At 43.5% G+C, this 1,088,563-nt stretch overlaps 5 protein-coding genes across 11 annotated transcripts; 4 read left to right on the forward strand and 1 right to left on the reverse strand.

Moving 5' to 3' along the window:
- Positions 1–11,184: 11,184 nt before the first annotated feature.
- Positions 11,185–79,453, forward strand: HBP1 (HMG-box transcription factor 1). Its single transcript, XM_082254391.1, has 11 exons — positions 11,185–11,329; positions 25,413–25,593; positions 31,527–31,755; positions 33,105–33,234; positions 35,582–35,693; positions 36,959–37,071; positions 43,762–43,918; positions 44,260–44,404; positions 47,166–47,480; positions 71,413–71,554; positions 78,525–79,453. The coding sequence occupies exons 1-11, from the start codon at positions 11,315–11,317 to the stop codon at positions 78,540–78,542; spliced, it is 1,557 nt and encodes a 518-aa protein (XP_082110517.1). The 5' UTR covers positions 11,185–11,314; the 3' UTR covers positions 78,543–79,453.
- Positions 79,454–82,075: 2,622 nt separating this feature from the next.
- Positions 82,076–726,230, reverse strand: COG5 (component of oligomeric golgi complex 5). The gene is made up of 22 exons (XM_082254383.1): positions 726,101–726,230; positions 716,190–716,329; positions 706,634–706,691; positions 700,348–700,402; positions 700,196–700,265; positions 698,911–699,031; positions 498,104–498,234; positions 408,701–408,866; positions 376,902–377,014; positions 376,007–376,084; positions 323,526–323,607; positions 308,848–309,052; positions 307,821–307,982; positions 272,138–272,237; positions 231,019–231,129; positions 184,608–184,670; positions 171,824–171,927; positions 162,672–162,909; positions 137,580–137,656; positions 92,981–93,107; positions 91,982–92,061; positions 82,076–82,226 (listed from the first exon to the last, which is right to left on the reverse strand). Exons 1-22 carry the CDS (start codon positions 726,201–726,203, stop codon positions 82,112–82,114), a joined length of 2,499 nt encoding a protein of 832 aa, XP_082110509.1. The 5' UTR covers positions 726,204–726,230; the 3' UTR covers positions 82,076–82,111.
- On the forward strand, positions 620,479–633,403 carry GPR22 (G protein-coupled receptor 22). The gene is made up of 2 exons (XM_082254392.1): positions 620,479–620,922; positions 631,817–633,403. Exon 2 carries the CDS (start codon positions 631,842–631,844, stop codon positions 633,141–633,143), a length of 1,302 nt encoding a protein of 433 aa, XP_082110518.1. The 5' UTR covers positions 620,479–620,922; positions 631,817–631,841; the 3' UTR covers positions 633,144–633,403.
- Positions 726,231–726,235: 5 nt separating the features above from the next.
- DUS4L (dihydrouridine synthase 4 like) lies at positions 726,236–761,457 on the forward strand. Of its 2 annotated transcripts, none has more exons than XM_082254395.1 (7): positions 726,236–726,322; positions 727,867–727,998; positions 733,184–733,305; positions 736,400–736,517; positions 744,929–745,051; positions 754,210–754,436; positions 761,181–761,457. In XM_082254395.1, exons 2-7 carry the CDS (start codon positions 727,868–727,870, stop codon positions 761,426–761,428), a joined length of 969 nt encoding a protein of 322 aa, XP_082110521.1. In that variant the 5' UTR covers positions 726,236–726,322; position 727,867; the 3' UTR covers positions 761,429–761,457. The 2 variants fall into 2 exon arrangements, with proteins under 2 accessions (XP_082110521.1, XP_082110522.1); XM_082254396.1 differs by lacking the exon at positions 726,236–726,322 and adding an exon at positions 726,429–726,453.
- A 130,846-nt stretch (positions 761,458–892,303) lies between these two features.
- LOC309553329 (pendrin-like) lies at positions 892,304–1,039,178 on the forward strand. 6 transcript variants are annotated; one of them, XM_082254384.1, is made up of 21 exons: positions 892,304–892,372; positions 955,870–956,021; positions 958,490–958,629; positions 962,929–963,039; positions 965,084–965,262; positions 972,052–972,216; positions 981,134–981,286; positions 987,783–987,865; positions 991,347–991,494; positions 991,649–991,762; positions 994,914–994,991; positions 995,607–995,702; positions 997,108–997,214; positions 1,000,820–1,000,889; positions 1,011,171–1,011,263; positions 1,011,350–1,011,445; positions 1,011,568–1,011,786; positions 1,018,956–1,019,010; positions 1,027,835–1,027,977; positions 1,032,268–1,032,360; positions 1,039,055–1,039,178. In XM_082254384.1, exons 1-21 carry the CDS (start codon positions 892,337–892,339, stop codon positions 1,039,112–1,039,114), a joined length of 2,391 nt encoding a protein of 796 aa, XP_082110510.1. In that variant the 5' UTR covers positions 892,304–892,336; the 3' UTR covers positions 1,039,115–1,039,178. The 6 variants fall into 6 exon arrangements, with proteins under 6 accessions (XP_082110510.1, XP_082110511.1, XP_082110515.1 ...); XM_082254385.1 differs by lacking the exon at positions 892,304–892,372 and adding an exon at positions 918,560–918,706; XM_082254389.1 differs by lacking the exon at positions 892,304–892,372 and adding an exon at positions 919,328–919,351.
- Positions 1,039,179–1,088,563: the final 49,385 nt, after the last annotated feature.

The following is a 1,088,563-nucleotide window of genomic DNA, read 5'->3' on the forward strand; positions in this document are numbered from 1 at the left end:
CCGGTCACACGCACTGGGAAGGCAGGGAACGAGCGGGGGTGGGAGCCTACAGGGTCCTGGGCGAGTGACGTACCCATACGTCACTTTGCCCAGGAGAGGCTGACTGCCGCAGTACATAGTCGTGTGGCAGTCGGCAAGTGGTTAAAGAACTATATTAGAAAGCAAACCTGCCTGTCACAGGGTACGTGGCAGAGCCTGACGTAGAGGAGTGTTTCCCGGGTATCTGGCGTGACACAGGTTCACCAGAGGCGCGGAGTCTAAGTATTAGCCGTAGGTTCACCGGGGCCCCAGATGGTGGGGATGGACTTGGCTGCTTGCTAATACCAGGTCGCGGGCCCCCAGATTCCCTTGTTGTGCCAGAAGCAGGTCCAGGACCGATAGCCGGTAGCAGGTAAACAGATAAGGAAGAGGCAGGAGAATCGTCAGGACAACCCGGGGTCAGGGCGGGCAGCAGGTAGTCAGAATCCAAGGACAAGCTGGGTCAGGTAAACAGGAACAGCAGATAACAAACAGGTCACAGAGTACAGGAAAGCTGAAGACAACACAGCAATCACCTGGAGTGACAGCTGTGTTTAAATAGGCCGTTTTGGCGCCAATTTGGTAGCCTCGAACTACACTGAGGTAGCCCCGAACTCTACCAAGGTAGCCTCGAACTCTACCAGGGTAGCCTCGATCTAAGATTTATCAGAAGAGTTGTTCAAGAGCCAAAGACCACTTGTGGAGAGCTTCAGAAAGACCTGAAATTATCAGGTACAATTGTTTTAAAGAAAACAATACATGATGTGCTCAATCACCATGACCTGTATGCACGCTCACCACGCAAGACTCCATTGCTGAAGAAAAAGCATGTTGAAGGTCGTTTAAAGTTTGCTGCACAACATTTAGGCCAGGTTCACACATCCAATTTGCATGAAAGGAGAATGTGACCTGCTCTCAATGGAGCCGGTTCACACAGCTCCAGTGTGGCCGCTGTCCGCATTGAAGAAGGGTCTTGTGTGTCTTCTGGGCTGATTCAGGTGCAAATTCAGGCACAAGTTTGGACCCCGTGCTGTGAGCTGTGAACGGAGCCTCATACAGACCTGTGAAATATACTCTGGTCCGATGAGACCAAAATTGAATTCTTTGGATGCCATATAAAAAAAACCATGAAAGGTCAAATGGCACTGCACATCACCCCAAAAACACCCTTCCAACAGTGAAGTTTTGTGGGAACATCATGGTGTAGGGCTGTTTTTCAGAATACAGTACTGGCAAACTTTATATCTTTGAAGAAAGGATGAATGTAAAAATGTACCAAGACATTCTTGATAAAAGTAATGCTGCCATCTACCAGGATAATGAAGATGAAATGATGTTGGACATATCAGCAAGACAATGATTCCAAACACAAAGCCAAGAAAACTCTCAACTGGTTTCAAAGAAATAAAATAAAGCTGCTAGAATGGCCCAGCCAATCACTTGACTTGAATCCAATAGAAAATCTATGTAAAGAACTAAAGATCAGAGTTCATAGAAGAGGCTCACATAACCTTAAAGATTTAAAGACTGTTTGTGTGGAAGAATGGACCAAAATCACAGCGGAGCAATGCATGCGACTAGTTTCCCCATACAGGAAGCATCTGGAAGCTGTTATTACCAACAAACGATTTTGTACGAAGTAATAAATACATTTCAGTTAATGTGTTCAATACTTTTTCCCTGTGTCATTCCATTTTATTACACAAAAAAAATTCTGAACTTATTTTTTTTGGTTTCTTTGTATGTATGGATTGCATGGGTTGTTGAAAATGTCATGTCAAAAGCACCTTTAACCACTTAAGCCCTGGAAGATTTTACCCCCTTCCTGACCAGGGCCTATTTTGCGATTCGGCACTGCGTGACTTTAACGGACAATTGCGCGGTCGTGCGACGCTGTACCTAAACGAATTTGACGTCCTTTTTTTTTCCCCACAAACAGAGCTTTCTTTTGGTGGTATTTGATCACCTGTGCGATTTTTTGATCATGCGCTATAAACAAAAAAAGAGCGTCAATTTTGAAAAAATAACAATATTTTTCACATTTTTTATATGAAATTCCCCCCCAAAAAAATGTAAAAATCAAATTTTTTTAACATTTTCGGTCAATTTGTTTTATGCTACTTATGTTTGCTAAAAAAAATTGCAAAAAGTGTATTTTGATTGGTTTGCGCAAAAGTTATCGCGTTTACTAACAAAGAGAAAGATTTTTGTCCTTTTTGTTGTTGTTTTTTTTTTTAATGCGTAATGGCGGCGATCTGCGATTTTTTTTGCGGTACTGCGACATTGCGGCGGACAGATCGGACCCTTGACTGACATTTTTGACACTTTTGGGGGTACCAGTGACATTACTACAGTAATCAGTGCTATAAATATGCACTGTTACTGTAAAATGACACTGGCAGTGAAGGGGCTAACTTTTTTGAGAGGGAGGGGTTATGTGTGTCCCTAGGGGCGTGATTCTAACTGTGATTGGATGTGGCTTGAGGTGTAGGAACAGTGATCAACGGTCCTACATAGTAGAACCGTATGATCACTATTCCTACACAGGGGAGAATGACAGGCGGCTTGTTTACATCAGCCGCCTGCCTTTCTCCCTCTCCACCGACGATCGCGAGTGACCGGCGGACGATCGGGTCTGCCGGTCACACGCGCGGGGGGGGGGTCCGTGACCGCGCGGGAGCGCGCCTCCGGCGGTGCGTGCTCGCTCCTGAGACCCTCACAGGCTAGCGACGTAGTACTACGTCGCTTTGCCTGTGAGGGGCTGACTGCTGCAGTAAATAGTCGTGCGGCGGTAGGCAAGCGGTTAAAAATATATTTATGTAGAAAAATGGTTACTGTTCAATACCTATTTTACCTGCTGTATCATAGGTGTGCACAGCCTATTGCATTAGGGTGTGCACCCCAAAGCTCAAACACACATGCCTTTCTCTGCAGCCTCAGCTGCACTGGACAGTGAATGAATGGGAAGTGCTCTGTGCTGAGCGGCTTCCTGTTCATTCACAAACTGAAGCATAGTAAACCTAGTTGTGTTAACAATGTTCATTTGGAAAAGGAAGGTACCAGTAAATGACATATTTACTAACCCCTTTCCCCACTCTCCACCCTGCAGCGTAGTGATAAGGGTGTGCCCAGGCACACCCCCTGCGCACGCCTATGTGCTGTATATATAGCTGCGCTAGGTAAAACAGTGATTATATACCAAATATTAAACACTCAATAGTGCATCTATTTAACACAACTGTGCTCTCAATACTCAATGCATACATTTTCACATTTCTTTTTTATTTTTTCACTTTTTATTCTCACTCTCAAACAAAAAATTCACACAATTTTTGAAAAAGCAATGGACAAGGTCAGTTCAGTAACTGGATTTGCTTGCAGGGTTGAATAATTTCAGAGTATTTAGTGAGCTAATAAAATATGTCCCATGTCCGGCAAGCAGCTGGATCCTGGAGTGCAAAGGCATGTGGACCTCGTTGGGAACTTTTTTCCAGCACCTACACAGGAGACCAAAGGCGATTACCCTCACAGTGCAGGAAGTTCATCAGCAGGAAGAGGATGGGGCATCTCTGCACTGAAGATTTATCCAGGATCCAGCAGGCTGCATGACATGGGACATCCTTCATTACTGGAAAGTTAGCTCACTAAAGTTATAGAGGATATTTTTTTTCTCATGGCTAAACTTTAGCTTTAATCTTGGCTGCCATTGGCAGTCTGAAGAGGTTCGCATTTGGGAAACATTAAAAGAGCAACTCTATCATCAATGCCTGAGGTCATCATCAGTGAACCTGCTAGTATTTGTCTGTTATGCTGATCAGTTCTGACTGTTCTCTGACTTTCTGGATTTGCATGCTTCTTCTAGCCAGCAAATTAAAAAAGTGGTGAAACAAAACCTGTACCTATAGAAATACAGTATGTAGGCTATTATTGTTTTTCTAATGCCAGTTGCATGGCTGGAATTCTAATACAAAATCTAGAGTAATCTCTGAGATACTTATCTAAAACAAATATGAAGACCAGGAGGTTGGACATCACTGGCCCATCCTGTAATAACAGAACTCACTGTAGAATTAAGTGCCTGTTCACATTAGTGCGATGCGGGAACCCTGCAAATCCACTGTGGTTTCCTGCATCGCACCCGACTCACAGGCAGTTCACGCTGACATATGCGAACTGCTGGGGTTGTCAGTACAAAGTTGACACCCCCAGATTAGTTGGCATATCGCAGTGTGAACTGTCAGTTTGGACAGGAATCGGATCGCATAGGTGTGAACAACCATGCGATCCAATTCTGGTGTGGACCAAAAAAAGGGTCCTGTGCGACTTTGGTCCGAACGTGATGCAACTTCAGCCATGACAGACATCGCATGTGATTTGCACAGCAGTGCGGTGTGAATCTCATGCGATGTCAGACATTGCGAATGTGAACCGGCACTAAAGGTAAATGCTGTGTATATTGCTGATATAAGAAAACCTATTGTTTTGTATTGGATAGGCAAAGCACAGATTTGTTTAAAGTTTGCTTTATGCCTGATGAAGCCTAAGTGATTGTTTTCTTTCTACTACCACACCATTCCATTTAGAACTGGGAGCCAAAGGAAATACCCAGCAATTCCAGCTATGGAGAAACTTGTGACTCTGAGAGCACAAACAAAGGTTTGTGTATGTGAATCTGTGGAGATCTGTGTAACATGAACCTGTTGCTTTTCTCTACCTAAGAAAAGCAAATTCAATGTAATTACTTTTGATCTACTGTACCCTTTTGCATGGTGTAGTAGACAGGTATTTCTGCAGCATCATTTATAATTGTCAATGCAAAAATAGCTGGCGGGTGGCTCACATCACAGACAGAGTGTACAGAGGTGACCAAAGCTGCTCTGTACCTAGTGATTGCTGTGATGACCAATCACAGCGATCATAAATGTAAATGTACTACTCTTTAGATTGAAAAATGAATAAAGCAATAGCTGTTGATCCATATTTTCATTCTCACTGAGTGTTTGATATTTTTTCCTTAACTCTTTCACTCCCCCCCCCTTTCCCTATTCACATGATCTCCAGCCTGTCTCTCTATGTCACATGTATATTAACCCTCATCCTCCCTTATTCTGCAAATCTGTATATGAATTCCTTTATCGCAATCCTCTGCTGTATGTGACCTGTACAATAAACCAGTGGCGGCTGTTGCTCAAAATTATTGGGGGGCACAAACAGAAAAATGTAATAGGCATTGCTTTGTGGCAAAAAACGCTGTAAAAAATTGCGTGACTTTGAGGTCACAAAAGTGTGAAAGGGGCCTTCAGTAATTAAGGCATAGCGTGCCCCCTTTCAATGCACAGGGACCAGCGTGCCCCCTATTAATGCACAGAGACCAGCGTGCCCCCTTTCAATGCACAGGGATCAGCGTGCCCCCTTTCAATGCACAGGGACCAGCGTGCCCCCTTTCAATGCACAGGGACCAGCGTGCCCTCTTTCAATGCACAGGGACCAGCGTGCCCCCTTTCAATGCACAAAGACCATCGTGCCCCCTTTCAATGCACAGAGATCAGCGTGCCCCCTTTCAATACACAGAGATCAGTGTGCCCCCTTTCAATGCACAGGGACCAGCGTGCCCCCTTTCAATGCACAGAGACCATCGTGCCCCCTTTCAATGCACAGAGATCAGCGTGCCCCCTTTCAATACACAGAGATCAGTGTGCCCCCTTTCAATGCACAGAGATCAGCATGCCCCCTTTCAATGCAGAGATGCCAGCATGCCCCCTTTCGATGCATAGTTGCCAGCATGCCCCCTTTCGATGCACAGATGCCAGCGTGCCCCCTTTCGATGCACAGATGCCAGCATGCCCCCTTTCAATGCAGAGATGCCAGCATGCCCCCTTTCAATGCAGAGATGCCAGCTTGCCCCCTTTCAATGCAGAGTGAACAGCGTGCCAAGCCCCCCCGAGACCAGTGCACTTACCTGTAGCGGCGGCTTCTCTTCAGTCCCCCGGCGACTCCTCGAGTCCTCAGTCCTCCCGCCTCCTCCTCGGCTAATGGCATGGGGTTTGCCTTTCGGCCAATCAGGAAGCACGTATCGGACCCGCTTCCTGATTGGCCAGGAGGAGGATCCATGTGACAACAGCGAATTTCCATTCGCTATTGTCACACAATGGGTAGGCTCGGGGTGCACTGCTCTGTGCCCCGGGTCCCCCCTTTGCTGAAGCCTATTAGAGCCTCTGGCTCTAATCAGGTGACTAAAAAAAAAAAAAAAAAGCCCCATTGAACTCCATGCGTCTGGCGCCCCGCATGCAGATTAGGGGGCCGGACGCATGGATGGGGGGGAGCGGCGCCCCTGCCCCCCCAATGCACCGGCCGCCACTGCAATAAACCCTTCACCTCCTCACCCCTCTCTGTATGATGTATACATCAATGTATATAATGCACCATTACCAAGCTCCATACTTTAACACCTCCAATGCCAGCTTATGATATTACAGGAAGGGTCAAGAGTACAGTCGCAAAGACCAAAGGAGTAAAATTTTTTTGAGGAGGAGGGCTAGTCAACTGTATCAAGGGCAGCAGAGAGGGCAGAGAGTAAGCTTACGGAATAGTGACCATTGTTATTAGCCGTAAGTGATTTGTGAGTTTTAGAAAAGCAGTTTTTGCGCAGGTGAAATCCAGATTGAAGGGGATCAAGATGGGTATTTTTAGTGTGGTGATGTTTCAGGCATTCAAGGAGTTTGGAGGTAAAAGGGAGCATGGAGATGGGTCTTCGGTTGATAAGATTAGTGGTTTCCAGGGAAGGCTTTTTAGAAATGGGGGTGACCGGTGAAAGTTTAAGAGGGTTGAGGGTTGGGGGAGACGCCAGTGAGGTAGGGATTTAAGAGAGTGGAATGGAGCAGGAGGATGATCATAGTATTTGTGAGAGAATGAGGTCCAGGGGGCAGGTTTAGTGACTTCCTCTATAGTACTAGGGTTAAACGAGGAAAGTATTACGTGTGCAGGTGGACATGAAATGTTAGGTGGAGGGGATACTGTATCTGTACAGTTGAGAACCCATTACAAATTGCATCAGTCTTATTTTTAAGTGATTTTCGATTTCCTGGGCAGTAAATGAGGTATTAGGTGGAGGCAGTAAAGTACAGAGAATTAAAGGCAGGAAAAAAAATGATGGGTGTAAGAGGGTGTAAAATAGAGTGATAAAATAGGTCTGTTTGGCAGTGTGAAGGCAAGAACTGTAGTTTTGGAGGGGCAGGTTTATACTGAGTTAAGTCTTGTTAGGACTTAAGGCCCGTACGCACGATAAGAAAATCTGTAGGGAAAATTCGTCTGACGACCGATCTGCCGATTTTCGGATTGTTAGTATGGTGCTTTCGACAGCCGACTCCGACTTTTCAGCTGACAAAATCCTGATGTGCAGGCTATAAAATTTTTGTCTTCCGTAATACAACGTCCGATTTTCGTCTCATTAGTACAGATTTAGATGGAAAAAAATCTTAAGAGCAAGACTAGGCATGCTCAGAGACGAAAGAACACATACAAAGCAATCCAACACATGACATCACTTCTGAAGTAGAATTCTGTCGTACGGGAAAATTCATATGAAAATAACCTCTTCACTTTCCACATCAGACTAGCATGCCACAAAAAACGGATGACAGATCGTTCGATAATCTGATCTTGTGTACGGGTCTTTAGTCTTAAGCCCCGTACACACGCACCGATCGTCGGCCGACCGATCGGCCGTCTTTTGTCCAGTGTAGTTGTGTTAGTTGAAATGTGCTCTAGACTGCACACGAATTTTGTCGGCCAACAACAACCAACTTCAGAAGTGATGTCATGTGCTGGTTTACTTTCCGTGTGTTTTTTCTTCTCTGAGCGTGCCCAATCTTGCTCATCACATTTTTGTCGGCCGAAATCTGTACTGACTGACGAACAATCTGCCGTTCTGTTGTTGGCCAACAAAAATTTTATAGCCTGCACACCAGATTTTGTTCGGCCGAAAAGTCGCAGTTGGTTGTCGAAAGCATCATACTAACAAGCCGATAATCGGCTGATCGGGCGGCGGCCGAAAATTCACGGCCAACAATCGGTACGTGTGTATAGGCCTTTACTCCAAAGTTACTCATGAGTGTGGATATGTTTTTTGTGACCTCCATTTTCCAAGGTTGTAGTTGTCAGGGCCTAATTCTGTGTTTAGTGAGGGGGGAAAGTGTGCCTAGGGAGGATAACAGTGAACTGTTGTAGACTGAAGTAGCTAGGTGTGGGACAGGACAGGGGTGAGATTTTGTCATACAGGTAGTCTTTTGTAGAATGGAGAAAAGAAGATTAATGTGACAAAGGTTTCTACAGGCAACAGTTAGGCAGTTGGAGGGAAAGGATGTGCAAAACAGGGAGAGTGAAGCAAAAAAGATGGTAGTTGGAGAGGAGGGAAAAAGAACTGGTGGAGAGGTTGCAAGTATTGCATAGGTAGGAGAATACAAGGTCAAGAGGGTTGCCATCAGAGTGAGTAGAAGCATGTGTCTATAGTTTTAGGTCAAAAGAGGAGGTTAGGCTGAGAAGGTTAGAAGTAGCTGGAGTGTTTTTCAATATTCAGAAGGATGTTGAAATCACTGAGAATGGCAGTAGGAATTTCAGAGCAGACCGGGCATTCGAAGGGCACATGAGAAGAGGAGCCTGGTTCTGGGAAGAGGAGCCCGATTCTGGGAAGAGGAGCCCGATTCTGGCAAGAGGAGCCCGGTTCTGGGAAGAGGAGCCCGGTTCTGGGAAGAGGAGCCCGGTTCTGGGAAGAGGAGCCTGATTATGGGAAGAGGAGTCTGATTATGGGAAGAGGAGCCTGGTTCTGGGAAGAGGAGCCTGGTTCTGGGAAGAGGAGCCCGATTCTGGGAAGAGGAGCCCGATTCTGGCAAGAGGAGCCGGTTCTGGGAAGAGGAGCCCGGTTCTGGGAAGAGGAGCCCGGTTCTGGGAAGAGGAGCCCGGTTCTGGGAAGAGGAGCCTGATTATGGGAAGAGGAGTCTGATTATGGGAAGAGGAGACTGGTTCTGGGAAGAGGAGCCTGGTTCTGGGAAGAGGAGCCCGATTCTGGGAAGAGGAGCCCGATTCTGGCAAGAGGAGCCCGGTTCTGGGAAGAGGAGTCTGATTATGGGAAGAGGAGTCTGATTATGGGAAGAGGAGACTGGTTCTGAGAAGAGGAGCCTGGTTCTGGGAAGAGGAGCCAGGTTCTAGGAAGAGGAGCCTGGTTCTGGGAAGAGCTGGTTTTTATTACTCGTTTGTGAGTATACAGTATAGTGTGCTGTTTTTTCCAATAAAATTCGAGTCATATTACACTTAGAGTGGCGCCTGCCTTTCTTTTACTGTCCACTGCAAGTTCTTCTTCTTACTTGGGACAGAGCAGCCTTCAAGTGTTTTAAAGACTTGGTTTTTTATGGACTTTTTTGGACTCCATATGTGCCACGCTAATATCGTTTTTCCACAATTTTGTCCTATATGATAGAAATTGATGGTATCCCTCCAATTTCTTTTTGCGCCAGTACACCCCCAGTGTTGTGGTTCTGGGAAGAGGAGCCTGATTCTGGGAAGAGGAGCCTGGGTCTGGGAAGAGGAGTCTGGGTCTGGGAAGAGGAGCCTGATTCTGGGAAGAGGAGACTGGTTCTGGGAAGAGGAGCCTGATTCTGGGAAGAGGGGACTGGTTCTGGGAAGAGGAGCCTGATTCTGGGAAGAGGAGCCTGATTCTGGGAAGAGGAGCCTGGTTCTGGGAAGGGGAGCCTGGTTCTGGGAAGAGGAGCCTGGTTCTGGGAAGAGGAGACTGATTCTGGGAAGAGGAGCCTGGTTCTGGGAAGAGGAGCCTGATTCTGGGAAGAGGAGCCTGGTTCTGGGAAGAGGAGCTTGGTTCTGGGAAGAGGAGCCTGGTTCTGGGAAGAGGAGCTTGGTTCTGGGAAGAGGAGTCTGATTCTGGGAAGAGGAGTCTGATTCTGGGAAGAGGAGACTGGTTCTGGGAAGAGGAGCAGCAAAAGCAATAGAAACTAGATTTTGCATTTTGGCTACTGCCAGAGGATGGGGTACTGGGTGTGGTGGTCAAAGTTAGTGGATTTCTAGGATTAGGGAATATATCTCCAGAAGATAGAAGTAGAAGGTAGGGGGGGGCAATATGGGAGAGTGATTAATATAAAGGGGCATTCCCCAGTGTCCTGGAGGTTTTGTTAGCATGTAGGTTTAGAATTAGCAGGAGTTGAGTGAAGTAATACGGAGAGGATAGAAGCGAGGGTGATATATGATCTGTGAGGTGGAGAACGGGGGTAAGGGAAAGAGTCTAAGGAGAGAGGACACAACTAAATATAAACTGCTAAATACATTTTCACATCAGCAGTATATAGCAGTCTTGTGACTTCTGTTAGTGTCTGGTTACCTCAAAACATCATAGTCCTGATATGTGCCTGCCATACCATGTACTTGTATGAGAAGTGGAAGAATGGGAGGATCGGAGAAGACAGGATCAAAAAGCAATTTTGCACAGTGCAGAGGATTAACCCTTAGGTTCCACAGTGAGTATAACACGCATGCTTTACTGAATATACAGAGGGATTTTAATGTTGTGGGTTTAGTAACACTTTAACGTTACAATTCAGTGCAGGAGGTAAAGTTTCGCTTTAAGCCATACTTTATTTACAATGTGTATACATAAAGTACTTGATTTCATATAATTAGATCTGTTTTATCCAGCTGGTGTCAGTCAGTCCTAAATCTGGTAGCACCAGAAACATCCATTGTGGACACACCATGCCAGTGCTGTGAACAATGTAGCCTGGCCCAGCCTAGCAGCTGTTATTATTGCAGCGCTCCACAATGGAAAATGTGAAGAGTGTACACGCAGCGCCCTCTCTCATTTCATTCTCGGTATCATAACTAGCACAATATGATACACGTGTCCCAGTGACTCTTGTTTACAATCAGTAGCCTGCCGCCTAGGGAATTCTGGGAAGTGTAGTCTCCTGCCCCCAGCCCATAGTTGACAGGAACTGCGAGTTAAAGATCTGAGAACTACATTTCCCCTCAGCACACGGGTCTAGAATCTCCGATCAACATTGACTAAACATTCCAGAGTCAGCCAATCACAGGGCGAATAAACACTAGATTGTCAGCCAGCACCACCAATAGACGGACGGGTCTGTTTTCAGGGGACTAGCCAATAACGACCAGCTACAACTTTTTCCCAATAGGAAGAAGGATTAAGTTGACGGACGGAGAGTTTGGCCAATGGGGGCTCGAGCTGTCTCGTTACGCCTGCCCCCAAGGCATTTTATGGGGTAGAGATTAGGTAATGGCGACAGGCTTGGTAAGTGGATAAAGAAAGTTTGTTTTGGGAAGTGTTGCGGGAGGGATGGCAGCGCCCGGCGGGGGCCGGGATGTCCTTTGCGGGTGGTGGGGGAACCCCAGGGCTGTACAGGCGGGGCTTTATTGGCTCGGCTCGGTGCTCAGCGCTGGGGGACGGCTTGTGACGTTCATTGTTTTTGTCGGTGGTGTTGTTGAGTCAGCCGGGCGGCTCGTTCATTCATTTCCGGGCGATGCCAGGCCGGGTGTACGGAGAGGTCGCCTGCAGGGGGCTGTGTGTTCCCAGCTCCGCCATGTCGGCACAGCTGTCACCCCCGGCTCATTCATACACAGCACGGCATATCTGACAGCTTAGACCCGCAGCCTGTCATCCCGGCCTGGTCAGTGGGAGAGCCGATCGGACGGTACAAGCAGCGATCACACCGCCTACGTATTATGTCATGGCAGGGATCCGCACACAGCTGCTCTGATATGTCCCCCTTCCCTCTCCTAACATACAATGACCGCTCCGAGCACATCGCTAGGCTGGAGGGACATTGACTCTGAGCAGACAATCACTCCTGGATCATCTCTATACTGCACACCGCATTACACATCATCGCCAGTCATGAAATGCCCTGTAAGGACTGTGCCTGGCTTCTACCTGCCGGCCCGGTGCTCCGATCACACACACCGCTCATTATAGCCCTGAGCTGGGCGGCGATCCCTACAAACATAGCTGTACAAGTTGTCAGTGAATGAATGGGGGAGAACAGTGCGCATGCGTGCACAGTTTATAAACAGGACGGTCACGTGACGCTCGCTGCTGGCCTCGGCTGCTCGCTTTGGTTGGTTTCAGTTTCCTGAATAATAATAAGAGGGGCCCCTCAGGAACCCCCCACCCTGTGTGTGTCTGGGGCCCCATGGTGAACCCTCAGGGCCTGTCCTGGGGCACAAAACACGTATCCTGGACAGACCAGACATTGCTGAGGGTTATTGGCTCCAGAGTGTCATAAGAAGCCTAGAAACTTTATCTATGTGGCTCAGCTGGTGGGAGTCACCCGTCTAGTTGCCCTGTGCACTGTTGTCACCTGTCTAGTTGCCAGCCCAGGTCACAGGTGTCACCTGTCTAGTTGCCCTGTGCACTGTTGTCACCCGTCTAGTTGCCGGCCCAGGTCACCAGTGTAACCCGTCTATTTGCCCTGTGCACTGTTGTCACCTGTCTAGTTGCCGGCCCAGGTCACCAGTGTAACCCGTCTATTTGCCCTGTGCACTGTTGTCACCTGTCTAGTTGCTGGCCCAGGTCACCAGTGTAACCTGTCTATTTGCCCTGTGCACTGTTGTCACCAGTCTAGTTGCCTGCCCAGGTCACCGGTCTAGTTGCCCTGTGCCCTGTTGTCACCGGTCTAGTTGCCCAGGTCACGGGTGTCACCGGTCTAGTTGCCCAGGTCACGGGTGTCACCCGTCTAGTTGCCCTGTGCACTGTTGTCACCCGTCTAGTTGCCGGCCCAGGTCACCAGTGTAACCCGTCTATTTGCCCTGTGCACTGTTGTCACCAGTCTAGTTGCCTGCCCAGGTCACCGGTCTAGTTGCCCTGTGCCCTGTTGTCACCGGTCTAGTTGCCCAGGTCACGGGTGTCACCCGTCTAGTTGCCCAGGTCACGGGTGTCACCCGTCTAGTTGCCCAGGTCACGGGTGTCACCCGTCTAGTTGCAGGCCCTGGTCACCGGTGTCACCCGTCTACTTGCTTTGGTCACCATTGTCACCTTTGTACTTGTGGACATCAGGCTACCTCAGATTCATCACATTTAGGTCTGGAAAGATTTGTCCTTTTCCCTTTATTTTTTTTTGTCCTGGACGCACTCAAAGGTAGGTGGGTATACACAGACACAAGTCCATTTCCATCTGTCTGTCCATACAGCTGCATGAAGCTTCCGATCAGCTCCACCTGAAAAACTGACAGCACAGAAAGAAAGGGACACCTCTCATTCATTGTAAATAAGTACTGTCCCTTGTGCTCATTCATCAAATTTAATTAATTTATTTTTTTAAACAAAGCATAAGCTTTAATGGTGAGCCACTGCACATGTGTGTTCATGGCAGCAGGAGGCTGTGTACTGACCAAGCTGTCAGACAGGATTCCTATAATGTGACTGCTGTGAGAGCCAATCGCAGGGGTCACATGATATAGAAGCCATGTCACCTCCCTGGGACTAAAGCCTGTGTAAAGGGGCACTGGGAGGCAGAGTTAAGCGGTTAAAGGTACATGCATCCATAAGCATGTATGTGTAATGGTGAAGCACAGCATAGTCTGTTATATATGTCAGTGGGAAAAATTGGTCCCAAGCACCACAACAGGTGTAAATTATTTTATACAGCAGTATATGCTAATAATGTACAGTCCTTTAGGCTGATACACATGTTTATGCATGCGTTGATGTGTTATAATGCACATAAGCACACTATGATGCCTGTGGTCATATAAAATTATGCATTGCAACGCACAGTATTAAAAGATGACATGCATTTTGGTGAACTTCTATTGATTTCAATGGAAAACTAAACAAGGGAAAACTTCCAAAATTTGACAGGATTAGAGGACAAAGGTCTAATGGTGGGCACACACATTGTAAACAAAATGTATAATAATGAAAACTGTCTGGTTTCGTTTTAGTGGTTCTAAAGGTTTCCTTTTTTTTTTTTCTTTAAAATAAATATATTATACATACCTGCTCTGTGTAATGGTTTTGCACAGAGCAACCCTGATCCTTATCTTCCCCTGCTGGTGCTTTGGTCCCTACCCCTTGCTGAGTGTCCCCAGAGCAAGCTGCTTACTCTGGGGGGCACTGGTGTGCTCGCTCTCGAGTTGCCTCTGTTTCTCTGGGACACAGATTGTGGATCAGTCCCACTCCCTCCTCACTGGCTGTGATTGGCAGCAGTGTGAGCCAATGGCTCCTCCTGCTGTATTTCAGCCAATGGGGAGAGCGAGACCTGGGAGAGCTGCTGCTCCTGTGCACATCGCTGGATTGAGATTAGGCTTCAGTAAGTATTAGGAGGGCTAGTGGGAGGAGCTGCACACTGAAGGTTTTTTTTACTTTCATGCATAGAATGGATTAAGTTTACAACCACTCTAATAAGTGTGGGCCACTTGAAGAAACTCATCCCTAAAGCCCCGTACACACACACAGATCGTCGTCCTACAAATGTTCGTCTTTTCTCCCCGGGATGTCGGTGTCTGTTGAAAAGTGCAAAGACAGCACAAGGACAGCACAAGAATTTTGTCCGCAGACTTCAGCTGACTGCAGAAGTGATGTCATGTAATGGTTAACTTTCCCTGTGTTTTTTATTTTCTGAGCATGCCCAGTCTTGCAAATCTGCGGTCTGTCGGCTGATTTCTGTACTGACAGGCGAACAATCGTCCGTTCTGGTGTCCGCAGACAAAAATTTTCATGTTTGCAAGAAAGACTCTTGTCCGCGGATTGTGTGCAGACAGCTGTCGGAGGCACCATACTAACACGCGTACAATCGGCAGATCTTTCGTCCGCCGACGTTTGTATGACGACGATCTGTGTGTGTGTACGGGGCTTAACTCTTGTGGATAATGCTACCTCTCCGCACATGTGAAAGATTTCAGTATTTGAGTGACAACAGATGAGACACTAATTGTGTTATTATTCTGACTTTTATTCTATTACTGCACAGACAATGTGTATGTATTGTATATGTCTGGATCTCTTCTGTTCATATGTATTTTATTCTGTGCTGTTAACTTTGTCTTCAGCAAATAGAGGATTCCTTACAATGAAAACAGGTACCAAAAACGTGTCTAAAAGCCCCCCACCCCTACATACATGCACATTTGAAGGCGAAGTCATGCATCCACTGTGCACGCCCACAGAAATAACAATTGCACCACGCATATTGGGTATCCCAATGTATGCTGGAGTGAGCAATATTTCAAAGGCCATCATTTGCTAACTCTAAATTAAGGTGCCCTAAAGGCTTTTAAAGTGTTCCCTATGGGCAATTTGAGGTATGATATTTTTTTTGGCATTGCAGAGGTGCATAAAATCTTAAAGCTTGATATATTTGCTATTTATTTACTTGATGCAACCTCGTCTTTTACAACCCCAATCTAAAAAAAATATGGGGTATTGAGTAAATCTTCATAAAAACAGAATGTAATGATTTGCATATCCCATGAACCCATATTTTATTTAAAAACAGGTAATTTTATAATTGATGGTAGCACCAGGTCTCAAAGCTGGGACAGGGCCATGTTTACCACGGTGTATTATCCCCTCTTATTTTAACAACACTCTAAACATCTGGGAACTGAGGAGACCAGTTGCTGGAGTTTTGGGAGAGGAATGTTGTGCCATTCTTGCTTGATATATGATTCTAGTCCTGGGTCATCTTTGTTGTATTTTTAATTTCAAGAGCTGCCAAATATTTTCAGTTGGTGAAAGGTCTGGGCTGCAGGCAGGCCAGTTGAGCACCTGGAATTTTCTGTGAAGCCATGATGTTGTCATAGATGCAGTATGCAGTTTAGCATTATTCTGCTGAAATATGCAAGGCCTTCCCTGAAAGACCTCTGGATGGGAGCATATGCTGCTTTAAAATCTGGATATTTCTTTCGACATTGATGGTGCCTTTCCAGATATGCACGCTGCCCATTCCAAATACACCAATGCTTCCCCTTACTATCAGAGATGCAGTCTCCCGAACTTGGTGCTTTGGCCCAGAGAAGATGGCGCTGTTTATGGATCATATTCATACATGGTTTATTCTCTGCATTATAGAGCTTTAACTTGCATTTTTTTGATGGCACGGAGAGTTGTGTTCAGACAGTGGATTTTGGGAAGGATTTCTGAGCCCATGCAATGATCATCACAGAATTATGCCTATTTTTTAATCCAGTACGGTCTGAGGGCCTAAAGATCAAGGGCACCAAATATTGAGTTTTGGCCTTGTCTCTCACACAGATTTCAGAGTCTCAGAATTATTTCATATGTACTGTAGAAGATGATCTATTTAAAGTCTTTGCAATTTGACATTGTCCTGAAATTGTTTGACACATTTTAGACTCAGCTTTTCACAGATTGGTGAACCTCTGCCCATCTTTACTTCTGAGACACAGATTGGTGAACCTCTGCCCATCTTTACTTCCGAGACACAGATTGGTAAACCTCTGCCCATCTTTACTTCTGAGACACAGATTGGTGAACCTCTGCCCATCTTTACTTCTGAGACACAGATTGGTGAACCTCTGCCCACCTTTACTTCTGAGACACAGATTGGTAAACCTCTGCCCACCTTTACTTCTGAGACACAGATTGGTAAACCTCTGCCCATCTTTACTTCTGAGACACAGATTGGTAAACCTCTGCCCATCTTTACTTCTGAGACACAGATTGGTAAACCTCTGCCCATCTTTACTTCTGAGACACAGATTGGTAAACCTCTGCCCATCTTTACTTCTGTGACACAGATTGGTGAACCTCTGCCCATCTTTACTTCTGAGACACAGATTTGTGAACCTCTGCCCAAGCTTTGACAATAAAACTTGGAAGCTGATTGGTTTCTATAAAGAACTATAAACCAGATTTTGTACTCCAGTTTTCGTAAATCGACCCCTGTGTTTCTATAGAAACGTAAGCACTAAGGTATCCTCTTCAGCTTGGAAAGATGCAATTAATTCCCAACAGCAGGAGCAGAAATAATTTGTAACCAGACAATGTGAGAACAATACAGGTATTTTACAGTTGCCACCAGAATAAGAGATGAGGATAAATTTTCCTCTGGGGACACCTGTTCTAGTGACGTATGTCTAAATTGGGGATTTCCCCTCACAACTTTTGCATCTCCAGGACAAGTTAGTGTTACTAAACCCACAAAATCGGTGTGTGTATACAGCAAAGCATGCTTGTTATACTTGCTGTGGAACCTAAGTGCCGGTTCACACTTGTGCGATGCGGGAACGCTGCGAATATGCAGCGTGTTCCCGCATCACATCCGCACATCTGGCAGTTCACACTGCCATATGCGATACGCAGGGGGTGTCAATTAAATGTTAACGACACCCCCAGTTGCAATCGCATATCGCAGTGCGATCTGCAAGTTCGCACAGAATCGGATCGCACTAGTGTGAAAGGGGCCTAAGGGAAATTTTCTTCAATGAGACACAGAGAACAGAAAAATAAACTGACAGGTTTTAAAAATGAACTACTCTACAGGTGCGTAGCTACAGATCATGGGCCCTAAAGCAAAGTTTGCACTTCCAAAGTTTTCTCATAATGGGTAGTGCTCCTTTACATTTTTAAAGTGGATGTATGAAAGGATTTCAGAATGATTGCATAAATGTTCACTTCAGTTATCAAATCATGTGCAGATGAAGTTGGTAAACAGAGATCTGCTTTTCACATGATTGTATATTTGAAGTGAATATTCAATGTACTGTGCGAACATTCTAAATCTCTTTAGTAAATCAGCCTTGACTACTCCAGATATCTAATACAAGGCATTTCGAACTTTTCTGATTTTTTTTTTTTTTTTTTTTTTTGCAAAACTACAAACCTCTTACCTGTTTAATGCAGTCAGTGATCCCACTGTGTCTCCTCGCTTATAGACATTCAGGGTTTGGTGGGATGGAGTAGAAGTTCTCTGGGTAATCCACACTAATGCTGGCCATACACGCACAGAATTTCGGCCATTTGCAGACTGAAAGAATATTCGTCGGTCAAAAGCGAATTGGCCACTAACTTACAGAATAAACTCTTTTACATAATCGTTTTCATGATCATAATGATCTTCCATAACATGCACAATACGAGTCAGAATATTATTTTCGTTACAATTTACCATACATGTAACAACTTTTGTAGAAACGATAAAAGTTTTCACTATGGATCCATCGACATTAGCCGGGCACATGATTGAAATCGTCGGTAAACTTGTGTTCACGAACGGCCTGATTTTCGAACGATCTTTCCTAAAACGACCATTTTCTGCCAAAATTCTGTGCGTGTATGGCCAGCATAAGCCAGGTGAACTAATGCTCCTTAGTGTACAGCGAGGATCTATAACTTGGAATGAACCCGATAATTCTTCCAGTTTGCCTCAACGGTCTCTCTAATGGGACCCCCTTCCTACCCCAGGCCCCATAGTAGCTGTAGGAGCTGCTATGGCTGTAGTTACTCTGCTGTTACTCTAAAGTGGGGTACACACTATGAGAAAATTGGAAGACAAAATTCTGTACGAGGAACGATCGTTTGATTTTTGTATAGTAGTGTTCACAACACTTTCGACATCCAGTTCGGACTTTTCAAATGAGTTTTCCCAACAAAAAGTTACACCAAAACTTTTTCTCATACTTGAACAGAACTAATGATTTTCGGTAAATGTCTATTGTTTGCGTATGGTTTTCAAGAAAAACTGTATACGAAAGACTGTGCGTGATCACAAAAAAAGCCTTTGTTTTGAGAGTTTTCGTACAGTTAGTACTATTCTTGGTTTTGACTTTGTGAAACATTGAGGAAAACCAGACCATCGTTAGTCGGATTTCCTTGTGTTCTGGGTGCACTCACACTAGCATATTAAACTGGTCCCAGGCATGGTTCAGCTCCTTGGGCCAGTTTGTGTAGTGCAATGGTCTCCAAACTGCAGCCTGGGGGCCAGATTCGCATCTTTGCTTGTCTTTTTCCAGCCCATTGGGCACTATTCCTCCCACTGATGCCAGGACACTTTCTACACCCACTGACCACAGTCTGGCCCCCATTAAGGACAGTAAACTGGCCCTTTGTTTAGAAAGTTTGGAGACCCCTGGTGTAGTGTGTGTGTTCTGAACCACTCCCAGGATCACTTGCAGTGCCCTGGACTTTTGAAGATGTGGTCCCAGGTGGGGTTCACCTAAGGTCCGGTACTATTTGCTTTTAAGTATGAGTGTAAACTCTGCCAGAGTCCAGAACTCTCCATAGAGGACAGTGTATTGAAGCACGGATCACTGTCTGGTTAGCAGAGCTCTCTGCCTGCTCTCAGTCTTCGGTAGAATGTATACTGAGTTGCACATGCGCAGTTTAGTTTACATGATGGCACAGTGCCTGTGGGCTAGGATGACTGAACTAGTCTAATGCCTAGTACACATGATGAGAAAATTGGAGCATAAATACAGCTTTAACAATGTCATCGTTGGTACGCAACTTTCAACAGTTCATGCGAAATTATCCGAAGGGAGAAGTAAAGATTTTTCTTGGACCATACCAGAACAAGCGATTTTTCATTTAATCAATACAGTATTTGTCCGTAAAAAATCGAGTGACCAAGACCACGCATGCTGGATACATTACAATGCAAGACAACACATTAGATCATGAGAAGTTGTATTCTGTCTTACGAGTTTTCATAACTCTAGTAACCTATTTGTTTTCAACATGAGACTAGCATGCAAAAATACAGATGATCATGCATCCGATATTCTCATCGTGCAAATGAGGCTTGGTGTTAAGTCAGATTTTTTTTTTTTTAATTAAAATAACAAACATACTTAGATGGTATAGCACAGAGTGGGCCCTGATTCTCTTCTGGGGTCCCCGGTGGCGATCTTGGCTCCTCCTCTTATGTCCACCATAGGCAGCTGCTTGCTATGAGGAGAATGTAGTCTGCACGCTCCCGACCTGTGTCTATGAAGCCGCGCTCCATAGACTTACACAGCGGGACGTAAATCCCGCCCCCCCCCCCACTTCCTCTTCACTGCATTTTATTGACAGCCAATGGCTCCTGCTGCTTCCCGAATGCTGTGTGAAGTGGAAGTAAGGGGAGAATAGATGCAGCCATGCACAGCGTCGATCTCTTCTCCCCTCTTACTCGTCGCACAGGGTGGGGGTGGGGGGGGGGGGGGGTCACAGGAAAATTTAAACCATTTTTACCTTCATGCAAACAATGCATTAAGGTAAAAAATATTTTCAGGTTTAGTAACCCTACCTGACAATACTGCTGTCCAATGGTGTCTGCTTTACTACTTCATCCAGAATGCAGGCACCCTAATGTTTCAAGCACTTTTGAACCCGAAAGCATCATTTGCTGTATTGCAGCTTACCAACTCTTAAATGTGATGACTACATTGTTTGTTTGTTTTTTTTTTTCTTAGGCTTTCTTTCCTTTATTTTAATTTGGTGATCTGGCCAGGAAGTCTGCTGTTTTTTAAAGAACAAGCTGTCTTGCAGAGTGCATCAGTTACAGTGATGAGACAAACCATTTAAAGTAGAACTATACTTAACCGGCTTGCTGGGCGTGTGGATGGGACGGAGCAGACCCCCCCCCCCCCCTTTCCACTTCTCTATCTTTCTCTTCCTCCCCCCTCTCTTTTTCCTTTCCTTCCTCCTTCTCCTCCCTCTCTCTTACCTCATTTTTTCCCCTCTCTTTCATCTTTCCCTCCTTTAGGACATTATAATTGCCCTATCCCTCATATTAAGTTATAAAATACCACTAGGTGTGCTCCAAACAAAGGGTGGGGGCTGGTCTGGAGGTCATCCCCATTCTGGAGTGAGGGATCTGGTGGGCCCCCTTACCGGCCAAATGTTAGATGCCAGCGGGGATTCCTACCTCCCTCCGCCTGGATGGGTGGCACTGGACTACCTCCCACACAAAATCCTGTATACAACAATACTGCACGTGAATGACAAAGCACTGAAAACAAATGACAAACGGGACAAACGGGCCCAGGTTGCACTATGTGTTTATGCTTTGTGATCTTCTGTCTTACACTAGGTTGTTATCCGAACTGTGTAACCGGACTTTCTGTCGCTATCTTACAACTAATTTGTTTTATTGTTGTCACTTATTTTTTCATGGCATACCTTTTTTAAATAAAGAATTAAAAAAAAAAAAAAAAAAAAAAAAGTAGAACTATAGGCAATTTTTTCCTATTTTGGACAGAGTAAGGGAGGGTTATAACCCCTGTCAGATTTTATTTTCACATTTGTGTCCCATTGTGGAGATTTTCCTTCACTTCCTGTCCCAAAGCCAAACGGGAAGTGAGAGGAAATCCCAGCAAATTAACGGAATTCTTTGGACCCCCCAGGTCACCAGAACTAGTGTCCCCATTGGAAGATTTCTCCTCTATTCCTTTTCTGGGGACAACCCAAAATTTGGGATTTTCTTTTACTTTCAATGATGGTAAAAAAGACAAATGGAGAGAATTATTCTTCCTAATGGGGGCACAGACCGCAATAAAAACTGCCAGGTGGTCTAATCCCTCTGCACTCTATCCAAAACTAAAGAAAAGTTTTGCCTTTAGTTATACTTTTTAAACTAACAGATTTTGAAAGATGACATTGATTAGCTTTTAGTTATGTAAAACTTTCATCTTAATAGGAAAAATAAAAACACGAACTGATTATAAAGTGTGAACTGGAGTTTGGCTTTATTTTGTTAGTTTATTTAAATCTGCTAGTCCATCGAACGCTCCCACCCTCACAGACTGACAGTGCAGCTGCCCATAGGTTCCCCTGTGCTTATTTATCCAGAGTTGGGGCACTCGAATACAGGAAGCTGGATCACTAAGTGAAAACGGAGAGGAAAAAAGCCTAAAAGAAAATGAATGCAGCCACCACACCTAATGATTGGTAAGCTGCAATTACATAGGGGAAAGGTAGGCAGCTGGTTTAAGCAAGTAAAATCACTTAGCAATATATTTAAAACATTGCTGATTTTTATTTTTATATGAATGGAAGATGCAACAAAGTGTTATCCCAATGTGGCAGCAAAAGTGGAAATACATTTTAAGAGTAAACGTAGCTATTATTTTTTAACACAAGAGGGCAGTATTGTCTAAGAAATGCTTAATTTATTATTCAATTGCTGTAGTTTACATTTTTTTGAGGACCAATTCAAAATGAAGCAAAGTACCTGAAATTAAATACTCTCTTCCAGCCTAGTTTGTGTCTGAAATAAAATATTAGCTGTTATGTTTGCACCCAGAGGCCTATATGGATGTTTAGTCAGAAATGACTATTGTATTCTATATTCTTAATAAGATTTGTGGGTGAATATCAATTTTCTGTTAGTACCTGAGTTCACTTTTTTTGTGGATAGTCATGGCAGGTACTGTATAGCTCTTTGTCTTTTAAAGTGTAACTAAATGCAAAACATTTAGTTTTGCGTAGAGTGCAGAGGGATTAGAACACCTGTCGGCTTTTGCCTGCCCCCATTAGGGAGATTCACCCTCTCTATTTGCCCTGTTTACTGTTATCTTTCAAAGTGAAATTTAGAGAATCCCAAATGTTGGGTTGACATCAGAACAGTAATACATGGGAAATCGTCCAATGAGGACGCTAGTTCTGGTGGCACACTGGGATTCCCTTACTTTGAAAGGATTTCCTATCACTTCCTGCTTTGGCTATGGGACAGGAAGTGAAGGGAAATCTCCCCAATGGGACACAGATGGGGAACAAAAACAGGCAGGTTAGGGGGGCCGTTTGCATTTAGTTACCCTCTAATTCCCTAGTTGTATATTGGGCATGTGGTATGTATGCATCTGTATTTTCAGAAAATGGTTTTACAAATGGATATATACTATCTATATTTCTCTTTATAGGGATGGGTAATAATACTAATGTTGTAGTTTTTTTTTTTTTAACTGATCTGTGCTAATTTGTCAACGTTGCCATCTTTATAGTGATGGCAAAGTATAACTGGCAGCTACTGTACGGTCTATAGTTCCCTGTATAGATTGTTTCCTTTAAAACAACCTCTGAAGAATGTAGAAGCACATCCAGTCTGCCGTGTTAATATGGGGAACTCTGATAGGACCTTCTGACATGCAACATTTCTTCAATCTGACTCTAAATGATCTCTGATGTCTTTAGCCTTTTTTAGGAACATTAGTCTGTAAGTTGATTTGGAGGGAGGAACTGATTGGCTGGTTCTGGGTTTTTTTTTTTTTTTCAAAAATGGAGTAGTACAAGCATACAGTGCCTTGCGAAAGTATTCGGCCCCCTTGAACTTTTCGACCTTTTGCCACATTTCAGGCTTCAAACATAAAGATCTAAAACTGTAATTTTTTGTGAAGAATCAACAAGTGCGACACAAAGTTCAAGGGGGCTGAATACTTTCGCAAGGCACTGTATGTAAAAGTCATTTGACAGTTGAGTACTTCATATCCAAAGTAGGTACAGCATTTAGGTAACAAAGTACAGGCATACTAATACAAAATGCATATTCAGCAGTACAAATCTGTACAGTGGAGATAGTGTTAAGGGTCATACAGAGCTTTGAGGTAACAGGCTTCGGTACCCAACCAAAAAGTGTAAATGGGAAAACCACCTAATTAAACTTTGATGAACCTGGAGTAGAGTCAGACTGGCCATAGATTGTGATTTTTTTTCTTTCCTGCAACCCAAAGAAAGTCACTCAATTCCACCATCAAAACAGTCAGTGTTGATCAGGGAATTCCTCCCACAGAGCTATTGTAATCTCCTGGCGGGAGGGAGTGGGGAGCCTTCTCTGTCGGGAGAAAACAATAAAAATATTGCTGGCAATAATCACATGCTAGAAATCTGACATGCTGGTTGTACCCAAGCCGCTTGATTGATCGACTTGGTTACAATTAGCCTGTCCAAAGATGGTTCGAATCTCAGCCTTTCTCTGCTGAACCAGTGAACCGGCCAAGATTTGAACCATCTATGGCCGGGTTAAGGGAAATGAGGGAGAAGCATTGGGGGGGGGGGGGGGGGGGAGATAGCAAATGCGGGGTGAGGTTAGGTCTTATCCTATCCGAATAATCGGGGACAATCAAAAATGAGAGGTCACCTTAAGTTGTGTATGGGTGCAGTCTTTGCAGAGAGGAGAACCAGTAACAGTATATAGCAGTTGATAGTCTCTGACCTTCAGACAATTCAACCCCCCCCCCCCCCACAGGGTCTGTGTTTACTTTGGAGGACCTCAGGGATAGACTAAGGCAGGCCATAGACAATTCGAATTTCGTTCGAAAATCGTAAATGGCAGTGTTATCGAACGATTTTCGTATCGTTAGTGTGGTATGTAAAACGTTCGATTTTCGTACGACAGCAAAAATTCACATATCCAACATGTTGGTTTTTTTTGCGAAAATCAGCCAAATTTCGTATCATTAGTGGGGGAGTTGTATGATTTCGCCTAACAAAACACAGAACAGTAGGGAGTGTGTCTGGTAGAGATGTGGTTAAAAGGCACAAAAAATAGTGTTTTGTCGTACGATTTTCGGCTCACATTGATGGTACACTCGATGATGTGCACGAGTGCCGCTTTCGTTTATCGAACGATAAATCGTACGAAATTCGAATAGTCTATGGCCTGCTTAAGTTGATGACGAAACGCGTTACAGCGTGACCACGTGGTTACTAGGACAGTCAACGGCATGCATCTCAACCTGGGAATCATCGCATCCAGCATCTTCTTTTTTTTTTTTTTTTTCTCCATTAAATTTTTATTGAAAAAACTTTACAATACAGCAAAATAATACAAACAGGTATAAAATGACAGGTACCAAATACAATTGCAGTCAGGGCATGACTCGTACAGTCAAGTAACATCGGTGCTGTAGGTACAAAAGTACCAATAATAGCAATGTTAGACAAGTGCATCCAGCATCTTCTGAGGGACGGTGAGCGCTATAAACGCTGGTTGATTGGAGACCTGTTGTTTACATTCTTTTTTGTGCTTAAGGCGTATTTTATTCTGTGATCTGGTGAGTTTCTATATCCATGGGGAGCGGTATTCCACGAGGTGTGGTGATGAGATTCATGAACTACTGTGAACAAGTATGCGGAGTCTGTGTGAAAGTACCTTGTACTTGGACGTGTATCAGTAAAGGAGAAATTGCTTCATTCAAGCCTCCTGTGGTGTGCGGTGACTTTCTCTTCTAGTCTGCAACCCGTGGTTGCAGGAAAGAAATTCAGTCTATGGACTGCCTTATACCAGACATAAAAAATGCCTATTCTAGCCAGTGTGTGCCTGATCCCTAATAAAACCTAGTTGTATACTAGCTGCACTTGCTAAAATCTATCAAAGCTATTGATGTATTGTTTTTTTCTCTTTTCATGGAATGTTTTTTTTTTTTTTTTTTTTTTCTAGTATAAATGCTATAATATGGTGTGGGAAGTGAAGACAAAGGATATGTCCAACACCGTGCAGAAAGTCCAGTTAGTTATGGACAAAAGACCTACAATAACTGAATCTGTGGAGATGCTGAAGTGTGATGAACGTCTCCCATCTTCTCCAGGATACGAGTCGTCTGATGATCACATGGAACTTGGTATGGATTGTGCTTTTATAAGTCATGTATACTAAGACATACAAAGAATAATGGAAAATAATTAAGGCCTCCTGCACATAAATATTAATACCAATGTCCCCATTGGTGATAGTAAAATACAGTAGCAATGAGAGCTTGTTAAGATGAAGAAATTTAGGAAATGTGTGCTCTAACTTTATTAAAAATATGAAACCTGTAAAAAAAAAAAATAAATAAAATTGGGTTTTTCGGTGCTGCTCTCTGTGCGATATACAACAAATGTAATATGTCATATCAAAGAAATTAATTAAAATATGTGGAAAGTGCAGCATATGTGCAAAACATGCATGTGCTGGATGAGGTAAACAGTTTTGTGCAACATATGGAAAACTTGGGTGCAAATATTACTAAAGTGCATGTGCTAATTACAAGTGCCCAAACGATGTGCACCAAAAAATTATAGGTGAAACGTAAACGAATCCAATCTGATCCGTATTAAAAAAAAGAACAGTCCATAAATCTCAGTTGGTCCACAATCTCCAGCTCTTCTTGCTGGTCCTTATGGTGATATCGATAAGCAATATTGTGGCCAAAAGATTGTGCAACCACATGCAGTAAGCCCGGTGTCTCCACTCGTGCTCTGTCTGCTTTTGCACTCACCAGAAGTCTCTCTCCCTTCATCAGGGGGGTATCCAGCCTTTACCGCTACACCCGGCTGTATGCCTCTGGCAACCTCTCCTTCCAGTTCCCATCGGTGTCAGTAGTACATGGAAATAGCAAGATTAAACCCCATAGTGTGAATTTGTATAAAAGGTTTTATTTAGAAATCACAGTATTTTACTTTAAGTCAAAACAGTCTGCTCGTGTAAAATCGGGAAGTCTGGCACAGAATGTGCTCCACAGACCCGAACCAGAAGTGGCGCAATGATGGGCTCCGCCCTATGTGTTTCATCACTCTGACGTCATCAGGGGCGGTGCCATCTTGCTCCACTCACCAGTTTTTCTATAGGTAAGGTATCCTTGCAACCCCAGGTCACATGTTCTGGGCCATTTTAAATAGTTAAGGGATACATACCCGAGCCATTATCTCCTGGCAGTATTCAAAATTGATTCTAGTGGTCCATTAACATGAAATTTACATGCCTTATACACACAATGCTCCAGCTCTTCATCACACTGCTGCCTTAAGCTCCGTACACACGTACTGATCGTCGGCCGAACGATCGGCTGTCTTTTGTCCAGGGCTGTCGTGTCTGTTGAAAACTGCAAAAGACTGCACACAAATTTTGTCGGCCAACAACAGCCGACTGCAGAAGTGATGTCATGTGATGGTTAACTTTCCTTGTCTTTTTTCTTTTCTGAGCATGCCCAGTCTTGCAAATCTGCTGTCTGTCGGCCGAATTCTGTACTGACTGGCGAACAATCGGCCGTTCTGGTGTTGGCCAACAAAAATTTTAATGCCTGCACGACAGATTCTGTTCGGCCGAAAATGCGCTGTCGGCTGTTGGAAATATCATACTAACAAGCCGACAATCGGCCGATCGTTCGGCGGCCGAATATTTACAGCCGACAATCGCTACGTGTGTACGGGGCTTTACACAGACTCATCATTGGATCTCCCCTCTTTTCCAGCAATGTGCTCAATCTCTGTGCTCCCTCCCACACTCTGTGATTAGCGCTACCATTGGAAGTCTCCTCCTCCTTCACCTCCCGCTCTCCGCTCTACTCCCAGCGCCTCCTGAGTTTATAGGAGCTGGAACTACAGAGGAGGCATCAAGTATTAATGCGCTGACAGTATTGACCAAATGCTAATGCAATTTCAGAAGAAGAATAAAGGCAGTTCCTGTATTTCTCTTGGGAAAGGTTTTCTTTTTTTTTTTCGTGACCAGTATGATTTTAATGAGATTTTCTGAGGGGATTTGGCCTAGCTGGAGATAAAATTGGCACCCAACCCGCACTAAACTCGCACAGAAACATTTTTTTTAATCTGATCAGAATCACGCCACATAGATGTAAATGGCTTTCATAGCAAACAATGTTTTTTCAGATGACATGCGACTCGGATCAGATCGAATCCACATAGTTTGCATCAGTGTGAAACAGAACTTAAGTGTATGTCTCTGCATCGTAACTACATGTTCAATACAACTCTGCGTGATATTTTCCCCATGTTTTTGCCTTTTTTAAAGAGGTTCTAAACCTCCCAAAAAAAAAAAAATGTAAAAAAATAAAAACCTGAAAGGCAAAGGCATGATGAGCTATTGTGCATCTCATACTAGCTCATTATGAATTACTTGCCTTAAAATGAAGCCCCTGCAGCGCCGCCCACCCAACACTTACAGGGCCGACATGTTAACCAGTCTTCCTTCCGGGTTCGCATCCTCTTGCCATCTGATTGGCCGAAGCCGCAATGTCACTCCCGCACATGCGCACAGGAGCCGCCGCACAGGGCTCTGAAAGAACGTCACGGGCGGCCGTTCATTCAGAGCGCATGCGCAGTGATGTCACTGGCTGCATGCAAAGTAAATACAGTAAAACCTTGGTTTGAGAGTAACTTGGTTTGAGAGCGCTTTGAAAGACAAGCAAATTTTTAAAATAAATTTTGACTTTATATACAAGCGATGTCTTGATATACAAGTAGCGTCATGTATAAAAAAGGAGAGGCACCTCTAAGTGTAGCAATATGGTTACATTTAATGAAGGTTCAACATTTAGCAACTCACATGGTTGATGATTAAAACAGGCACATCTAAGTATGCAGGCATCTGGGGTAAAGCTGTCCACATAGACCATCCTCTGCACAGCCATCTTCATCATCCCTTCCCCGCTGCACTCCACGAGTGATTCAAAGCCTTACTTTCAGATCACTCTACTGCAGGCTATTCTTCCCGGTCACAATTGCAGACTGACAGTGGTGTGAGCCGGTGGTTCAGAAGATGGTCAGCTTTACCCCGGATGCCTGCATACTTAGATGTGCCTATTTTAATCATCAACCATGTGAGTTTCTAAATGTTGAACCTTCATTAAATGTAACCATATTGCTACACTTAGAGGCGCCTCTCATCTCTTATATTCTGTATCTCTGCTAGATTTTGCTTCTAATCCCCTTGGGAAGGCTGCATATTGTGGACGGACATTTTATGGTTACACAACCTATCACATTGCTATAATCTTTGTATATAGACTATAAACTGAAGGACTTGTGGAACAAATCATCTGAGTTTCCATTATTTCTTATGGGGAAATTCGCTTTGATATGAGTGCTTTGGATTACAAGCATGTTTCCAGAACGAATTATGCTCGCAATCCAAGGTTTTACTGTATCTCCTAAACGGTACATGTTTAGGAGAGATTTACAGTACCTATAGCTAAGCCTTATCATATGCTTACCTATAGGTACAAGTTACAGAGGAAACTTTACTTTCTCTTTAAAAAATGTGGCAAATACAGAAAAATACCAGATGGTCTGTTAGAAATCCTGGGTGCTCCCATCTTCCTGTAGTGAGCTGACAACACTGCCTCTGCTGCATTTATAAGGAGATGAGAGGTGCCCTGTTGTGCAGCAGGAAAGTAGTGGGCAGGGCTGACAGTGATGATAGGAATTTCATTGCAGCAGAGAGAAGGTGTTGTCAGTTCAAACAAGAAGTTAGATGCACTCCAGGTTTTCTGGCAGATCAATGGGTATTTTTCAGTAATTTGTAGGAAACATGGGGAAATGTACATGTACTACTTTTTTTTTTTTTACACATCAGTGGGTAGGTAGCATTGGAGTTTTTTAATGTCTCTCAAACCAACCAAGTTTTTTTTTTTTTTTTTTTTTTTTTAAAAACCAAATCCTGTTCCTATTTCGTTCATTGATGGACACAGCTCCTGATGTTCATGACCATTGTGTTATACTGCCCCCTACAGGGGTAGGACACTAGGCAGAAAAATAATCTGGCTTTCTGGCTATGTCCATGGGCATTCCCAGGGGGGGGTTATCCTCTCTCCTCTCCCCTGGTTCCTGGTATGGTGAGTAGCTGTCCCCCCTGGAGAGTTTTCGCTATTGTCCCCCGGCAAGGTTCTTTCCTTCCAACTTGTCCCCAGACAGCTTGCAGGGTCTGTTTTGGGCGATACAAGACCTGCTACTTCAAGGGGTGATTGTCCCGGTTCTGACTTCGGAACGTTTTCACGGTTTTTACTCAAACCTGTTTACAGTTCCTAGGAAGGAAGGCAAGGTGCATCCAATACTGGACCTCAAGGCGCTGAACTGCTTTGTGTAGGTGCAGAAGTTTAGGAAAGAGTTCAGCCGTAGGAGAGGAGCATTATCAGTTTGTGGCATCAGCCTCTGGTCTCACCTCTGCTCCTCGGGTCTTCACAAAAATGTTAGCCCCAGTGTTAGCAATGTTATGCCAAAGGGGGATCGCGGTACTGGGCTACTTGGACAACCTCCTTCTGTGATCGGAGTCTCCTACTGCTCTGATGGAAAACCTGGAAATCGCCATACAAACTCTGAGGGAGTTCTGCTGGATTCTGAATTTTCATAAGTCTGCTCTGGTTCCGTTCATAAAGCTGGACAATCTGGGTCTGACTCTGGACCAGAGTGCTCCTTCCTCTGGACAAACTCCAGACATTGCAGACCGCAATTTGTCTCCGGCTGTCCACGGGTGCTGGGCCTGATGGTGTCTACCTTCGAGGCAGTTCTGTTTGCACAGTTTCATATGAGGTCCCTGCAAAGGGAGATTCTGGCCAAATGGGACAAGACTCTGTGGTCTCTGGACAATCAGATCCGGACGAGCCGGGGAACGAATAAGTCGCTGATATGGTGGCTTCGCTCTCCAGTGCTTTGAGTGGGCAAATCCTTCCTCCCTTTGTATTGGACAGTGGTCAGCACAGATGCCAGCCTGTCCAGCTGGGGAGGCGTCCTCTGCAAAAATTCTGCTCGGGATCTGGACACTGGAAAAGTCTTGGAACTCCGAGTAATCAGACTGTGCCTGGACCATTGGACGGATTGTCTTCAGGGATGTCCAGTGTTCATTCTATCAGACAATGCCACAGCCATGGCTTATGTCAAGTCACCAAGGGGGCACAAAAAGTGTCCTGGCAGCTCTGGAGGTAGCCGGCGTTCTAAGGTGGACAGAACGGTTTGTTCAAGCCCTCTCCGCCATACATATTCCCGGGGTGGAAAACTGGCAGGCGGATTACCTCAGTCAGCAGGCGTTGGACCAAGGGGAGTGGTCCTTTCATCCAGAGGTGTTTCATCAGTTGTGTTTCCACATACGATGGTAGATCTTCCTAGAGGACGTACATTGTGTGGTGTGAGTCTTTTTCGGTGGCTCAGATTTTGACCTTCCTTCAACGGGGGGTTGAACAGAAATTGGCCTTTGGTACCATTAGGGCCAGATGTTGGCTTTGGCGGTCTTCTTTCAACGACCCTTTTGCCACACACTCCCTGGTGCGTACCGGTGGTCATGAAGATTAGGAGCTGTCCGTCAATGAACATCAGAGAAAAAGATTTTACGGTAGGTCAAAAATCCAATTTTTTTCAGTTTGACCTATAGTTTTGAATGTGTTGTGCATTGTTTAGTAATGTTTTATCATAGTACCTGCTATAGTCAAAACATACTGAAAGTTATAAAATGTTCCATTATATACTGTATCTTCTGATAGTTTAGAGTTGATTTACTAAAACTGGAGAGTGCTAAATTTAGTGCAGCTCTGCATATACAGTAAACCAATTTGCTTCCAGTTTTTTGTCAAAGCCTAATTGAACAAGCTGAAGTTAGAAGCTGATTGGCTACCATGCAGAGCTACACCAGATTTTGCACTCTAGGTTTTAGTAAATGAACCCTTTTCATGTTCCTCCATGCACAGATTTGTAAAGTTGTCTTAGAATTTATTGCACAGCATAATCTGTGTAGGTTTGGGGGATGCTGAGTGTGTGTTTTTAATTTGTTTGGGGTCCTCTCTTTCAGATGATCTTCCCGAGTTGCAAGCTGTTCAGACTGACTCCACATCTGAGGTGTTTCACCTTGATGCTAGTGTGTCACATCAGGAATATTCAGTGCCTTCTTGGAACCAGAATACCTCAGATATGTCGGAAAGTGCCTACTCATGTGACCGTGGGACAAACTGGCTGACTGAGCTGGCAAACATTGCCACAAGTCCACAGAGTCCTTTAATGCAATGTTCATTTTACAACAGGTATGGCTTGTCTGTCTGCCCTTCTTAAGCTCCTTGGGGCTTGACAGTGGGATTTTGGAGATTATCTTTGTGACCTTACTGCTCTTTGAACTGTGAGGGAGCATCATTATTACACTGCTGAAGTCCACCTTGTGTTTTGCATGAAACTAAATCTCCCATCACAAGCAATAAATTTGGGTTAGAGTCTGAATACACTATACAGCCTGTAGAATATTCTTTAGCTCTGCCAACAAGTATGTAGTGCAAGGGTCTGTCTGATTGGATACAAATTTGGTTGGGTAGGTTCTCCAAATTACATAGATTTGGTAGGTTTGATTGTATGGGCAAACTTTAACGGGATTCTAAAGGCTCAAGGTTTTTTTGTTGTTTTTTTTAACCAAATGCAATCTTCTGGGTGCGGTTCCTCCCACCCCCAGCCACTCATACTTACCTGAGCCCCATCTCAATCTAGTGATGTGCATGAGGGCAGTGGCTCCACTCTCACAGATGCCATTGGCTCCTGTCAACAACAACCAGTGAACCAATGAGGAGAGCGCAGGGGCTGGGTGAAGCCATGCTCTGTGTGTATGACTTGCTACTGGGGGGGCGGAGTGCAGGACTGCCAGCGGGGATCCAAAAAAGAGGCTCTGTGGTGCTCTTTGCAAAACCATTGCACAGAGCATGAGAGTATAACATTTAAAAAAAAAATGATTTCCTTTTAGAATCACTTTGTGTGTGTAGACTGTCTACCATATCACTTTGTGATATGAATAACTGGTAACAGTAGGTCTACTCATGTTATACTTTGTAATGGGCTCTTTCCATTAGTTTGCTTTCTTACTTTGAGCCTGGCACAGGGCATTTTGGCAAAAACACAAGTAGTTGGCTTGGTCAGCACCCATGTCCCTGACTTTCAACCAGTTCCTAACTTTTAATGATATGGTTAGGAAATCTAACCCTTTAAAAGGTAACTCCCCAACATTTAACGGTTATCTTAATTCTAAAAATTGATCCCTATCCCTCCTTCACCCTTGAAACTCCTGACTCGCCTAAATTGCTAACCCCCTGAAAGCTTGTACTTAAATGGTGCTGAATCCATGCAGTGACAAGTCAAGGGAGTAAAGCAACATGGAATTGATGGTGTTCTTCATGCCGAAAAGGATTTATTGTTCTCACTGCTCTCTAGCTGAATTAGAGCTATATTTTGGGTTCTGCCTTCTTTCTAGTACAAGCCTTAACCATCAATTTATATGCATTTCATGTATGTTCCATTACCTGAAGTGATAGAGCAATATACAGTAGGGTCCTGATGAAATCTACATAACTTGTGACATGGCTGGTTCATTTCTTTTTTTTTTTTTTCTATATAGATCATCACCTGTTCACATAATAGCTACCAGCAAAAGTTTACATTCCTATGCCCGCCCTCCACCAGAGTCCCCAAATGAGTCCGATCTATCGAAATGTGATTGGAAAGAGACCTCAGTCAGACATGAGCGAGTGAGTTTCTATTTCTTAAGCTTTATGAAAAATGACGATGTACTAAGATCAAACTGGCTTTTTTGTGTTAGAGATCTTATATTGTACCTCATAAAAGGGGAGATTCTTGAGATTTCACATTTTTTTGCTCTACAGAAGCCCTTTAATTACTTTGAACTGCATTGAACCTTTCTACTTGTGAGCGATTGAAATCCCAATTCATCCATAGAGCAGATCAGGATTGTAAAAAACTTGTATGTGTGTAATGCTAGCCCAATGCCTGGGTCAGACCAGTGTGCTCTACCTTGGAAGGAGGCCTTTTGTTTCACAGAGAAACTGAACGTCACAACAGAGGTGATGAAGAAGAGCTGGTCATCGATCTGGTCCTAGGAATGAATAGTTTGCACACCACTTGCTGTATTGCCATTAATTACCAGTGCAGAAATATTAAACTAGTAAAATGGATCTCTGCAGGGTCTCTGGGTTTTGGACTTTTATTTTGTTTCTGCCTATTACAATTCATAATGTAAATAAACATTTGCTTTCGGGAAATCTATGGCTTCATGTACACTAGCAGCTCCTAAACTTGAACTTAGGAGCTTTTGGCTTTTTTGCCAAAGCTCCTAAACTCAACTCCATAAAAGCCTATGTGTCAATGTACACATAGACTTTAGCAGCGTTTAAGATCTCCTGCGGTTATGGGAGCTTCAACCTCCCTCAACCTGTCTCCTGAACGCAAAAGAATCTCCTTTACGATTGGAAAGTTTTGATCACGGCAAAATCGCGGTGCGATTTTTGCCACGTTTTGTGTTTTCCAATGACTGCGGCAGTTGTAAATGTAGTGTACATGAAGCCTACGGCCCCTTTCACACAATCCGGTCCATCAGCGGACTCCATTTATCTCAGCGGGGGATCGATCCACCGATCCCCTGCTGAGCAGGCGGATGCCAGCTGTGTCTCCGCTCTGTGTGCAGAGACACAGCTGTCAGGTCCCGCTGTTCTCCATGGGGGAATCGGATAGGAACGGATCGTCTCTCTGTTCTCATCCGATCTGCTGGACAGATGGAATATAGGGTTTCCGTCTGTCCAGATTTGACGGATCGGATGTCAGCGGACATGTCTCCCCTGACATCCGATGCCACATAGAGATACATGGGGCATCCAGTCAGATCCGCCAAAAAAAATGACAGGCGAATCTGAACGGTCTGCCTGTGTGAAAGGGGCCTTAAAATAATTTAATTTGAGTCATGTGTAGTGCAAAAAAAATAAACCCTTTCCAAAGCATTAGTTGTGTTTTGGGTGAAAGATGACAGGTGCAGCATGTGGGTAAAACATACTACAGTTTTGTAGGAAAATAGTATTGAGAGGATAAATAGCGGGTTCATTTTTGAACTGTGACTATGGTCACTGATTGCAGGACTGCTGCAGAGAGAACACCAGTGTAGATGATGAACTGGGAACCTGCACTGCTTTCCAAAAATGTAGAGCCATCCCACAGAAAGCACCAGTTTAACTGGGAAAACATATACTTGTTGACTGAATGGAGAGATTTCCAATTTGTAATCCATCATGAATCTATCTATCAGTACTCTATGGCTGACTGTAGAGTCTTCCAGGATTTCAAATATTCACCATGAATCTTCCATCAGCTGTTGATAGTAGTAAACCTTCCAAATGAACAAAGGCCAGCAGAACTGAAAAATAAAATCCATTCTCCTGGGGACACTAGCAAAATAGGAGGTATGTAGGTAGTGGGTGGGGTTTTGGCTAACCAAGCTTTGTTGCGAGTGTCCCATACTCCTGTAGGCAGCAGTATAATCAAACAGTCCAATAAATCCTTTGTCCCACACCAGGATGTTTATTTAGACACTAGAAAAGCCTGGGGCTTGTTTTAGATTGGCTTCAGCTTGTATTAGAGTAGTGTGAACAGCAAGCCTTGACAAATACTTTACAGATCTTTTAGCAAGCTTTATTAAAATACCATTCAACTCCAGTTTGGCAATCAAAGCTCCGATTTAGGATCTGTATTTCCACTTTCTGCAAGCTGCTAACAGGCTTCCTGCAAGCTTCAAGAAGTGCTGAAGCCTGCTAGCAGCTTGTTCTGAAGTGGCAATCAGCACTCACAATCTATGTTTAACATTTACAAACTGTAGATGAATGGTACTCTAAAAGCTTCAACAAAGCTTGCTGGAAGCTCTGGAAATGCTTTATCAAACCTTGCTGTTCACTCTGCTCTTATACAAAATGAAGCCGGTGTGAAACAAGCCTGAGTCATACGATTCAGCTGTTGTAACCCAGACTAATTGTGCAGAATTGGCACTTTACTCAAATTTTGTTCATATTCTGTTTTGTGTTGTGTTCATTTCAGGCAAATAGTGAATCGGAGTCTGGCATTTTCTGCATGTCGTCATTTTCTGATGATGATGATTTAGGATGGTGCCATTCTTGGCCACATACCATTTGGCACTGTTTTTTGAAGGGTAATCAACACGCTATTTATTTATTTTATACATTACAGGTACTTGTATAGCTTCTTTAATTTATGCAGCGATTTACATATACTATATATTGTACATTCACATCAGTCCCTGCCCTCAGGGAGCTTACAATCTAAGGTCCCTAACTCGCATTCATTCACATACTAGGGCTAAGTTAGACTGGAGCCAATTAACCTACCAAAAGTGTGGGAGGAAAGCAGAGAAAGTACCCGGAGGAAACCCACGCAGGCACAGAGAAGCACTATCCTTTGGTTTAAAAAAAAAATAAATTAAAGCCTCAAGATTACATGTTTTGTTTAATGTAGGACAGCACCTGGTAACCTCATGAAATGCCATGAGCAGCACCTGGTAACCTCATGAGATGCAATGAGCAAAGTAGTTACTGATATTTCTAAAATGCATGACGTATGTTTGATTCCATTGAGGAACATTATATAACTTTAGTGTACATATGTAAATGTTACATTTCCGATGGAAAGCTTCCTTTAAACACTAGATGGTGCTCCAGCCTTATAAACTATAAAACATGTGAGATGCTTATGGAACTTGATGTCGTGGATAATCATTGTTGCTTGTGCATGAGTGATTTCTGACCCTCATGTATGAAAGTTCTGTAAACATCTTACACTGGCCCCCTGATTTCACTGACAGCCCACACATCTGTTGATCAAGTAGTGCCATGTCTCCCTTTCTATTTGTGTATTTCGGGGTACAGGGTTAGGTGCCGTTGTCACATACATGTGGCATTTGTCAAAAAAAAGTTAGAAATCCCACTCTATATGTATGGCAAGTGAGCAATTCATGGAGTGGCTACCATCCGGGTTTATTGATCCAGTTATGGAATCCGAACCATAGTGTTCATTCTGACTATCCATTGCAGTCACTTTTTGATTTTTCTCCGGTGACTTGTCACCAATACACCATAGAACTGATGCTTTACTATACTGAGAAATCACATCGCAGCCCTTAGCAGCAAATTAAAATAATCAAGCCATTTTGCGTTCATTAAGTGTAATTATTTGGAGAGTTTTCACCAGACAATCAAGTAATCACTATCAAGCTGAACTATTACTTGATTGAACCTTCCCTGTTCCATTGTACTGTACTTAGTTACCAGCATGGGGTCATACTGAATATAACAAAGCATTGCCAGAAAATCTCCATGTGCCTCACAATCTATATTTAGATTTTTATTTTACTCTGCAGCACTCACTTTTATTTTTCTACTCCTCTTTAATTCTCTTCAGGCACACGTCTATGCTTTCATAAAGGACGCAAGAAAGTGTGGCAGGATGTGGAAGATTATGCCAAAATTGTACGTTATAGAAACGAACGTGAGACAACGATTGGCTCTCAGAAGGTAGTGCATTTTTTAACTTCCTACCTGCAGGCCTCACAAAAACATGGCAGGTAGTTTATTATACTAAAAAGCAGGCATCGCTAAATGGCGGACTGCGGTCACCCCATTTAGCTGCCTGCGTGTGTACTTTTCCTTCTAACGCTGCCGTCCTCTTCACAATGGGGCAGAGAGCTGGGATTCTGGATGGAGGATGGGCGCTGCCCCACCTTTCAAGTTAACAAGTGGCCGATTTGTTTCTATGACACGGGGTGTTCCTAGCAACCAATTACCCACTTGTTAACAGGAGAAATTCCACAGTGATCGCCGCTTGGCGGGGTGGTTTAGGCACCTAGCGTTGATCGAGAAGAAAGTAATTGTCATGTTGGTTCCTAAGGGTACCATTGCATGGGGGAGCGGGGTACACCCTTTCCCCCCTATTCCTTGCACGTAAAAGAGGGCTACGGATCTAGTTGAAGGTGGAGCAGCAAAGGTTTTGGATAGTGGGATCCGGTGGGCTGCAGCAGCCTGTAAAACAATGAACAAGCGCATCCAGTATCTAGACACAGGTGAGCGGACCGTTGGGTAGCAGTCCAAGGATCGTAGAAAGAAGTGAGTCGCTGAAGTGGGCCGGTGCTGTCTGGGTAGTAGTTGGATGACCCATAGCCATAATTGTGAGTGCTGATTCTTGGGTTGAGCACTTCGCCAAAAGGAGAAAGTGAGCGAGCAGTGAGCATGTACCAAGTTCAAGGCTGATCCAAAAAAGGAAACAAAACAACAAAAAAAACTGAACAAGGTAAAGGCGGACCTAGCACGGTCTGTGCAGCTTGTGCTGCCTGGTCTGGATGGGGTCAGGTACTGTGACCTGTACCTGAGATGGTGCCCAGGGAGACTATTGGGAGTGGTGGAATGTAGAGGCATCTTATGTTCATCGTCAGTGTTTGTCAGAACGCCTGGAGCATACGACTTGCCAGTCAGGGGAGATGTGTCCGAAGTTGCCAGTGGAGGATGGACGTTCCGGGGTTGGGAGTTGCAGAGTGTCCGTTGGAACTATTCCCCATTCTCTCAGAAGACTAATTCCGTCGTCTAGTGAAGTAATCAGATGAGAAGAACCATTATGGATTATACTGAGTTTGGCTGGATACTTCCACTTATACAGTGGGTACGGAAAGTATTCAGACCCCCTTAAATTTTTCACTCTTTGTTATATTGCAGCCATTTGCTAAAATCATGAATGTACACACAGCTCCCCATACTGACAAACACAGAATTGTTGACATTGTTGCAGATTTATTAAAAAAGAAAAACTGAAATATCACATGGTCCTAAGTATTCAGACCCTTTGCTCGGTATTTAGTAGAAGCCCCCTTTTGATCTAATACAGCCAGGAGTCTTTTTGGGAAAGATGCAACAAGTCTTTCACACCTGGATTTGGGGATCCTCTGCCATTCCTCCTTGCAGATCCTCTCCAGTTCTGTCAGGTTGGATGGTAAACGTTGGTGGACAGCCATTTTTAGGTCTCTCCAGAGATGCTCAATTGGGTTTAAGTCAGGGCTCTGGCTGGGCCATTCAAGAACAGTCACGGAGTTGTTGTGAAGCTGTTATTTTAGCTGTGTGCTTAGGGTTATTGTCTTGTTGGAAGGTAAACCTTCGGCCCAGTCTGAGGTCCAGAGCACTCTGGAGAAGGTTTTTGTCCAGGATATCCCTGTACTTGGCCGCATTCATCTTTCCCTCGATTGCAACCAGTCGTCCTGTCCCTGCAGCTGAAAAACACCCCCACAGCATGATGCTGTCACCACCATGCTTCACTGTTGGGACTGTATTGGACAGGTGATGAGCAGTGCCTGGTTTTCTCCACACATACTGCTTAGAATTAAGGCCAAAAAGTTCTATTTTGGTCACATCAGACCAGAGAATCTTATTTCTCACCATCTTGGAGTCCTTCAGGTGTTTTTTAGCAAACTCCATGCGGGCTTTCATGTGTCTTACACTGAGGAGAGGCCTCCGTCGGGCCACTCTGCCATAAAGCCCCGACTGGTGGAGGGCTGCAGTGATGGTTGACTTTCTACAACTTTCTCCCATCTCCTGACTGCATCTCTGGAGCTCAGCCACAGTGATCTTTGGGTTCTTCTTTACCTCTCTCACCAAGGCTCTTCTCCCCCGATAGCTCAGTTTGGCCGGACGGCCAGCTCTAGGAAGGGTTCTGGTCGTCCCAAACGTCTTCCATTTGAGGATTATGGAGGCCACTGTGCTCTTAGGAACCTTAAGTGCAGCAGAAATATTTTTGTAACCTTGGCCAGATCTATGCCTTGCCACAATTCTGTCTCTGAGCTCTTCAGGCAGTTCCTTTTGACCTCATGATTCTCATTTGCTCTGACATGCATTGTGATCTGGAAGGTCTTATATAGACAGGTGTGTGGCTTTCCTAATCAAGGCCAATCAGTATAATCAAACACAGCTGGACTCAAATGAAGGTGTAGAACCATCTCAAGGATGATCAGAAGAAATGGAAAGCACCTGAGTTAAATATGAGTGTCACAGCAAAGGGTCTGAATACTTAGGACCATGTGATATTTGTTTTTCTTTTTTAATAAATCTGCAACAATGTCAACATTTCTGTGTTTTTCTGTCAGTATGGGGTGCTATGTGTACATTCATGAGGAAGAAGAATGAACTTAAATGATTTTAGCAAATGGCTGCAATATAACAAAGAGTGAAAAATTTAAGGGGGTCTGAATACTTTCCGTACCCACTGTACATCACTTTGTGGTTACAGAGAGCTTTGGTGATTGAGGAAAGCTCCCTGCGCTACTGGAGTGTATGTTTGGAATAATCCGGCAATTGCTGGAGTGACCGCGCGTGTGGCGGAGTTGTGTCGTCTTTCCGGAAGGCATCTAATATACGTTCCTTTGCCTGGTAAAAGTGGACACGAAGCAGGACGTCCCTGGGAACTTCCTGGGGCAGGAAGGACGGTTTTGGGATCCGATGAACTCTGTCCAAAGTGAGGGCGGCCGACGTGAATGATGGGACCAGGTCTTTGAATAGGGAGTTCATAGTGTGGCAGTTGTTGCGGAGAGACCGATTCGGGAACTTCTCTAATCTTGATATTGTTCCTTCACGATCTGTCTTCCAGGTCCGCAAGTTTGTTTTTGATCATGAGTAAATCATCCTTATGAGAGTTGTGGGAGTCCACTAGCGCGTTGTAGGAAACTTACTTCTGTGATTTTTGTTTCCGTGGCATGAACCATTTGTCCCAAGTCATGCACTGAACAGGTCTGCATGTAGGGTAGCTCTTAAAGTATGCATCATTTCTTTCATCATGGTATCTAATCAAGGTTGGCCTGTGATTGGGAAGTGGGCAAAGGGGTCTGCTTGAGGGTTGTTGGGAGCAGTTTGTACCTGCATAGAAGTGTCCAGCATCTCCTCTGCCATGGTGCCCTGCCTGTCGGCTTCCTCTGTGCGGGGTTTTCATTTAAGGGGACTTCTGGTGGAGGGGATGCTGGATCCGGAGTCAGATGGAGAGGGAGAGGAGCAATACTCTGCAGCAGCGGCGCCTGTGTCCTCTCCAGGCGCTGTAGCCGTCAGCGACACGCCGGCCGCTAGAGGGAGAGGAGGTGGATGCGCGGGCGGTCTCCCGCCGCCATCTTGGTGATGTTCGAGCGGCGGCAGCGTGGGGAAATAAGTTTGTAGTTTCCGCACTTGATGCGGATCCGGGCGGTTCCTCCGCATAGTTGGCGGTGGAGTGGGGATTCCCCGAGCGGAAGTGGGCGTCAGTGACTGTCGGAGGTGGCTGGATGCAGTGGTAACGGCGTTTCTCCCCGGGCACGCAGCGGAGCGGTTTCAAAGCGCGGCCATCTTAACGAGCGGTCGCCATGCCCCCTTAACAGGAGAAATTGAAAAGCTCCCGTCCTCCATCCAGACCTATCACAGCACCCACTCTCCATCCAGACCTATCACAGCTCCCACTCTCTGCTATGAAAGGTAGGACTGGAGCTGTAGGGGAGGGGAGATGAGCATACTGATGCAAAGGAAGGTGGGCTGCTACGCAAAGAGTGAGACTGGGATGTAACAGGGTGCCATAATGTAAAGTGGGGTGTTATAATGTAAGGGGGGCTATACTATAAAGGGGGGACTTTGATGTCAAGAGAACCGTAATGTAAGGGGGTGGCACACAATGTAAAACGGAAGGTTCTATGTAAAGGGGGGACTGATGTGAAGGAGGTTTTGAGATGTTAAGATTGGGGACTACAATGTAAAGAGAGGGACAATGATGCAAATAAGGGAAGTGTGATGTAAACGGGGAGGGGGGGGGGGGCTGTGATGCGAAGTAGGAGGGGAGGGCTGAATAATGGCAAAAAACGTGATTCAGACCTCTACTGTAAGAAAATTTTACGGACAAGACCTCCGTGAATTTTAATTCAATACCCCCCTGGTATATAGTATAAACTCCGAACTGCTGTCTAGTTCATGGAGTCAGGAGTTGGTGAGATTTTTATAAGGGATTAACACTGGCCATTTTAGTTTTATGTGTTCCTTTTGTAGGCTTTTACAGTTTTGTTTTATTACTCAAATGTTTGTACAGTACATATACACAGAGCTGTGTGTGCAGCATTGTGGAATGTAGTACTTTAATGCTTAAATAAATCATTTCTTCGGCATAACACAATTTTTATAGTCTACCTTATTTACTATTGTCTCACTGGCCACACATAGATATGTAACATTGTGTTATGGTGTGGAGAATGTGTTGTTCTTCTATCCCATTTATAAACTCATGGGGCCTAGCATTCTACTACAGTTACCTATTATGTGTGCTCTTCTAAATGCCATACTGTGTTGTCACTCAGAGGGTGATATATCCGATATATCGGAGTAAACCTGGTACTGGTTCTCAGGGCAGTAAGCAGGGTTTTTGATGTGCTGGGCAGTAGCACCAATTTTGCTCCAGTTTGCCTAAAATGCTTCTTGTAATTAAGGAGATTAGTTTGGGATGTGCTTTTCTAACCAGAGAAATTCATTCCAGTGTTTGGTTTTTTTAAATCAAACGGGTTCTTTATTGAATTGCAGTTAAACCGATACAATCCAGCATCATAAAATTGCTGTCAACAGCAGCAAAGCATATACCATCAGCCATCCCAGTGTTGGGTATACTACATTTTGCTTTCCAAATTCCTGAACACATTGTTTATGTATTTTTTTTTTTTTTTTTTTTTAAATAAGTCTTTTATATTACAGTTGCAATAGCAAAGTTAGTAGTGAGTTTTAAAGAATGCAAGAACTGTGCTAGATTTTAAATTCAAAATTAGGCCTGTTTCACACGGCTTCAGCTTGTATAAGAGCAGTGTGAACCGCAAGCTTTGACAAACCATTTGCAGAACTTTCAGCAAACTTTGTTAAAGCTTTTAAAGTACCATTCATCCCCAGTTTGTTGTTGAACACAGATTCTAATAGGAGTGCTTATTGCCACTTTAAGCAAGCTGCTAGCAGGCTTCAGCACTTATTTAAGCTTGTAGAAAGCCCGCTAGCAGCTTGCTTAAGGCTTCTTTCACACGGCCGCTCCGTGTGAAAGGTCCGCTGCGGGACTTTTTTTTTTTTTCCACGGAGCGGATGACATTTGTGTCATCCGCTCCGTGTGCCCGCATATCATCCCATCCGTTTGCGGATGATATGCGGACATAATGTAAGTATATGGCACTGCGGATGTCAGCGGATGACACCGCTGACATCCGATTTTCCTTCCTTTCCGTTTTTTACACGGAAGAAAAAATAGGGTTCTGTTCCATTTGAAAAAACGGAACAGAACTGACAGGAGGAAGATCGGGTGTCAGCGGATGGTATTCCGCTGACATCCGCAGTGCCATTCACTTACATTATGTCTGCAAATCATCCGCAAAAAAATAGGATGATTTGCGGACACGGAGCGGCCGTGTGAAAGGACCCTAAAGTGCCACTCACCACTCCCATTAGGATCTTTGTTGAACATTTACAAACAAATGAATGGTACTCTAAAAGCTTCAACAAAACTTGCTAAAAGCTCTGGAAATGATTTGTCAGAGCTTGCTGTTCACAGTAATCTTGTACAAGCGGAAGCCCATGTAAAACCGGCCTAACATTATCTTACCCATGTTTCCAACTATTTCTTCTGTGGCATGAGAACTTGTTTGTCAAGTGTAATGTCTCTGCTGGAATATTTTGTTTTAAAAGTACCAGCAGAGGACAGTTGGATGTGCAAGCATAGTCCTACCTCACTCCGGTGCCTGAAGCAGACCATGGACGAGTCAAAGTTCTGTTGATCGAAAAACAAAAATGGCTCCTATGACACTGCTGTCAATTGTTGGTGCAGCTGGCACAGTAATGATGCGAAAAAAGAACGGTTTGATGATCAACAAGTTTTGTTTATTTTTTTGACTCCTCTATGACCTGCTTACGTTTGATTGTAGCTGACCATTTGCATTTAGCCTATGCAAAAGGGTGGGGGAGCATTATGCAGACCTCTCCCTGCAACTAGACCAGATTTTCTCATGTGGGGCCTGCAGGTACGTCAGATTTGACTGCCTGTCCTTTCATGAGTTCTTTAAGCCCGGTGTATTTTAGCTGTTTTGGTAGCAGAGAGGCCATGTACAAGGAACATTTATAGATTTTAGTGTTAGATTTTAATCCATGTCTTGAAGTTTTTCCTAAAAGTACACCCATTTGTCCACCGTTCCATTTTAGGGCTATGGCTCAGAAGGTCTGAAGCTGATTTCACATGAAGAAAGCGTGTCTTATGGAGAATCTGTTCTTCAGCTTACTTTTGATCCAGGTACAGCAGAAGATGGCCTGCTTACAGCAGAGTGCAGATTGGATCACCCCTTCTATGTAAAAAATAAAGGTAAATTTCATCTTTTTTAAAGTCACATGAATTTTTCCTTTGTAATTCTGTTATCCTCTGATTTACCACTGCTTGCTTGTCTAGAAGTAACTGGAATTTTTCGTTAATAGGTCAACTTAGCTACCCTCCCAAGGGCCATCTGTGCTACACCTTTACTTCTCCTATAAATGTGGTGGTTATACTACCGTATCTGCGTATATCTTGTGTTGCTGCTTTATGCAAGTTTATTAAACCTTGAGATAATTAATGTTCTTTCTGAGGTTGGCACAAGCTAAATAGCTGCACAAAAGGTCCTTGTGTACACATTTACTAGGTGTAATTCATGTTGTTGTTGTCTCTAGGTTGGTCATCATTTTACCCAAGTCTAACTGTGGTTCAGCATGGCATTCCCTGCTATGAAATTCATATTGGTGATATTTGTCTACCTCCTGGTCATCCGGATGCCATAAATTTTGATGATTCTGGTGTTTTTGATACATTTAAAAGGTAATTTAGTTGTATTAATGTTGTCTTAACCTAATTTATTTATTTTATTATTATAGGTACTTGTATAGCACGCATTCACATCAGTCCCTGTTCTCAAGAAGCTTACAATCTAAGGTCCCTAACTCACAATTATTGACATACTAGGGCCAATTTAGATAGGAGCCAATTCACCTACCAGAAGTGTGGGAGGAAAGCCAAGTACCCGGAAGAAACCCACGCAGGAACAGGGAGAACATACAGACTCCAGGCAGGTAGTGCTGTGGTTGGGATTTGAACCAATGACCCTATTGCTTTTAGGCAGAACTGCTAATCACTTGGCCACTGTGCGGCCCAAATTTCTGTATTGTCAGGAAGTATATTCTCTCCATAGAAATACTCTATGTGCTATAGAATGTAGAGTATATAAATGATAGATTTTTGGAAAGTCCATCGAACGTATGCACTAATGCTACAGCAGATTGTTGGCGACTATCTGGGTTTTGGCACTATGGTGGGTATAGCAAGTCATCTGCTTGGTGCCAGTGTTTGAGCGTGTTGTATGCAGAGCTTATGGCACCCAGTTAAGGTGTAAGATTTTGATTATATAGTAGCCAAACTGGGAGGAAGCATGTACAAAAAGGACCGGAGAATGCCATGTCTTCAAATTTTATCATATATAAATATATTTTTTATGTAGATAGCGTGTGTGTGTGTGTGTGTGTGTGTGTGTATATATATATATATATATATATATATATATATATATATATATATATATATATATATATATATATATATATATATATGTGTGTGTAATATATATATTACACTTTTTTATTTTTGCCCCCATTTTTCTAAGACTTTTTTTTTTTTCTATGTACACAAAAGGCCTGTTTTGAGGGAGCGTGCAATTGGCATGCTTACTGGAGATAAGTCCTCCAGAGCTGTTGCCCGTGAATTGAATGTTCATTTCTCTACCATAAGCCGTCTCCAGAGGCATTTCAGAGAATTTGGCAGTACATCCAGCCGGCCTCACAACTGCAGACCACATGTAACCACATCAGCCCAGGACCTCCACATCCAGCATCCTCACCTCCAAGATCGTCTGAGACCAGCCACTGCAACAATTGGTTTGCATAACCAAAGAATTTCTGCACAAACTGTCAGAAAACCATCTCGGGGAAGCTCATCTGCATGCTCGTTATTTCGACCTGACTGCAGTTTGTCGTCGTAACCGCCTTGAGTGGGCAAATGCTCACATTCAATGGCGTCTGGCACTTTGGAGAGGTGTTCTCTTCACGGATGAATCCCGGTTTTCACTGTACAGGGCAGATGGCAGACAGCCTGTATGGTGTCATGTGGGTGAGTGGTTTGCTGATGTCAGTGTTGTGGATAGAGTGGCCCATGGTGGTGGTGGGGTATGATATGGGCAGGCGTATGTTATGGACAACGAACACAGGTGCATTTTAATCATGACATTTTGAATGTACAGCGATACCGTGATCGGATCTTGAGGCCCATTGTTGTGCCATTCATCCACGACCATCACCTCACGTTGCAGCATAATGCACTGCCCCATGTTGCAAGGATCTGTACACAATTCCTGGAAGCAGAAAACATCCCAGTTCTTGCATGGCCAGCATACTCACCGGACATGTCAGCTATTGAGCATGTTTGGGATGCGTATATTGACAGCGTGTTCCTGGATCTGCCAATATCCAGCAACTTTGCACAGCCATTGAAGAGGAGTGGACCAACATTCCACAGGCCACAATCAACAACCGGATCAACTCTATGCGAAGGAGATGTGTTGCACTGCATGAGGCAAATGGTGATCACACCAGATACTGACTGCCCCCCCCCCCCCCCAATACAGTAAAACTGCACATTTTAGAGTGACCTTTATTGTGGCCAGCCTAAGGCACACCTGTGCAATAATCATGCTGTCTAATCAGCATCTTGATATGCCAGGTGGATGGATTATCTCTGCAAAGGAGAAGTGCTCACTAACACAGATTTAGACAGATTTGTGAATAATATTTGAGAGAAATCGGCCTTTTGCGTTCATAGAAAGTTTTAGATCTTAACGTTCAGCTCATGAAAAATGGGGGCAAAAACAAAAGTGGTGTGTGTGTGTGTGTGTGTATCTCTAGGAAAAAGAGGGGGAGGGGTATGTCTCTATGTCAAGAACAATGTAAGGGTGATAGAGAGGAGTGATATTACGGAAGGGATGAGTATGGAGCTAGAATCCATATGGGTAGAACTCCACAGGGAAGAAGAGAAAATTAATTGTGGGGGTGTGCTCTGATTTCTACTGAGATTAAATTACAAAATGACTATTTACTAATTGGGTGACTTCTGAAGGCAATTATTTCCACTAGATTTTAGTTGGGGGTATCAGTAAAGGAGGCTGAATACAAATGCACGCCACATTTTTTAGATATTTATTTATACAAAAATGGGGAAACCATTTATCTTTTTCCTTCCACTTCACAATTCTGTGCCACTTTGTGTTGGTCTATCACATAAAATCCCCAAAAAATGTTTTACGTTGTTGGTTGTAACATGACAAAATGTGGAAAATGTCAAGGGGTATGAATACTTTTTCATGGCACTGTATTTGATTTAAAGCAGTGCAAATACTGTCAGCAATATTTCTATATATGTAGGTAAACTATTGAGATTCTGTAATATAGATTGTCATGTATTTCTGGTTGGCAGTGAGTTTTATAGTAAATATATAACAAATAATCCAATCTCCTTGTTTTCCTTTTCTACTCAGCTATGATTTCACCCCCTTGGACTCTTCTGCTGTGTATGTTTTGAGCAGTATGGCACGTCAGCGTCGGGCATCCCTATCCAATGGTGGCACTAGCAGTCCAGATCCTGAAAGCTCTAATGGCAAAGACTGTGCATCTCCACAAACCTCCTACTCTTCATTGTATAATAAAAATGGCAGGAGTCACAACTCAGGGACTTCAAATTCTGTGATGGCCACATCTCCCAACAAGTGCAAAAGACCAATGAATGCCTTCATGCTTTTTGCCAAAAAGTATAGAGTTGAATACACACAGATGTACCCAGGAAAAGATAACCGGTAATGAATAGAGTTTTATCATCCTTATAAATGCTGGTTGAGTGTGAAAAATGAATGGCTGCACAATCTTTCACTATGAAAATATTTGTTGGGTCCGTCTTCTACACATTCGAAGGTTTCCCTTGGTGGGGCTACTAACAAATCATTGTAGAGTTAGAACTAATTAAGGTAAATGTGCAATACATAAAAAAAGAATGGTCTGCTTTAACAAATAGTCTTTGTGTACTAAGTGTAGGTTTTCCATTTACTGTATCTAGAGTCTTAAAGTATGAGTAAAGGCAATACCTAAAATGTGTTTTTGTTCTCGTGTTTTTTAAATTTTTTTTAGATAGCATGGAGGGGGATTAGAACACCTGTTTTTATTGTTGTCTGTGTCCCTGTTACAGCTATTCATCCTTTTCTATTTGTCATGTTTACCATTGGGTGAAAAAAACTTCCAATGGGTACACTAGTTCTCATGATACTCTGGGGTTCGCTCACTTTGTAAGGATTTCTTCTCACTTCCTGTTTTGGCTGAGGAACAGGAAGTGAATACAAATCTCCTCTATGGGACACAGATGGCAAAAAATCTGACAGGGGCTATAACCCTCCCTTACTCTAGCCAAAAGGAAAAGAATGTTTTGCCTTTAGTTACACTTTAAAGCCTAAAATGTAGTTCTAACAAAAATTGGTATGAGGGACCGTACTATCAGTGTGATGTCTCCTCTCTCTGTATAGAAGCCATGCTATAGCTTCTATGAATGAAAAGTCATCTGTAAATGGAGGAGGCAGAATGTGTGCCGTGTTGAGGCCATCTGTTCAAATAAATGAGCTCCCATCGCACCAACATGTCAGAAAGATTAGACGTGCACAGTAATGTTATGGTGGGCTACAACACATGCGCATTCCCTTAGCGTGTTGGGGTTCCATTAAAGATAAATAGTACAGCATCATGCTGATACATTTACCATTTCTTTAAGTGAAATTCTAGACCGATATAAAATACAAATTAATGCAGCTCTGTATTCCATTATTATATCATTAACTCTTTAACCTTTTAGCAGCAGAAAAACATTACCGCAAGGTAAATCTCTAGGTTGAAGTTTAATATTGCAGCAAAAACTGGTTTTGGTATTTTATAATTTAACGGGCACTTCATTTTACCTTGTTATATTTTGGCTGGAGTTCTGCTTTAACATGCATTGTGGTAACGAGTGTGACTGACCCTTTGAGAGAACCTGGAGTCCAGCGTTAATTGAATATTCAACATACAGGCATCACAAAGTGTTTTCTTGGCATTACAAGTGAAAGTTGGAGGAGCCTCTGTGTAACAGTGCTAGGATGTAGCTGAAGAAAGACAAAGACAAAGATCTCCCTCTCTGCTGCTTTATGGATATCCTTGTTGGTGACATGCAATCTCCTGTGACATAGGAGTCCCAGGAAGCTGTTCAAATAAGTAGGTTGTAGGGCTGCAACTAACGATTATTTCTCTTACGTCCTCCGACAGTCGCCGCCCATTCAGACAGTCTTCACTAATGGGGTATTGCTTCCTCTCCACAGGAGTTTCTAGGCGTAAGACTTGTAAAAGAACAATTCATCTACATAGTCACACCCATGGGGGCTGTCCTTCTAGTCCAATAACCCCCTGCAATAGCCATCCCAATTCAGTTTGTCTTCTACCTAGCTTAGGAGTGGATAGGCTTCCCTGTGCTGAGGCTACAGTCTCAGCCTTCCTCTTTTTCTTTTATGATTTATTTTCTGAAAATGTCATTTTTCTTTACATTGCTAGCTGTTTAACGACCCATCCCTGTCCATCAGGGATGCAGCCATGTGAGGTGGCTACCTCAGTGGACACAGCATAGGTTCGTCCGTGCACTACTAGTGTCCTGCGTTTCTGGCTGGCGGCACTCCCCTGCTATCTGAGGGTGGGCGGTTCCCCGCTTGATATGAGGCACCCCACGCCATCGGGTACAGGTAAGTACACTCTGTGTGGGGCCTCTGTTTGGGGTCGGCAGTCCTGTGTGTCTGTGGTGTCCCCTATGTCTGTGCGTTTTGGGCTCCCTGTTCCCGGTCCCTGCAGGGGTTTTATTCTCTCACAGCAGCGCTGTGTGGGGGATTGGGGGGTCCCTCTCCTAAGTTCACTTTAGGGTGCTTGGAGGTGCAGACACATGCGGCGACCGCTGCGGGGTTAAAAACCGCCGGTCCGCCATTTTAAGTGTGGGCAACATGTCTGGCTTCATTATGGGCTTTTATACAGCATGCTATGTAGTGATTGACGCCTTGCGGTGCCATCTTGCGTGTGGCATTCGATCGTTCAGAGCACATGTCGGCGGCCATCTTGCCGAAGCCTCCCATTAGTTTCAATAGGCATCCATTTTCCCTTGGCCTGCAGCCTAAGTTCAGCCTCCAGCTGTGACATCACTTCCTTCTTTCTCGCAGAGCCGACCGAAGGAGCTGGTAACACACTGTGGGGTTCTGTCCTGCTGTTCTTTTCCTGTCCTACTTTGTGCAATCTTCCTGGTCAGTTTTGTCCCTGTGGGGGTCTGTGTCTCAGTCTCTATAGCGGTGTGCTGTAGGGGTCCGCGGCGCTCTTAAAGGGCCAGTTCATTTAAAAAAAAAAACAAAAAAAAAAAAAAAAACTTTTTATTTCTGTTATGGAATCACAGGACCGCAAATTCCCTCCAGCTTTGGTGGGAGATTCAGGATCCTCTGAATCCTCTAACCTGACTAATTTGACTGCTGTTGTGGCAACTTTGGTGTCAAAAATGGATGTGCTGATGACTGAACGTGCTGCTAGTAAAAGGCCTAGGATTTCCTTTTCTTCTGATTCCGAGTGTGACATGGTTGCTGTAGGTAGCGTGGCCCTTTCGGGGTCTCGCTCTTCTCAGGACCCGCAAGAGTCTGAGGGGGAGGCGGAGGTTGCAGTGGTGGATGACTCCCATCCCCCCCCCCCCCCCCTCTGGGTCGCCCGAGGAACGTGCAGCTATAGATAAGTTGATCCTAGCAGTAAAGGAAACACACAGGACCCGCAAGACAGCGCAGGTTTTTCCTTGCCCTGCAGAGTTTCACCATAAGGTGAATGAGCTATGGCGTAATTTAAAACACACCTTCGTGGTGCCTAAGAAGTTTCAACTTCTCTACCCTTTTGCGGCTAATACGGTTGCACGCTGGTGTGTGCCTCCTCAAGTGGCTCACATGGTGGCCAGATTGAACAAACCTACCCTGGTCCCCACCGAGGACTCTCCGGTGTTTAGGGACCCTACTGATAGGAGGCTGGAATCTCTGGCCTGATATTCCTACATGGTGGCGGGTTCCATGCTCAAGCCTATTTTTACCTCTGTAATGGTGGCTCAGGCTGTGGCGGATTGGACCAAGGTGCTCAGACGCAATCTCGTGACTGATTCTGCCCCCCCCCCCCCCCACTACAGTGGAGATGGTGGATCAGATTTATCGAGCGGTCATGTATTTGTGCGATGCGGCTCTAAATGATGCCCCTTTGGCGATACGCCTGTCCAGTGTCTCAGTGATTAACTATCGCTTAATCTGGTTAAAAAGCTGGTCGGCTGACCAGAAATCCAGGAAGACGGTGGCTGATTTCCCCTATGTGGGGTCTCGCCTTTTTTGGGGAATCCTTGGATGAATTGGTTAAAGGAGTCACTGGGGGTAAGAGCACTTTGCTGCCCCAGAACCCTAAGGGTAAATTTTTCCGCGGGAAGCGGGCCCCCTCCTTTAAACCTACTCAAGGGTCCTTTCGTGCCTTCAAGGCGCAGAACAAGGGAAAACCTTTCAAGGGCCAAGGTGGCCAGAAGAAGCCCTGGTTCGGCAAACAAAAATCCAGCCAGGCTGGGACGGCGGCTCAGTCCGCCTCTGCCTGAAGGGGCGCCCTCACCCGTTTCAGGGGTGGGGGGTCATTTGCGCGGTTTCCTCCAACCTTGGCTGCTCCAAATCGCGGACAGGTGGGTTCAGGAAATCATTCGGTCAGGGTACAAGATCAAATTTCTTTCACGGCCAGCGAACAGATTCTTTCCCTCAAATCTTCATTTGACCCCAGGGTGGTTACAGGACCTACATCAGGCGGTGCAGGATCTTCTCGCCCAGGGGGTTGTCGTCCCGGTGCCTCATCGGGACAGGTTTCGGGGATTTTATTCAAATCTGTTCACTGTGCCCAGAAAGGAGGGCAAAGTGCGTCCGATTCTGGACTTAAAAGCGCTGAACCGCTTCGTGCGTGTTAGAAAATTCCACATGGAATCACTCCGCTCGCTGGTGGCCTCCCTGAATCGGGGGGGAGTTCCTGACCTCTTTAGACCTGAAGGATACGTATCTACACATCCCCATTTTCGAGGGTCATCAGAGGTACCTCCGATTCACTATCGCGGAGGAACATTACCAGTTTGTGGCGTTGCCTATCGGTCTCGCTTCGGCTCCAAGGGTCTTTACCAAAGTTTTGGCGCCTGTTGCGGGCACAGGGCATTGCGGTCTTTGGATATCTGGACGATCTCCTGTTAAGATCGAGTGCCAGTCAGAGCCTGCTGCGCGATCTGTCCACTACGGTCCAGACGCTTCAGGAGTTCGGTTGGACAATCAACATTCAGAAGTCGACCTTGTCGCCTTCGGTTCGTCTCCCGTATCTGGGAATGGTTCTGGACTCTGCTCAAGCAAAGGTGTTCTTACCGGAGGACAAGCTCCGGACCCTACAGAACGAGGTCAGGTCCCTCAGGGACAACAAATCCTCATCACTCAGGACCTGCATGCGGTCCCTGGGGTTGATGGTGTCAGCCTTCGAGGCGATACCATTTTCACAGTTTCACACGCGATCTCTCCAAGCGGAGATCCTGGCCAGGTGGGAAAGATTACCTCAGTCCTTGGACCTGAGAGTGTCTCTGAGTCGCCAAACCAGAATGGTTCTCTTGTGGTGGCTTCAGTCCCCGGCGGTGTCGGACGGAAAATCCTTCTCGCCAATTCTGTGGACGGTAATAACCACGGATGCCAGCCTGTCGGGCTGGGGTGGCGTTCTGGGTAACCTGTCTGCCCCAGGGCACTTGGTCGGAGGAGGAATCCTCCCTCCCGATTAAACATTTTGGAATTGAGGGCGATCAGGCTGTGCCTGCTCCACTGGTCGGATCGTCTTCAGGGCTGTCCTGTACGGGTGCAGACGGACAATGCCACTGCGGTGGCGTACATCAACCACCAAGGAGGCACCAGGAGTGCCCGGGCGGCCCGGAAAGTGACCAGTATTCTGTCTTGGGCCGAGACTCATGTCCCGGCGATATCGGCAGTGCACATTCCGGGTGTGGAGAATTGGCAGGCGGATAATCTGAGCCGCCAGACCCTGGACCAGGGGGAATGGTCTGTGCACCCGGAGGTATTTCAAATGCTGTACGCAAAGTGGGGATCCCGGATGTGGATCTGTTCGCGTCTCGGCTAAACCACAAGGTGGAGAGGTTCGTGGCAAGAACGCGCGATCCTCTGGCAGACTCCTCGGACGCGTTGGTGGTGCCTTGGCATCAGTATCGTCTGATTTATGCCTTTCCTCCGATTCAGTTGTTGTCCAGGTTCCTTTGCAGGTTGGCCTCGGAACAATCACTGGTGATTCTGGTAGCGCCGGACTGGCCTCGCCGGTCCTGGTAAGTGGACATCGTTCAACCAGCTGTAGAGCCTCCGTGGCGGCTGCCAATGCGAGAAGATCTGCTGTCTCAGGGACTGATCTTCCATCCTGCTTTAGTCGCTGGCTTTATGGCATGGCTGTTGAAAGCCAGGTCCTGAGAGACAGGGGTCTCTCCTCAGAGGTTATTCCTACTTTGATCAAGGCTAGAAAAGCCTCTTCTGGTAAGATTTATTACCGTACATGGAAAGCCTATTTTGCCTGGTGTGAGTCCAGGGGTTTCTCTCCTCGTTCCTATTCGGTGGCGAGGGTGTTAGATTTCCTTCAGACTGGTGTGGACCAGTGCCTTGCGTTGGCTAAGATTAAGGGCCAGGTATCTGCACTGGCTATTCTTTTCCAGCACCCTGTGGCGTCTAATTCCTTGATTCGCACCTTTATCCAAGGTGTGCGTCACTTGGCCCCTCCCAGAAGGGAGCCCTCACCTCCATGGGACTTGAACTTGGTTCTGTCCGTGTTGCAGTGTTCCCCGTTTGAAAACATCAGGGAAATTTCGTTACCTATGCCATCTAAGAAGGTTGCATTCCTGGTAGCGATCACCTCTGCTCGCAGAGTGTCGGAGTTGGCGCCGTTATCTTGCCATTCCCCTTACCTGGTGGTTCATAGGGATAAGGTGGTCTTGCGACCTAATCTGTCCTTTCTGCCAAAGGTGGTTTCGGATTTTCACCTCAATGAGGACATTGTTTTACCTTCGCTTTGTGCAAACCCTAAGCATCCAAAAGAGGTTGCCTTGCATTCTTTGGATGTTGTCAGGGCGATCAGGGTTTACCTTTCGTCGACTGAATCCTTTCGGAAATCGGATTCTCTCTTTGTACTTCCTGAGGGTCCTCGGAAGGGTATGGCTGCGTCTGCGGCAACCATTGCCAAATGGATCAGACATACCATTGTACAGGCCTATTCGTTAAGTGCGTCCTGGGCCTTCCGGCATCAGGCTTCGGTGGCCCAGGTGTGCAAGGCTGCGACTTGGTCGTCGGTGCACACCTTTTCCAAATCCTATAAAATTGATGTTCAGGCATCAGCTGATGCCTCCTTTTGGCCGCAAAGTTCTCTGTGCGGCAGTGCCATAGGGAACCCTGGTTTGTACGGGTCCCTGGCTGTTGGGGTTGTTTTTCCCCTTGGTTATTTGTTTTCCTGGGTTGTTGCTCATGTTGAGCCTTTTTTTGTTACCCAGAAGGTTACCTTTCTGTGCATGTAAAATTCCTTTCTCTGAGTCTTCCGACAGTCGCCGCCCCCGCCCCTCTTTTTTGGGGGGTTTTTTATACACCATCACTGCTTTCCATCAAACTGAATTGGGATGGCTATTGCAGGGGGGTATTGGACTAGAAGGACAGCCCCCATGGGTGTGACTATGTAGATGAATTGTTCTTTTACAAGTCTTTTGCCTAGAAACTCCTGTGGAGAGGAAGCAATACCCCATTAGTGAAGACTGTGTGAATGGGCGGCGACTGTCGGAGGACTCAGAGAAAGTGATTTTACAAAAATTAAAATTTTTCATAATCAGGGCGGCACAGTGGTGTAGTGGTTAGCACTTTCACCTAGCAGCAAGAGGGTCGCTGGTTCGAACCATGACACTACCTGCCTGGAGTTTGCATGTTCTCCCTGTGCCTGCGTGGGTTTCCTCCGGGTCCTCCAGTTTCCTCCCACACTCCGAAGACATGCTGGTAGGTTAATTGGATCCTGTATAAAATCCTGTATAAAATTGGCCCTACTATGTATGTATGAATGTGAGTTAGGGACCTTAGATTGTACGCTCCTTGAGGGCAGGGACTGATGTGAATGTACAATGTATATGTAAAGCGTTGCGTAAATTGACAGCCTTATATAAGTACCTTTTTAAATAAATAAATAAAAAAAATGAATTAATTAGGGCTGAAACAATCGATTCTGAAAATAGTTAACTATTTTTTCATAATCGATTAGTTGGTCAGCTGATTAGTTGTCCTGCATACAGAATGCATTATTTGTTTACATATCAGAAAATACAGTGCAATGCACATACAGGTCAGTTAGGGCTGCAGCTAAAGATTATTTTCATAATTGATTAGTTTGCTGATTTTATTGTTTCGATTAATCAGATAAAAACCTCAAACTTTAAAAAAAACTGTGTATAACCACTTACCCACCAGGCCTATTTTGGACACTTTTTGTTTACAATCTAAAATCAGTATTTTTTCCTAGAAAACTACTTAGAACCCCCAAACATTATATATATTTTTTTAGCAAAGACTCTGGAGAATAAAATGGCGGTCATTGCAATATTTTTTGTCACGCGGTATTTGCGCAGCGGTCTTTAAAACGCCATTTTTTTTGAAAAATCACATTTCACTGCATTTAAAAAATACTAAACAGTAAAGTTAGCCCATTTTTTTTTTTGTATATTGTGAAAGATGATGTCACGCCGACAAACTTCGGTCAATAGAGATCTCAATAGGCGACACTTTAAATTTATTTAACGGTTACCAGTTTTAGAGTTAGAGTGTAGCTCTTTTTTTTTAAATTATTGCTCACGATCTGGCGATAACTCACATGTGTGGTTTTAACAGCGATTTAATTTGCGGCTTGACTTCCGTATACGTTTTTTTGTGCGCGAGCTAACGGGGATGGGGGCGGCTAAATTTTATATTTTTTTCCCCCTTTATTTTATTTATTTTTTTAACTTTATTACAGTTTTTAAAAAAAAAAAAAAAAAATCTGATCACTTTTATTGCTGTCACAAGCAATGTAAACATGCCTTGTGAAAGCAATATGCAGTGACAGGTACACTTTATGGAGGGATCGAGGGTCTAAAAGACCCTAGACCCCTCCACTACACTCCCCTGTATGCAAAACGGCGTTTTTGCATACAGCCGTTTTTCAAATTTGCCGCCTTTTTGCAGTACACTAACCCGGAAGTGACGTCATGGACGCCGCCTCCGGGTTACGTCATCGGAGACCCGATCAAAGCCGTTTCCGGCATTGATCGGGACTCCATCCAGCCGGTGGGACGGGAGCCCCGAGCAAAGCCGTGGGGGGGCGTCCAAAGCCGCATCGGTCGTTACCGACGGAAAGCCAACCGTCGGCTCTAAACCACGGTACCGGGATGATGCCTCTAGCTAGAGGCATCATCCCGGTATACCCCCGCAAAGTTTACGGACGTCATATGACGTCCACCCAAGGGGAAGTGGTTAATTTAGTCAATCTTGAATATATGCAGAGAATATGCAGTGGTAATTATAAATATCTAGCTATATAGTTGGATATTTAATCCACTCTGAGACAGATATATGTATTATTAGAGGTTTAAATGTGGTACATATCAGACTCCGAGATCAAAGTTTTTTTTTTTTTTTATTTTGAAAAGGCCCAAAACATTGTTTTGCAAATTTTCAGACTGGATTGTTGTATAATATTCATGACTCCCTTGTAATAGGCAGGTAACTTGATACAAGTTTCCTGCGCCTGCTGTCACTTTTACTGGCCATACACAAACTACATTTTTTTCTCTTAGAAAATTTTTAGGAACATTCATCCAATTTTCTAACCATTAGTGGGGTCCATTCGGTGTTCGTTGTCGACCACAGTGAAAGGAACATTCAAAGGCGCAGAATAGAAAACGTCTCCATCAAACGAATCTTCAAATAGTCTGTGATTTTTGCTCAGAAGTTATATTCATACTTTGAAAATTCCACTTGCTTTTTAACATTCAATTAAACACCGCTTGTCCATTAAATGAACATACAAATAATTTTTGTACAAATATTCATGCAAATATTTTGTTCAAAAATCAATACATGTATGGGCAGCATAAGACATTTAGTAGCAGCAACATGCCTTTTTTTTTTTTTTTTTTATATCATCTGTCATGATGGGGTTAAAAAAAAAAATCAAAAATAGCCCTTTATAGTGCAAAAACAGCAGATAATCACTACTATAATATATTTTAATAATTTCTACTGTGAAACAATTATATCTTGTATCAGGTGTATGAAACAATTATATCTTGTATCAGGTGTATGTATATAATATGCCTTGAAGTTAGATATGCAGGGTATATTAACTGTGAGTCAGACATGGAGGGGGGGGGGGGGGTAATGCATTTTTTATATTAAAGTAGTACTAGAAGTGGAGACTTTTTTTTTTCTTTTCCCCATGGATATTGTTTTAAATATAATGCACAACCCTGATAAACTTTTACTTTATAATTGTAGTGCATTATATTACCTTCCATCTATCAGCCTCCACCTTCTCTGGGTTCAGATGCTGATCTTCCCTGCATAGAGCCCTTAAAGTGATTGGATTATTTTTTTTCTTTTTAACAATCCAAAGTTTACAAACGTGTCATACTTACCTGCTCTGTGTAATGGTTTTGCACAGAGCAGCACTGATGCACGGCACTTCTGGCTCCTCCTGCCTTCAAAGTGCCCCTATAGAAAGCAGCAAAGTATAGTACTGTATAGAGTGTCTCTATAGCAAGGTAAAAAAAACCTCTGCCTGTAGAATCATTTGGTTCCTTCTCCTTCCCAGGACTAAATTTCCCATCAGGCATTGCTCCTCACACATTCACAAGTTCTCTGGCACCTACTGACATGTATAGAGGGTTAGGGCTGAAACAACTAATCAATCACCAACTAATCTATTATGAAAATAGTTGTCAACTATTTTCATAATCGATTAGTTGTTCTGCCTACAGAAAGGATTATTTGTTTACATAATAGGAAATAGTGCAACACACATACAACTCAGTACACCGTCCACACAGGTCGGTATACACAGTGCAGCACACACACCTCAGGACACCCTCCATACATGCTATACACAGTGCAGCACATATAGCTGGGTATACCACTGCATAGAGATATTCAAGAATATTTTTTTTTTTTTTTTTAACTTTACATACCTAAATTATTATACGTCACACTTTGAGCTTTTTTTTTTTTTTTTTTAATCCGATTAGTTGAAACAATCGGCCAACTAATCAATTATGAAAATAATTGTTAGTTGCAGCCCTACACACCTGTATCGATTTGCATGAATTGGGGTGCTATTTTCAGGCGGTACATAATCTGCACAGAACTCTCTTCCAATTCGCAGTGCAGAAATGTGAACTGGGGATGATTCGAATCGTACCCATAGATAAAGGTAAAATACAGTTCATGAACCAATAACACAAAATTGACAGGTTCTATTCATTTTTTATGATCTATATTTGTCCTTTAGAAAAAGTATATGCAACCCTACCCCTACTTCCAATACATTAAATTTAAATCTGATGTTCAAGATTTGGTGCCAATGATTAGAACCTGATTCTAATGGACTCCCCTTCTATCGGTGGCTGTCAAGAATGCTTTTAGCATCATAGCCCTTAGGTTAGCAACCAGTAACACAGTGGGTAAGGCCTGAGGGGTAATTGAGGTTACCCATCAGGTCTGCTATATCCTTGTGATTGAAAGCAGACAGCTGGTGCTTTCTGCTGCCAATAGCAGGCTGTCTATTGACTATGGAATCAACTACAGCCATGGTCAAAAGTTTTCAGAATGACACACATTCATTTTCACAAAGTTTGGTGCCTCAGTTTTTATGATGGCAGAATGTTATGAAGAGCGATCAGATAAATTACAATGAATTGCAAAGTCCTTCTTTGCCATGAAAAATAACTTAATCCCATAAACATTTTCACTGCATTTGTGAAGAAGGCTTCAGGGCTCACAAAAGTCCAGCAAGTACCAGGACCGTCTCCTACAGTTGATTCAGCTGTGGGATCAGGGCACCACCAGTGAGGAGGTTGCTTGGGAATGGCAGCAGGCAGGTGTGAGGTGAAGACTTTTGGAGGATGGCCTGGTAGCAAAGGCAGCAACGAAGCCACTTCTCTCCAGGAAAACATCAGAGACAGACTGATATTCTGCAAAAGGTACAGGAATTGGACTGGTGAGGATGGGGGAAAGTCGTATTTTTCTCTGAATTCCCTTTCTGATTGTGTGGGGCATTTGGGAAAAAACCTTTTGGCTGCAGAAAAGGTGAGCGCTACCATCAGTCCTGTGTCATGCCAACAGTAAAGCATCCTGAAGGCCATTCATCTGTGGGGTTACTTCTCAGCCAGGGGAGTGGGCTCACTCACAATTTTGCCTAAGAACTCGGCCATGAGTAAAGAATGGTAGAAAAACATCCTCCGAGAGAAACTTCTCCCAACCATCCAAGAACAGTTTTGGTGACGAACCATGCCTTTTCCAGACCTTAATCCCACTGAGAACTTGTGGTCAATCCTCAAGTGGCAGGTGCACAAAAACCCCCACAAATTCTGACAAACTTGTGCAAGAATGGGCTGCCATCAGTTAGGATGTGGCCCAGAAGTATGTTGACAGCATGCCAGGGCACATTGCAGAGGTCTTGATAAACTTAATGTAATTGTCAATAAAAGCCTTTGACACTTAAAGCGGAGTTCCACCCAAAAGTGGAACTTCCGCTTTAGGGAGTCCTGACCCCCCGACATGCCACATTTGGCATGTCATTTTTTGGGGGGGGGAGCGGGTACCTAGTTTTGACAGGTACCCGCTCCCACTTCCGCTCGGAGCGCCGCGGCGCCCTGAGCGGAAGTTCTCCTCTCCCCCTCCCTCCCTGCAATCTTCTGGGACACGTCAGAGGTCCCAGAAGATTGCCGGCCAATCACGGCGCGCAGCGCGACTCGCGCATGCGCAGTGGGTACCCGGCTGTGAAGCAGCAAACTGTAACAGCCGGGTGCCCACAGCAGTGATGCCGGCGCCGAGGGAGAGGATCGAGGCTTCCGGCGGCCGCATCGCTGGACCGTTGGACAGGTGAGTAAATGGCTGGAACTCCGCTTTAAGAAATGCTTGTAATTTATACTTCAGTATACCATAGTACTGTAACAGCTGACAAAAATGTAAAATCAATTTTCAAAATGTCTGCTGCTTCAGTGTTGTCATTCTAAAAAGTTTTGGCTATGGCTGCGCTGTCTATCAAAAGGGCAGCATACCTGATAGAGATCTAGTGTTTCTGAATCCCGCATCAGTGCGCTTCTATTCAACAGATGTCAGTGCTTGCCCCAAATCTGTCATCTGTGCCAACATTTGTTAAGCAGAGGTACAACAGCATTCTAAAGAGTGTTGTAGACAGTAGACAAGAATTTTTCAGAAAGTGTCAACAGAACAGAAAATGAGAAATTTCCTTGGTGAGGAAACATACAGAAAAAAAAAGCCTACCAGAGATGACCTTTTTCTCACTTTACTGCTGGTCATTGATAGTGATTTTAAGCTGGCCATAGATGTTTGAATTTCGGCCGATTCAGCAGGGACTGCCTGAGATTTGAACCATGTGTGGTGTGGGCAGACGGACTGGTACCGATCAACTTTAGTGCAACCAGTCTGCTGGATTTTACTTACAATTAATGCCAGCAGCTATCATAGCTGCTAACAATATTCACTGTTTTCCTGGGGAGGAGAACACAATGGCTCACCGGGAGGCAAAATCTCTATAAAAGCCATCAGGAAGATCTGTGTTTTTAGATTAGATTGCACCAAGGATGGCGTACATAGGCTGGGGATTTTATCTACAGAAGGGATTTTGGGTGATGTAGCATTCTACCAAGGAACGGGAGAAAAGCACACATGCTGTATGTAGTAGATCTCACTACACAATGTAAACTTTGTTACGCTGTTCTTATCTTTTTGTGGCCACTTCTGTTCTTTTCGAGTATATGATCCAACTCGCATCACACTCATTCTATTACAATGTTGAAAAAGACAGGCGCTTGTCTAATAATATTGGGTCAGATAGAAGAGCCTAATGACTCGTACACACGCAACGATTATCGGCCGACCGATCGTCCGACTTTTGTCCAGAGTGGTGTTTTGTTGGTTGGAATGTTCCTAGACTGCACACGAATTTTCTCGGCCAACAAAAATCTACTTCAGAAGTGATGTCATGTGCTGGTTTACTTTCCGTGTGTTTTTTCTTCTCTGAGCATGCCCAGTCTTGCTCATCAGATTTTTGTCTGCCGAAATCTGTACTGACTGACGGAAAATCGTCCGTTGTGTTGACGGCCAACAAAAATTTTATAGCCTGCACACCAGATTTTTTTCAGCCGAAAAGTCAGAGTCGGTTGTCGGAAGCATCATACTAACAAGCCGAAAATCGGCCGATCGGACGTTGGCCGAAAATTCACGGACAATTATCGACGCGTGTGTACGGGGCTTTAAGCTCCTTAAAGCAGCCCTTTCCTTTGACAATATTCACAGAAATTGTTGCTAAACGTGAACTGCTTAACTTATCTTTAAAATAGAACAAAAGCTCTGCTGCAGTCTGTTCCCAGAGATGATCCATTGGGTGCTGCTATCTTGCCGATCACAGAGTAGAGAAGGGGGGGGACAGGCTTTGTCACAGCCTGCATATGAAAGATGGAGCTACTTTGTCAATGACCATTATGTCCTGACTTTCTCCAAACATCAGTGGCCTGGGGGCAAAGTTTGGGGATGAAGACGAGGGCTTAACCCATCCCTTTGACGAAATTCAGAAATGCGCTCTGCTCCTAGGTTCTGTTGTGGGCTTACAACATGCAGCATTTTTAGGGACTGAGTGGTGTCAGCCCTGCCAAATTGTATTGTGCTAAACTACTCAAACCCATCCTATTCTCTACAACAGACGTTGATTCTCTATTCCAGTATGAGAAGTAGGGGGGCTAATTGGGCTGTTTTAGAGAAAACAGGAAGTGTGCACAGGACAACTCTGAATTTATGAGATGATCACAGGTGTGTTTTTTTTTTTTTTTATACCACTTTTCACTCCCTACTGCACTGCAAAAATGGTTTGAGGAACACAATGAGTTTGAGTTGTTGACTTGGCCTCCAAATTCTCTGGATTTCAATCCAGATAAGCATCTGTGGAACGTGCTGGAAAAACAAGTTCAATCAATAGAGGCCTTACCTCATAACTTAAAGCATCTGCTACTGATAGCTTGGTGCCAGATAACACACCATACCTTCACAGGTCCAATGGCGTCTATGCCTCAACGGGTCAGGGCAGTTTTGGGGACAAAAACAGGACCTACTCAGTATTAGGTGGGTGGGCATAAAGTTATGACTAATCAGTGTATATGCTTGAGGAATGAAAACCTTTACTTTACCAAGAGTGTACTAAGACTAAATGAAATAACAAGATTAATTGGTCATCTTGTCTTAAACAATTTATCAAAAATAACAAGCCTTCAAAGATTTATACCCTAAAAATAAAATGTGGGAAGAACATAAAAACTTCATGCAGATTGTGCCCTAATGCATGAGTGATAGACAGGCTCTTAGCACAGCAAAGCAAGCCACTGTGCAATTTGGTGATATGTTAATTTATAGCATTTTTTTTAAATATTTTTTTACCAATGTTCACCAAAAAAAATAAATTATAATTTTTTATTGATGGGAATACAGCATATGCATATTGATTGTATACCATTTGCAGGCATGCCGTGCAACACAAAGCCAAAAATAGACTAGCAGACACACCCCCTCTTCCCCCCCCCCCCCCCTAACAGGACACATCATCTGAATTAGTCACTATAGAGAGGCTGCCAAAACAGCTTGCTGGCAGTGCTTTGCAAACTGAATGTCATGGATGCACCCTGCAAGGTTTATTTGAAAAATTGTAAAATGAAGATTATATAGAAATTTTATTACAATAGCTTTTTTTTTTTTTTTTACCAGGTAAATATATAAGCGGTAATATTTTTTGTAAACTTCAAAAGAAAATCGAACCTCAAACCATTATAGCGTCCTGAGAAGAATGGGATAAATAAATGGGGAACCCCCCCCCCCCAGAAAATCCTATTAAATTGTATAACTAAAAAAAACAAAAAAAAAGGAAGGCGTAAGTCCCTTATGCGTTACCCGAGTAAAAAGGTATTTAGAAACGTAAAAGGAAACCAATATAATGCATACTCACAAAAGTACAAAGGTGTAAAGCATATAAATGGAAGGATACCATGAGGTTGCAAGTGCTTCTACAACCTCACACGCTAACGTGCCTAATGTGAGGTTGTAGAAGCACTTGTAACCTCATGGTATCCTTCTATTTATATGCTTTACACCTTTGTACTTTTGCGAGTATGCATTATATTGGTTTCCTTTTTATGTTCATAAATACCTTTTTACTCCGGTAATGCACCAGGGGCTTGCGCCTTCCCGTTATTTGTTTTTGTAGGTCTGCATTAAATACCCCTTATCCGAGGAGGGCTGCATCCACCGGGCATTGGACCATGTATGTGATGTGTCACTGGTTTAGCCATCCCTCTGATGATGACCACTCAGCGCTGGGAGTGTTTGGCTGTCTTTCTATTAAATTGTATGCATGTTTCTTCTTCTGTTTATGGTGAAATGAGTTGAGAATTTGTTTAGAGCAGCTATAAAATATGAATAACTATGGCACTATAAGCATTCATAATATTTTTTTTTATAGGAAATTTAGATTTGCTGCCATTATTAACCTCTTACTGAAAATAGAGGTCGACAAGTGTGGCCCCTTTTTTTCTCAGTACTCCTTTGAGGCCCTTTCATACTATTCTAAAAAAAAATAAATAAAAAAAAAAGTGATAATATACATTACAGTCAAAAAACACATTTCGCAGTAGTGCACTAAAGTACACTAACACGTGAGAGTACTCAAAAAATATAGTGTTCATAAATATAACTTGGTGTCCATAAAAAAATGTGGGGCGTTGCTACACGGCAACTCTATCCTGAATCCAGAATGTTGACTCTAGGCGTGTGAGCAAAGGGATGGTGAGATGATGGCTTGTTTGTTTTTTTTATTTGATGTACGTGCATTCATTTTTAATACATTTTTTACCTTAAGGTGTTTTTCTGATATTGGAGGCACTGTCTTTACTTTTATTCCTACATGTGGAGAGAAGGTAGTATCTAGATGGAGTTTGGCATGCATAGCGGCTTTGTAATATAACACATGAGTGAGTTTTGCCAGACACAAGAGTGAATGGCAACAGCGTCTGGTGAGCTTTTCTTAAGGGAGCAGAAGTGGCATGTTGGTGTTGTAATACTAGTTTGTTACACTTTCTTCATCACAATTGAGTGCATTTTTACTTTGTTTTTTTGCATGAGGATGCAAGATCTTGACATATTTTTGTATGTACAAACAGAGAATTGTATGATCTGAAGCACACAGAGACAAGCCTCCATCCTTATTTATATATACAAAAAAATCTCATTGTCAATTGTGTGTACTTCAACAAGTGACCTGCTTCATTTAAAGTCCAATTTATTAAAAATTAAACATTGTTGGACATTCCATGATTACAAAAACAAAAAGTATATAAAGTAAATCATTTTGTCAATTGTAACATATATACTTATATTAAAAGGGGCTGACATATAAGGAGTTTATACATAGATGAAACAAAATTCATAAAATGATGGTACATAATTGTATAAACATAAGGGGGGGGGATACATGATTACTATATAGTATGGCAAAGCAAACACACTATCTTGGCATCCATAGGACTCATGCATTTTGTGGATCCCTGTCCACTTCATCAGGAGTTTGATGCAAAGAAGGTATCTAAAAATGTAGGTAGATGTTATATTTGAAAAATCCCATATGTTACAGGGGGTATAGATGACTCCCAAAAAAGGGGAAGAAAAAAGTATTACTTACAGGTCAGCTTAGGGATAGCACCCAGCCTCTGGGAGGAAAAAGAAGGCATCAAACATATGTCTATCCTGGGGCTGAGGTGGGATAGGCCCATCCCAGTCGAAGGGGGAACAAGTAGGCCAGATTGGCAAGATGCAACTTCCAAAAAATGTGAATTGGGTAAAAATTGATGAAGACAATTCTACTCTACACTGATCTAAAAGAAAAATATATGGGTGTATTAGGGAATGATACGTTTATATTATAAAAATATATAATATACGTATATATATTCAATGTGAGTATTAGTGGGGGGAGTAATATATCCAAGAGATCAGCAAAAAAGAACTTCAAAGTAAACAAAGTGTAAGAAAAACACCAGGGACCCAATATACCAGAAAAATGAAAATGGGGAGGAATTAAGTGAGTAGCAAAACAAAGTAAAGAATAAGAAACCAAGTATAACAAAAAAAAAAATCAAATAGAGTGATGAAATTGTGTCTGAAGCGTTAAAGGAGATGACCCCGCTCATTCAAGTCTTACATGTACTGTTCCATGTTCCAAAAAGGTTCCAAAAAGGTCCCGAGCATTCTAACTAGTGAGGAGAGCAAACTCGACAATCTCCTGGCCAATCTCAGTCTTACCCCAAAGGCTCTGGGGGAGTCCCTCCCACCAGCGTCATGCAAACGCCTAATAGGGGGAGAGGGATGGTGAGAGCCCCATACTGCATCCGGCGAGTACATGCCAAACCTCCCTGGGCGTTAGATGGAAAAACAACGCCCTGATATCACGACGTCCGATGATGCCACAAGCTGGGCCTGTGGGCATGGCGCCGATGCACAGCGAGACACCCCCACCTCGCACATACCAGAAGTGCCATATTTTTTTATGGGCAAGAAATTCTATTTTTGGACACTTCATTTTTTGATTACTCTCACGTGTTGATGTACTTTAGTGCACTACTGTAAAACATATGTTTTTGATTACACAGTCCAGAGCGCAGTGCGTACTTATAGATTATACATTCCCACTATTGTTACATAGTCTGGTTGAAAAAAAGTCCATCCAGTTCAACCAATAGAAGGGATAAGAAGAAGAAAAAAACAAACATCTTAATGGCAACACACTTTACATGTCAATAATTTTGAATGGCACCCCAATGTATCCTGCCAGTGGATGTGCATTGTATTACACTACCAGAATTGGTAAATACACCCTTATTAAAGCGGTAGTATACTCGTTTTTTCTACTTTGAGCCATATACATTATCTGTGTCCATATTGCATCACTAACCTTTTCTGCTGGCTGTCAGTTCAGCTGTTCTCTTTCTTTTTACTTCGTTTTGGTCAATGACGTCACTCGCGCATGCTCTGTTTACCCTGATTTTCCGGCAAGCTAATTATGCTGCCGGAATATTGCAGGGTCTATGGCGGGGCTCCGTCATTTCCTCTGCTTGACGTCAGCCCCGTGCTCCCGCGAGACTCCGACCTTCCCCATGAAAAAATTCTCCACTACCCCATGTGACTTGCTACGTCACAGGGGGGTGCTAGTGGCGTAGTAAGGGCGATAGTGGATAGCCTCCTATTGGCTGTCCAAATGGTTATGAAACCAAAACGAGGCTTGGTTTCATCGTCTACTGCGCATGCGCGGGATTTCCGAACAGTAGACATACTGTGGGCGGAAATACCGCACTGATAAGAAGACAAAATCCACAACAAGGATGGCGGCGCTGAACTTCACAAAATACCGACTGGAACGAATGAAAATAAAAATGTAAGGAAAACTTATAATTGATTGCTTACATGCTATTTAATTCAACATTACATGTTACTGGCGTTGTTTGGATTCTGGAGATATGCAAGTACTGAGTATACTACCGCTTTAAGGCTTAAGGCAGCCCATTTAAATAAGTGGCTAAGCTTCACTAAATCTGTACAATTAAATCTGTAAATTGGGAAGCCTCCTCAGTAAGCCAAAGAGCGCAAATTTTCCTAGTTCATTAGGTATATTGGTTGTTTCCACAGCAATGGTCCTACAGTCAGCAGTGAAAACACATCTGTGTTCCAGTTTACTCAAGCCTCCACGCTTCAGGTTACACCAGTTTATTTGGGGATTCCTTGGCAAGTTATTGGGACCAGAGCTTTGGCAGTTTATCCCATTCTTGTCTCTGAAGAAGCGCTTTTTTTTTTTTTTTTTTTTTTTTTTGAGTAGCTTGCTGTGCTTTATTGAGCATGCTTTCCCTTCATTTCCCTGAAGATGTGCGAGACTTTATAGATGAGGCTATATTTCACTGTGTTGTGAAAAAGATTCAGTTCTCTCCCTTTCTCCTGGCCTTTTTTTTTTTTTTTTTTTCTAGGGAAGTGGATTTATTTTTTCAATGGGAACCCTCTTCTTTTAGGCTAGGGCCAATAAGGGATTGTGTGCATGCTGTTTTACTCTGGTGGGTGGGCATTATTTTGTGCTTTAACAGCCATTTTGAATCTCCTGTCCCTTTCATCTTTATGGGAGTTTGGTGTTGCAACAGTTGGGAGCATACTGCTTTTCTGAAAGTTTACAGCAATTTATCCAAGCTAGAGATTTGGAAGATATATTCTTCTTTTATTTTTATTTAACACAGAGCTTATTCCTACAGCTACAAGCCATTGCTGATGATTTACCCCTTAGTACACCACTAGGCTCAGCTGGCTGGGGATTTGTGTAGCTCCTTTTCTTAAAGGCAAAAACCTTTTGCTTGTAAACAACTGGCAACAAATGGAAGGGTGGTTGCGTTGTGGCTGCAGACTAATCTTTTATCAGGCCCCCTTCTGCAGTAAGTGCTGTGTTGAGCAACTTTGTCAGAACTCTGTGTCTGTGACTATTTCTGAAAGCTGCCGCCTTCTTCCTCACATGCTCATTTCTCTTCCTTCTGCCTTTCAGTTGAGGTGTTTTCTTCTGTTATGCAAGGATTTATGACTGCTCTTCTTGATCACAAAGATGTGAAACACCCACCACCATCTTTCCTGGCGGCAGCAGACGCAGAGGTGCCCAATATTTCTGGTTCAGTCAGGCCTTGCTGTCAGCAGCAAGTGTCTCTCTCTTCCTTTGAAAAGAAGACCCCACCAGCTGAACTCAGTCAGCAGTTGCTTCACCAAAACAAAAGGAAACTTTCTTTTCTAATCAAGGCTGTGTTATAGAGTCCACCCTTCCTTCCCCAACATGTCTGGGCTTGGTTCTCACAGAGCTAGTTTTCTCCTCAATCCCCATTCAATGGTTTTATTTATAAATATTGGAAACACTTTAGCCCTTTGTGGAGGAGTTAGTCTTTAAATAGTCCAATCCTCCCATGACCCACTTGTCTTTTAAAGGGATGATCAGAGCTTGGTTAAGAACCCTATTGACATGAGAGTGAAAGCAATTTTTAAAATCTATTCCATAGTGGGATCTGTCCTTTGGTCGACTGGTTTTAAATTGTTCTGTCCTTTGGTCGACTGGTTTTAAATTTTTAAGGAGGGATTGGGTGATTGCTAGTGTTGACACACAGTGAGTGGACAGATGGTCATCATACTGAACTTCATGTTTGATGAGGTGATGGATGCGAGCCCAGGTAACCCTTTGTCTATTTAGATCAGTCAGGCACTTTGGCTTGTTGGTGGAGTAGCCGTACAAGAGGGCCTTGTTATCAATCAGCGTAAAGGATGTGTTTTTTTTTTTTACACATTCCCATCTTTCTAGGTCATTAACGGTTCTTTATTTTGCCATGGTTAAATACCACTATCAGTTTGTTGATCTTCCCTTCCGCCTTGCCTCAGCCTCAAGAGTATCACAAAGGTCCTTGCACCAGTTCTGGGTCTCCTTCGACTCAGATATTCCAGTCATTGGGCACCTGGATGATCTGCTGCTGTGAGAACAAACCTCTCACTTTGGACACCAGTGTTTCAATTGCGACGCTAACCTCGAAGGACTTCAGATCCTGAACTTTGAGACTTAATTTCTGATTTTGTCATTGCTTGGAATACTTACATCCTGAATACCTCTCAAGACAAGTTCTTCCTGCACCAAAGTTTTCACTTCAGGGCTGCATGCAAGTGCTGGGCTTGATGGTATCCACCTTCATAGTGGTTCCATTAGTTTAATTCTATACCAGAACTATGCGATGGAAGATCCTCATCGCGTGAAACAAATCCAGTGTTTCTCTAGGCAAGATGATCTGCGTAAATGCTTGAATCAATAGCTCTGTCCTGGTTACCTATATCCACTGTTTGTAAGTGGATTAGACAGACTATTGTACAGGCCTATAAGCTGGGTATTATAGTGCACCCTTTTTTGCTGTCATATCTCCAATTAGTTTGATGATCCGTGGGAAGAATGCTTCCTACACCTGTAGTCATTGGGAAGAATTTACCTCTTGCAGATACAGTTGTGCTCATAGGTTTACATACCCTGGCAGAAGTTATGGTTTCTTGGCCATTTTTCTGAGAATATGAATGATGACACAAAAACTTCTTTCACTCATGGTTAGTGTTTGGCTGAAGCCATTTATTATCAATTAACTGTGTTTACTCTTTTTAAATCCGGATGACCACAGAAACTACCCAAATGACCCTGATCCAAAGTTTACCTACGTGTGTGTGTGTGTGTGTGTGTTTTCAATGAGTTTATGGATTCCTGACAGACCCTTGCATCTTTCATCCAGTGCTGCACTGACGTTTCTGGATGCTGAGTCATGGGGAAAGCAAAAGACTTGTCAAAGGATCTGTAGGAAAAGGTAGTTGAACTGTATAAAACATGAAAGGGATATAAAAAGATATCTAAAGAATTAAGAATGCCAATCAGCAGTGTTCAAACTCTAATCAAGAAGTGGAAAATGAGGGGTTCTTTGAAACCAAACCACAGTCAGGTAGACCAACTGGAAATTCAGTCACAACTGCCAGGAAAATTGTTTGAGATGCAAAGAAAAACCCACAAATAACTTCAGGTGAAAAACAGGACTCTCTGAAAACATGTGATGTGGCTGTTTTAAGATGCACAATAAGGAGGCACTTGAAGAAAGATGGGCTGCATGGTCGAGTCGCCAGAAGAAAGCCATTACTACGCAAATGCCACAATGTTTCCCGCTTGCAATACGCCAAACAGCACAGAGCCAAGCCTCAAACCTAGCACAAAGTCATTTGGAGTGATGAGACCAAAATTGAGCTTTTTGGCCACAACCATAAACGCTACATTTAGAGAGGAGTCAACAAGGCCTATGATGAAAGCTACACCATTCCTACTGTGAAACAGAGGTGGATTGCTGATGTTTTGGGGATGTGTGAGCTATAAAGGCACAGGAAATTTGTCAGAATTGATGGCAAGATGAATGCAGTAGGTTATCAAAAAATACTGGAGGAAAATTTGCATTCATCAGCCCGGAAGCTGCGCATGGGACGTACTTGGACAGCCCAACATGATAATGATCCTAAACACAAGGCCAAGTCGACCTGTCATTGGCTACAGCAGAATAAAGTGAAGGTCTTGGAGTGGCCATCTCCTGACCTCAATATCATTGAGCCACTCTGGGGAGATCTCAAACATACAAATCATGCGAGACAGCCCAAGAACTTACAGGAACTGGAGGCTTTTTGCCAGGAAGAATGGGCAGCTTTACCATCTGAGAAGATAAAGAGCCTCATCCTCAAATACCACAAAATACTTCTTGGTGTCATTGGTGTTAGAGGGCAATACACAGTATTAAGAATTGGGGTATGTAAACTTTTGATCAGGGTCATTTGGGTAGTTTCTTTTGGCATGATTAAAAAAGAGTAAACACAGTTGATTGATAATGTATGGCTGAAGCCTTTTACTAACCATGAGTGAAAGAAAAGTTTGTGTCATCATTCATATTCTCTGAAAAATGGCCAAGAAATCATAAATTCTGCCAGGGTATGTAAATTTATGAGCACAACTATAGCTAAAAAGATTGGGAACTTATCGGAGAGGCAGAAATTGCTGATTGCCTAAAGTATAACTAAAAGGCAAAACTTTTTTTCTTTCAGTTTTGGATATATTGGAGAGATATTAGAACACCTGTCAGGTTTTTTTTTTTTTTTTTTTGCTGTCTGTGCCCCAGTTAAGGAGATACACCTTCTCTATTTGTCCTGTTTACCACTATCCTTGAAAGTAAATAAAAACCACCATTATTATTGAAAGTAAAAGAAAACCCCACTTTTTGGGTTGTCCCCAGAAAAGTAATGGTGGGGAAATCTTCCAATAGGGACACTAGTTCTGGTGACCTAGGGGTCCCCAATAAATTATCATAATTTGCACAGATTTCCTCTCACTTCCTGTTTGGTTATGGGACAGGAAGTGAAGGGAAATCTCCACAATGGGACATAGATGGAAAAATAAATCTAACATTGGTTATAACCCACCCTTGCCCTATACAAAATGAAAAAAAAAAAGTTTGCCTAAAGTTCTACTTTAGGGAACCCCTGGAGGAACCTTGGTTGAGAAACCTTGATTTAGAATTTCAGCTGAAAGCAGTTTGTACCTGAGCCACACGGTCCGCATTCTTCCTAATAGCTTCCAGTCCCAGTTGGAGAAGCTGTGATTGTAAACCAAACTTTATTAATGCATCAGTTTGTAAAAGGTGCTGTGTTTGTATGTAAAACAAAGGTCTGGTCTAAGTCAATTTTGACATACTTTCTCTTCCAGAGCCATAAGTGTGATACTTGGAGACAGGTGGAAAAAGATGAAGAACGAGGAAAGGAGAATATACACAATAGAAGCTAAAGCTCTGGCTGAAGAACAAAAACGTTTAAATCCTGACTGTTGGAAGAGAAAAAGAACAAATTCAGTAAGTAACAAGTCATTTTGCCAATGCCAGCTTTTTGACTCGTGGCACAGCATTTTAGAAAAAACTCCATCCATCAGTGCAGGAATTTTTTTCTTATGGTTAAATTGCATTGTACATTTTTTTTTTGCATTAGAGGTTTTGCTTGTAGAGAAATAATAAAAAAAATGCCACCGCAACCAGCAACCAGCAACATTACCAAACATTAGTGTCTGCTAATGAAAATTTAAAGGCTTTAAAATAATAGTGTGAGGGGAGAGAGAATGTACAGCTGGGTCCTGCTCCCTGGGTGGCTTTTCTATTATAGTGGTATTTTCTGGTTCCTGCTACCTGGAGATTGCTCACACAGTAGAGTACAGAGTTCAGATTGCTGCTGAAAATACACTTGTCTTTATTTCCAATATTATGCAAAAAAAAAAAAAAAAAATTAATGTACAGTATACAAATGAGCCTTTGCAGGATGCATATATGGTAGCAGGTTTCAAAAGCTAGAGTGCAATGGTTTGCATAAAGGAAAAACACAATAAAATTAAGTTTGCTTTGATAAAATTTAGGTATCTAAAACTATTCCAGCAGGGCTGTCGGGGGGAGGGGGCAGAAGCTGGAACATATGACATATTCCACCCTAATTACATGTGGAATATGTGGAATATTTTCTAAAAGGTCAACTTAACCTTAAGCCCCGTACACACGTACCGATCGTCGGCCGACCGATCGGCCGTGTTTTGTCCCCGTGCTGTCGTGTCCGCCGAAAAGTGCAAAAGACTGCACACGAATTTTGTCCGCCGACTGCAGAAGTGATGTCATGCGATGGTTAACTTTCCCTGTGTTTTTTCTTTTCTGAGCATGCCCAGTCTTACAAATCTGCTGTCTGTCGGCCGAATTCTGTATTGACTGGCGAACAATTGGCCGTTCTGGTGTCAGGATACAAAAATTTTAATGCTTGCACGACAGATTCTGTTCGGCCGAAAGTGCGCTGTCGGCTGCATCCTACTAACAAGCCGAAAATCGAATCTTTTCGGCCGACAATCTGCACGTGTGTACGGGCCTTTAGCTGACACAGCCGATCACAGATCATGGATAAGAGCCAATCACAGCGGCCCCTAACCACGTGATTAGCTGTGTCCAATCATTGTAAACAGAATTGCTGGTTAGCAGCAGCACTTTCCTCACATGCTGTCACAGCATGAGGAGAGCCGATGCCAGCAATCCTGACGGGGGAGCAGTCACACAGATAATCAGGGCACATCAGTATAGCCCCATTAGTGCCATAAAGGCGGTCTATCAGTGCTGCCTCATCCATGAAGAAGAATTAGTTGTTTGCTAAATTTTATCTCAGAAACTAAGAAAAAGCTTTTTTTTTTTTTTTCCCTTTTTCAAAATGTTCCGTTTTTTTTTTTTTTTTTCATTTGTTTAGCAAAAAATAAACCCAGTGGTGATTAAATACCACTAAAAGAAAGTGCCATCTGTCTCAAAAAATTAAATTTTATGTATTTACCGTAAAATCCATTTCTCTGAGTTCCATGGCCACGGCGCTCCATAGATCATAACTACTGGGTTATATTGCCTCCTCCAGGAGTAGGACTAGGCGGAACAAAAAACACCTGGCTACGCCCATGGGTCATCCTTAGCTTGGTTTATCACCGCCCTCTCTGCTCTAGGTAATCAGTTTAGTAGAAAGCAGTATTAGAAATATCAGAACTCCATAGAGGGGTGGGTGCAGCCTGCAAAACTATGCGGCCAAAAGAAGCATCCGCAGATGCCAAAGTATCTACCCTATAGAATTTTGTGAAGGTATGCACTGATGACCAAGTGGCTGCCTTGCAAACTTGTGATATTGATGCATGATGACGGAAGAAAGAAGGCCCAAGAAGCACTCAGCGTCCGAGTAGAATGCGCCATGACAGGGAAAGGTGGAATCTGACCTTTAATGGGATAGGCCTGAGTTGCCGTCTGTCTGATCCTTCTGGAGATGGTAGCCGAAGAAGCAGCCAGCCCTTTCCTTGGTCCGTCCGTAACCACAAAAAGCGAGTCTGACCTCCGAAAAGACTCAGTACCTGCCAGATACACCCAAATTGCACGAACCACATCCATGGTATGTAAAGCAAATTCCTTGGGATGACCCAGTTTGGGACACAAGGAAGACAACACAATGTCTTCATTCAAATAGAAGTCAGAGACAACTTTGGGCAGGAATGATAGACCGGGACGAAGAACCACTTTATCCCTATGGACCACCAAATAGGTACTGTGACAGGATAATGCTAGCAACTCAGATACCCTGCGGGCCGAGGTAATAGCCACCAAGAATGTCACCTTCTGGGGATAATGTAGACAAGGGAATCTCCCAAATATTCTCAAATGGAGGTTTCTGGAGAACCGAAAGCACTAAATTTAAATCCCATGGCGGGAAAAGAGACCATACCGGTGGAGCCACATGTCGAACCCCCTGAATGAAGGTACAAACTAAAAAGTGTATGGCTAGGGGTCACTAAAAAAAGATTGACAAGGCAGACACCTGGCCCTTGATGGTACTCAAGGCCAACTTCTGATCAACGCCCCCTTGGAGAAAGGTTAAGATCCGAGCCACAGAAAAGGCTTGAGGATGAGCGCCAAACGACTCACACCAAGAAATGTACGCTTTCCACGTACAATGGTATATCTTGTTGGAAGACTACTTCCTCACCTTCACCATAGTAGGGATCACTGATCCAGACAAACCTCTATCCCTTAGTACCTGGCTTTCAATAGCTAAGCCATTAAAACCAGCGACTGTAAATCAGGATGGTAGATTAGCCCTTGGGACAACTGGTCTCTGAGAGGAAGCCCCCAAGGGACGTTTACAGCCACTAGGATCATTGGAAGATCCTTGCTATTTATTCCTCCCAGGAACCGCGGAAGAAGCCTGAGCCGAGGATGATACTGGCCTTACCGTGGCCCTTGGATGCCTGTGACGTCTGCCAGAAAAACCCGTGATCTCGCCACAAACTTCGGTATCCTCCTGTGGAGCTGAACCTGCTAAGAGATGCATGTAGGACTGTGCAAACAGAACTAAAAAAAGGTGGATACCACCAGACTCAGTCTCTCTCCCGATTTGCATACAGACTCCATCTAAAATTTGTCGAGAGGAAGGACCACCCTGGTTGTGGGGGGGGGGGGGGGGGGGGCGGAAACCAGCGAGGGGTCTTGTCTTCTGGTCCGGAGAAGCTAGCTAGGCTTACCAGACCAAGGTTGCTTGGAACCTCCCGGGGAAGATTTAAAAGATCCAATTCCCCTATTCTCCGTCCCAGAAGCACAAAATATTTTTCTATGGGCTGAAGAGGGCTCCCGTCTGCGATGAGGCTCCTTCCCTTTCCTTGACCATGGGAGGAAGGTACCCTTCAACACCCCCCCCGCGCCTAATCGCCACTTCTAAAGGGAAACAGAGTTTGGACAGTACAGGAGCTGTATGCAAAGCTGCATCACAAATAAACACCAGGCCATGTACCAACTGATCACCTAAATCAACATCAGCAGGGGGGTCCTGCTCACTCCCTAAGCCCTGGCGCAAAAGCTTGACCCATTCAGTTAGGGTCTGAGACACCAGGGCTGAGGGAAAGACTAGTCGCAATGGCAAACTAGCCATAGTAAACATGCTGCATGCCAAAGCCTCTGCTTTCCTGTCAACCGAGTCCTTAAAGGACACTGATTCCTCTACTGGGATCATGGTTGCTTTGTTCAACCTAAAAACAGGAGGGTCCACCACTGGTGAACTAGTCTGATTTTTTAAAAATGACTTCTCAAAAGGGTAATGTACAGCAAAACGTTTGGGGTCCACAAAGGTTTATTTTGGTTGTTCCCATTGCTTACAGGAAAACCGCTCAAAATAAGGCACCTAAACCTTTGGTACGCACACTTAACCTTGCACTACAAACGACACAGCCACGTCCATGGCTACATCAGCCACATCCTCCATTTTTAAAGTCTCACGCACTGCAGTGATAAGTGCTCCTACCAGCGCTTTTTTAATTCACTGCTGTGACTATGGAGGAATCATCCTCACTATCGGATGGTTCTGGGTGTGATATTAGGACCCCTGGACAGGCCGGGTCCACGGCAGCATTAGGTTTAGAATCCGATGAGACAGACTGAGTAGGGAAAGGAAGGGGACGCTTCCTCCTGGGCATTTGCCTACATGCCTCTTCCACCCGGGACACTGAGGACTGCAGGATCACCTTCAGTGCAACCATGGGAAGCTGGGGTTCAGAGGGACCTGCCACCTCCATGAGGGGGGTCAGTGGGAGAGATGTGACTCTAAGGCTCCATAAGGAAAGGAAGACCTTGCAGTACAAAAACAATCTTTTGGCACCACAAAAGGATCCCCCCAGGGCTCAGGGTACCTATTCGCAGAGAGAGAGAGAGAGATAACACGGATTCACCCTACCGACTGGAGGAGCGCCGAGAATTCCAACCCACCATCATGGACGCCATCCCTGGTCATATGTCCCGGGCACAGGAAGAAGGAAGAGGAGGAGCTTTGGCATCCCCACGAGGCTTTGGTCGTCTCCAGTGTCTCCCAGACTAAGGGAGAATGGCCCAGTGACATCATCGGGCTACACAAACATGGCCACCAACCGGAGACCAGCCAGACTAAGGGAAAATGGCCCCCCTTGACATCGGGCTACATAAAAATGGCCGCCAACCGGAGAACAGCCAGACTAACGGAAAATGGCCAGGATCGTCCCTGTGCCCTCTGCAACGCTGCACCCTCTGCAAGGGGACCCCCCTCCTGAAGGTAGGACAGATGTTAGGGAAGACTCTGTTGTGCACTCTGCAGTGTGGGTATAGTGCTGGGGGGTTCCAGTGCAAACAGTGGGGCGTAGCCAGGTTTTTTTATGTTCTGCTTAACCATAGGGAGGAGGCAATATAACCCAGTAGTTATGATTTATGGGGCGCTGTGTCCGTCAAACGAAAGAGAAAAATGATAAACATTTCATATGGGTACACGTATGTGCACGACCGCGTACTTGCACAATTTTAACTTGCAATTTGTTTTCCTTTTTTAATTCTCTATATGCTAGAGCTGCACGATTAATCTTAAAAAAATAAATAAAAAAATTACAATCTCGATTCACCCCCCCTTCACAATCTTATTCATGATCCGTACAGTACAGAGCCATTTTCTGCTTACTTACATCTGTCAAAAAAAAAAAAAAAAAAACCTTCGGCAAATGTTTATCAACCTTGTTCAGCACTGAGCGATAACTATAAACAATGTATCATTTGGTCCTTTTAGATCAAAGGGATGAAGTTGGTCTGTAATGGAGGTCAGTTTAACCCATTTAATGCCAGTTCACACTATAGCGATCAAAGACCTCACATGTGATTCGCACCGCACTGCTCTGCAAATTACGTACAAAGTCTGTGCGATGCAAATTCAGCTATACAGATTGTATGGCTGAATTTGCATCGCATTCGGACCAAAGTCGCACAGGACCCTTTTTTTGGTCTGCACCAGAATCTAATCGCATGTGTGTTTACACCTATGTGATCTGATTCCTGTCCGAATTGACAGTTCGCATTGTGATATGCGAACTAAACTGGGGGTGTCTTTAACTTTGTATTGACACTCCCAGCAGTTCGCATATGGCAGTGTGAGCCACCTGCGAGTCGGGTGCGATGCAGCAACCCGCAGTGGATTCGCAGGGTTCCCACATCACACCGGTGTAAACTGGCACTTAAAGACTAAGCATTTTTCTGACACTTGTTGCTTACAAGTCAGCATTTTGTGCTAGAAAATTACTTAGAACCCCCAAAATTATAATATATATAAATTTTTTTTTTCACATAAACCCTAGAGAATAAAATGGCAGTTGCAGTGTGTTTTTATGTCACACTGTATTTGTACAGCGGTCTTTTAAACTCAATTTTTTGGGGTTAATTAAAAAAATATATAAAAATCTGCAAACTTAGCAAAATTTTTTTTGTATAATGTAAAACATGATGTTTATGCCGAGAATCGTGAGCTTTATTCTAAACAAAAAAAAGTTGTGATTCTCATTTTATCCAGAATCATTCAGCTCTACCATATAACTTACTTGGAGAAGTGATGCAATTATTCTTAGCAAAAAAAGCTCTCTAGGAATTTGTTTTCTCGGAATTAGATACAGGGTTCTACCCCCTCCCTAATCCTCCCTCTCTCCTGCTTTTTGATTAGCCATTTTGTTACTTGTTTTAACCACTTGCCTACTGGGCACTTTCGCACCCTTACTGGCCAAGTCAATTTTCAGCTTTCGGAGCTGTCACATTTTGAATGACCATTGCGCGGTCACGCAACACCATACCCAAACTAAATTTATTTTTTAAGACCTAGCTTTCTTTTGGTGGTATTTAATCACCAGTGTTTTTTTTTTATTTTTGCTCAACAAATGAGAAAAAAAAACACGAAAATTTTTAGAAAAATTTTTTTCTTAGTTTTGTTATAAAATTTTGTAAATTAAAATAATTTTTCTCCTTTTACTGATAATTCGTGCCCTGTCAGTGCAGATGTCCCCTGTGTGGATTTGCCAGTTTTTCGGCTCTTCTCATGCCCTGTCAGCGTGAGGAGAAGATTGGCAATAACCGGCAAAAAAAAAAAAAGACATCTCTGCTGACACCCGCTGCTATCCGATCTGATCCCGTCTGTGAGATCCAGACAGATGGAAACCCTATTTTCCATCCATCTGGAGGATCGGATAAGAGCAGATGAAAACGGACAGGTGGTTTGTTTTTGTCCGATCTCCCATAGAGGAGAGCGGGAGATCTGACAGCTCCGTCTCTGCACAGTGAGCGGAGACGGAGCTGTCATCCGTCTGCTCAGCAGGGATCATCGGATCGAGTCTGTCGGCTGCACCACCCGTGTGAAAAGAGCCATAGTCTGTGACAGTGTTGGTCTAATTGTGAATCACTAATCACATAAGGGTTAATTGTTTACAACATTCTGCATCTTTTCCAGGGCTCACAACAGCATTAAATATGAATGTAGCTGAGGTTCATGTTGGAAAGTTGCCGTTCGTCTGCACAGAGGAAGAAAATCTGACATCATATTTTTGTGGAAAAGTGACAAAACCACACTAACTGCAGCGTCTTAGAATTGATATGATTGAAGGTTTTCTTTTTTAAAGTATAGCATTACATATGCAAAAATATCAATATTTTAAACCAAATTGCCTTATTTTGAAAGAAAATTTATATATCAGGTAACCTAGGCTTGAAAAAAAAAATTGATATCCTGTGGTGCTACAATGAGGTGTGTATCAGTGTATTGTTATAAACCAACCAGGTAAAAAAAAAATGGGAACTTATAGATCATATAACTGCTGTTTATCGACCCTACTGCTTATTAATATGTATTTCACAGAGTTAATTATCTATGGCGTTAGAATTTATATGTTTCTGACGTGTTATTTTTAATGCAAGGTGCATGGAGCACTAACTGACTATTCATTGCCACTCGGCTACTTATACTATGGCAAGTGGATCATTAGCTTCCTTATGGAAAAAGGGGCCATTTATTTCTTACAGACCCCTAGGAACACCAAGGTGTTGAAGCATAAAATTTAGTAATTTTAGTTGGCTACAGAATCTACAGATAGAATTTATTTTGCTATGAGAAAAAAACGAAAATGTCATATATGATGGGGGGTGACTTTGCACTTAATTCTGGTGCAACACTTGCACTTTACTTCTTGCAGCTGTTGAAACAAACAGATGCATATATTGTTATTGTGGGTCCTGGCTATATGGCTGCGAGATGTGCTGCAATCATAGCTTGAGAATCACGGCTGTAAAACAATTTATTGTCTATGATGTCTCAATATAATGCCCCAGTAATTTTTGCACAGTATATACTTGTATATTTCAAATAAATGTTGTTGAAATGGTGTTCAGCATGTTTGTTGGTGTTCATTGGTAAAACACATTAAAAAGAAAAGATTACAATTTTATTACATCCATTTTACTGAATACATTTATAATCAAACAGTTCATTGATTTTATATATGTTTATTAATTGAAATTATCTGAAGGTAAAATAGCCATTATACAGCCTTGTCTGGTCAGCTTATGAGGCTGTAATGTTGTGTGGAGCATTATTTACATCATGAAAATATCCAGTGTTTGTATTCATAAAAGGCAGCACTGACATACGTATACAACCAGGAATTCTAGGAAGGGAATTTTGCCTTTAGAGGCCCCAAAGAAAACCAAGCCAATGGGATCATTTATATTTACCCAAAAAAACTGCTTTGGGTAAATCCTTTCTTCAAAGGAAAACACATGTGTGTTTAGGCTCTGACTGAAGCCCATTCTAGTAGCTCCTAAACAGCAGACCCAAAATTTGTATGCAGCACATACACCCGAACCTCATCACACAGGTATCCTTCTTCATGCTTGTGAAGAAATTTGGAACTTGCCTAATAGTTCTATCACCTGTCACCCAATGTAATACATTTTATACGCTTACTAGATTTCCTAAAGTAACTAAAGGCAAAACTTTTTTTTTTTTTCTTTTGGATAGGGTGGAGAGGGATTAGAACACCTTTCAGTTTTTATTGCGGTCTGTCCCCCCGTTATGTAGGTTCTCTATTTGTCCTGTTTATCATTAAAAGTAAAAGAAAATCCCAAATTTTGGGTTGTTCCCAGAAAAGTAATATTGGGGAAATGTTCCAATAGGGACACTCGTTCTGGTGACCTGAGGAGTAAGGTATTCCCTTGATTTGCAGAGATTTTATCTCACTTCCTGTTGGGCTTTGGGATACAATGGGTCACAAATGGCAAAAAAAAAAATCTGACAGGGGTTATAACCCTATCTATCCTCAATGAAGAAAAAAAGTTTACTTTTTCTACTTTAGTCACTTGCCAACCGAGCCTTGGCCGAATGACTGCTACAGCGCGGTCGGCGGGTGTACAATGATGTGCTCCCAGAATTGCGCCCCCCGGGGTCGTGCACACGGAAGTGTCTGTGCTCACTGGATTCAATGACAACAGCCTTTACAACGTGACTGCTCTGTCCAATGACGGTGCGATCAGTTGTCAACAAACTGACACATGTTCAGTTCTTTCCTCTCCCCGCACACTGTACACAGTGATTGGTACAGTATGCAGGGGGATGAGGGAGACCAAGCACTGCGTACCTGTGCCTCATCCATGCCACTAACTATTACACTTTTGTGAGGCATTGTAGTCAGGAAGTTAGATGATAATAGAAAATAAAATGCATTTATTTATTTTTACACAAAATTGTACATTTATAAGATATTTCTAACACACAGCATGTACATAGAAAAAAAATGACACCCCAAAATACATTCTGCTTCTCCCCCTATGTAGATGCTGTGTATTAGAAATATCTTATAATGTACAATTTTGTGTAAAAAAAAAATAAATGCATTTTTATTTTCTTTCCACATCTTTCAAAAACTTGTGGAACTAAATTACATGTTTAAAAGACTCAGATTATATGTTGGGGTGTTTGCTTTCCAAAATTGGGTCACTTTGTGGGTGTTTCCATTGTCCTGGTGCTCCAGGGCCTTTAAAAAAATTTTATAGGTTGTCAGGAAATGATATGTGTAATTTATGCTCCTAGAACGCCTGAAGGTGCTACTTGGATGTTGGGCCCCTGTATGTGGTATTGCCATACTCAGGAGTAGTAGAATGTGTTTTGAGGTGTAGTTGCAAGAATGCCTATACTGTGTGTGAGAAATCACTTGGTAATATCACAATTTTGTGAAAAGAAAATTCATATTGCAAGGAATTGTGGGGAAAAATTACAACTTCCAAAAACCCACCATGCCTCTTACTGAATACATTGGAATGTCTACTTTCCAAAAAGGGATCATTTGGGTGGTATTTGTCCTTTCCTTGCTTGTTAGTGTCTCATGAAATGAGATAGGCTGGCAGTACAACGGGTGTGATCAATTTTCAATGATTGGCACCATAGCTTGTAGAATCTAATCTTCACAAAGACCAAATAATATATACTTATTTGGGCTATTTTTTACCAAAATTTCTGAAGAAAAATTACTAAATTTGCAAAAGTTTATAACAGAGGAAAAATGAATTTTTTTTTAAAAAATGTGGTCTTTTTTTTCATTTATAGTGCAAAAAAAAAAAAAATCCATTGACTAAATACCACCACAAGAAAGCTATATTTGTGTGAAAAAAGGAAACAAATTTCATATGGTATGGTGTTGCATGACTGAGTGCTGAAAATTGGTCTGGTTAGGAAGGGGGAGTATAAAGGGTAAAGTTGTAATTATAGAAACTGCCCATGAACCACTAATAGAATATCTCAGTTTAATACATTTATCTTATTTTCCTACCTAGCTGAATCTAAAATATACTATTTCAAAACGATGCTTCCAGTTTCATTGACAAGCCTGAATGAAATACAAAAATTTCTAGCAATATTAGTAGGCATCCTGTTTACTGCTGAAATATGTCAATCCCTAAAAGCAAACACAATCTGAATACTCTCCCCCATTTATCTGTCTCATAACCTCTCAATCAAATTACATGTAAGGATGTTGTCCTTGATGACAGCTATGGTACTGTGGACGTGGCTTTCTGAAGAAGCTGAACCATGATTGGATAAACTGGAGCAAATTCCTTGCCTTCTCTGGCTTTCACACTCTGCACATAGGCCTCCAGCGCTCCTCTGGAAAATGAAACGCATAAAATTAGGACTTTGTTAGAAGACAAGAACATACGTTAATGTTGTCACACTATTAAAGCACAATTAGTATATACTATGGCAGCATATGAGACGACAAGGATAACCGCTAACTCCGTAGCACTGCAACTTTGATTTGATGCCTTAGAAAATTTTGGCCAACCCTTTTATGCCTCGTTTCCACTGAGCGGTTTGGTACGGTACGCTATTTTGAGTGTTTCCATTATGAAAGTGGCCCATACAACCGAACCAAACTGCACCATTCCTGGTCCTCCTCCAGATGTAGGGCCATAGGAAATGGTACGATACGGTTAGGGCAGAGCTACTGGCGTCACACGATACATTCCACTGATTGGCGGACAGGAAAACCTCAATGCTCACGTCAAAAGGCATTTGGTGTAAACCCCACATAGCCCCTTGCGGTCTGACTTGCAGTGGAAACGCTCACCTGAGTAGGCCGGACCATTCTAACCCTTCCAAACTGTACCGACCCGAACCGTTCCGCTCAGTGAAAACGAGGCATTATTGTTCCCTATAAAGAAAAAGCTGGTGATGTGTGTTTTAGCTTGGAGAAATCATACAGTGTATGTGCATGCTAGGTGATGATCTCCTAAAGGCCTGACCATTTTAAAGGATCTAAGACTTCACTTTTTATACTACCCACATTGTTAAACATCCAAATATGATTTTTTTTTTTTTTTTTTTTTATCTCTTCATAGATACATTTCCAGTTCCTATGAAATTTCCAAGAATGCTACATAGAATTCATTCCAAATCACATTTATGACAATTGCATGGGTCTGTATCCACAATTAGATTTCAATTGCTGGTGAAATCTGGAACTGTACCGATAACTATGATGCTCTACAGACACTAAAAAGGGCTCCAGGCTACATATTACCGGAGAATTGTAACTAGAGAAAGGGCTGCCACCCCTTATCTCCATTTACGAGTACTGATTGCCTAACTGGCTTTGGTTTTAATGCTCTAAATCACTTATCCAGAACAAGCATACAGCTAGTGTAGCCAAAATTCCTCATACTTTTAGGGACCCTAAAAACTCTTAAGACATGGGTCAGCTTGACAGTCAGGCACCTAGCATTTTTTGAAACTGATACCAGTATGGGTCCCTTTAAGAAAATCACACTACAGTGGCAGGTCTAATTTTAAACAACAGCAAACCAATACTGTTTTCATACCAATCAGATAACCCTGAACAACAGTATGTGCAATAATTTTATCCCAAATATTTCCTGGACAAATTACTACTCAACCAGCTGGCCCTCAAGGTTTGTGCTTCAGACCTCAAAACCATTTTTCTAGTGTTCTAAATCGATCCTGCATCAAATACAAGATTGCAGTTCCATTTCATTTGGAAATCCCCTATAACTAAAAGGAAATGCAGCACTGGTCCTTGCAGCGTTAAGATATAAAATTACATTTCAGTTTAAATGGCCAAGGGCGTGCTGCCTCGTGCTGTGCTGTATGTGCACACATCGCAAGAAGCATGTGCCGTGGTCATGCTCCTGACTTTTGCCAACAGCTGTGTCACCATCAAGTGGATGGGAGCCAAACATCTTCAGAGTGGAGATGTAAATTAGACTCCAGGCTTGCCCTTAGAAGCACCTTACTATTTAGCTCACATTTCTCATGAAAAGCAGGTTGTTGTGTACTGAACTGGAAAGACAAGGAAAAGAGAGCACATACCGCAGAAAATGTAGTAACAAGGTTTATCCTGGTTTATACTGCATATGAAGAGGAAGATGGAGAATTCTACACAGGAAATAATTCCACAGAGCCTCAAAGATATTGCAGGAATGAGAGGATAAATCTGCAATAAGGACTTAGTCTGATCTCATTACATATAAAATCTGCTCATGTCATAAGCTGTTGTAAAAATGCATTATTTTCCATTACCAATCCCACTAACTGCTGTAATAATACAGAGAGCAGAATTACACAATGAAGTCTGCAGACTATTAACATCTAGCATCATGGCTTTGACATAGAACATGTATCAAGAATGAAAATTTGCTGAGGTAGGCCCATGAGCTGTGCAAATATTACATATACATCTATTATCTCAATTAGTAACCGTAAAAAATGTGAGCTGTCAAAAACATGGAACCTGGTCAGTCTGCTGTGTCATCACTAAACCTGACTGCACACAGAAAATTTTATCTGATATGACAAATGGGAGAAATGTCTATTTATTAAACAGCTTCTAATAATGTGAAACAGCTGCACGTTCTCCCCAAAATATGAATAGGGTTTTGGGGGGGCAGTATTTTCAACATGAAGCATCAAGAACACGGGGGACATGATCTAAAAATTAGCAGGAGCAACGTTTAAAATGAACCTTAGAAAGTATTATTCTAATAAAAAAAGAGCAGACTTACAGTAGAGGCAGTGAGTCAATCAACAGTAAGTGAATTTATGCTAGGGATAAACATAGATCTAAACCCAAACAAAATAATAAAAAAAAAGAAGGGGGGCAGACACGATGGCCAAGGTATTTGGAATTTATCTCACTGTTGGGTAACGTGGCAAAGCTGGGACCAGTCATCATTTTAGGGGACTTCAACTATCCTGACATTAACTGGGAAGAGGGGACTGCACACTCACCAAAGGCCCGTCTATTCATGGAAACCTTACAGGACAACTACATGTCTCAAGATGGTGGATTCTCCTACTAGAATGAATGCAGTGTTGGATCTAATAATTACTAATGACCCAGACCTAATCGCAGATGTAGGAGTCCGGGACAATCTGGGTTCTAGCGATCGCATTTAGCGTAAATCACAACATAGCAAGGCATGAGGGCAACATAAGAACTGTAAACTTCAGAAGGGCAAATTTTCCCAAACTGTGCTCAATGATAGAGGAAATAAACTGGGACCAAACCCTAGAACACTGACCACGGAGGAAAAATTGGAATGCTTTAGGAACATATTAAACAAATGCATCTCGCAGTGCATTCCAATGGGAAATAAATTTAAAAGAGCAAAAGCCAAACCTGGCTTGCTTAGTGGTAATGTAAAAAAAACTTGTTAGGGGAAAGAAAATGGCCTTCAAGAAATATAAATCGGAGGGCTTTCAAGCAATACAAGGAATTAAATAAGCAATGTAAATATGAAATAAAAATGGCTAAAATCAACTTCGAGAGACAAATAGCGTAGGATAGTAAAAATAACCCTAAGAAATTCTTTAAATATATCAACGAGTATGAGATGTAGACTTAGCCTCCAAATTTGCCAGATCCCAATCCAATCCAGCATCTGTGGGATGTGCTGGAAAGGCATATCTGATCCATGGAGGCCTCACAACTTACAGAAATAAAAGGATCTGCTACTGAGGGTTGGTGCCAGATACCACAACATACCTTTAGAGGTCTTTTGGAGTCCATGTTCCAATGGGTTATCGTAGATGTTCCTAATGTAATGTCTGATTGGTGTATTCTTTTATGCGGAGAACAAATGAATACTTTTTTTTTTTTTAGAAGTTGCAGCATAACTGGAGAAGCCAGTATAAAGCACATCAGGACGTGACATACAGCTAGTTAATAAAGACTGTTTTTACAGGAGTAAATCTTTAGTTTGAGCAGAAAAACATTTTCTAAAGTGAACACAGTTTATTCCATATTTTGGGGCTTCATAACAATGGCATTATGCTGCCCTTAATAGATTCAGCTTCACGGCAGAAAAGCCTGACAATTTTTGTGTTCGGGACCTTAATCAGCGCCTTGCCACTGAAGCTTCAGTCCTCACATACACAGAATTCTCTGCAATGTAATCTGTGGGGAAATGGTATATCCATCCTCTCGACAGATCTATGTGCAGATCTTGCTGATCTGTGTATGGAGCCTGCATATTATTGTGACTTTGCACAACCAAATCACACACAATTTTATAGTGACAAGAGAACTGGCTGATAGAAAACCTTCTAGAAGAAAGAACGCATTTTTCAATATAACTGCATGGCACAGAAATGCCATTACATGACTATAATCTATTAATATTTAATCACAGCCTGGTGACATTTAATATGTAGCAGAGATGGAATGAATGTTTCTCTTCTAGGCACAAATGAGACTACAACAACTACAAGAAATGCAAAACGAAGGAAAATCTCACTTTTTCACAGACATTTTTCCTTGTAACAGACTAAATCACAAATGATCTTCCGACTTTAAGAAATGTTATTACAATTCAGGAGTTTCATCTAATTTAGAATAATTAATGAGACAGTATCATTAGGACACACAATAATGTTCCTCTGAGGATGAAACTGAGTAAGCCTTGCAGATATATTGGTGCAATTATGCAAGCAATATTATGCATGAGAGACATGGCCATCAAAATAAAACCTGGGTACTTGCTAGCTGATGTCCTTAGCCTTTGCTCAGATGGTTGTTTAAATGAGGCAGGACCGTAAAGGAACCGTGTAAGGGCCATGCATTAACTGTCCTCAGAAAAATATCAGTCACATGAATGTATGAGACGTTAAGTTGTGGTCAGGATCGCCCATGTGAAATCATCAGCATTACATACAGAACATGCTAATTATTGCATACAGTAAAGTTATATAAAAAAAAAAGACCTAGAGGGAATTTATGTAATCTAACCCATTTATATAGAGCATTAAAGGAGAAGTATAGCCAAAGCTTTTTTTAAGCCTACTTCTTCTCCTGTGGATCACAGAAGTGCAGTTTGTTTTGCACACCTGTGACCCGTTTTCAGCCAGAAGTGAGCTGAGACGTCTCTCAGCCGGTCAAGGTTCCACCCAGATGCCTGGATCGGCAGCTGGCTCAACCTCTCAGTAAGCCTCTGGGAGACAGACAGCCGCTCCTTTCCCTCCACAGCTCAGCGCTCCAGTGAGTGCTGGAGGGGCAGAGCAGAGAGCTGGTGACTGACACTGCTCACTGAAGACAGAACTGAGCAATTAGTGGTCCTTGATCTCTCAGTTTTCTTGTAGGCAGTGGGCGACCGATGCTACATCCACTTAGGTCAGTTTTTGGGGTTTTTTTTAAGATTTTTTTTTTTGTTTGTTTTTAGGAACTTCTCTTTTAAGGATTACTCAGCATCAAACACATTAGTCGCATTCATTCCCTACAATAGAACACCCTAGGCCAAATTTTAGGTAGGAATCTTAAAACCTACTACTATACTTTTGTATTATGGGAAAAAAACACAAGCTGAAATGTGAAGACCACATAACCTGCGTGCAGACTGTGAAAAAAAATGTATCCATAAGGACAATTTGGAAAACAAAGTGCTTGCTTTAGGATGCCTGTTTGGAGAATTTAGGAAATAATGTGTTGGTTCTGACCATTTGCAGTGGAGTGCTGAAAAATAAATTCTGAGATTCTCCGGTGTGGTCCGACTTTGGATTCATCACCCTCAAATATTTTCGTACACTAACACTTCTAGCAGGTGCCCACCACGCTACCAGTCAGAGTATTATTTACATAATACTATCTAATCATCTAAACAAGTTATCTTCATCATGATTTAAAAATCCTACAAAACTCACTCCTATTGCTGTGCTGTAATGTGTCCAGTATTAATAGCAGATGCTATACGTAATTTAGTTTCCATTCCTCTTCTTCCCAAAACCAGCCTCTTCTCCTGCGCCCTTTGGAATGCCCGCTCTGTCTGCAACAAACTTATCGCTGTTCACAACCTCTTTGTCACTAATTCTTTTATTCTACTTGCAGTCACTGAAACCTGGCTTCATGAATCTGACACTCCTCCTGTCTCCCTCTCCCACGGTGGCCTTCTCTCGGCTCACTCACCTAGACCTAGTGGATCCAAGGGAGGTGGAGTGGGAATCCTCCTATCCCCACAGAGCACTTTCCATATTCTCCACTCTCCTCCCTCACATCATTTGAAGCTCACTGTATACGTCTATTCTCTCCAATTTCCTTAAGAATTTCTGTGATCTACCGACCCCCTGGACCATTATCAACTTTCCTTAACAACTTTTCTGCCTAGCTACCCTACCTTCTCTCTTCTGAAATTCCCACAATCCTCCTCGGCAACTTCAACATCCCTGTTAATATGAACACTTCTGCTACTTCTAAACTTCTTAGTAGTACCTCCTCCTTTGACCTGAAGCAATAGGTACATGCTTCTACTCACTCTGATAGCAACACTCTTGACCTTGTATTCTCCTACCTTTGCGCTCCATGCAACCTCTCCAACAATCCTTTTCCTCTCTCTGATCACCATCTTATTAGTTTCTCTCTCTCCCTGTCTTCCACCACCTTTCCCTCCAATCGCCTAACAATCACCTGTGGAAACCTTTGCCACTTCAATCCTCTTCTCTATTCTGCTACTGACCACCTCTATTACAAATCCTTACCCCTGTCCTGCCCCAAACTAGCCACATCTGTCTACAATAGATCCCTGTCCTCCACCCTTGACAAGCTTGCCCCCCTCACTACACACAGAATCAGGCCCCGACCCCTACAACCCTGGCAAACAAATGACACTAGAAGTCTTCAAAAACGTAGCCGCACTCTTGAGCGTCTGCGGCTTAAGACTAAGTCTCTCAAAGACTCCAACCAATACAAATCTGCCCTCCAAAACTCCAATTTCTGCCTGCTCACTGCCAAGCAGACATATTTTGTCATTCTCATTAACACCTTCTCATCCAGTCCCCGTCAACTCTTCTGTACCTTTAATACTCTACTTCATCCTCCACCCACTAACTCACTCACTGCCCAGGAGATCGCCAATCACTTCAAACATAAGATTAATTCAATTTGTGATGAAATCTCCACTCTACAGGTATCTCCCCCACACACCCCATGTCAACAGGTACAATCAAGACTCCTCTTATTCAACCCTGCTACTCTAGATGAGGTTGCTAAACTAATTTCTAACACCCACCTAACCACCTGCCCCCTGTTCTCTCTCAAATACCAAGGTCACCCTCTGATTCTATCCTACACTCTCTAACCCACATCTTCAATCTCTCCCTCTTCTGGCATCTTCCCCAATAAATATAATAGATGTCACACCACTTCCTCAAACTCAACTTGTCTAAAACCAAGCTCATAATATTTCCTTCCCCACGTGCCCCTTCCCCTGACTTCTCTGTCAAGAGCAATAGCACAACCATCCAACCATCCCCGCATGCCAGGGTGCTAAGTGTTATCCTGGACTTTGAACTCTCCTTTCGGCCCCACATTCAATCACTTTCCAAGGGTTGCCTCCTCAATCTCTGCAACATCTCCAAAATATGTCCCTTCCTAACTAATGAAACCACAAAGCTCTTGATTTACTTCCTGCTTTTCTCTCCCCCTTGACTACTGCAACTCCCTCCTCATTGGCTTACCTTTAAATAGGCTACCCCCCCCCGCTTCAGTCCATCATGAATACTGCTACTAGACTCATCCACCTTACAAAAGCCCAGTGTCTGCTACTCCTCCCTGCTAATCACTCCATTGGCTTCCACTCCCCCATCAAATTAAATTCATAATACTAACAATAACTTACAAAGCCATCCACAACTCCGCCCCAAGCTACATCAATAACCTAGTCTCAAAATACCAACCACGTTGTTCTCTTCATTCCTCCCAAGACCTCCTGCTCTCTAGCTCCCTCGTCGCCTCTCCATGCCCACCTCCAGGACTTCTCCCAAGCCTCTCCCATCCTTTGGAATTCCCTACCCCAATCTGTCTGACTATTTCCAACTATATCCACTTTTAGGCAACCCCTGAAAACTTTTCCCCTCAGAGAGGCCTATCCTATCTCCACCTAACAACTGCACTTATATTTTCTTCATCAGCTCATACTCCTCCTATCTTTTGTATCACTTGACCCTCCCCCTTACATTGTAAGCTCTAACGAGCAGGGCCTTTTAATTCCTTCTGTATTGAATTGTATTGTAACTGTACTGTCCGCCCTTACCCTGTAAAGCACTGCACAAACTGTTGGCGCTAAACAAGTCATGTATAGTAATATTAATAAAAGAAAGGAAAAGGAGGCGCAAACACCTAGTGCATTACCCGTGGTACTGTTTAAAATGATTAAAATGCTGAATGCATACTCACAAACATTAAGAATAAAAATCGTACTGCAAATTCCCGTCACCCATGTGTTGGACCATGTCCTGGAAATTGCGACCGCTAACGCGTTTTGGGAGTCAAGCTCCCTTCCTCAGAGCTGGTAATGCCATAGCAGATTGAAGTTTATATAGAGAGTAGCTCAGTGTTCCTCCACCTCTTCCCCTCCCATGCCCCTCCCTCCCCCCCGGAAGGAGGGGGCGGGACCATCCAGTGTCAACAAAACTACTCTTAATGGGCCTGTGTCTCATTCCTCATATCTCTATGGCCTCTAATATTATGTTTCATGTTACACTTCAAGTGGAGACTGTCTTCAAAACATATAGCCACAACCAGCACATGTCAAAACAAATGTAAAAACAAAGGGGACCCCAAGGCTGGGAATGTGGTCCAGGAACAACATCTGGACAATATACAGACAAATGTTCCATGTTGTTATACAAGTCTGTGCACACTCCAGACATGCCCCCTCCGATGGGACCTGAAGTGTATGTATGACTTACCAGAACTCCTTTGTGATTACTCGTAGCCGATTGTATTGAAAATGATGGCAGTGTCCGACTGTTGGCCGCTCGTGTCCTCACTTGCAGGGCCCTCACAAGCCGGAATGTGGCTGATGTGGCTGATTGAGTGCGCCATGGCTCCTCAGAAGCCATGACTTCCTCGAGGGATCGTGGCTTCCTGGTCCCGGAACGCACGCCATCGGCTCTGCGTTCCAGGACCTGTATTGCATCATCACCTGTAGAGCGGGGCGGAAGCTCTGTGTAAAGCCCGCCCCCGTCTGTATCCGTGGAAACGTGTATGCAGGTTCGACTGGAGCCCTGGTTAAATGCACTGCCATCTAGCGGTCAAACTGAAAACTGCACTGCTCATATTACTTGTTGAAACTTGGACAGCCCTGTCCATAAGAACAGTTGTGTCCCCCAAGACATCACTGTCTCAGGTGCCAAATTAAGGGCCACATCTGTTTAGGATTGGGTCCTATGTTGGTCAGTGGCCCTATTTACCCTCTGTATGTAAATAATGATACTTAAAAACGGCCATGCAATATAATTGTATACTTGAAATTCTATTTAATTTGAGAGAATGTGTATATAAGAGTATGGACATGAGACTGCTCATCTAAAATAGTTCTGTCATGCACTGGACAATCCCTCCTTTTTTGCCTCCTTGTTGGATCAACTGGAGTGCAGGATATCCAGCATCTCCAAGGGTGTGGGAACCTGATGCTACTCGCTACTGTGATCATCTCTTAAAACATACAATGTGATATACAATAGTAAAAATATATATGTATATATATATATCTAAAATGGCCTGTATTTGGCCAAACTCCTAATAAAATGCATCCTTTAGACACATTAGATGATGAGTCTACTATACGCTTATTTCACACAACTGCTGACAATGTCATGTTCAACAGTTCATATACTAAAATGGTACAATGAAAAAATGGAAAAGATGGAAAAAATGAAAATGGAAGAAAATGTGCACCATATACGTTCATAGTAATATTAATGCTCCACTTAAAATTACAGGTAAGGTATGGGGCTAGTCATTGCAGTATCTAGCCTCATTAACCAAGCCCTGTCTACTCTTATAATTTGAAAGTGACAAAATAATACCAGACAAAACTTTGTATTCCATTTTATGTCTCTACCCCATTTACCTGATGAGAACGAGTCTGTCTTTTTCAGATGGGTGGTCATCCAACCATTGTGAGTAACGAGCTATGGACCATTCAGCTCTCTGCAGAAAAATGCACAGAATGCTATAGGATTACCAAACATACAGAAAATATCTGATAAATATGAGCAACATGAATTATTCTGAGCAAATTCTCCCTTAGTGGAAGTTTATGACTCTATATAGATCATTGCATTAAAGATCCATTTAGAAGAGATTTGCCAGGCATGATTACAGGTTTATCTTTAAGATGAGCTTTAGAGATAGTTGGAATGTTAAAAATGAAAGATCAGTGCTGTAAAATTAGACATACAGGCCAGACACCAAGAAGTCAGTCTAAGCCTCATCCCAACTAATCTAATGTTTTCTATATTTAGAATATGGCCTTGTTGTGGCAAACAAGAGCCAGAGGAGACAAATGCAATCCTAGAGTTTCATTGTTTTACCTTCCTAAATAATTCTGAAACAATGTATATAACATATCAGTAAAATATTCATAATCAAATCTTTCCTGTGTTACTGTATATGGCACATATGACAAGTTGCTCCAGACCCATTTCCCAAATGTGATGTTGATAGGCCGCAATGCTGTTTATTCAGCAAATCAGTAGTGAAGATCAATCTTACCATCCAAAATGTATTACACAACACCACTTTATAGGGGGGGCATGGTATGGTGCAGGTTTCCTCTGCCATATGTTAAAAATATATGTGTATTTACAAATGAGTTAAAACAGTTACTGATATATTGTGATATCTTGCCACAGACATCTAACTAGAGAGTGGGATATATATATATATATATATATATATATATATATATATATATACACACATGCATACTGCATACAATTTAATATTAATACACCATGAAAGAATATATAATCAAGTGATGTAAAAAAAAAAATGGAGGGAAAAGGTGGGGCCCAAAGTACAGTTTTTAATTTGTGGTTGTCATAGCTGTGTGATGAAGTGACATTACCTGGTATGGTGATTTTAGTTCTGGCGGAGCCCTTGTAAAGAGGAACTGAAGGATGACACTGAATGGGATTAGATCTCCTACAGATGTGCTGTTGGCAATATGCTCACTAGTTTGAAACAGCAATGGTCTGAAAAAAAAATATAAGTGACACACCACATTACTGGAATGTATATTTTATTATCTATATGTACTACCAAAAAATACTCAAAGCTGAACTCTCAGCAGATATAAAAGCCATACTGTAGATTAATACATCATTAAATGAATATGTAACGCAGACCTCCTGACTGGTCCCCTGGTTACCCCAGGTTCTGATCCCAATTTGGTGCAAACAGCCAGTTACAGGGTATTTCAGCCAGGTGCACAAAGTCCCAATGAGTCCTTCACACAGTGATTAGGCAGATAGTGTCTTTTTTAGGGATTAGGAAAAGTTTTGGGATACCCAGAACTAAAACTTGACTTAACTGTAGTAGCAAAAGGTCTTCTATACAGAAAGTAGCAACAGCTCAGCACAGGGGGCTACCACCATGGAAATAACCCTGACAACAGGTCTGGAACAGTCCCTCCAAAAAAAAGGGGCACAATAGCAACGGTATCGCCCAGGGTTTCTCTCAGACGTACTCACTGTGCCACAAGCTATCTCTGAATGCCTCCTTCCAGTTTCAGCTGACACTGCATCATGAATCTCCTGGTAAATCCTCTGTGGACATTGCTTGGCTGTTCCTGCAACTTAGGGGTGGTCCTACAGCTCCTTGGTGAACCAGACAGAATCATCCAGAATTTCTTAGAGCCTTGGAAGATTCTCAAAGCCTTGAAAGGTTTAACAGCACTTCCAGGCTGGGTCACTCTCCATCAGGGCTATATTATGACAGGGAGTGGCAGAACAAGCAGCAAATCAGTTCTTGTGCAGACATGAAGCATGCTTATATGAAGGGATAGCAGTGACAGAGATGAGCTCATCACTGTGCTACTTCTCTTTTCACCATCCAATCACAGACTGGGGTGAGTCCAGGATAGCCTTAGCTCAGGGGAAACAGTTAAATGATGCTAGCGACATTTTGTGGCAAAAAACAAAAACACACTGCTGTGAGGGAAAATCCTTGGACTTAAGATATATATTGCAGCAAAAGCCGTTTTTTGAAAATCTTTTAAATGGGCTTTCCAATTTTATTTTTGTCGAACGTTCTGCTTTGGAGAATACCGGAACATGTGCAATGATTTCTGCAAATGTACGTTGGCAACAAACTGTAAAACAATTAATGTACCAATTATGTAACATTATCATCATCCTTAAAGCAGATCTCTATTTTCCCAACCCTTTTTTCCCCCACCCCTCTGCATACCTTGTTGCGGGTTCTGAACATTTCAGATACTCATCTGCACAGCAGATCCAGCATTGTTCCGCAGAATCCTCTCAGAATTCTGTCCTCGATTGGTTCTGCGCCGCCATATTCTTGCATGACCTCATATTGAGGCCCGCAGGCTCTTTCAGGGTCAGCCGCCGGGCCTCATGCTGATGTGCCACTAGGCCCAACCCCCTCCTGCTTTCTCAATAAAGGGCTATGCACAGCAGGCATGATGCACATAATTTGCCTAGGCAAGTGATGTGCATGGGGGACAGTACAGAAGTTTTACTTTAAAAAAAAAAAAATAGGATTTTTGACCTACCGTTAAATCCATTTCTCTCATGTTCATTGACAGACACAGTTCCTGATCTTCTTAACCATTAGATTACACTGCCCCCTCCAGGAGTAGGACACTAGGTGGGAAAAAAAGTCTGGCTATGCCTATGGACAGTCCTAGGGGGTATACTCCCTCTCTTCTATAGGTACTTTTTTGTACAAGTTTTGTTACAAGCAGTGTCAGAAGAAAGGGTGGGTGCTGTGTCTGTCAATGAACATCAGAGAAATGGATTTTGCGGTAAGTCAAAAATCCCATTTTCTCTTTCGTTTAATGACGGACACAGCTCCTGATTTTCTGAACCATTGGGGCATCCCAAAGCAGTGTTAACCATGAGGGGTGGGAACAGCAAAAAAAGAAACTCCCAAGGCTAACTATAGTAAACCAAGTAAACAGGAGCTCATATATGAAGAAATTGGTGGCACATCACCAGCAAATTCAGTGAAGAAGATGATCTTTATTGTACATGCAAAGGTACACGGTACAGCAGGATGGATATGGTAGTGAACAAGCACGTGGAATTCAGGTAAAACACGTCTACCATATCCATCCTGCTGTACCGTGTACCTTTGCATGTACAATAAAGATCTTCTTCTTCACTGAATCTCCTGGTGGTATGCCACCAATTTCTTCATATATGCTGTTTGCAGTGGCGAACCGAGGTCCAGCACCCTCCTTAGATTGTAGACACAAACTCACCTGAGCGGTGTTACTCCTCTCTACAAACAGGAGCTCAACCAAAACAACTGGAGCTCGTCTGAAAGAAAACAATACACCCTCAAAGAGGACCAGGTCCTCTAAACAGCAGCCTGCAAAACCTTGTGGCCAAAGAAGGCATCCGCAGATGCCAACACATCCACTTTATAGAACTTTGCGAAAGTGTGCACAGATGACCAGGTGGCTGCCTTGCAAACCTGCGTCACTGACACCTGATGATGGAAGGCCCAGGAGGCACTGAGCGCCCGAGTAGAGTGTGCCTTGACAGGGAAAGGAGGAACCTGACCCCTGATAGAATAGGCCTGAATCACCGTCTGTCTGATCAATCTGAAAATGGTCTCAGAGGAAGCAGACAACCCTTTCTAAAGCCCATCCGTGAGCACAAATAGCGAGTCTGACTTCCTAAAAGACTCCGTAGCTTCCAGGAAAACCCTATTTTCCCGGACCACATCCAAGGCATGCAAAGCAATTTCCTTCGGATGTTTTGGCCTGGGACACAGGGAAGGCAACCAAATGTCTTCATTCAAATGAAAATCAGAGACAACCTTTGGAAGGAATGACGGACAGGGGCGAAGAACCACCTTATCTCCGCGACCACCAAGTAAGGTGAACAACAGGATAATGCCGTCAATTCAGGCACCCTGCACACAGAGGTGATAGCCACCAAAAAGGCCACCTTCTGGGACAGCGTAAGCAGGGGAATCGCCCGAAGATTCTAAAAAGGAGGCTTCTGGAAGCCTGAGAGCATCAAATTGAGGTCCAAAGGTGGCAACAGAGACCGCACTGGAGTAATGGAGTGCCTAATTCCCCGTTATAAAAAGTACGTAACGGAGTATGTGGCCAAAGGTCGTTGAAAGAAGACCACTATGGCAAACACCTGACCCTTGATAGTACCCAAGGCCAGTTTCTGCTCAACCCCCCATTGAAGAAAGGTCAAGATCCGAGCCAACCGAAAAAAGAGCGAGTATGAACCCCAAGAGATTCACATCTTCCACGTACAATGGTAGATCTTCCTAGAAGTAGATTTCCTAGCTTTTAATATCGTTTAAATTACAGACTCAGACAAAACCTCTATCCATCAGCACCTGGCGTTCAACCGCCAAGCCATCAAAGCCAGCCACTGTAAAGAGGATGGAAGACTGGTGCTTGGGACAGCAGATCCTTACGGGGAGGAAGCTTCCAAGGAATGTCGGAGACCAGCCGCACCAGATCGGCATAACAAGCCTGGCGAGGCCAGTCCAGGGCCACTAAGATTACCAGAATCCCTTCCACCTCAATCCTGTGTAGAAGTCTTGGCAGAAGCTTGAGGAGGGAAGGCGTAAAACAGACGATACTGACCCCATGGGGCCACCAACACATCTGTGGCATCCGCCAGAGGATCCCGTGACTGAGCCACAAACTTCTGTACCTTTCTGTTGAGCCGAAAGGCACACAGATCCAACTGGGGGATGCCCCACTGGAGACACAACTGATGAAACACCACCGGTGGAAGGGACCGCTCCCCTTGGTCCAACGCCTGCCGACTGAGGTAATCAGTCTGCCAGTATTCCACCCCTGGAATCTGTACGGTGGAGAGGACTGGAACGTACCATTCTGCCCACTTTAGAACGCCGGCTACCTCCAGAGCCGCCAGGACACTTCTCGATCCCCCCTGGTGATTGACATAAGCCACGGCCGTGGCACTGTCCAATTGAATGCGCACTGGACATCCCTGAAGATGATCCGTTCAATGTTCCAGGCACAGTCTGATGGCTCGGAGTTCCAAGACATTGATTGGTAGTCTGGACTCTTCCAGTGTCAAGATCCCCTGAGCAGAATTTTTGCAGAGGATTCCTCCCCAGTCGGACAGGCTGGCATCCATGGTGACTACTGTCCAATACAAGGGGGGAAGCACCAGAGAACGAAGCCACCATATCAGGGACTCCTTTGTTCCCTGGCTCAGTTGGATCTCATTGTCCAGAGACTGTGAATTCTTGTCCCATTTGGCTAGAATCTCACTGCAAGGACCTCGTATGGAACTGTGTAAACAGAACTGCCTCAAAGGTAGACACAATCAGGTCCACCACCCACTGGACAGCAGGAGACGAATTGTAGCCTGCAGTTTCTGGAGTTTGTCTTTAGGAAGGAGCACTTTGGCGAAACCCAGAGTCGGACCCAGATAGTCCAGCTTTGTGGACAACACCAGAGCAGACTTCTGAAAATTCAGAATCCAGCCAAACTCCCTCGAAGGTCGTATGGTGATTTCCAGTATTTCCACCAGAGCAGTAGGACACTGTGCTCGCTGAAGTAGGTCTTCCAAGTAGCCCAGTACCACGATCCCTCATTGGCGTAACAAAGCGAGCACCGGGACCAACACTTTCATGAAGATCCGAGGAGCGGAGGCAAGACTAAAGGGTAACGCCACAAACTGATAATGCTCCTCTCGACGGCAAAGTGGAGGAAGCGCTGGTAACCGACACATATTGGAATGTGAAGGTGAGCGTTCTTGATGTTGATGGAGGCAAGAAAATCCCCCTGATGTAGGGAAGCCGCCACCGTGCGAATTGACTCAATTCTGAACTTATGCACCCACACAAAGCAGTTCAGCGCCTTGAGGTCCAGAATTGGACGCACATTGCCTTCCTTCCTGGGGACTGTAAAAAGGTTTGAGTAAAAACCCTTGAAAACGTTCTGATGTCGGAACTGGGACAATCGCCCTTTGAAGTAAAAGGTCCTGCACAGTCCCAAAAAGAGTCTGTAAGCGGACCGGGGACAGTCTCACATTGGAAGGAAGAACCTTACCGGAGGGTAAGAATGAAACTTGATCTTGTAGCCGGACCGTATGACCTCATGGACCCTCTTGTCTTGTACCAGGAAAGTCTACAGATCCGGGAACCAGCGAAGACGTCCCCCCAACCCAGATACGGGCGCACCTTCCTGCTGAAGGGGCCTTGTCCATGGGTCCAGAGAAGCCCGCTCTTGACTTGCCAGACCAAGTTTGCTTGGATCTTCCAGAGGAGGCCCCGAAGGGCTTTGATTCCTTGTCAGTCGAACGTGAGGGACGAAAAAAACTTCTTATGAGCCAAGACGGAGGGCTCACATCTACGAGTGTCCTTGCCCTTAGTAGCCTGCGGAAGAAAAGTACTCTTCCCCCCTGTGAGACCTCTAATGATGTCATCCAGGGTAGCACCAAACAGGCGATCTCCTTTTAAAGGGAAGCTCAATCAAGGTCTTATTAAGAAGTCTGGTCCGCAGACCAACATTTGAGCCAAAAGACAAGCCAAAGGATCGCCAAAACAGAGAGTCGAGCCACTAGAGTAGCCGCATCCCATAGGCATCATAGATAAACTGCAGCCCCTGGACTAGCTGGTCCACCAGTTCAGCAAAGGCAGGGGGGTGCTACTCCCCCTCCAGGTCACGGCGCAAAAGGTTTGTCCATTTTGTTTAGAGTCTGCAACACCAGGGCAATGGTGAATATCGTGCCGAACCAGCCAGGGTGTACAAATTGTGTGCCACAGCCTCCACCCTCCTGTCAGCCGGGTCCTTAAAGGCCTGGAGCTCTTCAATCGAAATCATGGTTGCCTTGTTTAATCTGGAAAACGGAGGGTCCACCACCAGTTGAACAGTCCACTTCTTAAGAAGGGACACCTCAAAGGGGTAACACCTAGCAACTCGCTAAGGGATCCCTAGGGGACGCTCTGATCATCCCCACTCTTTAGTGACAATTCTGTCAAAGTAGGAGGGGAAAAGGGAACACCTTTGCTGCTCTAGATGGCTTAGGAGTGCCAAAGGGAACCTGTGCCTCCGTCACAGCTGTGTCCTCTAACTATAAGTCTCAAGTATAGATACAATCAGTGCGTCCACCAACGCCTTTTCATGCGCGGTTGCAGAAGTGGAGGGATCCTCTTCACTATCTGAGGATTTAGGGCGCGTGGTTGCAGACCCAGCAGGGTGACCCACGTCTGCGGCAGCCGAATCAGATTCAGGATCTAATGAGACAGATGAGGCAGGAGAAGGCAGCTGGCGCTTTATGCCAGCCCAAAACCCACCTCCACCCAGGACACAAAGGACTCCAAGACTGCCGTCAGTGCATCAATGGATGGATGGGAGGGCGCTGCAGCTTCAGAGAGGGGATCAGGTGGGGAGATGTGCTCCAAAGACTCCATGAATCACCAGGGGGACCCCCATAAAAAAAAGTGTAAAACACTGCTAAGGGACAACCCCCACTGCTCTGGCAGCACCACCCAGTTGCCAGTCACAGAGCACCAATTGATCCTTAGCAGAGAGGGAGAGGACCCCACCAGACTCACTACCCCGCAGAAACCAGGCACCGCAGCCACCAGGAGAATCTACACTGCACAAGCGGCGATAAGGAAATAAAAGGATCCAGGAATAAGCACCAGGGGATGAGGAGGGGCTCCCAATGCCAAAATTGCTGCCCAGAGGGCTCCACTGTCATGGCCACCGCAATTTTTAATGGTAAACCACCGCAAAATGTCCCCTGGTCTACACAAACAAGGCCCTGGCAGGAGCTCCCACCAGGTACAGCCCCCGCTCACACAGCCAATCGTTCATTCGCCTGTGGCACACCCATTCCCCCCCCCATCACCAGCATAGCGCCCTGCCCTCACCCTAGGTGGTGGACCAGACCACCCACAAAGCCCTAGTATAAGTGGAGGGGGGGGGGTAGGATGGGAGGACGGATGGAGGGGGGTGCCTGACGGGAAGAAGGGGGTCCAACTGTGCCATGGAGGGGCGACCGTATGCGACCTCGCAAGGTGTTTAATTTATAAATCAGCCCCCGTCCGGTGGGGCTATGTCGTGGCCGACCTAGTGAGGAGCTGAGGTCTGCGTGTGCTCGTTGGCCAGACTGGGGTGTTGATGGTAGATCTCACAGGAAAAAAACCAGGAGAAAAAAATCTATCTAAAAATAAAACAATTGCAAGGACCAGAGATCCAGCAAGGAACAAGGTCCTTACTCCTGACTAGGCAGAAAAAAACTGAGTTCCCTATAGCAGAGAGAGGGAGTATACCCCCTTGGCACTGCCCATAAGCATAGCCAGACTATTTTTCTGCCTAGTGTCCTACTCCTGTAGGGGACAGTATAACCCAATGGTTAAGAAGATCAGGAGCTGTGTCTGTCAATGAACGAAAGAGAAATTTGATTTTTTCTACAGCTTACCTGTAAAATCCTTTTCTTGAAGTACATCACAGGAGACAGAGCAGCTATAATAATTACTATCTGGGTTATATGCCACCTATAGGTGAATGGACACTGGCAACTAAAAAGACAGGAAGTTCCCCTCTATATAACCCCTCCCATACAGGAAGTACCTCAGCTTTGTAACAAGCAATAAACTTCCCAGACAAGAGGGGAGGGGCCTCTGTGTCCCGTTATGTACTCCAAGAAAAGGATTTTACAGGTAAGCTGTAGGATAAATCCAATTTTCTTTATCGTATATCACGGGACACAAAAGCAATGCACGTGAGGGGAGGGGAACACTGAATATGAAACCGCCATCAGACTGAAAAGATCTACATAGCTGCCTGCAGCACACTGCAGGCAAATGCAGATTCCTCTCGGGCCCTAACATACACCTGATAAAATCTAGTGACTGTATGTGCTGAAGACCAAGTAGAAGCCCTGCAAATCTGAGCCAGAGAAGCTTGGTGGCGAACTGCCCATGAAGCACCTAATCTTCTGGTAGAGTGTGCCTTTACCCAAAAAGGTGGAACCTTCCCCTTTAAACCATATGCCTGAGAAATCGAGAAATATGACTGAGAAATCATAGACCTATATGTTGCCTGCCTTTTCCAGGGTCTTTCTGGCAGCAAGAACAAAAAATCAGTCTTCCGAATCTGAGCTGACATCTTCAAATAGACCCTAAATGCACGCACTACATCGAGAGAATGTAACAACTTTTCCTCTGCTGTTTGAGGATGAAAAGCGGACACCACCTTGGGCAAAAAGCCTGGGTGTAGACATAGAATCACCCTATCTTGGTGCAAAATCAAAAATGGCTCCTTACAAGAAAGCCGCTAATTCTGACACCATTCTAGCTGAAGTTACTGCAACCAAAAAGACTAACTTTCTTGTCAGAAGAACCAGAGGAATATGCCGAAATGGGCTCAAAGGGTTGTTTCTGTAGAACTACTAGGACTAGATTTAAATCCCAAGGACACAATGGTGGTCTAACTGGCAGAAGCATCCGCAGCACCCCTTGTATAAAGGCTTGAACCAGGGAATGCAAAGCCATTGGTCTTTGAAAGAAGACTGGTAAGACTGAAATCTGACCTTTAATTGTGCCTAAGGCTAGCTTCATATCTACCCCTAATTGCAAGAAAGCTAGAATTTTCCTGATGATATATTTACAGGGATGTCACTTCCTGGCCTCACACCAGGAAATGTAAGACTTCCAGACTCTATCATAAATTAACTGGTTTCTTAGCATTTACCATGGTAGAGACTGCAGGCCCGGATATACGCCGCTCCCTTAAAATTCTGGCTTCAATAGCCAAACCGTCAAATTTAGCGATTGTAAAGCAGGGTGGAATATCGGACTCTGAGAGAGCAGGTCCAGAGGTAGAGGGAGGACCCATGGCCTTCCCACCGACAACCTTAGAATTTGCACGTACCAAATCCTCCTGGGCCAAGCTGCAGCCACCAGGATTACTGGTTTTCTTTCTTCCTGAATCCTGCACAGAAGTCCTGGCAGCAGCTGGACAGGGGGAAAGGCATAGATCAGGGAACACTGCGAGTGGATCCCTGGTCCTGGACACAAATTTGTCCAACGTGTTGTTGAACCTGGACGCCAACAGATCTACGTCTGGAACCCCCCAGCATTGACAAATCAATGCAAAGATCTTGGGACGTAAGGACCATTCCCTTGGAAACATCTGCTGGCGACTCAAAGTCTGCCTGCCAGTTCTCTTTTCCCGGAATAAAAACTGCCGGCAGGCAAGGAAACAAAATGTATCCACCCAGGATAGGATGTGACCCACCTTCTGGCCTGACTGACTCTTGGTGCCCCCTTGATGGTTGATATAGGCCACAGCCTTGGCATTGTCGGATTGGACCCTGATGAGGCAACCCCGTAGTCTGGTAGTCCAGAACCTTAAAGCCAGACAAACTGCTCAAATTTCCAGGATATTGATGGGGAAGCTCCTTTCTAACCAGGACCATTTCCCTTGGACAGTGGCTTCCTCCAGAACTGCTCCCCACCCGGAGAGACTGGCATCTGTAGTCCCCACCTTCTAGACTACTGGAAAAAAGGATTTCCCCGCTCTCCAAATTCCTGGCTACCAACCTAGACTCTGACGTACCCTTGGTGATAGAGACATGCGACAATCTAGGGCCTGGATCTTTTTGCTCCAGGCTGGCAGAATTTTGTTCTGTAATGGTCTAGCATGGAATTGGGCATAAGGAACTGCTTCGAATGAGGACACCATCTTCCCTAGCAATCTCATGGAAAGACGTACAGAAGGATCCTACTTCCCCAGACCAGATCCTTCAGAGCTGCGACCTTTCTTGGTGGCAAAAACACCTTTGCCTGTACTGCGTTCACAAGGAGACCCAGATTCTCTAGAATCTGAACCGGCTGCAATGCTGACTTTGCTAAATTCAGAATCCAACCCAGACGTTCTAAGAACTGAACTGCCTGGAACACATTCTGGCTTAATGTAGAAGCCGACTGATCTGTATTAGATCGTCCAGGTATCCTACAACTGCTATCCCTTGAGATCTTAGAATAGCCAATACTGGAGCTAGGGTTTTTGTGAACACTCGTGGATCCGTGGCTAGCCCAAAAGGCAAAGCCATGAACTGAAAATAATGGTCTTTCACTGCAAATAGGTTCAGGGCTTTGAGATCCAGAATAGGTCTCACATCTCCATTTGGTTTGGGGACTGCAAAAAGATTTGAGTAGAAGCCCCTGAATTTCTCGTCTTCCGAAACCTCTGTAATCACTGCTTGTGACCTCAGATGGTCCAGAGCCAGGAAAAAGGATTTTCTTTTTAGAGGATCTGCAGGTATGTTTGACCTTACAAATCGAGGACAAGGAAACACCCGGAATTCTAGTTTGTACTCATGTGAGACTGTAGAAACAATCCAGCTGTCCGGAATCACTTCTACCCAGGCATCCGAGAACTGTAGTAGCCTTCCCCCCACCTGACTGAGTGAGGGCGTCCCTTCATAAGGTAGATTTAGAGCTAGGCTTGGTAGGCCTCTGGATCCAGGTTTTCTTCTCCCCTTGCCCTGGAGGTTTGGCTCTAGATCCAGATGGCTGAAGCCGTCAAAACTGCCTGGGATTAGAAGTACTGGGAACTTGAGCATTAGACACCCTAAAAGAAGGATGTTTACTTCTCCTCTTAACTGGTAGAAGCGCACTCTTCCCCCCCGAAAACTTTTGGATATATTTATCCAGATCGTCACCAAATTGGCATTCCCCATGAAAGGGAAAGCCAGCTAGTAACTTTTTACATGGCAATTCTGCAAACCAATTCTTTAGCCACAGGATTCTGCGCATATGGACTGACAGAAGAGCAAACTGACATCTGCTGAATGGAGTCCTTAAGAGCATCTACTGCTAAACACAATGCACGAGGTAAATCTGCAAAATCTTCAGCAGACTCCCCCTGAGTAAGAACACTCCTGGTCACCCACTTATTACGGTCTTTCAAAGACTGATAAACTCCTATAGCTGTCACTGCCAGTTGTATTGCAGACCCAGCAATAGCAAAAGAAGCTTTTAGTAAGGTTCCAAATTCTTATCCGCTGGATCTTTAAAAACCTGGGTATTATATACAGGACAGGTTCAATTTCCGTTTACAAAAGAACTAGCAGCATCAACTGTAGGCATACTCCATTTCTTTGTGAATTTTTCCTCCATAGGATAGAACAGAGAGAACATTTTGGGATGAATAAAAACATATCAGGGTGATCCCAATCAGCATACGCTACCTGCTCTAAAAGCAGATGTAAGAGAAAAGCCTGAGAGTTTCGTGGAGGGCGTAAATGAGCCTAATGAGGAAAAAGAGACTTCAGAAATCTCTAGGGGAGGTAACTTAAATCCAGACTGGACCATTTCAACGAGAGACTGAATTCATCTCTGAGATTAAGAGGCCGTTCTCTGAGACCCTCAATCCCCAGAAGTGGAATCCTCAGCTTGAACTTTCTTAAAAGTGGAATCCTCAGCTTGAACTTTTTTAAAAGGTCATTTACAGCTTTCACATCCTCTGCCCAATCCTGAACTAAAACGGGGGGGGGCTCAGGTGAGGGGGGTCTATCACATTTCCTCCCTCCTTGTGATACTGAAGCAATCATGCCAGCAATTTTTCCCTCAAACCCAGCTAAACCGTCCTTTGTGACGTAGGCGTAGGACAGAAGCACTATGTGTAGCTACTATGCCCTCAAGCCCGGCTAAAGCTGACACCAAATCATCCCTTGTGACGTAGGCTGAGGACAGAAGCACTATATGTAGCTAATATGCCTGACAACCGGCTCAGATTGGCCAGTCGTCTCTGGCCTCTCATGGGAGGTTAACACAGAGGATGCATGGCTAGGATCTTCCAATCCTGACGGCGGCACACTTGTGCCCCTTCCCACTGTGCCCACCCCACTCCTTTTTCAGGAGGACGTTGCACCGGACAAGAATTTGAGGTACTACTTTAGCGTACTAAAAGCTTGTGTCAAGCTGTAACAGCTTATCATATACACAGCACAGTTCCTCCACAGTAACAGAACCTGTCAGTGCCTTCATTCATCCACCCACAGTGACTCACGCACCCAACCAGCTTCTGTCAGAAGCTCACACCGCTGGGAACTCTCCTCAAATGCCACGCCATCTCCACCCCTTATTGCACCTGTGTGGCGTGCACGCTCAATGCATCATGGACACACCCCCCTGCTCAACGTGCATGAAAAATAGGGCCGTACTTGCGTACACCCCTGCAGTCCTATAGCACAGCAGGGAATGGCCACGGAAGGAGCTCCCTGCAATCTGAGCCACAGAGGGTAAGCAGTTGCGTGGGTGGGATATATTAGATACACTGCGTGCCAGGCTTCATAGTGGTTGGCTTGTGCAGAAAATTGTGAGGCATCCAAGGTATGCATACCACAGCTGAATATACATCACTGCCCTCTAGTGGAGACATAAAAACATGGCACATGGTATCTGTTAAATTTCATAGGCAACAGTGCATCATATTTAAAGTAAAACTTACCAATCCTGCCGCAGGACTCTGCATATAGCTAGCTCCAATCTTCACCCATCATGGCAGGTCCTGCCACTAGTGGACCTTCAAGGACCGGGTTTCCCTACAATTTTGGGGACACTCCCGTGGACCTGTAGGGCACCCTGCTGGATCGCCTTTGGAGTCAGTCTTACCAAGGTTCCGGACCCCAGGGGTTGCAATACAGGCAATACCTTGCAGTCTTCCTCTACCGAGGCTCCGGCACCATCCTTTTAGTCTTCTACTTTTAGATGGATCCGATTGCCAATCCCCTTGGATCCTGCAAGATCTTATCCGGGACTGTAGCATAACCCTAAAATATGGAGAGCTTCTCCAACCATGACCATCACCTCTAAGACACTGGTGGAAAAACTGAGGTACTTCCTGTATGGGAGGGGTTATATAGAGGGCGACTTCCTGTCTTTTTAGTTGCCAGTGTCCATTCACCTATAGGTGGGCGTACAACCCAGATAGTAATTATTATGGCTGCTCTGTGTCCCGTGATGTATGATAAAAAAGTGCTCTCTCTGCGTGTAGAGAAGGGAACTTACATTTGAGGGTGAAGATCCACTTTTTTTTTTTCAAACTATTTTTTATTCAAAAACTGGTGTTTTTAAGACAAAGCACACACAAACAAAAACAAAAATGAACAAAAAATAACAAAGAAAACAAAATGTGAGTATAATCACATGCAGTTACAAACTAAAAGGAAGCTTCAACTCGTGTAGCAGTTATTGCTTGTAAAACACAGCAGATAAATAAATCAAGGAGCAGCATTTCAGTAGATTCCGCAGTAGTCTAAGGCATGGGAGAACCCCTGCTATTACCACAGAAATCCATATGTAATATAATAATATGTGAAAGCTTTAGTACAACTGGAGTAAATTAGAAAATAACTAACATTAAATAGACATACCAGAGCAAGCCATCTTGCCACAAGAAAAGATTGTAAACACAGCAATACCAACTGGACTAATTGCTGCCCAAGGCAATTCCAAGCCTAGAATATTCTCTCACATGTATACAGAAATCACATTTTGCTCTATACATGATTATCAACACTGTAGCAACCTGTCGGAGACCAGTAAAAAGGAGACTTAGCCAGGTACTGATATCCAGATCTCCCATAATTTATAAATGTATTGGGTGCGCCCCTATTTCGATACACCTGTTCTTTAAGGAAAGCATCATTAACTTGGAGCCGCCACTCCTCATGTGTAGGAGGCCTAGAAGACAGGCACCCCATAGCAATTGATTTGTGAGCTAGAAATAATAGTCTATTAACAGGTACCATATTGTCAGTTGGAACTAGGTCTTCATCTCGATAACCCAAAAGGCATATCTTAGGATCTAAATTTATGCGTGTTTGGGAAGCACAGTAAATTGTATCTACCAGACTTTGCCAGTACCTAAACAATTTAGGGCATTTACAAAACATGTGGAGCAAGCCGGCAAGAGATCTTAGGCATCTCAGGCATTCAAGGGTGTCACGTCAGCCCCAAGTGGAATAACTTAAGTGGGGTCCTATACACTCTATGGATCATGAACAATTGGTATAAGCATTGCTTGGGTGATAAGGAAACAGACGGTACCTGTTCCAATATATTCTGCCAAACATCATTGGGAATATCTCTCAAATCTTTCTCCGAACCCTTCCCACCCGGATAAGCAACCTCACTTTGATATTGTCCCATTAGGAATGTGACAAAGCCCACTTTGTCATGGAATGTTGTGAGGAAATCTATAAGTGGCATGGGCTGTATAACCAGCTTGATATTTTTTGACTGAACCTGTAAGGCGTGCCACAATTGCAAATATTGGAAGAATCTGCGGGGAGACAGTGGATAGGACGTCTGTAGGTCCTCAGAACATTTCGGGAATATAACTGGGCAATTTATTAAATCCCAGATTCATGCCAGTACTCAAACCCTAATAATTTTACACAGTTCCTCATAAAGGCGAGTACATTAATATTTCCCTCAGTGAGTACATGCCAAGGCTGGTCATAGATTATGCACAGGCTGAAGGAAAGAAAATAGATGGATTCCCCAATCAACACAGTGTTGATAAGGAAATCCCTCCCGTTGCACTTTTGTATTCTGTCAGCCGGAGGTTTCCTCGCTGTCAGAATACAATGCCTACTGCTGGCGGCTATAGACGCCATCAGTGATCATAAAAAATAAAACCTTGACAGGCTGGTTTTACTGAAGTCGACTGATAGATCAACTTCAGCGCAACCAGTCTGCTCCTAAGTGGATAGCTTAAGTCACAGCTTGCCAGTTTGGAGATTCTGCCTCCAGTAGTGATTTCTACTCTATTTCCTTCCTCTTCCAGTTCCCAACTCTTCCACGATAATTGACTAATTGGACTAACAAAAATAATGTGCAAACCAATGATTATTCATCCTCTCTGATCCACTACTGTCCCACATGCCTGCACTCCTTCCTCTATCCCCAAATAACACAACATACCAGACTCCTTTCACTCACTCACTCTACTCAAGGGTCTGCTCTCCTCCCGTCACCACCTCATCCACATTGCTCCTCTCCTGGCCAATGCAACCCCTCTTAGAGATCGCTCTGTTCCCAGCCCCCTCTTCAGACCATTCTCCTCCCTAACAATGTACCCTCTCCCACAGTGCCCATCTCGTTAAAATTGTCCATAGAACTAGGTCTGGCATCTGAAAGGATAGAGAAGATGATGAATGGCTAATAACCTTGGCGAGACAGGTGACGCCCCCAGTCCCCATCTTTTTTCCCTTACTTTTAGAAGTGCCCTGATTTTACAGTAGGCCAGCCTGCTGTCCAGAGATAGTTCGGTGTCCCTACATGCTACATTGTACCACCACACCTGCACCCCCACTTCCTTCACCACCCACCTCGTCTGCATCCCCACTGTGTCCCCTTTCCTTCATCACCCACGACATTTGAGCCCCCCCCATTTTGCCACCCCTCTTTCCTCACCACCCACTCTGCCTAAACCTAAACCCCCCTGCACTACCCTCATCCCTCGCCACCCATCGTGCCTGGCACTCCCCCTTCTTTCACCATCCACCATGCCTGCCCCACCCCTTTTCCCTTGACAACAATTGTGGCTGCCTTTCCCTTTCTCTCCCCATTCAACACACCTACTGTCTTCCCTTCTCTCATAACCCTCCATGCCTGTGCCCTCTCCTTTAAACACCTACCAAACCTGTCCCCCTTTTTTCACCACACACTATGCTTGTCGTTCCACTTCTTCCACTACTCACTGCACCTGCTGTCCCCTCTTCTCTCATCAACCAGCATATCTGCAGACCTCCTTTCCTCACCATCCAGTGTGCCTGCCCCCTTTCATTCACCACAAAAGGTGCCTGACCACAGAAGGGCATTGATCAGTCCAACCAAAAGGGATATAGGAGGAGCCTGGTAAGTGTACTGAATCCCCATTTTCGTATATGTCCTGAATACTTAATCTAGATATCTCTTCTATAATCACCCAATCTGTTTGTTCCATAATCCTGCAATCCCTTTGGTACAACATGAGTTTTGTGTGTTCCACGACTTCCTTGTGTATTCTCCATAATATAAAAAATACTAACTACTGCATCACCAGCTTGTTACAGCTTTTTTTTTTTTTTTTTTTACAAGCCATTTTTCAGTTTTCAGTGCTGTGATAGTTTGACTGACAATTACAAAATCCAACAGGAAGTGTGGGAGCCCCTCATACCAACCACCACAGGTTTACACGATCGTCTAAAGTATAGTTGTTTTTTTTCTTGTAATTCTTTTATTTAGTCAAAAATTGCATTATACATACAAAGACAGTAGTGATGCAAAATACAATTATGTAGGAATCCTGGTAACAGGAACAACATTGGAGCCACACAAGCAGATCAATAGAGCAGATCATATACAAAACAACAAATTCTAAATTGGACAGCTATAGGCATAACTGATAGAGTTCAGTGGAAAACATCTCTAAGAATCCCAGCATTTTTTAGAGGAGCCCCAATTTAGTAATGCAACCTTATGGGATACAGATAGTAAAAATACTGGGGTCAAGGGAGATCCCAGGTGACCAGTATAACCCAAAATGGGGATAGAGTCTAAAAGACCTGATCAAGTACATTAAATCAGTAAAAAGAAAACTGCAGGATTAAATTCCCAAACTGAATAGAGTGACATAAAAAAAGGGGAACAGGAGAAGGGGAGGGAATGGGAAGGAGGAACAAGAAAGGGAGAGGGAAGACATATAGACAAAAATAAAATAGTGGTGCAAGCCCAAAGTATAAGAAGAATGAAAGTAACAGGAAAGGCCGTGAAGCAAAACTAAGGACCAGAGGAGCGAGTTCTCTCACCCAGAGCCTCATGACAAGTCCCCTAGGGAATCAGCCGGGCTGCAAGACCTCCTGTAAGGAAGCATCTGTGAAGATAAAATATTGTCATGGCCTCAAAGTGTCACGAAAAGACTCCTCCCGGTTATATAGGATAGCTATAAGGTCTTCCATGTCCCTGAGTCCATTGATCCTAGAAAACCATAGAGACATTGAGGGCGGGCGCTAAGACCTCCAGCATAAGGGAATGCACGCCTTGACTGCATTTAGTAGCTGAATGGTAAGGGAGGTCTTGTATTTTTTAATAGGCTGCCAGATGAGGTGCAGCAAGCATGCCGCTACATCCACATTAGTCAGGTGTTTGATAGTACTATCTACCTTTTGCCAGGAAGGTTCAAGTTTTTGGGCACTCCCAAAAGATGTGTAACATTGTGCCTTGGCCAACATTGCATCACCAGCACGTGTCAGGTATCTGTGGAAAGATACGGTGTAGGGTCATGGGCATCCTAAACCATGGAAGATTTCTGGGCAAAGTGGAGAATTTTCTCCTTTTGAGAGTCAGTAAACTGCATAGCAAGATTGAATTCCCACCGCATAATGAAAGAGGGGGTAAAATCTGGTCAAATCAGGGCAGCGTAAATGGTACAGAGGCTGGGGCGAATAGGTTCCCTCCTATAGCATATACTCTCGAGCTCCGTGAGCAGACGAGAGATACCCAGAGTACATAAGCACTGGCAAAGAAAGTGCCAGAGCTGCAGACCACTCAAGAAGTCTAAGTCTATGGTCTATGGCAGATGCAAGTGCAGAGGCTGTTAGTTTGCCATCCGGCCCCAAGAAGTCTCAAAGAAGAAGGCGGCTGGCAGACACCAGATGGAGAAACTGGGAGTTCTGAAGGCCGGGTTCAAAATCCGGATTACCCAAAAGGGGGACCATGGGGGAAGAAAATGGGGAGATCGAGGAGCAGCGGAAGGCATCTCTAGATACTAGTAAGGTACTTCCCATGGTAGGATGATCGCTGAGAGCCTTCGGCAGCGGGCAGGCAATCCACGGCCAGCTCCTCACTGTGTTACCTGAGTTCTCCATCTTCATGGCCACAGTGCTTTTCTTTAGCATGACAATATAGTCAACCAGCCTGGTGAGGTGAGGTGAGCTGCTCTATAATAAGCCCACACATCTGGAAGGCCTACCCCTCCCCGAATTTTAGGGAAATTAAGAAGCTGGAGTTGAAAGCGTGGTTTCTGAAGGGACCATATAAATTCTTTAAACAGGGCATTTATGTGTTTGAAGAAAAAGGTGGGCAAGTGGATAAGGAGAGACTTCATCAAATAGAGGATCCTGGGCAGTAACGTCATATTGAGAGCACTACAACGGCCACATCAGGTCAAGGCGAGCATGTGCCAATGAAGTAGATCTGTCCGCAACCCAAGAACAAGGGATCGAAATAGGAAAGAGCGAAATAGAGAGGGCAGAGGACTTAGGTTAATTTAAAAAAAAAAAAGGAAAAGGAGCAATATGTACGCAATGATCGGAGCAACTTAGGCAAAGACACCAGCGGGTCCGTTAAGAAGAAGATCAGATCATCCGCAAATGAGGCCACTTTATAGTCCCCGGAAGCCTTTCGGTAGTCCATTTCAGGGATTCTGCCCATATTGTGCATAAAAAAGGCTCTAGGGAGTGTATAAAGATTAAGGGTGACAAAGGACAGCCCTGGCACATGCCATTTATCGTAAAAAAATCAGAAGATGTTTCATTGACCTTGAAAGCAGCAGTGGGGCAAGAGACAAAGAGAAAAGATCCAGCTCCAGGACAACCCCAACCCTATGTGTTCCAAGGTAGCATGCATAAGCTGCCAGTTGACCCCATCAAAGGCCTTCTCTGCATCTGTAGATAGCAAGTGAAGGGTCCACCGAGCAGTTCTGGCAGCACGGATCAAGTTCACATCCCTGATTGTGTTATCTCTGGGCTCATGGAGGGGTACAAATCCCGCCGGATCTCAGAGAATTAGGTGGGAGATAGGAGGGAGTAGCCTATTCGCCAACATTTTGGCAAGCAGCTTCCATATTGAGAAAGATCCCTCCCGTCCTTGGGATCCAGAGAAATATATGCCCTCAGGGCATCCAGAGGCATAGGCTTGCCCCCTGTGAGAGAGTTAAATGCGGATATGAAAAGTGGAGACAGTACCTCATAAAATGCCTTGTAGCATGTGGGAGTAAGCCCATAAGGGCCAGGGACATTTTTAGGTTTAGACTTGTCCAGAGCCACCTCCAGCTCCTCCACTGTAATAGGTTCCTCCAGCCCCTATTTGACCTCAAGGGGAAGAGATGGCATACCCGATGAGGCTATATAGAACTGGATTGCCAACACTGCAGTCAGAGGTGGGTCTGCTGCAGGGGATTGGCAAATATTTAAGAGGCCACGGTAAAATATGTGAAACTCTGACGCCATTGTGGAGGCGGAGGTCAGTTTCTGCCCAGTGGGGGTCTGAATGTAAGAGATGTAGGTTCTGACTCAAAGCCCCCATAGAGCCCAGGCCAGCAACATGCCCAGTTTGTTTGAGAATTCATACATGGCTCACCGTGTCAATGCCAACTTCTGTTTCGTTTTATGGAAAAGGAGAGACAGAACCTTAAGTAGGTCCTGATAAGCAGACTGTGTGAGGCTCGCTTTGTGAGAACATTCTAAGCTACGAATTTTCAAAAAAAGCTTGCCAGTTCGTCTGATTCGTTCCCTCTTAAGGTGTGATGCAATTCTAATCAGGACACCCCTAAAACCGGCTTATGAGCTTCCCAAACTATTAAAGGATTGTCCACTGAGTCATGATTGATGGAGAGCAGAGCAGCCCGTAGTTCAGTATTGGAGTCTGCTGATTGCAGCAGTGCTTCATTCAGCCTCCAAGATGGGGGGTTCTGGGTAACTGGACCCAGTTTAAGAATCACATGGATCTGGGCATGATCTGAGAACTAAATTACATCTATACTCGCAGATATGACTCTGGGTAGGTCTTTATGTGTAACCAAGAGGTAGTCTAGACATGTGTAAGTATGGTGAACCATAGAGAAGTAAGAATAGTCTCACTCTTAGGGATCAGTAATCTCCAGGGATCTACCAAGTGTAGAAGTAGCAGATCCGCCTTAAGTCACTTCAAGCGTGAATAAGAGAGGTGGGAGGCACCACGTGACATCTGAAAACTCTAGCAGCACCGGCAGAAGGTCTGGTAGAAACTGGGATTGTTCCACATTGTGAAAATAAACATTGGCAAAGGTCACCTTTACATCCTGAATTTTCCCCTTAAGCAAAAAAAAAAAAATCAACCCTGTGTATCTGGGGCACCTCATCAAGGGACCAAGGCACTGACTTAGCGAACAGAATGCTAACCCCTTTGGATTTAATAATAGGTGAGGGACTATGGTACGCTAACAGGAAGTCTCTGTTGGTCAATCTAGGAATATTATCACTCTTAAAGTGCGTTTCTTGGAGAAAGGCAACTTTGAGTTTTGCTTTTCCCGTAAATCGGTTGGCAGCCGAGAATATTTCTCTGGAACATTCAGACCTCGCACATTAAGGGAGGTGACCTTTAGAGAACCCATGGAGGACTACAACTATATTGGACAGGTAGGAGGCAAAAATAGAAGGACTTCACAAGCCTGCCCCGGGGAGAGAAACAAAAAACAAGAAATACACTGAAAAAGAGAGAGGGGGAAGAGAGGAAGGAAGCAAGGGGCAGGGAAGGAAGAAAGAGGAAAAGTCTACAAAAGCATGCATCACTTGGGTCCCTAACAGTGTGCGCAAGGTACTCAGACAGGGAATCGCACTAACAGGGGGGGGGGGTGTCTAAGGTACAGAGAAAACTAGAGAGGAGATGCACGGATCGCGGATCTTGAAAGAACGTGATAATAATCTAAGGTTATTTGAGCCTTACAAAACATAATAACCGTATCAGTAAGTGAAAACAAGGTTAGTGCCCGGGGCTGAAGTCTGGGGCCCGCCAAAATAAACAATCTAAAAAGGGGGAAAGAGATAAACAGCAGCCTCCTTTGTTCAGCCAGACAGCACCAAAACAGGAGAAACCAGTGGCCCAGCCGAAGTCAAAGTCAGTACAACCCTGGTAAAAACCCCCAACACTTATACCAACAATAGATACAAGGTCACCAGGCTGGCCCCATAAATGGAGGGACCAACGCTCGGAACCAAAAAAGAGAAAACAGAATAACTATAAGATAAAAATTCAATGTCTCCCTTGGAATCTGAGGTGGAAGGGCACTGGGCCGGTAATAGGATCACGCTCGACAGGCCCAAAAATATGGGGGAGGGGGTCCGTCCGCCACCAACACTGCGAGAATTTTTTTTTACATCATCGGTTGCCCACAATCACCCCATAAAAAGGCAAAAGAGGGCAAGCAAACATAGCCTGGCTCATGTCAACCGCTGCAACCCCGGGCCCCAAGGACCAAAAACCATTCATAAAAAAACAAACCAATCCACAAATCCCTCGAAACCAGAGCTGGACCAGGGAGGTCTAGAGACCAGGCCCTGGAACCCCCCACAGTGGCTACAGTTCCAGATCATAGACGTAGTTGAGGGAGAGCAGGGAACAACTGGATTCCGAATAGGAATACCTGGGTAAGACCAATTAGGAGCCCAGGGGTGTAGCAGGCAACAGTAAATAATAATGGCAAAACAGCGGCATACAAAGAAAATATAGCAGTGTGACTAACAAAAAGAGAACCATCAGACCGGGGGTATCTTCATGGAAAATAGTCATTAGGCCAGGCCAAACATATGAAGTGTACATAGAGGAAAAAACGTGCTGAGTCAGTCTTCAGGCGGAGCCAGTGTTGATCTGCGGGTCTCCCGACTGGATGTCCGGGAGCGGGGGTGGTGGATCCATTGCGGTCTTGGCAAAGAAAAATTAAAGGCCTCAGGGTACAGTAGGAAGTCGAACCAGTCTGGAATTTCTACTGATGGTTTATCCAAGAAACTGAATATGGCAGGCAACTGGTCCAGGGAGCGCAGAAAACTCAGCCCCCTGCTTGCACACGATGAGGTGGAAAGGATGGCCCCAGCGATAAGTCGCTTCCGCTGCACAAATGACCATCAGCAGAGGATGGAGCATTCCATGCATGGCCCTGGTTTGCCTGGCGATATCTGGGTAAACTCTGACAGGGGCTCCATCAAAATCAATGGCTCCTCTAGCCCAGGCTTGGCGTAGGATCTTCTCCTTAACGGTGAAAAAATGGACCCTGCAAAGAACGTCATGAGGTGGAGTAGTGGGACTGGAAGCAGCCTGAGACGATGATGGTGTGCGAGGGCCCTGCACCCAGTGAACTCAGTCTAACTCCAGCTCAGCTGTAGGAGGCTTCCCCAGAATTTAATAAAGAATCGTAACCACAGTGATACGCAGGTCTGCACCCATGGTGGCCTCAGGAATCCTTCTGAGGCGCAAATTATTTAGTCAGTTGCGGTTTTCGCCATCATCTAACTGCAGCTTGACATCAATGAGATGACAGCGGAGGGCTTGTTGGTCAGCCTCTAAGGCCAAGAGCCTGTGGAGGTGAAAACTGTATCCAGGTCTGTCACCCTCTCCTCCACAGTGTCCAATTGCTTGCGAATGTCATGCAGCTCCTTGGAGAGCGCATTCACAATAGAAGTGGCCATGGCTTGTAGGTCCTGCTTGGTAGGGAAATCCGCCATGATCTCCCTAATGGCACCCTCAGAGCGGCTATCGAGGCCCTGTGTCAGGTCAGAATCGGTCGGGGACACTACATGCGGAAGCTCTGGGGACAGAATTGGTGAGTCTGAGCTGCTGTAGTATCTCCTGGCAGCTGCGTGGGATTCTTAACAGAAGCTGTGCCGGCGGAGCTGGTGCGTGGCGCTGCCATCTTGGAAGAGGCCGTGGGAAAAGGCACTGGGTGCTGGCAGAGGAAATAGTGGGTAATTTCCATGCCCTGAGGCTCCCCAGCGGTCTGCAGCTGTCTCTGATCCCCCAACATGTGAGTGAGACAAAGCGGCAAGGCTGTTCTCTGTCACGGTCCGCGCGGAGCTCCGGAGTATGCGTCTTTACTCCGCCATCGCAAAGCTACGCCCCCTAGTTATTGTGTTTTGACACACAACTGCCATACATATTTTTTTACTGAATATTAACTTAAAAATTTGTAATGTTGTGCAGACTTCGGTTTACTAAATAACCGTATCACGCAGAGCCCTGTAGTTGTGAACTTTTAACTAGTGTTTTGTCATGTGTTAGTGCCTTGGTCCCTTAATTATTCTAAAAGGTGGGAAATGCAAATTTATCAATGGTCAGACTGCAAATTTATGATAATTTGTGTCTGAATATTCAGATCATAACTGGTTCTCTTTAATACGTCTAGATATATGAACACTGATGATGGTGCTGCCTGGCAGGCTCCAATCTGCTCCTGCATTGAACATGTAATCTCAGCTACAGTCATCTCTTTTAAGCTAAATACTGTTCCCTGAAATAACTGCCTGCACAGGCAGCACAAGCATAAAGCCTGCAATGAACAAAACAGACTGATTGTGTGCTAGAATTGTAAATTGGTTCATTTTTAGCCTCAATTCAAAACAAATATGCATTTTAATCTGCAAGATTTCTGTGGATCCAACTGAATATAATGAATGGAAATGAATGAAAAACTGCTCATTAGTGTGCCAACTACAAAAGAATGGCAAAGTGTGTAGCCGTACAGTTTTATAATAAGTACAGCGCATTACTTTCCATTTCCTGAAATCATTGGAAAGTTTGTAAAGCCTTATTCCCTAAATAGTAGGACAAAAGTAGCTTGATCTGTAAATGAATATGCACAAACATTCTGCCAATTTGTTGAAAGAATTTTACCCCGGATCTAGGGAGTGGGCAATGGCTATGAAAATTAAAAATACAGGATATATTGTGATCTCTGTATGCAACATATAAGATCTTTCAGCTTTGCATAATGAGGTTTCAGTGTTTTCCCGTGAAGTGATCTTGAGATCTAAACTGCCACCCATGCTGTAGCGATACGCTCTGAGCAATATAGAATAGCTACATCCATACCTCAAACAAGTGATATAGAGATTTTGGGGCTCAATGCCGGCCAAGGGGGAAGACAACCCTCCCCTTCTAATCGCCCCTTATTTTTACCACCCCTCCTTTTTTTTTTTAACTCTTCTAAACATAGGCCCTCCTGCAATAATTAAGCTCAGGGGACTCTGGCACAAGTGAATTTCCATTATAGTGGAGTCTATGTAAGACACAGTCTTGTAAATTAATGTGTCCTAGACATTCTCGCACGTAACCTTTTGATTCTAGCCTTACGTGGAGGACCCCACACATTGTTATCCTGTCTAATCAAAAGCCTGACCAGAAGTGTGATTACCTTTTTCTTTCATGTAGTTTTTCTTTTGTTTCTTTTACTGCACATGCAGACATTTTGTATTTGGTATATTTGCTTTCTCTGTAAACATTTTGTAAAACAGTAATAAAGACAGATTCCATAAGATCTTTTGGCTTGCAGAAACAAATCCCCATTTTTTTTAATGGATCAGAAACATACAAGATATTTCAGAGACATACCTATTGGTTAATTAAATGTGAAAAAATAAAAAAGGTTGCACTTTCTGGTGCCTTTAGAAATTTCAAAGGCAATTGTGTTACTAATCAAACAGTGAAAAATGAAACGTGATAAAAATGTATCAACAGACAGCAACAAAAATCAAAATGTGAAAAAGCAAAATAGTAAAAAACAAGTGTCCGTATTATATTAGAAAAAAAAACCTGATACAAAGTACACTGCTCCTAGAAATAAGTGATACACAATCAAGTGCTTCCATGCTCCACCAGTGCTCTAAGAAATAGCCACTTAGACAACTCCTGTCTCCACCCGAAGGGTTTCCCTGTAACAGGCCTCATCAATGCGTTGGGTGGAGACAGGAGTTGTGACGTCACTAAGTTCCTGACCTGCTGATGTACCCCTTGGTCGGATTTTACCTTTACCGCCTGACTACACTCTTATCCTGTAAGTGCAATATTTTTAATGTTTAATAAACAGTGTGGAATTACTACATGATGAGCCCTCTTCTCTTTTGTACAAGAATTATATATTACGGTCCGAGTAAAAGAAAAAACTGATTCATGGTATGCAGCAAGCATTGAGATGTATGTGTGGAGGCTGGGATGCTGACCATTGAGAGTAGGATCCATTCTGATTAATGCAGCTGTGAAGACGAGATTGGTTGTCTAAAGCAGTGGTCCACAACCCTGGTCCTCGGGGCCCACTAACAGGCCAGGTTGTAACTAAATTACATCACAGGTGATCTCATTTACTGCTCAGTGATTGCAGTATTCTAGTTTGCATCTCCCCAAGGTAATACTTAAAATGTGGCCTGTTAATGGGCCCCGAGGACCGGAGTGGAGGACCACTAGTCTAAAGGATACCTCTTTCTCTACGCTTTGCATGATCTCCTATAATTTATAGATCATGATCATCTGCTAAGAAGCTAATATTTCTTAGAGCACTGTTGGAGCACGGAAGTACTTGATTGTGTATTACTCATTTCAACACAATTGCTTTTGGAATTTCTAAAGGTACCAGACAGCAACCTTTTTTATTTTTTCACTTTAGTTTTGTAGTTTTGTATCCTGTAGTCGGCATTGTAAAGAGTGCATCAGTCTGTCTCTTTCTAGAGCTTTATTATTTATATATATATATATATATATATATATATATATATATATATATATATCTTTTTTTTTTGGTTAATTAAAAGGTATTTGGAAGTCACTAAGTTACAGTTTACTTGCGTATTTGATAGTAGAGTGGAGCAAGTCAGTTCATGTCACAGCTGGTGGATTCTCCTACTAGAGAAAACGCAATCCGGGATCTATTGATCACTAATGACCCAGACATAATCTCGGAGGTTGGAGTCCAGGACAACCTGGGCTCTAGCGATCATAGGATGATCACATTTAGTGTAAATAACAATAGAACAAGGCAAGTGGGGAACATAAGAACCCTTAACTTCAGAAGGGCAGACTTTCCAAAATTGTACTCATTGATGGAAAGGGTAAACTGGGACCGAACCCTAGGATCCCTGACCACAGAGGAAAAATGGGAATGCTTTAGGAACATATTAAGCAAAGGCATCTTGCAGTGCATTCCTATGGGAAATAAATTTAGAAGAGACAAGGCCAAACCAGGCTGGCTAAACCGTAGCGTTAAAAATCTTATTAGGGGAAAAATATTGGCCTTCAGGAAATATAAATCAGAAGGCACAGCATTGGCTTTCGACCAATACAAGGAGGCAAATAAGAAGTGTAAACACGAAATCAAGATGGCTAAAATAGACTCTGAGAGACAAATAGCGGAGGATAGTAAAAAAAACCCAAAGAAATTCTTTAAGTATATCAACAGCAAAAAAACTAGGGCAGAGCATATTGCACACATAATTAGCGATGATGGGAGGTTGGTTACAGAGGACACTGAAAAAGCAACCGTGCTGAATGCTTTTTTCTCGTCAGTATTTACACAGGAAACGGAGGGGTACACTGACCATGACTGTTTGGTTAGTAGTAATACACAGGACTTACCACTATGGCTAACAGAGGGTAAAATCAGGGAAAGGCTGGATAAACTTAACACAAACAAATCACCAGGCCCGGATGGCGTACATCCGAGAGTACTCAAGGAACTCAGTAAGGTTATATCCAGACCACTGTTCCTGATCTTTGCGGACAGTATTAGGACAGGAGATGTACCAGGAGATTGGAGGAAAGCTAACGTGATTCCGATATTCAAAAAGGGTCAGAGGCATGTCCCGGGAAATTATAGGCCTGTCAGTTTGACATCGATAGTATGTAAACTTCTGGAGGGGATGATAAGGGACTATATCGTAGAGTTTGCTAAAGACAACAGCATCATCAGTAATAACCAGCACGGGTTTACAAATGGGCGTTCTTGTCAAACCAATCTATTAGCATTCTACGAGGAGGTGAGCTGTGAGCTAGATAGGGGCAGACCAGTGGATGTGGTGTACCTAGATTTCGCTAAGGCGTTTGATACAGTTCCCCATAAGCGCTTAATTTATAAAATAAGGTCTGCAGGTATCGACAGCAGGGTTTGCTTTTGGATACGGAACTGGCTAAAAGGGCGTGTCCAAAGGGTGGTAATAAACAGCGCATACTCAGACTGGTCTGAGGTAGTAAGCGGGGTCCCCCAAGGCTCAGTCCTGGGACCAACCTTGTTCAATTTATTCATAAACGGCATTGAGGTCGGGGTCAGTAGTTCAATATCAGTTTTTGCAGATGACACAAAATTGGGGAGGGCAATAACTGCACAGCATGAAGCAGATAACCTACAGGATGACCTAGACAAAATAAATGAGTGGGCAACGACTTGGCAAATGAGGTTTAACATAGAGAAGTGTAAGGTTTTGCACTAGAAACATAAAAGCACAATACACGTTAGGAGGGGAACCCTTGGGGGAATCAAAAATGGAGAAGGATCTGGGAGTCTTGGTTGATGATAGAATAGGCAACAACATGCAATGTCAAGTGGCAGCTGCCAAAGCTAGCAGAATATTAGCGTGCATAAAGAAAGGGATGTATTCCAGAGATAAGACTATAATCCTTCCACTTTATAAAACTCTGGTCCGACCGCATCTGGAGTATTCTGTCCAGTTCTGGTCGCCAGTCCTCAGAAGGGATGTGTTGGAGCTGGAGAAAGTCCAGAGAAGGGCAACTAAACTAATTAGGGGATTGGAGGACCTTGATTATGAAGAGCGTCTGCAATCGCTGGATTTATTCTCCCTGGAGAAGAGACGCCTGAGGGGGGACATGATAGCAATTTTTAAATATCTTAATGGGGATCTCAGCTTAGAAACAAAGCTGTTCAGTCGAAGGGATTGCATGAGGACTCGGGGGCATACAATGCGATTAGAGGAGAAGCGTTTTAACCTCAGGCAACGTGGGGGGTTCTTTACTGTTAGGGCTACAAGATTGTGGAATTCTCTACCACAAGAGGTGGTTTCTGCGGGTAGTATGGTGGCTTTCAAAAGACTATTGGACGTGCATCTCAAGGATCAGAACATTCAGGGGTATGTGAGATGATTACAGCCACACACACCTACACAGGTTGAACTGGATGGACTATTGTCTTTATTCAACCTCACCTACTATGTAACTATGTAACTATATGTAACATAAATAGAGGGAATTAGGACTCCCTCAAGAACTAGTTCTGGTCAGCTCAGAAGATTGTTTTAAAAAAGAGCTGGATGCATTCCTAAATGCACAAAATGTATAACTGAATACTAATTTTTAGAGGTAATACCACCAGGGGTAGTTGATTAAGGAAATATCCGACTGCCTCCTTTTTCCCTTACACAAGCGACGTAGACCATACTTTATTGGGGTTTTTGCCTTCCTCTGCATCAACTTTGGGTATATGATAATGTGTGAATGTGTGTATGTGTTTTCATTTTATTGATGTAGATGGACTAATGTCTTTATTCAAACTATGTAAATATGAATCTTTGTGAATATTTGCAGTTCCCCAAAAAGATGGATAATGGTGTAATCATCTCTCGAACCAGTTATCTCCTTCCTGCTCTGTCTAGGTAATTAGCATTTCCTATCAATTTCAGCTGGGTAAACTCCTGACACATGCGCTGTATAGAGTGCCAGGAGGCAGACGGGTGAATTTAGCTTGCCATTCACAGCTCGAATTTCGGCCAATTCTTGCTGTCAGTGTCACCAAACTTAAGCTTCAGCTGAAAAATCAAATACGCCAGGTGGAAAAATGTCAGCTGAACAGTGACTTCATCCAATTAGATGCAGTCACTGTTCAGATATTCAGACAGCCACAGGTGCTGCAGCTTTCTGAATACAACTGGTAGTGCAAATGCCTCAATCTATGCTGTTTAGCCCGAGCAGCTGAATAGGAGAAATCTACAAGTGCATCGCTAACATTTCAGTGTAGGGAGAAAACAGGCGCCACACTGAGTGCAGTATGTCAGGATCATATGTTTAATATATCAAATGAACAGGTACTCACAAACGGTATGATAAAAACAGCATAGCAGTATGTGACAGGGAAATCCCAGTGTCCAGATTCAGGATGGCACTAGCGGTCTCGAAGCCCTGGGTAGTAGCGAGTGGAGAATCGACACTTCCCATATGCTGGGGACACAGCGCTGGCCGTCCTGACGTCACTTCCGGGATACGTACTGGCGCCGGCGACGCGTTGTCGGAGCATGCGCTCCTTCTTCAGGCCGATAATGCGCCATTTTGGACGAGGGCTTAAATAGACAGAAGGGCAGAGCCAGCTGGGTCCTAAAGAGTGCCATAATTCTGACTCAAAAGGAAGAAGCCTGCTATAACACTGAACTGAAACGAAGTGTATTATAGACAAACAACCAAAGCAGTGGTCAACTGGAATGCAGTTATCAAGAAACACTTACATCACATTACATATGTATATATATCCCCATATTGTTACACACAGGAATATATTATCATAATATAGTGATATAATTTAAATAATTTATTATAAAACCAAATATATAAAAAATCAAATATATAAAAATATATAAAAAAATATATATAAAAAAGGGATATATATATAGAAATACCATTTTTCATTTTATAAAAGCCACCATATTTTTATAAAAAATACACCATATTTTTAAAAAATGCACCATATTTTTCAAAAAATGCACCATATTTTTTAAAAAAGCCACCATATTTTTAGAAAACATATCTTGTCTAAAAATTATAAATCATATAGGTTATCTGAAAATTATCATCAGCCAACATATCCATCCAATAGTGTATCCCATTGGATTATCCTAATCTAAGTACATGGCCATTATAAAGGATATTTTAAAAAAGGGTATTTTAAATAAGACAATAGGGCATATCTCTCAGATGTCCAAACAAAAAATTATTGAATAGGATCAAATGAGAGAATTGGTCTCAATTTCCTCATTCAAACCACCCGGCACCAAAGTATCTAGGGTATAAATCCAATAGGCCTCTCTTTGACATAATCTCTTATAACGATCTGCTGGCGCAAAGGTAGCGGGTATGGACTCAATAATCCACACCCTGAGGCCGACGGAAAGGTGTCCATGATGCAGCAGGAAGTGGCGTGGAACACTGTGCTTGTCATCACCAGCCTCCACAAACCTGCGATGTTCACCAAATCTCTTCCTCAGGGTGCGGATTGTCCTTCCTACATAAAAGAGCCCACATGGGCATGTGAGGCAATAAACAACAAACTCAGTGGAGCAGTTGTAAAAATGTGTAAATGAATATGTTTTTCCCTTCACTTGAAACATTTTCTGTCCATGTGTGACGTGTTTGCAAGTCAAACACAATTTTTTGCGGCATTGGAACATCCCAATAAGTGGGATCAAGCAAGGTCTCTCTAAACGTGACATAGGTAGATGTTTCAACTTGCTGGGTGCCACCATACTTTTGATGTTCCTTGCTCTTCTATAAGTAACCTTTGGTTTGGGGGGTAAATTCTCCCTCAGATTGGGGTCTTCCAGTAAGATTGGCCAATGCTTGACCAGAATTCGCTCCATTTTTTTAAACTTAGTGTGAAATTGAGTCACGAATCTGGGGATGGCAACTTCTGTATCAGATTTTTCTTTTTTAGTACTTTCATGGCCGGCCAAATAGATGTTATGGGCATGATTCAGAAGGGTGTCCGGAAAGGCTTTATCAGTAAATTTTTTCTTCAATTGGGCACTCTGTTCTAGATAGTCATCGTCATTGGTGCAATTTCTTCTCAATCTGCAGAACTGGCTCTTTGGGATATTATTTATCCACCTAGGATGGTGGCAACTCTTAAAGTGTAAGAAGGAATTCCCTGCTGTGGGCTTCGTATAGTTTTTTGCTTCTATTCTTCCCTCACGATGGTATAGGAGTAAATCCAGAAAAGCCAGCTCTGCAGAATGATATACTGAAGTGAAGGACAAATTATATTCATTATTATTACAGTGACTGACAAATTCAAGGAGTAGGGACTCTGAGCCGTCCCAGACAACAATAATGTCGTCTATATATCTACCGTAAAAGACAATGTGAGAGGCATACGGATTATTGTTCCAGATGCGTTTGTCCTCCCACATCCCCATCGTTAAATTGGCGTAGCTGGGGGCAAAATTGGCCCCCATAGCAGTGCCATTTACCTGTACATAAAAGTCTTCATCGAATAAAAAATAATTGTGGGTGAGACAAAATCTGGTTGCCTCCACGATGAACCGGGCTTGGGACGAGTTGATGGTAGGGTCATCCATAAGAGACTGGGTAACTGCTTGTAAGCCTACAGAGTGAGGGATGGACGTATAGAGAGAATCCACATCAAGGGAAACCCACATGTACGTGGACTCCCAACTATAAGGTGCCAATAGTTCAAGCAAATGGACCCCATCCCGAATATATGATGGTAGGTTCTGAGCCAAAGGCTGCAGAAACTGATCTACATATTGGGAAAAGGGGTTGGTGACACTATCCATTGCCGCAACTATCGGCCTACCAGGCGGATTCTGTAGATTCTTATGTACTTTTGGAATATGATAAAAGTACGGTGTTGAGTAGAAGTCCCTGTGAAAAAAGGAATATTTTTATGGTATCAGCAGTCTTACCCTTTTCTTTGTTCCTATGTCGTCCTCCTCCCCCCCGCTTACCCCTACATCGAGCTTTCTCTTTGTGTGGGCAGGCGGAGGGGGAGGACCTAAAAAATTCTGGACATTGGGTATACCAGTACTGGAAGTGGCCTCATCCCTAGGGGAAGTCGCTACACCATCACCTACCGATCTCATTGGAGAAAGGTTGGGGGCCCTAGAGGACATAGGGGACACTGCCACCTGAGGGGGCAAGAGGCACCCACTGTCCGCATCAGATGGTCTACTACATATAGAGCTAATAATAGGTACTAACGAACTAATCTCAACTGAAGGAACTTCCTGCACCTGCATATGGCTGGGGCTTAAAACCCTCGTAGAAACAGGGTTAGTCATATCAGAGCTTTTTGCCTTTTTAGTATTACATTTACGTTTTGACTTGGGCTTACGCTGGGGTTTGGGTGTGGAAGGGGGAGGGGAAAGACCAGGAGCTAACTCCCAGGAGTCATCTCCAGACCCTATAGGTACTGATGATGCCACCCTCTTTCCTTTTCTCTTTTTCTTGCTATTATCCCTATCCTTATGGCAATTGCCATTAGACCTGGTGTTGGGGGCACAATTAGTATATTTGTGGATGGTCCGAGATTGGTGGTAAGGATTAGTACTAGAGTGTGATATTCCATTTGAGGGCTGCAATGTGCGCTCCATCAATGGAATAATACTATGTTGTGGCTCCTCCTCTCTATTGCCATGAGGGTGGGGGACATTTCTTCTTTTCCAACTAAACACTCGATCTAAATTATAATCGTCCAGATCTCTACGGATTTTTCCTAATTTTGTCCGCAACACTTCATCCTCATTTTTCTTAGTATGAATTTTTAATGTACGTAACCATGTCAAGGGCAGATGGGGGGTAAGTATTACTAAGGAGGAAATGAGCTCCTTTAATTTGGCAAGGTCCTCATTATATTTCAAATCCCTTTGTTGGATGATTATTTGCATCCACCCTACCATCAACTCGTCCCAAGCCCGGTTCATCGTGGAGGCAACCAGATTTTGTCTCACCCACAATTATTTTTTATTCGATGAAGACTTTTATGTACAGGTAAATGGCACTGCTATGGGGGCCAATTTTGCCCCCAGCTACGCCAATTTAACGATGGGGATGTGGGAGGACAAACGCATCTGGAACAATAATCCGTATGCCTCTCACATTGTCTTTTACGGTAGATATATAGACGACATTATTGTTGTCTGGGACGGCTCAGAGTCCCTACTCCTTGAATTTGTCAGTCACTGTAATAATAATGAATATAATTTGTCCTTCACTTCAGTATATCATTCTGCAGAGCTGGCTTTTCTGGATTTACTCCTATACCATCGTGAGGGAAGAATAGAAGCAAAAAACTATACGAAGCCCACAGCAGGGAATTCCTTCTTACACTTTAAGAGTTGCCACCATCCTAGGTGGATAAATAATATCCCAAAGAGCCAGTTCTGCAGATTGAGAAGAAATTGCACCAATGACGATGACTATCTAGAACAGAGTGCCCAATTGAAGAAAAAATTTACTGATAAAGCCTTTCCGGACACCCTTCTGAATCATGCCCATAACATCTATTTGGCCGGCCATGAAAGTACTAAAAAAGAAAAATCTGATACAGAAGTTGCCATCCCCAGATTCGTGACTCAATTTCACACTAAGTTTAAAAAAATGGAGCGAATTCTGGTCAAGCATTGGCCAATCTTACTGGAAGACCCCAATCTGAAGGAGAATTTACCCCCCAAACCAAAGGTTACTTATAGAAGAGCAAGGAACATCAAAAGTATGGTGGCACCCAGCAAGTTGAAACATCTACCTATGTCACGTTTAGAGAGACCTTGCTTGATCCCACTTATTGGGATGTTCCAATGCCGCAAAAAATTGTGTTTGACTTGCAAACACGTCACACATGGACAGAAAATGTTTCAAGTGAAGGGAAAAACATATTCATTTACACATTTTTACAACTGCTCCACTGAGTTTGTTGTTTATTGCCTCACATGCCCATGTGGGCTCTTTTATGTAGGAAGGACAATCCGCACCCTGAGGAAGAGATTTGGTGAACATCGCAGGTTTGTGGAGGCTGGTGATGACAAGCACAGTGTTCCACGCCACTTCCTGCTGCATCATGGACACCTTTCCGTCGGCCTCAGGGTGTGGATTATTGAGTCCATACCCGCTACCTTTGCGCCAGCAGATCGTTATAAGAGATTATGTCAAAGAGAGGCCTATTGGATTTATACCCTAGATACTTTGGTGCCGGGTGGTTTGAATGAGGAAATTGAGACCAATTCTCTCATTTGATCCTATTCAATAATTTTTTGTTTGGACATCTGAGAGATATGCCCTATTGTCTTATTTAAAATACCCTTTTTTAAAATATCCTTTATAATGGCCATGTACTTAGATTAGGATAATCCAATGGGATACACTATTGGATGGATATGTTGGCTGATGATAATTTTCAGATAACCTATATGATTTATAATTTTTAGACAAGATATGTTTTCTAAAAATATGGTGGCTTTTTTAAAAAATATGGTGCATTTTTTGAAAAATATGGTGCATTTTTTAAAAATATGGTGTATTTTTTATAAAAATATGGTGGCTTTTATAAAATGAAAAATGGTATTTCTATATATATATCCCTTTTTTATATATATTTTTTTATATATTTTTATATATTTGATTTTTTATATATTTGGTTTTATAATAAATTATTTAAATTATATCACTATATTATGATAATATATTCCTGTGTGTAACAATATGGGGATATATATACATATGTAATGTGATGTAAGTGTTTCTTGATAACTGCATTCCAGTTGACCACTGCTTTGGTTGTTTGTCTATAATACACTTCGTTTCAGTTCAGTGTTATAGCAGGCTTCTTCCTTTTGAGTCAGAATTATGGCACTCTTTAGGACCCAGCTGGCTCTGCCCTTCTGTCTATTTAAGCCCTCGTCCAAAATGGCGCATTATCGGCCTGAAGAAGGAGCGCATGCTCCGACAACGCGTCGCCGGCGCCAGTACGTATCCCGGAAGTGACGTCAGGACGGCCAGCGCTGTGTTCCCAGCATATGGGAAGTGTCGATTCTCCACTCGCTACTACCCAGGGCTTGGAGACCGCTAGTGCCATCCTGAATCTGGACACTGGGATTTCCCTGTCACATACTGCTATGCTGTTTTTATCATACCGTTTGTGAGTACCTGTTCATTTGATATATTAAACATATGATCCTGACATACTGCACTCAGTGTGGCGCCTGTTTTCTCCCTGCAGCTCATCACAAGCCCCTTCTACTTGTTTGCAGAGCAGCCTGCGGAGTGTGGTGCATGGATACGTATGTAGATGGACTCTTTATATAAGGACTCTTCTTATTTAATTTATACCATCTAGTCAGTGTGCTCGTTTATTAGTACAAGTTGGCTATTGGAGTGTGCGGAAGCATTTGTTGTTATATATTTTTTTGTTTTTTGGACACTTATCTTTTCCCAGTTGTGCGCCAGGTTTAACCCCCTTCCTTTCAACATTTCAGTGTAGCAGACTTTTGTTAACAGAGCAATGTAGACAATGCCCTGGCTCTTTCTTAAAGTGGAAGTAAACCCTTAGTGGTATTTGGTTCCTCGGACCAGTGGGTGGGACTTTGAGGCAATAGGTTGAAAGACAAAAGTAGTATGCGTTTTCGTTTATTATAAAACAATGTTTATCATAAAACAATATTTAACATGTACAAGACATGAAATATTAAGTGCTTGGATGGGTAAGAGGCCCATCCGTGATGGTGCACGAAAGAAAAGAAATGTGACACTTGTGAAAGATGGTGACTTTTTAGAGACGCAGATTCCTGCCATCCATGGGTGTTTGGATGTTGCAGGATGCGTTTCCATCCGACGCGTTTCGGCTGTGCCTTTTTCAAGGATTTTCACCGTATCTATATGACGATATTTTAGTCTTTATTAGTGTCAAAAAGCGATTTTTAGGCAATTTCATTAGTATAGTCTGAAGTCTTAGCTTACATTGATTTTTTGTGTGCAGTTACTGGATCGGTTATGGAGGTGCCCCCTCTCAGTTTCCCAGGCAACCACAAGATCCCAAAGAATTATTAAAAAATCGATGAGGAAACTAAATTAATATACCTCAAACTAGCACCTCTAAAAACCGTCCAGATGTACAACGATGAGGAGAAAAAACTAAAAGACCACCTTGAAAATTACAGCAAACAGATCCTCCGAAAAAAGGAGAAAAAATACTGGCGAGACAAAAACGCCTTTGCCCAGGGGAGGGCCTACAGGTGGAACAATACTCGTCGAACCTATAAAAACAAACAACAATTCAGTATGAAAAATACTGGCCAGGACAACCAGTACTACTCATCAGACTCCTCATCGTATGCCTCTGGATCAGACAACCGGAAAAGAGGACCACCACCCAGAGGACCGCGGCCTAGACCAACACAAACACCGAATGAAAGAGACGAAACTGAGGAAAGAACAGAAACCGAAAATGAAGAAACAGAAGATCAATCACAGGGAGGTACAAAAACTCAAGGCATCTTCTCGAGACTCAGAGAAGGCCCCAGAAAACAAAAGGCTTTTTTAGGGAAATCCAACCTAAAACAGACCAAATTGCCTGTAGTCACCGATTCCCAAGGGCTGAGACAAATGGAGAAGAGAAACGATCAATAATAAATCTCTCATCACAGATCCTAACCCGTCATGAAGAAGAGGTTCTACGGCTAGGCCTCTCCTTCTGTCCAAAGAACAACGCCGACAAATTTGAAATTGTCAAGGACGTGAACTTATTCGCACGAAAAATAATATTCCAAGCAATGTACAACAAACCCCCACCTGAGGCTAAAGACCCTGGCCTTACTGCAGCGGAATTCCGCGCAATAAGGGATCTTAACATCTTACTAGAGGAAGGAGGACTTGATGATGACTGGGAAGATCCTACTTCAATATCAGAAGAAGGGGATGGTGATGAAGAAGAGGAGAACCTCGAAACACCCCGCTTTCAGAAAAAATCCCAAAAATTTCCCCCACTGAGCCAAAATCCAGCAGTCGCCCTGTTTGTAAAAGAAACAACCAGAGAGATTGAAGGGCTCAACATCAAAAAAACAAAGGATAACCTAACCAAGGAACAAAGGAAGGCACTTGAAGATCTAAAAAGCTATGATACGATTACTATAAAACCGGCCGATAAGGGCGGCAACATTGTCCTGATGGACAATGTAAAATACAAGGAGATGTGTATGAACATCCTGGAAAATCGTACATGCTATAAGAAAATATCACCACTCATGATCAAGTCCTACAACGAAACCTTCTACAAAAAAGTTGACAGGGCCCTCAACGAAGGGGCTATTTCCAAAACGCTATGGGAATACATCAGAATAAAGTACCCCAGAACACCAACGTTCTATTCCTTGCCAAAAATACACAAAAGCGTCAATAACCCTCCAGGCAGACCCATCATATCCGGGAACGGCAATATCTCGGAGAACATAAGCAGAGTAATTGATGCCCACCTCCGCCCACATGTGACTAACCTTCCATCATACACCAAGGACACCATTCATTTCCTCCAAATATTGGAAGGCATGAAGGCATCCGAAACAACCTACCTCGTCACGATTGACGTCGAATCACTGTATAGTAACATACCGCATGAAAAAGGCATACTGACAGTCAAACAGGTACTCAGTCAACATAGCCGCCATGATCAAAAATTCAATGACTTCATTCTTTCCATGTTACAGTTTATTCTACACCATAACTACTTCTGCTTTGATGGCCTACATTTCTTGCAGATCTGTGGCGTGGCCATGGGCACGAGCTGCGCCCCATCCTATGCCAACATATATCTGGGCGTGTGGGAGCAGGACTTCCTCAATGACGAAAAAAACTCCATATACTCTCGCCATATAACACTATGGCAGAGATATATAGACGACATTTTTATCCTGTGGGATGGACCCGAAGACCTCCTACGAGAGTGCCTGGATCACATGAACATTAACTCTTTTAACATGCATTTTACCATGCAATACAGCCTTATTAAAATTAGTTTTTTGGACACCTGGATTTTCAAAGACTCCAAGGGGAACATAAACACTACACTCTATAGAAAAGAGACCGCTGGCAACACCGTATTGCATGCGGACAGCTTCCATCCTACGGTGCTAAAACAGTCCATTCCTTATAGTCAGTTCCTACGGCTAAAGAGAATCTGCACTACCCAAAAAGACTTTAAAAGCGAGTCTGATAAATTAACAGCACGACTAATCATTCGAGGCTACTCAAAAACCAGTCTAAGAAAAGCCTTCAACAGAGCTAACAGTATGGAGCGACACCAAATCCTGTTCAAAAAACCCACGGACCAACCACAAGAAAATACCAATCGATTGATCATGCGATATACTAATCAGCATGACTCAATCAGGAAAATCATTCAGCAAAAGTGGCACATCCTTACCGCTGACCCAAGCCTTAGACATCTCCTCCCAGCTAAACCAAAAATCACATTCAGGAAAGCCGGTTCTTTCCAGCAATCACTGGTTCACAGTGAATTCAAAGAGGGACCAAAAAAGGACCCGTGCAAAGATAAGGGGACATATCCATGCGGGGGATGCGCCCAATGCAAAGTCATCGTCAAAAGTACAACCAAATTGCTACCCAATGGGGAATCATTTACACCGGCCCACTTCGTCAACTGCAAAACACAAGCAGTAGTTTACCTGATGGAGTGCGACTGCGGTGCATATTATGTTGGAAAAACTAAGCAAGAGTTCCGCAAAAGAGTTGGCCAACATCTGGCATCCATGGAAATGTGCAACTTTTATCTCCCACTTGGTAGACACGTGAGAGATAAGCACCAATCAAAAATGCCCCCTGTAAAATTCATGGCCCTGGACAGACTTCACATTCCAGGGAGGGGGGGCGACTGGAACAAAACTCTATTGCAAAGAGAAATGAGGTGGATTAGACGCCTTAGAGCGACTACACCTCCTGGCCTCAATGAAGCAGAGAGCTTCCAACCATTCCTTGATGGCTTTGTGTCCGGTAAAACAGACTAATTCAAAATTCATCAGTCACCGGTCATCACCTGGACAGGATTTGCTACTTGCCCCTCTATTTTCCATCCCGACCAAATTGTCCTCCCCACATACAAATGCTCTGTGTACATCGATATAATCCCCATCACTCTCTCTCCCCTTCCACCAGTGGAGAGACCCTAGATACTGACACCAGAGACCCATATAAATCCCCAGTCTTTCATACATCCCCCTTGTTTATTTCCCTTCTCAAGGCATCTTATTTCATTCTCCTTAAAAATGAATGTACCAGACCTGTTATTGTTAGAATGAAAAGTTAAAACAGTATATACATATATAATCAATGCCAAGTGATTGTTCTTTGATATAACAATATAAATTGTAAATGCAGACCCGATCGGTGGACTTGCTCCCCCCCAACACCCTATTGCAACCCCCGGCACGGAAAGCCCCGCCACATGGCGGGGCAACGTTCGGGGCCAAACACCAGCTGTTGTCATCTAAACCGTAAACTTGTTGGTTTCACCAACAGCTTACGGCATCCTGGTCGCCCCTCCTCCTCCGTGTCGGCGGCGTCCTTAATTGCCAGGCAACGGATAAGATCCCTCGTCACTGACCGCGCAGCAGCCCAGGCGCATGCGCAGCAGACACGGGTGAAGCACTTCCGCCCTGACAGATAGGACCGTGCGGCGCTGTACTGCGCATGCGCGGCCTATATTTAAGGCGTCGGGGATCCCTGCAGTGTGCCATTCATCTCCAGACCTTGGAGTGAAAGCACCTCCTGGAGGACGGCGGACCACCCCTACTCTTTGACAGGACTCCCTCTGCTGGACACAGGTAACACATACAGCCTCTCGAGAATTTTATATAGCCTTGCACTTCACAGGATCCATTCCTCCTTGCTGCTACACGATGTGTCTTTTCCACAGAAGAGATCATCTTGCAAGAGAAAGGTTATCCACTACAGGCAAATGCTCTGCAGTCTGAATAATTATCCTTTGCAGTACCGTAAGGTAAATTAAAATTTTACATTACCTTACACCAAAATTCAGGCATATGGGATTTTTATAGCCCTGTCATAATGGTATATGTCCCTCCTAGATAGAGAGAACAGCTGGCAACCAAGAAGCGCTGCAGGTGTTTTTTCTCACAGAGAGACCATCTGATAACCAAGACGCTCCTCAGGTATTTTATTACCCAAGCATTGGCGGCCCAACAAATTCCTAATATTTGGATACACATGGTTAATTAAATACCTATATAATTCCAGGAACAGCCAATACAACTAAGGGCACTCACGACTGGAAAACCAGCATTATCTGGACCTTGTGAGTATAACCTTGTAAAGTCAAAGGGCTATACACCTATACACACTATATGCCATTCACCAATTTTTGGTCTTTCAGAACAAAAACGTTACCGCCATTCCTCCCTTTCTTTGGGATCTTGTGGTTGCCTGGGAAACTGAGAGGGGGCACCTCCATAACCGATCCAGTAACTGCACACAAAAAATCAATGTAAGCTAAGACTTCAGACTATACTAATGAAATTGCCTAAAAATCGCTTTTTGACACTAATAAAGACTAAAATATCGTCATATAGATACGGTGAAAATCCTTGAAAAAGGCACAGCCGAAACGCGTCGGATGGAAACGCATCCTGCAACATCCAAACACCCATGGATGGCAGGAATCTGCGTCTCTAAAAAGTCACCATCTTTCACAAGTGTCACATTTCTTTTCTTTCGTGCACCATCACGGATGGGCCTCTTACCCATCCAAGCACTTAATATTTCATGTCTTGTACATGTTAAATATTGTTTTATGATAAACATTGTTTTATAATAAACGAAAACGCATACTACTTTTGTCTTTCAACCTATTGCCTCAAAGTCCCACCCACTGGTCCGAGGAACCAAATACCACTACTTGTTCTAATTAAGGGATGTTGGCACCTATACACTATACAATCCTACTCTAAACTCGGGTTTTCTTGAGCTCAACCCAAATCGTGGAAGTAAACCCTTTTTTTTTTTTACTTGTACCTATAGGTAAGCCTATAATAAGGGAATATCTCCTAAACTTGCACTGTTTAGGAGATATCCACATTGCATTCAGCCAGCGATGTCACCTGCGCATGCACTCTGAAGGGGCGGCATATCCGTGCCGTCCCTTCAGAGCTCCGTGCCGCTGTCTGTGACTCCTGCCATCGCATCACGGCCAATCAGACGGGCGGTGGACGTGAACCTGGAAGGAAGACCGATGGTCAGCGGTGTGACAGTGTACCGCTGGAGGGCTTCGTTCTAAGGTACGTTTTTCATAATGTGCTAATATGCGATGCATACCAGCACATTATGCTATTATCTTGAACAGTTTAAAAAAAAAAAAAGATTACAAATGTACACCCTTAACTATCGATGAAGAAAAATACTGTATAGAAGAAAAGAAACGTTACCAATAGCAATACATCCATTTACAGTGGGTACGGAAAGTATTCAGACCCCCTTACATTTTTCACTCTTTGTTATATTGCAGCCATTTGCTAAAATCATTTAAGTTCATTCTTCTTCCTCATGAATGTACACATAGCACCCCATACTGACAGAAAAACACAGAATTGTTGACATTGTTGCAGATTTATTAAAAAAGAAAAACTGAAATATCACATGGTCCTAAGTATTCAGACCCTTTGCTGTGACACTCATATATTTAACTCAGGTGCTTTCCATTTCTTCTGATCATCCTTGAGATGGTTCTACACCTTCATTTGAGTCCAGCTGTGTTTGATTATACTGATTGGACTTGATTAGGAAAGCCACACACCTGTCTACATAAGACCTTCCAGATCACAATGCATGTCAGAGCAAATGAGAATCATGAGGTCAAAGGAACTGCCTGAAGAGCTCAGAGACAGAATTGTGGCAAGGCACAGATCTGGCCAAGGTTACAAAAAGATTTCTGCTGCACTTAAGGTTCCTAAGAGCACAGTGGCCTCCATAATCCTCAAATGGAAGACGTTTGGGACGACCAGAACCCTTCCTAGAGCTGGCCGTCCGGCCAAACTGAGCTATCGGGGGAGAAGAGCCTTAGTGAGAGAGGTAAAGAAGAACCCAAAGATCACTGTGGCTGAGCTCCAGAGATGCAGTCAGGAGATGGGAGAAAGTTGTAGAAAGTCAACCATCACTGCAGCCCTCCACCAGTCGGGGCTTTATGGCAGAGTGGCCCGACGGAAGCCTCTCCTCAGTGTAAGACACATTAAAGCTCGCATGGAGTTTGCTAAAAAAAAACACCTGAAGGACTCCAAGATGGTGAGAAATAAGATTCTCTGGTCTGATGAGACCAAAATAGAACTTTTTGGCCTTAATTCTAAGCGGTATGTGTGGAGAAAACCAGGCACTGCTCATCACCTGTCCAATACAGTCCCAACAGTGAAGGTGGTGGCAGCATCATGCTGTGGGGGTGTTTTTCAGCTGCAGGGACAGGACGACTGGTTGCAATCGAGGGAAAGATGAATGCGGCCAAGTACAGGGATATCCTGGACAAAAACCTTCTCCAGAGTGCTCTGGACCTCAGACTGGGCCAAAGGTTTACCTTCCAACAAGACAATGACCCTAAGCACACAGCTAAAATAACGAAGGAGTGGCTTCACAACAACCGCGTGACTGTTCTTGAATGGCCCAGCCAGAGCCCTGACTTAAACCCAATTGAACATCCCTGGAGAGACCTAAAAATGGCTGTCCACCAACGTTTACCATCCAACCTGACAGAACTGGAGAGGATCTGCAAGAAAGAATGGCAGAGGATCCCCAAATCCAGGTGTGAAAGACTTGTTGCATCTTTCCCAAAAAGACTCCTGGCTGTATTAGATCAAAAGGGGGCTTCTACTAAATACTGAGCAAAGGGTCTGAATACTTAGGACCAGTGTTCCCTTTAAGGTGCGCGCGTGCGCGGACGCGCAGTGGAAATTACGTCCCGCGCAAGCACCTAGTTAGACGGCGCAGCCGCAGACGGAGCGGCCAGGGAGCAGAGCGTGCACCCCGAGAGCACGCCCATCGTGTGACAATAGCGAATGAAAATTCGCTATTGTCATACGGGTCCTCCTCCTGGCCAATCAGGGAGCGGGTCCTCCCGCTTCCTGATTGGCCGAAAGGCCAACTTCATGCCATTGGCCGAGGAGGAGGCGCCGGGACTCGGGAGGATGGAGACGCGGGAAGCTGGAAGCCGGGGACTGAAGACAGAGTGCCGTGACCGTCCGTGAGGTAAGTGCACGGGGTCGCGGGGGGGCATTGCTGTGGCACTCTGCAATTTATTGGGGGCATTGCTGTGGCACTCTGCAATGTATTGGGGGCAATGCTGTGGCACTCTGCATTTTATTGGGGGCATTGCTGTGGCACTCTGCAATGTATTGGGGGCATTGCTGTGGCACTCTGCAGTTTATTGGGGGCATTGCTGTGGCACTCTGCAGTTTATTGGGGGCATTGCTGTGGCACTCTGCAATTTATTGGGGGCATTGCTGTGGCACTCTGCAGTTTATTGGGGGCATTGCTGTGGCACTCTGCAATGTATTGGGGGCAATGCTGTGGCACTCTGCAATTTATTGGGGGCATTGCTGTGGCACTCTGCAGTTTATTGGGGGCAATGCTGTGGCACTCTGCAGTTTATTGGGGGCATTGCTGTGGCACTCTGCAATTTATTGGGGGCATTGCTGTGGCACTCTGCAGTTTATTGGGGGCAATGCTGTGGCACTCTGCATTTTATTGGGGGCAATGCTGTGGCACTCTGCATTTTATTGGGGGCATTGCTGTGGCACTCTGCAATTTATTGGGGGCAATGCTGTGGCACTCTGCAATTTATTGGGGGCATTGCTGTGGCACTCTGCAATTTATTGGGGGCATTGCTGTGGCACTCTGCATTTTATTGGGGGCATTGCTGTGGCACTCTGCAATTTATTGGGGGCATTGCTGTGGCACTCTGCAGTTTATTGGGGGCATTGCTGTGGCACTCTGCATTTTATTGGGGGCATTGCTGTGACACTCTGCAATTTATTGGGGGCATTGCTGTGGCACTCTGCAGTTTATTGGGGGCATTGCTGTGGCACTCTGCAGTTTATTGGGGGCATTGCTGTGACACTCTGCAATTTATTGGGGGCATTGCTGTGGCACTCTGCAGTTTATTGGGGGCATTGCTGTGGCACTCTGCAATGTATTGGGGGCATTGCTGTGGCACTCTGCAATGTATTGGGGGCATTGCTGTGGCACTCTGCAGTTTATTGGGGGCATTGCTGTGACACTCTGCAATTTATTGGGGGCATTGCTGTGACACTCTGCAATTTATTGGGGGCATTGCTGTGACACTCTGCAATTTATTGGGGGCATTGCTGTGACACTCTGCAATTTATTGGGGGCATTGCTGTGGCACTCTGCAGTTTATTGGGGGCATTGCTGTGGCACTCTGCAGTTGATTGGGGCAAGCTGGTCACTCTGCATTGACGTCCCCCCCCCCCCCCCCATTGCTCAATCTAAAGGTTTGCGCTCAGAAATTTTTTTATTTGCTCAGCACAGTAAAAAATTAGAGGGAACATTGCTTAGGACCATGTGATATTTCAGTTTTTATTTTTTAATAAATCTGCAACAATGTCAACAATTCTGTGTTTTTCTGTCAGTATGGGGTGCTATGTGTACATTCATGAGGAAGAAGAATGAACTTAAATGATTTTAGCAAATGGCTGCAATATAACAAAGAGTGAAAAACTGAAGGGGGTCTGAATACTTTCCGTACCCACTATATGTTCTGCATTAAATATGCTCCATGGCATAAGATTTCAGGTAGTCACACAATAATAACAGTGCTACCTTTTCAGATGATCCTAGTTGTCCAGAGGCAATGCTGACCTTTAATAATTTGGCAATTATAAGTTTTACATTTTTAGAAAATATTATATGCGCACCTGAACGATCTCAACAGCCTGTATGACTTTCCAAGATCAGCCACTCTTCTGCACAAGGGAGCCACCGCTAATTCCATCTACAAAACAAACAGACGTGTAAGGGAAGGGGGTTACGAAGATCCCTGCGGTGCCATGTTACATTGGTCGCAGGACTGTGTACAGATACCATTTACCTATAATTTTTATATCTCTGCTAACCTGCTAAAATGTAAGTTTGCATATCATAATATATATATTTTCACTATTTACCAGAAGATTCTGTAATTCTGTTCAATCAATCTTGTGATTTACACACCTCTGCATAGCCAGATCGGTGATGCACTTATTGCTATGTTCAACTTTGTGGTTTCCTATGTCATCTCTGAGCTTCCAGCCAATGGGTAATCACCATCATCTCTGCAATGAGCAGAATAGTGACCAAGAAAAAAGTAATAGAGTGATCTTTCCTGGCTGAGACCAGAGGTTTGTAAATTGCAAGACTCTCTAAACAGAATGGAAATTCTTTGTAAAGTAGAATAGTAAACATATGTACAGCATTTCCAGTGTGTTCAGCTATTGTTCATATTTCCATATTAAACTATTTGAGCTTCTTAAACACACTTATAAAGGCCCAAACACCATCAAGCCATGTTTGGACTTTCATGTTGTAATACAGAGCCAAAGATGAAATTCACAGCAATTATGAGATTATATAACATGTATGCTTATTTGCGTACCAATTTATTGTGTGTACCTACTGTAGTCCTCCACTCCCCGAGCTTACTTTGTCAGGCTAAGCTATATTCGATATTGTGGAATTCCACAAGAACACTTACTATTGCATATTAAGCCCTCACCAATTATAATCCCGTGAATGTTAACTTAAGAAATTTAGGGTTTTACATTGCTCCGGCTATCATTTTAAGACTCTATCAGTAAAATTTTACTATGGTACTTACAAAATTTTGGTCCATGTTGACTCAATAGTATTACATAATTGCTATGGATGTCTTATGCTGTGGACCTCTGTTCCCTAAAAATTTTATGCTGCATATGTTCCCAAGTCAGACCCTTCTACCAAATTGTAGCAGAAATCATTAATCACAAGATTGGACGATGTCATATTTCATCTTTTGCCATTTAGATTTGGTGATTTTCGTACCACTGCAGACCATTTTTCTGTTCTTAGCTGACAGGAGTAGAGTATAGTTTTCTGCTGCTCTAACTTATCCTTTTCAAGGTTTATCGTGCTGTGCGTTGAGATGCCCTCTAGAAGAGTTCTGCTGTAAAGTCTGCTACTTGTGCACTTCCTGCCAGCTTAAGAGGTATTCTCCTACGACCTCTTTCATTAACAAGGTATTTGCAGCAAAAAATGTCACATTCCCTGGATGTTTTTCTCATTTTCTGTATGTTCTAGAAGCTGTGGTATATGAAAATCCAATGCTGAAACCACACAATCATTCCACACTCAAGTTGCTTAAATCACACATTCTTCATTTTATTTGACAGAGTGGCAGCTGAACCTCTTGACCAAGTCTGCTTGCTCTGTGTATTGAGCTGCAAATGCATAATTAGTAGTTTGGATATTTGCAATAACAAGCAGATGTACCTAATAAGGAGTATGCTATTCACAAAATGCTTTCTTTGCTACCGTCTTAATGGGATGAATCAGATATCATATACTGCAGAGAAAACTTTATAAAATAGCACATCCATCTAACATCTGATCAGTGTGTCTGTAATTAATTTGATATCATAATAAGGTTATCGCTGCTTAAGGCTGAATTTAAACAGCAGGAAACTAATACACAGAAAGCCTTGATGATTTAAGCCCTGCCCCAGACTTGCCACTTCTGCACATTTTATAACTGCTTAGCTTGTCACAAAAGCATATTGTAAAAAGAAATTATAGAATAATATTGAAGTTGACTTTAAAATCATATCTGTTGCTAGTGAAGAAAATTTAATGTATATATAATATTCACCGTGCTGGTTATAAATGTAGTAATCTGGTAAGATGAATTTACCACATACTGATGTGCCAAAGTGCGTCCCTGCAATTTTTATATACAATTATCTACACACACACACACACACAGCTAAGTCCAAAAATATTCAAACAGCGACAGAATTTTTGTAATATTGCTTTAGCGGTTTAAGTTATACGGCCATTTTCTTACAAAGTGCACCTATTTTAAGGGCCCCAAAAGTATGACTATGATACGTTATTGAAAATGATTAGCAATCAATGCCCCCCTGACGTCTGGAACCACCAAATGCTGACTTTCATACCTAGTGATGCTTTGCCAGACCTTAACTGCTGCTGTCTTCCGTTGCTGCTAGTTCTTGGTCTCCCTACAGTCTTGCTTTTAACACATGAAAGGTATGTTCCACCAGGTTGAGATTGGGTGACTGACCTAGCTATTGAAAAACATCCCACTTCTGTGTCTTCAAAGGCTGGCTAGCTTTAACAATGTGTTTTGAGTCCCAGCAGTTTTTTTTTTTTTTGAGACTTACCAGAGGTTTGCACTGTGTGGCAAACCATCTGTACTATACATATTTTTATGAAGATTAGACATGACAGTGAAGCACCAACCTCCCTGGAATGTCTAGTTCTAGGGTTGGATGGATAATGTGAATGAGTTTTTCTTCACCAAGAAAATAATCCAGCAACCATCCAGCACAGTTGTATTCCATGGTGATAAATGCCTCTGGAATTTTTTTAGGCCGATTTTCCTAAAGGATAAGTTCAGCTTCGGGAACATGTTCCCGATCCTGCTGCCACTCTCTGATTTCCACACTCCCTGTGACCACAGGCCGGCGATCTTGCCGTACCTGCTGTTACTACTCAAAAAGAGCGTGGTAATGTGGGGCTCCGCCCACACAGCCACGTCATTGATTCACAGATCCCTGTGAATCAGTGAACTATAAGTACCGACAGCCTTTGCAGCTGTCACCTTTTAATTCTACCAGAGCACTGTTGAGCACTCGAGTAGTTCATTGAGTCTTCCTGTCATTGTGAAACGGTTTACCTGTATGATGTACGGGCAGGCAGCTTACACTGGAAGTCTGTAGAAGTCCTGCATTGCACCCGCAATCTGCTGATCGCAGGTGCAATGCATTCCATGCTCCTACAAAAAAAAAAAAAAAAAATAGAATACACGTTTTTTTTTTTGCCTGCAAAAAAATTTGCATTTATTTATTTAATTTAGTTTAAAGTGAACTTTTCCTTTGAGGAGCTGAGAACGAAAATGTTTATTTAAAAGATAAGTGAAGATTCGCTTTAATTATTTAACCACATGAAAAGCAAATCTTTGCCTATTTATTTAATCTGCTCATGATTGGATAATTGAAGTGAACCTTTACATTCTCAGCACCTTACGTAAACAAGCCTTTTTTGAGTAAAAGAATGTATTAAATTGCTGATTTGGCCACTGCTAAAGTTTATGCCATCTTTCCGATGAGTTTGTTTTGTTTTTTTTTCCAGCCTGATAATGGTCTGCTTTACATGTACTGACAGACCTTTGGCCCTTTTTTTTCAGAGTTCACAGCAACAGCTTCCAAATGCAAATTCCACACTTGGAATGAACTGTAGACCTTTTACACATTTAATTTTCAATTAAATAATAAGGAAAATTCCCCTCCCCTGGTCACGGAACATCTTGCCAGCTAATTTTCCAATTACCTTCGGTGTAATGATTCCTAAACCAGCCACCCTGTTGGGATGCTTATATATCATATTGTTAAAGCAGACAGTCTGCACATTCAGCTCACATTATTATCATTTAACTCCATTTTTTGGTAAAACGTTACCAATGGCCAAATATTTATGGTCCAAGCTGTATATATACACAGTTACTCAAGCACATTATTGAGTGCTATCAAATTCAGTCCACATAACCAAAACCTTGTCAATTTCAATTGTAATTACTAGTTCAATAAAATGCAAAAGTTCAGTAGGATGAAAATCCTTATGTTTTGCTTTACACTTCAAGATATTTCCAATTCTGCTGTGCTGCTCTTGCCATTCACACCCTGCAACATGTAATACAACCCCAGGGTGACATCACTATTAAAAATTGTTTAGCTATTTAGCATTTTGATAATTCTCCACCCCAGGCTGCTTAGAGGATGCATGAGCATAAACATGCTTGATGAGGATCTCCCTATGCTCCTCCTCTACTGTATGCAATAAGTGAGAGATACAGAAGGTGGAAAAAATACAATCTATAAGGGCAAATGTGTCAAACACAAGGCCCATGGGCTGAATTCGGCAAACCAAGCCATTTCATGTGGCCCTCACACCTCTCGTCTCCGCCTCCACCTAGTCCCACCAGTCGGCAGCAGGGTGGAGAAAGAGAGGCTCCTCCTATAGGACCCGTGCCGCTCTGTGCAGCAGCAGTACCCCCTCATGTCCGCTTCCCCTCGTCTGAGCATTCAGCAGACTGTGAGCTGACTCTAGACCACCTCTGGTCCTTCTTCAGAACCTGCACTTTCAGCTTCCAGCTTCGCTTTAGCTTCTTCTCAGCAGAAGCACAAGGTAAAGGGGGTGCACTGTGGAGTAAAGGAGGGTGGGGGACTCTTGAGTTTGGATGGTTGGAGAGGGGGCTCTCTGATGTAAGGACGGTTGGGGTGCTCTGGACATCTACTCATAATTATTATGAGAATAATACAATTCTACGCCAGTTGAAAATTAGGGCTGTACACCACTGGTATCATCCACAAGAAACTTTATTGGAGACTGCTCAGAAAGAACACCATGACAGAACCATGTTCTGCCGGAACAGTCTGCAATAAAGCTTGATATAGATGATATCAGCGTGCGACCCTCCTTTAAGACTTGCATCTGCTACAGGAGTGTGAGTGGGCTTCGTGCTGTTCTGCACCTGCCCTTTACAGCTGAAGTCATAAGTTATTACTAAAACCAGTAATAATGAAATGCAGAGGCACTTATTTAACTGCTTCCCCCCCATTGTAAAATGACAGACGGACAGACAGGAACCCTATTGTTCTGGGAGGACATCCTATAATGTCTTCCTGAGAATGGGCAGCGCTGCGGCATGATCTGTCACACGCTTTGTCCACTGGACACAGGGGATAGATAATAAGTGCACCAGCCCACTGCCAGTGACATGTGATCGCTGTGACCGAACACTGCAGACCACATGACAGTTGTAAACAATGAATGGCTTCCTTTCATGCCATTCATTGTATATAATTGTGTTGCTAGCTGTGATTGGTCACAGTGATCAGATGGTACAAACAGGGCCAATCACAGCCCATTTGTACCATGTGATTAGCTGTGGCCAATCACAGTTAATCACAGCAATACACAGTGTCTACACACTGTCATTCAGTAAACATATGTGCTTATAGCAGTGAAATTCACTGCTATAAGCTATCATAGGAAAAAAAATGTGGGTATAAATCCTCACGTTATCGCGCCTAGGATTTTTTTATAAAAATATATAACTGTGAAAAAGAAAATAAATTATTTGAGCTGCTCGTCAGAAACAACAGTGGGTTGTGTGAAATGTAATAAAGGGGAGACATCGCTCAAAACTTAAGGTGCTCAACTTTAAAGTGTCTGTGCTGGATATTTTCAATTTACACTCCTATACTTTAAAAGTGCTAGTGCAAAAAGTGCAACAAAATCAATAAATTCTAAGTGATGATTCCAAGGTGCTTGGTGCTCAGTGCAGGTAAATGTCCACATGCAACATCAGGAAGGGGAATCCGTCACCGAGTAATTCAGTCCACTTACCAGATGACCCCTTGGGGTCTAGCATGGGTAAATGGTCTCTTTGGAATGGTTCCCTTTGTTCCCGGAGCCGTTTCACCTATATGTTACTACTGGGATGTGACTGGGAATCTGTTCCACTATCCCGGAAGGAGCCGAGTAGGGCTTCTACTAAGTATCCCGTTTGAAGATGTGGTGATCTCAATGGAGCATAAAGGAAGTAGGGAGACTCATGGTGTAGTATGTATAGACAAATATTTAATAAATGCAGTAGTCACTTACATTTCAGTTCAAGTAGTACAGCTAGATCGCGGAACGATGTGGATGCCTGTTTGCGTTCCAAAAGCCGGAAGTGACGTGGGGCGTAGTACGGGACCCGACGCGTTTCGTCTTCAAGCTTATGACATCATCAGGGAACACGTACAACGCTCAAACTAAGTCTATTTATATACCATGCAATAGGCCAATCAAAGTGCGCAAGAGAATGAAGGAAAATTGGAAGTGGACGCCCAGTGGACAATAGGTGTCAACACATTGCATGGATTGTCATCTTGCGCCACCTAGTGTAAATTTAAACGTATGGATAATTTCATGCCTTGTAATTTCTGGCTGCTCTTTAAACTTAAATTAACCCATCAGGACTGTATAAAAATTGAAAATATCCAGAACAGACACTTTAAGTTGAGCACCTTAAGGGCAACCCCCTGGTCCACTTGATACTGGTTTTAGAGCATGTTTACAAGTGATCGGTTATATACAGTTTTCACAAGTGAATTGTCACTATATTTATAATCTCACTGAGAGTGTTTACCGATTTATGTATTTAATATAAGTTTTGAGCGCTGTCTCCCCTTTATTACATATAAGCTATCTTAGTATGTAAAAAAAAAAAAAAAAATATCCTCATCAACTACCCAGAGTGGTATTGCTCTGGTCACAGTATGTAAAAAAATATGATGATGCTGTACTGTACTGGTGACAGTATTTAAACATTTTTTAAATAAATGTGAAAAAAAATACACATTTCTTATCCTAATTTTCCAAAAAAATACAACTTCATAAACGTGCCATGCCTCTTACTAAATACCACAGACTGTTTACTTTCCTAAAAGTTCATTGGGGGGGGGGGGGTATTTGTACTGTCCTGGGTTTTCGGTTCAAAAGAAATGAGATAGGCCATCAGTATCAGGATCGATTTTCAGATAAATACCATAGTTTGTGGACTCTAACTTTCCTACAGACTAAATAATTTACACTGATTTGGGTGATTTCACCAAAGAAATGTAGCAGAATACATTTTGGCCTGAAAAGAGATTAATTATTTGCAAAATTTTATAACTGAACCTAAGAAAAACAAATTTAAAAAAAAATGTCCTTATTTGTTTGTTTATTTAGCAAAAAAAAAAAAAACCCAGTGGTGATTAAATACCACAAAAGAAAGTGCTATTTGTGTGAAAAAAATGCAAAAAATGTCATACGGTTACAGTGTTGCATGACCGCGTAATTGTCATTCAAAGTGCAACAGCGCTGAAAGCTAAAAATTGACCTGGGCAGGAAGGGGGGGTAAAAGTGCCCGGTATTGAAGAGGTTAATATGATAAAGAGTAGACATATTTAAATAGTCTTACAGATACAACCGGCCCTTTAAGAGCAACCATAATGCTGATGTGGCTTCTAATGCAATTGAGCTTGACACCCCTGTATTAGGGTATAAGAGAGTGATACAAAAGGAGGACAAGGTTACAGTCTTGGTATCTACTGTCTACGAGTTTACCTTACAGAGACACCCCCATTTTTGGACATAATGGTGCAAAAAAACAGATGGGGCACAGAACATCATCACACCCAGTGTTTTTCCACAAAAAAAAGTTAGGTGTATATGCTATGTCTGTTTTCAGGGCTACTTAACTGTCTTTTACCCAATAGTAGGATTTTATCGTCTTGCTATTTGACAGATGGTTTTATAATGAACAGGCTAAACTCTTGTGGTTTCATTTAGTGTAAATTAAAATGTCAGATAAATGTCAAAGAATTTTTGATTAACCCACAGAATGCAGGTCAGACTGATTAAACGCTGTAAAAAGGTTACAAGTGAAACAAATACAGTAAAGACAGACCTGGGTTCAATTTATGGACAGACACACAGAATATCCAACTGAGAAGTGACTTTTATGCTTTCTGATGGAAAACAAAATGCTTCTATTTTATGTACAGATATAGATGAAAAAACTGTCAAAATCTTTTCTTTTTTAATATACAGGGAGGGCAGAATTATTAGGCAAATGAGTATTTTTGAGGATTTTATTATTGAACAACAACCATGTTCTCAATGAACCCAAAAAACTCATTAATATCAAAGCTGACTATTTTTGGAAGTAGTTTTTAGTTTGTTATTAGTTTTAGCTATTTTAGGGGGATATCTGTGTGTGCAGGTGACTATTACTGTGCATAATTATTAGGCAACTTAACAAAAATCAAATATACATTATACCCATTTCAATTATTTATTTTTACCAGTGAAACCAATATAACATCTCAACATTCACAAATATACATTTCTGACATTCAAAAACAAAACAAAAACAAATCAGTGACCAATATAGCCACCTTTCTTTGCAAGGACACTCAAAAGCCTGCCATCCATGGATTCTGTCAGTGTTTTGATCTGTTCACCATCAACATTGCGTGCAGCAGCAACCACAGCCTCCCAGACACTGTTCAGAGAGGTGTACTGTTTTCCCTCCTTGTAAATCTCACATTTGATGATGGACCACAGGTTCTCAATGGGGTTCAGATCAGGCGAACAAGGAGGCCATGTCATTAGCTTTTCTTCTTTTATACCCTTTCTTGCCAGCTACGCTGTGGAGTACTTGGACGCGTGTGATGGAGCATTGTCCTGCATGAAAATCATGTTTTTCTTAAAGGATGCAGACTTCTTCCTGTACCACTGCTTGAAGAAGGTGTCTTCCAGAAACTGGCAGTAGGACTGGGAGTTGAGCTTGACTTCATCCTCAACCCGAAAAGGCCCCACAAGCTCATCTTTGATGATACCAGCCCAAACCAGTACTCCACCTCCACCTTGCTGGCGTCTGAGTCGGACTGGAGCTCTCTGCCCTTTACCAATCCAGCCACGGGCCCATCCATCTGGCCCATCAAGACTCACTCTCATTTCATCAGTCCATAAAACCTTTGAAAAATCAGTCTTGAGATATTTCTTGGCCCAGTCTTGACGTTTCAGCTTGTGTGTCTTTTTCAGTGGTGGTCGTCTTTCAGCCTTTCTTACCTTGGCCATGTCTCTGAGTATTGCACACCTTGTGCTTTTGTGCACTCCAGTAATGATGCAGCTCTGAAATATGGCCAAACTGGTGGCAAGTGGCATCTTGGCAGCTGCACGCTTGACTTTTCTCAGTTCATGGGCTGTTATTTTGCGCCTTGGTTTTTCCAAACGCTTCTTGCGACCATGTTGACTATTTTGAATGAAATGCTTGATTGTTCGATGATCACGCTTCAGAAGCTTTGCAATTTTAAGAGTGCTGCATCCATCTGCAAGATATCTCACTATTTTTGACTTTTCTGAGCCTGTCAAGTCCTTTTGACCCATTTTGCCCAAGGAAAGGAAGTTGCCTAATAATTATGCACACCTGATATAGGGTGTTGATGTCATTAGACCACACCCCTTCTCATTACAGAGATGCACATCACCTAATATGCTTAATTGGTAGTAGGCTTTCGAGCCTATACAGCTTGGAGTAAGACAACATGCATAAAGAGGATGATGTGGTCAAAATACTCATTTGCCTAATAATTCTGCACTCCCTGTAATGGTGGTAACAGCACCATGATACTTGTTCTCAAGATGGGACCAGAAAGTACTTCTGTATGTGGCTAGGAATGTACTTTTACATTTAAGAGGTAGATTTTGCCACTTTAGTCCTGATCTGTCAATAGTATTCCCTATTTTCCAGCTGACTGATATCCATTTGAAAAGGGTGAAAAATGCTACTGAAAAAAATAAAGATGGCCCTCATTATAACAATTGTTGATCTATACAGTGACAATATTTTCTGTAACATTTTACAAAGTCATTTGTTCAGGGCCTTCATAACAGCACTGAATATACAAAAGTTGAGTAAAAATAATAACCTCATCCAAAATACCTTATAGTCTAAAAGGAAAGGCACAAGAGGTAATGGTAATACTTGACAACAGTAATTGGAATGGAATAAGTCTGTGGATATTGTGGGAGAAGATATCTGTCAAGAATAAATTCCTTCATGAAATGGTGTCTTTTATAGTCCAGGTCATCATGATGTGAAGGACTGGTAGATTCCTAAAGTGTTACAAAACCCAGAACCTGCATTCACTATATCTGGTCTCCCACAGTACATGGAGATGCAATTATTTTAGTAAATATAAATGCATAAACTGTGTATGTGTCACCAGCGCAAAAACATTTAAGAATGAGAAAACAAAATTATATCTGGTTTGCTGCAGTGAAAGTGACTCCATCCAGCAACAAAAATCTGTAGGTAGCTGTGCTAACCTCTATGTGAAATTTATCTATTATCCTACATGTTCACTAACACCACTAGTGATATATAACCATTACGTGATAACAGAAAACTGTACTTTAAATAGTATGGCAAATAAAATTACAAAATGTGATATTATAATCAACTAAAAACATATATATGTGAACTATGCAAATCTAAAACAAAAAGTGTCAAAATAAAGGGACTAAAGTGTCCGTAGGATTTTTTCGTGCCAGTAGTGATATCTTGCTCATATGGTGATTCACCCAGCTAAACGTGTCTAAATCCACCACCTTCCAAAATGTTCACTCACCAGAAGGTAGTGTATTATGGGCCTGATCAGTATATGCATCTCCTATGGTCCTGGATACAGATGACAATGTTCCACTGGTTCCCAGTTTACTCCACCTAAGTTCTCTCTCATACATTCATGGAATTAAATGATAGCCATGCATGCGCAACATTCATATTAAAAGATTTATTTAGATATCATAAAAAAAAATTTACATTCACATGCGATGGTTTTTTTTGGACCGGCACTACGTCTATCCAGCAATCACTAATCCCATAAATTTGCTGCTTTGTTCAATGGAGCCGGCGTGCGCTTCAAGCCTCGATTCCGTTGGCGGTGCAGGAACCAGAAGTTACGTTAACCTCGCTCCACTAGCCTAACCATTTTTATGGTATCGAAATAAATCTTTTAATACGAATGTTGCGCAATTATGGCTATCATTTAATTCCATGAAAGTATGAGAGGGAACTTAAGTGGAGTGAACTGGGAACCAGTGGAACATTGTCATCTGTATCTGGGATCATAGGAGACGCATACACTGATCAGGCCCATAAGAAAGGTGGTAGGCATGTTTAGCTGGGGGAATCACCATATGAGCAAGATATCACTACTGGCACGGACTAAACCTATGAAATTGCATAGTCACATTATTTGGACTCTATTTGTTTTGGATTTGCATAGTTCACATATATATGTTTTTTACGTGATTATCACATTTTAAATTTTATGTGCCATTCTATTTACAGTACAGTTTTCTTTTATCACGTATTGGGTATATATCACTAGTGGTGTGGTTAACATGTAGTATAATAGAACTTATTCACATAGAGGTTAGCGCAGCTATCCACAGATTTTTATAAATGGATAAATACCTTTTCTCATCAGCAGTATATAGCAGCCTTGTGATTTGTATCAGTTCTTAGTAAAGCTTGTAGGAGGAGTTTTCATTCTCCCCTGATCCTCTCTCTGGACACGTATGGACAGTGCTGATAGGCCCTGTACTGATCACATGCACTCTACCAAGAAAAAAGAAAAACTCTCTAGCAATACACACCAAACTGAGTATGTGCAGGCCGTCCCCTTGCTTCCCTAAATATAAGGTTATTTTTTTTGGAGGCAGTGAAATAAAAGGAGGATCAGAGAAGACAGGATCAAACAGCCTTTATACACAATGCAAAGGATTAATCTCTTAGGTTCCACAGTGAGTATAACCAGCATGCTTTACTGTACATACAGACTGATTTTACTGTTGTGAGTTTAGTAACGCTTTAATGGCCTGCAGAGCGCCAGTCTAAAGAAAGGTATTGGCACAACAGATGCCCTGGAGACATGGTTGGAAACTTGTTAACAAAGAAGAAAAAGTCACAAGGTCTGAGGTAAATATTACTTAAAATGTAAACAGCAGCAATCTAAAACACACTTTTACAAGTTGCCCCTAGCATACCTTTTTTGGACACACTTCATAAAAGTAGAGTGAAGGAAAAGAACATTTGTAAGGTTTAACTTAGGGTAAGAAAAATCTAAAAAAGACACAGCAGTAATAAAAAAGCATTTTGTTTTTTACGTTAAGTGGGGAAGACTAGAACCTCCATATCGCGGTTTGTGTCCCCCTTGCAGAGATTTTCCATCACTTCCTCTGCCAGTGACAGCATTGTCATCCAGAGAGAATGGCAATATTTGCAACAGTGACACAATGATAAAACCTAGCAAAGAATTTTGTCAAAAAAAAACAAAAAACGAAGTTTTGATTACCGTTCGACTTTAGAAAATGGAATATTAAATTGTATGCTGCACATAAATATTTCCATAATAAAACACTGATTCAGGTTAATCAATGTCCTCAAATTAACCTAATTTGTTATCCAATATAATTATAGTAATTAAATTACAAGATAACTTTTGCTTGAAACGACATTTTGTAACTCATGGGTATTTTCTGTGCTTTGGAAACAATCGGTCTGTAAAGTAGCTTTTCAAGGTGACATTCTCTGGTAATTGTGCCTGGATTAAGGGAATAAAAATTACATCAGGCTAAACAATACCTCAGAGAGGAAGTATAGGGGGAAAGGAAATGAAAAACTCAGTTGTTGGATACACTGGAGAATATATTTACAGTATTTTATGGTAGGTTTCCAATAGCACATATAAATGACAGCAGCATGTAAAAAGTAAAGGCAAAAAATATTTTGAAATTCATCTTTGTAAAGGATTTAGCTATATGGGACAACTTAGATTGCTCAAATGACAGATTTCACCCTCATACAGTAATTACCATTAGGCCACACTGTAGAGGATAGCAGCAAAGTTGATCTTGTAGACTTATGAGACAAATGGGAGAAAATTTGCCAGCAATCTTATATAATCTGGGTGAGTCAGACATTGAGTTCAATGGAAGAGATTCATTGTAGATACACTCTGAGTTAACAAAATGTTGCAACATCAATAAAGGTATACTAATATTATATAGGACCTTAATTCAGGTAACAAGGGATTCTTTTTTTGAGTTCACTGTGAACCAAATTCCCGCCTATTTAGAAAAAAAAATGGATTTTTGTAAAATCTTACCGTAAAATCCTTTTCTCTTAGCTCATTGACAGACTTAGTCCTCGGTGATTCAACACCCTCGGGTTATGCTGCCCTCTACAGGAGTAGGACTAGACAGGAAAGAAAATGTTCTGGCCACACCCTAGGGGCAGTCCCAGAGGGTATATCCTCTCACTTCCTGCTCTAGCAAATCAGTTATGTCACAAAGCAGTGTTTAGAGAATTTAACCCAACCCAACTCAAAAACAGAGGGGTGGGTACTACGTCTGTCAATGAGCTAAGAGAAAAGGATTTTACGGTAAGATTTTACAAAAATCCATTTTTCTCTATCGCTCATTGACAGACGTAGTCCTCGGTGATTCAACACCCTCGGGACGTCCCAAAGCAGTACCACAAATGAGGGGTGGGAAAATGGAAATCAAATCCAATCTAGAAGGCCCAACCGGTGCCAACTAGAAGTTTACAATGCTCATCCTCAATGATGAGACTCAACAGAAATTTTTCAACAGAAAAAAACCCCCGAGGTAGACCACCGGTCTCCTCAAATTGCGGCCTGCAAAACCTTGCGGCCAAATGAGGCATCCGCCGATGCCATCACATCAATCTTATAAAATTTTGTAAAAGTATGTATCGACGACCAGGTGGCCACCTTACATACCTGGACCACTGACGCCTGATGGCGATAGGCCCAGGAAGTACTGAGCGCTCGAGTGAAGTGCGCCCTAACAGGGAACGGAAGATTCCGACCCTTAATAGAATAAGCCTGTACCACCGTCTGACTGATCCATGTAGATATGGTCGCGGCAGACACAGGCAACCCCCTTCAAGGGCTATCCGTGATCACAAAAAGTGAGTCCGTCTTACGAAAACCACTTTAGGAAGGAAGGATGGATTCGGAAGAAGAACCACCTTATCCCTATGAACCACCAGATATGGGGAACGACAAGATAATGCGGCCAGTTCTGACACCCTGCGTGCAGAAGTAATGGCCACCAAGAAGGCCACCTTCTGGGATAATGTAAGCAAGGGAATCTCCCTAATATCTTCAAAGAGAAGTTTCTGAAGAACCGACCACACTAAATTAAGATCCGAGGCGGTAAGGGTGCGCGCACTGGCGGAGCCAGATGTCGCACCCCCTGGATGAAATTCCGCACCAAGGAATGATTAGCCAAAGGTTTCTTGAAAGAAGATTGCTAACGCCGAAAACCTGACCCTTGATCGTGCTCAAGGATAGTTTCTGCTCAACCCCTTGTTGCAGACAGACCAAAATTCGGGTCACCGAATAGGTATGTGGGGGAAATCCAATAGATTCACACCATGCAATATAAGACTTCCATGTGCTGGAAGTCGCTTTCCTTGCTTTAACTGGAGGTAGGAATAACTGAAGCTGACACTCCCTTGTCCTTCAGTACCTGGGTCTCAATGGCCAGGCCATTAAGCCAGCGACTGTAAAGCAAGATGGAAGATCGGTCCCTGAGACCGCAAATCCTCCCTGAGAGGAAGTCTCCAAGGAGCGTCCGCGACTAGCCTCACCAAGTCGGTGTACCAGGCTCGACGAGGTCAGTCCGGAATTTCCAGAATAACTGGAATTCCCTCCACCTCTATCCTGCGAAGAAGTTCCCGCAGCAACTTGAGAGGATGGAAGGCATGCCGTAGCTGATACTGCCCCCACGGGGCAATCAGCGTTTCTGCTGAGTCCACTAGAGGATCGCGGCGCGAGCTACAAACCTCCGTACCTTCCTGTTAAGCCAAGGTGCCAACAGATCCACATCCGGGATGTCCCAATGAAGGGACAGCTAGTGAAAAACCTCTGGATGAAGAGGCCATATGCGATTGGATCCGAATTGGGCTGCTCTAGAGCTGCTCGATCCAGTAAATCAGACAAAATCTGATCGCTCTCAGTTCCGATACCCTTATTGGTAATCTGGATACTATCGGAAGGAACGACTTCCCCTGGTTGAGCATCGGAGACTTCCTGGTCCGCTCGCTCAACCGGATCCGATTGTCCCGGGAATCGGAATTCTGATTCCATTAAAAAAGAATCTCCTTCAGGAGAATTCGGGTATGAGACTGGGTATACGGTACTGCCTCTAAGAAGGCCACCATCAGTCCCAGCCAATTGACGGACAGCAACATCCGAATAGTTGACTGAACCTTCTGGAGTTTCTCCGCAAGGAGAAACTCTCTTGCCCAGGATGTATCCAACCTTAGGCCCAGATAGTTCAGTCTCCTGGTGGGAACCAGGGATGATCTTTGGGAAAGCGAAAAAACGTTGATGTCCTGCGATGATGGGGATATAAAGATAGGCCTCCTAAATGTCTATGGACGCCAGGAAATCCCCCTGATGCAGGGAGGCCACCACTGTACGGATGGACTCTATTTCTTCCCAAGTCCAGATTTGGACGCACCTTGCCCTCTTTCCTGGGCATTGTGAATAGGTTTGAATAGAACCCCTGAAACCGTTCAATGTTAGAAGGGAAGAATCGCACCGGTGGAAGTGATCGAAACTCGATCCTGTGTCCTCCAGAAACCGGTGAAGACATCCCCCCCACCCCAGAGATGGGTAGGGGCGCATCAGGCTGTATCTTCAGGCTTGGCTGAGCCGGACTTTTTGTTTAGCCGACCAGCGCCCTTTGAAACCCCACTAAAGGGGCTTTGGAGGGTTTCGCCTTATCGCTCGCCCTCGCGGAACGAACAACTCTTTATGAGCAGAAAAGGAAGGTCCTCGTTAGTTACGAGGTCCTTTTATCCTAACAGTCTGTGGCAAGACAGCAGGTGGTACCGTCTATCCTATAAAGAGGAATTCCTCAAATGGATAGCACCTAGCCATGCGTTTGGAAATAACAGGGGTTCGTTTCAAAACGACCCTATTTGGGTAAAGGAAAATCCTTTGCCCTTTTGGTAGTACCAAAAAGGAATCTCAGTCTCAGCTACCTCTGCCGGTGTAACCTCAAGACTAAAGGTTTCCCGGACGGACACAACTAGTGCATCCACCACTCTTGTGCTTTGGCGGAGGCAGAAACGTGCTCCTCACTGCTGAGGAGATATTACCTGAGACAACAGCCCCTGAAGTATCTGATAAACAATAGGGGTAGGCGGGGGTCGCTTCTTGACCCCCGTCCCTGACAGGCCACCTCCACCCGGGATACCAAAGACTCCAAAACTGCCGATAATGCATTAAAAACAAGTGGGGTACTGGAGGGTCCTGCGGCCACCTTGAGGGGATCAGGTGGGGATACCTATGCGGCAGGGTCAATGATTATACAAGACACTTGCCAGCGACAAAAAATGACAAAGTAAAAAATTTTTTTTTTTTTTTTTTGTGTCCCCCAGTCGCAACAGCGCCCCTCAGTGTTACCTGCCTTTTTGGACCCCACAGAGAGAGAGAGACCCCAAGGCTCAGCCCTGATGCACAGAAGTTTTCATCAGCTTGCTCAGTGCTTGTCTTGTTACAGACAGGAAGTCTTTGGCCCTATTTCCTGGGTAAAGGAGGCGGCTCCGCCCCTTAACACGCCTGCCGGCACCTCCCCCTGGCTCCATGAGGTGTTTGAGTCACCTCAAACATGGCCGCCCCCATGCTGGAGACACGAGGCTACACCAAAATTGCGGCCTCGTGCGATCTACCAGACAATATCGGCGGCCTGCACAGAATAGCGGCATGTCTGCAGAAGGATCTCGGCCTCACAACCCTTCACCCTCATGGTGGTCAGCGTGGTCGGCGGTACCGGACCCTGGCGGGCCGTATGCGGTCCGTGGCCGTCGGGAGGCATCTGCTTAGCTGGAGGAATGATCTGGAATGCAGTATACATGTATAGACATCGCCCTGTGGCTACTGACAGGTAGGATACCTTATACTATCACAGTAAAGTTCTAGTACTGCCACTGACTACAATCATTTTCACATTTTTACAATTAGATTGTCAGCTCCCAAACCAAGCCTCCTGGCTTCTTGTACACAAAAATCACACTCAATTAGGGGGATCTGTGCCATGTTATAGGATAGAGGGGAACCCATCCTTACCATTACAGAGAGGGGCCCGCGTTCACCACAAGACCCGTCAGGGGGAAAGGGGGAACATACTACTCACCATACCGGAACCAGGCGGGCGCCAACTCCTGACAGTACCCCTCTCCACCGAGGTAGGAGGGCTGTCGACCAATACGGACGCCGTGACTCATGGTCTTTGGCGTTTCAGCGAGACGTTTAACTCGCAGGGTCAGTCCCCGTCCAGTGGGACTATGTCGCTGCCGACCCAGCGCGGAGCTATGGCCTGCACGCGCTCGTAGGCTGAACTGGGGTGACCACTGGATCTCAACATCCAACCCGTCGCCCAGTTCAGCTTTCTTGCTTGAAGATCTCACAGGAACACTGGAGAAAAAAAGCCGTCTAAAAAATCTTTTCTTAAGGCCCGTACACACGTACCGATCGTCGGCATACAAACGTCGGCGGACGAAAGATCTGCCGATTGTACGCGTGTTAGTATGGTGCCTCCGACAGATGTCTGCGCACAATCCGCGGACAAAAGTCTTTCTTGCAAACATGAAAATTTTTGTCTGCGGACACCAGAACGGACGATTGTTCGCCTGTCAGTACAGAATTCGGCCGACAGACCGCAGATTTGCAAGACTGGGCATGCTCAGAAAATTAAAAACACAGGGAAAGTTAACCATTACATGACATCACTTCTGCAGTCAGCTGAAGTCTGCGGACAAAATTCTTGTGCTGTCCTTGTGCTGTCTTTGCACTTTTCAACAGACACCGACATCCCGGGGAGAAAAGACGAACATTTGTATGCCGACGATCGGTACGTGTGTACGGGGCTTAAGAAAAAAATCCTGCCAGGACCGAAGATCCCAGCAAGGTATCTAGGTCCTTACTCCTAACTAGACAGAAAAAAACTGATTTGCTAGAGCAGGAAGTGAGAGGATATACCCTCTGGGACTGCCCCTAGGGTGTGGCCAGAACATTTTCTTTCCTGTCTAGTCCTACTCCTGTAGAGGGCAGCATAACCAGAGGGTGTTGAATCACCGAGGACTACGTCTGTCAATGAGCGATAGAGAAATGTTTTTTATATGCTTGCAAAAAAAAAAAGGAAATGTGTGAATTAATTTGCCACTAAAGTATACCTTCTTTTTTTTCGTGAAATTGTGCAGGCGGATTTTTTCACTCTAGGAGGAATCATGAACTTCAAAACTCTTTCAAACTGATAAATGCAAGATTCTCTATAGATCAGACAAATCAGTATATGCATGCTCAGGTGGACCTGAGAATCAATATGCTCATCTCTAACTGAATAAACATATATCATATCTCAAATTTTGAACAGTTATAAGACCTAAAATATCAAATATTCATTAAAACACAAAAGGGTATCTATGGTCAATGGAAACCTTTTCCATCTATGTTAAGGAGTATTACAATTTGGTTAATACCTGAATGTGATAACTCTAGGAGTTGCTTAACCCTCCTCTTATGTTAGAATTCCGTTACTATCCATGATGTTTAGGGTCAGTTTTGACCCGTGTTTTAAATCAGCCATAAAATACCCTCTGAATAATTATTTATCATCAAATTTGTTTCTTACCTCTTGGTTACCTTGTTAGGCTTCTTTATCCTTGAAAAGATTGGTTTTAATATTTTTGGTGTGACCCCTAGACCTTTCTTTTGATAGCATACCTCTCATTTTCAAATTTAAAAAATGGTAAAATAAAGTCAGCAACTCTGAAATGAATTTGTCCTATGTTTCTTCACTTTATTTAGAGAAGCAGACAAGCAGGAAAAGAGATAGGCCCCTCCCTAACTACAGCTCACAGGGTTGAGAGGGGATTGGCTGTCACTGTTACTAAGCAGAGAGAGTGTTTATGATTTCAGTTTTGGCACTTATTAGTGTCCTAAAATCCTATATTATAACTGGGTCAGAATTGACCCTAACACCATGAACGTCTTAATTTTCACCACAGTATTTTATAATTTAGTGAAAAGGATTATTTTTCTATTACATTGTTTAAATAGAGGTTCCTGACAAAGTAAAAAAATCTTGATGCAACAAAACAAATTTATGTGATACTTATAGACATTCAAAACCTGAAAACGGGTCAGTTCTGACCCTAACGCAAGAGGAGGGTTAACATAATAAAACATGAATTGAGGAGAAAGAAGATCTGGTCTTGGCCAGTTTTTGGAAGATGTTATTAGTTATGATGGTGTTATGTAGTTTGTGATAAGATGAGCGAAAAAAAGGAAAAGCTGTAGACCGATAGAGTTGGAAAATGTAGAGTCGGAAGATATGGGGAAGGGTGGGGGGGGGGTGACAGAGAGGAGGAAGGTGGGGGTGCCTGCATCCCCTCTCTCTCCGCATGAGACATGCCAGGTAATGTGTTTTGCTAAGGTCAAGTTTACGTTTTTGAATGGAATGTATGGTTCCTGTATTGGATATTTTGACAATAGGAACCAAGAGTAGGATGGTTGGGTAAAGTGGTTATTCAGTAAATTTTATATCAGGCTGTTATACTGGAAAGAAGACATCAGTCATGCTCTATATAAGCAGGGGTTGACTTAAAGTGTTGCCAGTTGTACCATGTTAATGTATATTTGGAGATCTTTTCCTAAGAAATACTAATAAGTTCTTCAATTTTTTTTCTATATTGTTAAGCCTGTTGAACCATTCCTTTTTAGTAGGGATGGTTGCAGAGCGTTAGTGACTAGGTATGCAGTGCCTGGCTGCGTTTAACATGAACATTGTTAAAGATTTGAGGTAGCGATTTTTTGGGATAGATGTATGATGAAGCAGGTATTGGGCAGGGGAGAATTCAATATTCTCTGAGGTGACCAATCGGGTAGTGTCATGGACTAGTTTCCAAAACGGTTAAGACCACCATATATGAAGCATTGATCCTTCAACCACCTCACATCACCAACATTTATTGTAAATTAAATTGGAAATTTTGTGGAGGAGAGTAGGGGTTCTATACCATCTCATTAGGATTTTGAAACAGCATACTTGTGTTGTGACATTTAAGGAGCCTTTGTGAATGTGGGTGCAGATGGATTCCCATTCCAAGTCAGAACATTTTTTCTTTAGATCTCTTTTCCAAGCCAAGCATTCAGTATTGGAGAAAGCTAGGTAATCACTAAATAGAGAGGAGTATAGTCCCAAGGTAAGATGTCTGAGGTGAATTTTTAGTACATAAAGCTTCTAGGGTTGATGAAGTTCTCGTCCACAAGTGGGCATTTTCCTGTTCGGTTAGAAAGTGTTTTGTTTGGAAATATGTCCAGAAAGGAATAGAGTGAGGTTTTAGTTTAGTGTTGAGATCTTCCAATGATATGAGAGACCCTCTCTGAAAAAATTGTGAAGCCCAAACATCTCTGTGGGGCCAAATCTTGGAGAGGAAGACCTCATTCATGCCCAGAGCGAAGTCTGGGTTGGCCCTTAACGGGGTTAGGGGCCCAACCATGCAGTTGGATTAGAAGCTTAGGGCAAAATTCGAAAAACTTCTAAAATGGGGCCAATCCAAGGCTGGAGTTTAGTTTGGGCAGATATGTGTTGTGGGTGTATCCATGGTAATGATCTCAGACATTGTGGTGTGACTACTGTATATGTTCTAGTGTCACCCAATCCTTAACTGTTTGGTGTATGTTCCAATCTGTAATTTGTGTCAAGTGGGTTGCCCAGTAGTAGCGTCTCAGGTCGGGGAGGGCAATTCCACCTTTATTTTTCAGGAGGGTAGGGCGATCAAATTTGATTCTGGGAGGTTTAACTCTCCAGATGAATGATGAGCAAATCTGCCGGAAGGAAGGGAAGAATAATACAGGTAGCCGTATGGGGACGGTTTGTAAGACATAGAAGAAGCGGGGGAGGATAGTCATTTTGAGTAGAGAGGCTCTGCCAAACCACGATAGATTGAGTTCCAACGTTTTGGATCTTACTTTGTTTCCTTTAATATTGGGGGAAAATTTAGTTTAAATAGATCTAATAATGAGGTAGATATTTTAATTCCTAAACAGGTTATCAACTCCTTGTTCCAGCTGAAAAGGAAGTTTTTTTGGCATAGAGAGACCGTGTCTGGGAGGAGCATTATATTTAATGCATTTGATTTTGAGTGGTTCATTTTTAGGTTGGAGAGCATCTGAAAGTGTTTTAGATCTTTTAATAAGTTTGGTATAGAAATGTGAGGGACGGTTAAAAAGAGTAAGAGGTCGTCGGCAAATGCTGCATGTTTGTATGTTTGGTTCTTTATATTAATGCCCCTTATGTCAGGATTTGTACGTATTTTGTTTAATAATGACTCGAGGGTTGGAACAAATAGTATTGGGGAGAGAGGGCATCCCTGTCTCGTGCCGTTTTGAGGGTAAAGGTGTTAGACAGGTGGCCATTCACACAAACTCTCGCCTTAGGTGATGAGTATAATGCTTTTATGTAGGCTCGCATTAGGGATTGAAGGCCAATAGAAGAGAGAACTGCCTCTACATAATCCTAGGCCACCCTGTCAAAACACCTTTTCTTTATCCAGGGAGAGAAAAAAAGTCCTGTTTTGCGTTAGAGGTGAGCCAGTGGTGAAGGTTTAGAGCTTTGATTGTGCTATCTCGGCCTTCTCTGCCAGATATGAAACCTACTTTGTCTAAGGAGATTAAAGAGGGGAGTAGTGGTAATAAGCGATCGGCTAGAATCTTGGCATACATTTTTATGTCTATGTTGATAAGCTATATTGGGCAATGATTTGTAACTAATAAGGAGTCTTTTCCGTCTTTTAGGATGACCGTTATGTGAGTTTCTAGTAGTTGTTGTGGGGGTTGATATTCCGATTGAAATAAACAAAAGGCAGAAAGGAATTGTTTCTTTAAAACGTCTGAGAACATTTTATAGTATAGCAATGGAAGACCGTCTGGTCCAGGTGCATTGCCTACTTTCATATCTTTGAAAGTCTTTTCAAATTACTCTCCCGAGAGGGGCACATCAAGTTTACGAGAGTCTTCTGTAGAGATTGGGGAGGAGCTGAATTTTTTAAGAAAATCTTGGATCACTTGTGCTCTAGTTTCTTAACCGGAAAGGCATTTAGGGTTGATTGGGATGTTTTATAATGAGTGGTAATAATGCTTAAGTTGTTTTGCAATGTCTTCATTGGAGTAGTGTATATTTCCTTGTTTATCCTTTATGTCAGGGGTGGGGAACCTTTTTTCTGCCAAGGGCCATTTGGATATTTATAACAACATTCGGGGGCAGTACAAAATTATCAACTTAAAAATTAGCCTGTTATATTTGGTCAAACATTTAATTAATTCACCCCTAATGTGATGGCTGCAACTGCTTCTCTTTTGTGAAGTGTGTGATGTTAGCTGGTATTAATGATGCTGCTACTTCCAACTGGTTTTCCAGGTTTGCGTCGGTCAGTCTGGTGCGCTGTCGACTCTTTGTGGTGGTAAGTTTTGAAAAGAACTGCTGGTGGGTACTGCTGGCTGAAACTGCTGGTGGGTACAGCTGGCTGCGACTGCTGGTGGGTACAGCTGGCTGGTACTGCTGGTGGGAAATGCTGGCTGGTACTGCTGGTGGGAAATGCTGGCTGGTACTGCTGGTAGGAAATGCTGGCTGGTACTGCTGGTGGGAAATGCTGTCTGGTACTGCTGGCTCAGGCTGGCATTGCTGGTTGGTACTGCTGTGGGCACTGCTGGCTCAGGCTGGTACTGCTGGGGGGAAATGCTGGCGTGAGACTCAGGAGCGGCGCCGCGCTGGAGGAAGATGGATGCAATGCTTCCAGTATTGGTCACAGGTGGAGTGCATTTGAAATCACTCTGCCTGCGACTCAGACTGCCAGGATGGAGCCCGAACTATACAGGAAATATCGTCTCCATTTTAACAGCTCAGCTGAGAGACACAGACTCGTGGGCAGCCTGGGGGGCCAGACCAAATGATTTCGCGGGCCGCATACAGCCCTTGAGCCATAGGTTCCCCACCCCTGCTTTATGTGGTGAACCGTAGCACTGCTTTTTATGGTTTGTATTACTTTTGTGAGAAGTTTACCATTTTGATTACCTTGTACATAGTAAATTTTGTGTCGTAGTATGTATTGTCTTTTGGTTTTCATATTTAGTTCCTCAAGAAGAAGGAGTCTCGAAGTAGAGGAGCTGTCGGTCAAGGAAACGCTGCAATTCGGACCAGCGCCCGGTCGTATGCGACCCTGCGAGACAATTAACTTGCGGGCCAGCCTCTATCTGTGAAGCTATCTCACGGCGGATCTAGTGCATAGCTGCAGTCTGCATGCGCTTGCTGGCTGGACTGTGGGGACCACTGGATCTAGATTATCCAGCCCATCGCTCAGCCTGGCAGTTGACTGTAGATCTCCCAAAGTAAAAAAAAAAAAAAAAAAGATGCAAGGAAGGAGAAAAAATGCTAGGACCAGAGCCTAGGTCCTTACTCCTGAATAGACAGAATAAAATGGAATATATAGAGCAGAGAGGGGGGGTTATATACCAGCTGAGGATGGCCCCCATGGGCGTAGCCAGGTGTTTTTTGTTCTGCCTAGTCCTACTCCTGGAGGAGGCAATGTAACCAAGTAGTTATGATTTATGGAGCACGGTGTCCATCGATGAATGAAAGAGAAAATCATTTTATTTTAATTTCTGATCCCTGAGCCAATAAGTAATCTGGTGGAGGTCACAAAACCACATTTCTTCTTTTCTACGTTTGTAATTTTTTATGTACCAAATTAAGAGAAGTATGGGATTTAGAAAAAAAAAATATTTATACATACCTAGGTGGATGCAGCATCGATTCAATGCTGCATCTGTCCCCCACCTCTCCTGCACTGAGAATTGAGTGAACACCATTGATCACTCGGTTCTCAGCATTCTATGAGCAAAGGACTGTCAGTCTCCAATTCTCTGCTCTGTTGCCTGCCTCCCCCCCCCCATGCTAACTAGAGCACTGGGATGTGTAGGGGGCCGAAGGGGCTGGCTCAGGCTCTCAATGGACCACTTTGACCTTTGGCTATACTTTTCCTATAATATATAAAAAGGAGTACTGGGTTTGATTTACTAACACTAGAGAGTAACCCAAACCTGAAAACTCTGGTGCAACTCTGCATAGAAACCAATCAGCTTCTAACTTTAGCTTGTTCAATTAAGCTTTGACAAAAAAAATAAAAAATCTGGAAGATGATTGGTTTCTATGCAGAGCTGCACCAGATTTTTTACTCACTACTTTTAGTAAAACAACCCCACTGTGTCTATGGAGGAGCAGCTTTGTCACCCTAGGAAATTACTAAAGAACACCCTCCTCTCCATACTAACCGTGGGTTAGTGTTTTGTGTTTCACAGAGAGAGCCAAGAACAATAGTAACTGATAACTGTCAGCAGAGATAGAGCACCGGAAGCTATTTCACAGGATTTCAAGGATGACCAACCAGTATTGCTTTACACTTGAACAAATAAACTTTCAATGGTGTACATATAAAGGGAGTAAATAAAATAATTTTGTTAGAGTTTACATATACTTTAAATCCATTTTCTTCTAAATAATATATTCAAACCTTTATATTTAGTAAAACATACTTTTGAATTTTCAAATATATCTAATCTTGTTTATAGTGTTAAGCAGGCGCATTTCAAATTCAAAGAATATTAGAAGTAATTTGCTCCACAAATCAGGGTAACTTGTTTTCTTTCCCCACTGCAAATTGTTCTTTTGCAAAAAAAGGATTTTTTTTATTTTTTTTTTTTATTTTTTTTTATTTTACATAGAAGAGATGAAAGGAGATGCCCTTATTTTGTAGTGTCACACATGTCCACATAAGTTTAGAATTACTATGTTTTACTTTTTGGAAGAAAACAGATTTTAGAAAGTCACAATCTAGTCTATCATTTTTTTCCCCAAATGCGGTCAATAGAATTATACATTGTGTTTATAATTAGCAAACTGGATTAATTTAGGAATTTTACTAGAAATGCTAGCTAATAACAATCTATTAAAAAATTCAGTAATTAGAAGCGTATCTTTAAAGCACATACTCTTACCTGGGCAAAGTCAGCAGCCAGCCTCATTTTCCCTCCTTCACCCAGTGGCCGTAGCAGACTTGCATTGCGTATGAAAAGCTCTATTGCTCTTTGAGCAATTGCTTCAGTATTGTCATATACGAATTCAGAGCATTCAAAATGTCGAAAATAGTCACTCATTACTCTTGTAATAAAACCCTGCAATTCCTTCATGTACAAGGAGCAAGGAATATCTGGTTTTCCTGTATTTTGCACGTTCCTAATAGAAAAAGAAAAAGTACACCTTTATACTAAGAAGAGAAACTGCAACTAGAATGTCATTTAACCTTCTCATCTCATTTCAAACAGCATAAAACACAATTTAACAAGTGTAAATGTGAAAAATATTACATGCCAAAGGAATTATATCTCTGCTAGTCAGCTTGTCTAGACAACCCTGCCAGACAGCACAGCCTGGTCTCAGACTTCCCTGTCAACTATACTCTTGTTGAGCAATGCAGCCATTTCTAGGACCCGTCAGTTTTTGATTGAAAAAAGAAAACCATTGGCAAGTTAATATCAAGACAAATTAAACATTTTGTATCAGCACTGATCTAGAGCTTTTACTAACAGAGATACCTGTATAGCCATATACCCACAATACATATAAAGGATCTTTGAAAGTGAAGGCAGCAGATAGGATTAACAAAGTGATAATTCCACTATGAAGGAAAGAAGCTGCACACAAACAATCCACTTTATTCAGCATAAATGTTAAAAACAATTGACAGGCAGTGTAGCTGTAGTGAGGGATAAGCAGGTAGACACATTTCACGCTAAAGTCAGTGCTTAGTCATTATCCAGTGGACCCATGCTCCAAATGCTATTTTCCAATAGTTTTTATTGAGATTTTTAACAAGGTGTAAGAATCTGCAGGTACATCAACATCTAATATTGTTCATAAATTGCATGTCAGGTTACATAAGTGAAGAACATGGTAACTCAATATATTTTCCTTTGGAACCATTTACTTAACATGAGGAATATGAAACAAAAACTTTACCCTCTCCTGCCCTATCATTTCTCACCCCTCTATTTAAAATTGCATGGGAAGAGAGAAGAACAGGGATGCTGCTGCAGTGTTAATGAGGTTACACAACCCCTCCATTACAGCTTGATAAGTGGGGGGATGGATAAAGCAAACTGTGCCCTTGGTTGTGTTCCACCTGCAGTAGATCCTCAGTGTACAGGTTAAAGAAGGGCTTTTAAAGTACGTGGCAGTACTACAGTAGGCATTAAAAAAAAAAAAAAAAAAACAAGGGGAGGGTAAAGTAGAGCAAGAGAGAGAGAAAGAGAAAACAGGGCACAAAAGGAAGAAGTGCATTCTATCCTGTCCAAGAAAGCTTTAGGGTAGGCTTTGCACCTATGAGGCAACTGAGGGATATGTAATCCAGGAGTCCCATATTTTATCGAAAAAGGCAATTTTATCTTTTAGGATCGCCGAAAGGTGTTCATTTACCATGATCCAGGATCATTTGGATTTTACCAAACTGAACTGCATCGTGGGAGACCTCCATGACCTGGCTATGGCAATTCTAGCTGCCAAAAAAAATAAATGTTATGAGCCTTCTTGTATGTCCTGAGGTCCCCTTCACTTGATGTTCCAACAGCGCCTTTAACGGTGATTTGATAAGGTTCACCTGGGTAAGCGAGTAAATAAAGTTATATGTACGGATCCAAAATCTCTTTACTTTTGGGCAGGTCCACCAAATGTGGAACATCATGCCCTCTAGGCCACAGCTTCTAAAGCATAGTGGGGAGGCCCCAGGGACACAAGATGCCACTCTCACTGGCACCATGTACCACCTCAGAGAGTTCTAGACATACATTGTGCCATCTTACACCAATCCTCCACTTCCACCATCTCATGGATATCTTGTTCCCATTTATTCATATAAAACAGCTTGGTGGAGGCTGAAGTCAACATATTGTAGATCTTGGAGATGTGACCAGTGTGTTTGACGAGATTCTTGCATAGATATTCGATTGTAGTAGAGGAGGTTAAATCTGAAGTTCTATGCAATGTAGCTAGGAAATGCGCGTGTTAGCCAAAGAGTGAAGTAATTGGAGTAGCTATAGCACCAGGTTAGCTTGGAGTAGTGTAGATAAAATATAGCAGGTCCTTTCTCCTTACCTTATTACCCCCGTTAGAATAGAGAATAATAATGTCCAACAGGATTGGTGATGCCACTCAGTGACATCTACCTGACCATCTACATCTACCTGACAGTGCCCCTTCGATTTACAAACATTACATGTTTTTTTTTTTTTTTTTACAATATTAAAAATACATTTTTACATTTTTTTAAATGCTTGGATGAAATATCAGGGGCCTGACATCTCACCATTGAGACAGGAAAAGGAATTGAGGACAGATTCTTCAGTTCCATTCTCTGTAGCCTCACCTGCACCGAAGATGAATGAATAGGAGGTTTAGAGGCAAGAGGAAATCCGGCAGCGCTGCGGGGGGAGGTGGGTGAGGGGGTCCTGGGCACACAGGGGCAATCAGATCTGGGCAGCACAGTGAGGGGGATCGGTGCAGCGAGCTGGGAGGACAATTACAGAAACATGCACTGTGTTTGTGTGTCTCCCTTCAGCAGCTGAAAGCCGGTGGGAGGGAGAGGGGGAGAAACCGGGTTTCAGCTGCTGGAGGGAGAGACACAGGCACAGTGTATTGTACTGTAATTGTCTTCCCGTCCCATCACACCGATCCCCCTGCTGTCTGCCCCCCCTGTGTTCATGAGCCTCCTACAGAAGGCACAGTGGTACTCCCCTATCAGTGGCCCTGTGGCCCTAAGCAATGGGATGAAAGCTTCAAAATCTATTGCCGGTGTAAATGGAAGCCTATTAAAGGGTAACTCCACTTTTGTTGGAGAAAAAAAATAGCAAATAAAGAAAAAACAATATAGCATATACAATTGCGACACAAATCATATCGTAACTGAATGTTATTAAAAGTTACCTTTCCTTTTCAATCTGCAGCCGCTGTAATTTTCTGAAAATGCAATTCAGTATGGCTACCTGGAGGTGTTCTGTACAGAACGTGTACTGAACACACCCCAGAAACAATTTCCTGCTTGCGTGATTAGCTTACTGATTTTCCCAGAAGTCTGCACTAAGATACAAGTCAGATTTCTGGCATCCCCTGGAACAAAAATGCAATTTTTGGTGAGATACTCCCAATAGGAACACGTCTAAAGGGATGCAGGCCCCGCAGATTTCTTCATTAGTGCCCTGCAGCTGCCACAGCTGAATGATAATTATGAAACCACTCCCATGTGACACACTCAGCACAGAGGAACAAACAGGAATTTCTTCAGAATAACAAAAGGTAGGAATCTGCAACAAAGTTTGTTAAAAATCCTTGCAATGTACATAGATCACCCAGAGGAGAATGTTTTTTTCCTCAACAAAAACGGAAAATTCCTATCATACTTACCGTAATTTTCCTTTCCTGATAGTCTCCATGGCAGCCTACGTGTGGGTTAACCCCGCCTCCACTCCAAGGGTATAGGACCCCCCTCCCATAAATTTCAGCTCTCAGGTACAGCAGGTGTTCCATATCTTAGCCGAATCCAAGACGAGAGGGTGGGTACTCCGGCTGCCATGGAGACTATCAGGAAAGGAAAATTACGGTAAGTATGATAGGAATTTTCCGTTTTCCTGTCTGTCTCCATGGCAGCCTACGTGTGGGAAATAACTAGCTCACTCCACACGGGTGGGAATGCTTTAGCAAAGAAAATTTTAATTCATGCTATTTGCAGACAAAACAGTCAAACCAAAATTAACTGAGGACAGAGAAGCAGGCTCTACACAATAGTGGGTCATAAAAGTATTGACTGATGACCACGAAGCCGCTCTGCAAATCACATCTGGAGCCACGTGCCGCGAAGCCGCCCAGGAAGTAGAGATACTCCTTGTAGAGTGCGCCGTCACCGCCTCCGGAGGAGCCAGCCCCTCAGCTCTATAGGCCTGTTGGATAGCTGCCACTATCCATGAAGCGATAGTCCTAGATGAAGCAGGTTTACCTCTGTTCTTTCCCCAGAACAGGACAAAGAGGTTGTCAGACTGCCTGAATGGTGCAGTTGCTTGAAGATAGGCTTTTAAGGATTCTCCTACATCCAACGGATGAGGATTGGACTCATTAGATGAACGGAAAGTAGGCAGGACAATCTCCTGATTCTGGTGAAACACTGAGGTGACTTTCGGATTTGAATTCAGCCTGGGTATCAGTACTACCCGATCCGGAAAAAAAGTCAAGAATGGTTCTTTACATCCGAGAGAACTTAATTCAGAGACCCTTTTAGCCGAGGTAATGGCTACCAGGAAGACAGTTCGGATGGTCAGGTCCTTGATAGAAGAAGAGGAATCTATGCCCGATTTGGAGAGGGCATTTAGGACAAGAGGTAGATCCCATTTCGGGAACCTAGGTCTTCTCTGAGGATTGAGCCTGATTGCTCCTTTGAAAAATTGTTGGATTAGTGGGTGTTGGGCCCACATGACCCCGGAGAAGGCCGATAAGGCCGAAGCTTGAACTCTAAGAGTTGCCACTGAAAGGGGCATATCCAGACCAGCCTGAAGAAAACTTAGTATTTCTTGAATCCCAGGGACTGAGGAAGACATACCTTCAGGATATGCAGACTCCATGAATCTTGCCCAGATTCTACAGTATACTCTATTAGTACTTGGTCGTCTAGCATTCATCAAGGTGGAAATGGCTGTAGATGGGCAGCCGAGCGATTCCAACCTTTCCCTCTCAAGAACCAGACCGTCAACCGGAGAATTGCAGGACAGGGGTGCACTGATGTTCCCTGAAGAAGCAAGTCTGGTCTGAGGGGAAGAGGGACCGGGTCCCGGTAACTCAGTTGTAGGAGTAGCGGAAACCATGGCCTGTTCGGCCAGAAAGGCGCCACCATCACTATCTCCACATCTTCCGCTTGAAGCCTTTGCAGGAATTTGAGAATGATGGGTACTGGAGGAAAGGCATAAGCCCTGCTGAACTCCCACCTGTCGGTTAGTGCATCTGTCCCGTAAGCTTGAGGACACTTGCCCCTCGTGACATACTTCCCCAACTTGTGGTTGCAAGGGGAGGCGAACAGATCGACTTCGGGAGATACTCCCAACGACAGAATCCATTTGAACGACTCCACATGGAGCGACCATTCGTTGTGGTTCAACTGGACCCTGGACAGAAAATCCGCTTGAACATTCTGTGAACCTGGGATGTAAACTGCCGAGATGTTTACTAGGTGAGTCTGGGCCCAGGACATGATCGGGTCTAATTCTCGTAGCAGAGAGAGACTCCGTGTCCCACCTTGTCTCTTCACATAAGACACTGCCGTGGTGTTGTCCATCCGAATCATTACAGATTTCCCCTCTAGCAGGTGTTGGAAAGATCGAAGACCCTGGTAGGCTGCTCGGAGTTCCAGTATATTGGAGACTGGAGTGTGTCTCTGAAAAGACCATCTCCCCTGTGTCATCTCTGTCAGACAATGAGCCCCCCAACCTGAGTTGCTGGCGTCTGTTGTGATTATAGTCCATGAGACTGGAACCAGAGAATGACAGTTGAGCAGATTCCTGCGTTGCAGCCACCAAAGAAGACTGTATCTCATGCTGGAGGAGATATGAATGTACTGATCTTTCTCTTCTGTGTTCCATTGTTGTAGGAACCCTTTTTGGAAGGGCCTCATATGCCAGAGAGCCCATTTGACCATTGGAGCCGTGGACACCATGGTGCCAATGATTTTGAGGCACTGAGAGGCTTTCAGCCGAGAAGAGGAAAGAGCCGGAAGGATTCTTTCCCTCACTACCGGTATCTTCTCTAATGGGAGAGAGATTGAATTCTCGACGGTGTCGAATTGCGCCCCAAGATAGACTAGGCGCTGAGTAGGCTCCAGCTGACTCTTTTGTAGGTTTAGCAGCCAGCCAAACTCTTTGAGGGTCGATATGACCTGATCTCTGTGTGCCAATAACTGATCCTTTTCTTGAGACAGAAGCAGAAGATCGTCTAAGTAATGATGTAGACGTATACCTTTCAATCTTATGAAGGCTACCACTGCTAGAAGAACTTTGGTGAATACTCTGGGTGAGGTAGACAGGCCGAAGGGTAGGCAAATGAATTGCAGATGCTGATTCCGAACACAGAAGCGAAGATATTTGTGGAAGTCGGTTGCCACAGGTACATGAAAATACGCATCCTTTAAATCTATTGAGGCGAGCCAATCTCCCGGCAGTACTGCCCTTTGAATAGTTGAGAGTGTTTCCATCTTGAATTTTTCGTTCTTTATGAACTTGTTCAGGTATGTGAGATCTATAACAGGTCTCCAGGCCCCGTTCTTCTTCTGGACTAAGAAGAGGGGTGAGTAAACCCCTTGAAATTTTTCTTGTTCCGGAACCGGAGCTACCGCTCCTTGAGCCACCAAAGCGTCTACATAGGCGAGCAAGACTTCTCTTCTCTCTTCTAGACAGGGTAAATGAGTTGAGATGAATCTTGGAACTGGATCTGCCAGAAATGACCATCTGTGGCCTGTAGAGACCGTCCTGACGGTCCAAAAGTCCGTGATTGAGGCCGCCCAGACATGCTGAAAATGGAGAAGACGTGCCCCCACCTGACATGCCTGGACGGGCCCAATCTCAAAAAGATTTAGTGGAATCTTGTCCAGCAGGCGCTGGATTTTTTGATGACCTCCGAGTAGAGGATTGACCACCTCTCCAGTTTCTTTGGAAATCTCTATTAGGCTTGTAAGAGCGTGCATCCCTTGATCTCTCCGTGTATTGCCTCCTAGGTTGAGGCTTCTTCTGACCAAATAGTCGTCTGTCTTGCGGGAGGAAACCTGACTTTCCGCCAGTAGCCTTGGCAATGGCGCTGTCTAGTTTGTTTCCAAAAAGGGAAGTACCCTCAAAAGGGATCTTACACCATGCCTGTTTAGAAGCTGGATCTGCAATCCACGGGCGAAGCCACAAGGCCCTCTTTGCTGTTACTGAGGATAGCATCGATCTGGACAGAAGACGCAGAACATCAATAGATGCTTCTCCTAAAAACACTGAAGCCAGCTTGAGTTCGTGAATAGGGGAACTTTCTACGGCTTCTTCCGAGAGACTTCCAAGTTTGGATTCTATATCGGAAACCCAGACTTCCATGGCTTTAGACATTGTTGCTAATGCCATCACAGGTTTGCAGGCCGCACCGGCCGTCACAAAGATCCTCTTTAGGTCCAGATCTATCTTCCTATCCAAAGGGTCTTTGAAAGAGACCGCGTCATCTAGTGGCAAAGTGACATGCTTTGCTAATCTTGTAACTGCCGCATCCACAAGAGGAGCAGATTCCAGACGGGCGACATCTTCAGGTTTAAAGGGATATAATTTCCCAAGTTTGGAGGATAAGGAAGACTTACTATCCCCTTTACTCCATTCTTCAGTAATCACCTCTTGTAATTCAGAGAGGGAAGGGAAGTTGATACGCTCCTTACCAAGGTGCTTGAAGAACTTCCGCTGCTTTTTCTGAGGAGACACAGGATCCTCCCATCTGAGAGCTTCTTAAATGGCTCTGATCAGGGGTGAAACTAGGGCGAACTCAAAGCCGCCTACAGCCCCTTCTTCTTCCGAATCACTGTCAGATGACTTTGCAGAAGTAATACTCGGTTGAGAGGGGCCTTGATCTTCCTGCACTTCCCCTGGAGAACTGGATGTGGTGGGACCAAGTGGTGGGACTGTACCCCATTCTTTCAGGGACTGTTGTACTATTCTCTTCACTAGAGATTCCAATCTTTGATCCTTTTGCCCCCTCTCACCGGCTGCATGAGCAAAACATGGCTCACATAGGGACTTGTCCTCCGGGACATGCGCCCCACAACCCCAACAGGCTCTCTGGTGTGTGCGGTGACTCTGGTATCGTGTATGGTGTCTGGGGGAGGAATTGGAGCGTCTCCCTTGTTGCCTACTCCCTGATGGAGATTCACGGCGTTTAGATCTGGAGGATGAACTCCCACGAGGTCTGACAGGGTCTCTTTCTTGTGGTAAAACAGGCCTGGGAGAGCTGATGGAAAAAAGAGAAAATCGGGGAGACACTGGATTTAGCCATGACCTAGGGACCAGCAAGCCCTCCCCGCCCCCCCCTCTGAAAAATGCCAGCACCCACCTGTTGTGAGAGGGCTGGCCACAGGAGGGCGGTGACGCAGGATCCATACTTCAGGCCAAACAACCAGACTGATAAAGAAAGGTAATACATATCAGACACCATGTCAGTGATACATTGTGAGGTGACAACCCTCCGCCCCCCCCCCCCCCTCTGCAGTCAAGTCTCCATTGCACATACCTGTAGCAAGGAATCCAGAGACACTGGGAAGCTGCCGCAACGCCCACAGTACATTCCCAAAGTACAGGGGAATCGTCAGCTGTTTAAATCTCCCGCCGGAATGACGTCAGCGGTGATGCGGCCGCGATCGCTAATGCGCATGTGCGAACCAAGCCTCGACTTCGCTCGCGGCGCACTGCGCATGCGCGGGACCACGAAGCGTCTACCGATTGGACGCTAGAAGCAGAGGAGGAAGAGGAAGGGTTTGTTGGAACGCAGGAAGGGTTTGCTGGAACGCAGGAAGCGTTCCAGCGCCATTGGGCCAAACAAACAAATTGTACAGTGATAGAAAAAGAGACAAACAAAGTGTACATAAATAACAAATACCGCTGCCATGAAGGGAAGCAATGCGAATCTTCAGACCCATGTCAGAGAATGCCAATCAAGCTTCAGTCAACCGCAGAGAGCAGGGGATTTTAAATGTCACTCACCCGCCCGTGGCTGGGCTCTGGACATGCAGACACCATCCAAAGTATCCTAAGGTAAGCTGGACGTAGTAAGACATCAGAAGTGTAGGTCCTTGGAGGAGGACAAAAAATGAACACCTGCTGTACCTGAGAGCTGAAATTTATGGGAGGGGGGTCCTATACCCTTGGAGTGGAGGCGGGGTTAACCCACACGTAGGCTGCCATGGAGACAGACAGGAAAGTGTATTTACGCCTTATAAAAAAAAAAAAAAAGTAGAAGTGATCATTTCAAAAAAAATGTGTGTGTACATATAAATGATTATCATGAATACAAAATTAACATTTTCGGATAATTTAAAAGCAAATATACTCACCCTGAGAAGTCTTCTTGATGCATTGTGATGATAATGGCCTCAACTGAGTCACTTACAGAGTTTAGAAGAGGTTGCACAGCATTTCCCATAAGATTATGGACTACCTGATAAATAAAATAGACCAATGACTTCATGCAATGTTGGGTAGGTTATTTAATTATGTAATATTACTACATTGTCACAAAAAAAAAAAAAAAAAAACCTGAGAAAAATTCAAGAAGTTTAAATCCGCATGAGAAAAAAACACCTTTTTTACTTTTACTTTAGAAGAGGGTTAATAAATGTAAGGATTTGTTGTTAAATATTATATGTAGTTTTAGTCCTGGCCTTTTCTCCCAACCTCTTTCGCTACTGTTTATGTTTAACCATGTCAAGGTGCTAATATTTTTGTCTTTCCTACAGAAATGTACTTTATTTAACCACTTTAAGACCGGAAAGGATTTGCCCCCTTAATGACCAGGCCATTTTTTTCAACTTGGCACTGCATGACAATAACTTTAACAACTTGCCGACCGCCGCAAGGAGATATACTGCGGTGGTCAGCCCCTCACAGGCAAAGTGACGTACCGGTACGTCACTAGCCTGTGAGGCTCTGGGGAGCGAGCGCGCGCCGCCGGATTCGCGCTCCCGCGCGGTCACGGACCCCCCCGCGCGTGTGCCCAGCGGACCCGATGTCCGCCGGGTACTCACGATCGTCCGTGACAGCGGGAGAAAGGCAGGCGGCTGATGTAAACAAGCCGCCTGTCATTCTCCCCTGTGTAGGAACAGTGATCATACGGTTCTACTATGTAGGACCGTTGATCACTGTTCCTACACCTCAAGCCACAGCCAATCACAGTTAGAATCACGCCCCTAGGGACACACACACCACCCCTCCCTCTCAAAAAAAAAAAAAGTTACCCCTTCACTACCAGTGTCATTTTACAGTAACAGTGCATATGTATAGCACTGATTACTGTAGTAATGTCACTGGTAACCCCAAAAGTGTCAAAAATGTCAGTCAAGGGTCCGATCTGTCCGCCCCAATGTCGCAGTCCCGCAAAAAAAAAAAAAGTCGCAGATCGCCACCATTATGCATTTAAAAAAAAAAAAACAACAAAAATTACAAAAATCTTTCCCTTTGTTAGTAAACGCAATAACTTTTGCGCAAACCAATCAAAATACGCTTTTGCGATTTTTTTTACCAAACATACGTAGCATAAAACAAATTGGCCAAAAATGTTAAAAAATGTTGATATTTACATTTTTTTGGGGGAATTTCATATAAAAAATTTGAAAAATATTGTTATTTTTGCAAAATTGACGCTCTTTTTTTGTTTATAGCGCATGATCAAAAAATCGCACAGGTGATCAAATACCACCAAAAAAAGCTCTGTTTGTGGGAAAAAAAGGACGTCAAATTCGTTTAGGTACAGCGTCGCACAACCGCGCAATTGTCAGTTAAAGTCACGCAGTGCCGAATCGCAAAATACCCCCTGGTCAGGAAGGGGGTAAAATCTTCCGGGGCTTAAGTGGTTAACTGACAATTGCGCAGTCATGTAATGCTGTACCCAACCAGAATTTATGTCCTTTTTTTCCCCAGAAATAGAGCTTTCTTTTGCTGGTATTTGATCACCTGTGCGGTTTTTATTTTTTGCACTTTAAACAAAAAAAGAGCGACAATTCTGAAAAAAATTCACATTCTGCTTTATGACATTCCCCAAAAAAATTTAAAAATCAAAATTTATCAACATTTTAGGCCAATTTGTTTTCTGCTACATATTTTTGGTATAAAAAAAAAAAAAACCGCAATAAGCATTTTTGATTGGTTTGCGCAAAGGTTATTGCGACTACTAGCTACAGAAAAGATTTATGTCATTTTTATTTTTTTTTTTATTTTTTTACTAGTAATGGCGACGATCTGCAAATTTTTCAGGACTGCGACATTGTGGCAGACAGATCGGACCCCTGACTGACATTTTTGACACTTTTGGGGGGACCAGTGACATTACTACAGTAATCAGTGCTAAAAATATGCACTGTTACTGTACTAATGACAATGGCAGGGAAGGGGTTAACATTGTGGGTGATCAAGAAATGCGAGCCTAGGGGAGTGATTCTAACTGTGGGGGGGGGGGGGTGCGTGGCATGTGAAATTACCATAGAGACCTGTGTTCCTATATAGAAGGATCACAGGGGCTCTATGATCATTCCAGGGAGAAGACCGGTCAGCTGTGTTTACAACAACTGACCGTTCTTCTCTCTCAGCGGGGAACGATCGCGGGTGTCAGCCGGCGCGCGACCGATGTATAGTTATGGTTGTTCGCGCAGGAGCGGCCTGCCTGCCGCAGTATAACTTGCGTGGGTGGTCGTAAAGCGGTTAAGAATCAAACAAAACCTATTAAAAAATGAAAGACTGAAATAACCTTACAATCCTATATAAAACCAGAGCAAATGAGTATTGCCCCACTAATGTAACCTGCATAAGCTTTCAAGGTATAAAGATATAAGCTGAATACCAGGCTAGTTATATTAGTTGTTTAATTGTTAGAAATAAATGGCAATATAGAAGAAAGAAAAATAAGATGTTTCCATTTTTACCTTCTACCGGAAACATAAATACAGGGGTATGCCATCTATAATCTATTATTACTGGAAATGTTGAAATAAGCCAACCAAACTGTATTTTAAAGTTGACATTTTGCAAATCAAAGGTTGTAAGGTAATAATAAATATATAATGTGTACGCTGAGAGCTTACAATAGTTGTACGCAGCTGTGAGATTTAGCTGTGAAGCCTTCTCTTCCCTTTAGGCAAATTTCAACTTTTAATAGAAGGTGGATCCTATGGAATCTTTTTATGTCTAACCTGTTGCTGTGATGGTGTGCTTATGTGTCATTGACTTCTTAACAAGCAAAGTTTATTCTGGCAGCATTTACAGTATTACAGTCTTGTTGGTATTATTAGTTACATGGTAATTGAGACTTTAAATAGCCACTTCCAAAAGAATAGTTTTACAAATAGATTTGGGACATTGGTTATCAACAACTGACAGCCAACCCTTGCCCCTGCTCTGCTGATTTCAGGAAAATTGATTATTTTATAAATAGGCCAGGATATATTTTTACATTCTGGCAACACAGAAGATACAGTAAGTGATAGATGTTTAGAAATGAGTATCGAGCAAAAACACTTGCAGGTTTACTGTAAAAATCAATTATGTTCTTTGTTTACACATCCATTAGTGTATACCACAACAAAGGATAGGGCACTTTTGAGATCATATATACAGTGCTCAGCATAAATGAATACACCCAAACAGATTTGCCAGAAAACCTTTCCTTTCAGAATCAACATTTTCTATGACACACTATACTGCAAAATACTCCCACAGATGCAGGCCATTGATTGCAACCAAACTTTGTTAATTTGTACACACAAAAAAAGTATTTTTTATAGCAAATTTATTCAAGACCATGTTGCAAAATACACCTCAATGAAAGTCTTAAGCCCCTTACACACGATCAGATTATCGAACGATCTGTCGTCCGTTTTTTGTGGCATGCTAGTCTGATGTGGAAAGTGAAGAGGTTATTTTCATACGAATTTTCACATACGACAGAATTCTACTACAGAAGTGATGTCATGTGTTGGATTGCTTTGTATGTGTTCTTTCGTCTCTGAGCATGCCTAGTCTTGCTCTTAAGATTTTTTCCATTGAAATCTGTACTAATGAGACGAAAATCGGACGTTGTTTTGATGGACGAAAAAAATTATATAGCCTGCACATCAGGATTTTGTCGGCCGAAAAGTCAGAGTCGGCTGTCGAAAGCTCCATACTAACAATCCGAAAATCGGCAGATCGGTCATCGGACTTTCTTATCGTGTGCACGGGCCTTTAGGAGCAAGGCTAAATTTTAGACAACGGAATCCTAATTAACAAGAATTCAACTACAGGTGAGTGTAATTATTCATTAAACAGGTGTCCGGCAGGCAGTTGATTATAAAAGCGCCTTACTTAAAGAAAACCCCTTCCCATTTCATGCAGTCAGCAATGGCACCACATGAAAGATATATGTCACAAGGCCTGAGAAAACTGGATTTTTGTCTTACCGTAAAATCCTTTTCTCTGACGTTCATTGACAGACACAGCTCCATATCTTATTTGACCCTTGGGTTATGCTGTTCTTCCTAGGAGTATACTCCCACTTCCTGCTCTAGCTCTTCAGTTTTGTAACAAGCGGTGTCAGAAGAACATAACCCCCAACTCATTAGAGGGGTGGGTGCTGTGTCTGTCAATGAACATCAGAGAAAGGGATTTTATGGTAAGATAAAAATCCAGTTTTTTCTTTCGTTCAATGACAGACACAGCTCCATATCTTCTTTGACCCTTCGGATGTCCCAAAGCAGTGTCAATATGAGGGGTGGGAAGAACACAGCAAAAAATATACTTCACAAAGGCTAAACATAGTGAACCAGGTAAAACAGGAGCTTAACCAGGAACAAGTGGAGCTCACCTGACAAAAAGTACACCCTCAAAGAGGACTAATCGTCTCCAACAGCGGCTTGCAAACCCTTGGGGCCAAAGGAAGCATCCGCAGATGCCAACACAAATTTTGTGAAAATGTGCGTGGACCACCAGGTGGCCACCTTGCAAACCTGCACCACTGACGCCTGATGACAGAAGGCCCAAGAGGCATTAAGCGCACTTGTAGAATGCGCCGAATGCACCTTAACAGGGAAAGGAGGATCCTGACCCTTAATGGAATACGCCTGCACCACCGTCTGCCTAATACATATGGATATGGTCGAAGCAGACACGGCCAGCCCCTTACAGGGTCCATCCGTAAGGACAAATAGGGAATCCGATTTTTGGAACAACTCAGTCACCGCCAGGTACACCCTGACTGCCCAAGCCACATCCAAAGAATATAAGGCAATCTCTTTAGATTTCTTAGGGCCCAAGGAAGGTAACACAATGTCTTTATTTAAATGGAAACCAGAGATGACTTAAGGAAGAAATGACTAGCAGGGCCAAAGCACCACTTTATCTCCATGAACCACCAAGTAAGGTGAATGACAAGACAAGCTGCCAGCTCTGATACCCTATGTGCAGAAGAAAAAGCCACCAAGAAGGCTACCTTCTGGGACAATGTAAGCAGAGGAATCTCGCAAAAGTTTTTCAACAGCGATCACTGAAGAACCGACAGCACCAAGTTGAGAACGCACGAGGGCAATGGAGACCGCAGTGGGGGAGTCAAGTGGCGAACCCCCTGAACAAAGCAGCGAACCACAGAAAGCATAGCCAAAGGACAATGAAAGAAAACCGCCAAGGCCAAACCTGCCCCTCAGTAGTACTCGAGGCCAGTCACTGCTCCACAACTCGTTGGAGGAAAGCCAAACTCCGAGTCACCGAAAAGGACCAGGGGTGAACCACAAGACATTCACATCCGCAAAGTATGCTCTTCAAACGCGATGGTAAATCTACCTAGAAGTAGATTTACTAGCTTACAGCAACATGGGAATCACCGATTCAGACAACCCTCTAGCTTTCAGCACCTGACTTCCGACAGCCAAGCCGTTAAAGCCAGCACCTGTAAAGCAAGATGGAAGATTGGCCCTTGAGCCAACAGATCTCCTCTAAGAGGAAGTCTCCAAGGAGCATCAGCGACTGGGCATATCAGATCTACGAACCAAGACTGGTGAGGCCAGACTGGAGCCACTAGGATGGCCGTAATCCCTTTCTTGCTTCGAGCCTACGCAGGAGTCTTGGCAGAATTTATAGAAGAGGAAAGACGTATATCAGACGATAATGGACCCAAAGGAGCCACCAGTGTGTCTGTGGCATCAGCCAAAGGATCCCGAGAATGAGTCACAAACCCAAGCACCTTCCTGTTGAGACGAGAGGCCAACTGGACCACCTCGGGAGTTCCTCACCAGAGACACAACTGATGAAACACCTTCGGAGGAAATGTCCAGTATATGGATCGCTAGTATGGATTCTTCCAGAGTCCAGACCCCCTGAGCACACTCCGTGACAAAAAACGCCACCCCGCTCGGACAGGCTGGCATCCATGGTGACCACTGTCCAGTACAGGGGAAGGAAAATTTACCCTATCGAAGCTCCGGAGAGCGAAGCCACCAAATCTGGGGCCCTCTCGTACCCCAGCTCAACAGGATCAGATTGTCCAGAGACTGTGGATTCTTGCCCCACAGGACAAGACTCTCTCTTTGCAGAGGCCTCGTGTGGACAGAATTTTGAAACTAGTCCCATGGGAGGTACACCCTGGCTGAGGCAAAGTCCAAACAGGGTAGACCGCTCCAGGTGAGACTGGGATCAGGTGCTGGTCGGATACGCAATCCAGGATAACTTCAAACAAAAAGGAATGACCGCACTTCCGATAAATTTTCGAATAAAGGAGTATCTTTATTCCACATCAATCAAATGGCAGGTACAGTACACGCTGTGAATGCAGGACAATCGGTGGACGCGTTTCACGACTGGATATGTCGCTGAGGCCGAGTCCAGAACAGACGCAGATAGTCCAACTAGGTGGACAGAACCAGAGCCAATACCTGTAAATTTAATTTCCAACCAAACTCCTGCAGAGTCCCCACAGCAATCTCCTAGTTGTCCTTCATGGCAGTCAGAGACTCTGCTCACAGAAGATCATCCAGGTATTGCAATCCCACCATGCTTCACTGTAGGCAAGGCACTTGTCTTTGTACTACTAACCTGGTTGCCACCACACACGCTTGACACCATCTGAACCAAATAAGTTTATCTTGGTCTCATCAGACCACAGGACATGGTTCCAGTAATCCATGTCCTTAGTCTGCTTGTCTTCAATAAACTGTTTGTGGGCTTTCTTCTGCATCATCTTTAGAAGAGGCTTCCTTCTGGGACGACAGCCATGGAGACCAATTTGATGCAGTGTGTGGTGTATGGTGTGCACTGGCGGATCCAGGGGGGGGGCATCGAGTCAATTGCCCCCCCCCGAGAAAAATAGTACCAGGTTTAAGTTTACAGAGGCATTATCTAAATGCATCTGCAGGGACTTTATTTCTGCTTCCCCGGCTCCCAGGAGACCTAAAATATAATCCCTAAGCCCCATCAGTTCAGAGGGGCCCAGGATGCTGTTTCATAGAGAGAGTTTTTTTTTTTCCCTGCTCAGGTGGATTAATACCACCAGGAGCCGCATTTTGCGACAATAAAATGAAAGTTCCGGCCAGGCGGAGTGATATCAGGCAGCAGCCTCATCACTGCCTGACTCCTGCAGCCAATGGGTGCAGAGAGGAGAGGGAGGGCTCAGGCTGAGGGGGAAGCCTGAGACACAGCAGTGTGCGTCTGTGTGTGTGAACACACTGAGAGGGACAGATCTTCACAGCAGACAGGGGCAGTAAGGAAAACGTCTAGACTGCAATTAATCCATTTGTCTCCAAAAAGGTACAGTGACACACCCATCCCCCTTCACCTATGCCATGTCCTTGCTGCTGGCCAGCCACCATGAGGAATTATACAGCAGCTAAATGCTATCATCATCATTATCATCATGATAATCACACAGTACAGATGCATTGAGCCACAGCACCTGTATTGTGTGATTGTCATGATGATAATGATGATATAGACTGACAGTGAAAATAATTTTTCTGCCTCCTTTACACAGTGTGTGCTGCAGACATGCGTCTAACATGCAGGGCTGTCATTTAATGGCTTTAGGATGCATAAAGTGTTGCATTTATCCCAGTGCTGGCATCCCATTTTATTTCCACTGAGACACACAGCCACTGTGTCCCAATATGTCATGCTTCCAGGTGTGCATGCAGGGTGCCTTCATGGACCTGCACCAGCATGTCATATCAGGACACTGCAGCCATGTGTCAGAATACAAATAAATGGCATGCGGATGCATGGAACACTTTAAAACAATGTCACTGTTTTAACCACCTGCCGACCAGCCGCCACAGTTATATGGCAGCAGGTTCTCGCAAATCGTCGTACCTGTACGGTGGTGTGCAGGAGTGATCCTGGGGGCGCGCGCGCCCACTTGCCAGCGGGGAAGCTGAGGCACAGGGCCAGCAGCCGCCATTGGCGCCGGGCACCTGCAATCACTTCCTGTGAAGAGAGAACGACGGTCTGCAGTTGGAAACGCAGCAGACCGTTGTTGTCTCAGGAATCACTGCAGAGCTCCTGTGTTCCTCCTATTTAGGAACACAGGTCTCTGTGTTGGTATTACAAGCCCCCCCCCCAGTTAGAAAGCACCCCCCAGGCTCACACTTAACCCTTTGATCGCCCCTGGGTTAACGCCTTCCCTGCCAGTGTCATTATTACAGTGACAGTGCATATTTTTAGCACTGATTACTGTTGTAATGTCACTGGTCCCCCCAAAAATGTCAGGGGTCCGATCTGTCTGCTGCAATGTCGCAGTCCCGCTAAAAATCGCTGATCGCCGCCATTACTAGTAAAAAAAATAAAAATGACAGTGCCCCTCTCGAGATTAGACTCTGGATCCGCCCCTGATGGTGTGAGCACTGACAGGCTGACCCCCCACCCCTTCAACCTCTGCAGCAATTCTGGCAGCACTCATACGTCTATTTCCAAAAGGCAACCTCTGGATATGACGCTGAGCACGTGCACTCAACTTCTTTGGTTGACCATGGCGAGGCCTGTTCTGAGTGGAACGTGTCTTTTTTAAACTGCTGTATGGTCTTGGCCACAGTGCTGCAGCTCAGTTTCAGGGTCTTGGCAATCTTCTTATATCCTAGGCCATCTTTATATAGAGCAACAATTCTTTTTTTCATATCCTCAGAGAGTTCTTTGCCATGAGGTGCCATGTTGAACTTCCAGTGACTAGTAAGAGAGAGTGAGAGCGATAACACCAAATTTAACACATCTGCTCCCCATTCACACCTGAGACCTTGTAACACTATTGAGTCACATGACACCGGGGAGGGAAAATGGCTGATTGGGCCCAATGTGGACATGTTCATTTAGGGGTGTACTCACTTTTGTTGCCAGCGGTTTAGACATTAATGGCTGTGTGTTGAGTTATTTTGAGGGGACAGCACATTTACACTGTTATACAAGCTGTACATTCACTACTTTACATTGTAGCAAAGTGTCATTTCTTCAGAGTTGTCACATAAAATATTTACAAAAATGTGAGGGGTGTACTAACTTTTGTGAGATACTGTATGTCGAATTCCCAAAGACAACCTCTGGATACGATGCTGAGCATATGCACTCAACTTCTTTGGTCAAGTATGGCGAGCCCTGTTCTAAGTGGAACCTGTCCTGGTAAACCACTGTATAGTCTTGGCCCCCATGCTGCAGCTCAGTTTCAGGGTCTTGGCAATCTTCTTATAGCTTAGGCCACATTTATGTAGAGCAACTTCTCTTTTTTGTTAGATCCTCAGAGTTCTTTGCTATGAGGTGTTGAACTTGCAGTGACCATTGAGAGTGAGAGCAATAACACCAAATTTAACACACCCCAACGCTCCCCATTCACACATTGGACCTTGTAACACTAACGAGTCACATAACACCGGGAAGGAAAAATGGTTGATTGGGCCCAATTTGGACATTTGCACTTAGGGGTGTACTCACTTTTGTTGCCAGCAGTTTAGACATTAATGGCTGTGCGTTATTTTAAAGGGGACAGCAATTTTTTTTTTTAACAGAAAAAGTTTTATTAAACAAAGCAGTAGAACACAAGCATCTTATACAGACATAAAGAAAATGCAAGACAACGTACAATAAGCACAAATGATATAATCTTACAATAGCGGAAAATAAATGTTGGGGAATCCCCCCTAGCCATCTCATACTCCAGAGAAGCACAATTCATTAATACTGAGTACATTGCATCCGGTGCTACCGATAAGTATCACCTGACCCTACCACCCCAACCCTTCCCTATACCAATCAATGAAGATAAAGATCTCAGAGACTCAATCAAACAGTAGGGAGAGGAAGAGACCACAGCTAACCCTCCACCTCTATCCACCTGGACCAGATTTTGCCAAATTTCCTCGGACACTGTCGGCTCTTGTATGTAATTCTGTACAGAAGGTAAAGCCGTGTTGGCTGCAGTCCACCAGGAGCTATGGGTAGGAGGATCCCCGGACTTCAACTTCAGTAGGATTTTTCTTCTAGCATAGAACAAGGTGAAGGTCAGGCAGAGTTTGAGATATCTATCCTCCTCTATATCTTCAAAATGACTCAGCAGAAGAATCAGAGGGTTTAGGTGGATCACCATATCCCACAGCCCACGAAGAGTGGACCGCCCATTACTAGATTAGGAAAATCGGTAGTGCGAATCCACCCCCTGATAGGGGAAGATACAGTATGCATTTCACCACCATCGGGGGTCTCCTAGCCCAGACAAAGTTACCACCACTCCCTCTAGCTACGCAAAGAAAAAATTTAGGCAAATAGACCATTTTCAACAAATTTACTCTGCCCACTGGGGTCAACGGAAGCGAACGCCACACCGCACATCTTTTGTTAAGTTGTTACAGCAAGGGTTCAACATTCTTCACTATATTTTCCCTTAGTCCACCCCCCACTCTATTCCCAAGATTTACAAAGCTATCCACCCACTTAAGCGAGGTACCTGTGTTAATCCGAGGGACAGAGGAATGTAGACTGAACATAACAGATTTGTCCCAATTAACACCGATGCTGTCATCTGCATATAAAGATATCTTCTCCACAACAGTACCCACCATGATACCCCTCACCCCAGAGTCCTCCCACAATAAAATAGCCAGGTGTTCCAGGGCCAGGGCAAGCAAACCCTTGGAGAGAGGGCAGCCCTGACGCATCCCACGACCTAGAGGAAAAGACGCCGACAAGGTGTTGTTAGTGCAGATTCGTGCCGTAGCACTAGCATAAAGCATCTGTACCCAGGATAGAAATCTAGGCCCAAATCCAAAGTTAGAGAGAACCGCCCACAGGTAGCCCCACTCAACCGAGTCAAAAGCCTTTTAGGCGTCAAATGAGGCCACCACTCCCTCTCCACCAGACTCCGCCAGTGCAATGCGAGTATGCAAGTGCCTAATGTCCGTTGCCCGTCCTGGCATGAATCCGACCTGGTCAGGATGAATCAGAGTCGTAATGACCCCATTCAGCCAAACAGCCAGGATCTTGGTGAGTATCTTTGCGTCAACATTTAGGAGAGAGATAGGACGATATGAAGAGCATAAGACGGATCCTTTCCTGGCTTAGGGATCACAACAATGACCGCCTCCCCCATAGTCTGGAAGCGATCCCCCCCTCAATCTACCCCTTTAGGATTTGATGCAATTTCAGACCCAAAACCTCAGCATAGGCCTTGTAGAATTAGACCGGAATACCATCGAGCCCTGGAGTCTTCCCCGGTTGAAGCGACTTCAAAAAGGGACAGCAAATGTACACTGTTATACAAGCTGTACTTTACATTGTAGCCAAGTGTCATTTCTTCAGTGTTTTCACATGAAAAGATATAAAATATTTACAAAAATGTGAGGGTGGTACTCACTTTTGTGACATACTGTACATATATACACACACACACACACAGTATATAGATATTGCAAATGCTTCATGTGTATAGAATAAGTACATTACAGCACCAAGAGGTAGGTGGCACAGGATTCAGTTATGTCAATTATGAATATGACAACATATTAAGGATGTAAAACAAAGTACATGTACTCCTTTTAGATTCAATTGTATAGTATGGTAATAGTGTTTTGTATACATGCTTCTTATTTTCTATTCCACTGGCACTAGGCTCTTTTAAAACTTGCAGAAACTGTTGGCTTTTCATTAATTTCTCAAACAACTTCAACATTGTTTTTTTTTTTGCCATTAGCGAACAGTCAAAGTAGTTTCTGTAAATAAAAAAACATTTTTCTAACACTCAGCACTTTAGTATCAGACCTCAGAAGCTGCTGTGTGACTACTCAGACACCTGAGCTGCTAATATGCACCTTCACCATTTTGCACCTTATAAACTATAGTCACTGTCACATAATATATAATTTAGGGCATTATGCAACTTTTTTTTTTTTTGCAACCAGTCTGCACATTTTCCTGCCTCAATTCTCACTCTGCACCACTGTTAGTTTATCGGGCCCACTGGCACATGGGTTTAGCTCAACTGGTTTGTGCCCTGGAGCAAAATGTGAATCAGGACCAAAATGCTCCAAAAAAATAAATTTGTAGGCATGCATGTGTCTTTTTAGCCCCAAAGCACCATAAACTCGCTTCCATTAATATAAGGGGAAACAAAGCAAGCGCCAAATTAATCAGAAGCAGCACTGAGTCTGCAGGTCGAGGAACCAGAAAATACTATTGTTACAACTGTTTTCATACTTCCAGTTTTGTTTAGAAAAATATTGTCGACTAAGGGTTTTACCTTCTGTTTTATACAAATTAGGATTTTTGTTTCTTGTATAGCTTTGTGTGTGTGTTTTTTTTAACTACTATATCACTATTTTATGAAGTGGGGATACTGTATTGACAATATTCTTTTCTGTTTATACTTTCGTTTACTTTTATAGCTATGTATTGCTTCTTTGGATGCTCTCAACTTCACATGTTGCTTTTTATGTTCAATAATAGTACATTGCCTTCTATTTGCCGATCCTCTCCAGAATGTAATTACATAACAATACCTTTACTCAACTATCACATATAATTCCAATATTTGCTGTGTACAGCTCGCTTACAAGTCTTCGAGCTAGCTTCTAAAGCAAACATTCATCTGCTTGCAATTTTATTGCATTCATTCATAAGATCAAAAGGACTTATTACCTTCATGGCAGTAGTTATATTCTGTTCTGCAGCAAGTGGGAGTAAATTCTGACCTAATATAACCTTAAAGGGGAATGAAAAAAAAAAGGTGTTAATGAAAAAATATATTGATCTTTCACCACTCAGTCAGTTAAAATTTGTGATATACAGGTTACAGAAATAGCTGTGTAATAACATAACAGCACACTGGAAAATAATTTTTTAATATATATATATATATACACACACACACACACACACACACACACACACACACACAAACACACCATAAGACTGCTGATGTTCAGTGAAAATAAAAACTATTGAAAAATGTAAGTATTAATGTTTACATTAATGTAATCTGAAGCTAGGATGCATTGCAGCTAGTATTTTTGATATGTAGAGGGGAAGCAGAAAAAAGACCAAGTGGTCCATCAAGTCTGTCCAAAGTTTTTATTTTCTTTGGGATTTGTATTTTTTTTTTTATAACTGTTGTCTGGCTATAAATCTACGTATGTCCAAAGCATGTTTGAATCCACTTACTGTTAGACTCCATTCACACTAATACGACTTGTCAGCCTGACAAGTCGCGGACCATCGCGGTCCATTGTGTGGTACAGGAACGGTTCTAATAGGAGTGACACAAGTCGCTCCGACTTAGAGAAAGGTTCCTGTACTACTTTGGGGCGACTTGGAGCGACTTGCATAGACATTCATTTTATGAAGCCCGTGCAAGTCGCGCCGAAGTCGTGCTGCACACTACTTCACTGGTCGCCCCCGAAGTCGTGCCGCTGCAGTGTGAATGCGGTGTAAAAGCGGAACTAAACCCATCGATTTAGCAGTTTAAAAAAAGTTACATTTATGACACGTGCCATGAATGTAACGGTCACATCTGCTTGTGCTCTCAATAAAACTGTCAAACCATCAAATGGCTGGTGCCATAACTGATCACATGTGTAGCACCATGGAAGTTGCAGATAAACAGAGGCTTAGCTAAACAGGGTTTAGTTCCATTTAAACTGACTCTCTACTCCCCAGAAAGTTTGTACCAAGCATCAACTCTTCCAGTAAAACTTCCTAATGTTAGTATTGAACTTTCCCATTGGCAGTGTGAGGTCATAGAAACATAGAATGTGTCGGCAGATAAGAACCATTTGGCCCATCTAGTCTGCCCAATATATCTGGATCCTATGAATAGTCCCTGGCCCTATCTTGTATGAAGGATAGCCTTATGCCTATCCCATGCATGCTTAAACTCCTTCACTGTATTTGCAGCTACCACTTCTGCAGGAAGGTTATTCCATGCATCCACTACTCTCTCAGTAAAGTAATACTTCCTCATATTACTTTTAAACCTTTGCCCCTCTAATTTAAAACTGTGTCCTCTTGTGGTAGTTTTTCTTCTTTTAAATATGCTCTCCTCCTTTACCGAGTGTTCTTGATCTTGGCTTCACATTGAAAATACTGCCTTCCTGAACCATATTCACACCCTAAGGCCCGGTTTACACCTGAGCATTTTTAAGCTCGTAAATCGCTCATCTCTGAAGTCTCAAAACGCCCAACAAGCAAATTCCCATTCATTTCAATGGCCCCTGTTCACATCTGAGCGTTCTGTCTCCTAAAACAAAATGTCTGAAGCTCAAAAAAGTAAATGAGCTTCTTTTTTGGCAGATTACAAGCGTTTTTGTTAGATGTCTATCCCTGCCTCTAAACACCTGCAAAAATGCCTGAAAAAAATGCCCAAAAAACCGCCTGAACACGATACGCTCAGGTGTGAATGGAGCCTTAATGTATTTAAAGGTTCAATCATGTCTCCCCTTGCCTTTCTTTTCCCAAGACTGTACACATCTAAATTCTATTAAGAGATTTGTTTTCTTAAAATAGAAAAAGACATTATGGTTACCTGCTGCGTGCATTAATATTGCACAGAGCGGCCGTTCCCTCCTTTTTGGCAGTTCCCCTGCTGGTGCTCCCCAATCCTCCCTGCTCTAGGTGCCATCTCAGCAAGCCAGGTGCTTAGGGGGCACTCATGGGCTCCCAAACAGGGCTGTATGTGTATATAGGCACATACAGCACTGGTAAGCCATGTCCCCGCTCCCTCCTCACAGGGGTTTGAGTTACAGCAGCAGGAGCCTATGGCTCCTACTGCTCTCACCGTCTCTGCTGATACCAGGAAGTGAGAGGAGTGGTGCTGCAGCAGGGACAGTGCTGAAAAGGTGAGAGGAGTCAGGTAAGTGTTGGGGATGAACAACGGGAATAGGAGGAGAATTTTTTACCTTAATGCGGGGAATGCAATAAGGTAAAAACAGTTTTAATTTAGAACTACTTTAGGTTCCTGATGTTTTAGCCCCCAGACCTTTTAAAAAAAATTTTTGCCTGTTTCTGATACTGTTTGAATCTATTTTTTTTTTTTTTTTTTTTTAAATGAGGTCTCCAGAACTGGACATGGCATTTCAAAATAAGTTTAACTAAAGATCTATTTAGAGGAATCAGAACCTCATTCCTCTTACTACTGATCCTTCTAGCGATACACCCTACAATTCTATTCACTTTTCCCACAGTCTGGCCATACTCTTTGCTTATTTTGCAATCATCTGAAGTACCACAATTTTTCCCCCTGTATTTATGGCCAATACTGTGCCCCCCAATATTGTGTTCTGTCAATAGAATATTTTTTTCAAATGTTTTTTTTTTTTTTTTTACATTTAAAACCTTGAACTGCAGTGTCCATTGCTTTGACCAATCTTTCTGCAATACCAAATCATTCCATGTTAGATACACCTCAAGGAATATCAACATCATTTTTCACACCTTTGTTTCATCAGCAAAAACCTTACCCACGCACTTTTAGTTATATTACTTTCAAACTGATAAGTAGAACAAGACCCAGTACAGAGCTTTGTAATAGACACTAGTAAGGTAGACATTTGTTAGGTATGGTTAACAGAACACAGAAGTTAAAGTGTACGGTATAGACAACATTTTTTTTAGTTTTGGATAGAGTAGGGAAGGGTAAAACCAGTCAGTTTATTTTGCGCAGTCAGTGTCTTATTAGGGCGCTTACCCTTCAGTTCATGTTCCAGAGATGAAAAAGAGAGAAGATAACCACAAAGTAAGGGGAATTATAATTTTGGGTTAACCTTCATCTCTAGTTCTCGTTACAACGCTCTAATTTTTTATTTCCAATCACTCTATGTTATGGGGACAGAGTTAACTGTCTGGTTGTTAAGATTTAGCACAATATATCCCTCCAGATGAGATTCCTTCCCTTGCATTACATATTGCTGCAACATGTCTTAGCAAGGAGGATCAATCATTGAATATTTTAAAGGTAACAAATACTGAAAGGCAGTAACACAAGGGTAGGGTATAAAAAGACAATGGAGGAACTCTAGTTATAGTATGTGAACACAGATATTTTTAACTCAGAAATTAACACTAATCGAAACTGAGCTTTGTTGATTTGTATAAAAAAAACTAGATGAATGCACAATCAGGCAAACAGTACTATGCAGTATCCCAGAAAAAGTAACAAGCAATAATTTTCCACTAATATGCTGACAACAGTGAGTGGATATAGAATTGGTTGCCATAGGTTGTTGCACTTTGCACATCACCCTTTCGTTATGCACTGCTTTATTAAGCCTGTTAAAGTTCAATTTGAAAGAGAACATGTACAGAAGATTAAATACATTTGCAATAACTATAGTAACAAAACTTGCAAATGCCAAAGACGTTTTTTTCTGATACAAGACAAGTGTAGGACACTTTTGTGAAAAACCATAGGCCAAACTCAATAAGAATAACAAATGTCAGAAGCGAGCTTCTCCAGAAAGAATATCCATAAATTCATCTATGTTCGCAATGTGAAGTAGACAAGATGGTAAGGGGAGAAGAGTAAAGTGAGATTAAAGCTCTGAAACAGAACCAAGAATAAAAGGCCAGATGTCATGTACAGCATAAGCGAAAGTGAAAAAAGGCTAGGATGCAAGAGAAAGAGATAAGTTGATGTGTGAGGAGAGAACTACATTTACCTTAAGGTTGCACATTACTTTTCAGGTATAAGAGCAAAAGCACAATTTCCAATTACAGAGACATTAAACACAGATGCTATGGATATTCCCAATGGTGTTCTGGGTCTGACCTTCACCTCCACAGCCATTACAGTTTTGCATAAATGTACAGTGACTGAAGTAAAGCTTTCCTTGGCAAAAGCTGTATAATAGGAATACAAAAAGGAAATCAGTACAGGGAGCCCACTTAATTTAGCTCCAAACCTAATAGTACAATACTAACTACTGTGGGGAGAAACATTGCACCTGTTAAAATGCCATATCTGTGACTCTCATGACTCTGTTTGGGGTAGACTGGATGCTAATGGGAAACTGGCTTTAAATACCTCTCCTTGGGCTCTGTTGGGGGGGGGGGGGGCTTTCCCTTGCTCGCACCAGGGGAAGATATTATTTTTTCTAATGTGAGGGACAGAGGTGAATACTCCCTGTGCCAAGTTGGCTCCTACCAGTAAATGTAAATCAAAGTAAATGATCAGCGCTAAACAAAGGGACAGCTGTGGCAATAGAGGAAATACACAACCCTCAAATAAACATAAAAAAAAAAAAAAATTATAATTGTAGCGCTAATAGTGAATTAGGACAAAAAGTCCATGTTAAAGACTATATAAAGCGCAATGCTTGCTTTATGAAGCAAAAATAATTACCATATGGTAAATCAACATAGTCCATAAAAGTGCAAGTCCATAAAACTTGCACTTTTATGGACTATTGTTATGGACTATGTTGATTTACCCTGTGGTCATTGTTTTTGCCTGATAAAGGAGCATAGCGTAAATAAAGAAGCATAGCACTGCATTTTTGACTTTATATGTTTTTAATCCTACCAGTAAATAACTTTACTTGGAAACTTTGAGAAGCTCCTTTGGAACTTTCCCAATGGATCACTGGAGATACCGACAGCTTTCTGACTTTGTTAGTAAGGTAACCCCAAAACTACGTGCAAACTCTTATCGTTCTGCATTTGAGTCTTTCTGAAGCACAGCTCAAGATACTAGACATCTCCTCTCCCAGCTACATAAAATAATTTTAGGATCTTCTGTTTCACAACCCTCATACTTTATCAAAGAATGGGAGAAAGAACTTAGAATTAACCCCAACTGCAAAAGATCATAAGGCACCACATCTAAAAGCTCCAAGGTGCAAGAGTCATCCTATAAATTTCTAGACAGACAAAACTGGGGGATGTACACAGAAGGGTACTCTTTAACATGTATGCTGGCTGTGCCCTAAGATTAAACGTTTCTGGGATTCTATCTCCCTCTGATACAGGAGACCTTCCTCAAGCCTGCTGTATGAAGAATACACTCCTCCATTACCTCTTCCACAAAACGCCCTCCGCCTTTAAGTCATATAAGAACAGTGTGGCCTCATACATACTTAACACAGCCAAAAGTCTAATTCCATGATTTTGTAAACAGACAACATGTGGCACCTCCCTGGACTAGAAGGTGATGTATCATAGTATGGCAGCTTCTAAAGACACAATGGAAATTGATTGGAGATATATGGGTGGGATGGATATACTAAAGTGAACTATCAGATACTTAAGTTCCAGGCTTAGTGGAGGTGTAAGCATCCCAGAACCCCTATTGTGCTTCCATACTGGCAAAGGACATAGGAACTGACATAGAGCATACTTGTATAACATATTTTCATAAATATTTGATAGACCTTAAGGTCTCCCCAGTTGCCTGCACATGGAACCTCTTGTTTATAGTTTGTTTTTTTTAATGTATCTTTTTTTCTAGTACTTTTCAATGTTTTAATCATCTTTTTTAAACCTTGTTCTGAAGTCATCAGCTTTAATGTACTGTCACAGATCCATAAGTCGTGCGAGAGTTCATAAACAAATTTGTATTGTTAACCTACAGTACCTGGCTTCCTTTTACTCTTCCAGAACTTGTCTGACAGTTTGCTTGGAACAGATATTGTATGATAATGTATTGTTTGGTGACATCTGCCAATTGCCTCAATTGTAGGAAATTTAAATAAATATTTGATTATAAAAAAAAGAAATAAAATAACAAGAAATGATGTGTAAATAAATGATTCCCTTCCAATATGAAATTTTTAACCACTTGCCGACCAGTCACGTTGACTGTACTGCGGCAAAGTGGTTCGATCCCGTCCAGCGACGTAGACCTACGTCACTGGACTCCTCCCCTTGTGGGCGGAGCGCGTGCACCGCCGGAGGCTCGCTCCCGCTGTATTCAGTCACAGCAGGAGTCGGGCCAGGGGAGGAGTGGCGGTGATCACCGCCGCTCTTCCCCGATCATCGGGGAATCGAGTGTGGAGATCCGCCTGCTTGTGTAAACAAAGCGGGCGGATCTCCTAAGTGACAGACGGGGTCAGATTGCAGGGTTCAGCATAGCTGAACCTGCGATCTGTCCCTGTGTCACTCAGTCACCTCCCCCCACACACGTTAGTAAGCACCAGGCACACTTAACCCCTTGATCACCAATAAAAATTAACCCCTTCCCTGCCAGTGTCATTTTTACAGTAACAGTGCATATAAATAGCACTGATTACTGTAGTAATGTCACTGGTACCCCCAAAAGTGTCAAAAATGTCAGTCAAGGGTCCGATCTGTCCGCCGCAATGTCGCAGTCCGGTAAAAAAAAAAAAATCACAGATCACCGCCATTACTCGTTAAAAAAAAAAAAAACACCAAAAATGACAGAAATCTTTCCCTTAGTTAGTAAACGCAATAACTTTTGCGCAAACCAATCAAAATACGCTTATTGCAATTTTTTTTACCAAAAATATGTAACAGAAAACAAATTGGCCTAAAATGTTAAAAAATTTAGATTTTTACATTTTTTTGGGGGGAATTTCATATAAAAAAATTTGAAAAATAATTATTTTTTCAAAATTGTCGCTCTTTTTTTGTTTATAGCCCAAAAAGTAAAAATCGCACAGGTGATCAAATACCACCAAAAGAAAGCTCTGTTTGTGGAAAAAAAGGACGTAAATTTCCTTTGGGTACGGCATTGCATGACCACGCAATTGTCAGTTAAAGTCGCACAGTGCCGAATCGCAAAAAGTGGCCTGGACGTAAGACAGCAAAATCCTCCGGTGGTAAAGTGGTTAAGATCCACCTATCTGAGACATACCAAACATGTTATACATACATCTGAAGGTCTTCCATGGCAATCAGATTTCAAATTGCATTACATGTTTTATGTCTGCTTATTATTCTTCAGTCAATAATTTAGGATTGGCAGCTTTGAAACACTAATTGGATCTCTAGAGCAACTGTTTGGTGGATCCTGCTTCCCTTCCCTTAGCTTTCCATCAGTTCCTCCTTATAAGTAGGAGATTGAATTTTGTATAATAAAAAAAGGTCTTGGTCATATCATTATTGATGTTAAATAGTTTCACACAGACAGGTGGTCAAATAAAATAGGTCAAAAGACCACATTTGTAGACACAAGCCTAGTACAGGGACACAAATAAAACTTTATTTTTTTTTACAATTTCCACTTCAAACATATCAGGTGACTGCTATACTTATTGTAATAAAATCAGGAAGAGAAATACATATAAAAATGGAGAGAACACCCTTCCACGCACCTGTGTATTGATGCTGTATCACCCTCTCACATCAGTCTGTATCGAAAAGATACATTGGCACATACATGGTCATGCAATGGTTTCTGTGAAGTGGCGTTCCGCTCAGAGAAGAGACAGCAATAAACACCCCTTCAGTGGTGTCGGTGGTAACAGCAAAAAAACCCTCATATAGGTGACAGTGATAATAAATTCACCCTTTATTAGTGGACAGTGGCAACAATAATAAAAGACCCCACATCATTGGTGTCAGTGGGAACAATAATACCCTTCTTCATTGGTCTACATAACAGAATACACAATTATATTCTGGAACCAGGTACCTTAAGGTGATTGGAAACTGGCAAAGCAAAGCTGTAAGTACAGCCCTGCATAACTCCTCCCACTGCCAGTATGACTTCAGTTTTGTATAACAACAAAAAGAGTATCATAAAAACACAGAAATGTCTGTGTACTTCAAGGAAAGGATTGTACAGGTTATATTATATCGATTTTATATTGAATAAATTCGGGAAACAATTTGACATTTAAAAGCAGTCCAACTGACAGACTGACAACAAACAGCAAATGACTGGCAAACATGCCCAAGAGAAAAACAACTAGAAACAAAAGCTATAAAGGAACAAATGAAGCCCAAAGATACAGGGCTGCCTGAGGCCTGGATGTCCACCTGGGGGCAGCATTACAGAGAAACTGAAGCCTGATGCCAAAAGGCACTAATGCTCTTGTAGAACATGCTTTGACTTGAATAGAGGGGACAACACCCCAAAGGGTTTAGACCTGAAGGATGAGCTGCTGAATCCACCTTGCGTGAAAAGCCATAAGGAATCACATACACACAGTCGCACTGATGGAAAGAAGCTGTAGCAGAGATGTAAACTTGACCAACAATCACAGCATTCAAGCAATGAAGAGGAACCTCCAAAGGATTTTTAGGAGCTGGACACATGGGTGGGTAAAACAATGTCTCGGTTAAGGTGAGAAGAAGAAATCATCATGGGAAGAAAAGTGGTATTGTATGTCTGCAAAACAAGAATGGGGTCCATACAGGACAAAGCCGCCCTGCAGAAGTAATAGCAACAAAGAAGGCAACCTTATGACAAAGGGAAGAAAAATAATAGGCTCCAGGGGATGCCAGGACTAAGCTGAGACACAGAGGAGTCTCAGAAAAATGTACAGGAGGCAGAGAATGAGCAACACCCTGTACAAAGGTCTTCACCACGGAGTGAGAGAGCAGAGGCCTCTGTTAGAGACTCTTGATGGTCCAGTGCTGAAGGGACAACGGATTAGCTCTAAGGTCCAGAATATATTTCTTTGATCACAAAGTCACTTGGACCAGGAATGCCCCCAGAACCCCCTTTCCCAGCCAGAAAGGTTGGCATTCGTCAAAAGCACCTTGCAGACCATCAGGAGAAAGGACTTCCCTGATTTCATGGTGCAAACCCACCATGTCAGGGCAAACATGTTGCTGCTGGACAGGTAAATGTGTCTGTCTGTTCCACAATGCTAGAATGTTGGAGTTTTAAAAGGTTCTGGAGTAAAACTTTGCATATATGGACTGCCTCAAAGGAGGACAGCATAATGCCCAGGACCTTAATGCAAAAGGGAATAATATGGTGGCTTTTAGGCTGTACAGTCTGAACCTGAGAGTAGAGACACTGAAGTTTATTCTGCAGAAGAAAAACCCTGAACAGTCTATAAAAAAGAATAAAAAAATCAAGTCCAGATAGTCTAAACACTAAATCAGATCCAGCGCTGACTTCTTGAGATTCAGGATCTATCTGAAGGACTAAAGAGTCTTCGCTGTCTCATGGACATTGGCTGGCAGAGCCTCCAGCAACTGCTTTTTCAACAGGAGGTCGTCTAGGTATCCTACTATGGGAACACACAGAGCAGAACAGGGGCCAGCACCTTGGTGAAAATCCAGGATGCAGGAGACAGTCTGAAGGGAAGGCCCACTGCAAAGTGCCTACAGATAGCATTGATGAGCTAGAAAGATAGGAATGCACAGGTAAGCATCCTTGATGCTCACAGAGACCAGAACATCTTTAGAAAGAAGGAAAGAAATCCCTGACTGGACAGATTCCATTTGGAACATTTGCACCTGAAAGATACTGTTCAGAAGTCTTAGAAACTTTCTGGGACCAGACAGCTGCGAAGGTTAGCAGACATCCCCATCTGGCCAAGTGGGGGGTGCCTTTTCATTGTAAAAAGGGCTTACTCCCAGGTTTAGCAGGTTTTAAGGGCCAGGTTTGACCAGAGGCTTAAACAGGAAGCAATGAACTATTTCTTTTTCTAGAAGAAGAGGGTTATCCTGCTGGAGGATTTGTCTTTTTCTCTGACAAAAAAAACTCTTTAGCCCCATGTGGCTTCCCTGATTTAGGTGTTCAAGGATTAGCCTAACAGGTTGGGGTGATTCAGGGAACCCAGACTAGTAACCTTTGAGTAAGGTCAACACAGAATATTATAAATTTAGGAGGAAAGTCACCAAATAGGTTTTTATTCTGTGCCGAGTACTCTGGTTATAGACATATCCTCCTTTTCCTCATTAGCAAGAATAAAGAAAAGTACTGGAAGATCAGGGGGAGATTCTGGGGAGCATAGAGGGCTGGATTGTGACCCCGGGGGCCTGAGGCCTCCAGAAAGGCAGAATTTTCTCCCATTAATTCAGACATGGTCGTAAATTTCTTCTTGGATAAAAAAAAAGATGGCGTTGCTCTCGAAAGGGTGGAGTACCGAGAAGCAGATAAAGACTCAGTATGGGGGTAAGGTCTGGGCTGGCAAAGTCTGAGTCCCTGAAGGGGAGTTACAAATCCCCTCAGAAATGTTAGCTGGGCTGGCGCTGGCATAGCCCACAGGCCCAGCTCCTCTGCACCTAGATCTGCTATGTGTGCAGGAGAAAAAAAAAACTCTCTCAAACTAAACTTCAGAGGAGAAGAGGTGTGCCCTTTCCACTTGTTGTCTTCCAACAGAAGTCGGTGGCAAGTCAAGAGGGCAAGCCCCATCTAAATCTTCACCCTGGACCTGCACTACATGCCAAGGTGAGTGCCCAATGCAGGATTCAGTGCCTGAAGAAACCTTACAGGCTGGCCCCACATCTTCATCTAGGCAGGGTTTTGGTATAATCCCCAAGGCTCAGTCGAAGAGTGTAGGTCCTGAGATGCAGTAGTGCAAATGTTGCAGCTAGGAAACTATAATTTACTAGAAGTCTTGCAGAAAATCCCAGAAAGAAAGAAGAAAAAATGGAAATGCTTCTCTCAGAGAGATAGAAGTATTTTACCGAAGAGCAATGGTAAGTGTGAGAGTGGTTGGAGATTATGCCTGCTGCCCTTTTGGCTTTGCTTGGCTAGTGTCTACTCACCTAAAGATAGCTGCAAAACCCATTGGTTCGAGAATATGGTCCTGTGCCCTGTAATGAACAATTAAGAAATAAAGATCCCTCTTCAGTAGAGGACAATGGTTACATACCAGAACAAGCTCCTACACTGCATCTTTCCCTTTTCCATCAGGTTAGGACTGTATTCCTGTTGGGCAAGAGAAAACTCCACCTGACAGACAGTGCCAGTGTTATTCAAGTACCAGGTGCTGTAATGCAGTGTCCTAGCACTTGGCACCTTGCTTCCACTTTGCACTATGTCAACTGGGACCTCACAGATTGCAACAGAAGGCCCTTTAAGAATGCAATTATCCTATTCCCGGGAAGTCTCTATTTTAATTCATAATGATGCATCATTCTCCTGCACTAGGACTCTGGTGGATGAGAATGTCAAATTTATTTTTCTTCAATGTCAGTTATATGATTTAGAATTCATTTTTGCTGCCATTTTTATCTCTCCTCCTCAAAATCCCGAGGCACTTCTTCAGCTTATGTTATTTACAAAGCCTTCTCCCCTGCTTCCAATTTTGGTGACTGGGGACTTTAAAAATGTGGTAATCCCAAAACAGGAGATATTCCCACCCCCTTGCTCTCTACCTGCAGATTGCTTCTCCTCTTTAGGCAGAGGTTCCATCCCACTGAAAGTTCACATAGTTGCCATTCTAAAACGTTTGGCTCATTGTCCAGAATCGATTTGGTTTTGTGCTCTCCAGATCTTGCCTTGGCCTTTAAGGATGTGGTAATAGAGTCAAGGGGCACTTCTAATCATTCTCCTTTAATATTTACCATTTCCCTTGGGCGTCTGAAGGTTATTATCCCTTAGCATCTGAACCCATTCGGGTTGGATCTATTTCCTCAGGAGGATACTTTGTAGACCCACTATTGAATTTATATAGATCAGGATGAAGAATAGGCTCCACCTAGTATAGCATGGGATTCCCTTAAGGCTTATTTTTTAGGTCTTTTATTTAAACAAGTGAGAATAATCAAAATATTGTCACGCAGAGAGCTAGAACATGCCAATGCGGAGGCTCTGGCAGCCAAAGCCAGATTTATTGTGTCTCCTGCAACAGCGCTGGATAGAGATGGGCTCAGGTAATAAGAATGCATTAAGATAAAAAACCTTGTGACTTTACAACCACTTTAAATTGTTCAATACAGCTTTACTGGAGGGGTGTCTTCCGGATTCAACGTGTGAGGCCGCGATTATAGTCACCCTGAAAAAAGATAAGGATTCTCTATACCCAGAGCCATATCGTCCTATTTCTTTATTGTCAACTGATGTTAGGATATTGGCAAAGGTTTTGGCCAACAGACTAAAGAAGGCGAGAACACACATTTTTATTATCCCAATCAAGTTGGCTTTATGCCAAAAATGTCTACTGTAGTTAATTTTAGGCAGGCTTATATGAATATGTAGATTCCAGCTGTCAAATCCTATGGATCTTGCCTTTTTGGCATTGTATGCCATTAAGGCCTTTAATAGTGTAGAATGGCCCTTCCTTTGGGCTGTTCTAGAGAAATTTGGCTTTGGCTCCACGTTCTGTCAATGGGTTAAATTACTGTATTCAGTCCCTAGGTCCACAGAGTCAATGGTGCGCAGTCTCCTACTTTTAAGTTTTTTGTGGCACTAGGCAGGGGTGTCTTTTGACCCCCCCCCCCCCCTTTTTGCCATTGAACCCTTGGCATGCCTTCTACAGGCTGTTTCAGATGTAGCTGGCCTAGTTAGAGGTAATATGGAAGAAAAGGTAGCACTGTATGCTGATGATGTTCTTTTATTTTTATCTAATCTTATGTTTTCTCTGCCAGCAGTTATGAACTACACCCTGTTCCAAATTATTAAATATTTTGTTTTTCCAGTTTAACTCATGGATGGCATTGTGTCTCAAGGCTCTTTTGATCACTGAAAACAATCTCGGACACCTGTGATAATTAGATTACCAGGTGAGCCCAATTTAACCACTTTACCAACGGAGGATTTTGCTGTCTTACGTCCAGGCCACTTTTTGCGATTCGGCACTGTGCGACTTTAACTGACAATTGCGCGGTCATGCAACGCCGTGCCCAAACAAAATTTACGTCCTTTTTTTCCCACAAACAGAGCTTTCTTTTGGTGGTATTTGATCACCTCTGCGCTTTTCATTTTTTGCGATATTAATTAAAAAAAGCGACAATTTTGAAAAAATAACAATATTTTTCGACTTTGACAGTTAAAAAATATCCAATATATTCAATTTTTGTCATATATTTAGGCCAAAATGTATTTAGCTACATGTCTTTGACAAAAAAATTCTCAATGAGCGTATTTTTAACCGCTTTATGACCAGGCTAAGGTTTTACCCCATTCCTGACCAGGCCATATTTTGCGATTCGGCACTGCGTTACTTTTAACGGACAATTGCGCTGTCGTGCAAAGCTGTACCCAAATTTTTTTCCCCACAAATAGAGCTTTCTTTTGGTGGTATTTGATCAACTTTGCGATTTTTACTTTTTGCGCTATAAACAAAAAAAGAGCGACAATTTTGAAAAAATAATATTTTTCACATTTTTTTTATATGAAATTCCCCCCCCAAAAATGTAAAAATCAATTTTACATTTCGGCCAATCATTTTAGGCCAATTTGTTTTCTGCTACATATTTTTGGTAAAAAAAATTGCGCAAAAGTTATTGCGTTTACTAACTAAGGGAAAGATTTCTGTCATTTTTGGTGTTTTTTTTTTTAACGAGTAATGGCAGCGATCTGCGATTTTTTTTGCGGGACTGCGACATTGCGGCGGACAGATCGGACCCTTGACTGACATTTTTTAAACTTTTGGGGGTACCAGTGACATTACGACAGTAATCAGTGCTATACATATGCACTGTTACTGTAAAAATGACACTGGCAGGGAAGGGGTTAATTTTTATTGGAGAGAGAGGGGTTAATGTATGCCTGGTGCTTACTAACGTGTGTGGGGGGAGGTGACTGAGTGACACAGGGACAGATCGCAGGTTCAGCTATGCTGAACCTTGCAATCTGACCCTGCCTGTCGCCTCCCTGCCGAGAGAGGGGAATGTCTGGTGACGTAGGTCTACGTCGCCAGACGATAACGAGCCACTTTGCCGCAGTACAGTCAACGTGACTGGTCGGCAAGTGGTTAAGGAAAAAATACTAAAGGAAGGTGTTCCGCATTATTAAACAGAGTACCATTTTCATGCAATACGGGGAAGAAAAAGGATCTCTCTGCTGCCGAAAAGAGTGAAATAGTTCAATGCCTTGGAGGAGGTATGAAAACATTTGACATTTCAAGAAAACTTAAGCGTGATCATCGGCACTATTAAGAGATTTGGGGCTGATTCAGAGCACAGACGGGTTCGTGCAGATAAAGGCACATTGAGGAAGATTTCTGCCAGATCCATGCATCGGATCAAGAGAGCAGCTGCTAAAATACCATTACATAGCAGTAAACAGATATTTGAAGATGCTGGTGCCTCTGGAGTCCCACGGACATCAAGGTGTAGAGTCCTCCAGAGTCTTGCAACTGTTCATAAACCTTCTATTCGGCCACCACTAACCAATGCTCACAAGCAAAAATGGCTGCATTGGGCAGAAAAATACATGAAGACTAATTTTCAAACAGTCCTGTTCACTGATGAGTGCCGTGCAACCCTGGATGGTCCAGATGAATGGAAAAGTGGATGGTTGGTGGACAGCCACCCTGTTCCAACAAGGCGGCAACGTCAGCAAGGCAGTGGTGTTTTGGGCTGGAATCATGGGATGAGAGCTGGTCGGCCCCTTTAGGGTCCCCAAAGGTGTAAAGATGACCTCTGCAAAGTATGTGGAGTTTCTGACTGACCACTTTCTTCCCTGGTACAGAAGGAATAACTATGCTTTTTGTAATAAAATCATCTTCATGCATGACAACGCACCATCTCATGCTGCAAAGAATACCTCTGCATCGATGGCTGCTATGGGGATAAAAAGAGAGAAAGACATGGTGTGGCCTCCATCCTCCCCTGACCTCAATCATATTGAGAACCTTTGGAGCATCCTCAAGCAAAAGATCTATGAGGGTGGGAGGCAATTTACATCCAAACAGCAGCTCTGGGATTCTGACATCTTGCAAACAAATTCAAGCAGAAACTGTCCAAAAACTCACAAGTTCAATGGATGCAAGACTTGCGAAGCTGCTTTTAAATAAGGGGTCCTATGTTAAAATGTAACGTGACCTGTTAAAATGTTTAAAAAGTTAAAATGTTGTTATAAGCTTGATTGAAATTGCTTTTGATTTCAGTAAATATGCTGCAAACACAACAAATGACAATTTTCAGTTCTTTACAACCTATAAAGTGTCTTGAAACTTACTGTGTGTCATAATTTGGAAAAGTGCATTGTAAGTTTTTTATGTTTAAAAAAAATACTGTTATTAGGAGGTTTGTTCAATAAAATTTGAATTGTACTCTTAATAGTTGATAACATGTGAATTATGCTGACTTATTTTCTTCAATTATTTAGGTAAATGAGAAAAATAAAATTTGCATAATAATTTGGAACAGGGTGTATGTAGATGAGTTTTCTGGATTCTCAGGGCTAGCTATTAATTGGGAGAAGTCTAAACTTTTGCCACTAGATCCCTTATCTAAGTATTTACCATTCAAATTGGTACATTTTAAAATTGTCTCCCCTCTTTAATATTTGGGTGTAACCATGACAGTGTCTCCCGTCAAACATTGTAGATAATGTCGCCCCTTTGTTGACAAGGTTTCAAATTCAAAGTAGGATCTGGTCTAGACTTCCCCTTTCAGTAATAGAATGAATACATTTAATTAAAATGATTTGGATGCCACAACGTTTATATTTTTTTTTTTACACAATTCCCCAGTCTGGATCCCTCTCAAGAACTTTATCAAGGTCAATGGCATATTTAGAAATTTGATTTGGAGGAACAAGGTCCCTCGTGTGTTACCTTCTTAACCTCTGCCACATTTCCAGAAAATGCCCCTTCCTAACAACACCACAAAACAACTTATTCACTCCTTGGTTATTTCCCACCTTGACTACTGCAACTCCCTCCTCATTGCTCTATCTTTACACAGGCTATCCCCTCTTCAGTCTATTATGAATGCTGCTGACAGGCTAATACACCTTACTAACGGATCCGTGACTGCCGCCCCTCTCTGCCAAATTCTTCACTTGCTTACCCTACCCCATCGTATAAAAAACTAAATACTAACCACAACATACAAGGCCATCCACAACATCAGCCCCAGCTACATCACCAACCTCATCTGCAGATATCACAATTGTCCACTCCGATCCTCCCAGGACCTCCTGCTCTCTAGCTCCCTTGTTAGCTTCTCCCATGCACACCTCCAAGACTTCTCCAGAGGCTCTCCCATCCTCTGGAACTCCATGCCCCAGCATGTCTGGTCAGCTCCTACCCTGTCTGCCTTTAGGTGATCCTTGAAAACTCACTTATTCAGGGAAGCCTACCCCACCTCCACCTAATAAATGTACTTGAGTCACCTCCATCAGATCGTCCCCTGCAGCTATTACCTTTTGTACTACCTCTCCCTCCCTTTAGATTGTAAGCTCCATAATTCCAGTCTAATAATAATAATAATAATAATAATAGTGTGCTCCTGGGTGCCCTAGGTCTTTCACAATGCTATCAACATCCATGCACCAAAGGCAGAAATATCATTTAAAGTGACACTAAACAGGCAGAGTCTACGATATGGCAGAGGAGCCAAACTAGTACTGAACTGCAGTGCTTCCTGTGTGTTAAAGCAGGTTGCACTGTGCTAACACGTTGTGTCATAGTGTGCTAAAAAAAAAGTAGGGCTTACTTTTTTTACAATGAAAACCAGCACATATCAGCACAAGTGTGAACTGCTCCTATTCACACATTTCACATTCACCCTTTTTTAAGCTTTATTTATAAATTTTCCAAAACAAAATACAGGGAATACAAAAAAGGATATCACAAAGAAACAGATGCAAAGTAAAAAGATAATTGAAACCAGATATTGCATCATGAAAACACTAATTAAACTCTCCACCAACATAGGCAGTTATGCTAATGCAAAGGTCATATGATACTTACATACAGTAGTTACATAGTTGGTGAGGTTGGGGAAAAAAAAAAAAAAAAAAAACACCAGTCCATCCAATATTGAAAAAATACACAAAACGATCACATGCAAAGAGCCCAAAGACAGTGTTATGAAGAACCCAAGGCTTATGGTAATGACCAAGCAGAGCTAGTTCAGTGAGATATCCTATGGCAATCAACAAACCTCATTTTTTACATGTCCTTGCTTTGGCATCTGGTGTTAATGGACCCTTGCTTGTGTAGACAGGCAATAGATTATGTGAATGCTATCACATCATCCTTAGTTCAACTCAAGATCAGTCACTAGAAAAAAAGTTTTAAATCTTAGCAGCTAATTAAATGTCAGCCCTTATGTGCAATATACAGTGCGGAAAATCATTATTTGATCCCCTGCAGATTTTGCAAGTTTGCCCACTTACAAAGAAATGAAGGGTCTATAATTTTTATTATAGGTGGATTTTAAATGATGGAGACAGAATTTCAACCAAAAATCCAGAAAAAAAACATGATACAAATGTTATAATTTTAGTTGCAGTTCAGTGAGTAAAATAAGTATTTGATACCTAAGCAAAACATGACTTAGTGCTTGGTGGAAAGACCCTTGTTGGCAAGCACAGAGGTAAGACATTTTTTGTAGTTGGTTACCAGGTTTGCATACATCTCAGGAGGGATTTTGGTCCACTCTTCTTTACAGATCTTCTCTAAACCCTTTGGATTTATTGGTTGTCGCTTGGCAACTCGAAGCTTCAGCTCCCCCCATACATTTTCTATAGGATAGGATTATGCTTCTTCTTGAGCCACTCCTTTGTTGCCTTGGCGGTATGTTTTGGATCATTGTCATGCTGGAAGACACATCCATGACCCATCTTCAGTGTTCTAGCTGATGGTAGACCGTTCTCATCCAAGATTTTACTACACATAACCCTGTCCATCGGCCCCTCAATGGTGCAAAGTCAGCCTGTACCTTTAGCAGAGAAACAGCCCCAAAGTATAATGTTTCCACCTTCGTGCTTGACTGTAGGGATGGTGTTCTTAGGGTCATAGCCAACATTTTTCTTCCTCCAAACACAGCGAGTCGAGTTAATGCCAAAGAGCTAAATTTTGGTCTCCTCTGATAACAGCTCATTAGGATGTTCAGTGGCAAACTTCAGACAGGCCAGGACATGTTCCTTCTTGAGGGCGCTGCAGGATTTCATTTCATGGTGGTGTATTGCGTTACCAATAGTTTTATTTGGTGACTGTGGTCCCAACTGCCTTGAGATAATTCACAATCTCCTCCTGTGTAGTTCTGGGCTGATCCCTCACTTTTCTCATGATCATCCTTACCCCCTGAGGAGAAATCCTGCATAGAGCTCCAGACCGATGGTTATTTTGTATTTCTTCCTTTTGTGAATAATTGCTCCAACAGTTGTCTCCTTCTCACCGAGCTTCTTGCTGATGGTCCTGTAGCCCATTCCAGCCTTGTGCAGGTCTACAATCCTGTCCCTGACGTCCTTTGACTGCTCTTTGGTCTTGCTTATGATGCTAAGGTTTGAATGGAAGAAAGATTCCGGGGACAGGTGTATTTAATACACAAAACGAGTTGTCGTTAAGAACACCTTCTTAAATGAATAGGACTAATCTTTGTACCACATGAGCACATACCATAGCCTGTCTATGAGAGCCAGAATTATTGATGGTTGGTAGGGGATTGAATACCTTTTTTACTCACTGAATTGCAACTTAATTTATAACATTTGTATCATGTGTTTTATTTCTGGATTTTTGGTTTATATTCTGTCCCTATCATTAAAAATACACCTATGATAATAATACACTGCTCAAAAAAATGAAAGGAACACTTTGAAAACACACGAGATTTCAATGGGGAAAAAGATCATGCTGGATATCTTTACCGATATGGACTGGGTAATGTGTTAGAAATTAAAGGATGCCACATCATTTGATGGAAATGAAAATGATCAACCTACAGAGGGCTGAATTCAAAAGACACCCAGAAAATCAAAGTGAAAAAATTATGCAGCAGGCTAGTCCATTTTGCTAAAATTTCATTGCAGCAACTCAAAATGGTACTCAGTGGTTTGTATGGCCCCCACGTGCTTGAATGCATGCCTGACAATGTCAAAACATGCTCCTAATGAGACGACGGATAGTGTCCCTGTGTATTTTCTCCCAGATCTGGACCAGGGCAGCATTACGGAGCTCCTGAACAGACTGAGGTGCAACCTGGTGGTGTAGGATGGACCAAAACAATGTCCCAGAGGTGTTCTATTGGATTTAGGTCAGGCGAGCGTGGGGGCCATTCTATGGAATTAATTCCTTCATCCTCCAGGAACTGGCTGAATACCCTCACCACATGAGGCCGGGCATTGGCGTGCGCGAAGAAGAACCCAGGACCCACTGTGCCAGCATAGAGTCTGACTATGGGTCCAAAGATGTTAACCCGATACCTAATGGGAGTCAGGGTGCCATTGTCTAGCCTGTAGTGGTCTCTGTGTCCCTCCATGGATATGCCTCCCCAGACCATCACTGACCCACCACCAAACCGGTCATGCTGAACAATGTTATATGCAGCATAACGTTCTCCACGGCTTCTCCAGACCCTTTCACGTCTGTTACATGTGCTAAGGGTGAACCTGCTCTCATCTGTGAAAAGCACAGGTGACCCACCAATTCTGGTGTTCAATGTCAAATGCCAATCGATCTCAACGGTGCCAGGCAATGAGCAAAGGGTCCACTAGAGGACATTGGGTGCTCAGGCCACCCTCATGAAGTCTGTTTCTGATTGTTTGGTCAGAAACATTCACACCAGTGGCCTGCTGGAGATAATTTTTTAGGGCTCTGACAGTGTTCATCCTTTTCCTCCTTGTACAAAGGAGCAGAAACCAGTACTGCTGATGTATTAAAGACCTTCTACGACCCTGTCTAGCTCTACTAGTATAACTGTCTATCTCCTGGAATCTCCTCCATGCTCTTGAGACTGTGCTGGGAGACACAGCAAACCTGGCAATGGCACGTATTGATGTGCCATCCAGGAGGAGTTGGACTGACTGTGCAACCTCTATAGGGTACAGTTATCGCCTCATGCTACCTGTAGTGACACTGACCCTAGCCAAATGCAAAACTAGTGAAAAACAGTCAGAAAACATGAGTAGGGAAAAAAATGTCAGTGGCCTCAACCTGAAAAACTATTCTGGTTTTGGAGGTTGTCTTATTGTCTTATTTGTTATTAACACCAAAGCACTTTAAACGGATTAACAACCCCCTCTGCTACTTAACTGACCAGATCAATATCCCAGGAGTTTAATGGACTACTTGATGCTATACTCCGATTAAAAAGTGTTCCTTTAATTTTTTTGAGCAGTGTAGATCCTTCATTTCTTTGTAGGTGGGCAAAAGACAAAATCTGCAGGGGATCAAAAAATATTTTTCACCACTAGTTTATTACCATAAAATTATTTTCATCATAGTTTAAAATACAATTGAAATGAATACCCCCCATGCTCTTTTGTAACTATTGGATTAATATATTACAAATGAAAAAAAGATTACAGATGTGGATTTTAAACGTGGTGTCTGTGGTGTGAAATCATATAGAGAGCAATCACTAGTTATTCAAACAATTCACATACCTATGGCAACCAATTGGAATCTACCTTGTATAGGCCAGTGGAATACACAATGCTAGTTGCCAGAGGCTACACTACAGGCTTACACTTTGTGTCTCTGCTTGTGCTTTTTATTCAATGGGCCTGCTAATACAGCTTGAAAAGATGATGTTCTGCCATTTTTACTGCAAACCCCAGATCAACACATTGGTTCATGAAGAATGCCTAGTCAGTTATTGTATGTAATGAACATCTTTGTTAGCAGCAGTGAATAGTAAAGTCTATTCATTTTCACATTCTATGGCTGATCACGTCATAAATAATAAAAGATGTTTCAATCAATGTTTTTGCTCTCAACACACAACTGTATCAAGCATTTTGATACTGATCATAATTGGCAGCTTGCACATTATAAAAAAAAGAGACAACAAAACACAAATTTAACAACAAGCTGCTGATAAAAAAAATAACAGAAAATTAAATATTCACAGTCATCAACCTTAAAGCTGCAAGTCAACAAAAAAAAGAAATAATTACAAAGCCTGCATCAATGTCTATGCACAAAGGACTATAGAGATCTGTAACATAAGGTTATCACATCAATGTTATCTATGTCAATAGCTCAACTACAGCACATGTGACTATTTCAACCTATCTACCAAAGCGACCTAAGAATACAAGGCTATCAAAACAATTATTATTGGTAGATATACAAGTGAATGCAGCTTCAGAGCTTGATATACAGTATCTCACAAAAGTGAGTACACCCCTCACATTTTTGTAAATATGTTATTATATCTTTTCATGTGACAACACTGAAGAAATTACACTTTGCTACAATGTAAAGTAGTGAGTGTACAGCTTGTATAACAGTGTAAATTTGTTGTCTGCTCAAAATTACTAAACACACACCCATTAATGTCTAAACCACTGGCAACAAGTGTGAGTACACCCCTAAGTGAACTTGTTCAAATTGGGCCCATTAGCCATTTTCCCTCCCTGGTGTCATGTGATTTGTTCGTGTTACAAGGTCTCAGGTGTGAATGGGGAGCAGGTGTGTTAAATTTGGTGTTATCGTTCTCAGTCTCTCATTCTGGTCACTGGAAGTTCAACATGGCACCTCATGGCAAAAAAAGAATTGTTGCTCTACAAAAAGATGGCCCAGGCTGTAAGAAGAGTGCCAAGACTCTGAAACTGAGCTGCAGCACAGTGGCCAAGACCATACAGTGGTTTAACAGGACAGGTTGCATTCAGAACAGGCCTTGCTATGGTCGACCAAAGAAGTTGAGTGCATGTGCTCAGCGTCATATCCAGAGGTTGTCTTTGGAAAATAGATGTATGAGCGCTGCCAGCATTGCTGCAGAGGTTGAAGGGGATGGGGGGGGGGGGGGGGGTTAGCCTGTCAGTGCTCAGACCATACACAGCACATTGCATCAAATTGGTCTGTATGGCTGTCATCCCAGAAGGAAGCCTCTTCTAAAGATGATTCACAAAAAAGCCCATAAACAGTTTGCTGAAGACAAGCAGACTAAGGATATGAATTACTGGAACAATGTCCTGTGGTCTGATGAGACTAAGATAAACTTATTTGGTTCAGATGGTGTCAAGTGAGTGTGATGGCAACCAGGAATGGAAATGTGTCTTGCCTAAAGTCAAGTATGGTGGTGGGAGTGACATGGTCTGAGGCTGCATGAGCGCTGCTGGCACTGGGAAGCTACAGCTCATTGAGGGAACCATGAATGCCAACATGTACTGTGACATACTGAAGCAGAGCATGATCCCTGCACTTCAGAGACTGGGCCGCAGGGCAGTATTCAAACAAGATAACGACCCCCAAACACACCTCCAAGATGACCACTGCCTTGCTAAAGAAGCTGAGGGTAAAGATGATGGAATGGCCAAGCATGTCTCCAGACTTAAACCCTATGGAGTATCTGTGGGGCATTCTCAAATGGAAGGTGGAGGAGTGCAAGGTCTCTAACATCCACCTGCTCCATTGGTGTCATCATGGAGGAGTGGAAGAGAACTCCAGTGGCAACCTGTGAAGCTCTGATGAACTCCATGCCCAAGAGGGTTAAGGCAGTGCTGGAAAATAATGGTGGCCACACCAATTTTTGACACTTTGGGCCCAATTTGGACATTTCCACTTAGGGGTGTACTCACTTTTGTTGCCAGCGGTTTGGACATTAATGGCTGTGTGTTAAGTTATTTTGAGAGGACAGCAAATTTACAATGTTTTACAAGCTGTACACTCAATACTTTACATTGTAGCAATGTCATTTCTTCAGTATTGTCACATGAAAAGATTTAATAAAATATTAACAAAAATGTGAGGGGTGTACTCACTTTTGTAAGAAACTGTACTTCAGATGACCTTAGCCCTACAGAAATACACACTACAGACTCCTTGTAATCTGAAAATGGGTAGTTTAGGCAGCTTCTAAGAAATTAACCCTGAATGTACAAGTCATCAATAGCTTGGAATTTTTTAGCAGGCAGTCGAGCTATGTATATGGCATTAAGCGCCAAGGAAATAACCTTGGCTGGGGAAAGTTGCTGAAGCCGTTTAAATATTTGTAGGGTGTTTTTTTTAACCACTTTACCGCTGCTCACTAGAGCTCTACTGCGGCAAAGTGGCTCTTGTAGGTCTGACGACGTAGACCTACGTTGGCAGACACTCCGCCTTCTTGGCTGTATTCAGTCACAGCGGGAGTCGGGCCAGGGGAGGAGCGGCGGTGATCACCGCCGCTCTTCCCCGATCATCGGGGAATCGAGTCTGGAGATCCGCCCGCTTGTGTAAACAAAGCGGGCGGATCTCCTAAGTGACAGGCAGGGTCAGATTGCAGGGTTCAGCATAGCTGTCCTTGAGTCACCTCCCCCCACACACGTCAGTAAGCACCAGGCATACATTAACCCCTCCCTCTCCAATAAAATTAACCCCTTCCCTGCCAGTGTAATTTTTACAGTAACAGTGCATATTTATAGCACTGATTACTGCAGTAATGTCACTGGTACCCCCAAAAGTGTCAAAAATGTAAGTCAAGGGTGCGATCTGTCCGCCGCAATGTCGCAGTCCCGCAAAAAAAAATTGCAGATCGCCGCCATTACGTGTTAAAAAAAAAAAACACCAAAAACGACAGAAATCTTTCCCTTAGTTAGTAAACGCAATAACTTTTGCGCAAACTAATCAAAATACGCTTATTGCGATTTTTTCACCAAAAATTTGTAGCAGAAAACAAATTGGCCTACAATGATAAAAAATTTTGATTTTTACATTTTTTTGGGGGGGAATTTCATATAAAAAAAATGTGAAAAATATTGTTATTTTTTCAAAATTGTCGCTCTTTTTTTGTTTATAGCGCAAAAAGTAAAAATCGCACAGGTGATCAAATACCACCAAAAGAAAGCTCTGTTTGTGGAAAAAAAAAGGACGTAAATTTTGTTTGGGTACGGCGTTGCATGACCGCGCAATTGTCAGTTAAAGTCGCACAGTGCCGAATCGCAAAAAGTGGCCCAGACGTAAGACAGCAAAATCCTCCGGTGGTAAAGTGGTTAAGGATAACACATAATAGGTCAATATGAGAAGGTGAGGTAGTGAATGTTCAGATTTCAGGGAGCAGAGGAGGAGATAACAGAGAAGACTGTAGTAGGAGAGCAGAAATGTACACAAGCAAAGGGTTAAAAAATTGGAGAAACACAGTGGCTAAGTTGTTAGCATTTCTGCCTAGAACCACTAGAGTCATTGGTTCAAATCCCAAGCACAGCCCTACCTGCCTGGAGTTTGCATGTTCTCTCTGTGCCTGTGTGGGTTTCCTCTGGGTATGCCGGTTTCCTTCCACTCTCTGAAGACATGCATGCTGTTAGGCTCATTGGCTACTGTCTAAAAGGATCCTAGTATGTGTATGTATGATTGTGAGTTAGGAACCTTGGATTGTAAGCAACTTGAGGGCAGAGAATGATGCAAATGTACAATATATATATATATATGTAAAGCGCTGCGTAAATTGACAGCGCTAAGCAAGTACCTGTAATAAATAAATCCATCAGAGCAGAAAAAGAAGGGATAGGGCAAAGTCAGAACAGAAGGGATGGGTAAGATAGGAAGGTAGTGAAAAGCAGAGAAAAGGTTAATAAAGGGTTATCATCTTATGTACCCCTGTTGGTCCTTTTCCTTTATGTGTCTTGCCTGAATGCGTTAGGCCCATTTCACACAGTTATTCTAATTAGGTCCGCCTGTCTTTTTCAGGTGGGCTTGATGGAAAGGTCCATGCAGCCCTATGGACATGCAGGTGTAAATGCACTTCTATTCATTTACAACTGTCTACCTTCAGGTCCCTTCCAGTCTGGGGAAAAAAAAAAATATGGAAGTGGATTGCATCCTTTTTTGTTTTTGCGGAGCATATCAGAGGAAACCTGATGTAAACGGACAGAAGAGTCAGTTTACACTTGGCCCGCCCATAGAGCTCGGCAGGGTCAGCCCGTGCCCACTATGCATAAACTGAGCAGGGAGGGATGCAACATCCTTCCTGCTCAGATCCAATCAGCAGGGGATCTGCTCACAGATCTCCTTCCTAACGGCGTGGACGCCGCTCCGTGTGACAGAGGCCTTAAGGTGAGACTTGGGAAAATATTGTTGTAACGTACATAGAAATAGAATTTATAAAAAACAATAAACATTTGCGATGGTCATTGCTAGTTCTTTTACACAGTCATTTACATTTTTGGGTTTATTAGTCATTCATTGAAGAATAATGCAGAATCAGAGCCTCCAAAAACAACTTGGCTGAAGATGTGTTATGATACAAGTCTGGACCTGCTAACCATAACTTATGACTTCACTAATACTAGTTTATCCAGATATTATTGAAAGCAATTTAGAGGCATTTTTGCCATCACTTGTATATTTTGAAGAATGCCATTTTATTGTTTTAAGTTACACAAAAGGTATTGAAAGTCATTGAGAAAATGTGGGCACTGCATTGGTTAAGCATGATTCCTGGAACAAAATTATGTTTGTTAATAGATATAATAAACCATGCACAAAGTGTTACAAATGCTCATCTTTTTGATTGCATTTATTTATATTGATAATAAAGCATGGAGAAGAACCTCATTTATCATAAGGCTCATATGGCTTGAATTTACCAACTTCATTTCAGTGAGATCAGCAGTATAATTACATTTTCTCCAGCAGCAACTACTAAAAGCTGCATAATTAGGTTTAGTTTTGGAGCAGCCGAAGGTCAAGCCCTTTCTCTATCACATATGCTAGATAGTATACAGTAAGCTTCTATTTTTGCTTAAAGGCCACAGATACCCACAGTGCATTTACAATCAATGGATTTCCTCAACTGCTGGAGAAAATAAATCATGCATCTCTTTTAAAACTTGTGCTTTAGGAATTTTACACATGGAACATGCAGTCATAGAACACTCAGTCACAGCATGTAGTGGAGCAGAGGCAGGCAACCTTTGAGAGACGATGATCTACCTGAACAATATGAAAGAGACCAAAGATCACCAGGGTTCAGCGCCCCTATATATATATTTTTTTTTTAATTAACTAGCAAGCCATAATTAAATAATAAGGGAGTAGGTAAGTGCAACGCATAACATCCAAGTGAAAGATATAAACACCAACATGTCAGAAAAAAATTTAAAACAGAATCACTGAGTTGGAAAAAGGATCACCCCCTTTGTCAGTATTTTGTTGAACCACCTTTTGCTTTAATTACAGCCTGTAGTCTGTTGGAATATGTCTCTCCTAACTTTGCACATCTAGACTTTGCAATATTTACCCACTCTTCTATGCACAACTGCTCAAGTTCAGTTATATTTGATGGTGACCGTTGCTGGACTGCAGTCTTCAAGTCATTTTTGAGGAAGGATACCGCAATGGACGCCTACTGGCGATGTTGGCTCAACACGAACAGCCCTTAACCCTGATTCCAGAAATCAAAACCTCGTCGGGTGGATCAGCCTCTTCCCTACCGGCCATCCTAGATGCTTTTCATCAATTTTATAGTGCACTTTACTCCTCCGTTCTTAGTCCCACAGACCTAGCTGTCTGGCTGGATCCTCTGGTCCTCGACTGGCTGTCAGATGAGGAACGGGAGGCTCTGTTGAGGCCGATTACAACAGACAAGATTCTTAGAGTGATTGGATCTTTTCCAGCAGGGAAGTCCCGGGCCCAGATGGTCTCCTCATCGAATTTTATAAAACCCATGGGGACCTTTTTGCTCCTATCCTGGCCTCACTGTGCTCCCGGTGTTGGTCGAGTGGATCCCTCCCGCCCTCTATGAGCCACGTACTGTGCCTCCTACCAGCCAATCCCCCTCCTTAACACCGACTTTAAAATACTCACCAAACTGCTTACTTTGCGTTTACAATCAATTTTGGCCACTATCATTGAGACTGACCAGACGGGGTTTATGGCACATAGGGCGACAGATATCAACCTGCAGAGACTGCATACCAATATTCATGCCCAGAACTTTAACGTGTGTTCCAGGGTGGTGGCCCCCTTGGACATTGAGAAGGCTTGCGACACAGTCGAGTGGCCTTTCCTATGGGAGGTCCTCCGCAGAATGGGTTTCCCTCTAGTCTTTATTACCTGGCTACAGATACTATACAAACATCCCACACCAGCTATCAGACTTTGGGGCAATCTGTCGGAGCACTTTTCTCTGACCAGGAGCACCCAGCAGGGCTGCACTCTCTCTCCGGCCTTATTTGCTATTGCCATGGAACCAGTGGTGGAGGCACTCCGCACTTTCCAACACATCAAAGGCTTGCGTATTGGATGGCTGGAGGAGAGGGTGGCACTGTATGCAGATGACCTGCTGTTGTTTCTAAACAATGCTCGTTCTCTGGGGTCACTGGCCTCAGAGTTAACTGGTCCAAATCTTTTCTATTCCCCATAGATCCTGGAGCCAAATTGGAGGCCCCACCAAATCTCTCTCTGCAATGGGTTGACATCTTTAGATATTTAGGGGTCGAGATATCCAGGCAGGCTTCAGATTATATGTCCTTAAATTTAACCCCAGTGGTACACGAGGTCAGGCTGAAACTAAAGGCATGGGAGTCTCTTCCTTTATCCCTTCTGGGTCGCATCAACCTACTAAAAATGAAAATATTGCCTAAATTGACATACCTATTCTGTCACTCTCTCCTCAGTGGATACCCAAGTCCTTCTTTATAAAATTGAACCAGATATTCTCCTCCTGCCTGTGGGGCCCCCCCAGACCCCAAGATATAAATGGTCCACGCTTGTGCGCCCGACCTCCCAGGGTGGTTTGGCGCTTCCAGACCTGCATAAGTATTTCTTGGCAGCTCAGCTTGTCACGGCATCCTGGTGGCTGAGACCAGATACCACGAACTCATGAGTGATGGCGGAGGTGGCAGTGGCGCATTTCGTGGAAGCACTGAAATTTCTCCAATTCCATGGCCCCCAGGCTCCCTATCCACTGATGCCTTTCATGATTACCATCATCCAGGCCTGGGAGGCTGGTCTCCGACTTGAACGTTATCCTAAACATGTGGTCTCCTCTGACACCCCTCTATGGCGTAACCCCAACTTACAGGAATTCCACAAAATATTAGATCCACATGCCTGGACCAAATTCACTATAAAACCGGTGTCCCACATAACAGTTAACCACTTCCTGGCCCCCTTGTCTTTATTATCTGCTAATTTCAATGTTCCAGCAACCTATTCTTTCTGTTACTTCCAACTCTCCCATGCTCTCCCATGCCTATTCCTCACACAGGCCCTCAGGTAGCTATACTCTCATCTGATACAGGTGTCCCTGCCCCCTATGGAAAGACTCAGAGCTCAATGGCAACACGACATTCCAGAGCTTGTTGACGGTGACTGGAATAATGCTTGGGACTTCCCATTCCGCTCGCTGGTCTTCTTAAGAGACCATCTGATCCAATTTAAAATAGTCCACCGGGCCTACTTCACCCCATACAAGTTAAATAAAATGAATCCCAGTCTCCCCCCCTGGGTGCTGGAGGTGTGGAGGTGTCCCGGGGAAATTTGCCCATGTTTTTTGGGCTTGTCCGGTCGTCTCTGGCTTCTGGAGTGAAATACTTGCTTTCATCCGCACGGTCAGTGGTATATCTCTGCAGTCTTCCATGTCAATCTGTATACTTGGCCTTGTTGAAAAATCAGTCCCCATGGTTGCAGGGCGCACCATGTTAAGTTTGCTTCTATTTTACACTAGGAAAGCAATAGCACTTCACTGAAAGAAATCCTCTCCCCCGTCTGTCACCTTTTGGAAACAACTGGTCAACAAAAACGTACCTCTTTATAAAGATACCTATACACATAGAGGGTGCCCCAAAAAATACGACAAGGCGTGGTCCAGATGGTTGGCAGAGCCCTCTACAGCCTCTGAGATATCCTAAGAACAGATGTGTCTATTAGCATTGTCTCAATTCGGCTCATAGATTGCCTGTGATCTGCATTGACTGAGTGTTAATTGAATTGTATGAGTTATGTGGAAGGGTTGCTTGTACCTCCACCCGTCTTGTGGGAGCCTTGCCCTGTTCTTCAGCATTTTGACCCTCCTCAGGTTCTGCTATGAGTAACTTCATATTGTAAAATATGTTATTTTTCCCCTGCGAGGGTCATGTTCATGTTTTTTTCTTTTTATGTTGTAAATTGGATGTTTGTTGGTATTGTTTTAAAAAAAAACAATAAAAAGATGAAAAAAAAAACACACACTTCATTAAAAGTGTCAATCAGTAGAGCAGTGGACAGTGTTAGGAGGACAGAGAGCGGTGTGTGAACAGTGTTGGTAGGGCAGAGATTGATGTCACAGTAAGGCAGTGGACAGTGTCAGTATTTTTTTTATTTTTTACAATTTAATTTTTTTAAATAAATTTTATTTATATATTTTTTCAAATTTTGTAGGAGCTCTATTGGGGGGGGGGGGCTTTAGTGAAATAGATGTCTTAACAGACCCATGATGTCTAACTTTTGAGACACAGAAAGGGACTGAGGACAGAGATTCCCCTGTCCCTTTCTCTGCAGCCATAGCTGCACTGGAAAGTGAACGAATGGGAAGTGCTCCGTACTGAGCAGCGTCCTTGTTATTCAAAAACATAAGCAAAGTAAACACAATTTACTATGTTTTGTTTATGAATGAACACATGATCGATCAGTAGTGATCACTCACTGTGTTCATTAAGAAAAGGAATGGACTGGTTTAACCACTTAACGCCCGCCCGCCGTCATATGACGGCGGGACGGTGCGGCTATTATCCTGGGCGGACGTCATATGACGTGACCCAGGAAATGCACGGCAGGCGCGCGATCGCGGGCACGCCGCCGTGCACTGCCGGTGTCGGGGTGTCCCCGGGACACCCCCCGTCACCGGCAGGGGGGAAACAGCCACTGGGCGTGGCTGTTTCCCACGTGATCGGCTGTGTTCCAATGACACAGCCGATCACAATGGAGGCGGCCGGGAGATGACCGCGCATGCGCGATCGGGAGCGCGCAGCGCGGTCATGTCGGTGGCACTGTGTTCCGTAGGAACACAGCTGTCACCGGCAGTAGTAAACAGTCACTGATAGTGACTGTTTACTATGTGATCGGCTGTGAATCCATTCACAGCCGATCAGAAAATGTAAACAAAGAGCAGTAACTCAGTGTTACTAGCTCTTCTCCCCTCATACAGTTTCCAGTATGAGGGGAGAAGAACTAGAAACAGTGAGTTACTGCTCTGTGTACCTGCAAAAGTAAAATCACACTAATAAAGGTCCCCCCACATAGTCCTCAGCCCCCCCCCAATGTCACCTGTCACCCAACAGTCACCTCATCAGTGCCCAGAAATTGACACCCATAACGTTCACATGTGAGCGCAGCGATCGTGGGCAGAATCACTGCGATTCTGCCCGCAATCCGGAAATCATTGCAAATTGCGGGACGCCTGTGCGTTGCCCGTTTTTTGCAATAGCACCCTAAACGCTGTGCGATGTTGCCACCATCTCCGCCTGCCGAATCACGGTAACATCGCGCAAACAACGCATGACGCCCAAAAAAGGTACAAGAGCTTCTTTGGGGCGTCATGCGTTGTTTGCGTGATGTTACCGCGATTCGGCAGGCGGAAATGGTGGCAACATCGCACAGCGTTTGGGGTGCTATTGCAAATCACGGGCAACGCACAGGCGTCCTGCAATTTGCAATGATTTCTGGATCACGGGCAGAATCGCAGTGATTCTGCCCACGATCGCTACGCTCACATGTGAACGTAGCCTAAAATTCACCGGTCACCAGAGACTGCCATCAGTACCGCCGTGCACCATCGCCCGTCACCTGTCACCCATCAGTGACCATCGCCCGTCACCTGTCACCCCATCAATCACCGTCACCTGTCACCCCATCAGTCATCGTCACCTGTCACCCCATCAGTCATCGTCATCTGTCACCCTATCAATCATCGTCACTTGACACCCCATCAGTGATCGTCACTTGTCACCCCATCAATCATCGTCACATGTCACCCCGTCAGTGATTGTCATCTGTCACCCCATCAATCATCGTCACTTGTCACCTCATCAATCATCGTCACCTGTCACCTCATCAGTCATCGTCACCTGTCACCCCATCAGTCATCGTCACCTGTCACCCCATCAGTCATTGTCACCTGTCACCCCATCAGTCATCGTCACCTGTCACCCCATCAGTCATCGTCACCTGTTTTCCATATGCATGCAATCACTTACTGACCGCCTAACGACTATATGCGTCGGCCATTAAAAGCTAAATACTGGGGTTATGGCAGCAGATAGCCCCCATAACCCCGGTATTTTTTGAAACGGCGGGCGGTCGGCTTTCAGATAAGGGTGGTCCCAGTGGCGGATTCGCCGCGGAATTACCCTTACGGTGCAGGGGAAGAGGTGCCCCCCCCCTCCTGCCGCGTCCCAGATGTTTTCCCAGCTTACCGGACCCGCCGGCAGCGGGGAAAACTATCCGGTCCCGGATCCTCAGAGACAGGAAGTCGAGTGAGGGCAAGATGGCCCTCACTCAACTCTATGGTCTTGGAGGACCGGAGCTACGTCAAAAGACGTTGCCTAGCAACCGGTTTAAAGGGCCGCTTTTTTTTTTTCTTTTTTTTTTTTCCTCTTTCAACAATTTTTTTTTTCTTTTCTTTTTTAGTGTAGTTGTGAGGTGTGAGGTCTTTTTGACCCCAGATCTCACAATAAAGAGGACCTGTCATGCCTATTTCTATTACAAGGGATGTTTACATTCCTTGTAATAGGAATAAAAATGATCAAAACATTTTTTTTTTTAAACTGTGTAAAAATAAAAAAATAATAAATAAAATAAATAGGAAAAAAAAAAATTAAAGCGCCCTGTCCCCGTTAGCTCGCGCGCAGAAGCAAACGCATACGCAAGTCCCGCCCACATATGTAAACGGTGTTCAAACCATACATGTGAGGTATCGCCGCGATCGTTGGAGCGAGAGCAATAATTTGAGCCCTAGACCTCCTCTGTAACTCTAAGCTAGTAACCTGCAGAAATTTTTAAAATGTTGCCTATGGGGATTTTTAAGTACCAATGTTTGGCGCCATTCTGTGAGCATGCGCAATTTTGAAGCATGACATGTTGGGTATCTAATTACTCGGCGTAACATTATCTTTCACATTATGGAAAAAAATTGTGCTAAATTTACTGTTTTCTTATTTTTTAGTTCAAAAAAGTGAATTTTTTTTCAAAAAAAATCGCATCTGGAAGACTGCTGCGCAAATATGGTGTGATAAAAAATATTGCAACGATCTCCATTTTATTCTCTAGGGTCTCTGCTAAAAAAAAATATATAATGTTTGGGGGTTCCAAGTAATTTTCTAGCAAAAAAAATGATTTTAGCTTGTAAACACCAAGTGTCAAAAATAGGCCCAGTCTTAAAGTGGATAAATGGACAACTTTGTGTAAAGCGCTACTTGGATGTTAGGCCTATGTGTGTGGCCAGGCTGTGAAAAAGTGTTACACATGTGGTATCGCCATACTCAGGAGGAATAGCAGAATGTATTTTGGGGTGCAATTTTTGCTATGTACATGCTATGTGTTAGAAATATTGCATAAATGGACAGCTTTGTGTAAAAAAAAATGTGTTTTCATTTTCTTTCCACATTTTCCAAAAACTTGTGGAAAAAAATGACATATTCAAAAGACTCATTATGCCTCAAAAATTATACGTTGGGCTGTTTGCTTTCCAAAATGGGGTCATTTTATGGGGGTTTCCATTGTCTTGGTGCTCCAGGGCCTTCAAAAGTGCGATAGGTTGTCAGGAAATTATATGTGTAATTTGTGCTCCTAGAATGCCGGACGGGGCTACTTGAATGTTAGGCCTCTGTATGTGGCCAGGCTGTGAAAAAATCTAACACATGTGGTATCGCCATACTCAGGAGGAGTAGTAGAATGTGTTTTGGGGTGTAGTTGCAAGTATACATGTGCTGTGTGAGAGAAATAACCTGTTAATATGGCAATTTGTAAAAAAAAAAAAAAAAAAAATCTCCATTTTGCAAAGAGTTGTGGGAAAAAATTACAACTTCAAAAAACTCACCATGCCCCTTATTAAATACCTTGGAATGTCTACTTTCCAAAAAGGGGTCATTTGGGGGGTATTTGTACTTTCCTGACTTTTTAGTGTCTCAAGAAATGAGATAGGCCTTCAGTACATCAGGTGTGAGCAAGTGTGATCAATTTTCAATGATTCGCACCATAGCTTGTGGACTCTATAACTTTCACAAAGACCAAATAATATACACTTACTTAGGTTATTTTTACCAAAGATAAGTAGCAGTATAAATTTTGGCCAAAATTTGTGAAGAAAAATGACTAATTTGCAAAATTTTATGACAGAAACAAAGAAAAATGCGTTTTTTCACGATATTTTCAGTCTTTTTTTATTTATAGCACAAAAAATAAAAAACCCAGTATTGATCAAATACCATCAAAAGAAAGCTCTATTTGTGTGAAAAAAGGACACAATTTTTGTATGGGTACAGTGTTGCATGACTGAGTAATTCTCAGTCAAAGTGTGAGAGCGCTGAAAGCTGAAAATCGGTCTGGGCAGGAAGGGGGTGAAAGTGCACTGTAGGCAAGTGGTTAATGACATATTTACTATCCCCTTATCTCACTCATTATGCTGAAGATCTTCTGCAGCAGCTAACAGGAGAGGGAAGGACCAGGGAACACCAGGGAACACACAGCAGAACCAGGCAGCCAATAGAAGAGTAACAGGGATAGGAGGAGCTGCATTTACTGGCACCAATACCCTTTCCTCTAGCAGCCGCTGAATGCCAGCAGGAAGGGAAGGGGGCTTTCAGTGGCTGCAGGAGGAAAGGGTATCGGTACCAGTTAATGCTGCTCCCTTCCCCCACCCCCTCCTGTCAAAGTTCCAGGGGGTCAGCAAGGAATGATTGCGGTCTACCCATCACCCACCTGTAATCGACAGGTAGATCACGAGCGACAGATTGCTGACCCCCATAGAAGAACATGCACTAAGTCAGAATGCGAATTCTGTTCCAGCATGCACCATGTTCTCACTTTCAGTGTGATTATTCTCTAAACAAGGTTAGGTGAAAACCAGGTATCCGATAGACACAGCAGAGGCATCAGGATTCTAATACACCTCGGATGTCTTCCAAAAAAAGATCTGTCATCACAGTGTAAAAAAAAAAAAAAAAAAAAGACCTCCATTATTGAAAATATGCATTAGTACCTAGCCTATCTTCTCTCACTACTTTCTTCTTTTAACTTACCCTTCATAGCCTTCATTCTCCACCACCGCCAAATACTGGGTCCATTGTCATACCCTGCGCACGTCACTTCTACACCATACTGCCCACTGTTATACCCTTCTCACCATTCTTCTGCTAATACTGCACACTGTCATTACCTCTGCTAGACATTTCAAGCATTTGTACCTTCTGTATTTCTCTTCTGCACTTAATAACTGGAGTCAAACCACCTGCCCTCCCCTCTTCTGCACATACTGCCTCTCATCATACCCTCCTCAATACTCTGTTGCATATACTGCACCATGTTCATACACTCTGTTTTCCTCTCTTGAACATACTAACTGGGGCACTTCTTTTGGATTTGTTTGAAATATTTCCAACCTTACCTAATCTGGCATGGGCAAACTATTGGTAGTACATAATTCCATTGCTAGTACATAATTAGACCTCTTTTCAGTCCAACAAAGGGACAGAATATTTGTAGTCACAAGCTAGTGGGTTTCTTGTAGTAATCATTTACCTTTTGATAATTGCAGGGTTCGTAAACATTTTTACCAATAAAATTCCATGACTTTTCCATGACTTCAAGTAAATATTCATGACCTAATGTTTCATGAATTGTCTATGTAACTATTCCAATATTATCAACTATATTTGAATATACTGGAGAAAGAAAAAGATTTGATGGGTGCTCCTGCTTGGGGATAAAGCTTCAGTTCAGGCAGTCATGATGGATAAGGTGCAGCCAGATTGGTATGGATGGCACAAATGCGGAGCTTACATCGAGGGCAGCTCTTTGTTAGGCCGAAGCAACAGTCCCACAAACAGGCAGAAAAGAGAGAAAGGCGCCACTCAGTGTAGCAGATGTAAATAATTTCATTTACACATATTAAAAACACACATGGAGGTAAGCATATATCTTCATAGCTCAGCGTCCTTCTGGGTCCACGGCGTTTCCGTCCCTGAGGCTGGCCAGCAGCCGGGAGATGACACTAGGGGAGAACCAATCAGGGGACTCAGTAAGATCGAGGCAGCGGTGAAGCGCATACCTCACTGGAGGGCCACAGGGGTCTGAAACCGGTTACCGCCCCCCCCCTGCGTCATCACGTTCGTGCAGCCCTCCAGTGAGGTATGCGCTTCACCGCTTCCTCGATCTGACTTAGTCCCCTGATTGGTTCTCCCCTAATGTCATCTCCCGGCTGCTGGCAAACCTCAGTGATGTAAGCCTCGCGGACCTGGAAGGACGCCAAGCTATGAAGATAGACGCTTTCCTCCATGTAAGTTTTTAATATGTGTCAATAAAATTATTTACATCTGCTACAATGAGTGGCGCCTTTCTCTCTTTTCTGCATATTTGAATATATAGTGATTGTGAAATAAATTTCCATGACTTTTCCAAAACTTTGTAGGCTCAATTATTTTCCAAAACTTTTCAGGGCCTGGAAATTGCCATTTTAAAATTCCATGACTTTTCCAGGTTTTTCATGACCGTACCAACCCTGTTATTGACCCTTTTCGCTATACAATAAGGAAAAAAAATGCTGAAAAATAGCCAGTTCAAATGAATGCAACAGAAAGACTTCAAGATTGAAGACTCCAAAAATTGTGACCTATTAAAGTAAAAGTTTAATTCTCTGCCTGAAAGTAAGACTACATAAAATGGACCTCTCACATACTTTGCAAATACATTTTGTTTAATTTAGTGTACAAAGACTTACCAAGACAGACAAGAGTAAATAAAGTGTGGGCTAATATGCATTTGAATTTATTTTAAATTGTTGTAAACTTCTTCAGTGTTACACAATGTACAGTATTTGCTAATGGCTGAACATTTATGTTTAATATGGATTTTAAGCAAAACATTTTTCCAGTTTTACAACTATAAAGGTTTCATAGTTAACTCACATCAGAGGTTCAGTTCAGTTGTAACTGTTTAGGTTAACAAATCACTGTAAAGTATATTTTTGCAGATCCCACTCAGTCTTTGTGAATCCTTAGTGTGTGTGTGTGTGTGTATAACAGAAAATCAAACGGTTTCAAAATAATACTTTTTTTTTTTTTTTTTTCAAATTGCATAACCTAGTTCAGTGCTTTGAAAAAGTATTCATCCTCCTTGAAATTTTCCACATTACAACCAAAAACGTAATTGTATTTTATTGGGATTTTATGTTAACCTTCCTGGCGGTCTGATTATGTCAAGATTTCTGTGCTAAAAGCGGTACATTGTTTTGCATAGAAATCTGTTGTTTTACATTTTAAAACTCACCTTCCCCTGCGATCCCCCGCCGTCCTCCCCTGCTGTCCTCCCGCTGTGTGCTCAGCAGATGCCGGCACTTGCCTTCTGGTTCCCTTCCCTGCGAGCATTGCGACGCAGGGGGGTGGAACCGGCGGCAAATTCAAAAGTGTAAATACACTAAATGACATGATACAAAGCTGTGATCCTAACGGATTACACTGTGTCATGCCATTTCACCACAGGATTTCACCTGGTGACTTTCCCAGCGCCCTGCCTGTGCTTTTCCAGTGCTTTGTGTCTGGAAAAAAGAGAACGACCATGGCGTCCAAAAAGCGTTCTTTTTGCGCAAAAGCGCTTTTGGACGAACTGGAAAACAGCGACAGCAAAACTGAGTTACTTGAAGAACTGAGCGATAGCGATTCTTGGGAAAATTCGTCTTCAGGTACGGAAAGTGATGAAAGCGACGATGCTGATGTCTCTTTCTGGCACAAAGCTCCGTTAGAAATTCTGAAGAATCATTTGATATACTTCCCAAATTCCATAAGCTATGTGCCAGAAAGACATCAGAATCGTTGCGGTCGTCACTTTCCGTACCTGTTGACGAATTTTCCCACGAATCGCAATCGCTCAGTTTAAGTAACTCCGTTTCGCTGTCGCCATTTTCCAGTTAGTTTAAAAGCGCTTTTGCGTAAAAAACGCTTTTTGGACGCCATGGTCGTTAAAAATTTTCCAGGCACAAAGCACTGGAAAATAACAGGCAGGGCACTGGAAAAGTCACCAGGTGCAATCCTGTGCTGAAATGGCATGATACAGTGTAATCCGTTAGGATCACAGCTTTGTATCATGACATTTGTGTATTTACACTTTTGAATTACGCGCCGGTTTCACCCCCCTGCGTCGCAACGCTCATAGGGAAGGGAACCGGAAGGCAAGTGCCGGGAATGGGCCGTGCACAGAGTGGGGAGAGACTGTGAGTAGGATGGGGAGGATAGCGGGGATGACAGCGGGGGATCACAGGGAAGGTGAGTAACATTCTGGGGTAATCCCGAGTGTGGCTCATGGTTACCACTTTTGGTACTGAAAGTTAACCCCAAGCCACACTCGGGAATACCGCCAGGGAGGTTAGGACCAACACAAAGTGGCAAAAAATTGTGACGTGGAAGGAAAACGATAAATGGTTTACAAATAAATATGTGAAAAGTGTGGCGTGCATTTGTATTTAGCCCCCTTAACTCTGATATCCCTAACTAACATCTAGTGCAGGGGTGTCAAACTGGCAGCCCTCCAGCTGTTGCAGAACCACAAGTCCCATCATGCCTCTGCCTGTGGGAGTCATGCTTATAACTGTCAGCCTTGCAATGCCTCACGGGACTTGTAGTTCCGCAACAGCTGGAGGGCCGCCAGTTTGACATCTGTGATCTAGTGGAACTAATTGCCTTCAAAAGTAACATAATTAGTATATAGAGTCCACCTGTGTGTAATTTAACCTCAGGAAAAATACAGCGGTTCTGTGAAGCCCTCAGAAATTTGTTAGAGAACCTTAGTGAACAAAAAGCATCATGAAGGCTAAGGAACACACCAGACAGGTCAGGGAGAAAGTTGTGGAGAAGTATAAAGCAGAATGAGGTTATAAAAAATATCCCAAGCTTTGAACATCTCACTGACACTGGTTATTATATCATCTGAATAAAATAGAGATTATTGCGCTAACTTAAAAAATGTAAGCAGCTGACATCAATCACTGAACTAAGGAGGGTGATAAATCAATAAATACAAAAATATGTGCAGCGCTAGAAGAAAAAAATTCCCAACAAAATAAATTGTCCAATCGCAGGAAACATTCCACAAGTAACGTAAACAATTGATGGTGAGAAAAAGTCCAATATATAATGGTGCAAATCATATATAAGTGCAGCAAATCCCGTCACCAGTGAAGGTAGAAATATATTGCGCTCACCAGATGGATGGGACCCCAAAACACCTTATAGTGTAGGAGTCAAACAGGCTTAAAAATGATGGAGTGTCCCCACAGATTTTTCACCGATTCCAACGGCAACCATGCAAATCTCCGGTAGATGGAATAGTTCAGAGATTCCCCTTCCACATGGTGGGTGGTAAAACCGAAAAAAATGGAGGGACATATAGCGTAATATTGCTAAAATCAATTTAATATCAATAAAGCTGATACACTTACAGACATCCGTGAAAGACAGGCATATAAGATGTAAAACAGCTGGGCTGACCAAGTCCTCTTTACATGTTTCGGCATAAATGCCTTTTTCAAAAGATAAAGTCAGCAGGTAGCCAGTGTTCATATATATATAGAGGTAGAATTAATTGGGTACACCTGTAGGAAGTAGGCGGTGGACTGCATGGAAACCGGAAGTAAAACCGGCGTGCGTTCCAAGCCTCACTATGGTATAGCGCCAAAAATGAAGTCTATTAAATCATAAGGGGAAACAGGAAGTGATGAAATGCCTGGAGGGGATGGCATTAGCCATCGTACACCCCAAGCCTCTTTCTGAATTGTAAGACAGGAAGTGCTGACATCACATCCGGGAATAGGCGGAAGTGATGTCAGCGTCAAAACATCGAGGGGGGACGACATTTAACCATCATCAACCCCAAGCCTCCATCTGAAGTGTAAGACCGGATATGCCGGCATCACATCCGGGATTGGGCGGAAGTGATGTCAGCACGGCAAGGCGGACCGCTTTACCGGAAGTTGGAGCATATCAATGCACCAGGTCAACAAAACAGAAATGGAGACAGCTCAGATTGGCCGATTCAGCGAGTAGTGAATATCGCCAATAAGAGAACAAAAAAAGGGGGAGAATAAAAGGATGACGTTATAGTTAAACAGCGCCAACAGAAAAGGGGAGAGGAAAAAATCGGTTTAGTTATCTAAACCATAATATATCAACATAGTGGGCTCATTTACTGAGAAACCAGTATATTGAAAAAAACAAAAATGTCAATTGTCCACAGTTAGAGGGACATAATAACAAATTTTGTCTATATACAGTCCATAGTCTATCTCCATATTAGGTGACCCTTAATACAGGATATCTATAACAAAAAATATTTTTATTACATAACTACATGATGTATACAGCCAAAAGACAAATATAATAAAAATATTTTAAAAAATATCGTAAATAAAAATAATAAAATCACATAAAAGAACGAATGAGGATAAAGGGAACATATAAGGCTAAAGATAGCCAGAAAGGCAGATGGGAGTGGGATATTTAGTACGCTAAGCTGTGTTTATAAAGGCGTTTATATCCCACTCTATATTCAACCCAAAAGGATGGTAGGACTTCAAAGTATAGATCCAGTATGTCTCTCTCCTAGAGACACCACGAATTTTTGAGCCACCCCTCCAGGGAGGTACATACTGGTCTATGACCTGAAATAAAGTGCCAGTGGGATCTTTATGGTGATAAAGAAGGTAATGTTTACCTACAGTATGCTTATCCTTGCCTGTGAGAATGCTCGTAATATGTTCATTAACACGCACATTAAAGGACCTTATAGTGCGTCCCACGTACTGCTTTTTACAGGGGCACGTTAACAAATAAACAATATGAGTAGTTATGCAAGTGGCGAAAAATTTGATATGGTGAAGACTCCCTGTGACAGAAGATTGAAAGGATGTAAATTTCCTTCTTTTATCACAATTATATTCGCACACTCTGCACTTCCGGCAGGGATAAAAACCAATAAGATCAGCAAAAAATTTTTTTGGTTTAATTGGTTCATCCGGTACATTGGGAGCTAATTGTCCTCTTAATGCAGGTGCACCTCTGAAAGTGACCGAGGGTCGTACAGGTAAAACGGTACCCAAAATGGGGTCATTTCTAAGTACATCCCAATGTTTGGATATAATTCTCTTGATGGAATTATGCTGAATATAAAAATTGGTAAAAAAGGACCATTTAGGAAAATCAGACTGGTTTTTTGTTTTATTTCTATTTTTAGACCCAGAAAGTAATTGTGCTCTATCAATCTGGGTTACTTCCCTTATAGTGGACTCAAGAGCATCAGAATTATAACCCTTAACTAAGAACCTATCCTTTAGCAGCTGGGCTTGTTGGAGGAATTCATGTTCATGAGTACAATTCCTCCTAAGTCTGATGAATTGACTCTTAGGTATTCCACCCAACCAAGCCTTGTGATGACAGCTGTCAACAGGCAGGTACGAGTTACGGTCTGTGTCCTTGAAAAAAGTACTGGTGACAAACTGATTGTCCACTATGGAAATATTGAGGTCTAGGAAATGGATATTAGTGGAACTATATTCAAAAGACAAATGAATACCTCTCGTGTTATCATTCAAGAATGACATGAATGTCTCGAGAGATGAGGTGTCCCCTTTCCACAGGAGGAGGATGTCGTCTATATAACGCACCCAGAGAACCAGCTCAGGTGCGTCATAAGGAAAGACGACATCCTCCTCCCATTTGGCCATAAAGAGGTTGGCCAAACTAGGGGCGAACTTCGCCCCCATGGCCACACCCCTTTGTTGTAAAAAGTATTGGTGATTGAACCAAAAGTAATTCCTCCCGGTGGCAAATATCAACAGATCTAGAATGAAATCTCGATGTGAAGGAGAGATAGATTTATCTGTCTTTAAGAAATGGTCAACAGCATTTAAACCCTGATCATGTAAACAGCATTTACTTGTATCCCTCATGATCAGGGTTTAAATGCTGTTGACCATTTCTTAAAGACAGATAAATCTATCTCTCCTTCACATCGAGATTTCATTCTAGATCTGTTGATATTTGCCACCGGGAGGAATTACTTTTGGTTCAATCACCAATACTTTTTACAACAAAGGGGTGTGGCCATGGGGGCGAAGTTCGCCCCTAGTTTGGCCAACCTCTTTATGGCCAAATGGGAGGAGGATGTCGTCTTTCCTTATGACGCACCCGAGCTGGTTCTCTGGGTGCGTTATATAGACGACATCCTCCTCCTGTGGAAAGGGGACACCTCATCTCTCGAGACATTCATGTCATTCTTGAATGATAACACGAGAGGTATTCATTTGTCTTTTGAATATAGTTCCACTAATATCCATTTCCTAGACCTCAATATTTCCATAGTGGACAATCAGTTTGTCACCAGTACTTTTTTCAAGGACACAGACCGTAACTCGTACCTGCCTGTTGACAGCTGTCATCACAAGGCTTGGTTGGGTGGAATACCTAAGAGTCAATTCATCAGACTTAGGAGGAATTGTACTCATTAACATGAATTCCTCCAACAAGCCCAGCTGCTAAAGGATAGGTTCTTAGTTAAGGGTTATAATTCTGATGCTCTTGAGTCCACTATAAGGGAAGTAACCCAGATTGATAGAGCACAATTACTTTCTGGGTCTAAAAATAGAAATAAAACAAAAAACCAGTCTGATTTTGCTAAATGGTCCTTTTTTACCAATTTTTCTATTCAGCATAATTCCATCAAGAGAATTATATCCAAACATTGGGATGTACTTAGAAATGACCCCATTTTGGGTACCGTTTTACCTGTACGACCCTCGGTCACTTTCAGAGGTGCACCTGCATTAAGAGGACAATTAGCTCCCAATGTACCGGATGAACCAATTAAACCAAAAAAATTTTTTGCTGATCTTATTGGTTTTTATCCCTGCCGGAAGTGCAGAGTGTGCGAATATAATTGTGATAAAAGAAGGAAATTTACATCCTTTCAATCTTCTGTCACAGGGAGTCTTCACCATATCAAATTTTTCGCCACTTGCATAACTACTCATATTGTTTATTTGTTAACGTGCCCCTGTAAAAAGCAGTACGTGGGACGCACTATAAGGTCCTTTAATGTGCGTGTTAATGAACATATTACGAGCATTCTCACAGGCAAGGATAAGCATACTGTAGGTAAACATTACCTTCTTTATCACCATAAAGATCCCACTGGCACTTTATTTCAGGTCATAGACCAGTATGTACCTCCCTGGAGGGGTGGCTCAAAAATTCGTGGTGTCTCTAGGAGAGAGACATACTGGATCTATACTTTGAAGTCCTACCATCCTTTTGGGTTGAATATAGAGTGGGATATAAACGCCTTTATAAACACAGCTTAGCGTACTAAATATCCCACTCCCATCTGCCTTTCTGGCTATCTTTAGCCTTATATGTTCCCTTTATCCTCATTCGTTCTTTTATGTGATTTTATTATTTTTATTTACGATATTTTTTAAAATATTTTTATTATATTTGTCTTTTGGCTGTATACATCATGTAGTTATGTAATAAAAATATTTTTTGTTATAGATATCCTGTATTAAGGGTCACCTAATATGGAGATAGACTATGGACTGTATATAGACAAAATTTGTTATTATGTCCCTCTAACTGTGGACAATTGACATTTTTGTTTTTTTCAATATACTGGTTTCTCAGTAAATGAGCCCACTATGTTGATATATTATGGTTTAGATAACTAAACCGATTTTTTCCTCTCCCCTTTTCTGTTGGCGCTGTTTAACTATAACGTCATCCTTTTATTCTCCCCCTTTTTTTGTTCTCTTATTGGCGATATTCACTACTCGCTGAATCGGCCAATCTGAGCTGTCTCCATTTCTGTTTTGTTGACCTGGTGCATTGATATGCTCCAACTTCCGGTAAAGCGGTCCGCCTTGCCGTGCTGACATCACTTCCGCCCAATCCCGGATGTGATGTCGGCATATCCGGTCTTACACTTCAGATGGAGGCTTGGGGTTGATGATGGTTAAATGCCGTCCCCCCTCGATGTTTTGACGCTGACATCACTTCCGCCTATTCCCGGATGTGATGTCAGCACTTCCTGTCTTACAATTCAGAAAGAGGCTTGGGGTGTACGATGGCTAATGCCATCCCCTCCAGGCATTTCATCACTTCCTGTTTCCCCTTATGATTTAATAGACTTCATTTTTGGCGCTATACCATAGTGAGGCTTGGAACGCACGCCGGTTTTACTTCCGGTTTCCATGCAGTCCACCGCCTACTTCCTACAGGTGTACCCAATTAATTCTACCTCTATATATATATGAACACTGGCTACCTGCTGACTTTATCTTTTGAAAAAGGCATTTATGCCGAAACATGTAAAGAGGACTTGGTCAGCCCAGCTGTTTTACATCTTATATGCCTGTCTTTCACGGATGTCTGTAAGTGTATCAGCTTTATTGATATTAAATTGATTTTAGCAATATTACGCTATATGTCCCTCCATTTTTTTCGGTTTTACCACCCACCATGTGGAAGGGGAATCTCTGAACTATTCCATCTACCGGAGATTTGCATGGTTGCCGTTGGAATCGGTGAAAAATCTGTGGGGACACTCCATCATTTTTAAGCCTGTTTGACTCCTACACTATAAGGTGTTTTGGGGTCCCATCCATCTGGTGAGCGCAATATATTTCTACCTTCACTGGTGACGGGATTTGCTGCACTTATATATGATTTGCACCATTATATATTGGACTTTTTCTCACCATCAATTGTTTACGTTACTTGTGGAATGTTTCCTGCGATTGGACAATTTATTTTGTTGGGAATTTTTTTCTTCTAGCGCTGCACATATTTTTGTATTTATTATATCATCTGAAAATGGAAAGAGTATGGCACAACTGCAAACCTACCAGGACATGGCTGTCCACCTAAACTAATAGGCCGGACAAGGAGCGCATTAATCAGAGAAGCGCGCTAAGAGGCCCATGGTAACTCTACAGGAGCTGCAGAAATCCGCAGTTTAGGTGGGAGAATCTGTCCACAGGACAACTATTAAAAGTGCACTCCACAAATCTGGCCTTTATGGAAGAGTGGCAAGAAGAGAGCCATTGCTGAAAGAAAGCCATTAGAGGTCCTGTTTGCAGTTTGCGAGAAGCCATGTGGGAGAGACAGCAAACAGGTGGAAGAAAGTGCTCTGATCAGAGGAGACCAAAATTGAACTTTTTGGCCTAAACGCAAAACGCTATGTGTGGCGGAGCTGGATACACACTATACAACTTTTGTTGTTCAATTCCATTTAGATTTATCTTCAACTATGTAGTGCAAGGGCCTTGCCTGATTCTATACAAATTGAAAGTGTTTAGGTTTGACCTCATAATATATGGTTTTGGTAAATCTAAAGGAAAAAAATCTAAACAAAATTGTATAGTGTGTATCTAGCTAAACACTGCACATCACCCTGAAAACACCATCCCCACTGTGAAACATGGTGGTGGAAGCATCGTGTTGTGTACCATTTATAATTTTCCTTCAACTTCACAATTATGTGCTACTTTGTGTTGGTCTATCACATAAAATCCCAATAAAATACATTTACGTTTTTGGTTCTAACATGAAAAAATGTTGAAAATTTCAAGGGGTATAAATACTTTTCCAAAGGCACAGTATGGTCAGTTTCGATAGAAATTGCATTCAACAGACTGGTTATTAGGATAAGAACAGGGAACGTATGTGTTTAAGTGAACAGATCCCTTCCATATTAGCCAGCTGCACAGCCTCAGAAACGGACAAAAATGCTAATAGGTTATATTTAGAGATCTAGAACACTGAAAAAAGAAACAATGGAACATCGTTTGCATATACCAGAGACTTTCTTTATTGCTGTGCCAACTATCTGTAAGAATTTTGCATGTCTGCAATATATGTAACACTTCTTGAAAATACTGTATATACTTTAAAAAAAAAGTACACAGTGCTACAGATCCACGTGTAGATTTTTTTTTTATAGTGACATAATGGTATCAAATAAAAAAGAATAGTCCAGGCTAACATTATGAAACACAGGGCCATTTAGCCATATGATGTGGTGCTCCTTAAGGCCCCTTTCACATGGGGCAGACTCCGGCTGCAATTTGCTTACTCAAAAGGGGATCTCTCCGCTAATCCCTGCATGAGTGTGTCCTCTGCATGAGCTTGTCCATTCTGGTCCGCTCATGCAGAGCAGACAGGGACACAGACCAATCTCCTCTATGGGCCACCGGAGGAAAACAGACCGCTTGTCCAATTATACTCGACTGCCATCCGATCTGCCAGATGGATGGCGAACGTATCCCCATCTGTCTGTTTTTGGCAGATCATGTAGAATGTAGGCAGGTATAAACAATCAAATGGCTATTTACACCTGCCGCTTCATAGAGAAGTATGGAGGTTCCGATCGGGTCCACCTGAAAAACTGACAGATGGAACCGACCGGAACAGCCGCTGAGAGCCTGAGCCGGTCGCCCCCCCCCCCCCCACAGCCCAGAGTTCCAGCTCCCAGCTGTGGGAACCAAGCAATTGGTGGTGGTCAATGACTCCATTCTCAATGTTAGAGAAGTGTTACTTCTCTTTTAACTGTCTTAATTTGATCCCAGCTGTCAATGACAGCCATGGTTCCCAGTGACAATTGAGAACAAATGAGAGCAGTTCTCAATCATCTAAACACTATGCTGACTATGACAAAGTAACCACATGAAGGCTTTAAAAAAATGAAGGTACATACAAATAGTTAAAATACACACACACACACAAACACACAGCATTACACTATACATACACACAATCTGTAGACTGTACATAACATATATTTCCAATGTGTGCAATTTAAAAACAATAGTTTGCCAGTCCAGGAGCTGGTTTTGTGTTTGGGGTCTTCTAATGGACAACAACTGGATGCAATATAGGGGAGATGGAAAATTAAACAGGGCTTTAGTGGTAACTTACCTTGTGCACTGACTGGTGTAGTCTGTACAGTGAATTCACTACTGCCACATTTCTTCTTTGTCCTTCTGTAAGTGGACCTATCACCTGACTTGCTTCTCCTTGTGTGGACAACTGAAAAAACAAAACCACCAATGATTTAGCACTCAATGTTTGGAAAAAAAAAATCACAAACAGAACAGCTAGATATAATTTATATATTTTTTTAAATGTTGTGGAATAACGTCCATTTCCCTTTTAAAGTAAAACAAAAAAGGCCAACAATGTAAAACAATAAAAAGAAAATGTGTAAGTATTTGTATACTTTTGAAAGCAGATTCACTTTGAGTTAAAACCACAACTAATAAAGGCAATTTAAATAATAGTGGCATAAATTAGCAAGAAAGAAGTAGGCTTAGTCCGTGAGGAATATTTATTTCAAAGAAATTAATGCTTAAGAAAATCATCAAAATGCAGCAGTATGCAAAATTACTTTGCTCTTAGTTTGTGAACAATTTTTTATAATTTATCCATTATATATTCATCAAAATCATTTAGCCATCAACCAGTGAAAACCTAATTTCCTTTTGCTCTTCTCAATAAATGAGTTGAAAGGTTATCCAACAATCCATTATTCTCATCCATTCATCAAAAACCTTGTTTCTAAGCAAACATAAGAAAAAGCAGAGGGACTCGGACAAGGGACCACTGCAAAAATCAACTATCAGAGAAAGCCCCAAAAAATTCCAATTGAAACCACTTTTCCCTCTCCCCCATCATTCCTCCATTCATATAAATCTGCTGTTAATACTGCGAGTATTGAAACTTTATTTATTGACTTCTTTATTATTACATTATTTCTTGATTTATGCATTTTTATGCATTAAAATGTGAAAACCTTGTGTGAGAATGCTGCCCTATTAGAACACCCGGCACGGTAAGCCCCTGTATGGGTTAAATCGCATCAGGGGCAATTTTGACACAAGACTGCAACGAACATGCGCAATCCCTACTTCGTTTGAAGTACGGATCCTGTGTCCCACTAGTGTCGGCGGCCGAAACTGCAATCTCAATGGTGTAACCTGGATGCGCACGCATCCAGCGGACGCAGGCGCACCAGGAATCCACACCAGCTGAGAGAGATCAGGACTGAGAATGCGCGACTCAGTCAAAAGGCCGGGGAATCGCCGTCCTACTCACTCCCATCTCAGACAGGGAGCAGAGAGGACGTACAGCGGCAACCCCAGGAAGAAACAAAAGTGAGTCAACTCCTTTACCTATGGAACAATGCCTCGGATCACCATGCAGTGACCAAATGTCTTAACTCTTTGTAAAGGTGTAATCACGCCAGAACCACAAAGGGGAACTACAGGTTAGAACCAAGGAATCCCTTATATACCCGAGCAAAAGGTAACTTGCAAGACATAACTTATACCGTACAATAACGATTCAATTGACTCAACTACTCACTGAGCAAATTGCAACTTTAAAAGAAATACATCTTATTGGCTGGGCATAAATCACTGAGTACTCTCTCATACAGATCTCTCAGCTGACACATTTTGCAAACAACTTAAGAAGGCATAATTTTTCCTCAATGAGGATTGGATCAAGGGGCACTATATGACCCATACAGCCATCCCAGGAAACTATATACCTACCTTCCGTGAACCACATGTAAGTGCAATCAAATATCCACTTAAAGCATCACCACAATAAATATCTTGAATTTACGCCTATCACATATATCTTGCAGGATGCAGCATAGGTTCTTGCTGTTCTAGAAGGGAGCTACTCAATCACACAAGGATTAAAACAAACTTATGTATGTATATTCTCTAATTTGTTTACCACATTGAATAAAATCAGGTGGTATGAATATGTATTACTAACAAATACATCTGTATAAAATATTTCAGAACTGGTGACCAACACCCTTGAGAAAGGCTCCATAGGAGCCGAAACGTGTTGGGAACACAGGAGACCCTCTCTGATCAGAAATCCCAAGCATACTGCATGGAATGACAGAGAGACACATCCCCAATGTCACCATAACCACGTGTCACCATCTTTCTACCTATCATACCACTTCACTAGGGTCTATAACCCTGCACTATAATATGTACTTACCTTGTACATTGTTTTAAATTCCATTAAATCTTATTTTTCTTAAAAACTTTGTTACCTGCCTTTAAAGTCCCACCCCAATTGGCCTGAGGTACCGACACACATATACAATCCAACAATATTTAACATGCAATAATATCTGTATACATTTTTTGCCAGTGCAGCAAGGATATTCACTTTCCGTCATGGTTATTGGTACCAGACCAGGTAGCAAGAGTGCACCACCATAAAAGTGAAGTGAAGGGGAATCTCTCCAATTACCCCAACTATTCCCCACTCTGCAAAAATAAAGAACAAAACAACACAAAAAAAACAACTGCCAATTATTGTTGAGATTTATGCTCATCCCTTGTTTCAGTGGAACCAGTTAGAGAAAACAATCTAGCCAGCGGGTTCTCTACCGATGAAATATACCTGATCAAACAAGGAATGAAAAACAAAGTCTCTTAGAGAAGCCACATGTTGAACTCTTCCAAGTATGGTTGAAACGGTTCAGACCAACTGTTATTTCATAGAGTGGAGACAAGTGTGACTATATGTCAAGTGTTTATTGCTGTCTGTGTTTCTTATGAGGGAATTCACCCCTTAATTTGTTTTGGTGACCATTTTCACTAAGACAAAGTGAGGGGAAATCAAATTTTAGAGTTCTCACCAAGCAAGACATCAGTATAAATCATTGAATGATGACAAATGTTCCAGTAAGAACTGTGTTAGGAGTTTCCCCTCAATTCCTGTTTCTACGGGACAGAAAGTAGAGGAAAATATATCTAGCAAGACAGAAGCAGAACAAAATAGTCTGAACAGAGTTTTAATCTTTACTTCTTCTATCAAGAACTTAAAAAAATACATTAAATCTATATGTTTTCTAATAATTCAGACAACCGGTGTTCTCTAATGTAAGACTATTTGAGGGGACTCTGAGCAGTGGGAGCCAAAGTCTCCTGCTGCTGTCAGTCAAACTCCATATAGGAAGGAGCAAAGGCATGGCTTGCCAGCGCTGTGTGTGTCTTATAAATGCATACAGCCCAAGTCAGAAGCGGCCCATATGGGTGCCCCCATAGCACACAGCTTGCTAAGAACAGTCAAGTAAAAACACTTTTTTTATTTTAATTTAAAAACAGGCCTTTAATTTCAAAGATATTCCTCATGAATTCCTACAGGGATCAGTAAACATAAATCACTCTGTCAGGTTACAATGCTAGTGAGCCCTTTGTGGTTCGCTAACTCTGGGTTCTAAGCCACAGCCTGCTTCTTCACCAGGGCCCCTTGATGGTGGGGATGGCCTTTTAGCAGACTGGAACAGGTTGCGGCCCCCAGGTATGCCCAGCTGAGAATGTGGAGACCACAGCAGGAGACTGATGGAAAAACCATGAAACAAGTTGAGGTCCGAGCGGGCAGCAGGCAAGCATGGACAATAGATGAAGCTGGGAACGGTACACGGGTAGTCAGGCAGGATAAACAAGTAGCACGCAGACTGGAGCTCAGAGAACTGTGAAGTTGCTCAGGCAAGGATCGTTGCACTGAGCACATGTATATATAAGGGAAGAAAACTGCAAGGTGATTCCAGGAAGTAGAAGAAGAGAAATTGCTAAAAAACCCATAGTAGAGCAGGATATGTCCATAGGTGAATAAAGAAGCCAAACACATGTGAAATGGAGTTGCAGAACACTGCAGCAAGGAGGAAAGAATTTCACACTCTGAAGGCTGGACAGTGACACACTCATAATGTTGATTATCCACAGCTATCAGCAATCATCTTGTCCATAGTTTTCCAAGCAGGTCTCATACTGAGTACAGGCAATGAGAGATCTACTAATCATGTTATGTCTGCCAAACCCACCACAGCTTCCATACCTGAATCCACTCACTTTTAAGCACAGCAAACCAAAAAGCTTACAATTACTTGGAAAAACTAATTATTTTAGACTAGCATCGCTAATCAGAAATAAGAAAATAAGTACAAATATATTCAAAAAGTGTATACTACGACCGATACAGATGTATATAATGGCAATTGTTGAAACTGAAAAAACAAAAACACTAGAAAATGTATGCAAATATCTTGATTATATTTTTACAGAGTCTCAGGACACTAATGCTTTCCTATGTAGCCAATTAGACAGCTTAACTCGAGAATTTGCTACTTGTTTAATCCTCTTTAGCAATGTCAAAGATGTGTAATCCTCAAGAAAGCTAAGCCAGTAAAGTTTAAAAAAAATGTAGTTTCAGTCATGGCAGGCTTTATTGCATACCAAAATAGGATTTTTGTCTTACCTGTAAAATTAATTTCCTAGCGTATATTACAGGACACAGAAAGTATTCAGGAATGTAAGGTTAGGCTGCCACCTTCAGGTGACGGCACAGTGACTAAGTAAATGTGTTTGGACATCCCTGCATAACCACACCCACTTTCAGCAAGCCTTTAGTTTTGTCAGCAAGCAATATTTGGCATGAATCATAAGAACAGTGGGGTGGGACCTATGCCCTGTCATGTACTTCAAGAAAAGGAATTTTAAGGTAAGACAAAAATGCTACCTATATAGGTGCGCTATATACTGAGTGCAGGGTTGAGGGGTGCGCTATGTACTGAGTGCAGGGTTGAGGGGTGCGCTACGTACTGAGTGCTGGATTGAGGGGTGCGCTACGTACTGAGTGCAGGGTTGAGTTGTGCGCTACGTACTGAGTGAAGGGTTGAAGGGTGTGCTACGTACTGAGTGCAGGGCTGAGGAGTGCGCCATTTACTGAGCGCAGGGTTGAGGGGTGCGCTACGTACTGAATGCAGGGTTGAGGGGTGCGCTATGTACTGAGTGCAGGGTTGAGGGGTACGCTACGTACTGAGTGTAGGGTTGAGTGCTCTACGTATTGAGTAACCCCCCAAGTACAAAGGCCCCCCCCATTCCATTACACAGCTCTCTTCCTGCCACGAATCCTCTCCCAAAAAAGCATCAGAGTGGGGCTGCTGCAAAAGAGCAGCTACAAGTTATGTGGAGGATTGTCGGAAGTGGTTGAATGAAAGGATTGCTGGGAACAGTTATAGCCCCTCAGATACAGCCAACCTCCCGGGGGTCCTCACACACTGCTGTCTCTAGAGATTGCAGAGAATAAAGCCAAAACTATATAGCAGGAGGCTGCTCTGTGAGGAAAACACCAGTGGGGCTGCTGCAAAGAGCAGCTAGAATTTACATAATCTGTTCTGCTTCTGCTGTGCGGCTAAGAGTGGCCCCCCTCCTTGGAACCGCTCCTCCTTCCTCTTCTCCAAAGCGCCCTCTTCCTCCTTTGCTCCAATCCGCCCCCTCCCTCCTCTGCTCTCCTAGATGGGAGGGGGGGTTCTGTGTTGCTGATGGCAGAGTAACGCTGTCAGTTAAGAAGGGAGAAGTAAGCAGCGCCAGAGGGGGCGGAATTTTCTGCCTGAATGGTGCCCACGCCAGTGCGCCTCTGCCAGCAAAGACAATGGAGCACTGGGCTCCTCTCCAGAACATACAGTATTTCACAAAAGTGAGTACACCCCTCACATCTTTGTAAATATTTTATTATATCTTATAATGTGACAACACTGAATAAATGACACTTTACTACAATGTAAAGTAGTGAGTGTACAGCTTGTATAAGAGTGTAAATTTGCTGTCCCATCAAAATAACTCAACACACAGCCATTAATGTCTAAACTGCTGGCAACAAAAGTGAGTACACCTCTAAGTTAAAATGTCTGAATTGGGCCCAAAATGTCAATATTTTGTGTGGCCACCATTATTTTCCAGCACTGCCTTAACCCTCTTGAGCATGGTGTTCACCATAGCTTCACAGGTTGCCACTGGAGTCCTCTTCCACACCTTCATGAGGACATCACAGAGCTGGTGGATGTCAGAGACCTTGCGCTCCTCCATCTTCCATTTGCGGATGTCCCACAGATGCTCAAAAGGGTTTAGGTCTGGAGACATGCTTGGCCAGTCCATAACCTTTAGCCTCAGCTTCTTTAGTAAGGCAATGGTCATCTTGGAGGTGTGTTTGGGGTCGGTATCATGTTGGAATACTGCCCTGCGGCCCAGTCTTCGAAGGGAGGGGATCATGCTCTGCTTCACTATGTCACAGTACATGTTGGCATTCATGGTTCCCTCAATGAACTGTAGCTTAGTCATGCAGCTCCAGACCATGACACTCCCACCACCATGCTTGACTGTAGGCAAGACACACTTGTCTTTGTACTCCTCACCTGGTTGCCACCACACATGCTTGACACCATCTGAACCAAATAAGTTTATCTTGGTCTCATCAGACCACAGGACATGGTTCCAGTAATCCAGGTCCTTAGTTTGCTTGTCTTCAGCAAACTGTTTGCGGGCTTTCTTGTGCATCATCTTTAAAAGAAGCTTCCTTCTGGGATGACAGCCATGCAGACCAATTTGATGCAGTGTGTGGCATCTGGTCTGAGCACTGACAGGCTGACCCCCCACCCCTTCAATCTCTGCAGCAATGCTGGCAGCACTCATACATCTATTTCCTAAAGACAACCTCTGGATATGACGCTGAGCACGTGCACTCAAACTTTTTTGGTCGACCATGGCGAGGCCTGTTCTGAGTGGAACCTGTCCTGTTAAACCATTGTATGGTCTTGGCCACTGTGCTGCAGCTCAGTTTCAGGGTCTTGCCAATCTTCTTATAGCCTGGGCCATCTTTATGTAGAGCAACAATTCTTTTTTTCAGATCATCAGAGTTCTTTGCCATGAGGTGCCATGTTGAATTTCCAGTGACCAGTATGAGAGAGTGAGAGCGATAACACCAAATTTAACACACCTGCGACCTTGTAACAGTAACGAGTCACATGACACGGAGAAGGAAAATGGCTAATTGGGCCCAATTTGGGCATTTTTACTTAGGGGTGTACTCACTTTTGTTGCCAGCGGTTTAGACATTAATGGCTGTGTGTTGAGTTATTTTGAGGGGACAGCAGATTTGCACTGTTATACAAGCTGTGCACTCACTACTTTACATTGTAGCAAGTAGCAAAGTGTCATTACTTCAGTGTTGTCAAATGAAAAGATATAATAAAATAATTACAAAAACGTGAGGGGTGTACTCACTTTTGTGAGATACTGTAGCTTTGATTTGCCTGGACACCGAGATTTACAACCATTTCTGGGACGGTCCCGGTGAATCAGGGACGGTTGGGAGGTAAGCCGTACTTTCATCTGATAAACTTTGCAAATGTGCGAATAGAAGACCAGATGGCAGCCTTGCAGTCTGTAAGTCAGATGTCTGATATCTAATAATCCCATGAAGCACTAATTGAGGAAGTGGAGTATGCCCTGAGAGGAGAAGGAGGAAGCCTGTTCCTTAGGTGCAATGGCTTGAATGATGAGTTGTCAAATCCATCTATATTTGAACAAGAAGCAAGTTGTCCCTTATAGGGATTCTCAAGAAAGACGTGAACGAAAATGTAATATAAGGGAAGCGGTAGTTGAGAGAAATTTGAATAGCATGCACCACATAGAACACTGAGGAGGAAAATCATCTTGGGGCATTTTGTAGCGGGACAGAGAGAACAATTTTCAGGGAAGACGGGTCCATAGTTTAGACGGAGTTCCATTGTGCGTGGACCTGCAGCCATCACTAATACTGGCGCCAAGCGGGCTATTTCATAGGCCTTCTGTATACTCTCATTGCTGTTTGGTCTGCAGCTTCTGTGTGTTGTTCCTGATTCTGTGTGACCTCTGATCTTGATCCAGCTTACCCCTAACCTGTGATTGTCTGCTTCATTCCCTGATCCCAGCTTGTCTACTGGATTCCGCTTCAGCCTCCTGATTCTGCTTGACTGTTCTCCTGGTACCGACTTGGCTTGTGATCCGACCATCTTGCTGTCTGCCGTCCATGTCTAATCTGCCTGACCATTACCAACCCGGCTTCTCTGACCCTGCATCCTGCTCATCCAGTCTGCTACAATTGTCAGTCCAGCAAATCCTCATCTGGTTCCTGCTTCCAGCTGCCTTCTACAGTCTGCCAGGGTTCGTGCCACCTCTTCTACTACCAGTCTGCTTCCTGCCACACCCACCTGCTGACCGCTGCCACACAGACTACTGGACTGATTACAGGCTCTCCTATGTCACTGTGCTCTTGTGGCTGCTGTCTCACCATCAGTGGCCCCTGAGCCGGAGCTGTATGAGAGTCCCTCCTCTACAAGTCAGGCTCACCGACCATGTACGTGACAACAAAGACCCAAATAAAGTGGAAGGGAAAAACCACCTTAGGAGGAAAAGAGGTCCTAGACCTTAACCAAACTTTTTCTTTGTGTAGCACAGGGAAGGGCTCCTAAAAGAATAGGGTCACCAGCTCAGAAATTCATTCTGCAAAAGTGATGGCAGAAGAGCAGACAAGGGATCTCCAATAGGTTCCAAGGGTGGCATATGATAAAATGTCAAAACCGGGAAGGTACAGTAAGAAGAGAGTGAGCAATACCCTGAATAAAGGTCTTCACTAGAAAGCATGAGGGAAGCGGCCTCTGAGAAAGAATTACAGACAATCCAGTAGTTGGCCCTCGATAATACTCACTAGGCGCTTACCCAGTTCAAAGATGGAGCAAAGCAGAATTCATCTCACGGAACGCACCCTGCCACGCAGCTTGAGAAATTTGCATTCTGGGTGCGATAACAGATCTTGTAAGAAAGAGAATCCTTAGCAATGAAAAGGGTAAGAACAACTAAAACCAGTAGACATTCACCTTAATGGTCACAAGAAAGTGCAGTGCTCGCCTTCAATAGAGTGCATTCTAATTATAGTGCATAAATAAATATCTGAAAATAGTGTAAAAATCATCTAAATATAATTCATTTACAGGAGTCCATCTTTGGACTAAAAAAAAAATGCAGTCCCATACACCAAAATCTATTCAGTACTTGCCTCTGATCACCACAGTGCCTTCACCCCACCTATGGGTGTCTTCTCATCTGCTTGAAGGGACTGCACTAATTAAAGAAGGTCTATATGCGCTTTGGAGTGTCATGAGTGGCACTGCTCCCACTGGCTGTACACTATAAATCCGTGGCTCTCAGCAGCTCTAATCATGGTGTCAACCATATAGAAGGCAAGAGGAAAGAACCACAGTGCAAATTGCTAATAAAAATTATTTATTTCCATATAAAAATCCACCCACATTTCAGAAGTAAAAAACAGGCCTCGGCATACAGTCCCAGAGTGATTACGTCACCGCCCACCTCATGCAAAGCGCCCAATGGGCCTTCTCAAAGGTTCAGGCTATATGGGAATAAATACTTTTTATTAGCGATTTGAACGATGGTTCTTTCCTCTTGCTCCCTATATAATTGACACTACGGTTACAGCTGTTGAGAACCATGGATTTGGAGCGTACAGCCAGTGGGAGCAGTGCCACTCATAACACTGCAAAGCGCATATAGACCTCCTTTAATTAGTGAGATCCATTCAAGCAGGTGAGAAGACACCCATAGGGGGGCGTGAAAGGAACTGTGGCGATCAAAGGCAATTACTTTAGAGTTTTAGGTGTTTGAGACTGCACTTTTTTTCACAGACATTGAATCATTTATTGATGGACTGTATATATATATATATATATATATTAAATAGAAAAGATGGACTCACGTTCATTTATTATATATCGATGATTTTTACATGGTTTTCAGATATTTATGCACTATAATTTGAATGCACTTTATTGAAGGAAAGTGCAACACTTTTCTGTGGCTATATATATATTTATTGTATTATGTACAGGTAGTTGGAAGCATAGTGATGCTAGATGCTTCCTATAGTACAGTTGTGCTCATAAGTTTACATACCCTGGCAGAATTTATTACATAGTTACATAGTAGGCGAGGTTGAATAAAGACAATAGTCCATCCAGTTCAACCTGTGTAGGTGTGTGTGACTGTAATCATCTAACATAGCCCTCAATCTCCTGATCCTTGAGATGTAAGTCTAAGAGTCTTTTGAAAGTCACCATACTACCCGCAGAAACCACCTCTTGTGGTAGACAATTCCACAATCTTGTAGCCCTAACAGTAAAGAACCCCCCACGTTGCCTGAGGTTAAAACGCTTCTCCTCTAATCGCATTGTATGTCCTCGAGTCCTCATGCAATTCCTTCGAATGAACAGCTTTTCTTCTAAGCTGAGATCCCCATTAAGATATTTATAAATTGCTATCATGTCCCCTCTCAGACGTCTTTTCTCCAGGGAAAATAAATCGAGCGATTGCAGCCGCTCTTCATAGGTAAGGTCCTCCAACCCCCTAATCAGTTTAGTTGCCCTTCTCTGGACTTTCTCCAGCTCCAACACATCCCTCCTGAGGACTGGCGACCAGAACTGGACAGAATACTCCAGATGCGGTCGGACCAGAGTTTTATAAAGTGGAAGGATTATAGTCTTATCTCTGGAATACATCCCTTTCTTTATGCATGCTAATATTCTGTTGGCTTTGGAAGCTGCCGCTTGGCATTGCATGCTGTTGCCTAATCTATCATCAACTAAGACTCCCAAATCTTTCTCCATTTTTGATTCCCCCAAGGGTTCCCCTCCTAACGTGTATTGTGCTTTTATGTTTTTGGTCCCCAAGTGCAAAACCTTACACTTCTCCACATTAAACCTCATTTGCCATGTCGTTGCCCACTCCGTAATTTTGTCCAGGTCATTCTGTAGGATATCTGCTTCATGCTGTGCAGTTATCGCCCTGGCCAATTTTGTGTCATCTGCAAAAACTGATAACGAACTACTGATCCCTTCCTCAATGCTGTTTATGAATAAATTGAACAAGGTTGGTCCCAGGACTGAGCCCTGGGGCACCCCGCTTACTACCTCAGACCAGTCTGAGTATGCGCTGTTTATTACTACCCTTTGGACACGGCCTTTTAGCCAATTCCGTATCCAAGAGCAAACCCTGCTGTCGATACCTGCAGACCTTATTTTATAAATTAAGCGCTTGTGGGGAACTGTATCAAACGCCTTAGCGAAATCCAAGTACACCACATCCACTGGTCTCCCCCTATCTAGCTCACAGCTCACTTCCTCGTAGAATGCTAAGAGATTGGTTTGACAAGAACGCCCATTTGTAAACCCGTGCTGGTTACTACTGATGATGTTGTTGTCTTTAGCATACTCTACGATATAGTCCCTTATCATCCCCTCCAAAAGTTTACATATTATTGATGTCAGACTGACAGGCCTATAATTTCCCGGGATATGTCTCTGGCCCTTTTTGAATATCGGAATCACGTTAGCCTTCCTCCAATCCCCTGGTACATCTCCTGTCCTAATACTGTCAGCAAAGATCAGGAACAGTGGTCTAGATATAACCATACTGAGTTCCTTGAGCACTCTCGGATGTACGCCATCCGGGCCTGGTGATTTGTTTGTGTTAAGTTTATCCAGTCTTTCCCTGATTTCCCCCTCTGTTAGCCATAGTGGCAAGTCCTGTGTATTACTACTAACCATACAGTCATGGTCAGTGTACCCTTCCTTTTCCTGCGTAAAAACTGACGAGAAAAAAGAATTCAGCACGGTTGCTTTTTCAGTGTCCTCTGTAACCATCCTCCCATCATCGTTAATTATGTGTGCAATATGCACTGCCCTAGTTTTTTTGCTGTTGATATATTTAAAGAATTTCTTTGGGTTTTTTTTACTATCCTCCGCTATTTGTCTCTCAAAGTTGATTTTAGCCATCTTGATTTCGTGTTTACACTTCTTATTTTCCTCCTTGTATTGCTGGAAGGCCGATACTGTGCCCTCTGATTTATATTTCTTGAAGGCCAATTTTTTTCCCCTAATAAGTTTTTTAACGCTACGGTTTAGCCAGCCAGGTTTGGCTTTGTCTCTTCTAAATTTATTCCCCATAGGAATGCACTGCAAGATGCCTTTGCTTAATATTGTTCTAAAGCATTCCCATTTTTCCTCTGTGGTCAGTGATCCCAGGGTTTGGTCCCAGTTTACCCTTTCCATCAATGAGTACAATTTTGGAAAGTCTGCCCTTCTGAAGTTTAGGGTTCTTATGTTCCCCACTTGCCTTTTTATATTGTTATTTATACTAAATGTGATCATCCTGTGATCGCTAGAGCCCAGGTTGTCCTGGACTCCTACCTCCGAGATTATGTCTGGGTCATTAGTGATCAATAGATCCAGGATAGCATTCTCTCTAGTAGGGGAATCCACCAACTGCGACATGTAGTTATCCTGTAAGGTTTCCGTGAATAGCCGGGCCTTATGCGAGTGTGCAGTCCCCTCTTCCCAGTCAATGTCGGGATAATTGAAGTCCCCCAATATGATGACTGATCCTAGTTTTGCCGCTTTACCTATTAGTGCTAAAAATTCCAGCTCTACCTCCTCCCCTTGGTTAGGTGGCCTATAGCAAACCCCCACAACTACTTTTCCCTTATCTTCTTCCCTATCGAGTTCAACCCACACAGATTCTAAATCCATGCTCATCCCATCCGTAATGTCACTCCTTTCTAGCACCTTTATATTGTTCTTGACATAGAGACATACCCCTCCCCCTCTTTTACCAACCCTGTCCTTCCGGTACACCGAATACCCTTGGATATTGGCCAGCCAGTCATGTGAGGGGTCGAACCAAGTCTCCGCTATTCCCACAAGGTCTATGTCTTCCTCATGTACTAACATTTCCAACTCATCCATCTTATTAGCTAGGCTCCTGGCATTAGCATATACCCCTCTTAGTTTTACGGAAGTTAAACGTGATTGAACCGGAACCGGAAGTGAGGGTTCGTGCGGTTCGTGCGGCAAGGGAGAGAGGAGGAAGGAAGAGGAGCTGCGGGGACACGTGCGGGGGAAGCCGCACAAGGGGTGCGGGTGCACCGTGCAGGGACCAGCAACTGAGCGGAGGTGGAGGACGGGAGCCGAGGCAGAGAGCGGCGGCGGCGGAGGTGGAGGTCAGAACCCGCCTTCCTTAGTGCCTGGAAGAAGAGGAGGAGGAGGACCGTCCGTGCCCAGTGAGGAGGAGGAGACATCCGTCCCAGTGTGTGTGTGTGTGTGTGTGTGTGTGTCAGCAGCTGTGAGTAGAGCAGCAGCTGCAAACAGGGGGAAAGCTGTGTGACTGTACTCTGTAAGAAATCAATAGCTGTTTGTCTGTACTGCGACTGACTGCTGTGTGACTGTCTCTGCAACTGAGTACCTGGTAAGTATCCTTGCGACTGGTAAGTATCCTTGCGACTGGTAAGTATCCTTGCGACTGGTAAGTATCCTTGCGACTGGTAAGTATCCTTGCGACTGGTGAGTATCTTGCGACTGGTGAGTATCTTTGTGACTGGTGAGTGTCCTTGCAACTGGTGAGTATCTTTGCGACTGGTGAGTGTCCTTGCGACTGGTGAGTATCCTTGCGACTGGTGAGTATCCTTGCGACTGGTGAGTATCCTTGCGACTGGTGAGTATCCTTGCAACTGGTGAGTATCTTTGCGACTGGTGAGTATCTGATTTATTATGAGTATTATGATTTATTGGCCATTTTACAGAGAATATGAATAACACCACAAAAACTTTTCTTTTACCCATGGTTAGTGTTTATTATCAATCAGCTGTGTTTACTCTTTTTAAATCAAAATGACAACAGAAACTACCCCAAATGACCCTGATCAAAAGTTGACACAAAGGGGTTTGAATGGCTATTAAAGGTAACCATCCTCACCGGAGATCGGTTTGCTTGTAATTAATGTGTGTGTATAAAAGGTCAATGAGTTTCTGGACTCCTGACAGACCCTTGCATCTCTCATCCAGTGCTGCACTGATGTTTCTAGATTCTGAGTGATGGGGAAAGCAAAAGAATTGTCAAAGGATCTGCGAGAAAAGGTAGTTGAACTGTATAAAACATGAAAGGGATATAAAAAGATATCCAAGGAATTGAGAATGCCAATCAGCAGTGTTCAAACTCTAATCAAGAAGTGGAAAATGAGGGGTTCTGTTGAAACAAAACCAAGGTCAGGTAGACCAACTAAAATTTCAGCCACAACTGCCAGGAAATATGTTCAGGATGCAAAGAAAAACACACAAATAACTTCAGGTGAAATACAGGTGCCTCTGAAAACATGTGGTGTGGCTGTTTCAAGATGCACTTGAAGAAAGATGGGCTGCATGGTCGAGTCGCCAGAAGAAAGCCATTACTACGCAAATGCCACAAAATAGGCCACTTGCAATACGCCAAACAGCACAGAGACAAGCCTTAAACCTTCTGGCACAAAGTCATTTGGAGTGATGAGACCAAAATTGAGCTTTTTGGCCACAAACATAAACGCTACATTTGGAGAGAAGTCAACAAGGCCTATGATAAAAGGTACACCATTCCTACTGTAAAAACACAGAGGTGGATCGCTGATGTTTTGGGGATGTGTGAGCTACAAAAGGCACAGGAAATTTGGTCAGAATTGATGGAAAGATGGATGCAGTATGTTATCAAAAAATAATGGAGGAAAATTTGCATTCATCAGCCCGGAAGCTGCGCATGGGACGTACTTGGATATTCCAACATGACAATGATCCTAAACACAAGGCCAAGTCGACCTGTCATTGGCTACAGCAGAAAAAAAGTGAAGGTTCTAGAGTGGCCATCTCAGTCTCCTTACCTCAATATCATTGAGACACTCTGGGGAGATCTCAAATGTGCAGTTCATGCAAAACAGACCAAGATTTCACAGGAACTAGAGGCTTTTTGCCAGGAAGAATGAGCGGCTTTACCATCTGAGAAGATAAAGAGCCTCATCCACAAATACCACAAAAGACTTCAAGCTTTCATTGATGTTAAAGGGGGAAATACACGGTATTAAGAACTGGGGTATGTAAACTTTTGATCAGAGTCATTTGGGTAGTTAGTTGTCATTATGATTTAAAAAGAGTAAAGACAGTTGATTGATAATACATGGCTTCAGCCAAACACTAACCATGAGTGAAAGAAAAGTTTTTGTGTTACCATTCATATTCTCTGAAAAATGGCCAAGAAATCAAATTCTGCCAGGGTATGTAAACTTATGAGCACAAATGTATATAGAGTTGACTAATAGGTGGTTCATACACAGAGATAGCACAGAAAGTTTTTTCACATTTATTAACCTTAATGACCAGAGCTTTAACAGCTAGGCAGTTAAAACAGCAACCATGAAGCAGGAAGGATGACCCACAGAGAGACTGCCAGGAGTCTGATGACATTCAAGTACCACATCCCCCTTAGCTCAGTTCAGTGTGATGAAAGGCAACTAAATGCCTTTCATCAGGCTCCTGTGGAATATGCGAGGGAATCCCTGGACCTAGAGACAAATTTTGCAGTATGTGGTTGTATCTGGAGGCCAACAGGTCTGTGACCAATGACCACCTACCAGTGTTAATATCGTCAACGAAAACGTTTTTGTCACCGATTTCGTCAAAGGAATTTTTCAAGTGACAAAAACGAAAGTATAGCACATTTTCGTCAAATGACGACAACTATGACGCAAATCAAATCCGTTTTTGTTAACGAATGAAAACTAAACGAGAATGTGAGGCAGGGGCGTTTACTCAACTTCCGGTTTTAACGGAGCTCCGCCTGCTTCCGCTCCCAGTAAGCGACTGTGTGGCGTCTGGCGTGGCGTGCCCTGTGATGTCCGACGTGATGAGTACAAGAGAGTCGAGACCAGTCACCTCACCAGAGCACTGCAGCACTACAGCCAGAGCCAGGCCTCCGGACTCCAGACCCAACTCCGTCACATCATTACACGGCAGATGACCACCTAGGCAGTGACACCCACCACCACATCCAGAGCTAAGCACCCACTGAGTGAGTTACAACAGCCAGGCCAGCCGTTACTGCCTCCCCTGAGTCCCCTCAGACCACTGGCATCCACCATCCAGCACTGTGCTCTGTGCAGTGCACTGCAGGCAGCAGCATTACAGGCCTCCTCTCTGACCTGACCAGTGACCACCGCAGGCATCCGGCACTGTGCAATGCATACAGGCCATCCCTTAGACCACCATCCATCCAGCACTGTCCATGTCCAGCAGCATTACAGTCCTCCTCCGACCACCGCAGGCATCCAGGGCACTGTTTATTACAGGCCATCCCTTAGACCTGAGAACATCATCCAGCACTGTGTGCATTACAGGCCATCCCTTAGACCTGAGACCACCATCCAGCACTGTGCAGCAGCATTACAGGCCTCCTGTGTCTGACCTGACCACCACAGGCATCCAGGGCATTACAGGCCATCCCTTAGACCTGAGACCACCATTCAGCACTGTGCATTAGAATACAGGCCATCCCTTAGACCTGAGACCACCATCCAGGCTCCAGCACTGTCCAGCAGCATTACAGGCCTCCTCTGTCTGCCCTGATCACCACAGGCATCCAAGGGCATTACAGGCCATCCCTTAGAACTGAGACCACCATCCAGGCTCCAGCACTGTCCTGCAGCATTACAGGCCTCCTCTGTCTGCCCTGACTACCACAGGCATCTAGGGCAATACAGCCCATCCCTTAGACCTGAGACCACCATCCAGGCTCCAGCACTGTCCAGCAACATTACAGGCCTCCTCTGTCTGACCTGACCACCACAGGCATCCAGGGCATTACAGGCCATCCCTTAGATCTGAGACCACCATCCAGCACTGTGCATTAGATTACAGGCCATCCCTTAGACCACCATCCAGGCTCCAGCACTGTCCAGCAGCATTACAGGCCTCCTCTGTCTGACCTTACCACCACAGGCATCCAGGGCATTACAGGCCATCCCTTAGACCTGAGACCACCATCCAGGCTCCAGCACTGTCCAGCAACATTACAGGCCTCCTCTGTCTGACCTGACCACCACAGGCATCCAGGGCATTACAGGCCATCCCTTAGATCTGAGACCACCATCCAGCACTGTGCATTAGATTACAGGCCATCCCTTAGACCACCATCCAGGCTCCAGCACTGTCCAGCAGCATTACAGGCCTCCTCTGTCTGACCTGACCACCACAGGCATCCAGGGCATTACAAGTCATCCCTTAGACCTGAGACCACCATCCTGGCTTCAGCACTATCCAGCAGCATTACAGGCCTCCTCTGTCTGACCTGATCACCACAGGCATCCATGGCATTACAGGCCATCCCTTAGACCTGAGACCACCATCCAGCACTGTGCATTAGATTACAGGCCATCCCTTAGACCCGAGACCACCATCCAGCACTGTCCAGCAGCATTACAGTCCTCCTCTGACCACTGTCATCCACACAGCACTATCATCCAGAGAAATGTCCACGACCGCGTCTGTCTCTATGACTGGTAGAAAGAGAAGAGAAGATCTATGGGTGTATTTTACATTTGATGCTAAGGACAACAAGACCCTTTGCAAACCATATGGAGTCACACTAACTGGTAAAAATACAACAAACTTGAAGCGTCATTTGCGGACAACTCATCCCGAAATTCATACAAAGGTAAGCAGTGCATGATAGCACTTAACTCCACTTTTGTATAAAGAGACAACTTGGAGCTGAATGAGAGAGAATGTAAAAATCAGAATAACTAGAATTTCCCCCCCTAATTTAACCCCACAGATACAGAAAACCTCAAATGATGGACCAAGTCAAGCCAGTGCACCACAGCAAACTATTTACTCTTAGGTGCTTCAAAATACAAAATTGACTCTAAGGAACAACAGGCCAGGGAGGAGGCCATAGCAAGATGGACTGGGCGCTCTGGATTACCAGTCAGAACGATTTAAGATTAGGACTTTGTTAGCATGATGGAGACAGTAGATAGAAAGCTGACTGTTCCAAAGAAAACTAAAATAAGCAATCTGATTGACAAACAATATGAAGATGAAAAACAAAACTGACTGCTGCTCGGAGAGTATCTATGTGCACTGATTTGTGGACCAAAAAAGGACTCTCAGCTTCATTCCTTGCTATAAGTGCATGCTACTTTTGTGTTGAACAACATAAACCTGAACACATATTGTTGGCCCTTGAACAAGTAGCCCACCCACACACTGCAGTGTCAATTAAAACATGTGTGGACAAATGCCTGCAAGAGTGGGACATACCAAAGAGGAAGATCCTCAAAGTGATAACAGACAACGGGAGCAATATGGTGGCAGCATTTAAACAAATCGCAGCAGCAGCAGAAGAACCACCCAGCTCTAGTGAGGAAGGCTCCCCCATGACGGAAAGTGACTCTGAGGCAGAGTCTGAAATTGATGATCTGCGGTGAGCCAATTTTAATATTATTTTACATGACGCGGTTCGGTTGACAGTTAATTATCACATGCATATAAGATGATTGATATGGGGGCACTAGTATCTGCTCTAGTCTACTCTTTGGGTGCATCTTTGTTATTTTTCCAGTAGTCTTGTGTAAAAGTATTCCCATAAGATGTTAAATATTAAAATAATAGAATGGAATAGAATGGAACAGAAAGCTTTTCTATACTTTATGCTACCAACAGATTGACATGGACCGGACACCATGTGCAGTGCATACCTTACAACTAGTGGTCCACATGTTGCAGAAGGAGGCAAGTGTGAAGAGAATACTGGATAAAGCAAGATCAATAGTGAACCTCTTCCGCAAGTCTTTCATCGCAACACAGAAGATATTGGAGCATTGTGACCTGACCCTTTTCAATGACTGCCCCACACGCTGGTCAAGCACATTCAACATGATCGCAAGACTCCTCAAACTGCAATAGTCAGTCTGCCAAATCGCGAACAACATGGGATGGGACAGCTTGCTCCCTAGTGAATGGCAAAAGCTCACATCATTGCATGACCTACTGTTGCCTTTTGCAGAACATACTAAAACCCTCCAGAGTGACACCATGTCCAAGTCCCTGCTCTCTTTGATCTACTCAGCCACCTTGAGGACTTTAAACAGAACACTCTGCTACCAAGACCTTGCCACAATTGCACAGAAATGAAAGGGAGTGTGAACCAGCGTTTTGCTTCATTTTTAAATCCAACAGATGAAATGTTCTCGCCACTTGCAGCAGCTGCTTGTTTTGTAAACCCTACTGTCTGTTAAACCCTTGTTGATGTGGCAGATCATGATAATATTCAGGAATGGTTTATAAAAGCAGAGGAGTATGCGATAAGAAAATCCACTTCGCCCCACACGCAACATCATGAATTGTCTGAAGATAATGTGGAACTAGTGGAACAGGAGAATATTAAAAAAATCAGAGGAAGTTGAAGAAGCACCGGCACCCACATCTAAGCAGCCAATCTTTCAGTTTCTTTCTAAATCAGAAGACCCAGGCAAAGGATCTCCCTAAACAGCATAAAACAGCAGATCAGAAAATATAGGGAAGAGCTTTGCATCAAGTTGAGGACAACACAGATTTTTGGCTGTCAAAGAGTGACACTATTTATCACCAGCTAAAACCTTTTGCTTTAGACCTGCTGGCTATGCCAGCTTCTCAAGCATTTGCAGAGAGGGTATTCAGTGTCACAGGTGACCTCTCTAGAGGCCGGCAGAATAGAGTAAGGGTCATTTTGGCACAAAGTGCTTTCCTTAAAATGAATCGAAACAAATAGAAGTGTTTTAATATTGTTATTTCTATAAGAAGCATAACTAATACAGTTGTAATTGTCAATTCAATTCATTGGAAAAATGCACACAGGCTACAAATGCCATTTGTATGTGGAACAAGAACAACCACCACCACGTATTAACTCCTCTCTCTCTTAGCATTGACAAATGTTACAATAGAGACAAATATCACACTAATGAAAAAGAAAAATAGATCAGTAACGGTCAAAAAGGGAAGCCTTACATCGGGGTCCTGCTGCAGTTCTTTTTAGTGTAATATTTACCTCTATTGTCATTATAATTCAGACCCTAATAGCATTATTGTAGACTGTGCACATTTTTATTGAATACATCTGAGAATTAGAACTGTTAAAAAAATAAGCTGACACTGTAAATGGGTTCTTATTGTAGAAATAAGCATTACCCTCCTCAAGTTACAGTATTGGTTTATTATGCAGTGCCAGTGCCAGACTGGCAGTGACAGTGCTTGTGCAAGTGTGCACTGCAGCTGTCCTTGGATGGTTGAAGCGGGAAGTTGTTCTCTCTGAGGATGTTTTTGTACCATTCATTATTCATGGCTGTGTTCTTAGGCAAAATTGTGAGTGAGCCCACTCCCTTGTTGGCTGAGAACTTAGCAACCCCCCCCCACAGTGGTCTCAGGATGCTTTACTGTTGCCATGAGCATGACACAGGACTGATGAAGTGAGCTGATGCTTATTTTTTCTTCCCTGGAGTCTCTGCAGCTATTCTTGGATGGTTGAGGTGGGAAGGAAGTTGTTCTCTTCTCTGAGGATGTTTTTGTACCATTCTTTATTCATGGCTGTGTTCTTTTTTTTTTTTTAAAACAGTGAGGTTTATTGAAACTTTTGGTACAATACAAAAATAAACCGTGCATTGAAACTGCGATCAGATTCATAACTCACAGGGGTACAAAAATACAAATATACACAGTGATTAACACTTAGAAACAGAACAGACATAGTAAAAATAAGGCAGTAGTCAGTTACTTTCTGTCGGCCCAACACTCAAGCAGACAATATTGGTTGAACAGGGGCGGTCAGCATAAAGTAGTTACCCACCGCACTACTGAGCCGTATCAGGGCACTGCACCCAATTGTCCCAAATCTTGTTGAACTTCTGAGGGCACCCCCTATGTTTATATAAAAGTTTATGAAATGGGATGACACCATTAATTTCCTTAATCCACAATCCTAGAGTAGGAGGAGTAGGTCTCATCCACCGCCTGGCTATCAATTTACGTGCTATAAACAAAGTTTCCTGAAGAAATATGACAGTGGATTTGGGCATCTCTCCATCCGGATAGACCCCCAGGAGACACTCCTTAGGGGAGAGCTGTAGAGGAGACCCCATCTTGTCATGCAGAAATGTGACTACTTGTTGCCATAGAGTCTGTAATTGGGGACATAGGACAAGCGGGGACCAAGTCAGGGTGATATTTGGACAGTCTAAGTGGGGTGAGATAAGCCTGGTGTATTATAAAGGTCTGGGTTAGGCGATCCGACAGTTTTGGCGACACTCTGCGGCACGTCTCCAGGGCATCCTCCCATTCCTCATCCTCCATGGCCCCCACACTGCGCTCCCAGCGGGTCTTAAGTGCAAAAGCTAAAGTGGTCGAGGAAGGTGTGTGAAGTTCAGAGTAGAACATGGAAATGAGGTGACTGGGTTCTGTACTTTTAACAATCTCAAGGGTGGTAACCGATTCTATCTCAGGAGGGCCGTCAGGGAATTGAGATCTATAGGCATGGGAGAGCTGTAAGTATCTGTAGTGCATGGGGCCCTGGAGCGCAAACTGGTCTCGCAAGGTCTCGTAAGACCGTAGACCAGTGGTCGTGGAGATATGGCTAAGGAGAAGAATACCCCTCCCACTCCATACCGACAGGTCAGGGATGGAGAGGAACTCACGCAATGTACTATTATGCCACAGAGGGGTGAATGTGTGGAATGGAGGGCACCGAAGCTTGGACGCTACCACCTCCCAGATCCGACAATAGTGGTATAGAAGAGATCTGGGGCACAGGGGCTCCGGCGAGCCCCTGACGCCCCTAAGGATAACTAGGAGGGGGTCCCCGAGGGGATGAGCCCACCCAGGGCAGAGCAGGGTCAAGAAGCGTTCTCTATCCATTTTATCTATGTGAAAGAACTGGGACAACTGAGCTGCCAGATAGTACAGATTAAAATCCGGCAGGGCCAACCCCCCTAGATTTGTAGGATTCTTGAGTTTGCGCCAGGAGATCTTGTGCCGGTTAGCACCCCAAACAAAGGTCTTGAGGAGTGATTCCATCTGCTTAAACAGCCTGAGTGGCAGGTAAATAGGAGAGTGCCATACAACATAGAGAATTTTGGGAAGGAGAATCATTTTAATTAAATTGACTCTACCCATCACTCCCAGAGGTAATTTGGACCATACTTGAATTTTAGCCTTAAGCAGAGGGAACAAGGGTTGAACGTTATCCGGGACATAATCTGCTGAGTTAGCTGTCACTTGAATCCCTAAGTATTTAATGCGGGATACACATTGTAGGGCCGGGTTTGCGGGGGCGATCGCCCGCGGGCTCTCGTCAAGCGGGAGAATTTGTGACTTATCCCAGTTTATCTGAAAACCGGAGAATCGTCCGTACCGTTCAATTAAAGAAAGGGCTGTGAGCAGGGATTCTCGAGAGTCTTCCAAATATAACAAAGTGTCATCCGCATACATGCTGATCTTCTCCTCCAGCGGTCCCTTACGTAGGCCACGAATCCCGGGATGTGCTCTAATGGCCATTGCCAGGGGTTCCGCGGCCAGGGCATACAGCAGGGGGGAGAGGGGGCACCCCTGTCGAGTGCCACGGGATAAAGGGAAGGCGGTCGACTGCCAGCCGTTTGCCAGGACCCTAGCTACCGGGGCGCTATATAGAAGTTTGACCCACTTAATAAAATTAGGTCCAAAGCCGTATCGGTCCAGGCAGGTCCATAGAAATGGCCACTCTACCGAGTCGAATGCTTTAGCCGTGTCCAATGAGACCACCACCCTGCCACCCATTCCGTCGTGTTGTGCCTGGAGATTCATGAATAACCGGCGAAGGTTAAATGAGGTGTTCCTCCCGGGCATGAACCCGGCCTGGTCCGAGTGTATGAGTGAAAGGATCACCTTGTTAAGACGGAGGGATAAAATTTTCGCAAGGATTTTAGTGTCTACTGGGAGCAAAGAGATGGGACGGTAAGACTCTGGGGCGTGTAAGTCCTTGCCCGGCTTGGGGATGAGCACAATTAGCGCCTCCCGCATAGAAGGGGGTAGGGTTGCATCTTTGAATAGAGATTGAAACAAAGCCAATAATTTAGGAGAAAGGAGTTCCGAATATTGGGAGAAGAATTCAATCGGGAGGCCGTCTAGGCCGGGGGCCTTAGATCTAGGGAACTTGGACACGGCCGCTGCAATCTCCTCCACAGAGATGGGTGCCTCGAGGGTCGCCAACTGGTCGGGTGTCAAAGTGGGAAAGTCAATAGAGTCCAGAAAGTCATGCATGTCAGTGCAGTCAGCGGGGGCCTTAGAGGTGTAAAGTGTACTAAAAAATGATCGGAAACACTGTGTCACCGCAGCAGGATCAGTGATCTCATTACCCAGGTCATCCTTTAAAGTAATAACTACCGGGGGCCTATCCTCACAATGGACTAAATATGCGAGGAGTTTCCCCGCCCGCTCTCCATGTGCAAACAGATTCTGCTTCTGAAAAAACATCTTAGATTTCGCCTTCTCATATTCAAGTTGGGAAAGGACTTTAGAGGTCAATTTATACTGGGATTCATGTGTCGGAGTCGGATCCGCCATAAAGGCCTGTTCAGCTTCAATTAGATTTGTCGTTGCCCTGGAGATCTCCTCAGCAGCCCGCGCCCTAACAGCTTTGATTTTGGAAATCATAGTGGATCTGGCGAACAGTTTAAATGCCTCCCACACTGCAGCCGGGGAGGCAGTGCCCTCATTATCAGAAAAGAATTGTGTCCAGGTCCCCTCAATGTCGTTCCCATCAGACACCAAGGGGAGCCAGGCGGGATTCAGGCGCCAGGCCGGGGGAGGTCTATTGCAGGGCAAGGACAACAGTATCCAATAAGGGCAGTGATCAGACAGAGTCCGTGGGGCGAAGCCTGCCGCCAGTAACCTGGGGAGCAGGGTTCGAGACAACAATATCAGATCAATGCGTGACATAGAATGGTGTGCAGCCGAGAAACAGGAGTACGCACGCTGAGCGGGGTATTTGCTGCGCCAAGAGTCGGCCAAACCAAAGCTCTCCAACAATAGGGAGAACCTGGTCGGGGACGACCCCGGCGGCGCCTGGGAGGCGCCACCGGATCTATCCAGACCCGAGTCCATCACATTGTTAAAGTCGCCCAGCCAGATCACCGGGGCCCCCGGGCATTGTGCCATAAACGCCAGTCCCTCCATAATAATCACAGCAGAGTAAGGGGGGGGCACATAGAAAGCCATCAGCAGCATCAATTCCCCATAGACTGACGTTTTGAGAAAAACATATCTACCCATTGGGTCAACCTGAGATCCTAGGAGCTGGAAATGTACCGATTTGGCCACCAGAAGCGCCACACCCCTGGAGTGCGAGCTATATGCAGAGTGCTGCACCCAGCCAACCCAGGGCCGTTTGAGAGACTGTTGTACGCGGCCCTCCAAATGTGTCTCCACCAGAACTATAATATCAGCCCGTACACGGCGTAAAACATTAAAGACAGCCGTCCGTTTAATCTTATCGCGCATACCCCTGACATTCCACGTCAACAATTTCAATGCGGCCATGGCAGGGGTAATACGGAGCGTGGAGCGGAGGCTCCCAGGATCTCAGGCAATAAGGCCACAGAACTAACAAGTCCACGGTCATACACTAGCAGTAATAAACGGCAGCAAAAGAGCAGACAGTTATTACTTGAGGTCAATGTGCATAGAACAGAAACAGTATAGAGATTGTACCAAATATAAAATGTAAACAATGGTAATACCCCAATCCCCCCTCCCTGCCCTGCACCAACCCCAACTTGTGCGGGCATGTTCCCAAACACGCGCCTCAACCAGAACAGGCCCACATGCGACTGGTAAAGAGCAAGATCAGGAGGCCAGGGACCCCCAGGATAGTCAGCAAAAATACAGCAAAATACAACTAGGACAAGCAAGGGGGCCCGGGGGCCCAGGTCCAACAGAAGTCGCAGGGGGCAACAGGGGAGTTGGGCACAAACACACGCCTTAGCGGGTGTAGGGGGCGAAAACCAACAGGTGTATCGCTGGGTAGCAAAGCCTATGGGCAGGTGGAAATCCATAGGAAGAGAACAGAAAAATCAGTTCCATCTGTGGAGCTAGGGCGCTCCGCCGGTCAAACACAGGAGCAGTAGTGCAGGGAAATGAGGGGGGAGGGGGGGGAAGGGGGATGCAAAGTCTTGAGTTCCGCAGGATCTACAAAACCCCCTCCACCTCTGCAGCAGCGTAAGGCATAGGCAATCAGGGAGAAAGTATCATGAAGTCGCCAGGGCAAGGTGGTCAGGCTCTAGCTTCCAGTCCTTCTAACCAGGAGATGGCGGCTTCCGGATCCTCAAAGAAGTGGGCTCGGTCCTCACCCTCCACTCTAAGACGGGCCGGATACAACATAGAGTATTTGATATTCTTGATACGCAGCCTGCGTTTGACCTCCAAAAAGCTCTTGCGGCGCCTCTGGACCTCAGCAGAGAAGTCGGGGAAAATCGCTATTTTGTGATTTCCAAATGGAATGTTCCCCTTAACTCTGGCCAGGCGTAATATGGCATCTCTGTCCCGATAGTTCAGGAATTTAGCGATGAATGTGCGGGGGGGTGCACCCTGAGGGGGGGGACGCCCCGAGAGGCGATGTGCACGTTCCACAACAAAAGTGGGTGAAAAGGATTCTCTGCCATATGTCTGAGTGAGCAATTGTTCCAAATAGGATGAGGGGTCTGCACCTTCAGAGCCCTCCGGGAGGCCAATGAACCGCAGGTTACAGCGGCGCAGCCTATTCTCCATGTCATCTTGTTTTTGGAGGATAAGGTGCACTTGTTGCTGCAGCCTGTCTGAGGAGCTTTGCAATGGGGGGAGGGAGTCTTCCACCTCGCTAATTCTGTGTTCAGCCTCACCAACTCTGTCCCTTAGCTTCTGCATATCCTGACGCATCAAAGATATATCTACCTTCACCTCCTCAATTTTAGTTGTCAGCATGGTCTGGCAAGTGGCAATCGCTTCCAAAACCTTGGATGTAGCAGGGCTCTCAGGCTCCTCCACCACAAGCGACGGGCCGGCGCCATCTTGGATCGGGGCCTCCTTCTCCAGCCTCCGGAATGCAGCTAGTTTTGCCGCAGCTTCAGAGCCTTTCTTCGGCGGAGACATGCGGAGGTCAGTGCCGCGGGTGTGCGGGAGGTGAAGGGAGGATTATCGTGCCCGGAGGGCTGCAGGATTAGCGGTAAAGGATATCGGTCCGGCGGAGCTCCTCTCGCACACGTCCTCTCACATGCTGCGCCAGGCCACGCCCCCCATGGCTGTGTTCTTAGGCAAAATTGTGAGTGAGCAGTGAGCACACTCCCTTGTTGGCTGAGAACTTAGCAACCCCACCACAGTGGTCTCAGGATGCTTTACTGTTGCCATGAGCATGACACAGGACTGATGAAGTGAGCTGATTGTAGCAGGGTGCTGGTAAAACAGCTCCAAATGGCAGGGGAAGTGGTTGATGGGATCTATGTTCCTCCACGGATTCTTAGATTTTTCAATCGACGCTAAAATCAGCAAAAACGTTATGGTAAAGAGTGCTAGTTCTTTACCCTTTATTAGTAAAGTCTGATCCGGGGCTGGTTTTACTGGGAATCTGATAGTGCTCTGGGTGGGACAGATTCCCAATTCCGTGGACCACAGTTTGTTGGTCTCTGGCTAGGCCTGGATTAAGGCAGCTGGACCTGGATCTCAGATGGATGTCTCCATTAGAGGAAGCAAATGTTTGTCTCTGAAAACTGGGATATTATCGTTTGTTCCAGAAAGGACACTTACCTTTGAACAAGGACTTTAAAAGGACTACAAACACAGTAAGGCTCAGCTGAGCGGAAGTTTACTTTTGTTTGTTTGGCCAGGGGCCAGTTTCTTATGTTATGAACTTTGAGTGTGGATTAAACCTGACATATTCTAAAGAAACTGTGAGCGTGTCCCTGCCTTGAGTCTGATCCCCTACATGATGCTTATTTTTTATTCCCTGGAGTGAGTCTCTGAACAAGGTTTTTTTGGACAGACAAGGAGTCACTGCTCAAGGTGGTGTAATTGCCTGATGACTCACACAGGTGCATGCCCCGGCTCGCCTCCGTGAAAACTTGATAAAAAAAAAGGAATTGGCAGCACTCCAGGTTGAGTCAAAATCCAGGTTTATTGACTGGACATCCAAATATGACAATCGTGACAAGGTAGACGCGTTTCACACACTGTGTGCTTAATCATTAGCATACAGTCAGTGTGTGAAACGCGTCTACCTTGTCACGATTGTCATATTTGGATGTCCAGTCAATAAACCTGGATTTTGACTCAACCTGGAGTGCTGCCAATTCCTTTTCTTTTATCAAGGTTTTTTTGGGATGCCCCAAACAATCAGAAAGGGAAATGAATCATCAGAGAAAATTACTTTACTCCAGTCCCTTTGACACCAGGTAAAGCTGCTGAAAGGTTTTATTGTGTTCTGTTCAGTTTCTTGACCTGTTAAAGTTCATGTAAATGTGCACTGCATGACTGGCATCATCACGAGTCGACAAGTCTGCAAAGTTTATATTTTTTTGTATTTTTATTACATTTTTATGTTACCCCTTTGGTCAAAAAAGCAATATTCTTGACAAAACAGTTTTGCCTAAATAAAGACTTAATGACTAAATCTAGGTCTGTGTAGTGCTGTGCTAGTGCATGCTCAAAGCTTAATACCATAAATAATAACATATTCGATTTTTCACTCCAGCAGTAGTATATAATGAGTTTGGAAATTGTAGAGAAATGCTTAAATAATGCATTACAAATTACAATTGAACTACACCCATTCGATTATAGATGACTAAAACGAGTTCTAGTCGACTAAAATGTAGGACGTTTTAGTCGACTAAAATGTACTGGAGTTTTAGTCGACTAAATACGACAAAAACACTTGCAGAAGACTAAAATGTGACTAAAACTAAAATGCCATTTTAGTCCTAAGACTAAAACGAAATTGAAATTTGCTACCAAAATTAACACTGGTGAGCAATAGTATCATGAAACGCGTCAACCAATATACTTGTTCCTGTAATGTACTGTCAAGCTTGTTACCTGTGGTGAGGAATAAACACTTCCATGTTTTCATCTAAATCCTGAGTGCGGTCACCTCTTTTTGCTTTGGATGTTACGTGAGCATGGGGGAGCTCATGACCATAATGAGGATGGTATTGACACAGCCCCAAATGATCCACAATGGCTCAAAAGTGATATGGTCCAGAAATATTTAGACAGAATAAGGGTGGATAAAGCGCCTAAAAGTGTAAAGATCTATCAGCGCAATAAAAGTACAAAAAATAAATCTGTAATAAAAAAATAGCAAACAAATCCAAGGTAAATGTGTTGCGCTAAATCATAAATAAATACATGTGATAATATGGTTCAACAATATAAAGAAATGTGAAAAAAGTCCATAAATTCCAAATAAGTGATGATAGTGCTAGATAAGCCCCTTAGGCTAAATATTATAAAGTCCACATGTAAAAACAAATAATAGTGCTGTGATCAATTCATTCCAAAAGACACCTCCGTGATTATAAGGATCCGCCACTAGATATACAAGCCTCTCACCTCAGTATCTGACCCAGGAGCCACCCAGGGTCAGAAACAGCAGTCCCCTGCAGGGGTAATATAAAGCCAGCAAAACGATATCTCAGGCGAGTCCAGGATCATGAAGCCCATAAATCCATAAAACCGGATGAATATGAGGACAGAAAAAAAACACAATCTAGTGCTCTCTGTCTATAAATCAATCAGCAAACGTTTGTTTGAAGAAAGGGATACTCACAATACACTCAATGGAGTCAGGAAAGGCAAACAAATAAGTCTCCAAGCGAGAGAGGAAAGGGAGTGATTTCCGCAGCACGGCTCCGCCCCCCTGCAGGGGACTGCTGTTTCTGACCCTGGGTGGCTCCTGGGTCAGATACTGAGGTGAGAGGCTTATATATCTGGTGGCGGATCCTTATAATCACGGAGGTGTCTTTTGGAATGAATTGATCACAGCACTATTATTTGATTTTACACATGGACTTTATAATATTTACCATAAGGGGCTTATCTAGCACCATCATCACCTTTTTGGAATTTATGGACTTTTTTCACATTTTTTTTATATTGTTGAAGCATATTATCACATGTATTTATTTATGATTTAGCGCAACACATTTACCTTGGATAAAGTGCCTGGACCAGATGGCATCCACCCACGCACCCTAAAAGAATTGAGCGCTGTAATTTCAAAGTCTTTGTTTCTAATTTTTAGGGACTCTTTAAGGACTGGAAAGTACCACTGGATTGGCCTAGGGCCATTGTGGGCCCTATATTTAAAAAGGGATAAAACTCTTTGCCAAGTAGCTATAGACCTGTTAGTTTAACTTCTATAGTTGGGAAGATACTGGAGAGTTTAATAAAGACCACATAGATGAGTTCTTGCTGGAAAAAAATATTTTAAGCAACAGACAGCATGGATTCATGAAAGACAGAAGTTGTCAAACAAACCTGATTACTTTTTATGAGGAGGTAAGTAAAACCTTGGACGGAGGGGTGGCTGTGGACGTAGTATACTTGGGTTTTTCAAAAGTGTTTGACACAGTTCCCCATACATGGTTAAAATGTAAGGTAAAGTCTACAGGCTTAGAAAGATCAGTTTGTAAATTGATAGAAAATTGGCTAAAAGATAAAATTCAGAGAGTAGTGGTTAATGATTCTTACTCTGAATGGTATAAGGTTATCAGTGGTGTACCCCAAGGTTCAGTGTTGAGACCCTTACTTTTTAATATCTTTATAAATGATATAGGGTCTGAGATTAAAAGTACCATTTCAGTCTTTGCAGATGACACCAAGCTTTGCAGTGAAATAACTTCCTTACAGGATGTCTCCAACTAACAAGCTGACCTCAATGCACTATTTCATTGGTCAACTATGTGGAAAATGAGGTTTAATGTTAATAAATGTAAAGTTATGCACTTGGGGGCTAAGAATATGCATGCATCATACATACTAGAGGGAGTAGAACTGAGGGAATCCATAGCGGAGAAGGATCTGGGTGTTCTGGTAGATCCTAAGCTTAATAATAACATGCAATGCCAAGCTGCAATGTCCAAAGCAAGCAAAGTCCTTTCTTGTATTAACAGAGGCATGGGCTCCAGAGAGAGAGAGATATAATTTTGCCCCTGTACAAATCATTAGTAAGAACTCATCTGGAATATGCAGTTCAGTTTTGGGAACCAGTTCTTAAAGATATCAGGGAACTGGAGAAAGTGCAGAGAAGGGCAACCAACCAGATAAAAGGCATAGAGGAGCTCAGCTATAAGAAAAGAATAGAGGAACTGAATGTATTCTCTCTTGAGAAGAGGAGATTAAGGGGGGATATGAATACTTTATGGGTCCATATAGTGAACTTGGTGCCAAGTTATTCACTTTAATGTCAACACAGAGGACAAGGGGGCACTCTTTACGACTAGAGGAAAACAGATTTTGTCTCCAAATAAGGAAAGGTTTCTTCACTGTAAGAGCTGTAAAAATGTGGAATGGAATAGACTCCCTCCAGAGGTGGTTCTGCCTAGCTCACTAGATTGCTTTAAAAAAGGTCTGGATTCTTTCCTGGGTGTACAGAATATAAATGGGTACTAATATTTATAGGTAAAGTTGATCCAGGGAATATCCGATTGCGTCTCAGAGATCAGGAAAGATTTTTTCCCCTTGCTGTATGTAGTGTGACAGGAAGTCAGGTAAATCTGGGGATGTAGTCACAGAGAGGAGACACATTCCCACCTGGTTTGGAAAGTTCACTAATTATTATAGGGTGTCGGCTGCCAAAGGCAGCAGGAAGGTGTAAAGAAGTTGAAAGGCCTTCAGCTGTTCGGAATGAGGAAATGAAGGCCTCTATAATTTGTCCAAAGGAAGTCCTATTGATTGCTCCGGAAGCTGTCTCCTGAAGCCATGTGGGCTGGGAGAAGGAGGACAGTCAGATGAGTGCCTCCCGACAAGCTGTGTGGGCATGGGAGAAGACCCCCTGAAGTGATGTGTGCTAAGGAGGGTAACCAAGTGTGAAGACGTCTCAAAGGTAAAAGACATCAGATATCCAGAGGGCTGGGTGCATGTATCGCAATTGCTTCTGTGGTCGGGCTGGCATGCTTATTGAAGTATTATAGAAGTTGCAGAAGATACACTTCCATGGCTGGGATGACTATGGAAAGACTATGCTTGTGTGAAGAGATTATAAATGGACTATTGAGTGTCCGCTGTAGGACAAGAAAGTCTGCCCAACAGTAGGTTGGAGACAGACTCTTAGGTAGGTTCCAGTGTGTGAAGGTAGCCGCCCACCGTGGCAAGGATTTATTTTGTTTTATTTTTATTTTGCTGTTTTGATGCTTGCACTGGTGTGAAGAAAAATTGCAAGAATAAAACTCATACACTGTTTTTGCAACCACTTCTCGGCTATCTTAATGTGTAAACACACCTCCAAAGGGGTCATCTACGCCTACCACCGAGCTAATCCCTCACAGTAGCAAATTGGATCATGCTTTGCTGGGGGTTTTTTTGCCTTCCTCTGGATCAACTGCGGGTATAGGATTTTGTATATGGGATTCTGTGGTTGGGTTTTCTTTACTGTTTTTTTTATTGGTTGAGCCAAATGGACTTGTGTCTTTTTTCAACCTGACTAACTATTTAACTATGTATAGATGTGTATTTTTAGAGTGGTGACACACCTTCCCCTTTTGAATATGGTGACACATGTATTTATTCAACTCGTCCTATAGGCTGTAAGCAGCCTATCTGAAGCGCAGCGCCAATACCCACTTCCCTTTTGCATATCCTTGATTGAATAGGCCTGCACTACCGTCTGTCTGAGCCATCTGGAAATGGTTGCAGCAGACACAGCCATCCCCTTGCGAGGTCCATCCATAAGGACAAATAGTGAGTCTGATTTCCCAAATGACTTGGCTGCCGCCAAGTACACCCTGATCGCCCGAACGGAGAAACAATGTAGATAGGAGGAAGAGAGCTGCTAAAGTGAGGAAAAGTGCTCTGGTGCAGGTCGGATCCATCATCCAAAGGTCCAGTAATTCAAAGAAAATGTGACCGCACTCAGGAGAAATTGAAGAATGAAGTGTTTAATCTCCCGTAGAATATAATACATAAAGTGCTTCACATAGACACAGGACAGGTAAACGCGTTTCACGATTCTAAGATTGCTTAATCATTACCAAGGTAATGATAATGATTAGGCGATCTTAGAATCGTGAAACACGTTTACCTGTCCTGTGTCTATGTGAAGCACTGTATCTATTATATTCTACGGGGCATTAAACACTTCATTCTTCAATTTCTCCTGAGTGCGGTCACATTTTCTTTGAATTACTGATCGCCCGAACCACATCCAGAAAATGCAAGGCAATCTCCTTAGAATGCTTAGGCTTAGGACACAGGGAGGGCATCACAATGTCTTCATTCAGATGGAAACCAGAGAATCTTAGGAAGGAATGACTGACAAGGGCGAAGCACCACTTTATCCCTGGGAACCACCAAATAAAATAAAAAAAATAAAATGAACAAGTCAAAGCAGCCAGTTCCGACACTCTGCATGCAGAAGTAATTGCCACCAAGAAGGCTACCTTCTGGGACAAAGTAAGCAGAGGAATCTTGCAAAGATTTTCAAAAGGCGGTGTCTGAAGAACCGACAATACCAAACTGAGATCCAACGAAAGGGAACTGGGACCGCACAGGTGGAGCCAAGTGGAAAACCCCCTGAACAAAGGTGCGAACCAAGGAATACGTAGCCAAAAGGACGTTGAAAGAAAATCGCCAAGGCTGAAACCTGGCCCTTGATGGTACCCAAGGCCAGGCGCTGTTCCACACCTCTTTGGAGGAACGCCACAATTCAAGCCACCGAAATGAAACGGGGAGAAACCCCCAGAGACTCACATCATGCAATTTACAACTTCCAGACACAATGGTAAATTTTCCTAGAGGTAGATTTTCTAGCTTTTAACAGCGTGGGAATAACTTAGTCAGACAACCCCATATCCTTCAGCACCTAGCTTTCAACAGCAAAGCCGTTAAAGCCAGTGGCTGTAAAGTAGGATGGAAGATCGGCCCTTGGGCCAATAGGTCTTCTTGGAGAGGGAGTAGCCAAGGCACATCGGCAACCAGCTGAATTAGATCTGCGTACCAAGATCGGCGAGGCCAGTCTGGTGCCACTAAGATGACCAGAATTCCTTCTGCATTGATCCTTCGCAGAAGTCTTGGCAGAAGTTGCAGAGGGAGAAAAGCGTTTATCAGACAGTACTGGCACCAAGGAGCAACCAGTGCGTCTGTGGCATCAGCTAGAGGATCCAGAGACCTTGCCACTAATCTCTGCACCTTCCTGTTGAGGCGAGAGACCAATAGGTCCACCTCCGGAGTTCCCCACCGGAGACACAGCTGATGAAAGACTCCTGATGAAGTGACCATTCTCCCTGGGCCAAGGCCTGTCGACTGAGGTAATCTGCCTGCAAATTTTCCACCCCTGGAATATGTATAGTAGAGAGAGCTGTAACGAAAAGTTCCGCCCACCTTGGAATGCCTGCTACTTCCCGAGCCACTAGGACACTTTTTTGTGCCCCCTTGGTGATTGACATATGCCACAGCCATTGCATTGTCCGATTGAATCAATACCGGACACCTATGAAGACGAACCGTCCAATGGGTCAGACAAAGTCTGATTGCCCGAAGTTCCAGTACATTGATCGGTAGTCTGGACTCCTCCAGAGTCTAAACCCCCTGAGCACATTCCGTGCCCAAGACACCTCCCCACCCGGAAAGGGTGGCATCGGTTGTGACCACCGTCCAGTTCAGGGGAAGAAAGGATTTTCCCTGTTGAAGAGCTGGAGAGCGAAGCCAACAAATCAGGGACCCTCTCGTACCCCAGCTCAGCAGAATCAGATTGTCTAGAAACTGTGAATTCTTGTCCCACTTGGCAAGAATCTCTCTCTGCAGAGGTCTTTTTTGGAACTGTGCAAACGGAACCGCCTGGAAGGTAGACACCATCAGACCCAGCACCTGCATGCAAGTCCTAAGAGACGACCGACTGCTGGACAACAGACGTCGAATGGCATCCTGCAGCTTCTGGAGCTTGTCCAGTGGAAGAAACACCCTGGCTGAGGCCGAGTCCAGAGTCAGATCCAGATCGTCCAACTTGGTGGACGAAACCAGAGCAGACTTCTGGAAATTCAATGTCCAAATGAACTCCTACAGATTCCACACAGTGATATTCAGGTTGTCCTTTAGAGCAGTCAGACTCTGCTCGCAGAAGAAGATTGTCCAGGTAGCCCAGTACCGCAATCCCACGCTGTCACAACAATGCCAACACCGGAGCCAACACTTTGGTGAAAACCTGAGGAGCTGAGGCGAGACCAAAGGGTAACAGCACAAATTGATAATGTTCCTCGCCCCCAGCAAAGTGGAGGAAGCGCTGATGCCCGACATATATCGGGATATGGAGGTAAGCGTCCTTGACATTGATAGAGGCCAGTAGATCCCCTTAATGAAGGGATGCCACTACCATACGAATGGACTCCATCCTGAAATTCTGTAGTCGCACAAAGCAGTTCAGGGCTTTGAGGTCTAGAGTTGGACGAACTTTGCCTTCCCTCCAGGGAACTGTAAACCAGTATGAATAAAAACCCCAAAAATGTTATGAGTTTAGAACCCGTACAATCACCCCTTGTAGTAGCAGATCTTGTACCGCTTGAAGAGACTACACAGGCGGTCTGGGGAAAAACGCAGGTTGGAAGGGAAAAACCTCTCTGGAGGATAAGACCAAAATTCGATCTTGTAGATGGACCAAATCAACTTGTGAATCCATGTGTCTTGAATCAGGGAGGTCCACGGGTCCAAAAAAAAAACAAAGACATCCCTTAACCACAGATACGGGTGAAGGTCTAGAATATCCAGTCTGTTGCCCAGTCCAGCAGTTGATTGTAGTTCTCACAGGAACAGAAAATAATAAAAGAGGAAAAAAAACCCTGAAAAAATGCTAGGACCAGAGATCCCAGCAAGGAACTAGGTCCTTACTCCTGACTAGGCAGAAAAAAACAGAATCCCTATATAGCAGGAAGTGGGATTGTACCCCCTGGGACTGCCCCATAGGTGTGGTAAAGCTTTTTCCTGCCTAGCGTCCTACTTCTGTAGGGGGTGGCATAAACCAATAGTCACAAAGATTCTGGAGCGGTGTCCGTCAATGAACGAAAGAGAAATAAAAGTTTAAAGAAAAACACCCCTCAAGAGGGAACAGCCCCCCTTAAATAGCAGCCTGCAAAATTTTGCGATCAAAAGAAGCATCCGCAGATGCCAAAGTATCTACTTTTTAGAATTTTGTGAAGGTATGCACCAACGACCAAGTGGCCGCCTTGCAAACTTGAGATATTGATGCCTGATGACGGAAGGCCCAAGAAGCACCCGAGTAGAATTCCCCGTGACAGGGAAAGGTGGAACCTGACCTTTAATGGAACAGGCCTGAGTCACCGTCTGTCTGATCCATCTGGAGATGGTAGCCGAAGAAGTGGCCAGCATTTTTCTTGGTCCGTCCATAACCACAAAAAGCGAGTCTGACCTCCGAAAGGACTCAGTAGCTGCCAGATACACCCGAATCCCATGAATCACATTCAAGGTATGCAAAGCAAATTTCTTGGGATGAGCCGGCTTGGGACACAAGGAAGGCAATACAATGTTCTCATTCAAATAGAAGTCAGAGACAACTTTGGGCAGGAATGATGGACGGGGACAAAGAACCACTTTATCCCTATGGACTACCAAATAGGGACTGTGACAGGATAATGTCTCCAATTCTGATACCCTGCGGGCCGAGGTAATAGCCACCAAGAATGTCACCTTCTGGGATAACGTAGACATGGAAATCTCCCGAAAATTCTCAAATGGAGGTTTCTGGAGAACCGAAAGCATTAAATTGAAATCTCATGACGGCAAAAGAGACCATACAGGTGGAGCCACGTGTCGAACCTTCTGAATAAAGGTACTAAAGAGTGCGTTGTTAGGGGTCACAGAGAAGATTGCCAAGGCAGACACCTGGCCCTTGATGGTACTCAAAGCCAACTTCTGATCCACGCCTCATTGAAGAAAGGTTAAGATCCAAGGAACAAAAAAGGATCGAGGATGAGCGCAAATTGACCCACACCAAGAAATGTACACTTTCCATGTACAATGATATATCTTGCTGGAAGACAACTTCTTCCCATTCACCATAGTAGGGATCACTGATCCAGACAAACCTCTATTCCTCAGTACCTGGCTTTTAATAGCTAAGCCATTAAAATCAGCGACTGTAAAGCCGGATGGTAGATTAGCCCTTGGGACAACTGGTCTTTTCTGACAGGAAGCCCCCAAGAGATGTTTACGGCCACCAGAATGAATGGAAGATAGTCGCTTTTAATTTCTCAAAGAAACTGCGGAAGAAGCTTGAGCCAAGGATGATACTAGCCTTACCGTGGCCCTTGGGCGCCTGCAGCGTTTGCCAGAGGAACCAGTGATCTCTCCACAAACTTCGGTATCCTCCTATGGAGCTGAACCTACTAAAGGAGCTGCATGTAGGATTATGCAAACAGAATTGTCTTGAAGATGGATACTACCAGACTCAGAACCTATATGCAAATCGGGAGAGAGCACTATCTGTGTGACAGTAGTCGGTGAATCACACCCTATGGTTCCTGAAGTTTTTTTTTTACAGGAAGGACCACACTGGTCAGAATTCAAATCAAACCCAAGTAATTAAATTCCCTGGACAAGGGATAGGGGAGACCTTAGGTAGTTCAGACATTACCTGAACCTTTGCAGAAATCAAATCCACACAAGGAGATTCAGGACCTAAAAAAACCTGAAAAGAACAACATTTTCCCCCTTTTCTGGGCACTCCCAAAATAAACATTCCGCAGAGCTCCTTGAAAATCAGAGAAGATGTCCCTCTATCCCAATAATGGGTGAGGGCAGACCTTCATGCTGACGGGGTCTTGTCTGCTAGTCCGGAGAAGCTAGCTCTAGGTTTACCAGACCAAGGTTGCTTGGAACCTCCCGGGGAAGATGTAAAAGATCTATTTCCCTTATTCTCCATCCCAGAAGCACAAAATCATTTTCTATGGGCTGAGAAGAAGAGCCCCTGTCTGCGACGAGGCTCCTTCTCTTTCCTTGACTGTGGCAGAAAGGTACTCCTTCACCCCCGTGATACTCTTAATGAGGTCATCAAAGGGAGCTCCAAACAGGCGATTGCCTTGAAAGGGCTTATCAATTAGAGCTTTCTTAGAGGCTTGTTCTGTGGACCAATTCTTAAGCTACAGCACACGCCTAATCACCACCGCTGAAACAGAAAGTTTGGACAGCACAGGAGCTGTATCCAAAGCTGCATCACAAATAAACTGCAGCTCATGGACCAACTGGTCCGCTAAATCAACATAAGAAGCGGGGAACTTGCACACCCCACAGGCCCTGGCACAAAAGCTTGGCCCATTCAGTTAGGGTCTGAGACACCAGGGCTAAGGCAAAGACTGGCCGCAATGCCAAACCAGCCATAGTAAACATGCTGTGTGCCAGAGCCTCCGGTTTCCTGACAGCCGGGTCCTTAAAGGACGGGGATTCTTCTACTGGGATCATGACTGCTTTAGTCAACCTGAAAACAGTAGGGTCCACCACTGGCAAACTAGTCCACTTTTTTAAAAGTGACTCCTCAAAATGGTAAGGTACAGCAAAATGTTTGGGGACCACAAACGGTAATTTTGATTGATCCCATTCCTTACAGAAAAACCTGTCAAAATAAGGCACATAAGGAAACACCATTGGAGTGCGAGGTGACTTATGCGTACCAAAGGACACAGCCACGTCTGTGGCTACATCAGCGGCATCTTCCATATTTAAAGTCTTGCGCACTGCAGTGATATGTGCGTCTACCAGCGCTTTTTCATTCGCTGCTGTGACCATGAAGGAATCATCCTCACTATTGGATGGATCTGGGGGTGTGATATTAAGCCCCGCTGGTGCATGGCGGCATCAGGCTCAGAACCAGATGAGACAGACTGAGCTGGGGAAGGTGGGGGATGCTTTCTCCTGGGCCTTTACCCACATGCCACTTCCACCCGGGACACTAAGGAAGGATGTGCTGGAACTGGAGAGAGTCCAGAGAAGGGCAACAAAAATAATTAGGGGAATGGAGGACATCAGCTATGAGGAAAGACTACAAGCACTGAACTTATTCTCTCTGGAGAAGAGACGATTGAGGGGGGATATGATATCAATGTACAAATACTGTACTGGCAGCCCTAGCATAAGGAACAAACTATTCAGAGAAAGGGAATACAATAAGACACGTGGCCTCTCACTAAAACTAGAGGAAAGGCGGTTTAACCTTAACCACTTTACCACCGGAGGATTTTGCTGTCTTCCGTCCAGGCCACTTTTTGCGATTCGGCGCTGTGCGACTTCAACTGACAATTGCGCGGTCGTGCGACGCCGTACCCAAACGAAATTTACGTCCTTTTTTTCCCACAAACAGAGCTTTCTTTTGGTGGTATTTGATCACCTGTGCGATTTTTACTTTTTGCGCTATAAACAAAAAAAGAGCGTTTATTTTGAAAAAATAACAATATTTTTAACATTTTTTTATATGAAATTCCCCCCAAAAAAGATGTAAAAACCAATTTTTTAAAAACATTTTGGCCAATTTGTTTTCTGCTACCTATGTTTGGTAAAAAAAAAATCGCAATAAGCGTATTTTGATTGGTTTGCGCAAAAGTTATTGCGTTTACTAACAAAGGGAAAGATTTCTGTCATTTTTGGTGTTTTTTTTTTTTAACGCGTAATGGCGGCGATCTGCGATTTTTTTTGTGGGACTGCGACATTGCGGCGGACAGATCGGACCCTTGACTGACATTTTTGACACTTTTGGGGTTACCAGTGACATTACTGCAGTAATCAGTGCTATATATATGCACTGTTACTGTAAAAATGACACTGGCAGGGAAGGGGTTAATTTTATTGGAGAGGGAGGGGTTAATGTATGCCTGGTGCTTACTGACGTGTAGGGGGGGAGGTGACTGAGTGAGTCATGGACAGATCGGATGTCCAGCTATGCTGAACAGTCCGATCTGTCACTCCCTGTCACTATGGAGATCCGCCCGCTTGTGTTTACACAGGCGGGCGGATCCAGACACTAGATCCCCGGCGATCGGGGCAGAGCAGCGGCGATCGCCGCTGCTCCTCCCCTGGCCCGACTCCCGCTGTGAATGAAAACAGCGGGAGCGAGCCTCCGGCGGCGCGCAAGCGCCGCCCAGAAGGGGGAGTGTCTGAAGACGTTAATACTACGTCGTCAGACGATAACGAACCACTTTGCCGCAGTACTATTACCGTACTCAGTCGGCAAGTGGTTAAAATACGTAGGGGGTTCTTCACTGTAAGAGCAGTAAGGATGTGGAATTCTCTTCTGCAAACAGTCGTATCAGCAGGGAGCATCAATAGTTTAAAAAAACTTTTAGATGGGCGCCCTAAAGACCACAACATACAGGGGTATACAATGTACGGTTAACAGCAAACACACACACACATCATAGGTTGAACTGGGTGGACTGATGTATTTTTTCAACCTCACAAACTATGTAACTAAGGACTTCAGGACCGCCATCAGTGCAACCATGGGAAGCTGGGGTTCCGAGGGACCTGCCATCTTCATGAGGGGGTGAGTGGGGGAGATGTGACTCTGAGGCTCAATAAGGAAAGGAAGACCTTGCAGTACAAAAACAATCTTTTGGCACCACTAAAGGCTCAGGGTTCATATCAGCAGAGAGAAAGAGATAACCGGGACCCCCAAGGACTCACCCTACCGACCGATGGAGCGCCGAGAATTCCAACCTAGCATCATCATGGACGCCATCCCTGTTCATATGTCCCAGGCACAGGAAGATGAAACTGAGGAGGAACTTTGGCATCCCCACTTCGTCTCCAGCGTCACCCGGACTAGGGGAAAATTGCTCCCGTGACATCATCGGGCAACACAAACATGGCCGCCAGCTGGAGACCAGCCAGACTAAGGGAAAATGGCTCCCACGTGACATCATCAGGCTACACAAACATAGCCGACAGTCAGACTATGAAAAAATGGGCACATCAGCTACAAACGCTGAAGCATGCTGCCAGGATCTTCCCTGCGCCCTTTGCAATGCTGCACCCCCTGAAGGTAGGAGACACGTTTAGGGGAGACTCCGCACTGGGACCCCCCTGCAAAATAACCACACTGCAAACAGTGGGGCCTGCACCTAGGGGTCTCCTGCGCTGGGACCCCGCCAGACTATTAGGGCAGGACACACTATCCCAGGACCATTACAGAGTGGGGATAGACCCCAGGGGTCTCCACTGCATCCTCTGCTCTAGGACCCCCACCAGACTCCAGGCCCAGACAGGGGGGAAAGGGAGTGGGGGAAACCCAGTTCACTGAGGGATTTTAGGGATGGGAGGAGGGAACCCGCAGGCAGGTCAGACAATCCCTGGAGGCTACCCATGTCCACCCCAAAAAAAACGCCAAAAGGGGAGAGGGGGGACTGTACTTACCCTTCCATTGTGCAGGCAGCGCTCCAGACAGAATCCTCCCCACCTTAGTAGGGGAGCTGTCGGCCAAGAGACCGCTGTGACTCAGACCCAAGCCTGGCTGTATGCGACCCTGCGAGACGTTTAACTCGTGGGCCAGCCTCTGTCCATGAGGCTAAGTCACGTCTGACCCAGTGCGTAGCTGCGGTCTGCACACGCTCGCTGGCTGGGCTGGGGGAACCACTTGATCTAGATTATACAGCCTGTCGCCCAGCCTGGCAGTTGATTGTGGATCTCCCGAGAGAAAAAACAAAAAAGATGTAAGGAAGGAGAGAAAATTGAAAGGACCAGAGATCCCAGCTGGGAGCCTAGGTCCTTACTTCTGACTAGAGAGATTAAAACTGATCACCTAGAGCAGAGAGAGAGGTTATATACCAAGCTGTGGATTGCCCATGGGCGTAGCCAGGTGTTTTTTGCTCTGCCTAGCCCTACTTATGGAGGAAGCAATATAACCCAGTATTTATGATTTATGGAGCGCTGTGTCAGTCGAAAGAGAAATTGATGTTTAACACTTGTGTCCAATGCAAGGTTGCTCATGCAATGATTAAACATTGTGCCTTTTTTTTTCTGTGAATACACATAAGGTTAGTATATTATTAAGATAAACAGATCACTTACAAGTTGTTCTGACTTGACCCCATAAAGCTGTATGGTCTTGGCCACATTTCTGGAGACAGCAATGCAAAGGTTTGGATCCACACCAGCCACGTTCATTTCACTGTAAACAACAAGTTGCAATAACTAAACTAAATGGAATTTAATTTAAATACAGTCCAAGTTGAAAAATGTTTATATAAATTTCTTAAAAAAAAAAAAAAAAAAAAAGTCCTTAACACATACCTTTATAAAAAAAATTCAAAGCAAAGAAATCCATTCATGGTACCACAACTTTGTGTAATAAGACAACACAAAACTATGGTGATAAGCAAATGTAGCAATCAATTGCAACCAAACATTTATCATAATTAAAATGTAATATAAGTAAATCTGATTGCTAATCGGTTACCCTAATTTGATCATACGGTTCTTCACATTGCCCCAATTTAGTTTTGTTTTTTTACTTTGGATAACTAAGATTAAAAAATACATGCTAAAAGCTGTATAGCTGAGGCTTTTTAAATATATGTTAGTGTTCAATGTTAAATAAAAGCAGAAACAAAAAAAAAAAGGAATTACTCTAGTTTTCTGAGATGTTTTGGCCAGATAAATTGTGACACTGATAATTTTCTCCATCCTGTTACCCGGTACCTAATACCAACCCTCCTCCCACATCTATGAGTACTGGGGGTAGCCTGCAGGTTAACCTAAACTCCTGTGGGAGGGTCTCTGGTGGAACATCAGCTAACCCTTAGACCCCAATGACATGGAAATGTATTTCACAGAGTAGCAGGGTCTACACCTCAATTTGTCACAAATATTTAATCCCCTGAATCATTATTGTATAAATACAGATTGTGAAATAAGAAAGTCATATCAACATACAATAACAAATGAGACACAAAGGAGTCTAAAAGTATACGGAGAAGAATAGTGAGTAAAACATTCATGAATGAGAAAAGACAAGATTTAAAAGAAACCTGATTAAAAAAAAAAAAAACATGCATAGCCTAGCTGACTGATGTAACACATTAACTTTCCAACACTTTATTTGCCATATTTATATAGTAATTACATAGTCCATATTCTATAGTATTTATGGAAAACAGTTAACTAATGCCATGTAGGAATATCTCCACCACACTCATAAACTAAGGCAGATGTGGGAATTAAAGGCAACTGAATTACCAGGTTGAAGGAAGAAGTCAGAGTGTTCAGAAGAAACCAAAGCAAATGGAGAGCATACAAACTCCTGCAGGAGGAACCAATTCCCCCATAGCTTTAATGCAAGAGAACTAACCCTTAGCTTACACTTTGGATGTACATGTCTAATAACATGTACAACTCACACCCTGATGTCCGTTCTGAACCCTAAAGAAGAAGTTTTTTTTTTCTTTTTATTCAGTTGTTAAGGAGCCAATTTATATGTAGTTATTTATCCAATCATCCAGAGTGCCCTGCAGCACCAGCACAAGGGACGCGGTGGGTTGCGGACACACCTCTGCATTCCTTTTGTCAGTGCTTAACTCGGACAATTGCTGGGAGCTGGAGACAGGCACCCACTAACAAAGCAGCCGTCCACTTGAAAGCTGTGATGTCAGGAGGCCATGACTCAAGAGGGTGCACGATCACCCTAAGAATTGAACCTGGGAAGATGGGCTCTTGGAAGATGGGGGCATTTACTTTGTCCCACTGTAAAACTAAAATTTATAAAAAAAATAAGCAATATTTATTTTCTTTTATGTTCTGTATTGAATGTTCTGGTGTATTGTGATCACTTACTGTATAAAGTTCAGTAAATCCTGCACCAAGTGAATTTAGCTCATTATTATTAATGGTTCTGAACACAAATGTATTGCACAAACATGGTTCCTCCCCTCTGTACAAAGGAAAGCAACCAATTAGAAACATTTCTGAAGAGTATTGTCAACAGGACCAAGCAGGGCAGCTGTTGTCAACAGTAAAGGTTTTAAAATAATACAGCTCCTTTTTCATTAATCAAGTACAATTTTTTTTTACCGCTATTCGATATATATCTTAGGATCAGAAGGTAATGTTTTATTAAGATATTGTTACAGGGCCAATTCATTTGAGCAATAATTAGACTAGAAAGCAGTAGTTACAATCTTTCTTTGTATCAACAATAAGGTCATCATGTATGCCATTAAAAATAAGGCTTTCTTCTAACAAAGGTGGTGACAATCAGTACATCAACACGTGCAGTACGGTTGTACAGTGATTAGCTCTGCTGCTTGCTTTAAGGTCCTACCAAAGCCCTAAATAGTTTACATGTTCTTAACGTTCCCCATGACTAATCTCAGTGGGCAGAGTAAAACTTGTTGGGGGCATGACCTGGTTGAAGCCCAGGCTGAGGCTGTCATAGACCTTCTTACTGGGTTTTACAGAGATGTGCGACTTCCAGGACTTTTCCCTTTTCCATTAGAGGTCTTGAGCTGGGATGAGCTCTGTCCTGGTCTGCACTGTAAGCTGTTGCTACATAAGAGGACCTGGTGGAGCCTTCAGCGGCACCTGTAAATTTAGTTTGGGTCACATGTTCTCAATGTGGTTTTCCTTTTATTGTTTTTGTGGTCTTGCGCAGTCCAAAAACTGGAAGGTAAACTGACTTCTGTTTTTACTAATAGAGCAGGGTTTCCGCAGCTAGGGTTTTGCAGAACCCTAGGGATTTGTGAGACGCCCCCAGGGGTTTTGCTGCTGAAGCTGGGAGAGCTGGGTAATGACAGTGAGGAATGTGCTCAGATATGGTGAGAACTGTGCCTCTCCTCTGGGAGGTCGGCCTTGCAGAGAGAGAGGCCAGGGGGTGGGTGAAGTCTGTGTCAATGCACAAAAATAATGTGGCTGCCTTCAATACACAATATGCTTTACCCAAAGTGTGGAGCTGTGGGCTTTCAGCTGCTGGATGGCTGTGTTTCAGGATAGTGTTACTACAAAGTGGGTAATGAGTTTTTTTTTTTGTTTTAATTTCTGTAAAATGAAAAAAAAAAAAAAAGGGTCTGCATCCAAGATACATCCAAGATCTGCATCCAAGATAGGACCTCTAACCACAATACAGAGCCTAAGAGGCTAGATATGGGAACAGGATGATGATAATGAGTGTGAGGATTTCTCTATGGGGGGAATCCTGGACACCAAGTAAAAAAAATTATTTATGAGAATAACTACAACACTATTGACTTAAATAGAACACAAACAATAACGGGAGTAATTCCTGTTGTGCTGAATTCCACCAACCTCCTTTCGCAATAGAAAAAGTAATCAAACTAGCATTGTCATTCTGACCCCCTATCTACTCTCTTAGGCTTTGTGCTGGGAGTGACAGGTAGGGGTGTGAAGAGGACACATAATAAATGCAGGGCTCTTCTTTTCCTTATACAGTAATACAGTAATTACTACCCCCCCCCCCCCCACACACACACACACACACACTACCACCCTCCAAGTGTCATTGTCCCATAAAAAAAAAAAATATGTGGTTCTTGAGATGTCTATTTTTTACCCCCCGTATTTCTTTAGTGTTTACATATTCAGGGCAGTACAGAGTACACTCAAAGTATTTTTGGCCTTTGAAATTCAGTGCAAATGTGTTTTTTGCCCCTAAACACTGACACATTTTTACAACTGAATGAAATATTTGTGCAGCAAAAAAAGTTCTGTAAACTTAAGATTTAATATTTTATTTATTATTATATCTATGTTGTACAACACATGAATTGTGCTAAGGTACTGTGAGCTGCAGGATCTGAAAATAATTGCAGAGACTTCCCAAGACATGAAAATGTAAAGCTATGCAAGAAATTTGTTTTAATTTGGCAGATTATGAACTATATGGTTTTGTAATCTGTGCTAGTTAAATGAGAACACCCCCACCCCCATACTTGCAAATTATCCCACAAAAAACTTTTTGAAGAGAGTCACTCTATACATCTATAACCAGCTATGGCTAAAAATGATAAATAATTATTAAAAAGAGAAAGTAAAAATTCTATGCAAGGTTGTTGGAATTTATTCTCTGTGATAGTGTGTGAAATTCAGTGAAGTGCCTTAGTATTGAGACATTGTGCATTCTTCATTGCATTCTGTTTTTTTCTTTCTTTTAATGTCCCTGTCATATCCCTGGGTTCATTTAGGTGGGTTAAACAGTAAAAATGACAGATGTAAGCAATTTTTAGCATTTTACACTTTTTAGCTCATATCTCTGCAGAATATTTCCATAATTCATCCTTCCTTCTATTTTAAGTAAGTAGTATTTTTCAGCCTGGATTAGTAGTACAGTTTCAAGAGAAAAACCATGAATAATTCTACCATTACTAATGCAGACAGTTGTGCCATAGTCTATTTTTAGGTGGTGATAGTAAGCAAAGACTCTGTATTGTAATACATTTATTATACATGCACACATTTCCATGCATTTACAAATACTGACTGTGGCCTTATTTAGAGTCAGCCTGGAGAAACATTCATGCAATGACAGGTGACAGTTTGGTTATGTACAGGCTGAACTGTCTAGGGACAAGTTAGCAAATGCTCATTTCTATGAAACTTTACAAAGCCTCAGACAAAGGTCACATTAACATGCCCCATTACCATTTGTAAATCATGAATGGCAACTTGCCACTACATCTTCAACCCCCAGTTTATCGGCTTTTTCAGCAGAGCAGTATAAACACAAAATAACAGCTACACCAGTTTATATATAATCTGCAAAGCTTTTAGAATTAAAGAAATGATACAGTGCCCTAAAAAAGTATTCATACCCTTAGAAATTTTCCACACTTTGTCATGTTACAACCAAAGACAAATTATGGGGATTGTATGTGATAGATCAAAACAAAGCGGCACATAACTGTGAAGTGGAAGGAAAATGATAAATGGTTTTCAAAATGTTTTACAAATAAATATCTGAAAAGTGTGGCGTGCATTTGTATACAGCCCCCTTTACTCGGCTCCCCGTAACTAAAATCTAGTGGAACCAATTGTCTTCAAAAGTCACCTAATTACTAAATAGAGTCCACTTGTGTGTAATTTAATCTCAGGATAAATACAACTGTTCTGTGATGCCCTCAGAGGTTTGTTGGGGGAACCTTGGTGAGCAAACAGCATCATGAAGACCAAGCAACACACCAGACAGGTCAGGGATAAAGTTGTGGAGAAGTTTGAAGCAGGGTTAGGTTTTAAAAAAAATATCCCAAGCTTTGAACATCTCACGGAGCACTGTTTAATCCATCATCCGAAAAAGGAAAGAGTATGGCAAAACTGCAAACCTACCAAGACATGGTCATCCACATAAACTGACAGGCCAGGTAAGGAGAGCATTAATTGGAGAAGCAGCCAAGAGGCCCATATTAACTCCGGAGGAGCTGCAGAGATCCACAGCTCAGGTGGGAGAATCTGTCCACAGGACAACCATTAGCCTTGCACTTCACAAATCTGGCCTTTATGGAAGCGTGGCGAGAAGAAAGATTGTTGAAAGAAAGCCATAAGAGGTCCCGTTTGCAGTTTGCGAGAAGCCATATGGGGGACACAGAAAACATGTGGAAGAAGGTGTTCTGGTCAGATGAGACCAAAATTGAACTTTTTGGCCTAAAAGCAAAACGCTATGTGTGGCAGAAAACGAACACTGCACATCACCCTGAACACACCATCCCCCCACCATGAAACATGGTGGTGGCAGTATCATGCTGTAGGGATGCCTTTCTTCAGCAGGGACAGGGAAGCTGGTCAGAGTTGAGGGGAAGATGGATGGAGTCAAATACAGGGCAATCTTAGAAGAAAACCTGTTAAGGTCTGCAAAAGACTTCAGACTGGGGTGGAGGTTCACCTTCCAGCAGGGCAACAACCCTAAACATACAACCAGAGCTACAATGAAATAGTTTAGATCAAAGCAAATTCATGTGTTAGAAAACCCCAGTCAAATCCCAGACCTAAAACCAATTGAGAATCTGTGGCAAGGCTTGAAAAATTAGATTTTTGTACTTACTGTAAAATCGACGGACACAGCACTCCATAAATCATAACTACTGGGTTATATTGCCTCCTCCAGGAGTAGGACTAGGCAGAACTGGCTACTCCCATGGGCCGTCTTCAGCTTGGTATATAACCCCCTTCTCTGCTCTAGGTAATCAGTTTAGTAGCAAGCAGTATTAAAAGTATCAGAACTCCATAAAGGGGTGGGTGCTGTGTCTGTCGATGAACTCAAGAGAAATGGATTGTACGGTAGGGACAAAAATCCCATTTTCTCTTTCGTTCATCGAGCGACACAGGGCTAAAAAAAAATTATAACTACTGGGATGTCCAGTGCCAAAAGGAAAGAGAGGGGTGGTGAAAATAACCCAAGGCTAAACATAAGTGCCCTAACCAGGACACAAGAGTCCCAACCGGGTCACAGGAGCCCCATCTGAAAAAATAAAACTTTAAAGAAAAACATCCCTCAAGAGGAAACGGACCCTCTTAAACAGTAGCCTGCAAAACTTTGTGGCCAAAAGAAGCATCCGCAGATGTCAAAGTATCTACCTTATGAAATTGTGTGAAGGTATGCACTGACGACCAAGTGGCCCCTTTGCAAACTTGCAATATTGATGCCTGATGAAGGAAGACCCAAGAAGCACTCAGCGCCCGAGTAGAATGCCCTGTGACAGGGATAGGTAGAACCCGACCTTTAATGGAACAGGCCTGAGTCACCGCTTGTCTGATCCATTTGGAGATGGTAGCCGAAGAAGCAGCCAGCCCTTTTCTTGGTCTGTCCGTAACCACAAAAAGGGAGTCTGACCTCCGAAAGGACTCAGTAGCTGCCAGATACACCCGAATTGCACAAACCACATCCAAGGTATGCAAAGCAAATTCCTTGGGATGAGCCGGCTTGGGACACAAGGAAGGCAACACAATGTCCTCATTCAAATGGAAGTCAGAGACAACTTTGGGCAAGAATGATGGATGGGGTCAAAGAACCACTTTATCCCTATGTACCAACAAATAGGGACTGCGACAGGATAATGCCACCAATTCCGATACACTGTGGGCCGAGGTAATAGCCACCAAGAATTTCACCTTATGGGATAACAGACAAGGAAGTCTCCCCAAATATTCTCAAACGGAGGTTTCTGTAGAACCGAAAGTACGAAGTTTAAATCCTATGGCAGCAAAAGAGACCGTACAGGTGGAGCCACATGTCAAACCCCCTGAATGAAGGTACGAACTAAAGAGTGCGTGGCTAAGGGTTGCTGAAAGAAGATTGCCAAGGCAGACGCCTGGCCCTTGGTACACAAGGCCAATTTCTGATCAATGCCACATTGAAGAAAGGTTAAGATCCGAGCCACAGAAAAGAATCGAGAATGAGCGGCAGTCGACTTAAACCAAGGAATGTACGCTTTCCACGTACGATGGTATATCTTGCTAGAAGACAACTTCCTTGTCTTGACCATAGTAGGTGTCACTGATCCAGACAAACCTCCATCCCTCAGTACCTGGCTTTCAATAGCTAGGCCATTAAAACCAGTGGCTGTAAAGCAGGGTTGTAGATTAGCCCTTGGTAAAACTGGTCTTCTCTGAGAGGAAGCCCCCAAGTGACGGTTATGGCCACCAGGATGATTGCAAGATCCTTGCTCTTTATTCCTCGCAGGAAATGCGGAAGAAGCCTGAGCTAAAAATGATACTGGCCTTACCGTGGTGTCTGTCAGAGGAACCCATGATCTCGCCACAAACTTCAGTATCCCTCTGTGGAGCCAAACCTGCTAAAGGAGCTGCATGTAGGACTGTGCAACCGTCTTGAAGGTGGATACCGCCAGACTCAGAACTTGTATGCAGATCGGGAGAGAGAACTATCTGTTTGACAGCTACCGGTTAATCACACCTGTGGTTCCTGAAATTTGTCCAGAGGAAGGACCACCCTAGTCAGAATAAAAATCAGACCTAGGTATTTCAATTCCCTATACAGGGATAGGGGGGACTTTAGGTGAGGGTAGACCTTCATGCTGAAGGGGTCTTGTCTGCGGGTCCAGAGAAGTTAGCTCTAGGCTTACCAGACCAAGGATGCTTGGAACCTCCCGGGGAAGATTTGAAAGATCTATTTCCTTTATTCTCTGTCCCTGGAGCACAAAATAACTTTCTATGGGCTGATAAGGAGGGCCCCCGTCTGCGACGAGGCTCCTTCCCTTTCCTTGACTGTGGCAGGAAGATACTCTTCCCCCCGTTAGACCCTTAATGATGTCATCCAGGGTAGCCCCAAATAGGCGATTGCCTTGAAAGGGCAGATCAATGAGAGCTTTCCTAGAGGCTTGGTCTGCAGACCAATTCTTAAGCCACAGCATGCGACTAATCACACAGGAGCTGGATCTAAAGCTGCATCACAAATAAACTGCAGCCCATGGACCAACTGGTCCGCTAAATTAACATAAGCAGTGGGGACCTGCTCATCCCCCAGGCCCTGGTGCAAAAGCTTGGCCCATTCAGTTAGGGTCTGAGACAATAGGGCTGAGGCAAAGACTGGCCCCAATGCCAAATCAGCCATAGTAAAAAAATGGATTTTTGTAAGATCTTACCGTAAAATCCTTTTCTCTTAAGCTCATTGACAGACGTAGTCTTCTTGATTCTCAAGAGCTGGGTTATGTTGTCTCCGCAGGAGTAGGACTAGGCAGAAAGACAAAACGTTCTGGCTCCACCTTAGGGGCAGTCCCTGAGGGTATATCCTCCCTCTCTCTTCTACAGGGAATCAGTTCTGTTCTAAAGCAGTAACAGAGAATTTAACCCAACCCAACTCAATGATAGAGGGGCGGGTACTACGTCTGTCAATGAGCTTAAGAGAAAAGGATTTTACGGTAAGATCTTACAAAAATCCATTTTTCTCTATCGCTCATTGACAGACGTAGTCTTCTTGATTCTCAAGAGCTGGGACATCCAGAAGCAGTGCCACAAAATGAGGGGTGGGAATGACAGAATCAAAATCCAATCTAGAAGGCCCAACCGGAGCCAACCAGAAGTATCAAAGGACTCATCTAGAAAATAGATGAGACCTACCCCACAAATCCTCGAGGTAGACCAACAGTCTCCTCAAACAGTGGCCTGCAGGAACCTTGCGGCCAGAAGAGGCATCTGACGATGCCATCACATAAACCTTATACAATATTGTAAAGGTATGAACCGACTACTAAACAGTCGCCTTGAAAACCTGAACCACTGACGCCTGATGGCGGAAGGTCCAGGAAACTCTAAGCGCCCGAGTAGAATGCGCCTTAACAGGGAACGGGGGATCCCGACCCTTAGATAAAATAAGCCTATACCACCGTCTGTCTGATCCATCTAAAGATGGTCGCAGCAGAACAGGCAACCCCTTCTTAGGGCCATCCGTGATCACAAACAGTGAATCCGTCTTACAAATTGAATCCGTAGTATTCAAGTATATCCTGATCGCCCAAACTACATCCACGGAATGCCATGCAAATTCTCGAGGATGATTGGGCTAAGGACATAGGAAGGACAATACACTGTCCTTATTCAATGAAACTTTGAAACCACCTTAGAAGGAAGGATGGATTCGGATGAAGAACAACCTTATCCCTATGAACCACCAGATCTGGGGAACAACAGGATAATGCAGCCAGTTCTGACACCCTGCGTGCAGAAGTGATAGCCACCAAGAAGACCACCTTCTGGGATAAAGTAAGCAAGGGAATCTCCCTGATATTTTCAAAGGGAGGTGTCTGAAGAACCGACAGCACCAAATTAAGATCCCAGGATGGTAACGGCGCGTGCACTGGCAGAGCCAGGTGTCGCACCCCCTGGATGAAATTCCGCACCAAGGAATGAGTAGACAAAAGCTTCTGAAAGAAGATAGCAAATGCTGAAACCAGACCCTTGATAACACTCAAGGCCAGCTTCTGCTCAACTCCCTGTTGCAGAAAGCCAATATTCGGACTACCGAATAAAGATGTAGATGGAACCCAAGGGATTCACACCACACAATATAAGACTTCCATGTACGATGATAATCTTTCTGGAAGTCGCTTTCCTTGTTTTAACTAGAGTAGGAATAACTGAAGCTGACAATCCCTTGTCCTTCAGCACCTGGGTTTTAATAACCAGGCCGTTTAAAACCAGCGATCGTAAAGCAGGATGGAAGATCGGTCCCTGAGACAGTAGATCCTCCCTGAGAGGAAGTCTCCACGGGACGTCCGCCATCAGTCTGACCAAGTCGGCGTAACAAGCTCGACGAGGCCAGTCCGGAGCTGCCAGGATTACTGGAATTCCTTCCTCCTCTATCCTGCGAAGAAGTCTTGGCAGTAACCCAAGAGGAGGGAAGGCATACATTAGCTGGTATTGCCCCCACGGGGCGATCAGTGCGTCTGCGGTTTCTGCTAGAGGATCGCGGGAGCGAGCCACGAATCTCTGAACTTTCCTGTTGAATCGAGATGCCAACAGATCCATATCCGGGGTGCCCCATCGTAGGCACAACTGGTGGAAAACGTCTGGATGGAGGGACCATTCCCCCTGATCCAGAGTCTGACGGCTGAGATAATCTGCCTGCCAATTCTCCACCCCCGGAATGAACACCGCAGAGATTGCTGGAACAAATCGTTCTGCCCAGCGAAGAATGCAAGCCACTTCTTTGGCCGCTCGGACACTCTTGGTGCCCCCCTGGTGATTGACATAAGCCACGGCCGTGGCGTTGTCCGACTGGATCCGAACCGGGCTGCCCTGGAGCTGCTCGGTCCAGTGAATCAGACAAAGTCTGATCGCTCTCAGTTCCAATACATTTATCGGTAACCTGGATTCTTCCGGGGACCAAAGTCCCTGGACAGATAACTGACCGAGAATTCCTCCCCATCCGGATAGACTGGCATCTGTGGTCACTGTCGTCCAATATATTGGCAGAAATGACTTTCCCTGGCTGAGCATCGGAGACCGAAGCCACCAGACCAGAGACTCTCTGGTCTGTTTGCTCAATCGGATCTGATTGTCCAGGGATTCCGGATTCCGATTCCATCTGAGAGGAATCTCTTGCTGAAGAATTCGGGTATGGGACTGGGCAAATGGGACTGCTTCGAAGGAAGCCACCATCAACCCCAGAACCCTCATGCAAGTCCAAAGGGAAGACCAGCTGTTGGATAGTAACAACTGGACTGCTGATTGAATCTTTCGGAGTTTCCCTACCGGAAGAAAAAAAAACTCTTGTTCTGACTGTGTCTAGAATTAGACCCAGATATTCGAGCCTCTGGGTGGGAACCAGAAATGACTTTTGCTGGTTCACCAGCCACCCGAATTCCTGTAAAGAAATCATAGTAATTTCTATGTTTTGTAGCAAGGTCTGAGGAGACTCTGCATGAAGCAGAAGATCGTCTAGGTAACCTAGAATCGATATGCCTCTTTGGCGCAGAAGTGCCAACATTGGGGCCAACACCTTCGTGAAGACCCGCGGAGCCGTGGCGAGACCGAAAGGTAACGCCACAAACTGATAGTGGTTCTCTTCTACGGAAAAGCGTAGAAACCGCTGATGTCCTGCGAAAAATGGGAATGTGAAGATATGCGTCCTAGATGTCTATGGACGCTAGGACATCCCCTGGATGCAGAAAGGCTGCTACTGTGCGAATGGACTCCATTCTGAATCTTCTAATGTAGACAAAAGAATTGAGTGCCCTTAAGTCCAGAATTGGACGCACTTTGCCCTCTTTCCTGGGTATTGTAAATAGGTTTGAATAAAACCCCTGAAAGCGTTCAGTCCAAGGAACGTGGACTACCACTCCTTGTTGTAGTAAATCTGTGACTGCTCTCCGCAGATCGTCTAAACGATCCGGGGATAGTCGGCTATTGGAAGGGAAGAATCGCGCCGGTGGGAGAGATCGAAACTCGATCTTGTACCCTGACCTTATGACTTCGCAAACCCACTTTTCCGGGATTCTGGAAAGCCATGGATCCGGGAACCGGCGAAGACGTCCCCCCACCCCAGTTATGGGTGGGGGGCGCACCTTCAGGCTTTGGACGGTTTATCTTCAGGTCTAGAGGGGGCGGGCTTTTGCTTGCCCGACCAACGACCCCTGACGCCTCCTGCAGGAGCTTTGGAGGACTTAATTTTTTCACCCGCGGGACGAAAAAAACCTCTTGTGAGCAGAAAAAGAAGGCCCTCGTCTTTGACGAGTTCCTTTACCTTTAAAATTTTGCGGTAAAAAGGTGCTCTTTCCACCCGTGAGATCCTTAATGATCTCATCTAAGTTGGCTCCAAATAGACGCTCTCCTAAAAAGGGGAAATTAGCCAATGCTTTTTTGGAACCTTGGTCGGCTACCAACCTTTTAGCCACAGTGTACGCCTGAGAACCACCGCTGAGACAGATGCTCGCGCCAATAATGAAGTGGCGTCTAACGCCGCATCACACACAAACTGTAACCCCTGTATCATCTGTTCCAACAAATCTGATACCGCCTGAGGGACCTCTTCTAGGTCCCGGCGTAACCACTTGGTCCATACAGTTACAGCCTGCGAAACCAGACCAATAGCAATTATTGGTCTGAAAGCTGATCCAATCAAGGTAAACATGGTGCGAGACATAGCTTCTATCTTGCGATCCACTGGATCTTTAAAAGACGGAGCGTCTTCTAGAGGAATAACCGTGGCTTTATTCAATCTAGCAATTGGTGAATCCACCACAGGTGGTTCTGTCCATTTCTTAATGAGGGTTTCCTCAAACGGATAACGCCTGTTAATGCGTTTAGAAATAGTAGAAATGCGTTTTGGCAGACTCCATTCTTCTTTGATTGGATTGCCAAAACATTTGGGCAATGGAAAAACCTTCGCCACTTTGATGCGTTTTTTAGTCCCAAAAGGGATTACAGTTTCAGCTATTTCTGACGGAATACCCTGTAATCTTAAGGTCTCTTGAACAGATACAATGAGTGCGTTTACCAACGCTTCCTCTCTGGCTATGGCTGATGCCGAAACATCCTCCTCACTGTCTGAAAAGACAGTACACGAGACACCAATACCAGATGAAGTACCTGCAACTGCAGAAATAGGCTCAGAGTCTGAATCCGAGGTTTCAGATAATAAGGGGTTAGGCGGGGGTCGCTTACTTGCGCCCTGTCCCTGACAAGCCACTTCCACCCGGGACACAAAAGTTTCCACAATAGCGGACAATGATTCAATCGTCAGTGGGGTGCTGGAGGATCCCGCAGACCCCTCGAGGGGATCCGGAGGAGATACATGAGTGGCAGGGTCCATGTTAATTCAGGACACCTTTGCCAGAAAACACAAAAAAACTTCTTTTTTTTTTTTTTTTAAATAAAAAATACCTCTTTTTTTTTTTTTTTAATTTTTTTTTTTTTTTTTTATGTGTCTCCCCCTAGCGCAATAGCGCCCCTCAGAGTACCTGCTTCTCGATCCCACAGAGAGAGAGAGGGACCCCCAAGGCTCACCAACCGATGCAGTGAAGTTTCCAACCAACTGCAGTCAGCGTCTGTCTTTACAGACTGGAAGGAGCTGTTGCTTTTTCCCGGGTAGAAGGACGTGGCTCCGCCCCCTGTGTACGCCTTCCGGCGTTCCCAGCTCTCCACGAGGTAGCTGGGCTCATGAAACATGGCCGCCCCCATACAGGAGACATTAGACTCCAAAAACATGGCGGCCGGCGTGACCTGAGGACATGCATGCACCTGGTCTACGGCAAAATGGCGGCGGACCGCCGAAATCGTTTTTCCCAGCACATCCACCTGCATCTCTGCTGAGTGGCGATTGATTGATCTACAGGAGATACACTACAAATAAGGTAGGATTATACCTCCTATGTCTACTGTAATGCTACAGTCTGCTGGGTAGAGTGTTAGCTCTCAAACCAAGTCCACTTCCCACAAACACATACTGTATTTACAAGGGGGACTTTTAGTGTCAGATATATACTGACCATGTATGGAGGGGCCCATAATTCATACTGCCTCATAACGAGGAAAGAAAAAAGGGAACGTTTACTCACCATACCAAACCGACAGGCACCCTCTCTTCACAATACCCTCTCCACCGGGGTGGGGGGTTGTGGACCACTCCGGACGCCTCGACTCTCTGGTTCCTGGCGTCCAAGCGAGACTTTTAACTCGCAAGGTCAGTCCCTCCACTGGGACTCCGTCGCGGCCGACCCAGCGCGGAGCTCTGGTCTGCACGCGCTCGTAGGCAGAAACCGGGGTGACCACTGGATCTCAACATCCAGCCCGTCGCCCGGCCCCGCATACTTACTTGAATGTGTCGCGGCCGACCAAGCGCAATGCAATGGTCTGCGCGCGCTCGTAGGCCGGCTGGGGTGACCACACGTGTCGCCCAGTCCGGCGTTTTTGCTTGAAGATCTCACAGGAAAAACACTGGAGAAAAACTACCTAAAAAATGTCTTTTTCTAAAGAAAAAAGTCTTGCCAGGACCAAAAGATCCCAGCAAGGAGCTTAGGTCCTTACTCCTGACTAGACAGAAAAAAACTGATTCCCTGTAGCAGAGAGAGGGAGGATATACCCTCAGGGACTGCCCCTAAGGTGGAGCCAGAACGTTTTGTCTTTCTGCCTAGTCCTACTCCTGCGGAGACAACATAACCCAGCTCTTGAGAATCAAGAAGACTACGTCTGTCAATGAGCGATAGAGAAATGCTGTATGCCACAGCCTCCGCTTTCCATTCAGCCGGGTCCTTAAAGGAAGGGGATTCCTCTACAGGGATCATGATTGCTTTATTCAACCTGGGAACAGGAGGCTACACCACTGGTGGACTAGTCCACTTTTATAAAAGTGACTCCTCAAAAGGGTAACATACAGCAAAAGGTTTGGGGACCACAAACGGTGATTTTGGTTGTTCCCATTCCTTACAGGAAAACCTGTCAAAATAAGGCACATAAGGAAACACCTTTGAAGTGCGAGGTGACTTACGCGTACCAAAGGATGCAGCCACGTTCGTGGCTACATCAGCCGCATCCTCCATTTTTAAAGTCTCGCGCATGGCAGTGATAAGTGCGTCTACCAGCGCTTTTTCATTCACTGCTGCGATCATGGAGGAATCATTATCACTATCGGATGAATCTGGGGGTGTGATATTAAGCCCCCTGGACGGGCCACGTGAGCAGGGGAAGGCAGGGACGCTTCCTCCTGGGCCTATGCTAACATGCCACTTCCACACAGGACACTAAGGACTGCAGGAACGCCATCAGTGCAACCATAGTAAGCTGAGTTCTGAAGGACTTGCCACCTACTTGAGGGGGGTCAGTGGGGGAGATGTGTACCACCTGATCTAGATTATCCAGCCCGTCACCCAGCCCGACAGTTGATCGTAGATCTCCCGAGAGAAAAAACAAAAAATATATAAATAATGGAGTAATAAAACAAATTGCTAGGACCAGAAATCCCAGCCAGGAGCCTAGGTCCTTACTCCTGACTAAGCAGATTAAAACGGATTACCTGTAACAGAGAGGGGGGATATATACCAAGCTGAGGACGTCCCATGGGCGTAGCCAGGTGTTTTTTGTTCTGTCTAGTCCTACTCCTGGAGGAGGCCATAAAACCCGGTAGTTATGATTTATGGAGCGCTGTGTCCGTCGTTGAACGAAAGAGAAATTGCTGTTCACAGAGGCTCTCCATCTAATCTGACAGAGCTTGAGCTAATTTGCAAAGGAAAATGGGCAAAAATGTCAATCTCTAGATGTGCAAAGCTGTTCGAGACAAATCTAAAAAAAACTTGCAGCTTTAATTGCAGCGAAAGAGGGTTCTACAAAGTATTAACTCAAGGGGGCGGAATACAAATGCACGCCAAACTTTTCAGATATTTGTAAAAAAACATTTATCCTTTGCCTTCAACTTCACAATTATGTGCCACTTTATGTTGGTCTATCAAATAAAATCCCAATAAAATACATTTATGTTTTTGGTTGTAACATGACAAAATGTGGAAATTTCAAGGGGTACTTTTTCAAGGCAATTTATTTGTCCTTTAATTACTGACCTTAAAACAATTACATTATTAGAAGTATATGGCATTTCTAATAAATATGTCTAGACGTCAGATATGGTAAAAATGAACCGCGCTGAAAAATGGGATTTTTGACTTACCGTAAAATCCATTTCTCTGATGTTCATTGACGGACACAACTCCTGATCTTCTGAAGCATTATGTTATACTGCCTCCTACAGGAGTAGGACACTAGGCAGAAAAAAAAAGTCTGGCTACACCTATGGGGCAGTCCCAGGGGGTATACTCCCTCTCTCTGCAATTGGTACTCAGTTTTGTTACAAGCAGTGTCAGAAGAATTACAACTCCACAGAGGGGTGGGTGCTGTGTCCGTCAAACATCAGAGAAATGGATTTTACGGTAAGTCAAAAATCCCATTTTCCATTTTGTTCATTGACGGACACAGCTCCTGATCTTCTTAACCATTGGGACGTCCAAAGCAGTGTTAAACATGAGGGGTGGGAACAGCAAAAAATAAATTCCCAAGCCTAATTATAGTCAACCAGGTAACTAGGAGCTCAACCAAAACAATTGACGCTCACCTGAAAAAAACAATACACCCTCAAAGAGAAACAGGTCCTCTAAACACCAACCTGCAAAATATTGTAGCCAAAGGAAACATCCGCCGATGTCAACACATCCACTTTATAGAACTTTCTTAAAGTGTGCACCGACGGCCAGGTGGCTGCCTTGCAAACCTGTGTCACTGTCGCCTAATGTCGGAAGGCCCAAGAGGCACTGAGCGCCTGAGTAGAGTGCGCCTTGACATGGAAAGGAGAAACCTGACCCTTGATTGAATAGACCTGAATCACCATCTATCTGATCCATCTGGAAATGGTCGCAGAGGAAGCAGACAAGCCAGTCCGAGGCCCATCTGTAAGCACAAATAGTGAGTCTGATAAAAGACTCCGTGGTTGCCAGGTACATCCTAATCGCCCGGACCACATCCAAGACATGCAAAGAAATTTCTTTTGGATGTTTTTGCCTTTGACACAGGGAAGGCAACACAATGTCTTCATTCAAACGAAAATCAGAGAAAACCTGAAGAAGGAATGACGGACAGGGGCGAAGAACCATCTTATCACTGTGAACCGTCAAGTAAGGTGAGCGACAGGGTAATGCCACCAATTCCGACACCCTGCGTGCAGAGGTGAAAGCCACTAAAAAGGCCACCTTCTGGGACAGCGTAAGCAGGGGAATCCACCAAAGATTCTCAAAAGGAGGCTTCTGGAGGAGAGAGCACCAAATTGAGGTCCAAGGCGGCAACAGCGACCGCACTGGAGGGGTCAAGTGCCTAGCACCCTGAAGAAAAGTATGTACCAAGGAATTTGTGGCCAAAGGCCTTTGAAAGAAGATTGCTAAGGCCGACACCTGACCCTTAATAGTACTCAAGGTCAGTTTCTGCTCAACCCCCCCGAAAGGAAGGTCTAGATCCAAGCCACCAGAAAAAAGAGCAAGGATGAACCCCAAGAGACTCGCACCACGCAATGTACATCTTCCACGTACAATGGTAGCTCTTTGTAAAAATAGATTTCCTAGCTTTTAATAGTGTTGGAATCACAGATTCAGACAAACCTCTATCCATCAGCATCTGGCATTCAACAGCCAAGCTGTCAAAGCCAGCAACTGTAAAGCAGGATGGAAGATTGGTCCTTGGGACAGTAGATTCTCCCTGAATGGAATCTTTCAAGGAACGTCGGCGACAAGCCGCACCAGGTCGTAGTACCAAGCCCGGCGAGGGCAGTCTGGGGCCACTAAGATGACCAGAATCCATTCTGCCTCGATCCTGCCTAGAAGTCTTGGTAGAAGCTTGAGAGGAGGGAAGGCGTAAATCAGATGATACTGACTCCACAGGGCCACCAGCGCATCCGCCAGAGGATCCCGTGCCCAAGCCACAATCCTCTGCACCTTTCTGTTGAGCCGGGACGCCAAAAGATCCACCTCGGGGATGCCCCATTGGGGACACAACTGATAAAACACCTCCGGATGAAGGGACTACTCCCCTTGGTCCAATGCCTGCTGACTGAGGTAATCCACTCGCCAACTTTCCACCTCGGGAATGTGTACGGCGGAGAGGGCTGGAACGAACCATTCTGCCCACCTTAGAATGCTGGCTACCTCCAGAGCTGCCAGGACACTTCTTGTGCTCCCCTGGTGATTGGCATAAGCCACAGCCGTGGCATTGTCTGATTGATTGCACACTGGACATCCCTGAAGATGATCCATCCAATGTTCCAGGCACAGTCTGATCGCTCGGAGTACCAAGACATTGATTGGTAGTCTGGACTCTTCCAGTGTCCAGACCCCCTAAGCAGAAATTTTGCCGGGGACGCCTCCCTAGCCGGACAAGCTGGCATCCGTGGCAACCACTGTCCAATACAAGGTGAGGAAGGATTTGCCCAGCCGAAGCACGAAGCCACCGTATCAAGGACTCTTTCGTTCTCCAGCTCAGCCTGATCTGATTGTCCAGAGACTGAAGATTCTTGTCCCATTTGGCCAGAATCTCCCTTGCAGGGACCTCGTACGGAACTGTGCAAACGGAACTGCCACGAAGGTAGACACCATCAGGCCCAGCAGCATGCAAGTCCGGAGGGATTACCATCTGCTCGACATCAGGAGATGAATTACAGCCTGCAGTTTCTGTTGTTTGTCGAGAGGAAGGAGCACTTTGGCTAAGGCCGAGTCCAGAGTCTGACCCAGATAATCCAGCATTGTGGATGGAACAAGAGCAAAATCCAGAATCCAGCTAAACACCCTCAAGCTCATATGGTGATTTCCAGGTTTTCCACCAGAGCAGTAGGAGACTCAGCTCGCAAAAGGAGGTCGTCCAAGTAGCCCAGTACCGCGGTCCCCCATTGGCGTAACAATGCTACCAGGGCCAACACTTTTGTGAAGACCCGAGGAGCAGAAGCGAGACCAAAGGGTAAGGCCACAAAATGATAATGCTCCTCTCCCACAGGCAAGTGGAGGAAGTGCTGGAGACCGACACATATTGGAATGTGAAGGTAAGCGTATTTGAGGTCGATGGAGGCAAGAAAAATCCCCCTGATGCAGGGAAGCCACCACCATGCGAACTGACTCCTTTCTGAAATTCTGCACCCGCAGAAAGCAGTTCAGCGCCTTGAGGTCCACAATTGGACGCACCTTGCCTTCGCTCCTGGGGACTGTGATCAGGTTTAAGAAAAAAACCCTAAAATTGTTTGGAACTAGGACCATCACCCTTAAAAGTAAAAGGTCTTGCACCTCCCCAAAAAGAGCCTGTTAGTGGACCGGGGACAATCGAAGGTTGGAAGGAAGAACCTTACCGGAGAGTAAGAACAAAACAAACAAGGAAGCACAGGGAGGCCTTATACGAGAAACATTTTGAATAAAGGTTTTACCAAAGAAAATCAAGCCATGGGCCTGTTTCTTTAAACGTATTTAGGGCCAACATCTGGTCAAGACCTGACTGTAGGAAAACTAAATTGTTAGGTACACCAGGCAAAGAATGATTTCCAGGTACAATAGTATTTTTTTCTGGAAGTGACTTTTCTGTCTTTGAACAATGTGGGAATGACAGAATCGGACAGCCAAGTCGTGGGTTACAACAGCCATGCTGTTAAATAGCCAGTGACTGGGAATCAGGATGGCACAGTTGGTGATAATAGGTCTGAAGTATCCGGAAACTTCCTACAAAATAGCCACAGGTTGGTAAAGAACACCGTCTGTTTTGGCTAAAATATTCCCCACTCAATCAAATCATTGCTGGCATTGTGAGCTACATCTGGGTACGATTCTACATATTTTTTGGAAATGCCTCAGACTTCTTGCCACCAGTCCTTCGACTCATTCACAAATTTTATAGAAATCTACCTATGTGAAGACCCAGTTGCAGTCCTACTTAACCTTACCGCCTAATCGAAGAAGCAATACCACAAATCCCTTCTCAAACACCTTCTTAACGCTGCACAGGCATGCATACTAAGCCAATCGAAACAATCTGCCCCTACAGTTGAATAATATTAAACCGATGGAGGACCTGGCTGCTGCTCTTCAGAGGAACATAAGACCTGATGGTTCTATTGGGACCTCTTTCGCTTCTCAGATGAATTCCTCCAATGCGCATAACTCTTTCTCTATGCCCGAGACTCAGGTTGGCTGACCTGCTCTGATGTTCTCCACTACAGTTGCTGGCTGGAAACAAAAATAAAAGGATGATGCCTATAGAACCATTAAAGTCCAGGATGTCATATGACGTCCGACGGATGGAAAGTGGTGAAGGCTACCTCACTCCTGGCACCCCCTTGCTGATTCACATAGGCCACAGCCACGACGTTGTCTGATTGGACATGATTGGTTCACCCTTAAGAAGGGGAGTCAAGTGATTCAGCACTAGGTTTATAGGTTTTACATTTAGCTATGGTCAGTGTCACTACTGGTAGCATGAGGCAATACCTGCACCCTATAGAGGTTACACAAGCAGTCCAGCTCCTCCAGGATGGCACATTAATACGTGCTATTTCCAGAAGGTTTACTGTGTCTCCTAACAGTCTCAAGAGCATGCAGGAGATTCCAGGAGACAGGCAGTTACTCTAGAAGAGCTGGACAGGACAGAATGTGGTCCTTAACCCATCAGCAGGATCGGTATCTGCTCCTTTGTGCAAGGAGGAACAGGATGAGCACTGCCAGAGCCCTACAAAGTGACCTCCAGCAAGCCACTGGTGTAAATATGTCTGACCAAACAATCAGAAAAAGACTTCATGAAGGTGGCCTCAGGGACCGATGTCCTCTAGTAGGCCCTGTGCTCCCTGCCAGGCACGGTGGCGCTCGATTGGCATTTGCCATTGAACACCAGAATTGGCAGGTCCGTCACTGGTGCCCTGTGCTACATGTGACAGACGTGAAAGGGTCTGGAGAAGCCGTGGAGAATGTTCTGCTGCCTGTAACATCGTTCAGCATGACCGGTTTGGTGGTGGGTCAGTGATGGTCTGGGGAGGCATATCCATGGAGGGATGCACAGACCTCTACAGGTCCATGGCACCTTGACTGCAATTAGGCATCAGGATGAAATCCTTGGACCTATTGTCAAACCCTACGCTGGTCAGTGGGTCCTGAGCACCTCCTGGTGCAAGGCAATGCCCGGCCTGATGTGGTGAGAGTATGCAGCCAGTTCCTGGAGAATGAAGGAATTGATACCATTAAATGTCCCCTACACTCGCCTGACCTAAATCCAATAGAACACATCTGGAACATTATGTTTTGGCCTCCAGGTTGCACCCAATTCTGTTCAAGAGCTCAGTGATGCCCTGGTGCAGATCTGGGAGGAAATATCCCAGGACACCATCCGTTTTTTCATTAGGAGTAATGTTGTCCGGCGTGCATACAAGCACGCGGGAGTCATACAAATTACTGAGTACCATTTGAGTTGCTGCAATGAAATTTCAGCAAAATGGACTAGCCTGCTGCATGTTTTTTTCACTTTTCGGGGTGTCTGAATTCAACCCTCTGTAGGTTGATCATTTTAATTTCCAGCAAACGATGCGGCATCCTTTCGTTCTTAACATATTACCCAGTCCATATCAGTATAGATATCCAGCATGATATTTTTCCCCATTAAGATCTGATGTGTTTTCAAAGTGTTCCTTTCATTTTTTTTTAAACAGTGTATATATTTTTTTAAATCAAAGCAATTTTTTATGTCAGACAATATCTGCGCAGTGGTTTTTCAAACGCATATTTTTTGGGGGAAAAAAGTGCACCTTTTGAAAAAAAAGGTCACCTTTGGGAACATGTTTCACTCATTTTTTTGGGTGAAACATGTAACGTGTTCCCACTGCTCCAGGGCTCCACCAACCCGGCCGCATCATTCATTTACAGAGTTCTGTGAATGAATGAACTACAAGTACTGTCAGCCTTTGCGGCTGTTGGCTTGTAGTTCTCAATGGACTACCAGGGTGCTTTTGAGTGCTCTAGGTAGTTGTTTTCTTCTGTCACTGTATAACTGTCTGCCCAAATGAAATACAAGCAGATAGCTTACACAGACAGTCTGCAGAAGTCCTGCATTGCACCCGCGATATGCTGATCGTAAGTGCAATATTTTGCAGGCTCCTAGTAAAAAAAATAATAAATGCACATTTTTTTTGCCTACAAAGAGATGTGCATTTACTATTTTTTTTAACATTTATTTCATTTTTTAACTGTTTATTTATGTTTTTTTTTTTGCACTTAACTTTATTGCTATCATAAGAGATGAACAACATCCCTTGTGATAGCTAAAGCAGGGACAGGTAACTTCTTTTGCAAGTGGAAAAGGGCCTGTATACAACAAACCGAAACCAGAAGGGACAAAATGCTTGTCACTTCCGGTTTCAAAGACTATAAAAATGGATTTTTGTAAAATCTTACCGTAAAATCCTTTTCTCTTAAGCTCATTGACAGACGTAGTCCTCGTTGATTCAACACAACTCGGGTTATGCTGCCCTCTACAGGAGTAGGACTAGACAGGAAAGAAAACATTCTGGCCACACCTTAGGGGCAGTCCCAGAGGGTATATCCTCTCTCTCTCTGCTACAGCAAATCAGTTATGTCACAAAGCAGTGTTTAGAGAATTTAACCCAACCCAACTCAAAAACAGAGGGGCGGGTACTACGTCTGTCAATGAGCTTAAGAGAAAAGGATTTTACGGTAAGATTTTACAAAAATCCATTTTTCTCTGTCGCTCATTGACAGACGTAGTCCTCATTGATTCAACACAACTCGGGACGTCCCAAAGCAGTACCACAAATGAGGGGTGGGAAAATGGAAATCAAATCCAATCTAGAAGGCCCAACCGGTGCCAACTAGAAGTTTTCAATGCTCATCAATCAAAGATGAGACTCAACAGAAAATTCCAACAGAAAAAACCCTCGAGGTAGACCACTGGTCTCCTCAAATTGCGGCCTGCAAAACCTTGCGGCCAAATGAGGCATCCGCCGATGTCATCACATCAATCTTATAAAATTTTGTAAAGGTATGTACCGACGACCAGGTGGCCGCCTTACATACCTGGACCACTGACGCCTGATGGCGGAAGGCCCAGGAAGTACTGAGCGCTCGAGTGGAGTGCGCCTTAACAGGGAACGGAGGATTCCGACCCTTAATAGAATAAGCCTGTACCACCGTCTGTCTAATCCATTTGGAGATAGTCGTGGCAGATGCAGGCAACCCCTTTCTGGGGCCATCCGTGATCACAAAAAGTGAATCCGTCTTACGGAACGATTCCGTAGCCTTCAGGTATACCCTGATTGCCCAAACCACATCCAAGGAATGCAACGCATGTTCCTGATGATGATTGGGCTGAGGACACAAGGAAGGTAATACAATATCTTCATTCAGATGAAAGTCTGAAACCACCTTTGGAAGAAAGGATGGCTTAGGATGAAGTACTACCTTATCCCTATGAATCACTAAATATGGGGACTGGTATGACAATGCAGCCAGTTCTGACACCCTGCGTGCAGAAGTGATAGCCACCAAGAAGGCCACCTTCTGGGATAAAGTAAGCAAGGGAATCTCCCTGATGTTTTCAAAGGGAGGTTTCTGCAGAACCGACAAAACCAAATTAAGATCCCAGGGCGGTAAGGGAGCGCGGACTGGTGGAGCCAGGTGCCGCACCCCCTGGATGAAATTCCGCACCAAGGACTTAGTAGCCAAAGGCTTCTGAAAGAAGATTGCTAATGCTGAAACCTGACCCTTGATGGTGCTCAAGGCTAGTTTCTGCTCAACCCCCTTTTGCAGAAAGGCCAATATTCGGGTCACCGAATAGGTACGTGGAGGAAATCCTAAAGATTCGCACCACGCGATATACGTCTTCCATGTGCGATAATAGACCTTGCTGGAAGTCGCTTTCCTTGCCTTAATTAGCGTAGGAATAACTGAAGCTGACAACCCTCTGTCCTTCAGTACCTGGGTCTCAATGGCCAGGCCATTAAACCCAGCGACTGTAAAGCACAATGGAAGATCGGTCCTTGAGACCGCAGACACTCCCTGAAAAGAAGTTCCCAAGGAGCGTTCGCGACCAGCATGTCCAAGTCGGCCAGACCGGCTTGACGAGGCCAGCCTAGAATTTCCAGGACAACTGGAGCTGACTGGATCCGAACCAGGCTGCCCTAGAGCTATCTGGCCCCGGCAATCCGACAAAGTCTGATCGTTCTCTGTTCCCACACATTTATCAGACACCTGATTCCTATCAGGAGTGGTGATTTCTCCTGGTTGAACATTAGGGACCGAAGTCACCCGGCTAGAGGTTCCTTGGTCTGTCTGTTCAACCGGATCCGATTCTTGTGGGGAACTGAGGCTAATCTTTGGAAAAGGTAAAGAAAATGATCTGTTCAGGGAACGGTAACTACCGCTCCCTGTAGTACTTAAATGTTGGAAGGGAAGAATCGCACCGGTAGCAGTGGTCGATGCTCGATCTAATGCTCTGAATACCGGTCAAGCCGGGTGGGGGCGCACCTTCAGGCTGTGTAAGCCTTAGCTTTAGGTTTGGCTGAGTCGGTCTTTTGTTTGTCCGACCAGCCCTTCTTGAACCCTCCTAGAGGAGTTTTGCCCTTCCCGCTTGCTCCAGCAGAGCGAACGAACCCTTTATGGGCGGTAAAGAAAGGTCCCCGCTTGTTACGAGGTCCTTTAGCTTTAGCAGCCTGTGGCAAAAAAGTGCTTTTGCCCCCAGTGGCATCCTTAATGATCTCATCTAGGGTGGCCCCAAATAGGCGATTCCCCTGAAAGGGGAGATTCGCCAAGGTCTTTTTGGAACCTAGGTCCGCTGACCAGCATTTTAACCACAGCACACGTCTGAGGATTACCGCTGACATAGATGCATGCCCTAATAGGGGGGTAGCATCCAAGGCTGCGTCACAGACAAACTGTAGTCCTTGTATAATCTGTTCCATCAAATCAGATGTTGCCTGGGGGATATCTTTCCCCTTCAGGTCCTGGCGCACCAATTTCGCCCATTCCGTTAATGTCTGAGAAACTAGACCAATGACAATTACTGGTCTAAAGGCTGACCCTATCAGGGAAAAGATACCTTCCGATCCACCGAATCCTTAAAGGACGAAGCGTCCTCCACTGGAATAACCGTGGCTTTATTCAGTCTGGAAATAGGTGGATCCACCACTGGTGGTACCGTCCATTTCTTAATGAGGGATTCCTCAAACGGATAGCGTCTAGCAATGCGCTTGGAAATAGTAAAGGTACGCTTAGAATGCTCCCATTCCTCTTTAATCTTATTACCAAAACACTTGGGTAAAGGAAAAACCTTCACCGTCTTGGTGGGTTTGCTAGTACCAAAGGGAATCTCTATTTCAGTTGCCTCTGCCGGTAAAACCTCAAGTCTTAAGGTTTCCCGAACCGCCACAACTAGTGCGTCCACCAATGCTTCTTCCTGAATTATGGCGGAAGCATGAACGTCCTCCTCACTGTCTGAGGGGACTTTACCGGAGACAACAGCCCCTGCAGAGGGACCTGCAGCTGCAATGACTATCTCAGAATCTGAATCTGAAGTATCAGATGATATAGGGGTAGGCGGGGGTCGCTTTCTTGACCCCCGTTCCTGACAGGCCGTCTCCACCCGAGCCACCAAAGACTCCAAAACTGCTGTAAATGCATCCATACTCTGTGCACTGGCGGGTCCTGCGGCCCCCTCGAGGGAAACAGGTGGGGGTACCTGTGTGGCAGGGTCCATGATAATTCCAGATACTACCCGGAAAAAATCAATTTGCCAAAAAATAAAACTTTTTTTTTTTTTCAGACCCCCAGCGCCACAAAGCCCCTCAGTGTTACCTGCTTAGGGACCCCTACAGAGCGAGAGAGAGAGAGAGACCCCAAGGCTCACCACTTGATGCTCAGAGTTTCAAATGAAACTTGTCTCAGCGCTGTCTAGAACAGACAGGAAGTCTTTTGGCTGGCTTCCCGGGAAAAAAGGAGGCGGCTCCGCCCCTCTGTACGCCTTCCGGCGCCTCCCCTAGCTCCACGAGGTGTTTGGGTCACCTCAAACATGGCTGCCTCCATGCTGGAGACACGAGGCTACGCCAAAATGGCGGCCTCGTGCGATCTACCAGACAATGGCCTGTACCGAATAACGGCATGTTTGCGGGAGTATCTCGGCCTCACAAACCTTCACCCTCATGGTGATCAGCGTGGCCGGCGGTACCGGACCCTGGCGGGCCGTATGCGGTCCGTGGCCGTCGGGAGGCATCTGCTTAGCTGGAGGAATATGATCTGAAATGCAGTATACATGTATAGACATCGCCCTGTGGCTTCTGACAGGTAGGATACCTTATACTATCACAGTAATGTTCTAATACTGCCACTGACTACAATCATTTAAACATTTTTGCAATTAGATTGTCAGCTCCCAAACCAAGCCTCCTGGTTTCTTGTTCACAAAAATCACACTCCAATAGGGGGATCTGTGACATGTATAGGATAGAGGGGAGACCCATCCTTACCATTACAGAGAGGGGCCCGCGTTCACCACAAGACCCGTCAGGGGGAAAAGGGGGAACATACTACTCACCCTACCGGAACCAGGCGGGCGCCAACTCCTGACAGTACCCCTCTTCACCGGGGTGGGAGGGCTGTCGACCAATACGGACGCCGTGACTCATGGTCATTGGCGTTTAAGCGAGACATTCAACTCGCAGGGTCAGTCCCCGTCCAGTGGGACTATGTCGCGGCCGACCCAGCGCGGAGCTATGGCCTGCACGCGCTCGTAGGCTGAACTGGGGTGACCACTGGATCTCAACATCCAGCCCATCGCCCAGTTCCAGCATTCTTGCTTGAAGATCTCACAGGAACACTGGAGAAAAAAGCTGTCTAAAAAATCTTTCTAAGAAAAAATCCTGCCAGGACCGAAGATCCTAGCAAGGCATCTAGGTCCTTACTCCTAACTAGACAGAAAAAAACTGATTTGCTGTAGCAGAGAGAGAAAGGATATACCCTCTGGGACTGCCCCTAAGGTGTGGCCAGAATGTTTTCTTTCCTGTCTAGTCCTACTCCTGTAGAGGGCAGCATAACCCGAGTTGTGTTGAATCAACGAGGACTACGTCTGTCAATGAGCGACAGAGAAATATTATCAGAGAACCTCCATTCTGCTCTTATCTCTATGGTCAGCCAGCAGAACTGCTGGCTTCAGTCCCTGGGTCCCCGGTGCAACAGAGAGCCAAGGAAAGTGGGAGAAGGCAGTGGAAGGCAGCGAGAGGGGGAACCACCTTCCCCCATATGTAAAAGCGAACCAGCAGCTAGTTATCTGCTCGGATCGCTTTTACATTATTTGAAAATGCCTGCTGAAAAAAAGATACTGGGGTCATGACTGCAGCGGCACCCATGACCCTGGTGGAACCACCTAAACCATAGGAAGTTTGGGTATGTCCATATAAGGCAAGTGGTAAAATAGGAACTGTATTTCACATAGAAATTTGTATACGCTCCCTCCACTAATCGACTATACAGTACAGTGGGTACGGAAAGTATTCAGACCCCCTTAAATTTTTCACTCTTTGTTATATTGCAGCCATTTGCTAAAATCATTTAAGTTCATTCTTCTTCCTCATGAATGTACACATAGCACCCCATACTGACAGAAAAACACAGAATTGTTGACATTGTTGCAGATTTATTAAAAAAGAAAAACTGAAATATCACATGGTCCTAAGTATTCAGACCCTTTGCTCAGTATTTAGTAGAAGCCCCCTTTTGATCTAATACAGCCAGGAGTCTTTTTGGGAAAGATGCAACAAGTCTTTCACACCTGGATTTGGGGATCCTCTGCCATTCCTCCTTGCAGATCCTCTCCAGTTCTGTCAGGTTGGATGGTAAACGTTGGTGGACAGCCATTTTTAGGTCTCTCCAGAGATGCTCAATTGGGTTTAAGTCAGGGCTCTGGCTGGGCCATTCAAGAACAGTCACGGAGTTGTTGTGAAGCCACTCCTTCGTTATTTTAGCTGTGTGCTTAGGGTCATTGTCTTGTTGGAAGGTAAACCTTCGGCCCAGTCTGAGGTCCAGAGCACTCTGGAGAAGGTTTTTGTCCAGGATATCCCTGTACTTGGCCGCATTCATCTTTCCCTCGATTGCAACCAGTCGTCCTGTCCCTGCAGCTGAAAAACACCCCCACAGCATGATGCTGCCACCACCATTCTTCACTGTTGGGACTGTATTGGACAGGTGATGAGCAGTGCCTGGTTTTCTCCACACATACCGCTTAGAATTAAGGCCAAAAAGTTCTATTTTGGTCTCATCAGACCAGAGAATCTTATTTCTCACCATCTTGGAGTCCTTCAGGTGTTTTTTAGCAAACTCCATGCGGGCTTTCATGTGTCTTACACTGAGGAGAGGCTTCCGTCGGGCCACTCTGCCATAAAGCCCCAACTGGTGGAGGGCTGCAGTGATGGTTGACTTTCTACAACTTTCTCCCATCTCCTGACTGCATCTCTGGAGCTCAGCCACAGTGATCTTTGGGTTCTTCTTTACCTCTCTCACCAAGGCTCTTCTCCCCCGATAGCTCAGTTTGGCCGGACGGCCAGCTCTAGGAAGGGTTCTGGTCGTCCCAAACGTCTTCCATTTGAGGATTATGGAGGCCACTGTGCTCTTAGGAACCTTAAGTGCAGCAGAAATCTTTTTGTAACCTTGGCCAGATCTGTGCCTTGCCACAATTCTGTCTCTGAGCTCTTCAGGCAATTCCTTTGACCTCATGATTCTCATTTGCTCTGACATGCATTGTGATCTGGAAGGTCTTATATAGACAGGTGTGTGGCTTTCCTAATCAAGTCCAATCAGTATAATCAAACACAGCTGGACTCAAATGAAGGTGTAGAACCATCTCAAGGATGATCAGAAGAAATGGAAAGCACCTGAGTTAAATATATGAGTGTCACAGCAAAGGGTCTGAATACTTAGGACCATGTGATATTTCAGTTTTTCTTTTTTAATAAATCTGCAACAATGTCAACAATTCTGTGTTTTTCTGTCAGTATGGGGTGCTATGTGTACATTCATGAGGAAGAAGAATGAACTTAAATTATTTTAGCAAATGGCTGCAATATAACAAAGAGTGAAAAATTTAAGGGGGTCTGAATACTTTCCGTACCCACTGTATATACATGTAATGGCATTTGCAACAGTCTAAAAAAAATGGGATTTTTTACTTACCGTAAAATCCAGTTCTTTGATGTACAATGATGGACACAGCTCCTTATCTTCTTGACCATTGCGTTTATACTGTTCCCTACAGGAGTAGGACACTAGGCAGGAAAAAGCTTGACTACACCTATGGGGCAGTCCCAGGGGGTATACTCCCACTCTCAGCTATAGACACTCAGTTTTGTTGCAAGCAGTGTCAGAAGAATTACAACTCCATAGAGGGGTGGATGCTGTGTCCATCAATGAACATCGGAGAAAATGGATTTTTGTAAAATCTTACCGTAAAATCCTTTTCTCTTAGCTCATTGACAGACGTAGTCCTCGGTGATACAGCACCTTCGGGTTATGTTGCCTCCACAGGAGTAGGACTAGACAGGAAATAAAATGCTCTGGCCACACCCTAGGGGCAGTCCCAGAGGGTATATCCTCTCTCTCTCTGCCTCAGCAAATCAGTTATGTCATAAAAGCAGTCTTTAGAGAATTTAACCCAACCCAACTCAAAAAAACAGAGGGGCGGGTACTACATCTGTCAATGAGCTAAGAGAAAAGGATTTTACGGTAAGATTTTACAAAAATCCATTTTTCTCTATCGCTCATTGACAGACGTAGTCCTCGGTGATACAGCACCTTCGGGAAGTCCCAGAGCAGTATCACAAATGAGGGGTGGGAAAATGGAAATCAAATCCAAATCTAGAAGGCCCAACCGGTGCCAACTAGAAGTTTACAATGCTCATCCTTAATGATGAGACTCAACAAAAAAATTTTCAAACAGAAAAAAACCCTCGAGGTAGACCACCGGTCTCCTCAAATTGCGGCCTGCAAAACCTTGCGGCCAAATGAGGCATCCGCCGATGCCATCACATCAATTTTATAAAATTTTGTAAAGGTATGTACCGACGACCAGGTGGCCGCTTTACATACCTGGACCACTGATGCCTGATGGCGAAAGGCCCAGGAAGTACTGAGCGCTCGAGTGAAGTGCGCCCTAACAGGGAACGGAGGATTCCGACCCTTAATAGAATAAGCCTGTACCACCGTCTGACTGATCCATGTAGATATGGTCGCGGCAGACACAGGCAACCCCCCCAGGCGGTAAGGGTGCGCGCACTGGCGGAGCCAGATGTCGCACCCCCTGGATGAAATTCCGCACCAAGGAATGATTAGCCAAAGGTTTCTTGAAAGAAGATTGCTAACGCCGAAAACCTGACCCTTGATCGTGCTCAAGGATAGTTTCTGCTCAACCCCTTGTTGCAGACAGACCAAAATTCGGGTCACCGAATAGGTCTGTGGGGGAAATCCAATAGATTCACACCATGCAATATAAGACTTCCATGTGCTGGAAGTCGCTTTCCTTGCTTTAACTGGAGGTAGGAATAACTGAAGCTGACACTCCCTTGTCCTTCAGTACCTGGGTCTCAATGGCCAGGCCATTAAGCCAGCGACTGTAAAGCAAGATGGAAGATCGGTCCCTGAGACCGCAAATCCTCCCTGAGAGGAAGTCTCCAAGGAGCGTCCGCGACTAGCCTCGCCAAGTCGGCGTACCAGGCTTGACGAGGTCAATCCAGAATTTCCAGAATAACTGGAATTCCCTCCACCTCTATCCTGCGAAGAAGTTCCCGCAGCAACTTGAGAGGATGGAAGGCATGCCGTAGCTGATACTGCCCCCACGGGGCGATCAGCGTTTCTGCTGCGTCCGCTAGAGGATCGTGGCGTGAGCTACAAACCTCCGCACCTTCCTGTTAGGCCAAGGTGCCAACAGATCCACATCCGGGATGTCCCAATGAAGGGACAGCTAGGGAAAAAACCTCTGGATGAAGAGGCCATATGCGATTGGATCCGAATCGGGCTGCTCTAGAGCTGCTCGATCCAGTAAATCAGACAAAATCTGATCGCTCTCAGTTCCGATACCCTAATTGGTAATCTGGATACTATCGGAAGAAATGACTTCCCCTGGTTGAGCATTGGAGACTTCCTGGTCCGTTCGCTCAACCGGATCCGATTGTCCAGGGAATCGGAATTCTGATTTCATTAAAAAAGAATCTCCTTCAGGAGAATTCGGGTATGAGACTGGGTATACGGTACTGCCTCTAAGAAGGCCACCATCAGTCCCAGCCAATTGACGGACAGCAACATCCGAATCGTTGACTGAACCTTCTGGAGTTTCCCAGCAAGGAGAAACTCTCTTGCCCAGGATGTATCTAACCTTAGGCCCAGATAGTTCAGTCTCCTGGTGGGAACCAGGGATGATCTTTGGGAAAGCGAAAAAACGCTGATGTCCTGCGATGATGGGGATATAAAGATAGGCATCCTATATGTCTATGGACGCCAGGAAATCTCTTTGATGCAGGGAGGCCACCACTGTACGGATGGACTCTATTTCTTCCCAAGTCCAGATTTGGACGCACCTTGCCCTCTTTCTTGGGCATTGTGAATAGGTTTGAATAGAACCCCTGAAACCGTTCAATGTTAGAAGGGAAGAATCGCACCGGTGGAAGTGATCGAAACTCGATCCTGTGTCCTCCAGAAACCGGTGAAGACACCCCCCCCCCCCACCCCAGAGATGGGTAGAGGCGTATCAGGCTATATTCTTCAGGCTTGGCTGAGCCGGACTCTTTGTTTACCCGACCAGCGCCCTTTGAAACCCCTCTAAAGGGGCTTTGGAGGGTTTCGCCTTATCCCCCGCCCTCGCGGAACGAACAACTCTATATGAGCAGAAAAGGAAGGTCCTCGTTAGTTACGAGGTCTTTTTATCCTAACAGTCTGTGGCAAGACAGCAGGTGGTACCGTCTATCCTATAAAGAGGAATTCCTCAAACGGATAGCACCTAGCCATGCGTTTGGAAATAACAGGGGTTCGTTTCAAAACGACCCCATTTGGGTAAAGGAAAATCCTTCGCCCTTTTGGTAGGCTAACAAGTACCAAAAAGGAATCTCAGTCTCAGCTACCTCTGCCGGTGTAACCTCAAGACTAAAGGTTTCCCGGACGGACACAACTAGTGCATCCACCACTCTTGTGCTATGGCGGAGGCAGAAACGTGCTCCTCACTGCTGAGGAGATATTACCTGAGACAACAGCCCCCTAAGAGGGACCTGCAACTGCATTGACCAGTTCCGAATCCGTATCTGAAGTATCTGATAAACAATAGGGGTAGGCGGGGGTCGCTACTTGACCCCCGTCCCTGACAGGCCACCTCCACCCGGGATACCAAAGACTCCAAAACTGCAGATAATGCATTAAAAACAAGTGGGGTACTGGAGGGTCCTGCGGCCACCTTGAGGGGATCAGGTGGGGATACCTATGCGGCAGGGTCAATGATTATACAAGACACTTGCCAGCGACAAAAAATGACAAAGTAAAAAAAAACTTTTTTTTTTTTTTTTTTGTGTCCCCCAGTCGCAACAGCGCCCCTCAGTGTTACCTGCCTTTTTGGACCCCACAGAGAGAGAGACAGACCCCAAGGCTCATCCCTGATGCACAGAAGTTTTCATCAGCTTGCTCAGTGCTTGTCTTGTTACAGACAGGAAGTCTTTGGCCCTATTTCCTGGGTAAAAGAGGCGGCTCCGCCCCTTAACATGCCTGCCGGCTCCTCTCCCTGGCTCCATGAGGTGTTTGAGTCACCTCAAACATGGCCGCCCCCATGCTGGAGACACGAGGCTACACCAAAATGGCGGCCTCGTGCGATCTACCAGACAATGGCGGCGGCCTGCACAGAATAGCGGCATGTCTGCAGAAGGATCTCGGCCTCACAACCCTTCACCCTCATGGTGGTCAGCGTGGTCGGAGGTACCGGACCCTAGCGGGCCGTATGCGGTCCGCTGCTTAGCTGGAGGAATGATCTGGAATGCAGTATACATGTATAGACATCGCCCTGTGGCTACTGACAGGTAGGATACCTTATACTATCACAGTAAAGTTCTAGTACTGCCACTGACTACAATCATTTACACATCTTTACAATTAGATTGTCAGCTCCCAAACCAAGCCTCCTGGCTTCTTGTACACAAAAATCACACTCAATTAGGGGGATCTGTGACATGTTGTAGGATAGAGGGGAACCCATCCTTACCATTACAGAGAGGGGCCCGCGTTCACCACAAGACCCGTCAGGGGGAAAGGGGGAACATACTACTCACCATACCGGAACCAGGCGGGCGCCAACTCCTGACAGTACCCCTCTCCACCGAGGTAGGAGGGCTGTCGACCAATACGGGCGCCGTGACTCATGGTCTTTGGCGTTTCAGCGAGACGTTTAACTCGCAGGGTCAGTCCCCGTCCAGTGGGACTATGTCGCGGCCGACCCAGCGCGGAGCTATGGCCTGCACGCGCTCGTAGGCTGAACTGGGGTGACCACTGGATCTCAACATCCAGCCCGTCGCCCAGTTCAGCTTTCTTGCTTGAAGATCTCACAGGAACACTGGAGAAAAAAAAGCTGTCTTAAAAAATTCTTTTCTAAGAAAAAAATCCTGCCAGGACCGAAGATCCCAGCAAGGTATCTAGGTCCTTACTCATGACTAGACAGAAAAAAACTGATTTGCTGAGGCAGAGAGAGAGAGGATATACCCTCTGGGACTGCCCCTAGGGTGTGGCCAGAGCATTTTATTTCCTGTCTAGTCCTACTCCTGTGGAGGCAACATAACCCGAAGGTGCTGTATCACCGAGGACTACGTCTGTCAATGAGCGATAGAGAAAATGGATTTTACGGTAAGTCAAAAATCCCATTTTCTCTTTCGTTCATTGACGGACACAGCTTCTTTTCTTCTTGACCACTGGGCTGTCCCAAAGCAGTGTCAAATATGAGGGGTGGGAACAACAAGAAAAAATTCCCAAGGCTAAATAGTAGCCAACCAGGTAACATGGAGCTCAACTATAAACAACTGGAGCTCACCTGAAAAAAACAATACACCCTCAAAGAGGACCAAGTCCTCTAAACAGCGGCCTGCAAAACCTTGGGGCCAAAAGAAGCATCCGCTGATGCCAACACATCCACCTTATCAAACCTTATGAAAGTGTGCATAGACAACCAGGTGGCCGCCTTGCAAACCTGAAGCACTCATGCCTGATGATGGAAGGCCCAGGAGGCACTAAGGGCCCCAGTAGAATGCGCCTTAACAGGGAAAGGAGGATCCTGACCTTTAACTGAATAGGCCTGAATCCCTGTCTGTCTTCTCCATCTGCAAATGGTCGCAGCAGAAGCAGCCAACCCTTTTCGAGATCCATCCGTGAGTACAAATAGTGAGTCTGACTTCCGAAAAGACTCAGTAGCTGCCAGGTACACCCTGATTGCCTGAACCACATCCAGGGAATGCAAGGCAATTTCTTTAGAATGTTAAGGTCCAGACAGGGGGGAAAGGGAGTGGGGGGAAGCCCAGCTCACTGAGGGATTTTAGGATGGGAGGAGGAAATCTGCAGGCAGGTTTGACCATCCCTGGAGGTTACCTGCGTCCACCCCAAAAAAACGCCAAAGAGAGAGAGGGGGGACTGTACTTAACCTTCCATGGTGCGGGTAACGCTCCAGACAGAATTCTCGCCACCGAAGTAGGGGAGCGGTCAGTCAAGGGGCCGCTGTGTCTCAGACTCACGCCCGATCATATGCGACCCTACAAGACGTTCAACTCACGGGCCAGCCTCTGTCAGTGAGGCTATGTCGCGGCCGACCTAGCGCGTAGCTGCAATCTGCTGGCTAGGCTGGGGGGACCGCTGGATCTAGATTATCCAGCCTGTCCCCCAGTCTGGCAGTTGATTGTATATCTCCCAAGGGAAAAACAAAAAATATTTAAGAAGGAGAAAAAAAATTGCAAGGACCAGAGATCCCAGCCGGGATCCTAATTCCTTACTCCTGACTAAACAGATTAAAACGGATTACCTAGAGCAGAGAGGGGGGGTTATATACAAGCTAAGGATGTCCTATTGGTGTAGCCAGGTGTTTTGTTGTTCTGCCTAGTCCTACTCCTGGAGGAGACAATATAACCCAGTAGTTATGATCTATGGAGCGCTGTGTCTGTCAATGAACTAAAGGAAAATTACAGCATTCTGAGAAAATGAAAAGCGCAACATCCTTATGGCCCCCTCCAGTATCTAAGCCTCAAGTCCCCAGGTCTGACTGCTTTTGCATATCTCTGCCCATAATCTTTGCAGAGGCTGCAGAATGGACCTCCCTGACATTGCAAAAGGAAGGTTTGAGGCTGTACTGGAGGAAGCCTGTTCCACTGGAGTTGGGTCCTGGTGTTGGTTACTCCTTCCAAATCTGCCAGACCTAGAGAGGTGTTTAAGTTGAACAGCGGGTATCTGTATGCAGCTTTAATGTTTTTTTTGTTTTGTTTTCATTGCTGTCATTGACATCTATGCTAGGGTTTTTTTTTGCAGACACTGACACCAACATTGAGGGCTATTGTAGCAGAATCTAGTTTATTTCACCACAATTTACCTACTAGATATTTTTTTCCCCGAATGAAAATTTGAATGAGATATTTTGTTTATACATCTGGCACTCTCAAGTTCTTATGACCAATTTTCAGCACTCTACACTGTAAAAGGTTGCCTAATGTTAATACAGACAGCAATAAGTATCGGTTTAACCCTCTTACCTTGCAATTGTTTTAATGATACTATCAAGCTCATCTGCAGAAGGGGGATTGCAACCGCCAGGTGGAAAGACAAGGTTGATGGGATCAAATAGCCGAGACAAAGATTTGGATAGGTATGCTGCTTCATAGGCCTGCAGGGAATCTTTCAGTGTTTTCTCTGGACTGAATGGAAAGAAAGATTTGTATTAATGGTCAAATTATGGAGTCACAAATTAGTGACATACGTCTACTATCATTCATTCAGTTAAAGCATTTGAAAAAATAACTACATTCAGAACCATAAACCTCCAACTATTTTATGGTTAATTATCATCACAACTAAGTCCACACTATGAAACAAAGTAGTTGATTAATGTTATTCATAAATATGCTTATTACCCATCTCCTTCCCTCTTGCTAACACTTAAAACTACCCACTGTATACAATATAAAATGTTCAACTTTTTATTGTTGCAATGGGGGAACCATGCAGGGCTGAGTTTAAAGTAAATATAAATTAAAAATATTGCTAGCACTCAGGCTATGTACACCTATACTTGAGTCAATGCAGCATAAGGAAAGCCAACCAAAGATACCACAAAAAAGCATTCACATATCTGGGGGGCAAAAACTCCCTGTTTTAAGCTTTCTTTTTCAGCAAACAAAGCAAATCTCGGTTAAAAAGACTATGCATTTTCTCATTTGCAGACAAAACAGTGCCTATTATTTAGAAAACAGAGGAAAAACAAAATTCTGCAATATAAAAAGGCTCCTGGGTAGAACTAATGTCAATAAGTTGCATGTCTCCCTTTCAAAGATGAAAACAAAGTTGAAAAATGTAACCCTCCCTAAATACACAGTTCAGAATTTGGTGTTCATTATCGCCAATTAAAACATATCCACTAATTAGCAGCCATCTACATATTCCAATTAACATAATTTGTTTTGTCATTTAAATAAACTAGTCTGACTAGCACAAAATTTTATGTGAATGGTTTAAAAAAAATTAAAATGGACTTAAACACATTCCAAATGTATTCACACTCACTCGTGATCTTGTTTCTTCATCATGAAACCATCTTGTGTGTCATCTTCAATTTGCTGCAACTCGGCCACAAGATCAGAGTTTCCACTGCTCGTAAATGAGCCCTGTAGATTTTGGCTGTACTGCTGAAGACGCTTCCACAGATCATTGTATAGCCTTAGCAGTTTAGGGTACTCCCCTTCAAAAGCTTGTTTCAGGAATGTGGAAGCTGGAAAACAAACAAGATAACGTAAGTGCAAATGACTGGACAAGGGAAAAAGATGCATAAGCACTATTGAGTAGGCTGAATGTCGGGGGGCATTGGCTGGTTCAATAAAAACTGGCTGACATTCGGCCCATGAGTGCTGGAGTCGACCTTCTTGTAAAAGCAATACTAGTGGCTAACTAGCCACTGGATTGCTTTTACAAGCAGTGGGATGGGAAGTCCCTCCTGCCGCCTGCATTAGGCTGTCCCATCCTACTAGGACACGTAGCCAGCCAGAGCTTCTGCCGGCTGATCATAGAAACAAACAAAAACCAGAGCCGCTTTGTTAATCTCTATGATATAGGGAAAAAAAAAAAAGTTAAAAGTGCCCCTGCCCCCACCCCCCGTGCTTGTGGAAGGGGGGGGGGGCAAGGTATCACCACGAACATCAGATCATGGGCAGTAATTCTAGCACCAGACCTCCTGTCTAAATCTAAAGTGGTAGCCTGTAAAGACTTAAGTGTCGCCTATGGATAGTAAAGTGTACGTCCTTTGTCACTGTTGCAAGGGCATGTGTAATTTTAAAGCGTAAGATGTATGGTATCTTTTTACTCACCGTAACATCATCTTTTATATTTTACAAAAAATTGGGTTATGTATTGTAACTTTTACATTAAGATTCAAAACATTTTATTTTTTCCCCCAAAAAATTGTGTTTGAAAAACCTCTGCGCAAATACTGTGACACAAAAAAAATTGCAACACCATTTTATTCTCTAGAGCCTCTGCTTTAAAAACTTTTTAGTAAAAAATACTGATTGTTACATGCAAACAAAAAGTGCTAGAAAAGGCCTTGGGGTCAAGTGGTTAAAGCAGTATTAAACCTAAAGGTAAACATTTATTATATTGCAGCTTAACAATTCTTAGATGTGATGGATTTACTTGTTTTCTTTTTTTAGGCTTCCTTTCTATTAAGTTTTAGATTTTTAGCAAATACAGGGATATGAGACTATCCATTTCACACTGACAGGGGTGCTTATAATGATTAGCATTTATTTATTTATGTCAGATCTTTATCCCAAAAGGAAAAAAAACTGTTTTCTTCAACTGTGAGCTAGAGTTCAGCTTTAATTTGTTAATGTATTTAAAGCTGCAAGTACTTCTGATACTCTTCTCTGCCCCCCCCCCCCCCCCAGACTGACAATGCTGCTGTCTAAATCTTTCACCTGTGCCCTATTCATCCAGAATGGTGTCTGTTTAATACAGGAGGTGTGTTACCAGATCACCAGGGGAAAGCAGGGGGGAAAGCCTAAGGCACCTTTCACACACAGAGTCCGTCAGGCGGACTCAGTTTTTCTCAGCGGGGGATCGATCCACCGATCCCCCGCTGAGCAGGCGGATGACAGCAGTGTCTCCGTGTTGTGTGCGGAGACACAGCTGTCAGGTCCCCATTCATCTCTATGGGGGAATCGGATGGGAACGGACCGTCTGTCCATTCTCATTCGATCCGATCCGCCAGACGGATGGAAAATAGGGTTTCCATCTGTCCGGTTTTGATGGATCGGATCAGACGTCAGCGGACATGTCTCCACTGATATCCAATGCCCCATAGAGATGCATGGGGCGTCTGTTCAGATCCACCCAAAAAAACGAACAAAAAAAAAACCGGACTCCCTTTTAAGTAAAAACGAATAAACCATTCATTATTGGGGGGCGTGGCCTGACGAGGCATGTGAGCAGACGTGCTGCACAAAGCTCCTGCTGATGATCCTGTGAACTATCCTGTCCTCACATAAGATTTTGCCCGGATTCAGCCACATTAGGTGCCCGTCAGTGCTCTGACCCGTCAGGGCCCTGCACTCTCCCCTGAACATGCGGGCGGGGAAGATGCAGGCCTGCAAGATGACACAGTGTCATTAGACTTCCAGAATGACCCTATGCCTGATATCTTTGATGTACCATCAGAGGACACTGCTCAGCCCTCACTAAGTGAGATCTTACATGCCATACACAAATGAACGGCCTCTGTGGATGACCTTAAAGAATAGTTTGGGGGGCTGCGGGAAATGGTGTCCCTCCTGCACCAAGACCTCTAGAAGATCAGAGAACGGACCACTACAGTGGAGGGCAGGGTGAGTGATGTGGCAGACCAGCTGCCCTCTCTGCTTCGGGATGTCAGGGTGGCTACTCAACAGGCATCCCAGGCCTATAACAAACAAAACAGTTGACATTGAGAATCGCCTGAAGCGCAAAAATGTGACGCATAGTGGGGCTCCCGCAGAAGATGGAGGATAGGGACCCCACGTCGTTCGTTGAAGGATGGCTGCAGGAAGTATTTGGCAAGGAGGCCTTTTCTCCTCTCTACGCTGTGGAAAGGGCTCACAGGGTACCCCCGAGACCCCTCCTGTCTGGCAACCCTCCTCGCTCAATGCTGGCAAGACTCCTGAATTATAAAGACCGCGAGGTGGTACTCCGCCTGGCCAGGGAAAAGGGGGCCATTCATTATAATGGCATAAAAATCTTATTCTACCCGGATTTTTCCGCGGAGGTGCAACACAGGAGATCAAAATTTGCGGAAGTCAAGAGGAGGCTTCAAAGGCTGCACTTATCCTATGCTATGCTATTCCCGGCTAAGCTGCGGGTGACTGCCAGGGGTCAGAATCACTTCTTTGAAAGTGCACAGGATGCGACTGCCTGGCTAGACTTCAATGAGCTCATTCATCTACTCTGGCACTGTTGGAAGCTCCATAAGTATTGGAGCGAAATACTTGGGACACTTAACCAGGTGTTCCGGACGACCATCCCTTAGACCCAATTCACTGTATCCTGGGGGCTCTAGAGGAGTTTGTTCCGGAGGAGTTGGTTCGCATAGCCTTTTCTAGAGCTCTATTTCTACCTCTTGGATATCACACATGGGGAACACCTTGATTATGGAAAGGTACATTTACCAACATAGGGGAAGCCCGGGTAGAAAAAATATGGTCGCCATGGCTGGACACGCCTGCGCTGAGTCCTGGGGAACTGGTGATGTCCAGAGTTTTGCAATAACCTCGGGGAGCATCTAACAGGTTGTGTTTGGGTATTGTTGGCTGTAAATTGTCAGTCCCTTTATGTTGTTTGAGGGTTGATTTATGGTAGGGATTGACCGATTATCGCTTTGGCCGATATTCACTTTTTTGAAAGTAACGGTATCGGCCACAAACTTGGCCGATATGACCGATATTTTCTTAGGGTAGGGCTGCCTCCGGAGAGGAAGGGGGAATGGGGATTAGAGCATCGCCTGATTACACAAAGAGGAGGGTTCTTCTACTTACCTGGCGCGGGCGCTCTCATATGAAGTCCCGACTCCTACCTATGATAGACAGCACACTAGTGACGTCTATCATAGGAGCCAGTCCAGGAGGCGGGACTTCGTATGAGAGCGCCCCCCGCGGGGTAAGCAGAAGAACCCTACTCTTTGTGTAATCTGGCGGTGCTTTAATCCCCATGCACTGGTCACTCTGCATTGGATGGGGCACTGGTCACTCTGCAATGGATGGAGCACTGGTCACACTGCAATGGATGGGGGCACTGGTCACTCTGCAATGGATGGGGGCACTGGTCACTCTGCACTGGATGGGGGCACTGGTCACTCTGCACTGGATGGGGGCACTGGTCACTCTGCACTGGATGGGGGCACTGGTCACTCTGCACTGGATGGGGGCACTGGTCACTCTGCATTGGATGGGGGCACTGGTCACTCTGCACTGGATGGGGGCACTGGTCACTCTGCACTGGATGGGGGCACTGGTCACTCTGCACTGGATGGGGGCACTGGTCACTCTGCACTGGATGGGGGCACTGGTCACTCTGCACTGGATGGGGGCACTGGTCACTCTGCACTGGATGGGGGCACTGGTCACTCTGCATTGGATGGGGGCACTGGTCACTCTGCATTGGATGGGGGCACTGGTCACTCTGCATTGGATGGGGGCACTGGTCACTCTGCATTGGATGGGGGCACTGGTCACTCTGCATTGGATGGGGGCACTGGTCACTCTGCATTGGATGGGGGCACTGGTCACTCTGCATTGGATGGGGGCACTGGTCACTCTGCATTGTTGGGGGCACTGGTCACTCTGCATTGTTGGGGGCACTGGCCACTCTGCATTGTTGGGGGCACTGGTCACTCTGCATTAATGGGGGCACTGGTCACTCTGCATTAATGAAGGCACTGGTCACTCTGCATTGATGAGGGCACTGGTCACTCTGTATTGATGGGGGCACTGGTCACTCTGCACTGATGGGGGCACTGGTCACTCTGCACTGATGGGGGCACTGGTCACTCTGCACTGATGGGGGCACTGGTCACTCTGCACTGATGGGGGCACTGGTCACTCTGCATTGGATGGGGGCACTGGTCACTCTGCATTGATGGGGGCACTGGTCACTCTGCTTTGGATGTATGATTTAATGTGCAGAATATCGGCCGATACTGATACGTTGTGACCAAAATATTGGTATCGGCCCTGGAAAAACCATATTGGTCTATCCCTAATTTATGGTTCATAATATAATGACTATTGCCAGGGGCATGTAGGTGACCTTGACATGTATTGTTTAATGTTAGCTATTGCGCTATTTGTACATTGGAAAGTGTGTTTCTTTCTTTCTGTTCAATAAAAAGTTTTGATTAAAAAAACAAAAAAACAAAAAACAAACATTAATTATTGCAATTAATTTCTGGAGGATAGGAATCTTATAAAATAACTACTGTATCAAACAGTGGTATAATTTTGTCTGTGGATTTTTAATAAGTATTCATCACCCGTGGGATCCCTCTAGAAACTGGAAATCACTGTAGTAGGCACCCCTACTGCAGTGACCTCCACTAATTTCTGGGGCCTGGTGCCAAGTGGCTGGCCTGCTGGACTGTGAGCCCAGGAGGTTAAAAGCTGGACACGGGTGCTATTCAGATAATGCTTTGCATTCCCCCATAAATGCAAAGCATTCTCTGATGGATGATCTGGAGAGCGTGGCGTCACTGCCCCACCTCTCCACTTTGTTCAATAAGAAAGCGCTTCGTATTCATTGAGAAAATGCAAAACAATCCCCAAGTCTTGGTTCACACTTGTGCGATGCGGGAACGCTGCGAATATGCAGCGTGTTCCCGCATCGCATCCGCACATCTGGCAGTTCACACTGCCATATGCGATACGCAGGGGGTGTCAATTAAAAGTTAACGACACCCCCAGTGCGATCTGCAAATTCGCACAGAATAGGATCGCACTGTGTGATCTGATTCTGATGCGGCTCAAAAAAAGCCTCATGTGCGAGTTTGCTTCAGATGCACTGCAAATTCAGCCATACAAAGTGTATGGCTGAACTCACATCCGCACATGAGATCGCATGTAATGAAGGAGCAGTGCGCTCCGAATTACATGCGATCTCGCAAACCGCACAAGTGTGAACCGGCACTTAATGGTGCCTGTGTCCAGCAGCCACCCTCTTATGTCAAGGCAGCCACCCCTTAAGATCACTGTGGTAGTGGTGTCTAATACAGTGATCTCCAGCTACTAGGGGGATCCAACAGGTATGGTATATACACTGTTACATTGGTCCAAGCTGGACCAATGTAACTATGTAAAATATCCAAACCTGAAATTCTACTTTAAAAAATATGCTATAAGTATAGCATAAACTCATCCTGCAAAATTGTTACAGCAAACCACAAAGCACTGTACACTCCAGCTTTTGTCAACCAGGGTGCCAAGGCACCCTGGAGTACCTCAGCAAAATGCCTCATAATTGCCCAAAATTGTATAAAGGCCAGTGGGTGGATCAAGCCTGCCTTTTAGTTACACAAAGCCATGGGTTTTCATTGTGCAACAGTATCCTAACAACCAATGGCATTCTTTGACAGGGGAATGTTGGGTGCCTGCACAACATCTTTGTTTGTCCCTTCCCTGCCCTACTCCATCAGCACTGTGGTCACATTAGCTGAGGGAGAAGAGAAAAATTGGTATACTAGTCAGTACCAGTTTGCAAAGGTGTATTTGCTTTGGATAAATAATTCACCTCTAAACATTGGGTGTCTTACGTGTGTCGATGTTGCTGTGGTGTATAAAACGATTAGTTTAGTTTTTACATTTTAAAATGGGATGCCACAAGATTGTGCATAATTTTAAAGGGTGCCTTGAAAAAGGTTTGGGAAACACTGGTATATTAAATTAAGGCATAATTAATACATTAAAATAGAAATGCAGCTTTTTTATTTTGGGAGTCACTTCTTAAAGTGATTGTAAAGTCTAATTTCTCTCCTATAAAAATAACAAACCTGCTATACTTACCTGCTCTGTGCAGTTGGTTTTTCAGAGTGGCCCGGATCTTCCTCTTCTCTGGTCCCTCTTCTGTGCTCCTGGCCCCTCCCTCCTGTTCAGTGCCCCCACAGCAAGCAGCTTGCAATGGGGGCACTGGAGCCGAATCACAGCTCCCTGTGTCCATTCAGACACAGAGCCCCGACCAGGCCTCGCCCCCTCTCTCTCCTAATTGGCCAGCTAACTTTGAATGACAGCAGCGACAGCCAATGGCACCGCTGCTGTGTCTCAGCCAATCAGGAGGAAGAATCTTGGATGGCTGAGACATTTGTGGACATCCCTGGACAGAGAGGGACCTCAGGTAAGTGTTAGCGGGGCTGAGGGGGGCTGCTGCACACAGAAGGTTTTCTTATCTTAAAGCATAGAATGCATTAAGATAAAAAAACCTTATGACTTTACAACCCCTTTAACCACTCAAGTTATACCAGGCTATTTTCAGCTCTCAGTACTGTGATAGTTTAAAAGACAACCCCCACTGTACCCCCCAAAAAATGATATCATTTTTTTGAGTCAGGGCTCTCTTTTGGTAGCATTTAATAACCACAGTTTTAAATTATTAACTATATAAAGCTAGAAAACATGTGAATAAAAATGCCAGGGCAGAATTAAAACCACCACAATGACCCCGCTGAGGAAAGTAAACTCCTCAAGGTGATGATATTTTTTGCAAAAAATTTGTGCAAATGAAGAATCATGCTGGTATTGACATGGTTATAACATGGAGTTCGGCAATGGTGCACTAGATACATATATACATATAACTTAAAAAGAGAGGAAGAAGGTGGTTACTGTTCAGGTCACATACTGGGGTTAAAAAATCCCAAATCAATGAAAATCCCTCAATTTGAATCTGCTGATGACTATTCACTCAAAAAACCTGCCCCTCTACTTTTGAGTTGGGTTGGGTTAAATTCTCTAACACTGCTTTGTAACATAACTGACTTCCTGTATCAGAGAGAGAGAGGATATACTCTCTGGGACTGCCCCTAAGGTGTGGCCAGAACGTTTTCCTTCTGCCTAGTGTCCTACTCCTGTAGAGGGCAGTATAACCCAATTTGATATTAATCAAGAGGACTGCGTCTGTCAATGAGCTTAAGAGAGAAGGATTTTACGGTAAGATTTTACAAAAATCCATTTTTCTCTGTCGCTCATTGACAGACGCAGTTCTCTTGATTAATATCAAATTGGGACGTCCCAAAGCAGTGCCACAAATGAGGGGTGGGTTAACAGAAATCAAAATTTAAATCCAGAAGGCCCAACCGGTGCCGACTAGAAGTCTTAAAGGCTCATCAAACCAAAGGATGAGACTCAACTGAAAACCCAACAGAAAAAAACCCTCGAGGTAGACCAACGGTCTCCTCAAATTGCGGCCTGCAAAACCTTGCGGCCAAGCGAGGCATCCGCCGATGCCAACACATCAACTTTATAAAATTTTGTAAAGGTATGAACCGACGACCAGGTAGCCGCCTTGCAAACCTGGACCACTGACGCCTGATGGCGGAAGGCCCAGGAAGCACTAAGCGCCCGAGTGGAGTGCGCCTTAACAGGGAACGGAGGATTCCGACCCTTAATAGAATAAGCCTGTACCACCGTCTGTCTGATCCATCTGGAGATAGTCGCGGCAGATGCAGGCAACCCCTTTTTGGGGCCATCCGTGATCACAAAAAGTGAATCCGTTTTACGAAACAAGTCCATAGTTTTCAAGTATACCCTGATTGCCCGAACCACATCCAAGGAATGTAACGCAAACTCCAGAGGATGACTGGGCTTAGGACACAGGGAAGGTAACAAAATATCCTCATTCAGATGAAATTCTTAAACCACTTTAGGAAGGAAGGATGGATTCGGACGAAGAACCACCTTATCCCTATGAACCACCAGATATGGGGAACGAAAGGATAATGCGGCCAGTTCTGACACCCTGCGTGCAGAAGTGATGGCCACCAAGAAGGCCACCTTCTGGGATAACGTAAGCAAGGGAATCTCCCTAATACTTTCAAAGGGAGGCTTCTGAAGAACCGACAACACCAAATTAAGATCCCAGGGCAGTAAGGGCGCGCGCACTGGCGGAGCCAGGTGCCGCACCCCCTGGATGAAATTCCGCACCAAGGAATGAGTAGCCAAAGGCTTCTGAAAGAAGATTGCTAACGCTGAAACCTGACCCTTGATAGTGCTCAAGGACAGTTTCTGCTCAACCCCCTGTTGCAGAAAAGCCAAGATTCGGGTCACCGAATAGGCACGTGGAGGAAATCCAAGGGATTCACACCACGCAATATAAGACTTCCATGTGCGATGATAGACTTTTCTGGAAGTCGCTTTCCTTGCTTTAATTAAAGTAGGAATAACTGAAGTTGACAATCCCTTGTCCTTCAGCACCTGAGTCTCAATAGCCAGGCCGTTAAAGCCAGCGATTGTAAAGCAGGATGGAAGATCGGTCCCTAAGACCGCAGATCCTCCCTGAAAGGAAGTCTCCAAGGAGCGTCCGCGACCAGCCTCACCAAGTCGGCGTACCAGGCTCGACGAGGTCAGTCCGGAGCTACCAGGTTAACTGGAATTCCCTCCACCTCTATCCTGCGAAGAAGTTTTGGCAGTAACTTGAGAGGATGGAAGGCATACAAGTAGCTGATACTGCCCCCACGGGGCGACCAGCGCGCCTGCTGCGTCCGCTAGAGGATTGCGGGCGCGAGCTACAAACCTCCACACCTTCCTGTTGAGCCGAGATGCCAACAGATCCACATCCGGGGTGCCCCAATGAAGGCACAGCTGGTGAACTACCTCTGGATTTAGAGACCATTCCCCTTGATCCAGAATCTGACGGCTGAGATAATCTGCCTGCCAATTTTTCACCCCCGGAATGACTACCGCGGAGAGAGCCGGAACAAACCGTTCCACCCAACGAAGAATGCTGGCCACCTCGATGGCCGCCAGGACACTCTTGGTGCCCCCTTAGTGATTGACATAAGCCACGGCCGTGGCATTGTCCGACTGGATCCGAACCGGGCTGCCCTGGAGCTGCTCGGTCCAGTAAATCAGACAGAGTCTGATCGCTCTCAGTTCCAATACATTTATCGGTAACCTGGATTCTTTCGGAAGAAATGACTTCCCCTGGCTGAGCATCGGAGACCGAAGCCACCAGACCCGAGACTCCCTGGTCCGCTCGCTCAACCGGATCCGATTGCCAAGAGAATCGGGATTCCGATTCCATTTGAAAAGAATCTCCTTTTGGAGAATTTTGGTATGAGACTGGGCAAACGGTACTGCCTCTAAGAAGGAAATCCATCAATCCCAGGATCCTCATGCAAGTCCGAAGGGAAGGCCAGTTGACAGACAGCAACATCCGAATCGTTCACTGAATCTTCCGGAGCTTCTCCGTAAGGAGACACACCCTTGCCAAGGATGTCTCTAAAGTTAGGCCCTGTCCTGCGAAGATGGGGATATGAAATTAGGCATCCTTGCTGTCTATGGACGCCAGGAAATCCCCCTGATGCAGGGAGGCCACCCCTGTTCAGATGGACTCCATTTTGAATTCTTGTACCCGGACAAAATGATTGAGTGCTCTTAAGTCCAGAATTGGACGCACCTTGCCCTCCTTTCTGGGTATTGTGAATAGGTTCGAATAGAACCCCTGAAAACGTTCTGCTCAAGGAACGGGAACTACCACTCCTTGTTGCATCAAGTCCATTACTGCCCCCCGCAAAGCTTTTAAGCGATCCGGGGATAGTCGAATGTTGGAAGGGAAGAATCGCACCGGTAGAAGTGATTGAAACTCGATCTTGTATCCTGACCGTATGACCTCGCGAACCCCTTTGTCCGGGATTCTGGAAAGCCATGGATCCGGAAACCGGTGAAGACGTCCCCCCACCCCAGAGATGGGTGGGGGCGCACCTTCAGGCTGTATTGGTCTTATCTTCAGGTTTGGCTGAGCCGGACTTTTGTTTACCTGACCAGCGCCCTTTGAAAAACCCTGAAGGGGCTTTGAAGGGCTTCGCCTTATCGCCCGCCCCAGCGGAACGAACAAACTTTTTATGAGCGGAAAAGGAAGGTCCTCGCCTATTACGAGGTCCTTTACCCTTAGCAGTCTGTGGCAAAAAAGTGCTCTTGCCCCCAGTGAGATCCTTTATAATCTCATCCAAGGTGGCGCCTAACAGGCGATCCCCTTGAAAAGGGAGATTAGCCAAAGCTTTTTTGGAACCTTGGTCCGCCGACCAGCACTTTAACCACAACATGCGTCCGAGGACCACTGCTGAAACCGATGCACGCCCTAACAAGGGAGTGGCGTCCAGGGCGGCGTCACAGATGAACTGTAGTCCTTGTATAATCTGCTCCATCAAATCGGATGCTGCCGGGGGGATACTTCTCCCCTTTAAGTCACGGCGTAACAATTTGGTCCATTCTGTCAATGTTTGTGAAACTAAACCAATGGCAACCACTGGCCTAAAGGCTGACCCTATCAGGGAAAAAATGGAGCGGGATTCCGCTTCCACCTTACGATCCACCGGATCCCTAAAGGACGGAGCGTCCTCCAACGGGATAACAGTGGCTTTATTTAGTCTGGAAAACGGTGAGTCCACCAATGGTGGTACCGTCCATTTTTTAAGGAGGGATTCCTCAAACGGATAGCGCCTAGCAATGCGTTTGGAAATAGCAGGGGTTCGTTTCGGACGACCCCATTCTTCTTTAATTAGATTACCAAGACATTTGGGCAAGGGAAAAACCTTCGCCATTTTGGTAGGCTTGCTAGTACCAAAAGGAATTTCAGTGTCAGCTACCTCTGCCGGTGTAACCTCAAGACCTAAGGTTTCCCGGACAGACATAACTAGTGCGTCCACCAACGCTTCTTCTTGTGCTATGGCGGAGGCAGAAACGTCCTCCTCACTGTCTGAGGAGACCGTACCCGAGACAGCAGCCCCAGAAGAGGGACCTGCAGCTGCAGTGACAAGCTCAGAATCCGTATCTGAAGTGTCAGATGAAATAGGGGTAGGCGGGGGTCGCTTTCTTGCCCCCCGTCCCTGACAGGCCACCTCCACCCGGGATACCAAAGACTCCAAAACTGCTGATAATGCATCAATCATAAGTGGGGCACTGGAGGGTCCTGCGGCCACCTCGAGGGGATCAGGTGGGGATACATGTGTGGCAGGGTCCATGATTAATCTAAGACACTTGCCAGCAAACAAAAAAAAAAAATTGCAAAGAAAAAAACTTTTTTTTTTTTTTCTTCTTTGTAATCCCCAAGCGCAACAGCGCCCCTCAGTGTTACCTGCTTCGGACCCACAGAGAGAGAGAGAGAGACCCCAAGGGCTCACCACCTGATGCACAGAAGCTTCTACCAAACTGCTCTCAGCGCTGTCTCTTACAGACAGGAAGTCCTTTGGATCGTTTTCCCGAATAAAGGAGGCGGCTCCGCCCCTTTACACGCCTTCTGGCGCTTCCCCTGCTACTCCTCGAGGTAGCTGGTCATCTCCAAAATGGCCGCCCCCATGCCGGAGACACGAGGCTACGCAAAAATGGCGGCCCCGCGCGACCTGCAGGAGGATGGCGGCGGCCCCTGTGGAAAGATGGTAGCGGCCTGCTACACCGTGTGGCCTGCGGAAGGCAGGCATTGGCCTGTGCGGCCTGCGGGAGGATGGCGGCCTGCGGCAGGATAGCGGCGGCAGATGGCGGTAGTCCAGGCAACTGCAACCTTATGTATAAGGTAGGATCATATCACCCTCTTACATGGCCATCCTAAACAGTAATGCCAGCCACTGACTTCAGTCATGGTCCCTTTACAGTGCCCATTCACACAGTGACTTCCGATAGTCAGCTCCCAAACCAAGCCTCCTGGTTCTTATTCACCAAATCACATTCAAGAGGGAGATCTGTGACACATGCTATAGGATAGAGGAGGGACCCAGGATCAAAAGGGTCCGACCATCCACAGGGGGCCCCCGTGTCTATTCCCAAAACCCGACAGGGGAGAGGGGGAACATACTACTTACCATACCGGAACCGGCGGGCACCCCCTCCTAACAGAACCCCTCTCCACCGAAGTGGGGGGGCTGTTGATCAATACGGACGCCGCGACTCAGTTTCCAACTGGTCGTCGGCGTCCCGGCGAGACGTTTAACTCGCAGGGTCAGTCCCCGTCCAGTGGGACTATGTCGCAGCCGACCCAGCGCGGAGCTAGGGCCTGCACGTGCTCGTAGGCTGACTGGGGTGACCACTGGATCTTAACATCCAGCCCGTCGCCCAGCTCCAGCATAATTGCTTGAAGATCTCACAGGAACAACTGGAGAAAAAAAGCTGCCTAAAAAAAATTTTTCCTAAAAAATCTTGCCAGGACCAAAGTTCCCAGCAAGGAACTTATGTCCTTACTTCTGACTAGACAGAAAAAAACTGACTTTCTGTAGCAGAGAGAGAGAGGATATACCCTCTGGGACTGCCCCCAAGGTGTGGCCAGAACGTTTTCCTTCTGCCTAGTGTCCTACTCCTGTAGAGGGCAGTATAACCCAGTTTGATATTAATCAAGAGGACTGCGTCTGTCAATGAGCAACAGAGAAACTTCATTAACCACTTGCCGACTGCCACACGACTATCTACGTCGGCGGTCAGCCCCTCACAGGCAAAGTGACGTAGGGCTACGTCACTAGCTTGTGAGGGTCTAGGGAGCGAGCGCGCGCCGCCGGAGGCGCGTTCCCGCTCCCGCATGGTCACGGACCCCCCCGCGCGTGTGACCGGCGGACCCGATGTCCGCCGGTCACTCTGCGATCGGCGGGGGAGAGGGAGAAAGTCAGGCGGCTTGTGTAAACAAGCTGCCTATCATTCTCCCGTGTATGAAGGATGATCATACGGTTCTACTATGTAGAAACGTTGATCACTCTTCATACATCTGAAGCCACAGCCAATCACAGTAGAAAGCACGCCCCTAGGGACACACATAGCCCCTCCCTTTCAAAAAAAAGTTAACACCTTCACTGCCAGTGTATTTTTACAGTAACAGTGCATATGTATAGCACTGATTACTGTAGAAATGTCACTGGTAACCCCAAAAGTGGCAAAAATGTCAGTCAAGGGTCCGATCTGTCCGCCGCAATGTCGCAGTACCGCAAAAAAAAAATCGCAGATCGCCGCCATTACGCGTTTAAAAAAAAACAACAAAAATGACAAAAATCTTTCCCTTTGTTAGTAAACGCGATAACTTTTGCACAAACCAATCAAAATATGCTTTTTGCGATTTTTTTACCAAACATAGGTAGCATAAAACAAATTGGCCGAAAATGTTAAAAAATTTTGATTTTTACATTTTTATTGGGGGGAATTTCATATAAAAAAATTTGAAACATATAGCTATTTTTGCAAAATTGACGCTCTTTTTTTGTTTATAGCGCGTGATCAAAAAATCGCACAGGTGATCAAATACCACCAAAAGAAAGCTCTTTTGGTCAAATTCGTTTAGATACAGCGTCGCACGGCCGCGCAATTGTCCGTTAAAGTCACGCAGTGCCGAATCGCAAAATACTCCCTGGTCAGGAAGGGGGTAAAATCTTCCGGGGCTTAAGTGGTTAATAGTTACTGCTTGTTCTCCTTGTTGGAGGATGGTTGGGATACCCAATGTAAACAATAGTGTGTTTACAACTGTAATGGCTGTGATTGGTCATCACAGCAATGGTACCACCACTTCGATTGGCTTGGCACAATGTGGGATTGATTTATTAAGAGCAAAGAAAAATTTTCCTTGCACCTGACTGGGTATTCTTTACAAAGTGAAACTTTACCACATTGACATTTACTAAGCAAAGCAAAATTAGCAAAATTGCATTTGCAAAGTGCACAGTCTATTTTTGCCCTTAGTACAATAACCCGTGTCTGTAACCTGAGCCGCCTAATGACGTCTCGTTTCACAGCCATTAACAGCCACAACATTTAAGTTCTCCTATGAAATTTATTAACTACACTGGGAAAATAAGGGTCCAAAACTTTGCCATTCAAAAACATAAAGCAGTTAAAAAAAAAACCCCCAAAAAAACAAAAAACAGTGAATGTACTTTCACACAACAAGCATATCCCGTGCACTCTTCATTAGAAACGTCAAGTCAGTCTTACCCTATGAGGTCTAGTCAAAATTCTACATGAAACAAGTCCTAATTATTCTTGAACACTTACAATTTGTAGCCTTTTCAAACTGTGAGGAAAGTGTTCGGGTAACAGAATTCCAAAAGGTGTACAGAATATCAGATTGTCCGTCCTAAAAAAAAAAACCAAAAAAAAAAACCAAACCATAATGAATATACATATTTACTTCTCGGATTACCTTCCGATACAAGATAACTTTTTCAAACACTGTATTGCCAAATATGGCTGCCTGAAAAATTTAATTTTTTGACTTACCGTAAAATCCATTTCTCTGATGTTCATTGACACAGCTCCTTCTTGACAGTTGGGTTATACTACTCCCTAGAGCAGGGATCCTCAAACTACGGCCCTCCAGCTGTTACAGAACTACACGTCCCATGAGGCATTGTAAAACTCCGACATTAACAGACACGACTAGGCATGATGGGCATTGTAGTTCCTAAACAACTGGAGGGCCATAGTTTGAAGACCCCTGCCCTAGAGGAAGAGGACACTTGACAGGAAAAAAACTTGACTACGCTTATGGGCAGTCCCAGGAGGGTATACTCTCACTCTCAGCTATAGGCATTCAGTTTTGTTACGAGCAGTGTTAGAAGAATTACAAATCCACAGAGGAGTGGGTGCTGTGTCCGTCAATAAACATCAGAGAAACAAATTTTATGATAAGTCAAAAATCCCATTTTCTCTTTCGTTCATTGACAGACATAGCTCCCTTATCTTCTTGACAGTTGGGACGTCCCAAAGCAGTGTCAAACTTGAGGGGGGGGGGGGGGGGCAGCAAGAAAAAAATTTCCAAGGCTAAACCGTAGCCCACCAGGTAACATGGTGCTCAATCATAAACAACTGGAGCTCACCTGAAAAAAACAATACACCCTCAAAGAGGACCAGGTCCTCTAAACAGCAGCCTGCAAAACCGTGCAGCCAAAGGAAGCATCGGCAGATGCCAACACATCCGCCGTAACTTTGAGAAAGTGTGCACAGACGACTAAGTGGCCGGCTTGCAAACCTGCAGCACTGACGCCTGATGACGGAAGACGCAGGAGGCGATAATCGCTCAAGTAGAGTGCACCTTAACAGGGAAAGGAGGAACCTGACCCTGAAGTGAATATGCCTGAATCACCGACTGTCTGATCCATCTGGAAATGGTCGCAGCAGAAGCAGCCAACCCTTTTCGAGGTCCATTCGTGAGTACAAATAACGTGTCTGACTTCTGAAAAAACTCGGTAGCTGCCAGGTACACCCTGATTGCCCAAACCACATCCAGGGAATGCAAGGAAATTTCCTTAGGATGTTTAGGCACGGGACATAGGGAAGGCAACACAATGTCTTCATTCAAATGGAAATCAGAGACGACCTTTGGAAGGAACGACAGACAGGGACGAAGAACCACCTTATCTCTGTGAACCACCAGATAAGATGGACAAGACAACGCCGCCAGCTCCGACATCTTGTGTACAGAAGAAATAGTCACCAAAAAGGCCACCTTCTGGGACAATGTAAGCAGGGGAACCTCCCAAAAACTTTCAAAGGGAGGCTTCTGAAAAACAGAGCACCAAATTGAGGTCCCACAGCGGCAATGGAGACCACACTGGAGGAGCCAAGTGTCGAACTCCCTGGATAAAGGTGTGCATCAAAGAATGTGTGGCCAATGGACATTGAAGGAAAAACAACAAGGCCGAAACCTCAACTCCCCCGCTGGAGGGAAGCCAAGATCCAAGCCACTGAAAAGGAGTGAGGGTGAACCCTAAGAGACTCACACCATGCAATGTACATCTTCCAAGTACGATGGTAGATCTTCATAGCCATAGAAGCTTCCAGCCTTTAACAGCACAGGAATCAGCAATGCAGACAAACCTCTATTCTTCAGCACCGGGCTTTCAACAGCCAAGCTGTTAAAGCCAGCGTCTATAGAGCAAGATGGAAGATTGGCCCTTAGGACAGCCGATCTTCCCTGAGAAGAAGTCTCAAAAGAGCATCGGCGACCAGCCATGCCAGATCAGCGTACCAAGACCGGGCAGGCCAATCTGGAGACACTACGATGACTGGAATCCCGTCAGCCTCAATCCTGCACAGGAGTCTTGGCCGCAGTTTGAGAGGGGGGAAGGCAAAAAAACAGACTATACTGACTCAAAGGAGCCACTAATGCGTCTGTGGCGTCGGCCAGAGGATCCTGAGACCGTGCCACAACCCTCTGTAACTTTCATTTAAAGTGTACAGCAGAGAGGACTGGAGCGATCGTTCTGCCCACCTTAGCATGCCGGCTACTTCCCGAGCTGCCAGGACACTTCTTGTGTCCCATTGGCCACAAACTGAAAATTCTCCTCGCCCACGGCAAAGCGCTGGTGACTGGCACATATTGGAATGTGAAGGTAGGTGCCCTTGATATCGATAGAAGCGAGAAAAATCCCCGATGCAAGGACGCCACTACCATGCGAATAGACACTATTCGGAACTTCTGTACCCGCACAAAGCAGTTTAGCGCCTTAAGGTCCAGAATAGGACATACCTCATCTTCCTTCCTGGGAACTGTAAACCAATTTGAGTAAAACCCCTGAAAACATTCTGAAGTCGGGACCAGGACAATCACCCACTGAAGTAACAAGTCTTGCACTGCCCCAAAAACACCCCGTAAATGATCTGGGGACAAGTGTAGGTTGGAGGGGGAAGAACCTTTCCGGAAGATAAGACCGGAACTCAATCTTGTAGCCGGACACAATAACTTTGTGGACTCACTTGTCCTGTACCAGGGAGATTCACAAGTCCGGAAACCAGCAACAACGTCCCGCCACCCCAGATACGGGTAAGGGCGCCCCTTCATGCAGAGGAAGCCTTGTTCCCAAGTCTGGAAGAGCCCGCTTGTGGATTACCCGACCAGGTCCTCTTGGAACCCTTCGGTGAAGACCCTGAAGGGCTTAGATCCCCTGTCATAGGACCCCTGAGAGACGAAAAGGCCTCTTATGAGCCGAGGAGAATGGCCCACGTCTTTGATGGGGCTCCTTGCCCTTGGAAGTCCAAGGAAGCTCCGAACAGGTGATCCCCTACAAGAGGAGATCAGAAGAGGCCTTCTTATAAGTCTGGTCTGCAGACCAGCAGTTCAGCCAGATAATACGCTGAAGGACCACTGCTGATACCGACAGCCTAGAAATCAAAGGAGCTGCAGCCAAAAAGGCATCACAGATAAACTGTAGCCCCTTAACCAACTGATCCACCAGCTCCGCAAAGACAGGGGGAAGTTGTTTCCCCTCCAGGTCCCGGCATAATAGTAAGTATAAGTGCCGAACAAGCCACAGTGAACATATGGCGGGCCAGAGCCTCCGCTCTCCTATAAACCGGATCTTTAAAGGCTGGGGAGTTAAGGTAGCTTATTTACCATGGAAACCGGCGAGTCCACTACAGGTGGAACCGTCCACTTTTTAAGCAGGGAATCCTTATAAGGATACCACATAGCAAAACGCATAGGGACCACAAGAGTGCGCTTTGGACAACACGACTGTTTTGTGACCATGCAATCAAAGGAAGCGGGAAAGGGGAACACCTCCGCCACTGTGGAGGGCCTGTGGTGCCAAAAGGGACTGGCGCCTCTGACGCAGCATCCCTGCCATGTTTAAAATATCACCCACTGACACAATCAGTGCATCCACCAGCGCCTTTTCATGCGCAGCTAGAGGAGCAGAGGAAACATTCTCCCTTCCTGAGCACTCAGGTTACATGGGCACAGACACCGTAGGGTGACTCGCGGCCGCCGAAACAGATTCAGGATCTGATGGGGAGTCCGGGGGACGCTATTAACTAAGGTCACCCGGAAAACACAACAATTGAAATCCCGCAAGGGGGACGCTGACCAAGGACCCACAAATGGACCGCCTACTGGACCCCGCAAAAAAAACAAGGGGGTCGCCTTCCGAGCCCCTCCATAGAGGTCCACACAATAGGAAATAGCCCCCTTAAAAAAGGGGCCATCCACCGTGATGAAGACACGCAGGCAGGGTACCTTGATGGTCCTGCAGCGCTAAAAAGGGACACATGCCCTCCATAATAATGGCGGTACAGCTGCCTTTAAAAAATAAACTGCCCCCACAGCGCCACCCCTTCCAAGGGAGGCGCCAAGCAGGCTGCATGGCCTAGTAGGCCACAAGCCATGGCCTCAATTTGGGTACACTGATCCCAGCCACCCTCACTGGGGTCGCCCCCCACCGGAAGCACTTGACTCGGCCGCATGGCCTAGTAGGCTGCAGACTAAATTTTTGTGGACACCCAGCTGCCAAGGCGCCAGTCCCAGCCCCAGCAGAGCCGACCACCCAGGGACAACGGAGGGGAGGGTGGATGCCCAAGTGGAGGGTAGTGACTTCAGCCACCATCACTGGGGCCATCCCACATAGCACCTGACCAGAAGGCCGCAAAGCCGCGGCCTAAATTTGGGGCTGAATCCGGTTGGGCGAGCCAAACTATCCTCTCCCTCAGCCCAACAACTGCAGCAGGGAGTCCAGAGGACATCCCTGCCCTAGTCACCAACCCTCAGGGTAACGGGGAACCCTGCTCAACCCCCCATTGCGCACCAGGAAGCACCAGGTCAGCAGCAACTCCAACAAGCCCCCTTTAAGAGCATGGAAAAAGGCAGCTCATCCAGGGAGGGGGGGGGGGGCTGAAGACCTACAGTGACCACTGAGATTTTAGAGGGGCTGGGGGAGGGAGGGGAACTCGGGGGTCCCACCGTCCCAGGGAATTGCCAACGTCCACCCCAAAACCCTCCAGGTATAGAGGTTACCTACTATACCAGGAACAGGGTGGGCACCGCTCCTGACAGACCACCACTCCATCGGAACGTGGGTGGCTGTCAGCCAGGAAGAACGCTGCGACTCAGGCCTGAGGTCAGGTCATATGCGCCCTCGCAAGACGTTTAACTCGCAGGCCAGCCCCTGTCCAGTGGGGCTATGTCGTGGCCAACCTAGCGCATAGCTGAGGCCTAAGTGCACTCGCTGACCAGACTGGGGGAACCCTCTGGATCTAGATTATCCAGTCTGTCGCCCAGTCCAGCAGTTGGTAGTAGATTCTCACAGGAACAAAATACAAAGATAGGAAAAAAATCTAATTAAAGGAAAACACTGCCAGGACCAGAGATCCCAGCAAGAAACTAGGTCCTTACTCCTGACTAGGCAGAAAAAAACAATGCCTATAGCTGAGAGTGGGAGTATACCCCCTGGGACTGCCCATAGGCATAGTCAAGTTTTTTTCCTGCCTAGTGACCTACTCCTGTAGGGGGCAGCATAACCCAATTGTCAAGATAAGGAGCTGTGCCCATCAATGAACGAAGAGAAAATACGATTTTTGTACTTATATCTTTCCATTGAACAACAAAGTTATTATGAAACAGTTAGGTAATACTGTTGCCTATAGGGAGGTTTGGACACTGACAAACAGAAAAATGGCATTGAAGACCAGGAATATGGTTGCCATTTGTCCCAGTTTGCCCGGGACAGTCCAGTTTCAAAATGTATGTCAACGACAAACAAATTTCCCAGCAGTTGTGCCCAGGTTGGCAGTGACACTCATTTACCAGCTATCTGTGCGTTGTAGCATGGGACATAAATGTCTGGGCCAGGTAAGTGTTAGACTTTTCCACTAACAGCAATGCTTACCCCCACACCTTTTGGACACTTGGACAATTATTGTACCTTCCCACCCTGACTGTGCATTTTTATCCACCCCAGTTCTAGTTCTTTCCTACCCCTGGCTGGGCGCCCCTGTTTTCCCCACCCCTGTAAATAAAAAAATCATATTTATTTTTATTATCTATTGATGGACACAGAAATTCTGGAATCCTGAAATATTAAGTATCCAAAAGCAGTCTAACTGAGTGGAAGGCAACGGCGACTAAAACATCTAAGATAGAATCAAGAGCTCTCTGCAACAACCAGGAGGACCAACATCCAAAGCTGAACAAGAAAATTTGAAGTTTTCCACAGGACCTGCTAACTACTAAGAAAGTGGAGTGGGCAATGAAACTAGGTCATACCAGAAGCTGTGCTATGGCTCTTGACCCTAAAAGCATTCTGTGGCTAACATAGTACACAGAGTTCTGAAAAGCTCTACAATGTACAGCATAGTGCTTAAAAGGTCACAGTTCAGGCTAGCCACTCCAAGTCCAGAGGCCTAGACATACTCACAGAAGGGGTCTTCAGAGACATGGTCACACCAGAGGCTGCACAAAGGTCTGGAAAGTGCCAAAACAGTGCTGAAACTTGCCTGTCCCATTATGCCTACTAAACATTACTATTGGGCAATGAAGCTGTCCACTTCAGCTGTCAACTGAAAAGTCAATGGGAATTTCGTGATGGTGGAATGGGGGCTAGGGACGACTTATATCCATCTACTGAATATATGTAGGTACAGTACTGTGCAAAAGTCTAAGGCAGGTGAAAAAATAATGTTAATTAAAAAAGCTTTCAGAAATAGAAGTTTTAAAAGTTTTTTTTTTTTTTTTATCAATTCATAAAATTGAAAGTAAACGAACAGAAGAGAAATCAATATTTGGTGTAAACACCCTCTGCCTTCAAAACAGCATAAATTCCTCAATTCTTCTAGGTACACTTGCACACAGTTTTTGAAGAAACGCAGTAGGTGGATTGTTCCAAACATTTCGGAGAAATAACTAGAGATCTTCTGTGGATATAGGCTGCCTCAGGTCCTTCTGTCTCTTCATGCTATCTCAAACAGACGCCATGATTTTGAGATCAGGGCTATGTGGGAGCCAAACCATCACTTCCAGGACTCCTTGTTCTTCCGTACAGTTGAGGCTATCACCTATTACACCGTGGGCTTGTATGGTGTGCGGTGGCTGATATTTTGTTATACTTGTTCTACAGATTAGGGGCAGAGTCAAGTTAGAGTCAAGGCAGACTCCTAGACTGACCTGCATCATCAGTGGAACACACTTAATGTGGGAAATGGATGCCGGAGGTGAGACCCTAAAGTCGGTTTAGGTACACAGGGATGGGTGCACAGACTTTGATGCAGAGCCTGCGCACCTATCCATGTGTACTTGTCAAACTTGGCTGTGCATGTGAGACCATAAAGCTAATGCTTGCCCATTCACGGATATGGGTTCTTGGCACACAGCTCTGCACTAGGACAGAAAAGTAAACAAAGTGCTGTTCACACTGCATGGAACTGAGCGCATGTATGGATGAGCCCTAATTATCACCACAATATGCCACCACATTAGGTGTATGCCTCTCAATTTTCATGTCTGATAAAGCCCCATTTCTTCAAACTCAATTTCTTTGTAATTTTATTAAAAATAAATGTAGAATGTTGCAGCTTGCATGGGCAGACATGGTTCCACAGCTTGTACAAGCATGCTCTCATGCTTATTGACACAATCACTTGAATATGAAACACACATGCTATACAGCTTGATGAAACAGTGAATCTCTTAATTATTTAGCAGCTGTTACAAAACAAAACAAAATACATAGCATAGCTTAGATCATGAGGATATATAAAAAACTCAAATATATTGCATGTATTCCTGAATCTGTCACGTTCTAAATCTTCACAATAAGGAAATTAATAGTTTGCAATTGTTGCCTCCATTGACAAGTGTTCTCAGCACAAATGACAGCCAGACAAAAAAAAAAAAAAAGACAGACAATAAAATCCTGTGCATAAATATACTAAAAGGCATAATAGAAAATGTGTGTGTTATAAAACACTAAAATTTTATTAGCAAATCTAGCAGCTAACCTGGGCACCTGCTTTGCTGGTTTTAGGTCCCTTTGACACATGCGGACCGTTTGTGTGTTTTTCATCCATTCGTTGACAGATGAAAAACAGATATCAATGGCTCTCTATCTAAAAACTAATTTAAATGGATGATTTACATAATTTTACACACGCTTCTGTCAACATCTGTTTTTTGGAACGGCTAAAAGCCCAATTTTTCTTCCATTATAAAAACAGATCTGATTAAAAGCTAATGTAAATGGACAAACGGTCTGTTTTCGCATTAAAAAATGGCCCTGGGACTCAACTGGTTAAGGACTCTAGCTGGCAGATGTAAAACAAAAAAAACGGATGTAAAAACGGATGACAAACTAATGAAAAACTCATGTAAAAACTCATGTAAACTTCATTCATTTTTCTTTGAAAAAATGTAACTGAACTGATGAAACAAACATGCATGTGTGAAATGGGCCTTAAAGATAAAAGGTGGTTTCTGGACCCCAAATATGACAAAATACTTTCCCAACTACCTCTACATATGCCAATGCAAACCAGAAATTCAACTTGCCCGTGGGACTTTAAAAGGAGTACACCAACAAAAGTATATAATAAAATAGCCTTTTATTAGTATACAAAAAATGAAAAATGTTATAAACAAATGGAGAAGATTCGTTTAAAAAAAAAAAAAAAGCTGATTTATTTATTATACTTAACCGTAAAATCCACAGCACCCACCCCTCTAAGAAGTTTTTGATACTTGCTACTAAACTGAAAACCTATAGCAGAGAGGGGGTTATATACCAGCTGAGGACGGCCCATGGGTGTAGCCAAGTTTTTTTTGTTCTGTCTAGTACTACTCCTGCAGAAGGTTTTTTAATCTTGTAGTTATGATTTATGGAGCGCTGTGTCCGTCGATGAACTCCTCAGCTGGTATAGAACCCCCTCTCTACTATAGGTATTCAGTTTTGTAGAAAGCAGTATTAGAAGTATCAAAAACTCCTTAGAGGGGTGGGTACTGTGTCTGTCGAACTCAGAGAAATGGATTTTATGATGACAAAAAAAATTAGATTTTTGTCTTACCGTAAAATCCATTTGTCTGATGTTCATTGACAGACACAGTCTCTGATCTTCACATCAGTAGGGTTATACTGCCCCCTACAGGAGTAGGACACTAGGCAGAAAAAAGTTCTGGCTACGCCTACGGGCAGACCCAGGGGGTATACCCTCTCTCCCTGCTATAAGATGTCAGTTCTGTATCAAAGCAGTGTCAGAGAAAATAATACCAACCCAACTCAATAGAGGGGCGGGTACTGCGTCTGTCAATGAACATCAGGGAAAAGGATTTTGCAGTAAGACAAAAATCCAATTTTCTCTATCGTTCATTGACAGACGCAGTCTCTGATCTTCATATCAGTAGGGACGTCCCAAAGCAGTGCCATAAAAATGAGGGTGGGAACAGCAGAAAAATAACTCCCCAAGGCTCAACCATAGCCAACCAGGCAACATAGGACTCATCAGAACAACAAGATGAGACCCACCTGAAAAAACATCAAACACCCTCAAGGGAGTCTAAAACACCCTTAAATGGCAGCCTGCAAAACTTTGCAACGAAAAGAGGCATCTGCAGATGCCAGCACACCCACCTTGTAAAACTTCCTAAAAGTGTGAACACACGACCAGTTAGCCGCCTATCAAACCTGAAGCACAGATGCCTGATGGCGAAAAGCCCAAGAAGCACTAAGCGCCCAAGTAGAATGCGCCTTAACAGGGAAAGGTGGAACCTGACCCTTAATCAAGGCCTGCATAACTGTCTGTCTGATCCACCTGGAAATAGTAGCAGCAGATGCAGGCAGCCCTTTCCTTGGGCCAATAGTGAGTACAAAGAGCGAATCTGACTTTCGAAGAGACTCAGTAGTTGCCAAGTACACCCTGAGTGCCCGAACCACATGCAAAGTATGTAATGCAATTTCCTTAGGATGTTTAGGCTTAGGACATAAAGAGGGTAATATAATATCCTCATTTAAGTGAAAACTGCAAACCACCTTCAGAAGGAAGGACGGATCCGGACGAAGAACCACTTTATCCCTGTGAACCACCAGATAGGGAGAACGACAGGATAATGCCGCCAGTTCCCATACCCTGCATGCAGAAGTAATAGCCACCAAGAAGGCCACCTTCTGGGATAAGATAAGCAGAGGAATCTCCCGAATACGTTCAAAAAGGAGGTTTCTGGGGAACCGACAGCACCAAATTAAGGTCTGAAGGTGGCAACGGAAGTTGCAACGGAGGTCGCACCGGAGGTGCCATGTGTCGCACCCCCTGGATAAAGCTACTCACCAGGGAATGGGCGGCTAGTGGCCTTTGGAAGAAAAATGCCAAAGCCAAAACCTGACCCTTGATAGTACTCAAGGCTAACTTTTGATCAACTCCCCGTTGAAGGAAAGCCAAGATCCAAGCAAGCGAGTAAGAGCGAGGGGGAACACCAAGAGACTCACACCACACAATATACGACTTCCATGTACGATGATAGATCTTCCTGGAAGTCACTTTCCTCGCTTTAAACAGAGTAGGAATCACTGAAGCAAACAATCCCCTAATGTGAAAATATGTAACTGAAAATTACAATAGTGCGCTAATTACTAAATAATCAAACAAACAAAATTGTCCGTGAATAACTAAATTGATTGAAGAGGAGTCTATTCCATCTGGAAAAAAGGTGTTCCCAAACAAATACGTGCTGAACGAACTCTTGTGAAGTGATAGGTGAATTAACCTCTTACCAAACAAAAGTCCAATGGAGCATGATATAGTGCAATAACTGTGTATGAAAATGACACCCAGTGATATGAATGGACCCTTACCACATAAGAGAGAAAACGAAGCATATGCTGTGGAACCAGGAAATCAAAACAAACGGCCACACTAGATGAAAAATCCAGAGGGATGGATGGATGGACGGATGCAGCTTCCCAAGATCTTTATGGGCTTCCACGGGTAGAGGTGCCAGCAGGAGGACCACAATGGAAAAAAAGGAAGGGACTGATGGTGCATTACCCACGATATTTATTAATAAAATGACAAGAAAACACTTACAAGCATCCTGTATGTTTACAGCGATATGCCCAAAAAGAGTCGCGGTCGCCTGCAGTGCGAAACGGGACCAATAGCAGCGCGGCTTGCTCCCTCCAACGCGTTTCCACTGAATAGTCAGTTCCCCTGTCCCTCAGCACCTGGCTTTCAACAGCCAAGCCGTCAAAGCCAGCAACTGTAAAGCAGGATGGAAGAAACTGCTGGAACACCTCCTGATGGAGAGACCATTCCCCTTGATCCAAGATCTGTCGAATGAGGAAATCCCGACTACCAATTTTCCACTCCTGGAATGTGAACAGAGAGCTGGAACAAAGCGTTCCGCCCATCGGAGGATGCCGACCACTTCCAAGGCCGCAAGGATACTTCTGGTGCCCCCTTGGTGATTGACATAAGCCACGGCCGTGGCATTGTCCGATTGAATACGCACTGGAATCCAATGGACTAGGCGCTAAGCCTGATCGATCTCAGCTCCAGTACATTTAACGGTAACCTGGATTCTTCCAGGGACTAGACTCCTTGAGCAAAAAACCTGCCGAGAACCCCTCCCCACCCAGACAGACTGGCATCTGTGGTGACAATTGTCCAATATATAGGAAGGAAGGATTTCCCTTGTTCGAGCATCTGGGACCGAAGCCACCAGATCAGGGACTTCCTGGTCACCTGTCTCAGCTGGATCTCATTGTCCAGGGAATTTGGATTCTTGTTCCATATGAGAAGGACTTCCTTCTGGATGATTCTCGTGTGGAATTGAGCGAAGGGGACTGGCTCAAAGGACGACACCATCAGTCCCAGAACTCTCATGCAAGTCCGAAGGGATGACCATTTGCTGGACAGCAATAGCTGAATCGCAGTCTGGAGTTTTTTGACAGAGGAAGAAACACCCTGTCCAAAGACAGGCTCAGGTAGTCCAGTCTCATGAAAGGAACCAGGGACGACTTCTGAAGGTTCAGAATCCACCTGAACTCCTCCAGAGTTTTCATGGTGATCTCCAAATTTGTCACCAGCACTGTGGGAGACACCACACGGAGAAGCAGATCGTCCAGTTAACCCAGGACCGATATCCCCCGCTGTCTTAACAGCACCAGGACCTGAGCCAACACCTTTGTAAAGACCCGAGGAGCAGAGGCGGGACTAAAGGGTAACGCCACAAACTGATAATGATCGTCTCCCACGGCAAAGCGCAGAAACCGCTGATGTCCTGCACATATTGGGATGTGAAGGTAGGCATCTTTGATGTCTATGGAGGCAAGGAAATCCCCCTGATGTAGGAAAGCCACCACCATGCAAATTTTTTAACACGCACTAAGCAATTCAGTGCCTTCAGGTCCAGGATTAGACGTACACTGCCTTCCTTCCTTCCTGGGGGGCCGTAAACAGGTTTAAATAAAAGCCCTGAAAACGTTCTGCACACTTCCGGACCGGAACTTCTACTCCCTGTTGTAACAGGTCCTGTACCACCCCAAAGAGAGCCTGTAGGCGATCCGGGGACAGTCTCACATTGGAAGGGAAGAACCTTACCGGTGGGCAGATCGAAACTTGATCTTGTCCCCGGACCGTATGGCCTTTTGAACCCATTTGTCTGCTATCAGGCATAACCACAGGTCCGGGAACCAGCAAAGACGCCCCCCACCCCAGATATGGGCGAGGGCACACCTTCAGGCCAAAGGGCCCTTGTCCTCACGTCTGGAGAAACTTGATTTTTGTTTGCCAGATCAGGGTCGCTTGGAACCACCCGAGGGGGCCTTGAAGTACTTTGCCTTATCGACTGACCCTAAAGGGGAACGGAAAAACGTCTTATGTGCTGAAAAGGAGGGGCACCGACTGCAACGCAGGTCCTTACCCTTGTTAGCCTGTGGGAGAAAGGTACTCTTACCCTCTGTGAGACCTTTGATAATGTCATCCAGGGTAGCCTCAAACAGGTAATCTCCTTAAAAAAGGCAGATCAGTCAAGGCATTCTTTGAGGTCTGATCCGCAGACCAGCATTTTAGCCAAAGTATATGCCGGAGGACCACTGCCAAAACCGACAGTCAGCCCAAAATGAGAGCAGCATCCAGCGCGGCATCGCAAACAAATTGCAGACCCTGCGCCAACTGGTCCAACAGCTCCGCAAAGGCAGGGAAAATTGTTTCCCCTCCAGGCCACGGCGTAGCAACTTAGCCTATTCAGTCAAGGTTTGCGAGACAAGGGCTACCCTAAACACCGGTCTTAGTGCAGACCCCACCAAGGAGTACATATTACAGGCCACAGACTCTGCCTTTCTATCTGCTGGATCCCTAAAGGGCGGGGAATCCTCCACTGGGATCATGGTAGCTTTATGCAGTCTTGAGACCGGAGGGTCCACCGTAGTGACGTCAGATACTATGTTCTTGCTTTATGTGTTTTGCCCCTCCCACTGGGCGTCATCTGAAGCTCAGATGATGCCCAGTGGGAGGGGTGAAACGCGTAAAGCAGGAACATCGCATCTGTGGTCACTTCCAGTGGTTGGAACGCATGCCGAGGCTGTGTTCAACACACAATCAGGAGAAGCAAATTGTCTTATACCTTTATGTAAGTGGATTGTTTTACTTTTTTGAATAAATCTACGATTTTACACTATGGAAATCTCTCTTTAATTGCATATATCCTCATTTGGGAGTTATTACACCAAAGACCTTCCATCTAAGATCATATATCAGGAAGGAAGAAATGCTATGCACAGATATTTAATGTTGGACAGCAGCTAATGCTCACTTTCCCCATTTATCTGGTGAATGGGGACACAGGAGGGGAGCACTGAGTGACTCACATATTATCCCGATTTCCAGCACTGGCACTTCAATCAATTGATTTATGTCTATATCACCACAAGGACTGTTATATACTTTGCATATTTTTCACTATTTATTGTTATTTATCAATTGTTGATTATTTATCTTGCACTTGGCACTTTTTATATTACTTGGAAGAATCGTTCATTTATTTTTTAGAGCAGCGCTGATACTCACACCATCTATTTTTAAAGGAACACACCACCTTTATATCAGCAGCATCTCACCACAAGATACACATCACTTTTAAAATGAAATATTGATTATTAATTTATTCACACCAATTTTAGTATAAATTATTGATTTATTGACATCTCATATATTCATTACTGGGAGGAATTATTTATTTGCATTTAAGAGCAGCACTGATATTTAAATCCTTTAAAACCTGAGATATTAACGCTTGATGGAAGTCCCAAGAGTAGAATGTGCCGAGACAGGGAAAAGAGGAACCTGATCTTTAATAAATTAGGCCTGATCTGATCCATCTAGAGATGGGACCTGAAGAAGCAGCCAGTTCTTTCCTTAGTCCTTGCGCTACCACATAAAGCGAGTCTGACCTTTCAAAAGGACTCCGTAGCTGCCAGATACACCTGAATTGCCCGAACCACATCAAAGGTATGCAAAGCAAATTCCTTGGGATGACCCGGCTTGGGAAGGAAGGCAACACAGTGTCTTCATTCAAAAGTCAGAGACAACTTTGGGTGGAAATGATGGATAGGGATGAACAACCACTTTATCTCTATGGACCACTAAATAGGGAGTATGACAGGACAATACCCTACGGTCCGAGATACTAGCCACCAAGAATGCCACCTTCTGGGACAAAGTAGGCAAGGGAATCCAAGCTCTCCTTACCGACCAGTCTGCGTCCAACCAAAGATGTGCAGATGTGTGTAACTAAACCCCTGTTTAACGCATACTGTTAGACAGGTCATTTTGGTTGGTCGCAGACTGGTCAGTAAGGAGACCTTGGAATCTTTTTGTGTCGTTACATGCGTTGCCCTTCCAATGCTCCTTACTGCAGAGACCAGTTACAGGTGTGGGCAGTAACCATTTGTTTGTGTTGTTGTTTAGGCAAGGGAATCTCCCAAACATTCTCAAATGGAGGTTTCTGGAGAACCAATAGCACTAAGTTTAAATCCCACGGCGGCAAGAGACCATAAAGGTGGAGCCACATGCCGAACCCCCTGAATGACGGTGCTAACTAAAGAGTGGGTGGCTAGGGGTCGCTCAAGAAGACTGCCAAGACAGACACCTGGCCCTTGATGGTACTAAAGGCCAAATTCTGAAAAGAAAGGCTAAGATCTGAGCCACAGAAAAGGAGCAAGGTTGAGCGCCAATCAACTCACACCAAGAAATGTATGCTTTCCACGTGATATGGTATATCTTGCTAGAAGTCGACTTCCTCGCCTTCAACATAGTAGGGATCACTGAATCAGACAAACCTCTATCCCTCAGTACCTGGCTTTCAATAGCTAAGCCATTAAAACCATTGACTGTAAAGCAGGATGATAGATCAGCCCTTGGGACAGCTGGTCCTCTCTGAGAAGTAGCCCCTAAGAAACATTTATGGCCACCAGAAGGATTGGAAGACCCTCGCCCTTAATTCTTTGCAGGAACTGTGGCTTGAGCCGAGGGTGATAGATACTTGTCTTACAGTGCCCCTAGGTCATCTGTGGAATCTGCCAGAGGAACCTGTGACCTTGCCACAAACCTCAGTATCCTCCTATGGAGCCAAGGAGCTGCATACAGGACTGTGCAAACAGAACTATTATAAAGGTGGTCACCAACAGACCCAGAACCTGTATGTAAATATGTCTGTGTGACAGCAGCTGGCGAATGATGGCCTGTAGTTCCCGAAGTTTGAGACTCAGACCCAGGTGATTCCATATTCTGGAAGGGGATAGGGGGGACGATGGGTATGGGGGACAATGTGTAGTTTGGACAACACCCGAACCTTAGCAGGACTTCTATACTCTTACTTCCTTTCTGCAGTACCTCAACCTTGCTTCTTTTCACATGTGGTGTTTGGCTTCTCTGTTCACCCTTGGGTGTCGCCTACTCCACTGTGGGTTTATAACCCTTTCCTTTTTATTACTTGCTAGGTTACCTCCCTGTTTTCTTCCCTATATATACATGTAATAGGAAATTAGTGCAGCGCTAAAACTAAAATGAATCAATTGAATAGGAAATATAGTCCATGCAAAGGAGGAAGGGCCCCGTGTGGATAAAGATGCACTCAGAGCCAATGCTGTGGTCTTTAAACTACAAATCCACCACCAGATAGAATGGCCTCTCACCTCAAAGCACTGACCACAAAGGGTCAAAAACACCAGGACACATTCCACTTGCAACTGAACACTGACGATAACACCTTTGGCAGAATGGATGAATGGGATGATCCCAGCTGCTCCAAATACCTCCAGGGGATACCGATCAGACAATCCAAAAACTTGCTCTCTTAGTGGTGTGACTCAAAGAAAGGCAAGGGATCGCACATAGTGAAGTATGTCTAACACATTTGTTAATTAACTAGAGCTCTACTGCGGCAAAGTGGCTCGATAACGTCTGGCGACGTAGACCTACGTCGCCAGACATTCCCCTCTCTCGGTGGCGCGCGTGCGCCGCCAGAAGCTCGCTCCCGCTGTATTCAGTCACAGCGGGAGTCGGGCCAGGGGAGGAGCGGCGGCGATGGCAGCTGCTCTTCCCCGATCGGCGGGGAATCGAGTGTGGAGATCCGCCCGTTGGTGTAAACACAAGCGGGCAGATCTCCTAAGTGACAGGCAGGGTCAGATTGCAGGATTCAGCATAGCTGAACCTGCGATCTGTCCTTGTGTCACATAGTCCCCTCCCCCCACACACGTCAGTAAGCACCAGGCATACATTAACCCCTTGATCACCAATAAAAATTAACCCCTTCCCTGCCAGTGTCATTTTTACAGTAACAGTGCATATTTATAGCACTGATTACTGTGGTAATGTCACTGGTACCCCCAAAAGTGTCAAAAATGTCAGTCAAGGGTCCGATCTGTCCACCGCAATGTCGCAGTCCCGCAAAAAAAAAAAAAAACGCAGATCGCCGCCATTACTCGTTAAAAAATAAAACACCAAAAGCGACAGAAATCTTTCCCATAGTTAGTAAACGCAATAACTTTTGCGCAAACCAATCAAAATACGCTTATTGTGATTTTTTTTTAACCAAAAATATTTTAGATTTAGATTTTTACATTTTTTTGGGTGGGAATTTCATATAAAAAAATGTGAAAAATATTGTTATTTTTTCAAAATTGTCGCTCTTTTTTTGTTTATAGCGCAAAAAGTAAAAATCGCACAGGTGACCAAAAGAAAGCTCTGTTTGTGGGAAAAAAAGGACATAAAACTGAATTTTTGTAAAATCTTACCTGTAAAATTCCTTTCTCGGAGTCCTCCGACAGTCGCCGCCTCTTCATATTCGTCACAATGGGGGTATTAGACTTTGCTCCGAAGGAGTAGCTAGGCAACAGAATATGTTAACATTAAAGCTTTTAACATATCCCACCCACAGGGGGTGGTCCCCTCAGTCAATACCCTCCTACTTCCTGCAACCATATCTCAGTTTCAGTGGAATAGCAGTAGAGTATACAACCAATACCCCAAAAGAGGGGCGGGGGCGGCGACTGTCGGAGGACTCAGAGAAAGGAATTTTACAGGTAAGATTTTACAAAAAATCAGTTTTTCTCTTACGTCCTCCGACAGTCGCCGCCTCTTCATATTCGTCACAATGGGGACGTCCCAAAGCAGTGCAAACATGAGGGGTGGGAAACGCAGCCACGCCGTAAGGCAACGCAGTCTCCACATCAAAGAAAGGAACCTTACCAAAGGAAGGACACCAGCTGGGCAACAGGAAAAAAACTTGCTCAACAGGAGCAACAACCCAGGAAAAAACAAATAACCTAGGGATAAAAACGTATCCCAACAGCCAGGGGTCCAAAACAAAAGGACCCTAAGGAACTGCCGCACTAAGAACCTTGCGGCCAAAGGAAGCATCTGCCGATGCCTGAACATCTACTCTGTAGAATTTTGTTAAAGTGTGTACGGTCGACCAGGTCGCCGCCTTACACACCTGGGCCACAGAAGCCCCATGACGACAGGCCCAAGACGTACTCAGACATCTAGTAGAGTGCGCCTTCACAGGCACAGGAGGAACTTTCCCCTGCAAAGCATATGCCTGTTCAATGGTCTGTCTGATCCATTTGGCGATGGTAGAAGTTGACGCCGCCATACCCTTCCGAGGACCCTCCGGAAGGACAAACAAAGAATCCGTCTTGCGAAAAGACTCAGTCGATTTAAGGTAAACCCTTATCGCCCAAACAACATCCAAAGAGTGCAACCTCACCCCCTTCGGATGTTTAGGCTTCGCGCACAGCGAAGGCAAGACAATATCCTCATTGAGATGGAATGCCGAAACTCGCTTCGGAAGAAAAGAAGGATTAGGTCGCAAGACCACCTTATCCAAGTGAATGACCAGATACGGAGACTTGCAGGACAAAGCCGCCAGCTCCGACACTCTGCGAGCCGAAGTGATCGCCACCAAAAAGGCGACCTTCTTGGACAACATGGACAACGAGATCTCCCTGATCTGTTCAAAGGGAGCACGTTGTAACACAGATAGAACGAGATTCAAGTCCCAAGGAGGCAGAGGTTCCCTCCTAGGAGGGACCAGATGCCGCACTCCTTGAACAAAAGTGGCAACCAAGGAGTTAGAAGCCACAGGACGTTGAAAAAGAACGGCCAGCGCAGACACCTGACCCTTGACCGTAGCCAGCGCCAAACGCTGGTCGACACCCGTTTGAAGGAAGGACAACACTCGAGAAACCGAGTACGTGCGAGGTGAAAACCCCCTGGACTCACACCAGGCAAAAAAGGCCTTCCAAGTATGGTAATAGACCTTCCCTGAGGAAGGCTTCCTCGCGTTGATCAAAGTGTGAATGACCTCAGGGGAGAGACCCCTATCCTTCAGGACCTCGGTCTCAACAGCCAGGCCGTCAAAGCCAGCGACTGTAAAGCAGGATGGAATATCGGGCCCTGAGACAGGAGATCGTCTCGAAGAGGTAGACGCCATGGGGCGTTGACCGCCAGATTCACGAGGTCTGCGTACCAGGACCGGCGAGGCCAGCCCGGTGCCACAAGAATGACCGTGCTGCGTTCCGAGTGCAACCTGCGGAGGAACCTGGACAGCAATTGAATCGGTGGAAACGCATACATCAGTCTGTACTGATGCCACGGGGCTACCAACGCATCTGATGCGTCTGCCCGAGGGTCGCGCGTCCTTGCCACGAACCTTCTCACCTTGTTGTTCAGACGAGACGCGAACAGGTCCACATCTGGAAGACCCCACTTCGCGCACAACATCTGGAAGACAGCCGGGTGGAGAGACCATTCCCCCTGATCCAGGGTCTGGCGACTCAGATAGTCCGCCTGCCAGTTCTCCACCCCCGGAATGTGAACTGCCGTTATCGCCGGGACATGAGTCTCGGCCCAAGACAGAATGTCGGCCACTTCCCGAGCCGCTCGGGCACTCCTGGTGCCCCCTTGGTGGTTGATGTAGGCCACCGCCGTGGCATTGTCCGTCTGCACCCGAACCAGAAAGCCCTGCAGTCGGTCCGTCCAGCGACGAAGGCAGAGATTTATCGCACGCAATTCCAGAATGTTGATCGGAAGGGAGGACTCCCCCTCCGACCAAGTTCTCTGGGTGGACAGAACGCCCAGAACACCACCCCAGCCCGACAGGCTGGCATCCGTGGTGATCACTGTCCATGAGATAGGACGAAAGGACTTGCCCCCCGATATCATTGGGGACTGGAGCCACCACAGAAGATCCCTTCTGGTGCGAAAGCTCAACGAAATTAGAAGATTCTGAGATTGTGGTCACCCGTCCCACTTGGACAGGATCTCCGCCTGGAGACCCCGCGTGTGAAACTGGGCGAAGGGAATCGCCTCGAAAGCCGAGACCATCAATCCCAGACATCTCATGCACGTCCGGAGGGACGAGCACGGATTGTCCCTGAGGGACCTGACTTCCTCCTGAAGAGTCCTGAGCTTGTCTTCCGGCAGGAAGACCTTCGCCTGGATCGAGTCCAGGATCATTCCCAGGTAGGGAAGACGAACCGACGGACTCAGCGTCGACTTTGGAAAATTTATCGTCCAACCAAACTCCTGTAGAGTTTGCATCGTGATGGACAGGTCCTTTTCCAGACCCTGGCTGGACGCAGACCGAACCAGAATGTCGTCCAGATACCCCAGGACAGAGATGCCCTGAGCTCTCAACAAAGCCAGAACGGGAGCAAGCACCTTGGTGAAAACCCGAGGAGCCGAGGCGAGACCAAAAGGCAACGCCACGAATTGGTAATGATCCTCCGCAATGGCGAATCGAAGGAACCTCTGGTGACCCTCGAAAATCGTGATGTGAAGGTACGCATCCTTCAGATCGATGGAGGCCATGAATTCCCCCGGAACCAGGGCAGCCACCACCGACCGCAGGGATTCCATGCGGAACTTGCGAACCCGCACAAAGCGGTTCAAAGCCTTTAAGTCCAGAATTGGACAAACCTTGCCCTCCTTCCTGGGCACGGTGAACAGATTTGAATAAAACCCCCGAAATCTGTCCCGATGAGGCACCGGAACCACCACTCCCTGAGCCCTCAGGTCCCGCACCGCTAGGTGCAGGTCCCGCAAACGCTCTGGAGACAGCTGAAGATTTGAGGGAAAGAATCTGCTCTCCGGCCGAGAGAGAAACTCGATCATGTAGCCAGATCGAACGATTTCCTGAACCCACCGGTCCCGCACGCGGGCCAGCCAGGGTTGAAGAAAAAAGAGCAAGCGTCCCCCCACCCCAGAACTGGGTGAGGGCGCCCCTTCAGGTCGCACTGTTATGGGTAGAGGGTCCGGACTGACCAGACTTCTGTTTTCCAGACCACGGCTTCTTTCGGGAGCCTTGACCCTTGAACGGTTTGCCCTTGTAGTGCGACCGAAAGGCACGAAAGGACCCCTGAGGAGGCCGAAAATTAGTATGCTTCTTACCAGGAGCCCCCTTCGCCTTGGGGAAGTGGGGCAAGAGCGTGCTCTTACCGCCCGTGATCCCCTTAATCAACGTATCCAAGGACTCCCCAAAAAGGCGAGATCCATCATAAGGCAGATTGGCTAAGGTCTTGCGCGAAGATTGGTCCACCGACCAACACTTCAACCAAACCAGGCGGCGAGACAACACCGCCACGCTTTGTACACGTGCAGCCAAGGGCACTAAGTCCAAGTCCGCATCACACAGGTACATGACACCCTGATGGATTTGATCCACCATATCCAATGTCGCCGGTGCGGCCGAATCAGCCACTAGGAAGCGCCTAAACACCTGCGTCCAACTTGCGACAGCCTGGGCTGCCATAAGAGAGGCAAACAGAGCTTTAAGCATCGAACCCGTAACAGAATAAGTATGACGGGCAAGAGACTCCATCCTCCTATCCGTGGCATCTCGGAACACCGGGGTATCCTCTGCAGGAATCGCAGTGGATTTGTTCAAAACCGCAATGGCGTGATCCACCGGGGGTAGCACACACCACCGTTCATCAGTGGCAGGCGTGAAAGGATAACGCAGCCTGAACCTACTTGGCACAGCAAAAGGTTTGCGTAAATTGCGCCATTGTTCCTTAACAGCGCGCTGAAAATCATCAGTGCAGGGAAAGACCTGCGGTGTCTTGTGTCTTTTCCGCGTCCCATAAGCGCCAAGGCAGCGGGAGGACACAGTTCATCCTGCAAACGCAGCGTTTGTTTTATAGAAGCAACCAATTCATCCATGATTGCAAGCTCTTCAGGCGAGCCAGGGGGAGAATTATCAACCCCTTCAACCTCAGCCTCCACCTCGGACCCCACGAGATCCAGGGAGGAACGGGACCCTGATAAGGAGACCCCAGCCATAGCAGCCCCATCACCTTCACCCTCAGAATCAGAGGAAATAGAAACTCTGGGTCTTTTAGTGGATTGAGCAGCCACCAGCATCTGCACCTGAGCAGCAAGGTTAGCCACCACTTCGGCTAAATCCCCCCCGGGGGGGAAACAGCAGTCCCCTGGCTTCCCACCAAGGTGGCAGGAAATTTGCCCTCCTGAGAATCCATTTGCCCCAAAAAAATATGCCGGAGAATAAAGGGTTAACTGCCCCTTTAACAAGCGCGGCGAGCGCAGCCCACCGCACACACACACAAGCACAGTGAGACCCCCACAGGGATAAAACTGAACACAGGCAATGGATATAGGAAGGAACAGATGGATAAAACCTGAGGAGACCCCTGCTGCTGCTGCCGCCTCGATCGGTGCACCCAGGAAAGAGGAAGTGATGCAATCAGGGCGCTCTATTAAAGCCTATGGAAGGCTACAAGAAAATGGCCGCCCGCAGTGAAAACATGCGGCTGGAGCGAGCGCAGGCAAAATGGCGCCGTTTGGCGCCGAAACCGCCGCTCCCCCACTACTGTGATGCATATAACACCACCCATGTAAAAAACATGGCGGATCGCCGCAGCGATCGCTGTATCGTGCCCCAAACATGACAAAAACATGCCAAACAGCACACAGCCCTTCACACTGTACACAGGCTGACACAGACAGTGCCACACAGCCCCCCCCCCCCCTGCAGCCCACAGCGTGCAGTCAGAGCGATAGGGAGACAAACAGTGTGAACAGAGGCAGGTTACACAGTCCCAGACTGACACCCCCCCGACAGACAGGTCCCCACAAAGACACACTTACCTCATAATGGCGTGGGGAACCCGCAAAGGCGAACAAGCCGCTGCACATGAGGCAGGGAGAGTCGCATCCAGGATGCACAAAATCGGGGTTAAGAAACCGCACAGCGTCCAGTGAGGTAGCCACCTCACCAATCATCCCTGCACCGAACAGGGATGGGTCGTTCACTGCGCCAGGAGCGTTACCTGGCTGAACGCTCGATGGCAGGCTGGGAAGCCACTGACCCACGACCTGCGACCAGGGGGATCAGCCCGAGACCCAGCCCGCACGAATCCTCTTCATCAGAAGAACTATGCTGACAAAAAGAACAGCTAAGTAAAGAGAGAGAAAAAACTCAAACAAAAAATCAAAAAAGAAGAGAAAGGCTGAGGCAAAAAGCCCCAGCATAGAGAGATCCAGCTACTCCTGACAAGCTAGACATTGAAACAGAGATATGGTTGCAGGAAGTAGGAGGGTATTGACTGAGGGGACCACCCCCTGTGGGTGGGATATGTTAAAAGCTTTAATGTTAACATATTCTGTTGCCTAGCTACTCCTTCGGAGCAAAGTCTAATACCCCCATTGTGACGAATATGAAGAGGCGGCGACTGTAGGAGGACGTAAGAGAAATTTTGTTTGGGTACGGCGTTGCATGTCCGCGCAATTGTCAGTTAAAGTCGCACAGTGCCGAATCGCAAAAAGTGGCCCAGACGTAAGACAGCAAAATCCTCCGGTGGTAAAGTGGTTAATAACAGCATACAGTAGGCACAAAGGAGGAAGGGCCCCGTGTGGATAAAATTGCACTCAAAGACAATGTTGTGGTCTTGAAACTACAAATCCACCACCAGATAGAATGGCCTCTTACCTCAAAGCACTGACCACAAAGGGTCGAAAACACCAGGACAGATTCCACTTGCAACTGAACACTGACGATAACACCTTTGGCAGAATGGATGGATGGGATGATCCCAGTTCCTCCAAATACCTCCAGGGGATTCAAGACAATCCAAAAGCTTGCTCTCTTAGTGGTGTGACTCAAAGAAAGGCATGGGATCGCACATAGTGAAGTATGTCTAACACATTTATTAATTAAAACATAAGAAAGCCTCTTACTTAATAACAGCAAACAGCAGGCACATCACATCCTCTCTTGCTGACTGTAACAGTTGTACACTTCCTCGAGCGGCTCCGTGAGACGGCGGGTGATGTCACGGCTCCTCCCTTCCGCACACGTGACATCCCATAAGGGGAGGGACTTCCTCAGCGACTTGTGTAGGAGCCTGTCGCCTGTCATCCCCGCAATATATAGAGACAATGAGCTGCAACTCGTCCATAAGATTACAAGGCAGCCAGGTATTCACTCCTTCCGTCCCGCCCCAGTGTGTGTTTTTACATTGTCACACTAACACACCCATCTGAAGCCGGTAACGAACATACCAGCACTGCCCTAGTTAATCCCCTGTTGACACAGCCAGAACGTAGCAGCCTTACTACAACATTACCCATCCTCAAATAAACTGCCATAATTAATGGATATAAAGAATATAAAGAATGGGCAATGGGATAAATAAAGAACAAAGGCTAAAAAAATGATAGGCTGCAATGTTATCCCTCTTATCCTGAAACACAATTGGGGACAAAAACGCATGACTATCCACCATTATTAACTATATTTTAAAAGTAAATTTTAAAATAAATATAGAACAAAGGCTAAAAAAATGATAGGCTGCAAAGCTGCAATGTTATCCCTCTTATCTTGAAACACAATAGGGGACAAAAACGCATGACTATCCACCATTATTAGCTATATTTTAAAAGTAAAATTAAACAATAATATTATTTTGCTAAACACCCATGTATTTAAAACCAGGAAATAAATACGATAGGGGACAATAAATATTATTATAACACTATTATTAAAACTCCTTAAATAAAATTTCTTCTATAAAAATTCTTTGTTTAAGATGGAGCCGTAAGTGCACACCCACCGTCTCACGGATTACAAAGCTCGCAAAGTAATAAAAACAATCACATCAGTATCATCAATAGTATTAAAGACCTTAAAGCGGAGTTCCACCTAAAAAACAAAAAAATACATAAAAATACCCCACCGGGACAGTCAGGGCTAGTGCATTCCACAATGGCTAGCCTCTGAACTGTCCCGGGTTGCACTTACCTGCAAGAAGAAATACTTACCTGCAAAATGTCTTCTCCAGCGCTGCCATCTCAGGTGTGGGCAGCTTGAAGCCAGCGTGATCCTCTTCTGCGTCCTCTTCGGTCCCACGATGCACTGCGCCCGCCACCGCCGTCACTTCCGGGTCTGCAGCGTTATCCCTGCACAGCTTCTGGGCATGCCCAGAAGCTGTTTAGCAAGGTATGACCGCGCCTGCACCGGAACTGACGTCGGGGCCAGTGCAGGCGCATTGATTCCTGGGAGCGATGACGTCCAGCTCCCAGGAATCATTGCAAGCCAGGAAGTGATGACTCGTCGTGGCCGCCGAGGGCAGAAAGAGGAAGTAAGGTAAGTATATTATCTTCTAAACAAGGTAAGTAAAAAAAATTGCGATTATCCATTTGTTTTTCAGGTGACCCGGAACAAGAAGATGGAACAAACTTTCATTTTCGGGTGGAACTCCGCTTTAATATCACATCATGATCATCAACAGTATAAAATACCTTAATATTATTAAAATACTCCCATATCAGCGGTTGGATATAAAGCAATTTAGGTCAAAATCGACGTTTAACCCTCTCGTCTCATAAATCCAATAGGATTCACGTCGACTCAGTTGTCTAACAAAATTTCCACCTCTCCAATGTTTTTTTTACTTTTTCCAACCCCCAAAACTTCAAGTCTCATGGGTCCCTATTGTGGCACTGTCTAAAATGCCTAGAGACAGAATGAAATCTGAAACCCTTCTTGATGTTATTCATATGCTCGGCCACACGGACGTGCAATGCTCGTGATGTGCGTCCGATATACTGCAACCCGCAGCTGCACTCAAGCATATAAACAACTCCAGTAGTTGAGCAAATGATAAGGTCAGCAATTTTGTATACTTGACCCGTAGTACTGGAAGAAAATTCCTTACGTCTTTTATTGTTTACTTTAGAAGTCCTACAAGATATACATTTCCCACAGGCATAAAAACCTGTGAGAAAAGAAAATAGTTTATTTTCTCTCTGGATAGGAGGATCAATAACTCCAGGAGCCAACCTATCCCTGAGGGTAGGGGCTTTCCAATAAACAAATAGCGGTTTCATATCACTTTATTTATTTTGGATCTATGTAGAGGAGCAGCACTGGTATTTATACCACTAAACTATTTAAAGGCATACACCTTTATTATCAGAAGTAGCCCCATATACTTTCACAATTCACCACATTGAAGTAGGAGATCGTTATCACAGTTTTAAATACATCTACCAAAAAAAATGTTTTTTCCAAAGCGCGGGGACACCTATATATTTTAACTTTAGGATCAACCAGGTATTACACAACATAGAAAGGGACAATTGACAAGGCAAATACACTGTGCTTTATCCCTTGCCTTAAAGGGACAGGAGCATTTTTTTTTTTTTAATAATACAACCACTTTAACAGCACAGAAAAAAACATACACGTCTTTCTCTGTCTTTCCAGGCCAGCCTATAATGATTTGGCCTTAGGAGCAGTAAGTAAAAATACTATATTATTGTTAATGCACATTCACAGTCCAAAAAAGTGTGTGACAAGCTGAATGTATAAAAGGAAGTAATTAACCAAGACTTTCAAAATAAACTTTGGCCAGCTAGTAGAGAGAAAGAAATCACAAAAATGTATTGTGTTTACACGTCTGCGCTGGTTACAACATTCACTGGAAAGTGTTAAGTGCATTTAGTAACATGCCATCACCAGTTCAACAGAGTTTCATAAGAAATGAAATGACTAACTAAAGCTTGAGTTGATGGGTTTGTTTAAAGGGTAAATCTTGTAGTCATGACAACTCTCTTCCAAACCTTGTAAACAGTCACTGGCCAAACTCATCATTTGTAGCAATCTTAGAGACATTATCATTACCCAGTATTGCTACGGGGACTTTCACACTGCTCTGTAGCAAAATCGCATTAAAAATGCATGTGTGTTTTTACCGCAAATTTGCTGTGTTTCAGATGCGTTTGCTGGGCGTTTTTGGGTTGCGAACAACTATGAAAAATGTACTTGCGACTCAAAAATACACCAAACACACAAAATCATGGTACGCGTTTACCGCATTTTGCAGCTTTGATTTCCATTAATTTCAATGGGAAGCTGCATTTTTGGTGTGGGTTTCAAAATCTCATCAAAGATGCAGCATGCACGACTTTTCAAACGCACTGCACCGGTAATGCAGTGGTGTGAAAAATCCCATAGGATTTAAAGGGACATATTTTTCTTGGAAGGAAAAAATGCAGAAAAAACGTATCAGTATGAAAGGGCCCTAAAAGGAAAAAAAACAGGCATTTTGACCAAATGGAAGTGTCAAATATCCGCTCCGGCTAGGGAGAGAAGTGAAGCAGCAGTGTAACAAGTAGGCCAACGTAAAATTATGTAAAGAGCTTGCATAGAGTACAAGCGACCCTGTGGTGGCAACATCCCTTCAAAATGACTCAATGATTGCAAACATTTTAATAGACAAAAATTTGTCCCCTGCAAAGAAGGAATTTAATTCTTCTCTCTACCTCTGTGCACACCACCAGTGGCACATTTTTGTTTGTTTTGATTCGAAAGTGTATGTTTTTGCTGCAGGGAGACCACATTACCTTGGGAGGTGTTCTATTTAGGAGGAACAAAGTGTAGGCATAAGATCTAGGGAGAGTGGGCAGTAATTGATCTCCCTCTCTCTCTGAGAGGGACAGTCAACAACAGATGCCATATAACAAGCCTACAGGTGATTTTACTGCTCTAGGATTGCAACCGTTGTTGCTGCTCTTTTTGATCTTGTGTGGTGGGGGTAACACAGGTCCCAGCTTAGAATCACTCCATAGAAAATGCCAGTCTTTCTAATGTGTGTAATAGCTTTGAACCCATGATTGATTTTAGTTATAAACCACATATCATCATCAGACTTTACCTCTCTAGGAACTGTTGTTGGAGGAACCAGATACTTGTTATGGCCCACTATTACAAGATCAAGTAGATACATGTTATCAGAAAATCCTCAAAGTGGCACTCTTTGACTGACATAATCATTCTATCTTACTACAGTTTTTTCAGAGCTGGCAAAACTGGCTTTTAGGTATGTTATTCTGCTAGAGTGGGTGACCACAGCTATCAAAATGGAGGTAAGGTTTGCCACCCGTAGGTTCAAAATGGTTATTGGTAATGATGCTGACCTTATCACTCCAGATCTAGGAAAACCAGAACAATAGGATTAACCATGCACAGGACGTCACAAGGGGCAGAGTATCCTAGTGACGTCACTGGATGGCCACACCCATGGCTATATAAGAACTGGCAGACATCAGAGATGACACAATGATGGGAGTCAGAAACAGAGGAGAACTGGGTCGGTGGAGAAGACAGCAAAAGAGGGAGAAGAACGGAGGAAGAACACATCACCAGAGGGAGAGGACAGCAGCGGGGGAGAAGACTAGAGGAAGAACACAGCAGTGGAGGGAGAAGACCAGAGGAAGAAGACCCAGAGCTACGATGGGGGGCATTCTTAATTTTTAAGGACTTGTCAAAAACCATCTCTTGTTTTTATTTATACTACAATGCTTTTTTGGGGTGAATGGGTAGGGATACTCCATACTCATACACATGGGTGGTCTGATCTGGGAGTCCCCTTGTTAAAGAGGGCTTCTAGATTCCAATAAGCCCCCTGCCCGTAGACCCCCACAACCCAGGGTTGTCAGGAAGAGGCCCTTGTCACCATTAACATGGGGACAAGGTGCTTTGGGGTGGGGTATGCAGAGCAACCCATAATGAGGGCATGTGGCCTGGATATGGTCCAGGAGGGGGGCGGCGCTTGCTCATTTTGTTTTAAATTTGATTTTGATTTAAATTTGTCCCCCTTCAAGATTCACACCAGACTCAAAGGGCCTGGTATGGTCGGATCAAAGTCAGATCCCATTCATTGAAGTCACATAGAAGTTGGACATAAAGTCGTAGGCAAAAGTTGGATCAGAAGTCGTCCGACTTCCATGTTGGAGCAGTGTGAACCTGGCCCCAAGCTGTAAGATTTAAATTTTTCTTTGAAGGGATAGTATTGCATAAATCTAACTGTATTCTTGTAAGTAAGCTGGTAAAAAGCTTTAATGCAAGGTCCGCTGGAATTATGTGGGTAGAAAAGAGACTTTGGTCTGAAATGGGAATGTTTAATATATCCAAATTCGGTCCATTGGTCCTTTAATATGGATGCTATATATTCATCTCTATTATTCCACCTGTCCCCTAAATTTGGTGACTACCAAAGATTCTGCCTCATTTACATTCTCTTCTGGCTTATAGTTTGTACAGCAATGTCTTTTGCATGTGAGTTTGCGCACAAATGTGTTTAAATCTTTGAACAGAGCAAATTATTTGAGCTTTACTTTGGGGTTAAAATGTAGTCTTATGATGACTGAATGTTCCTGTGGACTAAGGATAATACTAGATAAATTATAAATGTTTAGTGTTGTTATGGGGGGGGAAGAGAGAATTTTTTATTTTCTTTCTTGTTTTTTTTTCCTTGAGTTTTGGCCCTCCTATTGTTCCTCCTCAATTTTTTTTCTTTTCCTTTCGTGGGTTTGTGAACATTACCTCTAAAAAAGGTACTGAACTGCAGTATGCATATGAGTAGGTATTACTTTCATTTGTGGCATCTTGTTTTATTATTGATGGAGCCATGTTTACTTCTCTACTGCAGTTTACTAGTGACCCACCCAGGACCTCTGGGTTCCAGGGACGTGCTCCTTTAATGTTATATATGTCAGAAATCTCTGTGGCAAAGCACAACAAATCTATTGGTAGTGGGAATATCTGTCATGTGCATATCCATAACCACCTCTTGTGATGTAACCTCATCCTCCAAAACAGGGATTAGATTATTATAAGGAGTGGTCAGTGGGTCTATGGTATCCTGGTGGCCTTCAGGAACATTAGAGTTAGGTTTTCTGGTCCAATTCTGAGCAATATTCTTGTTTATCCTAATGCCAGATGTGTTTGGAACCAAGTGAATGGGGCTAGCCCTTGAAGATTTTTTTTTTTCCAATTGAACACCTTTCCTGTCGCTTAGTCCCTTTTGTCCCTCCTAAACGCATCTATTTTCTTTATGACTAAGGTATCCTCTAATTTCTGAATATTATTTTTAAATGTGCTGCCATTTGTTAAACAGACAAGAAGATTGGTATTTCACCAACTATTTGCCTTTTCTCATTACATGATCACATGTATATTCGAATTTCCTTTCCCATTAATAACAAATCTAAAACACTCCAGGGTCGTAGAGCTTCTGCACTTGAAATGATTCCATCTAACATGCTGCATAATAAGAGGCTCTCTAGATTGTGCGTCAAGAAACTTATTGTATTCATAGGTTGCACTCAATGGCATCTAGAGGCTTGAATGAGGATCTGGATGTACATACTATGTTCTAGATTGCACTTCCTGCTCCCATACATCTGTTACATACCATTCGTTCCTGTAGTGCTTTTATGACCAATTTGATCAGGGTATTTTATCCTGACTAATTATTGACTATTTGCATATAACCAAAAATTCATGATTATTTAATGTAGATATGAGTATACATATAGTTTTTTTCTTATGTGTATGTATAAAAACATGGAATATATTTTAATACATTAAAGTTGTATACTTTTTAATACGTATTTTTGTACACATTTTTTATTATTGTAGAATATATATATTTATTATATCTATACACACACAAACTCACCGGCCCCTTTATTAGGTACACCTATTCAATTGCTTGGTAACACAACCAACACTGCGATACAGCTTTGCATTGTACTCCGTGCTCGGAGCCAGAGCCGGATTGAAAGAAAGATTTGTGCGTTACCCTAGTGTCAGGTTGACACTGTTCTACTATTTGAAGCATGATTTCTGGTTTTGACCAGCTTCCTATCTGGTGAGTCAGTTTGGGGGATATGATGAAAGGAGCACATTGGGTGTCTGACACAAGTTGACAATTGATTTTTGGCACTTTCTGCACTTTTGGGACTTGAATCACTTACATTTTTTCACAAGACTCATACACATATTTAATATATGTGAATTTATATGAGCCTATAATATATATAATTTTTTTATTGTATGTCACAAAAATGTTTTTTTCTAGAAAGAGTTATATGCATTATTTATGTGGTATTTAATTCGAACTTGCACTTTTTTTTTTTATTTTTGCACAGCAAATTTGGCACTTTTTTATGAATTTTATCATAACCTCATTATGATATTTATATGAACATGTATTGAGTAGGGATGCACCGAATGTTCGGCGGCCGAACATTATTCGGCCGAAAATAGAAAAAATAGCACTTTCGGTGTTCGGCCGAATAAGTCAAAAGGCCGAATAATTTTGTGCCGAATAATAGGGCTGAACGATAGTCGATATGATATCGACTATCGTTCTGTGGCCGTAGGCGATATTCATATCGCCGAGGTCACGATATTTACAGGGGGAAGGGACTCGGAGGAGGACAGGAGGACTCACAGACTTCCGTGAAGCCGGGACACTTCCGAAGTGAGCATACATTACATTACTCACTCGTGCACTGCAGCCCGCCCCAAACATTCAGTGAGTCTTACTCTCCTCCCTAGTTTTTTCAATGGCACATTCAGGAAGCCAATCACGCCGTGATTAGCTGCACAGCGAACCAATCACGCGTGCCTGCACACCTGATTGGTTCCGCTACTCACGCCGTGATTGGCTTCCTGAATGTGCCATTGAAAAAACTAGGGAGGAGAGTAAGACTCACTGAATGTGTGGGGCGGGCTGCAGTGCACGAGTGAGTAATGTATGTATGTGGCTGTGCTCCTTTCCAGGCTACTACTAGTCCACCTCCAGCCTCCTACTACCACCACTATGAGAGACTGTATAATCTGATCGAGTCCACACTGACACTGACTGACTGTCACTGAGTAATTGATGTTACCACATTAACCCTGACCTGCCCAGTGCCCTGTATCTGCAATTAAAATTTACAAGGCTGCCTGCATGCTTCCTGATTTCCATTCCCAGCATCCTTCCCAATCCCTACAGTGTCACTAACATTAACCCTATGGTACAAGGCTGCAGTGTGCACTGAATCCCATTCCCTACAGTAACATTTAGGGAGAGAGAGAGACATGAGAGGACAAGAGAGAGAGAGAGAGAGAGAGGACAAGAGAGAGAGAGAGACATGAGAGGACAAGAGAGAGAGAGTGAGAGGACAAGAGAGAGAGAGACACGAGAGGACAAGAGAGAGGACAAAAAATTGGCAAAATAAATGGAAAAAATGTGAAACACCGCGTTCGGTATTCGGCCTTCGGCCAAACATTTTATTATTATTCGGCTTCGGCCAAGAATTTCATTTCGGTGCATCCCTAGTATTGAGATTTCTCATTTTTATGATATATATATATATATATATATATGTACTAAACATACAGTCAGGTCCATAAATATTGGGACATCGACACAATTCTAATCTTTTTGGCTCTATACACCACCACAATGGATTTGAAATGAAACAAACAAGATGTGCTTTAACTGCAGACTTTCAGCTTTAATTTGAGGGTATTTACATCCAAATCAGGTGAACGGTGTAGGAATTACAACTGTTTGTATATGTGCCTCCCACTTTTTATGTGCCTCCCACTTTTTATGGGACAGAATAACAATCATAAATCAAACTTTCACTTTTTACTCTGTTGCAAATCCTTTGCAGTCAATTATAGCCTGAAATCTGGAACGCATCACCAGATGCTGGGTTTCTTCAGCAAGTGAAATGCATGCTCAATCGGATTCAGGGACTGTATGTTTTAGTCAACAGGAGAGGGATATAAACTTGCCCTGATTTAAGATTTTTCAACTTAATGTGGTACATCTGCAGTGAATTGGCAGCAGTTTGTTTTAATTACTCTATTCCTGTTTGGCGTTTTAACCATTGATTGTCTGGGCGCTTGATCATTATTTTTTTTTTTCATATCATGTCAATATGAATGGAAAAAATCTGAGGAATGTTTCCAACACCTTGTTGAATCTACGCCACTAAGAATTAAGGCTATTCTGTAAGCAAAATGGGATCCAACCTGGTACTAGCAAGGTGTACCTAATAAGTGGCCGGCAATTGTATATACACATAATATATCAAAATATAATAATTTCTGTACATGTTTATATACTGCACATGTTGAACTATATATTTTTTATCTACAGTGGGGAAAATAATTGTTTGATCCCCTGCAGATTTTGTACGTTTGCCAAATTACAAAAAAATGAAGGGTCAATTATTTTATCATTTTTATCATAGGTGTATTTTAAATGATAGCGATAGAATATCAACCAAAAATCCAAAAAAACAAAAAAAAAACAAATGATTTATGATGCAAATGTTATATGATGATTTATGATGCAAATGTTATAAATTGAGTTGCAATTCAGTGAGTAAAAAAAGTATTTGATCCCCGAGAAAAAATCGGATTTTTGTAAGATCTTACCGTAAAATCCTTTTCTCTTAGCTCATTGACAGACGTAGTCTTCTTGATTCACAAGAACTGAGAACTGGGTTATGTTGTCTCCGCAGGAGCAGGACTAGGCAGAAAGAAAACACGTTCTGGCTCCACCTTAGGGGCAGTCCCTGAGGGTATATCCTCCCTCTCTCTGCTACAAGGCATCAGTTCTGTCACAAAGCAGCAACAGAGAATTTAACCCAACCCAACTCAATGATAGAGGGGCGGGTACTACGTCTGTCAATGAGCTAAGAGAAAAGGATTTTACGGTAAGATCTTACAAAAATCCGATTTTCTCTGTCGCTCATTGACAGACGTAGTCTTCTTGATTCACAAGAACTGGGACATCCAGAAGCAGTGCCACAAATGAGGGGTGGGATTGACCGAAATCAAAATCCAATCTAGAAGGCCCAACCGGTGCCAAACTAGAAGTTTTAAAGGCTCATTATAAACAAAGAATGAGACTCAAATGAAAATTTCCAACGGAAAAAAACCCTCGAGGTAGACCACTGGTCTCCTCAAATGGCAAAACCTTGCGGCCAAACGAGGCATCAGACGATGCCATTACATCAACTTTATAATGTTTTGTAAAGGTATGCACCGACGACCAGGTAGCCGCCTTGCACACCTGGACCACTGACGCCTGATGGCGAAAGGCCCATGACGCACTAAGTGCCCGAGTGGAGTGCGCCTTAACAGGGAACGGGGGCTCCCGACCCTTAATAGAATAAGCCTGTACCACCATCTGTCTGATCCATTTGGAAATAGTCGCGGCAGATGCAGGCAACCCCTTTTTGGGTCCATCCGGGATCACAAAAAGTGAATCCGTCTTGCGAAACGAGTCTGTCGTTTTCAAGTATACCCTGATCGCCCGGACCACATCCAAGGAGTGTAAAGCAAACTCCCGAGGATGACTGGGCTTAGGACACAGGGAAGGTAATACAATTTCTTCATTCAGATGAAATTCTGAAACCACTTTTGGTAGGAAGGATGGATTCGGACGAAGAACCACCTTATCTCTATGAACCACCAGATATGGGGAACGACAAGATAAAGCGGCCAGTTCTGACACCCTGCGTGCAGAAGTGATAGCCACCAAGAAGGCCACCTTCTGGGACAACGTAGGTAGAGGAATCTCCCTAATATCTTCAAAGGGAGGTTTCTGAAGAACCGACAATACTAAATTAAGATCCCAGGGTGGTAACGGCGCGCGCACTGGCGGAGCCAGATGTCGCACCCCCTGGATGAAATTCCGCACCAAGGAATGAGTAGCCAAAGGCTTCTGAAAGAAAATAGCTAATGCTGAGACCTGACCCTTGATAGTGCTCAAGGCCAGTTTCTGCTCAACCCCTTGTTGCAGAAAAGCTAATATTCGACTAACCGAATAAGACCGTGGACGGAACCCCAGAGGTTCACACGATGCAATGTAGGACTTCCATGTACGATGATAAATCTTTCTGGAAGTCGCTTTCCTTGCTTTAACTAGAGTAGGAATAACTGAAGCTGACAATCCCTTGTCCTTCAGCACCTGGGTCTCAATAGCCAGGCCGTTAAAGCCAGCGATCGTAAAGCAGGATGGAAGATCGGTCCGTGAGACAGTAGGTCCTCCCTGAGAGGAAGTCTCCACGGGACGTCCGCCACCAGTCTGACCACGTCAGCGTACCAAGCTCGGCGAGGCCAGTCCGGAGATACCAGGATTACTGGAATTCCTTCCTCCTCTATCCTGCGAAGAAGTCTTGGCAGTAACCCGAGAGGAGGGAAGGCATACATTAGCTGGTATTGCCCCCACGGGGCGATCAGTGCGTCTGCGGTCTCTGCTAGAGGATCGCGGGAGCGAGCCACGAATCTCTGTACTTTCCTGTTGAATCGTGATGCCAACAGATCCACATCCGGGGTGCCCCACCGTAGGCACAACTGGTGGAAAACTTCTGGATGGAGGGACTATTCCCCCTGATCCAGAGTCTGACGGCTGAGATAATCTGCCTGCCAATTCTCCACCCCCGGAATGAACACCGCAGAGATAGCTGGAACAAATCGTTCCGCCCAGCGAAGAATGCAAGCCACTTCTTTGGCCGCTCGGACACTCTTGGTGCCCCCCTGGTGATTGACATAAGCCACGGCCGTGGCGTTGTCCGACTGGATCCGAACCGGGCTGCCCTGGAGCTGCTCGGTCCAGTGAATCAGACAAAGTTTGATCGCTCTCAGTTCCAATACATTTATCGGCAACCTGGATTCTTCCAGGGACCAAAGTCCCTGGACAGATAACTGACCGAGAATTCCTCCCCATCCGGATAGACTGGCATCCGTGGTCACTATCGTCCAATATATTGGCAGAAATGACTTTCCCTGGCTGAGCATCGGAGACTGAAGCCACCAGACCAGAGACTCTCTGGTCTGTTTGCTCAATCGGATCCGATTGTGCAGGGATTCCGGATTCCGATTCCATCTGAGAAGAATCTCTTGCTGAAGAATTCGGGTATGGGACTGGGCAAATGGGACTGCTTCGAAGGAAGCCACCATCAACCCCAGAACCCTCATGCAAGTTCGAAGAGAAGACCAGCTGTTGGATAGTAACAACTGGACTGCTGATTGAATCTTCCGGAGTTTCCCTACCGGAAGGAAAACTCTTGACCTGACTGTGTCTAGAATTAGACCCAGATATTCGAGCCTCTGGGTGGGAACCAGAAATGACTTTTGCTGGTTCACCAGCCACCCGAATTCCTGTAAAGAAATTATAGTAATTTCTATGTTTTGTAGCAGGGTCTGAGGAGACTCTGCATGAAGCAGGAGATCGTCTAGGTAACCTAGAATCGATATGCCTCTTTGGCGCAGTAGTGCCAACATTGGGGCCAACACCTTCGTGAAGACCCGAGGAGCCGTGGCGAGACCGAAAGGTAACGCCACAAACTGATAGTGGTTCTCTTCTACGGAAAAGCGTAGAAACCGCTGATGTCCTGCGAAAATGGGAATGTGAAGATAGGCGTCCTTGATGTCTATGGACGCTAGGACATCCCCTGGATGCAGGAAGGCTGCTACTGTGCGAATGGATTCCATCTTGAATTTCCTTATGTTGAGAAAGGAATTGAGTGCCCTTAAGTCCAGAATTGGACGCACTTTGCCCTCTTTCCTGGGTATTGTAAATAGGTTTGAATAAAACCCTTGAAAACGTTATGTCCAAGGAACGTGGACTACCACTCCTTGTTGTAGTAAATCCGTGACTGCTCTCCGCAGATCTTCTAAACGATCTGGGGATAGTCGGATATTGGAAGGGAAGAATCGCGCCGGTGGGAGAGATCGAAACTCGATCTTGTACCCTGACCTCGCAAACCCACTTGTCCGGGATTCTGGAAAGCCATGGATCCGGGAACCGGCGAAGACGTCCCTCCACCCCAATTATGGGTGGGGGCGCACCTTCAGGCTTTGGACGATTTATCTTCAGGTCTGGAGGGGGCGGGCTTTTGCTTGCCCGACCAACGTCCCCTGAAGCCTCCTGAAGGAGCTTTGGAGGACTTAATTTTTTCACCCGCGGGACGAAAAAACTTTTTGTGAGCAGAGAAAGAAGGCCCTCGTCTTTGACGAGTTCCTTTACCCTTAACATTTTGCGGTAAAAAGGTGCTCTTTCCACCCGTGAGATCCTTAATGATCTCATCTAAGTTGGCTCCAAATAGACGCTCTCCTAAAAAGGGGATATTAGCCAATGCTTTTTTGGAACCTTGGTCGGCTAACCAACCTTTTAGCCACAGTGTACGCCTGAGAACCACTGCTGAAACTGATGCTCGCGCCAATAATGGAGTGGCGTCTAACGCTGCATCACACACAAACTGTAACCCCTGTATCATTTGTTCCAACAAATCTGATACCGCCTGAGGGACCTCTTCTAAGTCCCGGCGTAACCACTTGGTCCATTCAGTTACAGTCTGCGAAACCAGACCAATAGCAATTATTGGTCTGAAAGCTGATCCAATCAAGGAAAACATGGTGCGAGACATAGCTTCTATCTTGCGATCCACTGGATCTTTAAAAGACGGAGCGTCTTCTAAAGGAATAACCGTGGCTTTATTCAATCTAGCAATTGGTGAATCCACCACAGGTGGTTCTGTCCATTTCTTAATGAGGGTTTCCTCAAACGGATAACGCCTGTTAATGCGTTTAGAAATAGCAGATGTGCGTTTTGGCAGACTCCATTCTTCTTTGATTGGATTGCCAAAACATTTGGGCAATGGAAAAACCTTCGCCACTTTGATGCGTTTTTTAGTCCCAAAAGGGATTTCAGTTTCAGCTATTTCCGACGGAATACCCTGTAATCTAAAGGTTTCTTGAACAGATACAATGAGTGCGTTTACCAATGCTTCCTCTCGGGCTATGGCTGATGCCGAAACATCCTCCTCACTGTCTGAAGAGACAGTACCCGAGACACCAATCCTAGATGAAGTACCTGCAACTGCAGAAATAGGCTCAGATTCTGAATCCGAAGTTTCAGATAATATGGGGTTAGGCGGGGGTCGCTTTCTTGTGCCCTGTCCCTGACAAGCCACTTCCACCCGGGACACAAAAGTTTCCATAATAGCTGACAATGATTCAACCGTCAGTGGGGTGCTGGAGGATCCTGCAGACACCTCGAGGGGATCCGGTGGAGATACATGAGTGGCAGGGTCCATGTTAATTCAGGACACCTCTGCCAGAAAAAACAAAAAAACTTTTTTTTTTTTTTTTTTTATGTGTCTCCCCCTAGCGCAATAGCGCCCCTCAGAGTACCTGCTTCTCGATCCCCACAGAGAGAGAGAGGGACCCTCAAGGCTCACCACCCGATGCAGAGAAGTTTCCTACCAACTGCAGTCAGCGTCTGTCTTTTACAGACTGGAAAGAGCTGTGTTAGTTTTCCCGGGTAGAAGGACGTGGCTCCGCCGCCTGTGTACGCCTTCCGGCGTTCCCAGCTCTCCACGAGGTAGCTGGGCTCATCAAACATGGCCGCCCCCATACGGGAGACAATAGACTCCAAAAACATGGCGGCCGGCGTGACCTGAGGACATTCATGCACCCGGTCTACGGCAAAATGGCGGCGGACTGCCGAAATCGTTTTTCCCAGCACATCCACCTGCATCTCTGCTGAATGGCGGTTTATCGATCTGCAGGAGGTACACTACGATTAAGGTAGGATTATACCTCCTATGTCTGCTGTAATACTACAGTCTGCTGGGTAGAGTGTTAGCTCTCAAACCAAGTCCACTTCCCACCAAACACATGCTGTATTTACAAGGGGGACTTTTAGTGTCAGACAGATACTGACCATGTATGGAGGGGCCCATAATTCATACTGCCTCATAACGAGGAAAAAAGGGAACGTTTACTCACCATACCGAACCGACAGGCACCCTCTCTTCATAATACCCTCTCCACCGGGGTGGGGGGTTGTGGACCACTCCGGACGCCTCGACTCTCTGGTTCCTGGCGTCCAAGCGAGACTTTTAACTCGCAAGGTCAGTCCCTCCAATGGGACTCCGTCGCGGCCGACCCAGCGCGGAGCTCTGGTCTGCACGCGCTCGTAGGCAGAAACCGGGGTGACCACTGGATCTCAACATCCAGCCCGTCGCCCGGCCCCGCATACTTACTTGAATGTGTCGCGGCCGACCAAGCGCAATGCAATGGTCTGCGCGCGCTCGTAGGCCGTCTGGGGTGACCACTAGTGTCGCCCAGTCCGGCGTATTTGCTTGAAGATCTCACAGGAAAAAAACACTGGAGAAAACTACCTAAAAAATATTTTTTTCTAAAGAAAAAATCTTGCCAGGACCAAAAAGATCCCAGCAAGGAACTTAGGTCCTTACTCCTGACTAGACAGAAAAAAACTGATGCCTTGTAGCAGAGAGAGGGAGGATATACCCTCAGGGACTGCCCCTAAGGTGGAGCCAGAACGTTTTTTCTTTTTGCCTAGTCCTGCTCCTGCGGAGACAACATAACCCAGTTCTCAGTTCTTGTGAATCAAGAAGACTACGTCTGTCAATGAGCGACAGAGAAACATGGCTTAGTACTGAGTGGATAATCCTTGGTTGGCAAGCACAGAGGTAAGACATTTCTTGTTGTTGGTTACCAGGTTTTGCACACATCTCAGGAGGGATTTTGGTCCACTCTTCTTTGCAGATCTTCTCTAAATCCTAAAGGTTTCTCGGCTGTCCCTTGACAACTCAAAGTTTCAGCTTCCTCCATAAATTTTCTATAGTATTAAGGTCTGGAGACAACTCCATGACTCAAAGTGCTTCTTGAGCCACTCCTTTGTTGCCTTGGCGGTATGTTTTGGGTCATTGTCATGCTGGAAGACCCATCCACAACCCATCTTCAGTGTTCTGGCTGAGAGAAGAAGGTTCTCAACCAAGATTTTACAGTACGTGGCCCCGTCTATTGGCCCCTCAATGCGGAAAAGTCGGTCTTATAGCTTTAGCAGAGAGCATAATGTTTCCACCTCTGTGCCTGACTGTAAAGATAGTGTGCTTAGGGTCATAGTCAGCATTTTCTTTCCTACAAACCGGGCAAGTCGAGTTAATGCCAAAGAGCTCAATTTTGGTCTCATCTGACCACAGCACTTTCTCCCAGTCCTTCTCTGAATCATTAAGATGTGCATTGGCAAAGTTCAGACAGGCCTGTACATGTTCCTTCTTGAGGAGGGGGACCTTGCGGGGGCTGCAGGATTTCAATCCATGGTGGCATATTGTGTTACCAATGGTTTGTTTAGTGACTGTGGCCCCAACTGCCTTAAGATCATTCACAAGCTCCTCCCGTGTAGTTCTAGGCTGATCCTTCACTTTTCTTATGATCATTCTTACCTAATGAGACAAAATCTTGCATGGAGCTCCAGATCAAGGGCAAATAATGATTACCTTGTATTTCTTCCATTTGCCAATAAACGCTCCAACAGTTGTCTCCTTCTCACCAAACTTCTTACCGATAGTCTTGTAGTCTATTCCAGCCTTTTGCAGGTCTACAATCGTGTCCTGGACATCCTTTGACAGCTCCTTGGTCTTGACCATGATGGTGAGGTTTGAATGGAAAAAAGATTCTGTGGACAGGTGTCGTTAGGAGCACCTTCTTAAATTGACAGGACTAATCTGTGTACCACATGAGCACATACAGGTCCTTCTCAAAAAATTAGCATATTGTGATAAAGTTCATTATTTTCTGTAATGTACTGATAAACATTAGACTTTCATATATTTTAGATTCATTACACACAACTGAAGTAGTGCAAGCCTTTTATTGTTTTAATATTGATGATTTTGGCATACAGCTCATGAAAAACCAAAATTCCTATCTCAAAAAATTAGCATATCATGAAAAGGTTCTCTAAACGAGCTATTAACCTAATCATCTGAATCAACTAATTAACTCTAAACACCTGCAAAAGATTCCTGAGGCTTTTAAAAACTCCCAGCCTGGTTCATTACTCAAAACCACAATCATGGGTAAGACTGCCGACCTGACTGCTGTCCAGAAGGCCATCATTGACACCCTCAAGCAAGAGGGTAAGACACAGAAAGAAATTTCTGAACGAATAGGCTGTTCCCAGAGTGCTGTATCAAGGCACCTCAGTGGGAAGTCTGTGGGAAGGAAAAAGTGTGGCAGAAAACGCTGCACAACGAGAAGAGGTGACCGGACCCTGAGGAAGATTGTGGAGAAGGACCGATTCCAGACCTTGGGGGACCTGCGGAAGCAGTGGACTGAGTCTGGAGTAGAAACATCTAGAGCCACCGTGTACAGGCGTGTGCAGGAAATGGGCTACAGGTGCCGCATTCCCCAGGTCAAGCCACTTTTGAACCAGAAACAGCGGCAGAAGCGCCTGACCTGGGCTACAGAGAAGCAGCACTGGACTGTTGCTCAGTGGTCCAAAGTACTTTTTTGGATGAAAGCAAATTTTGCATGTCATTCGGAAATCAAGGTGCCAGAGTCTGGAGGAAGACTGGGGAGAGGGAAATGCCAAAATGCCTGAAGTCCAGTGTCAAGTACCCACAGTCAGTGATGGTCTGGGGTGCCATGTCAGCTGCTGGTGTTGGTCCACTGTGTTTTATCAAGGGCAGGGTCAATGCAGCTAGCTATCAGGAGATTTTGGAGCACTTCATGCTTCCATCTGCTGAAAAGCTTTATGGAGATGAAGATTTAATTTTTCAGCACGACCTGGCACCTGCTCACAGTGCCAAAACCACTGGTAAATGGTTTACTGACCATGGTATTACTGTGCTCAATTGGCCTGCCAACTCTCCTGACCTGAACCCCATAGGGAATCTGTGGGATGTTGTGAAGAGAAAGTTGAGAGACGCAAGACCCAACACTCTGGATGAGCTCAAGGCCACTATCAAAGCATCCTGGGCCTCCATAACACCTCAGCAGTGCCACAGGCTGATTGCCTCCATGCCACGCCGCATTGAAGCATTTCTGCAAAAGGATTCCAGACCAAGTATTGAGTGCATAACTGAACATAATTATTTGAAGGTTGACTTTTTTTGTATTAAAAACACTTTTTTTTTATTGGTCGGATGAAATATGCTAATTTTCTGAGATAGGAATTTTGTTTTTTCATGAGCTGTATGCCAAAATCATCAATATTAACACAATAAAAGGCTTGCACTACTTCAGTTGTGTGTAATGAATCTAAAATATATGAAAGTCTAATGTTTATCAGTACATTACAGAAAATAATGAACTTTATCACAATAAATGGATTTTTGTAAAATCTTACCGTAAAATCCTTTTCTCTTAGCTCATCGACAGACGTAGTCCTCGGTGATACACCACCTTCGGGTTATGTTACCTCCGCAGGAGCAGGACTAGACAGGAAATTAAAAAGCTCTGGCCACACCCTAGGGGCAGTCCCAGAGGGTATATCCTCTCTCTCTGCCTCAGCAAATCAGTTATGTGAAAAAGCAGTGCTTAGAGAATTTAACCCAACCCAACTCCAAAACAGAGGGGCGGGGACTACGTCTGTCGATGAGCTAAGAGAAAAGGATTTTACGGTAAGATTTTACAAAAATCCATTTTTCTCTAGCGCTCATCGACAGACGTAGTCCTCGGTGATACACCACCTTCGGGACGTCCCAGAGCAGTATCACAACTGAGGGGTGGGAAAATGGAAATCAAATCCCAATCTAGAAGGCCCAACCGGTGCCAACTAGAAGTTTACAATGCTCATCCTTAATGATGAGACTCAACCAAAAAAAGAGAAAACAATTTTTTTTTTTTTTTTTTTTTTTCAAACAGAAAAAAAACCCTCGAGGTAGACCACCGGTCTCCTCAAATTGCGGCCTGCAAAACCTTGCGGCCAAATGAGGCATCCGCCGATGCCGTCACATCAATTTTATAGAATTTTGTAAAGGTATGTACCGACGACCAGGTGGCCGCCTTACATACCTGGACCACTGACGCCTGATGGCGAAAGGCCCAGGAAGTACTGAGCGCTCGAGTGGAGTGCGCCCTAACAGGGAACGGAGGACTCTGACCCTTAATAGAATAAGCCTGTACCACCGTTTGTCTAATCCATTTGGCAATGGTCGCGGCAGATGCAGGCAAACCCTTTCTGGGGCCATCCGTGATCACAAAAAGTGAATCCGTCTTACGGAATGATTCCGTAGCTTTCAGGTATACCCTGATTGCCCGAACCACATCTAAGGAATGCAACGCATGTTCCCGATGATGCTTGGGCTGAGGACACAAGGAAGGTAGTACAATATCTACATTCAGATGAAAATCTGAAACCACCTTAGGAAGAAAAGATGGCTTAGGATGAAGTACTACCTTATCCCTATGAATCACTAGGTATGGTGACTGGCATGATAATGCAGCCAGTTCTGACACCCTGCGAGCAGAAGTAATAGCCACCAAGAAGGCCACCTTCTGGGATAGAGTAAGCAAGGGAATCTCCCTGATGTTTTCAAAGGGAGGTTTCTGTAGAACCGACAAAACCAAATTAAGATCCCAGGGCGGTAAGGGCGCGCGGACTGGAGGAGCCAGGTGCCGCACCCCCTGGATGAAATTCCGCACCAAGGATTTGGTAGCTAAAGGCTTCTGAAAGAAGATTGCTAATGCTGAAACTTGACCCTTGATGGTGCTCAAGGCTAGCTTCTGCTCAACCCCTTGTTGCAAAAAGGCCAATATTCGAGTCACCGAATAGGTACGTGGAGGAAATCCTAAAGATTCGCACCACGCAATATAAGTCTTCCATGTGTGATAATAGACTTTGCTGGAAGTCGCTTTCCTTGCTTTAATAAGGGTAGGAATGACTGAAGTAGACAAACCTCTGTCCTTCAGTACTTGGGTCTCAATGGCCAGGCCATTAAAACCAGCGACTGTAAAGCACGAAGGTAAATTGGTCCTTGAGACCACAGACACTCCCTGAGACGAAGTTCCCACGGAACGTCTGCGACTAACATGTCCAAGTTGGCCAGGCCGGCTTGAGGAGGCCAGCCTAGAATTTCTAGGACCACTGGCGCTGATTGGATCTGAACCAGGCGTCCCTAGAGCTATCTGGCCCCGACCATCCGAGAAAGTCTGGTCGTTTTCTGTTCCCACACATTTATCAGATACCTGATCTTGGCCTATCTGGTCAACCAGATCCGATTCCTGTGAGGTATCGGGACTAATCTTAGGAAAAGGTAAAGGAAAAGATCTTTTCAGGGAACGGTAACTACCGCTTCCTGTGGTACTTGAATGTTGGAAGGGAAGAATCGCACCGGTAGTAGTGGTTGATGCTCGATCTAATGTCCTGAATACCGGTGAAAACGTCCCCCCACCCTGAAACCGGGTGGGGGCGCACCTTCAGGCTGTGTACTCCTTTGCTTCGGGTTTGGCTGGGTTGGTCCCCTTCTTGAACCCTCCTGGAGGAGTCTTGCCTTTCCCGCTAATACCAGCCGGGCGCCCTTTATGGGCGGTAAAGAAAGGTCCTCGCTTGTTGCGAGGTCCCTTAGCTTTTGCAGCCTGTGGCAAAAAAGTGCTCTTGCCCCCAGTGGCATCCTGAATGATTTCATCTAGGTTGGCTCCAAATAGACGATTCCCCTGAAAGGGGAGATTGGTCAAGGTCTTTTTGGAACCTAGGTCAGCTGACCAGCATTTTAACCACAGCACACGTCTGAGGATCACTGCTAACTTAGATGCATGCCCTAATAGGGGAGTAGTGTCCAAGGCTGCGTCACAGATAAACCGTAGCCCTTGTATGATCTGTTCCATCAAATCAGATGTCTCCTGGGGAATATCTTTTCCCCTAAGATCTTGGCGTACCATTTTCGCCCATTCCGTAAGTGTCTGGGAAACTAGACCAATAACGATTACTGGTCTAAATGCTGACTCTGCTTCTATCTTTCGATCCACCGGATCCTTAAAGGACGAAGTGTCCTCCACTGGAATAACCGTGGCTTTATTCAGCCTGGAAATAGGCGGATCCACAACTGGTGGTACCGTCCATTTCTTAATGATGGATTCCTCAAACGGATAGCGTCTAGCAATACGCTTGGAAATAGTAAAGGTACGTTTAGAATGCTCCCATTCTCCTTTAATCTGATTACCAAAACATTTAGGTACAGGAAAAGCCTTCGCCGTCTTGATGGGCTTATTAGTCCCAAAAGGCCTCTCTGTTTCAGTTGCCTCTGCCGGTAAAGCCTCAAGTTTTAAGGTTTCTTGCACTGCCACAACTAGTGCGTCCACCAATGCTTCTTCCTGAATTATAGCAAGAGAAGAAGCGTCCTCCTCACTGTCTGAGGGGGCTTTACCTGGGATAACAGCCCTTGCAGAGGAACCTGCAACTGCCGTGACCATCTCTGAATCTGAGTCAGAGGTGTCAGATGGTATAGGGGTAGGCGGGGGTCGCTTCCTTGACCCCCGTCCCTGACAGGCCGCCTCCACCCGAGCCACCATAGACTCCAAAATTGCTGTAAATGACTCTATACTCTGTGCACCGGCGGGTCCCGAGGCCCCCTCGAGGGAAACAGGTGGGGGAATATGTGTGGCAGGGTCCATAATAACTCCAGTTACTTCCTGGATATATAATTCAAAAGTAAAGAAAAAAACTTTTTTTTTTTTTCTGACCCCCAGCGCCACAAAAAAGCCCCTTAGTGTTACCTGCTTAGGGATCCCTATCGATCGAGAGAGAGAGAGATAGACCCCCAGGCTCACCACTTGATGCTCAGAGTTAAACTGCAACAGCTTACAGCGCTGTCTTGACAAACAGGAAGTCTTTTGGCTGGCTGCCCAGGAAGAAAGGAGGCGGCTCCGCCCTTCTGCACGCCTTCCGGCGCCTCCCCCAAGCTCCACGAGGTGTAGGATCACCTCAAACATGGCCGCCCCCATGCTGGAGACACGAGGCTACGCCAAAATGGCGGCTCGTGCGATCCAGCAAAAAAAATGGCGGCGGCCTAAACTGAATAGCGGTGTGCTGCAGGGCACACAACACTCTCTCTGCATGGGGATATGGCGTGGTTGGCGGTATCGGCCCTGGCGGACCGCGTGGCCGTTCGGGAGGCCTGCTAATAGCTGGAGATCTGATTTGGAAGGCAGTCTACATGTCCGTGGCTTCTGACTGGTAGGTAGCTTATACTTAACCCATAAGATTCCCAGAATGCCACAGATTACATCTTTAAAACATGTATACAATAGATTGTTAGCTCCCAAGCCAAGCCTCCTGGCTTTTGCACACATAAATCACACTCAAAGTAGGAGGATTTGTGACATGTTATAGGATAGAAAGGACTCTTTCTTACCATACAGAGAGGGGCCCGCGTTCACCACAAAACCCGTCAGGGAAAAAGGGGGAACATACTACTCACCATACCGGAACCAGGCGGGCACCAACTCCTGACAGTACCCCTCTCCACCGGGGCGGGAGGGCTGTCGACCGATACGGACGCCGTGACTCATGGTCTTTGGCGTTTCGGCGAGACGTTTAACTCGCGTGGACAGTCCTTTAATGGGACTTTGTCGCGGCCGACCCAGCGCGGAGCTATGGCCTGCACGCGCTCGTAGGCTGAACTGGGGTGACCACCGGATCTCAACATCCAGCCCGTCGCCCAGTTCAGCTTTCTTGCTTGAAGATCTCACAGGAACACTGGAGAAAAAAGCTGTCTAAAAAAAATCCTTTAAGAAAAAATTCTTGCCAGGACCTAAGATCCCAGCAAGGTGTCTAGGTCCTTACTCCTAACTAGACAGAAAATAACTGATTTGCTGAGGCAGAGAGAGAGGATATACCCTCTGGGACTGCCCCTAGGGTGTGGCCAGAGCTTTTTAATTTCCTGTCTAGTCCTGCTCCTGCGGAGGTAACATAACCCGAAGGTGGTGTATCACCGAGGACTACGTCTGTCGATGAGCGCTAGAGAAATGCTAATTTTTTGAGAAGGACCTGTACTATAGTCAGTACGTGGGAGCCAGAATTATTGTTGGTTGGTAGGGGATCAAATACTTATTTTATTTACTGAACTGCAACTCAATGTTTACCATTTTTATCATGTGTTTTTCTGGATTTCTGGTTGATATTCAGTCTCGATCATTTAAAATAAACCTATGATAACAATTTTTAATCCTTCATTCCTTTGTAAGTGGGCAAACTTATCTTCTGCACTGTATACATGTATAATTTTGTTTATATGGGTATTCTCAATTAATAATATTATTCCTAATTAGATTATACATATAGTGGTTAAACATACTCGTTTGCCTGATATTAAAGTCTATGCATAGGACTAGGTTGCTATTCCCTTACATTTTACAGGGAAAAACACTTTTAGGTTGCTATTATGCTCACATTTTCTCAATTATAGGGTTCAGTTTGACCAGGGAAGGGGATGGAGTGTTTTCTTCTCCTGCTCTGCTGACCTCGCTTCTGCCTCTTAAATAGCTTGATCCTTTTATTTAAGCACCTTATTCTCCTCTTCTGTAATGACTTGACAAAAGATGTGGAGGCCTTGAAACATTCCAAGCAACAGGAGGTGGTTTGCTCAACCCGGAAGAGCTGTGTACAGAAATTCTGGTTTCTGGCTCACCAAAGTCCTGAGTGTTCTCACACTGTTCTGGTCTGCCTGCTTGTGCCATTGAGTAAAGCACACATCATTGTGTTTACACTGGCTTCTCTAGATCCTCTCACTACACATCTCTACTGTTGGCTACAGGGGATGGGGATTGGGAGGCACTTCATAAGTTCTCAGAGATGTCCAGGGTGAACACCATTACAGTTATTTATGTGAGTGGGTATCATTTCCATTAATGTTATCTTGTTTTATTATTGATGGAGCCCGTGTTTACCTCTGTACCAGCTGCACAGACACTCTGTCTCTTTGGGACCTTCCTGTTTTTAGACCCCGTTCACACTGGGGTGATCCGACTTGCCGGGGCGACCTCGGAGCGGCCGACACGGACTTCATAACATTGAAGTCAATGCAGGTCGCTCCAGGTCGCCCCAAAGAAGCTCCGGACCCTTTTTCTAAGTCGAGGCGACTTGTGTCGCTCCTATTAGAACGGGTCCACAGCTTCTCTATGGCAGGCGACCTACGGCGACCTGTCAGGCGACCAGGTCGCCTGACAGGTCGCCCCAGTGTGAACGGGGTCTTAATCTTTTACATTCTGTATGCTTGATATTTTGTATTACAATCTTTTGCTATAAAAATATTTATAAACACTTTACATTTATATCTGATTTCAGGTAGCATGCGCTCCCCTGGATGGTAACTGAAGTTCTGGGGCCTTAAGGTTGGTGTTTTTTTATCTAAACTTTGCTGGTTGCCAGTGTCCAGTAACCAAAAACACTAAGAATGAATTGCCCGGAATCCTTTGGTGTACAATTAAGAAAAATTAGTTGCCACAGCCAACACCCCTTCGGAAAATACTGATGATCTAGCATTAATTCTGACCCACTGGCATTCAAATGCTCTGAGCATTTAGCTTAGGACAGAAATGCAGATGTGAAACCCAGAGAAGTGTCCTTGTCTGCTTATTTGCTCCAGGTCATTGACTCAAAATACCGAAGCAAGAGGACCAGCACAGAAGCAAATCAACTAGTATTTTCATAAGGTGAGAACAGAAGAGTGGCCACCATGTTTTTCTTGTGACAGGTTATTCACCTTTTATTCTCCACAAACATTCTGCATAGCTCCCAAAAATGTAGCTCTAATTAAAACAATATATACACTTGCCTTGCTTGTTTTCTATACTATAATCTATACTTTTTCCAATTCTATCATTCTAACTTTTTATACATCTCTTCGTCAGATACAAATTCAATACGGCTTTCTAACTAGCGTTAAAAAGCACAACTTTCAATAATCAATGCTTTCTAGCTACCTTCTTAGGATGCGATTTACAATAGCAACAAAAGCCAGTAAACAGTTTACTGGAAAGACCGAACAAAACAAATGTTCAGTTAATGGCACAGAATTACAACTATATCAAGCAATTTATATTGTGGACCCAAACTGCTAAAAGGATGTGAAAGATTTACACTATATGGCGTACTGTTTCATTTAATCCTCAGCAGTGAAGGGATAAGACTGAATCTGATTATATTTTGATCCTCATCCTCCTTGTTCACCAAGTATGAAGCTCATTAATGGTGAATGGATTAAAAGTTTTATTAATTGGTTGGTGTCTACTGGCAGACAGACAATCTGCCGGCCTGTCTTTTCAAGGGCATTTATATTATGCATAATAGACATAAAAATGCAATTTGATTTTGTGTACTACAATGTATGGTAATGGCAAACTTAAAGTGAACATGTACTTTGCCCTTGCTGGATTCATTTATATGTGCTTTTCAGCCACCGCGCCACCTTAAAGTTTCAGGAGTAATACCTGGTGCAAGCTAAAAAAAATTTCCGTTCAGAAAAAAAAAAATGGAGGTGGTATCTGTACTAACTATACAATGTTACTACAGCGGTCTACCCACTGTGCTACTGTGTTCTGACAGGGGGACCCCCCCCCTCCCTTGGTTTTTCCAGCATGCTCGTTCGACAGAGGCTGGTCGTGAGATCAGTTTCTGTCAGACAAGGAGCTGTACACTTGTGCCAAATGTCAAACGGTTTCTATTGTAGGCTGATTTTGGGCGATATTCAGCCCTTGTGTACAGGGCTACAAATTCAACTTGCTCATCAAGCCAAAGCTATGCACATTCCCCTCATCATCACAAGATATAACCTGGGCCTGGTGATTAGCCATTTTGGCACCAAGGGATGTACTGTATGGAAGTAGTGGAAGTGTCATGTGTTTTCCCATATGCAGAAGTAACAGGTATTTTCTTGGGTGACTTTAAAGCAAAGGGTAGGTATGTACGTGCTGCTTAAATCTTAAAGTGTAGACACTTTATATGAAAGCGTAATTGATAACCATCACTAAAATAAACATCTGAGTTTCCACAGTCACACAGAATTTGTTTGTTCACTTATCTTTACATTTAATTTGCAACATAGTCCAATGTCAAGCCTAATGTTACAGGCCAAAAAAGCTTAAACAAGACCGATGTTGATGAGCAAGATTACAAATGCTAGATATAAAGATTTGATTTTTTTAAACTAGACCTGTCTAGATGAATAAAAGCATAAATAGGGAATTCTAAGTTCTGGGACTTGACATTGCTCAAGTAATACTACAATAAGACCTAAGATAAGCAGATCCTCGGTCACATTAATAAAATATTAAACTAAATTATTACCACAAAGAAAAGCCCATACAGCTGATCTCAGGCTGCACATAGATTACAAATGTTGCAGATCTTTTGTTATTAATGTACAACTTACTGTCATTTTACTTGCAACTGATCATTAATGTTCAACTTGAAATGTTGATTGATTTGTCTGCCAAAATATATGTAATTTGGCCAGCTATTCTTGTGATATGCACACATCTACTAGTCATTAACACCAAACTTCTACTTCCTGGTTTATCAGTACAGCTTCCTGTGTCATTTTACTGATTCCTAGGTCAGCATTCTGCTCACTGAAAGACAACTGCCCAACTGCCATGTTTTCAAATCTTGCACATACTTGTCCTGAGTTAGTGATGTCGAATCAGGATCTGATTTCACTCTAACCTGATGTATATAAGCTCCTGATTGGTGACTTAAATTTCTAAAGGCAGATACAGCTAGGTAACTAGCATTTCAAGAAGGAGATCAGTAATGGTAGCTTACTCGTATCTCTCAGTACACATGTACTTAAAGTGACACTAAACAAAATCCTTATTCTCCAAATATGATTGGTACACGTTAACTATTTAATTCCCCTGAAAAAATTCACAACTGAACCCCCCCCTAGCTTTATCACCCAAAATCCCACCCAAATCATTCTTTTCATTCCTCCCAGGACATCCTGTTCTCTAGCACCCTTGTCACATCCTCCCATAGGCACCCTTCAGGACTTCTCCACAGCCTCTCCCATCCTCTGGAATTCCCTACCCAATTTGTCCAACTATCTCTTACTCTGACCACTTTTAGGCCACGTAGAAAACATCTCTCTTTAGAGAAGCCTATCTTGCCTCCACCTTTACATTTATTTTCTCCATCATAACCATATCATATAACAACTGTACATTTATTTTCTCCATCAGCTCATCCCCCACAGTTATTACCTTTTGTATCACTTTCAGATTGTAAGATTAAACTAGCAGGGCCCTCTAATTCCTCTTGTATTGTAACTTTACTATCTGCCTTTATGTTGCAAAGCTCTGCGCAAACTGATGGCGTATCTAAAAATCTTGTATAATAATATTTTTTTTCTGCCTTGTTGTAAAATCCTCTGTGAGCACCTAAACCTCTCACTTTTGTTTGGAACCAGCAGTGCACTTCTCAATGTGCACTACAAAGATCATAGTCCATAGTTCCTAGTCCACCTCGGTAATGAGCAGGAGAGGGTAGCTATGTTCCTACATAGAGTGCATCTGGAAAGTATTCACTGTGCTTCACTTTTTCCACATATTGTTATGTTACAGCCTTATTCCAAAATGGAATAAATTCATTATTTTCTTCAAAATTCTACACACAAGACCCCATAATGACAACATGAAAGAAGTTTGTTTAAAATCTTTTCAAATTTATTTTAAAAAAAAATCACATGTGCATAAGTATTCACGGCCTTTGCGCAATACTTTTTTGAAGCACCTTTGGCACCAATTACAGCCTCAAGTCTTTTTGAGTATGATGCTACAAGCTTGGCACACCTATTTTTGGGCTTCCATCTGGCCACTCTACCATACAGGCTTGATTGGTAGAGTGATGCAGAGATGGTTGCTCTTCTGAAAGGTTCTTCTCTCACCACAGAGAAACGCTGGACCTCGGTCAAAGTGACCATCGGGTTCTTGGTCACCTCCCTAAGGCCCTCTCCTCTAATCACTCAGTTTGGCCAAGCGGCCCACTATAGGAAGATTCCCGGTGGTTCCAAACTTCTTCCATTTACGGATGCGGCAGAAATGTTTCTGTGCCCTTTCCCAGATCTGTCCCTAGATACAATCTTGTCTTGTCTCGGAGGTCTACAGACAATTCCTTGGACTTCATGTCTTGGTTTATGTTCTAACATGTACTGTTGACTGTGGGGCCTTATATAGACAGGTGTATGCCTTTACAAATCATGTCCAATCGACTGAATTTACCACAGGTGGACTCCAATCAAATTGTAGAAACATCTCAAGGATGACCAGTGGAAACAGGATGCACCTTGATCCTAATTTTGAGTGTCGTGGCAAAGGCTGTGAATACTTACAGTATGTACATGAGGGCTTTTCATTTTTTATTTTTAATACATTTTCAAAGATTTCAAACAAACTTCTTTTACATTGTTGGGGTATTGTTTGTATAATTTTGAGGAAAATAATGAATTTAATCAATTTTGGAATAAGGCTATAACATATCAAAATGTGGAAAAAGTGAAGCACTGTGAAACTTCCCGGATGCACTGTATAGTGTGAACATGAAGAATGAATGTAGCTATCCAATAATAGAAAGTCGGACTACAGCAGCAAAAAAAAAAAAAAGAAGATTTGGAGAAGACAATGAACTTACTTTTTGATTAAATAATCTATATTTTTATAGTATTTAAAAAAAAAAAGTTTAGCGTCACTTTATGTTTAGAAAAAGGTTCAGATTTCCAGTGCATCTACTCAAACTTCCTATATTGAGACTAACTGATGTTTAAGACTGGATTCACACTGGTGCGAACTGGAATGCAGGTTTTCCCGCATCCAATTCGTATGTCAGGAGCTCCGGGATGCTCCTGACGTGAGCGCCGCTCTCCTCCTAGCTGACGTCAGCAGGGGATTCTCAGCCCCTCCAACTGTAGCTGTCAGATTGAGAGAGGTGGTTGGTCATGTGAGCGCAGAGTGGAGCTATAAAATAAGGTAAACAGTGGCTTATTTTTTACAAAACACATACACTGGAGCACATCATTTGATATAACAGACAAGATTGTAACAAGACGACACAGTGGCTTAAAAACCACTTTATGAATACTGGTATACTTACCTTTGCAATCTCATCAATAAAGCAGACATGGGACACAGGGTCTCTCTTCTTTGTCAAAACTTTCTGAAGATGTTGCACCTGTGAAAAATATGTATAGGTTAAAGCTGGATTTCCATTGATAAAGCCTAAATTGATGTTTTTCCTCACAAATCAAAATAAATTAGGGGCCTAGAATCTACCAAAATTAGAACTATAGGCACAACTTCTTTTATTTTTTTCTTCATTTTAGATTTTTTTTTTTTTTTTTCGACATCCATTGTGGAGATTTCCCTTCTGTTCCTGCCCTAAAGCCAAACAGGAAGTGAGAGAAAACCCCTGCAAATTAAACGGAATTCCTTGGGGACGCCCAGGTCACCAGAACTAGTGTCCCCATTGGAAGATTTCCCCTCTATTACTTTTCTGGGGATAACCTCAAATTTGGGATTTTATTTTACTTTCAATGATTATAGTAAACAGAACAAATAGAGAAGGTGAATCTCTCTTTAACGGGGGCAAAGACACAAACTGGCAAGCATTCTAATCCCTCTTCACTCTATCCACAACTAAAAAAAAAAACGTTTGCCTTTAGTTATACTTTAATGCCTATGTATTGTTTGTGTTAAAATCCTGGTGTAAACGCTTGTCAGACTGCCCAAAATGTACTATTCTGTGCATATGGGGAAGGGATGATATGTACAGTGAAGCAGTATAGGGGTCAGGGTCCATAATCACTTCATCAAGCACTTGGGTCCATAAATATGCTCAGCCCTGTGTGCCCATCCATGCCAGGTACAAGGAAGCACTTGATGGGAGTTCAGATAAGTACTGTACTTCCAAATTAACTCCCTTTGCAATAACAATATAAACAGAATGAGTTCTTATAGGTAATATTTTTATACATAAAACCCTGCCTTACCTGGACACAGGCTGCATAAATTTGGTCCATTAATTTCTCCATATTTGTCCAAAGTGCAGCTCGGAACGCAGCTGTGTTACCTGGCTGTGGCATAGCTGCCCGACCTGGAGCACCTATCAAACAAATGGTTATAATTAGTGTTTACCCATTTGTTAAATTTATTCTTGATAATTGTCATGGAAACATAAGCAGAGTGTGTTATCAGAAAGGGATAATGGTATGCTTTCAAAGAAACCTGTACAGAGGGAATATGCAGCCAGTAATGGCTGACCACCTGAGAAGGTTAGTTGCTGGTAGTTTCTGGCATCAATAATGTCTGAGCAACTGACCTGGAAAAAGCATACATCAAAAATCAGAACTCCAGGCTAGCACGCTTGTTCCAGGAGAAAGACTTAAGCCTCGTAAACACGATCAGATTATCTTGTTTTTTGTTGCATGGTAGTCTCATCATATCGAAAGTGAAGGTTACTTTCATGCGAAAAATTTTGTACGACAGAATTCAACTTCAGAACTGATGCTATATGCTTTAATGACTGACCGCACTGCAGAGGATATCTGGAAATATTTGAACATTGTGCAGCTTCTATTTTCCATCAATGGTATAGAATCCCAATATTTCTATACCTGCTTGTATGTGCCTAACTATATCAAGCTATAAATATCCCCCACCTAGCTCTTTGTGTTGGGACTTACATCATTTGGATCTAATCTCCCGCTATCTATAAAAGTGATCCAAATTCATCAACTCTTGTCACATATCAGGTTAGTGTTCGTCTCTCATAGGGTTATGTCCATCTGCCAATGTCCTTTTTTGAGGTTTGGGGCAAACTGAGGGAACCATATACAGTGCTCATCATAAACATGTACCGATTTGTCAGAAAACCTTTACTTTCCTTTTAGAATCAACATTTTCTATGGGGCACTATACTACAAAATGCTCCTACAAATAAGGGGCCATTGATTGCAACCAAGATTTCTTAATTTGCACACACAAAAAAAAGTATTTTCCTAACAAATGAATTCAAGACCATGTTGCAAAAATGAATACACCCCAATGAAAGTCTTAGGCTCCTTTCACTCGGGTGGTGCGCCCGACGGACTCAATTTTGCTCAGCGATCCACCAATCCCCGCTGAGCAGGCGGATGACAGTTCCGTCTCTGTTTACTTTGCAGAGACTGAGTATTCAAAGCCCCGCTCTCCTCTATAGGAGATTGGATAAGAACTGACCGTTTTATCTGATCTTATCCGATCTTGCAGAAGGATGGAAAATAAGGTTTCCATCTGTCCAGATTTCAAGGACAGGATCAGATCGGAGAGCAGTGGGTGTCAGCCGAGATGTCTCCGCTGACATCTGCTGCTCCAAAGAGGTACATGGAGCATCCGATCAGGTCCGCCTGAAAAACTGACAGGCGGACCGGATCAGAAAGCCTGTGTGAAAGGGGCCTTAGGAGCAAAGCTAAATTTTAGACAACAAAATCCTAATTACCAAGAATTCAACTACAGGTGAGTCTAATTATTCATTAAACAGGTGTCCAGCAGACAGGTGATTATAAAAGGGCATTACTTGCCAAAGAAAACCCCTTCCCATTTCATACTGTCAGCCACTGGCACCACATGGAAGAGAAATTTCGCAAAGCTAGCCAAAAACAGTTGGTTCGGAAGGAATCGGCTGACTTTCAGTCCATGTGTACAGCTCCCTGTCCAGCAGAAGCTGGTCTCATGACCAGCTTCTGTAAAGCAGGCATGCTGGAAAATCAGCAAATGGGGGGGCCCTGCCAGAACACAATAGCCCAGAAGGTGAGTGTGCTGTACTAACATCGCTTGTCTTACTACAGCGACCTGTCAGGTTTTTTTTTTTTTTTCGTTCAGCCGGCTGGGTTAAATTAAAAAAACCTAGGGGTTTATTTACTAAAGGCAAGTCCATTGTGCACTACAAGTGCACTTCGAAGTGCAGTCGCTGCAAGCATTTTTGCTTGCACATGATTGGATGATAGAAATCAGCAGAGCTAACCCACTCTTCAGAGCTTCCCTAAGGTATACAGTGACTGCACTTCCAAGTGCGCTTGTAGTGCACAGTGATTTGCCTTTAGTAAATCAACCCCATAGTGTGTACCAGACTTAACTCTCTTCATGCACTGACTTTGCAGAAAACCATGCGACCCTATCTGATTGCCTTGATTTGTTTTTTGAACTGCAGTCAGACCATTTATATATGTAACAGTGCTCATGAGGTGCCATTATATCTACATGGCTGCACCTATACCAGATTTCACGTACCATGTGCATGCACATCTAGTGTTCATAATAGTAACAAATGGGAACAGATTAGTGTGATTGCTAACAGGATCCCTGACCAATTGAAATACATTTTTGGTCAAATTATTTAAAATTGTAGTAAATGCATTTTTTCCAGCACAAATTCAAAAGTCACAGCAATTTTAACCTCTGTAGGTTAGGTGAGGGCTACAAGATCAGCATAGCTTTACTTATCAGTCAGAATACTGTAGCCAACATGATACAAAAATGTAACAAAGATGGAACTGCAACAATCTCACAGAGACGTCCAGGTCAGTTAACATCTCAAAAGGAATGTCTTCTGATGATAAGGGTTGAAGAAACGCAAGTTCACTGCAGTTAGCTAAAGAAGTGTAAAGTCAAACTGGGGTGATTTTCCCCCGCTATACAATACGGTGTACACTGCAGAGGAATGGCATGCATGGGTGTCGTCCATGAAGGAAGCCTCTCCTAAAGTCCATACACAAAAAGGCATGCCTAGAATTCGCCAGGGCCCATGCTGAAAAAGAAGACTACTGTGATTCTGTGCTCTGGAATGATGAGACCCAAGATGAATATTTTTGGAACTGGTGAGGAAAGCTGGCGTCGCAAAGGTGAGGAGTACAAAGAAAAATGCATGGTGCCTACAGTGAAACATGGTGGTGGCAGTGTCCTTCTGCGGCTGTGGGGCTGCATGAGTGCTCCTGGTGTCGGGGAGCTGCATTTTATTGACGGTATCATGAATTCACAGATGTTTCGCTCTATATTGAAAAACAGAACATGCTACCATCACTCCGTGCCCTTGGTTGTCCTGCACTTTTCCAACACGACAATGATCCAAAACACACATCTAAAGGCCACTGTTACATTTCTGAACAACAACAGGATGAAAGTGATTCAGTTGCCAAGTACTGTATGTCTCCTGATCTGAACCCAATCGAACATCTATGGGGAATTCTGAAGAGACAAGTTGAGCATTACTCTCCATGCAGCAATTTAGGCTGGCCATACACGATACAATTTTCTTACAATTTTCTGAACAATTTTCTGAACAATTTTCTGAACAATTTTCTGAACAATTTTCTGAACAATTTTCTGAACAATTTTCTGAACAATTTTCTGAACAATTTTCTTGAAATTTACCTTCAACTATGTAGTACAAAGGCCTGCCTAATTAGATACAAGTGAAAGTGTTGTTTAGCTTTGACCTCATATTATGTGGTTTGTGGTAAATCTAACAGAAAATTGTACAACAAAAGTTGAACATGTATGGCCAGCCTTAAGCCTCGTACACACGCATCGATTATTGGCCGGGAATTTTCGGCCAACGTCCGATCGGCTGATTTTCAGCTTGTTAGTATGATGCTTCCGACAACCGACTCCGACTTTTCGGCCGAAAAAAATCTGGTGTGCAGGCTATAAAATTTTTGTTGGCCGTCAACACAACGGCCGATTTTCCGTCAGTCAGTACAGATTTCGGCAAACAAAAATCTGATGATCAAGACTGGGCATGCTCAGAAAAGAAAAAACACACGGAAAGTAAACCAGCACATGACATCACTTCTGAAGTAGATTTTTGTTGACCGAGAAAATTCGTGTGCAGTCTAGGCACATTCCAACCAACAAAACACAACTTGGACAAAAGTTGGATGATCGGTCGGCCGATAATCGTTGCGTGTGTACGAGGCATTAGGCTCTAAATTAGGTCTTTCCATTCCAAGACGACATGGTGCTGTCCTTACCAATCCATTGTTGTCATACAAAATACTAGATGTAGTAGTTTTTGTTGTGGGGTTTAGTCATTTTTGCATCCACTAATTTGAGTAAAACTGAAGATATTGTAATCTAAGCTATATTAGTAACCTTACTTTCATGTATTGAGCTAAACAAATGTTCTATAAAACTCAGTTTTGTTAAGATTTTGGAAATAGTTCTTGTGTTAATTATGTTAGTGATTAAAATGTTACTTTTCAAAAGGGGTGTACTCATTAATGCTAAGCACTGTATATACATGATAAATATCATTAGTACTGCCTTAATATTTAGGGTATTCTCTAATGATCCCAACACAGTTTAGTCCTAACCTTCTCGAACTTCTTCTCCTGAGATCAGAAATTACTGGGAGCATGCTTTTGTGTATGTGCGGTGTGAGCAGCTGCTAGGCTTGCAAGTGACCACGTATTTTTTATACATGAGTTTGGTTGAGGTTTTGTGGCTGTGTTTCTACATACATATACTGTTTCATTGTGTTGGTGACTATCCTTTTGGACCTTAAGTCCTTTTCTCTTTTGATTTATGCTTGAGTCACTTGGATCACACCTAGTATACTACTTTGCAGGTGAATCGTTGTACACAGCATAAGGTGACTGTATAATTCTTTCACCCTATTATAGGCACATTAGTGAGATCCTAAGGGGGATTTTTCTCTTATGTTTTTGAGTGTTTACCTGTGAGGCTAATGTCTCAGATTACACTCAGCTCTGTGTTCTATGCTGTGGGGTGTGTGACATCAAGATCCCTTCCCCCTGCCTTCCAGAGCTCAGAAATGCTGTGCAAAATGTGTGCTTTAGGAGATTGTAGGGAAGAGAGGGTGCAGATAAACAGGTACAACTTGTGTAGGGGGATTTTGTTTAATCTCTGGGTAGCACCTGAGACTAGTCACTTCAGTGGACATATGTAGGGATTTGCAAACGCTTTAGTGGAATGTACAGAAAATTACGCACAAACTACAGAATGAAATCCATTAATTTAATGATTTTTCAAAACAGGTACATTCAAGAGAAGCCATGAATGACAGTTGCTTGTGTTCTCAACTGAACTGTTAAGCAAAGAAATGGCTGGTGTCACAACTTATCACATGCGCAGCAACTGCAGATAAGACAGAGGCTAAGATCAAAGTTTCCTTTTCTGTAAAGAATATGAGGGTTTAATTCTGCTTTTAGGGACATATTTATAATAATTCCCATTTAAAACATTGTGCAGCCACAATGGAGAAACTTCTCCTTGTAACCTCTAAGTGAAAACACTCACCAGCCACTTTATTAGGTACACCTTGCTCGTAAACTGGTTGGACCCCCTTTTGCATTCAGAACTGCCCTAATTCTTCATGGCATATATTTAACACGGTGTTGGAAACATTCCTCAGAGATTTTGGTCCCTATTGACATGATGGCATCACATAGTTGCTGCAGATTTGTCAGCTGCACATCCATGATGCGAATCTCCCGTTCCACCACATCTCAAAGGTAGTCTATTGGATTGAGATCTGGTGACTGTGGAGGACATTGGCGTACAGTGAACTATTATCATGTTCAAGAAACCAGTTTGAGATCATTTGAGTTTTGTGACATGGTGCATTATCCTGCTGGAAGGAGCCATCAAAAGATGGGCATACTGAAGTCAAAGTCATGGATATGGTCAACAACAATACTCAGGTAGCCTGTGGAATTTAAACTATGCTCAATTGGTACTAAGGAGCCCAAAGTGTGCCAAGAAAATATCCACCACATCATTACACCATCAGCCTGAACCGTTGATACAAGGCAGGATGGAGCCATGCTTTCATGTTGTTTATGCCAAATTCTGACCCTACCACCTGAATGTCGCAGCTGAACTCAGACCAGGCAATATTTTTCCAATCTTCTATTGTCCAATTTTGGTGAACCTGTGCGAACTGTAGCCTCAGTTTCCCGTTCTTGGCTGACAGGAGTGGTACCCGGCATAGTCTTCTGCTGCTGTAGACAATCTGCTTCAAGGTTCAATGTGTAATGCATTCAGAGATGGTATTCTGCATACCTTGGTTGTAACAAGTGGGTAATTGAGTTACTGTTACCTTTCTATTATTTCGAACCAGTCTGCCCATTCTCCTCTGACCTCAACAAGGCATTTTTGTCAACACAATTGCTGCTCACTGGATATTTTCCCTTTTTTGGACCATTCTCTGTAAACCTTAGAGATGGTTGTGTGTGAAAATCCCAGTATATCAGCAGTTTTTGAAATACTCAGACCAGCATGTCTGCACCAACAATCATACCATGTTTAAAGTCACTTAAATCTCCTTTTTTACCCATTCTGATGCTCGGTTTAAACTTCAGTAAGTCGTCCTCACCATGTCTAGATGCTGTCATGTGATTGGTTGATCAGCAATTTGTGTTACCAAGCAATTGAGCAGGCGTACCGAATAAAGTAGCCAGTGAGTATATATGACATAATTTAGCTGATAACGTATAAAAACTAATTTTAGCTGGTAGCAAACTTATGGTTGCACTACTGCCGATACTGAATACTTCACAGAACACACAGAACTCCTTTATAATAACCAGGCATCTTTTATGTTTGAGTAAAGGCAGGTCAAACCATACCTGCAGGAGATATGTGGACAGCTGATTGTGATAAATAGCATTTAAGGCATTCAGTATTTCTGATCATCCTGGATTAAAATCTACTGGCTTCCAAGTTCGACAGCATGCTGACTCTCCCTCCAGAACCAAATATAATGTATTCTATTACAGATACACTATTACAGATACACATGAACAGACAACCTTTAAAGAAAAACTGCAGATTTTTTTTTTTTTTTTTGATTGGTGAAGGGTTAGAAACTCCCAACGCTTTGCTCTCTACAGTGCATTGCGAAAGTATTCAGCCCCCATGAACTTTGACCTTTTGCCACATTTCAGGCATCAAACATAAAAATCTAAAACTGTAATTTTTTGTGAAGAATCAACAACAAGTGGGACACAATCATGAAGTGGAACGAAATTTATTGGATATTTCAAACTTTGTTAACAAATAAAAAACTGAACAATTGGGCATGCAAAATTATTCAGCCCCTTTACTTTCAGTGCAGCAAACTCTCTCCAGAAGTTCAGTGAGGATCTCTGAATGATCCAATGTTGACCTAAATGACTGATGATAAATAGAATCCACCTGTGTGTGATCAAGTCTCCGTATAAATGCACCTGCACTGTGATAGTCTCAGAGGTCCATTTAAAGTGCAGAGAGCATCATGAAGAACAAGGAACACACCAGGCAGGTCCGAGATACTGTTGTGGAGAAGTTTAAAGCCGGATTTGGATACAAAAAGATTTCTCAAGCTGTAAACATCCCAAGGAGCACTGTGCAAGCAATAATATTGAAATGGAAGGAGTATCAGACCACTGCAAATATACGAAGACCTGGCCGTCCCTCTAAACTTTCAGCTCATACAAGGAGAAGACTGATCAGAGATGCAGCCAAGAGGCCCATGATCACTCTGGATGAACTGCAGAGATCTACAGCTGAGGTGGGAGACTCTGTCCATAGGACAACAATCAGTCGTATACTGCACAAATCTGGCATTTATGGAAGAGTGGCAAGAAGAAAGCCATTTCTTAAAGATATCCATAAAAAGTGTTGTTTAAAGTTTGCCACAAGCCACCTGGGAGACACACCAAACGCGTGGAAGAAGATGCTCTGGTCAGATGAAACCAAAATCGAACCTTTTGGCAACAATGCAAAATGTTATGTTTGGCGTAAAAGCAACACAGCTCATCACCCTGACCACACCATCCTCACTGTCAAACATGGTGGTAGCAGCATCATGGTTTGGGCCTGCTTTTCTTCAGCAAGGACAGGGAAGATGGTTAAAATTGATGGAAAGATGGATGGAGCCAAATACAGGACCATTCTGGAAGAAAACCTGATGGAGTCTGCGAAAGACATGAGACTGGGACGGAGATTTGTCTTCCAACAAGACAATGATCCAAAACATAAAGCAAAATCTACAATGGAATGGTTCACAAATAAACATATCCAGGTGTTAGAATGGCCGAGTCAAAGGCCAGACCTGAATCCAATCGAGAATCTGTGGAAATAACTGAAAACTGCTGTTCACAAACGCTCTCCATCCAACCTCACTGAGCTCGAGCCGTTTTGCAAGGAGGAATGGACAAAAAATTCAGTCTCTCGATGTGCAAAACCGATAGAGACATTACAGCTGTAATCGCAGCAAAAGGTGGCGCTACAAAGTATTAACTTACGGAGGCTGAATAATTTTGCACGCCCAATTTTTCAGTTTTTTATTTGTTAAAAAAGTTTGAAATATCCAATAGATTTCATTCCACTTCATGATTGTGTCCCACTTGATCATTCTTCACAAAAAATTACAGTTTTATATCTTTATGTTTGAAGCCTGAAATGTGGCGAAAAGTTCAAGGGGCCGAATGCTCTGTATATCACTCTTCCAGCGATTTCTCCTTACTTTGTGTCCCAGAGACACAGCGGGAATTTTATTGGAAATCTCATTAAATTAATAGGTAATTATATTTTTTACAACTGTCACCAAAAACAGGTGGCACAGCCTTTCGAAAGATTATGGATTTCCCCATGTTTTCTGTCTTGGTGACAACATTTTTCACATAAAGTGAAGGAAAATGTATCCAAAGAGAACGGAAAGAAGGTTAATTGAGAATTAGGAATCTTACGAACAAGGACTCAGATAGCCAGACAATTTCAGAGAGGTTCTAACCCATCCTATTAAAAAAATGCTAATCTAAGCTGTAGAAAATGTGGATTTTCGTCTTACAGTAAAATCCTTTTCTCTGATGTTCATTGACGCACACCAGAATCTTATTGACCATTGGGTTATGCTGCCCCCTACAGGAGAAGGACACTAGGCAGGAAAAAGCTTTACTATGCCTATGGGGCAGTCCCAGGAGGTATACTCCCACTTCCTGCTATAGGCATTTAGTTTTGTTGCAAGCAGCGTCAGAAGAAAAAAAAACAAACTCAATAGGAGGGGTGGGTGCTGTGTCCGCCAATGAACATCAGGGAAAAAGATTTTATGGTAAGACAAAAATCCAATTATCTCTTTCGTTCATTGATGGACACAGCTCCAGAATCTTCATGACCACTGGGACGTCCCAAAGCAGTGTCAAACATGAGGGGTGGGGAAAAAAAAAAAACGCAGAAAAAATTCCCAAAGGCTAAATCTAGCCAACAGGTAACAAGAAGCTCAACCAGGAAAAACTGGTGCTCAACTAAAAATAATACACCCTCAAAGAGGACAAGGTCTTCTCAAACAGCAGCCTGCAAAACTTTGTGGCCAAAAGCAGCATCCGCAAATGCTAGCACATCTACTTTGTAAAATTTTGTGAAAGTGTGCACAGACGACCAAGTGGCCGCTTTTCAAACCTGCATCACTGACGCCTGATGGCGGAAGGCCGAGGAGGCACTAAGCGCCCCTGTAGAATGCGTCTTAACAGGGAAAGGAGAAACCTGACCCTTGATTGAATAGGCCTGCAATAACGTCTGGAAATGGTCAAGGCAGACAGGGCCAACCCCTTACGAGGTCCATCCGTAAGGACAAAAAGCCCGAACCACATCTAGAGAATGCAGGGAAATCTCCTTACAATGCTTAGGCTTAGGACACAGGGAAGGCAACACAATGTATTCATTCAGATGGAAATCAGAGACAACCTTAGGAAGAAATGACTGACAAGGGAGAAGCACCATTTATCTCTGAAACACCAAATAATAATACCAAATAAGAAGACAAAGCTGCCAGCTCAGACACCCTGCGTGCGGAAGTAACCACCACCAAGAAATAAGCAGAGGAATCTTGTGAATATTTTCAAAAGTCGGTTTCTGAAGAACCGACTGTTGCCTCCGTGGGACCTCGATTTGGCACTGAGACCGCACAGGGGGAGCCAAGTGACAAACCCTTTGAACAAAGGTGCGAACCAAGGAATGCGTAGCCAACGAACTTTGAAAGAAAATTGCCAAGCCCGAGCCCTGGCCCTTGATGGTACCCAAGGCCGAACCCTGGCCCTTGATGATACCCAAGGCCAGGCACTGTTCCACACCTCTTTGGAGGAATGCAAAAATTAGAGCCACTGAAAAGGAACGGGGAGAAACCCCCAGAATCACACCACACAGTATATACAACTTTCAGACGCAATTAATAATCTTTCTAGAGGTAGATTTTCTAGCCTTCAATAGCGTGGGAATCACAGAGTCAGACAACCCCCTATCCTTCAGCACCTGAAGCCAAACGGTTAAACCCAGCGACTGTAAAGCAGAATGGAAGATCGGCCCTTGGGTCAACAGGTCTTCCCTGTGAGGGAGTCACCACAGTCGGACATCGGCGACCAGCCGCACCAAGACCGGCGAGGCCAGTCTGGGGCCACAAGAATGACTGGAATTCCTTCTGCCTCGATCCTTCGCAGAAGTCTTGACAGAAGTGGGGAAAGGGGATCAGACGGTACTGCCCCCAAGGGGCCACCAGTGCATTCGTGGCATCGGCTAGAGGATCCTGTTACCTTGCCTCGAATCTCTGCACCTTTCTGTTAAGACGAGAGGCCAACAGGTCCACCTCAGGAGTTGCCCACCAGAGAGACAGCTCATTAAACACCTCCAAATGAAGTGACCATTCTCCTTGGTCCAAAGCCTGACGACTGAGGTAATCCGCCATCAAATTTTCCACCCCTTGAATATGCACAGCACAGAGATCTGGAACAAAATGTTATGCCCACCTTAGAATGCCAGCTATTTCTCGAGCCGCTAGGACACTTTTTGTGCCACCTTGGTGATTGACATATGCCATGGCCGTGGCATTGTTCGATTGAATCCATACTGGACACCCTTGAAGACGAATTGTTCAATGGGCCAGACAAAGTCTGATCACCTGAAGTTCCAATACATTAATCGGTAGTCTGGACTCCTCCAGAGTCCAAACCCCCTGAGCACAGTCTGTGCCCAGAACACCTTCCCACCCGGACAGGCTGGCATCCATGGTGACCACTGTCCAGTAGAGGGGAAGAAAGGATTTTACTTGTCAAAGAGCCTTTAGGCGAATCCACCAGATCAGGGGCCCTCTCGTACGCTGGCTCAACAGGATCACATTGTGTAGAGACTGTGGACTCTTGTCCCACTCGGCAAGAATCTCTCTGCAGAGGTCTCGTATGGAACTGTGAAAACAGAACCGCCTCAAAAGCAGTGGCAAGTGGTGTATATGGGGTGCAGGGGCGCCGCCCCCCCTATCCATGCTTTTTTTTAGCCATGTGATTAGAGCCAGAGGCTCTCACAGGCTAAAAAAAGGGTGGGCTCGGGGCGCAGAGCAGTGCGCCCCGAGCCCACCCAGTTGTGTGACAATAGCGAATGAAAATTCGCTATTGTCACACGGATCCTCCTCCTGGCTAATCAGGAAGTGGGTTTTGAGACCCGTTTTCCGATTGGCCTAAAGGAGAAGCCATGCCATTGGGCATGGAGGAGGAGGGAGGAGATGTAGAAGACAGGGGGAAGAAGCCGAAGCCGCCTGCTGCTGCATCCAGGCAGGGTGAGTGGAGGGGGGGGGGGGGTCCTGTCCTATCCTGTCTCGCTGTGGTTCGGGGGGAGGGGGGGTACGGGTGCGCGGCAGCCTGGTGTGGTCCGGGGGGGGGGGGTATGGTGCGGTCTGTCTGCCGCCCCCCCCCGGCCCATGGAGCACCAGCTGCCACTGCTCAAAAGGTGGAGACCATTAGGCCTACAACTTGCATACAAGTCCTGAGAGATGACCGCCTGTTAGACAACAGGAGCTGAATCGCATCCCAAGAAGAAACATCCGGGCTGAGGCAGAGCCAGGGTCAGGCCAAGATAATCCAGCTTGTTGGACGGAACCAGAGCAGATTTTTGGAATTTCAGTGTCCATACGAACTGTTGTAAGGTTCGCACAGTAATATCCAAGTTGTCCTTCAAAGCAGTCGGAGACCGGGGCCAAAACTTTTGTGAACACCCGAGGAGCTGAGGCGAGACCAAAGGCTAACGCCACGAATTGATAGTGCACCTCGCTCACAGCAAAATGAAGAAAATGCTGATGACCGACATATATTAGGATATGAAGGTAAGTGTCCTTGATATCGAGAGAAGCCAGAAAATCCCCTTGATGAAGGGATGCCACTACTGTGTGAATAGACTCCATCCTAATTTTTTGTACCCGCACAGGCACGCAGCGACTCAGGCAACGTGTGTCCTCACGAGGTCTGTGTGTCCTCACGAGATGTTTAACTTGCCCGGCCAGTGCCCCGTCCAGTGAGGCTCGCTGGCCAGACTGGGAGACCATAAGGATCCAGGATATCCAGTCCGATGCCCAGTCTGACAGTTGATTGTAATTCTCACAGGAACAGAAAATAATAAAAGGAGGAAAAAATTCCATTCAAAAAGGAAAAAATACAGTGGGATGCGCGAGGTCTTATCCAACTTCCCCCCTCTTAATCTTTAACCTTTCCTTCTTTTTTTCTTCGTAATCTCTGATATTTTCGAATACTTTCTGCAGAAATTTCAACATTTCAATATCCAAACCTTAATCCACTAGCGATCTACATTACAATGTGGGTAATTCTTAAAAATGACTGGAACTCCATTTAAAAAAAAAAAAAAAAGACAGTTTATTATACACATTGTTTTAGCAAAGTTAATATTATGTTGGGGTCAGAAAGTGGTTTCTTCTTGACTTCTAGCCGCAAATAGACATTGAGGGCCTTAAAATTAAACTAAAGTCTAGTTTTTTATTTTTTTTAAATATAAAAAACATGTTTTCTCTTACGTCCTCCGACAGTCGCCGCCTCTTCATATTCGTCACATATGGGGTATTAGACTTTGCTCCGAAGGAGTAGCTAGGCAACAGAATATGTTAACAATAAAGCTTTAACATATCCCACCCTCAAGGGGTGGTCCCCTCAGTCAATACCCTCCTACTTCCTGCAACCATATCTCAGTTTTAATGTCTAGCTTGTCAGGAGTGGCTGGCTCTCTCTGTGCTGGGACTTTTTGTCCCAGACTCTTTCTTCTTTTTGATATTTTGTTTGAGTTTTCTCTCTACCTTTACTTAGCTGTTATTTTTGTCAGCATTAGTTAGTTCTTCGGACGAAGAGGATCATGCGGACTGGGTCTCGGGCTGATCCCCCTGGTCGCAGGTCGTGGGTCAGTGGCTTCCCAGTCTGCCATCGAGCGTTCAGCCAGGTAACGCTCCTGGCACGGTGAACGACCCATCCCTGTTCGGTGCAGGGATGATTGGTGAGGTGGCTACCTCACCGGACGCTGTGCGGTTTCTGAACCGCCATTGTGTGCGTCTTGAATTGCGACTCTCCCTGCCTCATGTGCAGCGGCTTGTTCGCCTGTGCGGGTTCCCCACGCCATGTGAGGTAAGTGTATCTATGTGGGGACCTGTCTGTCTGGGGGGGGTCTCAGTCTGGGACTGTGTAACCTGCCTTTAATCACACTGCTTGTCTCCCTATCTCTCGGCTGCATGCTGTGGGCTGCAAGGGGGGGGGAGCTGTATGACACTGAGTATGTCAGGCTGGGCAGTGTGAGGAGCTGTGTGCTGTGGGGCATGTTTTTAATGGCATGTTGGGGCATATACAGCGATCGCTGCGGCGATCTAACATGTATCCATATAATGGGATAATATTGTGTGTGATTTTATGCACTGTGGAGCGGCGATTTCGGCGCCAAACGACGCCATTTTACCGGCGCCCGCTCCGGCCGCATGGTTTACATGCACGGCGGCCATTTTCTTGTAGCCTCCATAGGCTTACATAGAGCGCCCTGGCAGCATCATTTCCTCTCTCCTGGAAGCACCGATCGAGGCAGCAGCAGCAGCGGAGTCTCCTCAGGTTTTATCCTTCTATTCCTGTGTTCCATTGCCTGTATTCAGTCTGTATATTCCCTGTGGGGGTCTCATTGTGCCTGAGTGTGGTGCGGTGGGCTGCGCTTGCTGTAAGGGGGCAGTTAACCCTTGGTTGTCTGGCATACAGGGGCAATGGATTCTCAGGAGGGCAAGTTTCCCACAGTATTGGTGGAAAGCCAGGGGACCGCTGTTTCCCCCCCAGGGGGGGATTTAGCCACTATTGTGGCTGGCCTTGCTGCACAGGTGCAAATGCTGGTGGCTGCTCAATCTACTAAACGGCCCAGAGTTGCTCTGTCCTCTGATTCTGAGGGTGAAGGTGATGGGGCTGTTCTGGCGGGGACCCCCCTATCGGGGTCCCGCTCCTCTCTTGATCTAGTGGGGTCTGAGGTAGAGGCTGAAGTTGAGGGGGTTGATAATTCTCCCCCTGGCTCGCCTGAAGAGCTTGCAATCATGGATGAGTTGATTGCTTCCATTAAGCAGACGCTACGTTTGCAGGACGAGGTGTGTCCCCCAGCTGCCTTGGCGGCTTATGGGACGCAGAGAAAACGCAGGACACCGCAGGTTTTTCCCTGCAATGCTGATTTTCAGCGCGCTGTTAAGGACCAATGGCGCGATTTGCGCAAGCCTTTTGCGGTGCCAAGTAAATTTAAGCTGCGTTATCCTTTCTCGCCTGCCACTGATGAACGGTGGTGTGTGCTTCCGCCAGTGGATCATGCTATTGCGGTTTTGAACAAAGCCACTGCGATCCCTGCAGAGGGATCCCCTGTTTTCCGTGATGCCACGGATAGGAGACTGGAGTCTCTTGCCCGTCATACTTATTCTGTTACGGGTTCTATGCTTAAGGCTCTGTTTGCTTCTCTCATGGCGGCCCAGGCGATCGCAAGTTGGACGCAGATGCTTAGGCGCGTCCTAGTGGCCGATTCGGCCTCGGCGGCGACCCTGGATATGGTGGATCAGATCCACCAGGGTGTCATGTATCTGTGTGATGCGGACCTGGACCTGATTCCGTTGGCCGCGCGTGTGCACAGCGTGGCGGTGTTGTCTCGCCGCCTGGTTTGGTTGAAATGTTGGTCGGTGGACCAATCTTCACGTAAAACCTTAGCCAATCTGCCTTATGATGGGTCTCGCCTTTTTGGGGAGTCCCTGGATGTGTTGATTAAGGGGATTACCGGGGGTAAGAGCACTCTCTTGCCCCATTTCCCCAAGGCTAAGGGGGCTTCTGGGAAGAAGCATGCTCATTTTCGGCCCCCTCAGGGGTCCTTTCGTGCCTTTCGGCCGCACTACAAGGGCAAACCGTTCAAGGGCCAGGGCTCTCAGAAGAAACCCTGGTCTGGGAAACAGAAGTCCGGCCAATCCGGACCTGCGGCCCATAACAGTTCGGCCTGAAGGGGCGCCCTCACCCAGTTTTGGGGTGGGGGGACGCTTGCTCGGTTTTCTTCAGCCCTGGTTGGCCCGTGGGCGGGACAGATGGGTTCTGGAAATCGTTCGATCTGGTTACAAGATCGAGTTTCTCTCTCGGCCAGAGAGCAGATTTTTTCCCTCAAATCTACAACTGTCTCCAGAGCGACTGCGGGATCTGCACCTGGCGGTGCGGGACCTGAGGGCTCAGGGAGTGGTGGTTCCGGTGCCTCATCGGGACAGATTTCGGGGGTTTTATTCCAATCTGTTCACCGTGCCCAGAAAGGAGGGCAAGGTTCGTCCAATTCTGGACTTGAAAGCTCTGAACCGCTCTGTGCGGGTTCGCAAGTTCCGCATGGAATCCCTGCGCTCGGTGGTGGCTGCCCTGGTTCCGGGGGAATTCATGGCCTCCATCGATTTGAAGGATGCGTATCTTCACATCCCCATATTCGAGGGTCATCAGAGATACCTTCGATTTGCCATTGCGGAGGATCACTACCAGTTCGTGGCGTTGCCCTTTGGGCTCGCCTCGGCTCCGCGGGTCTTCACCAAGGTGCTTGCACCGGTTCTGGCATTATTGAGAGCCCAGGGCATTTCTGTCCTGGGGTATCTGGACGACATTCTGATTCGGTCTGCGACCAGTCAGGGTCTGGAGAAGGACCTGTCTGTCACGATGCAAACTCTGCAGGAGTTCGGTTGGACGATAAATGTTCCAAAGTCGACACTGAGTCCGTCGGTTCGTCTTCCCTATCTGGGAATGATACTGGACTCGGTGCAGGCGAAGGTCTTCCTGCCGGAAGACAAACTCAGGACTCTTCAGGAGGAAGTCAGGTCCCTCAGGGACGTTCCGAACTCGTCTCTGCGGACGTGTATGAGATGTCTGGGATTGATGGTCTCGGCTTTCGAGGCGATTCCTTTCGCGCAGTTTCACACGCGGGGTCTCCAGGCGGAGATCTTGTCCAAGTGGGACGGGCGACCTCAATCTCTGGATCTTCAGATCTCGTTGAGTCATCGCACCAGGGAAAACCTTCTGTGGTGGCTCCAGTCCCCGTTGGTGTCCGGGGGCAAGTCGTTTCGTCCGATTTCGTGGACGATAATCACCACGGATGCCAGCCTGTCGGGCTGGGGTGGTGTTCTGGGCGTTCTGTCCGCCCAGGGGACCTGGTCGGAGGGGGAGTCTTCCCTCCCGATCAACATTCTGGAATTGCGTGCGATAAGGCTCTGTCTTCATCGCTGGACGGACCGGCTGCAGGGCTGCCCGGTTCGGGTGCAGACGGACAATGCCACGGCGGTGGCCTACATCAACCACCAAGGGGGCACCAGGAGTGCCCGAGCGGCTCGAGAAGTGGCCGACATTCTGTCTTGGGCCGAGACTCATGTCCCGGCGATAACGGCGGTTCACATTCCGGGAGTGGAGAACTGGCAGGCGGACTATCTGAGTCGCCAGACCCTGGATCAGGGGGAATGGTCTCTCCACCCGGCTGTCTTCCAGATGTTGTGCGCGAAGTGGGGTCTTCCAGATGTGGACCTGTTCGCGTCTCGCCTCAACTACAAGGTGAAGAGGTTCGTGGCAAGGACGCGCGACCCTCGGGCAGACGCGTCGGACGCGTTAGTGGCCCCGTGGCATCAGTACAGGCTGATGTACGCGTTTCCACCGATTCAGTTGCTGTCCCGGTTCCTTCGCAGGTTACACTCGGAACGCAGCACGGTGATTCTTGTGGCACCGGACTGGCCTCGCCGGTCCTGGTACGCAGACCTCGTGAATCTGGCGGTCGACGCCCCCTGGCGTCTGCCTCTTCGGGACGATCTACTGTCTCAAGGACCGATTTACCATCCTGCTTTACAGTCGCTGGCTTTGACGGCCTGGCTGTTGAGACCGAGGTCCTGAAGGAGAAGGGTCTCTCTCCAGAGGTTGTTCATACCTTGATCAACGCGAGGAAGTCTTCCTCGGGAAAGGTTTATTACCGTACTTGGAAGGCCTATTTTGCCTGGTGTGAGTCCAGGGGGTTTTCACCCCGCACGTACTCGGTTTCCCGTGTGCTGTCTTTCCTTCAGACGGGTGTCGATCAGCGTTTGGCGCTGGCTACGATAAAGGGTCAGGTGTCTGCGCTGGCCGTTCTGTTTCAACGTCCCGTGGCTTCCAACTCCTTGGTTGGCACTTTTATTCAGGGTGTGCGGCATCTGGTTCCTCCTAGGAGGGATCCTTTGCCCCCTTGGGACTTGAATCTAGTCCTGTCTGTGTTACAACGTGCTCCTTTTGAACAGATCAGGGAGATCTCGTTGTCTATGTTGTCCAAAAAGGTCGCCTTTTTGGTGGCGATCACTTCGGCTCGCAGAGTGTCGGAACTGGCGGCTTTGTCCTGCAAGTCTCCGTACCTGGTTGTTCATTTGGATAAGGTGGTCTTGCGACCTAATCCTTCTTTTCTGCCGAAACGAGTTTTGGAATTCCATCTTAACGAGGATATTGTTTTGCCTTCGTTGTGCACGAAGCCTAAACATCCAAAGGAGGTGAGATTGCATTCTCTGGATGTTGTTCGGGCGATTAGGGTTTACCTTACATCGACTGAGTCTTTTCGAAAGACGGACTCCTTGTTTGTTCTTCCGGAGGGTCCTCGGAAGGGCATGGCGGCTTCCGCCTCTACCATTGCCAAATGGATCAGGCAGACCATTGAACAGGCCTATGCCTTGCAGGGGAAGGTTCCCCCTGTGCCTGTGAAGGCGCACTCTACTAGATCTCTGAGTGCGTCTTGGGCCTGTCGTCATGGGGCTTCTGTAGCCCAGGTGTGTAAGGCGGCGACTTGGTCGACCGTGCACACTTTCACAAAATTCTACAAAGTAGATGTTCAGGCATCGGCGGATGCTTCCTTTGGCCGCAAGGTTCTTAGTGCGGCTGTTCCCTAGGGTCCCTTGTTGGGGACTCCTGGCTGTTGGGATAAGTTTTGTATCCCCTGGTTTTTTGTCTTTTCCTGGGTTGTTGCTCCTGTTGAGCACTTATTTTTGCTGTTGCCCAGCTGGTTTCCTTCCTTTGGTAAGGTTCCTTTCTTTGATGTGGAGACTGCGTTGCCTTTCGGCGCGGATGCGTTTCCCACCCCTCATGTTTGCACTGCTTTGGGACGTCCCCATATGTGACGAATATGAAGAGGCGGCGACTGTCGGAGGACGTAAGAGAAAACGGAATTTTTGTAAAATCTTACCTGTAAAATTCCTTTCTCTGAGTCCTCCGACAGTCGCCGCCCCCGCCCCTCTTTTGGGGTTTGAATGTATACTCTACTGCTATTCCACTAAAACTGAGATATGGTTGCAGGAAGTAGGAGGGTATTGACTGAGGGGACCACCCCTTGAGGGTGGGATATGTTAAAGCTTTATTGTTAACATATTCTGTTGCCTAGCTACTCCTTCGGAGCAAAGTCTAATACCCCATATGTGACGAATATGAAGAGGCGGCGACTGTCGGAGGACTCAGAGAAAGGAATTTTACAGGTAAGATTTTACAAAAATTCCGTTATACCTACCTCCTCTATTCAGTGGTTTTACACAGAACAGCCCAGATCCTCCTCTTCTCAGGTTCCTCCTCAGTGCTCCTGGCCCCTCCCTTCTGTTTAGTGACCTCACAGCAAGCAGCTTGCCATGGGGGCACCCAAGCCAAGCCACAACTCCCTGTGTCCATTTAGACACTGAACCGCAGCCCGCCCCCCCCCCCTTTCTCTCCTCATTGGCTGACTATTTTTGATTGACAGCAGCAGATGCCAATGGCTCTGTGCAGCTGTCTCAGCCAATGAGGAGAGGAGTTTCGGGCAGCCGAGAAACTCCTGCAACATCGCTGGATCTAGATGGGCCTCCGGTAAGTATTAAGGGCACTGAGGGGGACTGCTGCACATAGAAGGCTTTTTATCTTAATGATTAAAAACCTTCTGCCTTTACAATCACTTTAAATCTAGCCCTCTAAACCCATAGGCCACAAACTTTTTAGGCCTCATGCACACTGGACGTTATCAAAACGTCAGTAGAAAGCTGTAGCTTTTCAGCTTTTTTGTAGTAGCTTTTTTCAGCTGTAGAATTTTTTAGCAAAACTATACACCTACAAAAGCTTATGGCTTAAAAATGTTGATAAACGACGAATAGCTGCGTTTTTTGGCCTCCTAAAACCCACTAGTTCTGGGGCTTTTCTCCAACCAGAAAATGAAGCTGTAAAAATGTCCAGTGTGCATGAGGCCTTAATGTTGGTTATCAAAGGAAAAGGGCATATTATTTTAACTTTATATTTAAATAACATGCAATTGATTTAAGACCTTTTGTGAGATGCATAAATACTATAATACATCAACATTAAAATCACTGTGAAATGTCTGCGAGCCACCAGAGAATACCAGGCCTACCAAATACGACTACTTAGTAATTTTGTTCAATTTAGTTGCAGGTTCTAAGTCCACTTTTACCTCTAATCTTCGTCAAAACCTTTGGATGAAAACAGATAAGGACATTAACCCCCCCCCCCCTTTTTTTTTTTTTTTTAATGAAACTATGGTCGTGAGGTCTACCAAGGTAGCCATGCATTACAGTTAGTTAAGGACAGATGCTTTAACTGATTGTTCCTGTTACATATTCACGCCAGGATGTGTGTGGTACATATTTTAGCAAATTTCTCTTAGAATTTTGGAAAGAAATTTGCTGGTTGGTTAAGTAGGGTGTTTCAAAAGTGCATAAGTATTATTGGTGCTGGATAAGAATCCTGTAACATGGCTCAGTCATACTTGGCACCCTTTTTAACCAATCATGACCAATGATGGGGCACTATTTCTCCCACTGACTTCAATAATGGGGCACTACTCTTCACACTGTTACCAATGATGGAGCACTATTCCTCCCACTGACACCAACGATGGGGCACGATTTCTCCCACTAAATACAACAATGAGGCACTATTCCTCCCACTGATACCAATGATGAGGCACTATTCCTCCAACCGACACCAACGATGGGGCACTATTTCTCCCACTGACATCATTGATGGGGCGCTATTTCTCCCATTGATACCAATGATGGGGCGCTATTACTCCCCCTAATACCAATCATGGGACATTATTTAATCCCACTGATGCCAGGACATTTTCTTCTCCCACTGGCCACATTCCAGGCCCCCCTAAAGTCTGAAGGACAGTAAACTGGCCCTCTGTTTAGAAAGTCTAGAGACCCCTGTGCTATAGAGATGGGCCATTGGGTTTTTTTGGTGGGTTTGGGGCACCATGCAGCAATGGGCCTAGAAGTCAAACCTGGAGGAAACATATTTGTATTTGTGTGGTTAATTTATTGGGATCAAAGTGTTTTAAGTTTTCATTTTAGCTTGCTTCCAGTGATAAATTTCCCTGTGGCTGGAATTAACAGGCCAAAAACCAATAGAAGAGTCTAACATGTTTTTAACAGTTCTATTCCTGTGCCTTTAATAGTGTCACATTTTTTTAAGTTCTATGGGCACACTGGGTAAGCCAACAATTGTTTGGTAGCCAGATTGGCAGTGAACATACAACTTATGTCTTAAATCTCTGCCCAGCTTTAGGCACAGACTGCATTTGCAGAAATGTTCCCAGGAAAGTTAGAAAATGTGATATTAGATAGCAAAGCAAGTACTGCAAACATACAAGACTATCCCTAATACAATAGCAAGAGATCAGTACATTGAAAATCTTTTTTGGTCCAGTACAAAACTATTTTCAGAATTCTGCTCAGGGTATGCAAAAGCAACTGTCAAACAGATGATCTCTGGAACAAAATGGTGTGTTTAATATCAACAGACTGGGTTTGAAACTTCCAGATGATTTTACATAGCGCTATGCTGGAAGACTAAAAGGAACCAAACACCTAAAAGCATAACTCACATACTATATATATTTCAGAAAAATGTACACGCATGTGAATAATTGTTTTAACTTATAATTGTTAAATCATTTGGCAGCAAATTTCTTTTCTGTTGTTAATGAGATCTTGCTAGTTTTAGAGGCTGCAAAGTGAAATTCTACTCTATTTTTAGGTCCAAGTTCTACAGTGACAAAAAGATTTCATCAGTGATACAAAAGTGAAATTACATAGTTACATAGTAGGTGAGGTTGAATAAAGACAATAGTCCATCCAGTTCAACCTGTGTAGGTGTGTGTGACTGTAATCATCTAACATAGCCCTCAATCTCCTGATCCTTGAGATGTAAGTCTAAGAGTCTTTTGAAAGTCACCATACTACCCGCAGAAACCACCTCTTGTGGTAGACAATTCCACAATCTTGTAGCCCTAACAGTAAAGAACCCCCCACGTTGCCTGAGGTTAAAACGCTTCTCCTCTAATCGCATTGTATGTCCTCGAGTCCTCATGCAATTCCTTCGAATGAACAGCTTTTCTTCTAAGCTGAGATCCCCATTAAGATATTTATAAATTGCTATCATGTCCCCTCTCAAACGTCTTTTCTCCAGGGAAAATAAATCGAGCGATTGCAGCCGCTCTTCATAGGTAAGGTCCTCCAGCCCCCTAATCAGTTTAGTTGCCCTTCTCTGGACTTTCTCCAGCTCCAACACATCCCTCCTGAGGTTTAAATTGAGGGTATGTACATCCAAATCTGAGGAAGGGTTTAGGAAATACAGCTCTTAAGAATAGCCACCCCCCCCCCTTTTTCAAGGGACCAAAAGTAATTGGACAATTGAATCAAAAGCTGCTTCGTGGCCAAGTGTAGGCTACTCCTTCGTTATCTCTTCATCAATTAGGCAGGTAATAGGTCTGGAATTGATTCTAAAGGCCCGTACACACGATAAGAATATCTGAAGGGAAATTTTGTCCGATGACCGATCTGCCAATTTTCGGATTGTTAGTATGGTGCTTTCAACAGCCGACTCAGATTTTCGGCCGAAAAAATCCTGATGTGCAGGCTATAAGATTTTTATTTTTTTATTTCATTTTCGGTGAGTAGGGGTACAAGAGGAGAGTGTGGCCCCTTGACACGGATGAGCACTTTTTTTTCGCTACAAAAGAAACTAAAAGAACACCAACACAGTTTGAGCACCATTGCACTGGTTATTGGACAATTTATGGACTTTTTTATTGAATTATTGTAATACTGATGAATTTTGATACACTATTTGCATTTTTGCACATTTATCGTATACTTTTGCACTTCCATTCCTATATGGATTGTATAGATTTGGCACCTTATTTTTAGCACTTTGGTCACTTTTTATTTATTCATGTATCCATTTATGTAGCAAGCACTGTTAATATTTATTTATTCATTTAGTTCTATATTTCCCCATTGGGTGAACAGCAGCTGCTTTTTGTCATTTCTTCTTATACCATCCAAGTGCAGGTTTTTTTAATATAATTTAGAAGCAGCCGGATGAATTCTGCAGTGCTTAGAGATATACTGTCAGCCCAGATTCAGCTAAATGCAGCAAGTTGATTGGACAGCACTTCACAGTACAGATGGACAATGATCCACAATACACTGCAAAAGCAACCCAGGAGCTTTTGAAGGTAAAGAAGTGGAATAATCTGCAATGACCGAGTCATTCACTTGATCTCAACACAATTGAGCATGCATTTATATCGCTGAAGGCAAAACTAAAAGGCAAAAAGACCCACAAAGAACAACTGAAGCTGTAGTTAGAGCCTGGAAAAGAATTGGAAAGGAGGAAACCCAGTCTTCGGTAATGTCCATGGGTTCCAGACTTCAGACAGTCATTGCCAGTAAAGGAGTCTCAACAAAATATTAAAAATGAACATTTTATTTATGATTATATTAGTTTGTCTATATGCAATATTTATGAAATTTATCTGGGCACATAAACCTCGGATATCGCGAGAGTTATTAACTTTACCAAAAAAATATGGAGGTGCAGCAATACCAGATATTCATAAATATTATTACGCTACACATCTACGTAGGCAAATTGATTGGTGTCGTCATGGAGAGTCAAAGTTATGGGTGAAAATAGAACAGACAAATACACCGGTCCCCTTAAAAAGGGCATTATGGTGTTACAAAAACTTACCAGTAGAATTAAAATCACATCAATTGATCGGCACGACTTTACGAATATGTGCACAAATTTGCTTCCAGAACTCTGTTTCGCCTTATGACTCACCATTATATCCTATATTGGGAAATCTGAAATTCCCCATGGGATTAGAGGCGCAACCTTTCAAAACTCTTAGTAAATTAGATTGTTATCAAGCTTCCCATTTCATAAGAGATAATAACTGGCCTTCGCTGGAGACATTAATGAATGAAGGAGAGACTTTCAGACTTGACTTTTGGAATGCATTTCAGCTTGATCACTTTCTAAGGTAAATTCCTAACCCTCAGAATTATAACCATCAATTAACGGCATTTGAAAAATACTGTTCAGATACAGGAAGTATATCTCAGGTGCTATCCAAAATTTCTAATTTGATAAATCTCCCTAAGGTAAAATACCAAATGAATTACTTTGATAAATGGGAGAGGGAGTTATCTCGTACCTTCACCATAGAGCAACGACAACATATAATTAACTTGGTTTTTAAATCATCTATATGCACCAGGTACCAAGAACTACATTTTAAAAAGGTGGTATTACACCCCATACAAATTACATAAAATGGCAATAAATAATACAGATAGATGTTGGCGATGCATGGTGGAAGAAGGTACATTAGTACATATTTTTTGGTCTTGCCCTAAATTATCAAACTTCTGGAAAAGAGTTAAAGAAATTATGCAAAAATTATCAGAAATAGATACCAGAAGATCCGGCTTTTTTTCTTTTACAATTAAGTACGATATCAACGAAAAAATATAGAAGATCCATATTATGCCATTTAGCAAACGCAGCTAGATCTTGTATACCCATTAACTGGAAAAAACAAATGCCTCCAACAATAGAATGTTGGATACGTAAAGTAGAAGAAATAAATAAAATGGAAGACTTGGTTCTGACAGCTCAACATAAAAGAGGAAAATATATAGAAACATGGAGTGCATGGAATCATTTTTTACTTATGAATCAGGGGAGAACTTTTGTGGAAGAGGATATGATGGACCCCTAAGTAATAAACTCTTTAGCTCAACAGGAAAAGGAGGAGATAACTGCCTATACCCCTTTTTATTTTTCCCCTCTTCCCTTTTTTTTCTTTTTTCCTTTTTTTTTTGGGGGGTTGATTTGGTTTATAGAAATAGAGAAATTAAGGTGAGATGAATCTATGGGAATATAAAGAAGTTAATTAAGAACAAGTTGTGAATATAACAAATGTTTTTTTTTTTTTTATGTATGTTATCACCTGGAAACCGTAATAAAAAATACAGTCAGGTCCATAAATATTGGGACATCAACACAATTCTAATCTTTTTGGCTCTATACGCCACCACAATGGATTTGAAATGAAACAAACAAGATGTGCTTTAACTGCAGACTTCCAGCTTTAATTTGAGGGTATTTATATCCAAATCAGGTGAACGGTGTAGGAATTACAACAGTTTCTATATGTGCCTCCCACTTTTTAAGGGACCAAAAGTAATGGGACAGATTAACAATCATAAATCAAACTTTCACTTTTTAATATTTGGTTGCAAATCCTTTGCAGTCAATTACAGCCTGAAGTCTGGAACGCATAGACATCACCAGACGCTGGGTTTCATCCCTGGTGATGCTCTGCCAGGCCTCTACTGCAACTGTCTTCAGTTTCTGCTAGTTCTTAGGGCATTTTCCTTTCAGATTTGTCTTCAGCAAGTGAAATGCATGCTCAATCGGATTCAGGTCAGGTGATTGACTTGGCCATTACATAACATTCCACTTCTTTCCCTTAAAAAAATGATTTGGTTGCTTTCGCAGTATGCTTCGGGTCATTGTCCATCTGCACTGTGAAGCACCGTCCAATGAGTTCTGAAGCATTTGGCTGAATATGAGCAGATAGTATTGCCTGAAACACTTCAAAATTCATTCTGCTGCTTTTGTCAGCAGTCACATCATCAATAAATACAAGAGAACCAGTTCCATGTGCAGCCATACATGCCCATGCCATGACACTACCACCACCATGCTTTACTGATGAGGTGGTATGCTTTGGATCATGAGCAGTTCCTTTCCTTCTCCATACTCTTCTCTTCCCATCACTCTGGTACAAGTTGATCTTGGTCTCACCTGTCCATAGGATGTTGTTCCAGAACTGTGAAGACTTTTTTAGATGTTGTTTGGCAAACTCTAATCTGGCCTTCATATTTTTGAGGCTCACCAATGGTTTACATCTTGTGGTGAACCCTCTGTATTCACTCTGGTGAAGTCTTCTCTTGATTGTTGACTTTGACACACATACACCTACCTCCTGGAGAGTGTTCTTGATCTGGCCAACTGTTGTGAAGGGTGTTTTCTTCACCAGGAAAGAATTCTTCGGTCATCCACCACAGTTGTTTTCTGTGGTCTTCCGGGTCTTTTGGTGTTGCTGAGCTCACCGATGCGTTCTTTCTTTTTAAGGATGTTCCAAACAGTTGATTTGGCCACACCTAATGTTTTTGCTATCTATCTGATGGGTTTGTTTTGTTTTTTCAGCCTAATGATGGCTTGCTTCACTGATAGTGACAGCTCTTTGGATCTCATATTAAGAGTTGACAGCAACAGATTCCAAATGCAAATAGCACACTTGAAATGAACTATGGACTTTTTATCTGCTCCTTGTAAATGGGATAATGAGGGAATAACACAAACCTGGTCATGAAACAGCTGAGCAGCCAATTGTCCCATTACTTTTGGTTCCTTAAAAAGTGGGAGGCACATATACAAACTGTTGTAATTCCTACACCTTTCACCTGATTTGGATGTAAATACCCTCAAATTGAAGCTGAACGTCTGCAGTTAAAGCACATCTTATTTGTTTCATTTCAAATCCATTGTGGTGGTGTATAGAGCCAAAAAGATTAGAATTGTGTTGATGTCCCAATATTTATGGACCTGACTGTATATAATTGAAAAAAAAAAAATATTCGTTTGTCTAATTACATTTGAGCCCTTGAAAATGGGGGGGGGGGGGGGGGGCTGTTTCTAAAAATGGTTGCATTTCCTAAAATTTGTACTTAATATTTATGTTCAACCCCTTGAATTAAATCTGACAATTCATTTGGATTGTTTTTTAAAATTTTATTCTGGTGGAATACAGAGCCAAAAGTATGAAAGTTGTGCCTGTGTCCAAATATATATGCACCTAACTGTATATAGGGAAGGTATAGTTCAAAAAAAGACACATAGCAATTATAGGTTACTAATAATAGCGGTCGAGACTCATACCTATAAAACACCATATATGTTAAAATTAATAAAATATAAGCATATAAGTTAAAGTCTTTTAAATGGATGGTATAAATGGAAAACACAAGGAATCTTAAGCATATCTAGACATTTTGGTAAAACAGGTATTTTTTTCTTTAGGATTTCTAAATCACATTTGGCCCCTTTGTACTGCTCTGCTTCAGTCATCTTGTAAAATAGAAAAGTAGGATTTTCTTTTCAATAACTTCCCTGACATGTATGACCCCTTTTCAGTTGTCAGGCAAGGCTGATAGAAGCCGTTCCAAAGATTTTAAGTGTTACTGTACAAGAACATCAACTCAAACCCAAGGCAATAGCAGCTTGCTTTCAAGGAAAATGGCTTTTGTTTGACACGGACTTTACTATGCCTTCACAACTGATGTATAAAGAAGAATGAAAGCAGCATAATGGGATGCCCAACTAAAGTAGAAGATTCAAGTGAACACAGCTCTAAACAATTCAATGCAAAATGTAAACATTATATTCCAGATCATTGCAAAATGCTACAAAAATACATAAAAGCAGTACAAAATGTTGGATCTACGCCACTTAAAAGTTGTGTTAGTGTGGGAGCTGAAAGCAACAAAAGAATAACCCCACATCACCTAATAAAATAAGACAAACTTGGTATTCATTGATTTTGAGTAGTGGTTTGTTTAGACCTTTTGAGGGGAGTTTTCCTGCTTCTTTTAAAGAGTTACTAAACTCACAACAGTAAAATCTGTCTGGATATGCAGTAAATGTTTGTTATACTCACTGTAGAACCTAAATGGTTAATCCTCTGCATTGTGTAAAAAGGCTGCTTGATCCTGTATCCTGTATGACTTCAAAACATGTCCGGATAAGACAGAGCCTTTGGAGTCAGGCTGCACATGCTCAGTTTGGTGTGTATTGCTAGGCATTTTTTTTTTCCTTGGGAGAGTGTATGTGATCAGCACAGGGCCAATCAGCACTGTCCAGACAGAGGGTCAGAAGTGCTGCAGCCACAAAGGAAAGCTCAGTGCAGTATGAAAACTCCTCCTACAAGCTTCACAAGAACTGATAGAAATCACAAGACTGCTATATACTGCTGATGAGAAAAGGTATTTAGTAGTTTAGGTTCACTAAAATGATTGTATTTCCATGGTCTGTGTACTCAGGGCAGCCATCAGAAATTGTGGGGCCCCTTACACAGCTTTAGGCCTGTGCCCCCCCCCCCCCCCTGGGCCGTCCCACCAAATCCACCAACTAGCAATCCCACTGAGTCTTTCCATACACACACTTTTATTTTAACAATCTTACAACATATTATATGAGAATGAAAAGTGTATTCCAAGTCATCAGTGCTTTCAAGATTTAGCAGTAAGGAATTATATTTTGCCCAAAAAGATCCTAATCCAGCAGCTGTACGTACTCAGCCCCCCTCACACCTGTACACACCCAGTCACCCCCTCACACCTGTATGCACCCAGCCTCCCCCTCACACCTGTACGCACGCAGCCTCCCCCTCACACCTGTACGCACCCAGCCTCCCCCTCACACCTGTACGCACCCAGTCTCCCCCTCACACCTGTACGCACCTAGCCTCCCCCCTCACACCTGTACGCACCCAGCCTCCCCCCTCACACCTGTACGCACCCAGCCTCCCCCCTCACACCTGTACGCACCCAGCCTCCCCCTCTCACCTGTACGCACCCAGCCACCCCCTCACACCTGTACGCACCCAGCCTCCCCCTCACACCTGTACGCACCCAGCCACCCCCTCACACCTGTACGCACCCAGTATCCCCCTCACACCTGTACGCACCCAGCCTCCCCCCTCACACCTGTACGCACCCAGCCTCCCCCCTCACACCTGTACGCACCCAGCCTCCCCCCTCACACCTGTACGCACCCAGCCTCCCCCCTCACACCTGTACGCACCCAGCCTCCCCCCTCACACCTGTACGCACCCAGCCTCCCCCCTCACACCTGTACGCACCCAGCCTCCCCCCTCACACCTGTACGCACCCAGCCTCCCCCTCACACCTGTACGCACCCAGCCTCCTCTCACACCTGTACGCACCTAGCCTCCTCTCACACCTGTACGCACCTAGCCTCCTCTCACACCTGTACGCACCCAGCCTCCCCCTCACACCTGTACGCGCCCAGCTTCCCCCTCACACCTGTACGCGCCCAGCCTCCCCCTCACACCTGTACGCGCCCAGCCTCCCCCTCACACCTGTACGCACCCAGCCTCCCCCTCACACCTGTACGCACCTAGCCTCCTCTCACACCTGTACGCACCTAGCCTCCTCTCACACCTGTACACACCCAGCCTCCTCTCACACCTGTACGCACCTAGCCTCCTCTCACACCTGTATGCACCCAGCCTCCCCCTCACACTTGTACGCACCCAGCCTCTTTAGGCACTCAGACCCCCCACGTGTATGTATGTATGTATATGAATAAAACCCATACACATGTATATACACAGACATGTACACTACACACACAGACCTGTACACCTCTACACACCCCCTTTACTTGTACAATAGTCCTTACTTTTAAGGTGGTCTTTCTAGTCCCAGCTCCTCTTTCCACATGTGGGAGAGACTCAAAGAGGAGCTGCAGTCCAGCATACAGTACTTGTACTGTGTACAGTGCACACACGAGGAGTGCACATGCAGGAAGTAGCCAGAGGTTTCAGCAAAGAGCCCGATCTGAGCTCAATAACACAGAGCAGCAGAAGCTTCCGACTCAGAAATCCAGCGCAGCCACGGAGCACCTCTGCACCCGCCCCGCCTTCTCTCATTCTGGCCAGGCAGCCGGGCCCATCCAGATGCTGGGGCCCCTTACAAGTGTATGGGCTGTACCCCCCTGATGGCGGCCCTGTGTGTACTGTGGGAGGCCAGATATAGTGAATGCAGGATCTTGGTTTAGTAACACTTTACCATGTCAGAAGCACCACAATGGACACATAATAATTGTAGCGCCTGCACTAGTCTTCAGAGTAATCACCATCTCCCTGTGGAGCCCCCTTAGATCCTAGATCCAGGCTGTACAGAGAGCCTCAGACAGTTAGAGGCTCAGGCATTTAAAAGCTAAATGATGTGGAAAAGCTTAGCTTAGAAAGAAGACAAAGCCATAGAAAAAAAAGTCAAGGAATCATGAATAGTGTGGGCCTAAAATCCAAGAGGCTCCACAGAAATGTATCTTAAAGTGATTGTAAAGTCTCTTTTTTTGGTAAAAATAACTACCTGTTATACTAACCTGCTCTGTGCAGTTGGTTTTGCACAGAGCAGCCTGGATCCTCCTCTTCTTAGATCCCCCTGGCCCCTCCCTCCTGTTGAGTGCCCCAACAGCAAACAGCTTGCTATGAGAGCACCCAAGCCGAGCCGCTGCTTTGTGTGTTTATTTAAACATGGAGCTGTGACCCAGCCCCGCCCTCTCTCTTTCTCTCATCATTGGCTCACTGAATTTGAATGCCAACAGCAGGCGGTCTCAGCCAATGAGGAGGGAGAGTCTTGGGCAGCCAAGAAACTCCTGCAACATCATTGGATAGAGATGGGCTCAGGTAAGTATTGGGGGGGGGGGGGGTTAAAGCCTAAAATAGCATATTGTTCACAAGGGCTTGTCATTTTCATGAAGAATTTTGGTAAAGAGCCATTTTTGCAGAAAAAGGTTTACTCTGATAACTGCATGGGGTGAAACCATTGAATCGCTTGCCGACCAGCCGCCGTAGTTTTGCTGCGGCAGGTCAGCTCTGTCCCGCAAAACAACGTACCTGTATGTGGCTTCATGGGACCGCTAGCAGGGGCATGCGTGCCCATTGGCTACAGGGGGAGCCAATCAGCAGGTCCGGCGGCCGCGATTGCCACTGGGCACCTGTGATCACTCCCCATGGAAACAGAACGGCAGTCTGCTGTTCTGTCAGTTATGAACACAGGGATCCTGTGTTCCTTTTATTTAGGAACACAGGTCTCTGTGTTCATTACGCAAGCATCCCCTAGGGACACATTTAACCCTTTGATCGCCCCTGATGTTAACCCCTTCCCTACCAGTGTCATTAGTACAGTAAGAGCATATTTTTAGCACTGATTACTGTAGTGAGGTCACTGGTCCCCTCAAAAGAGTCAAAAATGTCAGTTAGGTGTCCAATCTGTCCGCCGCAATGTTGCAGTCCCGTTAAAAATCGCTGATTGCCACCATTACTAGTAAAAAATAAATAAATAAAAATGACAAATCTTTCCCCTAATTTGTAGACGCGATAACTTTTGCGCAAACCAATCAAACACTTATTAGGATTTTTTTACCAAAAATATGTAGCAGAATATAAATTAGCCTAAAATGATGAAAAAATGTAATATTTACATTTTTTTTTATTATTGGGAATGTTATATAGCAGAAGTAAAAAAATATTGTGTTTTTTTCAGAATTGTCGCTCTTTTTTTGTTTATAGTGCAAAAAATTAAAATCGCACAGGTGATCAAATACCACCAAAAGAAAGCTCTATTTGTGGGGGAAAAAAAACATCAATTTTATTAGGATACAGTGTCACACGACCTCGCAATTTTCAGTTAAAATAACAAAGTGTTTTTATTGCAAAAAATGGCCTGGTCAACATAAAATAATATTCCACTATAGGTTTTCTTTTTTTTAACAAGCCTTTCTTGATATTTTCTTCCTAATATATACTATATGTTGCTAAATCTTTACAGCAAATGTGACAGCAGCATGGCTTGGAACAAACTCTAACACTGGCAGGCGCCCTACAGGCCTTGTTGCACCAAGTTTCTTTTTTTTTTTTTAAAGAAAATTGAAACCTTTAGAACCCAACTCCTGACACTGCCATTTGACAGCTTGACCTGCATGTAAATATAGAATTCATATAAATAAAGGCATGTGAAATTACAAAAAAGAGCACACTATCATTGCATGCTTTAGCCACATACATTTTTTTTTTTGTGTAACCACTTTTTCTAGATTGTAATGTACAGGGGCATTTATACAGAGCATAAGAAAATTACAACATTTTTATTATGCAAATCTTTGAAAGGTTCCATACTTAAAGTTCGTGCTGAGCGTACAGCATAAAAAAAAGAAATACTGTATGAAAATTGGAAGGCACACAAAAGCAACAAGGTCTCATAGCTGGTAACAAAGATTCAACAAAATGCTTGCCTTTAAGCATACAAAAATATAATTCTCACCTCTCTGGACAGCTTGTGATGATTGTGTTAGAACTTTGATATCCAAAGCATTGTTGATATTCTCATCTAATGCTGAACAATAACCATCCACCACACTGGTAATGACACCTTTTAAAGCTCCTAGGTTGTAGAACACTTGAAGTGCTGTTCCGACTTGTGTTGGATTCTAAAGGAAGAAAATTAGTATGTTAACTTTTTAAACGTGTTGTGTTCAGTAAAAGGATTTCAAAAGCTTAACTCACCCTATTTCTTCTTTTACAATGATTGTTCAGAATACTGCTGTACAATTAATTTTTTCATGTAGTCTGTATAAATGGATTAAGCAGACTCATCTATAAAAATTAGTATATTTTAAGAGCCTTCTCTAGACACATTAGCATGGGGACTATCTATTATAGATTATTGGGAAGCCCACTATGTGTTTCAAACTATGGGGTCTGTTTATAAATGTTTTCACATACGATTAACACAACTGTCACCCAAAATAAACACTAAAAATTCACATTGATTCTGATTGGAAAAGTGTGAATCCTGGGTAAACATTGTTTGAATCTTGTGTGAAAAACAATTATAAAGAGACCAATACATTATTAGTGCACCCTTTCAGATTTGTTTGGCTGAGGTCCCACTGGAAAGAGTCCTGCCTAATCACAGGATCCTTGTGATTAAAGGCTTCAAGGAGGGTTGTTCCTGGTCAGGGACATTATGGATGCCGTTAGATCGCTAACAGCTGAATAAAACGGTTTGGGAGAGCTGATATTGGCATGCAGCTTCTATTCATCAGCACGCTTTGATGTGTGTACAGATTGGTTTCTTGAGCTAGCACCCTGAGCGGCCATAGCAAGTAAAAGGTGCAAGACTGGCGCGATGCGTTAACCCTAGTTTCAAATCTATGCGGTTGATACGGTTTTCAGACGTGTTTTGTGGTGCGTTTTATGCTTTTCATGCGTTTTTTTTTTTTCCTCTTTAACAAACTGTGAATAGCTGGTTAAGGAGTGGGCCAGCGGGAAGTTGGCCGCCACGCCCTTAACTGATGAGTCATCAGCTGTCAGCGGGCTTTCCCACTGACCGCTGAATGTAAATTAAGAATTACCGACACAAAAAAAAATTGCATGGGGTCCCTTCTCAAAATACATACCAGACTTGTTAAAGGGGGCATCCAGATCCTGAATAAGCTCCCTGCTTGCAGACCCCCACTACCACTGACCAGGGTAGTGGGGAAGAGGTCCCATGTTGAGGGTATGTGGCCTGGTATGGTTTGGGGGGAGAGGATGCTCACTTTTCCCCTCCCTTTCCTGACCTGCCGGGCTTCATGCTCGGATAAAAGTCTAGTATGGATTTTGGGGAGACCCCATGCCATTTCTTTTTAATTTCGGGGGAGACTATGCTGTTTTTTTCACAATTTGTTTCATTGCCGGCAATTTTTGTTTCTACATTCAGCGGTCAGCAGGGAAGTTCCTTTTGAAGTGCAGGAATGTTGGGAAAGGCTAAACGTGTGTGGGTGTCCCTAAAGATGCTCTGCTATCTACCCTTGGTAAACTTGCATGTGAAAAAGGACAACACCTTAATTAGGTTCCTTTTTTGCAGACTATACAGGCCCGAAGTAATGATTTAGACCAGGCTGTTTCACTTCCTTCATGATCTCTACATCCACTTCGAAGACGCTCTCTTTAGTTATGCATCTGTTCAGATAATGGACAATTTGCCCGGGATATAACCCTGCATACCTAATGCCCCTTTCAAGAGAAGGTTATGACCTGGCAGAATTAATACTACAGCCAGACGCACCAGGCCCGACTCATCACACGGCACTGGCACCCGGCCACCACCACATCTAGAGCAGAGCACCCACTGTGAGTTAACAGCCAGGCCAGCTATTACTGCCTCCGTGAGTCCCCTCAGACCACTCACCAGTCACCACTGGCATCCGATTCCGCCATCCATCCAGGACTGTGTGCGTGCATATAGGCTGCTGAGGCCCGCCCCTGCACTGACTGCAGGCAGCAGCATTACAGGCCTCCTCTCTGACCTGACCATGACCATTTAGATGGCTAAAATGAGTTTTAGTCGACAAAAATTTAAGATGTTTTAGTCGACTAAAATGTACTGGAGTTTTAGTCGACTAAATACGACTAAAACACTTGCAGAAGACTAAAATGGGACTAAAACTAAAATGCCATTTTAGTCCTAAGACTTAGACTAAAACTAAATTGAAATTTGCTGCCAAAATTAACACTGCGGGTAACACTAGGGTAAGAGGTTTTAATTGTTGAAGATACCAGCCATGCAAGGAGTGCATTGGTTTAGTTGAATTAGGAGACCCATAGACTAGCAGGAATCATGCCCTGCTTATAAGTATTAAGCAAATATGGCAGCATTCATATATGCACACAATTAAAACTATACCGTTTTTAAAATCCAACACTCATTGATATTATTATTTACACCCAACCAATCTCTATTATATCCATAGCTAAAAAAAAAAAAAACACTCTGAAAATACAATCCCTTTAGCGTCTTAAGCATATATCAAACACAGAAACAGAGTGAATTTGAAGAACTGCTAGTAACACAGCTGCCAAAAAATACCATTAAAACAGTTGGTTTATTTAAAACATGATGGACATAAAAGAATCACCATTTTTCACACACCATAGGCATGCTGCGGATTCACTCTACTGTAGAAAGTTTAGTCAATTCTGTGGTTTCCACACAAGTTGTAAAGCACAATGGATTCGATTTTTATGAAAGATTTAAATACATTTCATGTTCTAGGCCAGACACTTTGTACTTAGCATGCTATTTGCAAAAGTTTGTACATCTGGTATTTCATTAATCTGTTAAGCACTAAACTAAGATGAGTGATTTTCTGGGTCACCGGGATTCAGATTTGTTGTGCTGGCCTCAAACTATATGTAATTACTAATCCACAGAAATCCATATCTCATTCCACCCTGGTGTCTAAAGACAGGTGGGTTAAAATTTCACAGAGTTATGGTTTGGGCTCTTCATGCGGGTCAAAATCTCTCTTTTAAAAAATAAGGGATTCTAATCACTTTCACAGACACTCTTATTGACCTGCTGAAAAGAACGTCATGCAAAGAAAATTGAGTTACAGGTATGGACTGGGACCACAATTGGCCACAATTGGTTGGTTGATATATCCAGTCTCACTGCACGGTTTGCACCAAATGTATAAAATGTAAATGTAATTTTTTCATTGTATACAACAGGCATAACAGTGAGATATTGACAAAAGAATGAACATACAAAAAAGAATAAAGAGAAATGGAAAATGTTCTGCTGGGTAAGATTTCAGAGAATAAAGAAAAACAAGACTTCTTTTGTTCTGATCTATGCGTCTCCAATTTTAAAGCCGAATTCAAGTCAAACATTTTATTTTATTTTTGATTGAGCAGCAAAGAGTTAGAAATGTTTACTTCCGGTTCAGTTATTCGGTTTCAAAACCGCAAGTGAGGTGAAATTGTCTAAACAGGCAGTGTATTATTTTATCAGCACACCTGCATTTTCTTAATGGATATTTTATTGTGTCACATAATGGTAATGAAGGTAAAATGCATGGTTTAGAAGCAACGCAGGTCCTCTTCACCAAAACACAGAATATGTCGAGTTTTATTCATATAAAGTATGCTTGTAGAAATAGTGGGTTATATTCATTTCTTAGCAGTCACTGATCCAGCAGCTGCAAAATTAGCTTTGACCTTGGTGATGTTGGATGTCGAGTTGGATATCCAGCATCATTACACTCCTCAAAAAAGCCCAACAAAGGATATACTTCCTTCATTTGCTCAGAAAGCTCAGTCTGCCTCAAGGTTTGCTAATACACTTTTACAATACAGTAATCGAGTCGGTTCTTTGCACTTCCATCACTATTTGGCTTGGCTTGACCTCAAAACAGGGTCGAAGCAGACTACCGCTGACAAGTCTGCAGGAAAAAAAAAAATCATTGATGCTGACCAGCCCACAATCCAGGACTTCTACAACTCCTGAGTCAGAAAATAGGCAGAGAGGATTATTGCAGATCCCACACATCCTAAACATAATGTGGTTGATTTAGTAAAGGCAAATAGATTTTCTTATTTTGCAAGGGAATGATCTCCAGAGCTTAGTGAATGAGGTGAAGCCATTATCTAATAATGTACAAGCATAAATTAGGTGTTTTCATTGCACCTGGCTGGGTATTCTTTGCCAAATAAAATCTCACCACATTCAGGAGGTCTAGGGAAAATTCCCTAGCAAATGAAGAGTCTATTTAGTAAATGAGCCCCAATTTGTTTCAACTGTTCCTCCCTGGTAAGCATTACAGACGACTGTACACCAAACAGACTTAATTTTTTTCCCCCCAAAACTATCACAATAATAAACACCTGAATTCTCACTTACAAATACAATTTTGCACTGTTTGAACTACTTCATCTTTAAGATGTTTACAGAACTCACAGTGGGATATTGTTTGTTGGTATCCACTGTGGATCTCTTTTCAGAGGCAGCCGAGTGGCTGTTAGCAGTTGTTTAGGATACTACCACCTTATGAATGCATGTTTTGTTTTTCTGATCCCAATGGAGACTTGGCATGCGGTTGAAGTGCAGTCCTTTAGGCTTCAATAGGTGAGAATTTGGCAAATGGAAGGCCTGTTAAAAGTGACATGGAGAGTAAAAATGAAGCATTGCAGCAACGGCCAGGTAAACAGACCTGTGCGGATATGTCCACTTGCAGGTAGGGTTGAAGGGTGATAAAAACTCTGATCACCCTCTTATTTTTACCACTCCTTTGACACTTGTATGAGCGAGCAAGGCCTTAAGCTGGTTGTGAAAAGTTTCCTCTTAATATCTGTGGCAAGTAGAGAGTCAGGGAGTAAGATGAGTAGGAGACATTTGGTGTTAAAGTCTCTAAATATTCCCTGCAATCTATCAATCAGCAAAAGTACTAAAAGTGGATTACTCTGCAATTACAATCAAGTCTTAATGAGATTTCCTCTGTGGAGCAATTTTTATCATCAGCCAAAAATAAAAATTTTTGTGGTTTAGTGGCTCCATCTGCACAGCAGCGTCATTCATTCACAAGTATCTGAATAAATAAACTACAAATCCTGTCTTCTAATGCAGGCAGTCGGACTTGTAGTTTTCAATGGACTACTAGTGTGCCGATTAGGGCACTTGCAGTCCTCTGACACTTCCTGCAGCTTTCTAACAAAGCCCGTATGGCGGTATGGGCACAAAACTGGGGAATGTGTCTGCAGGAACTTAACACTGCACCCACAATCCAAGGATTGTGGGTAAAAAGCTTTGCAGGCTCGTGTGGGAAAAAATAATAAATGCACTTTTTTGTCCTTTAAAAAAAAGTGCGTTTACATTTTTTTTTTCCCTACAGCTAAACTGGGCCTTTAAATAGATAAACTATTTTCGTTTGATAAGTCAAATCAGTCTGGAAGTACAAAAAAGTAAGATTGGAAAATGCTGTTCAGGGCTTTAGGTGCAAGTCCTTGCAGTCTGTGCAGTGATAGCAAAGGCAATACATCCAAGGTTGGACTTGCAGAAGTTTGAAACCTGTCGAATTTAAAAAAGTTTTTGAGGGGGAAGTTTACTTTTCTTAACAGAGATCTAAAATGTGAGTCTCAATGAGTGGCAAAAACCTGGTCACTGGAAGTTCAACATGGAACCTAATGACAAAAAAACTCTGAGGATCTGAAAGAAAGAATTGTTGCTCTACATAAAGATAGCCTAGGCAATAAGAAGATTGCCAAGACCTTGAAACTGAGTGGCAGCTCGGTGGCCAAGACCATACAGCGGTTTACCATGACAGGTTCCACTCAGAACAGGCCTCACCGAAGTCAACCAAAGAAGTTGAGTGTACGTGCTCAGTGTCAAGTTCAGAGGTTGTCTCGGTTTTACATATGCAAATCAGATGGGTTTTTAATCGTATCCAAGTCACATTACATGTGAATTGGACCGGGTTGCAATAGAGCCAGTTCACACAAGTGCGGGGCAGCCGCAGTGCCGATTTAAAAAGGGTACTGTCTGGGTCCGGTTGACGTTTGATTTCAGATAACAAATTGCACCTGAATTGGTGAACAGAACTGCACCGGACTCCTGCACTGAAACCACGGCTGCATATGTGTGAACCCAGCATAAGGGATGTGCTAGTTTTTATTGCTTGTTTTGCAGGAAAACAAAACCAAGACATCCCTGCTGGCAAGACAGAGCTCTATATTATTTACATACACAGAGCTCTGTCCTGTCTTTCTCCTTGCCGATCAGCGGGTGCCTGTGGGCATTCATTGGCCGGCACCCACAGATTGGCTTTTGCTGTGGCTAATCACAGCACAGCCGGCGCGTGTGCACGCCCCATCCGGAAAAGCAAAATTGCGTATATATATATAAGTGATTCTTCGCAGCTGGCCCACACTGTAGCAGTAAAGCTACAGTGCGCGTTCGGCAAGTTGATATTTAAAGTTAAATTTATATACACGAGAGCAAAGTCTGTTTTTTTTTTTTTTTTTTGTAGATAATTAAAATATCCTATAACTCTTTTTTTAAAGAGTATCTAAATTCAAAACAAAAAAATGTAATATATTGGAGCTTACTAGTGCTTGGTGTGTTGGCTGCTTTTGTTTCTTTATTTTCACACTTTTGCTCTCTTTTCACCTGGTAATCCTGCAAATAAGACTTTCTGTTCCTGGATGGCTACTTCACTACCCTACTGTATCTATGGAGGGAGCCATGGTGGTCACCCCAGGCTTCTCTACTAACATGGACTGCAAACATGTCCATATCTAATCATTCTCATTGTATGGTGGGTAGGGATTGGTAGTTTACAGATTATAACTAGGAAGGAAGATATTTTTCAATGCAACGCGCAGAAAGTGACAAGGTTGCTGCAAGATCAACAGGTACTTTCTGTATTTGCAGAATTCTTAGCTTGGAAAAAAACACAACCACCACAACGTCTATAGGCTGGAAGTGATTACAGTTTTGTAACTGGGTTTAGTGATCTTACATTCTCACTTTAATCAAGGTGAACTTGAAACTTGTAAATAGCTTTCCAGTATACTTGGCTATGTGCCTGCTTTTAGTAATACTAATTCAATTAGTAGAAATCCCTTCGGAAACCATAATATAACAGGAAGAATAAAATCATATAAACAAGTCACAGTATAATGTATATATGACAAAGGTTAAATTCTGTAAAAGGTTAGAAATTTACTTTCTCAAAGATCAGAGACCATTTACATGACTATTGTATAAATGTATGCAGTTACACAAAGATTGGCCAATATAAATATCTAAGAGGTCGCATAAAGCTACTGAAGAATTCATATGCTCCCAGGAACAGAACGCTGCCCTTTTCCCTTTTGGAATACTTTCCTGAATATCCGCTGGTGTAACACATGCACTAATCTTTGGGCAACGATAAACACCAGCTGTTCCCACCCTTCTGTTACTGTCTTAAGGGTTACACTTTTGTCGACTTTTGCTGGCTTTTCATTCTACTTCTATATATATGCATATTTAGTGTGAGTGCTTTCATATTTTAACTTCTATTGTAGGTTTTAAAGCACACATACTCTTCAAACCACTATAGCTGCAATACTTAACCATTAATACATTGGGGGCTGTAAATGGATTGCTGCCAATTAATTTGGGAAAAATGCTAAGTTTTCAATTGCATTTGCCACGTTTTTCAATTCTGACATAAATCATCGATCTAGTGAAGCATAAAGAACCTCTGCAATGAAATTGGTCTTTCTTTCTTCAATATGCCCTGATATGCAAAAGGCAGCTATGAACTATGAAAGGATGTCGCTATGCCATCTAACATTGAATAGGTCCCTCTTTTGCTGCCAAACAGTCCTGACCTGTCGATAAATCCTTGAAGTCCTGCAAGCTGTAAGGTGGAGCCTCCATGGATTGCACTGGTTTTTCGAGCACATCCCAAAGTGGCCCGATTGGATTTAGATCTAGAAAATTTGTAGGCCAAGTCAACGCCTCAAACCTGGTCCTGTGTCCTTAAACCATTCTTGAACCATTTTTGCAGGGCACATTATCCTGGTGAAGGAGGCCACTACAATCAGTGAATATTGTTTCCATTAAGGGATGTACTTGGGTCAGCAAAAATGTATAGGAAGCCTTATACTGAGTCAGATGCCTCCGACACCAGCTGTTACCTTGCTGTCTGTGTTTTAATTTGGTCCTACAGATTACTAGACCTTGTGAACGTCCAGGCCAATAAGAGTATAAATCATCTGTATGGGGTTCTCTTAAAGTGGTTGCAAACCCACTTTTTTTTTACTTTTACCTATCTTTACCTATAGGTAAGCCTTTAATAAGGCTTACCTATAGGTACTGTAAATATCTCCTAAACTTGCACTGTTTAGGAGATACTTACATTGCATGCAGCCGATGACGTAATCGGCGCATGCACCCTAAGGAAACGGCCGCCCGTGCCGTTTCTTCAGAGGCCTGTGCCATTACCTGGCGGCTCCCGTGCGCAGGCCGCGGGAGTAACGTCACGCGGCTCCGACCAGTAAAACAGCCGGAGTCCCCAGACCCGGAAGGAAGACAGGTGAAGATGGATACAGCAGACAGCGGGGACAATGCGGGCTTCCTTGTAGGTAAGTGTCTCATAATGTGCTAGTACGCAATGCATACTATCACATTATGCATTTATTTTGCAGTGGGAAAAAAAAAAGGAAGAGTTTACTTCCTCTTGAACAACATGTGACAAATTTTCTGTCCATCCTTGAAAGCAATGATTTACCAACTAGTACATTACCTTTTCCATTGTAAGCAGTACTACCATTATGGTTAAGGTGAGACCCCGGCCACTCGCCCTTACCCTTTTTTACCCATCCTTCCCTTTCACCCCCCTATTTACTCCTAACCCCCCCCCCCCATTTTTCCTGGTTGGCCTACATATAATCATATTCTCACTATCATATTCTATAAATTCCCTTTTCAGAGAACATTCTGAATTCCGCAAGTGTTTTAACCACTTGCCGACCAGCCACCGTAGTTATACTGCGCAAGGTCGGCTCCGTTATGCAAAACGACGTACCTGTACGTTGTTTCACATAGCATTTAGCTGGGACGCGCACGCTGATTGCTACGTGCTATTTATGGGCTGTGCTTAGTGTGCCACATTGTAAACATCATATGTTGTACATATAAAGTGCCGAGTGCTGATGATGCCAAGAACCACGTGTAGTGATTAAGGAGACAAATAAACAAGCAAAGTTATGGCGTTGGTGGATGCCCCACCAGAAACACCGCTGCTTACCGCACTCTCTCGGCCAATGCCTCGACACTTCCTGGTCACTAGAATAAAGGATAAGCCTCCATTGCGTAGCATATGTTATGTCAACCAAAATAACGTAGCATCCACTCACAGTTAGGGAGTTCACTTTCAGCTTGAGAGGTGTTCGCCGGACCGCTTCCGCGTTCCACCGGCTCAAACCACCGTTCCCGGAAGTGACGTATTGACGTACACAAACCACGCCCTACGCGTTTCGTCATACGACGTCATCTGGAGCGTGCCATCCATCACTACTCCCGGTCTTTTTATAGGCTGGGATGCCGCCATCTTGGTGTACCAAGTTTGAGGCCGAACACGGCGGCCATCTTGGTGCACCTATCCCGTAGCCTAATGATCTTTATTCATCATGTGAACTCCCTTCATGCTGTGTTTGCCGTACATATAAAACCATAAACTTTATTAAAACAACAAGTACGACTAAACTTAAATGCCTATTAGTAATTAAAATGGAATGAAAAATATAAAAAGATAAAAAAGAGATGTGCTAAAGGTGATGTGTCTGGCTTAATCGGTAGTGAGCCGATGTCCAGTGGTGCCGTGATATAAATAAATAAAAGAATACTCATTAGATATTTTTATTGAGTGACAATGTGATCTAGTGATGTGTGTGAGTTACACTTAGTAAGTACGTGGGCCGATGTGTCTGCGCAGATGGTGCTAGACTATAAAGAAGAAAGTGCCCATACATGTACCAATCTAATCGGTGAGATAGAAATCGTGCTGAAACAGAATTTTCGTGCTGAAAAAAATTTTCTTTTTCTGTTGTTTTAAAACAAGAACAAAAACAGGTTCTTCCATGAGTCCATCCGCTGAAATGTAGGTCCATGTTTTTGTGAACTTCCAAAAAAATTGGAAGTTCACTTCCAATTGTCACTCAATAAAAATATCTAATGAGTATTCTTTTATTTATTTATATCACGGCACCACTGGACATCGGCTCACTACCGATTAAGCCAGACACATCACCTTTAGCACATCTCTTTTTTATCTTTTTATATTTTTCATTCCATTTTAATTACTAATAGGCATTTAAGTTTAGTCGTACTTGTTGTTTTAATAAAGTTTATGGTTTTATATGTACGGCAAACACAGCATGAAGGGAGTTCACTTGATGAATAAAGATCATTAGGCTACGGGATAGGTGCACCAAGATGGCCGCCGTGTTCGGCCTCAAACTTGGTACACCAAGATGGCGGCATCCCAGCCTATAAAAAGACCGGGAGTAGTGATGGATGGCACGCTCCAGATGATGTCGTATGACGAAACGCGTAGGGCGTGGTTTGTGTACGTCAATACGTCACTTCCGGGAACGGTGGTTTGAGCCGGTGGAACGCGGAAGCGGTCCGGCGAACACCTCTCAAGCTGAAAGTGAACTCCCTAACTGTGAGTGGATGCTACGTTATTTTGGTTGACATAACATATGCTACGCAATGGAGGCTTATCCTTTATTCTAGTGACCAGGAAGTGTCGAGGCATTGGCCGAGAGAGTGCGGTAAGCAGCGGTGTTTCTGGTGGGGCATCCACCAACGCCATAACTTTGCTTGTTTATTTGTCTCCTTAATCACTACACGTGGTTCTTGGCATCATCAGCACTCGGCACTTTATATGTACAACATATGATGTTTACAATGTGGCACACTAAGCACAGCCCATAAATAGCACGTAGCACTTTATATACTATACATATATTTTATATTTTATATTTTATTGGGTGCACTTTAGCACTATATGCACTTTTTCTAATTTGCACATGCACGATTTAAAGTGGTAGCGCCGGGTCCAACTCTTTTGCATTTTTTCTATTTTACTGCCTCAGAGGTAGGTTGGAGGCAGCTTACACCACCATTTGAGCCTGATTCAGTACAACTCCATAGCGCTGGTATACAATCCCTTTTATTTGCGCACGCTGATTAGCTAGAGGGGGAACCAGTCAGCGGATCCTGCGAAAGCGATGTCAGCTAGGCAGCCGCGATCGCTCCCCATGGAGACAGACCGGTTGTCTGCCAAAGTAAACACGGCACATTGCTGTTCTGTCAGTGATGGACACAGATATTCTGTGTTTCTCCTATTTAGGAACACAGGTCTCTGTGTGTTCATCCAGTAAGTACAGCCCCCACACAGAAAGCATCCCACCCTTTGATCGCCCCTGGTATTAACTCCTTCCCTGCCAGTGTCATTAGTACAGTAACCGTGCATACTTTTAGCACTGATTGCTTTAGTAATGTCACTGGTACCCTCAAAAGTGTCCAAAGTGTCAGATGTCCGATCTTTCTGCCGCAATGACGCAGTACCCACTAAAAATCATTGTTCGCCGACATTACTAGTAAAATAAAATAAAATAAAAATGACAAATCTTTCCCCTAGTTTGTAGCCGCGATAACTTTTGCGCAAACCAGTATAATCTTATTGGGATTTTTTTTTACCAACAATATGTAGCAGAATACATGCTAACTTAAATTGATGGAAAAAAGTTTTTTTTTTTTTTCCAGAGAGTTGTTGCTCTTATTTTGTTTGTAGCACAGAGGTGATCAAATGCCACCAAAAGAAAGCTCTATTTGTTGGAAAAAAGGAAATCAATTTCATTTGGGTACAGCGTCGCACGACAGCGCAATTGTCAGTTAAAGTAACGTTGTGCCGTATCACAAAAAATGGCATGGTCATTCGGGGGTAAAACCTACTGGGCCTTAAGTGGTTAAAGACAACCATATCTGCCCTTTCCTACCTTGTAAAACTGCCGGTCATGTGTACAATTGAGTACATTGATCCTTATAGGTTCGTTAATTTTCTATGGTATTAAAATGCAGCTCGTAAAAATGGTGGTGGTCTCTGTTTTACAAACAACTTTTACATAGCAGATTCCCCCCCTTTTTTCTAGTATATCCTACATGGGGTAATGATCATATTTTCTATATCAAGAAATGGTGTACTCTAAGAAAATTAATCTAATAAAACCCCTTGAGAGTCCACTAGCAGCTCTAACGGTATATTATACAAATACACCTCTAATAATAGCACATACAATTATGTGAGCATAATATACAAATAACAGAAGAAAGTCCTCAATATGAACTTAAAGGTGAGTAAAATGCTAAGAATTCATCTTGCGCACTATTCGGAATCAGAAAAAACAGTCCAAATATTTGCCAGGTAAGTGCATCCAACCACGTGCATACAACATGCAGAAAGCCTCCACCTCACCACTGTGCACGCCTTATGGTAACACACTTACCAGAGGCGGCTTAAAAATAAGCCTGTAGTATCAATCCAAATATGGACAATTTCCTCGAGGCACAGAGACACTGGAACCGAATGACTCCTCACCAGGATGGATGGACCGCAATCAGCATAGTAAGGTGTGCATGTAAACAAATGAATTTCAGCATAATATGTGGTTACCCAGTGCCCGATAAACGTCTCCCCGTCTCTTACGGTGAACCGCCTGGTACCTGGGCGGCTTTCTTCTGGGTATGACTTCAAACGCTAATGGTAACCGTGGTAACAGCGTGCTCACGGCCTTACGCGTTTCGTCATCACGGACTTCCACGGAGGGCGACATTTTATATATATATATATTTTTTTTTTTTTTTTTTTTATATATGTTGTGTTGTGTTACCCAGTGTATCCCCACATCTGCCTCTGCCCTGTATGCATGCTGGTTTTGGTCCTGGGTTCTCAGACACAATACTCTGATAATTGGTAAAAAAGGTGTTATAGAGTATTCAAATCATGTAAAATAAATCTAAAACAGCTCTGGATGACGACGGTTCCACCCAAGAGTGGTTGGATTTTTTTAACAATGTAGGCATCGAGTTGCAGGAACTTATCCTTAAAAGGAAGAAACTTAAATTTAAAATTTTGAAAAAGAAAATAGCGGATTTAAAGAATATTTTAGATGAGGACAAGGATTCACCAATAGTTTTAAAATTTAATGCAGATATTAAGAAAAAGTTACAAAAAATTGATAAAGACACCCATAAGAAAAAAGTCAAAAAATATTACAGAGATTTGGGAGATTTTAAAAATAATTCTATTTATCTCTGGCAAAATCCGGGAGCAGTCCCTAACCAGAGAGCACCTAACGAGACAGCAGTAGCTGCCAATTACTCAAATAGTCAATTGGCGACCCCAGGACCCAGCACTCCCAGAGGCCCCGCCAGGTCATCGGTAGGACCACTGGGTGCACGGTTGAAGAATATTCAAAAGTCGGAGGGAGCTCCTACTTATCGGGGTGACCAACAAGGTCATTATGCGGGATATGGGCATCAGTCTGCCCCTAGACCTGACCCTCCTTATAGAGTCCCTCTACAGAATAGGTATGAGGCTCTGAACCAATATGAGGGCCCGTATCCCCCTATCCCAAATCCCGCTCGCCCTTTTCAATGGAGAGGAGGCAGAGGCAGGGGTAGGAGAAGGGGAGGCAGGCCCTGGAGGGGGAGACCCCAGTCGTGGGGTCCACATCAACCGCAAGGGATGTACAATCCCCAATGGAGACAACAGCCAGGTCCCCAACAGGTTATGGGAGATCGAGCTCCAGGGGGTGCAGAGCCGGACGAAAGGAACAAAAAAAGAAGAAGGGACGGAGATTAAATGGAATTTATAACCTTGCTGATGTATCTCTGACAGATAAAGAGCTCAATATTCTGCATGCTGGTTTGAAATGCGCTAGACACCAACCCGTGAATAAATTTAATGTTTATATTGATCTTCATAAATTTGTAAGGAAGATTAATCTTAAAAAATATTATCTAAACCCTGCCCGCACATTGGGAGCTCCCAAAGCGGGTCTAATCAACTATACAGTAGGAGTGGATAGTGGGCTTAAGAATTGTTCACTTTTTAACCCACAGCAATCGTCCAACCAGCACATAGAAGTTTTCAAAAATCTTGTGATTCGGGATAAGAAGGAAATCCCAAATAAGAAATATGTGAATCCAAGGCATATCCAGGAGGGGCTAGAGGCCCTCGAAAAGAGGAAGGACGTAATCATAAGGCCCGCAGACAAGGGAGGCGGGGTGGTTCTTCTTAAGAAAGAATATTACCACACCCAACTCTCCACAATGCTTGCGGACACGGATACGTATAGTATTCTTAAAACAGACCCTACATTACAATACAGACGGGAGCTAGGTGCACTTGTGGAAAAGGGGTACGATAATAGTATCCTTTGTAAGAAGGAAAAACAATATTTGGTACCCAGCTATAGCCGAATACCAACTATTTACACGTTGCCTAAAGTCCACAAGGACATGGTCAACCCTCCGGCTAGACCAATTGTTAATGGCATTCAATCTGTAACGTCAAGACTAGGAGAGTACCTAGACTTCTTCTTACAAAAGAGCGTGTTACAATTAAGATCCTATCTGCGAGACACTAAGGCCTTTTTGGTTGCATTAAGAGAAGTGAATTTACCGAGCAACAGAGACATCTTTCTGGTTACAGGGGATGTCTCTTCTCTATATACGATCATCCAACACGATGACGCGTTGCTCGCGTTCAACTGGGCGTTTATTAAAAGGGATGATATCCCTGATATCCAGAAACGTTTTTTAAGAGATGCTCTTGATTTCTGTCTAGCGCATAATTATTTTTGTTTCGACAACATATTTTATCAGCAGCAGAGAGGTGTAGCCATGGGGGCTAAATTCGCTTCGAGTTTAGCCAACATATTTATGGGGGAATGGGAGGACCGGTCTATTTATGCAGCCCAACATGAGGAGCTCATCATGTACCGTCGTTATATCGACGACTTGTTTTTCTTGTGGGCACGGACCGAGTCCTCTCTGGTGGCTTTCTGCGACAAACTGAATGTCAATACAAACAATATCAAGTTAGACTTCAGTTGGAGTCGAGAAAAGATTCACTTTCTGGACGTGGAGATATCCCTTCTAGATGGTGGACTGAAGACCCAAGTGTACTTTAAGCCAACCGATCGGAACGGATATCTCCCCGTCCAGAGTGGACACCACAAATTATGGTTGTCTAACATTCCCAGGGGACAGTTCCTTTGTGTCAGAAGGAATTGCACCATGGATGCAGACTTTGCAAAGCAGTCCCAAATCTTAAAGGAGAGATTTATTGAAAAAGGGTATCAAGCCACTAAACTTGATAAGACAATAACAGAAATAGGGACCTTGACGCAAGAAGAGTGTTTGAGAGACTCTGTGAAGCAAAGGACACAAGAACATGAATGGAGCTTTATTTCACAGTTCAGTGCACAACACCGTGAGGTTGAACAAATATTCAAAAAACACTGGCCAGTCCTACGTATGGATAAGCTCCTGAGCGGGGTGTTGCCAGAAACTCCAAGCTTCATTTACAGAAGGGGACCAACATTTGGAGATCAGGTTGTGAAAAAGGTGTTAGACCCTCCAAAGAAGCCAAAGATGTTTTGGGATGAAAGAGTTGGTTTCTTTGCATGTAGGAGGTGCAAGACGTGCAAACAGGTTAATACACACCTGAGGAACTTTACCAGCTTTACATCCCCGTCTAATGGTCTGTCCTTTGAAATAAAGGATTTAATTACCTGCAACAGTACACATGTTGTATACTGTTTGCAGTGTCCCTGTAACTTACTATACATCGGAAGGACTAAACGAACGATAACCACCAGGGTATCAGAACACATTACAAACATTCGTAATAGTTTTTAAAGATCACAGTGTTTCGCTTCACTTCCGAGATTTCCATAATAGTGATCCTACCCATCTTAAATTTTGGGGTGTAGAGAAAGTGGAACCGGTGTGGAGGGGCTCAAATAGGGTTCGTGAAATATCAAAACGAGAAACACACTGGATCTACCTTACCGATTGCTTGCATCCCAAGGGCTTAAATGTGGATTTGGATATTAACTGCTTTATTAGCAATTATTATTAATATTAGATGCAGTTATTGTCCGGATCCCATTTTTTCAGCATATTTTCAAATCAGGTGGGATTAACACCCTTTTGTGTCCATTTCTGATCTCATGTGTTTTTAATCTTGAATTATGAGGTGTCTAATTTCTTATGTCTGGTTTTAAGCTGACATAGTCGGTTCTTATGTCTTTTTTACGTAATGTTTTTTTTCTTGAGTTTTGGCTCAAGAAAAAATTTACATATTATCTTAGATTTAATATTTTTCTGTGTTTTAAAATATTTTAGATATTTATGCACAATTAATGAATCCAAATTGATCTTACATTTTGAAGTTTTTTACCTTTTTTTGGGTTGTCCGTAGAGAATTAACGTGAATGTACATTTATTGTCATAATGCGTATTGCATTATGACAATAAATGTAAAAAGGTGGTGCTACAAAGTATTAAGTTAAGGGGGCTGAATAATTTTGCACGCCCAATTTTTCAGTTTTTTATTTGTTAAAAAAGTTTGCAATATCCAATAAATTTCGTTCCACTTCATGATTGTGTCCCACTTGTTGTTGATTCTTCAAAAAAAATTACAGTTTTATATCTTTATGTTTGAAGCCTGAAATGTGGCAAAAGGTTGAAAAGTTCAAGGGGGCCGAATACTTTCGCAATGCACTGTATATCTTTGCAACAAAATTGTGTGTTTCCAACCAATACACGAACCATTTGCATTTACCTACATTTATTGCAAAGAATGTCTGCACCGCTTTTTATAAATTCCAGGGACTAGGAGTAAGAAAATGGCTTTCAAGAAATGTATTTTTGGAGGCTTTACAAGCTTTCTGATAATGTCAAATGGAATAAAGCTGTTTTTTGCTACAAGAACAAAGTAAAAGACAAATCATTGCTCGAAACATGCTCAATAGGGAAAAAGTAGGCTTGGGGTTACATTTTGGTAATTGCCTGGACATATACAGTAGTTTAAAGTAGAACTCCAGCCAAAAAAATAAGATTAAAACAAATAGTTTCATAAAGGATAAAATAAAAAGGCAGCTTTTCACTGGAATATTCACCTTCGTTCCAGAGCAGTCCATTTTTCAGCCCCACTTTCCCTAAGCCATGGGTGTCCAACCTTTTAGCTTCTCTGGGCCACATTGAGTGTAGAGAAATTTTCTCGGGCCACACATAAAATATATACTATAGTTAAGGTATATAAGTAAAAAAAAAAAACGTTCCCTCGCCCTTTCCGCGCCGCCGCGCTCCAACGCCCCCCCCCCCCGCACTAATTTAACACAACTAGAGGATGATCAATTTAAATTGAATCAGTATACAAAGGTTATCTTCTTCTGAGAAATATTCAAGGAACACTCTAACCACCAGAAACACTGCACATGCTGGGATATTTACAGTTATGTGCTGGGGAATAGTTGCACCCCTAGCACATATGACTTAGGCAGCCAGGAAATGTCATGTCCTTATTCATACATGTATGTACAAGGACATGACATCATATGACAAAACACAACTAGTTATTAAAAAACATATTGCAACAATTTACACACGCTAATGCACATACCTTTCCTACTTATTTTGCAGACTGCTGGTGGTTACTGCTGGCGGTTAATGCTGGTGGGTAATTCTGGCGGTTACTGCTGGTTGGGTTATGCTGGTGCTTACTGCTGGTGGGTAGTGCTGGTGGTTACTGCTGGCAGGTGCTGCTGGCGGTTAGTGTTGGTGGGTAGTGCTGGCAGGTAATGCTGGCGGGTAGTGCTGGCAGGTAGTGCTGGCAGGTAGTGCTGGCGGGTAATGCTGGCGGGTAATGCTGGCGGTTACTGCTGGCAATTACTGCAGGTAATGCTGGCTTACCGGTTACTTCTGGCGGTTACTGCTGGGGGGTAATGCTGGTCATGTGGGTACTGCTGGTCATGACGTCGGGTACTGCTGGAGGAAGCAGCGGCTGCAGTAGAGAGCCGGTGCCCATCAATGCAGCCTCACTGGTGCCCATCAATGCAGCTTCACCGGTGCCCATCAATGAAGCCTCACCAGTGCCCATCAATGCAAACTCACCAGTGCCCATCACTGTGGGTCCTGCTGGCCACTGTCCTGTAGGTTCTGCTGGGAGGTGGCCATGGTTTGTGGGTCCTGCTGGCCACTGGCCATTGCCTGTGGGCCACAAGCCATTGCCAGCTCCCAGCAGGACCCACAGGCCATGGTCAGCAGGACCCGCAGGCCATGGGCCAGCAGGACCCGCAGGCCATGGGCCAGCAGGACCCGCAGGCCATGGGCCAGCAGGACCCGCAGGCCATGGGCCAGCAGGACCCGCAGGCCATGGGCCAGCAGGACCCGCAGGCCATGGGCCAGCAGGACCCCCAGGCCATGGGTTAGCAGGATCCACAGGCCATGGCAGATGGATCCACAGGCCATGGCAGCAGGATCCAAAGTGTTGAGGGCTATTTTGAGGTTACTGGGTGGGCACTGGGGCAGGGAAAATGGGGGTTATATAGATGGGATGTGGGGGTCAGCTGGGGGTGTCAGGGTCTCATCACAGCAACGGCAGCTGGCAGCTCAACAGGTCCCTGCAAGGCCTCCTCCAGTCCTGGGGGGTTGATACTCCTGTCCTGGGGTCAAGTAAAATTACAGTGCTCAGCCCCGCAGCCTATCAATCATGTCAAATGCACTCTGCCTCTGCCTGCCTCCAATATCCATGAGTTGTAGTTTCCTGGCTGACTGTGCTGCTCTCAAGTCTCCACCCACCAGGAGATTGAACACAGCCTACAACTCCCAGAATGCATTAGCGCCATCAGAAAGTTAGCGGTCGTCCATTGCGGCAGGCCGCGCCCCTTGCCTGACTTACATAGAAACCTCAAAAAGGAAAAAAAAGATCATAAAAGGTGGGATACTCTCTCCGCGGCCGGTGGGCCGCATTGCCCGCGGTTCCGGGCCGCAGGTTGGACATGCCTCCCCTAAGCCAAGGCTGTCATGGACAGTGAAATAAGAAGCTGCACAGCAATGAGCTCATTGTTCTGTCACACTGCTTTCTCTTCCTATGAGAATGCTCCCTATCATTACATGAATTTTTTGGTGCCTTGTGCTGTTTCTTCCTTGCACCCTTCAGTTCTGCTGTTCGCAAACTGAAAGCGGCTGAGACCAGGTCACATTTAGGTGCTTACACTGGTTGCATTTAAAAAAAGAAATACATTTAATAGTGTTTTATTGATTGGCATCAGTTTGTGTTTTTTTATATTTACTTTGATCTACAGGCCAGCAAGGGTTTCTCTAGGGTACTGGAGATATTTTTATTTTGGAGCTAGACAAGCGGCTATAAATTCCCTTTATCATTTTGTGTTTGTTACTTTTGCTGAAAAGAAATCTAGGAAAGTATACAAGAACAAGGACATGCAACAAAGAAAATACACTGCTATAATATTATTTTATATAATGAAGTATTTTTTTATCTAGCCATATAAGTCCATATAAGTTTACAAGCAGATGGCAGCATGTATTTAAACACTGAGGACTGTGTAATTTAGGGTTTGGCTGGGAAAAATATATATATTGGATTTGAGGGGCTGGCTAAGGACAGAAATAAGAAGGGCAAATAACAGGAAGTTAAAGCAGACCTTCAGTCAATTTTTTCATCTTTCCATCCATTAAATCTTCTGCCCTTGTTGTTTTAACTTTAGATAGTAAAACTATTTTTTTCTGCCAGTAAAAACCTTATACAGCCCACTTCCTCTTTATTGTCTGGTCATTAGCCCTAGGCGAATTACATCATGCACAGCTCTCTCTATCTCATGAGAGTTTGCCAGCAAGGGAAGGATGAGTCATAGGAGAGCCAAGGAAAACTGCAGAGCTGGAGGGGGCTGGATGAGGGCTGAGAGAACAGGGGACTGCAGAGATCCACGAGTATATATATCAAGAGGAGAAATTTGCAGGGAAGCAGTGGTGTGAGTGTGTGTCTGTATATATGTGTGTCTGTGTAAATCAGGGGTCTTCAAACTATGGCCCTCCAGTTGTTCAGGAACTACAATTCCCATCATTCCTAGTCATGTCTGTGAATGTCTCAGTTTTACAATGCCTCATGGGATGTTTAGTTCCGCAACAGCTGGAGGGTCGTAGTTTGAGGATCCCTGGTGTAAAATCAGGAAGTGAACAGGCAGCAGCATTAGCTGCCCACAGTTAAAATGGCTGCAGCCAGACTTATTGGAGGGAGATTTCTGCAGCATTTTTGGCAAGTACAGAGTTCAAGTATATATAAAATAATATGCAAAGTGGTTGTAGGGAAGCTTCAGAATGGTTTTTATTACAAATTATGTGAGCAGACTGCAGTTCCTCTTTACACAAAAGAAATGAATATAGGAAACCAGGAGTGAACTGTACAACAGGTAGAATTTTGTGCATGCTCTTTTTGTGCATTTTTGCACGTTTTTAGGAGTGAAGAGCTCCTACTGGGAAGGATTGCCAGGGGCTCAAACAAAACAACTGGAGCCCACCTGAAAGAACAATACACACTCAAAGAGGACAAGGTCCTCTAAACAGCAGCCTGCAAACCATTGGTGGTCAAAAGAAGCATCAACTTTATAGAACTTTGTGAAAGTGTGCACCGACGACCAGGTGGTATCCAGGGAAAAGCTGTCCACATAGACCAGTGAGGCAAACCTTGGCACCCCAGATGTTTTGGAACTACATCTCCCATAATGCTCAACTACACTGAAGAGTGCATGAGCATTATGGGAAATGTATTTCCAAAACATCTGGGGTGCCAAGGTTCGCCATCACTGACATAGACCATCCTTCGCTCCACCATTGAGGTCATCACTTCCACGCTGCTCTCCACAAGCACTTCAAGCCTCGCTTCCAGATCGCTCTACTGCAGGGTAGTCTTCCCAGTCACGACTGCAGTGCAGACTGGCGGCGGTGAGAGCCGGTGGTGAGGAGGATGGTCTATGTGGACAGCTTTACCCTGAATGCCTGCATACTTAGATGTGCCTCTTTTCAATCATCAACCATGCGAGTTGCTAAATATTGTACCTTCATTAAATGTAACCATATTTCTACACTTATAGGCGCCTCTCTTCTCTTCTATACTCTGTAGCCCCTGCTGAATTTTGCTTCTAATCCCCTTGTGGAGGCTGCCATTTGTGGATGGACATTTTATGGTGACACAAAATCACATTGTTATAAGCTATAATCTTTTTATATGGACTATAAACTGAAAGACTTATGAATAAACGGTTGTGGAACGAATCATCTGAGTTTTCATTATTTCTTATGGGGAAATTTGCTTTGATATAAGAGTGCTTTGGACTACAAGCACGTTTCCGGAACGAATTATGCTCGCAAACCAAGGTTTTACTTTGTATATATACACACACAGTATCTCACCCCTCCAATTTTGTAAATATTTTATTCTATCTTTTCATGTGACAACACTGAAGAAATGACACTTTGCTACAATGTAAAGTAGTGAGTGTACAGCTTGTATAACAGTGTAAATTTGCTTTCCCCTAAAAATAACTCAAACACAAAACAAAGCTATTAATGTCTAAACTGCTGGCAACAAAAGTGAGTACACCCCTAAGTGAAAATGTCAAAATTGGGCCCATGGTGTCAACATTTTGTGTGGCCACCATTATTTTCCAGCACTGCCTTAACCCTCTTGGGCATGGAGTTCACCAGAGCTTCACAGGTTGCCACTGGAGTCCTCTTCAACTCCTCCATGACAACATCATGGAGCTGGTGGATGTTAGAGACCTTGCATTCCTCCACCTTCCATTTGAGGATGCCCCACAGATGCCCAATAGGGTTTAGGTCTGGAGACATACTTGGCCAGTCCATCACTTTTACCCTCAGCTTCTTTAGCAAGGCAGTGGACGTCTTGGAGGTGTGTTTGAAATACCGTCCTGGGGCCCAGTCTCCAAAGGGAGGGGATCATGCTCTGCTTTAGTATGTCACAGTACATGTTGGCATTCATAGTTCCCACAATGAGCTGTAGCTCCCCAATGCCGGCAGCACTCATGCACCCCCAGACCATGACACTCCCACTACCATGGTTGACTGTAGGCAAGACACACTTGTCTTTGTACTCCTCACCTGGTTGCAGCCATGCATGCTTGACACCATCTGAAACAAATAATTATATCTTGGTCTCATCAGACCACAGGACATGGTTTCAGTAATCCACGTCCTTAGTCTGCTTGTCTTCAGCAAACTGTTTGCGGGCTTTCTTGTGCATCATCTTTAGAAGAGGCTTCAATTTGAAGCAGTGTGGGGCGTATGGTCTGAGCACTGACAGGCTGACCCCCCCCCCCCCACCCATGTCAACCTATGCAGCAATGCTGGCAGCACTCATGCCTCTATTTCCCAAAGACAACCTCTGGATATGACGTTGAGCATTTGCACTCAACTTCTTTGGTTGACCATGGTGAGGCCTGTTCTGAGTGGAACCTGACCTGTTAAACTACTGTATGGTCTTTGCCACCGTGCTGCAGCTCAGTTTCAGGGTCTTGGCAATCTACTTATAGCCTAGGTCATCTTTATGTAGAGCAACAATTCTTTTTTTCAGATCCTCAGAGAGCTCCTTGCCATGAGGTGCCATGTTGAACTTTCAGTGATCAGCATGAGAGAGTAAGAGTGATGACACCAAATTTAACACACCTGCTCCCCATTCACACCTGAGACCTTGTAACACGAACAAATCACATGACACCTGGGAGGAAAAATGGCTAATTGGGCCCCAATTTGGACATTTTCACTTAGGGGCGTACTCACTTTTGTTGCCAGTGGTTTAGACATTAATGGCTGTGTGTTGAGTTATTTTGAGGGGACAGAAAATTTACACTGTTATACAAGCTGTACACTCACTACTTTACATTGTAGCAAAGTGTCATTTCTTCAGTGTTGTCACATGAAAAGATATAATAAAATATTTACAAAAATTTGAGGGGTGTCCTCACTATTGTGAGATGCTGTGTATATATATTATACATATAAATACATACACACACACATACATACAGTATATACACTGCTCAAACAATTTAAAGAAGTACTTTAAAGACACATCAGATCTTAATGGGGAAAAAAATCTTGCTGGATAGCTATACTGCTATGGACTGGGTAATGTGTTAGGAGCGAAAGGATGCCACATTGCTTGATGGAAATGAAAAGTATCAACCTACGGAGGGCTGAATTCAAAGACAGTCCAAAAATCAAAGTGAAAAAATGATGTAGCAAGCTAGTCCATTTTGCTGAAATTTCTTTGCAGCAACTCAAAATGGTTCATACTAGTTTGTATGGCCCCCACATGCTTGTATGCTTGCCTGACAACATCGGGACATTCTCCTTATGAGACAACAGTTGCTGTCCTGGCGAATTTCCTCCCAGATCTGGACCAGGGCATCACTGAGCTCCTAAAAAGACTGAGGTGCAACCTGGCAGAGTAGGATGGACCGAAATCTAATGTCCCAGAGGTGTCCTATTGGATATAGGTCAGGTGAGCATAGAGGCCATTCGATGGTATCAAAGCTGCACAGAGGTGGGCGGAGTAATGGAGGTGCAGGCATCAGAGCAGAGTAGAGGGGTGACAGTTAGGAGGGGTAGAAGGGGACAAGGCAAGGAGGCCGGTTCTGGGCTGCAGCACCCCAATAGATTGGTTTCCCCAACATCACGCAACGGGGCCTGTCAGGGACCAGCTTTGCTGGAGCAGAAGCGACGCCCCTAGCAGCCAGGGGAAGAAATCCTCCAGTGAGGCCGGGAGAAAGGGAAAGGAAACACAGGTGTTGGTGGTAGGGGACTCAATCATTAGAATGACAGACAGTGCAATCTGTCACAAAGACTGTGGGTGCCGAACAGTCTGTTGTTTACGGGGCGCTCGGGTTCGGCACATCGCGGATCAGGTGGACAGATTATTGGGTGGGGCTGGGGAAGACCCAGCTGTCAAGGTACACGTGGGTACCAATGACATATGTAGAGGAAGATGGAGAGTCCTAAACGATTTCATGGACTTAGGCGCTAAGTTGAGGAGTAGGACCTCCAAGGTAGTATTTTCAGAAATACTACCTGTACCTCGAGCCACACCAGAGAGGCAGTGGGATTTTAGTGAAGTTAACAAGTGGCTGAGGAGCTGGTGTAGTAAGGAGGGTTTTGGGTTCCTGGAGAACTGGGCCGACTTCTCAGTCGGCCACCAGCTCTATGGTACGGACGGATTGCACCTAAATGGGGAGGGTGCAGCCGTACTGGGTGAGAAGATGGCCGAAAAGTTAGAGGGGCTTTTAAACTAGGTGATGGGGGGGAGGGTACAGATGTAGAATTAGTCAGTGGAAAGCAAGATTCAGAGGGCACAAATGGGGACATTAGCAGTAGGGTGTTCGGAGCTCCTAAACCCAGGGTGGGTATGGGGAAAAATCACAAGAGCAGCCTAAAAACATCTTATGAGTATATACGTAAACGGCCAAAATTACGAGGGTTGTATACCAATGCCAGAAGCCTGGCCAACAAGATGGGAGAGCTGAAGCTGCTGATGTTTGAGGAGGACTTAGATTTTGTGGGAATAACTGAGACTTGGTTCGACAGCTCTCATGACTGGATGGCGACCATTCAGGGGTATTCCCTTTATCGCAGGGATAGAGAAGATAAGAAAGGGGGAGGGGCATGTCTGCATATTAAGAACAGTGTACAGGTAAATATGAGGGATGATATTAATAATGGAGCTATGAACGAGGCAGAATCCCTATGGGTAGAACTTCAAAGGGAAGGCACTGTGGGGAAGGTAATATTGGGCGTATGCTATAGGTCCCCCAACCTGAGGGAGGAGGGGGAGGCAGACCTCCTTTTACAGATAGGATTGGCAGCAAGGATGGGTAATGTCATTATAATGGGGGACTTTAATTATCCAGATATAGACTGGGCAGAAGGAACCGCGCATTCAGCCAAGGCTCGGCAGTTCCTAAATGTTTTGCAGGACAATTTCATGGGTCAGATGGTGAATGCACCGACAAGAAATAAAGCGGTACTTGACCTACTGATTACCAACAATACAGACCTGCTCACAGATATAGAAATATGGGGCAACTTAGGAAACAGTGACCATAGGTCAATTCGTTTCAGTATTAATCATAGTAATAGGAAACATAAGGGCAATATAAGGACACTGAATTTCAAAAGAGCCAATTTCCCAAAACTGCACTCTCTGCTAGAAAATATCAAATGGGATAGAACCCTGGGAACAAAGAACACGGAGGAAAAATGGGAGTACTTCAAGAGCATACTAAACAAAGGGATTGACCAGTGCAATCCAAATGGAAATAAATTTAAAAGAGCAAAACTAAACCCTGGGTGGCTAAACTCCAACTTAAAAATGCATATTATTGCTAAAGAAAAGGCCTTGAAAAAATAAAAGACTGAGGAGTCATTGGCAGCATTCAAACATTACAAAGAGTGTAATAACAAATGCAAAGACGAAATCAGGGTGGCTAAAATAGAGACATATAGCGGAAGAGAGTAAAAAGAACCCCAAAAAATTTATTTAAGTATATAAATAGTAAGAAAGCGAGGCCAGAACACATTGGCCCCATAAAAGACGACAAGGGGGATTTAGCCACAGAGGACAAGGAAAAGGCGGTAGTGTTAAATAATTTCTTCTCTTCAGTCTTCACAAAAGAATTGGGGGGCTACACTAACCCAGCTTGTAGGGCCAAACTAAACAACACACCTCAGGAAGTACCGCCATGGCTAACAGAAGATAGACTTAGAACTAAACTAGAGAAACCTAACATAAATAAATCACCGGGACCGGATGGCTTGCACCCGAGGGTTCTTAAAGAGCTCAGCCAGGTGATTGCCAGACCATTATTCTTGATCTTTAAGGATAGTTTACAGACAGGTATGGTGCCAGCTGATTGGAAAAAAGCCAACGTGGTACCAATATTTAAAAAAAGGCAGAGATATATCCTGGGTAACTATAGGCCAGTCAGCCTAACATCAGTAGTCTGCAAGATTTTGGAGGGGATGTTAAGGGACCACATACAAGACAATTAGTAATGAAAATTGTATTATAAGTAGTAATCAGCATGGATTCATGAAAAATCGTTCTTGCCAAACCAATCTATTAACCTTCTATGATGAAGTGAGCTGCCACCTAGATAAAGGTAAGCCTGTGGATGTGGTGTATCTGGACTTTGCAAAGGTCTTTGACACAGTTCCCCACAAACGCTTACTGTTCAAACTAAGAAAGGTAGGTATGGACCATAAGGTGAGTACCTGGATAGAGAACTGGCTCCAGGGGAGAGTCCAGAGGGTGATGATTAATGGGGAGTACTCGGATTGGGCGGGTGTTGAAAGTGGGGTCCCCCAGGGTTCTGTCCTGGGACCAATCCTGTTTAATTTATTCATAAATGATCTAGAGGAGGGGATATCTAGTACAATCTCAGTATTTGCCAATGATACTAAACTAAGCATGCCAATATCTTCTATGCAGGATGTGGAAACCTTACAAGCAGACCTGAACAAAATAATGGGGTGGGCAACTACATGGCAGATGAGGTTTAATGTTGAAAAATGTAAAGTAATGCACTTGGGTGCCAGAAACCAGAAAGCAAGCTATTCACTAGGGGGGGAACCTCTGGGTGAATCTAAGATGGAAAAGGACCTGGGGGTACTGGTAGACAACAGGCTTGGCAGTGTCATGCAATGCCAAGCCGCTGCAAGCAAAGCCAACAGAATACTGGGATGTGTAAAAAAGGGGATTCACTCCAGAAATAAAGAGATTATTCTCCCTCTCTACAAGACTCTGGTCCGGCCACATCTGGAGTATGCTGTCCAGTTCTGGGCACTGGTCCTCAGGAAGGATGTGCTGGAACTGGAAAGAGTCCAGAGAAGGGCAACAAAAATAATTAGGGGAATGGAGGACATCAGCTATGAGGAAAGACTACAAGCACTGAACTTATTCTCTCTGGAGAAGAGACGATTAAGGGGGGGGTATCATATCAATGTACAAATACTGTACTGGCGACCCTAGCATAAGGAAAAAACTATTTAGAGAAAGGGAATACAATAAGACACTTGGCCACTCACTAAAACTAGAGGAAAGGCGGTTTAACCTTAAAGTACGTAGGGGGTTCTTTACTGTCAGAGCAGTAAGGATATAGAATTCTCTTCCGTCGTATCAGCAGGGAGCATCAATAGTTTCACAGAACTATTCGATGGGCACCTTAAAGACCACAACATACAAGCAAACACACACACACACACACATCATAGGTTGAACTGGATGGACTGATGTCTTTTTTCAACCTCACTATGTAACTCCTTCATTCTCTAGGAACTGTCTGCATACTCTTGCCACATAAGGCCGGGCATTGTCGTGCACCAGGAGGAACCCATGACCCACTGCACCAGTGTAGGGTCTGACAATGGGTCCAAGGATTTCATCCTGATACCTAATGGCAATCAGGGTGCCATTGTCCAGACTGTAGAGGTTTGTGTGTCCCTCCATGGATATGCCTCCCCAGACCATCACTAACCCACCACCAAACCAGTCATACTGAATGATGTTACAGGCAGCATAACATTCTCCATGGCTTCTCCAGACCCTTTCACATCTGTCACACGTGCTCAGTGTGAACCTGCTCTCATGTGTGAAAAGCACAGGCCGCCAGTGGCAGACCTGCCAATTCTGGTGTTCAATGGCAAATACCAATCGAGCTTTACGGTGGCGGGCAGTGAGCCCAGGGCCCACTAGAGGACATCGGGCCCTCAGACCACCCTCATGAAGTCTGTTTCAGACTTTTTGGACAGGGTCATTCACACCAGTGGCCTGCTGGAGGTCATTTTGTAAGGCTTTGGAAGTGCTCATCCTGTTCCTCCTTGCACAAAGGAGCAGATACTGATTCTGCTGATGGGTTAGGGACCTTCTATGGCTCCGTCCAGCTCTTCTAGGGTAACTGCCTGTCTTCTGCCATCTCCTCCATGTTCTTGAGACTCTGGGAGACACAGCAAACCTTCTTGCAATGGCATGTATTGATGTTCCACCCTGGAGGAGTTAAACTGCCTGTGCAACCTCTATAGGGTCCAGGTATTGTCTCACGCTATCAGTAAGTGACACTGACTCTAGCCAAATGCAAAACTAGTGAAAAACAGTCAAGAAAATGGAGTAGGGAAAAAAAAAACTCAGTGGCCTCCACCTGTAAAACCATTCCTGTTTTGGGGGCTGTCTCATTGTTGTCCATCTAGTGCACCTGTTGTTAATTTCATTAAGACCAAACAGCTGCAACTGATTAACAAACCCTCTGCTACTTAATTGACCAGATCAATATCCCAGGAGTTTCATTGACTTGATGCTGTACTCTGATTAAAAACTGTTCCTTAAATTTTTTTGAGCAGTATCATATTATATATATATATATATATATACACACACACATACACACACACCTTAGAGATTCACAGCTATGACAGTAGAAACCTTCAACAACTAAAACCCAGACCCTGCACAATGGGGAAAATGTCATGTTTGGAGTTTGCAAATATCAATGAGGGAGCAAACCTGTGAAAAAATGTCTGATGAAAGCAAAAACTGAATTTTTGTAAAATCATACCGTAAAATTCCTTTCTCTGAGTCCTCCGACAGTTGCCGCCTCCTCTAAGTCATCACTATTGGGTATTGACTTCCGCTCCGCAGGAGTAGCTAGGCATAAGACTTAGTCAAAAGAACAAAAGCATTTAGCATAGACACACCCATGGGGGCTGTCCCACTGGTCAATACCCCCCTGCAGTGATCCCTCCCAACTCAGTTTGGTAGAATAGCAGTAGGTGTACAAGAAAAAACCCCAAAAGAGGGACGGGGGCGGCGACTGTCGGAGGACTCAGAGAAAGGAATTTTACGGTAAGATTTTACAGAAATTCAGTTTTCTCTTACGTCCTCCGACAGTCGCTGCCTCCTCTAAGTCATCACTATTGGGATGTCCCAAAGCAGTGTAGACATGAGGGGTGGGAAACGCAACCGTAGATAAGGCAACGCAGTACCCACATCAGAGAAAGGAACCTTACGCGCACAGTAAGAGAACCTTCTGGGTAATAGAAAAGGCTCAACAGGAGCAACAACCCAGGAAAACAAATATCCAGGGGATAAACACCCCAACAGCCAGGGACCCACAAAAAAAAACAAGGGTCCCCTATGGCACTGCCGCACTGAGAAATTTGCGGCCAAAGGAGGCATCAGCTGATGCCAGAACATCAATCTTATAGAATTTGGAAAAGGTGTGCACCGACGACCAAGTCGCAGCCATGCACACCTGGGCCACCGAAGCCTGATGCCGGTAGGCCCAGGACGTACTCATAGATCTTGTAGAGTGCGCCTTAACAGGAAAGGGTGGAACCCGTTCCTTCAAAGCATAGGCCTGTACAATCGCCTGTCTGATCCATTTGGCAATGGTCGCCGCAGACGAAGCCATGCCCTTCCGAGGTCCCTCAGGAAGAACAAAGAGGGAATCCGATTTCCGAAAGGGTTCAGTGGACGACAGGTAAACCCTGATCGCCCTGACAACATCCAAGGAATGCAAAGCAACCTCCTTGGGATGTTTGGGCTTTGCACAGAGCGAAGGCAACACAATGTCCTCATTTAGGTGAAAATCCGACACCACTTTAGGAAGAAAGGAAGAGTTAGGTCGCAAGACCACCTTATCCTTATGAACCACCAAGTAAGGAGAGCGGCAAGACAACGCTGCCAATTCAGACACCCTGCGACCCAAAGTGATCGCCACTAAAAAAGAAACCTTCTTAGATAGCAGAGGCAACGATATCTCCCGGAGGAGTTTAACACACAACGCTCGCTACCAGCGGTGATTCTGTAAGTCATTTTATTGCTTTTGGGCCAAATAAAGTTGTATGGCAGGTTACACTATGAGGCGGTGTTCTGTTTTCCTTTTCTTGGGCCCTATGATGATGAGATGACGATCGCTTGATATATGCTGGGACTAAGGAGTGGAGGATCCTATTTTCCTGTGATATATATGCTATACATACGTTATATGACCTTTGTGATGAGGGTCACATATATCCGATAAGGATCAGTGTGTGCGGGTGTTTGGTGGTGGTTTTCTCCCACTGAGGATCTTCACTTCTATCCATCCAAAGTCCTCCACATTTACATATACGGATCACCTGTGAACTGTTGTTTCTCCCTTGGATCTATATGAACATTCTGTGCAAACAGTTTTTCAGATTAACGCCACATTTAGATATATATTGCCTTTGATCTGTTATATCAAGATTTGTGTAGGCTGCTTTTCGCCTTTTTTGGATACATTTATATTATTTGTTTTTAGCGCAGCAATATCGTGATATCTCCCGGATGTTTTCAAAGGGAGAACGCTGTAACACGGACAGAACCAAGTTCAAGTCCAATGGAGGTAAAGGCGCCCTCTGGGGAGGGGCCAAATGTCGCACACCTTGAATAAAGGTGCGAATTAAGGAATGAGTCTGGAGGAAAGCCAACACTCTCGACACCGAGTACGAGCGAGGGGAGAACCCCCTGGACTCACACCAGGTGAAATAAGCTTTCCAGGTACAGTAATAGATTTTACCAGATGAGGCTTTCCTAGCCTTAATTAGAGTAGGAATGACCTCTGGAGAGAGACCCCTGTCTCTCAGGACCTGGCTTTCAACAGCCAGGCCGTTAAAGCCAGCGACTGTAAAGCAGGATGGAAGATCGGTCCCTGAGACAGTAGATCTTCCCGCAGTGGCAGTCGCCAAGGAGGCTCTACTGCCAGGTGAACAACGTCAGCGTACCAGGACCGGCGTGGCCAGTCCGGCGCTACCAGAATCACCAAGTGCGGTTCCGAGGCTAACCTGCGAAGGAACCTGGACAACAACTGAATCGGAGGAAAGGCATACATCAGACGATACGGATGCCAAGGGGCCACCAACGCATCCGAGGCGTCTGCCCACGGATCACGCGTTCTTGCCACGAATCTTTCCACCTTGGGATTTAGCTGAGACGCGAACAGATCCATGTCCGGGGATCCCCACTTTGCACACAGCATTTGGAAGACCTCCGGGTGCAGGGACCAGTCCCCCTGGTCCAGGGTCTGGCGACTCAGATAGTCACCCGGAATGTGAACTGCGGACATGAGTCTCAGCCCAAGACAGAATGTCGGTCACCTACTGGGCCGCCCGGGCACTCCTGGTGCCCCCCTGGTAGTTGATGTAAGCCACCGCGGTAGCATCGTCCGTCTGTACCCGAACAGGACGGCCCCAAAGTCGATCCGACCACTGGAAGAGACAGAGCTTGATCGCTCTCAATTCCAATATGTTGATCGGAAGGGAGGATCCCTCCCCCGACCAAGTGCCCTTGGCAGACAGGTTGCCAAGGACTCCACCCCAGCCCAACAGGCTGGCATCTGTGGTAATCACTGTCCACAGTAACGGACGGAAGGATTTTCCTTCTGACACAGCCGGGGACTGGAGCCACCACAGAAGATCCATTCTGGTCCGGCGACTCAATGAGACACTCAGATCCAAGGACTGAGGTAGTCTGTCCTACCTGGCCAGGATCTCCGCTTGAAGAGACCGTGTGTGAAACTGGGCAAAGGGTATCGCCTCGAAGGCCGATACCATCAACCCTAGGGACCGCATGCAGGTCCTGAGTGACGAGGATGGCTTGTCCCTAGGGACCTGATCTCGTCCTGTAAGGTCCGGAGCTTGTCCTCTGGCAAGAACACCTTTGCCTGAGCAGAGTCCAGGACCATTCCCAGATAGGGAAGATGAACCGAAGGAGACAAGGTCGACTTCTGTACGTTGATGGTCCATCCGAACTCCTGGAGCGTCTGTACCGTAGTGGACAGATCGCGCAGCAGGTTCTGGCTGGCACTCGATCTTAAGAGGAGATCGTCCAGATATCCCAAGACTGCAATGCCCTGTGCCCTTAGCAGGCCCAGAACAGGCGCCAACACTTTTGTAAAGACTACTTGGAGCCGAAGCGAGACCGAAAGGCAACGCCACAAACTGATAGTGTTCCTCCGCTATTGCGAACCGAAGGTATCTCTGGTGACCCTCGAAAATGGGGATGTGTAGGTATGCATCCTTCAGGTCTATAGAGGCCAGGAATTCCCCTGGACTCAGGGAGGCCACCACCGTGCGGAGAGATTCCATACGGAACTTCCGAACGCACACGGAGCGGTTTAGCGCTTTCAGGTCCAGAATAGGACGTACCTTGCCCTCCTTTCTGGGCACAGTGAACAGATTCGAATAAAACCCCCGAAACCTGTCCCGATGAGGCACCGGGACAATCACCCCCTGGGCAAGAAGATCCTGCACCGCTTGATGCAGGTCCCCCAGATGCCCCGGGGTCAGATGAAGATTCGAGGGAAAGAATCTGTCCGCCGGCCGGGAAAGGAATTCGATCTTGTACCCTGATCGAAAGATTTCCTGAACCCACCAGTCCGGAATTGGGAGCAGCCAAGGTTGGAGGAAACCGCGCAAACGTCCCCCCCACCCCTGAAATGGATGAGGGCGCCCCTTCAGGCAGAGGCGGATTGACCCACCGCACCGGCATTGCCGGACTTCTGCTTGCCCGCCCAGGGCTTCTTCTGGCTACCTTGGCCCTTGAAGGGCTTGCCCTTGGTTTGATTCTTAAAGGCACGAAAAGACCCTTGAGTGGGTCGAGAGGCGGAACCCTGCTTGCCACGAAAGGACTTGTTCTTCGGGTTCTGGGGCAGCATCGTGCTCTTGCCCCCGTGACGCCTTTTACCAAGGTAACCAACGCCTCGCCAAAAAGGCGAGAACCTGCATAGGGAAAATCAGCCACCGATTTCCGTGATGTCTGGTCAGCCGACCAGCTCTTCAGCCAGACCAGTCGACAGTTAAGCACCGCGACACTCGACAGGCGTGCAGCCAAAGGGGCCTCATTCAAGGCCGCATCGCACAAATACATGACTCCTTGGTTAATTTGATCCACCATGCGAGCGTGGCAGGTGGGGCAGAATCAGACGCGAGGGTGCGTCTAAGCACCTTAGTCCAATCCGCCACCGCCTGAGCCACCAGGAGGGACGCGAAAATAGGTTTGAGCAAGGAACCCGCTACCATGTAGGAATGGCGGGCAAGAGACTCCAACCTCCTGTCCGTGGGATCCCGGAACTGCGGGGTGTCCTCAGTGGGAATCAAGTTAGCCTTGTTTAACACTGCCACAGTGTGATCCACCTGTGGAGGCACACACCAGCGCGAGTCCGTAGACGGCGCAAAGGGATAAAGCAGTTTAAACCGACAAGGTACCGTGAAAGGACGTTTAAATTGCGCCACAGTTCATTCACAGTGTGATGAAATTCAGCGGGGCAGGGAAAAACCTGCGCCGACTTGCGGGTCCTGTGTACCAAATAAAGACACAATGCCCAGAGGAGTGGGCTCATCCTCCAAATGTAGTGTTTCTTTCACAGAAGAAATCAACTCATCCATAGTCGCGCGTTCTTCAGGCGACCCCGGGGGAGAATCATCAACCCCCTCCACCTCCGCCTCCCCCTCAGACCCAAGTGGGTCCAGGGATGAGTGCCACAGCAGCATCTGAATCAAAGGAGATAGATAATCTAGGCCTTTTCCTAGCAGCTCGTTCAGCCAACAGCATCTCCATTTTGGACACTAAAGACGCCACTACGGCGGCCAAATCAGGTATAACAGGGGGTACAGTAGGACTGGGGGCCCCCACCAGGGCTGGAGGGAATTTGCTGTCCTGAGATTCCATTGCCCAAGTTACATAAAAAAGTGCAATAAAAAAAGTACTGGCCCTTTAGGATCACTGCGGAGTGCGCAGCCCACCGCTATATGCACAGTGAACACAGACCCCCAAAAGGAGACAAAACTGAGCCAGGAAGGACAAAACAGAGTTATGGAAGAGACAGTCTGCAGAGCCCCCACAGAGTGTTACCACACCGATTGCTGCTTCAGAGGAAAAGGAAGTGAGGTCATCAGAGGCTGAACTATAAGCTGCAAGACCCAGGGAAAATTGCTGCCCATAGAAATGAATGGGAGGCTTCGGTAAGATGGCCGCCGAACATGTGATTGGAATGATCGTTCTGCCACACACAAGATGGCGCCGGATGGCGCCAAAACAGCATGCAGGTAAGCCCACAGTGAAGCCAGACCTGCTTGCCCATACTTAAAATGGCGGACCGCACGGTTTTTACCCGCTGCGGCCGCCGCACACGCAGTCTGCACCCCCCAAAACACCGCAGTGACACAGGGGAAGGGGCCCCCAAAACCACACAGCACCGCAGTCCATGTAAAAGAGACCCCCGCAGGGATCGCATCAGGGAGCCCCACACAGGCACAGACATGGGGAGCACACAGCAACACAGGACTGCCACCCCAGACAGAGGCCCCACACAGAAAGTACTTACCTGTACCGGATGGCGTGGGGTGCCTCTATGAACGGAAAGCCGCTGTCCTCATCTGACAGGGAATGCCGTTAGCCAAGGATAGGACACTGCAGCACAGCAGATGTGTCCAGTGAGGTAGCCACCTCACAGGCTGCATCCCTGCTGCGAGCACGGATGGGTCGTTCATAATGCCAGAACGAACACATGGCTGAACGCTCGATGGCGGGCTGGAGAACCAGGGCGGTCAGTCCGATTCCCAGCTCCGCAAGAATCCATCTTCATCCGAAGATCCGACTAAAACTAAAGCTGACAAAATAAACAGCTACTAAAGCAAAGAAAAAACTGACATTTTCAAAGAAAAAAGATTAGAAAGGCTGAGACTGTAGCCCCAGCACAGGGAAGCCTAACTACTCCTGACGCTAGGCAGAAAACAAACTGAGTTGGGAGGGATCACTGCAGGGGGGTATTGACCATTGGGACAGCCCCCATGGGTGTGTCTATGCTAAATGCTTTTGTTCTTTTGACTAAGTCTTATGCCTAGTTACTCCTGCGGAGCGGAAGTCAATACCCAATAGTGATGACTTAGAGGAGGTGGCGACTGTCGGAGGACGTAAGAGAAATGTATTTTTTTTTTGCACAAAATGCAATGCTTAGCAGAACACCAACTCTTTTATTTTTTTAAGAGAATATATGAATGAGGAGATAAGCTGGATAAAATGCTGGCTAGTTCACTACAAGGAAAGAAAACAGCCACTTTAATTCTAAGATCAGGTCCTTTGCGGGCGATCTTGTATATGCTATGCCTTGTATTTTTCAGGTTTTTCATGATTTTTATGTGGACCTGTACAGTGTGAGGGGTATATTAGCCAACGTTACCAAAAATGTAAGAACATTTTACAATAAATTTGGCATGCACACCTCTCTAAACTTTCCACTGGGTCTTTCCAAAAGCTTGAGGAGGAAATCTAGGCAGCTTTAAAATTAATACCCTCAGGTAAATCTCCTGGACCAGACCAAAATACCATCCTTTATTATAAAAGATTTAAAGAAATTCTTATCCTATATTTGACTTCTTATGCAAATTCTTTTGCAGGGTTAGAGAGATTCTGACCTGAGTCACTCATCGCACATATCTGTATTACCAAAACCAGGGAAGGACTTATCTAGCTGTGGAAATTACCGTCTTATTTCATTATTTATTGCATATATAAAGTTGTATGCAAAAGTTTTGGCGACTAGATTACTCCCTCTGATCCCACAATGGATAAGACATGATCACACAGGCTTTTTCCTGGTCCGTGAGGCCAGGGATAATTCCTTACGAACATTATCTATCATTTGTATAAAAAAGGAGAGAGAATCCGCACAAAGGAAAGAGATTTAAGAATCAGGCTGCGGCCCACTTCAGAATATAGCCCTAATAGGGATATATAGTAAATAGGTTATAGGGGGTGTGTGAAGTGATTGGCGCTGCCTATGTTATATCAATAAAGGTGTAGTATGTAAATAAAATGTCATCCAAATCCTGCTATTAACATATTAATCACAAGTAATTAAATAAATAGTATCACATGAGCCATATATTCAAAGGACATATATATCACGTGCAAATAGTGCAATAAAGTGACAAGTGGTAATTTTAAACAGGTAGATGCTGATAAATATATCAAAGTGGCTCAAATAAATAAAGTGCTGAATGGTGGTGCAAAATTTTCTGGATAAGATTAAATAGATATTCTGATGGTAATATAGGTGGGTATTTAAAAAATATATAAATTAAATATAGACAAATAAAGTGCAAATTCTACAAAATTCTGGTGTTAAAGCGGTTGTATCCCGCTTTTTGACACTTTTACCTACAGGTAAGCCTATAATAAGGCTTACCTGTAGGTACAAATAATATCTCCTAAACCGGCACGGTTTAGGAGATATATACAGTGCATGCAGCCGCTCGCGCGAGCGGCGCATGCGCTCTGAAGGTCCGGGGGGACCTTCAATTAAGTTGCCGGGAGCTTGCCGGAAAAATCACTCCGGCGCGCATGCGCGGGAGTGACGTCATCGCGGCTCCGGCCAATCAGCGTGCTGGAGCCGTCTCTTCCGGCCAATCAGCGCGCCGGAGCCGCCGAACCCGGAAGAGACGACGAGGGATCATGGCAGCGCCCGCATCGATGTCCGGGGGTCTGTGTCGGGGCTTCGTTTTAAGGTAAGTTACACATAATGGGCTAGTATGCGATGCATACTAGCTCATTATGCCTTTGTCTTGCAGGTTTTTTTTTTTTATTTTTTTTTTTATAGGGTTTACAACCGCTTTAAGGTGACAAGTGTGAAAAATGGCAAAATCCACAAACTTGTTGTGCAACAATATAAAGGAACAAAATATTAAAGTGACAGGTGTGAAGATTCACTGTATCCACAAACTTGTGGCTCAGCAAGAAAATATCAAGGAATAAATTGGAAGGTGAAAATTGATGATAAATCAATAGGTGATTAAATTAATATTTAAAATTTAAAAAGGTCCATAAGTAGTTGATAAGTGCAGAGTCCAGAAATATATATATTATAAGGTGCTTTCTTGAGGTGATCCGGAGTGGGTGAGCGGGTGAGGAATCTTGTGCTCCCCTCTCAATACAGCCCGCACTTACCAGAGCTAAATACCCCGACAGGGGTGGCCAGCTTGTAGTTAGTATTGGGGTTCACTCCCGTATGGCAGGGGTCCTGGACCCTGATAACCTTAGCTGTGGTCCTTCTTTCAGATCATCTCTCAGGGGTGCAATTTAGGCTCATAAACATCAATGGACATCAGTATCCCAAGGGTAATATAAGGTAATCCCAGGTCATATATAAAAGGAAGAATGCTTGTGATGACATCACATTGAACAATGAAAGCTGCTTCTTGAAACAGGAACAAGATCTTAATGTTCTAGCAGGAGCAAGGCTACAAGGGCAGGCGAGTTACAGCAGGGACCCTTTTGTCAGGATAAGAGTCTTCTCCAAAGTAGATGAGCCACTGTCTGATGTCCAGTCTGTTGTTCAGGAATGTGAAACAAGGGTGGTGAAAAACAGTAGAAATCCGGTATTTGATGAGGACTTCACATTATCCCTTCAGAATTACCAGCTGTCAATCATCAGTATAAACACTGCAAGCTCTGGTGGTCTACATGTCTTGCTGAACTCATGTCCGCTCCTGCCCCTGCTCGTCAGCGGGGAAGCCGATGCAGTGGGCAGGCGGCTCCTATTGCCGCCTGACACCTGCGATCGTTCCCCGCTGAGAGAGAACAACGGTCAGCTGTTGTAAACACAGCCGACCGTCCTTCTCCCTGAAATTATCACAGAGCTCCTGTGATCCTGCTATATAGGAAAACAGGTCTCTGTGGTGATTTCACAAGCCACACCCTGCCACAGTTAGAAACACGCCCCTAGGTAAACATTTAACCCCTTGATCACCCACAGTGTTAACCCCTTCCCTGCTAGTGTCATTATTACAGTAACAGTGCATATTTTTAGCACTGATTACCATAGTAATGTCACTGGACCCCCAAAAGTGTCAAAAAAGTCAGTCAGGGGTCCGATCTGTCCGCCACAATGTCGCAGTCCCGCAAAAAATTGCAGATTGCTGCCATTACTAGTAAAAAAAAAAATAAATAAATAAAAATTACATAAATCTTTCCCGTAGTTAGTACAAAATAACTTTTGCGCAAACCAATCAAAATACATTTATTGCGATTTTTTTACCAAAAATATGTGCCAAAAAACAAATTGGCGTAAGATGTTAAAAAAAATGGATTTTTGTAAAATCTTACCGTAAAATCCTTTTCCTGACAGACTCCATGGCAGCATACGTATCGGGTTTGGCCCCGCCTCCAAACCTACCCATAGGACCTCACTCCCATAAATCTTTGCTCCTGTTCAGCACACGTGTTCTTTTTTTGTCCTCCAAAGGATTACCTGATATCCTACCTGAAGATGGATTCCGGGTGATGGATGGCTCTACCAGTCGGGTATGGAGCTCTCCAATAAGCCCCAGCTGCTGCGGGGTATGGAGTAGGGGCGAAGATGTATGCAGCCTTGGCCAAAAAGCCCAGCTGCTGCGGGTGGCCGGTACCCTAAGAATGAGATAAGTCCGGTGTGTGCATCCATCCCTGGTGATCTGCGGTCCGTGAGTACAAAGTCCTCCATGGCAGCTATTTTGTTTATATTATTGCTTGCTCGTGCCTTTATGTCTTACCTGGTTTTTCTCCTGCCTTCCCTGGTGGCTAGTGGTCCGGGGCCGGTCAGCGATTCACTTCCTGACCGGCCTCCGGTGCGCGCTACTGCGCATGTGCGGCGCCTCGGGAACGAGGCTTGGTTCTCGCGCATGCGCAGTGTAAGCACGGCGCATGCGCAGTAAGCTGGCGTCGGTGGCGATCGCTGATGACGTCACCAGGCGCCATATTTAAACCCCAGAGCTGTCAGCAGTGTTGTGTTTGTACACACTGCTGATACTGGGTGTTACACATACGAAGATCGTTCGTTTTTGTGGTCATTTTGCTGTGCGCTGCCGCTCTGCCTGCTAACCTTGGTTCCTGGTGAGTACTGGCCCCAGTTTGGGAGCAACCCCCCCCCCCCCCCCCGCTTTGCTGGTTTTTCTGACATGCTGTCCGGCTCATTCTTGTAGGTCAGCATCAGAATGGAAGCTACTTTGCCCTCCGGTGGTCAGCCCGCCCCTAACAGGTATTTGGGGCTTCTTGGTGGGGTTGTGGGTTATAGGGGGTGGGGGTAGGAACTCAAGTGTTCCTAGCTTCCTGTCTGTGTTTTCTGTTTTTTCTCTTGTTCACAGCCCTCCTCGTTCAGAGACTAGGCACTCTTCTCAAAGAAGTGAAAGGCGCTCAAGCTCTCGCCACCGGCACTCTACTGGAAAGTCCCGTTCGGGCTCACATCATCGTAAAGCGTCCACTTCAGCCAGCCACGCACAGAGACCTGACAAAGCAGGTTGCAGGGGCTGTGGCGCTAGTGTCCCGGAGAGGAAGCTTTTCTGTGACAGATGTTTCTCCCAGGCTGCGGGAGAAAGGGATACTTCCGATCAACGCATTGAGGCTTTGGTCAAGAGAGTGGTAAAGGACTCTTTGGCAGAGTTGGGTGTCAGTCGTTCTCAAGACACTGCAACGGCTTCCCCAAGCCCTTCCCCTGTAGCACTACAGGTACAGGAAGATTTCGAGTCGGCCCACACAAGCCATCAGTCGATGCTCTTGTCGGGTAGCGACTCTGAAGATGAAGATCCCTGCTTGGGTTTTGAATATACCTTGGTGCCTTCCCTGGTTAAAGCGGTCAGAGAGACCTTAAATTGGGAAGAGTCAGCTGTTCCCCCTCCCAAGCAGAAGAAGTACTTTAAACAGCTCAATAAGGAGCGTGTTAATTTTCCCTTCCTGGGAGAGTTGGGTGAAATCATCTTGGAGGAGTGGAAAAAGGTGGAACGAAAGAATTCCTTAGTATCCAAGATGGCTAAACTTTACCCCTTCAAAGAGGATGATGTGAAACATCTTGAGTCTCCTCCCCTAGTTGACGCAGCAGTCATGAGACTGGTCAAACACGTGACCCTTCCCTTAGAGGATACGGTCTCATTTAAAGACCCGTTGGACCGAAGGATGGACTCTGATTTGAAGAGAATCTACCTTACAGCAGGTATGGCCTGTAAACCAGTCCTGGCTTTGGCTGCTCTATCCAAAGCCATGGAGTCTTGGGCTGATGTGGTAGACGAATCGGTCAGATCGGTTTCGGAGGAGGTGGCCAGAAGCGCTCCAATCCAGGAGCTTAGGCTGGGCGCGTCGTTCCTTGGGGAGGCTTCCATAGACTTGATCTGTCTATTGGCAAGAGTTATGCTGTCCTCGGTCACAGCTAAGAGAGCTCTTTGGCTCCGCCCTTGGGTTGCGGATCCGGCATCAAAGCAAGTTTGGTGCCGTATTCCCTTTGAGGGGTCCTCCCTTTTCGGGAATAAACTTGACGAGGCCATAGCCCGGGCTACAGGCGGTAGGTCTGGGTTTCTTCCCCAGGATCGGCGCCAGTTCAACGTCAAGAAAGGACAGCCTACCAGAAAATTTGTGCCTGACCGGGCCAGGGAAGCTCGTTCTTATAGACCTGGTCGGGAGTTCAACCGGAACTGGAGATCCAGACAGTCTTCCAGGAAGACGACAAAGAACGTCTCCTCGGGGGACCGTGAGCCCACTAAGTCCTTTTGAAGGTGGGCCCGCTCAGACATGTCGGGTGGGTGCGCGTCTACGCTCCTTCCGACATGTCTGGGCGGCTTCGATTCAGGACCCCTGGGCCGTCAGGACGGTGTCTTCAGGCCACAAGTGGGTCTTCAAGGAGAGGCCAGGCTCAAGGTTCCTGCCTACTGCCATACCATGCCTAGAAGAAAGGCGTCAGATTTTGTTTTCTTACGTCGAAGCTCTCATTGCTCAAGGGGCTGTCATCTCCGTTCCAGAGTCCGAGCGAGGCCAAGGAATATATTCTCCGCTCTTTCTGGTCCAAAAGAAGAACGGATCATGGAGACCAGTAATAGATTTGACCTTCTTGAACAAATTCATAAAAAAATAAAGGTTCAAAATGGAGACCCTGTTGTCCATACAGCAGTCAGTCCAGCCGGCAGATTGGATGGTGTCCATCGACTTGAAAGACGCCTACTTTCATGTCCCTGTGGACGAAGATTTTCAAAGGTTTCTCCGGTTCGAAGTGGGAGGATTACATCTTCAGTTTATCTGTCTCCCATTCGGGCTCTCAACATCTCCACGGACCTTTTCAAAAATCTTATTGGCCGTGGTAGCCCTACTGAGATTGAAAGGTATCCGTCTTCACCACTATTTGGACGATCTACTCCTGTTGTCCCAAGACAGAGACCAACTATTAGTTCATCTGGAGCAGGTCGTGTCCACTCTCCAGAAGTTTGGTTGGTTACTCAACAAGGAGAAGAGTCACCTGATTCCAACTCAGTCCCTGATCTACTTGGGCGCTCTGTTCGACACAGAGAAGGCGACTATCTCTCTTCCAGAGGAAAAGATAGGGACTCTTCGAGACAGGATTCGCTTTGCCCTCTCATCCTCTCATCTTCAGGCACGTCAATGCCTGAAGGTGATCGGGACTATGGTCGCAGTAGTCCCCATGGTGAAGTGGGCCCTGTGGAGGATGAGACCCTTTCAGAAGGGATTCCTTCAGCAATGGGATACGTGGCATCTGGATCAACGCATCTTCTTAACCCCTTCAATGAGAGCGAGTCTCCCCTGGTGGTTATGCAGAGACCACCTGCTGAACTGCCACTCTCTGAGGCCAGCTCCGTGGGTAGTGGTTACCTCGGACGCCAGCAACATAGGCTGGGGTGCCCACTGTCTGTCGGAGGTGGCACAGGGCAGGTGGGAGTTTTCCACTCGAGGAATAGTATCCAACATACTAGAACTCCGAGCAGCATTCCAAGCTCTTCGAGCATTTGCTCACCTGACAAAAGACCAACCTGTCATGCTGCGCCTGGACAACACCTCAGCAGTGGCATACATCAGGAAACAAGGGGGAACACGCAGCTGGTCCCTATTGAGGGAAGTGGAGCCGATTATGTCCTGGGCACAGAAAAATCTCTCGAATCTTTCAGCGGTTTATGTTCCAGGAGTCCAGAATGTCAAAGCAGACTTCTTGTCCAGAGTGGATCTGGACAACAACGAGTGGTCCCTTCACAAGGAAACGTTCAACTGGATCCTAACATTGGGGCTTTCTCCAGAGGTAGACCTCTTCGCCTCCCCCTGCAATCACAAACTGCCGAAGTACTACTCAAGATTCAGAGATCCACAAGCATCAGGGATAGATGCACTCTCGGATCAGTGGAGATTCCACAGGGCGTACGCCTTCCCACCTTCCACAGGGCGTACGCCTTCCCACCAATTCCGATTGTGTTGCAGTTCCTTCGGAGACTCAGGTCGGAGCCAGTGGAGGTAGTGGCGGTGATTCCCTTCTGGCCGAACAGGCCATGGTTTCCCCTTCTGACACTACTCAGTGTCCGAGACCCAATCCCGCTACCCTTCAGACCGGATCTGTTGTCCCAGGGGTCTGTACTCCATCCGTGCCCAGACCGTTTACATCTCAGGGTCTGGATGTTGAGAGGAGGAGGTTACAGGCTTTAGGCTGTCCAGAAACGGCAATCTCGACATTACTTAGTGCTAGAAGAAGCTCAACGAACAGGGTGTATCAGAGAATCTGGGAAAAATTTTCTGCACAACTGAATACAAGGCCTGATCCTCAATCTTCAATTAAGATCCAGGATGTATTGAGCTTTCTCCAATCAGGACTGGATTTGCCTCTATCAGTGAGTTCGCTCAGAGTCCAGGTCTCGGCTATTTCCGCTTTTACAGGGATCTCCTGGGCCACTCATGCCCTAATTCGTCAGTTCTTCCAAGGGGCAGTGAGAATCAGACCTCAGAGAAAACCCAGGTTTCCCAAGTGGGATCTGCCACTAGTTCTGGATTTCCTGGCGAGTCAGATTCAAGACATGTCTGATTCCTTGACCATAAGAGAGCTTACACTGATAACAGTGTTTCTGGTAGCTATAACCTCAGCAAAAAGAGTGTCGGAAATTGGGTCCTTTGGGACACAAGATCCTTTCTTAACCTTTTTTCCTGACAGAGTGGTGCTCATCCCCATGCTGGATGCGAGACCAAAAAGGACCTCTGTCTTCCATGAAAACATAGAAACAGTATTACCAACCTTTAGACAGGAAGAGGAAGAATCTTCGGTTCATCCGCTGGATGTTGGAGAGTGTATTAAGAAATATTTAGATGCCACTTCCTCTTTCAGAAAATCAGAACATCTCTTTGTTACCTTCTATGGAAAAAACAAAGGTTCAAGAGCCTCGACGAGATCCATTTCCTCTTGGATCATCCAGACCATCCAGTGGGCTTATAGGGCTAAGGGCTTGACCCCTCCAGCAGTAGTTACAGCTCATTCGACGCGGAGCATCTCTACCTCCTGGGCAGTATCCAGACATGTGGCTCCTGAAGTCATTTGCAGAGCAGCGTCGTGGTCCTCTATTAACACTTTCTTATCCCATTACTGTGTTGAGCCAGCGGCTCTTCTGTGAATTTCGGTTTGCAAGTCCTGTCTGTTTGACAAAATGCATTAAACTTTTCTGTTCAGCACCTGCCCACCCTGTGTGTACGGCGAGTTATTTCCCGATACGTATGCTGCCATGGAGTCTGTCAGGAAAACGGAAAATTTATATCAAATACTTACCGTAATTTTCCTTTCCTGATGGACTCCATGGCAGCAGGAGTTCCCTCCCGGATTTCTGTGGAGGATAGTTACAGAACACGTGTGCTGAACAGGAGCAAAGATTTATGGGAGTGAGGTCCTATGGGTAGGTTTGGAGGCGGGGCCAAACCCGATACGTATGCTGCCATGGAGTCCATCAGGAAAGGAAAATTACGGTAAGTATTTGATATAAATTTTCCGTTTTCTCTTAGCTCATTGACAGACGTAGTCCTCGGTGATACACCACCTTCGGGTTATGTTGCCTCCACAGGAGCAGGACTAGACAGGAAATTAAAAAGCTCTGGCCACACCCCAGGGGCAGTCCCAGAGGGTATATCCTCTCTCTCTCTGCCTCAGCAAATCAGTTATGTGAAAAAGCAGTCTTTAGAGATTTTAACCCAACTCAAAAAAACAGAGGGGCGGGGACTACGTCTGTCAATGAGCTAAGAGAAAAGGATTTTACGGTAAGATTTTACAAAAATCCATTTTTCTCTAGCGCTCATTGACAGACGTAGTCCTCGGTGATACACCACCTTCGGGACGTCCCAGAGCAGTATCACAACTGAGGGGTGGGAAAATGGAAATCAAATCCCAATCTAGAAGGCCCAACCGGTGCCAACTAGAAGTTTACAATGCTCATCCTTAATGATGAGACTCAACAAAAAGAGAAAACAAATTTTTTTATTTTTTTTTTTTTCAAACAGAAAAAAACCCTCGAGGTAGACCACCGGTCTCCTCAAATTGCGGCCTGCAAAACTTTGCGGCCAAATGAGGCATCCGCCGATGCCGTCACATCAATTTTATAGAATTTTGTAAAGGTATGTACTGACGACCAGGTGGCCGCCTTACATACCTGGACCACTGACGCCTGATAGCGAAAGGCCCAGGAAGTACTGAGCGCTCGAGTAGAGTGCGCCCTAACAGGTAACGGAGGACTCTGACCCTTAATAGAATAAGCCTGTACCACCGTTTGTCTAATCCATTTGGCAATGGTCGCGGCAGATGCAGGCAAACCCTTCTGGGGCCATCCGTGATCACAAAAAGTGAATCCGTCTTACGGAATGATTCCGTAGCTTTCAGGTATACCCTGATTGCCCGAACACATCTAAGGAATGCAACGCATGTTCCCGATGATGCTTGGGCTGAGGACACAAGGAAGGTAGTACAATATCTTCATTCAGATGAAAATCTGAAACCACCTTGGGAAGAAAAGATGGCTTAGGATGAAGTACTACCTTATCCCTATGAATCACTAGGTATGGGGACTGGTATGATAATGCAGCCAGTTCTGACACCCTGCGAGCAGAAGTAATAGCCACCAAGAAGGCCACCTTCTGGGATAAAGTAAGCAAGGGAATCTCCCTGATGTTTTTAAAGGGAGGTTTCTGTAGAACCGACAAAACCAAATTAAGATCCCAAGGCGGTAAGGGCGCGCGGACTGGAGGAGCCAGGTGCCGCACCCCCTGGATGAAATTCTGCACCAAGGATTTGGTAGCTAAAGGCTTCTGAAAGAAGATTGCTAATGCTGAAACTTGACCCTTGATGGTGCTCAAGGCTAGCTTCTGCTCAACCCCCTGTTGCAAAAAGGCCAATATTCGAGACACCGAATAGGTACGTGGAGGAAATCCTAAAGATTCGCACCACGCAATATAAGTTTTCCATGTGTGATAATAGACTTTGCTGGAAGTCGCTTTCCTTGCTTTAATAAGGGTAGGAATGACTGAAGCTGACAAACCTCTGTCCTTCAGTACTTGGGTCTCAATGGCCAGGCCATTAAACCCAGCGACTGTAAAGCATGATGGTAAATTGGTCCTTGAGACCACAGACACTCCCTGAGACGAAGTTCCCACGGAACGTCTACGACTAACATGTCCAAGTCGGCCAGGCCGGCTTGAGGAGGCCAGCCTAGAATTTCTAGGACCACTGGCGCTGATTGGATCTGAACCAGGCGTCCCTAGAGGTATCTGGCCCCGACCATCCGAGAAAGTCTGGTCGTTTTCTGTTCCCACACATTTATCAGATACCTGATAGTTATCAGGAAAGGTGATCTTTTCTGGTTGAACCTCAGGGACCGAAGTCACCCGACTAGAGGCTACTTGGCCTATCTGGTCAACCAGATCCGATTCCTGTGAGGTATCGGGACTAATCTTAGGAAAAGGTAAAGGAAAAGATCTATTCAGGGAACGGTAATTACCGCTTCCTGTAGTACTTAAATGTTGGAAGGGAAGAATCGCACCGGTAGTAGTGGTTGATGCTCGATCTAATGTCCTGAATACCGGTGAAAACGTCCCCCCACCCTGAAACCGGGTGGGGGCGCACCTTCAGGCTGTGTACTCCTTTGCTTCGGGTTTGGCTGGGTTGGTCCTTTGCTTGTCCGACCAGCCCTTCTTGAACCCTCCTGGAGGAGTCTTGCCTTTCCCGCTAGTACCAGCCGGGCGCCCTTTATGGGCGGTAAAGAAAGGTCCTCGCTTGTTGCGAGGTCCCTTAGCTTTAGCAGCCTGTGGCAAAAAAGTGCTCTTGCCCCCAGTGGCATCCTTAATGATTTCATCTAGGTTGGCCCCAAATAGACGATTCCCCTGAAAGGGGAGATTTGTCAAGGTCTTCTTGGAACCTAGGTCAGCTGACCAGCATTTTAACCATAGCACACGTCTGAGGATCACCGCTGTCTTAGATGCATGCCCTAATAAGGGAGTAGTGTCCAAGGCTGCGTCACAGATAAACTGTAGCCCTTGTATAATCTGTTCCATCAAATCAGATGTCTCCTGGGGAATATCTTTTCCCCTAAGATCTTGGCGTACCATTTTCGCCCATTCCGTAAGTGTCTGGGAAACTAGACCAATAACAATTACTGGTCTAAAAGCTGACCCTATCAGAGAGAAGATGGTGCGGGACTCTGCTTCCATCTTTCGATCCACCGGATCCTTAAAGGACGAAGTGTCCTCCACTGGAATAACCGTGGCTTTATTCAGCCTGGAAATGGGCGGATCCACGACTGGTGGTACCGTCCATTTCTTAATGATGGATTCCTCAAACGGATAGCGTCTAGCAATACGCTTGGAAATAGTAAAGGTACGTTTAGAATGCTCCCATTCTCCTTTAATCTGATTACCGAAACATTTAGGTACAGGAAAAGCCTTCATCGTCTTGATGGGCTTATTAGTACCAAAAGGAATCTCTGTTTCAGTTGCCTCTGCCGGTAAAGCCTCAAGTTTTAAGGTTTCCTGCACTGCCACAACTAGTGCGTCCACCAATGCTTCTTCCTGAATAATAGCAGGAGAAGAAGCGTCCTCCTCACTGTCTGAGGGGGCTTTACCTGGGATAACAGCCCTTGCAGAGGAACCTGCAACTGCCGTGACCACCTCTGAATCTGAGTCAGAGGTGTCAGATGGTATAGGGGTAGGCGGGGGTCGCTTCCTTGACCCCCGTCCCTGACAGGCCGCCTCCACCCGAGCCACCATAGACTCCAAAATTGCTGTAAATGACTCTATACTCTGTGCACCGGCGGGTCCCGTGGCCCCCTCGAGGGAAACAGGTGGGGGAATATGTGTGGCAGGGTCCATGATAACTCCAGTTACTTCCTGGATAATATAATTCAAAAATAAAACTTTTTTTTTTTTTTTTTTCGACCCCCAGCGCCACAAAAGCCCCTTAGTGTTACCTGCTAGGGATCCCTATCGATCGAGAGAGAGAGAGAGATAGACCCCCAGGCTCACCACTTGATGCTCAGAGTTTAACTGCAACAGGTTACAGCGCTGTCTTAACAAACAGGAAGTCTTTTGGCTGGCTGCCCAGGAAGAAAGGAGGCGGCTCCGCCCCTCTGTACGCCTTCCGGCGCCTCCCCCAAGCTCCACGAGGTGTTTGGATCACCTCAAACATGGCCGCCCCCATGCTGGAGACACGAGGCTACGCCAAAATGGCGGCTCGTGCGATCCAGCAAAAAAAATGGCGGCGGCCCGTACTGAATAGCGGTGTGCTGCAGGGCACACAACACTCTCACTGCATGGGGATATGGCGTGGTTGGCGGTACCGGCCCTGGCGGACCGCATGGCCGTTCGGGAGGCCTGCTAATAGCTGGAGATCTGATTAGGAAGGCAGTCTACATGTCCGTGGCTTCTGACTGGTAGGTAGCTTATTCTTAACCCATAAGATTCCCAGAATGCCACAGATTACATCTTTAAAACATGTATACAATTAGATTGTTAGCTCCCAAACCAAGCCTCCTGGCTTTTTGCACACATAAAATCACACTCAAAGTAGGAGGATCTGTGTCATGTTGTAGGATAGAAAGGGACTCTATCTTACCATACAGAGAGGGGCCCGCGTTCACCACAAAACCCGTCAGGGGGAAAGGGGGAACATACTACTCACCATACCGGAACCAGGCGGGCACCAACTCCTGACAGTACCCCTCTCCACCGGGGCGGGAGGGCTGTCGACCGATACGGACGCCGTGACTCATGGTCTTTGGCGTTTCAGCGAGACGTTTAACTCGCGTGGACAGTCCTTTAATGGGACTTTGTCGCGGCCGACCCAGCGCGGAGCTATGGCCTGCACGCGCTCGTAGGCTGAACTGGGGTGACCACCGGATCTCAACATCCAGCCCGTCGCCCAGTTCAGCTTTCTTGCTTGAAGATCTCACAGGAACACTGGAGAAAAAAGCTGTCTAAAAAAATCCTTTAAGAAAAAATTCTTGCCAGGACCTAAGATCCCAGCAAGGTGTCTAGGTCCTTACTCCTAACTAGACAGAAAATAACTGATTTGCTGAGGCAGAGAGAGAGAGGATATACCCTCTGGGACTGCCCCTGGGGTGTGGCCAGAGCTTTTTAATTTCCTGTCTAGTCCTGCTCCTGTGGAGGCAACATAACCCGAAGGTGGTGTATCACCGAGGACTACGTCTGTCAATGAGCGCTAGAGAAATTTAGATTTTTACATTTTTTTGGGAGGAATGTTATATAGCAAAATGTAAAAAATATATTTTTTTTTTCAGAATTGTCGCTATTTTTTTGTTTATAGCGCAAAAAATAAAAAAATTGCACAGGTGATCAAATACCACCAAAAGAAAGCTCTCTTTGTGGGGAAATAAGGGCGTCAATTTTATTTAGGTACAGCGTCGCACGACCGCACAATTGTCCATTAAAGTAACGCAGTGCCAAATCGCAAAATATGGCCTGGTCAGGAACGGGGGTAAATCCTTCCGGTCTTAAAGTGGTTAAATGATCTGACCTGACCAAGCCCCCTCACAGCTGTCTTTAGAAAAAAGATGAGGTGAAGTATCGGTAGCATGGAGAACATAAGAATGGCAGCTACTCTTTAAAGTAATAATGACAAGGAGGGTGGGGGAGTGCTGCACACAATTCCACCATGCTGGGAAATAAGAAGGGTCAGCTATCTGCTTTGTTTTAACGTGGTTTGCTTAGATGCATTGATAATGTCCTGATGGTGAATTATACTTCCACTGCTCTGTTTCTTCATTATAGCCATTTACAAATATCTCCAGAGTTCATCAGTTCTGAAGTGTGTGCATCTATGCATTCCCCCTTTGCAGTCAGTGATTTCTGGATTGATCATTATTGGAATGATTGTTGCCAGGAACCAGCATCGGTCGCCACCTCCTAACCCCACAACCATCACCACAGAAACACGTTCTCTAAAAAGAAAATTACTTTGAAGCAACGGCCACGTTCATTATTTTTATTTTTAATGGGATAAATAATGGTCTTTCTGTATTCACATTGGTTTCCTCCACAATTAAAAAAAATCAACAGGTCATTTCTCCATTATAACTGTTTCCAGTGGCTTGACTTTTGTCCACCAAGCAGCCTGCAGGGCTGGCATTTAATGTGTTGCTTTGTTCTTCATGGACAAAGCACTTATTCACCTTTTTTTGACTAGTAGTACCCCTGTCAGTTCTAGAACACAAGCCAGTAGTAGATCTTTATTCTTGCTAAAAAGCTGGAGTTCCCAGGTAAATAACTGATGCTAGAAGGCACCACGAAGAGTGAAGCTTGCATGATCGCACAGGCTGACAACCCTTATTATGTATATATAATATAGAGTTCAAAGTTTACTGTAGAAGTCACTCGGCAACAGGTAATGTGAATACACTATGTTTTCTTTTCTACTTTTAACCCATCAGCAAAATAATTAGATCAAACTCTGAATGTAATTCTCTGATTACTAGGACAGATTTTTACTTCATCAGTTATATGCAGATGTCATCTTTTAATGCTTGATATATATCCAAGAGCTTCTCTAAATGGATTATACCAGAACCTGTTAACTATCAGCAGACAGCTATGAAATTGCAAATAGGATTAGACTCTGGTTTCACACTGAAGATTACACTTAACAAAACAATATTATAAGTTAAGGAGGAGGTTGTATGTCTTCCTTTGCATCAATTACCTTAAAAATATTGTGCTAATAAAACAAAAATTACCTATACGCATTCATTTTTATATTCCACCAACTAACAAGTAGCTACAAAAAATTATTATTATTATACAGGATTTATATAGCGCCAACAGTTTGCGCAGCGCTTTACAATGTGAGGGAAGACAATACAGTTACAATACAATTCAATACAGGAGGAACTAGAGGGCCCTGCTCGTTAGAGCTTACAATCTAGATGGGAGGGTCAAGTGAAACAAAAGGCAATAACCGTGGGGGATGGGCTGATGGAGAAAATGGAGGTATATTTGTTAAGTGTGGGTAGGATAGGCTTCTCTGAAAAGGAGGGTTTTCAGAGATCGCCTAAAAGCTAATTGAGTAGGAGATAATCGGACAGATAAGGGTAAGGAGTTCCATAGTATTGGAGAGGCTCTGGAAAAGTCCTGGAGGCGAGCATGGGAGGAGGTGACGAGGGAGCTAGAGAGCAGGAGGTTTTGAGAGGAACGAAGAGAGCGATTAGGTTGGTATTTTGAGACGAGGCTGGTGATGTAGCTAGGGGCTAAGCTGTGGATTGCTTTGTAAGATGTTGTAAGTATTTTGAATTTGATTTGTTGGGTGAGCGGAAGCCAGTGGAGGGCTTGACAGAGAGGAGCAGCAGACACTGAGCGATTGGTAAGATGGATGAGTCCGGGGCAGCATTCATGATGGATTGAAGGGGGGGATAGCTTGTGTAGAGGTAAGCCAATGAGAAGGGAATTGCAGTAGTCAAGGCGCGAAATGACCAGGGAGTGAACGAAGAGCTTTGTTGTGTCTTTGGTTAGAAAGGGGCGTATTTTGGAGATGTCGCGGAGGCTGAGGCGGCAAGATTTGGACAGCGATTGGATGTGGGGTTTGAAGGGGAGTTCAAAAAAATAAAAAAAGACTGTATATTTTGAGGTGCAGGGATTCATGGAAGCTGACGCACATAACTAAAGAAAAATATTTTCTATAACACACTAAGTCCTGTCATAAAACCTTAATGTGATTCTAAACTTTTTTGTTATATATAATAAACATGTTCTACTAATGGTTTTGCACAGAGCAGCCCCTATCCTCTGCTTCTGGGGTCCCCAGCTTGTGCTCCTGGCTCCTCATCTTCAGCAAGTGCCCACCATAGGAAGCCACTTCCTATGGTGTGGCACTCGTGCATGCTCCACCCATGAGCCCTGCTGCCTGCAACTATAGACACAGACAGCAGGGCTTGGCCCTGCCCCCCTGCTTCCCTCATCATAGGAATTGATTGACAGCTACAGGAGCCAATGGCTGATATCAATCTGCCCTGTAAGGAGGAAAAGAGCGGAGAGAGCCACTGCTCTCAGGCACAGCACTGGATCAAGAATGGGTTCAGGTAAGTATAAGGGGTGGGGCTGGAGGGATCCTGGACAGAAAATAAATTAAGGTAAAAAAACCTTAGAGTGGTAGTGAACAGCAGCAGTTAAAAGGGAAAAAAAAAAAAAACAACAACCCCGGTAAGGCAATTGCATAATGTGCTAGTATGCATCGCATTATAAAATACTTACTTTAGAAAGTAGCCCTCCAGTGGCTCGTCGTTACCGCTAATAGGGCTTCCACCTTCCACCGGTCTTCCATATGGGTTTCGCAGGATCCAGCTGTAAGAGTGGCCTGAGCCGCGATGACGTCACCCTGTGCATGCGCGTGGGAGCCCTCAGCTCTGGCATGGTATGCCGGACCTTCAGAGGGTATGCGTCAGTGAGATCATTAGCTGCATCCAGTAAAAATATCACCTACACTGTGCCTATTTAGGAGTTATTAATTTTAGCTACAGGTAAGCCTTATTATAGGCCTACCTGTAGGTAAAAATTACAAAGCAGACTTGCTAAATGAATGTGGATTCATATCACACCAACACATTATAAAGTTAAAGTAGAAGTCCAGTCTTAACCTATCTAAGCTTAAACCTGCTCCCACCCCCCCCCCCCTTTCTAAGCCCTATAAAAACTAGCCTGATTAGCTCCCAGTGCTGACTTCAGCGGAGAGAAGCGACAGCGGACAGCAAATGCCCCATTGTAAGTCTATGGGTGATGTCACCGCCCAGGCACTACAGTCGTTGTCACTATTGTCTCCCCTGAGTCTGGCTGCTGGGGAGATCATGTGGCTGGTAAAGAGCACCCTTAGATTAGCCAAGTATACACATTACTTTCTAGTTAGTATAAGGCTTAGAATGGAGGTGGGAGCAGGCTTGAAGCTTACATAGGTTTATACTGGACTTCTATGCATAATCGAAGGATAGGTATAGATTTAATTTTGTGGACTCTCCCATGGTTGAAATAAAAAAAAGAAAAGAAAAAAAAAAAAGCTTTTCTTGAAATGGGCTCAGAGCTAATCCTACACCTTATACATAAAATAGCTGGTACATTTTCTACTCGTGTATCTGATTAACCTAGGTTAAAACTCTGGAGGGGGCCTAGGAGGTAAGCGTAACTGCTCTACCTACTTACTTACTCAGTGTGTGTTCACTTTACATGTAGAAGAAGCACAGCATTTCTATTTATTTGCTATATTTTTTCTTTACTGCTACATTTACTCTGGGAGTCTTTAGATTGTACATTAAGCTAAAATAAAAAGAAACTAGGCTAAATGTTACTATAATAAACATCCTAAAACTGGCCATACAAGTATCCAATGTTGGCTCACTCCATGGGTGGCACTGTCAGCAATACCCAGATCGACAAAAGTCAATATTTCTATGGCCTTGTGCAAAACTGTGAGCTAAACAGTACCTACATCCAAATCAGATGCAAGCATTGTTTGGGTATTCAGCCAGTAGTGCTGGCCTTCAGAATACAATAGCAACAGCGCGGGTTTTGTGTGTTGCATTGTTAACATAGTGGAAGAATATGTTCGATTTCTTTTGTTCATCTTGTAGGCCGTGTATATGTATAGTCAGCTGAAGGGCTGAAACATGAGAGGACATGGTTTAAATTTTGCTTCAGTGCCAAGTGCAGTTAAAGTGTATGTTACCCTAAATATATTTTCTCTATGTGTGTTACCATATGTGTACTTTATAAATCCCAGTGTCTGTCATTTTTATGTACTTCTTCTATCTTAAGTAGCTGGTTGATCCCGTCAGTTACCTTCCTTGTTCTAAATTGACCACACAATGTACAGAAGCTGATTTTGACTTGTGTCATCAATTTTATCTTTTGGATGGCCATTCAGAGGTAAAGGACGCTGTGCAGACACACAGCATGCCTGTATTGGGAAATTTGTGCAACCACCCTGTCCCCTACCCAATTACAGCCAGCCTCAGACACAAACCCCCTCCCAATCACAGTCTGTCTTTTGAACATGCCCCCTCGCTCAAGCCCAGCCTGCATCTTGCCTCAGGCTGAAAAGACTATGGAATACATTTAGAAAACAGTAAGAAGGTAGACAAGCTTTATCAAGCACAGCACCCAAAAAAAAAACTGTCAAAAAAGAATCTTGATTTTATTTATACCAAAGGTGTATGTATGTAATATAAGGGTGTGGCTAAGACAAACCTCATCCCTAGGCTATACTGCTGACACGTATAAAGAGCATATGAACTATCACAAACATGATATATGGTCTGATCTACACAAAGCCAAAGTTCCATGTTGACGCGTTTCTTGGGTCAACCCCGCTTCTACAGGATTAAGGGAGTAGATAAATATGTTTTTTTCCATATATATATATATATATATAAAGGCAGAAGGGGAGCCTTCTCTTGACACGCAGTGGAGAGGGCTTGTTATAGTTACATTGATATAGAACAGGATTGGAATGTTTGCTAAATAAGTAGCCTTGGAGAGTAGAGAGGACTTGTTACAGAACATGGAACAGGACATGGTATGTTTTATGGCGCTTTAACGGTTTAACGGTTTAACGGTTCGGCTCGCTTTTGTGCTTTTCCACTGCTGGTACCGCATGGTATGGTGTAGGAACGGTTCGGTACGGTACGGTACGGTACGGCGACGCTTTTCCACTGCAAGGAACCCGAACGGTACGGCTCTCAAAAACAGTACCACCTCGATTGTGGTTCCAAGAGGTACCATACCCGGTACCATATCCCACAATCCTTTGCATGCAGTCACTACTAGCCACTAATTGGTCAGAGAATCCCACCTACCCCGTTGTTATCCCACCCACTTAACTTTAGTACTACTTTAGTGGAAAAGCAAAACATACAGTACCCTACCGAACCGTTCCAACACCGTACCATGCGGTACCAGCAGTGGAAAAGCAAACCGGGCCAAGCAGGGCCGAGTAGAGCCGGTACTTGCAGTGGAAAAGTGCCATTATAAGTGATTACACAGGAGGATATTCTTCCACTACAGGGCTGAAATGTAAACATCAACATGTAGGCAGCATCAGAGGCGCATCCACAGAATTCTGAAAACCACGGTCAATCTGCACATGCTCAGCTACTAATGCTTACTACACTGTTGATGTTTACATCTTGCCCTAAATGAGTAATATACATGGCAGCGGCAAAGGCACAGAATGATCCCAGTCACGGTCATTTTGCGGTATGTATTGTTGTTACACGAATGCCTCATTCAGGATGTAGTCAGTGGTGACATTTGCGTAGAATGACTTTACATAGTATGCATGCCGATTACATTACATGCCGATTATGCATTACGGTTAAAAAGCAATACTGACTACATTTCATGCAATTCCATGCAAGATCTTGAGTAGATTTTATATGGCTGTGCACCTGGGGCCTTCTGCTAGGACTGTGCTCTCTCCCTCTGCTGTGAGCACCTGCTGCTAGGTGAAAAGGCTGACTGCTGACAAAAGACTAAAAGATACATGTGCTGCCTGTTTGTATTGGGGAACAATGAGTCAGAGTAGAAAATGTAGCAGCTATTTTTTTGCTATGAAATTAATGTACAAAACCTTCCTGCAATAAAATGCATTTGCTTACTGCCTTACTACATAAAAGTGCAGAACAAACCTGCCTGGATGTGCCTATCTTATGCATACTTCACTGCTACCAATATCATGTGGAGCCTGTACTCTTTGCAATATGTACATTTCTAGTTACATATCAGCCTTAAAGTAGAACTATAAGAAAAAACGTTTTTTTTTTTTTGGGACAGAGTAAGCGAGGGTTATATCTAGGCATTAACCTATATCATTTTTTCATTGCCGATACCGATATTTTGGTCATCGCATATCGGTATTGGCTGATATCTTCATACATTTGAAAAAATGTTTCATTTTTTTTTTTTTTTATTTGACAGGTACTTTTGTGGAGGGATCTGGGGGTCTAAAAGACCCCAAACTCCTCCTCTGCACCTAAAAGCATTTAAAACACCAAGTTTGGCTTTCTTGAATGCTGTCATTTTTTTTAATCTGGCGCCAGTACCCGGAAGTGATGTCATGACATCACTTTCGGGTTTTTGCATGGAGACCCGATCAGAGCCAAATGCGGCTTTGATTGGGTCTTCGGCAGGGCGTGCAGGCTGGTTGCCCGGAACCCCCGGTGGGACGGGAGACCCAGGCGAGCCGCGAAAGGCAACAGGAGGGGGGATTTCCCCAACTGCTTCTTGTAATGATAGCCGAGCGGCTTCTCAGCCGCATCAGTTGTCATTACAAGACAGCCGACAGTCGGCTATGGACGCCAGTACCAGGGTGATGCCTCTAGCTGCAGATATCACTCCGGTACAAGCACTTTCTGAAATGTTGGTAATTCCGATATATCGGGGAAAGTGCAGATCGGCCCTCGATATATATCGGCTTTGCCGATAATCGGTGGAGCTCTAGTTATAACCCCTGGCAGTTTTTTTTTTCACATCTGTGTCCTATTGCAGAGATTTCCCTTCACTTCCTGTCCCATAACTAAACAGGAAGAGAGAGGAAATCCCCTCAAATTAAGGGAATTCCTTGGGGGGCTCCAGGTGATCAGAACTAGTGTCCTCATTGGAAAATTTCCCCTCAATTACTTTTCTGGGGACAAAACAAAAAGTGGGGTTTTCTTTTACTTTCAATAATAATGGTATAGAGGACAAATAGAGAGGATGAATCTTAACAGGGCACAAACCGCAATATAAACTGACAGGTGTTCTTATCCCCTGCACTTTATCTAAAACTAAAAAAAAAGTTTTAACTTTAGTTACACTTTAAGATTATGACAGGGTTTGTTGTGAGACCCTCGCAACATTTGTGTCACCTAATATATATACTTTCAAATATTTTACTTATTTAGTGTACTTGAAACCATTCCACTTCAAAAGTATCAGATGTTTACTGCTAAAGAAGAAATAAGTGAGACCAGGGTTTACCAGTGAAGTAAGACCCTAATGGCAATTCACAAACATAATATTGCTAAATCCCTACAAATCCTCTTATTGCATCCACTGGATGTCAAAAGAATATTTGTATAATCCTATGGATTCCACACACGGTCTATGAAGACTGAACATTTATGGTGACACTAGGAGGAGCTAGACAGATTACAGATAAAAGGGCATGAGATACCGAAGACAAATAAAATCAAGCATCAGATAATGCACTCTAGCATGAACAAAATCCCTACACACTAACTAGATTTAAGTACATTTTCTCTAAAGCAAACGTTTGGAATACAGAACTATGGACCCGGACTGTAAAATACAGCTGGCAGGGCTTGGCATTTCACAATCAGACAAATGAAGCAAACTTCAGTGTCCTAAGATGACATTATGCAGTAAATGTTCATCGTTATTAGTTCTGCTGTTGAATATTAATCCACCAACATAATACATTTCTATATATACACATTTAGTCAAGAAGTAAGCTGTATCACAAAGATTGCAATGCAATTAAGAGCCTATTCGCATTACCCTGGAAGAAAAGAAAAAGTCTAGCAATACAAAATGTATAAAAATCAGTCTTTAATCTCTTCGACAATGGAATTCATTTATATCACTCGAATATATTTGTTAGCTTTTTCCTTATATTTCCCCCTAATTTTTGAAATAATTAAACTCATTGTGTACTTAGTATGACACCCTACAAGTATGATACTTTACGTCAGTTCTCACATTGGGGGTTTTACTGATGCACGCTGTAAGCTAAATTTCTGATTGGAGGTAAGGTTGTCAAAAAACAGGAGATTGTTGTTTTGATATGCCATATCCCTAAAAGTAAACCTGACACAAACCTAATGATTTAAGCTGAGTATACAGTGCTAAAAGAAACAAAAAGAAAATAGAGTCATCCCAAAAAGTTGGCAATGCCACCCATTATATAAAAAGGCAATGAAGAATCTCAGGAGGGAGGACAAATCTCAACTACAGGAAAAACTGAGATTTGCAAATAGCTTCAACTGCATTTCTATAGGGATTTGTTTTGTTCCTAAAGCTGGATACACACTATAAAACTTTTGTTGTTAGATTTCCTTTAGACTTACCTTCAAATATGTAGTGCAAGGGCCTCCCTGATTGCAGACAAATTGAAAGTGTTTAGGTTTGACCTCATATTATATGGTTTTGGTAGATCTAAAGGAAAACCTCTAAAGAAAATTGTATAGTGCGTATCCAGCTTAACCACTTAAGCCTCAGAAGATTTGGCTGCTCAAAGACCAGGACAATCGCGCAGTCGTGCGACGCTGTACCCAAATGAAATTGACGTCCTTTTTTTCCCCACAAACAAAGCTTTCTTTTCGTGGTATTTGATCACCTGTGCGATGTTTACTTTTTGCGCTATAAACAAAAAAAAGAGCGACAATTTTGAAAAAAAAAAAAACAATATTTTTCAATTTTTTTTTATATGAAATTCCCCCCCAAAAAATGTAAAAATCTAATTTTTTTAACATTTTAGGCCAATTTGTTTTCTGCTACATATTTTTGGTAAAAAAAATTGCAATGAGCGTATTTTGATTGGTTTGCGCAAAAGTTCTTGTGTTTAATAACGAAGGGAAAGATGTATGTAATTTTTATTGTTTTTTTTTTTTTAAACTAGTAATGGCGGCGATCTGCGATTTTTTTTGCGGGACTGCGACATTGTGGCGGACAGATCAGACCCTTGACTGACATTTTTGACACTTTTGGGGGTACCAGTGACATTACTATAGTAATCAGTGCTATAAATATGCACTATCACTGTAAAAATGACACTGCCAGGGAAGGGGTTAACTTTATTGGTGATCAGTGGGTTAAATGTATCCCTAGGGGCGTGGTTCTAACTGTGGGGGGCGTGGCTTGTGATGTAACAACAGAGACATACGATCCTACATAGCAGGATCGTGTAGTCTCTGAAGTTACACCAGGGAGAATGACAGGCGGCTTTGTTTACATTAGCTGCCTGCCTTTCTCCCTCTACAGCGGGAGATCGCGAGTGACCGGCGGACATCGGAGCCGCCAGTCACTCGCGTGGTAACAGACAGTAGCGCGCCTCCGGCGGCACGCGCTCGCCCCCTAGAGGCTCCTGGGCGAGCGACGTAGCCCTTTGTCGGTTTGCCCAGGAGAGCCAGACTGCCGCAGTAAATAGTCGTGTGGCAGTCGGCAAGTGGTTAAGAGGCTGTTTTCTCTGAAAGCCCATTGTGTGCTGCAGTAATGCATGCCATATCCTGCAGTGCTCCATGTGCAGTGCTTTTTATTGCGAATGGCATGCCAACACACAACGCACTGCAGTGCACCAGAATGCACATACTCTGGTGTAATGTGTTCTTAAAAAAAAAACAAAAAAAGTAATGTGCATTTATTTTTATTAGTTTAAAGCATACAGTGACACAGCTCAGCTGTGATGGTGTATTGTATGGAAAATAAAGCTGTGACTATAATTAAAGTTCACTGTTCCATAAATCCTGTAATAATGCAAGCTTGGAGTTTTCTAAAAGGAAAGGAGCAGTAATCCATTACACCCATACTCTAAAATTGCCTTTCCATTTATAACAAAGCAAACCGTAACAAAAAAAAAAAAAGAGATAAAAACACAAAGTTACATCATCAAGCATGAAAACTGCATATTGTATAAATGCAAATTTTGAAGGAGAGATGTGATCAAGTCAACCTAAAAGTAATTTTTCTAAAAGTGTCACCTTTGTTCTTATATGACTGGTAAATGATAGGTGTTCCTCCAACGTGGTTGAAAGGCACAAAACTATTTATAAATGGCTTCAAGAATGTATAAAGAACAGCAAAACAATTAAGTAATATTTAAAAGCCAAATAAAGAAAATAATGCTAAATAACAAAAAAATCGACACAATAAAAAGACATCCTAAATAAACCAAATTTTGCATCTGCTGTATGCTGAAATGCCCAATTTCTTTTTACAAGTGTGGGAATTCAGATTTTTTAAGAATGATACTTACCTAGGTGGATGCGGTATCAGTCTATCACTGAGAACCGGGTGATCAAACATCTCCAGGCCAGGCTCACGATCTTTCCCGAACCTGGCTCTGTGACGTCAACAGACAGTGGGCTACAGTGGGTCACAGGAGTGCAGAACGAACTGCAGTCCTCTGATCCACAGGAGAAGTACAGCCAAACAAGTGTTGGCTGTACTCCTTTAAAGAAGCTCTTGTTTTCATATATTAAGGAATGGGTGACTTTAAAAACACTTGTCATGTGGGAAAAAAGAGAGCTGCCATTACTGACCTCCTGGGAATGCTAATTTCCTGGCTGTGCAAGATTTTAGTACTTTTGAGTCACAGATCCACAAAAGGCATGCAAGTAGTCATTAAATCATCTGGATTCATACTCTAGATTGGTTTCAGGTCATTGACCCAGTACTAAAGGCAGGACATCAGAATGGCAGCCATACAACGAGGACTTTTAGGAGGAGAATTCAGAAATGACAGACCTCTTTTCTCTCTTTTCACTTAACGTGTACTAAGAGGAACCTATTGGGTAATAGAAACACAGACAAAATGAAGACAATTGACAAGTTTTTCCATGAAAATAAAAGCAGAAATTAGAAAGAAATGAAGAAAAGGCAGCATTACAGGTAAAGATCGAATGAGGGTTTGTGTGTCTTTTTACCATATATACTTCTACAGGAAACTGTTTTTTGTGCTGTTATGCTCTGCCATGAGTCACTAGCAAGGTAACAGATGGCAAGCAAAGAACAAGAAAAAAAAAGAAATGGCTAAAATGTATTTACTGGAGTACAAGAACGCTTGCTAAAACATGATCTAAAGGTAAATCTAGAAATAAAAAAAGAAATAAAACCTATAAATTTTAATAGATCAACATAACAGAAGCCCCTGGTAAACTTGATTTCCAGTAAAACAAAAAATAAGCCTTTAGTAAGAAACTTTGTCTACACTTTTGTACATTGTATAATCATCAGCTGAGCTGAGTAATATGTGAGGGAGGGTGAGCCTAGTGTCTGTGTGTTCTACCCACACACCAATACATTTTATTAGATGACAGTCAGTCCAGTCTCCTGCCTGGTTAACAAAACCAACACTACTCAGCAATCACAACTCTGGGGTATACAGTATCTCACAAAAGTGAGTACCTTTTCATGTGACAACACTGAAGAAATGACACATTGCTACAATGTAAAGTGGTGAGTGTACAGCTTGTATAACAGTGTAAATTTGCTGTCCCCTCAAAATAACTCAACACGCAGCCATTAATGTCCAAACCGCTGGCAACAATAGGGAGTACAATCTAAGTGAAAATGTCCAAATTGGGCCCAATAAGCAATTTTACCTCCACGATGGCCTGTAACTCTTTAGTGTTACAAGGTCTCAGGTGTGAATGGGGAGCAGGTTTGTTAAATTTGGTGTTATCAATCTCTCATACTGGTCACTGGAAGATCAACATGGCACCTCATTGCAGAGAACTCTGAGGATCTAAAAAGAATTGTTGCTCTACATACAGTGGTTTAACAGGACAGGGTCCGCTAAGAACAGGCCTCGCCATGGTCGATCAAAGAAGTTAAGTGCATGTGCTCAGCGTCATATCCAGAGGTTGTCTTTGGGAAATAGACGTACGAGAGCTGCCAACATTGCTGCAGAGGTTGAAGGGGAGGGGGGGGGGGGGGATACGCCTGTCAGTGCTCAGTCCATATGCCGCACATGGCATCAAATTGGTCTGCATGGCTGTCCTCCCAGTAGGAAGCCTCTCTTAAAGATGATGCACAAGAAAGCCCACAGTTTGCTGAAGGCAAGCAGACTAAGGACATGGATTACTGGAACCATGTTCTGTGGTCTGATGAGACCCAGATAAACTTATTTGGTTCAGATGGTGTCAAGCGTGTGTGGCGGCAACCAGATGAGGAGTACACAGACAAATGTTTCTTGCCTACAGTCAGGCATAGTGGTGGAAGTGTCATGGTCTGGGGCTGCATGAGTGCTGCCGACACTGGCGAGCTACAGTTCATTGAGGGAACCATGAATGCCAACATGTACTGTGACATACTGAAGCAGAGCATGATCCCCTCCCTTCTAAAACTGGGCCGCAGGGCAGTATTCGAACATCATAATGGCCCCAAACAACCACTGCCTTGCTAAAGAAGCTGATGGTAAAGGTGATGGACTGGCCAAGCATGTCTCCAGACCTAAACCCCATTAAGTATCTGTGGGGCATCCTCAAATAAAAGGTGGTGGAGCACAAGGTCTCTAACAACCACCAACTCTGTGATGTCGTCGTGGAGGAGTGAAAGAGGACTCCAGTGGCAACCCGTGAAGCTCTGGTGAACTCCATGCCCAAGAGGGTTAAGGCAGTGCTGGAAAATACTGGTGTCCACACAAAATATTGAGACTTTGGGTCCAATTTGGACATTTACTCTTAGGGGTGTTCTCATTTTTGTTGCCAGCTGTTTAGACATTAATGGCTGTGTGTTGAGTTATTTTGAAGGGACAGAAAATTTACACTGTTATACAAGCTGTACACTCACTACTTTACATTGTAGCAAAGTGTCATTTCTTCAGTGTTGTCACATGAAAAGATATAATAAAATATCTACAAAAATGTGAGGGGTGTACCCACTTTTGTGAGACACGGTATGTGCTGAGGTGACTACCTGCATCAGGAAAATTTACAATTTTAAAGTGGCAGTAAACCCTCATTCCTAAGTTTTCCCCAGGTTATCTAGTTTTCTCATACTTGCATGTCACTGTCTTTGAAATAGCTCAGAAAGTGCGCTTCAGGCGATAACACCTGATCCTCAGTTTAGTGTCATCACTGGCGCATGCTCTTTTTGTCCCCCAGGCACGGAACGCTCAGTATGCTGTCAATCAATGCCTACTCCTGCTGTGCTGTGTTTGGCACTCACGGCATTGCTCAGCATTATCGCAAGATTTCTGAGCCGTGATTTCCTTACTGAAACACCCCATGTGACTTGACATGTCACAGGGGGTGTAAACATCGGTCCTTACGAGCACGGCATTTGAATGAATGGCCATGCACGTATAGTGACAGCGAATGAAACTGAGGCTTGGATAATTGCTAATGTGCATGTGCGAGTTTACCGGCAAGAATAGAGGAGAAAGCGCAGATGTTTACTACAGTATGGGAGCAGAAGGAAACAAATAAGATGGCGCAGGCTACAGCAGCTAACGAGAACATGAAAAAGCAGATAAAAAACAAACATGCAATGAGATATGAGGTATAATTATTAGGCGGTGTGGGTATACTACAATGTACTAGTGGGCTTAAACATTTTTTTTTAATGCGGCAGCTGAGTTTACTACGACTTTAAGGGAGGTTGCAAACACAAAAATGTACGCACTTCAAAGCTTCTGTAGCCCAGGTTCACACTGAGGCTGTACTGAACTTGCACGAAGTCAAGCTGGCATTTTAGTCCGACTTCAGTGGCGATTTCACACATTCCTGCACAGATGGCTATGGAAGTTGTCAAAAATTAGTACAGAAACTACTTTTAGGAATCGGTGCGGCGCCGCAAAGTTGGTGTCGCACGATTCAAATGTGAAATTGCCGGCAATTGGCTCTGATTTGACATGCGATTTGACATGTCAAGTCAGACAAATGTGAACATGGATGTAAGGGATTGTGCAGATGGGAAACAGTTGCATTTAGCATGCATAATATATCCATTTCAGACTTCTCCATTAGCCCCTGGAGTTCCCTCAGAGGTGCTACCAACCCACTTCTGCTTTAAGCTGGTGCTTTTGCACTTTCTATTGCATTGAATAGAGAGAAAATCTTTTATGTGAACAAAGGCCCATGTATTCAAGCCTTAAAGCAAAGCTCCACTCAATAGGAGAAGCTCCGCTTGTTTGCTTCCCCCCCCTCTCCTGTGCAACATTTGGCACCTTTCGGCAGGGGGGGGGGGGAGAGTTATCCATCCCCACTTCTGGGTGACCTTGCCACGGCAAAGTCCCCTGGAAGTGTGGCCCCCCTCCTCCTTCCCCTGCCGCCGAGCCATTTACAAAGTGCAGGGCTCTTAAGCCAGAAAGGCTTCACTGCCGGTTTCTCCCTACAAGGAATGGCGGCAGCAATAATAAAAAATCGTCTGGGGTGCCGACATTGTGGGTTTCCTGGACAGGTAAGCATCCGAATGTTAAAAGTCAGCAGCTACAGTATTTGTAGCTACTGACTTTTACATTTTTGGTGGTTGCTTTAAAGTGGAAGTCCAGCCTATTACTAAGCTTACTACCTAAGCTTATACCCACTTCCACCCCTCTTCTAAACCTAATTCAATCCATACTGTGAAAGGAAGGTGTGTATACTTACATATTCTGAGAGCAATCTGGTCCAGTCACATGATCTCTCCAGTGGCCTGCTTCAGTGAAGAGGAGAGATCACCAACGGCTGCAGAGCTGATGCCCCCTATAGGCTTACTATGGGGCATTCGTTGTTCGTCATTCGTCATGTGACCGGACTGGATCACCCTCAGAATAGGCAACATCTTCCTTTCACAGGGTATACAGAATAGGGTTTAGAAGTGGGGTGGGGACAGATTTAAGCTTAGTAAGGAATAGGCTGGACTTCCACTTGTTTGTTTTTTTTGTTTTTAGCTTAAATGTTAGGAAGATAAAAGATTAAGGGTGCAGATACTCCTGCAAATGCACTCTGCCTGTGATAAGATGTGAAAGCCCCAGCAAGAGTTCCTGTGATTACCTGTGCATAGGCTGCCTTGCTGAAAGCAATAGGAGGCTGTTGGCTCTCGCAGCTAATTGTGCCCACCTGCATGTAATCTCTCAAGTAGCGATCATATGTTCGTGATTGGCCCTGCGTGTAGGCAGTGGGTGCAAATGGGTACATTTAGCAGTAGACTTCCATTGCTTTTAATGGAGCTGCTTACTCGCAGCTAACTGCTGGGGTTCTAGCATCTAATCAAAGGCAGGGTACACTTGCAGGTGTGAATGCACCCTTATAGGTAGTTTTTAGTGGTCAAAGCCAAAGGGGCATATTAATAAAGCAGAGAATCTAGAATTTATCAAACATTCATTGCAGCTGGGTCTTCCTGGTGTTAAGTGTTTTTAAAAGACTGTGGTTAATTGACCCCCCATTTAATGTTTGGTGAAAGTCAAATTCACTAAAATATGCCATCAAAAGAAGAAATGCTTGTATAATATAAAATACAGCACGCAACTGAGCTTGTTCCAGTGATTGTAAGGTTAGAAATCAAATCAATTAGGTATTTTCCCCAGCTGCTCTCTAGACCCTAAGGCTGTCATCGACATTGGTATATGACGTACATGCAAGTGAATCTGTGACAAAGGGGGGAAAAAAAAAAAAAAGAAAACAGGCAAATGGATTTAACTGCATATGGATATAGCGTAATAAATACAAATTTACAGAAAACCTAAGCAACATGTTAAGTAAGTAGTTAGTATTCATGAAGCGCGGTCATCTTGGCTATCATGGGATCATGGCAGTGGTTAGCAGCCCTTGACTTGCAATGCTGCGATTTTGGACTTGGCTCACAGGACAGTGGTTCTGATTAACAATCTTGGCTTGCAGAATATAGAGACCCCAAGTATTATTGCCCCTGAGGCACCATCTACATTGAGTTTGTGTATTTTTTAGGCTGTGAGGGTTTCATTCAGGTGCTCTGGTTTTCCCAAACAAGAAAAAAAAGCGCCCAAGAGTGTGTACATCTGCTAGACTTTGATAAGGACATTAAATTGTAAGCTCCTTTGGGATAGTCACTGAAATGAAATCACTTTGCAAAGCAATATTTTAACACTGCACAAACTTAGGAAAATGATAAAGAACGGTGTACTTGGTCTATTTATAGGAAAACTGGAAGGGACATTTCCAAACTGAAAATCGGGTTTGTTCAGCCGGAATGTATCAAGTGAAACTTTACTCTTGATAAGTGTTATGTTCCTATTTTTTCTTGATATTCTTATTTATCCTCCTTTATCTCCTTTTTACAATAATAATTGGTACATTTTTCATTTTAATAGGTCCATTTATATGTTGTTTAGGCATTGTTTAAAAAATAAAATTGAGTCTCTGGTGGGTCTATAGTGTTTATATCATATATTGAGAGATTTTTAAAAATAATTTTTTAGTTTTTAATTACATTAACTTGTGTGAAAATATTTGATAGTTTTTATCTCTTTCATGTCATTTTTAAGAATGGTTGTAATAATTTGTATATTAGGCATGCATGTGTTCTTATTAGGCAGCAATTGTGTGTTCTACCTTGTAGCCGCTAGAGGGGTTCATATTAGTCATTTATTAGGCATGGATGTTTTATTTTGGAGCCACATAGATAGAGACCAGCATGTGGGTCTTCAGTATTATTGCGGCCATGTAGGATGGTTTACATGACACCATGGTAACCAGCCCGCAGTTTGTGCATGGGATTGTTTTTTTCCAGGAAGAGGTAAAGAGTAGCTTGCTGGTCTCCAATACCATGGCAGCCGCACAGGATGTGTCCTGGCTCCACGGTAACCAGCCAGCAGGGAGTGTATATTATACAGCATGATGTTGGTAGTGAATCCGAGTCTTTGAGAAAGCTGATTGGAGAGCAACACGTGAGACATGGCAGTGACATCATTACGCTCGGCGGGGTTTGCATGCCGCCATTGAGATATCGACTTAAGTTTATTTTATGTAAGTGGAAATTTTAAAAATGTAAGTGCAATTTATTTTTAGCAGTCTGCACTATTGGGTTCTCTTTTTCTTCCTTCTGTGATCCATCTACCTAAGAACCTGTCTTAATGTTGAGTCTGAGCCTGTGGAGAGCAATTGACCCTAATATACTAGTGGGGTCCCTTGCACCAGGAGGAGGACACTCAAGAGGAGTGGTGAAGGGCACGGTGGGTGTGGAGTGAAGTGGAAAAGATCACGCATCACCTGAGAAGAGTTCATAAATTGTGCACCGACTGTACGCATATTGGATGGTGTATGGGACACAATATCTGGAAAATATGTTCTTTGGACTTTTTTCCGAACTTGGGATTTGCACATTGATAAAGATTGGATGCGACTTAATATTTAGTTATGTGGATCACATTTTTCCTGATTTACATTTGTATTTAGTATATATTATTATTATTGATTTAATCATATTATATGGGTGGTCAATAGAGTTTTTTTATACAATTTATAAAATGATCACTATTTAAGTACTATTAATAAGGTTAGAAGAAGCACTTCACTATTGGATATAATATAAACCTTAAATACATTTGCTTTAAAAATAAATATAAATAATCTAAATACGTTTAACAAGCACCACTTCAGCTTCTCTCAGCTGGTTTTGAAAAAACACAGTACAAGCTGAGCTTGAAATACTGTTGATGTTGCTGCAGAGCTGCACAATCGAAAATAAAAATCAATTCTCTCAACAAGAAGCACCTCCATCTGCTGCCAGGGGATGAAAGCGAGCAATGCGCTCCGACACATGCTGAACTACATTGCTTGCGAGCACATCCCCTAGTGCAGGTTGCCTGTATTTCCAGCTGGTCTCCGTAAATTTGCACAGCGGATGACATATTTAAAATGACTAGTTTTTGAAAATCCACACTATCCATCTCTGAGCAGAAACATCCTTTTTACTTAATGCAGTGACCCCAGCAAAACCCAGCTAAGTGTACAGACAGCTAAGAAGTAAAATCTTGTCCCTGGAAGGACGTGAATGTGGGGGGGGGGGCATATGTAAAAATAAATTCATCTTCAAAGACATGCTTTTATATCAGGTTTGCTTTCTGTGCACCAGCCCGTGGAAACAGGCAGATTTTACAACTATAGGTTAAAAGGAACATAGGTTTGTCTAACGGAATGACAAATGTGTTTTTTTTTTTTTTTAACATTAAACACTCTGAACTTCCTTGTCTATTAATAATGACCTGTTTCCTTGTAAAGGAAAAAAGGGATTCCTAGCTTGCTATTTGGGAACCTTGTTTTTCAGACAGTTATATACAGTATTCAAGAGCAAAATAAAGAATGTGATCACAGGAAGTGTAAAAATATACCAATGATGACTTATACATAAAGCAGACAAAATTCCGGGCATTTTACTTTTTAATCAAAGTAGGAAATGCAAAAAATGTCAGAACCTCTATCAAAATGCTTGAAGGGAAACTACAGTGGATTTATGTCTATTTCACATTTTTACGTTTGCGTTTACAGTTTTGTTTTTTTTCACTATTTTTACAAAAACTTTAAAAAAAAAAAAAAGCTTTCTCAATTATAAAAATATTGTAACCACTTTCAGCCCAGGGACGTCATATGATGTCCTGAACATTGAGTGGAGATATCTGAATGATGCCTGCAGCTACAGGCGTTATTCAGATATCCGCTTTTGCAGCTGGCAATTCCCTGCATCATAAGAACAATCATAGCGGCAGTTCAGCAGCTTGATCGTTTTTACAGGCGGGGGGAGGCTCCCCCTCTCGCTGCCCTCTGGTGCTTCTACCAGCTCACTCATGTGATCGGCGACCCAGAAAAGGAATCTGCTGGCGACGGAAGTTCACCACATAGAATACCGAGGACCAGATGGTCTCCGGCAGTCTCTATGACTCTCGGAGGCCCGGGCGCGACGTTATGATGTCACATCCATCCTGGCAGGTGTAAATACTGCCATGGACGAGATTGTTTTTTTTTTATCGCAGTCTTTCCAGCCTAGAGGAGGGATGTGAGGTCTTCTTGACCCCACATCTCTCCATAAGGAGGATCTGTCATGCCCTATTCTTATTACAAGATATGTTTACATTCCTTGTAATAAAAAGAGATAAAAAAAAAAAAATTTAGAGGGAAAGTGTCAAAATATAAAAATGTAAATTAAATAAAGCACAAGTGAAAAAAATGTTAAAGCGCCCCCCCCGTCCACACATGCAGAAGCGAACGCATATGCACGTCGCGCCCATATATGTAAACGGCATTCAAACCACACATGTGAAGTATCGGCATGAACGTTAGAGCGAGAGTAATAATTCTAGCCCAAGGTCTGCTCTGTAACTCTAAACTGGTAACCTGTAAAAATGTTTAAAGCGTCTCCTATGGAAATTTTTAACTACCGAAGTTATGCGCCATTCCACGAGTGTGCACAATTTTAAAGCGTGACATGTTAGGTATCTATTTACTTAGCACAACATCTTTCACATTATACAAACAAATTGGGCTAACTTTAGGGTTTTTATATTTTTAACTCATGAAACAGTTTTTAAAGAAAAAAAAAAAACGCATTTGAAAATTTGCGGCGCAAATACAGTGCGACATAATAAGTTGCCATTTTATTTCCTAGGGTCTCTGCTAAAAAAATATGTATAATTTTTGGGGGATTCTGAGTAATTTAATAGCAAAAAAATTGATGATTTTTACATGTAGGAGATGAGTGCCAGAATAGGCCCGGCATGGAAGTGGTTAATATGTCTATAGCCTACTCTGGAACATACTTTAACCAACCGCAATGTATTAGAAATTAATTTGTAGTATGTGTTAATGTGCTGACCAGATGTCTTGTCTAACAAATGTTTAGGCCTTTTTTACATGGCTGGCTGGAGGTGGTAAAACAGGCGGCTGAGCTGCAGTTTTAACCACCTTCTGACCGCCCACCTAGCAAGTCCTACTATACACCTGGTGGGGGCAGTTCACATACCAGGGCCACAATGCTTTGTGGTGCAGCATGCTGAGTGGACATTTGGCAACACCTGTCGGGCTTGTTTAATCAAGTTAATTAGCCCCATTAAAATTGCTGTTTGCTACAAAAAGCATTCAGGAGGCAGAAAAATGTAGTCCTGAATGCCTGAGAGCGGCTGCTTAGTAGAACTCTAAAAAGCAACCTGTGTTGGAGTGTGAGCCTAGCCTTTAAGGGCATCTGTGCACAGACCTTTCAAAGTAAAGGCACTTTAAAATAACCCCACACTTACCTCTGTAGCAATAGCTATTGTGGCGAAATTAAAGCATACTGTATGTGAACTCTTTAAAAAAAACAAAATTACGGCAAAACGTTTTGCTAAAAAAACGGGGGGGGGGGGGGGCTGCAGACTTCTTGTGATGATTTGCAGCTTCTGTTGATGTCACATACACCAGAAATCTGACTACAGGGGTACAGATACGGCATCCTGGAAGGGAAAGGCATAGAAGCAAACTGACCGTACTTGGATGGATTTGCTTCCATCCTTAGTGTAGTTACTTAAATTACTTGAGTCCCAGAGCCATTTTTTGCACAAATGTTTTAAAAATCATTTTAGGCCTGAAGATTACATAAAACCCCTATACATAGTATATTTTTTTAAAGCAAAGAATAAAATAGTGGTTGTTCAAATTTTCCAGTGTCCTAGGATACTAGCGCAATGGTTTAGGAAACCCAAAATTTCAGTAAAAATATAGTAAAGTGAATTACCCATTTTTAATAAAATATAAAAGACGAGGATGCAATGAGTAACAGATACCCAACATGTCAAGCCATCTGTTTTTATGTAGATTTTACACAGCGTCCCAACTTTTTTGGAATGGAGGCTGTATGTATGTATGTATTGCTATCACATAGGGGACCAATAGCCCTCCATGTGATAGCATATAGGTGAAAGGTTCTCTTCATGGAGACATCCGGGGTCTAGCACAGTAGCTAACACTTGCGCCTAGCAGCAGGAGGGTCATCAGCTTGAATCCTAACCATGACACTACCTGCCTGGAGTTTGCACGTCCTCCTGTGCTTGCTTGGGTTTTCTCCTGGTACTTCGGTTTCCTCCCACACTTCAAAGACATACTGGTAATTGGCTCTGGTCTAAACTGGCCCTTAGGTTGTAAGCTCCTTGAATGTGAATGTACAATATAAATTGACTGCGTTATATACATATCTGTAATAAATAAATATTGGACCCTTGATGTCTCCTCTTTAATCCACTGCAGCTGGTGGAACACAGACCATGTTCCATCAACTGCTTCACCAGGCAGCGCTTCCAAGGAATAACAGTGCTGGATCAGGATGTGATGTCATAGATGTCACTTGTTGGTCAAGTCACAGGAGGGAGCATCTATGAATGGATGTCTGTAGGGCTCCTGTCACCCCTCCCATTGACATCAACCATTAATGCACCAAGCCTGCAGATGGGATAGCGGAACCCCATATACATGGCATATATCACTTCCAATTTACAGATGTACACACATTCTTGGCCAGTATAGCAGCCAGGAAAGCACGTATCCCCAGCGTGGCGGTAACACCAGGTATATAACAGCTAATGAACAAGTACAAAGATAAACGGCTGTATGTACCAAAAAGTACATGTAAAACACAGATACATATCGGAAATATACATACATATATTTGTAGCGCTTACACTTAGGTTAAAAAGTCCTTAGAATTAAAAAAGAAACAGTCTTTTTAAGATCAATCCAAGTGTTGGAGAACCACGTGCAAATTGGAAAATTGTGTGAGCAATCCTTCCTTCCTTCAAAAGCCACGTGACACAGACCACCACCAAGATAGGTATCAAAAATACCCTTACCAGATATCACCATATACTGAGCAATCAAATGGTATGGACCTCAAAGACATAGGATCAATCCTGATGGATGTCCTGGGCACACTCAAGTCATAAACACCGGAGTCCTCTCGCATATAACTCAGAAAACATATAAGAGAAACCTCTCATGGTGCAGTATGCTTATTTAAAAGGAATTTATTGATGAATTCTTGTATAATATATTAATTGTCTAATATTGCACTCACATTATTGCAGAGTAACAGCAGCGTTTGGAAGCGTGCATCCCGGGATGTTTCCAACCATAAAGATGGCCGCCGTCGTCGTCCACTGCACATGCGCCCGCCTCCGCCAATGGGAACGCCCTATTGGGCGTTCCCATTGGCGGAGGCGGGCGCAAGACCAAGACCAAGACCAAGGCCACCAGAATGATCAGAATCACTTCCACCTCTATTCTGCGCAGAAGCCTCAGCAGAATTTTCAGTAGAGGACACGCAGCCGATACTGACCCCAAGGTGCCACCAGTGCATCTGTGGCGTCGGCCAGAGGATCCCGAGACCTGGCAATAAACCTCCATATCTTCTCGTTGAGCCGAGAAACTAACAGGTCTACATCTGGTGTCCCCCTCTGGCCACACAACAGGTGAAACACCTCCAGGTGCAGGGACCATTTCCCCTGATCCCACACCTAACAACTCAAGTAATCGGCCTGCCAGTTCTCCATTCCGGGTATATGCACGGCAGAGATGGCTGGAACAAAAACTTTCTGCCCACATTAAGAGCTCGGCCACCTCCCGGGCTGCCAGGACACTCTTGGTTCCCCCTTGATGATTGACGTAAACCACGGCCACCTGACTGAACCCGAACTGGACAACCCTGTAGACGATTTGTCCAGTGATTCAAGCAAAGCTTTATCGCTCTGAGTTCCAGAATATTGATCGGAAGTCTGGACTCTTTCAGAGACCAGGTCCCTTTAACACAGAGTTTTCCAAGTACTCCCAACACCCCCCCCCCCCCCCCCCCAGCTCAGTTAGCAGCTGGCACAGCCAGCCATGAGTAGACCGCAAAGCAGCGACCTAAATTTAGGCCCGATTCGGTCGCGAGTCCATCTTCAGCTCTGTCAGCTTGATCAGCAGCTCGGACAGCATGGTTAGGAGCTCGGACAGCATGGTCAATCGGCCAGACAGCTTGATCAGTCACTCAGACAGCCAGCTCTGTCAGCCGTGAGTAGGCCGGTCACAGGCCTCGATTCTTGGCCCAATCCGGCTGCCTGAGGTGATCCCTCAGTATCCACCGGTCGGCTTGGTCAGGCACTCGGTCAGCTTGGTCAGGCACTCGGGTCAAGCGCTCGGTCAGCTTGGTCAGGCACTCGGTCAGCTTGGTCAGGCACCAGGACAGCCGCGAGTAGCCTGCAAAGCGGCAAACTAAATTTTCGGCCCGATCAAGCCCCGTGAGGCGCAGACCCACGAATGAAGAAACATCTGCTCCCCCCAAGCCTATAACCATCGCAGGCAGCCCAAAGGACATCCCTGCCCCAGTCACTAACTCCCAGGGGGCAAGTAACTTGCTCAAAGACCCCCATGTGCGACCCAGACGGCCCGGTCAGCAACAACCGCATCCACCCCCCCTTACTGGAGCAAGTAACAAAGCCAGCTCCTACCTAACCCCGGGGGGGGGGGGCGTGGGGGTAGGTTGGGGCCAAAAGACCACTGTGACTGTTAGAGGGTTTGGGGGGAATGGAAGTGAACCCGGTGGTCCGACCATCTCAAGGAGGGGCCCACGTCCACCCTGAGACTGCTAGAGCTATGTGGGGACACTACTCACCATACGAACGACAATCGGGTGGGCGCCACTCTGGACAGACTATATCTCCACTCGGTGTGGGGGTGCTGACGGCCAAGGGGCATGCTGCGAATCAGGCCGAACCAGGTTGTGTGCGTCCCGACGAGCTGATTCACTCGTGGGCCAGCCCCCGTCCATTGGAGCTTTGTCGTGGCAAGGCCTAGTGCGAGGTTATAACCTGCACACGCTTGCTGGCCGGACTGGGAGACCTTGAGGATCTAGAATATCCAGGCCGAAACCCAGTCCACCTTACAATTGCAGTTCTCTCAGGAACATAACTAGCTAAAAAAAAAAAAAATGTTAACAATGGTTCCCTTTAAAATAAAAATAAAAAAAGCAAAGACTGAAGTCCCAGCCGGAAACTAGGTCCTACTCCTAAGTTGGCAGAACCAAACTGAATCCTATAGCATAATGAGTGGGTGTATGTCTTCATGGACTGCCCCATAGGCGTGGTAAAGTTTTTTCCTGCCTAGTATCCTACTCCTGTAGTGGGCAGCATAACCCAATGGTTAAGAAGAATATGGAGCTGCGTCTGTCAGTGAACTCCACCTGCTAGCGGAATATGAAAATAAACAAAAAAAGGACATGCAGCATTTCATATTTACCTGACTAAATAAAAAACTAAATAGTTTCAAAATGCTATATTTTAGTTCTAACCATATTAGAGACATTAGGCTTGATTCACTAAAGATGGATGAGTTATAATCATTACTTAGTTATTGTAACAACTACTCTTAATTGTATAACCACTATATACTTTATCTCACAATAAGTTTGCCCTAAAAATGTTTAAATCACAATATAAATATTACTGAGATGTGTAATCTTTATTTTTCCACATGAAATTAATATTTTTCATTAGTAATCCTTTTTTCCTCATAAATTGTTATTCTATCTCAATAGCTTTTATTTTAATCACCACCTCAGTTGGCTTCTTTTCCTGCTCCCCTCCGCAAACCGCTAGTGAAACTTCCAGTTATCAGCACCCTGAAGCTGGTGTTATTTTAAGGGGATATAACCTGTGTGGCAATCTTTGTGAATTTATTTTACATTGATTTTCTCATAAGGGTCGATAAACTAACACTGCCAGTGTTATAATAGCACTAGTGAATTCAGATTTTAAAAATATGAGGTAGATGAGGTGTGATATCAAGGAAATTACACCTGAACTAGAGAAAAAAAGCTTTGTGAACTGAGACTAATGCGTGCAAACTATTATACATTTTTCTACATTTGATATTATTAAAATTTTTAAACAATTTGAAATGATAAAAATAAATTAGACAGATGACTATATTAAGTGTGCATAGTTCTGACAATAAATCCCAAGATACGCAAGTACGTTCCAAATCCTGGATAAAAAAGAAAATCTAATATCTATTTATCTTTATATACCATAAAAAGGAGATTTCTGAGGGGGAGTGATATTTACTCAAACCAGAATTGGGTAACAAAGCTGTATGCTCAGGGTTACCGTTTTTTATACGTTAATCAATGCCAATATATATATATATTGGGTGCGTATAGTCTCAAAAGCACGTTTGTAGGTAAAGACAGTAAAAATACCAGTATGGAGTATTGAGAAGGTGAACGAAAATCAAAAACACCTTGAAATCTTTTGAAAACTGCAATTAAATGAACACACTGACATGTCCCAAAAACCCTTGACTAATTGATTTTACAAATCATTTTGTAGCTTTAATGAGACATCATAACCATACAGGTTATGGTGTGGAGGGACTAAAGAAATCACAAGGCCTTCAGCCAGATCGGTGTGTAGCGAAGGCATTCATATGTCTCATTCCATCACATATGCCAAAAATAATAGGATTATTCCTCCTTTCAGGACAGTGGGTGTAGCCATGCAAATCAATTCTTTATGTTCTTTATGTACCATCAACCAAATGCACATCCAGAAATACTAATATATAGTATAGTACAAACAGACAAAAATAGAGCTATTTATTCCAAACCGCATACAGTCGTTTCAGGCTTTTTTAGCCATCACCAGTGGAAATGATGCCTTCTATGGAGCAGGACTTGGGACCCAATGAGACAGTATACAACAGACGTTATGGTAAGGAGGGACCAAAGTAACCAAAATAACCTTCTAACTAAATCAGTCTGTAGTACAGTAGAAGCCTTCATATAACAGAAGGTATTCACAGGTGTTACTCCATGACATATCCCAAGACCTATTCTATGAAAGCCATGGTTTCCGTACACTGCACTGATAATGGGGAACATGCCTAAAACAGAGACATTTGCGATGTTTGCACCATACACCAGTGGTTTTGGATGTGCATTTGACTAACAGGGAATATAGGAATGATTTTCTGGTCTCCACCCACTGTCCTGAAATGAGGAATAACCCTGTTATTTTTTTCAAATGTGACAGAATGGGATATGCGATGACATTTAGCGATCCTTGGTTATTTTGGCTAATGCACCGAAAAAAAATTGGTGTAGCCTAAAGCAACCAATCAGATTTGATTTTACTTAACAAACTATCATACACTGAGGAAATTCGGCCACCACCGAATTCTGACCATATGAGAGCACAGTAATCCAAAAATAGGAAGATCATCCATTGTAAGGTCTTAATTTATTATTAAAAATATAATGGACTGCTGTATCAGCTGTATCTAAAACAAATTAGAATTCTAAACCTTTACCAGTTGTAAATTATGACACATTTGATTACACTACATCTGGAGTTGCAGAGCAACAGGTATCTTCAAATGCACTGCAAGTATGCAGAGTGCTTTCGAAGCCCCAAAACCTAGGGTGATCTATTAGGGAAACCATGACTATTGATCATTTAGGCCCTAACTAAAATATTAAGTAGCCTCGCACCCCACCGTGTGACGACGGGCGGGGAAATACTCTCCTCCCACCTGTCACAATTTAAAAACCGTGCAGTTGTGCAGCGCTCTGCCCACACAGCCACATCATTCACTAACAGCAATCTGTGAATGAATTAACTACAATTCCCATCTGCAACTGTGGCAGATAGCTTGTAGTTCTCAATCAACTACCAGGGCGCCCTGGTAGTTCACTGACACCTCCTGCAGATGAATAACTGTTTTCCAACAGCTGTCGGGAGTGACTGCAGGAGCCTGGCATTGCACCCATGATCTGCTGATCGAGGGTGCAATCGTTTGCAGGCCCAATGGTAAAAAAAAAAGAGCATATTTTAAAAGCAAAAGCATGCGCTTTATTTTTCTTTTAAAGGTAAACTTAGCATTTAATTAGGGCTGATTAAGGTTAACTATGGCTTTGTAAAGGGATACTAAACACACACTGTATAAGGTACATTGTCCCTTTTAATATAAAATTAATATTTTAATATGTGAATGATGGCACTGTAATTGGTTTTTTAAAATAAAAACAAAAATCTAACTACCTTTTTTTCTAATCAATATACAGCTGTCACATGACCCAGATCTTTCCCAGCCTGTCTGCAGGGAAACATAAGCAGGAGGAGCTTCTAGTCCTCTGCTGCCGGTCACATGTTCAAAAGAAGAAAAAAAAGGCATTTGGAATAGAGTAAGAATAAACAAATAATAGAAATCAAATCTTTACTATTTTGTGGAAATAACAGGGTGTGGGTGGATTTATGCCAGCCACAGGCTGTGTCACACCCCTCCAGCCTGTGTCTTTGAATAAGAGGGAGGTAAAGCCTCCATTAATCTACATGTAGTATCCCGCCCCCAGTGTGTCTAGCTGGTTAGTGGGCATGGAGGAGAAGGGAGGGAGTGGGCTGTCATATACCACTGAGTATAAGCCCACCGGTGTGACTCTATAGTCACAGGGGCTGCTCAGATGTGACAGGGAGGAAATGCTCAGCATAGAAACTTACTGAAAACTGAGCATGTGCAGAGTTACCACCACAGCTGCAAAATCCCTAGCTAAATTGGGGACATAAACAGCAGGTGCAGATATATAGCAGTGGGATCAACCAGGTTTTTTGAAGAATACAGAAAACGAGCCCATAGTGAATGAGTGAGTATGAACAGCATGTAAAGCAGCATTTATGGACAGCTTTTTATGATGTGGGTTTAGTGACACTTTAAGGGGTTAAAGTGGAATCTATTTTATTAAAAACATTTTTATTTTTACTTGTATAGTAATGATTGTTCTTGCATTGTTATATTGGTCCAGCTTGGACCAATATAAGCATACATATCTCAAGCCTGACCGATCCCTGTGGAAGCTGCAAAGCAATGTAGTGGTCACCCTACTATAGTTATAGCAGCTTTCTTTCAGGTCCAGTGCCAAGCTATGTAAAATAACGGAATTTTTGTAAAATCTTACCTGTAAAATTCCTTTCTCTGAGTCCTCCGACAGTCGCCGCCTCTTCATATTCGTCACATATGGGGTATTAGACTTTGCTCCGAAGGAGTAGCTAGGCAACAGAATATGTTAACATTAAAGCTTTTAACATATCCCACCCTCAAGGGGTGGTCCCCTCAGTCAATACCCTCCTACTTCCTGCAACCATATCTCAGTTTTAGTGGAATAGCAGTAGAGTATACAACCAAACCCCAAAAGAGGGGCGGGGGCGGCGACTGTCGGAGGACTCAGAGAAAGGAATTTTACAGGTAAGATTTTACAAAAATTCCGTTTTCTCTTACGTCCTCCGACAGTCGCCGCCTCTTCATATTCGTCACATATGGGGACGTCCCAAAGCAGTGCAAACATGAGGGGTGGGAAATGCATCCGCGCCGAAAGGCAACGCAGTCTCCGCATCAAAGAAAGGAACCTTACCAAAGGAAGGAAACCAGCTGGGCAATAGAAAAAAACAAGTGCTCAACAGGAGCAACAACCCAGGAAAAGACAAAAAAACCAGGGGATACAAAACTTATCCCAACAGCCAGAGGTCCCTAACAAGGGACCCTAGGGGACTGCCGCACTAAGAACCTTGCGGCCAAAGGAAGCATCCGCCGATGCCTGAACATCTACTTTGTAGAATCTTGTGAACGTGTGTACGTTCGACCAGGTCGCCGCCTTACACACCTGGGCTACAGAAGCCCCATGACGACAGGCCCAAGACGTACTCAAAGATCTAGTAGAGTGCGCCTTCACAGGCACAGGGGGAACCTTCCCCTGCAAAGCATAGGCCTGTTCAATGGTCTGCCTGATCCATTTTGCGATGGTAGAGGCCGAAGCCGCCATGCCCTTCCGAGGACCCTCTGGAAGAACAAACAAGGAGTCCGTCTTTCGAAAAGACTCAGTCGATTTAAGGTAAACCCTTATCGCCCGAACAACATCCAGAGAATGCAATCTCACCTCCTTTGGATGTTTAGGCTTCGCGCACAGCGAAGGTAAGACAATATCCTCATTAAGATGGAATTCCGAAACTCGTTTCGGAAGAAAAGAGGGATTAGGTCGTAAGACCACCTTATCCAAATGAACAACCAGGTACGGAGACTTGCAGGACAAAGCTGCCATCTCCGACACTCTGCGAGCCGAAGTGATCGCCACCAAAAAGGCGACCTTTTTGGACAACATAGACAACGAGATCTCCCTGATCTGTTCAAAGGGAGCACGTTGCAACACAGACAGAACGAGATTCAAGTCCCAAGGGGGCAAAGGATCTTTCCTAGGAGGAACCAGATGCCGCACACCCTGAGCAAAAGTGCCAACCAAGGAGTTGGAAGCCACGGGACGTTGAAACAGAACGGCCAGTGCAGACACCTGACCCTTTATCGTAGCCAGCGCCAAACGCTGATCAACACCCGTTTGAAGAAAAGACAGCACACGGGAAACCGAGTACGTGCGGGGTGAAAACCCCCTGGACTCACACCAGGCAAAATAGGCCTTCCAAGTACGGTAATAAACCTTCCCCGAGGAAGACTTCCTCGCGTTGATCAAAGTATGAACGACCTCTGGAGAGAGACCCCTCTCCTTCAGGACCTCGGTCTCAACAGCCAGGCCGTCAAAGCCAGCGACTGTAAAGCAGGATGGTATATCGGTCCTTGAGACAGTAGATCGTCTCGAAGAGGCAGACGCCACGGAGCGTCGACCGCCAGATTCACGAGGTCTGCGTACCAGGACCGGCGAGGCCAGTCCGGTGCCACAAGAATCACCGTGCTGCGTTCCGAGTGTAACCTGCGAAGGAACCTGGACAGCAACTGAATCGGTGGAAACGCGTACATCAGCCTGTACTGATGCCACGGGGCCACTAACGCGTCCGACGTGTCCGCCCGAGGGTCGCGCGTCCTTGCCACGAACCTTTTCACCTTGTTGTTGAGACGAGACGCGAACAGGTCCACATCTGGAAGACCCCACATCGCACACAACATCTGGAAGACAGCCGGGTGGAGAGACCATTCCCCCTGATCCAGGGTCTGGCGACTCAGATAGTCCGCCTGCCAATTCTCCACTCCCGGAATGTGAACCGCCGTTATCGCCGGGACATGAGTCTCGGCCCAAGACAGAATGTCGGCCACTTCTCGAGCCGCTCGGGCACTCCTGGTGCCCCCTTGGTGGTTGATGTAGGCCACCGCCGTGGCATTGTCCGTCTGCACCCGAACCGGGCAGCCCTGCAGCCGGTCCGTCCAGCGATGAAGACAGAGCTTTATCGCACGCAATTCCAGAATGTTGATCGGAAGGGAAGACTCCCCCTCCGACCAAGTTCCCTGGGCGGATAGAACGCCCAGAACACCACCCCAGCCCGATAGGCTGGCATCCGTGGTGATCACCGTCCACGAGACAGGACGAAACGACTTGCCCCCGGACACCATCGGGGACTGGAGCCACCACAGAAGGTTTCTTCTGGTGCGATGACTCAACGAGATTTGAAGATCCAGAGATTGAGGTCGCCCGTCCCACCTGGACAGGATCTCCGCTTGGAGACCCCGCGTGTGAAACTGGGCAAAGGGAATCGCCTCGAAAGCCGAGACCATCAATCCCAGACATCTCATGCACGTCCGCAGAGACGAGTGCGGAACGTCCCTGAGGGACCTGACTGCCTCCTGAAGAGTTCTGAGTTTGTCTTCCGGCAGGAAGACCTTCGCCTGCACCGAGTCCAGAATCATTCCCAGGTAGGGAAGATGAACCGACGGACTCAGTGTCGACTTTGGAAAATTTATCGTCCAACCAAACTCCTGCAGAGTTTGCATCGTGACAGACAGGTCCTTCTCCAGACCCTGGCTGGTCGCAGACCGAACCAGAATGTCGTCCAGATACCCCAGGACAGAAATGCCCTGGGCCCTCAATAATGCCAGAACCGGTGCAAGCACCTTGGTGAAGACCCGCGGAGCCGAGGCGAGACCAAAAGGCAACGCCACGAACTGGTAGTGATCCTCCGCAATGGCAAATCGAAGGAACCTCTGGTGACCCTCGAAAATGGGGATGTGAAGATACGCATCCTTCAAATCGATGGAGGCCATGAATTCCCCCGGAACCAGGGCAGCCACCACCGACCGCAGGGATTCCATGCGGAACTTGCGAACCCGCACAGAGCGGTTCAGAGCCTTCAAGTCCAGAATTGGACGAACCTTGCCCTCCTTTCTGGGCACGGTGAACAGATTGGAATAAAACCCCCAAAATCTGTCCCGATGAGGCACCGGAGCCACCACTCCCTGAGCCCTCAGGTCCCGCACCGCCAGGTGCAGGTCCCGCAAACGCTCTGGAGACAGTTGAAGATTTGAGGGAAAAAATCTGCTCTCCGGCCGAGAGAGAAACTCGATCTTGTAACCAGATCGAACGATCTCCTGAACCCACCTGTCCCGCACACGGGCCAACCAGGGTTGAAGAAAACCGAGCAAGTGTCCCCCCACTCCAAAACTGGGTGAGGGCGCCCCTTCAGGCCGAACTGTTATGGGCTGCAGATCCGGATTGGCCGGACTTCTGTTTCCCAGACCAGGGATTCTTCTGAGAGCCTTGACCTTTGAACGGCTTGCCCTTGTAGTGCGGCCGAAAGGCACGAAAGGACCCCTGAGGGGGCCGAAAATTAGCATGCTTCTTCCCAGAAGCCCCCTTAGCCTTGGGGAAATGGGGCAAGAGAGTGCTCTTACCCCCGGTGATCCCCTTAATCAACACATCCAAGGACTCCCCAAAAAGGCGAGACCCATCATAAGGTAGATTGGCTAAGGTCTTACGCGAAGATTGGTCCACCGACCAACATTTTAACCAAACCAGGCGGCGAGACAACACCGCCACGTTGTGCACACGTGCAGCCAATGGAACCAGGTCCAGGTCCGCATCACACAGATACATGACACCCTGGTGGATTTGATCCACCATATCCAGGGTCGCCGGCGAGGCTGAGTCAGCCACTAGGACGCGCCTAAGCATCTGCGTCCAACTTGCGATCGCCTGGGCCGCCATGAGAGAAGCAAACAGAGCTTTAAGCATAGAACCCGTAACAGAATAAGTATGACGGGCAAGAGACTCCAATCTCCTATCCGTGGCATCACGGAACACAGGGGAATCCTCTGCAGGAATCGCAGTGGCCTTGTTTAAAACCGCAATTGCGTGATCCACTGGGGGAGGCACACACCACCTTTCATCAGTGGAAGGCGAGAAAGGATAACGCAGCTTGAACCTACTTGGTACAGCAAAAGGTTTGCGCAGATTGCGCCATTGTTCCTTAACAGCGCGCTGAAAATCATCATTGCAGGGAAAAACCTGCGGTGTCCTGCGTTTTCTCTGCGTCCCATAAGCCGCCAAGGCAGCGGGGGGACACACTTCATCCTGCAAACGCAATGTCTGCTTTATGGAAGCAATCAATTCATCCATGATTGCAAGCTCTTCAGGTGAGCCAGGGGGAGAATTATCAACCCCCTCAACTTCAGCCTCCACTTCGGACCCCACTAGATCTAGGGAGGAGCGGGACCCCGATAAGGAGGCCCCCGCCATAACAACCCCATCACCTTCACCCTCAGAATCAGAGGAAAGAGCAATTCTGGGTCTTTTAGTAGATTGAGCAGCCACTAGCATCTGCACCTGAGCAGCAAGGCCAGCCACAATAGTGGCTAAATCCCCCCCTGGGGGGGAAACAGCGGTCCCCTGGCTTTCCACCAAGGCGGTAGGAAATTTGCCCTCCTGAGAATCCATTGCCCCTGTAATACCAGACAATAAAGGGTTAACTGCCCCTTTAAGCAAGCGCGGCAAGCGCAGCCCACCGCACCACACTCAAGCACAATGAGACCCCCACAGGGAATATGCAAACTGAACACAGGCAATGGATAGCAAGAACAGAAGGATAAAACCTGAGGAGACCCTCGCCGCTGCTGCTGCCTCGATCGGTGTTCCTGGAAAGAGGAAGTGATGCTGCCAGGGCGCTCTATGAAAGCCTATGGAGGCTACAAGAAAATGGCCGCCATGCATGTAAAACATGCGGCCGGAGCGAGTGTAGGCAAAATGGCGCCGTTTGGCGCCGAAACCGCCGCTCCACAGTGTAGTAATGCACACATGTCATCCATGTATAAGAACACATGTCAGATCGCCGCAGCGATCGCTGTAAATGCCCAAACATGCCAAAAAAACATGCCCCACAGCACACAGCTTTTCACACTGACCAGACTGACACACACAGTGTCACACAGCTCCCCCCCCCCCCCTTGCAGCCCACAGCATGCAGCCGAGAGATAGGGAGACAAGCAGTGTGAATAGAGGCAGGTTACACAGTCCCAGACTGACACCCCCCCAGACAGACAGGTCCCCACATAGATACACTTACCTCTTAATGGCGTGGGGGACCCGCACAGGCGAACAAGCCGCTGCACATGAGGCAGGGAGAGTCGCAATTCAAGACGCACAAAATGGGGGTTAAGAAACCGCACGGCGTCCAGTGAGGTAGCCACCTCACCAATCATCCCTGCACCGAACAGGGATGGGTCGTTCACTGTGCCAGGAGCGTTACCTGGCTGAACGCTCGATGGCAGGCTGGGAAGCCACTGACCCACGACCTGCGACCAGGGGGATCAGCCCGAGACCCAGCCCGCATGATCCTCTTCATCAGAAGAACTAACTAACGCTGACAAAAATAACAGCTAAGTAAAGGTAGAGAGAAAACTCAAACAAAATTTCAAAAAGAAGAAAGAGTCTGGGGCAGAAAGCCCCAGCACAGGAAAAGCCAGCCACTCCTGACAAGCTAGACATTAAAACTGAGATATGGTTGCAGGAAGTAGGAGGGTATTGACTGAGGGGACCACCCCTTGAGGGTGGGATATGTTAAAAGCTTTAATGTTAACATATTCTGTTGCCTAGCTACTCCTTCGGAGCAAAGTCTAATACCTCATATGTGACGAATATGAAGAGGCGGCGACTGTCGGAGGACGTAAGAGAAATAATAATTCTCTGTCATCATTTTGACAGCTGGTGATGGTGACAAGGCAAGAAGCAGTTGGGGAACAGGAGCTGAACATAAAAGTTGACGTTTTTAGGAGATATCTTCTATGTTCAAAGCTCTCAAGAGGTTAACAATCCTGTTATAACTTGCTAAGTACCAAAAATAAAAAATAAAAATGATTACAATGTCTAAGGAGGTACTAAAAGAAATTCCTAACGGGCTGTTCAGGTACAAAGGGTTAGGAACCTGACATGAATAAAAGCATTACTTGCTGTGGTAGTACAATCATTACCTTTTGCTGGAGCATCAGATAATGACATTGCAGATCATGTTAAAAGATAATAAATGGGGTGCACAAAGGTGAAGACGCAGGATGTTAAGGATCTGAAAGTCTAGCTCCTATGCAGTGGACAAGCAAAATGGATTTTACACTGAGAACTACATAAAAATAATCTGTAACAAAAATGTTACCCTGCCAGCCAGACTTTTTTGTATGCTAACAAGGTGTACTGTATTGTCTTCCTTTCATTAGGTGTCCCAACTGCTGTGCAAAGATAATTGTCAAGTTGCACACCTTTCTTGTTTGGACTTCAGTTGGGCTATGTACTGCACTGTTAACAGCAATTTCCACAGCAAAGATTGAAATAATAATAATCTTTAGAAACTTCATATTTGATTTAAAGCATAAAAAATACTCTTTAGAATGTTTTCTATATTTGATGTGTAGTCTTCATTCTGTTAATATACCGTTATTTCAATTTCAGTTTCAAGCCCCCGGTTATGTTTTTCTCCTCTTTGCGGTGTCAACTACTAACTACACCAACATTTTCCATATTTATATATACACAGTAAAACCTTGGATTGCGAGCATAATTAGTTCCGGAAACATGCTTGTAATCCAAAGCACTTTTATATCAAAGCGAATTTAACCATAAGAAATAATGAAAACTCAGATGATTCGTTCCACAACCATTTATTCATAAGTCTTTCAGTTTATAGTCTATATACAAAGATTTTAGCAATGTGATAGGTTGTGTAACCATAAAATGTCCATCCACAAATGGCAGCCTACACAAGGGGATTAGAAGCAAAATCCAGCAGGAGCTACAGTGTATAAATGAGAAGAGAGGCGCCTCCAAGTGTAGCAATTTAATGAAGGTTTAACATTTAGCAACTCACATGGTTGATAATTAAAAGAGGCACATCTAAGTACGCAGGCATCCGGAGTAAAGCTGTCCACATAGACCATCTTCCGCACCACTGGCTCTCACCGCTGTCGGTCTGCAATCGTGACCGGGAAGACCATCCTGCAGTAAAGCAACCTGAAAGCAGGGCTTGAGGCATTCATGGAGTGCAGCATGGAAGAGATGAAGTCGATGGCAGTGTGGAGGATGGTCTATGTGGACAGCTTTACCCAGGATGCCTGCATACTTATATGTGCCTGTTTTAAACATCAACCATGTGAGTTGCTAAATATTGTACCTTCTTTCAATGTAACCATATTGCTACACTTAGAGTCTAAGTGAAGAACCTCTCTTCTCTTCTATACGCAGTTGTGACAGGATGCTACTTGTATATCAAGACATTGCTTGTAAATCAAGTCATAATCTATTTTTAAAAAAAAGGCTCGTCTTGCAAATCGCTCTCAAACCCAAGTTACTCTCAAACGTGTGTGTGTGTGTGTGTGTGTGTGTGTGTGTGTGTGTGTGTGTGTATTTTAGATCATCTCCAATATTGCAGCGAAGAACCTGCTGCTATGCCACCTTGTTTTCCAGAGTTGCATGAGAATGGGGAATAGAGAAGGAGGGTTTACATATACTCTAGTAGTAAAATGCCTGCTCTGAAGTGTATTTCCTGATAAGCTTTGCAAGCGCCATCAGATTTCTTTTCTCATTGGGAAAACTGTCCCTTCACTCGCTGTCTTGGTGACCATATTTCTTCCCACTGTGGACCTAGACACTGACAGCGATGGAAACATGAGGGTTTCCCCATTATTTAAAACAGGTAAAAAAAAACAACTTTGGCTAGAGGTCTACTCGAAATATCAGGCATCCAAAATATACAAAATAAAATATTCAAAAAGTGCACAATGCCCTATATGGTTATAGCAGCATAGTGTGCTAAGCCTACCTTCCAGCCAGGGCTCCTTTTCCTAGTATACTGCAGTGGCATGAGGACATAAAAAAGAGCTGACTGGTCAGAGTGGGCGCAGACTGCAGTGCTATCACTGCCAGAAGCAGCAGTGGCACAGGACAAACAAATTTAATAATTAGGATAGGGGAATGAACATGTCGAAAGATGGGCTTTTATCAAACAATAATTTAACCTAACATGATCTGTTAGGAGTAGCTGGTGCAAATTCTTCCATCAAAACTATTAGATAAAGGACACACTAAGAACACCTCACCTTAAAAGAAAAGGAAACAAGGGAAAATCTTAGACCGTCATCTCCCTGAGCCCAACAAAAACCTTAAAAGAATACCCCCTGGAATACCATATGGACCTTATGATCATGTGGCCAGTTAGCTCTGAAGGAACAGCCCCGTAATATAAAAACCCATTTGAAATAATTTTAGGATATCAAAGGAAGGTGCTACACATTAGGCAGAAACTATTTTTTCCAGCTGGGTGGGATGAAGAAATGGCTAAGCGATTCAAGTACACACAAGCACAATATATATATTTCTTTTTGTGCTGCATATAAAAGGTGTTTGTCAGTCGAGTTAATAAATACCAAAAATTTGAAAAATTATGATATCCAAAATTCTAAGAAGTTTAGGAAAAAAAAAAACTAAAAGCTCATTATAAATAAACTTGTACGAAGGCCCTAGGCCCTAAAATGATTCTTCTACCTCTGGTGTGTGGATGCCTAATATGTGTTGCAAAATATAGTTAATATAGGATATAATTAATTAATATTAATTATATATTTTATTTTTGAATACTTGTTTTATTTTGAACTTTTTTCATTACTCCCTCCCTCCTGGGTTCATCTAGACCAGTGATGGCAAACCTTGGCAACCCAGATGTTTTTGAACTACATTTCCCATGATGCTCATGCACTCTGCAGTATAGTGAAGCATCATGGGAAATGTAGTTCCAAAACATCTGGGGTGCCAAGGTTAGCCCTCACTGATTTAGACTTTATGAGAAATGTGAATGAGAGTTTACTGATCTCCTCATGCTCTCCATCCTGATTTTCTCTGCATGTTTATAGTGGAGTCAAGTAAGTTCAGGGTGAATGAAGAGAGAATCAGTAGGGTTAGCAAGCTCTGCAGTGTTTTCCCCACCAAATACAGCTTGGAGAAGTGTCTGGTAAACCAACCTAGTAAGATAGATTTTGTCAGCAGCAATAACATGCATGCAAACTTGACAATGTATTGTACTGGATTTTACAAAACAGTGTATATGAATAGTGTACCCATAGAGTTACAAATCTTAAACATACCAGATGGCATGAGAACTGTTTAACTGCTAAAACTTTCTCTAGTGGTGGTAACACTGTACCATAGCTCATACAATCCTCAGCGTTCGATAACGTTGTGCCCCAATGTATGTTCTCATAAAAAATATCCCTTTTTATACCTTTTTTAAGAGTGCCATTTGGCACTCACGTGTCCGCCCATCACTTTCCTCCTGGCTGACGTCAGTGGGGGATTCTCAGCCCTTCCCGCTGTAGTTGTCAGATCGGGAGAGGAGAGTGGCAGGCAGTCATGTGAACGCAGAGCAGTGCTCTGAAATGTGGTATAAAGCAGCCATTTTCTTTTTAAGAACATACACTGGGGCACATAACTTTATCTAACACAGGGGACTGTATGAACATATCAAAGCGGCTTTACAACTACTTTAAATGCAAGGTTTTTGTACAGGTATAAAAATATCCATACTGCAGGTCAAGTTTCAAACTGCCAGCAACTAGCTTTATTATACTTCTAGCATCAGAAAAACATAGCACTAATCTACAAACTTGTTCTGAGTTAGTGATTCCATCTGGAGCACAAGGGTCACTGTGACAGCCAAGTAGCTTCAGTTTACAAACTAAGATGTCAAGAATGGTAGCCATCATGCTCAGCCCGCCATGTGACAGGAGTGTCTGAGTGGACAATGATAAAACACCATCGCTGTCACGTGGGATAGAAAGAGAAAGTCACATGTTCTCCCATACTGGATATGGCATTTCAACTTTCTCAGGCGAATGGAGCAGTGGAGGAGCAAAGGAAAGATATGAACAGCTGAGAAGAATACCATTAAAGTGAACCTGTTGCTTTGACCTTCCTTGGCCAAGCATAGGTTTACTCTAGGCCTAAGTAGATTATAAATGAGAAAATCTGAAATGTTATTAATTGCATTTAAAAATAAGGAGAGAAACCTTAGGAACACTAGCATATACAACATATTGTATAAGTTGTACACTATTACATGTGGGCAAAATAAATTAAATATCAGAGAAAAAGAGAAGGAAAGGATGAAATTGTGAAAGAAAAAAGGTAGGGACTCTTTTACGCTATAAGTTGGCGTAAGGTATACATAACAGCACATTGTAACATGCAGCAACGCACGTTAAGTGCACAGGTGCATTACAGAGCAATTCACATTTAATGGCACCCCAACAACACTTTATACATGTCCTGTGCTGCCAAAAAAAGTGCATGCACATTGTTTTGGCAGCGCAGCATAGTGCATGGCACTAATGTCGAGATGTATCCCGGGTAACTATAGGCCGGTCAGCCTAACATCTGTAGTCTGCAAGATTTTGGAGGGGATGTTAAGGGACCACATACAAGACTTTAGTAATGAAAACTGTATTATTAGTAGTAATCAGCATGGATTCATGAAAAATCGGTCTTGCCAAACCAATCTATTAACCTTCTACGATGAAGTGAGCTGCCACCTAGATAAAGGTAAGCCTGTGGATGTGGTGTATCTGGACTTTGCAAAGGCCTTTGACACCATTCCCCACAAAAGCTTACTGTACAAACTAAGGAAGGTAGGTATGGACCATAAGGTGAGTACCTGGATAGAGAACTGGCTCCAGGGGAGAGTCCAGAGGGTAAAGATTAATGGGGAGTACTCGGATTGGGCGGGTGTGGAAAGTGGGGTCCCCCAGGGTTCTGTCCTGGGACCAATCCTGTTTAATTTATTCATAAATGATCTAGAGGAGGGGATATCTAGTACAATCTCAGTATTTGCGGATGACACTAAACTAAGCTTGCCAATATCTTCTATGCAGGATGTGGAAAAGTTACAAGCGGACCTGAACAAAATAACGGGGTGGGCAACTACATGGCAGATGAGGTTTAATGTTGAAAAATGTAAAGTAATGCACTTGGGGGCCAGAAACCAGAAAGCAAGCTACTCACTAGGGGGGGAACCTCTGGGTGAGTCTAGGATGGAAAAAGACTTAGGCGTACTGGTAGACAACAGGCTTGGCAGTGGCATGCAATGCCAAGCCGCTGCAAGCAAAGCCAACAGAATACTGGGATGTATAAAAAAGGGGATTCACTCCAGAAATAAAGAGATTATTCTCCCACTCTACAAGACTCTGGTCCGGCCACATCTGGAGTATTCTGTCCAGTTCTGGGCACCGGTCCTCAGGAAGGATGTGCTGGAATTGGAAAGAGTCCAGAGAAGGGCAACAAAAATAATAAGGGGAATGGAGGACATCAGCTATGAGCTACAAGCACTGAACTTATTCTCTCTGGAGAAGAGACGATTGAGGGGGGATATGATATCAATGTACAAATTCTGTACTGGCGACCCTAGCATAAGGAACAAACTATTCAGAGAAAGGAGATACAATAAGACACGTGGCCACTCACTGAAACTAGAGGAAAGGCGGTTTAACCTTAAAATGCGTAAGGGGTTCTTCACTGTAAGAGCGGTAAGGATGTGGAATTCTCTTCCACAAGCAGTCGTATCATCAGGGAGCATTGATAGTTTCAAAAAACTATTAGATGGGCACCTTAGAGACCACAACATACAGGGGTATACAATGTACGGTTAAAAGCAAACACGCACACACATCATAGGTTGAACTGGATGGACTGATGTCTTTTTTCAACCTCACTAACTATGTAACTATGTGACAAGGTGTGTTGGAGTGCCAAACAAATGAATGCTATTGCATTGCAACAAAGAAACATGCATTGCTGCAAGTTTCGGTAAAAGTGTGTGGTAATGAGTGCGTTGCTGCAACAACAACATGATATGAACAGCCCTTACAAAGGCGATAGAAAGAAACAAAGTTTACCTGGGTCTCAACCCCTTGTTCCAGCAAACGTTTGGCTTGGTTTTCTACTTCTAGACGAGCTCTACCAATGAACAGCAGATCATTTTCAATAACTTCTATTCCTGAAAGATCCATGCCTTGAGAAAGGTAATCTATAAAAGAGAACACATATTTGCTATTTTAGCATATGAGATAAATACCAATAAAAATTAAAGAACTTCTCAGCATTTGTCACCCTGCAAGCTGCAGAGGCAACCTCCTTGATTTGTCAGTTAAGTTTTGCAGCTACTGGTGCGATTTCTCATTAGTACCATCACCTGTGCAATAAGCAGGTGAATGACCCAGGAAGTAATAGTAATATCCAAGCTATGCAGCATGGCAGTGGTTAGAGTTACAAATATTTTGGAAGTTTACATATATGTATTTTAGCTGTGTGTTTAGCTAACCCTTTGCATAGATTTCTGCTTTACCATGTACTATAAAAAGCCAAATATTTTCATCTCTTGTCACAATCTAAATATTACAAAAACAAAATGGAAAACTAGTGTGCTAACATTTACACTTCATGATATTGAAATGAAAGCTAAAGGATTTCAATGATGCAATAAATTGCCTGCCAAGAGATACACACACCATAACGTGTTACTTACCATTATGCCATGCCCTTTATAACTAATATGCCTAATACATTGATAACTATTAACTACTTGAAGACCAGGCCTTTTTTGGCACTTTTTTTTACATCTGTATTTTTTACTAGAAAATTACTTATGACCTCCAAATATTATATTTTTTTTAGCAGAGACCCTAAGGAATAAAATGGCGATTGTTGCAACTTTTTATGTCACATGGTATTAGTACAGTCATTTTTCAAATGCAATTACTTTGAAAAAAATAAATAGTATTAAATAAAAAAAAATAATAAAATAAAAACAATACAGTAGGGATCGAAAGTTTGGGCACCCCATGTAAAAATTTGTATTAATGTGCATAAAGAAGCCAAGGAAAGATGGAAAAATCTCCAAAAGGCATCAAATTACAGATTAGACATTCTTATAATATGTCAACAAAAGTTAGATTTTATTTCCATCATTGACACTTTCAAAATTACAGAAAACAAAAAAATCCTTGGATCCCACGTGGGCGTGGCATTCCATTATTCTGGATAGGTGGCAAGCCCAATGGTATTTCAGTAGATGTGGCAAGCCCAGACCAACCTCCATTTTAGGGCGAGTGAGCGTGTCCCAACTAAGTCTGGGTATCTTAGAGCGCCATATGAACTCGGAGCATAAACGCTGGTAATATTGGAAAAAAGCGGGCGGTATTTGGATAGGGATGGCTTGGAGAATATACAGCAGCCTAGGAAGAATATTCATCTTGATAATGGCAATTCTGCCGAACCAGGAGAATGGACCCTGTGACCATGTCTGTAAATCTGACTTAACCGTGTGAAGTATGCCTAGGTGGTTTTTCGAGTATAGGTCAGAGAGCTTTCTAGGCAACTGAATAGATTGCTTTTTAACTCCACGTAAGAGGGGATCAAAATGACATCAACAAAAATGTTTTACTCATCAACAAAATCCTTTTGAGTTCAGTGAGGAACACAAGTTACTGGGACATTTGGGTGATACGGTCGTCTACAACAGAATTTGGACACTGGCAAATTAAAAAAAAAAAATCAGTAAACCTATTTTAACTTAACCCAGCAAGCTTCAGCTTTGCAATCAAGCAGTGTCGAGAGCAAGACCGTAAGCAAGAAGGTGTGAGACTGGTGTCCCTCAAACTCAAAGGATTTAATAGTAAATACAAAAATCCGGTTTTCTTTTTTGTTTACTGAGAGAAAAAGCATTAAAGCGGTTGTATACCCAGTTTTTGTTACTTTTACCTACAGGTAAGCCTATAATAAGGCTTACCTGTAGGTGAAATGAATATCTTCTAAATGTACACCATTTAGGAGATATTCACCCTGCATGCAGCCGATGACATCAGCATATCATGCCGGAACTTCAGAGCTTCATGCTGGAGCCACTATTGTCTTGCAGATTTTCTTTTTTTAAGGGTATACAACCGCTTTAAGGGGTATTTGGGATGTCCAAAAGCAGTTCAACTGAAGGGTGGCCAACACAGCAATAAAAATTTTAACAGGCCCAGCTATAACCAAACTAGGGAATACTTGCAGCTCAAAGTGCCAACTGAAGGACCTTATGCCCAAAGCTGGCATCAGAAGAGGTCTGAACATCAGAGCAGGAGGAGACAGGATTAGCACACATAAAATGTTAAGTGCATTATGTAGAAAAGTTCCTTTATAGTTCCTCTATAATAATGCCAATATCATCAGTACAATACACTGTCTAGAACATAGTAACATACTGTATACATGAGGATCCAATGACACAAGCAGTTTACCCCATAATGGCAACTAGCTCAAGACAGGAAGGATTGCAGTCTCAAAAAATTATGTTTTAGGGTACCACCTTCCTCAGGAGAGAGGGAACATCAGAGATGGCAAACAATGAGAAAGTCTTTCTAATAGAGGCAGTGGCGCTGAGGCAGACAAGCACAGCTCAAACTAAACCCAAATATCTTTGCAATGTCCTGGAACTGGACAGAAGGACAGGAGCACAATGTTCTAGTCAAGCTGAGAGGCTGAAACATCTTAGGAAGGGAGGAAGCTCTAGGCCATAATACTATTCTTTCCTTCTGTAAGAGAAGTTCTATATAGCTGTCTGTTAAGAGGCATCCCTCACAAAGGGGATGGCAACAAGAAACACAATCTTATTGTTAGAGTGGAAGGGTGAAAATCTCTGATAGGTTCAGAAGACATTTTATGAAGTGCAAAGAGAACAAAATTTGAATTCCACTGAGATACGGGTGTGTGCACAGGGGGAGCTACATGAGAAACACTGTACAAAGGTCTTCTTCAAAGAATGAGTGGATAACAGTCTTTATAAGAAGACTGCAGAGATCAGATCCTTAATGGTACTTGGGGCCAATTGTTGATCCAAGCTTGATTGTAAAAACATCAGGATTCTCCCCATGGAGTATTTATGTGATGATAGTTATTTTCCTCGCAGTATGCCTTTAATGTGCAATGGAAGATTTTCCAGGAAATGGATCACGGAGTTAGAGGGTCCCCTGTCCCTCAAGACCTGTGCCTCCAATCCAGAAGATTTGGTCCATCTAGAACAGCCCATGGAGCATCTACCAAGAATCTGAAGAAAGAGGTCAGAGTCCAGCTCAAGAAACATGTTGAGAAGTCTTAATTGAAAAAAAAAAAGGAAATTGGCCAGTAAAATTAGTTAGACTTTCACAGTAGAGAGAAGACATCTATCCTCTTAGGGCACTCACAAAAATTGAAGCATGGTGGAAGTGGAAGGGGTTATACCAGACTTGTCATTGTTTTTTTTTTTTTGTCTGCGTCCAAATCCTCCGGCAGGCGGCAGTATAATGCATAAGTCTCTGAATTCTGCTTCCCTCAATGAACAAAAAAAAGGAAAAATATCATTCTTGGAGGATGGTCTCAACTAGCTTTACAATGAACAGGCTGTTACACTGAATTTGTAAAGAAACCTAGCCTCTGTAGAATGACATCTGAAACCAAATCATTTTATATTTCACTGCTGAGAGATAGAATCATAGCCTTTTTATTTCTTAGAATTGTTAGATACAACTCAAAGGAGTTGATGTGGTAGGTGATAAAACAGCCACTTTGGGAAGCACCTATTCTGTGATGCCATTTGTCAGAAAATCGATAACATCAGACAAAAAAAAAAAAGCAAAAAAATAAATATATTTCTAAAAGACCCACACCTTCGCTATACAGTGACAGCAGCAGTTTTATTTTGCAGAAGACTGAAAGTGACAGTTACAAAATGATAATTTTCCAACAGTGAAAGATACAGATCAGGTTGTTACAGAAAGAGACCCAAGTAAAGAAGCAAATTTACAACTGACTTGTATAATATGAAGTCACGTGCGGTTGGCTAAGTTTAGCCGAAAATTTCTTTCCATCCAATAGTGAAACACTGCGATTGGGAGTAAGGGATAAAACTACATATTCTGTGAACAGTCCAGTCGGTTGTTTGAAAGCCCGCATAAGCAGAAGATTTTCTGAGACAGGGTTAATTTAATAGTGCAGATGCAAAACATGTGTGCTGCAGTACACCTTCCAAAGAATGGGGCAAGAATAATGCAATATAATTCTTTGTGTTATTCATTGTTTACAAGGCTTAGTGGAAAACCTTGTCTTGTGAACTAAAAATTGTTGTTTTTTAATTGCATGACTTACAAATGTTGGCCCTAAACGTTTCTGTGTGTCCCATAATAGATCTACAAGAGGAAATTAGCAGGCCCTGTTTAGTCACTGATAAAAGTATAGCTTTTGCTCTACCACTGGTTGGTACATGAGTAGCTAAGCCTTTTAAATTTGACCCCTTGATAACCTACAAAATGACCTCCAGCAGGCCACTGGCGTAAATGTCACTGACCAAACAATCAGAAACCGACTAAATACGGGTGGCATAAGGGCCCGTTGTCCTCTAGTGTGCCCGACACTGTGGAGTTCGACTGGCATTTTCCATTGAACCCCAGAAATGGCAGGTATGCCACTGGCACCCTGTGCTTTTCACAGACAAGAACAGGTTCCCCCTGCGCACATGTGACAGACGTGAAAGGGTCTGGAGAAGCTGTGGAGAATGTTATGCTGCCTGTAACATCATTCAGCATGACCGTGTTTGGAGGAAGAAAAATGCTGACTTTGACCCTAAGAAAACCATCCCTACAGTCAAACACGGAGGTGGAAACATTATGCTTTTGGGCTGTTTCTCTGCTAAAGGTACAGACAGACTCTGCCACATTGAGGGGCCAATGGATGGGGCCATGTATTGTAAAATATTGGATGAGAACCTTCTTCCCTCAGCCAGAACACTGAAGATGGGTCATAGGTAGGTCTTCAAGCAAGACAATCACCCAAAACATAACGCCAAGGCAAAAAGGAGTGGCTCAAGAAGAAGCACATTAAGGTCATGGAGTGGCCTAGCCAGTCTCCAAACCTTAATCCTATAGAAAATTTATAGAGGGAGCTAAAACTTTGAGTTGCCAAGCGATAGCCAAGAAACCTTAAGGATTTTGGGGAAGATCTGTAAAAAAGTGTGGACCAAAATCCCTCCTGAGATGTGTGCAAACCTGGTCACTAACTAACTACAAAAAACATCTTACCTCTGTGCTTGCCAACAAGGGTTTCTCCACCTAAGTACTAAGTAATGTTTTGCTTGGGATCAAATACTTATTTCACTCACTGAACTGCAACTAAATTTATAGCATTTGTTTTATGTGTTTTTTTTTTTTTTTATATATTTGTGGTTGATATTTTGTCTCTATCATTTAAAATACAACTATGATAAAAATTATAGACCCATCATTTCTTTGTAAGCGAGCAAATTTACAAAATCTGCAGGAAAGCAAATACTTATTTGCCTCATTGTACATAAGTGACCCAATGAATGTACATACACACACACACACATACCCCAGAGTTGTTTTGTTGGTTGTGATTTAAGGGTCTCCGTATTTTTAAAGCACCTTAGGCTGTGTATCTGCAGCAAACATTTATATTGATAATTTGAGATTAGAATATTTGTTCAACATCAGGTCAGGTTTATGGCAGTAACACTACAGTCACACACACACACACACACACACACACACACACACACACACAAATCAACAGCCAATTCTAGAGCCTCTACTGGTCACTGAGGTTAAGTGGGAAAAATGAGCCCTAGCACTATGGGGGGGGGGGGGGGGTGTTAGGTGACTGGGACAGAACCCTGTATGGAGCATAGGAGTCCAAAATCAACAGAATTTGATCTGGATCTTGGAAGGCATTTGAAGTCTACAACAGACATTTTGTAAGATCTGACAGGTTCACTATAAGGTACCTAAACATTAAAAGGTTATGCTTTTCCGTTAGGATCCATCAATGACAACCTTACATGAAACCAGCTTTTTTTTTTTTTTTTTTTTTTTACAGTATACACTTGTAATTGTTATTGATTTTTCTTCCCAGCATCTCAATGCCCTGATATTGGCCCTACTCTTTTGCAAAGGTTCTGTGCCTGGAGTCAAATTGTTGTGTGATAGTGTTGAACTCAAGCAGACAGTATGACAATTGCACTTATTTATGGATACTTTTTAGTAATATAGTATTTTCTTGATTTTTGCTTTTTGAGTCTGTTCCATAAGCCAGTGTTAACAGCAGAGCTTGAAATATCAAATGACAAAACAACTTCAGGATGTCTTTTAGCTTCACATTTACAGATGAAAGGAGTCCTGAAAATCCCTTGTGATACACTGAATTCTGTCAAAGAGGTTTATGTCTCTATCTGTCTGTTATATAAGGGTATTTTACTCCCCTGGCAGATACCTTCCAAGCTAAGCACCAGAAAAAGCAACCAAGGAAGCTGGTACATTAGGCTTCTGTAAAGGAAAAGAGATTGTGCACGGATTTATCTTTAGGATACAGGATCATTTGCTGAGCAGGCAGAAACTTCCCATAACTAAATAGGTAAAGCCTAAAGCTGGCCATACATGGATCACAATGGTGTATGGCCAGCCTAACTCCAGTCAAAACTTAGTAGTAGATTAGAAGTTTGGCGCAGTTGTTTTTGTAGTCCTTAAAGTAGGGTACACACTAGTAGAAAATCTGCCGAAAATTCCCGCCCGATGTGAAATCGTCCGATTTTCGCCTAGTGTGTACACAACTTTCAGCAGCCGATGCCGACATTTTTAACCAAAAAAAAACGGAGGGACAAACACCAAAATTTTTTTCGGCCCTCCCCAGACGACCGATTTTAGTTTAATGTGTATGCAGTACGTCCGTGAAAAATCGGATACAAAAGACCGCGCATGATCTGAAGTTGCTGACAACCCGGAAGTCTAGGAACAAATGTGCCAAAAAAAAAGAAAAATCGGACGAGAAATTTCGTGAACATTTATGCACTGTCGACTAAAAACTGTAATGAACGCTGAGAAGACAGAGAAAAATCGGAGGATATTTCGTCCGATTTTCGTCAAGTGTGTACGGCCCTTTACTCCCCTGGGGAGGTTTTTCATAATTTCCTGTCCCTATGACACCAAGATAAGAACCAGAGGTGACAAGGTCACAGGAAAGCATAGGAAGCAAAAAAAAAAAAATACTGAGAAGAGGTTTAAACCTTTCCCAATTAAACAAAACAATGTGTTTTGGTACAATTTTAGAGGTACATTAGGGGTAACAAACTGGTTACGGGGTCAAAGCGGTGCCACGAGAGATGTAAAAGCTTGGGCCTTTTGCTTTGGTCTGCACATCAGGCAGCATGTCCCTGTGTGACTGTAATTTATTGTACGATTGTGACATATTGTTGTGGTGTATTTTTGTGTTGCAGTACAGAGTAGTTTGTACTCCAAAAGCATTTTTTTTATATACAATTTAATTACATAAAGTATATTTTTTTCAACAAAAAGAGGTTCTTGTAGACATATTTTGATGCAGCTGGTGTTTGGTACATCAAATATGTGTACCCATTATGCAGTCTTCACTGAAAAATCCCAGACACTGTGCTAATCTGCCACCATGTTGTATAGGCAAATACCAAATGTGCCACACAATATATGTAATTTAAATCATTGCTTATACATAATTAAAGTCAATAGCTAATATAATCTTTTATGGATCTATTATATTAAAAATGTTATCAAACCAATTTGAAAGAAATGGAAATATCAGGTGTTAATTCAAAGATGCAATCTAGCAAATGTTAATATATTCATAGTTTCCGTATCCCAAACTGCTTTTGATACTGATACAACTCTTTATTAAATGCTCTCAAGCAGAGATTTTACTCTAGAATGTCAGTCAGGCAAGGGGCTGCATGAGAAGTATGTTTCTACAAACATAATGGCTGTCTTTCAAAAGTAATACACTTTGCATGAGCACTTCTAGCAAGTGTTTCTCAAGATAACTAACGAGGTGGTATAAATCCTAGCAATTTCTGAAAAGTACCAAGCAGTGGTAATATGCTTCCACTTTAGATTCAATGGCTCTTTTAACTCTCCTTAAATATAGGGAACAGTTCGCTCTCATTTATTATGTTTTATTGAAATATAATGTAAAAAGCAAGCTAAATTACAGTAGAAAATCCTATTGACCCAGTAAGTCTCTTAAACTGCACACCTAAACAATGTAAATGAGCTTTGATGTTAGACAGCAAGCACCATACCAATGCTTTTTTTCAATCACAGCTCAACAGCTCTGTTGTCCTCCCAAAATACCAAAGCAAATACTGTTGATATAAAATGCGATTTGCTCCTACCTAAAAAGGACCCATATTAGGAACACAGGGACTTTATATAAAAGGTATATCACACTAGGCATGCAAACCTCTCGCTTTGGTTTGGTGATCAGCAATTGAACAGTCATAGGTCAATGCCTTCATACTAGGGAAGAAAGTAATACTCTCAGCACCATCCAGCTTTTCCAGGAGTAAAGGTCCCATAGCACCTAGATGACATCAAACAGAGCTCCGTTCAGGAAACCAACTCACCACGAGGGCACCACCTGTTCTGGGGAACTAGACTGAAACTCAGGGTATGGGAACCCCCCCTAGCAAGTGTGGTCCCCAGGGACAGGGAGAAGACACCACTCCATTTACCCGAAGACACACATCAGTTAATTCTTGGTCCATCGCAACCATCTGGATGTCTTGCCCCAAGCTCAAGCCTCCCACCATAGAAGAAGAGCCTGAAAAAAAACCTGACGAGAGACAATGATAGAAGGGAAGACCATGTTAAGACAGGAGTGGGCACCTGAGGCCCTCCAGTTGTTGTGAAACGAAGTGTCCCATGAGGGACTGCAAGACTGACAGTTACAAGCATGACTCCCAGAGGTAGAGGCATGATGGGATAAAATGACAGTTACTCACAGGAACATAATGGGACTTATAGCTCCAAACAGCTGGAGGGCCACAGTTGCCCACTCCTATGTTAAGAGGTTGTTGCCTCACTGACTTACAGGAGGAAGAAGGAGGAAGTTCCCCTTTCAAGTAACAAATAGCCCAAATATACACAAAAGGGTTGCTCTTTTAGCTAGGGTTTAAGATGAGCAGCCCTGCCCATTATTGAATGATAGTTATCAGTGTTAGACACCTACAAAGCCCTATCTGGTTGAAGCTTGCAAGTGTTAGGCCTTTTTAGAAGGATTATGACTGTACTGGTCCAAAAAGTGGATACTCTCCAGGGAAGGTTGTCTGAGCATCCGACAATAGGGATACCAGAAGGGCACAGAAGTAAACTGAATGTCAGGTTCTACGAGCAGTAAAACTATACAAAGAACAAATGGGCAAACACCTAGTGCATTACCAAAAATTGAATAGGGAAGATAAAACCAATAGAAAAATGGATACTCCCGAAAGCACAGTATAAAAGAACATGTAAACCAGAAGATGCAGTGTGGTTCAGGGTACAAGTGCTCCAATACCGCCTCACTATACTGGCAAGCTGATGCGTTTCAAGGGCTCACCCTCTTTCTCAGTGCTAGCCACAGAGGAAAACTACCCAAGGACCTATCAAGATTTATAAAAAGCCCTCACAGGTGCACTTTAGAGAGGTTAGGGGGTTTCAAGCCCTATTGCAAGACCAAAAGCTTATAAGCACCAAAGTAGGAGAAGAAGGGTGGGGGAATATCTCTGATCCTTCCGCATACCAACTGCGTTGAGGCAGAACCCTACTCTGTCCACTGTGATATTGCTAATCACAGTGTCAGGAGCAGGTCTGAAGAGAAGGCATCCCTCAAAGATTAACTGAATTAAATACTCCTTGGATGCAGCCTCAGAATTCCAGCAACACTGCCAGGGCTCTACACACCTGTTCAATCACCAGTCCCATGCGAGATACAAGTTTAGATGCTTAGAATAAGCCATTATAGCTAAGGCACAAGGCTCCAGACTTACACTCAAATTGCTCTATAAAAAGGGATCTACCCCAGAGATAAAAGGAACCCTCTTGAGGGAATCTACCCATTTTGAGATGATTTAGCAGATTAAAGTATAACTTACGCTTTTTAAAGCTTCAGATTGACTAGAGAAGGGTTAGAACACCTCTCGGATTTTTACTGGTATCTATGCCCTTTTGAGGAGATTCACCCACTTTATCCTGTTTACCATTATTTAAAAAAAAAAACACAGAAAGTAAAAGAAATTCCCATATTTTGCTTGTCACCAGAGCAAGAATAGAGGGGAAATATTGAAATGGGGAAGCCATTTTAGAGGGATTTCCTCTCACTTCCTGTTTTGTCAGTATGCGATGGAGGGCCAGATCAATGGTTTCAAACTGGAATTTAAGGAGAGACTTTAATTGCCTGACGTGGAATTTCAAAATGTAAGCACATTCTCAACCAGTTTAGTGGAATTCCTGTTAGGGTGAGATACTTGTGTATGCATTGTGGAAACAAACCAAGATTTACAAATCCACTCCCCAAGGGGAAAGTTCATATACACTCTCAGGCACTTCCAGGAGGCTTCAGGGTGTCTCCAGTCCACACAAAGTACTGACTCAAATAGCAGGTGTAGTGGAAAGGTTTGGTAGCTGTAGGAGTTCTAAAAGACCCAAGGCCTGGAACAGGAGGCTGATCCTCCAGATGAAGGGTAAAACACAGTACATCAATAAGGTTTGAAACAACCCCTTTAAATCAACAGCAACAACATCAACGCTTCAGAGATATACTGTTGGGACTCTGAATCTGACTTCAAACTAGTAACAGGGGACACTAGCAAAATAAAACTGAGACATGTTGGGTAGAGGGGTTATACTGGGGCTGGCTTACAATGTTTCTCTTTGCCAGTGTCTTAACCCTGTGTAGGTGACAAAAAAACTTGTCTGCTTAACTCCTGTGTCCTGCAATGGACAAGAAAAAAAAGCAAAAAATACCGGACTCCTCATTCACCTGACAGCTAGTGCTCTCCTCTTGTCTCTGACTCTACGGATTGTGGGCAGGATCTTCTGCGTTATCACTTACATCAGAGTACTTTAGGCTGACGGAGTGGTGAAGAAAAGTGGCTCCAGGGGACCGATTTTACAGGTGAGAAGAAGCCAATAGAAGCAAAAACTAAGGTATAGGAATAATATCGACCCCCCCCCCCCCTTAGACAAATCAAGTGTTTAATTCTTGAATTCTGTGGGTGGGAGCCTGCTGAAAGGCTTTAGGTAATTGAACCATCTAAGAAAGCAAACATCATACTGTAAGATGATGTTTGGCACAGTAAACCTTAGAAATCAAATGGACATTTTTTAATAACCAATGTGACTACATTATGTACGAGTCGCTGAACAATGAATGTTGTCACTGCTTCTTCCAAGATTTTTGTAAAGCATTCAGTGGCAACCTATATTCCATCTATGAGCAGGACTATCAACCAACCACAACTGACTGTTTGACCTATATTTTACCAGTACTGGTACAATCCAAAGGAAAAAGGTCTACATGCAACACACTTCATGTCCATTTCTGGCCAGTTAGAACAGTCTGATTAACAAGACTGATGATCAGTGATTAAATTCAAAATACACAAATATTACATTACTAAAATACTGGAATACTTTTATGAATAATTGAAAAAAATAAACATTGGATTAGTTGAACGATAAATGTCATATTTGCAGGGAAACACACATATAAACAAGTCTATCTACTTTAATAAACAATGTATTTGAAATTATTGGTATTTAAAAAAAAACATCAGTTTTTAATAACAATTGCTGATTTTTAAAGATTTTGCCATCTCTTCCTCATTAAAGTCCTTTTTTCCTAACTGTGGTTGAAGCAAAGGAGGAGGCCGAGATAAATCTGCTACTTTAATTGGTGAGAAAAAAAGCTTCCATAAAAAAGATGGTTTAGAAGTCCTGGGTTTTGGGTTAAGGGCATTCTCTATTTAATAGCGGTTTACTGGCTTTTGACAAATGAAATACAAAATGTATGGTTCCCATGTCCCCTGCATGGTATATGTCCTCATGAATGCAGGTATCAGAAAGTAGTATTGCATGTGTTGCCAGCAGCAAACAAGCAACCTCCTGCAATGTGATGATGAAACGTAAAATCTGACAGGAGATTAGGAGAGTATGTGTAGTGTCTGACTGGTAGCTATAAATAACAGAGTAGGAGAGTATGTGTAACACAGCTAACATTCTATGTGAATTAAAAAAAAAAAAAAAAAATAGAAAAAGGGTAGATTTCAGCAGGAAATACATTATTTCAACCTTGAGGACAGCAGCATGTGTCCTCAGTAGTGTTGAGCGAACACGGACTGTATTATTCGTGTTCGTACCGAATAATTGGATTTTTGTTACCCGAACACGGACACTTTACTGTATATTCGGGTAAAAATCCGTGTTCGGTCGTTTTATTTCCGGGTTTTGCATGCTTTGGCGCTCTTTTCATGGCGGGCTTTCAACAGCCAATCAACAATCGTTTAACTGGTGTGCCTTAAGCCATCCCAGCCATGCCTGCAAATGTCTCAGTAGCTGTGATTGGCCGTCTGAAGCATGTGACCAAGTCTTTATAAGTTCAAGGCAGCCGCAGCGGCGTCATTATGCTGCTTAGATCAGGGACAGAGCACACATCAACGTGCTGGCTGCTGATTAGGGAAAGATAGGCAGGAAAAAAACATTTGTGTCCGGATAGAATTGAGGGACAGGTCGGAGTGTTTAGGCAGGGCGAGTTGTAGGCATTTTAGGGATAGAGTCTGCTGAATTATAGGGTCAGTGTCTTCTACAAACTACAATCGATATTGCTGTGTGGGGTGGGGTCTGCACTTAGTTCTCCTGATCTACGATCTCTTCTCAATCCTGTTAGGGACAGAGTCTGCTGACTTTTAGGGAAAGTGTGTTCTACAAACTACAATCGATATTGCTGTGTGGTGTGGGATAGGAGATAGGCAGGTGTCAGTGATCCACATCCATTTTTCTGTGTGTGGGCTGCAGTGAACACAATCTTTTTGGGGTGCAGTGAACACAATCCTTTTGGAGTGCAGTGAACAAAATCTTTGTGGGGTGCAGTGAACAAAACCTTTGTGGGGGTACAGTGAACACAATCTTTGTGGGGTGCAGTGAAGACAATCCTTGTGGGGTGCAGTGAAGACAATCCTTGTGGGGTGCAGTGAGCAAAGTCTTTGGGGGGTACAAACCTTTGTGGGGTACAGTGAACACAATCTTTGTGGGGTGCAGTGAACACAATCTTTGTGGGGTGCAGTGAACAAAACCTTTGTGGGGTGCAGTGAACACAACCTTTGTGGGGTACAGTGAACACAATCTTTGTGGGGTGCAGTGAACAAAACCTTTGTGGGTTACAGTGAACACAATCTTTGTGGGGTACAGTGAACACAATCTTTGTGGGGTGCAGTGAACAAAACCTTTGTGGGGTACAGTGAACACAATCTTTGTGGGGTGCAGTGAACAAAACCTTTGTGGGGTACAGTGAACACAATCTTTGTGGGGTGCAGTGAAGACAATCCTTTTGGAGTGCAGTGAACAAAATCTTTGTGGGGTACAGTGAACACAATCTTTGTGGGGTGCAGTGAACAAAATCTTTGTGGGGTACAGTGAACACAATCTTTGTGGGGTGCAGTGAAGACAATCCTTGTGGGGTGCAGTGAAGACAATCCTTGTGGGGTGCAGTGAACAAAATCTTTGGGGGGTACAGTGAACAATCTTTGTGGGGTGCAGTGAACAAAACCTTTGTGGGGTACAGTGAACACAATCTTTGTGGGGTGCAGTGAACAAAACCTTTGTGGGGTACAGTGAACACAATCTTTGTGGGGTGCAGTGAACAAAACCTTTGTGGGGTACAGTGAACACAATCTTTGTGGGGTGCAGTGAAGACAATCCTTTTGGAGTGCAGTGAACACAATCTTTGTGGGGTACAGTGAACACAATCTTTGTGGGGTGCAGTGAACAAAACCTTTGTGGGGTACAGTGAACACAATCTTTGTGGGGTGCAGTGAACACAATCTTTGTGGGGTGCAGTGAACAAAACCTTTGTGGGGTGCAGTGAACACAACCTTTGTGGGGTACAGTGAACACAATCTTTGTGGGGTGCAGTGAACAAAACCTTTGTGGGGTACAGTGAACACAATCTTTGTGGGGTACAGTGAACACAATCTTTGTGGGGTGCAGTGAACAAAACCTTTGTGGGGTACAGTGAACACAATCTTTGTGGGGTGCAGTGAAGACAATCCTTGTGGGGTGCAGTGAAGACAATCCTTGTGGGGTGCAGTGAACACAATCTTTGGGGGGTGCAGTGAACACAATCTTTGTGGGGTGCAGTGAACACAATCTTTGTGGGGTGCAGTGAACACAATCTTTGTGGGGTGCAGTGAACACAATCTTTGTGGGGTGCAGTGAAGACAATCCTTTTGGAGTGCAGTGAACACAATCTTTGTGGGGTACAGTGAACACAATCTTTGTGGGGTGCAGTGAAGACAATCCTTGTGGGGTGCAGTGAAGACAATCCTTGTGGGGTGCAGTGAACAAAATCTTTGGGGGGTACAGTGAACACAATCTTTGTGGGGTGCAGTGAACAAAACCTTTGTGGGGTACAGTGAACACAATCTTTGTGGGGTGCAGTGAAGACAATCCTTTTGGAGTGCAGTGAACACAATCTTTGTGGGGTACAGTGAACACAATCTTTGTGGGGTGCAGTGAACAAAACCTTTGTGGGGTGCAGTGAACAAAACCTTTGTGGGGTACAGTGAACACAATCTTTGTGGGGTGCAGTGAACACAATCTTTGTGGGGTGCAGTGAACACAACCTTTGTGGGGTACAGTGAACACAATCTTTGTGGGGTGCAGTGAACAAAACCTTTGTGGGGTACAGTGAACACAATCTTTGTGGGGTACAGTGAACACAATCTTTGTGGGGTGCAGTGAACAAAACCTTTGTGGGGTACAGTGAACACAATCTTTGTGGGGTGCAGTGAACAAAACCTTTGTGGGGTACAGTGAACACAATCTTTGTGGGGTGCAGAGAAGACAATCCTTTTGGGGTGCAGTGAACACAATCTTTGTGGGGTACAGTGAACACAATCTTTGTGGGGTGCAGTGAACACAATCTTTGTGGGGTGCAGTGAACAAAACCTTTGTTGGGTGCAGTGAACACAATCTTTGTGGGGTGCAGTGAACACAATCCTTGTGGGGTGCAGTGAAGACAATCCTTGTGGGGTGCAGTGAAGACAAACAATCCTTGTGGGGTGCAGTGAACAAAATCTTTGGGGGGTACAGTGAACACAATCTTTGTGGGGTGCAGTGAACAAAACCTTTGTGGGGTACAGTGAACACAATCTTTGTGGGGTGCAGTGAACAAAACCTTTGTGGGGTACAGTGAACACAATCTTTGTGGGGTGCAGTGAAGACAATCCTTTTGGAGTGCAGTGAACACAATCTTTATGGGGTACAGTGAACAAAACCTTTGTGGGGTACAGTGAACACAATCTTTGTGGGGTGCAGAGAAGACAATCCTTTTGGGGTGCAGTGAACACAATCTTTGTGGGGTACAGTGAACACAATCTTTGTGGGGTACAGTGAACACAATCTTTGTGGGGTGCAGTGAACAAAACCTTTGTGGGGTACAGTGAACACAATCTTTGTGGGGTACAGTGAACACAATCTTTGTGGGGTACAGTGAACACAATCTCATACTTCTGAAGCTTTGAGGGTGCTGCCTGTTCTATACTCCTCCTCCTCCTCCTCCTCCTCATCCATCCTTTTAGGTGTACAAACAATAGTAATTGGGGCCTAGTGTGCTTCTGTACGTGTGAAAAACATACACTTTTTTTGATCATATTTCCTATTACGTTATTCAATAAAAACCTTTGGGGCTCAATTAAATTGCGGAATAGTCTGTGTCGGTACGTGTGAGATCCACCTTTCCAAGTTTTTGGGGTTCATCTCATACTTCTGAAGCTTTGAGGGTGCTGCCTGTTCTATACTCCTCCTCCTCCTCTTCCTCATCCATCCTTTTAGGTGTACAAACAATAGTAATTGGGGCCTAGTGTGCTTCTGTACGTGTGAAAAACATACACTTTTTTTTGATCATATTTCCTATTCCACTATTCAATAAAAACCTTTGGGGCTCAATTAAATTGCGGAATAGTCTGTGTCGGTACGTGTGAGATCCACCTTTCCAAGTTTTTGGGGTTCATCTCATACTTCTGAAGCTTTGAGGGTGCTGCCTGTTCTATACTCCTCCTCCTCCTCTTCCTCATCCATCCTTTTAGGTGTACAAACAATAGTAATTGGGGCCTAGTGTGCTTCTGTACGTGTGAAAAACATACACTTTTTTTTGATCATATTTCCTATTCCACTATTCAATAAAAACCTTTGGGGCTCAATTAGATTGCGGAATAGTCTGTGTCGGTACGTGTGAGATCCACCTTTCCAAGTTTTTGGGGTTCATCTCATACTTCTGAAGCTTTGAGGGTGCTGCCTGTTCTATACTCCTCCTCCTCCTCATCCATCCTTTTAGGTGTACAAACAATAGTAATTGGGGCCTAGTGTGCTTCTGTACGTGTGAAAAACATACACTTTTTTTTGATCATATTTCCTATTCCGCTATTCAATAAAAACCTTTGGGGCTCAATTAAATTGCGGAATAGTCTGTGTCGGTACGTGTGAGATCCACCTTTCCAAGTTTTTGGGGTTCATCTCATACTTCTGAAGCTTTGAGGGTGCTGCCTGTTCTATACTCCTCCTCCTCCTCCTCCTCCTCATCCATCCTTTTTGGTGTACAAACAATAGTAATTGGGGCCTAGTGTGCTTCTGTACGTGTGAAAAACATACACTTTTTTTGATCATATTTCCTATTCCGTTATTCAATAAAAACCTTTGGGGCTCAATTAAATTGCGGAATAGTCTGTGTCGGTACGTGTGAGATCCACCTTTCCAAGTTTTTGGGGTTCATCTCATACTTCTGAAGCTTTGAGGGTGCTGCCTGTTCTATACTCCTCCTCCTCCTCTTCCTCATCCATCCTTTTAGGTGTACAAACAATAGTAATTGGGGCCTAGTGTGCTTCTGTACGTGTGAAAAACATACACTTTTTTTGATCATATTTCCTATTCCGCTATTCAATAAAAACCTTTGGGGCTCAATTAAATTGCGGAATAGTCTGTGTCGGTACGTGTGAGATCCACCTTTCCAAGTTTTTGGGGTTCATCTCATACTTCTGAAGCTTTGAGGGTGCTGCCTGTTCTATACTCCTCCTCCTCCTCCTCCTCCTCATCCATCCTTTTTGGTGTACAAACAATAGTAATTGGGGCCTAGTGTGCTTCTGTACGTGTGAAAAACATACACTTTTTTTTGATCATATTTCCTATTCCGCTATTCAATTAAAACCTTTGGGGCTCAATTAAATTGCGGAATAGTCTGTGTCGGTACGTGTGAGATCCACCTTTCCAAGTTTTTGGGGTTCATCTCATACTTCTGAAGCTTTGAGGGTGCTGCCTGTTCTATACTCCTCCTCTTCCTCATCCATCCTTTTAGGTGTACAAACAATAGTAATTGGGGCCTAGTGTGCTTCTGTACGTGTGAAAAACATACACTTTTTTTTGATCATATTTCCTATTCCGCTATTCAATAAAAACCTTTGTGGCTCAATTAAATTGCGGAATAGTCTGTGTCGGTACGTGTGAGATCCACCTTTCCAAGTTTTTGGGGTTCATCTCATACTTCTGAAGATTTGAGGGTGCTGCCTGTTCCATACTCCTCTTCCTCATCCTCCCTTTAGGGTAGGAAAAAATTTAATCGGGCCTAGTCTGTGTTAGTACGTGTGAGATACACAGTTTTTTATCCTATTCCGCTATTCAATACACACCCTTTTGGTGTAAAAAACATTAAATTGCGGCATAGTTTGCATATTTGACTGTGAGATACACCCGTGCGATACTGTTGTTCTTTTGTTCCGCTATTCAATAAAGACCTTTCTAGGGCAAGATCTTAAATTTCAGAAATATGAGGAGAGCGTCAAATAGGGGCCGTGGCCTGGGTCGTGGTGGTGCTGCTGCTAGAGCTCCTGTTGTAAGGAGAGGACGTGGTCGATCTGTGCCAGCTACACGCACAAGTGAAACACCTTCCTCAAGTGTGAGTAGGCGACAGAACCTGCATCAGTATTTGGTAGGGCATCATACGCCTCTAGAAGTGATGAGGCCAGAACACAGAGAGGCGATAGTAGATTGGTTTGCTGCTGACAGTGCCTCCAGTTCCTTCACATTGTCTCCCACCCAGTCTACTGCAGAAAGGTCAGAGTTGGCACCTGCAGTCAATGTCCAACCGTCTTTCACCTCACCCCCTTGCAAATCAGGCAAGCAGTCTGAGCCCCAAGCCATAGAGCAGTCTCTTATTCTTTTTGAGGACTCTGTCAGCAGGGTTTCCCAGGGCCATCCACCTAGCCCTGCCCCAGAAGTGGAAGAGATTGAGTGCAGCGATGCCCAACCACTTATTTCTCAAGATGAGTACATGGAAGGACCATCACAGCACGTCTCCGATGATGACGAAACGCAGGTGCCAACTGCTGCGGCGTTCAGCATTGTGGAGACCGACAGGGAGGGCAGGGGTGAAGACTGGGTGGAAGATGATGTGGAGGACGATGAGGTCCTCGACCCCACATGGAATGAAGGTCATGCAGGTGACCTGAGTAGTTTGGAGGAAGAGGCGGTGGTCGCACAGAGCCACCAGCACAGCAGAAGAGGGAGCAGGGTGCAGAAGCGGAGCGGCCGTGCCCTAGACACTACGCCTGCTACTGCCCAACGCAGCAAGGGAACGAGCGCACCAAAATCAGCTCAAAAGAGTTCTCTAGCGTGGAAGTTCTTTAGAAAATGTGCTGATGACAGGACACGAGTGGTTTGCACCCTGTGCAATCAGAGCCTGAAGCGAGGCATAAACCTTCTCAACCTGAGCACAACCTGCATGATCAGGCATCTAAGTGCAAAGCACGAGCTGCAGTGGAGTACACACCTTCAAAACCAAGAAACGTCTCTGGCTCATCCTGCTTCCTCTTCTGCTGCAGTCTCGGCCGCTCCAGCCACCTCTGTAGTCATACCGGCACCTGCCACCCCGCAAACAGACGATCTGTCAGCAACACCACCACCTGGGTCACCAACAACCATCTCCACAATGTCCCGTGGAAGCGTTCAGCTTTCCATCTCCCAAACACTTGAGAGGAAGAGGAAGTACCCCCCTACCCACCCGCGATCCCTGGCCCTGAATGCCAGCATTTCACAATTATTGGCCTTTGAAATGCTGTCATTCCGTCTGGTGGAGACGCCCAGTTTTAAAAAGCTTATGTCGGTGGCTGTCCCACAGTACGTCGTGCCCAGCTGCCACTACTTTTCCAGGCAAGCCATCCCTTCCCTGCACAACCAAGTGGGGGAAAAAATCAGGTGTGCACTGCGCAACGCCATCTGTGCCAAGGTCCACCTAACTACCGATACGTGGACCAGTAAGCACGGTCAGGGGCGTTATATCTCCCTAACGGCACACTGGGTAAATGCAGTGGCGGATGGGCCTGAGGCGGATAGCAATTTGGCACATGTCCTTCCACCACCGAGGATTGCAGGGCGCTTCAGTTTGCCTCCTGTTCCTAACTCATCCTACTCCGCTACCTCATCCTCTACCGCCTCCTCATCCGGACAGCGTAATACCTTCACCACCAACTTCAGCACGGCCAGGGCTAAACGACAGCAGGCAGTTTTACAACTTGCCTGTTTGGGGGACAAACCACACACCGCGCAGGAGTTGTGGAGGAGCATGGAACAGCAGACAAATGAGTGGTTGCTGCCAGCGAGCCTCAAGCCCGGCCTGGTGGTGTGCGATAACGGGCGAAATCTCATAGCAGCTCTGGGCCTAGCCGGTTTGACGCACATCCCTTGCCTGGCGCATGTGCTGAATTTGGTGGTGCAGAGGTTCCTTAAAAACTACCCCGATATGTCAGAGCTGCTGCAGAAAGTGCGGGCCGTCTGTGCGCACTTTCGGCGTTCTCACCCTGCTGCTGCTCGCCTGGCAGGGCTGCAGCGTAACTTCGGCCTTCCCGCTCACCGCCTCATATGTGACGTGCCCACAAGGTGGAACTCCACCTTGCACATGCTGCAAAGACTGTGCGAGCAGCAGCAGGCCATAGTGGAGTTTCAGCTGCAGCACGCACGCGTGAGTCGCTCTGCGGAACAGCACCACTTCACCACCAATAACTGGGCCTCCATGCGAGACCTGTGTGCCTTGTTGCGCTGTTTTGAGTACTCCACCAACATGGCCAGTGGCAATGACGCCGTTCTCAGCTTAACTATCCCACTTCTATGCCTCCTTGAAAAAACAATTCGGGCGATGATGGAAGAGGATGTGGCACAGGATGAGGAGGAGGAGGATGAAGAGGTAACATTTCAAAGGCTTTCAGGGCAGTCATTCGCAAGGGGCTCCGAGGGTGGGTTCCTGCACACACAAACGCCAGGGACACAATTGTCCAGCAGGGGCACAGTTCTGGAGGATGAGGAGGATGAGGAGGAGGAGGAGATGGAACCATGTTCACAGCAGGGTGGCACCCAGGCCAGCTCATGGCCATCACTGGTGCGTGGCTGGGGGGATACAGAGGACACGGACGATACACCTCCCACAGAGGACAGCCTTTCGTCGCCTCTGGGCAGCCTGGCACACATGAGCGATTACATGCTGCAGTGTCTCCACAACGACCGCCGAGTTGCCCACATTCTAACTTGTGCTGATTACTGGGTGGCCACGCTGCTGGATCCCCGTTACAAGGACAACGTACCGTCCTTAATTCACTCACTGGAGCGCGATCGCAAGATGCGCGAGTACAAGCGCATGCTGGTAGACGCGATGCTGCTGGCATTCCCATCTGACAGCGGGGCCACAGTGGAAGCACAAGGCAGAGGAGGAGGAGGAGGAGGTCGCCAACTCAACCAGGGCACCGCCAGCACCTCAGAAGGCAGGGTTAGCATGGCCGAAATGTGGAAAAGCTTTGTCAGCACGCCAAAACAAACAGCAGCACCAGCAGCTCAGATGGAACGTCTTAGCAGGAGGCAGCATTTTACCAACATGGTGGAGCAGTATGTGTGCACACGCCTACATGTAGTGAATGAGGGGTCTTCCCCCTTCAACTTCTGGGTCTCCAAATTGGGCACATGGCCTGAGCTTGCCCTTTACGCCTTGGAGGTGCTGGCGTGCCCTGCAGCCAGTGTATTATCTGAACGGGTATTTAGCACGGCTGGGGGTGTTATAACAGACAAGCGCAGCCGCCTGTCCAGAGACAATGTGGACAAGCTCACGTTCATTAAAATGAACCAGGCATGGATCCCACGGGACTTTTCCGTACCTTGTGCAGAATAGCAATGGATACCGACCTTACCCAGCCATTGTTCCATTTTTGCTCTTTCTCACTCTTTTGGGGTGTACCCTCATTTAAAATTTGTGAAAAGAAGCAGTGTTGGCTACCTCGTCCTCCTCCTCAGGGCCAGATTAACGTAGGGGCTATTGGAGCTGCAGCTCCATGCAGGCCCCTACCTTTTATATAGGCCCCGGGTTGGCCATATTCACTGTGACCGCTCTTCTGTCACTTGTAAACACAGAAGTCTGGCTTCTATGCTCGCTTCCCCAGGCAGCACCCTCAGAACCTCCCCACACAGCGCGAAGGCCGGACAAGGAGGGACAGTTGCCGATGCATGGATGTGTTTATGGGCTTCAGAGACAGCATCCCATGTTGAATTAGGCATGCATGGCTGCACCCTTCCTCCTCTGGGTGCATGCCAAGGCACGGCCCTTAAGGCCCTTCAAAATCCTCAGCACCAAGACCATGATGCTCTTAATCCGGCCCTGGTCCTCCTCCACCGCCGCTTCCACCTACACCGCCCATAGGTGTGCGCAGCCTATTGCATTAGGGTGTGCACCCCAAAGTTGAAATACACATGCATGTGTTTGCCTACATGTACATGGCCCCGATACATTACTCTCCCTGCTGGCAAAGAGAAATAGAGCAGAGCAGGTGCGAGGGAGATCTTTCCCATCTCCTCACTGGCAAACAGAGCGATAATGCTATGTGCCCTAGGTGATTAGGGTGTGCCCAGGTACACCAGGCACACCCTGTGCGCACGCCTATGACACCGCCACATCCACCACCACCTCAACCTCCCTCCTACTCCATATGGGCCTCGTCCTTCAGAGATGAAGAACATTGTTTTATTTTTCTGTTTTTTTTTTGTTGTTTTAAGTTATTTCCCTATCCACATTTGTTTGCAGGGCACTTGCCATGCTCTTAACTACGTTTTGCTGCCATTTGCAGCACTCTAGCCCTTTCCATTGGTGTTTTAGAGCCATTTTAGTGCCTTAAAGTTCGGGTCCCCATTGACTTCAATGGGGTTCGGTGTCCGGGAAAAGTTCGGTAAAAGTCCGGGACACGGACCCGGACTTTTTTTTAAAGTTCGGCCGAACCCGTCGAACACGGACATCTAGGTGTCCGCTCAACCCTAGTCCTCAGATTTCCAACAAAAAAAAGTAAATGCTTTGCGCACACTGCAGCCACAATGTAATGTGCCCAAACATAGCATAACTTCAGATAACATAATAACATTAAATAACAATTTATCAAACCCTAGCAGGCATTTATTAGGTATTAAATACGTGTCTGCAAAGCTCAGGCCAGTAGTCTCCAAAAGCTTGCTAAATGACTGCCTAGGTCTGTTACATATAGAGAGAAGAGGGGCATGATCTACATGTAAAAATAAAATGTATTTATTGGCATGCAAAACAATTGGCAACTTAAACAGGTAAAATAACTCACTCATCAATAGATTAGGCTAGGGCAGTGATGGCAAACCTTGGCACCCCAGATGTTTTGGAACTACATTTGCCATGATGCTCAACTACACTGCAGAGTGCATGAGCATCATGGGAAATGTAGTTTCAAAATATCTGGGGTGCCAAGGTTTGCCATCACTGGGCTAGCGCCTCTGGTGGGCTGGTGGGTAACCTGTAGAGCCAAGAAGACACATCAATGGGTGCCAGATGTGCAATAAATTACAGGGAGTATACAAATTAGCAACTCACATGGTAAATAAGAAATGGCACTTTTTTTGTATCACCACGGTCAGCAGTTGGCTCTGGAGCATTGAGTGTCTTCTGTAAACCTCTTTCTCAAGGCTTAGGCAGCCTCAAAACATATCGACAAGAGGGAAGACAGCGCAGCGCATTCTAAGTGCAGCAAGAAATTTATTGAAGTACGTGCAGCAGTATTACACTCACATTTAGTTGGTGAATAAGATGCAGTTAGTCAAGTAATGTTCAACATTACCTGACTAACTGCATCTTGAGTGTAATACTGCTGCACATACTTCAATAAATGTCTTGCTGCACTTAGAAGGTGCTGCGCTGTCTTCCCTCTTGTCTCCCCCCCCCAGAGATCTCTTCTGTCTCTTCCGCCGGCAGCCGCTACAGTGGACAGCTACCCCCTGAACTGTTTGGGGGTCCCCCTACCCCTGGTGTTTCCCTTCTCCCTTCCCCCCTCCCCCGGGTCCCCAGGACCAGACTTTTTTGAGACCTCTTCTTGCGCCAATTCACCACTAAACCATTGTCTCAAAACATATCGCCCCAGCCTTCTGATGTCACTTCCAGTCTGCTCTGCATCCCAAAGTAGTGTGGCAGCTATCTTTTTGGTTTCTGCTTCCTCTGTCACAGCCAGGATTTGACCCTACTTGTGGACAATAAGGCTGTAAGTTTTACAGAAGAGATGCCATGCTCCACATGCCAGAGCCAGCTGCTAACCGTGGTGATACAAAAAAAAAAAAAAAAGTGCCATTTCTTATGTACCATGTAAGTTGCCAATTGTCTTTCACTCTAGTAAATACATTTTATATTACACTCCGCTTGCGCCCCATCCTCTCTTTATTTACCCCGAGCCACTTCAGTCTCTAAGGAGGTGCTGCAACAAGTGTCTGAAGCTGCCCTGGGATGTCCAAATTGAACTTATATAGACTTTTTGCTGAACTCATATCATCAGTATACATATGACACTCATTGCGCCACATAGCCACCTTTTTTCTTTCTAGGCCGGTTACATAGCTTGGTTGAAAAAAAGGAAAATGGCAGTTACAAAAAAAAAAAAGAAAAAGAAACTTGCATTTCAGAACCACAAAAATCCTCATAGATTGTTGTCCAATTTTCTCAATCCTCCTAATTGCAAACAATCAGACAATTCCTAGATTCAACAATATCTCTTGTAAATATTAGTAGCAACTGATTTTCTGTTCATGTAGAAGCACATTCAGACCCAGCTTGAAACCATTTAGGGAGTCTACTAATACTAGATTCTGTGGAAGACATTTCCACATGGTCACAGTTCTTACAGTAAAGAACCCTTTTCATAGGTGGAGGCTGAGCATCTTTTTGTTTTTCAGAACACTTTTGTGATTTTTTTTTCAGTTATTTTAAAGTAGACCACTCTCCACTGGTGCAATATGGACAATTTATATGTAGCACTGCCCCCTAGGGAGCTGCTGAGTGTGGATTCCCCTGAGTTACCAATAGCAACGAAAGAACACATACAAGACAATTCAACACATGACATCACTTCTGAAGTAGAATTCTGTTGTACGGGAATTTTCGTATGAAAGTTAAGCCTCGTACACACGATCAGATTATCGAATGATCTGTCATCCGTTTTTTGTTGCATGCTAGTTTCATGTCTAAAGTGAGGAGGTTACTTTCATACGAAAATTCCCGTATGACAGAATTCTACTTCAGAAGTGATGTCATGTGTTGAATTGTTTTGTTATGTGTTCTTTCTTTTCTGAGCATGCCTAGTCTTGCTCTTAAGATTTTTTTTCAGATGAAAACTGTACTAATTATGTGAAAATCGGACGTTGTGTTGACATACGATAAAAATTTTATAGCCTGCACATCCAGTTTTTGTCGTCCGAAAATCCGCAATCGGCTGTCGAAAGCAACATACTAACAATCCGAAAATCGGCAGATCATTCAGCAGACGAAATTTCACTTCCGATTTTCTTATTGTGTGTATGGGCCTTTAAGGATAGGTTTTTACACCTTATCCATGTCTTTATGGAATGGGCAACAGTCTTATCCAGAAGATGCAATTTGCATTTTACTGATATTTTTTGGCTTCTCAAAGCAACACAAAGAAAGGAGCACCGTGGCTCTCAGAATACCTAAACATTGTCTACATCTGACTTAATGCAGTCTCTGTTTGGCCAGAAAATTTCCACAGGCTTCTTTCAAGTCAATTGAAAATTTAACAGCTTAAATTTCACCGTATTCTGGCATCTAGAGCAGCCTTTAGATCAGTGGTTCTTAACCTTGTTGGAGGTACTGAACCCCACCAGTTTCATATGCGCATTCACTGAACCATTCTTAATTGAAAAAATAAAATATGATTTTTTCAAATTCAAAACATAGGTATATATTTAGGTATATATTTATACATAGGTGCACAAAATGAACAAAACCATAAAAAAAAAAAAAAAAGGCTCCATAGCTCAGGGGTTAGAGCACTGGTCTTGTAAACCAGGGGTCGGGAGTTCAAATCTCGCTGGGGCCTCCCTGCAAGTGTTGGTGACTGTATCTCAAAAAACAAAACCATTAAGAACAAAGAACAAAACCATTAAAACATGGGGTGTCAGGAGGGCACACACTGGGGGGGGGGGAGGTGTTGGGGGGGCTGGGAAGACATACCATGGGGTGTCAGGAGGGAACACACTGAGGGGGGGAGGTGTTGGGAGGGCATACTATGGGGTATCAGGAGGGCACACACTGGGGGGGGCTGGGAAGACATACCATGGGGTGTCAGGAGGGAACACACTGAGGGGGGAGGTGTTGGGAGGGCATACTATGGGGTATCAGGAGGGCACACACTGGGGGGGTTAGGAGGACATAGCATGGGGTGTCAGGAGGGAACACACTTTGGGGAGGTGTTTGGAGGGCATACCATGGGGTGTTAGGAGGGCACACATTGGGGGGAGGTGTTGGGAGAGCATTCCATGGGGTATCAGGAGGGCACACACCAGGGGGTATTCACAATGCTTTATTGAGCTAAATGAAAAGGACATGCATTTACATCTGTCAGCTAACAGCACCTCTATGCTAAGCTGCAGTAACTCAGCAGACGTAGCATAGAGGTCCTTGTAAACGAATCCACCATGTACAGCTAGCTGAGCCTACCTCCAGGAACATTCACTCGGCTCCCTCTGCTCACACTTCCCTCTTCCAGGCGGCGCGATCTCCGTGGTCAGGTACATCCCCATCCCGCCCACTCACGCAGCAAGCAGCCTGCAGGAGATAGGCTGGAAACCTGCTGGGGGAGGTACAGGGGGCGGAGTGTCAAGTGTCTATGTGTAATGGCTGTGAGTTGTCCCGACTGCAGCTCTTATTTCCCGGGGTGCGCTCGACCTCACAATCAGTAATATTTTCTGGGGGGAGCAATTGCCCCTTTGTCCCCCCCGCCGAACCCCGGAGAGTGACTCACCGAACCCCTGGGGTTCGATCGAACCCAGGTTAAGAACCACTGCTTTAGATTGACCAGTTACCAAAAACGATGTATTCAAAAGTCTACTGGATTTGATAAATTTTAGTGTTTTTGTAGTCCCTACACAGTTATTGGTACATTTCTTCAATCTAAAAGATCAATTCAGAAGACAGGCTAAATGGTATGTAGTCAACTTCAGACAAATCATAGGAACCAGAATAAAATGTTTGTTCCTTAGTCATCATTGCTAGCCCAGGTATGAATTTAATTAGTTAAAATGTGATATCTTGGACAGTTCTTCCCTTAGACATTGTTTAAAAAGGTTAATTGTAGCTATTGCATGCTGTAAAGGCTTGGTTTATGTTGGGGCGACCTGTCAGACGACTTAGTCCCCTGATAAGTCACGCCCCATTCAGTGCAATGGAACTTCAAGGCGCTCCGACTTAGAAAAAGGTTCATGCACTACTTGGGGATGACTTCAGAGCGACTTGCATTGACTTCTGTTAAAGAAATAATTTGCAAGCAACGATGAAGTCGCACTGTGCGGCACGGCTTCAAAGTCAGGTGACTCTGAAGCTGCGTTAATGTGAACCGAGACTAAGGGGTGTGTATTTATTACCACTTTCTTTGCAATAATATATGTGGGTTCACAGCCTTAAATCATATCCTTGAAAGGCACATAAAATACCTGTAGCAAGGAAATTGCATGCTTATTATAGGGTTCAATAATATATCTTCAGTAATGCGATCCCTTCCACAGACACTTTATTCTCCTATTCAACCTTGCACAAATATGTGGATATATTTTGGGAAAAACACACCGCCTGAACCAAGGTAACACAAGATTGCAAAAGAATAGCTACTTGTAGCCCCCTGCTGTGCAGAACCTGTATAATCAATCCACTAATTTCACACTATTGTGACTTGACTGACTCTAAGCCTTTATCCAATATAATACAGTCATGCAGACTGTAATAAAAATGTAGAGAAAAAAAAAAGAAAGACATAAACAATGCTCAGCTCCCTTTGAAAGAAAACAGAACTTCCAGTTAAACTTTACTCTTTGGTTCAAAGAAAAACTCAAGTTAAAATTACTGTGAGGATTTGTTAAAACCCATGTAGGATTGAGTTCCATTAAAGGGGGACTAAACCCACCAATTTAAAGTGATTGAAAAGCTCAGATATGAAATATGAACAAAGCATCTCTCCCTATAATATGTACTTGTCCCAATTAAAGTGGTTAAGCCACTGATATAAAATCATCCCATCCCTTCTGTAATAGAACAATAAGGGCCCGTGTCTGTGCTATAGAAAAAAAAAACCTAAATCACAGCGGCTCCCATTGCTCAGCTGACTCCTCAGGTCTCTCTTCTGCCCGGCTGACAGCTCCAGCGGGCAGGGCCGAGCACTGCTGCTGAAGTCAACGGAGAGGAGAGGAAGAGAGGAGAGAAAGCTGAGCGGTCACGTGATTGTGGGGAGCTGCTCTGATATAGGTACAGATATATATTTTTTCTATAACACAGGCATTGGGGCACTTATTGTTATATTACAGAGGGGATGGGATGATTTTATATTAAATATGAGAGTAGCAGGAGGGAAGGGGGTGGGCAAAGACACAAACAGACAGGCAGGGAGGAGGAGGACAGAGGAATGTACATGGACCACAGTGTCAGGGCTCAGCAGCCATGATGCACCATGTTTAGTTTACAGAGGGGAGGGTAGAATTTAGCAGGATCAGACAGTTTTTTTAGGTGATACAGGGGGCCAAATGACACAACACAAGCACTTTGCTGTATAACATGCTTTAACCACTTGCTGACCAGCCGCCTTACTTATTCTGCGGCAGTTTGGCTCTGTCCCACGATACAACATACCTGTACATCGCTTCCTGAGATAGCTAGTGGGGCCGCACACACGTGCGGATTGGCCACAGGGGGAGCCAAACAGAGGGTCCAGCGGCCGCGATGATCGCTCCCCATAGAGACAGAATGGCGGTCTACCGACGTAAACATGGCAGACCACTGTTATATTAGTGATGAACACAAGGATCCTGTGTTCCTCCTAATTAGGAACACAGGTGTCTGTGTTCATCCAGTAAGTCCAGCCCATACACAGTTAGAAAGCACCCCCTAGGAACACATTTAACCCTTTGATTGCCCCTGGTGTTAACCCTTTCCCTGCCAGTGTCATTAGTACAGTAAGTGTAACAGTGCATATTTTTAGCAGTGATTACTGTAGTAATGTCACTGGTCCCACCAAAAGTGTCAAAAATGTCAGTTAGGGGTCCGATCTGTCCGCCGCAATACTGCTAAAAATCGCTGATCGCCGCCATTACTAGTAAAAAAAAAAAAACACATTAATCGTTCCCCTATTTTGTAGACATGATAACTTTTGCACAGACCAATTAACCACTTACCACAAAGTGACGTAGCCCTACGTCGGCAAACTTTGCGGTAGTATACCGGGATGATGCCTCTAGCTAGAGACACCATCCCGGTACCGTGGTTTACAGCCGACGGTCGGCTTTCCGTCAGTAATGACCGATGCGGCTCGGGAGCCGCTCGATCGTTACCCGGGTGAGCGGGAGGGGGTGCCCCCCCACCTCCCGCACCCTTCCGTGACTTTGCTCTGGGCTCCCGTCCCACCGGGAGCCCCGAGCACCAAGCCGACACGTCCGCCGGCTGGATGGAGTCCCAATCAAAGCCGGAAACGGCTTCAATCAAGTCTCCGATGACATAACCCGGAGGCGGTGTCCATGACGTCACTTCTGGGTTACTGTGCTGCAGAAGGCGGCAAATTTAAAAAACGGCTGTATGCAAAAACGCAGTTTTCGGGGTTTTGCATACATGGAAGTGTAGTGGAGGGGTCTAGGGTCTTTTAGACCCTCGATCCCTCCATAAAGAGTACCTGTCATTGCATATTGGTGTCACAAGGCATGTTTACATTGCTTGTGACAGCAATAAAAGTGATCAGATTTTTTATTTTTTTTTAAAAACCTGTAATAAAGTTAAAAAACAAATAAGATCACCAGAGCGTGGGCAATAATTAAAAAAAAGAGCTACACTCTAACTCTAAACTAGTAACCGTTAAAAAAATTTAAAGCGTCGCCTATTGAGATCTCGATTAACCGTAGTTTGTCGCCATCCCACGGGGGGGGCGCAATTTTAAACCGTAACATGTTGGGTATCTATTTACTCGGCGTGACATCATCTTTCACAATATACAAAAAGAATGGGCTAACTTTACCGTTTAGTATTTATTAAATGCAGTGAAATGTGATTTTTCAAACTTTTTTCCCAAAAAAATAGCGTTTTAAACACCTCTGCACAAATACCGCGTGACAAAAAATATTGCAATGACCGACATTTTATTCTCCAGAGTCTTTGCTAAAAAAATATATATAATGTTTGGGGGTTCTAAGTAGTTTTCTAGGAAAAAATACTGGTTTTAACTTGTAAACAAAAAAAGTGTCCGAAATAGGGCTGGGGCTTAAGTGGTTAATATACACTTATTGGGATTTTGTTTACCAAAAATATGTAGCAGAATACATATAGGCCAAAAATGATTTAAAAAATCTGATTTTTAATTTTCTATTATTGGGAATGTTTTATAGCAGAAAGTAAAATATATATGGTTTTTTTTTCAGAATTGTTGCTCTTTTTTGGTTTATAGCGCAAAAAAAAAAAAAAAAAATCACAGGTGATCCAGTACCCCAAAAAGAAAGCTCTGTTTGTAGCAAAAAAAAGGACATCAATTTTATTTGGGTACAGTGTCGCACGACCGCACAATTGTCAGTTAAAGCAATGCAGTGCCGTGTCGCAAAAAATGACCTGGTCATTAGGGGGGGAAACCTTCCGGTCCACAAGTGGTTAAGGGAACAGGATCTGCCTTTTTTTTTTTTTAGTGTAACAAACGCTTTAAGTCTCAACTAAAGCCCCGTACACACGTACCGATTGTCGGCCGAAAATGTTCGGCCGCCGAACGATCGGCCGATTTTCGGCTTGTTAGTATGATGCATCCGACAGCCGACAGCGCACTTTCGGCTGAAAAGAATCTGTCGTGCAAGTATTAAAATTTTTGTTGGCCAACACCAGAACGGCCGATTGTGCGTCAGTCAGTACAGATTTCGGCCAACAGACAGCAGATTTGCAAGACTGGGCATGCTCAGAAAAGAAAAAAGACAAGGAAAGTTAACCATCATATGACATCACTTCTGCAGTCGGCTGTTGTTGGCTGACAAAATTTGTGTGCAGTCTTTTGCAGTTTTCAACAGACACGACAGCCCTGGGCAAAAGACGGCCGATCGTTCAGCCGACGATCGGTACGTGTGTACGGGGCTTAAGTGTCATTTCTGTCTGCTGCTTCATTACTCTGCTATCATCATAAATCATTTCGGACATATTTTCCTGACACCAAGAAAAAAAGGTAACGGGAGGGATCTCCAGCTGATTGACAGCCTCAGCTCTGTTCCTGTGTCCAATCAGCTCTCAGAGCTCTACAGAGAGCAATTTCAGCTCTCTGACCCCTTTTTTTCTTAACTTTCAGACAAGCTTATAAATTCTGCACTTTCAACAGATGTAAAGAAAAGACTGCAGATAAACAGGTGCAACTTATGTAGGAGGATTTGTTACATCTCCGTCTATCTACATTGGATAGATGTAAGGGTTTACAACCACTTTACCTGTTTTCCAAAACCGTTCCATTCAAGGCTTGCTGTGAATGATACCCATTAGAGCTCGTTCATACATGCTTTGCCGGACATAAATCACTCTTCAGGTGAGGTGGTGTTGTATCATCTACTCTCTGCCTGTTTTAATCCCCTAAATACTGGAAAACCGCACTGCAAGCCCCAATAGCTTGAATGGATTGTGCTCAGAGGGTGATACAGGGGCATAACTCCTGCCGCTGCAGCAAAGCATCATGGTATGTGTACACCTTCTGGCCGCTGCCTCTGCAGCAAAAGGGAGCAGTCAAGGGGTGGTAAAAACCAGGCTAAACCATATTGTTTTACTGCCCCCAAGTGTAAATGAACCCTTTCAGATACTAGTGTGCCAATGTTAGCTGTCAACCAAAGATTTCCCCTCAATGTCTGTTTTTGTGATAACCATCTCCGAAACAGAAAATGTGGAGCAAACAAAAACATATATGGCAATAGAAAACTGACAAGGATTTAACAATCTTTACATTTGTGCAATCCTATTAGCCTTTACCTGTAACTAGAGAGCTCCTTTATCTACTCTCCTTATAAAAAAAGCCCTGTTTTTTTACTTCTCTCAATTACAGCATTGCGCATCATTAGCCATATACTGCAATGCCTATGCTCGATGTCACTTTATTCTCCTAATTAAAACACAGTTCTCTATTAAGGACCAGCACACAGAAAGCCCCGAAATCCACTGTGGGTTAATTTAAGATACTACAAAGTGACAGCAGCCCTCTCATGGGGTATCTGTCTTCGTATGCTCATGTTGATTAGAGCAGAGATTAGAACCCCAGTACCAGCTAAGTCAATGGAGTGAAACAGAATTCTTGCAGATAAATACTCCTTCAAGAATTATGTGCAGCTGCCTGTTAAAAAGCATATCATGCAGTTCACCTCTCCTACAGCGGTGCATGTTCTCCCACAGCTAATAACAACTGGAATCCCTACAAACGTCTGCAGACTGTAAAATATTCTCTATAGAGGGAAACAGCAGTAAGCAAAGGGCATCATATATAATACTCTAAAGAAAAGATGGACAGCTACTAATAGAACATTACAGGAACAGTTGGTGTGTGTCACAGCTGTCAGTTATAAACTAATTTAAGAAATTCTGTTTTGAGACCATTGTCCACGCTGCATTTCTACAAAGATACCCCTTTTAATAACGATGATCAACATTTCTTTCCTTTAGAAATACTAACTCACCAGGACTAAGAATAAGGCAATAAATACTATGGCCCCTATGATTTAGCCCCAGTGAGTGGGGCGAAACAGGTCAGGGGGCATGGCCCAAGGAGCAGCATTGACTGAGGCTTTCACATATATACATCCATACTAGGATTGGCTATGGTGAGCGGCGGTGAAAGATTGTATTAATATGCCGTATGATGTTTCAGATATATATTTCAGTTCATGCTCATTCTACGATAGACTGTGGCCCCCTTGCATTCACATATTAACGAGCTAAGACTGAAAACCATTCATCCACCTTGGTCAGCAGACAGCTATGTTTTGCATTTAGACGACATGTAAACACCTGTTCATTCATTCATTGGGACACTTGACAAAGTTAAGTCTGCGCATGGAAATTACGGACACCACCTGTACACATTTGACACTTGCTTACATTAACACATGACAAGTAAATGCAGCCGGGCCGACTCTGTCACAGGACATATATTATTATACGGGAACACCTCACATTGACACAAATGCATGGCAAAAGCAAAGGCCCTTTCATGTATTGTTCTGTCTGATATGTAATTCGACTGATGAACTGTAAAACCGGTTTGGAGCAGTCTTTTCCTGCTCAACAAATATGCTTTAAATATGAGCTTCACATTCAATAAAATTAGTTGTGACTGCACTAAGTTTGAGTGCTGTGTGTCGTCATAACTCCCAGCTGGTTGGAGGGTGAATCCATCTATTGGGAGGGTAGCAACTGAAGGGCTGTAATATCATCGTGATTGCCTCCTGACGAGAATTGAGCTAACAGGCGGGTTAAGGTTTTAGAATGAGAGCATGTTGATGACCAATCAACATGTGTAAATGTGAGAGCGTAATCATCTGGCATTTTTCTAAAACCCCACCCTTTTCATTCATTGTATCGTGCACCTTGTATAGATATAGCCAAGAGGTCACCTGCATGACAATCATTGAAGTAGTTAGCTACATTGGTTGAACGTTTCTGGTTGATATCATAATGATATTAAGGCCTGCATGACCATATTTATGATATCAACCAGAAACATTCAACCAATGTAGCTAACCACTTCAATGGTTGTCATGCAGTTTACCACTCAGTTATATCAGTTATATCTATACAAGGTTGTAGAAAAGATCACAGTCACCAGGAGAGGTGGTGATAAGTTCAGACTTCTTGTTTCACATATGTTGTTCCAATCAAAAGTTATTGTTGCATGTAGCACCCTACAGGTAGGTGCTAAGTAAATGCATAGTGGGCCTTGTCTGCCTAACAGCAGGGCCATGTTTCTTTTTGCTAGGTAGGTTGTCATGGTTTCCAAGTGTGTCTCCTGAGAGGGGAGTCTCCCCACTGGCTTTATTAGTGGTTTCCGATAGGGCAGTCGAGGAAACCGAATCAGGGGACACATCCAGGCTTGTAACTACCCCAGAAGGCAGAATATGCTGCAAAGGATTCTGGGAGTGGGTATAAGTTTGGGGGAAGTGCGTGACGCAGTGTCTTTGGCGGGAGCAGAATCCCAGGAGGGAGAGAACAGCTCTCTCTCCTCCTGTCTGAGGAAGTGGATGTCTCGGGGTGTCACCTGAGAATCCAGAGAGAGAGCAGAGTTGAGCTGAGGGGATCCGGTGTGCCGAGAACCAGTGGAGAGCGAGAGGGGTCCAGTCCCAGGAAAGCCTACACAGGTCGTGAGTACTGAGGATTGCCCCTGGGGGACTGCCTGAAGAGTTAGAGACCACTCTGGAGGAGGTTCTGGGATCCAGTGTCATCTAGCTGTAAAGGGGGTACCCTAGGTTGAGGACCCTGAAGTACAAAACCGATTCCAAAAAAGATGGGACACTGTACAAATTGTGAATAAAAACAGAATGCAATGTGGAAGTTTCAAATTTCAATATTTTATTCAGAATACAACATAGGTGACATATCAAATGTTTAAACTGAGAAAATGTATCATTTTAAGGGAAAAATAAAATGATTTTAACCACTTTACCACCGGAGGATTTTCCTGCTAAAAGACCAGGGGTTTTTTTGCGATTTTTTACTGCGTGACTTTAACGGACAATTGCGCGGTCATGCGACGCTGTACCTAAACGAATATCACGTCCTTTTTTTCCCACAAACAGAGCTTTCTTTTGGTGGTATTTGATCACCTGTGCGATTTTTTGATCACGCGCTATAAACAAAAAAAGAGCGTAATTTTTGCAAAAACAACAATATTTTTCACTTTTTTTTATATGAAATTCCCCCCAAAAAAAATGTAAAAATCAAAATTTTTTAACATTTTCGGCCAATTTGTTTTACGCTACCTATGTTTGGTAAAAAAAAAAATCGCAAAAAGCGTATTTTGATTGGTTTGCGCAAAAGTTATCGCGTTTACTAACAAAGGGAAAGATTTTTGTCATTTTTGGTGTTTTTTTTTTATTAACGAGTAATGGCGGCGATCTGCGATTTTTTTTGCGGTACTGCGACATTGCGGCGGACAGATCGGACCCTTGACTGACATTTTTGACACTTTTGGGGGTACCAGTGACATTACTGCAGTAATCAGTGCTATATATATGCACTGTTACTGCAAAAATGACACTGGCAGGGAAGGGGTTAACAGTATTGGACAGGGAGGGGTTAAGTGTGTCCTAGGGGCGTGATTCTAACTGTGCAGGGACAGGTCTACTAGTGTAAAAACAAAGATCAACAGTTCTACATAGTAGAACTGTCCGATCTTCACTTTTACACAGGGAGAACTGACAGGCGGCTTGTTTACATAAGCCGCTCTGTCTTTCTCCCGCTGTACCGGCGATCGTAGTGTGACCGGCGGACATCGGGTCCGCCAGTCACACTCCCGCACTCCTCCGTGAACGAGCCTCGGCGGGCGCGCGCCCGCCCGCTATTGGCTCTAGAAGGAGTGACAGGCGAGCGACGTAGACCTACGTCACTCTGCCTGGCCGGGGCCAACTGCCGCAGTAAATATACTGTGCGCAGTCGGCAACCGGTTAAATTGTATGGCATCAACACAACTCAAAAAAGTTGGGACAAGGCCACGTTTACCACTGTGTGGCATCCCCTCTTCATTTTATAACAGTCTGCAAACGTCTGGGGACTGAGGAGACAAGTTTCCCAAGTTTAGGAATAGGAATGTTGTCCCATTCTTGTCTAATACAGGTTTTTAGTTGCTCAACTGTTTTAGGTCTTCTTTGTTGCATCTTCCTCTTTATGATGTGCCAAATTTTTCTATGGGTGAAAGATCTGGACTGCAGGCTGGCCATTTCAGTACCCGGATCCTCCTTCTACGCAGCCATGATGTTGTAATTGATGCAGTATGTGGTCTGGCATTGTCATGTTTGAAAATGCAAGGTTTTCCCTGACAGAGACAACATCTGGATGGGAGCATATGTTGTTCTAGAACTTGGATATACCTTTCAGCAATGATGGTGCCTTTCCAGATGTGTAAGCTGCCCATGCCACACGCACTCATGCAACCCAATACCGTCAGAAATGCAGGCTTCTGAACTAAGCGCTGATAACAACTTGGGTTGTCCTTGTCCTCTTCAGTCCGGATGACATGGCGTCCCAGTTTTCCAAAAAGAACTTCAAATTTTGATTTGTCTGACCACAGAACAGTTTTCCACTTTGCCACAGTCCATTTTAAATGAGCCTTGGCCCAGAGAAAACGCCTGCGCTTCTGGATGTTTAGATAAGGCTTCTTTTTTGGCCTATAGAATTTTAGCTGGCAACAGTGAATGGCACGGTGGATTGTGTTCACCGACAATGTTTTCTAGAAGTATTCCTAAGCCCATGTTGTGATTTCCATTACAGTAGCATTTCGGTATGTGATGCAGTGCCGTCTAAGGGCCCGAAGATCACGGGCATCCAATATGGTTTTTCGGCCTTGACCCTTACGCACAGAGATTGTTCCCGATTCTCTGAATCTTTGCATGATATTATGCACTGTAGATGATGATAACATCGAACTCTTTGCAATTTTTCTCTGAGAAACTCCTTTCGGATATTGCTCCACTATTTTTCACCGCAGCATTGGGAGAATTGGTGATCCTCTACACATCTTGACTTCTGAGGGACACTGCCACACTGAGAGGCTCTTTTTATACCCAATCATGTTGCCAATTGACCGAATAAGTTGCAAATTGGTCCTCCAGCTGTTCCTTATATGTACATTTAACTTTTCCGGCCTCTTATTGCTACCTGTCCCAACTTTTTTGGAACGTGTAGCTCTCATGAAATCCAAAATGAGCCAATATTTGGCATGACATTTCAAAATGTCTCACTTTCAACATTTGATATGTTATCTATATTATATTGTGAATAAAATATAAGTTTATGAGATTTGTAAATTAGTCTATTTCTTTTTTACACAATTTGTACAGTGTCCCAACTTTTTTGGAATTGGGTTTGTAGTAAAGGGGGTACATAGCCAGTGGATCCTGAAGAGCTTAAAGTGTAAAGGGGGGCACCTGCGGTTTGGGCTCTGAATTGTACAGAGCACCAGTTGAGATACAGAAATACAGAAATTCACAGCAAGCTACCTCAAGTCAGTGCCAGGTTGGAGAGAGTGGTCAGAGACTTTGCATTGCAGCAGTGTCAGTAGTTCTATGCTTCACAGTCCGGAGTCTTTTGGACCTAGAGTCAAGGATTCAGCACTTCTGTCAAGTTACAGTGTGTTCCAAACGTCAGTGAGCGCTGGCTAGCGTTGGCTGGCGTCAAGGGAGCGCTAACAGACATTTTTCCGGATAAAGTCCCAAATTGTATCTAGTTAAGCCTAAAGGAGTATCCCACTCATTCCCTTCTCCCATCCCCTTTATAAACAATAAAACCACAAAACAAAGATGCCAGAGTTGTCAATGTCTCAGTTCTCACACCCAGGGTCGCAGCTCACATGGGCTGGAGTGGTAACCGGTAACAATGGCAGACCCACATCAGGCCCAATGCAGGAAAACCTGCTATATATATATATATATATATATATATATATATATATATATATATCTCAGTAGTGGACATCTGTATGTGAGCTATGACTAAGCACAAAAAGTGTGAAACACGTTAGCTGGTGATGCTTTTGCTCTCCATTTGTGTTTTTGGATAGTTTTTTTTGGACTTGCTGAAGTAAAGGTGATCTTAATGGATGTGCGGCCAACCAGAATTGTTTTTGCTCATTTGGAATCTGTGATGGATGGGTCCAACACCTGATCTGTGTGTTAATGGAGGTGAAGATGGGAGACTGACCTAGAGCGGTGTTCACAAACACACCACCTAATGTTTGTGTGTATATATACACACACACACATACATACATATATGTATATATATATATACATACGCACACATACATATACACCTACGTACCTTCTTTTGGTAACAAGTTAGTAATTTTCTAATCTCAAATTCCTCATTTGTCCTATTTGAGATACAGCGGGTATATAAAAGAATCACCCCCCTTTAAAATATTCACATTTTGTTGCTCTGCAGCCTTAAATGAAGACAGACACAGTTTTATTTTTTCCAGCCGTCTTAACATCACAACATGGGAAATATAACACCAAGATGTCAGAAAAAAAATTCTAGATCTAGACTGCAGAATTTGCCCCACTCTTCCTTACATAACTGCTCAAGTTCAGTTAAATTGGTTGGTGAATGTTTGAGGATTGCGATCTTCAAGTCATTCCACAGATTTTCAATAGGGTTTAAGTCTGGGCCATGGAAGGACATTTACCCTTTTCTCCTTCAACCGCTGCATGGTTATTTTTGTTGTGTGCTTTAAGTCATCGGGGGCGCGCAGAGCGGCGATCGGTGATGCGAGGTGTCAGTCTGACACCCTGCATCTCCGATCTTGGTAAAGAGACTACTGACGTAGCTCTTTACAATGTGATCAGCCGTGTCCAATCACGGCTGGTCACATCGTAAACAGGAACAGCCGTTGATCGGCTTTCCTTAGTTCGTGCCTGACAGGCACGAGTAAAGGAGCGCCGATCGGCGGCTCCCCTGACGGGGGGGGGGGGGGGTCGGCACTGGTATTCAGATCATTGATTACCAGTGCAGACCCTCGGGGGGGGGGGGATGCCACTAGATCCACCAGGGATGCCCACTATGACCCCAGGGATGCCCACTATGACCCCAGGGATGCCCACTATGGCCACCAGGGATGGCAATCAGGGCTCAGGGAGCCCCCCATTGCCCTCCCCATCAGTGATGCCCACCAGTGTCCTCCCTATCAGTGCTGCCCACAAGTGTCCATCATTGCCATCCTTTAGTGTCGCCCACCAGTGCCCATTATTGCCCACCAGTGCCGCCTATCAGTGCCCATTAGTGCCGCCCGTCAGTGCCCATTGGTGCCGCCCATCAGTGCCCACCAGTGCCGCCTATCAGTGCCCATTAATGCCCATCAGTGCCACCTATCAGTGCCCGTCAGTGCCACCTATCAGTGCCCGTCAGTGCCACCTATCAGTGCCCGTCAGTGCCACCTATCAGTGTCCATCAATGCCGGCTATCAGTGCCCACCAATGCTGCATATCTGTGCTACCTATCAGTGCCACATATCAGTGCCTATCAGTGCCGCCCCATCAGTGCCACCCCATCAGTGCCTGTCAGTGCAGTCTCATCAGTGCTCATCAGTGCAGGAAAAAACGTATTTATTTACAAAATTGTATAACAAACAAAAAACTTTTTTTTTTTTTTCAAATTTTTCGGTCTTTTTTTATTTGTTTAGCAAAAAGTAAAAATCACACAGGTGATCAAATACCACCAAAAGAAAGCTCTATTTGTGGGGGGAAAATGACATAAATTTGGTGTAGGTACAGTGTTGCATGACCGCGCAATTGTCATTCAAAATGCAACAGCGCTAAAAAGGGGAAAATTGGCCTGGGCAGGAAGGGAGGGAAGTGCCCTGTATTAAAGTGGTTAAAACAAAAATATACCTCGCCTATTTAACCATTTCAAATCAATCATAATCAAAAAGGAAAAATAAAGACATAAAAGAGCAGCATAAGTAACAGAAAAAAAAGGGTGCACCTTATCTCTAGCCAAGTGGTTACCTGATAAATCCAAACCCATAAAATGAGACGCTCAACTAAATGACCTCTGAAAGGAGAGGGCTATTCAGAGGTATGTTATGCTCATAATCTGACTTATGTGCTGCTATTTGAACATGACACGCATTCTTTAAGTTTCACAGCTTTTAATATTTAATATTGATGGAGCAAACTTAACAATTGAACATAGCTGTCAATAAGAGCTGCAAATTTTCATTATAACTAGCACAACAGGTTTGTGGTTTCAGGCTATGGATGAAAACACAGACTTGATGTTGCATGTACAATATTAGACAAATCCCAGCGTATGCATATTATATGGATCTGCCAGCTTTCCACAAAAACATACAGCTGCAGATTGCAGTTATGCTCTGGAACAAAATTAAACAATGTGTTCTCACCTTTTTTTAATTACTATCATCATAATGGTTATTAGGAGGCTCGAGCCCCAGGATAGAAATTTTTATTTCAATAAATCTCAGCCTTGCTGCTGGGACAGATTGTATAGTGGATGGTAAGATGAAAGTGTTGTCTGCAATATCACATTGGATTCAACTGAGAATACGGAACCATAAGTCCCTGTCTCTAAAATGAGCTTACATTCTAAGTGTTATCTACCACAATTACACACAATAAAGAAAACGGCAGTGAGAGCCACATAACTTACTGGTATATTTTTGCCGGAGGAAGCCAAAACATCTGGAGTAACTCACACAAAACAAGGGAGAGAATACATGCTGCTTGCAGTGTATTTGGAAATTGAACAAAGGGCCACTGACCTCTAATTACTGCTAACCAATATGCTGATTTTCCAAACATTAACCACTTTAAAACCGGAAGGATTTGCCCCCTTCCTGACCAAGCCCTATTTTGCGATTCAGCACTGCATTACTTTAACGGACGGTCGTGCGATGCTGCACCCAAATAAAATTGATGTCCTTTTTTCCCCAACAAATAGAGCTTTCTTTTGGTGGTATTTAATCACCTGTGCGATTTTTATTTTTTGCACTATAAAAAAAAAAAAAAGCGACAATTTTGGGAAAAAAAAAATATATTTTTCACTATGCTATATGACATTCTCAAAAAAAAAAAATGTTTTATTTTTTTTTAAATTATTTTTATTGGGTTTTATATAATACAACAATGTAGAAAACAAGAACAAGGTTTGAAAGTACAAATAAATATGCAACTTCAAATAGAAGATAAACATTAGGAGTACAAAATTGAATTTCTTAGGTCCGTCTAGGAAAGTTAGTATTATCTAAAATTAGTATCATCTAACGACTTCGGATATTTTCAGCATGTATCTCAAAAGTAATTGTCGGGTTGTAAACGCCACCTCTCCCCCTGGGGCACCCAAACGGGAAATTTTTTTTTGCCCCCAAGGGAGGGGCTGCACCCGAGCCCCATCCACCACGCAGAACCACAAATACCTGAGGAGGGATTCTACCCTTTGGAGGCCATAAAGGTTTCCTATTTGTGCCACCATGTCTTAAACCATTTAAAGCTCTGTGCTGGGCTACCAGTTGACTTCTCCCTGGGAGGGGACGACAGTGCCTTTCCATTTCCGTGCTATAGCTAGTCTAGCGGCATATAAGATATGCTGTACTACCACCCTGTATGCAGGAGGGTACCAATCAATACCAATGCCCAGGAGGGCTTGTTCTATCCGCAATTTATTCAGAATGCCTGTGACTTCTGATATAAATCAATTCACTGAGGTCCAGAAGCTCCTCAAAGATAAACAGGACCACAACACGTGAGGGAGTGTGCCTACTTGACCACACTGTCTCCAGCATAAATTAGAATATTGGTTATGAAATTTAGCTATTGTGTAAGGAGTCTTATATCACCCGAGATGTATCTTCTGGGCTCCTTTCCTAAAGTTGGAACAGCTGGTGAGGGCGTGGTTTAGTCGGAAACCTTTTTTCCATTGTGTCTCTGTAAAGGTTTGATTAAGATCCCTTTCCCATTTCAATTGTGGACTAGCCTTTTCAAATACCATTTTGTTTTGTAAAGAGTTATAAAACATGTTGATACCTCTAGAGTTTGATGTATTCGAAAAGCAGAACTGAAAGGTCGGCTCAGGGACCTCTACATGAGTTGCGTGTACGTTGGACAAGAGGCTGGAGATTCTCTTGTAGGGTAAGTATTCCTTACAGAAACCAGGGTGTTCATTGCACAGACGTAAAGCTAATTAATGTGGAGTCACTACTGAGATCCAAAATCTGGATCAAACCTTAGTTCCTCCAGTGTGCTAACTGCAGATCCAGGAAAATACAGGACAATGCTGTCATTGGCATAGGGATGTGGAAAATCAAATTTTTTTAACATTTTAGGCCAATTTGATTTGACACTTTTGGGGGTACCAGTGACATTACTACAGTGATCAGTGCTAAAAATATGCACTGTTACTGTAATAATGCCATTGGCAGAGAAGGGGTTAACATTGTGGGTGATCAAGGGGTTAAATGTGAGCCTAGAGGAGTGATTCTAACTGGGGGGGCGTGGCTTCTGAAATGACCATAGAGACATGTGATCCTATATAGAAGGATCACATGGACTCTATGATCATTCTAGGGAGGAGAGCGGTAAGCTGTGTTTACAACAGCTGACCGTTGTTATCTCTCAGCTGGGAGCGATCGCAAGTCTCAGGCGGCAATCAGAGCCGCCTGACCCGTGCATCGGCTTCCCTGCTGCTGAGTGGGGGCAGGAGTGCGCCCCCTAGCTTCCCACGCATGATCGATGTAGGTCTACGTCGGTTTGCACAATAGAGCCACCCTGCCGCAGTAAGAAGGCGGCGGGTGGTCGGGAAGCGGTTAAAGTAACTCTAAATAGCTGAAAAAGCAGGATATATAGGCCTGGACCATGGGTTTAGGGAATAACGCATGCTGCTAGAGAATGTGAATTCATTGATGTTATTACATACCAACCCCCCCCCCATTGTGTACACTACTTTTGATTCATGTGTGTTCCTGAGTAGTATAGTGGCAACTGCTACATAGCTAATTTGGTTGAAAAAAGATACATGTTCATCCAGTTCAACCAACAGAGGAAAAAAAAACACAACACAAATAGACAAAATGACAAGTTGATGTCACTATTGCTCTGCTTATTGTTTTATGGAAAGTCTTCTTTAGAGGAAGCTGTAGCTGAGAGGCAGCAGTACAAGGATATCTTTGTTCCTCTTCATTCTTCTACTTCCTGATCATTCTTACACCATGCATTTTCTCTTTGTGAAGTGCCTCCTCTTTAATACAAGCAGATCCATAAATATTTGGACATCGACACAATTCTAATCTTTTTGGCTCTATACACCACCACAATGGATTTGAAATAAAACAAGATGTGCTTTAACTGCAGACTTTCAGCTTTAATTTGAGAGTATTTACATCCAAATCAGATGAACGGTGTAGGAATTACAACAGTTTGTATATGTGCCTCCCACTTTTTAAGGGACCAAAAATAATGGGACAGATTAACAATCATAAATCAAACTTTCACTTTTTAATACTTGGTTGCTAATCCTTTTCAGTCAATTACAGCCTGAAGTCTTGAACGCATAGACATCACCAGACACTGGGTTTCATCCCTGGTGATGCTCTGCCAGGCCTCTACTGCAACTTTCTTCAGTTCCTGCTTGTTCTTGGGGCAATTTCCCTTCAGTTTTGTCTTCAGCAAGTGAAATGCATGCTCAATCAGATTCAGGTCAGGTGATTGACTAACATTGACTGACATTGCATAACATTCCACTTCTTTCCCTTAAAAAAACTCTTTGGTTGCTTTCGCAGTATGCTTCGGGTCATTGTCCATCTGCACTGTGAAGCGCCGTCCAATGAGTTCTGAAGCATTTGGCTGAAGATGAGCAGATAATATTGCCCGAAACACTTCAGAATTCATCCTGCTGCTTTTGTCAGCAGTCACATCATCAATAAATACAAGAGAACCAGTTCCATTGGCAGCCATACATGTCCACGCCATGACACTACCACCACCATGCTTCACTGATGAGGTGGTATGCTTTGGATCATAAGCAGTTCCTTTCCTTCTCCATACTCTTCTCTTCCCATCACTCTGGTACAAGTTGAACTTGGTCTCATCTGTCCATAGGATGTTTTTCCAGAACTGTGAAGGCTTTTTTAGATGTTGTTTGGCAAACTCTAATCTGCCCTTCCTATTTTTGAGGCTCACCAATGGTTTACATATTGTGGTGAACCCTCTGCATTCACTCTGGTGAAGTCTTCTCTTGATTCTTTACTTTGACACACATACACCTACCTCCCGGAGAGTGTTCTTGATCTGGCCAACTGTTGTGAATGGTGTTTTCTTCACCAGGGAAAGAATTCTTCGGTCATCCACCACAGTTGTTTTCCGTGGTCTTCCGGGGTCTTTTGGTGTTGCTGAGCTCACTGATGCGTTCTTTCTTTTTAAGGATGTTCCAAACAGTTGATTTGGCCACACCTAATGTTTTTGCTATCTCTTTGATGGGTTTGTTTTGTTTTTTTTTCAGCCTGATGGCTTGCTTCACTGATAGTGACAGCTCTTTGGATCTCATATTGAGAGTTGACAGCAACAGATTCCAAATGCAAATAGCACACTTGAAATGAACTCTGGACCTTTTATCTGTTCCTTGTAAATTGGATAATGAGGGAATAACACACACCTGGCCATTGAACAGCTGAGCAGCCAATTGTCCCATTAATTTTGGTCCCTTAAAAAGTGGGAGGCACATATACAAACTCTTGTAATCCCTACACTTTTCATCTGATTTGGATGTAAATACCCTCAAATGAAAGCCGAAAGTCTGCAGTTAAAGCACATCTTGTTTATTTCGTTTCAAATCCATTGTGATGGAGTAAAGAGCCAAAAAGATTAGAATTGTGTTGATGTTCCAATATCTATGGACCTGACTGTATCTGTTCTTTGTCCCTTGATTCTTTCCCCCCGCCTGTGCTGCTATTGTCAGTAGATTGGTGGCTTATAATTTTCCGTGATGACTTTTGTCTGTCTGTGTAAATGCATGCTTTCTACCCCGGATCATGGGGGGCAGATCAACATCCTGATCTATCAAGATGGCTACTGCCACGCAGGCTTTAGAGCTGAGAGGCCCTTGGTTCACCAGTATGTGGGAACGACTTCCACAGTCTAAAGCTGGCTGTACACACAGACTTTTTCAGTTTAGCCTGCGGGCTGAACTAAAAAAATCTAATAGATTCCTTTATCCAAGCTAAACAGCGTGGATAAATCTCTGTCTGTGGTTATTGCATTCTGACAGCCGGCTATCTGAATATATGTACAATGCCTACATCTAACTGGATGTAGGCACTGTTCGGCTGATACATTTTCCATTGTGGTCCTTTGATTTTTCAATCGAAGGGTGTTGGACAGAGTAATGCTGACAAGACCACCCACTGATTCAAATTTGCTCAGTGTATGGTCTGCTTTAGTGTCTTTAAAGTGACACTTTTAAAAAATAAACTTTCAGGTAAAAATACAGAGGAGCTGTTGCTAAGGCACTCAAAGTCCAATAGTTACAGGCATGTCAAATGGCTCACCTCACATAGCGTCTCCCATCTTATGAATGCACTGAGAAACAAAGCATTTGACAAGCAGCAACTGACAGACTTCATTTGAGCTTTTAAACCCTGACATTACAGATAAAATAGACTGGGGGAAAAAAGAATCCATGTGAAACTCAAATACCATCATGTACTACAAGATACAGGCTGCTCACATGCACCCAAAAAGGTTTACAAATAGTGGAAAATAAAGAAGTTATAATCTCAGAAAAATATAAATAATACAAATAAATGACGTAAAATTGATTTAATCCTTCAATTTTTGTATTTTTTTCGATAGGATTCCAATTTTTTTTTATCCAATTTGTTTACAGTCCTGAAAAAAGGGATATACTAAAACTATGACACAGAATGGCTAACAAGAATGTAAAAACATCTTTAAATAAGAAGCAATTGTCAGTATATTTCTGTACACATCTTTGCTTGTCTGAATTGGAGTAGAGCTCGCTCCTTTGCTGTACCAAAATTACAGTAGGGTTTAGACAAAGTAAAGAAAGCTACATAATGGCGAAAACAAATACTTTAAAAACATGCACAAGAACAGTAAAAAAATAAAAAAAATAAAATTAAAATGTAAATTCTTTAAACTGAAGTCACTTTTTTCTCTACAGGGCCCGATACCACCATACATTTTTAACAGATTTTCACGTGAACAGATATTGAAGACCTTTTTAAATTGAAATGCACTTCTTGCCCTCCCACTTGAGTGCTCTATGCTTGCAAGTCAAGTATTGGCCATGCACCTTATCAGAGGCAGTCCCATGTAGACATGTAGCACAGGGGATAAAAGGAGATGGGTCTTAAAAGATTCAGTATTCAATTATGAAGTGCACATGAGAGCACAGTCAAAACACTGGTGCCTACTGAACTTCATCTTCTTTAATATACTATTGTGAATGGATGAGAAGTTTATTAAACAGTAGACACCCATTGTGAGTTAGCAGCTAGATTAGCATTTTTCAACATGGAGTAACCCTTGAATTAATTTTTTGGTATCAGGAAACCCCTGCTAAAGATTATTACATATACATCTCATGTTACATTAGTGTGATACTCAGTGGGAAGAATGCTTCTTGTGGCCATTAGCAAGAATTACCCCCTTACAGATGGATAAAAGGAACATTGGTGTCAGTGGGAACTTATCTGAGAGGCAAACATTGCTTATTGCTCAAGAAACCCCTAGCAGCCTCTGGAGGAACATTAGGGCTCCACAGAACTATGGTTGTGAAACATACCTGAGCTGGACTGTAAAGCCGTACATCACAGATGTATACAAAGCACTGATAAGTATTCAAGAGTGAAAGCCCAAAAGCTCTTTTACAATCCAAAATCTATATAATATCATTATTAAAGCGGAGTTTCACTCAAAAGTGGAACTTCCGCTTAACTGTCTCTCCCCCCCCCCCCCATTTGGCGCCTTTCTGGGGGGTACCTCTTTTTAGACAGGTACTCTGTCCCCACTTCTGTCGGACCTATGCTGCGGCGAGGTAAGTCAGAAGTTAAGCCCCCTCCTCCTCCCTCTGCTTCCAGACCAGTAACCGAGCACAGCGCGCTTCTTGCATGCGCATTAGGGACCTGGCCGTAAAGCCGCAAGGCTTCACTGCCGGGCTCCTTATCGACAATGGCGGCAACAGCATCCGACAGCCGATGGAAACAACGGCTGCGGTGCCGACATTGCTGGATTCCAGGACAGGTAAGTGTCCTAATATTAAAAGTGAGTAGCTACAGTATGTGTAGCTGCTGACTTAATTTTTGGAGGGGGAGGCCGGAACACCACTTTAACACATTTTAAAAACAAGAGATAGACAAACTACAGTACTTCATTTTTTATCAGCCTAATTTTTTAAGAGATCTTTCACTTCAGGGTCAAGCGGACAAGCATATACATGGAATGTCTTAGTTGTACAAATACCTTCTCTGAGGAAGTAAAGTAAACATTAATAGTATAGAGCATATAACATATACAGCAAAGCCTTTGAAGTGGAGTGGTGGGGAACATGGTTTCTCAGCCTTCTGTTTAGTCACAGCACTCTTTTAAAGTCTTGAGGCACCCCAGTCTAAAAAGGACTCCCTCAATCACATCAGAAGCCCCACAGTAACAGCAGAATCCTTGGTATTCTCTCCTCTTCCCATCAGAGTCTAAAGCCCCCCACTTTCACCCACTGGCCTGGATGCACCATGAAAATTAATGATGCTGTGTAAAAATATAGGATACAGCGAGCCCAAAAGACACCCATGGTTCCCTGGCACCCTGGTAAGAAACACTGGCGGGGAATATTAAACATACTGAGCAATGTACAAAATGGAGCAGTCTACACTATGTCACATCAAGCACAGTATATGGAGTTTTGTTATCTAAAAGCTGTTGCATATAGTAGAGAATAGGATGACCCTATGAAATATTTGTACAGCATAGTGTACAACGTGGGAAGGTTGAGAGAATGTAACATACAGGGCAGCCAGAACAATATCATATCAAACATGAAGCTTTGTGCCGCATGTGACAGACGCGGGTATCCGGTCCCTGCCCTTCTCACTAACTCCTGACAAAGGACCAGCCAATCTCACACCACGCGGTCACTTACGTAAAAAATGTCAATCTAAGCTGCACCCTGCACAAAGATTTTACAGCTTGCGGGACAACAATCTAGGTGCCAGCAGCCTGAGAGGGATTGTCACTGGGCTAATTAAACAATTAACCCTCTATTTGCCACCGCCCCCTTGGATCGAGCAGGAGGAATTCGTAATTTTAGCAATACCAGTTATGATTTTAGAATAATTGTCTGTATCATGCACTGTCACCACAGACAGGCATGTTCATAGGATTTATCCTATACAGTATAACTCTTCAAGAGACAGGTTCTCTTTTAGCTTGCATTAATTGCTTAGGGACGAGGTTAAAACGTTTCAAAATATGGTTTTAATAATGAAAAGGTCAAAGTTGGTGCAACTAAAATAATTTATAGAAAAAAGGTGTTTCAAAGAAATAGAGACATAATTCAGCAATAGAGAAAAAAGGTAGAATTTAAAAGGAAGAATGTAGAGGAAAGATCAAGGTCCTGGGTGTTATCAGAGTTCAGTCGATGAACCAGGTGTTATCGGTTCTCAAGCTTGACAGATGTTCCTGAGTTGATGGTAAAGGAGAACTGTTTGGCATCTCCCTTTTTCTCTGGGCTCAAAGGGGTGTTGACAGATGCAACTGACCAATAAAACGGAGTGTCCATGGGCTGTCCTGGGTTTATGACAATATCATGATCCTCCCTTAAACTCAGTTTTATACCACTGTTCAGATCTTCCAGTATGTACAGGTTGCATTCTTGAAACTGATGGATAATTGTTCAGCATTGATTTTTGCATCCAGGGATACTAAACACAGGGTAGCTCGAATAAACTTGTCACCCAGGGAATATCTGACAGCTATCTTCCCTTCTATATGTGCTAGTGTGGCCATGTATGACCTTGATTCGCTCAGTACGACATCTCTCATTCAAATATATACTTACTATTGTGTCATGTTCCTGTCAGAGTTTATGAATCATGTGTGGATTTAAGTTTTGAACTGGTCAGAGGTCTTGAATTGCCTTTTACAATCCCCATTAGTTCTGGGTATCCATTTATGGCAGGCTATGTATTCTTAATGGATTTGGTCTAAGTTTTAAAATAGGCCTGGACCGCAGAAAAAGACATCCTGCAAGGACTCAATTAGCTGTTTACAGCTCTGCAGAGGCATAAGCGCTGTTTTCTGATGTCTCTGAGTTAAGATAACAGCTCTTTTGAAGTGAAAAACCTATGCATTCCATGAATTAAAAGGAGGAGGGAGGGAGCAAGATCACTGCTGCAATGTGTAACTGTTTTGCAAGACTGTCATGGCTGACCTATGATAACTGAACAACATGGCTGCTAGCTACAGCTTTTTTTTATGTGTCCAGTACGTGATATCATTACACAGCATACAACCTACCAAATTCATATCACATAATGGGGATGTGAGTGATGCTAAGTCTCAAACTCTTTGCATTTAATTTAACTATGGGAAAGGCTTTGATAACTGGTCTAAACAAATGTTTAGTGATATATGCTTTGTGCAGTCCAGTGAAACAGACTAAATGTAATGCCCTCCTCCCCAATAGCACATACTCGCCTTTCTTTTATTCTCTCTTTAATTCTTTTTTGTTCTGTCAGCATGTTTAGCTGGCAGGTTCACAGAAAATACCTGAGGAAATTCTTGGTGATGGACCCAAAACAATGCCCCAGCAAAATGCATGTCACAAATGTCAGGGTGTCATATCTGCATTTTGTGCCTGGTCATCAGTCAGTCAAAGTTTAGAACTAAAAACAATTAATAGGATGACCAAGCAACTAGCATTTCCAGGAGCTTGGCAATGGCAGCCCTTGCATTTTGCTCATGAAACGTTTCCTTAAATTATAGTTGACTTTTGTTTGTATAACTGTATTAATTATCACGTGTCAAAAACTGAGAAAGTCTCCTAAGTGATAATGATTTCAATTAAAATTACGCCACAGTATTCTTTTGCTGTTGATTTGACTACAGAGTGACTAAGAACATTTGCAAAGTGGTGGTGTAAATCCAATGCACTCTGTAAACTGTTCTACATTTAGCTACTTGCAGTCAACTATTTTTTCATTTGTGAAATGTGTTGGCATAAGGTTCTTGCAAGCATTAATTAAGTTTGAGTCGTTTTAAATAATTGTAAATATTGGGGAGTTTAACAGAAAAACTCCAAAAGCAATATATTATAGTAACATACATTCAGATTGCATACTCCCTTGCTTTTCCCTTTCAATTCAATCATGCAGTCAGAAGTATTAATATGTGGCCAAAATAACAAACACAAGAAAAATCTATTTCGTTTTTTAAAAATTTACAAAACAATTGCAAACACAGCTGCAAAGGTAATTCATATTATGTTGATTGCCACTATTAGGCATCAACATTAAGGGCCCATTCACACCAATAATGCAACGAAACCATAATACACATTACATGGGATGGTGCACTTCAGTACCATTCATTGTCAATGGAACCCCCAATGCACCTTAAAGTGTTACTAAACCCCCAACAGTAAAATCAGTCTACATATGCAGTAAAGCATGCTTGGTATACTCACTGTGGAACCTAAGGGGTTAATCCTGCACATTGTGTAAAAAGGCTTCTCTGATCCTCCCCTTCTTCCACAGTCCCCAATACATCTCCTGATAGTAGTGAATTTTGGGATCACTCTGCATATGCTCGGTTTGCTGTGTACTGCTAGACAGTTTATTTTTTTTTTCTTGGGAGGGTGCATGTGATCCGCAAAGCACCAATCAGCACTGTCCAATCAAAGGGTCAGGGGTCCTGCAGCCTCATAGAACAGGGATTTCTATCCCTGAAGAAGTCACATGGCCAGTGACGCAACGCATCGGGTGGAACCAAGTGATGTTATTTCCGGTGACTCAGTTACTCGGAAGTGAAATGAGGTGAAGTGGCAACTTATCGTGCCTGATCTGTTGATATGCGATGTTAAATACGTTTTAATGTGAGCGTATATTTTTATCTTTAAACTAATATGGATGGTTTTTAGCAATTTTGTGCAATTATTCGCTCTTTATGTCCTGAGTAAAAACGAGAAGCGGAAAGAAAAGATCCAGATAACCCCCGGAGAGGGACCAGCGGAGAAAAAGTGTGGATCTAGTAATACGGATCTACTGGGTGGAAGTGGTCAGAAAAAGAGGACCAATACTGAATACCTTAAAGAGCGCAGTTTGACCTTATGGTGATTCCCTGAGGCAAGCGGCCATTTCACCTGAAGGTGGCTGGTGCAGGCTACTTATTCATTTCTATAAGAGTTTTTGCTTTTTTGAGCACATCTATTAGCAACAACTGGTTTGGTTACTTTAGATGGAGCACAAGCATGCTTACATTGAACTTTCACAATTTTTATGCCCTGTTTGAACACATTTATGAACTTTAAATGATTAAAGTGCTCATTTGACTGGGCACTGTTTAATAATTTGATGCAGTGTAAATACTTTAATCGGTATGCTTATTGTTTTTTCAAATTTTTTGTGTAATATTATGTAAGGGGATTTGAACAAGCGCACCATTTATACACTTACCATTACCTTATTCATAGTGTTTGAGTTCACCATCTAATGGTTGCAGCTGTTCAGTTCGAAAACTACAGTATTAGAATCAGTTTATATATAAAAAAAAAAATATTTATATATTCTCATCACTTTTTCATTTCTGTACATAGCAGCGCATAAGTACTCCAACAAAGATAAACATTTTATAGCCTGCAGTTTCAGTTTTTGTATTCTGAAAAGTCGGAATCAGCTGTCGAAAGCATTATACTAACGATCAGAAAATCGGCAGATCATTTGCTGTATGAAATTTTACTTCTGATTTTCTTATCGTGTCTAGGGGCCTTTAGACGCCCAGTCTGAACTGCCTACTGCTGATGCGTCTTCCAATGACAAGAGTGCTCAGTCCAAGCTTTGCCCACACACGGCTGCCATGACCTCCATTTCCTAGGCATTGCAGGAAATGTAGTGCGGTTTCCCTGCATGGATGTGCTGTTCACACATACGAAAGTCCTCCTCCCGAGGCCCAGAAGTCACACATTACTTTGAGGGTCATGATGGCATCACTGGGGCAGAAAATTGGCTATTATATGAAAAGTGAGTTTTTTTTATTAACACTTTCTCTGTGATCTAGGAGAGCCTGGGAGAGGGATCTGGAAACGTGAAGATAGCAGGATCCTGGAGTTTTTCTTTAAATATATCTGATTTCAAAATATTAAAATGTCACTAGCGGTAGCAGCAATAGCCAGTACTCAAATGCAGCAGCACCTGAAAGAAGCTGCTTAATGATTTAATATGTCAACAACAGCAGTCCCAAAAATAACAATGGCAAGCAAGGGTAGCCCACACCAACAAAAGATTTGAAAGCCAAGCTTACACTGGAACTTTACACATGACAACTAAAAAAATATATATGTATAAAGTAACATACATTCTACATTATTAATTATGCTGGCAAAATTAGTGTGTGCTGTAAATTTCATCCAGCATTGCATCTGTTTGTTCTTGCCAGAGGCTGCCATTTTGCTGAAGCCCAGAGCAACTGAGCAGTAGTAAATCTTTAGCCTGTCAGCAGATTGGCCTATAATGGCTCTGGTTTTTGGAACAGTGCGGAGAATAGAGAGCATATGTAGAGCAGGGTGAGACAGTGTATTGCTGGAATTTAAATGCATAGGCACTTATTTTCAATGTTCTACCTACAAATGGTGCCAGCATGAAGAAATCCATCAGGACCAAATTTTTTGATTGAAGTTCCACTTTAACACAAGTGGAACAAAACGCAGGATAATTGGTAAATGTCAGAAACAACTGCTAAAACTGCCAAAAAACTGAATCTGCACTTGTGTTCCCAAGTCTTAAGAAAAAGTGAAGATAGGGAACTTCATAAAGTTATTTATAACTTCTCCACACTTTGAACTGCCATTGATTCTGAGGTCTTATGAGTGGTTTTCATGGCCAGAGGAGAGATGTTCTGGGGTACAGGATATGTACTGGGAGGGAAGATTTTGGCTTGTGCATTTTTCTTCTCCTGACCTTTGTACTCAGTGCAATTCATTAAAGCCAAAAAAAAAAAGCCGCTCTAGGTGAGTGACCGACTCTCACACGTTGTGATCAGGAACCCAGGGTGCTGCACAGCTCATCTGTGAGATTCAGAGACATGCAAAAATCCAGAATATTGCTGCACTACTTGGTAACTTTATCAAAGTATTAAAATCACATCACAGGTATGACAGGAATATAAAAGGTAACATAGTTTGCGCTAAAGTCATCAAACACGATACTAGTGTGGCACGTCACTTCAACATAGGGAACACAATGGCCATCTGTGTCCAGGCTGTAGAGAAGGTGGGTACTCCCAGGCGTGGTGGTGACAGGTTTAGGTCTCTCTGTAAACGCAAGTTTTTTTGTATCTTACATTTGTGCACTGGAGTTCCACAGGGGTTAAACTACGAGTGGTACCTTACACATTTTTATGAATAAAGAAGGGGGCTGTTAGCACCATCTGGAGGGTGTGTTGGTCTGTATCCTTGTATGGTGGTGTGATATATATATATATATATATATATGAACACAGTGGCATTTTAATTTGAATAATTTTATGAACAGCCATTATGGTACTGACGTTCATTTATATCACACCACATTTAACACATTATATTGAGTCACTAAGAACGTTTGGTATTATACCTGTTTAATTCATACAAGGATCATTCCTTTTCTCCAACTGTACCATTTCTTTTTGTCCATTTATACCTTTTGTATATGGGGTTCCCAGGGGTCCATTTTTTTGTTGGATTATTTTGATCTTTCTTTGATCTTTTAGCGCCGGTTCACATATGAGCGACGCTACTTGCAGGGGCGACCTCCGAGATCGCGGTGCGAGCAGCGCGCCGCGACCTCGGAGCGGCCGCCACGGACTTCATAACATTGAAGTCTATGGCGGTCGCCTCCTGGTCGCCCCAAAGAAGCTCCGGACCCTTTTTCTAGGTCGGAGCGACTTGTGTCGCTCCTATTAGAACGGGTCCGCAGCTTCCCTATGGGAGGCGACCTGCGGCGACCTGTGAGGCGACCAGGTCGCCCTAGTGTGAACCGGGGCTTCTTCCGATTTTGTTTTTATTTATTTTTTTTGTCAGTTTTTGAATTTTTGGACACTCTATTTCATCTAACATATTTTGTTGTTTTCCAAACCGTTGCATTAAGTGGTTATAGGTCATCATTGTATGTCTGGCGTGCTGTGAATGGTTTGTTAGTCACACAGCCTGCCAGAGGAGAGAACATTATGTGTATCCCTCACATTGCGGCATTATGTGCACTTAGTTTATGAGGGTGTCCTGCTGTAGTTGGCTCACTATCTCCCTCCCTGTGCTCTCCTGCATGGTCATCCAGCAGTGGCTGCTGGATCTGTGTTGGTGGGCGATGGGTTGGAAGAGATTTCTTTGGCTGGTTTTGTTTGTGATTTTTTTTCTTTTTTTTTGATTTATGTGTTATATGACATGTTAGTATGGGAAGGCAAGGGGCATAGACTCTCAGTAGTGTAGTGGGAGTGCATCTTTAATTGATTTATTGGTTAATTGTTCAATTGCTTAATTGCCATACCATGCTTACTTGTATCATACATGTATAGATTTCATGCAATGTATGTGTATATGAGGTTTGAGTAAGCGCTGACTTTAGCGCAAAACGCGTTATCTTTTAGTTCCTGTCATACCTGTGATGTGATTTTAATACTTCAATAAAGTTACCAAGGAGTGCAGCAATGTTCCGGATTTATGCAGGTCTGTGTGCAATTCATACAGCTAACACATGCATCTTGTGTGTTATACAATCCTGATTACCCATGTACTCTGTGCAGTAAGCACTTCTTGCCCTGTGTGTTCTCTTTGCGTTACACACTCCTGATTATCCATGTACTCTGTGCAGTACACACTTCTGGCCCTGTGTGTTCTCTGTGTGTTACACACTCCTGATTACCCATGTACTCTATGCAGTACACACTTCTGGCCCTGTGTGTTCTCTGTGTGTTACACACTCCTGATTACCCATGTACTCTGTGCAGTACACACTTCTGGCCCTGTGTGTTCTCTGTGTGTTACACACTCCTGATTACCCATGTACTCTGTGCAGTACGCACTTCTGGCCCTGTGTGTTCTCTTTGTGTTACACACTCCTGATTACCCATGTACTCTATGCAGTACACACTTCTGGCCCTGTGTGTTCTCTGTGTGTTACACACTCCTGATTACCCATGTACTCTGTGCAGTACGCACTTCTGGCCCTGTGTGTTCTCATTGTGTTACACACTCCTGATTACCCATGTACTCTGTGCAGTACGCACTTCTGGCCCTGTGTGTTCTGTGTGTTACACACTCCTCAGCCCTCTCAATATCATTACAATCAGTGCTCTTTCTCTCCAGCAGTAAAACCTTAAGGGGTAATATCATCGGTCTTTGATCACTTGGTTCTCGTTCTTAGGGGCATCAGGGGATTGATGCTGCATTGGATCTAGGCGAGTATAAATGCTTATTTTTTTTTAATTCTCCTATTACTAAACCAAGGACCCTGCATTCAATATATCTGGTCTCCCACAGTACACAGTACATGGAAATACAATTATTTTACTAAATATAAACTGCTAAATACCTTTTATCATCAGCAGTTAGAGCAGACTTGTGACTTCTATGAGTGTCTGGTTAAAGCTTGTAGGAGGGGGTTTTCATTTTCCCATGATTGTCCTCCTATGAGAATGCAGGACCCCTAACCCTCTGTCTGGACAGTGCTGATTGGCCCTGTGCTGATTCCATGCACTCTTCCAAGAAAAAAAAAACTCGCTAACAATACACACCAAAGTGAGCTTTTGCAGCTTGTCCCCATGGCTCTGCAAATATCAGGAAATATATTGGAGTCAGTGGAAGGAGATAATCAGAGAAGACAGGATCAAACAGCCTTTTTACACAATGGATGAACCCCTTAGGCTCCACAGGGAGTAGAACAAGCAAGCATATACAGACTGATTTTACTGTTATGAGTTTAGTAACACTTTATATTCCCACACTTCTCTTTCAAACCATATTTTGGGGGTACAAGAACCGTGGCATATGTACACACTGAGTAGGCTGAAGATTAAAAAAAAAAAAAGAAAAAGAAAAGAAGAGCAATATCCACTCCCACTGTTATCACAACTTTGTCACACTCAAAATTAGCAGTGGCACACTGCACAGTCCCTACATTCTTCTCCACTGGGTGCCTCCATATTCTGTCAAACCTTGGGATAGCAGCTAAATAAATGCTCTTATAAATTGAGAGAGCAGATTTACCCTCCTTGGCCAAGGAAAAAAAACTGAATTTTTGTAAAATCTTACCGTAAAATTCCTTTCTCTGAGTCCTCCGACAGTCGCCGCCCATTCACACAGTCTTCACTAATAGGGTATTGCTTCCTCTCCGCAGGAGTTTCTAGGCATAAGACTAGTAAAAGAAACAATTCATCTACATAGTCACACCCATGGGGGCTGTCCTTCTAGTCCAATACCCCCCCCCCTGCAATAGCCATCCCAACTCAGTTTGGACGCAAGCAGTAATAGTGTAGAAAAAAAACTCAAAAGAGGGGCGGGGGCGGCGACTGTCGGAGGACTCAGAGAAAGAAATTTTACGGTAAGATTTTACAAAAATTCAGTTTTCTCTTACGTCCTCCGACAGTCGCCGCCCATTCACACAGTCTTCACTAATGGGGATGTCACAAAGCAGTGTAGACATGAGGGGTGGGCAACGCAACCGTCAGAAAAACAAGAAAGGTTCCTCTGTTTATGCAAGGAACCTTACATAAACAGAAAGGCAACCTTCTGGGTAACAAAAAAGGGCTCAACAGGAGCAACAACCCAGGAAAACAAATAACCAAGGGGAAAACAACCCCAACAGCCAGGGACCCATACAAAACCAGAGTTCCCTATGGCACTGCCGCACAGAGAAATTTGCGGCCAAAGGAGGCATCAGCTGACGCCAGAACATCAATTTTATAGAATTTGGAAAAGGTGTGCACCGAGGACCAAGTCGCATACATGCACACTTGGGTCACCGAAGCCTGATGCCGGAAGGCCCAGGACGCACTCACCGACCTGGTAGAATGCGCCTTGACAGGGAAGGGAGGAACCCGTTCCCGCAACGAATAGGCCTGTACAATGGTCTGTCTGATCCATTTGGCAATGGTTGCCGCAGACGCAGCCATACCCTTCAGGTAGGACAAGGTCCCTCAGGAAGGACAAAGAGAGAATCCGATTTCCGAAAGGATTCAGTCGACGACAGGTAAACCCTGATCGCCCTGACGACATCCAAAGAATGCAAGGCAACCTCTTTTGGATGCTTAGGGTTCGCACAAAGCGAAGGTAAAACAATGTCCTCATTCGGGTGAAAATCCGAAACCACCTTTGGCAGAAAGGACCCATTAGGTCGCAGGACCACCTTATCCCTATGAACCACCAGGTAAGGGGAACGGCAAGACAACGCTGCCAACTCCGACACACTGCGAGCAGAAGTGATCGCTACCAGGAACTCAACCTTCTTAGATAGCATAGGTAATGAAATTTCCCTGATGTTTTCAAACGGGAAACGCTGCAACATGGACAGAACCAAGTTCAAGTCCCATGGAGGCAAGGGCTCCCTTCTAGGAGGGGCCAAGTGACGCACACCTTGAATAAAGGTGTGAATCAAGGAATTAGACGTCACAGGGCGCTGGAAAAGAATAGCCAGTGCAGAGACCTGGCCCTTAATCGTGGCCAACGTAAGACGCTGGTCCACACCAGCCTGGAGGAAAGCCAATACCCTCGCCACCGTATAGGAACGAGGAGAGAAACCCCTGGACTCACACCAGGCAAAATAATCTTTCCATGTACGGTAATAAATCTTACCAGAAGAGGCTTTTCTAGCCTTGATCAAAGTAGGAATGACCTCTGAGGAGAGACACCTGTCTCTCAGGACCTGGCTTTCAACAGCCAGGCAGTTAAAGCCAGTGACTGTAAAGCAGGATGGAAGATCGGCCTCTGAGACAGTAGATCTTCCCGCATTGGCAGCCGCCACAGAGGCTCTACAGCCAGGTGAACGATGTCCGTGTACCAGGACCGGCGAGGCCAGTCCGGTGCTACCAGAATCACCAGTGATTGTTCCGAGGCCAACCTGCAAAGGAACCTGGACAACAACTGAATCGGAGGAAAGGCATAGATCAGTCGATACTGATGCCAAGGCACCACCAGCGCATCCGAGGCGTCTGCCAGAGGATCGACATACGGGGATCCCCACTTCGCACACAGCATCTGAAACACCTCCGGGTGTAGGGACCATTTCCCCTGGTCCAGGGTCTGGCAGCTCAGATAGTCGGCCTGCCAATTCTCCACATCCAGAATGTGAACTGCCGATAATCGCCGGGACATGAGTCTCGGCCCAAGACAGGATGCCGGTCACCTCCTGGGCCGCCCGGGCACTCCTGGTGCCCCCTTGGTGATTGATGTAAGCCACCGCAATGGCATTGTCCGTCTGCACCCATACAGGACGGCCCTGAAGACGATCCAACCAATGGATCAGGCACAACCTGATCGCTCTTAATTCCAAAATGTTGATCGGGAGGGAGGATTCCTCCTCCGACCAAGTGCCCTGGGCAGACAGGTTGCCCAGAACGCCACCCCAGCCCGACAGGCTGGCATCCGTGGTTATCACACAGAATTGGCCGGAAGGATTTTCCATCCTACACAGCCAGGGACTGAAGCCACCACAATAGATCCATTCTGGTCTGGTGACTCAGAGACACCCTCAGGTCCAAGGACTGAGGCAGTCTGTCCCACCTGGCGAGGATCTCCGCTTGGAGAGCTCGCGTGTGAAACTGTGCAAACTGTATCGCCTCGAAGGCCGACACCATCAATCCCAGGGACCGCATACAGGTTCGGAGTGACGAGGATTCGTTGGCCCTGAGGGACCTGACCTCGTCCTGTAGGGTCCGGAGCTTGTCCTCCGGTAAGAACACCTTTGCTTGAGCAGAGTCAAGAACCATTCCCAGATACGGGAGTCGAACTGAAGGCGACAAGGTCGACTTCTGAATGTTGATCGTCCAACCAAACTCCTGGAGCGTCTGGACCGTAGTGGACAGATCGCGCAACAGGCGAGGTTGCGAACAGGAGATCGTCCAGATAACCTAGGACCGCAATGCCCTGTGCCCGCAAGAGGCCCAGAACAGGCGCCAACACTTTGGTAAAGACCCTTGGAGCCTATGCGAAAGCGAATCGGAGATACCTCCGATGACCCTCGAAAATGGGGATGTGCAGATACGCATCCTTCAGGTCTATAGAGGCCAGGAACTCCGCCGGATTCAGGGAAGCCACCACCGAGCGGAGTGATTCCATGCGGAATTTTCGAACGCGCACAAAGTGGTTCAGAGCTTTTAAGTCCAGAATCGGACGCACTTTGCCCTCCTTTCTGGGCACAGTGAACAGATTTGAATAAAACCCCCAAAACCTGTCCCAATGAGGCACCGGGACGACAACCCACTGGGCGAGGAGATCCTGCACCGCCTGATGCAGGTCCTGCAACCGCCCTGGGGTCAAATGAACATTTGAGGGAAAGAATCTGTCTGCCGGCCGAGAAAGAAATTTGATCTTGTACCCTGACCGAATGATTTCCTGAACCCACCTGTCCGTGATTCAGAGCAGCCAAGGTTGGAGGAAACCGCGCAAACGTCCCCCCACCCCTGAAATGGGTGAGGGAACCCCTTCAGGCAGAGGCGGACTGAGCCGCCGTCCCAGCTTGGCCGGATTTTTGTTTGCCAAACCAGGGCTTTTTCTGGCCACCCTGGCCCTTGAAGGGTTTTCCCTTGTTCTGCGCATTGAAGGCACGAAAGGACCCCTGATTAGGTTTAAAGGAGGAGCCCCGCTTACCGCGGAAAAATTTACCCTTAGGGTTCTGGGGCAGCAAAGTGCTCTTACCCCCAGTGACTCCTTTAACCAATTCATCCAGGGATTCCCCAAAAAGGCGTGACCCCGCATAGGGGATATCAGCCACCGTCTTCCTGGATTTCTGGTCAGCCGACCAGCTTTTTAGCCAGATTAGTCGACGGGTAATCACAGCGACACTGGACAGGCGTATCGCCAAAGGGGCCTCATTTAGGGGCGCATCGCACAAATACGTGACCCCTTGATAACTCTGATCCACCATATCCACTGTAGTGGGGGGGGGGCAGAGTCAGCCACGAGGGTGCGTTTGAGCACCTTGGTCCAATCCGCCACAGCCTGAGCCACCATTACAGAGGCAAAAATAGGCTTGAGCATGGAACTCGCTACCATGTAGTTATGTTGGGCAAGAGATTCTAGCCTCCTATCAGTAGGGTCCCTAAACACCGGAGAGTCCTCGGTGGGGACCAGAGTAGCCCTGTTCAATCTGGCTACTGTGTGATCCACTTGAGGAGGCACACACCAGCGCGCAACCGTAGTAGCCACAAAAGGATAGAGAAGTTGAAACTTCTTAGGCACCACGAAGGTGTGTTTCAAATTACGCCATAGCTCATTCACCTTATGGTGAAACTCTGCGGGGCAAGGAAAAACCTGCGCCATCTTGCGGGTTCTGTGTGTACCAAAAGAGGACCCAACGCCCGGAAGAGTGGGCTCATCCTCCAAATGTAGCGTTTCCTTTACGGCAAGAATCAGCGCATCCATAGCTGCGCGTTCCTCGGGCGACCCGGGGGGGGGAAATCATCCACCCCTGCAACCTCCGCCTCCCTCTCAGACTCATGCGGGTCCTGAGAAGTGCGAGACCCCGAAAGGGCCATGCTACCTACAGCAACCATGTCACACTCAGAATCAGAAGAAAAAGAAATCCTAGGCCTTTTTCTCGCAGCATGTTCAGTCATCAGCACATCCATTTTTGCCACCAAAGTTGCCACAACAGCAGCCAAATTAGGCAGGGTAGAGGATTCAGAGGAACCTGAATCCCCCACCAAAGCTGGCGGGAATTTTCTGTCCTGGGATTCCATAGCAGAAATAAAAAATGTTTTTTTTTTTGTACTGGCCCTTTAAGAGCGCCGCGGACCCCCGCAGCACACCGCTATAAGGACCGTGAGACACAGTCTACCCGCAGGGACAAAACTGACCAGGAAGACTGCACAAGCAGGAAAGGAAAGGAACAGCAGGACAGAACCCCACCAGTGTATTACCAGCTCCTTCGGTTGGCTCTGTGAGAAAGAGGGAAGAGATGTCACCGCCGGAGGCTGAACTGAGGCTGCAGACCATGGGAAAATGGATGCCTATTAAAAATAATGGGAAGCTTCGGCAAGATGGCCGCTGAAATGTGCTCAGAACGATCGTCTGCCACACGCAAGATGGCACCACAATGCGCCAAATATACACTACATAGCATGCTGTATAAGCGCCCATAGTGAAGCCAGACATGACACAAGGCAGCAACACTCTTCAAAAAGAGTAAATTTGAGAAAAAAAAAGAAAAAAGTCAGCAGAATCATGATGTTCTAAGGACATGATGTATTTATCTACAGAATTATTTATTCTTGCTGTAAGGTATTTTAGGTTATAAGCATTATGAATGCATTATGAGTGTTTTTTCACTGGTTTGAGATTTCAGGGGAATGGGTATTTTTTTTTCTCCAGTGCACCCCCCCCCCCCCCCCGTGTTCTCCCTCCTACATTAGTAAATATTGTTTTCCCCATTAGTGAGTATTGTTTTCACTTTTTTTTCTGGGAGACAGAGATTAACGGCTGTATGTATATTAACCAGTTCTGGACCGGAAGGATTTTCCCCCTTAATGACCAGGCCATTTTTTGCGATTTGGCACTGCTTTACTTTAACGGACAATTGCGCGGTCGTGCGACGCTGTACCCAAATACAATTGATGTCCTTTTTTTCTCACAAATAGAGCTTTCTTTTGGTGGTATATGATCACCTGTGTGGTTTTTTTTTTTTGCGCTATAAACAAAAAACGCGCAAGAATTCTGAAAACAAAAAAAAACTATTTTCACTTTCTGCTATATAACACTCCCCCAAAAAAAAAATTTAAATTTAATTTTTTTTAAAATTTTAGGCCACTTTGTTTTCTGCTACATATTTTTGGTATAAAAAAACTAATAAAAAAAAATCGCAATAAGCTTATTTTGATTGGTTTGAGCAAAAGTTATCGTGTCTAACAACTACGAGAAAGATTTAGGTCATTTTTATTGTTTTTTTTTTTTGCTAGTAATGGCGGCGATTTGCGATTTTTTGCGGGACTGTGACATTGCGGTGGACAGATCGGACCCCCTAACTGACATTTTCGACACTTTTGGGGGGACCAGTGACATTTCTACAGTAATCAGTGCTAAAAATATGCACTGTTACTGTACTAATGACACTGGTAGGGAAGGGGCTAACACCAGGGGTGATCAAGGGGTTAAATGTGAGCCTAGGGGAGTGATTCTAACTGTATGGGGGGTGTGGTTTTTTAAATAATCACAAAGATCTCTGATCCTATATAGAAGGATCACAGGCGCTCTGTGATTATTCCAGAGAGAAGAAAGGTCAGCTGTGTTTACAACAGCTGACTGTTCTCTCTCAGTGGGGAGCGATTGCGGGTGGCAGGCGGCAATCAGAAGCCTCCTGCCCCCTGCATTGGAGTCCCCACTGATGAGTGAGGGCAGGAGCGTGCCACCAGCAGCGCGTGCTCGCCTTCTAGTTGCAGGCATGCGACCGACGTATATCTACGTCGGTTTGTGCAGGAGGGGCTGCCTGCCGCAGTAAAACTGCGGCGGGCGGTCCGGAAGTGGTTAAGGGATATCCCAAATGCTTTTGCACAATCTAGGAGTATTACATTTATATGTGATTTTGAATGTTATGTCTTGTAATGTCTTTCTTTTCTAAAGTAAAATAAAAAGATTTTAAAAGCAAAAAAAAAAATGAATGCATTAATATAGATCCATTTTAGATGATCCTTTAGGCTGTCATCACTTTATTGCAATTAAGCATCTGGCTGTTGTCAAAACGTGATTCAATATTTTGGCACAGTGCTTAGGCATATCTGAAATGGGTAAGCCTGATAAAACTTTTTATCTACCCATACATGTCTGCCTCTAATCATTCCCCATGGTAAAGAAAACACCAATAAGGTTATATGTATACAGTAGAAGCATAGACGTGCAGTCAGGGGAGGCAGGTGAATATAAAAAATAAAACCAAACTATCGAGCTTCGGGGGATATAGCTCAGTGACAGACATACCAAATTTGAAGGGGGGGGGGGTTATGTAGCCAAAGTCCTACTCCACCACTGGTCGAAATTTGGGGTTCCTAGCACCTATGGTTCCAGAGATATGGGGCTTCTTGCGCAGCCTGTCAGAAGCTACATACAGCGAGGCCAGTTTAAATACAAGTTGGCACACGCTGTTTGCAGCAGACAGAGGATGAGCTCACAGTGCCTCTGATTTCTTGTCAGAGGCACTGAGCTCAATGAAAAGCTTGGAGTTTTGGACCAATGGTAAAGCATCATTGGTCCTAGCTGTCCAATAAAAATGCTGCAGTGGAAGCTCTCCTCTCACTGCAGTGTCATAGAAGGGGGCATGTGTCTAAAAGACACATTCTCCCTTCCAGCCCGGTCCTCTTAATGACAACTAAAAAACATGGGTTTATGGGTAAAAGGTTTACCCATAATCCCATGATTTTCTCACACAGTTAAGAGGGAGAATCTGCTGCTGCTGCTGAAAAGGTACTTTTTTAATCAAGCAAAATCATATATTATTATTCTATAACATAATCATTTATTATTTATCTATTTACTGTGATATAACTTCAAACTTCAGTGATTTGTCTGTTAAGCCACCTGCTTGAGTACAGTTTTTCAAAATATAGTAAATTACCTTAAAAACAATATATAATATTTATTTGTATATTACCTATGGTAATTAACCACTTACCACCCAGGCCAATTCTGACACTTCTCTTCTACATGTAAAAATCATCATATTTTTTTTTGCTAGAAAATGACTCAGAACCCCCAAACATTATATATATATATTTTTTAGTTGGACGGTTTCACTGTTTTACCGTTTTGTTTTAAATTCTACTGCATTTCACTTTAGTAAATAACCCTGAACTCTTTATTGTTTACTTGTTTATTACTGATTACTGTTATATTTCTGGCTTCAGAAGATAAAGACACGTTTTATTTTTCCTACAATCTTTATTGTCATCTTTGCTAGTAATATTGTTTCCAGCATCAACAAAAAGGCTGACTGAAAAACATCTTAAAGGGACAGTGCTTGCAAATATTTTTGTTAACCAGTTCCGGACCGCCCATCGCAGATATACTGCGTTAAAATTATGGGTATAGTTGCGCTAAAAACAATAATAAAAAGGGCGATCAGCCACAAGGTAAAATGGTATTAAAAGCAGCTACACTCAAATCATACACTGAGCATATGTAAATTACAAGAAGATAAAATATGAAGCGCTAAAACATTATGAAAAAAGTCCATAAATAAAGTCCGTTTCCACCAGTGATATTGCACGGCACCAAATCGCAGTAAAGTGAAGAGAAACCACCACCGAATGGAGTGTTCAAAACACGCTTACCAGATAATCATGTACATTGGGCCTTGAAAAATCATATAAACTGCAACACCCTTGGTGATGAACTGGACCGGACCTCTTCACACAGATGAATCCCAGAAATGATACCTTGACAGTATGCCTTAAGGGAGCCACTCAGAAAAAGGAAGTAAAACCCCTCATAGTGTAGTAATTTCCATAACTTTGTTAATAACAAAGCAGAGATAAATAGCACTCACATTTTAGAAGGGGTATAATATGCAGATCTCACGCCGACCTGCGTGGTTCCAAATCAAATAGCAAGGCAACCGCCAATGTCCTCTATCGCATGTAGGCTTCCAAAAGGGTGGCCATTTCTGGGATTCATCGGTGTGAAGAGGTCCGGTCCAGTTCATCACCAAGGGTGTTGCAGTTTATATGATTTTTCAAGGCCCAATGTACATGATTACCTGGTAAGCGTGTTTTGAACACTCCATTCGGTGGTGGTTTCTCTTCACTTTACTGCGATTTGGTGCCGTGCAATATCACTGGTGCAAACGGACTTTATTTATGGACTTTTTTCATAATGTTTTAGCGCTACATATTTTATCTTCTTGTAATTTACATATGCGCAGATATACTGCGGCAGGCAGCCCCTCCTGCACGAACCGACGTAGGGGTAAGTCAGTCGCACGCCTGGTGCTGGAAGGCAAGCGCATGTGGGCGGCAGAGCGCTTCCGCCCGCACTAGGCAGTGGGAAAGCGGATGTACGGGCCGCGATTGCCGTCGGGCACCTGTGATCGCTCCCCACTGTGAGAGTTGTAAACACAGCTGACCGTTCTTCTCTCTGAAATGATCACAGAGCACCTGTGATCCTTCTATATAGGATCACAGGTCTCTATGGTTATTTCAAAAGCCCAACCCCCCCCCCCCCCCCAGTTAGTAATCACTCCCCTAGGCCTTCATTTAACCCCTCGATCACCCACTAGGTCAACCCCTTCCCTGCCAATGCCATTATTATAGTAACAGTGCATATTTTTAGCACTGATTACTGTAGTAATGTCACTGCCTTCCCCCCCCCCCTCCCCCCACCCAAAAGTGTCAAAAATGTCAGTTAGGGGTCCGATCTGTCCGCCGCAATGTCGCAGTCCCTCAAAAAAAAAAATCGCAGATCGCTGCCATTACTAGTAAAAATAAATAAAAATGACAAATCTTTCCCCTAGTTTGTAGACGCGATAACTTTTGCGCAAACCAATCAAAATACGCTTATTGCAATTTTTTTAACCAAACATATGTAGCAGGATACAAATTGGACTAAATATTTGGAAATGTTATATAGCAGAATGTGAAAAATATATATATATATATTTTTTTTTTCAGAATTGTCGCACTTTTCTGTTTATTGTGCAAAAAATAAAAATCGCACTGGTGATCAAATACCACCAAAAGAAAGTTCTATTTGTGGGGGAAAAAAAGGACATAAATTTTATTTTGGTACAGCATTGCATGGCCGTGCAATTGTCCGTTAAAATAACGCAGTGCCGAATCACAAAATATGGCCTGGTCATTAAGGGGGCAAATCCTTCCGGTCCAGAAGTTGTTAGTTGAGTAGAACTAATGGAACTGCAATCGCCTACATAATGAGAATCGAATACGTAACCTGTGTGTATCTGGCTCTGATACTAGCCAGTGCCTCAACAGCCACTGACCTCACCGCACGTACCAATGGAATGGTGGATTTCCTACCTATTCAGGTGACATTCCATTCACACACCAATTTCTCTAAGATACCTAGTGAGTTATCATCTTATGTTAGTTGGAGACACATCTATGCCCACTGAGTTTTGAGTTTAATTAAATTCTGTCAGTGTCTTACATTCATTTATGAATTATGTGATATGAGTAATTTATTTGTAATTAAAACATGACTTAGCAACCTGATATCTACCGCATTTGATTCATTTTATTGTGACAGTATGACTCCACTGTAACCTTTCAAATAAAAATATACAGTTACTATTACTTTTAACTGTTGTATAAGGTTACATTTCAATAATCACAGCTGCAATGTGTCACTTCAGAGTGTATTACAGTTTAAGAAAACACTGTCTTAAAAGTGGAACTCAACTCTCTTAATCAACACTATCTATTTTTAATCCTTATGCTGCTAGCGTTAGTAAATAGATACATTTAGTTGTTTTAACTTTTTTATTTTTCTGCCCTAGGCTAAAATTAGATAATACATGCCGGGTTCTTCTAATTTTTTTTCTTTCTTTCTTCGAGAGGAGGGGCTTTTTTCAGCGACGATTAATTCTGCTTTACAACCAAACTATACTGCATCTGAGTCCCAAACACTATTCGATTCATTTAGAATATTCAAAGCAAACCCCCCATCCACCCATGTCTCCATGCTTTATTTTGCTGAGAAATCACTTTGAAAAACACCCCCTAGCATTTCTAGCCATGGCCATCTTAAATAAGGGCAGATGATTCATGTGGTATTTACTTCTTGGAATCCAGCTGCCCTTAGCTCAGGCATGTATGCAGGAGGGTGTGCCTAGCTGAGAATTCACCTCCTCCCCTCCTGAAGACTCCTGGGAGTTGCAGTTCAGTCTAGGTTAACATCTATGCAGACTGTGCTTGATGTGTTTTTCAGGCTTGTTTTGCATTTTTAAACCCTCATTTTTGCATGCAGTTTTCATGCATTTTTCCCCTTTAAAAACACTGTATATGGCTGGTTGCCAAGGAGTGAGCCAGGAAGCCAGCCGCTGCATCCTTAGCAACCTATAAGTCATCAGCAGTTAGCGGGTTCACCGTTGACAGGTAAATGTAAAACAAAAAAAAGAAAAATAAATTGCCAGCAAAAACAAAAAAGAAAACCAGCCCCCCCATTCCCCCACCAAAAATTAAAATTCGGGGAAAAATGGGCATCTGGTATGGGATTTGAAGAAGAACCCCACGCCAAAATTGTTTTTAAAAATGGCGTGGGGTTTCCCCCCTCCCCCCAAATCCATACCAGACCCTTATCCAAGCATGCACAGTCCAGCAGGTCAGGAAAGGGAGGGGATGAGCAAGCGCCCCCCTCCCCGAACTATACCAGGCTACATGCCCTCAACATGGGGGGGGGGGGGTGCCAAAAATCTAAAAGTGAAGACAGGAGCCAGTCCTGGACAATTCTTTTATTAAAAATTTAAAAAAAAACAATGTCCCCTGATGTAGATCCATCATCAATCACAACGGCCGCCGCACCGCCAAACCCAAAAAGAAATTAAAAGAAAAAAGCTGAGCTCGCCACGACCGCTCCCACAGACTGCCTGCCTGGCATCTGACATGTCTTAAATAGCTATGGGGCGTGGCCACCTGGCGACATCACCAGTGCATGCTGGTATGCTGACGTCACGGGGGGGGGGTGATAACACCAGGTGATGTTAGGAGGAGCACCTTCTCAAATTGACAAGACTAATCTGTGTACACATGAGCACAAACTGTAGCCAGTCTGCGGGAGCCAGAATTATTGTTGGTTGGTAGAGGATCAAATACTTATTTTACTCACTGAACTGGGACTCAATTTATAACCATTTGTATCATGTTTTTTCTGGATTTTTGGTTGATATTCTGTTTCTATAATTTAAAATACACCAAAGATAATTATAGACCATTGATTTCCAAGTAGGAAAACTTACAGTCTGCAGGGGATCAAATGATTATTTTCCCCACTGTATATTAGGGATGTAACGATATCAAAATCTCAAGGTACGATACAAGATCGATATTGACCTCACGATACGATATTTATTGCGATATTGTGGAAAAGCTCACGGTATTGAAAGAGGAAGTAAACTCTGCCCATCAAAAGCTTCTTCTTAATAAAGATAGTACAGTAAGGCTTTAGAAACTATTCTACATTAATGTTATACCCCTTCATATGTCTCTTACTTGTTTTTTAGTGTTTAGTAAAATCTTCCTGTTTGTGAGAAGCCAGCGCCATGTGCAGCTGACCTTTACACCCCCTGTGACGTTGCGGGTCACATGGGGTGTTTCAGGAACTAGTGAAAGGGAAATCTCGCAGTATCTCAGTCCAGTGCCGTAGATGGGAAATGGACAGAGGAATATCTGCGCATGCGCCGGTGACGTCAGGAAAAGAAAAAGGACAGATTACAAGAGAAAGGAGAAGGTTAGAATGATCGAGACACGACCACGACGATATCGAGACACGGTTACCACCACGATAGCGCGGTTTTGTCAATATCGTTACATCCCTACTGTATATGTAGGTATTTATACTATGTTTAAAGCGTAACTAACAGCAAAACTTTATTTTTGCTGTCTGTGCCCTTTCAGGGAGATAAAGTCTATTTGTCCTGTTTATCACGACCATTGAAAGTGAAAGTAAAAGAAAACCCCAAACTTTGGGTTGACATCAGAACACTAATAGAGGAGAATACTTCCAATAGGAACAATAGTTCTGGCGACCCACGGGATTCCCTGACTTAGGAGGGATTTTCACTCACTTCCGGTTTTGGTCAAGGGACAGGAAGGGGAAATCCCCCATGGGACACAGATTGCAAAAACAAAACCCTGGCGGAGGTTATAAACCACCCTCAATCTATCCAAAATTAAAATACGTTTTGTCTTTAGTTATACTTTAAAAATACATTTATTTTGTAAGTAATAAGCCACATTTTTAAAGCTTTCAGGAGTTCAGTAATTAAAATAACTAAAAAATTTAACCATTAATAGCACCTCGGGTACGAAGAAGTAAATTCTCAAAATAATTTAAACTTGTAAAATTATTCCATTAATGCTGAAGGGCAGAATATATTATTATGCAACATTTGCAGATCTATGTCTATTTATTTTTCCAACTTTCCTACACAAGACAGAGAGAGGAAAAAGTAATAGTTTCTATTAAAACTGCAATTACGCCAGTTCCTTGTCATAAATTTTTGGAGTCAAAAAATATTGAATGTTTATGGGTTTGTATATGCAATATATATTTATCTTACTTTTACAGTCCGGAACTCCCATAAAGATACTAGAAGGGGAGCACACACTGAATGAAATAAACTCAGAGTGGTTTTATATACAGAATTCTTCCCTTGAATGTGAAACTGTTAAATAATGCAAACAGATTTTATTCACTTATTTAAAATGAGGAAACTATTTCTCATGACAAGGAATCTCAGAGGAATTTAAATAATTATTTCTATGTTTGGGGTTGTTGAGCCAAAAGTCTTTCAGTGCTCCTGATCCCAATTATCCCAATGATGGACTCTCTATAAGAGGAATCAGTGTATCAGTGGTCCGATTGGCAGAGGCACCCAAAGTGGTGTTTCTAAGAATGGCAGGAGTCCTCTGCTTTAGTAAAACATCACCAAATAAAGTGTTTGGTGGCTTCGAACTAAAACTTTCTCAGATCAGGGTGATAAAATGGATGTAGAGCTTTTAGCAGTGATGTAACGTGGGTGGATCATATGGAGTCATGGTTACAACCCTGATCTTTTAGGATTACCAACAAGGCCTGCCTGACACCAGCCCAACCATCTAGTCCGTCCCCAACCCAACACCTTCCAGATGATTTGTTTCTTTGTCTTCGGTTTGCACTTGCTGTTAAGCAAACTCCAAATTTCACTACCTGTGACCACCAATGTAGGTGGGGTGGGGGGATAGATTTAACTTCCAGTGACCACCAGTGTGTAAAGGAGAGGGGCAGGGGGGGGGGTAATAGTATTGTCACCAGTGTGGAGGGCTAGTACTGAACTCATTAACACCAACGCTGGGGGTATTATTGAATCCACGGACACCAATGATGGGGTTATTTTTGCACTCATTGACCTCAATGCTGGGGGTTATTGTACTTCAACTTCTTCAGTGTGCATTGTGATATGCTGGAAGAAATGCAGCAAGAACAACATTTTTGAGCATTAACCCCTAGGTGCCAAGCGCAGGCAAATATGCACATATTTGCGTGCATTAGCGCCAAGAGAGCTGTGTCAAGAGTGTGTCCCCTGCGCACTCTTGGCACAGTGACCGGCAGCTCACAAAAAGCTCCAGATGGTTCCTTGCATTCAGGAGTTTTCTGATCATGTGACCGCTGTGGCAGCCAATCACAGTGGTCACATGATCACAAGCTGCACCCCGCCTCCCAGAATTCACAACACTCTAAAGTGCCATAGCCAAAGGGTTAAGGAGTAAAAATGCACTGGTATTGGGCAGACTTCTTGGTGGGTTGGGGCCACATTTAAAGCCCTCCTTTATTTTTAAGTTACTGCCGTAGATGAATACTTATACCTGTCAAAGGTAAATTAACAGAAACGGGGGAGAAAAAAAAGGCAGTGCTGGCAGTTAACCCCTCGGTGCTGCAGTGTATTTTCTTTTCTTTTTTAAAATGTTACTAAACCCAGGACCTCCCACAGCACACAGAATATGGAAATGCATTTATTTTAGTACATATAAACTGCCAAATACCTTTTCCCATCAGCAGTATATAGCAGTCTTGTGACTTTTACCAGTGTCTGGTTAAAGCTTGTAAGAGGAGTATTCTCCCCTGAATGTCCTATGAGGTTGCAGTACCCCTGATCCTCTGTCTGGACAGTGCTGATTGGCCCTGTGCTGATCACATGCACTCTCCCAAAGAAAAAAAAAAAAAAACTCTCTAGCAATACACACCAAACTGAGTATGTGCTGCACCAAGGCTCCGTTCTATCAGGAGATGGATTGGGGACAGTGGACGAAGGGGAGGATCAGAAATGACAGGCTCAAACAGTCTTTTTAAACAATGCAGATGATTAACCCCTTAGGTTCCACAGTGAGTATAACAAGCATGCTTTACTGCATATTCAGTACAGACTAGTTTTACAGTTGTGGGATTATAACACTTTAAAGCATGCATGCTGCTGTTTAACCTGACTAACCGATACACCCACATTCTTAAGCCGAGTACACACTGATAGTTTCTGCTTGTTCAAACCAATCTGTTGAGCGAAAAAATCTGACAGATTGCCGTACCAACACAAGTGATGTGCGGTAATCTCTTCTGCTGTCCATTTGAATTCTGATAGTGGGAGACTCTCCCGTGCCAGAATTCATGGATCAGCGCTTGCAGCCACTGTCTGCAAGAGCTGATGGCTGCTGGTTTTCCAGCATGTCCCTTCAACAACAGCTGATTGTTAAACCTGCTTCAGACGGAGAGACAGCTGTACACATGGACTGAAAATAGGCTGGTTCCTGCTGAACTGGCCTATTTTCAATCATTGTGTACCCAGCTGTAGGAATAATGGCTGCAGTTTAACCTCCACTAACAGTTACATTCAGATTTTTCGCAACGAATGATACAAAAATGCCTGGATCAGGAGCTTAAATAGGAGCTACACCCAAAAAGGGAGGCTCTGCTTCTTCACACCCTCCTTCCTCTACTGCCACATATGGCACTTTTTTTGGGGAGCATGTACCTGATTTTGACAGTTGCCTACTCCCACTTCCGGGTAAGATCGTCAGTCTGACATTTACGACCCCTCCTTCCCCCGCTGCCTTCTGGGACACACACAGGTCCCAGAAGAGGGCAAGACCATTCAGAAATCGCAGCACGACTTGCGCATGCGCAGTAGGAAACCAGGAGGCTTCACTGATGGTTTCCCTTACTTACAAAGCCTTGCCCTGAAGCCGGTTGACAAATCAGCTTGGGTTGCCGGCATCGTGGGATCCTTATGATGACCTTTGATAAGAAATAAAAATTAGCTGGGACCTTTCCAGATCCAATGGGCATATAATGACAGCTGTTGTATAAAGACATTGTTTATCAGATGTTTACTGTTCAAACAACTCGCCATCAAATCATTTCCTGAAGAAGTGGGCTGTTGCCCCGAGAAACGCACCTGCGTCAAATGCAATTTATGGCGAGACAATCCATCACCTAACTGCAGCAGGGTGGACAGACAAGTTTAACTATTTAGGAATCATACTTTTCCTATATAGAGCTATAGGTTTATGTCCAGTATTTGTATAGTAAAATTTTGCCTGTATGGTTTTACTGAATACTCTTTTTGTACATCAATAAAAATTGCACTATATGTGTTTTTAAGGTACCTTCAAAGTCCTCTATGTAGTTTGTTAGGAATTTGTGTACACTTTGCGGGATCCCTGGACAAGTAAGTGTACTTATATTAAAAGTCTGCAGCTACAATATTCGTATTTTGTTTGATTTTTTTTTTACAGGCTGGAGCTCCTCTTTAACCACTTACCGACTGCCCACCGCAAATGTACGTCACTACTTTGATAGATAGCTGCCATAACCCCGGCATTTTTAAAAACGGCGGGCAATCAGCTTTCAGGTCAGGGTGGTCCCAGTGGCGGATTCGCCGCGGGATCACCCTTACAGGGCGGTGAAAAGATGCCTCCCCCTATCCGCATCCCGGTCCTTTTCCCCGCTTACCGGACCCGTCTGCAGCGGGGAAAACGATCCGGTCCCGGATCCTCTTAGACAGGAAGTCGAGTGAGGGCAAGATGGCCCTCACTCGACTCTATGGTCTTGGAGGACCGGAGCGACATCAAATGTCGTTGCCTAGCAACCGGCTTAAAGAGCCGAGTTTTCTTTTTAACCATTTTTTTGTCTTTTTAGTGTACTTGTGAGATCTGTGGACTTTTTGACCCCAGATCTCACAATAAAGAGGTCCTGTCATGGCTATTTATTTTACAAGGAATGTTTACATTCCTTTTAATAGGAATAAAAATGATTAAATTTTTTTTTTTTAAACTGTGTAAAAATCAAAAATAATAAATAAAATAGAAAAAAAAATAAAAAATTAAAGCGCTCTGTCCCAGTTAGCACGCACGCAGAAGCGAACGCATACAGAAGCCCTGGCCACATATGTAAACGATGTTCAAACCACACATGTGAGGTATCGCCGCGATCGTTACAGCAAGAGCAATAATTTGACCTCCTCTGTAACTCTAAACTGGTAACCTGTAGAAATTTTTAAAATGTCGCCTATGGGATTTTTAAGTACCAAAGTTTGTCGCCATTCCACGAGCGTGTGCAATTTTTAAGCATGACACGTTTGGTATCTATTTACTCGGCATAACATTATCTTTCACATCATGGAAAAACATTTGGCTAACTTTACTGTTTTCTTAATTTTTAATTAAAAAAAGTGATTTTTTTTTCCAAAAAAATTGCATTTGGAAGACCGCTGCGCAATTATGGTGTGATAAAAAATATTGCAAAGATCTCCATTTTATTCTCTAGGGTCTCTGCGAAAAAAAATAAAATAAAATAAAATAATATATATATATATATATATATATATATATATATATATATATATATATATATATATATATATATATATATATATATATAATGTCTGGGGGTTCTAAGTAGTTTTCTAGCAAAAAAAAAAAAATGATTTTAACTTGTAAACACCAAGTGTCAAAAACAGGCCTGGTCTTAAAGTGGTTAAGCACAATTTTAACATTCAAAACACATTTTCTCTTTTTTTATTTACAAGAGAAAAATACACTGTAAAAGGCTACCACAGGGGTCACTGAAAACACACACAGCTGCACTCTATTGTAGCATATAAACACATCGGAACAAATCACAGAAATGGCATGTCATTTCATCTGCTGGACTAAGTCTGGATATAACAATTATGCCAAAATGATGAAAAGTCGCAAATGTAATAATTAATAAAGGAATCGTCACAGGAGGACATAAACCACAAGAAACGCCATAAAAAAAAAAAAGAAAATATTTTATGCAGATTTTTCTTGTGCGCCACTACAATGCTTGCCCCGTCTATTTGTTCTTGGCAGGGTGATGTACACAATCCCCAGACTGTGAAGGATCTGGAAATGTAACCTGGCAGCTCGTGTCTATGAGCAGAACCTCAGCTATGATGTGTAATTTCTGTACCAGTCACTGATTACTTCTAGCCAACATAATGATTAATTCAGCCACAATGGAAAGATAAAAAGTCTCTGGAACATAACTGGAGAGGTTTGTGAAAAACAAAACACACACATAGTGGTAGATCTTCACTTCAACAAAAACTTAATAGACGCTTCAGATGTGATGGTGACATTCTAGAACAACTGCACAGAGTTTTCCATGTGGGTTAAATAATTTAACATCATATAAACGAAAAATATAGCCTTGTCTTCTGTATAATAAAACTATTGTACGCTATACCCCTCAGTGTCAGTATTTCCAGAAGAGCCCCACTGCTGATTATTGGCTGCACTTCCCAGAATACATGTGAACACACATTATAAAACAGCAGGACCGCACAGCAAAACACACATGAAAGGTCTTTGCTAGCAGTATGAAAATTCAAACAGTTCTGCATGTCTTGGCACTAAATGAGCCATAAAGCATTAATGAACAGCACTGTGATTTATAGATTTATGATACACTCAGAAAACATCATTAATAATCTCACAATCCAGCAACACTGTCACAATCCAATAGCAATAGGAAAGCACAAAAAACAAAATTTTTAGTTGAAATGGACTAAAACGATTCAGGGACGAACAATATCTTGAGAATCTGTTATCAGGCTCCTTTTACACAGTCCGCTGTCCGGTGCGGACCGTTCTCTGCTCAGCGGGGATCTATCCGCCGATCCCCGCTGAGCAGGCGGTTGACAGCTCCGTATCTGCACTATGTGCGGAGAGGGAGGTGTCAGAGTACCGCTGCTCTCTATGGGGGAATCGGATGAGAGCGGACCGCCTGTGATAGGTGATTGAAGGGGTCAAATGACACAGCACACACGCTGTGCTGTGCAAGATACTTTAAGAGAACAGGATAAATTATTTTTTATTTCTTTTTTTAGGGTAACAAATGCTTTAAACTGTCGTACAAATGTGTGTATTTACAGTATTACATTGTGTCCTCAGTGCCGCCATCTTGTGGCTTTACATTGCCCATGCGCAAGTCGCGCTGCACTTTGTGAATGGATCCACAGGCCCCTGGGAACTGTGACGTGTCCCAGGTGGTTGCGGGCAAGGAGGAGACGACAAACCTCTGCTTGAATTGCATGCCCATGGTCATATTATTCTCACAAATCCAACACTTAAGGGTCACAGCAGACACTTCCAGTTTTCTACAGACGAGGGGAGATCATGACATTGATCCACCCTGCCTTTTCCCTCCTCTATACACAGGAAGCCTTATATTCTATAAAAAAGATTACAAGACCTTTTGTGAATGGACTAGGTAGAAAGCGAATGAGTGACACACTATCTTCACTAAAGCCGAAACTGCAAGTCTTAGTGCTGGAAGCATCTTTGGAAGGCAGCATCTTTCTCAACTCCTGTGTGATAAACTTAGGAGATCAGATGCAAGGTTCCAGGAGCAGACATATATGTTCCAAATATGGTGGACAATTTTTCCTTGACAAAGGCAGTGTATTGTGTATGCCGAAATGCGTAGGAAATCCAAGATATCTTCTCTCAGCAGACCCCATGCTGTATGCAAAAGCAAGGACTGACAGAGAGATATATATTTTTTGTCACCACATCACCTTGTCACTTTTTCTTATCTAATTTCACTACCACCTATGGGTCTATAACCCATACACACAATCAAGTATTGTTTATTACTTTTGTATTTTCTCCAATAAATTACAAATATTTTATTCTATTGTTTTACTGAGCCCTGAAAATCCCACCCCCTTGGCTTGAGGCACCAAACCTTGTTCAAAGTATAGAAAACATGTTACTGGCAGAATCACCAGTTGAAATTGAAGGGGAAAAATCCTGAAATAAGCACAAATACAGTCACCAAATCTACAGAAGGGTAAGCTGTAAAATATTACTTTTTTCTTGGCTTTAGTTACGCTTAAAAGAAAACATTATATTGCAGCATACACATTTGTAGACGTGAGGACTGCATTCATTTTATTTTTGTCTTTCTTCTATTTTCAACTGGTTATCCAGCCAGCAAGCTTGTTGTTTGCTGTAACTGATTATAAAGTGTGAGTTGGAGTTTGGCTTCAATTTGTTAGTGTGGTTAAATATGCAAGTACATCTAACACTCCCCTCCTCCTAGAGTGACAATTTTGCTGTCTGTTGTGCCTTCCTCTGCTCATTCCTCAATAGTTGTGTCTCACTAACACTGGAGGTGTGTTTCTGACCAGATCACCAGAAGGAAAAGAGAAGAAAACTGGTGCAGTCATCACATCTAATGATCGCTAAGTTTTAAAAAAAATCAATTTCTGGTTGAGTTTATGACGCTTTAAGACAGAGTTAAGAATTTATGCAAAAGTGTTGTTTTCCTAGAGGAAAAGAGGTACCCCCTAGAATGCACTTTATTTTTTAGATGTTTAAACAAGAGTTATAAATTAAAGTACATTTTTAGAACTACGTAAATATTCACTTGCTGTAACAAATATTTTCTTTGTATCCAGCAGAGAGCCTAATCTTTCTAATGGATGCACATATATGTAAATATATTTTCCAAGTAATTATTTCTGTTTATAGCTCGTTTGACACTAAAGTCATGACCATGTCCCTAGTTAATATAAAGTACCTTATCGAAGAAGCAGTAGATAATTAACACATGCTTATATGCATGGACCCAAAAGGAATTCTGGAAAAAAAAGTCAAAGCCTAATTTACATTGCTTTTTCAAACACATAGTAAATGGCTGTAATATGTCATTTTTACAGATATATTTGGTTCATTTCAAGAATATTTGCATTGTACAAGTAGAACAAACATTTATGGGGTTTCCTCAAAAGAATAAGAGATAGTATTTAACAAATGCTCATTATTTTAGGAATGTCACACATGCATCATTTTTGTAAGGCATTCTTTCTCAATTTCTTTAATTAGCATCGCGGCACATTTTGCAGTACAGTCAGTGAAGATAAAAATAAATACCGGTAAATAAAAACTCACGGCACTGATAAAAACGTACCTTCCTTCCACATGTGGGTTCAACTCTTCCCTAATATAAAAAGCCTCTACAGTTTAAACATAATAACTCGTGATTTACATTCATGAAATGAAAAACCTTGGTTGTTTCTCTTTATACAGTAAATGGAATAATCGTGAAAGCCAATATGAACAACAGCAAAATAAATGTTATCAATGCCATTCACAAACAAAGCCCTTTGAGAAAGTCACAAGGACGAAACTCGTTAGAGCGTGACCGGACAGCAACCAGAAGTGATGTCAGACGCCAGCCCGGAAGGGACGCACTGGTAGTGACGCCAACGGGAACTGGGTGAGACGCCAGTGATTCACTGGCAGGCAGCAGAGATTCTGACAGCACTTCCTGATTTTACATTTTGGGCAATATTAAATAATCCTTTGTAAGTAGGTTTTATTGCGCTAGAATTAAATGCATTTTATGGTATTTTACGGTATTGTACAGAGGATTTTCCTTTATTGATGCTGGCTGCTTGGTGGACCCCTTAAAGGGGAAGGAAAGTCAGAAGAAAGCGGTCAATAAAAGTCATTGGCTCCCGCTGCTGTCCATTAAAGTCAGTGAGGCAAAAAGGAAAGAGGGAACAGGGCCATGCAGTGGCTCCGTGTCTGAATGGACATAGAGCAGCGGCTTGGCCCAGGTGCCCCCATAGCAAGCTGCTTGCTGTGGGGAGGAATCTACAGGAGGGAGGGGTTAGTAGTGCTGCAAGGGATCCGAGAAGAGGAGGATCTGGGCTGCTTTGTGCAAAACCACTGCAAAGAGCAGGTAAGTATGACAAGTTTGGCCCCTTTCACACTTGTGTGACTTTTTCTGTGACTTGGGACTGCAAAAGTTGCATGACAAGTCTACCACATGATTTCCATGTACCTTTCATATATGTGCGCCATCAAAGTAGTCCCTGCACTACTTTGGTCTGACTTTGATGCGACTTGAGGTCCATAGACATCAAGATTACACAGGCATTGCTTCAAGTCACATCAAGTTACATCAAAGTCGGTTCCAAAAGTGTGAAAGGGGCATTAATATCACTTTAACCACTTTCCGCCCGCACGACATCATAGGACATCGCAGACTTTGACTGGGCATATCTGAATGATGCCTGCAGTTACAGGCATTATTCAGACATCTTCTTTTACAGTAGGCCATTCCCTGCACCGTAAAAACGATTATATCGGCTTGATTGTTTTTACAGACGGTGGAAGGGGACATCATCCCCTTCCGACATCCTCCCGTGCATCTAGGACGAGCTGGAGAAGGAATCCGCCAGAGCCAGAAGTTCACCATAGAGAATACCGTGGGCAAGATGGTCCCCAGCAGTCTCTATGACCTTTCGGAAGCCAGGCGCGATGTTATGACGTTAGGTTCGGCCTCTGCAGTTACAAACACTGCCGTCGCCTCTACTGGTAAGCCAAGATCCTTTTTTTATCTCGGGTTTATCAGCATAGAGGCGAGATCTGAGGACTTCTAGATCCTAGATCTAGCTGTAAAGAGGACCTGTCTTGTCATATTGTTATTACAAAAGATGTTTACATTCCTTGAAATAGGAATAAAGTGCGCAAAAAAAGCAAAAAAAAAAAAAAAAATGTAAAAATTGGATTTTTGTAAGATCTTACCGTAAAATCCTTTTCTCTTAGCTCATTGACAGACGTAGTCCTCTTTCTCATCAATAGGGTTATGCTGCCTCCGCAGGAGTAGGACTAGGCAGAAAGAAATACGTTCTGGCTCCACCCTAGGGGCAGTCCCAGAGGGTATATCCTCCCTCTCTCTGCTACAGGATGTCAGTTATGTCACAAAGCAGTGTCAGAGAATTTAACCCAACCCAACTCAATGATAGAGGGGTGGGTACTACGTCTGTCAATGAGCTAAGAGAAAAGGATTTTACGGTAAGATCTTACAAAAATCCAAATTTTCTCTGTCACTCATTGACAGACGTAGTCCTCTTTGATTCTCATCAATAGGGACGTCCCAAAGCAGTGCCACAAATGAGGGGTGGGATTGAAAGAAATCAAAATCCAATCTAGAAGGCCCAACCGGTGCCAACTAGAAGTTTAAAGGCTCATCATAAACAAAGAATGAGACTCAAATAAAATTCCAACGGAAAAAAACCCTTGAGGTAGACCACTGGTCTCCTCAAATTGCGGCCTGCAAAACCTTGCGGCCAAACGAGGCATCAGACGATGCCATTACATCAACTTTATAATGTTTTGTAAAGGTATGCACCGACGACCAGGTAGCCGCCTTGCACACCTGGACCACTGACGCCTGATGGCGAAAGGCCCATGACGCACTAAGCGCCCGAGTGGAATGTGCCTTAACAGGGAACGGGGGCTCCCGACCCTTAATAGAATAAGCCTGTACCACCGTCTGTCTGATCCATTTGGAAATAGTCGCGGCAGATGCAGGTAACCCCTTTTTGGGCCCATCCAGGACCACAAAAAGTGAATCCGTCTTGCGAAACGAGTCTGTCGTTTTCAAGTATACCCTGATCGCCCGAACCACATCCAAGGAGTGTAAAGCAAACTCCCGATGATGGCTGGGCTTAGGACACAGAGAAGGTAATACAATTTCCTCATTCAGATGAAATTCTGAAATTACTTTAGGTAGGAAAGATGGATTCGGGCGTAGAACCACCTTATCTCTATGAACCACCAGATATGGGGAACGACAAGATAATGCGGCCAGTTCTGACACCCTGCGTGCAGAAGTGATAGCCACCAAGAAGGCCACCTTCTGGGACAACGTAGGTAAAGGAATCTCCCTAATATCTTCAAAGGGAGGCTTCTGAAGAACCGACAATACTAGATTAAGATCCCAGGGTGGTAACGGCGCGCGCACTGGCGGAGCCAGATGTCGCACCCCCTGGATGAAATTCCGCACCAAGGAATGAGTAGCCAAAGGTTTCTGAAAGAAGATAGCTAATGCTGAAACCTGACCCTTGATCGTGCTCAAGGCCAGTTTCTGCTCAACCCCTTGTTGCAGAAAGGCTAATATTCGATTAACCGAATAGGAACGTGGGTGGAACCCCAGGGGTTCACACCATGCAATGTAGGACTTCCATGTGCGATGATAAATCTTTCTGGAAGTCGCTTTCCTTGCTTTAACTAGAGTAGGAATAACTGAAGCTGACAATCCCTTGTCCTTCAGCACCTGGGTCTCAATAGCCAGGCCGTTAAAGCCAGCGATCGTAAAGCAGGATGGAAGATCGGTCCCTGAGACAGTAGGTCTTCCCTGAGAGGAAGTCGCCACGGGACGTCCGCCACCAGTCTGACCAGGTCGGCGTACCAGGCTCGACGAGGCCAGTCCGGAGCTACCAGGATTACTGGAATTCCTTCCCCCTTTATTCTGCGAAGAAGTCTTGGCAGTAACCTGAGAGGAGGGAAGGCATACATTAGCTGGTATTGTCCCCAGGGGCGACCAGTGCGTCTGCGGTCTCTGCTAGAGGATCGCGGGAGCGAGCCACAAATCTCCGTACTTTCCTGTTGAATCGAGATGCCAACAGATCCACATCCGGGGTGCACCAACGTAGGCACAACTGGTGGAAAACTTCTGGATGGAGGGACCATTCCCCCTGATCCAGAGTCTGACGGCTGAGATAATCTGCCTGCCAATTCTCCACCCCCGGAATGAACACCGCAGAGATAGCTGGAACAAACCGTTCCGCCCAGCGAAGAATGCAAGCCACTTCCCTGGCCGCCCGGACCTCCTATGTATGCTGTAATACTGCAGTCAGTTACAAACCAAGCCTGCTGGTTTAGAATGTTAGCTCCCAAACCAAGTCCGCTGCCCACCGAGCACATTATCACTGAGGATATGTGAATTTTAACATAGGTTACAAGGGGGACTTTAGTGTCAGAAAGAATCCGACCATATATAGAGGGGCCCGTATCCCAAAATGCCTCCCAGAGAGGAAAGGGAAACATTTACTCACCATACCGAACTGACAGGCACCCTCTCTTCACAGTACCCTCTCCACCGAAGTGGGGGGCTGTCGACCAATCCGGACGCCTTGACTCTCTGGTTCCTGGCGTCCAAGCGAGACGTTTAACTCGCAAGGTCAGTCCCTCCAATGGGACTCTGTCGCGGCCGACCCAGCACGGAGCTATGGTCTGCACGCGCTCGTAGGCTGAACCGGGGTGACCACTGGATCTCAACATCCAGCCCGTCGCCTGGTCCCGCATACTTACTTGAATGTGTCGCGGCCGACCAAGCGTGATGCTATGGTCTGTGCGCGCTCGTAGGCCGGCTGGGGTGACCACTGGATCTCAACATCCAGCCCGTCGCCCAGATCCGGCGTAATTTGCTTGAAGATCTCACAGGAAAAAAACTGGAGGAACTACCTAAAAAAAAATATTTTTTCTAAAAAAAAAATCTTGCCAGGACCAAAAAGATCCCAGCAAGGAACTTAGGTCCTTACTCCTGACTAGACAGAAAAAAACTGACATCCTGTAGCAGAGAGAGGGAGGATATACCCTCTGGGACTGCCCCTAGGGTGGAGCCAGAACGTTTTTCTTTCTGCCTAGTCCTACTCCTGCGGAGGCAGCATAACCCTATTGATGAGAATCAAAGAGGACTACGTCTGTCAATGAGCGACAGAGAAAAGGAAACGGTCAAGTTGAAAAATAAATGTAAAATAAACAATAAAAAAAAATGTAAGCGTCGCCGTCCCTGCATGCTCGCTCGCAGAAGCAAACGCATACGTAGGTTGTGCCCACATTTGTAAACAGTGTTCAAACCACATGTGAGCTATCGCCGCAAACGTTAGAGCGAGAGCAATAATTCTAGCGCCATTTTGCGCGTGTTCACAATTTTAAAGCATGACATGTTAGGTATCTATTTACTTGGTATAACATCATCTTTCACTCATCTTTCATTATGCGAAAAAATCGGCCTAACTTTTTTTTTTAAATGCATGAAACTTTTTTTTTTTAAACGAGTTTGAAAAATTGCTGTGCAAATACCGTGGGAGATAAAAAGTTGCAACTACCGTCTTTTTTTCCCCCAAGGGTCTCTGCTAAAAAAAACATATATAAAATGTTTGGGGGTTCTGAGTAATTTTCTAAAAAAAATGATGATTATTACTTAATTATTAAGAAGTGTCATAATTGACCTGGGTGGCAAGTGGTTTAGGTAAAAAAAAAAAAACCTTCTGGGTACAGCTCCCTCTCCCAGCCCCCCTTTTAACGTACCTCAGCACCATCTTGATCCAGGGATGTGCACGAGAGCAGTGGCTCTCACGGGTCTCTCTCTCTCCTCTTGGCTCACACAGCAGCGAGAGCCATTTGCGCTTGTTGCTGTTAATCACAGCCAGTTAGCCAAAGAAAAGAGAGCAAGTACCGAGCCACGCCCTGTGTGTGAAATGTCAATTCACAAGATCGCAGCTCGGAAGCAAGCCTGCTCGAGTGCCCCCATAGCAAGAGGCGGGGGGAGGAGGCTTGGAGATGCTCTGTACAAAACCACTGCACAGAGCAGGTAAGTATCACATTTTTTATTTTAACCTTTTAGAATCCCTTTACCCATTTTTCCAAAAGAGAAGGTTAGAGTTATAAAAGGTAGATATGACGAGATGTGTTTCTATAAGAGGTAATATATACCGAGAAGCATCCGGGGTTCACTGCCTTGGGCCTGGGTAAAAAATGCTTGAGAAAGCCATGTCCTACTGAGGTGCATCCGCTGTTCACTGTCTTGGGCCTGGGTAAGCAATAATTGAGACAGCCATGTCCTACTGAGGTGCATCCGCTGTTCACGGTCTTGGGCCTGGGTAAGCAATAATTGAGACAGCCATGTCCTACTGAGGTGCATCCGCTGTTCACTGTCTTGGGCCTGGGTAAGCAATAATTGAGACAGCCATGTCCTACTGAGGTGCATCCGGTGTTCACTGCCTTGGGCCTGGGTAAGCAATGCTTGGGACAGCAATGTCCTGCAGATTCAGACATTTGTACTGTGTCATCGAGCTTTGTACAATCTTACAGACCAAATAGTTACAGGCCACTTGCCTAACTTACCAGAAACCACATTCTATTGGCACTAAAATAAAGTCAGCATGAATACAGTATGTGCTTTCTCCCTTTACTGTACCTAACCAGAAGATTAGCTGGTGATCTCTTGTCAGCTACATATGTTACCAGCAGCTGTAATATATCCAGCCAATATATTTCACTTCTCAGACACTTCAAGTCACATCAGTTTCAGCTTCTGAGTATAAATCAATTAAGCTGGATTCTGAAGCTGAAAGCACGAGTTGTCATGACAGCTGGCATGGCTGTGTCTTCTCCATGTAAAATACAACATATACAGTATACCATATAATGCATCTACAAGTGTTTTCTGAGACACATACATTGTCACATTTTATTTACTTTCTTCACATCTTTTAAGATTTGCCCATCACAATTATTAAATTACAAAAAGCATCTTCTTTCTGCTAAAGTGTTATAAAATGTCACAAATGCTTTCAAGAACATTCCCTTCTATATTACAAAATAAACAATATTTCCCAGTTAAGAAATGCTAACTAGAATGATGATCTGCAAAGTGACCCGCGCCAGCTTACTAGAAACTAAATTGAATTGGCTATAGTCTACCAACATCCTCCCGTAACTGTTATTTCTTATGTAAGATGGGCAATGGTGGGATGAATCACTCCTTGTCAGAGTTCCTGCATATCCATGAAAAATGAGAGTGTGTGTTCCAACAGCTGTATGCTCGGTTTATATAAAATAAGCAGAGAAACCAACTAGAGGGGTACACGCACAATAAATCTATACTGTAAAAAATGTTAGTCATTTTCAGCAATTGTTGTTAGCAGTTATTAGCTTACAAACTTCTATTGCATTTTGGCTCTGCATAAGAAAAAATCACATCTACCACCAGCAAGCCAATCAGGGGACTTTGTCCAATGACATAATGGAATCCTGAATAATTTACTGATTAAATTATATGATTATTGACAGACCAGATGAAAAATCACTCTCACAAGCTTAAAAGATAGACACCATTCTATTTTTAGTATAGGTCGATAGAAAAAAAGTATTTAAATATAGAAATGTATTTAAATAATGTTCTTTTAAAGATGCCTGCTGGTAAAATAACTCATAAAGAAGTGGGATAAAAATTAACACTTTAAAAAATATTTTACTTGTATAAATTGTGTAAAAAAAAAAAAAAATCATGAATGTAGGATTATTATAAGGCCGTGCAGATGACTTGCTTTTCATGGTCACGCCAGGAAACACTATACTTCCTGAGTTCCTAACCACTGAATTTAGACAATACAAAAGGATCACTCCTATTTAAAAATATATTTTCAAAAACCATGGGCTCCTAAAGCCACCCTCACTTACTTTTACCTCAACCTCAAATGGTCTTCCTCCCATCTCAAATATTATTTATACACTCATCAAACCTCTGACTCAAAGAAATTAAACTCGGACAATTTAAAGTGTTTCTAAAGCCTTAAAAAAAAAAAAAAAAAGAGTTGGTGATATGACATCTATGTGCTCCTTCGCCTCTCACCTTATTGCTGTAAAGTAACAGCATATGTAGGCATCTTTTGAGGTTGCTTGGTCTGCCCCCTTCTGCCTCTAGAGGTCCTCTTATGATCTGTCAGGCTGGTGGGTCTCTGTGATGAACACTATTTTTCTCTGTGGTACTCCTGGTGGGCCCTCGCAATGTATTCTGTTTTAATTAAAAAAGGAAGAGAGACTCTCCATGGTGTGATATTGTGTTCAAAAGTTTAATGTAATAAAAACAGCGGTTTTATTCACTTTTTGAAAAAAAGTACTGTGCATATACTCCACGAGCTCGTATGATTGTGTCACTTCTGTTAGCCTCCACTTTGTGCACTCCCTACGCTTTGCGTCACACACGACTTCATCAGGGAGTAGCGGGCAGCATCTAGTGTCACCTTATATAGGGTAGACCTATATAGTCCCTGGGCTTTCTTCTGGTCTCTAAGATCTAGCTTACTTCAATATCTTTGGCTAGACTTCACCATGATATCCTTCATCCGCACTAGACCTCCTCTGACCACACCCTGGTGGTCCGCCCACTACCCCCTGATGAGGTCGCGTGTGCGTGACGCAACATGTAGGTCGTGAACAGAGTGGAGGCTACCAGAAGTGACACAATCATACAAGCTCTTTGCTCATGGAGTATATGCACAATCATTAAATGGTGAGTAAAACAGCTGTATTTATTACATTAAACTTTTAAAAATATAATCACACCATGGAGTGTGACTCACATCTTTAATTAAAACGAAACACATCTGGAGGCCCCACAAGGAGTACCACAGGGAAAATAGTGTTCACCACAGAGACCCACCAGCCTGACAGATCATAAGAGGACCCCTAGAGGCAGAAGGGGGCAGACCAAGCAACATCAAAAGATGCCTACACATGCTGTTACCTTAGTGCGGACAACACTGATCACACCTAAATCGACTGTAGTGGGTGCCGCTTGGAGGCACACACAAATGTGAGTTTTTTTATCTATTTGCTGTAACAAAGCATTTTTAATAAAACATTTTGCACGATCATTTGCTATATGCTCTATTCTGGGAACCTCTACCAATGCTACAGAGCCTGATTTGACACAAAGGAAACCTATTTAAACCTGTTAAGGCTATGGAGACCTTGTGATATCTGATTAATGTGGATTTAAGCTGAGCTAATGCTGTAATAAAAAAGCTCCATAAAAACAGAGAGAGTCCTGGTGGCCCAAAGCAATCTGGTGAGTGGCCCCCTTATTTCAAGGTGAAGGAGCACGGTTAAAGAAAAATACTGAGCACTTACTTACATACACTTGGAGTGTTGGAAGAAATACAAATATATACATTTATGATCAAATTGCATAGGATTAATGGATTGTTTTTGGTATAAATATAGCATTTTTTAATCATATATAATTTTTTATGCACGTATATAAACATGTTTTGAAATTCAAGGTAGCGCCTCAAATTTAATCTGTGTACATATTTTGGGCACTTTCCAAAATTGATGGCAGCTGCACCAGTAATTAGAATTTAATATCATAGGAGGTGCCATTTTCTTTAATAATCAACATACACTTGAAAACGCCCAATGCTCCAAAATCCGGCTTTTATGAGTGTTTACCATTTTTTCTGCCTGTAATTCTAAATATGCATTTGTAATGCTTTTTTTCTGCCTTTAAACTCAGGATAACATTAAGCTACTTGTAAAATTCCTGTAGAAGCAGCCTTTTTTAAGCCCAGTGTGCATGGACCCTTATACAAGTTCTACAATGTGCAGCGTAATATTTAAACAAAAAAAATCATCCTAGTGCTAGAACATTTAGTTCATAATACAGAATTTTACATTCAGACAATTGATATGCCAGTCATACTAGGGTAAATTGGTTGGAATTTTGGAACTGTCAAGAAAACTCCTGCCACAGGAAAAAAACTACAGTTCTAGCATATTTCTTGACTATTTTACCAATTGAATGAGAAGACATCAAGTGATGCTAAAGGTTAAATGTGGGAAATCAGCAAACCCTGAGCTACTTCTCCTACAATAGTTTTACATTAGTATCAAAATTATTTCTTAGAAGAAAAACATGCAGAGAAATCAGCAGTGATGAACCACAGGGACCTTGCTCCTCTGGACAACGATGACCGCCATTCTTGAGTTTTGCTTTAAATTCATCATAATTAGTTATCCACGTTATACACTTTTGTGGTCCCTTATTTTCAAATTAAAATACAACATGTAAGGTACTTGGTGCCTCCTCTAGTGTCAACAGATTAGTACATATTCATGAAAAGTCTAGAATAGAAACAGAGCCTAGATTTATCAACATGTACCTTTTTGAAGTTGTAAGGAGTTGATTTACTAAAACTGTGCAAAATCTGGTGCAGCTGTGCAAGGTAATCAATCAGCTTCTAACTTCAGCTTCTTCCATTAAGCTTTGAGAAAAAAAATCTGAAAGCTGATTCGTTTCTAAGGCCCCTTTCACACAGGCGGACCATTCATATCCGCCTGTCAGTTTTTTTGGCGGATCTGAACGGTCCCCCCATGCATTCCTATGGGGCATCGGATGTCAGCGGAGACATGTCCGCTGACATCCGATCCGATCCGTCAAATCTGGACGGATGGAAACTATTTTCCATCCGTCCAGCGGATTGGATCGGATGAGAACGGACCGACATTCCGTTCCCATCCGATTTACCCCATAGAGATGTATGGGGCTCTGACAGCTGTGTCTCCGCACACAGCCCGGAGACACAGCTGTCATCCTCCCGCCGATCCCCCGCTGAGAAAAACGGACTCCGTCCGACGGACAGAGTGTGTGAAAGGGGCCTAATGTATAGCTGCACTAGATTTTGCACTCTCCAGTGTTAGTAAATCCACTCCATAGTTCCAAGTATGTTATGCTTTTTAGGTGCATAAGAAGCTCCTGATTATAGCATACAGAATCATCCCAGTCAATATAAAAAACAGTTAAAAAGGACTCTAGTTAATATTGTTAATTCAGGAAGGCAAGGTTAAGCCAGTCATATACAGGGATCAAAAGACCCTAGACCTTATGACTAGAATGGTAGGAAAAGGGTAAGACAATTAAAGACAAGGGTAGGTAGAACCCTAAATCAGTATGGCTAGAATGGGAAGGAAAGGTTAAGACAGTTACAGACAAGTTGAAGGACCCTAGTCAATATAGCCTTTAAGGGAAAGAAAGATTAAAGCTGACCTTTAATCTGCCTATAATTTGTCTTACCTGGTTCCCCCTTTACCCCTCATCCACACGATAATGAAATCCTTAAATAAAACCTATTTTAAATACTTACCTTATGACATCCTCACTAGGTCTCATGGCTGGTAGGAGGAGCAGCAGGTTGCCGTACAAAGCTTCCTGAAAACAGGAAGCCGTGGTAAACCCCACATGGGGTTTTGAGCCTCCATGACTGAAAGAACTAAAATCCAATGAGTGAAAGAGGTGGACCAGGGGCAGTAAGGCTGGGGAGGAAATGGCTAGATGATGCTGGATGCCCTCCAGCCAGGAAATGGGGCTTGCAGGGCTGCTGCAATTTCTAACGCACAACGTAAGAAGCCTACAGTTTGCAGTAAGTACTTTCATTACAGGAAAGGAGCCTGTACAGCTGTGCAAGACGGAAGGCAAGGGACTGGAGTTCAGCTTTAAAATGTTCCCATTTGTACAGCAGAACTTAAAAATAAATGAGTTTCTGCTTACCTTTTTATTTGCTGAAATATTCTGCATCGTGTTTAGCTTCTATGGAGCGTTATAAGGAGGGTGCTGGGAAATGATGTTCCTAAATTTGTCCCCTAATTGTAGCTATTCTGAACAATACAAGCTGCCTACAGAGTCCTATGTATAAACCTACTCCAAAGAAACAACTGGAAAAGGTAAAAAAATTATTTTCTTTTTTTTTTTCTCTACTAATTTTTAGGCATGCTATGTGAATGGGAACACAAACATATAGTGGGGGGTTTTCAAATTTGACTGCAAAGGTGGAAAAAGACTTTAAATGTGACTCAAAAGTGGAAAATGTCAAAATGTGTTTTTCTTTACAGAGGAGAAAGTCAATTGCACAGTCTTCCTAAATCGTTCGAAGTATTTTATCATTAAATCATTTAAAAAACACACTTTACTTCGTATTGTTAATGTAGCAACCTATTTCACATTTCCACTTTAGTGTAGTTATACACTTTATAAACATACAGTTACATTTTTTGACTAAAGAATACTTTCTGCTTTTTTTTAATTAGAATCCAGTTGATAATTTTTTTTTTATTTGCACATTTTCACATATTGATTTTATATTAATTTTATACTATTAATATAAAAATCTTTATTTTACAGTTAAATGTATAATACAGATCGTATCACTGAAACACAATTCCCAGAGCTGTCTGGGTTTTTCAAACAGAGAGCACAGTTGGTTGTGCACTATTGCTGCCTGATTTCAAAAGATTTACCTACATTAATGTCTCTATCTGTACAGAACTTCAAGACGAGAAAGGGAGGAGAATAAGTCACTCCTCAAACTCATTCAGAGGGTGTGTGCGTGTCTATGTGCAAAATTTGAACTTAAGCTATTGAGCTTTGTGTGTGTATATATATATATATATATATATATATATATATACACATATATTATATATATACAGTACAGACCAAAAATTTGGACACAACTTCTCATTCAAAGAGTTTTCTTTATTTTCATGACTATGAAAATTGTAGAGTCACACTTCAAGAGGTAGTCACCTGAAATGGTCTTCCAACAGTCTTGAAGGAGTTCCCAGAGATGCTTAGCAAAAGACAGTATGGATGGAAGGGGGGATTAGGGTCTTTTTAATCAGAGATTATAATGGCACCTGCCCCCATATGCAAAACATTGGAAAGAATTCTAGCAAGGGCATAGACCTGTCCCTAAAAAAGGGTCAAGACTACGTCCCTACAAGAAGAAAAGGGGGTTTGAATGTGCCTCTACAAACAGTCAAAGTATGCACATGTTCATGTAACATAACAACGGTACACAACTTTTTTTTAAAAAAATTCATAAATCTTTATTAATTCATAGTAAGAACAAAAAGTATATCACTCTAATAGATTAAATAGTAAGTACATAGTGACAAAATTAGTACAATTTCAGATAAAAATGCTGGAGCTACGCGTTTCGCATTATGCGCTTCCTCAGGGTCCAGCAAGGAAAAGTATGTAAACAGAGATTCAGTCTTTAATAATCTAAAGGTACATAAAACAGTTATTAGATTTGTAAATATACACATATGTCTTATAACATTTTTATTCTCAGTTTGTTATTTGCAGCTATCAATTGTATATTACTTACATTGTTATCTTAGCCTTGAACACATCAGTTTTACTCTAATTATTTAAAAATTATATAGGTAGATCAAAAAATAGATTTTCCATAGATATAGCTGGTTAGTATATTGGTTCCTATATTATAGATTCCTTTAGATAACAAGGAGAAAGAGAAAGACTATTTCTGCTTAACAAACTCTTTATGCTTTGCTTGTCAGAAAGACAAGGAGCTAAATCCCACAAACTAAAAAGAAAAAGTAGGAGAAGGTGGGGGAAAGGGAAAAGAGAAAAGGGATGAGTGTGAAAGAACAATAATAAAAAAGGGGGAGATGATGTAGAGTGTGAATCACCACGTAGTCCACAGGGGGGGCAATGAGAGGGATAGGCTAGTTCCCCCGAATATTATATATCAAGGGACAGTCCATCTATAGAGGAGGCATGGAGGAGACCAAAGAATGAATGGCATACATAACGAGGTATATTCATTCTATTATAAACTATAGATATGACATACTAAGGCATTAGATTGTCTTACCCCAATTAAGACGTCACAATGAATAAAGTTGAGTATACTTGTTTAATTTAAAATCACGTTGTATGAAAGGGGGAGCCAGAAGCCCCTAAAATCAGCAGAAAAAAAAGGAGCGAATTTATATGTATGTATGGTTACTCCTTATTTAATTATTTTAATCAGGGGGATAGTAATTTAAGTATTAAGAATAGGTACTTACCAGGGACTCATTCTGTAAAGTTTATGTGTTAGGTGGTGTAAAAGTCAAACAAGACGTACATCTGTTTAAGTGAAAAGGGGGCTAGACACTGGAATCCCCTTCAAAGATGTACACCAGTATTAAGTGAGAAAAGGGTTAAATAAAGAATCCCCTTTAAAACTTGGGGATCAATGTGGTGCTGAAAGTATAAAGACTAGGTATAAGAGAGTCACTGGATGCTTTAGACAATTGGATCCAGCCCCGAATCTGAAAAGATATATGAAAATAATGGACCGTTGGTAAAGGGCTGAGCCTGACAGAAAGGAAAGGTAAGGAGCTGAGTCTAAAGTTGAAACACTTACCATCTGAAGCAATTCAGAAAACCCACGGGGAGTATGACACTCAGCCTAAACAGCCTGTAAGTGTGAGCTTACTAAGTTGTCCGGTATATATACTAACCGCTCTGTATTTGGTCTCCTCCTCCTCCCGGTCTCACGCCCCCCACATCCGCCCGCCATAGCGTCCACGTGTAGACGCCGCGGGAGGATGTTCCCGCATACCGGAAATGAGCATCACTTCCGGTTCCAAGACCGGAAGTGACGATCTGCCATGACGTAAACCACCATTCAGACAAATTAAAGCCAATAAAAGCTGATCAACACTGTCAAAAATGGTAATATTATACGTGCATCAAAAATAGGAATATATCTTAACATTCAATGTGGCATATATGAAATACATCTGAATATAACTATTTACTCCCTATTTGAATCAATTCAAACCTGTATTTAAGCCATATAAGAGGAGAAATTATCCACAAATGTACCAAAACAAACAGTTTTACTCAGAAATGACATCAGAAAATCTGCTTACGTGGTATGGTCATATGGAGCAGTGAATAATTAAGATTTATAAGAAGAAGAAGAAGAATGCCTAGATTGTAAAATTTGGCAACCGATATGCAGGACAATGGACCACGCGGTAAACAGACCCACAGCAACGAAAAAAAAAAAAAAATTTTTTTGAATGAAAATTATATAAAAGAGTAGATCTAAATGAATTGAACTCTTCAATATCATATTGGAGAGTCTAAGAGGGTATTAATCTACCAAAAAGGGGGCAAAGCTCAGGTGTTCATTAAGTCCTGGAAGGGTGCATGCATTTAAAGAAAAAATCCAACGTGCTTCCCTTTGTAGAATTGAGTTGTCAAAAGGTCCCCCTCTGGGTCCAGGATGGATCCTATCTAGGGCAAAAAATTTAAATTTTGGACATTTATATCTATGCGTTTGAGCTATGTGTCTCGCTATGGGACTTTCTAAGTCACCACCCCTTATGTATGATACATGGTCCTTGATTCTCTCCCAGAAATGTCGTTTAGTTTTACCCACATAAAAAGCGGGACATTCACATTTCCAAAGATAGACAATACCTATAGTTTGGCATGTCACAAAATGTTTTAGAATAAATGGGCGTCCATTTGGCAACGTTTGTTGAGGCTTGCTAGCAATAAATTTACAATAACCACATAGTCCACAAGGAAAAGTACCTTGGGGTAGTTTGGTACATGGGTCTGCCCTTTTGTCTCTCTGGTAGTGACTGGCCGTCACCATATCTCGAATAGATTTATTTCTCCTAAAAATCATATTCGGTTTAGTATCTACAAAGTTACTGAGGATTTTATCCTCTGCCAAGAGATGCCAATGTTTGGCTATAATACTTTTTAGTTGGTTAGATTGAGAACAATATCTCGTGATCATTTTAGTTGGATTTTGAGAGCTTTGACATTCTCCTTGAAAAAGGAGAAGGTCTCTAGGGCTGTCTTTTGCTTTTTTGTATGCTTTTTTAGTGCTTTTCCTACTATATCCCCTCTGTAGGAATCTTTTTTGTAATTCTAAAGCTTCTTTTTCAAATTCAGTCTCTTCCGAACAGTTTCTACGAATCCTATAATATTGTCCTATTGGTATTCCTTGAATTACATGTCTTGGATGGCTGCTATCTGCATGTAATAACGCATTTGTTGCAGTTGGTTTTCTATAGAGTGTGGTTGCAAGTGTATTATCCATGCTTCTATAGATCTCAAGATCTAAAAAGGGAATCCTGGATTTATCAAAAACATAGGTAAAGTGCAAGTTGAAGTCATTTACATTCAGGATATCTATGAATTCCTTTAGGATGTCGAGAGGACCCGACCATAGGATGAATATGTCGTCGATATATCTTTTCCAGATCTCTATATATGCCAGATATACTGACATAGATTCTTGGGCAAAGAGCCATCGTTCCCACCCCCCCAGGTACAGGTTGGCATAAGATGGGGCACATTTAGTCCCCATCGCCACCCCCTGTACCTGGAGGTAGTGGGAACCATCAAACACAAACACGTTATGTGTCAAGATAAAAAATAATAAGTCAGAAACAAACTTATTTAACCTTCTATGGTCAAGTCCTCTCTCATCCAAAAAGGATTCAATAACTTCCACACCTCGAGAGTGTGGAATATTTGAGTATAGGGACTCAACATCTATAGATACCAGATAGGTCTCCTCTTCAATCTGTATGTTTTCAATCGTTAATAGCATATGCATAGTATCTTTTAGATACGAGGGTAACGACTCTACATGTGGGCGAAGGTATGCATCTACATACGAACTAGCATTCTGTGTAAGACTATTGATGCCCGAGACTATGGGACGACCGGGGGGATTGGTGTGATTTTTATGCATTTTTGGAAGTGCATAGAATGTGGGCGTTATGGGTTCTTTAATAATCAAAAATTCCATCAAGTCCTTGGTTATAATTCCCCACTGGTGGTATTGATTTAGGAGTTTTAGGAATTCTCTTTGATTCTTAAGTAACTGTAAACTGCTTACTCTTGAATACCAGGCTCTATTGTCAAGAATGTTGTTGCACATTTCTGTGTATTGTACTTGATTTAAAATGACAACATTTCCGCCTTTGTCCGCAGACTTAATCACAATATCTTTGCGTTCTTGTAAGTTGCGTAGAGCCTGGTATTCAGTTTCGGACAGGTTACTAGAGTTTTTTCGTATGTTCATTTGTTTAATATCCTTTGTTACCATATGGATAAAAAGATCAACTTTAGGATTGGTTTGACTCGGGAAACGTTTAGACTTTTTTTTAAAAGTTTGTACTGATTGTTGTGTTGTTCCTTCCGAGGTCGAGGGTGGGCTGGGTCCGAGTGTAATCGGACCCGACTCATCCTCAAGCTCGGTCAGGATTTTAAGCATCTTATAATCCTTTTTGGACCAATCACGCCAAGTTTGGAGAAGACCACCCATAGGGGCTTCTTTTTGCTTGATTTTAGGGCCCTCAATTAGGGACCTAAAATTAAGCTTTCGTGCAAAAAGATTAACATCTTTTATAAATTCAAAACGGTCTATGTCTTTTGCTGGACAGAAATTGAGCCCTAGACCAAGTATTTTAATTTCCTCTTCATTTAGTTGAACACCAGAGATGTTAATGACTTGTAGAGAATTTGTTTCTTGGTTTAGTTTTTCTCTTCTGTTGTGGGTATTTTTAGAGGGCCTAGAAGTCCTAGTGTCATTTGTTCTAAAAAAGCATTGTCCTGAGTATTAGGGGAGTTTCTTTTTGGGATAGTTCCACAGTGTGTTCCTTGGGCATTTGCTGATAATGTGCTGGATCCACTTGCCATTGGGTTTGATGGCGATTGATTTTGAGTTTTGGGTCCAAGTTTTAAAGCCTTGGCTGTTTGTGTAGTCTGTAAATTATGCTGTGTTCCCATAGGGATATCCCTTTCATCATCTTTCCTTTTTTCCTGTCTAATTCTATTAGATCTCTCTTGGCGAGCATTCCAAAAATTGGAAGATGTGGAGGATGCAGCTGATGAGTCAGACCAGTTGCCATCCTCTCTATTCTGTTCATTTTGTGGTCTGGACCTGTATGTTTTATTAGTATTCCTTTCCCATTTATAGGCTCTTCCTGTCCTAAATGCCACTTGGTCACGATTCATTTTTTTATCTTTTCTTTTAATAATTTCTCCACTAAATTTTTTTCCACTGCATGTTTAATTTCAAGATTTTTTTCCTTAAAAATGGGTTTATTTTGGAATGCCGCTAGTTGGTTTACAATTTCTACTATTTCTTTGTCTAGAATGAGTGCTTCTGCCTCATAATAGCCTTTTAGAATCTTCATCATTTCAATTGCAATTCAGAAAACCCACGGGGAGTATGACACTCAGCCTGGCGGGCGGATGTGGGGGGCGTGAGACCGGGAGGAGGAGGAGACCAAATACAGAGCGGTTAGTATATATACCGGACAACTTAGTAAGCTCACACTTACAGGCTGTTTAGGCTGAGTGTCATACTCCCCGTGGGTTTTCTGAATTGCTTCAGATGGTAAGTGTTTCAACTTTAGACTCAGCTCCTTACCTTTCCTTTGTGTCAGGCTCAGCCCTTTACCAACGGTCCATTATTTTCATATATCTTTTCAGATTCGGGGCTGGATCCAATTGTCTAAAGCATCCAGTGACTCTCTTATACCTAGTCTTTATACTTTCAGCACCACAATGATCCCCAAGTTTTAAAGGGGATTCTTTATTTAACCCTTTTCTCACTTAATACTGGTGTACATCTTTGAAGGGGATTCCAGTGTCTAGCCCCCTTTTCACTTAAACAGATGTACGTCTTGTTTGACTTTTACACCACCTAACACATAAACTTTACAGAATGAGTCCCTGGTAAGTACCTATTCTTAATACTTAAATTACTATCCCCCTGATTAAAATAATTAAATAAGGAGTAACCATACATACATATAAATTCGCTCCTTTTTTTTCTGCTGATTTTAGGGGCTTCTGGCTCCCCCTTTCATACAACGTGATTTTAAATTAAACAAGTATACTCAACTTTATTCATTGTGACGTCTTAATTGGGGTAAGACAATCTAATGCCTTAGTATGTCATATCTATAGTTTATAATAGAATGAATATACCTCGTTATGTATGCCATTCATTCTTTGGTCTCCTCCATGCCTCCTCTATAGATGGACTGTCCCTTGATATATAATATTCGGGGGAACTAGCCTATCCCTCTCATTGCCCCCCCTGTGGACTACGTGGTGATTCACACTCTACATCATCTCCCCCTTTTTTATTATTGTTCTTTCACACTCATCCCTTTTCTCTTTTCCCTTTCCCCCACCTTCTCCTACTTTTTCTTTTTAGTTTGTGGGATTTAGCTCCTTGTCTTTCTGACAAGCAAAGCATAAAGAGTTTGTTAAGCAGAAATAGTCTTTCTCTTTCTCCTTGTTATCTAAAGGAATCTATAATATAGGAACCAATATACTAACCAGCTATATCTATGGAAAATCTATTTTTTGATCTACCTATATAATTTTTAAATAATTAGAGTAAAACTGATGTGTTCAAGGCTAAGATAACAATGTAAGTAATATACAATTGATAGCTGCAAATAACAAACTGAGAATAAAAATGTTATAAGACATATGTGTATATTTACAAATCTAATAACTGTTTTATGTACCTTTAGATTATTAAAGACTGAATCTCTGTTTACATACTTTTCCTTGCTGGACCCTGAGGAAGCGCATAATGCGAAACGCGTAGCTCCAGCATTTTTATCTGAAATTGTACTAATTTTGTCACTATGTACTTACTATTTAATCTATTAGAGTGATATACTTTTTGTTCTTACTATGTATTAATAAAGATTTATGAATTTTTTTAAAAAAAAGTTGTGTACCGTTGTTATGTTACATGAACATGTGCATACTTTGACTGTTTGTAGAGGCACATTCAAACCCCCTTTTCTTCTTGTAGGGACGTAGTCTTGACCCTTTTTTAGGGACAGGTCTATGCCCTTGCTAGAATTCTTTCCAGAGATGCTTAGCACTTGTTGGCCCTTTTGCCTTCACTCTGCGGTCCAGCTCACCCCAAACCATCTCCATTGGGTTCAGGTCTGGTGACTGTGGAGGCCAGGTCATCTGGCGCAGCACCCCATTACTCTCCTGCTTGGTCAAATAGCCCTTACACAGCCTGGAGGTGTGTTTGGGGTCATTGTCCTGTTGAAAATTAAATGATGGTCCAACTAAACGCAAACCGGATGGAATACCATGCCGCTGCAAGATGCTGTGGTAGCCATGCTGGTTCAGTATGCCTTCAATTTTGAATAAATCCCCAACAGTATCACCAGCAAAGCACCCCAACACCATCACACCTCCTCCTCCATGCTTCACGGTGGGAACCAGGCATGTAGAGTCCATCCGTTCACCTTTTCTGCGTCGCACAAAGACACAGTGGTTGGAACCAAAGATCTTAAATTTGGACTCATCAGACCAAAGCACAGATTTCCACTGGTCTAATGTCCATTCCTTGTGCTTGTTGCCTTTCTTTAGCAGTGGTTTCCTAGCAGATATTCTACCATGAAATCCTGATTCACACAGTCTCCTCTTAACAGTTGTTCTAGAGATGTGTCTGCTGCTAGATCTCCGTGCGCCATTGACCTGGTCTCTAATCTGAGCTGCTGTTAAGCTGCGATTTCTGAGGCTGGTGACTCAGATGAACTTATCCTCCGCAGCAGAGGTGACTCTTGGTCTTCCTTTCCTGGGGCGGCGCGCACGTGAGCCAGTTTCTTTGTAGCGCTTGATGGTTTTTGTGACTGCACTTGGGGACACTTTCAAAGTTTTCCCAATTTTTCGGACTGACTGACCTTCATTTCTTAAAGTAATGATGGCCACTCGTTTTCCTGTACTTAGCTGCTTTTTTCTTGCCATAATACAAATTCTAACAGTCTATTCAGTAGGACTATCAGCTGTGTATCCACCTGACTTCTGCACAACACAACTGATGGTCCCAACCCCATTTATAAGGCAAGAAATCACACTTATTAAACCTGACAGGGAACACCTGTGAAGTGAAAACCATTTCAGGTGACTACCTCTTGAAGTGTGACTCTACAATTTATATATATAAAAAGAGCAAAGCAGTTTGAAATAGTATATTTATCTTTTAGGTTTAGAACTAGAAGATCTACATTTTAATATATGTTCCAGGCAATTATTAAAAAACTTCATATACATTTAAATGTTATTTCCTAGCAACAGGAAAAAGGAAAGGTGACTGGTAACCCCAAGTTTATTGCAGACTTTTCTTCAGACACTTCATTTATGAGGAACACTGGGATAATTTCTATAAATGTACCATTACAATTAAATGTATTCTACATTCTGTGTTCTTGAGAAACTAAGGAAAGCCAAATACAAAGCTTTAAGTGATGCGTTTTAATTTTTATATGAAGACCATATTGGATATTGTGACAGCGCCCTAATTACCTAGATGGCAACTCAATTCAATCCTCTTTAGTGAAGCAGAATATCAGGTAGGCTCACAAATAAGTGAGAAACAAAGTGTGAGTGTTTTTCCTTCCACTGATACAGTGGAGTGTTTTCTCAGAAGGAGGTTTCATTTTCTTTTTTGGGGTAAAGGGGCACTTTTCCCTTTGGTGACCTCCTTAATAAGATATTCCAGGGATACATCAAAGAGGCAGGCCCAATCAAAGAGAATACCCAATTGAACTGAAGTTCAGATGAATAACAACATTTGAGCCAAATGATCCTCCACACGTGTACGAAAAAGAGGCCAAATCTCAATATTTGGATACTAACATCCCTGTCAACACAATAGAGCAGGGCCGCAGAAGTGTCCCTCGGCATAGAATCAGGATCCTGAGACATGTCCTTAGAAAAGCTTCAAATCCTTTATCCAGATGGTTTTTAAACAATGGATGTCAGTCACAGGGACAGTTAAAGTACTGACAAACGTTAAAGAGGATTGCTTCTCTTAGAGCAGTGGTTCTCAACTCCAGTCCTCAGGACCCACTAACAGGCCAGATTTTAAGTATTACCTTGGAGAGATGCAGACTAGAATATTGCAATCACTGAGCAGAAAATGAGATTACCTGTGATGTCATTTAGTTATCTTGCAAACCTGGCCTGTTAGTGGGTCCTGAGGACAGGAGTTGAGAACCGCTGTTTAAGAGCAAAGAGATGATGGTCTGTTATCATGTGACATTAGCAAAAACTGAGGTAGGCTGGGAAAGGGAGGAATTATATTGGGCTGTCCTTACAGCTCTTATTTGCTAGTATCCAATCTCTTCAAGGCAGCAGCATAACCCCTTATACCCTCAACATCCATCCAGTGTCCTGTAATGTATGATTAAGAAAACGTGTTTACAAAATTTGTCTAGTAGTTACAACGGCAGAAGCAATGGCAACATGCGTGTTCACAAAATCTACATAATTTTCATTTGGGACTTTTCATGCTAGGTTTTAGTGTTTAGAGGCATTTTGAAAATCTTCTGCATGTAGCAAGTGATTTCACCTCTTAGGCTGGGTTCACACTAGCTGCGCTCACGGCTCACAGCAGGGGGTCCGGTGCATCCCTGTTCACCGTTTCAGGTGTGAATCCGGTCTGAAAGTTTGGTTGAATTCAAACCTGAACCGGACCAGAAGACGCACAGGACCCTTCTGCAATGCGGACGCCCCGGAGGTGTGTGAACCGGCTCCATTAGGAGGTGGTCACACTCTCCTGTCATGCAAATTGGATGCTGGGAGACCCGTTTCCAATTTGCATCAGTGTGAACCCAGCCATACTGTAGTTTTTGGAAATGCTCCCATAATACACCCAATTGAATGTGAAATGTTTATTGCAAGCATTACAAGAGATTTCAGTGGCTGAAAACATTATAATATGCTTAAAAATGCTACAAAACGCATTGCAAATTTCATAGATGCCTATGCATAACTACTAATAAATGTCTAACATGTTTAAAGAGGAGTTCCGCCCCCAACCAAAAAGTTAAAAGTCATCAGCTACAAATACTGTAGCTGCTGATTTTTAATATTAGGACACTTACCTATCCAGGTCACTTACCTGATCCCACAATGTCGGCACCCCAGCCGTTTTCCGATCGGCTCTCAGGTGCTGCCGCAGCCATTCGTGGTAAGGGAAACGGCAGTGAAGCCTTTTGGCTTCACAGACGGTTCCCTACTGCGCTGCGCATGCATGAAGAGCACTGCACGTTCTAACTGGCCTGGCAGCGAAGGAATGAGGCTGAAGTTTTGAGTAATATGGCCGCGGCAAGGTCTCCCCGAAGCGGGGACAGGTACCTGTCAAAAACAGGTACCCGTGCCCCCCCGAAAGGTGCCAAATGTGGCACAGGGGGGAGGGGGGGGAGCAAACAAGCGGAGCTTCCCCTTTTGGGTGGAGCTCAGCTATAAGTGCTACATGTGTGACTAGGCCCCAGGCATTGCTTTCAGAAGATAGGCTCAATACCGTTTTTATTTGTTCACTGTGGTGGACGGGTATTTAGGAGGAGATACGTCTGCCGCCAATTTTTGACACCTGAATGGGGTTTTTGAATCGGAATGGGGCCACGCCGCAACCGCAAGCCGCGGTACTGCCTGCCAAACCCCACAGGGGGCATAAAACTTTGCTACGCCATGTGTAGAACTTTGTCCGGCCGCCATGTTATTTTAAGATGTGCGGCAGAGGTGGTGGGGGGTGTGTTAATACCGCAGCTCAATTAATTTTTTGGCTCATCAGTTGCAGGTATAAAAAAGCCTTTTCTGTCATCTACCCAATTCAACATTTTCTTTACGCAGTAACGCAAACGCTGGCTAATAATTTCACCAATGCAATGTATGCCTAATTTAAGACTAATTAAAAAGAGAGCTGAAATCTTTAGTGGATTGTGTGGATATCATGAATGTTTTCATTCTGTCTACCTCTCAGTGGTCACACAAGTGGTTATCTTCTGGGGATATAATTGCTTCAGGAACAGGGGGAGGCCATTTATTTAATAGATGTCTGTCTTTTGCAGGTGCCCTGTCACCTTCTGTTAATGAAATGCAGCCTTGCACTGATCAGTGTGCTCTAGAGACAATCAGCTAGAGAAGAATCGAAACCTTAGTACTCAGATCTGCACTTCCATTTCTCCGGGGTAAAAGAAAGGGACCAGAAAATGTCCTTTGATTCCAAAAGTAAGCCCTGCGAATATCCTTTCTGCATGATTTCACATGTAGGGCATACTAATGAATTTAGAAAAATGTGTGAAAAAGTGAAAGAACCTGTGAAATCTCAGAAAACCACGCTTGTGTTTAGTTATTCTAATCTTAGCAGGTGTTAAGAGGGGGATGGGATCAGAACTAGGGAAAACCACTGTACAGAAAATGTAGACATGGAAAGCCACATAAGTGAGTCCCTTACATAACAGTTCTTACCTGGAACCAAATATTTGGTAAACAAAGATTTTAGGATAAAAAAAAAGAAAAGAAGGGGGAAGTGTCACTTTTATGAATGTTTCCTGACACAAGATAAAATAGATAACTAGTGGTATTCACTTTACCTGTCAGTGGTCATAATGTTACGGCTGATCGGTGTAGATATATATTCTAAGTTGCATAAACAAAGACAGATGTTTGAGGTTGATTTACTAAAGGCAAATATACTGTGCACTGCAAGAACACTTCAAATGCATTTGCTCTAGGATTTGTGGGGAAGCTCGGCTGATTTCTATCATCCAATCATGTGCAAGCAAAAAAGCGTTTATTTTTTTTATTTTCCTTCCATGTTATTGAGTATTCTTTGCAAAGTGATGCTTTACCTTATTTACTAAGCTCTGCAGCAAGTGCACAATAGATTTGCTTTTAATCACTTAACCTCCGGAAGATTTACCTCTTTCATGACCAGGCCATTTTTTGCGATAGATACTGCGTTATTTTAACTGACATTTGCGCAGTTGTGCAACACTGTACCCAAATAAGATTCCTGTCCTTTTTTTCCCACAAATGGAGCTTTCCTTTGGTGGTATTTGATCACCTCTGCGGTTTTTATTTTTTTCACTATAAACAAAAAAAGACTGACAATTTAAAAAAAAAAAAAATAGGTATACAGTAAACCCCCGCTCCATCGCGGTTCAGTTTTTGCGGTCCCGGTATATTGCGTTTTTTTTTTGTAATGTTATTTTACTATATAAATCATTAAAAATGAAATATTTTTGTGTTTTCCATAGCTCTTGCTATGTCTCTCAGTATCTTATGTGTTTAAATGAGTTTCTATTGTTTTAAAAGTGTGTTTAAAGACCTTAACCACTTGCCGACCGCCGCACGACTATCTACGGCGGCGGTCAGCCCCTCACAGGCAAAGTGACGTAGGGCTACGTCACTAGCTTGTGAGGGTCTAGGGAGCAAACGCGCGCCGCCGGAGGCGCGCTCCCGCTCCCGTGTGGTCACGGACCCCCCCGCGCGTGTGACCGGCGGACCCGATGTCCGCCGGCCACTCTGCGATCGGCGGGGGAGAGGGAGAAAGTCAGGCAGCTTGTGTAAACAAGCTGCCTGTCATTCTCCCCTCTGTATGAGAGATGATCATACGGATCTACTATGTAGATCCGTTGATCACTCTGCATACAGCTGAAGCCACAGCCAATCACAGTAAGAATCACGCCCCTAGGGACACACACAGCCCCTCCCTCTCAAATAAAGTTAACCCCTTCACTACCAGTGTATTTTTACAGTAACAGTGCATATATATAGCACTGATTACTGTAGAAATGTCACTGGTAACCCCAAAAGTGTCAAAAATGTCAGTCAAGGGTCCGATCTGTCCGCCGCAATGTCGCAGTACCGCAAAAAAAATCGCAGATCGCCGCCATTACGCGTTAAAAATAAAACAACAAAAATGACAAAAATCTTTCCCTTAGTTAGTAAACGCAATAACTTTTGCGCAAACCAATCAAAATACGCTTTTTGCGATTTTTTTTACCTAACATAGGTAGCATAAAACAAATTGGCCGAAAATGTTGAAAAATTTTGATTTTTACATTTTTTTGGGGGGAATTTCATATAAAAAAAAGTGAAAAATATTGCTATTTTTGCAAAATTTATGCTCTTTTTTTGTTTATAGCGCGTGATCAAAAAATCGCACAGGTGATCAAATACCGCCAAAAGAAAGCTCTGTTTGTGGGGAAAAAAAGGACGCCAAATTCATTTAGGTACAGCGTCGCACGACCGCGCAATTGTCCGTTAAAGTCACGCAGTGCCGAATCGCAAAATACCCCCTGGTCGTTTAGCAGCCAAATCCTCTGGGGCTTAAGTGGTTAAAATGCTTTTACACGTACAGTGACAGTAAAAAAAACATGCCTACAATGCATTTTAATAGGGTTTTTCTATTTCGCAGATTTTCACTTTTCGCGGCTGGGTCCGGAACGTAACCCCCGCAATGGAGGGGGGTTTACTGTATATGTTTTACTTTCTGCTATAAAACATACCCATAACATACCCAAAACATAATAAAAAAAATGTAAAAAAAAAAAAAAATAAAAAATGTCTTTAATTTAGGCCAATATGTATTCTGCTACATATTTTTGGTAAAAAATCCCAATAAGCATATATGGATTGGTTTGTGCAAAAATTATAGCGTCTACAAACTATGGGATGGTTTTTTTTTTTTTTTACTAGTATTGGCGGCAATCAGCGACTTATAGCGGGACTGCGATATTGCGGCAGACAAAATCGGACATCTGACACTGTGTGGGGACCAGTGATACTAATACAATGATCAGTGCTAAAAAAAAATATGCACTATTTCTGTACTAATGATACTGGCTGGGAAGGGGTTAACATTAGGGGCGATCAAAGGGTTTACTGTGTGCACTGGGTTTAGTGGTTTCATAATTATCAATCAGTTGTGCAGCTGCAGAGCACTAATGAGGAAATCTGCTGGTCCTGCATCCCTTTAGACGTGTTCCTATTGGGAGTATCTCACCAAAAATGACATTTTTGTTGCAGGGGATGACAGACTTGTATCTTAGGCAGACTTTTTTAGGCCAATCACAAAAACATGTTAACGGTATGTGTTCAGTACACATACTGTGTACAGAACACACCTCCAGGTAGCCATATTGCATTTTCAGAAAATTACAGCGGCTGCAGATTGAAAAGGAAAGGTAATTTTTAATAACATTCAATTACAATCTGACTTGTGTCGCAATTGTATACGTTATAATATTTTTCTTTATTTGCTATTTTTTTTCCCACGATAGTGGAGTTACCCTTTGTGTCCAGGAAGCCATGGCATTCAGTCAGAAGCTACTGTTCTGACTACAGCAGAGTAAATTCTTATCTGTAATGCATTACTGCACCTAAATAAGAACTATTTGCTTAGTAAGCCTACATATACAGCTGCAAGAAAAAAGTATGTGAACCCTTTGGGATGATATGGATTTCTGCACAAATTGGTCATAAAATGTGATCTGATCATGATCCAAGTCACAAAATAGACAATCACAGTCTGCTTAAACTAATAACATACAAAGAATGAAATGTTGCCATGTTTTTATTGAACACACCATGTGAACATTCACAGTGCAGGTGGAAAAAGTATGTGAACCTTTGGATTTAATAACTGGTTGAACCTCCTTTGGCAGCAATAACTTCAACCAAACATTTCCTATAGTTGCAGATCAGACGTGCACAGCGGTCAGGAGTAATTCTTGACCATTCCTCTTTACAGAACTGTTTCAGTTCAGCAATATTCTTGGGATGTGTGGTGTGAATCCTGGGATGTCTGGTGTGAATCCTAGAGTGTCAGCTAAAGACTTTCAAAAGTCACAGGCAAATGCTAACATCCCTGTTAGCGAATCTACAATAGGTAAAACACTAAACAAGAATGGATTTCATGGGAGGATACCACAGAGGAAGCCACTGCTGTCCAAACAAAGCATTGCTACACGTTTACAGTTTGCACAAAAGCACCTGGATGTTCCACAGCAGTACTGGCAAAATATTCTGTGGACAGATGAAACCAAAGTTGAGTTGTTTGGAAGAAACACACAACACTATGTGTGGCGAAAAAGAGGCACAGCACACCAACATCAAAACCTCATCCCAACTGTGAAGTATGGTGGTGGGGGCATCATGGTTTGGGGCTGCTTTGCTGCGTCAGGGCCTGGACGGATTGCTATAATCGAAGGAAAAATGAATTCCCAAGTTTATCAAGACATTTTGCAGGAGAACTTAAGGCCATCTGTCTACCAGCTGAAGCTCAACAGAAGATGGGTGTTGCAACAGGACAATGACCCAAAGCATAGAAGTAAATCAACAACAGAATGGCTTAAACAGAAGAAACTACGCCTTCTGAAGTGGCCCAGTCAGAGTCCAGACCTCAACCCGATTGAGATGCTGTGGCATGACCTCAAGAAAGCGATTCACACCAGACATCCCAAGAATATTGCTGAACTGAAACAGTTCTGTAAAGAGGAATGGTCAAGAATTACTCCTGACCGTTGCATGTCTGATCTGCAACTACAGGAAACGTTTGGTTGAAGTTATTGCTGCCAAAGGAGGTTCAACCAGTTATTAAATCCAAGGGTTCACATACTTTTTCCACCTGTACTGTGAATGTTTACATGGTGTGTTCAATAAAAACATGGCAACATTTCATTCTGTGTGTGTTATTAGTTTAAGCAGACTGTGATTGTCTATTGTTGTGCCTTAGATGATGATGATCAGATCACATTTTATGACCAATTTGTGCAGAAATCCATATCATTCCAAAGGGTTCACATACTTTTTCTTGCAGCTGTATAATGCTATGCCACATATATGCAGATGGGTGAAACAACCATTGCAGATGGGTTCTTTAAATCAATTACCCCCACAACCACTGAGTGCTGCCTATCAAGACAAATTCCTTCCTTCTCGATTTAGCAGTTTTCATTGTGCATCCTGACCCACACAGACTTTCCAATGAAAATGTCCCTGCCACAGCCCTGATCATTATTATGAGCAAGCCGTACCCTGTTGCACTGCTGAAGGCTGCCATGAATTTGGTTTACACATAGGAATTAATAGGGTCTGCTCATTAATGCAAAAAAATCCATATCATGTACACAGTAAAGGTTTTGCTAAGCTTATTTTAAATTGATTTAAACCAGACCAGTTCAGTCCGAAATTTTCAATTGATGCAGAATGGATCCATCTGCATTGGCTACTGAAATTAGAAGGAAGCTGGAGAGAACAGAATTAGTAATGAGGAGCCATGACCACAGAGAAGTGTAAGCAGGCATACTAATGTAGGTAAACTCTTCAACCTAAATATCACATACACATGTGAAACACTGATTGAATCAAGTTAGGGAAAAAAAAAAAATAGAAAACTGAAATTACACAGCTGCATTTGGGATGCAATGGGTTTAAAATCCTACCTACAGCAAGATGTAGTTCGGTACAACAAAAAACAATCTAAAGGCCTGGCACCACTTAGGGGCTAAGGCACACCCCTACTAGAGAGCTCAGCTTGTAACATGTCATAAGGAATTAAAAAAAAATATTCAGTTCTAGCATAGGCAACATGTCTAACCCACCTAGAAAGGCAGGAGCTGTGTTTATTAAAGGGTTACTAAACCCAGGACCCTGAATTCACTATATCTGGTCTCCCACAGTTCATGGAACATGGAAATGCAATAAACTACTAAATACCTTTTATCACCAGCAGTAAATGGCAGTCTTGTGATGACTTCTATCAGTGTTCAGTCAAGCATTGGTTAAAGCTTGTATGAGGCTGCAGGACCCCTGACCCTCTCTCTCGACAGTGCTGATTGGCCAGGTGCTGATCACATGCACCCTCCAAAAGGAAAAAAAAACTCTCTAGCAATAAACACCAAACTGAGCATGTGCAGAGTGTCCCCAAGGCTCTGTTCTATCAGGAGATGGATTGGAGACTATGGAAGAAGGGGAGGATCAGAGAAGACAGGATCAAGCAGCCCTTTAACAAAATGTGAAGGATTAACACCTTAGGTTCCACAGTGAGTATAACAAGCATGCATTACTGAATATACAGACTGATTTTTACTGTTAGGGGTTAATATCTCTTTAACCACCTCCTTCCCAAGCCTATTCTGACACTTCGCTCCTTCATGTGAAAATCTACTTTTTTTTGCTAGAAAATACTTAGAACCCCAAAACATTATATATATATATATATATATATTTATTTATTTTTTTTGCCCAGACACTATAGAATAAAATGGTGTGTTATGAATTTAAAAAAAAAAAAAAAAAAAACAGTAACGTTAGCCAAATTTCTTTGTAGAATGTGAAAGATGATGTTATGCAGTAAATAGATACTTAACATTTGACGCTTTAAAATTACGTCTGCTTGTGGAATGGCGCCAAACTACGATGCCTAAAATTCTCCATAGGCCGATGCTTTAAATGCCTATACAGGTTACCAATTTAAAGTGGCACAGGAGATCTGGTTCTGGAATTATTGCTCTACCTCACATGTGTGGTACAATCACGGTTTACATATGCGTGCGGAGTAACGTATGCGTTCCCATTTGTGCGTAAGCCCGGTGGGACGGGGCAATTTATTTATTTATTTTTTTAATTTAAATAATTTTTTTACACTTTTTATTTTTGTAGACTTTTTTGCTATCACAAGGGATGAACAACATCCCTTATGACAGCTTGGGCCGTGACAGGTCCTCTTTATGGAGAGATTTGGGGTCTTTTAGACCCCAAATCTCTCTTCTGGCCCCCTATACAGCCGATTAAACTAAGATCGGTCCCAATCAGCTGCTTGTCTGGCCTCTGGTGGCCAGGTAAACAAAGGGGCGGAACGGGAAGTGACAAATACTCGTCGTTCCCAGTTTCCAGGGTTACAGAGAGAGGGGAATGATGTCAGTTCCTCTCTCTCTGTACCAGGCAGCCATTGCTGTGACACCCTTTCGTCGCCTGCAGAAGTGATCGAGTGGCTAATTAGCCACTCAGACCACTTTCTGATTGAATCTGAATTGCCGGCTGCAAACAATAAGAAGATGATGCATGTAGGTATAACCACAGGTATGACCTCGGGTGGGAAGTGGTTAATGAACTCGGAGAAAATAATTTTATGGTGCTAAAAAAATTCAATTTTCACAGTTGCATTTAGGAGCCAATAGGAAGTCCACAAGCACTACCTATAAGGGGCTGGCAGCTAAGTAAAATATGCCCTTCCTCCTTGGACATTAGGATAAAACTGAACTCACTCGCAGAGTGGGCTTTAGCCACTAGATGATGTCGGACTCTTAGGTTGCTTTTTTTATTGCACCTAGCATCATCCTTCTGTAAGTGGGGATATAAACCCACTAACATTTGAATGTAGCTGTGTCCCTCAAAGAGTACAAATATTTATTGTCATGTATAAGGAAGCCATTGTAGCTGCTGGAAAACACAGATTTTGTTTTACTGATGCGAGCTATTTTAGAATATAAATCACAGACTTTATATAATTAGGTCCCATTTTTATTTTATTACAGTTATTTTCAAATACTCAATTCACAAAATGTATGTATAATGTACTATAGAGAAATAGAAGCAAAAACATTTAACGGTAAACAGTCTTTGTGTAAAGAAATGTAATGGTACTTTTGGCCCCAAGCTTTCATAAATTTATCATCAACAAATTAACTATGCATGGTAGTGTTCATCAAGTCAGAGGAAGAATTTCACCAAAAGATAGAAACAAAAGATGAGGTTTGGATTAATCGCTACCATGGGTTTGCAGCAAATTCTGCGACTTTGAACTACACGATCACAACAATATTAAGTCAAAATTAAACCTGGCATTCATAATGCACTGAATGGCCTTTAAAATCATGGCCAGCAGGTGAAGCAGGGCCAATGAGGGGGGGCTTTTAGAGCATAAACCCCCCTCACTATAAAAGGGGGCACCACAGAAAAGCCATAGTGTCTGCATAATAAAAGTGGATGATGGGAGGGATGACGAACGTCATAGGGAGAGATCATATAATGGTTAGATAAGAAAATGTAATTTCTCTGATTGCAAGCTCTTTGGGCAATCAACCCCTCTGATGCATATACAAATAGAATATATGAAAGTAGTAGAGCACTAGGAGGCTCATAGGGAGCCTTATTACTACGCAAAACACCTTAGGGCATTTAATTGTTACTCTATGTGCTGTTTGCAAACAAAAGTCTCCTGGTGGTTAACTCCCTTCATAGACTTTATATTGTGCATGTATATGGAATTCATAGTCTAGCAAAGCTTGAGAGTCGACAGCTAGGAGAGAGCATGGTAATTTTCCAATCCCTGAGGAGCTCCAGTATTTGTCCCTTCGCTGCCTTTTTTGGTTCTTTTTATTATGGGGGTGTCTTTAATTTTATTTTGTGGTTGATTTGATATCAAAGGTCACTTTTAGTTGTGGTCTTGTCCATAGCCCCAAAGTGGTCTTTTCTTTAGAGGACAGCAGACACATCTCTGCTGACACCCGCTGCTATCCAATCCAATCCTGTCCGTGAAATCCGGACGGATGGAAACCCTATTTTCCATCCATCTGGAGGATCGGATGGGATGGGATGAGAATGGACAGGCGGTCCGTTCTTATCCGATCTCCCCATAGAGGACAGCAGGCATCTGACAGCTCCGTCTCTGCACACAGAGCGGAGACGGAGCTGTCATCCACCTGCTCAGTGGGGATTGGTGAATTGATCCCCCGCTAAGCAGAACCAACTCCGTCAGGCGGTGCGCCCGTGTGAAAGGGGCCTAAACCAAATCTCCTATTCATTTTACAGGTGTTACCACAGTACCAGTCACAGGTGAGACATATTACCATGCATGAAAATTGCTTGCAGTATACAATATTACATACAGTTTTATTAACATAAACAAATCATATAAACATAAAAATATAAAAACAATATAAAATATAAGCAGGCATCAATATTCTGAACAACCAATTTCCTACCCATCGCCATTTCCCTTACAAAATATGACTTTACCTACAATCAAACATCTTACCCCAAATATTAAAATCTGATTTGGAATAAACTACAACTAAAAAAAAAAAACTGGATAAAATACAAAAATATTCGTTCACATCTTGGGTTAAACAAAACAAAGATAAAGAGAAGACCCAAACTAACCCCCCTAACTGACCTCAATGTAGTAAAATTATCAATATCAATTAATAGGGCTCTAAGCAGTACAGCACCCTCTACAAATACATGGTGGCTGCAGAGAAACACTGGAAGGAAATCGACTGATCACTCACTGAAGAAACAAGGGGGAACCACAGTGTTGTGCACCAGCATCAACAGTCTCCTTTTCTCCTTGTAGCATAGCAAGGCATTAAAGCTAAACTTCGGGCACAAAAATATTTGTTTAAATAGATTCCTTAAAGCAGTTGTATACCCCCCTTTCTTGTTTTACCTACCAGAAGGCTTACCTGTAGGTAAAATAAATATCTCCTAAACCTGCACAATTTAGAAGATGTGTATAAAAATAACCGCGCTAGGCACAAATGTGAAAAAGTGAATAAACCAATATAGTAACAAATTAAGTGTGAAAAGCTGCAGCTGTAGTGGGAAACACCAAAGAATAAATGCAAAAGAAGAGCCACGCTAAATTGACATAATGATAATAAATCAAACTGTGAATAGTGATAACAGTAAACTATGCTTGAAATTATACCATAATAACCAATTGGATAAACATGGCAATAAACAATCTGTTAATAAATAATGTCCATAAATAAAGAACAGTTAAAGTCCAAAATTGGGTGCCAAGTGCAAGAAAAGAATCCACCAACAAATGTTGTGACTTCTTCTGCAATCAGTGCTGCATGCTAAGGGCACGCTAAACGCTTACCAGAAGAAGGATAAAGACAAGCATCCAACATATACTGGGAACTCCAACAGAATCCTGTAGGTGGCGTGATGCCTCTCTCTAGACGGTCTAAACAAGTCCAGCAGGGAACTGTGATGGTAAACCAGCCAACGCACTCAACACCAAGACCCTTGAGTCAACAGATGGGTCATAAAGGCTTTCCCATAAAGGGTATGTCTCCACCGGTCCGATTACGGAAGTTCTCCTGGTGTTAAACTAATAGTGCAACACATCGCATCTACATAGGGATATCTCAACAAGACACTCTCCTTAGGACTCCCACACAGACGATCACCAATAGTCAGGGGTTCATAAAATGAATTGTTCAATGCTCACAATATACAGCAATGCCAATTTCCTCTGAAGAAATGCTGTCATACATAAACATATTGGACTAGGTGGGACTTTAAATGAGACCCAAGCTGGTGTTGCCCGGCGTCTCCATCCCTATAACAAGAAACAAAATGAGGTTGAAGGATTGTAAGAGGTGCATAAAAGTCAGCCAGCCCCCAGTCTGATGTACTCACCCTCCAGTCTGTCACCTGGTCTTTTCCAGTTTGCACCATGGTTATAACCTAATTATTTGAGTCTTGAGACAACAGCCAGTCGTGGATGAGGATGGGTTGGAGGAGGTTGGGCTGTCTCCCTCTCACCTGTTCCCCCATCCACCCATTAGCGGCCATGTGCCTCCAGTGTGAGGACACTAAATTAAGAGTGTAGGACTGCAGATTTAACAAGGTGTCGTGAAGTGGCTCTGCAGCTTTCACATGCGTTTGCAAATGTGTGTCAACTAAACCCCTGTTCTTTGTACCAAGAGAGACAGGTTTTATTTGGTTGGTGACAGACTGGAGGGTGAGTACATCAGACTGGGGGCTGGCTGACTTTCATGCACCTCTTACAATACTTCAACCTCATTTTGATGCTGTCATACATTTCTGTTGCAACAGCTGGAACTCTGCCTCCTTACACCGGTCCAAAAGCTTTACCACTGCTTTAGAAGATTTAGAAGATGTTCAACACTGCATGCAGCCGCTGACATCAGTGGCGCATGCACTCTTAAGGCCTGATGTACCGTGCCAAAACTTAAGAGCTATACCTACTGGGATCATTTTTATTTTTTTCTTCTCTTATTCCTTTTTTAGTATCCCTCTTTCGGTTAATATTCTACCATGGTTATTCCCATTGCTGGTTTGTATTTGCTAGAATTGTGGTTTGTTTATTGATACTTTCAGCCCTGTACACGAGGGCATATTCTACCCCTTACCAATTGCCTGTTAGGTTTTTCTACTATGGATGTTTGCTATTGTTATGATCCTGTTTTGGGTTAGAAAGTGCATTGATCTCTTTTGTATTTTCTACTATGTATACTTTATCAGCGAACATGTTACCTTTATTTTGTTAAAATTTTAAGGATATGAGCTTTGACAGACCTCTATATTGTTACTGCATGACTTGGATGCGGTCTCCTTATTACAATTTTGTATTCTTTTGTACTCCTTGAACAGAAAACTTTAATAGAGAGATTAAAACTAAAATGGTCTGTTGCAAAGTAGGAACCTTTTCTGTGGTTAAATGAATCAAAATTTTACTTTTGTTTTTTTTTTCTGAAAACCATGGCTGTGTGTTGAGTTATTTTGAGGGTACAGCAAATTTACACTGTAATAAAAGCTGTACACTCACTACTTTACATTGCAGCAAAGTGTAATTTCTTCAGTGTTGTCACATGAAAAGATAGAATAAAATATTTACAAAAATGTGAAGAGTGTACTCACTTTGGTGAGAGACTGTATCTTTTAGCATTGATCATGCCTTTCCGGATGTGCAAGCCCCCCCATATTATCAGAGGTCCAGGCTTTTAAACAGAGTGCTGCTAACAATCCACAAGGTCCCTCTCACCTTTAGTCCAGAGAACACAGCGCCCATGGTTGTCAGAAAAAAAAAAAGTTTTGGTGAGATACTGTATATCCAAGTTTTAGAGCAGCATATACTCCCTTTCAGAAAATGTATTTTTCAGGAAAGGGTTTACATATTTTGGCAGTACAATGCTAAACCGCAGACTGCATCTATGACAGCATGGTTTCTCAGAAGAGACCAGGTGCTTAATTGGTCTGTCTGCAGTCCAGACCTTTCACCAACTGAAAATATTTGGCGCATCTAGAAACAAAAAAATACGACAAACACGACTAGGACTGTAGAGCAGTTCGAAACTTCTATCAGAAAAGAATGGGACAACATTCTGCTCCCAAAACTCCAGTAACTGGTCTCCTCAGTTCCCAGACATTTACAGAAAAGAGTGTTGTTAAAAAAAAGACGGGATGCTACACCATGATAAACATGTTCCTTTCCCAAAATTTGTGAGACGTGTTGCTTCCATCAATTTTTCCAAATTGCCTTTTTTTTTCTTAAAATGCTACATTTTCTCAGTTTAAACATTTGACATATTTTCTGTTGTGAATAAAATATGGGTTTATGAGATTTTCAAATCACTGCATTCTGTTTTTATGTAGATTTTACACAGTATCCCACTTTTTTGGGTATTAGAGTTGTTCATTCAACTGAAGCAGTTAAAGTGCATTAGGAATAAAAAATCTGCTTAGTAGTTTCGGATAGAGAAGGGAAAACCCTTGTCAGTTTATTATTGTCATCTGCAGCCAGCATCATTTAACTCCCTTCCTCCCCAGGTCATCCTGGACCCATCCCAGCCTGTAACTGTACAGTGAAAGGAGAAGCAGTACAACAATGAGCTCATCTCTCCCTGAGACTGCTTTCTTTTCCTATCAGCATACTTTGTGTCATCACAATAGATTGAATCCTTTTCCTCAAACACTCTAGTGCTACTGTACAAGGACTGCAAGAGGGTGATACCCAAATCAAATTCTGGATCTTGCACTGTATGTAAAACCTGTGAATTAAAGTATATGTCAAGGCAAAATAAAAAAATGAACACTTAGTAAATCTCTGGAATACACACATTTCTCCAAGTTTTAGTTGTTTAACACACTGTAATTAAATTAATTAACTTCAAAATACTAACAACTTACAAAGTAATCCACAATTCCGTCCTCCGCTACATCACCACCTTGTCTCAAAAACACAAAAAAATCAATCATTCTCTTTGTTCCTCCCAGGACCTCCTGCTCTCTAGCTTCCTTGTCATCTGCTCCCATGCTCACCTCCAGGACTTTCCCATCCATTCAATGGAACTCCCTACCCCTATCTGTCCGGCTATCGCCTAATATGTCCACTTGTAAGCAATCCCTAAAACCATTCTCTTCAGAGGAGCTAATCCCCCCCTCCACCTAACAACTGCATTTCCACTATCTTCATCAGCTCATCACCCACAGTTATTACCATTTGTAGAATTTGACCCTCCCTTTAAGTTTGTAAGCTCGAACAAGCAGGGCCCTTTAATTGGATCATAACTGTACTGTCTGCCTTCATGATGTAAAGTGCTGCGCAAACTGTTGGCACTATATAAATTCTGTATAATAATAATAATTACTAACTGTTGATTTGCCAGAAATAAAGTGTGATCCTAGCTTCCTCTTTTTTCATATCTCCATACCCCTCCTTGTGCACAGGCAGAAAGCACATAATGTTATCAACTGACAATATTTCTGGCAAAGTCAATAGGTAGTATTTGCACTTAACAAATATAGAAAAAAACATTCAATGGTATACTTGTATATTTAGCAGACCAAAAGGGAGCAAATAGGAGAAGCTCATGGTTTAGGTTTATATATATTTGCAGTAATTTGTGTATCTTATATCCACCTAGAGTTCAGCTTGAGGGTTCATATACACTAGCAGCTCCAAAACTGGAGTTTAGGAGCTTTTGGCGTTTTTTTTTTGCCAAAGCTCCTAAACTCAACTTCATAAAAGCGAATATGTCCTTGTACACATAAGGTTTTAGCAGTTTATGAGCTGCTGCGGTTAGGTGCGTTTTAATATCCCTCTCCAGAACGTGGAAGAATCAGGATAGGAACGTTTTGACTGCCGGCCACAGGAAAACACAAAACGTGGCAAAAGCCATGCTGCAATTTTGCCACGTTTTGCGTTTATCTGCTGCTGCGGTAAACATAGGCAGGGTGTACAGGAATAAAGTAAAATGCAAATAGTGAATAAAAATGTCCTTAGCTTTCATATATATCTCGGTTGTGGAGAGGAGAGAGTATGTGGTATATTGGACTTGGCACCCAGTTATTTTAGAGGCGATTTAAGTCCCAGTAGCCTGGGTCTTTCTGGTGGGCATTTTAGTGTGGATTGGCTCAGGAGGTGGAAAGGTTTTTAAGAAGTAACTCTACAGGCATGGTGTTGGTGTTTGGGCAGACCATTTACATATATTGTTATGGTTTATGGACTATATTCATCTGTTCAACACTTATTTATATGTTGAATTGTTTTTTATTCACTATTTGTTTGCATTTTAAGCTTATTCATGCACATGAGCACTTTTAGGCTACATGTACACGGGACGTTTTAAAAAGTCCTTTGAATGCTGGAATTTAACAGCTATGGTAAAGGACGTTTAAAACGTCCCTTGTGTCGCGTTTGCAGCCGCGTTTAGCGGCATTTAGCGGGCGTTTGTGCTTTTTAGAGGTCAAAAAATCATTCCCCTTTAAAACAGGAAAAGAGCTAAACGCGGGTGATCGTGTTCGGTCGCGTTCTGCGTTTGAAACGCCGGTAAACACACGTTCTGAACATCCTGAACACCAATAATTGCTTTCCAAAAAACGACACTGAACTTAACTGCCTCTAAATGACTGTAAACGACTCAGTGTACATGGACAAATAAGATAACATAGAGGAGGGTTCAGGGGCTTCTGAAAATAATGCTCAACTGCTCCTAAATGTCCGTTTACAAGTAGCAGTGTACATGAGGCCTAAGTGTGCACAGCAATTTGTGTATCATGCTATGTGTATGACTATCATACTGTATTTTTTATACCCACTTATGGAATATATGCACGTTGACACTTTATGGTTACACTTGGATGATAGCACCTAATTTTTTTGTTTTTATGCACTTTATGGATTCATAGTTTATCGACGCTGATAATTATATAATTTTTCATTCTTTGAGTCTATGCACAAATAACTAACAGTGCCTTACTTTATACTCTTTTCAGGTTTTTATGTGTTTATCACATTTAAAGGGGCAGCAGGTTATAAAACAAAAGTTTTTTGTAGTTGGGTGCCTTCATACATTTTTGCAGGGTGTACCCTGAAGCCTTGAGGTGGTAGTAAACTGCTAGGTGATTTTTTATTTATTTTTTCTGACCTGAAAGATAAAACCCTAATGTGCTAGTAAGCGCTGCATATTAGCACATCGCTAGAGGGCCTCGTTTTCAGGTAAGTTTCACATAATGTGCTGTCACCGATGGAGTTTGCTTCCATCCTTACCCAGTCTTCCTTCTGGGTCTGCAGACTCTTGCTGTGTGACTTGCCAAAGCTGCGATGACGTCACTCCTGGGCATGCACAGAGGAGCCACCATTTATGCCACAGGACTTGGGTGGCTGTTCCTTCAGAGGGCATGGGCCGGTGACGTCATCTGCTGCATATACAGTAAATGTTTAGGAGATATTTACAGTACTTATAGGTAAACCTTATTATAGGCTTACCAACAGGTACAAGTCAGAGATGGGAGTTTACTCCTACTTTAAGCTATCGCTATTGTATTCTTATATATTTGAAACTGTGTACAAAGTCAATATGATCTGCATCTTAATAAACAATAGTGCAACTTTTGTACTAGATTTTATTCAGTCACACAAGCTTGCAAGCAGGCAACATTGAACTCGCATATTCTATTTAACCAATGCTCACAAATTGGCAGACTTTCAGTGACCGTAGCGGTTGCTGACACAATATGTCTTCTGCTCCAATATGTTTAAACAGTATAACTATGTGCATCATTATTCAGACAGGTGCTCTTTAATGAGCACACAGCTTTGTCACTCATATGTATGCCCTTTTGTTTCGATGCATGTTGCTAAGCCTGCAAAGCACATAATTGGAACAACCATCTACAAAAAATATGGCAAAGGTGGCCTTTGTTAATTTTCATTGCACTTAAACCAATCAGTCAGGAACCATAGTAAGTGGCCATAATAGATCAGATTTTTTTATTAAAACGTTAGTATCTTGGTTAATTTGATGTATATAAAATAACTGTTGTGCAGTACAAGGATTATAAAAGGTATGTGCTCCTTTATACCTGAGATTTTAGATAAATTAAACCTTTGTCATTTTGCTATAACAAAATGAGAAAAGACGATTGTGGAAATAAATAAGTATAAACCTATATAAAGTGTAAAGAGCATACCGCTCTTTTGCAAGATTTCTAGTGTTAACTGCTTAGAAAGGCTAAACTTAAAGGGGTTTATTTATCAAAGCTGGAGAGGGGAAAATCAGGCTCACTTCTGCATAGAAACCAACCAGCTTCCAGGTTTTATTGCCAAAGCTTATTTGATCAAGCTGAGGTTAGAAGCTGATTGGTTTCGATGCAGAAGCCAGTCCAATTTTGCACTCTCCAGCTTTAGTAAATAAACCCCAAAGTCACTAAACCCAAATCATAAAAAAAAAACTATCAAATGCTGTTTATACTCACCCACTATGAGATTTGTTACCTGTATTTTGCCAAAAAAAACCTGGTTGATCCTGCTGCTCTCTATCTCCACCTTCTGTTCATGTCCCCAATTCAGGTAGGGATTTTGCTGCTGTAGTGGCAACTCAGCACATGCTCAGTTTTCAGTGAGTTTCTATGCTAAGCATTTACTTCCCATCACATCTGAGTAGCCCATGTGACTACAGAGTCACACATGTGGGCGTATACACAGTGGTAAATGACAGCCTACTCCCTCTTTCATGCCCACTAACCAGCTAAACACAATGGGATTGGAGTATTACATGTAGATTTGATGGAGGCTTCACCTTCCTCTTTTTCTAAGACACAGGCTGGAGGGGCTTTACAAAACCTGTGACTGGCAGAAATCCACCCACACCGTGTTATTGCCACAATATAATAAAGATTTGATTTCAAATATATATTTGTATGCCAATTTAAAACAGTATATTTATATTATGTATTTATTTTTAGTCTGTATTCCAAAGGCTGTTTTTTTATTTTGAAGACGTGAGGAGCAGCTGGGCACTAGAAGCTGGGAAAGAGCTGGTTCCTTTGACAGCTACATATTAGGAAAAAGTATTTAGATTTTTTTTTTTTTTTTATAAAATAATTACAGTGTCATCATCCAGAAATAGAAGGGGCAATGTACAGTGCAACCGGAAAGTATTCACAGCTCTTCACTTTTTCCACATTGTTATGTTACAGCCTTATACCAAATTGGATTAAATTCATTATTTTTCTCAAAATTCTACAAACAATAACCCATAATGACAACATGAAAAAAGTTTGTTTGAAATCTTTGCAAATTTAAGGGAAAACAAAAAACAAAAACATGTACATAAGTATTCACAGCCTTTGCCATGACACTGACATTTTTTTGGTAAAATGATTCAATAAAACAGCATGTACTTACTTAAAATGTCCCTCCCCATCCCAATGATTCCATCTCCGAGTCCTTACTTGCAGCTCCTCCGGTGTCCGTCCTTTCGTTTCAAAAGACCCGCCTCTGGCCGCCGGCAGCCCGCCTCCCGGTGATGCCACTATTACTACGATCTATGCATGCATGAATGAACTAACAGACCCGGCGGGCGGGCGAGCGGCCGCTAATAGCTATAATTAAGTAAGCTCTTCACTTCCATGTCAGCGGAGATACCCGCCTGATAACAAGGTGAAGAGCATACTTAGTTACAGCTATTAGCGGCCGCTCACCCGCCCGCCGGGTCTGTTAGTTCATTCATGCATAGAGCTTAGTAGTAGTGACATCACCGGGAGGCGGGTCTTTTGAAAGGAAAGGACGGCCAGAGGCGGGTCTTTAGAAAGGAAAGGACGGCCAGAGGCGGATCTTTAGAAAGGAAAGGACGACCAGAGGCGGGTCTTTTGAAACTTGCGCTGCGCTCGCGGCGGCCATCTTTACTATCGGCATTTTTAACCCTATTTCGGCCGAAATGGAATAAGCCCATTTTCGGTGGCCGAAATTTCGGTGCACCACTAATATATATATATATATATATATATATATATATATATATATATATATATATTTAATCCCACAAACCAAGCCATGAATTCCAAAGAATTGTCTCTAGACCTCCAAGACAGGATTGAAGACTTGTATTGAGGCACAGATCTGGGGGAGGATTCAGAAAAAATTCTGCAGCATTGAAGGTCCCAATAAGCACAGTGGCCCACATCATCTGTGAATGGATGAAGTATGGAACCGAACCACCAGGACTCTTCCTAGTGTGGGCCGCCCAGGCCAAACTGAGCGATCGGGGAAAAAGGGCCTTAGTCAGGGAGATGACCAAGAACCCGATGGTCACTCTGACAGAGTTCCGGCATTTCTCTGTGGAGAGAGGAGAAACTTTCAGAAGAACCATCTCTACAGCACTCCACCAATTAGGCCTGTATGGTAGAGTGGTCAGACAGAAGCCACTCCTCAGTAAAAGGCACATGACAGCCCACCTTGAGTTTGTCAAAAGGCACCTAAAGGACTCTGACCATGGGAAACAAAATTCTTTGGTCTGATGAAACAAAGATTGAACTCTTTGGCCTGAATGCAAGCGTCATGTCTGGAGGAAACCAGGCACGACTCATCACCTAGCCAATGCCTCCCTATAGTGAAGTATGGTGGTGGCAGCACCATGCTGTGGGAATGTTTTTCAGTGGCAGAAACTGGGAGACTAATAAGGATCACACAGCCAAGATAACAAAGGAGTGGCAAAGGGACAACTCTGTGAATGTTCTTGAGTGCCCCAGCCAGAGCTCAGATTTGAACCTGATTGAACATCTCTGGAGAGATCTGAATATGGCCAACCTGATGGAGCTTGAGAGATCCTGCAAAGAAGAATGGGAGAAACTGCCCAAAAATAGGTGTGCCAAGCTTGTAGCATCATACTTAAATACTTGAGGCTTTAATTGGTGCCAAAGGTGCTACAACAAAGTATTGCGCAAAGGCTGTAAATACTTATGTACATGGGATTTTTTTCCTTTATTATTTTTAATAAATTTGCAAAGTCTTCAAACAAACTTCTTTCACGTTGTCATTCTGAGGTACTGTTTGTAGATTTTTGAGGAAAATAATGCATTTATCCCATTTTCAAATAAGGCTGTAACATAATAATATGTGGAAAAATTGAAGCACATTCCATACTTTCCATGTGCAATGTAAACAGTGTGTGTTTAGATTATTTAAAGACCAATGATGATTGTCACCCTATCCTGCTGATTTTTGAAGAACTTGACAACAGTACTTACTACTGTCACCATCAGCTGACAGACTTTATCAATAGACTTTCTATAGGAGTACTGCATTTGGTATCTGTAATCAGCTTTTGTTAAAGGAACAACAAAAAATATCGTAGAGCTATAAACATATACTTCCCAGAGGGAAAATACTTTAGTAAAAACAATGGACATTTTGTTTGACCTTTTAGCAGCTACAGACTAGATGGAACCTTTGACATTTATCTGTAAATCACCATATAAACCCAACATGTCACTACCTTACACTATAACAAATTGTAATGGCTATCTAAAACCAGAACAGAGAAAGTCTAAGTTTTCATATTTAATGGGGTCCTTGTTGACTTGATGCATCAGGCAATTACTACTGAATTTCCTATTCTAATTCATCCCAAAGATGTTCTTTTGAATTCAGATTTGGTAATTGGTCCACAGTCTGTGTGCCTCAGCAGAAATTAAGATTCATCAGACCTTTTTTTTTTTTCCCCACTCAGCAATCCAGTTTTGATGAGTCTTTGCCCACTCAGTTTTCTGTTCTCAACTTGGTCTTCTGCTGTTTTTGTCCATCTGCCTCAAGATTAACCGTGTTGTGCAGACTAAAGCCTAGTACACGCGCAACGATTATCGGCCAACCGATCGTCCGTCTTTTGTCCAGAGTGGTGTTTTGTTGGTTGGAATGTGCCTAGACTGCACACGAATTTTCTCGCCCGACAAAATTCTACTTCAGAAGTGATGTCATGTGTTGGTTTGCTTTCTTTGTGTTCTTTCTTCTCTGAGCATGCCCAGTCTTGCTCATACGATTTTTCCCTGTCGAAATCTGTACTGACTGCACGAAAATCGGCCGTGTTTTGACGGCGGACAAAAATTTTATAGCCTGCACACCAGATTTTTTTCGGCCGAAAAGTCGGAGTCGGTTGTCGGAAGCATCATACTAACAAGCCAGAAATCGGCGGATCGGTCGTCAGGACGAAAATTCCCTGCCGATTTTCGACGTGTGTGTACGAGGCTTTAGACTTGTGTAGACTTTTCTACTTACCACAGTTGTAAAGAGTGCTTAACTGAGTAACCATAGTCTGTAAGCTTGAGTCAATCTATCCACTCTTCTCTGACCTCTCCAAATAAAGTCCTTTAGTTCACAGAACTGCTACTCCCTTTTTACCATTGATAGTTAAAGCAGTTGTAAAGGCAGGTGGTTTTCTTACCTTACTACATTCTATGAGTTAAGGTAAAAAACTTTCTGCATGCAGCTCTCCCCAAAGCCCCTCTAAATACATACTGGTACCCGATCTTGATCCAGCAATATGCACGAGAGCAGATGCTCTCATTGGCTCAGATACAACATGTATCTGGGATCCTATGGGAGTGGGAGCAGGGCCCAGCCCCGTTCTGTGTGTCTTATGAGCACACAGAGAGGGGCTCGAGCAATCACACACAAGTGACCCCATAGCAAGCCGCTTGTTATGGGGGCACACAGAGGGGGGGGGGGGGGGTTAAGCCAGGAGCGCCGGCGGGAGACCCGTGAAACAGAGGATCAGGGCTGCTCTGTGCGAAACTATTGCGCAGAGCAGGTAAGTATAACATTTTTGTTATATTAATTAAAAATAAAAAAAAAATTAAGCTTTACAACTACTTTAGCTCTGTGTAAACACAGTGATTAAATTTTTGCCTATTCTGGGGTTGGATATAAACATTAACTGCTGCCCCTAACTTGTATATTCATGTCATACATTGTGTTGCTACAACGAAATCAGCTGATTAGCTCATTGCAAGAATAAGCAGGTGTTCCCCTAATATTCCGTTTGGTGAGTATATACACAATGTGACCCCCCCCCCCCTCCCAATCAACCTATATCAGCTTAAACTACAGGAAGATTCATAGAATGTAAAAAGTCTTCCAGCGTATGGGTAGTACAGCGGCTCCCACTGTGATGCTATGTTCTTTCAATATGTGTGTGGCTTTCCTCTCTAAGCTTTGATTTCTTCCTGCAGTGCAACATATATTAGTAGCGTTTACCTACATTGGCCCTAGAGTGTGCATCTGTGTGATTGTATCTGAAACATTAGTTCCTATATTCCATTAAGGCAGATGTTTTTCTGGGAAAAAAACCTTTAAAAAAAATCTTTGAATGTATTTTTCAGGACTATACAATAGGTTGAGAATGAAATGTATTTTTAAGAGAATGACTTAAAAGGAAAAAAGACAAAATATTACGCTCTCCACATTTTGAAAGTGGGTCGTGATCCAATAGCAAATTAAAAAAGCTGTGCTTCATGTAAACAAATCAATACATCAATTTTTTTTGTGGCTACACTAAAGATCTAACTGCTGCACAGGGCATTTACAAAGACAGACTGATATCTCAATTTCTACAGCTTTATCAGCTGCTGATTATATTAGGCCTTTCTAAATCAAATCAACACAAAAAGCATCTTAGGAAAATTCAGAAGAAATAGAGCAAACAGAGCATAATTCAATTTACATGGGAGTCTCTGAAAAAAAAAAAAAAACAACAGCTTTTCAGAGTCTGTAAAGCCTAGGCATATATGGAATCACAGACTCCGACTTCTTACACACAAGACGTCCTCAAATGGGATTCTGTAAAACAGGTTTTAAAAGCAGAATTTTAAAATGCAGTGCTGTTCTAAAGCTCAGCAAATCCGGCCAATCAAAATTAGTGAATGCACTGCATCCCTCTGCAGTGAAGGGAAGCAACGAAGCAAGCTGTCATTCAGCAAAAGCAGACCTAACAACCAGCACCACTGCTCTTCTGAGACGAGGAAAAAAAGACAGGACCTCACTCATGTCTCCTGAGAGTTGCAGTCTTCAGTATGTTAAATTACTTTCATCATGTATTTTCAGATGCTTATTGATTTCGCTGTGGGAAGACTGAACGAGCGACCGCAGCAGCCTGAAAGCAGCAGTACAAGCTCTGCACGTTAGCACTATGCTGAAACAATGGCTCAACGCAAGAACATCTTTTCATTAAGATCATTTTCTGGGGAGATACGTAGCACCTGCCTTGCTGTGTGCTCTGCTTACAAGTGAACAAGATGAAGCAATTAAGAGTGGCTCACAAAGGATCCTTAATCTTTGGCAGAGGTAAGTGCTGTCATCACTTTTCGCATGGAGTTTTATAATAGACATCTCTTGTAATACATGCTAAGCTTGGATTTCCTAGACTGTCTCCGTACAGAGAAACACATTTATAATGCTTTAAAGTCAAAACTGCATTAATTCGTGTATGCTTCCTAAATAATTTGTGTGGCCAACATTCATATCAGGTATAATTCAATTCAAATTCCTCTGATAAAAATAATCAGTCATTGCATAGACATAAGGTAGCTGATGCAAAGCTGTGTTACTTTCATCCTAACATGTAATGGGGGTTTGTTTCTCGCTGTACCTCTCCTCATTTGCGTTATCCAGTCATTTATTTTTTCCCTAATATTTGCATGGCTTTGACAAGAGTGAATCAGACTTGAAAGAACTTATTTGCATTGTAAGCAGGGTGATAAAACAAAAAGCAAATTAAGGCACACACGCATCATTCAAAAGGCAAATTCAAGTTGCATTAATTTCAGACGTAATCGTGACAATAGTGCAGGGGAGGCTCTCCTCACTATGTCTGCTGGAAACTACTTGCTAGCAGGGTGAGGACATACTGTCTCGAATATTGGTCACCAGTCAATGGCAGGCAAAGTGTAGAAGCACCATGAAGAAAAAAGGTAAATAGAAAGCACGATTTTTTACCGTTAGGCAATTATAAAAAGGTATACAGAAAAAAAAAAAATACTGCACAGAAGGGTGCAATCTATCGGTGTGTATGTATATATGCAAAGGATAAACATTGCCTTTATATATGGTGTCATTAACTTACCATATGCATATTAATAGATATCTTCTAAGTGTCATCTCAGAATTCACAAAATCAGTGCTTAAAATATAACATTAGCTAAAACGTTTAAAACGCATATATTCCTCATACAAAAACAGCTACAACTATTTCTTTTTCTGGTAAAGGCCAAATAACTAATACAGCAGTACTGACACAGATTGACAGATGAAGCAAGCACAATTTGTGCCCCACGAGTGCGAAATGGACTTTACTTAAAACCAGTTTTCAAGAGCACAAAAAGGAATTAGCAGAGACCATGGAGGGAAGTTGAATATATATGACAGTAAGGAGACTAGAACTCTGACAAAGCTTTAGTGATCCACATTCATTCTTAGCAAAACAAAATAGTAAGACTGAGTCCCATAGCAATACTAGAACAGCGTCTAGGCTTTGGACACTTAGGGGGAGATTTGCCAAAACTGGCGCACACAGAATCTGGTGCAGCTGTGCACACTAACCAATCCGCTTCCAACTTCAGCTTGTTCAATTAAGCTTTGAGAAAAAGGCTAACCATACATTATACAGTTTTCCTTTAGATTTACCAAAACCATAACATTTCAGGTCAGACCTAAACACTTTCAATGTGTATGCAATCAGGCAGGCCATTGTCCTACATAGTTGAAGGTAAATCTAAAGGATATTGTATAATGTATGGTCAGCATAAGGGCCAGTCCATACCACAAAAGTCCCCCAGAACCATTCCAGATGCTTTTTTTGCATGTGCAGTTTTAGTAAATCTTCCCCTTAAGCTGGCCATACATTATTCAATTTCCTTTAGATTTATCTTCAACTATGTAATGCAAGGGCCTGCCTGATTGCATACAAATGGAAAGTGTTTAGGTTTGACCTCACATTATATGGTTTTGGTAAATCTAGAAGAAAAGTGTACATAAAAATTGAATAATGTATGGCCAGCGGTAAGGTTTAAAAACCCACCTCCATGATTGGGGGTGTTGCTACGCCATTCATTTGGAATTGAGATCCCAATGCACAAGTAATGTACTACAACACACTACTTTGCATTGTGGTGCGCTACATCAGAAAAAATGCTGCATGTCTGTTTTTTGAGTCCATTCCTGTACTGCCTAAAATTAATGGGTTGCCTTAACGAGGCGCATGTTAATTGCGTTAATTCAACATACATGCCCAGAGAAGTATAAATGGGCCCTTAAACTGGGGGCAAGGAGGAATTAACTTTGTATCAACAAGTATTAAATAGAATATTTCCACGCCAATAATAAATAGGCAATATCAAATAAATGGATTTATGCTTTTGACAGACTTATGATAGTATTAGTAATAAAACCAGCCATATTTAGTAGAATTCCTATAAGATGGTGGTAAAACTGTAGGAAGTTTAAACATAAAGCCTAAGCTACAACAAAAAGGGACGCAGAGAATATCCATTTGGTGAGCAGTAGTAGATTGCCTAATAGATTCCACCCCTGCTGAACAACAGAGCTACTGAACATCTTTACAAGCATCTGACAGTGTGACAATGACATCATGTATCAATCTCTGAAAAGATGCTTCAGTGAACTAAATGGTCCCTTATGGCAGAAGGAAGCAGGTAGGTGTTTAGCAGCATGATGCCAAGTTCTGCCACACAGCTTTACTGCCTAGAATCACAGTTGCCTTCTAGCTTTCTCCATGCAGCCCACTTTGATTTCAGCTTGTTACTCATTGTAAGTTAATAGATTCAGGGATACAAAAGATGAATTTGGTTAATTAACTCTGCTTCTCTCGACGCACACTTAGGCCACAGGAAATGTACAGCCTGTGACACAGGACTGATGCTTTATCTCTGGCCAGTGTGGAATCTGGCAGGGCTTACATTTTCCATTTTCTGCAGATGCTTTTGCTTTCTTGTACAGGGGAGACCAAAGCAGATTTTCTTCAAAGCACAGATTACATGCTGATCAAAAATGAACATGATTTTTATTTCCTCTATGCAAAATAATACGTATAGGGGGAAATAAAAAAAAAAAACCCTAGCATCTTAAAAAAAGGCTGTCCAGTGCGGTTTACTGGAAATAAAATGTAGATAAATGTGCTCTGAGCTCTGTCTGGTCCTGCAGAATTTCACTTCTTGCAAGATACACTTGGAACAGACATCACATTACAGACGCACAAAACCAGAACACTGAAGTGTAAATACAGCTTGACACATACACAACACAAAAGCACAGCACAGACTTTAGCAACCTGTGCGTCTCCAGCTACCATTAAACTAGATATTCCAGGGTAATAATAACAGGCCAACAGCCAGAAATTGCTGGCCACAGGGTTTAAATGGAGACTTCATCGCTAAAGCCATTTATTATTATTGTAGAAAATATCACGCTGAAAAATTACAAATTGTCAAATAAAACCTACCCAGAAATTTGGTGGACAGTTCTTCATCAAATCAAACCTTTAACTCACCATTGGTCCTTGTGTGAAAATATGTTAAACACAAAAGAAATAGACATTACGTGTTAAAGCGTTAGTGAATCACGGCAATAAGAAAATCCTCTGCAAGACAATGGCATAAAGTGCTAGAATGCATCGCCAACAGATCCACCTTGGGGATACCCCACCGGAGACACAACTGATAAAACACCTCTGGATGAAAGGACCACTCCCCTTGGTCCAACGCCTGCCGACTAAGGTAATCTACCTGCCAGTTTTCCACCCCCGGGAACGTGTATGGTTGAGATGGCTGGAACGAACCGTTCTGTGCCTCTTAGAATGCTGGCTACCTCCAGAGCCGCGAGGACACTTTTTGTGCCCCCGTGGTTATTGACATAAGCTATGGCCGTGGCATTGTCCGATTGAATGCGCAATTGACATCTCTGAAGATGATCAGTCCAATGGTCCAGGCACAGTCTGATCTCTCTGCGTTCTAAGACATTGATTGGTATACTGGACTCTTCCAGTGTCCAGATCCCCTGAGCAGAATTTTTGCAGAGGACGCCTCGCTAGCCGGATAGGCTGGCACCTGTGGCGATCACTGTCCAATACAAGGGGAGGAAGGATTTGCCCAGCCGCAGCGCCAGATAATGAAGTCACCATATCAGGGACTCCTTAATTCCCCGGCTCAGCCGGATCTGATTGTTCAAAGACTGCAGAGTCTTGTCCCATTTGGCCAGAATCTCCCTTTGCAGGGACCTCATATGGAACTCTGCAAACGAAACTGCCTCGAAGGTAGACACCATCAGGCCCAGCACCCACATGCAAGTCTGGAGGGAAGGCCATTTGCTGGACAGCAGGGGACGAATTGCAGCCTGCAATTTCTGGAGTTTGTCCAGAGGAAGGAGCACTCTGAGTCCAGAGTCAGACCCAGATAGTCCAGCTTTGTGGACAGAACCAGAGCAGACTTCTGAAAATTCAGAAGCCAGCCAAACTCCCCCAGAGTTTGTATGCTGATTTCCAGGTTTTCCACCAGATCAGTAGGAGACTCCGCTCACAGGAGGTGGTTGTCCAAGTAGCCCAGTACAGCGATACCCCAATGGCGTATAAATGCTAGCACCAGGGCTAACACTTTTGTGAAGACCCAAGGAGCAGAGGCGAGACCAAAGGGTAACGCCATAAGCGAATAATGCTCGTCTTCCACGGCAAAGTGGAGGAGGCGCTGGTGACCGGCACATATTGGAATGTCAAGGTAAGCATCCTTGATGTCGATAGAGGCAAGAAAACCCCCCTGATGCAGGGATGCCACCACCATGCAATTGATTCCATCCTGCACCTGCACAAAGCAGTTCAGCGCCTTGAGGTCCAGGATTGGACGCACCTTGCCTTCCTTCATGGGAACTGTAAACAGGTTTGAGTAAAACCCTGAAAATGTTCCAAAGTCAGAACGGAGACAACCACCCCTTGAAGCAACAGGTCTTGTACTGCCCCAAACAGACCCTGTAAAAGGTCCGGGGATAGGCACAAGTAGAAAGGAAAGAACCTTGCTGGCTAGTTGGCGGTTGTGTCTGGCTTTGGAGTTACAGATCAGGAACAAACATGCAGCAAATAAAAGTCAGAACTCCTGTCCTGTATACTAGTTCTGAACAAGCCAAAGCATCCACATGAGCACCAGCAGGCAAGTTGCATTTTAGGACAGATGTCATCCACGGCAGTTCACAAATTTCCCCCATGGCAGGTTTACACAGGGCTCATAGGTAAGAAAAATGTAACAACATTGCAGGAAAATATTTAGCAACATTAAACTTGGCAGAACTTCCAGCTTGTTCCTATAGCAACAACAGTACAGACTAAAAGCAAATTTGCATAAATTAAGGGACTTGCAAAGGCTGAAAATCAGTGGGAGCTAAATAAAGAGCACATTTAAATATACGTATAGTCTATATGCTTTTGATGTACAGGGATATTGTTGACTGATATACAAGGTTTTCCACACATCCATGGTAAATAGGCCTCATATTGAGATCACAGAGCTTCAATCGTGTTTAGGAAAAGTGGGGATAGCATCACACTAGTGTGACTTGTCACATATTATAGGCTGGCTGACTTGGGATTCTGATAGCACTGATTATGCTGCTAAGTCTCCTAGACATGAACACAACATCTAACAAGCCCTAGTGACCAGGTATGAAAACAAAAATTCTAACAGCTGAATCACAAAATTAAGGGCTGTAGACTTTAACAGTTATGATAGATCATTTGAATACTAGATCATCTTCATTCCACTTGTACAAAAGCTTTTTGACAGCTTAAAGTGTTACTAAACCCACAACAGTAAAATCAGTCTGTATATGCAGTAAAGCATGCATTTTATACTCACTGTGAAACCAAACGGGTTAATCCCCTGCATTGTGTAAAAAGGCTGTTTGATCCTACATGCACAGATCCTCCTCTTCTTGCATTGTCCCCAAAACATGTCTGGATAAGGCAGTTAGTGGAGTCAGTCTGCACATGCTCAGTTTGGTGTCTATTACTATGGAGGTTTTTTTTTTTCTTGGGAGAGTGCATGTGATCAGCACAGGGCCGATCAGCACTGTCTAGACAGAGGGTCACGGGTCCTGCATCCCGATAGGACAGCCAGTGCAGAATAAAAACTCCTCCTACAAGCTTTAACCAGGCACTGATAGAAGTCACAAGACTGCTATATACTGCTGATGAGAAAAGGTATTTAGCAGTTTATATTTACTAAAATAATTCCATTTCCATGTTGTGTACTTTTGGAGACCAGACATAGTAAATGCAGGGTCCTGGGTTTAGAAACACTTTAAAAAGGAGGAAATGTTAGGCTGCATTTACATTCAATGTGTTAAAAGTCAATTTTGTTTTTTTGTTTCTATGCATATATTTGCACATTGTTCTTCTGGAGTATTTAGGCATCTGCATTTTATTTTAGCCAATGGAAAGCTAGTTGCTAGGATTAGGAGATGATTATTATAGGTTTGAAAAAGATAATTTTCAGGTGCTTTCATTGAAGTCTATGTGGATAAAAACTCCCCATTCTGCTTCAAAAGTGGCAGATGTACCTTTTTTAGTGTCAGGCATCGAGCTGTAGAGCTCTAAGGAAGAGGTCCAGCTTTGAAACGCGTCAGTCGATATCCTTGACTAAGAAAGTGGACTCCAACACTATGGATGTTGTTACTTGGATTTGATATGCTGGTTTACATCACTTGTTTGTGAGTAGACATTTTTAATAATTTATTAATAAAAGCCTACTGAGGATAATGTGCTAGGCTGGTGCACCCTCTTTTTGTATTTATGTTTATCGAGCTGTAGACACCTGGGTGCTCATATTTGAACAAGCACAATTTAAGCATTTGATTTTGGTTGTTGAGCATTTTGGAGCTTTAGGCGTTGCTTTTTTTTTTACAGGCGTTTTTTTTTCAGGCATTTTTGTGCGGGCGTTTTTTTTTTTTTTTTTTAAATCAAAAAGAAGTATTTATTGAGAAAACGCACAAAAATACATGGTACTTTAGACACAGCCATAATAACATTTCAATATGCATAAAAAAGAAAAAAAAGAAAAATTGTTACAAAACACAGTCAAGGAGTAAAAGAACTGTAACAGACCAGGGTCCACCGCAGCCTGCGGGGCTGCACTTGTCTAGTCAGCATGGCAAACAGGTAAATATGGTACAGTGAGATAAGGTAAAGTTAGACAGGAAAATAACAGATGTAATCAGTTCTCCTCTCAACTATGGGAGCCAGAACAGAAAACCTTGTTAGGTTAGAGTAGTAGTCGGTCCAGGACTAATTCCGTGGGGGCCATACCCGGAGAACTCAACCACACTCCCCAAACTTTATAAAACTTAGCCGTAGACCCCCTATGCTGGTATACATGGATTTCTCCATGCGGAGAGTGATGCCCAATTGTTCCAACCACATCTTATAAGTTGGAGGATCCCGGGCCACCCAGTGTCGGAGAAGGAGCAGATGAGCCTGAAACAAGGCCCGTCCCGCTGCCTCGAGTAGATATTTATCTGGCACGATATGTTCCAATATGCCTAGGAGACACTGTCTGGGATCCTGGGGAATCCCCAAACCCAAGACCCCGTTGATAGCAGAAAGCACCCCGGACCAATACCTGTGCAGCTTTGGGCATCTCCACAATAAGTGCACCAGGTCTCCCACCCCGCTCACGCACCGATTGAACAGATCATCTGACCTAATACCCATAGAGTGGAGTTTCTGTGGCGTGTGGTGCATCCTAAGGAGAAAGTACAGTTGAGACACCTGGTGTGACACATTAAGAGAGCACAGACGCACAGACTCCAAGGCCTCCTCCCATTGTTTGCTAGGAATCTCCCCGACATCAACACTCCAGCTCTCGCATGCTCTACTGGGGTACAGCTCCAGGTACGCCCCCAACAGGGAAGCGTAACAACTGGAGATGAAGCCCTTGGTGGAGGTAAAGTGTCGCATCAGGTAGAATACAGGAGTGGGAGACAACTGTGAATGCTGCAGGGAGGTTTGTGCAGGCGTTTTTAGGTTGATAAGTGACCAATGAAAACAAAAACTAAAAACGCCTGTAATCTGCCAAAAAAAGAAGCTCATGTACTTTTTTGAGTGACAGCCGTTTTGCTTAAGGCGACAAAACGCTCAGATATGAACAGGGTCATGGAAATGAATGGAATTTGTCTTGCTGAGCATTTTTAGAGCTGAGGCTTAGAGCAGAAAATCACCCAAAAATGCCTAGATGTGTACGGCGCCTTAAGCTTCAAGCTACAATCAGGTGTGAATTAGGGCTTAGGGCTACAAGGATTCCTTAAAGATTATGGATCTTAAAGTGGGTGCAAAGCTTTTTTTTTTTTTTTGTATTAAAATAAAAAACATGTCTATACATACCCCCCAGATCCTCTTCTTTTGGGGTTTACTGACACAGACAGTGGGACTCAGCCCCGCCCCCTCAGCCCCGCCCCCCGTTCCCCTGTCACAGGATTTGATTGACAGCATCGGGAGCCACTGACTCCTGCAGTTATCAATCTGTCCAATGAGGAGAGAGACAGCGGGTTGGAGATGCTGTGCTCGTGCACATCGCTGGATTGAATCGGGCTTAGGTAAGAAAAAGGGGAGGGGGTGCTGCAGCACAGAAGGGTTTTCACTTTAATGCAAAGAATGCATTAAGGTGAAAACCCTTAAAACTTTACAACTACTTTAAAAGACAAGTGCACTTTTAAACAGAAATGTATAGGCTTTTCAAAGTAGTTCCTGCACTACTTTGCCACGATTTGATTGCGTTTTGAGCCATAGCTTTCAAAATCGCGGCAAAGTCGCCGCAAAATCGCGCCGTAAAATTGCGTCGCATAAGTGTGAAAGGGGCCTCAAGGCTTAAGTTTTTTGGCTTAATGCATTCTCTGTATTAAGGTAAAAAACCTATGTTCAACCCCCCCCCCCCCCAAATACTTACATGAGTCCCATCTTGATCTGGTATTGCTCTCTCCCTCCTCACTGGACGTGGAGGCAGCACTGGCTGCCATTGGCTCCTGGTGCTGTCAATTAAATCCAGTGAGGAGGGAACATGAGGCAGAGCTGCGCCAAAATGTGTGTGTATCAACAGACGCACACAGACCGGCTGAGGATCGAGCCTGCCTGTGTGCCACCATAAGTAGCTCTTCCTATGGTGGCACATGGAGAAGAGAAGGACCCGAGAGCACTGACAGAAAACCCAAAAAGCAAATAATCTGGGCCACCCTCTGCAATACCTTTACATGGAGCAAACAAGTATGACATTGCTTGTTGATTTTTTTTTTTTTAATTTACAATCACTTAAAGCTATACAATAGTATGAATGAGTTTAAGTTTAAAAAAACCTTTACTGTGCTTCATATTTGCTCAGTACATACTCATGCTCTGCTCCCTGCTTTGCAGCACTACATCATGGTTGTGCTTTACTACTCTTTCCCACAATGCAATCAAAGAGCAGGCTAGGGCTTTTTTTTCCATTGTAACCATTGTACTCTTTAGGAGTGTTTTCCTTCCTATCCTGTGGGGATAGAAAGCAATTGGACATATCCAACATTTTAAGCAAAACGGAGAAGGGTTCAGACAACTGACAATTTTTCTATTGCTATTCAAGTGTTCCTGTCCCAACGTAAACCCCTTCCCCATTTCTTGCATGATATCAATGGGTCAAGAAGTGAGGGAAAAAATCTACCCCAATAGGATAACACACAGAACTAAACATTTAAACAAAAAAGTTACTTTTACCCACAATATTCCTCAAGAAAATTAAATATGGTTGGAGCTTGGTTTTAAGTAGCTAAGCAGCCAATGTCACGGTTAGAAAGATAAAGTATGTAAAAATGTAAAGGTTACATCAACAATTACAGCAGTGTTCCTCTTTATTACAATTAACAACCACCATGGAGTGACATATCTATCACAGATCATGCTAAAGGTCAGTTTTTATTAGGTTGAATTCACAAAGCTTATAACAATGATAAGCTTTGAATTAAAACATGTATGTAATTTTTAAATCCCATTGGGCTCAGCTAGAAATATACTGTCATTGTTTGTGTAAATTGAGCCCAATGCGTGTTGTGCCCAGAATTATACGCAATGATTTTTTACTCTTTGCTATTTTGTCATGCCATTTAGGTTGGGAAAGACATAGAAAATCAATAGAAGCCTGTCTATATTTAGGAGGCAAAAAAATGCATCTATATGTAAAGTCTATTTTTAATTATTTTTGGAGGTATACTTGTCCCTATAAATTATCCACACACACACGGTTACAAAATGTAAATGGTTTTGGCGCAATCACAGTACAATCTTGCAGTGCAGAGTGAGTCCACACTCACCATTACTTTTTCTGTTGGAAAATATCAACTGTCTCTCTGCAGTTTACTACTGTCTGGACAAAACTTAGTTGGCTTTGCACTGTCCGGCAAATAGCAATTGGAAACCTTCCAAAAATGCATTGAATACTGGCAACACATGCCAGGGAACCTTTGGAAACATGGAAGACACCACTATGTATGGTCAGCTTACGTAATATCACACCTGTAAGATTTTTAGCCTTTAGGATTCATTGCACACAATGTTGTAACATTACAGAAACTTTCTTGACCTTCTTTAGCCTGAACAAGACAAGTGATTATTCACGGACTCATGAGGTTGAAGGGAGTTTACACGAAATGACAACACAACCATATGAACTATATCTTCTATGTAGTTGTATGTATTTTTCCATAAGAAATCAGCAAACATTTCAAATTGCCAGCCAAGTGCAATCATTTCTAAAAGGAACCAGGGGGTACATACATTTAAAAAAAAATAATTATTACACCATAAATATGGCACTCCCTGTTTGCGGGCTGTGTAATCAAACATAATGACCGGCGATCGTGATCAATTCATGGCCGAGGCGACCCCTCTTCCTAGATGGGAATGCCCCTGGTTATGCAGTTCCTCTTCGGAGGATTTGTCTTCTGTTCTTTGGAATTATAATCATAGCCCAAAATAGAGTTATACTGGATCCTTAACAACCAATGCTGTATGTCAATGTTGTCATACACTGGTACATTTCTATATTATATTGTACGTTTTTTTTTTATCTGTATGGTTTATAATCTTAATCAAAAATGATTGGAAAAGAAATGTAGGTATTTTGTGATTTGCCTCTCTAATATTGTATTTGTCTTCTTACAGGACTCATGCTGCCTATCTCAACAGAATGTGTTTCATGCTCTTGCTGGAAACCAACATGCAGTCCGAGGCCAATATAACAGTTCGCGATGAGATTGACGACGTCAGCACCAACATGTATAGACCACTGTCATACCCACTCAGCTTCCAAATTTCCCTCACCTGTTTCCTCATGCTGGAAATGGTTCTGGGCCTTGGAAGTAACCTCACCGTACTGGTTCTTTACTGCATGAAATCCAACTTAATCAATTCAGTCAGCAACATTATTACTATGAATCTCCATGTCCTTGACGTGATAATATGTGTAGGGTGTATTCCTCTGACAGCTGTGATCTTGTTGCTGCCGCTAGAGAGCAATAGTGCATTGATTTGCTGCTTCCATGAAGCCTGCGTGTCTTTTTCCAGTGTCTCCACAGCGGTCAATGTCTTTGCTATCACACTGGATCGGTATGACATCTCAGTAAAACCTGCCAATCGTATTCTAACTATGGGCCGTGCATTCATATTGATGACATCGACATGGATAGTTTCTTTCCTTGCTTTCCTGATTCCTTTCATTGAAGTTAGCTTCTTCAGCTTTCAAAGTGAAACCACCTGGGAGAACAAAACACTCTTGTGTGTCAGCAGTAACGAGTACCACACTGAACTTGGGATGTATTACCACCTATTGGTGCAGATACCCATCTTCTTTTTTACAATTATTGTGATGTTAATAACATACAGCAAAATACTCCAGGCTCTTAACATTCGTATTGGCACAAGATTCTCAACAGGGCAAAAAAAGAAGATACGCAAGAAAAAAACAATTTCTCTGGCTACACAGCATGAAACCACAGATGTCTCACAAAGCAGTGGAGGCAGAAATGTGGTGCTTGGTGTAAGGACTTCTGTATCTGTGATCATTGCCCTCCGCCGAGCAGTCAAAAGGCACAGAGAAAGACGTGAAAGGCAGAAAAGAGTTTTCAGAATGTCACTATTGATTATTTCAACCTTTCTTTTTTGTTGGACGCCCATTTCCATATTAAATACAATTATTTTATGTCTGGGCCCAAGTGACCTCTTGGTAAAACTTAGACTTTGCTTTTTAGTCATGGCCTATGGAACTACCATCTTCCACCCTCTGCTATATGCATTCACAAGGCAAAAATTCCAAAAGGTTTTAAAAAGCAAAATGAAAAAAAGGGTTGTTTCAATTGTGGAAGCTGATCCGATGCCTAATAATGCCATAATCCATAATTCATGGATAGAACCCAAGAGGAGTAAACAAATGACCACTGATGACAACGAAGCTAGGCAGAAATGTTTATCACCTCAGGTTGCCACGGACTAGCTTAGTATTCCTGTTTTTCTACCTGAAGCAAAGACTGGTATTAACAGGAGAATGACACTGCCAACAAAGCAATGATTTTTATTTATTTTTAATTTGGTAATTACACTGTATATTTTCGAAACATCGTACATAGGATAGATGTTTGATTTTCACACTGCAGTTCATTGGGCATGGCAGTCTGTTCATGTAATTCGTATAAATTTGTTGATATTTTGTTCACCAAAAGACGTGTAAATCATTTTATAAGAAAAGAAAAAATTAAACGCAAAATTATATTATATTATAATATATATATATATATATATATATATATATATATATATATATATATATATATCTCTTTTAAAAAGTTAACACATTTGGAATAAAAATATCTGCTGAAACCTGTTGGAACAAAGATATGTTCATTAACTACCACAGAACTGTGAGAAGTAGCTTATATTGTACAAGCCTATTTAAACTATATGAAAGTATCAGAGGGGCATATTATATTTTCAGTCTAAACAAGAAGGGTCACCTTCTCATTTGGAGTGAATCATTGCAGGCATAATGACGGTACTATGATGTATTCATAAAGAACCAGGTCTTCAAATTAAAATTATATTTAAACTGTGGGGCTTATTTAAGAGGACCTTGTTTTGGAGCCCAGTCCAAGAAGCTTGTTGTTGGCAAAATACATTTTGTTTTCCGTATGGACTTTTCACACTAGGGTTTTGCACTTGAAAATCTTCTACATGCAGCATTTTCTCTGCAAGTGCAAGTGTTTTCAGCTCTCGCTGTGGTCTATGGAAACACTAGCAAAATATTCAAATACCTGTACAGTACTCTTTCTTGCTTGTATAACGTATATACACTTCCATCCCTAATATACCACAATATACAGCAATTTAAAACAAAATGCTTATAACACTTATAACACTTATGAAAAATGTGTGAAAGGTCCATTTATGATAACATTGGACAAAAAATATTTAATGCAAAATATAAATTCGAATATACTTTAGGCTTTGTTCTGAAATTATGCACGCTCTGTCCATTTTGGGGCAGCCAGGCAGGAAAGCTGGCAGGGCTGTTTTACCCAAAATGCTGGTCTAAAGGGGGCCTGAATGCCCATATCAGTATTATATCTTATCAGGCCTCAAAATATTGGAAACAATTTCAACTATTATCATATATTCTCTACCTCAGGGATCAGCAAATCGTTGATTGCAATCTACCCATAGATCGTGTCCCAGCATTGCCCACCGCCAGTCTAAACTGCTCCTCCCACACATGCAGAGCAGGGCAGGGAAGGAACATACCTAGCATGCTGTGCTGATTCCCACCAGCCCTCCTCTCACGTCCTTCCTAGGTGCTTGTACAATCACATGGGATGGATGGCCAGGGATCAGTGCGCCAGAAGACAGAGCAGTAGTGTGTTGGCAGCACTTCCCTGCTCTGCCTGTGAGGGAAGTATTTGTCTTGCTGTGACCCCCTGTACACACAAATCTTTCTGCCCTACTGACCCCATCTTCTGCCTTATAAGACTAACATCTTTCACCACCCTGCTGACTGATACCTTCCAGTGCCCTACTGGCAGCATCCACTTCTCTACTGACGCCATCTTCTGCCTTACTGACCCCCTATAATCTGCCCTACAAATTGCTGACCTCTGTTCTCTGCCCTGAAAACAAATGACCTCTGTACACTGCCATTCAAACTGCTGACTCCTGTATTCTGCCGTAAATACTACAGACCTCTTGACCTCATTGACCCCCAGTGTTAGTCATATTCTTCTGACTAAAATGCCATTTTAGTTTTCGTCACATTTTAGTCATTTGCAATTGTTTTAGTCGTATTTAGTCAACTAAAATCTGCAGTACATTTCAGTCGACTAAAATCGGCAGTACATTTCAGTCGACTAAAATCGGCAGTACATTTCAGTCGACTAAAATCGGCAGTACATTTCAGTCGACTAAAATCGGCAGTACATTTCAGTCGACTAAAATCTGCAGTACATTTCAATCAACTAAAATCTAATCGGTTTAGTTGAATTGTAATGCATTATTTAAGCATTTCTCTAGAATTTCCAAACTGATTATATACTCCTGGAGTAAAAAAAAAAATCGAATGTGTATATGGTATTAAGGTTTAAATAAACATGCTCTAGACAGTCTAAGGAGGCCTGTAATGGACAGTGAGTGCTCTGGATTGTCTGAGGCAACCTGAAATGCTGCACAGTGCTCTGGATAGTGGTCTTAGGAGGCCTGCAATGCACACGGTGCTCTGGACGTTCGGGGAGGCCTGTAAATGCTGCATAGTGCTACGCACACCACTAAGCACGCTAAGGCTCCCTGTAATGGACAGTGAGTGCTCTGGATTGTCTGAGGCAATCTGGAATGCTGCACAGTGCTCTGGATAGTGGTCTTAGGAGGCCTGTAATGCACACGGTGCTCTGGACATTCGGGAGGCCTGTAAATGCTGCATAGTGCTTACGCACGCCACACCACTAAGCACGCTACGGTCCCTACCTTGCTTGCTGGGAGTGGAAACACTCACATAATTTACAGGCAGTGCTCTCAGGAAATGAAGTTCACGTGAGTAAATGTCCCTCTCTCACTTTTTCATTTCTATTTGTTGGTGAAAATGGAATTCATATTCATCAATTGTCAAACGTGGGGTAATTTTCATTTAGTTTTACTCACTGGAAATAGGACACTGACAAAAAGTATGCCGAAAATGTTTTTGTCGACAAAATTAACACTGCTGACCCCTGTACGCTGCCCTACATACTACTTACACTGGCCAAAACTTAGAGCAGACAGCCAGGACTAAAACTAGTTGAGCAATTCAGCCTGCAGTCCCAGTTCTTCTTTCATGATGGACTCCTTTATCAGAGCTGCCAAGTTTCTCACTGAAGCAAACTTTTAGGGTAGGCCAAGCTTCATGCCATCACTATTTTTTATTGGGGCCTTGCTAGTTAACTAGAAAAAAAAAAAAGGCACCAAACCCCAGTATTCTTTAATCTCTTCCATGTTTTTCTCCACCTCACAAAGTTTTCCTACTGAGCCATGAAAGTCCAGCGTAAATACTGTAAATACTGTAAATTTTTTGTAGATTTCTGCCTTTTCACCCTTTTGCAGCTTTACTTTGTACACGGATTTGGTGCCTATTATACGCCTTAAGTTGTATGTCCAGGCAAAAAAAAAAAAGAAATAAGAAATCTCCGCCTCTCCCTGGCTGACAACACACAACATTTTTTTGAATGCATGTTTCACCCCTGCCCTTGCTAAATTTACTCAGCCATTCCAATTCTCAGACCTCTGCTAAATACCCAATAGCATAGAAAGTGTGCAGATGACTCACGTCAGCTCTGAATTTCTGACAACGAGTTTCTCCGCACCAAGCTCAACCCCTGCTTTTATGAAAGAGGCTTTGCATACAGGAGCACAGTCTCCGTGGAAAAGAAGAAGTATTTCTCAAACTGCAGCCACAAAGTAGAAAGTACAAATGTGTTTATGCTTTAGAATTAACAGTTAGCTGCAAGCACACCAATGCAATAATGCCCTTCAAGTACTACTACCATCTTTTGAAGTAGAAATTTGTTTTGGTAGTTATAAAATAAATCCTAGCTGGCTGTGGAACAAAATGGTGGTTTTGGTAATAGTTATATAGAGGGGGAAGGTGGTCTTTATTTAGAACATTGAAGCAACAATGACATTGCTTTTTTATTGAGCATTCCAAAAAATAACTGATTACAGCTTTGCAAAACTTAAACTTTTCAGTTGCAGATAATGATAATGGGCATACTGCATGCCAAGGATGACTTTTTGATCCCATGATCTTACAATAAATACCCCCCACATGTCAAAATACAGGAAAAAACTGTTGCTAGGGGAAATGTAAATCATAGGCCAAATTGAAATACTGTACAGTGCAGTACTATACATCGAATGTCTGCCAGGCTTGAAAATAGGTGTCAGGGGATGTCTTTAAAAGTCTTCCAGCACAGTAGACAAGGTGCAGATGTATAAGTGTAGTCCACTGTTTACAGCCCAGTATGAGAGAAAATGGAATATAAATGTGTCTGTATTACACTATATACTAATACTGTAATTTATGACCGGACAAAAGACGCTGATGGTTCTTATACAGTAGATAGATGGCATCTCATCACCCTACCATTTTCTCCAAAGCACCTAAACAGCCTTTATAAGTTTAAATTGGGCCATGTAATTCAAATGGCAGATTGCACTATTTAACCGGTTGCCGACCGCCGCACGACTATATACTGCGGCGGTCAGCCCCGGCCAGGCAGAGTGACGTATCGGTACGTCACTCGCCTGTCACTGACTTGCGAGCCTATAGCGAGCGGGCGCGCGCCCGCCGAGGCGCGCGCCCGCCGCGGCTCGTTCACAGGCAAGTCAGTGCGTGTGACCGGCGGACTCGATGTCCGCCAGTCACACTGCGATCGCTCCTGTGAAGGGAGAAAGACAGAGCAGCTTGTGTAAACAAGCTGCCTGTCAGTTCTCCCTGTGTAAAAGTAAAGATCTGACCGTTCTACTATGTAGAACGGTTGATCTTTGCTTTTACACCAATAGCAATGTCCCTACACAGTAGAAAGCACGCCCCTAGGACACACTTAACCCCTCCCTGTCCAATAAAGTTAACCCCTTCCCTGCCAGTGTCATTTTTGCAGTAACAGTGCATATGTATAGCACTGATTACTGCAGTAATGTCACTGGTAACCCCAAAAGTGTCAAAAATGTCAGTCAAGGGTCCGATCTGTCCGCCGCAATGTCGCAGTACCGAAAAAAAAATCGCAGATCGCCGCCATTACGCGTTAAAAAAAAAAACACCAAAAATGACAAAAATCTTTCTCTTTGTTAGTAAACGCGATAACTTTTGCGCAAACCAATCAAAATACGCTTTTTGCGATTTTTTTTACCAAACATAGGTAGCATAAAACAAATTGGCCGAAAAATGTTAAAAAATTTTGATTTTTACTTTTTTTTTGGGGAATTTCATATAAAAAAATGTGAAAAATATTGTTATTTTTGCAAAATTTACGCTCTTTTTTTGTTTATAGCGCGTGATCAAAAAATCGCACAGGTGATCAAATACCACCAAAAGAAAGCTCTGTTTGTGGGAAAAAAAGGACGTCAAATTCGTTTAGGTACAGCATCGCACGACCGCGCAATTGTCCGTTAAAGTCACGCAGTAAAAAATCGCAAAAAAACCCCTGGTCCTTTAGCAGCCAAATCCTCCGGGGCTTAAGTGGTTAAAATCCTCTTAAAAAAAAAAAAAAACATGGATAAAAATGAGAATTGAATTGAGACAGACCATCGTGCAGATGCCATGGTTTACAGTCTTTTATAATTTTTAATGAAAATTACATTTTCCTTTAAGAATGCTAAACATATTCATTACTCATGTATGCCCAACAAAAAGCTAAAAGAGTTGTAAAGGCAGGAAGGTTTTTTATAACCTAATGCATTAAGATAAAAAGCCTTCTGTGAGTAGCACCCTCCCCAGCACCCCCTAATACTTACCTGTGCCCCCTCACTGTCCAGCGATCTCCATGAGTCCCTTGGCCGCCTGGGACTCCTGATTGGCTAAGATACAGCTGAGGTGGCATTGGTTCCCGTGGCTGTCAAAGTCAGTGAGCCAATGAGGGAGACAGAGGGGGTGAGGCTGAACTGCAGCTCTGTGTCTGAATGGACACACAGAGCTTCAGCTCGGCTTGGGTGCACCCATAGCAAGCTGCTTGCTGTGTGGGGGCACTCGATAGGAGGGAGGAGCCAGGAGCAGCAACAAGGAACCGACACAAGGAGGATCTGGGCTGCTCTGTGTAAAACCAACTGCACAGAGAAGGTAAGGGTAACATGTTGGTTTTTTTTTTTTTTTTTTAAACTAGACTTTACAATCACTTGAAGTCCAGCAAATTTATTATTTTTTTTTTGTCATCAAGGTTAGTGAAAGCATATCGCAAAATAAGCTGAATCAGCACCTGGATTAATCCTGGTCAATAAAGAAAAGTCCCTCCTATACCATTGTAAACGTTTAAACCATGTCTAAATCTGGTGACTTCTGATTATTGTAGCAATATTGTGTACAGCAATGCCGATACCTTACACTGCTGGTGATATGATTTAGCAATATATACCCACCCGGGGGACAGCAGCAAAGTTATTACAAGTTGGATATGTTAAATCATAACAGACTTAATCAAAGAATATATATTTTTACATAGATACACTGGTTAAGCTGTTCTAAAAATCAGCAAAATCGCACAATTTAAATTTAAAGTTAACAGCTAGTCAAAAAAAAAATTAAAAATCAGCCTACAGGCTAGTATGCACAGCGTATTACCATATTGTGGTAGATTTATCTAATAAAGCAGTGCCCTCCAGTGCTCTAATGTGAGCACTCCCCTTTATCGCTATCTTTTTACAGGTTTGATTGGCTGGGCCCAGATAATGCAACACTTGTTCATGTGAGCTACACTATTCGGACATGGAATAATGCTGAGACTGTACACTGAGCTTTGATTTTGTGGCTTAGTGTACACTTGCATAAAAAGTGCTGAGAGGCAGGGAGAAGCATCTATGACAGGTATTAGGGCCAATTAATATAATGTGAGGGGACCAGTGTTTTCTGCACTGGATGAGGTTCACACCACAATGCTGGTCTGCAATTCTTTGCAGTTCACTTGAGGGCACCACATGTCTCCGCACTGCAGCGCAACACATCACACCACGCTGCTGTGCAAAGACATGATTAAGTGTCACAATGTGACACCTCAAATAAAGTTGAACAAGAAAAAAAACACAGCAAGAAGTGCCATGTGCTAAAACAGGCATTGCAAGACTCCCTACCGAAGCATTAGTCTCCACTGCGTTTTACCACGCAGGCTAGCGTAAATCTAGCTTAAAAACTGACTGGTAGCTTTAGGTTCCTTTCATATGGGCTTGCTCCACTCATTGGAGAAGTGAACTGATCCCCTGCTGATTTGGAGCAGAATAGGACAATTTTGCCTTTTATAACATGCATGCCCATTCACCTTTTTTGTCTGCGGTTGTTTGTGGACCGGTGTTGGATCTAGGGGCTGCCGGATGTAAACAAAATTTGTGTCTGTCTACATCAGGCCTTACCTCTGATAAGTCACGTTTAGGTCCAGACCTGGATTTACTCAAGGGTAACCCGTTGTAAGTGCACATATAAATTTCTATTGGCCTGCTCGTAGATTTGCATGGAGCTTACAATCAGGTCTGACTGGAAAACTGACAGCTGGACCTGATCATAAAGAAAGTGCGAAAAGATACTTCCATCTTTGTACTGCCATTAGGTAGAGTATAAAAGTCAGCAAGCAACTTCCATTATCATCAGCAGGTATGTTTTAGATCAACAGATTACAGTAAAAAGATAATGGAACAGTACAGAAATGCCCAGAACTAAACAAAATTAGTAAGTAGGAGATGCTGTATATATGTAACGCAAGGATTAATCTTCGATTTTGGCTGTAGTTTTTTTTTTTTTAAATCTTGGAAAGAGTAGGGAATAGTTAAAAGCTCTAAGTTTTTTTTGCCATTCTTTGTGTCCTGTTGGAGAGATGTCCCAGAGACACAATAGAAAGTGAGAGGAAATCTCTCCAAAGTAAAAAGTAGATATGATATTAAACAGACGTCACCAAATCACCCATTGGAGGATTGACTGACACTCACCTTCTTTACAATTTTGAATTTATTATCACTTTCTGTCTCAGTGACAATGGTCAACAAAATCAACAGAGAGGATAAATCTCCCCAGTAAGGAAAAAGGCAGCATTAAAAACTTGCAAAGGGAGAGCCGCGCTAAATTGAGGTGTTGATGGTAAATCAAACTTATATAAAACAATACCAGTGAATGTGATTAATATCAACCAATAACGTGTAAACATTAACTAATCAGTGATGAATGTTCCAATAGGATAACACAAATTAGTGTTAAATATACTGAATGAATAAATGAATAATGTCCAAAAGAACAGCAAAAGTCCAATGTAGGGTTTAACATTGGACATTTAAACATTGGACTTTTGCTGTTCTATTTGGACATTATTCATTTATTCATTCAATATATTTAACACTAATTTGTGTTATCCTATTGGAACATTCATCACTGATTACTTAATGTTTACACGTTATTGGTTGATATTAATCACATTCACTGGTATTGTTTTATATAAGTTTGATTTACCATCAACACCTCAAATTAGCGCGGCTCTCCCTTTGCATTTTTTCTTTTGGTGTTTCCCACTACAGCTGCAGCTTTATTACACAATTTATTTATTCATAATTCTGTGCTTAGCGCGGTTATTTTTTATACTAGCATTAAAAACTTACCTAATGAGAACCTTAAAAAAGGATTTAGTTAAAGATGTACTTTGACGCACTGATTAGGGGAAAACTATTTAATGATCCAAATATATAGTGAAAAAACAGTACACCTTTTTTACAATTTAACTTTTTAATTTGATCATTTTTCATCTGTCTTTGGAGGAATAAAACATGTATTGCTCCTACAATAGACTAATTATTATTTAGGTTTTATGTATATATATATATCTGAAAACTGTTGAAGAAAAAAAAAAGTTCTAATGTGTCCATCTATTGTGTGAAAATCTTTTGTACACATATAACACTAATTAGTAAAAAAAAATAATAATTTTATATATTTACACACAATATACATCTACAGAGCTCTAGTATTAGCTGTTGGCCTAAACATTTATCCTAATGGTATAATGGTGGGTTTCCTGGAAGACAAAACATCATCTATGTGCTGTACATAATATAAAGCAGTCACAGTCTGAACATGCCTGGACATTTAAGTCATATCTTGTCTTGATATTCTCTAGTAACGTGTAAACGAGAGATTTCTTCATTCTCGTACATCTCTTCTTTCCTGAGATGATCTCCAAGGTAACGGTTTTAGGCCACTGACATGCTCAGTTCTGCTAAAGGTGATGTCTGTCAACAACATAGCCCTTGGTTTCTGTGTGGCATAATTACCTAGTTGGTTTTCTGCACTTTTATTGCATTGCTTATCCCTAATGTAATACACTAGTTTACTAGCAGCTGATTAATAAAAGCTCCTTAGCTCCTCCGATAGCATGTATGTAACATGTTTACAGATGCCGCAAAATATTAGCTCTGATTAAAGCAGACATTGCATTAAAATGCATGTCCTTCTATTTAATAAATCACCCTGAGAATTTAAAAAAAAAAACACTAGTAAAAAGAAAAATCTTCTATGGTTTCCAGCCCTTCCTAACCTGGATTTTATACAAGCTCTTGACAACCCCAAGGATCACAAATTCCACAAGAATGTGTTCCTGTACCATGCAGTATTTTCACAAGATTTGACAAACTCAGCTTTCCCAGTCTGACCTATGTCTTATATCTGCAAGCAGGTTGAAAATGGGGTTCTTTCTTTAATACTGGTATTTATTTTTTCAACCAGATACACTGCATTTCTCACAAGGGTCCAGTTTAAAGAGGAATGGAGCAATTAAAGTCAGAAAGTAACCAGAGGCAGTAATGTCACTACCTGTCACATGACAGTCCTGGGGTTAGCAATTGGTTCCTAGACCCAAGCACTGTAACACAGGAGGTGGTAACAAGTTCTTCCATTACCCAAACTGTTGGGAGGAGCATTGATGTCCACATTGTTCTTAGAGGCCTCCTATGATGCATCAGCAGAAAACGAGACTTATAGAGTGCCAGGGGATTATGGGAATTATGTGATCCCAGAAAAGAAAATGAGTTAATGTTTTAGCTTTTTTATTACAATATATACTATGAAAAGTATGCATTAAGTTTCTGTTTGAAGTGATGAGCTTGATCTAAGCTAATCAATTATGGCAAAACAACATAATTTTAGTCTCTCTTCACCATTAGCACATAATCCCCTTTCTGTCACTCCATTCATCTGCCTGGGGAAGAAAATACTCTATGTACTTCTGGATATGGAGAAGTGTGTGGCTTGCTCCATATGACAGCACTGGGCAGTAACTAAGTACTAGCACTGTAATATGGGAAAAGACTATATCCCAGTTTAACCACTTGAGCCCCGGAAGATTTTACCCCCTTCCTGACCAGGGCCTATTTTGCGATTCGGCACTGCGTGACTTTAACGGTCACTGCGTGACTTTAACTTTAGCGCTCGCTCCCTAGACCCTCACAGGCTTGCAACGTAGTACTACATCGCTCTGCCTGTGAGGGGCTGACTGCCGACGTAAATAGTCGTGCAGCAGTCGGCAAGTGGTTAAGCTACAACCTCAATTTACACAGTCTGAGCTGCTGGGGATGGGTGGTAAATTAGAGTGAACCTGTTGTTTTCCCCTACATGGGCAAAGCACAGGTTCACTTTCAAAGAGATCAACTATAGCTAGCTGTGCAATAGATTAATGTGCAATAGATTAAGCTAAGGACATAGACAAAACATCTACACAAACATGTTGCACTAGTTATTTGATGGTTTTCTTCCTTCTACAATGCCTCATCTGCATGAACCGGTCACCATGCAGGAATCTAATAATAGGGGACAGGCCGCACTCTAACTAGAACAGATCCTGATCCATAAACAGTACATTGAATAACTGTGTTTTAGAACAATAGGTACCATGCTCCTGCTTGGATCTAAATAGCCACATGCAGTTGGTGAGGGCAGTGGGATGAGGGTACAGTATTTTATATACAAAAAAAAATATTAAATATATATATATATTATATAAAATGGATAATTATACAGTTGTAATTTCTTAGGAGATAGAACTATACACTGCAAATAACCATTCATTTCTCTTACACCCTGGGGGCTTTTTTCTTTTTTAATACAAAGAAATTGTATGGTTGGTAAAAGCTCACGGTTTTTTTTCACCTTCATGCACTCTATGCATGAAGGTAAAAGACCTTCTGTGTGTAGCAGCCCAGCCCTCCTAATACTTACCTTAGCCCCATCTCGATCCATGACAGCCTCAGGTCCCCGGGGACTCCCCCTCCTCATTGGCTGAGGAAGCAGCAGGAGCCATTGAGAGGGGGCGGGGCTGAGCCACAGCGCAGTATCAGAATGGACACACAGAGCAGCAGCTCAGGAGTGAGCCTACTTGGGTGCCTGGCTGACTAGGCAGGAGGGAGGGGGCAGGGGAGGACCAAAGAAGAAGAGGATTGGGGTTGCTCTGTGCAAGTCCACTGCACAGAGCAGGTAAGCATACCATGTTTGGTATTTTTAACTAAAAAAAAAATCACCTTTAATAAACACTTTAATATTATGCTTTAAATGCTTTGAGAATACATAGAAAATAACTTAGTTAAAAATCAATCACAGGTAATTCAAATAGTCTCGTTCACAGCAAAGCAATTCTGCTGCAAATGTAACCTACATGCAAAGAATTGTATTCTGAAATATATAAATTTATTCTGGGCAAATTCGGTTTTTAAATACTCTGAAACAAACTATTATAATGAACAGCATTTTTTTTCTTTTTTTAATACCATAGCATATAAATCAGGGGTCTCCAAACAATGGCCCTCCAGTTGTTCAGGTACTACAACTGTTTTACAATGCCTCATGGGACGTGTAGTTCCGCAACAGCTAGAGGGCCGTAGTTTGGAGATACCCGATATAAGTAGTATAAATACTGTACATATAAAATAAGTTTAAAAGGTTAAAAAAAAAAAAAAGCCCAAAACCATTTTACCTTTTAAAACAATGTTTCATTAGGAGTTAGGAAAAATCACTATTTCAGTGGCTAGCTTTATGAACAGTTTTCTACAATAATGCTAAAAAGATGAATTTAACAATCATAACAAACCGTCCAATGGAAAAAAAAAAAAAAAAAAGTTAAAGCATCACAGTGGGTAATTAACTCATCCAGATAAATCACTATTAACCATGGCTATAATAACTACATCATTTCATTTATTTTAGAAGATTAATGAACAGATCTCTCTCCTCTATTGCAGCTCTTGCTCACATTTAGCCCCATGTTTCCTTGCTGCCAGTATAAAGCCATACCATCAAATATATTTATTCATATGTTAATGGTCAGGAAAATTACACAACAGGTAAAATGCACACACTGGAGCAGAAGACACGATGACCTTTCATGATTATCCATTTTATGATTAATCTCACTACAGAAAACGCTCAGTGGCATTACTGAAGATTTGAGCACCTCCTATTTACTAAAAGCATATCCTTCAAATGCGAAAATAAATCTAGCAATGTTCCACGAGAAGAACGCTAAATCCTTGGCGCCTCTGCCAACCACCCAAGATGACCAATGTGGTAACAGCAGCAATTTATATTATTTTCTGTGGATCGTTTTTCATTGAGTGTCAGAAAAGGATGCCAGACATTTTCTTAAATATTTATTTCAGTCGTAATCTTGTCGGCTTGCAACTCTCTTCTCAAAATGTATATTTATGCTTGCATCAAAGAAAACAGCTGGCAGAATATTAGGGAGTATGACTAGTAAGGGCTCATCTAGACAGGTTCTTTTATTTTTTTCCTGATCTAAGGTGTGAAACAAACAGCAGGTGATCTCTGTGAGCCAAGTTCCGTTCAACTCAGTGTGAAGATGTCTGACTGCAGAGCTGCACTGATTCCAAATGACAGATAGCTGATGTGTCTCAGTAAATGACCCAGGTTTCCTGCTTTCTTAAAACATCAACTATTTCCATTGGCAGAGCGCTAATACATATTACAGTTTTGTCTCAGGTTTTAAAGTCTACTGGGGATGCCAAGAAGTAAATTTGTGAATATAAACCAAACATCCAGAATAACCTGTGGTTTACTTTGTACTGACCCCATTCTTTAAAGCGGAGTTCCGACCACAAAATCGACAGTCGATTTTGGGCCATCTGCTTCCTATTTGTCACCTGAAAAAGAAATGAGAAGTTATGATTTTTTATTTTTTTTACTTACCTTGTAATTGTAGAAAAAAAATACTTACCTTCCTTCCACTTCCTCCCTTGGCCGCGTGGCCCGCGCCATCACTTTCGCTTTGCAATGATTCCTGGGAGCTGAACGTCATCGCTCCTAGGAATCAATGCGCCTGCACAGGCCCCGACGTCAGTTCCGGTTCAGGCGCGTCATACCTTGCTAAACAGCTTCTGGGCATGCCCAGAAGCTGTGCAGGGATGAGGCTGCGGCCCCGGAAGTGACGGCGGGGCTGGCGCAGTGCATCGTGGGACCGAAGCGGACACTGAAGAGGATCGCACTGGCTTCAAACTGCCCACACCTGAGATGGCAGCGCTGGAGAAGAGATTTTAAAAGTGAGTATTTCTTCTAAAAGGTAAGTGCAAACCGGGACAGATCAGAGGCTAGCCATTGTGGAATGTACTAACCCTGACTGTCCCGGGGGTATGTTCATTGAAATTTTTTTTTGTGGCCGGAACTCCGCTTTAAGATCATGGAGAAACCATGGGATATATAGCATGTCTATCAGCGAGATCAACACGAAGCCTCTACCATTGCAAGTGTTCAGAGCTTTTTTTATTCCTGAATTAGAAAGGCTCAGCAGGTGATATGGTCATATAGCCGTGGCCAAAAGTTTTGAGAATGACACAATCTTAATTTTCACACACACAGTCTGCTGTCTCAGTTTTTATACTGACCATTGGAATTTACTCCAGAACATTATGAAGAGTGATCAGATGAATTGCAATTAATTGCAAAGTCCCTCATTACCATGAAAATTAACTTAATTTCATAAAAACACATTTCTGCTGCATTTGTGAAGAAAGCTTCAGGGCACCCAAGAAAGTTAAGCAAACGCCTGGGCCGTTTCTTACAGTTGATTCAGCTGCAGGATCAGGGCACCACCAGTGCAGAGCTTGCTCAGGAATGGCAGCAGGCAGGTGTGAGTGCATCTGCATGCACAGTGAGGCGAAGACTTTTGGAGGAGGGCCTGGTGTAAAGAAGGGCAGCAAAGAAGCCGCTTCTCTCCAGGAAAAACTTCAAGGACGGACCTATGTTCTGCAAAAGCTACAGGGATTGGACTGCTGAGGACTAGTGTAAAGTCATTTTCTCTGATGAATCTCCTTCCTGATTGTTTAGGGCATCCAGAAAAAACCTTGTCCGGAGAAGAAAAGGTGAGTGTTACCATCAGTCCTGTGTCGTGCCAACAGTAAAGCATCCAGAGACCATTCATGTGTGGGATTGCTTCTCAGTAAAGGGAGAGGGCTTACTCATAATGTTGCCTAATAACACAGCCATGATTAAAGAATGGTACAAAAAAATCCTCCGACAGCAACCTCTCCTAACTATCCAAGAACAGTATGGCGATGATAATCCCTTTTCCAGTATGATGAAGTACTTTGCCAGAAGGCAAAAGAGATAACTAAGTGGCTTGGGGAACAAAACCTCAAAATTTCGGGTCCATGGCCAGGAAACTCCCCAGACCTTAATCCCATTGAGAACTTGTGGCCAATCCTCAAGAGGTGGGTGAAAAAAACCTTCCCCACAAATTTTGACAAACTCCAAGCATTGATTGTGCACGAATGGATGGTCAGGATGTGGCCCAGAAGTTGATTGACTGCAAGTCATCATTCATGACATGCATTGTACTAGTAGTTTTTAGAGTAAGCAGAACAGTGCTAAGAAGAGAAGAGGTATCAGGTGCCGTGCTAGTGGGGGAGTGGACAAGAGCATGAGGCCCAAAATGTGGTGTCTTCTAATCTTAGAGAGAAGGAGTGACTGTAATGTACTGTATATATTTCAAAGTGATTTTCTATGTGTCTTACTGGCTTTACTTTCACATATTTGCAAACTTATTTCTTCAATGAAGAAATAAGTTTGCAAATATGTGAAAGCAAAGCCAGTAAGCCCCATAAAAAATCACTTTGAAATATCGCAATAAATATCGTACCGTGAGGTCAATATCGAAATTGTATCGTACCGTGGGATTTTGATATCATTACATCCCTAGATGCCGACACTGGGAGGTTCATTGCAGGATCCATGAATCAAACGTGTACTGTGACATACTGAAGCAGAGCATAATCCCCTCCCTTCGGAGAATGGGCCACAGGGCAGTATTCCAACATGATAATGATCCCAAACACACCTCCAAGATGACCACTGCCTTGCTAAAGAAGCTGAGGGTAAAGGTGATGGACTGGCCAAGCATGTCCCAGACCTAAACCCTATTGAGCGTCTGTGGGGCATCCTCAAATGGAAGGTGGAGGAGCGCAAGGCCTCCAACGTCCAGCTTCATGATGTCCTCATGGAGGAGTGGAAGAGGACTCCAGTGGCAACCTGTGAAGCTCTGGTGAACTCCATGCCCAAGAGGGTTAAGGCAGTGCTGGAAAATAATGGTGGCCACACAAAATATTGACATTTTGGGCCCAATTTGGACATTTTTACTTAGGGGTGTACTCACTTTTGTTGCCAGCGGCTTAGACATTCATGGCTGTGTGTTGAGTTGTTTTGAGGGGACAGCAAATTTACACTGTTATACAAGCTGTACACTCACTACTTTACATTGTAGCAAAGTGTCATTTCTTCAGTGTTGTCAAATGAAAAGATATAATAAAATATTTACAAAAATGTGAGGGGTGTACTCACTTTTGTGAGATACTGTAGATGGAATGGGGAAAAGGCCCTTATGCACAAAAAGATTGTTTTAACCCACAAATACTTTTTCATCATTACTTTTACATTATGCAGGTTTTTCAAAATAACAGTTAGGATCCGTTCACACCACTAGTGGTGTGTGCAGACGTACTGCCCTCATTAGATGCACACAGGTGCCATTAATTGCCAAATAGCCCCCCAAATTTGCTAAAGCGTGTTTGAGCATTTTTAAAAGCTGCACCTATCATACTTGGTTTGTGTTCCCACATGTTTGGCAGCCAATTTTCATGCACCGCAGAGAGACATGCAAAAGTGCGACCTTGTGGTGTGAATAGGCCCATAGGAGGAAATTTACTACAACTACTGCACACAGGATCTGGTGAAGCTGTGCAGAGTAATCAATCAGCTTCCAGATTGTATTGTCAAAACTTAATTAAATAAGCCGTAGTTAGAAGCTGATTGGTTACTATGCATAGCTGCACCAGTTTTAGTAAATCGCTCTCATAGTGTAAGATAACACTTTTGCCAGTTAAATAATATATATTTTTTAGAGATCTATATATCTGATCAAAAAGGGAGGGACAACTGAGGAAAGAGGGATTTAGTTCCAAAATGAGGGACATCTGGGAGCTATTGTACTGCTTGGATTATATTTGCATCTTTTTTTTCTTTGAGCAGTAAATTTATTGAATAAAGGATTAAGTTAAATAAAATACAGCATATTTCCATGCTGCAATAAATTACACTGAAACTTCAAAACCTGTAAAGTAAGAGCACAACCTGCTGTGTACGATAGACAGGGGATCAATTTTTCTAGTGTTACTAATTCCAACGTCTATTGCTGCTTTAATCATTTCTGAAATGTCCTTAATTGCAAATTACTGCATTATAATCTTAAATTAGTATTAAATTCACCAAATTGATAACTACCTCATGAAATATTGTTAACATTAGTTATAAATATACATTTAACGGTGAAGTCCACCCTAACACTAAAATTGCTACATCTACACGCATCCACGATCTAAGACTAACCTACAGTGCCTTGAAAAAGTATTCATACCACCTTGAAGAGATACTGAAAGAGATTGGCTTGGAGTTTGCAACCAACTCATCTGTGTTTCTTTTTGCTGACCATTGCTTGAGAAGAGGAAAGGAATTTGGTCAGGTGTCTGCTATTGTGCATTTGCTAATGAGACTAGCCCATTAAGGTGCTACAATTGTTGCTGGGGGAGGGGCTGTGAAGGAGTGTGTGTATATATAGAGAAATACTAATTAGCTGGTCTAATTCATTAGCTGCAAGTACTCCATTGCAAGTACAACATTTTAAGTACAGTGAATGAGATATTGCAGGAGATAGTCAGGAGGTAGGCTGGAAGGTGGAAAAAAGAAAAAAAAAAAAAAAGGTAAGATTTGTTTGACTTAAATTTACAAATTTTCTTATTTTTTTTTTTTCTCTCCTCTTTAAAATGGCAGACTTGGTTCAGTGCAGGAATTGTTTTGCATTTATATCATGTTCCACTCTTTGGAGATTCGGATGCTGTCAGATCTGTAGACAATTCTCCTTACTGCAGCAGGAAATTGCATTTTTGAAATCAGAGATATTTAAATTATCTGTTAAACAAACTCCAGCTGGGACTGCTGCAATGCCACTGCCACAGAGGACCCCCAGAAATGGCAGATGGGTTACTGTAGGTTCAGGAAGACTTAGAGGGGTGGATAGAAGACATGTCCCACAGTCGGTGGTTCTCCAAAATTCATTTGCAGCACTCTCAGAATGTAAGGACAACATGGATATGGACTCAAGCACAGAGGGTGAGAAACCATCGACTCCTATGTCTAATGTATGCAAGACTGCAGCCAAGGACAAAAAAGATAAAGTGAAGTCTCAAAGGAAGCAGCTGTTGCTGGGTGATTCAATCATAAGAAGTGTGGAGCTTAAAGAAAATGGTTTTGTGAGATGTCTCCCTGGTGCTACTGCTAGACGAGATAGAAGACGTATTATTAATATTGTTAAGCAAGCAAAGCAGGAAGGGGACGTGGATGTTCTTGTCCATCTAGGGACAAATGACCTGGCTTGCAATGAAGTGTCAGAGGTGAAAAAATCTTTTATCACACTTGGAAATGACGTACAGGATTTTGCATCCACCATTTCATTTTCTGAAGTTCTGCCTGTGCATAATGTTCAGAATGATAGGCAGAGGCGCATAAAGGAGTTCAACATATGGCTTAGTAAATGGCGTCAAGAGCAAGGATTTGGCTTTGTTTCTCATGATAGCTCTACTTGGAATAGAAAGGAACTGTACAAAACAGATGGTTTGCATCTTTCTCTCAAAGGAACAAATGTACTTAGTGAACAACTCCAAGAATTTGCGAAAGAGTATTTAAACTAGGAAGGGGGGGCAAAAGAGTGGAATTGTCCAATTGCCCCCCGAAACAATGCCAGAACAGGTCAGAAGCACAGAGGTTAAGAAATGATAAGCTCAGAGTCCTGTCTACAAATGCTCGCAGTTTAGGTAAAAAAAAAATCAATGAACTTGGGTCAATTATGGCATCTGAGAATGTAGATTTAGTGGCTGTTACGGAGACATGGTTTAATGAAAGAAATGACTGGGACATAACCATACCAGGGTACTCTTTATACAGAAGAGACAGAGAAGGCAAGAAAGGAGGAGGAGTGGCCCTGTATGTGAAAGATAGCATTAAATCTAACCTAATACAAGTTGGTGAAGCCAACATAGAGTCAGTTTGGGTTACGTTGCAGTTTGCTAATCATGCAGTAACTCGTGTAGGTGTGATATATAGACCACCTGGTCAAGTCAAAGAACTAGATGATCTACTAGTTGAAGAAATAGCTAAAATGACAATGAAAGGAGAAGTTATCATTATGGGAGATTTCAATCTTCCAGATATAAACTGGAAAAAAAAAAAAGCAAGTTCTACCAGGAGTACAGATATTCTAAATTCCCTACTGGGGTTGTCTCTGCAACAAGTGGTTGAGGAGCCAACCCGGAGGGAGGCCATTTTGGATCTGGTATTCACAAATGGGGATTCGGTATATGATGTCATTGTAGGCGAAACCTTGGGATCCAGTGATCACCAGTCAGTGTGGTTTAATATAAGAACTGTGAAAGAGTCACACCACACAAAAACAAAAGTTTTAGATTTTAGAAAAACAGACTTTTCAAAAATGAAATTAGTCATAAATGAGTCCTTATCAGACTGGTACGGATTACATGGAGTCCAGGAGAAATGGGACTACTTAAAAGGTGCATTATTGAAGGCAACAGAAAATTGCATTAGACTTGTCAGTAAAAGCAAAAAAAGGAAGAGACCACTGTGGTACTCAGCAGAAGTGGCCCAAATCATTAAAAATAAAAAGCTAGCATTTTGTAATTATAAAAAAACCCAGAGCAATGAAGATAAGGAAATCTACAAGATTAGGCAGAAAGAGGCCAAGCAAGTTATAAGAACTTCTAAAGCGCAGGCAGAAGAAAAACTAGCTCAGTCTATGAAAAAGGGGGATAAGACATTCTTCAGATATATAAATGAAAAAAGGAAATTAAAACAAGGAATAACTAAATTAAAAACAAAGGACGGAAGGTATGTAGAAGAGAATAAAGGGCTAGCCGACTGCCTTAATGAATACTTCTGTTCAGTTTTTACAGAAGAAAAAGGAGAAGGACCTCCACTTGAAAGGATGACTAATGAATCGTTTGATGCATGTGTCTTTACAGAGGAAGACGTTCTAAGATTGCTGTCTAAAGTGAAGACAAATAAGTCACAGGGTCCTGATGAGATACACCCAAAATTATTAAAAGAGCTTAGTGGTGAGCTGGCAAAACCATTAACAGATTTATTTAACCAATCATTAGTAACAGGAGTCGTCCCGGAAGATTGGAAATTGGCAAATGTCGTGCCCATTCACAAGAAAGGTAGTAGGGAGGAATCAAGCAACTATAGACCAGTGAGTCTGACATCAATAGTAGGCAAATTAATGGAAACCCTATTAAAGGATAGGATTGTGGAACATCTTAAATCCCATGGATTGCAAGATGAAAAACAACATGGGTTTACTTCAGGGAGATCATGTCAAACAAATCTTATAGATTTTTTTGACTGGGTGACTAAAATAATAGACGGTGGAGGTGCAGTAGACATTGCATATCTAGATTTTAGTAAGGCTTTTGACACTGTCCCACATAGAAGACTTATCAATAAACTGCAGTCATTGAGCATGGACTCCCATATTGTTGAGTGGATTAGGCAGTGGCTGAGGGACAGACAACAGAGGGTTGTAGTCAATGGAGAACATTCAGAACAAGGTCATGTTACCAGTGGGGTACCTCAGGGATCTGTACTGGGACCAATTTTGTTTAATATCTTCATAAGTGATATTGCAAAAGGCCTCGATGGTAAGGTTTGTCTTTTTGCTGATGACACAAAGATATGTAACAGGGTTGATGTTCCTGGAGGGAAACGCCAAATGGAAAAGGATTTAGGAAAACTAGAAGAATGGTCAGAACTCTGGCAACTGAAATTTAATGTGGATAAGTGCAAGATAATGCACCTGGGACGTAAAAACCCAAGGGCAGAATATAGAATATTTGACACAGTCCTGACCTCAGTATCTGAGGAAAGGGATTTAGGAGTAATTATTTCAGAAGACTTAAAGGTGGGAAGACAATGTAATAGAGCAGCACGAAATGCCAGCAGAATGCTTGGATGTATAGGGAGAGGTATAAGCAGTAGAAAGAGAGAAGTGCTTATGCCGCTGTACAGAACACTGGTGAGACCTCACTTGGAGTATTGTGCGCAGTACTGGAGGCCATATCTCCAGAAGGATATAGATACTCTAGAGAGAGTTCAGAGAAGAGCTACTAAACTAGTACATGGATTGCAGGAAAAAACTTACCAGGAAAGGTTAAAGGACCTTAACATGTATAGCTTGGAAGAAAGAAGAGACAGAGGGGATATGATAGAAACTTTTAAATACATAAAGGGAATCAACTCGGTAAAGGAGGAGAGCATATTTAAAAGAAGAAAAACTACCACAAGAGGACACAGTTTTAAATTAGAGGGGCAAAGGTTTAAAAGTAATATGAGGAAGTATTACTTTACTGAGAGCGTAGTGGATGCATGGAATAACCTTCCTGCAGAAGTGGTAGCTGCAAATACAGTGAAGGAGTTTAAGCATGCATGGGATAGGCATAAGGCTATCCTTCATATAAGATAGGGCCAGGGATTATTCAGAGGATTCAGATATATTGGGCAGACTAGATGGGCCAAATGGTTCTTATCTGCCGACACATTCTATGTTTCTATGTTTCTATGTTTGAAATTTTCCACAATTTGTCATGTTACAACCAAAAACATGAATGTATTTTATTGGGATTTTATGTGATAGACCAACACAATGTGGCACGTAATTGTCAAGTGGGAAGAAAATTATAAATGGTAGGGATGCACCGAAATGAAAATTCTGGGCCGAAACCGAAAATGCAGGATGCCCTTGGCCGAAAACCGAAACCGAAAATGACTTTTTCCCCCAAATAATTTTAAAATAGATAGAACAGGGGCATACACCAAAACCAGGCAGCGACGTACACCTGTCGCTGCCACCCTGTCACAGTATATGTACTGTGACGGGTTGGCAAGTGGTTAATTTAATTACCAATGGTATTTGTATTATGCAGCATGAGGGGGTTAATGTATTGCCACTGCTGGTCACTGATGCATTAGTGACCAACCAGTGGCAGTTAATTAACCCCTTTGTGCTGCATTAGTGCAACCAGTATCAGTGTTAATTAACACTGGTTGCACTAATGCAGCACAAACTAATAATTAACTGCCACTGGTTGGTCACTAATGCATCAGTGACCAGCAGTGGCAATAGATTAACCCCCTTCATGCTGCATAATACTAATACCATTGGTAAGCTTGCCTCAGCCCCCGACCCCCCAACCTGCCTCAGCGTCCCTCTCGGCAGTACACCCTCTCCCCCCTGCCTCAGCGTCCCTCCCCATCCCAAGGATGCAATCTCCTTACTGTCACTCTGCTCCTCCGGTGTCCTTCCTTTCAAAAGACGCGCCTCTGGCCGGCGGCCCGCCTCCCTGTGATGTCACTACTACTACGATCTGTGCATGAATAAACTAACACACCGGAAATGGAATAAGCCCATTTTCGGCCAAAAATTTTGGTTGCTGAAATTTCGGTGCATCACTAATAAATGGTTTTCAACATTATAAACAAATAAATATGTGATAATTGTGCCGCGCATTTGTATTCAGCCCGAATCAATAGAACCACCTTCCGCTGCTATTACAGCTGAAAGTCTTTTTGGGGATGCCTCTACCATCTTTGCACATCTAGAGAGTAACATTTTTGCCCATTCTTCTTTGCAAAACAGCTCAAGCTCTGCTGTTCACAGACACTCTTCATCCAATCTGACAATTTTCAAGTCTTGCCACAGATTTTCAATTGGATTTAGGCTTGGACTTTGACTGGGCCATTCGAACACATAAACATGCTTTAATTTAAACCATTCCATTGTAGCTCTGGTTGTATGTTTAGGGTCGTTGTTCTGCTAGAAGGTAACCCTCCGCCCCAGTCTCAAGTATTTTGCAGACTCGAACAGATTTTCTTTTAAGATTGCCCTGTATTTGGCTCCATCCATCTTCCCATCAACTCGAACCAGCTTCCCTGTCCCTGCAGAAGAAAATCATCCCCACAACATTATGCTGCCACCACCATGTTTCATGGTGGGGATGGTGTGTTCAGGGTGATGTTCAGTGTTAGTTTTCCACCACACATAGCGTTTTGCTTTTCGGCCAAAAAAGTTCAGTTTTTGTCTAATCTGACCAGGGCACCTTCTTCCACATGTTTGCTGTGTCCTCCACATGGCTTCTCACATACTGCAAACAGGACTTCTTATGGCTTTCTTTCACCAATGGCTTTCTTCTTGCCATTCTTCCATAAAGGCCAGATTTGTGAAGTGCACAACTAATAGTTGTACTGTGGACAGATTCTCCCACCTGAGCTGTGAATCACTGCAGCGCCTCCAGAGTTACCATGGGCCTCTTGGCTACTTCTCTGATTAATGCTCTTCCTCCCCAGCCTGTCAGTTTAGGTGGAGGGCAATGTCCTGGTAGGTTTGCAGTTGTGCCATACTCTTTCCATTTTCAGATGATGGATTGAAAAATGCTCCGTGAGATGTTCAAAGCTTGGGATATTTTTTTTAAAACCTAACCCTGCTTTAAACTTCTCCACAACTTTATCCCTGGCCTGTCTGGTGTGTTCCTTGGCCTTCATGATGCTGTTTGTTCACCAAGATTCTCTAACAAACTTATGAGAGCTTCACAGAACAGCTGTATTTATCCTGAGATTAACCACTTAACGACCGTCCAATGACTATTTACATTGACAGTTTAAACCTAAATACCGGTGTTATGGCAGCAGATAGCTGCCATAACACTGGTATTCTTTTTAAACTACGGGCGGTCAGCTTTCCGATAAGGGTGGTCCCAGCGGCGGATCCGCCGCAGGATCACCCTTCCGGGGCGCCGCGTCTCAGTACTTTTCCCCGCTTACCGGACCCGCCGGCAGTGGGGAAAACGATCCGTTCCCGGATCCTCGCAGACAGGATCTCGAGTGAGGGCAAGCTTTCTCCACACACACGCAAGGTTTCTCCACACTGAAACCTTGTTTTATGGGCATGAATTTATGCTTACTAACGTGAGTGCATAATTTTATTCATTAAACCTGTTGCATTAAGTCTACACTTAGAGGCGCCTCTGTTTGTCTTTGTTCTACATAAAGATGGCCTAGGCTATAAGAAGATTGCGAAGACCCTGAAACTGAGCTACAGCACGGTGGCCAAGACCATACAGTGGTTTAATTCTGAACAGGCCTCGCCATGGTCGACCAAAGAAGTTGAGTGCACATGCTCAGCGTGCTGCCACCATTGCTGCAGAGGTTAAAGGGGTGGGGGGGTCAGTCTGTCAGTGCTCAGACCATACGCTGCACACTGCATCAAATTGGTCTGCAAGGCTGTCGTCCCAGAAGGAAGCCTCTTCTAAAAGATGATGCACAAGAAAGCATGCAAACAGTTTGCAGAAGACAAGCGGACTAAGGACATGGATTACTGGAATTATGTCCTGTTGGTATGATGAGACCAAGACAAACTTATTTGGTTCAGATGGTGTCAAGAGTGTGTGGCGGCAACCAGGTGAGGAGTACAAAGACAAGTGTGTCTTTCCTACAGTCAAGCATGGTGGTGGGAGTGTCATGGTCTGGGGCTGCATGAGTGCAGCGGGCACTGGGTAGCTACAGTTCATTGAGGGAATCATGAATGCCAACATATACTGTGACATACTGAAGCAGAGAATGGTCCCCTCCCTTCGGAGACTGAGCCACAGGGTAGTATCCCAACATGATAACGACCTCCAAGATGACCACTGCCTTGCTAAAGAAGCTGAGGGTAAAGGTGATGGACTAGCCAAGCACGTCTTCAGACCTAAACCCTATTGAGCATATATGTGGGGCATCCTCTAATCTCCCCCAGCTTTGTGATGTCGTCATGGAGGAGTTTAAGAGGACTCCAGTGGCAACCTGTGAAGCTCTGGTGAACTCCATGCCCAAGAGGGTTAAGGCAGTGCTGGAACATAATGGTGGCCACACAAAATATTGAAACGTTTGGACATTCCCACCTAGGGGTGTACTCACTTTTGTTGCCAGCGGTTTAGATATTAATGGCTGTCTGTTGCGTTATTTTCAGGGGACAGCAACTTATACAGGCTGTACACTCACCACTTTACATTGTAGCAAAGTATAATTTCTTCAGTGTTGTCACATGAAAAGTTTTAATAAAATATTTACAAAAATGTGAGGGTGTACTTACTTTTGTGAGATACTGTATGTTCCTTCCCTTTATAACTGCTAGCAGGTTTATTTTTCTTTACATTATGCTAAAAGTCACTTTAAAGGTACAGCCATCATAAGAGAAATATAGCTTGCTATTTCTGCATCGCCTATCATACTTATGTTACGGCTTCCATGCCTCTTGACTTGGAAGAAGTATAGAATTATGGAATTTTGACACTTTCGTGTTGCATGTTTTTAACAGGCCCATGACTAAAAAAGTAAAAGAAGCCAAAGATAGAAGGCAACTATCATTTTTAGTAGCAGGCCAGCACTGCAGCTTTTATATTTCTCTCCTGGCAATTTTACATTATGTTTGTCTATGACAAACTGCAGCAGGAAGGTGTCTACATGCATTTGCCCCATTCCCCTGCAGCCTGAACAAAAATGTTCACTTCAGCCTAATGTTTATGTATAGGCACATAATGGCAGACAGATATGCCTGAGGAGGTTGAATAATCACTGTATACTCAACCACCTTCAGGAGTTTATGGGGTGTTTTTTATAAATTAGAAATCTGGCAGTTAAAGCGGAGTTCCACCCATTTTTAATAGGTTGGAATGTAATTAAAATACTAATGTAATTATCTAAAAGATAATGTAATTAAATACTAAAACCAAAATGTCCAGCAAAAATCACATTCAGCAGCGCTCAATATGTCTTTAACATATTAAGATCATAAAGTCCTCATATAAGAGTATTATACCACCAAACAGTCTTTATTCAAGGCAAAAAACAGATATTCCATAGATAATAGGTGTTCCCGGTGCTTAGTAATAAATAATCCGGCATTAACCTTCACCACACCATCAGTGACCCCTTAAGAGTGGGCACTCACCAGAAATAACATGGTAATACGCCTGTAAGCATTGGTTGCTTGAACCCTTGACACTCCGGACCACCTCTGCTTCCACCAGAAGATCTCCGCACGTAACCCCGAACTCGGCACCACGTCCTGAGCTCAGTAAGGATAGAATGCTTTCAGTCCTCGCTCACTGAGAGGAGGCGGGGCAGAGAACGGCCTGAATATAATGCATACAGTACAACTCACTGAGAGGAGGCGGGGCGGAGGCGGGGCAGAGAATGGCCTGAATACAATGCATACAGTACAACTCACTGAGAGGAGGCGGGGCGGAGGCGGGGCAGGCACGGCTTAGTACAGCTCAGCTCCTGCGAGATTTCTGGAATGGAATACATCCCAGCACACACTGCGAATCGCCGAATGACGTCATCGCCGATCAGACCCGGAAGTGAGGAGAGGAGGAATAAAGCAGAAATTTTGGTATTTACTAGCAAAAAAAAAAAAAGTTTCCATTGGTAAAAGTCGTTTTAAAGGGGATTACATAGATCTAAAGTTACGAAAATGGGTGGAACTCCACTTTAAACAGAAAGAAAGGCAGATAAAGGCTACATCATGCTTCTAGGCCATAGTAATGCACACCTTAAATATAAACTAAACATTGACTTTTGGGGAAAAGCTCAAAACAGAAGAAAAGATGGCCTTTTTTTTTTTGCTTTTCCTTCTTCTGAATCAAATGGATTACAACAAAAGTGCTAACTCTACTTAGGTCATTTTGTTGCTTTCCACCAGATTTTAACTGCAAAAAATCTACCACCCATGGCTTCAGTGCTTCCCAGTTTCAGGTGACCAAATGATTTAAATCACACTCTAAATCGATCAAGACCACTCGAGTGTTCGAAAAGGCATCCTTGCTCACATTATTATGTCAATATCAATCATTGAGACATTCTCTGCAAATAAATAGATGAAATAATGGCTGGCAGATTGCTGTAGCTAAGAGAAGATGGAAAGCTCCAAAAATGCTGGCGCAGCTCTGCATAGAAACCAATCCGCTTCCAGTTTTTTTTTTTTTTTTTGTCAAAGCTTATTTGAACAAGCTGAAAAAGTTAGAAGCCGATTGGCTACCGTGCATGGCAGCACCAGATTTTGCACTTTCCAGTTTTAGTAAATCCACCCCACAGTGTCAAATAGGTTGAACCTAATGATTTTTTTCTTTAAAAGGAAAAGTTCATCTATGGGAACATGTATCATGTTCCACCGCATTTTAGGGTGGAACATGCAACATGTTCCCAGCGCTGCAGCCGCCGCCTGCTTGCCCCCCTCCCTGTGGCAGCAGTATAGGGAGAAGTTCCCCCCATGCTAGCTGCCACTGTTTGAAAAACATAGTGGCCATGCAGATTAGACACACAACTCTGTGTATCTGAATGAACTACAAGCCCTGATATCCTTAGCGGCTGTAGGCTTTTAGTTCTCAATAAACTTGAGGTCATAGAGTTTCCCTGTCAAGGAGAATCGGCTTACCCGTACATCCCATACACATTAACAGTGTTCAGGAGACCTGCATGGCATCAGCGATCTGCTAATTGCTGGTGCAATGCTTTCCAGGCTCCTGCAACAAAAAAGAATAAATGTACATTTTTTTAACCTGCAAAAAAAATGTGCATTTATTTTATTTTCTTAAAAGGTTAAACTCATTTAGAGCAGGCATCATTAAAATGGCAGCCCGCGGGCTGCGTCCGGCCCGAGCTACAGCTCTAGCTGGACCGCCGTGACCGTGCCATTTAGCTGATGAATTTGTCCCCAGTCTTAGCCGCTGTCATTAGCAGAGCAGATTGGGAGGCGCGATCATTTTGGACTGGGGGCAGGAACTGCACTGCATGGAGAGAGGCAGCTGCATGAATGAACTTTTCACATTAACCAGGAGGTGATTGGCTGCTAGGAGGCGGTCCTATCAACCAATCACCAGCTTGCTAATATGAAAGGTTAACCCGGCAGCTCCCACGCCCCATCCAGTGCTGCTGTGCCTCTGCCTTCAGTTCACGATTGTCCCGTCTCCTCCTCTCCGCTCTGTGTAAGGTAGGAGAGTGAAGGGCGGAAAGGACATGGCTGTGAAGGATAGGGAAGGAACAGGGTCATGTAAAGGGAACAGTGCGGTGGGTCATGTAAAGGGAGCAGTGTTGTGCGGCGGATGTGCAGAGGCAGTGCTGTGGGAGTGATACGTGAGGGGGAACAGTGTTGTGCGGGGGATGTGATGGGGGGACAGTGTTGTGGGGGCGATATGACAGGGGCAGTGCTGTGGGGGGTGCAAAGGGGGGCAGTGCTGTGGGGGGGTGCAAAGGGGGGCAGTGCGAAGGGGGCAGTGCTGTGGGGGGTATGCGCAGGGGGCAGTGCTGTGGGGGGGGTATGCGAAGGGGGCAGTGCTGCAGGGATATGTGAAGGGAAACAGTGCTGTGGGGGAGGGGATGTGAAAGAAGCAGTGCAGAAACAGTGCTGTGCGGGTGACATGTAGAGGGGGAAAATGTTGTGGGGGGGGGTATGTGAAAGGGGCAGTGCTGTGGGGGGGATGTGAAGGGGCAGTGCTGCGGGCATATGTGTAGGGAGACAGTGCTGTGTGTGGGGGATGGGGACGTAAAGGGGGAGACCGTGGTTTGCAGGGGAAGTGAAAGGAGCAGTGCTGGGGGAAATGTGAAGGGGGGGCAGTGCTGTGGTGAGGAAGATGTGAATGAGGACAAGCAGCTGCACACAAAATGAGGTGCTGCACGGGAAATGTGCAGGGGTACCATTGGCTCTAAAACGCACTGAAATACAAGGTGCAGTTTCCCGCACACGGAAATTGCATAGTACAAATACACCATGGAGTTTCTATGCGGCTCATTTTTAAAAAGGTGCCAGGGCCTTTTCCAGGCAGAAAACGGAGGCAGAGCAGCTGTCATGCCTGCACACGTGGAAGAATCTGAGTCATAGCACAAAAATGCCTCTGCTGGAAAAATGTTTTACTATTCGGACCTCCATGAATTTTAATTCAATACCCCTAAATTAGAGCAAACCTGAAATGTATTTGAGAACCGCAAATGTGATTTAATATTCAAAGCATATACCCTCTGCCATCCGCATCCGATCCTGTCCGTGAAATCCGGATGGATGGAAACCCTATTTTCCATCCATCCAGGGGATCGGATCGGATGACTCCCAAGTTCAGTGAATTAGGCAAATGCACATAGGGATGGAAGGGATATAGCGCGACATCCATGGAAAACTATTTTATTAAAATAGAGATATACTCACAAGGAGGATGATAAAATAGGCATATCGATCTGAACAGCGTCTGGCGTCCCTGTGGACGTGCTGACGTCCCCGCTACTCCTACTGCCAGACGTGTGTTTCGTCCTAACGAATGTTGTTACTGGGGCAACTGATACACAGGATTGCACAGATTCACATACGAGATATAAACCAACCTTTTCTTTACTGGAGTCTTTGCACAATATATTTATATGTTATAAGAATTTTTTTATGGATTAAAGCGGAGTTCCACTCTTTTTTAATATTTAGCCTCATTGTAATGACCACCTACAGTGCTGTTCTGTTTGGATAGTCCTATCATGAAATTTCTAAAGCGAGTACCTTTTTTTTTTTTTTTAATAGTCTTCCCCTTGACTTCTGGTCGCGTCCACCAAGGTGACTACGTCAGCAGCCTGGCCCGTTGACTCCTGGGATATCTAGGTCATTGATCCCAGAAGTCTTAGGGCATCATTCCTGACCAGAACTGCCTCTATGGGACCACTGTGCGGGCATGTCCCTCGTGACTGCGCAGATGTAAGGATGGGAGATGGCAGCTGCACGAAAACCCAGAAAGGAAGCCAAGGTGGCTTCAGCTGCCCACACCCTTCATGGCCGCAGCCGAATGGTGGGTGAGAAAAGATAACTAATTGAAATGTAAGTAATTAGAATGTGCACATGGGCATAATTTTCCCTTGTGGTTCTGGTGAATTACAACGATCTCAATCATTTTGTTAGCATAATGCTGGCCAGGAGACTGCAACTCCGCTTTAAGTTTGCACTTTATTGCATCTAGATTATATAGTTTATAGTGATTAGCTGATTTTCACTATATGATTTATGCATAATGCATCCATTTTTAATTTACTATTTTAATTATATTGTTATGTGCAATATTTTTTATTGCTGCAGTCCCCACTTTGATTTATTTTACATCATTTCACTCATATAATTGATTCACTAGCGCAGGAAATTTTTCTCAATAAAGTAAATATAATATATCTTCCTATATATTTACAAATGCTAACATCATAAGGAATTACAAATAGTTAATGTTGATTGAGAGAGTGAAGTTAAACTTTAAAGTTTCTATGGTCCTATAACTACTAATAAAAGACAAAGCCGTAATTATAGAGGCTAAAGTGTCAAATGTGGGGTCGCAGCCTATGCTTCTCAATGTAAAAAAATCTTTTAAAAACGTATCTTTGCACAAACCACTCTCAAATCTTCAGCTTTGCTTACTGCTGCACCACATTAAAAATAAATAAATAAATACAGACTGCATATCTGCTGCAACTATCCAGCCCAGGAAATGCAGCAACTGGCAAGAGCAATGCAAGGCATTACCCATGTTTGTTGCAAAGATGTTGGATGTACTTAAGCCTCTAGTGCTTGTGTGTACAGGTTACCAGGATGCACATTTGGTTGTCGGTTATAATTGCTGAAATTCCATAAAAATACCACCCATAATCTTAACATACACAAGAGTTACTGGTGTGGAACAAATTGTCAGCCTTCTGTGAAAGAAATGGACAAATGTGAAAAAAAAAAAAACACAAGCTTGTTTGGAGAGGGCTAGAGAGAAGAACTGTCAAATAGGTTACGTAATTAACATGCTGCAGGTTTCCCTGGCTTAGGTCAACACAAATGCAGGAAAGTCAGAAAATAGGAAGTGGAAGGTAGTTACACAGCCAATTATCTTACTAGTTGCCCCCGTCTTTGTCTCTCGAAGCCCTGCAAAAAATAGCAGCATTTAGCCATAAGTCTGGCTGTAACAGACTATTGTACTGTGATGTCTGATTTTGTGCTAGAAGTTATTACTGTTCTTTATGAAATAAGTTCCAAAGAGTTAAAGCATTCCACACACTCTTCACTTATCCCTTTATTTGCTTTATCGTAAAGCTGAATTTCTAACTTCAAATTTTATTTTCAGCTTAGGTACTAGTGTGTAACAGCTTGAAGCTCCATCTGTAACAGTAATTACACATAGTCAAGAAATTAGTATTTAAGTATGCAAAATGGCAAAGCTTTGGAATATGTCGCACTCGTAAGAGCATTTCCACAAAACAACAACATTGACACAAGCTAATTTTTATAGTCAGTCCAGGTGGTTTACTTGCAAGAATTCAACATGTATATCATTTTTGTGGCTGGCTAGGCATCTATTAAAGAGAAACGTGTCAGGACAGGATTATGTGAGCTACTGTTTTATCATGGTGTATGTGATAGTTTACGTTTTTGGGGTTGTATTCGAGATGTGCAAAGAGAGATCACACAAACACTTGTAGGTATAACATTTAATTAAGTAATGACAGATAGAGAACAAAATGTAATAATATTAGAAAATATAACAAGAAAACAAACTAAAGATGCCTCTTCCACCACGGAGTCCCGTCTGCTTTTGCAACGTGGCACAGATGATCAGATTTAGACACGTGCATGATAGCAGCTCTGACATGAGACTGATTATTCTAAATTTTAGCTGTAGTATATACAGGTGAGGAAATGATCAACCCTCTTGCAAGCAACTTGACCTTTTAACCTTTTCACACCGGTGCCCCCTTGGCGTGGTTTAAGATCATGTGACCACCGTGATTGGCTGTCACAATGGTCACATGATCCTGAAAACTCGGGAGCTTTCGGTTAGGTAACTGTGTCAGGAGCACGCAAGGTACAGCTCTATTGACCGCAATTCACCCAAATATGCTGCATATTTGTGTGCGGCCGGTGCCAAGGGGTTAAGGACATGGTCAGTTTGTAATGCCATGCCTTTGGTATGAAGTCAGCTAAGATAACCAGGCATTGGATGCTTGCTTTCTTAGATATTCTGAGACAACTTTAATAAGGAAATATGAAATTTCCCCATCCGCTACCACTGCTGATTCGTTTTCAAAGGTGCATGTGTTCTCTTCACTTGCTCTGGGGTAAGAAATGGACCTGCAACCAGGATGTGCATATCACGTCTGGAAGCATAATAATATGTATTAATAACCAAATGTGAGGATGGCAGCATAGGAGCATGCATCTTCAAAAACAGGTTACCAATGAAAGCTCACATCCTTCCATCCCAATAGCTTCCACTTAAAATGTAACTTCACTTTTGTTATAAAAAGAAAAATCCTTCCCTAATCATCAATCAACTTTGCGAAGATGCACAGATTAATTATGTATTTTTGTTTTTACATTCTATGTTTCTGTTAAAACTGAATTACAAGTAGCAGGAACTTCCTCCTTCCTGTGAGCTAGCCAAGAGTGTCTCCCTAATCACAATATACGTTACAGGTCTATCCTAAAAAAATGCCTAAGAAAAGCAAAAGGCCATTTGACCAGGAGATTACATGTGTGGGGGAGTCTTTTACACAAACAGCGCACAGAAGTCCAGTGTTGTCATGCTTTTAGGAAAGCAACATCTGAATTTTTGTCAGTTTTTGAAAAAGTGATGGGTGTTGATTGAAAGGGAAAGGTAATAATTTAATAACATGGAGAGAAGTTGGTGCCTCAAGCCAGGTAAGTTTGGGACTTTATGGGCTAGTACAACAAGGTTGTGTGATTATATACAATTTATTGAAGAAAAATTTGACAACATAAATATAGTAATAAACAAAATAGGTGTATGGGTTATAGACCCATAAGTGATAGTGAGTCAAGGAGGAAGACTGGAGACATGGTGATATGGTGACAGTGGTATATCTCTCTATCCGTCCACGCTTCTGGTTTCAGCGTGGGATCTGTAGGGAGAAATATCCTGGGTTTTCCTATGCGTTTCGGCATGCTGCCTTTATCAAGGAAGTTTTGTCCACCATATCTGTAGATATAGTAGATAAATAATTAGTAAATATTATGCTTCCCATGGATAATTTCCATTGGTCGCATAATAAGATACATACTTGCTAAAAAGGGGGGCCTGCTCTTGAAACCTTGCTTCTGGTCCTTTAATTTCACACAGGAATTGAAAATGGTCACTGCTGCTGGGGTATATAATATGTGATAGTATTAGGTATTTTGGACATGATTTATGTCTTACAAATACGTGTAACCTTGAGGTACTTACTGTCTGTGTAGTAATTATAACCGCCAGTAGGGGGACAATCCAAGTCTTGGTCCAATTTATTCTAATCGTAACAAGAACATGAGTTAGGGCTTGTTGGGGTCTAGGGACCCTGATACATATAGATACTATAGTGAGTGTGACTGGCTTTATTAGTGAGTGTCCTCAATGGTTACTTACTTAAAGTGCTTTGCTGTTGATGTAGTACTAGAACAACCCACTAGGGGGTCTGTCCAGGTCTTTCCAGGTCCCGTTTGTTCTAATTGTGACTTAGTGTAAAAAAGAGACCATCAATGCATGTAATAGCATTGTGGTTAACTCACTGTTGTAGTGGAAAGGGTATCCGTAAATGGTGATCCAGAGCAGCAGGTTCGGGCGTCCTCTTAGTCCCTCAGCTTGAGGGAAGCGGCGCCCTATTGTAATTCCCGGCCTTATAAGAGCAGGCTTGGTTTGATTTTTACCCAAAAATGTAAATGAGGCAATTATATTCAGCCTAAAAATGAACTCTTTATTATATTATTATGTATGGTCTGCGGAAACATGACTCCAAGCCTGCTCTCCTTTTATTACACACCCGACACGGGGGACCTCAAGAATACACAGGCATTGCTTCAAGTTCAGTCAAAGTCACAGCAAAATCGTGTCAGTCACAGCAAAAAAAAATATCTCAGAAAAATCACGGCGAAGTTGTCCGACTTTCAGGTCACACAAGTGTGAAAGGGGCCTTAAGAAAAACTCCATGCAATAAACAGATTTCAGTAGTAACAAACCGTGAAATAATTACTTGTAGTAACATTTCATTTTTTGGGTATACAGAAAAGGTAAAGGCACTGATCAAATTTTAGCTCAGTGTAAAGCTCTCCATACACGGAGCCAGCTGAAATTTGCTCAGTGGATGGCCTTATTGCTCGCCTCCCGCCCAACACCTGTCTATTGAAAAACTATAATCCGAACAGCAACTGCATCGAATCAGATGCAGCAGCTGTTCAGCAGGGCTGGCTGTCATGATACAACCGCCACAGTGGGAGATACATGTATAATGTAGAGGGAGGAAACTTTTAGAGTCTGTCTATACGTGTATGGCTAGCTTAACCGCTTGCTGACCGCCAGCAGTACATTTACGCGGCTCCCACAGGCACCGCAGTCTACCCATACATTGAGCTTCCTGCTCTAGAGGCACTTCTTGCTGACCTATGCTGTTATTAGACACAGCATGAGTTTGTCAGCAGGTCACAGCCAATAATTTTGGCTGTATACCTGCTGATCAGCTGTGGCTAATCACAGCACAGAGATATGTCTGCTTGTAAACACAACACAGATTCTGGCTAGATTTATCCTGGCTTTCAGTTACCATTCAGAACTGAAAGGAAGGAGAGACACTCCTGCCAGATCTGTAAGTAGAAGCAGCACACATACACTTGTTAGGCACACAGTTAACCCCTTGATTGCATTCCTAATCACTCCTGTCATCCAGCCAGTGTCTTTAATACAATGTACAGTATTATCACCATCACTGTATTCATGTCACTAGTAACGTCAGTGTGTGCCAGATTATCTGCCACACTATCACAGTCACACTTTAAGTTGCCAATCATCACCATTACTAGCATTGTGTCTGTATGGACCAGTATCTTGATCATGATCAGAACATACTAGCATCCCCAAAAGTATAGTGTCTCCTAAAACACAGTTTTGTTTTTGCCAAAGAAATGTAGCAAAATACATTTTGGAATTTTTTCATTTATGTAATAAAAACCCAGTGGGGATCAAATACCACCAAAAGAAAACTATTTGTGTAGAGGGAAAAAAAAAATCATACAAATTTAATTTGTGTACAGTGTTGCAAGACCAAGCGATGGGCAGTTAAAACAGTGCTGAATAGCATAAAATGCCCTGGCCATGAAGGGGGTAAACCCTGCTGGAGGTCAAAGATGTTCAACCCAATACACAATTTCAGTATAACACTTATGGAGTTTACATTTAACAAGAAATACCAAGACATACGTGTGTATATAACCTGATGTTAAAACATTGTGTTTTTTTTGTTTGCTCTTATTGAAAACTATAGTACAGTACTCCTTTGTGAGACTCTGCAAAGCTGCCATGTATGCTTCATTTTAAAATTGTACACATTTGCTGTAAAATGTATTAATTATATTTCATATTCAGATTAGAAGATTATTATGTCTAATGAACTACAAAAAAAAATGGATCCTGTTCCCTTAAAGCATGTTATACAGCACAGTGCTTGTGCTGTGTCATTTGGCCTCCTGCATCACCAAAAATACTTGGCTGATCCTGCCTGGTTCTACCCTCCCCCTGTAAACTTACCATGGTCTATCATGGCTGCCGAGCCCTGACACCGTGGTCAGTTTACGTGCCTCCATTATCCGCAGCCCTGCTCTCTGTTCACCTGTGTCTCTGGTGCCCTCCTCCCCCTCCCCTCCCTGCCTGTCAGCGCGCCCGCCCACCAAACCTGCTGCAGAAAACTGTTTATTATATAATCTTTTTTTTCCTAAGTCTGTGTGCCACAGTCTATGTTTTATAAAAAAAAAAAAATGCAGTGAATACCTGATTTCAGTGTGCTGCTCAGCAATCACGTGACCGACCTGTTCTCTCTCCCCTCTCGAGTTATGTCAGCAGGGGAATCTTGGCCCTGCCCTGTGCAGCTGTCAGATGGGGGGGGGAGGAGCGAGTGTGCCCCATGGTCAAATGATCGCAGAGCAGCACACTAAAATCAGGTATTCACAGCATTTTTTTTATAAAACAGGCAGAGGCACACAGGCTTAGTAAACAAAGAGTATTATAGAAAGTCATGCAAGTGGCTTAACAACCACTTTAATGCTAAACAGAAAAGTGCTAATTGTCATAACTAATTCACATGAATAATATATACTCTACCACTGTATTTTGTTTTTTAATCCTCAAAGTACCCTATTCCTGCAGCGCTGTTGTGTGGTCATAGGATCTTTCCCTATTCTTTAGCATCTGCAGGGAAAGATCTTTGGGAGGAGCTTCTTTTACTGCAGCAGCAGTCTGTATCTGGCCAGCCCTGATTAGTGCTGTGCAGTAGAGCCATCCTAGCGAAGTAGCCACATTCGCGGGCATTTGTCCCTGAGGACAGGGACAGGTCGTTTGCGAGGCCTGGGCATACGCATAGCCGGCTAAACGCTCGATGGCAGGCTGGGATTCCATAAGGTTCTCTGTCCTGACACACCAGGACAACCAGTCCAATTCCCAGCTCCGCAAACGCTGTAGTCTTCTGAGTCTGACTAACTAAGCGCAGGAACAAATAAAATTCTATCATGAGAAAGAGAGAAACACTTTTTCAGAAATAAAATGAAATAAGAAAAGTAGAGAGGCTGAGACCGCAGACCCAACCAGGGAAAGCCTGTCTACCCCTTATCTAGGCAAAAGACAAACTGAGTTGAGAATGCTGCTAGCATGAGGGTATGGTCCAGAGTGACAGCCCCCTGTGGGTGTGTACATGCAAATGCTTTTATGTATGATTTTAACAAAAATCTTTTGCCTAGTTTACCCCTATGGATAAGGACAATACCCATAAGTGAAGACTGTATGAGTGGGCGACGACTGTCAGAGGACGTAAGAGAAATACTGTTTTACAGTTCTCAATAGATCTTTATTGAACATCAAATGTGCATTTTGTGTGCATTCATATGGTGTAGGCAGAGTCAAAGATGACTGACACTAACTTTCAATTTCTTCAGATGGCATTTGCATCCAAGGCTTTTTTTATTTTACAGGTATAAGCAATTGGAATTGATATATTTAATTCTGATTTATATTAAAACTAAGCTTTTTTGTAAGTTTCTTACTGAATGTAATCAATCATATTATATCCCTCCCCCATAGTGTTTAGCAACAGGAGGACATGGAAGAGGAGGAGAGAGGAAAGGGAGTGGCATTTACCACTGTGTATATTCCCAAATGTGTGACTCCATAGTCATGTGGGCTGCACAGATAAGAAAGAAGAAGAAATAAAGAGCTTAGAAGGGAATTGAAACTAGGAGTATGATCAGTATATGACAACAGCTGGTCCACACAATCTCAGACTGCAGTGGGGACACAGAGGAGATGAAAGAAACTGCTGAAGGCAGGATCAACCAAGTATATATCACTCTGCACATAATGAATGCGTTTAGTGCCTTTGTGATTATGCACACCATCAAATAGCCTGTAAGGAGAGTTTTTCATAGTCTTGGTGTTAATAAAACCAGGAGCCTGCATTCACTAGATCTGGTCTCCCACAATACACAGAAATGCAATAGTTTTAGTAAATATAACCTGTGAAATAACTTTTCTCATCAGCAGTAAATAGCAGGCATGTGACTTCTACTAGTGTCCAGCAGAGCACTGGTTAAAGAGGATGTATTCTATGTATTAAGATAAAAAGCCTTCTGTGTGCAGCAGCCCTCCTCAGCTCCCCGAACACTCTATTCAGCAATGTCACAAAGTGCTTCAGCCATCCAGGACTCTCGCTCTCCTGATTGGCTGAGAAACAGCAGCAGCGCCATTGGCTCCTGCTGCTGTCAATCAAACTCAGAAAGCTAATAAGGAGAGAGGGGGTGGGGCCAAACGGAAGCACCATGTCTAAATGAATACACAGAGCTGTAGCTCAGCTCGGGTGCCCCCATAGCAAGCTGATTGCTGTGGGGGCTCTCAACAGGAGAGAGGGGCCAGGAGCTCCAACCAGGGACCCAAGAAGAGAAGGATCTGGGCTACTCTGTGCAAAACCAACTGCACAGAGGAGGTAAGTATAACATGTTTGTTATTTTATTAGACAATAAAAAAAATCATACTTTACAAACACTTTAAAGCTTGTAGGAGGCGTTTTCATTCTGCCCCGACTGTCCTAGTAGAGCTGCACGATTCTGGATAAAATGAGAATCCTGATTTCTTTGCTTAGAATAAAGATCGTGATTCTCGGCGTATCATCATCTTTCATATTACACAAAAAAATGGGCTAAACTTTACGATTTTTTTTTTTTTTTATATCACTGAAAAGTATTTTTCCCCCAAAAAATTGCTTTTGAAAGACTGCTGCGCAAATACAGTGTTACATAAAATATTTATTCAAGTACAGCGCCACATTGGTAATTAAAAATAGAAAGGCAATGGCTGAACAGAGTCCATAAAGTCCGTGAAACCAGATGCTGAAGTGCAGAAATTAATGCAAAAGGATTCCGACACCGAAAGTGAAGACACAATTCTGACGATCACCACGTGCTCAAATAAGGCGATTCCCTTACCAGAACTTTAGATACCCTGTTACGGAAGGTCCACCAAGCAAAAGGTATGAAAGCAGCCACCAGGATAGGGTCCACTCCAGAGTCCAGCATCAGGTCCACCACGGAACTTTCGTACAAACCAGTAACATGCCTGCTATTTGAGCATGTGGTGATCGTCAGGATTGTCTTCACTTTTGGTGTCGGAATCCTTTTGCATTCATTTCCGCACTTCAGCATCTGGTTTCACGGACTTTATGGACTCTGTTCAGCCATTGTCTTTCAATTTTTAATTACCAATGTGGCGCTGTACTTGAATACATATTGCTTTTGGTCGGATAACACCTTTGTACTGGCAGCCTAGATACATGCTTGTGTACTGAGCGCAGCTATCTTCACCTTTGTTTGCTTACATAAAATATTGCAACAATCGCTTTTTTTTTTCTCTAGGGTCTCTGCTAAAAATATATATATATATATATATATATATATATATATATATGTTTGGGGGTTCTAAGTATATTTCTAGCAAAAAATACTGATTTAAATTTGTAACAAAACGTCAGAAAAAGGCTAAGGGTCCTTTCACACGGGCGCTTCGTATGTCCGTATTTCATCCCATTTTTTTGCGGATGAAAAACGGACATAATGCAGGTCAATGGGATTGCAGATGTCAGCGAATGACCATCCGCTGACATCCGATTTGCGTCCTTTCCGATCAGTTCAGTTTTTTTGAACGGAAGAGAACCCTATTTTTCTTCTGTCTAAAAAAAGGGAACGGACGCAAAAATGGATGTCAGCCACTGACATCCGCAATCCCATTGACATGCATTATCTCTGTTTATCATCCACAAACGGATGAGATGATAAACAGACATACAATCCGTGTCCGTAAAAAAAAAAAAAAAAAGTCCGTAAAAAAAAGTGCAGAGGCGGATCAAAAAACGGTCCGCCCCGTGTGAAAGGACCCTTAGTCTTTAAGTGATTCAACTGCCCTCATTTACAGACCAAAGTTCCTCCCCTTCATCTAAAAGAACCAAAAGATACAATGTTTTATTTTATCTCGGGGGGGGGGGGGGGGGCTAACCAATGTTGTGATAATCTTTGCCAGCTGTTTTTTATGTATTTTTTATTTTTTTCAGCTGTGAGCAGAGAACAGCTATGCTGTGGAAATGCCAGATTAAGATCGTGAGGGAGGCTGAATGGAGATTGCCATTTTTTAACGATTAATTAATGCAGCTCTACCTAGGAGGCTGTAGGACCCCTCAACCTCTGTCTGCACGGTGCTGATTGGCCATGTGCTGATCACATGCACTCTCCATTAATACACACCAAACTGAGCATGTGCAGAGTGCCCCCAAGGTTCTGTGCTAGCAGGAGATGGTTTAAGGAAATTGGAAGAAGGGGAATAATCAGAGAAGACAGGATCAAACTGCCTTTTTAAACAATGCAGAGGATTAACCCCTTAGGTTCCACAGTGAGTAAATAAGCATGCTTTACTGCATATACAGACTGATTTTACTGTTGTGGGTTTAATATCACTTTAAGTTCCATCTAGTGGTCAAAATGCTATATAGTTTTCTGAAACATCTCACTGAGAAAACTTTACCACATTTTGACCACTAGATGGTGCTGAAGATACAGGCATTAATCTTTATTAGTGATGGCATCTTAACCCACCTGAGCAATTCCGCCAGGAAGCCGACACTGCACACCGCCAATCATAATAAGTGAGGCATTTCCCGATCTGTGCAGCTGCAGACCGGGAAATGCCTCACTGTCTATGATTGGAGGTGTGCAGTGGCCTGAACCCATGACTAATCTAATAAAACCTAAGGTCACATTTCGTTCTGCATGCACGAATGCTTCTGACAACAAATGCAATAAGTAGACTATTTAAAGAGTACCTTAAATGTACATAGTAGGTATATTTTAAAACCCCACTCCATGATAAAGTTTTTTACCTACCTTTGCCTCTTAACCTCTTAAAACATACTGTAACTACTGTAGACTTTGATGAACCACAGGAAGTGGTCTGGATGATGCCGGGTGTAGTTGACCACTGAATAAGTGTGTGTGGGTTGGGGGGGGGGGGGTGACGCTGGGTTTGGGATTGGCAGAGATAATTTTAGAGCAGGCAGGGAATTACATTTTCTCTGCTTTTCCTAAGTCGGACGTGAATCTGATCTAGTCATTATCACAGTAAAAATGAAGAAAATAAAAAAATTAAAAAAGCACACACGCTCCAGACAGGAAAAAAAAAAAAAAAACTGTTATAGGCCGAAACTATAGTTGAATAACCGATACTGACCATTTATTTGACCTGTGTTTATTGAGACAATATTTCTAAACCTTTCATGATCTTTATTTACCAAGGTGTATCTAGTTTTCAATTCACAGTTTCTGTTTATAGTCATGTTGGATGTTCACACTTTCCCCGGTATCCAATACCGACAGAAATGTGTAAAATATAGTTATTACCTACTGACTTTCATTGTAGGCATGTGTTAATTATTCATCTTGATGTTAATTAGAATTGAACAAGCCAGAGATTTCTGAAGCACAGTTGAGCCAAGCAACCACGCAGCCAAGAACAGGCAAAATCAGTGAAATCCTAATGACTAAACTCCATCTGGGGACAGGCATGTGCTAACCGAGGCAACTCTTCCTAAACATTTTTTGTTTTATGACATTTCAGGACAACATTCAAGCAACTGACAGGCTGTTTTTTTAAAAGATAGCAGAAAAAAGTTTCTAGTTTTACCTTGATGCCTTTATGGTTGACTCCCTTATGGTCTACGCCTTTGGGGTAGATTTACCAAAACTGGTGCACTCAGAATCTGAAGCAGCTGTTCATGGTAGTCAATCCGCTTCTAATTTCAGCTTATTCAATTAAACTTTGAAAATAAAACCTGGAAGCTGGTTTCTATGATGTGCACCAGACTTGCACTCTCCAGTTTTAGTAAATTAACACCAGAATGTCCTATAAAACGTTCCAAACGACGTAGCTTTGTTTACATTAGCGGCTCAAGCATCACTAGTGATAACTAGACAATGCAGAGCATGTGGCCCAGCCTACTCTGAGCATACACTGTAGTTGGCCAGTAAAATGTTACAGCTTGGGAGTGATTTCCTTACAATGCTACAGATAAGTAAGGGCAGATAGTGCACGTCTATCAGATCTGCTCATGTATAACTGGCAATGACATGGCTACAAATGGGTCCCTGTGCAAGGTTTGGATCAAGGTACCATCCCTTACTGGCTAACAACTACTACTACTTTTCAGGGCTTGACCAATTTGCCTGAAATCTAGGAGCCAGCTAAAAAAGTTAGGAGCCAGTTTTTTTTTTTTTTAAACTAACAACCAAGCTTTATTTAATAAAACGGATAGAACCCCACTCTCCTCGATAGCACAATTGGATGGAAACAGACTGTCTGTCTCTTTCCATCCGATGCCATCTGATCCGATCCACGGGATGGATAGAAAATAGAACCACCATCCGTCTGTTTTTGGCGGACAGGATCAGATGGCAGCAGATTACTGCTCCATAGAGGAGAATGAAGGGTCCGATCAGGTCTGCCTGAAAAACTGACAGGCGGACCTGTTCAGACAGCCCGTGTGAAAGGGGCCTTCGGCTGTGGCACGGTGATGAGGGAAAAAAAAAAAAAAAGATTATATATATATATATATATATATAATTTTTTTTTTTTTTAATAAGAATTGAAGAAAAAAAAAAAAAAAAGAAAGAATTATTTATTTTTTTTAAATTTAAAAAATAAAAATAATAATAACCCTACTCCCTGTCCACTTACCTTTAAGCAAAGTTAACTGGACAGAGATGAAGCCTGCAAAAACTTCCCTCTCCTCTCCTGTTTGGAAGGAGATGGAAAGGCATTGAGAACAGGCATTACTCCCGGCCACCACAAGAGGGCGCCAGTTCCCCAGCCTCTCTCATCTCACACAAGAAGGCCCGAAAAGCCGGGGCCTCAATTTTTGGACGGCCCGGAAGTCCGTGCACTCGGGGAAGGAGGTGGGGGTGCAACTATTCCTGGCACCCTTTTACAGGGAGCCCACAAAGCCTACACACTCCTGGATGGGTGTGTGGCGACTTATTCCATAGGAACCAAGCCCTAAGCTTTATAAGCCTAATGACTAGCTAGAATGACCCATCCAGTAAAAATTCTGGATGACATCTCCGTCCCGCTGATTCTGCTAGAGAGAGTGACAAATATGTCCAAAAACGTTGAGCAAAACAGTAGCTTGAGAGCATGCTCGAAAAATCCCAAAAGCCATGCCATGGAACCAGTTATTCTTGATGGTCCTACATATGTGAGGAACAAATCATTTGTTCTCATAGAATGCCAAAGCCACTTTAGATTACCACCCAGTATGAATATAAAAACACTACCTGTACTGGGGAGAAAGCCACAATGATCCCTCTTGGCACAAGGCCCAGATCCTGGCCAATCTCCTGATTAAGGAAAATAACCCATAGAAAGGCTGTCCTCATGACTAAGACTTTACTCAAGACTGAACTGAAAGAGATACCACCTGGAGCAGCAAGCTGTCAAGGGGCCTTAAGAGCCCTGATTCTGGCCAAGCTTCCTGCTGAGGATGTAGACCTAGAGAGATTGGCATCATGGCACAATCTTTACTCCAAATGGACTGGAGGGGATCTCATCTGGAGCTGTAAGTCACCAAAGGATCCCTCCTAGCCTAAAGCTGTGATCTTGGCAAACTTCCTGGCTGAAGAGATAGCCCTTAGAGTGCATGTCTTCATAGCTCAGTCTTTACCCAGGCTGAACTGCAAAAAGATCTCATCTGGAGCCAGCAAGAAAGCCCACAGCAAGAAGTAAACCCTGCCTAGAGAGATTTGCTTCTCCTTCGAGTCAAATAAATGGCCTCCACTGCCGCTGTTTGCATGTAACTGCTCATCTGAGCAATTACATGTGAATAGGGCCTCTGATCAACCTTGGACGCACACAATGTGCATACAGGGACAGCGTTTTTGCAGAGTTTATGACCGTACACAAACTGGCCATAGATAAACGGCTTTTAGATGCCTCTGAATGCAGCAGATGGTCTCCCATGTAAATGTAGCCTTAAAAGATAAGTATGGCCAACGTTTTTTTGACCGTACATCTATGGATCACAGGATTGCTCTCCTGTGACCAGTTTTCAGCCAACAGCAGGATGAAACCTGTTGTCGGCTTAGGTCACTCAGCTGATCCAGGCTTGGGAAAAATCCCAATTTTACAGTCAGGATGCAGCCAGACGCCTCTCAACTGCACCACTGGGAGCCAACTGCTTCCTCCTCTCCCCAGCTCAGCGCTCTAGTAAGCGCTGGAGGGGTGGAGCAAAGAGCCAGTAAATGAAGGTCACCGCTCTGCTCAGAGCAGAGAGGAGAACGAAGATCAGCATTGTTTGATCATTCAGTTCTCACTGCAGAGGTGGTGGGAAACAGATGCAGCATCAAACTGATGCGTCATCCACCTAGGTGAGCATAAGTTTTTTTTTTTTTTTTTATATACCTCATATTTCTCTTTTGATGTAACCCTTTAACCCTTGCTGCATAAGCAGGATAGGTGTACCAGGTCATTGGCTTAAACTTTTAAATAAACTTGGCACAAGAAAACTAGGTACACTTCCATTACTGGTGTCCTTTTGTTAGTTGCATGTTCATGGATTCAGAACTTTTGAGCCACAAACTGGAAGCAGTATCTATTCCAGAGAAATACTAATAAATGCCTGCAATGGAAGGTTTTCAAACTTTTCTGTTACATAAAACTGCTCCCCCATCAGTGTAATATGGCATAAAAAACTATAATGCACAATATCTATAACATGCTTATGTAACAAAGACCAAAATGATAAATGTGAAAGTACTTTGTGCGGGCGTGTCAAGATTTTCAAAATATTGAAAAACTACCATGGTTCTTCTGCATCATGAAAAGTTTTTCTGAAAAATGCTAGACATTTTAAGTTGCCCATTCCTTATACACTTTATGTATGTAGAATTTATAGTGCATTTGACAGTGTTTAGCTGTCCCTTTAGGGAACACTCAGAGCTCTTGCCCACAGCCATTTATGTCTGTGTACTCTCCTTGGTTTTACTGAGCCACTCTGGCATTATTGTGGAATGGCTGCCAAGATTTTCACCAACTGTACACTGTCTACTATCCAGCAAGATGAATTGTCAATACTTCCGTCTAAACAATAAATACTTGCTTGCGCTAATGCATAGCATTGCTTATATTTAGCAAAATGACAGATATACTTCGACTGTCATTTCTGGGAACTGTGGTGTATACATATTTGTGTGTTTGAGTTTTATCTCTTTATAGGCCTATAACCCCGTATGTTGTGATTTGTTACTGATTTTATATAAAAATTACTGAAAGTGGTGTTGCAGTTATTCATTTAAAAACTACGGATAGGCAGCGCTTTTAGAACAGCTCAGATCACATTTACGACACTCTCTGTGTCTGTGTGGTGATGATGTGACTCCTGCGCGCATGTGCAGGAGTGACATCAGAGCCTGGCCATTCAAGAGGCCAAAGAGAATGAACCCGGAAGAAAGACCGGGGCGAAGATGGAAGCAGGAGAAGCGATGACAGTGCAGTGCTGGAGGGCTTCATTTGACAAGGGCAGAAATCTGGCCCTTGATGGTGCCCAGAGCCAAACACTGATCTACACCCCGTTGTAGAAACTCCAGCAGAAGGGACATGGAAAAGGAAAGGGGAGAAACCCCACGAGACTCACACCAAGAAATGTACGCCCTCCAAAACACGATGATAAATCTCCCTAGACATAGATTTTCTATATTTTAACAGAGTAGGAATCGCCGAATCAGACAACCCTCTACCCTTCAGTACTTGGCTTTCAATAGCCAGGCCGTTAAAGCAGGATGGAAGATCAGCCCTTGAGACAAAAGATCTTCACGGAGAGGGAGTCTCCAAGGAACATCGGCTACCAGCCTTACTAGGCCTGCGTACTAAGACCGGTGAGGCCAGTCCGGAGCCACCAGAATGACTGGAATGCCTGCTGCCTCAATTCTGCGCAGAAGTCTCAGCAAAAGCTGCAGTGGAGGAAAGGCGTAAATCAGACGATACTGACCCCAAGGGGCCACCAAAGCATCGGCGGCGTCGGCCAAAGAATCCTGAGATCTTGCCACAAACTTCTGAACCTTGCAGTTGAGACAAGAGCCCAACAGGTCCACATCGGGAGTCCCCCACCAGAGAGACAGTTGTTGAAACACTTCTGGGTGAAGAGACCATTCGCTCGGCTCCAACGCCTGTCGACTGAGGTAGTCCGCCTGCCAATTTTCTACTCCTGGAATGTGCACAACAGAGAGGGCTGAAACATATCATTCTGCCCACCTTAGAATGTCAGCTACATCTCTGGCCACCAGGGCACTTTTGGTGCCCCCTTGATGATTGACATGCCACAGCCGTGGCATTGTCCAATTTAATCCTTACCAGGTACCCCAGCAGACGATCCGTTAACAGGGACAGGCAAAGTCTGATCACTCAAATCTCCAGGATATTGATCGGCAGCCTGGTCTCCTCCCAAGTGCAAATCCCTTGAGCCAAATTTGTGCCCAAGACACCTCCCCATCCTGGCAGGCTGGCTTCTGTGGAAACCACTGTCCAGTACAGGGGGAGAAAGGACTTCCCCTGTCGAAGCGCTAGGTAATGGAGCCACCAAATCAAGAATCCCCTTGCACCCCGGCTCAAGAGGATCAGATTATCTAGAGAGTGAGGATTCTTGTCTCATTTGGCAAGAATCTCCTTTTGCAGAAGCCTGGTATCGAACTGAGCAAACGGAAATGCCTCGAAGGTGGAGACAATCAAGCCCAGCACTTGCATGCAAGTCCTGAGAGACGACCGACGGTTGGACAACAGGAGCCGAATCACATGCTGCAACTTCAGCAGTTTCGCCTCCGGAAGAAACACCCTGACTGAGGCTGAATCCAAAGTCAGGCCCAGGTAGTCCAGGTTGTTGGATGGAGTCAGAGCTGGTTTCTGAAAATTCAGCGTCTAGCTTAACTCTTGCAGAGTGATGTCCAGATCGTCTTGTAAGACAGACGGAGACTCTGCTCACAGAAGGAGATCATCCAGGTACCCCAGTACCGCCATCCCCCTCTGCCTGAGCAAGGCTAACACCAGGCCCAACTCTTTTATGAACACAGAGGAGGTGAGGCGAAAGCAAAGGGTAACGCCACAAACTGATAATGCTCCTCTCCCAGGGCAAAGCGAAGAAAACGCTGGTGCCCGACATATACTGGGATATGAAGGTAAGGGTCCTTGAAATCGATAGAGGCCAGAAAATCCCCTTGTTGAAGAGATGTCTCCACCATGTGAATGGACTCCATACGAAATTTCTGAATCAGCACAAAGCGAATCAACTCGTGGACCCACTTGTCTTGAATGAAAGAGATCCATGGGTCTGGAAAGAAGCAAAGGCATCCCCCCCCCCACCCTAGATACAGGTGGGGACGCCCTTTCAGGCAGAGGAGGGCTTGTCTGCAGAACCAGTGGAACCCACTTTTGACTTACCAGCCAAGGGCCTCTTGGAACCTCCCGAGAAGTTATGGGTGGCCCGCGGGAGGAAAGGGCCGTTTGTGAGCAGAGAAGAAAGGATTACATTTACGATGGGGATCTTTGCTCTTGGCAACCTGTGGAAGCAGAGTACTCTTACCTCCCGTAAGACCTTTAATGATTTCTTCCATAGAAGCTCCGAACAAAAGGGAGATCAGTAAACCCCCTTTATAGAGACCAGCGCTTTTCAGCCAAATCATGCAGTGAAGGGTCACAGCTGTCACAGACACTCTGCAGGCTAAAGGGGCCGTATCCAGAGGGGAATCACAGATATACTGCAACCCCTGTAAACTGATCCACCAGCTCAGGAAGATTTTGACCCCCTATCAAATCCTAGCGCAGAAGCTTAGCCCATTCCGTTAAGGTCTGGGAGACGAAGGTGATGGCAAACACCGGCCTCAAAATTGAACTTGCCACATGTAAATGCATCGGACCAGAGCCTGAGAGCAAGAGAGTCCCCCAGCTTCCGAGAGTGGGTCAGGTGGTGACACAAGCTCCAGGGCCTCCATTGATAACCTGAAGGCTGCCCGCAACATGTGAAAAAAATTGCAATAAACCCCCCCCCCTTACTGCTGCAGCAGTAGTACTACAAGTCCCAGCGCACCAGTAGCGCTGCTATAGCAGAAAGAGGGAGCTGGACACCCGCAGGGACTCACCATCACCGACTTAGGGAAGGATGCACAGTGCCAAGCAGCTTGCAATATGGCGATCAGAGGAGGAGGAAGCGCCGTCACTGTCACTAGAGGCCCACCACCTCAGCACCGCTCCACAGGCTACAAGAAAATGGCCGCTGCATTGATTTCAAGGGGAAACTCCAAAAACATGGCCGCTGGGCTACACAACCATGGACCGCGGAAACTGTATAACAGCCATCCACAGAAAAATGGCACAGCCACAATGCCCTCCAGGTACTTGAAGTCAGCTAGGTGGGCCCTAACAGGGACCCCACCCTAACATTGCCATATAAAATTTCACTGTGAGCTGCCAACGGCATGCCCCCCCCCCCCCCAAGCCCAGCACAGCATGACCCCATGCCTGAAGTAGCCAGGCCACCCCAGGGAAGGGGGACTAAGGAGGGAAGGTGAGGATGACATGAGCAGGGGAACCCCGCTGGGGAGGGGGGGAACCAGGCTGGAAGGAAGGACACAGAGAGGGCCTACAAACCCAAGAAAGGGCCCGCATCCACCCCTATTTTTCCCAGAGGAGAGAAGGGATACTACTAACCACACCTTGGAACCAAAACGGGCACCACTCGGGGCAGTCCACCGAACCATCTTGGAATGGGGGTGCTGCGGCCAGAGGTACGCTGCGACTCAGGTCGTGACCAGGGCTATGAGTCTTCGCGAGGGGTTTCACTTGCCGGCCAGCCCCGGTCCAGTGGGGCTATGTCGCAGCCAACCTAGCGCAGAGCTAAAGTTGGGCCATGCCCGCTGACCAGACAGGGAAGACCGCAAGGATCTAGGAAATCCAGTGCGTCGCCCAGTCCTGCTTTTGATCATAGTTATCTCAGGAACAGAAAAATAAATAAAAGAAGAAAAATTTTAATTTAAAAAAGAAAAAAATGCCAGGACCAGAGATCTCAGCAAGGAACAAGGTCCTTACTCCTGACTAGGCAGAAAAAACTGAAGTCCTAGAGCTGGAAGTGGGAAGTATACCCCCTAGGACTATGGAGTCAAATTTGTTTCTGTCTAGCCCTACTCCTATGGAGAGCAGCATAACCCAAGGGTCAAAGAAGCTATGGAGCTGTGTCAGTCAGTCAATGAACGAAAGAGAAAAAAAGTTTTGCCTTTTGTTCTATTTCAAGGTGTTATAATATCTGACTGGACTTCTTGAACCATCCACAAAAGAAAAATCAATAAAAATGTAGCTTTGCTTGTATTTTACAATGGATCGATGGAGTTGTTCCTGCTGAACCCTTTAAATTTCGATCAGTCTGTGACCAGCCTAACTGTATTTTTTAACAGTCTGCAATTATCATATAAAGTACCACATATTTTTTGCAATTAAATAATACACAGCTTCTGTTTAAATGTCCCTATATTATTTTTGTAGAGAAAACAATCTTGGCTCAACGAGAAACTATTAACCCGCATGACTAATTCATATTTAAGGATTAAACCAATAAGTAAGGCTCAACACTTTTTCTGCTTAATGCTAGGTAGAATCCACAGTCCTAGGACCCTTTACTTTCTGCTGTTAAAGACGGATTTCTAGTGAAACAGTTTCAGACTACTATTGATTAAATTAAGCATTTGATGTAAACAAAAATTAAAAGGTAATTTTCAGTGGAAATCAAGTGTCAAAAAGATCAAATGATTCAGGGATATAGTTTACTAAATTTATGTGCACTTTTCTTGAAAATGTTGAGTTTCAACATGTCTCTCTCACCTCCTGAGATTCCCGATTAGTCAGTAAACCTGCCCATCATTATAGCAACCGATAGGAGTTCAGGGATGCCGAAAGAGGCCAGGCTTAGCCTAACCACTACAAGATATCATCTATTAAGGCTTTTGGATTTCTGATCACTTCAATATTTGTCACTGAAGGCATTCATTTATTACGTTTTTGGTCTTCATCATTTGCTCAGACTGAACTGCACATTTTGTGACAGGTAGACTTCACTATATTCTCTACAAGCTCCATATTGCAAAGCATGTATAAGTTATGTTCCTCATCTCTTACCGTGTGCCCACATGTACTCTTTTTGGATATAATTAGTCATAAGTTAAATTTCTGTAAAATAATGGTAGTGCATAAAGGTGTATGCATAGAAGAGTTGCATAATGGGAACTATCTGCCCCATTAGCCTTTGAAGCTAAATACTGGACACCAATGTTATTGGATTGCAAACATGTTTTATTCCTATTTAAACTGGAAAGGAGTTTTCCTTTGGCATCTTAAAAGGACAAGCTGCATGCATCATCTGACACCCAAGCTCACTTCTAATATCACTTTTTTCCCAGCCAGAATAAAAATGGTCTGCTATGCAAAGCTAAATGCTTGACGCATATTATCTTAACGTTCAGATAAGTGATCATTACTGACATGTAGGATATCACCCTTACAATACATGCATTGCGTGACATATACAATACTGCTATTCTCTACACACAAGGAGGATTGCATAGTACTTCAAAACAAACATGTTATACAGCACATACTCTGTTATAGAATAAATGTGTTTTCATGTTGCCTTATAAAAAAAATCAGAACCTACAACTATGTTTCAATAAAAACTACTTAGTAAATGCACTATTTTTGCTACTATAAGAATGTTTTGTATCACTAGAGATGTCAATCTAGTATTAACAGCCCCTGCATAGATCTACAGAGAACAGCTAATGCAAATAAGAGGCTTGAGGGTGTAGAAGAATTTCATCCCACTAGCTGTCATAATGACAAGGCAGGCAGAAAGGCATATCATGAAAACAGATAGGGGATGACAATGATAAAATTGAGCGCTGACCCTTCTGCTAAAGTTAACCTTGCACTGCAATGGCTAAGCAGGTATCCTCAAATTACAATTATTTAGTACAGGTATGGGGCAAATGGCTGCTCTATGTGTCTCCTTTCATATTAAGCTCTGTCACAGTTTGTCACAGGCCTGTCAAAATCTATTACACTAAAATAAGATATCTAAGAAGTTAAACTGCTCTCTTTCCACATCTTCCAGTTCTCTACCATGGTAAACACAAAAACACACTTATGGCCCTATTTTTTTTTACTTGGTTCACACCTGAAAATTCCCTGGATACATTTTATACAGTTTCTATGCATCGTGCAATCATTTACACTCATTTTGACACGGTCTACAAAGGATAGTACTTCTGCATGTTCTGTGCAACTGATCACAGGAAAATGTGAGAAAAATTCATGACCAGAGCATTTCCAGTTCTCTCTACTGCAGACATTTTTTTGGTAAAAATTCTGCAAAAATGCTATTTGCAAGAGTTTAAAAAAGGAGTGGATGAAATGCATAGATCACATCAGTGCCACTGATTAATTCAATGCTGTCATCTTGACTCTCATTAAATAGAATTAAGACAGAAAGAGCCAGGCTGTCACTCATAGCCCATATGTCCTAGACACCTCTGCCCTTTGAGTGACACTGCCCTCTGCACATGTTAGCATCCCAAGAGAATGATTAGAGATGGAGAGAAGAGGACATAGCAAATATAAAAAATTGTACATCAGTACCTGTGCTGTTAGGTCTGCACATTTTGGGGAAAGAGGCGAGTGTGTCTGAAACAGTTGATAGGGCAGGTTATGACAGTATTACTATGTTTGGGAAATGAAAAGATTTACTTTAGGATTAAAAGGGTTAATAAACCCTATAAAAGAAAGAGCAGACCTCACAATTTACTAGGTTTCCATGTCTACTTTTCTTTACCCCGTGGTTGCTTTCAGTTTCTTCTATCAACATTCTCTCTTCACTTGTTACCATTTTCAGGAGGCTCTGTCATCTTACAGGGTCCCATGGATCCCATGCGCAGTCCTGGCTGACACTGTAGCAGAGTACCCCTACACTGCATAAGTTTACTCATACAGGTATCCCAAAAAGTCTACAGCAGAAAGCCACTCCCCTGCTAATCTCTCCTCCTAGCACTGCAGTGGACAAGACCTGGATTTTGCTGATTTGCCTTGCTGTGACCAGTGAACCCAAGAGTGACATTTTCTGTGATAGCAATCAGGTATCCCTGGATGAAAGGATCTTCTGCCAGAAACATATCCAAAAAGTTGGGAAGAGTTGCTACATGTACTATCAAAGTGTTGCATTCAAGATTGAAGCTCATTCCTGCAGGAACTCAAGATCCACAGGGACAACTTGTCAATCTGTTCAATCACTGAACCTTCTCCAACACAAGAAGCTCTACCAGATCCTCATATGTTTTTTGTAGATTTCTTCCTCCTAGTTATAATTGTAGCAATTATGTCTGAAAGTCACTTAGCTTTAAAATTATCCCTCTCAGAAGCCAGGCTGTGTGTGAAAATCTACCTATTGATAGGTGTGTTAAAGAGCCTTGAAAGTAACTTAGAAAAAAAAAAACTTGTTGGAGGTCTGTTATTGAAATTAATCCTGTACCACCAAAGGATGAGGTCTAGGATAAACTATTTGTGGCCTGCTGCCACTGTGCGAGAGAGGCTCAAAAATGTTACTCCAATATGACAGTCATTGCTAAAGTACCCGCCACAAAAAAAAAAACTCAATCTGCATCCCCTCCACAGAGTAGGCAGCAGGAAAGAAAAATAATACGATCATTCTTTCGATCCTGCTTTAAGGTCGGTAACAGTGGGTGCTGTGGAATCTGCAAACTCTAAAGCTGCCGCCACTATCACAGCCCTCAGACTCCTTGAGTCCACTGACACTGCTGCAATCAAAGGCTGCCTGAGGCTTCTGTCCATGCGGAATCCTGTCAAGGTGCTGTGGATCAGGTTCCTGCCTAAAGCTGCGGTTGAAGTGCACCGCCGGAGACCACCAAGCAGGATCTTATGGAGAGGGGTTGTAAGTCCGTTTGACTCTAGGTTAAAAAGCAGCCTGTGGAGGGACTTCACTAGAGACTAGAGACCATGGTTCACATGGACAGGTAGCTTCTAACTCTTGGAGAAGGAAACCAGAAAAAAATCAAATAAAAATAAGCCAAGGAGAACCCAGGTTTTAGCATCCACTCCAGGTTTACTGGCCCTGTTAACCACTTAAGCCCCGGAAGATTTTACCCCCATTCCGACCAGGGGGTATTTTGCGATTCGGCACTGCGTGAATTTAACGCACAATTGCGCGGTCGTGCGACGCTGTACCTAAACGAATTTGACGTCCTTTTTTTCCCACAAACAGAGCTTTCTTTTGGTGGTATTTGATCACCTGTGCGATTTTTTGATCACGCGCTATAAACAAAAAAAGAGCGTCAATTTTGCAAAAATAGCAATATTTTTCACATTTTTTTATATGAAATTCCCCCAAAAAAAAATGTAAAAATCAAAATTTTTAAAAATTTTCGGCCAATTTATTTTATGCTACCTATGTTTGGTAAAAAAAAAATCGCAAAAAGCGTATTTTGATTGGTTTGCGCAAAAGTTATCGCGTTTACTAACAAAGGGAAAGATTTTTGTCATTTTTGTTGTTTTTTTTTTTAACGCGTAATGGCGGCGATCTGCGATTTTTTTTGCGGTACTGCGACATTGCGGCGGACAGATCGGACCCTTGACTGACATTTTTGACACTTTTGGGGTTACCAGTGACATTTCTACAGTAATCAGTGCTATACATATGCACTGTTACTGTAAAAATACACTGGTAGTGAAGGGGTTAACTTTATTTGGAAGGGAGGGGCTGTGTGTGTCCCTAGGGGCGTGGTTTCTACTGTGATTGGCTGTGGCTCTAGCTGTAAGGACACTGATCAACGGATCTACATACCAGATCCGTTTTATCAGTGTCTTTGCAGCGAGGAGAATGACAGGCAGTTTGTTTACACAAGCTGCCTGACATTCTCCCTCTCCCCCGCCGATCGCCGAGTGACCGGCGGACATCGGGTCCGCTGGTCACACGCGCGGGGGGGGTCCGTGACCACGCGGGAGCGCGCCCCGGGGGGCGCGCGCTCGCTCCCTAGACCCTCACAAGCAAGCAACGTAGCCCTACGTTAGTTTGCCTGTGAGGGGCTGACCGCCGACGTAGATAGTCGTGCGGCGGTCGGCAAGTGGTTAAGAGAGGACTGTACCTGGGAAGCCCCTGCCACTAGTATAAAGGCCTGAAAGGAAAGTAAAATAAACAGTTCCTGCGATCCTGTCTGGCCGGTCGAAACACATATAAACTGAGGGACAGGGCTATGGACCAGGCTTTAATTGGATCATGTGTTATCTGTTTAGATGGGTAGAGCCTCTCTCTCATAAGTTGTTCTGGAAGATGACTTTGGAAAAATTGGATTTTTGTCTCACTGTAAAATCCTTTTTATCTGAGGTGCATTGATGGACACAGCTTCAGAATCTTCTTGACCAGTGGGTTATGCTGCCCCCTAAAAGAGTAGGACACTAGGCAGGAAAAAGCTTTACCCTGCCTATGGGGCAATCCCAGGGGTATACTCCCACTTCCTGCTATAGGCATTTAGTTTAGTTTCAAGCAGTGTCAGAAGAAAAATAACCTAACTCAATCGAGGGGTGGGTGCTGTCCATCAATGAACTTTAGAGAAAATGATTTTACGGTAAGAAAAAAAAAAACAATTTTCTCTTTCGTTCATTGACGCACACAGCTCCAGAATCTTCTTGACCATTGGGACATCCCAAAGCAGTATTAAACATGAGGGGTGGGAAAAAGCAGCAGATAAAATTCCCAGAAGGTTAAACCTAGCCAACCAGGTAACATGGAGCTCAACCAGGAACAAATGGAGCTCACCTGTAAAAACACACACTCTCAAAGAGGACTAGTCCTCTCAAACAGCGGCTTGCAAAACCTTGCGGCCAAAAGCAGCATTTGCAGATGCCAGCACATCTATTCTATAAATATTGTGAAAGTGTACACAGACGACCAGGTGGCCACCTTGCAACCCGGCATCACTGACGCCTGATGGCGGAAGGCCCAGGAAGCACTAAGCGCCCATGTAGAATGCGCCTTAAAAGGGAAAGGAAGAACCTGACTCTTGATTGAATAGGCATGCACTAATCTGTCTGATCCATCTGAAAATGGTTGCAGCAAACGCGGCCAACCCCTTGCGAGGTCAATCAATTAGAACAAAAAGTGAGTCTGATTTCCAAAATTACTCGTTTGCCGCCAAGTACACCCTGATCGCCTAAACCACATCCAGGGAATGCAAAGCAATCTCCTTAGGATGCTTAGGCCACAAGGAGGGCAACACAATGTCTTCATTCAGATGAAAACCAGAGACCGCCTTAGGAAAGAATGACTGACGAGGTGAAGCACCACTATCTCTGTGAGCCACCAAATAAGGTGAACAACAAGACAAAAGCAGCCAGTTCATAAACTCTGCATGCAGAAGTAATCGCCACCAAGAAGGGTATCTTGTGGGACATGTGACAGGTCGAGACGATCACTGTGAAAATGGTGATTTAAAAAGGACAGAGTATGCACATTGGCTACGTGCAGAACTACAGAGCATAGATGTACAGTGGAGAAAACTGCTTCTACATCTTTCTTCAGGTTTTGGTATACATGGAGGGGGCTCTGTAGTTTGGAGATTCCATAGTGTCTTGGGTGGGATGGAATCTCCAACCCTGTGTCCATGTTTTGTGGATGACCAGCAGTGTGTGTTCAAGTGTTCACAGCCATCAAAATGGAGGTGAATGAATACCTCAGAGCTCCCAGATGGAGAAGGTGGCAGCCAGTGCACGTGTGTCCGCAAGAGGCAGGTGACGGCCCGAGGACTAAGGCCAGAGTGAAGCTGCAAGCTTTAGAGAATTCATGGTCTGGGGACCAGCATAAAGAGCAGAGGTACTGCTCCTGAAAAGCTGAGTAAGAGCTTAAGAGCCAGGTGGGCTAGCATTTTCGGTTTGTCATATATTGACTGGAAAAGAACCCCTGCATGGGAAACTTATATGTTATGGACTTTTCTTATTCCTTTTAATAAAAATGAGCTGCCATGCCCTAAAACCAAAGTGATGACTGATGTGAATGCTTTAAAAAACTCATCTACCACTAGAGCGAATGGTCCCCCATGTTACAGACAATGTAAGCAGGGGAATCTCACAAATATTTTCAAAAGATCCCACTGAAGCAATGGAGACCGCACAAGTGAAGTCAAGTGGCGAACCCCTTGACCAACGGTGCGAACCAAGGAATGCGTAGCCAAAAGGACGTTGAAGGCCGAAACCTGCCCCTTGATGGTCCCCAAGGCCGAGCGCTGTTCCACACCTCTTTTGGAGGAATGCCAAAATTCGAGTCACCAAAAAGGAACGGGGAGAAACCCCCAGAGGCTCACACCACCCAATGTAAGACTTCTAAACGCAATGGAAAATCTTCCTAGGAGGTAGATTTTCTAGCTTTTAACAGCGTGGGAATCGCAGTCAGACAACCCCCTATCCTTCGGCACCTGGCTTTCAACAGCAAAGCTGTTAAAGCCAGCGACTGTAAAGCAGGATGGAAGATCGGCCCTTGGGCCAATAGGTCTTCTCTGAGAGGAAGTTGCCAAGGGACATCGGACACCAGCCGAATTAGATCCGCTTACCAAGACCGGCGAGGCCAGTCTGGGGCCACTAGAATGACCAGAATTCCTTCTGCCTCAATCCTTCAGAAGTCTTGGCAGAAGTTTCAGAGGGGAAAAGGCGTATATCAGATGGTACTGGTCCCAAGGAGACACCAGTGCATCTGTGGCATCGGCTAGAGGATCCCAAGACCTTGCCACGAATCTCTGCACCTTCCTGTTGAGGCGAGAGACCAACAAGTCCACCTCTGGAGTTCTTCACCGGAGACAGCTGATGAAACACCTCTGGATGAAGTGACCATTCTCCCTGGTCCAAGGCTTGCCGAGTCCAGAGTCAGACCCAAATAGTCCAACTTGGCGGATGGAACCAGAGCAGACTTCTGGAAATCCAATGTCCAACCGAACTCCTGCAGAGTCCGTACAGTGATGTCCAGGTTGTCCTTCAGAGCAGTCGGAGACCCTGCTTGCAGAAGATGATCGTCCAGCTACCATAGTACCGCAATCTCCTGCTGTCTCAACAATGCTAACATCGGGGCCAACACTTTTGTGAATATTCAAGAAGCTGAGGCGAGTCCAAAGGGTAATGATACAAATTGATAATGTTCCTCGACCACGGCAAAGCGGAGGAAGCGATGATACCCGACATATAATTGGGATATGGAGGGAAGCGCCCTTGATATCGATAGAGGCCTTGATGAAGGGATGCCACTACCGTACGAATGGACTCTATCCAGAAATTCTGTACCCGCAAAAAGCGGTTCAGGGCTTTTTAGGTCCAGGATTGGACGAACTTTGCCTTCCTTCCTGGGTAGTGTAAACAGGTTTGAATAAAAACCCCGAAAACGTTCAGAGTTTGGAACCAGTACAATCACCCCTTGTAGTAGCAAATCTTGTACCGCCCCGATGAGACTGTGCAGGCGGTCTGGGGACAAACGCAGGTTGAAAGAAAAAAAACCTCTCTGGAGAAGAATACCAAAATTCGATCTTGCAGCTGGACTAAATCAGCTCGTGGACCCACCTGTCTTGAATCAGAGAGGTCCATGGGTGCTAGGGGCACTACAAGTCCCAGCACAACCAACCAAGAATGTCACCTTCTGGGATAACGTAGACAAGGGAATCTCTCGAATATTCTCAAATGAAAGTTTCTGGAGAACCGAAAGCACTAAATTTAAGTTCCATGGTGGCCAAAGAGATCGTACAGGTGGAGCCATGTCGAACCCCCTGAATGAAGGTACAAACTAAAAGAGTGCGTGTCTAGGGGGTCGCTGAAAGAAGATTGCCAAGGCAGATACCTGGCCCTTGATGGTACTAAAGGCCAACTTCTGATCAATGCCCCCATTGAAGAAAGGTTAAGATCCGAGCCACAGAAAAGTATCGAGGATGAGTGCCAACTGACTCACACCAAGAAATGTACGCTTTCCATGTACGATGGTATATCTAGCTGGAAGACAACTTCCTCGCCTTCACCATAGTGGGGATCACTGATCCAGCCAAACCTCTATCCCTCAGTACCTGGCTTTCAATAGCTAGGCCATTAAAACCTGTAAAGCAGGATGGTAGATTAGCCCTTGAGACAATTGGTCTTCTCTGAGAGGAAGCCCCCAAGGGATGTTTACGGCCAACAGGATGTTTGGAAGATCCTCGCTCTTGATTCCTCGCAGGAACTGCGGGTGAAGCCTGAGCCGAGGATGATACTGGCCTTACCATGGCCCTTGGATGCCTGAAGCCTCTGTCAGAGGACCCCGTGACCTCGCCATGAACTTCGGTATCCTCCTATGGAGCCAAACCTGCTAAAGAAGTTGCATGTAGGACTGTACAAACAGAACTGTCTTGAAGGTGGATACCACTAGACTCAGAACCTGTATGCAAATCGGGAGAGAGACCTGTGTGTGACAGCAGCCATTGAATCACGGCCTGTGGTTCCTGAAATTTGTCCAGAGGAAGGACCACCCTGGTCAGAATTAAAATCAAACCTAGATAAAGCAATTCCCTGGACAGGGATATGGGGGACTTTAGGTAGTTCGACATCAAACATTGCCCCCCTTTCTGGGTACCCCCAAAAGAAACATTTCGCGGGTCTCCTAAACGCTCACAAAAGAAGTCCACGGGGCCAGAAACCAGTAAAGATGTCCCCCCACCCCAATAATGGGACAGCCACAGCAGCCTCATGCGGCACACTGCATACCATTCAGCATCGCGCGGGCCTTAGCTACTTTGGAGATTTTATGTGTATTATGTGGTTGTTTGTTTATTCACACCTGCTTTGTGAGTATAATGTATACTTTTTAATATTTTAATAAATATTTTTAGTGGTAATGCACTAGGTTGGTGCGCCCCTTTTCTTTTTGTTGTTGTTTCCCCTTCATCCTGTATACCCAGGAGGGCTAGCTCAGGAGATATCGAGAGGGAAAAATGTGCCAATAGAGGAGTGAGGAATAAATTCGCAGGATCTATTAGGGTAGATTTGATGTAACCTGTGAGGTGTGTACAACACGTGGTGTGAAAATTTAGGCTGGGTTAGCTTGTCCTTAGAGGAGATAACCATTCTAGAATTATATTCAAAGCATTCCTCCCAAGTTTCTCTACCCAAGGTAGGAATATCTGCACTCCACTTTTCCCATATTTTTTCTATCTTGGGGGTCTTTACACTCAGGAGAGCCAAGTATAGTGTTGAGAGGTTTAGAGAGCTGCGCTTGTGCAAGAATATCTTCCACTGGAGAACTGTGATCAAGCTGCAAGCCGCAGTTGGCAGAAACGGAAGTGCATCCAACGCGGCAGACCATATTTAAGAGAAAGGTCCTGAAAGGACAACAGAAATCCCCTTGGGATAAAATCTTGAAGAGGCCTAATGCCATATCATCCAAAAATGTTGGGGTTACCCCACAAGGGATTATAGGATGACCACTGATCGGGCTTCAAGAAACGCTTCCTAGCCAAAGTCCAATCCCTAATGGTAGTTTTAGTAAGATCAGGAAGAGTAGCATAAGCCCTAGTACCCCAATATACCAAACTGGCCAGTTCCATGAGGGAGCTCATGCACCTTAGTAACTGCTCAATGTCTGCAATCACTCTCTACCATTCCCTCAATTGGTATCTGATCACCCAATGAATACAATTCAAAATAGTAACGTAGAAGGCCATCCACAATTTTGCCCCCAACTACATCACTAGCTTAATCTCAAAACCTTTTCCACTCCTCCTTCCGGGACCTCATGTTCTCTAGCTGCCTCATCACCTACTCTCATGCATGCCTAAAGGACTTCTTCATAGCCTCTCCCTTCCTCTATAACTCCCTACCCCAATCTGTCCAGCTATTTCCTACTAGGTCTGCCTTTAGACAATCCCTAAAAACTCATCTCTTCAGGAGAGCCTAACTCTCCTTCATGTAATAAAATGTACCTCCACTTTCGCCATAAGCTCTTTTCTTACAGTGATTACTTTTTATATCACTTGCCCTCCCCTTTTAGATTGTATGCTCTCACGATCAGGACCCTCCTAATCCTCTTGTATTGCATTGTGTTGTACAAACTGCTGCCGCTAAATAAATCCTAAATAATATAAATAATAATAATAGAGTTAACTATGTAAAGCATTTCTAAAACAAGCACCATCAAATACACATATAAAGATCATTTAGCACAACACCACTACCATAAATTTAGTATCAAACTTGAAAATGTTAATCTATACTGTATTGTTGAACTGAATAAATGGCAAAAATTAGACAGGTGGGATGGAATAAAAAAATTCAGAAAAAAATGGCGCAAAAGGAAACCCATCAAAACAATATTTCTCATGAAAACATCAAAATTATTCCCAAACATTAAAAAAATGTAACTCTGCCCAATACAAAGGATCCCTTGTGTATAGACTATCACCTAATTCACCTATTAGAATTTCTAAAAGCCTGTCTTAGTGGAATTTGTGAAAAATAAAAAGCAAGAACCCTACCAAATGAGAATGTAAATGACCATATTTTATATGTAAAATAGGTATGATGGACAAATCATGTGAATCAAATGCTTTAAGTATATAATCTGAATCATTCTTCATGGCAAAGACAGAAATAGAATATCTTGAGTGCTGCTCTGGTATCAGATTGTGCATGGAAGTGAAGCATAAAAACATGGTGAGATATGATTTAATTATGCGTTACCATTTGTGTGCATATATTTTGGTCTCATATTTCCATGGCAATTCATCAATGATGTAATGTGTGTCTATATATCCCAGCAGTAGAGATTAATCTGGTATTGAAACCTACCGAATTAGCAACTATTTAATAATAGTCCTAAAACATATGCATTTAATTTCAGTTTTAAATCAACTATATATAGAAAATGATTAAGTATAAATACGCACAGAAACCAGACAATCTTAACATTTTAGGCTTAACCAAACTGCTGCTGGAACAACAGTCAGCCAGGAACTTCTCAGACTACCAGTGAAAACCAGTTTATAGGAATTATAAAGTCAATACATTTTTTACCTTAATGCATTCACTGCATTACGAATAAACCCCTGTTTGACAGGATAATTTGGTTGTTTGCAGGCTGGTTGGTAAATTGAGCAGGGAATCTCTTTGGTTCTTTTTTGCATGCGTTGCCCTCCCATGTGCTCCTTGCTGCAAAGGCGAGTTATAGATGAGGGCAGTGGCCATTTATTTGGAGTGGAGAGTACCAGCAGGGGACCCCAGAAAAGGAGGTTCAGGGTCACTCTTAACAGAGAAGGTAAAGTATACCATCTTTGCAATTATTAAAAAAATGGTTAGTTTTAAACTGCACTGCTACCCATACAACTGCACACTGTGAAATTCCCTATTGGGCAGTTTATTATTGTTGGTCTACATGGTGCTGGATGCAGACGCAGAGCTCAGGACACAAAGCAATTAAGATCAGTGGTCAGGTGTGCCCAATATTGCATGTGGCATTATTCTTGTGGAAGTACCATTTGGTTCAAAAGACATTTTCATACCTGGCAGAGGCCAGAGAGGCCTGTGAGGTGAGCCCTTTTGATACTAAAAGACCTGAGTTCTAACATTATTCGGCTGTATTCACACATGGTGTTTCCGGAGTCCACAACATGAATTGTTAGTAGCAACCCAAACGCTCTACAAACTCTAGGAGAATTTAGTGTTAAATATGCTGGGGGTATAAGTAACTTCAAAACCAATTCCATTTTGTTGTCTTTGCAGCTGTAGAAGTTCTCTAGGAAACCTGGCACTAGTGAGGCCTGATCTCCTTATTAAAACCAGTTGTAAAAAGTGAAGAGATAGCTAGAAACGTTTTTTTTTTTTTTTTAAGTTTTTAGCTAGAAAATGGAAGGGTTAGAATCCCTTCCAGGTGTTTATTGCTGGGCAGAGTCACACTTTTTATTGCCATTAGAAAAAAGTGATGTCAAATTGAAAACAATTCTCACCAGAACAATGGGAGCACTTGTACCTGTGATAACTGTCTACAAGGGATATTTCCATCAATTTCCTTTGAGATCAGATGTGAGGGAAAATGATGTCTATCCCCCTCCTTAACCACTTAAGGACCAAGCCTGTTTCTGACATGTTGTTTACAAGTTTAGAACCCCAAATAATATATATATATATATATATATATATATACACACACATACATACATATACACACACACACACACACACGAAAACCGGAAAGTTAGCCCAATTGTTTGTATATTGTGAAAGATGATGTCACACCACGTAACGAGATACCCATTTAAAATTGCGCACACTCGTGGAATGGCGACAAACTACGGTACTTAAAAAATCTCCATGGGTAACGCTTTAAACATTTTTAGCGGTTACCAGTTTAGAGTTACAGAGGAGGTCTTTTTCTAGAATTATTGCTCTCGCTCTGACGATCGCACCGATACATCACATTTTGAACACCTATTTAATTAATTTTTTTATTTTTAACGAAAAAAAAAAAATCTGATCACTTTTATTGCAATCACAAGAAATGTAAACATCCCTTGTGACAGTAATAGGCAGTGACAGGCACTCTTTATGGAGGGATCATGGGGGGGGGGGGGGGGGGGTGTCTAAACCCACACCCCTCCACTGCACTTCAAAGTATTCAAAATGCCGAAATCAGCATTTTTGAATACGGATACTTTTTTTTTTTTTAAATCGGCGCCATTGGCAGCCGAGTAAACCGAAAGTGAGGTTGTGACATACCTTTCGGGTTACATGATTAGAGATCTGACCTAAGCCGAATCCGGCTGTTTGCTCGAGTCTCCCGGTGGGATGGGAGACCCGGGCAGAGCCGTGGAAAGCAGCAAGGGTGGGAGGAGTCCCCTTCCACTCACTGGGATAAGGGTTGAGCGGCCGCATCCGTTATCTCCTAAAAGCCGACCGCTGGCTCTAAAAAAACGGTACCGGGTTGATGCCTGCAGGCATCATCCCGGTACAGCCACTTTTCTTTATGCAGACGTACAGGTACATTGGTTTGTGGGAAGTGGTTAAAAAAAAAAAACACACATACACTTGGGATGCAAAAAATGTGAAGTTTAGTAAGCAAGAGCTCATTCGTACCACCACACACCAACACACAGCCACTGGAGGAATAGTGCCAAAGAGCAGATCCTCACTCACGCAGTTTATCTTTTTCTCCTTTTTTGCTTTTTAGTTAGAACTTAATTGAAATGTCACAAGTTCCATTTTATTCAGTGCACTGCAGAAGCGTTGGGATATGGTGGTTTGCACTGTAACACGTTGCATGAAGAACTACGTTTTCAGAAGCATACCACCAACCATGCAATTGTGTAAACTATCCTCCTAGAACATCTGCCTTGTCTTTGCGTTGAGACTGTGCTGGCTAAGGCTGCCCAGAGAAATCCACCATAAATTGTGCGAAAGAAAAGGAATGGCTACAATCTATGGGAGAAACCCTCAGATTAGAAAAATATACATCTACCAACATAGGGTTGCCCCCAAAAATTCAATAACTTACGGGGTCCCTGGTTAGACACCCACGGCTTAAGTTCACTCGAATTAGTAATGGGCAGACTACTAATGGGTTGGGTTTGATTCCTTTAACCTGTGAATACAAGCCTAAACTTTCCACTGGAAGCGGAGGGCGAGTCTCAGAATAGTCAGATTGTGGTGGTAATAGGTTGGTTATATACAAAGACATGCTGTATAACTCTTCTCGGCAATGTGTTTATTCATGGTTACTTACAGAGTTATCTATGACTACCTATTATCTCTGTAGAACTATCACAGGAGTATTCTATCTGCATTCTTTGTACTGTGTGCTATTCTTTCAATAAAACTTATCTTTGATTAACAGAAAATTTGTGCAAAAGGACCAAAAAATGGCACCAGAAATAGGACCAAAAATATAGTGTCACACTTTTTGACCTGTAATAGTTTTGTAAAAGGAGCATTAAAGAACAAACCAGTGTTTACCAATCACTTTAAAGTGGTTGTAAACCCTTACATATACTGTATCCAGTGAAGTGACTGGCCTCAGGAGATGCACAGTGAAGAATCAAATCCTTCTTCAAAAGTTAAACCTGTTTATCTGCAGTTTTCTCTTTTCTAAATCTGTTCAAAGTGCTGAGTTGTTAAAGATTTTCTCAGAGTTTAAAAAACAGGGGGCAGAGAGCTGAAGTTACACTCGGCAGAGCTCAGAGAGGAGAAGTCTGCAAGCTGATTGGATGGAAGAGACACTCCCCCCCCCCCCCCTTTTCACACAGCTCACAGGAACAGAGCTGAGGCTGGAGGTCCGCCCTGTCAGAAGTGATTCGCACAGATGGCAGAGGAACAAATCAGCAGACAGAAATGCCACTTGGTGCTCTGGATTGAGCTTAGTACACATTATAGGGGGATGTGGTTTATTCATATTTTAGGTCTGAGGTTTACAACCACTTTAAAGATGTCAGATCTCATAGATGTCCATGCGATTTCCTTGTGTTTACTGTCCTAACTCTTCACAGTCTCATCTAACACTGTACTTTTACTGGTACATTACCTACAGAGCATTCAATTTAATTTAAATTTAATCCAACCAATATTTCAACAAAACAATTTCCTAAAGCATTGTGTACAGGAAAAAAAATAAAATAGTTTTTCAATATGTCAGCTGTTAGAGAAAAACAAATTTGGTTCCCATTCCAGAACTGCTTCTTTCAAGAGATACGAGATTACTTAGTTTAACAAGAGTAAAATACAAACCTTAGAGCGGGTTCACACTACTCCGACTTGGGACACGACTTGTGTGCCCTCAAGTCGCCCCAAGTCTCTTGTCATCACAAATTCAATGTAAATGAATGAGAGCCGTCTTAATATGCACTACTGAAGTCGCTCCGACTTTAGAAAAGGTTCCTGTACTACTTCAAGGCGACCCCTATCCGGCTTGTGCGCATAGACTTCAATGGGAGTTGCCTCCAAGTCGGATCCTTATCTTCTTTCAAGCGACTGTGATCAGACTTTCCAGGAAGAAGAAAAAGATTAGCCAGGCATTCCCCACAGACAAAGTCGCCTATCATTTAAGTCTCTTCAAAGTAGTGCACAAGTCTCTTCCAAGTCGCTTCCAAGTCTCTAAACAAGTCACTCAAAAAAGTCACTCCTTCATGGGGCGACTTTCTGGTCGCGGTAGTGTGAACCGGCTCTTAAACAGGTAAACATCTTTCATAGCGAATAGCATAAACATGGACACCATCCCTATACCTGATGGGAGTTTGTGCCAAGGCCCATTTACTTCACAAGTGATAAAAAAACACAAATGAGATATATGAAATATGTGTTGAAATAAAATTCAAATACTTATTAGAAATTTACCAGAAGAAAAAAAAAATCTATTGGCCTCTTTCTTTTTCAATAGATGTCGTAGTGCACATATGTCAAACATAAGGCCCGCGGGCTGAATCCAGCCTCTTTTATGTGGCCCTCACATCCAGGACTTTTTTTCATCTGAAACGTGGCTCTCGCCCTCCGCTCACCACTGTCCCTTGTAAACACAGAAGCCTTCTGTCTTTACAAGTACAGCTTTCGTCTCAGTGGCTCTCAGATCTCTGTCTGCCCTACACTCACAACAGGGACAAGGGAGATGCAGATGCAGTGTGGGATGGGGTATCACATGGTAAGCCGCACTGTAATCCCCATCTCTGCCCGGGTGAACAGGTGCTGACCAATGATCTCCAAGTGAGAGAGAGAGGTGGAGTCCCCTACACTGCTGGCAGGTACTATAGCCGAGTTGGGTAGGTGAGATGCAAGGAGGCTTTTTTGGGGAGGGGATGAGGGCTGTGGAGGGGGATGTGTGCAGAGGTGGGGAATGAGGGACAGTGGTGCAGTGGTCAGAGACGGGGAGAGGTGGAAGTGAGATTTGGGCAGCCTGTGAAAGAGAGCTGAACCCTGCATACCGTGTATAGTACACCTCTAAACCCAGCACTAAGTATGTAGCGCACTCTCCAACCCTGCACTCTGTACACAGTGTACCCCTGAATTATGTACATAACTGGTATTTATTGCTTCTTTAAGATCCTCCTACTGTTCAATTTGGCCATACCCACTGTGCTACACAGTTCTGCGGTGGGGTGCGGGTCTGGTTGAGTTCCTGCATCTATTCTCTGATAACCAAAATTAAAAAAAGCCCTGGATACATTTATATAGTCTTACAGATACAATCCTTGACAGCAACCATAATGCTGATGCGGCCCCTGTCGTAGTGTATATCCAACATGGAGATGACCAAAATACTTGTACTCAAGTGTAGAATAGGAATGACACAAATATAGCAGAGAAGCCTTGAAAGCACCAAGTATCTGCCTCAATACAGAACAAAGCAAACAATGGATTTCCTCACAAGGCAAGACACCTTGTGATTTCAAGCAGGCTATCCATAAAAATGTCTGTATAAGTAACCCGCTGTAACCTGATTTCAAATACCATTCCAGAAATATACAGCTATGATTCACAAAACAATGAAAAAACGCAATGTGCCTGCCACTTTAGACAAATCGCTTAGTAGACTAACAACAAAAGGTGGGGAGACACATTTGATATCAAGCAATCTGCATGTATCTAAATTGTGCTGATGCCATAAAACAATTGTAAAAAAAATACAGAAACAAAAATACAACTAAAAGGAAAAAACCATGAGAACTTACCCAGCTCATTAAGACTTTGTGCAGCTTTAGTTATCTCCCTGCTTCCGCCCTGCAGTTGGCCCTGTAGCCTCTTACTAAGATACAAGATGCGAATAATCCTCCGAAGCAAATCACAAGCGGACTGAAAATAAAGATTTTTTTTCCATGAATTATTAGTAATACATTACAGGTTAAAATCAAAATCCTGGAATATCATGCCAATTCTACAAAGTGGATTTACTTTGAACTATACAGTATCCCACAGAAGTGAGTACACCCCTCACATTTTTATTAAATATTTTATTATATCTTTTCATGTGACAACACTGAAGAAATTACACTTTGCTACAATGTAAAGTAGTGAGTGTACAGCTTGTATAACAGTGTACATTTGCTGTTCCCTCAAAATAACAACACACAGCCATTAATATCTAAACCGTTGGCAACAAAAGTGAGTACACCCCTAAGTGAAAATGTCAGAATTGGGCCCAATTAGCCTTTTTTCCTCCCTGGTGTCATGTGACTCGTTAGTATTACAAGGTTTCAGGCGTATATGGGGAGCAGGTGTGTTTAATTTGGTGTTATCGCTCTCATTCTCTCATACTGGTCACTGGAAGTTTAACATGGAACATCATGGCAAAGAACCCCGCATCCAATTCACATGACAGGAGACTGACCGGCTCTCAATGGAGCTGCTGGTTCACACATCTCCGGGGCAGCCGCAGAGCGCATTGCACAAGGGTACTGTGCGTCTTTGGCTCCATTTCAGGTCCGAAATAAGGCAAAACTTTAGGCCTGATTCGTCCCTGAAACGGAGAACAGGGACGCACCGGACACCGCATTCGCACACAGTGTGAACCCAACCTAAGGGGAACATTGACAAGTGTTCCAGGGAATGGATTTGCAAGATACATGTAAATACTCCTTGAATGGATTCTTGTGTGCAGTAATGTTTAAGGTGCCTAGTAGTTTATTATATCAGTTTGCCACTTTGATTCTAATGAAGGACTTTAACTACTTCCCACCCAAGGACGTACAGGTATGTCCTTGGGTTTCAGTGGTTATACCGGGATATATATATATATATATATATATACACACACATACATATATAATGTTTGGGGGTTCTAGTAATTTTCTAGCAAAAAATAAAGTAGATTTTTACATGTAGGAGCGAAGTGTCAGAATAGGCTTGGGAAGGAGGTGGGTAATGTCTTGTAGCAGTATGTTTGATTGAGTCAGACTAAACCAATAAGATTTATCATTATAAAAAAGACATATTTTAGTTTCAAATAAGTAACCCTACCTGCAGACGTGCCAGCTGTGCAGTACGGGACACAATTTTGTTATACGGATCTACAATCTTCGCTCTTATTCTACAATGGAAACAGAGGATTTTTTACTTGATTAAATACATATTAATTTTCAATACTTTTAACACTAACATTTCATACAAACCTGTCAATTGCACTTTGCAAAGCACCAATTCTGGTGTGCATCATCTGTAGAACACCTGCAAATGACATATGTTAGTTTAGTAAATTTAAGTACAATTACAGACATACACACAGACTCAAATGAACATCACTCTTTGAGGTTTCACTTATGGTATCATGGGCAAAAGACACCTGCAAAGCCTTAGTGATCATTTTATGGTCCTTTTTTTTTTTAGAGCTGTACGCTTACTTTTGTATCCATATTTGTAGGACTTCACTTCATAGCTTTACAAAACCTTATGTAATACATCCCATGCATATTCAAAAACTTGTGTAAGGATAAAAGAATATATATCATTTTATTTCATACACAACGTAAAAAAACATTAAAACGTCCCCCATAAAAAATGGATCACATATAATATTCCCAAAGAAGCGCATAATATATACATTTAGAAAGCTCCCTGCTGTTAGGTTTTTGTCTGTATTACGACATACATAGACCCCTCGACATTCAGCTCAAGCCCTTTCACACTGAGGAGCTTCAAAACTGCCCATAAAATGCTGAGCGCTTTTAAGGTGTTTTTGAGGCGTTAGCGGTGCGCTTTTTGTTTTTTAAAGACGTGACTCAAAATCTGCTCCAAATACCGTTTTGAGGCGCTTTTAAAGGTGCTTTTCAGGCACTTTCCATTGATTTAAATTGAGAGGGGCCTTTTTTTAAGTGCTCCAACGGTGCTGCTTACATGATTTTTTGCACCGCCCCAGTGTGAAAGCATTCATTGATTTTAATGGGAAGCAGTTTTCATGAGCTTTTCAGGTGCTATCTTTTAGCCCTCAGTGTGAAAGGGCTTTTATATGTAACAAAACAAACTACTGAAAGATCTGTTGGCATATAAATACTTTGCTTTTTAAGAATGTTGCACTTCTTAATCTATGCAAACATTCTTGTAACACCTGCTTCACCTTACAAATAGAAATCTTTTTCCTTAATGAAGAAATTAGGGAAAAACTGAACAAACTGTGTACTCCTAAAGAAAAAAAAAAAAAGGTGCTTGGCAAGATTATATTTATACAGAAAACTTGGCACGAGTTTGCAGAAAGGATATAAATATGGTTATAGCTCCACCTGCTGGAAGAGGGAAAGAATGCAACAAGTCTTCTGTAGAAATCGTGTTTCACGACGACGACATTGTCCTGAGATTTACAGTAAACCCCCGCTCCATCGCGGTTCAGTTTTTGCGGTCCCGGTATATTGCGGGTTTTTTTGTAATGTTATTTACTATATAAATCATTAAAAATGAAATATTTTTGTGTTTACCATAGCTCTTGCTATGTCTCTCAGTATCTTTCATGTGTTTAAATGAGTTTCTATTGTTTTAAAAGTGTGTTTAAAGACCTTAAAATGCTTTTACACTTACAGTGACAGTAAAAAAAAACATGCCTACAATGCATTTTAATAGGGTTTTTCTATTTCGCGGATTTTCACTTTTCGCGGCTGGGTCCGGAACGTAACCCCCGCAATGGAGGGGGGTTTACTGTACACATTGGAAGGTAGAAGGAAAAACAGGGAGAAATGGATAATTGAAGGATCCAATCTTAGCAAGACTGAGACAGGCAACCAAAAATAAAGTATTGTCAATGTTAATTAGCAACCCAAAACTCCTCAGGTGTTAAGCAAAATTAATTTATGTTAATTATACAGAATCCGAACTAGCAAAATGCTTATCTGACACCATCTTATACATGTACTTCCACAGCCAAAAGACGTTGGGTGTGAGGTCTCCAGGGAGGCTGAACATGTGTAAAACCAATGTTTTAGGGACATGCAGGCCTCCTTTCTTAAAGTGATATAGACCACATCAAGAAGAAGGCCTTTATTTGGTTTGAAATGATTGCTTCAAGTACACTTTCAATAATTCAATATATTTTATTTACCGGTACATTTTAAATAAAGATCAAACTTTTAAATACATTTTTTAGATCAAACCTTCAAATAAATGTCATTAAAACAATCAAAAATGACCACTCACTGATTTCTCATAAATACGATCAGAATGCAAAAAAAATAAAATAAATAGATTATCCAATTAGAACCCATCAGTGTACAACAGGTAAGAAGAAAGAAAAAAATAAAAAAAAACTGTGGGCTGCACTAAGCAGGCCTGTTATTTTACAACATCAAATTCCATAACATAATGTTAAGGCCCACAAGGCGTTAGAAAATACGAGATGCAAAGCCACTACCAATGCCAGGAAAAAGCAGCTGTAAAAACGTACTTTTAGCAGCTTTTTCCATTGGCGTTAATGAGTGTTTAGCTTTTAGCAGCGTTTCTCTCCCTCTATTCAAAATCAATGGTTGCCTGAGAGACGGTCTTTGATCAGACCTTCAGCCCATTGATTTGAATAGAAGTCACATCCAAGTCGGATCATGATGATCCAACTTGTGGTGCGACTTGTGCTCTGAGGATCTTGAAGGGGAACTCCACACCAAAATGGGAAAAAAAAACGGCGTGGGGTCCCCCTCAAGTTCCATACCAGGCCCTTTGAGTCCAGGATGAAACTTGAAAGGGAACCCCACGCCACAATGGGAAAAAAATGCCACCACTATGTGAATGGACTCCATACGAAAATTTCTGTACCCGCACAAAGCAATTCAAGGCCTGGAGATCCAAAATCGAGCGGACCTTGCCTTCCTTCCTGGGAACAGTAAATAGATTTGAATAAAATCCCTGAAAACGTTCCAACTCTGGATCCAGGCACAGGTGCAAGTTGGAAGGAAAGACCGAAACTGGATCTTGTAACCTGACCGAATAAACTTGTGGATCCATTTGTCTTGAATGAGAGAGGTCCACGGGTTTAGAAAGAAGCAAAGGCATCCCCCCACCCCAGATACAAGTGAGGGCGCCCCTTCAGGCAGAGGAGGGCTTGTCTGCAGAGCTAGTGGAACCCGTTTTTGACTTACCAGCCCAGGGCCTTTTCCCTGCGAAATGACGGGTGGAATTTTGTCCCTTGTCCCACATGCCTGCAGGACAAAAGGGCCGTTTGTGAGCCAAGAAGAAAGGACCACGTTTACAGCGAGGCTCTTTGCTCTTGGTAACCTGTGGAAGCAGAGTACTCTTACCTCCCATAAGACCTTTAATGATCTCTTCCATAGAAGCACCGAAGAAACTGTCTCCCACAAATGGTAGATCAGTCAGCACCTTTTTGGAAGACTGGTCAGCAGACCAGTACTTCAAACAAATCATGCGTCAGATGATGGCCGCAGTCACAGACACTCTGCCAGCCAAAGGGGCCGCATCCAAGGATGCATCACAGATATACAGTAGCCCCTGTATCAACTGATCCGCCAGCTCTGCCAGCTCAGGAGGATGTTGACTCCCTTTCAGATCCTGGTGTAAGAGTTTCGCCCATTCTGTTTAGGTCTGGGAGACCAAGGTGATAGCAAACACCGACCTCAAAATTAAACCCACCACAGTGAAAAGGAATCGGACCAGAGCCTCAGCTCTCTTGTCCACAGGGTCCTTTAAAGACGGGGAATCCTCCACCGGAAGAAGCGTGGCCTTATTTAATATGGAAACCCAAGAGTCCACCGCCAGTGGAACCGTCAGCTTCTTCAAAAGAGACTCCTCAAAATGTAATCTCCTAGCGAAACACTTAGGTATTCCAAACATGTGTTTCGGGGACCCCCACTGCCTAGCGACAATCTCATGGAAATAGGCAGGAAAAAGGGAACACCTTAGTCAGCTTGGATGGTCTACGGGTGCAAAGTTGCACCGGCTTAACTGACGCAGCATCAGCTGTGTCCTCCAATTTTTAAGTTTCCCGCACTGATACAATCAGTGCCCCCACAAGTGCCTTTTTATGCAAGGCCGTAGTGGAAGAGGAATCATCCTCACTGTCAGAGCACTCAGGGTGCGTGGACGCAGACCCAGTGGGTCAAATCCACCTCAGACACTGAGGAGGCAGACCGCTTTTGAAGGGCCATAACAACCTTTGATGCAAGTGACTGTAGGACCTCTGTCTTGGCCGCCAGGGTAGACTGAGACCCAGAGGGTCCCGCAGCTTCTGAGAGTGGGACAGGTGGTGCTAAGTGCACCAGGGACTCCATGGATAACCCTTAATATGCAAAGAAAAATTGTATTTATTTATTTATTTTTTTTTACAAAAAAAACCCCTCACACTGCTACAGGACTGCAAGACCCAGCGCACCAGCAGCGCTGCTATAGAAGAAGAAGGAGCTGAATACCCACAGGGAATCACCACCACCACCAATTTAGAACTGGATATAGAGCGCCAAGCTGCTTGCCATGCTGCGATTAGAAAGGAAGAGGAAGCGCAGTAATTGCCACTAGAGGCCCACCGCCGCACCACCGTTCCATAGGCCACTAGAAAATGGCCACCGCATTGACTTCAATGGGAAACTCCAAAAACATGCCGTTTTAAGATCATGAAGGGGGGGTGAATCGTGATCGCGATTTTTTAACGGTTAATCGCGCAGCTCTAATATATAGCAATAGCTAAATTAAAGGCAGGTATGTCTAGAGGCAGCCCATTTGTTTGTGCAATCCATGTGCACCTTACACCAAAAACTAGTTATAAACATATTTGCGTGGTTTATTAACCACTTTCCTACTGGGCACTTTTACCCTCTTCCTGGCCAGGCCAATTTTCAGCTTTCAACGCTGTCACACTTTGAATCAGTGCCCCGATTATCAGTGTACATGTACCTTTTACACAAGTCGGTGAGCGGCTCTCCTCTTCTCATGCTGTCAGCATGAGAAAAGGAGTGTCGATAACCGGCTTTTGTTTACATCCATGATTGGCTGTAATTGGACACAGCTGATCACATGGTAAAGAGGCGCTGATTGGCCTTTACCTCAATCTGATCAGCAGTGTCTGAAGGACACTGCCATCCCACAGTGTGCTGCTTGCGCCCGCAGCAGGCGTGATCACAGGAGGTCAGCATAAGGACGGCTTCCCAGAACTAGCCAGCCGCGCCATAGCCATCATTCAGCTATAGCGCGGTCGGCAAGTGGTGAAAACATATGTTCTGGAAAAAATATAATAAAATGAATTTTAATGCAAACACACACAATGGAATACCCAATTTTTTGGTAAACTATAAAAGACGAGGTTGTGTCGAGTAAAAACATACAAAATAGATCAAGTCTTTTAATTGTGTTCTTCTCTAGAGCTGGAATTATTGCTCTCTTAGATGTTTGCAGCAATACCTCACATGTGTGTTGTGATCATGGTTAAATACATGTGAGCACCCTGGGTGCGCGTTTGCATTTCCAAGTATGTGCAGGGCAGGAAGGGTTATGGTTAGTTTTTTTAGTTTTTTTTTTTTTTTTTTTTAAATACATTTTATAAATTTATTTTTTAACTTAAAAAAAAATATTTACCTTTATTGCTATCACAAGGGGTTAAAAAACCCAATGTGATTGCATTGAACAGATGATAGGTACTCTTTATCGAAACATTGGGGGTCTAATAAACCTCAATGTGTCCCCTGCCCTCCACAGCTTGCAACTGAGTACAGACCTGCTCAGTCACATGCTTCCTGTGCTGATAGAGCCAGAGAATGATGGCACTAAAATCAGAAGGGCGGTATCATGGCCGCCTTTAGTTGTACTCCAGACAGAGGGGGTTGAAGACTGAAGCTTATTTGGTCTCTTCCTGGCCCCCATGTGCCTTTCGATGTGGTCCTGGGCTCCTGATATTGAACAAAACCTATCCCTATATTGTGGGTGTCTCAATCCAAAGCACTAATTGTCTGAAGTTGCTCAGGCTCTCAGCGGCTAGGTGGATCCTCCATCTGTCCCCTGCCAGCTCTAAGAACTGAGTGATCAAAGACCGCTGATCGCTCGGTTCTCAGTGTTCCATGAGCAGAGAGCTGTGGACTGTCAGTCATGGGCTCTCTTTTCCTCCAACGCTTACTGGAGAACTGGGCTGTGGAGGGGTACCAGAGAAGCTGGCTCAGGCTTTCAGTGGATTGCCAAGAGGCTGAGCCAGCTGTCGGTCCAGGCTTCTGGGTAGATTCAGATAGTATGCACTGGCTCTGTAATGTCAGCTGACAGCGTACAGAATGAACTACACTCCTGTGATCCCCAGGAGAAGTATAACCAAAAGAGCTTTGCCTAAACTATAATAATATAGAGTAACACTTTAACACTATCCCTTTCTTCAATACTACCTTCAGTTGTAAAGTGTTCAACACTAATTTCATGTAATGGCATTAGAATGTAGAAATTACATTAGAAATTGAAAACTTAGAAAAAGGTATAAAAAAAAAAAAAAAAACTTACCCTCTAGAGACTCCATACCAGTTGCTTGTGCCAAAAGGTCTTCATGTCGTGCAACTACCTAAAAACAAATAGGGAAAAAAAAATTAAGAAAAAAAATGTATGCTGCCGGAAAATGATTTGTATTGGAAGAGGGGATTTGGGAGGAGGAAGAACTATGCTGGAAAGATCGGGGCAGGGATTTCTGCATTTTTATTTTTAGAAAACTTTGGCTTACCATGCATATTAGTGTTCAATTTTTTTTTGGGTGTTCGGGATGGGGTATTTTAGCCGAGTAGGGTAATTGAGGGTAAGTATTGCTTGCAAAATCCTGCTCTATCTTCATTTGCACTCCTTACCCAAGCACTCTGTGCATTACATAAACTTGACCCCTGCATTTTGTGCCTTATGTACCCCCTTGCATGTTACATGCTCTTAACCCCTGAATCTAGGAGCCAGCTAAAAAAGTTAGGAGACAGTTTTTTTAACCAACAAATCTTAGGGGTGGAACATGTAACATGTTCCCGGAGGTAAAATTATCCTTTAGCCCTTTCAGAGATAGAGATGTTTTTTGCATTCTTCACACACGATTTTAAAATCATTTTAGGCCTGAAGATTACATAAAACCCCCAAATATTATATATTTTCTGAAAGCAGACACCCTAGAGAATAAAAGAGTGGCAGTTTCGATTTTTTATGTCACACGATATTACCACAAAATTTCTGTAAAAGACATTAAAAGTTAAGTTAATTTTAGGGGGCACAAAAATGCAATAAATTACCCTTTTGGTAAAATATAAAAGTTAAGGTTGAAAGATAGAGGTTGTGGATCTTATATTGGAAGTTAGTTAGTAGTTTTCTGCCACCATCCCAACAATTTATGTGTAGTTTGTGGTGCCTCAAGTCAGGTGGGGGGATTTTATGGGCAGGAGTAAGGATATAGAAAAATAGTAATATATAATATAATATTTATTGAATTATAGAGGGGGGGGAGAGAAAAGCACAAATTATGTACAACATTGGAGTGTGAATGGGTAGAGGCCCATTGAGTGCTAGTGAAGAAAAGGTAGAGTGTGTTTACACGTGAAAAATATGTGACTTCATCGTTTTTGAAAACAGGACAATCCTGCACTGTTGATCCCTATAGGATAGGGATTGGTTCAGAGCGGGTGTCCGATCGGTAATCCGACGCGTTTCGGCCAGGATTCGGCCTTTATCAAGGTTGTATCACCGATTCTATAATTATTGAGATATAATGTGTAAGTAGCTCAGTAGCACTACATATATATATATACAGAAGAATTTTTCTTAAAAAGCATTTTACATACACTTTTGTATCCGATTTCTTGTGAGTGTGTCTTCCCGAGATTTTCTTCAGGTGCTGCAGGAACTATATGCTGTGTAGGATAGACGGATAATTTGAGTATATGGGCTGGAGAAAACAACCAAATGGAGAGTAGTGATTTTAGTAAATGGTTTTATTTACTTGGGATCTGAGAATTCAATTCAAAGTCCAGAGAGGGTCCAGGATATATCTAGCAGTGGGACCAATCTGAAAAGATATCAATTTGTTGTAGGTTTTTTGTTTTGTGCCAGTCCGCATGTGTGGTGATTTAACATAAGAATTGGTGACTTCCAACAAGGAAAAAGAAACGGCTGCAAAAGCCGTTGGTTCTGAGGAGGAGATAGGTTCAAGGAGAATCTTCTCCTCCAAAGAAAAACTTACAGTTTTGTAGGGTAGTAAGGGTTAAAGACGTCCGTCCGCAGCATAGAAGTCTCCAGGATGCTTCCTCTCCCTCGGTTGGAGAGAGACTGGAGTTCCTGGAGCGTTCCCCGGCCTTAAATAGGCTGTCACGCATGCGCATAAGCGCTGTGTGAAGCCTTGTGACAGCAACCGTGCACGGTCAGTGGCGCGCCTGCGTGTATGACGCGGCGCATCCCTTGACGCCCTCCGGTCGTGACACTTGGGCCGCCGACACGGAGGAAGAAACCGAATGATCCTGTGGGGATCTGGGAGGATACCAAAGCATCGACCCTCGGTTCTATAAGCCCCGATCTCAAAGATTCGGGGCTTTCCGTGCCGGGAGCTCCTGAAGTTTCGGGAAGGGCACCAAGAAAGAGGATTTGACATAATGATTATTTTGTAATACAGAAAGAAAAGTACATGAAAAACAAAAAGGCAAAAAATGGTGGTGATACACATTAGTGGTCACCTAAGTCTCACTAAAAGCGATAATTAGCAGCAGTAGATTGTATAGAAGCAAGGGGCACAAAGTGTGCCGGGGTAGGGCCCGAGAGGGGCACGTAGAGGGGAGAGGATTTACTAAAATCACTACTCTCCATTTGGTTGTTTTCTCCAGCCCATATACTCAAATTATCCGTCTATCCTACACAGCATATAGTTCCTGCAGCACCTGAAGAAAATCTCGGGAAGACACACTCACAAGAAATCGGATACAAAAGTGTATGTAAAATGCTTTTTAAGAAAAATTCTTCTGTATATATATATATGTAGTGCTACTGAGCTACTTACACATTATATCTCAATAATTATAGAATCGGTGATACAACCTTGATAAAGGCCGAATCCTGGCCGAAACGCGTCGGATTACCGATCGGACACCCGCTCTGAACCAATCCCTATCCTATAGGGATCAACAGTGCAGGATTGTCCTGTTTTCAAAAACGATGAAGTCACATATTTTTCACGTGTAAACACACTCTACCTTTTCTTCACTAGCACTCAATGGGCCTCTACCCATTCACACTCCAATGTTGTACATAATTTGTGCTTTTCTCTCCCCCCCCTCTATAATTCAATAAATATTATATTATATATTACTATTTTTCTATATCCTTACTCCTGCCCATAAAATCCCCCCACCTGACTTGAGGCACCACAAACTACACATAAAAGTTAAGGTTGCACCGAGTAAATAAATACCCAACTTGTCAAACTTTAAACATGTCAGTACCATATATTTTCTATAGGTGACACTTTAAAAGTCCCCTATTAGTCAGCAGTTTAGTGTTACAAAGGAGGTCTGGTGCTAGAATTACTGCTCTTATTCCGGCATGCACGGCAATATGCAACGTGTATCAGAATAAATGTTTTCAGGCATAGGCACCCCGCCGGGAGTTTACGTTTGCAAGTGCAAATATGCGGGGGTCCTCAATGTGATTTTTTTTTTTGTTTTTGTTTTGGTGGCAACCCTGCATGTCTCCCCTGTGCTCCACTGAACGTAATGCAATGCACACCACACTGCATTACATTCTTTTACGGCCTTGATGGTTGGGCAAACTGTCAACTGTAAACAACTAAAAGGGGAAAAGAGTGGACGTGTGCGATGAGCATTCGTGCGGCAGCCCAGGCGCCAGGAGGTTTGTCGATCCCTGCACTCTAGTGAGCACATGGTGCTCAGTGATAGGTGAAGATAGAGGTGACCCCGTGTACTCTGGCTTACCTTGGAGCTCTCCTAACTCGCAGGACAGGATGGTGTAGTGTCCGGCTTAGTCAGATTTACCGAACATCAGACATATATATCCTTTAAATGCTTTTCTTGCCCCTGCTCTGGCCCTGCCAGTATTAAGGGTGGACACATACCTGCTGATTGTGTGCTTTGTTCCCCATGCCGCTGTAGGTGTCTGGCTTCAGTAATATTAGTAATGCATGGATCCTGGTTCAGAAAACGCCGCCTCAGCGAAACTGCAAGTAACATCATCAGCTGTCACCCCGAAGTGACACAATTGGAAGTCTGTCATGCCACACATCTGACCATACCTCCACCAAGATGGCACTGGCCGGAAGTGACGCGGAAGCCAGAAAAAGAAAAGGAAGAAGAGATCCTGTTTTCTTATAGCAGATTAACCCCTTCACGCTGACCGTACCAAATAGGCGGCCTTGGTTTGAAGGGGTTTGTACCAGGGCGATGCCTGCATCACCCTGGTACCGTTTTTTAGAGCCAGCGGTTGGCTTTCTGATGTGGCTAAAAAGCCGCTTAGCTGTTATCCTAAGCAGTGGGATAACAGCAGTCGCCTGAGCAACGTCCGCCAGCTGGTTGGAGACCCGAACGAAGCTGTAATCAGCTTTGATCGGGTCTCGGATCTAGTAACCCAGAAGCAATGTCATGACATCACTTCCGATTTACAGAAGACTTAAAGGTGCCAAATTTAAACAACAGCATTCAAAACAGCCAACCTTGATGTTTTGAATGCTTTTAAGTGCAAAGGAGGGATTTGGAGTCTTTTAGACCAGGCATACATTAACCCCTCCCTCTCCAATAAAATTAACCCCTTCCCTGCCAGTGTCATTTTTACAGTAACAGTGCATATATATAGCACTGATTACTGCAGTAATGTCACTGGTACCCCCAAAAGTGTCAAAAATGTCAGTCAAGGGTCCGATCTGTCCGCCGCAATGTCGCAGTCCCGCAAAAAAAAAAATCGCAGATCGCCGCCATTACGCGTTAAAAAAAAAACACCAAAAATGACAGAAATCTTTCCCTTTGTTAGTAAACGCAATAACTTTTGCGCAAACCAATCAAAATACGCTTATTGCGATTTTTTTTACCAAACATATGTAGCATAAAACAAATTGGCCAAAAATTTTTAAAAAAATTGTTTTTTACATCTTTTTTGGGGGGAATTTCATATAAAAAAATGTTAAAAATATTGTTATTTTTTCAAAATAAACGCTCTTTTTTTGTTTATAGCGCAAAAAGTAAAAATCGCACAGGTGATCAAATACCACCAAAAGAAAGCTCTGTTTGTGGGAAAAAAAGGACGTAAATTTCGTTTGGGTACGGCGTCGCACGACCGCGCAATTGTCAGTTGAAGTCGCACAGCGCCGAATCGCAAAAAGTGGCCTGGACGGAAGACAGCAAAATCCTCCGGTGGTAAAGTGGTTAAACCACACATATGAGGTATCCCCACAATCGTTAGAGCAATAATTCTAGCACAAGACTTCCTCTAACTCTAAACTTGTAATGTGTAGAAATTTTTAAAGCATGTTAGGTATCTATTTACTCAGTGTAACATCATTTCTCACTTTTATTTAAATTTATGAATGTGTATTTTTTTCCCAAAAAAATGCGTTTGAAAGACTGCTGCGTAAATACTGTGTGACATAAAATATTACAAAGATCGCTATTTTATTCTCTAGTGTCTCTGCTAAAAAATTATATATAATGTTTGGGGGTTCTAAGTAATTTTCTAGCAAAAAATACGTATTTTAACTTGTAGGCAACAAATGTCAGAAAAAGACATAGGCATGAAGGGATTAAACAACTCAGCGCTAACTGGCTGATCCTGCTAGTTTCTGCCCTCCCGTCTTTAAATTTACGACGGTTTTTCATGGCTGCTGAGCCCCGACACCGTGATCAGTTGACGTACCTCCGTCATCTCCCTCCTCCCCTTCTTTCCTGTCAGCTCAGGAGGCTGTGTCGCTGGGTCTCCGTCTCTCTCCCCCCCCCCCCCCATGTTGCAGTTAGTAAAATACAAAAATTATATATTGGGGGAAAAAAAAAAAAAAAAATCGCTGTCCGACCCTCTCTTTTAAGCTTTCAGACCGGACAAGTGACTCCAGGCCGCTCTGATGCTTCGATCCAGGGCTACAGTGGGAGGAACTGAGTGACAAGCTCCCGCCTGACAGAGGGAAAGCTCGGCTCCTCCTGCTGTAGCCCTGGTTTGGAGTATTAGAGCGGCCAGTAGTCACTTGACCGGCCTAAAGATACTTCACAAAAAAGGCATTTAGAGACTTTGAATTTACCAAACAAATTACATAGTGCAGGATGACCACTTAAAGTAGGGGGGCTGGCAGGAAATTATAATATAGTGTTATAAACCCTTTAAACTAGGGCTTTGGGTAGGCCAGTCTTCTTTTCAGCCATTCTTTGGTGGATTTTAACTTGGGTAGCTGATTTTTTTTTTTATTATATTAAAAATGATTATTTGTAGACCTTCCTGACAGATGGCATGACATTCTCATCGTGCACACTGTATAGTTGACCTGATAACCACAAGCTGCCCAGGCCCTGAAGCAGCAAAGCCAGCCTAAACCATTCAATTTCCACCACCATTCTTCACAATTTTTTATGAGGTTGTTCTCCTGAAATGCTTACCTTCCATTCGCACCAAAGATGTCTACTATTGCTGAGATCAAAAAACTATCTTAGATTCACCAGCCCACAGAACACTGCTCTAGAAGGCCTGAACTATAATCCTGCATACTCCCTAAGGAGATTCTAGACATTGGCACTACATTTTAAGCACCTAATTTTAATTCAAAGTAGAACTATAGGCAAAACCTTTTTTTTTTCCTCTTTGGATAGAGTAGAGGAGGGTTATAACCCTGGTGAGGTTTTTTGCCATCTGTGTCCTATTAGACATTTACCTTTACTTCCTTTTCCCTTATAATAGATTAGTTCATACGAATTATACTTGAACAAATGTCACATACGTAAGGAATATACTGGAGTATATACCCCGCGCCACGTGTTTAATTTTTAAATATGTGAAATAAATAATATATATATTTTTGTGAGTAAAATTGGTGAATGAATAAATAAATAAATAAATATGTGTGTAATTTAAGCAGCTGCTATAGAAATTAGAAAGTGATGTGTAGGTACCGTAAGTAGTCAAGAGGCTACCTATAAGGCTTGCTTTAAAATAATCTCTATAAAATGAATATACTAAATTTCATAAAATCTATTACAAGTAAATAGTGTAGAATAATAAATTAGTAGTAATCATATCCCATATAACATTAATAAAATTTGTAAAAGTCCAAAATGTCCAATAAATATGTATTAGAAAGTGAATCTTTGTGCAGACTTCCAAAAATAAAAATTCCAATAAATGTGCAAATATAAAGTGAGTCCGTAGTGCAATCTTCCAAACAAAAAGTGCAAGTGCTCAGTGCGATGATTACTCTTCAGTAGTAATCCTAATACTTGTGATTTCACTGTGACAAAGGTAAGATTCAATCACTCACCAAACATTGTGGGTCATGTGTGCCTTATAGCACCATGACCATTCAGGCTTGTATTGCCGTCCAGGCTAAAAGGTCTTTTGGCTTGCTTCAGATGGATAAGGTGATAGGATCTCCCTCCGTCTCCTTTCCCCTCGTGCCAAAACAGATATGGAAAAAAAGGAGCTCCAGATAGTGTAATATCTTTGAGTATTTTTATTCCCAATTGGGCAAAATTAAATACAAGTTTTCGTGCAAATAAAATCCAAAAAAACCAAATAAAAGCAAATAGTAAGAGAGATTGGGGTTTGTGCCTCCCGAATGCAGCCCTCGTATGGCCGCTTGTGACCGTGTGTTTCAGCGCAAGCCGATCAGCGTGGAAGCAAGCAAGAGAGCTTCCGGCTTGCGTTCCACCTATGACACACGTCATCACGCTGTGCTTTCCAATCTGACGCATTTCGTCACTTCCGGGGACGTCTTCGGAAGTGACGAAACGCACAGCCTGAATGGTCATGGTGCTATAAGGCACACATGACCCACAACGTTTGGTGAGTGATTGAATCTTACCTTTGTCACAGTGAAATCACAAGTATTAGGATTACTACTGAAGAGTAATCATCGCACTGAGCACTTGCATTTTTTGTTTGGAGGATTGCACTACGGACTCACTTTATATTTGCACATTTATTGGAATTTTATTTTTGGAAGTCTGCACAAAGATTCACTTTATAATAAATATTTATTGGACATTTTGGACTCTTACAAATTTTATTAATGTTATATGGGATATGATCTACTAATTTATTATTCTACACTATTTACTTGTAATAGATTTTATGAAATTTAGTATATTCATTTTATAGAGATTATTTTAAAGCAAGCGCTATAGGTAGCCTCTTGACTACTTACCTACAAATGTCACATACACTGACATAGTGTATTCAATCTTCTATCAGCTGTAAGAACCAGTGTCAAACATTAGAGCAGTAATGATGTAGCCACTCGTTTAAATCTTTTTAGGAGCTTTTCTCATCCACTTTTATTAACAGAAATTTCTAGTTCAACATACAGGTTTCACTCACAGTGGTTTTTCAGCATTTCGCTGCCACAAAACAAATGTTCATCAGCCTCCTGGCTTACACTTGCAGCGCTGTGGCTCTGGCCTCAATACTCAGGTCTTTGCCTGTCTTCCCACACAAATTCAATACACACAGTCACTGTCCTCAACCCCTTAGGCCAGTGTGGGTCTCCTCCAGACAGTCTTCTCAGACAAACTCAATGCACACAGCTAGCAGCTCCATGTTACACTTGCTCCCACCGGTCTCTTCTTAGGTGGCTTCTCCAGACTCATGCGCTGAGACCTCCTCTATCCGCCAGGGCAGAGGCCTGAACTATAGACACACGTCTAATAAAAGCCTTGCACACACCTGCATAACCAGTGTTGGTTGACTACAAAACCCTGGACCCAGGATTCGAGAATTCATCCCTTCCCATATCTTCACAAAGCCTTCAGACTCCAGGTCCCAATCCAGGTTTTACAAACCTCTGAGGAAGCTGAAAGTCCAGTTTCCTCTGTATGAGTCAATTACCCTGGAGCCCCTCAACCTATCTGGATCAGAACCCGGGGTAACGCAAATCCTTTTTCATACCATGGCTGGCAATAGCACTATCATACACCCTATATTATAAATGTACAGTGCTTTGAAAAAGTATTCATACCCCTCAAAATGTTCCCCATTTTGTCATGTTACAACCAAAAACGTAAATGTATTTTATGTGATAGACCAACACAAAATGCCACATAATTGTGAAGTGGAAGGAAAATGATAAATGGATTTTACATTTTTTTTACAAATAAATGTGAAAAGTGTGGCGTACATTTGTATTCAGCCCCCTGAGTCAGTATTTTGTAGAACCACCTTTCGCTGCAGTTGCAAGTCTTTTTGGGGATGTCTTTACCAGCTTTGCCAATCTAGAGAGTGAAACTTTTTGCCCATTCTTTGCAAAATAGCTCAAGCTCTGTCAGGTTGGATGGAGAATTATCTGTCAACAGCAATTTTTAAGTCTTGCCACAGATTCTCATTTGGACTTCGGTCTAGACTTTGACTGGGCCATTCTAACACATGAATATGCTTTGAACTAAACCACTACATTGTAGCTCTGGCTGTATGTTTAGAGTTGTTGTCCTGCTGGAAGATGAGCCTCCGCCACAGCCTCAAGTCTTTTACAGACTCTAACAGGTTTTCTTCTAAGATTGCCGTGTTTGGCTCCATCCATCTTCCCACCAACTCTGACCAGCTGCCCTGTCCCTGCTGAAGAAAAGCATCCCCACAACATGATGCTGCCACCACACAGTGGGCATAGTGTGTTCAGGGTGATGTGCAATGTTAGTTTTCTGTCACACATAGCAAAAGAGTACAGACTAAAGACATGGAACAATATAGCTCTCTACAGATACACACATAGAAGACAGAAAACAATTTGAGCATCATGTGAACACATGAGATTAATTGCTACTACATGCTTCCTAAGTAGCATACACCACAGCAAGCAGTTTGGTCCATATTCTTAGCAAATAAATTACAATACGTCCATACTTCACTGCAATACCTGTAAATGCAATTCTTTATCCAACTGACTGATGCCTTGAGCAAGCTTTGCCAGCTGTTCTGCAATCACAGCCTGATGAATGGATTGGGAGGTGTAGGTTTTAACATCAAAATCATCACGTATAAAGTCAATGTAACATTCTGAAAAAAAGATATATTGCAGTCATTTTTATTACTTTACTTAAAGATATTGCATTTTTTAAAACCATTATTTAGAAAATTATTTGGTCCTGAACAAACATAGTATAATATTTATTCCATTTTGTTAAAAATTTAAAACTTTAACGAAGGCAGGAGTTGGCAGTAAGTAATTGGTTGCTTGCTGGCTCAATATCCATTACAGAACAGCCCAATGTTAACGTGACGCTGGGAGGCACCCTTACCCTGACACACATATGATATATATCACCAAGTTTGCAGACATTTCATTTAGACTCAGGATCTGGGACACACCACATGTTGCTCACTGCATTATTACATGAGGCAAACACTTAAGGTACCGTAACCACTTTTTAAGCATTTCGCTGTATACTTTTTCTTTGGATATACTGCACCTATTTATTTTCTGGTTAACCCTAGTGATTCTCATGGAGTATTTCTTTATCCATTCATTTTTAGTTTTATTCCCTCTATTCCACTTTTCTTCTTTTGGCCTGTGGAAAGTTTCACCACTTACACATGCCATCTTACCTATTTATTGAATTTCAGACACTTAGTACAGTTTTTTGTTTTTTCACAGCAACACAGTTACCACTTACTTTCTTCCATCATTGCACCTCGTTTTTATATAGGGATATGTGTTGTGCATTTTGCAGGACTGCGGGGATTACCATCACAGATCCCGGGGGAGGCACATGCGATGCCCTGCATCCACAGGACCGCACATTGCCAACGACAGTCACCTTGTAAGTAACAACAGGGTTGGACAACAATTTCCTCCCTTTAATTTGAATGTATGCAATTTTATTTGACCAATGGATTATTGGAACATTTATACTTTTTTTTATTTATTTTTTACAGAGTTTTTGGCATCAGCTCCTGAAGAGTGGTATTAAACCACAAAACACGTAGAGCTACAAGGATGTCATCAATTTTTCAACCATACAGGACTCCATCGCTACCCAATCATTTTTTAACACTTACGTTTTGTATGTTTATTATATTTTTATATACACGATACTAACTAGGTCCATGACTGCTGCAGCATTCATTGCCATGATGTACCCTGCAGACTATCTATAATATGGCAACAATGGAATAATTATGGACTGTGTGGCCTTTACGTAGTGCCATTAGTCTCGATACTCTTAATATATACCTTATTTATCGGTGTATAACACGCGCCCGGCGTATAACACGCACTTCAATATTTGGAGAGAAATTTCAGGAAAAAAGCTTACATTTAAAATAAACTCAGAAATTTTTTTTTTTTTTTTAATCAAATGACATCTCACCAGTGCCCATGAATGCAGCCTCATCGGCAGTGTCCAGCAATGCATCCTCATCAGCAGTGACCCTATATGCAGCCTCATCAGCAGTGTCTGTCCCTATATGCAGCCTCATCAGCAGTGTCTGTCCATATATGCAGCCTCATCAGCAGTGAACTATCCGAATCGGTTTTTAAAAAAAACCCGGGAAGCAGCGCCGAGAGCAGAAGGGGCGGGCCGGCCGAGGAGAAGGAAGGACGAGCTGTCATAAGAGCAGAAGGGGGCGGGCCGGGCCGAGGAGAAGGGCGAACGAGCGAGCTCAGTCTCGGAAGTCCCGCCTCCTCTGCCGAGACGTGTGACGCCTGTCATAGGCGGGACTTCCGATGACTGCGCTCGCTCATTCTCCCTTCTCCTCGGCCCGGCCCGCCCCCTTCTCCTCTTATGACAGCTCGTCCTTCCTTCTCCTCGGTCGGCCCGCCCCTTCTGCTCTCGGCGCTGCTTCCTGGACTTTTTTTTATCATATCAGCGTATAACACGCACAGCTGCTTTTTCCTCCATTTTTAGGAGGAAAAAGTGCGTGTTATACGCCGATAAATACGGTACATATAATTTGTGTACTTGCACATATATCAGACTGATCCAAGTGTTTTGATTATGTTGATTATACATGAATTGGCATTTCATATGTTGTACTTTGTTAATTGCTGGTGTATAGCAATAACATGTTTCCATTGCTCATATTTCCCAGCGTTCTGTTTTCCATCTCATTTAAAGTCCCAATCCTTTCTTCTGTTCAAGTGGAAAATAAAAAAAAAACAGCATTTTAGCTTGCACATGATTGGATGAAAGAAATTAGCAGATCTTCCCGTCAGAGCTACAGTGACTGCACTTCCAAGTGCACTTGTTGTGCACAGTGGATTTGCCTTCAGTAAATCAACCCCTATGTACTGACTGTCAATCTGGCCAGTAAGCATACAATTAACAATGCAAACAAACTGCACATACTGTATATGTAGATGTCTGAGTTTGCATTTTGTTACCAACCTATGCTTGTTTTTAGACTGCATGAATTGATAATGTTTTTTTTTTTTTTTTCAGTATGTAGGAGCTTTGCATGAAGTTCTGATTTAACTCATTCTGTAGTCACAAGAAAGTGAGAAGTCCTAAATGATTAGTGTTTTAAAGTAGCGTACTAAAAGGGTCAGCATGATAGCTAGACAATTACAATGTACAGAATGAGAAGTCAACAATGGTAGTCTCCATATTTAACAGTTTTATTCACCCAGATTTGTCACAGATTCACCTTAATATGAACCAGTGGCAATGCTATGGACATTCAAGCAATTACAAATGATCAACCATCAGTAAACAAGCTTTAGCCCACGTTCACATTGGTCTGATTCAACATGCGATTTCACATGTCAAATCGAAGCCAATTGCACCATCCGAATTGGTGCGACGCCAACTTTGCGGCACTACCCCGATTACCAAAAGAAATTACTGTACTACTTTTGGAGACTTCAGTGACTTCAATAGACATCTGTGCAGGAACCCACACAGATGTCTGAAATCGCCCCGAAGTCGGACTGAAATGGCGGCTTGAAATTGTGCGAGTTCAGCTGAACTACCACAATTTCAAAATGGCCTCAGTGTGAACCTAGGCTCAAAGCGGTAGTAACCCGCACAATTTTTTTTTTTTTAATCTGCAAGGTAAAGGCATGATGTGCTAGTATGCATCGCATTATGAAATACGAACCTTAGAACAAAGCCCTCCTGCAGTTCACGTCACCGATGAGAGCTTCCATCTTCACCTGGTCTTCCTTCCGGGTTTGTGTGCTCTGACCATCTGATTGGCCGCACCGCAATGATGTCACTAATGACCCTTCAGAGCGCATGTGCTAGTGACATCACTGGCTGCATGCAGTGTGAATATCTCCTAAACTGTGCAGGTTAAGGAGATATTTATGGTACCTACAGGTAAGAATTATTATAGGTTTACCTGTAGGTACAGTATCTCACAAAAGTAAGTACACCCTCACATTTTTGTAAATATTTTATTATATCTTTTCATGTGACAAGACTGAAGAAATGGCACTTTGCTACAATGTAAAGTTCTGAGTGTACAGCTTGTATAACAGTGTACATTTTTTGTCCCCTCAAAATAACTCAACACAGCCATTAATGTCTAAACCGCTGGCAACAAAAGTGAGTACACCCTAAGTGAAAAAGTCCAAATTGGGCCCAATTAGCCATTTTCCCTCCCCGGTGTCATGTGACTTGTTAGTGTAATAAAGTCTCAGGTGTGAATGGGGAGCAGGTGTTTTAAATTTGGTATTATCGCTCTCACTCTCTCATACTGGTCACTGGAAGTTCAACATGGCAAAGAACTCTCTGAGGATCTGAAAAAAAGAATTGTTGCTCTACATAAAGATAGCCTAGGCTATAGGAAGGCTGCCAAGACCTTGAAACTGAGCTGCAGCTTGGTGGCCAAGACCATACAGCGGTTTACCATGACAAGTTCCACTCAGAACAGGCCTCGCCATTGTCGACCAAAGAAGTTGAGTGCACGTGCTCACCGTCATATCCAGAGGTTGTCTTTGGGAAATAGACGTATGAGTGCTGCCAGCATTGCTGCCAAGGTTGAAGGGGTGGGGGAATCAGCCTGTCAGTGCTCAGACCATAGGCCACATACAGACCACGTCCTGTGGTCTGATGAGACCAAGATAAACTTATTTGGTTCAGATGGTGTCAAGCGTGTGTGGCGGCAACCAGGTGAGGAGTACAAAGACAAGTGTGTCTTGCCTACAGTCAAGAATGGTGGTGGGAGTGTCATGGTCTGGGGAACCATGAATGCCAACATGTACTGTGACATACTGAAGCAGTGCATGATCCCCTCCCTTCAGAGACTGGGCCACAGGGCAGTATTCCAACATGATAATGACCCCAAACACACCTCCAAGACGACCACTGGATTGATAAAGAAGCTGAGGGTAAAGGTGATGGAATGGCCAAGCATGTCTCCAGACCTAAACCCTATTGAGCATCTGTGGGGCATCCTCAAACAGAAGGTGGTAAAGCGCAAGGTCTCTAACATCCACCACCTCCGTGATGTCGTCATGGAGGAGTGGCAGAGGACTCCAGTGGCAACCTGGGAAGCTCTGGGGAACTCCATGCCCAAGAGGGTTAAGGCAGTGCTGGAAAATAATGGTGACCACACAAAATCTTGACACTTTGGGCTCAATTTGGACATTTTGACTTAGGGGTGTACTTGCTTTTGTTGCCAGCAGTTTATACATTAATGGCTGTGTGCATCTTTCAGCACTAATGATGCCTTTCCAGATGTGCAACCTGCCTATTTCATACGCACTAATGCACCCCCATATCATCAGAGATGAAGACTTTTGAAATGAGCACTGATAACAAAAGCTGAAGTTGTTACTCCTCTTAAAACCAGAGAACACGGTGCAAATGGCCAAAAAGAAACTTTGAATTATCTGACTACAGAACAGTTTTGCTACAGACCATTTTACATGAGCTTTGGACCAGCGTTTCTGGATTTTTTTCCAGATATGGCTTCTTTGCATGATAGAGCTTTACCTTGCACTTTTGGATAGCTCGGCAAACTGTGTTCACTGACAGTGATTTTTAGAAGTATTCCTAAAACCATGCAGTGATGTCCATCACAGAATCATGCCTGTTTTAATGCAGTGCAATCTAAGGGCATGAAGATCACAGGCATCCAATATTCCAATTCAGCCTTGTCCCTTGCGCACAGAGATTTTTCCAGATTCTATAAATCTTTTGATGATTTTATGTACTGTAGATGATATATTTAATCTTTAGAATTTTATTTTGAGAACATTATCCTGGTATTTTTTGAAAATTTTTAGATGCAGCTTTTCAAAGAAAGGTGACTTTCTAAGATGCTCTTTTTATACCCAATCATGTTACTGACCTGTTGCCAATTAAACTAATTAGATGCAAAATGTTCTTCCAGGTCTCCCTTATTAGTACCACTTTGCCAGCTTTTTGTTGCACTGTCCCAACTTTTTGGAGACATGTTGCTGCCATCAATATCAAAATTACCTTATTTTCTATTTCTTAAAATGGTACATTTTCTCAGTTTAAACATTTGATATCCTTTCTGTTTTCTTCAGTGACTAAAATTTAGGTTTAGGAGATTTGAAAATCTCTGCCTTCTGTTTTCTATAGATTTTACACAGTGCCCAGCTTTTTTTGGAATGATTGTATTTTACAATAATTTATACTTCTGTATCATCAGCTCCATCTAGTGGCCAAAATGCTTCTCTATAATACTTCAATGAGAAAATAAAATATTGCCCGCAAAAGATGAAGACTTTTTCTGACAGACTTTGCACTTTATTTTCCCCCATAATTCCTACCGCTTAGGGTTTTTTTTTTTTTTTATTAGATCTGATTTAAAGTAAAGCATTTCTGAAACAAATTGGGAGGCTGCCATGACTCGCCTTCTTCCAAAGTCTCACAGAAGCTATGCTGGTCCTCTGGCTTCAAAACTTTGAGTTACCGTACTTATCTGAAGCAAGGACACTGATCAAGAAAATCAGAACCTCGTATCTGTACAGGATAGTGACTCAAAGTTACAATATATACAAAATTCAGGAGCCAGAAGCCTGGCTAGGTCTGTTATGAGTTACCATATTACAACTCCGGCAGTCCTTGCTCTGGCTACCCATCAGGTTTTTTTCTTGCTCACCTTTAGAGCTCTTCATGGCTTGGCACCCCATTATCTGTCTGAACTTTTAGCAACGTACTCCCCCCCCCCCCCCCCCCCGTAACCTTGGCTCCTCAAATTCTGGTCTTCTGGGTGTCAACTCTACTCACATACACTCAATGGGAGTCTGAGCCAATCAGATCTAAAAACCTTTTGCTTTCATGTAACTGTCCTTTTTTCCTTGGTTTTAGCCTGTGTATTTCTCCTGCTTTGGTTTCTCTCGTCTTTGTAAAGCTACTTTAGGCTCCATTCATGTGCGACTCTAAAGCCATGTGATTTCCATTGCAATTTTGATGCAACTTTGGATAGGTGACTTTGGCTGTTGCACAACTGTCGCATTGATAACATTAATTTGCGACTTTTGCGAGTTAACATTGCGATCTATGGCCCTCAATTCGCATGAAAGTGGCATCAAAGGAGTGCAGGAAACTTTTTAACCACTTGCCTACTGGGCACTTTCACCCCCTTCCCATCCAGGCCAATTTTCAGCTTTCAGCGCTCTCACACTTTGAATGACAATTGCGCGGTCATGCTACACTGTACCCATATGAAATTTTTATCATTTTTATCACACAAATAGAGCTTTCTTTTGGTGGTATTTAATAATCTCTGGGTTTTTTATTTTTTACAAAAAAAAAAGAAAAAAGACAGAAAATTTTGAAAAAAAAAAGTTGTTCTTATTTTCTGCGAGTAAATTTTGAAAATAAATACATTTTTCTCCTTCACTGATGTGCGCTGATGAGGCGGCACTGATGGGCACTGATAGGCTGAACTGATGGGCACTGATGAGGTGGCACTTATGGGCACTGATGAGGTGGCACTAATATGCCGCACTGATGAGCACTGATAGGTGGCACTGACGGGCGGCACTGATGGGCACTGGCGGGTGGCACTGGCGGGTGGCACTGATGAGCGGCACCATCAGTGCCCACACTCAGTGCCCATAGTGCTGCCAGTCAGTGCTCATCAGTGCCTAGATGAGCAGGCACTGACTGGCAGCACTATGGGCACTGGTTGTGGGCACTGATGGTGGGCACACTGTTCTTTTTTTTTTTACCTCTGTAGTAATCAGGGCACTGGTGATCAATGCCCTGATTACATTCCACTGTGTCCCCGACGGCTGTCCTTCCTCACACTGCAGTCTCTGTGTGAGGAAGGAGAGCTGGCGGTGAGAGATGATCTCATATGTTTACATATGAGATCATCTCTCATTGCATGGGCCGATCACGCGGTAAATGGCCACTGTGATTGGCCATTTACCACGATCTGTGATTGGCTGTGTCCAAGGGACACGGCCGACACAGATTTTCCCTGATGCGCGCTCGCGGGAGCGCACGGGGAGACTGTCTCTGGGAGGCCGTATAAAGACGGCCTCCCGGAAATTCGAGTCCGCGCTGTAGCCGTACTTCGGCTATAGCGCGGATGGCAAGAAGTTAAAGTGGAACTTTAGTAGGAAAATTAAGTCTTGCAGATATTGCTATGCAAAACATTAAAAAGAAGTGTCGGCAATCCCCCCCCCATCAACGAATTATCGAAGGATCTGTATTCTCTCCACGAAAAGGAAGCAACGGGTCTTTCCCTGGATCCCCGACAAAATAGAATAAGTTTCCTTCAGAAATGGTCTTGCATGCCCGCCACAGAGGACTCATCCACCCTTGATAAGACCTAGGCTCTACCTATCAACCCATTGAACTCGCAACTTTCGGAGATGTCACATCTCCCTACCCTGTGTATGGCCTATTACCTGGTCTATATGTCACTATTGGTGTCTCTTTTCTTTACTTGACAATGTGAGAGCTTAAAGTCCATCTTCATTTTATACTTGCTATCATTGTACCTCCACTGCCCAACATGTACTGATGCATCTACTCCCTCCCCACGGCTTTCCTCTCCACCTCGACCACTCCTTCCCACCTTGCCTCACCTCCCTTCATCCGGTTTATTCTCCCCTCCCCCCCTTTTTGTTGCCCTCTCCCCCTCTTTTCTCTAATATCCTCACTATGCCCCCCCCCCCCCAAAATGTTCGCCTTTTTCTACAAATGCTGTGTCTTTTGATATCCTGTATGGAGTTCCTCGATGTGCTGGTCATTACTTGATGAGCAACAATCCTTTGTTGATACCATTGTCGGATATTGTGACTGTATTTGATGTTGATGTAAAGAGTTGAACTTCAATAAACTGTTATTAAAAAAAAATAAGTGACAATACTGTTTAAAATCCAGTAATACACTGTCCCACCCTGCTCTGCACATGCTTGGTTGCTCGCCAGATTTTTAGGCACTTTTAGGTACTTCTCAATTTGTAGAGGACGAACTGCTGACAGCCTTAAAACAGAATTAAAATCAATTTTTTTTACAGCCAAGGAAGCTGCTTCTGTTTGATCTGCAACTGCCATCATGCTGCAGATGTGATCAGATATGACACCAGCCATTTGATAGTTTGGTTGAGGACACAACAAATGTGACAGTTCAGAATCCCGGCATTCCAGGAATGTGACTTTTTTTTTTTTTTAAACTGTAAGGCATCATTCACTCCATGTGCAGAGATGTCAGTTTTTCTGACAGACTTTGCAAGGGCTCAACAAAAACAATGGTTCTCTAGGGGTCTTGTTCACACCACAACGTGTGTTCAGTTTTCTGTACGGGACATGACATGAACATTGGTGTGAACAGGGGACATAACTGACGCACATGAATACTGACGTCAACATGCATATAAACTCAATGAAACGCATGTGAAAACTGATGTAAACTCATGTCTCTGCAAGTAAAATCTGTGCAGTTTTCATACACGTGTAGTGTGAACAGGCCCTTAAGGCTTCAATCACATTAGCGCATCTCCAAAGTCGCACGATTTCCAGTGTGGCTTTGATCCGACTTTTGGTGCTACTTTGATCTGTTGTTACATTCTCAGGACCAAAGTTGTGCAGGCACCTTTTGAAGATCTCTTCGACTTTAGATCGTACTAATTTGAACGGGTTGCCATTGAAAACAATAAGCTGCGATATGTCATACAACTTTCATGTCCAAAAGTCACGTAAAAAGTCACAGAAGTGTTAATGGAGCCCAAGTGACGGAGTCACTTGTGTGACTTGTCCTGTGATTTGGGACTGCAAAGTCACATGACAAGTCATACTCCATGATTTCCAATGAGTACCATCCATATCTGTGCGACTTTAAGTTGTAACAACTTCAAAGTATTCCCTGCACCACTTTGGTCCGATTTGCATGCGTTTTGAGGTCCTTAGACATAGGCATTGCTTCAAGTCAAAATCGCAGCAAAGACGCGACAAAAAAATTGCAGCTAGGTCACACAAGTGTGACTGGGGGCTCACAGGGAACCGGCCACGCAACAATGCTGCGCCAGATCTGCGCACATCTGCTCCCTCGAATAGAAAGCGATGCCCTCTGGGATACAGGACGTTGGTATCCCAATCACTAGGACCCCAAACACTGTGCTCATCCCTAGTGACCATGCAAAGCTGCTCCATTCTTAGGAAATTCTGTGTTGTTTATATTGCAGTACAGCAATAGATTAACAACACTTCCACCTGTAACCTCCTCCCCTCAGCACATACAGGTAGAAAGCTCTAAGGCTCAGTGACAACACTTCCACCTGTCACCTCCTCCTCTCAGCACATACAGAGGCTCAGTGACAACACTCAGAAGTATCACCAGGTAGTGGTCACCTCTGCCATGGCTCACACAGAAGTGCTATCCCATCCCCACTCACCGTCCCGTAACATCTCCCTGACAGACAGCACTCCCCCTTCCTCTGCACCGTCTCTCCCCTCCATGTCAGCAACTCTGTCGCTGCCAACCACGTGTGACGTCATCACCGCGCACACAGACTCACCGGCGGGCGCACACTTGTACGTCACATGAGGAAGGGAGAGCATGCTGTGTGTAGTAACAGCTGAGGGGATCGGGGTCTCTTTTTGGCTGTGTCTGAACGGTATGTACTATTCTACAGCATTGCCGTGGTGAAGCATTTCAGCTGCGTGCAGTATTCTGATCCCAATGAGAAGGAGAGATACACAGCTGGGCTATGGGGGGAGTGGAGCTGCAGCACTGATCCATCAGGAAGTAAAACACTCCAGTTACTATGACAACGTCTGCTGCATTCTTCATGAATCAGCCCGGCAGAATATTATCTCCATTGCTGATCATTTATTGTACTTATCTATTTGTCAGGATGTATAAAAGCAAACGAAACCCATCCATTTAACGGATTTCAGAAACAGTTAAGTTCCCAGCATGCCACGAATGGTAACTGTCACATCTGCTTGTGCTGTCCACCAAACTGACACCATCAAATGGCCGGTGTCATAACTGATCACTAGCGATGGGCTCGGGCGTGTTTGGATTGAGCCCACCAGGAAGTGACCCCTGCGCACCGCCAATCATAGGCAGCCTGTGTATGTGCAGCTGCCGGTCGGGAAATGCCTTACTGCCAAGGATTGCCAGAGTGCTGTGATGGCTTCCTGGTGGGCTCGATCCAAACACGCCCGAGCCCATCGCTAGTGATCACGTGTTTAGCGCCATGGCAGTTGCAGATCCGAGGCCAAGATGGCAGCTTCCTTGACTGAAAAGGACAGGAGGGTTTAGTTCCACTTTAAATCAGAGTAAGCCCTCGTTCACATTGGACAGGTCAAATTGCAATACAGTTCGCAGCCTATTGCTGGCAATGGTACTGTACCAATCGGTGCGGCTCCACAACCGATTTGCAAAAGTAGTTCCTGCACAACTTTTGCCGATTTCGGGTGCGACTTAAAGCGATTGTAAAGTCTCATTTTTTTTTTCTATAAAAAATAACAAACATGTCATACTTCTCTCCTCTGTTGCAGTGGATTAGCACAGAGCAGTCCCAATCCTGCTCTTCTCAGGTCCCTCTTCTGTGCTCCTGGCCCTTCCCTCCTGTTGAGTACCCCCACAGCAAGTAGCTTGCTATGGGGGCAGCCGAGCCACAACTCCCTGTGTCCATTCAGACATGGAGTTCTTTCTCTCTTTCTCTCTCTCTCTTTCTCTCTCTCTCTTTCTCTCTCTCTCTTTCTCTCTTTCTCTCTCTTTTTCTCTCTCTTTTTCTCTCTTATTGAGAGCAACGGTAGGCAATCGCGTGAGGGAGAATCTGAGACACTTGTGGACATTGCTGGACAGAGAGGGACCTCAGGTAAGTGTTGGGGGGGTGGGGGCCGCTGCACACAGAACGTTTTTTATCTTAATGCATTAGGATAAAAAACCTTCTGACTTTACAGCCTCTTTCAATAGATATCTGTGCATGACACAGATGTCTTTCAAGTAGCACCTGAAATCGCACTGACCTGCTACTATGAAATTGGGCAACTTAAAGTGAAGTAGCACGATTTTAAAGTAGCATCAATGTGAACCAGGACTAAAACGGTTTGATTTGTAACACTGTTCAGTTAAATGTTGTAGTTTTTGTCAGATTCTTATCTAGGTGGTAATAGATTGAATGAGGTCTTTGTGTTCTCTCTGCAGGATGAATCACTCTCCAGTCCCCATGTATCTGCCGCAAGGAGATGACAGAAATGGGCTTCCTCAGAATCCACTGGATCTCTTTGGCACTAATAAACTGGTTAAAATATGTGCGCCGATGGTTCGATATTCCAAGTAAGGGTCAGTGCGCTTGTGATTGATGTATTGATACTGAGTCGTGATTGGCTCAGGCATGTTCGGATCCTATTCCCAACCTACCTGAGCAATATACAAAAAAATATATATGGATAGATAGGCTGGAGAAGTGGTATGCCACCCCCAACCCCCCCCCCCCCCAAAAAAAAATTAGAAGACAAAAACACAGAAAGTTCCCAATGGGGTTTTAACGAGGCATACACTTTCAAAGGAGTAAACAAATAAGAAAAATAGATAATATAATTTATTTCAAAATATTGTGTTAAAAGAAAGTGTATATAACCAAACACTCCCAGAAGCAATGAAACATTACACACATAATGCTAAAGAATATAGTGCTAACAATGTAGAACGTGGGGTATACGATTCTCATAAGTATGAGCGCATACTAAATACTGTACACATAGACATCCCCTGTTCACGTGAACATCCCAACATGTTCTGGAATTTCGGATAATTCCTTCTTCAGGGGAAAGGGCGAAGCACAAAAAAGTTTCTTCTATAAATAACATTAGTATCATACAATATATGTATAAAATACATTTACAAAGAACACATTTATCCATATGTGAGCTGGCCAACCATACTTACAGGAATTGGAATATGTCATTGAAAGTAAAGGTTACTGAAATTCAGATAGCAGGTCTCCAGTATGTCTGTAGGGCAGGAGAGGGTATGTGTGTGTGTGTGTATATATATATATATATATATATATATATATATATATATATATATATACACAGTGCCTTGCAAAGTATTCGGCCCCCTTGAACTTTGCGACCTTTTGCCACATTTCAGGCTTCAAACATAAAGATATAAAACTGTAATTTTTTGTGAAGAATCAACAAGTGGGACACAATCATAAGGTGGAACGAAATTTATTGGATATTTCAAACTTTGTTAACAAATAAAAAACTGAAAAATTGGGCGTGCAAAATTATTCAGCCCCCTTAAGTTAATACTTTGTAGCGCCACCTTTTGCTGCGATTACAGCTGTAAGTCGCTTGGGGTATGTCTCTATCAGTTTTGCACATCGAGAGACTGAAATTTTTGCCCATTCCTCCTTGTAAAACAGCTCGAGCTCAGTGAGGTTGGATGGAGAGCGTTTGTGAACAGCAGTTTTCAGTTCTTTCCACAGATTCTTGATTGGATTCAGGTCTGGACTTTGACTTGGCCATTCTAACACCTGGATATGTTTATTTGTGAACCATTCCATTGTAGATTTTGCTTTATGTTTTGGATCGTTGTCTTGTTGGAAAACAAATCTCCATCCCAGTCTCAGGTCTTTTGCAGACTCCATCAGGTTTTCTTCCAGAATGGTCCTGTATTTGGCTCCATCCATCTTCCCATCAATTTTAACCATCTTCCCTGTCCCTGCTGAAGAAAAGCAGGCCCAAACCATGATGCTGCCACCACCATGTTTGACAGTGGGGATGGTGTGTTCAGGGTGATGAGCTGTGTTGCTTTTACGCCAAACATAACGTTTTGCATTGTTGCCAAAAAGTTTGATTTTGGTTTCATCTGACCAGAGCACCTTCTTCCACATGTTTGGTGTCTCCCAGGTGGCTTGTGACAAACTTTAACCGCTTGCCGACCGCTGCAAGTAAATTTACTGCGGCGGTCAGCCCCGGCCAGGCAGAGTGACGTTAATTAACGTCACTAGCCTGGGAGGGTCTGGGGAGCGAGCCCCCCCCCCCCGCGTGTGACCGGCGGACCCAATGTGGAGAGGGAGAAAGTCAGGCGGCTTGTGTAAACAAGCTGCCTGTCATTCTCCTCGGTGTAAAAACACTAATCACACGGTTCTACTATTTAGAACCGTTGATCAGTGTCCTTACACCTCAAGCCACAGCCAATCACAGTAAGAATCACGCCCCTAGGGACACACACAGCCCCTCCCTCTCAAATAAAGTTAACCTCTTCACTACCAGTGTATTTTTACAGTAACAGTGCATATGTATAGCACTGATTACTGTAGAAATGTCACTGGTAACCCCAAAAGTGTCAAAAATGTCAGTCAAGGGTCCGATCTGTCCGCCGCAATGTCGCAGTACCGCAAATAAATCGCAGATCGCCGCCATTACGCGTTAAAAAAAAAAATGACAAAAATCTTTCCCTTTGTTAGTAAACGCGATAACTTTTGCGCAAACCAATAAAAATACGCTTTTTGCGATTTTTTTTTTTTTTTTTTTTTTTTTTTTTTTTACCAAACATATGTAGCATAAAACAAATTGGCCGAAAATGTTAAAAAATTTTGATTTTTACATTTTTTTGGGGGGAATTTCATATAAAAAAAATTTGAAAAATATTGTTATTTTTGCAAAATTTACGCTCTTTTTTTGTTTATAACGCAAAAAGTAAAAAGCGCACAGGTGATCAAATACCACCAAAAGAAAGCTCTGTTTGTGGGAAAAAAAGGACGTCAAATTCGTTTAGGGACAGCGCCGCACGACCGTGCAATTGTCCGTTAAAGTCACGCAGTGCCGATTCGCAAAATACCCCCTGGTCGTTTAGCAGCCAAATCCTCCGGGGCTTAAGTGGTTAAACGACACTTTTTTATGGATATCTTTAAGAAATGGCTTTCTTCTTGCCACTCTTCCATAAAGGCCAGATTTGTGCAGTATACGACTGATTGTTGTCCTATGGACAGAGTCTCCCACCTCAGCTGTAGATCTCTGCAGTTCATCCAGAGTGATCATGGGCCTCTTGGCTGCATCTCTGATCAGTCTTCTCCTTGTATGAGCTGAAAGTTTAGAGGGACGGCCAGGTCTTTGTAGATTTGCAGTGGTCTGATACCCCTTCCATTTCAATATTATCGCTTGCACAGTGCTCCTTGGGATGTTTAAAGCTTGGGAAATCTTTTTGTATCCAAATCTGGCTTTAAACTTCTCCTCAACAGTATCTCGGACCTGCCTGGTGTGTTCCTTGTTCTTCATGATGCTCTCTGCGCTTTAAACAGACCTCTGAGACTATCACAGTGCAGGTGCATTTATACGGAGACTTGATTACACACAGGTGGATTCTATTTATCATCATTAGTCATTTAGGTCAACATTGGATCATTCAGAGATCCTCACTGAACTTCTGGAGAGAGTTTGCTGCACTGAAAGTAAAGGGGCTGAATAATTTTGCACGCCCAATTTTTCAGTTTTTTATTTGTTAACAAAGTTTGAAATATCCAATAAATTTCGTTCCACTTCATGATTGTGTCCCACTTGTTGTTGATTCTTCACAAAAAATTACAATTGTATATCTTTATGTTTGAAGCCTGAAATGTGGCAAAAGGTCGCAAAGTTTAAGGGGGCCGAATACCTTCTCAAAGCACTGTGTGTGTGTGTGTGTGTGTGTGTGTGTGTGTGTGTGTGTGTGTGTATATATATATATATATATATTATATATGTGTGTGTGTGTGTGTATATACAGTGGGTACAGAAAGTATTCAGACCCCCTTAAATTTTTCACTCTTTGTTATATTGCAGCCATTTGCTAAAATCATTTAAGTTCATTCTTCTTCCTCATGAATGTACACATAGCACCCCATACTGACAGAAAAACACAGAATTGTTGACACACATTTGCAAATACATGTGTTAGCTGCAGAGGCCGCGACAACGCACCCCAATAGTATCTGCAGCCCTAACATGCATTATAATGGATAGGCAGAGGGCAGGTGAACCTGGAAAGAGCCAATCGCTCCTTAAAGGCACAGGGGCGCACTGGAACAAGGCAATTTAATGGATCTCAGCACATATGCCATAATGCTTGCACTGTGATGTGAACCAGTCCTTAGGTAGGTTCAGACTAGTGTATCCGAATACACCTTTTAGCCCTCGTATTTGCATACAACTTTTTGACCAGAGCTATTTTTACATTTCCACTATGGATGTGTTTCTTCAGTGATCATATTGTCATTATATCAATGTCAGATAACAAAGCACTTAACATTGGTTAGGAAATTTACTGAAACTGAAGCAGACTGAATCTGGAGGGAGTAGATGTGCATAGCAACCAATCAGCTTATATCTTCAGCTAAAACAGACCTAAACTCTAAATACAAAACTAGCAGAGTTAGATGGACTTGACTAACAAATTGAAGCCGAGCGCCACTCTTTATAAACACTTTATAAACAGTTATGGCACTTTCACACTGGTTCACTTCAAAACTTCCTATGTGTTAATGGGGCGTTTTTGCTGTGCTTTTGCAGCATTTGCGGTGCTAATTTTAAAGGACATGTGACTCTCAAACTGCACCAAAAACACTTAGTGGGGGCATTTTTTAGACGTTTTTGAAGTGGTTCCAATTCATTTCAATGGGGGGGAAGTGTTTTTGGTGCGTTTTTTTTTTTTTTTTTAAGGGTAGGAATTCCGCGCTTATGGATGGAAATAAGGCTGCAGCCCACCTCAAAATATAGTCCCAAGGGGCTATATCAAATGTTAAAAGAGTAAAATGAGGTAAAATGGCGCTGCCTATAAAAGGATAAATGGAAGGGATAAAAGTATAAATTCCTAATGTGCAATTAAATATAAAATCATGTGAGCTCTATAAGAAAATAAATAATTGAGTAAATTTGTGATGCAAAATACACATAAATATATAACTTAAAAATAAAAAGTAAGCACATATGTGATAAACTTAAAGTGACGTGTGCAAATAAAGTGACAATAGCACAGTGCTGGTGTGATTATATCCAATACATTCACCAAAAAATATTAAATAAATATGTTTAAATATAAGTCCAAACTCAGTCCATAAAGTGCTTGAAAAAACTGTGATTCCAAAAAACGTGGTGATTCGATATTATTCAGGGGGTGATCCGGTGATAGGTGTGGGAACAATCATGCACCCCTCTTGTGTATCCCGCAATAAACAGAGATTTATACCCCTACAGGGGTAATAAGCCTTAGGGTAATAGCCTTTTCCTGGTAATCCTAATAATAGGCTCTCAGGTGGAAATATCCCTGGGTGTCCTCTCTCAGCGCGGTCAGGAATCCCCAATAAGCAAGATCACCTTATTACTCCATTCTCCAATGTAGGGAGATATCCCAGGATAGCATATAGAAAAAGGAAGACCTCATATGGTGAAGTACCGTTTGATCCGTTTATTAATGTGTTCTAAATGTATTTGTTAATAATATTGGAAATATTGTGTCTTCTTTCCTGTTACAGATTGGCTTTCAGGACCCTGGTAAGAAAGTATGGCTGCGATTTATGTTATACACCGATGATAGTTGCTGCGGACTTTGTCAAGTCTGCCAAAGCAAGAGACAGTGAATTCACCACAAACCAAGGTACCCATCTGGGCACATACACAAAATAGCACAATGCTGATTTGCATACCTGTTGTCAACACTTCCACCCCAAATCCAACATAAAAGGAGTTTTTATCCATCACTTTAGGATATTGAGCAGAGCTATGTACATCACTCCTTTATCCCTATGTGGCCAATATTGTATCCACATATCCATGGGAACCAAAAACCTGTACTACACTTATAGCAGATGCAGTTTAAAATATAGTAATTTTATTATAGTATAGTAATACTTATCCATCTTCCATACAGATATGTCAAATGTGTTGGCTCTAAGCAGTGCAAGATACATGCACAAGGACTTGTTAAAGATGTTTCCATCTATTGCTCTGCTTAAAAATTATAACCAAATATTTTTGCAAGTTTCATAAATAGCTTTTTTGGCGATATCTAGAATACATAGCAGTGCTTTGCATTTAGCAACCTGGGCATAAATACATGATGTGCAGCACAGTATTTTTTGTAATAGAATATTTCCATGTCATGTAGTGGGCAAAATGCAGTATATTTTCTCATTGAAGTATTATAAAGAACAATGCTGCATTTTGGCCACTAGATGGAGCTGATGACACAGAAGTATAAATTATTTTAAAATACAATCATAAAAGCTGGGCACTGTGTAAAATCTATAGAAAACAGACTACAGAATACAGAGATTTTCAAATCTCCTAAACCTAAATTTTAGTCACTGAAGAAAACAGAGAACATCAAAATGTTGGCCCCGGTGACATCAAATGTTTAAACTGAGAAAATGTACCATTTTAAGAAATAGAAAATAAGGTAATTTTGATATTGATGGCAGCAACATGTCTCCAAAAAGTTGGGACAGTGCAACAAAAAGCTGGCAAAGTGGTACTAATAAGGGAGAGCTGGAAGAACATTTTGCATCTAATTAGTTTAATTGGCAACAGGTCAGTAACATGATTGGGTATAAAAAGAGCATCTTAGAAAGTCACTATGTCTCAGAAGTAAAGATGGGTAGAGGTTCACCAATCTTGGAAAAGCTGCATCTAAAAATTTTCAAAAAAATACCAGGATAATGTTCTCAACATAAAATTCTAAAGATTAAATATATCATCTACAGTACATAAAATTATCAAAAAATGTATAGAATCTGGAAAAATCTCTGTGCGCAAGGGACAAGGCTGAATTGGGATATTGGATGCCTGTGATCTTCGTGCCCTCAGATTGCACTGCATTAAAACAGGCATGATTCTGTAATGGACATCACTGCATGGTCTCAGAAATACTTCTAAAAATCACTGTCTGTGAACACAGTTTGCCGAGCTATCCAAAAGTGCAAGGTAAAGCTCTATCGTGCAAAGAATCCATATCTGGAAAAAAAAACAGAAATGCTGGTCCAAAGCTCATGTAAAATGGTCTGTTGCAAAGTGGAAAACTGTTCTGTAGTCAGATAATTCAAAGTTTCTATTTGGCCATTTGCGCCGTGTTCTCTGGTTTAAAGAGGAGTGACAACTTCAGCTTGTTATCAGTGGTCATTTCAAAAGTCTTCATCTCTGATGATATGGGGGTGCATTAGTGCGTATGGAATAGGCAGGTTGCACATCTGGAAAGGCACCATTAATGCTGAAAGATCTATCCAGGTTTTAGAGCAGCATATTCTCCCCATCCAGACAACGTCTTTTTCAGGGAAGGCCTTGCAGGATAATGCTAAACTGCATACTGCATTTATGACAACAGAACTTTGTCATAGAAGAGTCCGGGTTCTTAACTGGCGTGCCACAATCCAGACCTTTCACCAATTGAAAATAGTTGTTGAATCTTTAACTGCTTGCTTCCTTGCCACAGTACACTTACTGTGGCAGATGGACACAGCAGGCTGGATCATGTACATGTACATCACCAGCTTAATGGCAAACAGAGTGCCACTCCCTGCGACCACCGGACACAGCAGATTGCAGCTCCCGGTACATGGGCGCTTTGAGCGGCCCAGTTATCACATGATCGCTATACGATTATGTGATCCCAATGTAAACACAACTGTTATAAATGGGTGCTGTGATTAGCCCACAGCTATCACGTGGTATCTGTACCAGCGATAGCTGTGGCCCAATCACAGCTGTTATGAATGTAACCCCAAGTTTAAAAAAAAATCCCTGATTTTCCCCACCCCACCAGAGTAGTACAGTGTTACTATGGTGACTGTGAACTACTCTGATGAAAAAAATATAAAATATTAAAAAATGTATTATTTTTTTATTTTTTTTAACATACTGTCACCAGTCAAAAAAAAATAATAATAATTGTGAAAAAACTAATTTTATTTAATTTCTTTAATTTCTAAAAAAAATGTGACAGAAAAACCCCAGTGGTGATCAAATACCACCAGAAGAAAGCTCTATTTGTGTAAAAAAAAAAAAAAAAAAAAAAATAATTAAAATAAATGTAATTTGCGTACAGTGTTGCCTGATCGTGCAATTGCCAGTTAAAGTAGCTCAGCGTCCCAACTTTATTGGAATTGAAGTTGTGATCTATTACAGAAAATTCGGGGACATTTTATCCAGCTTACTGAATGCTTCTGACATTCATCCAACAAATGTTTTATATATAGACCCTTAAGAGCCTCATGTGTGAACTCCCTAGGTTAAGTACTCCTTTAACACCTAATTCATTCGAGCCATACCATACAGATCCTATATTACATATATTACTTTAGGAAGATTTCCTTTCACTCCCTGTTCTGTCATTGGGAAATCTCTCTATCAGAGTCACTAACAGTGAAAACCATAGCTTGCTCCTCCCTGCTTTATCCAAAACAAAAAAAAATTGTCTTGCGCTCCAGTTTATTTTCCTACACTTCTCCACTAAAGTGTTTGAGTTTTTCTACAGACATTAAATATCTATTTATAAATGTTTTTCACAAAAGCTGCACACATTTTTCTATTGGATTCCAATTAGGAAAATGTGTTAATTTTGGGTGAAAAGCTTTAGAAATAGACCCCTAAATGTTACATTGTCATACCTAATGGCAGCTAGTCTTTAGCACCTAACTGCTTTTATTCCTTTTTACTGCCATTTTCTAACAGACAAACACTTTTTAACTTTATTTTAGGAGATCACCCTCTTGTTGTGCAGTTTGCTGCTAAAGAAGCAAAGGTTTTAGCTGATGCAGCCCATCTTGTAAGTCCTTTTGCTGGAGGCATTGATGTAAATTGTGGGTGTCCTCAGAGGTAAGTCTGATCTTTCTATAGCCTGTATTGATGTGACTGATAACACGTTACTTTTATCCTTGGTTTACAAACACATTACTGTGGTACAGTTCTGCAGTCTGGGACATCCAGTATTTTTGCTGTTTGGCTGATTTGCAGTGACGTTTTTAAACCAAAAGCTCTGTAGAGCACAACAAGCCAGCTGTGCTTTCAGGATACAGAAACAGATAATTTAGTCATACCTGTTCTCATCCATAGAATATCAAAAATGAAAGCCATTCCACATTTCTAGAATGGTGGAAAAGGGTCAGATTTTTTTTTTTTTAACCAAATCAACTGCTTCTTATGACCGGTTGCAATAAGAAGCGCATTATAAAGTGTTTGTGTGATTACCACTTTTTTAAAATTCTTCAGATTTAAAGTATAATTCCAGCCTAAACCTAACTAGTCCTAAAAATTTCCTTTCTCTTTCGTTCATTGATGGACACAGCGCCCTCTTCTTGACCATTGGGTTATACTTCCCCCCTACAGGAGTAGGACACTAGGCAGGAAAAAGCTTGACTACGCCTATAGGGCAGTCCCAGGGGGTGTACTCCCACTCTCAGCTATAGGCATTCAGTTTTTTTCTGCCCAGTCAGGAGTAAGGACCTAGTTCCTTGCTGGGATCTCTGGTCCTGGCAATTTTTTCCTTTTAAATTTAACATTTTCCTGTCTTGTTATTTTGTTCCTGTGAGATCTACAATCAACTGCCAGACTGGGTGATGGACTGGATAATCTAGATCCAGAGGGTCCCCCCAGTCTGGCCAACGAGCGCACGCAGACCTCAGCTCCGCTCTAGGTTGGTCTCGACGTAGCCCTACTGGACGGGGGCTGGCCTGCGAGTTAAACATCTCGCAAGGGCGCATACGGCCTGGCCTCAGCCTGAGTTGCAGCGTTCCTCCTGGCCGACAGCCCCCCAATTCCGATGGAGTGGTGGTCTGTCAAGAGCGGTGCCTACCCTGTTCCTAGTATGGTAAGTAGCTATCCTCCCTCTTCCCCTGGAGGGATTTGGGGTGGACGTGGGTCCCTCCCTGGGATGGTGGGACCCTCGGGTTCCCCTCCTTCCCAAGATCGAGTTTCAGTCTTATCCTCCGGAAAGATTCTTCCCTTCCAACCTGCACTTGTCCCCAGATCGCTTATGGGGTCTATTTGGGGCAGTGCAAGACTTGTTACTTCAAGGGATGATTGTTCTGGTTCCGACTTCAGAACGTTTTCAGGGGTTTTACTCAAACCTCTTTACAGTTCCCAGGAAGGATGGCAAGGTACGTCCAATTCTGGACCAAATTCTGGTGCTACACTGCTTTGTACGGATACAGACGTTCTGAAGGGAGTCCATTCGCACGGTAGTGGCGTCCCTACATCAGGGGAATTTTCTCGCTTCTATCGACATCAAGGGCACCTACCCTCACATTCCAATATGTGCCGGTCCTTAGCGCTTCCTCTGCTTTGCTGTGGGCGAGGATAATTATCAGTTTGTGGCGTTACCCTTTGGTCGCGCCTCCGCTCCTTGGGTCTTTACAGAAGTGTTGGCCCCGGTGCTAGCATTGTTGCGTCAGCGGGGGATCGTGGTACTGGGGTACCTGGACGATCTTCTTCTGCGAGCTGAGCCTCTGACTTCTCTGATGGACAACTTGGAGATTACTCTGCGAACTCTGAGGGAGTTCGGTTGTATTCTGAACCTTCCGAAGTCTGCTCTGGTTCCGTCCACAAATCTGGAATATCTGGGTCTGACTCTGGACTCGGTTTCAGCCAGAGTGTTTCTTCCTCTGGAAAAACTCCAGACGTTGCAGGAGGCAATTCAGCTCTTGTTGTCCAGCAGACGGTCATCCCTCAGGGCTTGCATGCAGGTGCTGGGCCTGATGGTGTCTACCTTCGAGGCAGTTCCGTTTGCACAGTTCCACACGGAATCTCTGGTAAAAGGCTTTGTTCTCCCAGCACTGCGACAGGGAAAATCCCTTCTCCCCGTGTACTGAACAGTTATCACCACGGATGCCAGGGAGGCAGTCTAAGCTGTTTAAAGGCATTCTAAGATGGGCAGACTGATTCATTCCAGCCCTCTCTGCTGTACATATTTCAAAGAAGGTACGGAGGTTTGTGTCATAGTCTCAGGATCCTCTGGCTGATGCCACAGGCGCATTCTAGTGGCTCCAGATTGGCCTCACCGGTCTTGGTAAGCTGATGTAGTATGGCTGCTCGCTGATTCTCTTTGGAGATTCTTCTCAGGGAAGGTCTGCTCTCCCAAGGGCCAATCTTCCATCCTACTTTACAGTTGCTGGCTTTGACGGCTTGGCTGTCTAAAGCTAGGTGCTGAAGGATAGAGGTTTTGTCTGAATCGGTGATTCCTACGCTGTTAAAGGCTAGAAAATCTACCTCGAAGAAGATCTACCATCATACTTGGAAGACGTACATTGCGTGGTGTGACTCTTAGGGTTCCCCCTTTTCCTCCAACAAGGGGTTGAGCAGCACCTGACCTTGGGTACCATTAAGGGCAAGGTTTTGGCTTTGGCAGTTTTCTTCCAACATCTATTGGCCACACATTCCTTGGTGCGTACTTTTATCCAGGGAGTTCGACACTTGGCTCCTCCAGTGGGGTCTCCATTGCCACCGTGGGTCCTCAATTTGGGTGTTAGTTCTCCAGAAACCTCCCTTCTAAAATATTAGAGAGGTTCCCCTGCTTACGTTGTCCCAAAAGGTCGCCTTTTTTGGTGGCTATTACTGCTGCGCACAGGATGTCGGAGCTGGCGGCGTTGTCTTGTTCACCTTACCTGGTGGTTCACAGAGATAAGGTGGTTCTTTGTCCCTGTCTGTCGTTCTTTCCAAAGGTCGTTTCTGATTTCCATTTGAATGAAGACATTGTGTTGCCTTTCCTATGTCCCAGGCCTAAACATCCAAAGGAAATTGCCTTGCATTCCCTGGATGTGGTTCGGGAAGCCAGGGTGTACCTGGCAGCTACAGAGTCTTTTAGGAAGTCAGACTCACCATTTTTACTCACAGATGGACCTCGGAAAGGGTTGGCCAATTCTGCTGCGATCATTTCCAGATGGATGAGCAAGACGGTGATTCAGGCCTATTCTATTAGGGGTCAGGTTCCTCCTTTCCCTGTTTGGGCGCACTCTACTCGGGCGCTAAGTGTCTCCTGGGCCTTCCGTCATCAGGCGTCAGTGCTGCAGGTTTGCAAGGTGGCCACCTGGTCGTCTGTGCACACTTTCACAAAGTTTTAATAGGTGGATGTGTTGGCATCTGCGGATGATTCTTTTGGCAGCAAGGTTATGCAGGCTGCTGTTTAGAGGACCTGGTCCTCTTTGAAGTGTGAATGGTTTTTCAGGTGAGCTCCAGTTGTTTATGGTTGAGCTCCATGTTACCTGGTTGGCTACGGTTTAGCCTTGGGAATTTTTTTTCTTGCTGTTCTCACCCCTCATGTTTGACACTGATAAGGAGCTGTGTCCGTCAGTGAACGACAGAGAAAATGGGATTTTTGACTTGACATAAAATCCATTTCTCTGATGTTCATTTACAGACACAGCACCCACCCCTCTGTGGAGTTGGCTTTCTTCTTACACTGCTTGTAACAAAACTGAGTGCCTATAGCTGAGAGTGGGAGTATACAGTATACTCCCTGGAACTGCCCCATAGGCATAATCAAGCTTTTTCCTGCCTAGTGTCCTACTCCCAATAGGGGGCAGTATAACCCAATGGAAAATATATACTCCAATGGGTGTATATTCTTCACGCCTATGCATGGCCTAATGGGAGGGGGGTGTAAAGTAGTAGATGTGATTTAATAAATAGTGGGGTGGTAGATGTGATTAAGTAAATGATGGAGGGGGTGGTAATAGCAGCTGCTATAGAATAGGTATGCAATAAATAAAGAAAACCCCAAAGTAGTTGGGATTGTTATAGCGCTTGCTGTTGGGGACCAGGATAAACAATTACCTGGATAAAATATGTGAGGTCAAATAAATATATAAATATATAAAATGTTAAATAAAAAAGGTGACTAATGACTGAATAAATACTGTGTACTAGATGGTAGTGTATTTCACAATAGTACAGTGTAAAATCAATAGGTAATCATACAATAACAAATATCAAATCACATAAGTGCCTATAAAGTGCAAATAAGTACCAAAATAAGTCCAATCAAAGTTCATATGTGACTTAAGTGCATATGATAAACTTCTGTGCCAAAAAGGGAGAAAAGTGCATGTGCTTGTGCTGGGTCCTCCAGTGATCCAACTGGCGATGCTTATGGAGTGACTTTAGGGAATAGAGGGGGTGTGAACTCACCAGATGTTGTGGGTCTTAATTCCCTTATGGTAAAAAGACCTATAGAGCCTGGTGGCCTCCTTGGCCGTAGAGATGGCGACTGCTGGGCTTTGTAGTCCCCTAAGACCCGGGGTCCCCTTCCTGATTCCACTGGATCCTCAAGGTCCGGTTGGGGTAAAGAATAATTGCTCCAAATAGTGCAGTACCATTAAAGAGGGTTTTATTAAATGCACAGTACAAATAAATTAAAATTAAAAGGATCCCGTCCGCTGTATTAGTGCCTGTAGCGTGGAGAGCGGTGACTACCGGCTTGCACTCCACCTGGCTTCAGGGCGTGCGGCGTGCGTTCCACCTGACGCGCGTTTCGTCAGAGCGTGTGACGTCTTCAAAGGTGGAGACGTACACTAGCTCAGGGCATTAAATGCAGTAGTCGCCGCCCTTCACTCCTCCAATCAGGAAGTCTGCTCGTATAGCGTCCTCAGTCTCTAGGCAACATAGTAACATAGAATAACATTGCCGAACTTCCGTGATGGGTTTTAGATGAGGGCGGCTGTCTACATGGCTAAATATAAACATTACAAATAACAATATATTCTGCATTTAAAATCACAATCCACATATATAATTATTATATTTTAAACTAATGTGAGTGAATATGCTTTACCAATGTACATTGGTAAAGCATATTCACTCACATTAGTTTAAAATATAATAATTATATATTTGGATTGTGATTTTAAATGGTACGTTAGGATAGATGGTACATTTTTTGTTTAAAATCGATGCTGCCATTGTCCCGCTGCGAGCAATCTGTGGATGTTAACCTGCCCCTTGATTACTGGGACAAGCATGGAGCTCATATGTGTCCCCTCAGGCTGTCCCTCCCCTTGTGACATGAGGGAGGAGAAATCATTATCTCATCTATCTGTAAAGATGAGAAGCTTGTTCCCATCCTCACCTGTGAAAGCATACTGAAGCCTGATACACACAATCAGAATATCAGACGAATGTTCGTCCCTTTTTTTTGCATGCTAGTCTCATATTGAAAATGAAGAGGTTACTAAAGTTACGAAAATTCTAATTTTAACCGAATACAGCTTCGAAAGTTATGTAATGTATTGTATTATATTGTAATGTATTCTTTCATTTCTGAGCATGCACGATCTTGGTCAGTCGATTTTCCTACAAATACAATACGAATTACACGAAAATCAATCTTTCTGTTATTTTACGAGAAATATTTTTGTGTTTGTCCTTTTGGATATTTTCACATGAACTGTTCATTGCCTAATCTTCAGTTTTGTAGAGAAGTGGAAGGTGTGTTATCTTTAGGGCCAGTTTACACTAGTGTAAAGCTACGTTCTTCTGTAGAATCAAAGTGCAGTTGTTTTCTGTGTACCTAAAATTTTAATTTCCCCCATTGGGTGGGCTTAAAAGGCTCAGAAAATGGTTATTATATGTTTTTGTTTTTTATATGTATATATATATATATATATATATATATATATATATATATATATATACACACTCCTATTAAGACCCCATTCACACTAGCGCGACTTGTCAGGCGACAAGTCGCAGTGGGTCGCTCGCCATTGAATAGCACAGGACCCATTCTAATAGGAGCGACACAAGTCGCTCCGACTTAGAAAAAGGGTCCTGTACTACTTTGGGGCGACCTGGAGGCGACTTGCATTGACTTCAATGATATGAAGCCCGTGCAAGTCGCGCCGAGCGTGCACCGCGACTTCGCAGGTCGCCCCATCAAGTCGTGTCGCCCCTGTCTGAACGGGGTCTAATACATGCAGAGATGCATTTCGAAGTCAAATAGTTCCTTTTTCAGGGATAGCTCTGCAGGTAGTATAGGAGTGATCTGTAGTAACAATCACAGCATATTAAAGCATATACACTTGTTTTTTGTGTGCCCCATTCACATTTCCACAGAGTGGTGTGGAAAATCGCAAGCTGTCCCCATTTTATTACAATGTTTGTGTGACCCTGAGTTTCTATGCATGGCACATGAGTTGCCATGTATTGAAGTGAACAGAATGTCACTTTGTAACATTCGATTAAAGTTTAGGGAAAAAAAGGGGGGGGGCGGCGACAGTGCCTTGTGTTGTCATACATTCCTCACTGATAGGAGATAGCAGAAACACAGGAACAGATGGCATTGGAACTGTCACTAAGTGGTTTTGGTTTGGCAGAGCTCCACAAAACAGGGACTCTCCTCAGGAACAGAGAAAGGGACCCAGAGTTGAGAATCCGCAAACATTTAATCTAGTGAGAGTGCCAAACAAATGACCAACATTCCAGACATCAGGGTTTAGGAATTTTGACAGTGCTTAAATGGATACAGATATGCAGATAGCAAATAGATCTGGACTGTGATTTACTGCATGGATCAGTTTCAAGAGGACAGGATAAGCCAGTGTTAGTAAATGCAGCAAATGAAGAGTGTGCACCGTGGCCCCTGAAATCCGTTGGCTCTTTTCTGCTATAAATCGCGCTTATAATAAAAACCTTGAAAACTTAGATGTTTGTTTGGTGCTCTTATTTGATTGTATGTAAGAAGACACAGCACATAACATTATATAACATTGCTGTGATAAGTACCCATAAAGACTCTGAAGTCTGTGCTTTATTGCCATTGGTAGGAAAGTTCATATGGGTTCATCAACGGTTTGAAGTTAGCAGTCTGCGCTTTATTGCCATTGGTAGGAAAGTTCATATGGGTTCATCAACTGTTTAAAGTTAGCGTTGTCAGTATTGGTATTCTGTTGGCCACAAGAAGCCATGGGCTGCTAATTTTTAATTAATTCAGACTATTTGAAGATAATCCCGGCCAATTTTACTTGCTGGCTATTAGTTGAGAAATTAGCTTTTAAAATGTGGAAATATACAGTAGAATAAAATTTTACCAGTCAGTTGTAAGTAATAACAGAGAAAGTATTACAAAAAAAGTTGACGTAAACATAAAACCAGAGTGATTTTTTTCTCAGATGGGTAGCAGAAATCTCCTTCATGCATTCTGTATGCTTGCATATGTACATATCTCTACTTAGTGCCCACTACATTTCATTGGTCAATAAATATACAGTTATTTCTGCATCACAGCAAGTATAGCTGACTGGGTTTAATGGTTTTACTACCGACATAATGAAGTTTGCCGCTAATTTCACCGTCATTTAAATGCTTTAGTGGCTGAATATGGCACTAGCCTATGGCCCACACGGGCTTTCCGATCCGGTCCACCTGTCAGTTTTTTCAGGCAGACCTGAATGGATGCTCCATGCACCATTCAGCTCTCTGATCCGATACTGTCCATGAAATCCAGATGGATGGAAACCCTATTTTCCATCCGTCTGGAGGGTCAGATCGGATGAAAACGGACAGGTTGTCCGTTTTCGTCCAATCTCCTATAGAGGAGAGCGGGGCTCTGACAGCTCCGTCTCTGCAAAGTAAGCTGAGACGGAGCGGTCTTCCACCTGCTCAGCGGGGATCGGCGGATTGATCCCGGCTCAGTAAAACGGGGTCCTCCGGGCGAAAAGCCCGTGTGAAAGGACCCTATCATTGCTTTACTGACCGAGATCAAAGGGAATGACAAGATAGTTCTAAATCTGGCAGGTGAGAGGAATTATTTCATTGGAATATTTCAGCATTTTGACTCCGTAATTTAAAGTAGAACTAATGGCAATTTTTTTTTCATTTTGGATAGAGTAAGGGAGAGTTATAACCCCTGTCAATTTTGCAAAGTCGGGTTATAACCCGTCTTTTTTTTTTTTTTTCTTTTGCTATCAGTGTCCCCATTGGAAGATTTCCCCCCTATTCCCATTCTGGTAACAACCCTCCCTAACTGGGATATAGACAGCAGTTAATGTACCTCACAGGTGTTCTAATCCACATCCAAAAGTTAAAAAAAAAGTTTTGCCTTTAGTTATATTTTAATGAAACCTATGGGTCTTATATGATTTCATTTAATTGCTATTATTACCCAGAACACAATGTACCAGGTTGAGGTAAATTTATCACCAATTTACTCCAGTTGTTTTTTTAGGCCTTTCATCTGTTGCTCCATTCTATCCTTTGTAGTTTATGCATACCATTACTGTTGTGTTTTTCTTTAAAAGGTGGGCAATGTCTGAAGGCTATGGGGCTTGCTTAATAAACCAGCCTGATTTAATCTGCGATATGGTGAGACAAGTACGAAACAGAGTCGAAAACCCAAACTTTTCAGTGTCGATCAAAATAAGGTAATGTTTAAAGTGCAATTCCAGGCATAAAGGAGAATCTGCACTATATTTTCTATGATTCCTGTTATTTATTTTTGTAATATCCACTATTTAGTTTTATAAATGGCTGGTTAGAAACAGGTATCTAATCAGGCCATTTAAAGTGGACCTCCACCCAAAAGGGAAGCTCTGCTTATCTGCCATCTCCCCCCTCTGCTGCCATGTTTGGCACCTTTTTGGATGGAGCGGGTACCTTGTTTTTGACAGCTACCCGCTCCCACTTCCAGCTCAGTTTGCTGCAGGGAAGTGAGCTGGAAGTTCAGCACCCTCCTCCTCCCTTCTCCCCCCCCCCCTCTAATGGTAAAAGTCATCAGTTACAGTATTTGTAGCTAGTGACATTTAATTTTTTTTTTTTTTAGGGGTGGGGGGAGAACATCTCTTTGGGAACCATGCTCTCACAGACCAACAGTGGCTGATTTGCGCAGCCAAATATGGCTGCTCACTGACACTTATGTGTACTGTTGTCGGATGTATGCATTTCCCATGCTTGCGTACCATTGGCTGTCCTAGTTCTCCCCAGCCAGCCAGCTAGCTCTGCTCTGTCTCACTCAGTCCCCTGCCATCTTGTGACATGTGCCTTCTCATGAAAGACGGTGTTGAACGAGAATGCCCATGCCCACCAGCCGCTCTGGTTGTCAACGCAGGGGGGTTGAGGTCACGTGACAGGGAGAAATATATCGTAAGAAAAGGTATCCTAGAGGTTAAAGATTGCTTATAATTGTGTTGGGCTTCTTAAGGCATTAATGCTTTACAACCACTTTTTCATTTCATTTCATTTTCAATAGCTGTATGCTATTGTAGTCAATAGCTATTGTAGTCAACAGGTTGTACAGTATAATTCTCTTTCTTTAGGCCCCTCTTCCTCCAGGTAACTTAGTGGAATATGTTGTCTTGGCACACCTTTTTGTTTTACCCTTCTAGCAGTGAGCCAAAACTCCAGTAGCCATAACCTCTGCTGAGCTCTGGGAATACATTTTAATGCTTTCTTTTTTCAAAAGTCACTGATTTAATGCACATCAGGATAAGACACATAGAAAATCAATTGGAGTCAATGGTTTTCTGCACAGAGGAAATTGAGTACAAGAACAGAGGCCTCATGCAACACACAGCTAATTCACCAATATCGGTGCCTCCGGTAAAATGTGCGCTACAGTATGCCCAGTTCACTCCCCAGTGTTCTTTCAAAAGGAAAACGTGCGCTTCTGCACAGCCGGATCACTTCTCGGTACCCAATCCAACAGTCAACCCACTCTGCAGTTTGGTGTCACTGCTGGATGTTGACAGAGTATAGATTAGCTAGTTCTATTTTTTTAGGGGTTTAGGATATTGAAAGACTCAACATTAATGTCAGCAAAGTTATCATTACCGGTTAACTGACTTATTGCATAATATAACTAGACTTACTTGAAGGGTGAAATTTTATTATTAAGATAACCACACACATCACAGTCTAATGCCTGGTACACACAACATTGGAAGTTAGAACATCGATCTCCCCCACTGAGCTGTTGTGTTCTGACAGAGGGATGGCCCCCCCCTGCCAGAACACTCCGATCAGTGATCTCGCCCATTGGCTGAGAGCGCTGGTCGGGCATCGGTTGGCTTCTGGTTTTCCAGGATGCTCGTCTGACAGAAGCCAGCCAAACTTAACTGGCTTGATGAACTGACTGATGTCTCCTGACATTCGGCCCGTGTGTGTACGGGGCTTAAGTGTACAATGTCTGTGCAGCTTGCTTTAGACTTAGCAACTATACAGTATGACTGCCTGCCTAAACAATTATACAATTTGATAAAACGTGTGGACAGATTAAAAATTTGCCTAGATGGAGCCGAAAAAGGATAAACACTCTCGTCTCATGCTTTGGTTCTTAGATAAATAGAATTGTATAGCTATCTGAATCTAAGGGCAGTAGATTGTACAATCAGGTTGTAGCAGTTATGTAATAGTCATTTGTCTTTTACTTCACCTCACCTTTGATTTGGGACTTGTTAAGGAGCGGCAGTGATAACAAAAAAGAAGTGTGCAAAGACACTTTGCTTGACATCCTGCTGTTCAGCAGAATACCAGTCATCATTCACATTGTTAAAGGTGTCATTAGTAAAACATTAATTCTCATTCGTCGGTATGGATTACTGCACGTTGCCCATTTCACTACCCTAACTATTGTGCTGAATATATTGTATCCTGATAAAGTGTATGCACTAATGTGATGTTAATATTCAGCTTATGGTCTCTTTCTAATTTCACTTGCCTTGTATTTTTTCCCATAAATATATGCCCATTAAGCTATGTAGCAAAAGTGACAGCTGTTGGGACAAACTTTGAGAACGCCAGAGGTGCTTGGGCAGTTGTAGCAACAGTTTTTTTTTCTGTTTCGTTCATTGACAGACACAGCTCTGCCTGCTACAGGAGTAGGACACTAGGCAGAAAAAAAGACTGACTATGCCTATGGGCAGTCCCAGGAGGTATACTTCCCCTCTCTGCTATAGGTACTCAGTTTTTTTTCTGCCTAGTCAGGAGTAGGGACCTAGTTCCTTGCTGGGATCTTTGGTCCTGACAATTTTTTCCCTTTTAGATAGATTGTTCTATTTTTTTCCTGTTTTTTTTCTGCTAGATCTACAATCAGCTGCCGGACTGGGCGACAAGCTGGATAATCTAGATCCAGTGGTCATCCCAGTCTGGCCAGTCGCCGCAACATAGCCCCACTGGACGGGGCTGGCCTGTAAGTTAAACATCTCGCAAGGTCGCATACAACTGGGTCTCGGCCTGCGTAGCAGTGTTCTTCCTAGCCGACAGCCCCCCATTTCGATGGAAAGGAGGTTCTGTCTGGAGGGTTTTGGGATGGATGTGGGTCCCTCCATGGGATGGTTGGACCCCCGGGTTCCCCTCCTTCCCATTAGGCACCCTCTCTCCCCTTCTGGGTCCCTGTGGGTCATCTAGCCCCCCATCCGCCCCCTCCCCCTATTCTTGGGGTAGTGTGGTGGTCTGGCCTACCTCCTGGGGCAGGGTGCTGTGCTGGCAATAGGGGCGGAGTGGTGCGCCGCCAGAGACCGGGCGATCGGCTGCAGGGGGGCTGTACCTCTTGGGAGCTCCTTCCACGCCCCCACCTTCTTTCTTTGCTTTGCCTTAGGCATAGTGATCCCTCCTGTGTCTCTGAGAGCCTTGTGGTGTGGCAATTTTGTTGTGGCCTGCATTCTGTTTTACACGGTGGCCATGTTTATGTAGTCTGGCGGCCATTTTGCATTAGCTCGGCATTGAAAATAGAGGCGGCCATGACAGTAGAGCCTTTCTGGGCAGTGATTTTGGCTGTGGGAGCTCCTTCTTATCCCCTGATGCTGACTCCTCGGCCTCTTCCTTCCCTGAACGCTGCACGTGGAGTGCAGTTTACCCTTGTGTTGCCGGTGCCTGTTCTGTGGGGTGGTGAGTCTGGTGGGGTCCTCTCTCTCTCTGCTGCAGGATTGAGGGGTGCTCTGTTGCTGGGGACCGGGTACTGCAGCCAGCGTGGTGGGGGTGTCCCTTAGCAGTGTTTTGTACTTTGTGGGGGTCCTCCTATTTGCTCATGGAGTTCTTGGGAGCATGTTTCCCCACCTGAACCTCTCTCAGAGGCTGCGGGGCCCTCCAGGTCCCAACCATTCATTGATGCTCTGACGGCAGTCCTGGAGTCCTTTGTGTCCCGGGTGGAGCTGGCTTTTGGGCGACAGGTTAGCAAAAAGCACCCCGGCCTTCACCTGCCTCATCTGTCTCCTCAGATCCTGAATCTGATTTGGCTGCCGCAGACGTGTCTCACTCTGTGGGGTCTGCAACCACTCGCTCTGAATCTTCAGATAGTGAAAATGAAACCTTCACACCTTTAGAAACGCAAGAAAAGGCGCTGGTGGACGCACTGATTGTATCTGTGCCTGAGACTTTAAAAATGGAGGATGCAACTGAAGCTGCGGCGGAGGCACCAGTTCTCTTTGGCACTCACAAGCCGTCTAAAGCGGTGAAGGTGTTCCTTTTACACTCCTATTTTGACAGGATTGTTGCAAAAGAGTGACGGTCTTCTTTCAACGACCTATGGCTACGCACTCACTGGTGTGTACCTTTCTTAAGGATGTTCCACACTTGGCTCCTCCAGTGCGGTCTCTGTTACCACCTTTGGTATCTCAACTTGGTGCTCTCAGTTCTCCAGAAGCCTCCCTTTGAAAGTCTTCAGCAGATTACCCTGCTTACACTGTCCCAGAAGGTGGCCTTTTTGGTGGCAATCACCTCTGCACACAAGGTTTCGGAATTGGTGACTTTTATCTTGTCGGAATTGGCGGCGTTATCTTGTCGTTCACCGTACTTGTTGGTCCACAGAGATAAGGTGGTTCTTCGTCCCTGTCTGTCATTCCTTTCAAAGGTTGTTTATGATTCCATTTGAATAAATTCCCTGTGTTCCAGGCTGAAACATCCTACAGAAGTGGCAATGCATGCCCTGGATGTGGTCCGGGCAATCCGGGTGTACCTGGCAGCTACAGAGTTTTCTAGGAAATCAGACTCCCTATTTGTGCTCACAGATGGGCCTCGTAAAGGACTGTCCATTTCTTCTGCATTTCCAGATGGATCAGATAGACAGTGACTCAGGCCTATTCTATCAAGGGTCAGGTTCCTCCTTTCCCTGTCAAGGTACACTCTATGTGGGCACTCAGTGCTTCTTGGGCCTTTTGTTATCAGACGTCAGTGACGCAGGTTTGCAAGGCAGCCATGTGTCGTCTGTGCACACTTTCACAAAAGTTCGTACAACCTGAAACCACTGTGACCTGTTACCCAACTGTATGTTCCTTTTTTATTGAAAAACACTTTCAATAAAAATGTAATTAAATAGAGCTTGACCGTCAGTAACTTTTAGTTCAAGTGGCAGCTTGAAAAGTTTTTTTGCAGCAAGGTCTTGCAAGCGGCTTCTACCACCAATAACCCCCAACCCCCACCATCCATACTGGTATGTTCTATATTTTCTTTCCTATGTGTTGATTTGAAATACTACTGGGAAAATTTATACTTATTGTTAACTCCATTTCCAGGAGTCTTTCAGGATTGCAGCAACTGCCTGCCCATATTTCCTCCTTTTAAAGGTTTGTGTGGTGATGTTTTGGTGAGTAGGGTCACATTCACTCATGTCCTATCTTAAAAGACTTCTGGAAATAGTTACTTGGAAGTTATATTTTTTCCTTTATTATAATTTTAAACTTTATAGATCTTACTGTCAGATTGTAATGTGAGTGGTCTGCTTTTACCATGTGACCAATGTAAACCATATACAGGCGGTCCCCGTGTTACAAACAAGATAGGGTCTGTAGGTTTGTTCTTAAGTCGAATTTGTTTGTAAGTCGGAACAGGTACATTTTTTTAAGTGTAGCCCCAGCCAAAAGAATCATTTTTACATTTTTTTGGATAGCATAGGGAAGGGTTAACACCATTGTACAATTTGTTTTGCTGTCTGTGCCCCTGTTCAGAAGATTTTACCTCCCTTTCTGTCACTGTGACAATTGAATTTTGAAAATTTTGGGTTGTTGAGGAAACAAGGATTAGTGATAAAGCTTCAGTGGAGACACCTTTTTCCCTCGATAACTGTTACAGGAGTAAATTTCCCTTCCTAGGGGTAGATTTCTCCTCACTTCCTGTTGTCTCTCTTCGTTTGTAAGTAGGAGTCGTTTGTAAGTCGGTTGTTCGTAACCCAGGGACCGCCTGTATCTGCTATTTTTAAATTGAATGATAGAAAAAAAAATGTGCAATATGTTCTGTCTTGTGTAACTGATCAGGGATGGGTCACTTTGACCCATAAAATAAATGTACAAAGCTTGTCACCTTGCATGCATGTGCTCCAAAAATTGTAGACTGTCATGGGAAGAAAAAACGCTGTTTACTTAAAGTAGAACTATAGACAAAACTTTTTGTTTCATTTTGGATAGAGTAAGGGAGGGTTATAATAACCCCGGTCAGGTTTTTTTTCGCTATCTTTGTCCCATTTTTTCCTTTGCTTCCTGTCTCAAAGCAAAATAGGAACTGAGGGGAAACCCCTGCAAGTTAAGGGAATTCCTTGGGGACCCCCAGGTCATTAGAACTAGTGTCCTCATTGGAAGATTTCACCTCTTACTTTTCTGGGGATAACCCAAAATGTAGGATTTTCTTTTACTTTCACTATGGTAAAGGACAAATACAGAGGATGAATCTCCCTAACAGGGACACAGGCAGCAATAAAGACTGTAAAGTGTTCTAATCCCTCTCCACTCCATCCAAAAGTAAAAAAAAAAAAAGTTTTGCCTTTAGTTGTACTTTAATTCAGGGGTTTTTAGATCTCAGTCTGACAGCAACCACACCAAGAGGTCTACTGGTTTTGGATGCACTTGGAAAAAAGCCAGCTTTAGGCACTGAACTCCTCATAAATACTATAACTATAATACTCATCATGTAGTTATTGCATGTTGTTCAAATAAGCTTTCATATAGACTATATAGATAATGTATCTTGTTTGTCTAATATGAGATCTTACTGTTCAAATAAGTTGTTTTGTCTCTTAAGAGTTGAACTATTATATTTATACTACGGTCTGTAACTCGCTTACCCAAGGTTTGAGTATCTGAACATTAAGACTTCAAAAAAAAATTCAAAAAAAAGGGGCAATGATCTGGTTCCCACCGAAACACTCCTCCATCCCAAAATATACATGCAAACAAGAAAATTGGCCCGCGGGACTTTGTGTGAGGTGTGTTCGGAGGCTGGAGAAGAATTAAGTACACAATTGATAAAAGCAATATTTGTTTTATTGCAAGGTATGCACAGGTTGTAAAAATACAAATAAATAACATGTGCTCAATGGCACATAACGTAGCTCAACGGCTATAATGTCAATATTAAACAACACAGGTAAAATTGAATCACATGTTAGAAAACATCTTGGTGTAACCACTCAATTTCAGATAAGACATAAATATAAATATAATACTGAGTTGACATAACAGTGAAATTTGTATATATCATCGTGATCTGACGCGTTTCAGGAGCAACATCTCCCTTCCTCAGAGATCAATAGTTCGAAGTATATCTATAAAAGAACACTGTTGTTAAAATATGCCATAGCCCTATGGTTTAAATTGCAAAGTTCGATCAAATAATGAGAACTTGATGGAGTATGGAATACTCACAACTCAAAGAGACTTGAGTGGAGAAATTGGACTCCTGTGTTGCAGCGGTGTGCGTGTCTGGCCCGGGAGCTGAAGGGTCCCAATGTAGTGACAGCCAATGTCAGGGGTCCATGGTGGGTGAGTGATAAGCGTGCAAAAGAACAAAGCACCTTTCCATCTGTCATGTGTAAAAGTATACATAGTAGTAAGAAGGTAGCAAATTGCAACCGATAAATGATAAATATAATGTGTGTGAGATGGAAAGGGCAGGTGTAAGAGGGAGTAGTTGTGCCCAGATAGTCAAAAGTGAGCAAGGGAAGAAAAGATACCATAGGGAGGGAAGGGAAGGATGAGTGACAGTGTATCAAGTAGGTGCCAAGGTAGGGTAATGGAGAAAATAAATCATGAGTGGAGATGTAGAAAGACCACCCTGAGAAAGGTAATTGCAGGGAGAGAGTAGTGCGAGCAAGGACAGTAAAGACACAGCAACTGACCTATCAATTGGATCCGAGACTGGGAGCACAGGAGGGACCCTAACGTCATGCAGCGGGTATGCAGAGATCAGTCAGACTGGCGGCGTCTGTGACCTCGTGGAGGAGAGGAGCGCTGGAGGCGGACCTCTCCAACCCGTAGATGTGTAAGCACGCATGCAGCGCGGTGACGTCAGTGATAACACCGACGCATCACGCTAGGGGTGCGGCATGACGCCGATGTGCAGGTGGACCCGCGGGGACAGCAAGGGAGACGAAGCCTCCCTATTCGCACATCGCAGCTCCCGGGACCAGAACTAGCAACATCCAGCACACAGTGAATCAATTGTATCAAAACCATTGGATGTAATATGCATAACAGAATAAAAGGCTCAATACATAGTGGCATATGGCATAATTGAGGGAATTGTTTAGAATGACCTATAAGAAAAAAGGAGGGGCACCAAGGTTTAATTTTTCCAGCCAGAGAGGGAGCCAGATCATTAGTGGGCACAGTGGGTGTCTTCCACCCTAATATAAATTCAAAAAAAGGGCAATGATCTGGTTCCCACCGAAACACTCCTCCATCCCAAAATATACATGCAAACAAGAAAATTGGCCCGCGGGACTTTGTGTGAGGTGTGTTCGGAGGCTGGAGAAGAATTAAGTACACAATTGATAAAAGCAATAAAATTGAATCACATGTTAGAAAACACAGGAGTCCAATTTCTCCACTCAAGTCTCTTTGAGTTGTGAGTATTCCATACTCCATCAAGTTCTCATTATTTGATCGAACTTTGCAATTTAAACCATAGGGCTATGGCATATTTTAACAACAGTGTTCTTTTATAGATATACTTCGAACTATTGATCTCTGAGGAAGGGAGATGTTGCTCCCGAAACGCGTCAGATCACGATGATATATACAAATTTCACTGTTATGTCAACTCAGTATTATATTTATATTTATGTCTTATCTGAAATTGAGTGGTTACACCAAGATGTTTTCTAACATGTGATTCAATTTTACCTGTGTTGTTTAATATTGACATTATAGCCGTTGAGCTACGTCATGTGCCATTGAGCACATGTTATTTATTTGTATTTTTACAACCTGTGCATACCTTGCAATAAAACAAATATTGCTTTTATCAATTGTGTACTTAATTCTTCTCCAGCCTCCGAACACACCTCACACAAAGTCCCGCAGGCCAATTTTCTTGTTTGCATGAACATTAAGACTTCGTCATCTTTGGAGATTTGAGCAATAGGCACCTGAATTGAGTATCTAGATTGCATTATAGCATCTTTTGTTAATGCCTGTTTTTATGTGCTATGCCATGAAGTTATTGTCAAGATTCAGTTAACAGACAGGCTAATATGCCACCATGATTGCTACTTGTATAAAATCACTGATGACCAGAGTGATGGAAAAAGCAGATTTGTTGAGATGGCATTATGGCAGCAACTTTATGCGTAATGGTAATCTCTATGATTTTTTTTTAGGATTCATGCTGACATAACCAAAACAGTAGACCTTTGTCAAAAGGCAGAAGCTGCGGGTGTGTCTTGGATTTCAGTACACGGGAGATTTCCTGAAGAAAGACATCAGCCTGTGCATTATGATGGGATAAAAGTTATTAAGGACAGCTTATCTATACCTGTTGTGGCCAATGGCGATATTAAAAGTTTAAAAGAAGCAGAGGATATTCATCATATTACAGGAGCAGATGGTGAGATTGAAATTCTACCGGAAAAAGCATATACAGTGCTTTGCGAAAGTATTTGGCCCCCTTGAACTTTGCGACCTTTTGCCACATTTCAGGCTTCAAACATAAAGATATAAAACTGTAATTTTTTGTGAAGAATCAACAACAAGTGGGACACAATCATGAAGTGGAACGAAATTTATTTGATATTTCAAACTTTGTTAACAAATAAAAAACTGAAAAATTGGGCATGCAAAATTATTCAGCCCCCTTAAGTTAATACTTTGTAGCGCCACCTTTTGCTGCGATTACAGCTGTAAGTCGCTTGGGGTATGTCTCTATCAGTTTTGCACATAGAGAGACTGAAATTTTTGCCCATTCCCCCTTGCAAAACAGCTCAAACTCGGTGAGGTTGGATGGAGAGCGTTTGTGAACAGCAGTTTTCAATTCTTTCTACAGATTCAGGTCTGGACTTTGACTTGGCCATTCTCACACCTGGATATGTTTATTTGTGAACCATTCCATTGTAAATTTTGCTTTATGTTTAGGATCATTGTCTTGTTAGAAGACAAATCTCCGTCCCAGTCTCAGGTCTTTTGCAGACTCCATCAGGTTTTTTTCCAGAATGGTCCTGTATTTGGCTCCATCCATCTTCCCATCAATTTTAACCACCTTCCCTGTCCCTGCTGAAGAAAAGCAGGTCCAAACCATGATGCTGCCACCACCATGTTTGACAGTGGGGATGGTGTGTTCAGGGTGATGAGCTGTGTTGCTTTTACGCCAAACATAACCTTTTGCATTGTTGCCAAAAAGTTCGTTTTTGGTTTCATCTGACCAGAGCACCTTCTTCCACATGTTTGGTGTGTCTCCCAGGTGGCTTGTGGCAAACTTTAAACAACACTTTTTAGGGATATCTTTAAGAAATGGCTTTCTTCTTGCCACTCTTCCATAAAGGCCAGATTTGTGCAGTATACGACTGATTGTTGTCCTATGGACAGAGTTTCCCACCTCAGCTGTAGATCTCTGCAGTTCATCCAGAGTGATCATGGGCCTCTTGGCTGCATCTCTGATCAGTCTTCTCCTTGTATGAGCTAAAAGTTTAGAGGGACGGCCAGGTCTTCGTAGATTTGCAGTGGTCTGATACTCCTTCCATTTCAATATTATCGCTTGCACAGTGCTCATTGGGATGTTTAAAGCTTGGGAAATCTTTCTGTATCCAAATCCGGCTTTAAACTTCTCCACAACAGTATCTCGGACCTGCCTGGTGTGTTCCTTGTTCTTCATAATGCTCTCTGAGACTATCACAGTGCAGGTGCATTTATACGGAGACTTGATTACACACAGGTGAATTCTATTTATCATCATTAGTCATTTAGGTCAACATTGGATCATTCAGAGATCCTCACTGAACTTCTGGAGAGAGTTTGCTGCACTGAAAGTAAAAGGGCTGAATAATTTTGCACGCCCAATTTTTCAGTTTTTTATTTATCAAAGTTTGAAGTATCCAATAAATTTCGTTCCACTTCATGATTGTGTCCCACTTGTTGTTGATTCTTCACAAAAAATTACAGTTTTATATCTTTAGGTTTGAAGCCTGAAATGTGGCAAAAGGTTGCAAAGTTCAAGGGGGCCGAAAACGTTCGCAAGGCATTGTACATACATATATAATATACCAATGCACAAAATGTAATTAGCTAGAGTAACAAATTGCTGTCTGGGTTTGTGTACTACTGTATGCCATGGTCTTGGTATGATTGGTATTTAGATCAGTCATTTCCAAGCATCTCTGAGACAGTTAATAGTTAATACCCTGTGATATGCAGAAAGCTCACCGGGAGCTAAACAAAAATAAATTGATAGTTTTAAAAAGAGTATTAAAATGCCAGTATATGATGTGTAACATTTTGCTACCTTAAAGCGGAGTTCCGCCTTCCCCTCCAAAAATTAAGTCAGCAGCTACACATACTGTAGCAGCTGACTTTAAATATTAGGACACTTACCTGTCCTGGAGTCCAGCCATGTCGGCACCACAGCTGATGTTTCCATCGGTTGTCGGGTGCTGCCGCCGCAATTGCCGGTAAGGGAACCCGGCAGTGAAGCCTTGCGGCTTCACGGATGGGTCCCTACTGCGCATGCGCGAAGCGCGCTGCGCATTTCTTTTGGCTCTGTGGCGGGGGAAGGAGTAGGGGGCCAAACTTCCGGGACAGATGGCCGCGGCACCGTGTCCCAGAAGTGGGGAAGGGTACCTGTCAAAAACAGGTACCCGTTCCCCCCTCCCCCCTGAAAGGTGTCAAATATGGCACCGGAGGGGTGAAGGAAGAAAAAGAGTGGACGTTCCACTTTTGGGTGGAACTCCGCTTTAATTACTAATAACTTTAAGAATTCATAATACTTTTATAGTAGAGTGCATTCCCATTTATAACCACGGGTCGTTTTACAAATCTCATGATTGTCAGAGTGATCACATGATTGGAAACTGTTCTGGTTGGTTTTTGATCGTTGATGAGAGACTAGTGCTATCAGTGCCAGCACAGTCTCAGAAACTGATCCCTAAAACAGAATGTAGGTTTACATTCTCTCATCACAAGGTACTGTGCCTGAGAGACTTAATCTACAGGTTACAGTCAAGAAGGCGTTCATCTGTGGTAACAAAAATTACATATTAATCCAGCAGTTCAGAGTTGAATAAGTGTTCTACCTATTTGGTTGCTATTTGTAGATTTGTTTATTAGAAGTGGAGTATGAATAAGCTTGGAAGATTCTGACTTATCTTTCATATAACCTTGAAAGAGACACATCATCAGGAAATTCTTTTAGATTAATGATAAAATATGGTTATTCTACTAATGCAAAGTAATAAACATTTACTGCTTCTAAGAACTCCCTGCATATTCAACCCCACTGCTAGGATAGTTAAGTTACGTGACAAATACTTTAATTGGTGTCTTAATTTGGTTTCAACGTTTTTTTTCTTCATTTTGGGAAATTTGATAGCTGTGTAGCCTATGCAAGGGTAATATACAACATAACATAGAAAACAGCATCAGAGACGCTAATCGCAAGAAAAAGTCTTAGGCTGGCCATACATTACACATTGTTCTTGTACAATTTTCCTTTAGATTTACCAAAACCATATAATATGAGGTCAAACCCCTAAACACTTTCTATGCATTCAGGCAGGCCCATGCACTACATAATTGAAGGTAAATCTAAAGGAAATTGAATAAGAAAGCTGTACAATGTATGGCGAGCCTAAAGGCCCGTACACACGATAAGAAAATCTGTATGGAAAATTTGTCCGACGACCGATCTGTCGATTTTCGGATTGTTAGTATGGTGCTTTCGACAGCCAACTCCGACTTTTCGGCTGACAAAATCCTGATGTGCAGGCTATAAAATTTTTGTCGTCTGTAATACAACGTCCGATTTTCGTCTCATTAGTACAGATTTCGACAAAAAAAATTCTTAAGAGCAAGACCAGGCATGCTCAGAGACTAAAGAACACCTACAAAGCAATCCAGCACCTGACATTACTTCTGAACTAGAATTCTGTCGTACGGGAAAATTTGTATGAAAATAACCTCTTCACTTTCCACATCAGACTAGCATGCCACAAAAAACGGATGACAGATCGTTCGATAATCTTATCGTGTGTACTGGGCTTTAGGGGGAGATTTACTAAAACTGGTGCACAGAGAATCTGGTGCAACTGTGCATAGCAACCAATTGACCTCTTACTTCAGGTTGCCAATACAACCCGGAAGCTGATTGGTTTCTATGCAAAGCTGCACTAGATTCTGTGTGCACCAATTTTTGGAAATCTCCCCCTTAGGGGTTGATTTACCAGAACTGGAGAGTGCAAAATCTGGAGCAGCTGTGTATAGAAGCCTATCACCCTTAGGGCTCTTTCACACGGGCGGTCCGATCAGATCCGCCTGTCAGTTTTTTAGGCGGATCTGATCGGATCCTCCATGCAGCTCTATGGGGCAGCGGATGTCAGCGGAGACATGTCCGCTGACACCCGCTGCCATCCGTATCCGATCCTGTCTGTGAAATGTGGACGGATGGAAACCCTATTTTTCCATCCGTTCAGGTATCGAATCGGATCGGATGAGAGCGGACAGCCGGTCCGCTCTCATCCGATTCCCCATTTAGAGCAGCGGGGGCTGTGACACCTTCCTCTCCGCACTGCAAGCGGAGACGGAGCTGTCATCCGGACAGCGGACCGTGTGAAAGAGGCGGAGGCGGACCGTGTGAAAGAGCCCTTATTGAACAAGCTGAAGTTAGAAGCGGATTGGCTACCATGCACAGCTGCACCAGATTATGCACTCCAGTTTAGGTAAATCATCAGCCCCTAGTGTCTAGGGTCAGTTTACAAAGTCACTGATAGCTTACATTTTGGGTAGGTGGGGCCAGGTTGTTACACCGGTCTTTTAAAAAGAGACAAAGAAGGGAAAGATTAAAGGGTCACATGACAAAGTGACCTTGTTGCTCTTCCACAGCGCCCCCAGATGAAGGTACCCTGCTTCATCTGAGGTGGGTAAGTAGCTTTGTATGCCCACACCCCCCACCCCTCCCTTGCAGATAGTGTTCTATAGGTACCTTTTATTTTCCCCTCTGTGTGTGGTTCCACATGTTGCTAGCTCTGTGTGCTCCCTCAGGGCATGGGTGTCTCTGACCAGCCCCTTGTAGTATCTCCATATGAGCAGGCTCCCTGCCTTTAGCCGGATGAAGTCTGCCAATTCTCTGGTAGCCCTTGGGGGGGGGGGGGGTTGTGTACACGGTGGTATAATCCCTCTAGGTGGGTTGGCCTTGTCCCTGCCCGCTTGTTCTGGGCTTTGCTTCTAGAGAGCACTTTTTCCGGCCACACCAGCAGCTGCATGTGCCCTGTGGTAGAACTTTTTGGAATTTGCCACGATAATGTATATCCCTTTAAAGTCACATTGCAAGCGCCATGTCTCTGTGAGGCCGTTACTGCATGGTTCCATTACCTGGCACTTGTGGCCATTTTGGTCCTGGGCACAGCAGTGGATGTGATGAAGATTCTGGTGACCATTTCTAAAATGGGCATCACAGGCAGCCATTGCAGTGTGCGTGGGTGCTATGCATGTTCATGTGCATTCTACAGTCTTGCTGCGTAGGATGGCTCCTGGGGGGGGTGAGTTGTTTTCCTTTCCTTCCGCCAATGGTTTGATACCCTTTTCATTACCAAAATACAGTAATTTTTTTAGATACCAACAAGAAAACTTTTGTGGTATGGACCCAGTGAACCCAATATGCCCACTCTTTGATGCCCATAACAAGTTATACTTCTTTAGAGGCACTGGAACCATACAGCCCTCACTTGATTTCCTTCCTCTTTATCTACTTTATGTGCCTTTTACTCCTTCCTAATACTCTTAAATACCTCTCCACCAGGGAGGCCCTTCTACTTTTCTTCTTCTTCTTTTTTTTTTTTTTTGTAACTGATTTGCTGTTGCAGTTGGAATCAGCAGTACCTACTGCTCCATATGTTGCCTGATCTCTTACGAGATATCCACTGACCAGCTGAATATGTTTGGACATTCACTGTGTTTCCACTTCTCCCACTCGCCGATCGTGATCGTAGAAGCACCGGAGGGCAGCGGGAGGGGGGTAATGTCCCCTCCTGCTGCCTGTAAGAATGATCAAGCCGCTGAACTGCTGCTATGATTGTTCTTACGGTGCAGGGAATCACTGGCTGCAAAAGATAAGATGATATGCAGCTGCAGGCATCGTTCAGATATCTCCACTCAAAGTCCAGTATGTCATATGACGTCCTTGGGCTGGAAGTGGTTAAAAACACATTTCTTTATTTACTCTTGTTCATTCTATTTTATGTAGAGCAGTGCATACTATGTGGGTGTTTTCAGGGAAGCAGCACCCAAAACAGTTGTTGAAAGGTGTGCCCAATGTAGCTAGCCAAAAAAGTAAGAAAAAATTATATAAATCTGTCCAAGGTAGTTGTATATAGTCAAAGAATGTATTTGAATTTGGTGCAGCTTTTGGCTGGTTTGGTGGTATTACTCATTTTTGCACAGGATTTCGTCTTTTCTGGTCAGTGTGCTGGGTAAATATCTATTAAACCTTTTTGATAGTTTATGGTCTGATTTATTTATTTTTTTCAGGGAGGCGTTTTTTTGCTATGGTAATGTAGCAATGAAGTAGATTTCATCCATGTTAAAAATTAAGTGAACGTGGGTAAGCTTAGACAGGGACCAGACCATGCTTTTCTGTCTGGCATTTACTTCTCAAATGTTTCAGAATGGCCGTGATGGTCTTATTATGCAGCATGTCATTCTTTACACTGCCAGCCAATGACAATGTTGTTTTAATGATCGTGTAGTGTAAACTGGCACCACGTTTTTTTTTTTTTACGTGCACCATTTTAATTACTTATCTTAACATGCTCAGTACCCAATGTTCATTCTTCGGATTGATATATTTGCTTTTGAAAGAGGTGAGTGTTCTAACACGAACTTTTAGCGCTTATGACCCATTCTTTTTCATACAACATAAAAAGTGTTGTGCTATAAAGGTGTGTCAGTATGTATTGTCTAAACTGGATTTTTTTAATGCATATGAAGGGGAGCAGACATGACATAGCAGGTAGAACTAGCTTTCTTACTACATATTAACTATATTTATTTATATATTTATTGTAAAGTGGTTTATTATGTACCATACCTATTGTACTTTTTCTATGCATTCTGTCGTTGTGTGTGACTGTAGTCGTGTTTTCTACAACAGGTGTTATGGCAGCCAGGGGCCTCTTGGCTAACCCAGCCATGTTTGCAGGCTACGAGGAGACTCCACTAACATGTATTGAGGATTGGATTGACATAGCACTGGAACACGGAACACCTTTCACATGTTTTCATCATCATCTCATGTACATGATGGAAAGAATAACTTCAAAACAAGAGAAGAGAGTTTTTAATGTGCTTTCTAGTACGTCAGCGGTTTTAGATTATTTAAAGGGCACATATGGGGTGTAATGAGTTTCCCCTGCTTTTATCCTTTTAGAATAATTATTTTTTTACTTTTTATATTCTTTCAATATGTTTATATCTTTTTGTTTTTTTTTACATAAATTTTAAAGAGTCGTATGAAGCTTTTGCACAATAAAAAATAAAAGTAAAACAAAAAATAGTATTGCATGTACTAGCATTTAAATTAAACCTTTTTGTAAATGTTGTATTGCAAGAATAGATTGATCCTAAGGGGAAAACAGACCAAGTTCTTTCAGGTTTATCAAAATTTACCTCCGACCATATCTTTGCTTTAACCACTTTACGACCGGAGAATTTTCCTGCTTTACGTCCAGGCCACTTTTTGCAACTTGGCACTGCGCAAATTTAATTGACAATTGCGCGGTCGTGCAACGCTGTACCCAAACGAAATTTACGTCCTTTTTTCCCCCACAAACAGAGCTTCCTTTTGGTGGTATTTGATCACCTCTGCGTTTTTCATTTTTTGCGATATTAATAAAAAAAGAGCGAAAATTTTGCGAAAAAATTGACATTTTCTAAGGTCACAGGATAGTTGAACAAATGTTTATTAAACCAATATTTTGGATAAAAATACACGAAATATTGGCACTCACAAACTCAACATAACCTACAATTCCTACTAAATATAAAAGCTTAAACGGTAGCATTAATAAATAATAAATACTTGTAAATTTGGTAAATATGCAACTTATGCTTTAGATCTGGAGGTTGGCTTCATGAGTTGTTGTAACATTTGTTCCGCAGTGCTATGTGTGCGTTGTGTTAAAATGATCCAGGCATATATTTTATCACAGCACAGTGCATTACATGCACAGCAATGCATTTCAATGTATTCTCAAACATAGCGATAAAAGGATGCAATTTAAAAAAGTTAAAGAAAAAAAACAAGCACTGCAATGTGTTGTAACAATACACTAAAGCACATGTGCACAACGCACACCAGTGCATTCACAGTGATGTTTGTTTGCATGAGCATTAACATGTGTTGCATTAGGGATGCACTTTTTTTTTTGTTTGGGCTGCGCAGTGCACATAAATTGCACTAAAAAGGTGCTGTAAATTTTTTTTTTTTATTAAATGCAGCACACCACAGCTAATGGTAATAAGGTTTCTTGGGGTGCCATTAACAATGAATGGAACTGTAGCGCACTAACAAAGTCAACAGTTTTTGTTTGCTGCGGCAACATGCCCAGTGTCATTCCTGCCTTAAACCAATGCGATTAGACATTTGTTTATTTTTGCCATTATTTATAAAATGTTTTATAATTTTCATATTGGTTTTACTACTGGTGGTGGTGCTTTAGAGAATTACCAGAGGTCTGAACAGACCCCTGATATTTAATTCTGAAATGGAGAAAGATTTGAGAACATAGTCTTATTCTAGTGCAGCCGCAGCTTGTACTTACACACTGAACAGGAAGTGCTCTGTCCAATCACAAGTAAAGAGATAGTAAATGTAAACCACTATTAATGTTTACTATCTCTATATTTATGAATGAACACCATGTGATCAATCACCCTTGTGTTCATTCAGACAGGCAAAGGATCAGTAAATATGACACTTATATTTACCGATGTTTCGCTCAGACATCCTGATTTGCAGTCACTCTTCTACTTTGCACAGCCCTGTGCTTCCACCACTACAAGCAGGAGGGATAGGTGAGTACAGCAGAGATGGCAAACAAGAACATCTGGTTTCCTTTTTATTATGTTGGTTACTGTTGGTAAAAGCACACCGCTTACCTTGAAAACAAAAGTATAAGGTCTCTGCGGGCAAGTCCTCATCTTCTGGGTTTCAAAAGCATTCCTTTCATCCTTCCTAGACCACTACCACAAAATCTAAGCCCAGTGCTCTATTTTAGCACAAGCCCTAGACTCCCAAGCCAGTTAAATATGGATTCAAGTCCCCCTCTCAGTAACAGTGCGTCCCACTTTTCTTGGGTGGGGGAGTTTGTTGGCCTTTGCAACAACCTGGGTCCCAGACATTCCAGACCTTTGGGTTCAAGGTGTTGTCTCCAGGGGATATAGGGTGGAGTTTCATTCCTTCCTCCACCCCACTTCATACTTTAAGACTTCTTCCCTTCTTCTTACTCGCCTCGCGGGTCATTGCCCGTTTCGCCCAGAGAAGAGTTTTAAGGTTTTTACTTCAACCTGTTTACAGTCCTGAAAGCCAAGGGCGACAGTCAACCTATCCTGTACCTGAAGTGCCTGAACGTCTTCATTTTGGATTCAGAAGTTTTGAATAGAAGCAGCCAGGTTAGTCATTGAATCCCTGCAGCGTGGGGATCCACTAACATCAGTGGGCATCAAGGATACCTACTTGTACATTTACATTTTTCCCTGCACCAGTGATCATTATATTTTGCTGTGGGCAACTGTCATTTTCAGTTTGGGGCTCTGTCATTCAGCCTGTCCACTGTTCCTTGGGTCCTTATGAAAGTAGTAGTCCCTCTTCTGGCTCCTCTTTGCTCTCAAGGTGTCCACACTGTGGGCTACTTGGACAACCTGCTTGTTGAAGGATCACTCCATCCAGGCTTTGAATGCCAGCAAACAATGGACTGCAAGCACTTTAGAACTTTTGGGGGATCCTAAACCTTCAGATGTCTGCAATGGATACAACTCACAATCTGAAATACTTGGGATTGGTCCTGGACAAGAATCAGGGCTGAGTCTTCCCTCAGAAAAAGATCAAGTCCCTCTGTTTTTTAAGCATGGATAGTCGTCCCTTGAGGCGCTTTTGCATGAGAGTACTGGGACTGATGGTAGCCTCATATAAAGCAGTGAACTATGCCCAAATCCACCCCAGGATCAACTCTGCACCCTGTTGGTGTAGGAAAAGTCCCAAACATCTGTCTTCCTCAGCCCCTCTTCTTGAATTGGTGGTTTTCCAGTCGAGCATTCAAGTTGGGCAAATTCTGGGTAATCATTTCCAATTAGGTGGGAGCTTTTGGCATTTGGCCCTCAAGGGACAAATTACAGCATTGGCCATCCTCGTAAACCTTCCTCTAGACTCTCACTCCTTGATGAAGGCTTTTGTACAAGGTGTCACTCATATAGCTTTTCCTAGATGTTTTCTGGTGATGCTGAGGGATCTTAATTTGTTGTTATCGGCTCTACAGAGGGCTCACTTTAAGCCTATCTAAGATATTTGTTTGGCTGATCATGCTTGCAAAGTTGTTTTCCTGGTCACTATCACTTCCACTACACAAGTATCAGAACTGGCAGCCTTATCATGTAAGCAACCTCTCCTGGTGTTATACAAGAATAAGGTTTCTTGACTTAAGGCTTCTTTTTTGGCCAATGTAGTATCCTCTTTTCACCTTAACCAGGATTTTGTTCTGCCCTCTGTCTGGCGCCTAAGCATCCAAGGTAGGTCTTTCTTTACTGTCTGGATGTGGTTCATGCTTTATGTGCTTTCCTGTCCGCTTCGGCCTCTTTAGAGTCACGGATTCTATCTTTGTTCCTCCTAAAGGCTCTCCCTATATGCATTCTGCTTCATTAGGTGCATTTGAAGGGTCATTGTTTAAGCCTATTCCATACAGAATAAGGTTCCTCCCATTCCCACTCCACTAGGTCTGTGGGAGTTTCTTTGGCCTTTCAGCCTCAAACATCTGTTTCGTAGATTTGTAAGACTGCCACCTGGTCCTCCGTTTACACTTCTGCAAAGTTTAACCAGGTGGATGTTCAAGCCTCTGCTGATGCCAGCTTCAGCCGTAAGGTGTGCTACAAGCAGCTGTCTAGTTATTAGCTTATACTCTTGTTTTTTTTTTGTGAGTCTGTTGGTGTGTGCTGTACTGTATCATTCATAAATAAAATCATTTTTGATATAGCTGTAAAATCTGTTTCTTGGGCTACAGTACGGGACCCTCCTTTCTGTCTTTTTTATCATTTTCTTAAGTGCTAAAAAACTGAGGATAACTGTCAGTGGGAGGGGGTTATACAAGGATTCTAACAGTTCTTTTTGCCAGTGACCAATTATCTGAGGGAGTACAATATAACCCAGTTGTTAATGGCTTAGCTTGTATCCTATACAATTATCCAAGAAATTGATTTTACAGGTAAATCAAAAATCCTTTTATTTTCTGCAATAAAATCTAGATAGTAAAAAGTATTTGATCACAGGATTCAGATAAAATTAGCTGATATTACATAACACCATATAAAAAAAAATATAAATTAGCACTTGTGGGCTAGGTAACTGGGTTAGAGGGGGAAGTGTCAAACCTCAGAATTTACTATTTGTGATCCCTTTTGGCTTATTTCTACTCCCTATTCCAGTGATGGCGAACCTTGGCACCCCAGATGTTTTGGAACTACATGCCCCATGATGCACATGCACTCTGCAGTGTAGTTGAGCATCACGGGAAATGTAGTTCCAAAACATCTGGGGTGCCAAGGTTCGCCATCACTGCCCTATTCTGACAACTTTTCTGACATGGCTAAACTCCGCTAGAAAACTGTAGGTGGAGAGAGGAGCAGAGAATGTTGAAACTCCATGGGGTCAATTCACTAATGTTTACCGTATGCGATAAGGCTATCCTATTACTCATTTGCATAAATGATTGCATGCGATAAATTAAGTCCCATACGCAAAAAAAAAAAAAAAAGATTACGGTTCTGGCTATCTTACTGGATTGCTTTAAAAAAAAAGGCCTGGATTCTTTCCTAGGTGAACATAATATAAATAGGTACTAATATTTATAGGTAAAGTTGATCCAGGGAATATCCGATTGCCTCTCGGGGGATCAGGAAGGAATTTTGTCCCCTGCTGGAGCAAATTGGATCATGCTTTGCTGGAGTTTTTTCGCCTTCCTCTGGATCAACTGCGGGTATAGAATTGTGTATATGGGATTGTGTGGTTGGGTTTTCTTCACTGTTTTTTTTTTTTTATTGGTTGAGCCAGATGGACTTTTTTCAGTCTAACTATGTATTTACCCCAAAAAAAAAAAAAAAAAATGTGCCGTTAAATATTGCATAAAAACTCTTAGGCTCCATGTACACGGGACGTTGTAAATGGCCGTTTAGGAGCAGTTGGGCGTTTTTTTTCAGAAGCCCCTGAACCCACCTGCATGTTATCTTATCTGTCCATATACACAGGGTCGTTTACAGTCATTTGCAGGCAGTTGAGTTCAGGGACGTTTTTTGGAACGCAATTATTTGCGTTCGAACGTGTGTTTCCCGGTGTTTCAAACGCAAAAACGGGACCGAACGCGACCTAACGTGATGAAGTACGTTCAGCCACGTTATACGTTTTTTTTTCTTCCATTCAAAATCAATGGTTCCCTATGGGAGCCTATTGATTTGAATGGAAGTCACACCACAAGTCGGATCAGGTTGGTCCGACTTGCGGTGCGACTTGCGCTGTGAGAATCTTGAGGGGGAACTCCACGCCAAAACTGGGAAAAAAAACTGCGTGGGGGTCCCCCCCAAAATCCATACCAGACCCTTATCCGAGCATGCAGCCCGGTAGGGCAGGAAGGGGGAGGGGACGAGTGAGCGGCCCCACCCCCCCTGGACCATACCAGGCCACATGCCCTCAACATGGGGGGGTGTTGGTGCTTTGGGGCAGAGGGAGCTCTGCACCCCCACCTCAAAGCACCTTGCCCCCATGTTGATGGGGGCAAGGGCCTCATCCCCACAACCCTGGCCGGTGGTTGTGGGGGTCTGCGGGCAGGGGGCTCATCGGAATCTGGAAGCCCCCTTTACAAGGGGGTCCCCAGATCCCAGACCCCCTCCCTATGTGAATAGGTAGGGGTACACTGTACCCCTACCCATTTACCCCATCAAAGGCAGTGTATGTAAATAACGACAGGAGACGTTTTGGAAAGTTTATTAAAAATCTTCATCCGGACTTCTCCGCTCGGGTCTTCTCCCTCTCCGCTCTTCTTGTCTTCTACTCTTTTGCTGTCCGCTCTTCTGCTGTCCAATCTTCTGCTCTTTTGCCCTCGGCTCTTCTTCTTCCTCCGGTCCTCCTCAGACGATGTCTCCGGTGATTATACCGGTCTCTGCAGCTTGTTATATAGCCATTGTGGGCGTGGCCGCCAGGTGATGTCACCAGGAGACCCCGCCCCCTCATGTCACAGATGACGCCATGTCACAGATGACGAGCTGGCAGCGGCATCCAAATCCCCGAAGTGCAGAATAACGTACATATACATGATTCTGCGCAGAATGGCTGCCCTGTAGAAGTAAATCTGCTATGGGGTGGTCAGCAAGTGGTTCATTGTTAACGGCACACCAAACACAGAAGAAAAAAACATTATGCCACATTAAAAAATGGGTGACAAATGAAACAAAACATGCAGTAAAAAAACGTGCAACTCTCCCCATGTCAAAATGTCCTATGAGCTACTTTGCCAAGTATAGCACAGCTCATTGAAATCAAGGGGCTGCCCTATGTGTGTCACTGGAAAAACAAGCCAAAAAAACATGCGCTCCCACTACTCTAGCTGCTAATGGGGCCTAAAAGTAAAATTGCTGCATTTACACAAAAACAATGAGGCTCCATTCACATCCATGTGTTTCTAAACACATGGCAATCCACACAGAAAATGTGCGCTTTGCCATGCATTTCAGAAATGCTGTAAATTTGCATCGTGTTTGCCTTATGCATGACGAGTGAAAACGTTGCAAGACACCTAAAAAGACGCATGCGGGAATGTACATTTTTGCTACATAGAGATGTGAACGAGGCCTGACAACTGAGTGTCTCCGCCCACTCCTTCCTATGTACTTGTATAAAGATGCCATACACTGTGCAATCTCTGTACAACCTATTCCATAGTTCTGTACAATTTTACCAGAACTATGGAAAAGCGGACACACCTGACCAATCGATTCAATTTGTATCAAATCGGACAGGCCCTTGGACTACATAGCTGATGGGAGATCTAAAGGAGAATGTACAATCAGATTGTATAGAAAGTGAATGGAAGGTGGTATTGTAATGAAGGAGATGTGGTCCTGGTCCAGAGTGGTGAACACACCCTATCACGCCCTCTACTGTGATGCAACAAATAAGGTAATGCTTCTGGGAGAGGACCTACAGAAAGTCAATGCTGAGGGATGATCTACAGGAAGTTCCAATCCTCAGAAAGGATGTGCTGGAAATGGAGAGAGACCAGAAAAGGGCAACTAAGCTAATTCGGGGATTGGAGGACTTAAATTATGAGGAGCGTTTACAAGCGCTCGATTTATTCTCCCTAGAGCAGAGACTCCTGAGAGGGGACATGATAGCGATTTACAAATACCTCAACGGTGATCTCAAAATAGAAAAAAAACTATTCAGGCGCAAGGAATGTAAGAGGACACGAGGCCATACAATGTGATTAGAGGAGAAGCGATTTAACCTCAGGCTACGCAGGGTTTTTTTTTACAGTAAGGGCAATAAGATTGTGGAACTCGCTTCCACAAATGGTAGTATCTGCGGGAAGTAAGGCTACTTTTAAAAAACTCTTGGAACATACATCACCAAGATCAAAAACATCAGGGGTATGAGAAATGAATATGTCCACACTCACCTACACAGGTTGAACTGGATGCACTATTGTCTTTATTCAACTTCAACTACTATATAAGTGATGGATGATCTGAAAATTATTCTAGAAATTCAAATAAACTGACAAGAATTTAAACTTCACATCCAACACATTGGATTGGCTGGGCCAGAAATGGCATTGGGAAACGCCTCTATTTATTATGAAAAGGGAAATTCTGCCTGAAAAGGGGAACTTATAAAAAAAAAGGTCTGCAATGGCAGCTACCAAATATTTTTGTCACCACCAAATCTCTTTAAAGGAAATCTTCAAATGTTAAGCTGGTACTGCAGACCGCCTTCTGAAAATGCTAGTTGTCTGGTTGTCTTGCATAATTGCTTTCTAAGTGACCTATGCAAAAACACGCAGTAAGTGAAGTCTACTCTTGGCCTGCCTACTTACAGGTTAGTAACCCAGAAAAAATGAAGTCATGGCATAAGCGTGAAAGATGGGAAACTGGCACATATTGTTTATTTTTATTTACAACGCCAGTCCAAAAAAAGCTGGGCATTGTAAAATCTACATGAAAACAAAATGCAAAGATATTTTCAAATCTCACAGTGGCGGAACTACCAGTGTCGCAGCAGTCACAGTTACGACTGGGCCCTGGAGTTCTGCCACTGTGGGGGGGGGGCCTGCCGCCCCGCCCATTGCTCTCCTCTTCTCCCGCTCCGCTGTGAGGGGCCCTGCTCGCCCATTCCTCTCCTGCTTCGATATGAGGGGCCCGCCTCCCTGTCCTGGCTCTGTCAGTGTGAGGGACCCGCCATCAGCTCATTCGTTCCACCCCTGGGGGAGGGGGCGTCTGGCCGCTGAGTGGAGGCTGAGCAGTGACTATTACTTCACTGTGCCACCCCGTCTATCCTCTCCTGAGAGAAGCAAAGTAGGGAGGCAGACACTGATAGGCTGAAAGGGAGTGAAGGGGGAGGAGCTCTTCCTTCTGCGAGGAGATCCCCTGACACAGAGGCATCCCTGGAGTCAGGCAACTGATCCCATCCTCCACCACTGCTGCCTCTTACCGATCCCACCACCACAGATCTCATCCCTCCCCCCTCCACCAACTCTGTACTGTTTTAGTACCTCCAGGGTGCCCCCTTATATCTTCCAGATTGCTCCCTTACAGCCTCCAACATGGCCCCTAGTAATAGTAAGGTCAGTGGCAGAGCTACCAGGGTCTCAAAGATCGCACTTGCGTGGGGGCCTCAAGATGGCAGGAGGTGGCCCGCTGCAGAACATGAGAAGGTGCCCCGGGATGGGGTCAGTGTGGGCCCTTCATGGTTTCTTGATAAACAAAGTGCTGCGCCACTTAAAATAAAGATGTATCTAAAGTGCAACAAGTAATAATAATATTATCTAAAGGGGTGATATCAAATAATCCAGAAAAAATGTGAATAAGTACATTGAATTTTTCAAATAGTCCCAATAAAGTGCAAGAAAAAAGATGTGCGAAAATATGTGGATTCCGCTGTCGGTTACCGCACTGTACAGTTCTCTTGACACAGCACGCACAGCTGATTGTCTATGTGAGTCTATTTCCTTTTATTGTTGCCAATAAATATTCATACAGAGAGCATTAGATCTTGTTTTTTCTTCTCATATTTTCCCTAGGATTTATCTTGAATATGCTGTGACTGTGAGATCGTCATCATCTGGAGTGTTTATTGCTGATTGCCAATAGGAATTTATCCAGTGAAAGGGAACTGTAAAGGCCCGTACACACGATAAGAATATCGGAAGTAAAATTTCATCCGACGAACGATCTGCCGATTTTCGGATCGTTAGTATAGTGCTTTTGACAGCTGATTACGAATTTTCGGATGACAAAAACTGGATGTGCAGGCTATAAAATTTTTATCGTACGTGAACACAATGTCTGATTTTCGTTTAATTAGTACAGTTTTCGTCCGAAAAAAAATCATAAGGGCAAAACTAGGCATGCTCAGAAGCTAAAAAATACATACCAAACAATTCAACACATGACATCACCTCTGAGGTTGAATTCTGTCGTACGAGAATTTTCGTATGAAAGTAACCTCTTCACTTTCCATATGAAACTAGCATGCAACAAAAAACTAAAGAAAATTTGTCCGATAATCTGATCATATGATCTGATCCCATTGGTAAAACAAGGGTCGGAACTTGAGGTGAGCAGCCATCCATTTGTTGGTGAAGGGCGAGCACAGACACTGGATTGATTGTTACAGCACTGGCACTTTTTCAGATTGCGCTGGATTTGCATCTTTTGCACATATTTTTTCTTGCACTTTATTGGGACTATTTGCAATATTCAATGTACTTTTTCACATTTTTTCTGGGTTTATTTGATATCACCACTTTAGATAATATTATTATCACTTGTTGCACTTTAGATACATCTTTATTTTAAGTGGCGCAGCACTTTTTTTTGTCAATATATCTGTTTAATGTATGCATTGCAAACATACTTGGTGATAGCAGTGGCTTTTATACATTTATTCTAGTACACATATTAATATTGATTTTTTTTTAATCACTGGAATAATTATTTGGTTGCACTGATTTATATTCACTATTGTCGCTTCATGGTTTCTTACACCTGGGGCCTGAAGGTTGTACTCACACCTCTGAAATCTCATAAACCCATATTTTATTTAATAGAAAATATGTCAATCAAATGTTTAAACTGAGAAAATTTTCCATGTTAAGAAAAAAAAAATTGTAACTTTGAAATTTATGGCAGCAACATGTCTCCACAAGTTGCACAGGGCAACAAAAAAGTTGGTAAATAAGTGGTACTAACAAGGAAGTGCTGGAAGTTTTTTGCAACATTGGAACATTTTAGGGCTGCAACTAACGATTATTATCATAAATGACCTGTTGGCCGATTATTGTTCTGATGAATTAAAAAAGTGTGGTGTATAATTTAGTTAATATGTAAAGTTTTACAAAAAAAGGCAATTTACTCTAATTTACTCATTACATATCTCTATGTAGTGGTAAAAATAAATAACCAACTATATGGTTAGGGAGAAAATCTCTAATCTACTCTGAGAATACCAGACAGAAAAGATATACTGTATATACAGTGCCTTGCGAAAGTATTCGGCCCCCTTGAACTTTGCAACCTTTTGCCACATTTCAGGCTTCAAACATAAAGATATAAAACTGTAATTTTTTGTGAAGAATCAACAAGTGGGACACAATCATGAAGTGGAACAAAATTTATTGGATATTTCAAACTTTGTTAACAAATAAAAAACTGAAGAATTGGGCGTGCAAAATTATTCAGCCCCTTTACTTTCAGTTCAGCAAGCTCTCTCCAGAAGTTCAGTGAGGATCTATGAATGATCCAATGTTGACCTAAATGACTAATGATGATGAATAGAATCCACCTGTGTGTAATCAAGTCTCCGTATAAATGCACCTGTACTGATAGTCCCAGAGGTCTGTTTAAAGCGCAGAGAGCATCATGAAGAACAAGGAACACACCAGGCAGGTCCGAGATACTGTTGTGGAGAAGTTTAAAGCCGCATTTGGATACAAAAAGATTTCCCAAGCTTTAAACATCCCAAGGAGCACTGTGCAACCAATGATTTTGAAATGGAAGGAGTATCAGACCACTGCAAATCTACGAAGACCTGGCCGTCCCTCTAAACTTTCAGCTCATACAAGGAGAAGACTGATGAGAGATGCAGCCAAGAGGCCCATGATCACTCTGGATGAACTGCAGAGATCTACAGCTGAGGTGGGAGACTCTGTCCATAGGACAACAATCAGTCGTATACTGCACAAATCTGGCCTTTATGGAAGAGTGGCAAGAAGAAAGCCATTTCTTAAAGATATCCATAAAAAGTGTGGTTTAAAGTTTGCCACAAGCCACCTGGGAGACACATCAAACATGTGGAAGAAGGTGCTCTGGTCAGATGAAACCAAAATCCAACTTTTTGGCAACAATGCAAAAGGTTTTGTTTGGCGTAAAAGCAACACAGCTCATCACCCTGAACACACCATCCCCAAACATGGTGGTTGCAGCATCATGGTTTGGGCCTGCTTTTCTTCAGCAGGGACAGGGAAGATGGTTAAAATTGATGGGAAGATGGATGGAGCCAAATACAGGACCATTCTGGAAGAAAACCTGATGGAGTCTGTATGCAAAAGACCTGAGACTGGGACGGAGATTTGTCTTCCAACAAGACAATGATCCAAAACATAAAGCAAAATCTACAATGAAATGGTTCACAAATAAACATATCCAGGTGTTAGAATGGCCAAGTCAAAGTCCAGACCTGAATCCAATCGAGAATCTGTTAAAAGAACTGAAAACTGCTGTTCACAAACGCTCTCCATCCAACCTCACTGAGCTTGAGCTGTTTTGCAAGGAGGAATGGGCAAAAAATTCTGTCTCTCGATGTGCAAAACTGATAGAGACATACCCCAAGCCACTTACAGCTGTAATTGCAGCAAAAGGTAGCGCTACAAAGTATTAACTTAAGGGGGCTGAATAATTTTGCATGCCCAATTTTCCAGTTTTTTTATTTGTTAAAAAATTTGAAATATCCAATAAATTTCGTTCCACTTCATGATTGTGTCCCACTTGTTGTTGATTCTTCACAAAAAACTACAGTTTTATATCTTTATGTTTGAAGCCTGAAATGTGGCAAAAGGTTGAAAAGTTAAAGGGAGCCGAATACTTTCGCAAGGCACTGTATATAATATTAGAGGTTGAATCTGGTAAATAGCATCAGACTGAGAGATCAAATTTTCTATTTAACTAAAAAAAAAAAATTAAAGACTGTTTTGGCGATTTTCAGACAGAACTGTAATATATTATGTATGACAGACTCCCTTGTCATAGGCAGGTGGCTTAATAAAAGCTCCATGCGCTTGATGTCACTTATGCTGGACATACAAAAACAATGTCTTCCTTCAAAAACATTTTCATTTGATTTTCTAACGATTAGTGGGGGTCAAATCAACATTCATTTTCGACCACAGTGATGGGAAAATTCTAAGGAGCAGAATAGAAAGCTTTTGGTCAAAGGAGTTTTCAGACACTCTGTGGTTTTCGTTCAGAAATTACATTCATTTTAACCACTTAAGCCCCGGAAGATTTTACCCCCTTCCTGACCAGGCCCTATTTTGCGATTCGGCACTGCATGACTTTAACGGATAATTGCGCGGTCGTGCGACGCTGTACTTAAACGAATTTGACGTCCTTTTTTTCCCACAAACAGAGCTTTCTTTTGGTGGTATTTGATCACATGTGCGATTTTTTTGATACTGCGCTATAAAAACAAAATAGAGCGACAATTTTGTAAAAATAACAATATTTTTCACATTTTTTTATATGAAATTCCCCAAAAAAATGTAAAAATCAAAATTTTTTAACATTTTAGGCCAATTTGTTTTCTGCTACATATGTTTGGTAAAAAAAATCGCAAAAAGTGTATTTTGATTGGTTTGCGCAAAAGTTATTGCGTTTACTAACTAAGGGAAAAATTTTTGTTATTTTTGCTGTTTTTTTTTTAACATGTAATGGCGGCGATCTGCGATTTTTTTTTGCGGGACTGCGTCATTGCGGCGGACAGATCGGACCCTTGACTGACATTTTTGACACTTTTGGAGTTTCCAGTGACATTACTACAGTAATCAGTGCTATACATATGCACTGTTACTGTAAAAATGACACTGGCAGGGAAGGGGTTAACTTTATTGGAGAAGGAGGGGTTAAGTGTGTCCCTAGGGGCGTGCTTCTAACTGTACAGGGATGTGGTTGGTTGCCCCCTAGAGCCTCACAGGCTAGCGACGTAGTACTACGTCGCTTTGCCTGTGAGGGGCTGACTGCCGCAGTAAATATACTGTGAGCAGTCGGCAAGTGGTTAAAACTGAATGTTGAAAGCAAGTGAAATTTTCAAACGACATTCTTTCATTCAGCGAATGTACAAAGATTTTTCGTGTGATTATTCTCGTCCGAAAATCGATACGTCTATGGGCAGCATAAGCCATGGTTCACACCTATGCAGTTTGTTTTTTTTTTTTTTCTTTTCCATTTCTTCTCTTCCCTTTTTCATGTAGATATCAAACATTTAATATCCAACAAGAACTTTGACTGCAAAGAATACTTTCTCTTACAAAACCTTAATATATTGGTTTAGCTGTGATTGTTGAGCAATTTATCACACAAGGATCCAAAACCACACCATGTTTTGGTGCCACTAAAGCTTTAAGGAACACAAACATACGTGCTGCGTTTTGCCAGCATTGCAGGGTGATTTGGAATTGCAGGCAGAATCACGGGGATACTGCCAGCCCGTGATCCCAAATCACTACATGTGAACAAGGCCTCAATGACATCGACTAAGGCTGGGCTGAGTCTTCCATTGCTGTTGTGATACTGTTGTGTTTCCCGGGTGCACCGCAATCTGTATGTTTTTTTCTGTATGTATGTACTCTGCGGTTTCTGCAAAGTACCACTTCTCTTGTCTTGTATGCCTGTTTAACAAAAAATCAGTGTGTGCTTTGCTGCTTCCTTCCACAAGATGGTGCCCTTTGCATCTGCCCAGTAAAGATCCAAAACTGCTACATGTGAAAAGTCAGGGCCTAACAGGCTAATACAAAAGCAACTATGGAGGCCCCAGCCGCAATGTATTTTATAGATACAAGAAAGCCCAGGTTTTGTTTAACCATGTCTCTTAGACCCTCCCACTCTAATGTTTTGCCACACCCACTCTCTTGCTGCGGCGCGCGCAGCACGCCGCAAGTCACCTCCTCCCTGCCATGTCCCTCATTCTCGGAAGCTCGGAAGTTGTGAGGTATTTTCTGTATGTATGAACAATGCACAGTGCCGCTTCTCTTGTCTGGTATGCCAGGTTAACAAAAAAACAGTGAGTGCTTCCTTCTACAAGATGGTGCCCTTTGCACCTGCCCAGTAAGATTGGCTATTACAGTGCACCACCCTGTGGGCAGTCCAATGGCTGAGAGCACTGTCCACTGTGTTCTGGTGAGGGGGGGAACACAATAGCACAGCTGGAGAGATCACTGTACTAACACAGCGAGTTTTAGTAAAGTGATCTGTCAGTTTTTTTCCTTCAGCCAGTACCCAGCTTTAGGCTGGACAATAGCCAACCAAACTGGGCAATGTTCATAGGAACTGGAAGAAGGCCAAACTGAAATCAGGCTCAATTTTCAAGAGGATCTGAGAAAATAGAATTAAGAATGTGAATGCCTACTATGAGCAACACATAGTTTTTTCCTTTTTCCAGCTTTTTTTAATTTTTTTTTTTTTTTAAAAGACTTTTACTTAGTACCTACTTCTGAACCCCCCAGAAAAAAAAATGTATCTACGGCCCTGGATCAGCAACAATGGCTGGGAGAAAATGGGTGTCATGTAGATCACATTACTGGGCTGGAAAAAGTAAGTACACAGATCTTTTTATACAAGCTACACAAGATAAGTATAAGGGCGGGGGGGGAGGGGGGGGAGGGTTTATGTTTTAAGAAAAATAGTTAGTGTTAGGCTTTAATACTACTTTAAGTATCTCATAGGTGGTTAGAGTACCCTTTTTTACCTCACAAAGACCAGGAGCCTATGCATTAAGCAGGTCCCTCCTATACAGCTTATAGGCCCAATGTTTGTTCCAAAGGAAATTAAGCCTAAGAGAGCTGATAAGCCTTCCTTTACATCAGTGGTCTCCAAACTGTGGCCTGGGGGCCAGATGTGGCCCTTTGTTTGCTTTTATTAGGCGCTTGGGGCAATATTGCCCCCACCGTCAGAAACAGTGGGGCATAGTTCCTGCAACTGACACAGACAATGGGGCACTATTCTTCCCACTATAACAATGGGGCACTATGCCTCTTATTGATACCACAGATGGGGCACAATCCCTCCCAATGATAGGGCACTATTCCTCCCACTGACACCAATGATGGGACATTATTTCTCCCACTGACACCAATTATGGGGCACTATTCCTCCCATTGATACCAAAGATGGGGTACAATTCCTCCCATTGACACCAGTAATAGGACCCTAATCCCCCCCACTGATACCAATGATGGGGCACTATTCCTCCCACAGACACAAATGAGGGGGCACCATTCCTCCCACTGAGACCAATGATGGGGCATTGTTTACCTCCACTAACGCCAGGACATCTTCTGTTCCCACTGGCCACAGTCCGGCCACCCTAAAGTCTGAAAGACAATAAACTGGCCCTTTGTTTATAAAGTTTGGAGACCCCTGCTCTACGTCATTGACTCCAAAATACTCTGGGCAGGGTAAATTTACAAAGTCAGTGGACAAATCCTCTGTTGCATGAAGGCTCTTCCCTACCTTTTTCTCACAAGGTGGGGAAGTCTACATCCTCAGAACAATCCTTTATCTCCAAACTCTATCTGACTGACCAGAGATTGGGGACTATATGTCTGGCCATTAAGGAAATTTGTCTTAAAGTATACTTTTTTTTAAATTCACCAAGCAAAAGAAGGGGTTTTCAAATTTCAGGATCTGAAGTCACTTAATGCATATGTGCAGATTCAGTGTTTTTGCATGGAATTAATTTTCTTGGTTGTAGCAACTCTCAATCAAGAGGATTTAAATCTGGCACCCTTTGATATCAAAAACATGTACCTCCATGTTCTGATCTTTTCTGGGCATCGGTGTTACCTATGCTTCATGGTGGGGAAGGAGCTCTGTCAATTTGTGGCTTTAGGGCATCAGTTCTGTGGGCGTTTCCCAAAATTCTTGCCCCTCGTCCTAGCTTTTTAAATGTCTCAAGGGCATAGCAGTGGTATCAGGGCAATCTGTTACTTCAAGGAAAATAGTCGCAGGAGCTAAAAGGCTAATCTTCATATTTCTATGCAGTTCGGCTGGCTTTTGAATCTCAGAAAGTCCTCTTTTTCTGTGGTTCAGCAGCTGAAACATTTGAGTCTGATCTTGGATACCAGGTAGGCAAGGGTCATTTTCTTTTTGGAGAATCTCTAGAAATTTCAGGTCCATCTAAGAATCATCTTACTCATGTAAGTAACCATTCTTACTCATCTCTGGCACTCTCTGCGTTGTTGCATGGTGATATGGCTATAAAGATATTTTCTCTGATTTAATTTAAAGACCTGCCCCTCTGTTTTTGTTTGGCCTGTTGCCTTGTTAGGATTCTTATTGCTGGTGCGGTTTAAGCCATGGTTTGGCTTTTACTACACCTAGGGATTGATTTACGAAAGGCAAATATACTGTACACTTGCTCCAGAGATTAGTAAATAAGGTAAAGCTTCACTTTACAAAGAATACTCAATCACATGTAAGGAAAATAAAAAACAGCATTTTTGCTTGTACATGATTGGATGATAGAAACCAGCAGAGCTTCCTCTCTTTTTAGAGCATGGGTGTCCAACCTTTTGGCTTCTCTGGGCCACATTGAGTATAGAGAAATTTTCTCGGGCCGCATATAAAATATATACTATAGTTAAAGTATATAAGTAATAAAACGCCGCCACGCCCTTCCCACGCTGCCGCCCCCCCCCAACACTAATTTAACACAACTAGAGGATGATACCTTCCAAGGCAGCCTCTGCCTACAGTTAGTTGGAAGCCGCTGTGGCCGTGCCCTCGACCCAACTTCCTTCTTCCCCAGCAAAAAAAAAAAAAAAAATTGTCAGGGGGCAGTGGGCCGCATTGCCTGTGGTTCTGGGCCACATGCGGCCCCCCGGCCGCAGGTTGGACATGCCTGTTTTAGAGCTTCTACTCAGATCTAGAGCACCTGCAAATAAAGTGCACTTGCAGTGCACAGTATATTTGCCTTTAGTAAATCCACCTCCCTGTGTCCCCCTCTTGTAGACTGAAGTATATGCCCACACATCCAATGCATTTTGCTGTGTCTCTCCAAGAAAACGGAAAATTGAATACTCACCTTTCCGTAATTTTCCTTTCCTGGTGCCTATCCATGGCAGCATACATATGGTGGTTGCTCCGCCCTCAACCAACCCACAGGACCTCCTTAACTCTATAAAAGTAAGAACTGCCCCCCCCTACGCCATTCTTGTAACTAGACTCAAAAATGCAGATTACGTAAAGGGAGGGCGTATGCTGCCATGGATAGGCACCAGGAAAGGAAAATTACGGAAAGGTGAGTATTCAATTTTCCGTTTTCCTGGTGCCTCCATGGCAGCATACATATGGTAAATAACTCGCTCATAGGGAGGGATACTGCACAGAAATATAGTTTATTAGGATTCACAAAACCGCCAATTGCAGCGCTTTCTTCCCAAAATCACGGGAAGTTAGAGCAGCTGGATCCAGGCTATAATGGACCATGAAGGTATTAAATGAGGACCAACTGGCTGCACGACAAATTGTTTCCGGAAAAACATGTGCTAGAGCTGCCCAAGAAGAGGCTATCCCCCGCGTAGAGTGAGCATTGATTGCTTTAGGCACTGGAAGCCCGCTAGCCCGATAAGCCCTTTGAATCAGATGTACGATCCAGCTTGCGATAGTTCTTTTTGATGCTGCCAAGCCCTTTCTACCTCCGTTTGGAATGATAAATAGGCGTTGCTCCCTACGAAAAGATTGTGTTAAATCAATGTACCGACGTAGAGTTCTTGCAACGTCCAGTTCATGCAACTTTGATGTAGTTGGATCTTCCTCAAAGGTTGGGAGAACCCATTCCTGATTAAAGTGGTAGGTAGTTGGCACTTTAGGTATGAATTGATGGATTGGTTGTAGGACGACCCTATCTGGGAAGAACGTAATATATGGATCTTGAGCACCCAAGGCTTGAATTTCAGAAACCCTACGGCCTGAAGTGACAGCTACGAGAAAAACTGCTTTAAGAGTAACATCCTCCAGAGAACAGTCCTCAGTAGGAGCAAATGGCGGTGCTGCTAGAGTATCCAACACCAAGGGTAAATCCCACTTCGGGTACAATGTTTTCCTAGGTGGTCTTAACCTTAGTATTGCCTTCATAAACCGCTCTATCAAAGGATGTAAGGCCCATCTGATGTCTGTCAGAGCTGATAAGGCTGAAACTTGCACTTTAAGGGTATTGAGCCCCAAACCTACATCCAGACCTTTCTGTAGAAACAGTAGAACGTCCTGCACAGCTGGCTTCAATGGATTAAACTTGTTGGATTCAGCAACTTCTGAAAACTTCTGCCATACTCTGTAGTAGGAGCTATTAGTGGACGATTTTCTGGCTTGGAGCAACGTCTGGGTTACCTCATGAGAGCAACCTAACTCCTCCAACCTCTTCCTTTCAACTTCCAGGCCCTCAGATCCAGGATTTCTGAATGTGGGTGGATGTAGTCCCCCTGCGACAGGAGACCGGGAATCTTCGGAAGGACTAGAGGGTTGCAAACAGACAGCTGGGTCAACAGCGTGAACCAAGGCCTTTTCGGCCAATAGGGAATCACCGCCAGGATGGTCACCTCCTCCCCTGTTAGGCGTTGAAGGAATCTGAGAATCAGAGGGGTAGGAGGGAACGCATACCCGACTCGGAAGGACCACAGTTGAACTAAGGCATCTACTCCTGCTGAAGCATCGGTTGTAAGCGTGATCCATGAGATGGGGCCAAGATGGCAATGATTTTGAAGGTTGGGCAGCTTCGTCCACCACCATAGGCTGGACTTCATTGATACCGTGATCAACACCTCCTGGGAAAGGGACCTCCTCCACTGGGATAGAAACCCCTGTTGAAAAGCACGGAGATGCCAGTGGGCCCACTTTACCATCGGGATACATGAGGAAAAGGTTCCGAGGAGACTCAGACACTCCAATGCCGACATGGCTTTGCTCGCCAGTGCCTTCTTCACCTTCCCTGTGATTATAGGAATCTTCTCGGGTGGCAGTGACACTGCATTCCTCCGTGTGTCGAACAGTGCCCCTAAGTATATCATATTTTGGGCTGGAGTAAGCTGGCTCTTCGAGTGATTGATTAGCCATCCGTACCTCATCAGTGTGTCCAAGACTTGTTGAACATGGATCTTTAGGATCTCTTTGTCCTGCGACAGGATGAGAATGTCGTCTAGATAATGTAAGACACGGACCCCCTTCTCCCGGCCGCCTGATACGCTTTCTTTAGATCAGCATCGATTCTTCGATCTAAGACATCTCTAAAGGAGACTGCGTCTTCTAAGGGTAAAGTTGTGTTCCTGGCCAATCTCATGACTGATGCGTCCACTGACGGCATGCCATCAAATAGTTGGGCATCAGAATCCGCCAGAGGGTATAATTTACTAAAGCGGTTAAAGGTGATCGGTCTCCAATCCACCTTCCGCCATTCATCTGTCACCAGATCCCTTATCTCCTCCATAAGTGGGAAGGTAGGAGGTTTTTTCTTGAGGTGGGGAAAGTATTTCCTGGACTTGGCAGGGGGCTCAGGTGACTCTTCCCATTCAATTGCGTTCTTGACCGCTACCACGAAGGGGCTGATCAACCCAAAATCAAAGGTAGACACATTCTCCTCCGCTGTGTCCCCTTCGTCTTCTGAGCTGGAGCCGGAACCTGCCAACTGGACTGGAGTCTCAAGGGATCCCCCACTTGTGGTCGGGGCCATCAACTCCTGGGACAAGTTCAGTTCTCGAATTGAGTCCTTAATCAGCTTCTTCATTGTATCAATGGACTCTTGCTTTTCTTTTTCCCGATCCCCCGTGGCTTCTAAAAAGCATGTTTCGCAGACCAGTTTTCCCGGCAGAGCTTGTCCGCCACAGACCCAGCATGCTTTGTCCCCAGGCCGGATGGAACTGCGTTGTCTGTCAGATCGATGGGGTGATCTGCGAGACTTGTGTGATGTGCGAGGGGTAGACGAGTGATATTGGTCATGTCTTGAGCGGCTGTGGCCTCTGGACCTCCTCGCTGGTGAGTCCCTGCGGGATGATCGGCGTTGCGGGCTGCAATGAAACATAGGAAATTTTGATGTTTCATACGCCCGATGCTCTTTTTTACATTTTTTTTTACCTGAATGGTGCAGCCCTTACCTAGCGGAATGTTGAGGATCTTTTTGTGCCACTGGACTACGGGAGATGGCTGGGATAAGAGAGACACAAAGGGTAAGAAGAAAAGAAAAAGTAAATGGAAAGGTCCCAACCTAATAGTCCCCTTTTTTATTATAAATAAATATATATTTCCAAGAAGAGGAGAGAAAAAGAAAAAGAAGCTGCAATACCTCTGGCTTCCATCGGGAGGCAGCAGCACAGGCAGACTTGAAAGCTTCTCCTCAGCAGCAAGGGAGATGTTATGCTTCTGACATCCGCCCTCAGAATGAGAGAGGCTGGCCATATAAATACATGTACTCCAATGGGAGTACCAAGATGGCCGCCGATGGCTTCATCTGCCTACTGGGCATGTGCAGGTGATGTCATAGGGCGGCGCCATCGCCCCGCCCCCAGAACAGTAAAACAGAGGTTAGGTGGCAGGTGTGAAGCGCCCCAGGGGCTCCAGAGGGGCTTACTAGCAATCCTGCACCCCAGCGCCCACATGAGGACAGACTGTAAGTAGGACAGGCTAAATTTAATGCAGGAAGCATCAATGTTACCGGGGCAGCCCCCAAACCAGAGGGGGGGGGTTCCCGGGAGGAGCATGGCTGAACTAGACTCCTTACCTGGAAAAAGATCCACAGAAAAACAGGCTCCCAGCCTTGTTGGCGCCTTTAGCAGCCTAAGACCTGGGACTCCATCCTACAGGGGAGCATGACCCTGTAATGGTAACACCATGTGAAGGTGCAGTAAGGGCTGATCGTGATCCTGCAGGCTTGAGGACAGAAAAAAGAATGGTGTGGGGGGGGGCAGTTCTTACTTTTATAGAGTTAAGGAGGTCCTGTGGGTTGGTTGAGGGCGGAGCAACCACCATATGTATGCTGCCATGGAGGCACCAGGAAAACAATTTTAGTACAAAAATGTTATTGTTATTTTTAAATTTGCTATACAGCGAATAAGCCTTTCAGTGAATCAGTCAGTAGGAGGATTTTTTTATACCGATATATTCATTTTAGGTATTTACTGTACAAGATTTTAAGAAGTCTTTTGATAAAGTAATAGATATTGGTAAAGGTATGCTTTATGGATTAAAAGGTACAATTGATAGTATAAGAATAATTTATAATAAAAATAACTATACTACTACTACTACTAATAATAATAATAGTAATAATAATAAATATAAGAATAAGTTATTTCAGAATAAATATTTTATTATAAACATCAGTATGTAAATTAGATTTTGTTTCCCAGCTGCTCAGAAATGTGTAATCTATTTCAGAGGTGTTGAAATTTCATTTGTTAATAAATTAGCAACCATTGGATTTTGTCTGTTTATCTTGGCACTTTATTGGCTTCTGGCCTTGATTAGGGATGGTCTTTCCCGGACAAAAGCACACAATAATACCGTAGCAGTAACATACTCAGGTTTTTTCCAATATTTGATGCTAATTATTAAACTTTTATCGCATGGTTTCATTGTGTTTACTTACTTTTAGTCCATTTTTTTGCATATTCGTTTGGTTATCAGCGATGTTGCAAGATTGGAAAAATGTGCATATCACCCTTTTAGGGCAACAAAAGGAAGAGTACCACCACCCCTTGCTTCTTGTGATTTCCACTGCAATTCTGTCAGTATTTAGCTACATACAAGAGAGGGTAACTATAGCTATAGCAGTACACGTAGCTGCTTTGTAAATGCATGCAGTTGGGATACACAAAGATTTTTTTTTTTTTTAAATGTATCCCCTGCTCTTTTCACCGCCTCCTATACATTTTATGCTGTTAAAAAAAACATGGCTCAGTTTAAAAAGCAAAAAATACTTTCTATGCTTTGATCCTCAAAAGTCAGCCTATTCTAGCTGCCAAAGAGGAGTGAGGAGCGTTGGTGGACGACACAGATATCAGCAGGAGCTATGCAGAAAAGAAAACAGAGCTTGTCTTCATTTTTATTGGAAATAAGATTGGGTTATTTATGAATAGGTGATTACCAACATTTATAGGACCTCGTCTATGGGTTAATATGGTAAAAAAAGGGCAATTTTATCTACTGTATAGGTCTATGGCCAATGCAAAATAACCAATGCTGCAGAAAGAGAGAACTAATGAGCAAGTGGGGGTCCCCATCAGACTTTTGCTGTTTGTAGTTATGCCCCTGCAGACTAAATATGGTATTGCAGACTGCCCTGGATGGGGGTTTATTACTTCCAAATATGGTAAAGAAAGAATGCAATGTATATAAGTGATATCAATAAAAAAATATGGCGGTGATCTTGGAGTTCAATAGGCACATGAAAGCATATTCATATATTTGTTCATGACACACCGAGAAAACCCCATTGCTCTGTTTTAATTATATCCAGGGATTTCTTTTTCCAACAGGAACATGGGGAAACACAGTTCAGGCTCCTTCAGTACTGAATGCATGTAATGGCAAGAGGTACTGGAGAGTATATTGTTGCAGGGGAGATCTACTGTTGCCAGTGGGGTCTGATGTTACTGGGGGGGGGGGGGAATTGCAGATGAGAATGATCTATTTTTGAGGGAGGGGTGAGTTGTTGTTGACTGTTGGAAGATCTGCTATAGCTGGTGGGGGGTCTATTGTTAATTAAGGATTATTTTGTTTGCAGGGGTACTATTGTTGCTAGGTTTTGCTGTGGGGAGGTTGTCTATTGTTGCTCGAAGGGGGGGGGGGGGGCTCTATAGTTCGTGGCTGCAGGGGATAGATTTTACTGCTTTTATTTTTATTAACACATTCTATACAAATTACTTAGCACCACAAAATTATACTCTGTTCTGTATTCTCTAAAAGAGGTGATAATGAGAGGGGGGTAGAACAAAAGGACAGTGCTTGGAGGTTTGTAGGGGTCCAAGTTAAGCGTTGAAGTGGGGAGTATTTATTTTTTTTATGGTACACTATTGCTCTACAGCTTACAAAGTTGATTATGAAAATGTCATACAAGTTTCTCTTGATCTATATCTCCAAAGCCTCATTTATAAAAGTTTCTGGGAATCAGTTAATTAGACTCAGACAATCTATGCTGTCCCAAAGTAACCAACAAGGTTTTATAACCTTAAAAACGGACTTGGGTTACTTTGGGCTAACATAAATTAGGACAATTTGGGTACACATTGCTGTCACCGTGATTCTTTGCACCGTCTGTCATACTCTCCCATGTAAGTGAATAAAGCTGTGCCACAGCTATGAGCCAACGGAATATCTTATACTTACCTGATGGTATTTTTCCTTTCCTGCTGCATAAGCATGACAGTATACACGTATGGGTTTGGGCTCCGACCCTCGCCCAATCAGGACTGGTTATACTATATAAATGAGTCGCCTCCCCCAAGCGGGTATTCTCCTAAATAGACTCAAATGCAAAGCCCCCAAGGGAGGGACCTGTATGCTGTCATGCTTATGCATCAGGAAAGGAAAATGACTGTCAGGTAAGTATAACATTTACAGTTTTCCTGACATAAACATGACAGCATACACGTATGGGATGTATAATAGAAGAAAAGATCAGCACTAGCCACAGTAGTTAATGTAGACATTAGGACAGCAACCCATGTAAACCAATATAATTTATTGAGAACCGGCTGGTTCGGTGTGCCCCCCCTTCTGTGTGTCAGTTGAGCACTTCACCATCAAAGGCATTCCCCACCACAGTGCGGACTTCATCCAGCGGCGACGTGCGCTGTGTACCCCTCACTGACCAGCGGCTTCATTGCAACTAATAACCGGTTTGGATTCTAACCTTTTAACTTTGTTTCTCAATAAATTATATTGGTTTACATGGGCTGCTGTCCTAATGTCCACATTAACTACTGTGGCTAGCGCTGATCTTTTCTTCTGGTATACACCTTTATGCTGTTCTCAGCATTTTCTAACAGCAGCACCACTGGTGGACTGATTAACTATATAGTGAGACTGCCACAGTCCCAGCGCTGGAATTTTCTGGTTTTGCATGTACGCATGTAGCATGCCCAAAAAGAGCCACAAGGGAGGGTATGCTGAAGTATTTTTTTCATTGTTAATTCCGGCCAGTACAGAATGACCAAACTCTACAGTAGTTAAGGCTGCTGGATCAAATTTATAGTGAGTCAAAAATGTGCTATATGTAGACCATGTTGCGGCTCCACATATTATTTCTGGGGATACAACCTTCAATTCTCCCCAGGATGCTACTAGGCTTCTTATCAAGTGAGCTCTCACATCGTTTTGAGGTTCTAAACTTCTTGCCTCATAAGTTCTCTTGATGGTCTTGACCAACCCCAATGCCAGTGTTCTGGTAGATGCTGCTAGCCCTTTTCTTGTCCCACCTGGGATCACAAACAGGTTTTCTGTTCTTCTGAAAGAGGCTGTTCTCTGTATGTATACTTCCAAGATAGACCCGACATCTAACTCATGCGTCTGATTGGATGTGTCTCTCTGTTTTTTTGGGAGAATGATGTCTTGTTTCCAATAAAATGGTTTGTTTACCTTCAACAGATGTTGTGGCAGAGTTCTTATTATCACTCTATCCGTTAAATAAGTGGCAATAATAAGGAGGTTTGTATCCTAAGGCCTGAATATCCGATATTCTTCTTCCTGATATAATGGCAGTGAGGAAAACTGCTTTCATCGTTCTATTACACAACAAGGTTGTTTGGTCACCTGAAAAATGAGGTTTGGACAACAACCACTCTCATGGATAGGGCTGATCACGCTTTGGAATATGCACCACTGCGCAGGATATAAGGAATAATGGATCCTTGGTGATTCTCAAGATGCCACTCCACATAAAAGAAAGAGGAGAGCCAACTAGTGCAATAACGTATGAACTAGTTTATTCCTTTTAAAATCCACTAATATGCACGTACATGGGATATAAATATGCAAAGCACATCATTATCAAGAGTGGAGATCAGGGTGCTCACTTGCTCCGGACGCGTGATGTACCAGCGTTTGGGTCCAGGACTCTCTGGTGAGACACCACCGCTCACCTGATCAATCACCAGGCACGTCGTATGGCCACGTCCCTGACATTTCGTCACTTACTGACCTTTTTGAAATAGTTATATATTGATTATTTTATGTGTGTTTCACTGGAATTTTTTAACCAATTTTTTTCAATTGATTCATTGTTCAATTCATTTTGGGATTGGATTTTCAGTGATTATTTGAACACATATATTGATTCAATTGTTTGTTTATTTTGTTCACATATATTGTGTGCACTTTTCTGAGTTGAGCGCTGCTAGGTGAGAGTATTTTTATTTTTCACTTTTTGGTATATTGTTTGTTTTTAAGCAACAGCACAATCATTTAAATATTTTTTTCTGATGCAGGATCAGCTCATTAGCGCAGGAGCCTGCTAAATATAATTTTCTATTTAAAGGCATGTTTATTTAACCACTTGCCTACAGTGCACTTTCACCCCCTTCCTGCCCAGACCGATTTTCAGCTTTCAGCGCTCTCACACTTTGACTGAGAATTACTCAGTCATGCAATACTGTACCCATACAAAAATTGTGTCCTTTTTTTCACACAAATAGAGCTTTCTTTTGATGGTATTTGATCAATACTGGGTTTTTTATTTTTTGTGCTATAAATAAAAAAAGACTGAAAATATCGTTAAAAAACGCATTTTTCTTTGTTTCTGTCATAAAATTTTGCAAATTAGTCATTTTTCTTCACAAATTTTGGCCAAAATTTATACTGCTACTTATCTTTGGTAAAAAAAACCCCAAATAAGTGTATATTATTTGGTCTTTGTGAAAGTTATAGAGTCCACAGGCTATGGTGCGAATCATTGAAAATTGATCACACTTGATCACACCTGATGTACTGAAGGCCTATCTCATTTCTTGAGACACTAAAAAGTCAGGAAAGAACAAATACCCCCCAAATGACCCCTTTTTGGAAAGTAGACATTCCAAGGTATTTAATAAGGGGCATGGTGAGTTTTTTGAAGTTGTAATTTTTTCCCACAATGCTTTGCAAAATGAAGATTTTTTTTTTTTTTTTACAAATTGACGTATTAACGGGTTATTTCTCTCACACAGCACATGTATACTTGCAACTACACCCCAAAACACATTCTACTACTCCTCCTGAGTATGGCGATACCACATGTGTAAGACTCTTTCACAGCCTGGCCACATACAGAGGCCTAACATCCAAGTAGCAGCGTCCGGCATTCTAGGAGCATAAATTACACATATAATTTCCTGACAACCTATCGTACTTTTGAAGGCCCTGGAGCACCAGGACAATGGAAACCCCCATAAAATGACCCCATTTTGGAAAGCAAACAGCCCAACGTATAATTTTTGAGGCATAATGAGTCTTTTGAATATGTCATTTTTTTCCACAAGTTTTTGGAAAATGTGGAAAGAAAATGAAAACACATTTTTTTTACACAAAGCTGTCCATTTATGCAATATTTCTAACACATAGCATGTACATAGCAAAAATTGCCCCCCAAAATACATTCTGCTATTCCTCCTGAGTATGGCGATACCACATGTGTAACACTTTTTCACATACATAGGCCTAACATCCAAGTAGCGCTTTACACAAAGTTGTCCATTTATCCACTTTAAAACTGGGCCTATTTTTTACACTTGGTGTTTACAAGCTAAAATCATTTTTTTTGCTAGAAAACTACTTGGAACCCCCAAACATTATATATATTTTTTTAGCAGAGACCCTAGAGAATAAAATGGAGATCGTTGCAATATTTTTTATCACACCATATTTGCGCAGCAGTCTTCCAAATGCGATTTTTTTTTTTTGAAAAAAATTCACTTTTTTGAACTAAAAAATAAGAAAACAGTAAATTTAGCCCAATTTTTTTCCATAATGTGAAAGATAATGTTACGCCGAGTAATTAGATACCCAACATGTCATGCTTCAAAATTGCGCATGCTCACAGAATGGCGCCAAACATTGGTACTTAAAAATCCCCATAGGCAACATTTTAAAAATGTCTGCAGGTTACTAGCTTAGAGTTACAGAGGAGGTCTAGGGCTCAAATTATTGCTCTCGCTCTAACGATCGCGGTGATACCTCACATGTATGGTTTGAACACCGTTTACATATGTGGGCGGGACTTGCGTATGCGTTTGCTTCTGCGCACGAGCTAACGGGGACAGGGCACTTTAATTTTTTTTTTTTCCTATTTATTTTATTTATTATTTTTTTATTTTTACACAGTTTAAAAAAAAAAATGTTTTGATCATTTTTATTCCTATTACAAGGAATGTAAACATCCCTTGTAATAGAAATAGGCATGACAGGTCCTCTTTATTGTGAGATCTGGGGTCAAAAAGACCTCACACCTCACAACTACACTGAAAAAGAAAAAAAATTGTTGAAAGAGGAAAAAAAAAAGAAGAAAAAAAAGAAAAGCGGCCCTTTAAACTGGTTGCTAGGCAACGTCTTTTGACGTAGCTCCGGTCCTCCAAGACCATAGAGTCGAGTGAGGGCCATCTTGCCCTCACTCGACTTCCTGTCTCTGAGGATTCGGGACCGGATAGTTTTCCCCGCTGCCGGCGGGTCCGGTAAGCTGGGAAAACGTCTGGGACGCGGCAGGAGGGGGGGGGGCACCTCTTCCCCTGCACCGTAAGGGTAATTCCGCGGCGAATCCGCCACTGGGACCCTTATCTGAAAGCCGACCGCCCGCCGTTTCAAAAAATACCGGGGTTATGGGGGCTATCTGCTGCCATAACCCCAGTATTTAGCTTTTAATGGCCGACGCATATAGTCGTTAGGCGGTCAGTAAGTGATTGCATGTATATGGCAAACAGGTGACGATGACTGATGGGGTGACAGGTGACGATGACTGATGGGGTGACAGGTGACGATGACTGATGGGGTGACAGGTGACGTTGACTGATGGGGTGACAGGTGACGATAATTGATGAGGTGACAAGTGACGATGATTGATGGGGTGACAGATGACAATCACTGACGGGGTGGCAAGTGACGATGATTGATGGGGTGACAGGTGACGATCACTGATGGGGTGACAAGTGACGATGATTGATAGGGTGACAGATGACGATGACTGATGGGGTGACAGATGACGATGACTGATGAGGTGACAGGTGACGGTGATTGATGGGGTGACAGGTGATGGGTGATGGTCACTGATGGGTGACAGGTGACGGGCGATGGTGCACGGCGGTACTGATGGCAGTCTCTGGTGACCGGTGAACTTTAGGCTATGTCCACATGTGAGCGTAGCGATCATGGGCAGAATCACTGCGATTCTGCCCGCGATCCAGAAATCATTGCAAATCGCGGGACACCTGGGCGTTGCCCCTGATTTGCAATAGCACCCCAAACGCTGTGCGATGTTGCTGCGATTTCTGCCTGCCGAATCGAGGTAACATCACGCAAACAACGCATGACGCCCCAAAGAAGCTCTTGTACCTTTTTTGGGCGTCATGCGATGTTTGCGCGATGTTACCGCGATTCGGCATGCGGAAATGGCGGCAACATCGCACAGCGTTTGGGGTGCTATTGCAAAAAACGGGCAACGCACAGGCGTCCCGCAATTTGCAATGATTTCCAGATCGCGGGCAGAATCGCGGTGATTCTGCCCGCGATTGCTGCGCTCAAATGTGAACGTAGCCTTATGGGTGTCAATTTCTGGGCACTGATGAGGTGACTGTTGGGTGACAGGTGACATTGGGGGGGGCTGAGGACTGTGTGGGGACCTTTTATTAGTGTGATTTTACTTTTACAGTTGTACAGAGCAGTAACTCACTATTTCTAGTTCTTCTCCCCTCATACTGGAAACTGTATGAGGGGAGAAGAGCTAGTAACAGTGAGTTACTGCTCTTTGTTTACATTTTCTGATCGGCTGTGAATGGATTCACAGCCGATCACATAGTAAACAGTCACTGTCAGTGACTGTTTACTACTGCCGGTGACAGCTGTGTTCCTACGGAACACAGTGCCAACGACATGACCGCGCTGCGCGCTCCCGATCGCGCATGCGCGGTCATCTCCCGGGCGCCTCCATTGTGATCGGCTGTGTCATTGGAACACAGCCGATCACGTGGGAAACAGCCACGCCCAGTGGCTGTTTCCCCCCTGCCGGTGACGGGGGGTGTCCCGGGGACACCACGGCACCGGCAGTGCAGGGCGGCGCGCACGCGATCGCGCGCCTGCCCTGCATTCCTGGGATCACGTCATATGACGTCTTCCCAGGATAATGGTCGCAACTCTCCGCCGTCAATTGACAACGGGCGGGCGGCATGTGGTTAAAATATACAAAGTATATTCCTCACGCCAAGGGACTAGGAGGGAATAAATTGCTAATACCTATGTGTCTAGGAAACGATGTGAATAAATGAGTGTGCAGCTGCTGTAAAAACAAAAGATACTGAAATATGAATGGTCTTGTAGAAGACCAAATACATCGCTTGCAGAAAGTAATTGGTGGATAGCAATACCTATACCACTCTTTGTAGTAGATGTATAGTATCAATCAAACATAGTGTATCAAATAATCTTAATTCATAAAATAAATGAACATAAAATCATCAAAACCTCCCAATGGTAAATTATTGTGCAAATTAGTGCATAGTGAATAAATATATGAAGCAATTCCAATCAATAGGAGAAAAATTGAAAATAAAAATATAAAAAAATATATATAATAAAAATTTAAAATTATGAGAATATAAAATATATATAGTCCAGAATAAATGGTGCAAGTGCTCTATTTGGAGCCTTCTTTCTCCTTCTATACCAAAACTGGCCGATTACCCCGAAGCCATCAGCAGCCCATAGGACCACTTAAGGGGGAACTCATTAAACCCAGGGGGCTTTCCAAGCGCAAATGGTTCTAATGCCGTATGGCATATAGGACCCACTTGATCTGGTAAGTGATCCAATCTACTTACATACAAAGGAATTTTGCAACTCGGCAAACATGTTAGGGTGTACCAACTCAGGACTGGCCTCCCTGACTCTCCTCCCCCTAACATTCCTAACAGTCACCCAGCTGCGTACCTCTGCTGCTTGCGTCTCCTCTATTCCTTCCTCCTCTATGCTGACCCCTGCCAGCGCCTGATGGGTAAAGTCCAAGCTCCTTTCCAGGTTGTAGATGCCACGCAGTCTTGTCACTGTGCTCTCTAGATCCACGATGTGGGCTTCCAGAGCAACAAGTCGCTCACATCTTGCACAGCAGTATTCGTCCTCAATTGTTTCATCAAGGAACGCATACATGCCGCAAGAAGTGCACTGAGTGGCATCCCCAATCCTGTCGGACATTATTACCCACTACTCTATGGGGATAATGTTAACGGCCTGCTCTTCCTTACCTACACTACCTCTAACTTCCCTGGTACTAAACCTGGGGTACCCACCAGTCGCTAATGCCCTCACCAGTCACTAGATACTCACCAGTCGCAAGGATACTCACCAGTCGCAAGGATACTCACCAGTCGCAAAGATACTCACCAGTCGCAAAGATACTCACCAGTCGCAAGATACTCACCAGTCGCAAAGATACTCACCAGTCGCAAGGATACTCACCAGTCGCAAGGATACTCACCAGTCGCAAAGATACTCACCAGTCGCAAGATACTTACCAGTCGCAAAGATACTCACCAGTCGCAAGGATACTCACCAGTCGCAAGATACTCACCAGTCGCAAAGATACTCACCAGTCGCAAGATACTTACCAGTCGCAAAGATGCTTACCAGTCGCAAAGATACTTACCAGTCGCAAAGATGCTTACCAGTCGCAAAGATGCTCACCAGTCGCAAAGATACTTACCAGTCGCAAAGATGCTTACCAGTCGCAAAGATACTTACCAGTCGCAAAGATGCTCACCAGTCGCAAAGATGCTCACCCACCAGTCGCAAGATACTCACCAGTCGCAAGTCGCAGAGCACCTCTCAGTCTATAGTAACCCCTTAGTAGCCTGTATTGCCTGTAGTGTTTGTACTTGTAGTCCCCCCACCAGCCCGCCCCCCTACCAGGAGATCAGATCAGATTGTTTCCAACTTACGTCCCTCGGTCTCAGTCTGGTCCCGGTCTTTGTCTCCCCCGCACTGGTTCCCTGGTCTGAGGCTCCGAGCTCCTGTCTCCTGCTTCCTAGTGCGGCTTCCCCCGCTCTCCTCCGCACGTGCGGCTCCTGCCGCCGGCTGTCTCCCGCACTGCTTCTGCTTCCTAGTGCGGCTTCCCCCCCTCTCCTCGATCTTTCTTTCTGAAACATCTTTGAAGGAAACTGCATTATGGATAGGTAATGTGAATTGTCTGGCCAATTTAATGACAGCTGCATCCACTAGTGGGGGGCACCTCCAGTGCATGGATTTCTTTCTTGAAGGGATACATCTTCTCAAACCTGTTGGATAAGGACGGTTTTCTGTCTGTCCTCCTTATTCAACCAAAATGAGAGTACTGACCTTATGAAATGGGGATATTTTCTAGTTTTTGTGGGTTGTGTGATTTCTTCCTCCCATTCAAGAGCTTCTTTAATTGTTCTTACCAGGGGTTTTACTAAGGCGAAGTCGAATCTGGCAAACAACTTCTCTTCTATGGGAGTGTCAGGGTCCGGAATGGCGGCAGATGACTGCACTAGAGGTGGATCCTCTGTGTCAGTGAGGGATTGGCGTGGACCGTACTAGAGGACCGGTTCTAAGTTACTACCGGTTTTCACCAGAGCCCGCTGCAAGGCGGGATGGACTTGCTGCGGCGGTAGCAACCAGGTTGTGTCCCCCAGTAACGGCTCAACCTCACTGGCAGCTGATACAGGCGTGGTACAATAGGACAAGGCAAAGGCAAGGTCAGACGTAGCAGAAGGTCAGGGCAGGTGGCAAAGGTTCGAAGTCAGAGGTCAACGACAGAAGGTCAGATACACAGGCAAGGCAAACACAAATCGCTTTCTCAACGTACTAAGGCAACAAGATCCGGCAAGGACAGGAAGGGGGAGTGGGTTTATATAAGAAACAGGAAACAGGTCACAGGAAACAGGAAGGAACCGACAGACTTGTCCTTTCTACTTCCGGTTTCCGGGTTATTACCTCCCTGCTGCACGACGGATTGCGGTGAGGCTGCCCAGCCAGGGAGCCCACGCCATTTGCGGCATCACCCGGTATTGCCGGTATCCAGGACTGCCTTCACCATTATACAGGACCCGCCATACAGGACCCAGATGTGATAATCCTTCATCTTGCATCTTCCATCGGATCCACTGTGGGGACTGTCCTTTTGCACCATGCATGCTGTCTTATTGGAATACCTGTTTTTAACATGTAAGTTACTACATTAAATTATACAGCTGTTCATCTACCTTTATGACTTGGCGCACTTGTTCTTTTTCTTTGTTAATACCTACTTAGCTGACCCTCACCTTATATGGTGTGATTGGTCTCTGGGAGAGCTCATGGTATGCCTTTAAGAATCTGCAACAAAAGGTTGTACTAATACACTATCTCCACTCCTGCATGTAAACAATAGGACATGTCTTACCTCCACAGGAGTTCTGAACAAGGATGGCACAAGACAGGCACAATAGGTTCAGACAAGGAAGATTCTTAGAACCTGCATACCACACATTTCATGCTACCCAGCAACCCTGGATCCTCTCCCCCTACCTGGCCTCCACTGCTTGCACCTTCTCCTGTCTTGGGCACCTGGCTTGTCTCGTACTCACTATACAGGGGGGGGTGGGGGGCCTGCCCACTCTCCAGGTATCCCCCATTTGCTGCCTGAGTGTCTCCCAGAGCTTCCTGGCTGTCAATGGCGAACCGGAAGTCACCCGATGCCATCTTGGTGCACCTCCGCCAAAAGGAAGTCCGCTGGGTGCCATTTTGCGTAGGGTAGTCTGCAGCATGGCCGCCAGAAGTCACTGGACACCATCTTGGAAATGGGCAGCTGCCCTGCCGGTCGTTTGTCTGCTGTCTTTCTGGTATTTCACACCCAAAACAGCGCATCCGTGGCGCCAGAAGCCTGAGGGAACCTTACAGCCATTGAGAGCCAGGAAAAAGGAGAGAGAAACCAATGTCACCGGAGGAGTTAATTACCTGTCCCCAGAGACCAGTAACCTACCCCCAGTGCCTGGACCTGGGGAAAACGTCCCTCATACAGGTGGTTTACACCTAAACAGAGGGAACTTTAATACAGGAGAGGCTGAACCCGTGTGGCTGGCCAGATGAACCCGGCAAGGTGAGGACAAAAATAAAAATCTTCATTCCTTAGTAATAACCAGTTGAGCATTTGAGGAAAAAAAAGGGAATGCCGCTTTTCTATCAGAATTCCATACCTCTGTCATTTCCGGTTGCGGATTAGCTGTGGCTTCATCATGCACCAGCAGTAGCCGCTTCACACATCCTAGTGCGCATGCGCGTAATAGGTAGGGAATTTAGATAACATCGTAACGGATCATGCAAAAGTCCTAGTGCGCATGCGCACCAACGGGTCGGGCAGCGGCATCTCTTATAACAGACATCCATCCGATCTCCATGCCTCACACTGCACCGACCCGACACTGCACCGACCCGATAATCCAATCTCTATGCCTCACACTGCACCGACCCGACAATGGCACATAGCTATCAAATGGACAGTGGGCGTGCGCGTGGGAGTAGGGAATAGGATTGTCCCATTGTCGGGTCAGTGCAGTGTGGGGCATGGAGATCGTATGCATGTTTGTTATAAGAGATGCCACGGCCCGACCCGTTGGTGCGCATGCGCACTAGGACTTTTGCATGACTCATTGTGATGTTATCAAAATTCCCTGCCTAGTCCGCGCATGCGCAGTAGGACTTGTGACGCGGCTACAGCTGATACATGACGAAGCCACGGCTGATCCGCAACCGGAAATGACGGAGGTATGGTTTTCTGATAGGGTATGGTATTCTGACAGAACACCGCCTTGGAGGAGGCGACTCATTTACAGTATATAGTATAACCAGTCCTGATTGGGTGAGGGGCGGAGCCTATACCCATACGTATATGCTGTCTTGCTTGTGTCAGGAAAAAGGTTTTCCTGCAATACAAAATTGCTGTTAGGCAAAGCAGAAACAAAAAAAACTGTCTTTAGGAGGTGACAACATCCCCTCCTAAATGCCTGCAAACTTTCTTTCACAGCACTCTCACACCCTGAAAAGTGATCTACCATGAATTGCTTTTCAGGGGGGGGGGGGGGTAGTAGAAACTACCACAAGTGTAAAAGGAGCCTTGCTTTGACAGACTAATTTGAAAACAGTATGATCTTTAGTTGGCTGTCCAGCAGTCATTTTGGAAGGTTTCAAACAGCATGGTTTAAATGTACAAAACAACTAGAAGACACACATTTTCATCTTCTCTCTAAGGCCCCTTTTACACAGGGAGTCCGTCAGGCGCACTCCATTTTTCTCAGCGGGGGATCGATCATCCGATGCCCCCTAGAGATGCATGGGGCATCCGTTCAGATCCGCCTGAAAAATGGACAGGTGGATCTGAACGGTCCGCCTGTGTGAAAGGGGCCTAAGTCTGAACACTCAAAGGCTCCCAGCAGCACCCTGATCATCCTTCTGGTAACTATACTGAAGATAATGGAATCAGGTTTATCAACTTTAAAGTGATACTAAACAGAGAAGTGCTAATTGCCATAATTCATTCATATAAAATATATATTTTGCCATCTGTTGACTGAATCTGGATGGCCCCGCGAGTTATGCGGTTTATCCTATTGCATAAGATGTATGTAGTATACCCCCCCCCGGGGGGGTGGGTACTTGGTGGTAGGGGAGGGTGTGTGAATGCGGATGTGTTGGTGTGTATGACGGAGTCTTTTGTTGTGTGTTTGAGTTTTCTTGGTGGTGTTGTTAGTCTTGTTGGTGTGTCTTGTTTCCCCCCCCCCACCTGAGTTCAACCTAGAGGGGGATTCTACTATGATGACCTGTTGGGTGTGTAGCCTTACAGTTGCTTGGTTCTCCTGGACTTTTTTATACGCATCCCTCCCCCCCCCCCCCCTTGAATTGGGCCTCCAGGCCCCCCCCTGCATTGTTTATGTTATGATGTCTTCTGATACCCTGGTGTAATTTACATGCTTGTTCCATACGTGTTTTTTGGGCATTGTCTGCCCTTGTGTTTCTGTTGTTGTTTTGCAAAAATTTAAATAAACACCTTTTAAAAAAATATATATATATATTTTGCCATTGTATTTTTTATTTTTTTTATTTCCCTAAGTCACCTATTCTTGCAGCACTGTTGTGTGGTCACATGATCTTTCCCTGTTCTTTGGCACCTGCAGGGAAGGAGCTTCTATTACTCTGCTGATGTATGCTCTCTCCAGCGTGCGTCTGTGTCTGATTAGCCCTGATTGGTGCTGTGCCTGTCACCTGACTACAAAAAAAAAAAAAGAAAATCTTTCAGAAGAGAAATTCAAAAAACTCTTTTATAGCACCCTATAAAGTTTTACTGAACATCCGATGTGTATTTATTGTGCATTAATATGGTGTAGGGGGAGTCAAAGATGATTGACACTAGCTTTCATTTTGTTCAGGTGGCATCTGCATCCAGAGCTCTTTTTCACTTTACAGGTATTAGCTGATTTATATTACTGTTTAATATTAAAACTAAGCTTTTTTGAGAGTCTCTTACTGAATGTAATCAATCAGCTTACTTTCCTGCCCCATAATTTTTAGCAATGGGAGGACACGGAGGGGGAGGAGTGTCATTTACTACTGTCTATTCACCCTCATGTGATAAGAAAAAGTAGGAAATGAAGAGCTTAGAAAGGAACTGAAATATGAGCATGCTCAGAAGAGGACAGCAACTGGTCTACACAACTTTAGCCTGCAATGGGGACACAGAGAAGATGGCAGCGACAGCTGAAGGCAGGATCAACCAGGTATATTTTACTCTACACAAAACAAATGCTTTAGTGGCTTTGTGAGTATGCACACTCTGTTATATAGCATGTACTGAGAGGTTTTCATAGTATGGGATTAATAACACTTTAATTCAAAATGCCATTTTCATCTCAGTTTTCTTCAGGCCAAATATTGTTCATGCCAAATATATAAAGCTAATGCAGATATGTAGTATGCTTGGTATGGTATTAAAGTGGTTATAAAGGCAGAAGGTTCTTTTACCTTAATGCATTCTATGCATTAAGATTAAAACTTCTGGGTGCAGCTTCCCCCTTAGCCCCCCCTTTATATTTACCTGAGCCCCATCTCGATGCATCGATGTGCATGAAAGCCGCGGTTCTCCATTCACAGGAGCGCAGCTCGGGAGTGCTCCCATAGTAAGAGGCTTGCTATGGGGGCACTCAGCAGGGGGGAGGAGCCAGGGCCACTGGCAGGGACCCAAAAAGAAGAAGATCTGGACTGCTCTGTACAGAACCATTACGCAGAGCAGGTAGGTATAACATGTTTGTTTTTTGTTTTTTTATTTTCTAAATACAACCTTTAGAATCACTTTAATCCATTTGCACAAAAAAAAAAACAGGTTTTACGCTGAGAGTTATTACCTGTAGAGATGTAAATATGTACAATAAGCTAAATAGTACATATCTAAAATGCACAAAAAACTGCTGATCTTTGATTCCTGCTATTGCTGGGGAGCAACAGCAAAGAAACAGCTTCTGAAAGACATTAAATTGCTGTTTATTATCATAAACAATGAGATCTGTGTCACAATACTGTTGCTCCTATTGTACTCGGTGAAATATTTATTGCCACCAAAAGGACATCTAAAAATGATTTCTTAGCCAACAGTTAATGATAAACTTTTATTTTTGTTTGGGTTAAAACATTGTTTTATTCTTTCAAAAAGTCTGCAAGTGAAAGTATGCTTCTTCAGAGGATTTTTTTAACCTCTGTTATGATGCTTAGGCTGATGAACTGTGTTTTGTAATTCTCATGCTATGTACATGTTATGTACTGAGGGCAGGGTTGAGGGGCAGGGCCGGCGTTAGGGGGGGGGCAAACTGGGAAACTGCCCAGGGCCCCAAATGTCCAGGGGCCCCGTGTCACTGTCAGTCAGGGCCGGACCGGGCAGACCGGGCAGTGTCCCGACTCCCGGTGGGCCGCGGCGCTCAGAGTCATCAGATACAGTAAGAAGACGATCCCTCACTGCGGGCGGCCGCCGGCCGGTGTACTTGCCAACTACACCGGCTCCGCGGCCAATCAGCCTTCTGCTCAGGGGGGGTGTGAGTCACACCCCCCTGAGCAGAAGGCTGATTGGCCGCGGAGCCGGTCCGGAAGTCAAGGTGTGTGTATTCCTTCCCGCGGCCGCCGATGATCACTGAAGCCGCTGCAGATGGGAGCTCCTTCAGCCCGACTCCGGGCTGCTCGTGGGGGGGGGCGGCGACGAGAGGGAAGGTAAGAGACTGCCTGCAGAGCAGCCTGTGCAGCCCCGGCCGTGTGTGCTGAATAGGAGGGGGTTGGGGCAGCTCGGCTGCATATAGAGGATTTGATGTTTCCTTATGCCGCTGGATGGATGGATGGATTCTTCTCCCTTCTGCAGGCATTCTGCGGCTGCAGGAGAAATATGGAAATATCAATTTCTCTATATGCAGCTGAGCTGTCCCATCCCCCTCCTATTCAACTTCTTTTACTGCCCCCCAGTGATCTTAGCCACCCCAGTGATCTTAGCCACCCCCCCCAGTGATCTTAGCCACCCCCTCCAGTGATCTTAGCCACCCCCTCCAGTGATCTTAGCCACCCCCCCAGTGATCTTAGCCACCCCCTCCAGTGATCTTAGCCACCCCCTCCAGTGATCTTAGCCACCCCCCCCAGTGATCTTAGCCACCCCCCCAGTGATCTTAGCCACCCCCTCCAGTGATCTTAGCCACCCCCTCCAGTGATCTTAGCCACCCCCCCAGTGATCTTAGCCACCCCCTCCAGTGATCTTAGCCACCCCCTCCAGTGATCTTAGCCACCCCCCCAGTGATCTTAGCCACCCCCTCCAGTGATCTTAGCCACCCCCTCCAGTGATCTTAGCCACCCCCTCCAGTGATCTTAGCCACCCCCCCCAGTGATCTTAGCCACCCCCCCCAGTGATCTTAGCCACCCCCTCCAGTGATCTTAGCCACCCCCTCCAGTGATCTTAGCCACCCCCTCCAGTGATCTTAGCCACCCCCTCCAGTGATCTTAGCCACCCCCCCCCAGTGATCTTAGCCACCCCCCCCAGTGATCTTAGCCACCCCCTCCAGTGATCTTAGCCACCCCCCCAGTGATCTTAGCCACCCCAATGATCTTAGCCCCCCCCCCCCCAGTGATCTTAGCCACCCCAGTGATCTTAAACCCCCTGTATTTTTTTACCCCCCCCCCGCCCTGTGCTCCTTAGCCCCCCGTGCTCTTCAAGTCCCCACAGTGCTTTTCATCTCCCCCTATGCTCTCTGGCTCCCCCAGTGCTCTCCACCCCCCCCCCGTGCTCCCTGGCTCCCCCTAAGTGATTTCCAGTGCTCTCCAGTCCCCCCCCCCCATGCTCTCCATCCCCCTGGTTTTCCCTGCCCGCCACCCTCCCCCCAGTGCTATCCACACCCTGCACCTTCCAACCCCCCTGCAATGCTTTCCAAACCCCCCCCCTTAATTCTCTCCAGTTCCCTCCCCCCTTGCCCTTCAGCTCCTCCAGTGCTATCTGCTTTCCCTGTGCTCTCCGGCCCCCCTAGTGTCCTATCTTCTATCATGTCTGCAGTCTCTGACCTTCTCTTGTATCACATCCGCAGTCTCTGGACCATCTCCTGTACTATGTCTGCAGTCTCTGACCATCTCCTGTATCGTGTCTGCAGTCTCTGACCATCTCCTGTATCGTGTCTGCAGTCTCTGACCATCTCTTGTATCATGTCTGCAGTCTCTGACCATCTCTTGTATCATGTCTGCCGTCTCTGACCATCTCCTGTATCGTGTCTGCAGTCTCTGACCATCTCTTGTATCATGTCCTCAGTCTCTGACCATCTCCTGTATCATGTCCTCAGTCTCTGACCATCTCCTGTATCATGTCCTCAGTCTCTGACCATCTCCTGTATCATGTCCGTGGTCTCTGACCATCTCTTGTATCATGTCTGCAGTCTCTGACCATCTCTTGTATCATGTCCTCAGTCTCTGACCATCTCCTGTATCGTGTCTGCAGTCTCTGACCATCTCTTGTATCATGTCTGCAGTCTCTGACCATCTCTTGTATCATGTCTGCAGTCTCTGACCATCTCCTGTATCGTGTCTGCAGTCTCTGACCATCTCTTGTATCATGTCCTCAGTCTCTGACCATCTCCTGTATCATGTCCTCAGTCTCTGACCATCTCCTGTATCATGTCCTCAGTCTCTGACCATCTCCTGTATCATGTCCGTGGTCTCTGACCATCTCTTGTATCACGTCTGCACCCTCTGACCATCTACTGTATCACGTCTGTAGTCTCTGACCATCTCTTCTATCATGTCCTCAGTCTCTGACCATCTCTTGTATCATGTCCTCAGTCTTTGACCATCTCCTGTATCATGTCTTCAGTCTCTGACCATCTCCTGTATCATGTCCTCAGTTTCTGACCATCTCCTGTATCATGTCCGTGGTCTCTGACCATCTCTTGTATCATGTCCTCAGTCTCTGACCATCTACTGTATCATGTCCGTGGTCTCTGACCATCTCTTGTATCACGTCTGCACTCTCTGACCATCTACTGTATCACGTCTGTAGTCTCTGACCATCTCTTCTATCATGTCCTCAGTCTCTGACCATCTCTTGTATCATGTCCTCAGTCTCTGACCATCTCTTGTATCATGTCCTCAGTCTCTGACCATCTACTGTATCATGTCCTCAGTCTCTGACCATCTCCTGTATCATGTCCTCAGTCTCTGACCATCTCCTGTATCATGTCCGTGGTCTCTGACCATCTCTTGTATCACGTCTGCACTCTCTGACCATCTACTGTATCACGTCTGTAGTCTCTGACCATCTCTTCTATCATGTCCTCAGTCTCTGACCATCTCTTGTATCATGTCCTCAGTCTCTGACCATCTCTTGTATCATGTCCTCAGTCTCTGACCATCTCCTGTATCATGTCTTCAGTCTCTGACCATCTCCTGTATCATGTCCTCAGTCTCTGACCATCTCCTGTATCATGTCCTCAGTCTCTGACAATCTACTGTATCATGTCCTCAGTCTCTGACCATCTACTGTATCATGTCCTCAGTCTCTGACCATCTCCTGTATCATGTCTTCAGTCTCTGACCATCTCCTGTATCATGTCCTCAGTCTCTGACCATCTACTGTATCATGTCCTCAGTCTCTGACCATCTACTGTATCATGTCCTCATTCTCTGACCATCTACTGTATCATGTCCTCAGTCTCTGACCATCTCCTGTATCATGCCCTCAGTCTCTGACCATCTCCTGTATCATGTCCTCAGTCTCTGACCATCTACTGTATCATGTCCTCAGTCTCTGACCATCTCCTGTATCATGTCCTCAGTCTCTGACCATCTCCTGTATCATGTCCTCAGTCTCTGACAATCTACTGTATCATGTCCTCAGTCTCTGACCATCTACTATATCATGTCCTCAGTCTCTGACCATCTACTGTATCATGTCCTCAGTCTCTGACCATCTACTGTATCATGTCCTCAGTCTCTGACCATCTCCTGTATCATGTCCTCAGTCTCTGACCATCTCCTGTATCATGTCCTCAGTCTCTGACCATCTCTTGTATCATGTTTGCAGTCTCTGACCATCTCCTGTACTATGTACAGCGGGAACACTCTGCAGCCACACCGCACAGCACACCCAACTTAGGGATTTATTTTGCAGATAGGCTGGGCTGGCACTGGCAGCAACAATTTTATTCAAAGAAATCAGGATTTCTTCTGCAAATATACTGGCACTGGCAGCAACAATTTAATTCAAATCAGGATTTCTTTTGCAAATAGGCTGGCCTGGCACTGGCAGCCAGGCATAGTACTAGTCTAGTACAATGCCTGCCAGTGCCTTGTCTGATCGGATGATGTCACTGCCAGGCTATTTGCAGAAAAAATCCTTATTTTTCCTCATTTTTTGATCATGTGTCATGATGACATTGGTTTTGGTAATTGTCTGACTCTGATGCCAGTCTATTTGCAGAAGAAATCCTGATTTGAATAAAATATTTGCTGCCAGTGCCAGCCTACCAGGGGCTGATCTGAGGTGTGAAGGTGCAGAAATTGGGGTGATCTGAGGTGTGAAGGTGCAGGAATTGGGGTGGTCTGAGGTGTGAAGGTGCAGAAATTGGGGTGGCCTGAGGTGTGAAGGTGCAGGAATTGGGGTGGTCTGAGGTGTGAAGGTGCAGAAATTGGGGTGGTCTGAGGTGTGAAGGTGCAGGAATTGGGGTGGTCTGAGGTGTGAAGGTGCAGGAATTGGGGTGGTCTGAGGTGTGAAGGTGCAGAAATTGGGGTGGTCTGAGGTGTGAAGGTGCAGAAATTGGGGTGGTCTGAGATGTGAAGGTGCAGGAATTGGGGTGGTCTGAGGTGTGAAGGTGCAGAAATTGGGGTGGTCTGAGGTGTGAAGGTGCAGGAATTGGGGTGGTCTGATTTGTGAAGGTGCAGGAATTGGGGTGGTCAGAGGTGTGAAGGTGCAGAAATTGGGGTGGTCTGAGGTGTGAAGGTGCAGGAATTGGGGTGGTCTGAGGTGTGAAGGTGCAGAAATTGGGGTGGTCTGAGGTGTGAAGGTGCAGGAATTGGGGTGGTCTGATTTGTGAAGGTGCAGGAATTGGGGTGGTCAGAGGTGTGAAGGTGCAGGAATTGGGGTGGTCTGAGGTGTGAAGGTGCAGGAATTGGGGTGGTCTGATTTTTGAAGGTGCAGGAATTGGGGTGGTCTGATTTGTGAAGGTGCAGAAATTGGGGTGATCTGAGGTGTGAAGGTGCAGGAATTGGGGTGATCTGATGTGTGAAGGTGCAAAGCTCACTTGATTTCTTATTTATTCTATTTAATGTTATTTAATTAAAGCATATTTTCATGTAGTTGTATGTTTTATTTGGCTAAATTGATTAAATGCGCCTATATTTTTGGTAGAATATAAAAAAATTTGGGGCCCCACTTTTAGGTTTGCCCAGGGCCACACTTTGTCTAAAACCGGCCCTGTTGAGGGGTGTGCTACGTACTGAGTGCAGGGTTAAAGGGCGCGCTATGTACTGAGTGCAGGGTTTAAGGGTGCGTTATGTACTGAGTACAGGGTTGAAGTGTGCGCTACGTACTGAGTGCAGGGTTGAGGGGTGCGTTACATTCTGAGTGCAGGGTTGAAAGGTGCGCTACATATTAAGTACAGGGTTGAGGGGTGCATTACGTACTGAGTGCAGGGTTAAGGGGTACGATACGTACTGAGTGCAGGGTTTAAGGGTGCGCTATGTACTGAGTTCAGGGTTGAAGGGTGCGCTATGTATTAAGTGCAGGGTTGAGAGGTGCACTACATACTGAGTGCAGGGTTGAGGGGTATGTTACGTACTGATTGCAGGGTTGAGTGGTGCACTAGGTACTGAGTTCTGGGCTGAGGGGTGCGCTTTGTACTGAGTGCAGGGTTGAGGGGTGTGCTACGTTCTGAATGCAGGGTTGAAACGTGCACTACATACTGAGTGCAGGGCTGAGGAGTGCGCTACGTACTGAGTGTGGGGCTGAGGGGTGCGCTACATAATGAGTGCAGGGTTGAACGGTGCGCTATGTACTGATTGCAAGGTTGAGGGGTGCGCTAGTACTGAGTGCAGGGTTGAGGGGTGTGCTACGTACTGAGTGCAGGGTTAAGGGGTGTGCTACATACTGAGTGCAGGGTTGAAGGGTGCGCTACATAATGAGTGCAGGGTTGAGGGGTGTACTCTGTTCTGAGAGCAGGGTTGAAGGGTGTGCTACGTACTGAGTGCAGGGTTTAGGCGTGCGCTACGTACTGAGTGCAGGGTTGAGGGGTGTGCTATGTTCTGAGTGCAGGGTTGAAGGGTGTGCTGTGTACTCCCAAGTTCTCCCCCAGTACAGAGCTCAGTCCCCTTCCCCCATTCCAGTAAAGAGCTCTCTTCCCCACAAGTCATCTCCCAAGAATGCATGAAAGAGAGGGGATGCTGCAAAAAAGCAGCTACAGCTTACCCGTCCCAGCAACCTGCATGGATATGTTGAATATGAAGGAGGTCCACTGTGGAGATTACAGAGGCCATGGCCTGTGTACTGTATATGAATCATGTATGATTGGAAACACTAATAAGTACGAGTACATGTTTATGGATTGACATGAATGAACAATGAAAAGCTATGTGCCCCTTGTGGCAGTTGAGCCCTTTGTTTACTCATGTCCATTCATGGGCATGTACTCCACAGTTTCTATTGTGCTTTTTGAATGTATACTTGTTCTGTGATTGGTGGTTGTGAAGCCACTCCCTGTAACTCCCTTTTATTCACTTGCTGTAAATAAACCAAGCCCTGCCCTGAGACACACAGAAGACACAGGAAGGCTCTCTCACACACACACACACACACAGCCATACATCCATGCAGACACACAGAAACTCTTACACACAAACACTTGCTCTTACACACACACACATACATACCAAGAGAGAGACCTGGCAGATGGCATCGAAATGACCCTGCGTGTCTGTTCCATTCTTTGTCGCCGAGCGCTTGGAAAATCCTTATGCAAAAGAGCGGTACAAATGTACTTTTCAGTACAAGCTATTAATAATGTTTGGTGCGTATTAATCTTCTGCGCATTAAGCGGGTTTCTTTGCTCCAAGCCCTATTAATTTCCACGACAGATATCTACAGTAAAATGGCGCCCGCCATCTTATTTAGTCAGACTACAAAAAAATGGTGACCATTTCGTATACCTATGATCTGTAATCAGATAGCAATCTGAGCTATTGCCGACTGCTTAGTGTTAATCACAGTCCTCGACATATAACGATATACAGTATTTACATTTTTTTTTATTTGGATGATATGTAGCCATGTCAATATTTCTGTTTTGACTTCCTGGTTCATTGGGAAGATGGTGCCGGAAGTTACGTTCACTAAGAAAATGGCGCTGAATCGAAGTGATGCAATGTGTATTCAGACTATGGACCACTTAAAAATGGTCCCCTGAAGATGCACATTAGTGCAAATCGTGGCGGATATGGACATATAGCGTGAACGTCAGGACACCACAACACTGTATCAGGTGGTGACATTAAGCGTTAAGCAGTCATCTATTTTATTTGTTTTTATTCAAAGGGGATAAGACATTCTTCAGATATATAAATGAAAAAAGGAAATTAAAACAAGGAATAACTAAATTAAAAACAAAGGACGGAAGGTATGTAGAAGAGAATAAAGGGCTAGCTGACTGCCTTAATGAATACTTCTGTTCAGTTTTTACAGAAGAAAAAGAAGAAGGACCTCCACTCGAAAGGATGACTAATGAATCATTTGATGCATGTGTCTTTACAGAGGAAGACGTTCTAAGATTGCTGTCTAAAGTGAAGACAAATAAGTCACAGGGTCCTGATGAGATACACCCAAAATTATTAAAAGAGCTTAGTGGTGAGCTGGCAAAACCATTAACAGATTTATTTAACCAATCATTAGTAACAGGAGTCGTCCCGGAAGATTGGAAATTGGCAAATGTCGTGCCCATTCACAAGAAAGGTAGTAGGGAGGAATCGAGCAACTATAGACCAGTGAGTCTGACATCAATAGTAGGCAAATTAATGGAAACCCTATTAAAGGATAGGATTGTGGAACATCTTAAATCCCATGGATTGCAAGATGAAAAACAACATGGGTTTACTTCAGGGAGATCATGTCAAACAAATCTTATAGATTTTTTTGACTGGGTGACTAAAATAATAGACGGTGGAGGTGCAGTAGACATTGCATATCTAGATTTTAGTAAGGCTTTTGACACTGTCCCACATAGAAGACTTATCAATAAACTGCAGTCATTGAGCATGGACTCCCATATTGTTGAGTGGATTAGGCAGTGGCTGAGTGACAGACAACAAAGGGTTGTAGTCAATGGAGAACATTCAGAACAAGGTCATGTTACCAGTGGGGTACCTCAGGGATCTGTACTGGGACCAATTTTGTTTAATATCTTCATAAGTGATATTGCAAAAGGCCTCGATGGTAAGGTTTGTCTTTTTGCTGATGACCCAAAGATATGTAACAGGGTTGATGTTCCTGGAGGGAAACGCCAAATGGAAAAGGATTTAGGAAAACTAGAAGAATGGTCAGAACTCTGGCAACTGAAATTTAATGTGGATAAGTGCAAGATAATGCACCTGGGACGTAAAAACCCAAGGGCAGCAAACAAGGTTAAGCTACTGCTTGAAATGGAAGAAATAGTTGCTATTAAGAAAGAAAACTGCACAAACTTTCACGAAATATGGAGACCCTGGACAGTATTCACTTTGTCCGCCAACTATCCTAAGCTCATCTCCCATTAGTCGACTGACCTCGAGTTAGATACGAATTACTAAAATCGATATTTTACCTGCCCCCCCCCCTCCCCCCTCACCTCACCTTCCCTCTCCTCCTTTGTTTCTCACTTTCTCTCTTTCCTGTCTCTCTTTCTCTCTCCACTCTTTCTCAGGGTTATGGGCCCTAGGTATGGACATCCTGGTCCATACCCCTTACCTGCTACATGATTGCTTTGATGTACATCTAGGCTCAAACTGATTGTATATTTGTTTACTTTATTTACGTACAACATTTACTAGATGTATTTCACTATTGTTATATTGCGCTTTACTTGTTAAGCCATTTTACAGTTTTCATTGTATTTTCATTTAACTTCAATAAAGCACTTTATTGGAAAAAAAAAAAAAAACCCAAGGGCAGAATATAGAATATTTGACACAGTCCTGACCTCAGTATCTGAGGAAAGGGATTTAGGAGTAATTATTTCAGAAGACTTAAAGGTGGGAAGACAATGTAATAGAGCAGCACAAAATGCCAGCAGAATGCTTGGATGTATAGGGAGAGGTATAAGCAGTAGAAAGAGAGAAGTGCTTATGCCGCTGTACAGAACACTGGTGAGACCTCACTTGGAGTATTGTGCGCAGTACTGGAGGCCATATCTCCAGAAGGATATAGATACTCTAGAGAGAGTCCAGAGAAGAGCTACTAAACTAGTACATAGATTGCAGGAAAAAACTTACCAGGAAAGGTTAAAGGACCTTAACATGTATAGCTTGGAAGAAAGAAGAGACAGAGGGGATATGATAGAAACTTTTAAATACATAAAGGGAATCAACTTGGTAAAGGAGGAGAGCATATTTAAAAGAAGAAAAACTACCACAAGAGGACACAGTTTTAAATTAGAGGGGCAAAGGTTTAAAAGTAATATGAGGAAGTATTACTTTACTGAGAGAGTAGTGGATGCATGGAATAACCTTCCTGCAGAAGTGGTAGCTGCAAATACAGTGAAGGAGTTTAAGAATGCATGGGATAGGCATAAGGCTATCCTTCATACAAGATAGGGCCAGGGACTATTCATAGGATTCAGATATATTGGGCAGACTAGATGGGCCAAATGGTTCTTATCTGCCGACACATTCTATGTTTCTATGTTTCTATGGATTTTATCTTGATGTTGTAACTGTATGGTTAAGTACTGCAATAAATACTACACTATGAAGCACCTTTTGTGTTTTTTACTCATGGTACTTTGGGTCATATGAACAAAGCACTTCCTAAAGAAAGGAGAGAGCTTTGGAAGGAGTTTTCATATTGATGTCTGCAACCAGTGTCCACTTCACCCATAACGCTGTTTATGATCCAGTTGGCAGTGAATATGCATTGCATGGGGGTGAAGGCTGGTGATCAACAGTCAATATCTCTGGTAAGCCTCTGATCTCTATCACTGGAAGAATATTCTTATATTCACGTGTATTAACCGGAACCACAGGAAGATATCTTCTGTTCAACACAAGATGCAGAGGGACTTAAAATAACTTTATCTGTGGACTATTTGTTTGATTTTTGCACATATACAGCTCTGTATATATATTTTATCTCCACCCTGTTGACCCCTGTCCTCTGCACTGCTGACCTCTATTCTTTGCCCTACGGACCCTTATCCTCTGCTCTGATGACCCCTGATCTCCAACCTGTTGACCCTTGTCCTCTGCCCTGCTGACCCCTATCCTCTGCCCTGCTGATCCATGTCCTCTGTCATACTGACCACAGTCCTCCTTTCTGCTGACCCCTGTATTCCACTCTTTTAACCCCTATGCTCTGCCCTGCTGACCTCTGTCCTCCACTCTTCTGACCTCTGTCCTCTTTCCTACTAACCCCTTTCCTGCTGACCCCTGACCTCTGTCCTGCTGACCCCTGTCCATTGCTCGGCTCACCCCCTGTCCTCTGTCCTACTGTCTCCCTATACACTGGCCTACTGACTCTTTTAAACTTCCCTGATGAGCTCCCATCATCTGCACTGCTGACCCCCTGTACACTGTGTGGCAGACGTGAGCATTTTGCTTAGGGAATAGAACTCTTCTTCATAAATGACTGCCTTAGAATTTGATGGAAAAGCTGCCACTTACCAATAAGGGTTACTTCTTTTGTTTTGTTAAAGTCTAAGGGTTTGTTATACCAACAATAATAGGATTTCCAGCACAGATAGGCCCCTTTTACATGGTGCAGACTCCAGGCGACCTGCTTATGCAGAGCGGACACAGACACAGCCTGCTATCCTCTATGGGTGGTCAGATCGGGTCGCCTGTCAGTTTTTTAGATGGACCCGATTGGGCCATCTATTGCTCTCTATGGAGCGGCGGTTGTCAACGGTATTGTGTCTATTGACAACCACCAACATCCAATCTTATCTTCTAAAAACAGATAGATGGGGATCTGTTCCCCATCCGTCTGGCGGATCGGATGGCCGTCGGGTGTAAACGTACAGGTGGTACGTTTACATCTGACCACCCATAGAGGATAGCAGGCTGTGTCTGTGTCCGCTCTGCATAAGCAGGTCGCCTGGAGTCTGCACCATGTAAAAGGAGCTGTACATTAACAAGCACACGGGCTCACAATTTCAGTTTTTGCCTACAATATTAGAATGTGTTTACAACTCCTTTAGGTCCCTTACAAATGGGGCGGGCTCTGTTGGAATCGGCCTGCTCAGTGGGGAGTCTGCTGATCTTCACTGAGCAAGTGGATGGCTCGTTTGGGTCTGCTCCACTTATGCAGAGGGGACACAGTCACAGCCCGCTCTCCTCTATGCGCAGTCAGATGTAAATGGACCACCTGTACATTTACTGTACACCCGACTACCATCTGATCCAATCCACCAGACAGATGAGGAACGGATTTTAAACAAAACAGAAATCGCGCTGACAGATCTAATATTAGTATGTATACTAAGTATAGTTTCACATTGATCCCCATCCATCTGTTTTTAGCGAATAGGACCGGATTGGATGTCGGCGGGTGTCTCCATAAAGGCATATTTGTATCTGCTTTGTCACAAATAAGTAAAAATACTTATTATAATTATAGATTAGTGAAATATCAAAGAAGCTATTTAACATTAAAAAAATACAAAACAAATAAAAGTGAAAAAATATCTACTTGTAGCTCAAAGTCCATGTGATGATCCCATTCTTCACTGAGAAATCAAATACATCAGTGCATCCTCCACCAGTGTAATCAACCGTCACCAAAAATGAATTTATGGAGGCTTACCAGAGTTCCATGAACTCCTAAATTAATCAAAAGGTCATAACTCGCATGGATAGAAGCTCTATCTGATCTAAAGAACAAAAGGAGGTGAAAAAGAACAATAAATAAACAAATAAGGGTTGGGATCAGAAAAATCAAATATGATCATGTAGCCTTGTCCGATCATGAAAGTATCGTTCATGTGCAAGTGATCTAAAAACATTTAATTAACATATCAGCTAGCGGTTGGTATATTCATGTTTTAATTCAGTGGGTTAGATCAGTCAGATAGCTGTCTTAAGTTTTAAATGACAACATGATCAAATTTGGATTGAATTTAGTGTTTGTTATGTGATAGTTCTTCCATTATGCAGTTTAATACTATTATATTGTTTAGTATTGATTTCTTATAGTGACAGATGGGCATTGTGGTACAGTATACCTCCCAACTTTTTGAGATGGGAAGGAGGGACACCTATTAGCAAAAGTATGTAGGCATAGGACACACCCACCGTTAAAGAAGAATTATACAAAAAAATTATAGGTTTAAGCCACAGGTGCTTTTGTATACCCCTCCTAATCCTTTAAAAACTTACTTTTAAACTTACAAATGCAGCAATTTAGAAATTGGATAAAAGATTTAGCACAGGGAAACACTTTTTGATAGATAAATAGTGCATTATTTATACAACTATATAGATCAGACCAAAATGAGGGACAAATGAGGAGAAAAGAGGGACAGAGGGACTTTGTTCCAAATCAAGGACAGTCTGCCGAAATCAGGGACAGTTGGGAGCTATACATATATCAGACTAATTTAGGGGTCTAAATTTAAAGAAGATCCTGTTATAGACTTATAGTATATCTAAACCCTTACAACTACCTTTCAGATATACGATAAGTATATCCCTTATAGTGAACACACAAAGCAGATCCTCACTAACACAGGCTGAGCAAGCCTACAGCTTGTCAGCTTTCAAAGACACAAACTGAACGTTTTACTGACCTTCTGCTCTCATAGACAAATGTTGTCTGTTTTCCTAGACTGAGAGAGCACTGCTGTCTGTCTCAGGTGAGTTTAAATTGGCCTGGGGAAAAGGACCAAGATCCGAACTGGATCATGGATCAGAGATCCCGAAAGGTGTATGAGAGATGCCTGGGGGATGTATAAACCCCGAACAGGACTTTTCTCGGCTCTCTCTGGGATGCTCTGCTACAACCCTAAGACAAAAAGTGAGGGGAAATTCAACAATTTTGAGTCGACAAGTTGCTTTGTATGTTCCAATGGGGACATGTGTTGCAATGACATTTTTCTTATGATAGGAATTCTGTTCACTTTGGAGAGATTTTCTTATAATTTCCTGTTGTGTCTTGAGGACAGGAAATAAAGGTGTAGCGGAACAGCAACCCACACTGTACTTGTGGATTTCCACCAGTATACAGCTTCCTCCCAGTCTTGAACATAGATATCAGATTTTCCAGCCGCCCCCATACAAAGCTAGCCAACAATTTAGCTTGTATAATTTTGGAACCTTCTCCTTTATTAATCAGTTTCACACTCAATTTATACACACATGAGCACACCCCCCTCCTGATCAAATTACCCCATCAGGTCAGGGGTTACCTGATTACATTATCATATGCAGATGAAATTGTACACAGAATTATAATAATAATAACTAATAGATGACAGTGATTCAATCAACCTGAGCCAATTAACTAGCAGACTTTCCGTCCTCGAGCTCCTGCAATACAATACACATTATCATAAGTGTAAACACTGAGAACCCACCGTAAACAATAGGTGAGCAAATCAGGATAATTTACAATGTGTGGAAGACAGGTGGTTGAGCTGATGATTTTCACATCTGCTAGGAGTCTGACTGTGTGAAGCCTTATTGGCAATAGGCAGCTAGGCCTAGAGTCCCAGAGTCTTCAAATATTCTTTGAGATATATTGTTGACAAATATTACTGTCCCATTTGAGAAATCCAAACCATTTCTGTGTCCATTAAGTATCTGTCTTTCCCTCCCAGTCACGGTGAGTACCATCACAAAAGGTAAATCTCAGCAGTAGGTCCCGGGCAGCAAAACATAAAATAACAATTTTACCCTTTCCATACTTTACCATAACAAAAAAAAGTGTTGGCTTTATATACAGTACACTGTAACTGCTAATATCTCCAATAGTCAAGTGGATGTGCTCCTCACTAACATACAGTACTTGAGCAAACACCACAAACCATGAATCAAAAAAAGCATGTATCTTTAAAATACATGTTTTATTGGGGTTTTTAGCAGAAAAAAAAATATGTGTAAATGGATTTTGAATGACTTACTACAGTAAATGAAACTTATATTAACTAGGTACCAACAGTGTTCATCTAACTTTAATAGGCATGCTTGTAATTGTGCCACTCTGCTCTCCCACAGCCAGTATTTAAATCTATTGAAACACAATGTCCATTTGCATTATGTGCAGCAATATAATCAGCCAGTAGATGGAAGTGTTTGTAAGTTTGTAGCTGCTCTATAGTTAAACTCTATGTCTTTTTTTGTATAATAAAAGTTCCTGTTCCTGTCTTCAGTTAAGCAGCAAAGCCCATGTGGACATTGGACTGTCTATTTGTACTGTAGAGCTATATACAGAATTTCTAACAGGTTATGGGCCCAGGCATAGCCCAGACACCCACCCAGTGAAAATCTGAGAGCCCAGTCATAGCCAGCTACAGCAGATAATTGCAAGATACAACAACAGAAAGAAACCTGCAGCAGAATAAAGGAAAATGGCTAGTAACAGAGCTGCAACAAAGATTTCATTTGCAAATATGACAAACAAGAAATATCAGTCTAGGAAATTCAAGATGAAAATGCTGCAAATAAGAGAAGGTGCGTGGAAATGTATAAAATAAGTCAAGCTTGAACACCCTTCAGATGAGTGGATAGAGAAAGACCAAAAATCTCAGAGCACAATCTGTCTTAGCATAGAAGATCATCAGATCATACATACTGTATTTGTAAGTTTGAAACTAATAATTAAATGTGGGAAGGTTTACACAAGGTGCATGAAAGAGCTAATATCAGCAGTAAATTATATTTGATTAGAATTTTAGATATATCAAACCAAGCTGATGAAAGCCCAGCATATGCAGGATTACAAAAGGCACACCTTGGAAATGGATTAATGCCTAAGAGGTATAGGAGTAGAAATAAAATATTTGCACGTCACAGCACTATTACTCGGCAGTTTACCAGAAAGTTATGAAACGCTTGTCACAGCACTTGATGCATGTCCAGATGATAAATTGACATTGGAATATGTTAAGGGCAAGCTTGTGGAAGAATTTAAGCATAAAACAGAAAGCATTAATAGTGAAGGTGCTTCTGTCGCAGAGTCTGTATCACGTATCTGGTGCTGGAGGCCAATGGAGAGAGAGGGCTTCCCTTGCGGCTAAGTTCCAGACCCCCCTGAGGACAGGAGAGGTCAGGTCTAAAGTAGCACGGGTCGCCTGCTGGACTGTGTGCAGGAGGATCCAGAGTACCGCTGGATTGCTGTAGGGGAATCAGCAGACAGGTGGCGCCTGTGAGGTGTTTGCAGGACTTGGATAATGCTGGGACTGGAACGTGGTTAGGTGGATAGCCAAGATCAGGAACCAGGTGGATATCAGAGCAAGCGTGGTCAGGTGGATAGCCAAGATCAGGAGCCAGGTGGGTATCAGAGCAGACGTGGTCAGGTGGATAGCCAAGGTCGAACACAGGAAGCAATCAGGAGACAGGTCAAGGAGAAGCCGGGTCGGTAACAGGAGAATGGAACTGGAATATCACAAGGATAACACACTGGAGGAGCCAAAGATTAACCAGCAACTAAAATCACTGGCAGGCTTCCTTATATAGGCCAGGGCAAATTGCTGATAGTGCTGCTGGGTCCTAAAGTCCTTTTCCTGGTGTTTGTGCCCTGACAGTCTGCTTACAATAACATGCAACAAGAAACGTGAATGTTTTGTGTGCAAGAAACAAGGTAAATAAAAATCTGATTGCAGAACCTGGAAAGCTAGAATGTAAAAACAAACTAAACCACAAAAAGCCAAAAGTGTGAAGGAAGAAACAAATTTTGCTTCAGATAATAAATATGTTTTTCAAACCAAAAGTTGCACCTCATCTTTGCAGGCATAATGTGTTGATTGAGGAGCTAAGAGTCACCTGACAAATTACAGAAATGTCTTTATTCACCTTTACCAGAGTAAAACAGAAAAAATTATCACAGCTAATAAGCAAATAATGAAATCAGAAGGAATAGGAGAAGATTTCCTATTTCCCAGAGTGTAAACAGAAAGATACCAGGGAAAAATGTCCTCTCTCAATGTCCCTGCTCTTTAAACAAATCTTATGTCAGTGAAGAAGCTCACAAAACAAGGCAATGTAGTGACCTTCCAAGACGACAGTTATGCCATCACAAAAGGGGTTATCCTTTTTGCAAACGCTAAAATTACAGATGAACTGTATCAGATGAACTGCAATAAGGTGGTTATACTGCCAAGGAGGAAAAAAATTCAAACTGCATTTACACATGGCACAGACGCCTTGGGCACAGAAGTTATGACATAAAGAAATGAACTGAGAATGACTATGCAAGTTAAATAAAAATGAGTCCATGTGATCAAACAATGAAATGCTGTAAAAAAAGAAAAAAATGACAAGAAAAGCATGAATGAAAAAAGGACTTAATTCATTCAGATCTTTGCAGTCCAATGGAAAAATTGATTCTAGGAAAGAAGAGTAATTTTCTCACTTTTATAGATGATTATTTCAGGTATACTACACTATATCTGTTACACAACAAAAGTGAAGTACCAGAAAAATTTCACACTTGTTGTGTAACAGATATAGTGTAGTAAACCTGGAGTAATCATCTATAAAATTGAGAAAATAACTCTTCATTCTTACAGTCAATTTTTCCATTGGACCACAACGACCTGAATGAATTAAGTCCTTTCTTTTGGGTCAAGTAAGCGACCATTTTGGCAAAATGCAGTTTATTGCTCAGAGACAATGGAACTGAATATACAGGTGATAACACACATAAAATTTCAAAATACAGTACCATACAACTCAGAACAAAATGGGGTTGCAAAAAGAAGGAACTATACTCTATGTGAGAGTGGAAGAACCCTGCTGTTTAATGCAGATATGCCAACCACATACTGGTGAGAGGAAATTATGACCGCATGCTATCTTCAAAATTGACCACCAGGAAATTTGTATTACGTGTGACAACTACATCAGCCAGTAGATGGCATTGTTTATGAGTTTGTAGCTGCTCTATTTTTAACCCGCTTGCCGACCGCCGCAAGTACATATACTGCGGCGGTCAGCCCCGGCCAGGCAAAGTGACGTATATATACGTCACTAGCCTGTGACCGGCTTGTGAGCCAATAGCGGGCTCGTTCACTAAGGAGTCAGTGCGTGTGACCGGCAGACCCGATGTCCGCCGGTCACACTGCGATCGTTGGTAGAGAGGGAGAAAGGCAGGCGGATAATGTAAACAAGCCGCCTGTCATTCTCCCCTGTGTAAAAATGGAGATCAGACGGTTCTACTATGTAGGACTGTTGATCTCTGTTTTTACAGTAGTAGCCATGTCCCATCACAGTTAGAAGCAAGCCCCTAGGACACACTTAACCCCTCCCTCTCCAATACAGTTAACCCCTTCCCTGCCAGTGTCATTTTTACAGTAACAGTGCACATGTATAGCACTGATTACTGCAGTAATGTCACTGGTAACCCCAAAAGTGTCAAAAATGTCAGTCAAGGGTCCCATCTGTCCGCCGCAATGTCGCAGTCCCGCAAAAAAAAACGCAGATCGCCGCCATTACTCGTAAAAAAAACCCACCAAAAATGACAAAAATCTTTCCCTTTGTTAGTAAACGCGATAACTTTTGCGCAAACCAATCAAAATACGCTTTTTGCGATATTTTTTACCAAACATATGTAGCATAAAACAAATTGGCTGAAAATGTTAAAAAAATTTTGATTTTTACATTTTTTTTGGGGGAATTTCATATAAAAAAAATTGAAAAATATTGTTATTTTTGCAAAATGTACGCTCTTTTTTTGTTTATAGCGCATGATCAAAAAATCGCACAGGTGATCAAATACCACCAAAAGAAAGCTCTGTTTGTGGGAAAAAAAGGACGTCAAATTCGTTTAGGTACAGCGTCGCACGACCACGCAATTGTCCATTAAAATCACGCAGTAAAAAATCGCAAAAAAAACCCTGGTCAGGAAGTGGGTAAAATCTTCCGGGGCTTAAGTGGTTAAACTCTGTCTTTTCTCTGTATAACGCTCCTGTATAACGCTCTTGTTCCTGTCTTCAGTTAAGCAGCAAAATCCATGTGGACTAAGCTGTCTGTTTGTTCTGTAGGGCTATATACAGAATTAAAAAAAAAAGATTCCATGCATAGGCTTGAGATGGGGGGGCAAAAACGCATTGCATTCAGCTACAGCAAACTCAGGAAGCAGTGTGACCTGGAGGGACTGTCCCTGCTGGACACCACAAGTGTTATGCTGTGAGGGGGTCCATAAAGCCTTTCATTTTAATCCACCCATGCTCTCCATATCTTCTTCTCCGTTTGTTAGTGAGGATCCCCCCTGATCTATGTGAGGAGTTGCAGGACTTTTTGCCTTATTCACTGCAAGACTTTACTAGCATCTATGGACTATGGGCCTGAATAGGGTATATTGTGAAGGTTCTGTGCGCTACTCAGGTTTTTATTTGTTAAAGCGAATGTGCTCACCACTTGTTTCTAATGCCTTCCAAAGAGAGAAGGAGGGTTCCTTATATGCTGAAGTTGAGGGGAGCCATCTTTGGTTCAATTTCTAAAAGCCCTCAGATTTAAGTGGAATTATGAATTTATGTGTGATATCTGAGAAGAATAGTATAGACCATTTTGTATAATGAATCCCATTTAAAAGACCTGTTAAAAAAGGGAGTGTGGTTAAAATCATTAGACAATAATCACTAATGTATGATATAGGCCATCTCTACTATTATTGCATATTTAGCTATGCTGTGCCATCCAAGAGGTTGACGTGTTTCACATCACTAAGCATCTTCAGGACCTTATTTTCTTGGCAGCAAAAAGAAATGGCCTAGTCAAAGAAAACACAAGAATCAATATACAACTACATCATGGCACTTATACCATTTTGATATTATCTGTGTCAACATACGCATTGCCTAATAAATATAGCAAGAAGATGGTGCCGAGGTGTCAGTTGTCAGCAGTAGGTCTGCGTGGTTGATAGAGCGGCTCTTGAAAAAATGAATACTACTTGGTGGTGAAAGTAATAATCAAACCAATTTGCAGAAACCGAAGGTATGGGGACACGTGTAGACGCCATAATAAACATTATTTAAAACCGCCAAAAAAGTAGCAAAAAAGGATCTAGGAATTTGAAACATCTAAATAAAACATACAATTCTTGAAAGTAAATGTATGAGGCATTCCTAGTGCATAGTAGTTCTATCAAGAAAGTAACAGATAAAAATGAAGCGCTTCCCCTATAGGAGCCACCTGTAACTTGGGTTCTCTGTTCTGCACCTCAATTCTAAGAACAACCTCAGCCCCTTTTGCACACCTTGTTAAGTGAAAGTTACTGTACATACTTATAGGAACACAAGTGTGGATACCTTTAACGCGACTGCGAATTGGTATCAGGAAACAGACACAAGACTGTTTAATGGTAGACAAACATTACGTATTGGTATTAGAGTAAATGGTGGTTTGAGCATAAATGAGCACACAGAGGAATGATTTACACACAGTCTGCTAAACAATGTGATCTGTACCACTAGACTCGAATAAAATAATAAATCAGCAAGATCAGCAATGCAGTGCATATAAAGCCGGAGGGCTTTGTTTTAAGGTAAGTCTCTCAATGTGCTAGTATGCAATGCATATTAGCACATTATGACATTGCCTTGCAGGGTAAAAGTTTTTTTTTTTTCTTTCCAGATTTTACCACTGCTTTAACTGCAAAGTGAATAATAATACAATAACTAACCTAGAGTGCAGCTAAGGGAAAGGCTAGGATATGGTGCAAAGTCAGCTGAGAGGTACCTCTTAGCATAAGCAATAGGTGAAGGTCTCTGTGTAGCAACTGTAAAGGGACAGTCTTTAGTCCTAACTCATTGGATGGCTAGTGTTTTGGCCCTGTTGTACTGTTGGTGTGCATGATAATTGTTCTAATCAAGCCTTCAGGCAGCAATAGAGCTGCCATATGGCTGTATGGTCAGTTCCTCAAGGCTACAGTCTCTCTCTAGCAGCAGATAGTAAATCCCCCTCGCAGGAGCTCACTGGTCCCAGCGATATTGCAGCTCACTATTCAATCACACAGACAGCGATTGGCCCTCTTTGCTCTGCTCCCAGGTTACTCTGGCTGTCAGCACTCTCAAACTCAGCACTGAATCCCACTTAGGCTGCCAACATGCAGCAGTAATCGTGCATGGTGCACACTGGACAATGATGTTCATTCTCCGGTCTCCCTCATGGTAATCTCCCTCTGGGCGATGCAGTTTAAATGTTATTGAGTAGAGTTTTTCTCTCTCCTTTGGACTGCAGTTGCCACAATGCAGTGCTATCTGATTCAGTCTATTGAACACCTCCTGCTCAGCAGCTCCATCCTCTTGCTGATATAGCTGTTAACCAGTTCAGCACCAAAGAGCAGCAGCTACAGAGAGCAGCTGCAGCCAGTGTCTCTGTCACTCTTCATTCTTAGCCAAGCACCTGACTGCATAAACTATTTTGACTACAACCTTTATATTACTAAGCATAACATGCTTTTGAAAAGATAAACTAATTGCATGCTTCACAGATTTTGTATAAATATTTTTATTATTGAGGTATCATTTTCTTTACATTCTTTAATGTTTGCTGCATATCACTTTTTATGACTTCTTTAGTTTTCTTGTTTACTATCATCACTTACCCTCAATATGAACCTTTCGTGTCTCTATGGTATACATAATGACTTTGTTGAGAAGCTAACAACTACCGCATAACTACATAATGACAACCCCAACAATGTCATCTAGAACTGATGTTGGCAAACAAAGGCAACACATTATGGACAGTTACTTTGTGGCTCATTTAACAAAATAGAAGCATGAGATTTGCTCTTTCCAAATCTACTCCATGCCTATGAAGTGGAGAAACTTGACTGGCCTGCACAGAGTTCTGACTTCGACCCGATAGAAAACCTTTGGGATGAATTAGAGCGGAGACTGCGAGCCAGTCCTTCTTGTCCACATCAGTATCTGGCCTCACAAATGCGCTTCTGTAACTACCCCTATGAGGGTTGCTGGTTGATGGGTGTTCCTCAGCACCCCTGTGACCCTGTGAACCTTCCAGCCCACCTGACACTCTAGGTTCTGACATTGTATGTATACCTTTAACAACACACTGACACAAGATAAATTAAGTCTTGCTATTTACTTGAAGGATAAACAGGTATAACTCTATCAGTCAGCCAAATCCTTGCCTAAACCAGCAAGAGTCAGTACGACCAGTGGTGGGATTCAGCCGGTTCGCACCGGTTCCATAGAACCGGTTACTAACGTTCTGCAAGTTCGCAGAACCGGCTGAATCCCTCTGCGCGTCTGAGCGCAGTACAATTGAATGTCCCGTGCTCGGACCGCGCAGCCGCAGACGTGGCGGCCAGGGAGGGAGCAGCGCGCCCCGACCCGCCCATTCTGTGACAATAGCGAATGAGAATTCGCTATTGTCACATGGATCCTCCTCCTGGCCAATCAGGGAGCGGGTCCTCCCGCTTCCTGATTGGCTGAAAGGCAAACACCGTGCCATTGGACGAGGAGGAGGCACCGCGGGGAGGACTGAAGACTCGGAGACGCAGGAGCCGGGGACTGAAGAGAAGCTGCGTGAGGTAAGTGCGGGGGGATCGCTGGCACTCTGCAATCATTGAGGGAAATGTGTGGCTGGCACTCTGCAATCATTGGGGGGAATGTGTGGCTGGCACTCTGCAATCATTGGGGTCAATGTGTGGCTGGCACTCTGCAATCATTGGGGGCAATGTGTGGCTGGCACTCTGCAATCATTGGGGGCAATGTGTGGCTGGCACTCTACAATCATTGGGGGCAATGTGTGGCTGGCACTCTGCAATCATTGGGGGCAATGTGTGGCTGGCACTCTGCAATCAATAGGGGCAATGTGTGGCTGGAACTCTGCAATCATTGGGGGCAATGCTGTGGCTGGCACTCTGCGATCATTGGGGCAATGTGTGGCTGGCACTCTGCAATCATTGGGGGCAATGTGTGGCTGGCACTCTGCAATCATTGGGGGCAATGCTGTGGCACTCTGCAATCATTGGGGGCAATGTGTGGCTGGCACTCTGCAATCAATAGGGGCAATGTGTGGCTGGCACTCTACAATCATTGGGGGCAATGTGTGGCTGGCACTCTGCAATCATTGGGGGCAATGTGTGGCTGGCACTCTGCAATCATTGGGGGCAATGCTGTGGCACTCTGCAATGATTGGGGGCAATGTGTGGCTGGCACTCTGCAATCATTGGGGGCAATGTGTGGCTGGCACTCTGCAATCATTGGGGGCAATGTGTGGCTGGCACTTTGCAATCATTGGGGGCAATGTTGTGGCTGGCACTCTGCAATCATGCAATCATTGGGGGCAATGTTGTGGCTGGCACTCTGCAATCATTGGGGGCAATGTGTGGCTGGCACTCTGCAATCATTGGGGGCAATGCTGTGGCTGGCACTCTGCAATCATTGGGCATTGGGGGCAATGCTGTGGCTGGCACTCTGCAATCATTGAGGGCAAAGCTGTGGCTGGCACTCTGCAATCATTGAGGGCAATGTTTGGCTGGCACTCTGCAATCATTGGGGGCAATGCTGTGGCTGGCACTCTGCAATCATTGGGGGCAATGCTGTGGCTGGCACTCTGCAATCATTGGGGGCAATGCTGTGGCTGGCACTCTGCAATCATTGGGGGCAATTCTGTGGCTGGCACTCTGCAATCATTGGGGGCAATGCTGTGGCTGGCACTCTGCAATCATTGGGGGCAATGCTGTGGCTGGCACTCTGCAATCATTGGGGGCAATGTTGTGGCTGGCACTCTGCAATCATTAGGGCAATGCTGTGGCCAGCACTCTGCAATGATTGGGGGCAATGCTGTGGCCGGCACTCTGCAATGATTGGGGGCAGTGCTGTGGAACTCTGCAATGTTTGGGGGCAATGCTGTGGCACTCTGCAATGTTTGAGGGCAATGCTGTGGCTGGCACTCTGCAATGATTGGGGGCAATGCTGTGGCACTCTGCAATGATTGGGGGCAATGCTGTGGTCACTGTGCATTGAAAGGGGGCACGCTGGTCACTGTGCATTGAAAGGGGGCCTCTGGCTCTTATCAGGCGATTGAAAAAAAAACCCATTGCACTCCATACGTCTGGCGCCCCTGCATGCAGATTAGGGGGCCGGACGCATGGATGGGGGGGCGGCGCCCCTGCGCCCTCAACACACCAGCAGCCACTGGGGATAGACCGATTATCGGCAAGGCCGGTATGCACTTTCCCCAATATATCGGTATTGGCCCCAGAACTGGCCGATATTGCCAATATTTTTGTGACGTCATTCTGCCTACTTAGGCCGCCTCCCTCGTCTTGGAAAGCCTCATCTGGAGTCAGGACTAGTCTCACGGGAGTGTATCACAGCCATACACCCACCCACAGCAGCCCTGTGCCAGCCAGCCACCCACATCCACTAAAACTATAGGCTATGTAGGACTTTAAGTGAGACACCAGCAAGTAATGCCCAGCGTCTCCATCCCTGTATCAGAAAAACTGAAAGTTGAAAGGATTAAAAGAGGTGCATGGAAGCCAGCCAGCCCCCAGTTTGATTTACTCACCCTCCAGTCTGCCACCAATCAAGTAGACCTGTCTCTGCTATAAATAAAGAATAGGGGTTTAGTTGACACGCATTTGCAAACGCATGTGTAAACTGCAGGGCCACTACACGGCACCCTGTGTTACCTGCAGTCCTAACACTTTCTATTTTAAGTGTCTCCACAATGGAAGCATTTTCATATACATGGATGGAGACCAATAGCATGACCTGTTTGTGTCTCACTTAAAGTCCCAAATATTTTAGGAAATTAGGGATGGAGGCACTGTGCTTTAAAGGCTAATGCCTTATATAAAGTCCCAATCTGTGTTTTATCCTGCATCTGCCAAGGGGATGGAGGTGTATGCTTCTCAGCTGGTCCTTTTCAGTTTGTACCATTGCTACAACATCGCTATTAGATTTTTTATATATTAGACCAGTTAGACCAGTCATGGATGGGAGCAGGCTGGGGGAGGTTTGGGCTGCCTCCCTTACACCTGTCTCCCATCCATCCATTAGCAGCCATGTGCTTCCATTGTGGAGACACTTAAAATAGAAAGTGTTTGTTAGGACTGCAGGTAACACAGGGTGCCGTGTAGTGGCCCTGCAGCTTACACATGCGTTTGCAAATGCGTGTCAACTAAACCCCTGTTCTTTAACAGGGTGTCAGCAAGTCAGCCATTAAGCATTAAACAAAAATTAACATGTTCAGCACCAGATTTGTGTCAAAAATTGTCTTTATTTTTCAAAACTTTAAACGTACAAAATATCGGCCCATATTGGCCGATACTGATACGTTCTGACCAAAATATCGGTATCCGCCCTGGAAAAACCATATCGGTCTATCCCTAATATATATATATATATATATATATATATATATATATTTATGTTCTGGTAGTCTGATCTCGGCTACAGTAAGAATGGTCAAACATTCCCATAGACACACTCCTAAACCCTGTGGACAGCCTTCCCAGAAGAATTGAAGCTGTTATAGCTAAAAAGGGTGGGCCAACTCAATATTGAACCCTATGGACTAAGACTGGGATGCCATTAAAGTTCATGTAAAGGCAGTTGTCCCAATACTTTTGGTAATATAGGGGTTTATATACTAAAGTAAGAAAGGGCAAAATTTGTCACAATTCTGCAGAGAAACCAATCAGCTTCCAGGTTTTATTGCTAAAGCTTAGTTAAATAAGCTGAGGTTAGGTTTGCCTTCTCTAGTTTTAGTAAATAAACCCCATAGTGTACATAGTGACATTCCATGAGAAAAAGACTAAAGCTGTATAAGTTAATGTTCACACTATCAGTGTACTGATGTGGTTACTGACAAACCCAAGGCACATTGTAAACGACTGCCTTGCAAAACAACCCATTCAGTTTAAAATAGTAATGAAACCTTTTTTTGTATAGATTATATCCACATTTATAAAAATTCATTAATTTATGAATATTCATTATATGAATACAGTGAAACCTTGGACTGAGAGTAACTTGGTTTGAGAGGGTTTTGCAAGACATGCAAAATTTTCTTTATAAATTTTGACTTTATAAACAAGCGATCTCTTGCTATAAGAGTAGCATCATGTCACAACAGAGTATAAAAGAAGAGAGGCGCCTCTAAGTGTAGCAATATGGTTACATTTAATAAAGGTACAACATTTAGCAACTCACATGGTTGATGATTAAAACCGGCACATCTAAGTATGCAGGAATCCGGAGAAAAGCTGTTCACATAGACCATCCTCCGCACCGCCATCGACATTATCCCTTCCGAGCTGCGCTCCATAAAAGCTTCAAGTCTGGCTTTCAGATTGCTCTACTGCAGGACTATGAGACCCAACATCTCTCCTCTAGGCTGGAAAGACTGTTAACCACTTAAGCCCCAGGCCTGTTTTTCACACTCGGTGTTTACAAGTTAAAAACATTTTTTTTTTGCTAGAAAACTACTTAGAACCCCCAAACATTATATATTTTTTTCAGAGACCCTAGAGAATAAAATGGAGACTATTGCAATATTTTTTATCACACCGTATTTGCGCAGCGGTCTTCCAAACGCAATTTGTTTGGAAAAAATTCACTTTTTTAAATTAAAAAATAAGAAACCAGTAAAGTTAGACAATTTTTTTCCATAATGTGAAAGATAATGTTACGCCGAGTAAATAGATACCCAACATGTCATGCTTCATAATTGTGCACGCTCACGGAATGGCGACAAACTTTGGTACTTAAAAATCCCCATAGGCGACACTTTAAAAATTTCTACAGGTTGCCATCTTAGAGTTACAGAGGAGGTCTAGGGCTCAAATTATTGTTCTCACTCTAACGATCGCGGCGATACCTCACATGTGTGGTTGGAACACCGTTTACATATGTGGGCGTAGTTTCCGTATGCGTTTGCTTCTGCGCGAGAGCTGACGGGGACAGGGCGCTTTAATTTTTTTTTTTACTATTTATTTTATTTATTATTTTTTATTCTTACACCGTTTTTTAAAAAAAATAAAAAATGTATTATTTTTTATTCCTATTACAAGGAATGTAAACATTCCCTGTAATAGAAATAGGCACAACAGGACCTATTGTTCGTGAGATCTGGGGTCAAAAAGTCCTCAGATCTCACAAGTACTCTAAAAGATGAAAAATAAATAAATAAATAAAATGAAAAAAAAAAAGGGACCGGTTGCTAGGCAACGACGTTTGCCGTCACTCCGGTCCTCCAAGACCATAGAGTCGAGTGAGGGCAAGCTTGCCCTCACTCGACATCCTGTCTGTGAGGATCAGGGACCGGATCGTTCTCCCCGCTGCCGGCGGGTTCAGTAAGCGGGAAAAAGTACTGGGACGCGGCGGGAGGGGGGGGACACCTATTCCGCCACCCCCGGAAGGGTGATCCCGCGGCGAATGACGTCCTTGGGCAGGAAGTGGTTAATCATCAACCATGTGAGTTGCTAAATGTTGTACCTTCATTAAATGTAACCATATTGCTACACTTATAGGCGCCTCTCTTCTCTTTTTATACTCTGTAGATCCTGCTGAATTTTGCTTCTAATACCCTTGTGAAGGCTGCCATTTGTGGATGGACATTTTATGGTTACACAACCTATCACATTGATATAATCTTTTTATATGGACTATAAATTGAAGGATTTATAAATAAATGGTTGTGGAACGAATCATCTGAGTTTGCATTATTTCTTTTGGGGAATAAACCTATATCCATAAAGACCTTATTGCATGGCGCAGTGGTAGGATCTTTTTATAGTCACGCTTTGATCACGGATCCTGTGGTTGTATACACTATATTACCAAAAGTATTGGGACGCCTGCCTTTACACCCACATTCTTAGTCTGTAGGGTTTAATATTGAGTTGGCCCACCCTTTGCAGCTATAGCAGCTTTAACTCTCCTAGGAAGGCTTTCCACAAGGATTAGGAGGGTGTCTATGGGAATGTTTGACCTTTCTTCCAGAAGCGCATTTGTGAAGTCAGGCACTTATGGGGATGAAAAGGCCTGGCTCGCAGTCTCTGCTCTAATTCATCCCAAAGGTGTTCTATTGGGTTGAGGTCAGGACTCTGTGCAGGCCAGTCATGTTCCCCCAACCCAAACTCCCTCATCCATAAACCTTGCTTTGTGCACTGGTCCAAATCATTTGGTGGAGGGGGGGGGGGGGATTATAGTGTGGGGTTGATTTTCAGGGGTTGGGCTTGGCCCCTTAGTTCCAGTGAAGGGAACTCTTAGAGCGTCAGCATACCAAGACATTTTGGACAATTTCATGCTCCCAACTTTATGAGAACAGTTTGGGGATGGCCCATTCCTGTTCCAACATGACTGCACACCAGTGCACAAAGCAAGGTCCATAAAGACATGGATGAATGAGTTTGGGGTGGAGGAACTTGACTGACCTGCACAGAGTCCTGACCTCAACCCAATAGAACACCTTTGGGATGAATTAGAGCAGAAAATGCGAGCCAGGCCTTCTCATCAAACATCAGTGCCTGGCCACACAAATGCGCTTCTGGAAGAATGGTGAAACATTTCCATAGACACCCTCATAAGGCCTCATGTACACTGCTGCTGATAAATGGACATTTAGTAGTAGTTGGGTGTTTCAGCAGCCCCTGAACTCTCCTCTTTGTTATCCTATCTGTCCACTGAGATGTTTATAGTAGTTTAGAAGCAGTTAAGTTTAGTAATAATAGATAAAAATTCAGCACAACTGTATAAAATAATATAATAGAAAGCTGCTATGCACTAAAGGATCAATAAACCAAAAGTCCCAATAACAAATATATAACAAAAAGTGCAGCGCTATCAAATATGGATTATGAAGAAGATATCGAGGAGAGCAGTCCACAGGTGAAAATTATGGTGAAGCATGCACAAGATATAAACATTCAGTGCTCTTCAATGTGCTGGTAATCCTCCACCCAGTCTCATTAGCCTCTCACCTCACACTTAGCCCCTGTGTCACCAGACGGGCTAGTAAGACAAACTTTCTCCAAGGATATCACCAATATAGATCAAATCAGTATTCCTCTTCATCAGAAGATAAGGCTCACAGGTAACAGATCACAGGTCCATAAAGCGGGTCACAGGTCCATAGGAAAACAAAGGTCCGGACATAGTGCATTACCGCAATAAATGACTTTATTGAACATAGCATAAAATCATAAAAATTACCTTGTAAAGCGCTATACAAGTGCATGTGATGAGCAGATTGTATTACACACAGCGGTCTCGACCGCAATGGATGGCGGGTGACGTCAACAGCCCCTCCCCCTTCGCACGCGTTACGTCCCACTGCACGGGACTTCCTCAGCTATTGGTAAGGGAGAAGGACAGGGCTACTTATAGTCACTCATAGCCATCAGACCCGGAAGTGCAACCAAGAGAACCAGGAGGTTCTCTTGGTTGCACTTCCGGGTCTGATGGCTATGAGTGACTATAAGTAGCCCTGTCCTTCTCCCTTACCAATAGCTGAGGAAGTCCCGTGCAGTGGGACGTAACGCGTGCGAAGGGGGAGGGGCTGTTGACGTCACCCGCCATCCATTGCGGTCGAGACCGCTGTGTGTAATACAATCTGCTCATCACATGCACTTGTATAGCGCTTTACAAGGTAATTTTTATGATTTTATGCTATGTTCAATAAAGTCATTTATTGCGGTAATGCACTATGTCCGGACCTTTGTTTTCCTATGGACCTGTGACCCGCTTTATGGACCTGTGATCTGTTACCTGTGAGCCTTATCTTCTGATGAAGAGGAATACTGATTTGATCTATATTGGTGATATCCTTGGAGAAAGTTTGTCTTACTAGCCCGTCTGGTGACACAGGGGCTAAGTGTGAGGTGAGAGGCTAATGAGACTGGGTGGAGGATTACCAGCACATTGAAGAGTTAAGTTTAGTGGCATTTTTTTTTAAAGCAAAAAATTGCGTTCAGGACAGAAGTTTATTGGCATTTGAAACGCCAAATGCTTGTAACAGCGTGCGAGCGAGGTAACTCGCATTAATAAGCATTTTGTTTATAGGTGTTTTCAATGGGGATACATTTCTGACCATTTCAAAATATAAAAACGCTTCTAAACGTAAACGTAGCTAAACACACATAAACGCAACAAAACGCACGTTTTTTAACTGTCGGTTACTAGCTGTCAAGTTCCAGCGTTCAGGAGAGGTTTTCAAACGTCCTGTGGACATGAAGCCTAAATCTTCAGCCTTCCCAGAAGAGTTGAAGCTGTTAGAGCTGCAAAGGGTGCGCCAACCCAATATTGAACCCTACAGATTTAGACTGGGATGCCATTAAAGTTCATGTGCGTGTAAAGGCAGGCGTCCCAATTCTTTTGGTAATAAAGTGTATGTATGTTTTGGCTATATGCTAGTTTTTTTTAGTATACATCATTAAAAGCTGTGATATTTTCTACTGTATTCCCAGATCTCATGCTTACATTTTTTTGACAATTTTTTTTATATACAACGTATATCTATACCTATCTATCTTATCTTATCTTATCTATCTTATCTTATCTTATCTTATCCCTCTATCTATCTGTACTTTTATTTGTTGATATTTTCCAAGTTACACAACACTTAAAGTACAAGGTAAAACTTTTTATTTTAGTTTTGGATAGAGTGGAGATGGATTAGAACTCCCGTCAGTTTTTATTGCTGTCTGTGTCTCCGTTAAGGCGATCCTCCCTTGAAAGTAAAAAACTTTTTTGCTTAAAATAAAGATCACTATTCTCTCATGATTCTCAGCGTAACATCATCTTTCACATTATACAAAATAAATCAGAATAACTTTACTGTTTTTTTTTTAATTCGTTGAAGTGTATTTTTTCCCAAAATATTGCGTTTGAAAGACCGCTGCGCAAATACAGTGTGACATAAAATATGACAACGACCGCTATTATATTTTCTTGGGTCTCTGCTAAAAAAATATTTCTAATGTTTGGAGGTTTTAAGTAATTTTTTTAGCAAAAAATACTGATTTTAACTTGTAAGCAACAAGTGTCAGAAAAAGGCTTAAGCCCCGTACACACGCACCGATTGTTGGCCGTAAATTTTCGGCCAATGTCCGATCGGCCGATTGTCGGCTTGTTAGTATGATGCTTCCGACAACCGACTGCGACTTTTCAGCCGAACAAAATCTGGTGTGCATGCTATAAAATTTTTGTTGGCCGTCAACAGAACGGCCGATTGTTCGTCAGTCAGTACAGATTTCGGCCGACAAAAGCCAGATGAGCAAGACTGGGCATGCTCAGAGAAGAAAAAACACACAGAAAGTAGACCAGAACATGAAATCACTTCTGAAGTTGGTTGTTGTTGGCCTACAAAATTTGTGTGCAGTCTAGAGCACATTTCAACCAACACAACAACACTGGACAAAAGACGGCCGATCCGTCGGCCAACAATCGGTGCGTGTGTACGAGGCTTAAGTCTTTAAGTGGTTGAACTGACCTCATTTACAGACTGAAGTTCATCCTTTTGATCTAAAACAAGAGTCTTCAAACTATGGCCCTCCAGCTGTTCAGAAACTACAATTCTAATCATGCCTAGTCATGTCTGTGAATATCAGGGTTTTACAATGCCTCATGGGATGTGTAGTTCCGCAACAGCTGGAGGGCCGTAGTTTGAGGATCCATGATCTAAAGAACCAAATGATACAATGTTTCTCTTTATCTCTCAGCACTGAGCAATGTTGTGATAACTTTGCCGGCTGTTTTTGTCCTTTTTTCTGACTGCACTGAGCAGGGAACTGCTCTACACTGTTACATGAATCGTGGAAAAGCCGAATTAAGATCGTGAAGGGGGTTGAATCGAAATCGCAATTTTTTAACGATTAATCATGTAGCTCTAATAGTTCTACTTTATATGATCCAAGTCACATAACCTCTCAGACACATTACAAACTGGTAAACATCAGTCACACATAGCGCTAACACCCACTCAGTGAAAATGAGAATGTATGATTGCTATTCTGCTTTGCTTTCTAGGCTGTGTTTCCTTGCTGTAGATCACTCTTGTCATTTCCTGAAAATGTACCACTTGCTAAGCAACTGCTTAGTGCAGGAGCACATTACATTTCATGCAAATTAGAGAATAGAATATCCTATATAGAATAGAATAATAATCTAAAATAGTTATCTAATTTGACTATTTATTTGGATACCTTAAAGCTAAAAAGATCCTGCTAGACAGTGATGAGAATTCATGCTTTTAAAGCATCTTTAAAGTCTAAATTTAGATTATTAACCTCCTTAGCGGTATTCCCGAGTGTGGCTCAGGGTGAAATTTCAGTGCTATTAGCGGTAACCCGAGCCACACTCGGGGTACCGCCAGGGATCATCACTGGATCCTGGTAGAGGGTACTTACCTCATCCCCGGGATCCCGCGATGTGTCCCTGCAGCATACGGCGGGCGGATCTTCCGTCCGATGCTATGAGCCACGGCCTCCTTCTCCTGCGACGTGACGCTCGTAGGGGGGGTGGAACCGGTGGCAAATTTGAAAGGTAAAACACACAAACACACTGATATACAGTAATCCCCCGCTCCATCGCGGTTCAGTTTTTGCGGTCCCGGTAATTCACTTTTTTTTTTGTAATGTTATTTAACTATATAAATCATTAAAAATGAATTATTTTTGTGTTTTCCATAGCTCTTGCTCTGTTTTTTAGTATCTTTTATGTGTTTTAAATGAGTTTCTATTGTTTTAAAAGTGTGTTTAAAGACCTTAAAATGCTTTTACACGTACAGTGACAGTAAAAAAACATGCCTACAATGCATTTTAATAGGGTTTTTCTATTTCGCGGAATTTCACTTTTCGCGGCTGGGTCCGGAACGTAACCCCCGCAATGGACGGGGGTTTACTGTATTGAATTCCTATTGGATTACATTACAAAATAAAATACATTGAGGTTAGTTTGCCCCCCAGTGCCCTTTCCTGCAGTTTTACTGTACCTTTTACATATGTGTGTATATATATATATATATATATATATATATATACATACATACATACATACATATACACACACATATATATATATATATATATATATACTTTCATTTATACCCGAGATGTTATAAAGAAGAACGCACAGTAAAAAAAAAATCATATGTAAATAGTTGGTTTGGGCTGCTCGTCCTTAAGAATCACTACCCAAATAATTGTACTGCTTTCAACACCTAAAATCGGAAACAATCATACCGCCAGGGAGGTTAAAAAATAAAAAATCAGTACAAGGAATAATACTTACATTAAATACAAAGTGTCCCTTGTGCTAGCGACTAGTTCATATCTGTGCGACTTAAAGTCGCAGCAACTTTAAAATAGTTCCTGCACTACTTGGTCCAAATTTTATGTGACTTTAGAGCCATAGACTTCAAAGTAAACCCTCCAAAGTCTCATTAAAGTCGAACCTGCCTTCTATACATGCGACTTGTGTGCAAAAAGAATGGCAGCAATGAATAATAAATGAAAAAAAAACAGCGTGCCCCCCTATCCATACCAGACCCTGCGGCGGTGACGGCAGTTGGCATGATTGGCAATGGAGGAAACATTTTTTTTATTTTTGTTTTTTAAATAAAGGAACTCTCAAAAACTTCCTACTGTCATTTTTTTACACTACACTTTTTTGGGGGTGAATGAGTAGGGGTACTATGTACCCCATACTTATTCAAATGTTAAAGGGGGCTTCCAGATTCCGATAAGCCCCCCACCCACAGACCCCCACAACCACTTGCCAGGGTTGTGGGAAAGGAGAACCTTCTCCCCATCAACATGGAGACAAGGTGTTTTGAGGGCATTGGGCCTGAAATGGTTTAGGGGGGCACTGGCTGGTCCCCTTCTTTCCTGACCTGCCGGGCTGCATGCTCATCTAAGGGTCTGGTATGGATTTTGGGGGGGGCCCCACATGTTTTTTTTTTTTACATTTTGGCGTGGGGTTCCCCTTAGAATTCATACCAGACCTGAAGGGCCTAGTATGGATAGGGGGGACCCCATTCTGTTTTTTCCTTATTCCTATTTTTATTGCCGGCATTCTTTTGTTTACATTCAGCTGTCAGTGGGGAAACGCGCTGACAGCTAAGGAGTCATCAGTTGTTAAAGACGTGGCTTCCCGACCCGCTCCTTAACAACCAGCTATTCCTTACACAGAATTTGGATCAATCGATCAATTTTCGACCGATTCAAATTGTTCTGAAAATTTGAATTTCGTTAGAAAATGAAGAAACAAAATACATTTTTCTGTTCTGCGCATGTCTAGCAACTTTGTAGATCACAAAGTGAACAATCAAATTGATCAAAGCCAAAGTCATAACAAAGTCACACTAACCCAAAGTTGCATCCAAATTGCACCAGTCACATCAAGTGGCACTATAAAGTTGCAATGGAAATCACACAAATTTTAAGTTGCACAAGTGTGAATGAACATTAAGTTGAAATCTGAAGTCTTCTGCGCCCCCCAAGATCCTAAGTCCCCTCAGTCATAATCTTGTATTGTGGGGAAAAATATAATCAGCTAGACCTGTCACGGGCACTTGTGAAGAGTGCCAAATTTGTCCACCCTTTCCGCCCCCTCCTCTAGTTATAGAAGCTGTACTATAGCTTCCATCAATGAAAAACCATCCATGAATGATGGAGACAGACCTTTCATTCATCTGCTCATCCTCCATTCAAAAAAGGGCCCTGCAGCACTGAAAGATTATGGCTGCGGGTGTATGAGGGGACAGAGGGCTTTGCATTTCAACTATTTCAACTCCAGAGAGCAGCCAGCAGCACAAGAGACACTTTTCTATTGAATGTAATCACTTTCTCTTGTGCTAATGAAAAAAATAATAAAACAAAACCGTTTTATACTAATAACATTGGCTTTATCTACCTGTAACATGGTGTTAGGATTCTATTGTTATACATCTGGTAGGATGTCTGCTGTAGTTTCTGTAAGCACCACTAGATGTCACTGTTTGCCCTGGTTTTCCCTATGTGCTATTATGGGAGGCTCCTTTTATGGCTCATTTTATGGGTAGTCCCGCCAAATGGTAACTAGGTTGTCTACATGTTTCTCAACAATGCTCTCTTGAAGGATATTTAAAGAACCTGGAAGGAAGAGTCAAGGTGCCTTAGATGAGGAGACTAGAGGAGGCACTCTGAGCAAGCAGAGGGAAACGTGATCGCCCCTACTGGAGAGCGGGCTTGCCCAAACCCCCCCCCCGGATATTTTGAGAGGGAGTTCCTTTATCTTGTTGGCACTGGATCAGCCCTGAGAGTACCATTCATGGCCAGATAAAGAAGAGCAATTTGTTATGAGACAAGGAAGAGCACCATACCAGTAGTGAGCACATTTACTCTAGGCATGGAAATGTACTTTCAAAAAAACAAAGAGATTTCCAGTTTGCATTATGGAACTGTACTTTGTTTGGAAAGCAATGCGTTTTGTATTTTAGTTATTTGGACCCTGTACACAGTGTTACTTATTCAAATATATGATTCAAGCGACCTGTGCCTCTCTAATGTGTCCCATATAGTGGGCCAACATGGAGGAGGCTAAGGCCCAGCCAGGTGAGGAGATAGATGTTACGTCTCTAATTAGTGGCCTGTTCAGAAATACCTTCTAGTAATGCAATTAGACAGTCAATACCCAAGGAAGTAAGGAAACTGGCTCAGTTGGGAAACGGGTGGTGGGCCAGCCTGACATTGGTTATGAGTCTCTTATTTGGACCAAGCACCTAATGCTTTATGACCCTGTGGCTTTTAGGTCATGTATTTGCCACAACCCCCCATAGACCTGGCCTGCAAATACAGAATGTAGGGCCCAGTGCAGCGAACAAGACAAATGTGAGTTTTCTAACAGGTCTGTAGGTCAAATAGAGTAAGCCCGAGCACTGGAATTGATTTCTGACATTCTATGTTGGATATATGGAAGGTCCTGGTGCTGCAACTGGCTTAACAAGAAGACACCCGAGGGGGCATACTAGTACTTAAAGTTTACTGTAGGCTCTGGACTAGGTACCGGCTTAACAACCTGCATCCTCTATGTAGTGATGCTGACTTTTGATGTTAGGAAGAGAGATGGACCAACTATGGAACAAGTCAGTGGGGTTGATTTACTAAAAGAGTAGAGCATGTTCCCTTTGCAAAATGAATTTTTACTTATCTTAGTAAATGAAGTGAACCTAAGTGAAAACTCATTTTGCAAAGCACATCCAATTATGCGCATAAAAAGAAAATAAACAGAATTGTTGCTGGCATGTGATTGGATGATTGAAATGTGTATAGTCTCACCTCATTCACTAAGCTAGGTAAATATTTACTATGCTAAGTGAACAGCCTGTACTCCTTTATGATTTAACTCCAGTCCAGATTTTGCAGCTTGATTTAGATTTTAAACAGGCTTAATATATACATTTAACTGTTTCTACCTGAATAAATAGGCACATTTAAACATGGCTCCTTTCCAGGCCATTTTATCAATTTTTATCTGCAAACACTTGCAGAATGAAGACATTTTTTAGGCAGATGGACCACATTTGGTTACATAAAATGTCATCTAAATGGCAGAGGAGCAATAACAAACAAGCATGCTAATGCTCCACACTTCAAAATATTAGTATGTTTTGTATAGATAATGAAAACCTTGCTGTTTATTTTTCTAAATAACAAATAAGTTATACTTACCTGCTCTGTGCAATGGTTTTGCACAGAGCAGCCTGGATCCTACTTTTCTCAGGTACCATGGCAGCGCTCCTGGCTCCTCCCTCCCTCAAAATATTAGTATGTTTTGTATAGATAATGAAAACCTTGCTGTTTATTTTTCTAAATAACAAATAAGTTATACTTACCTGCTCTGTGCAATGGTTTTGCACAGAGCAGCCTGGATCCTACTTTTCTCAGGTACCATGGCAGCGCTCCTGGCTCCTCCCTCCTGCCGAGTAGCCCCGCAGCGAGCAGCTTGCTGGGGGGAGGGGGGCACCCAAGCAGGCGCGCTCCCGACCTGCAGCTCTGTGTGTCCATTCACACATGGAGCTGCAGCTCAGCCCCACCCCCTCCATCTCCTGATTGGCTCACTAGCTGTAAATGATAGCCATTGGCTCCCGCTGCTGCCAAAAGCCAATCAAAAGTGCGAGTCTCCAGAGAGGTAAGGCCCTTGTGGACATCGCTTTATCAAGAGGGGCCCCTAGTAAATATAAAAGGGGGGGGGGGAGCTGCTGCACAAAGAAGGTTTTTTGCCTTTATGCATTCTACCTTGTGCCTTTACAACCACTTTAAAGTGTTACTAAACCCAGGAGTCTGCATTCACTATATCTGATCTCCCACAGTACACAGAACATGGAAATGCAATTGTTTTAATAAAAACTCCTAAATACCTTTTCTAAATTACCTTCTATCAGTATCCAGACAAAGACTGGTAAAGCTTTTAGGAGGAAATTTCTGACTGTCCTATGAGACGCCAAGACCTCTGACCCTCTGCCTGGGCAGTGCTGATTGGCCCTGTGCTGATCACATGCATCCTCCCAAGAAAAAAAGAAAAAAAAACTCTCTAGCAATACACTCCAAACTGAGCATGTGCAGCCTGACTCCATAGACTGTATAGGAAATTATAAGGGGACATTGGAAGAAGGGGAGGTTTAGAGAAGGCAGGATCAAACAGTCTTTTCACACAATGCAGAGGATTAACCCCTTAGGTTCCACAGTGAGTATAACAAGCATGCTTTACTGCATATGCAGACTAATTTTACTGTTATGGGTTTAGTAACACTTTAGGTAAGGACTCATTTATACTACCTGCACACTAAACTGTACCTTTTAGCATGTTGGGTAGCTGTCAATTTTTGGCTGCATCACACACTTTTTTAAAGTGATATTAACCACTTAAGGACTGCCCGTCGCAGTTATACTATGGCAGGGAGGCTCTCCTGCGCAAACTGACCTAGGGATATGTCGGTCACGCGCCACTCGGCAGCAGGGACTCGAATGCACGGGGCATGCAGCTCCGATTGCCACCTAAAACCTGCGATCGATCCCCGCTGAGACAGAAGGAACGGCAGCTGTTGTAAACACAGCTGACCGTTTTCTCTCTGAAAAGATCACAGAGCGCCTGTGATCCTTCTATATAGGAACACACACAGGTCTCTGTGATCATTTCACAAACCCAACCCCCATACAGTTAGAAACACGCCCCTAGGTACACATTTAACCCTTTGATCACCCACTGTGTTAACCCCTTCCCTGCCAATGGCATTATTACAGTAACAGTGCATATGTGTAGAAATGTCACTGGTCACCCCAAAAGTGTCAAAAATGTCAGTTAGGAGTCCGATCTGTCTGCCGCAATGTCGCAGTCCCACAAAAAATTGCAGATAGCCGCCATTACTAGTAAAAAAACAAAAAGACAATAAAAATGACTTAAATCTTTCCCGTAGTTAGTAAACGCGATAACTTTTGTGCAAACCAATCAAAATACGCTTATTGCGATTTATTTTACCAAAAATATGTAGCAGAAAACAAATTGGCCTAAAATGTTAAATTTTCTTTTTGGGAATGTTATATAGCAGAATGTGAAAAATAGTATTTGTTTGTTTTTTCAGAATTGTCGCTCTTTTTTTGTTTATAGCGCAAAAAATAGAAATCCCAGAGGTGATCAAATACCACCCAAAGAAAGCTCTACTTGTGGGAAAAAAAGGACATCAATTTTATTTGGGTACAGCGTCGCACGACCACGCAATTGTCCGTTAAATTAACGCAGGGCTGAATTGCAAAATATGGCCTGGTCATTAAGGGGGAAAATTTTCCAGTCCAGAAATGGTTAAAGGCAGTTTTTCTTTTTCAAATACCGTAATAAATTTCCTACTTACCTGCTGTGTGCAATGGTTTTGCACAGAGCAGCCCCAATCCTTGTCTACTTGGGTCCCCCCGTTGGTGCTCCTGGCCCCTCCCAGCAAGCAACCTACTATGGGGGCACCCATGCCGGCTCACTCCCGAGCCACTGCTCTGTGTGTCCATTCACACACAGAGTGCATCTTGGCCCTCATTGGCTTACTGGCCTGAATGACAGTAGCAAGAGCCAATGGTTCCTGCTGCTGTCTCAGCCAATGAGGAGAGAGAGACTCAGGAGAGCCGAGGCTCCCCTGCACAGCGATGGGGGAAGATTGGGCTCAGGTAAGTATTGGGAGGGCTGCTGCACACAGAATGCATAAAGGTAAAACAAATTGTGCTTTTTCAACCACTTTAAAGCAGAGCTCCACCCAAAAGGGGTGCTTCCTTCCTTCCCCCCCTTCGGTGCCACATTTGGCACCTTTCATGGGGGAGCGGGTACCTGGTTTTGACAAGTATCTGTCCCCACTTCTGGAGGTCCCCCGAAAGTTCAGCCCCTCTCCTCCTTCCCCCGCTGCTGGGCCATTCACAAGGCGCAACGCGCTTAGCATATGCGCAGCAGGGAACTGGCTGTGAAGCCACAAGGCTTCACTGCTGGTTTCCCTTACAAGAAATGGCTGCAGCACCCAAGAGCCAATTGAAAAATCGACTGGGGTGCCGACTAGGGATCGACCAATATATTCAGGGCTGATATGCACTTTCCCTGATATATTGGAATCGGCCCCAGAGGTTACCGATATTGCCGATATTTCGGGAAAGTGCTTGTACCGGAGTGATGCCTGCAGCTAGAGGCATCACCCCGGTACCGGCGTCCATAGCCGATGGTCGGCTGTCTTGTAATGACAACCGATGCGGCTGAGAAGCCATTAGGCTGTCATTACAAGGAGCGGGAGGGGACGTCCCTCCCCCCCTCCCGCCACCTTCCACGGCTCGCCCGGGTCTCCTGTCACACCGGGAGACCCGGGCAACCAGCCTGCACGGCCGCCGAATTTTAATTTTGGTTTAAGCATAAATAAATAATAAATACTCAAATAACTATCAACACATCCTCAGACAGCCTGGCCATAAAAAGCTCAGGCTGCATCAATAAATATAAAATTCTCTTTATCATTAAAAACAACTCCCAAATTTCAACACTGGTCCCCCTTTGCATAGCTGCAAAGGTGACATACCACATAAAAAAACAGTCGCGACATAAGGGGAGGGGGGGTGGGGAGACAAACACTAGGATTTCTCTGAGGTGAATGAGCCCCTCAGAGACCGCAATGCCCTTTTATAGACTCCTAAAACCTTCCAGAACTTTCCTTAGCACTAACCTATCACCTGTCAGGATACTCCAAATCCCACCTTCTGGAACTATCTCCAGGCAGGATCCCGCTCTTTCCCTGAGGTAAAATCCTGTCAGACTATCCCGCCTAAATTCTGACTAAAAACTCAAAGCTGTTGCCCTGCCATTTCTCCCATGAGGAAAAGGGGGCATATAAAATGCCCCTTTTCCTTTCATGAGATAATAGGCCGGATCTGTCTTACCACTCTACAAAGACTTATACTATAATAAAAACTGTGACCCAGAATATTGGATTAAAAATTGGTTTAAGCATAAATAAATAATAAATACTCAAATAATTATCAACACATCCTCAGACAGCCTAGCCATAAAAAGCTCAGACTGCATCAATAAATATAAAATTCTCTTTATCATTAAAAACAACTCCCACAAGACAGAAGAGGGGGAAAGCATCCTTCCCCTTCTGTCCCTACCCCACATCCGCCGCCATTTCCACACAAGAACCCAAATCTGCATTGAAAATATCTAGGCCTATGTTTGACAGGTGGACCCCATCGAACCTATAGAGCCCCCCCGTACCGTTTTCTAACTCAGTATGTCTAAATGAAAATATACCTACTTTTTTAAGCAATTTTGCTAAAGCCCTGTTGATCCTCTTCCTTATTTTCTCAAAAGGACGCAGGGATGGGGAGACCAACCATCTCAATCTCTGCACCACTTCAGAAAAAATCACTACAGCCTTGGGAAATGACAAACTAAAATTGTAAAGGATCATTCCTGATCTTAAAAATAAGGTCTAGCGTTTTAACCTGGCCTATATCGTTCCCTCCCAGATGTACTATCAACACATCTGGGGAAGTGTATAAAATAAAGTGCTGGTGTGTATTATTTATTTAAAGTGCTCATATTCTGAGTGATAACGGGTTAGATATTGCAACACTTATCAATCATAAGTGCTAGTGCCAGAAAAAACTTGAAAAGAAACCAAACCCGGTGCTTTTATTCAAATTAATATTGTGTATTACAGTGGTAAATCGTGGAAGTTTACATAAATAACATATACACAAAAAGTGCTTATTTTATTGGAAGAATGACTGTAAAATAATAACCTATTATTATGACGTGCTGTGATCAAAAAGTGATGTGAAACTTCACATATATATGCAAGTGAAAAAAATAAATGAAGTAGTGAGTCCTCTCTAGTAGAGAAATGAGAAAACAGGTGTTGATAAAAAGAAAAAGGAGAGCACGGGTTGCAAACACCAATGTAGCCACTAGGTGTCGCACCCGGCCAGTATACCACCTGTATATCAATAGGGACCAATATGGAATCCTGGGGTTCCCTCACCACGGTCTCTCCTCGTCCCGAGTACCTCAGAATACAAAAAGAGAGAGAGAGGGGGACCCCTTGGTGCAATGTATGGTGCCAATCTTTAAAAGGGCGAGGTAGTAACTCACGGTCAGGCTGTCCTCGATCAGTGAAGAGAAGCCGGGAAGCTTCCGCGTTCCACGGCCCAAGCTCCAAATACCGGAAGTGACGTAGTGACGTAAGACTCCACCCTACGCGTTTCGTAATACAACGTCTACTGGAGCGGCGTCAACATATCGGGCTCCCGGTGTTAAATAGCCGCACTGTCTCCTAGGTAACCAAATGGCTTCCGCCGCCATATTGGTGCTCTCAGACCTGAAGCCGGACGGAGGACACCTTTAGCCTCACTGCAATGCCGGCGATTCTGGTTCTGTAATGGAGTGGCAGCTTTCATCATTTCGGGGACAGCCAATACCGATCAAGGTGTATATGTAAACTTGCAAAACATAGGATAAAAATAAAAATAGTTTTATTTCAAAAAAATCCTTCTCCGCAAAAAAAAGGGGAGAAATAAAAGCAAAAAAGCAAAAAAAAACTTTATTTAAAAACATGGCGACAACGGAACTATCTTATAGCCAGACTGATAACCAATTCCATGGGATATATAACACTTCTCTCTGCAGGCCCACTCTGATATTCAGTGTGCAAAGGGGAACAGCCGAGGGGCATGTCAGAAAGGTTTTCCTAAATAACAGGGTAATCATGGATGGTTAATGATTTAAAAGTTATATAAATAAAAAATATGTAAAAAATAAAAATAAAAATAACAAAAATGAAAATCAAAAAATAAAATATAATAAAATATTTGTATTAAAATAATGTCTATTCTTTGGAGTTCTTCTGATCTGATGTTCATGTTGATGTTGCTTCGGATATTTCCTAAGTATTGAACGGGATCGACCATATTATCCAACTTACATATTTTAATCATGTTGATTTTATATTGATGCTGGATGAGAAGGCTTATTCCTTTTCCTCATTATGCTGAATAAAAATTCCACGTATTTATTTTACGTTTGTACCATGCTGCTTGGTAGAATTAAATATATAGTTCAATGGTTTTTATATTTACAATTATGTGTTGAGGTTGGACGAGAAGGCTCCTCAGAATTATAATTCTTTTGTGGTCTTTTATGATATCTTGGTTTAGTGAAAGGCAATTTACTTTTATATGTATATATATATACACGTCTAGTACGGGTGACCCCAAATACATATACAATCACTAGATAGAACAATTTGTTCCACTAGGAAAAAGTTTTTTTATTTATAGCAATTATTTTCCGTATGGTGATAATATACCAAAAAATTGAATTTGAGGCAAAAATGTATGTTGCTAGGAGTTTGTTTACAGGCAATGTGAAAATATACAATGAGATGCAGATATGCTTAGAGATATAAAATACAAATATCCAAAAATTGATATTAAAAACCAAAAACGATTATTGGAGTTCTCAATAGGAAAAAGATAAAAAATTAAAAAATTAGGGAAGAGGTATAAAATTTAATTAATATGGGAGGTTGGGTAAAGACTTAAAACCTCTAAAAAACTTTTAAAAGACTTTGAAAACGGGAATCTTTTAAAATCCTATTACAAACCTTTTCCTTAAACAGAAATTCTTTCAAAATAGAATTATAAAATAGGATACTAAAAGGAAGAATTTTTAAAAAGAATTCTTTGAAAAGAGTTCTTTAAAAAGGATTTAAAAAATAGGGGGGGGGAGGGGGGGGTTTAACAAGATAAAGGATAAAATGTATATAAAATTGTGGATTAAATGTCTGTTATAAAACAATTTAGATCTATATCTACATTCAACCCATCAGGGCGAAGAGACCTCATCAGAAAAATCCACTTAGTTTCGTTTTTTGATATCATCCTTTTCTTGTTTCCTCCTCTCCAATCCCCTTTTATTTTATCAATTCCATAGAAAATTAAGCCAGACGGGTTTTTTGCATGTTTTTCTTTAAAATTAAAAACATGCAAAAAACCCGTCTGGCTTAATTTTCAATGGAATTGATAAAATAAAAGGGGATTGGAGAGGAGGAAACAAGAAAAGGATGATATCAAAAAACGAAACTAAGTGGATTTTTCTGATGAGGTCTCTTCGCCCTGATGGGTTGAATGTAGATATAGATCTAAATTGTTTTATAACAGATATTTAATCCACAATTTTATATACATTTTATCCTTTATCTTGTTAAACCCCCCCCCTCCCCCCCCCTATTTTTTAAATCCTTTTTAAAGAACTCTTTTCAAAGAATTCTTTTTAAAAATTCTTCCTTTTAGTATCCTATTTTATAATTCTATTTTGAAAGAATTTCTGTTTAAGGAAAAGGTTTGTAATAGGATTTTAAAAGATTCCCGTTTTCAAAGTCTTTTAAAAGTTTTTTAGAGGTTTTAAGTCTTTACCCAACCTCCCATATTAATTAAATTTTATACCTCTTCCCTAATTTTTTTAATTTTTTATCTTTTTCCTATTGAGAACTCCAATAATCGTTTTTGGTTTTTAATATCAATTTTTGGATATTTGTATTTTATATCTCTAAGCATATCTGCATCTCATTGTATATTTTCACATTGCCTGTAAACAAACTCCTAGCAACATACATTTTTGCCTCAAATTCAATTTTTTGGTATATTATCACCATACGGAAAATAATTGCTATAAATAAAAAAACTTTTTCCTAGTGGAACAAATTGTTCTATCTAGTGATTGTATATGTATTTGGGGTCACCCGTACTAGACGTGTATATATATATACATATAAAAGTAAATTGCCTTTCACTAAACCAAGATATCATAAAAGACCACAAAAGAATTATAATTCTGAGGAGCCTTCTCGTCCAACCTCAACACATAATTGTAAATATAAAAACCATTGAACTATATATTTAATTCTACCAAGCAGCATGGTACAAACGTAAAATAAATACGTGGAATTTTTATTCAGCATAATGAGGAAAAGGAATAAGCCTTCTCATCCAGCATCAATATAAAATCAACATGATTAAAATATGTAAGTTGGATAATATGGTCGATCCCGTTCAATACTTAGGAAATATCCGAAGCAACATCAACATGAACATCAGATCAGAAGAACTCCAAAGAATAGACATTATTTTAATACAAATATTTTATTATATTTTATTTTTTGATTTTCATTTTTGTTATTTTTATTTTTATTTTTTACATATTTTTTATTTATATAACTTTTAAATCATTAACCATCCATGATTACCCTGTTATTTAGGAAAACCTTTCTGACATGCCCCTCGGCTGTTCCCCTTTGCACACTGAATATCAGAGTGGGCCTGCAGAGAGAAGTGTTATATATCCCATGGAATTGGTTATCAGTCTGGCTATAAGATAGTTCCGTTGTCGCCATGTTTTTAAATAAAGTTTTTTTTGCTTTTTTGCTTTTATTTCTCCCCTTTTTTTTGCGGAGAAGGATTTTTTTGAAATAAAACTATTTTTATTTTTATCCTATGTTTTGCAAGTTTACATATACACCTTGATCGGTATTGGCTGTCCCCGAAATGATGAAAGCTGCCACTCCATTACAGAACCAGAATCGCCGGCATTGCAGTGAGGCTAAAGGTGTCCTCCGTCCGGCTTCAGGTCTGAGAGCACCAATATGGCGGCAGAAGCCATTTGGTTACCTAGGAGACAGTGCGGCTATTTAACACCGGGAGCCCGATATGTTGACGCCGCTCCAGTAGACGTTGTATTACGAAACGCGTAGGGTGGAGTCTTACGTCACTACGTCACTTCCGGTATTTGGAGCTTGGGCCGTGGAACGCGGAAGCTTCCCGGCTTCTCTTCACTGATCGAGGACAGCCTGACCGTGAGTTACTACCTCGCCCTTTTAAAGATTGGCACCATACATTGCACCAAGGGGTCCCCCTCTCTCTCTCTTTTTGTATTCTGAGGTACTCGGGACGAGGAGAGACCGTGGTGAGGGAACCCCAGGATTCCATATTGGTCCCTATTGATATACAGGTGGTATACTGGCCGGGTGCGACACCTAGTGGCTACATTGGTGTTTGCAACCCGTGCTCTCCTTTTTCTTTTTATCAACACCTGTTTTCTCATTTCTCTACTAGAGAGGACTCACTACTTCATTTATTTTTTTCACTTGCATATATATGTGAAGTTTCACATCACTTTTTGATCACAGCACGTCATAATAATAGGTTATTATTTTACAGTCATTCTTCCAATAAAATAAGCACTTTTTGTGTATATGTTATTTATGTAAACTTCCACGATTTACCACTGTAATACACAATATTAATTTGAATAAAAGCCCCGGGTTTGGTTTCTTTTCACGTTTTTTCTGGCACTAGCACTTATGATTGATAAGTGTTGCAATATCTAACCCGTTATCACTCAGAATATGAGCACTTTAAATAAATAATACACACCAGCACTTTATTTTATACACTATTTATTTATTTATTTGGCACATTAGCACTTTGAAGGTAGCGCCGATTTCAACCTTTCTTACAATTTTATCACTTTTAACCCTTTCAGGGTTGGTTGTTGGCAGCTTACACCTTAGGTCTTTTTTTGTATTTATTATAAACTCCATAGCGCTGGTCACCTCCTGCATAAAACATCTGGGGAAGGAAGGACCTGAGACAGTCTACAAACCTCGAACAAAAAATCTTCCCACACCATACCCCATCTACCGGACCAAAAGACCTGATATTCTTGCTGGTTCAGTCCCAAATTTTTGGAATATACCCTCTGTTTTGCTCGCTGGTGTGCCCAATACACAAAGGAGTGGCCTATAATCCAGACCACTTTATTTCCTCCTTAACAATTAGGACGAACATACAACTTGTAGCAATCCGATTTCCACCTACCCATCTTCTTTATGACCGCTGGCTCCAGACCTGCTCTAGCAGCCTCAGTTGCTGCACCTATCCTAAATGAATGGGAGGTAAAATTCTGTTTGCCCAAACTCAGCTTTTCAATGCATAATTTAAAAACTTTCTCAAACTGATATTTTGTAACACCAACACCTGTCTCATGTACAAAAAGGGGGGAAAAACTACCTACCGGCCTACAACTAACATAACTACTCAATAACCTAAAGCCCCATACACACGTAGCGATCGTCGACCTAACGATCGGCCGTCTTTGTCCAGGGCTGTTGTGTCTGTTGAAAACTGCAAAAGACTGCACACGAATTTTGTCGGCCAACAACAGCCGACTGCAGAAGTGATGTCATGTGATGGTTAACTTTCCTTGTCTTTTTTCTTTTCTGAGCATGCCCAGTCTTGCTAATCTGCTGTCTGTCGGCCGAAATCTGTACTGACTGACGAACAATCGGCCGTTCTGGTGTTGGCCAACAAAAATTTTAATGCCTGCACGACAGATTCTGTTCGGCCGAAAATGTGCTGTCGGCTGTCGGAAGCATCATACTAACAAGCCTACAATCGAATATTTACGGCCGACAATCGGCACGTGTGTACGGGGCTTAACTGGGCAGTTTGGAGAATCCCGTAGGGATCTCAGGGTAATCCAAACTCCTTTTCTCAACTGGTCAGTCTTAGAACTATTTAGAAAAATCCTTACTTCCCTCTGGGTAAAAGCAACACCCTCCCAGCGGAGACTAATAACTTCCGATATCCTCATTGCAGCAAAAAATGCAATTGAAAAGGCAGTTTGAAAAAGGATGGCTTCAAATTTGGAGTAACATACCTTAAACGTCACTTCACACAAATTACCCAAAATCTCAGGTGTAATCGGCATTCGCCCATCCCTTTTAAAGTTTTTTCTCCTATAACCTTTCACCGCCTGCTTAACGAAAAATAAAGGAAAAACATGGTGGTTGGTCATTTAATTTCAAAAAGAAAGAGACACCTGCCAATAGTTTCTGAATATGCGCACATGAATACTGTGCTGTCATTAATTTTTCCAAAAATAATAAGACCAGCCCTTCGGAAAAAGCAGACCGCTCTTTTCCAATACCATCCAAGAAACCCAACCACATTACCCAGGCCGACTGGTACCCAGCCCACGTGGAAGGTGCCACCGAATTTCGTATAGAGTTAGGAATGTAGTTCAAATTAGCGTCCATAAATTTGTCGGGCAAGGAACACCAGCTGGATCTGCCTCTGGAAGTAATGTGAAAAATCTCTCCATCTGTGAACGAGAGAGAGCATCCGCCACATCATTGTCCTTGCCAGCTATATGCTTAGCCTTCAACCAGATGTTCAAATTTAGGCATTTAAAAATTAAATATCTCAGAAGGGCAATGACGGGCGGAGACTTAGAAGACAAACAGTTTAATGCATACATGTCATTTTGTCAGTCCCAACTAGTATTCTCCTATTCCTAAACTCTGTACCCCAGACTTCCAGTGCGAATAAATGGGAAAAAGCTCAAGTAATACTATATTCTTTACAAACCCTTGCACTTTCCAACGATGTGGCCAGGACCCAACACACCAATGTGTGCGCCAAACTGCCCCGAACCCTTCTGACCCTGCTGCATCTGCAAAAAGTAAGAAGTCCTTATCCAGGACAAATTTTTCCTGGAACAAGGTCCTACCATTAAAATGCACCAAAAACTGGGACCATACCAATAAATCTTCCCTCAACTCAGAGGAGTCCCTCAAATGAGCAGAAGGAGATTTGAGACCTGAAATTGCCCTATAGAGCCGCCTAGAAAATGCTTTTCCTATAGGCATAACACGAGTTGCGAAAGCCAGTTGTCCCAAAAGAGCTTGCATCTCTTTTAAGCAAACCTTTTTCTTCCACAACATTTCAGCTAACAATGTCCTAAGCCTATCCACCTTCACAGCGGGTAACCGGAATTCCATGGATATGGTATCTATAGTGATACTCAAAAATTCTATGCTAGTGGAAGGGCCCATGGTTTTTTACGCACAGACCTGAAAAAATGCCTCCAGTAATTTCTGACAATCAGTAGAATCTTTTTTACCCATAAATAGGAAGTCATCAAGATAGTGAATCATGTCATCAGAACCTGAGACCTGACCCACCACCCACTGCAAAAAACTAGCAAAAGATTCAAAATATCTACAGGAGATCGAGCAGCCCATTGGCAAACAGCGATCAAAATAAAATTTTCCCTGCAAACAAAAACCCAAAGAATGGAAACATGAAGGGTGAATAGGGAGCAGCCTAAAGGCCGATTGAATATCGGCCTTTGCCAACAAAGCCCCATGACCCAGATGTCTAATTTTTACCACTGCATCCTCAAAATAGGCATATGATACTGAACAGACTTCTTCAGAAATCTGATCATTCAGTGATTCCGCCTTTGGATACGACAAGTGGTGAATTAGTCTGAATGTTCCTGGTTCTTTTTTTAGGTACAATTCCTAACGGTGAAATTCTAAAATCTGCAAAAGGGGGGGATGAAAAAGGACCTGCCATCCTACCTTCCCCAATTTCCTTACCTATTTTAGACAAAACAATATCCATAAATCTCTCAACTGATTTCAGGTTATCAAAAATTCTACACCCAGTCCCTGGAAAAAAGGGTAACATAAAACCTTCCTGAAAACCATCAGTTAGCATTTGAGCTGTCTCCCTGTCTGGGAAAAACCGAAGGAATGGCAGCATGCTTTCCAACTTCACTGGGGACCGGGCCTTTTGAAACCAATGGCTGTTGCAGGTTGGCACTGGCCATTTTCTTGAAACATTTAACCACTGAGTGTGTGCCTGAGCAAAATGCGCATTCATGCTTGTACCTGCAAGCTGAGGCCCACTTACACTGTCCCTCGTTAAAGTTGAAACAAACTCCCTTACAAAAGGAAGTAGAAGCCTGATTGGGATTCACTGGCTGTTTGCTAAATGCTGTTTTTTGAGGAAGGAACAACTTCAACCATAACCCAATGTCCTTAACCCCCCATTTTAATTGCTTATGTATGGCAAGCTTTTGTCTAAAAGCTTCATCATATGCAAACCACGAAGAGCTACCAAAGTTTTTGTAAGCTTCTTAAATGATGTCTACATGCTGAAATAAGCCAGCACTCTTCTCAGGGGATTTTTCACAAAGGACTTCAGCATAGATGCAAAACGCCTGCAACCAATTGTTGAAACTTTTAGAAACCGGCCTTCTTCTATCATCCTCCTTCTCCTCTTTTTTTGTCATTTTTTAAAAGAAATTCTTTTGCAGAAGGAAGAAGAGACAAAATGTCCACAAATTCCCCCCTAAAATATTTCTCTTTCAAAGCCATAGGTAAATGGAAACCAAGGGAGGAAATGTCACAAGTTAAAGCCTCTTTCAAACAGTACAGGGCTGCGCATTGTGGCCCGTTGTAAGTGCGGCACTGCGCGCGCATCCTGTGATGCGCGCGCAGTTGAGGACCTGACCCGCCCACCCTTCGCGTGACGTCACGCGCAGGTGACGTCGGGTTGAGGGCCATATAGGCGGGTGATCACCACAGTAATCTCTAGGAGACGGCGTCTATCGCCATTGCAGCGAACCGGAGGTAAGGCTCCAGACACTACCATCTTTTCAGCTACTTTCCTGATATCGGGACAATTTGCCTTTTAACCTGCCCAATCCTCGTTTATTCTCTAGATATTCCGAGACCTAGGCAGGCAGCACTGCCTATTGCAGCTCGCCTGATGCCATAGTGCCCACTTGCTATACAGGCTTTCATAGCCACAATGCCGGTCAAATACCTCCCGGACCCAATGCACCTTCTGTGAACAGGTTATCTTCTCACACAGTCCACGGCCGTTTTGCCTTAAGATCCTAAACCAGCCTATATTTATTCCATTTCATCTATATTTGTTTATAATACTTCTTTTTCATATAGGATCTCTGGGGCCTTTGGACCTCACTCTTTGCTGCATATGGAAATTTATTTGGTCTCCCTTATATGATATATGAGAATCCCTGTAAGAATTTTACAATAAGGTAGATACATTTCCACCTTTTTCACACTCCTCAGCCTCCTTCTCGCGGTGGTTTTCCACCTTTTACACCATGTTATATGCATGTTTATCCTCACTCTGTGGTGTCCTTTCTGGAGTCTCCTGCCCCTATTTTCCCTCCACATCCGTTGGTGAGGCGTCTTTCTGGGAGACGCTCCCGCCCGGTTCTGGCTTATTGGTGTCCTGCCATGGGGGCTACTTTTCTGGGGTGCACTTGGCTGTTCCACACCTGCATGTATTTCTTTGTAAATTCATTCATGATACTGTATTAATTATTGTTGTTATATCATACAGGCTTATTAAGGTATATCCTGCTTACAACATGCTCTATACCCCTGAAGAAGCGGACTTGTTGTGTCCACGAAACATGTCGGGATTTGTCTGATGTATCTTCATTGGACCTGATTACATCTATACCGTTGCCTTATGCCCGTTTACCTCATATATTTATAATTCTACATGTGTCATTTGTAATGTGATGATTTTTTCGTGTGTCATACCCTGTTTTTAATATTTATCAATAAATGTTCAATTTTTATACCTTTGTTACTTATCCTTGCAATATGGTACCTAAAAAATCCCATTAGCCCTCCACACCTTCTTGCTGTTCTTTTCATCCCTGTGCCTTCCCCCCTTTTTTTCTCCATCCCCCTCTCCCCTCCCTATTTTCCCTTTCCTCCCTTCCCCCCCTTCCCTTCCCAGTTTCCACTTGCTCCTTCTTTATTTCTCTCTTTTTCCCACCCCCCCTGTAACATTTCCCCCTCCTCTTCCTTCTTTACTCCTTGACCCTTGCTTTTCCTATTTCACCCCCCCCCCATTCTTCCCCCTTTCTCCCCCCCCCTCTCTTTCCTCGATTTCCGTCTAATGTGGGGCCTCTGCACCTTAGGTCCCGCCCTAGACGGTCTTTGGGATATCTTCCCGTTTTTCAGCATATACATTTTTAGGGATGCGGTACCCCTTTCTAACATAATACAAACATACATTTCAAACAGGTCTCAGGGATATTTTGAGACCTGGCTACCTCAAAAGATGATATAGCATTACTCTGATCCAAACTGCAGTTAGCAATATTGCCACAAGATGGCAACCCTACCTCACTGACACTCCTCTGAGCCTGTCTGCCACTCTGCAATTCTTGTACATCCTTACTGAGCTTCCACAGTAAGTAACAATTCCACAATGTTAGATAGGACAGGCAAATTAGACTCACCCTGTCCTTGAAGCTGTTCATCGATCACACTGGCTGCACCGATCACCGGAATGGAGCGACCTCCCATTCGACTCTCTGATCCGTCCTCCGCCGCAGTGCTCGGGGACCTCCGTCTGGACAGCCTGGCCGCCGCAGCTGATGGACGCTCCCGTTGACTCGCCGAATGACCTTCCCCGCTGGGTTCCCCGCCGCCGGCCTGCGTAGCTGTCCGGGCTCTACGCCGGCGCACTGGATGGTGCCCGGCGCCTCTCGGCGGAAATGACATATCCGGCGATGGAGACTGACGTCGTCTTGGGGTTCTCTTCCGTTTTCCGCATCCTCCGGTGGTGATGTCGACCCGACCTGGAACCTCCGTCTCTGCATCCGGCTCTCTCCCGGCATTCACTAATGGTGGCACACTTGAATCTTGTTCGTCGGTCCGACACACAACTGCTGCAGCATCACCACCCGATCCTGAAACGCTCGTCCGAGGTAAATTCAGGCACTGTCGCATCCAGTTCTCTCCTCCTACCTCCCCTGCCCTCTCAATAATTTGTCTCAACAAGCTCATGCTGAGGGGAAAGTCAAAAAACGAAGGAGTACTGAGACAAACACTAGGATTACTCTGAGGTGAATGAGCCCCTCAGAGACCGCACTGCCCTTTTATAGACTCCTAAAACCTTCAAGAACTTTCCTTAGCACTAACCTATCACCTGTCAGGATACTCCAAATCCCACCTCCTGGAACTATCTCCAGGTAGGATCCCGCTCTTTCCCTGAGGTAAAATCCTGTCAGACTATCCCGCCTAAATTCTGACTAAAAACTCAAAGCTGTTGCCCTGCCATTTCTCCCATGAGGAAAAGGGGGCATATAAAATGCCCCTTTTCCTTTCATTCTAGGTGTCCTGGCAATGACTGGAATTTATCCAGTGCAGAAGAACACCAGTCACTTGATTGCTGCTATATTAGCCCTCAGGATGTGCGGCCATTTAGGATATGCTGCCATTTGGATCATGATCACCTTGTATAAACACACACCGTGCCTGTCTATTCCTATTGGAGTGGGGGGAGAGTTTTGCGGTGATAGTGAGGTTTTAGGTACCAGTGAAATGATCCTTGGATATGGGGGAGTACCATTTAAGTACTGGCAGTTGGCTTATTATTGCCCCTTTTCTTTTTTCAGACCCCTACATGTGTCTTGATACATCTTGGGTGAGAAACCGGATGCCCCCATGCTCTAATTCACCAATAGGCTTTTTGTGAACCTGTGGGATATCAGGCTCGACACCCCCTCTTTGGGATCAGCCACGGCAAATTCCGTGGGCTGTGAGCCTCTTCTGCTTGGCTCCCTGTGGCCGCAGGTGGTGTCACATACATGGTCAGCGACCGCAACTCATGGCGGTTCAATACCATCATCCATCATTTTTTGTAACCTGGTGAGCACAATATAAGGTTTTTCGTGTGTAAATATGATTGAATAGTTATTTATGAAAAATATTAAAATGATGATTAGTACATTGTTATGTAATGTTGTACTTAATGATATATTTTTTCTCTTGTAATAGTCTACCTGGGACATTACGTGGTCTTTGAAAAAGCCTCTGGGCGAAACGCGTCAGTGCGTTCCCCTCTTGGTTGAGACTACTATGGTTACTATACATGGATGCTTTGTATACTGTATTATGAGAATTACTCTCTTTTAATCAATTCTTTTTTATATTTCAATAAACTTATATATATTTTTTCAACATGTTGTTTATTATTTGAAATTGTGCTCACCTATCAGGAGCCCTCCTCAACAATCCATCCCCTTTTATCTCGGGGGAACCAGTGTTCTGCTACCTTTGGGGTTTGAACCTGCACCCTCTGATTTAACGTTTATCTAAAAACTCAAAGCTGTTGCCCTGCCATTTCTCCCATGAGGAAAAGGGGGCATATAAAATGCCCCCTTTCCTTTCATTCTAGGTGTCCTGGCAATGACTGGAATTTATCCAGTGCAGAAGAACACCAGTCACTTCACTATGTGTGAATGAGCCCAAACAGTGGCTTGTACATATACACTCCAGCATTATGATATGAAAACTTTAAAGTATAACTAAAGTCAAAACTTTTTTTTAGTTGTGCATAGAATGGAGAGAGATTAAATCCCCAGGTCAGGTAGATGTCAGGTTTTATTACTTTTTGTGTCTCCATTCACCCTCTCTGTTTCTGCTGTTTACCATTTTCATTAACCGCTTCCGGACCGCCCACCGCAGTTATACTGCGGCAGGGCGGCCCTCCTGCGCGAACCGACGTAGGTATACATCGGTCACGTGCCTGCAGCTAGGGAGCGTGCGCGTGCTGCTGGCGTCGTGCTCCCGCCCCCACTCGTCAGAGGGGACTCCGATGCACGGGGCAGGCGGCTCCGATTGCCCCCTGACACCCGCGATCGTTCCCCGCTGAGAGAGGAGAACGGTCAGCTGTTGTAAACACAGCTGACCGTTCTTCTCTCTGCAATGATCACAGAGCGCCGGTGATCCTTCTATATAGGATCACAGGTCTCTGTGATCATTTCACAAGCCACGCCCCCCTACAGTTAGAAACACGCCCCTAGGTACACATTTACCCCTTGATCACTTACTGTGTTAACCCCTTCCTTGCCAGTGTCATTATTACAGTAACAGTGCATATTTTTAGCTCTAATTACTGTAGTAATGTCACTTGTCCCCCAAAAGTGTTTATAATGTCAGTCAGGGGTCCGATCTGTCCGCCGCAATGTCACAGTCCCGCAAAAAATCGCAGATCACCTCCATTACTAGTAAAAAAAAATAGAAAAATAAAAATGAAATAAATCTTAATTAATAGTTAATAAAGTTAATTTAACTTTTGTGCAAATCAATCAAAATGTGCTTATTTTTACCAAAAATAGGTAGCAGAAAACAAATTGGCCTAAAATGTTAAAAAATTTTGAATTTTAAAGATTTTTTGGAACGTTATATAGCAGAATGTGAAAAATATATATTTTTTTTTTCAGAATTGTCGCTATTTTTTTGTTTATAGCGCAGCGCAAAAAATAAAAGTCGCACGGGTGATCAAATACCACCAATAAAAAGCTCTATTTGTGGGAGAAAAAGGACGTAAATTTTGTTTGGGTACAGCATTGCACGGCCGCACAATTGTCCGTTAAAGTAATGCAGTGCCGAATCGCAAAATATTGCCTGGTCATTAAGAGGGCAAATCCTTCCGGTCCAGAAGGGGTTAGAAATGAAAGTAAAAGAAAAATCCCAAATTTTGGGTTGTCCTCAGAAAAGTAATAGAGGAGAAATCTTCCCATGGGGACACTAGTTCTGGTGACCTGGGGATCCCCAAGGAATTCCCTTAATTTGCAGGGATTTCCTCTCACTTCCTGTTAGGCTTTGAGACAGGAAGTGAAGGGAAATCTCCACTATGGGACACCGATTTAAAAAATAAGTCTGACAGGGATTATAATCCTCCCTTACTTTAATGAAAAAACAAATGTTTGCCTTTAGTTCTACTCTAAGCTTCAGGACATTTGGTAGTCCTAGACTAAAATAGAGAAGAATAAACACACACACACAAATCCTGGCTTTAAAATCAGAAGTAATCTTAATGAGGAACAAAAAGTGTGATAATGGGAATTTTATAGACATGTTCAGAACATCTTGCCAAAATTGCACAAAGCGTGTTTTGAAATTGCTCAGTTCCTCTGCAATTTGTGTCATGTAAGATGTTTCCAAACGTTTGTGGTTACTTACTACGAATCTGTGAATTTATAATGTGTGGGCAGAAATAGAACAGGAAGTATACATGTCTACGATCAATTAGATTTCACACAGAAGCGTGTCTTGTGTCAGGAGACCATGATGAATGGTTCATCACTCCATTTCCTGTTTTCAGGTTTCATGGGTTTTTTTATGCATCTCATCTGAACTGCTTGTTGCTGTATTTTTGAAATAACTCTAGAATATCCAATTCATGTAAAATAAAGCATTATGAAAGGCTATGTGTATTTTATATTTGAGTTTTAGATGAAGGGCGGTGATGTAGATAGGGGAAAGGTGTGTGTGTGAACGGCATGCAGGGGGGTAATTGGGCTACTATTGACCACTTGTCAACCCCCCCATAGCAGATTTCCTGTTTTATTTCCTATTTCATTTTGCATGTATGTCATAGATTAAGCATGATGGGTAATTGTGGGAGGTTACTGAGTGATTACTTTTTTCGATCATCCTCATGTCCCCACATTTCCTACATGCACACTCTGTGAATTTACCGGCAGGGACATAATCTTACAGGCATCACCCATTTTACTTTGCGTGTATTTCATAGAAGAAGCACATTGGGCAATTGTGGGAGGTATTGAGTAATGAAGGGTTTGATCGTCTTCACGTCCCCACTCTTCCTACATGCCCATTCTGTGAATTTAGGGCTCATTATCTAATGGGACATATGGTGTGGCCTTTATGTAGTTATACATTTTGAATATTTTATATCATAGTCTTGTCTTTTATACTTATGTGCAATCTGCTTTCTTTCTTTATTTTCCTCTCTATTGGTCCTCTTTCCTTTTTATATGTTGATTGGCGTAATGCATTTTTTGAAGACGGGCTCCATAGTACTATCATGCATGGAGAGCTTGTCCCTTTGTATACATTTTCTTATATGTGTACATGTGTTTGCATATATGTACACATATGGATACATCATCATGATTGTTTATATATATTTTTTCATCTTTTTTATTTTTTGCTTAATATGGATATCCTTCATTTGCACATATACCTGGGTTTATTCTAGCACTTTATGTTTACTGGAGGTTTTATTCGGAGAGGATTTGCTTTTACATGTTTGATTATTTGATCTTCTTTTGTCTTGAGGTTGATTGAATTAGTCACCTGTTATTACTACCTCCTCAATATCTGTGACTACTGGGGATGGGTCTATTTAAGATGTACAAGTGTGACATGTCTGTGTAATGATTAGGCACAGTATGTACTGTGTGAAACGCCTCTACCTGGACTGGTTGGTGTTTTGTCGTGCCACTTTGGAAATCCCAATAAAGGCATTTGGAACTCCAGTGATGTGCGGCCGTTTCTTCTTATCATGCAGTTTTCCTGCTACAGAGCGGCCACGCTGCACAGAATCATGTCTATATACGTGATCCTGCACTTCCAGGTTTTGGTTACAAGTGAGCACTGCCTAGGTTTTCCACCCATCTGGGAATCACTTGGACAGTCCGGTTTTGAATCTTGTGTCCAGGTTTCAGACCACCGGAAACCTGGACACAATATTGAGAATGGACTGTGGCCCCCAAGTAACCAAGAACCACAACAGCTGAGTGCATAGGTGTGCACATGGGCCCTACCCCCATACACGGACAGGAGAAGAGAGAGGGCTTGATCTGCTCCTTCTCCTCCCACCCCTACCCCTCTGTTTGCCCACCCACACTCCGATCCCTGCCGTCTGTGCCTAAGGAAAGGGATGTGTGGGCTTGAAGTTTGAGGCTAAGCAACCAGCAGGTACTTCAAGGATGAAAGGTGTCGATGCCTGAGCCTCCATCCTCGGGTGAGTGAGCTCCATATCCAGTGTCTGTGACTGAAGTCTCCCCCTCCCTCCCTTCTCTCTCTTGCCTCCAAGTGAGTGAGTATACTAAGGTAAGAGAGGAACTCAGATGTAAGGGGTGCCCTGTGGACTCTGATGTAATGGGGTCTTTGGGAATCCCAATTTAAGGGGGAATGCTGGGAACTCTGATGTAAGTGGGAAATTTGGTGAGCAGAAACCCTTCTTACATCAGCGTACCCCTTTAACACCAGAGTCCACAGTGTTCCCCCTTAAAAATAACATTTTGCCTTACGCGGCTAAAGTGTTCGGATTTGGCTTGAGGAAAAGGTACCAACTCTAGCGCTGCCGCCAGCTCGCTTCCGTTGTGATTTTACACAGTGGGAGCCGATCAGCGGGTCCTGCAGACTCGATGTCCGCCAGCACCTGCTGATTGCTCAGTACACACGCAGAATACCAATCTGTCTATATAAACAAGGCAGATTGTCATTCTGTCAGTACAGAAGACATGGATCCTGTGTTCTTGTAAAGCAGAAACACCAATCCATGCCTTCCACTAGTAAAAGCACCTCTCCCACAGTAGCAAAGCACTGGTCAGGCACACAGTTAATCCAGTTGATCGCCCCTGATCTTAACCCCCTGCCAGTGCCGTTAGTACAGTGACAGTGCATTTTTTTTGACAGTGCATATTTTAGCACTGATCACTGTAATAATGTCACTGGTCCCCAAAAAAGTGTTGAAAGTGTCAGTTAGGTGTCCGATTTGTCTGCTACAATATCACAGTCCCACTGACTGCCCCCATTACTGGTAAAAAAAAAAAAAATATCCCATAGTTTGTAGACACTATAACTTTTTCGCAAACCAATCAATATACATTTATTGGGATTTTTTATTTTTTTTTAAATATGTAGCAGAATACATATTGGCCTAACTTGATGAGGAAATTTGATTTTTTACATTATTTTTAATGGATGTGTTTTAGAGCAGAACGTAAAAATACGTTTTTTTTTTCAACATTTTTGGTCGTTCTTTGTTTATAGCGCAAAAAATAAAAACCGCTGAGGGGATCAAATACCACCCAAAGAAAGCTCTATTTGTGGGAAAAAAAGGACACATTTTATTTTGGTGCAGTGTCACACATCTGTGCAATTGTCAAGTAAATTAACGCAGTGCCTTATCGCTAAAAATGACCTTTTCAGAAAGAGAGGTAAACCTTCTGGAGGTGAAGTGGTTCATTTTTAATGCTGCCTGTGTCCCATTTGGAAAATCACCCCTCTATTAGTAATGGATTATATTATCACCAAGTAAGAAAGTGATGGAAAATCCAAAATGTTAGAGCTGTCCCCAGAACAGGAGGAAAGGGTGAATCTTCCAATGGGGACACCTTTTCAGGGGACAATTATCTAAGAAGGGAATTCCCCTCACTTTAGGAGATTTCCTGCAATATCCTGTTGCATCTTTGGGACAGGAAGCAGCGAAGTGAAGGGAAATAAAAATTTTCTTATTGGTACAAAGACAGCAAAAAATAGTCTGAGGGGGTGGGGGATGGGGGGTTAGGCCCTACTCTGTCCAAAACTTAAAGGATAATATACCTTTTTTTAAAACAATTATAAATGCACATGTTTTTGCAGGTAAAAATACAAAAACTAGATGCTATTTTCCATAGAGATGTCCTGATTATTTGCAAGCTAAGGTGAGGCAATCCGCACTACAATACAAAACATCCTCAGCTCTTTCTCTGCCAGTTTACGCAGAGGACCTTGTTATAAACAGTTTCAAGTAGCTTAAATAGATATGTGGTATCCATTTTAGCTGCCAAAAGGTTTATAACTCTGTGCAGCCAGTTTAGTTATCTAAGCACCCCTGCCAGACAGCACAACCAGGTGCTCAATATTTACTATAGGAGCAGCACAGCTGTAAGCCCTTTCCTCTTCAAAGAGGTTTACAGTACTAGAGGCAGTTGTCAACAAGACATTTAGCCCCCTTTCACACTATCCATCCGTCGGACGGATTCCGTTTTTCTCAGCGGGGGATCGAGCCGCCGATCCCCCGCTGAGCAGGAGGATGACAGCTGTTCTCCACGCTTTGTGCGGAGACACAGCTGTCAGTTCCCCATGTATCTCTATGGGGGAAATCGGATGGAAACGGACCGTCGGTCCTTTCTCATCCGACCCATCCGATCCGCTGGACGGATGGAAAATAGGGTTTCCATCTGTCCAGATTTGACGGATCGGATGTCAGCGGACATGTCTCCGCTGACATCCGATGCCCCATAGAGATGCATGAGGCATCCGTTCAGATCCGCCAAAAAAACGGACAGGTGGATCTGAACTGTGTGAAAGGGGCCTAAGGTGTCCATAGACCTAGGAGGACATTCACAGGCGTAAGAGAGTTTGGAGAGGTCAGCACAGCTCAGACATGTGTCTACTGTTTGCTAAAACATACAAGTTTATACCTACAGTATGTCCCGGTTCAGGCAGTAGTTATTTCAAGGTCGACTTTACATTTTATTGTTATGTGTGTTTGTGGAGCTATCAGACACAGAGCAGAATGTGCCTACCTGACATCTTGTTTATAAATGGATTATCTCTGAGTGGCTTATAGGTATTAACAAATACTGGAAGTTTAGTTTCACTGAGTACCACCTGCTGTACATAAAGGGCCTTTGTTAAAGTACTTGCATATTTCTTAGGCTTTCATTTATTTCTTACTGAAAAACAATACTCTTCTGTAACTTCAGTGTTATGACAATATGACAATAAATCGACTCTGGAATATAAATGTAAAGGTTTTCCATACATTTTTTTTTTTAAATCAGTGCTCATTGAATGAATTAATTTGATCAAACTGTAAGTTATATTTTATTGTTCTCATGTTTTTTAGTGAAATATAGCATTAGGTTATGTTGGATGTATTACTAAAGCACTACATTGGCATGAAAGGCAATGCAATCAGTGGTCATGATGTATATTCGTTTAAAAACAAAGGGAAGGAAGCGCCAGCTAATGCCCCGTACACACGTTCCGATTATCGTTCGAGAAGATGTCGAAGTTTTCCTGTTTGTCCCTTCAGATTTTGTTGGACCAACTGTCGTGATCGGCTGTCAAAAGCTGTGTACTAACGATCAGATTATCGTGAGACTAGGTCGAAAGCGAGTTTTGTCGTACGATTATCAGAACGTGTGTACGGGGCATAAGTGCAGTATCCCAGTTAAAAGTTTTAATGACAATGGATAAAAAACACTCCCAAGAGATATGAGATAAAAAGGCTTATCTGGTGCAGAGGATTTTGGTGTAGATTCCTCCTTGATCCAACCTACAGGACCACTGTGATTGGTTCCAGCTGCTGGGAGAGACGGGTGGCCAGTTTAGGAGCCTGGCTGGCAGCCAAGCCTGTGTGTTTTCTGGGTCGGGTGAATGACTCAGGTATGCTGAAAGACTCAGCAGCAGCTTCTCTGGTGACCCCTGCTAGCTGGAAATTTAGAGAAGATTCCAGAAGCAGTTTGGGAGGGGTCTAGGAGGAGCTAGCTGATGGGGTTGGCAGATGGGGTTGGCAGGAGGCAGGCCCCTTCAAATACTCAGGGTCAGTCTAGCTGGGGCAGTGTGAGTTTGGGTAGAAGATGGAGATGGAGTCTTTGAAAGTAGCCCCCTAGTCTGGGGGGGGGGGGGGAGGAGGAAATCGAGTGCGGAAGGGACCCCTTCGCATGACACATGGAGGGATCCTGACCAGGAGGCACGGGAGCAAGGAGAGGACAGCAGGAGGACACTGCTGGGCAAATCTCCAGGGAGGAAGACAGCCAAGAGGGCTGGTGAGTGTTGCAGTCTGAGGACTAAGAGGCATGCCTGAAGGGACTGGGTGCAAGCAGTCTGGGATGAATGCAGAGTCAATCTCAGAGGACTGTGGAGAAGTAGCCAGGAGGCCTAATGAAAGGGGCAGCTGCAGCTAGGCAGGCTGGCAGTGTCTGAAGAGGTGGTACTGGGAGCAGTAGCTACAGAAAAGGACAGCTGGCACCAAAGACCTCTACTTTTGCTGCACTACTAAAGATGCCAGCAGTCCCTGCCTGGAAAGGGCATTCACTAGGATCTAACTGAGATTTGCCAGGGTGCCAGGAAACCAGACCACACGAAGATTCAAGTAAAATAAGGCAGTTTATTAGAACAACAACAATAAACACACAGCAAGAGTGAGGAGCGAAATCAGGAACAGCCGGGGTCAAGTCCAGGGCGGGTAGTCATCCAACCTGGGATTGAGTCTAGAAGCGGTTAGTCATTCAAGCTGAGTCGAGTACAGAGGGAGGTGGTCTGCCAATGCCTGCCGATGCCGGGTTGTCTGCCGATGCAGAATCGAGATTCAGGAAAGTCGTCAGCCAAGCCAGATCATGCACGGAGGAACACGGAGAACAGAAGACTGCTAGCAGTGATGCACCTTGGAGAACAAACACAAGGGCAAAGTACTGCAAGCTAATGGGTGATATATATAGTCGGGTGTGAAACATCATCACTGAGTGATGCCCAGGCAGCAGGTAAGTGATGATGCAAGCAGAGTTATTAAAAAACAGCAGTCTGCACATGTCCAAGATGGCTGCCAACAGGAAGGCAAGGTAAGACCTTCACAAGATTGTATTGGATCTGTCAGTGCTAGCTGGTCCTGGGAGTTGTAGGTCTACAAGCAGGTCTGCGCTGGAGGTAGAAGAGAAGAAGTGTGTATAGATAAGATGTACTGTATATAGATTTTGTCACTGAAGAGTTTCTTACTGATCAAGCGGGCATCCCAGAAGAACCCTTACCCCCATCCAGTTTAATTGTACTAAATAAAAAAAACAAAACAAATCTGCAAGGACTGTTTATTTTCTACAGAGTAAATGGAAAATTCATGTGCCTGGCTGTGCAGGGTGGGAGATACCCATATTCACCAGCGGCTCCTACAGGGGTAGCACTACATTTTGGGGCATTGTCCAGGATATATGCCCACGGTCAACCTGCCGGGCATTGCTCCTAGTAACCGGAGTTTTTCATCGAGCCAGAGAACTGTGCCTTGTTCCAAAGATCACCAGAGAGGTTAAACCAGGGAAGGACTTATGTGCTCTGCCTGTTTGTGACTGTCACTTCAAAACACAAGTGCCGTTGTCCATAGCAATCAGCAGAAGCTGCCTCTCACATTATTGCTGCCCTGCCTACCCAGATGCCCCAACCGTGGCTGGGACGGACACTTGTGTTCAAACCTGCTATTCAGTGACTTTACCATGTGTGGGCAACCACAGTGCAAGTCTGTGGCCACCTGCTCCCAGTTGCTCGGGCAGAGTCAGTGTCAAGCGGCATGTCTTGATAAGTTCTGAAAGCATCGATAGGCCTGCAAACTTACAGCCAACAAGGGGTTACAGCCACGTGTGCGGAAAGAGGCCTGCTCTTCAGCTCTGCAGGCGCCAACCTACCTGGAAGCTTGGAGGTGGAGCTACACCCTGGAAGAAATCCAGTGTACCCTGCTAGCAGAGAAGAGAAGAGAAGAAGTGTGTATATCTTTTGTGTCCCTGAAGAGTTTCTTACTGATTAAGTGGGCATCCCAAAAGAACCCTATCCCCATTCAGGTTTAATTCCCCTAAATGAATAAAACAAAACAAAGCTGCAAGGACTGTTTCTTGTCTACAGAGTGAATTGAAAAATGATGTGACTGGCTGTGCAGGGTGGGAGATACCCATATTCACCCTCCCTTCTATGGGGGTAGCACTACATACAAACTGATTTTACTATTGTGGGTTTAGTATCACTTTAGGTGGCTTTGAAGGGAAAACTGGCTTTAAATGGCTCCTGATAGTTACAGAAGCTCATTTCAACTATACTGGACCTGTTCTTGTGCTAAAACACATTACCACATTAACATTATAAAAGCTGTTTAAAATTATGTTGACGGTGTTAGAAAAGCATTACTACTTCCATTAAAGTGATTGTGAACTATCACCTTGTAAAACAACCCATTTAGTTTAAAATAGAAATGAAAGGTAAAGCATTTTGTATAAATATAAAAAACATGATAAATACCTTTTTTCTCTTTTTTATAAGTGATCACATTCCCTCTGTTCTCAGCTGCATAAGATCTGGGGGGAGGAGAAGCAGCACACTGAGCTTCATAGTGAATGGCTGTGCAGATGAGTGGTGTGTCAGGACAAGTCTGATCATTGGAGGAGAGCATACCGAGATCCCAGCATAGCTAGAGGACTGACCATGGTGTGCCCTCCTTTTTAGTGTGGTCAGTTTTTAATAGGAAAACAGAGGGACTGGCAGGAACACCAGGGATTTCACATAAAGGAAGCAATGCAAAGAGAACAGGATATTTTCTCATACAATTACATGTTACAGCGGGCATATATCAGGAATATGAAGTGTTGGGGTAACAAATGCTTTAAATAACATTTATTAACTTTTTTTTTTTTTTTTATTGAGTCTGTACAGGATATGGCTTGAATTATATCTGTAGATTTAAGTAAATTTCTATAATCACATGAACAGCTCTTTTCTTTATCATATTTATTCAGGTTAATAAAATGTTTTCAATACAAATCTTAGCTGTCTTAGTTTCTAAGCCCATAAAATGTATTGCCTTTATCCTGATGTCTCGTACCTGGTCGGAAGCCGAAGTGCTGACAGGGCTTCCCTTGCATCTAAGTGCAGAGCTCCCCTGAAGGTGGTAACAGGGGTTGCCAGCTGCAAAAGGCTGAGGTGATGAACAGATGTCCTCTAGATGGCGGCTGACGAGCAGGATGTACTGCTGGGCAGGAGTCCCTCGGGAGTACTGGGTGAGACTTGGCAGCAGGGAGAGCCAGGAGCAAAGTCAGGAGCCTGGCCAGAAGTCGTGCAAATAAGGTTAGCCAGGACTAGGCAGCAAACAGGGTCAGGAGTCAGCCGGGTCAATCACTAGTAATCAGGCAGTAGTGGAGTCAGAAGAGCAAGCCAGGGGTAAAGCACAGAGCAGCAAGCAGAAGCAGGGTCACTCAAACAGGCCAAGGGTCAAAGCCTGAAATGGAGACAAGACAAATCAAAGGCAAGCCGGGTTGGAATTCCAATAATATCAAGAACAGGAACACACGGGGGAGCTGAAGATCATCCAGGAAATAATGGCTCATGCTGCTGGCTTTAAATAGGTCACTGGGCGCCAGCATGTGTAACGCATTGAGTGCACGCGGCCGTTCATGCCCATGCATGCATGCGCATTAGCATTGGCGAATTTCTAAGTTCCAATCTTCAATTTTGCTGGGCATTTGCAGATGTGCCAACCTTTCTAAGAACTGTTCTCTGGCACCTGACATCTTAAATAAAATTTGTATCTCATAACTGCATTGTTGTCCTCAGGAGAATCATTTTATCCAGGTTCTGCCCTCTCCAAATGGTCAAAAAAAAGCAAAGTAAATATGTCCAATTAACTTTTTAAATCAGTATATTTATCAATATATATGTCTGGTGATTGGAAACTAAACTCGGTGGAGCCTGTTGATGTAAATTGTAGAATGGAATCTTTTTCCTATGGGCAACTTTAAGTTCTGATAGAACTGATCAATTGGGTTGATTGGCCTATTAATGTGTTGTTTAATTTCACAAAAAGTATGTAGTCCCCCTTCCCTAAAATTATCAGCCCAGCACACCAAGCAGGCAGGCTCATTTTCCCATAACTAGGTGCCAAGTCATCTGTTGTGTTAATACTGATCACTATGACCTTCATCAAGATTCATGAGGGAGATCCAAAGAAAAGAGCCACTTTTAAACCACGAAAACAGCATTGTGTTGCCCATCATCATCATCTGATACTTTTAATAGGTATTATGTGCAACTGCTCTCACCAGGTTAAAACCACCACCTAATTAAATTGAGGAATAAACACTTTATTTATATCACAAACCTAACTGAATCATTTTAACATTAGGTATTTTGTTCTTGGTTGAAGAGAGCTAATGATGTCCTATAGGACAAAATGCATAAGGCAGAGCTTAAGAAACCCTAATGTCAGACACTACCTGTTTGTATTGGTTAATAGTGCTCTTATTGCTTATCAGCTTTTATGGTTTTAGACAATACCTGCACAAAGTCCCCTTTCTCTCCTTTTTACATGAGGTAGCTATCAGTGAACTGATGGAACCACACAGGAGAATATAATCACACTTTGTGACCTTGAGTATACAGTACAGCAGTTGTTATCAAAGTTTAGCAGGACGTTATCCTGCTAAGCACATATTTACCTCCTTGATATCTGAGGCCTAGTCAATCCTCTCTCAATTTTGGATCGAAGTCTTGCTGCATGTCTACCAACACTGTAGTGAACACCTGTTTACCTTGATTGAAGCATCAATTGAGAATTTCATTGAGGACTACACATTGTTTTTTTTTTTATACTGCCCCCCCCACTTCCTCAAACTCAATCTATTGAAAACTGAGCTCATATTATTTCCTCCCCCACATGCCCCTTCCCTGACTTCAATGTTACAACTCTCAGTCTGTCTCCACATGCCAGGGTGCTAGGGGTAACCCTGGACTCTGAACTCTCTTTTTCGTCCCACATCCAATCTCTTTCCAAATCATGCCACCTCAACCTCCAACATCTCCAGAATATGCCCCTTTTTAACCAATGACACCACAAAGCTTCTAATTTACCCCCTGATTATCTCTTGCCTCGACTACTGCTACTCCCCCCTTATTGTATTACCTTTACATAGGCTATCCCCCCTTCAGTCCATCATGAAGCTGCTGCCAGATTCATCCACCATACCAAACGTTCAGTGTCTAGTAACCCTCTCTGCCAATCCCTCCACTGGCTTCCGCTTACCCAACCAATAAAATTCTAAATACTAACAACAACTTACAAAGACATCCACAACTCTGCCCCTAGCTACATCACTAACTCTCAAAATATCAACCAAATAACTCTCTTCGGTCCTCCCAAGACCTCCTGCTCTCTAGTTCCCTTGTCACTTCCTCCCATGCTCACCTTCAGGACTTCTCCCAAGCTTCTCCCATCATTTGGAACTCCCTACCTCAATCTGTCTAACTATCTCCTAATCTATACATCTTTAGACGATCCCTGAAAACCTTTCTCTTTAAAGAAGCCTATCTGGCTTCTAACTCATACACTTTTTACTTTCTCCATCATCCCACACAATTATTACCTTTTGTATCACTTGACCCTCCCTCCTAGATTTTAAGTTCTAACGAGCAGGGCCCTCTGATTTCTCTTGTACCAAACTATATTGTAACTGTAATGTCTGCCTTCATTTTGTAAAGCTCTGCGCAAATTGTTGATGCTATATAAATCCTGTATAATAATTGTCGTTGTAGCTTTAGTGCACTTCAGTTATACATAATGGCATAGTTGTAAATAATCTGCTCATGTTATTCTTGTGGACAAGTGAAGCGGCCTGTGCATTCATATATAGAACCTGTTCATGCACTAGCAGTCTATAATTAGCTAGCATTTATGACACAAATTCTTAGATGTGACCTGCTATCTTATTTCTCGTTACATTTTTCTTACACGCTGTACTAACTTTTGGACTTGAAACTGAATCGACTTCAGTTGTTCTTGGCATAGCTATCACATCATTTGCTGGCAGCACTGTAAGTAGGAATTCAACTTAATTATATATCTATCTATATCTATCTGTATATATATATATATATATATATATATATAGTATCTCACAGAAGTGAGTACACCCCTCACATTTTTGTAAATATTTTATTATATATTTTCATGTGACAACACTGAAGAAATGCCACTTTGCTACAATGTAAAGTAGTAGTTGTACAAATTGTATAACAGTGTAAATTTGCTGTCCCCTCAAAATAACTCAACACAAAGCCATTAATGTCTAAACCCCTGGCAACAAAAGTGAGTATGCTCCTAAGTTAAAATGTCCAAATTGGGCCCAAAGTGTCAATATTTTGTGTGGCCACCATTATTTTCCAGCACTGCTTTAACCCTCTTGGGTATGAAGTTCACCAGAGCTTCGCAGGTTGCCACTGGAGTCCTCTTCCACTCCTCCATGATGACATCACGGAGCTGGTGGATGTTAGAGACCTTGTGCTCCTCCACCTTCCATTTGAGGATACCCCACAGATGCTCAATAGGGTTTAGATCTGGAGACATGCTTGGCCAGTCCATCACCTTTACCCTTAGCTTCTTTAGCAAGGCAGTGGTCGTCTTGGAGGTGTGTTTGGGGTCCTTATCATGTTGGAATACTGCCCAGGGGCCCAGTCTCTGAAGGGAGGTGATCATGCTCTGCTTCAGTATGTCACAGTACATGTTAGCATTCATGGTTCCCTCAATGAACTGTAGCTCCCCAGTGTCGGCAGGACTCATGCAGGCCATGACACTGCCACCACTATGCTTGACTGTAGGCAAGACACACTTGTCTTTGTACTCCTCACCTGGTTGCCGCCACACACGCTTTACACCATCTGAACCAAATAAGTTTATCTTGGTATCATCAGACCAGAGGACATGGTTCCAGTAATCCATGTCCTTAGTCTGCTTGTCTTTAGCAAACTGTTTGTTTCTTGTGCATCATCTTTAGAAGAGGCTTCCTTCTGGGACAATAGCCATGCAGACCAATTTGATGCAGTGTGCGGCGTATGGTCTGAGCACTGACAGGCTGACCCCCCTCCCCTTCAACCTCTACAGCAATGCCAGCAGTACTCATATGTCTATTTCCCAAAGACAACCTCTTGATATGATGCTGAGCACAGTGCACTAAACTTCTTTGGTCGACCATGAGGAGGCCTGTTCTGAGTGGAACCTGTCCTGTTATTCTGCTGTATGGTCTTGGCCACCTTGCTGCAGCTCAGTTTCAGGGTCTTGACAATCTTCTTATAGCCTAGGCCATCTTTATGTAGAGCAACAATTCTTTTTTTCAGATCCTCGGAGTTCTTTGCCATGAGGTGCCTTTTTGAACTTCCAGTGACCAGTATGAAAGAGTGAGAGCGATAACACCAAATTTAACACACCTGCTCTCCATTCACACCTGAGACCTTGTAACACTAACGAGTCACATGACATCAGGGAGGGAAAATGGCTGATTGTGCCCAATGTGGACATGTTCACTTAGGGGTGTACTCATTTTTGTTGCCAGCGGTTTAGACATTAATGGCTGTGTGTTGAGTTATTTTGAGGGGACAGCAAATTCACACTGTTATACAAGATGTACACTCACTACTTTACATTATAGCAAAGTGTCATTTCTTCAGTGTTGTCACATGAAAATATATAATAAAATATTTCCAAAAATGTGAGGAGTGTACTCACTTTTGTGAGATACTGTGTATATATATACATATATATATATATATATATATATATATATACACACACACAGGTGCATCTCATATAATTTGAATATCATCTAAAAGTTTATTTATTTCAGTAATTCAATTTAAAAAGTGAAACTCATATATTTAATATAGATACGTTACATACAGAGTGATGTATATCAAGCATTTCTTTATTTTAATTTTGAAGATTATGGCTAACAGCTAGTGAAAACCCAAAATTCAGTATCTCAGAAGATTAGAATATTACATAAGACCAATAAAATAAAATAAAAAAAGGATTTTTAATACAGAAATGTTGGCTTACTGAAAAGTATGTCTATGTACAGTATAGTATGCACTCAATATTTGGTCGGGGCTCCTTTTGCATGAATTACTGCATCAATGCAGCGTGGCATGGAGGTGTTCAGCCTGTGGCACTGCTGAGGTGTTATGGAAGCCCAGGTTGCTTTGATAGCGGCTTTCGGTTCATTTGCATTGTTGGTTCTTGTGTCTCTCTTCTTCCTCTTGACAATACCACATAGATTCTCTTTGGGATTTAGGTCAGGCGAGTTTGCTGGCCAATCAAGCACAGTGATACCATGATCATTAAACCAGGCATTGGTACTTTTGGCAGTGTGGGTAGGTGCCAAGTCCTGCTGGAAAATGAAATCAGCATTTTGATAAAGCTGGTCTGAAGAGGGAAGCACGAAGTGCTCTACAATTTCCTGGTAGAGGGCTGTGCTGACTTTGGACTTGATAAAACACAGTGGACCAACACCAGCAGATGACATGGCTCCCCGAATCACCACTGACTGTGATGTCTGGAGGAAGAGTGGAGAGGCACAGAATCCAAGTTGCATGAGGTTCAGTGTGAAGTTTCCACAGTCAGTGGTGATTTGGGTAGAGACAGTCCTTGTTATATAGAGATGGCACCGGTTATATAGAGATGGTCCCTGCTATATAGAGACAGTCCTTGTTTTATGGAGACGGTCCTTGTCATATAGAGATGGTCCCGATTATATAGAGACAGTCCCTGCAATATAGAGACAATCCCAGTTTTATAGAGATGGTCCTTTTTTTATAGAGACAATTCTTGTTGTATAGGAACGGTCCTTGTTACAGTACATAGAGACAGTCCTTGTTATATAGAGACAGTCCTTGTTTTATAGAGACAGGTCTTGTCATATAGAGATGGTCCTTGTTATATAGAGACAGTCCTTGTTATATAGAGACGGTCCCTGTTATATAGAGATGGTCCCAGTTATGTAGAGGCAGTCCTTCTTTATAGAGACGGAACTTGTTTTAGAGACAGTCCTTGTTATAAAGACACAGTCCAGGTTATGTAGAAATGGTCCCTATTTTATAGAGACAGCCCTTGCTATATGGAGACTGACCCAGTTTTATAGAGACAGTCCTTATTTTATAGAGACAATTCTTGTTGTATAGGAACTGTCCTTGTTACAGTATATAGAGATAGTCCTTTTTATACAGTATAGAGACAGTATTTGCTATATAGAGACAGTCCTGGTTGTATAGAGACAGTCACAGTTGTTTAGAGACTGTGCCAGTTTTATAGAGACGGTCCCCGCTATATAGAGACAGTCCTTGTTATATAGAGACAGTCCTTGTTATATAGAGACAGTCCTTGTTATATAGAGACGGTCCTTGATATATAGAAACAGGCTTTGTTATATAGAGATGGTCCTGGTTATATAAAGACAGTCCTTGCTTTGTGGTAACGGTCGTTGGTATATAGAAACAGTCCTTGTTATTTAGAAATGGTCCTTGTTATATAGAGACAGTCTTTTTATATAGAGACAGTCCTTGTTATATAAAGACGGTCATTGCTATATAGAGACAGGTCTCTGCTATATAGAAATAGTACTTGTTATATAGAGATGGTCCAAGTTTTATCGAGACAGTCCTTGTTTTATAGCAACAGTCCCAGTTATTTAGAGACAGTCCTGGTTATATAGAGACGGTCCTTGTTATATAGGGACAGTCCTTGTTATGTAGAAACAGTCCTTGTTATGTAGAAACAGTCCTTGTTACATAGAGTCTGTCCTTGTTATATAGCAACGGTCCTTGTTATATAGAAATCATCCTTGTTATATACAGACGGTCCTGGTTATATGGGGATGGTCCTTGTTTTATAGAGATGGTCCTTGTTATATAGTGTAGCAGGTTTTCCAGGTATTGGGCCTGATGTGGTTCTGCCATTGTTACCGGTTACCTCTCCAGTCCATGTGAGCTGTGACCCTGGGTCCCTGGGTGTGAGAACTGAGACAATGACAACTCTGGCATCTTTGTTTGGTTGTTTTATTGTATTTTAGGGGATGGGAGAAGGGAATGAGTGGGATACTCCTTAGGCTCAACTAGGTACAACTTTGGGACTTTTTCTAGAAAATTGCCTGTTAGCACTGCCTTGACCCCAGCTGACGCTAGCCAGCGCTCACTGATGCTTTAAACACACTGAAGCTCTGAAACTGGTGCTGGAACCCCCAGCCTTTAAGTCCAGAAGATCCAGGACTGTAGAACATTGAACGTCTGACACTGCTTGTACTGCAAAGTCACTGACTACTCCCCCCAGCCTTGCACTGGCTTGAGGTAGCTTGCTGTGGATTCCTGTATGGCTGCAATTCTCAACTGATGCACTCACACAGTGTGGGCCCAAACTGCAAGCGCCCCCTTTCACACTTCAGGGTCCTCAACCTAGGTACCCCCTCTATCACTTCAGGGTCCTCTGACCAGGTACCCCCTTTACAGCTAGCTGATACTTGGATCCTAGAACCTTCTCTGGAGTGGTCCCCACTGACACTAGGCAGACCCCCAGGGGCAGTCCTCAGTACTCACGACCTGTGTAGGCTTTCCTGGGACTGGACCCCTCTCGCTCTCCGCTGGTTCTCGGCACACCGGATCCCCGTCAGCTCAACTCAGCACTCTCTGGATTCTCAGGCAGGACCCAAGACATCCGCTTCCTCTGACAGTAGGAGAGACAGCTGTCCTCTACCTCCTGGGACTCTGCTTCCCACCAAAGACGCTAAGTCACGAACCTCCCTCAAACTTATACCCACTCCCAGAATCCTTTGCGGCAGAATCTGCCTTCTGGGGTAGTTACAAGCCTGAATGTGTCCCTGATTGGGTTTCCTCCACTGCCCTATGAGAAGCCTCTCACAGAGCCAGGGGGGAGACTCCCCCCTCAGCAGACACACCTGGAAGCCATGACACCCTACCAAAAAGAAATCATAGCCCTGCTGTTAGGCAGACAAGACCCACTATGCATTTACCTAGCACCTACCTGTAGGGTGCTACAATAGAAACAGTCCTTGTTCTGTAGAGATGGTCCAGGTTATATATTGACAGTCCTTGTTCTGTAGAGACGGTCCCTGTTATAGAGAGACAATCCTTGTCATATAGAAACAGACCTTTTTCTTTAGAGATGGTCCTTGTTATATAGAGATTGTTATGTAAAGGCAGTCCTTGTCCTTTAGAGATGGTCCTTGTTATATAGAGATGGTCATTGTTCTATAGAGATTGTTATGTAAAGACAGTCCTTGTCCTTTAGAGATGGTCCTAGTTATATATAGAGTCAATCCTTGTTCTATAGAGATTGTTCTGTATAGAAAGTAATTTTCTTTTTATGATTGTGCTGAGGTTTATATGTGTCTGTGGGCCTCTTGCTTGTGGCACAGCAATCAAAGCACATTTAAAGGTACAGGTGAGCCTGGCCTTTGTTTACCTCTCTTTACCATAAGCCGCTCCCACTTGTTAATGAAATCTGGCCACACCCATTTTTTGCCGCTGTGCGCTAAAGCATTACTTCTCTTCTTTCTTTTCGGCATCAGGGGCCCAAGGGGCATGGGGACCCTTGCAGTCCCCCCCCCCCCCACCAACAGGGGGATGGTGTGTGGATAGAGTAGGTGATCAGTGCAGCAGATGAAGGAAATAACTGGAACCGATCTTTTGTGGCTCTCCCTGCATCTGCTGAAAGCCAACATCTCCTGCTCCAGCTGCTGTATTGAGAGCCACAAAAGATTAGTTGCAGTTATTCCCCTTTGTGTGGGTGTGTCTTGAGTGTGGGTGGGGACATAGGGGGCACCATGATCTGCTATTGGCTGGGGGGCCCATGAGTTGTCAGTCTGCCCTTGCTGTGTACTGTGACATGCTATGTATGCAGTGAGTGAACGTTCTCTCAGCATGCAGCAAGTGTTGTCCTCTGTCTCAGTGTAGCACACACACAGGCAGTAGACATGTACAAACACACACAGGTGAATAAACAGCGATACTGACAAGAGAATCAGCTAGAAAAGTTCATATTCTCATTAAAAAACTGTTATTAATTTAAATCCCCGGAGGAGGTTCCTCTGACAGTCCAGCATTTAAATACAGTACTTTTTTTTTTTTTTTCCTTCAAATAAGTTCTTGATAAAACAAATGAGAGAAGGTAAACTGCATTGGTTTTATTTATTGGTTATTTGCTGTTACAAGGTGTGTAAAATACATAAAGGTAGAGAAACGGTGCACTACATAGTAACAGGAAACATTCAGGTAAATCCAGTATAAACAAATTAACCACTTCTGGACCGGAAGGATTTGCCCCCTTAATGACCAGGCCATATTTTGCGATTCGGCACTTTAACGGACAAATGCACGGTCATGCGATGCTGTACCTAAATAAAATTGATGTCCTTTTTTTCCACAAACAGAGCTTTCTTTTGGTGGTATTTGATCACCTGTGCGATTTTTATTTTTTGTGCTATAAACAAAAAAACAGCGACAATTCTGAAAAAAAAAACAATATTTTTCACATTCTGCTATATAACATCCCCCCCCCCCCCCCCGGCCCCAAAAAAAATAAAAAATAAAAAATTTTCATCCTCTTAGGTCAATTTGTATTCTGCTACATAGTTTTGGTAAAAAAAATCTCAATAAGTGTATTTTGATTGGTTTGTGCAAAAGTTATCACGTCTATAAACTAGGGGAAAGATTTATGTCATTTTTATTTTTTTTACTAGTAGTGGTGGCAATCTGCGATTTTTAGCGAAACTGCGACATTGCGGCGGACAGATCGGACCCCTGACTGACATTTTTGACACTTTTGGGGATTCCAGTGACATTACTGCAGTAATCAGTGCTAAAAATATGCACTGTTACTGTAATAATGACACTTGCAGGGAAGGGGTTAACCTAGGGGTGATCAAAGGGTTAAAGAGGAAGTAAATCCTCCTCTGACACTTTTACCTATAATAAGGCTTACCTATAGGTACTGTAAATATCTCCTAAACATGTACTGTTTAGGAGATATTTACCTTACATGCAGCCAGTGACGTCACTGGCGCATGCGCTCTGAAGGAACGGCCTCTGGTGCCATTCCTTCAGAGCCCCGTGCCGTGACCGTCAGCTCCCGCGCGCGTGCGCGGGAGTAACGTCACCGTGGCTCCGGCCAATCAGCTGCCCGGATGCCGCGATCCCGGAAGACGGGCGACTGAACATGTCGCCCGTCATACAGGTGAGTGAGCGGCACGGCGGGGGCTCGTTCTAAGGTAAGTATTTCATAATGAACTAGTATGCGATGCATACTAGCTCATTATGTCTTTGTCTTTCAGGTTGTAAAAAAAAAACATTTAAATGAGTTTACAACCTCTTTAAGTGTGAGCCTAGGGGAGTGTTTCTAACTGTGGGGGGAGAGACTTGTGAAATGACCATAGAGACCTGTGATCCTATATAGAAGGATCAGAAAGAAGAACGGTCCGCTGTGTTTACACAACTGGCCTCCCCAATAAAGCCTGTTGTGGAGACTTCACCAGGTTGATCTGGGTCAGGGAATAAATGAAATTATATGTACAAATCCAAAACCGCCTGACTTTTTTGCATGTCCACCAAGTATGTAGGACTGTTCCCTCCTGTCCACATCCTCGAAAGCACCTGGAGGGGGCCCCCTGAACAGCGGACGCCAACCTGACTGGGAACCATATACCATTTTAGGAAAACTTTATAATTCGCCTTTATTACATAAGTGTTGATGTATGATCTGGAGTTGGGTTGGGCTAACTTTCCCCACTCTCCCATGTCCATCTCCTCTCCCAAGTCTTCCTCCCATCGTATCGTGTATGGTAATTTAGTTGTCTCTTCACACAAAATATTATAAATTGTGGATATGTAACCAGTGTGTTTATCCACCGAATCGCATAAATATTCCATTTGGGTCGATGAAGTGATGTCACTTGTACGCTTGAGGGTATTCATGAGATGTAAAATCTGGGAATAGCTATAAATTTCCTCTGAGGGGAGCAAATGCTTTTCCTGTAATTTTTTCTCTAGAAATCGTTCCCCTGTGATCGCATAGATCTGCTAGCCGAAGGAACCCTTTGTTTGTTCACCATTCAAACACGGAGGGACTGAGGCCCGGAGGGAACATTGGGTTACCCAAGAGAGGAGCCATGGGGGCATAGGGGGACTTAAATTTGTCTCTTTTTGACAGTCTATCCCATATCCCCAATGAAAGGGACAGGGTCAGGCACAATATTCCCAGTCTGTCTTTAGCTTTCAACCACATTTGAGTATTAGGTAGATGAGAGGACTCCAACTGCATCCAGATCGGACATGGTTGCTTTGAGTGAAACCGAATTAACTATGTCAGTTGGGCGGCATAGTAGTATTTAGCTAGGTCTGGTACTCCCAGCCCCCCCCCCCCCCTCAATTTCGGGGTAAACAAGGTGCGTTTGTTCACCCTAGGCCTCTCGTCTTCCCATATACATTTCAATACCTTCTGCTGGAAACTTCTTAAATCTGTCATGTTAACCATTATTAAAATTGACACTGGTGCCACTAATGCAGCACACAGGGGTTAATTAACTGCCACTGGTTGGTCATTAATGCATCAGTGACCAGTGGAAATACATTAACCTCCTCATGCTGCATATTACAAATATCATTGGTAAATAACCTCCCCTCAGCCCAGGGCCGGATTAAGAGCATCATGGGTCCGGTGCTGAGGATTTTGGTGGGCCTTTTAACGGAAATAAATAAAATAAAAACGCAAACATTTTTTGTTAAAACAAATTAAATATTTTAATTACAATTTAGCGCCGGTTCACACTACCGCGACGCTACTTTAGGTGGCGACCTCCGTCTATGGCGGTCGCCTCCTGGTCGCCCCAAAGAAGCTCCGGACCCTTTTTCTAGGTCGGAGCGACTTGTGTCGCTCCTATTAGAACGGGTCCGTAGCTTCCCTATGGGAGGCGACCTGTGGCGACCTGTGAGGCGACCAGGTCGCCTCACAGGTCGCCCTAGTGTGAACCGGCACTAAAGCTGGTAGAGAAGAAAGAGGAGTTGCATGTCATGTAAATTATAAGGGCAGGTAAATCAAGGAAAGCAAAATGCATGTCATGTAAAGGTTCAGGAAGATGCGTGTCATGTAGCGGGTAAAGATGCATGTTGTGTAATGGATCAGGAGGATGCATGGCAATTAAAGGGTAAGAGTTGGTGGAGAAGGGGAAGGGGGGTGCATGTTATATAAAGAGTAGGAAAGTAGAGTGTGTTTTTGCACAATCTATGGCAGCTAGCCAGATGGTCTACCATGGATGACCGCGTCAATGGCATATGTTTATGATGTACATAATATTCATGTTTAAGGGTTGCAATTTTTGTCATTTTTTGTATGCTTTTCTATATATTTTAGTAACCAATAAATACATTTTTACCTATCCATGTCTGTCTGTAAAGTCCATGAGGGGTTTTGGTGCAGCACCTGCACAGAATTTTTGGTTCTTCTTCAATTTTAATGGACAAGACAGACCTTTTTCTTCATTAACACTTCCAGTTTGCCCCCCATTATACAATATTAATGAACAGATTCAGTAAAAACAATCCACTTACAAAGAAGATGACACTCTTAGGCTGCATTCACATGTCAGCTTATAATCGCGGGCAGAACCGCCGCGGTTCCGCCCGCGATTCGGAGATTTATTGCAAATCGCGGGACGCCTAGCGTTGCCCGTTGATTTGCAATAGCCCCCCAAACGCCGAGCGATGTTGCCGCGATTTACGCCCGCCGAATCGCGGCAACATCGCGCAAACAAAATCGCGGGAAGCAATACGCTCCAAAGAAGCTCTTGTACTTTTTTGGAGCGTATTGCGTCCCGCGATTTTGTTTTCGCGATGTTGCCGCGATTCGGCGGGCGTAAATCGCGGCAACATCGCTCGGCGTTTGGGGGGCTATTGCAAATCAACGGGCAACGCTAGGCGTCCCGCGATTTGCAATAAATCTCCGAATCGCGGGCGGAACCGCGGCGGTTCTGCCCGCGATTATAAGCTGACATGTGAATGCAGCATTAAGGAAAGGCTCCCATAGTGCATTATCAAATGGCAACTTTTTAATTTAAAATCAATGTTACATTGCACTCACATGTAAAAGATCAAATAACAGCAAAACGAACAGAGCATACAGCAGCAGCTGTGGGAGCCTACCCTTTATGTTATTCCATGATTATATACATTGAGTCTTTCCCTGAGATGTGATCGTTTGCCCCTGGAGTGAATTGCACATGTTCTTGCCTGGATATTTTCCCTATGCTGTTTTGGAGGATTTCAACTTGACAGCCATTCATTCATTTAGAGCGTTTAGCCACCTATCATTTAGTGGCAAGGGTAATCCGGTAAGGAGCCATTTTTAACACACTTGTCTGGTGGATTCATCTCTACTACTCCTGGGCACACCTGATCCCTCCTTTTTTATCTGGAGTTTTTCTCTTTCTGGGCATCTATTCAAGCTATCACCATTTTTTGTGAACTTTGTGTGTTCATATATGGACTTTTTTAATGCTTGCTTACCACATTGATTTGTTAGATGTTTGGTTTATAATAGGGTACTGCTGGCTGGTACTGCTGGTGGGTATTGCTGGTGGGTACTGCTGGGTGGTACTGCTGGTGGGAAATGCTGGCTGATACTGCGGTGGGTACTGCTGGATGGTACTGCTGTGGGTACTGCTGGCTGATACTGCTGGCTGGAACTGCTGGTGGGAAATGCTGGCTGGTACTGCTGTGTGTACTGCTTCAATGGTACTTCTGTGGGTACTGCTGGCTGGTACTGCTGGCTGGTACTGCTGTGGGTATTGCTGGCTGGTACTGCTGTGGGTATTGCTGGCTGGTCCTGCTGTGTGTACTGCTGTGGGTATTGCTGGCTGGTACTGCTGTGGGTACTGCTGGATGGTACTGCTGTGGGTACTGCTGGCTGATACTGCTGGCTGGAACTGCTGGTGGGAAATGCTGGCTGGTACTGCTGTGGGTACTGCTTCGATGGTACTGCTGTGGGTACTGCTGGCTGGTACTGCTGTGGGTACTGCTGTGGGTATTGCTGGCTGGTACTGCTGTGGGTATTGCTGGCTGGTCCTGCTGTGTGTACTGCTGTGGGTATTGCTGGCTGGTACTGCTGTGGGTATTGCTGGCTAGTACTGCTGTGGGTATTGCTGGCTGATACTGCTGTGGGTATTGCTGTCTGGTACTGCTGTAGGTATTGTTGTCTGGTACTGCTGTGGGTATTGCTGTTTGGTACTGCTGTGGGTATTGCTGGCTGGCTGGTACTGCTGTGGGTAGTACTCATGAAGCATGGTGCAGAGCTGATGCTTCCTCTCTCGGTCAGTCCTGACAGGCTTAGTCACAGGCAGAGTGATATCAAATGCACTCTGCCTGTGACTCAGACTGTCAGGATGTAGATGTATAAATCTATAGATCTATAGTTCTCTAGAGGAAGCATTGGCTCCGTTCTGACAGCTCAGCCGTGAGCCGCGATATCGAGGGGCCGAATAAAGCCCACGGGCCAAATATGGCCCCAGGGCTAAACGTTCCCCAAGAATGGAGCACAGACAGCGGATGGTGTGTAAAGTCTCACACACACACACACAGTGTACTCTGCTTGCACTTCATCTGTGCCCCCCTCCCTTCCTCCAGTAAATGGTACCGCCAAGGGCATCTGCTCCTTTCGCCCACCCTTTGTACCGACCCCGATTGGCACAGTGACTTAGTGGTTAGCGCTTTGCAGCACTGGGTTCCTTGGTTTGAATTCTATTGAGAACACTATTTGCATTGAGTTTGCATGTTCTCCCTGTGCTTGTGTGGGTTTTCTTCTGGGTACTGCAGTGCCCTCCCACACTCCAAAGACATGCTGGTAGGTAAATTGGCCATAGTATATGTATGCATGTGAAACATGGGCCTTTGATTGTAAGCTCCTGAGGGCAGGGACTCATGTGAATGTACAATCTATGTAAAGTGCTGTGTGGGTTATTTGTGCTATAAAAATAAATATTACATTAATTGTAATAAATAGCATACAATACATTAATAATAAATAACAATGATTAAATAACCAGAATTGCATGATTATATGTGCCATATACTTAAAGTGGTTATTAATCTCTGAGATGAAATATGAATAAAGCATATCCCTCTATAGTGTGTACTTGTCTCAGTCCAGAGCACTAATTATCATTTCTGTCCACAGCCCCATTCCTCTGTTATAAGTTACTTCTGACAAGTTTTCCAAGAGAAAAATGGTGACAGGGGAGGAAGCTCCAGCAGATTGGCAGCCTTAGCTCTGTTCCAGTGTGCTGTGTGAAGAGGGTGTGTCCCTTCCCTCCAATCAGCTCTCAGAGCTCTCCTCAGTGATGTAACTTTAGCTCTCTGCCTACTGCTTTTCAGAGCTGAGAGATCCTTTGTAAATTTTGCACTTTGAAAGGATTTAGGGGAAAGACAGCTGTGGACAAACAAAAAAAATAAATAAAAACCTTGTGAGTTGCTATGTACACAATAATATCACTAAGTTGTGAATTGCCCACACTCTCATATATATGTGCTATAAATTTTATAACCAACTAGAGCTACGCTCCACAATTTGAAACCTAATACCGTACCATATATTGAACAATTTAATACATGAAAATAGTCCCAAAGTCACATCAGTGACTTTATCCCCCTGATTAAGCCAGGTGACCCTGTGGCGTAACGCGTAGGGGAGGGGCTGGATGTCACGATGCTCTGCACACGAGTTAGTGTGGTAACTACACCCCAGGAAAGCTGACCGCTGTGTGATATACTGTACATGCTGTCATAGTTTGGTGGGATTCAGCACCTGTTAAATGTGAGTGTAAGTCTGGAGGTTTTTAGAAGCATCGCATTTTTTTAAACGCAGGGATCTCCAAACTATGGCCCTGCAGCTTTTGCGGAACTACACGTCCCATGAGGCATAGTTAAATTCTGACATTCACAGACATGACTAGGCATGATGGGAATTGTAGTTCCTGAATAACTGGAGGGCCATAGTTTGGAGATCCTTTTTTAAAGCATAAAACACTATGCATGGTGGCTTCTCTTTCTCTATGTGCGGCTGAGGTATCGAGAGGAGTAATGCTTATACATGAAAATACAAAAAAGTAGTGCAAAAAAAAAAAAAAATGAGTGATGCAGTGTTACACTAATACAATAAATAAAACACACAAATTGTTTTATAAAAGTAAGAACAATTTATTTTCACATGTTAAAATCAACATTTCATGTCTAAAACCATCATAAAGTATCCATCCTTTTATGGTACAGATGCAGTGACTTCGGTTCTACAATGGCTTTTCAGGAGACATACTGCATACATAATCCCTGGATATTACCCAAAAATAAAAATGATAAAATCAAAATGGTGGACCATACATCAAAAAAGTGTTTCAAGGAGATATCAGTGAAACCACAAGGCAGTATACAGGACCCACTTGCCGACCGCTGCAAGTACATATACTGCGGCGATCAGCCCCTCACAGGCAAAGTGACGTATCGGTACGCCTCTAGCCTGTGAGGCTCTGGGGAGCGAGCGCGTGCCGCCGAAGGCGTGCTCACGCTCGGTCACGGACCCCCCCACTCGTGATCGTCCGTTACACCGGGAGAAAGGCAGGCGGCTAATGTAAACAAGCCGCCTGTCATTATCACTGTTCTTACACCTCAAGCCACAGCCAATCACAGTTAGAATCACGCCCCTAGGGACACACTTAACCCCTCCCTCTCAAAAAAGTTAAACCCTTCACTATGAAGGGTCTAACTCAACTGCACAGGGGGCCGGACCAAATGACTTTGAGGGCCGCAGGTTCCCCATCCCTGATTTATGTGATGGTCCACTGGATCTGGTAAGAGGCCTCATCTATATGGTGTCACTTGGTGGTGAAAGTACTGAAAATTGGGAGTGTGGGGACACCCATATGGGAAATGGAATGTGGATTCAGTTCTTGAACTTTATTTTATACACAAATTTTTAGAACCGGTTTTGTTCTTATAAACTAATTTAATTTTGTCACTTTGTATTTTTTTTTTTTTGTTTTTCACTTCTTTATTGTATTGGTGAATCACTGCATCATTCGTTTTTTTGGTTTAGCGCTACTTTTTTGTATTTTTATTTTTTTGCTGTTTGTGTCACTATTTCTTAACCACTTGCCGACCGCCGCAAGTACATACAGTATACTGCGGCGATCAGCCCCTCACAGGCAAAGTGACATATCGGTACGCCTCTAGCCTGTGAGGCTCTGGGGAGCGAGCGCGCGCTGCCGGAGGCGCGCTCACGCTCGGTCACGGACCCCCCGCGCGTGTGCCCGGTGGACCCGATGTCCGCCGGGCACTCGCGATCGTCCGTTACACCGGGAGAAAGGCAGGCGGCTAATGTAAACAAGCCGCCTGTCATTCTCCCCTGTGTAGGAATAGTGATCATACGATTCTACTATGTAGGACCGTTGATCACTGTTCTTACACCTCAAGCCACAGCCAATCACAGTTAGAATCACGCCCCTAGGGACACACTTAACCCCTCCCTCTCAAAAAAGTTAAACCCTTCACTGTCAGTGTCATTTTACAGTAACAGTGCATATGTATAGCACTGATTACTGTAGTAATGTCACTGGTAACCCCAAAAGTGTCAAAAATGTCAGTCAAGGGTCCGATCTGTCCACCGCAATGTCGCAGTCCCACAAAACAAATCGCGAATCGCCGCCATTACGCGTTAAATAAAAAAAAAAATAAAAAAAATCTTTCCCTTAGTTAGTAAACGCAATAACTTTTGTGCAAACCAATCAAAATATGCTTTTTGCGATTTTTTTAACCAAAGATATGTAGCAGAAAACAAATTGGCCTAAAATGTTAAAACATTTTGATTTTTACATTTTTTTGGGGGAATTTCATATAAAAAAATGTGAAAAATATTGTTATTTTTGCAAAATTGACGCTCTTTTTTTGTTTATAGCGCATGATCAAAAAATCCCAATTAAAAAAATAAATTAAAAATCTAATTTTTTCATCATTTTAGGCCAATTCTGCTACATGTTTTTGGTAAAAAAAAAATCCCAATAAGCGTATTTTGATTGGTTTGCGCAAAAGTTATAGCGTCTACAAACTAGGGGAAAGATTTATGTCATTGTTATTTATTTATGTTTTTACTAGTAATGGCGGCGATCTGCGATTTTTGGCAGGACTGTGACAATGCGGCGGACAGATCGGACCCCTAACTGACATTTTTTACACTTTTGGGGGTACCAGTGGCATTACTAAAGTAATCAGAGCTAAAAATATGCACTGTTACTGTAATAATGACACTGGCAGGGAAGGGGTTAATCCAGGGGCGATCAAAGGGTTAAATGTATGCCTAGGGGAGTGTTTTCTAACTGTGGGGGGGGGGGTCTTATTGAATCAACACAGAGATCTGTGATCCTAAATAAGAGGAACACAGGAGCTGTGTATTGATTCCTGAGAGAACAACAGTCTGCTGTGTTTACAACAGCAGACCGCCGTTCTCTCTACATGGGGAGCAGTTGCGGGTGCCCGGCGGCAATGCCAGTCAGCAGCCCCGTGAATCAGCTTCCCTGATGGCGAATGGGGGCACACTCGCGCCCCCGGGATCGCTCCCACGAACCACCGTACAGATACGGCGATTTGTGGGAACCTGTACTGCCTGCAGCCGTATATCGATGGTGGCTGGTCGGTAGGGGTTAAAGTGGAACTTTAGTCAGAAAATGAAGTCCTGCTAGATGACTTCAGGCTGGCCTCTTTTGCAGGTATAGCTATGTAAAACATTAAAAATAAGTGTCTATACTTGTAGCATCCTCCTAGGTAGGTGCTAGGTAAAACATATATGTGACCCTGTTCTGCTTACCAGGAGGGTCTGATCTGTTAGTTAGCCTGTCACATGTTTCCAGGTGTGTTCTGTTGAGTCTGGGGATTCTCCCCACTGTATCCAATGAGGGACCTTGTTGGACAGTGGAGGAAACCTAGCCAATAGCACACCAGGGGTGACTATCCCAGTGGGTGGGCATTGTTGCAATGCATCCTGGGATTGGGAATAAATCTGGAGGGAGCATGTGACAATGTGTCTTTGGGCGGGAAGCCAGGTCCCAGAAGGAGGGTGAGGGCTGTCTCTCCTCCTGTTGCTGAGGAAGGTGGTCCAGGCAGTCGGCCTAGGGACCAGGGGTTGAGCTGTGCTGCAGAAGGATCCAGTGTGTGTGCTGACCAGTGGAGCTGCTGGGCAGGATACTTCTGGAAAAAACAGTATGGTGAGTACTCAAGCATCTGCCCAGGGGTCTGCCTAAGAGAGGGGACCACTCCAGAGGGCTCAAGGGGATCCAAAAGTCAGCTAACCCAGAGTGTTACAGTAAGGGCTCTTTCACACGGAGCGGACCGTATTGCGATCCGCTCCGGCACTTTTTTTTTTTTTACGGACACGGATGACACTTGTGTCATCTGCTCCGTATGTCCGCATATCATCCCATCCATTTGCGGATGATATACGGACATAATGTATGTCTATGGGCATTGCGGATGTCAGCGGATGACACCGCTGACATCCGATTTTTGCATCCGTTCCGTTTTTTAAACGGAACAAAAATAGGGTTCTGTTCCAAAAAACGGAACAGAACTGAAAGGACGCAAATCGAATGTCAGCGGATGGTCATCCGCTGACATCTGCAATCCCATAGACATTCATTATGTCCGTATATCACACGCAAATGGATGGGGTGATTTACGGACATACGGAACGTCCGTGTGAAAGAGGCCTAAAGGGGGTGCCAAGTTGTGAAGCCCTGAAGAATAGAGGGTAAAGGGGGTGCCAGGAAGGGCCCTGAAGTTGTTTAGCAGTGCAGTCTACTATTAAAGTCAGCTACCTCAGGAAGAGAGTATCTTAGGAAGCTAAAAGGACTTTTTCACAGTCAAAGGTGAAATACAGTAAGCGGACTAGCAGTGACTAGCTCAAACAGCGTTAACCAGCGTCAGTCAGCATTTTTTGTGCCTAGGTCAGTTATTGGAGTATCCCACTCATCCCTTCTCCTATCCCAGTTCCTAATAAAACATAAAAACCAAAGAAACTGGACTGGTCCTTGTCTGAGGTAAAAACACTTGGAAACATGTCAGAATGTTCTACTGTTGCTAATGGTAACCCAGGGGAACCCACACACAGCAGCTCCCATGGGAGTAGTGCTACATACTGTTCACGGTTTTTTTCTCAGAGAATAGGTGCTGGAACTCACCTTCCTCATCCACAACAACACCCCAACTCTGCCCACAACCCCTAACTCCGCCCACAGCCCACACCCCCATCCACAACTTCATCAGAGGTGAAAATTACACGGTTGCCAAATAGTGGGTGTGATCGAGCCTTAGAATTGCGTATCGCAGAAGGCGCAAGATTCAGAAGAGTGAAGCACACAGAGTACAGGACTCAGGAGTATGTATTGTGGAGTGCTGAGGAGTGCATATCATACAGGGTGCAGCAGTCATAAACATGTACAGTACACAACATTAACCACTTTACTACCAGTCACGTAACCTCTACGTGATCAGACTTTGCGGGGTTATACCGGGATGATGCCTCTAGCTAGAGGCATCATCCCGGTACCGTTGTTTGAAGCCGACGGTCGGCTTTCCGTCGGTAACGATCGATGCGGCTCGGGAGCCGCTCGATCGTTACCCGGGGGGGCGGGAGGGGACGTCCCCCCCCTCCCGCCGCCTTCCGCGGCTTTGCTCGGGGCTACCGTCCCACCGGGAGCCCCGAGCACCCAGCCGGCACGTCCACCGGCTGGATGGAGTCCCGATGAATGCCGGAAACGGCATCGATCGGGTCTCCGATGACGTAACCCGGAGGCGGCGTCCATGACGTCACGTCCGGGTTACTGTGCTGCAAAAGGCGGCAGATTTGAAAAACGGCTGTATGCAAAAATGCCGTTTTCGGCGTTTTGCATACAGGGAAGTGTAGTGGAGGGGTCTAGGGTCTTTTAGACCCTCGATCCCTCCATAAAGAGTACCTGTCACGACATATTGCTGTCACCAGGGATGTTTACATTGCTTGTGACAGCAATAAAAGTGATCAGATTTTTTTTTTTTTAAAAACCTGTAATAAAGTTTAAAAAAAAAGAAAAAATAAATAGGAAAAAAAAAAAAAAAAAAAATTTAGCCGTCCCCGTCACCGTTAGCTCGCGCACAAAAAAAAACGTATACGCAAGTCGAGCCGCAAATGAAATCGCTGTTCAAACCACACATGTGAGGTATCGCCGCGATCGCCAGAGCGTGGGCAATAATTTAAAAAAAAGAGCTACACTCTAACTCTAAACTGGTAACCGTTAAATAAATTTAAAGCGTCGCAGATTGAGATCTCTATTGACCGTAGTTTGTCGCCATCCCACGGGGGGGCGCAATTTTAAACTGTAACATGTTTGGTATCTATTTACTCGGCGTGACATCATCTTTCACAATATACAAAAAAAATGGGCTAACTTTACTGTTTAGTATTTTTTAAATGCAGTGAAATGTGATTTTTCAAATTTTTTCCAAAAAAATGGCGTTTTAAAGACCGCTGCGCAAATACCGCGTGACAAAAATTTTTGCAATGACCGACATTTTATTCTCCAGAGTCTTTGCTAAAAAAATATATATAATGTTTGGGGGTTCTAAGTAGTTTTCTAGGAAAAAATACTGGTTTTAACTTGTGAACAAAAAGTGTCCGAAATAGGGCTGGGGCTAAAGTGGTTAAAAGGTACAGTATGTACCATACAGCACAGCATCAAGACTATGATCAGTAGCATGTAATGTACACTGTACATACATAATCTGAGGTGTATGAGACACACTCCTAACCGCTACCCCTGTATACTGTGCTATGCATTATATAATCATGCATAGTTGCCAACATTCGAAAAAAAATTCCAGGGACACTTTGCAGCACAGCTATCAATTACTTACCACACCCACTTCACTGAAGCTCCACCCACTCTGCATAATTAATCTCCGCCTACTTATCATCAGATTATAGGGTCTAATCAATAAAGAGAGAATTACAGGAAATTGAAAAGGGAATTTCAAACTTAAGGCCAAAGTAGCAGAGTTGGAATAATTCTCCCATTCAGCTGCCTAAAGTTTAAAATTCTCATCACAATTCCCTGCAATTCTAAAGTGTCAAATGTGCTTAGGTGTGACCATACAAAAAATGCAATGTAAATATAAATAAAGTGCAAAGTGTAAATAAGTAAGATAAAATATAGTTATACTATCTGGTATAATTATGTTTTAATGGCGCCAGGAGGTGCCACTAGGTAACTGTGCATGCGCCCACCCGGCCGAGCTTGTACGAGCTTTCCTGAGCCCGGCAGGCGTCGGAACGGTGCATGCACCGTTACGATGTCAGCCCGTAACCATTTTTTTTTACGGGCATTTACAGGCAGCCCGATTAACGGGGCGCTTGCCAGGACAATGTATATTACCCGGGACAGGCTCCTATTTGCCAGGACTGTCCCTGCAAAAACAGGACAGTTGGCAAGTATGAATCATGTTGACCCCCGTTCTCTTTATACTAGGCTGTAATTTATAAACTTCTGACCACTGCAATTGGTCAATTCTTCTGTACCTGACATACTCCTGGCTGCTGAACACTGTATACTGTGATGTATTTAGCATGTTTCTGACTGCTGTAACCCCCACATAGTGGTTGTATTATGCAACATACAGCCCTGTGTACAGAGTGCAGTGGTCAGGAATATGTAACAAACAGCCCAGCACACAGAGTACAGTGTAATGTGCAGTCTAACATACAAAGTGCAGGCCTCAGGAGTATGGAACGTAAAAGCCATTGTACAGAGTGCAGAATTCGGGAGTTTTGTTCAGGGGCCATTAAAGCGGAGTTCCGGCCACAACATTTTTTTTCAATAAAAATACCCCCGGGGACAGTCAGGGCTAGTACATTCTACAATGGATAGCCTCTGTACTATCCCGGGTCGCACTTACCTTTTAGAAGAAATACTTACCTTGAAAATTTCTTCTCCAGCGTTGCCATCTCTGATGTGGGCAGCTGAAGCCAGCGCATCCTATTCTGCGTCTTCTTCCGTGTCCTCTTCTCCCAGAATGCCCTGCACCGTCACTTCCGGTGCGGGTGCGTCATCCCTCCACAGCTTCTGGGCATGCCCAAAAACTGTTTATCAGGGAATGAGGCGCCACACCGGAAGTGACGAGCAGGGCCGGTGCAGGCGCATTGATTCCCGGGAGCGATGACGTTCAGCTCCCAGGAATCAATGCAAAGAGGAAGTGACGGCGCGGGCCGCGGCCACAGAGGGAGGAAGTGGAAGAAAGGTGAGTATATTTTTCTTCAATAACAAGGTAAGTAAACAAAAAAAAAATCGTAATTATCTATTTCTTTTGCAGGTGACCAAAAGCAAGCGGATGGCCCAAAATCGATTATGTTGATTTTGTGGCCGGAACTCCACTTTAATATGTAACATGTGACTGTAAGACAGCCCCTCCACCCCCCCCCCCCACACACACAAAAAGCTCACTCAGCTGTCCACAAATCCTCCCCTCCCCCCAGCTCTCTCACCTGTTCACAAATCCTCCCCCCCCCCGGCTCTCTCACCTGTTCACAAATCCCCCCTGATGCAGATTGGATGTGGATTTTCCCTGCATGCAATTCGCATGACCACAGAGTATGACTAGCTCTCAATGGAGCCGGTTCGCACATCTCCCCGGTGGCCGCAGGTCCGTACTGGAAAAGGGACCTGTGCGTCTTTGGCTCCATTTCAGGTGCAAATTCAGGCAAAAAATGTGGACCTGATTCACATCTGAAACAGTGAGCAGACACACACCGGAGCCCCTGCTGTGAGCCATGGCCGCAACTAGTGTAAACGTTTTACACTAGTTGGGGCCGTGGGTTTGGTGTGTGTCTGTCCACTGTTTCAGGTGCGAATCTGGTCTGAATTTTTTGCCTGAATTCACATCTGAAATGGAAATTGTCAGGGCAGGGCAGGTGTCTGGGTGCCTGTGCTACTATGCCACTGTTCTGGCAATGGGCTTTGCGATTCACGGGACGCTATGTAGTTAAAATAAATCCTGTACAGTTGGGTGGTATGCCCCACCCTGTACACACTGCCTCCTTCTCTGCACATTATCCTCTTCTCCTATGCACAGCCCCCTCCCTGTACACATTACCCCCCTCCCTGTACATACAGCCCCCTCCCTGTACACATTACACCCCATGCACCTGCCCAGGATCGGCCCTGGAGTCCGGAGAGGGTAGGGTTGCCAAAGGTTCCGGAAGAAGAAAAGCCCTGGTACTGTTTAAAATCCAGTAACACACTGTCTCATCCTACTCTGTACATGCTCGGTTTCTCTCCATTTTAGGCATTTTTAGGCACTGCTGAGTTTATAGAGGCCGATCTGCTGACAGCCTTAAAGCAGAATTAAACCCTCCTATTCTTTACAGTCAAGGACACAGCTTCTGCAACTGCCATGGTGCTGCACATGTGATCAGTTAGGACACCAGCCATTTGATGGTTTGACAGTTTGGTTGAGGACGGAAGCAAGTGTGACAGTTAGCAATCCTGCCATTCCAAAAATGTATCTGTTTTTTGAAACTGTTAAATGGATGGGTTCAGTTCTGCTTTATGATTTACTGCTGTTCAGGGGCTCTGGGCTTCAGCAAAATGGCAGCCTCCAGCAAGAAGAAACAGGAGCAATGCTGAAGGCAATTTACAGCACACACTAATTTTGGAAGCATAATTATTAATGTGAAATGTATGTTCCTTGCTAAACAACATTCTTTTTTGGTATCAAGTTGTTATGGGCGAAGTTCCACTTTAGGTATCCTTGGCACAGACTGGTGGATTACACATAAGAAGTGATTTAAGGGGAAAATAATAACAGCACTGCTGACTGTGATTTTATTAGGGCAAGGCCGATATATCTGGGGCCGATATGCACTTTCCCCGATATCGGTATCGGCCCCAGAACTGGCCGATATTTTTGTGATATCATTCTGCCTTCTTAGGCCGCCTCCCTCGCCTTGGACAGCCTCGTCTGGAGTCAGGACTAGTCTCGCGGGAGTGTATCACAGCCATACACCCACCCACAGGAGCCCGGTGCCAGCCAGCTACCCACATCCACAGGCCCTGTACCAGCCAGCCACAGGCACTGTACCAGCCAGCCACCCACAGGCCCTGTACCAGCCAGCCACCCACAGCCCCTGTGCCAGTGACCCACCCACCACAGGGTGTCAGCCATCCATCCATCACAAGGTGCCAGCCAGCCAGCCACCCACCACAGGGTGCCAGCCATCCACCACAGGGTGCCAGCCAGCCACCTACCACAGGGTGCCAGACAGCCATCCACCACAGGGAGCCAGCCAGCCACCTACCACTGGGTGCCAGACAGCCATCCACCACAGGGTGCCAGCCATCCACCACAGGGTGCCAGCCAGCCACCTACCACAGGGTGCCAGACAGCCATCCGCCACAGGGAGCCAGCCAGCCAGCCACCCATCACAGGGTGCCAGCCAGCCACCCACCCACCACAGGGTGCCAGACAGCCAAACAGGGTGCCAGCAAGCCAGCCATTATGCATTAAACAAAAATTTAACATGTTCAGTACCAGATTTGTGTCAAAAATTGTCTTTATTTTTCAAAACATTAAATGTACAAAATATCGGCCCATATCAGCCGATACCGATACGTTGTGACCAAAATATCGGTATTGGCCCTGAAAAAAACATATCGGTCTATCTCTAATTTTAATGTATTATTATTTGATTACACACTGATGTGACTTTGGGACTATTTTCATGTATAATATTGTTCAATATATTGCACAGTATAAGGTTTCAAATTGTGAAGCGCAGCACTAGTTGGTTATTAACCACTTAAGCCCCGGAAGATTTTACCCCCATTCCGACCAGGGGGTATTTTGCGATTCGGCACTGCGTGAATTTAACGCACAATTGCGCGGTCGTGCGACGCTGTACCTAAACGAATTTGATGTCCTTTTTTTCCCACAAACAGAGCTTTCTTTTGGTGGTATTTGATCACCTGTGCGATTTTTTGATCACGCGCTATAAACAAAAAAAGAGCGTCAATTTTGCAAAAATAGCAATATTTTTCACATTTTTTTATATGAAATTCCCCCAAAAAAAATGTAAAAATCAAAATTTTTAAAAATTTTCGGCCAATTTATTTTATGCTACCTATGTTTGGTAAAAAAAATCGCAAAAAGCGTATTTTGATTGGTTTGCGCAAAAGTTATCGCGTTTACTAACAAAGGGAAAGATTTTTGTCATTTTTGTTGTTTTTTTTTTTAACGCGTAATGGCGGCGATCTGCGATTTTTTTTGCGGTACTGCGACATTGCGGCGGACAGATCGGACCCTTGACTGACATTTTTGACACTTTTGGGGTTACCAGTGACATTTCTACAGTAATCAGTGCTATACATATGCACTGTTACTGTAAAAATACACTGGTAGTGAAGGGGTTAACTTTATTTGGAAGGGAGGGGCTGTGTGTGTCCCTAGGGGCGTGGTTTCTACTGTGATTGGCTGTGGCTCTAGCTGTAAGGACACTGATCAACGGATCTACATACCAGATCCGTTTTATCAGTGTCTTTGCAGCGAGGAGAATGACAGGCAGTTTGTTTACACAAGCTGCCTGACATTCTCCCTCTCCCCCGCCGATCGCCGAGTGACCGGCGGACATCGGGTCCGCTGGTCACACGCGCGGGGGGGTCCGTGACCACGCGGGAGCGGGAGCGCGCCCCGGGGGGCGCGTGCTCGCTCCCTAGACCCTCACAAGCAAACAACGTAGCCCTACGTTAGTTTGCCTGTGAGGGGCTGACCGCCGACGTAGATAGTCGTGCGGCGGTCGGCAAGTGGTTAACCACTTAAGCCCCGGAGGATTTGGCTGCTAAACGACCAGAGGGTATTTTGCGATTCGGCACTGCGTGACTTTAACGGACAATTGCGCGGTCGTGCGACGCTGTACCTAAACGAATTTGGCGTCCTTTTTTTCCCACAAACAGAGCTTTCTTTTGGCGGTATTTGATCACCTGTGCGATTTTTTGATCACGCGCTATAAACAAAAAAAGAGCGTAAATTTTGCAAAAATAGCAATATTTTTCCCTTTTTTTTATATGAAATTCCCCCAAAAAAAAATGTAAAAATCAAAATTTTTTAATATTTTCGGCCAATTTGTTTTATGCTACCTATGTTTGGTAAAAAAAATCGCAAAAAGCGTATTTTGATTGGTTTGCGCAAAAGTTATTGCGTTTACTAACAAAGGGAAAGATTTTTGTCATTTTTGTTGTTTTTTTTTTTTAACGCGTAATGGCGGCGATCTGCGATTTTTTTTGCGGTACTGCGACATTGCGGCGGAAAGATCAGACCCTTGACTGACATTTTTGACACTTTTGGGGTTACCAGTGACATTTCTACAGTAATCAGTGCTATATATATGCACTGTTACTGTAAAAATACACTGGTAGTGAAGGGGTTAACTTTATTTGAGAGGGAGGGGCTGTGTGTGTCCCTAGGGGCGTGATTCTAACTGTGATTGGCTGTGGCTTCAACTGTATGCAGAGTGATCAATGGATCTACATAGTAGATCCATGTGATCAGCTCTCATACAGAGAGGAGAATGACAGGCAGCTTGTTTACACAAGCTGCCTGACTTTCTCCCTCTCCCCCGCCGATCGCAGAGTGGCCGGCGGCGATCGGGTCCGCCGGTCACACGCGCGGGGGGGTCCGTGACCACGCGGGAGCGGGAGCGCGCCTCCGGCGGCGCGCGCTCGCTCCCTAAACCCTCACAGGCGAGCGACGTAGACCTACGTCACTTTGCCTGTGAGAGGCTGACCGCCGCCGTAGATAGTCGTGCGGCGGTCGGCAAGTGGTTAAATGCAGATACACCGGTACAACTCATGTAGGAGGATTTGTATCACTTGAGGCCAGTCACATCACTGGGTACCTGTGAGGGGTTACAACCACTTTATTGATCAAATTGATCTAGTTACTTTCTTCTGATCTGATTTTCTGTGCAGACTGACCAGAATAATTCAGATGAAGTCAATTGATTTTGCATAAAGTTGAAGGATGACACAGCGTGTGTCTTTTTAGTAACTCATTATTGGGTTATAGGGGGGCAAGATTTATAGGGGGGTAAGGATTTTACATTTTAATTGGGATAGGTGGGGTTAATATGCATATTATTCGGCACAGTGGTCTAGTAGTTAGCACTTTTGACTAGCAGCAAAAGGGTCATTGGTTCAAATCCTAACCATGACACTACCTGCCTGGAGTTTGTATGTTCTCCCTGTGCCTGCAGGGGTTTCCTCCCACATTACAAACACATGCTGGTAGGGTAATTGTATCCTGTCTAAATTGTCCCTACTATGTGTATAAGTTAGATTGTAAGCTTCTTGAGGGTAGGGGCTGATGTGATGTATAATATATATATATCTATATTAATAAAAGCCCCGTGTCTCTGCGTCCGTCCCTGTGTCCGTGGAAATGCGCTACTGCGCATGTGCCACAGGACAGCCGTTGAGACGCAGAGAGACTCCGGGCGGCCGGCCAGCAGGCTGGCGCTGGGGGTGGCGTTCCGATCTGTGGAGACTGCCACCCCCCCCGGAGTGCGGATACTGCGGCCGGCCCGCGGCCTGCACGGGGCACCCAGGATGACGGACACCCTACGGAGTTCCACCCTCTGCGGAGGAGGAGCCGGGAGGACTGAGGAGACGGCTTCCGGGGACTGAACTGATGAGAAGCTGCCGTGACCATGAGGTAAGTGCACGGGGGGGGGGGGGAACGCTGGCATCTCTGCATTGATTGGGGGAATCGCTGTGGGCACTCTGCAATTGGGGGCATCGCTGTGGGCACTCTGCGATTGGGGGCATCGCTGTGGGCACTCTGCGATTGGGGGCATCGCTGTAGGCACTCTGCGATTGGGGGCATCCATGTGGGCACTCTGCATTGACGTCCCCCCCCCAATTGCTCAGTCTAAAGGTTTGCGCTCAGAAAATTTTTTACTTGCTCAGCACAGTAAAAAATTAGAGGGAACATTGGCAGAATAGGTAGGGAATTTTGATAACATCGTAAGGGCTGAGGCACAAGTCCTATTGCGCATGAGCGGGTGCATGCGAACCAACGGATCGGGCAGCGCCATCTCTTATAACAAACATCCATCCCATCTCCATGGCACACACTGCGCCGATCGGACAATCCTATTCCCTACCCACACGCCCACTGTCTCATTGTCGGGTCGGCGCAATGTGGGGCATGGGGATCGGATTGTCGGGTCGGCGCAGTGTCAGGTCAGCGCAGTGTGTGCAATGGAGATTGGATGGATGTTTGTTATAAGAGATCCCGCTGCCCGACCCGTTGGTGCGCATGCGCTGGTGCATGCACACTAGGACTTTTGTCTGACCCCTTACGATGCTATCATAATTCCCTACCTATTCTGCGCATTCCCAATAGGACGTGTGACGCAGGTACAAGCTGCTGCATGACGAATCCACAACTGATCTAAAAAAATGACGTAGATAGGGAAATCCGATGGGGTAGGGAAATCTGATAGAACACCGGGCGAAACTGTTGAAGCGGCGGGTGTGGGGTAGGGAAATCTGATAGAACACCGGGCGAAACTGTTGAAGCGGCGGGTGTGCGTGGGCACGCGGCGGATGTGCGCTCGCACGGACTTACTGCTAAGCGCCAGCGGGTGTTACAAGTGGCGGCGGGCGAGCGATGTCACGCGAGAGGCGCTCGGTCAGCTCTGCGCGTGTCCCCGATGTTGCCAGGGCAACAGGGACGCTATGTGCTGAGCTGGCTACGTCATGCGGCTCTCGCGTTGTTAGAAAAAAAGAACGAGATAAGTGAGAGCCGCTCAGTCAGCTCTGCGCATGTCCTCGACGTTGCTAGGGCAACAGGGACGCAGAGCTAACAGAGGCTCTCGCTTAACTGGAACAAGTCTGTTTTTACAAATGTTTGACCACATATGTTCTAGCGCCCGTTAATTTAACGGGCTTAATGTCTAGTATAATATATATATATATATATATATATATATATATATATATATATATATATATATATATATATATAATTTACTGTGTAAATTGACAGATCTATACAAGTCCCTGAAATAAATAAAAAAATAAATGATGTACACTGAGATGAGAGTGCTGCACACATACAAGCTGTCATTGTGACCCCGCCCCCTTTTATGTAAGTAGATATAAAGTGGAAGGAGACCAGTATGGACTGGTTTTGTTCATCATTGGTTGTCATCTCCCTCCTGTATTGGGGTTACAGAGTGTGTTCTCCCGATCTGAGTAGAGGCGATCCTCTGTGATGGAGTTCCCCCATCCATTATCCATAGACTTGGTATAGATGAGTCCATCTCAGCCCCCGCACTGTACACACAGCAACCCGGCTAGGGGGGTGTGCTGGCCGGTATCGATAATGAGAGGGGCGGGCCGATGTGTAATGACGTCAGACTGTCTTCTCCAGTAGTGTACGATGCCGGTTGGGGGGAAGAGGAGGAGATCAGGCGGGGGGTAGGAGTTCGTGTTTCATCAGTGACCCCCCCACACTGGAAGCATGGCTGCAGAATAGCAGGTGTCACCAGAGGAGATGGACAGCACCGGAGAAGACCAGTACCGGCCCCAGGTAAGAGCATTGTCCTACCATTGTCAGTGTTCAGATCACAGTCATTATACAGATCTCCCCCCCTGATATGGACAGCCTGGTCTCCTGGAGATCTATGGTGAAAACACTGAGACTGCACGCTGATTGGTGTGTGTGTTGTCACTGCATACAATGAGGGCAATTTATCAAAAGTGGACCAGCTATGCATGGCAACCAGTCAGCTTCCAGCTTTTATTTTCAAAGCCCAGCTGAACACATAGAAGACAGAAACTGATTGGATGACACCCACAGCTGCTGCAAATGTTTACATTTTTATGCAGCCAATGCCACATTTGGTTTAATGGTTGGATGATGAAATGTATCTATGAATTAATAAATTACATAAATCTACATATTTGTTTATGGGCACATTAAACCTTCATGCACCTGGCCATACAGCGTACAGAACCTTCACAATTACTCTCCAGGAACCCACAGACTCTGCGTGAAACCAACCATTGAGGTTGATTAGAAGATGCCACTGTACAAGGTTGTACACTAGCCAGGGTTGCATAAAACACACACACACTCACACTCTAAATACAATTTGAGGCTTGAAGTGAGCAACAGTAAAGAACCCCCTTCACCAGCATCTTCACTTTCATTAGCATCTTTACTAGGATCAGCACCTTCACCAGCATTGTTACCAGGATCGTCGCCTTCACCAGCATTGTTACCAGGCTCGTCCCCTTCACCAACACCTTTACCATGGATCTTCACCTTCACCAGCATCTTTACCAGGATCTTCACCTTCACCAGCATCTTTACCAGGATCTTCACCTTCACCAGCATTGTTACCAGGCTCGTCCCCTTCACCAGCATTGTTACCAGGCTCTTCTCCTTCACCAACATCTTTACTAGGATCGTCCCCTTCACCAGCATTGTTACCAGGCTCTTCTCCTTCACCAACATCTTTACTAGGATCGTCCCCTTCACCAGCATTGTTACCAGGCTCTTCTCCTTCACCAACATCTTTACTAGGATCGTCGCCTTCACCAGCATCTTTACCAGGATCTTCACCTTCACCAGCATTGTTACCAGGCTCGTCACCTTCACCAGCATTGTTACCAGGCTCTTCTCCTTCACCAACATCTTTACTAGGATCGTCCCCTTCACCAACATCTTTACCAGGATCGTCCCCTTCAACAACATCTTTACCAGGATCGTCCCCTTCACCAACATCTTTACTAGGATCGTCGCCTTCACCAGCATCTTTACCAGGATCTTCACCTTCACCAGCATCGTTACCAGGCTCGTCACCTTCACCAGCATTTTTACCAGGCTCTTCTCCTTCACCAACATCTTTACTAGGATCGTCCCCTTCACCAACATCTTTACCAGGATCGTCCCCTTCACCAGCATCGTTACCAGGCTCTTCACCTTCACCAGGATTTTTACCAGGCTCTTCTTCACCAACATCTTTACTAGGATCGTCCCCTTCACCAACATCTTTACCAGGATCGTCCCCTTCACCAACATCTTTACTAGGATCGTCCCCTTTACCAACATCTTTACTAGGATCGTCCCCTTCCCCAGCCGTCGTTACCAGGATCGTCCCCTTCCCCAGCCGTCGTTACCAGGATCGTCCCCTTCACCAGCCGTCGTTACCAGGATCGTCCCCTTCACCAGCCGTCGTTACCAGGATCGTCCCCTTCACCAGCCGTCGTTACCAGGATCGTCCCCTTCACCAGCCGGATTGTCCCCTTCACCAGCCATCGTTACCAGGATCGTCACCTTCACCAGCATCTTTGGTAGGATCTTCACTAGTGATGGGCCGAACACCCCCCTGTTTGGTTCACACCAGAACATCTCGAACAGGGAAAAAGTTCTAGTGAACTCTGTTAAAGTCTATGGGACACGTACATGAAAAATCAAAAGTCCTAATTTTAAAGTCTTATATGCAAGTTATTGCCATACAAAGTGTATGGGGACCCGGGTACTACACCGGGGGACATGTATCAATGCAAACTTTTTTTTTTTTTTAATAACAATCATTTTTACAGGAGCAGTGGTTTTAATGATGCTTAAAGTGAAACAATAAAAATGAAAAATTTCTTTAAATATCGTGCCTGGGGGGTCCCCTTAATGTGCCTGTAAAGTGGTGCATTTGTGTGATGTATGGAGTCTGCTGCAGCAATACGACATTTCTAAAGGGAAAATTTTTTATTTAAACTTGCTCACGGCTGTAATGTATTGTCGGCTCCTGGCAATACAGAAAAAAAAACGGCGACCCTTATCCGAGCATGCAGCCTGGCAGGCCAGGAAGGGGGGGGGGGAAACAAGTGAGCACCCCCCCTTTTTGAACCATACCAGGCCGTTTGCCATCAACATAGAGAGGGTTCTTTGGGGTGCCCCCCAAACCACCTTGTCTTCATGTTGATGGAGACAAGGGCCTCTTCCCGACAACTCTGGGCTGTGGTTGTGGGGGTCTGCGGGTGGGGGCTTATCGAATCTGGAAGCCCTCTTTAATAAGAGGGCCCCCAGATTCTGCCCCCCCATGTGAATGGGTGCCGGGCACATCATACCCCTACCCATTCATCAAAAAGTGTAAAAAAGTAAGAAACACAGAACACTATTTTTGACAAGTCAAAAAGAGAAAAAAAAAAATAGTGTCCCTCTCTGTAAATCCATCATCAATCATGACACTTGCCGACCCGAAAAATAGAAAAAAAATCAAAAACGCTTCACCTCTTCCGAGGCTACCCACCGTATGCCCGCTCTTCAGCTTTGACAGCTCTTTTATAGGCAAGGGGTGGGGCCACCTGGTTATGTCACCCAGTGGCGCCGCCCATTCTGACGATACCCATTCACATGGGGGGGGCGGGATCTGGGGGCCCCCTTCCAGATTCCGATAAGCCCCCCCACCCGCAGACCCCCACAACCACAGCCCAGGGTTGTCAGGAAGATGCCATTGTCCCCATCAACATGAAGACAAGGTGGTTTGGGGGGCACCCCAAAGAACCCTCACTATGTTGAGGGCAAGCGGCCTGGTATGGTTCAAGAGGGGGGGTGCTCACTCGTTCCCCCCCCCCCCTTCCTGGCCTGCCAGGCTGCATGCTCGGATAAGGGTCTAGTATGGATTTTGGTGCTTTGGGGGGCACCCTCCCCATGTTGAGGGCAAGCGGCCCAGTATGGTTCAGAAGGGTCTGATATGGACTTTGGGGGAGTTCCCATACCTTTTTTTAATTTTGGTATAGATCTTGGGGGGGGAGGGGAGAATATTGGTAAGCTTGGCATGGCACTGCTCATGAACTATAAGTGGCAGGGACACAAAACATGAGGAGCACCGAGAGGGGATCCAGGACTACAGCATATCTATATATTTTAAAAGTGGGGTATGCCTGTACACTACACTGACTGCACTAAACTAACTCAACACACTATCCACTAACTACCTGCCTAATTTCTATTCTCACACACTATACGCGACTGCCGTTTTAAGCAGCAGCCTTATATAGTGTGGGGTGTGGACTTAGCCCCTGAGCCATGATTGGCTAAAGGCCCCCTGCCTTTGGCCAATCATGGCTCTGACAGGATATTGTGCTGTGATTGGCCATAGCATACAGGTCAGGTGCATGCTTTGGCCAATAATCAGGAATCAATGCACTGCAACAACGCAGTGCATTATGGGGCGCCCATCGGTGGGCGAACCTCCCGCTGATCGCCCCAGCTGATTTTTCGAGTCAAACTTATGTTTGACTCCAACACAGAGCCCATCCCTAATCTTCACCTTCACCAGCATCATTACCAGTATCTTCACCTTCACTAGAATCTTTGCTAGGCTCAGCCCCTTCACCAGCATTTGACTAGAATCTTCACCTTCACCAGCATCTTTCAGGATCTTCGCCTTCACCAGCATCTTTTCCTGGATTTTCGCCTTCACCAGCATTTTTTCCTGGATTTTCACTTTCACCAGCATCTTTTCCAGGATCCTCACCTTCCCCAGGATTTCACCAGCATCTTCACCCATACCAGGATTTTCACCACCATAAATGTACTTGGGTACTCCAGCCCAGTGATCTTGACCAGGAAATATGGACATCTAGGAATTACTGTTACCCAAAGTTCTTGTCTGCCACCAGGGACACAAGTCCACTTCTGTAGACGTATATAGTGCCAGATGTACATGTTGAGAGATATTGCATGCAATGTTGGTTTTCTTTATCCTGAACTCTGTCGTGATTAGGCTTCAGATTCTTCATGCCTGTCTCTGACCCCGAACACTTGACTTTGCTCTCTATTCTTAATTTCTGTTTCCCTAGTAAAGTTCTTGGCTTGAACCTGACCCTGCCTCTGCTTTTCACCTCACCCCAGGACTTTAAATTTCTGCTGAACAGTAGTAAAATACATTTTTATGTTACAATGTTCTTACTAATGTGTCATTCATAGAGATACATTCTCCTTTCTAGCTGTAGTTTTCTCCATACCTTGCAGCCTGTCTGATATATCACCCAAGCAATGGGTATTCATACTCTATAATGGAACCATAGGCGTGCGTACAGGGTGTGCCGGGTGTGCCTGGGCACACCCTAATCACCTAGGGCACATTAACATTATTGCTCTGTTTGCCAGTGAGGAGATGGGAAAGATCTCCCTCAGACCTTCTCTGCCATAAGAGAAGTGCCACACACTTCTATTTCACTGTACCAGCAGGGAGAGTAATGTACTGGGGCCATATACATGTAGGCAAACGCATGCATGTGTATTTAACACCCCCTGACAACGTCATTGGCTGACGAAACGCGTAGGAGGAGCCTGCGGCACGCCACGCTGAGATACACGAGGGGACGCGGCGGCCATTTTCTTGGTTAGGAACCAGGTCCTGGGATCGCTCCCTTGAGATATATGCCTTAATATCTCCTCCTAAATGTGAGTTGCCATTTTTTAGTCTGTGATTCAATAAATGTGAGACTGTGCTTCACTATGGGAGTTGTCCCTTTTCTTTATTCATGCACTCATATCGAGCGGAGTTGATGCGATCATCCTAGTGAGCTGGGCTGTCACCTGTATGGTTCATCCGGTTTCCAATACAAGCGGTCAATGATCTCTGTGGTGGGGATCATTGTGTTATGGTAAGGGGCCATTTCTCTTCAATTGGTGGTGGTCTCTATGCACTGGATTTCAGGATGGTGAAAGTGTGACATGCAATACGGGGAGCACATCTTTCTTCCTCTGTGACGGACTTATCCTTTCCAACTATATGATTCTAATTTATTTGGACTGTTGAGTTCATTGGACTATCAATACGAGCGCTACACCATTTTCTGTATTTAAAGTCTGGGGTGCACACCCTAATGCAATAGGCTGCGCACAACTATGAATGGAACCAATGCTCCAAATGTTGATTACCCTGCAGAAGAAGAGAATTAAGCCCCGTACACACGCACCGATTGTCGGCCGAACGATCGGCCGTCTTTTGTCCAGTGTTGTGTTGGTTGAAATGTGCTCTAGACTGCACACGAATTTTGTCGGCCAACAACAACAAACTTCAGAAGTGATGTCATGTTCTGGTCTACTTTTCGTGTGTTTTTTCTTCTCTGAGCATGCCCAGTCTTGCTCATCTGACTTTTGTCGGCCGAAATCTGTACTGACTGACGAACAATCGGCCGTTCTGGTGACGGCCAACAAAAATTTTATAGCATGCACACCAGATTTTGTTCAGCTGAAAAGTCGCAGTCGGTTGTCGGAAGCATCATACTAACAAGCCAACAAACGGCCGATCGGACGTTGGCCGAACATTTACGGCCGACAATCGGTGCGTGTGTACGGGGCTTTACTGAGAAACATGCAAATATTTACACTTTCTGCCCATAGTAGTAAACAGGAACTTATGTACTAAAGTTTGCCCTAAAAGTATAACTAAAGGCAAAACATTTTTACGTTTTGGATAGAGTGGACAGGAAGTTAAGGGAAATCTCCCCAATAGGACACAGATGGTTAAGATGGTTAAAAAAAAAAACCTGACAATGGTTATACCCCTCTCTTCCTCTATTCAAAATAAAATAAAAGTTTTGCCTTTAGTTCTACTTGAACACTGCCTCCTTACATCAGTTGCCATGTGTTCAGCAAATAAATATCTCATCACGAGAGTAACCCCTGGGGGGGTCGCATTCTGTGATTACCATACAGCCATATATCCTGTGTACTAAGCATGGTACCGTTCTCCAAAATGCATCTTTGTGCTCACATTTATTTTAATTATTTGCAATTCCTAGGCAATAGCCTTATGATAATGGGACTGTGCTGTGCAGTGTAGTTACATTGTTTTCATCAGGATTAGAGCTATCTGGTTCCTTCTTTTGTGTGTGTATTTAGGACTGATATCAGATGTAGCAATGACTGAAGGTCATTGATCATTGTGATTGCCTGTACTTCCATATTTAACCATGTGTGGAGTAGAGATCCTTTAGCCTCGTACACACAATGAGAATATTGGAAGAATGTTTTACATACATATCGGAAGAATGGTCCTTTTTTATTTTGCATGCTAGTCTCATACCAAAAACAAATTGATTACGAAAATACTTGTACGACAGAATACATTTTTAGAAGTGATGTAACGTATTCTTTGATTTTCGAGCATGCACAGTCTTGTTTGCTGGATTTTTTTTTTTTCGTACTTGTCCCTTCGGATATTTTTGCATTGACTGTTTTTATCGGCTTTCCAAAGCTATGTACTAATGAATAGATTATTGGACGATCGCTCTAAATGCATTTTTTTTGTCCTTTTTTTTCTCATGTGTTCTGTAAAGCATGGCTTTCTATATTCATCCATATGATCCTTTCATATCATCCTATCAGGTTCAAACTGTCATTTCCAGCTTGTTGTCTTCTGCTGCATTGAATCTGATACGTTGATGAATAGCAATCAAACAGTCCTTATTTCACACACTTTTTTTTATAACTTACAGTTCTGCATTATTTTTTTACGGAGAGGATTACTTTACTACATGAAAGTGATTAGGAAAAAAAATCTTATACTTAGGGAATGAAGTCTCATTTGTCATCCATCTTCTTTTAAAAAAAAAAAAAAGATTTAGCAACACAAATATTTAAAGCTGACCACTCTCCTGGGGTAACTGCTTGTTTGCGTCTAGGGGATTTGGGAAAGTAGATTAAAGCCGGCCATAGATGGATCAAATCTTGGCTGGTTTAGCAGGGTCCGGCCAAGATTCCATCCATCTATGGGCAGGCTGGTTGTACTGAAGTCGATCCATCAATCAACTTTAGTATAACCAGCCTGTTGGCTTTTTTGCGTGTGATTACTGCCGGTAGCTATAACCACTAGCAGTATACATTGTGTTCTGCTGGCAGGAAAGGCTCCTTGACCAGCAGAACACAACGGCGCTGCAGGTGGGATTGCCCCATCATCACTGACAGTGTTGATGGGGGAATTGAGTGGTTTTATTTTCTGCAACCCATGGTTGCTGGCAAGAAAAATGCATCATCTATGGCTTGCCTTAGCTACCTGATCCTCCATGCTACTAAAGTTGACCCTGCAGGGTCCCCCCCCCACCCCAGTGGTGCATTGGACACAAGGTCGCTAAGTGACAATCCACTGCTGGGGCTTAGGATAATGCAGTCTGCCAGGGGAGTGAAGTATTAAGTAAATAAAAGTGCTTTTCATAGCTCCTGGACATGGAGTAGCTAACACTTGCATTGCTTTTAAAACAAGCCAGCAGTCTTTATGTTGTCACGGATTTATCACATGACTGTGTCAGGCTGTGAGATGCATGTGCCTTTGTAACTACAATAAGCAGGGCCAAATCAGTATCTAAATATAGACACAGTGTGGGATCTGGGGGTATGCTGAGTCTATGTCCATCACACAGCTGGGAAGGATGCAGTTGGAAGAGTAACATATTTATATAGTTAAGTACAGGAGGCTGGTGTTGATGGCTCACACTGATTAGCATCAAGCAGGTTTGGCTGGAATTCAAATAAGAGCGCTTGGCTGCCATCGCAGTCAATGGAAGGATTGATTTATATGTGAGCAGCTATTTACTGGATGGGAGCTGTGTTGATCACGAAGCAGCAATAGATCCTGTGCTAAATAAATGCCCCCTATGGCTTTTCCAGGTCTGATCCACAGGAGAAATGCCAAAAACTGCAAAATATAGAGTCAACCTACAAATGTGTGAACTTGTTTTCCCATCAAATGATTTGCAATTTTATCTGCTATATTTGCAAATATTGAATATAAATATTTTATTTATTTTCAAAATACTCTACTCTGGAGTTGGATAGCAGTAAAATAAAACAATAAAACAAAATAAAAATAAAACAATAAAATTAATGATTGTAAATAATAACAATAAAATAAAACAATAAAAAGTGGTTGTAAAGCCAATATATGCTTTATTGATTTCCCAGTAGATAAATGTGCAACTTTAAATAATCCATCTGTTTAATTACAAAAAAAGTTTCTTAAATTTCTTTTGCATCCTGAAAAACAGATCACATGATCGCTTTCTTAGCTCCGTGCATCACGGACCTGCCGTTGGGCATGTCCACATCGGTAGGCATGCGTGGCACTTCCGCAACTTTTGCCACCAAGCATCAGCGTTTCCAAGGTAAACAAATGCAAGCACATACCTGGCTGCATATGTCACTTCCGCAAATGACGTACATGCCCATGGATGCGGCCTGGAGAAGCCACTGTCAATATAGGTGTTGGGATGGGCGAGCTGTTGAGCTGACCATAAGTTCACCTGCTGAACGCACAGTAAATAGATTAAGGAGCCGGGTCAGGAAGCTGGCCACCATGTCATGAGCTATCAGCAAGCTTTCCCTACTGACAGATGAATGAAAAAAAAAAAAACATTGCAGAATTTGCCGGCAATAAAAAATGTTAAATACAAAACAGCGTGGGGGTCCCCCCCCCAATCCATACCAGGTCTTTTTGGTCTGGTATAGATTTTAAGGGAAACCCTACACCAAAATGAAGAAAAAAAATGTTGCGGGGTCCTCACCAAAATCTATACCAGAACCTTATCCGACCCCCTCCTGAACCATACAAGACCACATGCCCTCAACATAAGGGTTCTGCCCCCCACCCCAAAGCACCTTGTCCCTATGTTGAGGACAAGGGCCTCTTCCCTACAACCCTGGGTTGTGGTTATGGGGGTCTGTGGGCAGGGGGGGGGGTTATTGGAGCCTGGGTGCCCCCTTTGACAAGGGGGCCCCCAGATCCCAGTTCCCCCATGTGAATGAGTATAGGGTATAGGGATTCCCCTACTTATTTACTCCAAAAAAGTGTCAAAAAATAAAGACATGGGGAAGTTCAATCAAGACACCTGCCACACCACTGGCCCTGAAAAAGAAAAAAAAATCCGCGCCAGTTTTTTCCTTTTTTATTTTTATTTTTTTTTGTTGTATTGTTGGTAAAGGCTTGCAGCTGCAAGTCAATTTAAATATAACTTTTTTTTTTTTCTTTACAAATGTCAGTGTTGCTGAAGCAGGTTCTATACATTGTTCAGATGCGCCACTTTACAGGCAGACTAAGGAGACTCCCCCAGGCACTATATGTATTTATTTATTTATTGGTTATCCACATAGAGAGGGTATGGAGGTTGCCTTCATCCCTATTTACTAGTACTGGACAGGAAACCCTCTTTTGGTTGGGACTTTATGGCAACTATCAAAACAGTATTGATACAAATAGGCCAAAAAGGTCTATTCTTAAAATTCCTTTATATTTTATTTGGACAAAACCTCACAAAATCCTCAATGTGCAAGAAAATATATCAGAAAAATATACATCACATAGATTAATTTGCATGAATACATATAAAAAAATCCGTGGTACATGCTGAGTTGCTAGCCAGTGGTAAATTCTGCTAACGCGTTTCAAGATTTATGTTTGTATCTTTATCAGGGAAAACAATACCACTCTGCAGCCCCAATTTTGGAAAAGCTCTCCATCCATCACCACCAGATTGAAGAGCCTAGCAGAAAAATGTGCCTCCTCTTTGAATAGATATCTCTCTTGTTGATGAGGGGAAGGCTAATAAGAAATTCAGTCAATCCAGTGACTATTCAGCAGATGGTCATGGGTCTATGTACATTCCTATTGACATCCGCTCTCATCACGGGGGAAAAGAAAAAAGGGGGATAATTCCCCTGTCAGTATTTTCAAAAAGTGTGTTCTGCAGAATGGCAGGCCGAGATCCGCTTCTGGGAGATCTGGGGCCTGCCATTCTGCAGAACACGCACAGCCTGCCTGTATCTAAGAACAGCATGACTAGCAAGCACATACCCAGCTGCATATATCCCTTCCACAGATGACATACATTTCCATAGATGTGGCTGGGGAAGCCACTGTCAATAAAGGAAGGATAAATGGGCAGTCTGACTGTATGTAAGAAGGGAATGACATGCGATGCAAACTGACCACGCTAACACGGATTGGCTTCCATGGTATCGTGGTCAGTTTTTAACCAGGAAGTGGGGAATTAGCAGGAGCAAACAGATAATTTAGAAAGTGTACAAGCAGAAATAACCTATTTTTATATAACAATCGCATATAAAATCCTTAAATGGATATATCAAATTTTATTAGGTTTACAAACACTTTAATGAAAAATAGATTACAGGGCCATTAAATAGTGGATGCATATGGATTATTTTTGGAAAATAATGGCTCATTCGGAAAGACAATGAGCCCCATCCACTGGGCTGACCCACCTCTTGTTGTGTCTGCATCTGTCTTGAAGCTGCACGCAGGCAGCCCACAGAAGTGGATGCAGGCGCAGTAACCGCATGGACAAATACAAAAATTTGACTTGTGGGCAGAAGCGGGTGTGCAGATTTGAATGCGGAATGAGCCCTGAGGATATGATTTAGTGTCTCTTAAATTTGTTTTAGTTACTTCATTGCTGTGTTTGGTACATTTACATTTACATTCCATTCCAGAAGTGATACTGCTATTTTATAGTGGGTCAAAGTCCTCAGATAGGTTCAAACAACAACCAAACAGAAACATTAGTGAACCAGACACCAGCCGTCTGGTGTCTTTTTTCTTTTAACTTTGAAAAGAGCTTAGTAACGGAATGCACCATGGAAACCAATAAAGCAGAGTTGACCAAGACATAAATTGCTGAAAAGCAAACATGCTTGGATCAAGGGAACATACCTTGTATTGATGTACGTGTGATAACAGAAGGCAGTTCAGGTCAGTAGCTAGTAGCAGTGAACAGTAGTTTTAAACCACTAAGTCTCCCTCTTGCTCGGCCGTAGCTTCCTTTCTTCTCCGACAGCTACTGTGGCCACACCAGGTTCAGACTGGCCTGCAGGAGAACCAGAGGATTCTCTGTTGAGCCCTCACCTACTGTGTAACTGAAAAATGCCAGAGAACAACTACTACTACTACTACTATGAAAGTACCCTGGCTGAAATTACTTAATGTGCAGGTTTTTCTGTACCCAGTGGGCCTGAAAAAGTTAGTGCTGATGTGCCTACACACAGAAAGACGTCATTAAAAGTGGCACCAGGGGGCAGCATGGGGGATCATCAGTTTTAAAGTGTCACTTAATGCTGTATTACATGCTATCATACTCACTATGAGATTTGCTTTCTGTATTCTGCAAGAAACCTGGTCGATCCTGCAGCTCTCTATCTCCACCTTCTGTTCATGTTCCCAATTCAGCTTGGGATTTTACAGCTGTGGTGGCAACTCTGCACATGCTCAGTTTCTATGCTAAGCATTTCCTCCCTTTTACATCTGAGTATCCCTATATATTCTATATTCACCCATGTGGGCATATACACAGTGATAAATGACAACCCACCCCCTCCCTCCTTCGTGCCCACTAACCACAATGGGGCGGGATATTAGATGTAGATTAATTGAGGCTTCACCTCCTTGTTATTCTAAGACATAGGCTGGGGGGACATAACATAGCCTGTGACTGACAGAAATCCACCCACACCATGTTATTGCCAAAAATAATTAAGATTTAATTTCAAATATTTCTTATTACCATATGTATTGGTGTATAACATGCACCGGCGTATAACGCGCACCTCAATTTTAAGAGGAAAGTGTCAGGAAAAATCTTAAATTTGAAATAAAGAACTTTGAACTCAGAACTTTGTTTTAAATCAAATGCAGCCTTTACCAGTGCCCATGAATGCAGCCTCGCCAGTGCAGTGCCCATGAATGCAGCCTCACCAGTGCACTGCTTATGAATGTGGCCTCACCAATGCAGTGCTCATGAATGCGGCCTCACCAGTGCAGTGCCCATAAATACAGCCTCGCCAGTGCAGTGTCCATCAATGCGGCCTCGCCAGTGCAGTGTCCATCAATGCGGCCTCGCCAGTGCAGTGTCCATCAATGCGGCCTCTCCAGTGCAGTGTCCATCAATGCGGCCTCTCCAGTGCAGTGTCCATCAATGCGGCCTCTCCAGTGCAGTGTCCATCAATGCGGCCTCGCCAGTGCAGTGTCCATCAATGCAGCCTCGCCAGTACCCATTACAAAGGGAAAATTACACAGAGTGGGGATCTCCCACTTACCTGGCAGTCTCTGTCATCTGAATTCCCACTTCCTGGACCGGCGCCTATGATAGACGTCACCCGTTCTGGCATTGGGCATGGGACTTTGTATGACAGAGACCGCGGCGTAAGCAAGAGTAATGTGCCAGGGCTCACCCTTCCTTCCCCTCGGCCTGGCCCGCCCCCCTCTGCCTCTGGGCGCGGGGCACTCTGTGCACCCGCCCAGGATCGGCCCTGCCTGTCGCCCTCCCCAATTGGCTTTTTTTTAAATATCGGCATAAAACATGCACGCATGTTTTGCACTCCATTTTCAGGAGGAAAAAGTGTGAGTTATACACCGATTTAAATATGGTATTTATTTTTTATTCTGTATCCTAAATGCTGTTTTTTTAATTTTTTTCATTTTGAACATGTGACCAGCAGCAGAGGACTAGAAGCTCCCTGCAGACAGGCTGGGAAAGAGCTGGGTCATGTGACAAATGTATATCAATTAGTAAAAAAAAGTATCTACATTTTGTTTAATTATAATACCGTAATTACAGTGCCATTATCTACATACTGAAATAGACAGGACAATGTAAATTAAACAGTGTGTGTGTTTAGTATTACTTTAAAGTGATTGTAAACCTTAATTTCTCTTACGTCCTCCGACAGTCGCCGCCTCTCCATATTCGTCACAATGGGGGGTTATTGACCTTTGCTCCGTAGGAGTAGCTAGGCAACAGAATATGTCAATATTAAAGCTTTTAGCATATCCCACCCCCAGGGGGTGGTCCCCTCAGTCAATACCCTCCTGCTTCCTGTATCCATACCTCAGTTTCATTGTCTAGCTATCAGGAGTAGCAGGCTGTTTTCTGTGCTGGGGCTTTTTGTCTCAGCCTTTATCTTCTTTTTGATTTTATTTGAGTGTTTTTTTCTCCATCTTTACTTAGCTGTTTATTTTTTCAGCTTTAGTTAGTTCTTCTGATGAAGAGGATCGTGCGGGCTGGGTCTCGGGCTGGCCCCCCTGGTCGCAGGTTGTGGGCCAGTTGCTTCCCAGCCTGCCATCGAGCGTTCAGTTAGGTTTTTTCCTGGCATGTGTGAACGCCCCATCCCTGTTCGCTGCAGGGATGCTGCGGTGAGGTGGCTACCTCACTGGACGCCATGCGGTTTCGCACCGCAGTTCTGCTGCGTCCTGGCTGCGACTCTCCCTGTCCTCTGTGCAGCGGCTTGATCGCTTGTGCGGGCTCCCCACGCCATTCAGAAGGTAAGTGTATCTGTGTGGGGACCTGTCTGTTTAGTGGGTGTCAGTCTGGGACTGTGTAACCCTGCTTTTCTGTACACACTATTGGGCTCCCTGTCTGTTTTGCTGCCTTCTGTGGGCTACAAGGAGGGGGGCTATCCTGCACTGTTCTGTGTTACAGACTGTGTGTTTTTTCTGTGTGACAGGCTGTATGCTGTGGGGCATGATGTGAACATGTTTGTGCATACATGCGGCGGCCGCTGCTGCGGTCCGCCATTGTTTTATTTTACTGCAGGCGTGTGATAGCCATTACTGTATAAAGGGAGCGGCGTTTTTGGCGCCAAGCGCCGCCATTTTGGCGGCGATCGCTCCAGCCTCATGTCAGCGCTGCATGATCTCTGCCTTTGCACTCCTCCTCCGGCGGCCATTTTTTTGTAGCCTTCCATAGGCTTTATAGGAGCGGTCGTTATTGCATCACTTCCTTTTCCCTGAGAACAGCGATCTATGCAGCAGCCTAAGTGATCTCTCCAGGTTTACCTTCTTTATTCCTGTATTCATTGCCTAAAGTTTGTACTTCTCCCTGTGGGGGTCGGTGTGTGCTGTGTGTGTGCGGTGGGCTGCGCTCGCCGCGAATTTAAAGGGGCAGTTACCCTTTTTTTCCTGCAAACTTTTGGGGGCATGGATTCTCAGGAAAGCAAATTTCCTCCCACTTTAATGGGAGGCCAAGGGGCTGCTGCTGCTCCCCCCGAGGGTGGCGATTTGGCTGCCATTGTGGCTAACCTGGCTGCTCAGGTGCAGATGCTTGTGGCTGCTCAATCCACAAAAGTTTCAATTTCCTCTGATTCAGAAGGCGATGGTGATGGGGCTGCTATGGCTGGGGTCCCCTTATCGGGGTCCCGTTCGTCCCTGGACCTTGCAGGGTCGGAGGGGGAGGCAGAGGTTGAAGGGGTTGATGATTCCCCCCCTGGCTCGTCTGAAGAGCTTGCAATCATGGATGAATTGGTTGCTTCTATCAAACAAACGTTGCATTTGCAGGATGAACCATGTCCTCCTGCCGTCCTGGCCTCTTATGGGACGCAGCGGAGACGCAAATCATCGCAGGTTTTTCCTTGCACTGAGGATTTTCAGCGCGCTGTTAGTGAACAATGGCGCAATATAAAGAAGCCTTTTGCTGTGCCAAGTAGGTTCAAGCTGCGTTTATCCCTTCACGCCCGCCACTGATGAACGTTGGTGTGTGCCGCCTCCGGTGGATCACGCGGTGGCGATTTTGAATAAATCTACTGCGATTCCGGCGGAGGATACCCCGGTGTTCCGGGATCCCACGGACAGGAGGCTGGAGTCTCTTGCCCGCCATACTTACTCGGTTACCGGTTCCATGCTAAAAGCTATTTTTGCTTCCCTTATGGCAGCTCAGGCTGTCGCGGATTGGACGCAGGTGCTCAGGCGCGTCCTGGTGGCTGATTCTGCCCCGCCGACAACGTTGGCTATGGTAGATCAAATTCATCAGGGTGTCATGTATTTGTGTGATGCGGACCTAGATATGGTCCTTTGGCTGCACGTGTGCACAGCGTGGCGGTGTTGACACGCCGCTTGATTTGGCTGAAATGTTGGTCTGTGGACCAATCTTCTCGCAAAACTCTGGCTAATCTACCTTATACGGGATCTCGCCTTTTTGGCGAATCCTTGGATACGCTGATAAAGGGGATCACTGGGGGTAAGAGCACGCTCTTGCCCCAGTCTCACAAGGCTAAGGTTGCTCAAGGTAAGAAGCATCCTTCGTTTAGGCCCTCTCAGGGGTCCTTTCGTGCCTTTCGGTCACACTATAAGGGCAAGCCCTTCAAAGGTCAAGGCTCCCAAAAGAAGCCGTGGACAGGTAAGCAGAAGTCCGGCCAGTCCGGGTCCGCTGCCCATAACAATGCGGCCTGAAGGGGCGCCCTCACCCAGTTCTGGGGTGGGGGGACGTTTGCTCGGTTTTCTTCAACCCTGGCTGGCCCGCGTTCGGGACAGGTGGGTTCAGGAGATCGTTCGGTCCGGTTACAAGATCGAGTTTCTCTCTCGGCCGGTAAGCATATTTTTTCCCTCAAATCTTCAACTGTCTCCGGAGCGTTTGTGGGATCTGCACCTGGCGGTGCGGGACCTGCGGGCTCAGGGAGTGGTGGTTCCGGTGCCTCATCGGGACAGATTTCGGGGGTTCTATTCAAATCTGTTCACTGTGCCCAGAAAGGAGGGCAAGGTACGTCCATTTCTGGACTTAAAAGCTCTGAACCGCTTTGTGCGGGTTCGCAAGTTCCGCATGGAATCCCTGCGCTCGGTGGTGGCTGCTCTGGTTCCGGGAGAATTCATGGCCTCCATCGACTTGAAGGATGCGTACCTTCACATTCCCATTTTCGAGGGTCACCAGAGGTACCTTCGATTTGCCATTGCGGAGGATCATTATCAATTCGTGGCGCTGCCTTTTGGTCTCGCTTTGGCTCCGCGGGTGTTTACCAAGGTGCTTGCACCGGTTCTGGCCTTATTGAGAGCCCAGGGCATCTCGGTCCTGGGGTATCTGGACGACATTCTGGTTTGGTCTGCGACCAGTCAGGGTCTGGTAAAAGACCTGTCCGTCACGGTGAAAACTCTACAGGAGTTTGGTTGGACGATAAATTTTCCGAAATCGACGCTGTGTCCGTCGGTTCGTCTTCCCTACCTGGGAATGATTCTGGACTCTGTTCAGGCGAAGGTCTTCCTGCCGGAAGACAAACTCAGGACACTTCAGGAAGAAGTCAGGTCCCTCAGGGACGCTCCGTGCTCGTCCCTCCGGACGTACATGAGATGTCTGGGTGTCATGGTCTTACCTTCTTGCTGTTCTCCTTCGTTTGACATGTGCTGGCGGCCATCTTGGTTTCTGGGTTTCTTGTAGCCTCCCACCCTGCGGCTCCTCCTTCCCACTGGGAGGAGCTGGATGCCTAGCTCATATATATAGGAGGTCTGTGGCTTCAGTTCCCTGCTTGGTCCTCCTGTGTTCACATGCTTCTAAGACTGCTGCTGCTTCTGGTTCCTGTTCCTGGCTTCGTCTGACTACCCTGCTGGTTCCTGATCCTGGCTTCGTCTGACTACCCTGCTGGTTCCTGATCCTGGCTTCGTCTGACTACCCTGCTGGTTCCTGACCCCTGGCTTCGCAAAGACTCTGCATCGGTTTCGCCATCCGTTTGGACTTTTGCTTTATAGCTTGTTTTTCAATAAAGCTTTCTTATTTTCACTTATCTGTTGTTGTACGTCTGGTTCATTGTTCCGTGACACTGGGATTGATGGTCTCGGCCTTCGAGGCGATTCCCTTCGCCCAGTTTCACACGAGGGGTCTCCAAGCGGAGATCCTGGCCAGGTGGGACGGGCGACTGCAATCTCTGGATCTTCAGATCTCGTTGAGTCCTCGCACCAGAAGGGATCTTCTGTGGTGGCTACAGTCCCCGGCGGTGTCGGGAGGCAAGTCTTTTCGTCCTCTTTCGTGGACGGTGATCACCACGGATGCCAGCCTGTCGGGCTGGGGTGGTGTTCTGGGCGTTCTGTCTGTCCAGGGTACTTGGTCGGTGGGGGAATCCTCCCTTCCGATCAACATTCTGGAATTGCGGGCGATAAATCTCTGCCTTCAACGTTGGACGGACAGGCTTCAGGGCCGTCCGGTTCGGGTGCAGACGGACAATTCCACAGCGGTGGCCTACATCAACCACCAAGGGGGCACCAGGAGTGCCCGGGCGGCTCGGGAGGTGGCCGACATTCTGTCTTGGGCCGAGACGCACGTCCCGGCGATAACATCGCTTCACATTCCGGGGGTGGAGAACTGGCAGGCGGATTATCTGAGTCGCCAGACCCTGGACCAGGGGGAATGGTCCCTCCACCCGGATGTGTTCCAGATGTTGTGCGCGAAGTGGGGTCTTCGGGATGTGGACCTGTTCGCGTCTCGTCTGAACAACAAGGTGGGAAGGTTCGTGGCAAGGACGCGCGATCCTCGGGCAGACGCGTCAGACGCGTTAGTGGCTCCGTGGCATCAGTATCGCCTGATGTATGCTTTCCCACCGATTCAGCTGCTATCCAGGTTCCTTCGCAGGTTGTCCTCGGAACTGCTCACAGTGATTCTGGTGGCGCCAGACTGGCCTCGCCGGTCTTGGTCCGCAGACCTCGTGAATGTGGCGGTCGACGCTCCATGGCGTCTGCCTCTTCGAGAAGATCTTCTGTCTCAAGGACCGATATTCCATCCTGCTTTACAGTCGCTGGTTTTGACGGCCTGGCTGTTGAAACCGAGGTCCTGAGGGATAGGGGTCTCTCCCCTGAGGTCATTCACACTTTAATCAACGCTAGAAAGACCTCTTCGGGGAAGGTTTACTACCGTACTTGGAAGGCCTATTTTGCCTGGTGTGAGTCCAGGGGGTTTTCCCCTCGCTCATACTCTGTGTTTAGGGTGTTGTCTTTCCTTCAAACGGGTGTGGACCAGCGTTTGGCGTTGGCCACGATTAAGGGTCAGATTTCTGCGCTGGCCGTTCTTTTTCAACGCCCTGTGGCGTCTAACTCTTTGGTTAGCACCTTTGTTCAAGGGGTGCGACATTTGGTCCCTCCTAGGAGGGAGCCTTTGCCTTCATTGGACTTGAACCTTGTTCTGTCCGTGTTGCAACATGCTCCTTTTGAAAAGATCAGGGAGATCTCGTTGTCCATGTTGTCCAAGAAGGTTTTTTGGTGGCGATCACTTCGGCTCGCAGAGTGTCGGAGCTGGCAGCCTTGTCCTGCAGGTCTCCGTATTTGGTGATTCACTTGGATAAGGTGGTCTTGCGACCTAACCCTTCTTTTCTTCCGAAGAGGATCTCGGAATTTCACCTCAATGAGGACATTGTCTTGCCTTCGCTTTGCGCGAAGCCTAAACATCCAAAGGAGGTGGATTTACACTCCTTGGATGTTGTTCGGGCGATCAGGGTTTACCTGTCATCGACAAAATCCTTTCGCTAGACGGATTCTCTATTTGTCCTTCCAGAGGGGCCACAGAAGGGCATGGCGGCGTCGGCTGCTACCATCGCCAAATGGATCAGACAGACTATTGAGCAGGCATATGCTTTGAAGGGAAAAGTTCCCCCTATGCCTGTGAAGGCGCACTCTACCAGATCTCTGAGTGCGTCTTGGGCCTGTCATCATCGGGCCTCGGTGGCCCAGGTGTGTAAGGTGGCGACTTGGTCGTCCATTCACACCTTCTCAAAGTTCTACAAGGTGGATGTTCAGGCATCGGCAGATGCTTCCTTTGGCCGCAAGGTTCTTAGTGCGGCAGTACCTTAGGGTCCCTTGTTTTTTGGACCCTTGGCTGTTTGGGATGTTTTTATCCCTGGGTTATTTGTTCTTCCTGAGTTGTTGCTCCTGTTGAGCAAAGTTTTTTTTTTTTTTTTTTTTTTTTTTTTCATGCTGCCCAGCTGGTTTCCTTCCTTTGGTAAGGTTCCTTTCTCTGATGTGGGTCCGGCGTTGCCTTAGGCGCGGCTGCTTTTCCCACCCCTCATGTATGCACTGCTTTGGGACGTCCCCATTGTGACGAATATGGAGAGGCGGCGACTGTCGGAGGACGTAAGAGAAAACGGAATTTTTGTAAAATCTTACCTGTAAAATTCCTTTATCTGAGTCCTCCGACAGTCGCCGCTCCCGCCCCTCTTTTGGGGTTTGTTTATGTACTCTACTGCTATTCTACTGAAACTGAGGTATGGATACAGTAAGCAGGAGGGTATTGACTGAGGGGACCACCCCCTGGGGGTGGGATATGCTAAAAGCTTTAATATTGACATATTCTGTTGCCTAGCTACTCCTACGGAGCAAAGGTCAATAACCCCCATTGTGACGAATATGGAGAGGCGGCGACTGTCGGAGGACTCAGAGAAAGGAATTTTACAGGTAAGATTTTACAAAAATTCAATTTTTTTCCTAAATTACAAACAGGTTATACTTACCTGCTCTGTCCAGTGGTTTTGCACAGAGCAGCCCTGATCCTTCTTTCCTCGGGGTCCCCCGCTGACACTCCTGGCTCCTTCCCCCAGCCAATGTCCTACTGTTGCAAGCTGCTTGCTATATGTGTTTATAAACGCTCACCTATGAACCAGCTAAGTGTGTCCATAGACCCACAGAGCACAGCTTGGCCTCGTTATCCGCTCCATGGCTGTGATTGACAGCAGCAGGAGCCTATGGCTTCCACTGCCCCCTGTGAGCCTATATGGAGGGAGAGAACCACTGCTTTCGTACACATGGCTGGATAGAGATTAGGCTCAGGTAATTATAAAGGGGGGGGGGCGTTTACCTTAATGCAGAGAATGTTTTAAAGTAAAAAACCTACATACTTCAGAACCAGAAGTTGTCAGACAAATCTGATTTCTTTTTTATGAGGAGAAAGTAAAACCTTGGACAGAGGGGAGGCTGTGAACGTAGTTTGTGAATGGATATAAAACTGGCTAAAAGACTGAATTCAGTAGTGGTAGTGGTTAATGATTCTTACTCTGAATGGTCTAAGGTTATCAGTGGTGTACCCCAAGGTTCAGTGTTGGGACTCTTACTAACATACACGCTCAAACAAATGAAGGGAATACTTTTTTAAATCCGAGTACAGCATCAAATCAATTAAACTCCTTGGATATTGATCTGGTCAGTTAAGTAGCGGAGGGGGTTTGTTAATCAGTTTCAGCTGCCCTGGTGTTAATGAAATTAACAACGGGCACTAGATGGGCAACAATGAGACAACCTCCAAAACAGAATGGTTTTACAGGTGGAGGCCACTGAAATTTTTTTTCCTGTACTGATCTTTTCTGACTGTTTTTCACTAGGTTTGCATTTGGCTAGGATCAGTGTCACTACTAGTAGCATGAGGCAATACCTGGACCCAATAGAGGTTGCACAGGCAGTCAAACGCCTCCAAGGTGGTACATCAATATGTACTATTGCCAGAAGGTTTGCAATGTCTCCTACCACAGTCTCAAGAGCATGGAGGAGATTCTAGGAAAAAGGCAGTTACTCTAGGAGAGCTGGACAGGGCTGTAGAAGGTCCTTAACCCATCAGCAGGACCGGTATCTGCTCCTTTGTGCAAGGAGGAACAGGTTGAGCACTGCCAGAGCAGATAAAATGACCTCCAGCAAGCCACTGGTGTGAATGTCCGAAAACAAACCATCAGCAACAGACTTGATAAGGGTGGCCTGAGGGCCCAATGTCCTCCAGCGGTCGATGTGCTCACTGCCCGGCACTGTGGAGTTCGATTGGCATTTGCCATTGTACACCAGAATTGGCTGGTTCGCCACTGGCGCCCAGTGCTTTTTACATATAAGAGCAGGTTCACCCTGAGCACATGTGACAGACGTGAAAGTGTCTTGAGAAGCCATTGAGAATGGTATGCTTTTAGTAACATTGTTCAGCATGACCGGTTTGGTGGTGGGTCAGTGATGGTCTGGGGAGGCATATCCATGGAGGGACGCACAGACCTCTACAGGCTAGACAATGGCACCCTGACTACCATTAGGTTTTGGTATGAAATCTTTGGAGCCATTATTATAAAGCACATGACCAGTGGAATAAAAATAGGTTGCTACAGATTTTTAAGGCCCAGCGATATTTGCATAAATGTTTATCAAAACAATATTTTTTTGCTAAAAACACACTAAAATCATTAGCAGTAGATACAAACACAGCAGTTTTTTCAAAACTCCTGCTAAATTCCTACTAAGGCTTAACCTGTGTTGAGTTAATAATTAACAAATATTTGTAAACTTTAAATTGTGTTTTTTATTGCGAAATGGTGAAAATCAAAGGTACACAAAACTGGAACTACCTAAAATGTTCTAAAAATCTGGAGGTTTTCATTTTTTACTTACAGTTTTAATAGTTTGTAAAAGAACCCCAAACCATACAATCTGAAAGAAAAAGTACCTGTAGCATAGAAAGAAGGTGCTACTGATTTTTTTCGACCTCACAATTTGGCAACTATGTTGCAAATGAGGTTTAATGTTGATAAATGTAAAGTTGTGCACTTGGGGGTTAAGAATATGCATGCATCATACATACTAGAGGGAGTACACCTAGGGGAATCCATAGTGGATAAGGACCTGGGGGTTTTGGTAGATCATAAGCTTAGTAATAGCACACACTGCCAAGCTGCAGTTTCCAAAGCGAACAAAGTCCTTTCTAATATTAGGAAAGGCATGGACTCCAGAGAGAGTGATATCATTTTGCCCCTGTACAAATCATTAGTAACACCTCATCTGGAATACGCAGTTCAGTTTTGGGCACTGGTTCACAAAAAGGATATTTGGAGAAGGCGCAAAGAAGAGCAACCAAACTGATAAGAGGCATGGAGGAGCTCAGCTATGAGGAAAGATTAGAGGAACTAACTAACTCTCTTGAGAACAGGAGATTAGGAGGAGGGGTATGATCAACATATAAATACATAAGGGGTCCATAGTTGCATAGTTGCATAGTAGTTGAGGCTGAATAAAGACAATAGTCCATCCAGTTCAACCTGTTTAGGTGTGTATGGCCGTAATCATCTCTCATACCCCTGAATGTTCTGATTCTTGAGATGTATGTCCAAGAGTCTTTTGAAAGTAGCCATACTTCCCGCAGAAACTACCTCTTGTGGTAGAGCATTCCACAATCTTGTAGCCCTAACATTAAAGAACCCCCTGTGTTGCCTGAGGTTAAAACGCTTCTCCTCTAATCGCATTGTATGCCCTCGGGTCCTCATGCAATCCTTCGACTCAATTGCTTTTTTTCTATGCTGAGATCACCATTGAGGTATTTATAAATTGCTATCATGTCCCCTCTCAGGCGTCTCTTCTCCAAGGAGAATAAATCAAGCGATTGCAGACGCTCTTCATAATTAAGGTCATCCAATCCCCTAATTAGTTTAGTTGCCTTTCTCTGGACTCTCTCCAGCTCCAACACATCCCTCCTGAGGACTGGCGACCAGAACTGGACAGAATACTCCAGATACGGTCGGACCAGAGTTTTATAAAGTGGTAGGATTATAGTTTTATCTCTGGAATACATCCCTTTCTTTATGCATACTAATATTCTGCCGGCTTTGGCAGCTGCCGCTTGACATTGCATGCTATTGCCTAGTCTATCATCCTCTCTCTCTCTCTCTCTCCTCTCTCTCTTTTTCTCCTCTCTCTCTTTTTCTCCTCTCTCCTCTCTCTCTTTTTCTCCTCTCTCCCTTTTTCTCCTCTCTCCTCTCTCAGCCTGTAGACTTTACCTTACACATTAGTCGTGTGTGGGGAACTATGTCAAATGCTTTTGCAAAATCTCATGTATTCTACGTCCACAAACACCCTTCTGTTACCTCTTCATAAAATGAAATTAGTTTTTTTTTACAAATTCTGTGTTTCATCAATCCATGCTGTCTGTTGCTTAAAATATTTTCCCCCAGCAATAACTCATCTATGTGGTCTTTTAATAAACTCTCCAGTATCTTCCCGACCATAGACGTTAAACTACAGGTCTATAGTTACTTGGTAAAGACTTTGATTCATTTTTAAATTTAGACACCACAATGGCCCTACGCCAATCCAGTGGTACTATTCCAGTCAATAAAGAGTCCCTAAAAATGAGAAACAATAGCTTAGAAATAAAAGAGCCTAATTCTTTTAGGATCTGTGGGTGGATGCCATCTGGTCCAGGTGCTTTATGTACCTTTATTCTGTCAAAATATGTATTGCGCCATGTCACTTTTTAGCTATTGTGGATCATTTGGGCCTGTGTCAATACCATCCTCATTATGGACATGAGCTCCCCCATGCTTCTTTGTATACACAGAGCTGAAGAACATATTTAATACATTTGCTTTCTCTTTGTCCCCAGTCACCCAATCCAGATTATTTTGTAAAGGGCCTACATGTTCAGACCTGATCTTTTTACTAATATTAGAGTTGAAGATTTTTTGGGGGTTTGTCCTACTATCTTTTTCAATCTGTCATTTGTTTTGAATTTTTGTGTCCTTGATTTCCTTTTTAGATATTCTGTTATATTATTTTTAAAATGTAAACGATGATAGTGTTCCTTCACTTCTATTATTTTTAGAAACCCTTTTCTTATTTATCTCTTTTTTTTTTTTTGGGTGTGAGCCACATAGGTTTTGTTTTTAGCCTTTAAGTTTATTGCCCATGGGAAAATACTTTGCAGTAAGTTCACATACAGTCTTTTTGAAGAATTCTAATTTCTGTTCTGTGTTCATCGATGCCAATATTCACTCCCAGTCTAAGTCTTGGAGATCAGCCCTCATCCTTGGAAAATTTGCTCTCTTAAAGTTAAGTGTTTCTATATCTCCCGTATATGTTTGTTGCTTACAGGTAACATTAAATTAAATAATGTTATGGTCACTGCTACCCAGATGTTCTTTTATATAAATATTGGTAATACGCTCTTCATGGTTTGAGATTACCAGGTCCAGCAGAGCATCATTCCTAGTTGGGGCCTCAATAAACTGGACCATTAAATTGTCTTGTAATAGGTTTATAAATGTTTGCCCTTTTAACTTGCAGCAGTGCCCATTACTCTAGTCAATTTCCGGGTAGTTAAAATCTGACATTATTATCACGGTCCCAGCCCTTGCTGCCCTATATAACTGGATACTAACATTTGTAGGTAAAGTTGATCCAGGGAATATCCAATTGTTTCTCGGGGGATCATGAAGGAATATTTTCCCCTGCTGGAGCAAACTGGATAATGCTTTGCTGGGGTTTTTTGCCTTCCTCTGGATCACCTGTGGGTATAAGATTGTGTGTGTGTGTGTGTATTATAATTTTTTTTCTCCTTTTTTATTTTTTTTCCCTTTTTTATAGGTTGACCCAGATGGACTTGTCTTTTTTTTCAACCTGACTATGTAATTCTGTAACCACTTCAATCTGTGGGTGGGGTTGGCTCCAGGCCAAAGGTAAATTAAAGTAGAATTGCAGGTTTTCTTTTTTTTTTTTTTTGCTAACTATGCCTAAAAATGTCCCCCCCCCAACACCTATACTAACTAACCGGTGTAAAAAATTGTATATTCTTATCTATTCTCAGGCTGCTCCAGTCCAGTCACATGGTCTCTCCTGTGTTAGCCAGCGCTTACAATGGGGGCGAGAGTGCTCAACAACGGCTGGTAATGCCTGAGCCATGATGCCTACTGTAGCCCATCTACTGTTGGAGCTCCCTCCTCTCCCCTGCAGTGACCGTTGCCTGAAACAGGGGGGCTGGTCATGTGACTGGACCAAAGCATCCTGAAATGCAGACCTTTCTTCCACATGGTAGTTAGTATAAGCGTTAGGAGGGGGTGTTTTCAAGCATGGTTATTAAAAGCCTGCAATTCTATTTTAAGTAGAACCACTAAATATTTTTTTTTTTGTGGGGGGGGGGGGAGGGCGTGTCATTCACCCTTAGGACTCAATATTCTACATAGATAAAAGATTTCAAGTGTTATTCTTTCCTGGTGTACACTATCCTATTGACCCCAACAATTTCATGATTTGGGGTAGCATTCTCTTCCAGGGCCCACTATTCCCCTAACACTAGTGATTTTAAGGGGCTATTCTCCATTGAGGCACATTATCCCACTGACAACAATAATTTGATGAGTTTTTTCTCTTCTTAGGGGCTCTATTCTACTGACACCAAGGGACCATGATCCCACTGGTACCAATGATTTGGGGGACTGTTTTCTCAGTTGTGGCCAAAATATCACTGACATCAACGGGGGGCTATTCTCCCCTGGGGACCACTATCCCAATGACGCCAATCATTTGGGGGCTGTTCTCCCCAGGGCACCAGTGATTTGTGAGTGTATTCTCCCACTGGTGGCCACAATCCTACTGACATCAATGGTTTGGGGGTAGTCTCCACTGGGGGCCACGATCCAACTGACTCCATTGAAATGAGGGCTATTTTCCCCAGGGGGCCATGATCTCACTGACTTCATTGATTTGGGGACTGTTCTCCTCAGGAGACCACAATCTCACTGACGCCAGTGATTTGGGGGCTATTTTCCCCAGGGGGCAATGATCTCACTAACACCAATAATTTGGGGGCTATTGTCCCACTGAAAACAACTATCCCTCTGAAACCAATGTCAGTTCTAATTACAGTAACATATTTGTGACTGCTTTATTCCCTTTCTAAATCTATATTTTGCATTCCCATACTTTTTTATTGCATTCCTATTTTTTATTTTTTACTGTTGGGGTATGCAAGGTTTTGGAATACTTTTACTGAGCCCCAGTCTCATTAATGAGAAACCCCTGCCCAGAGTATGTTTACTGGAAATAATTTGCTGCACCGGATTCATAAAAGCCAAATAATCTGCTAGAATCTTAACAGAAAAGGATGTCCTGAGAGATCTTAGAGCACCATTCTGTTCTCACATTATTATAAATGAGTCTTTTATAATACATAACATAATAACAGTGAATTAGTAAGTTACTGGATAACATGTCAAGGCGTCATATTGACCTTCTTTTGTGCTGGTTGTTGCAGCTGCTTTTTGTGGCAGTGACAGCTGAGACAGACTGACTTCAGCTGTCCATCTCAATCTTCTCCTGGCTGATAACTGTACTTCTACTGACAGGACACTTAACCAGGACAATATAAGGTAGGAGGCACACTGGAGCATTTTCCATAAAACGGAGATCTGTACCTACAAACTACACTACATGAGAAGACACATTCTCCAATTTATTATGGTTTTCAGTCTTGTATTCTAAGTTTGGGCACTGGCTTGTGTATTGAATCATGCCTTATGTAATACACACTAGGGTTGATGTACAAAACCTGGTGCAACTCTGCATTGAAATCAATCGGCGTCCAGGTTTTGTTGGTCAACGCTTTATTGAACAAGCTGAAGTTAGAAGCTGATTGGCTACCAGGCACAGCTGCACCTGATATTGCACTCTCCATCTTTGGTAAATCTCCCCCACTGTAATGTTCCAGGAGATCAGATATGCACAAACACCTTCTATCGGTTGGGACGGTCGAAGGAACAGTTTTCTAAATGACAGCATTGCATACTACTATTTATAGTATGGAGAGAGAGAGAGTAAATACATTCTATTTATGTAATTCTGTATAAAAATGATTTATAGTATGTTTTAGCTGTAAAATCTAAGAAGTAATTCCTGCGTGTGTCAGATTTTCTGTGATCTGTCCCATATTGACTGCTGGTTGATTGAGCCAGTTTGTGCCAGCTGCATACGGGTAGCTATATAAATACGTCTGAGCAATACATAAAGAAACAGAGGTAAATGACCTTGAGGGGGTCATAAAAATGTCAAAACACGTTTTACATTGTTTTGGTTGAACATACAGTATACTTACGAATAGTTATTGTGGATCATTACCATATTTCCAATGAAAGAATTTCTTATGGACTTCTCAAGCACTTGAACACTTTTGGGCATTCGGCGTAAATTACAGGCATACTTCTACCTTCGGGAGACAAAAGCTGCACCAGACAACCGACCTTAATAATGAATGGCTGTACACAGGTATACACTGTGCTTGGGTAAACTTGTATTATACAGCCATTCATTACTATATTTTTTTTTGTTTAATATGTTTTTATTGAAGTATAAAGAGAATCACGAACAAAGACATACCTCTATTACCAAGAGGAAACAGACATAATCCATGAACATAGTTGTAAACGTTAAAGCGGTTGTAAACCCGAAAAAACAAAAAAAACCCTGCAAGACAAAGGCATAATGAGCTAGTATGCATCGCATACTAGCTCATTATGTATTACTTACCTTAGAACGAAGCCCCGACACGGACCCCCGGACATCGCTGCGAGCGCTGCCATGATCCCTCGGCGTCTCTTCCGGGTTCGGCGGCTCCGGCGCTGTGATTGGCCGGAGCCGCGATGACGTCACTCCCGGCAAGCTCCCGGCAAGGAAAACTGAAGGTCCCCCCGGACCTTCAGAGCGCATGCGCCGCTCGCGTGAGCGGCTGCATGCACTGCAAATATCTCCTAAACCGTGCCGGTTTAGGAGATATTAATTGTACCTACAGGTAAGCCTTATTATAGGCTTACCTGTAGGTAAAAGTGTCAAAAAGCGGGATACTACCGCTTTAATGACAACCAAGAGCAACATGTACATCATACAGGCAGGTAAACATGAGACTCAAAATTTCAGGAATTATGAAGCTTATCAACTAGGTATATGAGCGGAGGCGCTCATGGACAGTGGAGAGATAAGAGCAGAAAAGAGGGGGAAAGTTAGAAGGTGGGGAGATAGGATAGAGGGGGGGGGGGGTAAGGTGTTTCCCAGAACTCGAGACAGCATAATCAAGGAGAGTCATCAACCATATATGCAGCATAGGTTTTAGAGTGGGTAAATGCTAACCAACATGACCATATCTTGTGTGCTAGGGGGGCAAACCCGCGGAAGTCCAGGGTCGTGTCTTCCAAGTGATATATACAGTCCACAGAGCGCAACCATTGGTGTATCGGGGGGGGGGGGGCTACCGATTGCTTCCAGTATTTCAGAATTAGGGCTTTAGCTGCGTTAAGCAAGTGAGGAGTGATGGACTTACAATATTGAGCCGGGTGTGTTTTGGTGTCGTGAAACAGCACAGTCCATGGGTCCATAGGAAGAGGAGATCCCTGAATTTACTTCGATGAGTGACAGAACAGTGATCCAAAAGGGGCGAATGATAGGGCACGTCCACCAGATATGTGCATGCGTGGCTCTGAGTCCACAGCCTCTCCAGCACTTGTCTGACAAAGTTGGGAGCATCCTGTGCAATTTAGCGGGGGAGTAGTGCCAACGTGTCAATAACTTGTAGTTAGCCTCAGCTGTCCTAACGGAGACTGCCGAGGTGTGAGATAGCTGAAAAATGACTTTTTCCTGTGCTGGAGAGAGAGGGCATTGGAAGTCCAATTCCCACTGTTTCAGGAAAGAGGGAGTGGGGTTGGGAAGCAATGCGTCCAAGGCTTTATAGAACTGGGATAGCAGTCCTTTACGGGGTTTCACAAGGGACAAGATTCGTTCAATAGGATTCAAAGTTTGTAGATGGCGTAGGGGATGGGGAAGAGCTTTCACAAACTGCTGTAGCTGGTGGTACTTCCAGTAATCCATGAATGTCGTGGGTGCAGAGCGACATAGTTTGGTGAATGGCAACGTCCCCTCAGTTGTTGTGATATGATGGAGAAGAGTGTCTGCTGCCTGAGGGAGCCATGAAGAGAAAGAGGGATCATGGAAACCTGGTAGGAAGTAGCGATGGCCCAAGATCGGCCATTCATTACTATAGACAGCTATAAGCTGCACCTGTCCCGCCGGCAAGGAAATAAGCTGAAATTGATGTTGGATGCTCAAAAGTGTCCATGGGCATGCGGTCTAATAGTAAATGTATTTAAATCTAAATTTAAGCTAAACTGAACGAAGGGAGTTTTCCCTTCACTTTAACCACTTAAGGACCAGGCCTATTTCTGACATGTTTTTTTACAAGTTAATCAGTTCCCGACCACCCGCCGCCTTTTTACTGCGGCAAGGTGGCTCAGACAGGCAAAACGACGTAGACCTACGTTGCTTGCCTGAGAGGAACTGGGGGGTGAGCGCGCACCGCCGGCGCCGCTTCGGTCCCCAATCATCAGCGGGGAAGCCGGCGCATGAGTCAGGCGGCTTCCGATTGCCGCCTGACACCTGCGATTTTTTTTTTTTTTTCCCCCCGCTGAGAGAGAAAGACGGGCGGCTGTTGTAAACACAGTCGACTGTCCTTCTCCCTGGGATGATCACAGTGCTCATGTGATCCTGCTATATAGGATCACATGTCTCTGTGGTCATTTCAGAAGCCACGCCCCCCACAGTTAGAATCACCCCCCCTCAGGGTCACATTTAGCCCCTTGATTACCTATACTGTTAACCCCTTCCCTGCCAGTGTCATTATTACAGTAACAGTGTATATTTTTAGAACTGATTACTGTAGTAATGTCACTGGTACCCCCAAAAGTGTCAAAAATGTCAGTTAGGGGTCTGATCTGTCAATGTTGCAGTCCCGCAAAAAAACGCAGATTGCCGCCATTACTAGTAAAAAAAAAAAAAAAACAATAAAAAAATTACATAAATCTTTCCCGTAGTTAACCGGTTGCCGACCGCCGCACGACTATATACTGCGGCGGTCAGCCCCGGCCAGGCAGAGTGACGTATCGGTACGTCACTCGCCTGTCACTGACTTGCGAGCCTATCGCGGGCGGGCGCGCGCCCGCCGCGGCTCGTTCACAGGCAAGTCAGTGCGTGTGACCGGCGGACTCGATGTCCGCCGGCCACACTACGATCGCTCCTGTGAAGGGAGAAAGACAGAGCAGCTTGTGTAAACAAGCTGCCTGTCAGTTCTCCCTGTGTAAAAGTGAAGATCTGACCGTTCTACTATGTAGAACGGTTGATCTTTGCTTTTACACCAATAGCCATGTCCCTACACAGTAGAAAGCACGCCCCTAGGACACACTTAACCCCTCCCTGTCCAATAAAGTTAACCCCTTCCCTGCCAGTGTCATTTTTGCAGTAACAGTGCATATGTATAGCACTGATTACTGCAGTAATGTCACTGGTAACCCCAAAAGTGTCAAAAATGTCAGTCAAGGGTCCGATCTGTCCGCCGCAATGTCGCAGTACCGAAAAAAAAATCGCAGATCGCCGCCATTATGCGTTAAAAAAAAAAACACCAAAAATGACAAAAATCTTTCTCTTTGTTAGTAAACGCGATAACTTTTGCGCAAACCAATCAAAATACGCTTTTTGCGATTTTTTTTTTTACCAAACATAGGTAGCATAAAACAAATTGGCCGAAAAATGTTAAAAAATTTTGATTTTTACTTTTTTTTTTGGGGAATTTCATATAAAAAAATGTGAAAAATATTGTTATTTTTGCAAAATTTACGCTCTTTTTTTGTTTATAGCGCGTGATCAAAAAATCGCACAGGTGATCAAATACCACCAAAAGAAAGCTCTGTTTGTGGGAAAAAAAGGACGTCAAATTCGTTTAGGTACAGCGTCGCACGACCGCGCAATTGTCCGTTAAAGTCACGCAGTAAAAAATCGCAAAAAAACCCCTGGTCCTTTAGCAGCCAAATCCTCCGGGGCTTAAGTGGTTAATAGACGCGATAACTTTTGAGCAACCCAATCAAAATACGCTTATTGCGTTTTGTTTTTTTCTACCAAAAATATGTAGAAGAAAAAAAATTGGCCTAAAATGTTAAATTTTGATTTTTACATTTTTTTTTTCTTTTTTGGGAATGTTGTATAGCAGAAAGTGAAAAATATAGGTTTTTTTTTTTTTTTCAAAATTGTCGCTCTGTTTTTGTTTATAACGCAAAAAATAAAAATCGCACAGTTGATCAAATACCACCAAAAGAAAGCTGTATTTGTGGGAAAAAAAGGACGTAAATTTAGTTTGGGTACAGCGTTGCACGACTGCACAGTTGTCCGTTAAAATAACGCAGTGCCGAATCGCAAAATAGGGCCTGGTCATTAAGGGGGCAAATCCTTCCGGTCCAGAACTGGTTAAAATCAGTATTTTTACCTAGAAAATTACTTGGAACCCCCAAACATTATTTATATTTTTCTTAGCAAAGACTCTGGAGAACAAAATGGTGGTCCTTGTAATATTTTTTGTCACGTGGTATTTTATTTGTGCAGCGGTCTTTCAAATGCAATTTTTGAAGAAAAAATACATTTCACTGCATTTAAAAAAAAAAAAAAACGAAAGTAAAGTTAACCCAATTTTTTTGGTATATTGTAAAAGATGATGTTATGCCGAGTAAATGGATACCTTACATGTTACGGTTTAAAATTGAGCACACTCATGAAATGGCGACAAACTACGGTACTTAAAAATCTTTATAGGCAATGCTTTAAAAGATTTTAACGATTACCAGTTTAGAGTAACAGCTTAGGTCTTTTTTTATAATTATAGCTCTCGCTCTGTCGATAACTCATGTGTGGTTTAAACACCGTTTTCATTTGCGGGTGCGACCTACGTATGTGTTTAATTATTTTATTTTCCTATTTTATTTTATAGAATTTTTTTTTTTTTAGCAATTTTTTTTTTTTTTTAATCAGATCACTTTTATTGCTGTCACAAGGAATGTTAACATCCCTTGTGACAGTAATAGGCAGTGACAGGTACTCTTTATGGAGGGATCTGGGGTTTAAAATACCTTGGTCTGAGGCTGAAAAGCTGTACACTCCTGCCTCATTGGGAATCTCTCGCTCTCATAAACTTGCCTATCAGATCTGTGTCAGAATATAACTGGATAACTACACACTATGAGATGGACTGGCTGTTCTTACTGCTCACACAGCTTCTGGCTATCTGACATTTGAAGTGGGAAATGTAACCTGCCTAATCTGAATCTGAAGGCTAAAGGAGCTATTCAAATCTACCTCCTAAAAAATCTCTCTCATAAACTCTCTCATCAAATAAGTCTCAGCGTCTATAGCAGTGATGCCAAACCTTGGCACCCCAGATGTTTTGTAACTACATTTCCCATGATGCTCAACTACACTGCAGAGTGCGTAAGCATCATGGGAAATGTAGTTAGAAAACATCTGGGGTGCCAAGGTTTGCCATCATTGGTCTATAGCCTGTCAGAATCTGGATAGCTATGCACCATTGTAAAAGCTGGCTACTCTTGTTCATCAAGCCTTCCTGAAGTCTACTGCTCTAAAGTAAAATGACTGGCTAACAGTTGGACTAGCAGATGTTATCCTGCCTAGTCACATTCTGAAGACTAGAAAAGCTGGTCAAGCCTGCCAAATCAATTAACTGAGTGCTGCTGGCACTATTGAACCTGCCAACCCTAATGAAACGCCCTCCCTACAAACCATGCAGCTGCATGTTGTGGTTCTATTCACCGACTGCTACATCCTTTGGTTCCATGCCAGGCACTGGAAACGTTTTTTGGTAGGTGGATGGGCATTCGGGGGTCATTCCAAATGAATGGGCTAACTCAATGAAACCAGGGCCGGCCCCACAATGGGTCCTGCTGGGTCCACTGGACCCAGGCAGAACTTTGAGAGAGGTGGCAAATTGGAGCCCAAGACAGTGGCAGAACTACCAGGTTTGCAACAGTCGCTATTGCGACTGGGCCCTGGAGTTATGCCACTTTGGGGGGGCCTTCCCAGCTCACCTTGCCTTGCCCTGCCCAGCTCACCTTGCCCTGCCCCACTCCACTGCTTTTTTTCACTGGGAGGTCCGGCACTGCTGCTGTTAGAGGTAATGATGGGAGTCGGCAGAGCGCTCGCTGCCATACCCACACAGCAGATCGCCCGTCTGCCCATTCTCTCTGTGGCTCCCTCCATTGCTGCAGACAGATGCCATGTCAGGACAGGAGGCAGAAACTGGAGGAGAAAGTCAGCTGAAAGCCAACAGAGTGACCCCATGTTGGAAGAGGCATCACTGGAGGCACAAAACTGACACTAAGAGCAAGTAGGTGGCAGTGCCACTAATCCCATCCCCACCAGCACTGCTTCTGTCCAAATCCCCCCACCTCTGCTGCCTCTAACTTATCCCCCCCCCCCCCCTCCACCATCACTGCCTACGACTTAACCTCTCCCAACACCACCACCGCTGCCTCTGACTGAACCCCCCACAACTACTGCCTCTGACTAAACCCCCCCCCCCCCCCTACTACAACCACTGTTGTAGGTAAATTTTGACTTCCTGATAAATTTATTTTAGTTTTAATTTATCATGCTATAAAATAATGGATGTGGGGGCCTTTTGGTGGGCCTGATTTTTGGGGGGTTGACGGAAGCAGCATTTCATTCTTTGACCCAAGCTGCACAATGTCCTGGCCTGCCCTGAATGCAACACACCATGACGCACCAAAAAACACACAAAAATGCACATATAAGTGAGAATGGGCCCTAAAAGAGTAGTAAACCAGAAAGTATTTTTAATTATAAAAGTGTTACTTTGATACATTTCCATATAGTGTATTTAAAGGATTATTTAATTATAGCATTAAAAGCGCTCCGAAGTGCAGCAACCTATCATAAAACCAGCATGTTTGGTGTCAAATAGCTTGTGTTTGCACCATCACACTTTTATAGGTGTTATTATGATCTTGTGCTGCATGGGAAGGGAGCTGTTTGGTATTATCCTTTCCAGATTTTTTGGAAGTTTGAACTGCACACATCTTGTCTCAAAACGCTAAGTGAAATATTTTCACCTCGGTGATAAATTGGGCTGTAGACACATCAACTGGTAATCAGCGAGGAGCACACAGGTTCTAACTAATCCCTGCAGTAAAAGCACATCAATTGAACATTTGGGCTTCCTTAAAAGAATATGTTAACATTTAATCTTCCTGATATATATATATGTGTGTGTGTGTATATATACAGTGCCTTGCCAAAGTATTCGGCCCCCTTGAACTTTGCAACCTTTTGCCACATTTCAGGCTTCAAACATAAAGATATAAAACTGTAATTTTTTGTGAAGAACCAACAAGTGGGACACAATCATGAAGTGGAACGAAATTTATTGGATATTTCAAACTTTTTTAACAAATAAAAAATGGAAAAATTGGGCATGCAAAATTATTCAGCCCCCTTAACTTAATACTTTGTAGCGCCACCTTTTGCTGTGATTACAGCTGTAAGTCGCTTGGGGTATGTCTCTATCAGTTTTGCACATCGAGAGACTGAAATTTTTGCCCATTCCTCCTTGCAAAACAGCTCGAGCTCAGTGAGGTTGGATGGAGAGCGTTTGTGAACAGCAGTTTTCAGTTCTTTCCACAGATTCTCGATTGGATTCAGGTCTGGACTTTGACTTGGCCATTCTAACACCTGGGTATGTTTATTTGTGAACCATTCCATTGTAGATTTTGCTTTATATTTTGAATCATTGTCTTGTTGGAAGACAAATCTCCGTCCCAGTCTCAGGTCTTTTGCAGACTCCATCAGGTTTTCTTCCAGAATGGTCCTGTATTTGGCTCCATCCATCTTCCCATCAATTTTAACCATCTTCCCTGTCCCTGCTGAAGAATAGCAGGCCCAAACCATGATGCGGCTACCACCATGTTTGACAGTGGGGATGGTGTGTTCAGGGTAATGAGCTGTGTTGCTTTTACGCCAAACATAACGTTTTGAATTGTTGCCAAAAAGTTTGATTTTGGTTTCATCTGACCAGAGCACCTTCTTCCACATGTTTGGTGTGTCTCCCAGGTGGCTTGTGGCAAACTTTAAACCACACTTTTTATGTTTATCTTTAAGAAATGGCTTTCTTCTTTCCACTCTTCCATAAAGGCCAGATTTGTGCAGTATACGATTGATTGTTGTCCTATGGACAGAGTCTCCCACATCAGCTGTAGGTCTCTGCAGTTCATCCAGAGTGATCATGGGCCTCTTGGCTGCATCTCTGATCAGTCTTCTCCTTGTATGAGCTGAAAGTTTAGAGGGACGGCCAGGTCTTCGTAGATTTGCAGTGGTCTGATACTCCTTCCATTTCAATATTATCGCTTGCACAGTGCTCCTTGGGATGTTTAAAGCTTGGGAAACCTTTTTGTATCCAAATCCAGTTTCAAACTTCTCCACAACAGTATCTCGGACCTGCCTGGTGTGTTCCTTGTTCTTCATGATGCTCTCTGCGCTTTAAACGGACCTCTGAGACTATCACAGTGCAGGTGCATTTATACAGAGACTTGATTACACACAGGTGGATTCTATTTATCATCATTAGTCATTTAGGTCAACATTGGATCATTCAGAGATCCTCACTGAACTTCTGGAGAGAGTTTGCTGCACTGAAAGTAAAGGGGCTGAATAATTTTGCACGCCCAATTTTTTATTTGTTAACAAAGTTTGAAATATCCAATAAATATCCAATAAATTTCGTTCCATCCACTTCATGATTGTGTCCCACTTGTTGTTAATTCTTCACAAAAAAATTACAGTTTTTATATATGTTTGAAGGCTGAAATGTGGCAAAAGGTTGCAAAGTTCAAGGCACTGTATATGTATATATGTGTGTGTGTGTGTGTGTGTGTGTGTGTGTGTGTGTGTGTGTGTGTGTGTGTGTGTGTGTATATATATATGTATGTGTGTGTGTGAGTACACCCCCCCCCCCCCCACACATTTTTGTAAATGTTTTATTCTATCTTTTCTTGTGACAACACTGAAGAAGTTACACTTTGCTACAATGTAAAGTAGTGAGTGTACAGCTTGTATAACAGTGTAAATTAGATGTCCCCTCAAAATAACTCAACACACAGCCATTAATGTCTAAACTGCTGGCAACAAAAGTGAGTACACCCCTAAGTGAAAATGTCCAAATTGGGCCCATTTAGCCATTTTCCCTCCTCAGGGTCGTGTGACTCGTTAGTGTTTCAAAGGTCTCAGGTGTGAATAGGGAGCAAGTGTGTTCAATTTGGTGTTATCGCTCTCACTCTCTTACTGGTCACGAAGTTCTTCATGGCACCTCATGGCGAAGAACTCTGAGGATCTGCAAAAAATTGTTGCTCTACATAAAGATGGCCTAGTCTATAAGAAGATTGCCAAGACCCTGAAACTGAGCTGCAGCACGGTGGCCAAGACCATACAGCGATTTAACAGGACTGGTTCCACTCAGAACAGGCCTCGCTATGGTCGACCAAAGAGGTTAAGTTCATGTGCTCAGCATCATATCCAGAGGTTGTCTTTGGGAAATAGACGTATCAGTGTTGCCAGCATTGCTGCAGAGGTTGAAGGGGTGGAGGGTCAGCCTGTAAGTGCCCAGACCATACGCCGCACACTGCATCAAATTGGTCTGCGTGGCTGTCTTCCTAGAAGGAAGCTTCTTCTAAAGATGATGCACAAGAAAGCTCACAAACAGTTTGTTGAAGACAAGCAGACTAAGGACATGGATTACTGGAACCATGTCCTGTGGTCTGATGAGACCAAGATAAACTTATTTGGTTCAAATGGTGTCAAGCGTGTGTGGCGGCAACCAGGTGGGCAGTACAAAGACAAGTGTGTCTTGCCTACAGTCAAACATGGTGGTGGGAGTGTCATGGTCTGGGGCTGCATGAGTGCTTCCGTCACTGGGGAGCTACAGTTCATTGAGGGAACCATGAATGCCAACATGTACTGTGACATACTGAAGCAGAGCATGATCCCCCTCCCTTCGGAGACTGGGCCACAGGGCAGTATTCCAACATGATAATGACCCCAAACACACCTCCAAGATGACCACTGCCTTGCTAAAGAAGCTGAGGGTAAAGGTGATGGACTGGTCAATCATGTCTCCAGACCTAAACCCTATTGAGCATCTGTGGGGCATCCTCAAATGGAAGGTGGAGGAGTGCAAGGTGTCTAACATCCACCACCTCCGTGATGTCGTCATGTGGAGTGGAAGGGGACTCCAGTGGCAACCTGTGAAGCTCTGGTGAACTCCATGCCCAAGAGGGTTAAAGTGCTGGAAAATAATGGTGGCCACACAAAATATTGACACTTTAGGCCCAATTTGGATATTTTAGCTTTGGGGTGTACTCGCCTTTGTTGCCAGCGGTTTAGACATTAATTGAGTTGAGTTATTTTGAGGGGACAGCAAATTTACACTGTTATACAAGCTGTACACTCACTACTTTACATTGTAGCAAAGTGTAATTTCTTCAGTGTTGTCATATGAAAAGATATAATAAAATATTTACAAAATTGTGAGGGGTGTACTCACTTTTGTGAGATACTGTATGTGTGTGTGTATATGTATGTGTATATACTTTATGTGCCCAACCTTCTCATCCACTCATAATGGTGCTTTTTGTGGCCCTATGCCATCCCTGGAAGGAATGAGAGCTGATGCCCAGCTGGTAGCACCCCAACACAGGGTGGCCCTTGCCTCTGTCCAGTTAGGCAGTCAGGCACAGAGCTGTAGGGCTGTAGCCCAGCTGCTCCTGTTTGTTGCCCTGAAGAACCACCTGTATATCTCATATCCATGGTGCCCCCCCTACGTATGGAGCCTGTTTGTATTTCCGTAACAACCCAGGAATCCTTTACATGTTTGGGAACAGCACTATAAGTGACAAAGTCAGCATTTTAGAGCCTGCAGGCTGCCCGTCCCAGGTCCTCCACGTTCTTCTGCTCATCTTCCAGACTGCTCTTATTTGCTCAGCTGACCACCCATCACCTGTCTCCACCCTGTATAATGTGCCCCCTGGTACACACGTGCCGGCTATGCTCAGTGCAATGGAACTAGCCTACCATGCCCACAATGTTCCAGGGCTGTCATTATCCTCCTATTTCCATCTATTCAAAGAGGTCTGTATACTGGTAGAGGTCCCTCTGCCAGCCTATGGCAGTAGTGGTTCACCTGTGTACCAGTGTGCCCACATGTGCTGCACCTCCTAGGCGACATGTCGGGCGCGGATCTTCTCCACAAGGTGCATGTAGCCCTCACTGCTGGGATCTGAGAACAGAGATTGCGATCATTTATAAAGGACAAACATAAGGTATTTAGTGTTATTTATATCTATACACAAATGTTTTTGCCTCTCATTTCTATTGTAAACTGAATCGGGTTGTTTTACAAGGTGAGGGTTTACACATAATTTAGCACTGTATTGCTAAGAACCTTTGCATAGCCTAAATTGATGCTGTATTGTATCCATAAACCTATGAACACTGTATTGTAAAAAGGCATTCTTCTTAACCACTTGGTGACAGCTATATTTGTGTGTGTGTGTGTATACATATATGCTTTTATATATATATATATATATATATATATATATATATATATATATATATATATATATATATATATATATATATATATATATATACAGTGGGTACGGAAAGTATTCAGACCCCCTTAAATTTTTCACTCTTTGTTATATTGCAGCCGTTTGCTAAAATCATTTAAGTTCATTCTTCTTCCTCATGAATGTACACATAGCACCCCATACTGACAGAAAAACACAGAATTGTTGACATTGTTGCAGATTTATTAAAAAAGAAAAACTGAAATATCACATGGTCCTAAGTATTCAGACCCTTTGCTGTGACACTCATATATTTAACTCAGGTGCTTTCCATTCCTTCTGATCATCCTTGAGATGGTTCTACACCTTCATTTGAGTCCAGCTGTGTTTGATTATACTGATTGGACTTGATTAGGAAAGCCACACACCTGTCTATATAAGACCTTCCAGATCACAATGCATGTCAGAGCAAATGAGAATCATGAGGTCAAAGGAACTGCCTGAAGAGCTCAGAGACAGAATTGTGGCAAGGCACAGATCTGGCCAAGGTTACAAAAAGATTTCTGCTGCACTTAAGGTTCCTAAGAGCACAGTGGCCTCCATAATCCTCAAATGGAAGACGTTTGGGACGACCAGAACTCTTCCTAGAGCTGGCCGTCCGGCCAAACTGAGCTATCGGGGGAGAAGAGCCTTGGTGAGAGAGGTAAAGAAGAACCCAAAGATCACTGTGGCTGAGCTCCAGAGATGCAGTCAGGAGATGGGAGAAAGTTGTAGAAAGTCAACCATCACTGCAGCCCTCCACCAGTCGGGGCTTTATGGCAGAGTGGCCCGACGGAAGCCTCTCCTCAGCTAAAAAACACCTGAAGGACTCCAAGATGGTGAGAAATAAGATTCTCTGGTCTGATGAGACCAAAATAGAACTTTTTGGCCTTAATTCTAAGCGGTATTTGTGGAGAAAACCAGGCACTGCTCATCACCTGTCCAATACAGTCCCAACAGTGAAGCATGGTGGTGGCAGCATCATGCTGTGGGGGTGTTTTTCAGCTGCAGGGACAGGACGACTGGTTGCAATCGAGGGAAAGATGAATGCGGCCAAGTACAGGGATATCCTGGACAAAAACCTTCTCCAGAGTGCTCTGGACCTCAGACTGGGCCGAAGGTTTACCTTCCAACAAGACAATGACCCTACGCACACAGCTAAAATAACGAAGGAGTAGCTTCAGAACAACTCCGTGACTGTTCTTAAATGGCCCAGCCAGAGCCCTGACTTAAACCCAATTGAGCATCTCTGGAGAGACCTAAAAATGTCTGGCCACCAACGTTTATCATCCAACCTGACAGAACTGGAGAGGATCTGCAAGGAGGAATGGTAGAGGATCCCCAAATCCAGGTGTGAAAGACTTGTTGCATCTTTCTCAAAAAGACTCCTGGCTGTATTAGATCAAAAGGGGGCTTCTACTAAATACTGAGCAAAGGGTCTGAATACTTAGGACCATGTGATATTTCAGTTTTTCTTTTTTAATAAATCTGCAACAATGTCAACAATTCTGTGTTTTTCTGTCAGTATGGGGTGCTATGTGTACATTCATGAGGAAGAAGAATGAACTAAAATGATTTTAGCAAATGGCTGCAATATAACAAAGAGTGAAAAATTTAAGGGGGTCTGAATACTTTCCGTACCCACTGTGTGTATGTGTGTGTGTATATATATATATATATATATATATATATATATATATATATATATATATATATATATATATATATATATATATATATTTACAATGTCCAGTCAAAAAGTGGTTATACCTAGTTTATGGTTGCAGCTACCACCGGATCACTTTTACTGAAGTGAGAAGGGCTGGCCTATCCTCCGGTAGCCTGGGACTTGCGATTAAAATGCTGGGATAGCTAAACACAGAGAAAATGGAGAAACCATCTTCTCTCTGAAATATGAAGCTAAAAGCGATGATGGTTTCATTACTTCTGGTTTTAAAGCTGTAATTCCCAGCTGCTACTGCTAGGTAAGCAGCTGTATTGTATTTGCCACGCAAACATTGTGTGACATACAAAAAATGCAAAAAAACAAAACACCATTTTATTCTCCAGGGTCTGTTTTCCGCTGATTTTAATGTGTTTAAATTTAAATTTCCCTGGATCAAGAGGTTGAATTAAAGTGGTTCCTAAAGTCAGAAGGTGTTTTACCTAAGTGCATTGTATCCATTAAGGTAAAAAAACCTGTGTGCAGCCCCCCCCCCCCTTATACTTACCTGAGCTCTATGTCAAACCAGCACTCTGCATGAGAGTGGGATCGCTTCTCTTTCCTCACTGGCTCAGATGCAGCAGCAGAAGCCATTGTCAAACACAGCCAGTGAGCAGGGAGTGGGGGCGGGGAAAAGCCATACTGTGTGTGTCGATGGACAGATCAGCTCAAGAGTGAGCATGCAGGGGTGCCCCCATAGCAAACTGCTATGGGGACGCTCAGCAGAGGGGAGGAGCCAGGAACCCAAGAAGAGAAAAATCGAGGCTGTTCTGTGCAAAATCATTGCATGTTTGTCATTAAGAAAAAAAAATTACAATCACTTTAACCTTGTCCTTGCTTAATCATGAAAAAACTGTTTATGACAATAAGCAAAAGAAAAATATTCTATATATTCTCTACAAACCTATGGCTGTACCATGACATGACCCTTAGCAAATGATCAGACTTCCTTTTAATGGCTTTATCATGTCACTCAATGATGTAGGCCATGGGTGTCCAACCTTTTGGCTTCTCTGGGCCACATTGAGTGTAGAGAAATTTTCTCGGGCTGCATATAACATATATACTATTAGTTAAGGTATATAAGTAATAAAACACCGCTGCGCCCTTCCCGTGCTGCCTGTGCTGATCTCCTCTGAGGCTGCCTCTGTGGCTGTGCCCCAGACTCGAATTCCTTCCTCCCCAGCAAAAAAAAAAAAATTGTCAGGGGGGCAGTGGGCCGCATTGCCTGCGCTTCCGGCCCGCATGTGGCCCTCGGGCCACAGGTTGGACATGCCTGATGTAGGCAAATGTAATATGCTAGTAGTACAATTAGGAAAAATAAATGTAATAGAAGCTTAGATGTATTTAATTAGAATAAAAATGAATTTAGTATGATTTGTATTTTGCTTTGTATATATTCTATAGAAATAGCTGAATACACAATGGAATCCTAAGAACATGACATTGCAGCGACTTCTGTTTCCTATGGAAAGTGTAGCTCCTGCTTATACATATACATGGCCTGGCATTAATGACTGAAGGATTAACTAGCATGGATGAAATCTGAGGATCAATGTGCATGTGTCATCTGGCAGGTTCATTCTCACTCCAACTGGTTTTACCTAAATCACAGCTTCCTCCAGGCTACAGACTCTATATATTCAGATTCCTTTACATTTGTGTGCCAGATTCCATCTTTTATGGCCGAGAGGGGTTGACAATCTGCAGGTACTGTGATTAAAACATTTCTATTATGTGGCTTATATGATTGCAATGGAAAATGCAATTTTTGCGTTAATCGGTATTTTATTATTATTATTCTTATGTATACTGAATTTTCTAAAATTAGTCAATGAAGACGTTACCCAGCTGGGAAATGTTTTGAACTTGCATGGCGTAATTTGAAGTTACTGTAGTGGGAAAATAAAGGTCTAAATTTCATGGGAAATTGGTGGCACATGTTAAACTGGCTTTATATCTGTTTGGAGGCGATGATTTTACCAGCATGGGTGTCAGCGACTGGCAGGGTGCCCAAGCTTTTCCACATAATAGGATATTTTGTTAAACAGTCATAGAACTTCACTTCTTTTCACCAGGAAGATCATAAAAGCCCAAACCTTTGCATATGGGTGTGTGCATGTGTGTGTATCCTATAATTATAGGACAGGTAAAACGCTTTCATCAGTCTACTAAAGTTACCCGTTCAACTCTCAGCATTCCAAGTAATGTAAGGGGGGTAATACTAAGGGTAAATGCCAGCTAGTTCCTCCCTATAAATTGTCCCTTGCCACCCATTGAAATGTTAGGATTTATTAGGTTGTCACTGTAATGGTTTTTCTGTTCCTTATGAAGCGTACAAGTCTTCATGTGAATTGATGTTCCTCTGAAACAAAACCTGTACTGATATGAAAACGGGTGTTCTAGTTCTGAGAGTGCTAGCTTCTGGGCGCATCTTACTTCACTACTTTCTACTCTGAGTCAGTGACCTTCAAAAGCAACTAGTAAAGTTTCTGGATATTTCTTCTATGTCAATGATTTAACGTTTTAAAGTAAATGAATCGGGATGATTTGGTAAACTAGCATTTACCGCAGGGACAGTCAAATGGCGGTCCAATGTTTACTTTTTTTTAGGTTTTCCTTTTTTTTTCTTTTTTTTTTTTTTGTTTTCTGAGCACTGTTTGAAAAGGGTGACAGCCAAATTTGGAAACCAATTCACTGAGAGATAAATACTGCATACATTTTGCAGTTAAAATAACTTACTGTATTTATCTCAAAGGTAGTAAATTCACTAACAAAAAATGCAATATTTACCCAATAAATTAAATATTTGTTTTGCAATATTTATCATTTAAATTTTGCTTATTTTTGTAATTTTTTTTGGCAATTTTATTTATTTATTTATTTATTTATTTTTTACATGCTAACCCTGCACCAGAGAAGGCTAGTTCTGTAAATAAATGCACATAGAAATATCATGAAACTGTGGAAACACTTAGTATGCTTTCATTCACAGAACGATCTCCCGCTGGTGAAATGTTATAAATGTTATAATTATATAATTATATATAATTATGTTATAATTATTATAAATGCACACTTTTTTTTTTTGTTGCCTCCATTTTTCATGAGCTGAACTCAAAGAATGAAGACTTTTCTATGTACACAAAAGGCCTATTTCTCTCAAATATTTTTCACAAATATGTCTAAATCTGTGTGAGGTTCCTTTCACACAGGCTTTGCACCTGGCAGACTACATTTTTCTCAGCATGGGATCGATCTGTCGATCCCCGCTGAGCAGGCGAATGACCGCTCCATCTCCACTCTGTGTGCATAGACAGACCTGTCAGATCCCCGCTCTCCTCTATGGGGGATCGGATAAAAACTTGTTTTCTTTCGATCCTATGCGATCATCCAGACAGATGGAAAATAGGGTTTCCATCTGTTTGGATTTCACAGACAGGATCAGATCGGAGAGCAGCGTGTGCCAGCGGACATGTCACCGCTGACATCCACTGTCCCATAGAGGTGTATGGAGCAATTTTCACATTGATACATTTGCATACTGTTAAATTACTGGCCAGTGCAGAGTTCCCCTGATTGTTGTTTTGTATACTGCCAAGGCCCCTTTCACACGAGACCAATCCGTTTTCCCAGACTCGCTCCATTGATCCCCACTAAGCAGGCGGATGACAGGTCCGTCTCTGCTCACTGTGCAGAGATGGACCTGTCAGAGTCCCACTCTCCTCTATGGGGAGATCAGATGAAAATGAACAGCCTGTTTTCATCCGATTCCATCCGATCCGACCCGCTGGAAAGGTGGCGAACGTATCGCCATCTGTCTGTTTTCAGCAGATCCTAATGGATGTCAGCGAACACATGTCACTGAAATCCGTCCCCCCATAGGGTTAAATGGGTAGCCCAATCGGGTGTGCCTGAAAAAGGAACAGGCGGATCAGTCCAAACGTGTGAAAGGGGCCTAATGCCTCGTACACACGCAACGATTATCGGCCGACCGATCGTCCGACTTTTGTCCAGAGTGGTGTTTTGTTGGTTGGAATGTGCCTAGACTGCACACTAATTTTCTCGGCCAACAAAAATCAACTTCAGAAGTGATGTCATGTGCTGGTTTACTTTCCGTGTGTTTTTTCTTCTCTCAGCATGCCCAGTCTTGCTCATCAGATTTTTGTCTGCCGAAATCAGTACTGACTGATGGAAAATCGGCCGTTGTGTTGATGGCCAAAAAAAATTTTATAGTCTGCACACCAGATTTTTTTCGGCCGAAAAGTCGGATTCGGTTGTCGAAAGCCTCATACTAACAAGCCGACAATCGGCCGATCGGACGTTGGCCGAAAATTCCCGGCCAATAATCGATGCGTGTGTACGAGGCATTAGGCTCCATTCACACTTGTGCAACTTGTCAATTTTGGACATCAAAGTTGCATGACAATTTGTTCCCCATGTTTTCCAATGATAACCATTCATATATGCACAACTTAAATTTGCAGCAACTTCAAAGTTGTTGATGCACTACTTTGGTCTTACTTTCATGCAACTTGAGGGCCATAGACTTTAATGTTGACCCTCAAAAGTTGCATGAAAGTTGTACCTGAATGTTATACAATGCAACGGTTTTACAACAGTTGTCCATTATCACTGATCAAAGTCATATCGAAGTTGCACCCATCCAAAGTTGCTTCAAAGTTGACGGTGCAACTTTGGTGTCGTACACACGTTTGAAATGGGCCTCAAATACTGACTTAGATGCGTACAGAGGGGGTTGTGAACGGCGCTACCTTTTAAAAGGTGAGTGCAGTGAATAAATAGATTCAATGAGCAGTGATATTTAAAATAATTTATAAAGTGCATTAGTGACTTATAATTTAATTGTATGATAAACTTGAATAAATTATAAAGTGCACATGTGACTCAGTTTAACCAGAAACCGGTTGTAGTAAAATATAAATTGTAAGATAATGGTGCAGAGATGCAGTGCAAGGTGCTAGTGCAAAGAAATCACAAAATTGGGAAAAGACAGTGACTTTATTAAAAAATTAAATATAGCAAGTGCAGTGTACATCCAATCAGTGAAAAAACTATAAGTGATTGCACATGAGAACAAAAACCATAAAGTAAGTGTTGCTGTTAGCAGGGGTGAAAAAATGGGTAAAAGAGCCGGTCAATTTACAAGAAATTGAATGTGAAATGAAGAGGCTCCGGGTTGCAAACACCAGCGTGACCGCTAGGTGTCGTACCCTATATACAACCTGCTATGGCTTTTGCTGGGTGATGCTGTTCATGGGTTCCTCCACTCCTTATCATCCGTTTGTGGACTGTATGTTCCTCAAAAATAAATGCAGAGAAGGAAACCCCCTGGTGCCATATTCTAAATACAACTGAAACGAATGCGTGTAGTAACTCGCAGGTTGAGCTGCAGGCTGTCCGTGATCAGTGTTTTTTTCGGCTGGGAAGCTTCCGCGTTCCACGGCTCTGGCTCTGGGTGCCGGAAGTGACGTAATGAGGTAGAAGACTCCGCCCTACGCGTTTCGTCAGAGGACGTCTGCTGGAGCGGCCAGTCAAATACTGACTGCCTACTGCCAGTAGATAAATAACGAATTTGTTCTTTAGTGAAATTACTTTAATGATGTATCTAATTTTTTTGCAGTACCTCACATTTGAAATTTTACTTCAATGAATTGACTCTTATTATCTCATGCATTATTTCTGAAAAATGAGTCGCGTGACCTTCATAGCACATGCGTAATCCTTTAGTGAATTGACCCCATAGCGCATCTGTTTGGGGCACTACTAAGGCAATGGATGACTTTTATTTTGCGCCCCTCAAGGGTCCCGGTAACAGCCATGCACATATACTGTAGGTGGTGGTGGTCCTTCCTGGATTCAGAGAAAAGGAAAACAATAAGAAAGGAGCTTCATTCATATAGCCTTACTGAGTTTGATATGATGTTAACCACTTTACCCCCAGCCCTATTTCGGACACTTTTTGTTCACAAGTTAAAACCAGTATTTTTTCCTAGAAAACTACTTAGAACCCCCAAACATTATATATATATATATATATATATATATATATATATATATATATATATATATATATATAATTTTTTTTTTAGCAAAGACTCTGGAGAATTAAATGTCGGTCATTGCAAAATTTTTTGTCACGCGGTATTTGCGCAGCGGTCTTTAAAACGCCATTTTTTTGGAAAAAATTTGAAAAATCACATTTCACTAATTTTAAAAAATACTAAACAGTAAAGTTGGCCCATTTTTTTTGTATATTGTGAAAGAACATGTCACGCCGAGTAAATAGATACCAAACATGTTACGGTTTAAAATTGCGCCCCCCCGTGGGATGGCGACAAACTACGGTCAATAGAGATCTCAATCTGCGACGCTTTAAATTTATTTAACGGTTACCAGTTTAGAGGTAGAGTGTAGCTCTTTTTTTTAAATTATTGCCCACGCTCTGGCGATCGCGGCGATACCTCACATGTGTGGTTTGAACAGCGATTTCATTTGCGGCTCGACTTGCGTTTACGTTTTTTTTTTGTGCGCGAGTTAACGGTGACGGTGGCGGCTAAATTTTTTTTTTTTTTTCCTATTTATTTTTTCTTTTTTGTTAACTTTATTACAGGTTTTTAAAAAAAAAAAAAAATCTGATCACTTTTATTGCTGTCACAAGCAATGTAAACATCCCTTGTGACAGCAATATGTGTGACAGGTACACTTTATGGAGGGATCGAGGGTCTAAAAGTCCCTAGACCCCTCCACTACACTTCCCTGTATGCAAAACGCCAAAAACGGCATTTTTGCATACAGCCGTTTTTTAAATCTGCCGCCTTTTGCGGCACAGTAACCCGGATGTGACGTCATGGACGCCGCCTCCGGGTTACGTCATCGGAGACCCGATCGATGCCGTTTCCGGCATTCATCGGGACTCCATCCAGCCGGCGGACGTGCCGGCTGGGTGCTCGGGGCTCCCGGTGGGACGGGAGCCCCGAGCAAAGCCGCGGAAGGCGGCGGGAGGGGGGGCCATGTCCCCTCCCGCCCCCCCGGGTAACGATCGAGCGGCTCCCAAGCCGCATCGATCGTTACCGACGGAAAGCCGACCGCCGGCTTCAAACAACGGTACCGGGATGATGCCTCTAGCTAGAGGCATCATCCCGGTATAACCACTCAAAGTCAGCCGACGTAGATCTACGTGGCTGGTCGTTAAGTGGTTAATACCAGTTGGAACACTTTGAAAACAATAAAAAGTTGACAGAACTTTCTTCCTTTGCAATACTACTACAAGACTCCTGAAATCTCTGACATCGGCAGGTCATTCTAAGCCTATAAATCTTTCAAGGAACATTAACTGGTAACAATGTACTTTCTAGCAGCCAAAATTTCATTAAAAGCCCTTTCACGCTGAAGCACTTTTCAAGTGCTTTGGTGCTAAAAAAAAGTGCCTGAAAAGCTCACAAAAACCTATTCCTATTTAAATCAATTAATGCTTTCACCCTAGGGCGGTGCAATAAATCCTGCAAGCAGCATCTTTGAAACATGTTTGAATGCTAAAAAAAAGCACCTCAAAAACACCCCTCTCCATTGAAATGAATAGGAAGTGCCTCAAAGGCGCCCAAAAATAGCTTCCAAAGCCCCTCAAAGTGGTTCTTGAAGCAGTTTTTGAGTCACGTGTCTTAAAAAAAAAAATAAAGGGGCATCACTAACACTTAAAAATAAGTGCATGAAAAGTGCTGCAAAAGCGCTCAGTTTTATGGGCAGTTTTCAAGCGCTTCAGTGTGAATAAACTGCTTCAGATACTGAAAAGGCTAGGAAAGTATTTACACCTCTGTGGCTTAGATTATTATTATATAGGATTTATATAGTGCCAACAGTTTTTAAAATGCTTTACAACGTGAGGGCAGACAGTACAGTTACAATACAATTCAATACAGGAGGAATTAGAGGGCCCTGCACACTAGAGCTTACAATAAATACATTTTAATGCCCCTAAGATGCCGCTGATCGGCTCTCCTCGCCTCACACTATGTCACTATGTCAGTGTGAAGCGATAAGAGCTGATTAACGACACTTCCGTGTTTACATGTGATCGGCTGTGATTGGACACAGCCGATCACATGGGTAAACAACCACATCATCGGCTCTTTACCGAGATCGGGGTTGCGCCGTGTTACCAAGAGTGTCATATGACATCGTCCCAGAATGAGAGGTGATCCCGCCTGCCATCTTTTTACTATACGGTGGGCAGGAGGCGGTTAAACCTAAAACTGCTGCTCACCATAGCTGCTCCTAATATGGATGTATACATGTGAAAGATTCAGTCAATGCCACTCCTTGGGTCATGCTCCCTGTCATGTTTCTCCCTTGCCCACTGGGGCTTAATCATTACCCCTATGATTAAACCCCGGTTGGTGGGGAGAAACATGTCAGAGGAGCGGCATTGACTGAGGCTTTCACTTGTATACATTTTATGTTTAAATGTTCATTGCTAACTGAGTTTTTTCTTACGCTGGCATCCCTATTGTCCTAATTGGCAATGGGGGCTCTATACCTCAGCCTGGAGTGGCACCTCCAAGTACTAATGGCCTTTTGTGAAAACAACATTTTGGTACTGATGCAAATGTACAATGTGTAAAGGCCCCTGATGAACTTTGAGCCATGGCTGGCCCTAATGGCATCCGTCTGCCTGACATTGTTCCATCTGAAAATCAGAGGAACCGGACAAAAAATTGGAACTTCTTCCAAGCAGATGTAGCCACTGTGTGGGCATTCTGACACCTGGCAGGGGAGATGCATTTATCATGGATGGGGGAATCGCGTGTTTGGCCATCTTAAAGCCCCTCTCAAGCATACAAGTGGCCCCATCCATCTGTTTGCTATGGTAGAAAAAAAAACTAGCTAAATGCCCTTTTTAACTTGCCAGAAGCTGCGTACATGTGACACCGCAGAACTTAAATCTTCTGTTTTCTTCCTAGAGGGATCCTTCCTCAGGGGTCCACCTCACTGCCTGTGAGATGTGAACACTCCCTACTGGATAGCTGCTGACAGGGTCCTCTCATGAGATGGAAGAGGACTAGATGGTCATGGGGGGATGGCAGGGGACCAGTGGCCTCGGGGTTCTATTGCAGCGCTGGATCAGTGGTCCCCTGTGTACCAGTGTTCCCACATGTACTGCACCCCCTAGGCGACATGTCAGGCACAGATCTCTACAAGGTGCATGTAGCCCTCACTGCTGGGATCTGAGAACAGCGGGTATGTGAAAAAAATATTTAGTGTTTTTAAATCCATACAAAAATGTTTAGTTACATTTTAAACTGAATTTGTTTTTTTTTTTTTGTTTTTTTACAAGGTGAGGGTTTACACATAATTAGCACTGTATTGCTAAGAACCTTTGCATATCCTAAATTCATGCTGTATTGTATCCATAAACCTGTGAATACTGTATTGTAAAAAGGCATACTTTTTAACCACTCCGTGACAGCTGTGTGTGTGTGTGTGTGTGTGTGTGTATATATGTATATTGTGTATGTATATGTATGTATATATGTGTGTGTGTGTGTGTGTGTGTGTGTGTGTGTATTATTTATTTATATATATATATATATATATATATATATATATATATATACACATCCTGTCAGAAAGTGGTTATTGCTGGTTTATGGTTGCAGCTACCACCTGCTCACTTTTACTGCTGCCAATCACAGCCAGGGAGTGGGGGCGTATCAATGGACAGAGCAGCTCAAGAGTGAGCCTGCAGAAGTGCCCCCTTAGTAAGCTGCTTGCTATGGGGACACTCAGCAGAGAGGAGGAGTCGGGAACCCAAGAAGAGAACAATCAGGGCTGTTCTGTGCAATACCATTGTATGTTTGTCGTTAAAAAAAAAAAAATAAAAAAAAATAATTTTGCAATCACCTTGTCCTTGCTTAATCATAAAAAAACTGTTTATTAGAATAAGCATAAAAAAATATAAAGATTCTCTACAAACCTATACTCTTTTTGGCTCTACCACGACACAACCCTTAGCAACTTAGCAAGACTTCCTTTCAATTGCTTTTTGTTACTGAATGATGTGACAATTGTAATATGCCACTAGTACAATTAGGAAAAATAAGTGCCGCTTCACACTATGGCGATCCGACTTAGGGGGTGACCTGTGAAGTCGCGTGCAGCGCGACTTCGGCGCGACTTGCACGGACTTCATAAAATTAATGTCTATGCAAGTTGCTCCAGGTCGCCCCGAAGTAGTACAGGACCCTTTTTCTAAGTCGGAGCGACTTGTGTCGCTCCTATTAGAACCGTTCCTGTATTACACAATGGACCGCGACGGTCCGCGACTTGTCAGGCTGACAAGTCGCCTGACAAGTCGTATTGGTGTGAACGGGCTCTAAATGTGCTATGAAGCTTAGATGTATTTATTAGAATAAAAATGAATTTGGCATTTTTGTATTTTGCTTTGTATATTCTATAGAAATAGCTGAATACACAATGGAATCATAAGAACATGACATTGCAGCGACTTCTGTTTCCTATGGAAAGTGTAGCTCCTGCTTATACATATACATGGCCTGGCATTAATGACTGACGGATTAACTAGCATAGATGAAATCTGAGGATCAATGTGCATGTGTCATCTGGCAGGTTCATTCTCACTCCAACTGGTTTTACCTAAATCACAGCTTCCTCCAGGCTACAGACTCTATATATTCAGATTCCTATACATTTGTGTGCCAGATTCCATCTTTTATGGCCGAGAGGGGCTGACAATCTGCAGGTACTGTGATTAAAACATTTCTATTATGTGGCTTATATGATTGCAATGGAAAATGCAATTTTTACATTAATCAGTATTTTATTATTATTATTCTTATGTATACTGAATTATCTAAAATTAGTCGATGAAGACGTTACCCAGCCGGGAAATGTTTTGAACTTGCATGGCGTAATTTTAAGTTACTGTAGTGAGAAAATAAAGGTCTAAATTTCATGGGAAATTGGTGGCACATGTTAAACTGGTTTTATATCTGTTTGGAGGCGATGATTTTACCAGCATGGGTGTCAGCGACTGGCAGGGTGCCCAAGCTTTTCCACATAATAGGATATTTTGTTAAACAGTCATAAAACTTCACTTCTTTTCACCAGGAAGATCATAAAAGCCCAAACCTTTGCATATGGGTGTGTGCATGTATGTGCATTATATAATTATAGAATGGGTAAAAGGCTTTCATCAGTCTACTAAAGTTACCCATTCAACTTTCAGCATTCCCAGTAATGTAAGGGGGGTAATACTTAGGGTAAATGCCAGCTAGTTCCTCCCTATAAAGTGTCCCTTGCCACCCATTGAAATGTTAGGATTTATTAGGTTGTCACTGTAATGGTTTTTCTGTTCCTTATGAAGTGTACAAGTCTGTATGTGAATTGATGTTCCTATGAAACAAATCCTGTACTGAGATATGAAAATGGGTGTTATAGTTCTTGGAGTGCTAGCTTCTGGGTGCATCTTACTTCACTACTTTCTACTCTGAGTCAATGACCTCCAAATGGAAAGCAACTACAGTAATATAGTTTCTGGATATTTCTTCCATGTAAGTGACTGTTTTAAAGCCAAAAGAATCGGGATGATTTGGTAAACTAGCATTTACCGCAGGGACAATCAGAAATGGCGGTCCAATGTTTACTTTTTTTCTAATGTTTTCCTTAGTGAACCAGTATGATGACTTGCAATTCAGCACTGTTGGAAAAGAGTGATGCAGCCATAGGGATCACATTTGGGAACAACTCACTAAAGCCTGGTACACACAATGAGATTATTGTTCGTTTTTCTTTTTTCTTTTTTTTTGCATGCTAATCTCATATTAAAACTGAAGAGTTTACTAAAGATCCAAAAATTCTCATACGACAGACTAAAAATTGGAAGTGGTGTAATGCGTTGTAGTGTATTGTATTTTCGAATGACCACTCTACTGATTAAACGAAAAATCGTATGATCTGGTATTGTACGAAAAAAAGTCTTGTGCTTGTCCAATCGAATAATATTGGATGAACTGTTATGATCGGCTCCCGAAAGCTCTGTACGAGCAAATCAGATTATTATAATATCGCTTTGAAAGTGGTATTTTTCGTACGATTTTCGTACGATCTTAAGATATAAATACTGCATATATACTGTATTTTCTGGCGTATAAGACTACTTTTGAACCTCAAAAAAATCCCCCAAAAATGGGGGGTCGTCTTATACGCCGAGTATAATATCTCCAAGGTAACCTAAGTATTATGAGTGATTACATGTATTACAGTACTTGGGGTACCTTGGAGATCTATGAGAAATCTGATGTTTTTCAATGGTGTTGCCTTGCTTCGGAAGGGGGGTAGTCTTATATGGCGAGTATAGCCCAAAACCTATGTTTTAACTTGAAAATTAGGGAGGTCGTCCTACACGCCGGAAAATACGGTATTTTGTAGTTAAAATAACTCATGTGGTATTTATCACAAAAGTAGTCAATTCACGAAAAAAATGTATAGAATGCGTTTAATATTTATATTTTTGAAATATTTATCATTTGAGTTTTGCTCATTTTTGGCATTTTTTTGGGAAATTTTTTTTTTTAACATGCTAACCCTGCACCAGAAGAAGATATTTCTGTAAAATAAATGCACACAGCAATAATATTAAAGAGGAATTCCAGCCTGTAAAAAAAAAAAATAAATAAAAGCCAACTGCTATAAAACCCTGTAGCTGCTGACTTTTTTTTAATATAAGGACACTTGTATATGTCCAGGTATCCTGCAATGTCAGCACCCCAAGCCAGTTCGTCTATTGGCTCTGGATGCAGGCGCCGGCATCTTCACTAAGGGAAACAGGAAGTGAAGCCTTGCGGCCACAGCCTTTTCCCTACTGTGGATGCGCGAGTCACGCTGCACTTTCTGAACGATTCCCGCTGCCTTCTGGGACCTCCTGGGTGTCTCCCAAAAGGCAGCAGAGGGGGGGAACTTTGTAGATTGTTGCATACCCAGAAGTGGGAGCAGATACCTTGCTTTGACAGGTATCCGTAACCCCCCTGGAAAAGTGCCAAATGTGGCAGCAAAGGGGGAGAGGAAGCAGACAAACAGAGCTTCCCCTTTTGAGTGGAGCTCCGCATTAAACTGTGAAAACACTCTAGTATACTTTCATTCACAGAATGATCTCCCGCTGGTGAAATGTTACAATTTATTTCCATTCCTGAGCTCAGAAAAAAAACATTTCCACACTGATACATTGTATACTTTTAACTTACAGGCCATTGCAGAGTTCTCGTCTTTGTTATTTTATACACTGATAAGAATAAATTAGATAAATTAATTAAATATAGAATAAATTAGATTAAATTATTGAACTCAATAGATGTGTATAGCATGTGACTAGATAGTGATAAATCACAATAAAATTTCCAGTATAAAATCAATAAATGGTCACAATAAATTAGATCATAAAAAAATCAATCAAATCACATATGTGCCATAAAGTGCAAATAAGTGCCAAATAAGTCCAAATAAAAGTTCATAAGTGACTTTGGTGCTTGAGAAAAACTTCGGTGCCAAGTGGGGAAAGTGCAGGTGCTTGTGCTGAGTCCTCCAGTAGTCCAACTGCTGGACTCAGCACAAGCACCTGCACTTTCCCCACTTGGCACCGAAGTCACTTCTGAACTTTTATTTGGCACTTATTTGCACTTTATGGCACATATGGGATTTGATTGATTTTTTTATGATCTAATTTATTGTGACCATTTATTGATTTTATACTGGAAATTTAATTGTGATTTATCACTATCTAGTCACATGCTATACACATCTATTGAGTTCAATAATTTAATTTATTCTATATTTAATTTATTTATCTAATTTATTCTTATCACTTTATATTTGCCTCAACATCTCTACCCAGGCTATTGACAAGCAATTGTCCACCCCTGGCTTGTAACAGCAAGCGCTATATTAAATCCCAACTACTTCTCACTCAATACCTATCCTATAGCAGCTGCTATCACCACCCCCCTTCCCTTATTTTCTTTATTTTCACACCAACCCCCCCCCCCCCCCAATAGGCCATCCATAGGCGCGAAGGATATACACCATTTGGAGTATATATCTTTTCCACTATTTTATACACTGCAAAGGTTTCATTGACACTTGTGCAACTTGTCATGAAACTTTTGACATCAGCGTTGCATGACAAGTCATTCCCCATGTTTTCCAATGATATCCATTCATATATATGCGACTTAAAGTTGCAGCAACTTCAAAGTAGCTCATGCACAAGTTTGGTTCGACTTTCATGCAACTTGAGGGCCATAGACTTTTAATGTTAACCCTCAAATGTTGTATGAAAGTCGTATGTGAATGTTATACAATGCAACAGTTGTCCATTATCACTGATCAAAGCCAAAGTCATATCCAAGTTGCGCACATCCAAAGTTGCTTCAAAATTGCACCCAAGTCAGTGCAACTTTGGAGTCGTACAAGTGTTAGGCCGGGTTCACACTGCTCCGACATGAAAGTCCCATGACTTCCGTTCCGACTTTGCCCTGCAACATCGGTCAGACTTTAATGAACAGGATCCGACTTGAGATGAGTGACTTGGGTCTTGTATGGCTTTTTTTTTTTTTTTCCAATACCCTTTGCAGTGCTAACATTGCCTCTAAACACAAGTCTCAAATAATATAGTGGATAGAAAAGCTGCGCTTAGTGACACGAATATAATGAGTCCAAATAAGTCCCAAAATTCAGTGTTGAACTATGAACTGATCAAATAAGGGTCCAAAATTTCAAGCGAAGATCCACAGAAGTAGATTACGTATGAAATTACTGCTTACCAGATGCAGCAGCAAATTGGGCCTTGCGTGTATTTATCCAAACTTGATGGGAGTCTATGAAGAATTCCTCCTCAGAAATTTCCGTCCCAGGATTACAAGTTGATGGATATATCAAAATAAAAAATAGGAATACATAGCGTGATACTGTATAATGAAGGTATATCACCCGTGTGTATCAGACAGAAATAGTGCTCATAGGAACCACCACCATCACAGGCTGCTTACCAGATGGATTATCAGAGAAAGCAAAATAGCGAATAAAGCAATCCTGACTAAGCCAACATAACAGCCACCACCTTAATCACGATGTAATTACCAGATAGTGTAGGTATAAGGAGCAAGTGAAATCGCTCTAATAGTAAAGGAACCCTTCAGGGCCGTTGACAGAAGTCACCGCTTACCAGATTGTGTGTGTGTGTGTATATAGATGCTTATATCACAAATCAAGATATCCCTGGATGCGGTCACTTGTCCCCTGTGTGCAGGTCCAGTCCCAGTAGTATCCGTCCCAGGATCACCGTTAAGGAAGTAATAGAATAAAAAACACAAACCAGCACATAGCGTGATACTGTATATAATTGATAAAAGGAAACTCCCGTGTGTGTCAGGAAAGGAAAGTGTCAATGAAGGCCACCACCATCACAGGCTGCTTACCAGATGGAAAAGCAAATTGAGTATGAACTATCCGAAGGCTGTCTCAGATGACTAAGACAGATAAAGAGATGAGCTAAGCCACCACCTAGATCTCAATTCAATTACCAGATAGTGCAACAAACAGGCATATAGGAACACTCAGATGACACGTGACCCCTCTATGACCGTCACTAGTAATCCCTGCTTACCAGATGTAAGCAGATGCATGCAGGAATCACAATATCGGTATCCACAGGCAAGGTATTCTATCCTCTATGCATATTTTCCGTCCCTGGTGGTATAGATGGCTGACCCACAAACAAGGCTCCCGGATTCACTGTATGCAGTCCCGTCCGCTCCGCACAGATGGATCCATCTGTTTTTGTGAATTGAGATCTAGGTGGTGGCTTAGCTCATCTCTTTATCTGTCTTAGTCATCTGAGACAGCCTTCGGATAGTTCATACTCAATTTGCTTTTCCATCTGGTAAGCAGCCTGTGATGGTGGTGGCCTTCATTGACACTTTCCTTTCCTGACACACACGGGAGTTTCCTTTTATCAATTATATACAGTATCACGCTATGTGCTGGTTTGGGTTTTTTATTCTATTACTTCCTTAACGGTGATCCTGGGATGGATACTACTGGGACTGGACCTGCACACAGGGGACAAGTGACCGCATCCAGGGATATCTTGATTTGTGATATAAGCATCTATATACACACACACACAATCTGGTAAGCGGTGACTTCTGTCAACGGCCCTGAAGGGTTTCTTTACTATTCGAGCGATTTCACTTGCTCCTTATACCTACACTATCTGGTAATTACATTGTGATTAAGGTGGTGGCTGTTATGTTGGCTTAGTCAGGGTTGCTTTATTCGCTATTTTGCTTTCTCTGATAATCCATCTGGTAAGCAGCCTGTGATGGTGGTGGTTCCTATGAGCACTATTTCTGTCTGATACACACGGGTGATATACCTTCATTATACAGTATCCCGCTATGTATTCCTATTTTTTATTTTGATATATCCATCAACTGGTAATCCTGGGACGGAAATTTCTGAGGAGGAATTCTTCATAGACTCCCATCAAGTTTGGATAAATACACGCAAGGCCCAATTTGCTGCTGCATCTGGTAAGCAGTAATTTCATACGTAATCTACTTCTGTGGATCTTCGCTTGAAATTTTGGACCCTTATTTGATCAGTTCATAGTTCAACACTGAATTTTGGGACTTATTTGGACTCATTCTATTCGTGTCACTAAGCGCAGCTTTTCTATCCACTATATTATTTGATGTTTGTCACATATTAAGTTGCAGCTACTTGTTCTGATATTTAGCGCAGTTTTTCCCTTTTCTTTTTTATCTAAACACAAGTCGCATGTCGCAAGTGGGATCAGTTAGGATGCTTATCCAACTTGAATACGACTTCAGTGATATTCAATGGACTGAAATCGAACCAAAGTTGGACCAAAGTAGTGCAGGAACCTTTTCCAAAGTCGGCCTGAGACAAGTTGGACCAGTTAAGATGGCTCTCATAAAGATTTAATGATTTATACACGTCATGCAACATGTGCTCTCAAAGTCAGAGCGTATGTCACAGCAGCATGAACCGGGCCTGGATGGAGCCTAAAATACCAACTGCCTACTGCCAGGAGATGAATAACGAATGCGTTTGTTCTTTATTGAATTGACTTTAATGATTTTATCTTTTTTTTATTTTTTTTGTATTTCCCTCACATTTGATATTTTACTTTAATGAATTGACTCTATTATTATCTCATGCATTATTTCAGAAAAATTAGTTACATGACCCTTATATCACATGCAAAATCCTTTTGTGAATTGACCCCATAGCGCATCTGTATGGGGCACTGCTAAAGCAATGGATGACTTTTGTTCTGCGCCCCTCAAGGGTCCCGGTAACAGCACTGCTGCTGATATACTGTATGTGTGGTGGTGGTCCTTGCTGGATTTCAAAAAAAAGCAAAAAAAAATAAGAAAGGAGCTTCATTCATTAATTCTTATTGAGTTTGGTATGATGTTAATACCAGTTGAAACACTTTGAAAACAATAAAAAGTTGTTAACAGAACTTTCTTCCTTTGCAATACTACATGGGACTCCTGAAATCTCTGGCACCGGCATTCTAAGCCTATAAATCTTTCAAGGAACATTAACTGGTAACTACGTACTTTCTAGCAGCCAATATTTCATTAAGTATAAACTGCTCCAGATGCTGAAAAGGCTAGGAAAGTATTTACACCTCTGTACTTTGGATTATTATTATTATAATACAGGATTTAAATGGCGCCAACAGTTTGCGCAGCGCTTTACAACATGACGACAGACAGTACAGTTACAATACAATTCAATACAGGAGGAATCCGAGGGCTCTACTCATTATCTAGGAGATACATTTTATTGCCCCTAAAAGCCCTGTTGAAGGTAAAACGTAATATGTTCTTTTTGGAGAAAGATAAGCGCCCCTGTCTTGTTTGTATAGTTGTACAACAAGTTGCATGAAAGCTCTATTTGTGGGTAAAAAAGGACATCGATTTTATTTAGGTACAGTGTCGCATGATCGCGCAATTGTCCGTTAAAGTAACGCAGCGCCGAATCGCAAAAATGGCCTGGTCCTTAACCACCTCCCACCCGGCCACTGTACATCATATACGGCCGGGTGGGAGTCTCGTCCTTCTGATCGGACGTTCCGGAATGTCCTGCAGAAGGAGCGACATTGCGCCGCCGCGGGCACGCGCAGCGGCGCGATCTCGATGTGCCTGTGTCCCTCGGACACATAGCAACAAGTTTTGGCAGGAGGGCCCTGTGATTGGCCCTCCTGATCACATGATGGCTATGTCCAATCACAGCCGTCATGTAATGTAAATACAGCTGTTGTAACGGCTTTGATCTCTTCTTCTCCTCACACAGATCCTGTCAGTGAGGAGAAGAAGAGACGATCTGTGCTGCAGCCAGGGGATAAGTTAGTTTGAAGCATTTTTTTTGCTAATTACTCACAGATCACAGTGGGGGGGGGGGGGGTCTGTGCTGATAATCAGAACATTGATTACCTGTGCAGCCCTGGGGGGGTGCCACTAGAGCCACCACGGATGCCCACCCATGACCACCAGGGATGCCCACCATGGCCACCAGGGATGGAAATCAGGGCTCAGAGAGCCTGCCAGTGGTGCCCTCCCTATCAGTGCTGCCCACCATTGCCATCTATCAGTGCTGCCCACCAGTGCCCATTATTGCCATCTATCAGTGCCGCCCACCAGTGCCCATTATTGCCCACCAGTGCTGCATATCAGTGCTACCTATCAGTGCCCATCAGTGCTGCATATCAGTGCCTCCTTACTATTATCTAGTATCAGTCATGGGGAGTGGCAGTTTTATGTTTAAAGTGGTTGTAACCCAAAAAAATGATCCTGTTTCTTTAAAGCAGGGGTGTCAAACTCAGTTTTGTTGAGGGCCGCATCAGCATTACGGTTGCCCCTCAAAGGGCCGGTTGTATCTGTAAGACCAGATGTTTAGAGCACACCCCCCCCCCGACTTTAGATGTCAAGAGACCCCACATCATCAGAAGTCAATAGTCCCCCCACCCTTCCTTGTATCACACACAGTGCACCCCCCTTACCTTATGCTGCTGCCAGGAAAAATCTGGGGTGGACCTGGGAAACGGTTCAGGGTCTGGAGGAGGGCCAGAGGAGTGCTGGAGTCAGCTGCTGGAGTCTGCTGATTGCTGAGACCAGGGGAGAAGCTTTGGCTGCACAGAGAGGTGCAGGATCTGTGGGAGGAGTTCTTTCCTCCTCTCTGCTGCCAACTGTTAAGTCAAGGTGGGAGTAGAGATGAAGAGGGTGCCGCAGCTGCAGGAGAGATGCGAGGGCCACATGAAATGACCTGTGGACCAGATTTAGCCCGCGGGCCTTGTGTTTGACACACGTGTTAAAGCATTAATAACAGCACAGTGATTGTGCTGTGTAATTTGTCCCTTTTGTATCCTCTAAAATACCTGGCTGATCCTGCCTGGTGCTGCCCTCCCCTCTCTAAACTGACCACATTTATCAAGGCTGCTGATTTGATACCGTGGTCAGTTTATATGCCTCCATCATCCCACTGTCTCTTCTCTATCCACCCTCTCCCTGCCTGTCAGCTAGTGTCAGTGCCAATCTGCTCCCCTTCCCTCCTGCTGCTAAAATGACTGTTTAATAGAATCCCCTATGTGCCCAGTTTATGTTCTCTATAAAAAAATACACAGCTTTTTACCTTCTTTCAGAGCGCCGCTAGGCGCTCATTTGACCACCCACTGACGTCAGCGGGGGATTCTCAGCCCCTTCCGCTGTAGTTATCAGACTGGGGAGGAGAGCGGCAGGCAGTCAAGTGAACGCCGAGCAGCGCTCTGAAATAAGATATAAAGCTACATATTCTTTTTCATATAGCACATACACTGGGGCACATAATGTAATGGAACATAGGGTTAACTATTAGGTACACAAAGTGGCTTTACAACCACATTAAAGTGATTGTAAAGTCTGATTTTTTTTTTTTTTTCTTTAAAAATAGCAAACTTGTCATACCTGCTCCTAGTAGTGGTTTTGCCCAGAGAAACCCCGATCCTCCTCTTCTCGGGTCCTTCTTTGGTGTTCCTTGCCCCTCCCTCCTGTCGAGTGCCCCCACAACAAGCAGCTTGCTATGGGGGCACTCAAGCCGAGCCACAGCTCCGTGTGTCCATTCAGACACGGAGCCACGTTCAGCCCCGCCCCCTCTCTCTCCTGCTTAGCTTACCGACTTTGACAGCAGCAAGAGCCAATGTGCCACTGCTGTGTCTCAGCCAATCAGGAGGGAGAGTCCGGGACAGCAGAGGCAGTCGTGTACATTGCTAGATAGAGTTGGGGCTCAGGTAAGTATTAGGGGAGCTGCTAAACACAGAAGGTTTTTTTTTTTATCTGAAAGCATAGAATGCATTCAGATAAAAAAAACCTTCTGCCTTTACAACCACTTTAAATGTTCATTGCTCACTGAATGAGTTTTTCTTATGCTGGCATTGCTACTATCCTGAGTACCAATGGGGCTCTACACTTAAGCCTGGAATCGCACCACCAAGTACTTGTGGCCTAACTGTGAAAACAGAATTTTTGGTACTGATGCAAATGTACAGTACAGGTATACTCCACTTTACGTATACTCGCCAATACGGACACATGGGCGTCTATGGGAAATCTTGGTCAGCTTGACATGGCACTGCTCCTAAACCTTAAGTGACAGGGACATCAAACTTGGGGAGCACTGAGAGGGTACCTAGGACTACAACATATCCAATTGTTGGTGTCCCTCTCACATATGGTTTGGGAGCAGTGCCATGTCAATTTGACCAAGGTTTCCCATAGATGCCAATGGTAAATAGTAAAAATCAAGAGCAGTGCCATGTCAAGCTGACCAAGATTTCCCATAGAGCTAGTGTATTTACTTGCATTGAGAAGTGCAAAAAAGTATTGCTTCACTTTAAGTAAATTTTTCATTTTACATACATGCTCTGGTCCCATTGTGTACTTAAAAGTGCGGTATGCCTGTATGTGTAAAGGACAGCTTAAATTGTCAGCGCTATGTAGATACCTGTATAAATGCACCGGAAAGCATCTGGTGAAAACCAGCCCTCCCTCAGTTCTACTTTTAAACCCTTTTTTTGCATACAGTGAAAAACTACAAAAACATCTGTCAAGTTTTTAGTACAATACATAATAGGGGTATATTCAGACTTGTATAAAGTACTCGAAATTTCTACTTGAGTAAAAGTACAAGTGCTCGATCAAAAAGTTACTTAAGTAGAAGTGGAAGTGCTCGCAGAAAAAGTTACTTAAGTAGAAGTACTAAAGTATTCAACATTTTTTTTACTTAAGTATTGCAAGTAGTTTTTTCAAAAAATTTGCTACTTAAGTACTAAAAGTAAAAAGTACCAGTAGTTTTGAAAAAAAATTTCTACTCAAGTACTGAAAGTAGAAGTACAAGTACTGTGTTATGTAGTTATTAAAGAAAGAAGTCAAAATTTTGAACATCATATTGTTTTTTATTATTTCAAATGATTTATTCAAATGATTAACCTGTGTTTGTTAGTAGTTTCTTGATGCACTTTAAGCGCTGTAGCACCATTTATTTGTTTGTTTCATATTTTTCTTTTTATTGGAAAGATTTGGTATAGCAGCTTTTATTATACACAGCCTTTATTTTCGTATGCGCTGATTTACAAATGACATTATACACATTTTTTTGAGCTTTATGCAACCTGCCATCTACTGTTCTGGCAGTGGTAATTTTTTTAAAAGTAACGAGTAACTATGCAGCACAAAAAAAAAATACTTGAGTAGAAGTATCGAAATCATCGAAAAAATGTAGTGAAGTAAAAGTAGAAGTAGGAGAAAAAAATTATACTCTAGGAAAGTACAGATACCGCATTTTGGTACTTAAGTACAGTACTTAAGTAGTTCTACTTCGTTACTATACATCTCTGGGTATATTCTTACCCTTGTTATAACAGAGAGTTTGAAAAAAATAATATTTGACCTGTTTAGTCACATGCCCTTTATTACTACTGGTATTTACCACTTTCAGCTAATACTTTCAGGGTTAGTAGTACTTTAATTGATAGAAACCCTGATTACTGTAAATCAGGGGTCTCCAAACTTTCTAAGCAAAGGGTCTGTTTCCTGTCTTCAAACTTAAGGGGGGCCAGACTGTGACCAGCAGGAATAGAAAAGGTTCTGGTGTCAGTGGAAGTAAACCATGTCCCCTCGTTGGTGTCAGTTGGAGGAATAGTGCTCCATCATTGGTATCAGTGGGAGGAATAAAGCCCCATCATTGCTGTCAGTAAGAGGAATAGTACCTAATCATTGGTGTTGATGGGAGGAATAGTGCCCCATCATTGGTGTCATGGGGAGTAGTAGTGCCACACCTTTGGTGTCAATTGGACGAATAGTGCCCCATCATTGGTGTCAGGAGAAATAGTTCTCCATCACTGGTGTCAGTGGGAGGAATAGTGACGCATCATTGGTGCCAGTGGGAGGAATAGTGCCGCATCATTGGTGCCAGTGGGAGGAATAGTGCCCCATCATTGGTGTCATGGGGAGGAATAGTGCCCCATCATTGGTGTCAGTGGGAGGAATAGTGCCCCATCATTGGTGTCAGTGGGAGGAATAGTGCCCCATCATTGGTGTCAGGAGAAATAGTGCCCCATCATTGGTGTCAGTGGGAGGAATAGTGCCCCATCATTGGTATCAGGAGGAATAGTGCCCCATCATTGGTGTCAGTGGGAGGAATAGTGCCGCATCATTGGTGTCATGGGGAGGAATAGTGCCCCATCATTGGTATCAGGAGGAATAGTGCCCCATCATTGGTGTCAGTGGGAGGAATAGTGCCCCATCATTGGTATCAGGTGGAATAGTGCCCCATCATTGGTGTCAGTGGGTGGAATAGTGCCCCATCATTGGTGTCAGTAGGAGGAATAGTGCCACATCATTGGTGTCAGGAGGAATAGTGCCGCATCATTGGTGTCAGGAGGACGAATAGTGCCCCATCATTGGTGTCATGGGGAGGAATAGTGCTGCATCATTGGTGTTAGTTGGAAAAATAGTGCTCCATTTATTGTGTCAGTGGGAAGAACTATGCCCCACTGTTGCTGATAACGGTGGGAATAATACAGCTGTGGGCCATAGTTTGGAGACCACTGCTGTACATCAAGGAGACAACATTCTAGTTTATTAAGGCACATTGCTGTGTTATGTCAATTATCTTCCCAATAAATATTGAAATTGTTCCCTCTCATTATCAGATAACATCAGAAAGGATGGATATGCCTCTTCTTGCATATGATGAGTATCTTGTATCTCGATCAATTTACTCCGAACTTAACTTCCAGCAAGAAAATGAAAAAAAGGAAACCATTCAGAAAAGTATTCCAAAAAGACTAAAAGACAGCTGCAGGTGGGTAGTTTTTTCACATAATCAGTGCATTTAAACAGATTTGCTGTGTTTTATTCTTAATTTCTAATTGTGGGGAGACCATTTTATCTACAAATCCAGATATGTGAACTGAATATTTATCCTTGCATTGAGCTCAGTTTGTGCTTTCCTTTCTACTATGATACATGTCAATATGACCGAAAGGATCTCTTCTGTCATAAAAGCCCTACCTGATAGCAATTGTAAAAAAAGTGGGGTTAATACCACTTTAAAGTGTATGTTACCCAAAAATGTTGTGTTTTCCAATATGTCTGCATTATCCTGTTCTCATTGCATTTCTTCCTTTGTGTAAAATATCTGGTGTTCCTGTCAGTCCCCCTGCTTTCCTATTTCAAACTGACCATAGGCATGGAAGCACATCCATTGCAGCCTGGTCGGTTTCTGTCTTTGCATTCTACTTGGGAGCACAGTCTGACTGTACTCCAATGGTCTGACTTGTGCTGACACAACTCAACTCACAGCTCTTCACTGGGAAGATCACTGCACGGCTGTTTCTCTGCCTCCTGCTGACCTACCTAAGCTCCTTATGCAATTGAGAACGGAGGCCATTTTCCCTTTTATTTTAAATGTAAATGGCTGTTTAAAAGGAGGGGGTCACATATACTTTAACCACTTTACGTCCACTCACTGTGCCTTTACTGCGACACAGTGGCTCGTTATCGTCCAGCGACGTAGACCTACGTCGCTGGACTCCTCCCCCTGTAGGCGGTGCTCGCGCACCGCCGGAGGCGCGCTCCCGCTGTTTTCATTCACAGCGGGAGTCGGGCCAGGGGAGGAGCGGCGGCGATCCCCGATCGTCGGGGAATCTAGTTTTAAGATCTCCAAAGTGACAGGGAGTGACAGATCGGAGTGTTCAGCATAGAACATCCGATCTGTCCCTGACTCACTCAGTCACCCCCCCCCCCCCACACGTCCGTAAGCACCAGGCATACATTAACCCCTCCCTCTCCAATAAAATTAACCCCTTCCCTGCCAGTGTCATTTTTACAGTAACAGTGCATATTTATGGCACTGATTACTGCAGTAATGTCACTGGTACCCCCTAAAGTGTCAAAAAATCAAAAGTATCAAAAATGCCAGTCAAGGGTCCGATCTGTCCACCATAATGACGCAGTCCCGCAAAAAAAAATCGCAGATCGCCGCCATTACTCGTTAAAAAAAAAAACACCAAAAATGACAGAAATCTTTCCCTTAGTTAGTAAACGCAATAACTTTTGCGCAAACCAATCAAAATATGCTTATTGTGATTTTTTTTACCAAACATATGTAGCAGAAAACAAATTGGCCAAAAATTTAAAAAAAATTTTGATTTTTACATTTTTTTTGGGGGGGAATTTCATATAAAAAAATGTTAAAAATATTGTTATTTTTTCAAAATAAACGCACTTTTTTGTTTATAGCGTAAAAAGTAAAAATCGCACAGGTGATCAAATACCACCAAAAGAAAACTCTGTTTGTGGGAAAAAAAGGACGTACATTTCATTTGGGTACGGCATCGCACGACCGCGCAATTGTCAGTTAAAGTCGCACAGCGCCGAATCACAAAAAGTGGCCTGGACGTAAGACAGCAAAATCCTCCGGTGGTAAAGTGGTTAAGCATCTTCAAAAAAGCACTCTAAGGCGTCATGTACACATAGCCTATTATGACTGGCAGCTGTGGAGAAATGTAAAATTGTGCCGTGATTTTCCTGCGTTTTGTGTCCGGCGGTCAAAATGTTCCTATCCTGAATGTGATTCTTCTGCGTTGGGGAGAAGGAGGTTGAAGGAAGGCTGAACCTCCTCTAACCGCAGTAGCTCCTCAATGATCATAAAAGCCTATGTGTAACATAGACACACAGGCTTTTATTGAGTTGAGTTTAGGAGATTATGCAAAAAAAACGCCAAAAGCTCCTAAACTCCAGTTTAAGAGCTGCTAGTGTACATGAAGTCTAACAGCCAATACTGTTGGGCTGTTGGTGATTCTCACATGCTTCAGAGAAGAATTTCTGATAATTAACTAAGGATGTCCTGATAGGATCTCTAAAGTAGCCATCAATCCTATTACACTTTAGACGCTTTCCTTTTCATTGCCCATGGCTGGACAGAAACAATGAGTATGACATCTGAATTAAAATCCAGAATTTACACACTGCATTTGTCTGAGTTGGTGAGAACGTTGCATAAAGAAAATCTTACTAGCATAAGCCTTTTTCAAAGGGTGACAGATCTTGTCATGGACCTGTCTTGATGCTCCTACAGATTTTGAAAAGCATAGTTCTTCTCTTATGGATGGATTTTCATACACACAGTGGCACAGCCATTGGTAGACACAAAATGTTTGTCCTATATAAAGCTCTATTTATTTATTTATTTATTTTAGTTCTTTACCTATTGAATTGTATACTTTTTTTTGCTGCATTGCTTGATTATATTGTTGTTTTGATGTACAGTTGCACACCAGTAACAGCTCGCCAAAAACTTAAGAAATTTTTCCCTGTCCTTACCTGGCTGCCCAAGTACCGATGGAAAGAATGGCTTGTACATGACGTTGTCTCAGGACTTTGCACAGGGCTCGTTGCCACTTTACAAGGTAAGCTTTTTCCTCATACAAGTTTTGTTCATTGTGATATATTTTACTAAACATTTATTTTATACTTGAGTCCTTGGATAGCATCTTTGTGGGTATGGTTAAATTGTCTTTTACCTCTAGTTGCAAAAAGAGTACCTCCTTGTCTTTTGCAATGACCTTAAAGCGGAGCTCCACTGATTTTTGTGTTAATTAAAAGTCAGCAAAGAGTATCTGCTGATTTTTATTAAACACACACTCACCTGTCCCACGATCCAGCGATACGCCGGCAGGAGCCTCGGTTCTCTCCTTCTTCTCCCTGCATCGCCGGCATCACTCCTGTGGGCACCCAGCTGTGAATAGCTGCAAATATAAGATAGAATAGCTGCAAATATAAGATAGAATATTTTGTTGTATAGGTTGTACAGTACATTTCCATTGTGCTCCCTGACAGAATTATACAAATAAAATATTTACAGCATTCCTACAAAAATAAGTAAGAAAGCTAGTCTTATACATTCTGTGCACTTCTTACATTGATCAGGGTAAATCCTATTCATTTTTTGCAAGCTTGTACCATAAGTGCTTGAAGAATTCAACGGGCTTCAAGCTTGTCAGCATGGCTATGATATTTTATTTGTAACTTTCTTATACCAGTCTCACTACATGATATTTTTATTGCTTATCTGTTTTCAGATACTTACAAAGTGAATCTCACAATGCACCTTGAACCCTCTTAGCCTTGTAGTTCATATACTTAAAATATAACTGTTTCTCACACCTCAGGACTTTTTTCACCTTTTTGATTAGATAGAATGTACGAATATAGATTGTGCCTGCCCTCAGTTACACCATATTGATGCAAAGTGCTAGAAGCAGATATGCATTGCATACTGTAATCTTAGATAACTAAGCTATACACATTAAATTATTATTATAAAACAGGCTTTATATAGTGCCAACAGTTTACTTTATAACATGAGGGCAGACAGTACAGCTTCAATACAGTTCAGTACAGGAGGAATTTAGAGGGCCCTGCTCGAGCTTACAATCTAAAAGGGAGGTTCAAGTGACATCAAAAGGTAATAATTGTGGGAAGTGGGCTGATGGGGAAGATAAAAAGAACAGTTGTTAGGTGGAGGCAACACAGGCTTCTCTGAAGAGAAGATGGATCGGGGATCACCTAAAAATGGACAGAGTAGTAGATAGTCAGATTGGGGTAGGAGGTCCCAGAGAATGAGAGAGGCTCGGGAGAAGTCTGGAAGTGAGCATCTGAGAAGGTGACAAGAGCTAAAGAGCAGGAGGAATTGGAAGGAACCAAAAAAAACAACATTTTGGTTGAGACTAAGTTAGTGATGTAGCTGGGGGCAGGGACTTGTGGATGGCTTTATAAGGCGTTGGTATTTGGAACTTCATTTTTTGGTTGAACGGAAGCCAGGGGAAGAATTGGCAAAGAGGGGAAGCAGACAATGAATGGTTGGTTAGGTGGATGAGTCTGGCAGCAGCATTCAAGTAATACTAAAGGCATTTTTTTTTTTTTTAATTAAAATAACAGACATGTCATACATTTCTGCTCTGTGCAATGGTTTTGCACAGAGAGGCCCTGAACATCTTCTTTTGGGCTTCCCCTCCGGCGATCTTGGATCCTCCTCCTACTCCCTGTGCCCCCAAAGCAAGCTGCTTTCTATGGGGACACACAATGCATGCTTCCTCCCATGCTGTGTGTGTCTATAGACACACACAGCAGAGCTTTGCCCCCACCCCACTTCCTCCTTAAAGCGTTTGACAGCAACAGGAACCAATGGCTCCTGCTGCTGCCTGAGCCCCTGTATCAAGTGGAAGAGAGGGGAGAGAATACTGCAGCCATGCACAGAACTGTATCAATTGAGGTAAGTATTTAGGGAGGAGGGCGAGGACAGCAAGATGTAAAACGATTTTTTACCTTATTGCAGGGGAAAAAAAAGTATTGGTTTTAACCCACTTTTATGATGCACTGAAGGGGGATAGCCTTTGTAAAGGTAATCTGATAAGGAGGGAGCAGTAGTCAAAGCAAGAGATAACCAGGGAGTGAAGTAAAAGCTTTGTGGTGTCATTAGTTAGGATAGGGCATATTTTGGAGATGTTGCGAAGGTTGAGGCGGCAAGATTTTGACAGGGATTGAATGTGGGGCTCAAAGGTGAGTTCGGAGCCCAGGAATACTCCTGGCACCCTGGCATGCACAGGTTGATAGTTGTGCCATTGAGCAGATTGTCAATCTGATTAACAGAGAGGTCAGGGGAAGGGGCATGTGGGGAAGGAGCACGTGGGGAAGGAAACATTATGAGCTTGGTTCTGGATAGACTGAGTTTGAGGAAGTGGTGTGACATCCGGACTGATGTATACTTGTTAGTAAATTAGTGATGCATGAGAAGGGTGAAGGAGTGCGCTCGGGGGTAGAGCGATAAATGTGGGTGTCATCCGTGTATGGCCATGGGAGGCATCAACTGCTCGTATTCAAGGAGCATGTATACATACAGCTGTGACGGAAGGTTTATCACTGCCGCCTAGGATTGGTTGTCCCCTTTTTACAGCTTTCCGGGGGGACAGCTCAGGTGAAAAACCCAAACACACTTGAACTCATCCTTGGTCATTGCATCACCCCTCCCACGTTCAGCAGCCATATAGTGACTACATCACTACCCCCCCCCCCCTCTCTGCAGCCATAGAGCCAACACATCACCCCCTCCACTCTTGTATAGTCACCACATCGCCCGCTCTACTCTTGTATAGTCACCACATCACCCCACTCTCAGCAGCCATATAATCACCATATCAACCCCCCCCAATACTCTTTAACAGTCATATGGTCACCACATTACACCCTTCCCCCACTCTAAGCAGCCATAATGTCACTAAATCACCCCAAACACCACCACTATCAGCAGCCATATCGTCTTCACATCACCCACCCCCCCCCCCTCCTTACTCCAGCAGCCATATAGTCACCACCTCACCGTCCTATTCTCAGCTGCTATATAGTTATCAAATCATCCCCCACCATCAGCAACCATATGGTCACTACATCACCTCCCACTCACAGCAGGGATATAGTCATCACATACCCCCCAGCATCTGCAACTATAGAGTCATCACATCATCTCCCACCAACAGCAGCCATATTGTGATCACATCACCCCCCCCTCCACAACAGTCATATATATTGCATTCTCTTACATGAACAATCATGTTGTTCAGCCTGCGGGAGAAACAACATTCATGATTCCCTTGGAGGTCCATTCACAACATCCACCAAATAGGACATGTTTACTGACATGGGTTTCGGTCATCAATGCACACATGTAAGCACAGCCAGTGCTAGAATCCAACATACTGACTTATCATCCTCTCACCCTCCTGTCAAGGACATCTCTGAAGGAGCCAGTTGTCTGGCTCCAAACACCGATCTTCAAAAATAGTGCAGAGGACTTCTAGGACCACATGGTGCACTCTTACAGCCTGTGCCTTCTGATGACAACATCCCTTGTCATCATAGAGAAAATCTTTGGCCACAATTCCTCTAGTTAACTGCCGGGACAGCACTTGGAAAATGGCACCGTTAGGACAGACACCTGAGATGCGAGGCTGTCCTGGAATATCAGGGACAGTTAGCATCTTGCTACTTTGTGAGTTACTGACCTGGAAAAAGGGTATAGCTAGTAAGTTTGGAAGCTCTTACTTGCAAACTTCTTTCAGGCAGTGGCCTACTAAGTAATCATACCTCCAACTTTTTGAGATGGGAACGAGGGACACCTATTAGCAAAAGTATGTTGGCATAGGACACACCCCCTGCCATGCTCCCTTTAGAGGAGAATTATACATAAAAAAGTTTAGTCAAACCTATAAGTGCTTTTTTTTTTTTACCACTACTATTCCTTTATATTGGCTTTTGGAATTTACATATGCAGCAGTTTAGAAATTGGATGAAAGGTTTAGAACTGGTAAAAAACACTTTTTTGAAAGATAAAAAGTACATTTTATATGCAAGTATAGAGATCAGACTAAAATGAGGGACAAATAAAGAGGAAAGAGGGACTTTTTTTTTTTTTTTCCAAATCAGGGACAGTCCCTTGAAATCAGGGACAGTTGGGAGCTATTAGTAATAAAGGCAGGAGGATCTGCAAGATAACCAGGTCACTAGCATTTTGTAGGTGCACAATGATGGCAGCATGCACATTTCTTTCATTACAGGTTTGTCTTAATGATTTTAATACTCTAGATGTTTGTATTGGACACTAGCAGAAATCTATGTCAAATACAATTACATTATATTTTGTCTGATTGCAGGTCTGGCTTTTGCATTACTTGCTGAGGTTCCAGTTGGATACGGCCTTTATTCTTCATTCTTCCCCATCCTGACTTACTTTTTCTTGGGAACATCCCGGCACATCGCAGTTGGTAGGTAACATAGCCAATAGCAGTGTTCAGTTCTAGTGATTTCTTGTGTATAAAGACTATAGTAAAGAAAGGTCTCTGTGTTGCCCATAGCAGCCAGTCTAATTCTTACTAAGGTTTACTAAAACCAGGTCCCACATTCACTTTATCTATTCTCCCATAGTACACAGAACAAGGAGATGCAATTATTTTAGTAAATATAAACTGCTACTAATCTTTTCTCATCAGCAGTTAGAACAGTCTTGTGACTTATATTAATGTCTGGTTAAAGCTTGTAGTAGGAGTCACCCTGATTGTCCTATGAGGCTGCAGGACCCCTGAACCTCTGTCTGGACAGTGCTGATTGGCCCTGTGCTGATCACATGCACTCTTCCAAGAAAAAAAAAAGCTCTCTAGCAATACACACCAAACTGAGCATGTGCAGATTCTCCCCAAAGCTCCCTATCAGGATGGTTTGGGGACTGTGGAAGAAGGGGGGGGGGGGGTCAGAGAAGACAGGATCACAAAGCCTTTTTACACAATGCAGATGATTAACCCCTTAGGTTCCACAGTGCGTATAACTAGCATGCTTTACTGCATATACAGACTAATTTTACTTTTGTGGGTTTAGTAGCTCTTTAAATATTTAAAATTACAGCTAGAATCATATTTGGTCATTACTGGAAATACATAGACGACTTTCTTTTATATCAGCGGGACAGCTTAATGATGTTTTCATTCAGTACAGTACCCACAATTAATCATTTTCTACCACTGCAGAAGGTTCAGTATCTTGAACAAGTGCAATGTAAAGTAGATCTAAACATAATCACTAAAATCGTGTATTAGCTTTAACAAGGTAATGTCATTTCTAAAGATGTTTTTAAATCTATGGTTTTATTAAAACAATATTTGTTGATCTTACCATGAAGGTGCTTGTTCCGGCCCTTCCTTTTATGGGATGACAAATGTTTCCCAACTTTGCTTCTCCTATGTCACCTTCTCACATGAAACCCAGTGGCGACTATAGGTGGCAATGCTGACACACATTTCGCAGGCATGGACCCTCTTTGTAACTATGAGGAAGCCTATCCAGACAATGCTAGAATGAGAGAATGTTACAAGGGGGGAGATTGACCAAAACTGTAGTGTGCAGTGTAGCACTACTGCGCAATTGTCAGTTAAAGTAACGCAGTGCCAAATTGTAAAAAATGGCCTGGTCATCAAGGGGTAAAAACCTTCCGGTCCTTAAGTGGTTAAAGTGGTTCTAAAGCCTCAAGGTTTTTTACCTGAATGCATTCTGTGCATTAAGGTAAAAGAACTTGCTGTGTCAGACTCTCCCTCTCACCTTCCTTATACTTACCTGAATCCCATCGCAATCCAGTTCTCTGCTTGAAAGCTGCGGTTCTCCTGGCTTTGTCCCTCCTCCCTAGGCAGATCCCATTCCCATTGGCTCCCATTGCTGTCAATCAACTCCAGTGATGAGGGAGCGGGGCCAAGTCCTGCTATCTGTGTCAATGGATGCATTAGTGGGGGCTCAGGAGCGAGCACGCACGAGTGCCCCCCATGAGAATTGGTTTCCCATTGGGTGCACCAGCAAAAGAGGAGGAGTCCGAAGGGCTGGCAGGGGACCCGAGAAAAAGAGGATCAGGGCTGCACTGTTCAATTCTACACAGAGCAGGTAAGTATAGACATGTTTGTTGTTTGAAAATAGAAAAAATCCCCCTCAAGGATTGTGGGACTTTGAGGCAAGGAGAACACAACATAAGTAAAATATGTAGTTTAATAGTTCATTTAAAAACATAAGACATTGGGATGTTGGTAATGAGACACCATATTCTGCAAGGGTGAGTTAATATCGTTTTTTGTTATTTGAAGAAAAAAAAAACTCCTTTACAACCACTTTAATAGAACAAGCTGAAGTTAGAAGCTGATTGGCTTCCATGCACAGCTGAGTGCTCCCGTTTTTAGTAAATCTCCCCACAGTGTTTTATCAAATTATATGTGATCTATTTAGGGATCTACTTTGATGGGTTATTTATTATGGACATCCATTCTTTCCTTTTAGGACCATTTCCAGTTATCTGTTTGATGGTGGGACAAGTCGTGCTGGCCATGGCTCCAGATGAAAAATTTAGAATTACTAACTCCACAAACTTAAATGAAACAATGATAGATTATGAAGCTCGAGATGCTGCTAGAGTTGTCATTTCAAGTACATTGAGCTTCTTGATTGGAATCATCCAGGTAACGCACATCATATTTCTTATATTATAGCATAGATATTTAGGTAGTGTGATAATGGCAACCCTGCTTCCGCTGTGTCTGGGGGTAGACATCTTCAAATATAGGAATGTTTGGAATTGCAGCGAAATTCCACAAAGCAGTAAAATATTGAACCTATCTCATACAGTTATGTTAGATTTACAGCATTAAGCTTTTCAAGTCCAGGGGTAAACAAAACCTTTGTGGCCAGACCAAATTTCTATGTTTTGGTATGCACCAATTTACTTAATAACTTTTTAAAAACCTTTTTCTTTCTTTCTTCATTTGGTAGTTTGTTTTTTTTTTTAAAAATATTTTCAGAAATCATAAGCCTTTTCACTTGCATGACTTCCAGGACATGATGTCAGTCTTTTTTCCCTTAAAATATTTGGAGACCCCCTGTTCAGGTATTTTCCCTCTATCTATAAAATATAACCACAGCAGAAGCATAATGAAGCGTGATTAGATCAGCTTTTCAGGAGCACACAACACCCACAGCTGAATTAGCTTTTCTAATAGTGGGTAGACAGTAGAGACGGGCTCGCACGTGTTCGGGATCCTAGTCCCAAACCACTTGCCCGATCCCGCCAGGAAGCCGACACTGCACACCGCTAATCACCGACAGTGAGACATTTCCCAGTCTGTGCAGCTGCGGACAAGGAAATGTCTCACTGCCTGTGATTGGTGGTGAGCAGTGTTGGCTTCCTTGTGGGACCGGGCAGGTGGGTTGGGACTAGGGTCCTTAACACGTCCGAGCACGTGTCTAGTAGACAGGCTTAACTGATTCCGACTCACTCTGTAAAATAGCCTTCTTCAGCATGATATCTTGTGCGACCTGCAAGCTCTTAGTTCCAGGGCAGTCACTGACAGTCTCTGACTAACGATTGAGAATAATGATTGAAAAGTTTGTCCTCATGCACACTGGGTCTTTAGTCCCTGTGCATGGGATCCTGGTGTTTCTGTGCGGGCAGAAGCCACAGGCAGACCGTAGATCCCCACTGCTGGAAGCCTGTGAAACTCTGAGAGGCTGAAAGCTATTGCGTCTAGATGGGGCTGGACAGTGCACCAAGTGGCGCAAACGTTTAGCCCTCGTTCACACAAATCTGATTTGACAGTTCAAAATTGCATGACAAGTCGCACGCTATTTTCAGCAATGGAACCTTTCAAGTCATTGCAACTCAAGTCGCAGTGATATTGAAAAAGGTTTGCTGCACTCCTTTTCTGCAATTTCATTGTGACTTGCGTTGACTTCTGTTAAGCGAAGTCCCAAGCTGCAGTGAAATCTGAGATCCAAATCACATTGATCTGCTGTTTTGGAATCTCGCTGAAGTAGTATGATTTCAAAGACTCAGTGGTGTGAACCAGGGCTTAAGGGAGTAGATGAATGCCCACAAGAAGTCTGCTTTTTGGTCATTAATCCCTGGGTGCATACTGCCCTAAACATTATTACTAGAGTGCATCTAAAGAAAACCCACGTCAGGCAGGGATAACCTCGCAGACGAGGAAGATGGGGATTTTAGTGTGCCCAAACCATCAAAAGAAAAACAAATCATAAAAAAATATATACATTTTATTGAGAACAAGATAATAAAATCGACATGTAGAGGTACAATATATAAAAGGTGTATCACTTGACAAGGTACATCCTAAAGTACAGTGGATCGACACATTTCGCCCAGAACTAGGGCTTTCTCAGGATCCGGATGTGTAGCAAACTTGTTAGTAAATGTATAAAAACACTTTTTAATTAATAAAAAAAAATCCCATAAATAATCAATACATAAATATACATATAACTTTATCTATACAATAGAATAGTGATAGTATACAATTCACATAGGTAAATACATTGGCTTAGAAGGGAGCAATCCAGAAGCAGAGGGATCAAAAAACAAAAGGGGGGGGAGGGGCAATAAGAAGTGTGAGGATCAGAAATGACCATCGGGGGGAAGAAGGTACACAGTACACAGTGAAGAATCAAACAAGGTCAGAAAAATAAATACATTTAAAAAAAAAATGATTATATAAAAAATTGCTTACCCTGGATAAAAACTAAATTTAAATCTCATGCATCAGGCCACAAAATCTAAAATATTTGGATATTATATATCTATATATATATATATATATATATATATATATATATATATATATATATATATATATATATATATATATATATATATATATATAATCATATATATTCACTGTACTTTAGGATGTGCCTTGTCAAGTGATACACCTTTTATATATATTAGGGCGGCACAGTGGTATAGGGGTTAGCACTTTCACCTAGCAGCAAGAGGGTCGCTGGTTCGAATCCCAACCACGACACTACCTGCCTGGAGTTTGCATGTTCTCCCTGTGCCTGCGTGGGTTTCCTCCGGGTACTCCGGTTTCCTCCCACACTCCAAAGACATGCTGGTAGATTAATTGGATCCTGTATAAAAAAAAAAATTGGCCCTACTATGTATGTATGAATGTGAGTTAGGGACCTTAGATTGTACGCTCCTTGAGGGCAGGGACTGATGTGAATGTGTAATGTATAGTTAAAGCGCTGCGTAAATTGACAGCGCTATATAAGTACCTGAAATAATAATAAAAATATATTGTACCTCTACATGTCGATTTTATTATCTTGTTCTCAATAAAATTTATGTTTTTTATGATTTTGTTTTTCCTTTGATGATTTGGGCACACTAAAATCCCCATCTTCCTCATCTGCGGGGTTCTCCCTGTCTGATGTGGGTTTTCTTTAGATGCGCTCAATTTTCAGCGGATCATGCCAGTTTTTTGGTCAATAGATATTTACTCTCCACCCAATTCCCACTAAACATTATTACTATTTGGTGCACCATCCAGCTGCAGCAGCTTTCATCCTCTCGTAGAGTTTCACTGGCAGCCAGGAGCAGGGCTGGATGGTGCGTCTGTGCCGTTTACCTGTACGAAAATGCTGAGATCTCATGCACAGGAGCATGAGGCTTAATGAACATAGATAGGGTATTTATTGAAACCGTGTACAAAATGAAGCCTTCTACTGTAAGTTCTTAAAATGACAATGTAAGAATGAATTAGGTAGGCAGATTAGTCGCAGATTTACCTGACTTATACGAACACTGCTAAGAATTGGTCTGGGTATCTAGGTTTCAGTGACCTCTGGCCATAAAGGTTTACGACTACATGTAAAAATGATTCTCATTTACAGAAGTTGTGTTTGCAAGCAGAAATCTCTAGAAACAGTACAGTGCATATGCAGTACTAAGGTCAAAAACTGATTGGGACCTAACAACCTAATACATTAGGTCAATGTTCAGTGTGTTTGGCATTAAGTCTTTGGGGAAATGTTCAAACGTTCCGGCTTTCTCCTAAGCACAATGGGTAAAAGCAATAAAAAACAAAGCAAATAATAAAGGGAATTATTTTCACTCGTGTGAGGGACATATTAGGCACTTTAATGAAATTTGTTAGCATCATTGTTTTTTTTTCCCCTTGAAGCTTGAAATGTACTATATAGACAGCATACCTAATTATTAATCTAAGCAATCTTTAGTTCTAATAAACAGGTAATTGAGGCAGACAATATCTTTATGGGTTGATTGTAGTATCTGTAATAAGAGTTCTGTCCATAAAAGCTGTATTTTCAGATACTGTATTGGGCAATACAGCTTCACGTTTTCTTAATTTGTGTCTAGAAAAGAGACTGTTGCTTTGACCAGCTTTGTGACATCAGCCGACAGCAGGCTTTAGGGCATTGTCGGCTGAAAATGGGTCACAGGAGTGCAGAACGAACTGCACTCCCGTGATCCCCAGGAGAAGTATAGCCATAATAGCTTTCAAATATTGTTTATTTTGAGACTTTGAATTTGCAGCTGCAAACATCATTTAAAGTTGTTGGCAGATACCCTATAATAATTTTAGCTTCAGTGGTTATTTGTTGTTAATGGCTACATAATATACAAATATCCATTCTCAATATTTTATATATATGTGTGCGTGTGTATGTGTGTGTATATATATATATATATAAATATATATATATATATATATATATATATATATATATATATATATATATATATATATACAGTTGTATTCAAAATTATTCAACCCCCCAATGCTGTAAAGGGTTTTAGGGAATTTAGTGTACATTTGTAATTGTATTCAGAATGAAATCCTACAAGGACTTCTTAAAGAACCATATGCAACTAAAATGACATCAATTGGTTTTGTAATACAGTAGTAAATGTTTCTTTTGTGAATTCTTCATTGACACAATTATTCAACCCCTTAATGACTACCTTTCTGAAGAACAGAGGTTCATTGAAGTGTTTTCAATCAGGTATTGAAAACACCTGTGGATGTCAGGGAGCAGCAATAAAGCCTAATAAGCACCAATTAGGCAGCTTTAAAATGACTGTGATACTCAGCTCCTTCTAGACATTTACTGGTGTGGTTACAAACATGGTGAAGTCAAGAGAATGGTTCAGGAAGACAAGAGAAGAGGTGATTACTCTTCACAGGAAGGGCAATGGCTATAAGAAGATTGCAAAGATGTTAAACATACCAAGAGACACCATAGGAAGCATCATTCGCAAATTCAAGGCAAAGGGCACTTTTGAAACGCTACCTGGTCGTGGCAGAAAGAAGATGCTGACTTTGACTGCTGTGCGCTACCTGAAGCGTAGAGTGGAGAAAAGTCCCCGTGTGACTGCTGAGGAACTGAGAAAAGATTTGTCAGATGTGGGTACTGAAGTTTCTGCTCAGACAATACGGCGCACACTGCGTAATGAAGGCCTCCATGCCAGAACTCCCAGGCGCACCCCTTTGCTGTCTCCAAAGAATAGGAAGTCGACTGCAGTATGCCAAAAGTCATGTGGACAAACCACAGAAGTTTTGGGATAGTCTTCTGTGGACTGATGAAACAAAATTAGAACTGTTTGGGCCCATGGATCAACACTATGTTTGGAGGAGGAAGAACAAGGCCTATGAAGAAAAGAACACCTTGCCTACTGTGAAGCATGGCGGGGGGTCAATCATGCTTTGGGGCTGTTTTGCTTCTGCAGGTAAAGGGAATCTTCAGCGTGTGCAAGGTACCTTGAATTCTCTTCAGTACCAGGAGATATTGGATGACAATGTGATGCAGTCCGTCACAAACCTGAGGCTTGGGAGACGTTGGACCTTTCAATAGGACAATGATTCCAAGCATACCTCCAAGTCCACTAGAGCATGGTTGCAGATTAAAGGCTGGAACATTTTGGAGTGGCCATCACAGTCACCAGACTTAAATACGATTGAGAACCTCTGGTGGGACTTAAAGAAAGCAGTTGCAGTGCACAAGCCTAAAAATGTGACTGAACTGGAGGCTTTTGCCCATGACGAATGGGCGAAGATACCCGTAGATCGCTGCAAGACACTTGTATCAAGCTATGCTTCATGTTTAAAAGCTGTTATAACTGTAAAAGGATGTTATACTAAGTACTAAGATTGAATGTCACTTGGGGGTTGAATAAAACTGATAATGATGTGAGCACAGAAAAGACATTTGTGGTTATTTCATTATAAATGTTATGTTATATTTGTCTGACCTACACGTGCCTCTTTGATTTAATTGTAAGCAGGATGACTGAATGATCAAAATCAATGTCAAACTGGCCAAAACAATCAATTTCAGTGGGGGTTAAATAATTTTGAATACAACTGTATATACAATATCATACATGTATTCTTGTTTTTTAATCAATTTTTATTTTTGTGAATAATAAAAGATGCTCTGTGTGTATATATATATATATTATAGAATTGCCCTAAAAATCCCATTCCAAGAGAAGATATTTCTTTTCATACATATACAAGTTCAACAAGGGATGTTGGCAATTTAAACACCCTCAACCATCTGAGAGATTCCATTTAAGAGGACTCCAGTGGCAACCACTGAAGCTCTGGTGAACTCAATGCCCAAGAGGGTTAGGGCAGTCCTGGAAAATAATCGGGCCACATAAAATATTGACATTTTGGGCCCAATTTGGACATTTTGACTTAGGGGTGTACTCACTTTTGTTGCCAGTGGTTTAGACATTAATGGCTGTGTGTTGAGTTATTTTGAGGGGACATCAAATTTACACTGTTATACAAGCTGTACACTCATTGTCACATGAAAAGTTATAATAAAATATTTACAAAATTGTGAGGGCTGTACTTTCTTTGAGATACTGTATATACAAAATGCATTTTATATACCCATTTGCATGAGACCTAATAGCAGCTGGTTGTTTATTTTTTGTTTATCTGTTCTGAAGAGGCAACCGGAAGGGAAAGCGAAAATCTCTTCAATGTTGAAGAATTTCCCCTCTTAGACCACTGTCACCAGAACAGGTTTCTCCTTCAGATTTCATTTAATCTTTTGTTCTGTTGACAGTTGTATAATTTTACATTTCTCATAACTTTCTGTCTTGGTGACAATGGTCACCAGAGCAAAAAAGAGAGTTTCGGAGGCATGGACAACAATCGAATCCTGACTGGGGTTCTATCCTGTCAACACTATCCCAAACTAAGGAAAAACAGTTTTGACTATAAATGTAAACCTGCTCCTAGACATGAATTTTTCCCCCAATTTTTTTCATTACATACGTTGGGTTTTAATGCACAACTTAATTTATCATTATATTTTTGTCAAAGAGCTAATTTGCACAGTACTGTTAAATTTGATGTAGCATACTGTATAATAAATTTGGATTGACAATTTTACAGTCTTGTCTTCGTCTTTCCCTTTAGCTTATATTAGGTGCTCTCCAGTTTGGCTTTGTTGTTCGGTATTTGGGGGATCCATTAGTCCGTGGATTTACCACAGCTGCTGCAGTTCAAGTTCTTATCTCACAGATTAAATTGATACTAAATGTACCGTCAACAAACTACAGTGGAATCCTCTCAATGGTCTATGTAAGTATGTACAACTGAGCTTTAAATTTATTGATTTTACACACCTGATAGAGCTACTGATATCATTCACAAATATGTTGGTAAATATGCTTACCTGTATAAAAAAAAATTCGTATTTATTGAATTTATGAGCTGAAAGGTTTTCGTCTGTGACTGCTGGAAAGGAAGCCAGCTATGTCCCTTAAATTATTGCTGATCATTGTACCAGCTTCTTTAAACAATATTTTATTCCAAAACCTCCTAAAACTACAGATTTACCGGTGAGTACTAACAAAAGGCAAATCAAAACGTAATATTACCCATGCACACATTGAAGATAATAGGCAGTTCAGTGATGCTGGGTGCTGTAATGACCATAGGTTGGAAACCGTGGATACTCGAAGTGAAGAAATGTCATCAGCACACCAAGGATTCCTCAAAAGGGTCCAAAGCTTTATTCCATGGTCACATAATATGTAGCTGTAGCAACGTTTCGGAGCCATGCAGGGCCCCTTCATCAGGCTAGTGACAGTCACTTGCTTGGTAAAGGGGCCCTGTGTGGCTCCGAAACATTGCTAAAGCTACATATTATGTGACCATGGAATAAAGCTTTGGACCCTTTCGAGGAATCCTTGGTGTGCTGATGACATTTCTTCACCCTAACAAAATTGACTTTAAATTGACATTTCAGTTTTGTGTTACGGGAAAGCAGTTTCTTATGCTGGCTACTTACACATCAGCCAAGTTAGTTACCAAAAAGCTTCTGGGAATTATATTGTAGTTCCATCCAACGCAACCATTATAATGTGTATTGATGGTGTCATGCTACCTTTTGATTCTCCATAATGTCATGACCACTAAAAAGTCAAATAATGATGTCAAATTCTAATGTTTTAATTTAGTCTTATCACAGAGTTACTAGTCCTATTATTAGTTTATGATATGTATCCAGAGAGATTATAGTCACGCGATGGAAGGGCAATATAAAATAAATGAGATTACTTATTAACTTTTTGGGTGCATAAGCATACACATGTGGTATCTTTATTATGCACTGTAAATGGAGTCTGCATTGAAAAATGTCACTTTTAGTTTGTATCTAGAGTATTTTTTATTACATAAACTCAATGTACAAAAAAAAAAAAAAAATCAATAACATTCTTTTTACCATTCATTGAGGTACCCAGGATTCAGTCTTGCATATAGCTGCTGCCTCTAGGACTTTGGACACTAAACAAAGCAAAAGGCACAGCCACATCTAGTGGTTATAGCTTTGTATGTACAGGACAAGCTCAATTTAGCTTAGCCACCCCGAGGAGTCAGGGGAAATTCATAAAGGGCTTCATAGACATCCTTTAGAATTCAGTCAGGCCTTCGCACCAAAATTGTTAGTGTTAGCGTCAGATTCAGTGCTTGTCACCCAGACAGGCATGTGGCCAGGGAGTTTTATAGTGGGGTACAGCTGCACGATTCTGGAAAAAACAAGTCACATTTTTTTTTGCTTAGAATAAAGATTACGATTCTGAAGAACTTTATGTGAAAGATTTACAACCCCTGAACATTAGGTTATCAAACAAGATGGCAATAAGACCTTATACTCTTTGCTTCAATCAAATTTAATGAAATTCAAAACAACATAAGCAGCGCTCTAACATTTGCACAACATAAAAATAAAAGAGAATCTCGAAGTAAAAAAACCCTTCCTGCATGCATATACTGTGAATGGGTGGTATATAAATCGTGTAACCACATACAAATTGTCCTTAAAATAAACAATTAGTGAAAGTCCACCACATGTGAGAAGTCTGGTAAATCAGTGAGAGTGATATCCGTGGAGCCAGGCTCAACCATGATCAGCACTTGAAGAACAAAAATCACCGCAAGTGAGACCCACTCCCTCTCAATTCAACACTCACCGTCGTTTGGTATGAGAAAAGCATCAATCTATGATGTTTCTCCATGATCTCCCCATAGGCTGGTCCTCAATTTTAGGGATGGAACAACTCATGAAGTACTCCAACCAAAATGAAACACAGTACCATAGCGTGACACTGTATAAAATGTATTCAACCCCAAACAGCCCCCCCCCCCCCCCCCGTAAAATTGCACTTACAAAAACATGATAAAAGCAGGCATGTATGATTAAATATCAGTCAGATTACCACCGGATGGTTCAGTGGCTCACCCACTTCGATCCACTCGATATACTCGTGGCTGTGCACCACTCAGTTGCTGCCGGTGAAGAGTGCTGACATCACTGGTGGCCACTGGACTTTGTCTGAGGGTCTTATATTTAAAGAAATGTAATGAAAAATAATGTAATGGGTAAAAAAATTACCATTAAGTTATATTAGGGTCTTTTTTTTTTTTTTAGTACTCGCTGATACCAAATACCGATACCTACTGCAACTTTTTTGTTTACACTTCAGCTGTCTGCAATGTTACAAAGCTTTGAAAAGTTATTTTACAAGATAAATACATTTTTTGTATTTTTGCATTTTTGTTTTCAATGTGAAACGTGTAAATATATGTTAAAGGTGTGAAAATATTATTGGACAAAGCAAACAAAAAAAAACCTTTTAATTATTAATAGTTTTATAATATAGAGGTCCATAAAAAAAAAAAATCAGCAGGAAAATAATAATTACATGGAGAAGGAGAATAAGGAGTTATTAGATTAGAGTAAATAACTCTAAGGGGTTAAACAGAGTAACAATTTAATAAAAACTGAAAAAAAGATTTTATTTTTATTTTTTTTTAACTTGACAAGGTTGCTTTAAACTGACTTTATTTGCAGACCGAAGTTCATCCCTTTGATCTGTAAGTTAATAAACAGAAGGACCGATAAGAAGATACAATGTTTCTTTTTCTCTGTCTCTATCGGTGTTGAGCAATGTTGTTGATAAACCTTGCCATCTGCTTTTTTTTTGACAGCTGTGGGCAGGGGAAATGCTCTGCACGGTTTACATGAATCCTGGAAATGCTGGATTAAAATTGTGTGGGGGAGATCTAATCGAGATTGCAATCTTTTAATGATTAATCGTGCAGCTCTATAGTGGGGTCAGCAAGACTAGTTACTCAACAGGTTCCCCTTCTTTTTTGATTGGCAGTGCATGATAGTGGGCAGATCTGTAGCCTCTGTTTAATTCAGTCAGCTTTTGTATCCACCCATTGCTAGTCAAAAGTAAAACAAGAAACCTGATAGAAAACTAGTCTTAGTTACCCTAACCACCCAACAGGTGTTGCAGCCACCTCATCAGGTTTGCCACCCCTCGATCTTGTCATTTTCCCAAATAAGGGCATTGCTGAATTTGGGTAATATTGCCAGTTTTCCCGGCCCATTTTTTTACATTTAGCTTTTGGCTAAGGAACCGCCCGGCTGACAGCTGAATGGGCCTGGGGATAGAGCCCTGTGCAGGAAGTTGTCACACTCATAAGAGCTTCCCAGCACATACATGTCCCCCTTTGAGCACTGGAGTACCTCTGTATGCCAGCTCCGAGCTGGTGTTTGTATACTGGCAGTATCCCAATCTACTAATTGGCTGTCATTTTTAAAAGAATCTTTTGCTGTGGTAGCAACAGTTTATTATAATGGCAGTATTAGAAACTACCTGAATTTGTCCCATGTAATGTTGTTCTGTCTGGTGCAAATCCATGCCTGAATTATATACAGGTAGTTTTAAAAGGACTGATTACCAGAAAAGCAATATTAATGCTTTGTTGAATTCACCAGGGTATGTCTCTTTCCAGCTGGATGAAATCTTACAGCTAAAGATTTGTCTATCAAGCAGCTGCTGGCATACTGGAAACCCACTGGATATTCATTCTAGCAAGCAAAGACTTGCAGTGTCTTTCTGGATTTCAACATTTGTTATTTCACTGCAATAATTTGTTGTCACTGCACAGCCCGATGGACCCTGCTGCCTATAGGGTATTACACTGGACCCCCAGTTATGGAAATGCAATGCAGCAGTCATACCTGGTTTCAGTGCAGGCTGGACTCACACATTACTGGCTCTCACTGATGACTTTATGCAGGGTTGAGCATGGTTGTTCACTGAGGCACTTGCTGTGTCTGCTGGGAGGGAGGGGGGGGGGGGGGGGTTCGCTGGAGCATGTTTCTTCTTTTTATATTCTCTGGGCCCTTCATTTACTGTCCTGTCACTTTTTCCATAGCCTCTGTCACCATTTTGGTACAGGCTAATGGCATGTCACATTGGAACCTTCCAGCTCTGTTCTTGGGAGGGTGCACTTTCTGGGGCATTTGGCACAGCAATTTCAGCTTTTTTTCTTTTCTCCCATGGAACCATGAGACTCCCTCTCACTGCACTGCTTTAGGAAGTGGTGTTTCTTTTTAACGTTACTTCAGCTAGGAGGATCTCCAAGCTAACAGCCTTGTCTTGCTGGGCCAATTTTCCTATACACCCCTGGGATAGGGTAATTTTGAGGCCTTGCTCGTTGGCTAAAATGTATTCTTTCCTCAATAAATAGGAACTATGATTTGTTTTTTTACTCAAAGAAAATTACAAGTCCGCAGCTATATAAATACTTAATGCTTTCTACCTTCTTTTATTTACTTTCCCCTCCACATGAAAAATGCCTTACACCTTTATATGTGGTGAAGGCTATTGGGTTGTGCCTTCAGGCACCAGACTACAAGGTATGCAAGGCTCCTCTCTGGTCTTGAATTCACCCTTTACTGATTTTTGTTGTGTAGATGTGGCTGCATTGGCTGATGCTAGGTTTGAATGTTAAGTCCTGCTTATGGCTGTGGTCACACTACTCTCCTTGAAGGGTTGTCTTGGCACTTCTTTTGTCCCGCCTTCCCTTTTTCATTTCAATAGAACTGCATTTGGGTATCCCGTATGTGGAGGATTAAATCCTATGTTCTTCAATGAACAATGGAAGAAAATTGGATTTTATGTACTCACTAGAAAACTGTTTTGTCCAGTAATTTATTATGAGACACAGCACCCCTTCCTTCATGTGGTTGTCTTTTTACATTTGTGGCCTCTTGCGGTGACTCCGATATTCTCTAAAAGTTTTTGTTCCATTTCTATAGTTGGCTCACTTTTTGCTACTTCTGAGCTTGTGCTGTACATGCAGGGGTATAGCTACCAGGGCCCTGTCTCCTCAAGGCAACAGCTATACCCATGCATAATTAGTTGAATCTTGATTTTCTTGCAAAAATAAAAATTGCTTAGTAAAAAAAAATTAAAGATTCTGGACCTTCTTTCCCCCTGTAGTCTAGCCAGTTTAAAGCAGAAGAACAAATCTAACACTGGTAACACAATGGGAGATGTGTATGAGAGCTGTGCTGTCATTCAGCATGATGCAGTGGGGATTTTGAGGCTAAATCAGTTTTTGGGATGGACCATAGATTTTTTTTCACCTTCCTTTGAAGAAAGGGAGCTTCCATTGTTAAGCTGCTTCAGACCAGTATCAAAGCCCATCTTTATTACTCACTTGCAGTGATGCTATACCCACACTGTAAGGGTTAAATGCTTGTTTAGGTCTAGGGGCGCATAAAAAGGAGTTGTACTTACCAGATAACCTCATAGCCAGTATTTTCTTCTATGCTCCTGCAGTGAACTGTCCCTCTGCATCCTCGCATCCAATGCAGGGTTGTGCATCAGATTTGATGACATTAGAGGATCTGCGACTGCTGGAGCATAGGCGAGAGGAGGCTGAGGGGACCTGTCCTAAAGCCTGAAGGGAGCCTGTGGGAGAGGAGGATTGAGTAAGTAAAACTGATTTTGCGTCCCCTCTAGAACTAAATAAGAATTTTACCCTTCCAGTGAAGGGGCAGCTCCACTGCAAGGGAGCAATTTTCCTTTCTCTGTGGTCCAGTTTTAAGGCCAGGAAACTAGAATTTTCAGAAGGAGGGCCCAGCCATCTCTTCTTCATTACTTTCTTAGTACAGGCTTCCTTTCATTTGCTGTGCTTGGTGAGCCCAACAAATGCTAGATTTTAGTCTCCTGCTTTTCCAGTACAGGCTCTCCTCACTTAACAACCAGGTTCCGTTCCATTGACCAGGTGTCAGGGCTTACCTTGGTTGGAGTCTGTAGCGCAGAGATGTACATCCACCCTTGCAGATATCCACAGTCCAATGTGACCAGGTAAGAAAGCCACCTGGGCTGTGAATCTGTGCATGGGGGCTTGGCAGGAAAAGTGTTTCAATTAGCAGTACCAGCAGGAATAAAAATGGAAGGAAAGTCCAGGAATAACCGTAGTCAATGAATGCCGCAAGTCAGGATAAATGCGGAGCAGGGCCAAGGTTCTAAGCTGGAGTCAGTCTGTAAAACGAGCTCAGTAGACAAGAAAACAAGAACTAAATCTGTCAACCAGGAACAATAAACAGACACTGCTCTCAGGGAGAGGCAATGTTGTATACCTTTAAACGAGCAAATAGCTTCAAGTGAACAATGAGAGACAGGAGCATTCTCAGGTAAAGTCCAGCCCCATAGTGCTACAGGCAATGCCAGATAAACCAGACTGGATCCATATGAGCTGAAGTGTGGCTCAGAGGCAGGACAACAGGCCCAGAACATCAAAGCGCCCAGGCTCAAATCCCCTGTTAGGTACTTAACGGCGGCCACGCCTGGCCGTCTGTATGGCACGGCAAGAACCATGACACCAGGTTGTTAAACAAATTGGTTGTTAACCTCCCTAGCGGTATGATTATGTCAGGAATTATATACCAAAAGCGGTACAATTTTTTTCATGGAAATTTGGCGTTATGTATTATAGGCCTACAATTCTTAGTAATTACTGACTTAAACCTGACCAAAACAAGAGTCTAGTAGACATCCCAGATGTGATAAATTTGAAACACAAACGCATGAATTATAATTGAATCAATAATATAATTTTATTATATAATATATAATATATATAATAAAATTATATTATTGATTAGATTATAATTCATGCGTTATATATTATATATATATATGTGTGTGTGTGTGTGTGTGTGTATGTATGTATGTATGTATATATATATATATATATATATATATATATATATATATATATATATATATATATATATATATATAATTAAAATCGAATCAATAATATAATTTTATATATATATATGTGTGTGTGTGTGTGTGTGTGCATATATACATATATATATATATATATATATATATATATATATATATATATATATATATATATATATATAATATAAAATGTGTTATGTGTTTGTGTTTTGTGCAACGTTTTTGAATTTCCCTCCCTAGTTCCGCTGCTGCTGCAGGGAACGGAACTAGGAAGTCATCACACCGACGGAGGACAGACGAGCGGCGGGACTCTCGGCTGGCGGTCACAGCAATGAGAGATCATCGCTGGATCACCAGGAGAAGGTAAGAGACACCGCTGCGCTCTCTGCACATTCACCCCGAGCGTGACTCGGGGATACCGATCCTGCACTAAAAAATCCACCCCGTGTCACGCTCGGGATTACCGCCAGGGGGGTTAAACAAGGAGCCACAATTAATCAATATTTTAAGCATTCCTAACCACTGTACTGTATTCTGAAAAAAAAAAAGTCTAAACCCAAAGCTCTAACTCAATAACATTGTTTTAATTTGCATAAGTACAGAACACAAAAATATAAACAACAAAAATACTGTACTGTACAATACAATAATGTAGTGTTCAAAAAGTAAGAGCTGGTTGTAAGTCTGAGTGGTCATTAACCACATACTGCCCACCCACCGTCAAATGACTGCAGAACATTGCAGCTATTGCTCTTTGACGCCATCATACGATGGCGCACCAGGACTGCCTCTCTCGTGCGCCCGCGGGGGCGCATAGTGCGGCGATCGTTGCCGCACCGTGTTGCTAGGACACTGCGCGACCCCGATCTCGGTAAAGAGTCAATGACATGGCTCTTTACCCATGTGATCGGCTGTGTCCAATCACAGCCGGTCACATGTAAATGAGGAAGAGCCATTTAGCGGCTCGCTTCGCACTGTCAGAGTGTGTGGCGAGGAGAGCCGATCAGTGGCTCCTCCTCACAGGGGAGACTAGGACAGGTAATCGGAGCACTGATCATCAGTGCCCTGATTACAGAAACGTGAAAAACAGTGCCCCCCATCAGTGCCCATAGTGCTGCAAACCAGTGCCGCCTCTCAGTTCCCATCAACGCCGTGTTTCAGTGCTCATTGGTGCCACCTATCAGTGCGGCATATTGGTACCTCCTCATTAGTGCCCATCAGCGCACATCAGTGAAGGAGAAACATTTATTTTCAAAATTTACTCACAGAAAAATAGGAAACATTTTCTCTTTTTTTTTTTTTTGTAAGAAATAAAAAACCAAGCGGTGGTTAAATACCACCAAAAGAAAGCTCTATTTGTGTGAAAAAAAAATATAAACCTTTTTATATGGGTACAGTGTTGCATGATCACGCAATTGTCAATTTAAAGTGTGACAGCGCTGAAAGCTGAAAATTGGCCTGGGCAGGAAGGGGGTGAAAGTGCACTGTACTGAGGTGGTTAAACAGGTAAGTCGTTAAACGAGGAGTGTCTGTACAGCTCAACTCTTCTATAAATGCATAAAAAAAACACTATGTATGCCAAAGAAGTGCTCTATAGAGCAGTGACATGCCAGTAGTTCATTCCATTCAGTGGATTTTTTTTTCCATCTTACTTGAAGGAAATCTGCTTTTCTCCAGGGCCAAAGACATAGCAAACTTCATTATTTACTGCAGCCTTGTAAGCAAAGGAATCCAGGGATGAATTTTAATCAGGGCATTTGGGGACAAGATAGATCTGTCTGAAATGTTGTAGCATAATTTGGATATGTATAATGTACATTATGTTCATGTTTTTATGTCTTTGCTGGGGATTACATGTTTTATATTCGTTATATTTTATATTCGATATATACTAAAAACATAATCATATATGTTTGTTTTTTTTTGTTTAGACAACTATGGACATTTTTGCCAACATTGGTAAAACCAACTACGCTGATCTTACTGCTGGACTCTTAACTTTAGTGTTATGTTTGGTGGTGAAAGACCTAAATGAGAGATATAAACATATTCTACGTATTCCAGTTCCTATTGAAGTAATTGTGGTAGGTTAAGTCCCTGAATCTGTTAATAGCTCTATGTACTGTATGTAAAACTTTGCATTCATATTCAGTCGTTCCAATGTGTAAGTTAAAGTGGAGTTCTGGCCTCAAAAACGACTTTGGGCCATCCGCTTGCTGACATTCACCTGCAAAAGAAATGGTTAGTCCCGATTTTTTTTTTTTTTCTTTTTTACTTACCTTGTTTTTGAAGAAAGTATACTTACCTTCCTTCTACTTCCTCCCCCTATGGGCGCTGCCCGCGCCGTCACTTCCTGTTTGCGTTGACTCCTGGGAGCTGAACGTCATCGCTCCCAGGAGTCAATGCGCCTGGGCATGCCCAGAAGCTGTGCAGGGATGACGCGCCTGCACTGGAACTGATGAACGGTGGCGGTGCAGGGCATTATTAGTAGTGTATGTTTTGAAGCAGTAGTTCTCAAAGTGGTCGTTAAGTACAACTGACAGAGTTATTCCCAATTGACAGGTCATATAGGAAGTTTGACAACATTGAAGTGTAGCTACACCCTTCTACAACCCACTCCTTATGTGCCCCTCGCCCCCCTAAGGTAGCAAGCAAACGAATCAGACCTCATAAATTGTGTCCTACTTCTCTACATGTTTAAACAGGCAAAAAATTTGGGGGAGCATACCCATGTATTTCTAAAGCTGCTGCAGCTATGAACCAAAAGACATGTATATTAAAAAAGAATAGCGCGCAAATGCAAAAGAAATAACTACCAAATCTGAAGACAATCCATAAATAAAAATGGGGGTTTGGTCCCACCATATGGCCATATCGTGCTCAAGCCCACTACTGCGTCAAAGTACCCCATTATCAGTGGGTCCTACACTATCCATGAAAAAGAGATGAATCCAGCCTAACCCTTGGAGATAATACTCCTTGCTGGGAAGGATGTGCAAATGCACTACAGGGGACTCCTCCTATATCCACTAGATGGTGGACACTGATTGAGTACAGGTGTGTGTGGGGGGGTGGGGAGGGTTGCTCAACCTCGATAGTCTGGTCAGACCGAATACATAATAAACAGGCAAAAAATTTGGGGGAGCATACCCATGTATTTCTAAAGCTGCTGCAGCTATGAACCAAAAGACATGTATATTAAAAAAGAATAGCGCGCAAATGCAAAAGAAATAACTACCAAATCTGAAGACAATCCATAAATAAAAATGGGGGTTTGGTCCCACCATATGGCCATATCGTGCTCAAGCCCACTACTGCGTCAAAGTACCCCATTATCAGTGGGTCCTACACTATCCATGAAAAAGAGATGAATCCAGCCTAACCCTTGGAGATAATACTCCTTGCTGGGAAGGATGTGCAAATGCACTACAGGGGACTCCTCCTATATCCACTAGATGGTGGACACTGATTGAGTACAGGTGTGTGTGGGGGGGTGGGGAGGGTTGCTCAACCTCGATAGTCTGGTCAGACCGAATACATAATAAACAGGCAAAAAATTTGGGGGAGCATACCCATGTATTTCTAAAGTAGGAGTCCCCTGTAGTGCATTTGCACATCCTTCCCAGCAAGGAGTATTATCTCCAAGGGTTAGGCTGGATTCATCTCTTTTTCATGGATAGTGTAGGACCCACTGATAATGGGGTACTTTGACGCAGTAGTGGGCTTGAGCACGATATGGCCATATGGTGGGACCAAACCCCCATTTTTATTTATGGATTGTCTTCAGATTTGGTAGTTATTTCTTTTGCATTTGCGCGCTATTCTTTTTTAATATACATGTCTTTTGGTTCATAGCTGCAGCAGCTTTAGAAATACATGGGTATGCTCCCCCAAATTTTTTGCCTGTTTATTATGTATTCGGTCTGACCAGACTATCGAGGTTGAGCAACCCTCCCCACCCCCCCACACACACCTGTACTCAATCAGTGTCCACCATCTAGTGGATATAGTAGGAGTCCCCTGTAGTGCATTTGCACATCCTTCCCAGCAAGGAGTATTATCTCCAAGGGTTAGGCTGGATTCATCTCTTTTTCATGGATAGTGTAGGACCCACTGATAATGGGGTACTTTGACGCAGTAGTGGGCTTGAGCACGATATGGCCATATGGTGGGACCAAACCCCCATTTTTATTTATGGATTGTCTTCAGATTTGGTAGTTATTTCTTTTGCATTTGCGCGCTATTCTTTTTTAATATTCTCTACATGTTTACTTTCAGTTTTCTCCCTGGCTGCTGTTCTCCACTGTTCAAGCACGTACACATGCTTCATTTAAGTGAAAGAGTTATGCCTCATACACACGCAGCGATTATCGGCCGACCAATCGGCCATCTTTTGTCCAGTGTTGTGTTGATTGAAATGTGCTCTAGACTGCACACGAATTTTCTCGGCCAACAAAAACCAACTTCAGAAGTGATGTCATGTGCTGGTTAACTTTCCGTGTGTTTTTTCTTCTCTGAGCATGCCCAGTCTTGTTCATCTGATTTTTGTCTGCCGAAATCTGTGCTGACTGACGGAAAATCGCCCGTTCTGTTGATGGCCAAAGAAATTTTATAGCATGCACACCAGATTTTTTTCGGCCGAAAAGTCGGTGTCGGTTGTCGGAAGCATCATACTAACAAGCCGAAAATCGGCGGATCAGACGTTGGCCGAAAATTCACGGCCAACAATCGTTGCGTGTGTACGAGGCATTCGGTTCTCCCATTTATTCAACAATTTATCTTTATGACTAATGTTGTCACACCTGCAAAGACAAGCACAACAGCCAGGAAGAAAAGTGAAAGTAATTGCTGTCTGGTACTATTGAAAACCAGGCATTATAGACAGATACTGCGCCCGCATCTGAGGTCTGATTAGTGTGCCTACTACTTAACCACTTGCCGTCTGCTCACGTTGAGCCTACTGCGGCAAAGTGGCTCGTTATCGTCTGACGACGTAGACCTACGTCGTCAGACACTCCCCTTCCTCGGGGGCGCGCGCGCGCCACCGGAGGCTCGCTCCCGCTGTATTCAGTCACAGCGGGAGTTGGGCCAGGGGAGGAGCAGCGGCGATCGCCGCTGCTCTTCCCCGATCATCGGGGAATCAAGTGTGGAGATCCGCCCGCCTGTGTAAACACAAGCGGGCGGATCTCTGAAGTGACAGGCAGGGTCAGATTGCAGGGTTCAGCATAGTTGAACCCTCGATCTGTCCTTGTGTCACTCAGTCACCTCCCCCCCACATGTCAGTAAGCACCAGGCATACGTTAACCCCTCCCTCTCCAATAAAATTAACCCCTTCCCTGCCAGTGTCATTTTTACAGTAACAGTGAATATATATAGCACTGATTACTGCAGTAATGTCACTGATACCCCCAAAAGTGTCAAAAATGTCAGTCAAGGGTCCGATCTGTCCGCCGCAATGTCGCAGTCCCGCAAAAAAAATCGCAGATTGCCACCATTACGCGTTAAATAAAAAAACACCAAAAATGACAGAAATCTTTCCCTTTGTTAGTAAACGCAATAACTTTTGCGCAAACCAATCAAAATACGCTTATTGTGATTTTTTTTACCAAACATAGGTAGCATAAAACAAATTGGCCAAAAATTTAAAAAAAATTTGATTTTTACATTTTTTTGGGGGGGGAATTTCATATAAAAAATGTGAAAAATATTGTTATTTTTTCAAAATAAACGCTCTTTTTTTATTTATAGCGCAAAAAGTAAAAATCGCACAGGTGATCAAATACCACCAAAAGAAAGCTCTGTTTGTGGGAAAAAAAAGGGCGTAAATTTTGTTTGGGTACAGCGTCGCACGACTGCGCAATTGTCTGTTAAATTCGCACAGTGCCGAATCGCAAAAAGTGGCCCAGACGTAAGACAGCAAAATCCTCCGGTGGTAAAGTGGTTAAGAGGGGCGGCACAAAGGGTTTTTTTTGCAAATAAAGTGCAGCTGCCTTAAAATATTACTGTTTAATTGCTAATTGTGCTCCCATCAAGATGTAGAAAAGTACGACAATGTTATTGCCACTTGTCAACCACTGCGTTACAAACTGAGACAGACATTTTTTTTTTTTTGTGAATTTTTGTGTATTATTGTACACCGCTACATGCTACCTAATTCTAGGGCCATAATCAAATATTTGTGTAATAGTTCCAGTTTATATTTATGTAAATATAGGAAAGAGGTATAGCCTAACACTGCCTAAAATGTGTAATGCTCATAAAAAATAAAAAAAATTATACCAATAAAATAATAAAAGAAGGTGCTATCCCCTTAGAGGAATTCATACATTAAAACACAAGTGATATATTACAAACATAATCCAATGGTGATCAAATATAAGAAACTCCAAAACACTATATCATATACAGTATCTCACAAAAGTGAGTACACCCCTCATATTTTTGTAAATATTTTATTATATCTTTTATTGTGACAACACTGAAGAAATTACACTTTGCTACAATGTAAAGTAGTGAGTGTACAGCTTGTATAATTTATTGTGAGTGTAAATTTGCTGTCCCATCAAAATAACTCAACACACAGCCATTAATGTCTAAACTGCTGGCAACAAAATTGAGTACACCCCTAAGTGAAAATGTCCAAATTGTCAATATTATGTGTGGCCTCAATTTTTTTTCCAGCACTGCCTTAACCTTCTTCGGCATGGAGTTCACCAGAGCTTCTCAGGTTGCCACTGGAGTCTTCTTCCACTCTCCCATGACAACATCACGGAGCTGGTTGATGTTAGAGACTTTGCATTCCTCCACCTTCCATTTGAGGATGCCCCACAGATGCTCAATAGGGCTTAGGTCTGAATACATGCTTGGCCAGTCCATCACCTTTACTGTCAGCTTCTTTAGCAAGGCAGTGGTTGTCTTTGATGTGTGTTTGGGGTCATTATCATGTTGGAATACTGCCCTGCGGCCCAGTCTTCGAAAAGAGGGGATCATGCTTTGCTTCAGTATGTCACAGTACATGTTGGCATTCATGGTTCTCTCAATAAACTGTAGTTCCCCAGTGCTGACAGCACTCATGCAGCCCCAGACCATGGCACTCCCACCACCATGCTTGACTGTAGGCAAGACACACTTGTATTTGTACTCCTCACCCGGTTGCCGCCACACATGCTTGACACCGATTAAAACAAGTTTATCTTGGTCTCATCAGACCACAGGACAAGGTTCCAGTAATCCACGTCCTTAGTCTGCTTGTCTTCAGCAAACTGTTTGCGGGCTTTCTTGTGCATCATCTTTAGAAGAGGCTTCCTAATGGGACGTCAGCCATGCAGACCAAATTTGATGCAGTGTGCGGCATATGGTCTGAGCACTGACAGGCTGACCCCCCCACCCCTTCAACCTCTGCAGCAATGCTGGCAGCACTCATACGTCTATTTCCCAAAGACAACCTCTGAATATGACGCTGAGCACATGCACTCAACTTCCATGGTCGACCATGACGAGGCCTGTTCTGAGTGGAACCTGTCCTGGGGTTTGGGGTCTTATAGACCCCTCCATAAAGAGTACCTGTCATTGCCTATTACTGTCACGGGATGTTTACAGCAATAAGTGATCAAAAAAAATGTAAAGGGACAGTGTAAAAAAAATAAATATGAAAAAAAAGAAAAAAAACAGGGTTCAAACAAACCACACATGTAAGGTATCGCTGCAATTGTTAGAGTGAGAGCAATAATTCTAGCACTAGAACTCCTCTGTAACTTTAAACGGGTAACTATTAAAGGAATACAGCGAGCTGCTACGACCAATACTATTTCAATCAAGCAAGCTGCAAGCACTGATCACCATCTCATACTAAAGTGTATAGTGCCATAATAAAACAAACCTTAGTGCTGCGCTAAATAATATCATATAAAACAATAGAAAATTAATAAAAAACTGCTAAAACCTCAGTTGTGACAAGTCTGTGCTATACTATAGATAACATGAATTATTAATACTTGTGATATAATCATCTGCTTCTTTTAAAGCATAAAGTCCACAACTATGCAAATTTTATGTAAATATATTGTGATGATCCTTCCCGCCACCGACATCTGTGTTGTACAAGGTGCTCACTCTTCCTTCTCCTTTCGTGCAGTTAAATGAACTCATCCATGTGCCACCACGATGCAAATCGTATAGTGCCATAATAAAATGTTCTAAGTAATTTTCTAGAAAATACTGATTTTATCTTGTAAGCAACAAATATTCGAAATAGGCCTGGTCTTGAAGTGGTTAAACTGAGAAAATGTACCAATTTAAGAAAAAATAAAGTGCTACTCACCTGTTGCCAGTAAACTTAGTTGTACAATGTTCTTTTTTATTAGTACCATTTACTTTGCCATTTGTAAATCATTGCATTCTGTTTTTATGCTGATTTTACACAGATTTCTAACTTTCATGGAATTGGGGTTGTAGATCCTGAGCTGTTGTAGAAGTGTTGTATTTAAATATAATACTTACTTTATGTGTTATTGCATAATGCATTCTGTTTAATATGTGCTTGTACTTGCTTATTTCCATATATTTCACTTTTGTTTGTAGGCAATAGTTGCAACAGGCATTTCATATGGAGTCAATTTGGAGGAGAACTATAATGCTGCTATTGTGAAGAATGTTCCAAGTGGGTAAGTGTGGCCCACACATTTAAAAGTTTTTGGTAATTTCATATTTTTATAGGATTCATTCTATTCCCTAAATCTAAGCTACCATTTGCCTTTAAAAAAATGAATCAGTTTCGCACAATAGAAGAGCTTGTATACTACCGTCTCTGGTGGACCATGTTTTCTACCTCCCTCTACACTGTTGCTGCTCTTCAGCATTAGACACTTTCATGAAAGTCAGTTGCCTGTGTCCTTCAAGTTGTGCTGTGCTTCCATCCTCTGCCTAACAGAAGCTGCAGTGCTTAAATTAAGAAAAGGTAGAAGACCTAGGCTGCTGCAGAGATCCGTATAATACTAGATCTTTCCTACTGCAAAGAACATCTCTTTAAATGTGTTTTATCTTGCATTATGAATGACTTGCAAAAAAATATATAGATTTTTTTTTTTTTCTAGTTTGACCAGTGCTTTGTTACAGAACAAGTCCAGGCTGTCATAATTACAGCCAGGATTTGCCAGTAAATGTGGTCCAAAAGCTATTGGGGAGGAGGATGAGCCCAAAATATTATAATTATTTTTTTAAAGGCTCGCCTAAGGAACTGGTTAAGCATGTCCTCTGCCTACGTGTGTTTCGGTTTAGGAAATTTAAACCTTTAAATTATGCCCGATATTAGTGTGTTTGTAAAAAGCCAGTGGGTATAGGAAAGAATCACTTTTAAAATGATTCACATTTTGTTGCTTTGCGGCCTGAAATGAAGACACACGTTTTTTGTTTTTATCCAGCTGTATTCTGTATTTAGCTGTATAAGTGCAAGTTATAAGATCCCAGTGAGTAAGATATAACCGCATTTCATTCTTGGACCCAGGCAGCACAATGTCTTGGGCCAGCCTTGCATCCAAATAACACCATACCTACAGTAAAGCGTGGAGGTGGTAATATCCTATCATGGAGATATTTCTTTGCAGCAGGGACTGGAGCACTTGTCAGGATAATAGGAAAAATGGATTGGCTAAAATACCATCAAATTCTTGAGGAATCTCTGCTGTCCTCTGCCAGATTGTCAATGGGAAGATTTACCTTCCAACATGACAATGACCCAAAGCACACAGCAAAATGACCACACAGTGGTTGAATAACAAAAAGGTGAATGTCTTTGCATAGCATAGTCAGAGTCCAGACTTAAACCCCATTTAAAATCTGTGGAATAACTTGAAGACTGCAGTCCATTAAAGGTAACCACTAAATTTAATTGAACTTGAGCAGTTCTGCAAAGAATAGTGGGTAAATATTGCAAGATCTAGATGTGCAAAGTTAGTTGAGACAAATCCCAACAGACTAAGGGCTGTAATTAAAGCAAAAGGTGGTTCAACAAAATACTGACACTAGGGAGTGATCCTTTTCTCCAACTCAGTGATTCTGTTTTTTACTTATTTTTTCCTGACATGTTGGCGTTATATCTCTCACTTAGACACAGTTTTTGTTTTATTTAGCTGTATTTACTCAGAGCAACTTAAAACATCTGTCTTCATTTCAGGCAGCAAAATGTGATTATTTTAAAGGGGGGGGTGAATATTTTCTATACTAAATGTGTATATTATGGAAAATTAATTTGTAAAGTTTCCCTTTTATTAAATACTTATCATCTTTTGACAATTTTTTGGTATAAGAAATCCCACTAAAACATACTGATAAACAGATAGTGGTAAATCTGTGGCAGGCTTACACATAATATAAAAAGGGGTTATTTTTTTATGATCACGGCCATGTTTCTCGTGGTATCACTACCACTTTTTAATATTATATGTACTCCCTAAAGCCAGGCTGCAGTTGGTTTTCTTCCCCACAATTGTGAACTTATTTTACTAGAAGGCTCCATTCACACTAGCGGATGTCAAAATTGTGCAATTTTCAGTGCAACTTTGGAATCCGACTTTGATACGACTTTGATAAAACTTTGACACTCTCTGGCATTAAAGTGTCAAAGTAGTGTATGAACCTTTTCTGAAGTCGCAGCGACTTCAGTAGTGTCAACTGGAACGGCTCTCATAAAGATGCATGGCATTTCACATGTCCTGCACCTTGAGGTCTCACAAGTCGGATTCTAAGTCACACAAGTGTGAAAGGAGCCTAAAGGTGCTATAAGTAACTTGAGTTTTTTTCACTTACGCTCCGTTCACACATAGACATTTTGAATTGCGGGCAGAATTGCGCTATACCCTAAAATGTCAAATTGCACATCAGTGTGTTCTGGTGGCATTTGTTTCAATGGCACCTAAAAACACGGTGTGATTCTGCCGTAATTGTTGCACGAAAAATCACGCAATTACGTAAACCAGATTGCATGATGCGTGTGGCCCAAACAAAATTTCTGGAACATCTTTTAGGCGGCACACGTTGCGTGATTTGGTTTGCGCGATTGCAGTATGATTTGTTTAGCGGCAATCGCACCGCGTTTTTGGGTGCCATTGAAATGACTAGCACCTGAACATGCTGATGTACGATTTAACATTTTAACTGCACATTTTGAAATTGTGAACATAATTGCGCTGAGTCTCCCTGCAATTTAAAATGCCTATGTGTGAATGCAGACTTAGACTGTAAGGGTCCTTTCACACGGGCGCCTCTGTGTTAAGGATTCTGCTTGCTCAGCAGGGGGATCACTCCGCTGATCCCTGATGAGAAGGCGGATGACAGGTCTGTGTCTGCTTACTATGCAGAGCAGACACGGACACAGTCCCGCTCTCCTATATGAGGAAATCAGATGGAAAAGGACCGTCTTTCCATTTCCATCCGATCTGAAAGATGGATGGAAAATAGGACCACCATCCCTCTGTTTTTTGCGGGCAAGATCAGATGGCGGCGGGTGTCAACGGACATACGCCGCTCCATAGAGGACAATGCAGGGTCCGATCAGGTCCACCTAAAAAAACAAACAGGTGGACCTGATCGGACAGCCCATGTGAAAGGACCCTAATAGTATTGTCATACTGCTCATACAGCTATAGAGTAGTTGGGGCTGTGGCAATAGTTACATATGCATGTTGGGGGGGGGGGGGGCATGTTGAAAACACCAGAGCCAACATCTTAAGTCTTCATTAACAACATGGCCTTCTGGATAGCCGGCAGAATTGGCACAATTCTGCCAGTGATTCCGAATCGCTGTGGGACGCGCTTGCAATCCCCGTTACTTTCAATGGCACCCAAATCGCAGCAACTAATTCGCTGGATGCCTGTGCCCAAAAAAAATTTGTTGGGCAGCAATCACGACAAAATCGTGCCGTAATTTGGGTTCCATCGAAATTAATGGGGATCGCAAGCACATCTCGTGATCTGGAACACCATGGAGTGAATGGAGCCTTAATTCTATTAGGTTGACCCTACTTATGGTCATTCTACAAGTTATGACATGTACTGCACCTCTTCCTTGTACTGTTCATGCTGTGGGATAGAGTTTCTAGAATTTTCATAAAGTATAGAACTTATAAATGTTTTTTATTTTAAATACAGCTTTATTCCACCCGTGGCACCAGATGTAAGCTTGTTCTCTCAGATGATTGTACCAGCCTTTTCCATTGGAATATTGGCTTATGCCCTAGCTGTCTCTTTGGGGAAAGTGTATGCCATAAAGTACAACTATGAAATTGATGGAAACCAGGTACAGTACAGGAACATGTAAAAATTGAATTGCCCCTTCTGTACATGGACAGACATTTATGTAAAATATATCCAGTGCAGTGCAAGCAAATCTAATTCACAAAAATTTTATCTTCCATGGGAAAATATATAATATTTTCTGATTTCCTTTATAGGAATTCATTGCATTTGGGGTCAGCAATATATTCAGTGGATGTTTCTCTTGCTTTTGTGCTACAACAGCACTGTCCCGTTCTGCTGTGCAAGAAAGTACCGGTGGTAAAACACAGGTAAGGAAGTACAACAGATTTAGGTTGTGGTGTTGTCCTTGCCAATTCCACAGTCAGAATCCATTCTGCCTTCTCCCCCTGTGATACGATTGTGATACGGCTGTATCAGAGAGAGTGAATTGTTAAAAGTAATTGAATCTTCACCAAATAATGGATGCCAGTATTATGTGAACAAGGGTTTTTTTATCAGACAAAATAGAGCTGACGGTGAGAACCAGCTGTTATCAAATTTTTTCATGGGAATCAAGGCCGCTTCAGGTTGAGACCCTGATGTTATCATAGATATGACTTGTGGGAATGAAATGAGCAGCCTTGTGGGAATAAGATGAACAGTCATTAAAAACAAGTTTTTTCTGTCGCTCATTGACAGACGTAGTCCTCCTTGATTAATATCAACTCGGGTTATACTGCCCTCTACAGGAGTAGGACTAGACAGGAAAGAAAACGTTCTGGCCACACCCTAGGGGCAGTCCCAGAGGGTATATCTTCTCACTTCCTGCTACAGCAAATCAGTTTTTTTTTTCTGTCTAGTTAGGAGATTCTTCTCATATGGAATCGGAATCCCGATTCCCTGGACAATCTGATCCGATTGAGCGAGTGGACCAGGGAGACTCTGGTCTGGTGGATTCGGTCTCCGATGCTCAGCCAGGGGAAGTCATTTCTTCTGATAAATTCCAGGTTACCGATAAATGTGTTGGAACTGAGAGCGATCAGACTTTGTCTGATTTACTGGACTGAGCAGCTCCAGGGCACTCCGGTTTGGATCCAATCGGACTATGCCTCGGTCATGACTTATGTCGATCACCAAGGGGCACCAAGAGTGCCCTGGCGGCCATAGAAGTGGCCAACATTCTTATTGGGGGAACAGTTGTTCCAGTTCTCTCCGCGATATTTATCACGGGGGTGGACAGGCAGATTATTTCAGCCGTCAGATTCTGGATCAAGAGGAATAGTCTCTTCATCCAGAGGTATTTCACCAGCTGTCCCTTCATTGGGGCACCCCGGATATGGATCTTTTGGCAGGTTGGCTCAACAGGGCTCGCGCCCGCGATCCTCTAGCGGACACAGCAGACGCGCTGAGCGCCCCGTAGGGAAAGTATCAGCTACTGTATGTCTTCTCCCCCTCTCAAGTTACTGCTGAGATTTCTCCGCAGGATAGAGGTGGAGGGAAATCCAGTTATCCTGGTAATTCCGGGCTAGCCTCGTCAAGCCGGGTACGCCGACTTGGGCAAGACTAGTCGCGGACGCTCCTTGGAGACTTCTTCTCAGGGAGGATCTGCGGTCTCAAGGACCGATCTTCCATCGTGCTTTACAGTCGCTGGCTTTAACGGCCTGGCCATTGAGACCCAGGTACTGAAGGACAGAGGATTGTCAGCTTCAGTTTAAAGCAAGGAAAGCGACTTCCAGCAAAGTCTATTATCGCACATGGAAGACTTATATTGCGTGGTGTGAATCGTAGGAGTTTTCCCCCACGTAACTATTCGGTGACCCGAATCTTGTTTTTTTCTGCAAAAGGGCGGAATTTCATCCAGGGGGTGCAGCACTTGGCTTCGCCAGTGCGCGCGCCCTTACCACCCTGGGATCTTAATTTGGTGTTGTCGTTCTTCAGAAACCTCCCTTTGAAAATATCAGGGAGATTCCCTTGCTTACATTATCCCAGAAGATGGCCTTCTTGGTGGCTATCATTTCTGCACGCAGGGTGTCAGAACTGGCTGCATTATTGTGTCATTCCCCATATCTGGGGACTCATAGGGATAAGGTAGTTCTTCATCCGAAGCCATCTTTTTTTCCTAAGGTGATTTTCAGACTTTCATCTGAATGAAGATATTGTGCTACCTTCCTTGTGTCCTAAGCCCAGCCATCCTCGGGAACATGCGTTGCATTCCTTGGATGTGGTGCGGGCAATCAGGGTATACCTGAAGACTACGGAATCTTTCCGTAAGACGGATTCACTTTTTGTGATCACGGATGGCCCCAGAAATGGGTTGCCTGCATCTGCCGCGACTATCTCCAAATGGATTAGACAGACGGTGGTACAGGCTTATTCTATTAAGGGTCGGAATCCTCCGTTCCCTGTTAAGGCGCACTCCACTCGAGCGCTCAGTACTTCCTGGGCCTACCGCCATCAGGCGTCAGTGGTCCAGGTGTGCAAGGCGGCTACCTGGTCGTCGGTGCATACCTTTACAAAATTTTATAAAGTTGATGTGATGGCATCGGCGGATGCCTCATTTGGCCGCAAGGTTTTGCAGGCCGCAATTTGAGGAGACCGGTGGTCTACCTCGAGGGTTTTTTCCGTTGGAATTTCAGTTGAGTCTCATCTTTTGATTGATGAGCCTGTAAAACTTCTAGTTGGCATCGGTTGGGCCTTCTAGATTGGATTTGGATTTCCATTTTCCCACCCCTCATTTGTGGCACTGCTTTGGGACGTCCCGAGTTGATATTAATCAAGGAGGACTACGTCTGTCAATGAGCGACAGAGAAAAATGGATTTTTGTAAAATCTTACCGTAAAATCCTTTTCTCTTAAGCTCATTGACAGACGTAGTACCCGCCCCTCTGTTTTTGAGTTGGGTTGGGTTAAATTCTCTAAACACTGCTTTGTGACATAACTGATTTGCTGTAGCAGGAAGTGAGAGGATATACCCTCTGGGACATTTATTGCGCATGTCCACATGAGTCGTCCATGCGCCGGATCTATGGACTGCGCATATCCATGCATGCTGCTTACACAGCAAATATTTATCATGCATGTGTGATAAAGATGTGCCTTGAGTCGATTTCCCGGTGTTCCCCTTGCTGATTGCTGGAGTCCCCCAATCATAGAGGCAACGGGTGATGCTACAATATCCGGTGATGTTACAATATCTTGTGATGTATTGATGAAAATTCTTTTCTATATCTATTGATTCTGTAACTAATCATTGAATGTTAGAATTGTTATTTTTACAATAAATTGAATCAATTGTTTTGCCATTTATTAACTTGTGCCTATCTTGTATGATAGTGAGCATAGTAGTAGTGGTTCAAAACACTGTTTTATTAGGAAAAACACCCCCCCCCCTCCCCTAAATTTACATACCTTAAAACCTCTTATCTATTCCAGTTTTGGTACCGAATGCGAAGATATTTGATCTGTTGTATCTTTTCTTCAGATTGCTGGTTTGATTACTGCAGCCATTGTCATGATATCCTTACTGTCAGTTGGTACATATCTGGAGCCTCTGCAAAAGGTAATTGACAGCTGTTGGAAAACTCACAAAAAAATGGACAGGTTGCATTGTAGTACGTTGGTAACAAGAAGTGTACACACATTTACATATGGTTACAGACTGTCAGAGAATTCATTATTCATATTGCAGTATTATGTGAAGGAAACACATTTAACTCATTTAAGAAATGTAATCATGCATATGTAGATAGGAAGAGGTAGAGTGCCTGATAAATTCATGTGCTGTATATATTTTGGGGGCCCCAACTGAAGATCAAGCATAATCATTTAAACCTCCACACAGATCAGTGACCCATGGAAACTGGTAAACAATGCATTTCTTTCAGAGGCAATAATCTGTAATAATTCTGCAACTAAAGCATGCATAATATCATACACCGTTACTTCCAAGTTAAGCCACCTTCCATCAATGCTGGTCAGAATATTGAACCCCCCCCCCCCCCAAGTCCCAGATGACCTCTGAGGCTGATTATGAACACACTTCAAAAATACAGTTCCACCTAAAACATTTTGTGTTATATAATGTTTGGTATAATAATGATTAATGTTTTAATAATGTATAATAATGTTTGTTATAACAGTTAATGTAAAATGTGCACATGTGTTTTCTTTATAGTCTGTTTTGGCTGCCATAGTTGTATCCAACCTAAAGGGGATGTTCTGGCAGGTTGTGGATGTTCCTCGCTTGTGGAGACAAAGCAAATGGGACACAGTAAGCATTAATGCGAATATTATCCCTTTCTCAAACAATTTTTATACAAAAAAAAAAAAGTTCAAACTATTCAATGTAGATGTCTATATAAGTTTATCCTACTAGCGTACTCCTTTACAGTGATATCGCTGGATTCCTAATGGTGATGTCATAATTTGTTTACAGATTATTTGTAATTTAACAGGCAAAAAATAATGCAATATATTACATAACTAAATGGCACAATTTGTTCTATGTTACATCAGATGTGTCCTGTTAATCAATTCATAGCTGCAATTGCAGTAAGTTGGCAGCCATTTCATTGCAATCTACCATATATGACAATCAACATATCTTATAGCATTTGAAGCATCCTTTTACATTACAATACAAATGCATTTAAAGATGATACACAATTCATTTGGTTATGATTAGCAAGAAAGTCTTACAAAAAAAAACTTTTTTTTTTCTTTTTTTTTCTAACAGGTTTTTAAATCATACTAAAACAAATTGAATTGCTCTGCCCCAAATAAGAGCCCATCCATTATTTATTTCAGGGGTGAGTGGCTCCTCCTGGTCTTAGTTGGGCTACTTGTTTAAGCACCCTGTTCTCTGAGAGCCAGCCAAGAGGGTTTGCTTCCCTCTATGGTATCACTGGCATTAGGGCAATCAATACGCACACCTACCTGCCTTCTGCACAGTTCATTTAGATAACTATGAACAATATTACAGAATTACACGCAGGATCACCCTTCAAGGTGGTGGATGATAGTGAAACTCACCAGGATCATCACAACACTTTTGTGGACTTTTTAGGTTTATTAATCTAGTGAAATTTAAATAAGCTATATTGTATTTGAACTGTGCCAATATCTCACAGATTAGTTGATGTTGCACCATTTGTATATTGTATATGGCCAGGTTTTTCCTTTGTTTTATTGCTGAATATTGTCATGCCAAGCATTTAACCACTCTGCACAATAAGTGCAAGGGCAGCATAACTGGTGAAAGTTCCTGTCACTGTATATGTGGAACCAGCCCAATTTTTGAACACAACATTTAAAAGAAATACATTAACATATTATTTGCTTTCTTTGGGGCTACCACTTATTTTGAGACATGCATCTCCCCACCTAGCCTTTTGGTCAAATGTTTTCAAACCATAAAAATGAAGAGGTCAGTCTACAACTACAATAAATGTAATTTCAGGTGGAATGTGATAACTTTACACTCAGGCTACCTTTGTCAAGCCACTCCAAGCAAAATAAATTGTTGTGGTGGAGGTGTTGAATATGCACTCTAATGGTGTACCGTATATGAATGAAGCGTGTTGTCTTTTACACAGAGTGTACAGTGATAAAATAATAAAATGGCCTTTTATGTACTGAATGGCCTTTATGGAAATTATATACGTGTTTCATTTCAGGCTATCTGGCTCTTCACATGTTTTGCATCTCTGCTCTTGGACATTGATTTAGGATTATTGGTTGGTATCATCTTTGGACTGTTTACCATATTCCTTCGTGTCCAGTAGTAAGTATGATATTTTACTTCTAGAACCACCATTATTGAATATTTCACAGTCAGGATGACCAATACTGGAGTTAAAAGGAAACGTTTACAAAGGAAATACATGCATAATCAAAAAAGCCATTTTTTTTAAACAAATTTGTTGCATTTTAATTCTGGTATAGAGACTTAAAACATTGTGAATACTGGGAACCCATTCGCTCCACTAAACAGTTAAAATAAAATATTTTGTGAATAATTTAGCAGCTGCTGTTACGAACCTATTGGTCAAACTGTGTACAATACAAAATCGCAAGAGTAATATACTCTATGCAATAAACAGTGTGACAGTATCCAAAGTGAGAATATGAAAATATGCAGTGTGAATAATTGTGCAACAACAAAGAGAAATTGTGTGACTCCTATGACCCAGTGCACACAAAAACGTAATTAGGGTCCAGTGACAACAGTCCCAACATAAATCCTCCATATACTCCAAGATAAACGACACAATCTTCCTGCCACAGTGGTTAGATGTGTCCCAAAGGAGAATCTTAATGACAGGATCAGGGACACCCTCCATGTAAAATGAGTGTAAAATTCCCACTCACCAGACGGTGTTGATCCTTATTACCATATGGCAAGGGGATCAAGTGAAGCTTGGGTGGTCTCCGTGACCAAGGTGTAATCTCCAGCCAGTCTTCCGGTTCACCTTCCTCCAAGTAGTAAGAGCTCCCAATGGGATACAGGACTACAGGACTTAAGATTAGCTCTACCCAGGGGCTTAAAATAAAGGCTATCTTAAAATTTTACGCTATGAGGAGTTCGCTCTCTGTTTTTGTCTACTCTTTCCTGTATCCCATTGGGAGCTCTTCACTACTTGGAGAAAGGTGAACCGGAAGACTGGCTGGAGATTACACCTTGGTCACGGAGACCACCTAAGCTTCACTTGATCCCCTTGCCATATGGTAAGTAGGATCAGCACTGTCTGGTGAGTGGGAATTTTACACTCATTTTACACAGAGGGTGTCCCTGATCCTGTCATTAAGATTCTCCTTTGGGACGCATCTAGTCACTGTGTCAGGAAGATTGTGTAGTTTATCTTGGAGTATATGGAGGATTTATGTTGGGACTGTTGTCATTGGACTCTAATTTAAGTTTTAGTGTACACTGGGTGGGTCATAGGGAATCACACAATTTATCTTTGTTGTTGCACAATTATTCACACTGCATATTTTCAAATTCTCACTTTGAATATTGTCACACTGTTTAGTTGTCATTTTGTGGGTGGGTTGATGTTTTTGCCTAATTTCGTAGATTATATTACATTGCATAGAGTATATTACTCTTGCGATTTTTTATTTTCATAGAGGCTTCAAACATTACCTGTTTTTTAACCAAAATGCAGCACAAAGTTTGGGGAATACCTGCTTTGTAACCCCTAAAGCCCCCTTAAATTGCTGGTTAGAATTACAAAAACTCTGGATCTGACTTCTTCCTCTTTTTATTAAAGTGGTTGTAAAGGCAAAGTTTTTTTTTTTTTTTTTTTTTATGTAGGATAAAAAGCCTTCTGTGTGCAGCATCCCCCCTTAGCCCCCTGATACTTTACCTGAGCCCCATTTCGATCCAGCGATTTGAATGAGTGCCTCGGCCATCTGGGATTCTCCCTCCTGATTGGCTAAGACATAGCGCCATAGGCTCCCACTGATGTGAATCAAAATCAGTTAGCCAATAAGGAGAGGGTGTGAGGCCGAACCGCGGCTCCGTGTCTGAATGGACACACAGAACTGCAGCTGGGCTCGGGTGCCCCCAAAGAAAGCTGCTTGCTGTGGGGGCAATCGACAGGAGGGAGGGGCAAGGAGTGGAGGTGAGGGACCCGACAGGAGGGAGGGGCAAGGAGCGGATGCGAGGGACCCGAGCAGAAAAGGATTCTGGGCTGCTCTGTGCAAAATCATCTGTGTTTTTTTTTTAAGAAAAAGAAATTAGACTTTAGTATCAATTTAAGCCAGACCACAGCCTTTACACTGCAGTGATGCTACAGATAGAGCTAAGAACGCATTTAGGTGAGATGTAATTTTGGTGTTCCAAGTCTTTGAAGCTCTAGAGCAGCGGTCACTAAATGGCGGCCCGCGCGATGCTTTCGCCCGGACCGCGAGCCCGCTACCTGTATTCAGTCCTTCAGTCCCCTCCTCACTGCAGCTCCCGGCTCACTCGCAGCCGGTGTCCTGTCGGGCCGCGAGTAGGGGGCGTGACGTCACGCGCGCGTCCCGCCCCCTGCTCCTGACTGCGGCTCCCTCTCACTCGGGCAGCGAGCTAGGGCGTGACACTATGTGCACGCCCCGCCCCCCTGTTTGCGGCTGCAGGTATGTGGAGCACATTTTAGGGGAGAATAGCTGCACAAGCTTTAGTGTGCAGACTGGCATATTTTGGCATATTTTGTTCTGCTCATTAGAGTGCCCCATAAAAATAAAAAAAAAATGTGCCCAACAGAGTGCTCCCTTGACATAAAATGTGCCCATCAGCGTGCCCCTTATTTTATGTTAAGGGGCACTCTGATGGGCATATTTTATGTTAAGGGGCACGCTGATGGGCATATTTTATGTTAAGAGCAACGCTAATGGGCATATTTTATGTTAAGGGGCACGCTGATGGGCATATTTTATGTTAAGAGCAACGCTAATGGGCATATTTTATGTTAAGAGCAACGCTGATTTAAATGTTTTGTTTTGCCCATCAGAGTGCCCCCTAACATAAAATGTGCCCATCAGCGTGCCCCTTATTTTATGTTAAGGGTCACGCTGATGGGTATATTTTATGCTGAGGGGCACTCTAATGGGCATATTTTGTTCTGCCCATCAGAGTGCCCCTAACCTAAAATGTGCACAGACTTGAGATTCGGACCTCGGCCCAATAAAAATTTTAGCGACCGGACCTCCTTGAATTTTAATTCATTACCCCTGCTCTAGAGAAAGCAGCATTCTGCTACACCTAATACTGGGGTGGATTCTGACTGGTTGGGGCAGTGTTGTTTACTGCATTCAAATTAACATTAATAAATTCCTCCTCCTTCTTCCCTGTAGATTGTTAAGTAGAAAAAAACAACATCTAGCTTATTTGGCAGGTAAAACCTGCTTGCAGTGCCACTCTTAAGTGTCTTAAATTACCGATCCGGTGACCCGCTAAGGAAAGGGGGAATGCTTCACCCAGAGAGCAAAGTAGCCATATAAAATAGGGACGCCACACACCACATCTAACTGTGTGATGATGGATGGAAATTGCCTTAGCTTCAGCTCCTACTTAACCACCCTCTCTTAGTATTAAGCCCTGGGGCGGGGCAAAACGCATTAGGGGCGTGGTCATTGAGGAGCTGAGACTGAGGCCATTTCCTTCCATGATCACACACTGAGCTGTCGGTGTGCAGTATCCCTGTATTGTATAGCTTATTTGACAGGTCATAGTAATGGGATTAGCACACTGTTAAATTACGTGAAAGGGTATATCTTTTGTTATGAAATACGTTTGATAATCAGTGGTATTATGCTTTATTAATTATTCATTATACTAAGCTAATACATTAGCATTTCATAGAGTATATGTGTCAACTGTACTTTTATTTATTTATTTTTCAGTCCATCATACAGTTCTCTTGGAAATATCCCTGGTACAGATATCTACAAAGATATTGAAAAATACAAACATGTATGTATGAAATAGCACAAAAAATGTTAACCTAGTATTAAACTTGTTCAGCCTATTGTACCAGCCTTTTTTTTTTTTTTTTTTTTTTTTTTACTAACCGCTAACATGTTTGTCTCAAATGGCATCCACACATTAACTATTTAAAGGAACCCTTGGGTACAGAAATATGGAAGTGTCCATTGCTTGGTACTTTAAAACCCCAAAATTCAGGCTTTAAGTTGTTGTTGTAATCTTGGCTTTACTTCACTGACCTGGACATACAGCATGGGAACATAGATTTGTCTGGCTGTGTGTTTGTTCCAGGTCAGTGCTTTAATGCTTACATCTCCATTGTCCACTGTGTCTAGTTTCATATATCAGCTCTCATAGGATTTAAAACATTTTATTACATTTAAGCCTATCTTAGGTTGCAGAACCATAATTTAACAAATAACAGTTCTGGAATTAACACCTGATCAGGTCTATGTGCCTATTGGGAAGATCTCCCCCCTAAATTCCTGTTCTAAAACAGCGACTGGAAGTAAGAGGAAATCTCTCCAAAATAATTAGGGAACAGGGATCCCCATTAGGAAATGTTGTCTTTCTTGGCGAAAACTGTACAATTCTGATCCTTCCCCGCTCTAAGTAAAACTAGAAAAAAATAATATACTGGAGTTCCACTTTGAATACAAGGCAGGCCGTAGGGATGAAAACTAGTGATCTAAATACTACAATCCCAATTCAAAAACAGTTGGGACGCTGTGTAAAATCTGCATAAAAACAGAATGCAATGATTGCAATGATTTGCAAATCTCTTAAACCCATACTTTATTCACAGCAGAAAATAGAAAACGCATCAAATGCTTAAATTCAGAAAATGTACCATTTTAAGAAAGAAATAAGGTCATTTTGAAACTGGCAACAGGTCCGTAACATGTGCAAAAAGGTAAATCAGCGCAATTAATTATAAAGTGGTATAGTGTTAAGACCCAATAATTTGGGACACATAAAGAAAATACAGCAGCTATATAAAACCTCCTTCACTAACGGGAGAAATGAACTATAAACCAATATGTATACAGCGCTATATAAAATCAAATAAAGTGACAATGTGCATCATATAAATCAATAAACTCGCTTAAAGTGCAATATATATTCCTCTTAAGTGCAATAAATAATGTCCATAAAGTGCATTCAAAGTAAAGTGCATAAGAGTCCACAAAAATATAAATTTCTCTAGCGCTCATTGACAGACGTAGTCCTCAGTGATACACCACCTTCGGGTTATGTTGCCTCCACAGGAGCAGGACTAGACAGGAAATTAAAAAGCTCTGGCCACACCCTAGGGGCAGTCCCAGAGGGTATATCCTCTCTCTCTCTGCCTCAGCAAATCAGTTATTTTCTGTCTAGTTAGGAGTAAGGACCTAGATACCTTGCTGGGATCTTAGGTCCTGGCAAGATTTTTTTCTTAAAGGATTTTTTAGACAGCTTTTTTTCTCCAGTGTTCCTGTGAGATCTTCAAGCAAGAAAGCTGAACTGGGCGACGGGCTGGATGTTGAGCAAAATTCTATAAAATTGATGTGACGGCATCGGCGGATGCCTCATTTGGCCGCAAGGTTTTGCAGGCCGCAATTTGAGGAGACCGGTGGTCTACCTCGAGGGTTTTTTTCTGTTTGAAAAAAAAAAAAAAAAATTTTCTCTTTTTTGTTGAGTCTCATCATTAAGGATGAGCATTGTAAACTTCTAGTTGGCACCGGTTGGGCCTTCTAGATTGGGATTTGATTTCCATTTTCCCACCCCTCATTTGTGATACTGCTCTGGGACGTCCCGAAGGTGGTGTATCACTGAGGACTACGTCTGTCAATGAGCGCTAGAGAAAAATGGATTTTTGTAAAATCTTACCGTAAAATCCTTTTCTCTTAGCTCATTGACAGACGTAGTCCCCGCCCCTCTGTTTTTGAGTTGGGTTGGGTTAAAATCTCTAAAGACTGCTTTTTCACATAACTGATTTGCTGAGGCAGAGAGAGAGAGGATATACCCTCTGGGACTGCCCCTAGGGTGTGGCCAGAGCTTTTTAATTTCCTGTCTAGTCCTGCTCCTGTGGAGGCAACATAACCCGAAGGTGGTGTATCACTGAGGACTACGTCTGTCAATGAGCTAAGAGAAAAGGATTTTACGGTAAGATTTTACAAAAATCCATTTATAACCGTGGATTAGAATTAAATTAAAGTGCTTAATAGATGTTTCATATAAAAGTGCAAGTGACACCACCACCGTTTAGCCACCAGATGGCCTCTCACCTCACTGAAGCATTAAACCAGCATTGAATCCTCAATAAGACCAGTATAGGGGATGCCACTTCCTGAATCGATCTCACTGAAGCATTAAACCAGCATTGAATAATCAATGCCACAATAATCACTTCCTGAATCAATCTCTCACCATCCCATGGACATGATATGTGAATAAAGATAATGAGGCATCTAAGTGTACACTGCTATTATCCTTTAATTGATTCATATTCAAAGTAGAATTGCACTCACATGAATCAGCACAATGGGCTTGTGCGGACCGTACACGCCAAAAACAGTAGCTGTCGGGAGCCGTGCTGGTCGTCCGTCCAGGTCTCCTTCCCCTATACGTGTGGCGTCTTACGCTTTCGCGACACGACTTCCTCAGTAGGGAATTCTAATCCACGGTTATATTTATATTTTAGTGGACTCTTATGGACTTTACTTTGAATGCACTTTATGGACATTATATATTGCACTTAAGAGGAATATATATTGCACTTTAAGCGAGTTTATTGATTTATATGATGCACATTGTCACTTTATTTGATTTTATATAGCGCTGTATACATATTTGTTTATAGTTCATTTCTCCCATTAGTGAAGGAGGTCATATAGGTCCGTAACATGACTGGGTATAAAAAGAGCATCTTAAAGAGTCAGAGGGACTCGCAAGTAAAGATGGGCAGAAGTTCACCTATATGTGAAAAGCTGCATCTACAAATTGTCAAACAATTTCAGAATAATCTTCCTCAACCTAAAATCCCAAAGGCTTTATATATATATATATATATATATATATATATATATATATATATATATATATATATATGATAAATATATAATCATCTATAGTACATAATACCAGAACATTCAGAGAATCTAGAGAAATCTCTGTGCACAAGGGACAAGGCCTGAACGCAATATTGGAAGCCCGTGATCTTGGGGCCCTCAGATGGGACTATATTAAAACAGGCATAATTCTGTGATGGATATTACTGCATGGGCTCAAAAAAAATCACTGTCTGTGAACACAGTGCCCCATGCCATCCAGAAATGGAAGTTAAATTTCTCATTTTAAATGGTCTGTTGCAAATTGGAAAACTGATCTGTGGTCAGACAAATCGAAATTTTACATTCTTTTTGGCATCCATGGGTCCCGCATCGTCTGGACTAAAAAGGAGAGGGACCTTCCAGCTTGTTATCAGCTCTCAGTTCAAAAGTCTGTATCTCTGATTGTATAGGGGTGCTTTAGTGTGTATGGGATGGGCAACTTGCACATCTGGAAAGGCACCATCAGTGCTGAAAGATACAGTATATCCAGGTTTTAGAGCAGCTAATGCTCAAGCAAGAATGGGGACAACATTCCTCTTCCAAACTACAGCAATTGGTCTCAGTTCCCAGACATAAGGTTATTTTGAAATTGATAGCAGCAACGCATCTCAAAAGAAATGTTGGGACAGGGCAACAAAAAGCTGGCAAAATACAATTCCAAAAACATTGGCCCAATTTACCATGATATAACATCCCCTTTTCTTTTAACACTCTGTACCCTGTCCTAATATTTTTTTTTTTTTTTTGAGACGCGTTGCTGCCATCAATTTACTCAGTTTAAACATTTGATCTGTTTTCTATTGGGAATAAAATATGGGTTTATGAAATTTGCAAATCGTTGCATTCTGTTCTTATATAGATTGTTGTATATTATGTTGTGTGTTGGTGCTGTTAAAAATAGGATGAGACCTTCTTTGTCATAAAAAAAAGCTTTCCTGACAGACTCCATGGCAGCACACGTATGGGTAGGCTCCGCCTCCTCTCCTACCCTATAGGACCCCACTCCCATAAATTTTTGCTCCAAGCCAGGAGCCGTGTTCCTTTTTTGTCCTCCTTCCGCAAGAGAAGTCTTACCTTATAGGATGCGTTTTCTTACATACCTGGTGGCGTGTGGCTTTCCTGGATGATGCCTTTCTACCTTAGTCCAGCAATCTCAGTACTACTGGGTGGACCCGGGCAATTTGAAATGATGCCGGAAGATGCCATAAATCCTGAATGAGAGGTGGGCTGCATCGCTTGGCCAAACGTCCTTGCTACTAGCGGGAGGCCCTTATGCCCTGACGCACACGCTAGTCTCCGGTTGAGGAGCGTTCCAGGTCCTTCTGTCGGTATTGGTGGTAATGTATTGCTTACTTTATACTTTATATCGTTTTGCTTCCTGGTTAGTATGGCGGCTGGAGCGCTCCTGCGTTCCAGGCCGTCGCTCTCGGCTCCTCCCCCTGCCTCCTGATTCCCAGTTGGGTGTTCATTGCGAGGCTTGGTTCCTAAGTGGTCTGCGCATGTGCGCACGCCACTTCCGGTCCTCCATGACGCGGTGGCGTCGGGGGGGGCGTGGCTTTACGGCTCCCGGGAAATTTAAACAGCTGATGGAGCTGTCATTCTTGGGATGTCTGTGGGCTTTTGCGGCGGCCTCCCCACGCTGTGTCTCTGCCTGTGTTTGGTAAGTCCTGTGCTGGGTCAGTCCTGCTTGAATGGGGGAGGGGAAAGGCGGCTATGGGAAGGTAAGATTGAGTTCTTACATCCTTCCTATTGCAGGTTATCTCGCTGTGATTTGCAATGGATGCCTCACCGCCCCCCGGTGGCCAGTCCCTGCGCAACAGGTGAGCTTTAGCTTTTAACTCTCGCTTGTCTGCCAGCTGGCTTACTGTAGCCTGAGCTTTTCTTTCCTTTGTTTTCAGCCCTTTTAGGTCTGACCAACGTCCTGCATCGGGATCAAAGGATAGATCACCTTCAGGCCATCACCATGCATCATCCAAATCCAGGCACCATAGATCCAGGTCTAGGTCTAGGCGCCATGATGATTGTCCAAGCCGGTCTTCCCGACATGCTGACCGCCCCGCACACAAATCTTGCTGGGGTTGTAGGGCTGTAGTCCCTGAGGATAGATCCTTGTGTGATGCCTGCTATTCTCGGGCAATCAAGGAAAAACAAGTCCCAGATCCACCAGTGGAAACCCTGGTCAGGCGGATCGTGCAAGAATCCTTAAGGGATTGGGATTCCAACCGGCTGTCTGGGCATACAACTGATACTCCAGTTCTCCCTCAGAGGGAAGACGTAGAGCCAGGCACTTCCCAGCCGAGTCGCTTCTCGGATTCCTCTGAAAGTGAGGATGACCTAGAAGACCAAAGTTCAGGTTTTGATTTTGCCATGATCTCTCCGCTAGTAAGAGCGGTAAAAGAGGCGTTAAAATGGGAAGAGCCAGCAGACTCCCCAGCAAAACAGAAGAAATACTTTAAACATCTCAAGAAAGAACGGGATCATTTCCCTTTTCTGAATGAGCTGGGGGAAATCATTACAGACGAATGGCATGGAGTTGAAAGAAAGAATTCCTTATCGTCCAAATTTTCCAGGTTATATCCTTTTAAGACCGACAAAGTGAAGCATCTTGATTCTGCACCTACAATAGACGCAGCCTTGATGAGGCTAGTCAAACACGTTACCCTACCTTTGGAAGATTCCGTCTCATTTAAAGATGGTCTGGATAGACGAATTGATACGGATCTCAAAAAGATCTATCTGTTAGCTGGTATGACCTGCAAGCCAGCCCTAGCCCTTGCAGCCACATCCAAAGCTATGGAGGCTTGGGTAGATAACGTGGAGACCACACTGAAAGGTGTCTCAGAAGAAGCAGCCAGAAGCTCGGCTGTGTATGAACTAAGGTTAGCAACGGCCTTTTTGGGAGAGGCTTCCATTGATATCATTCGCCTGGTGGCGCGGGTCATGCTCTCTTCTGTCACGGCCAAACGTGCTTTATGGTTACGTCCCTGGCTGGCCGATCCTGCTTCCAAACAAGCCTGGTGCAGGATTCCGTTTGAGGGTGCGTCCCTTTTTGGCAACAAGCTGGACAGTGCCATTACCCGTGCCACTGGTGGTAAATCAGGTTTCCTCCCTCAGGATCGCCGTTTGTTTGACCGCAGAAGATTTCAGCACAAACCAAGTTCGGATCGATCCAGAGAAGCTCGATCTTACAGGCCTGGACGTGAGTTCAGAAAGAATTGGAAAAGATCTCAACCTACAGGTCAGAAGTTCAACAAGGGAACACCTTCTAGTGGTCGGGAGACCACAAAGTCTTTTTGATATCAGGCCTGCTCAAGCGTTGCGAGTAGGCGCTCGTCTACGTCAGTTTGCGCACGTTTGGGCAGCCTCGATTACGGACCAGTGGACCGTCAAGACTGTGTCTCATGGTCACGTTTGGTCTTTCGAAGAAACTCCAATTCTGCGGTTCATCCCTACGGCTCTACCTCGCGTGGAAGAAAAGAAGTCAATTCTTCTGTCATACGTAGATTCCCTGATCTCTCAAGGTGCTGTCATCCCAGTTCCGGCCGAAGAAAGGTTTCAAGGCCTTTATTCACCTCTATTCATGGTGCTAAAGAAAAACGGTTCTTGGAGACCGGTCATAGACCTGACTCATCTGAACTCTTTCATAAAGAAAGAGAGGTTCAGGATGGAGACACTCTTCACTATCCGCCAAGTGGTGCAACCAGAAGATTGGATGATCTCCATAGATCTAAAAGATGCCTATTTCCATGTCCCAGTGGCAGCAGAACTACAAAAGTTTCTTCGCTTTGCCGTGGGTCAAGTGCATCTCCAGTTTACCTGTCTCCCTTTCGGGCTTACCACCTCACCTCGAGTCTTTTCAAAGATCTTACTGGCTATTGTAGCTCTGATCAGATCGAAAGGGATCCGACTGTTTCACTACTTAGACGATCTGCTTCTTCTTTCTCAAGACCAAGCACAGATTCTGCAACACAGATCTCAGGTAATCTCCACCCTTCAAGAATTCGGGTGGCTCTTGAATCTGGAGAAAAGCCATCTGGATCCGTCAAAATCCTTGATCTTCCTGGGGGCACTCTTCAACACCTCCAGAGGCACCATCTCTCTTCCAGTGGAGAAGATTCCGGTGATCCGCAGCAGAATACAACCGGCAATGTCAACTCCTTATCTTCGGGCATCACAGTGTCTGAAAATAATAGGGACCATGGTCTCCACGGCCCCCATGGTCAAGTGGGCACAGTGGAGGATGAGGCCCTTTCAAATCGGTTTCCTCCGCCAATGGAGCTCTGGGAATCCAGACACTCCTGTACGGATAACATCCTCTATGAGGGCGAGTCTGTCTTGGTGGCTACAACGGGAAAATCTCCTGAATTGTCATTCGATCGTTCCCGTTCCTTGGATCGTTGTGACATCGGATGCCAGCCAGACGGGCTGGGGTGCGCACTGCCTGTCAGAGGTGGCCCAGAGCAGGTGGGACTTTCCCACCCTCGGGTTGGTCTCAAATGTCCTGGAGCTTCGGGCAGCTTTTCGTGCCATCATGGCTTTCCGTCACTTGGTGAAAGGGTCCTCGGTCCTTCTACGGCTAGATAATACGACGGCAGTCGCATATATCAAGAGGCAAGGGGGCACCCGCAGTTCCTCCCTTCTGGAAGAAGTGAAACCGATCATGGCATGGGCCCAACGGAATCTTGCCAATCTATCAGCTGCTTATCTTCCAGGAGTCCAGAACGTTCAGGCAGATTTTCTGTCAAGAACCAATCTAGACAACAACGAATGGTCTCTTCATCCAGAAACCTTCAAGTGGGTCATCTCTCTGGGGATTCTTCCGGAAGTAGACCTGTTTGCCTCTCCAAACAATGCCAAACTGACGAAATTCTACTTGAGATGGCGTTACCCCCAAGCCTACGGGGTAGATGCTCTGACGGACCACTGGAAGTTCCACAAAGCATATGCTTTTCCCCCGGTCCCAGTGATATTCAAGTTCCTGCAGAGACTCAGGAGAGAGAGGGTAGAAATCATAGCAATTCTTCCGTTTTGGCCAAGGAGGCCCTGGTTTCCTCTGCTGCTCCAACTGAGCTTTCGGGATCCTGTTCCCCTGCCATTCAGGTCGGACCTTCTATCTCAGGGTCCAGTGCTGCATCCATGCCCAGCGCAGTTACATCTCATGGCATGGTCCTTGAGAGGGAAAGACTAAAAGCTCTTGGCTGTCCAAGTGCGGCAATGTCCACAATGATGAGTGCCAGGAGACCGGGCACCAACAAAGTCTACGAGAGGATCTGGTCTAAGTTTGAGGATTACATGTCTAATGAGTCCGATTTCATCACTAATCCTAAGATCCATCACATTCTGGGGTTCCTCCAGACAGGCTTAGACCTATCTCTGGCTGTTGGCTCTCTCAGAGTACAGATCTCAGCAATCTCTGCCTTCACGGGGACCTCATGGGCAAAACATCCTCTGGTCCGGCAGTTTTTCAGAGGTGCGTCAAGAATGAGACCTCCCAGGAAACCCAGGTTCCCCAAATGGGACCTTCCACTAGTCCTTGAGTTTCTCTCAACAACAGTTTTGGAACATGGAGATTCCTTCTTCCTTAAGAATCTGTCTATGAAGACGGCCTTTTTAGTAGCCATCACATCGGCTAAACGTGTCTCTGAAATTAGTGACCTAGGTTGCAAAGAACCTTTTCTGACATTTTTTCCTGATCGGGTTGTCCTGGTCCCTATGCTAGGGTCCAATCCGAAGGTAAATTCAGTTTTTCATGTCAACCAAGAGATTGTTTTACCTACATTCAAGTCTCAAGATGACCAGAGTACCCATCCGTTGGATGTGGGCGAAGTCCTTCAAACATACTTGAAGTTCACAGCTTCCTTTCGCAAGTCAGACTATCTATTTGTTCTCTTTTATGGAAAGAACAGAGGCAAGAGGGCTTCTTCCAGAACAATTTCTAGCTGGATAGTTCAGACCATCCAGTGGGCATATAGAGCCAAGGGACTGGCTCCTCCGGAAGTGGTGACGGCTCATTCCACCAGAGGGATTTCTACGTCTTGGGCGGCTTCCCTTCATGTTGCACCAGATGTCATTTGCAGAGCGGCCTCATGGTCCTCAATTAACACTTTCATGTCACACTATTGTGTTGAACCTGCTTCTTTATCCTCAGTTGATTTTGGTTTAAAAATTTTGTCTGTTGACGGTGCAAATTAAACCTATTTCTGTTTGACCAGCAGTTGCCCACCCGGGTGTGTATGGCTAGTTATTTCCCATACGTGTGCTGCCATGGAGTCTGTCAGGAAAACGGAAAATTTATATCAATACTTACCGTAATTTTCCTTTCCTGATAGAACTCCATGGCAGCAGGAGTTCCCTCCCATCTGCTGGAGTAGTCTATATATGGAACACGGCTCCTGGCTTGGAGCAAAAATTTATGGGAGTGGGGTCCTATAGGGTAGGAGAGGAGGCGGAGCCTACCCATACGTGTGCTGCCATGGAGTTCTATCAGGAAAGGAAAATTACGGTAAGTATTGATATAAATTTTCCGTTTTCTATTTATCTAGTAGTAACACTTAAGAGGCTAGTCATCCAATACATTACCCATCTTGTTTAAAAGCATTTGGATCACAATGAAAATTTGAAAAATGTAATTTGAATTTTGCACAGCATATACTGTATGTCCAATGCAGCTAACCATTACTACACCTACATTACCACCAACTACAGAACCATTCTATACCTGCATGTGTAGTTCTGATCCTACACATCTAGATCAGCCTTTCTCAACCTTTTCAACACAGAGGAACCCTTGAAAAAACTGTCCAGTCTCAGGGAACCCCTGCTAAAGATTACTGTATCTTCGACTCATGGTACATTAGCATAATGGTCAGTTGGAAGAATGCTCCTTATACTTGTAGTCATTGGGAAGACTTACAGATAGCTAAAAAGATCAGCGATGTCAGTGGGAACTTCTCTGAGCGCTAGAAATGTCTCATTGCTCAAGGAATCCCTAGCAACCTCTGGAGGAACCCTAGGTGTCCATGGAACCCTGGTTGATAAACCCTGATCTAGATCAAATCAAAGTTTATTACAGGTGCTAAACTTTACATAGAACTATGTAAAGTTTACCTGAAACCGTTTTTAATGTAATTTTCACATTGTTGCCTGCTAACATAAGTTTCTGCTTGGTAATTTATAGGTTGAAGAGCCAGAAGGGATAAAAATTGTCCGCTTTTCCAGTGCCATTTTCTATGGAAATGTTGATAGCCTGAAAGATGCTGTTAAATCTATTGTAAGTATTTTTTGTAAGCATGGAAAGTGTTCATTTCTTAGGTGCTAACACACTGTGAGATGATAACCCACAAATATTTTTCATAGGTTGGGTTTGATGCTGTTAGAGTTTTTACCAAGAGAACAAAGGCTCAACAGAAGATTAATAAGCTTCTCAAGAAAAAGAACATTTCAACAAATGAGGTACCTTACATGTTACATTTTAACTAATGTAATTAAAAAAAAAATGAAAATATTTTTTAATAAAATGAAGCCATCCAGTGACCGCATTCATATAGCGTATGTATTATGATACTTTATTCCAGAATGATATCAGGAGAGAACCATCTGCTGATGAAGATTCAGAGACGGATGATGACTTGGAAGATGAAAACAAAGAGACCAACGACATAAAGCTGCAAATAGATTGGAATTCTGAACTCCCTGTCAGTGTGTCAGTCCCTGTGGTCACCATTCACAGCCTCATTTTTGATTTTGGACAAGTAATCTTCCTTGATGTGGTAGCAGTGGATGTTCTAAAGGGGGTAAGTAAATCGAATACCTTCATAGATTGAATAAGACTGTAATGTAAAAAAGCATACAGTAAAACAGTGGTGCTAAATAATTGTCCTGAATGGGTTATGGTCTGCTTTCCTTGCCTATAAGCCAACCTGTAAATTTGGCCTGCTGCAAATAATTATCATTAATATTTCTGTTTTTTTAACATGGGCTAGCAATTAAGGCGGAACTCCAGGAAACCATATGGAATCTGTTTTACATTTCTGTCCCTCTAGTTCAGATCTAGTCATCATTCTACGACACAGAACAGCCTTTTTTTTGGCAGGGCAGGCATCCTAATGTTTCTCTTCAGCAGTTAAACAACACTTACAGGTCTTGTTCCTCCCCCAGCATGTGACTGGACAATGTCTGAACTCCAACTTGAAGGGGAAAAATATAAAATCTGTTTTATTCGTATCCAAAAGATAAAATCAATTCAAAGTGTATCCATAATATAGTCAGAGACAAGAGATGAACGCATAGTAGTTGACGCGTTTCACGGATAAACATCCGCTTAGTCGTAACCATGCACATACATGAAGAGAATCTTTGCATTGCTTCCTCCCCTCTGTACAGCTGATCGCAACAGGCTATTACCAAGTCAAATTCAGGTACTCACACTGCTAGAATTTAAAAACCTAGTTTTTAAAATGTATTAATGGGTACAGAGCTGCATTTGTTTTTAGTTCATCTTTAAGCTAGCATTACGACAAATTTATTAGATAACTTTGGTATTTACATCTTTTACAACCAAAAGCAATTGCTTGATTCCCCCATCAACACAGTCATTGTTGATGGGGAAAGTCAAAATACAATCCTAATACAATGATCACTGCCGGTGGCTATAGTAATTACATAAGCAAAACCCTGACAGGGTGGTTGTACTGTATTTGTTTGATGGATCAACTTCAGTACAACCAGCCCACCCTTGGGATTAATCGAAAATTCGTCTGGTTCCTGCTGAACCGACCAAATTTCACTCCGTATATGGCTGGCCTTAAAAAAGATGTATGTTTTATTTTTTTGATTCACACTTAGGATTCACAGGTGTGTTTGATTCACACTTGGGATTCACACGTAGGTGGATGCAGCATTTGTCCGATGCTGCATCTGTCAGTCAGCAGCTCTCTGCTCTGCCCCCTCCTCCCTCACTGGAGTGCTGGGCTGTTGGAGGGGCGGGGAGCGGCCGACTCAGGTTTTCAGCGGCTCGCCTATAGGCTGAGCCGGGTGTCGGTCCAGGCATGTGGGCGAATCTTAACTCCATGTTCGTGATGACGCCTGAATCTGGAACCAACTCCTGGACCGACTCTGTGACGTCAGAAGAGAACGGATTTCAGCCCTCTGTCTGCTGAAAATGGGGTCACAGGAGTGCAGAATGAACTGCACTCCTGTGATCCATAAGAGAAGGACAGCCAAACGAGCTTTGGCTGTACTTTTCCTTTTTAAGTGTACTATCAAAACAATCACATAACAAAGTAAGAAACAAGGACAACAAAACCCTGATCACCTGTGCAACATAATATTTTACACAAATACCAAACTAAATGATTAAGGCTTAAAAACCTTTGAATTTCTGTGTTGAACACTAGATACTGTACCTAGTCACTAAAGCTAGTCATTAGGCTATTATAGTATTCAGCTTAGATTATCATCTATTGTAATGCTTAAAAGTGCATTTTGCAAATGATGGATAACGGTTTTATGCAGGACAATGTTTATTCTAGAAACAAGAAGGATAAGACAACCGGAGCATCCTAGTGCAATAAATGTGGCAACATCATGAAAAGAATGATGTTAACAGCTGCATTCACAGGTTTTTCAACATATACTGGCCTATCCCAGTTGTCCTGTGAAATGGAAATCGCTGCTAGATTATCCAAAACACATTGGGGTTTATTTACTAAAGACGAATCCACTTTGCACTACATGTGCACTATAAGTGCACTTGGAAGTGTAGTCTCTAGATCTGAGGGTAAGATCAGAAATGAGGGGAAGCTTTGCTGATTTCTATTATCCAATCATGTACAAGCAAAAATGCTATTTTTAATTTTCTTGTATGCCCCCCTCAGATCTACAGTGATAGCACTTCCAAGTGCACTTGCAGTGTACATGTAGTGCAAAGTGGATTTGCCTTTAGTAAATGAACCCCATTGCCTCATCACAGATGCCCTGGTAGATGATGGTTGAAGAATCAGCAAATGGGAAGTTTTACACTGCTCAGGAATATGGAAACAAAAGACATCGAAAGTAATGCATTAAATGTGACAATCTTTAAAAAAGTAAAAATCCATGGTTCCAGTTACATGGGAAGTGTTGTCCTCTTATATATGATCTGTGATTTGTGTAACTAGACTGCTGTGGCTAGCATTCAGGCTGTAGACAGGGCAATGTCCTTCTGCTCTTAGCTGGCATTCAATTACCAGCTACTGGCCAGAAATGCTATGGCAGCAGTGTCCTCCTAAGCTGTTGGGCTGTAAACCACAAATACAATAGCATTACAATAGCCCTATACAGCAAATAGGGCTTGGATGAGGTTGCCTCACCTCTTTTAAGGCTTCACTCGGATATGCTACTAACATGTATTTATAGCATATAAAATTAGCAAATCCTGTGACCAGCTATGTAATGATGGTTTTTTATTGCTGCAGGCACCGATCACTTCCCTTTAAGTAGGTCCTAATAATCAAATGTGCTGCGCATAAAATTATATGTGCTAAAAATCAAAATAATTATAACAAAAACATTTTTTTTTTTTAATAATCCGTTACTAATAATATAAAAAATTACTTCAGTATTTGTGAATAGTGTATAATCAATGTGATGGGAACCATATAAGTGCAAACAAATTGCTGAATGTGCTTCATTAAAAATCAGTGATTGTTCTAAACCAATAATAAAACCAAATGCCAATTGCTGAAAAAAAATATATGCGTCATAAGCCCTTGAATAAACAATTGTATCCACTATAGTGATTTAAACAATGTTACAAAGACTCTCTTTTTGAATGTAGAAACTCTGTTGCAATGTGCAATTTCACAGTTCTGTGTAGAGTCTGTGGTGGTGATTAATCACCCTTGTTAGATTAATACTCCGGTTAGTGATCAGCCGTTATAGGAATGTAGAATGTAGCATTGAGTTACTAAAAGAAGGAACATCCATAATTGCTCATCTACATTCCTATACCAGCATTTCCCTTTTTTATATTATTTATTATTAAGTTTAACATTTTTATGTACACATTATCCATTGAACTCAGTGTTTTAATTTCAAAATGTATATACTGTATGTCTACAGATAGGGTTTTGGTATTTAACCGTATCATTACCTCCTATTCAAAAGAGTATACATAATTTTTGAGCCAATTTAGATTAATCTATTCATTCTCTTTTAAAATTATTAACACATTTTTTATACATTTTAAAACTCCTTTTCTGCTAATACTAATATTTGTGTATATATACACTTGTAACAACCTTTTAGTAATAATTTATATACACTTTTTAACTAGATCAAGAAATTATACTTATTTGTCTAGTAATATAGACTTTACTTTTCCACCCTGAACACTTTTTCATTGTATTTAAAGTAGAAGTCCGGTCTGTCAGCTGTCCCTCCTCTCCCCTGAAGCTGGTGCTGGTTTACACCCTCTACAGACTAGTTAGTATAGTAGTTAGAACAGGGGAGGGCGCAGGTTCAAGATTAGATAGGTCAAGGGCTGGTTCACATCTTGAATCGCACAAGAATGTGCTAGGCGTTCCTGTGCAATTCACATGGTGCAATGGGATTTTAGTGGGCTGAAATTGTGCCGAACCACAGCAAAAGAAGTGCATGCACGAATTTACAAAACACACAGCAACCGAATCGCACTGTCATTAAGTTACTGACACTCTCTGCAGATCACAAGTGCAGTGAGCTTTAAATGTGGTGCAGGAAACGCATGGAATGTGGGTCACCTGCACCACGTTCTGGTGTGAACTGGCCCTTAGACCAGACTTCTACTTTGTATGTAGTTACAATAAATACATATTCATGTTAATGGATCGTGTGTGTGTGTGTATATATATATATATATATATATATATATATATATATATATATATATATACACACACCGTACACCACTCACATTTTTGTAAATAGTTTATTATATCTTTTCATGTGACAACACTGACTGAAGAAATTACACTTTGCTACAATGTAAAGTAGTGAGTGTACAGCTTGTATAAGTCCCCGTTCACACTGGGGCGACCTGGTCGCCTCACAGGTCGCCGTAGGTCGCCTTCCATAGGGAAGCTGCGGACCTGTTCTAATAGGAGCGACACAAGTCGCTCCGACTTAGAAAAAGGGTCCGGAGCTTCTTTGGGGCGACCCGGAGCGACCGTCATAGACTTCACTGTTATGAAGTCCGTGGCGGCCGCTCCGAGGTCGCGGCGCGCTGCTCGCACCACGACCTCGGAGGTCGCCCTGGGAAGTCGGATCGCCCCAGTGTGAACGGGGCCTAACAGTGTAAATTTGCTGTCCCCCTCAAAATAACTCAACACACAGCCATTAATGTCTAAACCACTGGCAACAAAAGTGAAAAATGTCCAAATTGGGCCCAAATGGTTAATATTTTGTGTGGCCACCATTACTTTCCAGCACTGCCTTAACCCTCTTGGGCATTGAGTTCACCAGAGCTTCACAGGTTGCCACTGGAGTCCTCTTCACTCCTCCATGACAACATCATGGAGCTGGTGGATGTTAGAGACCTTGCGCTCCTCCACCTTCCGTTTGAGGATGCCCCACAGATGCTCAATAAGGATTTGGGTCTGGAGACATGCTTGGCCAGTCCATCACCTTTACCCTCAGCTTTTTTAGCAAGGCAGTGGTCATCTTGGAGGCGTGTTTGTGGTTGTTATCATGTTGGAATACTGCCCTGAAGCTCAGTCTCCAAAGGGTGGGGATCATGTTCTGCTTCAGTATGTCACAGTACATGTTGGCATTCATGGTTCCCTCAATGAACTATAGCTCCCCAGTGCTGGCAGCAGTCATGCAGCCCCAGACCATGACACTCCCACCACCATGCTTGACTGTAGGCAAGACACACTTGTCTTTATACTCCTCACCTGGTTGCCGCCACAAACGCTTGACACCATCTGAACTAAATAAGTTTATCTTGGTCTCATGAGACCACAGGACATGGTTCCAGTAATTCATGTCCTTAGTCTGCTTGTCTTCAGCAAACTGTGGGCTTTCTTGTGCATCATCTTTAGAAGAGGCTTCCTTCTGGGACAACAGCCATGCAGACTAATTTGATGCAGTGTGCGGCGTATGGTCTGAGCACTGACAGGCTGACCCCCCCCTTCAACCTCTGCAGCAATGCTGCCAGCACTCATTCGTCTATTTCCCAAAGACAACCTCTGGATATGATGCTGAGCATGTGCACTCAACTTCTTTGGTCGACCATGGGGAGGCCTGTTCTGAGTGGAACCTGTCCTGTTAAACCGCTGTATGGTCTTGGCCACTGTGCTGCAGCTCAGTTTCAGGGTCTTGGCAATCTTCTTATTGACTAGGCCATCCTTATGCAGAGCAACAATTCTTTTTTTTCAGATCCTCAGAGAGTTCTTTGCCATGAGGTGCCATGTTGAACTTCCAGTGACCAGTATGAGAGAGTGAGAGCGATTAACATGTGTTGTGTGTGTGTGTGTGTGTATAAATATAAATTAGTCTTGTAAATGGGTTTGGAGTGCTCTACCGCCATCTTGTGGCAATACAACTCAATATATTCCCATTCAATTACAGCCCCAATTCCAAAAATGTCTCATAAACCCATATTTCTTTCACAATATAAAAAAAGTAAATCAGAAACCGTACCATTTTTTTAAAAAAAAAAGAAGGGTAATTTTGAAATTGATTGCAGCAACATGTCTGAAAAAAGATGGTACAGAGCAAAAAAAAAAAAACCGCTAGCAAAGTAAGTGGTACTAACAAGGAAGAGCATTTTGCAACTATTTAGGTTAAGTGGCAATAGGCCAATAACTTGATTGGGTAAAAAGCTGCGTCTAAAAATTGTCAAACAATTTCTGAATAATATTTCTCAACATGAAATATCAGAGATTTTAAGTATATCATTATCTACAATACATAATATGGAAAGATTCAGAGAATCTGAAGAAATCTCTGTGCAATCTATTGTGCCTAGGCGGAAACACAATATTGGATGCCTGTGATCTTCTGGGCCTCAGACAGCACTGCATTAAAAGCAGGCATGATTCTGTGATGGACATCATTGCATCGGCTCAGGAATACTTCTAAAAATCACTGTCTATGAAAACAGTTCGCTGTGCCATCCAAAAATGCAACTTAAAGCTCTATAATGCAAAGAAGAAAGCATATCTAAACATGATCCAGAACCGCCACCATCAACATGGGGACAAGTGCTTTGGGGTGGGGGGGGGCTGAGCCTCAGTGGGAAACCCGTTGACCGCTGATGAGTCATCGGTTGTTAAGGATGTGGTGACCGGCTGGCTTCCTGGCCCACTCCCTAACAACCAGCTATTCTTTACACAGAATTTGAATTGGTCGATCATTTTTTGACCAATTTGAAATTCCAATCATTCTGAAAATCTGGATTTTTTTAGAACATAAAGAAACCTAACAAATTTTTTCCATTCTGCACAAGTCGCACTAATCCAAAGTTGCATCAAAATCACAGCTATATGATGCAGGTGCGACTTTCATATGACACTTAAGGGTTTACATTGAGGGCTATGGACCTCAAGCCGCATGAAAGTCAGACAAAAGCAGCACAGAAACTACTTTGATGCCGCTGCGACTTGAAGTCACACAGATATGAACGGTACTCCTAGGGAAACATGGGGTGTGACTTGCCATGCGACTTTGGATTCCAAAGTTGCATAACAAGTCACACTAGTGTGAAGAGGGCCTAATAATTGGTTAAAATAAAGTGCATAAAATATTTACGCAGGGAATAAAACAGCATTCCAATAATAGAAGTAGCAAATAATCATTGTTACTGATTCATATGAATCGCAAACAATGAAAGTGTGTTACCTACTGTACATATACTACTGTGTTACTATGCCTACAGTTGTGTTTTGCATGTTTTTTTTTTTTTTTTAATCTTTATTTAATGGAGATTTCTCCTGTGTTTTAGATATATAAAGAATTCCAGAGGATTGATGTAGATGTATATATTGCAGGATGTGAGGGTAAGTTGACTGTTGCTTGCGTCCTTAGTGAATTTTTTTTTTTTTTTTACTGCTTTTCTCTTAGTTATAATTTATCTAATATTTATTAACTTGGTTCGAAGTTTTCAGTTTTTAATTTATAAGGATGTAACTAGTCCCAATTAATGATTTATATACATATGATTATTGCACAGCAACTACAAAATCTTGTGAATCAACAGGTATGCCTATAAGAACAATTCCCATACAGGGTAGACATTTAAAGTGGTAGTAAAGTTAGCTTTGCAACTTTTACCTACAGGTAAGCTTAAAACCAAGATTGCCTGTAGGTACAATTAATATCCACTAAATGTGCACCATTTAGGAGATATTGCAATGAGTAGCAACCAGTTACGTCACTGGGGCATGTGCCTGCGCTCTCAATGGACAGCATGCTATCCATTAAAAGAGCTGTGCCGTGGCCATAAGTCCTGCACGCATGCGCAGGAGTGACATCACGGCTCAGCCACTCAAATGGCCAAAGCCTGCCAACCCGGAAGGAAGGCTGGGTGAAGATGGAAGCTCTGTCAGCAGTGACAGCTCACCACTTCGTTGGACAGGTAAGTCTTTCATAATGTGCTAATATACCTTTTTTTCCCCCCTTTTACTTTTAACATCAGTCCAGTTTGAAGAGCATAGGCATATGTATTCACTTTAAAATTCCAGCCTTTCTATTAAATAAGTTTTGATGCATTTCCATTTCAGAAACAGGAAAAAGTGAAACCCAAGCATACTGAGAGATAAAATAATTATATTTAAATATACTGTAAATGAACCTACTAGCCTGACACTGTGATGGGTGATCTCACTGCACAATGGTGTGGCTGGGGAACTAAAGATTATCATCCATAAATTGGGTTGATAGTTGTCTAATACCACAGTGCTCTGGATTTGGAAGTTTGGGGAAACGGACCTGCTGTGCAGACACCTGTGCCCTGCAATAACAAAAATGCTTTGGATAATCAAGGGAAATAATATATGACAAAAAAAAAGGTCTATTTCCCTAAAGGTCTTTCAGGACAGCACCTTGAGAGAGATGGCCCCTCCCTCTCACCAACAGGAAACACCCATTCCACCAAGCTTTAAAATGAGGCTTCTCCCACAGTTCATCAATTTTTGTGTTTCCTCCGGCCGAGGAACACCTCAGTGGGGAGTCAGGGGCTCTTAAGGTGCTGCCCTGAGAGACTAGGCTCCCTGCCTCCACCTTACCTTTAATCATGGAGAGTTTGTTTCCTCCCATCCACGCGATTGGCAGTGCTGCATGGGCTCCCTCTTTGCCTTCAGTGCTCAGGGAGAGCCGGGACCCCTTGTGAGTGCAGCCCCTGGACGGCAAACTGCTGGCGGTGAGTCTTTTTTCTTTCCACTGCCGCTTCATTTTTTTTAATTTGCCGCCGCTTTTCCGACAACGAGATGACGCTCGTCCGGTCGAAAGTGAGGTGTCCGGGAGGGGCAACGCTCATGGAGGAGGCGCGCGGCGTCACTTCCGCCGGAGACACAGGGGAGGAGCAGGGCTGGTGCTTAGTTCCAGTCAGGCGCAGTGGCACTTTGGGAATCCGGAACCGGTATCCTCAAGCCATCAGAACACGCTGCCAGCGCCGCTATGGACAGAGTCTCCGCAGCAGGTGGGACAGGCACAGGCACCAGCAAGGCCCAGGTAAGGGGTAATTGGGTACTTACCCTTATTTTACTATGGGGTCTCTCTCCTGCTCTCTTTTTCCCCCCTGGTGGCTGGGGGCCTGTCTGGGCACTAAGGGGCTTATGCTGATACTTCCTGTGCATCTAGGTGACCCTGAGGTTTATAGGCTGACTCATTAGAAAGTTTGTTGGTGTTGTTGTTTTCATTTTGGCAGGCTAAAAGTTCTGAGTTAATTGTTAAAAAGGAATGCCCTTCATGCAAAGCAAAGTTACCTGAACTTTGGAAGCAGACACTTTGCCAGGCGTGCATTGACTCCCTGATTAAAGAAGGGGCGTCTTCAGCATGCAGCGACTTAATCGCATCAGTGAGGAAGGAACTAGATACTACCATTCAATCTTTTCGGTCCTCTTTAATAGATCCTTCCTCGAGTCAGCCATCAGCCTCACATTCTTCTCAGGGCTCACAGTCAATCCCTTTGGTGGAAGTAGAAATGGGTCCTCCTACCCAAAGAAGTTTTTCCCCCTCTCATTCCAAAGGAGCTTCGGAGGAAGACGAGGAGGAAGGGGTAGAAAATATACCCTCAAAATATAAACTGTCCTTAGAGCAAGTAGACCGTTTGTTAAAAGCAGTTTATATTACTGTAGGCTTGGAAGAAGAGAAGAAAGAAGAGAAGAAAGATAGAATGTATGCAGGTCTGGGTGGACCTAAAGGTCGCACCTTCCCGGTGCATTCAACCATCTTAGAGGCCATTAAAAGAGAATGGGCCGAGCCAGAGAGGAAACCGTTCTTTCCTAAAGCATATAAGAGGCGTTTTCCATTTGATGAAGACCCAGGGGCACTTTGGAATAAAGTACCAAAAATTAATGCGGCTCTTTCCCAAGTTTCTAGATCAACTGACTTGGCATTTGAGGATATGGGAATATTAAAAGATAAAATAATGGATCAACAGCTTAAAAGAGCCTGGCAATACATCATGGGTAATCTCATGCCAGCTATGGTAGTCACCTGCGTATCCAGAAACTTGGAGCCCTGGGTTAACCAGCTCAAGGCCCATATCACCGCTGATTCGCCAAAACAGGAAATCCTTGATTCCTTTCCACTCTGTCCACGGCTATAGCCTTCATTGCGGATGCATCGGCAGAATCGGTTAGGATGATGGCAAGATCATAAGCTTTAACCAACTCAGGGATCTCCTCTTTGGTCCTGAGTTAGAGTTGGACAGGACAGCCGACAAAAAGAGGTCATTCCCTATCAAAAATAAAAAACAGCCACCTAAACGTCTTTTTCGACCTCAAAGGGCTCAGCAGGGTAGCAGGCCCCAAGAGAAAAGGAAAAATTGGTTGACACAAAAAAATCTAGGGGGAAAGGAAGCATCCTTTTCCATCCTCCTGCGTCAACCAACAAAGCACAATGACAAGGTGTTGCCGGTGGGAGGAAGACTGAAAGAATTCCTCCCCCACTGGACGGCTATGACAAAAAAATCAATATATTTTGGCTATGCTGTCCCAAGGCTACCAGATAGAATTTTCGGATCCTCCTTCAGAAAGATACTTTGTCACCAACCTCCCAAAAGACGCAATAAAAGCCCTGGCTATGAAGGTCCTATTAAAGGATGCGACAGGGAGGTGTGAGTCAAGTGTCATCCGAAGAACGTCACCAGGGATTTATTCCCATATTTTTCTGATAAGGAAGCCATTTGGGGATTTTCGCCTTATTCGCAATCCAAAAACTCTAGAAACAAAAGTGAAGATCCCCACCAAGGTCAAAATGACCCTCTAGTGGTGGAGAAATAAAGCAACTCTGTCAAAGGGCTTATCTTGGACCTTCCCCGTCAAAGAAAGGGTGACAACCGATGCCAGCATGTGGGGATGGGGAGCCCACTGGAATCAGAATCTGGTCCCAGGCTGATGCAAGCAAGTCCTCAAACTGGAGAGAGTTCAAATCGGTCGCTTTGGCTTTGGCCGCCTTCTCTCCGAACCTCCAGGGGTCCCATGTGCAAATCTTATCGGACAACACCATGACGGTGGCTTATCTAAGCAAACAAGGGGGCACAAGAAGCAGGACCCTTCAGTTGCTGTCGACCGAAATCCTGGAGTAGTTACTTTCCTTATCAGCGGTCCATATCAAGGGCGCGTTAAACGAGGTGGTGGATTTTTTGAGCAGACGGAAAATTTGGGAAGCAGATGGGACCCTGAATCCAGAAGTCTTTGCTTTAATCACCAGGACTTGAGGACAGCCAGAAGTGGACTTGTTTGCGTCAGGAGAAAACGCAAAGCTCACTTATTACTTTTCTCTCTACCGAAACGACGGTTCCCTAGGGGTAGATGCCTTAGCACATGCTTGGAACTTTCTTCTGGGTTACAGTGGGTACGGAAAGTATTCAGACCCCCTTAAATTTTTCACTCTTTGTTATATTGCAGCCATTTGCTAAAATCATTTAGGTTCATTCTTCTTCCTCATGATTGTACACATAGCACCCCATACTGACAGAAAAACACAGAATTGTTGACATTGTTGCAGATATATTAAAAAAGAAAAACTGAAATATCACATGGTCCTAAGTATTCAGACCCTTTGCTCAGTATTTAGTAGAAGCCCCCTTTTGATCTAATACAGCCAGGAGTCTTTTTGGGAAAGATGCAACATGTCTTTCACACCGGGATTTGGGGATCCTCTGCCATTCCTCCTTGCAGATCCTCTCCAGTTCTGTCAGGTTGGATGGTAAACGTTGGTGGACAGCCATTTTTAGGTCTCTCCAGAGATGCTCAATTGGGTTTAAGTCAAGGCTCTGGCTGGGCCATTCAAGAACAGTCACGGAGTTGTTGTGAAGCCACTTCTTCGTTGTTTTAGCTGTGTGCTTAGGGTCATTGTCTTGTTGGAAGGTAAACCTTCGGCCCAGTCTGAGGTCCAGAGCACTCTGGAGAAGGTTTTTGTCCAGGATATCCCTGTACTTGGCCGCATTTATCTTTCCCTCGATTGCAACCAGTCGTCCTGTCCCTGCAGCTGAAAAACACCCCCACAGCATGATGCTGCCACCACCATGCTTCACTGTTGGGACTGTATTGGACAGGTGATGAGCAGTGCCTGGTTTTCTCCACACATACCGCTTAGAATTAAGGCCAAAAAGTTCTATTTTGGTCTCATCAGACCAAAGAATCTTATTTCTCACCATCTTGGAGTCCTTCAGGTGTTTTTTAGCAAACTCCATGCGGGCTTTCATGTGTCTTACACTGAGGAGAGGCTTCCGTCGGGCCACTCTGCCATAAAGCCCCGACTGGTGGAGGGCTGCAGTGATGGTTGACTTTCTACAACTTTCTTTCATCTCCTGACTGCATCTCTGGAGCTCAGCCACAGCGATCTTTGGGTTCTTCGTTACCTCTCCCACCAAGGCTCTTCTCCCCCGATAGCTCAGTTTGGCCAGACGGCCAGCTCTAGGAAGGGTTCTGGTCGTCCCAAACGTCTTCCATTTGAGGATTATGGAGGCCACTGTGCTCTTAGGAACCTTAAGTGCAGCAGAAATCTTTTTGTAACCTTGGCCAGATCTGTGCCTTGCCACAATTCTGTCTCTGAGCTCTTCAGGCAGTTCCTTTGACCTCATGATTCTCATTTGCTCTGACATGCATTGTGATCTGGAAGGTCTTATATAGACAGGTGTGTGGCTTTCCTAATCAAGTCCAATCAGTATAATCAAACACAGCTGGACTCAAATGAAGGTGTAGAACCATCTCAAGGATGATCAGAAGAAATGGAAAGCACCTGAGTTAAATATATGAGTGTCACAGCAAAGGGTCTGAATACTTAGGACCATGTGATATTTCAGTTTTTCTTTTTTAATAAATCTGCAACAATGTCAACAATTCTGTGTTTTTCTGTCAGTATGGGGTGCTATGTGTACATTCATGAGGAAGAAGAATGAACTTAAATGATTTTAGCAAATGGCTGCAATATAACAAAGAGTGAAAAATTTAAGGGGGTCTGAATACTTTCCGTACCCACTGTATGCTTCCCCCCCCCCTTTCAGCTCATTCCGCTGGTATTACAGAAAATTCAAAAGGAAAGAGCGTTGGTGAATCTGATCGCTCCATTTTGGCCAAAAAGAGCTTGCTTCTCAACTATTCTACAGTTGGCAGTCAAACCTTGTTTTCAGCTCTGTCTTCGACAGGATCTGCTGCTTCAGGGGCCAGTATGTCACCCGGAGGTGGCCAGGCTGAACCTCACCGCCTGGTATTTGAGAAGCAGATATTAAAAAATAAAGGATTCTCAGAACCTCTAGTAGCCACTTTACTTTCAAGTAGGAAGAAAGTTACTAGGGCTATCTACGCTAAAGTTTGGAAAACCTACAACACTTGGTGTCATTCAACGAATCGAACTTTGGAAAGTATTGTATCAGTATTGGAGTTTCTGCAAAATGGGGCGGAAAAGGGTTTGGCAGTTAGTACTCTTAAGGTGCAAGTAGCCGCCTTTAGGAGTATTTCTGGGGAGACCAGTTGCCTCAGAAGCTTTGGTCGCAAGGTTCTTTAAGGCACTTACTCGTTCCAGACCAGCACCTGCAAAAAAATTTTCCCAAATGGGATTTGTCAGTGGTTCTACAGGCCTTCACAAAGGAGCTGTTCAAACCTTTAGAGTGTATTTCTTTAAGGAATCTTTTCCTCAAGACAGTATTTTTAATTGCAATTACATCCGCAAGAAGGATCAGTGCACTGTACGCTCTTTCAATTTTTGAACCTTTCTTATCTACCCTGATAGAATTATACTCCAAACAGATCTGAGTTTTTTTACCAAAGGTGGTGTCCATTCAAAACCGGTCTCAAGATATTGTCCTACCGACCTTCTGTCCTAACCCATTAGGGGCTAAGGAAAGACTGTTTCACAATCTAGATGTGAGAAGAATCCTGTTACACTACCTGAGGTAACCAGGGACTTTAGGTCTCCGAACTCTCTTTGTTCATTTTCAGGCAACAAAAAGGGTCACCAGGCATCCAAGGGGTCAATTGCCAGGTGGCTTAGGTCAGCTATTTTAACCACTTTACAACCGGAGGATTTTGCTGTCTTCCGTCCAGGCCACTTTTTGCGATTCGGCGCTGTGCGACTTCAACTGACAATTGCGCGGTCGTGCGACGCCGTACCCAAACGAAATTTACGTCCTTTTTTTCCCACAAACAGAGCTTTCTTTTGGTGGTATTTGATCACCTGTGCGATTTTTACTTTTTGCGCTATAAACAAAAAAAGAGAGTTTATTTTGAAAAATATTTTTCACATTTTTTTATATGAAATTCCCCCCAAAAAAGATGTAAAAACCAATTTTTTTAAAAGTTTTTGGCCAATTTGTTTTATGCTACATATGTTTGGTAAAAAAAATCGCAATAAGCGTATTTTGATTGGTTTGCGCAAAAGTTATTGCGTTTACTAACAAAGGGAAAGATTTCTGTCATTTTTGGTGTTTTTTTTTTAACGCGTAATGGCGGCGATCTGCGATTTTTTTTTGCGGGACTGCGACATTGCGGCGGACAGACCGGACCCCTGACTGACATTTTTGACACTTTTGGGGGTACCAGTGACATTACTGCAGTAATCAGTGCTATATATATGCACTGTTACTGTAAAAATGACACTGGCAGGGAAGGGGTTAATTTTATTGGAGAGGGAGGGGTTAATGTATGCCTGGTGCTTACTGACGTGTAGGGGGGGAGGTGACTATGTGATTCATGGACAGATCGGATGTCCAGCTATGCGGAACAGTCCGATCTGTCACTCCCTGTCACTATGGAGATCCGCCCGCTGTGTTTACACACAGCGGGCGGATCTCCAGACTCGATCCCCGACGATCGGGTAAGAGCAGCGGCGATCGCCGCTGCTCCTCCCCTGGCCCGACTCCCGCTGTGAATGAAAACAGCGGGAGCGAGCCTCCGGCGGCGCGCAAGCGCCGCCCAGAAGGGGAGGAGTCCAGTCACGTTAATACTACGTGACTGGACGGGAACGAGCCACTCAGCCGCAGTAGTATTACTGTGAGCGGTAGTAGAGTGGTTAAAGACTTACTCCCAAATGAAATTATCTCCCCCGCCGGGGATTAGAGCACACTCTACTAGAGCTCTTGCCACTACATGGGCAGAAAAAGCTGGTGCCAACCCAGACCAAATTTGTAAGGCGGCTACGTGGTCAAGCTATTTAACATTTGTACGCCATTATAGGTTGGACCTTCTGTCAGCAGGGGACCAGGCTTTTGGCAGAAAGGTCCTTCAGGCTGTGGTCCCTCCCTAAATTAGTAAATCTCGTTAATCCTCTCAAGGTGCTGTCCTGAAAGACGTTTAGGGAAAATTCAAGTTAGACTTACCGGTAACTTGTTTTCCAAGAGTCTTTCAGGACAGCAGAAGCCCGCCCTATTTTATTTTTTGCTGTTATTAACCATATCTGATTATGTGTTCCAGCATGGGCTGGAGGTACTCTTCTACAAGTGAGGAACTGTGGGAGAAGCCTCCTTTTAAAGCTTGGTGGAATGGGTGTTTCCTGTTGGTGAGAGGGAGGAGCCATCTCTCTCAAGGTGCTGTCCTGAAAGACTCTTGGAAAACAAATAACCGGTAAGTCTAACTTGAATTTTCTATGCATGGAAATCCACATACTGCTAATCTTATACAAAACAGAGAAACGTGTGAAACAAAAGAAGAGGAAAGACAAGAAAATCTCTTCACTACAAGCCGGTTTTTCTTGCATTTTGGATCATTGTTTCTATTGTCATATTCCCAGTATGAGTATGCATAACTGTGTGTATTTTTGTTATTACATTTTTACTGAAAAAAGCAACTTGGCCCAGCCTTTCTCAACCTCTTTCTCTATAGGAATCCTTAAAATAGTTTTCAGGTGTCAGGGAATTCCTGTTAAAGCAAATCATTGGTGGTCAGTGGGAAATATTCCCCCTTACAGTGGAGGTCAGAATGCCACATTTACAGACAGCTAAAAAGATAATTGGTGTCATGCCGCTGGCTCTGCCAAGTAGTGTTGGTCCTGGAACTGTGTAGGCACTACTAATGGGGAGGTCAATCAGCCACAGCTTAATGAACCCCTAGCAACCTCTGGAGGAACCCTAGGGTTTTACAGAACCTTGGTTGAGAATGGCTGACCTAATGTGAATGGCTTAAGCTACTTGTTTAATGTGACATATTTTACTCTGTGCAGACAAAGTGTTCGGACAACTGGAATCATGCGGTTTCTTCCAAGACACTATAAAGCCAGACATTTGTTTCCTGACAATTCATGATGCTATTCTACACATACAAAAGCAGAAGAAGCGCCCCCGTAGCAATGGTCTACTTGATCTGGTATGATCTTTTTAAATTATTCTGTACACATGATTCTGTGTTTATTTGAAATTATTTTAATTTTAGAGTAGGAAAATGTTTAATGGTCATACATTTGTAATTTTTTGTACATTATTGCAGATTACATTGATCTTTTTCTGCTAATTGAATATCTTAGGTTAGGAGTATATATACAGGTGCATCTTATAAACTTAGAATATCATCAAAAGGTTCATTTATTTCAGTAATTCAATTCAAAAAGTGAAACTCCTATTTTATATAGATGCGTTACGCAAAAGAGTGATCTATTTCAAGCATTTCTTACTTTTATTATTATGATGATTAAGGTTTACAGCTAGTGAAAACCCAAAATTCAGTATCCCAGAAAATTAAAATATTACATAGGACCAAAAAAAAAAAAAGATTTTTAATACAAAAATGTTGGCTTAATGAAAAGTATGTCTATGTACATCATAGTATGCACTACTTGTTCGGGGCTCCTTTTGCATGAATTACTGCACTAATGGGGCGTGGCATGGAGGCAACCAGCTTGTGGCACTGCTGAGATGTTATGGAAGCCCTGGTTGCTTTGATAGCGGCCTTCAGCTCATCTGTATTGTTGGGTCTGGTGTCTCATCCTCCTCTTGACAATAACCCCCCAGATTCTCTATGGGGTTTAGGTCAGGCGAGTTTGCTGTCCAATCAAGCACAGTGATACATGATCATTAAACCAGGTATTGCTACTTTTGGTAGTGTGGGCAGGTGCCAAATCCTGCTGGAAAATGAAATCCGCATCTCCATAAAGCTGGTCAGCAGAGGGAAGCATGAAGTGCTCTAGAATTTCCTGGTAGAGGGCTCTACTGATGTTGGACTTGATAAAACATAAAACAAAATCATCAGACTGTGGAAATGTTTGCATTTTATTTGGAAATCAAGGTCCCGGAGTCTGGAGGAAGAGTGGAGAGACACAGAATCCAAGTTGCATGAGGTCCAGTGTGAAGTTTGCACAGTCAGTGATGATTTGGGGAGCCATGTCATCTGCTGGTGTTGGTCCACGTGATGTTTATCACGTCTAGATGCCTAAATGCATTGAGTGGCTGCCATGTGATTGGCTGATTAGCAATTCGTGTTTCCAAGCAATTGAACAGGTGTACCTAATAAAATGGTCGGTGAGTGTGTATATGTATAATATATATCTTTCCACCCCACCTTTCCCTGTATCATAATAATTCAGGAATCTTTGACTTTCTACTTGAATGTGAGAATACATAGTACAAAAGAGACTAGCCAGATGTAGAGAACAAAGGGTGTCCCTATGTCAGGTGGGTGATTCTAGTGCTGAGTTCTCCTCCCCAGCAACAGAATTGCTGAAATCCTACTTACATTATCCTATGGAGTGGTTTGAGCAGTGATAAAGCAACTTTCACAAGAATGATTTTAGTGATTCAGTAATCTGAGATAACCCTGCTCCTCCTCCAGTTAAGCCCCACAGTCCACACATGTGGTCCACAGCCAAAATCCTCTTTCTGGGATTACAAATGTAGCACTACCCCTGTGAGGGTTGCTGGTTGATGGGTGTTCCTCAGCACTCCTATGACCCTGTGAACCGTTCAGCCCACCTGACACTCTATGTTCTGACATTGTGTATATACCTTTAAGAACATACTGACACCATATAAATGAGTTTTGACCTTTTACTTCGTGAATAAACTGATTTAGTTATCTCAGTCAGCCAAATCCTGCCTAAACCAGCGGGGTTCAGCAAGACTGACGCAAAATAACCAGAACAATGAATTGCAATATCAACAGACAATGTTAGAACAACTCTCTATGATAATAATGCAATATTCAGATTAAAGGAGAACTCCGAACTATTGTTCTGTTACTATCCTAACCAGCAATACTGCAATTAAATGGAACGTGTCCCCTTTAAGAAGTAGTAGATATCAATATCCCTCCATTAGCAAGGACTTACAATATCTTCACGGGCAGTTGGAGCGCTTAAACACTTTCTAAGGTGATTATAAAATAGTAGGAGAATCAAATGTTAATTTGTAATCCAATGGGAAGTGCTGTATATTGCGGTGTCTGCAGTTAGTGTGTAGATGAAAAGGTTATACTTGTGATCAGAACCCGACACAGGCACCCTCTCTCCTGGATGTCCATCTGTGAGGGCCCTATAAGATAGGCAATGTGCTCTCCTATGCTCAGGCGTCTGGGAACAAGCGGTGCTCTGCCTCCTCAGGCTGTCTGGCTGTACTGTGACAGTGACACTGTGACAGTGTTCACAGTACAGCGATCAGCATTCGACCCAAACAGGTCAGGCCTGGTGCACTAGGCCCGCAACTGCAGCCAGTCCTTCACACACGGCAGGCTGATGTGCACTCACTGAGTCCCAGAAGCAAGAGAGCCTCATACTGTGGAGCAGATGATAGGTTTAAAGTCTCTCCCATGGTCCTTTGCTTCCCCGTTACTCCCTGAAAGAACAGTTCCCTCAGCAATCCAGATAAGTCTGCTATCAATTCAGAACTATATCTCCCATAATCCAGTTCTTCTACTTGTGAGAGGCCGATCTCCTCTGAAAGCAGACTTAAAGGGGCACACATAGGACTCCAACAATAACGATAAGTAAATATATATATATATATATATATATATATATCTCCTAGTAGTCCGATCCCGGCTACACACTCACATGAGAAAATAAAGTATACCAGCACTCTAATAATACTCCATAACATATTTTTATGTAATTTCAGCCAAAGAGGCCTTTGCCATAGCTGTAAGTTATTTCAGAGATTATGCAGGTAAAATGTTGCTACAATTAAATATCCAGTCTGACATAGACCTTAGTGTGCAGCAGAGTACTGGATTGCAAAAAAGACCTGCCAGCAGTCCTGAATTTTTTGGCTAATGACTCTATCTGCCTTCTATACTCTCATTAAAAAAACAAGTGTGCTATCTTACCTATCACTTCCTGGTATGCCTGTAGAGGAGAAAGTGAAGTAACTCTCCCAAGTGGGACACAGACAGGAGTTTTGGCTTTAGATATGCTTTTATTGATTTAAGCTGGCCATAGATTATGCAAGGTTCTTTCCTTCAACCACAGGTTGAAGAAAAGGAAATTGTTTGACTCCCCCATCAACAGTGTTGATGGGAAATCCCTTCCGCTGCACTATTGCAGTGTGACAGCAGGAGTTTTTTACCCACTACCAGTGGCTATAGCTGCCGGCAGTGATCGCACAAAAAAAACTCAACAAAAATGGATGGACTTAAGTTGATTGATAGATACAACCAGCCTGCCCATAGATGGATCTAAATTTCTGTTCTAAGCGTCTGTTGAACAGTCGAATTGCAATCCATCTGTGTTCGGCTTAAGGCTGTTGGGGTTTGAGTGTTGAAACCAGATTTCCATAACAAAGGCCTAAAGACACATACATTTTGGCACCCACTGCAACACCCCTCCTTTAGGTTCACTTCTTGTACATAACAATGTTCTCATTCTACTGATGTTAATTGCATTTCTGCTTATTGCAAAACAGTGTGTGGCAATTAACTATAGAAGGATAAGGTGCCATTTTACCTCTCCTACCTGTAGGTACAAGTCTCCTTTGCCTATTGGTAAATACAGCCTTAGTGGTGGTACAGTGAATAAAATAATAAATGCTGTGTGAAATCTACACAAAAAAAAAAATATGTTATGAATAGTTTAAATTAATTGTGAATACGATTTAGGCCTCTTTCACACAGGCGGACCATTCAGATCCGCCTGTCCGTTTTTTTGGCGGATATGAACGGTCCACCCCATGCATCCCTATGGGGCATCGGATGTCAGTGGAGACATGTCCACTGACATCCGATGCGATCTGTCAAATCTGGACGGATGGAAACCCTATTTTCCATCCGTCCAGCGGGTGGGATCAGATGAGAACGTACTGACGGTCCGTTCCCATCCGATTTCCCCCATAGAGATGCATGGGGAACTGACAGCTGTGTCTCAGCACACAGCGCGGAGACACAGCTGTCATCCTCCTGCTCAGCGGGGGATCAGCGGATTGATCCCCCGCTGAGAAAAACTGAGTCCGTCTGACGGACGGAGTGTGTGAAAGAGGCCTTACAGTGTTATGTGTGGTGTATTTTAAATAGGATGTAATGTAAACATGAATTAAGAGCATGCTTCACAGTTGGAGGTGGGTGATTCCTGGACTGTCTAAAAGTAGTGAGATCATGTAGCTGAGATGTATGCAAGTTATGTATCCAATCCGTTTAAAAAAAAACAAATACTATTTTTATTTTTTCCCCCTTTCCTAGACATCATGCTTACATGACTCTGACCAGTTGGTGGAAATGAAAGAACTGACAGGGTACAAGACAGCACAGATCAGGTTAAATAATCAGGAAGAGGTAATCTTTTCATTAATCTTTATTTCACTAGCCAACTTGAAACAAGCTACTTCAGTGCATAACTTATCAGAATAATAATATTCCGATGTTTTAAGTAATGTTAGTGTGACCTTTTAAAGGGCAGATATTGCCCCAAGAATGATGGACATAGAGCTATCTGCCCATTTTCCAGCAATTTGTTCCAGTATGAATATGCATGTTGCAGTGCTTGAACACCACTGCTGGTGGCACTCATGCAGCAATAAACTCCTTTCTTAGAAGAGGGTAAAATCAGGACCTGTTTCACTATCTTAATAGTCTCTATGTAGGATAACAAATGCTTAGTATCACCCTGTAGGAAACAAAAATGGGACAAATGTAAAAAACACAAAATCGTTAGCGCCACTTACTTTTAGTAGGACAATTATAGACAGTATCAATTACCTAGAATTCAAAATTTTGACTTCTAAAGCCCTGTACACACGCACAGATTGTTGGCCGTAAATTGTTGGCCAACGTCCGATCTGCTGATTGTAGGCTTGTTATGCCCCGTACACACGTGCAGATTATCTGAAGACTTTTGTCTTCAGATTTACCTTTTCTATGTAGTGCAAGGGCCTGCCAGATTGCATACAAATTGAAAGTGTTTAGGTTTGACCTCATATTATATGGTTTTGGTAAGTCTGCAGACAAAAGTCTTCAGATAATCTGCACGTGTGTACGGGGCATTAGTATGATGCTTCGAAAATTTAAGGTTCCCCTAAATTGGGACTTTTTAGGCACAAAAGATTGGAAGAATAAATAGATAATATAAATGAAGAAGTTTTTTTATTTAAATACAAATACAAATCAAAGATTAAGAACAATGTGCAAGCAAGAAACAGAGAGGACATAACTCATAGTGCTCGAACATGACCCGACATGTTTCGGAGCTAAAGATACTTGCTCCTTCTTCAGGAGAGTTCAAGCAGTACTCTGGTGGTATAAAAATATGGGTGTGTAAGAAAAAACAATATTTATAAAGATTCTTGCATGATACAAAGTGACTAATACAGTTCACATAGTATATAGCATAAATAGTGAGTACTTACAGGGTTATACCATAACTGAGTTTAAAAGAAGCCTGCACAAGGGTTAAAAACAACTGGTGATGTGGATTGATTCTGGCAAGCACGTATGGCAGTATGAGTTGTAAATAGATGTTAGTGTTTAAAGGAAGGACACAGCTGTTAAAACACGGACGTGACCAACAATCAAACTGGGCATCTGGAGTCCTCAGAAAAGGGGGGAAGCCAGGTGCAGTCTCTTGAATGGAATATAGGTACTGCCGGTCTGAAAGATAGGCAGACAGCAACTGATTAGAAAACGGTTTAGGCATATCAAGGGGATTATGCAAAAAACAATATATATTTGGAAAACAATATATACTTAAAGGTAATATTAAGGGAAGAGAGCCCACATCAGGGACTACAGAATGTCATAAAATCGAGGAATGATTGAGAAGATAATTAAATAGATAAATCTCTTCCTTTGAAAATTAGGGGCAGGAGGTTACACATACCTTGATGTTAAACCAGATTGAAATGGAATGGAAACGTCCTCTCCACACTGCAGCCAGCAAACAAAACGCTGGCTGAGTGCTAAGAGAGGTGCACTAATATGTGCTGGCCAATAGATTAGAATGCAATTCAGCTGGCTTCGCAGGGAGGGCTCCCTGGAGCGCTGATGCCGGGCACGCCCCCGTACGTCACGCAACAGCGTGACGAGGTGTGGGCGGAGCCGGCACTTGCGTTCCACCGGCACGGAGATCGCAACCGGAAGTGGAAGGGAACCACCACGGCTGCTTATTGGTCGCCACTGGACCAAACAGAGACCAGGGTAGATGGAGGAAAGACCAAGGAGACACACCGCTAACTGCGGTGTGTGTCTCACCGTGCCGGGATGCACAGGGAGAAAAGAAGGAACACAATCCGGAATGAAACATGCTGGCAAAATAGGAATATACAACTATATAAATAGATTGAATATTGGTACTTCATATATCGATGTCAAATAGAGACAACCAAGGGAAGAAGAATTAAGTACTATATACCAAAACTAGCCACATGTTGCCAGATATGGAATCGATCACCAGGTGTAGTTAACATGTTAGTCACTGGCAGTGGGCAGCCATATATTTGCAACAGATATTCAAAAGAGCGGAGACAGGGAAAGAAAAACACCATGATATAATGCATATAATGACAATTGATATATGGGTATACAAAAAATAATAATAGGATTGTGCGATAACATAATATACATATTTGATAAACAAATGCTGAATCAATTAGTACAAACAAAAGAATTGTAGTAAAACAGTCAAAAAATGACATAATAATAATCCAGTGAATGGGATTATATACAGTAAATAATGAAAACTGAGCTAACAGGAAAATTAAGAAATTTGTGTATACAAGAATACAACAAGCATGAGACAAAAAAAGACATAGAATGAGGACAGAGATTGTAATTAATTCAAAATAGGCAAAAATAATTTAAGAAATAACATATATAGCAGGTATGGAAAAATGCTAAATTTCAGGTTTTCATCCCTCCGGAATTAAAACCTTCAAGGTATGGTTTGAATGATAAGGTCCCATTAAGTCCCGGTGGTTCAGTGGCCTTTAGAAGATAAATCCACCTGAGCTCAAGCTGGAGGAGGGACTTGTTCCAGTCCCCTCCTCTGGGGCCAGGGTGGATTCGATCTAGGATAAGAAACTTAGTATGATGCTTCCGACAACCAACTGCGAATTTTCGGCCGAAAAAAATCTGGTGTGCATGCTATAAAATTTTTGTTGGCCAACAAAGAACGGCCGATTGTTCCTCAGTCAGTACAGATTTCGGCAGACAAAAATCAGATGAGCAAGACTGGGCATGCTCAGAGAAGAAAAAACACACTGAAAGTCAACCAGAACATGACATCACTTCTGAAGTTGGTTTTTGTTGGCCAACAAAAGTCCAGTGCAAGTCTAGAGCACATTTCAACCAACAAACAATACTGGACAAAAGTTGGCCAATCAGTTGGCCAACAATCTGTGCGTTTGTACGGGGCTTTAGTCTAGGGGACTTCCCATGTAAACCAATTTTCTGTAGCCTTTACTAGATGATCTCACGGCATCTGGATGTGTTACATACTTTAGGGTACATACAACCATCTTCATCATCTAGCACTTCTGACAAACACACATACACACTATGGGGGAGATTTACTAAAGCTGGAGAGTGCAAAATCTGGTGCAGTTCTACATGGAAACCAATCAGCTTCCAGGTTTTATTGTCAAAGCCTCATTGAACAAGCTGAAGTTAGAAGCTGATTGGTTAACATGCACAGCTGCACCAGATTCTGTGTGCACCAGTTTTATTAAATCTCCCCGTATATGTCTAGTTTGTTCAGAAACACATAAATCTACTGCTTTAATATAGTAAAAAAAGCAACAGAAACACAGGGAGATCAGACCTCTGAGGTTGAGCACCCCACCACCACACACACCTGTACTCTATCAGTGTCCACTATCAAGTAGATATAGGAGTCGTCCCTTGTATATCTCTCCCAGCAAGGAGTGTTGTCTCCAAGGGTTAGAGAGGCTGGATTCCCCCCTTTTTTATGGATAGTGTAGGACCCACTGATAATGGGGTACTTTGACATAGTGGTGGGCTTGAGCACGATATGGCCATATGGTGGGACTAAATCCCCATTTTTTTTTATGGATTGTCTCCATATTTGATAGTCATTTCTTTTGCATGTGTGCGCTTGTCTTTTTTAATATACAGGGAGATTATACACCGATTAGCCATAACTTTATTACCACTAACATGTTAAGTCAATATCATTGGTTATCTCATTAAGATGGCATCTGAAATTGGATGGGATATATAAGGCAGTAAGTACACATGTTGTCCCTGAAATTGATGTATTCAAGGCAGAAAAAAAATGGGCATCACAGTTTTCTGTGCATGGCCTGCGTAGCTGCAGACTGGCCAGGTTGCCCATGCTGACCCATGTCCATAGCCCAAAGTGCCTATGATGGGAACATGAGCATGAGCATCAGAAGTGGACCACACAGCAGTGGAAGAAGGTGGCCTGATCTGATGAATCACATTTTCTTTTACATCATGTGGATGGCCGAGTACATGTGCATTGTTACCTGGGGAAGAGATGACACCAGGATGCACTATGAGAAGAAGCCAAGCCGGCAGAGGCAGTGTGATGCTTTGGGCAATGTTCTGCCGAGAAACCTCGGGGCCTGCCATTCATGTGCATGTTACTTGACACGTACCACCTACCTAAACATTGTTGCTGACTAAGTACACCCCTTCATGGAAATGTTATTCCTTGATGACTGTTGCCTCACAGATGGCAGTGGCCTTCCAGCAGGATAATGTGTCCTGCCCCACTGCAAAAATGGTTCTTTAACTACTTTAATACGGGGCACTTTCATCCCCTTCCTGCCCAGGCCAATTTTCAGCTTTTAGCGCTGTCTCATTTTGAATGATAATTGTGCGGTCATGCAACGCTGTACCCAAACAAAATTTTCATGATTTTTTTTTCCTACAAATAGAGCTTTCTTTTGGTGGTATTTGATCACCTCTGGGTTTTTTCTTTTTTGCTAAAAAAAATAAAAAAAAGACCAAAAAGTTTGAAAAAAAAAAAAGTTTTTTCTTTGTTAAAAATTTTGTAAATAAGTAAGTTTTCTCCTGCACTGAGGGGCACTGATGAGGCTGCACTGAGGGGCACTGATGAGGCTGCACTGAGGGGCACTGATGAGGCTGCACTGAGGGGCACTGATGAGGCTGCACTGAGGGGCACTGATGAGGCTGCACTGAGGGGCACTGATGAGGCTGCACTGAGGGGCACTGATGAGGCTGCACTGATGGGCAGTGATGATGAGGCACTGATAGGCGGGACTGATGGACGGCACTGATATGGAACATTGATGGGCACTGATAGGCGGCACTGATGGGCACTCATAGGCAGCACTAATGGGCACTGTTGGTGGCACTGATAGGCGGCACTGATAGGTGGCACTGGTGGGCAGCACTAATGGGCACTGCTAGATGGCACTAATAGGCGGCACTGACAGGCATTACTAATCAGCACTGATTGGAATCCCTAATAGGCACTGATTGTCATCTTTAACACTGGTTGGCATACCTGGTGGCCACGGGTTGGTATCCCTAGCTGTATGGGGTGGCATCCCTAGTGGGCTCTAGTGGGCATCCCTGATGGGTCTGCACAGATAATCAATGCGCTGATTATCAGCGCAGAGCCCCCCCCCCTGTCAAGGGAGCCCCCCGATCGGCTCTTCTCTACTCGCACCTGGTCAGCGCGAATGGAGGAAACCTGATAAACAGAACTTCCTTGGTCACAGCTGATCACATGGTAAAGAGCCTACATCATAGGCTCTGTACCGGGATCAGAGATGCGGTGTGTCAGTGACACACCGCACCACCGATTGCCGATTGTCCTGCTGAACGTCATATGGCGCCCAGTCAGGATGACAGCCACTTTGCGGCCATCATTCTGCTATATGGCGGGTGGGAAATGGTTAAAAAAGGGACTTTTTTAAATGCAAAACGCTGCTTTTTTGGTTCAATAGACGTCAGTGGAGAAGCTGCAGAAAAGCATGTAGTCCCAAAAAAAAAGCAAAAAATACCCCAAAAATCGCGCTAATATCTCATCAAGATCACGGTTAAAAACCCTGGAGAAGCGCAGCAAAAAGCACTACAGCAGGAGCCTTCAAACTTTGGCCCTCCAGTTGTTCAGGAACTATAATTCCCATCATGCCTAGTCATGTCTGTGAATGTCAGAGTTTTATAATGCCTCATGGGATGTGTAGTTCTCCCAACAGCTGGAGGGCCATAGTTTCAGGATCCCTGCACTACAGAAACACTCAAACGCAACATGCATAGATGTGAATCGAGCCTTAGGGTTTTTTACCTTCTGTGCAGCACGTGTCCCCCCTCACCCCCCTTATACTTACCTGAGCCCGATCCCAAACCAGCGCTGTGCATGACAGCAGCGACTCTCCTGCCTTTGTCCCTCCTTACTGCAGAGATTGACATGACTAGAAGCCATTGGCTCCCGCTGCTGTCAATAAAATTCTGTGTTGGGGGAGCAGGGGCTGAGCCGCCCTGTCTGTGTCAATGGACGCATACAAGGCGGCTCAAGAGCGAGCCTGCATGAGTTCCTCCATCAGAAGCAACTTTTTTATGGGGCCACCCACCAAGGAGAAAGAACAAGGAGCACTGTGGATATTCACCCTCTATATTTGTCTTTTGGTGACTAGTTTCTGGTACTGAATGTGATGGGAATTCCAGAATATTTGAGTTGTCACAGGAAAAAAGGTGATAGAAAACCTTCCAAAGAGTTAACATGTTCTGCTGAGAACTGAAGAATGGAAATTCCCTCACTTTGGAGAGATCTCATGTGACAGGGGTCAAAAACAAAAGTTTTGGTTTCTCATACACTTGAAAGGCTTATTCAGAAGAGCAGTATGGTGGCACAAAGCACCCAAACAGCAATAATTTTCACCAATCAGAAAAAAAAGTCATCAGGCTTGTTTCTTTGTCCTACTGCACCATTAATTTCATTATTGTTCATTGTACTGCCTGAAGAACTTTATTTTTATTGCATGATTAACTAGTTTATTTAACATTGTTTCTTACAAAACAGAAATATGAAGACTCCGGTGATGGCAATCTCTCTAATTTATATCCCAACAACAGAAGCTAAAAGAAGATATTGCAATCTAAGATTAAGGACCAGTATGCAGTAATCAGTAATAAATCAATGGAAATCCACAGAGTGTGGGTTACGGAAATTCATTTACTGTAGAAGCTGGAATAGTTCAATGTAAAAGTCTTGTACAAAAATCTCTTACGAAACCACAGTGAAAAGATTTTTTGCTGCTCATACATCTCAGGAAATATATACAGTATGAAAACATACATGCAACATACCACAAACCTCAGGTTTTTTGGAGAATTCTCCTGGCTATTCTATCAGGCTTAGTTAGTTTCAGCTTAAATTTAGCTGGACTTGGGACTAAGCAGCCTTGGCATACATCCTTTTTTTGTATGTGGTCCTGACCAAAGTGTGCTAAGCCTAGTAAAGCAATAATGTTTATGTATAGACCTCACTGCTGGCATAGTACAGGGGACCAAGAATAGCTAGCCTGTGGAAACGTGTTAGGTTATTGAAACTTTTTTGACTGTGCAGTGTAGAGTAAGCTCACCATAAATAGAAAATCTAAAATTAGATATGTTCTAGAATTCAGAAGTGTGATACATAGATATAAACCAAACAAAATAGAACTGTAATGCTGGAGGTGAAGTTACAATCTGAGTAGAAATAATGCAACATGGGCATCAGGGTTTTCACCTGGGAAAGTTACCCATAGACGTTAGAAGTCTGTGGTGCCCCGACCAGCCATTCTGTAGGGAGTACAATCTATCAAAAAGCTGTACAGGCGGTCCCCGGGTTACAAACAAGATAGGGACTGTAGGTTTGTTCTTAAGTCGAATTTGTTTGTAAGTCAGAACATGTATGTTTTTTAAGTTTAGCTCCAGCCAAAAAAATCATTTTCAAGTATTATGGATAGCATGGGGAAGGGTTAACACCCCTGTGCCATTTGTTTTGCTGTCTGTGCCCCTGTTCAGAAGATTTCACCTCACTTTCTGTCCCTATGACAATTGGATTTTGAAAATTTTGGGTTGTTGTGGAGACAAGGATTAGTGATAAAGCTTCAGTGGAGACACATTTTTCCCATGAGAACTCTTACAGGAGTGAATTTCCCTTTCTACAGGTAAATTTCTCCTCACTTCCTGTTGTCTCCCTCCGTTTGTAAGTAGGAGTCGTTTGTAAGTCGGATGTTTGTAACTAGGGGACCGCCTGTAATGCTTTTGCTTTTCTTCTTCCCGCCTTTCACCCCTCCATTCTCTGTAGAGATATACTATGAGCTTGACCAAGGTGAGCATACATGTCTGTTCCTACCTCTTTTCCTTTATCTTGAAGGTGGTTAGATCCTAGCTACATGTCTGACTACTCTCTTAAGTCTTACTGACACAAATTACCTCACTTTTGCCGATCACGACATCAATTTCAATTTTTATTGGCTTTATTCTTACTAGCCGTGCACATAAAAAATACATGCTGTATTTTACAATTCACATCAAATAAATAGGGTCCTTCCATCTAAAATACATTGCAAACATTAATGGATGTTGAAGTAAACCTGTCAGTATCTTATTCTAATGGGCTGCAGTACTACAATTCAGGAACCTAATTTGGATATCTTCTTGGAGTGCCTCAAGTACCCCAAATTGTGGTCCACACTAAAATGGAAATCCTAGCACTTTTAAGAACTGTGGATGACCTTGTCCATGTTCCCACAGCTTCTTGTTGTGCAGTAAGGCCACACATGGTGATAAAACAATAAAATAAGTGGGAAATTGGGGTGGGGGCAGCTTCCAAAAATACCAGGAAGTGTGGGCAGTTGCATATTGGCTTCAAAGCGTTGTGCAGCCACCATAGATTAGTATTAAGCCAATGACACAGTATTTCTCACATACACGTTTTATATATTATAGTTGACACTTGTCGAGATATGTTCTAAACAAAGAGTACTTACTTTTGTTGATATACATAGACTTACATATTTAGTTAAGATCAGGGTAAAAAAAAACAAAAAAACGGGACTGTGCTTAACCCACGCATCAAACCCTCCAAGGCCTAAAACATAACTTTTATTAGATGTATATAAAAAATTCAAATAAAAAAAATATAAAAGTAGGCTAAAGTCAAAAAGACTTCCAAGTGTATGACCTCACTCAAAGGTATGTGCAGTTACCATGCAGGAGCAACTGCCAATAACGCGGGAGGTTTTTTTTTTGATGGAGGGTTTGATGCATGCATCCCCGTTTTTTTGTTTTTCCTATCTAATTTCCTACAAAAGGCCAACCAAAAGAATCAACACAATATATCCGGCCACTATATATTAGGTTTTGAGATCAAGGTCATCATTACATGGGATGCAGGGGATTCAACCACTACTGGCTTCAGTAACCTGAGTGGTCCAAAGTCAGATACATCCCTGTTACATCTAGTAAAATGTAACAGATTGTGCCTTTAAGGCTTATGCACATTGCAGCTCAAAAATAAAAGCTGTTTTTACAGGCATTTGAGCTTTTATTTCTCTGCCTTGAGGTATGTGCTTTTTTGTGCTCTTTTTGTGCATTTTTATTATGCTCAGAAAAAGCTCAAAGAAGCTCAAGATCAAACCCTCCCCTCCGCTCATTTTATCTTTTTTTTTTTTTTTTGTGCATTTTCAAGCTTCTTCGAGCTTTCTCACGTGTTTTTGGGCACTTCTTTTTTTTTTTTTCTTGAAAGCTCCTCTCAAAAACACGAGTTTGGTGGGGGGTATTTCTGCCTGTAAGAGCATATGCCTGTAAAATTGTGAAAAAGCCGTGCCGTGTGCAGTGACACATTGGCTACCATGGAGGGGAGTTTCCAGGCAGAAGCAAATAAGCGTTTAATAAAAGTGCTAAAAATTTGAGCTGCGGTTTACATGAGCCCTTAGACTTACAATGTTACTTGTCATTATTTTTCTGTGTAATATACTGTGTGCTGGCAGATCACTATAATGTACCTGGGATCAATCACTAGAATTTTAAATGAATACCGAGATATGAAAATACATTGCCTTAGCTCCATTTTGGTAAATTATATTGTGTATTAATGAAAGCTGGAGATAATGTTATATCTGTATGTTTTAGACTTGTATAATTTTAATTTATTGTGTAATCTGCAGTGTTTTGCACAACCCGCACCTATTATGCCTAATAAGTGCGGAGTAAGGAATAAATGTAAACAATCTAGCTCTAAGGTATACAAATGTAATTGGTTTTAGAGGATTTTATATGTCATAATGTTAATTATATTGTGTAAAGTGTATGGTAGCAATGATTTGTTTTTAGGTATTTGTATATATGGTATGTTCATAATGCAGTAAATAAAGAAGTATTTTAACGTACACTGATGCCTTGATAAATGCACAGTATGGCATAAGGAGGCATTCTGAGATGGTGCCTTCACCATCTCGGAATGCCATGTGTGGCATGAATAGAGGAACTTAAAGCGGTTGTAAACCCAAAGTTCAAAAAAAAAAAAAAACCTGCAAGACAAAGGCATAATGAGCTAGTATGCATCGCATACTAGCTCATTATGTATTACTTACCTTAGAGCGAAGCCCCGACACGGACCCCCGGACATCGCTGCGGGCGCTGCCATGATCCCTCGCCGCCTCTTCCGGGTTCGGCGGCTCCGGCGCGGTGATTGGCTGGAAGAGACGGCTTCGGCGCGATGATTGGCCGGAGCCGCGATGATTTTCCGGCAAGCTCCCGGCAAATAGATTGAAGGTCCCCCCGGACCTTCAGAGCGCATGCGCCGCTCGCGCGAGCGGCTGCATGCACTGTAAATATCTCCTAAACCGGCATGGTTTATTTGTACCTACAGGTAAGCCTTATTATAGGCTTACCTGTAGGTAAAAGTGTAAAAAAGCGGGATACTACCGCTTTAATGCATATGTTTGACGTTATTTCTTTATTTGCGAGTTCTGCTCATTCTTTTGATATCCTATGCTGAACAATATATTCCCATTATACTGACCCCCAAGATATTTTCTGTTGGAAGTCGATGCATGAGTGTATTGGTTCAGTGTAAATGTTTTTATTTTATAACATTGATATCCTTGGCTATTTAACTTTTACATTACAATAATGAATCATAAATACTGTATTAGTTCAGGTTGTGATTTCATAACAGATAGTGGCTTTGAAATGGACACTATAATATTAAAATGTACAGATAATGTAATGCCTGAAGAATCTGTTTTCAGACGATCCATTTCTAAAACTATCTTACCATAATATTATATACTATTTATTTTAGGTATTTTGGTATGCATTACCTAAAGACTTGCAAATGCCCTGAGTCTGCTACTGGGCCCCACCATCGTGGATGTTATGTCAGCAGCCCTTGCTGTCACTCAAGTTTCACTTCCCTATGCTCCTCCCTGTGACTACTACATGAAAGGTTCTATGTAGGGAGGGGTGGAGGAGATGGGCCAGCACAGATAAAAAAATTAGACAGGAAAGGGTTATGACCTGCACCACAGGAGGGGGGGATAGACTTTCTAGTGTAGTCAAATTCCTTAGCAAGTTCAGAGGCACATTGCAGGTCAATCTAAATAATTTATGTAGAAACACTGGAAGTAAACATTTAAATAACTGATTGTTCTGGTGCTATACCTGAACTTTAAGTCTCCTTATTTCAAAACACGTTAATCTATGTAAAAGCTTGATTTACATCCATCCTATTTTGTGATATATATTAAACTACCTCCTGGACATCTACTCCTAATTGTTCCCTTATTTAGGCAACATTATGGCAGGCCATACATTATGTAATTTTCTTTCCTTCAACCACTAACTGTGTTAAGGGGGGAATCCCTCCTGCCGGGCTATTGTATTCTGAAAGCAAGCTGTTTCCCTGCTGTCAGCATACAACGATCACTACCAGCAGCTTAGGCTGCCAATACTGAGATTGAATTAAAAAAAAACTGCCTGGTTGTACTGAAGATCGATTTCAGTACACCCAGCCTGCACTAAAAAAACAACTGCCTGGTTGTACTAAAGATCGATTTCAGTACACCCAGCCTGCACTAAAAAAACAACTGCCTGGTTGTACTGAAGATCGATTTCAGTACACCCAGCCTGCACTGAAAAAACAACTGCCCGGTTGTACTAAAGATCGATTTCAGTACACCCAGCCTGCACTAAAAAAACAACTGCCTGGTTGTACTAAAGATCGATTTCAGTACACCCAGCCTGCACTAAAAAAACAACTGCCTGGTTGTACTGAAGATCGATTTCAGTACACCCAGCCTGCACTAAAAACAAAAACAGCCAGGTTGTACTGAAGATCGATTTCAGTACACCCAGCCTGCCCATACATGGATCATAATTCAGCAGGAAGCGGACAAATTCTGATCCGTCTATGGCCGGCCTAACTCCGTGGAACACGTGGAGATCACAATGGCCGTAACTTTGATTTATATAAACAGAATATGACAAGTCTTGGAACTGTAGCAGACAATGTGGTCAATGAGTAGCAATGCAACATTGAGACCGATTGATCACTATTATTACATAACAATATAATTTTATTTATATTATTTTGAAGAATTTATGGATGTACTAAGAACAATATTTTAGTTGCTCAATTGGTAAGTATTGGTCACTTTTGGGCAGTTTGGCATTGGACACTGTTATATTTGAGAAACTGCAGATTAGTTAAAGGGAAAGAATGCTTCTGGTCAGTTAAGTACACTGCAAGGATTTTAGCAAACTTAATTGTAAATTACTTTTTGCTTCCTGTTTGTAGATATTAAGATTGGATATTCTATAGCATTCCCTGCAGTGTTTCAAAATGAGATCCAAGTGGGAGGTATTGTTACCATAATCACATGGCTGCAAATTTCTTAACAAATGTAAAAGCATTCATTATTCCATTCAACATTCTGTCTCTAATTTGACCTCAAGCTTTATGCGGACTTTGGGGACATGCAGTGAGTCAATGACATTGTAGACTGATGAGAATTCTGTAATATTGATATATAATTCAGTCTCCATGCTTAAAAGGCAGAACATTTTAAATTTTAGGTAGTTACATAGGTCATGGGTTGCTGTAGACTCGTATCTAGACCTATGTGATGGCTTAATATTTTTGCAAATCATACTTGAATATTTTGCTCAACTGTGGAATTCTTTAGATTGTTGATGGCTGCTAATCACAAAATGGAAAAGCCTATATTGTACAAAAAGATATACCTATAATAAAAGCTGGTATTTTTTAACAAGCAATCATTTGTCTTAATGTTATATTTTTTGTCATTATTACAAGTTATATATATTTATATAATTAATAAATATCCCCAACATAAATTCACCTTGCTAAAGCACTGTGTATTATAAATAATTGCAATTTTTATTTTAGTAAAACACAGTGCTCTCCTTTTTTTCATTTCTCTGTATTCCCTTTGCAGTCACTTTCGGTTTTATATGCATGCCACACTAGCTGCATGGCATTTCTTAGGGCAGGTTGATGTGAAAATTGGACCATGCCAAGTGTAATAAGTTTTGAAATGGCCACTTGTTGTTGGAAGCCCATATGACAGGGTGACCATGCAGGAGCACAACTTGAAGACAGGGACTGTAATATATAGTTAATGCCAGTTAATTAACAAAAACGTTCATGCAAGATCATCTGGTATTTTAATTTAAGCAACAGATTTATGCATAAAAAAACAGCATTTCAAATTATAGTAATATGTTAAAACTATACTTTGAGTTCTTACCTATCTACTTTTATCTACCTTAGTGGCATTTTCTGTACAACTTGACAGAAGTGCTTGTTTTTCTCTCTGGGCTAGACAATTATTACATGTACTGTTGGAAAACAAAAATGGCAATTGCAATGAGCTGCATATTGCTGTGCTTGTATGGGTGAATATATTTTTATTAAAGTAAAAGTTTACGGGTTTGTAGAGATACAAAACAATTCACACAAAAAGGATGTGGAACAAATACACATGAACACTGATAATACATTGGTAAACTCACTGCTGTGAAGGCAGCGTAAGTAAGGTTAATTGAACAAAGTATGCAACTGGTGTAGAAGGGAAACCCCGTATACACCAAATGCATAACCATACTCATGGAAATAGTCTCAAAGTAAAGGATAAGAGTATGAACTGAAAAGAGGTGTAAAGGGAAAGAAGTAAAAGAGGAACGTAGAGAAAAGGATGGGTTCTCATAGAGTTATATATTTATATAGGGTTGTCAATGGATTCTGTTTCCCAGTTTCTGTGATGAGAAGTGTATCCATACTTGCCAAAGTTTGGTTAACTTATCCCATTTGTCAAGTTGTCTAGCCTGCATCTCCTCCATGAGCGTGCTATTGTTAATTTCATTTACCCAGGAAGACCAGGTTGGGATAGAAGATCTTTTCCAGTGTCTGGAGATTAGTTGTCTAGCAGCAGAAAGGAAAAATACTACTAAAATCATTAGATCTTTGAGAATGGACTGTGTCTGGGAAGATGGATAACAGGGCAAAGGAGGGGTATGGGATAAGGGGTTCATCATAGATCTCTTTATAAATTTGAAAGATCTGCAACCAAAAAGGATGGATACCGTCCTACTTTTACCAGACGTGCAGATACGTTCCTCTCACCTTATGGCAGTGCCAGCAAGTGTCTGTAACATTGGGGAAGATCCGATGAATCGTAACTGGATCTTGGTACCATTTGGACAATAATTTTATAATTCTTCTCTTGAGCATAATCTGAAATAGAGGATTTATGAATGAATAAGAATGCCTTTTGCCAATCTCCGGCGAGACCTCAAACCCCAATGCCTTGGACCACAATTTAGTGAACGTAGGAAATGTATTGTAACGATGAGCCAATATCGATTTGTATATCGCTGATAAGGTGTGGTGGGGTATCTCTGGGAGGAGAAGCATGCTCTCCAATTCTAATAGGGGTCTATGCGTTTGACTAAATTTCATCTTATTGTAAATTGCTATTTTCCTTGAATCAGCCAGTTTATCGTAGAAGAGGTGGCATTAGAATGAGCTACAAAGGATCCAAGGGATTCATATACAAAAGATCATGCTATTGGCCAGGAGGGTCGATCATGGGACCTGAAAGCCAGTACCTCCTTGCTTTCTGGGAGAGCTGTGTTATCAAACAATGGGGTGTCTCTTGCAATACCAGACTTGGAGGGCTGAGACTGTCAGTGGAGAAAATGTGGCTAAAGATTTAAAGGAGGAGTCCTAGCCCCATAACAGGGCACGTAAGTCTATAGGGGACATATCTGGTTCAATTTAATGTAGAGGCCTTCTTCAATGGGTGAGGAAACCACTCCAAAAGGCAAGACACAATCGCAGAAGTATGGTATATTTCAAAATCTGGTAGGCCCACTCCGCCCTCAGACTTGGGGTAACAAAGGGGTTGATGCTTTAGTCGGGATTGGCCACTACGCCAGATAAACTGAATCACAATAGAGCAAAGAGTACGGAAGAATGTAGAAGGGAGCGCAATTGGTAAGGCCTGAAATAAATATAACTGTTTTTGGGAGGATATCCATCTTCATTATATTGATATGCCCAAACCAAGAGTCAGCCATCTTATCTTCATGAGAAGTGGGCTATAATTAAGACTGTATAGTTCCGATATATGAGCAGGAGCGGCAGTACCTAAATAAGTTATTGTTCTGGATTGCCAGCGGAATTGGAAGTTGGTCTGTAGGGTAGACAGAGTTTAAGGTGCTAAGGGAGATATTTAAGATAGGTGATATGTTTTAGATAGGTTGAGTTTAAAGTTGCTTAGAGAGCCAAATCTGTGGATTTCGGCTAAAATAGATGGAATATTAATGTGCGGTTGTGTGACGTAAAGGAGAAGGTCATCCGCGTAAAGGGGATAATTTGCAGCGAGCTGATGGAGTAGGGATACCATTTATGGAGGGGTTAGATCTGATGGCTTGAGCAAGATGTTCTATGACTATGGCACATAGAAGGGGTGATAATGGACAACCCTGACAGGTGCCGTTTGCAATAGGGAATTGTTCAGAATGAGTCCCATTGACTAATACTGTGGCCGGGGGGGGGTTGACTAGAGGGACATTATGCTGGAAAGCATTTTGGGACCTAAGCCTATTTGAGCTAGGCAGAGGAATGCCCAGTTAACCCTGTCAAAGGCTTTCTCTGCGTCGCATGATAACAGGCAGGCCAGGATGCGATTATGCTGGGCAAACAAGATGCTATGGAGCGTTTTAGTAGTGTTGTCCCAGGCCTCGTGCCCATGGACAAATCTCACTTGATTTCTATGAATGACTGAGGGGAGTAGGGGGGAGAGGCAGTTTGCTAATATTTGGGATCTTTTACAGATTTGGGGATAACTGCGATCTGGGCTTATAGAAGAGAAGAGGATGGGGGATGAGATTCATCAATAGAGTCAAAGGCCTTGGAAACAAAATGGGAGCTAGGAGAGGTGCAAAAGGTTTTAAAAAATGAGGGGAAAATCAGTGGCATCAGCAGGGGGAGCTGACCCGGGCTACAGCCCCAAGTGGGCTCCCCAAAAAGCCTCGGGGTTCCCTATCCATAATGACAACTATTAACCCCGAGTCTCAAGGCCTGGGGTTGTCTGGGAACTCAGGGATTGGCTCCCTGCCCTGGGGCTGCTTTGCAGGGCTGCCTCTGAAGAGGAGGGCGAGCGCCACCGCTGGTTTACACAGAGCGGGGATCTCCTGCTTACCGGGCGCAGCCAAGTGTCATATGAAGTCCTGCCTCTTGGAACAGCTCCTATGATGGACGTCTCTCTGGTCTAATGCCAGGACATGTAACGTCCATCATAGGAGCCTGTCCAGGAGGCGGGACTTAGTGTGGCAACGGCCGCATGGCACCGGCTAAGCAGAAGATCCCCACTCAGTGTAAACTGGCTGCTCTCCTCTCCCCATGTACTGGCAAGGCTTAGACGATGGGCACTGGCAGGGCTGCGCTGATGGGCATGGGTAAGGCTAAGCTGATGGGCACTGGAAAGGCTGCGTTGATGGGCACTAGCAAGGCTGCGTTGGTGGGCACTGGCAAGGCTGCATTGATGGGCACTGGCAAGGCTGCGCTGATGGACATGGGTGAGGCTGAGCTGATGGGCACTGTCAGATCAGGCTGAGCTGATGGGCACTGATCAGGCTGCATTGATGGGCACTGATCGGGCTGCATTGAAGATTTTATGGGCACTGGTGAGGGGCTGCATTGGTGAGGCTGAGCTGATGGGCACTAATGATGCTGCATTGATGGGCACTGGGGAGGCTAAGCTGATGGGCACTGGTGAAGCTGAGCTGATGGGCACTTGTGAGGCTGCATTGATGGGCACTGGTGAGGCTGCATTAATGGGCATTGGTGAGGCTGAGTTGATGGGCATTGATGAGGCTGTATTGATGGGCACTGATGAGGCTGAGCTGATGGGCATTGGTGAGGCTGCATTGATGGGCACTGGGCATTGTGCATGGTGGGGCATTGGGCAGGGGTGAGGGGGGGGCATTGGGTGGAGCCTGAGCTGGACTTTAAAATGTGGGAGGGGTTATCAAATTTACCTTCGGGCTGAAGCCCCTGGTCTTTTTCCCACCTAGCAACACCCCTGGGGAAAACCCATCTGGTCCAGGGCTCTTACTGTTTTTAAGACCTTTAATAACTTGTAGGAATTCTGCCTCAGAGATAGGGGAATCTAATTCATCTATGTCGGATTCAGGGATGGTAAGTAGGGCTGTGTCCTGGATATACACTACCGTTCAAAGGTTTGGGGTCACACAGACAATTTCATGTTTTCCATGAAAACTCACACTTTTATTCAACAAATGAGTTGCAAAATGAATAGAAAATATAGTCAAGACATTGACGAGGTTAGAAATAATGAATTTTATTTGAAATAATAATTTTGTCTTTCAAACTTTGCTTTCATCCAAGAACTCACCAGTTGCAGCAATTACAGCCTTTCAGACCTTTGGCATTCTAGCTGTCAATTTGTTGAGGTAATCTGAAGAAATTTCACCCCACGCTTCCTTAAGCACCTCCCACAAGTTGGATTGGTTTGATGGGCACTTCTTACGTACCATACAGTCAAGCTGCTCCCACAACAGCTCGATAGGGTTTAGATCTGGTGACTGCGCTGGCCACTCCATTAGAGACAGAATACCAGCTGACTGCTTCTTCCCTAAATAGTTCTTGCATAGTTTGGAGGTGTGCTTTGGGTCATTGTCCTGTTGTAGGAGTAAATAGGCTCCAACCAAGCCCTGTCCACAGGATATGGCATTGCAACATGGAGTAATAGCCTTCCTTATTCAAAATCCCTTTTTACCTTGTACAAATCCCCCACTTTACCAGCATCAAAGCAGACCCAGACCATCACATTACATTCACTATGCTTGACAGATGGCGTCAGGCACTCCTCCGTCATCTGTTCACTTGTTCTGTGTGTCACAAATGTTCTTCTGTGTGATCCAAACACCTTAAACTTAGATTTGTCTGTCCATAACACTTTTTTCCAACCTTCCTCTGTCCAATGCCTGTGTTCTTTTGCCCATCTTAATCTTTTTTCCTTTTATTGGCCAGTCTCAGATATAGCTTTTTCTTTGCCACTCTGCTTAGAAGGCCAGCATCCCAGGGTCACCTCTTCACTGTGGACGTTGAGACTGGTGTTTTGCGGGCACCATTTATTAAGCTGCCAGTTGAGGACCTGTGAGGCGTCTATTTTTCAAACTAGGTACTTGTCCCCTTGCTTAGTTGTGCAACGGGGCCTCCCACTTCTCTTTCTATTCTGGTTGGAGCCCGTTTGTGCTGTTCTCTGATGGGAGTAGTACACACCATTGTAAGAAATCTTCAGTGTCTTGGCAATTTCTTACATGGAATAGCCTTCATTTCTCAGAACAAGAATAGACTGTCGAGTTTCAGAAGAAAGTTCTATTTTTCTTGCCATTTTGAGAGTATAATCGAACCCACAAATGCTTATGCTCCAGATATTCAACTAGCTCAAAGGAAGGGCAGTTTTTTAGCTTCTCTAATCAGCACAACAGTTTTTAGCTGTGCTAATATAATTGCACAAGGGTTTTATAATCATCAATTAGCCTTTTAACATGATTAGCTAACACAATGTACCATTAGAAGTAGAACACAGGAGTGATGGTTGCTGGAAGTGGGCCTCTGTACACCTATGTAGATATTCCATTAAAAATAAGCAGTTTCCAGCTAGAAAAGTAATTTACTACAATAACAATATCTAGACTGTATTTCTGATTCATTTAATATTCATTGAAAAAAAAACAGTGCTTTTCTTTCAAAAATAAGGACATGTCTAAGTGACCCTAAACCTTTGAACGGTAGTGTATGCGTGCAATTCTTAGGTGATGGAGGAGAGAGAGGAAGAGGTGTTTAAAGGAGGTAAATTGTACAATGAGAGGTAATATCTGCGGAATTCCTCTGCTATGTCTGAGTTAGCATGTCGTTTGATATTGGAAGGCAATAGAATAAAATCGCTGAGCGGGATCGCTGAGCGATGTTGTCTGGGATGTAGGACTCAGGCAAGATGTTTGCCGCACTTATTAGCCTGAGAATAGTGTACATAACGTTCTTTGTCCCTTGCGATAACAGGCGCAAGAGATCTCTACGAACAATGGATAATTCTACTAATGTGAGGGGATCCAAAGTGCGTTTGAGTGGCCTCTAATGTGGTAACCTGGGGTAGAAGGCGATTTATACATAGTGTGCGTTCTTTTTTTAAGTCAGGAACCATGTTGTATAAAAATGCCCCTAAAAACACACTTCAAGGCTTCCCATTTAGTTAGAGGGCTAGCTAGGTCGTGGGTATGGTTGTGAACAAAATCCTGGATGGCTTGGGAGCCAACCGTGTCTGCAACAAGGTTGTCATTTAACCTCCAAGAAGATCCTTTATTACGTACAGATATACGGCCAAGAAGTAGATGTACTGGTGCGTGATCCGAGCAGAGTCGCAATCCAATAGATGAGGTGGGGGTAGAGTCTAAGAGGGATTAATAAATCCATTAGGTTAATCAATCCCATTGTAGAACGAATGGGCAGGGGAGAAGACTGTATAATCTCTCCCAGAGGGATATAAAACCCACCATACACAGGGGAGGGCTGGCAGCCTTTGGCCTAGGGGCCAGGGGAGGGCTGGCAGCCTTTGGCCTAGGGGTCAAGTCCAGTCAAGTGGCCCATTGAACCATGGAATCAGCTCACCATCCATGCCCACCTGGTTTTGGACTGACAGCCGTATACAGTGTCTGGCCCGTACATTAATCCAGCCCTGAGTTCGACCTTTTTACCAGTTTTTACCACTTTTCAGAGTGGCCTGGGGGGCAATTGCCACCTTGCCCCCCTTGCCAGTCCTCCCCTGACCATACATCTACCAGCGACATTTTGGATAAAAGTGAATGAATTTTGGTCAAGGAGGTAGGAGACATAAGAGGGCTTGCTAGAAAAAGAGTCTAGTCCCCGGATTAAGGGGATGTTGAGGTCCCCACCGAAGATTGTTTGTAGTGCCGAAGGACTCCAGGTTGGACATCCCCGAGGAAAGGAAATGCAGTTGGTCCTGGTTAGGAGAGTACACGTTACCAATAGTAAAAACCGTATGCATATGTTTCAGTTTTTAAGAAAACCTAGAGCTGCCCATTGGATTTAAAAATGTGTCTAGTACTTTTGGTACAAAGGAACTATGGAACGCTATAGAAACCCCCCTAGATCTGGCGGAGGGGTTTGTACAGTGATACCACATAGGTTAATGTTTACTGTTGATATGAGGGATTTTGTCAGATCTAAAGTGTGTTTCTTGTAGTAAAAGAATTTGGGTTCAGGGTTTTATGGAAGTGATACAGAATGCCTATGTTTTTCAGGAGTATTAAAACCTCTATAGTTCAAGGAAGATATTTTAAGGGAAATTGGGGGGGCCATCTATTGAGTGAGAAGATGGGAAACAGACATCAGAGTTGTGGAACTCGTGTCACAGAGAGAGTACCAAAGGAGCCAGAAGCTGGCTAAAAGGGGGAAAGAAGAAGAAGAGATTAGGTTATGAAGTATCAGACAGGAGAGATATAAGGGAAGCCCACCAGGGGGAGTAAGTGGAGCTGCAGAATGTGCAGTTAGGGTAAAAAATCAATATTCTGTAAATATTGCTGCAGCAGTATATAGCATAGTAATTGAAGTAAAGATGAAACTAGTTAGGAACATGGTAGGGCAGAGCCCTCTGGTGGTAGACAAGGAAAACAAAACACAAAATCGACCAAAAAGGCCAGGTACAAAATACTAAGTAAAATAGTGCATTCAGAGCCACTGTGGGCGCTGGAGACCCTAATGGGGGAGTCCTAGACAACGTACAAAGTGGCTTGCACAAACCGAGGGTATTTAAAGGAACTTCTTATTAAAAGGAAAACTGATGGCAAGGAGCTTGCACATAAAATAGAGGTAGAGAATAAGGGTCCCCCTAAAATTGGGTAAGGCCCAACCAAATATATTTGGTCAGGGGGATGATTAGAGCTCCAATATTAGTACCCATCTAGGGCAGTTGGTAAAAGATAAAAACATTGGTTAAAGGAACAACATAAGTAACCACAAAATGAATATAACGGTAGGTATGAAAGACCACGAGGAAGTATATATTATCATAGACACTGACTTGCAACAAGAAGTTGAGAAACTGATCGCCATCAGGAACTGTCCTTCATCCAGCAGGCGATTTGGAGGCGACTGATCTAGGACGTTTCTTTTTAGAGAGTTGTTGCCATCCTGTAGACCTAGGGAAGCCAGGTGTAGCAGACTTCAGGGACAAATCCGGCAAGGAGATTTGGGGAAGCTCAAAAGTTCCTAAAAAAGCAGGAAGGTCACAGAGGGTGCAAAAGATTTCCCTTCATGCGATGCAGAAAGAAACCCCAGTGGTATTTAAGCTGTTTAGTTTGCAGTGTGGTAGTTATTTGCTTCAGGGCATGTCCAGGGTCAACTTTGAGAGATCAGTTAGCAGTTTGATTGGAGTGTTGTTGAAGAAGATGGAATCCTGGGTCTGGGCAGCTTGCATGATTTTGGCCTTCACTTTGTAGGAGTGTATTCTGCAAATGACATCCCGGGGAAAGGCTGTGTGGTCAAGCTCTATAGGGGTGTATTTGGGCTGTTGAAGAAGCTGATTAAACAGCGCAATAGCAGCCGAGATCAGATCTTTAGTCTTAATAGATTCAGGTAGGCCTCGAATGCATATATTGTTGTGCCTGCTCCTATTTTCCTGATCATCTTGATGATAAAAGAGCTGTTGGATTTGTATTGCGTGTTCCTAAAGTATAGCCTTGTGTGAGTTCAGTGTGGATTCCACTGAGTGCTCAATGTCTTCCACCCTGCCCGCTACGTCTTTGCGGAGGTCTGAGATCTCCTGCTTATAGGAGTGTTCTAGCTGTTCAACATAGGCTTCAAAATCGTGGCGGGTTGGGAGGGCTTTAATGTATGTCTCCATATTCCTGACCTCGCCAGAGTGTTGTGATTTTGGCAAAGGGCAATCAGAGCCGAATCTTGTGGAGAGTGCGTGCGGGGCCATGTCCTCACCTGTGAGGCCGCATGTTGTGTAGAGGAGCGGGCCAGTGCCATCTTGGCTGAGGGAGAGCTGCTGTGGCTCTCTCCAGAGCGGGTAGAGAAGAGCCAGATTTCTCTCTCTGATTGGGTGCCAGGAGGTTGGAGACCTTCACTGCAGCTTCTCCTTCCCATTATCGGTCGTTCCAGTGGTGTTGTGGGCGCTGGGAGCCATGAGATACCTGACCTGTGCAGGAGCCAAGGAGACTCGCGTCTTACTGCTTCATGCGCTTGGCAACGCCCCCCATTGCGGTGCTTTTAGGCTTCATTCACACTTGTGCAACTTGTCATGCAACTTTGGACAAGAAAAGTTGCATGACAAGTCTCTCTCTGTGTTTTCCAATGATAATTATTCATATATGTGCAACTTAAAGTTGCAGTAACTTCAAAGTAGTTCACGCACTAATTTGGTCCGACTTTCATGCAACTTGAGGGCCATAGACCTCAAAAGTTGCATAAAAGTTGTACCTGAATGTTATACAATGCAACAGTTGTGCAACAGTTGTCTATTGTCACTGGTCCAATCCAAAGTCGTATCCAAGTTGCACCCATCCAAAGTTGCACTCCAAAGTCAGCGCAACTTTGGAGTCGTACAAGTGTTAATGGAGCCTTATTGGGATATTCGAAGCGAAAACCTCTACAATGATAACACATATTTCTCTATCGCTCATTGACAGACGTAGTCCTCGGTGATACAGCACCTTTGGGTTATGTTGCCTCCACAGGAGCAGGACTAGACAGGAAATTAAAATGCTCTGGCCACACCCTAGGGGCAGTCCCAGAGGGTATATCCTCTCTCTCTCTGCCTCAGCAAATCAGTTATTTTCTGTCTAGTTAGGAGTAAGGACCTAGATACCTTGCTGGGATCTTCGGTCCTGGCAAGATTTTTTTCTTAAAAAGATTTTTTTAGACAGCTTTTTTCTCCAGTGTTCCTGTGAGATCTTCAAGCAAGAAAGCTGAACTGGGCGATGGGCTGGATGTTGAGATCCGGTGGTCACCCCAGTTCAGCCTACGAGCGCGTGCAGGCCATAGCTCCGCGCTGGGTCGGCCGCGACAAAGTCCCATTAAGGGACTGACCCCGCGAGTTAAACGTCTCGCTGAAACGCCAAAGACCATGAGTCACGGCGTCCGTATTGGTCGACAGCCCTCCCGCCCCCGGTGGAGAGGGGTACTGTCAGGAGTTGGTGCCCGCCTGGTTCCGGTATGGTGAGTAGTATGTTCCCCCTTTTCCCCCTGACGGGTCTTGTGGTGAACGCGGGCCCCTCTCTGTATGGTAAGATAGAGTCCCCCTCTATCCTATAACATGGCACAGATCCCCCTACTTTGAGTGTGATTTTATGTGCAAAAAGCCAGGAGGCTTGGTTTGGGAGCTAACAATCTAATTGTATACATGTTTAAAAGATTGTAATCAGTGGCAGTCTGGGAATCTTACTGTGATAAGAATAAGGTACCTACCAGTCAGAAGCCACGGACATGTAGACTGCCTTCCTAGTCAAATCTCCAGCTATAGCAGGCCTTCCGAACGGCCATGAGGTCCGCCAGGGCCGGTACCGCCAACCACGCCAAAGATCCCCATGCAGAGATAGTGTTGTGTGCCCTGCAGCACACCGCTATTCGGTACAGGCCGCCGCCATTTTTTTTGCTGGATTGCACGAGCCGCCATTTTGGCGTAGCCTCGTGTCTCCAGCATGGGGGCGGCCATGTTTGAGGTGATCCAAACACCTCGTGGAGCTAGGGGAGGCGCCGGAAGGCGTGCAGAGGGGCGGAGCCGCCTCCTTTCTTCCTGGGCAGCCAGCCAAAAGACTTCCTGTTTGTCAAGACAGCGCTGTAACCTGTTGCAGTTAAACTCTGAGCATCAAGTGGTGAGCCTGGGGGTCTATCTCTCTCTCTCTCTCTCTCGATCGATAGGGATCCCTAGCAGGTAACACTAAGGGGCTTTTGTGGCGCTGGGGGTCTGTGAAAAAAAAAAAAAAAAGTTTTTTATTTTTGAATTATATTATCCGGGAAGTTACTGGAATAATCATGGACCCTGCCACACAAATTCCCCCACCTGTTTCCCTCGAGGGGGCCACGGGACCCGCCGGTGCACAGAGTGTAGAGGCATTTACAGCAATTTTGGAGTCTATGGTGGCTCGGGTGGAGGCGGCCTGTCAGGGACGAGGGTCAAGGAAGCGACCCCCGCCTACCCCTATATTATCTGACACCTCTGACTCAGATTCAGAGATGGTCACTGCAGTTGCAGGTCCCTCTGCAAGGGCTGTTACCTCAGGTAAAGCTCCCTCAGACAGTAAGGAGGACGTTTCTTCTCCCGCTATAATTCAGGAAGAAGCATTGGTGGACGCACTAGTTGTGGCAGTGCAGGAAACCTTAAAACTTGAGGTTTTACCGGCAGAAGCAACTGATACAGAGATTCCTTTTGGTACTAACAAGCCCATCAAAACGGTGAAGGTTTTTCCTGTACCCAAGTGTTTTGGTAATAAGATTAAAGGAGAATGGGAGCATTCTAAACGTACCTTTACTATTTCCAAGCGTATTGCTAGACGCTATCCGTTTGAGGAATCCATCATTAAGAAATGGACGGTACCACCAGTGGTGGATCCACCTATTTCCAGGCTGAATAAAGCCACGGTTATCCCAGTGGAGGACACTTCGTCCTTTAAGGATCCAGTGGATCGAAAGATGGAAGCAGAGTCCCGCACCATCTTCTCTCTGATAGGGTCAGCATTTAGACCAGTAATTGTTATTGGTCTAGTTTCCCAGACACTTACGGAATGGGCGAGATTGGTACGCCAAGACCTTAAGGGAAAAGATATTCCCCAGGAAACATCTGATTTGATGGAACAGATTATACAAGGGCTACAGTTTATCTGTGACGCAGCCTTGGACACTACTCCCCTATTAGGGCATGCATCTATGTCAGCGGTAATCCTCAGACGTGTGCTGTGGTTAAAATGCTGGTCAGCTGACCTAGGTTCCAAAAAGACCTTGACGAATCTCCCCTTTCAGGGGAATCATCTATTTGGGGCCACCCTAGATGAAATCATTAAAGATGCCACTGGGGGCAAGAGCACTTTTTTGCCACAGGCTGCTAAAGCTAAGGGACCTCGCAACAAGCGAGGACCTTTCTTTACCGCCCATAAAGGGTTCGCACGCCCGGCTGGAACAAGCGGGAAAGGCAAGACTCCTCCAGGAGGGTTCAAGAAAGGCTGGTCGGACAAACAGAGGACCAACTCAGCCAAACCCGAAGCAAAGGTGTACACAGCCTGAAGGTGCGCCCCCACCCGGTTTGAGGGTGGGGGGACGTTTTCACCGGTATTCAGGACATTAGATCGAGCATCAACTACTACTACCGGTGCGATTCTTCCCTTCCAACATTTAAGTACTACAGGGAGCGGTAGTCACCGTTCCCTGAATAGATCTTTTCCTTTACCTTTTCCTAAGATTAGTCTCAATTCCCCACAGGAATCGGATCTGGTTGACCAGACAGGCCAAGAAGCCTCTAGCCGGGTGACTTCGGTCCCTGAGGTTCAACCAGAAAAGATCACCCTTCCTGATAGCAATCAGGTATCTGATAAATGTGTGGGAACAGAAAACGACCAGACTTTCTCGGATGGTCGGGGCCAGATAGCTCTAGGGACGCCTGGTTCAGATCCAGTCAGCACCAGTGGTCCTAGAAATTCTAGGCTGGCCTCGTCAAGCCGGCCTGGCCGACTTGGACAGGCTAGTCGCAGACGTTCCGTGGGAACTTCGTCTCAGGGAGTGTCTGTGGTCTCAAGGACCAATTTACCATCGTGCTTTACAGTCGCTGGTTTTAATGGCCTGGCCATTGAGACCCAAGTACTGAAGGACAGAGGTTTGTCAGCTTCAGTCATTCCTACCCTTATTAAAGCAAGGAAAGCGACTTCCAGCAAGGTCTATTATCACACATGGAAGACTTATATTGCGTGGTGCGAATCTTTAGGATTTCCTCCACGTACCTATTCGGTGACTCGAATATTGGCTTTTTTGCAACAAGGGGTTGAGCAGAAGCTAGCCTTGAGCACCATCAAGGGTCAAGTTTCAGCATTAGCAATCTTCTTTCAGAAACCTTTAGCTACCAAGTCCTTGGTGCGGAATTTCATCCAGGGGGTGCGGCACCTGGCTCCACCAGTCCGCGCGCCCTTACCGCCCTGGGATCTTAATTTAGTTTTGTCGGTTCTACAGAAACCTCCCTTTGAAAACATCAGGGAGATTCCCTTGTTTACTTTATCCCAGAAGGTGGCCTTCTTGGTGGCTATCACTTCTGCTCGCAGGGTGTCAGAACTGGCTGCATTATCATGCCAGTCCCCATACCTAGTGATTCATAGGGATAAGGTAGTACTTCATCCTAAGCCATCCTTTCTTCCTAAGGTGGTTTCAGATTTTCATCTGAATGAAGATATTGTACTACCTTCCTTGTGTCCTCAGCCCAAGCATCATCGGGAACATGCGTTGCATTCCTTGGATGTGGTTCGGGCAATCAGAGTATACCTGAAAGCTACGGAATCATTCCGTAAGACGGATTCACTTTTTGTGATCACGGATGGCCCCAGAAAGGGTTTGCCTGCATCTGCCGCGACCATTGCCAAATGGATTAGACAGACGGTGGTACAGGCTTATTCTATTAAGGGTCAGAGTCCTCCGTTCCCTGTTAGGGCGCACTCCACTCGAGCGCTCAGTACTTCCTGGGCCTTTCGCCATCAGGCGTCAGTGGTCCAGGTATGTAAGGCGGCCACCTGGTCGTCGGTACATACCTTTACAAAATTCTATAAAATTGATGTGACGGCATCGGCGGATGCCTCATTTGGCCGCAAGGTTTTGCAGGCCGCAATTTGAGGAGACCGGTGGTCTACCTCGAGAGTTTTTTTTCTGTTTGAAAAATTTCTTTTTTGTTGAGTCTCATCATTAAGGATGAGCATTGTAAACTTCTAGTTGGCACCGGTTGGGCCTTCTAGATTGGGATTTGATTTCCATTTTCCCACCCCTCATTTGTGATACTGCTCTGGGACGTCCCGAAGGTGCTGTATCACCGAGGACTACGTCTGTCAATGAGCGATAGAGAAAAATGGATTTTTGTAAAATCTTACCGTAAAATCCTTTTCTCTTAGCTCATTGACAGACGTAGTCCCCGCCCCTCTGTTTTGGAGTTGGGTTGGGTTAAAATTTCTAAAGACTGCTTTTTGACATAACTGATTTGCTGAGGCAGAGAGAGAGAGGATATACCCTCTGGGACTGCCCCTAGGGTGTGGCCAGAGCATTTTAATTTCCTGTCTAGTCCTGCTCCTGTGGAGGCAGCATAACCCGAAGGTGCTGTATCACCGAGGACTACGTCTGTCAATGAGCTAAGAGAAAAGGATTTTACGGTAAGATTTTACAAAAATCCATTTTTTCTAGCTTCACAGTGGGAGATCATGGGAGTTGGAAGTAGTTCACAGCTGGCATTCCACAAGCACCTATTTCCCTGAAACCAAATTCCTTTTTTTTTTTTTTTTTTTAACAAATCACTATAGTTGGGGTTTATTAATCAGTTACTATATATTATTTTGGCAATGTCACCTGTAACTTTTATATTAAACTGTATTGCCATCATTTTGTGTTGTCCTCATTTCTATAGTTACTTATCTGTTTATTTTCTAGAAGGGTGTTGAAAGAATCCCTTGTACTTATGTAAATTATGAAGAGCTTATAAGCTAAATTAAATATGGTAATGGTATAATTTGTATGTAATGCAAATGTACAGCCAAAGAGCTTCCTGTAAATGTAATTAATATGAAAAGCATAGTCTGACAACCAAACATGCTGTCTATGCAGATTCTTTAAATTGTTACAAAACCCAGAACCCTACATTCACTAATTCTGGTCTCCCACAGTACACAAAACATGGAAATGCAATTATTTATTAAATATAAACTGCTAAATACCTTTACTCATTAGAAGTATATAGCTGTCTTGTGACTTCTATCAGTGTCTGGTTAAAGTTTTTAGGGGGAGTTTCATTCTTCTCTGCCTGTCCTATGAGGCTGCAGGACTCCTGACTCTGTCTGATTGGTCATGTGCTGATCACATGCACCCTTCCAAGAAAAAAAAAAAACTCTCTAGCAATACACACCAACCTGAGCATGTGCAGAGTGCCCCCAAGGCTCTGTTTTATCAGGAGATGGATTGGGGACTGTGAAAGAAGGGGCGGATCAGAGGAGACAGAATCAAACTAACCCTTTTCCACAATGCGGAGGATTAACCCCTTAGGTACCACAGTGAGTATAACAAGCATGCTTTACTGCATATACAGACTGATTTTACTGTTGTGGGTTTAGTAAGACTTTTATTTGGGTTTTCCTGATACCCATTAGGTTTAAAGGTTTCTAATAAAACCTGTTCACGGTACCAAAGGCTAAAACGGGTGTTCGTTCAATTCTGGACTTAAAATCTCTCAACAAATACTTTCAAACCACTGGAATCCACAAAGTCTGTAATTGTCTATCTGAGATAAAGGGAATACCTGGCATTTGTAGATTCTGACCTGCATACTCCAATTTGTCCACCTCCTCAGCATTTTCTGTGCTTTTCATTATCATACAGCACTGCCTGCTGATCTGAAACACTGTTACGTTACTTAAACCTTTCTTTTTTACATTTTACTGATGTAGCACCCTACAAGGTAGGTGCTAGGTAAAGTATAGTGGGCCTTGTCTGCTTAACATCAGGGCCATGATTTTCAGCTGGGCTGTCATGTCTCCCAGGTGTGGCTGTTGAGATTGGGGAGTCTCCCCACTGGCTCCATGAGAGGGTTCTCATTCGACAGTGGAGGAAACCCAGCCAATGGCACACTCAGGCCTGTATCTACCCCAGAAAGGCAGATTCTGCCGCACAGCATTCTGGGTATAAATTTGAGGGGAGCGCATGACACAGCGTCTTTGGCGGGAAGCAGAGTCCCAGGAGGGAGAGTACGGCTGTCTCTCCTCCTGTCAGAGGAATTGGGTGTCCCAGATGGCTTGCCTGAGGGGACAGAGGGCTGAGCTGAGCTGCAGAGAGGATCTGGTGTGCCGAGGACCAGCGGAGCTGAGAGGGATCAAGTTTCAGGAAAGCATTCCCAGTTCGTGAGTACTGCAAACTGCCCCTGGGAGTCTGCCTAGTGAGAGGGGACCACTCCGGTGAAGGTCAGAGGAATCCAGGAGCTAGCTAGCTGGTGCAGGAGCAAGTGTAAAGGGGTGCCAGTGTTGACCCTGAAGAGCAAAGGGGGTGCCAATGTGTGGACCCTGAAGCGTAGAGGGGGTGCCTAGTGAGAGGACTCTAAAGTATAGAGGGGGTGCCAAGTGAGAGGACCCTGAAGTACAGAGGGGGCGCCAGCGGTTGGGCCCTGAAGTGTTAACACTGTACACTGCATGCTGTACACTTTTGAGAGTTGCAGAAGCAGTATACAGACGCTACCTCAGTCTGCAAGGACTGGAGGGAGCAGTGTCAGGACTTTTGAGCTAACCAGAGCTTCACAAGTCAGTTCTCAGTACAGTCCGGGACTTTTGAGCTAACCAGTGTGTCAGAAGTCAAGTTCAAGTACAGTACAGCAAGTCAGTGTTTTTCAAGCGCCCGCAAGCGTTAGTCGGCATCCAGCCGGCGTCAAGACGGCGCTGAAAGGCATTTTTCTCCAAAGTGTCCCAGTTGTACCTAGTTGAGCCAGAGGAGTATCCCACTCATTCCCTTCTCCCAGCCCCAATATAAAATAAACAAAACAAACAAAAGATGCCGGATTGGTCCTTGATCCAAATCTCACACTTGGGTATTCAGCTTAAATAGGCTGAAGGTGTCACCTGTAACCATGGCAGACCCACATCAGGCCCAATGCCTGGAAATCCTGCTACATGTAAAATTACTGTCCCACCTACACTCACTGGCCACTTTATTAGGCACACCTTGCTAGTACTGAACCCCTTTTGCCTTTGGAACTGCCTTAATTCTTCATGGCATAGATTCAACAAGGTGTTGGAAACATTCCTCAGAGATTTTGGTCCATATTGACATTATGGCACCACGCAGTTGCTGCAGATTTATCAGCTGCACATCCATGATGCAAATCTTCTGTTCCACCACATCCCAAAGGTGCTCTATTGGATTGAGATGTGGTGACTGTGGAGGCCATTGGAGTACAGTGACCTCATTGTCATGTTCAAGAAACCAGTTTGCCATGATTTGCGCTTTGTGACATGGTGCAATATCCTTCTGGAAGTAGCAATCAGAAGATGGGTGCACTGTAGTCGTAAAGGGATGGACATGGTCAGCAACAATACTCAGGTAGGCTGTGGTGTAAAACGATGCTCAATTGGTACTAAGGGGCCAAAACTGTTCCGAGAAAATATCCCCCACACCATTACACCGCAACCACCAGCCTGAACCATTGATACAAGGCAGGATGGATCCATGCTTTCATGTTGTTTACGCCAAATTCTGACCCTACCATCCGAATGGCGCAGCTAAAATCGAGACTCATTAGACCAGGCAATGTTTTTCCAATCTTCTATTGTCCAATTATGGTGAACCTGTGCGAACTGTAGCCTCAGTTTCCTGTTCTTAGCTGACCAGAGTGGCACCTGGTGTGGTCTTCTGCTGCTGTAGCCCATCTGCTTCAAGGTTCGGTGTGTTGTGCGTTCAGAGATGGTATTCTGCATACCTTGGTTGTAACGAGTGGTTATTTTAGTTACTGTTGCCTTTCTACCATCTCAAACCAGTCTGTCCATTGCTCTCTGACATCAACAAATTACTTTTGTCCACATAAATGCCACTCACTGAATATTTTCTTTTTTTCGGACCATTCTCTGTAAACCCTAGAGATAGTTGTGTTTGAAAATCCCAGTAGATCAGCAGTTTTTTAAATACTCTGACCAGCCTGCCTGGCCCCAACAACCATGCCACATTCAAAGTCACTTAAATCCCCTTTTTTCCCTATTCTGATGCTAGGTTTGAACTTCAGCTAGTCATCTTCACCACGTCTAGATCCCTAAATGCAACAAGGTGCTGCCATGTGATTGGCTGATTAGCAATTTATGTCACCAAGCAATTGAATAGGTGTACCTAATAAAGTGGCCGGTGAGTGTATAAGCTAAGTCTAATTAAGCAGTGCATTGGCAAGTTGTGGTTGACAAGGAAACCACAGGAAATTTAGGCACAATAAAATGTCCTCATCTCTCCTCAATAGAAACAATGTACAGCCTGTAATCCTATATTCAAATAAGTAAAGTAGAAAAAAAGGTAATAAAAAAATAAATTAGTATTTCCCTAACATAATGCCCAGTAGTTATAGCAGCTTCCATAGGAAGGGCACATAAACAGCCTCATGTAAAAATAAGAGGAAAAAATTCTCAACAAAGCATACAAACTGACAACCACCAAGGTTCTGGTTTGCCACACTCTGCGCGTGCTCAATTTTCTGCTTTGTTACATCCCTTTCACACAGGCTTTCCGATGTGGTCCGCCTGTCAGTTTTTCATGCGGACCTGATCGGATGCTCCATGCAGCCCTATGGAGCAGCAGATGTCAGTGGAGACACCTCCGCTGATACCCTCTGCTATCTGCTCCGATCCTGTCCGTGAAATCTGGACAGATGGAAACCCTATTTTCCATCGTCTGGAGGATCGGATGGCATAAGATTGGATGAATACGAACAGGCGGTCCGTTCAGTGCTGTATTCTGGCCTAGGCCAACAAGGCCCAGGCCTAGGGCGGCACTTTGCAGGGGGGCAGCAAAAAAAATATTTCATTATTTGTATAATGACTATGAGCTTCCTATTTATTATACAAATAAGTTAAATAATCCTATAATTACGATCGGTGGCAGCAAACACAAGTCCAAATATCTTAAAAGAGTAATCTTACTAATCCTGTGACATAAGGCTGTACTAATGGGCACTGATAAGGCTGCACTGGTGGCCACTGATGGGGCTGCACTGGTGACCACTGATGAGGCCACACTGATATGCTGCACTGATGGGCAGTAAAGAGGTGGCACTGATAAGGCTGCACTGATGAGGCTGAACTTATGGGAACTGATGAGGCTGCACTGATGGGCACTGATAGGTTGTGGTTATGGTCTGTGGTTTACTGATGACCGGGTGGGTCATAAACAGGAAGGGGTGTGGCTTTTCCAGGAAGGGGTGGGTCATATTTAAATTAGGGGGTGCACAAGTTTAGTCAGGCCTAGGGCAGCACAAAACCTAAATACACCACTGGGTCCGTTATCATCTGATCCCCCATAGAGGAGAGTGGGGATCTGACAGCTCCATCTCTGCACACAGAGCAGAGACGGAGCTGTCATCCGCCTGCTCAGCGGGGATCGGCGGATCGATCCCTGCTAAGCAAAACAGACTCCATTGGGCGCACAGCCCGTGTGAAAGGACCCTATGCCCAGCACTTTTTCTCCTCCAGCTGCCTCAGGTGACATTCCTTTACATCATGGGGGGCGGCTCCATCATTGTAATTGACATCTGAGCTTTTTAATGAAAAACAAAATCTATACATGTATAGTGTGCTTAGTTTACCTATGGTCTAGTCACATGAAAGATAAATTCTTTATTATCTTCTCTGCTGCCCCACAACACACTTGTAGTTTTGTGGGGCGGCGTCAGAACTTTGAATCTAGTGTTTCCTTCTTGACAGCTGCATCATATGACGCCAAGAACGTGCACTTGTGAAAATTCACTGTCGGTGTGTCATGCTGGGCAGCAGAAAAGATAATAAAGAATTTATCTTTCATGTGACTAGACCATAGTTAAACTAAGCACACTATACATGTATGTTTTTTTTTTTAATTAAAAAGCTCAGATGTCAATTACAATGTTGGAGCTGCCCCCCATGATGTAAAGGAATGTCACGTGAGGCAGCTGGGGGAGAGAAAGTGCAGGGCTTAACAAAGCAGAAAATGAAGCATGCACAGAGTGTGGCAACCCAGAACACTGAGGATCAGCAGCCATACCGTACCACGCTGAATAGGGAAGCAACATGCACTGGCTGGATCACCAGGTAATTATGCCGTACTAATCTATTTTTAAAATAAATGCTTACCACACATAGCTACGAAAAATCGTTTTAGAGCAAAAGAGGTAAAATACATTTTTGGGTTTAATGACACTTTAATTCTATAGACTCAGGAGGACCCAGTAGATATAGCCGAAGGTCTATTTGTACTGGGCTACCCATGACATTATGCAAAAAGGTTATTATTTGCTTTCAGTAAGCTCCTCCAGAACAGGTGGAAAAAGCAGCCAGGGGCTCCTTGTCATTTAGGGCATAACTGGTTTTAAGACCTTCTGAGCCGCTGCTCTGTGTGTCTATTCACACAAAGAGTGTGGCTCAGCCCAGTACCCGCTCTCTCCTCATTTGCTCTCTGGCTGTGACTGACAGAACCAGGAGCCAATGGCTCCCGTTGCTGTCCTAGCCGATGAGGAAGAGACCCGGGAGAACCACATCCTTAAAGTGGAGTTCCACCCATTTTAGTAACTTTAGATGTATGTAATCCCCTTTAAAATGACTTTTACCAATGGAAACTTTTTTTTCTTGCTAGTAAATACTTTATTTTCTTGTTTATTCATCCTCTCCTCACTTCCGGGTCCGATCGGCGATTACGTCATTCGGCGATTCACAGGGGGTGCTGGGATGTATTCCATGGCATGAAATCTCGCATTATTACACAGGAGCTGAGCTGTACTGTATGTATTGAGGCCATGCTTTGCCCCGCCTCTGCCCCGCCTCCTCTCAGTGAGCTGTACTGTATGTATTGTATTGAGGCCGTACTCTGCCCCGCCTCCGCCCCGCCTCCTCTCAGTGAGCGAGGACTGAAAGCATTATATCCTCACTGAGCTCACTGAGAGGAGGCGGGGCGGAGGCGGGGGCACAGTACGGCCTCAATACAATACATACAGTACAGCTCACTGAGAGGAGGCGGGGCGGAGGTGGGGCAAAGCACGGCCTCAATACATACAGTACAGCTCAGCTCCTGTGTAATAATGTGAGATTTCATGCCATGGAATACATCCCAGCACCCCCTGCGAATCGCCGAATGACGTAATCGCCGATCGGACCTGGAAAAGTGATGAGAGGATGAATAAACAAGGTATTTACTAGCAAAAAATAAAAAAAAGTTTCCATTGGTAAAAGTCGTTTTTAAGGGGATTACATACATCTATGTAATCCAAGTTATTAAAAATGGGTGGAACTCCACTTTAACAACTGATAAGTCATCAGCTGTCAGCGAGGTTCCCCCCAAATTGGTTATTTTATGAAGTCTTGCGGTATTTCAGTAGTGAAACCATGTGGTAATTTAATACCTGGCACCAGCTGGCGTATTTATTTACATTAATAAATAGGCGCTGTTAAGGAGCAGACGGCAGCATGGGGAGGGTGGTTTGGGGTGCCCCCCAAAGCACCTTGTCCCCTAGTTGATGGGGACAAGGGCCTCTTTCCGACAACCCTGGGCTATGACAGTGGGGGCCTGTGGGTGGGGGGCTAATCGGAATCTGGAAGCCCCCCTTTAACAAGGGGGCCCCCCGATTTCACCCCCCTATGTGAATGGGTATCGGGTGCATAGTACCCATACCCATTCACCAAAAAAGTGTAAAAAGAAAAAAACAACAGAACACAGTTTTTGACTAGTCCTACATTAAAAATAAAAAAAAAACTGTGTCCCTCGATGTAAATCCATCGTCAAACACGACGCCCGCCGGACCCGAAAAATAGAAAAAAAATGTAAAACCGCTTCGCCTCTCAAGAGACTACCTGCTGTATGCCCGATACTCAGCTTTGCCATTTCTTTTATAGGCAAGGGGCGTGGCCACCCAGGTAACGTCACACTGTGGCACCGCCCCCTTCTGACGTCATGTGACATATAACAGAACCTGTGTTTTTTGTTTTTTTTTTTCAAAATGTTGGGCGTTTTTCATTTATTTAGCAAAAAAGAGAGCTCTATCATTCTCAAAAAAATATAAAAATGTAATTTGGGTGCAGTTTTGCATTAGTAATTGGCATTCAAAGTGTGACAGCGCTGAGAGCTGAAAATTGGCCTGCACAGGAAGGGGGTCATATTGTCTGGTATTGAAGTAGTTAGGATAGGTATTAAAAGGATATACATTATTCATGTAAATAAAATAGCAAACACATATATTCACAAACATACCTTATACACACATGATTGTATGTTGCTGGCATCATCTAGCAGGTTTCCTAAATAATCCTAAGCAATGTATAAATTAGTCAAACCTTTCCCCACCCTCTCCTCCTCCCCCCCACCAACAATCAAAATGGTTTGGAAATCTGTTTGCGAAGGAACACAACTCAACTGAAGGGAGGCATTCATTGGTCAAACAATGCCTTCACAACAATCCACTAATAAATATATTTGTCCCCATGAGTGCATACCCTTCAAATGGCTGGCTAGAGATCAGATTCATTATCATGTACCTGGTAGAGACTGGGTAGCTGAGGGGGCTCCTTTTGGGCCTCTTTGCCAACACTCCTGATGGTGGAAGCAGGAGTGGCGTGAGTGCTGAGGCTTATGGGCTGGACCAGATTGGTGCTGGAGTCTGGTGAGTGGAGCTAGAAGCTGCAGATCACTGAACAGGGCCTGGTCACAGGAACAACTGGGACAGGAGACAGAGAAAGTGTCCTGAGGAAAAGCCAGGCAGTGGGGTAGCAGAATCAGTAGGCAAAAGATAGAGGCAGAGAGAAGTCCAGTAAGCAAGCCAAGGTCAGTAACAGCCGAGGAAGTAGCAAGTTAAAGCAGGAGGCAGAGGCAAAGTCCAGAGAGCAAGCTGGGTCAGAAGCATGGGTAAGAAGTAACAGAGGATCAGATCATAGGAAGAGCAGGAACAAGCTAAAGACCATTCAGCAACTTCTCTCTGTCATTCATCAGTTTACAGTCAGGTCCATAAATAATGGGACATCAACACAATTCTAATCTTTTTGGCTCTATACACCACACAATGGATTTGAAATGAAACAAACAGCTTTAATTTGAGGGTATTTACATCCAAATCAGGTGAACTGCGTAGGAATTACAACAGTTTATATATGTGCCTCCCACTTTTTAAGGGATCAAAAGTAATGGGACAGATTAACAATCACAAATCAAACTTTCACTTAATACTTGGTTGCAAATCCTTTGCAGTCAATTACAGCCTGAAGTCTGGAAGCATAGACATCACCAGACACTGGGTTTTATCCCTGGGGATGCTCTGCCAGGCCTCTACTGCAACTGTGTTCAGTTCCTGCTTGTTCTTGGGGCATTTTCCCTTCAGTTTTGTCTTCAGCAAGTGAAATGCATGCTCAATCGGATTCAGGTCAGGTGATTGACTTGGCCATTGCATAACATTTCACTTCTTTCCCTTAAAAAACTCTTTGGTTGCTTTTGCAGTTTTCTTCGGGTCATACAAAAGAACCAGTTCCATCTGCAGCCATACATGTCCACGCCATGACACTACCACCACCATGCTTCACTGATGAGGTGGTATGCTTAGGATCATGAGCAGTTCCTTTACTTCTCCATACTCTTCTCTTCCCATCACTCTGGTACAAGTTGATCTTGGTCTCATCTGTCAATAGGATGTTGTTCCAGAACTATGAAGGCTTTTTTAGATGTTGTTTGGCAAACTCTAATCTGGCCTTCCTGTTTTTGAGGCCAACCAATGGTTTACATCTTGTGGTGAACCCTCTGTATTCACTCTGGTGAAGTCTTCTCTTGATTGTTGACTTTGACACACATACACCTACCTCCTGGAGAGTGTTCTTGATCTGGCCAACTGTTGTGAAGGGTGTTTTCTTCACCAGGGAAAGAATTCTTCGGTCATCCACCACAGTTGTTTTCCGTGGTCTTCCGGGTCTTTTGGTGTTGCTGAGTTCACCGGTGCGTTCTTTCTTTTTAAGGATGTTTCAAACTGTTGATTTGGCCACACCTAATGCTTTTGCTATCTCTCTGATGGGTTTGTTTTGTTTTTTCGGCCTAATGATGGCTTGCTTCACTGATAGTGACAGCTCTTTGGATCTCATATTGAGAGTTGACAGCAACAGATTCCAAATACAAATAGCACACTTGAAATGAACTCTGGACCTTTTATCTGCTCCTTGTAAATGGGATAATGAGGGAATAACACACACCTGGCCATGGAACAGCTGAGCAGCCAATTGTCCCATTACTTTTGGTCCCTTAAAAAGTGGGAGGCACATATACAAACTGTTGTAATTCCTACACCTTTCACCTGATTTGAATGTAAATACCCTCAAATTAAAGCTGAAAGTCTGCAGTTAAAGCACATCTTGTTTGTTTCATTTCAAATCCATTGTGGTGGTGTATAGAGCCAAAAAGATTAGAATTGTGTTGATGTCTCAATATTTATGGACCTGACTGTATATAAGCAGCTGGCAGTGCATAACTCATTGGCGAGCATGCACCCCAATTTTCTATGCACAATGCTTGCTTGTTATGGTAGGTCCAGCATTTCTTACTAAGATTAGAAGGTGTCCCTTGCAGGGTTGAGCTCAGGTGTGTTGAGACATGACTCCAAACTTGCTATTCTGCCAGGAAGTTGTCATAGGCAGGCAGTGAAGACATTGTCCGTCCTGCCGCAATGCCAACAGACACCTCCTGCATACATGCGGTCTTAGTATGACAATTTAGACACTGAAACTCCTAGCATTGTAGTTTGGACACCCACATCCCTAGTAAAACAGTATGGACATTGACACTTCTAGTATGGCTATTTGGAGACTGACACTCCTAGCATGACAGTTTGGACAATGACACTCCTGTCATTAGACAGTGATACTTCAACAGAAAACGTGTTTTCTTTTCCCAGAGAGTTGGGGTTTATTGGCTCCAGCAGTAGATGGCAAGTCCGCCAGAGTATATGTAAAATAATACAATAATCAGAAGCCTCCATAGTTCCCAACTCTCCTGTCATAACAAGCATATGGACACTCTACTCATCCAGAATATACACTATATTACCAAAAATATTGGGACGCCTGTATTTACACGCACATAAACTTTAATAGCATCCCAGTCTTAGTCCGTAGAGTTTAATATTGAGTTGTACCACCCTCTGCAGCTATAACAGCTTCAACTCTTCCGGGAAGGCTGTCCACAAGGTTTAGGAGTGTGTCTATGGGAATGTTTGACCATTCTTCCAGAAGCACATTTGTGAGGTCAGGCGCTGATGTGAATGAGAAGGCCTGGCTCACAGTCTCCGCTCTAGTTCAGCCCAAAGGTGTTCTATTGGGTTGAGGTCAGTCAGCTTCCTCCACCCCAAACTCACTCATCCATGTCTCTATGGACCTTGCTTTGTGCACTGGTGCACAGTCATGTTAGAACATGAAGGGGCTATCCCCAAACTATTCGCACAAAGTTGGGAGCATGAAATTGTCCAAAATGTATTGGTATGCTGACGCCTTAAGAGTTTCCTTCACTGGAACTAAGGGGCCAAGCCCCCAAACCCTGAAAGACAACCCCGCACCCTAATCCCCCCCCCCCCCCCCCCTTCACCAAATGATTTGGACCAGTGCATAAAGCAAGGTACAGGAAGACATGGATGAGCGAGTTTGGATTGGAGGAACTTGACCGGCCTGCACAGAGTTCTGACCTCAACCCGATAGAACACCCTTGGGATAAAATACCTTTGGTAATATAGTAGAACTGCACGATTCTGGATAAAATGAGAATCACAATTTTTTTGCTTAGAATAAAGATCACGATTCTTGGCGTATCATATTCTTTCACATTATACAAAAAAATTGGGCTAATTTTACTGTTTTGTTTTTTTTTTTTTTAATTAATTGAAGTGTATTTTTCCCAAAAAATTGCTTTTGAAAGACCGCCGCGCAAATACAGCGTGACATAAAATATAACAACCACTGCCATTTTATTCTCTAGGGTCTCTGCTACAAAAAAAAAAAAAAAAAAATATATATATATATATATATATATATATATATATATATATATATATACTGTTTGGGGTTCTAAGTAATTTTCTAGCAAATAATACTGATTTTACCTTGTAAGCAACAAATTTCAGAAAAAGGTTTAGTGCTGGTTCACACATATGCGATGTGGGAACCCTGCAAATCCACTGCGGGTTCTCGCATCGCATTCGACACGCAAGCAGTTCACACTGCCATATGTGAATCACTGTGGGTGTCAATACAAAATTAAGGACACCCCCAGATCAGTTCGCATTTCAGTAGGTGGGGGGCTGAAGGGAGCTGTGAGAACCGAGCGATCTGTGGTGTTAGATCGCTCGGTTCTCAGTGTTAGAGGCGCCAGGGAGCAGATGCAGCATCGGACCAACTTCTCCAATAGTAACTGCATGCAATTTTAAATTGACATTATTAGTTTCCAATTGGTTTTGAAACATCTCACAACTCTTGTTGCTTTTATCAAGTGCATTCTGTAACTTGGCAATTTCATTGTCCATACCCCTAACAAAATCATCTAAAGCTAAACAACAAATCCTACACAATATAGCCTTTTCTCTTATTCTCTGAATGTTTGCTATCAAAAATGTTTTTCTCAAAAAAATCCTTTATTAAGGTCCATGACCATGTCTGCTTACATTTTTCTGCAATTTTCCTTTCATGCTACTTAAAGTAGAAGTCCAGGCAAAACCTTACTAATGCTAAACCTGCTCTGTGCCACATTCTAAACCTAATCTATCTAACCCTGTAAAGCACACAGCAGGTTTAGCGTTTTGCTTTGACTTACCCTTTAATACATTTTAACAACGATCTGTTCATTTTGTCAGAACCGACACTATCTTCACAACTAGTGAGCATTTTGACTATATTACTAATAATTACAATAAGGGAAAATTGTTTACTCATCACATTTCAGGTTTAGTCTTGAGGTTTCTTCTGCAGTGTACAGTTCATGTCTACTTGTCCAAAGCACAGTGTTTTTTAGTCTTCTAAACTCCACATTACAGTTCTTGGGTTCCTTGGGGTAACTTCAATTTGTACCGTGTTTCCCCGAAAATAAGACCTACCCTTAAAATAAGACTTACTATAGAGTGGATTCTAGGATATTACAACCACTTTTACTAGGTTCACACAGGGGATTCCTGACCCGGTCTTATTTTTCGGGGAAACACAGTAGATCTGTCTCTGAAGCCACTACCACATTTGCAAGTCACAGCACAACTTCTGGGTTCTCACAGGTCTTCTATCACAAGCTTTCTCACAGTTCTTGGGCCAAAGATTTCTTCACAGGACTGCTGTCATCACCGACTTCTGGCAATAAATCCTTAGCACTTATTGATGCTCAGTAGGGTTTAGGTCTGGAGACATGCTTGGCCAGTCCATCACCTTTACCCTCAGCTTCTTTAGCAAGGCAGAGGTCATCTTGGAGGTGTGTTTGGGGTCGTTATGTTGGAATACTGCCCTGCGGCTCAGTCTCCAAAGGGATATGATCATGCACTGCTTCAATATGTAACAGTACATGTTGGCATTCATGGTTCCCTCAATAAACTATAGCTCCCCAGTGCCACCAGCACTCATGCAGCCCCAGACCATGACACTCGCACCACCACGCTTGACTCTAGGCAAGACACACTTTTCTTTGTACTCCTCATATGGTTGCCGCCACACACGCTTTACACCATCTGAAACAAATATGTTCATCTTGGTCTCATCAGACCACAGAACATGGTTCCAGTAACCCATGTCCTTAGTCTGCTTGTCTTCAGCAAACTGTTTGCTGGCTTTCTTGTACATTATCTTTAGAAGAGGCTTCCTTCTGGGACGACAGCCAAGCAGACCAATTTAATGCAGTGCGCGGCGTGTGGTCTAAATACTGACAGGCTGCCCCCCACCCCTTCAACCTCTGCAGCAATGCTGGCAGCACTTATACGTCTATTTCCCAAAGACAGCCTCTGGATATGACACTGAGAATGCGATCCTGGCAAGGCCTGTTCTGAGTGGAACCTGTCCTGTTAAACCGCTGTATGGTCTTGGCCACCTTGCTGCAGCTTAGTTTTAGGGTCTTGGCAATTCTTTTTTTTTTTTTCAGATCCTCAAAGAGTTCTTTGCCATGAGGTGCCATGTTGAACTTCCAGTGACCGGTATGAGAGAGTGAGAGCGATAACACCAAATATAACACACCTGCTCCCCATTCACACCTGTGACCTTGTAACACTAACGAGTCACATGACACCAGGGAGGGAAAATGGCTAGTTGGGCCCAATTTGGACATTTTTACTTAAGGGTGTACTCACTTTTGTTGCCAGCAGTTTGGACATTAATGGCTGGTTGTTGAGTTATTTTAAGAGGACAGCAAATATTCACTGTTATGTAAGCTGCAAACTTACTACTCACTACTCTACATTGTAGCAAAGTGTAAATTCTTCAGTGTTGTCACATGAAAAGATCTATAAAAATGTTTACAAAAATGTGAGGGGTGTACTCACTTTTGTGATCTACTGTATATTATGCACCTAAGTGGCTTCCATGTATGCAATAAATGTATAATATATTCTAGACCAGGGCTCAAAATTTAAAGTCATGAGCTACTAGCCAGGCCTTAAGAGTTACTAGCCACTTGCTGCCCCACCCAAACCTTACCCTGCTCCGCCCCTAAACACGCCCTTGCCAGAGTGCCCACAACGTGCCCCCTTAAATGCACAGTGCCCACAGCATGCCCCCTTAAATGCAGAGTGCCCACAGCCTGCCCCCTTTCAATGCAGAGTGCCCACAGCGTGCCCTCTTTCAATGCAGAGTGCCCACAGCATGCCTCCTTAAATGCAGAGTGCCCACAGCATGCCTCCTTAAATGTAGAGTGCCCACAGCATGCCCCCTTAAATGTAGAGTACTCACAGCGTGCCCCCTTAAATGTAGAGTGACCACAGCATGCCCCCTAAATGTAGAGTGACCACAGCGTGTCCCCTTAAATGTAGAGTGACCACAGCATGCCCCCTAAATGTAGAGTGACCACAGCGTGTCCCCTTAAATGTAGAGTGACCACAGCGTGTCCCCTTAAATGTAGAGTGCCCACAGCGTGCCCCCTTAAATGTAGAGCGACCACAGCATGCCCCCTTAAATGCAGAGTTAGCAGAGCGTGCAGAGAGACCAGCGTTCACTTACCTGATGCAGCGGCGGCTTCTCCTAATCCTCCGTGTCTCCCTCCTCCTCCTCCTTGGCCAATGGCAATTGTTCGCCTTTCGGCCAATCAGGAGACGGGTCTCGGACGGTAGGCACTACATTCCCCATACAGCACAGCCCTTACTTGCCATCCTCATCATTCTACTCGCAAAATGCGAGCAGGCGAATTGAATTTTTGAGGGCTGTTCTAGACCCTTCCTTCCATAAATGAACCCCCAAAATCAAATTTTTGGCAATCAAAAATCCTTCCCGGTTATACAGTTTCCTTCCCTACCTGCTAAGATGTAAAAGTAGCTGATTGGTTGATGTGAGTCTGAGACCCCGTCTCTGGAGCAATATTGCTGTCAGGATAGAGATCACTAACCTGATGAGGTGGCAGTGGTATGGCTTGACTGATGACATCCAAATTGATTGTTTATCTTTCTGTAATCTGCAGATCAGATGGTCTGATATAGAATGAAGGTTCTGCTTAATAGGCAGAAATAACAGGTTTATCACATTCATAAGTAGTCACAGTAGTCCCAAGAGGCAATTGTTTTGAAGGAACGTCAGTACTGTCAGGAACATCAGAGGTGACTGAGAATCAGCTGCTCTGGCTTAAAGCATAACTTCACCCAAAAGGAGGGGGGGTTCCTCTTGTTTGCATCCTCCCCTCCATTTCTGGTCAGATGCACTGCGGCGATCTGAGCCGGAAGTTCACCCCCCTTTTCCTGCAGCCTTCTGGGATACATCATTGGTCCCAGAAGACTGTGGGACCATTCACAAAGCACAGCACGACTCGCGTATAAGCAGCAGGAAATCGGCTGTCACTCAATTCACTGCCTGTTTTCCTTACTGACTATGCCGGCGCCTGCACCCGAAGTCAATTGAAGAATCGGTGAGGACATTAAATCCCTGGACAGGTAAGTGTCCTTATATTAAAGGTCAGGAAATACAGTATTTGTAGCTGCTGACTTATAATTTTTTTGGGGGGAGCCTGGAGCTCCTCTTTAGGACATAGTCATCGGGGCACTTTAATGGATCTTCTTCGTTTGCAAGACTAGCATTGTCTAACCCACTTGCTCCAATTCTCTTAAAGCGGTTGTATCCTCACCAAAAAAAACAAAAACAAAAAAAAAACCTTGCAGGACAAAGGCATAATGAGCTAGTATGCATTGCATACTAGCTCATTATGAAATACTTACCTTAAAACGAAGCCCCGACACGGTCGCCCGGACACTGCTGAGGGAGCTGTCATGTTCCCTCGGCGTCTCTTCCGGGTTTCGGCGGCTCCGGCGCTGTGAGTGGCCGGAGCCGCAATGACGTCACATCTGCGTACGCCGTACCTTCAGAGCGCATGCGCCGCTGGTTTCAGCGGCTGCATGCAGGGCGAATATCTCAGAAACCTTGCAGGTTTAGGAGATATTAATTTTACCTACAGGTAAGCCTTATTTTAGGCTTACCTGTAGGTAAAAGGTAAAAAAGCGACGATACTTCCGCTTTAACCTAGTTTCCGCTGTAGCCAAGTCAAATTCACTTTGCTGAGCTTCTATTTCTACCTCCATTACTACCTTCGTTTGGGGAGCATCTGCTTTCATTTCTGCCTTCTGTTTTGCAAAGATAGTGTACCCTGGTAGCCTCTACCTCTATACGAGCCTTTATGAGTTGTTCACTAAGTGAGGAACATCTTGAGTGAATGATTTTGACGATCTTTTAGTACATCTGATAGATGTGCAATGAGATGTAGTCTCATGCAATTGTGATATCTTATGATGTGCAGGTGACTAGGCCTCCAAGAATGCAATATATTTTTCTTTGCTAAGAGCAGTAAAGTTATTTAACTCTTGCACAGACAACTCCGTATTATCACTCGATATTCTTCATTCTCTTGCCTTTGTATGCTCTTTCTAGTTTTTCAAATTCTGCATTTAGTTGCTTGGCATTATTAGGCATTTTATCAATATTAGTTAAGCATTGCACAGTCTTACTGTACTCATGGGCACTGACAAGGTGGCAATGACCAATGATAGACAGCACTGATAGGTGACACAGATGAGGAGGCACTGATTGGCAGCACTGGTGGGCACTGTTGGGACTGCACTGATAATCAGGACACTGATAATCAGTGCCCTGATTATCAGTGTAGATGTCCCTTTAACGCAAGCCAGTTATCGGCTCTCTTCTCCCCTCCTCACGCTATCAGCGTGAGGAAAAGGAAAGCCGATAACCGGTTTGTGCTTACATCATGATCAGCTGTCATTGGAGACAGCTGATCACATTGTAAAGTGCCGCTGTGATTGGTCCAAAGGACTCAGAGATCACAGAGTGCAGCACTGGGCCAAACGACCAGCACAATCACTGGAGGATGTCCATGGACATCTTCCTGGCAAAGTAAGTCCGCGCTGTAGTTGTCTTTTGTCCATAGCGTGAGCACGAAGGGGTTAAAGCAGGGGTCTTCAAACTATGGCCCTCCAGGTGTTCAGGAACTACAATTCCCATCATGCCTACTCATGTCTGTGAATGTCAGAATTTTACAATGCCTCATGAGATGTGTAGTTCCGCAACAGCTGGAGGGCCGTAGTTTGAGAATCCCTGGGTTAAAGGAAGGCTTAACTGTCTGTTTGGGTCCAATTGGCCATACACACTATACAATTGTCTTTAGATTTTTTCCTTTAGATTTACCAAAACCATATAATATGAGGTCAAACCTAAACACTTTCAATTTGTATGCAATCAAGCAGGCAGGTGCTTATATTGTCAGGAAGTTTGAGCGATTAACTAAGTCAGCAATATCAATCGTTTGATCAATATTAATCGTTTCTTCACTCGATATATGACAGTACCTCTAATATAAAATGATATGTATAATTTCGCTGACCAGTTAAATATTTCCTGAATTCATGCTCTATGCAGATATTCTTAAGAAAAATAGAATTCTGTGAAAGTGTGGACTATGGAAAGAGATAAACAAAAATATATTTTACAATTAAGTCACCAACAATCAAGTGTAGCAGAAATAATAGTATAACGTAGACACAGAAAATTCATATTCCACAACAAAATACTTCAACTTCCACATTTAAAATATAGATATGCCTGTTGAATTAAAGTGAGTTGAATAATTTACTTTCCTGACAGTCTCCATGGCAGCCTACGTCTGTGGGTTAACCCGCCTCCTCTCCAATGGCATAGGACCCCCCTCCCATAAATTTCAGCTTGTAGGTACAGCCAGTGTTCCTTTTTTGTCCTCCTCCAAGGACTCTAATGGATTACCTCTGTGAAGGTTGGCCGCCTTACCTCAGGATTGAGCAGCGGTGTCTGTGTGCCCAGGGCCCAGCCATGGGCCGGTGAGTGGCACTTTAAAAATCCCCTCTGGCTCTGTGCGGTGCTCCGTTCGGCCGGCGACATCCTGGCAGGGTCTGAAGATGGACGCTTTGCTCTCCATGGCAGTATGTTTGTTCATTATATGTGCCTGTCTCTTCTTACTTCCCTAGTGCTAGTGGTCCAATGGCTGCTGGAACGCTAACTGCGTTCCAGCCACCTCCTTCCCGCTTCTCCTCAGCTCAGTCCGGCGGGTGCCTGCGCAGTAGGGGGATGGAGCTTGGTTCCTGGCTCGCGAATGCGCAGTTTGCCGCGATCGGGATCGAGGCCTGGTCCGCGCATGTGCAGTCGCAATCGCGGCCAGGTCACCAATGACATCATCCTGGCGCGAAATTTAAACAGCTGTCAGCCCCAGTACTATTGGGAAGTACTGTGGGCGTAGCGACAGCTTCCCTGTGCCTCTGCCTTGAGTGATCCAGGTATGTGGGGATTGGTCTGCCGGGTGCTGCATGATGCTGGCGGTGTGGAGGAGGGGGGGGGGTGGATGGATGGGGGGGACGCTACATGACTCACTCATTGCTGCTTGTTCCTGACTCCTTGTATTCTCCCTTGTCAGTTGTGGTTTTGCCTGAAGCATGGATCCTGCGTCACCACCCTCCTGTGGCCAGTCCTCTCACAACAGGTGGGTGCTGGTACATTCAGGGGGAGCGTGAAGGGGGGGGGGGGGTGCTGGCTCATGATTCATGGCTAAATCCTGTGTCTCCCTGGATTTCTCTTTCTCCCCAGCTCTTCCAGGTCTGGGGCTCATCAAGAAAGAGACCCTTTCAGGCCACGAAGAGACTCATCTTCCAGGTCCGTGAGTCTCCGTCAGAGCGCAGGCTTCAGAGGAGACACTCAAGTTCCTCCTCCAGACACCGCACACACCGCCACAGTAGCCATACGGAACAGAGAGCCTGTTGGGGTTGTGGAGCGCATGTCCCGGAGGACAAGTCCCTTTGTGAGCCCTGTTTTGCTCACGCAGCCGGTGAGAGAGAGACTGAAGACCAGAGGTTGGAGTCCATGGTGAAGCGGGTAGTTCAACAGTCCCTGAAAGAATGGGGCACTAGTCCCGCATATTGTCCTGCTACAACCAGCTCTCCCGCTGATGCCCCTGAAGACCAAGGCCCCTCTCAGCCGAACTTTGCCACTGGAAGGTCTTCAGAAAGTGACTCGGAAGAGGAGCGTATAGTTGGGGGCTTTGATTTTGCCCTTGTTTCACCTCTTATCAGAGCGATCAAAGAAGCTCTGAAATGGGAAGATCCTGTAACCCCGCAGACGAAACAGCAGAAGTTTTTCAAACATTTGGGAAAAGAGCGTTTGAACTTCCCACTCCTTACGGAGTTAAAATATATCATAACGGATGAATGGAGCAAAGGGGACAGCAAATCCTCTCTATCTTCTAAGCTGGCAAAGCTTTACCCCAGTGGTTCTTAACCTGGGTTCGATCGAACCCCAGGGGTTCGGTGAGTCAATCTCAGGGGTTCGGCGGGGGGGGGCAACAGGGCAATTGCTCCCCCCGAGAAAATATTACTGATTGTGAGGCCAACCCCTCCCCGGGAAATCAGAGCTGCGGTCGGGACTGGGGACGACTCACAGCCATTACACATAGACACTTGACGCTCTGCCCCCTGCACCTCCCCCAGCAGGTTTCCAGCCTATCTCCTGCAGGCTGCTTGCTGCTTGAGTGGACGGGATGGGGATGTACCTGACCACGGAGATCGCACCTGCCTGGAAGAGGGAAATGTGAGCAGCTGAGCAGAGGGAGCCGAGTGAATGTTCCTGGAGGTAGGCTCAGCTAGCTGTACATGGTGGATTATTTTGCAAGCACCTCTATGCTAAGTCTGCTGAGTTACTGCAGCTTAGCATAGAGGTGCTGTTAGCTGACAAATGGAAATGCATGTCCTTTTCATTTAGCTCAATAAGCATTGTGAATTCCCCCTGGTGTGTGCCCTCCTGATACCCCATGGTATGCCCTCCCAACACCTCCCCCCCAGTGTGTGTCCTCCTGACACCCCATGGTATGCCCTCCCAACCCCCCCCCCCCAGTGTGTGCCCCCCTGACACCCCATGGTATGCCCTCCCAACACCTCCCCCCAGTGTGTTCCCTCTTGACACCCCATGGTATGTCCTCCCAACCCCCCCAGTGTGTGCCCTCCTGATACCCCATGGCTTGCCTTCCCAACCCCCTCCCCCCAGTGTGTGCCCTCCTGGCTCCCCCAGTGTGTGCCCTCCCAACCACTGATGTGTTCCCTCCTGACACCCAGTGTGTGGCCTCCTGACTCTCCACTGGTGTGTGCCCTCACTACCCTCCCCCACAGTGTGTGTCCTCCTGACCCTCCCCCCAGTGTATTTTCTGGCAGTGCCCCTCCCGAGACTAGACTCATAAAATCATATTTTATTTTTCCAATTAAGAAGGGTTCGGTGAATGCGCATATGAAGCTGGTGGGGTTCAGTACCTCCAACAAGGTTAAGAACCACTGCTTTACCCTTTTAAATCAGAGGATGTCAGTCATTTGGAGTCGGCTCCTCTGGTTGATGCAGCGGTCACCAGACTGGCGAAGCATGTTACTCTGCCACTGGACAACACAGTTTCCTTCAAAGATCCCCTAGATAGGAAGATGGATTTAGATTTGAAGCAAATTTATATTACGGCTGGTGCCGTCTGCAAACCTGTTTTGGCGCTGGCAGCCATGTCCAAGGCCATGGAAACCTGGGTTTCCGACGTGGAGATGAAGCTGGGGAATATCTCAGATGAAACGGTTGAAAGCTCCCCCATTCAAGAGCTTAAGCTGGCTTCAATATTTCTTGGAGAAGCTTCTATTGATGTCCTCTGTCTCATGTCCAGGGCAATGCTATCCTCTGTTACAGCTAAACGGGCCCTGTGGTTGTGCCCCAGCTGGCTGATCCAGCCTCCAAGCAAGTCTGGTGCAAAATCCCCTTTGAAGGCTCTTCCCTCTTTGGGAACAAATTGGACACCGCCGTAACACGAGCTACGGGTGGAAAATCAGGTTTTCTCCCTCAGGATAGGCGCCTTTTTGGTCAAAAGAAGTCACAACCGAGAAAACAGTATTCAGAGTGCTCAAGAGATGCCCACTCTTACAGACCTGGTCGAGGTTTTAGGAGGAATTGGAAAGGAGGTCAGGCGTCTTCCCGTAGAACAGCCAGAAATTCAGCTCCTTCTGGGCAGGAAGCCTCAAAGTCTTTTTGAGATTGGGCCCATTCAGACATGCCAGGTGGGGGTGCGCCTGCTCCACTTTCAGCATGTCTGGGCGGCCTTAATCTCAGACTTCTGGACCATAAAGACAGTGTCCACAGGTCACATGTGGACTTTCTAAGCAGATCCCGTTCCCAGGTTTATACCCACCCGCTTGCCTTGTCAGGGCGAGAAAAGAGAAGTTTTGCTCGACTATGTAAGCACTTTGGTGGCCAAGGCGCAGTAGTTCCGGTGCCTGATTGAGAAAGGTTTCAGGGCGTATATTCACCCCTCTTTCTGGTACAGAAGAAGAATGGATCCTGGAGGCCTGTCATAGACCTCACCTATCTAAACAAGTTCATAAAGAATGAGTGGTTCAAGATGGAGACTTTATCTACCATCCAGAAGGCGGTGCTCCCAGGCGATTGGCTTGCATCAATAGATCTCAAAAACGCATACTTCCATGTGCCTGTGGCAGTGAACTTCCACAAATATCTTCGCTTTGCGATCGAGCATCGGCACTTCTAATTCACCTGCCTCCCTTTTGGTCTGTCCACATCTCCAAGGGTGTTTTCCAAGATCCTCCTGGCTGTAGTAGCTCTAATCAGGACAAAAGGCGTACGTCTACATCACTACTTCGACGACCTTCTCCTGTTGTCTCAAGTCAAGGACCAACTTTTGACCCACAGGGATCAGGTCATTGCAACTCTCACGGAGTTTGGCTGGTTGTTGAATTTACAGAAAAGCCACCTAGAACCTACTCAACACCTGGTCTATCTAGGGGCGCAATTCAACACCGTGCAAAGTACAATTTCATTACCTCTGGAAAAGATTCCGGTAGTACGAGAGAGGATTCTTCCAGCTCTCCCCTCCTCCTTCCTGAGGGCCTCTCAGTGCCTCAAGATCATCGGCACTATGGTCTCAACAACTCCTATAGTCAAGTGGGCGTTATGGCGGATGCAGCCTTTTCAAAGAGGCTTTCTTCTTCAGTGGAATCCGGAGGAGCACGAGCAGCGTATTTATATTTCCCACAACATGAGAAACAGCCTTCTGTAGTACCTGTCTCCTGGACCGTCATTACAACAGACGCCAGCAACTCTAGCTGGGGAGCCCATTGCATGGCAGAAGTGGCTCAATGGAAGTGGTCTCCACAAACGCACACCCCTGTCTCCAATATCCTGGAGCTCCGTGCGGCCTTTCTGGCTCTTCAAGCTTTCCGTCATCTAGTAGAGGGGAAATCCGTACTTCTCAGAATGGACAACACCACGGCGTTGGCTTACATGAAGAGACATGGTGGAACCTGGAGTCTCTCCCTTCTGCAAGAGTTAGACCCAATCATGACATGGGCACAGGTCCATCTGACCAACATCTCGGCAGTCTACATTCCCGGGCCACAGAATGTCCAGGCAGACTTTCTCTCCAGAGTCCAGTTAAATCACAATGAGTGGTCTCTCCACACAGACGCATTCAAATGGATTCTGTCACTGGGGGTTTCGCCCGAAGTAGACCTGTTTGCGTCTCCTTTAAACTACAAATTGGAGAAGTACTTCACACGCAGCAGGTGTCACCAAGCATGCGGAACAGATGCTCTGACTGACAAATGGGAATTCAACAGAGCATATGCCTTTCCTCTGATTCCAATTATTCTCAAGTTTCTGCAAAGACTCCAAGCAGAAGATGTGGAGATCGTCATGGTGGCTCCATACTGGCCAAACAGACCATGGTTCCCACTTCTCCTGCAGCTCAGCTATCGGAGCCCGATTCCCCTTCCTCTCAGACCGGACCTTCTCTCGCAGGGAACGACACTACATCCCTGCCCTGCTCTGCTCCGGCTGATGGTATGGTTCCTGAGAGGGAGAGGTTGGAATCCCTCGGATGCCCTCCTGGGGTCATCCCCACCTTGATGAATTCTAGAAGACCAAGCACGAATAAGGTTTACTGCAGAGTCTGGGCCAGATTCTTAGAATTCACATACCCGGAGGGAAATTCATCCTCAAAGTTTGAAGTACAGGAAGTACTAAAGTTTCTTCAAGCAGGTCTACATAAATCTCTCTCAGTAGGCACTCTCAGGGTCCAAATAGCGGCCTTGTCTGTTTTCTCTGGTGTTCCTTGGGCCAAACATTCACTTGTTTTTTCAAAGGAGCAGTCAGACTCAGGCCTTTAGAGGAAACCAAGATTTCCAAAATGGGACCTTCCTCCCGTTCTTAACGTTTTGAAGAACTGGTCCGATAAACTCCATCTCTATCAAGGATCTTACCATTAAAACAGTCTTCTTGGTGGCAATCACTTCAGCCAAAAGGGTCTCTGAGATCAGTTCCCTTGGTCACAAAGAACCATTCCTTACGTTCTTCCCGGATCGGGTAGTCCTCATTCCGATGCTCAATTACAATCCGAAAGTGACATCAATCTTTCATGAAAACCAAGAGATTGTTCTTCCTACCTTCCTACCTTTCGGTCCTCTTTTCCTTTCCTTTCTGAACCTCATCCCCTGTATGTGGGTAAAACTTTAAGAGACTACCTTCAGGCAACAGCTCCTTTCAGGCAATCAGACAACCTTTTCATCCTCTTTTCAGGCAGGAACAGAGGGAAGCAGGCCTCGTCGGGGTCTATCGCAGCCTGAATTGTGGCAGCTATACAACAGGCCTACAGTTTGGCTCCTCCAGAGGCGGTGACAGCCCACTCAACGAGAAGCATCTCGACGTCCTGGGCAGCTTCACATCACGTGGCTCCAGAAGTAGTCTGTAGAGCAGCTTCCTGGTCTTCTGTCAATACCTTTTTATGACCTATTACTGTGTGGAGCCAGCCTCCTTGTCTTCAGTTAATTTTTGCCTGACTATCTTGTCTGCTAATAATTTGAATTAAAAATTTTCTTTGCTTAAAGCATTCCCACCCGTCTGGCTTGGGCTAGTTATTTCCCACACGTAGGCTGCCATGAAGACTGTCAGGAAAACGGAAAATTCCTATCAGATACTTACCGTAATTTTCCTTTCCTGATGGTCTCCATGGCAGCCGGAGTTCCCACCCTCTGGTCTTGGATCCGCCTAAGATATGGAACACTGGCTGTACCTACAAGCTGAAATTTATGGGAGGGGGGTCCTATACCATTGGAGAGGAGGCGGGGTTAACCCACACACGTAGGCTGCCATGGAGACCATCAGGAAAGGAAAATTACGGTAAGTATCTGATAGGAATTTTCAGTTTTCGCATAGTAAGTATCACAACTGAGTATCACAATCGCAATAAGGGTCATATGTACATAAATGTCCACGCAGAACAGCAGAAGGTTCATTTGGAGTCCAACTGGAGCATTCAGGATACGTTCCCGCTAATCTCAATGCACCAGGTGCAGCACCTCTGAAAAGACTGAAGTATCTCTAGGCAAATAGATAAGAATAGCAGGGCGAAGTCTGAGTGTAGTATATTAACATTTTTTGTGGCGAAAAGACAAATGGCAAATCACACTGTGACAGTTCAAATCAGGCTCATCACATAGTAGGGGCTTCCAGAAGACAGTCTCACAACAACAGGGATCCTCAGGCCAGGAGAGAAACATTGGGTGGATGAATGGGTACACCTGCAGGACCAAAAAACATACCGGGGGGGGGGGTCACCAAACTAAGTGCAGCATTAAATGTACTGAGAAACACTAGTAAATTGGAAACTCATGTAGGAAGAAGAAAAAGCACTTTCTGTATGTAATTTGTGAGTGGTCAGCTCATGTGCAGCTTGGATAGGAAGCCTCTTTCAAAAACTTGCAGCCTGGGAAGTCTGAACGTCAGGCTGGATGACAGCTTAGATGAGGTGGAAACCAAGAAGATGGCGAGTAAACAAATGAAATGACCCCTGTCAGCATACCCTTGGTTCTTAATACTGTGTACACAGGAGGTCAATCAGGAGCTGAGGCAGAAGCTTGGCCAAGAACAAGCCAGGGTCAAACACATGATATCAATCAGGAACAAGGCAGGAGCAGGTCTGTGGAGCAAGCCGGGGTCAGAGCCAGGAGAGAAGCCAGAACAAGTCAGGGGTAAGCTGGGTAAGTAACGGGTAATGAAGCAGAAGCACAAGGCACAGAAACACAGGATACAGCAATTTGTGAGAGGAGCTGCTGTCCTTATTCAGGCCAGTGAAGGCTGACAATTAGTGTGCAAGTTGCGTGTGCCGATGTGCACAAAGATTTGCCACTGCTTGCAATACGCTAATGCACTTGCGTGAATGAGCGCGGCCATGCTGGATATTGGCCTGTTTGCCAGGTCTTTTATTAATTCTTCCCTGACAGTGCCCCCCGAAGGGCAGCCTCTGGATGCACAGGAATGCCTGCTTTTTTGGGAATCTGTTGAAGAATTCCTTAAGAAGTTTAGGAGCATGCACATTACCTGCTGCTTCCCATGTATTCCCCTCAGGTATGGATATCTGCCAGGAAAGGGCTGGTGGCACTGTGGCTCCCAGACCCATAGGCTTCAGTTCCAGCATCCACCAATGGGTGTCTCCCAGCAGCCAGAAGCTCATATCATTAGTCATCACCTGATGCCCAAGGAGGTATGTTTAAGTCCTGTCTTTCCTGCTCTGGTTGCCTTGGTGTTTTAGTCTACATGTGCCCATGACCACCAATCATCGATCCTGTTCCTGGACCCGGACCCCTGCCCTGAAGCCTGGTCTCTTCCCACCTGCTCTCTCTGCCTCCTGTTACCCTTTCCCTGTCCTGTCTTGCCCCTAGCTCCCTCTGCTTGATCTCCTGTGTATAAACATATTGGACTAGGTGGGACTTTATATGAGACCCAAGCTGGTGTTGCCCGGCGTCTCCATCCCTATAACAAAACACAAAATGAGGTTGAAGGATTGTAAGAGGTGCATGAAAGTCAGCCAGCCCCCAGTCTGATGTACTCACCCTCCAGTCTGTCACCAACCAAATAAAACCTGTCTCTTGGTACAAAGAACAGGGGTTTAGTTGACACACATTTGCAAACGCATGTGAAAGCTGCAGAGCCACTTCACGGCACCCTGTTATATCTGCAGTCCTACACTCTTAATTTAGTGTCCTCACACTGGAGGCACATGGCCACTAATGGGTGGTTGGGGGAACAGGTGAGAGGGAGACAGCCCAACCTCCCCCAACCCATCCTCATTCACGACTGGCTGTTGTCTCAAAGACTCAAATAATTAGGTTTATAACCATGGTGCAAACTGGAAAAGACCAGCTGAAAAGCATTACCCCTCCATCCCCTTGGTGGATGCAGCATATAGATAGGAAGGGATTTTATGTATGGGGCATGGCCTGTAAAGCTCACTGCCTTTGAAATCCCTAATTTCCTTTGGGACTTTATATGAGACAAGCAGGTCATGCTATTGGTCTCCATCCCTGTATACGGAAAACACTAAAGTCAAATCAAAACTGCATCCACCAAAAACGCACGAAAATCGCACGGTGGGACTTTATATGAGGCACCAAGCTGTAAGCAAGGCGTCTCCATCCCTGGTTGCTTAAACATATTGGACTAGGTGGTACATCAGACTGGGGGCTGGCTGACTTTCATGCACCTCTTACAATTCTTCAACCTCATTTTGTGATCTCCTGTGTATGACCCTGGCTCTGCTACAATTACAATTTTGCATTCACTACTTGTGTATATACTTAGTTTAGGCAGTTATTCATCGTGTGTCACTATTTGGTATGTTGGAGGTACGTTTACATCTATGTTATTCACTCATCTTTTAAATAAATCATATTATTTCACACTGTATTTGTGCCTGGTATTCTCTGTGGCAGTCCACAAATTTCTGGTCACACCTGATCTAGACAATATCCTTTGCATTTAATGAGGTATTGAACTTGCCTCCCCCTTTTTCAACCATCCACAATGGCTTCCAATTCAAACTCTTTATCTTCTCCTACAGTAACTGGTGGTGGAGTTTGCTCTTCCCTTTCACTAAATGAGCTAGACACTACTGGTTTGAGTATTAAGACGTGGAAAACTGGATGTACTTTATAAGAACTTGGTTAAAATGCCACAGGGTTAATTTCTCTCTTAACTTAGAAAGGATCAAAATATTTTGGGCCAAATTTCCGAGAAGGACAAGTGAGTTTGAGATTTGCTGTGGAAAGCCAAACCTTGTCCCCAACTTTCAGCACCGCATTAATTACCTCTTCTCTTTCTGTCAAAATGTATTTTGTAATTCTCCTGAGCCTTCTACACGGCTTCCTGGAGTGCCTGGTAGTTAGTTTGGATGAAGGTCAGCCTGTCCTGAACTGCAGATACTGAAGCTTCTGAAATGACGTCGGGAAAAAAGGAAGGGGGAAAACAATCGTTTGCCCACAATGGTGATTGGTTAGTAGATGCATGGATTGAGATATTATAAGCAAACTGGGCACATAGGAGATGGGATGCCCAGTTGTCTTGGATAAATGTAGAGAAACATATCAGACACCGTTCCAGAGTTTGATTAGTTCTTTCTGTCTGTCCATTACTTTGTGGATGGTATGCAGAGGACAGACAAACTTTGATTTTCAGCACTTCAAAAAAAGATCTCAAGAATCTAGAAGTATATTGCACTCCTCTGTTGGATACAATACTGCTAGGCAATCCCTGCAACCTCATAATCTCCTTGATAAAAAGATGTGCTTGTGCTGAAGGAGTGCCAACTATGGGTAAGTGGGTGATTTTGACAGCCTGTCAACTACCACCAGAATGGCCCCAGGCCTTGGTATTACTGCCTTTACTGCAAAGACAAGTCACAAAGGAATTTACATAGTCCTTACAATCTTGTCTTAGGTTGGGCCAGCAAAATGACCTTTGAATAAAATCAAATGTTTTTCAAACTGCAAAGTGACAAACAATCTTCACCCCCGACCCTAACGCACTGGTTAAGAAGTAAAAGAGATAAACAGAATGGAGGACTTGGTCCTCATGGCCCAACACAAATGGGAACAATACTTCAAAACATGGGATTTGTGGAATCTTTTTGTCCTTTCAGTGGAGGGGGTGGCTATACTTGGGGCATGATCCCCCCCCCCCTTCACAAGCTCCACTGGCTGTGACAGCCTGCCTGCTCTTCCATTGCTCCTGTCTACCACCAACCCTCCCTTTTTTTTCTTCCCCCCCCTCTATCTTTTCTCCTCCCTCTCTTCTCTTCCCTAACCAATGAGGGTGGCAGCTTTGTTTTTTATTTCCACTTTCTAAAAACTTCTAAAATGACATGAGGCAATAACTGTACATACATAGTGTGGCATTGCTATTACCTGCTGTTTGTTTACGTGTCTTGCAGACTTTTTTTGCCCTG

The sequence above is a fragment of the Pelophylax lessonae genome (assembly GCF_965119305.1).
Source record: "Pelophylax lessonae genome assembly, chromosome: 4".
Taxonomy (NCBI): Eukaryota; Metazoa; Chordata; class Amphibia; order Anura; family Ranidae; genus Pelophylax; species Pelophylax lessonae.

Bases quoted from the DNA above. Each gene is read 5' to 3' on its own strand.
- HBP1 (XM_082254391.1), top strand. The intron at 33,235-35,581 runs GTGAGTTTCTAT...TGTTCATTTCAG, and splicing joins CCTCAGTCAGACATGAGCGA to GCAAATAGTGAATCGGAGTC. The intron at 43,919-44,259 runs GTAAATTTCATC...TGTTGTCTCTAG, and splicing joins CTTCTATGTAAAAAATAAAG to GTTGGTCATCATTTTACCCA.
- GPR22 (XM_082254392.1), top strand. From the start codon at position 631,842: ATGTGTTTCATGCTCTTGCTGGAAACCAACATGCAGTCCGAGGCCAAT.
- COG5 (XM_082254383.1), bottom strand. From the start codon at position 726,203: ATGACGTCACACGTGGTTGGCAGCGACAGAGTTGCTGACATGGAGGGG. The intron at 231,130-272,137 runs GTAAGTGATCTG...TTGTTTTTTCAG, and splicing joins GGGTCAAGTCAGAACAACTT to TTGTCCACACAAGGAGAAGC. The intron at 171,928-184,607 runs GTAATAAGTCCT...TTTATTTATCAG, and splicing joins ATATAACTACTGCCATGAAG to GTAGTCCATAATCTTATGGG.
- DUS4L (XM_082254395.1), top strand. From the start codon at position 727,868: ATGAATCACTCTCCAGTCCCCATGTATCTGCCGCAAGGAGATGACAGA. The intron at 733,306-736,399 runs GTACCCATCTGG...ACTTTATTTTAG, and splicing joins TGAATTCACCACAAACCAAG to GAGATCACCCTCTTGTTGTG. The intron at 745,052-754,209 runs GTAATGTTTAAA...ATTTTTTTTTAG, and splicing joins TCAGTGTCGATCAAAATAAG to GATTCATGCTGACATAACCA.
- LOC309553329 (XM_082254384.1), top strand. From the start codon at position 892,337: ATGGACAGCACCGGAGAAGACCAGTACCGGCCCCAG. The intron at 1,011,787-1,018,955 runs GTAAGTAAATCG...CCTGTGTTTTAG, and splicing joins CAGTGGATGTTCTAAAGGGG to ATATATAAAGAATTCCAGAG. The intron at 1,032,361-1,039,054 runs GTAATCTTTTCA...CTTACAAAACAG, and splicing joins GGTTAAATAATCAGGAAGAG to AAATATGAAGACTCCGGTGA.